Here is a 1,062,150-nt window from a genome sequence, read left to right on the forward strand (position 1 = left end):
CAGCCTGCGCTGTGAGGAGCGGATCCTGCTCTCAGCCCCTGCTGGCTGACAGCAGAAGCGTAGACCGGGGCTGACAGATAGTGGGAGCCCTGGCCATCCAGGGCTGACTGACAGTGGGAGCCCGGTGGACCGGAGCTGGATCACAGCAGCAGCCCCCTGGTTATTTGCATGTAAAATTAAAATGAATTATGTTCTGGGGATAGAACTCTCAAATATCAGGATAAAAACAAAACAAATCGTGATCTTTGAGAGCTCTATCATGAGATCATGAGTCAGCCTTACGTCTACTTAGAAATTGCATCACTCAGAAGGAATTCGCAAGAGTTGGCATGTCTGTAAATTCCCCTTTCAGACTTTTGAACTCTAATTTATAACTTCCAGGGCCAACCTCACCCTCCTGATTACATTAAACTAGTGCACACCTCCACTGGAACAGGAGAGCAGTCTGAGCCCTATTTCCTTTAATGGGCCAGCTACCCTTTATAAAGCTATAAGGGAATAGAATTCCCAAACAAGCGAAGAAAGTATTAGGCCGGAGAGAGAGAGAGGTTTCCCAGCATATAGCAGCCTAAGGGGGGGAGGGAGGGGTCCTGCTTGCCTTTTTTATCCCAAATTGCTCTAAAAATTCTAGAAAACTCAAGAAACTCAGACTCTAACTCAAAAAGTGCCCTGCAGTGGTAAGGAAACTGAGGCAGGGACGTATAAAAGTGCATTAATGTGTTAGACTCTGCAAAGTGTGTTATATGCTTCACAACTGCTGTGGGTCCCTGAGGAAATTAAACTATAAACCAGAGGCTTCACCTCTTTTTGGGGCGGAATTTTCAGAGGGGTGTCTAAGTAACTGTGATATCTTGGAGGTTAGTGCTGGGTTTGGGAGGGTGTAATATACATGGATTGAGAAGCTCCATTTCAAAGAAACAGTAATACACTAAGGTTATGTCTACGCTATCACTTATGTTGTTGGGGGTGTGAATAAGCCACCTTTCTGAGCGACATAAATTACACCAATCTAAGCCCCAATGTGGACAACACTGTGTCATCAGGGGAGCTTCTCCTGCCAACATAGGTGGGTGGATTAAGTAAGTCAACTGGAGGGGGAGAGCCAAACTGCTGAAGACATTTAAAAGTGACTAAAGATACAAAGGCTCTGATCTGTGAGTGAAACCTCATGACTACAAAAGGAAGAATAAACAGAATCCTGATCAGTTGGCATAGTCTTGACTCCAGGAACAGTCTGCAATAGCCACCTCTGCTCTTCAGGGAGCATAAACTAAAAATACCCTGAAACCTGGTGGGAAAAGATTATTTACACAGCTGTGTAAAAAGGAAAAGAATCTTTAAAAATTGAGCTACTGCTGTTCTGTTGACTATGTGAAATGAGTTTTTACTCTCAGTCCGTTTCCCACTTTACAGTTAAATATCTTGAGTCGTACATGTTTGTCAATGTTTTTCATGATTCATGTTAAAGCTCATTTAATCTAGTTTTATCTTTTTCAAAGCATTTGTTGATCTCACTTGGAGAGTATTTTACAGGTGCCGCATGAATGAATTATTGAAGCACAGATTGTAATCTGGAGAGGATCCAAGGTTGGTGGTACAACTTTACCAACCAGATAATAAGAACCTGAACAAGAAAACAGCAGGGAAGATAGGAGGCCTGCTCTGGGAGAGGCCAGTAAATGATAAACACACTATATCAACAACTAAGATAACTTTGAAAGCTTTATTGCAGAAATCCATGGATCTCAAAAAAATGTATAGTACGTGGGCATATCACCTAGGCCCAATCATAAAAACACTGACAAGAAAAATGCTTATGTGAGTATTCCTGTTTAAGTGTGATGTGAGTAAGGGATTGTGGCATCAGGTCTGTATTATGTTATAGCCATTTTTGGCTTGATTATTCAGGGTGGATTTGATTTAAATGGATTTCTACATAAAAGTGCATTCTTGTTGGTTGCTATAGCCTTAATACATATTCTTCACAACTCTGAGATAGGATGTAGGTTTCACTTTTAGAAGATACACATTATACATTTTTAAGTGATTTATTTTGAAAACTTTTCAGATTAGTTTTACAGCTATATCAGAAAATGAATGATTGTTTGGTTATTTCATTTACCAAAGGTAACTGAAGCAGATATTTATGAAGTCATTGGGAGGTAAACTATGTCCAATACAGCAGGTTAATCATTAATATTTGGAGGATTTTCTTGCCATGTTCTATTAGAAGGAGAACATCGCCAGACAGACATTTAAATTGTTTTATTTAACTAAAACAACAACGTTATGTATTCTGGATTTTTTTCTTCAACAGCAGACATATAATATTTTAACAAAGCATATGAATTTTTGAATTTAGTTAAACATTCAAGTTTTTAAAATCAGGTTTGTTTTTGTTAATATTGTTTTTAACTAAAATAGTTAAATGAAATATTTAAAAAACAAAAACAAAATTAAATCGACTATGTCAGCCAGGTCCACATGAGAAACTTAAAATATTGGCTTCTGCAGCTAACTCAGTCGTCTTCACCTTCATTTTCCTGTTTGTTCATAATCTGGAAAAGAAGAACAAGCTTTCCTGCTCCTTCAGGTCCCAAATGATTTCTCAATTTGGAATGAATTAGTCCAAAGGAAGAAAATATTCCTTCTACACCAGCAGAAGAAGCTACTGCTGTTAAAAGTGAGATTATCACTTCAACAGTCTCTGAATCCAAGTGCTTAAGTGACTTCCACCTATGTTTCTTTAAAACATCATCATCAAACATATATTTCTTGAATGATTCACCCTTAGCTCTGAAGTTTATTGTAGTTGGCATTATGGAGGGATGATTGCTGGATGTCCATGTCATAGCCAACTCCTCTTCTTCAGCAGTTAAGGTTTGACCCTGGTACCGAGTATTGAAAATATTTGCAAGAAAATGAGCTGGAGACAGTGTTTGTCCCATTCGCTTTTTTAATGCTTGTAGTTTAACTCTGTCATTGCATATTTCTCTCTTTAAAATCTCCCTCAGTTCCATCCAAATTTCAACAGCATCAGGAATAAAACAGCTATTTCCCTGCATTTTGTTCAAGGCTACAGAAATAGGCTTTGGGGTACTCAGCATGTGTTCAACATTTCTCTTAAGCCCAATGTTGAGAACTTTGGCTCTGACAGTGCCAGCTATTTTTTCATTATTTTGTTCACAAACTGTCATCAGATTAGGCCAGTTCTTGATACAGTGCTCAAAACAGTCTACTACTGAGTTCCATCACACATCCTGTGGGAGAGTTAGCTTGGTTCCTCCGGCTTTTTTCAGAGCAGCTGCTGCAAAGTGGGAAGTATTTTGCAATTTCAACAACATAAGCCTTTATTTCTGAAACACTGAAGTCTTTTGCTAGGAGATGCATCAAATGAGCACTGCAACTGTATGTTATTAGCTTGGGACTCTCTTCATTCTCTTCTAAATTTCTTCTCATCTTGGATATATTTGCAGCATTGTCTGTGACCAAGCTGCACACTAGACATTTGAAATTTTTTTCAGTTTCTTATAGCTTTTACTGCTACTTCTTGTAAGTATTCTTCTGAATGTGCATTTCCTGTATCAATTGTTTCTGTAAGGAAGACATTCCCTTCTTCTGTTGTCACACAAACACATACAACAGGGTCATTGTGAACATTGCTCCACCCAGCAAGACTCAGGTTAACTATTTCACCCACTGGACCTCTTGCACACTGCTCAATTTCTCTTTCATACACTTTATCCAGCAATTTGCCTGTGACATCTGCTCTGTTGGGTGGACTGTATCCTGGTCTTAATGACTGAACCATGTTAATGGAATGTGGGTTCTCAATCATACGGAAAGGAGAGTTATTTGCATAAACAAACTGGGCAATTTTTTCATCAGTTACCTCTTTTTGTAATCTCCTGCTTCTTATCACAAACTTATCTATGGCTGTTTCTGGATGATGGAGGGTTTTTTTTCTTTTTGCTATAGGTGATATACTGTGGCCATGTGACATACATGATGTGACTGAAACACTGTTATTGGCAGATAACTCTGAAACTATAGAAAATGATGGTGATCTTGAGGGTGGATAGTCTTCAGAATCCTGTATGTTGAGGATCTCCTAAATAAAATAAGTCAGTGCAGTTATTTAATTATTATTACCACACTGCTCATTTAGTATTAATCATTGCATTCACTGACACTCAGTACTACTTTAATGCTGAAATTCTAAAAGGAAGATCTGCCTATTTCAGCTATTTATTTTTTATCACAACTGAATCTAAAATGATAGTACCATAGAGTAAGAACTATATATTTTGCTCAAACATGAAAATTCAAGAATAGTCCAGAAGGAAGACAGACAGTCCTTAAGAAAGAAGTATGAAGTAAAAAAGTTTACCAACCTGAAGATCCTGCATGTTCAGACATGTTCCTTTCATTATCTTCAACGCACCTTCCTCCAGAGAAGGAACACTTCTCATGATGTTGTTTCATTCGGGCAACCAGGCTTGTATTTCTTTGTTGCACTGTTTGCATTTTGCACGCATGCCTGTCTTACTCACAGGTAGAGGAACTTCATTAAAATATTCCCAAACTGGGTCTCTTTTACGGCTTGCTACCATTTTAGGTCTTCCCTTCTAGTGAGAGAATGGTATGGTAGATCTGAAATCAATGAAAGCTACACTCAGAAAGACCTCAAGACTTCTGGAATATACTTCTCAAACAGTTTCACTTTTGTTTCTACTACCTGTCTCTCCCTTCTCACATTTATCTCCAGACTTTTTCTCCTTATCCAGATCTATTCCACCTCCAACAGTCTTCTATTCATCGAACTTTTTGAAACTTTGCACTTTTAGAGAAGTAGGGGATTGACTTTGTGCACACAAATTTGCAGAGGGACAATAGGGTTGAGATCTGTTATTTCTCACCTCTATATATTATTTATTTATTTTAAACCATTTTTGCTGTTAACAAGCATGTTATCTCTGGAGACACAAATCCACAGTTTGAGAACTGCAAAACTAAGTATCTCTGATGGGGTCTTCTAGACTGAGCACTGAGTCCCATTGGGTAGATAGAAAGATTAACCTAAATAATCTATACAGAAGCCCCTAGAACCACATAAGATTGAGTCCCTAATCCATGAATTGTTGGAACTCATTTACAAAGCTTTTCTTAAACATTACATTACATCTCATACTATAGAATTAGAATTTATAATCCCTATTCCATGATGAGATATCTTTGAGCTATGTACCTTGTACCTTAATTAAAACTATCTTTAGATAGGCATTTTCCTCAAAAAGCATTTTATCAAAAAAATCCGATTTAAATTAAAAACATCTGATTTTTTTTTAAAAATCATTGATTTTTATCCACCCTGATTATCATTTACACAGAGGTCCCTTTACTCTGCAGCAGAGAGCAGCTGCACAGCTCCTTTCCTGAGTCCCTAGGTGTGTGAAAGTTGCACTATCAATAGTGCCCATACCAAAAAAATCATAACAATCACTTAAACCTCACTAAATTAAAATAATCAGTTGTGGGTTCCTTTTACTTGGCTTCTGGGTTTCAAGCCTTTAGAGCAGGAGTGGGCAAACTACGGCCCGCAAGCTGCTTTAAACTGGCCCATGAGCTCCTACTGGCGAGCAGGGTCTGGGGCTTTACCCACTCCGGCAGTCCAGCCAGGGCGCAGGTAGGGGGCCACACCATGTGGCTCCCAGAAGCTGTGGCATGGCCCTGCTCTGGCTCCTATATGCTCCAATGGCCCCCTCCGGTGCTCCAATGGGAACTTCGGGGTGGTGCCTGCACATCCTGCAGCGTGCAGAGCCGCCTGTCCATGCCTCCACATAGGACCTGGAGAAGGGACATGCTGCTACTTCCGGGAGCTGCTTGAGGTAAGTGCCACTTGGAGCCTGCACCCCAGAGCCTCTCCCCATGCCCCAACCCCCTGCCCCATCCCTGATCCCCCTCCCTCCCTCTGAACTCCTCGATCCAAGCCTGTAGCACCCTCCAGCACCCCAAACCACTCATCCCCAGCCCCACCCCAGAGCCTGCACCCCCAGCTGGAGCCTAAACCCCTTCCTGTACCCCAACCCCCTGCCCCAGCCTGGAGTCCCCTCCCGCACTCTGAACTCCTCATTTCTGGCCCCACCCTGGAGTCCGCACTCCCAACCAGAGCCCTTACTCCCTCCCACACCCCAACCCCAATTTTGTGAGCGTTCATGGACCACCATACAATTTCTATTCCCAGATGTGGCCCTCAGGCCAAAATGTTTGCCCACCCCTGCTTTAGAGGATAGGACAAGAAGCAATGGACTTAAACTGCAGCAAGGGCATTAGGAAAAACTCCTTACTGTCAGGGTGGTTAAGCACTGGAATAAATTGCCCAGGGAGTGGTGGAATCTCCATCATTTGAGATTTTTCAGAGCAGATTAGATAAACACCTGTCAGAGATGGTCTAGACCAGAGGTTCTCAAACTCTGGTACGTGGACCACCAGTGGTCTGCGAGCTCCATTCAGGTGGTCCGCAGATAGTTCCGTCTAAGTTGCATGCCTGGGCAGCCGCACATGAGAGAATGAAGGGCCACCCACATAAAGCAGGTATGGCTCCATTAATTAGGTACCTGGAGCCTGGAGAAGATGCACATGTAAGGTGAGGTGGCGGCATTGGGGGGAATAGGGATGGGGCAGTGGGGTGAGAAGAGGAGGTGTGGGGAATTTGGGACATGAAGAGCTGTGGCTGCCAGAGAAAGAGGCAACTTTCCCCAGCTCCAGGACTACGGCTGCTGGGGAAAGACGGCCTTCCTTCTCAGACTCAGCTCTGTGGCTGCTGTGGTGGGGAAGAGACCCCCCAATCCTTCCCAGCCTCATCTTGGGGACTGCAGCAATGGGGGAGAGAGACACCGCCCCCCTTCCCAGCCCCAGCTCAGGTGCTGCCACGGCAGGGGAGACACCCCTCCTTCCCAGCCCCAGCTTGGGGACTGCTGCGGTGGGGGGAGAGAGGGAGAGACCCCACCCTCCTTCCCAGCCCCAGCTCAGGGGCTCCCGCGCCAAGGGAGAGAGGGAGAGACCCCACCCTCCTTTCCAGCCCCAGCTCGGGGGCTCCCGTGGCAGGGGAGAAAGGGAGAGACCCCACTCCTTCCCAGCCCCAGCTCAGGGGCTGCCACGGCAGGGGAGAGAGGGCACATCCATTGCATTAGAAAGGTAAGACTACTGATATTAAAATATGAGTTGTGTGCTTTTATTTGTAGAACAAACTTATTATTATTTTTTTATATCGTGCTTTTATCCAAAGCACTTTACAATAGTTAACTAATGGTATAAACAACATTTGGAAAGATCATTAAGTGGTCTGCCAAGACCCTCAGTAATTTTCAAGTGGTCCGCAAAAAAGAAAGTTTGAGAACCACTGGTCTAGATAATACTTAGTCCTGCCAAGAGAGCAGGGGACTGGACTAGATGACCTCTCAAGGTCCCTTCCAGCCCTACAATTCTATGATTCTGTGTCCCCACCTCCTTTGTAGCAGTGTTTGTCCTTTGAGGTCAGGGGCGGGAGAGGCTCCTGCTCTTCCCCATGAGCAGAACTGTGGTTGTCTGGCCTAGAGTGGAGCACACAATTGACGGGGTATGCTCTCTGTGCCCTCTTCCCCTTGTATGTTCACACAACAGCCAGGCACAAACTAACCTTAAATTGGGGAGCAAGTTACTAACTCACTTTTATGTATCCATTAAACTATTTCTATTTGATTTTGCTATTAATTTGAATGAAAGATAGCACTGATGTAAGTGAGAAAATAACACCAATTGCTAGAGCCAGGCATGATGTGAACAGACACCATGCAGCTTCCCCTCAAAGCTCTGCCAATCCACAGTATTACTGAATAGTCTAGTCCTGGGAACTTCCTGAACAGAGGCTACCGAACAGTGGTGATTCGGCAACCTAGGGTAAATGTCCAAAACTCCTGCCATCCAAGCTACTCTGCTATACTGCAGAATTATTATTAATGCTGTAATCTTCCTTTTACTCTATCAGGTTTGTTTGAAGAGCACAGCCATTGCCTTATCTAATCTGTGATCAGTTTTAATGAACAGAAAGAACCTTGCCCTTCCAACTCCTCAGCTGAACCACAATTATTTATGTGTTATTTTTGTTTGAGAGGGTTTTGTATGTTTATCTTTTATTCATTCCTGAGCCTTCATTATTGTAAAAAGCTATACAGATATGTGTTGCACATCATGCAGTGAAAACAGTCAGCCCAGTTTAAACTGATCTCCAGTTGAAGGCCCCTCAGGTAGAATGCTTTGCCCACTCTATTGTATTGTCTTTCTTGTAATGTTTTAATGGTTTATGGCCCAACCTGCAGGGTCCTGAGTGTCCTCAACTCCCATTGAAGTCAGTGGGAAATGAGGCTGCTTAGCCTCTCATAGAACCAACCCTAGAATATTTTAATCTACTTATGGGTTTTTTTTAATATTCATTATATTCTTGCTGTAATTTGTATATATGTCAGAATGATTAACTGATCATTTGAAATAACAGTGCTTGTACTGTGCTGTTACTAGTTATAAAAGCTACATCAATGTATTTTAAATACTGTAAGTACAATATGAAATGGCAATAAAAACTACATCACAGTCAATTCCCTGTCCATTTTTCTGACTATGACAGCACATATGGGAGCAGATGATTCCTCCTCAGGGGTTTCCAGGTTTGGTGACAGGTAGTTTTCCACAACCCAAAGGGCTGTGCCTAATCTGCATATAATAAGGATACTTTATTCTTGTAAGGCATTTTTTCCTAAGTATTTCAAAGCATTTTACAAATATGAATATATGTATTATAAGTATTTTTAGTATGGCTGTTGATTAATTGCAGTTAACTCATGCAATTAACTTTAAAAAAATTAACTGTGATTTAAAAAAATAATTGTGATTTCATCACTCTGTTAAACAATAGAATACCAATTGAAATTTATTAAATATTTTGGATATTTTTCTACATTTTCAAATATATTGATTTTTATTACAACATAGAATACAAAGTGTACAGTGCTCACTTTATATTCTTTTTTATTACAAGTATTTGCACTGTAAAAATGATAAATAAAAGAAATAGTATTTTTCAATTCACCTCATACACGTACCGCAGTGCAATCTCTTTACTGTGAAAGTGTAACTTACAAATGGAGATTTTTTTTGTTAAATAACTGCATTCAAAAACAAAACAATGTAAAACTTTAGAGCCTACAAGTCCACTCCGTCCTACTCTCTTATTCAGCAAATTGCTAAGACATACATGTTTATTTACATTTACAGGAGATACTGCTGACTGCTTCTTATTTACAATGTCACCTGAAAGTGAAAACAGGCGTTCAGATGGCACTTTTGTAGTTGGAGTTGCAAGGTATTTACGTGCCAGATATGCTAAACATTCATATGCCCCTTCATGCTTCAGCCATCATTCCAGGGGACATGCTTCCCTGCTGATGATGCTCGTTAAAAAAATAATGAGTTAATTAAATTTGTGACTGAACTCCTTGGGGGAGAATTGTATGTCTCCTGTTCTGTTTTACCTGCATTCTGCCATATATTTTATGTTATAGCAGTCTCGGATGATGACCCAGCACATGTTCGTTTTAAGAACATTTTCACAGCAGATTTGACAAAACGCAAAGAAGGTACCAATATGAGATTTCTAAGGATAGGTACAGCACTCGACCCAAAGTTTAAGAATCTGAAGTGCCTTCCAAAATCTGAGAGATTCGAGGTGTGGAGAATGCTTTCAGATGTCTTAAAAGAGCAGCCCTCCGATGGGGAAACTACAGAACCACCAAAAAAGAAAATCAGCCTTCTGGTGGTGGCATCTGACTCAGATGATGAAAATGAACATGCGTCGGTCCGCTCTGCTTTGGATCATTATCGAGCAGAACCCATCATGAGCATGGACGCATATATTCTGTAATGGTGGTTGAAGCATGAAGGGACATATGAATCTTTAGCACATCTGGCACGTAAATATCTTGTGATGCCAGCTACAACAGTGCCATGCAAACGCCTGTTCTCACTTTCAGGTGACAAGGTAAACAAGACGTGGGCAGCATTATCTCCTGCAAATTGTAACCAAACTTGTTTGTCTGAGCAATTGGCTGAAGTAGGACTGAATGGACTTGTAGGTTCTAAAGTTTTACATTGTTTTATTTTTGGATGCAGGGTTTTTTTTTTGGTACATAATTCTACATTTGTAAGTTCAACTTTCATGATAAGGAGATTGAACTACAGTACTTGTATTAGGTGAATTAAAAATACTATTTCTTTTGTTTTTTTACAGTGCAAATAATTGTAATAAAAAATAAATATAAAGTGAGCACGGTACACTTCGTATTCCATGTTATAATTGAAATCAATATATTTGAAAATGTAGAAAACATCCAAAAATACTTAAATAAATGGTATTCTATTATTGTTTAACAGTGCGATTAATTGCAATTAATTTTTTGAATTGCACAATGAATCATGATTAATGTTTTTAATCACTTGACAGCCCTAATTTATAGAGAACCTGTAGATTATATTGTCCGATACTGGCCCACTGAGGTCAATAGGAACTTTACCATTGACTTCAGTGGGTTCAGGATCAACGATCAAGTGCTCAGAGGAACCCTGTGAAGAAACAGAGGTATTATTAAGCACATTTTACAGACATGGGGACTAAGATAAAGTGATCTTTTAGTATATTTTGGATACAGTATCTGGGTGCCTTCCAGTAGTGCATTAAGTGATGTGACTAATATCTGTCACATGTGGTTTATTCTCCATTTGTATGCCCAGGAGGAGAATTTTGTGTGCAGTGGAGTATTTTTTTTGTAGGTTTGGGAGTTTGTTTGTTTGGGTTTTTTGTTTTGTTTTGGTTTGGTTTGGTTTTGGTTTTTTTGGTTAATGCACAGACTGCTGTGTGTTCAGAGAAGGCAAAGGCAAAGAGGAATTTTCCTCCAGGGCAGATTGGAGAGGCCCTGGAGGTTTTTCGCCTTCCTCTGTAGCATGGGTCACGGGTCACTTGAGGAAGGCTTCTCTGCTCCTTGAAGTCTTTAAACCACGATTTGAGGACTTCAATAGCTCAGACATAGGTGAGGTTTTTCCTAGGAGTGGGTGGGTGAGATTCTGTGGCCTGCGCTGTGCAGGAGGTCGGACTAGATGATCAGAATGGTCCCTTCTGATCTTAGTATCTATGAATCTAAGTGCACCTTGCTCTTAGAGCGGAGAAGTGCACCTGATGGGAGGTGGTGAGGTTTGTGATAGGATGGCCTTGACTTCTCTGGGAGTTTGTTCCAAAGTCTTGAATCATCCCCCAAGTGGATAAAATCACATAGCGAGTCTGTGGGACACAGAATCTCAGGCCTGGTTTAACTAAAGGTATGACTTTTGAACTGATTTAGTTAAACCAGTGCAACTTTCTTGTGCAGAGAAGGCCTGGGAATCTAGACTTCCACACCCGACTCTAAACATTAGAACAATTTTTTTTGAAGAATGCATAGAAACATATTTGTTTGTGCTTCAATCTACCTTGAGAAATAACCATTACTAGTTGTATGAGTTAAAATGGAAAACATACAGAGAAGGGCATCAAAAATTATTAGGGATATGGATTGTGTTAGACCCACACCAGTGGGGTACAGGAGTTTGATAGAAGGCAAATATACTGGCCACACAGAATAGTTTTCTGTTCCCTGAGTGACCAGAGCAGGGGCTGCACTAGAGCAATCAGGAACCTGCTAGAACCAATTAAGACAGGCAAGCTAATTAAGACAATTGGAGCCAATTAAGAACATACTAGAATCAATTGTGGCAGGCGGACGAATCAGGACACCTGATTTAAAAAGAACCTCCCATAAGTTAGTGGAGGGCATGCAAGGAGCAGGGAGTGAGAAGGCGTGCTACTGGAGGACTGAGGAATACAAGTATGATCAAGCTTCAGGAAGAAGATCCTGCGGTAAGGATAAAGAAGGTGCTGGGGGGGAAGCCATGGGGAAATAGCCCAGGGAGTTGTAGCTGTCCCACAGCTGATACAGGAGACATTGTAGACAGCTGCTATCCACAGGGCCCTGGGCTGGAACCCAGTGTAGAGGGTAGGCCCGGGTTCCCCTATCCCCCCAACTCCTGATTGGACACAGGAGGAGTTGACCTGGTCTGTGAGCAACACCAGAACAGAAGATCTAATTTGGAAAGGAATCTGGCCTGTCCCTGACCAACTAGGTGGGACAACAGAGATGGCGGAGATTGTTCTACATTTCCCCCATGCTGGCCAGTGATGAGGTTAGCTGAGTGAACGGCAGGTTTGAGCCTCTAACAGAAGCGGACAAACTGAGGGCTGCCATGAATCTCGGAGGCGAGCAAATCTGCCAAAAAAGCGCAGGATCCACCAAGGCAGAGGATGAACTTTGTCACAGGATCAGCTTCTATTTGAAGAGAGATTAAAAAGACTGGAACAGTTCAGTTTAGCAAAGCTACAACTAAGGGGGGATATGTTAGAGATCTATAAAACCATGAATGGTGTGGAGAAAGTGAATAAGGAAGTGTTATTTATCCCTTCACATAACACAAGAACCAGGGTCATCCAATGAAATTAATAGGCAGCAAGATTAAAATAAACATCGGGAAGAACTTCTTCACACAGCCAACATGTGGAACTTTTTGTCAGGGGATGTTGTGAAAGCCAAAAGTATAACTGGGTTCAAAAAAGAAACAGATAAGTTCATTGAAGACAGGTCCATCAATGGCTGTTAGCTGAGATGGTCAGGGATGGAACCCCAAGCTCTGGGTGTCCCTTAACCTCTGACTGCCAGAAGCTGGAACTGGAGGACAGGGCATGGATCACTCAATAAATTGCCCTGTTCTGTTAATTCCGTTTCAAGCATCTGGCACCAGTCCCTGCAGAAGAAAGGATACTGGGTTAGATGGATCATTCGTCTGACCCAGTATGGCCATTCTTATATTCCAGCAAGGCCTCAGGTTGGTGATTAGTCCTTCAAACCCCACACAGGAGTTTTTCTTATGGTCAGAAGTGCATCACAACTTTAGCTCAGAACAAGCACCAAGTCTTATTGGTATTCAGTAGACCAAAGACCTTCAGACCTTCCCTAAGGGTGTGGGCCCCCTTTGACCAGAGGACCTGTCCATTTGCTGAATCAGAAAGAAGGCCCTGAGTCAATTTAAACTCAGGCTATTTAACAAAAGTCCTTGCTTTTTTTGTTGGTTCCTTGAAAATCTAGTTTGAACCAGTATATGTGAGCCTTTCCAAGTGGTGGTAGCCCTCTGGAGGTGTTACAACCTCAGTGAATTTGCCTAACCACCCCACCATTGCTCTTAATTCCTGGCAATCTGTGGTCCCCCTTCCCCACGGAATTACAAACAATCCCACAATAGTACATAAACATTGCATTTACCGTATATACTCATTCATAAGCCAAATATTTCTGGCAAAAAAGTGATGCATCAAAGAGCAGGGGCCGGCTTATATACAGGTCTTCACCACAATTTGATGATTTTAAACTCAATGAAATCATTGAGTTGAATAATACATTGTCATTTTGTTTACCTGGAGTGTCTGCAGGCAGGGAGCCCCTCAGTTCCCTGAGGCCGCAGTTTGCCATTCCCAGCCAATGGGAGCTGAGGGGCTCCATGCCTGTGAACGCTCCAGGTAAACAAAACGTCCCAACCCACCAGCAGCTTACCTTGACAGGCCTGGACCCAAAGTTTGCTAACCACTGAAATATAGGATCGGCTTATGAAAGAGTCATACAGTTTTTACTATTTTTACCTATCCATCTTGGGGGGTCGGCTTATAAACGAATGGGCTAATGAATGAGTATATACGATATATTTTTAATACAATGAACTCCTAAAGTACCTATGCTTAATTCAGAAAGGTTTGCCCAAGATATTGTCTTATCTGTTAGAAACAGAAACTTGGTACTTATTTTTCAGGCCATAATCTCCACCTCTTCATGTGTGTTGATACACTAAAACCTGCATATACAAGTAATTGGGTCTCACAACTGTTTGTGCAAAAAATACTGGATAGAGAAGGAGGTCATTTTGATGCCCCATGTAAAATCTGACCCTCTTTATACACAACCTACACAAAGGGGAAAAACATGAGGATTATGTTCTGAGCTTTTGGGATCATATGTACACATCATAGTACACAGTGAGGAGTTTTCTTTTCTTGATGCACTGAACTCTTATTTAATTATTTTAAACATACATGTCTAGAGGAGAGGATTAGATTCCTGCAAGGAGTTTGGAGGCTCAACAGGGCCTCTGCAGATCAAGAACTTTGCGTCACCTCTCTCTGCCGAACTATGGTTAACACCTGTCAAGGTGCCTTCCCCACTCTGAACTCTAGGGAACAGATGTGGGGACCTGCATAAAACCCCCTAAGCTTATTTTAAGGTAACCTAAGCTTAGGTTAAAACTTTCCCAAGGTATAAACTATTTTACCTTTTGCCCTTGGACTTTATTGCTGCCACCACCAAGCGTCTAACAAATATATAACAGAGAAAGAATCCGCTTGGAAACGTCTTTCCCCCCAAAATCCTCCCAAACCCTATACCCCCTTTCCTGGGGAAGGCTTGATAAAAATCCTCACCAATTTGCATAGGTGAACACAGACCCAAACCCTTGGATCTTAAGAACAAAGAAAAAGCAATCAGGTTCTTAAAAGAAGAATTTTAATTGAAGAAAAAGTAAAAGAATCACCTCTGTAAAATCAGAATGGTAAATACCTTACAGGGTAATCAGATTCAAAACATAGAGAATCCCTCTAGGCAAAACCTTAAGTTACAAAAAGACACAAAAACAAGATTATACATTCCATTCAGCACAGCTTATTTTATCAGCCATTTAAACAAAACAGAATCTAACATATATCTAACTAGATTGCTTACTAAGTTCTAAGACTCCATTCCTTTTCTGTTCCGGGCAAAAGCATCACATAGACAGAGAGAACCTTTGTTTCTTCGCCCCCCCCCTCCAGCTTTGAAAGTATCTTGTCTCCTCATTGGTCATTTTGGTCAGGTGCCAGCGAGGTTATCCTAGCTTCTTAACCCTTTACAGGTGAAAGGGTTTTTCCTCTGGCCAGGTGGGATTTAAAGATGTTTACCCTTCCCTTTATATTTATGACAACACCCCACTGCCCCCATCTCTGTTTTCCCCTTTACTCTTGATTTTGCTCCAAAGTGAAGACCAGGCAGCCTGTAGTCACTCCGCAGTAACCTCTATGCACTGGGTTAACACATGCACCTCTGCTTCTGACTCACTGCTGTACCTGGATCCTCTACAGTCCCATGGCCCAGATCCAAGTTTTTTTCTGGCATTCAGCTCCTGGATCCCTGTGCCTTTTACTACAGAATCTCATTATAGCCACTGGGGAAAACCATATTATTTGCGCCAAATGCTGGTATTTGCCTGCAGCCTAAGCAAATGGGCTAAGTCATGGGAACTACACAGAGGCTAGGGTACTGGGTTGCAGTGATCTCTCAGGTCTCTCTGTATGAGTTTTAGCCATTGGATCCCTGTAGTTGTAGATCTACTAGCCATGCCCCCACCCCATTCCCTCCACAGCTGCTTAATTCTCCTGCATGGCCTCTCAGCTCTGTGCCCCTCTCCTTGAACAGTAGAACTATACTAGTGCCACTGGTTTCGGGGCCTCTCACAGTTCTTCCACCCCAGGAGAATTTATTATTAAAAGCATATAACATGTGGCTTTTATAGGCACCAGTAGAGTCAGCGGTTATAATGAAGGATCTTGTAGCCACACACTTTTTTCTTTTTTTAGTAAAACCACAGTGTAATTAATCCACAATAACTTGTATTTGTTGTGCATAAAATACTGAAGAGCCTACAGTATTTACAACCTAAAGTATCAAACATGGAGATTATTTGTTTAATTACTTCTGTGAATGGGGCTAGACCATCACTCAAGATATCTAAGGAGGAGGAAGAAAAGGACATAGGATGACTCTAGAAAATCCAGGTGATCCATCAAAATGAGCAGTCATTTGGAGAATCTACATTGGCTAGAAGGAGGCTCTTGGGTCATCTTCTTCCTGTTAATGGCAATCCCTGGTTTGGCTGTCTAGTTCTCACTACTTCTATAAAATACTTTTAATGTTATGATCTAATTATCAGAATCATCAGTTATTTTTTATTTAGAGATGGGCTTCAGCAATAAAATTAAATCTGGATCTATGAATTTCCAAAGGGTTTTGCTGTTGTTATTTCTTTGGTTCTGTGGGCTTTTTTTGGTTGGGGGGGGGAGGAACTGGGGGTGGATTTGGGGCATTAGTTCTGTTCTGGATAGATAGAGGAGGGGTAGACAGAGAGGCCAGCTTTGACATGTGGAGTTGGATTTGGATCCAGATCTAAATTTCTCCAGGATGTATTTATTTATTTTAAACAGATAAGGAAAAGCCAAACAGCAAACAGAACTTAAGAGGGATTGTATCTTTTGGGACTTTATGACCCACAAGTTATTTCAAGAACTTGGTATCTGCCATTTCCCATGCCAAGTTTCACTCTCACACCTTTCAGCACTTTGCACTCTAAACATTTTTTCATGCCAGCATGAAAAACTGTCACTCGCTCTATCCAAAAATAAAGTACACTAACATCTAAAGTCAGAACTACTCGAATGGCCAACTAATGGAGCCTCTCTTTCTGACAATGAAGATGAGCAATTCCCATAGGGAGTTCTATGCCCCTTTCTGGGGCTGACCACTGAAAAGTAGCATAAATCTTTCTATTATATTTGTCACTGTATATAATATAGTTCCTTACCTTTCTTTCCCCCACAAAAAAATCCCAACTAAAATATGTTTGCTCAGAAACTTTTGACCAATATATAAACAATTACTAGAACATAAGAACTGCCATACTGGGTCAGACCAATGGTCCATCTAGCCCAGTATTCTGTCTTCCGACTAGCCTGGCTAATTGCCATTGATGGACCTATCCTCCAGGAACTTATCTAATTCTTTTTTTAACTCTGTTCTAGTTTTGGTCTTCACAACATCCCCTGTCAAGGAGTTCCACAGCTTGACTGTGCATTGTGTGAAATAGTATTTCTTTTTAGCAGAAGTACTTTTAGTAGTACTAGATAATTTCCTATGTGCCCCACATACTCAGATAATAATTTGTGGAATTGGAAACCATAGGAATCCCATACTAAAATATAAAATATTTTATTCCAAACAAAGTTGTTGTCCCTTTGCTCATCTCTATCTTGTCGCACTTTCTTAATGCTAAGTTTCTTTCCATACTTAAGCCCAAACCCACCAACCTGAGTAATGTCCAGGGAGATTGCATCTGGGGTGAGTGACCACACTTATTCCATACACCAAGGATATTCTCTCCGGGAGGTTGCTCCATCAGCCCTATTGTAGAGTGGAAGGCTGTGTCCCGAAAATATGCAATCACAAAAGGTTATATAAAGCTATCTGGATTGCTTGGTAAGCTGGGTAGAAAAAAAATGTGTGTTTCAATACGGTCATATGTAAAGTCATACATCTAGGAAAAGAGAATGTAGGCCATACTCACAGAATGGGGGACTGACTCTATCCTGGGAAGCAGTGACTCTGGAAAAGACTTAGGGGTCACAGTGCATAAACAGCTGAACACGAGCTCCCAGTCTAATGCTGTGGCCAAAAGGGTTAATATGATTCTTGGATGTATAAATGGGGAAATATCAAGTAGGAGTAGGGAGGCTGTATTTGGCATTGATGTAACTGTTACTGGAATATTGTGTCCAGTTATGGTGTCCACAGTTCAAGAAGGATGTTGAAAAACTGGAGAGGGTTCAGAGAAGAGCCACAAGAATAGTTAAAGGATTAGAAAACATGATAGACTCAAGGACATAGGTACCGGCTTCCTCTGGGCCCTGGGGGTGCTCAAAGCCAGGCCCCACCCCCACCCATCTCCTTTCCGCAAGTTCCCACCCTGCCTTTTCCCCCCCCCAGGCCCTGCCCTCACCCCACCTACCAAGCCCCTATCCTTGCCTGCCCTCAGTCCTCCACCCCCACCCCACTTCTTCCTGCCTAGTTCCGTCCCCTCCCCCGAGTGTGCTCCATCCCTGCTCCTCCCACCCAGAGCCTCCTGCACACGATGGAACAGCTGATTGCAGTGGGCAGAAAGTGCTGGGAGGGAGGGGGGGAGCTGGCTGCTGGTGGGTGCTCAGGACCCCCAATTTTTTTCCGTGGGTGCTTCAGCCCTGGAGCACTATGTTCAAGGAGTCCAATCTATTTAGCTTAACAAAGAGAAGGTTAAGAGTTGACAATCACATTCTCTACCTACCTACATGGGCAACAGAAATTTTATAATTTTATAACTTGCAGACAAAGATAGGAGTTGAAGCTAGATAAATTCCGACTTCAATGCGAGGAGTTGAAGCTAGATAAATTCAAATTAGAAATAAGGTACAAATTGTTAACAGTGAGGGTAATTAACCATTGGAACAATTTACCAAGGTTTGTGGTGGATTCTCCATCACTGGAAATTTTTAAATCAAGATCAGATATTTTTCTAAAAGATATGCTCTAGTTCAACCAAGGATTAATTCAGGGAAATTCTATGGTCTATAAAAAGAAAAGGAGTACTTGTGGCACCTTAGAGACTAACAAATTTATTAGAGCATAAGCTTTCGTGAGCTACAGCTCACTTCATTGGATGCACTCAGTGGAAAGTGCATTCCTGGGTGCGTTATACTGGTACGGAGCTGGAAGGGGTTGCTTCTGATTGGCTTCGAGGCAGCAGGGTGATCTGTTGACAGGTAGCGTTGCTGCTTGTTTTTGATTCGCTCCCAGCCCCAAGCTCAGCCAATCAGAATGCTTGAACAGTGACATGCTGAGGCTCAGCATGTGTGCCGTTCTCCAGCATTCTGTGCAGCATATGTGAGTTTATATGTTTATTTGAATGCTGTTTACAAAATAGAGTGTACAGTAAATACATTGATGTTTCAACATTAGTCATCTATAATTCATTTAGTACAAAAATCTGGGTTATTGTGGTGAAAATCGTGTATCAAGCCTTGGTTCAGAAACCAATCCCTCCCTTTATACCATTGATTCCTATGGGAAAAGCGGTTTCGACTTACAACGTTTCGACTTACAATGCAATGCTGAGGAATGAATTGTGTCGTAAGTCCGAGGACTCCCTGTAATTTTTAAAAACAGGCAGATCTCAAAAATATTCTCTCCGGTTCAGGGCTGGACTTGTATCTTACACAGACACCCTATATAAACTTTTTAAAAAAGGTTTACACACACATCCCATTTACACTGCTGCTGTCATGTGCTATGTGGCCTCTTAAAAATGTACTAAATGTAAAAAGAGAATGAAAGCAATACAGCTAGAAAAGTGTGCAGATGCACACTTGAGATAGATATATAGATGTATGTATGCATTTTAAAAAATTAGTTATAATGCATCCAGTTGGTTGTCTCACTCAGTGTTCAGAGTAGCAGCCGTGTTAGTCTGTATTCGCAAAAAGAAAAGGAGTACTTGTGGCACCTTAGAGACTAACAAATTTATTTGAGCATAAGCTTTCGTGAGCTACAGCTCACTTCATCAGATGCATTCAGTGGAAAATACAGTGGGGAGATTTATATACATAGAGAACATGAAACAATGGGTGTTACCATACACACTGTAAATAGAATGATCACTTAAGGTGAGATATTACCAGCAGGAGGGGGGGGGGAAGAGGAGGGGGAGGCGGAAACCTTTTGTAGTGATAATCAAGGTGGGCCATTTCCAGCAGTTGACAAGAGCGTCTGAGGAACGGTGGGGGGTGGAATAAATATGGGGAAATAGTTTTATTTTGTGAAATGAGCCATCCACTCCCAGTCTCTATTCAAGCCTAAGTTAATTGTATCCAGTTTGCAAATTAATTCCAATTCAGCAGTCTCTCATTGGAGTCTGTTTTTGAAGTTTTTCTGTTGAAGGATAGCCACTCTCAGGTCTGTAATCGAGTGACGGTAGAGATTGAAGTGTTCTCCAACTGGTTTTTGAATGTTATAATTCTTGAAGTCTGATTTGTGTCCATTTATTCTTTTACATAGAAACTGTCCAGTTTGACCAATGTACATGGCAAAGGGCATTGCTGGCACATGATGGCATATATCACATTGGTAGATGTGCAGGTGAACGAGCCTCTGATAGTATGGCTAATGTGATTAGGCCCTATGATGGTGTCCCCTGAATAGATATGTGGACAGAGTTGGCAACGGGCTTTGTTGCAAGGATAGGTTCCTGGGTTAGTGGTTCTGTTGTGTGGTATGTGGTTGCTGGTGAGTATTTGCTTCAGGTTGGGGGGCTGTCTGTAAAAAATAAATTTGTTAGTCTCTAAGGTGTCACAAGTACTCTTTTTCTTTTCACTCAGTGTTTTGATTTTAGTATTAGTGATGTCTGATCAAACTTTTAATTGTCAGTGCAAAGCTGAAACCAGCCGTAGCAGCCCTTGAATCAGAAGTCCTGGCTTTTGAGTTTGACTAGAAGATTAAGGAAATACTTTGTTATGATTAATAATAATCATTGCTCACCATATTTAATGCCAATGTCAATTTTTTTCCCTTTGTTTTTTTGGTATTAAATTACTTTCTTATTCAGAGTTCTCACTTCACTGACATGGTAGAGCAATGTTTTCCCACCAGACTCAGAAGTGTTTGGAAATGGAGATACATAAAGTAATGTTGTATATGTCCTCATCACATCTTTTCTCTTAATGAGATTGTATTTTGCATTAGTAACTTGCATACAAAAATGCAGAACCAGGTAGGGCTGGAAAACGTAAGAAGTCCCAAAGTTTGTAAATATATGCATAATCCAGCCCAGAAATTCTCAGGGCACATCTTCACTAGCAACGTTAAAGCAGCAGCGTAGCTCACGAAAGCTTATGCTCAAATAAATTTGTTAGTCTCTAAGGTGCCACAAGTACTCCTTTTCTTTTTTGCGAATATAGACTAACACGGCTGCTACTCTGAAACCTGTTATTATGCAAGGCACTGAATTTAGCTGTATGGAGTGGAAATCTATCAACTTCGTGAAAAAACTCGCACAGATATAGACAGACATCATCTTCCTCTCCAAATGCAAACAGATGGACATCATACCAAAAGGACTGAAGGTAAAGAATCCATTACAATCTACATACCACACAGACTATGCTGACAGCTTGTGCCACACACTCTCAAAGAAACTGCAGAACCACCTGATCAACATCCTCTTCAGCAAACAGGGAAAGATTAAGAATGAGCTCTCAAAACTGGATACTCTCATAAAGAACCAATCTTCCATACAAACTTCCTCGTGGCTGGACTTTACAAAAACTAGACAAGCCATCTACAACACACACTTTGCTTCTCTACAAAAGAAAAAGGACACTAAACTCTCGAAACTACTACATGCCACAAGGGGCCACAACAGCGATTCCCTTAACCCACCCAGCAATATTGTTAATCTGTCCAACTATACTCTTAGCCCAGCAGAAGAATCTGTCCTATCTTGGGGCCTCTCCTTTTGCCCCTCCACCCCCACGAACATGATACAGTTCTGTGGTGACCTCGAATCCTATTTTTCGATATCTCCGACTCAAGGAATATTTCCAACACACCTCTAACCAATGTATTAACCCACAGGGACCTTCCTACCAACACTACAAAAAGAAGGATTCTGGGTGGACTCCTCCTGAAGGTCGAAATAACAGACTGGACTTCTACATAGAGTGCTTCCGCCGACGTGCAAGGGCTGAAATTGTGGAAAAGCAGCATCACTTGCCCCATAACCTCAGCCGTGCAGAACATAATGCCATCCACAGCCTCAGAAACAACTCTGACATCATAATCAAAAAGGCTGACAAAGGAGGTGCTGTCGTCATCATGAATAGGTCGGAATATGAACAAGAGGCTACTAGACAGCTCTCCTACACCACTTTCTACAAGCCATTACCCTCTGATCCCACTGAGAGTTACCAAAAGAAACTACAGCATTTGCTCAAGATACTCCATGAAAAAGCACAAGAACAAATCCGCACAGACACACCCCTGGAACCCCGACCTGGGGTATTCTATTTGCTACCCAAGATCCATAAACCTGGAAATCCTGGATGCCTCATCATCTCAGGCATTGGCGCCCTGACAGCAGGATTGTCTGGCTATGTAGACTCCCTCCTCAGGCCCTACGCTACCAGCACTCCCAGCTATCTTCGAGACATCACTGACTTCCTGAGGAAACTACTATCCATCGGTGATCTTCCTAAAAACACCATCCCTAGCCACTATGGATGTAGAAGCCCTCTACACCAACATTCCACACAAAGATGGACTACAAGCCATCAGGAACAGTATCCCTGATAAGGTCACGGCTAACCTGATGGCTGAACTTTGTCCTCACCCATAACTATGTCACATTTGGGGACAATGTATACCTTCAAATCAGCGGCACTGCGATGGGTACCCGCATGGCCCCACAGTATGCCAACATTTTTATGGCTGACTTAGAACAACGCTTCCTCAGCTCTCGTCCCCTACTGCCCCTACTCTACTTGTGCTACATTGATCACATCTTCATCATCTGGAAAAGATGAAAGAAGCCCTTGGAAAAGCACATGGAAAAGAAGCCCTTGAGGAATTCCACCAGGATTTCAACAATTTCCATCCCACCATTAACCTCAGCCTGGACCAGTCCACACAAGAGATCCACTTCCTGGACACTACGGTGCTAATAAGCGATGGTCACATAAACACCACCCTATATCAGAAACCTACTGACCGCTATTCCTACCTACATGCTTCTAGCTTTCATCCAGATCACACCACACGATCCATTGTCTACAGCCAAGCTCTACGGTATAACCGCATTTGCTCCAACCCCTCAGACAGAGACAAACACCTGCAAGATCTCTATCATGCATTCTTACAACTACAATACCCACCTGCTGAAGTGAAGAAACAGATTGACAGAGCCAGAAGAGTACCCAGAAGTCACCTACTACAGGACAGGCCCAACAAAGAAAATAACAGAACGCCACTAGCCATCACCTTCAGCCCCCAACTAAAACCTCTCCAACGCATCATCAAGAATCTACAACCTATCCTGAAAGACGACCCATCACTCTCACAGATCTTGGGAGACAGGCCAGTCCTTGCTTACAGACGGCCCCCCAACCTGAAGCAGATACTCACCAGCAACCACACACCACACAACAGAACCACTAACCCAGGAACCTATCCTTGCAACAAAGCCCGTTGCCAACTCTGTCCACATATCTATTCAGGGGACACCATCATAGGGCCTAATCACATCAGCCACACTAGAGGCTCATTCACCTGCGCATCTACCAATGTGATATATGCCATCATGTGCCAGCAATGCCCCTCTGCCATGTACATTGGTCAAACTGGACAGTCTCTACGTAAAAGAATAAATGGACACAAATCACATGTCAAGAACTATAACATTCAAAAACCAGTCGGAGAACAATTTCAATCTCTCCGGTCACTTGATTACAGACCTGAGAGTGGCTATCCTTCAACAAAAAAACTTCAAAAACAGACTCCAACGAGAGACTGCTGAATTGGAATTAATTTGCAAACTGGATACAATTAACTTAGGCTTGAATAGAGACTGGGAATGGATGAGTCATTACATAAAGTAAAACTATTTCCCCATGTTATTTCTCCCCCCACCCCACCCCCCATTGTTCCTCAGACGTTCTTGTTAACTGCTGGAAATGGCCCACCTTGATTATCACTCCAAAAGGTTTTCCTCCTTTTTCCCCCTCCTTCCTGCTGGTAATAGCTCATCTTAAGTGATCACTCTCCTTACAGTGTGTATGATAAAACCCATTGTTTCATGTTCTCTGTGTGTGTGTATATAAATCTCCCCACTGTATTTTTCCACGGAATGCATCCGATGAAGTGAGCTGTAGCTCACGAAAGCTTATGCTCAAATAAATTTGTTAGTCTCTAAGGTGCCTTTTCTTTTTTGTGAACATGGCTTGTGTAGTTGCAGCATAGTGATGGGAGAGAGCTCTCCCAGCTCTATTAAAAAAAACTCCTTCGCGAAGGGAATAGCTCCCAGCTATTTTTTCCACACCCCTGAGCAAGAAAGTTGCAGCACTGTAAAGTGCTAGTGTAGACAGTGAACTTGTGAATGACAGTATCCAAAAGAAGGCAACAGGACCCACTGTAGAAAATAGGGGGCAATACCTTATGTGTAGTAGTAAAAGACAGTATTGTATAGAAACACTATAAAGGTTCTGTGCATGCTGCATGAATCAGACAGGAATACTGGATAAAAGGCTCATTTCTGGAGGCACAAGAGGGCAGATCACAGAACTACCTGGGAAAAAGATTTTGAGTCAGATTAGATTCCAGAATCTTTTAACTGTGATGTATCACACAACCCCTCCCCCTACAAACCCATTATCTTTCACTTATTTAAACACAATTGCCTCCTTTGTTTGTTGATCAAGTAATTTAGCTTGACACCATTATAGATTCTGTTCTTCCGCCCATCACATACAACTTGTGCCATCATCAATTATTTACTGCTCTCTCTATAAAAGTTTAGGATCTTTTTTCATGTACTTCAGATGTTTTGCATTAAAGTTTTGTGCGGTTGTTGCTTGAATGAGGCCCAATCCACATCATAACTTCTATGTCATCATTACCCTTGTTGTGCTATTAAAATTATATGCCTTTTTCAGTGCAAATACTTTCCTGTTTAATTTTTTTGTTAAAAGCAGCTCACGACAAAATAAATTGTACTTTGTGCTGTACTGGCTGAGTTAAACCCTGTCATGACTAAAAGTTCATGATCTAGCATCACACCTTTAAATCTGTGACTATTTGTATACTAGGCAAAAAGGTGTACATCTAACTCACCTTTTTGAGTGAACACAAGGCCCTAGTCAAGACAAAGTCTGAGTTCCTATGAAAAAAAGGCTATAACAAACTTTTAGATGACATTGGGTGTGCACTTGTCTTTCTGTCTGATCTAACTACTGCATCTATACTATGCTCATCATGATGGGATCTGAATGCTTTATAGGCAAATATAAAGATACAATCCCTGATTCAAGGAGTTTACAAACTAATGCCCCAAACCTGCAAGTTCTTACATACATGAATAACTTTACACAAGTGAGTGAACTCAATGGGACTACTCATATGCATTGTTACTCCAAGCTACGAGTGCAGGATGGGGGCCTAATTTTAGACTAAAGATTTAAGAAGTGAAGGTTATTTAAGAAGGTTATTGCCAACCTCTAGTGTTTGAAAAGCATGAGCCCCCAAAAATCACGAGGTCTAGAAACTTTCTTAAGATTTTTTTTTTTAAATGAAAGCACTAGTTTCCAGGAGCTGGGGCTTTAAGTAAAATATTAAACATCCCAGTTCCAAAGCAGCCCCACACCCCCATTACCAGGTTGGGTGATTGTTCAATTTCACCTCCCCCAGCTCTCTGGACTCTACACACAGGGAGCCAGAATCATCAGATTTTATGTTCGGGGCATGAATTTCATCTTCTGAGTGTAGAACTTCCATCTAAGAAAAGAAGTGTTCTACACAAAGAAGCTACAGAATTGAACCTATACGTCACACAGGCGTTGGTGTTGTAATATATTATGAAAATGCATAGCTGTCAATGGTCGTTAAACTCACTCTTCCACTTGTGCCACGTGGTGCTTAAATGTTGTTCAACTATACTAGAAAACATGTAGAACAGTGCAGGCAAGACTGACAAAGTGTTTTGTCTGCAGTGTCTCCTTTTCCTTTTCAATAATCACTGGCATTTTTTTTAGAAACAAACAGATCTAAAAATTATTCATCATCATCCTGATGACCATTAATTTGTGTACAGTTCACCCAAAAATATAAATTAAAAAAAATTTACATTTAAAAAGTTTTGCATGTATGTTTATAGCCAAAGCCTGCACGAGAGACAAGATGGGTGAGGTAATATCTTTTATTAGACCAATTTCTGTTGGTGAAAGAGACAAGCTTTCAAGCCACACAGAGCTCTTCTTCAGGTCGAGGAAAGATACTACAAGCCTTAGAGCTCAATGTAAGGTGGAACAGATTGTATAGCATAAGTCTTTAGCACATATTCTAAGGGACCATTCAAGGCAGATACTTAATACCCAAACATGACACAAAAATACAAATATGCTCTGCCCCACCTTGAGCTTTATTTTCTTTTTTAATTATTAGATATTAATCACTGCTTAAACTATTCTAAGGCTATGTTTACACTGGCAACAGAACGACAAAACTTTTGTCTTTCAGAGGTGTTAAAAAAAATCCTGAAAGACAAACGTTTTGCCACAACAAGAGCTCTCCTGCTGACAACGCAAATGCCACTTATCGGGGGGGAAGTGTTTTGTTGGCAGAAACTGACAAATAGCAGCTACACCACACAACATTTTGCGGCACGCCTGTAGCGACACACCCATGTCACTAAAAGCTGTGTAGTGTAGACAGAGCCTCAATATTAGGAGCTGTTCCCTCTCTGAATGACATTCAGCTTTTAACATCTGCTTCCTCCCTCCCACATCCCCTTGCTTGCTACTTTTATCTCTACCTTGAGTGCAAACAGCTTTAGAACTATCCATCTGAAATAAGGCATAGTTTGAATACTTAAAAAGTGACCCATCATTGCAGGATGAGTGTCCTGGAGGAAAGTCATAGAAAGCCACATTCGCTGTGACATAGGAATGTGAGAGGGTAGAGTTCTGGAATCTAGATATAAAACCACCAGAAATTACAGAGATTCCATTTTCCCTGTTGGACTTTTGCCAGGAATGAGCTGAGCCTCAGGACTACAAGCTTTCCAGTACTGAACTAAACAGTTTTTGCTGGAGTTGTATTAGTCTGCCATCTAGCGAATTAGTGATAACACTGAAACAAACACTTGCCAGAATTCGAAGGGATGTGAGAAAGAAAAATTTGGTTATCACTTGGTGGTGGTAAAGATATGTTTTAATTATACACAAAAAAGACTTTGTTAAAGGAATGTTATTTAGGTTGCAAAGTCTAGCACTCAAAAGTTTGCAAATACCAGAACTAAGGTTGTCTGTGCAACCTTAATTATGTACCTTTGTGAGTATATATAGTTCTTATTACATGTTCACATACTATTCCCTTCATTCGGTTCATAGGTAAGACAGCGTTGATCAATATTTCATTTTACTTTCATCTTATTTACTGTACACCATCCAAAGCTTTCACTGAATACAGACATATTTACAGACATTAATTTCCTCATGGCCTTTTCTAGTATGTTCATAATGCCTCACAAATATTAATTAATTTATCTTTACAACCCCACTGAGAGCTAGGAAGATCTTTTATCCCCATTTTATAAGTGGGTAATTGAATCACAGAGAGATTAAAGCCAACATTGACAAAAGTATCCACACATTTTGGGTGCCCAGTTTGAGACATGCAGAGCTTGGTTTTTCAGAGATACTGAGCTGCTTCTCCGGCTTCAGCGGTGAGTGCTCAGCTCCTCTGAAAAGGAGGCCCTAGATGTCTCAGGTTGAACCTAGAAAATGTGGGGCAAACAATTAGGCCCCAATCTTGCAAACATATATGTTTATGCTTAACTTCAAGCATGTGACCATTTCCACTGAGGCAAATGAGACTACTCACTGGCTTAAAGGTAGGGACAAGCATAAGCGTTCACAGGATTGCGCCTTAAATTACTAATGCAAAAGAGGATTGCTCTCTGCCCTCAAATTAGCTGAAAACCATTATATAATTCTCTTCTGTATAGACACCATTTCACTCCTGAAGATTTCCAGCAGTTGAGAGCCAGAATACCTAATTGTTGGCTTAATGTGGATGTCATGCTGTTCCTGATGTTTAGCAGTCCATCTTCAGTTAAAACCCTGAAAATAACCCTGAAAATAAAGTGCTAATAGAAAGACATGCAGCCTAGATTCCAGCTTGTTAAGTTTCCAAAAGGGTTTACAAGAAAAATGTAAATAAAAATTATTAAATAATAAAAGTTGACTAATATTTGTATAAGAAAGAAAGAGAATTGATTGAGTGGAGAAGAGTATTCAAGTAAAAAATGAACAGGAATTAGGAAGAGAGAAATAAATCTAAAAATGGGTGAATTATATATACTTCCTGGAAAGCTCACCCAAATATTTCTAAGAATGTTCATTTTTATTTCAATATTGTGCTAAAACACACAACCAGGCTGAAATCCTGGACCCACTGAAGTCAATGACAAAACTCCCACTGGCTTCAATAAGGATGGGATTTCACACTTAATATTCGTTTATGCCACATTTATGGTAATATCAATAAATTCCTTAGTTTATATTATTGTGCTAAACTACATTTAATTTACACATTTCACCCCTTCCTGCACTCTGTCCACTAAACCATCTCTGACTACTTCTAATATTCCAAATCTCTAAGCATCTTCCACATCCTTTTGTGTACTAGTGTTAAAACATGAGTAGCTCCTGTCTACTCTGTAAAATGGAACCATCCTTTATTTGCAATTTATCTGGGTCCTCTGACAGAAGTATTTCATCGGTTCATAGGTTTTAAAGTCACAAGGTACCATTATGAGCATCTAGTCTAATTTCCTCCATAATATAGGCCATAGAACTTCACTCATTTGTAATGCTGACAAGACCAATGATAATCACCAACACCTTGAATTGCACCTGGTAGTGAATAAGGTGTGAACACAGAGACTTGAGAACACGTTAGATGCCTGCAATGGCCCATTCTGCTCAGAAGGCATCCTGCATCAGATGAAGCTGCTGGTTGATCTTTTAAGCTATCCCTGCATGGCATGGTATTGCCACCCTTACTTCTGTGCTACTGCTGGCGGTGGTGCTGCCTTCACAGCTGGGCAGCCATCCAGCAGCCTCCGCTCTCCAGCTGCCCAGCTCTGAATGTGCATAGTAAGCTTTTTTCCTCTAAAGCTTTTCAGGCTCCCCAGAATACATTCTGCACTCCCCAGTTTGAGAACATCTGTTCTAGGTCATTTGTTCCAGTGCTTAACTACCCTTACAGTTAGGAAGTTTTTCCTAATGTCTAACTTAAATCTCCCTTGCTGCAATTTAAATCAGAAATAAATGTAGTCTTCAGGCCATTATAGATGATAAAAGGGAACCCCATTGTATCTGAGAGTCTGGGAGCAGCAACAGAGCCAATAGCATAACTCAGCTGAATTATTTTGGCAAAAGGTGTCTATATCAAAGGCGTCCATAATTCTTGAAATACAGTTAGGTTCTCTGCATTTACAGTGTAGGCTGGAGTGTCAGATGAATTCCATTTTTTAATTAGGGTCTGTGGAGATGAGGTATACATTTTGGACTACATTCTTCCTTCAAACCAAAGAACACCCATTGAAATCAATGGGAAGATCATACAAAATTCAAGGGTAGAATATGGCCTTTATGTAGTAATGGGATCACCCACACAACAGCCATCTGTTGAGCCGATGGTGGGGCCCACCACCACTCTTCCCTAGGTAGACCTCACCCCCCACAACTCCCAACCAATGCTTCCTCGTCTTCAGGCAAGCAACCTTCCATCCTACCCAGCAAAGGACTGTGTGTGATATCCCCTGCCAGCACTACCCCAGAAGAACTATGATGGAGTGGGAACAATGACGGCTTCCCACAAAGCCCTCTGATGGGGTGAAGAGCTCTGGGTTTCAGAGGTAACCCCTAATAATTGAACAGGACAGTTCACACTTCTTAGAGATATTGTTTCAGGCCTGGTCTATGTTTAAAATTTAGGTTGACATAGCTACATCACTAAAGGATGTGAAAAATTCACACTTCTGAGCTACATAGTTAAGCCAGCCTAAGCCTTAGCTCTGGTCTATACTACGGGCGGGGGGATTGATCTAAGTTACGCAACTTCAGCTACATGAATAACATAGCGGTGTCTTCGCTGCAGTGAGTCGACTGCTGACATTTCCCCTTCGACTCCGCCTCTCACTACGGTGGAGTACTGAAGTCGATGGGAGAGCACTTGGTGGTCGATTTATCGCATCTAGATTAGGTACGATAAATCAACCCCCGCTGGATTGATCACTGCCTGTCGATCCAGCGGGTAATGTAGACAAGCCCTAACTGTAGACAGCATTAGGTTGATAGAAGAATTCTTCCTTAACCTATTTTCCACCTCTCAGGGCGGTGGATTTGCTGCTGATGAAAGAACCTCTTCCATTGTTATAGGGTCTACACTACAGTGCTACAGCAGCAACTATGCTACTGTATCACCATTTCTAGTGAGGACCTAGCCTCAGAATGTCTCTAGACTCAGGAAGACATAGTTATCCACTATACTCAGTTCACATTTAGTAAGTTTTCTCCAAAATGTAGAAGAATTCTGACAATTGGAATATGTCATGAGGGCCAAATACATGAAGCGGGCTGAATGTTTGACAGCAAGAAACTTCTGAATAGCTTGAGATTCAATTATTTGAAAAACTACCTCTTATCCTATACTCTGCAGTAGCAGTTAAATATCACCTGGGCAACCCATGATTGGGCTATCTCTGAGAGCAGCTGCCTTTGAAATCTGCTCCACTCTGTGGTCTGCCAGGGTTTGAATTTCACAACCTTCAGGGTGTAATGAAAAGTCCATTTATCTTGTTTAGCATTTGATTGACTAATTCTACTTTAATTGTTTCTTCAAGCAGCATGTAATTTGTATCTTTAATTTTTGTAATTGAAGCACCTAAGGTGCCACAGTAACAGCTGCTATAAATATTGGTATCATACATAAACTCCTTTGTGTTCATCCTCTGATGCATAACTCCTACCGTAGTCAGTTATTGAGAAGTGGAGTCCACAGAGAATTACTCAAATAATTCACACTTAGTTGTGTATTTGCCCTTCAGCTTCATACCTATTACTGAACAAAGCATGAATCACTACAGTGTAGTTCAAATTAGAAATTGTCTTGTTGCTTTAATTATGTGAGCCTTTCAAAAAAAAATTAAGAGAAACTCTGTTTAACAAGCAAGCTCAGATCTATAAACTGTTTTTCATGTTATTTCCAAACACAATCTATAATTTAAACAACACAGCCCTTGCAAATGCATTTGGGCTGACTCTTGTTAGGTGACAGGCTTCACCTCCCACAAATAAAATAAAAAAATAAAATGCCTTTTTAATCACACTACTGTGAAAGCCAATAAATGTAATTGAAAAATCATTCAAAGCTTCAACCAGAATTTGCAACAACCAAAACATCTACAGGGATTTTTGTAAAGGAATTTTATTTCTGTAACTTAGGTGCCTCTTTTAATTCTCTCATGTTGGGCTGTAAAAGAAATAAGATGATGGGGCATGCCCACAGTTGGTGTAAATTGTCCTGGTTCCATTGACAGTCACTAATTTTAATGGAGCAACAGTTTACACCACCAGAGGATCTGCTCCCATATTTCATACTGGCTTATTTTGTGCCTGGATTGTAGTAAGAAAGTAATTCTGTTTTTAAAGGGTGGAGTATTATTTATTACCAATAAATAAACATACCATTCAGTGAATAAAGAAGAAGGGCCCTGAAGAGTTTACAGTCCAAAAGACAGGAAAATAAACAGACAGCAGATAGAGAAAAGAAGAACAAAAAAATATAGAGCTATTAGGGCTGTCAAGCGATTAATCGTGTGATTACAAAAATTAATCATGCGATTAGTCACCCTGTTACTAATAGAATGTCATTTATTTAAATATTTTTGGATGATTTCTACATTTTAAAATATATTGATTTTAATTACAGCACAAAATACAAAGTGTACAGTGCTTACTCTTTATTTATTTTTAATTACAAGTCTTTGCACTGTAAAAAAACAAAAGAAATAGTATTTTCAATTCACTTAATACAAATACTGTAATGCAATCTCTTTATCATGAAAATTTAATTTACAAATATAGAATTATGTACAAAAAACTGCATTCAAAAATAAAACAATGTAAAATTTTAGAGCCTGCAAGTCCATTCAGTCCTACTTTTTGTTCAGCCAATCGCTCAGACAAACAAGTTTGTTTACATTTGCAGGAGATAATGCTGCTGCTTCTTGTTTACAATGTCACCTGAAAGTGAGAACAAGCATTTGCATGGCACTTTTGAAGGAGCATACAAATATTTAGCATATCTGGCATGAAATACCTTGCAAATTTCAATTGGTATTCTATTGTTTGAGTATGATTAAAACTGAGATTAATCACAATTAATTTTTTGGAATTAATTGGATAAGTTCACTGTGATTAATTGACAGCCCTAAAAGTTATATTCCTCTAACAGCTATTGTGTGAGTGATTTAAGAAATACTAAGCTTATTTTTCTTCCATTAACTTGTAAATTGGTAGGGGTTATTTTTATTTTGTTTTGCATTCTCTATACTAGAAATTATCAGAATACTGAGAGACCAGTGTGAGACTTAAAATATTTACAATCTCAGTCTTGTTATCGTCATAATTATTTGAAAGTGATCTTTAAAATGCTATTTAGCTATTTTAGGTGAATATGGAGAAGAAAAATTTGTTTTCAAAGCCACTAACAAGGCTCAAATGGACATAATTTTGAAGGCCCAGAATACAGTATGTGAGGTTTTAAGATGTAAATGGTTGTGAGAGTCTCCATGGGCCATGCTCTGAATAGTTCCTTTTATACCAGTAACTGAGTAGGATGAGAAACTGGAAAGGGCATTACACTACTGAATCAGAAATCAAGCTATTTTAAAACAAGATTGTATTTATAACCAAAAATCTATTGCACTGAAAGTCATTGCGGAGAGGAGGAAATTAATAACCTACACCTCTACCCCAATATAACGCGACCCGATATAACACGAATTCGGATATAACGCAGTAAAGCAGCGCTCTGGGGGGCAGGGCTGCGCGCTCCGGTGGATCAGCATGTCTGTCTCTGACACACTGCTCTGAGTGGCCTATTAAGGGTGCTGGGACAGGCTGAGGGGTTGGATAAGGGGCAGAAGGTCTTGGGGGCAGTCAGGGGACAGGGGGGTTGGATAGTTCAGAGGTTCTGGGGGCAGGGTGGTCAGGGGATGGGGAACAGGGGTGTTGGATAGGGCATGGGAGTCCAGGGGGGCCTGTCAGGGAGTGGAAGTGTGGATGGGAGCGGAGCAGTCAGGGGACAGGGAAAAGGGGGGTTGGGTGGGGGGTGGGGACCTGGGGGTGATTAGTGACGGGGGGGTCTCTGGAGGGGGTGGTCAGGGGACAAGGGGAATCGGGGGGTTAGATGGGGATGGGGTCTTGGGAGGGATGGTTGGGGTGGGGGGTATCTGGAGGAGGTCGTCAGGAGACAAGGAGCAGGGGGGGTTGGATGGGTCAGAGGTTCTGAGGGGTCAGTCAGGGGGTGGGGAGTGACTAATAATAATGGAAATGCTTGCAGCCAATGCAAGTTCGATATAACGTGGTTTCACCTATAATGCGGTAAGATTTTTTGGCTCCCGCATACCGCGTTTTATCGGGGTAGAGGTGTATATAGTGGGTACATCAGGCAGGATGAAGTATTAAAGTCATGTAGCTAACTACATTCTTGATTTAGCAATTAGGGTGAGCAGTTGGAAATTAGACCAGTGTCATAAAACCCACCGTCATCTCCAGAATTCTGAGGTTGCGGCACTTTACCTGTCAGAGTATTTTGATAGTTTGTCTTCGAAGGCTAATGGAACCAGAACTCTTTATGAAGACCCAGAAGGAAGATACTGTTCCTCCCACAGGCTGCTCTACTGCGAGTTGACTTGCATGTTGTATTAATCTTTTATCCTCAGTCAAGTACGCAGTGGGCACTTCTTCTTTCTTTGCCCTCAGACTTCCATGGTTTAACATATGATATGTGAAAGATGTGGCAGGAGAGAAGCTGACTAGAATGCCAGCATCAGAAGTCTTTAACTAAAGCTGAGTGACTGTATCATACAGAGAGATTCAGAATTCTTACGTTATTGCTGTGCAGGAGGTAAAGAAAGTTTTGGCTTTCACCTCAGCTGGGGTTTCTAGGCAGTAGCACTGTGATAATGCAAATAATAAAAAATAATAATAATAAATAGTGTATTGTTTCACAAAGCAGACAGGTTGGTTAATCTAACTTTCTTCCTGTTGTGGAAAAGTTTCTGATTATTTTGCAGATTTAGGGTGAGCTGTCTGGTTCTGTGGCTGCAAAGCAGTATAAATGTGGTCTTCTCTGGATGAGTTTGGGGTAGTACTCACCGAGGTACTAGAGGTGCTGGGAGCTCTTCATCGTATAACCTGTCCTTTTAACAGGAGTCCCTCTTGGCTGATGTGGGCCTGCTAGAGATAAAAATTGATCCACTGCTGGTGGACATTGTTGATGCTTTCCTTATGAGGGTAGCATGCCAGCTTATTTTAAGTAAGCTGTTGTGCAGAAGACGAACCCACATGATTCTAACAAGCTAGTTAATTATTGCACAATCTCTGATCTTCTATTTTTGGATAAGACTAGAACAGCTCTATGTCTGAGGACTTCAAACAAACAGCACTTCTGGTAGATCTCCTCCTAGTGAGGACGATTGGGTTTCCATACTGACAGATTTAATGCTATCAGTTGTTTTTGATATTATTGACTTTGAGGAGTTACTGATTCACCTGAAAACTGTGGCAGAAATTGACAGGGCAGCTCTTTGTGGCCCCATTCCTTTTTTGCTGAGCATTTACAGAAAGTGATGTTGGGCAATTGCTTTCATTCTTAAGAGTGTTGTCTTGTATGAGCTCCAGAGGCTTCCATCTTGCTGAATATGTATACAGGTATGTTGAAAGGATTAAAGAGGAAATATAGGTTGCTGTGCTGATGCTCATGCGCTATATCTCACCAGACCCTGCCACTGCAGTTAGATGCTTGGCCCAGTGATCCAGGCCTAGATGAGATGCGAGTGGCTGAAGCTCACTCTATATAAAATGTAGGTGATGTTGGTGCATTGGGGAACTCAGCCAGATGATGGTGGGAGATGATGGATGGTGTTTTTACCACTTGTCGGGGTCCTCAGCTGTTGGCTCTCCTGTGAGCGTGAAACATTCGGAGGGAAGCGGGGCCCCAAGGAGGCTTTGTCCCCTCTCCCTCAGGCTAGAGGGCTGCAGCTACTTCTCGTAGGTGTGATCCTGGTTCTTCTGACTGGCACCACAGCCAGGCCATTCGTCTGGCGCAACGAGCTCTGAGGGGGGCTGCTCTTCATTAACAGTTAGCGCGGGAAAGCGGAGGCTGATACCACAATGCACGAGGGCACCCCGACGAGGTCGGGAGAGTACCAGCTGCTTCCTTCGGCCCACCCAAGGGAGCCGCCTTTTGCTTCGTTCCATCGACCCATCCCACTTATGTACACGCACCAATCACTTCCGCCTCGCTGCGGCGTGCTGAGGTCAGAGGCTGTGCGTGACACGCTGTTCCCTCCGTCTTCTCCTTTTCCGCTCGTCTCCGCGAAGCGCGGCGCCGCGCTCCATAGTCCTCGCGCATACGCTCTGCTTCTTCGGCCTCCCAGCAGCCCCCGCGCGGTGCCGTTCCTTCCCCCTCCCCCCCCCGTGAAAGCCGATCGGGGGCGGCGGGGCGGCCATTTTGTTCCTGGACCGTGGGTTGTTAGAGTCGGCGGCGGCGGCCGTTTTTGCTGGCGGGTCCCGGGACGCCGCCGCAGCGCTGGTCGCTTTTTAAAGAGTTTTAATCTGTCTTAGGGGGCCGCTGCTCGGCCCTGTTTTAACCCGCCATGTCTGGAGAGGGAGCCGCTGGCGACCAGGTGAGCGGGAGCTACGAGGCCGGTCCCCTAAGGACAGCGGCCTGGGGTGGGCAGCGCGGTACGGGGGCGGGGCTGGCGAAGGGGGTACCCGCGCCCGCGTAGGCCTTGGGTAAGCAGCTTGGCCGGGCCTCCTCTGTGGCTGGGTGGCCGAGCCGCAGGGCGTGTGCACGGGAGCAGCGGGGAGGTAGGTTGGTAGGTGGGTGGGAGGAGTGGCTCTGGGAAGCGCGGAGCACAGGCGGTTTTTTTGCCCTTTAGACTTGGGGCTCCCCCGACCAACTGCAAGGCCTTACTGTAGGATGGTGGCACAATCAAAAAATGGGCCCGTTCTCGCCTTACCCCTACCACACATTGTACGAAACCTCAGACTTCCATATTTAACCAAATACAGTCGGGAAACGCCTTACATGCGGCTCACGGTGGGTGCTGGCCTTTTAGACAGTTAAACCGAAGCAACTTTTTACAATTGGCTTTTGCCATCCATGTTGGCAAGCACGTTTTCTTTCGAGTCAACCTGGACAATAGGAAGTGTAATGTTTCCGTTTTTGGATGCTATGCACTAATAGTAATACCTCGGTTTTAGACTCCAGAGGATAGTTGAAACCCAATTAAGCTGTTTAGAAATAAATTTTTTTTTGTCTTTTTAAAATAAATTTTAAATTTTGGGCTTATACTAAGAGATTGTGCCCTTTTAAACAAACTCTAGTGACTTTTCTAAATTTCAGAAGAGTAATGTACTCTTGAGTCTTGAGTAATGTAAAAAACTTTTTAATCAACGCATTTAACAATGAAAATATTAAAACGTACTTGTTCGATAGAGGTTTTCTTTCCCCTGAACAGATTTGTAATGGAGGGAATCTTTTCCCCGTTGCTTTTTGTGCGGCAAATACCTCATTTTAATTACGTTTACATCAACTTCATTGTGTGTTTAATGTGCTGTTGTGAGAAATAACTTTTCATTAACTTGTTTTTGTTTATTTTATAGGCAGATACAATCTGGTATTGTACATCATCCCCCTTAGAACTGGTGTTACTATGAAATGCTTTCTTCACTTTCCAGCTTTCTTTCGTTCTTTCTTGTATTGAAGAGCCTGCTCTGCCAGTCAGAGCTATATTTTAAATCCATACTCACTTTGCGGGGAAAACCCAAAGTTTCTGAAGCAGGGAGGAGTAATGGAAACAAGCTCAGAGGAGATGGAGACCACATAGATGCAGTACTTAAGCAAGTTGATGGTTCTGCTCTTTCCTTCTTAGTGAACTTACTTTTTAATGGAGGTGTGAGTTAAGAGAAGTTTCCCTGCAAGTCAGCACTGTCACCCCCACTTCTCGCCCAGGCTTTGGTAGTGGAGGAAGTGAGTGCTAGGTTATAGGGAGACACTTCAAAGGAACACCGGTTCTTGGGGGGGGGGGAATGGGGACCTCGTTATCTATTTTACCATAAAGCTCTCAAATCTTGTCTGCCTGTAAAGTAAAATAAATTAAAACAAGCTAAATTAAAATGGACTTCACAAAAGTATATAGCAAAATTGATCTAATACATATTCAAAATTCACTGCTTTTCCCATTGAAACCAATACGGAAAGTTTCTTAATCACAGTTACGCAGTTCTTGGCAGCCATTTTCCTTGTAAAGTTCACTGCAACAGGAATTCTGATGTTCCCATACTTGTCTACCTTTGATGTAAAATTTCAGCAGTCAAAAAAGCTACCAGTGTTGGGAATCATTAAGAAGGGAGTCGATAATAAGACAGAAAATATCATATTGCCTCTGTCCAAATCCATGGTACGCCCATACCTTGAATACTGTGTGAAGATGTGGTCGCCCCATCTCAAAAAAGATATATTGGAATTGGAAAAGGTTCAGAAAAGGGCAAAAAAAAATGGTTTGAGGTATGGAACAGCTACTGTATGAGGAAAGATTAAGAAGGTTGGAACTTTTCAGCTTGGAAAAGAGATGACGGGGGATATAATAGAGGTCTATAAAATCATGACTGGTATGGAGAAAGTAAATAAGGAAGCATTATTTACTCATAACTCAATAACTATGGGTCACCAAATGAAACTAATGGGCAGCAGATTTTAAACAAACAAAATGAAGTATTTCTTCATACAATGTGTAGCCAACCTGTGGAACTTTTTGCCAGAGGATGTTGTGAAGGCCAGGACTATAACAGGGTTCAAAAAAGAATGCCATCAATGGCTATTAGCTTCCATTTGCCAGAAGCTGGGAATGGGCGACGGGGGATGCATCACTGTTCTGTTCATTCCCTCTGACGTACCTGACATTGGCCACTGTCGGAAGACAGGATACCTGGCTAGATGGATCTTTGGTCTGACCCAGTATGGCTGTTCTTATGTTCTAATTATTTTATAATATGCAACATTACATAGGAAAATCTCAGTGTTTCTCTTTAAAAATTGAATGGAATTATACTGATAACCGTTTGCGCGTTTTAAAGTTGTTTAATGAAGCGTTAGCTCTTGGAAATAACTTTTAGTGTAGTTTCATGGAAACTTCAACAAGGCAAAATTACTGGGCAGTGACTTAATGGTATACCTCTTTCATCACTGCAAAGACTATTAGAAAGTCATTTATGAAAAATTAAAAATAATGTTCTGCCCACAGTAGGGGTAAAACCATTCTAAAAGTAAGCTTCCTGGTATAATTATTCTTGTGTAGCCATGCGTTTGAAGATTTCCACAGTCAAAGAACTGTCGGGTCTCGCTGGATGTGTAGCATGAGAGTGGAAGGTAGTCATGAGGTTATCAATTTTAGTAATGACAGGTTTCAGAGTAGCAGCCGTGTTAGTCTGTATTCGCAAAAAGAAAAGGAGTACTTGTGGCACCTTAGAGACTAACAAATTTATTAGAGCATAAGCTTTCGTGAGCTACAGCATTTGGTGGAAAAAACAGAGGAGTCCTCTGTTTCTGTTTTCTGTTTTTTCCACCAAATGCATCCAATGAAGTGAGCTGTAGCTCACGAAAGCTTATGCTCTAATAAATTTGTTAGTCTCTAAGGTGCCACAAGTACTCCTTTTCTTTTTGCGAATTTTAGTCATGTTTACATGTGAGTAAATCTTGTATAAAGGGGAAAAATATTTCAGTTTAGCACCTTAGGGCCAAGTCCTGAAGGGCATCCTCAACTCTGACACTGTCTGCAGTACAGAAACGTAGGGGAAAATGTCCATGAGCTATCTACCGCTGGTAAAGCTGCTGTTAGCAAGATTAATTTGTGTGATGGTAAAAACGCTAGATCCCACTGGACTGTTGTCAGCATTAGATTTCCCACTAGTTTTATCACTGGTATTACCATGTAATTATTTCTTAAATTACCTAGTGTAGACAAGGCTATGCTATTCCCGATGAGAGTTAAGGGTGATGAGCACCTCAGAGATCAGGCCTTTAAGCCTATCCAGTTTGAGTGTTCTTTATAGCCTGTCTAAAGCATTAATTTCACATAAGGTTTTGAAGCTTGTATGGTTTATATTAAAGGTTGCTAATATTTTCCTCACTGCTCTAACTCAGCTTCTTACTGATCCCATGATCCTTTAACTGTATCCATGCTGGTAAACCCATTTATTTCAATGGGGCTCTGTGCACACACCGGGTTTTGACCATGTGGATCTAATCCGAAGATCAGGGCACAGCTTCTTCAATGTACTGGGTAAAATTTCCAGTAATCTAAGAGACTTGGACGTCCAAATCTCTTTAGTGCTTTTGAAAATGTTAACCACAAATAAAGTATCTGTAACACAATTTTACCAGGGTGCAAGTGTAATTGGATTCTGTTTTGTTCCCTGGATCAATGTAAAATTTCTGTGATTTCCATTTCAATGATAACAGAATACATTTTAATATTAAAAGGTTTTCAAGGTAAAAATGAAACCACAGAGAATAACATGATTAAATAATCCTGCAACTCACTCCCCTCCTCCACTATACGGAAACTACTTTTACCAAGGTATTTCACAACCCCTTTCTGGCCAAATCTCAAGGCCTCTGTATTTCATTCTCATTCTCCTTGACCTCTTTGGTTCTGCTGATACAGTTACATGTCCTTTTTGAACTCCCTTGGCTTCAGCGATATTGTCCTTGCCTTGTTCTCCCACCTCTTTTATTTCTTCAGTGACTGTTGTCAGGGTGCTCCCTCCTTTCTCAGTCCTGGATGTCTCACTGCCAACTTAAACTTAGTGTGCTCAATATCCTCTGCTGTATCCAGTTTCCACTGAGTGCAACAAAGGAGGTGTGACCGCTCTTTGATTAGGGGGATAGCTAGGTGCCAGGTTGCCTCCCTCCAGGTTGCCACCTCAAGGTAGTGTAGAGAAGTTTAAGTACTATTTTAAGCTATGCCCTAGCTTTAGATGCCTCTGAAGGCCAACTACCAGCTAGGAATTGCTGAAGTGCATGCAGGTCTGCCTCTACTTGTTCCCCTATACTGATGGCTGGGCAGGAGATGGTACAGCTGGCTACACCACTGGAATCCCCAACTATCCCCAAATCCATATACAGCTGAGAGGGACTGTAGTGGGTCCAAGGACTGAATACAGCATTGTCTACCAGAGAGCTCCTTTCCCCCCACCCCCCACAAAGCTCACCCTAATCTTTGCATTCTTTTGTCAGCCTCTGTGTCACTCAGGCTACTAAGCTGTAGGTCATGTCTGAATTCTTCCTGCACCTTGCCCCACACATCTAGCGTCTGTCTAAATTCTGTTCCTTTTTTCTCCACATCCCTCTGATCTGACGCTTCTTCTTTATCCAGACATCAGAAACTCTCATCCAGGTACTCAATGTCTCCTCTTTTGATTACTGCAACTCTAATCTGCCTGACACACAATTTTCCTCCATTTCATACAAAATGCATTGTATCCCCAAGGTCATATTTGCCTGAAAACCTGATAATTTCACCCGTATTGTTCTCTCCTTGACCTTTACATTAATTCCCCATTTCCCCCTCACTTTTTGTGACCTTCAAACCACTGCATATGTGTTCTTCTGTGCTTGTCATCTTTTGCCTTATAGCTGTGCCTCTTATCTGCTTAGTCAATAGTGCTAGCCTTGGAGCATCCGTTTGTCCACATTTCCCACAAATCTTGATAGATAGACAAATATCTATTCTGTCTACACTGCCTTTACATAAGCAACACTAATTTAATTGCTAATCTAATCTGTAAAGTCACAACCTAAAAGTGGATTATTTTGATGGTTTAAATCCCCAAGACGGAAACATTGATTTAAATACTTCCTTTTAGTCTTGTTTTGTATTAGCTCTTTTCCTAAAGAGAGGTTAATTCTCATGGGTTGGTAACCATTAAAACATGTTTTTCAACTAACTATGGCCTTTACATACACTTAGTGCTTTATCCCCCCATTTAGCAAATACTGTGTTTGTACACATTAAGCAGTTATGTAGCATAACGTATATTTATTTTGATGCTTAATTTTTTATTTTTTTTATTGTTAGAAAATGGTGACTAACACATGGATTTTTATTTTATTTTGCCAGTGATATGTCAAATTGTATTTGGATGGAAATTGGAATTCAATTAAAAAAATTGAACAAAAAATGGCATTTTAAATTTTTTTAGTTAAATAAAACAGCCTTAAAAGTGCTAGAGATGCATAAGAAGAAAGTGTATCAAAATGTGTTGCATTTAAAACTAATTGATTACTTAAACAGGAAGTATCATTAGTAGTTAGTAAAGTGAATTGATTGTTTCTGGTTACCAAGATTTTAGAAGTAGTAGATCGCATCCTCTTTAGTCATAGATGTGAAGAGGAAAGAGTTGTTTTTCAACTCCCAATCTGTTTCTTAATTTTTAACTAAACTAGATAGATAAACTGAAAATATTCCTTCATCTGAATAAGAGGCGACTGCTGTCAAAAACTGTTTAGCACTTCAACAAACCCTGGTTCCAGATGCTTAGCCACTCACTTCCACTGGTTCAGTGGTTTGCCTTTACTTAAAACTTTGGCAGCAAATATGTATGGCTTGAATATTTATTTAATGGAAATTATTTTAGTAGATTATAGTAAGTTTAGGCCTTAGGATGAAACATAAGAACAGCCATACTGGGTCAGACCAAAGGTCCATCTAGCCCAGTATCCTGTCTTCCGACAGTGGCCAATGCCAGGTGCCCCAGAGGGAATGAACAGAACAGGTAGTCATCAAGTGATCCATCCCCTGTTGCTCATTCCCAGCTTCTGGCAAACAAAGGCTAGGGACATCATCGCTGCCCATCCTGGCTACTAGCCATTGATGGACTATCCTCCATAAACTTATCTAGTTCTTTTTTTTTTTTAATGTTGTTATAGTCTTGGCCTTCACAACATCCTCTGGCAAGGGATTCCACAGGTTGACTCTGCGTTGTGTGAAAAAAATACTTCCTTTTCTTTGTTTTAAATGTGCTGCCTAGTCTTTTCATTTGGTGACTCCTAGTTTTTGTGTTATGAAAAGGAGTAAATAACATTTCCTTATTTACTTCACTCCACTCCAGTCTTGATTTTTATAGCCCTCTGTCACAGGGGTGGCCAACCTGAGCCTGAGAAGGAGCCAGAATTTACTAATGTACATTGACAAAGAGCCACAGAAATATGTCAGCAGCCCCGCATCAGTTCCTGCTTCCCCCCTGCCCGCCTGCTCCCAGCACCTCCCCACCCACCGGCAGCCCCGCTGATAAGCGCCTCTCCCTCCCCACACCTCCTGATCAGCTGTTTCGTGGTGTGCAGGAGGCTCTTGGGGGGAGGGGGCGGAGTGAGGGCATGGTAGGCTCAAGGGAGGGAATAGGAAGGGCTGGAGTGGGGGCAGGGCCTGTGGTAGAGCTAGGGTTGAGCAGTGAGCACCCCCCAGCACATTGGAAACTTGGCACCAAAAGCTCCAGCCCTGCAGTCGGTGCCTATACAAGGAGCCGCATATTAACTTCAGAGCCACGTGCAGCTCTTCAGGAGCCACAGGTTGCTCTCTCCTGCTCTGCTCTCCTCCCCCCTTAGTTGTCTTTTTTACAAGATGAAAAGTCCCAATCTTATTAATCTCTCCTCGTACAAAAGCCATTCCATACCCCCTAATCATTTTTCTTGCCCTTTCTGAACCTTTTCCAATTCCAATATATCTTTTTTGCAATGGGGCGACCAGATTTGCATGCAGTATTCAAGATGTGGGCATACCTTGAGTGGTAATAGCTAATTTAGATCCCATCATTTTATATGTATAGTTGAGATTATGGTTTTCAATGTGCATTACTTTGCATTTATCAGCATTGAATTTCATTTGCCTTTTTGTTACCCAGTCACTCATTTTCATGAGATCTGTTTGTAGCTCTTTGCAGTCCTCTTGAGAAGTTTTGTATCATCTTCAAATTTTGCCATCTCACTGTTTTACCCCTTTTTTCCAGATGATTTATGAATATGTTGAATAGAACTGGTCCTAGTACAGATCCCTGGGGGACACCACTATTTACCTCTCCCCATTCTGAAAACTGACCATTTATTCCTACCTCTTGTTTCCTATCTTTTAAGCAGTTACAGATCCATGAGAGGACCTTCCCTCTTATCCCATGACAGCTTACTTTGCTTAAGAACCTTCGGTGAGGGGCTTTGTCAATGGCTTTCTGAAAATCTAAATACACTATATTCACGGATCCCCCTTGTCCACATGCTTGCTGACCCTCCTCAAAGAATTCTAGTAGACTGGTGAGGCATGATTTCCCTTTACAAAAACCATGTTGATTTTTCTCCCAACAAATTATGTTATTCTATGTGTCTGACAGTTTTGTTCTTTATTATAGTTTCAATCAGTTTGGCTGGTACTTGACAGCTTATAGTTGTCATGATCACTTCCGGAGCCCCTTTTAAAAATTGGCATCACATTGGCTATCCTTCAGTCATTTCTCACAGAAGCTGATTTAAATGATAGGTTACAAACTACAGTTAGTATTTCTGCAATTTCACATTTGAGTTCCTTCAGAACTGTTGGGTGAATACCATCTGGTCCTGGTGACTTATTACGGTTTAGTTCATCAGTGTGTTCCAAAACCTCCTCTAACAACTTCTCAATCTGGGACGGTTCCTCAGATTTGTCACCTACAAAGAATGGCTTGGGTTTGAGAATCTCACTCAGATCCTCAGCCGTGATGACTGATGCAAATAATTCATTTAGTTTCTCCACTATGACCTTATCATCCTTGAGTGCTTCTTTAGCGTCTTGATCGTCCAGTGGCCCCAGTGGTTGTTTAGCAGGCTTCCTGCTTCTGATGTACTTAAAATTTTTTTTGCTATTACTTTTTGAGTCTTGGCTAGTTTAGAGACTAACAAATTTATTTGAGCATAAGCTTTCGTGAACTATAGCTCACCTCATCGGATGAAAAGTAAGCTGTAGCTCATGAAAGCTTATGCTCAAATAAATTTGTTAGTCTCTAAGGTACCACAAGGAGTGCAAGGTACTCCTTTTCTTTTTGCGAATACAGACTAAGACAGCTGCTACTCTGAAATTTGGCTAGTTTGTTCTTCAAATTCATTTTTGGCCTTCCTAATTATGTTTTTACACTTCTCTTGCCAGAGTTTATGCTCCTTTTTATTTTTTCTCATTAGGATTTAACTTCCACTTTTTAGAGGATGCCTTTTTGTGTCTCACTGCTTTTTTTTACTTTAAGTCACGGTGACACTTTTTTGGTTCTCTTAATATATTTTTTAATTTGGGGTATGCATTTAAGTTGAGCCACTATTATGGTGTCTTTTAAAAGTTTCCATGCATCTTGCAGGGATTTCACTTTTGGCACTTTTCAGAGTAGCAGCCGTGTTAGTCTGTATTCGCAAAAAGAAAAGGAGTACTTGTGGCACCTTAGAGACTAACAAATTTATTAGAGCATAAGCTTTCGTGAGCTACAGCTCACTTTTGGCACTGTACCTTTACTTTCTGTTAAATAACTTCCTCGTTTTTGGTGTCATAATTTCAAATAGGTTTATTTTTAAAAAATGAAGTTCATTTAACTTAATTAAAAATTTTTATCCACCCTGTTCTGCCTTCATTCATTTGCCTCCTTGAGACCCTCTTCGGCTGTGACACCTATGAGCAACTGGCTTACTAATGATGGCTAAATTCATCGGCAGTTGGGTATATCTGATATTAAGGAAGGGTTTTTTTTATTTAAACATTACCAAGTTGTACTGTAGTTAGCCTACATAACTGATTCCTAATGTGTGATTTTTAGCACTGTTACAATCCTAGTGCTACCCCCTTCATCCTTTTGTTTCACACTTTTATTGCTTTTGTGAACTCTTTGGGGATGGAGGTTTTTCCCTATGTATTTGTACAGCCTAGCCCTTTGGAGCCGAAAGAGGAAGAATGGCTTTAGGGTTCAGATTGACTTGAGGATCTGGGTTCTGTTCCCAGCTCAGCCACAAACTGTGTGAGCCTGGGCAAGTCATTTGTTTGCTTCATGGTTACTTCCCCATTTTGAGAATGAATGCAAGATGCTCAGATACGATGGCATTGAGAACCATAGAAAAGTTTATTAAGAAATCATGATTGTGACCTTTCAGCTTCATTGAAATGCAGAGAGATTTTTCTGCCACTTTTTTTTTTTAAGCATTAGATCCCTTTCAAATATACAGTCAGGGTTATACGTTATCTGATTTATTTTGGATACAAAAGTCAGTGGACAGAGCTCTAGTATATGTGCTACAGCAGGGATTAATCTACTTCATTTATATTGTCTCTTCCATTCCCAGATTCTATATGCAGTGTTAAATAAAATCTTATTTAGTTTAAGTGCAACTTTAAAAATGTGTGGCAGCAGTTAAATTACAGAAAGCTGTCTAGTCTTGAGTGATGTAGCATGGGAAGTGAAATTTAACTTTGCAGTGTTAAGAGGGATCAGAAGGTAGAGCAGATAGAAGTGTAGAGGTATTTAGAAGGTAAACCCCAAAGGGGAAGATATTTAGGATGGCACAAAGGGCTATAACAAAGTGCTGTTAACACTTACATATAAGTGGAGGTCTTGGTTACAGTATGGCTAAAACCATGGATTATTGAAGTTTTTGGCCTGGTTATGCAGACAGTTATTTCCAGTCCCTGTGTAACTGTTTGTAATCAATTCCCTGCTTTCGTTATATTTATCAATAAGCCCTAGGTGTACTGGGAAGAAATTAAGGCGAAAAAGTAGTCCAAATGCTGAGATCTGTGGAATAGCCTCACAAGGGGGGGGATGAGGTGTAAGCCTCATTTGCTTTTTTACAATTAAGTTTCTTCAAGCTATCAAAAAAGTAGAGTCCAAACAAACTTGTACAGTTAGAGGTTGGACTAGATGGTCAGTTTAACTGCATCATTCATATGTGTGGATTTTTTACATCCCTGAGGGACATAGTTGGGCTGACTTAACTTTTTTGAGTGCCTTAGTCACAGTAGTTGTGGTTTTTAAAAAGCTCAAATCAGCTGTTGTGAATGATTGTTTAAACTGATGTCCTGCCCATGTGAACCAGTTTAACTATATTTAAACCACATGAACAGGAGGAGGTTTTAAACTGCCAATCAGTAAATGCAAATTGAGCTCAAATGTGAATGAGTTGTTTGGGTTTTGATTCTGTTATGCACTTTGGAGTCTACTGTGCTGGAGGATCAGGAACTTGAGGGTCAAACTGTTGAGTGCTCTTGATGACAATGTAGAAATGGATATGAATGAATTTTTCCTTGAAATTACTTGCCAAGGAAAATTCAAAATAAAGTTTAGCCCTGAAATATGGCTTGTTTTTTTCCCCACATTAACCAGACTCGGTGGAGCATTTGACCCATTTCGAGGTGAACTCAATTTTGAATTAACATGTTAGATCATCTTTTGAAAAGGTCCTCATGAACTTCAAATTGAGTCATCCGAAAACTAAAATTAATTGTAGGTACAACTGTTTCTATCTGTTTGACTTATCGGGATTTTCCTATTTAAAAAAAATTCAACTTCACACAAATGAAAGGAGAAACTGATTAACTGAAGCTCTTACTGCAAGTAGTTATGTTTATGGTTAACTTTTCACACTTTAGTAATTCCATTGTTTAAGTGGAATTACTTGCGTGTAAAGTTAAATGTGTAACTGATTGTGGCGTAAGGGCTTCATTGACTATACAGGAGAAAATGACTGTACACAATTACACTGAAATGGGCTGCTCTTACCCAAGAATGCCTTTCCTTGGAACTGCTTACTCAGCTTGCTTCTCAGGGTAGGTGGTGGTATCTTACTTCCAACTTTTAGGTCAAACAGTATCAATTAAGCTCCAGCAGAATCCATGCACTGATAAGGCGGAAAGCTTCTCTGCTTGAGGGAAGAAATTTTTTTTTGGTACCGCTCATACTTCTAGTTTCCATACTCCCACAGTATCAAGTAGGAAATAGATTTCAATTTCAGAGCGCTCCTTCAGTCTAAATATATTTAGAAATGTTACTGACAAAGCTGAGAATTAGTTTCAGGTCGGAATAGGAAATAATAGAAGAATTTTTACCTTTAAAATATAACTTAATTTAAAAATTGTAAAATGGGCAGGGTCTTACATATTTGCAGTTAGTAGAGACCAATTACCAATTTGCCTCCTTTGTTGCCTTCTGTAGCGAAATAGGGAACTACAATACAGCAGCTACTGCTCTGAGTGAATGTTTGCCATTTTGAGAGGTCAAATTGACTTAAATTTTTTAAAGGGTTAAAACATCAGGAGCACAATGAAGTGTAATTTTTCTTACCCCAAATTCACAATGATCCTGCACCATGCTATTTGAGTTACATAAGTCTACTGGGTCATTGTTAGGATGTGCTAACAGCCCATCCTCCAACCTAAAAAGGACCCTGTTTCTCTACAGACAGGTTTATAGAGACTAAATCCTCATAAAATAGCATGTTGTTTTTGTGCTTGTATAGCATAGTCAGACTAACAAATTTTACTTGGTTTAAATTAACAATAGTGTCATCTAAGAAAACAATACTTGCCAGGAGAAAAATTGTATTCCCATCATGTCGTTTCATAACTTCACTACGGCAAAAAACAGGTGTCTGTGAACTAAGCTTTGGTGAAGTTTGTGACTTCATTGTAAATTCCAAATACAAGAAACAAACTTTGTATATATTTTCCCAAAAGGAGTCCATTTGGAAGTTCTGTAAAACTGAACTTTTAAATTTAAAGCACAAACCAAGCTAATTAAGTGGTGACTTAAATAGAAACTTTGTGATTCTCAGTAAATACACAGCACTTTAAGTCAAACTTTGAAAGAGCAGGGATGTGACAAATTAGATTTATAAACCCCTCCTGTTTTCCATCACCTGTAGTCAAATAATTTTTAAAAACTATCTACTAAAATGATTTTGCTTCATGACACTAACCATTTTAGGTATGTTTTAGGCTCTCGTGGTGTTTGTGTCCCAGAATGAATTGCTGTGAATTTGGAGCAGGTTAATTGGGAAATTAGTTGGGAAAGACTCACATTCAAGATCTCTGTGTAGAGGTGGCAGCACTATCTATCACTGACTTCTCTCTTCTCTACTGGCCCTTCTTCTCCCTCTTCCTCCCCCCCCCCCCCCTTCTTCCTGGTGTCAGTATGTATTCCCTGACATTTTCTTTGTTTTTGGTACTCCATAGAGTTTTAATGAAAATCAAATTTTGCTCATATAGTTAAAGAATTTCAGACATTATATATTGTTAATATGTAAGTGGCATTATGAAACTTGGTAGCACGGAATGAATAAAAACATTTTAAAATACATCTTTTTGAAGCTATCAGGTGGTCCTAGGAACCTTAATATATGTTTGAAATGCACAGTAAAAAAATAAAAACAAAAAAACAATGAAAATAAAAAGCTAAGATTCTTGCACTGGCATTAACTCAGCCTTGTTGCACATACAAAGTGTGTGGGTTTTGTTTTTTTTGTTTCTAATTAAAACAATTGTTTTGAGAATTTTGTATTTCGTTGAGGCTTTAAAAATCTCATGCAAATTATCCTAACAGTAGTTCTTGTTCCTTTCCATGTCTCAGAATATGGTCTTCCAAAGGGGTCCATTATTTCACTCCATTTATATTCTTGGAATAGTGAGACTTTGGTGGGGTAATGCACTCTTAAGGGAGTGTGATTTCTAAAGCGCACTAATGTGCATTAATTCATGAAATGCATCCGATGAAGTGAGCTGTAGCTCACAAAAGCTTATGCTCAAATAAATGTTAGTCTCTTAAGGTGCCACAAGTACCTTTTTGCGAATACAGACTAACACAGCTGCTACTCTGAAACAATGTATTGTCAGTATTTGTTGTGCTTCTTGGCTGCTTTGTCATCATCTGCTTTAGTAAGTGTGAATGATGGTATGAAGTGCTGATAGCTGCTGTTCTTCCATAGCCAAGTGTTATGTCTGCTGCCTATTTTCTTTTCATTGTAATCCTAGGTTGTGCAGGTCTGTATTTTTTTTTTTAAACCATCTAATGCCAAGTAAACTACAGAATGGAAATCCCCATTTGTTCTTTCAAGTTTTTCTAGCGCTATTGTCTAGTGCTACAACTCTTAGCAAGCTAATGGTTGTCAAGTATTTAAATATACTAGTATTGTGTAAAATATGTAGTTAGACCTAAATTTTGAAAAGAAATAACAGAATACCAAGTTTTTAGTAATAGTTATGGTTGAAAAACAGTTTATCATAACCCCTTTTTTTCCACAGACATAACTTACTGAAACATCCAGTGCTTAGGCTGAAAGTTTCAATATTTTGTTTGACTGAAATTGAACTGTTTTTGGAAAATGTGAGCAAATCACTTCACCAGTTTTGTGTTACTGAAGAGTGGTGCTGGTGAGAACCTTACCTACTGTTAAAAGAAATAACTTCTAAACACACTTGTTTGAACAAAGCAGCCTCAAAGTCAGCTGAATTTGTAGTTTAACATAACAATGGTCCTCAAAGAAGTTGGTTTGTTTAATGGCTTTGATTTAACATAGGTATGGCAATTTGAAAGTTTGGTACTGAACTTGCTAAGAGGAAAATTGCAGGATATGCAGTACGACCATGTATTTTTTGCAACGTTAACTTAATTAACTGTATTTTTTTGGCACTTAAGTTGTATCGTAAAAATAATTAAACTTCAAATTCATGTTTTTGCATTTTAAGAACCATAATAAATCAGTTAAATAGAATTACAAATACAGAACACTTTTTAGCAAGCTTATAGACTTAGGCTATGTCTGCATTGCCACTTTTGTCACTCAGGAATGTGAAAAAACACCCTTCTGAATGACAAAAGTTTTAACAACGAAAAGCGCGGGTGTGGACGTTGCATTGTCGGCAGGAGCTGTGTTCCTGGCGATGAAGCTACCGCCTCTCTTTGAAGGTGGTACCTGTCAGGGGTAGAGTGGCTACACAGCACACCTTACAATGACACGGGTGCAGCAGCACAGCTGTGCCATTGTAAGGTGCGCAGTGTAGACATAGCCTTACACTATAATATTATTTAACTTATTTCTTCTAGTTTGGGCAGTGAGCCATCACATTTTGAAGTTTGCCGTTGGGAAATACATTTTAATGTTTCTGTAGGAAAACTTACTTTACATTAAAATAATCATTTTACTTCAGTTGTTTCAGTGTAACAGCGGAGATGAGAAATTCCAATATTTGAAATGCTGTATTTTCAAAAGACGTTAAACTTATGCTATAGGTAGTATTGGACTCTTCAGACTCTTATAGGCACTTACGCTCCTACTTTGTTTTTTTTTCTCTAGGCTGCTGAATATGTTCCAGAAAAAGTGAAGAAGGCTGAAAAGAAATTAGAAGAGAATCCATATGACCTTGACGCTTGGAGCATTCTCATTCGAGAGGCACAGGTTTAGTGACATAGGATTACATTTCCTTATCTATGGGTCCACTCACGCTATGTGGTTCTGGAAGTCAATATAAACATTTACATAAATCATAATATTGTAAATGCTGTTTGTTGGTTTTCAATTTTTTAGAATCAACCTATAGACAAAGCACGGAAGACCTATGAACGCCTTGTTGCCCAGTTCCCCAGTTCTGGCAGATTCTGGAAACTGTACATTGAAGCAGAGGTTAATATTTTAACATTCTTTCTTATATAACACTTAATAGGAATTTGTTTACATTCTATGATAAACATAACTGAAGTTAGGCACATAAACAAATCCAGGTAAAGGAGGATTTTAAAGATATCTTGCCTTTATTTTGTAAAATAGGTGCAAAAGAGCAATTAAAATGAATTCTCGAGTATTTGGGTCTTTTTATGAGCTGATGATTGTTGCATTATGGAATTGCAACAACATTAAAACAGTTTCAATGGTGTTGGAGTGCTTTAGCCTTTTATTTACTTGTCGTGTCAATTTATTGCCTCCTGTGTCATTTATTTAGAGCTCATTTTTTTGCTTGTATGTACAAACTGATTTGAATTATTTTCTATGAATGTTTGAATCTTTAATATTTTTGCTTCCTAGGATATTTTGAGTGTCTCTGAAATAGTCTTTTCCAGGGAGGGTGTGGGAAGGAAGAATATTTGTTATGAAATGTCTTGAAAATGCATAGTTTATGCATAAATATTGACTAAACTATCAAAAGTCCAACTAACTTACATAACTATTTTTATATGCATAAATAGTAACAGTTTTTTGTTCCAGTTGGATAAGCCCAAAGACCAATCCAAACAGTCTTTATTTCATGCCATGCCATGAAATTATTTGTATGGATATTTTGATTATATTTTTTTTTAACTTTCTGTAGGTAATTGATAGTTTATCCTGATACACATGATTTTCACTGGCATTCTTAAGCTATATATTTTGATAAATATAGACAAGTCTTTTATTAGTTAAACTCCTCTAATGCAGGGGATTGCTGTTCCTCAGATGATAAATGAGCTAGTTTAACCTCAGAATAAATAAATTTTCTGCAGATTGGTGAGTAGGAATCTGAGTGGCAAACCACATTGCTTAATCCTTACTATATCATATAAATTGTGTCCAAATTAGCTCTGACACTAGATAAAAGTTTTAAAGGTAAGGCAATAAAACTAGAGTCGGTTGTAACTGAAAATCTTGCATACTGTACTTGAATTACTGCTGAACTTGTGTGTAAAATATGCAACATAAATTCCAATATTCACTCTGTTTACATATCCTATAATTGGCACTGTTTCAATCATATGTAGAAGTTAGTGAGGTATCAGCTGATAGGACGTGTGGGTGTGTGTACGCTAATACATTCATGTGTGGGTATCTCCTATCCAATCTTAAGGTTAGATCTTGCAACTAAGTCCATCCTCTGCAGCCATGCAGATCTAAGTTGCAGGATCAAGACCATAGCCTCAGGACTTCATCATCAGAACTCTCTCTCTGGGATCATTAGTGCCTATTTAGAACTGTTACTGTTCACTGGAGATGCCCCTGACTTAAGACCCGATCTGTGCTGCTTTTTGGGTCACCAGAAGCCGCCATTGTATTAAAGCAAGAAGCCTCAAGCCACTTCTGTATTGGATCTTCTGCAGAAATGGCCTGACAGAAATACTCTCGTCATTTATTTAATGCCATACCTTTTAATTAGTGAACACATTAGTCGTATATATAAGCACAAATACAGTTGTAGTGTAAACAATTTAGGATACAGCTACCTCTCGGGTGGTATTTCAGTAACATACTACATGATGACTTGGGAGGGAATGAGTCTGCATTGAGTTAACTATAGTTATGAATATAGAGGGTTTAATTACTCTTGACCTGTAGAATAAATGGAGGATAGAATTAAATCTTTCAAAAAGATGAAGAAAAACAAATGTGGTTTAGTATTTTGACAGAGCATGTTACATTTTAAGCTTGATTTCTCTTAAATCAGTCAATTTTTTTAAACCAAAATTTTGATTTTAAACTTGAACCTATTCTCTTCTAATAACTTTCTCTGCACTAACCTATATAGTTAGTGATATAAGTGAAAAACCTGCATTGTTCATTTCTACCTTAACAATTCTATCTGCTAATTGTAGACTTGAGTGTAATAAGTTAATTTGCTTCTTTTTCTTTTCCCTTCTGACTTCATTGACAAGCATCAACATACAAATTGGATTACTTAGCAATACTGCCAAAATGTTGCTTTAAAATGCATCATGTATGCTATGAACAGACAGCTTCAAAGTAACTGCAGAATTATACATGTTTCTAACAATGTAGTTGAACCTAAATTAACACTGACACAAATTCATTTTAAAGGTGACCTGAGATAGGGGCTAGAAGAAATGGTTTGTGGATTCTTTTCTTGTTGCTTTATATTGTACAAAGAAAGCCCTGAAAGGGTTTATCTTAAAACCCTTTCTGCTTTGTTTATTGCTTTAGATATATCAGAAATATCAAATTTAGTCGTCTTACCTTGGTGAAGGCTTTTCTTGAATGATCCAGGAATGTGAATAGGGAATTTCACAGCCCTGAACAGAAGCGGGTGGGCATCTTGAAACTTCATCAAGAAGAGTTCTTAATGAGCTGCATTCCCATGGTATTTTAAATCCTAAACCTACTAATTGTTCAGTCATCCATAATCTGCATTTTTTCTGGAAGACCAGACCTGAATTTCTAATGTGAAAACACACAGATTTTTTTCATCTCAAATTAAAACAGTTTTCATTATCTTTTATACATCACAGAGAAGCAAAGAGAGTAACAAATTTTCTCTTGCTTTCTCACTTTTAGCAGTAGTGAAAGTCTTTCTCAAGAGTTTGACAGAAGGATATAGGAAAAAACTTGGGAACCAAATATTTAAGTGTTGTATATTGCATAGGGGAATAAGTTAGTGTGAAGATGATACCCTCTGGGACCTGTTAGCATGAGTGTGGAATAGCTGAATTCAGTTATTTTCTCTATGAAAATTCAACTGTCTTAAATATTAAGAATTTTTAAATCTCCCTTTAACTGGTTTCAGGAATTGACCTTTTTTGCGTCACTTTTTATACCTTTGAGTAGAAAGAAATTCAAATTAGTCTTCAGCATTGATATTTTAGTGTGATAGACTGTGTGATAGGCAAATCCTTTTCTCCCCTACTTCATTTTTCTCTGTCTTGTAATTTTTGGAGAGAGCTATAAACCCCACTAAAATATTTAACTTTATTAACTTAAGTATTACATATTTTTGCAGTGCTGTCTCGTCATTTTGCTGTTCGAATGTGTTCTCTGGTGGACTATAGGAGCATATTATATAAAGCAGTTTTCATCACTTACCTATGATAACATTTATTTTCAGAAAATTTGAAAATAAATATGTGCTGCAGTAAATTGGATACTTTACAATACCATTTTTTGGTATACTGAACACTGCTGAAGGTTTTTATGAAAACTACTGACTTTGTAGTGTGTGAATGAATCTGAATATAGATTTGGACTTAATCTGAGTTGAGTACACTTCCTCTCTGACTCCCTTCACTGATGGGAGACAAAACTACTACTACACAAAAATATAAACCTGTAGCAGTGAAAACAGCCTGCTTTTCACCTTGGTTCCTGTTTCTGCAGTGACTTCAAGAAATGGTTGGGTGTGGGACTGAAGGGGAGAGGCAGTATTAGCAATAGAAGAAATAACTCCATCTGCAAAAACAGTTTATCAGGCGGTGGTGTTGAATCACTTACGGTCTGTGACCATATAGTTTTGTTTAGGGGTTTTATGTTTTGTAGCAAATTGAGAAAAAGTCATTTGCTAATATATACTGTATCTTTTTTGAAAATTATTTATATGGCACAGTAATAGCCACTGTAATGATGAGAAATTTATCTTTTTCCGGTTGCTTAATATTAAAATAGTTGGTTATCCCCCTTGATGCCTTTTTTTGGCAAAAAGGGCACTCCCACCAACCTGCTTGCATAAATCCACAAAAATGCCTTGTTTACAGTTTTAATGGAGCACATTACAAGTCTCAAACATCCACATATGCTATACATTCTAAATTAATATTTCAGTGATCTGGATTCTATTTCTGCCCAGCTGACTTGGTGTGCCATCTTGGGTAAGTTATTTAAACTCTTTCCTGCCAGTAAATTGGTGATAGTACTTACCTACCTCACAGGGTTGTTGTGAGGCTTGTTTATAGAACAACGAGGTGCTATAGAAGTGCAAAATATGTATGTTCTGATGAAGTACACCATGTGGGCCCATGAAACCAAATGCATAATATATATCCACGATCTCTGATTTTGATCCAGACGGCTAGATGACCCACTTATTTGTAGATCATTATTTTTAGAATTAGTTTAATTATCTTTTTGAGACACTTGAAGAATTTACATGGTTGGCAGTATCATAACTGTTTGAACAGTACTGCAGTGAACACTTGTATGAAACGTGTAGTTACCTTTTTAATTTTCAGAAATTTCCCTGCATTCCTAGTTTCCCATGGAAAAATAGATCTGTAGAAAATCTTTTTAATCAATTTGTTACAAATAATGTATACTTACAATATTTTAGAGAAGTAGTATTACTCTCATTCCAATTCTGACATTTGAAATGGTATCTTTGAAAGATTTTAGGATCCTGTGCTATAGTCCTTGGATGCTCTGGGCAAGTTTACACCATGCTAACTTCATTCTTTCATGGGTTTATTTCAGTATCTCTTTGTTCATTCTTTCTGTTGGGAGAGGTCAAAAAGTTGGCTATAACAAGATATTTAAAAATCACAACCACAATACAGTTCTGACAAACACGTAAAAAACCCCCAGAAACTAATAAATGCAAAGGTAGTCCATGTGCTTGTAAGATATTTCAGCTGTTCATGTGTATTTTCACTGTTATAAATTTCTCAAGTTTGAATTGTGTGTAATTGCTTGCACTAAAGAAAAAAAAACACCTTTTTATAAATAGAATAGAAATATTGTAATTTTAATATGAACATAGTTTATTTTAAATGTAGTTTAATAGCAAGAGATGTGGTACAAGAACTCTTTTTATGGGAAGACGGGAGAAGAAAGAGGGCTTGAACTATATAACCAAAGGCTAGGGTTGATGGCTTTTGCATTTCCACATAAACACATACATGAGTATCTTTAACTCATGTAATTCAATTTGGTGTGAACATTAGCCAGAATGTATCATTTCAATATATCTGTACATTAAAAAATGTAACTTCAATAAAATCATTTAGAAAAATGATTGGTTTTGTTTAAAATGTGTTTTTTGCTTGACAGTATTTTCTTATTCCTAATACTTTGATTTGGGGCTGGAGAGGGAAATTGTGAATACAAACTTTCAAAATCAGTGTTCTGTTTGGAAAATTGAACTAATTTCTGTCAGGATGAAGCTGATGTGACCTAAAGTCAAAATAGACTTCTTCACTGCTGATTATTCCTTTATTGGCAACACCTTACCTGAATTAGACATAACTACTGTTTGCTAAATTTATGTAAACACTCTTATAGTAATTGAAAAATATTCCCATATAAAACTTGCTGCTCCAGTTACATAAGCATTTTTCTTGGTCAACTTTTGTTGCTGAGAGAGTATGTTGTACAGAGTTTCTGCACATCCTAAACGTTGGAAACTTCTGTCCTAAGCTTTTAATCTTTATAACTGTACTACTTATGATCTTTTCTTATTCTTACGGACTTGTTCCTTTCTTGTTAATAAATGTTGTTCTATGTCTGTGTGATTATTGTAGACTTGTACTAGAAATCAAATGCAATTTGTCTGTCTCCTGTCCCTTCTGCCCAATATGTAAATATAAGGGTGTGCAATTTACAAAGTGAACAGAACATGTTTTTAGTTGTGAAGTATCAGAAATACTTTTCCACACAACCACAACTGATAAAATGTTTGACTTAAAATAGATACACAATATTGAAGTGGAAGACTATATTTATCTGCCTTCCATAAATATCAATTACGACATAACTGTTCATTGAACAAATTTTAATAATGGAAAAAGGGGATAGACAATATTTCTAATAATGGTGAAAGGACAAGATATGATCAAAGAATATCACCTATGGCTTTCTTTTGTAGTACGTTGTCATTTTCGCATGAAGAAATGGGTTGTTCATTATTCTCTTAACCGTATTCTTTCCACTTGGTGTGGCAGTGGAAACGTTCACTTCATAAGGGTTGGCTAGTTGAACACTATTGCTAAAGATATCTACGTTCTAGATCAATTATAGAGAACCAAACATACTACAGTAGAAACGTTACACCTCCATTAGCTTCATCGTTCTATTCTGATTTTTAATAGGAAAAACGCAAGCATTTAGCTTTCCTCGCTGGGTACAATTTTCAAAAGCTTTTAAGACCCAATTACAGAATTTATGTAGACGGTAAAAAGAAAAGGAGGACTTGTGGCACCTTAGAGACCAACAAATTTATTTGAGCATAACTTTCGTGAGCTACAGCTCGATGCATCCGATGAAGTGAGCTGTAGCTCACGAAAGCTTATGTTCAGATAAATTTGTTGGTCTCTAAGATGCCACAAGTCCTCCTTTTCTTTTTGTGGATAGAGACTAACACGGCTGCTACTCTGAAACCTGTCATTATGTAGACAGTGAAAACTTTAGCCGTTATACTACTTTTTTGATACATCAATGTGCTAATATTACTTCTGACTTTTCTTTCCCGTAGTTAGGCACAAGTTAAGCCTCTTTCTGATCCCATTTGCCACAGACTTTCAGTATAGTATAGAACTTTCTCTGCCCTGCAGTGTTTATGGGTGGGTCACTTGAACCTGGACCGAAGGGACCACTGTAGCCAGCTTTCTTCTTACCTTGTCTTTGCCCTCATTTTTGTACCTCACTCCAGTTATCAGCTGGTCAAATCTCTATCTCTACTCCTTGGACTACTTCAAAAACTTACTATATATCATTACTATTTCTTTGCACACCTGTTGTGCTAAAAATAGGTAGGTAATAGCCCCATTACATGCTAGAATAGTGCAAGTTTTCTTAAATAATTTTGCAGACTGTGAATTACTTGTTGAAGGGAACACAGTGGCCTCTCTGCTAGTAACTTATGACCAGTCATGTGATTTACTGTATTCAGTTGTGGCATTCATTGTAGGGTATGAATATGCTTGTTTAAAATTGGACATCAGAATCTTTTCCCTAGCTAAAGTAGGCTTTGCCAGTCTTTGTGCCACATGATGTCCCGTGTCCAGTGACCGCCAGCTTGTAAAAAGTTTGCGGTGATGTATCAGGTAGTTGATAATCATTTGTTATACTAATATGAGATAAAAATGTAATGTTTGTCAGACTTCCTTTTAAAAACTATATAGGCAACTCCTACATGAGAAGAAATGGCAACGTACGTGTGCAGTGAATGTGTACCTGTTTATATACAAAAAGCAAGCAAACATCTTTATACGTATCAACATAGTTTGTTTATGAAAGAGCTGCTTATAATTTGTAAATTCCTTGCAAAATTCAGTGATCTTATCTCAATCTATTTGTAAATATTTACATTATGGTAATTGGATTGGGGCCTTATAGTGAATGCTTTTGTTTTGTCTCTGATCAAATTCGCTCACTTCTGTAAGTATGGACACACTTTAAGTGCAGTATGGCTGCTTGTGCCATCAGAAATTTGGTCAAGTGTATTGTCAACAAACTTTTATATTGGAGCACCTGCAAGCCATCTGACATTAGGCTTACTGCGAATAATCCCAAACTGATCCTCCTGAATAAATTACACATCTTAAGTGTTAAGTGTTGTGACTTGTTGAACATCTGCATTTTTTTGCTTCTCGTTTGATGTAGATTCTAAGTAGCTTAAATAAGCAATATCTCTTCACACAGTGAACTTCCTAATTCGGTACAATTCAGTCTCTCATCAGTTCCTTCATATCTCCTATTCATGAGATGGAAAACAGGAAAATTTTAATGTGGAAATCTAGTTTATTACAGGATCACCTTTTGCTTCACTTAAAGAAAATTCCATTAATTGGTGTGGGGAGTAAGGTTTTCACCTAAACCCTTAATTGTACAAAATTCATAGCAAAAGACAGTCTGAGACTTTGACACCCGTTCATCTATTGTAATAAAATAAATATATGCAAAGTAATTTAAGATGCATTACTTTAGTGTGAAGGGTTAGTTAGGTTTAAGTGAGAGGCTTCATGTTGCTAACTAGTTTTGTAGTTCCTCTGTTTGGTTACTCACACTTTTATGTTTTGGACAACTTTACTCAGGTCTCTCTTCTAGAAGTACTGGATTTCAAACTCAAGAAGTTCTGTCACTCTTCTCTTATTACTGTACAAACTCAACAGTTCTGTAAAATGAGACTGGGTCACTAATGGTTCCTAAAAATTGTTGGAGGATGTGTATAAGGATGTAATCCTGCCAGTACATAAATGTGTGCTTATCTTTATGCAGATGAGTAATCCAATTGAGCTCAATAGGACTTACATGCATAAAGTTAAGCATGTGCTTAAGTCTTCGTAGGATTGGGCCCTTACTTGCTTGAAAGGGATGCTTTCAGTAACTCTCAAAATTTAGATTTTTCTTTACTACTCTTTGGTTTGGAGGAAAATAACTTTTCCCTGTTTTACTAAAGATAAGGCACAAACACAGCTTCCTTTCTGTCTCTCCCATCTCCTTGCACATCTTTCCCCTTACCTTCCTCCAAAACCAACAGACTTGTTGTGAATAAGCAATACATGGGTAGTAATCTGCCAGTCAGTGGAGTGCAGGGAGTGAATTATCCTCAGTTGTGAGAGTTATGTTTCTCCTATACAGTTGATAGACTCTAGAGTAGCAGTGAAAAACATGTGGTTTACCTTCTTTTACACTAGGAACATGGAAGTTTTTGAGAGAACTAAATTTAAAGATGATTTGGAAAAAGGGTTATGCCTTACTTAAATTTGTATTTTTCAAAAACAAAATTTTGCTTAATTTTTAATAGAAAAATTAGATCTTGTCCACACTGTCCATTTTGGAATGCATAATGGGTGCCTGGAAAGCATATGTTTGTCAGAGAAATTGTGCAAGTGAAATCTACAAGAGGAAGTGGCTTTTATTCAGGCATCTAAACCTCAATTTTGTAAATATCTATTTAACTCAAATTACTTTTAGAATAGTTCTTTGCTCTTAAAGATTCAGCATCCCTCTCCTTTCAATTAAGGGCTGAGATAGCTATTTAAGACATAGTTGAGCAAAAACACAGTGAAGAATTGACATTTCTAATACTTCTAAGGTAAACAGGATCTTCCCTATATTTCCTGAGTGGGGGTGGGGATTAAGATTGTCTTTATACCTAAAGAAGCCAATAGGAGTTGAACTTTTTTCCATTTTTTATACGTAATACCCAAAGTTTAGTTCAATTTCTGGTTAAGTGGTGTGTGTGTGTGCGTGCATATGCTGTGGGTATGTATGGTTAAAAAAATTAAAACCTTCCATTGGCCCCTACCCTGCAAAAAGAACTGCTTCTCGGTGGAGTCTTAAGGCATCTTTTTGGATTTTTGTGTAGATAAATCCATTTACTGGATATGGAGACATATATGGATTTAAATGGACAAAATAAAAGTTTAATCCTGATTATTCTGATAACTCATCTAGATTTTTTTTTTGTTACCCTTAGTTGGATCTTACAAATGATTTGAAACAAAAAAAAAGTTTGAAAATATACCATGATCGGTTTTTTAGACCCAACATTTGGAAAAGGTTTTTGAGAACTTTCAACCAAACCTGTAACCTTAAATAGTTAACAGATTAGTTCCAGTTGTGTGTGTTTCTGGAGTGGGGGCTAGACCAAATACATCTAATCATGGCCTCTCTGGGATAAAGCTTGTATATGCACTATACCATCCAGGTGGTTTTACATGTAATAAGCTTATAAAAAATTGAGACACATTTTACATTCATTTTTTTCTTGTACACCCCAGTGGCTAAAATTAATAATCTACTAACATGATATACAACTCAAGCGCATGTAGGGAAATGGCTGAATACAAAGCAAGGAATGACTGAACCAAATTGTCCTACTTTGTCATCGGTCTTGACTGCATTCTTGTAAAATGTGAATTTTCATATTTTACATGGTCACAGGCAGAGTTTGAAAAACGTTATAAGCAACCTATGAACAACTTTTGTCGATTTGGAGGGACAGGCCCTAGTGTACTTGAAGAGCAATGCCCTCATGTTGCCTAGCCCCTACCATTAGCTGCTGAGAAAGGGGAAGGTGCCAGGATTCCTAGCCAAGGTGTGGTACAGTCCAGGGACCACACTACAGGATTGTGAGTTTAGAGCCAGTGTTGGCACCTGAGACGCGTTCCATACATTAGGATTTTGGGGGGCTGAGAAATATCAGGACTAATTTCATTTTCATTTAAAAAATAGTTCCTTGCCCTTTAGGAACAGATCTTCAAATCTAAATGTATAGCCGGCACTGAAAGTTTATTTGCTGATTTTTTTTTTTTTTTTTTTGGTCTTCCACCCCTGTAAAGATATGGGTTATTCTGTGTTTCCCTTTCACCACCTTACAGTTGTTCTAGCCTGGCCTTCAGTTATGGGTTTGTTAGACCCACAGGTCAATTCAGTGTTTTTGTAGGGAGCAGAAGGGGTACTGTCTAGTGGTTGCTACAACTATTGCAAGTTACCTCCTTGCTGGGTGCCTCTATTAGATCTGTTTCAGAGTAGCAGCCGTGTTAGTCTGTATTCGCAAAAAGAAAAGGAATACCCGTGGCACCTTAGAGACTAACAAATTTATTAGAGCATAAGCTTTCATGAGCTACAGCTCACTTCATCGGATGCATTCTATTAGATCTACCTCCTCTGCTGACCAGAGAATGTGATTTTTGGTCACAAGAAGGTGTAAGTAAATAGTATAAAGCAACCTGGAATAGAACAAATATGGGACTAAGACCACAGAACAACTGTGTTGTGATCCTGGTTCTGAGTTTGGTTTCCTTTGTGCCCTCTATAAAGTTATTTAACCTTTCCATCTTCGCTTCTGTCTGTAAAATGGGGCTGCATTATAGAGATGTGACAGAATAGTTATTGCTAGTAAATTACTGGATTGGGCACACAACATTTAGTGAGGGGGTGACTTGTCCTGTTCATTGTAAAAGTCTTGTAAACAATTGCAGCTATGCATAGTCACCTGGGATCCACTTCTGCAGAGAAGATTATTTTGGTGGCCCACACCAAAATACAGATGGCTGTTTTGATTTAAGCAAACATACAAAAACTTGTTCCTACTAATATTTTCACTAAAATAGCATAAAAACTAGCCAGATTGTAGAAAGAAGATGTTAGTAATTTTAAAATTACAGCTTTAAAGTTGCATTTGTGTATGGGCATAGTATACAACTTTCCATGTGTTCTAGTCACATAACAGCATAAATGTGCTTCTTGGAATTGAGTAGGTAAGGAAAAACTGTTTTCCCATTTCTGTAACTGCATTTGTAAGAAGGTGATGCCTGCGGGTTTAAAGTCTTGTGCAAACACCTATTACAAGACCACTGGTTGTTGGCAGATGTTTTGTGAAAAAGCAGAATTGGAGAAATCTGTAATAAGTGTCTTGGGTTAGCATGAATGCAACTGCTCTAACTCTGGAGTTCGTGTTTCTCCCAGATTGATTTGATAAGTGGAGATTTTTTAGTTAAATCGTGTTGGAAGGCAGCTTCTCTTACCAGTTCTGCTTTTGGGCAAAGAGTATTCTTCTCTGAGCACCAACGAAAAAGGCATCTATCAGTAGAGGCTACATTTTTTAACTTCATTTTTTTTTCTCTGAATTTCCCTGTATGTGTTTTAGTTAATAATAGTGTAGTGCCAAGGCTTTAAATTAAAATGCAATAACTCTCTGCCCCAATCCCAAGATTCAAATGTTACAGTTCTTTCACCACTGTTAACACAGTTCTGTTTAACATACTGCTCATTTATATCTATGCAACTTCATAGATGCTGGCGAGAGTGGTATTAGTGAGGGCAGAAGTAGGCCTATTACATATATAGGAAAATGCATATTTAGCAGTATAAACAGCAGTCTAAAATACGTGCAATATGGCCCATTAACTGTTTCATAGCACATCTTGAAATTTTGGAATTAAATTTGTAAACTTTACAATCGGAAGTTAGTTTTTACTGTACAGTCACCAGTAACCTTTCAGACTGTCTGTCTGAAAGAAGCATCTGTAATTCTTAAATGATAAATTGGCAGTTCTCTTTAATATGGCATGGGTATCTTGGGATATAAAAAGTCCAATGGTTTCATTGACTCTTCTGAAGAAACCAGGTAACTAACGTCTTTTTGTTCTGTTTGTACAGTGCCGAGCACAATGGGGTTCTGGTCCATGACTAGAGCTCTTGGGTGCTAGGGTAATTTAAAATAAATGGATTTCTATCCAATTGAAAGTGTTGTGCACTCCTAGTAGTTTGTTAATATGGTTTAAAACTGAGCACTTTCATGAATGAACATGTATAGAGACAATTACTGTACTGAAGCATTGTCTAAGTGGGAGTTCCACATACAACTTTCCTGCTCCTGGATGTACGTTGATTGCTTTTCCTGAATTTTACGATTCAGTAACATAATTTGTTTTCAAAATGGGCAAAGTACTTTTTACAAGTCTGTATACTTTGAGAATATTGACAGCTTTACATATTCAAAAAGGAAAAAGTGTTCCTAACAGATTAGATTGACAGATTTTTACATTGAGGCGTGGTTTTAGGTCAGGAGTGGGAAATCCAGAACATCACATATCCTCTGTCTTCCCATTTGTAAAATACCCTGATAAATATTTTAGCCTTATTATGACAATTATTGGGAGACTGTTTTAAAGAACATACATGAATATTGTAGTCAAAAACAGAAAAGTTCATGCGAGTTGGCCTTTAAGTGATGGGAATCTAGAGTCAAGTGTTCAGTTATTTAGGCATCTATAGGTACAAATAGTGCCTAGTGGGATTTTGAAAAGTGCTTAAGCAGGTTAGATCCTCAGCTCCCATGTTAGGTACCTAAGCAGATTAGGGGTTTTTGAAAAAAATCTCACTAAGTACCTACCTAGAACTTTAAATGTCCAAATACCTTTGAAAATGAATCCTTAGTCTTGCTGAACATTGGACAATGTCAGAAAACTTTTAAGAAGGAAAAAATCTAATCGTATACTGAAAGGGGCACTAACATATTTCTTTGAGTTAGCTTCAGAATTCACCTGATAATAAGTCTGAAGTATATAGATGGATGGATGGAGTGGGTAGACTGGAAGGAACTGAAAACATTCCTGAATGTCTACAAGAAGAGCAGTTGTTCTCAATGGAAAACAATCATTAAGTTAATATAGGGATACAACTACATAGAATGTGCTACTTAATTTAAAATGTAAAATTTCATTAATGTTTTCTGCCAAAAATGTGTCTGAACACAGGATTTGACTGTAGAAGGCTATAAATTGGAATTAATGTTGTCAATATGCCATTTTTTTTTCAAGTCTGATATAGCTCACTCGCTGATTAAAGATGACATCTTACAATTCTAAATGTAGTGCCTAAAATTTTTATTCAGCACAAATATTTTTGCTGTAGTGTTGGTAGATCCAGGTAAGTGAAACTTCAATAACAACCCAATCCCTTTGCTCTTCCTTTCCTGTGCTGAGGAAAGCACAGAAGACTACAGTGCATATAAGAGAGATCTCATTGGTTGTTTGAATATAGCTTTTTGATTAATAACATCTGGTCATGTACTACATACTAATTCTGTGGTTTTTTACTGATGTTCTTTGACTTCTACACTTAAAAACGGTAGTGTTTCATGTGTGTGTGGAGAAATTTTAGACTTTCCTACTTTTCCCACTTAAAAATGAATGTCTGCCTTTGCTCTTACGTAGATGAGTTTTCTCTTCCTGTTGATGGCTATTGCTCTGATCAATTAAACAATGGGTCATGAATCTACCAATTGCTGTTCTCTTATACAGTTAATGGTTGAGTGGAAGGTCAATCTACCTGCTGTGGTTCACTGGTAGGTCTGTGACTGCTGTAGTGCTTTGCTGTAACACTTTCTCATTGCTCTTGGAAAAGCCTGTTCCTATTGATTCACTGGGTAAGAATCTTGCTTGAGCCATAAAAAAAAAAAAATCTGATTACTTGGCTTCATAATTAGGTCATCTATACTTCCATCTTCTCCCAGATGGCTGGAGATGCTAGAAATACAAGCTTATCAAGATACAATTTTCTGTGGTGGTTAAGCCTCTGCGTCAGTGCTATCCACTTCAGTTCAGGTCCTATCAAAGAGTCCTTCATAGTGATGCTTCACCACATAAGTGGCCAGACCTGGAAGCTGGGTGTGTTGAGAACATTTTGTGAGTGACTATGATGGTGCTTAATGCTGTTTTAGACTTGGAGGCACCATTTCTCTCAAAGGGCAGGCTAAGTTCTGAGTGAGGGGAGAACTGTTTGCTCTATCCTTTCAGCTAGTCTGCCCTTGCTGTTGACTTGGATTTTATGAGTTTGAACACTTTGGACACTGATGGACCAGACTCGTGTTCTAGCTGCAGTTTGATCCTTTTTGTTTCATCAAAATGTTTCAGTTGTGCGCTGATGGATGTACCACATCTTCTGGCAAAGTGAGCTATTGAGCTAATGCAAGAACCTCTTTGGAGATTAAGTGGCTTGGATGTCCTGTGATCAGTGCACTGATGTAACACCTGCTGTGATAAACCTACCATCTGTCTTACCTTAGGAACCAGAACCTACTAAATGGGACAATAAGGGATGATTACACCACAGTGTTACCTAGAGGAGCCTGGCCTCTGACATACCCTCCATCTCTAGGCAAATGGCACCCTTGACCCCTCAGATTGAGGAGCTTAAATGCTCTTTTTAGATCCTGTGCATTAGATGCCAGCAGAATTTCAGCATTGAGATTATTTAAACCTTGTGATGTTCCTTTATGTGGATAGTAGTGTCAGACCACCTCATCTTCAACTGCCTGCTAAAAATCTATATAATATTGCAGTCTCCAAAATGGGTGGTATACAAGTGTTTTGCACATCAAGAGATGCTTATGGCTTCTTCCATCCTCCTCACAGTTTGCACAGTTGAGTGGTCATGGAGCACAATTAAAAGCACTGCAGTGTTATAGCTGGGAAGATGTCTGAATCTAGGTGCTCATGAGTGCTATAAATCCCACATGGGCAAATAGTTTAAGCTTCAGAAGGTGGTTCACCCATTTGTGCCTCAAAGAATAAATATGTGGACTTCCAAAACATTCATAGATTTAATTTTAGAAATGTCTAGCAGTAGGTATGGGTATTGCTTGATGTAACAGTATAAAAATATCCAGTAGGCACACATGGCATTAAATTTGTCCTTTCAACCAAGAAGTTCAGCAATAGTAGTTGGAGGACCTTCTGTGACACCATTACTCCCTTTTGAGATGATGTGGAGGCCAGTCTCAAGAACATGGCACAGTTTGTTTCCTTCGTCAATAATCTTTCTTTCCTATTCTGAGAAAACAGTGGACGAGGAGTGGCTTTAGGCTATAACCAATACAACAAATATCCCCCAACAGTGTACTGATTTTGGCAAGGACTGAGTCTTTGTACTTGGAAAACATCTGCCACCATTCGGGTGCAACATGATCTCAGCAATATGCCTTTAACTTCAAAGCAGCAAAAAGTTAGATTTTTTTTTTTCCTCAAAGTTCTGAATCAAATAATTAACCTGCTTCTGTCTGCCCTATATGATCTCCCGGTCAGAGAAAGAAATGGGTTTTCTTCCTTCTGGGTCCCCTAATTTCATATACATGGGTCCTCTGTCAAGCAGAGACACTACTTTTTTTTATATATAAACAAACAAATCCCAACAAATTGAGTCCACAGCCTCACTCCTGCAGGAATTCAGCAAATGGGCATTCTAGTAAATATAATTTTAAAATAAAACCCAACATCAAACTCCTTATTACAGTATGTCTCTGATAACTGAACAGTACTACCAATTCAGTTTTGCCTTTTGGACTGGTTGTGTGATTAGCAGTTAGAGCAGGATACTGACTGAAAATGGGAATTTGTGTTTTCCACTGCAAGATAATAGCTTAAGAATAGTATTTCTTGAAAGAATCTGAGGATTTGCCCATGTCACCAATGGGTGCTGGAATCACTGGAGCTCTTTAATGTAATTAATTGATTCAGTTTCTCTCCTACTGAGACAATTGGAATATGAGACCTTATGAACATGTCTTACCTCAGAGCCTTCTCTCTATTCCCCACAAGTCAATGAAATTGTGAACCTTGTAAGAAGAATTTGCCAAATTTAAACAAGTTTCAATAAAGAACAAGCTATAGATATTGGGACTAATAGCCACAGCTAGTCATTGTACCCATAGCTCATCTCCATGAGACAATCTCAGTAGACCGAGGTTTATGTGGGTCACAGGCCACACATGTATTCAGTTCCCTCTTCATGAAACATTTGGTAGACCTCTAGGAGCAATCTGCAATATGGCGAGTACTTCCAAATTTATGCCATTTAAATTCTTGTAACCATGCATTGGTCCACTGTGGAAAAGGAGGGATATTTCAAACTCAAGGCACTTAGTTTCTGCAGACCCCATATCTCCACTAAGTTTACTGGAAATGAATGTGTACATTTCAGACTTTGAAATCTAGATTATTTAAGTGATGTGGTATTACAACTTAATAAAAGATGGTTCTGGTTTAAACAAAAATCATACCATGTGTTCTAAGTTAATTAGCAGGAAGAGAGAACGTGTCCCCTGTACTGGGAAGCTATTGTAGGTATGGAACTGGGCTTTATCCAGATAACTCCTAGAGTCCATTTACCTAGCATGGAAAGGAAACACATTAACCAACTAGCTGAGATTGTGTGTAATTAGACCTTCACAGGGAGACCATATATCAGATAGTAGTGGTGCATATCTTTGCTGGGGCAGAACTCCCAAGACTGAACTCTGCTTTTTGCATCTTTTCTGAACAACTATCAGTTTTGTGTGTATACTATGTTCACTGTCCTCTGTGGTAGGAGCAGTAATCTTTCCTTTCCTGTGACAGAAACTTCATGGATGTCTATTCTTCCACTGTTCTCACAGTAAACATCCTCGCTAACCTCTGAAAAACAATGGTTTTGTGATCCTGATTGCCTTTTTGGTAGCCAAGACTCATCTGATTTCACTGCAATTGCATATAACCATTCCCATTAAAGGATCTTGTCACACACGATTGCTCATATACAGGACACCTGTCTACAGCTCAACCTGGAATCTCTCCCCTGTCAGTTTTCTTTCTGAAAAGAGATTGACACGGTCTTGGTGTGCCACAACAGGTGTCGGTGTTCTTGTTGCTGGGAAAGACCTTGTCCAGTGTGAATCTCATTACTGGTTCTGAATAAGCTGTTTAATTACATTCTTCACTTGGTCGATAGAGCTATTGTGACTAAACTTTGTTTCTCATGAGCTGCTAAAGGTAAAAATTTCTTCTGTTAAGTTCATGAGGTGTTCGTTGCATTTGAAAAATTTTTTAGGTATAGTGAGAGATTTTCTAGAAACACCTCAGATGCTTAAAAAGTTCTCACTGTTATGCAAGAGTAGCATAGTCTTTTATTAAGCTCTTCTTTTAAGACACTTGATAATTGTGACCTGAAGTTTGTATACTTGGAAGGTTTTATTCCCATGGCTTCAGTTCAGAGAGGGAGGGATGTCCAAGTTTGTTGCATACTTAGGCTCTTCCAGAAAGAATATCATGGGGCAATTCAGGGCCTACAAGAATGGCTTTTTATCTGTTGTCCCCATTTCTGAGTATTTTAGGTAGTCCCCTTATCAATGAACATATGCTCCTTTATCATTGTGTAAGAATAAAAGTATACATCAAGCACAACAGTACAAAATAAAAGATACACTCGCCTACCAAAGGTGACAGAATTATACCTACACAGTTAAATATCCTGCCAAAACATTTCTCTTAGCCTATGCCCATTCCAGGAATATATTTTTAATAGCTCAGTGTTAGGGCTTGTCTATGCGAGAAAGTTGTACCTGTTTAAGGTGAATTAAAACCATTTTAAACTGGTACAAACCCCTGAGTGGGCACTTGTCAGTTAAACTGAAATATCTGTTTTAGACTTGAGCTAAACAGATATGACATTTAAACTGAAGTAAAGTGTCCACTCAGGCATTTGTGCCAGTTTAAATTCACACCTTAACTTAAAACAGGTACAACTTTCTCACATAGATAAAACTTCAGAGGGTGTTCGGGGTCTTACCTTCAGAAGACTAAAACTCGGAGTCTAATTCTTTAGTATTGTGTACGTGGCCTCGCAATTCATGACAGTGATGTGAATTGCAGTGCACACAAGCATGCTGTGCTGTAACTGCCCTGTATGGAGCCTGCGAGTGTGTACGAAAAGATACCTAGTTTGCATTAACTCTACAGTTTATACCCACATAGTCTGAACTGTAGAGCTTTGTAGGGGTAGGATCTGTTGTTTCTGTAGACACTGGTTCAGTAGAATTTATTTGGAGTCTGTGTTTTCTCATCATTCTCATTACTGTTCAGTTACCTTGATTTTTTTTTAAATATAACAAATATGGATTTTCTTCATTGTTGCTATAATAAAACTTTTGCCACCTTGATTGAGTGTAGACATGCTGTGTTTTTGGTCTTCAGTTCTGTATTCTGTAGACCTGTATTGTTTAGAATAGAGTGTAACTTTGAAATCTTTTAAGGGATAGTAGACTGGAACATCAAACTGGAAAACGGCCTCAGTGAAAATGTCATTCAAGTAGCTTTCATTAATAAAGCTCTAAGGCATGACATATAAAACACAGCCTATTGTGTGTGTGTGTGTGTGTGTGTGTGTGTGTGTGTGTATTTTTCTCTTGTTTGTTACATATAATAGCTAAACAAACACAGACCTAACTCAGCAACTAAGAAAATAGATTTGGATGTGAAAACAACTTCAAAACTTCATAAAATAAGTTACATGATCCTCATGAAGCTTGGGTTTTTAATTTAATAGTTTTATACTCCAGAAACAGCAATAAAATATGTAGTACAAAAGATAATTAACCCAAGTACTTCAGCTTATTCTTTTCATTCTTTTTCCCTTGCCTCTTTATAAAATAGATGTTTGATGGGAGGAAAAGCTTTTTAAGAAGCAATTTTAGGGGAAATATTCTTTAGTATGTTTTCTCTACAAAAAATTGTAAAAGATCATAACTTTCATGAAGAATGCTTACCAGTATGTCCAGTCCTATTTTGAGAAGTGACTTCATGTCATGTAGGTATGACTAATTACAGTTGTGACGTGTAGTAAAAACAGTGAATAGAAAACTGGATGCACTAGAGTTGCACTTAACTTATCCCACCACTTCCAATGAATAGGCCAAAGTGTAAATGCAAAATAAACCTAGTCATGCATCTTGGAAAATAATTCCAACCCAAACTTGTTAAAAACTTAGGCAGTTTCTTTCTCCTTCGTCCTCTTAAACTGGTCAGTTTCAATATATATATTGGATAAATGGAATGCATCATGGATATGTAATCCACTGAATATAGGCTTTATGCCAGTAGACTTAGTTTCCCAGGTGTTTCTCCATTAAAACATTAGGTTAATGTTGATTTTGAAACAAGGGTGTATAACTCATCAAGGTTTGTAAATTATTATAGTGGGATGCCAGTTTCTCCTGTAACTTCTATCCACCCCTTCTCATTCATATATAATATAGAATAAGAATGGTGCCTTTGGCCTGTGCCTTGGGACAAGTAACCTCTTTGAGAGCTAGAAGTCTTACTATGGGACTGTTTCATTAAAAAACAAATGCAGGATACTGCTTCCTGGATCCAGATCAGCTTTTGTTGTACTACCAGCTTGTATTCACTTTAAGTGCATTAATCCTAATATTGATTATGTATTCCCAAACATTAAAGTCTGCTTAAATACTTGTTTTAATACAAGTGTAATTGAATTGAATATTTTGAAGACTTTTTATTGTAAACAATATCCTTATTGTAGATACTTTGGGATCAAGATGTCGTCATTAATTGAATCTTTAAGTGGTTTAGCTAGTTTAGGCCCAAAATTTAGGCTCTTGGGCACTGAGAAGGGATGGTTTTGCAAAAACCATCTATTAAAATTATGTATTTAAATTCAACATTTCTACTTTTTTATTTAAAAAAATTCCTTTTTTACAATAGCTCTTTTGGATAATTTGTTTTAAAAATTAATCTAATGTAAATAAAATCTTGGGAAATAGGAAGCAATTGTCTTGTGATCTGGCTCTCCAACCTTTTATGCATGAGTGTTATTTTACTGACATAAGTAACCTTATTAAAGCCAATGGTACTCTTTACCTGAGTAAACTTTTACACATTTCCAGGAGTGAAACCTTACAGAAAAATATTTAAATGCCCATTTTTTTTAAAGTACAGGAAGGTTTGCCAAAATATAAATGGTGCTGACAACTTTTTAAAATACTGACTATGTAATTTTTCCATATATTAAATCGACTGTGTGTGGATGTTAAGATAAAAGCTGCATTTCCTTACTTCAATTTTCTGATACTTATACAAATAAGTACATGCATTAGTGATTGAATTATTTTTTAATTTTGTGAAACATCTTTTTTTTTAGGTTTTGTGTTTACAAAAATAAAAATAGTCCCTCAACCTAAATTTGGACTAAACTACTTTACAATGCCCCTTCATTTTCCCTTTTAATGTCTCTGTCAATTTGAGCCTAATAAACTGTTACTCCCTCTTCCTAAATAAGTATTGTTGTGCTCAAGTTATTAGTTTGAAAGTAACTTATGGATTCTATTGTCCAGCTATACATTGTGACATGTAAAATAACCATTCGTGGTATGATACTGTGCTACTATCTCTGTTTTGCCAAACCATGCAAACATGTTTTCTAACTTGAAAAGAAGAGAACAAGCTTATTTAAAAAAAAAAAAAATTACATTTACCATAATAGCCTTATTGCTTCTGACCATGTCTTTCTACTTTTTCTTCTGCTTAATTGATACTAATATGACTTGTTCTAATTCGCAACATGGGCTGCCCTTTAAGGTTCAGTTTAACCTCCCTACACATCAGGTGATTGTGTATAAACAGTTGTAAATAGCTTGACTTCTTTTTTTTTTTCTTCCTGCTTTCAGTGCAGGAAGCAGTTCTGGACTTGAATATCCTGTAATTGAATTGTGAAGGTTTTTTTTCATATTTTAAATCCACCCTGAGTAGCTGAACTATTTACAATTGTAGTGTAAATACTATTCCAGTAAATTCCAGGACAGAACTTCCAAAAGTCATGAATTCAGCCTTATGAGAAGCTTATCCAAAGTCCAGTGAAGTCAATGGAAAGACTTGTGTTGTCTTTCATGGCTTTGGATCAGACCCTGAGTATCCAACCTGCAGTATGTGAGGCGACTGATTATTGAGAAGACACTTAGCAGCAAAATTCAGAAATGATGAAAATTCATCTGAAACCATTAATTCTCTGTTGGATGCTAGTTTTGTATTCCATAATTAACTCTTTACCTGTTTTTCTATGTTTCTGAAAGACTGCAGGTGTAGAAAATTAGGTTTTCTTATGTAATTTTCAGCTTCTTGAGATTAAACATGACTGTCCAATCACTAATATTGGGGAAACTTTCTGGTTGGTGTGGTGGAAATCACTGGAGAAGTTCCTGGTTTTCTGATTGGCGCTTGATGGAGTTGGCTTTAGGATTCCAGAGGATATAGGTGCAGAAAAAAATCTCTTCAGATCAGCTGAGGCTTTCTCTGTATTTACGTTGCCCCATCACTGTAGTATCTGAACACGTCACAATCATCAACTTATTCTCACAGCACTCTGTGAGGTGATTACTGTCCCTACTTCATAAATGGCTAACTGAGACAAAGAGATTAAGTGACATGCTCAGGGTTCCACCGGAAGCCCATGGCCGAGCTGGGAACCGAAGCCAGATCTGCATCCACTGCTTTAACCACATGGCCATCCTTCCTATAATGCAGCTCAGTATTCTTGAGTTCTGCTTTAGTTACTGTATTTTCCATGTAGTGCAGTACTTCTCTTGTCATCCATGAACTTGAGTGCAACATTATACAGTGTGTAATGAGTTAAGGTACTATCTGTATGTAAACCCCATTCTCTAATAAGAGCTAGTCTTGAGTTAGTCTTGGAATTCCAGATTGTGATTCCTCTTTTCCTTTGATCTGACTTCTCGCTTTTTGCTTCAAGTATTAGTGTAGCAGACCAATTTTGATGATCAATTTTAGGAGATTGATCTTTTTAGTTGCGTTCCATCCCAGTGTTAGAAGCTGTTATTTGTCTTGTTTTTGGAGTATTCCTGCAGTAAATTAGAGGGGTGGTAGTTATTTGCTGTACAGTGCCTTCCTCCAAATGTCTCCTAAGCATTCCTTTCTTTTTGCACCATTCTTGTTTCACATTGGCTTATATGCAGTAAATTAATCTTTAAGGAACAACCCATGGCATATTAGTAAAAGACTGTTGGTCCAATCAAGCACTTGCATACTGTGTGAAGTCAAGGAGGCTTCTTTGTTTCCTCTATAGTGAGGGTGAAGAATTGTCTGGCACAACTACATCTTGGGTTGTGGTGGTTTCCTCAGTCTGGTCTGCTTGTGGCCCTTTATCAGTTAAGCCATTGCTCACTGTGGTGGCCTTCTTTTCTTAGTGAGAAGACAGCCCTGTTGCAGTATGTGTCAGCAGGTGAGGGGGTGAATGCATAGTCTTCGGATAAATTTGACACACTGTCTCTTTGAGATGACAGTACTTCATAGTTCTGTCCTACCATTCGTGTGTGGGTACCATTCTCCTTCCTGATTAGCTATGGTCAGCTGGGAGATGTTAAGCCCATTGTTAATGGAAGTAATTTAGTGCTTTCTGGGTTATTTCCTGCTCTTAAATGTGTTTAGATTCAAATGTCACTTTAAAAGAAGTAAGATCTTAATTTGGTCAGATGCCAGTTGGTCTCTAACCATGCCTTTTCATATAATCTTCCTGGTGATTCTTTGTTCTGTTTAATCATTCAACTGAGTCTTCAAACATTTGGTAACCTCCATTCAGCAAATATTTGTCTAGTACTTGATTAGATTTGTAAAATACCCTGCAATCCTTATTTCTCAAGGCACATAGTCTGCTTATTTGGGCTTTTCTATTGATAATATTATTTGAAAGGGATACTATATGGGACTGTATGTAGCCACAGAAGGAAAGTGGAGTGGAAAAATCATAAGACTAAGAAAACTAAACGAGTATGATTTACTTACATGTAATATAATGGAAATGTACTGGAAAGAACTTTGGTAGGTCATCTTGTCCTGTCCCCTGCTCTGAGGCAAGACTGAATACTATCTAGACCATCCCTGACTGGTGGCTGTTACCTATTCTTAAAAATCTCCAATAATTCTGTATCTCCCTTGGTAATTTTGTTCCAGTGCTTAACTACCCTAACAGGAAGTTTTTCCTAATGTCTAACATAACATCTCCCTTACTGCAGTTTAAGCCCATTACTTCTTGTCCAGTCTTTAATGTTTAAGGAGAATGGTTTATCACCCTCCTCTTTAACAACTATTTAAATACATGACAACTGTTATCGTTTGCCCCCTCAGTCGTCTTTTCTCCAGACTAAACACAATTTTCCTCATAGGTCATATTTCCTAGACCTTTAATAAATTTCTGGACTTCTCCAGTTTGTCCACATCTTTCTCGAAGTATGATGCCCAGAACTGGATACAGTACTCTTACTGAGGCCTTATCAGTGCTGAGTAGAATGGAAGAATTACTTTTCTTTTCTTCCTTACAACATTCCTGCTTAATACAACCCAGAATGAGGTTCTTTCCCCCCCACCCTTAATTTTTTGTTTTTTTTGGGGGCTATGGTATTACATTATTGACTCTTACTCATTTTTTGATCCTGTATAACTCCCAAATCCTTTTCTGCAGTACTCCTTTCTAGGCAGTCATTTCCCATATTGTATCTGTGCAAGTGATTTATTCCTTCCTAAGTGTAATACTTAGCATTTCTCCTCATTGAATTTTATTCTGCTTATTTCTTGCTGTTTCTTCAGTTTGTCAAGAACATATTAAATACTAATTTTGTCCTCCAAAGCAGTTACAATCCCTTCTAGCTTGCTATCATTCACAAACTTTGTATGTGTATTGTGTCGTCCAAATAACTTAAGAAGATATTGACTAGGACCAGACCAAGGACAGATCCCTGCGGGACCCCACTCCATATGCCTTTCCAGCTTGATTGTAACCATTGATAACTACTCTAAGTATCCTATTTCAACCAGTTGTACACCCACCTTGTATTAGGTTTGTATAGGCAGTACTTCTCTAATTTGTATTCTTGATATACTGTATGGGTACAAGTAATTGGATCTGAAAAGATGCACTCCAGTAACATTTAATTTAAAAAAAAGCGATCAGTTTAATCTTAACTAGATCTGCGAAGAATTGGTATTATAAACAAACCATTATACCCCTTTGTATTCTTTAATTCAAAAGCAAACTAAAGGATTTTTCAGTGTTCAGTCAAATCAAGGAATATATATGCAAAACCAATATAAAATACTGTGGTGTGAAACTAATCTATGTAATGACACTGAATTAGAGTAATTGGCACTTGATTCTTCACCTTTCTTCCAGATATTGCTGCATAAGGTGTGTACGCTTTATAGTATGTTACCTGTTGCACTAATCTGGCCCCTGCATTAGTTAGGCCCAATGAAATCAGTACAGTGTACCATCTTATATTTTAATTTCCTTGCTTTTGTGCCACAACCTTAAAATTAACTTAAAATAACACTTAGTGATCTGACCAACATGTAAAAGATCTTCAATCTTTAATTCATCCCATTGTACCTGGGCATGTTGAGGGAATGATTTTTGCATTCCATATGTGCTATATTGATTTTTTTTCCCAATGGTAGTGTAACTTGTATCACATCCTATTGACAAGTGAGCCGCTACAGTGTTAATTGTGATTGTAAAGGCATTGTGAATGTGTGTGTGAGAGAGAGATGCCTCCTTACAGCTGCAAAGAATACCAGTAGGTCTGTTTAACTGAATTATGCTTAATATCTATGAATACGTTCATAGACCTGTAACAACTCCCATGTGTGTTTAATACTTTTTCACTGTCATTGTAATAGTTTATAAAGACTGAGAAATAGGGAGTATGAAATGGGAACTACAGTAAATAGAACTAAGACCTGAAAAGTGAGCAGAGAAATGGGTGGGGATGGGGAATAACTGTTGCAAAGGGAAGCAAGCCAGTCTGTTATAGTGAGTGTGTAATGTTCATATTCTTTGCTGTTGACCGGGAGGTGTCATATGGGTAAGCAATATAAGCTGTTCAGAAAGCTTAAAGAGAAGTTGAGGCTGGATGTGTAACATGAGTCATCTGGGATGTTGAAGACTTTTCTACCATTTTATGCAAGAGATGCTTACAGCTGAAATTAAGGAAGATTTCAAACACGAGAGGACTGAATCTGAGTAGAGAGAAGTGGAAGGTAGAAAAAAAGATTGTGTTCATAAAATGGGTTGTTCCATCTGAATACATCCAGGGAGAGTGTATTATCTTGCATTATATTTGACAATGGACAAATAGAGCAAACTAGTGGTCCAAGTTGAAATGTGTGGTAACTGCACTGATCTGAGAAAGTCTTGAAGAACGTTGTGGATCAATCAGTCAAGATCACCATGATCAGGGTATTTGTATTGGAAAAAAGAGGGATTTGATAACATAGGGATAAGGAGAACAGAACAGTACATTGCTTCAAGAGTTTGGAAGAATGGTTGCAAAGTGTCATCCACAAAAATATTGACACAAGCAGTAAGCAGGGCAGAAGTGTCATACAAAAGTTCAATGACTTGGAAAGCAAAACAGAGATTAGGTTAACCATGCTGAAGAGTGGGCAAGGCCTAGAAAATGAGAGAGACATAGATTGTTGGATTAAAGGCTGTTGCTTGGAAAGAAGTCTGGCTTAATGAAATAGAAATTCCTTGTATTGAGAGAAGGAGCTGTTACAAATAGAAATTCTTCACTTGTGTGCATGGGGAATCAGCCTCCTGGACTCAAGACTGGACAGGCTTTTGAAGACTTCTTTTAAAATGTGAAAAGTGAAGTAGTAGGTACAGCTCATGTCATGAGGAAAGTAGCAAAAAAAAAAAAAAAAAGAGCGGGGAAGACACATTTTCCTAAAAAGACTATATGAACAGACTAAATGTAAAGAAATGGACAAAAGGTAACAGAAGATCATCTTCAAAGGAAAGAGAAGTAGCTGAACTAATGCAAGAAGCATGATGGACAGATAATCACCTACAGATATTAGTTATAAAAAAAATTTGGTTTTGCTGACAAACATGGGTGAGAATAAAGAAACGTAGAGTAGATGGAACAAGGAAGTTGATAAGAAAAAAATTCTGATGGGGTCTATTGCCTCTAATCATGGTCAATGCAAAGAAGGATGTGACTTAAGTCACATAAGACTGAACTAATGGGTTTGGGGTTTTTTTGAGAAAGGGCTAACAACTTCTGGATTTCTAAATACCAATTTTACCCATGAAGTAAAAGAAATGTAATTGCAATAAACTATGAGGAACTATTAAGAGAAGTGAAAGAGGAGGACAGACCCCAACTCCATTTTATATTTGACTATTTTATTTTGGGGTAAGAGATCAACTAGTGTTCTGTTTGTGAAAATAACTTGAAAAGGGTGAGAACTGAAAGGCGTTTAACTGTCATATTTTTCGAACAAACTCTTGTATGTGAGTCTGTATCTGCCATTCTTACTTATATCAAGCAGTATCTAACTTTGCAAGAAATATCATTGGCTATACTGGGACTATTTTGTATTTAGGTACTGATGAGGGAAGTAGAGATGTGCACTGGCCTACAAGTGTGGTCTGCCTTTAAATTGGTATGTGATACTTACCTGAGATCAGAAATACTTTTCTCTTCAAAATATGCACTCAGGGATGGGAGGAGGAAGAAAGGAGCTGGCCATGCTGGTGAAATAAAAAGAACAAGCAACAACTGATATTGATGATTGGAGGAGGAAGTAGATGTATAGAATTCTTCAAAAAAGGAGTGAGTGAGGAATCTAATATAGATTAGAAAGGGAAAAGAATGAACCTGAGAAACTGATTTGTCTTTTCATTATCCAAGTTGAAAGAAGAAAATAAAGCTAACATAAATAGAGGGTAGGAGGGGAGAGTTTTCAAAGAGAAATTTTTAAGGGTGAGTTAGTTAGTAATAGCAACCCAGTGACATTTCCTGTTGGTTATTTTTTCTAAAGTCCAGAATAGAAATTTTTTTTTTGTTTTTTAAATTAGCTTTTCTCCATAAAGATTTAGCTTGTATCTTGTAGACTGAGGTCACTGAACTGTATGATAGCTTCTAAGACTATCACTCTAAAGAGTGGGCCTCTTTCTGTGAAGTGCTGAGCACCCTTAATTTTCATTCAGTTTCCATAGTAATTGGGGCTTAAAACTGCAAGCTGCTGAATGCCCTCAAACTACAACTGTGTTGTCTGAAGTCCATAGTAGAATGTGGACTGCTAAAGTGGTGACCAAGGTCTACACCATAGTGTGGGTGGTTAAATTCTTCCAAGAAAGCTCAACGAATCAGTCCTTAAGGCTTTCCTGCACTTTAAAATTAATTTGGATTAAGGTAGGCTGTGAATTTGAAGAGCAGTAACTGTTCCTGAATAACTCCTGAATAATAATCCTGAATAGCAGTTGTGGATGTTCTTGTTTTGGAATGTATTGATTTCTGTTCAAATCATCCACATTCAAAGTGAATGAAGATAAATGGAACAATGCACTTCTGCTTCTGGAGAGCTATTCGGGAATAACCCAATGTGCAGAAAAACCCTTAGTATTCAAAAGCATATTCTTAGCTGCTAGGGGAAGGAAATTTCTGTTTCAGTGAAGGTTGTTATGCCCTTCTCTCTCCCCCCGCCCTCCTTTAGGGGATGTAATTAGGAAGGTTAGCAGCCCAGGTTTCACCTAAAGTTTGATGATTAGGGTATACCCAGATTCTGTGTGTTGGTGTTTCTCTGTCATATTTGAATGCAGACTTGATTTATATAGCTCAGGAGTTTTGCATTTTAATATGTGACCTTGAATTAATTCTTCCCATCTTGCACTGGAGATTTAGTTAAAACAGCATATTAGATCAAATCAGTAGATTTTGTGAGCAGAAAGAGAAACTTGTCAGCAAATTTGTTTTTGTTTATTTAAATCTTGTTGCCATTCAAATGTACATAGGCCTTTCTTAGAAGGATTTAACTTAGCTTCCAGTGAAGCATAATATATTCAATTTCCAGCTAAGGGTTCTGATGATTAGTGTTGGATGGTGGAGACACCAGTATGAAAGAAGAAAAGGAGTACTTGTGGCACCTTAGAGACAAACAAATTTATTAGAGCATAAGCTTTCGTGAGCTACAGCTCACTTCATCGGATGCATTATGCTCTAATAAATTTGTCTCTAAGGTGCCACAAGTACTCCTTTTTCTTTTTGCGAATACAGACTAACACGGCTGCTACTCTGAAACCTGTCAGTATGAAAGACTCTCTCTCATTAGTCTGCTGCTTTGGCTTTAAGGAAAAAGATGTATAAAGTTCATTAATCTTAATTGTAGAAACAAAGATCTCAGACAGAAAGGGCTACTACATGCTACCATCCAGTTTGATTCTCCCCTCTGGGAGGGGAGTGCTGAGGTGTAGAGGGCTGCAGGTTTCCAAGAATCCATGAGAAAAGCAGAAGACATCCTTGCATATACCAGGCTATTCTTCGAAAGGCCCTGCCCCTCTATACTGCTATTCTTTTCCTACCTTCCGTTGGCAGGTTGGCTCCCTAAAGAGAAATGCTGCAATTTATGTCAGTCTCTCCTTCCTCTTAGAGGAATGCTTTCTGCTATTCCAAGAAGCAGTAACTAATGAACAAATTTCCCCTGAATTCTTTGTGAGTTCCTGAAGACAAGTAGATTTCCTTTTGTCACCAGGAAGGCTGGGGTGGGGGTACTAAGTGCCATTTTCTCCTTTTTCGTAACACACAACAGAAGAGAATATGAGGCACATCGTTTGGAAGTAAAAAGTTGCTAATTTTGCTAAATACTCTTCAATTTCTTTATTGCTATATTTATGTGTATAGTAATTGGGTAAATTGACTATACAAAAATACACTCCTTTATAGTTTATTTGAAACAACATTCTCAATTCTTTGGAGAATGTTCAGAGAAAATGTGTTCATATTTAATTTCTCTTTTAAATAGTCTTTATTGTGAACATGTACAAAGTGACTATTCACATTAGATTGAGAAAAATGTTCTAAATATGGCAAAGCAAGGTCTTTCATTCATTTCCAACACCTCCATCTTACATTTTCCTTCAGGAAAATAAACTATAAAACTTAAAGGATAATTATGAGAAGAGTGACTATATAACGGCATTTTCTTACTCAACAGCCCAGCTTTCAATGTAGATGCACAATTACAGCTGCTGCTGTCTTGCATGACAAAAACCCAATTGTTCTTTTACCAGTTCAGAGCCAATACAGCTAAAGAGCAAGGGGACTGATTGTGTTTTGTTCTGGTAATAGCTAAAAAAACACAGCTTGGCTTTCAGGTGCCGATGTGATACTACAGTGATGGATGCGTTAGAACTAAGTACGTGTAATTGTAGAAATAATCCTAAATTGAACTTCTAGCACTAACAGAAGAAACTCCTTTTTACATGTAAGATGAACTAATTTGATCTGGAATCAGAAAGGGACAAGAACTTTAAAACCCAACAAAGCCATTTTAGAATCAGTTTCAGAGCAGGACTTCACTTCAAAACAAGTAATGGAAATAAAGAAGGGAAAATTTACACTAACACGATGAGACTTGTAAATATAATTTTATTGTAATTTTAAGGAAAATATATTTTTGATCCATGTAAAAGGGGTTTTTCTTTGTCAATCTTTACTCTTTCCTTTATCTTTTTCCCCCCCACTCTCATTTCTTAAATATTAGCTCTTAATTATCCTTCAGTATGTCTTATTGTGAAATTTCGGGTAATGGGGAGGACAAAACTCCAACTAATATTTTGTAGAGATTTACGGTTTGATTTGCATGTAGAACTGCTGCAGAATTTTAATGTCATTTCAGTCTTCCATGCGTGTATTACATGAGTCCTAGTAAGGGAGCACTGCCTGCCTTTGGCTTCTAAGGCTGTAGTTAGTGTCCTGGTATTATACAGAAATTAAGGAACCTGCCTTTAAATCACTTAGTCCCTGAAAAATCTAACACATTTGGAATCTATAGAAGTTCTTAATGCAACAAATTAGTTGAGAAGGTAAACATTCAAAAATCGAGAGTTATTAGAGCCATCATAATCCAGCCCTCTTGTATATAGATATTTTTGATACTGTATTAGACATTTATGTTCTGTTGCCACTATAGAGCCTTTCATCTCTATATCACTTATTTGAACAGACCCTAGGTTGGTAACGACAAAGTTGTTAATGGCTGGTGGGTGTCTGGCCCATGTGAAATGAGTTAGGTCATCTCAGGTGCTCACTGTGATACCAGAATTGGCACTAGGTAGCATGTTGGCAGTCTGAGCAGACAGGAAAAAGACTGAATGTGCATAAAGAACAAACTAACCTGTTACTTTACAAATGGTCCCCCAGGTCAGGGATGAAGCTTACTGGTGGTCAGTGTAGGGAAGCTTATCAGTTCAGAATGCTGGATTGGCTCTAGAGAACTGATTATCTCATTTTACCCACCAGACAGGTACAGAATAAGAAATGGGTGCACCTGTTTGTGGGTAAAATGAGAACATCAGTTCTCTAGAGCCAATCCAGCATTTTTACAAACATAACAAATATTAGTACATCAAAAAAAAAATCAATAAAGCCAAATATTAGTAAATATGCTATTACTACTATTATTTGTACTGTAGAAGGACCTAGATGTCCCAGTTAGGAAATGGGACCCTGTTGTGCTAGGCCAGCAGTTCTCAAACGTTAGGAACCCGGGGACCCCCCATTTTGACTTAAATTTTTTCATGGCCCCTGCTCAGGCCCAGGCTCTGCCCCCCATCACCTCTTTCCCCCAAAGCCCCACACAACCCCACCTCTTCCAGGCCCCCCCTCCAACCCTGCCCCTCCTCTTTCCTCCCCTGAGTATGCCCCATCCTCACTCCTCCGCCACCTATCCAGTACTTCCTGCAGGCTGGGGAACAGCTGTTCAGCGGCATGCAGGAGATGCTGGGAGGAAGGGAGAGGAGTTGAGTTGATCAGTGGGGTTAGCAGACCCCCTGAAGTACCCTCGTGGATCTCCAGGGGTCCACGGACCCCAGTTTGAGAAATGCTGTGCTAGGCAATATACAGTTAGCAGTAAAAAGACAATTCCTGCCCCAAAGAACTTAGTTTTTCTCAATGAAAAATACACGAGTTAGATGAGACCGAAAAATGTATTGAATGTGTGGATGAATTCAGTGTAGCCAGGTTATTTTCTTTTGGGAATGGTAACTTTTTAAATCTTCTGATTTTTGTATATTTAAATTCTCACCTATAAATTGCATGAATTTTGAGTTTTAACATGGAATTCTTAATTGTTCTTGAATAAAGAAAAATTGTGACCTGCAATTACAGCTCATTCAAATAAATACTTAGTTTAAAAATTCGTGTGTACACCACATATAGAATCACATACTGAATCATGTTGGTATGTGGTATATTAAAAAAAAAAAAAAAAAGGCATTTTGTATGCAGTATGTTTTGCAGTAACTTCATTGGGCAGGAACAACATTTCTTCAGACATATTAGACATCTGTCACTGTGAACTTAGTCAATAACAAAATTGACTTCAGGATAGTATTGCTGCTGTGGCACTATACAATATTTAAATTAGCCATTAGGAAACCAGCTAGTCTCTAACTTTCAAGATTCTCCGCTCACCTCTGTTAATTGGGGTTACTCTTTTAGAGTGATGGGATGGTTTGTGGCCACTGGAAGACAAGGTCTGTTTGGGACTACCACCTTCCTCCTCCCCCCCCCCCCCCTTTTCCATATTCACTCTGCCATTTCATCCCATAAAGCATCATGGCGCAGGATACACCTAGCAGCAGCACAAGCTGAGTGGGGCGGATGGTGGTGCAGGGACCAAATTTTTTTGACATGGATGTCAGAACAACCACATGCAGGGAGATGAGCTAAAGAAAGTGGAGTTGGGAGAATTAGACTTTCTGCTTGGGAAAATTTGGGGCTATCTTATACAGCAATCATGGCAGGAACAGGGGGCTAGAGAAATAGGAGAGGTCTCATACTGGAGAGGCAGTAAGGAGTTGTCATGAATAGGGAAGAGGTGATGGGGTTGAGGAAGTTTTCTTCCTTAAGGGTCAGATGCTGTACTCTTAGGCTTTGTCTACACTATGCACCTTTTAGCACCCCAGCTGTGCTGCTATAGCTGTGCTGCTAAAAGGCGCACAGTGTAGCCACTGTTTGTCGGCAGGAGAGAGCTCTTGCACCGAGGAAAACACTTCCAACCCCAACGAGCAGGGGTAGCTTTGTCAGCAGGAAAGTGCGCCTGCTGACAAAGCACTGTTCGCACCGGCACTTTTCATTGGCCGAACTCTTGGTTGGGGGGGGTGTTTTTTCACACCCCTGAAGGACAAAAGTTTTGTCATTCAGTTTCCAGTATAGACAAGCCTTACTGTCCTATTGTATGGAAAATGGAACACTGAAAACCTGTTTTAAAAACAACCAAAATCCTTCATGCTTCTGTTCAGAATTGTTGACGGTTGCTAAGCCTTGAGGTTTAATTCTATAGGTAACATAATGTAAGAACTTATCCTGTGCATACTATAAATAACCTCTTTTAGAAGCCAATTAAAATTCATCACTACAGTATCATAATATATGGGCTAAATTTGGCCATTGATTTTGTGGTAGGAGTTGCGCAAACACATATTAGGGCAAAATTTGTCCCTGTCATTGTAAAATGATTACTGTGAGCTTCTTGTTCTTACAGTATAATACATTTATTTTGTAACAATTCAGCTGGACAATAAGAATTACTTATGATTGGATGTATGAAATACAGAGCTGAAACTAATCTTCTATTATAATGGATGGTCTGATCACAGAACTAAGAGCTAGGAACTCCTCTATTATTTATTATTACAGAAGCACTCAAATGCACCAGTCAGATTGGGGTTCTGTAGTTCTGAAAACTGTAGAAATACAAAGTGACATTCCCTGTTCTGAAGAGTTTATGATCTGGATTAAGACAAGACACAACAATTGAAGGTAACGAAGGGAGGACAAGGATAAAAATTATGGACACACGTGGTAACAAAGCTGGGATTAGCTTAATTTGCAGGGTTTTTTTTTTAAGGATAAAAATAAAGGAAATATTATATCAATAATTCCTAAAATTCCAAACCTAACTTTATCATTGTAGATTCCTGTGTCCATGGTCAAATCACCTAAGTTCTTTACCTCTATTTCCCTATCAGTAAAATAGAGGTAATATATAGTTCATAAAAGTGATGTGAGAATTAATTTTGTGAATATTTGAAAAGTGTTAAATATTAATATCCAAATATAATCCTATTTTAATAGTTTCATATAACCCACTGCATCACAGCTGCAGTAGAGGAACAGATCTCAGATTTTTAATTTCAATTTAACCTGAGTATTATCTTGATTAAAATAAGATTGCAGGTATCAAAAATGAAATAGTCTACAGTGTCAGCTGCATCCAAGAACGCTTATTGTTTAAATGTTAAGGGTCAAAGTTAGAGAAACTGCAATTTAAAATCTTCTGCCCTGCCTCCCTCCCAACAACTGTTGCATCAAATCAGTCTCCTATTAGAATCAGACCCCTTCTTACCCCTCCCTTTGTATTTTGGTCCACTGAAGAATCTGAGAATTCAAAATAGTCTGACTTGTCCTGAGGCGTAAGAAAATGGACAGGTATTAAGAAAAGCATGAAAAAGGATGTAAACAGGTGGAAGTGAAAGTAGACCCTTCTCCTTACTTTAATTCTTTAGGCTCTTCAGCATGTTAACTTACCCACCAACTCAGTCCTTTATATGGTAGCTGTGGGTATAAGTGAATTTCAGTTTGCCTACACATCACCTCCTAAATCTGTCTCTGAGAATTGTAAATATTAGGTGTCCTTGCACATCGATCCTTGTTCAGCAAGATGGTGGCTAGATGCAAATGTCTCAGAAATAATTTGGCAATAGCTTAATTTTATGTATTTTTAAAAGATTTCATCCGTTAGCCTGGACATGAAAATAGACTCAGAATCCACTAATAGTTAATACATTCCAACGGGTCTGCTTTTTATCTCTCTGCTTTGTAAATCAGAAGCAACTCTGATGAAATTCAGTATAGTTAGACTGGTGTAAGGTAGATGTGAGGTTAGAATCAGGTACTAAAAGTGTAGTTGATTTTCTTTTTTAATTTAATATTCCTACTGAGGAAAAATCATAAGTTTTTGGTATACTCTAAAAATACTTTTTCTTCTAAATGGATTTTATCACACTTTTACTCATGTTTGTCATTCTCAGTAGCACCCAGATTTAAAAAAAAAATATCTTGCAATACAAATAAATATTGGAGCGGTTGGATTCTCATGCTGTAAACTTGAAAACCACTGCTGCTTGAAGCAAAATGGGCTGCCTCTATTTTAAAAATATTTATAGAGGTAGAAAACATTTTAAAGAAAGGGTTTTAGGTTTGTATGGTCTGGTCCAAAATGTGACAAACTTGTCTTACCTTTTATGTTGATTGTTTTTAGACTCCGTGAGCATGTAAATTTTTTCATACAGTAAATTAGATCTGGATTCTCTCCTGCACCCAGTCTCCTCTAAGTATAGCCTGCGGGAAGCGATCAGAGAGTTGGTTTTGACTCCCTGACCTTGAGGTTGGTTTTATGTCATCCCTAGCTTGACAACGTTTAGAACAGCCTATGTCATGCTCTAGACTGTGCCTGCTTGGGATAGCTAGAGTGAGGTGTGCTCTGGCTATGTCCTGTCCCACAATCTTAACATAGCCCTGAAGCCAAGAACTGTAAGGGGGGGTGTGGAACAGGCTATGGCATCTCTAGTATCTGTGGCGACTGCACCATATTAGGGAAGCTTCAGCACAGATGATGTGGCCATTCCCCCTCTATACCTTTCCAGTGGCGCAAAGCAAGCTGACTGAGGCAGAAGAGGGCAGTCTCCGGTGCCTATTATGCTTTTTATAATCAGTTACAGCAATCCAGTATTAAAGGTCTAATAAACTGATAACCAGTGTAATGGGGGCAGGTATTTTTTTTCCTAAGGAAAGAATTCAGTTGCAGCATCTCAATTACTTATTAAAAACAGAGTTGAGGTTTTTTTAAAAGGGGGAGTTGAAAGCCTGATCCCACTGCAATCAATGCCAAAACTCACATTGGTTTAGTGGGGGGTAGGATTCAGCCAAGGACTGATTTTTTTTTTTTTTTCCCCCATATAATCTGCATGGGTCTGAAATACACAGGAGTAGCTTTCTTCTAAAATTGTCAGCTCTGCTGATGTATTCACATTACACTGAACTCTGAATATTAGTCAGTCATAGGGGCAGCCTTCCTGTGACCAGCTGTAACTCGTATAGTGGAGCGCTCCCTTGGTCCTTCATACAGCAGTAACACTTGCATAACAGAATAAATTTGCACAATCTAACTTTGTATTGCCTTTATCTTTTCAAAAATATTTTTAAAGGGGTGTTCAAGTACTTTGGGTCAAAAATTGGGCCTTGGGATGTTATTGGTCTGCTTTTGGCTGTTACCAAGCAACAGGCATAATGCCCCATAACCTGCTACTGTAGCATTAATAAGCTACCAAAGCACAGTTGCTGAGATCAGCCCTAGGCCCACCCCCTTCATACTGAATGTAGGAGTCATGTGAATAGGGGGTTGCAGGTTGGGGCTCTTGCCTTGATCATGGCAGATACATATACAGACTGCCCCCACTGTTCCTTCAGCTATGACTGGTTATTCTGGTTGACAATGTAAGTCACAGATGACCTGCAAAACAGTCTTTCCATGGCTCTCCACAGGTGGCAGAATCCAGCTGACCAGCATCTGTCTTGAATTTCCCTTGCTGCCTATATTGTTTTGCTCATGCAGAAAATCAGGCTAGTCATACACTAGTGTTTATTTCTGATTAGTCAGTGACCAAAGGATGAACTACGTTAGGAGTTACTTATTTTTTTAATATACGTTTCAATTTTTAGATCCCTTGTGGGATTTAGAAGAAAAAAATGCTTTGGGCCCTCTTTTGTGTGGGGAATAGGGGCAAAAGTTAATTCATATGCTCAGCTCTAAGAATTGCCTTACTTCTGCTGATCTTGATGAAGATTCTACATTAATAAGTAGAAGTAAATAGAACCAAGGCCCAGGGGCTTCTCTAGCATTAGAAATAAGAGTCAAAAATCACTGGTTTCAGAGTAGCAGCCGTGTTAGTCTGTATTCGCAAAAAGAAAAGGAGTACTTGTGGCACCTTAGAGACTAACAAATTTATTAGAGCATAAGCTTTCGTGCATCCGATGAAGTGAGCTGTAGCTCACGAAAGCGTATGCTCTAATAAATTTGTTAGTCTCTAAGGTGCCACAAGTACTCCTTTTCTTTTTGCAAAATTCACTGTTAGCCCAATGGAAGAGGACAAGGGACATGAGCCTGTAAGACCTCCTTGGAGATGCTGAGAGCTCTCACCTCCAATTGTCTTTAATGAAAGTTGAGGGCACTCTTCACTTCCTAGAGATGAGCAGCACTTTGTAAGATTAGACCCAATTCATAAAGATGTCCTTTTCAGGCTTCCAAGACCTTACAAACAATGGAGAATTTTAAAGCTATTGACGGTTACGCCCCTTCATCCTCGGTTAAAAAAATAGGATAGAATCAAACCCTTCATGAAAGTTTGCATCCCATGAGAGACTTTTGTTAAAATAATTGTAAGGTGTCATGATAAACATTTTTAAGAGAAGTTATGCAAACATCGTAATGTTCCAATTATATTAAGAAGCAGTGAGAAGTGGAAGTAGATAGGTACTCCATACGTGGAGGTATGCAAAGCTGATGCCTCTTATCACAGTATCCTGGGACAGCAGGGATGCTCTACTTAAAAATTTTCTTTTGTTAAATATTAAATTGCCTGTCAGAGCAGGAAATGCCTTCTTCTGAGGCCAGCTGCTTTTTTATTACATGGTTATTGGATGCATCATAATGCACAATCCTTTATAGAGGTGTAGAAAGGGAGATGTACTGTATATATTGTGCTCTTTGTGTGTAAAAAAGCATACTCTTGGGGAATGGTAGGGTTTAATTTTCCACTAATGGGGACTTTGTGGAGTCATTTATGACTGTGCAAAGTGATTGTAAATACTCGTGTTCTAATGTTTACATTCACTGCACAGGGTAAATGACTGCATAGGGTTCAAGGCAGTGCAGAATCAGGTCCACAGGCTTTTCTTAATTTCCTCTGTAATATTTCTTTCATGTTTTGAATTCTCAGAGTTTAAATTACTCTCTTTGTTCCTGAATTTATTTCCAAATATTCAGGAATGAAGGGGCTGGGAATCGGGTCACTGGGGAATGCAGGAAGCCATCAAAGGAACAGGAATATTGCGAGACAGTATCTGTATTAGGGTCCCTATACCAACATGGAGGAGGAAGTATTTTAGTCCAACTTCTGTCTCTTGTCCCATTTGCAAAAGAAATTATTCCCTGCAAATAAGTGGGCAAACAAAGGCAAAGTTACCTTCTGGGTAAAGGCTGTCCCTGAAGTACTACTGGCCACTAAATATGAATAAAAATATGAACAGAACTTTTCCAAGGCTAGGGAGAATAAATGGAAACTAGGGCTCTGCTTAGAGGAGGATTCAGCAAGAGGGAATGATTCAGATGAATTGCAAGAGTAAATAGAACCTCTGATGCAGCTGTTAAAAGTTTAGAACCCAAAATAATATTTCCTTCAATACTTGATCCAAAATCCCTGTTTCCCTGTTTGTGGAAGCTAACGAATGGGAGGTAGCAGAGTGTATAAATAGAAATATTTATTGGAGGCCTTCTGCAAAGCTAGAAGGCGCTCCTTCTACAAGCTCTTTTAAAACCTCTCTTCCTAGTGTTTTAAAATAATAATGAAAACACATCTACATTAAAACAGACCTTGCTCACTGTGTCCTCATGGATTCCTACCTCCTCATGGAGAATGAGAAAAGGCCAAGAGCTTTATCCTGTGACTCCATAGCTAAAGGGTAAAAATTTTGAAAGCACTGAAAAAACAAGAGCAATAGGATTTACCGTGCAAACTGTTTCTTTTTTCGTTAGATTTTAAATATTCCAGCACTTTTCTCTCCTGTTACAAAATAAAAGAATGCAAATAGGATCTTTGCAAATTTTCCATTAAAGTATGAACTTCTTCCATAAGGCTTAATGGCTATAAATAAACAAGAGCTGTGAAGAATATTACAAATCAAATGAGAGAGAAAGGTCTGAAATATGCACTGCTATATGAGAAAGCGTTAATTAAATGAGGATATAATGATATATACATTTCATAAACCTATATGGGCAGTAGCCTTAAAACATCAAAGAGAATCAAGATGCTGACTATGGCTAAGCCTGAAATTCAGGAGCAGAGTACTTTACTCTTATAGCTTTTCAAGCTAAATAATTTCCATTCCTTTTGGTTTAAGGATCCTTTTTTTACTGCAAGCATATTTTTTTCTAGCACAGATGGAACTTTATATTTGCAGACTTTCTCCCTTCTACTTTAAGGAGTGACTGCTAATACACCTTGGCATATTTATGCAAATTTAGCCCATATGTACCTGTGTGGTTAGGTCTTCTAGTCTGTGGACCTGAACATAGCTCAACCTACCCTTAAAATCTGGAGCCTTAAAATCTGTTTTAATTATCCTACCACATGCTCATCAGTGTCATGAGAGGCAACAAATTTACTTAAAGCTGTCAGTAAGAATGCTCATTAAGGCCGAAATTCTGGTCCTGTTGGAAGTCAATGAAGTAAACCTCCATTTGACTACAATAAAACTAAGACTTGGCCCTAAAAACAGAAATAGCCAAGAAAAATAGAGGCTTCTTGTACAATGAATAATAATTTTGCAGAGATATGTTGTGTTGAAATATAGGGAGGCAATGTGGCCTAGTGGCTAAAGCAGTGGTCTAGGACTCATTATTTCTCTAAACATGGACAATTGAAACCATTTCATTACTGCATATACAAAATTTACTTTTACCTTTAAAAATAGGATTTTTCCAACTTACTTATTCTTTTCTGCTTCCCTACAGATTAAAGCAAAAAATTATGACAAAGTAGAAAAGGTGAGTCCAATAATAAATTCTATACTTTATGTAATTTTTAAGATTTTGGTTTTTAAAACACAAAATTCTTAGGACCTTACATATGAAATATATATTTATAAGGAGACCAAGTATCGTCTCATTAGGCTGGGGTACTAGATTGGAAAGAACTGCAGCTTGCATTGAATATTTTATCTGAGTCATTCTTTTTTTTTTATCCAGTTTATCCAAGGATAACTTAGAAGTATGATCACTAAAGTGGGTTTTATTGCTGTCAACACACTGTAAACAGTGGGGTCACCAGAACAATTGTCCTGCATTTTATACCTCTCCAGTTCTCACTACCTAACATGAAGATAATCTTACCAAATCAGTGGGTATTTTAGGTATTCTTTCCAATACATTTCAGCTCAGAATAACAGAGAAGGTTTTAATTGAGGTGCTCAAAGAAATAATATAAAAACCTAATTTCTGTTCTTGGATTCTTGATCACGTTTTCTCCATATATTAACAGTTGTTTCAAAGATGCCTTATGAAAGTGCTACACATAGATTTGTGGAAGTGTTACCTTTCGTATGTACGTGAAACCAAGGGAAAGCTACCCAGTTACAAGTAAGTAAAAATAGTTTGTTCCAAATTCTTATTTAGTTTTGATGGTGGTTCTCTTTTTCTTTACAAGGCATTGAACAGGGGTTTTGTCTTGACAAACCTGGCTCTGAACATGGAGAGCTTATCATAATGGGTCTATAAGATATCTCCTGCTCTCTGTTCCAAAAACATTTTCTCTTGATTCTTTCTGGTAGGCAGTTGCCATGCTCATGCTCCCATATAAAATAGCAGATAAAGTTGCTTCCTTGAGACAACCAGAGAAGTTAGAGAAGTAAATTGTCCTGTCCATTTGCCTGTTAATGAGGGATTGTTCCCTATCATACATTATCTTTTGCAAAAAGAAAAGGAGTACTTGTGGCACCTTAGAGACTAACAAATTTATTAGAGCATAAGCTTTCGTGAGCTACAGCTCACTTCATCGGATGCATTTATCTTTTGCCTGGTCTAATCTAATTTTAAACTTTCTGATCAATGGGACCAGGATTGATGGTCCAGTAATACAGCTCAAGTGTTAGCTTTAATCAAGATACAATATTCAAGGTGGGAACAATTGAAGAATTCTAGTTTAGACAAGGCCTGGGAAGACTATTCTAGAACTTAATACATCGTGGTGTCGGGAAGAATTTTTGGATATTCATTTTAAACTTTTCTTTCCTTAATTTCATCCCATTTCTCCTGCTTATACTCCAGCGTACTGCGCTAAATTCCTCTCCATCCGAAGGCCTGGCCTACACTTACAAGTTAGATCGACATAGCTGTAGCACTTAGAGGTGTGAAAAATTCACACCCCCAAGCACCGAAATTAAGCTGATTTAAACCCGGATATAGATGTGGCTAGATTACTGCAGAATACTTCTCTTGACCCTGCTACTGCTGCTTGGAGAGGTGGATTAGTATACCAATGGAAAAACTCCTTCTGATGCAGCAAGAAGTGTCTACACTATGGCGCTACAGCAGCATAGCTGTGCTGCTGTAGCGCTTGTATTGTAGACATGGCCTTAATGTTTACGCTTTTAGTAGCTGTAGGTTGTTGTCATGTTCTCTCCACAGTTATTTAGCAAATCTATACATACTCATTACTAGTGCTGTTAAAAATGGTAAATAAATTTCATGAAGAAAATCAGAATTTAATTCAAAAATATCAATAAAAAATATGAAAAATCACATTTTTGGGGGTAGTTGTTCTCCCCCTTCCTTTTGTCTTATTGTTCCCTAACCCTTTTTTCAGTGGCAAAATGTGTGGGGAAGGGGGTGAAAAGGGAGGTGGGAAGATGGAAAAAGGGAGAGTTTAATTATTAAAGGAGAAAATAATTAATAATAAATAATAATTAATAAAATAATTAAGGGAGAAAAATTAGTTTTTGGCAGAGAGCAGGGGCAGCAAGAGGTTGATGGTTTAAAGATTGAAAAAAAAAATTTTCCATGGACTCTTTAGATTATTAAAAAGAAGCAATTTTTATGGAGGGAGGGGAAGAAGAGCATTTCAAAGTAAAACCAGGTCCATTCAATTTTTTTAATTGTAAACCACTCCTTTTAGTTCTTAACCGCTTTTTGTTGTTTTTCTCAGGGATTCCTAATCTCTTTCAGGTATTGCCACTAAGTAAATCAGTCAGCAAGGAATATTTATAGAGCAACTGGCCTTATCTCCTCTATTCCTGGTGCACATGGCATGTGTGAGCTCCAGTCATCTAAGAAGAGAGAGCCCCAGGCACAGGAGAGCATTATGTACTGCCATCAGTGCACTAGGCCAGCTACAGTTTTCCTTTTAACTTCCTTGCTTGTGGTAATTGTCTGAATACAGAATGCCAGGAATTTAAGGAAACCAAACACCTATTTTACAGCACTAGTCTTTTTTACTTAAATATATATTTAGAATTTGTTGCTAAAAGATTTTTTAAATTAAATACTATTTATTAAAATTTATAAACCTAGTGCCAGCTCTGAATGTTTTCAATATTGTGGCGTTTTTTCAGAGAAAAAATGGCTCAGGCATATGACTTTGCTCTGGATAAAATCGGCATGGAAATCATGTCATACCAGGTATGTTTTATTATCTAACTAGTTATTTCTGATTACTGTACTAAGTGCTTCTTGATTTGATTTTTTTCTGTTTTTTTTTTTTTTACATAGATCTGGGTGGATTACATCAATTTTTTGAAAGGCGTGTAAGTTCTTTTAAAAGTTAATTCATGCAATTTTAATGTTTTATATAAGTTATAGTGTTTTAATTACTGACATGTTAATGTCTCACTTCACTATTAGAGAGGCAGTTGGATCTTATGCAGAAAACCAGAGGATAACAGCTGTTCGTAGGGTTTACCAGCGAGGTTGTGTGAACCCGATGATCAACATTGAACAACTCTGGAGAGATTATAACAAATATGAAGAGGTAACTGAGAAAATAAAATTGTTTGTGATTTCAGGGTTTTTTTTAGAAAATCCTGTCTTAAAAACTACTAAAAGTTGGTCCGAGAATTGTGTCCACCCTATATATGTGTGCAAACAGATAAAAGGTAGTCCAATGCACTCTTTGTGCATCCATGCAAGAATTTTACAGGGTGATAATTTGTTTCTTTGTATTTCTTCACTTACAGACTATTTCTTCGGATAAACTTAGAGAATTTTTCCCTTTTCATATAGTTTGTTGTGATGTTTTAAGTTACATAGTGTCATGCATTTTCCGTCTGCTGTATTGGAGAGAGTTAATAGCAATTTTTTTTTTTTAATATTGATATCCATTGTGAAGAGTCAAGAAAAACGTGAGCCTTTTGAACATCTAAGTGTGCTGGTTTTTAGGGTCTTATTTGATCTGTACTCAGTAGGTGCAATATCCCCACAGAGTTCCCTTAAGGCCTGAATTCAGTAGGAATTTATGGCATTCAACAAATTGCAGGAGAGAGTAAAATTTGCAAGATCTAGTCCAGTTTATGCCCTTAGTCTGATGTGTAAGGCATCTGAAGTAGCAAATACCGAGGGAGTTTCATTCCATTTTAAATGAACAGCACGATGATTTTAAAGAATATGATTATCTTTCTCAGAAATTTAAAATTATATATATAAATTATATAATATTTATTTAAGGGGCATGATTTTAACTTGTCCTATGTGCCCACCTAGGGGAATAAGTGTGTACAAAGCCTACTCATCTACTTGAGTACCCAGACTGTATTAATGGGACAGAGCAGATTTTGTGGAGCTGTTACTCTTAACCCCTCATAGATGAGCAAGGACGGATGGGAGTGGCCAATGCCTTGGCTCTGATCTCTGCAATGTGCTGGACAACAGAGCTGAGCTTCACTTGGTAAAGGACAAGGGGTAATGAGGGAAGGAATTGTGACTGACTGTGGACTGATCATTATTTCGGGCAAGACAAAATTTCAGTCTTATGTCCCATAATTTGTATGTAAAGTTTATTCTTATGTTTTAGAAGTCTTAAGTCTCTGAATCCTTCCTGCACAGTCAAACATCACTTAGGGCATGTGTGTGTTAGAAGTAAAAAAATCAAAAATATTTTGTGATATAAATGACTAAAGAGTTTTGGGAGCAAAAAGAAATTGTCAAACACAGATTGTTTACATCATCGCATTTGTTCCCTAACTTGGCCGCTTATCATACATTTATTTGGAGATATTTGTTGTTTTTTGATGTCCATACCTTTTAAAAGACTTCTGTTGAACATTCTTAAATTGTTTTACAGGGCCCTTCCTCTCTCTGAAATAAAATCCAGTAGTTTGTATGTTTTTGTAAAATAATGTATTTTCAATTGCTGTTTATTTTTCTCCCCAGGGAATCAATATTCACTTAGCTAAAAAAATGATTGAAGATCGGAGTAGAGATTATATGAATGCTAGACGTGTGGCCAAGGTACAGACTCCTGTTCGCTTCATTTTTACATTGTTTAATTCCATAAAAGCCAGAAAACATTAAGCCTAGTTAAGATTTTCAAGTACAGCTACTTGTTTGGTAGGCTGATAGAACTGATATTTTCATAGCACAAAATACCTGTGAGCAGTCACTTTCATGATGTCTGTTTCTCTCTACAAATTAAAACATTATCTACCTCTTCTTCAGGAATATGAGACTGTTATGAAAGGTCTGGATCGCAATGCTCCCTCCGTCCCCCCACAGAATACTCCCCAAGAGGCTCAGCAGGTTGACATGTGGAAGAAATATATCCAGTGGGAAAAGAGTAATCCATTGCGCACAGAAGACCAAACTCTCATAACAAAAAGAGGTAACATGATTAGCTATCAGAATCAGACATAGATACTCTGCAGCATGTTTTGAATCATTGCTGAGAATTGGGAGTGACCTTCAGCTGCAGAAGTAAAGTATTCTTAACATTGTCAATGTTAAGGTGCTATGTCTAAAGTTGGTCAAATCATGTTTTTTCTTCATTAATCCCAATTCCGACTCTACATACAAATAACACTGCAACACTTCTGTCAGTACTTCAAGCTGCCTTAACTCTCTTCAAAGGCCAGGCTGCAAATGCCTTATAGCAGGCCTGGAAATTTTGCAAATATAGGCTATTTCAGACCATGATGGGAGGTCACAGGCCCATATGCAGAAGACTTTTCCAGTCACCCCCTCTCTGTTATACTGAGGGGATCTTGCATCAGTATGTCCACTGACTACAACTGGGTAGTGTCCCGAAGAGAGGCAGGCTGTCCTCAAGCCACATTGGGTATTAGTAGGATCTACTGTATTATCTGATACTTCTGTGTTTGATACATTTGTAATTTAGTTAACCAGTGTAATTTACTAAAATACAGTCATACAGATTCTTTTGCTAGGAATATTTACAACTTTGACTTTTTCTCCCTAGTTATGTTTGCTTATGAGCAGTGCCTGTTGGTCCTCGGGCATCATCCAGATATCTGGTACGAGGCTGCACAGTATCTTGAGCAATCCAGTAAGCTGCTAGCTGAGAAAGGGGTAAGGGAATGGATACGGCCAACGGGGAAAACACATTTTTAGCATTTCAAACGATGTGTAGATTTTAGAATTCTGAATAGTATTCCAAAATATCAAAAATGAAAAATAATTGCACTTAAGAGACTGAGTTATGAAATGCAATTATAATGTTGGCATTAAATATTTTAAGTAGTTTAAATGTTAGATTTTTATGGTTGATACATATAGTAGCATTCTAATGCTGACCTTTCAAACGTTTATGTACATGAGCACGTGAATACTCCATTTGAATTCAGTAGGACTACTCGCATAAATAAAATCATGTGCACAAGTGCCTGCCAGATCAGATATTAATTTTGTCTTCAGTGTCATGAGTATTAAATAATTTTGTTACAATGTTTGTTTATCATAGGACATGAACAATGCTAAACTGTTCAGTGATGAGGCTGCTAATATTTATGAAAGAGCGATCAGCACTTTACTAAAGAAGAACATGCTTCTGTACTTTGCATATGCAGACTATGAAGAGGTGAGCATAAAGATTTCAGTATTGACTCAAACTCCAGTGGGACAAGATGTCTTTTCTCCAAAATCTCATCTGCTTGAAAAGTACTATATAAACAGAATATTAATTCTGCCAAACTTCTCAGCCTACATTGATACTTTCTAGGCTAAAGTAATATAATGGAAAAATATTTCTATATTATTAATTCCAAAAATGTTAGAAATATTCAGCTTTCTACTTAATTATTTAATTATTATTTTTCAAACAAGTAGGTAGAGGCAGACAGTGGCAGAGAGAGACTTCCAGGAACTTCAGCTTATCTAGTATTATGAAGCATGTTAGCAATTTTTTAATTTTATTTTATTTCCTCAGAGTCGAATGAAGTATGAGAAGGTGCACAGCATATATAACCGGCTCTTGGCTATTGAAGATATTGATCCCACTTTGGTAAGATGATTCTCTAGTATTCAGTTTTAGTTTTTACACATTTCCAGTCATATTGATCTCAGTACATCCAAAGAATGGGTAGAGTTCTAATCAGTTAATAGCTTGAGTGGATGACTAGTGGACTAAGCATTAGGTTGAGAATATGGAGACTCTTGGAAACCACAGTTTCAAATTCCAGCAGGGTCAACAACTCTGCCCTTTAGTCTTCCAAGGTAGATAAATTAGGTACCATGCATTTTACTCTCTGTGTCCTTAAAAACCTACAGCAAGCCATATCCATTCGAATGGACTTTTGAAGATCCCGTGACATGCTTCATAAGAATAGGCATTTGCTTTGTTGACTTGACCAAAATTTCATTTCCTCTTGCCATAACTGTGTGCTTTGCACCATTGATTGCCACTCTCTATCCCAGTGGATGATGCAATGCAGTGGTGCTTTATGTTTAAAGTTTATGATTTGGGATGAAGGACACTGCATAAATACCAAAGATTAGTACTACACTGACACTTTAAGGAGGGAAAAAAAGACAGTTGTATTATTACTATTTGTATTACAATAGTGCCCATTGTACTAGCATTGTACATAGAGTTCCTGTCCTGAAGAGCTTATATTATGAATAGACAAGACAGGGTGGGAAGGGAACAGAGGCGCAGAGAGGTAAAATGATAAGTCCAAGGTCATACAGCAGGGCAATGGCAGAGTCAAAAATCAGGTCTCCTAACTCCAGTCCTGGTCTCTGTTTACTAGATCGCAATGCAGCTTCAAGTACGAGTGCATCTCTGTGAAACTCCCAGAGCCTGATACTCTCTCTCTCTCCAGTTTTTCAGTTGAATCAATGCTGTTATTCCTCATTTAACCCAGAATAAGTGAAAGGAGACTCAAGTCCACAGAGAATACACACCATAGATCAGCCAATTAATTACTATATACTTGCTATTTGCTTGACCAAACGTCAAAATTATAAGTTTAATAGGACAGAATGAATGGCATTTCAGATCCCGTTACCCACTAGTAAATGTTGGAACAGACTTTTAGCGTACATCTTCAGGTATGGGTCTTATGGCCTTCTGTATGTGCTCTGTTATCCCTATAAGATGCTTGCCATTTTTAGAAACAGCAAATAACTTATGTATAATTGTAATTCTCTGAAGGCAATAGCCTGTGTAAATTCATACCCACCTCTCCTGCCTCAAGAATTTTAATATTGATTATCCTTGTAATTTTATACAGGCCTTGTGTCAAAAATAAATAGGTCGATTAAAGCTATGGTGCAATATATATTCCATGATGATGCCTCGTAGTTGCTACCTTGTCTGAAAGTGTTGTTTCTATTATGAATTATTATATTTTGTGACTGGAGCAGATTCTAGATATGCCCAAAGGTTCTTTTTCATATCTTAATACTTTTATATTTTGCATACCATCTTGTGTATTGAAGAAATCATCATGTATATTTTAGGTATATATACAGTATATGAAATTTGCAAGGCGGGCAGAAGGCATCAAATCTGGAAGAATGATATTCAAGAAAGCGAGAGAGGATGCCCGGACTCGCCATCATGTCTATGTTACGGCAGCTTTGATGGAGTATTACTGTAGTAAGGTAAACTCAGACATACTCTTTGGGATTAATGAAGTGTTAATAGTTGTGCTGCTTTTTGAAGCTAATAACGCTATTTTAACATTTCCAGGACAAGTCAGTGGCCTTCAAGATTTTTGAGTTGGGGCTGAAGAAATATGGAGACATTCCAGAATATGTACTGGCATACATTGACTATTTGTCTCACCTTAATGGTAGGCTCTGGGAACTGGGAGGGCTACTAATGAAACATTAACCTTCACTATCAGAGTTTGGCTTCAGTCCAAGTTGTTTGCATACTGGTTTGAATTCTTTCCTACAGGGCAATAATCTTCTTCACAAAACCTCTGTGATTTTGTGCCATTTTCTGCACAGTGAAGATCCAGAAATGAAGTGACATTGAGATCCCATATTGTCTCATCACTATACAGAGTGGGCTTTCCAAGTCCTTAAGTACTTTGCACTGTGGCAGTTTCACTGCATCTGTAATTGATAATGGAAAACATACTAGGCAAATCTAACTCCTTGGGCACAAAGATTCATAGCGGGTTAAAAAGTCTGTCTCCAGACTCAACAACAGTGATGGATTGATCCTTTCCTGTAGTGACTGCGGAATTCTGCTTCCAGGGTTTTCTGACCTTTCACAAGTACAAATAAAACTCATTCCCCAACAGTTGATGGGAAAAGCAAAATTCAAATTAGTATTGTGAATTAACTGACAACTTAGAGTTGGTCTTTACTTAGCAGGGGGCTATGGCTGTCAAAGGCCATTGATAGGAGGGGCATACAGTGCTCCAAGGATACAAAGCCATACATGTGCAAGGGGAGAGGGCGTATATGCAGTGTCACCGTTGTGGGGCTAGCAGCAGGGCAGTGCCACTGCAGGACTCATTAGTGTGGGAATTAATGGAACAGACAAGAAATTGGAGCTATCTGAAGCAAAGGTATGGGGTTGCAGTCAAGGCTGTGTGTGTAGCTGCTGTGGTGTTTCACAGATTCAGAGAAGAGTAGGGAGAGTGGCTTGTCCTAACTCCCTAGTCTCTTTCCCTGCCCAGCCATGCTTTCTAAAGATTCATCAGATCCCCAAACTCCTGAGCTCACATGGAGCGGCTTCCATAGCTGTGGGTGATGTTGCTTATCCATCCACACATACTGGCCCATTTGGGCCTATGCTTGCACTACTTTCCTTTCCCTACACTGGCATTTAAATGATACAATGTAACCCTTAGTTATTATCTAATAGCTCAATTGGCACGCTTCATTTATTTTATCTCTTTGAGAGATTTTGAAGAGGGGGCACACTTGAAACAAGGGGACATTTGTACAAAAATCCAGTTCCCTAACATCCCTCTGAGAAAATGGATATTTGTTTAAATTCTCATAAGAGCAGATGTAGAGAGGGGAAAAAAGCAAAGGCTTTGTGACATCACATACCAGTGAACAGAGTTGCCTGGCTGAGCCTGCTCACTTAAGAGATTTTTCTGAACAAAGGTAATATTAGTGCTAAAGAGCTTCATGCTAAATATTTTTGAAAATAGCTCCCCCTTTTTTGTTGTTGTGACTATCTGGCTGGCATAGAGGGATTTTTGGGAAATCAAATGAATAGATAAGAATTTACTCTGCACTATTACACGCAGTATCAGCTGGAACTTCACCAGCAGGACAGGATAGTATCACAGTAATAGGTGGTGGTGGGTGTCACGGTTACTGGACTATCTACACCCTGACCCCTTGCTGGTCTCAAATTGCACCCCTTCAGCTATCAGGCCTTGAGTCTTTACCTCTTTTGGGGTGGAATCCAACTCTTGGCCCAGGGTCTGGGCTACAGTGCCCTGCAATCAATCATGCTTATTCCAGCAAGACCAAGTGGGTTCAGTACCTGAAGTTTCTTCCCTTCAGGAGTCTGTGGCCAGTGGTGCAAACAGTGATCAGACAACCTTTTTCAAACCAAAGTATTGTTTGATTTTAACAATAAGAATAAAGCATAGCATAAGAGAAAAAGGATTCTAAAACAGTAGGTCTATATGCATCTCTTTCTTACCTAGAGGCGTGCCATCTCTACAGAGACTCTAGCCACGCCTGAACCTCTTGGTCTGACTGTCAGTCGTTTTCCCCGTTTGATGGGGTGTCCTTTTAAAACTAGTTTAGTTCTCCTGAGTTCAGACTTGGACCTTGCTGCCTGCAGGCAGTCATAGAGAGACCGTCAAAGCAAAGAGCTCCTGCATTGTACCTTGCTGGGCAGATGGATGGGTTATCTCGAGCCATTGTCCTGTTTCCTGCTTGTTTTTCCAACAGCCTGGTATTAAACTAAGCCAACATACTCATACCGTGAAAAACCCAATAACCAGATCACAATACACTATTCGTATGTTACAGTTTCCGCCACAGTAAGTACCTATAAAATATTGAGAGGTACATGCAGGAGACTTTTGCATTTCCTGATACCACCGCAAGAGGATTGATTTGCATATTGATACAGCCGTAGCTGTGTATTTAGGTTTATTGAATCCTATTTATTGAAAATAAAGTCAGAGTATCATATCGTTGGAACGAGCTTTTATTTTTCACTTTAAAGACACATTTCTCTGAATAGAAACAGATTTAGAAGTGGATTTAATGTTTATACTTTTTAATTGTTATATGTTTTTATTTTTTTAGAGGACAATAATACAAGAGTTTTGTTTGAACGTGTTTTAACATCAGGAAGCCTCCCACCTGAGAAATCTGGGTAAGTTTGTCAAATTATTTTGTTTTTCTATCCTTGAAACCCCTCCTTTAAAACTTAGATGTCACAAATTAACTAGAAGAATTGCTGCAGGTATACTCTCCCTCATAATCCCACCTAAAGGAAAGGGCATAGAATTCACCCCTTGGACTACAGAAGCTGCTCAGCACAGCATTGGTGAGAACATAGCACAAAAACCTCCTGCACTGTAAATATACAACACTTTCTTTAGCCGATGGTACTGCTGATCACAATATTGTTCCCTGCCATTTTGGGAAAGGAAGGGAAAAATTGTGGGGAATGCAAGCCCATGAGAGAAGGTGAGATGGGAACTGATGGGAGACGGAATTTCCAAGGAGTACAAAAAGCAGAGAAACAACTACAATGCAAAAGGATAATAGATGAGCTTGCAGCCCTTTCCCATCTGGTCCCTAACCCTGTCAGCCATGCTTCCACCATCTCCTCTATTAAACACAGTTCTTCCAACAAAACTATAAACCCTGGTGCTCCCCACAGGGAAATGTCCACAAGCCTTACATTACAAGACCTATGCATCATAGTCAAATGTTCCACTGCTCTGCTCACTCATGCCCCAGTTTGTTGCTTCTGATCCTCTGAGAAAGAAGAATTTTTATCCACATTTCAAAGAAAGGAAAGCTGAGGTATAGAGTTTAGAAGCCAAATTCTCCTCAAAGGTGGGCTGTGAAGCTCAAATGAAAGTTGAATTAAGCCCAGATATACGTGCTCAGATTCCTTCTTACCAAGATATGTGGGATTTTCCATTGTGCAGAACACGGGGCATTGGGTGCTCTCTCTCTCTCTCTCTCTCTCTCGCTGCCCTCCACGCTACTGCCGTGGTGTTGGTTGTCTATAGTTTGTAAAATGCTGTAAGGTCTATCGGAGGGAAAGATGTTATAAAAATGAGAGAGATTATTAGGAGCATGGTATTAGTGTTACCTATTATACATGCACATAAAATATATACTTGAAGAAATAATTTCTTCAAATGCTTTCCAAATACAAATTTGTCATCTTGTGTATCTTTACAAGTAGGAGGGATTCAGCATAGCTTTCCCCACAAAAATCATTCATTCCCTATATCTTTTTTCTTTTGCAGAGAAATCTGGGCCCGGTTTTTAGCTTTTGAAAGTAACATTGGTGATCTAGCTAGTATACTTAAAGTGGAAAAACGGAGGTTTACAGCCTTCAAGGAAGAATATGAGGGTAAAGAGACAGCTCTGCTGGTAGATAGGTACAAGTTCATGGATTTGTACCCTTGCTCTGCAAGTGAACTTAAAGCTCTTGGTTACAAGGTAGGTAGCTGAGAAAATTTAATCTTGTGATTGTTCTTTTGAGATCTGGTGCAATCCTGTAACACTGTCTCACCTCATCTTAAAGTTTTCCTTAACAGACAAGAAAAAATAAAAACGGGTACATTTTTTATTAGGGTTTTATTCTTATTTTTTAGCCTGATCCTGCCCCCAGTGGAAGTTTTGTCACTGAGTTTCAAATAAAGCAAGATTGGGCTGTTATTTCCATAGACTCCTTTTAATTTTTAATTGTTTTAGCTGGGCCCAGATCTGATCTAGAATGGAGTTAAAAACATCGGGTCTAATTCATCCCTGATTTAACTCCAAGTTAGGCTATGAACTACATTAATTCCAGGTTTTTCTGTTCAGTCCTTCACTTGCAAAGTTATTGGGTGGCAAAATGAAAACTTCAAGAGGTCCCAGGCTGCTGGCTCTTTGAGTGCCAGGCATTAACTATCGGGGGGGAGAGAACATGACTAATGGATACAACTCTGCCTAAATTAGTATTTCATTTTTTGCCTCCTATCAATGAAAAGTTGGTGCAGTAATGCCTTTGGCCCTGTACCCAAATCCTCAGTGCAGGCTTAATTCTGAGCTGCTTACTCAAGCAAAATTCCTGCTGAAGTCAATGGGCATTTAAGAGCGGGCATTCCTCTGCTAAAAAAACTTCAAAAAGACAACTATTGGAGCAATGAGCCCAATTGCTGTTCAGTCAGTAGCAAAACTCCCATTGACTTTGATGGGCTGAACATGATATTAAGCAGGAGGACTGAGAGAATCTGCCTGTCCTGTCCTAGGTGGATTTGACACTGCCTTTATTTAATAACCATACTTCTGTTAGTGCTGAGAGCCTCAGGCATGTTGGTCACGATTTAATAGAGTGCGTCAAGTGCTTGTATCTGATCTGTGATACTGGCAGTTCTCATGTCTGTTAAGCTCTAGGAATGTTTTAACCACTAGTTTAGTTTTTCCTGGATGTATTTTTTTCTGATGTTTTAATTTTTTGCGATATGTAAAGTTTTGAAAAAACAATAATTGAGGGATAAGACTAGAAGGTTTTTGTGTTCAATGTGAAATAGGTAAACAAGTGTGAGAGCATAAGAGTTTGTTTGCTGGAAAGTTTGTTTTGTTTCCCACTTTTGCTAAGAGAAAGGACACTGGAATCACATCTCTCAGAAAGGTGCTTCAGAGTCACTTGTTGTTTTCCAAAATTGTTCATAAAGAACCTGATCATGCGAGCCTGCTTCATGTGAGTACTCCTTATGAGAACTGGCTTATTGGCTTCAAGTGAACTGCTCACATATGGAGGACTGGGCCTAAACATCAATCACAAATTGTGGTTGGTAGAAGCAGGGCTGGTGTTCAGGCTTTGAGTTAGTGGACTTGTACATTAAACAAAAAAACCCCCACACATTATTAAAATATAAAATGTTTATAAATACACACAATATACGACACAACCACGTTTTAGATGGTGCAAGTAGCAATGCCTTAATTAAAGTTGCTTAAAATTTTCCATTTTAGGATACTGTTTTCAGTATCTTATAATTTTGCTAAATTTCTGCTGAGCTGAAATTTCCAATGCTGGGCGCAGGCCTCATGCTGACTTTGGTTTTTGTTTTTTTGTGAAGTTTTAGCTAAAATGGTTCAGCTCTTTCCACAAATGAGATGAGAGAAAATGTTTTGCAGATGCAAGATGAACGATAAGTCAGGTTTAAACACATATAGAAGTGTGTCCACACAGTGATTTTGATCAGTTTAACTGTTTTTAAACCCATTTAAGTTAAGCTGATACAACTTATATTTAGACAAGCCCTAAGTTGTTGTACTTTGCCTAGAACAATGGAGCCTGATCTCAACTGAGGCCTCAAGGCACAACTGTAATACATATAAGTCATAATCTAAATATAGGATCTAGGAACCTCCTAAGGCACCCAAGTTTGAATAGATTGAACAAATGTCTTCAGAAAGCATTAGAAAAAGTGTAGCTGAGATTGTCATTCTATCATTAATTCCTACTATGATATTGCTTTGTGTAAATTAAAACATGAAATTACTAAATTCCCCGGTTCAGTGCTCTCTAATTTACATTTTCAGGATGTCTCACGTGCCAAGTTAGCAGCCATAATTCCAGACCCTGTGGTGGCTCCTTCTATAGTGCCTGTTCTAAAAGATGAAGTGGACAGAAAACCTGAATACCCAAAACCAGACACGCAGCAGATGATTCCATTTCAGCCAAGACATTTAGCACGTAAGTCAAGAGTTTAGTCATGTTAAGGTTGGAGACTTCGTTCAGGGGCCCGTTACTGCCCCCCTAACTCACATCAAGCCATCCATTGAATTTAATGGGGATACTCATGAAGGCCCCTGTTCAGAAAAGTACCAACTTAACTTTAGGCATCTGCTTAAATCCCATTGGGACTTGAAAAGAATTTACGCACATCTAAAGTTAACTTGGTTCTTAAGTGCTTTGCTGGATTGGGATAGACGCAAGTCTTTGCTGAACAGAGGCCAGACTAAGGTTAGCATGAGAAAGGGTTGCAGAATCTGTTACAGCTAGCAGAAGCCTCAGGGCTAAAATGCTGTAGGTTGTTTTATAGGATTCAGATAGCTGAAGATAATGACAAAATTTACTTCTGCCAATTATTCATTTGTGTCAGATAGAGGAGCTCTAAAGCTTGAATTACTCTGCCATTCACATTTAATTTATACTGTTCTTTTCCTCAATAGCTCCAGGTTTGCATCCTGTGCCAGGTGGTGTATTTCCAGTCCCACCAGCTGCTGTAGTTTTAATGAAGCTCCTCCCACCACCTGTGTGTTTTCAGGTTTGTTTCAATAATTTAATATTCCACAGGCTTCACAACTGGTACATACACTGCAGTAGAGTGCTTTAATGAATGAATTATATTTACTGTGCTACTTAATGCTTCCAGTACTGTGAAAGTATTTCCTAGTCAGTCATCAAAATTCTTCTCCAATAACAGGGCCCTTTTGTGCAAGTGGATGAACTCATGGAGATTTTTCGAAGATGCAAAATGCCAGAAAGTAAGTTTTCTCCATTTTTATTTTGTGTCCTTGAAGTAGCAACATGGCAGTGCATGGTGACTGTGGGGATAGCTGTATATCTCTTACACAGGAAATCTGCCTAGCAGTCTGTACTGAGATTACGCTGCTGCTTGCTGCCCTTTGATTATTTGAGATTTCCCTGTAATAAAGAAATGAGAATTATTGGATCAGTATATTTCTCCGATTCATTATTGTTTCTATTAGGGCTGCTGTAAATTCTACAACTTTCCCGTTATTTCCTGAGGTGAATGGTTCATAACTCAGCTAATAAAAACCCCTCAGGGCTGGACCTGGGCATACACCTTTTCATTCCCCAAGTACACATTTCACAAACTTAAGAGGCATTGGCCATTTTAGAGTATGCATTAACAGTTCAGAATTGGGCTGTATAATCAACAAGAGATCTGAATTGATCAAGAGTCTCTTTATGGGTCTGGTCCCCTATCTCCAGTGCTTACAGTAGAACATGACACAATAGGGCTGCTGTGAGATCCAATATACAACTTTCTCAATATCTTCACCCTATCTTGGAGCAAGTGACCAGACCTGAAACTAAAACCTAAGTCTTGCTTGTTACAGGAGAAAGTCACCTTAGGCAAGGATACTAAAAGATGATGTTTTCTGAAAGTAGCATGCAGCCAAAGTGACTCAAAAGTCAAAGCAGTACATTTCACTTGACTTTTTCCTGAAGATGTTTTCACATGCAGTATAGTTTTCAGCCCACTTATTTTTGTTGCAAGATTGACATCCAGTGAGATGACTTAGATTTTGAGAATTCCCTAAATGGAGAAGGTGCCTTGTTATTTTTAAAGTAGAGTACATTTTTAAATGATAGTATCCTGAACTCTCACAAATGTTTGTAAGGGGCAAAATTCTTCATTGTCCAAAGTGCAGTGGATCTAATCAGTGGCTTAAATGAGCCATCTTTTTTCATGTCCTTGTTAACATTTCTGTAATATGATGCTTGATTAGAATTTAAGAGAAACTGAGAAATGTGGAAGGAATGCCTTGTTAGGAAGTTGAAATGTAACATTTCAAAGCTAAAACGTCCTGCTTTAGCAAACTAAGCTACACCACTCAGGGAGAGTTCTATTCCCCCTTTGGCAACACACTAACTCTTTTATAGCAGCATATCCTTTGTCAGAGGCAGTAGTAGGAAATCCTGACTCCCACGTGATGTCAAAGGGTGACATATTTCTCTTCTGTTTTTAGCAGTGTCTCAGTACACCTGCATAGCATCCAGAGCAGCTTAATAATGTGCTGACTTGTTTTGCTCATCAAGGAAAACCCAGTTTATTTCTGAAGCCAAATTAATCTTTCTTGTTCCAAAGCTGTTGATGAAGCTGTAAGAATAATTACTGGAGGCCTGCCTGAATTAACTGTGGAAGGCAATGGACCTGTGGAAAATAATACCATGTTCAATAAAGCTGTCAAAAGACCAAATGAAGATTCTGACGATGAAGAGGAGAAGGGATCAGTGGTTCCTCCTGTACATGACATATACAGAGCACGACAGCAAAAGAGAATCCGATGAAAAAGGTTACAAATCGGACTGTGAAAGACTTGTATTAAGAGATTTTTTTGCCTCTTATGTCAAATGTTTAAAAAGGGACAACCGTTTTTAACAAACATCTCCGCAATGAGGTTTTGTTACTGTGGTGCCTCTTTATACTGTATGGTTCTTGATCAGCAGAGTCTTAGAAAGTGCTCTAAACAAAATTAGGTTTTTCCAAAAATAATAGCACAAAATGTCTGAATTGCATTTTGTTCCTCTTCAAGTGTGTTAACATCTACCACTTGAAGTTTTGGGGGGCTTTCAACAGTTTTATTTTAAAAACTGGATGGCTTATAATTGTGAAGCATTTTTAATTCACAGTTCCTGGAAAACAGTTGTTCTCAGTTTGCTCATGTAGTGTCCTGCCTTATTGTTTGTTTTTATTTATGGCAGAATGTATGGAATCTGTTTTGTAGTTTTAAAATGGAAAAAACATTCCATTAAAATAAAAAGATCATAACTTCATGCCTCGTTTGGATTTTATGTATACACTCTTACATCAATCAAACAGATGTTTTAAAACCTTCAGCTAACCATATTGGTTGGGAAGTAAATTCCTCATGATGTTTTCAGAGTTCTACTCCCCGCTCCCTCCCCAAAATGTTGGAAGATGGTACATTTCCTCATTCCAAAGTAAGTTAAAATGAAAAGAACTGACAACACAGCAAGATAAGTTATCAGATACACACTTTGTATACCGAAATTTCCAGAAGCAGTTAGTTCTGCATTAATTTTATCCATAGTTACGGTCTCTAGTTTACAGGCAAAAACAAGCTATTAAATGTTAAAAGATTTTTTTCTTTAAATCACTGCAGTCATTTTCAAATAAGTTGGTGCATGGTACTTTTAGAAGCAACTTCTGTGTAATTATACATCTTAGATTGCATTTAAAAACTTGCACCTTAATATTCAACATTGCACTTCAATAATTAGAGCATTATTTTTTCTCCAGATTATACAGGCTCTTACTATATTAGACAAACTTAAATTCCGACCACTGATGTGGATAGCTGTAATTTAGTGGTGCCAGTAAAGTGTATTCTGCATTGTTCAAGCTGAATTTGCAGTAGGAATTGCTTAGTCACCTGCAAAAGCATAATTTCATTTGATAGAGAAGGTCAAGTGTAGAGGGGGTATTTACAGAGGTAGCCCCTGATCTGTTTGGCACAGAACCCTAGAATGAGGAGCAAATGTGGCTGTGTGAAGCAGCACAAATAAGTTGAATCAGGTTCCAATTGCTGGCCTGAGTGCTTACATTGCCACACTTATCTGAACTTATTTTTTATCAGAAGAATATTTTTCAGTTTAGCTTGTCACCCAACAATCAGAACACCTGGGGAAAGTAACTGAAATGTGAGATACTAAATTTTTTTTTAAATGTTACTAAGTAACAAATACCCAAAATAAACATAACAGCAACAACTTACACTATCTGCAAGACTGACAAAGCCCAAACATGGAGTCACTGGTTCTTGGTTAGTGCAGTACCCCACACTCAACCAATGTGCCTGCTGCCCAGATAGCTTTTACAAAAAATGTAAATAAAGCTTTAGGAACAAAACACAATATTGAGAAAAACAGGACTTACTGCACTGACCAATAAGCAACATGCACTGGTGTGTGTTGGGAACAGTAAGCAGGAGCTGGCACTCATGGACATCTGGACTTTGCAGCTTTGCCTAAAGGGGGGTGATGATCTCCTGCATTAAGCAAGTACACATTTATCCAGACAATTCAGTATTTGACTATTGCTTATCCATACAGCAAATCACCCATCCTGACATTGTACTTATTACAGCATTTATTCAATGGATGCTAAGCATATGCAGTCTCTGCTCATGAGAGAGTGTTTCTATATGCTTGTTTTAGTTGGTTTGTAAGTGATTGTGTATTTTTATCACTGTGATAACGAATCTGTTCTGGTTTTCTTACTACATTTAAACAAAGCTGGTAGGGGAACCACTCTTTCACTGCAATCAAGTAGTTTTTCTGGAGGTACTAAAGTCTAAGTCTGGAACTCTGTGCAGGATTTCCCAAACACTTAGGGTATGTCTACACTACCCGCCGGATCAGCGGGTAGTGATTGATCTATCAGGGATAGATTTATTGTATCTAGTGTAGATGCGATAAATTGATCCGATTGCTCGGCTGTCGACTCCTGTAGTCCACCGCAGCAAGAGGTGGAGTAGATAGGGAAGCGGCAGCAGTCAACTCCACGCCATGAGGACGCAAGATAAGTCAACCTAAGATACATCGACTTCAGCTATGCTATTCTCGTAGCTGAAGTTGTGTATCTTAGGTCAATCCCCCCCACCCACAGTGTAGACCAGGCCTTATTTAGCACAGCATAAATAAGAAAGCTCACCCACAAAAGCCATATGGGGCTGAGAGGGAATGGTGCCCGTCACCACTCATCTGCTATGCTTATTACTCACTTAACCCCCCAGGTCTGATGTAGGTGTCTAAGTAGTTTTATTTTCAGGAGTGCTGAGCACACAAGAACCAGGTTTGAAAATTTTAGCCTTAATCCTTAATTTCACATCATAGCAGCTCATGACCCTTACTTCTCATTTTGGCATCAGTCTCTGGCTTGTTCCTACCTTGAAATAATCACTCAAAAGGTTTAAGGGTAAAGTAGCCAGAAGTTTGGGAGCTTTCACTGAACAACTTGAATGTATAAAACTGGGCTAGAAATTGCACTAGGAACTACACTGATGGCTTGAGGAGAACCAGGATGTACAGAGGAGTGTGAAAATGAAAACAAAACAAATTCAATTAAAAAAAACCCCACAAACCTTGAACAGTTCAGTTATGTACCTCCTCCCTATCCCATATCATAAACAAAAATGAATGTAGTGGTACTAGAAAAATGTACTGATCACTTTGTGGGTTGTATCCTTTTCCCCAGCACCGTTGTTTTTAAGATTGTAAATCACTGCATTTATGGACAATCTGGGCACTGCTGAAATATAAACAAAGAGCAGCAATTTAGGACCTGTACACTTAGATTCCATAAACAAGAATATCACAAGCAGAGTAGTTTGTTTTCTAACCTTCATCTCTCACAGGAATTGTTGAGGTGAAAACCAAGACACAGGTTACACAAAAAGGTAATATTTGGAGCTGCAACAGCGTTTGGGCTATTGCAATTCAAGAGCACCAGCTGTTGTAATAGGTTTGAAGCATCCATTGCTAATACACAAAAGAGTTAAGATCATATTGACACTATGCAGAGGTATAGAGAAATGTAGTACCAATGCTTGAGGACAAGATCAAGAAATGCATCTCTCTAATAGCCCTCAGTAACTTCTATATACAGAAAGTATAGAGTTTAAATGCCAGAGTCATCTAGTCTGAATTCTTGCATATCGCAGGCCACCAGTACCTGCACACTAAACCCAACAACCATAATTAGGCCAAAGTATTACAACCCATAAAAGACTAAACTACTATGTGCCACAGGCAGAGAACAAAGGGACTGAGGCACACCAGTGAGACCGAGAGTAGAATAGAATAGAATATGGACAATCCAAAAAATAGTGCTATACAAACTTTTGAGCTTAAGCTACTTATTTTCAATTTACTAAAGAATGTTCAAAATATATATTTTCAGGAGTTCAACCAAAAGAACCATCCAACAAAAAAAATGGTTTTCTAATATTGTCATTAGTTTTGTAATCATAAAAATGAGGTAAGCTTTGTTTCATCCAAAGTTTGAGATTGAATTAATACGCTAATGTGGGGATACATCAAGTAAGTAAAGCTATTGTTATTTTATTCCATCTTCCCCATAGAGCAGAAAACTGTTAGAGCCATATATCTGATCTCAGTTCAAGCCCTAGGAACTACTGAAATTTCAAAATGCAAAGGGAAGTGTAAACATTAGAATAAGTACTCCAGGCTACCTCCCTTCCTATCACCACCATCACTAGTCAGTCACATTCATTATTTTATTAATCAATAGTATCAAAAGAGGCCACCTTTTAAATTCTTCATTTTAGAATACAGTAAATATTCAATTTTTATCATAGCGTGCCCCCACCCCACTGCCCCAAAACTCTTAGGACAAGGTACCAGCCTATCATTTATTAACATGAACTCCTTTCACCTTATATTACCTAAGAACTTTGGCAACCATTTCTTACCCAAAACCTGATGGGCTCTATCAGTTGAAGAAAGTTTCAATGTTGCTTTTAACATATATAAACCTTATATTTACTTCCAAGAAAAGTTTAAATTTCAATATTTTATGAATTACTAAGATCAGAAATCCTTCAGAGTGCAGTTAGAGGACATCTTGCTAGTTATCTTCTCAAGTATCTAAAATACTTCAAGAGTTCAAGAACATCTGTAAAAAGTGAAAAAGCATCTGAAACACTAACATTTTCCCATGACTTTAAATAGTTCATTTCCTACTATACCTTTTAAAATGACTGTTTAAGAAATTCTTGGTATGTTTCAATTTCAGTGATATTTCTGAAACTATGAACATATACAATTGTCTAGTAAGCCACAGAATCTTAGGGAAAAAATGAGGAAATTTCCTTAAGCCTGAATTCAATGCACAAGTCTTTATCCATCTTCTGAAAATGTTTACTTTAGTATTTCACATAAAAAGGAGCAAACTACCAGCAAACAAAAGGCAAGAAATGCCACTCTTTTCAAAACATTTCTCTTGGCCCATCTGAAAGTTTTACAAAGAGATAAATTCAGCTGCAATCTTAGAGACTGTCACCCTTGTAACACTGTACATAGAGGAAGAGAGTTATCTGATAACCAGAAAATTCACTACAAAATATAATTATATCATGTTTTTGGTAACTTATTTGCAGATAGAGAGCAAATGAAAAAAATGTGATTAGCAGAAAGACTTATATTTTATTACAATAAAATGCAATGTTTGTACCTGCTCTTAACTACCATTATTCAAGTTTCTTACATCTCAAATTTTAAATTATTTCTTCAGTTGTTAAAATAGGATTTCAGAAGGCCAAATCACTCAATATGGAAGAGACCTTGCCTAATCTTCTCTAGATGAACGCACACACTAACTTCATGGTAAATTGGAGAGTTAGAATGCTACAAAAAGCCCCCCCACAAAATCAGCAATTTAAAAATGCAGTCTGTTTGTACAATTGTTTAGTCTTATCTAACATCTGCTCAGTAGCAAAAACTATAGCCATAAAATTAACAAACATATCCTTAGCATGAATACTTGTGCTAAAAATGCATCTATTTACCATTTGAATTATTCCAACTTATACATAATTTTCCCCTTCAGACTCAGTGCTATTGAGTTACAGTAATAAAACTATGTTTTAATGGAATGCCATTTTCAAAAGCCAAGTTAATTGCAATTTTGTTAGCATACAAACTGGTATGATGATTCTTCTGACTACCCTAACAATTGGGATTCTTCCTTATTCAGTAGTTTGCTGAGGATCACATCATAGTAAGGGCTAAACACCATCTTGTTATAGTTGACAAGGCGAACATACTTGACAGCAATTTCTTCCATCTCTCTTTGAATAGGCCCTAATCCCCCAGGAATAGCAGGAAACGATTTCTGATGACCAGAAGCCAGATAGCTCTCCAAAAATCCCTGAATTCGAGAATCTGGAAAAAAAAAAGAAGGACCAATATATTTTTAAATACAAAACAAGAACAAAAAGAAAAGGAGTACTTGTGGCACCTTAGAGACTAACAAATTTATTAGAGCATAAGCTTTTGTGAGCTACAGCTCACTTCATCGGATGCAAAACAAGAACAATGCATCCGATGAAGTGAGCTGTAGCTCACGAAAGCTTATGCTCTAATAAATTTGTTAGTCTCTAAGGTGCCACAAGTACTCCTTTTCTTTTTGCGAATACAGACTAACACGGCTGCTACTCTGAAACCAAGAACAATGTATGTGATCTTCCTCCATGGTGCGCTAACACATTAAAAAGAATTGGTGAGAACACCCTGTGTTATGTATTTCAATCCAGAGACTCCTCTGAGCAGAGACTCCCAACATTATGTTTTACTGTCCAAAAAGATCATCATTTTAAATAAATTATCACTTCAGGCAGTAGACTTAGTGATGCAGGTGGCGGGGCAGCTCAGTGAAGATCCAAGTTTAGGAACAGATCACTTCTATAGTTGGAACTTGGGCAACTACATTTGAAAATTCTGACCTGATTTTCAGAGTTGTTGAGCTGCCCAAGAGGTCAAGGTAAGGCACTCAACTTTGTCTAGTGGCTCACCATATATCAGAAGTAAGTGTTATTAAATAAATAAATATTAAATCATACAAAACAGGTTATTCAGTGGGTTTACTAGTAGCAAAAGAAAAAAGCATGCTTGAGAACACTGCATATACACTCCAAGATTACCTATCAATTTGCATATGGTGTTATCAGAGTTTCCCAATGTCTGGATCTGTCCTTTAAGCGCAATCTCTTTCTCAGTTGTCAATGGCATGAATCCATGTTGGGAAAGACAGCTACTAACTTCAGCACAGACCTTCTCACCAACAGTAGCCAAAGATTCACTCAGGTTAAAGGAGCTAGAGAGAACACGAAGGAGTAAACCATTCCTTAAGGGTTGTTGCTTAGTCATTTATTTTGACCCTTTACAATCAGTCCAATTATATTGATTTGAGCCGCCTATATATATATATTAACAAAACACTTGTTCCTCTCACCGCCGTCTATGGCAGTCATCCTAAACCTACAGGTGTCTGCACGTATGTACTGAACAAACGAACAATTTTGTAAAGGATGGAGGGAGACTGGTCCAAGCTATGAAGCTTGGTTAACTGCCAATATAAAGCTGTGGACTTGGTAGAAGACTTCACATGAAAGATAGTAATGACAGCAAATGAATTGTTTGGCACGGGAATATCAGATGGGGATGAAAGGAATAAGGTGGTTCATTTCCTTAGGAAAAACTGCTAGCTTTGTATACTTGTGGGAGTGAAAGCGCTCCATTCTAATTGCTTGTCCCGTCTATCCTCTAAATTTCTTGAAGTCAAGAGACTAAGAGAAGCCCATACAATCAATTTTCTCTAGGATCACAACAAAATTATGCCACTGAATACCACTTCCACTATTGAACACAGCATAGTTGAGAGATGCTAGGTAGGAATCATTCAGATACTCACGGAAAGTGCATTCCCATCAACAACACCTTTATAATGGTTTTGATTTTGTCAGCAAACCCTGGCAGATTGGAAAGTGCTGCACCTGCTACATTGAACATGACCAGGAGGATAGCACCCGTCAAGGTGAGCTGTTCCAGTTCCAGCTGCATTTCCTGAAAGCGGGTGTGGTCCATTAACAATGTCTGCAAAGACAGAGTAAAATCAATACACTGGGATAACAAAGTATAGTGAAAATGAAATTGTGAGGCCAGGTAACATAATGAAGATTATTCTGAAAACTGAATTCCTTTAGTACACAGACTTCAAAATTGTACCAGTATTCCATACATTTGAAAGATGGGCCAGTGGTACCAATGCCACACTGAGTAAAATCTGTAAGCAGCATGTTTGGAAGCCCAGAGAGGAAACATTCTCCATTTGCTTCTCCTACAAGATTTCCCAATTCGCTCCTAAAACCCGATTTCCCAGATAGCAGTATAATTCAATGTCACTGTTAATATATAGCAAAAAGATGCAATACTCAGAAAACAGCTCTCTTCAAATTAAAAGCTTTTACTATGGTTAAAGTTAAATAATTACTAGGGATTCCTCTCTCCAAGACCCTTCAAGGGATTGGTGTTGCAGTGAGATAGTGCACCAGTCTTTTATTTCCAACACCTAATTACACAAATCAGTCTAGTCAAATATGGTCCATTTAATCTGATGTTTTCCTCTAATGGTGGACAGTGCAATGAACAATTCCACAATGAACAATTATAGAATAACTTTCCTACAGGAGAAATCTTTCTACACTGGTTAGTTAGTGGCTGGTTTATGGGCTGAAGATGTTTGTATCCATTATATGTTTTTTTATCCTAAGGCAGACCCAAGGTTAAGTCTCAGTAAAGGTCTCATCTTAGTGCTCAGAGGACATTTGTTTCTATCAAATCAAATACCACCATTTACGTTTATTAAAACTCAGCATGATAGGCAGTTTGTGCTCCAGAAGTGGAGTATCAGGGATTAGCAGGTGAGAACCAAGGTGATTTAACAGAGCTGTGTTGGTAAACTTGTATAATGCCTAGCTTTATCTAATGTTTTCAGTCCTGCACTTTCATGCAAAGAGTATTTTTTAAAAATACTTATGGTTTATCTTTGAATTACTCCGCTTCTATTACAGATGGATTTGTTTCAAGAAAAACGGAACAAAATATTCTCCTTTTGAGATAAAAGATTAAAACTTATTGGGTTACTACATTCAAAATAAAGCATGAGAGTTATCAATTAATGGATCACATTACACCAATCATAATTTATAGTGAACAATGTAAACTTTTGTAGCTCAGTTGTGAATGTTAGTTTTCTGAAGTCTCTCACACGTCCCTCCCTCTCAAAACAGAGTTTCAGGGGAATACATTAGATGGTTCATAAGATACAAGTTATAACCACCATAAAGGGGAAAGATTTTGTAGAGAGTTCATCCTGGGTGGGCAAACAGCTGTTTGATTACTTAACTCAATGTCAGTTCTCGACATGTCATATCCCTTATGCTTCTCCTCCATCAAACTGAATACAATGGTCAAAGTTAATGGAATATCTCTAGGTTTACAGAGGTACAACAGAATCTAGCTGCACTGCTTCTGCAATAACCTGAAGGTTGTAAATCTAGTTTAAATTCAGAGGTTTGGGTTCAGAATCTTCCCAGCAATGAACTAGCTGTCCAGGTCTCAAATATAAGAAGGTAAGAGACAGTTGATTAAAGATATCAAGACAGAAAGACAATTCTTCTGCTGCGAAATCCTAAAACCTGAGATTTATGCTATGAGCCTCCTACACAAACAGCTATTAAATGGAGACATTTTGCATGCATAAAACCAGACATTAGTAATCAAAACATCTGTTCAGCCATGCAGCATCTCTTTTCTTTACAGTTGCTGCAACTCACATAACATAATGCAGTTTATGAACCACTGTAGTGAGAGACCATGTGACAGTGTTTGAGAGGATCACCGAAAGGATCATCTATTAAAGAAGTAACCTGAGAAAAAGAATACATTATGATTTGAATTACAGTAGCATCCAGGGATCCCACTGAGATTGGAACACTCCTGTGCTGGGCACTGTGCAAAGTATTAGACTATCCTGGTCCTAGGAAGAGTTTACAGTCTAAATAGATAGGACTGAAAAATGGTGGGAGGGAAACCCAAGGCCCAGAAAAAGAAATGACTTATGCAGTGACATAGAACCAGGAACAGAACCAAATCTCCTGATTCCCAGTCCAGTGCTCTGTACCAGGGATGGCCAACCCGTGGCTCCGGAGCCACATGCAGCTCTTCAGAAGTTAATATGCAGCTCCTTGTATAGGCACCGACTCTGGGGCTGGAGCTACAGGCGCCAAGTTTCCAGTGTGCCGGGGGGCGGGTACTCACTGCTCAACCCGTGGCTCTGCCACAGGCCCTGCCCCCACTCCACCCCTTCCCGCCCCAAGGCTGCCATGCCCTCGCTCTTCCCCCGCCCACCTCCCAAGACTCCTGCACGCCATGAAACAGCTAATCGGGAGGTGCGGGGAGGAGCTGATCGACAGGGCTGCCTGTGGACGGGAGGCGCTGGGAGCAGGGCTGCTGACATATTACTGTGGCTCTTTGGCAATGTACATTGGTAAATTCTGGTTTCTTCTCAGGCTCAGATTGGCCACCCCTCCTCTATACGGTAGATTACACTACCTCACCTTCAGTTAAACTTCAGTTTTGGAAAAAAAAAAAAAAAAAAGAATTCAGAATGTTATCCTATTAAAAGAGTTGCAAGAGTTCCAGTTAAATCCTAAATCTTTTAGTATTTTATGTCAAGAACAAGGTTATAGATCCAAATGATTTCTGCTTTTTCACCAAACACAGGGTAGAAAATTAAATAAAAGAAGCTACGTCTTCTCTTAAATACCTACTTCTGGGAAAGGCCTGTGCACATGATCCCACTTAAGCAGCTTTAGATAGGCCCAATTCTGTACAGCAGCAGGACACAATACAGGAACTCCACTAGCTGCAGCACCAACACCAGGGGAAGGTGGATTTTTACACCTCAAATTGGCAAGATCATCTGATGCTTCTTGCAGCCAGTCAGTGACAAAGTCTAGAGAATCTGAAAGAAAGTGGTTTGGTAAAAAAAATCTTACTTTCAGGAGTTCTTTTTTTCCCCCATGAATAGTTTTCAAATAATACCACTAGTAGGCTCTCCTAATACCCACGGTGCTAGTTACTGAGATGCATTTTATTTACTTTATGATTCAGAACTTCTGGAGGACACCAATGCAGATTGAACACAGAGAACCTTGTAGATGGAAACCACAAATTAATCTGGCAGTACTACAGACTAGCATGTTGATGCTGATTTATAGTGCCATATATTATATGGATATCCTGGGTCTGGGTTTGTTTTAAATGCAGAATTGTTGTACCGGTAAATTTCTTGAATTGAAGCCTAAGGACCAGAGATATCTCTATTTGCATCATGGAGCAATGTAACAAAATACTTATTCGGTGGATTGTTTTGTGTTTGTGACACCAACATGCAAAGGCACATAATTCAGAAGAGGAGAAAATAAAAAAGGTCATACTTGGCTGTTTCTCAAAAATCCTCTGAAACTTCTCTCTTTCGTATTCAACAGATTGTTGCATTAAATGCGGCCTAATGCTACTGACAGCAAAGTTAGCCATGTCCATTTTCATTAAGTTTAATACAGAGAAAATTGCTCTGAAAAAAAAAAAAAAAGAAAAGAAAAGAAAAAGAAAAAAGAAAAGAAAGATGTTATTTTTTCAAGCAGGGCTGCACATGTTTAAAACGTACAGTTTGCAAGATTTACTTAGCACAGATTGTCCAAGGAAATGAGCTATTAAGAACACTAAAAAAGCATGATAAGTATTTACACGGAGCTTGAAGTCTTGAGAGAGATTGCCAGGGTAATGAGGCTTGTTCGCCTGTAAAGAAACTTCTGAGAATGTACTAGAGTCCTTTTCACAGATCAGTTCTCTTGGGACATGTGTCATCACATGCTGAATTTAGGAAAGACTTAGTTCTCAGCCTAACACAAGGCTTATCGCTATCCATGTGTATACTCGGACCTCTGTCAACCTGTGCACGTATACTCCACGAGGGAGCTAAATAAAAGTGAAAAGGCCATGGAAGAAATTAACTCCAATGTCTACATATGTGTAAACATTTCCATTCTTTACAAAAAAAAAAAAAAAGTGTTCTTCTCTAAGGAAATCCTTACTATTGGAGACTACAAAGTTAGGAAATGCCTTAGTCAGGCAAGACACACAAAAATGGCTCAATACGCTACTGATGAGTTAACAAAATTCCCTAAAACTGTTGATAACTTGCACAATTTATTTAAATGAGATAGTAACAAACAGAAAATGGCATCTGACGTATCCAGGCCCTATATGCTTTCCACTTTTAAACACCTGTAATATATTCTTTTACTACATATGAGAAAGGAGGTGGAGGGGGAGAGATGAGGGAGGAATTGGTTGAAGAAGACCCTAAAGCTGAGTGAACATTTTTTTCTAAATTATTTAAATGTATTAGCAGAAAGGAAAAGTGAACAAGGAATTCATGCTTTTTCTTAAGACAGCCTCCCAATATCCAGGGAAAGATTCTCTTACCTAAATATGGCATTTCAGAAAATGATTGTTTCCAATTACACAAAGGTACAAATACCTTCAGTCCACCAGAACCAAAAGGGTCCTTGCTAATAGCTACTGGAATTTTCTTCTTTATAATTTCCCCCCTCTGCTTGCTTTATATTTTTCCAGAAAGAAATTTTTGCTAGCAGACTGTATATGCCACCAGCATGCACAGATAAAATTTGGATCTTTAACAAGGATCTACAAGCAAATTTGAAATTAAGTGACCCACAGTCTGATTCCTTGCAATTCCTTAACGTCATTCCAGTACCTGAATAGTGGGACTATTTCATGAATGTCTTTCAGTTTCTTAATTTCCTCATCTCTAACTGGAGCACAAAGGGTTCCCATCATTCCAATGATGAATTCTGCCAGCTTAGAAATATCCAGGGCCCCATTCACTGCCTCCTGCTTTATCAGATCCAGATCCAGAACTTCAGTAATCTGATTTCTTAATCTGGTATGACCAGGCAATAAGAAAGATAGAAGAGTCTGAAAGAAAAGAAATTTTCATGTTGTTAGTTTTTCACAACAAACATTGTTTCACCATCTTACAGAGGAACTGAATAATGGTCTGAATTAACAACCAAATTCATACTGGGTTTCTATGGCAGATGACATCTTAATAGTTGTTCAAAACATAGGGCCACAAAAAATTACACAATATATTTTTAAATCATAGTTTTCCTGCATTCTATACAGTATTAGTGTTATTCAGATTGTAAACTCTTTGGAACAAGGAGGGTTTTTTCAGTGATGGGAGGAAGGGCCCACATGTATGCAGCGCAAAACCTAGATTGATGCCTCTAATTATTTGTGCTACAATGTCACATTTTGCTACTGCAACCTCAGAATTATTAAAGTAACATAACCTGCAACCTTCCCTTCATCTAACATGACTCAGCATTTCTTGCTTTCACATTTGATTACTTTTCCGCCCATGTATGCATGCAGCCTATAGATAAAGCTATTGTCTAGACTTCTACAGAGCACTTTACACACAGTTGTTATACAGAGATGGCATACAGTTTGTGTATTTGTGCCATGTAATCTCTGTAAATTACTTCTGATATCACACATTTTTACCTCTTTAATCTCCCCCACAAGTTTAATTGAATGATCGTATGTTGGTGGATCTTCGCTTAACTGGGCTTCCAGACAATCCCAAAAAGCTTTGTGTACAATCTCTTTTACGGTTTTCTCCAGGCTGTTGGTAAACACAACAATATCAAAAGATGACAGTTAGTATCTTACATGTAATGAATTAGAGAGGTTTAGAGGAGAAAACTGCCATTTTAATCAGGCACAAGAGTATAAAAACTGGAATGATTTGGAATGGCTGACTTCACAGCTGAAAAGATACATACAGAGCTGGCGAAAAACAAAAACCAAAACAAACAAAAAGCATCCAGAAAATGACACTTCTAAAAGTAGTCTATAAAGAGAAGACAAATCACAAAATCATAATTTATTTCATCTTCACATGAACAATATCTGTGTTTCTTAGCAATACGTAACCCAATTAACTTCCTAGAAACAGTACAAGTCCTCTGGGTAAAATTTTGAAAAGTGAAACCAGAATGTGAGGTAGCAGTGAGGTATTTCCTTCATCACTGAGCACAACTCACCGCTTGTCAAAATACACGGGGCATTAAGATATTTTTTACTAAATTGGATGGTCAAATTCAGAGCTAATATAAATAATCCCATTACTTCAACAACAAGTTACAAGTTCAGATGTTCTGATTTAATTGTGCAACTTTACTGAAGCTGCATATGTTCACACCAGATCTGAATGTGGCCTTGATCTTTTTTTGAAGATGCCTGGGGCTACCTTGGAATTCTTACTCCATTAACCACTGAAGTTCAGGCAGATCCTGAAAGCAGTAACCATTTGTTCCGAGAGCAACCTAATGGTATATCTATACTTCAAACGCTACAGCTGCAGTGCTTCAGTCCAGACACTACCTGTGCCGATGGGAGGGGTTCTCCCATTGGTGTAATAGCAATTCACCTCCCTGAGAGTCAGTAGCTGGATTGACAGAAGAATTATTCCGTCAACCTAGTGCTATCTAAATGGGGACTTATATTGGCTCAGGATTTTTCACACACCCAATCCACATCGTTAATTTGACCAAATTTTCTAGTGTAGACCAGGCCCAAGAGTCAACCTTAGCGAGTTACTACAAAGTAAGAGGATGTTAAAGAATACAGAAGAGTAAAATAGTAATGCTAGAATGAAGAAGTGCTGAAAAGCTAAGAAACATTACAAAGCTAAGAAAACACATTACAATTCTTTTCATGGAATTTTTCCCCAAAAGTATCTGCATATTCCACGCTTTACATCCAAAGGACTGATATAAACTGCTATTTATTTCTATCAATAACCATCTTACCTGCCTTCTGGTAGTTCAGCTGGTTTAATCTGGAAGCCTCCATTGACTACAATTTCATGTGCTAATGCCATATTAGAAACTCCTTTCGCTGTTTCCATCAGCTCTTCCATCGACACAAGCCGAGGGGGACTAGCTGTAACATTAACAAATATATGACATTTCATTACTCTTTCAAAAGCTGGAGGTAAGATCGTCCTCCACCTTTCGGGCCTCTTTCCACCAGTCAGCCAGTACAAAGGGGATGTAAGCCAGTAGACAAACCCAGCTGAGGATTCCCTCGACGTCATAGATCTGAGGAGGCTTCTTTCTCTATCACCCCAAAGGGACACATCTACACCATTGTTGTGCTCCAATTAGCCATCAACTAGGCCCCAACACGCCTGTGACCTCTGCTGCATCAAGTCCCTCCTTAAAACACACATCTTCTAGGGCTATAGAATCAAGTCCTTCCCACAGTGAATTGGGCAAACCATTTCTACAAAATATGCAAAGAACATTGTGGGGCCAACAAGCTTCATATGCAACTTCACCATTCAGTCCTGGAGATTTCCACTGCATTTACCATGTGCACACTGCCATTTAGATTATACATTTTTCAAGACAGGGAGGGATCTCGTCTTCCAAAGTATCTATAAAGCACTTACACCACCACCACTGGCACCATGCAAGTTTTCCCTTCTCTACTTTCAGTGGAACCAGCAACCTCTTTGCCCCGTTTCCTGAAACCAGGGTCTTGCTATTCCTAACTTGCTAATGATTTCAAGGCCTAGCCTATGTGCTGATGCCACAGCTCTTCTCCTTCCATTCATCTCTGTATGCTCAATGGGACATGGGTTGCTCCATATCCTAGAGCACAGCAAGTAGCCCGAGACTGGGGTTTGGAGTGGCATGAGCATTAGAAAGTTCACACAGGAATGGGAGGCAGCAGTGCAGCAGGACACCACACAGACCAGGTCTAGCTTTCATTAGGTAGTAAAGGAAAGAGGTCACTAGCTATAAAAAATTGGGAGGTGAAAGGTCAGTGGGTGGTAAAGCCAAGCCTTGAAAACAGCACCAGCTGTCCGTGCTCGAATTTGTCTTAAGGTTATATATCTCACACACACACACCCCCAGTGGGCCAGAGCGTGATTTGCTGTGATACAGAATGTGCCAATGATGATGATATAATAGATGCTGGTTAAGGGAGTAATGCTGCACCCATTGAAATCAACTAGAGCTTTGCCATTGACCTTCTTAGGAGAAGGTCATCTCCCCCCCGCCAAGTTGCGCTTGTAGCAGTGCTGACGTCAGTGCTAAGCAGCATAGAGACAGAGCAGGCAGGCAACAAGCTATTCCGAGTAATAAAGCATGTGCCTTCCAAAAACTGAGAAGAAAAAGGAAGAGAGCTGTGAGAAGAGACTATATCAATAGTGCCATCAGATGAAGAGAGGGCTGGCCAGACTTCTCCCCAGCTGGACAGAAGGAAAAGTGAGAAAGAGGAAGATAAAGAACAACAGAAAGTAAGGACTGGTTGCTCTGTCACCCTGTGATTGTGATAATTCCGTCACTTCAATTCCAATCTTGGCAAAAAAATACATATATTACACACCCCCCACACTGAAATAAAACTCCTTGAACCATACTAATCACACATTGGGTTAAATTGGAATAGATTTTTTTTTTTAGATCGACGAACAGGTTTATATGATTGGGTTTATGCGGGTATCAACCTTCTACATGGAACAGGCCCTTCATTAAGAAGCCTTTCCCCAACTGTCTGCTATACAAAATGTCACTTATTTAATAAAGAATTACCTGTGCTACTTTGTCATAAACAGCTCTTCACCCAGCACTCTAGACATTTGTATGTTACTGCCTAGGGTTTGATCCTGCACAATGCCTGTGGGGAGTATTGCAAAGTCTGAAGTCATGAGCAGACAGGCAGTGCACTCACCCTGCATTTAAATCAAAGTGCTCTTGCCTGATTGCCAAATTATTCCTGCCTAACAGCAGACGAAAAGACTAAAAAGGGAGCCTATAGTTAAGCACCTCATTTGTATGCTGAAAAATGCACTTAAGCACATCTCTTGACCTTAGCCCCTTCTTTACCCAGTACTCATGACTTGATACCTCTCACTGCAGAGGACTATGCTTAACACTTGACTTTTGCTCACACATGCACTGCAGCACGCTGGACTCTCTGAAGGGCAACTTGCAATATCAGGGCTTAGAGCATAAATCCCATAGGGAATGGCTCCTATGTTTGATACAGCTCCAAACACCATCATGCTCAACAAATAATTAGCACTGTTTTCAAAAACAAAAAAAACACAAATAATAAAATGCATTGTATTCAGTGGCTCAGACATAATTGTTGCCAGGCTTTTGCAAATATCATCTGGGGTAATTCTACTTCTTTAGCCATAAGCAGAAATCATACCCAGGGAAATTCCCATTTGCTTTTTCATTTGTTTTACCTATAGGGGACTTGCTAGTCATACCAGACTTGTCAGAGTCAATAGTAATGTCATAACCAGCTCCTACATTAAAAACAAAAACACCAAACCAGAAAGACAATAAACTCTGGCAATAAACTTTAACACAACGTGATGATCTGGCAAGAATGTTTGTCACTGCCCTGTAGCATTAGGACTGAAAATGTTTCCAGCCCCATTAAAGCCTCATTAATTTTCAGACTTAAGGTATACTTCACTGACTGGAAGAACCAAAAGCTGACACACCCTTAGATTTGACCTCTTTTGAGGGGGTAAGGGCCCTCTGAAGGTCCCTCCCACTTAAGGAAACAACTATTAAACTATAAACCAAAGGCTACAACCCTCCAGAAAACTAAGCAGATGGACTGGATGATGTAACAAGAAAATGAGCATACCATATTGGGGCCAGATCCTGTAAATACTTTTAGACACCCAAATATTCCCACTGATATCAGATGACTCACAAGGGTTCTCAAATAGGGGGTCATGACCCCTTATTATGTGGGGGTCGCAAGCTATCAGCCGCCACCCCCGAACTCCGCTTCGCCTCCAGTTTTTATAATAGTGTTAAATATTTTTTTTAAAATGTGGTTTTCATTCATAAAGGGGGAGCACTCAAAGGCTTGCGGTGTGAAAGGGGTCATCAATACAAAAGTCTGAGAAGCACTGATTTACTCAGATGCGTAAGTATTTGCAGGTGCAGGCCCTTGGTTAGGATCACAGACACAGGCATGTACATGACATGAGTAGAATACACCACTCTACTGATTCTGGCTCACAGTAATGTTAGGTGCAAAGGGCTGAAGTTTATTAATACCCATAAGGGAGTGAGGGAAGGAAAGCACAGGTATCTCTAGACACAAGCAGATTTGTGACCACAGGACCTCTATTATTTGTCTGTGGGCTTTTAGCAACAATAGGGCTTAAAGTAGATGTAGATTTCACATAGTAGTGGAGTGTATAAGAGACACTATTTCAAATGTTCATGGGAGCCTCCATATGACCAGAGGGTGTTCTATAATAGCACTCGTATTCTTCCCCAACAAAACACAGCACCTGGAGAATAATTGCAAGAAACCTGATTGCTGCTCCTTGCAGGCAACAGAAACTGCTAGAGGAGACCACGCAGAGGCTGCCTAGGACGTGTAGTATGCCTCTGAGACCCTGCTAGTTTGGGACCTAAATTTGGATCCGTGTACTTTGCAAAATCGACCTGATACAAAAGCACAAAACAATTATTTAGAAAATGACAAATGGACAAATTCTGAAGCCCTTATTCATGCAAAATTCCTATTTATTTAAATAAGAGTTTTGCTAACATAAGGATTTGGCCCAATAATTGCAAAAAGTGAACTGAAGGAACAACTCTTCTCTAGGAGGATGTGGGTGGTGATTTTATGATGGAAGGATAGCCAGGCAGGGTGGCAATCCCACAATGTTGATGAGTGCCTTCCACCCACATCAACTTTAATAAGGATGGAGGACATTTGCACCTTTAGGATCAAGCCCTAACCAAGGGCAGTAAAATGATGAGTTGATGACAACGGAATTCCAGGACTTCTTCCAGTGACAGCTTTCACTTCTAGAATTTACTTCCTATAATTAACTGGAATGAATTCCCAGCCTAGTCTGGGGAAGAAACACATTTTTTGGTTTTTATTCTGGTACTGTGGCCTGATCAGGAGTGCTTGACAGGTGCATTAATTATGGCAGTCTTACCCAGCATGCCTATAGGCTGTTTCACAGGACAGAAAAGCCAACAACATTAAAGAAAAAAAAATGTTTGCTTCTCTTTTTTAATTTGTTAATGATCGATACAATATTTAATTAATTACACAATAGTTAATTGCACAGTAACTAATGAGCCTTTTAAAGGAATCTAAATTTTTATCTTCACAACAAGAAAAAAATATATTTTTGTACTTTATTTTAACAGATTTGCTTACATTGAGCTGTGTTGGACCTGCGTGGACTTGAGGAACTTTGTCGTATCCTTGCTCTCATAGACTGATCTGGGTTGTTCAAGCTGTCCTCTTTGATATCCTCTGAATCACCTGATTTTTTTGCACTTGTATATGGAATATCAGGTTCCTGAGACATTTTCAATGTTTCTTTTTTTAGAGAAGAAAAAAAAAAACCACAAAACATAACGGAACTGAATGGATATATACTCTTCCTGCCCTTGCAAAACAAAAACAAAATCAGAAAATTCCCTGTAGAGGTATAGATATATCAGAGATCCTCCCTCTTATTTTTTTTTAAAAGGTTCAAAATAAGGAGATCCTTTCAATGTAATTATCACTTACTCAATATTTTTGTTCACAAGCCCTCAAAAATCTGAAACTATTTCCTTCCCATAATGTACATGATAGAGACAAAATATCTGGTTTGTTTTTTAAGATTGCTAATGAGTGCTTGACTTTTTAAAATATATATTAAAAGACAAGAGACCCCGAAGCCATTTTATACACATATGTTACTTGGATTTTGAAATTAGATAAAAGATAAAGGAATTAGATAGAGGAAAAGTAGATTATATTTTTAACCTACCATTTTAGAAATTATCCCTACTAAGGAGTGTAATAAAGCGTTTTGCTCATATGTTCCAGAACTGTAGCCAAATTCTGCACTGACTTATTATCAGAACTCAGTGTAATCAACCTTAAGATAGTGAGGTATATCAATGCAGAATCTAGCTCCTAAATTTTAATTCCGTACAAGAGGCATGATTTATCCACACCGGGAAGTTAGGAGGATTTATTAAAAACCATAAAAAAAACCCCTGATTTAAACAAACAGTAGTTGTGGAGATTACAACGTTGGATTTTCTAGCATAATATCACATCACATACACTTTAGAATACTCCCTTGGTACACTGCAAAAGTGGCATTTGTAAAATATTTTACTCAATTCAATGACTTTACTTCAACTAGTTCACGTTCACTTTTTCCTCTGAAGCATGTAATTTGCATGTCTTCATTTTAAAGAGTACCTACTATATATTAAGTTACCGTTCACTGGTCATGGCTTCAGGTAATAATAATTATAATACTTAGCTCTTAAATGGAAAGCTAAAAACATTAAAAAAATATCATTGCTCTGAAATCAAATATCCAGCATCTCCCATTTCATAGAATATCCTCTGCATGAGGGGGGAAAACAAAAAACAAAAAACACCACTTACTTTTTCACTTAATATCTGTGGACCACAAGCTGCAAAAGATGAAAAAGTCAGGCCGTCAGCAAGAGAAACCGTCCCAGGATCACCTCAAGGCTACTAAAGGAAAACTGGAGCATAGGCCTATACGGATGAGAATGTAGCAGGAAGTAATACAGAGGGAAGACAAGAAGCTGCTCCGTGTTTTTTATACAATTAAAAGACTGAACCGGGTGCATTCTACCTCCCTCATCTTAGAGGAGGTAACAGGAAAACTCAATGAGTTCATGAATTATTTTGTATTACATAGTGACTAAAGGGCCCAACTGTGCGAGGTGCTATATACATTCACGTAGTAAGAGACGGTCCTCTGTCCCAAAGAACTTACAATCTAAATTGCCAAGACAGATAAAGGGTAAGAGGCAGGAAGTATTATTATTCCCATTTTACAAATGGAAAAGTGAGACAGAGAGTTTAACTTGTATAAGGTCACACACGTCCCAGTATATGAGAAAGGTAAGGATGGCAAGGTACCAGGATGTTCCTTGAGCAGAAAGGGTAGAGCAAAGGGTCTCAGGCCTGGAGAATGATGGGTCACAGCTACAGTGAACAATGCAGCAATTAGGAGGAGGTCTGATGACAAAAAGGCATCTAGAAGATGAGTACAATGATGGATGCTGTAGAAAAAACTAAGATGGATAAGGAAGATCTTGTTAAACAAATGGAAGAGAAAAAATTTAACACAATTTGTATTTACTTTTTCTTGGAAAATTTCCCCAAATATATCAAACAGATTGGATTGTTACTATCTATTCATTCACATAATGTGGTTTCTTCTACAGTCCCAATCTGCTGCTTCCTTTGAAAAATGGCTTCCAGAAATTCTGAATCTGAAGTGCAAGCATGGCTGTATTACAATCTCTTTCTCCTTATACACCACCACAATATTTGAGTGCGTCACAATCATTAATGGATTTAAACCACACAACAACCCTGAGATATAGGGAAGTATTATCTTTATGTTACAGATTAAGAAATTGAAGCATGGAGTGGAATAAGTGATTTACTCAAGTTTATACAGCAGATCACTGGCAGAACCAGGAACACAGACTAGGATTTGGCAGACATGGGCTATCTCCCAACCTACTAGAACATCCTTCTTATGCTACAGGCTGCACTCTAATCGGTCAGTCTCCACAAAATAAAAGACCAACAGCTATACTCTCCAGGCTACACAATTTCACATGTAAAATAAAAATTATTCTCCACATTTCATCTGTGCAGTGTCGCTTTGAAGAACTTCTATGCCATCTGATCAAAGACCTTTTATGCATTTGAGACAGTACTTGTTAGGTTAGTGTCTAATTTTCAATAGTCTATTTTCACTAGATGGTTACTACTGTCTATTAGAATGTATCTAGAACAACTCCCGTTTGCACTGGTCAAATAAGCTTAACAATGTCTCTTCTGAATCAGCTAGCTGCATCTTTTGTAAAGAGTTTGGAGTCTATTCAATTAAAATGAAAGGAGTCTGTTTCATTGGACTTCTCTTCACCTTCTTTTGACTAGAGAGAGAGAAATATAACAAGTTTAAAATATTAAATTTCTTTTAAACTTAAAAATAATAATTTGCATGGACATGGCTCATTTCATTCAAGGACCTCAAACTGTCCTGCAAATATTAACAATGTTAAATAAATGTCACAAAGCCCCTGTGAAGTATTATTTCCAGTTTTACAGATGGGGATTCTAAACTGCAAAGATGTTTAGTGCCCAATGCTGCAATAAGCTCCATGCGAGCTCTGGGATTTGTTTGTGCGTAGCTCATTGCAACAACAGTATCAAAATCACAAATCAAGTCACCATCCAGGCTGAGCATCTTGACTTCCCGGCTAGACAGATGATACTCACCCTTGAATAAGTGTTTCATCCAAAACCCACTGATTTCAGTGGGAGTCTATTGATTTCCATGGCCTTTGCATCAGGCCCTATCTAGTGACAACCCCATTTACAACTTCATAAAGTAACAGTAGTAGTGAGCACTATTGCTCTCCTCTTTAGTAAACAAGCCAGGGAATGGGCTCTAGACTGCCAAGGCAAAATAAGCATGCAGAAATTGTTAACATTTACCTTGCTTTATTAATCCTTCCACGCAGTGCTGTAATATGATGCCCTGGGACACACTATGCTGCTGGAGCTGACCTACTGAATTAAGGCAAGTACTAGCGTTATTTGTTTTGTCTATAGTACTGTATGATTTTGCTAATGATTCCTTATAGAATCATAAAAGATTAGGGTTGGAAGAGACCTCAGGAGGTCATCTAGTCCAAAACCCCTGCTCAAAGCAGGACCAACACCAACTAATCACCCCAGCCAGGGCTTTGTCAAGCCAGGCCTTAAAAACCTCTAAGGATGGAGATTCCACCACTTCCCTAGATAACCTATTCCAGTGCTTCACCACCCTCCTCGTGAAATATTATCACTTCTTTTGGGCTACAGAATATTAGGAATGAAGGAGTCAAGTCAAACACGCACAGGAGGATGGCAAGAACACCACACTTTACCCACAACCCCGCTGCGTACCTCAGTTATCAACCCCACACACCATGCTCCCCACCCCACATGCAGGGCCAGCACTTCAACCCCCAAGCAAAACAAGAGGAGCCAGACAGAAAGCGGGGCCTACCTTCCGCGCCCTGACTCAGCACTGCAGCAGGGACGGGGGGGCCTTTCCGCAGACAGGGAGCCGAGCCCGCCAGCCACAAGCCAACGCGCGGGCTCCCCTGGGGGCTGCTCCCCCAGCAGGGATGCGGGACGGAGCGGGCCTCCTGTTCCCCCCCAGGCACCGCCTTGCACACGCTGGCAGCGAGCGGGCGGGCAGCCCCAGCCCCTAGGCGGAGGCGGTGTCTCTCCAGCCCCCGTGGGGACAGGGGCGCGGGCGCTGGCGCAGCTACCGGAGCATCGGCCAGGGCTCCGCGCCCCTCGCTTACCTGGGCGGCGGGCTGGGGAACCCCCTGGGCGCCGGCAGCCACAGCGACTCCAGGCACCGGCAGGGAGGCGGAGGGTGGGCGGACGGGCGCCCGCAGCTCTCCGCCGCACGCCGGGCCCCGCTGCTCGCTCCGGTGCCGGGCTACGGTGCGCGGGGGCTTTGCAAAAGGCCGGCAGCGGCCAGCCCCGCGCAGGGCGGCGTCATGGCTCTGAGCCGGGAAACTGGAGCCGCGGCAGCAGCAGCAGCAGCAGCAGGGCCGGGAAGATGCTGCGACGCTGCAGCCAGCCAAGGGCCGGGGGCGGCGCTGGCTGCATCAGCCGCTGGAGGGGGCTGCGGGCAGGAGCGAGCCAGCGAAGGAGGGGAGCGCAGGTCTGGGGGGAGAGTGTCTTGGAAAGGGAGCATGCCAAAGACACAGAAAAGGAGGGTGAGAGAGAGGGAAATTTTCTTTACAGAAAGAAAAAAAACCCCAGATGTCTGACATGCTTTGAATAAAGACTGTATATAGACAAGGAAATGTATTTCCTTTGTTAAAAAAATTGATCCCTTAATTCTTTAAAGTGCATAATTTTCCTTGCAGCTAAGCTATGGTTATTTTGATTCAGTTAAGATCTTATAACGGTAGATAGCTTGTAAAACTGATTGTTATAGGGTAGGCTATCCTTTTACACACACACACACACACACACACACACACACACACACACACACACAAAATCAGGATAGAAAAGAATTTTAAACAGTGACAAAGTTAGACTTATTACAGCATTCAAATTATAAAACTGTTGTAGGGTGAATGCAGAGTACTTACCACTGTCTATCTCCTTGTGGCTGTGTGGCATAGCAGGCTCCCTACATCCAGCACTATCACCAGCTCCAGCCCTACAGTGGTCTGCCGCTTCTCCTGAAAAGGCCCTGCAGTCAGGTCATCATAGCATGTCCCCCTCAATCTGGAGTAACAGAGTCCAAACGAGAATCAGACATCTTTAAATCGGATCTTCATCCCCCAACTCTGGGCTACGTGGTCCTTAGAGTCCCCTCTTACAGCTTGCAAGAGTCCCTGTCCCCTTATATCAGGGGGCTTCAAACCACATTCCCTTATGGCTGGTAGGGGAACCCAGGCAGCCCTCCTCCTCTGGGTTCTAGCCCAGGGACCCTGTAAGTAGGCAAGAGCTGTCAATTCAGACCTACTTCCAGCTACCTCCCTGGACTTTGCTATGTCAGGCTAGTAGCAGGGTTCCTCCCGTCCCTTCCTAGGCCCACTGTGTATCTGTATTCTTCTCAGGTACTACAGCCTCTCAAGAGTCACCCTTCTTTCCTGGCAGGGCCTAACCAGGCTCCTCCTTAGCATCCTCCAACAAATCCCAACTGAAAAATATAAACTGACACTAACTTCTGTCCTCCTAGGGCTTGACTTTTCATCCCTCTTTAACTTTTCTCCTACTCCCATGAGAATGCTTCCCAGAAGTCTAGGTCCTGCCCTTTTAAATCAGGACTCATCACCAGAGCTTACTCCACATCTCTCTTGACCCTTCGCCAGAGTGTCAGTGCAGGAGAGGAACTAGGCCTCCTCTGTCCCGCAAAACCTCCTTTTGTCCTGTAGCCCCATCATAGTAGCCAGCTCCTCCCCAGCTGGGTTTCATCCCATGTTTGTCCTGGCCCAGCCTCCACCTGAAAACAGTGCACTAAGTGAGCTCCCTTTAACTGTTTCAGTGCCAATAGGGGGGTTTACACTCCATCACAATGTAGTCTGGTTTTTAGAAAAAAAAGGTAAATAATTATTTTTTCTAATGGAACTCTGGACCATTGTTATGGATTTCCCCCACTTTATTTACTACTATTTCTGCCTTTTCCAATATCAGATATTGAATAAGGACTCTAAATCAGAGGTCCCCAAACTGTGGGGTGGGATGTACAGGAATGTTCAGGGGGTAGGGAGCCCAGGCCAGCCCCCATGGAGGGGGCAGGGAGGGAGCACCACCCAGTTCCACCCCCACCTATGACCCCAGTTGCCAGGCTCTAACCCCTGTCTATAGCTCCGGTGGACAGGAGTAAGGGAGGGTGCGATTTGGGGAGCACTGCTTTAGATTAAGTTTCTGAATTAAAAAAAGGGGGGGGAGGAATTAGTGCAGTATATACAGTTACATATTCTCCAAAAATCTGTAGCCAAATAAAGAAAAGGAATGTCCTTAAGCCTGGATAGTCTTTGAAGGTCATCTTCCCTCTCAAGAACTGAAGTATTACTGGATTTTTCCTTACACTCAACCCCAGCTTACTCAATATCCGCTGTTCCTTACGGGTTAGTAGCTGTAAAATTAGTTGAGATATTCAGACCAACAGTTGCCTACACAATAAAAGACACCCCACATGGTATTTCTTGCCCTATTACATCAACTAGTAAGGCAGTTTGAAGAGAGGAAATTCTTAGAACAAATTTGGTACAAAGAGGCACAGACGGTTCCCACAGAGCTAGGATAGTAATAGCAGGTTAAAACTGGCCCATTAAAAATGTAGCAATATTAATATTGCTTGACAAAAATAAGCCTTGTCACTTGCTACCAAAGCTTTTCCAAAATGGAAAACTACCTCTTTGTAACTCTTGCTTTTTATGTCACCCTTAGGTAAAAGGAGAGGAAACAATTATTCTTTGCCTCAAATAGGTGTGAGGAAGAAAAACTAGGAAGGGGGAGGGAAGGGTAGGGAGTCTTGAATCCTACTACCTCACACCTAGTTTGTTTTTCCCCAGAATGCAATAAAGGTGGTTTCAGTACTCAATCAACTCACTTTAAAAAAAAAAAATCCACCAGAACAGAAGCAAAAATACTGATACGCATGGACTGAGAAGCCATTTGTTGCACAGAAAATTATATATTGAATTAACAGGGATCACTGCCTACGCACAATACTTATCTTGACTTCTGCGGTATATGAAATTCTATGGTTTCATGGAGGGGAGAGTGGAGCTGTCATATTATAGAAAAGATTAATATTTGCATAGAGGTGTTGTATGTGCTCATTACCTAGTACTCCAATAAGAACAGCAATGTGCATTTTGTAACAAGTGTATACTCCTACCCTTCAAGATGAGGCACTTTATGGACATCTTCAGAAACAGGCTTGGATTTAGGCAGCTCAATGATCCATTTCACAATACTCATTCTGCTCTTAAGCCAGTACAAAGACCATTTCAATGATCTGCCATATGTCATGAATTCGCAGATTTACAGCTGTTAGGCACAGTTCAATCTCTGTCTTGAATGTAGTTAAAAGTAACCTAATAAGAAAAATATAGCAGGAGCCTATCTTGCTTTAGCTACACTGAATCAACCCTGTCTGAAAGTCAATTGACTTCAGACCCATTAAAGTAGCATCAAGTTGATCTTTCTTCAGGATAATTCATGTTTAGGAGCCAAGGAGCAGAGTATCATTGGGAGCTGGAGGAAAAGCCATCTAATCTTTTTGCCCCTGTAATTCAGCAACCCTAAATGGCAATGGCTATTTGCATTTTGGCACACTAAATTAACCATCCTTATTCTCCCAAATTAAATAGTAGATAGTTTCAATTACATTGTTCCACACCAATGAAGGCAGACAGCAATAATGCAATTTAGAGTTACTATACAGCAAGGGACATATATAATGAAGGGAAACCGTTTTTACTGGCACCAATAGCTTGGTGAAACCCTCTCAACTCCAAGTAAGGGCAAAGTTGGCTCCATGTCCTTGAAGAGACTGATGACTACGCTCCCACTCATCTTTAAGAGCACAATAGGAAGATACATCGCAGCCTCCAGGGTTTCACTGTGGATTTATGTGGACAAATCACATGTCCACATTGTAGAATTCAAAATCCCTGTGTTTGTTCCAAAAATCACTAACTGTAGCTAAAAGGTTCATACTAAGAGCACTCCATCACTGACCATTACTTTGCAGTAACCAAGATTCATTAAAGCACTCATAGGCTGGCTTTTCTGCTAAACCAGTTGATATCCAGCTACAACTGAATATTATCTTTCTACAGCAACTCTAAAGCCATTAAAGTCAATGGGAGTTGAGGGTACACAGCAGGATCAGGCCCTTAATGATCAAGTCATTCCCCCATTAAGCTTAAATTGGCACAATGAGTCATCTTAACATGAGAGTTCAATTAGTTTGATAAAGGTTGTGGAATACCAAACAAGTGTTTATACAGTTTTCTAGACTACTGTGGTACTGCATTGGTTTAAAAAAGGGAAAGATATGTTAACTTGAACTATGTCTTACAAGGGCAGTTAGATTAGGCTAAGATTCAAGACCAAAAAAATTGCTGGAGGAGGAAAAATAAAACCCAACACATACTCCCTCCCCCAAAAACCAGTCCCAGACAGCCAGAAGCAAATACTTTTGCTAAGTGACTCGCTTTCCATTGTCACAGGACTTTACTTCCATGTTGAAGAAAGTAATATTAAAATAATACAGGAGTTGGGATTCTTGGTTTCAGATTTCATTGCCATTGTTTCGGCAATTCAGCAACAAAAACTTAAAATGAGCACTGAGGCTGTTTCATAAATATCAGTTGCTTTATAACAGCAACTGAAGACCAAGATTATAGTTTTTAATTTAATTACTTGTAAATTCCATTCATCTTCAAAATAATTTTATTATGTGGATGAATACAAAATCTTTAAAAAAAAGACATTAATGTTTTGAAAACTACTGTACAGATTACATTTCTTTAATTTTAAATTACACACACATATTAGTAACTCTGTCACCAAAGTATTGCATGAAAATAGTTGGATTGCTACTATGAAATTGACCTAGCAGTTTCTTTCTCTCCTTGGCAGAGATTTTTGTATCTTCATCAATAGTTTTTAGCAAAGATAACAGCTCAGCTTTTGTGGTCTTCTGTACGCTGTAGTGATATTCACTCTGATCAAGTTTCTGGCAGAAGGTGTAGCCTAAAGACATGTAAAAAAGTTAGATAATTTACAAGCCATAGGACAGAATTAGCCATCCTGTAGATTTTACAGGCATGTTTGCCTTTAAGATGGTTCTGTACCTTTCATGACACACCCAGTTTTAAAAAGGATCCTTTGATGCAGTCTCAGACTGCATTTTTAGTGAGATTACATATTTGTCCAGATTACAAGAAGAAAGTGACTTTTAAAACACATTATCTATAGTCTAAAAGGCAATTTTAAAACACTTACCTGTATCCTTATTAGGATCTTGTCCTTGTTGTACAGCCATCAGCTTATCGCTAACCATTTTATGTAATGTTGCTGGGATCTTGAACAAGAGAGAGTAGAAAATATAAACATTTTCTATGGTTAATGTTTTAGGTAGATTTGAGATGTAGTTTAGTTCAATTGTCTAAGGTGGCTACTTTCTCAGTCTTACCTTTAAAACGTCTTTTTGCTGGTCCACCAAGAACAAAATTAGGAGGTCAGTTTTTCCTTTGGATAAAGTTTTATTGTTGACAATAGCTTTAGAGAATGTTCTTTTTACAACCATCCTGTTGTCACTCTACAAAATAGAGCGACAGAATAGTCAGAGGGTAGCACTATAGTTTTCTTATTTACCAAGTATGGTTAACAAGAAAGCATTACCTTGTTCATTTTAGCGTACTTTTTTTTTTAAGTATACAGTCTTTCAACATTAAATTATATGAAGACACAGAGGTTAAACACCACCGCCCCCCAGATATTACAAGTCTGCTGGAAGTTATAAGATTGCTAGAAATCTTGGACTTTAAATTTACCTCTTTCTGCAACTTGAACTCAGAATGATGTGCTGCAATAGCCATGAAGTACAACAGCCTCCTAAACTCCTCTCTAGTTTGACTATCCAAAAGCTTCAAGTAGAGTTGAATTGCTTCTAAAGCTGGTTCTGTCTTTCCATTCACTGGGACAAAACACAGAAGTTGAATAGGTTCATGCTCCTATTATATATCTTTTTTGAAAGAGCAAAGTCCAGAAACATTAATTTTTAGTAAATTAACCAACAAAAAACAGATAAAGTTATCCATTAGGCTAGACATATCTAAGCAGAGACTAAGGGCAAGTCTACACTACCAAATTAAGTTGACCAAAGTTACACTGACACACAGCCACCGCAGTAATCAAATCACTTTTTTATGTTCACACTACACTCCTTGCGTCAGTGGTGTGCATCCTCGCCAGGAGCGCTTGCACCGATTTAACTGTCAGTGTGGGGCACTGTGCGATGGCTTCTGAAAAGCAACAACAGTTGATATAAGCAACACAAGTGTCTGCACTGACACTGCGTTGACTTAATTACATTGACCATAGCGCTACGCCTCTCACAGAGGTGGAGTTAAGTCAGCATAGTGGATGAGTTACATCAGCGGGAGCTACATTTCAGTGTAGACGCTTACAGAATAAGGTCTACGTAAGCTGCCTTACGTCGACCTAACTCTGTAGCATAGACCAGGCCTAAGCGTATCCACAGTGCGAACAGTAAGTTTCTCTTTCACTCTGCTCCTGTTTTAGAAAGGTAATTGATTCTTGTATTAAAATTTAGGAGTAATTTGTCTCTATGCAAGCAAACAATTTTTTTCCATTAGATTATGCAGCCGTAAATAGATTTATACAGATTTGAGGTTTATAATGGAAAATATTTCTCTATCAGTTGATTTAAAAATATTTAAATTATATACCAGCTTTGAACCCGTAAGGCAACAGGATGCATACTAACAGAAACAAAGAGATAAACACAAAACTAAACAAGCCACCCAACTGAAATAATTTCATTTTTGCGTTTGTGTTACTTCTGGCAGTTTCTATAGAATTCTATGCATTGAATGATTTCATAGGCCACTTTGCTTTAAGTTCTTCAGTATTCTTAAATAACACATGATCATTGCCACGATCACGTAGCATTTATGCTCAAATTCCTCCTCCCCCCCACACCCTTCCTCCTCACCTGGACTCTCGGATTCCAGGTGTTTTCCACCTCTACCATGATAATCAGTTTTGACAAGTCTGGTGACCAGTCTGTTGGCTTGCCATTGTAGAACACTCCATACTTGGACTCTCTACACTCATTTAAGAGATCTCACTTTGTCAACTTCAATTAGCAATTTACATTCCACAAAATAAGATTGAATTGTAAAGTCAACGTTACAATCAACTTTGGCAACTTTACAAAAAATAGCTACTATATCGGTGTGACCTCCAGTTATGCCAGACATACACAATACAATGCAATTTGTGGAGTCTTCAAAGGGAATTACTTCTGCAGTTCTTACTGGCACTAATTGAACTTAATATTTAAAAGTTAATTTACACAAGACTAAGGTAATCTCCTCCAGTAACTCTCTGAATAGCGAGTGGCACACTTCAGAAGAGGATTGGTAAGGAGAGATGGGGCTCTGCGTTTTCAGTATGCTGATGACTCCCCGCTTTATGCCTCGATCTTGTCTGATTCAGATGATGCACTTCAGGTAAAGTCTAGTCAAGTTAGGGGCATGGATGAGAGCGAGCTGGCTCAAGCTAAATCTGGAAAAGACTAGACTAGGCAGTGATGGTGGAAGCAGCTGGAGGAGATGGCAGAGATAATCATAAGAATGGCCATACTGGGTTAGACCAAAGGTCAATCTAGCCCAATATCTTGTCTGCCAACAGCAGCCAATGCCAGGTGCTCCAGAGGGAATGAACAGAACAGGTAATCATCAAGTGACCCATTCCCTGTTGCTCATTCCCAGTTTCTGGCAAACAGAGGCTAGGGACACCATCCCTGCCCATCCTGGCTAATAGTCATATTTAAAGTGAATCATACTAGGTTATTCACCTCTGAAATATTTTTAAATGAAATATATTATCCACAGTGTGGGATGAGGGAGCCACTAGCGAGCTATACGCATATCTACCTAAAGAAAACCAAACTAGGCTTAAAAGAACACTTGGTAAATTCTAATGGACCAATACAGATATGCCAAAATGAAGTTGTATGCAGTAGCTATGGTAACTTAGGCCTGGTTCTCTACTGCTTTACATCTTGCATAGTCATTTACACCTGTGTAAAATAGGTATAAAATACAGTCACATCAGAAAGTTAAAGTTTCACACCCACTTTGCACAGGTGTAGACAATCTGGCCTTGAGGCTCCTAAGTTAGAGTTCTCTTACTCAAAATTTAGGCCACAGCTGCACCGCTGCTTAAGTACAGCTGCATGGCTGCAGCACATGTGGAGAAGATACTCTGACAGGAGACAGCTCTCCCATTGGCATAAAATATATTTATATATCCATCCACCCGTGCAAGCAGCATAAGCTATGTCAGCAGGAGAAGCTCTCCCGCCAACATAGCACTGTGCACATGAATACTTATGTCAGTGTGTAACTTATGTCCCTCAGGGGGGTGGAATATTCACACCCCTGAGCAACTAAGTTTTACCGACATAGGCTATAGTAGAGACATAGCCTTAATTTTTAGGACTAGAGTTTATACCTTTGTAGCACAGCAGTCAAACCTGAAGCCTGACAGCTAAGTACCCAGTCCTGCTGTCCACTCACCAGATGAACCTGGGATCTCAGCTTCATTTCATTTCACTTACCCAACAGCTCTGTAATTCCTGTGTGGATGTCAGATGCATGGCTTAACAGTGGCTCCTTCTTTTGGCTGTAGTATCTACCAATGGTATCAAACAGCAGTAGTTTCCATGTGTCTGCTTTATCAGGTTGATTAGGCAAATTTCTGCTTATATCCACCACCATTTGATCTGGAAGATACTCCAAGCAATCTATTGCTGCAGAGAGCCATTCATCAGTCCTAGAAAGAAAGACCATTATCCAAAGACCAAGAAATAACTGTTTCATGTCTGTATCTTCATAGTCAGCCAGCTGAATTTTGTCTCCAGAGGACAAGAGACTCTGCAAATACATCCATGTAAATGTTCAAACGAGTAAATGAAAATATGTTGGTGTTCAGATATCATAGTAACGGGCAAAGCCTAAGAACCTAGACTGAGAGTTTAGGATCAAGTTAAGGGTTTAAATGTCTGTTCCTCCATTATTTGCTTTTCAAGCTCAGAGTTTAGGATTCTGTTTGCTTGAAATATTTGTAATCTCATTTAGCTGGACAAGGTCAAAGTGGCATTCTATGTACAAGGTATATGTGGTGTAATTACCAGACCTGATCAGAAATTCCTCAACTTTGATCTGACCTTAACAGATAAGGACGGGTTTCAATACATATTTTTAATAGCAGACTATCCAATTTCAGGCTAAGACTTTTTTAAACTAATGATTAAGGATTTGAAATATCTTAAGTATACTGAAGAGATTTTTAGTCTGTTCACTCACGGTTGATTAAGAGTTTCCAGAATCCAAAAGAAAGAATTATACAGCCACACTTAGTTTTAGGTTCTTTTCTTTAACCATAATGCACAACAAAAAGCCATTTTATGTTACCTATCCTCACTGTCATCTCCTCTACATCAGGTGCTTTTCTTTTTTTGTCTAATTAATTTCTCCCCACTCTGAAATAACTTACCAGCACCTATTCTGATCAGAAGTGCAAACCCTTAAAAACTACATTTAATAATTTCAAGGCAGATGATGTTGGCTTACTGCATACCTCAGCATGCTTTTTGTAAAAAGAAAAGGAGTACTTGTGGCACCTTAGAGACTAACAAATTTAGTCTCTAAGGTGCCACAAGTACTCCTTTTCTTTTTTTCTTTTTGCGAATACAGACTAACACGGCTGCTACTCTGAAACATGCTTTTTGTATTTGCATACTTCAGGTGTGAGAAGTTTAATTCCATGCTGAACAATGCTAGCCTTTTGGAACCTTAGGGAGTTGACACAGCAGTAATACACAATTACGACCAAGCCCTTCATTAAAAATAAACTACATTACAAGATTACACTGCTAATACTTTAATATTAAAAGGGAGAGTGCGCTTAATTCTTTTCCAGCTGATTTTCCACTATTTGCTGTAATTCCAATGACATATCTATCTGGAATACTCAGCAGAAGAGAATAAGTTGTAACTCTAATTCCTCATAGACAAGTGGTGTCCAAACTTTTCCTATTGCACCCCCCTTTACCAGTAATGGAATCGGTCCACACACATCCCCCTCCATTACTGCACAGTTGGTTCAGCAGGGAATCTTGGGCTGGGGTCTAGCCAGCTGGAGGGCCCTCCCCATCTCCTGCGGGGGCTGGCCCAGGCCCAGCTATGTACTCCCTGAACATTCTTCCATGCCCTCCTTGTGGGGCATGCCCACTGCTATAGTTTGGGGGACCACTGCTATAGACTCAATTCAAAAGTTTCCTATCAAACCTGAGTTCCCAACACCTCACACTAAAAGGATGATTGGCTAAAAGAAAGCCAGTTCACCATGTGCAGAAACCCCTTTACTTAGAATAAAATAGACCATAATTGAAGGTGGCTGATGGACAAGCTTATATCTCTGTGCTGGAGAAATCATTAAACGCAGTCCCAGGTCTGGTCTCCATTTCTGTCCAATAGCTTCTTGACTTGTGTTGCAGGTTGCTCACAATCTACAAGTGTTGGAAAGTTAAACCCTATTTTGAGTGTTTACATCTCAATGTAATAAGGTAGCCCTTACTGGAGAATTCACCACTTTGCTAAGTCAAATGAAAAACCAGTGGTATTTTGCTGCCATTTTAAAAGTTTATTTTAAGACATTTGGGCACTTTTGTTCCTTACTTAATTATCAGTGCTTTCAGAGACCTTCCAGGGATCAGCAGTAATGGTCTCTGTTGAATCTGATGTTAGCTTAGCAAACTATATCTCTATTCAACCCAGTCAGTAGATACCATCCATGCCTGTTGTCTTTTATGCAATAAGGGAGGCTGATTTTATTATGATTACAGTCATGCTATGGATGAATCAATAACAGGCCCATTTGTGTTAGGTTTCTATGTGACTTCGGAAGAGAACAGTCCAGAAATGCTTCCTGCTCTCATAGTTAAACAAGTTTCTACTTACTGAGAGTCACTGAAAGCCTTGAGAATTTCTCTGTCTATGTAGTTGCTTGTGATGATGTATCCCGCCTCCTTCTTGGGTTGGGGAAGCTTGGACCTAACCCCTTGATGTTCAAGTAAAGAGTCAAGAAGTGGAAGGTCCACAAGCTGCAGCAGACGAGCAATTGTTTGTTCTTGCCATACTTCATTAATAACTGGGAGGGGTTGGAGCATATAAAGTGAGATTCTGCTAGTGAAGTGAAGAGTCAAGAAAGTTACAATATTTTTCTTTCCTCTAACAGACTTCAGTGTTCTCTTAGCACGGGGTTCAAGTAACAAGGAGCGGGTTCCTTATCAACTTTAAGTGCACTTTATCACAGCAAGAGAAAAGAATTTGTTTAGTTAGCTGTTAGAGTAGGAGAATTACCTTTGGATAAGGCTGAAATGCTTTACATTTTTTGTACTCTAACTTGCAAACAATCTTTGTCATAGATAAGGAATCAAGTCAGGTAATTCATACTCACAGGGCCTTCTGAAGAAAGAAAGGCTTGTTGAAGATTCTAAAGCTCAAACAATGACTCTTAGCTGTAGATCCCTACCACATTTAAGGCTTCCATAACTGAAAACTAGAAGACCTGTCTACTGTAGTTTCCAGGAAGTATATTTGAATCAAGCCAAAAGAAGGAAACATCTAGCAATAATCCAATAATCTAAATTTTACAAACAATTTAAACTGAGTGAGAAAACACAAACTGTCAGCCACCATTTTAAATGCTCTCATATAAAGCAATTAAGGGGGAAGGTTGGAGACTGGGTAGAGCATATGCACATTTTGCCAGATAGGAAAAGGGTTCGAACCAACAATGAGTTATGGCTATGATCAAGTCAGATATGACTGTATCTTAAGATGTTAATTGACAAACAGGGAGGATTTCTGACTCCAGTTTGAATCTGTGCCAGGCCGTGACAGTAGCGTGTTCTCCCTCAGAAATTTCTACATTGATGTATTGTTTAAACTGGAGATAACGGATCTCTGTTAAAATCTAAGCTAAAACAAAACTTCAGCGCACAATGTTCTCCTTATGTTTTGAACTTTGAGTTTCATAACAAACACTGAAGAGAGTCTAGCTTAACATCTTTCCTCCAGTTTAAGACTAGAAAGGTGTATGCCTGTCGTACTAGTATTATTCCTTCCTCCTTGCCTCACAAGTAGTTGGGACATCTTATTTGGCTTACCTTGACGAGACAAACTTGCAGAGAGGTTTACTTCAGGAGCATTAGCAGGTTTTAGACTCAAGTTTTCCCAAAGATCTTCTAAGCTTTCTGATTTGACTGGAGGAGGATTAAATGCCATTTTCTCAAGTCTGAGACAAAGAGAAAGGGTGATCCAATATCAGGACTTCAGAAATAAGGGCCCATTTACTTATTAAAAATCAAACCTATACACATGAAACAGTGACTACCCTTGGTGTCAATTAATAAAGCTTTATTTTTAAAAATCTTACTGAATGCTTCTGCAGAATAACAGCAGGGGAGGGGGGCAGGCGGAAGAGAGCACAAAACTCCTAAAGACTGATGAAAGTAGAGTAAAAATGCCTCTGAGCTTCTTGTTAAAATTCCCTTTGCTCTCATTGCTCTGCTCCAGTTTGAACAATGCAAGGGAAACTGGCATTCATTTCACTTCCTTACTACTTGTTCATGGAGTAAAACAGAGCAGCACCGAGTGACAAAACTGCACAGAGTGCTATAGAGGAGGGAAGAAAGCAAGTCACCAATATCCCTAGCTCACTGCCACGATTCTCCATCCTAGGCTGCACAGATATCATGGAGCACAAAAGCAGTGCACTGTTTGGAAAGCTTTTCCGTCTTCCCTGTACCCACAGGCAGCACATATAGACGCAGCCACTTATCAGAACCCAGCTAAGAGCCATGAGTGCGTGTACTGGTTCACCCTTGCCTCCCCTTTCAGGCCTGGAATTGGCAGGTCCCTCTGAAGCAGCAGGGAGTTCTCTTCCAAAATGACCCCTGAAAAATGGAAGAAATAAAACAGGAGAACGGGATGTTCCAGACACAGCACACACCCCCGGTGAAGGATTTGTTGTGATTAGGATAGAGTTTGTGAAGCAGTAAGAGGTGGTAACACATCAGTGCTAAGGCAGTACAGAAACAGCCTGTGAGACAAACTTAACATGAACACAAATGTTTGTAGGCTGTTAACCCCTCTGTCCCTGCTCCCTCTCCACCCACTTCCATATTTTACTCCATTCCAGTCATGGCCTACTGGATCCGAGTGTCTTTCCTTCTTTTCAGCTATCCACCATATGATGGGAGAAATACCATAGCAACTCCAGCTGGCCAATCATTTCTGCTTTAAACAGCTAGAAATAGGAAGTAAAGGACTGCTTTATAGAAGTATAAAGATAATGGGCCAAATTCATCCCCAAAATAAAGGCAGTGCAATTATGCCAGGGATGAATTTGGCCCAACAACTTTTATATAGCAAATTTCTTCAAACATTCATCAACATAGGAATATGTTTTAAGATGGTAATAATTTTTTTGCATTTATCTAACTATGGACAGCAAGACTACCCGCATTAGTCTCACTTTCTGATTGTATGTGCAAACTTTGCAGAACTGTGGGCCATAAGTGCAGCTACTCTGAAGACAGACCTCTGTATACATAAAAGGAGTTGTTTTCGGAGTTTAAAACAGTAAATTTGGGGCCTAATTTACACAAATCTTTTTAACAGCTAGGGACTTCTAAAAGTGGAAAGACAGTAATAATTTTGCAGTTTTTCTTGGGAACTACATGGCTCAGTCAATTAGTAATGAGACAAACTCTGGATTACTAGGCTAAATCCACACCAGAATTGCAGTGACTGAACATTATTCATGTGATTAGGTGATCTGATATCTCCATTAAGAGGAGACTGATGGTCTCAATCCACTTAGTGGATAAACATCCCATCTCCTCCTCCCCACAACTAGGTTTCAGTCCTTGTGACTTCTTGGACAGAGGTGGCAAGGGCTGAACTGACAGAAACTGAACTTTCTCATTTGAAGATGAGGTTCCAACAGGTAACAGCCACCCATGCTGTACTGGTTTTGTGGATGGAAGGGATTAGCTGGATGCCTTTCAAGAAAAACTAAATACACAAACCACAAAAAATAGCATTGTTTCCCCACTGCAAAGCATCTTATCTTTGCATACCATTGAGTACTAACCTTTGATGGGTACAATGCACATATTCTTTTTCAAATGGACCGTCTTCTGGGCTAGGTACATTTGTCAATCTATAGAGGCTGCAGCTACTATCTTCGAACACGGACCGTTTGTCTTTTCCAAAGACTCTAGTTGAAACTGCCTCGAACACTTTGTAATCCATCAGTGCTTGACACACTCGCACTACTTTAGCACGGGAAATATCGACATCCCCAAAATATTTGTTCTGGAGGAGATGAGCAAAGATTACATCGACTGCATCAGAGCCAATAAAACAGTTATTAAAGTATTTCAGGTTCTGTCGCCGCTTTTTCACTTCCACTTGAGTCTGAAGAGCATTGATGATGCTGCTCCATACATATGTTGCTCCAAATGGCTTTTGTGCTAAGCTGAAACCTAATGGCAGAAGGACAGGGAAAGCATTAGTAACAGCATTTACTGTGATTTGCTGATAGCTTGCTGTGCAGTTTTTCAGAATTATATACTCTCTTCAGAGTAGACCATCACTCAGCCAAGAAAAAAAAAAGTCTAGGCAAATGTAGTACACTGGTTTCATGCATGCTCTTTCCCCAGCACCTCAGCCTGCTACTTATTCACAGCTAAAGTTCTCCTGCCCCTGAACTGGTAGCATCTTGTGATTTTCCACTCAAAAATACCTTGTTCAAGACACCATTGACAACCAACACGAGATATATATAGGGGACCACTTACAGACATTTATCTTCTACAGAATTTAAAACCACCAGCAAGTTAAAAATCTATGGACCCTATAATCCCAACAGTTGCATGTTTGGAACTCCCTGGCTTCTCTGCTATGGCTGCTAACAGGATATATTAACCATGTTAATTTTCATACAGATTTCTGATAGAAAGCCCACCAATACAGGAAGGTAACACATCCTTGCAAGTATACACATGCACCCCAAACCTATAGAGCGTTTACACATACTAACTTCCATAAGCAGCCAAACGGCTCATATAGCATCTCCCCTTTTATTTAATATATGGCCCTGTTTCACTTGTGGAAGCAAAATTCAGGAGTTAAGAAAGTATTATCAACATCCACTGGGTCAGTAATGGCTATCCAGCAGCACATACCCTGATAGCAGCAATATTCATTGACTGATAAATTCAAAATTCAGCTCAAAGTTAACACTAATAAATAGAGTACTTGTGGCACCTTAGAGACTAACAAATCACAAGTACTCCTTTTGTTTTTGCAAATACAGACTAACACGGCTGCTACTCTGAAACTAATAAATGAGCCATCTTGATTATCACTACCAAAGTTTTTGTCTCCTGCTGATAATAGTTCATCCTAACTAATTAGCCTCTCACAGTTTGTATGGTAACTTCCAATTTATCTGTATGTGTATATATCTATCTTACTATATGTTCCATTCTATGTATCTGATGAAGTGAGCTGTAGCTCATGAAAGCTTATGCTCTAATAAATTTGTTGGTCTCTAAAATGCCACAAGTACTCCTGTTCTTTTTGTGGATACAGACTAACACGGCTGCTACTCTGAAACTAATAAAGCGGACATTAGAAAAAATAACTCTGCTCAGTAGAAGCCTGCTGATGTCAATTTATGTTCCAGGGCCCTCTGGTATGACGGAGATGGGAGCAGAGAGGCATCACATTCATAATCCTGGTCAACAAATTAGGTTAATGTTAATTTCAAGAAGTCTTGGAATGCTGGGGAAGTTCCAGAAGACGGGGGTGAGGGGAGAGAATCTAATGCTGTGCCAACATTTAAAAAAAGGATAAACCAAATGTCCTAGGTGATTATAGGCCTGTCAGTCTGACACTGATCTTGGGAAAGATAACAGAGCAGTGATACAGGACTCAGTTAAGAATTAAAAGAGGGTATTATTATTAATGCCAATGATATGGGCTTATGGAAAATAGATCCCATCAAACTAACTTGATTTTTTTTTTAAATGAGATTACAAGTTACAAATCAGCACTGATAATGTTTGCGGATGACACAAAAATTGGGGGTGTGGTAAATAATAAAAACAGGTCACTGACACGAAGGGATATGAATTGCTTGGTAAACTGGGCACAAGCAAACAGTGTATGTTTTAATGTGGCTAAAAGAAAACATAACCATCTAGGAACAAATAACTTACGCCACCTTTACAGGGGGTGGAGGACTCTATCCTGAGAAGCAGTGACTCTGAAAAAGATTTAGGAGCTGTGGTGGATAATTAGCTCAACAGGAGCTCCCAAGGTGACGCTATAGCCAAAAGGGCTAATGCAATTCTTGGACATATAAACCGAGGAATCCAGAATAGGAGTGAGAGGGTTCAGAGAAGAGCCGCAAGAACAATTAAAGGATTAGCAAACCTGTCTTACAGTGATAGACTTGAGCAACTGAATCAATTTAGCTTAACAAAGAGCAGGTTAAGGGATGACTTGATTGCAGTCTAAATACCTATGAATCTATACAAGTTACTAGAGACTAAACTAGAGTCTCAATTTGCAGCTTTTGCAGCTGTGGAATGTAACCCAGAGATGCTTAGCCTCTTACTCAGAAACAAACACTTTTCTCCAGTAGTTTGGGACTCAGGAAAGTCCAGGCAAGTTCGGAAATACCGTCAATAGGACAAGGAGTCAGCCAGTTGCATATCCTACCCAGCTAGGGAGCAGTGCTGCTAGATACCAGGATAAAAAACAGTGACACCACAAAAAGAAAAGGAGTACTTGTGGCACCTTAGAGACTAACAAATTTATTTGAGCATAAGCTTTCGTGAGCTACAGCTCACTTCATTGGATGCATTTGGTGGAAAAAACAGAGGGGAGATTGATATACACACACACACCCCCATGAAACAATGGGTTTATCATACACACTGTAAGGAGAGTGATCACTCTCCTTACACATCCTCTACAGCGAACAGGGAAAGATTAAGAAGGCGCTCTCAAAACTGGATACTCTCATAAAGAGCCAACCTTCCACACAAACTTCCTCGTGGCTGGACTTTACAAAAACTAGACAAGCCATTTACAACACACACTTTGCTTCTCTACAAAAGAAAAAGGACACTAAGCTATCTAAACTACTACATGCCACAAGGGGCCACAACAGTGGTTCCCGTAACCCACCCAGCAATATTGTTAATCTATCCAACTATACTCTTAGCCCAGCAGAAGAATCTGTCCCATCTCAGGGCCTCTCCTTTTGCCCCTCCACCCCCACGAACATGATACAGTTCTGTGGTGACCTAGAATCCTATTTTCGACATCTCCGACTCAAGGAATATTTCCAACACACCTCTGACCAACATATTAACCCACAGAGACCTTCCTACCAACACAACAAAAAGAAGGATTCTTGGTGGACTCCTCCTGAAGGTCGAAACAGCAGCCTGGACTTCTACATAGAGTGCTTCCGCCGACGTGCACGAGCAGAAATTGTGGAAAGGCAGCATCGCTTGCCCCATAACCTCAGCCATGCAGAACACAGTGTCATCCACAGCCTCAGAAACAACTCTGACATCATAATCAAAAAGGCTGACAAAGGAGGTGCTGTCGTCATCGTGAATAGGTCGGAGTATGAACAAGAGGCTACTAGGCAGCTCTCCAACACCACTTTCTACAAGCCATTACCCTCTGATCCCACTGAGAGCTACCAAAAGAAACTACAGCATTTGCTCAAGAAACTCCCTGAAAAAGCACAAGAACAAATCTGCACAGACACACCCCTAGAACCCCGACCTGGGGTATTCTATCTGCTACCCAAGATCCATAAACCTGGAAATCCTGGACACCCCATCATCTCAGGCATTGGCACCCTGACAGCAGGATTGTCTGGCTATGTAGACTCCCTCCTCAGGCCCTACGTTACCAGCACTCCCAGCTATCTTCGAGACACCACTGACTTCCTGAGGAAACTACAGTCCATTGGTGATCTTCCTAAAAACACCATCCTAGCCACTATGGATGTAGAAGCCCTCTACACCAACATTCCACACAAAGATGGACTACAAGCCGTCAGGAACAGTATCCCCGATACTGTCATGGCTAACCTGGTGGCTGAACTTTGTGACTTTGTCCTCACCCATAACTATTTCACATTTGGTGACAATGTATACCTTCAAATCAGCGGCACTGCGATGGGTACCCGCATAGCCCCACAGTATGCCAACATTTTTATGGCTGACTTAGAACAACGCTTCCTCAGCTCTCGTCTCCAAACGCCCCTACTCTACTTGCGCTACATTGATGATATCTTCATCATCTGGACCCATGGAAAAGAAGCCCTTGAGGAATTCCACCATGATTTCAACAATTTCCACCCCACCATCAACCTCAGCCTGGACCAGTCCACACAAGAGATCCACTACCTGGACACTACGGTGCTAATAAGTGATAGCCACATAAACACCACCCTATATCGGAAACCTACTGACTGTTATTCCTACCTACATGCCTCTAGCTTTCATCCAGATCATACCACACGATCCATTGTCTACAGCCAAGCTCTACGATATAAAAGCATTTGCTCCAACCCCTCAGACAGAGACAAACACCTACAAGATCTCCATCATGCATTCCTACAACTACAATACCCACCTGCTGAAGTAAAGAAACAGATTGACAGAGCCAGAAGAGTACCCAGAAGTCACCTACTACAGGACAGGCCCAACAAAGAAAATAACAGAACGCCACTAGCCATCACCTTCAGCCCCCAACTAAAACCTCTCCAACGCATCATAAGGATCTACAACCTATCCTGAAGGACGACCCATCACTCTCACAGATCTTGGGAGACAGGCCAGTCCTTGCTTACAGACAGCCCCCCAATCTGAAGCAAATACTCACCAGCAACCACAGACCACACAACAGAACCACCAACCCAGGAACCTATCCTTGCAACAAAGCCCGTTGCCAACTCTGTCCACATATCTATTCAGGGGACACCATCATAGGGCCTAATCACATCAACCACACTATCAGAGGCTCGTTCACCTGCGCATCTACCAATGTGATATATGCCATCATGTGCCAGCAATGCCCCTCTGCCATGTACATTGGTCAAACTGGACAGTCTCTACGTAAAAGAACGAATGGACACAAATCAGATGTCAAGAATTATAACATTCAAAAACCAGTTGGAGAACACTTCAATCTCTCTGGTCACTCGATTACAGACCTAAGAGTGGCTATCCTTCAACAAAAAAGCTTCAAAAACAGACTCCAACGAGAGACTGCTGAATTGGAATTAATTTGCAAACTGGATACAATTAACTTAGGCTTGAATAGAGACTGGGAATGGATGAGTCATTACACAAAATAAAACTATTTCCCCATGTTATTTCTCCCCCCCATCCCACCATTCCTCAGATATTCTTGTTAACTGCTGGAAATAGCCTACCTTGCTTGTCACGATGAAAGGTTTTCCTCCTTCCCCCCCCCCCCCCCCCGCTGTTGGTGATGGCTTATCTTAAGTGATCACTCTCCTTACAGTGTGTATGATAAACCCATTGTTTCATGTTCTCTGTGTGTATATCAATCTCCCGTTTTTTTCCAACAAACGCATCTGATGAAGTGAGCTGTAGCTCACGAAAGCTTATGCTCCAATAAATTTGTTAGTCTCTAAGGTGCCACAACTTCTCCTTTTCTTTTTGCGAATACAGACCAACACGGCTGCTACTCTGAAAAGTGACACCACAGTATGCTGTGCCAGGGTCAGAGTACACAACTCCCCTTTCCCCCTCCCTCCGCAGGATGGAGTTGACTGTTACTTGCAGATCCCCTCATCGCCCCTAGATCCTACACTAGATCCCCTCATCGCCCCTCCCTCACAATGCCAGGGTCTGGGCAAAGGGAAGAGGGTAACTTCTAGGGTCGTTGGGGACAGGGAGATTCCCCCCGGGCAGAGACACCTGCACAGAGAATGGGTTTGGGGTACCGAAGACACACCTGCGTGAGCCCCACCCTTGCAGGCCTGGGGAAAGCGCCCTCAGACCTAACAGCAGGGAGACTGCCAGGCGGGGGGGGGGGGGAGGAAGGGAGAAGAGCCTCGGGCAGGCAGCGCCTGCAGCCGCCCTCCACAGGCTCAAGGACACATTCCCCCCACCCCCGCTGCTCGCCTGCTCCCTCTGCGCAGACACATCCCCGCTCCGAGCAGCTTTTCACGCGGGTTCTGTGCGGAGAAGGGACCAGCGGGGCGGAGCGAGGGCAGCGTGCGGGTCACTCCTCTGCTCGGCTCCTCCCGCGGTGTTTCCCACTCACGCCCCCCGCCCCCCGTACCCGGGGGCTTGTTAGCCGGGCTGTACACAGCGCCGAGATTCAAAGCTGCCGCCTTCTCCCGCACGCCGGCCATGGCTGGCCGCTCCCAGCGCCGCGAGCCGACTGCGCCCGCGGCCGCCAGCCCAGCTGGGATCTAGCCGAGGACGGGGGGCGGAGCCTTCCTGAGCAGCGCCCCCCTCCCCAGTGGCTTCTCTGCGCCCGGCTCCGTCCGCGATGTGTCCGCCTCGCGCTCCAGGCCCCGCGAGCGCGTGAGGTACAGGCGGGCGGGGCGGGCGGGGCGGGGCAAGGAGCTTGGTCTGCAGGAGCGAGCCCCCGCTTCTCGCGTCCACCTGCTCTGTCCCCAGTGCCAGTTTTACAGACTCCCTTTTTCCCCACTGGCCCAGCAGAAGGATAACGGGAAATATAATTTAAAAGGGGGCAGCCCGTTATAATAAAATCCAAGGCAGGCGCTCAGGGAAACAGCTCCCTGCCCTTGTAAGGACTTTTAGCACCTAAGCCAGACCCACGGACTTTTCTTCAGGTTGGGGGGGGCGGGGGGAAGACAGCTGACATGTTACTGCAAGGGAAGGCAGTTCGCATACTTCCTCCAAAGTGCCGGGCCCGCCTCTGCCAGCATTTTAAAAATATATAATGTTTAACTAGTGGCTCGTGCCAGGTTTCAGAGTAGCAGCCGTGTTAGTCTGTATTCGCAAAAAGAAAAGGAGGACTTGTGGCACCTCAGAGACTAACAAATTTATTAGAGCATAAGCTTTCGTGAGCTACAGCTCACTTCATCAGATGCATTGTAATCTGTACAATTACAGACCTAAGAGTGGCTATCCTTCAACAAAAAAGCTTCAAAAACAGGTTTCAGAGTAGCAGCCGTGTTAGTCTGTATTCGCAAAAAGAAAAGGAGTACTTGTGGCACCTTAGAGACTAACAAATTTATTAGAGCATAAGCTTTCGTGAGCTACAGCAGAGTGAGCTGTAGCTCACGAAAGCTTATGCTCTAATAAATTTGTTAGTCTCTAAGGTGCCACAAGTACTCCTTTTCTTTTTGCTTCAAAAACAGACTCCAACGAGAGACTGCTGAATTGGAATTAATTTGCAAACTGGATACAATTAACTTAGGCTTGAATAGAGACTGGGAATGGATGAGTCATTACACAAAGTAAAACTATTTCCCCATGGTATTTCTCCCCCCCCCCCACTGTTCCTCAGATATTCTTAAAAAGAAAAGGAGTACTTGTGGCACCTTAGAGACTAACAAATTTATTAGAGCATAAGCTTTCGTGAGCTACAGCTCACTTCATCGGATGTATGCGTTTCAGTTTTTGTAAGTAGCAGCGGGAGCATCAGCAAAAATTGTTTTTTGTCCATGAAAAGGTTAGTCTTTCTACTTCTTACACTGTTTTTTTGTGATTAAAAAAAAAGCTCTTTATTTAATTATATGTTTTGGGGATTTTAACAAAATGCAGCTTATTTAATTATAGTTTTAGCTGGATAAAATTACAGCCCCTTATAAAACAGCCGTAGAGAGCTGTAATATCTCAAATGCCTCTCCCCCGCACTGAAATCTTCATCTTATACTCCTGACAGGAGAATATATAACCCTGTCACAACACAAGCATAATCAGGTTAGCCCATTTACTGTGTAAGAATGTTTTAGATTAACAAAATAATAAAAGGGGACAGACTCAACAAACAAAGATCAAGGTCTCATATATTTCCAAACTGGCCAACCACAACATGAAAGCAAACTCCTAGTAAATCTTGCAAGTGATTTTAGATGAACATGTGATGAACAGATAGAAGAGCATTATTTATTGGTTAAGGGACACCCAGTATTTACTAATCCATCCAAAACTGTATGTCATTTGCATTTCACTGATGTTTTCAGTGTATTTTACAAAGTCTTTTTATTTGGTGTGAAAGAACCATAGTTTGTTGACCAAGACTGCAAGGAAAGGTCTGCGTACTTCCACAGGCTTTTGCCTTAGGTGGGAAGAGTTGAGCTTTGCTTTTGGTAGGGATAGCGAAGTTGTTGAATCTTTTGTCTGACACATTTTCAGTATGTTGTATTAGCTTCCCTCTTGTGTTATAGCCTTCAACAGAACTTCCACCCTTCAATTAGAAGCAGCCGCAGAGCCTTAAATTGCATTTTTAATTACATACATACACTAAGACGATGTAAGTTTATTTTAGAAATAAAGAAACTAAATTATAGAGATATTAAAAGTGAAAAACAAAGCTATTAAACTTCTGATTCTAGATTATTAAAAATATTGGGCCTGATCCTGCCTAAGTTTACACATGTGCAAAACTTTACTTAACCCAGATCACAGTTTGCTCAAGGCTGGCAGCTCTTGAGTGGAGATTTTCATCTGCCCAGTACAGCCTTGAAGATTTTGGGCAAACCTCAAGATGTTGGCAGATACAGGCTCCAGCTACCTTTAATTTACATTTAGGTGTCAGTGAAATGCAGATGTATAGCCAGCAGAATGGTTTTATTTAGGTCCTGTATAAACAATGGCTGTAGTTTAAAGCTGGAAATTTCAAAGGGACCTAAAGAAATTAGACATCCAACTCCCTTTAAATTTGAGTTGCAGTTGGGTGCCTAAGGCTCTTTTGAAAACCACAGCTTATGTATTAATTTCTCATTGACAGTGATAGATTTTTTTAAAAAACATTGCATTTTGAAGATGTTTACCATGCTATTTAACAATGGAAGTTACTTTTTAGGCCTAAATTACTTGATAATGTCCTTTCAAACACACACGTAAAAAACAGAGGGACTCACCCAAACCAAAGCCCCACATTTATCTTCAAAATAAAATGTAGGTGGAAATTTGTTAATTATTCTCCTTTGTGACAGTTCTAATTTTGAATTGTGAAAATAAGCATATTTAAAAAATTAGATAAAAGGTTAGGCCTCTCACTCTTGACAGGCCTATAAAATGATCTTCGTATCTAGACTAAAAATAGTTCTGCATCAGAGTTGATGGTGTCATTAGCAGTTAAGGCGGGGTGGGCAAACTTTTTGGCCCGAAGGCCAGCGACATATTATTGCCTAGCCCGACAAATTTCCAGGGTTGGCAAATTTATAGTAGCAGCATTTTTGTAATCTCTGCATCAGTGACGCGCACCACAATTCTACCAATCATAGCGTATATTGAAACCACCCATGATGGCGCAACATCATTTAGTAAAGAACATACTCGCAACAATCCTAAGAGTTAACAATATGACCAGAAGAAATTAAGTGGTTCTCAGTTAAAAAAAAAAAGCTATACAAAAGAAAGAAAGGGAAAATGAAATGATAGCAAAAATGCGCAAAATTGATTCCTTTATTGTATGAGGTAGTGCTGACAGTGAAACAGAACAAATAGTGAAAGTAAAGTAAAAAGTGAAAATATTGATGTGATTAAAGTACATATTGAAACTAATGAAGAAATTCCAGCTGCAGTTAGTGTTGAAGAAAATGCTCCAAATACTAGCATATCAGAGATTACCGGGAATCATGTTGATCTGGATATCTTTGGCAATACTGCAGACAATACTCATGTCAATCAGAAATTCAATCTGACATTAAAATATCTATCATAAGTGACGACCCAGCCCAATTGATATTGAATGATGCTACAATTGAGTATTTATCAATGCATTGTATTAAACAAAATACTAACTCAAAAAGACAATATACTGATAAAATGTGTGTTTAACAAAAAATGCGTTTGAACGAAATCTTTTAAATGGTGAAGTAAAGCCAGAGCAATATCTTGTACATTCGGAGAGCAAAGGAGCCGTGTTTTGTGCCCCATGTCTATTATTCGGAGGGATCTCTAGTCTGGTGACAAGTGGATACCATGACTGGAAAAACATATCAGCTCGACTAAGTGAACATGAAAATTCGAATGATCATAAAACATGTGTACTGACAGTGGTGAAGAGAGGCGAGATATCCAGAAGAATTGATACGAATGTAAAATTTCAAATGGAAGAAGACATTATTTATTGGAGAAATGTGTTGAAGAGGATTGTAGCAGTGGTAAAGAAACTTTCAAGCAGAGGACTTGCATTTAGAGGTAAGGTGGAAAAATTAGGATCACCTTATAACAACAATTACATGATGTCCCTTCAGCTTGTCGCAGAATTCGATCCATTTTTAGCAAATCATATTGCATGTTACGGAAATGAAGGTCGAGTTAACGTATCTTATCTTTCATCCTATATATGTAATGAGTTTATAAAATTGATGGTTTCAAATGTAATCACAAATATTATTAAAGAAGTAAAAGAAGCCAAATATTTCTCGATAAGCATTGATTCAACTCCCAACATCTCATGTTAATCAATTGGCTTTTATACTGAGATATGTAAACGATGATGGCATACCAGTAGAGAGGTTTCTTTGTTTTTTTACCAAATACTGGCTACAAATCAAAACAGTTAGCTGATGCTGTACTTTCAACTTTGAATTGTTATGGATTAGATATTGCAAATTGCCATGGCCAGTCATACGACATTGCCACTAACAAGTCTGGTGTATATAGCGGTTTGCAAGCAAGAATAAAGAATATAAATCCTTATTCTGTGTATATGCCTTGCTCTGTGCATTCTTTAAATGTGGTTGGAGTATGTGTGGCAGAAAGTTGTCAAGAAGCATGTTCATTTTTCTCAACTGTCCAACATCTTTATTCATTTTTTTTCTGCCTCTACTCACCAGTGGGAGATTTTACTAATTTGAAGCCAGGCTGTAAAGTAATAAAAAAAACTTTGAGACTCGATGGTCATCTCGAGTGGAAGCTTGTCATAATTTGAGTGAAAACTGGAATGCTGTAATTAAAGCCTTAAATACAATAAAGGAAGATGCTACTGAGAAACCTGCTACACGTAATGAAGCTGCAGGCCTGCAGCGAAAACTCAATAGACTTGAGGCAGCTTTTATGGCTGTATTTTGGAGCTCACTCTTGGAAAGATTTCATATAACTAGCCAAAAACTGCAAAATGTTTATATTGATATACAGACAGGTATAGAACTCTACAACTCACTAATAGGATACATTAACTCTCTATGGGACTTGTTTGATATGTATGAAGAGACAGCCAAAGAAAAATCTGAAACTGAAGACTATAAATTGGACACAAGGCGAAAAAGAAAGCGTAAACTTCAATCTGATGAGACAAGCGAAGTTGAAGTAGAAATGCATGGTAGAGATAAATTTAAAGTAGATATCTTTTTAACAATACTAGACCTTGTATGCTCTGAATTAAAACACAGAAATAATACTTATCAAGAAATTTATAGCATTTATAAACAAATGTAATTACTTATTACTCACATACTTTTATTTATTTTATTGTATCTACATAAAATAAAAAATAAATATTTGATATCCACCAGATCCCCGCTTGAATGTGGGGTTTTGGATCCATGTGCGGTCCCACCCTATAAGCAAAATCGTGCTAAACAGACGCCTGTTCAAGCGAGGGTACGCTGTACTTGTAATTTTATTTATAATAAAACTTGCAAATGTTCAATTATTTTAATGATATTTAGATTCATTTTAGTTTAAACGAATTTGTAAAAAAACTAAAACAAGTTCAGGGGCGGAGGGCACGGCAATTATTTCAGGGCCTAGGGGCGGCAAAATCATTAATCTGCCACTGCCAAGGGCCACATTGGGGTTGCAAAACTGTATGGAGGGCCGGGTAGGGAAGGCTGTGCCCCCACAAATAGCCTGGCCCCTACCCCCTATCTGCCCCCTCCCACATCCCACCCCCTGACTGCCCCCCTCAGAACTCCTGACCCATCCAACCCTCCTGCTCTTTGTCCCCTGCCCCTAACTGCCCCCCCCACAGGACCCCATTCCCTATCCAACCCCCTCCGCTCCCTGACTGTCCCGCCCCCTATCCACACCCCCACCCTCTGATAAGCCCCCTGGGACTCCCATGCTTATCCAACCCCCCCTGCTCCCTGTCACACGATTGCCTCCCGGGATCCTCTGCTCCTTATCCAGCTGCACTGTACTGCTTGTTCCCTGACTGCCCCGCCCCCATCCACACCCCCGCCCCGACAGGTCCCCCAGGACTCTCACGCCTACTCAACCCCCCCGTTCACCATCCCCTGACTGCCCCCCCACAACCTCCACCCCATCCAACCACCCCCTGTCCCCTGACTGCCCCCTCAAGATCTCCTGCCCCTTATCCAACCCCCCCCGGCCCCGCTTCCTTACCAGGCCGCTCAGAGCGGCAGGACTGGCTTATTGGAAAGCCTGGGAGGTGGGCGGACGCAAGCTGTGCTGCCCATGCGGCGGTGTGGCAGGATGGTCCTGTGGGCTGGATGTGGCCTGTGGGCCGTAGTTTGCCCACCACTGAGTTAAGGTTACAATAACATAGCAATGAATGGTTTGGATCAGGAGACTCCATTTAAATGAGTGTGTGTTATGATTAACATAATAGCAGATCTGGCTACTGCTATCCCTTAAAGGTCTGGAATTGAACCTAAAGATCATCAAGAAGTTTAGTCCCCAAATTAGCTGCAAAGCAGCCATAGTCCAAGTTGCTACTGAACTTTTTGTAACTTTCTTTTCAGTACATTTCTGAAATAAGGTGATACTGCAATGGCCTGGTATCTTCAGGACCCTCAGTTTTAAGCCTAAAGAGAGTTAAGACCTACAAAAATATTTTTAGGAACTAGATATAGCACTGTAGTAAAAGTACAGTACAACTTTTATCAGAGAACAAGTTGTAAAAACTCTGTGTCAGAAGATAATGAACGAGTGCTAGCACATAGTGAACTGTATCTCTGAGAAAGTTGTGAGTTTTTTTTTTCTAAATAAAAGAAGAAAGCAGAAGAGGCTAAGTTCATTTGAAGGTAGTATTTCACTCAGATTGCTATAAGTAATTTATTTTGCTTTGCTTTATATGAATACATTACTTTTCCTGTTCACCAGAGGACCATCTGACAAAAAGTCATCCAAATTTATAGGTAAGCCACTTATCTCACTACAGATACTGTATCTCGATAACAGAAAAGCTGGACATTTTCCTTCCTTTTCCACTGGCCAAAGGACATCAAAAAGCAGTGATGGATTAACTGTTCCCAGGGGCCCTGGCCAATTTGGGGACTCCTGCAGGAGCAGTAGAATCCATATAGAATCCACCCCTTGCTCCTCCTCTCCCTCACAGGGTCTCGCCCCCTGCGCCTCATCTTCCCCCAGAAGCCCCATCCTCTGGCCTGGCTGAAAGCTGGAGCCGGGCTGTGGTAGGGTAACCATATTCTCTCCCTCCCCCCGGTGTGGAGCTGGCCCAAGTCACTCACCTGAGCCCCCGTCCTCCCCTGCGCAGGGCTGGCCTGAGACCTGCCACTCACCAACCCCGCTCCCAAGCCTCTTTTGGGCAAAACTGGGCATTTGTCCCATTTGCTCTTATTAACCGATCATTTGGAAAGAACAAACAAGACAAATGCCCAGATTTACCAAAAAAGTTAGGACGTTCAGGGCAGAGCTTAAAAAGGGACCTGTCTCAGCCAAAACGGGCCATTTGGGTACTCTAGGCTGCACTAACAGCTGCCCAGGGAGCTTGGGATACAGTGGGGGGAGCCCTGGACCCTCCACCTGCCCTGGGCAGGGGGCCAGGGTGCCCAAGAGCAGCCCCTGGCCTGTGTCTCCGCCCCCTGGGGTGTGCTGCTCAGGGCAGGTGTAGGGTCCAGGTCTCCCCACAGCAGCCTGGCTCCAGCTTCTGGCCTGGCCAGGGCCTTGTGGGGAAGGGGAGGTGGTAAGGGGATCCCTCGGACAGGTGGGGAGGGAAAGAGGGGAGAAATGTTCTTTGTTCCCAGGGTCTCAATAAAATCTTAATCTGCCTCTGAAAAAAAGGTTATGAGGCATATAATCATTTCTACACTGAAAATAATGTAATTAAAAATGCAGATTAAAAAGGTGTGTGTGTATTTGGGAAAGGAGCCAAATTAACACTGAATATTTTTATAGACCTATTTTAAAGGATAGTAGTATCCATTGATATTACTCTGGGATTTAATTGCTTGTGTAATTCCATTGACCCCAGTGGAGTTACACCAAGAGGAATGTGGAAATCATGATTTCTTCAATTTTCCAGTTTTTTTTTTCAATTGTACCTTCATAAACTTGAACCTGTCAATATAAGATTCAGTTTGGAGGCTATATTATCACTTCCTATCTAGACTCATAAGAAAAGGCCCCTCTTCTGATCTTCAAACAACCCCAGCCTCAGCATCAGAAGCAAGCCCCCACAGACCAAGACAACAACTCAAAGAGGCACCAAACCCTTCCAGAACAACAGATGCAAAACCTGTAGACGTAGCTCCACTGATAAGATGATTAATACTCCCCACAACACACCTTTCAAGATCCATGGGTCCTACAGATGCCTATAGCACATGTGGGGTACATCAGCCAGTGCATCAAATGCCCCAACAACTTTGTGGATGAACTACTTAGCTCTCGGATGAACTCATGCAGAAAAGTGATAAAGGACCAAAAAAAAAAAAAAAAAAAACCTTACCACCCCTCAGCGAACACTTTTCACAAAGCGATCACTCCATATCCGACACTTCTCAGTCCTTCTCTCCAAAGGAAACCTGCACAACACCTTCAAAAGATGAACTGGGAAATTTAAATTCATAACTCTACTGGACACTAAAAACCATGGACTTAAAAGAGACACTGGTTTTATGGCTCATTATAACAATTTGTAACACATCCTACTGCCTTCTAACCCTTAATTGCTCACTTAAAATTAAATGATCTACAGCATGTGTGATCCATTATGCTTAACAATCTGTCCCACTTTGTATTTAGCTTGGACACTTTGCTTACTTTCTTCCGACCGGAGGAAGAGCTCTACGAAACTTGAAAGTTTTTCTCTTCCACCAACAGAAGTAGGTCCAATAAAATATATTATCTCAACTACCTAGTCTCTTTTATAGGTAATTCAAATCACTCATTCAAATCATATAGGGTCAGATAGTGACACACTTAAATTCTGGGATTTAGATATCATGAGTAAAATACAGTTTTTAACAAGTTATGTAAGTGAACCCTAATTTGTATGAATGTTGTTACAGCTGAATTTTTTTTTTGAAGCTGTTAACATAAAGGTTTTGTATATAGCTCATCTCTGATAAATTCCATGTGTGACTCTGAAGTAAGTTCTGTGAAGAAAACCTAAAAAATAAATCAAACCAGGGTTTGAGGACCAAGATCCTGTTCCCATTGAAATCAATGACTGCCACTGCCATTGCCTGCAATGGGACCAACAGCAGACCCTAAATTCAGAGGACCTTACTCATTCAAACTCCCACTGAAGTTCTTGAGAATTTGGATTGCGTGAAGACTGAGTAAGGACCTCAGAACTCAGTCACAAGAGTACAATTTCAGTTTGAGTAGAAAGAGCAGACTATTTAAATTCTTAGAGTTACAGACATGTTTCTGTTGCTCGACGTGGGAATTAATTGTCAGGTGAAAAAAAGCCATTTACTGAAGGAGATGGATGGTACAGGATAATGTGGATTGACACCATATTTCAATACTACGTTGGCAGATAGATGGCAATGTTGAAAGGCCTGTAGCTACAGGAGGTGATAAGCTTTAGAGTAGCCAATGCTAGGACTTTGTTCCCTTAAGTGTTGCCTAACCAGATGGAAGTGTATTATTAGAAACAGCAAAGATGCCCAAAACAGGTAATGACGTTGTAAGGAAATGTATTTTGTTCCTGCAAAATTTTTTAACAATATCAAATAAGTTTTTTTTCACAGTTTTGGGGGTTGTCTTATAAAATGCAAGATTCAGAAACTGAAATTTTCTTGGCCTAAAATCAGAAAATGTTGGCCAAAATCCACAATATTTTCAGGCTTTGATTACCAAAGAGTGAAAAAAAATTGGGCTATGGTTTTGCAGTGAAAACCTGAAAAACAGTCAGAAACAGACATTTCCATTTTGACACAAAAGCTATTTTTATTAAAAAAAACCCCTCACAAGCATGTTTAAAAAAAACAAACTTCACCAACTGTACCCAAGACTTCACCTCACAGATGAGTTAATTTCAGTGCTTAGATGGCACACTTTATACATTGCTAAAGCACAGGAGATCTAAACATTCAACTGTAATAGCTCATTTCCATGATTTAGAACTTAGCTACATTAGACTTATTTTCCTAGATTTCTATAAAGTGTATTTACACTATAACAAAGGGAAAGTTTAAAAATAAAGTGGATGCCCACAAATAAAGCTTTAATTTCACTGAATATTGGTGTAAGTTTCACTGATATGAGTGTAAGGACATATTGGACCCAATTTCCATGGCTCTGTTGCTGTTGAAGAACTATAGAAAATCATATTTACCATAAAAATGCAGAAATATTCCAGTTATTTAGAACAGCCATTCTTTTCTCTTTAACCTAATTAACAATATCAACAATGTGTCCATTCATTGCAGTATTGAAGCAGATGAAAGGAATACATTTTAAACAGTTTCTTGTATGATTTTGTACCATTCACATTCAGATATGAGACAAATGACATTTCAACATATAGTTCATGCGTTCACATAAAGGTATTGTGGAAAATAGCAACTTGAGCTGGAGGAATTTATTATTATATTCTCCTTAAATTGCAAAGATAATAAAACTATCAAATCCCCACTATTTCATTCCATGGCATTATGAAATCCAATTCATATGGTCTCCCTGTATACCGAAAATCCCCTATCACATCCTGAAAACCTCCTCTCCTCATCTTCATTTCTCTCACTTCCCCCCCTCCTTCACTTTAAGAAATTGACTACAGGTGCAAAATCTCACTTAACATGCTGGAAGGAAAAGAATGAGATGCACCAAGCCAAAGGCACTGATATTATCACAGCAGACAACATGATAATGCAAACCACACTCTTGACTGTCTAGTTTTCATTTGTGGTGGGTGTGATGCTTCTCAGGGTACCCAGGCCTGAGAGTCACCTTGTTACCTCCTGTCTCCAGAGCGAGGTCTTGTCTGTTCCTGGCTGGGAATCAATTCCCTGCCACCACCAGCCATTCAGCCACTAGAGCACTTTCCTCTGGGCAATGCCAGCAGTCTATTTGCCTTGCAGGTTAATAATAGGTGCACCCCAGTCCCCGAGCCCTTTGAATTATTCCCCTATGATATCCAGCCCAACACTGGCTACTCCCACATCCCAGATCCTCTGCCCCCAGTTTACAAGTTTTACCTTAAACCACTGCTTCTGTAAACCACACAATGCTTGTGAGGCACTTATAGTCAAACAAAAGTTGGTTAATTTAAGAAAGAATAAAGATTTAACTAGACACAAGAGAAAGTGCAAATGGTTACAATAGAAAACAAAACCATAAAATGTGAAGCGCATTAATAGTTGCCTTTCCTATCTAATAAAGTAGGTGCCCACCCCACATACAATGTTCAGTCTGTTCTGGCTTCACGGGAACCAGGATGCAATTTTTCATGACAACACCTCACTCCTCGTCTCTTCAGAGAAAGGATTCTGAGGTCCTCTTCCTCCTCAGTGTCACACAGAAACACTTTTGTTTCTATTCAAAAACAGGCAAACCCCTGTTTAACTGTAAAGTTCCTTTTTTACCTTCAAGAGATTTGATTGTTTGCAGTTGTCTCTGATTGGGTTTTCCATTGAAAGTCTTGGGATTGAGCAAAGATAAACAGGATATAGGAGTGTGGACACCTAGAAGAAGGCAGCAGTGTGCATGCCCAGAGGCAAGAACATAGGCTCCTAAGGAACTTTTACTTTGAAAAACTTAGGTGCTGAATAAGTTTAGGCATAGTAGACCCAAAACTGGGACTTAGGCGCCTAAGTCTGGCATTTAGGCACCTCAGTCCCTCTGTGGATCATGCCCATAGATATTATATGGTGACTGGCACTATACAAGCCAGACATAGAAAAGGTCACACTGAGCCAACCTAATGACGTAAAGAGGGAGGATAGAAGCAAGCTTGCAAACTTAGTGGCATGGGAGTAATTTTGCCACAGTACCATAGTCTGTGCAATAGAGACACTGGAGTGTTGATCTCTTCAGCATTTGCAGATTCTTTTAGTTTAGTTAAGAAGAGTCTTGCTGGAGTTCAACAGAATTTGAGATTTTGTTTTAGAAATAAGCAGAAAGTAGGGGATGAAGATGCACCTTTCATATCTTGGATCTAGCCTAATTTTCACCCAACATGGTAAGATTAAGTTCATCATCATTTGTTTGTAAGGAAATTAGTGTAGAAGGACCTTTGGAGCAACTAGAGCAGTTGACTGCAAAATGAGATTTGGCCCATAAATTGACCATCGTATCTTCAAAGAGAAGCTGATTCCTGTGTTTCGATTGAGGATACCTTCTATAAATAGTTGTAGTATTTGGTGAAAAGGGAGATGTAAATCTAAGACCTGATATTTCTCCTAAGCTTGGGTGAAGCCCAGGCATTTATGTTCTTTAAACATATTTTCTATATATTGTTGAATATGCTGAGTTTTGCAAACTATGTTATTTGCCAGTCTGTGTGGTTAAAAGTTACTTTTCAGTTCACTGTTGTTAATAATCAATGCTGGTTAATATGTTTCATAAGGTGGAACATGCAATGAGATTCTCATTTTGCCTTGTTCTCTTTTTTGGGGTATGTCATCTTAAGAGACATTTTAATTTGAGAAAGGTCACTGTTTTCCTCATGCATGTACTCAATTTCTTGCTCATGTTTTTGGTTTCAGAATTACGGCCCCCGTTTGATGATAAGACAGACTGTGTTATTCCAAAGGCAGATGCTGGTCAATGAGTAGAGGGAGCATTACTATATAATATACAAACTCTTTTGAGGGTAGCTCAAGATTATTTAGATGAGTTTTTCCTTTAATATCTAATTTCTACAGACTCCTAATCCCTGACTCTATGCAGGTGCTCAGTATGGTCACATCACAATTCTAAAAAGGCATATTACTCATTGAGGCTACACTTACTTTCAGCATGCCACCAGTGAGAACTCCAGTTCAAACTTTCCACAACATAAGCAAGAGCTTTAGCAATTTCACCCTGGCCGCCAAGTAGGCAAGAATTCCACACCAAATCAGAGCAAAATCATCTCTGGGTTGATTGGATATTAAACCTTATTATCTTTCTAACCACCCAAGATACACTACAAAGTGCTTGACAAACATTCAGTGCAGTTACTGCCCACATTGGTTGAATAAGACCTTCCTGCTCCAAATTGCAAGCTCTTTATTATTCTTTAACTATTCCATCTTAAACTTTACTTGATGCAAGTAACTTCCATTAAGACCCATTTTACATGTGATTTTTTTTCGCATAGCCACAAGTTGACCCACAAGTTTTAGAAACACAGCAACAAACAATGTTGTTATAGGATGGAAGGGATGCAGCTGCCCCTGCCACCTAGTGGATGCAATTGGCATTTACATGCAGAGACAGACAACATTAATAACTAGTGATTGTTACAAAAACATACTCAAACACAGAGTGGGGTTCAAGGGAGCTGGAAGACAGTAAACTCCACAGCTATGGAGGCTTTCTATGGAGGCTTATTTAAAAGGTTCAAAACAGTTCTTCAGATTAAAACTTTAACATTTACTGCTGATAAAAGAGTAAAAAGCTCACAAAATATGCCTGGATTTTCCTGGTGTAACTGAAAGGCTGAATTTGACCCACTTGGCCAGATTCTTCTCTTTGACACACCAGTGTAATTTGTTATTGCAGGAGTTACACTGGTGTAAAGCTATTTTACAGGGCAGAGAATCAGTCCTGCTGTATATAAAGAGTCTTCTTGTTTGCTAACTGTGTATCCCTTTGTGCATCACTGTGCAATGCAATGAAATGGTGTCATTAAAACAAATAATCACATGATGTTTGGCCTGACTAATATTTCAGAACGGTAAAATGACCCTAGAGGCCCTGCTTATAGAAAGTGGGATCACCCCAGTAAAACTGCTGAGATGCTGAGGAGTTGAGGATGGGTGGCAAGTGGCAACCCTCAGTCAGCATGTGCAATGGAGAATGTGTGTTTAAAGTTCATCAAATTACAGAATTGCAATACCTGAGATTCCTTGCTTACATTAGACTCGGAGGGGGTTTATTCATCATTAACAATATATTCAAATGCAATTGTTAGGGCCCAGTGGAAAGAGGATAGCATGAAAAATCATGTGAAAAGGAACCGGGAATACATAATTCCTTATCCTGGCTCTGCCAACAAACTGCTTTGGGCAAGTCACTTGGCCTTTCTGGCCCTGTCTACAATACAGACATTGCCATTTAAAAAAATGATTTCATTCATTCTATCATTTACTTTTTGTAGCCGTTATAAAGACATACTATAGCAACAGTGCAGGGGTAAGGGGTAAGTCATTCCAGAATTACACCAACCTTAGAAAAGAAAGGATGATGCCAAGGATAAAAAATAAAATAATTTATAAAGCCTCCCCTCACAATCTTCTAAGGTGTTTAGAGTACTGCATGCATACCTCATACAAAAGGTGTTTAAAACATCATCAAAGCAAACAAATTAAATGGAATATTAAAAGTGCCACTAGAAAGGGGGTTCCTATCAAGGGCAGAAAATGATTTGAACAGGAAACACCATGAAAAAGTAATGCTTTAGAACTTTTATTTATATTTTTCAAGTGAAGAGGATTAGTCTGAGGCAGATGTGCCGAGGGTGTTTTTTACCATCAAACAATCTTCAGGATATCAAATAGGATGACGGAGAGACACACAACTAACATTCTTACGTGGGTGCGTGTACACACGAGACTACAGGAACAGCAATAATTTTTGTCTTGAAACCATAAAGAGATTAGTTAATTAACATTTGAATCCCACTTTGGAGGCAGAGACAAAGCTTGGTGCAAGTGCTAAGCATTAATACTAATTACTATTTTCTTATGTTGTAAGATATTAGCATAGATAGAGCCTGACTTTAAAAGCCTGTTTAAAATTAGCTGTAGAAAAAGGGAAGGTGGGTAGGGTAATATCTTTAATTGATCCAACTTCTGTTGATGGAAGAGATAATTTTTCAAACTACACAGAGCTCTTCTGCAGGTCTAGGAAAGATACTCAGTGTCCCAGCTAAATACTAGGGGAAACAGATTGCTTAGCTTATGTAGTTAACACATATTGTAATAGACTATGCAAGGTGAAGTGGCTTGTTAATACCTCTGCAATCATGGGACAAACAGGGCTGGGATTAGCGAGTTACAGATTGTTGTAATAAGTCATAAATCCAACATCTTTATTAAGACCATGATTTTTAGCATCTAGGAAAGTTATGAATTTAAGCTCACAGGCTTGTCTTTTGAAGCTGTTATGCAGGTTTTGAGAGCATAGTGATTGTCTGGTTTCTCCCACATAGTTGTTGGGGCATTTGATGCACTCGATGACGTCGCCCAACAACAACTTGTTGTTGGGGCATTTGATGCACTCGATGACGTTGCCCAACAACAACTATGTGGGAGAAACCAGACAATCACTATGCTCTCGAATTAACATTCAGAGAAAAACGATAAAAGACAAAACCACCATATTACCCGTGAGTGCACACTTTTCACAAAACAGTCAATCTGTATTTGACCTGAGTCCTTGTCCTCAAAGATATTACACCTCAACTACCTAGTCTCTTTTATAGATTATTCAAATCACTCATCCAACTCAGAGTCAGATAGTGACACACTTACTTACATTCTGGGATTTAGATACCATGAGTGAAATATAGTCACCTTAGGCTGGAACTTGGGCTCTGAGACTCAGTGTGATGGGTCTTTTATTGCAGCATAGATATACCCTGAAACAACACATTTTTGCTCAGCTGAATAGGGATTTGTTCCCATCTAGCTGCCAATTTGCCTAAAACTCTCATGCAGGCTCATAGCTCTACACTAGCAAAATGTCGGCATAGCAGTCACAAAAGTACAGCATACTGTAGAAAAGTGTTAAGCGCTCATCTACACTGTACAAAATTCTGTATCAACGACAATACATAAGTCCCCTGACCCAACTAAAACAACTTCAGCCTTGCAGCGTATATGAGACTGAACTGTATGTTGAACACATTGAGGGACTAGTGTTGAAAATGGCACTTAGTACCTTCTAATTCTACACTATAGAAGGATTTCTCTCTCACTTTGCAAAATCCTTGAACCTAATAGTTTTCTGGTCTGAAACTTCAGAACTGAGCTCATAAGCAGGAAGGATAAGGATTGAATACAGGAACATCAAATATGTACTGTCTGAGAGAGGCACCCATTGCAGCAAGGTGTAATATCTGCTGTTCTTTCCCTAGCTGTTCCCATGAGGCAAGGGAACTCCAGTTTAGAAAACATCTAATTGAGAAGACATGAGGCTGTAGCTAGATCCAGGCCGATGGTCTTCCCCATGCATCGGCCTGAATTGACACACAGTCCAACTCTGTTTCAGGGAAATCCATAACTATAGACGACGCCCCATCAGCGTCTTGTCAGGAAGACAGAGAATGCTCACACAAGCATAAGCAGGTCTTTCTCTAAGGCTGCTTCGAAGATGTCCAGCACAACTCTGCATAAATCGAGCAAATCTGCACGTTCAACCCCTCAAGACTTAGTAAGTCTTAAATCCCATGGCCATGATTATAAAGCTCATAAACCCAGGGCTCTACCTGAACCGGACCCTGCATCAGCGACACCCACTTCACTGGTACCATCCAAGTGACAAAGTCAGGATCCATGAGTTCTGGCATGATCAGAGCTTCTACAACCGACGGTACCATCACTGTCCCTCACTCCAGCCACACGGAACCTCCTTCCTCCGACCCCATCAACACAAATGAATTGGACACCTTACATTCCAGGGAGGTGAGACTTATACATCAAAGGACATATGTGCTCTTCCTGAGCCTCAGTTTATCCTCTCATCGGGACCTTCTCTCACTATGAAGATTGTGACTCCATCAGGGGATGGTGTTACCTTTGACAGAAACCTGTCCCCTATTTCATCTACGCCTTTCTTCCGTCAGAACCGTCAGTACCACTGTTGGATCCGGACCCTTACTTCTCTTCCTCGGGAAAATCTGAACATCCAGAGGAGCCATCACTTCCTCCTCCAAAAAATATTAGTCCAGACTGGAGATCCAGAGCATTCTGATACCAATCTCCACCTTTTTGATTTTCTGCACATTGCGGGCCACAGAACCTTCCCACCCACTCCTGCAATAGACCCATAACCTCTGGCTGAGTAACTACAGTCCTCAAAATCATGATTTAAAAGACAAAGTTTCAGAGAATCCATCATTTACTCTGATTTAAACCAGCAAGTGATCCGTGCCCCATGGTGCAGAGGAAGGTGAAAAAATTCTAGGGCCTCCGCCAATCTGACCTGGAGGAAAATTCCTTCCTGACCTCAAATATGGCAGTTAGTTGGCCCCTGAGCATGTCAGCAAGACCCACCAGCCAGACATGTGAGAAAGAGCGCACTATAGTAACTCAAGCCTTGTTACATTGGCAAGTTTCTGTGCAGTAAAGCAGTTTTCTGCGTTGTAACTCCTGAGGTGTACACACTGCCAAGCCACTGTGCGCAGAAACTGCGCAGTTGCAGCGCTGTAAAAAAAAAATCACCCTAACGAGAGGGGTAGAGCTTTCTGCGCCAGGGGTACAGCGCTGCGGTGCCAGTGTAGACACCCTGGTCAATTACAGCGCTGCGATTGGCCTCCAGAAGTGTCCCACAATGTCTGTTCTTGCCTCTCTAGTCATCGGTTTGAACTCTACTGCCTTGGCCTCAGGTGACCAACCCCATTAATTCCTTTGAAAGTTTGAGAGTCCCTTTCCTGTTTGCTCAGTGACGCGTGCAGTGGTCTCAGTGCATCTTTTCAGGTGGCAATGCCTGCTCCACGCATCAAGCGATCTCCCGCTTGGAGCAATGCCGAGCTGCTGGACATCAGCATTTGGGGAGAGGAAGCTGTCCAGGCCCAGCTGCGCTCCAGCCATAGGAATGATGACACCTACGGACAGATTTCACAATGCATGACAGAAAGGGGCCATGACCAGCACACACTACAGTGCAGGGTCAGAGTGAAGGAGCTGCGGTCTGCCAACCACAAGGCACAGGAGGCAAACCACCATTCCAGTGCTGCTGGTTCTACAAAGAGCTGGATGTGATACTTGGTGGCAACCGCACCTCCACTGTGAAGGCCACTGTGGATACTTCAGTGGCTTGCATGCCAATTGAGAGCAGACGGAGCCAGGAGGAGGAAATCTTGGACGAGGATGAGGAGGGAGACCCAGAGGATGTCTCGGAGGTCAGAGTTGCATGCAGCCAGGAGCTCTTCTCTACCCTGGAGGAGGCTAGCCAGTTACAGCTGTCGGATCTTGGCGAAGCGCAAACAGGAATGGATTTGGTAAGTGGATTTGATTTTGGGAATCGCTGAAGCAAGTTGTTGGGGGCAGGAGGGTTTCAGAAAGCAGCTTTATGTCTGTATGATGCACGTACCACCACATGCCTAGTCTGAGTGGTGGTACAGGCTGCTGATTGACTCCCTCATTTCATGGGAATCTGCGTTAGAGATCTCCAGGAAACTCTCATGGAGATAATGGGCAATCTGCTGCCACAGGTTCTTTGTCAGAGCTGCTTTGTTTCTTGCCCCACTAATAGTAACTTTCCCGTGCAACTCTGCCATCATGGGGGAAGAGTGGCGGGGAACACCATTGTTGCACACAGGCAAGCTGCATAAGGGCCAGGGTGGAAGTCGCAGTCTTGGAGAAGACCCTCCCTTGATTCCCTGCTCACCCTCAGCAGTGAGATATCTTCCATAATGATCACCTCCTGTGGAAAATGTGGGGACGGGAATGATTATCAGGCCCCCCACTACAGTGCTGGCTCTCCCCAAAAGCCACGTGCCCAGTGTACAGCAGGGTCCGGGAACACTGATTTACCCTGCCCCTGCAGCTATTCACCATTTTGGGTGTCTTGTGGCTCATGGGTGCTTGCCTGGGGTCAGCCAGTTAGTGACAGGTATGTGAATAGTGGCTGTGTTTTAAATCACTGAATCAGTGTTGTGTGTGTTGCAAACAATACAGTTTCAGAAAGATGTTGCGTTTTGGCTTCACAGAGATGACCTTGGGAGCCCAGCCTCCCTCTTTGTTATCGCCGGTTGTGCAGAATTAGAAAGCAGCCATGAAGAACTGAGGAGGACTTTTTGCGTGACATTCTGATGCACTCAATGGCTGAAAAACAGGAATTGAAGGAGTGGTGGGACAGCAAGAAGAGGGACAGAAAGGAGAATGCAGCCCACCAGAATGAAGCTGCAGAGCTGCTCTTAAACATTATGGAGCACCAAACGGACATGCTCAACGTGCTACTAGCACTGCAAACTGAGCAGCTCCACGCCCGCCCTTCCCTTCAGCTGTTGTCGCAAAACTCTTTCCCATGCGTCCCACACTCTTATCAACTCCTGGCTCCAGTCGTACCCGCTGCATTCCATTCCTCCCTCATCACAGTCCAGCACTGCGGACTCCCACTACACAACACTCATCGCTCTCCAGTTTAGCCCTGCTGAAGTACAGCACCCGCTGCACTGTACGCCAAAGGAGAAGGTTGGATATGATCCCTGGACATACACAAATCTTTAACTGTCTCGGGACCCCACCTCCATGTGGGACCTTCCCTTCCCTCATCCTCGTCAGTGCTAATATGTTTTTTTTGTTTGACTCTCTCCTCTGGTTGTTTTTTTTTTTAATAAAAGAATTGTGTTGGTTTGAAAGCAATCTTTATTCTATTAATTGAAAGCAAACAGAGTCCTGCAAAGCAACAGACAATTATCTTAAACCTTCATATTGCATCGTCTGCACCAATCACAATCACCTCCTAGCATTACGAGCACTGCACTCCTGAGCATAGCAACAAATATTAGTGGCTTTCAGCTTCAAATTGCTGCCTCAAGGCATCCCTGATCCTTATGGCCCCATGCTGCGCCCTCTAATAGCCCTGGTCTCTGGCTGTTGAAATTCAGCCTCCAGGCACTGAGCCTTAGTGGTCCAGCCCTGAGTAAAGCTTTCACCCTTCCCGTCACAAATACTATGGAGTGTACGGCACACAGCTATAAGCATAGGAATATTGTCATCAGCCAGGTCCAGCTTCTCATATAGGCAGCACCAGTGGGCCTTTAAATGGCCAAAAGCAAACTCAATAGTCATTCTGCACTTGCTCAGCCTGTTGTTGAACCACTCCTTGCTGCTGTCAAGGTGCCCCATGTATGGCTTCATAAGCCATGGCATTAAGGGATAGGCGGGAAAGGGAACAGCCTTTCACGCACAGGTGTCATGCACCTTTCTGGACCAGCCTGCGCTAATGTCTGTGAAATGCCCCTGGTGATCCACAATGTCCTGGAGAACCACTGAGAAATACCCCTTCCAATTAATGTACTCAGTGGCTAGGTGGTCTGGTGCCAGAATTGAAATGTGCATGCCATCTATCGCCCCTCCGCAGTTAGGGAAGTCCATTTGTGCAAAGCCATCCACAATGTCATGCATGTTGCCCAGAGTCACGATCTTTCAGAGCAGGATGTGATTAATGCCTCTGCACACTTCCGTCAACATGAGTCCAACAGTTGACTTTCCCACTCCAAACTCACTAGTGACCTATTGGTAACAGTCTGGAGTAGCCAGCTTCCACAGTGCAACTGCCACACGCTTTTCCAGTGGCAGGGCAGCTCTCATTCTCATGTCCTTGCCCCGCGGGGCTGGGACGAGCTCATCACACAGTTCCATGAATGTGGCTTTCCTCATCCAAAAGTTCTGCAGCCACTGCTCGTCATCCTAGACATGCACGACAATATGATCCCACCACTCAGTGCTTGTTTTCTGAGCCCAAAAGCAGTGTTCCACTGTAATTAGCACATCCATGAATGCCACAAGCTTGTGTCATAGCTAGCATGCATGGCGAGATCGATGTCGCACTCCTCGTGCCTATGTAGTTTAAGGAATAACTCCACTGCCACTCGTGATGTGTTAGTCAGAGTGAGCAGCATAGTGGTCAACAGTTCGGGATCTATTCCTGCAGACCGAAGATGCAGAGTGCGTGGAACATAAACTGTTGAAAGATGGCGCCAAATGCGGACGGAAGCACAAGGATTGCTGGGATGCGAAGCAATGCATTATGGGGCATTGGGACAGGACCCAGGATGCCCCATGACCCCTCTGCCTTCCCACAATGCTTAGCGGCAGAAGAGGAAGAGATGGTCTGAGGGATAGCTGCCCAGAATGCACCGCTCCGAATACCGCTGCAAGTGCCGCACGTGTGAACATGCTATTGTACACGCAGCTGACAGTGTGAACACACAACAGCGGTTTCCCTTCAGCGCTCTCTGAGCGGCACTGTAACTGCCAGCGCTGTAACTCTGCCAATGTAGACATACACTTAGAGCCCTCCACATCTAGTGTTTCATCTCCGGCTGTTGGGAATATTTGCTACTAGCAGTTACAGATGAATCACATGCCATTGTAGGCGATCTCATCATACCATACCCTCCATAAACCCCTCAAGCTCAGCCTTGAAACCAGTTAGGTTTTTTGCCCCCACTGCTTCCCTTGGAAGGCTGTTCCAGAAAATCATTCCTCTGATGGTTAGAAACCTTCATTTAATTTCAAGCCTAAACCTGTTAATGATATCCATTTGTTCTTGTACCAATGTTGGTGCTTAACTTAAATAACTCCTCTCGCTCCCTGGTATTTATCCAGGGCACAATCTACATTCTTGTACCCTCCTCCTACTTGCGTACTGCTTGCCAAACACCCACAATGGAATTCTTATTAGGACCAGCACTCAAAGAAGAAAGAGGTAGTTACTTAGTTTAGAGTAACTGGAGGTTCTTTGAGATGTGTGGTCCCAATCTGTATTCCACTACTGGATTCACAGTAGAGAAGAAACTGAAGAGGCGACTGGTCTGCTTCGCCTTTTCTGCCTTCATTTGACAGCACAAGGAAGGCAAGCCTCACGTGTGGACTAACAGAATTGCAAGAATTCTCTTACTCTGGGCACATAGGAGTGCATGTGCACAGCCATAGTGGAATACAGATAGGAACCACACATCTCAAAGAATCGCCACCCTGCACTTAAGCAGGGAGGAGTTTGGCTGGCTGGCTGGGAAAAGAAGGCAATGCTTTCTGGCTTGGGGGAGGAGAGGAAATGTAAAGCTGCTGAAAAAGCTGTCAGTGTCGTGGATGACTCACCACCTAGGGAATGAAGGGTTTAAAAAGGTCACCTGGCTCCTCCCCTCTCCACTCAAAAGAGGCTCTCCGCTCTCCCTCCCTAATTAGGTCACAAATATGCTGGGTATTTAGCTATATCTGCTTTGGGCATTACGCTAGCTGCCCCACTAATGGGGGCTGGGAAGGAATTTTTCCCATACCACCATATTGGCCAGGTAAAGTGGGTTTTTTTTTTTGCCTTCCTTGCATCAGGTTCAGGTAGGCTCTGTTCATGCATAGCATGACGGGCAGTAGGCCATATGTTGCAACTCTTTATTTAAGTGCATAGCGGATGTTCAGTGCAGGTACTCCATAAATTAAGACACAAAAGAACGAAAAAATGGCTTGGAAAAAGAATTAAGGAGAGGTGCTTGGTAATTGAGCAAGCCGGGGCAGTTGGGGACTCCTATGACTGGTACAGCAGGGAGCCAACCCCCAATCATCATAGTTCCCCATAACCCTCTCCTACGAGGGGGTGTGGTCGGTAAGGTCCCGGCAAGGGAATTGCTGGAGGGACCTGGATAAATGGGGGGGAGGGGGAAGCTATGGAAGACCCCCCCCCCACCCTCCAATTGGCTGGAATTGATAAGGTCCCGGCAGGGAATCTGCTGGAGGGACATACCTGCACTGCACACATTTTATCCACTGGGTTAGTCCCAGACATCTGTCTAATAATAAAGTTGTGGCCTGATTAAACCCATATCTAATGTTTCCTGTCATTCTTTCAGCATAGCCAGACAACCTCTAGTTACTATAAGATAAGTAACATTGCAATAACAGAATGATTGGATTAGCAACACAGAGTGACTGGATTAATTGTTGATAAATTTTTTGTAACTACAGTTGCTGTATCTCCACTGATGCTTGAGCATCAACAGTTCTCCAGCTTCAGCCCCCAGCAACTATGGGCCAGCCATCTTGAGTTTAAAGCACCATTTAACTCAATCTAGATATTTTTGTGTGTGGACTGGAGTCAAGTTAGGGGGTAACATCTGAGTTATAACTCAAGCTAACTGTTTTGTGAAGACACATCCATTGTGGCAGGTAGGATGTAAAATAGTAACGCGAGTTGTCTAAAAGCATGCTCTCAGTTACTGTATATCCTGCAGGGATTTTGCAAGTCTCCCAGTTCAGAGCCAGCCCTCTCTACATGGTACTGCAGAGAACTAAGGAGTATGTATGTGGACTACTGCCCTGAACTGGATAGAATCAGACCTGTGTCTCTCAGGCGCTATGCTGCCAACAGAGATATTCCTTTAGCTCAAGTAACAGGAACCTATGTTTTTGGAGCAAGAGGACTGGGGTTTTATGCCTGCTGTTACAGTGAAATTTCAAGTGTCCTATGAGCAGGATAATGACAACTGTAAAGCCCTTGGTGGGCACTGCACTGTCACCATGTGCAACCTCTCCATCCCCTCACTGATTACACAGGAAAAGCCTTCTAGAACAATCCATATGGTACACTGTTCTCTGAAAGTAGCTTTGTCTTCTCTCCACAAGCTTTGCCCAGCTTGGGCAAAAGTATCATTAAATCAGCAAACAGAAGAGAAAAAAATTAACTAAGCACTGATCAGTTTCCAGGTTCAGAAAACAAGAACAAAGGATTAAATACATACAACATATCAGGTAATTTTCATTCTGTAATAATATATTACATGGAGGACAGGGTCAGTATTTTTATTTCTACCACAGAACATGTTTGTAACTTATAACGGTAGGCAGCCACCAGGGGAAGGGTAAATCCAGCTCCAGAATTTGGTGTACTTACTTCAGTTTTGATTTGGTGTACTCTCTGCTGCAGAAAGCCACTCAAATTATAAGTCAAAATAAAACTTAATGAAAATTAAATTTACATTATACACCACCTTTCATCATGGGAGCTCTCAAATACTTTACAAAGCATGGCCCAGTCCTGCTATTGAATCCATACAGACGGACCTTTGCGTCCCTGCAGAGCCCCACTGACTTTTGGACTGGGTGTTAAGGTCTAAATGGGCAGATCAGTTTGCAGGACTGGGCCTAAATAACTGCAGTATCTCTAACATGCAGCTATTCCTGGGGTGGAGTGTTGCAACCAAGTGGTATACAGAACGCAAAGGAGGAGAAATGTTGGTCGAGTACAAACAGGCATATTTTGTCTCATGAAAAAGTGCCATGGGATCTTTAACGTTCATGCAGAGCAATCTGGGTCTCCATTTGTAAAGTTTCTCCCAAAAAAACTGCATACAATGAGACTAACTTTGCACCCACTGAAATCAACTGAAAGATCCCCACTGGACTGGGTCTAGTACACATATTCAGCTCCAAAGCTGAAGAGCTGAGTCTAGTCTGCTGGGATATGATCACATGGTTTCAGGGAGTCCGGATATTTCAAACCCGTTGCTTAGACCATTAAGCTATGAACTAACAAACCAGATTCTTCATTTAGCCTGCCAGCGTTATACATGTGGAACACTCAATGACTTCAGTGGGAATGCTTTGTATAGAACAATGGCAACTTGTGGTGCAGAAAACAAAGAGCTCTTTTCTAGTAAGGCATTAAATTGAATATTAAAGGCGTTCATTGTTGCCTGGATGAGAGTAAAAGCAGATAATATTAATAAACATAATACTTGTACATTGAGAGCACTAAAGAAAGAGAAATGGCCAAATTCTGCCTTCATTTATACTCATGCAACCCCAACAAGCACTTTGCTTTGGAAAGTACAATTTATTTCATTGACTTCAGTGGAGTTATGACAACTAACGGCAGCTGAGAATCTGCCCCAAGAATTTTTATTTAAAAAACAAAACCAGTTTTATTTTTGCAGTTAATTTCACTATGTTATGATGGAGATTTTAATTGCATGAATGGCTGGAAATTTGCAAAGTCTATGAATTTGAAATCTAACATTACCAACAATATTCACACATTCCTATAGGACTGCTAATTCTAAGAAATGGCATTTAACTGAACATGTATTTTTAATAGAAATTTCAATGCATGGTTTGCCAGATATACTCCACATCCATAATGGACTAGGTCATTATTAAACGTTATTTATAAAATGACTTGGTCAGTGGTGAATTAAATTGTCTTAATCGTATCATGGTCCTAGTTTTCCCAGGACAGTAGCATGGTTCTGTAACATGGGATACAACAACACTATTTGGTCCTTGCTACACAGATAAAATCAAACTATGGTATAACACCTTCCCCTGATGTAATGAGTTTTTACTGGCCCTTTAAATGGAAATCTAGGGTGAAATGTAAATGCTGAACTGATAAAAATAGAATGTTCACAGAAAATTCTTAGAAAGGACAGATTTTTTTTTTAATTAACTAGGAGATACCAGTCTGAGTTTACAGAAATTTTAAGACATCCATGTAGAGCCCCACTGACTTTTGGGCTAGTGAAAGTCCAAATGTGCAAAGGTAAGCTTGTTTTACAGAAAACTTCCCGAAAAGGTGAGTCAAGTTTGTCTTGGATGCACAAGGAGATGGGAAGTAAGGAAAGGGGATAGACTCTAGAAAGTAATGATATGGTTTATACAAGCAGAGAGGAAGAGAAGATTCACAGCAACACATTAACTAGACTGGGGGGGCGGAGAGGGGGAATTGAGGTGACAGATAGGGAGTCTGGAATCAAGGTTTTTAGACTATAAGCCTCTGGAACAGGAATTTCCTCTTATCTATGACTGTACAAAGCCCAGCAATATGGAACCCCAAATATTTACTACTATTATCAATCATAAGGCAACACATGAAGAAGGCATGGACAAAAGAATGGGAAGAGTGTGGAGAGACAGAAGAGATAGAATTTGGATACATACAATAAGAAGAATTGTGGGATTTAGGACAAACCTAGATATCAAGATTAAGGGTAGAGCATTGAATGACACAGTCATTGTGAGCTTAAGGCCTGGAAAGGGCAGGAACAGGGAGAGGTTTAGTGGAAAAAAGGATAAATCCAGTTTTTGGCAAAGCTGAACTTGGGCATGCAGTTGGACTTTAAGGATGAGAGATAGGCAGTAAGAAGTGATCAGCAAGTGAAGAGCAAAACCAGGAGAATATGGATGCCTGGAAGCCAAAGAAGGAGAGAGCATTCAGTACGTGATCAAGTATATTGCAAGTGACAGAAAGGGTGAGGAAGAGATTGGAAAGAAGGCCTTTAGATTTAGCCAGACAGGTCTTTATGATCTTACTCTAGTGCTTTCAGTAGTATAGATATAAACCAGAGCGCCCCACCCATGTAGAAAATGCACAGAGGGATTCAATCTATGCAAGGGGAATTCCAACATAAATAGATAAGCAGGCTTTCTGATGGCTTTGCACTCCCTCGAACATCACAAGTCAGCCAGAGCAGGGACCAGAATCTCTAGCACATAACATGATATATACTATTAAACTACCTACAATGGGTAGCACAGAAAAACCTTTGCTTCTCTCTGAAAAAATGTTGGCAACCAAGTTATTTTCAGGATTGAAAAGAGACAATCCAAAAAATCAACACACATCAAAGAAAGGTAAATCTATAAAATATTCTTCCATTTTATCCTAAAGCTCATTACACTCTCGCAAACACTAAGGGAATAAAATTGGGGGATGGAGGGAAATAGAAGGTCCTTAATTGTGAATGTCCACCAACTACCAGATCATGCAGGTAAGTCAATGCTACCTTATGATCATAAATTGCTGATATACCTAATTAAATTAGTACAAACAATTACCCTGAATAATCCTAAGAGAAGATTGGTGAATATTGTACAATCTCCATTTCACAGTAATCTCTAAAATGAGACTGATATACAAGAGTTAATTTTTGTATTTTTCAAATGTGTTGAAATTTATTAAGTTGTTTTTTAAATTCCATATTTTCTTAAACTGATCCATTTATACTGCATTCTCCTATAATTCTTGCAACTCACACTTCAAAACCAATAAATCCTCAGTTGACAAGTACGAAAAGCACCCTCATCGTTCAAAGTAATGATCCAACACACCTTAATATCCACATTAAAAAAAAAACCCAAAACCCTGCTTCTCATAGTAGGTTGTTGTTTTTTTTTAAATTTTATGGTTTAGATTTTCCTTAAGATTTTGATGGCTATGAGAAGTCTGTGTTTGTTGTTCTTCCTGACTCACCTTTTATTTTTTTCTCTTAGTTGCTTGCTCTCTGTATTCATCATTTTGCTGTTACAAGAAATCAAACTGTATAAGAAGCCTTAAGAAATTTTGTTTCTGCTCTTTTGTTCTCCGGAAAGGAATAAAAGATCTGTTATGATACCCAAGTGAGGGAGAATTCCCAGGGGAAAATATGTTCTCTGAAAGCTTGAATTATTCACCTATTGTGCACAACTATTGACAGTGAGAGCTGCATCCCTGTTGTTCTTTTCTCTTAAGAGGGTTGTACACATCTGGCTCATTACACTTTCTTTCTTAAAAGTTCCTTTGTAAAATATAGCTTCATTACATTTGAATGCAGAATTAAAATATTAGCATCCCTCCTTTGCAATATGAAGCCCTCCTCACCCACTCCCCAAGGGGGTTTGGAGGACAACAGCTGTTGAGGCCTCCATGGAAGTGTGGGTCTTGCAGGACTTGTGCTGCACAGGGGTTGGGAAGCAGTGCAGATGCATATGGCCTTCACAAAGATGTCCCAGGCCTCCAGTAGATCTCTCAACAGCCACCCATTTCTGCTCACAGGGAGTTGGGAGAAGGACAGACCATGGTTCCTGACCAAAGATTCAAAACTTGTGGGCCTTCCAGTCCCCTGTATGGAAATAATATGCATGGGAGATGATTTGGGTTTAAAACATGATGTTTTACCATAACTAGACAAGCAAATCCCTAGCAATATCTTTCTGTAGGCATGATATATTTGTAAAACTTTGTACAGTTATCCACTCTGTACAAAAAGGATATATTCTCCCCATTTTACCAATGTCCTTAAAAAACCTTTTATCTCCTTATTTTACATCTGTTCAGGGACTGCCTTGCTGGTAGTTCTACAGTGGAAGCAGATTAAATCATTTGGAAACCAGACACAAATTAAACAAATTAAAGAGTTAAACATGATAGCATGTGTCTGAACAAAAGAGTATGATGAAACACATTAGATCACTTACAGAGACTTCTTCATATTAAGTGAGAGATCAGAAAGCATTATGCCTCAAACATGCCAATTTTCTCAGCAGTCTAGCTTTTCAAGTTTTGATGTTTTAATAATAAATCACTGAACATTATGACTTTTGTTTAAAAAGTGTTTTCATTTTAATGGATTTAGTTAATAACATCAAATGAATGGTACAAAATTGTGTCCTTATTCACATTTCCATACATTGTATTATGGACCACCTGAAAATCTGGACTAAAAATGCATAAGGTGTTTTAGTCCTAACCTAATTTTTGCTATATGTAGAGGAGATATACAGAAACATGCATTTGTTAACAATGACATGTTAACATTAACTTCAACAATAAGATATGTTAAGGTGTGCATTGTATAATAATGCACAGGTGTGTGATACGGTGTGAAACCAATGTCAAGTGCTACCAACAAAAATCAGAAGTGATTGCACACTGACATCTTGTGATGATATTTTTAGCTTGTTTTGTTTTACATTTGCTTTAAATATTTAATATTTAAAATATATTTTCCCTACAGAAAGCATTTACTGGAAGACAGACTGGAAGATTTTCCTTTTCTAAAAGTATATCATTTAAACAATATATTAAATATGACCGAGGTGATAAGACTCTAGAGGCCCTAAAGTCTGTAGAGGTTTTCGGAGACAATTTTTCAACCCAACGGTTTCACTGATTTTTACTAGCAAACTTTGGAAGTAGCAGCTTGGAGAGCACCCTGCCTTTACAGAAATATTATGCTTTAATTAAAACAAAAACAAGAGAGGGGGATGCCATACTGGTTGGGGGAGGAATGGAACAATTAAAACCTGAATAATTTACCATGGATTTGATTTCATGAGTTTCTCTACTTGCTAACTAACAAAATGTCAATACAGGGGTTTGTTCCTTCCTAGTGCATCTTCTCTTCCAATTTGTTCCTGCAGTCAAGTAAATGCCTGAATTTTCATTGGCAACAGAAGTTAAAGGACTTGGACCCTACTGCAGGATCAAGGAGGAAAGGACATTGGGATGTGGGTGCATAATTAACTCTTACCCACTAGTTATCTGAAATTGCAACACAACAAAACAAAGCAAGATATTTGTGCAAAAAAAGTAATTTGTACATTGACATTTCTTCTAAATTTGCTTCAGTATGAAAATCCCTCTTCAATTCCCATTGACTAAGTTTTATTCCGCCTGAATGGTCCTTCACATTCCTAAGATTCCTACATTTTTAATTCATCCTAGCTTGATGGCCTAGTAACCCAACCAACATCTTTCTAGCCAAGGACAGGATGACATAGAGCTCCTTTATATTGCTCTTTAATAGTCTGGACTGGTCGCTTTTGAGCAATGCAGGGTACTTCCTATCTTCTATAGGCAGAGTGCTTTGTCAACTGGCCTTGGGAATGAAACAGAGCTGGAACTGAAGCCAGGTCTCCCTCTATGGCAGTGCAGAGCACTGTGAATGACTGGCCATCCCTTTTTCTTTTCAATGTACCTGCTTTTATGAAAAGACCAGCTTCTCCATAAGCCACTGCTTAGCTTCCAATAGTCTGAGGGCTTAGTCTGGGGCTTGGGCTGAAATGACTGGTTTCTTAAAACTTCCATTCAGGCTCCTACAGGAAGCATAAAGTAGAAACATATAAAATTAAAAATGTAGAACGTCTTCCATTTGTTTTTTTCATGGGTGTATTAGGAAGGCACCTGTGGCTAACAAGTTCTGACTAGTACTTTGCTGTATAACCGAAGAGCCAACCATATTGTTTGCTCAATCTATGTCATCATGCTTTTATTTTAAATGATAAATTAATATTCTAGGTAAATGTCTATATAGTTTAGTGTTCATATTTAAATTAATACTATTCATGTTTGTAACATTGCTGATTGGTACCACCTCATTAGTTTAATTACAAAATCGGGGGGGGGGGAGATGAAGCAGTTCATTCCAGATTCAGTACTGCATGAGAGAAATATAGCATCTCTCCTACCCCGTCACACCTCAACTCCCTCCTTTTCACTGAAAGAGTAAATTACCTGCATGATGCTTCTTAACATTCTACCTTCCTAAGTCAAAATCCATATTGCTCCCTGTGATTACAGTACGCATTGCAGTAACACAACGCACCTCATGTCATGGTAATAAACTGCCTTTTTAAAGCAGGTACAGTATGAAGAAGCTTTAAAGAAAACAAGGGGCATTTACCAACTTCCATTTTTCAGTCAGTCTGTTCATACTAATGTGGGTACAAACCTTAAGGAGAATTATTGCTTTTACAAGATGAAACCTTTGGAAACATGGCAACATCCAACTTAACAAGGATCTAACTCTATCAGTTAAAATACATACTTTTGATTTTCGAAACCCTAATTTGATTACTCAAGATGATATCATTTCATTTCACATCTCTTCATTATTCTTTACAATTCTAAGGTCTAATGAATATATTAGCAGCTAAATAGACCAAAACAGAAAACGGGAAAACAAACCACATTGTATATAAGCATGTCCTATTTGGCCAATGAATGGTGCACCCTGCTTTCCTGTTGAAATTAAGGCACTAAGTGGTAGTTAAAGGATAAAAGAATTAAAAAACAAAACAAAAAAACATTATCTGAGGAAAGAATGACATGTCTATTTCTTTTGGGCCCCAGCACGTATACGGTTTGAATGACTGAAAGGCATTCTGTTGGCAAACTTAAGAAAATGTTCTCCTGTTTTGAGCCATATTACATTCGTTGTCTGAGTGGGATTAGTGGCACTACTAACTGTTAAGAAACTGGATGGGAGGGATGCTACAAAAGTATGTCTGAAGATCTAAAAGGCACCAAAAAGAGAATAACTCTGCCACTGCCAGTTCTAAAAACAACTATGTAAGCTGTGTTTAACACTGCATATAGTCTATTCACAATCATAAATCTTTGTTGACCAGAAGATAAAGTGTAGTAGATTTTCATTTAAACTCTCAGTTAATCAGGGGCTAGTTTAGTAAGAAATTTATTTTCACGTATGAGAAAATAACTGCAGTGTCTAACACAACTACACTTAAAGCAAAACTAGTCTATTATGCATTATTCTGGTTAACACTGAAGAAAACCTGTATAAACAAAAAGGGTTACCTCAAGATATATAGTTTACAATATGAAATCAACATATAAATGAATAAGATTTACTGAAAACAATGTAAAGTGTATTACAAAGATACATGAAACAACTTTAACCACAATATTTTCTCTGTGAAAAATACAACTATCAGTGAGATAAAATGTACATTGAATTTTTTTTCCAAAAGAAAAAACAAAAAACACAGTATAAAGGAAATATTTTTCTTCAAAACAGGGAAAATAGTTAAGGTCATTGTCTTTCATTACAATATAATTTGACAACAAAAAGCAGTCCTAGGATTGCACCAACTCCATGTTCAGTCTCCTGAACATGATAATAGTAAAAGGAGTCCATAAAGCATAATGACATTTCTGAATTTTATGATGGCAATATTTGTATACAGAATTTGATGTCACACCAGCTCTGTTTAAAAATGCATAATACTCTAAATTCATGGTCAGACAGAAATGCAAATATTAGTTTACCCCCAGCCCTGACTCTTTTTGGTGTTCACCAGAGTCAGAAATAGCCATAGTATTTTAAGTGTTATTATCTCTATAGCAGTAAAGAAAAAATTATACTTAGTGCATGCTTTATCATTTGTCAAAAACATTTCTGAAAATAAAACTAAGTTACCCAATAGTTTACAAAATAGAAAAATCATTATTCAGGTTAAAATGTGGTGATGTTTATGTTTACTTCCATCTCTAAAAGACTCATTTTCTTGGCAGCATCACTTTTCCTTAGCAGGAGCCAAAGTACAAAGTTCCATAAGAGAAATAAAATGCCTATGAATAAGAACGTAGTCTGGTATTGTAAGAGAATCAGAGCCTCTCTCTGAGCTTTCTTTTTCATCAGGTTAGTGCTGTAGAAAAATGTGAGATTCTGAAGAAAATTTGTTATGAACACTTCTGCTGTACATGATTCAAAAGTTCACCAAACTTTTCAAAAAGATCCTCCACCCATTTTATATTTTTCATGCACAGCTGAACAATCTCCTCCTGTCCTAGATCTGCGCTCTTTTTCTGAACAGAAGAAATCTATTTAAGAGAGAGAAAAAAAAACATATTAGCCAGCCTCTGTTACTCATTTAAATGTAGCATGCAGCTCTTAAATCCTCCCTTGATCCATATGCTAATTCCTGCAAAGTGGCAGGAATTCTTAAGCAAGCTTTATTTGTCCAGGGCAGTCTCTTCTGCAGACATGGCTAGCTAAGGTCGAAATCTATTATTCATTACTGAAGTGATCTAGTTAAAAATACCAATCTAGGGTTTTCCAAATGATTTTCCAAATGCTAACACTTTCAACTCCTGGTATCTTAAGAAATGTGTAGGAATGGGACTGGTCATAAGAAATGCCAAACGGAACAATGTCGACTTAACACTCTTAAAATATAAGATCCAATAATATAAATAAATGCGAAGATATTTTTAAAATATATTTAAAAATATGCTCAATTAAAAGGCAATACTATCTTATTTGCTAGAGTTTGATAACTAGTCTATAGTTTACAATAGAACTGTAACAATGCAATGTGGGCAGGGATAAAGACAACTTGTCAACTGATTTTCAAAATTGGCTTTAGGATACTTAAAGAGGAAGTATAAAAATATTAAAGATCTTAGTCTGAAAGAAAGTTCAAGCAATAAAGTATACTATTCAAAAACCTTGAACTTTTCTCCACAAACACAGCATGAGGAAATGTAAAATAAAAAAACAGTTGTGCAAAATTAGGAAGAATGAACTTAAAAGGAAATGAATTATTATGAATACACAAATATGATATTTTTATATTAAGTCTAAACTATTATATATTCCCCCAAAAATGTGTTAAAAACCTGTTAAAAATGCTTCAGTGTACATAACATCAACACATCTGTAAAAGAGGTAGGATATCAATAGTTAAGTCCTCACCAACCCTTGCATCCTTATTGTCCAGGGTTTCATGAACCATCAGAATTGAGCTCCACTTCTCTTGCTGCAGACCCTATCTAGTGCAAACCTGACTTCCTTCCATGCTCCCTTCACACTATGCTTATTTCCCTCCCTCTCTCCCTTTTACCTTGTTACAAGATAGAAATACTATGAGCATTAGGCAGCTACTCTCAGAGGTCCCCACAGTGCTGCTGAATAATGGGCTTGCAAAAATGAATGGTGGGTTATTAGTGTGTTTGGAGGTGGAATCAAGACTGAACATGGCCTGGGCGCCTATGAGAGTGTGTGCATGTGTGTAAGGAACTCAGTGCATTTGCATCCAGGCACTGGAACCTAAGGGCTCTATTGGTAGTTGTGGCCTCTATTCACCGAGGATGAAATATCATAGGGAAATCTTGATATGCCAATGCCTTATGGAGAGGCAACAGGCTACCTCTTATCCCTGACTCTCTGCACAACCAAAGACACCCCAATCTCAGGCTCTCCTTTCCCCACCTCAAAGACTCTTGCCTCCAGATCTCCAAAATGTCTGCTAAAACACCCTGTCTCTCCCAAAGTCCCATTCAGTCTATCTTCCAGCATCCCTACTCAAACCTCAAGATGCCTCAAGGGCCTCTCAAGGTGCCTCTCATCTACAGAGCACAATCCTCATGCCTCTGGCTACCTAGCCTACCTCACCAAGAGTTTATGAACAGCACAGGTGGCGAGTCATGTCATAGAAGAGAAACAGCTGCTGGTCTGAGTAGTTTTGTCACTTAATCTTGATGAAACTCCATCAGGTCAATAAGCATATGTGTTTAATAAAAAAAAAAAAGCCTTATGTCCAAAATGTTATCAGAATTGTGTGTATGTGAGGATGCAAAGTGTGTATGTTGGCAAGATAGAGTGAGAGAGGAATTTGGAGTCTGTGGGGACTGTGACTGTTTAGTCAGAGGGATACAAGAACTGGGAGAAAAACAGAATATTTTTAAAATTGGTGTTTTTAAATGTTTCTTCTATTAAGGTTATATTCTACTAAAAAAGTTACATAGAAAATCCAGCTGTCCTAGGAAGAGTTACTGTCCCAAATATACAAATTAATTTCAATTTACTAAAATACGAAAGAGAAAATTTTAATCAAGTTATACACTAATGCCAACACAGGCTTAACTGTGGAGTCATTTCCATAGTATTCCCTATTTTAACATATCGCCTCGTGCAGATAGAAAATGATCACCCACTAATGTCAGCCGACGATTACTTTGTATTGGCTGAAAAAGTTTCTAACAGTTCCAATAAAATCATTACTTTGGTTGGGTTAAAATCAGAAACACATTTAGCTGCCTTATACTGATGTTTTGAAAATGCTGTTATATACAGATAATTTAACTTTCTGCACTACTTCTTATTAATCTAATAATGCCACATATAAGAAGCAGAACAAATACTCACCTCCTCTTTACATGTCAGATATATGTGGTATTTGTAATGATGGAGTGAGTGATACAAAGAGTACAACTGTATTTTTTCTGGATCTACAGTAAATTCCTGCAGAGAAAATAGTTATTTTTACACAAATTAATGATATTTGTTCCAAGATAGACATCTTATTACCAAATGGATCATGTCAATTTTAGCAATTCAGAAATAAAAGGTAACTATCATCATGTCTGAAATGGCATCAAGACATATATGTGACACCAAAATTAGTATACCCTTACCCACTTTGTTTCTCATGTAAATTTAATGTCTTCTTCAAAGTTGGGTTTAATAGTTCTTTCCACCACTCTGAATATATGGAAAGTGTGTTAGCTTGCCATTTTTCAAGTATTACTGGCTATTTCTTGGTGTTCACATAATCTAGCAAATTCTGTATAGATTTTTGGAGAAGGGCAGATATTAGGAACTCTGGAAAGAGCTTGCATATATTGCTGCGATAGTTTTTTCTTTCCAAAAAGTACAAAAACGTGGAATATATTCACTGGTTGTGGCATCTCCTGCATTTACTGATGTTAGCTAAACTTGCTTTAGGTATGTCTGCCAGTATCCTGTAAAATCTAGTTAATACTGTTCTTAGCCACAAATATGAGTTGTATCTATTTCTCTAATATTTCTTTTCAATATTCTTTTTAACAATAAGATATGAAACAACTTCTGTCACTGGAGATAAAGGAGAAGCTAAAACAAAGAATTAATTTGTTTATTTGCCTGCCCTATGAGGTGCCTTATGAACAAATTAAAGTTTCTCCAGTGTAAATATATATTTGTCCATGTAGTAACAGCTATTGTACAGTTTACAGTAGAAATCTACATTAACTTTAAGTAAATGGTTAAAGGCTAAAGTGCCACAAACAGCATGTAGGGGCAACATATTGTGCTCTGCCAGAAGCTGTCCTGTATTCCCCCTTGGTTATGGTGGGGAGAGATGAAGGACGGGGGAAATGTACCCTGAACCAGACCTAAACATGGTCTAACATGTGCCTGCCAGCAGAGCTGTGCTGCCTGTTACACTATGGAGATGGGAGGGCCACTATCTAAGGATGAGCCCATTCCCTCCTCTTGCCTGTACAAGAGGTGGAGCAGCAGCTCCAAGGAGACTGTTTCCTCCTGCTACCTGTGATGTGAGCAGATTGCACAGGGGAGGAAGAGGTTTCCTTATACTGCCTTAATTTCTTGCTTTGGCATACAGGACTGGCCATGATGGGTATGTCTACACAGGAATAAAGATCAGTGGCACAGCTGCAGCTGGTCCAGGTCAGCTGACTCGGCTTGCGGGACTCAAACTGAGGGACTAAAAATTGCAGATTCCCAGAGCTCAGGCTCCAGCCCAAGCCCGGAACATCTACATAGCAATTTTTCAGCCCCAAAGCCGAGCCCTGTGTCCAGCTGACCTGGCCAACTGCGGGTTTTTTATCTCTGTGTAGACATACCCAATGTGGCCCTAAATACATTTTTACATATGCACATGATTCCATTCAATAATTGTTGTGTGTAATATTATTTTAATATGTGCACCATATTTTGCTTACCTATTTGGAATAAACTATCTATGCAGAGTTGCCAACTTTCTAATTGCAGAAAACTGAACACCCTTGCCCTGCGCCCTGTCCTGAGTGCCCACCCCTTCTCCAAGGCCCCACCCCATTCATCCATTCCCCGCCCCGGCCGCATTGCTCGCTCTCCCCCACCCTCACTCACTTGCTCGCTCATTTTCACTGAGCTGGGGCAAGGAGAGGTGATGGGTCCGGCTGGAGTGCTGGCTCTGGGGTGGGGCCGGGGATGAGGGTTTTAGGTGGGGTGGGCTCCAAGCTAAGGTATGGGGTTGGGCTGTGGGAGGGAGTACAGGCTCTGGGCTGAGGGTGTTGACTCCAGGGTGGAACAGAAATGAGAGGTTCAGAGTGCAGGAAGGGTTCCAGGCTGGAGCAGGGGTTTGGGCGAGGGAGTGGGTGAGGGCTCGGCTGGGGATGTGGGCTTTGGGGTGGGGCTGGGGCCAAGGAATTCAGAGTGGAGGAGGGGGGCTCAGGGCTGGGGCAGGGGATTGGGGTGCAGGAGAGGGTTTAGGGTGCAAGCTCCGGGCGTGCTTACCTCCGGTGGCTACTGGGAAGCGGCGACATGTCTCTCCGACTCCTAGATGGAGGAGCGGCCAGGGAGCTCCGCACTGCTCCCACCTGCAGGAAACGGCTCCTGCAATTCCCATTGGCCAGGACTGTAGCCAATGGAAGCTGTGGAGTCAGGTGTTCGGGGTGGGGGCAGCATGCAGAACCCCTGTGGCCGCCCCTACGCCTAGGAGCTGGAGGGACATGCTGTGAGCCACCCAGAGTTGGGTAAGGAACTTGCCAGCCCCGCGCCAACTGGACTTTTAATGACCCGTCAGAAATGCTGACCAGAGCTGCGAGGGTCCTTTTGATCAGCTGTTCTGGTCAAAAACTGGACACCTGGCAACCCTATATCTATAATGGTTTAATGATAAAAGGAACAGGCCACCAAGACAAGTGATTTAATATGCTGTAGATTTCAAACAAATCATTATTTCGAATTACTTAAGTATTAAAATGTTTAAAATTTTATCTTTTTATATATTGCCAAAAAACAACTAATTACCAACAAAATGCAATCCTTTAAGGTATTTTTTTTAATCTATCATGTTAGAATAAGATGGAAGCCGTGATGCATCTTCTAAACACTTACGTGTGCTAACTTAGTGGTTGATTTAGAAGTCCTCAGTGTTTTCTTGTTGTAAGCTTTACCATTCATTCTGATTTTAGAAAGAGCAGCTCCTCCACTTTTTGTTTTAGAATCGCGAGTGATTACTGTCAGTTCAGGAAAGTTTTCCAAAGCACTCTTAAACAGAGCATAAAAGCAAAAAGGATTTTGAATTATGCAAAAATTCCACCAAAAGAGAACTTCTCAATCAATCAGATTGCTGGAAAACTGACCATTATTTTCAGAGAAGTTAAAATATTGAAAGCAACCAATCAAAGTATTTTACATACAAATCTAAAAGCCTCACTCAGTCAATCAGCTATGAGACAGCAATTATACGAACACATACAGACACACACACACAAACGTGACTTTTTTTTGACTGGCTTTAAAAGTAATGTCTCAAGGGAATCAGGCCTTTTCACATATCACAGCTGTCATCTTTGGTTCCTTCATTAAAAAAAAACAAACAAGCCAGGAATCCAGCAGGCAGTTTTGATTGTTTACAATTCTTTATTTTACTTTGCATTCTATTGTTCCTTCCATCCAAGAATCTGTAAGTGCTTTAAAAATATCAATAATTAAGCCTCCATACACCTATGAAGTATGGAAGCATTATCATCTTAATTTTACAGATGGGTCACAGAGAAGTTTATAGCAACCCACCTCAGTGTCACACAGCCCAGTCTATAAGAGCCAAGAATAAAACCCAGACTTCTGATGGTTAGTCCTGTACTTTAGCTATCAGACAACTGACTATGTCTCTACACTGCTCATAAAGGAAACATTAACAAATTTGTTATCCACAATAGTCGGGAATATTTCAAAAATAAACTTTTCTGTTTTGACAACAGTGTATACCATTACAGGAGGATAACTTGCATTGTAATTATAATTATTGCTTTATAATATAGTACTTTGAATTAACAGAGTTAAATTCTCCATTTCCCCCAGATATGAGATAGTCTCACCGTTGAATACTGCAAATGTTTAAGATGTGGGAACCCTATTTATTTTAAATTGAAAAACCTCACCAGAGACTGTCTTTGTTTAACTTCCCTCCACATCTGCACACAAAAATTTGAACTTTGACATCAGTTCAAAAATTTAATACAATTTTGAGAACTTACAATTAAGAAAGTTTAAATGAATACATTGGTTCGTCAGAGGGTACACATGAATGAAAAATAAGTCACAGAGAAGACAAACACAAAGCACTGTCTGTTACTAGAAATTGGAATGGGGGAGGGGGGGTCAGTAAAGACCAAGCCCTTATAAATTTTAAGATTAAAGAAGGAAATGATAGTAGCTAGATAGCCAAAGGGGTCTAAGATATCCTCTAAAGGGCCTTCTAGCCCTTCTCATAGGTCCATTACTGACCTAAACTTCTTGAAATGAAAATAAAAAACACCCTGAAAATCCTAATTAAGATTTAGAGGTGCCTTCTTCTTTCCCCTCCTTCCCAAAGGAGCATCTGAAGCAGCCCTAATTGCTGACATCCAACTAAATTCATATGTTCCCATATTTTCTTCAGACAGATTTTATTAATCATAAAATTTGATTTCCAGTGAGTAGTGAGCTACATCCACCATAAAAAAAACCCTGAACTCTCTACAGCGTATAGAAATAATGTATTGCGTGGCATGCTGTTTTGTTTTGATTCCTTTTTTTAAATGAGGATCTGTCATCCCATTTATACAGGGGCACCAAAAAGCTGTAGAACAGTAGTGACTTTTGGGCCCTCTTAATCGGAGTTAGTCCAACTACTGACTCAGAGGTGACGGCAATTATATGTAGCTGTTTTCTCAATCGGCCTTTCAGTTCCCCTTTTTATAACATGCTTTAGAAGGTCTCTGTCATCCAATTCCCAAAACAAACAGAACAAAACTCCTACAATTAATTAATTCCCTTGATAGCGGAATGCAAAGGATTGTATAGTAGAGACACTCAACTGTCCTTTAAGTTCAGATAGTGGTAGCTCTGGAACAAAACCTCAAGTGAATTATAGTAACTCTCCTTAGCTGCATGTGTTCTCGTTAATTAAGAATGTTTTGAAAGTATCCCTCAGGCCCCTATTGTTTGTAGTATTGACAATACCACATGTTCAAAAACCATGAGTGAGGCTCAAAAAAATACATGCGATTGGCATAAAATTCCACACAATTTTTAAAAATATTATCTTTTTAATTTATTTTTAGTTGCCTTCTGATGTATTTTAGGATTCATGTTTTCAAACTTTTCTCTAGAAACACAAGGGCTAGAAATGGTCTCATGTAATCACATGAATCCAGAAGCTGGAGCTTTATGAAAGTATCAAATATTGCAAGACTTGCGATGAAATCATGACAGCTGGCAACACTGCAGCTGGCTCCAAAAAATGCAAGCTCCCTCCCCGAAATGTTGCTGCTGCTTTAGTTGGAGCATGTGACAGGAATGAGTACAGCATGCTTGGATTCCTGAAACATCTACCCTAACACGGAATCTTCATCATAGAAGTTGGAATCACTGCAGTGTTAAAATTAACATTTAAGCCTTATCTATACCAGAAAATTTCCTGTATTTAAAGGTACTGGCTTACAATTAAATTGGTGCACCCCCTAGTGCAAACACTTTTATTTTGGTTTAAGAGAGCCTTAAAGCCAGTAAGAGAGGGATTAAATGTCCTCATTTTACAGATAGAAAAACTAAATTAAGAGAGGTTAAGTAACTTGGCGAAGGACATGCAGTAGGTGAGAGCGAGGATTAGAATTTAGAGGTCCCAGCTCCCAGCCCAGTATTCGTTCCTCTAGATCACTTGCTGGTATAGCTATATGCTGGCAAAGCCCTTAGTGGGGACACAGCATAAACCACAAAAGGAGTTCACCTGTATAGCTACATTACCTCCCCGAATGACATTAGCTATGCCAAAAGAAACACTTTTCTGCTGGCACAGTTGTATCTACACTGGGAGTTTTGTCAGTATACCTTTGTCAGCAAGGGTATGTGATTTTTTCACACCCTTAGCTGACATAGCTATGCTGGCAAAGCTTTGTAGAGTAGGCTGAGCCTTAGTTAATTTCATGGGGAAAGAATACCTACAGTTCATCTTCAGAGAAGTGTTTGGATGTATAGAATTTCACCTGAAAGATGTGATGTCAATATTTGCAACAAATGGCACTGATGTCATCATTCTGCTTTAGATACAGCTATAGATCTCCAGCAAAGCATGAGATCATATCTGAGGACACACATTAACTGAATGGTGGTGGATTTTATTTTATTTAACTTCAGTTTTGCATTATGTGTTAAATGAATAACATCTTGTTGCAAAAATGTAGAATTATTTTAACAAATCGTTTTTAAAAGTTCTATTGTATTATGTAATATCTTATTTTCATCCAGAGAGAATATATTCTTTTAACTGATTATATTTCTTTACATGCATAAATTACTACATTGTTCAGGGAAATGTGACTATAACAAATTACAGGGAAGAATTCAGCATACCGTTGGACTTACTGCTGCAAGAAAATTAAGGGGTTAAAATGTTCAAATAAAACTAATGGTGGCTTATATAGTCTACAGATGATAAGATGAACTTTTTAATAAACAGTTACAGAATTCAAGGACTCTCCTATCCAGACTCCTACAGTTTCCAGGCACCTGGTTCTGTGTCCCTGAAAACAAAATGTGGCTTAATTAGTGTTTTCAACAATCAGTTACTTTTCCCTTAGTAACAATCTCAGGAGGAAACTAAAAATCCATGTGCAAAGAGATAGTTGCATTTTGGTACTAGTCAGCTTAAGGGAACAAAATGTAGACTAGTCATAGCAGCAGCCTTCAAGTTAAGAAAAATGACTCCAGCTGATTGTTTTTTCCTCCCTGAGTTTAATTTTCTACCTGTTATAGAATTCTCCGCAGAGTTTCACTGCATTCTGAGAATTTGTGTCTTATGCCAGGAAGTCCTGCCTCATCTGTTACTGGCTCAATGTTACTGTCTATTCCTATGGAGTAGAACAGACTTCAAACAGGAACACTGACTCAAAACAGAACTAGTTTTGAATTGGAAGGAGGAGGAAAATACTCGTCATTTCCATGTTCTGGTGGGTCAAGAGGACAAGCTATAAATCAGACTTGCTCAGTGAAGAGAGCCAGATGACTTTGAATAGTGAGTACTTTACAGAAAATGAAACTTCCAAGAAATGAAGCACAATTGATGTTAACTAACAATGCTATTCTGAACAACATTTGTAATAAGTCTAATCTATTTCCAAATACATACTTTGGTGAGTTGCATCTAAAAGATTGAGCGTTAATTTACAGATATGAAACTAACAGACACAATAGTTTAATTTTGTTTACTAAAATAAGATTATAACCAGACAGTGTGGGATTTTATAGCTATTAGAAGTGGGCAGAAAAGTGTATAGACAAAGCTGCTGATTTGACCATTGATTGGTGATTTTACTGGATGATTTGCTCGCAATTCTACACTGAAATATCCCATACTATCCCTTTCAGTTTTAATTAATAGAATATATAATTACTATACACAGTTATCAGTACAGAGTATTAAAAAGTATGCAGAAATGAATGGTGCTCATGAGTAACCAACTTTACCATCTTTTACTTGTTGGTTGCCTAGTCTGAATCTCTTACACCTGAACTCCTTATTTTTATCAATATTATTATAGAAATAGGCTTTCTTGTTCTAAATAATGGATTAAATTGGATTTTAAAAGTATGTAACCTATTTGGTATCAAACCAGTAGAGATGTTCATGGTAGGAAATTAGCCTTTCATTCTACAAAATTGCTAACACAAACATGATATGGGTTTGTGCTTCTGTACTAGAAATATAGACATACTAAAATAACCAGCCATTTTACAAACATATGCCCCGATCCTGCAATCTGATCCATGTGGGCAGATCCCTGGGCTTGCCTGGAGCTCCATTTACTTCCATACAGATCAGACTGTATGATTAGGCCTACATTATCTCATTTAAGAGACATAATTTATTTTCTTTTATTGTGTGAGAAGCAAGCAAACGCTTCTTTATACAGTTGGAATTTGTAACATGGTATAGTGAGTAAGTGGATATAATTATGTATAACTATGACAATCTTCTGTATGCTAAAGATGCTTTTCTTCTAATTGGGTGTAATGATCAGCTACAGAAGTATGAGCACAGTGGGAATCAAATTGTCATTATGTCCCTAAATCTCACTGTAAAAACAACAACAATACAAATTGTGGCTCAGGGGTCAGTTAAACAGACCGTTGTATTTATTATGAAAAGTATCAGAGAGATTTAGACACCCTCCAGGAGCGTTGCTGTTGTCATAAGGGAGCCACAAAGGGATACTGGGAAGACAGGAGCAGGAACTACCACTTCTACAGGGAACACCTTTTCAGCAGTGATGAGACAGGGGGAGTAATTAACTCTCTTTCCCCAAAGTCCTAGATTAATGAAGAGAGAAAAGCAGGACTGGTACCTACAATAAGGTGGATAAAAATCAATTAAAAATATCTATTTTAAAAAAATGTAAATTAAATACATTTCTCTTTTTAAATATAAACCTATTTAAATTAAATCTGAAATTATAATAGCCCATGTTAAGGTTTAAACTTAGTAGACTCTATTAAAATAATTTAAATTAAACTAAAAAACTGTATTAAGCAGCATATGTTTGTATTAAGCAGCAAAAGTTTTAAAGAAAGTCAAACCACTGAACAGGTGGAAGTCACCAGGTAAGCACCTGGAACCAGAGTTTGATGAAGTGATAAATCACGTTTGTCAGCAATAGCCTCTTCTGCACATGCAGAGTGTATATTTACTTATTTCAGTTTATTTAACTAGTTCAGTTCAGTGATTGTTCTTTCAAGGTTAAGAAACAGATTGGGAGATGAAAAGGTTGAAAAGCTTGTTTTCCTCTTCCAATTGATGAATAAAACTGGGTACGGGAGAATGAGATACCTTAGTTCTAAAGTCTTGACAGACATGGTGACCAGAAACAATTAGTTCAATTCACTAATTACAGATTAGTATTGTATTTTTGATAAATCCGTTTTAATTTTCTACTTGTTGTAGGGATAGTTTGACAAAACCATTTTTCCTTATGCAGCCAGCACTTTTATGTTAATTAAAGTATTTTATTTAACTAATAAAAAACAAATTTTAAATGTTGTTTGTGCATTTGTAAAAATTCCAATTTCTCCAAATAAAGCTTGACAAATCAAGAGTAAAAAAAAAACAAAAACCCCAAAACCCCATCATCTAGTAAATAAGAAATGCACCATTCTAACATAATAAAAAAGTGAAAACTAAAACTATCTAAATAAATGTATGTAAATCTATATAACAGCTTAAATAAAGATGTATACATATAGTGGATCCTCTTGGTGAACAAAAAGAATCATCAAAAGATATCAACATATTTTAATGGTTTCCTACCAATGCAAATCAACCTTTCTTTAGGAAATGGACTGATAAAAAACAAGATTAAAAGTGATTATTTAAATCAATCCACCCTGGTCAACAATGCCTTCATCCCTAGAACAGAAAGCCATGATGACACCCACAAAATCAGTTAGGAAATAAACATCCCTTATTAGGGCTGTCAAGCGATTAAAAAAATTAATCTCGATTAATCGTGCTATTAAACAATAATAGAATACTATTTATATACATATTTTTTGGATGTTTTCCACATTTTCAAATATATTGATTTCAATTACAACACAGAATACAAGTATACAGTGATCACTTTATATTTATTTTTATTACAAATATTTGCACTGTAAATAAAATAAATAGTATTTTTCTATTTACTTAACACAAGTACTGTAGTGCAATCTCTTTATCATGAAAGTTGATCTTACAAATGTAGAATTATGTACAAAAAATAACTGCATTCAAAAATAAAACAATGTAAAATTTAGAGCTTACAAGTCCACTCAGTCCTACTTCTTGTTCAATCACTCAGACAAACAAGTTTGTTTACATTTGCAGGAGATAATGCTGCCTGCTTCTTGTTTACAATGTCACTTGAAAATGAGAACAGGCATTCGCATGGCACTCTTGTAGCCAGCGTTGCAAGATATTTACGTGCCAGATGCGCTAAAGATTCATATGTCCTTTCATGCTTCAACCACCATTCCAGAGGACATGCATCCATGCTGGTGTGGGTTCTGCTCGATAACTATCCAAAGCAGTACAGACCAACACATGTTCATTTTCATCATCTGAGTCAGACGTCACCAGCAGAATGCTGATTTTCTTTTTTGGTGGTTCGGGTTCTGTAGTTTCTGCATGGGACTGTTGCTCTTTTAAGACTTCTGAAAACATGCTCCACACCGTCCCGATCAGATTTTGGAAGGCACTTCAGATTCTTAAAATCTTGGGTCGAGTGCTGTAGCTATCTTTAGAAATCTCACACTGGTATCTTCTTTGCGTTTTGTCAAATCTGCTGTGAAAAAGTGTTCTTAAAACTAACATGTGCTGGGTCATCATCTGAGACTGCTATAACATGAAATATATGGCAGAATGCAGATAAAACACAGAGCAGGGACATACAACTCTCCCTCAAGGAGTTCAGTAACAAGTTTAAGTAACGCATTTTTTTTTTTAATGAGTGTCATCAGCATGGAAGCATGTCCTCTGGAATGGTGGTCAAAGCATGAAGGGACATACAAATGTTTATCGTATCTGGCACGTAAATACCTCGCAATGCAGGCTACAAAAGTGCCATGTGAATGTCTGTTCTCACTTTCAGGTGACATTGTAAATAAAAAGCGGGCAGCATTGTCTCCTATAAACGTAAACATATTTGTTTGTCTTAGTGACTGGCTGAACAAGAAGTACTACTGAGTGGACTTACAGGCTCTAAAGTTTTACATTGTTTTATTTTTGAGTGCAGTTATGTAACAACAACAAAAATTTACATTTGTAAGTTGCGCTTTCACGATAAAGAGATTGCATTATAGTACTTGTATGAGGTGAATTGAAAAAAATTATTTCTTTTGTTTATCATTATTACAGTGGAAATATTTGTAATAAAAATAATATACAGTGAGCACTGTACACTTTGTAGTCTGTGTTGTAACTGAAATCAATATATTAGAAAATGTAGAAAAACATCCAAAAATATTTCATAAATTTCAATTGGTATTCTATTGTTTAACAGTCTGATTAAAACTGAGACTAATCAAAAGCCCTACTCCTCATTATTTTTAGCATAAGGGGACGGACATTACACTCATGTTTATCCTTGCTCTCTTCAGACAGACACTATGCACTCATCCCCAGAGACAGGCAGGTTATAGGAATGGAATAAAAAAGTGCTCCAGTCCTGTGGGTAGTAGCAGATTCAAGAAGGTAGGGCAGGACAGCTGCAGCCACTGTTTCACTGATGCTAGAAACTGTCTGCTTAGGATTTTATCTCCCTGACATTCTCTGCTGTCTACTGAGAGGGCTGCTACAGTGCTTCTTTCTTCATAGATTTTGAGGCCAAAAATATGCTTCATCTAGTCTTAGCCCATCCATAATGCAGGTCACTGGATTTCATCTGTTCTGCTGAAGCACCAAGTGTAAGACAGGAAGTGGGACTCTGTCTTACCAGTTCCGATCTTAAACCCCCGTTGTGATTGGGCTGGGAAGGGACAGAGACAGGGGAAGAGACAAACCTACTTCCTATGCTTTACCCACAGTGTTTCAAGGAGCTCTTTTAGCACAAAAGAGAAGCAGCATTGGGACAGTCCTGCTTATAAATAACAAGGAGGTCAGATCCTGGGTAGCCAGTTTCCAGCAGCAGTAAAATTAGCCTCTTTTCTCTTTGCTACTCCTTTAAAACCTACCCCATCCCTCCTGTCTATTTTGGATGGGTTATGCATAGCTATTTGGGACAGGGAGAAGAGTAGGTGGCACTATAGCCTGTCTTGCCCATCAATACAGAAGTTGTGGGGTGGTAGTGCTGGTGTTTCTTGTCCCTGACCAGCCCACAACAATTTACTGTCCACAGTTTCAAAGGGTGAGACACACTGCAGTTCTCTGACCCATGCTTAACTCGGGACTATGGGTCAGAAAGGGTGCTTGTCTGTTTCATCTTCCCTGATCCCTCACCTCTGGCTCTAGGGAGCCCTGGTGCTGCTCTCTGCACCTCACCACAGCTGAAGAGCTGGGATGCACCATGGGACAGCATCATGGGGCAGAAATACAGGTATCCTTAAAAAAAAAAAAAGCTCCACAGGGACAGTAGTTTGATTTTCTGATGAGGAACTTGAGAAGCTTAGAAGAGAAAATACTTTAAAATGAATATTAAAGCTTGGGAAGTAAAACTGAACTTTAAGATCTACAGTAGAAACATCTCTACCACAAAATGTTTGCTAGGTGGAATATATTAACACTTAATTCAAAGTATCTCTCAAACCTCATATTCCATTCCCGGCACAAATTTGCCATCTCACTGTACACTTGTATATAATTAGTGACTTGCTTAGGACTTTGTTTTAATAATCTGAAATTTTTAAAAGAAAATACCTTGAACGTATGCTCCAAACGTAATTGGAAAGCAGTCTTTCCTGTTGTCATTCAGCATGCCATCAATTTTTCTCATATGAGGCAAAAGCAGCTCATCTGAAAGACATGAAAAAATACATAATAGTTAAGTACAGATGTAAGGCAATTATTTACATAAAACCTTTATGCCAGATGGGCCACTTTACCCTATTTATTAGAATAAAACAATCAAAGTCCAAAATAATACATTTTGCTCATATACCCTAGCTTTAAATAGGAAAGGAAAATTACTTATTAAGATCTACCTGCTAATATACAGAACTCAATACTTGACTCTAAAACTTGACAAATGTGCAAAGGCCACATACATTATAATATCCACGCCAACAGCTAAATGTAAATCTAACTGTTATTCTGTTCTTTCATTTGTGATTGAAAGTTCAGAAAGGAGACAGACCGGGCAGTGCAGAGAATGAACCTTACAGACAACTTTAAATTGTTCTCTAAATCTCTCCCTGTCATGCAAGACAATTTTCAGTTCAGAGACAGGTTCTTCTCAGCTGAAGAGTGTGTGCATGTTTCAAACTGGCTGTCATACATTATATATACACATTATATATATACATATACATACATATATATACATACATACATACATACACACTCACACACACACACACACACAGCTTAGCTTGGATTTATTTTAGGTAGGGGTAGTAGCACCGCCTAGTAATAAGGTTTCCCGACAGTTACTATAATATATAGTTATAAAATTGCACAAGAGATGTTAGAATCTAGGTAGCAAGGTAGGTGGTCATTGGTGCTTGAGAAGATTATTTATTAGCTCTGAATTTGTGGCTCAATCCTGCAGTTTTTACTGCATCACTATTGCCTTCATTGGGACTACTGACAGAACAGCTGCAGGACTGCACCCTTGACGTACAGAGAGAGGGTAGAGTCTCAAACAGGAAATAGCTTTTGAAACATGGATAAACTGAAATTAGCAGCACAGAGCCCCATGTCACAGCAGCTTATACTATGTGAAACCCATGCTTTCTAACAGTATCTCAAGTCTAATGCTTTCTTTGTTAAATTTCCAAGAGACAGAACTGACCTGACGTTTGTATGCTACAGTCCACTATAGCGCATAGTTCTAACGTGTTGAAATTCAAATGACATGCCCATCAAACAGCAGTTCTCTTGAAGACAACCTGGACATATGTGTGTTCAAACACTAATCTTTAACCCAAACTCCAATTACTGCACAGCTCAGAAATCAGAACTTCATAAAGTAATGAGTATGTCTCTACATGAAAAACTAGGCACACATTTGAATTAGCACGTGTAAGTCTATTATTGGTGATGGTGATCTTAATTAAAAAAAGTAAGGTTCGTTCGTGATGCTAACAGGAGAGGGGCCCAAAATAACCAGATGACAAGTCCCTCTGGAGTAGTTTAAAGCAATTTGAGTAATATTTTAAACAAAATGTAAAGTTAAAAAATGTCTCCATTATATTTTAACAATACAGTCATATTAGGGCAGTATGGTAAACTCATTCGGATACATTAGTATTTCACTCACTCACTTACATTGGTGTTCATTTCTCATGAAAGTCATGATATGATGAAACTGGAATTTGGAGCAAAGTGGTCAAAGATGCTATCGCAGAAAAACTACTACTCTGGCCACTCTACTGTGGAAAAAATACTATTTGCTCTGAACATCTTCCTGTTTAGAACTTTTAGATACAGAGCAAGTACAAATTCAGAACACTGCCTGATGTGGTAGCAAAGTATGCGGAATCTAGGAAAACAGGATTTGGGGCAACCTGAAACCAATACAAATTACACATACTACATTACTTTCATCAAAAAGTGTAGGTTAAAGTACTGCTGTGAAACAAGAAGAGTTTTCACATTGCTTTTTTAATTAAAAAAAGTACGTAGTACACCTTAAAATTAAAAAAAAAAATCACAAGACAAAACAAAGCAGAACACAAAGAAATTCATGTAAAACACACTGTACCATTGCTCTTTTCCAAGGCTTGCATTGTATCTGGATCTAAGGCAATGCTAACAAGCAGCTCCATATAACTCTTAAAGGTCTCCTTCATAGCTCTTGTGTTCAAAAAGCGGGTGAAAAAGGGAGATGGAGGTACAAGTTCTGAAAAGTAATTGGAATACAATTAATGTTTTCTTCCTCTGATATTCTGAAAATATTTGTATATTAGCATATGTTCCTATTTTGAAATAAAAGGCTTTCATTATGAAACACAAGCAACCTCTAGTGGTATCCCAAGAGACTACAACACATGCTATTTCTCAGCAGAAATAATGTCAACTTTGCATACATCAAAACAAGGGAGGTTAATAGTGTATCAGATAAGCAGGGCAATATTTCTCAGAAAGATGCAGAATTATCTGCATTATCAGCATTTAAATATTCTGGTTATAGGAGCCTTCTAAAACTCTGAGGCAGACAAATATCTGGAGAAAAGGGAGGATGAAATATTCCCATCAAGCAAACTAGACTAAACACCAATTTCCAGTGGCAACTTAGACATTCTCTGAGACCAACTGATTCAGCTGCGTCAAGGGGTAAATCATTCAAAAACATCAAAGTCACTCAGCATTATAAGTACCACTAAAAGTCAATGTCATGTTTTCATGAGCTCATCAAAATACGTACAACCACTTACATTAGCAAACAAATATATGTATAGCTACTGTCACTTTCCAAGATGTTTCAAAAGTTTTGTAGTCAGCCATTTCAATCACACGTGTTATACAGAAGTCATTAACACTTCTAAACTTAGTGTTTGCTCTGCTTCTTGAGGCACTTTACTGTTTCCAGCGCGCAATGTTAGAATTTGCAACCAACTAGGTGGTGAGACTGCTCCATTCTGTCAAGTTTCCAAGTTGACATGGGTGACTGTCACCACCAGAGTAGTCCTTACTCTAATAAACTGACAGCGGTACGTATGTGTTAGAGAGATTGGTATCATGAGAAGTTAGATCAAAAATTAAAATTATTTTTAGTTGCGACCTTCAGCAGAGGGGCTCTAGACTATCGGCAGTAACTCATCTGTAGTCTAAATGGTTCTCAAGCAGGGGTTTGCATATTCCTGGGGGTATGCCGAGTTCTTCCATGGGGTACATCAACTCATCTAGATATTTGCCTAGTTTTACAACAGGCTACATAAAAAGCACTAGCAAAGTCAGTACAAGCTAGAATTTCATACAATGAGTTGTTTATACTGCTCTGTATACTATACACTGACACGTAAGTACAATATCTGTATTCCAATTGATTTATTTTATAACTATATGGTAAAAATGAGAACATAAGCAGTTTTTCAGTAATAGTGTGCTGTGACACTTTTGTATTTTTATGTCTGATTTTGTAAGCAAGTAGTGTTTAAGTAAGTTTAAGTAACTTGGGGGTATGCAAGACAAATCAGACTGCTGAAAGAGGTACAGTAGTCTGGAAAGGTTGAGAGCCACTGGTCTAAATTCCAGTGGCCAATGTGCCTTGAAAATCCAATAGAGAAGGGTCAGGGTGCTGCCAAGTTTATCTTCAAATGCATTTGAAGTTTAAACAACAAACTGAGAAAACAAAGCGATGGAAACTCTCTCAAAGTAATCTAAATATGGTAAAAACAACCTTTGAAAGGGTTGCTCTACCCAGAAAAATGGCTGCAAAAATGGCATCTGAAGGTTCTATGATTATTGTGTAAATGACTCCAGATCAAATCTAGTTGATTTTTCTATCGAAAGATTTTTTTTCTAACTGCCAGTTGTTCAAACTTAACATGCACCTGAAAATCAAGCTCCTTTTAGTTCTTGTTTATGCATCACCACCAGTAATAAAGATTCTGTGCATCCAAATTCTGCCCACTTTTACATCCATGCAACATCAGTGCAGACAGTGGGTGTCACAGATGTGGTTAAGGCACCCTAATTGGAAATGGTAAGCAATTCTGTTAAGGAGGCATGATCCAGAATAGAATCAACTTCTTCTGAAACAGATGTCCTGGCTCTGTGGGACTAAAAGGAGCCAAGTATTAAAAATGTATTTCTCTCACTCAACTAAGCAAATATGACTCTGAATACACACAAAGAATAGATCTGGTAAGATTAAGATGTGTCATTCTTACATTATCACTCTTTAAAGCAGAACTGCATTCTGAAGCAACCTTGCAAAATCTGCTCACTACCAAAGGGAGTGTAAAATATTAGATTTTTAATAATGTTAATCGACCTGGTAAAGGGCTGGAAGAATAAACTTTATGTGAAGGGTGTTAAATTTTCAAGACAACTTTGCACAGCTGTCTTCTAAGGGAATTTTTCAGATCACACAACATTTATAGACTATATGTTATAATATATGTATAATTTCAGTTTAAATTCAGTTAAAAACAAATATAAAAGACTGACAACAGAAAACAACTCACCATCCTCATCACTCTGGGCTTCAGGAGAAGAATCAGACTGGGAAGATGAAAATTCTTCTTTCCATTTTTTCCGTTTCTTTGGTGGTGGTTCAGCCTTTATCTTTGGCTGTTTAGCTTTTGGTTTCACAGAAGAGACTTTTGTTGTTGTAGTTTTTGGTGCTGGAGGATCAGGAGCTTTGCTGGTGCTATTACTTGGTTTGCAATGAATGGGCCTGCAATATTATAATGAATAGTTTTATAAGTCGTCTACATAAATTCACACAAGATCTAATTTTAATAAAAAGGATCATGGTACTTTTTGTGAGTCATGTAAGTTTATTCCATTGCACTCTAGTATGATCATTTTCCTTAATACTTAGCATTTAGCTTTACATTTTTGAAGTGCTGTTACATATTAATTAATCCTCAACAGCTGGCGATTAATTAGTAGTATTCACATTTTGCACATGGTAAACTCTCTTTTCCAAGGTTACAGAGAGTCATGGAAGTATTTGGGAGCTACAGGTGTATTCCAATCACTATTTTACTAAGATATTGGTGGCCTTACTAACCTTGAATATCTGATGGAAATTTTGTAACCCCTTTTGGCAGACTACAAATCAAGATTTTGTGGTTGAAATATAATACAGATGAACTGTACTTTAATTTTCACAACCATATATGAATGTGTGACATTTTATATTTCTGCATAAATACTGTGTGAGATTTAATGTAATGAATAAGAATTTTATTTTTTATCCTCTCATCTCTACCCCAGTGGCTCTGTAGAACACCACATTGCAATATTTAAAACTATTTAAATATAAAAAATAAAATAAAATAAAACCATATTTCTAAACACTATATAACAAAAATTAGAGGAATTAAACTGAACATAAAGAAGAAAATATATAAATATTGTCATCAGACTCCAACGTTGGAGAGGGAAAGTTTCAGACCTAGAACGCTCCACAAAGACACAGTCATCTGATGACCTAAAAAGCAATTGTATAATCCCTCAGGGGCAGATGAATCACATTTAAAAACTCCATCAGAAGGAAGTTCAAGAAGGAGATCTCAGATATAGATTCACAGAAATGTAAGGATGAAAGGGACCTCAGGAGGTCATCTAATCCAGCCCTCTGTGGTGAGGCAGGACCAAGTATAGCTAGACCATCCCGACAGGTGTCTGTCAAAACTATATTTAAAAACCCATACGATGATTATTCCACAACATCCCTTGGAAGCCTGTTCCAGAGCTTAACAAACCTTATAGTTAGAAAGGTTTTCCTAATATCTAACCTAAATTTCTCTTGCTGCAGATAAAGCCCATTACTTCTTTTCCTACCTTCAGTGCACCTCGACAATTGATCACCCTTCTCTTTGTACCAGCCCTTAACATATTTGAAGACAGCTATCAGATCTTCTTTTCTCAAGCCCAGTTTAATTTTTTCCTCAGAGGTCTGGTTTTCTAAACCTTTTACCATTTTTGTTGCTGTCCTCTGGACTCGCTCCAATTTGTCCACCTTTTAAAGTGTGGTGTGCATACTTGGACACATTGTTCCAGCTGAGGCCTCACCAGTGCTGAGTAGAGGGACTATTACTTCCTGTGTCTTACATATGACACTCCTGTTAATACATTCCAGAATGATATGTTCCTTTTTCACAACTGCATTGCATTGTTGAGTCCTATTCAATTTGTGATCCACTATAACCCCCAGATCCTTTTCAGCAGTACTACCGCTGAGTAGGGTGACCAGATAGCAAGTGTGAAAAACCATGACAGGGGGTGGGGAGTATTGGAGCCTCTATAAGACAAAGCCCTATAAAATTGGTGCATCTGGTCACCCTACCGCCAAGTGAGTTATTCCCCATTATATAGTGCATTTGATTTTTCCTTCCTCAGTGTAGTACTTTGCACTTGTCTTTATTGAATTTCATCTTGTTGATTTCAGATTAATTCTCCAATTTGTCAAAGCCTCTTTGAAATCAAATTCTGTCTTCCAAAGCACTTGCAATCCCTCTAAGATTGGTATCATCCATAAATTGTATAAGCATATTCCACTCCATTATCTAAGTTATTAATGAAAATATTGAATAGTATCAGACCCAGGACAGACTCCTGTAGGACTCCACTAGATAAATCCCCCAGTTAGACATCAAACCTTTGATAACTCTCTAAGTACAGTCTTTCAACCAGTTTTGCACCCACCTTATAGTAATTTCATCTAAATCACATTTCTCTAGTTTTCTTATCAGAATGTCATGTGGGACTCATGTCAAAAGCCTTACTAAAATCAAGATATGTCATGTCCGTCACTTCCTCCCTATCCAGTGGCTAGTAACCTTATCAAAGAAGGAACTTGGTTTGGTTTGGCATGATTTGTTCTTGGCAAATCCATGTTGGTTATTGCTTATAACCCTATTATCCCCTAGGTGCACACAAACTGATTATCAATTTGTTCCAGTATCTTTCTAGGTATCAGAGTTAGGCTGACTGGTATACAATTCCCCACGTCTTCTTTGTTCCTCTTTCTAAAAAAGCATTACATTTGCCTTTTTCCAGTCCTCTGCGACCTCAGCCGTCCTCTCTGAGTTCTTGAAGATAATCACTAATGATTCTGGGATTGCCACTACTGTTTCCTTAGGTACCCTCAGGGGAATTTTGTCAGGCCCTGCCAACTTGAGTACAACTAACTTATCTAAATATTCTTTAACCTGTTTCCTTATTTTGGCTTGTGTTCCTTCCCCTTTGTTGTTAATATGAAGTGTGTTAAGTATCTAGCCACAATTATACTTTTTAGAGAATACTGAAGCAAAACAGGCATTAACTAACTCAACATTCTTGTTGTCATCCATTATCAGCACTCTTTCCCTGCTAAGGAGCGGACTTACACTTTCCTGCATCTTTCTCTTGTTCCTAATGTATTTATGGCACCTCTTCTTTCCTTTTATGTCGCTTGTTATGTGTAACTCACTTTGTCCTGCAGCCTTTCTGATTTTGTCCCTACAAACTTGTGCTTTTTTTTGCATTCATGATGGGAGCCATAATGGCCTCTTCCTATTTTATCAGGATTGCTGTTGTGCCTTAAAACACAGCCAGAGCCTACACGATAAAAGGCTTTATCGCCAACAGAGTGATCACTTTATAGACAGCCATTGTAAAGAATAATGTAAAGGGGAGGCATAATGTGACCATGATTACTCAAATCAGTAAGTAAACATATTGTCATATTCACAAGTATGAGCCAATGAGCAACAAAAACACTGTGTAGCTCTGCTAAGAGAGAAATACAATAATTGAACTTCTTGGCATTAGATGTATTGCTGTTGCAATGTTGGCATGTGATATATAAGGGAGCAGTCTGTGAAAATGTACAAATGAAATACTTTCAGACTAAGTCTGACACATGGCTTTCCATGGTAAAAACATGATTTAAAGTGTTGACAAAATTCTTTAGTTTGCTTTTTACTGCCAAACAAGCCCCCTCTATGAGCAGTGATATCATAGAAGGAAAAGCATCTTTCTGACAACCATCTCTACTACTCAAGAGCAAAACTGTTGTCTTCCCAAAGTTGAGAATAAAGTATTCTACTTCTGAGGCATCCAGACAGCATTGTCATCCAAGCAACCTGGAAACACAGACTTAACTTGCAAAGTCCACAAGGGAAGAGATATGTAATTGTGTACCAGCAGCATACACATATATTACTAAGTGTTTAGAAATTATCTCACCTGGAGGCCTCCATTTATGTTGAGTAAGAAGTAAGGCAAGATAGACATTTGAGTCATGTGGCATTCCAAATCTTTCATAGCTGTAATGGAAAACTACTGTAATCCATAGAAGCCAAGGGGAAGAGTTAATAGTTGCTGTAGAAACTTTAACTAATTGCTCAAACCAAGTAATTCAAAGTTTCCACTTAATGCTGCATTAATGTCACTTTTGAATAAGATATTCTGAAATATTAGAGGACATGTGGGGCTCATGCCAAACCAATACAATACAATAAAAAAGTGATCTGAAAATAAATACCTTGCAGACTGTACAGGTTTACTTCGTGGTTTTTTTGAACAGACTCTGACATACTCCTTTTTGTTTGCATTTTCAATGAACTTCACATACACCCGTTTGTATTTCATTTTTGCATCCCCAAAATACCCAAGATACTGTGAAAAGCAAAACAAAAACATATAAATACACAAATTTTCCTATTCAAGTTATTTTGCTAAGTGAAGTTATTCTATTGATCATTTACACATGCAAATACTAAGACCATCTATTTGGGTACAAAAGCGATCTACTCTAAAACTGCTGTAATTTAGGAGGGAATTGCTGCTGGATTTTAAAGATCCTTAAAATATAAATAAGACAATATAGTCACGGTTGGTTTTCTCCTGCATCTGAGCTCTGCTAGGCACAGGGTGAGGGGCACCATCAGGGAGTGGGTTACTGGGCTGGTCTGCACTTACGCTTGCATGGAAGAGCAACTTGGAGGATATCCTACTTTATACTGTCAATGTATGGTCCATAAGGGGTCATACACTAGCCAATCTTCAGAGTGGAGCTCCACTCCATCCTACCTCCTCTCTATCTCTTTGTGCCATAAACACTGCCAGGATGCAAGTACGGGGAAAGAGCACATGACCCAGCTCCACCAGCTTTATCCCAGCTGAGAACTACTCCTCGCTGGGGGAATGCTAAACTAGGTAGTTGAGACCAGAATCTGGTTCCTTTGCATGACCTGCATGGCACAAAGAAACCAGAATAAAAATGAGAACTGGCCTTGAATATACGACAGCAATTCTTATTGTTGTTCTGCTAAAAGTAGCAGAGGGACCCACTAATTATTCATTTCTAGCCCTAGAGCTCAGGAGATCTTTGCAGAAATGCTAGTACAGAAAGTAAACAGAAATGTCATGTTCCTTTAATGCTCCAGGGTCAGACATTTTCTTTTGTGCAAGTAGGGGCTCAATCCGGGGTTACTGTAGTTTTACAAGGAATCTTCATACTTACACTATTAGTAGCAGCAAACTCTCTCTGTCCATCTCGAATTTCAGGAACAAACTTTTGTAACAAAGCCTTTTGTACTTTCCAGATTGCTGGAGGCTCTTTTCCCGTTTGTAAAGCCATCTATAAGAACCAAAAATGTATTAGCTAAAAATTGTGCTTATTTTCCTTCCAAAATTTATTAATTTTTTTCTTTAGAGATAAACTGGATATAAATTCTCCAGATTCCAAAAACACCACTATTATGTGCTGATGGCACCAGGATATTAGCTATGAGATATATTCAGTACAGTACCATCTATAGACTAAACCTCAAAATGTATTTCTTCAAGATCTTTGAAGCTGATCCAGCCATCTCCATCTATACAATCAAGCCATAAAAACCTGACAAATTTCATTTCAGCAATTTATCACTTTTTTCAAAGTTTCTTTTATCATCATGCCTTTGGTAGTATGAAAATAATTTTTAAAAACAAAACCACCAAATAGCAGATAAATGGCTCCCCACAATCCCTAGTGCTAGCTCTCTGTGACTGTAGAGTTCCCAAAGTACCTGACATTACAGCATGATACTTGCAGTTACGTGAAAACAAAAAGTTCAATAGTAACTAGTGAACTGGACGAAGATTACATTTGCAGTTCAACTTTTAGTTCAACAATCAGCTCAAACAGATTATCTTCTTAAAAACATTTGTCTTAAATATTATAAACATATCTGTAATAATTAACCGCCCAACCCCTAGAAATCTTTCTTTAAAATATTAATCTATAAAGATTCTCATATTTTAAGGGAAATGTAGAAAAAACTTTAAAGTGTATTTTCAAATGATTATGAGAAAAACCCTACAAGATTAGGATCCAACATTGCAAAGTGAGAATATTTTAAAATATTCCTTAACTTAGCTGACATACCTAGCAAATTATTAACAGAACTTTTATTTTAAAATTTGATTTCAAAAGGGTCCATAGGAAGGCAAAGAATAAACATATCTAGGAACGATTTTTAAAGTGACATGCAAAAGTAATAATAAAATCTGTGAGCTAGAACAGTAGCAGAGGAGTGGACATGAGGAAGACAAAACAGAAGAAGAATTAGAAATGGAGAAAACAAATAAGGTTTCCTTAAACTCGGCAGACATTCTGAAGGGTTGTAGTGGATCCACATAGAAGCCACTCCTTGTCAGAGGAGTGAACAAAGCAGCCACAAAAATAAAAAAAAATCGTAAAACAAAAAACTAAGGGCATGTCTACACGAACAGTGCTGCAGCACATCTGGTGAAGACACTCTATGCTGATGGAAGAGAGCTCTCCTGTTAGCATAGTAAAATCACCTCTGTGAGCGGCAGAAGCTATGTTGTGGGAGAAGTTCTCCCACCAACATAGCGCTGTGCACATGAGTGCTTATGTCATTGTAACTTATGACGCTCAGGGGGGTGGTTTATTCACACTCCTGAGCGACATAAATTATGCTGACATAGGCTGTAGTGTAGACATAGCCTAAGACACATACTTCTTCAACACCATACTTCTGACAGCTAATCAAAGTCTTCAATAAGGATGTATTCTGGTGGGGTCAAGAATCCTTGAAAACTTTAGCTCTTTTGCAAAAGGTTAAAAGACATACATCAAATCTGGAAGACTCCTGTCAACTAATGTATGTATGTCTATAGACAATACTGAGATCTAATTGAGATTATCTGCTATAGTTATTTACCTTTTTCATTTAACTAGTATGAATGCTTGACGCATAATTAAAGTGATGCATATTCCCTCCCAAAAACTAGAACCACAACTGTATGCTATCTTGGCAGCATCACAAATACGTTGAGCTATGCAGTAGAATATTAAGCCTCTGCCCTTTGATAGTTTGATTGTTGATGCTTGGTTCATGGTGTGTGTTGGTAATTACTCAAAAGAAACATTTGGATTACCTTTAGCATATCTATATCTTCAATCTTCACTACAAATTCATCACGTTCTCTGTACATGCCCTCTCCTCCACTGTCCGTATTCTCCTCATCAGTACATCCTTCTATTGCAACAGCTGCCTGTATTTTTGCTAACTGGTCTGAAGTCACACCATCCTGGTCAGCTATCTTTATGAGTTCTGCTGAACTTGTTTTCTCCTGAACATTTACCACAGGAGCAGCAGTGTTTGGAGATTCCTGCTTTACAAGAGCAGTGGTGTTGGCAGTAGTAGCAACTGCCATTTTTTCAGTTTCTGAAGCAAAAAACAAGCAAGCATCGGTTATATGAATCATCAAGGATCAGCAACATAAGAAGGAAATTATATTTATTTTAATTACTTTCCCAGACAATACATATAAAAAGCACCCATTCTATAAATTAAAATAGCAAAGTTAACTAGCCCCAAGTTAAACCTATATCTAAAAAAATTAAAATAATTAGTATTAAGTCTGTACATTTGCAGGAAACTGATTTTGTTATAGCTATAGCACATAGGCATTATGGTGATACGTGCCTTAGAACACATCTTTATTACAGAGAGTACCAACAGGAAAACACTGTTTTGCTCTGTGGAACAAAGCAAATGGCAGACTCTAACAGATTACTATTTTGGATCTTGTTGGCCTCCCCTCTGCTGATATGCAACTACATCTTCATCATTTTCATCAAAAAAAGAAAAAGGAAAGTGGCTGTCATGTATAATACAAAACCTAAATCAAATATGAAAAAGTATTTTCTTAGTGGCACATCTGGGGCACTCTCATTTTGCATCTTCTAATAAATTAATTGGTGGTTTCAGATTATATTTTAACACTCCTAACAATCCTATAATATAATTTAACACAAAGTAGTGCTTTGCAATGAGAATTAATGGTACAAAGTGAAGAAATGAAAAGCAGTCCACTTCTGTATGCCACAGTTAGTCAGTGGAAATTACCAATTCCCCAAATGATTATTATTCCCTTTCCCCATCTACAAAGACGACCTCTCTTAGGTATTGTATTACCATCTGCCCTTAAAATATACTTGCTTTAACTCTGGTTTGCTAATCTAACTAAACAACGCAAGCCACAATTTAATTGCTAATATCACACTGAGTGAACTAGCATCAAAGGTTGGGACGTATCCTTTAAAAACAAAACAATAAAAGTATCATTTCACGTGATAAATTTCAAACAATGAGATACAGAAAAAAGAATATTCTATATAAATCATCATTATAAAATAATCCAAAAACATGTTAACTGGATATTTAAATTATTGCATCTCTATTACAAACATGCATTATCTGGAAACAGGAAGAGTCATTAAAAAATCACTCTTGCCAAATTTGAATAATGTATATGAAAAGAAGTTACAGTGCATACAGAATAAGATATTTCATGTCACATGACTGCAAGTATGGTAAATGCACTGGTCCAGTGAAACTGCAACACTTTTATTTAACATAAAAGTTGATATACAATTTTCCAAGCACATCTAGAAGTTTCCCAAGAGCAGTAAAGTATGTATGAGGTACCCTAGTGTTACCATGGTAGAAAGGTCTATACATGAATTTGAATATTTTGACATTTTTATATTGTTGAGTCTAAAAAATAAACAGATGTATAATTGCACATGTATAAAGAAATGAGTACTGACTCCACATGACCAGCATGTTGCAGAATATCAATTATTGTTATCTTGGATAAGGTACAAATAGCCCTCCATACAACAGAAGAGGAATTTGGTGGTATGCACTATATCTTTATACAAAACAGAGAAAAGATGGTACAACCATATTTTTAAAACAAAGTATGAAGAAAAAAAAGGTTAAAATAAAGCTTCACCTACTTTTCTCAGAATAATGTTCTCAATGCTCAACAAAAGGGAAATTCCTTGTGTATATATGCTCCGTAAAAAGTTCTTAAATGCAATTATTTGAGTTAAAAAGATGTACACATTGTCTCTGGCTAGAAGTATTAACTGGGAGACTGTCCACACTGCTTTAACATTCAGAAAAAATACCAGCTATTTAAACATTTTAAAAATTCAGAATTTTGCACTGAGAGAAATGGACGAAGCTTTATTTTAAGACGTTTCCTTCCTCTGCTCAAAAACAGAAGTTATAAACAAATAATTTTAATTAATTATACCCACAAAAGCAAACATGACAGTTATTTAATCAAAACTGTTTCCTTTGTACTAAATACACTGTACAATAAATACTTTTGTATCAGATTATGCCAAATTATTATTATTTTATTTAAAAATATACTTTTGGGTCATATTAGCTACAGCAAATCAGTTTACACTTATTTCATTTCAGTAAAAACATCCAGAAATTATTCATAGTGAAAGAATTAAAATCAAATCTTATTTATATTGGCCCTGGTCAGAGTTCGTTCATTCACATGTAAATTTGCACATGGAAATGCTTTTACTAAGTACATATATACATCTTCAACAAGATTACTTTTGATAAATACGAACAGTGGAGCAGACTGCTTTAAAATTGTAAAGTAATTTTACCAATGGCTGGAAGAGGAAGATAGATGATATTTGTAACAGAGTCTCTCTGGAGTGCCAACTTTGCTGGCTGGGGGCCCCTTGCCACACAGAGTTACCACCACAAAGACAGGCCAGTCCAGGTTCTAGCCCCTTAGGGTATGTCTACACAGCAAAGAAAAATCCATGGCTGGCCCATGCCAGCCGACTTGGGCTCAAGAGGCTTGGACTACAGGGCTGTTTCATTGCTGTTTCGACTTCTTGGCTAGGACCCTGCAGGGCAGTAGGGTCCCAGAGCTCCCGAGCCCAGAAGCCTACCCAGCAATGAAACTGCCCCTCAGCCTGAGCCCTGAAAGACCAAGTAGGCTGACACAAGCCAGTCGCAGGTTTTTCTTTGTTGTGTAGACATACCCTTAGTCCTTGCAGTGGGCCACACCCTTGTAGTCCTGCTTACTTTGTGATGGGTGGGGCAAAGCAAAAGTCCAAACTTAGGAAAGAACAAGCCCCTCCTGGGGTCAACAGAAGGTGAAACCGTCAGCAGCCTCAACTTACTTCAGGAGTGCCTGGGTAGCAGCTTTACTGGAGTTCTTACGGCCAGATAGCTGAGTCAGTCTCTTCGCGGTAGGCTTGCCCCTGGAGTTTGCTGGACTCCTCGCAGAGCTGGCAGGATCTCTCGCATGGGGGGTTCCTCCTGCTGCTTCAGGACCACTCCAGCAGTTACCTTCTCAGGGCTTTCCCCTGGCCTACAGCAGTTTCCTCCTTTTAAAGCCCTCCTCCCTACCATGCATGATTGGCAGGGCTGAAGGGGCAGGGCTACCTTTGTACACACTGCCTCCCTAGTCCCTTTGCTGTCAGTGCGGGATTTATACACCCTACCATAGTATTACAGAGAAAAGACACAAATATTTCACAGCTGGGGAGAAGGAAAGAAGTACCGCTCAAAGTTACTTTGGCACTTTGAAGGATAGAGCTGAAATTCAGAGGGATGTGACTGGAGAACTGGGCTATAGACAACAAAATGAAATTCAACAAAGACAAACATAAGGTGCTACACTTAGGGGAAAAAAACCAAATATACAAATACAGAATGAGGAATAATTGGCTTGGCAGCAGCACTGCTGAGAAGGATCTGGGAGTTGTGGTGGGTGACAACCTCAACATGGATGCCTCAGCAGTGAAATGCCGTTGCAAAAAAAAAAAAACCAAATGCAATTTTAGGTTGCATTAACAGAGGCATAGCCTGTAAGTCACGGGAGGTGAAAGTATCGCTCTACTCGGTGCTGATTAGGCCTCAGCTGGAGTACTGTGTCTAATTTTGGTCACCAAGTATAGGAAGGATGTAGAGATATTGGAAAGGATCCAGAGGCAAGCAACAAAGATGATCAAAAGAATGGAATGCAAGCCATATAAGCAAAGCTGAAGGAACTGGGTATGTTTAGTTTGGAAAAGAGAAGATTAAGGCAGGGAAGACATGATAGTGGTCTTCAAATACTTGAAAGGCTGCCATAAAAAAGATGGAGAAAAGTTTTTCTCTCTTGCCACAGAGGGCAGGAAAGGAGGCAATGGGTTTAAACTACAGCATAGCAGATTTACATGAACTCTCAGGAAAAACTTCCTAGCTATAAGAACAGTAGGACAATGGAACAGACTGCCTAGGGAGGTTGTGGAAGCTCCTTAACTGGAGATTTTCAAAAGGAGGCTGGCTAGCTACCTGTCTTGAATGGTCTAAGCGCAAAAAATCCTGCATCTTGGCAGTGGGTTAGATTAGATGGCCCCCGCAGTCCCTTCTAACCTATGATTCTATGACTCCCAAGACTAGCTATACAAGATTCCTCAGATATACCACATGCAGGCAGAGGTACATTCCAAATGCACTGTATTTGAGATATGAAGGTAGCTTGTGTGAACAGCAACAAAGAATTTATTGAACTTAACATATATATGGAAACCCTGACCCATATTCTTCTAGAAAGCATCCCTGTTAACACAGGGATCTTTATGGATGTATGTTTAGCATGGAGCTCAAGGACAACACCTATTCTAATTCTGTGCACTTAAAAGTATCAATACCTTCCTATACAAAGCAATGATCAAACATGCTCTAAGCATGTTCTATGTATAAAAAGTTGTGGTAAGAGACAAAGTGGCACTGAACTCTACGTGTCAAAACTGTTTCTGAGATGCATACATTTTTAGTGATAACTAGGTCTTTTAAGCAGTATCCAGTAATTTACAAACTTCATGGATCCACCATTTCCCCTAGTCCCCAAAGATTCATGGACTGGACATTCTTTTGGGAAAGGAGGTCTGGATAAGGTTCCTCCGAATAATAAATGTCTCTGCTCTTGACTTGGCTAGAGATACTGCTGTAAGATTACTTGAGGCCTTCCTTTTCCCAAGGGTCTGTGAGCCAGCTATAGTTGCCACCACACTAATGGACTGGTCTGAAAGTTCCACAAATTTGTCTCTGGAGAGCCACAATAGTAGTTGAACGTAAAGTGTGTGGCAGCATTAAATCTCATTTAATATGCATGTAAATATTAAAGCGCAGAAGAAACAAATTGGACAAGCATTCAAAAAGATTGCTTACAGGAAATCAAAAGGAGCTGGAACTGCTAAAGTAACTGGGTACTCTTTATGTTGTTAGCCTTTAAAGCATTTGGGCAAATGTTGATGAAGCCATCCTGCTGAGGCAGACCCTGACCTCTGTTAGCAGAATCTGTCCTTTTTGCTTCTTGGAATCTGATGAGTTCTTCATTGTGAACTTCTGCCCAAATGTTGCTTGGAAACCCTGTAACTGACATTTGAAGGTGAAAGTGTGTTTCTTTCCAGATGCTGCATAGAGACCCTGAGATCTGAAAATGACCATGAAGTCTAAGATGTGCAATGTCTTGCCTCTGAACTAATTAGGCCCCTAAAAAAGGCAGATCTAGACTTCCCTTGGAAAGTCTGAGAAATTTAGTCTCAAGGACCGGCATATAGTGATTGCAGCCACTGTCTTTGCCAAAACATTAGCAGCATCACAGTCTGCAGGGCTGGTCCAGCACTTGTCAAATCCGAGTTATCATGGTTTTCACCTCCTTCTTATCAACTTCGTTGCAAAAACATAAAACTATTTTATTTATTTATTTAAAACTATTTTAAAACGTAGATATGAAAAAAAAAACATAGTTTGCCAAAAATATTTCCAGAGGAAGCACCAGTAATTAAAATATATGATTGTTGACAAGAATTCTCTAATGTATAGAATAGACATTAATATTTAGCAGAGGAACTATATATAAAATATAAATAGTGCCATCAGTGCCACCCAAGTTGCACTAGGTACGACATTTACCTTTCATAAGTTCCATTTCTCTAAAGTCATCTACTTTGTGCTTAATAGTACAAAGTCTGGACTCCCCCTATTGAGAAAGTACCAATAAAACACATCCTCAGCTTGCCAGTGTAAAAAGAAATGTTTTTATAAGTAATTCTGCTTCATGTAATTCAATCATCATTGAAAGAACATACACAATTCCACCAAGGTAAAAACAATCTTTTCTGGAAGTAATTCAGTTATGTCATCATGATGAAATTTCTTTAAAGACACTGTTACATTTTTACAATCTTTACTATCCATGTGATGGAACATTTGTACTAGACTGTTGATTTTATGGGCAAAACCTTATCTACCATTTTGAGTTAGGAAGTAATAGAGTTGACATTAGTTTACTAAAATAAAAGTTTCTCCATTCCATGCCAAAATCATCTTTTAAACTGAAAAAGAAATATTTAAGGATATATTTTCAAAACAAAGTGAAAGGATTTAGCCACATAACTTCCACTATTGCGGAAAACACTACTTTAGTTAAATCTCAGTTCAATAATTTGAATATTACTCCTAAATTTTAGCGTGACCTAACAAAGGTCTTTTGAAAGATATGGTTTATCTAAAACTAAAGATATCTAACATTAAAAAGTAAAGTATATGCAAAATCTACAGAATTACGTCTTTGAAAGTAAACAACTATTTTACCTGATTTGTTTTTTTTGTCGGCAGTATCATCCAAAGCTGATAATGCTGTAGAGATGCTCTTCTGAAGATCGTGGTTACCCCCTACAGAATCATCTTCATCAGAAGAAAATGAAGGCAATGTTTCCAAATTTTTCTTAAGTTCATCATCAACTTTTTTGGTTGGACTTTCACAGCCACCCTCAACAGACAAAGGAGCTGCTGCTGGCTGTGGTTTTGAAGGTGGCTGGGGACCCGGGGCACGGACTATCTGGGTAACTGGCCGCCTAGTCCTGTTAGGCATTCGTACAGCAGGTGCTGAAAACTGTTGCCTGGGCCCAGATTTTAGAAAGTCTAAAAAAGATGCAAGGAATCCTGTTTTGACTTCTGGTTGCTTTTCTTCCACTTCTTTAATTTTTTGCCTCATTCTTTCCTGATGTTGATAAATATCATAACAACTTTCAGAAACAGGAGAAGAATATGGTAAAGATATGTCAGTTCCTCTTATATTCTGACGCTTGCACTGTCCACTTCGTTTCAATTGTTTCTGGCTTGCACTGTCATCTTCTGTAGCATGTTTTATTTGGCCTTTTCCTTTACTTTTTTTCTTTTGAAGGTTCCCTTGACTTAAATCTTGGTTCTCTTCTTCAGTTTTGTTACCACTTACATCTCCTGGTTGTAGCACAGATATTGGTTGCAATGGACTTTTAATTTTGTTACCTACTACAATGCCATCATCACAACCCATATTAAAGTCATTATCTGATGTAACGCTCTCTTCACTTAGACTCCGACCACTTGAAACAAATTCTGAGTCTCTAGCATTCAATGTACCATCAATGGGAACATCATTGTCTTCTTCAGATTCATGACTAATGCTAGACTGTTTCTTAACTTTGCCAGAACCTTGTTCTTGCTCCTCCTGACTAGGTCCAAGGGCTGGAGAAGTCATTCTAGCTGATACATTTTGATCAGAAGTCTCCATATGTTGCTCAAGGATCGTATGTTTTGATTGTATTGTAGACACTGTTGTAAGGTTTATAGTAACTTGGCTTCCATTTAGAGAAATATTATTTATGCTATGTGGTTTTCCAACTACAGAGGGTGACGAGCTGAAACTAGGAGATATGTGTCGTACATCTATTGACTGGAACTGAGATTTGGAATCATCACCATTTTCAACAGATTGGATTTCTTCTTCATTAGATGTGGATTTGGCAAATTCTGATGGTGTGACCCCACACGCTGCTGCTGTTGCTGCTAAGATGTCATCCACATTAGACAATATATTCCTATCATCACTGAGAAGCATAGACTCTGGAAAACATATAGAACCAAGAGAAACAAACTGATTCTTTGATTCATGTTGATTTGGTTGAGTAAAATGGTCTTTTGATGTCATATGTTGCTGTAGTGGTTTTGAGGACTCAGAAATTTCCATTTTAATAACTTCTGCATTTTGAGGATGAAGCTGTTGCTGAGAATGACGCCCATTACTTTGAATAATGTGACTATCCATTTGAAGGAACTGATGTGCTACCTGCTGAGGACTCTGTATTCGTCGCACATGTGGAGATGCCTTTGCTTGTCCTAAGCCTGACTGCAGTATTGACTGCTGAAGAATTTGTAAGTCACAGGCAGATTCCAGAAGTACCTGTGCATTAGTCAAACATAGTTGATTGCCATGCCTCAAAGCATGAGCTTGAATCTGTGATGATGTGCTAATGACTTGGCCCTGCTGTTCTTGGGCCTTAGTTTCATGTACCTTATGCATAAGAGAATGCTGCTGGTTTAGTTCTTTAGCATTTACACTTATTTGTGTTGTCTGCATTAAATTAGCTGCCTTTTTAATATCATGGCTTATTACATTAGTGATATGGCCAATCTGTTGAGTAAGCTGTGCCACAGAACCAACCATCCTCTCATCTTTTTTTGACCCTTGGAGAGTAAGCCCAACAACTTGATCTTCAAGACGAGAATTACTTCTGATTACACTTTGAGAATACCTGTCATCTGCCTTTGAGACCCTATAGGCAGCATCCTGAGCATTAATTTCACTATCAGTTAGCCTTTGGGTAGAGGATTCAAGAGAAGCTTGCTGTTGCAATGCCTGTAAATCTTGCATTGACAATTCATCTTCCTGTTTTGATGAAGCATACAAGTTAGAGTCAGATTTCCTTTTAACATATATTTTTGTATCTGAGGAAGGTCTATTGTTCTGCAGTGTTTGTGAATGAGCTGGAGATGCAAAAGTAGGAGATTGAACAGCTGTCAAAAACTTTTGAGACTGCGGAGAAGATGATTCTTGGGTCTGAGAATTCTGAGAAGAATGAAGAGAAATATAGTTCTGGTTTGGGCTTGAGGCTGACAAATTTTGAACACGAGGGGAGGAAGAAAATGGAAGAGAAGGTGAAGTTAACGTTAAAGATTGCCCTGAAGTATAACTTTCTGAAGGACTAACAGCTGACAAAACCTGTGATTGAGATGAATAATTAACCTGTGATTGGTTAACAGGAGATAAACCCTGAGAGTGATTAGAAGAATAACTCTGAGATTGGTTAACTGAAGAAAGATCCCTTGTTTGACCAGAATAGTTCTCATTTGGAACTGAAGTTAATACCTGTTGATCTGCAGAGTAACTTAGTGTTGTCTGACTATCAGAAGTTATAGTTTGTGATTGCCCAGAAAAAGTCAGTGTTTTATATAACGAGGGCAGCTTCTCAACCTTGCTAGATGAGAAAACTTGTGAATGACTGACAGATGGCATATTCTGTGACTGTGTGGAAACATAGTTTTGGGATTGGCTGACTGACAACAGACTTGGTAGCTGTGCTGTAGAATAGATTTGTGCTTGGCCTGCTATTACAGAACTCTGATTTTGTGCAGTTTTGGAATAGCTTTGTGTCTGCACAGGAGAGGCTACATTTTGAGGTTTGGGGGTCTTTGTTGACCTTGAAAGCTGCTTTGTAGAACAGTTTTTTGCTTTTGCTGTAGAAGTAGATGGGAAACCGGGTGATGGAATTGAAGATGTATAAGACTGAGCAAGTTCCACTGAGACTTGAGAGGTCTTCTGTTGTGATCCTCCATTGCTCACCTGAGTAGCATTTCCAACTGGACTGCAGGACAGTGCTGACTGCCTGGATGTATCCTGAAAATTAACTCCACTTGTACTTGATAAATAACTGTGTAGGGAATGCTGTGAACCAGTCAGTTGTGCCTGAACTGACTGTGTACTTGAAGGCCGCTGATGGTGTTTAATAACACTACATTCTCGCTGAAGTGCTCTATCAATGGAGGCAGTGGAACCAGAAAAGAGAGATGTGCTATATGCCTGAGAAGCCTGCTGAGCTCCTCCAAGTGTTGAAGGCAACAAACTAAACTGAGGTTGCAAGAGATGGGGTGCAGACTCTTGAGCAGAACGGTACGTTGATGACTGAGGTGGTATGCTAGTACTTAAAACAGAGCTGCCTAGGCGTTCAAATGTCAAAGCAGTTGGAACTGTGCCTTGTGATGTCTTGATTTGCAATAAAGGGTCATGAGCAGTTAAAAGACCATTTGATGTAGCACTGAATGTTGCATCTTGAAGTGTGAGAGATGGAGTAGCGGCAAAGTTTCTACTGCTGAAAGAGTTGGGATGCTGATAAGCTGATAAAGCAGATGTTGGTGGAAATGTTCCAGAGGTTGGCAATGCTCCAGTAACAAATAGTTCTGTTGCTGCTGAGGAATGCATACCTGGGGGGGCGGGAAAAAAAGTGTAAAGAAACTTTATAAGTAATAATATTTTGTACTTCCATTTTATTCTACAATCTCAAAGCCCTTTACAAGTGTAACTTCAGACTCAACACTGCTGTGAGGGAAAGAAGTAGTTACTCTTAGATTTAAGCAAAAATACATCACAAAATGTTTACTTGCACACCTATGAATATATAAGGACACATTTTCTGGATCTGTTTTCAAACTGGGCCTCCATTTTTGCAGGTATAATGAACTCCACACTGCAGTTAATTGCGAAGAAAAAGCACAAACTGAAATTATGTACTGTTGGTGCAAAATGTGCCGCAAAAAGAGAGCCCTGTTTGAAACCTCAGGCACCTTTATATTTATTTTTATCTATTTAGTTGTTTTGATTTTAATCTATATGAAACTCCACACATCCACAACTCTTAATATACATTTAAATACATCATAGGAGTTAAAAAACATAAATCAAAGCAGTAGCACTTTTCTTACTCCTTCACTCCCACCTTAACACACCTCGTATAATCATCAGACAACAGAACACAACTGCCTATAGAACACTTCTTTCAGTAATGTACAGATCTCATTAAGTAATGGTCACTCACGAATGCCTGGGCTACAAGGAACAAAATGCCTGTTACTGTGAATAAAATTTACATTGCACTCCTAAAAGATGCAATTTTATACATCTATATCAAAACATTAATTGAATGGGAGTTTTGTCAACAGTTTTTACAACTTATTTTCTGAGAAACTGCATTTATTCTGCTGCATATGTACTTTTAAAAGGAGGCTTTGCTCTGAGGAGGTGGGAAAGAAATGCATTTATATTACATCTGTATGAATAAAATGGAATAAAAGCATCCATGACTTCCACAATATGAGTATCAGGTCAAAAGGTCTGACATTCACTACTTGCAGCCTTGCTTTGCTGCACCATCCTGAGCTGACAAAAAAAATATTTATCAATGGAATATAATTTCTGTATTACTTGAATTATAATATAAGAATTATATATATTATCTTATTAGATTTAAATCTAGATATAATCATAGTATTTAATGACTTTTTGCATTTCTATAGCACTTCCCATCTCAGGAGCTCAAAGAGCTTTACCAATAGTGGATATTAAGATTCACAATGTCCTGGAGTAAGAAATTATTATGATCCCTATTTTAGAGATGGTGAACAGAAGCATTGAATAGTTAAGTGATTTGCCCAAAGTCTTACAGGAATCTATGGAAAAGCTAGAGAATCTTGGTTCTATCCCTCACTTCCAATCCATATCCACGAGACTATCCTTCCAATAACTAATAATGAAAGTCCTCAAATAGATTTATATAATCTTACATTTAAAAATACAGGCAATTGGTCAATTAATCCCTGGAGCCCTACGCTGCTTCTATTGAAAGTTAAATGCAGTGCTCCTACTGACTTTCATGGGAACCAGACAGGGCATAGCACAGTGATTCATATAGTTCAACTTACAGTTTAGTGGCTAAGGGAAAAAAACAGCCTTTTAGCTTTGAACTACTATTTGAGAATAAGTAAAATCCTCTCTAAGAAGGATTTCAGTTTTGACACAATAATTACCTCAGCAAATAAACTCCATTTAAAATAATTTAAAATATTTCAGTTGTTTCAAGTTTTTTAGTTGCAGCAGGGCACCATTACAGCTTAATCTCAAAACTGCTTAGACAGCATCATCTGAGGCAGCTCAGGAGGGCATTTGGATGGCCTTTCAGTTCAACAGAAATTAAACCCTTATAATAAAAACAGAAGCATTTTAGCATCAGTTTAAAATTTGCAAGCTGTACAGATAAATATGCTATATACTATTTGTTAATATATCTATATGGATGCAGAAAATAGAAATTTTAAGTAGCATTCAAACACCAATCAGATTCTCCCAAACAGAAATACCTATTGCCACAGAGACAGAAGGACTACTATATAAAAAAAAACATAGTTATCTTCCCTCTTTGGAATGTGTTGCTCATGTCCATTCCAAGTATGTGTGCCGCGTGCACAGTCATCAGAAGGTTTTTCCCCTAGCGGTACCCGTCGGGTCGGCTGTGGAGCCCCCTGGAGTCATACCTTCATGGTGGTGTATATAGGTCCCTGCCGACCCACTGTCTTTCAGTTCCTTCTTGCTGGATACTCCGACAGAGGGGAGGCGGGTGGGTCTTGGGATGGACGTGATCAGCACATCTCAAAAAATAATAGTTATGAGAAGGTAAGTAACCATTTTTTCCTCTTCAAGTGCTTGCTCATGTCGATTCCAAGTAGGTGACTCCCAAGCATTTCCTAGGAGGAAGGGTCGGAGTTCATGGAATTGCTGATTGAAGCACCGCTCTGCCGAATGCTGCATCGTCCCTGGCATACTAGGTAATGGCATAATGAGAGGTGAAAATGTGGATCGACGACCATGTCGCTGCCCTGCAGATCTCCTGGATCAGGACCTGGGCCAGGAATGCCGCCAAAGAGGCCTACGCCCTTGTAGAATGCGCCGGTAGTGCTGAGGCAGGTATCTTTGCCAAATATAACATTCCCGGATACAAGACGAGATCCATGACAAAATTCTTTGAGAAGAACCGGGAGGCCCTTCATCCTGTCAGCTACTGCAACGAACAACTGAATCAACTTATGAAACGGCTTTGGATGCTCGATATAAAAGGCCAATGCTCACCGAATGTCCAAGGAGTGGAGTCTTTGCTCCCAACTGTTAGTGTGTGGCTTAGGGAAAAAGACTGGGAGAAAAATGTCCTGATTGGCATGAAACTGAGAGATGACCTTTGGAAGAAAGGCTGGGTGAGGCCTAAGCTGCACCTTGTCCTTATTAAAAAAAAATGGTGTAAGGAGGGTTGGAAGTTAAGGCTTTAAGCTCGGACACTCTCCTAGTTAATGTTATTGTGACCAGGAATGCCATCTTCCATGACAGACAGAATAATGAGCAAGTCACTAGGGACCTGAAGGGGGGCCCCTTAGTCTTGAAAGAACCAGATTAAAGTCTCAAACTGGGACTGGCTGCCTAACTTGTAGGTATCATCTGTCAAGACCTTTAAGAAACCGACCGACCATCAGGTTGGAGAAGACTGATTGGCCAGCCACTCCTGGGTAGAATGCTGAAATGGCGGCTAGATCAACCCTTATTGATGAGACTGACGGGCCCTGCTTCTTGAAGTGCAGCAGATAGTCTAAGATGAGAGGTATCAGTATCTGCAACTGAAGGGTACGGCCCTGCAAAACACCAGATCGAGAATCTCTTCCACTTGGCCAGGTAGGATTTGCTACTGCCTGGTGGAGGGTTACCTAATGCCAAGGAGAACCTCCCTAATGGGATCAGAGCACATTAGTTCTACTTGGTTTAACCAGGAAGCGTCCAAGCTGTAAAGTGGAGAGACTCGAGGCTGGAATTCCGGAGATGGTCATGGTCTTGAGTGATCAGGTCCAGAAGCAAGGGCAATGTATCCACCGACAGCTCCAGAAGTGTGGTATACCAGTGCTGGCAAGGCTATGCTGGTGCTATCAGTATGTGACCCTCTTCCTCCCTGGGTCTTCAGCAGAATCTTGTGGACGAGCGGGAAACGCAGGAATATGTACAGCAGGTGGTCCGTCTAAGCGAGGAGGAACATGTCCATGAGGGAGCTCAGGTTGTGATTCTGGAAGGAACAGAACTGCAGGCACTGACTATTGCTTTTTGTAGTGAACAGGTCGATCTGGGGAACTCACCACCTTTGGAAAATGCTATTCACCATGTCTGGGCGAATGGACCACTCGTGGTTGTGGAAGGATCTTCTGAGATAGTCCGCCAGCTTATTCTGAGAACCCAGGAAATAGGATGTTTCCATGTGAATTGAGTGGGCTATGCAGAAGTCCCACAGTGTGAGGGTTTCCTAATACAGGGGAGAGGAGCGAGCTCCACCGTGCTTGTTTATATAAAACATTGTGGTTGTGTTATCCATCATCACCGCCACACATTTCCCTCACAAGTGGGCCTGGAAGGTCTGGCATGCCAGGCGGACTGCTCTCAGCTCCTTGACATTGAAGTGAGAAGTGAGAGAGCTTGACTTGTGACCAAAGACCCTGGGTCCTGAGTTCTCCCAGATGAGCTCCCCACCACAACGCTGACACAGCTGTGACCAGGGACAGAAAGGGCTGTGGTTTGGCAAAGGGGACCCCTGCACATACCATCTGTGGGTTAAGCCACCACTGGAGAGACCAGAGAACTGGCAGTGGGAGTGTCGACCACCTTGTCCAGGCTGTTGCGCCCTGGCGGATAAGTTGATGCCAGCCAGGCCTGGAGAGATCTGAGCCTCAGCCTTGCTTATTGTACCACGTATGTACAAGCTGCCATATGTCCGAGGAGCTTTATGCAATTCCTTGCTGTGGGGGTGAGGCATTGCTTGAAGCCTTCTATGACGTCTTGCATTGTCTGAAAACGAGTCTCTGGCAGGAAGCCTCTGGCCTGACCCAAATCCAACACTGCCCCAATGAATTCTATTCTCCGAGTAGGAGATAGAGTTGATTTGTATACGTTCAGGAGGAGACCCAGCTTGTCGACGTGTTGCTCCACGTGTGCCCTGGAACAGCCCCTGACCAGCCAGTCATCGAGGTACAGGAAGACATGCACCTGCCTTCTTCTCAGGAAGGTGGCTATGACTGCCATGCACTTGGTAAAAACTTGAGGGGCTGCTGACAGGCCAAAGGGGAGGACTGTAAACTGGTAATGGTTATGGTTCACTACAAACCTGAGAATGCATTTATGGACTGGAACTATTGACATATGAAGTACGAGTCCTTTAGGTCGAGGATGGCATACCAGTCTCCTGGATCCAGGGACAGAATGATGGCAGTCAAAGAGACTAGGCAGAACCTCAACTTCTTCATGAACCTGTTGAGGCCTCGCAGGTCAACGATGGGTCTGAGACCCCCTTTGGCTTTGGGGATTAGGAAATATTGGGAGTAGAATCCCTTTCCCTTTAGCTCATCAGGAACCTCCTCCACTGCTCCTGTGGTGAGGAGCGTCTGAACCTCCTGCATGAGGAGTTGCTTGTGAGAAGAGTCCCTGAAGAGGGACGGAGAAGGGACATGGGAGGGAGGGAAGGAGCAGAATTGGAGAAAATATCCCACTTCTATGGTGCAAAGGACGCAGCGATTTGAGGTTATCTGGGTCCAAGCATGACAGAAGTGGGACAGATGATTCAGAAAACAGGGTGAAGGATCCAGTGAGTGGACTGGTGCATCGCCCCAAAGCGCACCATCAAAACGCTTGCTTAGAGCCTGATGACTGCCTTGCCGAGCCTTGGCCTTGACTGGGCAGTGGATGGAGAGGCTTACGCCTACCATTCCTGCCCTACTTTCTGGAAAAGTCCTGCCTAGGCTGGGGAAGGCAGAAGGGGTTGGGGCTTAAAGTGTTTCCGCTGGGTGGCAGGGGTATGCAGACCCAGCAATTTCAACGTTTCCCATGAATCCTTTAGGCTATGGAGCTTGGAATCTGTCTGCTCAGAAAACAGCCCCATGCCGTCAAAGGGCAAGTCTTGAATTGTTTGTTGGACCTCTGTGGGAAGGCCTGACACCTAGAGCCATAAGCTCCTCCTCATAGCTATGGCGGAGGACATAGTTCGTGTGGCACAGTCTGCTGCATCCAGTGAGGCCTGTAAAGAGGTCTGTGCCAGGGACCCTGAGTGAGGAGACCACAGCAGGGCCGAGTGGGACGATGCCAGAGAACAGTGCCACGGGGAAGGTGAGCAGAGCCTCATCATTGTAGGCTTGCCACTAGATGGCGCAGCGCCTTGCGGTGCTGGAGGTCTATCTTGCCTGCCTGGGGACTGCAGTACCGTCATGGCAATTAAGTCCCTGGCCACCACAAATGTGTCCGGGGTGGAAGGGAGCGTTATCTCCTCCACCTGGCACTCTCTAGCAGGAGAATCTAATGGCACTGGACCCGACAGATCCCTTTGTGGGCTCGAAGTCAACGGTGCCGGTTCCTCCACGACCGGCGCCGGGTGCCCCTGCATTGGACACACACCGCTGGCAGACCCGGCTGCACTCGCTGTGGGCAAGCACCCTCTATCTGTCTTCTTGTGCCATTTATGCGGCACCAGTGAGTGTGAGCGGTGCTGTGTTGCCACCGTGGGCTTTGGCATTGGGGAGTGACAGTCCCAAGGATCTTTATACTTAGAGAAACTGCACCAAGGAAGGACTCTAACGGAGCCTGGAGCACTCTGCACGAAGGTGCTCAGTGCCAGGTCCAGCTAGCCTGGAGCTGGCTGGGGATAGAGGGCGGCCTCCATAAGGAGCTGTTTGAGCCTGAAGTCCCTTTCTTTCTTTGTTCTCAAGTGGAACCCTTTGCAGATCTTGCAGTGCTCTGTTTGATGTGCCTCCCCCAGACACTTTAGCCAGGGATCGTGGGGGTCACCCATTGGCATGGGCTTGGGGCAAGTCGGGCACAGCAGGTTTGGCATGACCCGAACCCCAAGAGGTGAGGGAATTTGGTTGGGGGGAACCCCCCACTTCTATCTAACTAATTAATTACTAAAGACAAACACTAACTAAAACTATTTACAGGATAATCAAAAGCCTGATCACTAGGGGAAACGCTTGCCAAGGCAAGAGAGACACGCAGCTCCAACGACCGTCACTGGTAGTAAGAAGAAACTGAGGAAGCGTTGGGTAGGTAGGGACCTATATACAACGCCATGAAGGCGCCACTCCAGGGGGCTCCACAGCCAACCTGACAGGTGCCACTGGGGAAAAGCCTTCTGACGACTGTGCACGCAGTGCGCACACACCTACTTGGAATCGACATGAGCAAGCACTCGAAGAAGCTGAATTATTAGAATACACCAACTTTTTTTCACCTGTCAGACAGGGCGGTAACTATGAGTTCTTCCTGTGTGAAGTAGTATAAATAAATATTATTTTATTGCATAAACACTAGCATTTAAAACAACATTAAATGCAGCTGGACTTTTTTTTTTTTTTTTTAAACTGGTCCTCACTTTCTATAAAATGAGGATAAGGGCACAATAATAGCCAATAACAATAATTTAAGAAATGAGCTCATTTATTTCTGTTTTAATTGTAGATGTATAAAGGTCCCTAATGGATCTGTCTTTATTCCTTCTTTTTGATAGATTCAAGCCTTTCCTACAGCTCTTACATCATTGGAGACATGCCAAGCCAGCCACACCAGCACCACCTCAGCAAAGCTGCTGTTTCTTAAAAGCAGAAGGCAGGAGCAGCAAACTTATTAGTTCAGGTTGCCTTTGTTGATGTGGCTGGCTCTATACTCTACTCATGATATGTGAACTTGCATGAATAGCTATGCAGTTTTGACCTGTGAAAGCAAGAAAAAGGTCAGACTGGCTTCAGACAAAGCTGTCACATGCTCAGCACTTTTGAAAATCAAACCACTTAGTTGCCTAAACATGGATTTAGGACTCAAATTTAGGACTCAAATTTAGGAGATACTCTTAAAAAAACCAAACCCACAACTTTGTGTGTGTTGTGGAAGTGGAGGCTACTTACTGTAACTGGAGGTTCTTCAAGATGTGTGGCCCCTATCCATATTCCATAATTGAATATGCATACATGGCATGTGCCTGAGTCTGGAAATTCTTCAAAGCAGCATCCGTTTGCCCGCACAAGCTTAGTCGCGTTCCTCACAGTCCCAACCAAGGGTACAAGAAGCAGTTCGGGTCAATCCTTCTCCAGTTCCTCTTCTTACCACAAATTCAACAGGATCCGAAGCAGAGAAGATGGAGGGTGAGTGGGAAAATGCATATAAGGTTCACACATCGTTCCTTTTTAAGTGATGATCCCTATGTGAATTCCAAATGTGGATGATGGGCAAGCAGTGTTCAGACTGGAGGCTGGTGAGGAAGCTGGTAGCAAAGATGCTTACACTACTGTCAATACCAGTGCTGCATCTGCAGGACATAATGCATCGCTAATGTGTGAACTGAATTCCAGGTGGCCACTCCACAGATGTGCTGCAGCAGAACATCTGATAGACACTGTAAGAAGCCTGGCCTTGTGTGGAGTGAGCTGTGATATCCTCAGGGGGAGGAATGTTTGCTAACTTGTAGCACTTTAAGATGCATCCAGAAATCTTCTTAGAGATCCTCTTAGAAATCCTCTGGGAGGAAATGGCTTGCCCATGTGACCTCTCTGTTATAACAATAAAGATCCTCGGAGATTTCCTATTGGGTTTGGTTCTTTGCAGATAGAACGCCAGGGCATGGCAGACATCAAGGGAGCAAAGTCTCTTGTCTTCAGGGGAAAGCATGGGATTTTAGGAAAAATATAGGTAAGTATCATTTGATTGATATGGAACTCAAACAATCTTGGGGAGAAACTTGGGGTGTAGTCAAAGGGAAACCTTTTCTTTGAGAAGCACTGTATAAAGAGGGTCTGCCATGATGGCTCTGAACTCACTGACCCTCCTAGCTGAGGTGATAGCTTCAAGAATGCCACCTTCATGGACAAGTGGGCCATGGTACAAGTCACCATAGTGAACTTGGACAGGCCCTATTGAGGGATAGGTTTAAGCACTGGTTGGAAGGTCCTGATCAGGTCTTTCATGAATCATATTGTAGCTGGGTGAGTAAAGGTGGAGCATCCTCCCACCAGAGAAGTAAGGTACTAATTGCTGCAAGGTGTACTCGTAGTGAACTAATAGAGAAAACTGAAGTCTTCAAGAATAGGAGATAGCCAAAGAACAACTGGAATGCTTACAGTTTCTGGGTAATGTTGGCGCAGCTGTGCCCAGGATGAAAAGCATCTCAATTTGGCCTGATTCTAGGAGACTCTTTTCTATTCTGATTAAGGATCATCTGAACAGTGGCTGTACATGAGTGTTCTATTTCCAACCCCCTCCAAAAACCAGGCTGTGGTGGAATGAGCCTGGATTGGGATATTTGGTCTTTCCCCAATATAGTGTTAGGAGATCATGGGTCACTTGTAACTTTAAATTAGTGTAAATGGTGGATTCTCTGTAACTAAGTTTTTGAATCATGAGTTTGAGGTCTTCAGTAACTTGGCCAGAGGTTATGGGTCTATTACAGGAGTGTGTGGCTGAGATTTTGTGGCCTGCAACGTGCAGGAAGTCAGACTAGATGATCATGATGGTCCCTTCTGTCCTTAAAGTCTATGGGTCTAAAGGCCGAATCCTGATCAGTTGATGGGAAGACACTCTTAGAAGTTCCGTAAACCAGAACTGTCTGGACCAGTGGGGTGCTAAGAGAATGATGGTGGCTCTGCGGTGACGTATCTTCCCTATGACCTGTGGAAGCAGGGGAATGGGAGGAAAGGAGTTTATGAGGCCATTTGTCCCAGAAGTAAGCAGAGCATCATTTTGGGAGATGCAACCCAAGTCTCCTCTGGAGCAATATAGGGCTTTATATATATAACAACATAACTTTCTGTTGTTTGGGATGCAAAGATCCTGGATGGTGTTTTGGACCTCCCTAGGAAACCCTGACAATTGTAGCCAGGAATCCCCCCTTATGACTAAACCAGTGTCCAAACTTCTGGAAGCCATGTCCATTGTATCCACTGCAGCTGGAGGTCTATCTTTGCCACTAACTTCCCCTCATCTAAAGGAGACTGAAATTGGGCCCTATCCTCTGTGGAAAGCTTGTCTGCGAAGTCCACAAGCCTGGAACAGAAATTAAAATCTTGTTTCACAAACAATGCTTGGTAGTTAGTGACATGAAATTGCAGGCCTGCAGAGGAGAAGACTTTCCTCCCCAAGAGGTCCAGTCTCTTATACCCTTTATCTGCTGAGATAGCCTTTTGATAGTGGGATCTAGCCCTTTCAGCAGCTGCCTGTACTACCAGCAAGTTGGGGGCAGGATGGGAGAATAAGAGTTTAGCAGGAACAAAAACCCTCCTTTTGGCCCTTTTCAGCGTAGGGACACAGGATGCTAGAGTGTGCCATACTCCTCTAGCCAGTTCTAGCACGGCCTCCCTGATGGATAGAGCCAAATTACTTGGTCCCTGAGGCTGCAAGATGTCTAGGAATTGGTGTTGAGAGTCCTGGATCTCCTCTAACAGGATCTGAAGATCACTGGTCACTCTTTGCAACAGCTCCTGGATGTGATGTCCCAGGTCTTGAATCCAGACCTGGGGGTCCCCAGATTGCTGCTTCATCCTGGCCTCCATCCAGTGTCGGCTGAAACTTAGTAGGCTGAGAAGCTAGTAGGACTATAGCCTCAGCCAAGGCACCACCCACAGAGCCCTGACTGGAGATTTGTCTGGTTCCACTGATCGGTCTAATCATACTATTTAAGCCAGTACCAGGAATTGAAACTGAGGGTCAGAATCAAGGTCTGATACAAAATGCCAGAGCTAAGGATCAAGCCAGAATCGGGGTCAGAAGTCTGAGCCCAGGGTTGGAGCCAGGACTGCACCCAAACCTGTTCCTGATTTCTGCTCTGCTCCTGGTTCCTGCCTCACCCCTGTTCCCACCATGCTGCTGCTCAGTGCTTGATCCTTGCCTCTCCTCCAGTTCCTGCCCCTAGACCTCACCTCCAATCACAAATTACCAGTCTTGGCTCCAACCCCGGCCTCAGACTTCTGACCCCAATTCTGACTTTATTCTTGGCTCTCACATTTTGTATCAGACCTCGGCTCAGACTCTCAGTTTCAATTCCTGGTTCTGACTCTAGCTTGACTCCTGGCTCTAGTAATTGGCAACTGATTCTAGTGATGACCCTTGGCTTCATTCCCCAACCTGGGCATCTGCTCTGCCCTCTAGAGCTGACTCCTAGACCAGATTGCCTACATCCTGGTCTATAAGAGTGGTCCCGGCAATGATCATCCCACAGAGAAGGTGAAGAAGGAGTGATCGCTTTGTCTGGGGATGATGAAGAGACACCTGTCAGACCTGTTGGTACCTGCGGATCTGGTTACACCTCTTCCTGCTCGTACACCGACAGAACCGGCTGGTGAGAGGGAAAGGAAAAGCACAATTCTTGAGAGGGGCCTGGATGCTTGCCACAAGGATCCTACGGACCCCAATAAAGCCAGAAAGTGGACTCAATGAATTGCGGGGGACCCCAAAGAAATTGGTACCAGCGGTCCCTGGAAGGGGGTGGGGTCGTAACCGGGGAATGGTGAGCATAACCACTCAGCTATCTATCAGGGTTCAACTGCCTCTGCGGAGATACCACTGCGGCCATATCCTCAGATTCATCCAAGTCCAAGAACTGCTCTATCAGTAGCAGCAGCGCTGTTGGTACCAGGGCACTCCTGCCATATGGTTGGAGGTGAGACGGCTCCTGGGACAGTAATGCAGGCTCCTCCTCCATTGGACCAGGCAGAAAAGAAGTCAAGACTGGAAAAGGAAGGATTATAATCTCTGGTGTTACATAAATCTCAATATATCCTAGTATCCAAGAGGTTCCCACAGTTAAGTCTGATGGATCTGGTGAATCTACAGTGACCGGATGGTCTTTAGGTGGACGAAGCAGTACCAATAAAGGGTTTGGACCAGCACTCGTAGACAGAACCAGCGAGAGTCTATCCTTATGTTTTGGTACCAAGGTGACGGACGAAACTGGTGGATCTTTCTTTTTATGCACCTTGGGGGGTTGCATCAGAGCTTGTTCCTTAGGTTCCAATCACAATGGACCGGCTCAGGGAGGAAGTGTGTTTCTTATGGACAGTCCTCAACGGGGATCTGTTCTTGCACCCATGAGAGTGCCCTCAACACTCATGTGGAGACCTGGAAGAAGAGTCCTTGGGCTTAGATATTGATGGCTCAGCTCAAAGGCACATGCTTGCAGGGGCTCTGCCAGGCAGTTAAGGCTCATGTACAGGGCAGTCTCCCAGTAGTCCCAGATTAGAAAGGGGCCTCATAGCCTTCTCCATCAGATGATTCAGTAGGCAAAACTCCCAGGCTTCTTGAGTTCTGGGTGGGAAGTAGTGACCATGGAATAGTAACAAGTAACTAGCAAGGCACTGACCCGGACTGCTCTTATACACTCAGTCAGGAGCACAAGGAGAACTACCATGGGCAGGCCAACAGACACTGCTCTGAAGAATTTCCTGACTCAGGCACATAGCGTGCACACATACACATATATGGAATACACATAGGAACCATCATTTGAAGAAGCAGTCAAGGTTATCCATGAATTTTAAGTAGAAACATTATGGAAAATAATTGGTATGGGGAGAGAGGGTTGAGAATACATGACTTGCCAGGGTACATGGATGGTCTACTTGAGGAAGTCTGATTAATCCTAATTCATTTATATTTTTTGTTAATGTGAGTAGGTCCAAATAGATACTAGAAGTATAAATTTAATTCACTAGAGAAAATGACATCCTAGCATTCCCACTAAACCATTTTAAAATGTTCATAAATTTTTGCAAAGCCAAGTACTTTCACATTTATTCTGCTCATAATCCCTAATGAGGATTTCCATGTACAACTAAAAATGTTGGAGAGGATTTTTTTAAACTAAGGGCTGGGGGAAAGCCGAAAGCTGCAGAGGAGCATACAGTTCAAGCAGAGACATCCCTAAGGGATGAATCTATTAAAGGAGGAACTCTATACAGTAGAGAAGAGGATAGGAAAGAAGCTGGTTAAGTACAAGAAGGAGCTAGTAAGGAACAGTGAAACCATATTTTTTTAGAGTAGCAGCCGTGTTAGTCTGTATTCGCAAAAAGAAAAGGAGTACTTGTGGCACCTTAGAGACTAACAAATTTATTAGAGCATAAGCTTTCGTGAGCTACAGCTCACTTCATCGGATGCATTTGGTGGAAAAAAAATTTTCTGTTAGTCTTTAAGGTGCCACCGGACTTCTCGTTGTTTTTGTGGATACAGACTAATATGGTTATCCCTCTGATAGAGGATACAAAATTACACAAGATAGTTGAAGTCCAAAGCTGACTGCAAAGAGTTATAAAGGGAATTCACTAAAGGCAGTGACTGGCAACAAAATGGCAGATGAAATTCAGGGTTGAAAAGTGCAAAGTAATACACCTTGGAAAACATAATCCCAACTATGTCTAATGATGGGGTCAAAATTAGTTGTTACCACTCAAGAAAGAGACCTGGGGGTCATCATGGAGAATTCTCTGAAAACATCCGCTCAGTGTGCAGCGGCAGTCAAATGAGCTAACAAAATGTCAGCAACCATTAGGAAAGGGATAGATAATAAGACAGAAAATATCATCTTCGTGTCACTATATAAATTCATGGTATGCCAATGTCTTTAATACTGCATGAAATTCTGGGGCACCCCATCTCAAAAGAGATGTATTAGAATTGGAAAAGGTACAGAGAAAAGAACACAAATGAGTAGGGGTATGGAACAGCTTCCGTATGAGAAGAAATTAAAAAGGCCAGGACTGTTCAGCTTTGAAAAGAGATGACTAAAAGGGGATATGAGTGGTATGGAGAAAGTAAATAAGGAACTGGGAACTGTTATTTGTCCCTTCACATAACACAACACAAGAACTAGTGGGTCACCCACTGAAATTAATAGTCAGCAGGTATCAAACAAACTGAAAGAACAACTGCTTCACACAACGCCCAGTCAACCTGTGGAACTTGTTGCCAGGGGATGTTGTGAAGGCCAATAGTATAAACTGGGTTTAAAAAAGAATTAGATAAATTCATGGAGAATAGGGCCATCAATGGCTATTAGCCAAGATGGTCACAGATGTAATCCCATGCTTTGGGTATCCCTCAACCTCCAACTGCCAGAATCTGGAATGGACAACAGGGAATGCATCACTCAAATCTGCCCTGTTCTGTTCATTTCTTCTGACGCATCTGTAGCTGGCCATGATCAGAAGATAGGATACTGGACTAGGTGGACCATTGATCTGACCGTATTTGTTTTGCCAATTTCAAAAATTTGAATGAAAAGCTTGGCTTGGGTTATAATAGAGCAAAACAAAATAGATGTGGAAGATGTGCAAATTTTTCATAATTGCAAAATTCAAAAGTTGCTGAGAAGCTTTTTTTTTTTTTTTTTTTTTTTTTTTAACTCTCAAGAAATATTCACTACTGGGCTAAAACACCAATATGAAAAAATTTGTTTCAAGAGGAAATGTTTTCACAAAATTAAGAATAATGAAGAGAGGAGTTTAAGAAAGAATTCTCATCTCAGTCTTATTTATTACATCACTAAAACTCAACTTTTAAATACATACACACATATATAAAAATTTACAAGCGTGCTAAAAATTAAGAAAATATCACCTGTCTGCCATGACGGAGCCCTGAATTGTGGTAAAAGGGTAGCTCCTGAAGAAGCAGCCTGAGCAGTGCGAGACTCAATTGCAGAGAGAAAGTTCATAACTGAAGTTTCTTTAGTGTTACTTCCAGCACTGTGCATACTGGTATCAAATATTCCAGAAAGACCTTGGAAAAAAACAAATATACAAATCACAATGAATTCCTATTGCAAATTTAAGAGCAAGCCACAGTCAGAGATATCATTGCTATCCAAAGACTACAAATCCTTCCTGTTCGTAGGAAGCAAAGTTATCAGTTTTAAGTTTGATACACATTTCCCACTCCCCCAGGTTTTGTCCCACTGTTCTTTTTGTGAAGTCTTCTTCTTTCGTATGCAACAGAAGTTGATATCTAGATTGTAGAACACAGGCTCACATTTTTATGAAGTGATGACCAATTATGTTACATCATTTACTTCTAAGGCATTCACTATTACCACATTTTAAAGCTATATTTTTAGCTAGCCTTTAATACTACACCATAAGGTTGCACAAATTAGTAAGAACAATTGTGTGTCCAGACTTGCATGAATTAGGCTTCTAAGTATCTGATTGGCACAAAAATTGTTGGCACAATTTCAGCAGCTGGCTTTGGAGACCAACGGAATATTTGACTCTTATAGGTAGAATAGGTTAACAGTTAGATACTTAATTGACTGTCATTGAAAATGTGATGCTCAATATCTGAAAGAAAAAACTCAGAGGACTTTTTTGTTTTTAATTAAAAGCTCATAGAACGAGTAAGCCAGATGATGAAGCACTGCACTTTCTAGTTACCTTCCCCATTGGGCACTCATGACAAACTCATGGTTGAAGGCTCAGTAAATTGCCGAAATAGTAAATTCATTCTTGAAATAGCCTTTGCCACACCTTGCATTACAGGCTCGGTAGGACCATATAATTAATCAGCTTAAAGATATAGTATTTAACAGAGCAGTTATTTAAATTGAGTGTTCATACAATAGACATTTACCAGTAGGATGGTGGGTGGTAGCATATCCTGGAAGCTGATGAGAAGCTGCATATGTCTGTCTGTGAAGAAGATCCGTTTCCGAGTGTGATGGATGTCCTCCTCCATAGCTTATGCTAAAGGAAGAAATTATATGTGGGAAACTAAACACACAACCAAAGAAACAAGTAGATGAAACTCTGACAAGAAGCCAAAAAGTTGTATAAAGGAAAAACACCAAGGCTTGATATTTGTGGTTGAGCAAGGACTTTACAAAAAGTGTAGGATAATTAAAAATTGGTACTACATGAACCAGCTGGCCAGATGAAAACTTGGGTTCACAACAACAACAAAAATTCTATATTGCATTAACTTCAGAAAAAAGTCATATTTGCTTGGTTTAGTGATGGGAAGGAGTGAGTATACACTTTTTGCAATTTACTGCTTCACTATCTGCATTAGTGGGCCACTACCTATACGTGAGTCATTACACCCTAATACATCAATTTCTTGCTGAATTTAAATTCATTTGTGTAAGCTGAATATTATTTTAACAAATATGCTAAAATGGCTAAACAATAGCAAGAATGAAAGAACATTTAAAAGGTTTTGTTCATTACTAGAATAAAACAGAAAAAGGCAAAACTGATAGCAATAGCGAGTGGCAATATGGCCAAAAAAACCCCATCCTTTTGGATCTCCACTAGTAAATACAATTAAATAAAAATTGTAGATCATGTTTACATTTTATAATAAGTCGTTTGAATTATCAAGGAATTTTATCAATTTTATTGCCAGCAAAAGTGCATAAGTGATACAAACAGTTAAAATACACTACATCTAAATCTTTGCTAATGTCAATAATGCCAATGCATACAGTAAACTAAGAAAAGCAACATTAATATCAAGCTCCATTAGAAACACAGGAGAAAACAGCTAATGTTTGCCAATTAGAAAAACAGATAATTGATGGGGGCAGAAATTACTTTCAAGCTTCTAGAGGCTCAGTTCTGCAGGAGCAACAGGAACACTGAGTCATCAATGGACTTCTGACTGTGGTGCAATATGATCAGGTCCAAGCTTTCAAAAGTCATGAGTCAGAACCAAAAAACCCATGAGATTATTTTAAAATATATCATGATTTTTAAGCTAATAAATTATATCTTTTTCATTTGCCTTCTAGATTTTGAGTCTTTAGGGTACAACTGCCTGAACCTCTGTGTGTGTGTGTGTGTGTGTGTGTGTGTGTGTGATTATTTCAAGCATAAAATTCAATCTTAAACTCATGCCCACTCCCGTCCAAAAAAAAAAAAAAAAAAGCTGGAGGCTGCTGAGAAGGGGACTCCACTAACCCTCTGCTATCCCCTGCGATGTAAAAGTAGGTTTCAGAGTAGCAGCCGTGTTAGTCTGTATTCTCAAAAAGAAAAGGAGTACTTGTGGCACCTTAGAGACTAACAAATTTATTAGAGCATAAGCTTTCGTGAGCTACAGCTCACTTCATCGGATGCATTTGGTGGAAAAAACAGAGTAGAGATTTATATACACACACACAGAGAACATGAAACAATGGGTTTATCATACACACTGTAAGGAGAGTGATCACTTAAGATAAGCCATCACCAACAGCAGGGGGGGGAAGGAGGAAAACCTTTCATGGTGACAAGCAGGTAGGCTAATTCCAGCAGTTAACAAGAATATCAGAGGAACAGTGGGGGGTGGGGTGGGAGGGAGAAAGACCATGGGGAAATAGTTTTACTTTGTGTAATGACTCATCCATTCCCAGTCTCTATTCAAGCCTAAGTTAATTGTATCCAGTTTGCAAATTAATTCCAATTCAGCAGTCTCTCGTTGGAGTCTGTTTTTGAAGCTTTTTTGTTGAAGTATAGCCACTCTTAGGTCTGTGATCGAGTGACCAGAGAGATTGAAGTGTTCTCCAACTGGTTTTTGAATGTTATAATTCTTGACGTCTGATTTGTGTCCATTCATTCTTTTACGTAGAGACTGTCCAGTTTGGCCAATGTACATGGCAGAGGGGCATTGCTGGCACATGATGGCATATATCACATTGGTAGATGCGCAGGTGAAGGAGCCTCTGATAGTGTGGCTAATGTGATTAGGCCCTATGATGGTATCCCCTGAATAGATATGTGGACAGAGTTGGCAACGGGCTTTGTTGCAAGGATAGGTTCCTGGGTTAGTGGTTCTGTTGTGTGGTGTGTGGTTGCTGGTGAGTATTTGCTTCAGATTGGGGGGCTGTCTGTAAGCAAGGACTGGTCTATCTCCCAAGATCTGAGAGAGCGATGGCTCGTCCTTCAGGATAGGTTGTAGATCCTTGATGATGCGTTGGAGGGGTTTTAGTTGGGGGCTGAAGGTGATGGCTAGTGGCGTTCTGTTGTTTTCTTTGTTGGGCCTGTCCTGTGATTATGCAAGGCACTGAATTTAGCCGTATAGAGTGGAAATCTGTCAACTTCATGAAAAAACTCGCACAGATACAGACAGACATCATCTTCCTCTCCAAATGCAAACAGATGGACATCATACCGAAAGGACTGAAGGTAAAAAATCCATTACAATCTACATACCACACAGACTATGCTGACAGCTTGTGCCACACACTCTCAAGGAAACTGCGGAACCACCTGATCAACATCCTCTACAGCAAACAGGGAAAGATTAAGAATGAGCTCTCAAAACTGGATACTCTCATAAAGAACCAACCTTCCACACAAACTTCCTCGTGGCTGGACTTTACAAAAACTAGACAAGCCATTTACAAAACACACTTTGATTCTCTACAAAAGAAAAAGGACACTAAGCTATCTAAACTACTATATGCCACAAGGGGCCACAACAATGGTTCCCGTAACCCACCCAGCAATATTGTTAATCTATCCAACTATACTCTTAGCCCAGCGGAAGAATCTGTCCTATCTCGGGGCCTCTCCTTTTGCCCCTCCACCCCCACGAACATGATACAGTTCTGTGGTGACCTAGAATCCTATTTTCGACGTCTCAGACTCAAGGAATATTTCCAACACACCTCTGACCAACATATTAACCCACAGAGACCTTCCTGCCAACACTACAAAAAGAAGGATTCTAGGTGGACTCCTCCTGAAGGTCGAAACAGCAGCCTGGATTTCTACATAGACTGCTTCCGCCGACGTGCACGAGCTGAAATTGTGGAAAAGCAGCATCGCTTACCCCATAACCTCAGCCATGCAGAACACAGTGCCATCCACAGCCTCAGAAACAACTCTGACATCATAATCAAAAAGGCTGACAAAGGAGGTGCTGTCGTCATCATGAATAGGTCAGAGTATGAACAAGAGGCTACTAAGCAGCTCTCCAACACCACTTTCTACAAGCCATTACCCTCTGATCCCAGTGAGAGTTACCAAAAGAAACTACAGCATTTGCTCAAGAAACTCCCTGAAAAAGCACAAGAACAAATCCGCACAGACACACCCCTGGAGCCAGGACCTGGGGTATTCTATCTGCTACCCAAGATCCATAAACCTGGAAATCCTGGACGCCCCATCATCTCAGGCATTGGCACCCTGACAGCAGGATGTCTGGCTATGTAGACTCCCTCCTCAGGCCCTTCGTTACCAGCACTCCCAGCTATCTTCGAGACACCACCGATTTCCTGAGGAAACTACAGTCCATTGGTGATCTTCCTAAAAACACCATCCTAGCCACTATGGATGTAGAAGCCCTCTACACCAATATTCCACACAAAGATGGACTACAAGCCGTCAGGAACAGTATCCCCGATACTGTCACGGCTAACCTGGTGGCAGAACTTTGTGACTTTGTCCTGACCCATAACTATTTCACATTTGGTGACAATGTATACCTTCAAATCAGCGGCACTGCGATGGGTACCCGCATGGCCCCACAGTATGCCAACATTTTTATGGCTGACTTAGAACAACGCTTCCTCAGCTCTCGTTCCCTAATGCCCCTACTCTACTTGCGCTACATTGATGACATCTTCATCATCTGGACCCATGGAAAAGAAGCTCTTGAGGAATTCCACCATGATTTCAACAATTTCCATCCCACCATCAACCTCAGCCTGGACCAGTCCACACAAGAGATCCACTTCCTGGACACTACGGTGCTAATAAGCGATGGTCACATAAACACCACCCTATATCGGAAACCTACTGACCGCTATTCCTACCTACATGCCTCTAGCTTTCATCCAGATCATACCACTCGATCCATTGTCTACAGCCAAGCGCTACGATATAACCGCATTTGCTCCAACCCCTCAGACAGAGACAAACACCTACAAGATCTCTATCATGCATTCCTACAACTACAGTACCCACCTGCTGAAGTGAAGAAACAGATTGACAGAGCCAGAAGAGTACCCAGAAGTCACCTACTACAGGACAGGCCCAACAAAGAAAACAACAGAACGCCACTAGCCATCACCTTCAGCCCCCAACTAAAACCCCTCCAACGCATCATCAAGGATCTACAACCTATCCTGAAGGACGAGCCATCGCTCTCTCAGATCTTGGGAGATAGACCAGTCCTTGCTTACAGACAGCCCCCCAATCTGAAGCAAATACTCACCAGCAACCACACACCACACAACAGAACCACTAACCCAGGAACCTATCCTTGCAACAAAGCCCGTTGCCAACTCTGTCCACATATCTATTCAGGGGATACCATCATAGGGCCTAATCACATTAGCCACACTATCAGAGGCTCCTTCACCTGCGCATCTACCAATGTGATATATGCCATCATGTGCCAGCAATGCCCCTCTGCCATGTACATTGGCCAAACTGGACAGTCTCTACGTAAAAGAATGAATGGACACAAATCAGACGTCAAGAATTATAACATTCAAAAACCAGTTGGAGAACACTTCAATCTCTCTGGTCACTCGATCACAGACCTAAGAGTGGCTATACTTCAACAAAAAAGCTTCAAAAACAGACTCCAACGAGAGACTGCTGAATTGGAATTAATTTGCAAACTGGATACAATTAACTTAGGCTTGAATAGAGACTGGGAATGGATGAGTCATTACACAAAGTAAAACTATTTCCCCATGGTATTTCTCCCTCCCACCCCACCCCCCACTGTTCCTCTGATATTCTTGTTAACTGCTGGAATTAGCCTACCTGCTTGTCACCATGAAAGGTTTTCCTCCTTCCCCCCCCTGCTGTTGGTGATGGCTTATCTTAAGTGATCACTCTCCTTACAGTGTGTATGATAAACCCATTGTTTCATGTTCTCTGTGTGTGTGTATATAAATCTCTACTCTGTTTTTTCCACCAAATGCATCCGATGAAGTGAGCTGTAGCTCACGAAAGCTTATGCTCTAATAAATTTGTTAGTCTCTAAGGTGCCACAAGTACTCCTTTTCTTGATGTAAAAGTAGTCACTCTGTATAAGGGAAAAACTGAGCGTTTGATGCAAGCAACCATGACATCATGGGAAACTTTCAAAAAGTCACCTAATATTTCAAGAATTGTCAGCTCTGCAAGCTTTATTCTTTTGTTTTCACTAAAGATGACAAGGCAAACAGTGTAGATTTGGTGGACCAGCAAGAACACTGTGCCCACTACACAACATGAGTTGTGAGGGACACTGCTTTATTAGAATTTCCAGGCAGATTCCTGTCATAGCTGGCCCTTGTGATTGTGTCAGTCCTCAGTTTTTCTTCCAAATGCAGTGGTTAAGCACTCTCATGTAGCCACCATTCCAGGCTGCCAAAAAGAATAACTACGGAGTCAGGGTGGGTGAGGTAATATCTTTTATTGGACCAGCTTCTGTTTATGAGACCAACTTTTGAGCTAACACAACACAGAGCTCTTCAAATCTGGGAAATGTATTCAGAGAGTCACAGCTAAATACAAGGTGGAACAGATTGTTTAGCATAAGTAGTTAATGCATATTTCAAGGAACTATCAAGGTGAAATGCGAGTTAATTGCTTACGCTAAACAATCTGTTCCACCTTGTATTTAGCTGTGACTCTCTGAATACATTTCCCAGACCTGAAGAAGAGCTCTGTGTTGTGTAAGCTTAAAAGTCTGTCTCTCTCACTAACAGAAGCTGGTCCAATAACAGATATTACCTAGCCCAAATGGTTTCATTAATATCCTGGGACCAACACAGCTACAAAAACACTGCATACTAAAAGAGTAAATGAAAAATTCTAAAAATGGCTATTGTGCACATCATTTGGTCTCACTACATAGCACATCATCACCTATGTGCAGATGATAATTATTTTCCCCTAATCACCAGTGCTCAATTTGGCACCACTTCAGACTGTTGAGCACTGTGCAAATTTCTTCATATTGTTCAGTGGTAAGCATACATCAAAGGGTCTGTGCTACCACTTTGGCAATATTTCTTTCGGTGATATATAGGATTCTACTCTGACAGTTTATTATAAATTATGAAGGAAAAAGAATTAAAGTTGAAAATACTTTTTGAGACTACCTCTTTATAGCTGCATCTTTAGTTGTGACAATATTAACAAATCACTTGAGTTTGGCTCTTGTGCTCTGTGACACAAGACATTTTTACTGATTTGTTTCCTTGTTAAGATTAGTTGGCAGACATAACTGTATTTCATTACGGGTGCAGTTATTTTCTGTTCTCTCATTCTAAAAACTGTTATATTTCCAGCCCAACAGAGAATTTTATAATACACACACAGTCAGTCACATGTTTAACTTTTAAATTTATATATCAAGACTGGATTGTAATGGAAAGTACAATTCTAAACAGATCATCAATTCAAGTTATACAAATATTATTATCAAGAATTATATTCAGTGATACAAATTCTAACCTTGTGAGATCTTCTGATCTAGAAGGAATTTTCAACTTTGATTACAGTGAGTACAATTTTCAGAAACATCCATAAAAAACATATAATTGATTCTTTTCCTTGTTTTTGAAAATTGAGCTATAAATTCTCACTAAATAAATTACTTCTAAGGCAGAATATCTTGTTTTTCCTTCTATAAGGATCTACAAGAAGCAGAAGTATGCTTGGTTTTGCAGAAATTCTCTGGGACAAAGGACCCTCACTGCATGGCAGACAAGCTTCTAAGGGAGGCCTCAGGCACAATGTTTAATGTGGTCTGAAAAAAAGTAAGGGTTTCTAAGATCAACCCCCACATTTGCCCATCTCCCTGACAGAAATTAATTCCATCCCCAAATCAATCCTGCTCCCTCAAGCCCCCCATGAATTCTGACCCAACCACCATTCCACCCCACCTAACCCCATCAATTCTGCCCCCCCCAAACATCACCTCTGCTCCTCCTACGATTCTTCACCCCCTATCCCAGGCTTGGGGGAGGCTGCAGTGGGGTCCCCTCTTCCTTGTCTCAGGCCAGGGAGAAGGGAAGGAGGAGGAGCACAGAGCAGACTGACCTGTTGCTCACAGAAGAGAAAGGGAAGGAGGTAGAGGAGCTGTCTTGAACTGCTGTGCTCTTTCTGTTCCCTTTTTTCCCCTTGCCTCATGGGAGAATAATATCACATTGCTGAGTGGAGAGGGAGGAGAGCTCTGCCTCCTTCTTGCTGCATCCATGACTGGCTGCTTTTCCCCAAAATGCAGGTAAGAGCCAATCAAAGGCGGTTTCCCACAAGATTTGCTTTTTAGAAATTTTATGTCCTGAATCTGCAATGTGTTTTGACCTAGTGCACTAGAAGCATTGCAAGCACTGGAAAGGTTGCCTCAAATATTTTCCCTACACAAGACAATTCCTCCCACACTGTGAAAAATCCACATTTGCATAATGGGTGACTTTCTGTTCAAAGTGGTCCGTTGGAATATTTTGAAGTGTTAAACAATATTTGGTTATTCTGGTCCTTTGGTGCAGACTCTTTTTAGAAAAAGTAATTGCTTCTCTTATCCACCCTTCCTTTTTTGTAATGGAAATATAACATTACATCCATACACAGCAAGACAACCTCTTAAGTTAGTTTGGTGAGGTGGAAGTCTCTGAATGACAAAAACTACTTAAACAGGAGGTATAATGACAAGCTATCCCAAAATGGCACACTTCATAACAAAGAGCACAGCAGAACTTATACCATTATCGCAAGTATATCCACTATCTAAAATGCTTTGTTTATCATTGAAATGTCAAAATTCTAACAATAATGAATAATAAAAGTTTCATATTTATGTCATGGAAAATATCCAGCATTTCTGTTATGCTTTCTTAACCACCCATGTCAGGAGTTAATGCAGCCTCAATCTCAAAAATGAATTTGTCTTTCAACACAAATACCGTATTTAATAAAAACAATTAGCTAGCAATTATTGTGCAATAAATTGTTAACAGTGTAGATTCTTATCTAAGAAAACCACACATATCCCCGCAGATCATGTAATTCTTGTGCTGTGCCTGAATGCAAGCACGAACAATCTGAAATAAGATTATGGCCTGAGGTATCTTTATGAAATACATTTTTAGGCACATGAATGCATAATGTATTTTATATACAAAGCAAAATTATAAACATCAAGTTTGAATGTATAGTCAGTTTGATCACTTATTTTAAACAATTTCAGAAAATTCTCACTTTTGTTGAACAGTCCTTCATATGCCAGCTTCTATATTAGCTAATTTTAATTGATAGTAGTGGTTATAAACACCTCTAATCATATCTCATTACTTGTATTTCTTAGCCTCAATTGCTATTTAATGTTCCAAAAATATTTAACACTCAATTTAAGTAAGCCATGGTGACTTTCTCATTTTTATTGTAAGGAATTTAATACCACACAGTGAAGTGGTTAGAAGGGGCTGCGGGATGTTTTTGTTTTTTTTTTTTAAAGAGGATAGCAACATCTCTGTATAGGGTAACAATTCTGATAGTTTTTTAAAAATCTATACAGCATCAAAAGAAAGGAAAAGGAGAAACCAAACAAAAAGAAAAGTAACTATTTTAAATTAGTCCCTTTCCAGAGACTTCATATCAAATACTATTATTAACTTTTTACTGCCATAACAATGCTAACAATAAACTCTTCAGCACTAATGAAAGTGAAATTCATGTATTTACTTTTATCTCTGCTAAAATACCTCAATCCTGATGTACAACAACCCATCATGATTTTGTGTTACTGAGCCTCTTTTGCATCAAGAATGCTAACTATCCCGAATTGAAAGGATTAGCCTAGTTTACAAGAAAATTTTTAGATGCAATTTAAATACTAGTGTTTTTGATTTATTTAAATGAATTTCTATAGTACTCATCAAGTACTCATGGCACTCATCAATCTATTATATCTATGTCTTGAATGAATTTAGTCTGCAGAGATAAAAGCCAGCAAATTAAATCACACTAGCTGCTACTCCCGAGTTTCCCGCAGTCTCTTTGTTTTTGTGGCAGATTTTGTATGTCTCCTAATTTCAGGAAAAAGTGCAGGGGACTTTATGCTTGCAAGACAACAAGATTTTGTTGCAATAAACATTGTCTAGACATGGAGCTTTTTTCAGTACTGCTTTTCAGACGACAGCATTTTCCCCCAAGAAATGCTACTTTCTTACAGTTCATACAACAAAAAATTCACAAGCAAAAAATATTTTAATATTTTATTTTTGACAAGTGTTTAGAGATTACCTTTAAAGGGTGTTAAAGAGAGTGCTAGCAAATGGAGAGAGGATAGTTTTGATTAGCTACCTACTGTTCTTTCAACATCCAGGGAATGTAGCAATTCTTAAGCAAACCTCATCAAAAAGTTGTTAAGTGATTGAACTACAGATCAAACTTCAGGCAAGCTAAGATTTAAAAAGCAGCTTGCAGAACTTTTAGAAAGCAAGAGAGCCTTTTGTGGGACAATGAACCTGCCACCTTGCTCTGAAGCAGCAACAGTTCCAGCTCCTGTTGAGGGAAAAATTAGATCCTTTAAATCAATGGAAATTTTCTAAGTCCTAATATTGCACAAGCTGCTCTAGATGGGAAATTGTATACTATCAGCCTAGGTAACAACACTGGAAACTCTTGTAGACCCCACTAAGACTAAAACTTCTAATGCTGATATCTCTATTCAGACACCAAGCAGAAAATTGATTTTATTTTTTTCCCCAGGCTCCATGCATGTCTACAAAAAGTAACAAAGGTCTCTGACTAATAGGCTTGAACTCCAGAAGAATCAAATCAAAGGAAAAAAAAATGGTTTGACACCCAGGGAGAGATGGAGGTGGTGATTTGACCTCCTTTCTTGAGCACCTGATTCCTGACTTATTGAAAGCAGCAACAGTTCATTGAAGAGGCCTGATGCATTGCAAGAAGATCTCTATTCAAGTACCATGAATAAATGCACACAAAAGCCATTAATTTAAAGTAACTGAAACAGAGAAACAATCATAGCAGCAGCTAGACAGGCAGGAAAGCAAAAATTATCATTACTCTAAAAAAGGATTTCAATGGGCAGAGAAGGGGGACACTGATGCGGTGATTCTTCCCCAGGGTTGTGAGGCATCTCACTACCACTTGCCCTTTACATGAGGAAGCTTTGTCTGGGCCTCCAGGGGTTAGCTCCCCAACTGCATCCACTCCAGGCAAAACAAGCACTCCCCATTAGGCCTCCCAGGCCCCGCTGTGACTTTACAGAATAACAATTGGCACACTCCAACCTCCAAGTCCTCTAAGCATTCCTTTGGAGTGTCCAGTCTCTGGTCCACTAAACACTTGCAGTATTAATAGATTCACTGGTTTCAGAGTAGCAGCCGTGTTAGTCTGTATTCGCAAAAAGAAAAGGAGTACTTGTGGCACCTTAGAGACTAACAAATTTATTAGAGCATAAGCTTTCGTGAGCTACAGCTCACTTCAAAAATGCATCCGATGAAGTGAGCTGTAGCTCACGAAAGCTTATGCTCTAATAAATTTGTTAGTCTCTAAGGTGCCACAAGTACTCCTTTTCTTTTTAATAGATTCACTGTTTCCAATGGAACAGTACACCCAGCTTATCAGTTCCACCTCAGATCACTGCTCCAGGTAACACACAGCACGCAGATATGTTTATTGTGAAATCAAATATAAGTTTATTTAACAAAGCACAGAGATTCAAGTCGTAGCAAACAGAAGTATCGGGGACAAATGGGTACATATAAAATAAAATCAAAGTAGGCATTCTAGAGCCGAGACCTAATTAACAAGATACTCTCATGTCTTTTAGAGCAGTGGTTTTCAAACTTTTTTTCTGGTGACCCAGTTGAAAAAAAATTGTTAATGTCCACGACCCAATGGAGCTGGGAATGAGGGGTTTGGGGTGTGGGAGAGGCTCAGGGCTGAGGATTGCAGGATGGGGCTGGGAATGAGTGGTTGAGGGCGTGGGAGGGGGCTCTAGGCTGGGGCAGGGGTGTGGGAGGTGGGTCAGGGCTCTGGGTTGGAATGCAGGCCCTGGGGTGGGGCCGGGGAAGAGGGGTTTGAGGTGCAGGAAAGGACCTGCTGCTAGTCGCTTCCAGCTCACAGCACGGTGTCAGAACAGGTAGGAACTAGTCTGCCTTAGCCGGGCAGCAACACCAACGGGACTTTTAACGGCCTGGCCAGTGGTGCTGACCAGAGCCGCTACGACCCAGTGCCTTCCATTCCGCGACCCAGTACTGGGTCGTTACCGGCAGTTTGAAAACCACTGTTTTAGAGTATTGCTCACCACAAATCCTTGCAGCTCTTTACAGCCAGCCTTGGCTGTGATCCTCCTTTCATGAGACAAGCACACTGTCAGCTTGTTTCCTACATGAAGGACTCAGTGTGTTCCTTTGCACTCAAAGATGTATCATAAGAATCCTTAGTTTTTATTCATAAACAGGACACCACCTGTTTATTTCATTCCGCAGATTTCCTTTCTTGTAGATTTCATGATCTCTTAGTTTGCACCTGGCTTAGTATGCAGCTAGGCATACAATAAACAATGCACAAATGGCCAAACAGGGAGATAAGTGCTTGTTACCTCCTGTCTGAAAGGAACATTTTTGAGATGTATCACCACCTGGTAACCTGCCTAAACCTGAAAGCCTTAAGAACATAATTTTTACAATAGCTACATTTTGCAATGATTATGACGACTAGTGGGCTACTGGCTCTCGGTTGAGATCTCACGTCATCCTTCAGTGACATATTATGCATATATCTGATCCGGGGATCCCTACAAAACTTTATATACCCTCAGGCCCATTTCCAGTTGGCACCAGGGGGTCCCTGGATTACAGATGCCTCTATCCTCTTCCCCAAAAAAGGAAGGCATTCTAGAATAGAATCTCTTCTGGACAACAATTAGATGCAAGACTGCTAACAAAAGTCACTAAAGCCTCTCAATCTCTAGGAAAAATATTGAGAAATTTTATTCTGACTAATCTAATTAGAAATACCGTTCTCTCTAAATTATAGCAGATATATAAGTAAGTTATTTGTAAATTGTGGTGTACTTTACAACTCATTTTTCTTTAGCCAATATATCTGCCTTTATATTAATCTCTATGCATCTAAATTCAGCTCATTTGTATTAACTATTGATATGTAATGCCCAGAATGAAAATATATTAATAATATCTATCCTTATCTATAACCTATGTTTATTCAGTGTCCCTGAGCATATTACTCAAACATAATATAGTTGGAGCTTAGGACAGAAGGAAGATCACATGACTATTTAACCAGTATGAACTTGAACTGTTTATTGTAACACTAATGCAATTCAGCATTATCTGCTATACTCTGGCTACTGATTTTAGTGTTACTGAATTTTAATTTATTTGGGTCAGGCAATGGTCATCTAACTCAGTATCCTGCCTGCTAACAGTAGCCAGTGGCAGATGCTCCAGAGGGTATGAACAAAACAGGGCGATTAGTGAGTGATTCATCCTCTGCAGTCCAGTCCCAGATTCTGGCAGTCACAGGTTTAGGGACCTTCAGACCTTAGGGTTGCATCCCTGACCATCTTGGCTAATAGGCATCAATGGACCCATCCTCCATGAACCCAATTCTTTTTTTAAATCCAGTTATATTTTTGGCCTTCACACCATCCCCTGACAACAAGTTCCACAGGTTGACTACGTGTTGAGTGAAGAACTACTTCCTATTGCTTGTTTTAAATATGTTGCCTATTAATTTAATTGGGTGACTCCTGGTTCTTGTGTTATGTGAACTATAAATAACACTTCCTTATTCACTTTCTCTACTCCATTCAAGATTCTATAGATCTGTATGAAATCCCACTTAGTTATCTCTCTTCTAAATTGAACAGTCCCAGTCGTCTTAATCTCGCCTCATATGGAAGCTTTTCCATACCCCTAATCATTTGTGTTGCCCTTCGCTTTACCTTTTTCAAATTTTTTTCTTCCTTTGGACTGCTACTGCACGTTGAGCAGATGTTTTCAGAGAATTATCCACAAAGATTCCAAGACCTTTTTCTTGAATGGTAACAGCTAATTTAGGCCCCATAATTTTGTATGTATAGTTGGGATTATGTTTTCCAAGGTGTATTTCTTTGAACTTTTCAACCCTGAATTTCATCTGCCATTTTGTTGCCAGTCACTGCCTTTATTGAATTCTCTTTGTAACTCTTTACAGTCAGCTTTGGACTTCAACTATCTTGTTTAATTTTGTATCCTCTACAAACTTTTTTCAGAGCATTTATGAATATGTTGAACAGCACTGGTACCAGTACAGATCCTTGGGGAACCCACTAGTTACCTCTCTCCACTGTGAAAACTGACCATTTATTCCTAGCCTTTGTTTCCTATCTTTTAGCCAGCTACAGATCCATGAAAGGACCCTCCCTCTTATCCCATAACTACTTACTTTGCTTAAGAATCTTTGGTGAGGGACCCTGTCAAAAGTCCAAGTACATTATGTCCACTAGATCACCCTTATCTGTGTGCTTGCTGACACCCTCAAAGAATTCTAATAGATTGATGAGGCATAATTTCCCTTTACAAAAGCCGTGTTGACTCTTCCCCAACATGTCTTGTCCATCAATGTGTCTGATAATGTTGTTCTTTACTATAGTTTCAACCAATTTTCCTGGTACTGAACTTAGGTTTACCAGCTTGTACTTGCCAGGATTGCCTCTAGAACCTTTTTTAAAAATTGGCATTACATTTATTTTCCTCAGTAGAATCTGACTTCCGATTTTTAAAAGATGTCTTTGTGTATCTCACCGTCTCCTTTCCTGTTTGAGCCATGTTGGTATTGTTTGGTCCTCTTGCTGTTATAATTAATTAATTTATTTGGCTAGATATGCATTCAATGATCTATTAAAACATAACTTATAATCATTGTCTCCTGGGCTAATACACCTCTGCTTTCAACTTTGGAGTTTATTAGCCCAGGCAATGTTATAACCTCAAATAGTCCGCACTTTCAATTATCCTGCACATCTATGGAGAGTATGTTTGAGATGCCTGTGAGTTGGATGGAACACCGCTCAAGACATTATTGTGAAATCTTCACCATTTCCTAGCTTTCAATCACTCAGATGTGAACCTCCAATAAAAAGAGGTTTTGTGGTACAGATGATCTACATATGCATGGATTGGCTGAATACAAAGCCAAATTTCATAATTTATAAGGGTTTGTTTTGTTTTATAATGAATATATTTTGTATTTTAAAAAGCAAAACAACACTTTCAAAGCTAAAAGGAAACAGTCTTCCTTTAATTTTGTTTTTCTTATGGCTGAATTCTTTGTTTTTAAAAAAAGTGCATGCTAACTGAAGGCAAAGGTTTTCTTACAGCTACTAAGTATTTTAATACTTGAATGCAAGTGCTGGCTTGTCTGCTTAAGATAAAAAACCACCTACAGAGTTCTTAATAGCAAAGAATTACAACACCATTTTCGTGAAATTAGTTCAAATATAGTTTGAACTATATATTTGAAAATAATTTATATCTAGAGGACTGATTTTAAACGTCAATATTAGTGATCTCGAAAGCTGAGTTTGAACTTTTGACCTTCTTGGCTTCTTTTTGATGTATAAAAACAGTCTGAATGATTTTTTTGTTGTTGTTACACACACACACATTCAAAATTCAGTAAAGCTGGTCAAAATTTTCCAAAATTCAATAGAAAAAAAGGAACATTTTCCACAATTTTTGTAGCTGTTTTTCAATTAGCTCTAAAATTCAGGACTATCTACCCAGGATGCAACTGGAAAAGTGGTGGGATTATAACAGAAAAAACACTGAAAATTTATTAATTGAAAGAGAAGAAGTCACTTTTATTCAAGATTAAAATTCTAGTTTCATTCAATCCTATTTAACAAACACCCAGACCTCTTCAGTTGGGGCTGAGAAATCTCCCAAAGTTATCAATCTTAAAGGTAAACAAAGAAAAACAGGCAAAAGAAGACTTCACACTCCTGATATTTTCAAGTTAAAAAATAAGCATTATTTTATTTGGCTGGGATGTTGGGAAGAAGGTGGTTGTCAGGTTCTTTTTATACATCATTAATGAACAAACAGGGGCACAAATCTAGTTTGCTTTTGTTTTGTAGATAAAGGTCACCGTTTATTTAAAAAAATAGTTAAGTTACAGTGTATCTCCCTCTTCCACACCATGGTAATTAACTGATCTTTAAATATTCATGGTAAATAGGCCTAATGGTCTGTGATGGGATGTTAGATGTGGTGGGATCTGAGTTACTACAAAAAATTCTTTCCTGGGTATCTGCTGGTGAATCTTGGCCATATGCTCAGGGTTTAGCTGATCGCCGGTCAGGAAGGAATTTTCCTCCAGGGCAGATTGGAAGAGGCCCTGGAGGTTTTTCACTTTCCTCTGTAGTATGGGGCACAGGACACTTGCTGGAGGATTCTCTGCTCCTTGAAGTCTTTAAACCACGATTTGAAGACTTCAATAGCTCAGAGATAGGTGAGAGGTTTTTCGCAGGAGTGGGTGGGTGAGATTCTGTGGCCTGCGTTGTGCAGGAGGTTGGACTAGATGATCATAATGGTCCTTTCTGACCTTAGTATCTATGAATCACCAACCACTGCAAGGGGAGAATTTCCAGTCTTTTTCCCTTCCCATCCTCGCTGCTGGAAAAGAACAGAAAGCTTCAACGCAACTTCCTTTCACCTCTTCTCATTTTTGCAACCTCTCCCTCAGATCATTTTGGTGTCGCTGCTGCTGTTCACAGCTTTCCTAGGTGGCAGCTGATGGCAAGATCTGACTAGTTTCACTGCTACCAATAGCCATTCTGAATATTAGTTGTGACACTGACCAGAGTAACATATATCTTACTCTGCGGCCATCTGGAACCATGAGAGCCCCATTGACAACTGCTATTGGGAGAGAATGACTGCTCTCTTCCTTCCCCCCCAAAAACTAGTATTGCAACACAGTGAAACAAGACTCCAGCCAGTTTCATTGCTGCTGTTCAAAACCCCATTGGACAGCTGTAAAACTGATGAGATCATGGCAATTCCTGTTTACTGCTAATTTAGTTTAGGAAGTTGCATATTCAACATTGGGGGGGAGGGGCGGTTGGGAAATTTCAAGTCCTAGTTTTGCATCTGATCCACATTGGGGCATTAGTTCTCAAAAGGGAAAAATGTCACATAATGAATCACGGACATCACTTCCTGCAGTATCTAAATTTTCTTGGGAGATTTCTCAAGCTTATGAAATCAGAGCCCAATATATTGGTTCAGGTCATACAGCTGGCCATGCTCGGGATCTGATGTTTGGGATAGGATTGGAGGTTTAATGTTTGGAAGTTTTCCCCAAGTCATCATCAGACTATTCACTCATGCAATTTAAGATTGTGGCACACCTCCCCTGTCAGGGTGAGGGACCTGCTTTGATCATCTGACCAGGCCCTCTAAGCTTGATGGTACCAGAGCATTTCTAGGGAAGTTTGAGGAAGATGTGACATAACATTCAATTGTCTGGTAAGAGTTTATAATGATTTTTTGTCCTCAAATATCCATAGAATATCCCTAAGGCACCTTCTTCCCAAAGTCTGTCTTTCCAGATCGCTCTGGTTTATGAATGAACTATGCAAACTGAGGCAGGAGGAAAGAAAGCTTGAGCAACAGTAGCAGAAGCTTCAATTTGAATCTGACTGACCAACTGCAAAGATTTTTGAAGTTCAATGGTGTGGCTATACACAAGTCAAAATAGACTTTTTGCCTCCTTGATAATATCTGCAAAGTTTCAATCAGTGGACCTGTTTTGAGTGGTAAATAATTTGGTTTATCTACATTGCATTTACTCAGTGGCTAATTCAAGTGTCTTCAATTGTAAGGAAATTCTGTGTTATTTTCCAAAATCAGGCAGATTCAGACTGAACTGTCAGCATTCACAAGGACAGCACAATCTGTCAGAAGGAATGCCTCTGACCCATTTTCCCCAAATTATTCTTAAAGTAAGGGATTTTAGCAATACTTTTAAACAATTAATAACCACCAAGAATACTAGCACTTGATTCTGCAGTGGCACAGATGCCACTATTTGTACCGGTCCTAATATAGGAAAAAACAAACCAGTTGATTGTCATTAGTATTAGGTACACCACCAGAGGAAGATAGCTAATAAGTACATAGTTTACCATTTTATTAGACTGTAAGTTTCTTGTGGCAGGGATCATTTCTGTGTTCGTGCAGCACCTAACAAGAGGGTCTGGATTCTGATATAGGTGTGTTGCAATAAAATAATATAATAATCATAATTTTGACATTGTTTGCTTTTTAAAAGTATTTTGGGAATAAAGTTTTGAGATAGGCTTTGAGTGCCACTGCTCTGCTGATTCATGCATAGAAACTTCACTTTATTTGTAGTTATTACAAAAAGTTATACATAAATCAGAAGAGGCTGTGACTTTCATCTTGTGTGGTGGCACTTTTCTTATAAGCATGACAGAGATTGAAGCCATCATGAGAACTTCAGAATCACATATTCTTCCTCCAAATACATGTCATATAAACTTAAATTTAGATTAAAATACTACAAAACAACAATTTAAGCAATTTGATTTTCAAATTTCATGTTTGGGGCTCACACAGTTCTCTTGATGACTGGCCTGCTGCCCTTCCCTAAAATCTTGGGGAAAGCCATGGATAAATTATATTTGCGTGGTTTACTCCACATAAAGAATTCCCACTTTTCTTGTATTGTTTTGATTTTCTGTGGCTCCTTCCTCATGAGGGGTCAACTTTTTTATTTTATTGTAAGTCTGTCAAGCGATTTAAAAAAGTTATCATGATTGTTCACGCTGTTAAGCAACAATACCATTTATTTTAAATATGTTTGGATGTTTACTACATTTTTAAATACATTAATTTCAGTTACAACAAAATACAAAGTGTACAGTGCTCACTTCATATTTATTTTTTATTACAAATATTTTCCCTGTAAAAAACAAAATTATTTTTCAATTCACCTCATACAAGTACTGTAGTACAATCTCTTTATCATGAAAGTTGAACTTACAAATGTAGAATTAGGTAGAAAAAAACCTGCATTCAAAAATAAAACAATGTAAAATTTAAGAGCCTACAAGTCCACTCAGTCCTACTTCTTGGTCAGCCAATCACTCAGACAAACAAGGTTGGTTACAATTTGCAGGAGATAACGTTGCCCACGTCTTGTTTACAGTGTCACCTGAAAGTGAGAAAAGGCTTGTAGCTGGTGTGGCACGTATTTATGTGCCAGATGCACTAAAGATTCATATATCCCTTCATGCTTCAACCACCATTCCAGAGGACATGCTTCCATGCTGATAATGAGTTCTCCCTGATAACGATCCAAAGCAGCACGGACCGACATGCTCATTTTCATCACCTGAGTCAGATGCCACCAGCAGAAGGTTCATTTTCTTTTTTGGTGGTTTGGATTCTGCAGTTTCCACATCAGAGTGTTGCTCTTTTAAGACTTCTAAAAGCATGCTCCACACCTTGTCCCTCTCCGATTTTTGATGGTACTTCAGATTCTTAAACCTTGGGTCGAGTGCTGTAGCTATTTTTAGAAATCTCACATCGGTACTTTCTTTGCGTTTTGTCAACTCTTCTGTGAAAGTGTTCTTAAAACGAACATGTGCTGGGTCATTATCCGAGACTGCTATAACATGAAATATATGCAAAATGCGGGTAAAACAGAGCAGGAGACATACAATTCTCCCCCCAAGGAGTACAGTCACAAATTTAATTGACACATTATATTTTTAATGAGCATCATCAGCATGGAAGCATGTTCTCTGGAATGGTGGCCGAAGCACAGAAGAGGAATATGAATGTTTAGTTGCAATGCCAGCTACAAATGTGCCATGTGAACGCCTGTTCTCACTTTCAGGTAACACTGTAAATAAGAAGCAGGCAACAGTATCTCCCGTCAATGTAAACAAGCTTGTTTATATTAACAATTGGCAGAATAAGACATAGGACTAAATGGACTTGTAGGCTCTAAAGTTTTACACTGTTTGGTTTTTGAGTGCAGTTAAGTAACCAAAAAAAAAAATCTGCATTTGTAAGTTACACTTTCATGATAAAAAGATTGTACTTCAGAACTTGTATGAGGTGAATTGAAAAATACTATAACGTTTATCATTTTTACAGTGCATATCTCTGTAATCAAAAATAATCAAAAAGAGCACTGTGCACTTTGTAGTCTGTGTTGTAATTGAAATCAATATTGAACATGTAGAAAAACATCCAAACATATTTAATAAATTTCAATTGGTATTCTGTTATAAGTGCAATTAATCACAATTTTTTTTAATTGCGATTCAGTTTTTTGAGTTAATTGTGTGAGTTAACTGCAATTAATTGACAGCCCTATTTTATTACCACGACATTTTATTATCTTCTGCCCTTTCTCCATCAATTAGCTCTTCTTCCCAGCCCCCACAAGGATAACAACTATGATGTCATAAATAAATAATACTTAGCCCTTATACAGAACTTTTTACTCATATCTCCAAATGCTGTACAGGGAGGGTAAAAAGACCAGTTTCCCCAAATTTATGACTAATATGTTCATTGTTAAAAGTATACTTTGCAATATTTGGAATTGTGCTCTATGGAATATAGCATAATGATTGAGGCTTATTTTACTATATGCTTGCATATATTTCACTAATACAATTTTATCAGTAAAATTTTATTTAAAATTATATTTTAAAAGTATACCATTAGCTCATGAACTGGATTACTCCCATTAGCATTTTATTAAAAATAAAATGAATTTCAGCAATTGAGATTGTGACACTGGCAAACCAGGTGCCAGCTCAGGTCACAACCCCAGGCCAATTCGCTTGTGTGTTAGATCATAGATACTAAGGTCAGAAGGGACCATTCTGATCATCTAGTCCGACCTCCTGCACAGCGCAGGCCACAGAATCTCACCCACCCACTCCTATGAAAAACCTCACCTATGTCTGAGATCAAAGTGTGTTCAGTTATTTAAACTTAATGAAAACTAGTGGAATTTTACTTGTATTTTCACTTTTCTGTTCCTGTCATAATGTAACAGCAAACTTTACCCTGTAACTAAATAACCCATCAAAAAAAAAATGGTGAAATGCTTATAAAGGACCTAAAGACTTTTAACAGAAAATTCTAATTTCGGAGCAAGTGGGCATTATGTACAATGGTTTGAGGTCAAAATACTAAGTGCATTCCTAACACACCACCCCTAAAGGAAAAGCCCACGTGGGTAGAGACACTATCAGCTTGCTTACTGAGTGAGATACTATAAATATGGATTCAAGAAAAGATCCCCTCTCTCTGAAGTGTCTGGACTCTTACAGAGACGTGTACCAAATGCAAAGTGGAGATTCCCCAGAGACAATCTGGGTACCATGAAAAGACTTTTGAGAAACAGGCAGTTATTGGAGTTACAAACTGTGATTCATCTGTACACGTATTTTACCTGCCATAGTCTTTTAATAACGCTCATTCTTTTTTCTTAGCTAATAAACCTATAGTTTACTATAGAATTGGCTGTCAGTGTTATCTTTGGTGAAGGATCTGAAGTACTAATTGATCTGGTAAATGACTAATCTTTTGGGACTCGGAGAAACCTGATGTGGTGTGATTTTTAAGTGTTTAAGTGATCTTTTTATCACAAAGTTCAGTTTGCCTGGGTGGAAAGATAGGCGGAGAGTCTAAGGCAGGGGTGGGCAAACTTTTTGGCCTGAGGGCCACATCTGGGTGGGGAAATTGCATGCAGGGCCATGAATGTAGGGTTGGGGCAGGGGGTTGGGGTGAAGGAGGGGGTGCGGTGTGCAGGAAGGGGATCAGGATAGGGAGTTGGGGTGCAGGAGGGGTGCAGGGTGTACGAGGGGGCTCAAGGCAGGGGGTTGGGGTGCAGCAGGGGGTTGGGGTGTGGGGTGCAGGCTCCGGCCCAGCGCTGCTTACCTGGAGTGGCTCCGGGGTGGCAGCAGCGTGCAGCGAGGCTAAGGAGAGCTCCCTGCCTGCCCTGGCCCCATGCCGCACCACTCCCGAAAATGGCCGGCACCCCATCCCTGGAGCCCCTGGGGGTGGGGTCGGGCAGAGGGCTCCGTGCACTGCCCACCCCTGTGGGTACCTCCCCCGAAGCTCCCATTGGCCACGGTTCCCCATTCCTGGCCAATGGGAGCTGCAGGGGCGGTGCCTGGAGGAGAGGGCAGTGCACAGAGCCCTCTGTCCCCCCACCCAGGGACCACAGGAATGTGGTGCCAGCCACTTCCAGCAGCGGTGCAGGGCCCGTGGCATCACAGGGGTGGCAATCCCTCAGGCCAGATCCAAAGCCGTAGTTTGTCCACCCCTGGTCTAAGAGGACTGTCTGTGACTCCATGAGAAGACTAGTATAGTGATCCAGAAGTTCACATTTCTAACTGGCTTGGTGAAATCTAATTATAGAACATATCACCACTGTGGGATATCTGCCCTTGTTTTCGGACAGTCTGCCCCAAGGTAGGCACTCAGTCATCAGCCACTCCAGATAGCATGACAGCATGAGATACTTCAAAAAAAATACTGTCATGGTGCCATAACTTGTCTTGAACTGACACAACTGAACACTAGTGTCAAAATACCAATCCATAGGAAAGTTTTGCATTTTATTTCTTAATGTACACTTTATATTCTAATTATATGGAAATACTGTGTTAATGCAACTTGGAAGTAGAGACATTAACCACAGAAGAACTGGGACGTTCACATTTATGTTTCCTGGATCAACTGTAACTAAGTCACTTTGAGCATAAACAACACTTTGCATTTAATAATTCCTTTCATCATAAAGCAGAATCTCAAAGCATTTTACAGTTACTTAACCCTCATAACACCCTGTAAAGTATTATCTCATATTACACGGTGAAACCAAGACAGTCACAAAAAGCCAGATTTTCAAAAGAGGTCAGCACCCACAATTGGAATCAGATTTTCAAGAGCTTAGCTCCTATATAGGTACCAAAATAAGGGTCAGATTTTCAAGATTTTATACAGCAGCTCCCATTGAGATACTCGTGGCTAGATTTTCAGAAGAGCTCAGAACTTAACGTGCTGAGCTTTTTGGAAAACCTGGCCCTTAGTAACTCAGCCAACACCCTACCACACATCAATAGCTAAGCCAGGAGCAGAACCAGTACTTAAATTCCTCACTTCTGACCACAAGGCAATTCTTGTTCCCTATATTAAACGTTATAATAAAACCACTAATACCTACATACGTACATGTAACAGGGCTGAGTAATGACTCGTGTGGAAGTCAGTGGGAAGCCCCATACCGGCAGAAGGGTCTGCTCCCACATATCCAGTTGGAGGATCTCACACTTAATTTAATTTTCCTTAAATCTACATCTCAAACTTAATCTGGCATTAACAGGATGGGTTTGTTTGATTTTTGCAGTTCCTGGTCCCTAAAAGAAAAAGCATCCCAGAACATTCATGTAAGACTATGTAGCATTTAGTTGAGTATATAATCATTTAAATAAAATCAGCTGTGTTTGTTTCACTATAGTTCTATCAGGAAGCTGTGCACTGCTCAAAAGTTACAGAAAAATGACGGTACCTCATTGTAAGAAAGAAATAACTTTACTATTTAAAACAAATTCCTTAAATATGCCAGAAGCACTAGTTTTCATTTAGGATTTAATATGTCTTAAACCTAATGTCTAAAACAAAAACAATTAGCATTTTAAGAATACAAAAATAAAATTTAAAAAATTGCCTTAACTGGCATAAAATGCTCCCTAATTTTGAATCTCTTCAAAAAATATCACAGTGGGAGTTTTATGAAAAAAGATCTGAGGAAAACCCTTGTACCCTGTGAGAACTGGCTGGCTCAGATGATTGGTAACCTCCAGGTTACCAGTTTCAGTAAGGACAAAAAGTGGTTGACAAATAATGGCTATTTGAAAGCCTATGAGAAGTATGAAGTCTCAGAAGCTCACTTTGACTGGGGGGGAAGAGGGGTGAATTGCACACAGAGCAGGGAGTCAGGGGCAGTGAGACAAGATCAAGATGTCAGGGATAGGATGGGGAGCGGTTCCTACCTGCTCCCCAGACCAATCTCAAGCAGTGAGGTGGCCATTCCAGCACTTCTGAGTCCTGTTCTCACTACCCCCGTCCCATGCGCACAGCTTACAATGAACAACAAGCATTGAGGCAGAAATATAGATCAGCCTCCACAATATTTCCATTGCAGGGGTGCTTGCCCCCAAAACCTCATGGTTCTACTGCCCCTGATGAGAAGTCAATTTGGTAGTATCATTAATCCTGTTGCCAGTAGACAAGTGACCACAAACCTAAAGAGCCCCACTTCCAAATGGTACCTTTGGCAGTCCCAACAGAGTCTGGTAACTGGATGGATATAGAAAACAAATTATCTTCCACTTCCTAGCAGTGGTCTTTTCAGATCATGAATGAGCCACACTGGTGAATCTGCATTGCTGTATCCGTTCTCTGGATAAACAGAACCCCTCAATCTCTAGACTTGTCAAGTCAGCACTACATTCACACACACACAAATTCAGCCATAAAAGTTAATCTTCCCCCCACTAGTAAGTTCATGAAGACATGGACATGGTTTATAATGGAAGAACACTCTCAACCACAACTAGTATTAAACTTTAGGTACTATAATCTCAAATGCCTAAGAAGGGGCCAAGGGTGCCACATGATCCTGAAGTTCAGAAGACACACCTGATTTTCATGACCTGTCCCACATCTTTGAAACCTTTCAGGATAGCTAAGGAAACCCCACAGCTATTTTGAATTTCTCAGCACTGTATCTTTAACAAATTACACAAGAAGTTATATTCTTTTCCACTCACTGACTAGTGAAACAGCAAATAAATGTGGAATCATAAGATTCCATGGAAGATGTGAAGAGGAGAAGTCTAAAGTAAATTAGCATAGTGACTGCAACAGGAATCTCATGAGGAGGAGAAAAAACCACCAGGATAAAGGGTAAAGTATAAGGGATTATCTACACACGGAGTTATTGAAGAACAGAAATAACTCCACTGGTGGACACTCTTATTCCAAAATAAGGATGCCTTGTTTCCGCTGATCTTACCCAGTTAAGCTATAGAGGAACACTGTGGAATAAGAGTGCCCACACATGGAGTTATTCCTGAACCCTAAGAAAAGAATAGAACTGAGGACATAAATGGGAGATAAAGAATGACAAAGGACAACAAAACCACATAAGAAAGCAACTGAACTAGGGAAAAATGAGGACAGAGAGATAGAGAGACAGACTGTGAAATCCACCCGAAAGATAAGGCTATGTCTACACTACGAAGTTAGGTCGATATTATAGAAGTTGATTTTTAGAAATCAATTTTATACAGTTGATTGTGTATGTCCACACTAAGCAAATTAAGTCGGCGGAGTGCATCCTTACTACCGTGGCTAGCATCGACTTACAGAGCGGTGCACTGTGGGTAGTTATCCCACAGTTCCCGCAGTCTCCACCGCCCACTGGAATTCTGGGTTAAGCTCCCAATGCCTGAGGTGGCAAAAACATTGTCTCAGGTGGTTTTGGGTACATGTCGTCAGTCGCCCCTCCCTCCATGAAAGCAACGGCAGACAATCGTTTCGCGCCTTTTTTCTGTGCAGACGCCATACTGCTGTCGGCAGATGGTGCAGTAGGACTGCTAACCGTCATCATCCAACGCTTCCACTGCAACTCTGCTCTGCTGCTGTTGTTTCAATAGCGAATTTCTCCATGTTATCTGTCATGGGCTCCCAGGTACGTGTGGTCTTCCTTGGGAAACGTGCGTGGTGCTAACCGTCATCCTCCACTGCTTCCGCTGCAACTCTGCTCTCCTGAATCCACCTCGCAGGTCCTCTCGTTGTTCTCTATAAATATCTATTCTCATGGCATCTGTCGTCAGCCACTGCTTTTGCCATCTCTCCTGCAGATGCCATACCATGGCAAGCACGGAGACCGCTCAGATCAGGGCAGCAGTTATGAGCATTGTAAACACCTTGCGCATTATCCTGCAGTATGTGCAGAACCAGAACCTGCAAAAGCAGGCAAGGAGACGACAGCAGCGCGGTGACGAGAGCGATGAGGACATGGATACAGATTCTCTCAAAGTACCGGCCTCGGCAATTTGGACATCCTGGTGGCAATGGGCAGGCTCATGCCATGGAATGCTGATTCTGGGCCCAGGAAACAAGCACAGACTGATGGGACCGCATAGTGTTGCAGGTCTGGGATGATTCCCAGTGGCTGCAAAACTTTCACATGCGTAAGGGCACTTTCATGGAACTTTGACTTGCTTTTCCCTGCCCTGAAGCGCAAGAATACCAAGCTGAGAACAGCCCTCGCAGTTCACAAGCGAGAGGCAATAGCACTCTGGAAGCTTGCAACGCCAGACAGCTACCGGTCAGTCGGGAATCAATTTGGAGTGGGCAAATCTACTGTGGGGGCGGCTGTGATGCAAGTAGCCAACGCAATCACTGAGCTGCTGCTACCAAGGGTAGTGAGTCTGGGAAATGTGCAGGTCATAGTGGATGGCTTCGCTGCAATGGGATTCCCTAACTGTGGTGAGGCGATAGACAGACCGCATCTCTCTATCTTGGGAGGTTTCAGAGTAGCAGCCGTGTTAGTCTGTATTCGCAAAAAGAAAAGGAGTACTTGTGGCACCTTAGAGACTAACAAATTTATTAGAGCATAAGCTTTCGTGAGCTACAGCTCACTTCATCGGATGCATTTGGTGGAAAAAACAGAGGAGAGATTTATATACACACACACACAGAGAACATGAAACAATGGGTTTATCATACACACTGTAAGGAGAGTGATCACTTAAGATAAGCCATCACCCACAAGGGGGGGGGGAAAGGAGGAAAACCTTCCATGGTGACAAGCAGGTAGGCTAATTCCAGCAGTTAACAAGAATATCAGAGGAACAGTGGGGGGTGGGGTGGGGGGGAGAAATACCATGGGGAAATAGTTTTACTTTGTGTAATGACTCATCCATTCCCAGTCTCTATTCAAGCCTAAGTTAATTGTATCCAGTTTGCAAATTAATTCCAATTCAGCAGTCTCTCGTTGGAGTCTGTTTTTGAAGCTTTTTTGTTGAAGTATAGCCACTCTTAGGTCTGTGATCGAGTGACCAGAGAGATTGAAGTGTTCTCCAACTGGTTTTTGAATGTTATAATTCTTGACGTCTGATTTGTGTCCATTCATTCTTTTACGTAGAGACTGTCCAGTTTGGCCAATGTACATGGCAGAGGGGCATTGCTGGCACATGATGGCATATATCACATTGGTAGATGCGCAGGTGAACGAGCCTCTGATAGTGTGGCTGATGTGATTAGGCCCTATGATGGTATCCCCTGAATAGATATGTGGACAGAGTTGGCAACGGGCTTTGTTGCAAGGATAGGTTCCTGGGTTAGTGGTTCTGTTGTGTGGTGTGTGGTTGCTGGTGAGTATTTGCTTCAGATTGGGGGCTGTCTGTAAGCAAGGACTGGTCTATCTCCCAAGATCTGAGAGAGCGATGGCTCGTCCTTCAGGATAGGTTGTAGATCCTTGATGATGCGTTGGAGAGGTTTTAGTTGGGGGCTGAAGGTGATGGCTAGTGGCGTTCTGTTGTTTTCTTTGTTGGGCCTGTCCTGTAGTAGGTGACTTCTGGGTACTCTTCTGGCTCTGTCAATCTGTTTCTTCACTTCAGCAGGTGGGTATTGTAGTTGTAGGAATGCATGATAGAGATCTTGTAGGTGTTTGTCTCTGTCTGAGGGGTTGGAGCAAATGCGGTTATATCGTAGCGCTTGGCTGTAGACAATGGATCGAGTGGTATGATCTGGATGAAAGCTAGAAGCATGTAGGTAGGAATAGCGGTCAGTAGGTTTCCGATATAGGGTGGTGTTTATGTGACCATCGCTTATTAGCACCGTAGTGTCCAGGAAGTGGATCTCTTGTGTGGACTGGTCCAGGCTGAGGTTGATGGTGGGATGGAAATTGTTGAAATCATGGTGGAATTCCTCAAGAGCTTCTTTTCCATGGGTCTAGATGATGAAGATGTCATCAATGTAGCGCAAGTAGAGTAGGGGCATTAGGGGACAAGAGCTGAGGAAGCGTTGTTCTAAGTCAGCCATAAAAATGTTGGCATACTGTGGGGCCATGCAGGTACCAACGTTCCACACAAAGATGGACTACAAGCCGTCAGGAACAGTATCCCCGATACTGTCACGGCTAACCTGGTGGCAGAACTTTGTGACTTTGTCCTGACCCATAACTATTTCACATTTGGTGACAATGTATACCTTCAAATCAGCGGCACTGCGATGGGTACCCGCATGGCCCCACAGTATGCCAACATTTTTATGGCTGACTTAGAACAACGCTTCCTCAGCTCTCGTCCCCTAATGCCCCTACTCTACTTGCGCTACATTGATGACATCTTCATCATCTGGACCCATGGAAAAGAAGCTCTTGAGGAATTCCACCATGATTTCAACAATTTCCATCCCACCATCAACCTCAGCCTGGACCAGTCCACACAAGAGATCCACTTCCTGGACACTACGGTGCTAATAAGCGATGGTCACATAAACACCACCCTATATCGGAAACCTACTGACCGCTATTCCTACCTACATGCCTCTAGCTTTCATCCAGATCATACCACTCGATCCATTGTCTACAGCCAAGCGCTACGATATAACCGCATTTGCTCCAACCCCTCAGACAGAGACAAACACCTACAAGATCTCTATCATGCATTCCTACAACTACAATACCCACCTGCTGAAGTGAAGAAACAGATTGACAGAGCCAGAAGAGTACCCAGAAGTCACCTACTACAGGACAGGCCCAACAAAGAAAACAACAGAACGCCACTAGCCATCACCTTCAGCCCCCAACTAAAACCTCTCCAACGCATCATCAAGGATCTACAACCTATCCTGAAGGACGAGCCATCGCTCTCTCAGATCTTGGGAGATAGACCAGTCCTTGCTTACAGACAGCCCCCCAATCTGAAGCAAATACTCACCAGCAACCACACACCACACAACAGAACCACTAACCCAGGAACCTATCCTTGCAACAAAGCCCGTTGCCAACTCTGTCCACATATCTATTCAGGGGATACCATCATAGGGCCTAATCACATCAGCCACACTATCAGAGGCTCGTTCACCTGCGCATCTACCAATGTGATATATGCCATCATGTGCCAGCAATGCCCCTCTGCCATGTACATTGGCCAAACTGGACAGTCTCTACGTAAAAGAATGAATGGACACAAATCAGACGTCAAGAATTATAACATTCAAAAACCAGTTGGAGAACACTTCAATCTCTCTGGTCACTCGATCACAGACCTAAGAGTGGCTATACTTCAACAAAAAAGCTTCAAAAACAGACTCCAACGAGAGACTGCTGAATTGGAATTAATTTGCAAACTGGATACAATTAACTTAGGCTTGAATAGAGACTGGGAATGGATGAGTCATTACACAAAGTAAAACTATTTCCCCATGGTATTTCTCCCCCCCACCCCACCCCCCACTGTTCCTCTGATATTCTTGTTAACTGCTGGAATTAGCCTACCTGCTTGTCACCATGGAAGGTTTTCCTCCTTTCCCCCCCCCTCTTGTGGGTGATGGCTTATCTTAAGTGATCACTCTCCTTACAGTGTGTATGATAAACCCATTGTTTCATGTTCTCTGTGTGTGTGTATATAAATCTCTCCTCTGTTTTTTCCACCAAATGCATCCGATGAAGTGAGCTGTAGCTCACGAAAGCTTATGCTCTAATAAATTTGTTAGTCTCTAAGGTGCCACAAGTACTCCTTTTCTATCTTGGGACTGGACCACCTTGGCAGCCAGTATGTAAACAGCAAGGGGTACTTTTCAGTGGTGCTGCAAGCACTGGTGGATCACAAGGGACGTTTCACTGACATCAGCGTGGGATGGCCAGGAAAGGTACATGATGCTTACATCTTCAGGAACTCTGATCTGTTTCAACAGCTGCAGGAAGGGACTTTCTTCCCAGACCAGAAAATAACTGTTGGGGACGTTGAAACGCCTATAGTTATCGTAGGGGACCCAGCCTACCCTTTAATGCCATGGCTCATGAAGCCATACACAGGCATCCTGGACAGTAGTAAGGAGCTGTTCAACTATAGGCTGAGCAAGTACAGAATGGTGGTAGAACGTGCATTTGGATGTTTAAAAGCATGCTGGCGCAGTTTACTGACTCGGTTAGACCTCAGCGCAACCAATATTCCCATTGTTATTGCTGCTTGCTGTGTGCTCCACAATATCTGAGAGAGTAAGGGGGAAGACGTTTATGGCGGGGTGAGCGGCTGAGGCAAATCGCCTGGCTGCTGATTAAATGCAGCCAGACACCAAGGCGATTAGAATCGCACAGCAGGGTGCGCTGCACATCAGAGAACCTTTGAAAACAAGTTTCATGACTGGCCAGGCTATGGTGTGACAGTTGTGTGTGTTTCTCCTTGATGAAAACCTGCCCCCTTGACTCTACTTCCCTGTAAGCCAAGCACTCTCCCCCCTTCAATCACAGCTTGCAGAGGCAATAAAGTCATTGTTGTTTCAAAATCATGCATTCTTTATTAATTCATCACACAAATAGGGGGATAACTGCCAAGGTAGCCGGGAGGGATTGGGGAGGAGGGAAGCACCGGGTGGGGTGGTGGATGAGGGGAGGAGGAAAGGACGAGGCCACACTGCACTTCAAAACTTATTGAATGCCAGCCTTCTATTGCTTGGGCAGTCCTCTGGGGTGAAATGGTTGGGTGCCCGGAGCCCCCCCGCCGCGTTCTTGGGCGTCTGGGTGAGGAGGCTATGGAACTTGGGGAGGAGGGTGGGCAGTTACACAGGGGCTGCAGCAGCGGTCTGTGCTCCTGCTGCATTTCCTGCAGCTCCACCAGGTGCCGGACCATATCAGTTTGACCCCCCAGTAGCCTCAGCATTGCATCCTGCCTCCTCTCATCACGCTGCCACCACCTCTCCTCTTGGTCCCACAACCTCTCATCTTGCTCATCCCTCCTGTCCTGGCATTCATTTTCTGCTTTACTGGACTCTGCCATTGTTTGCCTCCATGCATTCTGCTGAGCTCTTTCAGTGTGGGAGGACTGCATGAGCTCAGAAAACATTTCATCGCGAGTGCGTTTTTTTCGCCTTCTTATCTGCGCTAGTCTCTGGAACGGAGATGAACAGCTCGCTTCATCGGAGTTGAAAGCTTATGCTCAAATAAATTTGTTAGCCTCTAAGGTGCCACAAGTACTCCTTTTCTTTTTGCGAATACAGACTAACATGGCTGCTACTCTGAAACATTACATAGCACATGTGCTTTCGGTACAAGGTTGCATTTTGCCTCTTATATTGAGGGCCTGCCGGTTTGGTGTGAAAGATCACATACGCAGGGCCGGGCAACAGAATTCGGCTTGCAGGCAGCCATGGTAAGCCACAGTCTTTCGGCTTCTTCAACCTTCATAACGTGTGGGAATGGTTTCAAACAGCAGTGGCCTCCTTTCCCATACCAAGCACCCGTTGGGTTGGCCATTTAAAAAGAGGGGCTGCGGTTTTCAGGTTAACGTGCAGCACAAAGACAACTAACCCCCACCCAAATCTCTGGGATGATCGATTCACCCCTCCTCCCACCACATGACTAGTATCAGGGTAGATCCCTGCCAGCCAAATGTGAACAGCTCAGCATGAACAGGCCCCCCCTCCACTGCATGGTTAAAAGCGGGGAACATTTCTTTTCAGCCACAGGCAAACAGCCCAGCAGGAACAGCCACCTCTGAATGTCCCTTTAATAATGTCCCTGGAGGATTTCCGCTCCATCCCCAGACACCTTAACAGACCTTTTCAGTAGCTGTACTGGCCGTGAATGCATCCCAAGTCTTCAGGGCAAATTAATAAATTAAACACGCTTGCTTTTAAACCATGTATTATATTTACAAAGGTACACTCACCAGAGGTGCCTTTCCGGCTTCATGGTCCGGAGGAGCCCGCCTTGGGAGAGTATTGGCTCCAGGGTGTCCAGTTCCTGGCTATTATGGAGAATCGTTTCTCTGCTTGCCTGTTGCGCACTATCCTCCTCATCTTCCTCGTCCCCAAAATCCTCATCCCTGTTGCGTGAGACTCCCCCCTTGCAGGTGTCCACAGACAGGGGTTGGGTAGGGGCACCCCCTAGAATTGCATGCAGCTCATCATAGAAGCGGCATGTCTGGGGCTGTGACCCGGAGCGGCTGTTTGCCTCTTTGGTTTTTTGGTAGGCTTGCCTGAGCTCCTTAATTTTCACGCGGCACTGCTGTGCATCCCTGTTATAGCCTCTGTCCATCATGTCCTTGGAGATTTTTTTCAAATATATTGGCATTTCGTCTTTTGGAATGGAGTTCTGATGGCACAGATTCCTCTCCCCATACAGAGATCAGATCCATTACCTCCTGTGCGGTCCATGCTGGAACTCTTTTGAGATTCTGGGACTGCATGGTCACCTCTGCTGATGAGCTCACCACGCTGGCCAAACAGGAAATGAAATTCAAAAGTTCCCGGTGCTTTTCCTGTGTACCTGGCTAGTGCATCTGAGTTGAAAGTGCTGTCCAGAGTGGTCACAGTGGAGCACTCTGGGATAGCTCCCAGAGGCCAATACCGTTGAATTTTGTCCACACTACCCCAAGTTCGACCCAGCAATGTCGATTTCAGCGCTAATCCCCTCATCGGGAAGAAGTACAGAAATCTATTTTAAGAGCCCTTTAAGTCGACAAAAATGGCTTCGTCGTGTGGATGGGTGCAGGGTTAAATTGATCTAACGCTGCTAAATTCGACCTAAACTCGTAGTGGAGACCAGGGCTAAGTGTATTCTAAGGGTATGTCTACACTGCAATTAGACACCTGCCACTGGCCTGTGCCGGCTGACTTGGGCTCACAGGGCTTGGGCTGCAGGGCTGTCTAACTGCAGTGTCGACTTCCAGGCTTGGGCTCCAGCTCGTGCTCTAGGAGCCTGCAAGGTGGGACGATCCCAGAGCTCAGGTGAGCCCGGAAATCTACACTGCAATTAAACAGTCCCACAGCCTGAGCCCCATGAGCCCGAGTCAGCTGGCACAGGCCAGCCAAGAGTTTTTAATTGCAGTGTAGACATACCCTTAGTCCTTCCTCTGGGAGCATGAAGAGTTTGAATTGTGACCTGACCTGTCTTTTACTTAAATATAAAAATATTTTCCTTCTGCATTTGTCTCTGAAGCAGTAAAGTAAAACCAGTATTTTTGTGAAGGATTTGGTAACTTTCTGGGCACTCCGTAAAGCCCATTCCTCCCCTGCCCCCCTTTGTTAAGGCTGTTGAGGGAAGCTGTGGGTTGAGGTGGATATATCTATGTGCTGTCCTTTTTCTAAGTTTATGTTATATTTTTTAATTTATAGAATAGGCACACAGAACACTGGACGGACGCCTATAGACGTATTTTAACATTCTGAATAAAAAAAAAGAGATAAATTGATATCAGCTAGGAGACCCATTGCAAATGACTACATTTTGCAAGTTGTCATATAAGCAAAAAACAACAAAAAAAACAGAAACGCAGATGAGAAAGTGTACATTTTTTGTACAAACTTTGACATCATTTAAAATTCAATCATTGTACAGTGTTTTTATCTAATGAGAGCAGTGATCTTTCTAAATCCACCCTCCTTCCTAATAGCCCATCCTGTCAGTTTCATCAGAATGCTCCAATACAAACAAAGGCTAGGCAAAAAAGGCAGAAGAAACTAACAAAGAAAGTGAAAGGGCTGCTGCTCTGGCCTGTAATACAGAAAGGGATTAATTTTTCAAAGAAGTGGGAAGGAAGAAGAAAAAAAGACTAAAAAACATTTAGGAACTGAATGTATTTTTGCATTGGTAAAGGGATATGTAGCCTGTCTCCTCTAGGAGAAGCATTTTTTCAGGAACCTGTTCAGTGGTCCATGTGAAGCTTTTATGTTCTTATGGACAAAGGCCCACATCAGAAATAAAAACTATCAAAATTGGCATCTTTGTAGGTACTCTAAAGAGAGGCCAAGGACCAAACTAGCATGGAGACTCAGGCTATGTCTACACTGTGCTTTCGTCAGTAAAACTTTTGTTGGTCAAGGCTGTGAAAAAAACATCCCCAACCAACAAAAGTTTTACCCACAAAAAGCAGCCGTGTGGACAGCTTTGTCAGGGGGAGACACTCTCATTGGGGGTGGTTGTCTTTTGTTGGCAGAAGAGAGCTCAGAAAGAGCAGCTAAACTGCGTACCTTACAACAGCACTGCTATAGCAGCACAGCTGTACCACTGGAAGGTGCACAGTATAGACATAATCTGAATTACCTTCTCACATTTAGAAGTTCTCCCTGCAATTCAGGACTTGGTGGGGCACAACGAGGTATATCACTCACCTTTTACATCTACACTGCATTCTTCTTTCAGCAGCATGTAGAGTAGGTATTTGTTAGCCGCGCTAGCATGGGTTTAAGTAGCCATGTAGAACAGCTTAGGTAAGTGGAGTACAGACACTCCTGAAGGCTGTGGGTATGTACCCGAGTACATATCCTACACAGCTCTTTGCTTGCCCAAGCCATGCCTTCTTGTCTACGCTGCTGTTTTTAACTGTGTAGTATCCTGCTACCTCCCAGCTGCTGGAGCTTTTCCACATCACAGGAAAAGACTTCAGCAGTGAGCAAAGGTTCTGGCAGCTCCCAGCTGCTAGATCCCTTCCCCGCGGCAGGTAAAGACTGGCAGTGGGGGAGGTTCTGACCGCTCTGCTGCAGGGAAAGGCTCCAGCAGTGGGGATCAGCCTTTACCACCAGCCCCCTTCCACTAGAGCCTTTCCTCATGGCAATGAAAGTCTCTGGCAGCCATGAGTTGCTGAAACCTTTCCCTGCTGCCTCCCCACTGCCAGAGCTTTTCACTGACATGTGTAGCTATACGTACCATACACGCTGCTGAAAGTGGTGTGCAATGTAGACGTAGCCTTAGGCTTACTTTTAACCTGCCCTTCAAAATAGTTTTATTTCAGTGTTTGCCACTGAAAATTGACATTAAATGTTGATCATAAGAGAATTGGTATTGAAAGCTTTGGCTAGATTAATGTAATATCAAGACTCCTTTTTTGTTGCATAGCTCATTTTGAATTTCTAGCAAGCCCATCACACATCAGGATCTGTGGATAATTGAGGGCTATGTGGTGAGAAAGCAGTTCAGTCTCCTTTCTACTTCAATCTTTGACCTTCTTGCTCACGCCCTAGAAGCAGGCCTTCAGAAATGATGGACACACACCAGCAGGGCACTGTGGGGATTTTTACATTGACTCTACCTATGTTGAATTTGCAAAATGAATAAGTGTTAGACTTTAGTTTTAAACACTATCAATAAGTTTAGCCAATATGACCAATTTTTTTAATGTGCTTACGAAGTTTATTTAATCATTTGTGTGTGTTTTTCTCTTAATGGTAAGTGTTTAAAATATTCAGAAAAGAAAAAGGCTTTAGTTTCAGGCTTCTAAAATATAATCACACTATAGACAACACTTAAAACAAAAATAATAACAACTGACAGATACCTAATTTGTTTATACCTTTCGCAATAATTTAACTTGGTTGAATATATATTTTTTATATTTATGCTTATTTTAACATATGTATTATTTATCTAGCGTTTGTACAATCTATAATACGAAATTGTATTTGCAAACCGATGAGTCTAGACTGAGACCTACAGCTACATTAAGTAGTTAGAATATGGTGTCAGTCTTTATATGAGAAAAAAATGTATAGATTAAAAATCTTTATAGATTACTTGTTGTTTTCAAACCTACTGCATATGCCAACAGCGAAGTGCTAAACCTCCATTTTGGTGGGTTCCAACATTCATTGTCACTGTATGTAATCTGAATAACTCTTGCAGGGATAAGGGGTATAGACAGAGCAAGCTGTATTTTAAACCACTTAACAAGGGTGAAGTGAACCCTAAACTCTTCAGTCCAGAAAAATCCACTTTCAGAATCCAGGGAAAATCCATCTTATTATAGCAGGGGGCAGAGGAGAGGAAAAGGGGGATTTCAAGTTTAAGTGGCCAAATATTAGCATAGCAACAAGAGATTCCATGTTGACGTTATGCTTACCATAACATGCATCCCAGGAAGTGAGCTGTAGCTCATGAAAGCTTATGCTCAAATAAATTTGTTAGTCTCTAAGGTGCCACAAGTTTTCTTTTTTTTCCTTTTCTTTTTTACCCTAACACTGTATTTTGCCTTTATATACAATAGTAATGTGGAGCTGCACATATACCTAAGATAGACAGATAATACAATTAATAATAATAGTAAGCCAAAACAAAGACTGACCACTTGGAAAAGTTTATGATTTGTATTTCTTTAAGTTGACAAAGTTAACCTGAGTTATACCATATATGAGCAAACCTTACCCTATACAATCTTTTGTAAATAATTTTTCTACTTCTAATTTTTTTCTCCCAGCTTTTTTAAAAAGGGGCTGAATCCTCTTGGACAAGTTTCTGCACAGAAGGAGCACTGTACTTCTGAAAATAGTGATTTACAAGGAAAAGGCGACCCTGAACAACAGGAGAGGAATAATAAGATGCTACAAGCAAAAATAAAGGGATGGAACAACGCTGCAAGTATAGCGAAGAGGCTTGGTGAGATCATAAACACGGGAGCTTCCCCATGATGGTTTAGGATGAGGTCACCAGAAGCTCTCAATATCCCAGCATTTGTAACCTCGCAATTCAGGGGCTGCCCCTACAAGACACAGTATTGTTCTTGACACCGCATCCCTCATTAGTCCATGCCGGTAACAAACGGGACCACGCCTTCCACCGGGCCGCTTTTAATGTTGCCGTTTCGCCGTTCAATGCACGGGGAGAAGGTTACTCCTTTGTACAGATCGCGAAACACGTTCGCTGTACTGGGCTTCCCTAGGAATCGCCGGAGGAAAAACATGAACTCTTGAACCCTCGCTGCAGATTTAACACAGACCTTTGGAGAAAGGGGAAGCCAGCAACTTTCCCTGCACAGGTTTGCCTCCCCCACTGACTGTTCAGAACCTGGGACAAACTCCAGCCCTGGGACCGCAGATTAGAGGAAAGGCGCCTCCTGCCAGCCTGCATCCACCCCCCGGGGCCCACTGCTGCTGGGGGAGAGAAAGAAAAGCTGCCCTGGCCGCTGCGAGCGTGCGAGTGCCGGGCCGCTGGGACGCCAGCCCGGATTCCAGCTCTCGCCTCGCCTCGCCTCGCCTCGCCTCGCCCGGACGCCGCCGTCCGCCGTGGCCCAGTTGCTGCCCCGCGGCCTTGCTCCTTACCGCCGGGCCCCAGCGTCCGCCTCCGAGCCCCGCGGCTCCCTGGAGGGCCCAGCCCCGGGGGACGCCCCTCAGGCCCTCCCCACCCGCGAGAAGTTCTTCTCCGCCCCGCTTGGCTCACACCGCGCGGAGAAGGGGGGCCCCCGGAGAGGGCGCCGGTGACCCCCATGCGGGGAAGGCCCCGTCTCAGGCCCCGGCTTTTCCTGGCGCAGCCCCCCCCCGGCGGACTCTCCTTACCTGGGCTTGAGGCTGCCCGCGCCTCGCTCGTAGGCCCAGGCGGCGGCTGGCTGCGCGGCGGCGGCGGCGGCGGCGGCTGGAGCCAGGGGGTCGGCGAAGCTGGGAGTCGGCGGGTAGTTCCTGTCCATCATCGGGGCAGCGAGCGGGGCGCGGGGGCTGCGCTCGGGCCCTGCGTGCGGGGCGGCGGCAACGGGGACCGAGCAGGGCGGGTGGGAACGGCCCCCCCTTCCCTCATGCGGGCCGGGCAGCGCCGCGTCCCCGTCCACCCCCCGCCGCTCCGGGCCAGGCCGCCGAGTGCCTCTTTCCCGCCCCGCTCAGCTCCGGGCGGCGGCCGGCGGGCGGCTCAGGGGAGCTGCACACGGAGGAGGCGGTGGCAGGGGCTGCGAGCCGCCCAGGCGGAGACCCATGTCGGGCTGCTCCTTCCCAGGATGCACCTCCCCCTCCGCTGCTCACTGGGGCTGATGGGCTTCGGCTCCCGCGGGCAGGGGGCAAGGGAGGCCGGGGGGGTGGGGATTGCCTAGCGGGGGGGATGGCTCGGGGCAGGGGGTGTCTGTAATCTAGCCTCGGAGAAAGGGGGTGGCTTTAATCCCGGCGGAAAGGGGGCCGCGGCCTATCTATTGGGGTGAGTCGAAAACGGGGTGGGGAGATGTAATCCGGATGGGGGGTTGTAAACAGCCCCAGAGAGGATCTTTAATCCGGACCCTGAATGCGAGGGAGGGTGTTTAATCCGGCGTTTGGGGGTTATAATCCGGAGTCCCTTTTGTGAGGGAGAGGAGTGCTTAATCCCGCGGATTCCCGAGTCTCGGGGAGAATCGCGTGCGGGGGTGGGTGTCCCAGTCGGGGGAAGAAAGGGCTGAAATGTGATTTTCCGTCTCGGTCCGGAGCTGTGGCAGGTAAAGTGCCTGCGTTTTGCCACGCCCACCCCGTGCCCTCCGGCAGGCTTGCTGTGGCCACCCGTGTTACACAGGAGGAGGCATGTTCTCCTTTGCCATTCGCACTGGGGGGGCGGCACCCGCGCCTTCTCCAGTCCAGGGCGGATCCTTTGCCTCAAATCGGGGAGTGAGGTAGTGGTTGTTCTGCCCCATAGGCGGGCAGTGGTCGCTGTCCTGGAGAAGGAGGGATGATTCCCCCCACTCCCTACTTGCATTCCTTCGTGAAGCCTCCATACGTGGTGGCCCCCCCACCTGGACAAATTCTCCCTACGGGGAAATAGGGTGATTTGTAGTTTATCCTCTTCCAACCAGGTGAGAGATGTCTCGCTCCGAAGTTTACATTCAAAAGCAGGTGCCAAGCAGCAAGGATTTGTTGCAATGATAGGACTCTGCACTTCCTTTCCTCCACCCAGCTATCACCAACACCGAAGACTTCCCCTAATTTTCATCCCTAGGTAGGGAGATTACCTTTGGGGGATTAATTTAAAAGCAGTTATACCCAGTTTTCTCCCATTGGTGAGGAAAAGCTTTATTGTGAGTGTATTGCTGCTGATATATTTACAATCTCCCTCAGCCTTTGTGAAATTTCCCTCAGTCCCTACTATCCCAGTTTGAGAACAGCTCTGTTGCAGTCAGTTCTGTTTCCTGGGAGTTGTTCCTGTTGTTCCTTCAACAGCAGGAATAATAAAAAGAACCAGTTCCTCACATACCAGTAGACCGCATAGATATAAAATATTCAGAGAAGCAGAGGAGCCACTGAAACAAAATCAAACACCTTGACCTATTTTGTACTACGTTGGCTTTAAAGGTGTAGACAACTTCTAAACCTGTTGCCATAATAATCAAAATACGTTAACTTAAGTACAATGAGATAATAGTTATTCTTGATTTTCACATTTTCTTCTCTGTTCTTTTCTCATAATATTTATTCCATTAAAATATCATCTCTTTCCTCTCATGATAAAATTAATATATTTTTGCCCCAGAGGCCCCATCCTGTTCTCTCACTCACAAGTATTTTTTGTCACCACATCATGTTATTACCTCTTAATAAACATAAAATGCCATTACTTTGCATGCAGTTTTATGGAGATCATGGTTCCTGCTACAAAGATTGTAAAATCTAGGATACCTGACCTAGTGGAGAACCTCACTGGGAGTTCCGTGCAGCCGCAGAGATGTCATTGTAGGACTGGAGCCTACAAACCTAGAACAGGAATATAGACAGAGAAAGGTGGTTAGTGAAAGAGATGAGGGAATCAACTGTGTATATTAACACAAAAGAAGAGGGGATCTCAGGAGAGATTTGATGGTGCAGTTTGAGGATGGATGGTGAACTGATAGAGTAGTGTTTCACATGTAGGGAATAGCATGTAAAAAGCAAGAGAAGGAGGAGAGGACGAAAAACAAGGTGAGAAGAGTGCAGGCCATGAAATGAGGAGTAGAGACTTGACAAGTTGGTGGTGCAGAGTCTTAAAAGTGAAGATGAGGAATTTAAACTTGAGAGGAAATGAATTTGAGGGAGTTGAATGGTCAAAACAGCAGCAATAGATTATTTAATCTTTTTACTGGGCGGGGGTTAAGAGAGAGTCAAGGATTTGTTTATAATAGTCCAGACAGGATAGAACTATGGCTTGAACCAGTTTTGACAGCGGAGAGAAACATAAAGGTGCAGATTTTATAAATGTTTTAAAGGTAGAAGCAACAAGATTGGGCAAGTCTGTATATGAGCAAATAAAGGAAGAGAGGAGTAAAAGATTAACCAAGTCTGTGAGTGACCAATTCCAAAATAAAAACAGTAGAGTGGTGAGTATTAATGAAGAAAGGGAAAAGGCTAGAGAGTTAGGATCATAGGCTAGGAGTTCAGCTTTTGCCATGTTTCATTTAAGAAAGCAGCAAGTCACCCATGAGGAGACAGGAAGAAATGAGTCCCTGGATGTAAGGGTAGAGGTAGATGTGAGAGTTATCAATAAGAAGTCGTAAGAAACCATGAGAGTTCATAAAGTCACACACGGTCAAGGGTAGAGAGGAAAAGAGAGGGGACCAAAGACAATGAGTTTTCCTTGTCCTTCCATATGACAGCACCTGTACTGCTGGAGCTGCCCTGAAAGAGAATGTGTGAGATAGGGTCACCCTCTGGAGAAGATATAGGTTTCTATTTACATATGAATAAAATGTGATGACCAAAAGTAACTGTCAGTTTTATGCTAATGCCTAAATAAATATACAGTTGAGGCTATTGAAAGTAGCATTTCCAGCAGGAAAGGATTTACATATTGTCTTGATTTCCCTGCAGGATCTCAAGTAATTTCCATTACAATATTACAATTACAATATATTGTTTCCTTCAAAACTGTGTGGGGGCGAGGTGAATTGCCGACGCCTATACCACACACAATGCCTTGCCAAACTTCAGTTTTTGATGTCAAGAACCTATGCTAATGCAGGGCTCCGATACAAGTTTTATTACCAGAAGTATAGATCAGCAACATACTAATAAATGACAGAGCTACCAGTGAATTATGGAGGTCATCTCAAATAAATGACAATAGAAACTATAGTATCCTACCACACTGTATATTTTGTTTATACTATATTGATTAGAAAACAGGTATTAAGGAGAAAATGTACATATTAGTATTATGGTGTGTGACTCTCCATGTAAAGTCATGGTAAATCAGACCATGTGACTTTACAGTTAGGAAAAATAGTCCAACATACATACTAGTGTATTAATTAAATATCAAAAAGAAAAGGAGTACTTGTGGCACCTTAGAGACTAACACATTTTTTTGAGCATAAGCTTTCGTGAGCTACAGCTCACTTCATCGGATGCAAATGCAAATGCATCCGACGAAGTGAGCTGTAGCTCACGAAAGCTTATACTCAAATAAATTTGTTAGTCTCTAAGGTGCCACAAGTACTCCTTTTCTTTTTGCGAATACAGACTAACATGGCTGCTACTCTGAAACCTGTAATTAAATATCAGGCTGCTTCAAACACAACATTTCCCAAAATATTGCTGAGATAGGTCAGGTATCTTTTATAAGGGAAGCTGAGTGACATCTGCTGATTTGTTTCATTTCTTTGAAATCGTTGCAGCTGAGATTGATGAATGAACAGGGTGTAACTTGCATCGCTGAGGTCCACAAGTGCAGAATAAAGTCAATTTATCTAATGGCTTGCATTTTATGCACACAGTATAAATCCACTTGCTCTAATAGCAAGCCCTGAGACCTTTGTAGCTTTTTACCACACTGGCTTGGGTTACTTGCCTCTGTTCTATACCTGGGAAATACATACTGAATTGTGCTTATCTCAGTGTTTTACATTTTTGTGCTTGATTATTGTTTGATTTGAAGGATGTCATTTTTTCAGTCTTTTAACACAAGTGTGCTCAGAAAGGATCCCACTTAAAAAGTATCAGCTCTTTATAGTGCCTGATCTTGATATTTTATCTCTCAGGGCTTTACTGAAAGGTCTTTCAGTGATCTCTCTAATGATTCTTTGATTGTCCTAATCTCTATTTTATGTTCAGCACTTAAGTTTATTTAAATGTATATAGTGAAATGTACATATAAAGACAAGTATGTGTTTGGATTTTAAACTATTGTATATAAATTTAAAACCCTAAACACTAGTGTGAAAGTATTTAGATTATTTTGGTTCTTGTTGTGTTAACAAGTAAAATTTTGGTTTCAAATACAGCAATTATCTTCCTTTCAAGAGCTGAGCTTCAATTGGCTTTATATAACAGGGACCTGATTTTCAGAGATGTTGAACATTTGCAACTCAAACTGAAGACAGTAGGAGCTGCAGATGCTATTGTCTGTGAAATCAGATTCCAAGTATTTAATGTTACAAAAGATACTTTTCTGAGATATGTGCCAATGCAATTTTAGAATCTGTGGAGATAAATTAGAAAATCTTTCTTTTATACATCAGAAAACTAGGTGGAATTAAGAGACTTAACAGCTGAAATTTAAACACTGTAATATAGCACTTGTGGTTTAGCAGGTTTAACTCATAAAGCTTGGCCTGCCGAGATCTTTTTTTGTAGCTCATTGGTTGCCACTTTGTTTCTGTAGAATTTAAGATCTTATTTTAAAAAAAAAAAAATTACTGTTCAGAATGTCTTTTCCAGGGGGAAAACCTTGTATGGGGAAAGGAAACAGGGACTGCTGACTCTGATTTTCCTAAGAATTGTCCTATTGGGGAAAAGACAGAATTTACTCTCCCACGGAATTGGTTGGGTTCAGTTCTCTAAACCTGCAGATTGTGGGATCACTATTGGAGGCAACTACATCATTATGGAGGCCTTTTATCCCTCTGTACTCTATTGGGGCTGCCCTGGAATGCTGCCCTTAGACACTGAGGGTTGTGGTTTCAGAGTAGCAGCCGCGTTAGTCTGTATTTGCAAAAAGAAAAGGAGTACTTGTGGCACCTTAGAGACTAACAAATTTATTAGAGCATAAGCTTTCGTGAGCTACGGCTCACTTCATCGGATGCATTTGGTGGAAAATACAGAGGGGAGATTGATATACACGCACAGAGAACATGAAACAATGGGTTTTACCATACACGCTGTAAGGAGAAAGAAAAGGAGTACTTGTGGCACCTTAGAGACTAACAAATTTATTAGAGCATAAGCTTTCGTGAGCTACAGCCCACATGATCACTTAAGATAAGCCATCACCAGCAGCGGGGGGGGGGGGGGGAAAGGAGGAAAACCTTTCATGGTGACAAGCAAGGTAGGCTATTTCCAGCAGTTAACAAGAATATCTGAGGAACGGTGGGGGGGAGAAATAACATGGGGAAATAGTTTTACTTTGTGTAATGACTCATCCATTCCCAGTCTCTATTCAAGCCTAAGTTAATTGTATCCAGTTTGCAAATTAATTCCAATTCCGCAGTCTCTCATTGGAGTCTGTTTTTGAAGCTTTTTTGTTGAAGGATAGCCATTCTACAAGCCATTACCCTCTGATCCCACTGAGAGTTACCAAAAGAAACTACAGCATTTGCTCAAGAGACTCCCTGAAAAAGCACAAGAACAAATCTGCACAGACACACCCCTAGAACCCTGACCTGGGGTATTCTATCTGCTACCCAAGATCCATAAACCTGGAAATCCTGGATGCCCCATCATCTCAGGCATTGGCACCCTGACAGCAGGATTGTCTGGCTATGTAGACTCCCTCCTCAGGCCCTACGTTACCAGCACTCCCAGCTATCTTCGAGACACCACTGACTTCTTGAGGAAACTACAATCCATTGGTGATCTTCCTAAAAACACCATCCTAGCCACTATGGATGTAGAAGCTCTCTACGCCAACATTCCACACAAAGATGGACTACAAGCCGTAAGGAACAGTATCCCCGATAATGTCACGGCTAACCTGGTGGCTGAACTTTGTGACTTTGTCCTCACCCATAACTATTTCACATTTGGGGACAATGTATACCTTCAAATCAGCGGCACTGCGATGGGTACCCGTGTGGCCCCACAGTATGCCAACATTTTTCTGGCTGACTTAGAACAATGCTTCCTCAGCTCTCGTCTCCTAATGCCCCTACTCTACTTGCGCTACATTGATGACATCTTCATCATCTGGACCCATGGAAAAGAAGCCCTTGAGGAATTCCACCATGATTTCAACAATTTCCATCCCACCATCAACCTCAGCCTGGATCAGTCCACACAAGAGATCCACTTCCTGGACACTACGGTGCTAATAAGCGATGGTCACATAAACACCACTCTATATCGGAAACCTACTGACCGCTATTCCTACCTACATGCCTCTAGCTTTCATCCAGATCATACCACACGATCCATTGTCTACAGCCAAGCTCTACGATATAAAAGCATTTGCTCCAACCCCTCAGACAGAGACAAACACCTACAAGATCTCTATCATGCATTCCTACAACTACAATACCCACCTGCTGAAGTGAAGAAACAGATTGACAGAGCCAGAAGAGTACCCAGAAGTCACCTACTACAGGACAGGCCCAACAAAGAAAACAACAGAACACCACTAGCCATCACCTTCAGCCCCCAACTAAAACCTCTCCAACGCATCATCAAGGATCTACAACCTATCCTGAAGGACGACCCATCACTCTCACAGATCTTGGGAGACAGGCCAGTCCTTGCTTACAGACAGCCCCCCAGTCTGAAGCAAATACTCACCAGCAACCACACACCACACAACAGAACCACCAACCCAGGAACCTATCCTTGCAACAAAGCCCGTTGCCAACTCTGTCCACATATCTATTCAGTGGACACCGTCATAGGGCCTAATCACATCAGCCACACTATTAGAGGCTCGTTCACCTGCGCATCTACCAATGTGATATATGCCGTCATGTGTCAGCAATGCCCCTCTGCCATGTACATTGGTCAAACTGGACAGTCTCTACGTAAAAGAATGAATGGACACAAATCAGACGTCAAGAATTATAACATTCAAAAACCAGTTGGTGAACACTTCAATCTCTCTGGTCACTCGATTACAGACCTAAGAGTGGCTATCCTTCAACAAAAAAGCTTCAAAAACAGACTCCAACGAGAGACTGCTGAATTGGAATTAATTTGCAAACTGGATACAATTAATTTAGACTTGAATAGAGACTGGGAATGGATGAGTCATTACACAAAGTAAAACTATTTCCCCATGTTATTTCTCCCCCCCACCCCACCCCCCACTGTTCCTCAGATATTCTTGTTAACTGCTGGAAATAGCCTATCTTGCTTGTCACCATGAAAGGTTTTCCTCCTTTCCCCCCCCCCCCCCCCCCCACTGCTGGTGATGGCTTATCTTAAGTGATCACTCTCCTTACAGTTTTCAGAGTAGCAGCCATGTTAGTCTGTATTCGCAAAAAGAAAAGGAGTACTTGTGGCACCTTAGAGACTAACAAATTTGTTAGAGCATAAGCTTTCGTGAGCTACAGCTCACTTCATCCAAATGCATCCGATGAAGTGAGCTGTAGCTCACGAAAGCTTATGCTCTAATAAATTTGTTAGTCTCTAAAGTGCCACAAGTACTCCTTTTCTTTCTCCTTACAGTGTGTATGATAAAACCCGTTGTTTCATGTTCTCTGTGTGTGTATATCAATCTCCCCTCTGTATTTTCCACCAAATGCATCCGATGAAGTGAGCTGTAGCTCACGAAAGCTTATGCTCTAATAAATTAGTTAGTCTCTAAGGTGCCACAAGTACTCCTTTTCTTGATGGTTGTGGATCACTGTGTAGGGGTCCACACTACCTGAGGTTGTATTATTGGCTCGGCATTGTCTTTCTCAGGGATGCCCCATCAGGTTTGAAGAGATTGTGCCACAGATACTCGGATGTATGGAATATATGAAGAAAGCTCTCTCCCCTTCCATGGCCCCATAACCCTGGAAATGGGTCCCCTCTGCTTTTGAAAGTGGAGGTAACTATCCAGCCCAAAGTTTCTAGCCCTTACAAATATGAACCTGTGCAGTGCTGCCTTTCTGAGTCTGCAGAGAGGGAGCTTGAAACCATAGCTCTGAATAATGGTAGAGAAACAAATAAAACCAAACACTTGGAAAATGTTGTGGATATACTGAAAACAATAATATTCTGATTCTTATAGAACTATACTTCACACCTTGAATACAGTGAATGTCCAGAATTCTTTTCCAGGTAAGAACACCAATTATTAATCTTTTTATTGCTGAACTGTATTACTACTTACCATTTTCACAAAATTATCTGGTTATTGTATTTATTCAATAGGGTTAGAAATCATAGAAGTTGCATATGGAAAGGACAGACTGGGTCTGTGGAGCACAATCCATGGTCGTCCTCTTCAGTAAATTTATCACATGAGTATTGACAAGAGTGGATTGTGGGATTAGGAGGGGAGAGATGGATGCATGTGCTGGTTAGGGCAAGCTGATCCAGAGTCTTCAGCTGCAGTTGGTCAAGAAAGTTTACATACTAACTGCAATATTTATCACTATATCCAAGCATGAAGCCACAGCTTAACTTTCAACAAAAGAGAAAATATTATATTCTGATTATATTCTGGTATTAGTAATACATAACTTTGCAGCTGCTAGGGGATCAGAAGAGCTTTACAAAGAAATGCAAGAGTTTTAATGGTTAGCTCTACTGGAATAACCTTTTCTACTTGTGAACAAAAACTTCAGAACTGTGAACTCTTGGCCTTATGCTGAATGGATCAAAAATGTCGAGACTCGTAGACTTTAAGGTCAGAAGGGACCATCATAATTATCTAGTCTAACCCACTGGACATTGCAAGCTACAGAACCTCATCCACCCACTCCATAATAGACCCATAACCTCTGGCTGAGTCACTGAAGTCCTCAAAACATAACTTAAAGTTACAGAAAAACCACCATTTACACTAGCTTTAATTTCCAAGTGACCCAGGCTTCAGAGGAAGGTGAAACCCCCACAGAGTTTCTGCCAATCTGAGCCTGGGGAAATTCCTTCCCAACCCTAAATATGGTGATCAATTAGACCTTGATCATGTGGGCAAGACCCACCAGACACCTGGAAAATAATTCTTTGTAGTAACTCCAAGCCCTCCCCATCTGGTGTCCCGTCATCGGCTGTTGGAGATTGGCTACCTGCTATTGTAGGCAGTCTCATCATACCATCCCCTCCATAAACTTATCAAACTCAGTTTTGAAGCCAATTAGGTTTTGTGCCCCCACTACTCCCCTTGGAATAATTCAGAGACTTTCAAGATGACAAAAATATTCAAATTATTTACAGACCTATGTTCAGTTGAACTTCCAAAAAGCTGAGGCCTAACCTGAGCTAGGACTCGTTGTCTTACAATCTTCTGATCCAAGTTTAGTGAAAGAAACTTATTGCAGCTTTACTAATGACCATTGATTGGCAGATATCCACTTCTGTGAGGGCTGCTATTTGTGAAGGCTTCCTTTAAGTGTGTAAATGCCAGAGTATGATATCCTCACAGAGTAGAGACTTAGATTGAGATTAATGAAGGGATGTAGGTATTGTAATGCTGAGCATCACAGCACCTAATTTTTGGGTGCCTAGAAAAATCACAGGAACAAAACTGCAATCCAAAAAGTCTAGGCTCCAGGCACAATGAATAGGGAGAAAGAAGTGCCTAAGAATGTGATCCTCAAAAGCCTGCACTCTAGGTGTGGTGCCTCCTAAAATAGCCAATGGGAGATGCGGATGAGAGGGGTATGAGCTAAGCCCTGCTCCTCTCTTGGATTTAAGCGCCTTATCTGGGCTGCATGGAGGCATCTACCTTTGCTTAGCAATCCATGAATAAGAACCTGACACCTGGAGTCTTTCTTCCAAGGAGCAGATTTTTGTCTTTCTGTGTATTTTGTAAAACATATGTGCATTTACACATATTTAGCTGATTAAACAAATTAGTTAGGGCCTTGCGAATCCTCCCAGGTTAGCAGTTGTGGTCCTCACAGCAAAGGGTTATGCACAGTTGCTGAAATATGTCATTTCTCCAAAAGCAGGTAGCTCATTGTTTAACAAGGAAAATATTTTGTAAAACTTATCAGCTGTTACGGTTTGTATAATAGCCAAATACTAGAAATGTAACAAATCTCCATTTAAAAGTAAGATTTATAGACCTTTAGGGCTTTTAAACTAGATCTGCTAGTAAGGCTTTTTATTACCAAGTTATGTTTAGTAGTCTCAGTTGAGAGATATTGTTCTAAGAATTTGGGACCTTATGCTTCTATGATGCCATTTTTAAACTGTCATTGAAACAGACTGATATCCAGAAGAAAATATTTTTCCTGATCTTTTTAAACATCTTTGTTATCTATAAAATTAGGATTTGTTTTCTAGAGTTTCCAAGTTGTAGACTGCAGACAGCAGGCTGGTCACATGGTGCTGACTCCTCCTCCTTGTTTCAGCTTCTTCTATGGTAATCACGGGGCCCCATAAAGAAGAGCCTGGAAGCTTATAAAAGTAGCTGAATATAAGGAAAAAACTACTTTAGCTGCCTCTTCTAGGTCAAGCTGCTTTCAGGGACCAAAGTCAGCAGTAGAACTGGATCCACTATGTGAAAAGATGTGTCCAGTGGTGCAACTGGATCCACTATTGTGCAATAGGTGGTTCTGACCAAGCAGTAAGGAAGGAGAGAGGAAGAAAAGGGAGCAAAGTAACAGAGCATGTGCACAACCATCAGGAAAAGAGGGAGAGGGTGGGTAGTACATAAAGACATCCTCTCTATAAAAGTGTCCACACAATGAAAATGTTTCAGAATGCCTATGCTATGTTTTGATCTAAATTTCTTGGGCCTACTTTAACTGAGATTAATAGTCAAACTCCAGTTCACTTCAGTGGGAACAGGATTGGGTCCACTGTTGATACATTATAAGAACTGTCATTCCCAGATGGAAGTTAGTCTCATGTTGACTTTTCACTTTTTGTCAAAATGTTCAGACCAATTCTATTGAAGATAGTGAAGGCCATAAAACTGTATTTACAGTTTGAACTAAAATTGGATTTGTAATGAACTGGCACAGAAGTTATGAATTGCATGGACGATGTTAATCTGAGTTCTGGCTAACTTTTCTTTAGGCTTTTACTCCATGCCAATTAGGGGCGTTCTAAATTGTAGTAGTGTCCAAACTTAGGATAGGATTTTTGTTATTAAATGTAGACAATAGTGAAGGCTTTGGTACTTACGTTACTTTGTGTCAAATAGACTGCAAATAGGGCACTGTAGGGTTCTGTGTTTGTCTCTGTGATTCCAAATCATACCCACTCCCTTTACTATTCATATTTTTTTCCACACTGGCCCTGAACACAGTGCCTGCGATTTCAAAATTGAACTGGGTTTTTTCTGCAAGCAGAATTCTGTTACTAATTACATTAATGCAATCTCATTTCCCACAAATTCTGCACTTGGGTTTCTAGCTCTGTACTTGGGTTTCTAGTTCTAGAATTTGTCTGTAGAATCTTTAACATGTATTGATAAATTAATTTCAAATAAATGAAGATGAACCTGTTTATGCCAGTAACAAATCTGAGTATCATAAACAGAGTATATTATTGTTTTAATTCCTTTGTTCATCATCATGTGCAGAGGACAGGTCAGTATATTACTGTGTAATGTCTCTAGCAGATCTAGGACTTTAAAAACAACAGCTGGGCAAAACCTTTCGAATATAGCATATTAAACTTTTCTAGTTATAAAGCCAAATTGATGCCCACATCTTCACAGTCCTTCAGAAAACAGGAGAAGGGAGTGGGTTTATTCTGAAGGAATTTATGGTTTTATTCAAAACCATGCAGAACACTAAGGTTTCTTATAGTTGTAACCCAAAACCAAAGAAAATGTATCAGATTCTGCAGGGTTTCACTTTGTTTTCTGATTTGTTTGAAGTTGAAACACTGATTATTAAAGGTTGTGTGGGGACCAAAATGCAAAGAATTGACAAATTACATACAAAGTGGATTTTGCATGGTTCTAATGGTAACCCTCAGGTTAGAAAGCAGGGCTATGAATAGCTGAAGCAAAGCTGAATTAAACACGTTACCTGGAATAGGCATAGACTTTTTTTTTTTAAATTTAGTCTCCCTTAGAGTGGTGAAAAATACATTGCTAAGGGGAGGCCGAGCAACTGTGGTGCTGAGCTTTTCATAGCATGGACCTTGTTCCCTCTACTTTTCCATCCCATTCATAACTATATCAAAGAAGTCCCTAATACAGAAAATATCTACATGGAAATTAATATGAAGAAAATATATTTTAATGTGTTGAAACTTTTTTCTCATGGTATGCTTGTGTCAGGAAGGAAATACATTTTCTCATCCATCTTTGTTAAATTTCCTCCTGATCTGCTCTGTTTCTCAGGGCATGGCTACACTTGCAGATGTAGAGCACTTTGAGTTAAACCCACCTTCGGAGAGCGCAGTAGGGAAAGCTCTGCGGTCTGTCCACACTGACAGGAACAAGTGCACTGGTGTGGCCACATTTGGGGCACTTGCAGCGGCAAAGGGAGCAGTGCATTACGGGCAGCTATCCCACAGAGCACCTCTTTCCATTCTGGCACTGTGGCTTGTGAGAACGGGGCAGGGAGTGCGGGGCATTCTGGGTCCTGTCCCAATGCCCCATGATGCACTGGTTCGAATCCCAGCAATCCCTGTGCTTCCGACCACATTTGGCGCCATCTTTCAATGTTTTTTGTACTGCGCTCTCTGTCTTCCCTTTCGGTCTGCAGGAATGGAGCCCGAGTCTCGCCAGCATGTCACGTTTGGCAGTCGAGTTATTCCTTATGATCCAAAGTGACAGTGAGGATTCTGTCGATATCGACTTGAGTAACACGTATGACATGAGTTTGCTTGTGGCATTCACGGACATGCTCATCCCCGTGGAACACCGCTTTTGGGCTAGGGAAACAAGCACTGAGTGGTGGGATCACATCGTCATGCAAGTCTGGGATGACGAGCAGTGGCTGCAGAACTTTCGGATGAGAAAAGCCACTTTCATGGGACTGTGTGAGGAGCTCATCCCCACCCTCCGGCGCAAGGACACGAGATTGAGAGCTGCCCTGACAGTGGAGAAGCGGGTGGCTATTGAAATCTGGAAGCTGGCAACTCCAGGCAGCTACCAATCGGTCGCTAACCAGTTTGGAGTGGGAAAGTCGACCTTTGGAATCGTGTTGATGCAAGTTTGCAGGGCCATTCATCACATCCTGCTCAGAAGAACCATGACTCTGGGTAACGTGCATGACATTGTGGATGGCTTTGCACAAATGGGTTTCTCTAACTGCGGAGGGGCGATAGATGGCACACACATTCTAATTCTAGCACCAGCCCACCTAGCCTCAGAGTACATTAATCGGAAGGGGTATTTCTCTATGGTTCTCCAGGTGCTTGTGGATCACCATGGGTGTTTCATTGACTTTAACACAGGCTGGCCCAAAAAGGTGCATGACGCGTGCATCTTTCAGAACACTGGCCTGTTCAGGAAGCTGCAAGCTGGGACTTTTTTCCCAGACCAGAAAGATCACCGTAGAGGAAGTCGAAATGCCCATTGTGATTCTTGGAGACCCCTCTTACCTTTTGTGACAGGGTCCAGCCAGATGGCTACAAAAGAGTGGTCGAAGGTAGATACATCAGTTCCAGGTTAAGCAGGTCCCTTTCCCCTGGGTAAAACAACAGGGACTATTCCAGAACACTCAAACTTTCTAGAACTAATTTAGACAGGCAGGCTAATTAGGATATCTGTAGCCAATTGGGAAGCTGCTAGAATTAAGGCTAATCAGGACACCTGGTTTAAAAAGGCTCTCACTCCAGTTAATGAGGGCCATACAAGGAGCTGAGAGTGAAAGGGCATGCTGCTGGAGGACTGAGGAGTACAAACACTATCTGGCATCAGGCGGAAGGTCCTGTGGTGAGGTTACAGAAGGTGTTGGGAGGAGGCCATGGGGAAGTAGCCCAGGGAGTTATAGTTGTCACACAGGTGTTACACAAAACACCATAGACAGCTGTGATCCACAGGGCCATGGGCTGGAACTCAGAGTAGAGGGCGGGCCCGGGTTCCTCCCCAACTCCCTATTGGTTACAGGAAGAGTTGACTTGGACTGTGGGTCCCACCAGAGGGGAAGGTCCCTGGCCTGTCCCCCTGACCCACTAGGTGGATCAGCAGAGATTGTGGGGATTGTTCTCCTTCCTTTTCCCCATGCTGGCCAGTGATGAGGTTAGCTGAGTGAACAGCAGATTTGAGCCACCAAGGTAGAGGAGGAACTTTGTCACACCTTTAATGCCTTGGCTCACGAAACCCTACACAGGGAGCCTTGACAGCAGCAAGGAGGGGTTCAGCAACAGGCTGAGCTGGTGCAGAATGACTGTGGAGCGTGCTTTTGGCCATTTAAAGCGCTGCTGGCACTCTGTATGGGAAGCTGGACCTGGCTGATGACAGCATCCTCATGGTTATATCCATTTGTGAAGGGAAGGGTGAAAGATTCACTCAGGCATGGAACTCGGAGGTTCAACACCTGGAGGCTGAATCTGAACATCCAGAGAGCAGAGCTATTAGAGGGACCCAGCACCGGGCTGCAAGGATTAGGGATGCATTGGGGGAGAATTTGAGGCTGAAAGACACCAGTAATGTCTGGCGCCCTGCACGGGAGTGAAGTGCAATGGTTCCAGTGTTAGTAGGAATCTTTGTTTGCTACGCTGACTTGCAGTGCCTGTTTCTTTCCTGAGCTAAGGTATCTTTTACTTTATGCAATAGATTCATAGATACTAAGGTCAGAAGGGACCACTCTGATCATCTAGTCCGACCTCCTGCACAGCGCAGGCCACAGAATGTCACCCACCCACTCCTATGAAAAACCTCACCCATGTCTGAGCTATTGAAGTCCTCAAATCATGGTTCAAAACTTCGAGGGAGCAGAGAAGCCTCCCTCCAGTCAACCATGCCCCATGCTACAAAGGAAGGCAAAAAAACCTCCAAGGCCTCTCCAATCTGCCCTGGAGGAAAACTCCCTCCCGACCCCAAACATGGCAATCAGCCAAACCCTGAGCACATGGGCAAGATTCACCAGCCAGATACCCAGGAAAGAGTTTTCTATAGTAAATCAGATCCCATCCATCTAATATCCCATCTCAGGGGATTTGGCCTATTTACCCTGAATATTTAAAGATCAATTACTTACCAAAATCCCATTATCCCATCATACCATCTCCTCCATAAACTTATCGAGTAGAATCTTAAAACCAGATAGATTTTTTGCCCCCACTGCTTCCCTTGGAAGGTTATTCCAAAACTTCACTCCTCTGATGGTTAAAAACCTTCGTCTGATTTCAAGTCTAAAATAAATAATAAAGAATGTTTTCAAAGCCAAAAAAAATCCATTTATTGAAAAGAAACACAACTGCTTGGGAAACAGAAAGGGCAAGGGGATGGGATGGGGAACAGTACAATCACAGATTTGCATATGTCCCGTTATCATACTCAGCCTTCCTGTCTGGAGTACTGTGCAATGCGTGCTGCATTTCAGGATGGCTATACTGCATGGTAATGGGGGTTGAGTGCAGTGGGTAAGGGTCCTAGTTTTCAGGGCTGGGTGGTGAAGCTACAGGTTTTGGAGGCAGCTGGTAGTGGTAAGAACCCGGCTGTTGGGGAAAGTGGGTTGGAGGTGACATGGGGGCACAAGGGAAAGAGTTTTGGGACAAGGGCTGCAGAGGAGGTCGGGCAGGGTGGTGCTCCACCTGCATGGCTACAAGTGTCTGGATCGAGTCCGCTTGGTGCTCCATTATGCTTATCAGCCAATCTGTGCTTTGCTGCCGGAGCACCGTGCTTTTGTGACGGCACTCCTCATTCTGCTAACGGGTCCTCCTTTCGCTGTCCTGCCACTCCTGCACTTTTCAGTTTTCATTACTTGAATGCTGCATTACTTCATGCAACATGTCTTCCTCGCTTCTACGTAGCCTCTTCCTAATTCTATGGAGTCTTTCGACTGGTGTTAACATGAACGGCTGAGTTCTCAAGGTTGCATCTGTAAAGGCAAAATGTAACACTTAACAAAGGCAGCACTGTTCACACCAGACAGAGCAATGATTCCCCCTACTTAAGGGCAAGCACAGTCTACACAATTGCATAATTTGCCCGTCTCAAAGCGAGCGCACATAACCCACGGGAGCCCCAAAATGGTGAGTAAGCACAGGGTCAAGCATGACTGATTGTTTCATGGCTGTACTGTTCTCTGGGTTTCTGTGCCTTGGGGAGAGCCAACAGCGGCAGGGGGCCCCATACTGAACGCTGTCCCCACATTTTCCACAGGAGTTTGTCCTGGAAGATAACTCGCTGCTGAGGGTGACCTGGGAAGCAAGGGAAGGTCTTCTACTGCAATGCAGATTCCGCCCTGGCCCATATGCAGCTTGCCTGTGTGCAGCAATGTTCCCCCTGCCCCTCACGGCACAGTGGTACGGACAAGTTAGCCTTACTGAGACAAGGAACACAGTGGCTCTCCCGAGAAACCTACGCAAGCACATTGCCAAAGTTCTGGATGAGACCTTTGAAGAGATCACTGAGGTCAATTGCCACGATGTGAGAGAGCACATCAATGCCCTATTCCGCATCTAGGCATGCATGCAGCCCTAACCCTCATCACCCCAAGAGCCCGCACCAAATAACTTCCTTCCCAAAATAAAAGCTGCTTACTGGGAACCTTCTCTGGTGTTTGTCCTTCCCCAAGCACTGGCCACCGCAACTGGCTTCCTTCCTCCTGGCTGCATGCATCTAGGGATTCCGGGGGGTCTTCCTCTGCCTCAGCATCCTTGCTCCCGCTTTGCTGCTGCTCCTCCTCCTCCTCCTGTCTGGTTGCACTGGGCTCCGAAGTGTCCCTGGTGGTCCTCTGAGTGGAGGTGGGGGTCACCCCCAAGTATCACGTCCAGCTCTTTGTAGAAACGGCAGGTCACAGGGGCAGCACCGGAGTGGCTGTTTGCCTCACAGACTTTGTGGTAGGCATTCCACAGCTCCTTTACTTTAATCCTGCAGTGCAGTGCAGTGCATCTCGGTCATGGCCCCTTTCCAACATGTCCCTTGATATCTGTCCATAGGTATCAGAATTCCTATGGCTGGAGTGCAGCTGGGACTGGACAGCTTCCTCCCCCCAAACACTGATGAGGTCCAGCAGCTTGGCATTGCTCCATACTGGGGATCGCCTGGCACGTGGAGGCGTGGTCACCTGGAAAGATTCGCTGAGAGCACTCCATGCCTGGCTGAGCAAACAGGAAGGGGATTTTCAAAATTCCCAGAGACTTTAAAGGGCGGGTCTGACAGTTGGTCACCTGAGGGCAGGGCAGTAGAGTTCAAAGTGATGACCAGAGTGGCTAGAACAGGCATTGTGGGACACTTCCAGAGGCCGATCAGAGCGCACTAACAGACCAGGGCATCCACTCTAGTGCCGTGGCACTCCAGCGGGGGTGCACAAAATGTTATTCCACTTGCTGAGGTGGAGTACCAGGAGCACTCTAGCCATGGAGTCAGAGCGCTCTATGTGCCTTGCCAGTGTGGACGGGTAGTGAGCTAATGCGCCCAGGGCTCCTTTAATGCTCTGTAACTCGCAAGTGTAGCCAAGCCCTCAGCCTGTCTACACCCCCTACTCCCCAAATGCTAGCAGTGTCCTGGCTTATCTTCTACTTCCTTTTGCTTCTGGACATCCTTTTCTTTTTCCTCTACGTCTTACCTCAACTGCTTTGTTTGTTTTTCTCAAATGTGCAGCGTGCTACCTAGTTCTCATCTGTAGACATTTCTCTGCTCCTTTTGGCTCCCATCTCTGATAGCTCCTGGTGTTGGCTTGCAGCCCATCTTGCTATTCCCTGTGTTCCCTTTGTTGGTGCAATAACTGACCCGTACTGGAGGCAACAAGGATCGTTTGTGATGAAAAACCTGGATATCTGTATAAACTTCTTGACTAAGGAAACGGAACTTGCAACCTGTGACCTACCAGCTTTCTGCAGATCACCCCCGACTGAGAGCTGTTGTGTTAGGCAGTCACTGGATAATCCCTTGAGTGAAGAGATTAGGTAGTTAACACACTAGAACCTTATAATTTAACAGCAATTTTTGGCCCTTAGATCTTTTATCTGTATTTGTTTTAAGTTGTGCTTAAAGTTTCTGTTGCAGGGTGATTAAGTATTTCTCCCTTCTGCTGTGGTTGGGTTTTGAAGGCATTTACTTTGAGAAATTACTTTTCATGTTAATATGGAGACTGGTGCATCTTCAGCATTATGGGGAGGGGGGAAAGCAAGCACTCAGTGTCAAATATGCTGTATAGTTTCCTGTTATGATAGAGGGTTTGAGGGCAGAGTGAAGTGCTCTAGTAAGATTAGGCAATAAAAACATGCTAGAGTAACACTGTTTTGGAAACAGGTTTATTATACGTATTACAAAGCAGTCAGGAGTTACTTTAAAATTACAGATAGAACAGCCAGTACATTTGGGGAATGTGTGCAGGTTCTGAAGAAAATCCATTTATTAACTTTTCTTGCTATGAAAATTTATAGCTGATAAATCTGTTACAGACATGAATACAAATGAGGCAGAATATGTTTTAAAGCATAGGTTCTCAACATCAGGCTCACAACTCACCCATCCCTTTTTTTATGGCTAGATGGAGAGGCACCGAAACTTTTCTTTTGTAATGTGGGGGTCACAATATGAAAAAAGGTTGATAATCAAGGTTTTAAAAGAACTATTGATCACAATAATCTAGTGGTTTCATTATTTGCTTACAAGTGTTCCTTCTTTTCCCCCCCATCCCCCAAGACTGGTGGTACTAATCTAACCACAGGTAAAATTCTTCTATGCTGCACTAACTAGGACTGGGCTTTGTTTCAGGAAAGAGCTATCCCATTAAAACAAACTCTAGTTAATTTTACATGCACAGTTAGTTATTAAAACATGCAATCTTCCTTAAACAATTTTGACAGCAGCATGGTTGTAGGCATATTCAAAGTACCCACTAAATTTTGATTGAAGTCAATTTTTCATTGACTAATGGGAGCAGGATCTAACTCCTCAAGCCCCTCATGAGTTAGGGGGTATTTCTCTGACTCACTTTTCACACAGTACTTACAGTTTTGCTCCTTCACTATGCCCATTAAGTGTAAAATTATTCACTTTTTTTAGAATCTTTCATTAGATTTCAAAATGCATTATGAAAAGGTAGATATCCTCACTTTATCCAACTAAAGAGCAATCAAGGGATTTGTCCAACATTATTCATTTGACAGAATTGGAAACAGAACTTAGAAATGCTGATATCCAGCCATTTGTGTGACGGATATGGCAATATCCTGCAATGGCCTTAAAATACCTTTATAGTATGAAGTTTATGTATTATTGTGTGCCAGGATTGTATGTAACTTTTTTATGGGGGGAGGTGTGACAGAGATTGTAACATCATGCAGTATCTTTGGGATCCATTGTTTAAAATGAATGGTTTATGTATGATTGTGTTATTCCAGGTGGGAAGGAAGTTCATCCAGGAACTAAAAACGGTGGGTGGTGATTAAGGCAAATCAGCCAGTTTGTAACCACCTCAGAGAAATATACCCTCCTGGGGAGGCTCACATATATTAAATCAAACCAGATTCTCTAGAGACTAACAGACAAAGAAAGGACTTTTGGATAGTCTGAGATTAAACTGACTCAAGCCTTCTTTCTGATCCAGCAAACATACAGCACCTTTCTATCCAATGGAGGGGGACCCCCCAATCTTTAGGGAAAATTTGGAAGAACTTAACCTACTAAGGCACCCATACGATTAATGGGTGACCTCTGATAAGCTTATTAGTATGTGTGTAGGTTTTTATTCTTAATGTTTTCTCTGTAATTTCAGTTTAAGTGTGTGTGCTTATATAAAGAGCTGTGTGGTAATTTGTGACTGCTGTCAATTACGTGTTCTAGCTTTCAAAGAGAAAGCAAAACTCAGATGGTGGCCTGTTTAAGCAGTCTGGCTTGCTGGGAATATTAGAGTGTAAGCAGGGAACTATGCAGCTTGAAAAAACACCAGTGAGAAGGGTAAAGACATGTTTGTCTCAGAAGAGAAGTGATGGCTGAGGAGCCTAGAACAGGTGCCCTTGAGGGATCACAGAAAGGGAATACAGGTGTACTTGCCCTGAACTGAGAGAAATTGCTCCAACCAGTATTCCATACAGCGTAGCAATACAATTTTATAAATCACTCTCCAGGGATGGGTGAAGGGTTTTGAAGTTGGGTTGGTTTAAAGCCTTACAACTGAAAGGAAACAAAGAGAAATTAAAGGCAAAGGGTACAGAAGTGATGCATCATTGTCATCTTAGATCTGTTCTGTGAAAACGGAAGTAAAAGCACAGTATCAACAAATACAATTTAAAGTAAGAAATAAGGACTTGAGTTGATAGCTCTTAATAACAAACCCTCACTCTGTTCATTTTTAAAATATCACCCCCCACCCCACACATGCCTGTTCCAAAAGACAAACTCAGATGCACTTATAATATTGAATATCAACAATGCATTTTATTTCCCCTACTCCTCCAAACCCCATTTCAAAAATGCTCTCCAATAAAAATTGTCTCTCTCACCCTCTAATAATAATTGTACTTCTAAAGAGCAAAGCAGGTAAAATTGAAAATGTGATGATAGTTCTAAATACATGAGGGCCCCCTTCCCCCGCCTTAGTGTATCAGTTTATATTTAAAAATGTTTCCCATAATATCTATGTTTAAATGAGTATCCCTAAACAGAAGATCAGAGGGGGATAGGAATGAAGGTACGGAAGGCTTGGGGCATGAAAGAATCAACTTTGAAAAAGTCTTCTTTTAGAGGAATTTTTCCCACCCATTTCTTACTGTAAAAAGTTTAATTTTGAAGTAGTTTGATTACATTGTCTACAACTTTATGCAAACATTTAAATAATGAGAATAGCTTAGTGTTTTGTAAACTGACAAATTATAAAGGAAAGATGAACAGCTATCAATTGAAATATCTAGTGACTAATTCAAAAATTAGCACTAGTAACTAGTGTCTTCATATTTTGTAGTCCAAATAAGTGTTGTTCCTTTAAACAAACTGTAAAATTACACAAGCTGCTACTTAGTCCAAAATAACCTGTAAAGTATTTTAAGCAAGGTTATACTACCCTAAATTGTTTTATTTTGAAGGAGTAATCTGTAAAATTTTTTAATCAATTTTAAAATTTGGCTTTACAAAGTTTAGAGACATTGTGTTTAACCAGGCAGTGCAGATCTCAAACTTTTAACTAGGGCTGTCAATTAATCACAGTTAACTCATGTGATTAACTAAAAAAAAAAAAAACCATGATTAATCTCAGTTAAACAATAGAATACCAATTGAAATGTATTAAATATTTTTGGATGTTTCTACATTTTCAAATATATTGATTACTATTAAACCCAGAATACAAAGTGCACAGAGCTCACTTTATATTTATTACAAATACTTTCACTGTAAAAATGACAAAAGAAATAATTTTCAATTCACCTCATACAAGTACTGTAGTGCAATCTTTTTATTGTGAAAGTGTAAATTACAAATGTAGACTTGTTTGTTTGTTACATAATTGCATTCAAAAACAAAGCAATGTAAAACTTTAGAGCCTACAAGTCCACTCAGTCCTACTTGTTCAGCCAATTGCTAAGAGAAACAAGTTTGCTTACATTTACAGGAGATACTGCTGCCTGCTTCTTAATTACAATGTCACCTGAAAGTGAGAACAGGCATTCACATGGCACTTTTGTAGCTGGCATTGCAAGGTATTTACGTGCCAGATATGCTAAACATTCGTATGCCCCTTCATGCCTTGGCCACCATTCCAGAGGACATGCTTCCATGCTGATGATGCTTGTTTAAAAAAAAAAAAATGCATCAATTCAATTTGTGACTGAACTCCTTGGGGGAGATTTGTATGTCTCCTGTTCTGTTTACCTACATTCTGAGATATATTTCATGTTATAGCAGTCTCGGATGATGACCCAGCACATGTTCATTTTAAGAACACTTTCACAGCAGATTTGATAAAACACAAAGAAGGTATCAATGTGAGATTTCTAAAAATAGCTACAGCACTCGACCCAAGGTTTAAGAATCCGAGATGCCGTCCAAAATCTGAGAGGGACAAGGTGTGGAGCATGCTTTCAAAAGTCTTTAAAAAAGCAACACTTAGATGCGGAAACTATAGAACCCGAACTCCCCCCCAAAAAAATGAACCTTCTGCTGGTAGCATCTGACTCAGATGATGAAAATGAACATGCGTCGGTCCGCTCTGCTTTGGATTGTTATTGAACAGAACCCATCATCAGCATGGACGCATGTCCTTTGTAATGGTGGTTGAAGCATGAAGGGACATATGAATCTTGAGGGCAGCTGGAATGTAAATATCTTGCAATGCTGGCTACAACAGTGCCATGTGAATGCCTTTTCTCACTTTCAGGTGAATTGTAAACAAGAATTAGGCAGCATTATCTTCCTGCAAATTGTAACCAAACTTGTTTGTCTGAGTGATTGGCTGAAGCAGGACTGAGTGGACTTGTAGGCACTAAAGTTTTACATTTTATTTTTGAATGCAGGTTTTTTGGACACAATTCTATATTTGTAAGTTCATGATAGAGATTTCATTATAGAGATTTCACTACAGTACTTGTATTAGGTGAATTGAAAAATACTATTATTTTTTATAGTGCAACCATTTAATCAAAAATAAATATAAAATGAGGACTGTACACTTTGTATTCTGTGTTGTAGTTTAAATCATATTTGAAAATGTAGTAAACCTCCCAAAATACTCAAATAAATGGTATTCTGTTACTTAACAATGCGATTAATTGCGTGATTAATCGTGAATATTTTTTTAATTGTGTGATTAATCACAATTTTTTAATTGCTTGACAGCCCTACTTTTAACTAGATTATGTGGGTGGTTTTTTTCCTGTTTTCCAGTAATAGTTGAACAGATGATTTAGAGAGGTAATTATATCTTCTCACTCACTTCCCATTGTTGAAGTGACTTCATTAATAATCCCATCACATGAAGTTTGACAAAAGAGTGGTGCTCCTTTTAGAGTGTAGGGTGAAACTTTACAAAACTATCATCTCTGTTGCACCGATTGGTGTGCTTCGAATTCAGGATGAATTTATCATTCCAAAAGTCATTTTCCTTTTATTAACTTTCCTTTTCCAAATCAGAGTTTATGCTCCATCCAGCTTTAGTATAATAATTGAAAAAAGCATGGATTTACAGAAGGCACCTGTAGTAAAGCCAGGTGCATTGGCTCTGGCAGAAACTGATGGACAAAAATGATGTAAGGAAAGTGGGTAGACCAATACCCACAATATTTCAAAATTGTAATTTGCTTGTTATATCAACATTTTTTTTCTTCATTGTCGGCAGTCACCCATTTGTAGTTACTTCCTCCTTTTATGAATTAAGAGTCAGATTCTACATTCAAGTGAATATTCTGGTCTTATTTAATATAGTGTTTTATTTATATTTTAAAAAGTGATGCAGTGTTTTTTGGCACATGTACAAGATACAACAATTCAGACCAATGTCCAAAACCCCCAAACCACTTTAGACCTTTCCCCTTCAAACCTCTTCCATCCAATTCTGAATCTCTTTTCACCCAGCAAACGCCTGGGAGAGCAAATGAACCTTGCAAAGTGAGTAGAAGGTTAACAGATTTGGGATCTGGAGTATACAGATGACAAGATAATGCAATGGTCAAGCACCTCTCACTGATAACGTCTGGTTTCCACTCTCCTTGTGATTAAGCCATGAGACTGTTAGTCCAGCACTTCATTTATCACCTGATCAGTTGAGATGCAGTCTTTGAAGTAGATTGGAAGCAATCTTTAAGGCTTCAGCAGTTAAAAATGATCTATGGCACTCTTCAACCCAGAATCTCAGAGCACTCCAAGTATGAATGGCAATGAATTAAACATCACAGCACCCTGAGGTAGGTATTCTACCCATTTTACAGATTGAAAAGTAAGGCACAGAGAGCTTAAGTGACTTGCCACCGGCTATAAGTAAATCTGACAGACAGAAGAGAAACCAATTTGACTCTCAATCCTGTCAGACAGTAACAAGAAAATAATTCTCCATCCACTTAAGTCAACGTGAGTTACTTACAGGCAAGATTGGCTTTATGTAGTATTCTCAGTGCACCCGATATCTTCCAAGTATTCCAGCAATTTTTCTTTAGATGAGAGATTTTTAGATTTAAGACAGTGATATGGAGTCATTACATAGTTTCTCACTGAACTTCTCTATCAAAAAAATCATGTTACAAGTAAACATTCAACCTTTAAATGTAAACAGTGACTGAATACAAATGAACCATTTTAAATACAAGTTTGAATTCAATTTGCTGCTATTGAATCATTGGCCAAGATTTTCTAAAGTCACTCAGCTTCTGAATGTCCAACTGGTGAGACCTTAAAGGGTCCCAATTTTAAAGGTGTTTCCCATTGGAACTCCAGAAATGAAGGTACCCAAAGTCATTAGACACTTTTGAAAAGCTTGTCCATTGTCTTTTGATTACTAGACATTCTACTCATGAGAGATTTCTAAAATCTCAGACTAATGAATGTCATTCCAGCAAGGCAACGTAAGTGACCTGCATAAGCATGCAGGAGCAACTTTTAGACTCCTGTTTTATCAGCCAGAAGTCTTGACTTTAAACCTCCAAGACTAAGGTCATCAATGGAAGTTGTGTTCAAGGGGAATTTGCTTCCCCAGACAATGCTTTGAAAATTTACACTGTATCTATTTAGGTGGGGATGTGGAAGGAGAGAAATAATCCTACTAGCTATCAACTAGCCATTGCTATGGGTTGTTTGTTAATGGGATCTAGGGAAAGGCACCTATCTGACTTGCCTAGCAATAACTACTGTTCTGTAACAGAACAGTAAGTAGGTGATGAAGTTGAGGAGAATACATGTAGTCATTATTTTAGATAACCCCTACCATGATTTTCACAAAAAGAATATCTTGTGTCCTCCTAATCATGGCTTCCTGCCATGTAAAATCTACATTAACTGGACAGTATGAGACAATACTGTAATGTTTAAAATTAGACAAATTAATTCAGAAACCATCATGCTATACAAGCTTGACAGATTAACTAGCTTTCATCAATAGAGCCCATTACTACTTCTAGAACCAGTACAAAACCAACCTAGCAACCAAATGAGGTATCTATTTTGTTAGTTATTCAATGCTCAATATATTCACAGTGGTTTAAAGTTTTAATTAAAAAAATGGTTAGTATCAAGTCCGATTTTATTAATATTTTTCCTTCTGAATAAACAGTAAATAAAACTAGTAATGGAATATCAATAGTTTGATACTTGGCTCAAAATGCATGGGAGCTCAAAGGTTAGTACCGTTATGCACAGTTCAGTTCTAGCACCAAAAACCTGTATAAACAAGTTTCATGCTGGAAAAATACATCAAATTTTTGCAAAACAATAACTTCCTTTCCAGTATGAAAGAATTCACTTTCTCCTAGCTGTACTGAAGAACTGTAGGTCTTTCACATTTGTGAAAAATGTCCTGCAAGGTACTTCCCCTTTTCAAATGTACATCTTCCGATGAAGATTAATTCCCATAGTCAAGTTTGGGACTATGAGGCAGGAAGTGACAGAGACTTTTTAAACATCTTAAACCCTTTTGCAGGCCCCGGATATGGTGGTGGTGGGACATCATATTTTCCACCTAATGTCACTGCTTCTTCATAAGTTGGCAGTCCTGACTCATCTGTTCTTAGAGGGAGTGGATTTAAAGAAACCTCTTCATGTCTTCTGCAGATGATAGATACGCTGTCTGAGTACCTAAACAGAGTTAAAAGTATTATGAATGACATCGTCATTTTTATATATGAAGGAGAGGATTACATAGCCTTTTGCCAAAGCAAGTACATTTTTAATAATCTTAAAACAGCATGGGCCAAATGGGTATCCCCAGAACCTAGGCTGAGGAACACAGTTAAGTGCTGCAGAAATTCACAGAGACAAGGATGGGGCAGAATCCTCCTCTAGGACCCCGTTACTTCATGGCAATGGCTGGAGTAGCTTCTGTAACTCTGTTGCCCATTCATACTTGTGAGGTTGAGGTAGGGTTACCAAATTTGAACATTCAAAAAAGAGGACACTCCGGGGGGGGGATTTGCTCGCACCCCTCTGGCCCCGCCCCAACTCCACCCCTTCCCTGCCCCCATTCCAACCCCTTCCCCATATCCCCGCCCCAGCCCCGCCTCCTCCCCTGAGTGTGCTGCATTCCCCCTCCTCTTCCCTCTCTCCCAGCCGCGCGAAACAGCTGATTTGTGGTGCAAGCGCTGGGAGCTAGGGGGGAAAAGCTGGCACTCTCTCGATGATCAACATTCACTTTCTTTCTTGAATGATCAACTCTTCTTTGGAGAAAAATAATAAATGGAAAAATCCAGGATGTTTTTAGATATTTAAAAATTCCTCCTGGATGGCGATTTAAGAACCAAAAAGCCAGACATGTCTGGAAAAATATGGATTATACTAACCCTAGGTTGAGGGGAGCAGAGAGAGGAGGAAGGCTAGAGGATCCATGTAGCAGTGGATCCTTCAGATTACTTCAGCTCCCTGTCCCAGCAGAACTATGCAAAGGTCCACACCTTCTTTGAGTTGCAGAATTGTGCCTCCTTCCCTAGAAGAGGAGCTTCTATGCTTATGGAAGTCAGAAAGGATTTGCTTTTAACAGATAGAGAAGAGGCCCTTAACTCCAACACAAGTAATTACAAATCAGCTTTTTCTATCTCAATAGATATTTAAGTTGCAAAGATATTTACTGTTGTAAATAGTGTAATTCAATTTACTGTTTTATGTACACTCTTCCTTTCATTTAATATATAATCAAAATTCAGTGCTGTTTTCTGTACTTTAGATCACAGGGATATTTCCGTGTATGCCACAGTGTGCATGTAAAAAAAAAAAATGTGCTGTTTACAAGAACTGACTAGCGCTCTCCTTTAAGATAATTAAGTGCTGATTACTTCTTAGTTGATCTCAAGTTTAGTGTTTCAAGTACGAGTACAGTCTAGTTTTTAAATCATATTCCAGAAGCATATGTTAAATAAATATCTTAATAATAAAATATTAATAAAATAGTATTAATAAAATAATATGTTTCTTAAATACTCAATATTCTGTGGAATTTATGGGTGCTTCAAATGATAGGGCAAAGCTTTTTGTCATAAGGGGAGTCTTAGGATCGATAGTATCACAGATTTTACTTTGATGGTGTGCCCTTGTTGCCAAGAAGGCCAACAGCATTTTGGGATGTATAAGTAGAGGCATTGCCAGCAGATCGAGGGACGTGACGTTCCCCTCTATTTGACATTGGTGAGGCCTCATCTGGAGTACTGTGTCTAGTTTTGGGCCCCACACTACAAGAAGGATGTGGAAAAACTGGAAAACATCCAGCAGAGGGCAACAAAAATGATTAGGGGACTGGAACACGACTTATGAGGAGAGCCTGAGGGAACTGGGATTGTTTAGTCTGCAGAAGAGAAGAATGAGGGGGGATTTGATAGCTGCTTTCAACTACCTGAAAGGGGGTTCCAAAGAGGCTGGATCTAGACTGTTCTCAGTGGTAGCAGATGACAGAACGAGGAGTAATGGTCTCAAGTTGCAGTGGGGGAGGTTTAGGTTGGATATTAGGAAAAACTTTTTCACTTGGAGGGAGGTGAAGCACAGGAATGCATTACCTACGGAGGTGGTGGAATCTCCTTCCTTTGTCAGGCTTGACAAAGCCCTGGCTGGGATGATTTAGTTGGGGATTGGTCCTGCTTTGAGCAGGGGGGTTGGACTAGATGACCTCCTGAGGTCCCTTCCAACCCTGATATTCTATGAAGAAGAGGAGTACTTGTGGCACCTTAGAGACTAACAAATTTATTTGAGCATTACACCGATGCATCTGATGAAGTGAGCTGTAGCTCACAAAAGCTTATGCTCAAATAAATTTGATAGTCTTTAAGGTGCTACAAGTACTCCTTTTCTTTTTGCAAATACAGACTAACACGGCTGCTACTCTGAAACCTATGATTCTATGGTGTACATAACCCTTGGAAAAAATTAATCAGACTTTATGGTTCCATCCTTTCGTCACCCTGTATAGAAACAAGAACATATGCTTACACTGAAAATCGATACACATTTAGTTCATGGTGAAGTCTTGTATCTACAATAACCCTGGAGGAGCAGATATCCAATAGCACTATACTTGATAATTTTAGGTTTAAAGATGTATTTTCAATTAAAAATGCATTCAATTTCCTTCTTTGTAAATAATTGTGTGTGTTTTTTTTTTTAAATTAAAGCAGTTGAAAGGAAAGTAACCAAAACTGCCATAAATTTTATAAACAGAAAGAAAATTGGAGAAGAGATTACACTAACAAGCTGGCCAAACAAGTTTTTGAAGACTGAAAGATCTTTTGCATATCATTTAGTCCAAAAGTGAGATTGTGTAAACGAAAATCTGATTTACCTTTTTCCCCTGCTTTAGCTATTCAGAGTCCACTTAACTCTTTGAATACAATTGCCTAACACAAGTATTTCAATTCAGTGATGGACAAATGGCAAACTTAGTGCCATCTGTAAGCCTTTCACATTGTTTACTGGTGTGAATTTATGCTTGCAAGCATACATTTATTGCTATGCATTTTCTGCTTTACAGCATATTGTATTTATCACAACACAAAATATTCTCATGAATCTCAGATAAACATACTAGTTACTAACTATGCCAATTAAGGAGATTCAACTGTATTACAATAGTAATTTCCATTGTGAAGCTCTCAGGAAGGCTGTCTTTAGGAGTCTGTGGATCCTCAGCAAGCTTATTCTTGGAAGAAGTTAAGTCCACTCATACTTCCTCTAGCACAATTCAATTTCTCCAGCAATTACAAATCCTAATATCTAAAACTATTCTTAAAACCAGTTCACCCTCCTCCATTGCAGGTTTCAAAAACCAGATCTGGCTCAGGGTTCCCTCATGCTGAAACCATTTTTCTTGATAAAGATTTTGGGGCCCAGCAAAATATTGTTTAACAAGGATCTGTCACCCATGCAAAGGTTATTTGTTTTATATATTTTCTTGTGATTTATAGTTACAACCTTGTATAACCTTAACTCTGAGAATGATATTTTCAAAAGCATTTAGTAGTGACCTAAATCTGTCTCCACAGAAGTAAATAGTAAAATTTCCATTCACTTCAATGAGAGCAGAATGATTTTGAAAATTCCACCTAAATTACCAAGTTTTTTCTATGAAAGTAAAGTGAAATATTATTCTCAATTCCTTACCCTGGTGGTTGTCTTGCTTTGCATCTGTTTTTGCAGAAATAGTAAATAAGTAATCCAGTTATAACTAACAGAACTCCAGTAGCAACTAGGCCAGTCAGAAGTCCTGTAACATCAATTTTCTGTGTAGCTTCACCACCTGAACAGAAATCAGTAATTATTTCTAGTTGACTAACACTATCGTATTATTCACAATGCTTCGTCAATGGTGGCCTTCTCTCTTTTTGAAGATTTGAAAGAGATGTTACAGTAAGATTAACAGTAGTAGTTCCTTTCTATTAGTCTTCTCACTTGACAAGCCATCACATCAATCCAGCACTACCTAAAGACATTAATGCCCACCCCAACCAAAAGCAAAGGTTAGCAAATATTCCTCTCGTAAATCATTTATATATGCATGTTATTGAGATTCTCAACCACTCCATCCCCACCAATTTAATTTCACACACTTATTGCATCTTTCATCAGATTAAGTCCTTCAGAGCAGACCCTGACTTTCACTATGTTTGTATAACACCTACCACAGTGAGGTCCAATCCCAACTGGGGCCTCTATAAGCTACTGCAGTACAAAATAAAAACAGAAGTAGGCAGCAACAGAATTATAGTTGCAAAAAGTTTCTATATTGTCTAATACATACAAGGAAATGAATAGCAGAATGCATATTTCAATATGCAGTAGTAAAGAGACAAAGTCTTCAAACTCCCTGAACTTCACAAATATATTAAATACTATATAATATACATTTCAGTATATCAAATTAAAAAGAAAATGCACAAAAAATACAAAAAGACAGTAATCAAGGGTTATAATTGTGCCAGTTGAAAACTTAGTTATGACCAGATAACAACATACATTGCAACATGCTGGGGGGGGGGGAGGGGATCTAGAGTATGTGTGAGGGGAGCAATATTTGCAATGTAACACGGAAAGAAAACGAGATAAGCTCCGATCTTGACTTACCAAATTTTGTGCTGGGTCCCTTAATGGAATATTCTTTCCAAAAAGTCATCTATGAAAATAAAAATGTTTTTTTAAAAAGTTCAAGCCTGTATGTGATGTATAACTTAAATAAGAGATTGTGGACAGAATTCAGACATTGCATAAATAGCACAACTCCCACTGAAGTCAAAAGTTGCACCTGTTTACCCCAGGGCTGAAATTCCCTGAAACTTGTATATTCAGGTATAACATCCTAAAAATTGCCATACTAGAACAAACCAATGGTCCACCTAAACCGATAGAAAGAAATGCCAGCTGTTTAAAAGAAAAGGAAGGAGACAAACCAAGAACACCTCTAAACTGCAATACTATATCACACAGACACATTTCTTCTTGATGCCGCTTAGTAATTAGCTGACTCTGACAATGGAGATTGGTGGTGCTTATAATTTATCCTGGTTAGTGTACATTCCAGTGCTATATATGCAAGTATCTGATCTTACAAAGCTACTTGCCTCAATAATATCCTGCAACAGTTAGTTCCATAAGTTAATAATATGATGCATATAAGAGAATATTTTATGACTAAAGACAGTAATGCACTGTATAAAATTTAATCCTATAGTTTAGACAGACTAAGCCATAACCCACATTAGAAAAGGCGGCAGGGAGGGCAGGAGGAAGAAGCCACTGTGCAGCAGAAGCCCCCAGGGAAATTATGGTGTAGTCATGTAAAATTCCTCATGGGAGACTCCCAGGGAATGCAAACTCCAGTGGCAGCTCCATCCTTCTGGGAGAGGATGCACTGCTTGCTTCTTCTGCAGCTGAGTGCAGAGGATGGCAGGGGCCCTGGAGAGGTTTGCACTACAGGCAGCACTAGTTGTTTGGAGGATTGCAAGTACTGCCCTCATCTGTGTCTGGCTTCTTCCTGGGGAGGGGGTGAAAGGCTTGCATCCCTTTTCCCTCTTCTGCCAAAGGTTTCTTTCACTCTACAGTAGCATCTTCCAAGTTGCTCCTTATCCATAGAACACTCACACTTAGCTGATCCACTGCCCTCTTCTCAAGATACCCCTTTGCTGTAACTTGTATGTGAAATCAGCCAATTAACGAGTGAGGGCAAATGGAAATAGTTGGCACTTTATATATAATTTTTTAAAAGTATAAAAAACACAAAATTATTTGTGTGATTTTATCCCCTTCCCAGATCACTTTCCCCCCCCAAAAAGTTCCCAGTTCTGAAGACACTCATGCATGTGCCTAGCTTTGCTTTTGTGAGTAGTCCTACTGAAGTCCCACTTACGTTTGTAAGTATTCACAGAATCATAGCCTTTGCCCGCAAGCTCTTTGGGGCATGTACCTTGTATTCATGTGTGTTCATTGCATTCCAAACAAAATGGGCCCCATCTAATTGGCGCTTCTGGTTCTACTGTAATATAAATAATAGTGGCAGAACTCCTATTTTAAGTGATCTCTTCTGAAGGGCTGCAGTAATTTATAAGAACCATCTACTGATGGCCACCCAGTATTTTAAACTAAATCAAAGCAATTACCGTTTTATCAGGGTCTTCAAAAATTTCTCTTGCTTCTTCATAATTGCACAGTTCCTCATAGCATTCTCTTTCTAGATTACCAGGGGTAAATACTTCAAAATCAAATCTGTTATACAGAAGATGTCGTCCGATGAACGAATTGGCTTCTTTTTCCGATGTAAACACTAACAAAAAATAAATTAATTTAAAAGAGTTAAATTAAGGGGATAGTTCTGGTATTCTTACAAAAAACTCTGGAGTTCTTTAAAATCCCAAAAGAAAAACCTCTCTGTTTTTTCCAGTTTCACCTGATATAAAAGGAGACTTCAAGCCCTCTTCCTGAATCATTTTCTTTGCTGCCAACACAACAGTTCTCTTTTTGCCTGTTCCACATTCAAATTGAAATATTTTCTGTCCCTTGTAAATAGTTTCAGATTTTCTCATAGCAACTTTTTAGAATTTGGTCCTCGTGCCAGCTGTCTGAAATGCAAGTGACCACAGCTGTGGTAATGACCCTGATGGGGAGTGGGAGTCCCTGGGAATCTTAAGATTCCTTGTAATATTCAATTACTTTAAGATGTACTTCTAAGCAGACCCAGACTGAGCAAGATCCAGTATTCACATCTTGAAAAAGCCTAAGGGTTACCTCCTTTGATATGTTCCAGTAAGAATCGTAGGCATACATTCCTTTTCACACATTCTGGTATCTGAATTCTAGTCTTTGTTTTAGAAATTGGGTTTCCATCAGCACAGTGGACAAATCCCATTAATTTATTCTTTATATCACACTATTAGGAACAGCATTTAAGGGTAGATTGAAGCTTTAAACAAAAACGGCAATAATTATTTTTATACCTTTCAAATAAATGCTGTTTTATGGTCATTAGGTTCATGATGGGTTTCTTGCTGACATCATTTTTGATTAAGCAGAGTTTTTAACAACTCATCTTTTCTTTATTTTTGCCATTTTTAGAAGCTGGTTAGGAGCCTAAAAAATAAACTCACTCACCCTAGTTGTCAGTTAGGATTCCAGAAGAGTTAGTGAAGTTATAGCAGACTTAAAGATACTGGAATGCATTTTCTCATCAGGTTTATTCTGGGCTCAAGTTTTAGCCTGTCTTTGCTATAACTTGTAATAGAGAACTCATCTTTGAACAACAGAAATCTTCTGACCTGGTTTTCTGTGCAACTGAAATATTTTAAATTAACTTCTAGTATAAGTAAGTAGACTGTTTTGCTAAGTGCAATGACTAGAGAGTTAATTAAAAAGAACTCTCCAATGTGTAAGGGTGTTAATGAAAGCAGAAAGAGCATTCTTACAAACTAAGCCCACTTTCTTAAAAAGAGAGAAAGACAAGATGCAGGATCAAGTTATTCAGTCACAAAGAAGATATGTGCTTGTTAGACAATTCATTTATATAGATCAGTGGTGGGCAACTTGCGGCCCACGGACTGCACGTGGCCCATCAGGGTGATCCGCTGGTGGGCTGCCAAACAGTTTGTTTACATTTGCACGGCCGCCCGCAGCTCCCATGCAAATGTAAACAGCACAGGCCACAGGGACGTGCTGGCTGCCACGTCCTGCGGCTCCCATTGGCTGGGAACGGTGAACCACAGCCACTGGGAGCTGCGGGTGACTGTGCAAATGTAAACAAACTGTCTGGCAGCCCGCCAGCAGATTACCTTGATGGGCAGCAGGTTGCCCACCACTGGTATAGATTATCTCATCACTCAGGAATTTTTCCCTTAATAGTTACTGTTGGGCATTGCAATGGTATCTCAAGGTGTTTTGCTCAGTGACAATTCCAAGAGACTTACAGTATCCCTCATATTAATTTCTGCTTCCTTTAATACTATCACTGAACAATGTGAGGAATCACTTATCTTAAGATGGATTATCTTGTCATTATGTTATCAACTCAGAAGGAGTTACAGCATTTAAGATTATCACATTTTTACAGCATAGAGAAAGGAACTAGCCTTAAGAAGAATTGAATCCCCAAACTACACTTGGGCAGTGCTGAAATAGTTTTCCCTAGGAGTTCACTTTAGTGCAATCTGTATCAAAACAAGTACTCTGAAACTGAATAATACTAATCAAACTGAAAAGAAAAGCTTTGCCTGTTTTGTTCAGCAGTGTTTCACTCACTTATCAGATAAAAATGAAAAAAAAATTGTGCTTCAGAATAGAAGTGTTTAACTGAAATCAAAACCTGATCCTTCAACTTGTAGATTTTTCAACAACTTGATGGCTACATACAAATCCAGCAGAATGGGGGAAATAGTGTCAAATCAGGTTCCATCCTGTTAACACTAGTTAGCAACCTAAGAAACTTGCACATATTTGCATTAACTTAAATACTTGAAACATGTGTAATGAACAGAGTTATGGTTGGGGGGGAGGGATAGCTCAGTGGTTTGAGCATTGGCCTGGAAAACCCAGGTTGTAAATTCAATCCTTGAGGGGGCCATTTAGGGATCTGGGGCAAAAATTCGGGATTGGTCTTACTTTGAGTAGGGGGTTGGACTAGATGACCTCCTGAGGTCCCTTCCAACCCTGATATTCTATGATTCTATGCTTTGTGGCCATTTCCTGACTTTTCTGTCTCTCATATCTGGAACAGAACATTAAATTAACAACTTGTAATTTTAATTTAAAATTGTGGCAGTTATGCATACAGAGGACTTGCAGAATCAGGATCTATATAGAACTGGAAGGGATCTTGAGAGGTCATCTAGTCCAGTCCCCTGCACTAGTGGCAGAACTAATTATCTAGACCAGTCCTGACAGGTGTTTGTCTAACCTGCTCTTAAAAATCTCCAGTGATGGGGATTCCACAACCTCCCTATGCAATTTATTCAATTGCTTAACCACCCTGACAGTTAGGAAGTTTTTCTTAATGTCCAACCTAAACCGTCTATGCTGCAATTTAAAATCATTGCTTCTTGTCCTATCCTTAGAAATTAAGAACAGTTTTTCTCCCCCCCTCCTTGTAACAACCTTTTATGTACTTGAAAACTGTTATCATGTCCCATCTCAGTCTTCTCTTTTCCAGACTAAACAAACCCACTTTTTTCAATCTTCCCTCATAGGTTATGTTTTCTAGACCTTTACTCATTTTTGTTGCTCTTCTCTGGACTCTCTCCAGGTTGTCTATTTCTTCCTGAAATGTGGCACCCAGAACTGGACACAATACTCCAATTGACGCCTAATCAGAGCAGAGTAGAGTGGAAGAATTACTTCTCATACCTTGCTTACAACTCTCCTGCTAATGCATCCCAGAATGATGTTTGCTTTTTTTTTTTTTTGCAACGTTACACTGTTGACTCATATTTAGCTTGTCTACTTTGACCCCCAGATCCCTTTCTCCTTCCTAGGCAGTCATTTCCCATTTTGTATGTGTGCAACTGATTGTTCCTTCCTAAATGGAGTACTTTGCATTTGTCCTTATTGAATTTCATCCCATTTACTTCAGACCATTTCTCCAGTTTGTCCAGATCATTTTGAATTATAATCCTATCCTCCAAAGCACTTGCAACCCCTCCCAGCTTGGTATCATCCGCAAACTTTATAAGTGTACTCAGTATACCATTATCTAAATCATTGATGAAGATATCGAATAGAACCGGACCCAGAACTGATCCCTGCAGGACCCCACTTGTTATGCCCTTCCAGCATGACTGAACCACTGATAACTACTCTCTGGGAATGGATTTCCAACCAGTTTTGCATCACCTTATAATATCTCTATCTAGGTTGCATTTCCCTAGTTTGTTTATGAGAAAGTCATGTGAGACAGTATGAAAAGCTTTACTTTAAGTCAAGATATACCACATCTACCCTCCCTCCATCCTCAAGGCTTGTTACCCTGTCAAAGGAAGCTATCAGGTTGGTTTGACATGATTTGTTCTTGACAAATCCATGCTGACTGTTATTTATCACCTTATTAGCTTCTAGGTGTTTGCAAATTGATTGCTTAATTATTTGCTCCATTATCTTTCCCGGTACAGAAGTTAAGCTGACTGGTCTGTAATTCCCCGGGTTGTCCTTATTTCCCTTTTTATAGATGGGCACTATATTTGCCCTTTTCCAGTCTTCTGTAATCTCTCCCATCTTCCATGACTTCTCAAAGATAATCGCTAATGGCTCAGATATCTCCTCAGTCAGCTCCTGGAGTATTCTAGGATGCATTTCATCAGGCCCTGGTGATCTGAAGACATCTAACTTGTCTAAGTAATTTTTAACTTGTTCTTTCCCTATTTTAGCCTTTTCTGATCCTACCTCATTTTCACTGGCATTCACTATGTTAGATGTCCAATCGCCACCAACCTTCTTGGTGAAAACCGAAACAAAGAAGTCATTAAGCACCACTGCAATTGCCACATATTCTGTTATTTTTCCCCCCTCACAGAGTAACAGGCGTACCCTGTCCTTGAACATAAGAATGACCATACTGGGTCAGACCAAAGGTCCATCCAGCCCAGTATCCTGTCTACCGACAGTGACCAATGCCAGGTGCCCCAGAGGGAGTCAACTTAACAGGTAATGATCAAGTGATCTCTCTCCTACCATCCATCTCCTCCTTCTGACAAACAGAGGCTAGGGACACCATTCCTTACCCATCCTGGCTAATAGCCATTAATGGACTTAACCTCCATGAATTTATTCAGTTCTCTTTTAAACCCTGTTATAGTCCTAGCCGTCACAACCTCCTCAGGCAAGGAGTTCCATAGGTTGACTGTGCGCTGAGTGAAGCAGAACTTCCTTTTATTTGTTTTACACCTGCTACCCATTAATTTCATTTGGTGGACCCTAGTTCTTATATTATGGGAACAAGTAAGTAACTTTTCCTTATTCACTTTCTCCACACCACTCATGATTTTATATACCTCTCTCATATCCCCCCTTAGTCTCCTCTTTTCCAAGCTAAAAAGTCCAAGCATCTTTCTCTCTCCTCATATGGGACCCGTTCTAAACCCCTAATCATTTTAGTTGCCCTTTTCTGAACCTTTTCTAATGCCAGTATATCTTTTTTGAGATGAGGGGACCACATCTGTATGCAGTATTCAAGGTGTGGACGTACCATGGATTTATATAAGGGCAATAAGATATTCTCCATCTTATTCTCTATCCCTTTTTTATTGATTCCCAACATCCCGTTTGCTTTTTTGACTGCCGCTGCACACTGCGTGGACGTCTTCAGAGAACGATGACTCCAAGATCTTTCTCCTGATTAGTTGTAGCTAAATTAGCCCCCATTATATGTATAGTTGGGGTTATTTTTTCCCAACGTGCATTACTTTACATTTATCCACATTAAATTTCATTTGCCATTTTGTTGTCCAATCACATAGTTTTGTGAGATCTTTTTTAAGTTCTTCTCAGTCTGCTTTGGTTTTAACTATCTTGAGCAGTTTAGTATCATTTGCAAACTTTGCCACCTCACTGTCTACCCCTTTCTCCAGATCATTTGTGAATAAGTTGAATAGGATCAGTCCTAGGACTGACCCTTGGGGAACACCACTAGTTACCCCTCTCCATTCTAAAAATTTACCATTTATTCCTAACCTTTGTTCCCTGTCTTTTAACCAGTTCTCAATCTATGAAAGGATCTTCCCTCTTATCTCATGACAACTTAATTTACCTAAGAGCCTTTGGTGAGGGACCTTGTCAAAAGCTTTCTGAAAATCTAAGTACACTATGTTCACTGGATTACCCCTTGTCCACATGTTTGTTGACCCCCTCAAAGAACTCTAATAGATTAGTAAGACATTATCTCCCTTTACAGAAACCATGTTGACTTTTGTGCAACAGTTTATGTTCTATGTGTCTGACAATTTTATTCTTTACTATTTGTAGTCTTCTTGCTTCTAATGTATTTGTAGAATGTTTTCTTGTTACCCTTTATGTCTCTGACTAGTTTGATCTCGTTTTGTGCCTTGGCCTTTCTAATTTTGTCCCTACATACTTGTGTCATTTGTTTATATTCATCTTTGTAATTTGACCTAGTTTCCACTTTTTGTAGGATTCTTTTTTGAAGATCTCCGGGTTAAGCCAGAGTGGTCTCTTGCCATATTTCCTATCTTTCCTATGCAGTTGGATAGTTTCCTCTTGTGCCTGCAATAATGTCTCTTTGAGAAACTGCCAGCTGTCTTCTATTTTTTTTCCCCTTAGACTTGCTTCCCATGGGATCTTACCTGTCAACTTCCTGAGTTTGCTAAAGTCTGCCTTCTTAAAATCCATTGTCTTTATTTTGCTGTTCTCCCTATCATTCTTTATAATAATGAATTCTATCATTCCATGATCACTTTCACCCAAGCTGCCTTCCACTTGGAAATTATCAACCAGTTCCTCCCTATTTGCCAAAAATCAAATCTAGAACAGCCTCTCCCTGGTAGCTTTCTACACCTTCTGAAATAAAAAATTTTCTCTGATACATTCCAAGAATTTATTGGCTAATCTGTGTCCTGCTGCGTTATTTTCCCAACAGATGTCTGGGTAGTTGAAGTCCTCCATCACCACCAAGTCCTGTGCATTGGATGATTTTGTTAGTTGGTTAAAAAAAAGCCTCATCCACCTCTTCTTCCTGGTTCGGTGGTCTGTAGTAGAGCCCTACCATGATATCACCCTTGGTTTTTACCCCTTTTATCCTTACCCAGAGATTTTCAACAAGTCTGTCTCCTATTTCCATCTCAATCTCAGTCCAAGTGTATTCATTTTTAACATATAAGGCAACACCTCCTCCCTTTTTTCCCTGCCAGTCCTTCCTGAGCAAGCTGTACCTTTCTATACCAATATTCCAGTCATGCGTATTACCCAACCAGGTCTCTGTGATGCCAGCTATGTCATAGTTGTGTTTATTTACTAGCATATCAAGTTCTTCCTGCTTATTCCCCATACTTCTCGCATTAGTATATCTGGAGACTTTCTAGATCAGTAGTCCAAACCCATCTCCTGTGTTTAGGTTACTCAGTAAGTAATCTATGTGAAATGAGCTAGAGATTTTAGTCCAGTTGTTAGAGGGCAGTTGGGCACATCTTAAACACCCAGCAGACCTGGCACCACTTGCCTTTAAATATAGTCCTGCCTGGCAGGATGGGGTGTACTGATCAGGAGTGGTGGGGCAGACCTTGGTCTGTACACCCACATGCACTCTTGTTATTTGGAAATACTGGATTTTTCACATGATAATGGACTATACGCAAATACTTTGAAGAAATGAACCAAATGAGAGATCAGTTTAGTGCTTCCATGTGTTGTATTCAATACTGGCTGTTAGGAATATAGCAATTGCCAAACTGGACAGACCTCTGATCCATCACTGTCTTGCAGCCTCTCACTAGGCAGATGTGAGATAATCAGTCCCCATGAAGGTCTCATCCAACTCTTTACAGTTAGAGATTACCTTAACCCTTGAAGCATGGGGTTTAGATCCCTCCCAAAATGTGCTAGTATCAACTATAACAACTCTAGATATTCCTTGCTGTCCCTAAAAAAAAATGTCCAACCCCTCTCAGTCTGGCTAAATTCTTGGTTTCAATCTCATCCTGTGGCAATGAGTTCCTCACAGTTTAATTACACATTGAGTGGAAAAAGTGTTTCCCTTAATCAGACAAACTTTCTGTTATGTCATAAGAGTTTCTGATCAACTATTTTTTTTAAATGAAAACTTTGATCTTTTCTGAATGCCAAGAATGAAGCAAAACAAAACAATCCATTCCAAATATGAACAAATACAGTGCAGTCTTAATAGAGACTGAATTATTGTTTCAGACTCATTACTAAGAAAATCTGACGACAACGGTAACTGTCACTGACAGGTGCCCAGAGGCCTAAGAGGAGCCTGTATTCTCCTGTTTATCTCACTCCAGTGTTTTTTTCTGAAACCACATTGACAATCTGTTTGACTGATGATCATTTTAGCAAAAACCTCCAACTATTCTAAAATGGTGGGAGAAGCAAGAATATGATTTTTAAACCAATCTAAAGCCTGTTGCTTCTAATGTTAGTTAACGATTACACACCCTGTGTTACACACTTTTAGTTTTTAAGCAAGATTGTTTCCACAACAGAACACTGTAAGATGCAGTTTCACTCGGGAAAGCATAGCTTCATTTTAGAAGAGTATTACCTTCTTTCCCTGTATGCTTTGAATCCTTTAATCTTCTTGTGCAATGAGGAAATGCAAACATTATTGGCAGCTGACACAGCAGTACCAAAAGCACAGACATAGTCTAGTATCTGTCAAAATAAAGTATTAGTTAAAAACTCCCAGATGTTGTTTGTGCATCTTAAATGAATCCACTGTATGCAGTTGTCAGACAAGTCCCCACAAGCAACTTGGATTATTTTTTCTCTATAGGCAGTACACCTACCCAAACTGGTCCCACATATATTTAATAACAATTGCATAATGTCCTCCATTTGGTAGTCATCACAAAGCACAGTATTCTACCACTTGAGCTAGAGAAGTAATTCCATTAGCTGACAGAAGTAGTATAAGCGCTTACTAAAGATTGATACTACATATTTTGCGATTGTGGCAATCGTACTTGGAAGATCTTAATAATTATGATCCTGCAGCCAAACACACTAAAGTGCAAGTGTGACTGACTATATTGAACTATAGATAAAAGAATCACTTTGCCTACTGATGAAGTACAGCCACCACTTGGGCAGCAGCTACTTAGCAAAACACAGTAAGCTACTTGACAGTTTACAGCAGAGTTTGTAATACCCTATCCTATTGAAGTTACGGTTTAAGTGATTCTCGAATATAAAACAGTTTTGGTTCTCTGTTTAAACCCTTTCAAGATGCACCTACAAAACACTTTTCTAATTACATGACAGTCCAAGATGTCAGGATGACTTTAAGATATCTGATAATCAAAATTAATTAAAAAATAATTTCCCTTCCAGTGGAGCCTGCGGAAAAGCATTGTTTTCTTTTTTGAGGCACGAATATGGAGCCAGTTTGCTCTCTCCGTTGCCTACTCCCATTCTAGTTTGTCGATAGCAGGCAGAGCCCTGCGCAAGGTGGGTCCGCAGAATTTGAGCTACAACCATTTGTTCCTCCGAAACAATTGAAATGGGCAGCGTCCTCTTTGTTCTCCATCTGTGATTGCGTCTGAATCAGGCTCTGGTGCAGGGATCTCGCCTGAAGCTCCCTTCCCTGCCAGGCCTTGTCTTCATTCATTCATTTTTTATTGTGTTAGAACATGACTAACTGGAGTGTGAAATTAACTAACCGGATCTTGACCAGAACCTAGCCTAGAATAGGTTTCAGAGCAGCAGCCGTGTTAGTCTGTATTCGCAAAGAGAAAAGGAGTACTTGTGGCACCTTAGAGACTAACAAATTTATTGGAGCATAAGCTTTCGTGAGCTACAGCTCACTTCATCGGATGCATTTGGTGGAAAAAAAATCTCTCCTCTGTTTTTTCCACCAAATGCATCCGATGAAGTGAGCTGTAGCTCAGGAAAGCTTATGCTCTAATAAATATGTTAGCCTAGAACAGGCGTTCAACACGCTGTCATCTGATTCCACTCGCCACAGCCACGTTCAATGGGGGAGTCGGGGCTATCAGCAAATGGGAACAGAGTCGCTTTATCCCAGCAGCCAGGGATCCCTTTGGGACCAGAGGGTTGGCCCAGGCTGGGTGGCTGATGGGATCCGGGGTGGCCCTAGGTTTGATTTCGGGAATGAATTTATTGCGTCTTGTCCTGAATGGCCCGACAGGAGAGGGAAAGGCTTAAATTACAAATCTTCTGTGACCCTCCCCGCAGGGGAAATGTAGCTGGGCGGAGTCCCTCGCTCGGGCCGGCCCCCGCGTCTCTCTCCCTCCCCCGCAGCCCGAGGGCAGGCACCCACCCAGCCCGGGGACTGACCTACCTGCTCCCTTCGAGCTGCGGCGCCCGGACTCCGGGCTGAGCGGGAGGGGACAACCGCCACCCGCGCTCCCCCTCCACCGCGGCGCTTCCTGGAGAGGGAGCGGCCCGGATCACATGGCCCAGCCGCCGTTTCAGCTGGAGCCGCCCCCGCGGGCGCCTGGTCTGGCCCCACGGGGTCTGTCCGGAGCACCCAGCCCCCGCAAGCGGAGCTGAGCCCACCTCTGGGTTACGTGCGCCTGGCGGAGACCGCTCAGCCCCATCATGGCCCCCGCTGAGCCGGACCCAGCCAAGCCGGTCGTCCGCCTTCTGTCCCTTCTTCCCGGAAGGAGGAGTTGAGTCTCCTCATCCTCCCCGCAGCTCCGAGCCAGCGCTTCGGCTTTGTGTTTTGACCTTTTATTTCCCCTTCACTTGGAGGTGGAGGATGCTGATTGAAAGCACGAAGCAAGAGAGCAGTGATTTATTTGTGAAATTCAGGGGGAGCCACAGCCATACAACGAAAGCTTATGCTCTAATAAATTTGTTAGTCTCTAAGGTGCCACAAGTCCTCCTTTTCTTTTTGCGAATACAGACTAACACGGCTGCTACTCTGAAGCCACACAAAGGGCTTACTGGTCTCAGTAAACAGGCCAGTGTCTTAATCCATCTACCAACTGATAATATAAACGATTGAAACATAGGAGGAGGAGAAAAAAGGAAACTGTTCCGTGGCTGGAATGTTTGGAGTCAATATTTAGGATCCCCCAGCTCCTTCCCAATAAACCACTACTAAAAAGTAAAGAGAAATAAGAAAGGGGGAGAAGAAAGGAAAAAAAGAATAGTTAATTCCAGAGAAACCAGTAGGAGATCCCCATTTAATTTGTTAGACTTTCTGAGTATATGTCCATTTCAGAAATTGCTGTGTTTTAGTGGATGTCAAGCAGCCCTAGCCTCCTCCACCCCCAAACTCAATGGGCACAATTCTCATGCCTAGGAAAAAGGGTGTATTTTTAATCCCAGATAAACTAATCCATGTTGCAAGCCTAGTAAAGACAAGGCAGTTGTACTTTAACTAATATTAGCTGGTCAAGATAAACCCAACAGAACAATCTAGGGGTTAATAGAGATTAAAACTACAACTACATTGTCTTCACTAGAACTGTAACATGGGTTAGTTAACAGATTAAAATACACCTTGGCATTGTCTTTACTGCCATTAAAGGTGTGTTTTTACTGCAGGATAACACACACACACATTAAAATCCTAGTGGAGACAAGGTAATGTAGTTTTTACTGTGAAGTAGCTAGGCAAGGTCAATACTATACCCCAACCTATAGCTGAGCTCACCTATTTACCTTTTTTGCAATGAAGATTTACCCTTTCACTAACAAAGACATCTTCAGTTGGGCTGTAAAAGGCCCTTAAAGATGGCAGAAACAGCTCCCTGAAAACAAAGGTGCTGGAACACTTTGTATAGGGGAGGTGCTGAGAGCCATTGAACCAAACTATAAACCCTGTATGTAATGGAAACTAGTTCAAGTCAGCACCCCCAGTTCCACCACCTGTGCCCGAGAATACCTCCTGCACAGTGGACCTTCTAGCATAGAGCTGTCATAAGGGGAGGTTAGACCCTGGACCCCAGGGGTAGGAGGCCCAGGGAAGGGTTGGACTGTGAGCCCACCCTACACTCACCCCGCTGTGGCTCCTGTACCATAGCGTTGGCCCCACTTCAGCCCCTTGGCTTTTGCCACAGCATGCAGATGGGGTCCTCTCCCTGCAATGTACCTTTCCTGGCCCTGGGTTGGGGTTTTTTGTGAGGGTCTTGTGTTCCCCCATGCTCCCTGGTAGTTGGGGGCCCCGTGCAAGTGCACTGAGACTCCCTGTGCCTAATCTTAACGTCCCCTTCCCTGTGCAGGGGGCAGAGTGTCCAGCTGAAACTCACGTTACTAGGGCTATTGCTTCCCAGGGACCGTGGGAAACAAAGCATAAATTAGGTCCTTAAGGACTCCTGCCGCCTACCACACACATTCAGAATGTTTCCTCTGACTGCCTTCCCACACAGTACTCATCTTCCAAGCAGAAGAAGGCGTGTTTAAAAGAGCTGTGGAGCTGAATTCAGAACCTTTTGAAGCAAAGGGAATGAAGAAGCACATCCATTCCACAAGTTCCCTCACTTAGCCCAACCAGCTCACCCCTCCTTCCCAGCATGCTGGAAAAAAAGATCATTTTAGGATTTGGGGCCATTTTGAAGATTCTAAACCAAAACAGTCTGAGGATCACTGGGGTAGAATATATGATGAGCTGGCTAGCAGAATTCTCAGAAACAAATCCCTGTCTGTGCTGGTCAGGAACCACAAGTGATTCATGTTTCATGATTATACTTAATAGTTTTGTCTGTAATGTGTGGCTATTATTTATTTACTTCAGGGGTAAAAGTAACTTAAGGGACATACCGGTACACAAGGTGGCTGGGGTCCTGAGCAAGGTGGAAGGGTGGCTCTGGGCCCCTGGAAGGGGTGGGGCTGGGGCCGAGGCCGGGGCCAGACTCCCCCAGCCAGCCCTTGAGCACTGCCTGGCCCGTGCCACCTGGGGCTCTGGTGGCGATTTAAACAGCCAGTGGCTGCCGCCACTAGCGCTACCCTGGAGTTCCAGCACTTTAAATCACTGCTGGAGCCCCGGTGCTTCCAGCCACGGCTGCTACTCCAGGGCTCCGGCATCGATTTAAAGGGCCTGAGACTCTGGCTGCTGGCATAATAGCGACAGCTGGAAGCCCCGGGCCCTTTAAATTGCTGCCGGAGCCCCCGGCCGCCGCTGCCACTCCCGGGGCAGTGACTGGAGCCCTGGGCCCTTTAAATTGCCACCGGATCCCCAGGATAGCGGCAGTGACCAGGAGCACAGGGGCTCTGGCAGCAATTTAAAGGGCCCAGGGCCCCAGATGCTGGTGCAGTAGCAGCGGCCAAGAGCCCCAGGCCCTTTAAATCACTGCTGGAGCCCCATGGTAGCGGTGGTGAGCCCAGGGGCTCTGGCAGGCCCCAGGGAAGCTGCCCCTTTTTCCCCCCCCATCAGTGGCCCTGCCAGTACGGTGTGTACTGGCTCTTACCGGTATGCCATAGCGGCTTACTTTCACCTCTGATTTACTTACTAAATAGTGTGATGGTGGTTTTTTATGTACATAAAAGGAGAAAAGTAAAACTCCTCTCCTGCGAGATACAGTACCATTTGAAGGCAAGATAACACTAGATATATATTTACATTATGACATCCACACCCTGCAGTGAAGAGATACTTAGTGAATATATCATTTCTTTCAGGGGAGGAACGTTACTTATACCTGAAGTGCTGCTGTCCTGATTGTGACCCAAGAACCTCTTAATGCCAACTGGGAAAGGGGTGCAGAGGGGTTACAGGAATCTCAGGAGTCTGGTGAGTAAATTCTAGTTCACCAAAGAATGTCATGCAAGGTCTCACATAAAAGCCAGTGTCACATTGGCCATCGAGATCATTGCAAAATTCATGTACAGATGTTGTGTAAGGAGTTATAACCAAAAATATGTTCTGAAAGTCTGCATCTGTGAAGCTGGCCAACAGCAATGGTGAAAAATAGCTTCTGATTATAGACTGAATGCACTATAAAAATATGCTGGTTCAATATATTTAACTCAGCCTAGCACCCCCTTCTCTATACTGGACACAAGGGCTAGTAGATGTCCTAAGGTAGCATGCCTACATCTGTTTCTCTTTGGGATGGGCATAGACCCCTTTTGCTTATATGGATCTGGAAACCCCTGACACAAAAACACATATAAACAACATTAGGCAGAGGAATGGGTGCAAGTCAACGGGCTGAAAGGGGATGGGAGACAAAGGAATCCAAACAGTGAAACATTAAAAAACAAACAAACAAAGCCCACAATACAGTAATCCCATCCCCCACATCCAGATATGCCCATAAAAATTTATTTTCATTGAAATTTAGTGTCTAAATTACTTCTTAAAATGGGACATAAACCTAGGTCATTTAAGAGCCTGTTATGAAAAATTTACCCTATGTCTTCTTAAATGCATGTTCTCCACAACTCATTTAGACACACACAAGAAAGGATGCTATGCAAAATCCATTCTATTGTCCCTCCTGCATGGGATCCCTTAACATTCATTCCCAATCTCTCCAAAGAGAGGACTAGTCCACAGACTAGTTCCCAAGGCAATCCTGTTTTACTGAAATCCATTACAAATCACAATTGGACAAAGAAAGAGAGACCAGATAATTTATGGAATTAGCAACATGATACAGAGCTTCTCACTTCTATATCATAGGTGGGTCAGTAGTAGCTAGATATCATTACCATCTGATGCAGGGGTAGGTAACCTGCGGCATGCAAGCTGATTTTCAGTGGCACTCACACTGCTCAGGTCCTGGCCGCCAGTCTGGGGGGGTCTCTGCTGTGAGCCCGGGGTCCCAGCCGCCAGCCCAGGGCTCTGCAGCCTCCTCCAGCTGTGGCCTACTGGCCCCAGCCTGGGGCAGTGAGGGGTGCAGACAGGGTCAAGAGGGCGCACAGCTCAGTACCCCCATCTTAAAAATGGTTCCAGCACCACTGTACTGGATATTTTTAAGTCCTAATTTGCTGCTTACATCATCGTGCATGTCGTCTGTCGTGATTTTCTTTCCCCACTGTAAGTTGAGGGGTACATTTGACAAAATGTCAGCTCCTAAGAAAGCAAAGTTAGATGTGCATTCATTTCAGCCTTTTTGGACAGAGACATTTGGATCTATTCAAAAGAAGGACCATGCTGTCTGTGCTTTCTGTTGTGAAAGTGTTGTTTGTTGCACATCAAACGTTCAATGACGTTGTCAAAAAAGCACAAGAAAACCTTTCTTGATGAAGCAGACAAGACTGAATCGATCAAAAAGGCAGTAGCAGGATATGAGAAGCAAAGCAGTGTTTTTAAATGTTTAGGTGTAAGTAAAAAGAAAGCCACAAAAGGAAGTTATAAGATTGCACAGTGCATAGCAAAAAAATGGAAAGCCGTTTACGGATGGGGAATATATAAAGTTTTTTTCAGCAGTTCAGAGGTTTTGTTCAATGATTTGCCAAATAGGAGCATATCTTTATCTAGAATAAAATAATGGCCTATCTCTGCCAGAACAGTTGAGAGACGAGTAAGCGAAATGGCAGAAAACATTATGGAAAGCAGACAACTGCATTAAAAGACAGTAGTGTTTAGCATTGCAGTTGATGAAAGCATGGATATAAACAATATTCCATGATTGGCAGTTGTTGCAAGATATTGTGCTTCCGATGAAATCCAAGAGGAACTTTGTTACCCCAAACCCCTGCACAGCACAACAAAGGGGGAAGAAACAGTGGAAAATTATGTAAACCATTTTGAAGAACAAGGAGTTGACATCAGAAAAATATTGTGTAACAAGAGATGGTGCTCTCGCCATAGTCAGAAAACAGAAGGGATTTGTAAAGTTACTTGAAGATCAAATTGGCCGCTCGACCGTCAAATTTCACTGTATCAACTATCGAGAAAACCTGCGTACTAAAATTTCTAATTCAGAGCTTAATAACGTGTTGAATACAGTGGTGCGAATTGTGAATTTCCTTGTTGCTCTATCTGCTTTGACTCACAGTTTCAAGCGCTGCTAGAAGAGATGGACAGTACTTATGACATTCCACTTCACAGCAACATTCAGTGGCTAAGTCGTGGCAAGGTTTTGGTGTGCTTTGTAAACTGTTTTGATGCAATCAAGGCTTTTTTGTTGGAAAAAGGACAAAACTACCCTGAACTGAATGATGACAAAATGTCTGTGTAAGCTCATGTTTCTAACTGACATCACCACTCACCTAAATGAACTCAACCTCTGTCTCCAGGGCAAATGGTTCTTTATGAAGCCTGGAAGGCATTTGTTATAAAACTAGCAGTTTTTTCTTGGGATATTCGAACTTCGACTTTCCGCTACCTCCCACACATAAAAGAGCTGCACATTGCACTGTCAGTGTCGAAGAGATTGGAATGTACATGCAAGAACTGGAATCAGAATTTTCTGACAGATTTCAAGATTCAGCAATTTGGCCTAATGCTTTCTTTTGTAATTAAACCTGAAAAGTTCATCGAAAGTGACTTGGATTTGTCTGTATTTCAGTGGCTCGGCGTTGAAGATTTCGAAACGTAGCTCATTCAGTAAAAAAGTTCAGAATTATGGGCATCAGAGATTGGAGATCTGCGGAGTGCACTTGAAGCTACCAAGAGAGATCATGGGGTCTCTATTCTGACCTGCTGACCCTGCCAGTGAAATTTAACTTAAGAAAATTGTGTTTGCAATGCTTTCAGCATTTGGATCCACATATCTGTGTGAACAGGTATTTTCAACACATGAAATCTGTCCTCTGTCCCTCTTGGAACCAGTTAACAACTGATCACTCAGAAGCCTATGTGCAGCTTAAAGTATCCAAATATGTGCCAGACATTGGGAAACTCAGCAAGGAAAAGCAAGGGCAAGGATCACACTAAACTAATAAGATCTGCATTTTAATTTAATTTTAAATGAAACTTCTTAAACATTTTGAAAACGTTATTTACTTTACATACAATAGTTTAGTTATATATTATAGACATAGAAAGAGACCTTCTAAAAACAGTAAAATGTATTACTAGCACATGAAACCTTAAATTAGAGTGAATAAATGAAGACTCGGCACACCACTTCTGCAAGGTTGCCGACCCCTGATCTAATGGCATGTTTGGTGGCCTATGTGAGATGAGTTTGGAAGGTCTCAGTCCAGCTCGATTGGAGTCCCAATCACAAAACACACCATCACATTTGGCTCCAATTGGTATTCTTGATAGCTTTTCATCAGAAAGGACCGTGCTGAATTATCTACAGAGACAGAGTCCCTTCTTATCCCAGAGCTGGTTCCTTCAGGTCCTGATTGAGGAACATCAAATTCAAATTCAGCCCCTCAAATTAAAAAAATCCTGAGTGTGGCCCTGAAGAGTAATGACATTAAAAAGAAACATGTTTTTTAAGCCAAAGTCATAAATTTGGGGTCTTATTTGTCTTCTGGTTTGGGGGGTTTGTGTTTTTAAGCCTTTCTTCTTTATTAGGACTGGGAACATATTTGAAATGGAAGCTGAGAGTCTGATGTAATCAAGTGAGTCCAGGACCTGGATTTTTTTTAAAAATACCAAGATTCACAAGATTTGGGAGTAGTGCATGTGGCATGTTCAAGGCATATATTTGTTTGGAAAGGAAACAGTCACCAGTGATGGGTTTTTGGGTAGAGTATAGTAGCATGCTGTCCATTCAAAATTTTATGAAGAAAGGTATACAGGGAGACCTCAATGGTCAGATTTTCAGAAGTGCTCAGTATCCATTGAAAACAATGGGAGCTGAGCACTTAAAAAAAATCTAGCCACTAGAATATAGATGATCCATGTCACACAGTTTCAATCCAGATATGAATTTGCTCAATGGAGAAGAACAAGAGAATAGTACACATTTTGAATTTTATTTTTCTTTCTAAACTGACTTTCTGGTCCTAGGTAAGAGGGAGAGAACATTTTCAAAGTTTTATTAACATTTAAATCACAAAGTAAATTTATTTTCTGCCACTGCAGTTTCCCTTTTTTGCTCCGCTCCCAGTAGCCTCTTTCCTTTTGCAAGCCAAGGATCCAGATTCACAAACCCAGACTTTACCCTCAGACTAATGTGGAATGCTTCAGTGTGTACAGAATTCACACTGACTAGGACTTTTGGAAATGCATTAATGAAAGTCATGTAAATTGTTCTAGGTCTGCCCTATGCTAAAACCAGCATCGACTATAGAAAAACAAGAATTAATACAGTCTGTGGAAGTAACATATCCATGATGGTTTCAGAGTAGCAGCCGTGTTAGTCTGTATTCACAAAAAGAAAAAAGGAGTACTTGTGGCACCTTAGAGACTAACAAATTTATTAGAGCATAAGCTTTCGTTCTCAGGGGCTCTGTTTTTTCCACCAAATGCATCCGATGAAGTGAGCTGTAGCTCACAAAAGCTTATGCTCTAATAAATTTGTTAGTCTCGAAGGTGCCACAAGTATTCCTTTTCTATATCCATGATGCTTATAGTTCAGTAATCCCAGGGATATTAACATCTCATGCAGCCATAAAAATAAACTTGTGATTATGTGGATTTCATATTATGTATCTCTCTCTCTCTCACACACACACACATACACACACCCACCCCCCTGGATATTTTAAAGTCGGTGTGTTATCATCCGCTGAGGCTCTCAGAGAACAAGGAATTGCCTCACTGCATCCCTGCAGACTCCCTAGCATTAGGGTCCCACTATCACAAACTAGGACATGAGTGGTCATACCTGGTGATAGGAGCAGGAGCTAGAGCCAAGGGGTTACAGCTAGAGCCAGGAACCAAAGCCAGGGATCAGAGCTAGAAAGCTAGCAAGGAAACAGGACAGAAGCAGGGCTGGGAACAAGACAAGCACAAAAATAATCACAAATATGAATGTAAATATTAAGCAAACAAAGATCAGTTGTTGCTGTTTGACTTAAGATCAGGCTTGCTGACTTCCTGGGCCAATCAAGTGGAGTGGTCAATCAGACAGCCTTGCTGTGGTTCAGCTGTGCTCAAAGGCTGCCCGGAGATAGGACAGGTACAGCTGAAAATCCTTATTTCTGATATCTGCATTGCACCTCCAGTGACTTTAACACCACTTTCTCCCCATGTAGGATGGCTTATCTAGAGATCTACAAAACCACAGTTAATACCTACTCTATTGTATAACAGTGAGTCAAGTACAGTATTATATCCATTTTGTAGACTAGGATATTGAAACAGATTAAGTGATATGCCTAGGATGATACTGGGAATATGTGGCAGAAGTCTCCAGAGTCCCTGTCCTGTGCCTGTTTTTCCTCCTTTTATGTTTGTTTATCTTCACTTTAAGGCCTTGTTTTCACAGGCAATTTGTTAAAACATTCCACCATTTTCCTAGCAATGTTAGAAATGTTAAGGGAGATCAGCCACTTAGACAACAGGGTTATTAAGATGCCACTGTCCACCAGAACCTTGCCTACACTAGACTCCCACCACAGGAGATGCAACTCTAGAAGATTTTAACAAAAATGTCAGTGTTGATGAGACCTATTTTGTCCCATTTTAGCATCTTTGTATGGATCTCTTTCACAATCTAAAAGCTTATCAACATGATAAAGGGTAGCTTATGGCCTTGTCCACACAAACTTACATCAATTTAGCTAAGGATGTTTTTAAATCAATTGTGTTAAACTGGTGAAAAACCCTGTATAGACACTTATTTTGATTAAAGAGTAGGTGATGTCAATTTTAGAAAAATTGATTCCTTACTGACAAATTTAAATGAAATAAACTGTCTATCAAAGATTTTGTACTAGGTTTGTGTGTGTGTGTATATATATATATATTCCTATTATGACCGTATGGCCACAGGCTTTACAAAAAGAACAATAACCATAGTAACAAAATACATGCTCTATCTGAAATACTAGGGTTTGTGTAATTTTCCAGTTCAATCTTTCTCAGTCTAATAAGTATAAAATGACAAAACATTGGCAGTGCCAGTTTTTAAAAGGCATATAGTTCTTTGAAAGCTGGATTTGTTGGGATATTATAATATTCTGAACTTAATGAAGTGCTACAAATCCTGAATGTATGGTTAGAGAATGACACCCTGTAGTGGGTTTTGAAAATATCTGCATCTGAATGGTACTCTTGAACTCTGTAATTGACTTCCTGAATCATAGCGTGTTTCTTTTGTCCTTTATGCAGAATTATAATTTAAGGTTCCAAATGCAATAAACTTCTGTTAGTGTGCAATAAGCTCATTCATCTTAAAAATAGTAATCTGAAGAAAGTTCAATGTAACTGTTTTTTTCATACAACTCATGTCAAACGGCTTTTCAAAATACAGGATTTAATAAGAGCTTTAATTAATGAGTGTACCATTTCAGAACCTGCCATAAGAAAGATGTGAACAAACTGGAGAGAGCACAGAGGAGAGCAACAAAACTATAAGAGGTCTAGAACAGATGAGTAAAGATTGAAAGAATTGGGTATGTTTAGTTTAGCGATGAGAAGGTGGGGGTAAAGATAATACTCTTCAAATATATTAAGGTCTGTTACAGAGAGGATGGTGATCAATTGTTCTTCATGTCCATTGAAGGTAGGGCAAAAATTAATTGGCTTAGTTTGCAGCAAGGGAGATTTAGGTTAGATATCAAGGAAAAACTAATCATCAGGGTAGTTAAGTACAGGAACAGGTTACCTTGGGAGGTTGTGGAGGTTTCTAAGTCTTTGGAGGTTTCTAAGAACAGGTTAGACAACCAACTGTCAGGGATGGTCTAGATATATTTAATCTTGCCTTAGTATGGGGGATGGGGTGGACTATGTGACCTTTGAGGTCCCTTCCAGCCCTACATTTCTATGATTCTGTAATGCACTCATATCTGTTCACTAGACTATTTTCATTGTATTTTAAATTTGTTTAAATTTTGCCAATTCCTATTATATTACTTTCATATCACGAGGGCATTTTTTAAAAAAAACCCTAGTACTAGATGTTTCATCCCAGAAGACATGACCTAGTGTTGTAAACCTCAGGCTTGAGGCTCCCTGTGTTTATAGTCTCAAATCCCAGTAGGTGATTTAATATAGCATTTCAGCTTTTGTGAAAAATCAAGTAAATGGAGGTATTCCAGGGTTGAATTTAACCTGTAATTTATAAATTCACGCTTTCCTATAGAGACCAATTGATTTTATATTTTATATTTGAAAGAAGAAGAAGTAATATTAAACATCTTGATTGCTTCATGGAAAAGTAAACCAGTATCCCCAGTTTCACCAAAAGAGGTCCCTCAGCTCCCTCTGGTGTCAGTATAAATTGGGGTACTCAGAATCTAGCAAGACTGCATCTCTGCTCTCTACCAGTGGATCACATTATATTCAGACATAATTTACTTAAGGTGTAAATACCTTCCTGTTTTGTATGGTTATTCGAAAGGCTAACATGATTTTAGATTATTATATAAACTTCTTGATAGGAATATTTAAAAAAAATGAATTAGAAATAGCCAAAATAATTGTTTAGAACAATGCACAATATACATTGAAATTATAACATTATCAGAATCCCCGAATACTGTGATGAAAGTCAGTTTCTAGATTTTTCTCAAAAAAACTTTCTTGTTTGCATGAGATATCTCTTGAATGTCATTTGAAAACAAAATGTTCCTATGGTTTCTAGTATCTAAGAGCCCTAGCCAGCAAAAAAATATCCATGGAACTCAGACATGCAACCCTGGAACGATCTTAGGTGTGTAGGAGGATGACCATACACTAATCATTTGGATTTGTCACAGCATACTCAGTGGAGCCACAGAGTCATAGAAACAGGAGATGTAAAAGACCATATCAGTCATTTTGTTTCTAGTCCATCCCCATGCATGTACAGCAGTGTTCCCCAGAGCAGAGGTTCTCAAACTGTGGTCCATGGACTACCAGTGGTGCACGAGTTCCATTCAGGTGTTCTGCAGATAGTTCCCTCTAAGGTGCGTGCTTGGGTAGCCGCACATGAGAGAATGAAGGGCCACCCACCTAATTAGTTTCAGAGTAGCAGCTGTGTTAGTCTGTATTCGCAAAACGAAAAGGAGTACTCGTGGCACCTTAGAGACTAACAAATTTATTTGAGCATAAGCTTTCGTGAGCTACAGCTCACTTCATCGGATGCATTCAGTGGAAAATACAGTGGGGAGATTTATATACACACACACACAGAGAACCTAAAACAATGGGTATTACCATACATACTGTAAGGAGAGTGATCACTTAAGATGAGCTATTACCAGCAGGTAGGGAGGGTGGGGGGAAGGAAGAAAACCTTTTGTGGTGATAATCAAGGTGGGCCATTTCCAGCAGTTGACAAGAACATCTGAGGAACAGCGCGGGGGGGGAGGGGAAAATAACATGGGCAAATAGTTTTACTTTGTGTAATGACCCATCCACTCCCAGTCTCTATTCAAGCCTAAGTTAATTGTATCCAGTTTGCAATTAATTCCAATTCAGCAGTCTCTCGTTGGAGTCTGTTTTTGAAGTTTTTTTGTTGCAGAATAGCCACTCTCAGGTCTGTAATCGAGTGATCAGAGAGACTGAAGTATTCTCCGATTGGTTTTTGAATGTTATAATTCTTGACGTCTGATTTGTGTCCATTTATTCTTTTATGTAGAGACTGTCCAGTTTGACCAATGTACATGGCAGAGGGGCATTGCTGGCACATGATGGCATATATCACATTGGTAGATGCGCAGATGAACGAGCCTCTGATAGTGTGGCTGATGTGATTAGGCCCTATGATGGTGTCCCCTGAATAGATATGTGGACAGAGTTGGCAACGGGCTTTATTGCAAGGATAGGTTCCTGGGTTAGTGGTTCTGTTGTGTGGTTGCTGGTGAGTATTTGCTTCAGGTTGGGAGGCTGTCTGTAAGCAAGGACTTGTCTCCCAAGATCTGTGAGAGTGATGGGTCGTCCTTCAGGATAGGTTGTAGATCCTTGATGATGTGTTGGAGAGGTTTTAGTTGGGGGCTGAAGGTGATAGCTAGTGGCGTTCTGTTATTTTCTTTGTTGGGCCTGTCCTGTAGTAGGTGACTTCTGGGTACTCTTCTGGCTCTGTCAATCTGTTTCTTCACTTCAGCAGGTGGGTATTGTAGTTGTAAGAATGCTTGATAGAGATCTTGTAGGTGTTTGTCTCTGTCTGAGGGGGTTGGAGCAAATGCGGTTGTATCGTAGAGCTTGGCTGTAGACAATGGATCGTGTGGAGTGATCTGGGTGAAAGCTGGAGGCATGTAGGTAGGAATAACGGTCAGTAGGTTTCCGGTATAGAGTGGTGCTTATGTGACCATTGCTTATTAGCACCGTAGTGTCCAGGAAGTGGATCTCTTGTGTGGACTGGTCCAGACTGAGGTTGATGTGGGATGGAAATTGTTGAAATCCTGGTGGAATTTCTCAAGGGCTTCTTTTCCATGGGTCCAGATGATGAAGATGTCATCAATGTAGCGCAAGTAGAGTAGGGGCATTAGGGGACGAGAGCTGAGGATGTAGACTTGATGTAAACCTGAGGTTGAAAAGGATCCTAAAGGGAGCAGGAAAGAATCCCCTAATTATCCTTCATGTGGGAACAAATGATACGGTAAGATTCTCGCTGGAAAGTATTAAGGTAGACTATGCTAGGCTGGGGAAGACGCTTAAGAAAATTGACCTTACACCATACACCATCAACCTCAGCCTGGACCAGTCCACACAAGAGATCTACTTCCTGGACACTACGGTGCTAATAAGCGATGGTCACATAAACACCACCCTATACCGGAAATTACTGACCGCTATTCCTACCTACATGCCTCCAGCTTTCACCCAGATCACACCACACGATCCATTGTCTACAGCCAGGCTCTACGATACAACCGCATTTGCTCCAACCCCCTCAGATAGAGACAAACACCTACAAGAGCTCTATCAAGCATTCTTACAACTACAATACCCACCTGCTGAAGTGAAGAAACAGATTGACAGAGCCAGAAGAGTACCCAGAAGTCACCTACTACAGGACAGGCCCAACAAAGAAAATAACAGAATGCCACTAGCCATCACCTTCGGCCCCCAACTAAAACCTCTCCAATGCATCATCAAGGATCTACAACCTATCCTGAAGGATGACCCATCACTCTCACAGATCTTGGGAGACAAGTCCTTGCTTACAGACAGCCCCCCAGCCTGAAGCAAATACTCACCAGCAACCACATACCACACAACAGAACCACTAACCCAGGAACCTATCCTTGCAACAAAGCCCGTTGCCAACTCTGTCCACATATCTATTCAGTGGACACCATCATAGGGCCTAATCACATCAGCCACACTATCAGAGGCTCGTTCATCTGCGCATCTACCAATGTGATATATGCCATCATGTGCCAGCAATGCCCCTCTGCCATGTATGTTGGTCAAACTGGACAGTCTCTACATAAAAGAATAAATGGACACAAATCAGACGTCAAGAATTATAACATTCAAAAACCAGTCGGAGAATACTTCAGTCTCTCTGGTCCCTCGATTACAGACCTGAGAGTGGCTATTCTTCAACAAAAAAACTTCAAAAACAGACTCCAACGAGAGACTGCTGAATTGGAATTAATTGCAAACTGGATACAATTAACTTAGGCTTGAATAGAGACTGGGAGTGGATGGGTCATTACACAAAGTAAAACTATTTGCCCATGTTATTTCCCCCACCCCCGCACTGTTCCTCAGACGTTCTTGTCAACTGCTGGAAATGGCCCACCTTGATTATCACCACAAACGGTTTTCTTCCTTCCCCCCACCCTCCCTACCTGCTGGTAATAGCTCATCTTAAGTGATCACTCTCCTTACAGTGTGTATGGTAATACCCATTGTTTCATGTTCTCTGTGTGTGTATATAAATCTCCCCACTGTATTTTCCACTGAATGCATCCGATGAAGTGAGCTGTAGCTCACGAAAGCTTGTGCTCAAATAAATTTGTTAGTCTCTAAGGTGCCACAAGTACTCCTTTTCTTTTTCCACCTAATTAGTGGAGCTGCGCAGGCATGGCTCAACTAATTAGGTGCCTGGACTCTGGAGAAGATGCACATGTAAGGTAAGGTGGCGGCCTTGAGGGGAATAGGAGTAGGTGGGAGGGGGCAGTGGGGTGAGAAGAGGGCGGGGGGAATTTGGGACGTTCAGGTCCGTGGCCGTCAGAGAAAGAGGTGACTACGGCTGCCAGAGAGAGATGGCCCTCCTTCCTAGTCTCAGCTCTGTGGCAGGGGAGAGACCCCTCTCCTTCCCAGCGTCAGCTCTGTGGCTGCTGTGGCAGAGGAGAGACCCCTCTCCTTCTCAGCTCCAGCTTGGGGGCTGCTGCGGCAGGGGAGAGACCGCTCTCCTTCTCAGCCCCAGCTCAAGTGCTGCTTTGGCGGGGGAGAGAGGGCACATCCATTGCATTAGAAAGGTAAGACTACTGATATTAAAATATGAGTTGTGTGCTTTTATTTGTAGGAAAAAAACGTTAATTAAGGTTTTTTTAAAATATAGCACTTTTATCCAAAGCACTTTACAATAGTTAGCTAATGGTACAAACAACGTTTGGAAAGATCATTAAGTGGTCCGCCGAGACCCTTAGCAATTTTAAGTGGTCCGCGAAAAAAAGAGTTTGAGAACCATTGCCCTAGAGCATATTTTCTACCACTTTTTTTCCAGTTTAAATAGTCTTCTTTGGGAGATTTTCACAATCTGGTAGATCTGTGGGAAATTTTAACCTGATATTCAGCCTACATTTTCTCTTTATTAATGTCAGTTTGACTGGAACTGAAAATTGAGGCTTGTATTTTCTTCTCCTGTACTTGGGGTGTCCTTTGAATAGGTTTATCTTTTTTGAAAATAAGAGACTAATTCTGTCTCTTATAACTTTTTCTCCCTCTATGCTTTGGAGTTAGTGCTTCTGTCTCCTTGTACTTTGATTACATTCCTTTTTCATGTAAATGCCACGTAGTATCTTTGAACAATTTATTCCCCCGTTTAAACTGCTTGCTTTTCTTTTTTTACACTAGAGGGAGCATTTTACTGTGCTTTCTTTTTGCTGCTCTTGTATTTTCTATGTTCACAGAGATGTATTTGCTTATTGTTCTTTTTACATATTCATATAATCATGGAATGCATTTTATCTAGTTTGTACACCGTACTTGGAAAATTTAGTGTTTTGAACAAATTACCATTCACAAATTATTTGAGCATGTGTGAATGTAACGCTTGTGTCTCATGGATTGTCAGTCCTTATACATGAAGTCTTTCATTTATCCACGGAATGGGTACAGCCAAAGCAGGAGCAACACAAGCTTCCCACACTGCACTGCAGACGTGTCTCAAGTCTGATTTTAAAGGGACTACTTTGAGAGGTGATAGGTTAATTTATTCTCCACACCTATTCAATCCTTGTTCTCTTTGTTAAGACTGCAAATAAAAGTACCAATTGCTGTGGTGTATATTGTGATATAGTCCTCACAAATCTTATATCAGTTTAACTAAAATCAGTTTTTAAATCAAGTTAGTTAAACTGATGGAAACTTCTGTGTTGACACGGTTAAATCAGTTTACAATGGACTTGTACTGATTTAGCTTAATTCAAAATGTTTTGATGTAAGTCAGTTGTAAATGGATTTAAGTGTGTCCATACAGGTTTTGTATCAGTTTAACTAAATTTATTATAAAATAACTTTTAGTTTGACAGTGCCTTAAAGTCTGAATAAAAACACTTCCTCTCAGTCTCCAGTCTATTATTTCTTGTGGTGTCATAGTCTCACTAGTTCTCCAATTTCCATATAGTGTGCCAGAAAAAATGGGCTAGAAAGAACCTGATATTTCTAATGCTGAAGTAGAAAAATCCACATTAAAAATAAACAAATAGACTTTCACGCTTTCTTTATACGCCAGTAAGAAACAAAAAAGGAGACATCTTATTTTTCTCTTTGCAGATCACATTTAATGTGGTATTAACTTCATAGCCCTTGTGGGCTCATTTAAATTATTAAACGATTATTAAGCAAGCAACAAACCTTGAACATGAGTAAAATAACCTTTTTATACTCCTTTATACTGTTTCATTTTGCTGATTTCTTGGCAGCAGTTTTCAAAGAGAACAGTCATTCCAATGAATTGATGGTAGGGTTTACCAGCTATATTGAACCATAATGCAAGTATGTATTTCTGAGACATACTTAATATATTGAGTATAGAGTGTGGTTCTGTAAATGATCAGAGGTGATTTTGCTTCTTGTTTTTTTGACATTTTTCCCTGTGCGTTTTTTAATCTGCCATCTCCTGTAGTACCTTACATCCACCAGAAAGATGGGCAAATAGACTCTTCATGCTGTTGTTCTGTATCTGTTTGGTAATATCAAAGTGTGACCAGCTCAGCACTCCACCAAACTTCACAATCAAAATCAAACTTCATAGATCCTTTTTCATTGGTTATCTTCTTCAAGTTTTTGATCCAAGATTATTTGGGAGGAAATCTCAGCCAAGTTTGCCAACAGGCTTTGTACATTTGTTGACTTTGCAGGTCTACAGTATGTTAGAAGCAAAAATAATGTAATTTAAAAAATGTTCTGCTCCCTAACCAAAGTAGCAGTGGTATCTTCTGATCTCAAACTGAAGCTCAAGCTTGGTTAGTACTTAGCAGGGAAACCCAGCAGCAGAAAGTGGTGGGTAGGTTCAGCAGGTGGCACACTTTGTCTTTGAGTCAGCATGAATCAAGGCTCAGGTTGGTGTTAAACTGTACAGTTTTGATGCCGATTTCAGATTACAGATAGGTAATCCATGTACAGAGGCCTTGAAGATAGTACTCTTTGGTTAATGACATGGACTCAAGAAATCAGATTTTCTACTAACTTTTTAGAAGGCCATCAATAGCAAATACATAGAAATGCTTATCAGTTCTGTTTGCAAACAGCATCTTAGTTTTTCCTTTGGAGGTATGACTTAACATCTAAAGCAGGGGTGGCCGACCTGTGGCTCTGGAGCCACATGCGGCTCTTCAGAAGTTAATATGTGGCTCCTTGCATAGGTGCTGACTCTGGGGCTGGAGCTACAGGCACCAACTTTCCAATGTGCCAGGGGGTGCTCACTGCTCAACCCCTGGCTCTGCCCCTACTCCACCCCTTCCCGCTCCCTCCCCTGAGCCTGCAGTGCCCTCACTCCTCTCCCCAGAGCCTCCTGCAGACCACGAAACAGCTGATGGGGAGATGCAGGGAGGGAGGGGGAGGCTCTGATCGGCAGGGCTGCGGGTGGGTGGGAGGTGCTGGGAGCAGGGGGGTGGAGGAGCTGATGGGGTGCTGCTGATGCATTACTGTAGCTTTTTGGCAAGGTACATTGGTAAATTCTGGCTCCTTCTCAGGCTCAGGTTGGCCACCCCTGATCTAAAGTTATTTTTAAGAGGAAAGATAGGATGAGACTGTCAAAATCTGAATTCTATTAAATTCATGCAATGCAAACTAACTGCAAATTTAGTCAATGGTGTTACTTTGGACATAGTCATGTAATTTGGTTTAGGATGTGACAGTTCATAATGTAAATTTGAAGGAATTTCTTTTATAACCTTACCTTAAAAGTTTATAGTCCTTTCAAGAGTAAATGTCTGCCATTTCTTTAGGTTTCAGAGTAGCAGCAGTGTTAGTCTGTATTCGCAGAAAGAAAAGGAGTACTACATACAGTGTGTATGTAAGGAGAGCTACATACAGTATGTAGGATAAAACCCATTATTTCATGTTCTCTGTGTGTGTATATAAATCTCCCCAGTGTATTTTCCACTGAATGCATCCGATGAAGTGAGCTGTAGCTCACGAAAGCTTATGCTCAAATAAATTTGTTAGTCTCTAAGGTGCCACAAGTACTCCTTTTCTTTTTGCCATTTCTTTAATTACACTAATTTTAAAACTTTATTAAATCTCTGGATACACTGTACTAATGTTACAGGAACTCAGTTTGAGTATCAGGAGAAAAGTATATCCCAGTATATCAGTTCTGAGTTCATGAATTGATGAACCAATGTCAGTTCAACACTTAGAGTCCTTTCTGCCATCCATACATTGCAGTGATATAAATGTTAAAAAAAAAATAAAAATCATTCTCAGCTGTGCAATGGACTCTGAAATGTTTTCTCTGGATGATGCAGAGCCCTGTCTTTTTATTTCAAGTAATTAAATCAGTGATGGGTTCAGATCTAATTTCATACTGAGGCAAGTCTTCCTTAAAGTGATGTAACTGCAGTCAATTGCTTTGCAAAAAATTTGAACAATTTCATTATGAGAACAGACATGCTCTGGAGATGGAGCCTATAAGAAGGAGATGGCTGGCACACTTTCTAAAATCATATATCAACCATGTTTCCTTTAGTCTCCCCCGTTGTATAATCCAAGGAGCAGATTTGTGGGTGGATTTTTGGCAACGAACAATTAAATACAATTTTGTCTAAATATTTTGTGATCTCTCATATATCACTAACACTGTCAGATTAAAAATCATGGATCCTAGCAATTGCCAAAGCTGCTGCAAGTTTAATGAACTAGTCCCCTTAGAGACTACTCTATGCAAGGACTGGGTTGGCATGGCACTTTAGCCCCATGGAATACAGCTATTCCAGCTTTATACCACCTTGGGAGTCCCCTGTGTGCTGCCCTAACACTGTAAAGCAGCTGGAAATGGGAGTGAGGGGAGGCAGAGATGTGGCTTTTATAGATGTGCACAGCTTCTAAAAAGAAACAAACTAATAATAAACAGGTTTCAGAGTAGCAGCCTTGTTAGTCTGTATTCGCAAAAAGAAAAGGAGTACTTGTGGCACCTTAGAGACTAACAAATTTATTTGAGCATAAGCTTTCGTGAGCTACAGCTCACTTCATCGGATGCATTCAGTGGAAAATAAACAGTGTTTGGGGACAGTTTGAGCTGTTGTTCCCTTGATCATCCTTGTTCAGCCTCAATTAGCCTTGTGATCACCCTCCCCTGTGTGATTAACAAGAGGGTAGGGCTGACCTAGGAGGAAAAGCCAGAGGCTAAGCAACCAAGGGGAGCTAGCAAACAGGGGACTGCAAACAGGGGAGTTTGAGAGAGAGCGAAGGAGATCCCCCTGCTGAATGAACAAGGTACAAGTACTAACCTTGGGGTGAGTGAGTTTGTTTGTGGTTTTTTTTCTTTCAGGTTATTTCAGTTACAGGGTCAATTGAGATTGTGTGTTTGGGGACAGTTTGAGCCATTGTTCCCTTGATCATCCTCAATCAGCCTTGTGATCACTCTCCCCCTTTCCCTCCCCCCCCTTGATTAATGAGGGGGTAGGGCTGACTTAGGAGGGTAGGCCTTAAAAGCCAGAGGCTAAGCAATCAAGGGGAGCTAGCAAGCAGGAGTTTGAGAGAGGGAGTTTGTAAGAGGGAGTCATAATATTATCACAGGTTTCAGAGTAGCAGCCGTGTTAGTCTGTATTCGCAAAAAGAAAAGGAGTACTTGTGGCACCTTAGAGACTAACAAATTTATTAGAGCATAAGCTTTCGTGAGCTACAGCTCACTTCATCGGATGCATTTCCGATGAAGTGAGCTGTAGCTCACGAAAGCTTATGCTCTAATAAATTTGTTAGTCTCTAAGGTGCCACAAGTACTCCTTTTCTTTTTGATAATATTATCATTATGATTTTGACAAATAGGGAAGAACTGGTTGAGAATTTGAAAGTGGAAGGCAACTTGGGTGAAAGTGATCATGGAATGGTAGGAGGGAGAACAGCACAATAAAGACAATGGATTTCAAGAAGGAAGACTTTAGCAAACTCAGGGAGTTGGTAGGTAATATCCCATGGGAAGGAAGTCTATGGGGAAAAACAATTGAAGACAGTTGGTAGTTTTTCAAAGAGACATTATTAAAGGCACAAGAGCAAACTATCCCACTGCATAGGAAAGATAGGAAGTATGGCAAGAGACCACCCTGGCTTAACCAGGAGATCTTCAATGATCTAAAACTCAAAAAAAGAGTCCTACAAAAAGTGAAAACTCGGTCAAATTACAAAGGATGATTATAAGCAAATAACAGAAGTATATAGGGACAAAATTAGAAAAACCAAGGCACAAAACGAGATCAAATTAGCTAGGGACGTAAAAGGAAACAAGAAAACATTCTACAAATATATTAAAAAGAAAAGGAGTACTTGTGGCACCTTAGAGACTAACAAATTTATTAGAGCATAAGCTTTCGTGAGCTACAGCTCACTTCATCGGATGCATTTGGTGGAAAAAACAGAGGAGAGATTTATATACACACACACAGAGAACATGAAACAATGGGTTTATCATACACACTGTAAGGAGAGTGATCACTTAAGATAAGCCATCACCCACAGCAGGGGGGGGAAAGGAGGAAAACCTTCCATGGTGACAAGCAGGTAGGCTAATTCCAGCAGTTAACAAGAATATCAGAGGAACAGTGGGGGGGTGGGGTGGGGGGGAGAAATACCATGGGGAAATAGTTTTACTTTGTGTAATGACTCATCCATTCCCAGTCTCTATTCAAGCCTAAATTAATTGTATCCAGTTTGCAAATTAATTCCAATTCAGCAGTCTCTCGTTGGAGTCTGTTTTTGAAGCTTTTTTGTTGAAGTATAGCCACTCTTAGGTCTGTGATCGAGTGACCAGAGAGATTGAAGTGTTCTCCAACTGGTTTTTGAATGTTATAATTCTTGACGTCTGATTTGTGTCCATTCATTCTTTTACGTAGAGACTGTCCAGTTTGGCCAATGTACATGGCAGAGGGGCATTGCTGGCACATGATGGCATATATCACATTGGTAGATGCGCAGGTGAACGAGCCTCTGATAGTGTGGCTGATGTGATTAGGCCCTATGATGGTATCCCCTGAATAGATATGTGGACAGAGTTGGCAACGGGCTTTGTTGCAAGGATAGGTTCCTGGGTTAGTGGTTCTGTTGTGTGGTGTGTGGTTGCTGGTGAGTATTTGCTTCAGATTGGGGGGCTGTCTGTAAGCAAGGACTGGTCTATCTCCCAAGATCTGAGAGAGCGATGGCTCGTCCTTCAGGATAGGTTGTAGATCCTTGATGATGCGTTGGAGAGGTTTTAGTTGGGGGCTGAAGGTGATGGCTAGTGGCGTTCTGTTGTTTTCTTTGTTGGGCCTGTCCTGTAGTAGGTGACTTCTGGGTACTCTTCTGGCTCTGTCAATCTGTTTCTTCACTTCAGCAGGTGGGTATTGTAGTTGTAGGAATGCATGATAGAGATCTTGTAGGTGTTTGTCTCTGTCTGAGGGGTTGGAGCAAATGCGGTTATATCGTAGCGCTTGGCTGTAGACAATGGATCGAGTGGTATGATCTGGATGAAAGCTAGAGGCATGTAGGTAGGAATAGCGGTCAGTAGGTTTCCGATATAGGGTGGTGTTTATGTGACCATCGCTTATTAGCACCGTAGTGTCCAGGAAGTGGATCTCTTGTGTGGACTGGTCCAGGCTGAGGTTGATGGTGGGATGGAAATTGTTGAAATCATGGTGGAATTCCTCAAGAGCTTCTTTTCCATGGGTCCAGATGATGAAGATGTCATCAATGTAGCGCAAGTAGAGTAGGGGCATTAGGGGACGAGAGCTGAGGAAGCGTTGTTCTAAGTCAGCCATAAAAATGTTGGCATACATGTACATTGGCCAAACTGGACAGTCTCTACGTAAAAGAATGAATGGACACAAATCAGACGTCAAGAATTATAACATTCAAAAACCAGTTGGAGAACACTTCAATCTCTCTGGTCACTCGATCACAGACCTAAGAGTGGCTATACTTCAACAAAAAAGCTTCAAAAACAGACTCCAACGAGAGACTGCTGAATTGGAATTAATTTGCAAACTGGATACAATTAACTTAGGCTTGAATAGAGACTGGGAATGGATGAGTCATTACACAAAGTAAAACTATTTCCCCATGGTATTTCTCCCCCCCACCCCACCCCCCACTGTTCCTCTGATATTCTTGTTAACTGCTGGAATTAGCCTACCTGCTTGTCACCATGGAAGGTTTTCCTCCTTTCCCCCCCCTTCTGTGGGTGATGGCTTATCTTAAGTGATCACTCTCCTTACAGTGTGTATGATAAACCCATTGTTTCATGTTCTCTGTGTGTGTGTATATAAATCTCTCCTCTGTTTTTTCCACCAAATGCATCCGATGAAGTGAGCTGTAGCTCACGAAAGCTTATGCTCTAATAAATTTGTTAGTCTCTAAGGTGCCACAAGTACTCCTTTTCTTTTTGCGAATACAGACTAACACGGCTGCTACTCTGAAACCTACAAATATATTAGAAGCAAGAGGAAGACCAAGGACAGAATAGGCCCGTTACTCAATGAGGGGGGAAAGACAATAACAGAAAATGTGGAAATGGCAGAGTTGCTTAATGACTTCTTTGTTTTGGTTTTCACCATGAAGGCTGGTGGCGATTGGATGTCTAACATAGTGAATGCCAGTGAAAATGAGGTAGGATCAGAAGAGGCTAAAATAGGGAAGGAACAAGTCAAAAATTACTTAGACAAATCAGATGTCTTCAAATCACCAGGACCTGATGAAATGCATCCTAGAATACTCCAGGAGCTGACTGAGAAGGTATCTGAGCGATTAGCGATTATCTTTGAGAAGTCATGGAAGATGGGAGAGATTACGGAAGACTAGAAAAGGGCAAATATAGTGCCCATCTGTAAAAAGGGAAATAAGGACAACCCGGGGAATTACAGACCAGTCAGCTTAACTTCTGTACCCGGAAAGATAATGGAGCAAATAATTAAGCAATCAATTTGCAAACACCTAGAAGCTAATAAGCTGATAAATAACAGTCAGCATGGATTTGTCAAGAACAAATTGTGTCAAACCAACCTGATAGCTTTCTTTGACAGGGTAACAAGCCTTGTGGATGGGGGGAAGGGGTAGATGTGGTATATCTTGACTTAAAGTAAAGCTTTTGATACTGTCTCGCATGACCTTCTCATAAACAAACTAGGGAAATGCAACCTAGATAGAGATACTATAAGGTGATGCAAAACTGGTTGGAAAACTGTTCCCAGAGAGTAGTTATCAGTGGTTCACAGTCATGCTGGAAGGGCATAACGAGTGCGCTTCTGCAGGGATCAGTTCTGGGTCTGGTTCTATTCTATATCTTTATCAATGATTTAGATAATGGCATACTGAGTACACTTATAAAGTTTGCGGATGATACCAAGCTGGGAGGGGTTGCAAGTGCTTTGGAGGATAGGATTATAATTCGAAATGGTCTGAAGTAAATAGGATGAAATTCAATAAGAACAAATGCAAAATACTCCACCTAGGAAGCAACAATCAATTGCACACATACAAAATGGGAAATGACTGCCTAGGAAGGTGTACTGCTTAGGAAGGAGAAAGGGATCTAGGGATCATAGTGGATCACAAGCTAAATATGAATGAACAGTGTAACACTGTTTCAAAAAAAGCAAACATCATTCTGGGATAGTGTAAGGGGACATGGCCCTCTGCAGGATGGTGGGTCACCACCCCGCCTCACTACACCCTCTCTGCTGGGTTGGGGAATACTCAGTCTATGGCCCAGACCTTCAGGCAGGGCCCTGCAAGCAGTACAATATAAACCCAGGCCCTGGATCAGGGCAGGGCCCGCAAACAGAAGCTCAGGCCCTCTGGGAGGGACTGAGCAAATAGTTTAACAGCAAACCCCAGCTCCCGGCTTTGAGCGACCAGGGAGAGGGGGAGACTGCCACCCGCGAGGTGGGTGGCAGGGGGGACACAGAGGACACACTCCACTGCGTCCCAACCCGGGGCCCAAGCAGCGGCAGAAGACTCGCTGCTGTGTCAATGGGGATCCTGGCCGCAACACACTGAGATTGGCTCTGACAGTGCTGCAGCCAGACTAGGGTCAGCTGCCCCTAGGTTACTTCCGGACTCCCCCTCGTAGGATACCTGGGTCAGGGTGGTGTCCTCAGAGGGTTCCAGCACCATGGGTTCCTCTGGGTAGCTGACGAGGGGTAGGCTTTGCAGCTCCTATGGGTAGGTGGCGATGGGTAGGCTTGGGAGCTCCTCCATGCACTGGTCAGCATTAGGCATTGGCTGGTTCGACCAGTCCTTGGGTCGGCCACGGATTGCCGGGGTCTCCCAAGCCGGAGCCAAGCCACAGGCGTCTGACCTCTCTGGGGGCTGCGTGAGCTCTGGGGTTGGGCTTTTATACTACCTGTCCTGTGCCTTGAGCTCAGGGGGGGTGGGTGCAGGATCCACTGGTTCTGCCCACTTTGGTGTCCGGGGAGGTTCTTCCCTCTGCGGGCTGGTGGGGCACCACACCACCTCGCTACAAATATATTAGCAGGAGTACTGTAAGCAAGACATGAGATGGGGGACAACTGCAGCTGCCATCCACTCCATGCACTCTGGTTTGGCCCATTTGGAGCCAGATGGAGACCTGAGATCTAATTTCAGCTCTTCCATTGATTAATATTAGTTCTGTGCACTTCAAAGCTCTTCTTATTGAGCAAAGCATGGTACTTGTATCTTAGGAGTCAGGCAAGTAATTTCTTCCAGTTTTATAAATAAGGTGACTGAAAGGTTTTAACAGCTAACATCTGGCAGAGGTAAGACTAGAACCCAGATCTATAAGTCTCATCTATGAAGCCAAACGTTCAGATTTTTAACTATTTAGGCTTTGCTCTTCTCAATGTTGCAATGCCTAACTAATTTAGGAGCCTAATTCTATTTTTTTAAAAATTGATGTATTCATGTACCTAAGTCTTTGAAAGATAATCAGACTTGGGCTCCTAGGTCAGTTAAGAATTCCAATGATAAGCCTAACTCCCTTTCAGAATGAATGTAATGTATCTATAGGCTTAGCAATGCTGTTTATAAGTAGGGCCCTACCAAATTTGTGCCAACTTTCTGACTGAACAAAATTGAACACCCTTGTCCCTCCCCTTCTCTGACGCTCCGCCCCACTCACTCCATCCCCCCTCCCTCCTTCGCTTGCTTTACCCCAATCTCAATCACTGGCTCATTTTCACCAGGCTGGGGAGAGTGCCTTTTCGACTCGGTGTTCTGGTTGAAAACTGGACACTTGGCAACCCTAATTTGCAGGCATGAAAAATGCATCACAGACCGTGAAATCTGGTCTTTTGTGTACTTTTACCTACACAGAAGTAAGGGTGGCAATACCATGCAATGCCATCGTTCTGTGCTGTTGCTGGTGGCGGCGCTGCCTTCAGAGTTGGGTGACTGGCTAGCAGCTGCCGCTTTCCACTCTGCCTTCAGAGCTGGGCGGCCGAAGAGCGGCGTCTGCTGGCCGGGTGCCCAGCTCTGAGGGCACTGCCGCTACCGGCAACAGCGCAGAAGGGTGGCATAGTATGAACACATGCACAAAATTTGCTGTTATGTTGTGACCAACCCATGAAAAATGTGTGATTTGTGCGCGATTTAAGTAGACCCCTATTTGTAAGCCACTAGTTTCATGCCACTCCAGAGTCAGGAAAAGAACCCAGGATTACTGATTTACAATATTCCTCTGTTGTCCAGGAAATAGTTCTGTAAGTGTGTGTGTTCCATCCCTCTCTAGTGGCTGGTCCACAGGGAATATAATAGTCTACTAAATGTAGTTCTTTCCCTCAAGTGGTAGAGATCAGTGATGTGGATCTAAAGTTCCTGGGTCACAATCCTGCTAATGACCTATGCAGAATCAATACAGTTCCATATGACGGAATTTGTTTTTTAAATTTGCTTCCTAAAAACATAAATTACATTTAAAAATCGTAAGTTAAAAGAATGTCAAGGCTGCAAAATCAAGCACTCAAATGTTAATAAATGCTGGAATTAAGATTGCATGTACAACCTTAATTTGGCTCCCCTGAGTATGCATTATGATATACTTCTTAAATACATGATCATATGTTTTGTACTACAGGACCTCTGCCTCACTGACAGACATTGAATAATAAAGAGAAGAGAGGATTTTCTCTTGTGTTTAATGCATCAGATTGGGACCCAGGAGATCTAGGTTCTATACCTGGCTCTCTTACCAGCTTCCTATACAATGGAAGACACAAATATCACAATTCATATGCCAAAAAGGTGGCAGGGGGCGGCGGAACTTCACTGACATCTTCTAAGTGTTTGACTTTGCTCTGTGTTTTTTTTTTTTTTGGTGTTGTACACTAATACAAACTGAAAGAATATAGCTATGGCTATAATGATCATGCAGTGTCAGCACCTGAATATTCGTAGATCAAATAGACTACCAAATTAACATTTACTGAATTGTGCCAATATAGGTTTGGAAAACCCTTCTTTTGGATGCATTTTCTTCTATTAAAAAATTGTATTTGGCTGGACCAGAAAAATGAACAAACACACAAATCAGTTTAACACTAAATGAAAAGCAAAAAATAACTATAAGATACTTGTTTAGGATTAATTTAGAGAATTCTTTTAATCTATAAGAGTGTGTGTATAATATATATACAACACATCACTTTATTAAAGATATATTCTATTAATTGTGAAAACAAGAGTAGAAAATTAATTTCCCTCCCACAATCTTAATGAAGGAATAAAGAAATTAATTTCCCATTGCAATTAGGGGTTTATCCACTCCTTCACATATTAAGAAATTAATGTAACAGATCCAGTCAGCTGAACAGAGTCTCTGATTTCCCCTGCCCCCTATCCCTAACACCAGGTCCTTCTTTCACATAAAATTATGAAAAATAAATTTGAAAGAGTCTACAAAAGGTATCTTAACTTCAGCCTCTTAGTGTTTTTAGATCCTAATATTTACGGATTTGGGGCCCAATCCTGTTTGCAATGAAATCTTTCTATGGATTTGATTTGAGGTTACTTGCTAATTCTGGGTCACCATTAACAAGAATTTTTTCCTTGCATTTATTTAAAAAATATATTTTTTAAAATATCTCCTTGACTTACTTTATTTTCCTCACTAGCATTTGATTTTTTTAATTTTGTCAAATGATCCCCTTTTTTACTTGACTCAAATGCTAAAGAGAGGGGGGGAAAGCTCCCAAACATGGAATTGTCTTTAATGCTCTGCATTCTGAAAAATCTAGATTTGATCACAAAAGTTTGAGAACTTGAGAATGTTATTAAACAATCACCAGGGACCAAGTTTTGCCTTGTAGAACCATGAGTTTGTGCTACAACAAAATAATTTGAAATTCTGCTGGGACAGGTTTTTTTTGTTTGTTTGTTTTTTGGTATTTTATTGCATACAAAAAATGCTAAACTCAGAGTTTTGTAACTGTAAAACAAAACTCACAAATTTCCTTAAGGTATTTAAAATAAGGTATTTAAAATAAGTTTTATATTGCTCTTGATATGTACATGACATTTTTTCCTTTCTTCAAAATATACATCTGAATTGAATGAAAGGTGCTGACACTGATAATATTGGAAATTATTTTTTCTTAAGGGAGCCAAATCCTTCTTATCTTACTACTTACACAAATAGTCCAATTGACTTAAATGGGACTACTCACATTATGACTTGAGCAAGTTTTGGCCCAGATAGGGGATAGGATCAGCAATATTCATTTTCCTTAAAGAAAATATTCTGAGAATTTCAGTGTTTTTTGATTTTGAGAGGGTACAGTTCAGGTGAAAATCAGGGAACAGGCAAATAGAGGTATCATTGTGTTGGAATTTCAAAGTCTCAGCAGTATCAATGCAATTTTCATTCTCTTCCAAATGTCTGCCAGGTCCATTATGTTATGGTCTCAAGAATCCTGGAATAACTCCGGTAGGACACTGAAACTTGCCACAAATAGCAAGTTTCAGTATCCTACTGGAGGATTCTTATATGGGCTCCTACATGATGCAGAACACACTGGCCCTGATCCAGCAAAGTACATAAGTATATGCTTAACTTTAAACATGAGAGAAGTCCCATTGGTTTTAAAATGACTACTTGTATACTTAAATTTAAGCATGCACTTTTAAATTATTTATTGGATCCCAGCAACTTGTAGGAGTGAGCCATATTTCCAATGAAATACTAAGCTAGATCTCATCCAAGACAGCAGCAAGAAAATATTTGTGACTATGTCTAGGGCAAGGAGATAACTACATAAAACAGTTCTTAACCTCTGCAAAATTTTCATGTGGAAAACTCTTTGGAGAGGCTCTTGACAATATTGTGGAACAAAACAAAAACATGTTCTTCCAGCACCTAGGGACAATAGAAAATGTCAATGCCAAAGGATTTTCTTTCATCAGTTTTAATAAAGAAAGTCCGGGAAGACGCAGGACTTTGATTACAAAAGGCTCAGACTATGGAACAGAATTAGTAGAGGAGGAATAGGCAGATCTACCACTAATGTCCTGGACACGCAGGAAGAAAGACAAGATGCAAGAGATGTGTTTGCATCAGGCTGCAACTTTAACCACTTAAGCCATCTGGGAGCTAACAGATGTGGGTGTGAGAGAAGGGCCCAGCTGGAGGGGCAGGACCTATGTATCCTCCCCTGGGTGCACAGAGGCTGTCTGGTCATGCTCCCCCGCCACCTTCCTGTCCCAACCCAAAGGAACAGGGGAGTCCATAAAGGAGACACTACCCCCAAAATAATGAGCATGGATACAGGAGGCACAGTCCAGGCTATGACTCCTTTGCAGAAAAGTTCACTACCACTGCAGACGCACAATTGCAAGATGACAGGTTTCAGAGTAGCAGCCGTGTTAGTCTGTATTCGCAAAAAGAAAAGGAGTACTTGTGGCACCTTAGAGACTAACAAATTTATTTGAGCATAAGCTTTCATGAACCACTGAATGAATCCGATGAAGTGAGCTGTAGCTCACGAAAGCTTATGCTCAAATAAATTTGTTAGTCTCTAAGGTGCCACAAGTACTCCTTTTCTTTTTACAATTGCAAGAGGAAAATTAATGAAAAACCACTGAATCAGCAAATTCAAAATACAGTAAAAGCATGTTTTCACTGTGGATCCCCACAACACCTTGCAAGCTACACAGGATGTCCAGCAAAAGCAGCGCAGTGCAATTATTGCAAAAAGATTGGACATTTTCCTAAAGTATGTCACAGTAGGCAGTTCAATCAACAGGTGCATGCAGTTACAATACCAGATGTTACTGTGCTGAGCGTGGACAAAATCACTACAGCACATATTCCAGAACAGATAAAGTGCATTGTAAACGTTTCTGACATACCCTCAGGCAAACCACACTCTATTCAGCTAATGTTGGACATTGGCTCAGCAGTATCTATACTACCTGATTCCATCTATTTGCATTACTTTAAAGGTGTGCCTCTTACTGAACCCAAACTTCACTTGGTGTGCTATTTGAAAAACCATATTCCAGTACATGTCTGCCTGCCAGTAATAGTTACTTTTGGTGATTGCTATGTAACTGCAGAGTTCTACATTGTCCACAAAGGCACTCCTATCCTTGGCAGAGATTTATTGGCTGCTTTAAATCTCAGGGTAGTTAATGGACAAATTGATTTTCCTCAGCAAAGCACTCTTGCGGTACATACACCAGTTTCAGCTGGGACCCAACACCAAGTTGTGGAGAAACTTGGCTGTGCTTTTGGGTTTCTGCATAAAGTTAAAATGTGGAATAATGTGATGCCTGTACAACAGAAGTTACAGTGCTTACCATTTTCAGTCGGGGAAGCTGTTTCAGAGGAACTTAGAAAACTTGTTCAAAAGGACATTATTGAAGAGAGTGACTCCTCGGAATGGGTTTCATCTATAGTACTGACATAGAAGAAGGGTGGAGGCATTCGCCTTTGTGTGGACTTAAGGGAGCCAAATAAAGCTATTGTGATTGACAGCCATCCTCTTCCTCACATAGAAGAAGTAGTTGCAGAACTCCATGGAGCAAAGATGTTTTCTACTCTTGATTTGCAGAGTGCATACCACCAGGGCATGAAGATAGCAGAGACCTCACAGCATTTATTACACGAGGGACTATTTTGTTTTAAACGTGTTCCATACGGTCTCACATCTGCCCCAAGTGTCTTTCAAAAAATGATGTCATTGATTCTGAAGAATCAACATGGAGTTCAGTGTTACCTGGATGATATTATCGTGTTTGGAAATACTTCTGAAAAGCATGACAATAACCTGCAGTCTGTTCTAAACTGCATCAGCACAGCAGGCCTCCAGCTCAATAGGTTCAAATGCAAATTTAGACAAACTGAACTCTCTTTTCTGGGGCATACAATTTCACAGGCTGGACTAAAACCTGATCCAGATCATATCCTGGCAATTTCAAATGCTTCTCCTCCAACAGATTTGCAAGCCTTACATTCCTTCTTGGATCTTACCTCCTGGTATGCAAAATTCATTTCCAATTACACTTCTGTCATTGAACCATTACGGGAATTACTACGGAGAAGTTCAACCTTAGTGTGGACAATGGATGCACAAGCTAGTTTCGAAACATGAAAGACTTGATTGTACAGTACTTGCACTATTCAGTCCTGCATTGCCCACTATTGTAACTACTGATGCTTCTGATTGTGGACTTGGGGCTGTTCTCACACAACTGCATGAGGACAACACGGAGAGGACTGTTGCATTTGCTTCAAGGACACTAAGTAATGCTGAGAGAAAATATTCTACAGTCGAGAAAAAAAAGCACTTGCTTGTGTCTGCGCTACTGAAAAATGGAGAACTTACCTGTGGGGTCGCACGTTCAAGCTGCGCACAGACCACAGCCCTTTGACGACATTGCTCACCACGAAAGGACTGGGAAGAGCAGGATACCATATTGCTCGATGGTCTGCAAAACTATTCTCTCTTTCAATTATGAACTGGAATATAAGCCTGGAAACCAAAATGTGGTCGCTGATTGCCTTTCTCGCCTGCCTTTGCCTTCACCATATGGTCCACCCGAGGATGAGGATGTAGTGGTTGCGCTTATTACAAGCACTCTCACTGCAGTTACAAGAGAACAATTTCAAGCTGCTTGTTCAGCGTGTCCAATTCAACAAAAACTACAGGAATTTCTGACAAAGAGATGGCCCAGTCACCCTAAAAACCTTGACCCAGTTTTGCTGCCTTATTTTAGAGTTCAGAATGAACTTTAACAGAAGTTTGAAAGAGAGTTTGCAAACGGCTAAACTAGAAGGACAGATACCCTTCACTACTGATTTCTTGCAAGCATACCGGGCTACATGACATGCCACAACACAAAGATCACCCGCAGAGTTACTGCATGGGAAACAGATGAATACTAAACTGAACATTGCTGGATTGTTAAAGGCACGACCTAATGCCCCAAACGAGGATGATGTGAGAAAAACAGTTGAATAGAACCAAGCAAAGTCTAAGGCTTTCACAGACAAGCGGCGGGGTGCTAAGGAACCAAAGTTTGAGTGTGGTTCCTTTGTTAGAATACGAAAACTTGGAATTTTACGCAAAGGGGCATCATAAATTCACAGCTCCTCTTAAAATCATAGAGAAGTAGGGACCTTACAACTATTTGACTTTATGATGGGTGGGTACGGAATGCTTCTTATCTTGCACCTGCCTATGTACCAAGAGGAGATTATGCCAACACCCAGTCTGCATTGGATGATTTCACTGTAGTACCAACACAACAAGACATTGTACTGGAACCAGGGTTTGAGAGATGGCCTGTCAGACCCAGACGACCACCTGTCTGGACTAGAGACTATGTTATGTAGTATCTACAGTGTTTTCAGTGTAATATTTCTGCCAACAGTATAGTGTCTTGTTTCATATTTGTTCCTGTGGCTAGAACAATAATGTTTATTTTAATTGGGAGAGTCTCTTAAGAGAGGAGGGAATCTGGTGTTTAGATGTTGCTTGTAATTATTAGAATTGGGAGCACTGGCTGTTGAGAGTCTCAAAGGACAGGAAACAGGAAGGACAGGAGAGCAGCAGCTTGGTAAAGAGGTTTCCATTTTGAAAATAAAGTCCTGTTGAAGCTTGTTAGTACCTTGCCTGGTTGATACAACACCAGGCAATGAAAACCTTATCCAGGTCTTGAATATTTCTCACCTTGATAACTGTAACAGTCTTGGTTTTGCCTTCCACACTCATCTTGGTCTCCTTCAGACCAGCAAAAATGCAAGTACCTAATATCCAACCACTCTTCAAATCCCTTCTGTCTTCCCATTTACCATCCACATCAAATTTAAAGTGCTGAATAAACAAGCTCCTGACTACCTTCGTGCTATTCTTCTTTTTCACATACAGTCACCCACTGTGCTTGGCCCAAGTTGCATGACTAACTGTCCCCTTTTCCCACACTTATTTCCATGTCATCTTCTATGCAACCTTCTTGATGGAGGTCTGATCAGATCCACCATGTTTCCGTATTTTCTTCCTTCAAGTCCTTCCCAAAAATGCACTTCTAAGACAGCTATGAACCTGAGTTCTCCCTGTGGGTAGAAAACAAATAAAGAAATAATAGAATAAAAATATCCAAACAAAAGCTATGGCATACTGAGGAAGTTCCAGAGGACTGAAAAAAAGCGAATGTTTTGCCAATTTGAAAAGATTGGGATGAGCTGGGTATGGAATGCAATCTGTAAACAATTGAAGGGTGGTACCATGGTTAATACTAATCAACATGGTTTTTAAAGAAAATTGGTTTTGTTAAAAAAAAGTGATATTTTTAATGAGTTTCTAGTTTGGTTGACAAAGGTAACTAATGACATTATAGACTTTGGTAAGACATATGACTTAATGCTGCACAACACTGATTAAAAATTAGCACTATATAAAATCAATGTAACTCATATTAAATGGATTAAAAACTGGCTAATTGCCATATCTAAACAATAATTGTAAATGTGAAATCATCCCTCAATAGGGTGTTTCTAGTATTATCTGCTCTTGGCCCAATGGTATTTAGTATTTTTATCAATGATCTGGAAGAAAATACAAAATAACTGCTAGTAAAGTTTGCAGATGAGGCACAAATTGGTGGAGTGGTAAATAATGATTAAAAAAGGTCTGTACTACTGATGACCTGGATCATCAGTAAGCTGGTTTCCCTTTAACAACATCTGTTTGAATATAGCGAAGTGCTAGGTCATACATCTAAGAACAAATAATGTAAGTCACACTTACAGGTTGGGGGTTGTATTTTAGAAAGCAGTGACTCTGAAAGGAACATCAGGGTCATGATAAATAACCAACTGAACATGAGATTTGAGTGCAATGCTGTAGATAAGAGAGCAATCACAGTCCTTTGTTATATACACAGCAGAATATCATGTAAGAGTAGGGCGGTAGTATATCGACTATGTTTATTGCATTAGTAAGATCACTACTCTGTCCAGTTCCAGTGTCCATACTTTAAAAAAGACATTGGAAAGACTGGAAAAGGTTCAGAAAGAGCTACAAGCATGACTGAGGTCTGGAAGAAATGCCATATGTTGAGAGTATGCAGAGAGGGGCAATTCTATCAGAGCAGAGATTTCTCAAACTTTCCTTTCAATTTGGAGAGGTCAGAATCTTAACCTCACCAGCACATCACTAACATGATGTGTATTACCCCCTATTGTTCAGTCACATTATTCATCACAACCCACCCCCTTCCTCCATTTGCTTATTGCCAATTACACTGAGAGACTAAAGAAGCTCAATCTATTTAGTTTATCCAAGAGGAGTTTAAGAGGTAACTTGTTCAGTCTATAAGTACCTACGTGGGGACAAAGCTTTCTGATAATATAGAGCTCTAATTTAGCAGACAAAGACATAACAAGATATGACTGGAAGGTGAAACTAGACAAAGTCAGGCTAGAAAGAGGCACAAATGTTTTATAGGGAGGTTAATTAGCCATTGGAACAACTTACATAAAAATGTGATGAATTCTCCATCATTTGAAGTCTTTCAGTCAACACAGGATATCTTTCTAAAAGATATGCCTAGCTCCACCAGAAGTTCTGGGTTTGATGTAGGAATTACAGGAGAACACCTATATTTATAACAAAAATTTAGAATGTGTTTAATTGTTTTTCTGAATAGGGATGGATTTAATTATGTGCCCTGAATCAGGGCCAAGACTAGTAAGCTCTTCAGTGCATGGAATTTGTCTTCCTTCATCTATGTAAAGTACCTGTAGCACTAACAGTGTGCCATGAATAATATACTGACCCTGGAGCCACAACTATTTTTTAAAATATGTTTTGTTCTCTGAATAGTGTATTATTTGCATTTACACATTTTACTGAAACTTTGGTCTGTCCCATTTCAATTCCTCTAAACTGTCTCCTTAATGAAACTTGCAAAACTAATGTGGAAAAGCCATTTTGTTTTATCTGTTCATTAAATGTTCAAACAATATTTAGCTTTATCCACTTATAATATCTGGCCCTGTTCATGATGAAGTCAATGGGAGTTAGAGCACGATCAGGCTCTAAATGCGTAAGATTGGGGATTTCAACATCTACGCTAATATTCATGTAAGTAAGAAGCCAGTTACAATGAAAAGTGAAAACCTGTGATGACAGACCTTTATGAACAGAACATATATGGCCCCAGTTGTATGTTTTCAATCAGTAATCCCCAGGACAGTAAAGACATTAATGAGCATCAACGCGGAAAGAAAAAATTCTGAACAATCATGCACGATTCCTAAATAACTTAAAGCTTTATATGGACTGACAGTAGGAATTTTTCAGTAATATTTTTACCATGGTCCATTTGTGATAGTTAGCATAGAAGCACTATGTCTCCGGGCATGCAGCTGTGGTAACTGGTAAGGTCAATGAGGACTAACTTGATAATGCATTAAAACTGACACAGAGTGACATGGCCACTGTTACTTATATTGACAGTAACTGACAATGCTGAAGTCAGTACTGGCTGCAGTACAGTAAGGACTGGAAAACATTAAGGATTGTCTCCATGTAACTGTATATTACAATTACTGTTACATTCAGATTTTTTAAAAATATATTCCTTTTTAATGTATTATAATGTTAACAAATAATCCATCTGAAGAAATACGTTTTTGGTTTTAATTGACCTAATTCTGCTCACTTTTTTTCATGTCAAAGACATGGCATTTCATGCATCATATTTATAAAGAAGTCAACACTGTGGATCTAAGTGGTTCAGGTATGTGACTTGACATTATACTCTTCCATTATTGGCTATTGCTTTGTTCTGCATGCCTGGCTGAAATTGGGTTGTATATTTCCCGGAGGTCAAATTGTTCACAACTCCTGTTGTTTTTGTGCAAGAAACTTAGAAGTCTGAGATAAATTTATTTGGAGATATGACCTTTAGCTGAAATAACATAGTGGAGCAGGTTTGGAAAAAATGAAAAAATATAGTGCCTATTTAAACTATATGTAATAGAAATAGTTGGAAAAAAGGCTATAATATCGAGTTAGGGAGATATATGTTGGACCTATCCAAATAATTTAGTACATTATATGAGATAAATTTTCCAACAGTTCAAATATTGAGGTAGGTCCACACTACGGAGTTAAGTTGACCTAAATTATGCAACTCCAGCTACGTGAATAACATAGCTGAAGTCGATGTACCTTAGGTCGACTTATTGTGGTGTCTACACTGCACTGGGTCGATGGGAGAAACTCTCCTATTGACTTACTTTATGCAGCATCAATTCACCGGTAACTGGAGACAAGCCCTTAGAGTTAAACTGAAATCTGAATGACTGTGGAAAATTTTAGTCACAGATTCTTTACTTTACTTTAAAAAATATAGGAAAAATTGGAAATCTGGAGCCCAACCTTCTTAACTTTTGTCTACTGGGAAGTCGTCTTCTGTTTTATAGTGTAGTTTGAGTTAACTGTTAACTGTGGAATACCTGGAATTATAAATTAAGAATTCATTCAGCAACCAAACTTTTATTATTTTTATGTATAATTATTTCTATAGTGGCATTTGTGTGCATAGCTGTTACAGAAAAATTAAAAATGAGCAAAGAGATTCCCAGTTTAAGGCCCTGATCCTGCAGCCCATACTTGCTCAAGTACACCTTGTATAACAGTTGCAGGCTCAAACTCTAAATTTTATATACAGACCATTATGGAATAAGGAAGGTGGGTTTGAGAAGGATGAAAATTAATATACAAATATTTCTGTCATGCAAACATTTTATTTTTTGTATAACCATGATTTGTACTTTTAGTATCCCCCAATTAAGGCATCAGTTGTGGCTCCATAGTTAAGTTTTTAATTCTGCACTCAAAGCAGGGGTTTAATTTCTATGTTATAAATGAAAAATACAGCTTATTTCCCCCCCAAAATAGCATTAATTCTTTGCATATAGAATGAATTTTGAGAATTTGAAAGTAAATTCATTAATTAGTTTAGATGTTAAAATTAATTAAAAATGGGTCCTTTAAAAATTTACAACTCGTCAGATTTTTATTTGACTCTAATGAAATTAATAACAGGATAATGCAAACTTCCCTTATAATTAAAACTCAATGAAATCTTGTGTATAAAGTACACATGATTTTTTTTAAGGGATTAACGTTTAACTGGTAATTTTTTCCAGTTATTCTTCATAATGGAAATTTTCTCTTTTAGCACAGGTTAAAGAATAATGTTCTCCTACAGAGAATTCCACAAAGAATTTAAGAGAAACAAAAATATGCCCTCTTCCAAAATGGTCAGCATGTCCCATTGTTCCCAAAAGGAGTGATGTCAAGCTTTAGGAAGATGATCGAATCTCTCTATCAGGAGGTGGAAAAGAGAGAGAGAGGTGGAGTAGGGGTTTGTGGAGCCCTGGTCAGAGCAAGCTGGGGCCCCACCCCACCCCTTCTACCTGCAGTTCCCCCTGGCACTCCTGTCAGGGAGCGAGGGAAGCCCCTATGCCCTGACCCTGCTCCTTGGCAGGAGCTCCAGGTGAGCGGAGCAGGGCAAGCCCCTGCATCCCGACCCCACTCCCCAGCAGAAGCTGGGCATGCAGAGCTGGTTGGGGCCAAGCCACATGGCCCAGTGGCTAATCTGCCACTGAGAGGAGCACTGTGAGGAGAAGGAGAACGGGGACAACAGCCATCTTCGCTAAATGCGGGTATGCTCTCAGTCTCACTGTTCTTGCTGAGAACAGAAGATAGCAGCCATTTTGAAAAAGTGAAATTCCATACCTTAATATGCTTGGATTCCATTTCATTTTAAACATAACTCTGAATTTCCTGGGTTTATAACACTTCATTTGGGATTATTAGGACAATCCCATATTTTACCAAATTACTGATATCTCCATCTTTAGATTGGGAATTTTTTTTAAGGTTTGAAGAATCCAAATTTTTCACAAAGGAAAGGGAACTGGAGTGTAGGTCAATGTTGGCAGGGTAATTTTGAGAATGTCTGAGTCCAAACAGAACCTAGGTTTTTAAAAAAACAGAATTAACAAGTTGTCTTTTCATAATTAACTTTCGAATACTAGGGATTTCATGTAAAGTTCAAAAACAACATAATTTGAAAACATAAATTTTTAAGCAATTTATTAGAATAAAATGTATGGGAGTCTAGGTGTGAAATCCTGGTCCCAATGAACTCAATGGGAATTTTGGCTGACTTCCATAGAGATAGGATTTCACACCATAATTTTTCCAAATAATAGCAGGCAAAGCCTACCTTTTCTGAAGTTCAACAACTACCTACGTGCATCTATTCCCTGTCTGATGATGCATGCATAATGTGTTCTGATACTTAGTAATTATTTCAAGTGAAATTAAAATCCACTCCAAAATATTGCGGCTATTATTTATTTCTAAATACCTACATTTTCTTTCCAGATTATCTTGAATTTTCCTTTAACAAAATGAAGCTTTGTTACAGCAGATAAAGAAAAGGAACAACACAAATACAAAGAAAAAACACTCTGGACCAGGATTTGGCTATTTTGCAAACTGTTTAGGAAAGCTAAAATGATATTATTGAGATTTTTTTTTTCTGTTCCGTGTTTGCAATGCCCAAGAGTGAATGGTGTGAAAACCCTCATTTTCCACTTCCAAAGTGTTGGACAGTGATTGCTTTCTATGTTCTACAGAAAATTTTGAAAGCTAGTTGTTAATATGTGTAGATTTAAAGTGCTAACCTCAGGCCATGTCTACACTAAGGCCTTATCTATGCTGGCAAGTTTCTGCACAGTAAAGCAGCTTTCTGCATTGTAACTCCTGAGGTGTACACACTGCCAAGCCACTTAGTGCATAGAAACTGCGCAGTTACAGCGCCACAGTGCCAGTGTAGACACCATGGTTGATTACAGTGCTGCGATTGGCCTCTAAGAGGTGTCCCACAATGCCTGTTCTCACCTCTCTGGTCATCAGTTTGAACTCTACTGCCCTGCACTTAGGTGACCAACCGTCATCCCCACCCCATAAATTTCTTTGGAATTTTGAAAGTTCCCTTCCTGTTTGCTTCGTGATGTGTGCAGTGGTCTCAGCGCATTTTTCCAGGTGAGCATGCCTGCTCCACGCATCAGGCGATCCCCCGCTTGGAGCAATGCCAAACTGCTGGACCTCATCAGCATTTGGGGAGAAGAGGCGGTCTAGTCCCAGCTGCGCTCCAGCCATAGGAATTATGATACCTATGGACAGATTTCACGATGCATGACAAAAAGGGGCCATGACTGGGACACACTGCAGTGCAGGGTCAAAGTGAAGGAGCTGTGGAATGCCTACGACAAGGCATGGAAGGCAAACTGCCACTCCAGTGCTGTGCCCATGAGCTGCCGGTTCTACTCGATGGCCTCAACTTCACTGTGAAGGCCACTATGGATACTTTGGTGGCTCGCATGCCAATCGAGAGTGGAACAAGTCAGGAGGAGGAAATCTTGGATGAGGATGTGGAGGGGGAAGGGGACCCAGAGGGAGAGGATGACTCGGAGGGCAGAGATGCATGCAGCCTAGAGCTCTTTTCTACCCTGGAGGAGGCTAGCCAGTCACAGCTGTCAGATCTTGGTGAAACACAAGCAAGAGAGGAGGCCCCTAGCAAGTGGCTTTGATTCTGAGAATCACTGAAGCAAGTTGTTGGGGGCGGGAGGTTGCAGAAAGCAGGCTTGTCGGTATGATGCACGTACCACCACATACGTAGTCTGAGCGGCAGAATAGGCTGTTGATTGACTCCCTCACTTCATGGGAATTTACCTCAGAGATCTCCAGGAAACTCTCATAGAGATACTGGGAAATCCGCTGCCGCAGGTTCTTTGGCAGAGCTGCTTTGTTTCTTGCCCCATTAATGGTAACTTTCCCATGTCACTCTGCTGTCATGGGGAGGTTGTGGGGACACCATTGCTGCACACAAGTGAGCTGCATAAGGGCCAGGGTGGAAGCCGCAGTCTTGGAGAAGACCCTCCCTCAGCAGCGAGATATCTTCCATAATGAACACGGCCTGTAGAAAATGTGGGGACAGGAATGATTGGAAGGCCCTCCCTACAGTGCTGGTTCTCCCCAAAAGCCCCGTGCCCAGTGTACAGAATGGTCCTGGAACACTGATTTCCCCTGTGGTTTCTCACCATTTTGGGGGTCTTGTGGCTCATGTGTGCTTGCCTGGGTTCAGCCAGTTAGTGACAAGTATGTAAATAGGCTGTGTTTTAAATAAGTGGTCTCTGTGTTGCAAACAATACTGCTTCTGAAAAATGTTGCATTTTGGCTTCACAGATATGACCTTGGGAGCCAGCCTCCCTCTTTGTTATTGCCGGCTGAATGGCTGCGCAGAATTAGAAAGTGGCCATGAAAAACTAAAGAGGACTTTCTGTGTGAAGTCACAATGCACTCCGTGGCCAAAAAACCAAGAATTTAAGGAGTGGCAGGACAGCAAGAAGAAGGACCAAAAGGAGAATGTGGTGTGCCAGAATGAAGCAACAGAGCGGCTCTTAAACGTTATGGAGCACCAAGCGGACATGCTCCAGGCACCACTAGCACTGCAAACTCCGTACCCACCCTCCCCTGCAGCTGCTGTCACAAAACTCTTTCCCATGCACCCCCCAGACACAGCCAACGCACTTTTCAACTTCCTGGCTCCAGTCTGTACCCACTGCATTCCACTCCTGCCCCATCACAGTCCAGCCCTGCAGACTCTCAGTACCCATTGCACTCAACACCTGTCCCTCTGTAGTTTAGTCCTGCTGAAGTACAGCACCTGCTGCACTGTACTCAAAAGGAGAAGGTTGGTCATGATCCCTAGACATACACAATCTTTAACGGTCCCGGACCGCACCTCCTCCTGGGACCCTCCCTTCCCCCATCACCTATAGTGCTGATGTGTTGTTTTTTTTGTTTGACTTTCTCCTCCAGTTGTTGTTTTTTAATAAAAGAATTGTTTTGGTTTGAAAGCAATCTTTATTCCATTAATTGAAAGCAAACAGAGCCCTGCAAAGCAACAGGCAATTTTCTTACACCTTAATAGTGCATCATCTGCACCAATCACAATCACCTCCTAGCATTACAAACACTGCACTTCTGAGCATAGCAACAAATATTAATAGCTTTCAGCTTCAAATTGCTGCCTCAAGGCATCCCTGATCCTTATGGTCCTGTGCTGCGCCCTCTAATAGCCCTGGTTTCTGGCTGTTGAAATTTAGCCTCCAGACACTGAGCCTCAGCAGTCTAGCCCTGAGTGAGGCTTTCACCCTTCCCTTCACAAATATTAGGGAGCGTACAGAATGCAGCTATAAGCATAGGAATATTGTCATCAGCCAGGTCCAGCCTCCCATATAGGCAGCACCAGCGGGCCTTTAAACAGCCAAAAGCACACTCAACAGCCATTATGCACTTGCTCAGCCTTTGTTGAACTGCTCCTTGCCCCGTGTATGGCTTCATAAGACACGGCATTAAGGGGAAGTCGGGGATCGCAATGGGCCTTTCGTCTTCCCGTACGGTGATTTTCTGGTCCGGGAAGAAAGTCCCTGCTTGCAGCTTCCTGAACAGGCCAGTGTTCCAAAAGATGCAGGCGTCATGCAACTTTCCAGACCAGCCTAGCTAGCATTCTTCCAGGATCCCAACAGGCTGAATAAAGCAAGGGTTAGATCCGCTGACCTGCAGCGCTCAGGCTGTGTGGATTTTTCACCCCCTCCCCCCGCAATGTAGCTATTCTGCTCTAAATATTAAGCCTAGACCAGGCCTCAGCTAAGAAATTCCTGTCTGATCTCCCTTCCCTCTTGTTGCCAGGAGTCTGGCCTAACAAGCTCCTCACATTTCTCTCACTCACCTGCCCGGGTTTTAATGTGAAGGCAATGACAGCCCTAGTGCCAGCAGCGCAGCTGTTTGGGACTCAGGCCACCACCAAAGGGCAGTTGATGCAATTTGCGGGTGGTGCCAGCACCTGCCTTGCTGCATCTTTTTTGTTTTTCTTTTATTGCTAATGATTTTGGACATACGCACAAGGCGGCACCCGGGAAATGGAGGGCGTGTAACAGCAACCAGAGCCCCAGAAACCAGCCTTCGAAGGCGGCTGGGTTAGGGCTCTGCACCCGGCTCCCCTTCTCGGGCTCTCCGCGAGGAGGAACCGACGGTTGGAACTGGCGGGAAGGAGGCGGCTCCGCGGCGCTAGTGGCTCAGCGCGCGGGTAAAGGGGGGGGAGGGGGGGCGATGACCCGGGGCCCTTCTCCTTTGGCTCTCCCCCCCCCCCCACGCCTTCTCTGCCGCCCTGCCTCCCCCGTGTTACGCCGCGCGGGGGCGGGGCGAGGTTATTTTTTTCTTCAGGGTTTCAATGCGAGCGCGTGGATATATATATTTTTTAAAAAAAAAACAAAAAGCGGGGGGGGGGGGGGAGTCGAGCTGCGGGGGGTGGGGCGCGAAGCGGGGAGTCTGCAGGAGGCGGGGGCTGCGCTCGTGCGGCTCGTTGCTGACGAGCCTCCTCCGAGCTCGTTCCCTGTGCGACGGGCAGGGGCGTTGGAAACGCCGGCGCTGCCCGACCGACCCGATCCTCCAGCTCTCCCCGCCTGGCGTTGCTGGGGCCTGGTCTCTTCAGCGGCGGGCGGCCTCTGCCAGGCGCGCGCGGGTGTTTTGAGTGCCCTGAGTGCAGGCAGTGGCTGGGCCACGCGGAGATAGGAGCCCGATGCTTTATTGGCCTGGCTGCTCTTTAAACAGGCCCTGACCAGAGCGAGGGGTTTAAACGCCTCCCGCCCGTGAAGGCTGTCAAACTTAACTTCCCCACCAGACCACCCCAGCAACGAGAAGACTCTAGCTAGCCAAATGGGGGCTGCAGCTTTGTTAAAATTCCTCCAGCCTTTCCACCACCGCCAGGGCTTGTGAACCTGTTTATGACACGGGCATATGTTGTTGCCCCCTCAGTCTTCCCACTCTGCTAAAGCACTAAAGGGGGGTGTGACAAGATTACCGTTCTCAAAGAGCTTCAGAGAGCAACTTCGCCCAATTCAATCCAACATTTCCAGTTTCCTGTGTCATTTTGTTGTTTTTTCCATCCACCCTGTAAGGTATAGTCTTTAACTTTGAATGGATTCATACACATGAAGTTTAGAGTATTTACATTGCTAAAGGTTTCAGAGTAGCAGCCGTGTTAGTCTGTATTCGCAAAAAGAAAAGGAGGACTTGTGGCACCTTAGAGACTAACACATTTATTAGAGCATAAGCTTTCGTGAGCTGCAGCTCACTTCATCGGATAGCGAGCTGCAGCTCACGAAAGCTTATGCTCTAATAAATGTGTTAGTCTCTAAGGTGCCACAAGTCCTCCTTTTCTTTTTACATTGCTAAAATGTGCTAGTAGCCTCTTAGCATCTGCACAAAGCAATAATTGAGCCTCAAACAATAAATATGTAGAAGTCCATTCATGCCTTTGCTTCCTGTCTGTGCTCTAGGGTCAAGATCAGTCTCCCTTACATAGATCTTGGCAGAATGGGACATTTTCTGCCCCCTCCCTTTCTTTTCTTGATCCTGTATTTCATTCTTCTATCTATCCCTTCACTTAATCCTTTGAGTACTACTGTAATAATTTCCTTGCTATATATTAGTTTGTTGTATATTAGAAACATGCTACTATAGCATTTTATGATTCAAGGACCGTGGCAAACAAATTGAGTGACTTTTTTGCATTAGCTTTTAATTTCCATAGTGATCCCTGAAACTGATTATATATTACAATGACCACACTAATAATTGCTTCAGCTGGGAGAATAGCTGGTGAGCGTAGCCAGTAGTAAAGTTTATGGTGATGTGAGATAGGAAACGTACCCTCTACTGCATCAATCAATGGATGATGTAAGTTGTTGCCTTTTAACATGACAGTGGATTCCGCCAAAATAAAGCTATTATTGACACACAAATAATTGTATTATTGCATTGCACATGTATGACGTGTTTAGTAAGAGAATAACAATTTATTGTAAAGTGAAATATCTTGTTTTTTTCTTATTTGTCCCTCTTATATTGTCTTTTATTTGTGTCTAGAGCTAAAATGTAAAAATATATACATATATTTATACTGAGAATTAGTTTTAAGATGCTTGCTTATTGAATTTCTTACACCTCTTTTGTGTTTTCTCTTAAGCCTTAGTTAATGGGTTTTGCATTATATTGTACCTTTAGCGTGATATTTCTTAGAAAATATTTCACTGAGGCTGTAGTAGCTAGTATCAGGAGCAAATTTAGGCTGTATTGATTCCTTAGTGAGATTTGCATATAAGAAGTTCTTTCTGCAGCACATCATAATTTGTATTAGAGGATAAGAAAGAATGGTGCTTTGGTAACAAATGATGCTTCCTCTGATTAATAAGACTAAGGATACATGTTAAGTGATGTATCAAAAAGGTTATTTTTTGACTAAACAACTAAATAACTAAACAAATTAAGTTTTTTTAATAACTTCAGCTGTGTGTGTAACTACCTGTGCATTGATTTGAACATTTACAAACAGTGTGAACGATTCCATAGTGTTCAGATTCTATTATTTTAGGGCTTGAGAATCTAATTGCATTCCTGCCAGTTTGTGTCACTTAGAGCAGCTCTTTTATACTGTTAACTTGAGTCAGGACTCAGAGTGGCATAGATCCAACCTTAGAATCTGGGAGCTGTAATCTGTTCATTACAGTTCACCTCTCTCCTTCCCTCAGTGCTATGAGTAGGTATCAAATGATCTCAAGTCAATAGAAGCTGATAAGTTACTAGCACTTTTGAAAATTAGTCACTTATTCGTGTGCCTAAATATGCATATAGGAGCCTAACATTAGGTACTCATAACTGAAAATCTTGGCTCCTTTATTTGTTTCTATGTTTTGGGCTAATTGCTTTTCAAAATTCAAAAAAGTCTTCCTAATTTCAATTGTTGATTTCTTGCCATAGTTTATATTCCTTTTTGCCTAAATTGGGCTGGATCTGCATTTTTGAACAATACCTGTTTGGCTAGAAAAACCTCTTGAACTTTGTCATTTAATCATACTGTTTTTTTTATAACAGGTATATTATGGTATAAATAAGTGACTTCCATGCTGAATCTAAAGATTTTAATTATCTAATTTTTTACTTTATGGTCTTCTTGAGTTGTTCCTTTTTTTTCAAAGTTTAATGTCAGTGTTAGATTGCAGTATGATGCTGTTTGTTGAGAATATTAAACTTAATTATATAGTGATTGTGATCACTGATGTTTACTGGCTGAATCATCGTTATTCATCATTCAAAGTCCAATGTATTACATAGGGTTAAGTCAGAAGTAGTCTCTAGCTTTTTGTGCTGCACCAAGGAGCAATCTTTTAAGGTTGCATACAACATGGGTGGAAGAGCTTTGCTGGCTTCTAACTGGAGGTAGTGGTAGAGGCTAAAGCATCCACTGATAGGAACATAATGGCCAAATTATATTTGATAGACAGCACTGAAAGCCTGAGCCATAGGAATATGGATTGGCCAGTGATGCAAAATCATCAGAAAACAGGTTGCGGTAAGAAGGCTGCTGGCCATGAGGAGAAATTTTGTATAAATTGGGTTTTGGTGATTTAACAATTTAGAAATTTGGATTCTGAGTGAAAATAGAAACCAGAGCTCTGATTCTCCACTGCTTTACTCTCATCATCTACCACAGTGGTTCCCAAACTTTTCGGCATCACTCCCCCTTTTTAATTTTCGATAAACCCTCACAGCCCCCACCTCTCCTTTACCATCATCCAACCCCCCTGATCCTTGTCCCCTGACCACCCCCTCCAAGGACCCCACCCCCTATCCAACTCCCCTGCTTCCTGTCTCCTGACTGCCCTGACCCCTATCCACACCCCCAGCCCCTGACAGCCCCCTGGGACTCCCATGCCTATCCAACCCTCCCGCTCCCTGTCTCCTGACTGCCCCCCAGAATCTCCACCCAATCCAACCACTCCCTGTTCCCTGACTGCCCCCCTGGGACCTCCTGCCCCTTATCCAATGCCCTGCTCCCCGCCTCCTTACCAGGCCGCTCAGGGCAGCAGGACTGGCTTAGCAGAAAGCCTATGCTGCCCACGCGGCAGTGTAGCAGCAGGGGAGAGTGGAGAGGAGAGGTGCCGGGAGCTAGCCTCCTTGGCCCAGAGCTCAAGGGCCAGGCAGCCTCGCACCCCCCTTGGAATTTCTTCATGCCTCCCAAGGGGTGCACCCCCCCAATTTGGGAACCAATGATCTATAGCTTTGCCCACAAACAAGTGCCAAGTGGATGTAAAACAATATTAAATCAGAATAGTATCATTTTACACCCAAAATGCACTCATTTGGCATAGGTGTAAGTGACAGCACAAGATGCAAATCAGGCCCGAAGCCTGCCCTAATAACAGAGGATCCAGTCATTTCCTTCATGTCCCTAAGTCTGCACCTGGTGCTGCTTTTGTGCCACAAAATCTCCTTCCTCTGATGGGAAAACAAGTTCTGTGAGGTCACCCTCGCATTGCTTCTGACCCCATAGTTGTCTCCGAAAAAGTGTTTCCAGATAGGGTTTATAATATGGCTCAGAGTTCCTAATTAGAACTACAGGAAGGCAGCATTGTTTAGTATGGTGTCAACTAGGTGGCAGTATAGTGTATAAAACAAACACTGAAAGCTTTGGTATCATTCTATGGATAAAAAACAAGTAGATGTATTTTGATCAGGTTTCTGTAAAAAGATCTCAGTAGATGTTTCTAGTTCTATAAAATGTGAGTAGAAGTTAAGTACTTTTGCTGTCTTGTATTGGCTGCTCCACTTATTCTCAAAAGACTGAAATAAATAAAAAAAAAATTGGGATTGATAGGTTGGGGGGACGATTAAATAATCTCACATCAATATGTTACGGGTCCCATATACAATTTAAAAAAATTGATAAAACTGAGAGTTTTATATTTCTATTTTTTGTTTTGGAATGGGTTAAAATAGTTTCATTAAATTTTTCACAATCCTATTTATGTATGCTTGAAAAGCCCTTCCCAAGTTGTAATTGTGTTCCTTCCATATTCTTGACCTTTAGATACACTACGCTATATTAAAGGAAAATTAGTGTTTCTGGAGTTATTTTGAGGGTATTGTAAACACATTTTGGTGTTCAGTAGATCTATGAAATTTGCTTATGTGATTAAAAAATTAGGAGAAAGTTTTAATTAAGATCTGGATTTCTAGGTTAACTAGCTTTCAAAAGATTTCACAAGAACTCAAACTATTAAAGGGAACTCCTTGAAGAGGAAGAGAGGTGGTCTCTCAGGTAGGCAGTTGAAAGCCATTATATGTTCTTGTACCAGAGCATGAGGATTTGTATGGTGCAGGTATGTACCTGCAGGCTCTGCTGACAAAAATCTCTAATCAAAAACACATAGGAATGCATGTATCCTTATGTGGAGCACCCATAGAGAAAAAACATCTGAAGAACTCCAGTTCCTGTACATATATGTAACCTCTCCTTACTCCAAATTATTCTCCAGGATCTCCAAGAGAGAAAAGCGCAGTGTCACCTGTAGGTAGCCTAGTTTATTTCTCCTCAAGTCCAGGGTGGATAAAAATCAATGATTTAAAAAAAAATCAGATTTTTTTTAATTTAAATTAGATTTTTTTTGATAAAATGCTTTTTGAGGAAAAAGCCTATCGAAAGATACATTATAGCTGAAAGATATCTCATCATGGAATAGGGATTATCAATTCTACTTCTATAGTATGAGACAATATATTCGTGTAACGTTTAAGAAAAGTTTTGTAAATGAGTTCCAATAGTTCATGGATTAGGGACCAAATTTTATGGGGTTCCAGGGGCTTCTGTATAGATTATTTAGGTTAATCTTTCTATCTACCCAATGGGACTCAGTGCTCAGTCTAGAAGATACCATCAGAGATGCTTAGTTTTTCAGTTCTCAAACTGTGGATTCGTCTCTCTAGGGATAACATGCTTGTTAACAGCAAAAATGTTTTTAAATAAATAAATAATATATAGAGTTGAGAAATAACAGACTTCAACCCTATTGTCCCTGGGCAGATTTGTGTACAGAGAGTCAATCCCTTACCTCTCTTTAAAAGTGGAAAGTTTCAAAAAGTTCAATGAATAGAAGATTGTTGGGGGCAGAATAGATCTGGACAAGGAGAAGAAGTCTGGAGATAAATGTGAGAAGAGAGGGAGAGGGAGTAGAAACAAAAGTGAAACTGTTTGAGAAGCATATTCCAGAAGTCTTGAGGTCTTTCTGAGTATAGGCTTCATTGATTTGAGATCTACCATACCATTCTCTCACTAGAAGGAAAAACCTATAATGGCAGCAGGCCGTAAAAGAGACCCAGTTTGGGAATATTTTAATAAAGTTCCTCTACTTGTGGGTAAGACAGGCATTCGTGCAAAATGCAAACAGTGCAACAAAGAAATGCAAGGCCTGGTTGCCAGAATGAAACAACAACATGCATTCTCTTTCTCCTTTGTCTTGTCTGGGAGAGCCTCTCTGCTGGTGTGGAAGAAGAGCCAAAGGCTACACTTTCAGCTGTAAGCCATGGAAAGCACAAAGCAACCATTGTCCGTGCAGACCTGGGTCTAGTGCAGAGTTGCTGTATAAAAATAACTCCCCTTATTTCATGGACATTTAAGGCAGAATATTTTGATTTACACAAGGTATTTATTGAACCAGTTTGCTGTCCCAGCCATGGTGGGTATGGCCCTCATGCATGAGTGCTGGACCGTCAGGTGTGTGTGTGTGCGTGTGCGCGCTTGCAGTGGTGAGTGGGCACCATAAAATTTCTCTTCCCACCTTTCCCCTATTTTCCCTGGTGCTGCTGTTACTAGCCTTCGCCAGAGGCTTGAAACTACTACAGTCAATGCCGATCCCTGCCATCCAAACTACAGCCATGTTTTGGAAACCCTGGGTGAAGGGGCGTAAAATCACGAAGGGGGAGAGCACATGCAGTATTGTTTGCAGTCCAAGCAGTTGAAATGAAAACAACCACTGTCACCCCTAGGTGACCCTAGCTGATATCACTCTCCTGAGGGTAACCGAGGCAGCAAGGAACAGATGCCACAAGCATCTGGGTGCAGACTGGGTCCTTATGCTGCTATGTTGTGTACTGTGATGATGCCAGCCAAATTAATACTGGAATAGCATGGGAAAGTGTCCTACCACGGTGGAAGAAATAAGGCAGCCCTCTCAAGAAACCTTCTGCAACACATTGCAGAGTACCTCCACGGAAGTTTCCTAGAGATGTTGTTATACCAATACAATAAAAACCAGCAGGATCTTACTAAAGGGGATAAGACAAAATGTCACATTTATTGTGAATACAAAAAGAATCATAGTAGGCAGTCAGTTATAGCTATAACATTTCATCCAGTTTCACGTTCCTTCACACGTTCGTTCATACACATACACAGGTTCTGCAGCTGCTGTATAGTTACCAGTCCTGAATGTAGCTTGAGTTTGTGGTTTGCATTCGTAGCTTGTGGCGGCTAACTGTGCAGGAAAGCCGGGCACAAGGAAGAGCTGGGTCTTTGTTGGGCATGCACCGATGCCCTTCCATGTTGGCAGCAGAATGTTACCCTTCAAAGTCTTCCATCTCACCCATCCTTTTTATAGGCTTTAGTTTGAATCCAGAGTCTATAGGTCTTGCTATGTCACACTGCCTCTGGGTCCGGTGTGATTGATCACCCATCAATTGCAGACATGACTTTCAGCCTAGGACCTGGCTTTGATGTTTCTTCAATTGTACTTTTGTTCTTTTCTTTTGTGGGTGGACTCCTCTTACTTTGTCAGGGCTGTTGTCTGCATCTTCAGCCGTTGGGTGTTTACACTTTATTTCATCAGGACAGGCTGGGGCTGGAGGTTGATTCCATCATCCATACATACCTTATTCACACATCTAAACTAAACTAATAAGATTACAGCAGGGTTTTGTAAAAATGAAGGTTGTAGAAAGCTTTTACAAAATGAAGTGAGCATTTTAAAATGAAGTTTGGGACAAGTTAAAATGGAGTTTGAGTTACAATATGGAAAAGTGTAAGGAATGACAAACAGTGAGCAGAAGTTACAATGTTGAAACAGTGTAAGTTTAAGCGATTTAACCAGCAATTGGATTGAAAGTGAAACTCAATTAGCCAGTTATTGGGGTAACCGGTTTTATGAATGAATGTTGTTTCATTCATAAAACTTTGCTTATGAAATTATATTAATAAAGTGAACAATTAAAAACAATTTCACTGATCAGTTCTACAATCTCTATGGAGGTTTCTCGGACTGTCCCTGTGTACATACAGTCTTTTTCTTGGGGCATCCTCTCTCTTGCTGGTCGGGCCACTGGAAAGCAAATAGCCACTCTACCTCACCTTGTCTATTTTAATTAAAAATAGAATGTAAGAACATATGATGGGGTGTACCAACCCTGCACTGGTCCAAATAAAAGGAGGCAGTCAGCTCAATTGGGGTGGGCGACGGAGGAGGAAGGATGTACACCGTCGGTTCCTGTGGAAGTACCCGTGATGCTCCTGGTGGTAAAGCCCGAAGTCCCTGACTACACTCCAGGTGACTCACTGACTGCAGAGACCATGGGGGAAGCCAAACCACCACCCACTGACGAGGCTGCTGCCTGCTGTATGTCCCAGCCCAGAGGGAAGTAAGACCTATAGACTCTTTGCTTACCTTGCCTTGTCCAGGAGCTGCAGCCTGCTTGCTGTTTCACCCTGCCCAGGGGGCTAATTCCTCAAGTGCCCCCATTGGTGGTGGACTCAGTATTTTCCACAGTTGTAGCTATAACACAGGAATGGGGTAGCCATGTTCCTGTGGGCAACCTTGGGGTAGGAAGCTATTAGTTTGGAACAGGTAAATCTGGGAAAACTTTCCCCCTTAACAGCTGTATTTCTTTATTTCAGTTAAAGCAGGATTGGTTGCTAAACCTGCACACACTTCACTGGGATATAACATTTACAAGCATTTTTCATACAAAGATCCAGTTTCCTTAGGGCAAATGCCTTACATGGTTTTTCTCAGTGAGCATATACTCATCAGCAACCAAATAAATAAGCATAATTATGTATGAAGGGAACTACTTATTTAATAATTGATTCAGCTTGCACAGAAGTGTCATGAAAAGCCATATAGGGCATAACTAAAGGTATCTGAGTTTCTTGTATAAAAATGTTACTGTAATATTTTAAAAAAGCAGAAGTTTTTCAGACAAATCTGTTAAGTTTAAAAAAATAAAATTTATACTTTCATTATTTCTTTTAAAAGATATTTTTATCAATTGTAATGTTCAGAAGTTTTATCTAATATCAAAACCTATTAGTTGTGGTAAAATGATAGTGTGAAATTAATGCTGTTATACTATAACAATAAAGACGTGACTCGTATTTTATGTACACATGCATTCAAGTGTAGTGACAAATGGCTTCATGCTGTGTGATTAAATGCATATTAGCGTTTGCCCTAGGCATTTGATTATTACCATCTTTACTTCATTACATTACCACACTGTATGGCCATATAATTTATAAGATAATACAGACATCACTTTGTTGCTGATAGGAATTATTCTGTTTTATGGATGGTGTCCTTTAATTTTGTCTTTCATGGATTATAAAATTGGTTAATATCTGCTGAAGTGAATCACTGGAGAAGCAAATAAAGATGTTGGCCTCCGGTCACAGTGTCATTTGTGATACTGGCAAAATCTTACAGGCTCATTTATCCCTGTACATGATTGATAACACTATGGGTTAAATGGAGAAAGCTTTGCTTCCATTAAAGGATCATCATGAATGAAGACCTCCCACTTAAAAGTCAGGCATGATGAGAAGACAAGAGACTATCTACAGGTCAAATTAAATAACTTAAATAATTTAAGTGGAATGACAGTGTAATTTGTCCATTCTGTGTTATTACCCTGACCCCTATCAGGCTCATAGGCTAACTTACTTTCTAGTGTAGGGTATTTAAGATGTAATTTTTAATAAATGTTCAGATTTAAGTGCCATAAAGGTTTTTATAAGTGTGTTTTAATAAACAGATTTAATAATGTGTGTTTAAAAAACGTCATTTTATCATGTTATATTTGTAAAACATAATAGAAAAGCAAGTGCAGTGAATGCTTCAAAGTCGGGATTTTAATCATTCTTTGGGTCATTTTTATTTTTTTCATATTTATAATGTTGTCTTAAAGATGCACATTGTAAACTTTTTAAGCGGTTTTTTACACCAACTCTGTGACAAGCATGTTTGTGGCCAAGAATAGAAGGAGAATCATTTCTTTAAGGACATTTTTTATTGTACAAGAAACAATTTCTGTATTATCATACCAAACGACACGCAATATTATTTATCTTATGGTTTTATGGCTTCTAAACAGTTGTATTAATTTGAGATGTTTATAGTAGACTTTTAAGCTGTCATTCCAGTATACATCTGATAATTTTAAACATGTTTTAATAATTTAATATAATATAAAATTATTAACTTAAACTTCATCAGATGTTTTCTGTCAGTAATTTGCTTGCTTTTCTTTTTGCTTTTGCATCATCTATTCAAACAAATTGTAGAACAAATGGTCAAGTTCTCGTATTCCTCTGATTGGTGGGGAGGGTCACACAAGTATCACACTCAGCCTGGAGAATGAGGAGAGGGAGTAGGGTATAATATGCATTATACCTTTGCAGTTTCCAGTGGTTTCTTACAGAGCATTTTATGGCAGTCTCAAAGGAGGCTTGCCTGACCTCCCTGTTGCAGAATGAGTGCAGATTATACATAAGAAATTGGTACTTCACAATGGAGGGATGAGTGAAATCTCTGAGCTTCCACTTGGAAAAGCTTTTATCTTGACTCGCTGCCTTCGGGATGTGAAGCTTTCCTTGTCAAGTGCCTTTGCTGGGATCAGTTGGGTGAGGGAAAGCCAATGGATGCCTCAGGTCCATTTTCTTCCATCCCTTAAAAATGGTAAAGTTGATTAAAAAAAAAACACTGACAAAATAATTCCCAAAATTGCTTTTTTGATGAACAAGGAATTGGACTCTATCCTGCATAGACTAACACATATAACTTTGCTCATTGACTTCAGTGAGGCTACTTTCATGATTAAAGTTACTTACATGCACCAGCCTTTGCAGGATTGGGCCCTAAATTAGTCCATCATTTTCTTTGTGTACAGAATTTTTCACAAGAATTAATTTTTCTCTAAACCTACCACACACAAGCTTCTCCTATTTGAATTAGCATCCTCATGTCTGAAGCTGGTGGAATTCCAAAGCTCAGAGGGGTAGGTCTACAAAGGGACTTAAATGTTGCAACACCTAGCGTTTCAGTGCCTAGGCATCCTGCTGCCTAGTGGAATCCTCCGGTCTGAGATAGGGACCCAGGTTCCCCATATAATGCATGGGAGGACAGTTAGGGGCCTAAGATAGGTGCCCTCAGAGGGGAGCAAGTTGTTTGGGGAACAAGCTAAGCTAGCGAGGAGCAAAATGCAGAGGAAAGCAGTGGGATTTAGGGCTTAGATTCATAAAGATACTTAGGTGGCTAACTTCCATTGATATGGGCTTTTATGCTCCTGTCTCTCCTAAGGACTCTGAGCCATGAACCTTCTCCCTCACCTTTTTTTTGGGGGGGGGGAAACCAGAGAGAGAGACCCCTTCCCCTCCATTATGCCCAATAGTTAAGGCACTTTGTTGTGAGGTGGGAGATTGGGTTCCAGTCCCTGCTCAAAATCAGGCAGAGCAGCGGTTGGAATCTAGGTCTCCCACCTCCCAGGAGAATGCCCTAACTAGCAGGCTGTTGGGTATTCTGGGGGTGAGTCTCTCTCATTCTCTTTTGGTGGAGTTGTTCCACTTTGTGTAAATGATTAAATCTTCATTGGAATAGGAAATGTCTGAACCACCAGGTTGTAAGAGTCAGTCTGTCCATCTGGCCCAATGCATTTAATTATTTATACAAAGTGGAACAGCTTCAACAGGAGAGATCAAGAGAGACCCACCCTAGAATATCCAGTAGACCTGAACCCAGGTCTTCACCTCCCAAGAGGTTAGGGCACTCTTCTAGGAGATAGGGAAACCTGGGTTCAAGTCCCTGTGTCAAATCAGGCAAAGTAGGAGTTTGAATCTGGGATACACAAATGTAAAATTCTCCTCTTTGGAGATCTGGTTTAGTAGGCATGCTTTGAGAATGCCTGAGTAGGGCTTGATTCAGTAGGCAATGGGTGGAATGCCTAGTTTAAAAATCCTGCAGGGACTTAAATGTGAGCTTGGGCTCCAACTTCCAAGCAACTTGTTAAGCTGGGGGTAGCGCAAGGATTTAAGTGGCTTTGCACATGTTCATAGGGAATATTTAGGCATCTGCTGGGTTAGGTGGCAGCTAAGCGGTGGTTTTGGCAAAGTCATTAGACATTAGATGCCTACAGAGGTAGTTAGGCACCTAAGTACTTTTGTGGATCTAGCCCAAAGAGTTAGCCCTATGTGACTGTGGTATTGGAACTGGAGCATGTATCAGGTCTCCTCATTTTACTTTATAGTCACAAAATCTTGTCTTAAATCAGGGCATAGCACGATTAAAGATGCACTCAATAGTTTTCTATCTACTATGACATGAGAGTTACATGGTTATGTAACTGTTGATGAGCTCTCTAACACTAAAATAGTCTAGGAAGTTGTATTCCTTGTACTGCTTTATATATTTGTGGTGTACCTCTGAAATCTGGGGTCATTTCAAGTAACGAAGAGAAGAAAAATTATTTGCATTTATTATTGGGGGGGTGCGATTGGATTCAGTAGGAGTTTTGGCTAAATAAGGATTGGTCTGTCCTGAATTCTAGTGCTAGATTTGTAAATTAAAAATAATTAAGCCTGTATTTTTTGTGCGAAAATGAATGTGTAACTGTGTAAATTAAAGTACAGAGTTTGGTTACTTGCACAATATTTGTTTGCACATTCAAAGAGCCACTTGATGGTGCTTAATATAGATACATTTTTTTTTTTTACACACAGATTTTGCCAGCAGATTTCGGCTTCTACTCTTGAAAATTTGGTCCTTTAATTCTACATATATTTTGTTAATGGTGTGGAAACTTAAGTACTTTTTTATTATTATTATTGATAATTTATTATTAAGTGCTGACAGTATTATTGGTGCTGTATAAGTCAGAAGACAATACTGGGCCTGATTCTCCTCTTTCCCCCTCCCTCCCTTGTGTAACTTCAGTGAGTTCATTAGAATTACTCCTGCAGTGGTATAATTGAGAAAATAATCACACCTACAATCCCTTCCCCAAGCAACTCCGGGTGTGTTTATATTATGGTTTTAGCCATCAGTTAACAAGGCCTTAGGTACTGATCAATGTTCCCTCTAATTTTTGACAGGTCCTGTGTGCAAAAAATTTCTTCTGTGCAAATTTTTGAAGCAGAGTTCAAATTTGTGCGCCATGAGGCAAATGTACCCAAGCGAGTAAAATGCTTTTACATTTAAAAAGTTTTAATTTGCAATTTATGATAATAGTTTTACACCTTGTTATTTTATAAATGTCATTTTTAAATACTTAGAAAAAGGAAATTTAACTATTCTTCATGAAGCAGAAGTTAGTTTTAAGCATTACGCTTTATGATTTTTTTATAGACGATCACGAGCATATATGAAGCACATATTAAACCAAGATTATTATCAGTCCATAGGCTTCTGCCCATTGGTATCCACTTTCACCTTTCATTCTATACACATGTCCAAAAAGATTTTGATAAACATATAATAAAGGCAATTTAATAAGTATGCTATTATGTCAATTTATATGGGTTTTCAGATAGAGACATCATAAGTAAAAAAAGAAAAACAAGAGTTTATGTTTTAAATTTAAAATTTTCCTAAAAATATCAATAAATGATTATCAGCCAAGAATAAGTTATGTAATTACAAATTCATTTTAATTTCCTTATTGCTCAAAATGTCAAACTGCTAAACTGACCTTACTGTTTTTCCCTGCTATCTTTTTCATTTGCCCATTAATATAAACTCTGTCCAGATCTATCAGTCCTACATCCAGCTGGTAACTCTTAATACACATAGTACTGACTGACTATAAAAATCTCTTCAGGAAGAAAGTCTTTGTATTTTGATCATAGGGATTTGACCTGATGAATTCCAAAATTGAAGTCATACTTAACTATTGCTGCACAATCAAAAGCAGACCACTCCTGGACTTCATCCTCTGGAAACCAGTCTGCCAAATGTACACACCAGATGTTTATGAAAGTTATTATGGAACTGGTATCAATTTCATTATTTTCTTGAGAGCTCATATTAAAGAGATCCTTAACTTTGTCACTCCATAAGACTGAATCTCCAAGGTATTGTCTTCTGATCTTGTTCAGTTTACCTTGTGCAAGGTGAAATGCTTTAAGAGGTGTAAGGCCCCGTTTCTGGAGCAGTGTGAATAGTGAAGCCAGCTCTGACAAAACATCATTCAAAACTTTTAATGTTATTCGGTATTCCATGGTATTCAGCTTCTTGTGGCAGTATTTAGAAACTGGATCAGTATCTTTTGTCTTGCTCAAAATATTCCAGAAGAGGATTATAGTTGCGAATAATTGCTCGAAGTGCAAAGTGCCTAGATAACCAGCACACTTCATTGAATGGCCTGAAAGCCTCTGGCTCACATTCAGAAGTATCCACTATTTCCTGAAATTTGCATTTTCTCCTGGATGAGCGACAGAACACCGTTTAGACAGTTCTCATTAAGGTTTTGATGTCTCTTATCAGCTTGACCTCTTTCTATGCATCGGAAATCCCCAAGTCTTCCCAGTGTGCAACATAATGTTGCTGGACTAAGTGTGGAGTATCACGTTTCAGCTGAGCTGCCACGCCGTTGAGTTTGCCTAACATCATGGAGGCACCATCAGATGTGAACATCACCATTTTCATTAGATCAAGTTGGTGTTTTTTATAAAACTTTTTGATTGCAGACGCTATTGAAACAGCATCACATTCTTGCAATCGTAATAGTCCACCAAACGAAGTTTTATAGTCTGCAGAATTTATGGATCTATATTTAAAGTAGAGTATCAAGTATCTGTTAATGGATATATCAGTGCTTTCATCAACAGCTAGAGTATGAAACATTGTCGATGCTATTTCATGCATGAGATCATTTTGGACAATGCAGTTGATAATTTCAAGAAATTCAAAAGCATAATTTTTACTTCTCCAGCTTGCTGGTATGTGCACGTATTTTTCCATATGGTCATTAATATCCTGAACAGAAAGCATTGAGCTGTTCATTTTAATAGCCAACAACACACTGTCAATAAGTACCTTGATTTCTTCTGGGTTTGAGCGCTTGTGTTCAAGATTAATTTGCCTCCTCTGTTTTTCAGCTGGACTTTCAAGAATCATGCTAAGCAAACCACTCTGTAAGGAACGGTTTTTGTTTCTAAGTCTTGTTACACCATCTATATGAGACTTACCTGACAGATGACGCTTAAAGAAATCCAACTTCCATACATCATTCCACATTATTCCTGTTGAAAATTCTCCCGAAGCTCTGGCATCTTGACAATATATACAAACCACTCCATTGTCCTCATCATATGTGAATATTTCACAAAGTTTAACAAACATTACACTATGGGACTTCGGTGTAACAGTCTCTATAGTCTCATCCAGCCATCCAGATTTAAATGAAATCACTGTTCTTTTATGCTTTAGACCTCTAAACAGTGACATTTTGGGATTGATTTTTTTACCAGATTGGTTTATTTAAAATTAATACTTTTATTATATGGCTACTATTTCAATGTGCTTAACAGCGTAACTCAACAAAAGGGCAAACGGGAGATCATTCAGATCAGGATACCGGAAGTTTGTGCATCGCTCCGAACACGTCCATGCATCTGCGGCAAAAAAATATGGGAAAATGGTAAAACATCACAAGTAAATGTATGAAGTCCAATGCCTTTGAAAGGTTTCAGTCATGAAAACAACACTTACCTTTGTTCATTTCTGGGAAATCTTTGACGTTCCTTAGCAACTACAGCCAGGCATTTTTACTTATTCACATGTACTTGAGTTTGTACACAGCCAAATGAACAGACTACAAGGAGCTGTGCGGGTCCCGACTGTCCCAACGTGATTAACGTTCCACGTTCGAAATGTTGACGGGGAAGGGTACGATTCATTGCTCTCCTTTCCCTTCCCCCCTCTCTTGCCAGCTAGTAGAATCTGGCTGCGTTGATAGATGGCGGGTGAACAATGTCAAAAGTCGCCCGTAAATGATATTTTGGTCTGGCTCCGATGTACTATTTCATTTTTTGTGCGCATAGTGTTTCACCCTGTGTGCGGGGTTTAGGATCTGTGCGCGTGTGCACACGCGCACAGCTTAGAGGGAACAGTGGCACTGATTCTGGCTCATGTTTTGGCCTCATGACACAAATTGGGAATTCCCCCAGGAGGATTCCATGTTGCTGTACTCTTTCTCCCTCTCCATCCCCCTATGACCTTTGGAGCCCCAGCATAGGGAGGTGTTAAGTGTGGTCCTGGGATTAACTGGTATAGTATGGAGGAGGTGTTGCTAGAGCACTCTGAATTCTGGCTATTTTGGGCTGCTGATATAAAAAAATACCTTTGAAAAAGAAGGAAATTTTTAGAAGTGAATCCACTATATCTACAATTACTCCTGTTCCATAAATAAGGCAAAATGCTGGGTAATCTGAGGAAAGTACTATAACTCACCATTATCATCCCCACTCCAAACAGGCTGCCCCAATAGTGGCAGTAATATGAATCTGTATTGGTGTGTGAGACCAGCACTACAAACAATTCCTTCTGTGTAAGGGAGGGGAATAGCTGAATAGATGTAATCCACTGCCAAATCCGCATAAGGAGCAGTGCTACATGTCAGCCCCTGCAGCGACTATGTTGCCAAGTCTTGCAATTTTATAGTGAGAATTTTTTATTATATTTAGTGTTTTACTTAAAGTTCTAGTTCCTGTAGTCAAGTGACCATTAGAAAATCTCAGTTTTCATTTTTAAAAAGTAAGTTTACTGCAGTCATGGTTGTGGGGGAAAAAAGCTCTAATGTACATTTTTTTAAAAAAAATATTATTTTTAAGCCAATGTTAAGATTATTATTATTATTATTATTTATTATTTTTTAGGTTTAAGTCATGATTTTTTGAACTCTTGTGGTTGGCAATTTAATTGCCTTTTCATAGGTTGAAATAGCAGCTGCAGCCTCCCCATGTCAGTGCTGTAGGCTATTTGAGCTACCAGATCTGCATAAACCTGGATCCTACGTCCCTTCCCTATTTCACACCTAGTGTCTTTATTTTATTTTATTTTATTTTATTATTATTGAGACTCGAAGCAAAAGATAAAAGAAAAATTATGGGATATGACGAGATAGTGATAAAAACATCTTTTGTCCTCTACCGTCATCGTACATCCTTTTAAAAATAAAGATGGTAATAATAACTAATGTGTAATCATTTAATGGTTTTATATTTTCTGGAAAAAAGTATTCAGTATATCTCTAACTTTTTTGGTAAATCTTTAGAAACAAACATAAAAGAAACCAGAAGCTAGCAAGATCTCAAGTTATATCATGTACCTGCTACAAGAATAAATAAGAAATCACAATTTAAATATATTTAAACTCTAAAGTAAGCAATAAGCAATGGATTTAATTTTTTGTCAAATTAAATATTACTGCCTAATTTCACAGTTTACACATGGTTGTTTAAATAGCTAAATTATTATATCTCTTGTTTTCAACACTTGCAAGTTTTCAGAAAGTGAAAGTCTTTAAAGGCTAAATCTGAAAAGATGATATAAATTTTTATATTGCAGATACAGAATTTAAATATGGATAGAGACTTTAAGACAATGACACCTGCTTATACTTTTCAAAGTTCTTCAGAGACATTGCTTTCTATTCATCTGTTAGATTTTAAAACAAGTTTACTAGAGGCAGTAGAAGAACTGCGTGTAAGAAGGGTATGTATGCTATCATTGTTTTAAGCTCCCAATTCTTTGTGTTATTTACAACTGTTCATTATTAATTGTAAGAATTCCTACTCATCTATAAAAGCAAATAACCCACTTACGTATAAAAGAACATTTATTTGCCAGGATTTTGTATCATAAATATCATGGAAGTTTGTAGTGTGTGTATTTGGTACATATATTAGACTTGGACAACTTTAGTTCTTATGGGTACATTGGGACAATGGATACAACTGACATGCATTTATCTATCAAAAAAATACAATTGTTTACCAAATTAATAAGGCAGAAATTCTCTATAGTTAACTTTTATTTTCTATTGTGTTTATTTTATTATATCCTTCCGTATCAAAAACCTTTTCAAGAGTGACTTGTGATGGGGAAAGCAGGCAGACATGTAGACGTACATCCATAACAGAATCTATCTCAGTCTTTGTTTAACAGATTGATTTACCATTTACCAGGAGGGGTGTAGCTTTGACCTGCTTTTCAGTCAGTATCCCGGTGCTTTTACTAAATTAAAAAAGAAAGCAAATAGATGGTTAGTATCTTTGACATACGCAAGTAGATTTTTTTCAACCATCTCCTTGGTTGTAAACATAGTCAATAAAGTTCAAAGTCAAACTATTACAGTACTTTAGAGACATCATGAGCACTGCCATGCTAAGATATGAGTATTTCTTGATTTAAAATAAAGAAATAGATGGGAGATTCATTTTTAAGTATTGCAATTATGTCTTTACAATTAAAGGCCAATAGTAACACCTGTTTTGTTTTTCAGTTGAATTGCAAAAGATTCTAGTATTCATTTGCTAATGCTTTTCTTTTTAGATTTTCTGAATGATTTTCTTTCTGCCTTTCACAGAAGAACTATACTTTATTTATTTGATACCTTTGACCTGTTTACCAAAAGTGTATTGTAGACATTATACAAAAAAATGTTTGCATTGATAAATGTTTACCTTTGTTTTGATCTATTTTAAAAGTTAAATGGCACAACACTTTTTAAAAATAACACTACATCTGTAATGACTGCTGCACAGTATCTTAACTAAAAGCCTCTAGGCCCTTGGTGCAATTGCAGTTGTTATAAATTCACCACACCTTAATCACTACGAACTGTGGGTTTAATCTAGGACAGAAGGAGTTTAGCCCAGTACAGCCATGTTTGCAGTAATGAAGGGACTCTGGAGAATTTTTACTTAGATAATAGATCAGAATAGCAAACCACCATTTTTCCCCATAGGGATAATATATTTTGTGGTAGCTTGCTGCCCTTTATACTATCAGAATTTTAACCTCTTTATTTCATTTGGTTAGAGTCATATAACACTAAAATGGAAATATTGTAATTTCAAAAGAATGCTATAAATTCTCTTCTCCTCTCTCTTCCCCACCACCCCCACCACTGTGTACAAGAGAAAAAGAATAAAGCAAGGACTACTGCTACTGTATTTGATTGTCTCTGGAAGGTGAGTTTTTATCTTTTTTCACTACATGTACTTTTAGTTGCAAAATGTCTGCAGCCAAGAGCCAAATCCTGTGAGTAAGATTTGGCTTGAAATGTCCAAAACACAGATTTTCATCTTCATGCTGAAGATGTTTCTACCTTGTTCTTAATGAAATTTGCAGCAGCGGGAAAAAGTTAAAAACTTTTGAAGGCTAGTAACAAGAGCAGGTATGTATTACTTGTTCTGTCAATGAATTCAAGATTACCTGCTTAACGAGGATGAAAAATGAAACTATTATGAAATAGGATTATAAAATATTATGGGCCACAATGTACTATCGTTGACTTTTATGCAGAAGTCTGCATATAAATCAATTGTTACAAAATCAATGGCACAAAATGCTCCCATGATTTTAGTTCTGCATTTATTACAAGTCATAGCTTACATAAGACTAGACTGTAAATTTATAATCTGCCCTGAACAAGATAGCATGCAGTTGTACCACCTCAGAAAAAGGCTATAGAATGAATAATGGCTCAGAATCACAGTTCCTTCCTTGCTCTGAGAGAAGAGTGAGTTGCTTCACCTTTTTCATGGAGTAATTTACTTCCCACTGTGCACCTGACAGTGAGTAGGAGAGATGGGGCTGAGCCAGAGCAGAGGTCCTCAAACTGGGAGGTGTGCAGAATATATTCAGGGTGGGGAGAGAAGCTTTAGGGGAAAAAAAAATATTGTGCACATTCAGAGCTGGGTGGCTAGAGAGTGGCGGCTGCTGGCCAGGCGCCCAGCTCTAATGGCAGTGCCGCCACCGGCAACAATGGAGAAGTAAGGGTGGCAATACCATACCTGGTGGTGGTGCTGCCTTCAGAGCTGAGCGGCCAGAGAGCAGCGGCTGCTGGTTGGGTGCCCAAGGGAGGAGCATAAACCACTACAGACACAAAGAAGGGGGACAAATTCAAATAAGTTTGAAGACCATTGACCAAGAGGGAGTCCTATTTCCCACCCATCTCTGCGCCTACCTTGTTGAATTGTTCCCTAGGAACAGGATTGGGCAGGTAGCTCAAGGGGATTAGTATGGTCAAATGGATAAGACATCAAACTGGGTTTCAGGAGACCTGAGTTCTACTCTCACTTCTACATATAACCTGCTGTGATATCTCAGATGAGTCATTTTACCTCACTGTGCTTCTGTTTCCCCTCCCATGCTTTGTCTGTTTAGAGTGGAAGCCCTATGGGGCAGGGAATGTTATGCTTTTGTACAGTACCTAGCATAGTGTGGCCTCTGTTGGTTTGAGTGATCCAGGCTGTATTGTAATACAAATATTAAATTGTAGAAATGAATCTTGCCCCTCTTACAGCTGGAGTCATAATCTGAGCAGAGCTGATCAGTGATGAAAATCTAGCCCAAAATAATTAAATACTGAAATAACAATTAATGTTTGAGAGGCTTTTTAAAAAATTGTTAATGCAAAGACTGAAGGCAATAAAGAAGAAAATTATAAACAAGTCTATTGACCATAAAAATTATTTTAAAAGAAAAATTGAAACATTCTAAGTCAATTTATATTTAAGTAAATACATTCTAGTTATATTATAAGAGTTTGTTAGTAATGTTTTTTCTTTGATAAGGTAGGAGTTATTAAATCATCAAATTAAAAGTAGTTTATAATTACAAGCAATGCCCCCCACCTCTCCCAGCAACTTTCCAGCTACAGAAGAGACAAAATCAGCCCTCACATATGTATGCAAAACTCCCATTGAGGTCAATGGGAGCTGCGCATGCTTATCTTAGAATAGACATCAGGCTAAATTTTCAAAATGCATAGGCCGCTATCTTATTTCTTAGATGTCAGGAGAATCTGTCTTTTAATGGGAATTGACTATAATGCCTAATGATGTAATTAGAAACTGCAAAAGCAATCAGTAGAAATTACTGTTTTGTTTTTCTTCCAGGGGATTCTTTATATTTTGGTAGAGTATTGAGGGTCCGCTTATTTTTTTGTCAGTTTTACCTACCACTCTACCATGTCCTCTGAAGTCTGTCAGTCCTGTTCTGCAATCAGCTGGAGACATTATGTTGGGTAATGTGAGGAATTTCTTCCACAGGGGCTAAAATATTGTCTTACCTGTAATAGTTTTAAGTGTAACTTTAGGTATAATGATAAACAGTCATATACAGTTTGTCACAATGGAAGTCTATTGCAACCATAACTACCACCAACATTTGACAATTGAAGTTAAGTTTAAGATAACGTTTGGAAGGGCTAGGAAGCATTTGAACTTTAGCATATTGTGCACTGAATCAGTGAGAACTATGGCCCTGATTTAGGAAAACATCCTTATGCAGGAAAATACTTAAGCATGTGCTTCAGTGCTTACTGGAATAGGGATGTACTCTGATGTAGAGAATATGGGATAGTTTTGTTTGTCAGCCGTGGGAGCAATGGAAGTGGCGTCTCGCTGAGTACCAAAAAGATGAATTTTAGTGCTGATTTTGTTCACTATACTAACTTGTCTCTGTGGTGCAAAAGACAAAGTCATTTGTCTATTAACCAAAAGGATGGTAGTTGGAACCTGTGTCAGGGATGTTTTCTTTCTTTGAAGCTAGCAACTAGATTTTGGAGTAAAATAACAGGGAGTAAAATAAAGAAAACTCTTATTGGGGAGGGGGGAAGGCATGTTAGTTTCTTGGGGAAAACATAAGCCACCTTTCAGTCTGGTCCTCTCCCTGATACCAAGGATAAAAACAAAACTGAAAGAACCCCCCCGATAAATTCTGTCATGTGGAACCATATCAACCTGCAGATTTGGTCAACAGGGTTTTGACCTTTATATCCACAAAATAGAACTCTACCTCTTGAAGTAATGGAATAACTGGTAGCAGGCACTAGAGGGGGATAAGCTATACACTTAGCCGGTGGATTTCATAGCTTGTGTGCTGATATCCGAGGAATATAGAGAGACAGGGCTCCTGGGATCAATTATAAGTTCTGGAGGGGAGTGTGTTCTAATGGTTATAGACTCCACTGCTCCAGTCTGTCTCTGCCCCCCACTGCTCTGATCAACTTCCAGCTTCTGCCCACTTCTGTTCTGTTCCTATTCATCCCCTCCAAATGATCTAGATCCTTCTGTACCTATAAACCCCTAGCTCCTCGTCCTCCTCTTGCTGTTATCCATTCCTCCAGTGGCTCCTGTTCTCCTCCACTACTTCTGTCCCCTTCTGCTTCCCTCCATCCTTTGGCTCTTCTCTTTTGCTACTTCCTTCCCTCTGGCTCCTGCAGCATTTTACCTTCTCCTCCACTCAGTGGTGGACGTAGCTTCCCAGTTCAATGGGTGCACTACACTAAACTTTTCTTGGATATGATTTTGAGTTGTAGTCAAGGGATCACCAACCATCCAAGCAGCACCTTCACCCTGGCACTGCAACCCTAACCCAGATCCAGTGCAGAAGAAAGGCCCAGGAGGTGAGGGTCTGGAGACCAAGCAGCAACTGCTGTCCCATGGGGTTGGGGCTGGCTCCCCGCTCTGAGCATTGTGATTTGGAACATGTGGTCAAAGTCCCACTCAAGTCTGGCACTTTGGTTTCATGATTTCTGTAAGTGCAAATGAACCCACACTAAAACCACTCCTGCCTCAGGCTGCTTCCTCTTACTATTACTCCAGGTTTGATATAGTGCACCCACTGCCAGCAGCAGGAGCATTGAGAAACCATCTCCCTGCTGTCATTTTCTGTGCCCATACTGTGGCAGCCCCGAGCTTCTGGGAAGAATAATTGTAGGGAAAATCTTGCTCAGCCCCTGGAGCTCTGATATGGAGCATGCTTGGAGCAGACAAAATCTTAGTAGAGTTAGCTGCCAAGCTTTAACATACTTGTTATGCAAATTGAGATTTTTTTAAGAGGCCAAATTTCAGTTAATTTTTACATGAACAGCAAAAGGCCAAAATATTGTCCTTCACTGTAGTAAGTCAACTGCTGATGCTCCTCAGTCCACTCCACCTGCACCTCTTGCTCCAGTGGAGTACTGGAGTCAACGGGAGACGGCTCAGTGGTCAATCAATCACGTCTAGACTAGACACGATAAATTGACCCCCACTAGTTCAATCACTGCCCATCAATCCAGCGGGTAATATAGACAAGCCCTAAATATCAGTACAGCTTCATTACAGTACATATCTGTCAGCACGTCATCCCCTGTGTCAAATTTCAAGCCCTTGCTCCAAAGCATGGAGGTGCAAACTGTATTTTTCCCTAAATTGGTCTCAGAAATGGTGAAACTTAGCTGAAACTTAAAAAAAAAAAAGTCAAATCAGACTGAGACCAACATTAAGTATGTAAGTGTTAATTTGAAAAATTAAAGTTTTTGGCAAAGTTATAACAAATGAAATCAGGGTCTTACAATGGAGAGTGTTAGGCAACCTTAATGCAGGTGATGCCACCAGTTTTGCCTATAATAATTTGTACTGTATATGTTTTGCTATCATTCCTTTTTCACATTGCTTTGGTGATTATTTTCTGAATAGCATAATGATTTCAGTCTCCACTTCGTCCTTCCACCTTTGTGCTGCCATTTAAAAAAAAATACCTTACTTCTTCTGTTAACTTACTTTCACCCTCATTAGTAAGTCAGAAAGGCTGGATTCCCCTTCCTATCATCCATAACTTTTCCACTTGATTTATTGAACACTGGCTTAATACGTGGTTCCTGAATCTTAAGAACCCTAATCATTTCTTTAGAATCAGTGATAGGGAGAGGCACTGGATGTAGCTTTCTTGTTAGTAAGGTCTTTAAGTTTATAGCTGATCTCTGTTGCTAGTTAATTCATGGATAGGAAGGGTGAAATCTTCTGTGTGCCTTCTTAAGTGTATTCAAAAAAATTAGGAAACATTTCCATTATGCACAGCCAGAAATAATAAATTTCATATTCAGTTTATCATTTGCATGTGTTTCTGCATTAAAAAATACAGGTTTTGTGCCTGAAAAACAGATACTCTTGAAAATTTTATGGGAGCAATCAAAGAAACACTTTGAAAATGTGACCCTCAGTCTACCATGGTAACCGAATAATAATTATAATATCCGAGAGACCAGGTAGGTGAAGTATCTTCTTTTCATTGGATCAACTTCTATTGGTGAATGAGACTAGATTTTGAGCTGTACCAAGCTGAAGAAGAGCTCTGGTAAATAATTTTGAAAAACAGTTGAACAAATATTTAAAAGGATAATACAAAAAGGATAAAACTAAAAATGTGAGTTCAAATTTTAAGGGAAGGGACAGGCAAACTAAATGTCTAAAATGTCCTATGTTCATACACTTAAGTCTCTAAGGTCTGGTCTACACTAGGGAGGGGATCGATCTAATTTATGCAACTTCAGCTACAGAATAATATAGCTGAAGTAGATGTACTTAGATCTACTCACCGTGGCCAAAATATTGTCCTTCGCTGTGGTAAGTCGACTGCTGACGCTCCCCATTCTACTCCGCCTGCACCTCTCGCTCCAGTGGAGTACTGGAGACAACGGGAGAGTGCTCAGTGGTCGATTTATCACGTCTAGAATAGACGAGATAAATCGACTCCCACTGGCTCAATCGCTGCCCATCGATCCAGTGGGTAATGTAGACAAGCCCTAAATATCAGTACAGCTTCATTTAACATTGTATACAACTTCTACATCAGATTGTAACTACTGTAAAGTGCTACATACTGTAATAACAGAAGGAAAGAAGTTAAGTATAGGCAGAGGAAAAAGTTATTAATGAGATTTAAAATGAGATGGAGCCTCAATGAGGGCAGATAAATACAAGAAAGCTATTCCAGATGGTAATAGATGCAGAAAATACTGTTCTTTAAGTACAAAGAAAAGGAGTACTTGTGACACCTTAGAGACTAACAAATTTCGAATTGCGAATACAGACTAACACGGCTGCTACTCTGAAACCTGTTCTTTAAGTAGTGTCCCAATGGGTGCTCCACTTCAGGTGCTCATGTGCCTTTTGAGCCCTGGATCAGAGATTTTCCATTAGCAGTGTCCATTCTGCCCACACATGATCTCTATACAACTTCATACTGTTCTTTGAGAATATATAGGGCTGTGTGGGTGAACCATCTTCAGTTCCTTCTCTATCGCCTCAGCCTGAGACAGAGCTCTAGCATGTCATGGATGCCTCAGCATGTTTTGTAGTTACTCTTTAGTTAGTTCAGTGTTAGTTGTTATAGAATTAGTTAGATGTGAGAAGTTTGTTTTTCCTCTTTCCCTTTTTTCTTTCCCATTTTTTTCTGGGGAGCTTATTTGGCCTGGCTGGTCATGCCTGGTTCACCAGGTTTCACATGCTGTTCTCTTGTTGGGAGGCTATCACAATCACCGATGGCCACTCTAACTGTGTCCATTGCTTGGGAGATCCCATATTTCCCAAAAGTGTAACTTTTTCCTGGCTCTAAAATCTAGAGCTCAGAAGAATTGGAAGACCAAACTGAAGCTGTTGCTAATAGAGCTCTCCCTTTGCCCAGCTTCTGAGTCAGGTCAAGAAATTGCCTCCCATACATCTTTCATTAGACAGAACCAATACCTCTTTGACTTTGGCTAAGGTCTCACTTAAGAAGGGGAAGATCTTGGACGACTCAGGGAAGGCTCAGAAGAAAAGGAGCTCGGTCTCCCAAGAAGCTCTGATCTCCTGGTAGGTCTGTGGTGTTGAAGGGCATGACCTCTCCACTCAGCACCTTGGAGGTGAAAGACTCTTCCTTCAGTACTAGTGGGACAGGGATATCCTGAAGCATTTCAGAGAAACCTGACACCAGTAAGGCCCCAGTACCGTCTGCCTCCAGATCAGCACCATCTATTTCAGACTTACCAATAGTGCCTTCCCACTCAGCTCTGTCAGTACTGACCAAATCAAACATGTGTCTTTGACCCTGGCACCTACACTCTTCAAAGCAATGGTACCGCCCAAATCAACTGCTGTGTTGGTACCGACCCACTCAGTACCGCAGAATTCCATGACTCCAGGGACTTGTCAGTGTTAGATGAGCCAGAGACACCATAGGTGTAGTTGATTTCTATATTTGGGGGGGTGGCTCCAGTCAGGCCAACGGGGCCGCACGTGGGAATGGGGGATGATGACAAATTCTGTGCCTACCCACAGGGACGCTATTTCAGATTCGGGGAGGGACTTTAACTGTGATTCAAGAGGCTACTTAGGCAACTGAAAACTAGTGTTTTTGCAGATAATAACTTAGATACAATACTCCTGTCAGATATTTCTAATTGCTATATCAAGAAAGAAAATTAAATCAATATTAGACCCACTCAGCTCTAATACTATCAAGTTCTGACATCTTGTGGCAAGACACTTTTGGGACACTGGTTAGGTTTAAAATCGTAATGTGTATTCTTACTCAGATACTCCTAATAAAGTCAGAAGGGACCATCGTGATCATCTAGTCTGACCTGTACATTGCAGGCCACAGAACCTCACCCACTCACTCCTGTAAAAGACCACTAATCTCTGGCTGAGTTACCAAAGTCCTCAAATCATGGTTTAAAGACCTCAAGTTACAGAGAATTCACCATTTACACTAGTTTAAACCTGTGAGTGACCCCATGCCCTATGTTGCAGAAGATGGAAAAAACCCCATGTTCTTTGCCAATCTGACCCGGGAGGAAATTCCTTCTTGACCCCAAATATGATTATCAGTTAGACCCTGAGCATGTGGGCAAGACCCACCAGGCAGATACCTGGGAAAGCATTCTCTGTAGTAACTCGGAGCCCTCCCTGTCTAGTGTCTCGTCTCCAGTCTGGAGATTTTTGCTACAGGCAGTCGCCGATGGGCCACATACCACTGTAGGCAGTCCTGTCATACCATCTCCTCCATAACCTTATCAGGCTCAATCTTGAAATCAGTTAGGTTTTTTGCCCACTGCTCCCCTTGGGAGGATTCTCCAGAACTTGATTCCTCTGATGGTTAGAAACCTTTACCTAATTTCAAGCTTAAATTTATTGATGGTCAGTTCATATCCATTTGTTCTGGGATCCACATTGATGCTGAACTTAAATAACTCCTCTCCGTCCCTGGTATTTATCCCTCTGATGTATTTTTACAGAGTAATACTATTTCCCCTCAGCTTTTTATTGGTTAGACTGAACAAGCCAAGCTCTTTGAGTTTCTTCTCATAAGATAGATTTTTCCATTCCTCAGATCATCCTAGTAGCCCTTCTCTGCACCTGGTGCAGTTTGAATTCATCTTTCTTAAACATGGGAGACCAAAATTGCACACAGTATTCAAGATGAGGTCTCACCAGTGCCTTGTATAATGGTACTAATGCTTCCCTGTCTCTACTGGAAATACTTTGTCTACACCCCAGGACAGTATTAGCCTTTTAGAACATAAGAACACCATACCAGGTCAAACCAAAGGTCCATCCAGCCCAGTATCCTGTCTTCCAACAGTGGCCAATGTCAAGTGCCTCAGAGGGAATTAATAGAACAGGTAATCATCAAGTGATCTATCCCCTGTTGCCCATGCCTCTGGCAAACTTCCACATCACATTAACGGTGCTTAGTCATCATGTGATCAACCAATATCCCCAGCTCTTTGTCCTCTGTCACCTCCAACTGATAAATCCCCAGTGTACAGCAAAAATTCTAGTTGTTAGTCCTGAATGCATGACCTTGCACTTTGCACTATTAAATATCATCTCATTTCTATTACTCCAGTTTACAAGGTCATCCAGATTTTCTTGTATGGTATTCCGGGCCTCCTCCGTATTGGCAATACTTCCAACTTTGTGTCATTTGCACATTTTATTATCACACTCCCATCTTTTGTGCCATGGTCAGTAATAAAAATGTTAAATAAGATTGGTCCCAAGACCGATCCCTGAGGAATTCCACTAGTAACCTTCCTCTAGTCTGAGAGTTCACGTTTCAGTATGACCTGTTGTAGTCTTCCCTTTAACCAGTTCCTTGTCTACCTTTCAGTTCTCACATTAATCCCCATCTTCTCCAATTTAACTAATAATTTCTCACATGGAACTGTATCAAATGCTTTACTGACATCTAGGTAGATTAGATCTACCGCATTTCCTTTGTCTAAAAAATCAATTATGTTCTCAAAGAAAGATATTAGTAATTTTACCCCCTCTTGAATACAACAATTGAAACAACTGTAGAAAAATCTACAATTACTTTCTGTCATTTAGGCTACCTACTTTTTGCGGTTGACCAAGCTTGGAACAGATCATTTAATTTTAGGAAACATTCTAATAGCCCTTTTAAAATCACCTGGTAATCACTATGTTTTATAAACAAAATTCTGACTCCCCGCCTCAGGGGCGCAAACTGGGAGCAGTACATCTCCTGTTTTCTCTGCAGAACTCATTGCATTGCACCCTCAGGCTGCCTGCCCCCAAGGCTTGTAATTTGGAGCGGGGGGAACAAGTCCACTCTCTAAGGACTTGCATCACAAGCTCCTGGACATAGTGCAACCCGGATTGGTGTTACCAAATACAAGACCCATTAATAATGTGCTCCTGGATCCAGCAAAGACTGTGTGTGGAAACTACTGCCAACTTGTAAACGGGAAATACTATTTCCCACCCCTGCCCAGGGAGTCAAAATTTTTGTTTTCCCAGCTCCCACCTAATTTCTTGTTTGTGGAGGCCATAAACAAGCAGGGTAGACAGCATTGCTCAAGTTCTACCCCTTATGACAAGAATCGGGAACGCTTAGAACTTTTTGGATGGAAAACCTACTCATCTGCAACTCTCCAGTTTTAGATCACAAACTATCAGGTGGTCATGGCCAAGTATGATTACATGAATTACAACAAGTTTGCATTCTTTATTGAACATCTTCCACAGAAGCACAGAGAAGACTTTGAGGCCATGATTAAGGAGGGTCAGTTGTTTGCCAGAATCTCTCTGCATAGTACCAACTTGGCTGAGGCAAGCTTGGTGCTCTTAGCTGCTTCATCTGTGTGTCCAACTGGCTCAAGTTTCTGACTGTCCCTCATCTCTTCTCCCAGGACCTAGGTTGTGTGCTTCACCCTAACCTAGGAATCCTCTATCTACAAGCATGGCTCCTGGATGGTTCACAGGATTAGAATTTACCCGCTTGACAGGTGTACAGCAAGTATTGCTAAATAATAGAAGGTAGTCAATTTGAATCACTTACCTTCAGAAATGGAAGAGGTTCAACCACTGGTATTACCTTCACTGCCTTGTGCCTGAATCTTCTTCACTGTCAGCCATCTTGAATTATCTGCTGGATTTAAAAAAATAAGGTTGTTCAATTAGCTCTATTAAATTTCATCTCACTGCAATATCCGCCTTTCATTCCCCACTATTGGATTTTTGTTTTTGTGCACCCTACATCCGTGAGATTTATTAAGTGTCTGGGGAATCTTTGCCCCTAGGTTAAGGATCCTACTCTGACTTGGGATCTCAGCCTGTAACTTAGATACCTTTATGGGACCTCCATTTGAACCTATGTTGACCTGGTCCTTGCTTCACTCATCTACGAAGATGGCCTTTTTAGTAGCTACCATGTCAGGCTGCAGGGTTGGAGAACTTGGAACTTGATGGCAGACTGCCCCCACCCCCATTTACAATATTTTTCAAGGACAAGGTCTCCATCTGACTCCACCCAAAATTCTTATCTAAAGTGCTGTTGGATTTCCATCTTAACCAGTCTATTCATCTACTGTTGTTTTTTTCCTGAACCACACAAATCTCAGTGGAGACTTTCCTTCATAAATTAGATGTATGACGGGCATTGGCCTTTTATCTGGATAGGAGTAAGCAATGTCAGAAATCACCTGAACTCTTTGTTTCCATTGCAGAAAGATCAAAGGAGTTCACAACCTCTTCTCTGAGACTGTTGAGATGGATTTTTGGGTGTTTTACTGCTTGCTATGATGCAGCTGGTGCTTTGCCTCCCCACAGGATTTTAGCACACTCTACCAGATCCCAAGCAACTTCCACAGCATTTCTCAAAAACATTCCAGTGCCTGAGAGCTGCTACACTGGGCACCAGTGCATACCTTTTCTAAACACTATGCCGTGGTCCATTTCATCAGATAAGATGTGGCAATTGGTTCTGCTGCACAGTCTTACCTCCTGGACTTGATTCCCAAGCTCCCTCATTCCTGTGAGGATACTGCCTGGGAGTCACCTAAACTGGAGCAACAATAGGGACACTACTCAAAGAAGAGGAAAAGGTTAAACTTTCCTTGTGTGGTTACTGTGGTTCTTCAATATGTGTGTCCCTTTGGGTGCTCCACTACCTGTCATCCTTATCCTCTTGCTTTGGACTGTTCTTATTAAATGTTCGTGTAGAGAAGGAGCTGAGGGTGGTTCGCCTGTGCAGCCCTATATACACTCCGAGCATGGTGCAAAGTTCTACAGAACACATGTGCAGGCTAAATAGAACCTAACAGAAAATCACTGATCAAGAGCCACATGCGCACCTGAAGTGGAGCACCCCTAGGGACAAACATCTTGAAGTGTAATCTTTTTTCTGTATCATAGTAGTGAGATTGGTGGGAAGAACAGAGAAAAGGCCAATACTAGCTGAAGGGAGGGACCGAGTGAGGGAGACAAGATATGTGAGACTGGCTGGAACAAGTCCTTGGAACGAATTTAAAATTAGATAAAGTTTTAAAACAAAACCAGACCAGTTTTGAATTCGATTCTGAAATGATTTTGGAGAAAGTGGCATTGCTAGAGAATTAAGGTAATCTATTGTACTTTGTAATACGAGAGTGTCACATATCTCTTATCCTGTGGAGAGATAGATGCTGCCTCAGTTTCCTCACCTGCCTGTGCCTCAATTTTCCTCTCACCTGATGCAGTAGTTTAATTTAGGCTCCTGGCTAAATTAGGAAATGCTATTCGTTTCAAGATAAATAAAAGTCAAATGGAAAAGTCCCAACAAGCCGTTCAGTCAGCTACAAAGGTTAGAGTTTATAGGGGCAGTCCTGGACTCGGTACAGGCAAAAGTGAGCCTTCCAGATCCCAGATTCCAAGCCATAGAGCAGATTGTAAATTCAGTGCTTCGGTATCCCACTACCACAGTCAGGTGTTGCCTACAGCTAATAGGACATATGGCAGCATGCACGTACATGGTCAAGCATGCCCAACTGAGACTCTGACCCTTACAAACGTGGATCGCACTGTCTTACTGTCCGTACAGAGACCCCCTGGACCCTGTGGTGACAATCCCAGCATAGGTGCTACAATCCCTGTGCTGGTGGCTGGACCAACCAGTGGTCTGTACAGGGGTTCCCTTCGCCAAGCCCCAACCTTCTCTGACATTAGTAACAGATGTGTTAGATCTGGGCTGGGGTGCACATTTAGGGGACCTGAGGACACAAGGCTTGTGGTTGAAGGACAAGATACCTCTTCTTATCAACCTGAAGGAGCTCAGGGCAGTTTGTCTGGCCTGCCAAACATTTCACGCCACATTACAAGGTCACAGCGTGACAGTCCTGACAGACAACACCACCGCCGTGTTCCCATACGAGCCTGAGACACTGCAGCCTACATAAGCTAGATGTCCAGAGAGTGCTGGCGTTCTTCATAGAGTGAACAAAACCTTTCCGCAAGCAGACCCAATTGTTCGTCGCCATAGCTGACAGAATGAAGGGTCTTCCTGTCTCTGCGCAACGCATATCGTCCTGGATCGCAGACTGCATTCACACATGCTACAAGTTGGCCAAAGTCCCAGCCCTAGCAATTACGGCTCATTCAACCAGAGCACAGGCATCTTTGACAGCCTTTCTGGCTCAGGTCCCTATCCATGAGATCTGTAAAGCAGCCACCTGGTCTACAGTGCACATGTTTACAGCCCACTATGCTGTTAACCAACAGGCCAGAGATGATGTGGCAGTTGGCAGAGCTGTTCTTCAATCAGAGCTGTTCCATGACTCCTACCCTTCTCCGATGGTAAGCTTGGAAGTCACCTAATTGGAATGGACATGAACAATCACTCGAAGAAGAAAAGACGGTTACCTACCTTTTCGTAACTGTTGTTCACGTCCATTACAATACCCACGCCCCTTTCCCTCTGTCGGAGTCAATGGCAAGAAGGAACAAAAGGGGGTCGGGCCGGAGGGTAATATATACCACTCTTGGGGGCTCCCCTGCCTTCCTGATGGGAGCTGCTAAGGGAAAAAGTTTCCGACGTCTGTGCATGCGGCCCACCCACACATAATTGTAATAGACGTGAACAACACATCTTGAAGAACAACAGTTACAAAAAGGTAGGTAGCCGTCTTTTCTTTGTTCTGACTTAGCCAAAGTCCTACTTTAAGAGTCTGAGCAATCTTGCTTTCTCCTTGATGCAGGTAAGTGAAAAGGAACTTCCAGCCACCAATTTTGGAAACCTTGCTATTGGCTCCAAGACAGGAAACTAGCATTCAGTAATTGCTCCAAGCTCTTGTGCTCTAATTCCCCTCAGCCTCTTTCATCTCCCTGCTAGCCTCCTTCCTGACTTTAGACCTGCTTTGCTGGCTTACTGAGCTGTATCTGCAGTTGTCTCAGATTTCCCTCTTTGCCCTTTCTCATTTTCCTTCACTCATTAGAGACACCCAAAATCTTCATGGGCCCTCTAGCATGGCCTGGTCTTTTTCCAGATTCCCTCAGAAGGAAAACAATGTTTTGCTACCTCCCTAATAGCTTCTTCATTGACAATCAAGGTTCTTTTTTATTTCCCACTCCCCTTTCCCAGAATGTATTGCTGTCTAGACTGCAATTCTCAGGATCCTCCTCATAACTACACTTCCCAGGATTCCTTGGTTCTGTTTCTAATGGTGTCCCTATGGGAGTTCTGGTTCAGGTGTGCATGTGCCTATGCTACCTTTGATCTGAGATTTTTGTTAGGAATGCCCATTTGGCCCACGTATGCACTGTATACCACCTTGTGCCCTGTACTGAGGATATATGAGGCTGCATGGGCAAATTGCCCTCAGTTTCCTGTGACGGTAGATCTAGCATGCCCACTTAAACTTTGATAACTTAACTAAAACTCAAGGCTATCATAGTTAGTTTAGCTTACTTGATTTGAGTTTGTTTTATATTTGGGGGCATTTTGTTTAATTGCCCTCATCTGTCCCTTCTTTCCCCTCCATTCTGAGGGGGATTGGTTTGGGTGTCTTCATCAACTTGATGTGCCAGGATCCCTGGGATTTGAACACTATCTTAACTGTCAGGAAGCTATCCTGGTCTGTGGTGGACATGCCCTCTGTACCTGCTTCCTAAAAGACATCTGCATTCCAGCTAAGTGATAGTTCTGCTCAGCTTTTAAAAGCAGATCTCCTAAAAACTAGGAGATTAAACTTAGGCTTCTTGTGATGGAACACTTGCTCCTACTGGACTTGGCTCTAGGCCCAGATTCCCTGCCCCCCCATATGTTGGCCTCTGAATGGACACAGTGCCTGTTGACCTCAGTATCTAGGCTTTTGCAGGATAAGAGCTCAGAAGGTATCGTTAGAGCTTCCAGGAAGAGGAGTTCTACATCTCCTCACAAGGAGCCTATCTCCCCCCCACCAAAAAAAAAAAAAAAAAAAGCCTTGGTCACCATCAAGATCAACCATTTTGTACACCTCATGTCCCAGGAAGGTTCATGCTGAGGCTTTAGGTGTCTCCAGCACTGGGAGTTCAATAAAATCCTCAAGCTCATCAGACTCATGGGCACCATGAATACTTTGGTACTGAAATCATCTGCAGTATCATACAAGCATGGGTAAGGATAAAAGGGGTAAAAAAACCAAGTGATGTCATAGTAGGGGTCACTACTATGGTAGAGACCACCTAACCAGGAAGAAGAGGTGGATGAGGCTTTTTTTAAACAACTAACAAAATCATCCAATGCACAGGACTTGGTAGTGATGGGGGACTTCAACTACTCGGACATCTGTTGGGAAAATAACACAGCAGCAAGGTCTTGGAATGTATTGGAGACTATTTTTTATTTCAGAAGGTGGAGAAAGCTAGTAGGGGAGAGGCTGTTCTAGATTTTATTTTGACAAATAGGGAAGAACTGGTTGATAATTTACAAGTGGAAGGCAGCTTGGGTGAAAGTGATCATGAAATGGTAAAGTTCATGATTCTAAGGAATGGTAGGAGGGAGAACAGCAAAATAAAGACAATGGATTTCAAGAAGGCAGATTTTCGCAAACTCAGGGAGCTGGTAGGTACAATACCATGGGAAGTAAGTCTAAGGGGAAAAACAGTTGAAGACAGTTGGCATTTTTTCAAAGAGACATTATTAAGAGCACAAGAGCAAACTATCCCACTGCGTAGGAAAGATAGGAAGTATGGCAAGAGACCACCCTACCTTAACCAGGAGATCTTCAATGATCTAAAAATCAAAAAAGAGTCCCACAAAAAGTGGAAACTAGATCAAATTGCAAAGGATGAATATAAACAAATAACACAAGTATGTAGGGACAAAATTAGATAGGCCAAGGCACAAAACGAGATCAAACTACCCAGAGACATAAAGGGTAACAAGAAAACATTCTACAAATACATTAGAAGCAAGAGGGAGACCAAGGACAGGGTAGGCTGGTTACTCAATGGGGGGGAAAAACAATAACAGAAAATGTGGAAATGGCAGAAGTGCTTAATGACTTCTTTGTTTCGGTTTTCACCAAGAAGGTTGGTCGCAATTGGACTCCTAACATAGTGAATGCCAGTGAAAATGAGGTAGGATCAGAGGCTAAAATAAGGAAAGGACAAGCTAAAAATTACTTAGACAAATTAGATGTCTTCAGTCACCAGGGTCTAATGAAATGCATCCTAGAATACTCAAGTTGCTGACTGAGGAAATATCTGAGCCATTAGCGATTATCTTTGAAAAGTCATGGAAGACGGGAGAGATTACAGAGGACTGGAAAAGGGCAAATATAGTGCCCATCTATAAAAAGGGAAATAAGGACAACCCAGAGAATTACAGACCAGTCAGCTTAACTTCTGTACCCAAAAAGATAATGGAACAAATAATTAAGCAATCAATTTGCAAACACCTAGAAGCTATTAAGGTGATAAATAACAGTCAGCATGGATTTTTCAAGAACAAATCACGTCAGATCAACCTGATAGCTTTCTTTGACGGACTAACAAGCCTTGAGGATGGGGAGAAGCAGTAGACGTGGTATATCTTGACTTTAGTAAAGCTTTTGATACTGTCCTGCATGACCTTTTCATAAACAAACTAGGGAAATGCAACCTAGATGGAGCTACTGTAAGGTGGGTGCATCACTGGTTGGAAAACCATTCCCAGAGAGTAGTTATCAGTTGTTCACAGTCATGCTGGAAGGGCATAACGAGTGGGGTCCTTCAGGGATCAGTTCTGGGTCTGGTTCTATTCTATATCTTCATCAGTGGTTTAGATAATGGCATAGAGAGCACAAAGTTTGTGGCCAATAGCCAGCTGGAAGGGGTTGCAAGTGCTTTGTAAAATGAGATTATAATTCAAAATGATCTGGACAAACTGGAGGAACGGTCTGAAATAAATAGGATGAAATTCAATAAGGACAAATGCAAAGTACTCCATTTAGGAAGAAACAATCAGTTGCACACATACAAAATGGGAAATGAGTGCCTACGAAGGAATACTGCGAAAAGGGATCTGGGGGTCATAGTGGACCACAAGCTAAATCTGAGTCAACAAAGTAACAGTGTTACAAAAAAAGTGAACATCATTTTGGGATGTATTAGCAGGAGTATTTTAAGCAAGACATGAGAGGTAATTCTTCCGAGCTACTCTGCGCTGATTAGGCCTCAGCTGGAGTATTGTGTCCAATTCTGGGTGCCACATTTCAGGGAAGATGTGGACAAATTGGAGAAAGTCCAAAGAAGAGCAACAAAAATGTTTAAAGGTCTAGAAAACATGACCTATGAGGGAAGATTGAAAAAAATGGGTTTGTTTAGTCTGGAAAAGAGAATACTGAGATGGGACATAACAGTTTTCAAATTCATAAAAGGTTGTTACAAAAGGAGGGGGAAAACTGTTGTTCTTAACCTCTGAGGATAGGACAAGAAGCAATGGGCTTAAATTATAGCAAGGGAGGGTTAGGTTGGACATTAGGAAAAGCTTTCTAACTATCAGGGTGGTTAAGCACTGAGATAAATTGCCTAGGGAGGTTGTAGAATCTCCATCGTTGGATATTTTTAAGAGCAGGTTAGACAAACACCTGTCAGGGATGGTATAGATAATACTTAGTCCTGCCATGAGTGCAGGGGACTGGACTAGATGACCTCTTGAGGTCTCTTTCAGTTCTATGACTGTTCCAGCAAAGATCCAAAACACACTGCCTTGAAAAAGGCTGCATCACCCCCAGACTTTCCATTACCAACCCCAGTACCTAAACTGATGAACCGACTGCAACATTGGTACCTCCCAAGCCAGCATCTTTAGTACTAGCATCATCGTATAGACTGGTACCTCCTTAAACATCCTCAGCCTTGACATTACTTACCAGGCAGCTCCATCTGATACAGTCATAGATTCAGCTGGTACCACAGTAGTTTAGATACTCTAAAGACTTGTCTGTATCTGATGAGCCAGCATCTCCAATACTAGTGGGTACCAAATGACTGTCAGTACTGAGGTCTGCAAGATTGCCCGGACCCTTATCCCTCTCTAGGTCTCATGGTTCCCTGGTACCGTTGGCACCAGGTGAACAACCATCCTTACCTCCAATGTCTGCTTCTCCTCTTAATTATGCCGAAGTCTCTTCTTCAGACTCTCAGATCTCTAAACAGGATCTCCTACATACCACCATAGAGACATCTTTCCAGATACCTTTACTGAGAAAGAAGCTTCGAGAGCAAGGCATTCTCATTCCTACTGAGATGACCAAAACTCATGCCTCCCCCTCTACCTTATAGCCCTCCTCAATTGCCGTACTGGGACCCAGGGACAGCCTACCATCAACAGTTTTCAAGAGCTCCTAGCTACTCTCCTGGGAATCATTGCAAAAGGCACTCTCCTGACCCATCTCTCCCTCCTCAACAGCCTCAACTTCATGAGGAGTCTTTTGAAGAGAAAAAGGCTAGGGTGGATAAGGAGGTGACACCAAAAACAAACTTCTCCTCATCTTCTCCAGATAAAGCTGTGATGTCTCCTCTACCTTCTTATGCTGATGATTTTAAACAGCTTCAAGACCTGATGAATGGATTGCTGACTTACTACTGATCCCATTGGAGGAGGTCCAAGTTCATTCTTCCCTCTCCGCTGTTCTTAATTACCTGGTGGTTTAAAAGAAGTCAAGTCATTCTGTGAGTTCAGAGTTCATTAGGCAACTATTTCATTCCCCTGTGCAAAGATAGTCAATCTTTGCTCATCCCACAACTGAAAGATTCATCAAGGGGTTGGATAAACTTTTTCTGCAAATTAGACAGCCTACTCTTGTATGGGAAGTGAACTTGGTCCTTCATGGTCTTATGAAACCTCCTTTTGAGCCATTAGCTAAGAGTTCTCTGATGTATTGATCTATGAAAACAACATGTTTAGGTTATCACTTCTGCCTGTAGGATTGGAGAACTAGGTGCACTAAATGCCTGATCCTTCCTTTAAGATAAGACATTGTTATGCCATATCCCTAGTTCATATCTAAAATATCCAGGTCATTAGTTTCTATTTGTTCTATTCTATTAGAACTAAACCATTCAGAAAGTTTTCCAGACTATTTATTTCAGTTGCAGAAAGATACAAAAGATCAGTTTTTATCCAAAGACTTTCAAAGTGAGTTTCCAATTGTATTCCTGTTTGTTACCAGTCTTCTAATATTTAGCCCCCTTCAAGAAAAATAGCCCATTCAACAAGATCACAAGCTGCTTTCATGACACTGTTAACAAATGTTCCCATTACTGAAATTTGAAAAGCAGCAACATGGGCATCAGTTAACATTTTTCCCAAACACTATGCTCTGATATATGCCTCTAGATCAGATGATGCTTTTGGCATAGCAATCCTTTGTTGTTGGATCCAGCTCCGAAGCTCCCTCTTCTTTCAGAGGATACTGCTTAGAAATCATCTGAAGTGGAGCACCCACAGGGACCCTACTTGAAGGAGAAGTTATTCACCATGTGCAGTAATTGGAGTTCTTCAAATTGTGTGTCCTTATGGGTGCTATGCTACCTGCCCTCCATCCCCTCTGCTTCAGAGTTTCCTTCAAGAGACTTTGCAGTAGAGAAGGAACTCCTGGTAGTCCACCCATACAGCCCTATATATCCTCAATATGGGGCATGAGGAGTTGTAGGGTGCATGCATGGGTTGAATGGGCACTGCTACTGAAACTCTCTGATCAAAGGTGTATGGAGTACATGCACACCTGAAGTGGAGCACTTACAGGGCCCACATCTCAAAGAACTTCAGTTACTGCACATGGAGAATAACCTCTTTTTTGGGGACTGAACTGATTGGTTCTCTCAAAAGGAGAACCACTACATATTTTGCTACCTCACTAATAGCTTCTTCACTGACAGTCAAGTGACAGTTTTTTATTTCCAAGCCCCCTTTATCGGAATGTATTTCTGCCCAGACTACAGTTCCTATGGTCCGCTTGGGAACTACACTTCCTAGGATTCCTTGGTTCTGGGCTGAAGTTAATGAAGGCTGTGCCTGGCTGATAGCCTCTCTTAAAAGGCCAGCACACATTATTACAGTGAAAATATGGGTAGAAGTATTCTGAACATAGTGTAGTCTAGAGAGTTAAGACTTGGGGAGGTTTTAGAGCTTCAACAGTGAAGGCCGGAGGAAAATAAAGCATGGATGTGGATTTCAGCAGAGGTAGAGAAGATGCAATGATATAACTGGGCAATATTGTGACAATGGTTATAGGTAGATATACATACATATGGAGATGCAGGGGAGAAATATATTCTGGGCCACAAATTTACCCTGTCAAGAAAGACAGACAGGGAAAACTGACATCAATTATTAACAATGCTGAAATATCTATGAAGATGACTGATATCGAAAAAGTGGTGATTATAGTTAAAGACAAGACTAAGATGGTAAAAAAAAGTAGTGGTTCAAGAAATGAACTTTTTTGGACTCTGTACAGGAGGGTCTTGATGCAGAAAAAGAGCCATCCTCTGACATGCGAAACAGTTAGATTATTGAGAGCAGAATCTTTTCAGGTTTCTCTGGTTTCTTCCTGCTGAGCTATGTAGGTAATCCAGGAGGAAGGAATAGTCCACAGTGGCCAATTCAGTGACCAGTGATGTCAAACCATATGACAGAGAAAGTATAAGCAGAAGTAAAATCAAGGAGGTTGTTGACCACAAGGAGAAGAGCAGTTTTCATGCTATATCCAGAGTAAAACACATATTAAGACAGGTCATGGGTATTATGTGAGATGGAATTGGAAAAATGAGAAGCCTATATTTCCAAGAACTTTGAGAAAGGCAAAGTTAAAGAATGGGCCTTCTTAGTGAGAGAGTCAAGGATTTTTTAAGAAAGTGTAGCGAGACAGATTTTATAGAATTGGAGCAAATGCTAGGGGAATGAGAATTGTTGACAATGTTTTAATGTAGTGAGAAAGAGTAGGAGGCAGCAAATGATAAGAGTGTAAAGGAAGTTACAGGAGGCAGTTTGCCTGAAATATCCAGGGTTGAATAAGGGGATGGATTAGCAAGAAAGGAGAAGGCAGCAATGGGGTAGTGTCTCTAGTCGGAGATATTAATAGTAGTAGTAGTAGTAGTATGATTACCGTAGCACCTAGGAGCCCTAGTCATGTATCAGGACATGTACAAAGTGTTATACAAACAGAGAATAAAAAGATGGTCCTTACCATAAAATGCTTATTATCTAAATGGTGGGAAATAGAAAACAGTGACAAAATGATGCCTGCAGGCTCTGTAGATTTGGTATGGGAAAGGCTGATAGAAAAAGATCTGAAGCGTGGGTGAAGAAGAAGGTTCCTGGTATAGAAGAATGAACAAAGATTACCAGAGAAATTAAAAAAAAGTAGAAATTAGATTTAGTAGCCAATAACAGCACAATAAAGTTGTGGGTTGGTATTTAGTGGTTTATGTGGGTTGTTGAGACCACTGCTTTGTGGAAGTCAAACCATGAACCAGTCTTTCTGACTCTGTTAGGAAGGTGGAATATAAGAAACAGTAGAGCATCTGATGAGGTATCCAGATCTCTTAACGGATATTGAGATGAGGCATACACTAATGTTTTTAAGAAACTAACCACTGTGTTAGGGAGCCCACAACTGCTAGTGTGAAAAATAGTAGGAGTTTTGACAGGGAATAGGTTGGTTAAAGGCAGAGAGCAGCACAAGTAACTGGCAGAGAAGGGTCAGGTAGAGAGGCTTTAAGAGAACAAATCTAGTCAAAGACTATGTTGGGATTAAGGAGAGGAGAATGGAAAAAAAAGCTTTCAAAGGGGAAAGTGGTTGGAAAGGTAGTTCAGTCAGTGATGGTGTCAAGTATCAGGGGGTAGCTGTGTTAGTCTGTATTCACAAAAACAACAGTCTTTAAGGTGCCACCCGACTCCTTGTTGTTTCAGTCAGTGAGTTACTTATCCCAAGTATATATAGACATTTAATTGACAGTGTGCTTCTGAACAGGGAATACATTTGAGAATAAAGCCCAATGTCTGATTATTACTGGGCTTTGAGAAATCCATATCATCAAATTTCCAACAAGGTCCTATCAGAAATATTGGAAATTGTCAGTAAAATTAATGTAAAACTATTATAACTCTTGTAGTCCTCCGAATAAATGTTAAAGGCAGAGAAGATGAATTGAAAAAAATATACAGGAAATCTGTTGAACTAAATACCCAAGTAAAACTTTTATGTAAGGAATCCTGATCAGACCGGAAAACAGTAAGAAAAGTGTGAGAACTATTTGTCTGAGCAGCATGAGAAATTGGATGTGCAGTTTCGTAGGAGGTAGATTATAAATTTGAAACAGATAGTAAAAGTACCTAACAGCAGTTTTGGCTGCTTGGACATCAGCTAGCTGTCCTCTGTTCCTAAATCTGTTCAGGGTCAAGAATTGAGGGGGCCTGACCAATCCAGAGTCCATCTTGTAAAACTAGAGCCTGAAGCAAACACTTTTAAAATAGGCTTGACACTTTCTAAAGGTTATAACGAGTAAATAAACCATCAAATTACTCCTCTTTTATTGTTATGATAGTGTTTTTGTAAAAACACTTAAATCCTTGTAGTCCTAAGGCATCTAATAAAAAATAAACACTTTAAAGATTTTTTGTTCTTTGATAGCTTATTAAAGTTATATACAATATTTTCTTCCTAAATATAACAAAGTTGTTGTTTTTTTAAACAGCTTCTGGAACTTTTTTAAATGGGAGAGCAACTTTTAAAAACTTTCAATCCACAATGAGTAAAAGATAGAGATCCTATAAAGGAAGTCAAAGAATTAATGTTGGCTAAGGTTTTAAATTGTTAGCAATTTCACATATGAACTTCTTTATAAGATAATTGTTACTCTCCCTGGCAATTTAATATGGTGGTAGCTTTTCACCATTAGTCATTGTATACACTGGTGTATTTGATTGTTTCCAAATTATTTTTTGTAATATCTAGGACAGAAATCCAGACAAAGTTTGTTTAGGTTTGGGAAGAAATTAAAAAGCCCTATTGGTTCAGTATTTTTTTGAGGCCATGAATTTATTAAAGGCTCTTTTGTTTTGTTTTTAAATCTAATTTTCAAACCTGTATTGAATGGTCTGTGTTTGTTTACTTAAATTTAAAATGCTTAATATTAACATAACTAAATATTAAGGTTTTTAACTAGCATTAGTAACAGTAAATTTTTCTGAGTTCTAACATTTTAAACCAAAATCTATACTGAAATGTAGCTCCCATTGTTTGCTCATGCCCTCATTCACATTTAAAGTTCTTTAGTTACATATACATTTTGAAATTAAACAAATTGAAATGGAGTGTGTGTTGGATTAAGAATAGTCTGCAAAATATATTTTTTATAAAATAATTATCTTGTAATTTAAACTAAGGTGTATTGACTACTTTCAGACAATTGTTAACAAGTGAGCTCTAGAAGCATAAATCCAATTAAGTGGAATGGACGTTTCATGGACAGAGAACTTGAGAGACTGGTTTATAGTACTTTACCCAAACCTTTTTTAAATGTTATGTACTTTTTCCTATATTTTCTTTTTCATCATAGCTAATTATGAAAATACTGTATAGGTGCCCAACCCTACCCCCATTTAAATCAGTGCTAGTTTTACCACTGATTTCAGTGGTTCCAGGATCAGTGTGAATTAATCGCTGTTTTCCCCCTTTTTATCAGTCTCCTTCTCATGTCTTAATTATTTGTTAGTCAACTGTCTATGGTTTTATAATGACACAAACTATGAATTTTGGCTTTACTGAATGCATCAAAAGAAGAAGACATTGTAAAGAAAAAAGCTTTTGTTTAGACACAACTGTGTTTTTGTAATAGCTAGACTTGAGAAATTAAACTTTTTTTATATATATATAATTTTGATGGATAATACTGATGTTTATTTTGAAGCATTTTTTCCAATTTTTATCAATTTTAAATTTTCACAGTTGCGGGAAAGTATGGGGTAGAGGTCAGACAAAAAGGTAAAAATTTGTAACCATTAAAACACAAATTGCCAATGTCACATGTCAAAATATACTAAGTAAATATCCTTAAATCAAACTAATAACTTATCATACAGCATTTTTCTTACTTTGCCTATCTGTAAATTTTGATGACTGTTGATGGAAATATTTTTTCGGCAGTTTGTCTCTGTACAGTGAGATCAATGTTTACTCACAGTTATCAACAAAAATCTAATCCTTGCCAAGCCTAGTAACATCCAAGGAAACACAAAAAGTGTATAACAATAAAAATGGATATTTTAAATATATATTTTAAAAATTAACTGGAGTGTAGTGAAGGCTAGACAAAAGCATTTTTAGGGCTCAATCCTGCAAACGTGAACTCTTTAGTGACTTTGCAAAATTTAATCACTTTAGTCCCACTGTAGTCAGAATCTAAATGGGGGCAAGAAACTGCTACTTAAGTGACCATTTATGTGAGTAAAGTTACTTACTTATGTGAAAAAGAACAGGAGTACTTGTGTCACCTTAGAGACTAACAAATTTATTTGAGCATAAGCTTTCATGGGCTAAAACCCACTTCATCGGATGCATGCAGTGGAAAATACAATAGAAAGATATATATACACAGAGAATATGAAACAATGGGTGTTATCATACACACTATAACAAGAGTGATCAGTTAAAGTAAGCTATTACCAGCAGGAGAGAAAAAAAATTTTTTGTAGTGATAATCAAGATGGGCCATTTCCAGCAGTTGACAAGAACGTGTGAGGAACAGTAGGGGGGAAAAATAAACATGGGGAAATAGTTTTACTTTGTGTAATCACACATCCACTCCCAGTCTTTATTCAAGCCTAATTTAATGATGTCCAATTTGCAAATTAATTCCAATTCAGCAGTCTCTCGCTGGAGTCTGTTTTTGAAGTTTTTTTTGTTGTAATATTTTCTTCTCTCTCCTGCTGGTAATAGCTCACCTTAACTGATCATTCTCATTATAGTGTGTATGATAACACACATTGTTTCATGTTCTCTGTGTGTGTATATATATATATATATCTTCCTACTGTATTTTCCGCTGCATGCATCTGATGAAGTGGGTTTTAGCCCACGAAAGCTTATGCTCAAATAAATTTGTTAGTCTCTAAGGTGCCACAAGTACTCCTGTTCTTTTTTTATGGATACAGACTAACACGGATGCTACTCTGAAACCTTACTTATGTGAGTGTTTGCAGCACTGAGCTCATAAATAGCAGATTTCTGTCCTCTACTGTTGTTCTCTGTATCTCACACTCATTTAAAAACAATCGTTACGCTATGTTAAAGAAGCAGTTGCTACAATTGCATCCTTAAAATTTGAGGGATTATGATAAATAAATTCATAATGATCAAGAGGACACTTTACTTGCAAAATCTTTACTTAGTATTTTCTACAAGAGTTTTGTTAATGATGTAGTTTTGTAGTTAATGATGTAGGGCCAGGCAGCTGCAGGGGCAGAAGCTTGGTCCTGCCAGCTCCAGGGGCTCCTGCTGCAGGGCAGGCTCCGCCCGCACCCACCGGCAGTCAAGCTCCCCGCTCCCCTGCCTCTTCCCCGCCTCCTCCCCTGAGCGTGCAGCCTTCCCGCCCCTCCCCCTCTTAGCGCTTCCCCCGCTGCCAAACAGCTGTTTGCCAGCGCTCCTGGAGGGAGGGGGAGGAGCGGGGCGGCAGCAAGCTAAGGGAAGGAGGCAGAGAAGAGGTGGGAATGAGGCATTGGGGAAGGGGGTGGAATCAGGGCAGGGCGGAGCAAAGGCGGGCCCTGCACTCCCCCTACAATTATCCTGCCCAGCCCCCTGCTGTGAGCCACTCGGGGCAGGGGGCTCGTGTGGGCCAGGGGGCTGGGAGAACCCCTATGACCTCAGGCCAGTCCCCCATCCCCCTGCCCTGACTCTTGCACCTGCCTCTCACACTCCCATGACCACCGCCCTGACTCCTGCACCCTGCCCAGCCCCACCCTGAGCACCAATGGGAATTCCTGCAAACCCCCCTCCCACATTCCCACAACCCAACCCCCTGCTCTTGCACCCTAACTCCTGGCCAGACCTTGCACCCCAACCCCCAGCCCCCTCCTGCACCCTAACTCCCTCCCAGCCATGACTCCTGCACCCCCTCACACATCCTCTCCCTTCCCTGACTCCTGCATCCCCCTCTACAGCCCCAGCCCTGATTCCTGCACCCCTCTCACACACTCCTAGCCATGACTCCTGCACCCCCTCACACACTCCCAGCCCCCTGCCCTCCCTGACTCCTGCAACCCCCCACACCGCTGCCCCCCCAACCCCTTGCCCTCCCTGACTCATGCACCCCCTACCCCCACATCCCCACCTGTACCCGTCGCACCAAACGGGAGCTGCCATAGGTAAGCGCTCCACATTCCAACCCCCTGCCCCAGCCCTGAGTCCCCTCCCTCACCCAAACTCCTGACCAGATCCAGCACCCCAACCCCCAGCCTGCTCCTGCACCCTAAGTCCCTCCCAGACACTGCACCCCCAGCCCTGAGCCCCCTCCTAAGTCCTGGCCAGGTCCCGCACCCAGTGTTTTTTTACATTTTTTTTTATTAAGTACTCATATCCAAAGTGCTTTACAATAGTTAGCTAATGGTACAAACTATATTTGGAAAGATCATTAAGTGGTCCACCAAGACCCACAGCGATTTTCAAGTGGTCTGTGGAAAAATAAGTTAGACCAGTGGTTCTGAAAGCCGGTCCGCCGCTTGTTCAGGGAAAGCCCCTGGCGGGCCGGACCGGTTTGTTTACCTGCTGTGTCCACAGGTTTGGCTGATTGTGGCTCCCACTGGCTGCTGTTCGCCGCTCCAGGCCAATGGGGGCTGCAGGAAGGGTGGCCAGCACGTCCCTTGGCCTGGGCTGCTTCCCGCAGCCCCCATTGGCCTGGAGTGGCGAACCGCGGCCAGTGGGAGCCGCGATCAGCTGAACCTGCGGACGTGGCAGGTAAACAAACCGGTCCGGCCCGCCAGGGGCTTTCCCTGAACAAGTGGCGGACCAGCTTTGAGAACCACTGAGTTAGACTACAAAAACAATCAAGGTACCTCACTTTATTTTCATTTAGTTGCTATTACTTATAGGAGGAGGATGAAGAAAAAAAAATGAAAAACAGGGGCAGGGGAGATGAGAGAATGTTCTTTTTCTTGTCTGAGTCCCAAGGAGGGCCCCCCAAAATGAAGCTGAGCACAGGGCCCCACTAACTCTAAATCTGCCACTGGCTGGGCAGATTGTGTTTGGAACAAAAGAAATACAAGCTGCATGGCAAAAGACTATAAAAGGCAGCTGCATCTTCTCCATTTTGTTTTTATTGCTGCTTCTTACCTTTGGAGTAACTTTTCTACAAATGAAGCTCTGAACAAAGGACTGAATGACCCATCTGTGGATATGTTCCAGAGGGACTTTCAAGCCATCAAACTTACCAGTATGGCTAAGAACCTGATATATGGACTTTGAAATCTTTGTATGTATGTAGCTGCTTTATCATTTAACAACTTTCTTCTTATTCATTCTTTTTTCTTTATAATAAACCTTTAATTTTAGGCACTAAAGGATTGGCTGGCAGCATGGTATTTTGGATAAGATCCATGTCTATACTGACCTGGTAACATGGCTGGCCCTTTGGGGTCAGAAGAACATTTTGTATATGTGAGCAGAGATTTAAAATAACTTCTCTCTGTACTGGACCTAGGTGCTGATTGGAAGCCAGAGAACTTTTTTTTGCTTTGAGATAACCAGTGTGGGGATCAGAAGAACAGTTTGTGACTGGCTGGAGAATTTAACTTCAGTATTACCTACCAGTCTTGGGAGTATCTCTCTCCTTTTTGCAGCCTGCCTGACCTTGGCATTTCCAATGAGGGCTACCCAGGGTCACATTGCATAGTTGGCAGGATCCACAGAACCAGATCATTTGGGTTTGGATCAGAACCCCACACTATTCCAAACTCAGAAATTTTGAAACTGAGTGTGTTAAAGGTTAAAGTTAGTCACAGTGAGCGATCCATAATCAAAACTGAAGCCCTGAGAGAGAGAGAGCCAGCAATATAAGAGAGAAATGGTAGAACTTCAAATGCAAGAGAAGCAATTCTTGGCCTGGCTGGAGAAAGAAGCTGAAGAGAGAAGAAAAGCTGCCCAGGAATGCAAAAAGCTAGAACTGGAATGCAATAAGGGTATCTGTGCAATTTTCTTTTTTTGCTTCTTGATAACCAGTGTGGGGATCGGAAGCATAGTTTGTGATTGGTTGGGGAGTTTAACTTCAGTGTTACCTACCAGTCTTGGGAATATATTTCTCCTTTTTGCAGCCTGCCCTGACCTTGGCATTTCCAGTGAGGGCAACCCCAAGCTCCCCGGGTCACACCATGCATGGGAGGTTTTCTCTAGAACAGCTGTTCTCAACCTTTCCAGACTACGGTACCCCTTTCAGGAATCTGATTTGTCTTGTGTACTCCGTTTCACCTCACTTAAAAACTACTAGCTTACAATATCAGGCATAAAAATACAAAAGTGTCACAGTACACTATTACTGAAAAATTGCTTACATTTTCATTCTGTCTGTATGCAATTTTAGTTTGTACAGACTTTGCTAGTGTTTTTTATGTAGTCTGTTGTAAAACTAGGCAAATATCTAATGAGTTGATATACCCCTGGAAGACCTTTGCATATCTCCAGGAGTACACATACCCCTGGTTGATAACCACTGCTCTAGCATATGAATCTTCACAGGATATTTCAGGTCTATGAATCTATCAAGACAACAACAAATACTACTGCTGCTAAACTCGTATATATTTTCTATCAAAAGATCTCAAAGAGTATGTATATCTATGAGAAATAATAGTAGAATAATAGTTCAAAGACTTTTTTTTTTTGGGTAGCAACAGCCATTAATCAAATATCATTGTTTCCAAAACAGCAGGGATTCAATATATACTACCCTAGATATGTTAATATACTATCGTAAATATATTGTTTAATTCAAAGGCAAATTTGCATGGAAAATACTACTGGTTTTACTGGGGTACTGCAAGTAAGTAGAAACCCTCACCTAGACTGATCTCAGGAAAGTAATGTATTTTTAGACCTGCTTTAATTTAGGATTTCACCAGAGGCCTCCACAGATGTTTCTCTTGGAAGTTATCATAGTCTGCTGTCCCTGGAGGATATGCCCATTATTGTCCCAAATGTTAGGGCTGATTTAGATTGTGGCCATCACAGAACTACCTTTATTTTGTTAGAATGCAGATCTCAAATTTTTCTGGTATTCAGTGATAGGATGTATTTTCACCTCTCTCAAACTGCTTTCTTATTCTCTTCATTTAATAAAAAAAAGTAAATCTCTAGCCTTTATAGTTGTGAAGAAAACCTTGAAAACAAGCCCAAGAGCAAACATGTATTGATGTCTAAGTTTGCAGAGATCCTGAAATACTTCTGAAGTGTGAACTGCCCCATTCATCTCAGTGGGTGTTAATTTAGATGCCTGATTATAATAGTTTAACTGTCAACATTATTAACTATTTCACTTCCTGGAAAGAAAAGAAGATCTATACAATTTAGTCTAAATGACAGTTCATTTTGGTACCCCTCATGGGTGATCTAGGGAGAATATTATGGCTTACGTTTTTGTCCCCAGTCAGGAAGGAGCCAAGCCTAAGAAACCTAGCAGGCCATCTAAAACCAACCAAGGAACAGCCAAGCTCAAGAAGCCCAGAGAGTGCATGTAATTATATTATTGAACATCTGCACGATCTACTAAGAGCAGTGGCTCAGTGGCAAGAGCTTATTTTGTGTGCAGAGCTTGGAAAAACACCTCTATCTTTTTTCAATTTGACTATTGCTGGAATGTATCCCACACAGAGTCTCAAATATAACAAGTGTAGCTATCTTTTTAAGAGGGGATCTTATCTTATGGTATTTTCCACATTAAGACAATGATCAATGGCAGAGAGAAGGCTTACCATTAACCTTTTGGTGCTTAGAACTACATTTCAACATAGCTCCTTAAGCATCTCTAAACATCTTCATGTCTTGGTCACATGCAATACCAGGACAGTAATGAGTAGTCTACCACAACATACAACGTCACCAATAAATGGTCAGTTCTTGCTGGAAATCATGACCCTCTGCCAATAGACAAAATTGTGGTTTTTTTCTTCTCTCTGAGCTTTATATTTGCAGGGGAAGCACAATATATGTGCACATTGACTTAGCAAAAGGGAGCTGATTTCAGTTAGGAAAACTACACTTTAATATTAAATATTTCAGGAGATCTCCTATAACTTGGTGGCAACCGTAATAAACTGTCAGCAAAGGTATCTTTTGCTACCACAGTAGTTGTTTGATCCTCAGGCAGATGCTTTTGTAATAATTGGGGAATTGACATATATCTTCCCACCTCTGCCTATCTGTTGTGAATTTTTTCCAGACTATGAAGCAGGAAAAGGCAAAGATCATGTGTTAATTCCATTTTGGGCTAGATATCTGTGGCTACTAGGCCTTGCTTTAGGATAATCTTCCTGACTGCATGTCTAAATTTACTTTGAACACTTATTGCCTTCTCTTTATCTTTTTTGTTTTCACTTGATTAGCACAAAAGCTACTTGGTCGAAGATGTTGATAAATATTCCACCTTTCTTTCGAAGTAACAGGTTTTGCTCAGCATCCTAACAAAGATTCTGTTTTGATTATCTCTTCCTGTAGCTAGGATACTTTCAGAAAGTATTGTTCAAGTATGGCCACAATAACAGAAATAACTGTTGGAAGGAAGCTTTCAGTTTTATTGTGGAAGACATCTTGAAGGAGGTCAAGTTTAACACTTTATGGGAAGAGACGTTAACCATGTTTATCTGTAGCTAACCATTGCTAAATTGATTCTTCAGACATTCATTACATGATGTTGTTTTATTCTCATCTCAGTGTTGTGGCTTGGTCTCATCAGAGTATTTAGTCATAAAGGTTTTTCAAGCATGAGTTCAAGACAAGCCTATCTTGCTCTATTTCACTCTGACTCTCTCTCTCTCAGTTTGTTGTAGGATGATGAAGAGGATAGGTATGACAAGGGAAATATTACTTACTGATAATTGTTTGCCCAATTTCCAATCTTACATCTCTTCCTGTCAACCCTTACTTATTTCATTCATGCTGTGATTTTTCTGATTGAAGAGAATGAATATGTTTACTGTTTGTGCCATGTCTATGTATATAGTCTTGGTTAATGGTATTTTGACCTCCTTGCTTTTTGGTGGATAGAAAAATACTATTCTATATATTGAACAATAGCTGAAAAATAGAAGAGCAAAATGACACTAATAGTGTTGGTATGTAACTTGTCTTTACTTATGGTTCTTATGTGTTTAAAATTATGGATAATTACCTTTTTATTTTTTAAAACTAGGATGCTGAAATTAATTATGAAGATCAAATTAATAAAATTATTATGGAGAAACAGGAACTTGAGTGGCAGAAGGTTAGTAATTTTTCTATAAGCCTGGTAGTTTTAGTATTTAGCTGTTAGAATTTCATTTAGTGGGGTGTTAATGGTGTTCGGAATTAGATACAATTGAATGTTAATTTTTTTTTTTAGCTTATAGTCATATCAGTATTAAAGCATGAGGGAAACTGGATCTGACAATGATCTTCCATACTGCTCATACTATTTTTGGCAATATGGTAGCTGTCATCAGGATTCTAAAAATGTGAAATTTTGTTTAAAATATCACAAAATTTGGTATGCTTGGAAGTTTTTGCTAAGAGAAATGTAGAACTTGAAATAATGGTTTTGTATCTCACAGATGAGGTGTCTTGACATAATTATATAGGGGAGGTAATTCAACAACTGTCTGCACTATGCCTGGCTTTAGCAAGTGCTAATACTACAATGGTTTCAGGAACAACAAATTCACTCAATATTTTTTGGGGGGAAAATCCAAAGGAAATTTATTTTCAGCAGTAAGTTTCATGTTTATACATGTTGTGACAAAGCTCTGTCCTTGCCTCCGTGGGTCCCGCATTTCCTGGCGGATTTCACTAGCCTCAGAGGCTTACCGTAGCCCTCCACGTAACCCTTCTTTCTCTAGAGACAAGGGTCACAGTCTACTGAGCCATTTTCATCATAAGCAAGGGAGGTGAGGAGAAGTTATCCTTCCTTGCACAGTCTCTGCTGTCTCCCAGTCTCAGTAATTAAACAAGGGGCAAGGGTGGGGGGGGAGCCCGGGCCCACCCTCTACTCCGGACTCCCAAGGACCCTAATAATATCAGCTATGGTAGCTGAACTTTTAGAAACATTACATGTACAATTCCCTGGGCTACTTCCCCCACTGCAGCCCTCACTTCCTCAAGCTCCACTTCACCCTTACCTCAGGGCCTCCTTCCTTGTGCCTGATATGGTGTGTACTACTCAGCCTCTCCAACAGCACAACTTCTTCCCACTTCTTTTCTTTAGCTTCTTTGGTCAGAGGAATCTGCCAGTACCCTTTTGTCAGATCCAGTGTAGTCAAGAATCGGGCACTACCCAGTCGGTCAACCAATTCGTTGATGCATGGTATGGGGTATGCATCAAACTGGGATATTTCATTCAGTCGGCGAAAGTCATTACAGAATCTCATGGTACTGTCAGGTTTAGGCACTAGAACAATTGGACTGGACCACTGACTGTAAGATTCTTCAATAATCCCTAATTCTGACATTTTCTTTACTTCGGCCTTGATTTCCTCTCTTTTGGCTACTGGGATTCGGTAGGGTCTCAATGTTACCTTGGCTCCGGGGGTCGTGCAGATATGGTGATAGGTCTCGGTCGTCCGCCATGGTTTTGTAGAGAACACATCTCTGTTGCGATTAATCATGTCAGCTGCCTCGATCTTTTGGATCGGCTTCAAGTCGGATGATAACCTCACTTGCTCGTGTAAGTTATCCTCCTGGGGAAGGGTCTCCTGCGTGACTAAGCATGTCTCTCGATCGTGCCAAGGTTTTAGAAGGTTTTAGAAGATTGATGTGGTAAATTTGCTCCAATTTCCGGCGGCCTGGCTGCTGCACTTTATAGTTCACCTCTCCCACAGCTTCAGTTATTTCATAGGGTCCCTGCCACTGGGCCGACAGTTTACTTTCTGCTGTGGGTACCAGTACCATCACCCGATCCCCTGGTTGAAACCTTCGAAGCTTCGCCTGGTGGTTATAATGGGTTTGTTGCGTCTCCTGTGCTCTCTCCAAGTGTTCCCGTACAATGGGCTATTCGATCTCTCATCAGCAGTACATGCTCAACTATGTTCCTTCAGGGATTTGGCTCCTTTTCCCAGGCTTCTCTGGCTATATCCAATATGCCTCGAGGGTGGTGCCCATATAATAGTTCGAAGGGAAAGAAACCCGTGGAGGCTTGCGGAACCTCCGGGATGGCAAACATGAGGTAAGACAATAGGGTATCCCAATCTTTCCCATCCTGGCTCATCACTTTCCTGATTATGGCCTTGAGGGTCCTACGAACCTTTCCACAAGGCCATCTGTTTGCGGGTGGTATACAGAAGTCCGTAGGGCTTGTACATGGAGCAATGAACAGAGATCTTTCATCAACTGGATGAAACAGAAACTTTAAACAAACAACACAAAGAACACATTTTCTTCAAAGAATTGTGTACCTGGCATTTGCTTCTCTTGGAAATTATCGTAGTCTGGTGTGTACTACTCAGCCTCTCCAACAGCGCAACTTCTTTCCACAGCTCCTGACATGCACACCCACCTGACTAACTGGGAGGCTTTGAACTAGTTTTAGCCAGCTCCTGATTGGCTTCAGGTGTCCCAATGAACCTAGCCTTCTCCCTGCCTTCTGGAAAGTTCTTAATTAGCTCCAGGTGTCTTAATTGACATTTCACTTATCCTGGTACCAGGCATTTGTTTAGCCTGGAGCTAATATATCTATCTCCCACTGCTTTTCTATAGCCATCTAGCCTTGCCCCATCACATAACCCAGCCTTAGGCCTCCACCCAGACACCCAAGTCAAATATGATGAGGATTACTGAAAATCTTATTAATCATATAAAAAAGTTTTACCAATCCCAAAAGATTGGACACATTACCTTCCAGGTTAATGAATATTCCAGATTTTACCCAAATACATGCTTACAGACAATTCTTATTAATGAAACTAAAATGTATTAAAAAATAAAAGACTGAGAGTATTGGTAAAAAGATCAGCATACATACAGACATGAGTACAGTTCTGAGATTAGATTCATAGTAGAGATGGTGAGCTTTGTAGTTGCAAAGAGTTCTTTTAGAATGAGTCCATAGGTTACAGTCCAATGTTCATATTCAGGATGATTCAGATTGGGACTGGAGATATCAGTCTTACGACTCAAACTTTCCCTGCATAAAGCATCAAGCAGATCTGAGAGACAAAGTACCAGGACCCAAGGATTTTTTATACAGTTCCAGGTCTTCTCTTGATAGCTCGGAGTTCTTAGGTGAACAATAGGCAATCATTGAGACTTTGAAGTAGACCTATTTCCTAAGCATCACCGGTAATTAGCTACAGGGATTAACATAAAGCAATTGCCTTTTTTCCATCATCTGCAGGTGCTTTGCTATACACTTCAAAGAGAGATGAATACAGAGATATCGCTAATTTTACAGTTCATTTAAATGTTAGGACGTCCTTTTCATCTCTGAATTAACTGAATACAGCATAGATAGGAACTGTTCGATTACATTGTTAACCTCTAACAATATGTATGTAAACACAAAAACCCCACAAACATTATCTACTAATATGTCCCTAAAGGTTGAATCTGGCTAATTTAGCCTGCAATCTACTTAACCCTTTTTGGCCATGTGTCATATTCCCAATGCGAGATTGATGTAGAAGGGAGCAGTTAGAACTCCTGGATACATCTTAAGGACTTTCCAATCTTGATATGAGCTGTGTTTACATGGAATTTTTAGTAAAGCCAAATTATTGATACATAATCTGGCCCAAGTTGACAATTTAGTTCATATTTTGTGAAACACTTTAGTGATTTCAGGGTTTGGCCTATGTGTTAACTTAACATAGCCATCAATGTTCTTCAGAGAGTACTTACTCTGACAGTCAGCCATGAAGGCTGTGAGATGTTGTACCTCAGTTTTCCTTCTTGCACAGCAGTCCAAGCCTGTAATGGTTTTTCGGCTGTGGAAAGTTTTTGAATTGTGTATAAGCACTAGCTGTAAAACCTCATCATGATTAGGCTTTCTAATACAAAGTGTGTTCTTATTGACCAAAACAGTATAATCTTAAGGGTTTCTATTACATAGTGTATTTGCACGTACCACTTTTAACATGTTCAAGGGTTTTTCCATAAGACCATGCACATTGTGCATTTTTACAGTTTTTTGGCATCAGCCATGAACTAGTTACAAGAATTAACATTAGCATTAATATTAACAACAAATCTATTACAAGTGTACATTTACAATAATTTTTGTTATACCAAGCCTTTTGTTTAGATAGACCATTTTTAGGTCAACTTATTCAATGTCCCTTTTGAAGGTTTAGCTTTTTCTTTATCTTAGGGCTTTCCTTAAAATAGACTTTTCATTTAACCACATCCTTGGGATTTTGGTATTTTAGAGATGAGTGAGGCAAGTCTTTAAGGACATTTTGCCTTTCACGAGTAAACTTGCCTTCCTTCTTTCTCCTTTTTAGGGGGTTGAAATTTGAGCTTTCTGTTATACCATAATATATGGTCTGCATAAACAGTTTATGAGCACATTCCACATAAGAAATATCATTAGCTATTTTAAAATTTCTGAATTTCAACCTGTAAGTTTCAGATGTAACCTCGAAAAGTTTTAACACAGTATCTTTATATTTTACGTAATTCAAAGCTTCATCCATACTCATTTCATTGAACACCTCCCTAGCTTTCCCAGTGAATCTGGTCAGCAGGACAGGCATATGCTATACCTTGGGATATGGTGAATTTCACATAAATGTTCACAGGTAGATAGAAATTCCTCTGTGTCTTCAGTATTTTTGTAAATGGGACAAATTGTTTCCCAGTTTTTGTTGTCACAAGGGGGTGGATTTCCAGGTTGTAGCTCTTCCAAGACTTTGAGCTGAAGTCTGGCAGATTCCTATTGCATCTGGCCTTCTCCTCAGTAGCCAGCTGTTCCATATGCCTTAAATGGGCTTCTTTTTCCATATCAGCTTTCTTTTGCTTTTCCTGCAATCGAAGATCTATCAGCTTTTGTTCATGTTCAAGTTGCTGCTGGTTTTTAACTGCAAGCATTTTCACTGGATCTGCTTCCTGATCACTGACCATTAACAGATTTTTTCAGTTCTTGCTCTAGGGCTTTTTTCCTAAAAGTCAACCTCCTCTGTAAGGATAATTCTTCAAGGGTTTTTCTGTCAAGATCTTCATACGATCCGTGCTCATTCACTGATTTGAACCCTTAAACTCCAATATCAAAATGAATTTTTGACAAGCGTGTGGTTCTGACTAGAAAAATCTCAAATAACGATAGGCTAAGGAATCATTCTTTTTGTTGAGTTCAAATTTCTTTTCCTGATTTTTGTTTTATGAATGGCTGTATATTTTTTTCAATATCCTTTTATGTGGTATGTATTGTGCATCAGAGTTTAGATAGCCCTAGAATTTACAAATTTTCATCTATCATATTTTGAACAAATAAATATGTGGACTAATAAAATATATTACCTTTCTCCTGCATAGTTTTTCTCCACATTCATAACAAATGGGTAATACGTTTCACCAGTGGAATTCAGAGATGATCTAGAATCGTTGATGCGGGGACTTCAGGACTAAGCCTCACTCTTCACCCTGGGCTACCAGAAATTCTTCCTCTGGTGGTAGAGCAAGTTGGCACTTCTGTTTCTCCCAACCAATTTGTTTTACAACTCTATTTTTTATTCATTTTGTGTTCAGACAGAACTCAACATAGAGATGTCATTCATTGATGTAATCCTTTGGTAGGAAGGTAATAGTGGGTAGGCTCCCACATAATTCCTTAAATTACAAAGCTTTTACTTTATATAGAAGAACTTACATTTCTGCCTATTATTCTATTGTAATAGGCAACATTTTAAGTTAATATTATGTTTTCCCCTTTACTTCCCAAGCTGTGCAGCACAATGAGAAATTTTTTACCTGATAGTATTCTCTGCTAATAACTACTTCTTTGTTTAATCCACACTGGTAGTCTGGTAAATTATCAGAATACAATTTGTAACAAACTGAAAATTTTATCTAAATGGGAGACATAAACATAAAATTCCCTTCAAATGAGCTAATACAGTTTCAAATTGTCTTAATACTAATAATTTGTTGCTTGAGTATTTTTACAGCTTTGGAAGAACTTTTCTGGTGGCCTGTGGTAAGGAGTAAGGCTCCAGCAGCAACTCTGGACTGTCTCAAAATTCCACAGGTGAGAGGCATTATCCATTTGTTATGAATTAGGAGAGAAACTGTTAGCAGAAAGAAAATTACCAGGTAAGACACTTCTCATTCAAGATCTTCAATTTTAGATAAGTAATTTATTTTATTCATTTTTTTCTAGAACCTACTTAAGAAAGAATCAAAATAGCAATATTTTTTCTTAAAATATTATTTCTCTGTTACTGAAAGGATATAGTAAGAGTCACGTTTAAAGCACATTATAATTTGACCTAATTTAAAGTATTTTCATTGAACAGGAAACTCTGCAGCATGAGACAGAAACTTTAAACAAACAACACAAAGAAGCCATGGCAGCTTTTAAAAAACAGGTAGGAAACTGAAACTCTAACTCTGATAATAATATTTTTAAATATGGTGGTCAGAAAACCAAATTATTAAGTAGTATTAAAAAATTGTAATGCTGTGTATAAAATATTATGATACATCCCCACAAGAAAACATTAAGTCCTTTTTTGCTTTCAGACACACAAAACGCACGTTTTAATTAATACTTCCTACAACTGTATCAGAGAGAGAGAGAGAGAGAGAGAGAATCTTTTTTTCACAGAAATCTCACAAAGTTAAGAACCTGGCAAAGGTAAATGATGATGATCAGGAAGAAATAGTCAATCTGGTCAAGTTCCTACCTGAAGAAAGATATCCCCTTCAAAAATACATTCCAAAATATCATCCAGCCTTAAACATTAATGCAACCAGAGAAGCAAAAATAGGATTTATTTGGATCTAATTAAGTGGAAGTATAGTATACTTTGGGCCAGATCCTCAGTTTTTCCGGAGCTGGAACACACCTGGGAGTCCCCACCTGATCTGCCTTTGGAGGCTGCTGGTGGCTGAATTGCTCCCTGGTACAAGTTGGAGCTTCTCTAACTTGTGCTAATGAATAACTGCTCTATAAATGACGTTTCATTGGCTAGGATTGCTGAAGTGCATTGTGTTCTAGCCCTGCCCCTGACAACTTCCCAACCAAGGGGAGCAGAAGCTGTTAAGGAGTCCCCTAAAGTAGGAAAATTTTCAGGTGCTGCCTTAAGGTAGCTTTAAGTGCCGTTATGTTACTTGAACAGTGGGATTACTGATGCTTAAAATTTGGTACGTGCTTAGGTACCTTATTGAATTGATCTGACCTAAGTGGCATTTTAATATAATGCACCAATATTTTTTTCTTCTGCCCTTTGGACCATGAAATACAATCCTTATATTTTCTTTTAAAGTTTATTTCCTCATTGCCACCATTTCAATGAATAAAGTATCTCAAAATAAGTGAGACAAGGAGGCTGAGCTAATTTCTTTTAATGGACCAACTTCTGTTGGTCGAAGGGACAAACTTTCAAACTTCACAGAGCTCTTCCTGAGGTCTGGGGAAGGTAGACCAGAGTGGCTAACCTAAGTACAAGGTTGGATAGATTGTTAAGCATATGGGGTTCACACATCTTGTAGGATACCACTTAAAATGAATTGGACAATCAACACCTCTGCAATAGTGGGACAAAGGAGAGTAGTAGGCAGCAGGGTATGTTACAATTACAAATTATTGTAATGAGCCATAAAACCAGCATCTCTAAGTCCATGTTTTTTAGTGTCCAGCAGAGTTATGAATTTAAGCACCCAGGCTCATCTTTTGACATGTTGTGCAGGTTTCTTTTGAGGATGAGGACTGAGAGGTCCGATATGGAGACATTGTTTTGTGAAATGTGTTCATCCATGAGTGATAGGATGTTTTTGTCTTTTATAATTTTTCTGTGAGAGTTCATTTGAGACTGTAGTGATTGTCTGGGTTCCCCTACATAATAATTGTTAGGGTATTTAATGCACTGAATGAGGTACACCACATGCTGTGATAGGCAAATGTAGGATCCATTGATGCTGAAAGGTGTGTTGTAGGGGGTATTGATCATTGTAATAGTGGAGATACGTCTGCACATTTTGGATTTGTTGTTCTGACAGGGTCTGATGCTGGTTTGGGTTGGTGGGTCCTGGTTTGTGGAGACTTCTATAAGTGAAAAATAGTTAACAGAACACTATAGGTGAAGGTCTGGGCCAATGGAAGACATACATTTTTAGAAAAAAAGCAAATGGCAGGTACACAATTCTTTGAAGAAAATGAGATTGTTCTTCAAGTAGATGCAGCCGTGTATTGTACTTGGGTGTGCACATGCCTGGTGCATTGAAGCTGGAGAATTTCACCTAGCAGTACTCATGGGGGCAGTTCTCATGCCTTGTGGCCATAGCCCCTCTCCTGGCTCTATGACATGGCACCACTCTGACCACCCTCAGTTTCTTCTCACCACCTGTGGCTGGAATCTGAGCTCTGCGTGATTTCACCTTACAATCCCTTCTCAGTGCTGAGATTTTTTTCTCTGTATAGTTTTCATAGTTGTTTAATTAGTACTCTACTTAGTGTTAGAAAGTAAGTTAGTATCGTTATTTGCCCTGAGTGATGCTTTCACCATGGTTCAAACACTGTCTGCCATGAGGGGGTGTCTGATCCCCAGCAATGATCCTCATATGAAGTACTTGCTCCATTTGGACCAGGATCATGCCCAGGAGCAGTATTTGATTTGTAAATCCTTCACTAAATGGACTTAAGTGGCTAGAGACCTTTTCCTGAAAGCAGCACCTCCTTGAGCAAGCCATGAGACCTGTTTCAGTACTGAGGTCCGTGTTGGATCATTGGGCACCTTCAGACTTGGTGTATGATGCTGCTCCATGTTCTGGGGCTGGCGATTCCCCCAGAGATGGAGAAGCTGTTCCCCTCCTTGAAGATGCCAAGGAAAAAGTCTCATAAGACCAATCGAGATCACTATAAGTCTCGTGATGACTCCTCTTGGTTTAAGAAGAGTACAGATGGGTGCCGTGCTACTGCTGGCAAGTGGGATGGAACAGGTCATTCAAATCACTCCCTGGTACCGTATAGACATGCAGAGTCCCATACCATGTACTCTAGTTCCAGCCCTGGAATGTCCGTTGAGTCTGTACCAATGACATCTATGCTGATACCAGCTGTCTCCACACCAGTGGCATACCAGGTGGCAATGGATCTACTCTGCTTATCAGTTCCAGATTCCCCACTCATGACATCCACAACCTCATTGACACCATCTGGACATGTTGCAGAACCTCATTGGCTGTTGATAACATAGCCTAATCTCCTCTGCCACAGACTGCAGAGTTGAGACTGGTGCCAGGTCTGGAACTGAGGAATCATACATTCCTTGTTACTGTTGTTGCCTTGGCGCAGATCTGTTTTCAGGTGATTGGTCATCTGTGTCTGGAACTGCACTCTCAGCCTTCAACTACAGTTTGAATGTGCCTAAGACTGTTGGGTCACATGGCTGCATGCACGCAGTTAGTCCAGTTCGTCAGGCTGCATCTTGGCCCTCTCCAAATGTGGCTGAGGACAATTGGATATATGGTTGTGTACAGTACAGAACAATGTATGTCAGGGTGTCCTCTTCTCTTGGTTCCCACTGCCCAGGACCAGCAATATGGTCAGAGCTTGCATGTTGCACTCAGGTTTCTCTCTATTTCACTGTGTTGCTCCTCCATGGCTAAATGAGGAATAGGAACAATGTTTGGAGGCTGTGTGGCAGGTTTTACTTAATAGTAGGAAGCCCTTCACCAGATTGGCCTATTTGGCCAAATGGGAACGTTTTTCAGTGTGGTCATTGGCCCTCAGGGTTCAACCAATGTTGACTGGGATTCAGGACATCTTGGTATACTTGTTACATCTTCAGCCTTCAGGTCTTGCACTCAGTCTGCTGAAGATCCACGTGGCTGCAATTTCGGCATTTCACCCTTTCATCCAGGGAGGTTGTTATTTTTGAATGCCATGGTAGCAAGGTTCTTGAAAGGAGTCCTTCGTCTGCACCCACTAGTGAGAGAACCATTTTGTTTGTGGGACCTCAATACAGTTTTAGCATCTCTGATGGGACCTCTCTTTAAGTCTTTGGCATCTTTTTTTCCACACTGTGTCAAAAGACTGCATTCCTGGTGGCTATGACCTTCATGAGTTGCAGGCTGTGATGGTAGAGCCTCCTTATACTCAGCTGTCCAAAGACAAAGCGACCTTGCAGCCACACAGAGTTTTATGTAAAGTAGTGACTCAATTTCATCTGAATCAAGCAGCATATCTACCAGTGTTCTGTCCCAAGCCACAGACCGACAAACCTTGGAGAAGCAGCATCTTCATTCACTGAACGTCAGGCACTGCCTCAACTTTTACTTGGACAGGACTAAAGTGTTTTGTGCTTTGCCTTGTCTGTCATATGCAGACTGGAAGAAGGGACAAGCCCTCTTTTTGCAGACAATCTCCAGGTGGATAACTTCTTGCATCTAGACTGCATACAAAATAGTGTGAACTATGCTTCCTCAAAAGCTGCAAGCTCACTCTAAGGGCACTGGCTATGTCAATGGCCTTTTTAGGTGACGTTTCAGTATTGGACATTTGCAGGGCTGCCATTTAATCACCTGTGCATATGTTTACCAACTATTATGCCATTACTATTGCATGAAGAACAGATATGTACTTTGGTAGAGCAGTCCTGCAGTCCTTCTTTAAGTAGGCTCCCCCACCTCTTGTGTGTACTGCTTGTGAATCAACTATACGGCTGCATCTACTCAAAGAAGAAACCGTTACTACTTCTTTGAGTGATGGTTCCTATGTGTATTCCACACATGGGTGTGCGTGCATGCCATGTTCCTGAGTCCAGAAGTTTTCTCCAATCAGAGTCCATAGACCATGCACAATGTCTTCCTCGGTTGGAAACATGAGGAATCAGGGACAGAGGGGTTGACGCCACTACAGTTCCTTCTTACATCCTCATGGCCTGAGTTGGAACCCCTATTCCACCTTTACTCTTATTTCATTAAGAGAGTTGTTGTATATACCTGTGTAAATATTTTTAATAGTTTTATAGCTTAGTTTGAGATAGTTTAGCATAGTACAGTGTAGTATAGAACCCCAATCGGGGAGAAGAACCCTTTGCTACCTAAGGGCTATGCCCAGGTCCCAGGCTTCAAGAACTGCATCTCCTACCCTCATTCCTTTTCCATTAGTGACGAGCATCAATGGTGCCTCTAATGTCTGGGTGAATTGCGACATGTGTAAGTCCTTTTCGCCAAGAACTAGAGAGGCCTGTGAGCTCCAACTCCATAAGTTCCTGATTAAAGAAGATTTGAGGCCCCAGACTCATTCTGATCCTGGCCAGGGAGACACCCCCATACAGTGGCCTCCACCAACCAGTAGTGCCCCTCTGGCCACAAGCCATGATGCGTAGTTGTTGACAGCAAAAGCCCCAGGACAAGCCCCCCCACAAGAATAAGAAACACTCTTTTGGTCATAAGAACAGATCCCTGCAGCAGATTGCGCATAGGAGACACATTTTCTCCCCAAGCTGTGCCAGGTCGGGTGAGACATCATGGGCTGATCCTGCAGAACTGGCTCCCAAGGGTAAAGTAAAGAAGAAGCAGGATCCTTTGGTACCATCGGTGAACATGGTGGTGGGACACATGGAGAACCCAACTCCGAGTGTGGCCCTGGATGTTCCATCGGTGCCACCTCATCAATACGCCGACTGTCTCCACTCCTGTCCGGCCTGACCATTCTCTGGGACATTCCTGTGCCGGAGGATGAACTGTTGCAGGAGACGCCCCTTCCCCATCCGTCAGATCGGGACCTCCCGGTACCAAAGGTCTTGCTGTTTCCAATGGAATTGTTGTCTGACTTAGAGGAATCCTAGGACATAGCCCTGCCAATGTCTCCGCTACAGCGCACGAACCCGGATGGACAGTCAAGACAACCGTATCCACCTGGCTATGACTCTTTCTCTGCCTGCCCCCCCCGTCACAAGGAAGCTTGGTATCACTTTCAATGGAGTCTGCTGAGACCAGTGGACCCCCTCCTTCCGGCCCTATTGGAGCCCTGGGACCTGTATTACAGATGTCTGGCAACATCTCAGGGGGTCTTATTGTTCCCCACACATTTACCAGCTGGTTTCATTGGTATACGAGGAGGAAGACATGGAATCGGTACTGCCAGTTCTGATTAGAGCCGCCTCATCGCTGGATGAGGCAGTCATCCTTTTGCTACACTCTCTAATGGATGAATCCCGTCAATACCAAGTACTGCTACAGAGGGGGGCTAGTGATCTACAAATTCTTCTGGGGAAGTCCAGGATCCCCAGCATTGTCTCCTGAATATTCTTCAACCACAGGGACCAATCAGGGTGGCCCTACCCATAAAGAAGACCATACTGGCACCGGCCAGGATGGTTTGGCACATGCCTGTATCATGTCTCCTCCTCCCACGAAAAAGCCAAGAGATGCTATTTCATGCCAGGCAAAGGGACCAATTTCCTTTTTATGCACCTGGCCTCTAATTCACTGTGGAGTGAGTTCAACAACAGCTGTGGAGCAGGCTCAAAACCCACACAGAAGTCCAGCCCACCAGACAAGAGGTCAAAAAGGCAGGAAGATCTTTTCCTCAGCGGGCTGCAGTTTTGCATAGCCAACTACCAGGTGCTGTTTGCTAAGTATGATTTCAGTATCTACAGCAGGCTGGCAGAGCTTAAGGACAAGCTTGCTGAAGATGACCAGGCCCAGTTCCAGGCCTTGGTAGATGGGAGGAAACTAGTAGCAAAGGTGGCCCTCCAGGCTGCAGTGGTGCAGCTGACACTGCATCCTGTTCCTGGGCACCAGACAGGTTAGGCGCAGAGACTCTTGGCTCCAGTCTTTGGGTTTCCTGAGAGAGGATCAAAACATCATTGAGGACCTCCCTTTTGACGAAGCCAATCTTTTTAATGACAAGATGGGTAAGTCTCAGCATTCCTTGAAGCACTGATGCTCCACTCTGCGGTTCCTGAGAATCTACACCCTGTCCCACAGGAAAAAGCACCAGAGGCAGCCCTTCAGACCACAGCCGCCTAATACCTACCCATCCTACTATCAACAGCCACCTCCCCCAGATGACGGAGGTCCCCAAGAGCCCACTTCCCAGCCCCGGCCATTGCCACCTGCTCAATTCTCTCCCAGTTGCAGTCCAAGAGTCATTTTTGATATAGGTTGAGACCTGTGAACCACCTTTGATGCCACCTACCTCACCCCCCATCATCTTTGGTGGCCATCTTGCCCACAGTTGAGGCAAGATCCCTGTGAACAGTTGGGTACTGGACATTATCCATCATGGATACTCCACAGAATTTCTTTCGTTCCCACCTCATCACTCTCCCACCTGACTCCCTTTGGGGATCCTTCTCACCAATTGATTCTTCAGACTCCCCGCTTCTCATGGGTGTGATAGAGGTCGTCCTGCCTCAATACCAGGGGAGAGGGTTCTACTCACCATATTTTCTCATTCCCAAAAAAGGCAGAGGGTGGAGGCTCATCCTGGATTTTTGTCAGCTAAATATATTAATCAGAAAGCTGAAATTCTGGATAGTCACACTGATATCGATAATTCCCTCCCTGTAGGAGGAATCATGGTTCATTGCACTTGCCAAGAAAGATGCATACTTCCATGTGGATATCCACTCGTCTCACAGGAAGTTCCTGAGATTCAAGGTGGGGCAGCAACATTACCGGTTTCACATCCTTCCCTTCAGCCTAGCAACAGCACCAAGGCTCTTTACTAAGGTGTTTGTAGTTGTAGCGGCCCAAATGAGATGCCAGGGACTTGTACGGTATTCCTGTACCTGGACGACTCGCTTCTTAGTGGGACAGTCATTGCAAGAAGTTGTCTACATGATTTACTCTTTGACAGCTCCTTAAGGGTCTGCATGAATGAACACAAGTCTGTTTTGTCACCTACACAGACAATAAACTTTAGAGGGGCTCTCTGTGTGAGCCTTCCTTCTGGTGGACTGGTTCTCCAAAATGAGCACCTGGTTGCCTGCATTCGCCACAAGCCCTGCACCAGAACGCGCCAGTGCCTCTCTCTTTTGGGACACATGGCTGCCTGCATGTACATGATGCCCCTTGTGAGACTTCACCTGCGGTGCCTACAGGCCTGGCTTCGCTCTACCTACAAGCTAATCAGGGACCTCATTGATGCCAGGGTCACTGTTCCCTTGGACGTTCTGGCCTCTCTCATTTGGTGGTCTGATCCATCCAAGGTCATGACCCGGACCCCTTTCCGCCCTTCTATTCCAAGGGCCATCATTGTGATAGATGCTTCCCTTGCAGAATGGGGTGTCCATCTTGATCACCACACAGTGCAAGGTTCATGGACATCACAGGAAGCCAGGCTACACATAAACATCATGAGACTCCGGGTAATCCATCTTACCTGCAAAGCCTTCCTTTCCCTCATATGCTTCCTCCATGTGCAGATCCTATTTGACAACATTACCACGGTGTTCTATGTCAACAAGTAGGGAAGGATGAGATCTTGTCCTTTCTGCTCCGAGGCAGAGGAATTGGTGTGTCAAAACCAGGTGACCATACAGGGTGAGTACCTCCCAAGTTCTTAGAATTCCCTGGCTGACATACTGAGCAGGACTCTCGGCATAGACCACAAATGGAAACTACACAACACAGTCCTGATTGATCTCTTTGCATGGTGTGGTACTCCCTGATGAGACCTCTTTGCATCACAAATTAATCAAAAGCTTCCCATCTGTTAATTGATTCCCATCAATTATATATTGTGGATCATCTACAAGGACTGAAAAAATGTCTGGAATAAGTATCATGGGGCTTGAGATGGGCCCCTGCACATGGTTCTGAAGGATTCGATCCACTAGTATTGGGTTAACCAACATGCTAGCTCAGAAAAAATAAATTAGCAGGTGAAGAAAATTTTCCTTTCCAGCTTTATGTGGAAAAGTTGGATTTAGTTCATACATTTGCTGCTGTTGTAGAACTGTGATAAAAGTAAAGCATTTACATTGTATTATGTACTATTAACTATATTCTGTTGTCAGAGGATATGAATAAAATTAATCCTACTCCTCGAATAATAAAATTAATCTTACTATGTTCTATTGTCAAAGTGTAGGAATAAAATTAATCCTACAGAGGCTAAAATATAGTATATATTGTTTTAACATACCATTTTTAATTTTATCCACTATTGGCAATGAAGTTACAAGCAAGGACATTTACCATGGAAGAAGAAAAGGTACTGTGTGTAATTGCATTATTACTATAAGTTATCATTCAATGGAAAAATATGTGATAGGTGTGTTATAAAAATTTAAAATGTACATTACATGTGTTTTGAGTATAAACTTTAAAAGATCATGTAGTAATAATAATAAACTATTATTTTTATAGTAGTAGTGCCAAGAGGGCCCATCTGAGATTAAGGTCCCCATGTGCTAGGTGCTGTATTAACATATAGTAAGAAAATATTAATATTTCATAATGCATATAAGCATACTAGTTTAACTGCACAAAATAAGTAAGTATTAAATTAAGCATAATGATAATAAGTATTAAATTAAGCAAATGCTTACGGTTTTCATAAGGTTGACCTGGTTAAATTTTGATTTAAGTAATTGTACTTGCCTAAAATTCCTCTTGTTTCAACTGGATAAAGTATTTTTCATCTCTGATCTTAAATAACTGTTAATATGCACTCTTTTAAATGGTTGCTGAATTTGACCCCAGAGGTGGCTGAATTTTAATGATCAATAATGATCCCTATACAGTATATAGTTTACACTGTTTATAGTTGACCCCTATACAGTATATAGTTTACAGTATATAGTTGACACTCTTAAACTGAAATAAGTGTCTGTTTAAATTGGTTTTTACACCAATTTAAGTTAAACTGGAGTAACTTTCTCATGTAAACAGGCCCTCAGAACTTATCTACACACAAAATTGTACTGATTTAACTAATAGTTTTAAAACCAAGATAGTTAAACCAGTACAAATGTGTGTGTAGATGTTTTTATTTCAGTTTAGCTTCATCCTTTTCAACAGGATTAAGCAAAATCATAATAAATTCTTTAACTGAAACAAGAGTGTCTGTACATAAACTTGCACCAGTTTACCTAAATCAGTTAAAAAATATGTTGAGTGTAAAGCAATGAGTGCCTTCAAACCTAATGGTTAACAGTATTCATTTGAGGGAGAGGAGAGCTCTTTTTAGATTGTACAGCATCTCCACACACTTCTAGGCATCAGCTTGGTTGGTGTTTTCCAATTTTCTTTGACAGCTGTTGGTGAAGAGTCAAATTTTGCACTGAGTTATACCATTTTCAACACCACCAAAATCAGTAATCACTTTGATTTGTACTAATGTAATTTAATGGAAATAAATTTACCCATCCTCTGTTAACACAAAGGACAAATTCTGCACTAATACTGTATGCATTCCATTGAAGTAATTTTACTCACACAGGTGATTTTGGGAGATTGCATGAGATATAATTCAGCACATAATTTAACCAATAGCATTCTGGAAACTGAAAGAAAGAACAGACTAGAGTTAAACATGTTGTTCCAGGGACAAAGGCCCAGATCCTCAAAGGTATTTGGCCCCTTAATTACAATTGATTTCAATGGAAACTGGGAGTATAAATACCTTTGTTCTGGGCCAACGTCTTTTGGCTTGATTCTGCACTCTAATCTGGAGCAACTCTACTGAAGTGTTTTAGAGTTTCACAGGGTAATTGAGATCAGAATCTGACACAATATATTTGCTGATTGAGAAAACAGAAAGTTGTTTCTGAGAAGACCTTGGACCAATGTATAGGTAAATGGCTCTACATTGTGCTGTTTTGGTATTTAATATCTTGGTTCAAAACTGAGATAATTCATTAATCCTGCGTTTATGCCTCACATTTCTCTGCCATTAAGGAAATAATCCACTTGGATTCCAAAGTTCCCGGACGACTTGTAAGCAGGGAAAAATCACCATTGTGCTCTCAGTTTTAATCTCCTTTTAGCAGATTTCTAAATATTCCAGACATTGACTTAGCTAAATGCTACATGATTGTTTTGCATGCAGATTGTTCTACATGGTCAAGAATCTATCACAGTAGAGTAGTGCTTTATATTCTTTACATTTGTGGTTGACAAGTTTTTGTCATAATGTGTTTGGTTTTTCCAAATGCTAAAGTATGACTTCTGATTTAAAGGGCAAATATCAGCTTGCTATAGAAACAAAAGAAAAAGAAATTGATGGGCTGAAGAAAACATTAAAAACATTACAGGTAAATTAACTTTATTGTTAAATGCAGTACTCATATAGCTCTTTGTTAAGTGGAAAGCTTTTCTTTATTCCTTGTTTTTAAAAAGAAAAGGAGTACTTGTGGCACCTTAGAGACTAACAAATTTATTAGAGCATAAGCTTTCGTGTTTCTAAGGTGCCACAAGTACTCCTTTTCTTTTTGCGAATACAGACTAACACGGCTGCTACTCTGAAACTTGTTTTTAAAGGGGGTCTTCTAGGAGCTCTTATTTTCTTTTTTTACTGTACAGGTGCACCTGACCTCCGAGCAGCCAGGTCAGCTGCTGCCTGAGTTTCCCTCGCCTGTCCACAGTCTTTCTTTATTTCTCAGGGTTTTTTAATTTAGTTCTTCCCTTCTAGGAGGACTTTTGGGGAAATAAAAAGTGCTAATGAAGTATAAAACACTGTCCTTTGCTCTCTCTGGGACACAGCCGCCCTCTTTCTTTGAAGTCTTCTCCTCTGGCTACAGAGAAGTGAAGGGGTTTTTCCCCCACTCTCTGGAAACCTTGGCAAGGGACCCCTAAACAGCTGCCCACAATGATCCTCAAGATCATACTGTTACTTTTGCCCTTCACCTGGATTTGCCACAAGTTTACCATCTTCTCCACATAGTCCGCAACTAACAAACATGTGTCACTCAAACACTGACCCCTGCCTGACAAAGTCACTGATTTGCACTGTTTGAAATCAGATCAAGCTACACATTTCAAGCTGTGAGTTATAGCATTTTATTTTGTCTACATGGGGCATTGCATGGGTGCAGCTACGGTGGTGGATGGCATGAGGGCCATCTCCAGTGTAGACAAGGCTTTTAAAAAAATATTTATATTGGAAGGTAGCCCATGATAGCATTGTTCTTAAAGACAAAGAAAATGACATTTGTTCTGAGATTGGTTGACTTAGAGAGTAGGAGTAGGGAATGTTTAGTTTAAGAAAGGAGAGAATTTCTGACAGTGGAATGTGTTGCCAAATTTCTAGTTTTATCAGCTTCTAATTGTTTTCCTACTTTTGGCTGAGTAGGCTAGTCATTTATTCTGCTCTGGGCAAGAAGGTAGTTATACTTCAGATGCTCACTTTGCAATTTCAGATTAACTGGAAGGAGAATTTTCAATAAGACTGGTGACATTTGTCTTGCTAATTGTGCTAGAATACCTTCTGTGAAGCCTGGGATTTTGACATTTCTGAAAGTGATTGTTACAAGTCAGCTGCAATATGACTTGAACTCCAGTACTGCTAGCATCAGGCTCTTGCTTTCACTTTTTCTGGGACTCTATTAATAAAGAATTAAAGGAGGGTAATATAATTAATGTCAATCAACATGTGTTTATGGAAAATAGAGCCTGTCAAATTAATTTGATATCTTTTTTGATGAGATTACAGATTTGGCTGATAAAAGTAATAGTATTGATACTTAGACTTCTGTAAGGTATTTCACCTGGTACTGCATGGCATTTTGATTAAAAAGTTAGAATGGTATAAAATTAACATGGCACACATTAAATGGATTAAAAGCTGGCTAACTGATAGCTCTCAAAATGTAATTGTAAATGGTGAATCATCATCAAAAGGGTATCTTTCTAGTGGGGTCTTGCAGGGATCAGTCCTTGGCCTTATGCTATTTAACATTTTTATTAATTGGAGGGGGTTCAGAGAAGAGCCATGAAAATAACTAAAGGATTAGACAACATTCCTTACAGTGATAGAGAACTCAATCTATTTATTTTAACAAAGAGAAGGTTAAGGGGTGACTTGATGACAGTTTATAAGTACCTACATGCAGAACAAATATTTAATAATGGACTCTTCAACCTAGCAAAGAAAGGTATAACATGATGCAATGGTTGGAAGTTGAAGCTAGACAAATTCAGGCTGGAAATAAGGCATACATTTTTAACACGAAGAATAATTAACCATTGGAACAACTTACCGAGAGCCATGGTGGATTCTCCATCACTGACTAATTTTAAATCAATTGGATGTTTTTCTAAAAGATCTGCTCTCGGAATTATTTTGGGAAAGTTCTATGGCTTCAGTTGTACAGGAGTTCAGACTAGATTATCACAATAGTCCCTTCTGGCCTTGCAACCTATGAATGAATCTATGAATTTATTACAACATTTTTGAAAGATTGATGGTAGTGCTGCTTCTCGTTTCTCTTTCAAAATCAATTTTTAAAATCTCTTTCCATTACTACTAAGTCAGCATAATAAATTTAACTTTGGATATTTTTTTTAAAATTGAAGAGATGACATAAACATCATTTGATCACCTGTCTTCTAAATCGGAAGGTATTAGGAAGGGCAATCATTTTACTGCTATTGGCATGAACTAATATTAGCAAATGAATCTTGAGATGGTGACACTGACACTCATATACCATCATCATAGCTTTGAACACTGGTGACATCCCTCTGGACAGTGATTTTGGGTAGATCCCTGCTGCCATATATGCACAAGTAACATCTCATCATGCAAGTAGTTAAACACATTCCGACTAGTGCTGGCATGGGTAAATGGTATTATTTATGGATAGACACCCAGATTCTTGATATTATGGTTCAACTTTATCATAAGTACAACATCTCAAGCTATTTTTATATATGGAATTATGGCACAGATTTCTTGGCTAGTTACTATGGCTTTGGCTATGTCTACACTAAAGACCTTACAGCAGCACAGCTATAGTGCTGCAGCTGCGCCGCTGTAAGATGTCTCATGTAGTTGTCCTAGGCCGACGGGAGAGAGCTTTCCTGTCAGCATAATTAAACCACCCACAACAAGTGGCGGTAGCTATGTCGGTGGGAGAGGTTCTCCCACTGACACCGGTGCTTTTGTTGGTAAAACTTATGTTGGTCAAGGGGTTGTTTGTCACACTACTGACTGGCAAAAGTTTTACCAACGAAAGTGCTAGTGTAGACATAGCCTTAGTTTTAAGTTTTCCTTTTTCTAAAAGAGTCTCACATTTGCAAGTATTTATAGTGTTACTGGAGAATGGATGCCTGGATTCTTTCAGTTGATATTGTGATTTACCCTCAAAAGTTGTTTATATTATTTCTATTTAACTTAAATAAATTAGCTAAAATGTGGTCAAATCTCTGGACCTGAATGAAAATCCAAATCAGATTCCAAATACTCTCTCTTTATTCTGTCTCATTGCATACTGTCCTTTTGTAGGGAAAAAAGATAATTAAATTCTTATCAATAAACTCTTAAAGGAGGGAGGAAAAGTCTAAAATTTTAGTTTGAGTTGATATTTGTTCTTGTTCCCCCTCTATCTGGCACTGATTCAGCAACACATTTAAGCATGTGATGAATGAAGAATTACTCTAAATCAGCAATTTTCAAACTATGGGACCAGCCCTCCCAAGGGAGATGTGGGAATGTGTCAAGGGAGGTGCCAACTTTGCGCTTTGCTGTTAAAGAGCTCTCGCTGTCAGCCCCAGATAGCTCCATTCCCTAGACCAGGAGGCAGCCGAGGCTCAGGCTTTCATTCTCCCCATGATCCTTCACCTGGAGGTGATGGGCTCTGGCTGTCAGCCCTGGGGTATCAGCAGCAGCGCAGAGGTAAGAGTGACAATGGGGCACCCTTACTTCTGTGCTGTTGCTGGTGCGGTGCTGCCTTCAGAGATGGATGCCTAGCCAGCCAGCAGCCACTTCTCTCTACTCTGCCTTCAGAGCTGGGTAGTCGTATATGTAGTTTGGGGAGAGCATAAATGACTACTATAGGCACAAAGAAGGGGTGCCTGATCAAATAAGTTTGAGAACCACTGATCTAAATGATGTAGACAGATTTTTTTTTCAGTTGCCATAATTGGGAAAGCAGTAATTGCTGTAGGTGTTTTCATGGTTCATCCTAATGTTTAAGTAGCATTTCTTGTATTATCATAAAGGTCATATATGAAACATTAATAACTTATTACTGTTTTTCAAGAACTTTAAATTGTTTATATTAGATTTTCTTTTCTAGCAATGCGTAATTGGATCTAAGGTTATTGATATTGTATTACATATTCTGTTCTTCTTAACTTTACGGCATAGAGTGGTATCTTTGGGTGTCATACTCTACATATTTCATCATCTGGTTAATGTTGAAAATATTTTAAAAGTAAAAGAAATTCCTCCACATGGCTAGCCTTCTAAGGATTTGTTTTTCTTGTTCAAACAATGACATAGAACAGGTGGTGTATAGTGTAGCTCATGGTCTGCTGACCATGATACATGGACAGCAAGTGTAATAATGGTTCTCGTGGCTTTCCTTAAGTAAGATAAACTGAAATAAAAAATATTTCATAGGATGTTAAGAATTTTGATTTAAATTTATCAACGCAAGTATGTTCAGAGTTGAGGTTGAACCTCCTTAACCCAGCCTATTATACCTAGATATAACAGTGCATGTAGGGCTCAATCTCTGTATTTGGCAAGTTCTGCAGTGTCCAGGGCTTAAGGGAACAGGAGGTCACACCTGTGTTGAAGCCACCTTTTTGTTGCCCTGATCCGGGACCCATTTCAGCCCCTGGCATGAGTTAGAGCAGCCTCAGCTGCCCACAGGCAGATTCAAGAATTAAAGAAAGAGAGGGGAAAGACAGGAAGATAGAATGCAGTGTGGGAGGATGATGGAGAACAAAGGAGAGAGCTGGAGTGTGTGGGGCGGAAAGGAACAGAGTGGATAAACCAGAGAATTAGGGAAAGATAGAGAAAAGAGACAAAGCAAGAGGAAAAAGGGAAAGAATGGAGAAGGAGTCTCCAAAGTCAGCTGTGGGATCCTCAGTATGAATTTTTAAATACTATAGGTCTGCATTCTTTTCTTTAAAGTAAAATTTCTGCTCAAGATTATAATTTTTCACTCTTAGTTTTTAAATCACTTTCTTAAATTGTCAGAATTCCACCTTAAATTGATTCATTGTTCTCTAGGCTTCCTTGTGCAAAAATGTGTTTTTTCCAGAAGGTCTACATAAACAAGACTCTTGGTTATTATATTTTTTCTTTAGTTATCCTCTGTATCCCTGATGGTATTTGAGGGTCACCTCTTATTTGCAGCCATCACTTGAAACTGCATGTTGTGGCCAGCCACCATAATTATGCCCATGATGGCAATCTTAATTGGCTATGAGGATTGTTGTTGAATGAAATTAGGTACTTCTTTCCCAACGGGCTGAACTCATTTCCTTTGCAACATTACCAGATGGAGATATTGGAAACTTAACGCTGATCTTTCACATGCTGGTCTGGGTTCATCAATACCAAGGTGATAAGTGTCTTATTAATACGTTAGCTAGATAGACAAGGCACTATAGAACACTACCAGCTGAACTGAAACTTCAATGCAAAATTTTAGTGCAAAGCAAGTTTTTATATTCAAGTGATAAATTTCTCATAATATGAATTAAAAATTGAAACAATGTCAGTCTCTTAACAACAGAAACACTAGTGAATGCTTCTGTTTATGCTTACCAATGTTGAAGGATTACATGTACAAGTGTACAAGATTCAAGAATTGCAACTAAAGTTCCAGTTATTGATTTTATAGATGGTAATCTTTGAGATCTAAAGTCTTCAAGATCTTAAGTTAGTTGGTAAATCTCACACTATTGCAAAGTTTTTGTATATTCAAAATCAGTATTTAATGTTTAGGATTGTACATTCATATATTCAAAGGTCCAGGATAGTGGCTATTGACCTAAACATTTTATCACTTCTGCAAATGATAATAATATGTGCTGGCAGTAAAATAATGCTATAGTTAAAGGTATTAAAATATCACTAACATTTGTATGTTTTATGAGATAAAAGATAAGAGATCAAATGTTTCTAATCTTACTCAGGGATTACTTGACTCAAGAGTCTCATTGACACTGATACTCTGCAGTGGATATTACTGGAGTGGAAAGTATTACAATAATGACTTCAAATGGGAATTTTTCATTAATAAGAAATGCAAGAGTTGTACTAAAATGTCTTTATTTTTCAGGCATTTATAATAGCTATTTATCTATTTGTTCTCAGTAGAGAACAGGTTCTAAATTCCTCTAGGACTCTGAGATTTCTCCAATTTCTACTTCTTCTTTCTCCCCTGTTTCTTGCAAAGGCCCTACATGAAGGTGATCTTCCCTCTAGTGAAAGTTGGTTATAGCTCCCTCCAAATATGTGGATGGTGGAGGAGAAATGTATATCACTTTTTAGCACTGCTATCACCTGTTGACTTATGAATAAAGTATGGTAGGCAGCACCTAAACTTGGATCCCCTCATTTTAATGTAATACATAAAGATTTTCTCCTATTTCTTTTGAAGTCAATAGGAATTTTGCCATTGCCTTAGCTGAAAATTGGACTGAGATTTAATTTATTTATAATAAAATGTGGTCTAAAACAACTATATTAAAGTAATTAGAAACCATGAGAAAGTTTCACAGGCACCAGTAGTTGACATTTTCACATTTGGTCACCAAACCTGGTCTTTAATTCTGGTAAATGCATTAAAAAATTTACTAATAAAATACTGTGTTGATTTATATTATGTTAAAATTTATTAAAATAAAATGTATGTCATAATACACATTTATGCTCTTTTACATTAATTTGTTTGCATTAGAATTTCACTGATTTCTTTTGCAGTCTTTAGATATTTAAATAAGTGCAATGTTATAATCTTAGTCTTACAATAAAAGAACCATTACAGTAATTGAACCAAAAAAAGGTATTACTTCATTGGGATGAACAAAATCTTCAGTACACATTGAAAATATAAACAAAATATTTAATATGTATGCATTCTTCAGTAAAGATTGGTAAAGAAAAATGATAATGTAACATTAACTGTATAGCTTTTTTGTATTTTTACAGATATCAAAATACACTTTACAGAAGAAATTGAATGAAATGGTAAGAAACTGCAAAAGCTGTAGATGACTATAGAAGAAAGAGGCCAAGAATTTTTACAGTGACAAAATAATCCCAACAGATTGGGAGGATTGTAATGAAAATACTGACAGAATTTTAGAAATAAGATATGAAAAGTAACTATTTGTTTAGACCTAACTAAAAGAAAGAGGTCACATCATCTTGTTATATGTAAAATACTTCAAATTTTTTCCTCTTCTTTTTACTATATTCTGACAATTGCAGAATTGTTTATAAAAACCTTTAATTTAGTATTTGGAATATTTTTTTCTAAAACTGAAATATTCCTTAGTTTGTAGAGTTTATGTGGTTTGTTAACTTTTGCTTATTAGAGCCAGGAAAGATTCTTTTTACAGAACATAAAAAGAATAACGATATTACATTATCCTTAAAATTATAAGGCATGGCCTAGAGTTGGCTGCATTAGGATGGGATAGTCAGGGACAATGATATGTCTAAAAGTTAATATGTTAGCAAAAAGGATATGACATTTGCGGGGGTTTTAGAGTTATTTTTAATATTAATTAGATTTGATCCAAGGAGACAAAAATTAGAGGAGAGGCAATTTACTCCCTTTGACATTGAATATAAATTCATATAGAGTGACAGTTTAGTCACTCTGAATCCTGTTGTGTGTTTTAGAAAGTGAAAGAGCGAGCTGCAGAAATATTGCTAAGCTTGATTGAATAGAAGCTGTGAAAATTCTGTTGCTGCTCAACTGGAAAGAATAAAGATAATATTGTCAGACCATTATAAACTGTGATTTTAATTAAGAAGCTCAAAAACTAGAGTCCAGTTTAGCTTTAAGTACCATGACATTTGTACTGAAAGTCATCTTCAACGCTACAGTGGTTTTACACAAAATGTGGTGAAATTGAATAATGTGTCCTTTGACCTGGGAGATAAGGCTACAAGTTAAAGATCAAAGGCAACATAAAGTGTGTTTTGTCTTATTTCACTTTTAACTTGCATTTGTTGTTAAACAAGTACTTGTTATCTGAAAAATGTTAAAATATACAAAATTACTGAATTTATATTTATATCCCTTCAAGTACTGTCTTTTACTGAGCTCCCATGTTCTGTCTTCCACATGAAAGAGAATAATATTTAAATTACAACACTTTTTGTTTGCAAACTAGAGGTGTACATACGCCTCTTAATGAAATGTTGCTTATTTATATATCCCTGTATTTTATGTTGTGTGTGTGTGTGTGTATATATATATTTAAAACTCATAATCATTAAATAATTGTCTTCAGATGCCTTGGAAACACTCAAACACTACAGTGCTGATATACTGTAAGAACCTAGATGAATAAATAGGTACTCTTAATAATTTCCTAGAAATATGTGGGAAAACATGTTAGAAACCCCTTTTTTGGACATGTTCTACTTTCTGTAATTCATATTCTCTTAGCTCTATTCATAATAGGTGCTCAGAATCTATGTTGATGGGGCCAAATAAGGAGGTAGATAGAAGTTCCTTTATCTTATCTATCTGTGTAGCAATGCAATAATGCATTTTAGATTGGGTCAAGTTCTGACAGCTTTACTCCTTGAGTCCTGTTGAAATCAAAGAGATTCTGAGAGAATAAAGATGATAGATTTGTAGCCACTGTGAGTGATAGTGGCCAGTCTAGGGACTTTGAGATTGTGACGTAGAAAATAGATAAACAAAAAAAATTCCCAAGGCATTAGTTATTTGATGCTTATTTATATGCCAGATTGTTTCATTCTTTATATTTCTGTTAAAGAAGGGTCAAATTCTGCCCTGGCTAGTGCATTGAAAATTAGCAGAAACAATGCCTAATTCATATTCTGTATCTTAGAAAACCTGCCAGCCGGATAGCAACATTTGCTTCTGCTGGGGACTGGATGTGTTGCTGTGGGCTTGTGCACTCTTTTAATCTGTAAAACAGCAATCTTCACACATTATGTGCACACCATAGAGAATCACGTTGTGCAATCAAGTTTTGTGTGGGAATCAAGGTTGCTGTGGGTTGTTATCCATTTATGAGACTGTCATATAAATTATGTTAGAATTTTTAACCAACCGGGCACAATTTTTGGTTTTGTATTTGAAAAAGATTTTAGAAAACCAAATATTAATAGAAAATTTTAATGCCATCCTTTTTCATTCCCTCCTGTTTCAATGAAAACAAAGGCCCCGATTTCCCAGTGTAGTATATTAGTTTTTATACCTGTGGATTCTAGTCCGTGGGAGGATCAAGACAGTATAGGGGATGATCGTGTAGGCTTGGTGAAAGTGGCTCCTGTGCCATGCCTTCTCCTGTAGCTGACATAGATCCAAGAGGGCATGATTGAGGAAAGAGGTCATGGCCACGTCTTCTCCTTAACCCTGCTGATCCTTAGCAGCCATTATCAGTCCCTTGGCAGTTCATGTAACTTAGTGTTCTGATGCTGGATTGGCACAGAATAGATGCAGGGTGAGCTTTTTATCATCTTTTTGCCTTTTCCCCAGCCTGCACTGTGTTATCCTCAAATATAGCTGAGGATCGGGCTAAAGTTTTTAGGTTTTTCCCCCTCTCAGACTTTTCCCAATAGTATCTGAAACGTTATGCTATGCATGAGAACCAAGGAGCAATATTATATGAAAAGTAATCAGTCTAGTTTCACTCTCTCTAAGTTGAGCATTATGAAAACAGTAAACACTCTAATTTGTGAAAAATAAATTATATTTCATAAACTGTTTTATTCTTAATAATCTAAAATATTAGGGACACATAAGGAATTTTTATATGAATATGATTTTTATCTTGGCAGTCTCAACATTTTTAGTAATTCATCCACAACTGTTCATGGCTGAAAAACAATAAAACTTGTTCTGAACTGCATTAAATTTTTTTTAAAAGATTGACTTTAGGGGGAAAAAATTTGTAGGAAATATTTGATGGGTCAAATTTTCCTGCTTTGATTTACAGATTTTGATAGCTCTCTGTGCATAATTTCCACATCATCATGCCTCAAGTCTCCTGCAGTAATAACTTCTCTGTCTCCCAGGTACTCTCAATTCCCAGTTACCACCTTCAGCCTCACTGCATATATCTGACTACTAGTGTCTCCATTCCCAGTATATCCCTCAGATGTGAACACTTCATCTTGTATCTTCCCTGCAGCAAGCTACTTGGCCCTGAGCCATTTCCCTGGACTAATTCCACCAAGAAAATCACTCTGTTTCAGCAAACAACATGGCCACAACCAATTCCACTCCCCATCCCAGCTTGTCTTTATTTCAGGTGAAGGGCACTGTAGTTATCCTTCCACATGGAGTGTCAGACTGTAGGATGGAGAAGTAAGATTCCATGGCTTCCCACTCTAATAGGAACAGACTTCTGTGAAAGCTCCAGGATCAAACCCTCTCTCTCCTACAGAGTCCTTCCAGATTTCCTCTATTTTATTTCCAACAATTATTTTAGCGGAGGGATGTTAGGGCCTGAGTAGAAGACTGTCCTGCCGGGAAGGACGTTAAGGAAGTGGCAAGCCAGTCTGATTACCTTTACTGGGAATGAAGCCAGGAGTGTGGCTTTTCCATCAGAACTCACGTTTGGGCCAGCCTTTGAGGGACAGAGGCCAGTCTCTTTCTCCCTTGGCAAGAACATGGGGAAAATAGCAAATCAGCACGTTCTTCCTAGCCGAACATCTTTTCAGAATATGTGAAGGCAATGACATTCCATTTCCCCACTGAGAAGGATATAGGGGGACTGGCATGTTTACCTATCATGAGGAAAGAAGGTGACAAAACAGTAAGATAAAATATTGCCAAGTTAAAAAACAAAACTAAAAAAATTTGCAGATCTTGGGAGGAAAAAAACAGAAGATTGGGAGAAATTTCCTTCAGATTTTGCCATAATTCTTCAAAGTATGATATTGTCAAAGCTTGGGATTCTTAAAACACACATGGTTTTGTAACATTTTAAATATGATGCATGTATTGTAATGCATTTTTGCTAAAGTAAGCCAGGGGTTTAAAAATAGGTCCTGCACTATAGAGTCAATTTGCCCTACGTTGTATCTCATTTAATATGAAAATTAATCAAATCTTTAAGAGTAATGGAAATTACCTGCATCGGGAGGAGAACATACCAATATATAAATTTATATATAGATCTATTTAAAGTTTTGACACACACAGAGATTACAGAAAAGAAATTCAATTTAAATTGACATGGCTCTTAGCTTATCATGCTGTGCCTGGCTACTTCAGAGCACAAGACCTAGAGGCAAGAAGAAAAGATAAGCATGGATTACTTAATGCCAGGCCACAAATAAAGAAACAAAGACCAGGAAATTATCTGGTGGTTATACAGGTCATGAGTTTATTGAATAAGTAACTGAATCAAATGAACCAAATCTAAACCTTGACAGGAAGTCCCTCATGGGTGTGGGTAACTCCACCGTTACTGAAATTTCTGAGCTGTCTGATGCCATGGAAAGACGCTATGGGTGTTCCTGGACTGGCCACAAGTGGTTCCATCCCTGGGACTGATTTGCCATGTTCCAGTTATGGCCCAATATAGTGTGTCTGGCATTGAAGCCTTACTCTGTGGTATACGTCTTTCAAGCCAGCTTGGCGTAGCTGAGATGGCATATTACCTAAAGCATGATGGAGGGAAATAGCTGGATTATCAGCAAGGAATGCCTACCTTAGAGGCTTCTAGGCTCCTTCTACCACCATCTGCCTGGAGCAGAAGAAAAATTTGCACTTCATGTGAGAGTCTCTAATAAAATAAACATGTCTGAACCACTGTCAGAAGAAAAAGTAATAATCAAGTGTCATCATTAACTTTCTTTTTCTTATTTTTGTTGGTTTCATTCACATCCCTAGCATTACCTAAATGCAGTTATTTGGATGGTTTTTCTGTGCTGACATAAGTAAAGGATTGGAAAAGAGAGAAGAATTATATGAAAATTCATAGGTTGAATAGCTGGAAATGATTTTATAAGTGGTTGCTGTTTCTTTATCTGTGCTTCCATTACAACTTGCAATTTGCTGTTGAGTTTAATTTTATTGTCTTATACAACATGGAAAAATTTGTATTATATATATATATCCTATTTTGCTAGTCTTAAGCTGCCCGTTTCTTTTGATTACCATCAAATTTTATCATCTTCTGATGCTTGGACATGCATTGAATTTGTTAGCCTGCAAGAAGGAAACACCACAGAAGTCAAGCATGTTGGGCAAAATTCATCCCTGTTTAGCTCCACTGAAGTTACATACAGGAATGAATTTGGCCCAACCTTTTTGATTTCTGTGTTATTCCCTAGTAGCTTAACAAATGCAATGTATGTCCAAGTAAATTAATGGAGTTACACAGGGATGAATTTGCTTCTGTATTTTTAAAGGAAATTAAAAGGAAAATTGAGCACATTTAATAGTTAAAAAAAAAACCTAACAAAAACAACAATAAAACAAACAAAAAATAAAACCCACAACAAACCAAACCAGAACAAACCAGAAGAGAGACTAAAATCTAAAGTAAAGAAAGGGATAATAAGTAGTTTTACATCTGCATTACAATAAATGAGTGGTTTCGGAGTAGCAGCCGTGTTAGTCTGTATTCACAAAAAGAAAAGGAGTACCCGTGGCACCTTAGAGACTAACAAATTTATTAGAGCATAAGCTTTCGTGAGCTACAGCTCACTTCATCGGATGCATGAAGTGAGCTGTAGCTCACGAAAGCTTATGCTCTAATAAATTTGTTAGTAAGTGAGCTGTAGCTCACGAAAGCTTATGCTCTAATAAATTTGTTAGTCTCTAAGGTGCCACGGGTACTCCTTTTCTTTTTGCGAATAAATGAGTGATGTGTCACCTAGAATATAGTTCATCTCTGGCCACCATGTCACAGAAAAAATTTATGTTTTCAGTGTTGTTGTAGGTGTGTTGGTTCCAGGATATTAGAAAGGCAAGGTGGGTGAGGTAATATCTTTTATTGGACCAATTTCTGTTGGTGAAAGAGTAAAGCTTTTGAGCTACTCAGAGCTCTTCAGCTCTAGCAAAGGTACTCAGTGTAAGGTGGAAAAGATTGTTTAGCATAAGTAGTTAACACGTGTTACAAGAGACCATTCAAGGTGAAGTGGGCTGTTAACACCTCTGCAGTCATAGGTCTAAAAAAGAGGGGGCTAGTGGGTTACAAATGTTGTAATAAGCCATAAATACAGTTTCTTTATTAAGACCATGATTTTTAGTAGCTAGCAAAGTTGTGAAGCTTCCATTCAGTGTGTTAACTATTTATGCAAACAGTCTTTTCCACCTTGTATTTATCTGTGAAATGCTGAGTACTTTTCCCAGACCTGAAGAAGAGCTCTTTAGAGCTCGAAAGCTTGTCTTGTTCATAAACAGAAGTTGGTTCAATAAAAGATTACCTCACTCAAAAAAAGATGCTTTGCTTAAAAAAAGATGAAAATTATTAGAACACTGGAAAGACTTTCATATGAAAGTTGACTGAAAAGGTTATTACTGTTTACAGAGGAAATGAATAAATAAGCTCTTTCTCTGTCAAATGAATGTTATATAAAAGGCAAATCATGAACTCCTATTTACCCTTTCCTATAAAACAATAACCAATGAAACAATAGACTTAACACAACAATATAAAGGAAATATATTTGATACAACTGTTTACCTGTGGAATTCATTGACACAAGATATCACTCATTCAAGGGTTTAGTAGGATTAAAACAAATGAAATCATATGGGTAAGTAGGAAATCCACAGTTAGATTATTTGAGTTAAAAATGTATAAGGGATATAATCCCTCATATTTCAGGGCATAAAACAACCATTGATTGGCAGTGGGTAGGAAGAAACTTCCCCTATGAATGACTTATTCCATAATTGTCCATGAATCTGATACTGATTTGCATTTGTGTTCCAATATTTTTAACCTGTTTGAGCCTAACTTTTGTTTTTGAGAGGTGACTCACATTTTAGATGTTCCTTTAGAATACAGAAACTTTTAAAATCCCTAGCTACTGTTTAGTAGTAAATAGTGAGCTTTTGTTTTTAGCAAATAACACATTGAAATTATTTTATTTAGATAATTAAAATATACTATTCTTCTTTAAATCTCTTTGCAGTTCCATTTGATTCAGAATATTGTTGGTTGAGTATGATGCTTTGATTTATCTGTCTGATAATAGTTGAAAGTTTGGCCAGCACATTTATAATTGCTAGAATTGCTCATTAAACTAATACTTGATTCCTGTTTCCAACAGGATCAAAAGCTACAATTGCACATAATGGCAAAGGAGGAACATCATAAGAAACTGAATGAAGTTGAGAAATGCTATGCTACTATCACATGTCAATTTGGAATGATAAAAGGGACTCATGAGAAATTAGAACAGAATGGTAAATCTTTCTTAAATGTAGTCCTACAGTAGTTATTTTTGTAGTGTTTTTTCCTTCTTCAATTAGTGTTTTAACATTTAGAGGTTAATCCTGTCTTCTCCATGGTATTAGAGGACCCTGCCTAGGTGGAACTGGTGAGTTTCTGTGATGGAAAGGAGGGAGAAGAATTTCTGAACCCTGTACCTAGGTCCACTGCCTCTTGTTATCTGTTTCATGGGTGCTTCCTGTATCCCGTGTAGCAGCCATGTTAGTCTGTATTCACAAAAAGAAAAGGAGTACTTGTGGCACCTTAGAGACTAAACAAATTTATTTGAGCATAAGCTTTCGTGAGCTACAGCTCACTTCATCGGATGCATCCGATGAAGTGAGCTGTAGCTCACGAAAGCTTATGCTCAAATAAATTTGTTTAGTCTCTAAGGTGCCACAAGTACTCCTTTTCTTCCTGTATCCCAGTGAGCAAAGATCATAGACCTCAGTCCTACAAAGAGCTGAGGTATCTTGCACAGTGCTGAGTGCCCTTACCTGTGATTGACATCACTGAGGGTGAAATCCAGGCTCCACTGGAATCAGTGAGGGTTTTGCCTTTGACTTCAGTGGGGTCAAGATTTCACCCTGAGAGTTGAAGCCATTCAACACCTTTCAGGAAACCTCATCAGCATCTTGCAGAATCTAGCCCTTAGAATAATTGGGAAGCCAGACTACTTTTTTCCCTTCTTGGGGGGATGAGGGGTTTGCTGCCACCTTCCAGCCATCGACAATCTCAATTGACAGTCTCCAACTCTGATTCATGTTGTTTTAAATTAAATATGTTGTCAATTGTACAGAAATAGAAAATAATAAAACAGGAAAAATGAATAGAACTAGATGAACAACATCATCTAGCACTCTCTTTTTTTAAATACTGCATAAATAGCTACTCAAGTATAACAAGTCTATACCAAACACTCATTCCCATATCTGTGCTTAAATTCTACAAAATTATTTGTGAATCTGTTGGTATATGACAAAATTGCACCAAGTATTTATGTGTGCTTACTTATGTATAACAGTTTTGCAGCAAATATGTTTTTTTCCATAAAATACCAAAATTAAAACCTATAGCTCAAATATTTAAAAGTATGTGCAATTTTGCACCCACAGATCTTGTGTAGAAAAAACCCCCGTTATATGCATATAAGTCATGAATTTATATGTGACCACACCTTTTCATGGACACAATCCTGACTTGCATGTGTATATTTAGTGTTTTGTACATCCTTTTTGGCTGCATGCAAACATGTGCACAGATCTTTGAACATTCAGTCTGCATATGTATATGTAAATACACATATGGAATATAAATAAATATTAAAAGGAGTACTTGTGGCACCTTAGAGACTAACAAATTTATTAGAGCATAAGCTTTCGTGAGCTACAGCTCACTTCATCGGATGCATTTGGTGGAAAAAACAGAGAAGTGAGCTGTAGCTCACGAAAGCTTATGCTCTAATAAATTTGTTAGTCTCTAAGGTGCCACAAGTACTCCTTTTCTTTTTGCGAATACAGACTAACACGGCTGCTACTCTGAAATAAATATTAGTTGCAAAAAAGAAAGGAAAAAATCCAAGCATTATATGTCAAAAAAGGCTTGTTTAAGTGAAGTTAAGTAATTTTTCAAAACCTTAAACTAACTAGAAAAGGAGTACTTGTGGCACCTTAGAGACTAACAAATTTATTTGAGCATAAGCTTTCGTGAGCTACAGCTCACTTCATCGGATGCATTCAGCTGTAGCTCACGAAAGCTTATGCTCAAATAAATTTGTTAGTCTCTAAGGTGCCACAAGTACTCCTTTTCCTTTTGTGAATACAGACTAACACGGCTGCTACTTTGAAACCTTTAACTAACTAGCTTTTTCTATTTAGATAAGAGTAAATTGGTGGCCTCTTCTGTGAATATTCTTGGCATTTTAATGGCTGGAGTTATTCCTCATGCGCATGTCTTTTGAAATACAGTTGTGCTTAATATATAAAACAAAAGAAAACATTTTTCTTTTTATTTATCATGGAAAAGTCCTGTTTACTCTTTGTCCTATGCAGAAAATGTTTTTTTGTGATTTTTATGGAAAAATAAGATTAGCTTTCTGTATTTACATAATTTGGAATATGTATAAATGTATTTTATTAGGCAAAGTATTTGCAAAGTAAACCACTGGAAAAAATTAAATATAACAGCAATATAAGTGCTTCTGTTCAACAAGAACATGAGCTATTCACCATAGTAACTACAGTGTATCTCTTACTGAAGAGAAAATTAATTTTATACTGTGGTATGTAATAGCCATATTAAGCATGTAGATCACTTGTAAATTCTGAATATGAATCTATAGTGAATGGAAAAGTCACAGGAATCAATACATTAAATAAACCTCTAATTTCTAACCTACTGTTTTCCTGGGATTAAAAATAGTGTTTATGAAAACAATTTGTAGACTTTGAAAATGTTGAAGTTAAAAATTGGTGCTTCATGTAGTTGTATAGTAGAGATGCCCCTCTTTCTAACGGGATCCAGCACTTTTAACTCTGGCTTTATTTATTGTTATTATTTGTTTCAATCTACCAGACTTTAAAACCATGAAGGTGAAATCCTGGCTCCACTTAAGTCAGTGGGAGTTTTGTCATAGACTTCAGTTGGACAGAATTTCACCCATGATATTTTATGTATTGGAAAGTTGTCTTGGGACATTTTAAGAAGTGTGTTACATTTTGTAATGCACATATTTAATTTGAAAATCTCTCTCATAATACTGTTACTGAGGCTATTATAAGCCTGATCACATTATAAGCCCAACTTTCAAATATTCCATCTGAAATTGACAAACTGTAAATGCCTGAGTAGAATATTTCTAAAAATTTGGTGGGGGGCGGTGGGATTAAAAAGGAGTAAGAACTGGATGCTACCCAATTTTGGAATGGGAGCTTTTGAAGAGGTAAAAAGAGGGCGCGTGAAAGGAAGAGCATGGAATAAGGGATGAAGAGAAAGTACAGGAGATCAAGGTGCATGAATAGGGATAGAGGAGACTGAAAAATACAGAGACTGGGGAACATGTACAGTTTTCTAGATGTAGTATTTTACACACTTTTACAGTGAAATTCTGGCCCCATTGAAGTCAATGGCAAAACTTTCATTGACCTCAATAAGGCCAGGATTTCACTCAAAGTTTTCAATGTCGATAAAAGTAGATTTTATGTCTCCTCTATTGCCTTTCTACTGTCCATTACCTCAATATTCCATCTAGGTATAATTGCCCCTACAGATCCTATGGATTTGCTAAACTCTGTGGAAGGGAAGCCGCATTTTGATGGGTCTCATAAATTCTGTAGAGTCTGCTCCGCACCTTATAGATAATCTCATTTAAATTTTTTGATGATAATAAAAAGTAACAGAAAAGCACAAACATCATCATTGGTTAAAATGTTAAGGTTGAAAATTAATTAAAATCCAGCTAATATCCACAATTATATTACACTTTTCTTACAAAAATTCTACCCCTTTGTAAAAACCAAAAGGTTTGAGCTGTACCAGGGTAGTATAAATCAGCCTGATCCTAACTGAGTATTTTAGGCATTACTACAGTAAAACTAAATAATTGAGACATTTGCAACCTTATCTCTTTTTTCACAGAGCTTGTTAATGAAGTTATGTATATATTAAAGTGTATATAATCATATGAAATTTTAAAGGCATGTTTTGAGGATGTATTTGATTTTTTTTTCATTGAAGTGCTGGAAGCACTACAACTTAATAAGAAACTGGCATCAGTGAATAAAAGACAAGAGTCTGAAATAGATAATCTAAAGGAGGTAAGTTCAGTATGTATTTGCCATATGTTTAGTTGGGCTTCTTTGAGGAGCTTCAGTAGAAGTAGTAAGAATAATAACATACAAATTGTAGCGCTATTCTTCATAATGGCTAAGTGGCTAGGACTGGCTCTCAGGATACCTGGGTTCAGTTCCTGGCTCTGTCACTGCTTTCCTGGGTCACCTTGTGCAGTCGCATCCTTCTCTGTGTCTCAGTTCCCCATCTGTAAAATGGGGATAATGCTACTGACCTCCTTTATAAAGTGCTTTGAAATCTGTGGATGTAAAGCACTATATAAGAGGTAGGTATTATGTTAATAATGTATGCTCCCCTTCCTGTGTAAAAAAAAATATGTGGGAGGAAAGCTCATCAAATGTTGGGCAGCTTTGAGGAGTTCCTGGCACATAGGAACTGTCATTGATCATCACTCATCCCAATTTCTTCCTTGCCAATAACTGGCAGGATGGCTTTCTCCTTTGCTCTGTTGCCATTGCCTCCCCCCCCCCCCCCATAGAGAGAAGCAATAGATGGTGCTTTTCAGAGTAGCCAGAAGGAGATAGAACAGTGATTTTTAACCTTTTTTCATTCTTGGACCCCTAAAAGTTTCAAATGGAAATCTTACATAGTCTGCAAATCCCACTTTGAAAGCCACTGTTCTGTGGTAACAACAGCCTTTTGCAGACCCCTTAGACATACTCTGTGGCCTCCCTTCCTGGTTGAAAACCATTGAGATAGAGTATGGCAGTGGTTCTCACTCTGGAGTCTGGGACTCCATGGGGGGGCTGTGAGCAGATTTCAGGGGGTCCACCAAGAGGGCCAGCATTAGACTTGCTGGACCTAGGGTAGAGAGCTGAAGCCCCACCGCATGGGACTGAAATCCCTAGGGCTGCAGCTGAAGCCTGAGCAATGTAGTGTCACTGGGGCCCCAGGCAATTGCCCTGCTTATGCTGGCCCTGTCTTTTATATGCAGAAAACCAGTTCTTGGGCACAAGTGGGCCATGGAGTTTTTATAGCATGTTGGCAGGGCCTCAGGAAGAAAAAGTTTGAGAACTCCTGGCATATGGGGAATGGGCAAAAGAGCACCTATGCCTATAAAAGAAGTCTGGTAGCCTGGGAGAAAAAAAAATATTGCAGCATCACTAAAATAAATGGAGAGCTTTGGGACAAGCGTAACCAAGGTGAATGGGGGGGCATATGGACAGTGGAGCTACACCGCCACTGAGCTCCCTCCTGTCCCTCACACATGCAGAACTATAGTAGTTGCCAGACATCTCTTTGGATTTTCCCTTTCTCCTAAGCAGGTGAGTGAGGCAAGCTAAAAGTGTCAATATGTGTGTCAGGAGGGGCAGTTCTCTCTTCGCTTCTAGCAGCCAATTAAAGGGTAACAGGAGAAAAGCACAGGCAACCCCTGCAATGGTCATATAATTTCATTTTCTGTCCATAATGCCACCTTATTCTTGCTTCCTCCTCCCCATTCCATTTATTTGAAGGGAGGTCCAATAATGTTTTCCCCTTGATCATCAGGCTCCCAGAAAGCTTGGAAGAGAACCAGTTCACTGCTCCACTCCCAATCTCCTTTGGGTTTCTGTTGCACTGATATCTTCAGACAGATGACTTTGTGGTCCTGCTCCTGCTGTTGCTACATGAAACTACTTGTTCAGGAGTCTTGAGACTACTACTTGCAATAGGGAAAATTAGTTATTTAGGAGAGGGATTCAGTTACCATTTAAGTTTGTTTTAATCTGATCAAAATTGGACATTTACTCACTGTGACTCTTGCATTTCTGAAAAGTGAGGTTGATGAGTACAGCAATGCTTTAAAATTCTACCTGCACCTAGTATTGTTTTTCAGTTTTTAATAGAACACACAGCTTCTCATTGTTGAGGTTCATTGGGTTATGATGCCTTTAAAAATCTGGTCCAAAAATCAATTATACCCTGAGATAGACAGTTTAATTAATTGAGACCCTTTTTCATCTTTTCTTTCAGTCTCAAGCTTGTTGCCTATTGCAGACATTTATTTTCTGCTCAGTTTTAATAACAGCAAAGATAAATCACTAATTAAATCTAATTTATTTTTAGTTGCATACTAGAGTATAAGGCACACCTTGAATATTCAAAAATACCAAGTTCCAAAATGACTGTTTGATCCAAAAGATCAGAGCTATGTCTATTGTTAAAATCATACTTAGAAACTTAATGATAAAGCACAACATTGTGAAATTACTCAAAAGGATGTACAAATTATGAAGAGGTTTTATAGCTTTTAGAAAAGGCTTTAGTCCAAATCCGTTATTCAAATGATAATTACATTACACCAAAAATCCACTCCCCAAAAGTAAATGGTTTTGAAAAACAAAACTAAAATGGGGGATTTGTTTTAAAATGGTTAATCTCAACAGCGTGTTTCTCTTTAGAACAAATATAACTAAGTGGTGCACTTTGACCACAGAAGTCTTAATCTTTGAGAAATGAATTTTAGTCTATGTAGAATGGTTCACATTCTCAGGCGGCGGGATCAAAAATTGTATGGAGTCCACGAAACCTGGCTTTTGCATAACTGAGAGGCATACGCTGGAACTGGGGTCTGATCCTGCACTACGTCCAGATTGAGGTTTCATGATAAACCTCAAAATTCCAGAAATGTGTGAATGTAATAGTAAATTGGATTAGTTATTTTGGTTAAAGGAAAAATGCAGAACAATTTTATGAAATAATTATTAGGACTTTTTAATATGTGAGGACAAGAAAATTGTACACTGCATCCAGCAACACAATCGTTCACTGAGATTTTTTTTTCCTCCAGGATTTATTCTTGAGTTTTAGGGGTATAAATTAAAAGAAAATATTTTTATATAAGCAAAAAAAAAGTCTCCTTTCCTCCTTTGACTACCATTTGACTACTTTATAAAGTATCTTGGTTTTCTTGTAAACCTCTAATTGGACCTTCACTCTTCAAATACTTCCTCCATATTTAACACTGGTGGGAGAACTACACAGCAAGTTAACCTGCCTGTTGTTGTTCAAGCAGGAGCCTCACCACCTTCTTGCATATAGTGATGGAAGTGCCATATGCCACAATACAGGCAGGATGTTTACCCATTTTTTAAACAGTTTTACAAGTAAAAAACATCATATAAAATAATTGAGAGTAAGCTGAGTTCCTAAACAAAAAGGATTTGGAAAATTTACACTAGTCATAGAATGTGGTGTATAAAAGCTGTGTATAAAAGAAATTGCTGTTCTGAGAAAAATATACTGAAATTCATGCCTGAGTTCTTTTGTTACTTTTTTAAAAACCTCCCCAATCCCAAAAAACTCAGTAAGTTATTCGGTGTTTGCTGCTTTTTATCCAAACCTTTAAGAGGCTGTTTTCTTGATAATTTGTTACTTTCTAGACAATTTTGGAGAATTCATCACACTTTCTAATTTTGACATTTCATCAAAATGTTGAAATTCAGTAAAAAAAAGAATTTTCAATAAAAATGTTGCAAAAATTGTATCCAGTTTTTGATCGTCTCTGCCATTTAGCAACTTGATTGCTTGTGCACCATTTCTGGTGAGCAAGCAGGTTATACAGTGGTTTTCACTGCATTGCTGCTTTACAATTGTGTAGAGGGCTTCTCAGTTCTGACTACAGACTGGAAATATGGGTCATGTGAAAAGGGAGAGGTGTCAGGATTAAATCATAAATGTTCTGGGCCTGATTCATTTTACTCACGGTCAGTTCGTGCCAGCCTAGCCAGTGCAAAGTGACCACAAAGTGAACCCCTTTGTAGAATAGCTCCACTGTAGCGTAGGGTGTATCTGCAGAAAACACAAAGCAGGCAGGAACCCCCATCACAGTAAAGCTGGGAACAAGCTGGGATCAAGAAGGGGTGTATCCTGCACCCTGGCTATTACCAATAGCTACAAGGCCAAAAGGGTCCTTACATCCAGGGTACAACTCATATGGCTGACCTAACTAGCAGTGGGCTGATTTTGTCTGTGACGGCTCCAGGACCTGAGGGATACAAGCTGTCCATCCCCCTTAGTCCCTGAACCAGCCTCAGTGCTGGAGCAGGTATAAATTTACTACTCTGTGAGCTTTACTCTCAGTGGGCTGTCAGCCATTTTCACAGCCATTAGGAAGTTTAGCCCCAGATCAGGAGTAATTGCTTTCATAGAGTTGCTACTGATAGGAGTCTGAAGCTGGAGAATATAATGTAACTTGTACTTGTAGCCATAAAAGTAAGTTACATCTCCAAGATTAAGAGAATGGCACATACAGAGCCAGGACATTAGATTGGAGCTGTCCAATATGCAACTGTGGTGGCTCCTAAGTTAGATTGGCGCAAGTGTATGTGCCCCAAGCAAAGTGAATCTAATTGGTTTTTAGACAGACTACATATGTTTGTTTGATTACCAAAATTTCTAGAACTGGCCTTGGAACATTGTGAATCTCTTAAAATGACTAGTTTTGCTACTTGGTGTGGGGGGGAATATAACCTTCTCCTGACCTGAACTCCTTTTAATTGCAGACTTGTCTTAACAGGATGTGGCATAGGTTTCATTCTCAATATTTTGTATTTTAGGATATTTGGTTTTAGCTATTACATTTGGCAGGTTTCATTTCAAGTATTTGGTAATGATTATTTCTGAAATGCTTAAATGGAAACTTGGCAAAGATAATAGTTGAAAGAAACAAACACTTAAAAATTATACTGAGCAAGGCTCGAGGAATTCACCACAGAAAATAGTGGAGAGAGGACAACACAAAAGATTGGGGAGAGGGCCACCAGCCAGTTCAAAGGGTCCAGTACCTCAGCTGCATCTCTTAGCTTTCCCATGCAGCAATAGAATGAAACTGATATAATTCTTTGTCAGGTTCACTTTGGTTACAGGGTTCAGAATAGCAGTCCTGAAACCGACTAGTGTCTTGTTATGGTAGAAATCTCTAAGAAATTTAAAAGAAGAAGCTGAAACACTAGAGCTCAGATACAGTAGACTTAGGAATCATAGAAATGTAGGGCTGGAAGAGACTTTAAGATGTCAGTCCAGTCTCCTGCACTGAAGCAGGACCAAGTAAATTGAGACCATTCCTGACAGGTGTTTGTCTAGCCTGTGCTTAAAAATCTCCATTCATGAGGATTCCACAACCTCCTTTGGAAGCCTTATTTAACAACTCTTATAGTTAGAAAATTTTTCCTAATATTTAATCTAAATCTTCCTTGCTGCAGATTAAGCCCATTACTTCTTGTCCTACTTTAGTAGACATGGAAAACAATTGATCATTGTCCTCTTTATAACAGTCGTTAATATATTCGAAGACTGTCCTCAGGTTCCCCCTCAGTCTTCTTTTCTCAAGACTAAATATGCCAAGTTTTTTTAAACTTTTCTTCATACTGAGGGTTTTATTTAAACTTATCATTTTTGTTTGCTCTTCTCTGGACTGTCTTCAATTTATTTACATCTTTTCCTTAAAGTGCAGCACCCAGATTTGGACACAGTTCTCCAGCTGAAGGCTCAGCAGTACTGAGTAGAGAAAGACATTTGCCACCCATGTCTAACGTACAACATTCCTAGTAATACACCCCAGAATATTAGCCTTTTTCACAACTGCTTCACACTGCTGATTCACATTCAATTTGTGATCCATTATAACACCCAGATCTACTACCACCTAGCCAGTTATTTCCCATTTTGTAGTTGGGTGTTTGATTTTTTTCTTCCTAAGTGGTAGTACTTTGCACTAGTCTTTATTGACTTTCATCTTGTTGATTTCAGACCAATTCTCCAATTTGTCAAGGTTGTTTTGAATGCTAATCCTGTTCCCCAAAGTGCTTGTAACCTCTCCCAACTTGGTGTCATCTGCACATTTTATAAGCATACTCTGCACTCCATTATCCAAGTCATTAATGAAAATATTGAATAGAACTGGATCCAGGACTGACTCCTGCAGGACCCCACTAGATACACCATCCCAATTTGACAAAAAACCTTTGATAACTACTCTTTAAGTATGGTCTTTCAACCAGTTGTGTACTGTGTGAAAAGCCTTAATAAAATCAAGATGTATGACATCTACTGCTTCCCTTCATCTACTAGGCCAGGAAGCCTGTCCAAAAAGAAAATTGGGTTGGTTTGGTCCGATTTATTCTTGATAAATCCATGCTGGCTATTTCCTACAACTTATAATTCTCTGGTGCTTACAACTGATTGTTTGGATGAAACCACTGCATCTGTTTACATTTGGTTTGTATTTGGAACATGACTTTTGCAGCCATAAAGGCTAGAAACATAATTATTTTTATTTCAAAACTTAAAATTCTTCATGAAGTGATGGCCTAGGCCCCTGCACTCACCACAGAAAGTTCTCTACTTGCCATTGGTGAGTGGGTTTGTCTCTAGATCTGATAGTTAGTATTTTCTCTATCTACATGGTCAGATATACCAGATTTGCGGTATTGGTACAAAAGAAAATATACATGAATATATATCTTCCTCAGTTAGACCTCCCACTCCTCTACCTAACCTCCAGGGCTGCAATATAAATGTACATAACAGATTTTTTTTTTTTTTAGTGCATGATATGAAGCAAGGACCAAACTGACTACTTTGTAGGATTTTTCTTGTGCATGGCAGTAAATCCTGAGTTTTAGAAAGCATGCAGTATCAGAGCCATAGACAGTATTTGTGCTTGCTTATCCATTGGGATTTATAGTATACAGAATCTAATAACTGTCTCCTATACAGATACTGCATTCAAAAAATTGGCATAGTACTCACTTCCTCAAAGTCAAACCTCTCACACCCTCTTACATTTAATTTTGAAAATATGTTTTGTTACTTGTTGTATAGACCCTTTCAGTAAAAACTAACATAATGAGTATTATCTAATTTTTGTATGAAAAACCTGAAAATTTCCTAATCAGATTTTCAGATTACAAAATATCACATTTCTAAAGTAATACTATTCTCTTTCCTCTCTTCAAATTAAACAAATAATTATACTTTGTCTACGTAAGAGCACTGTAAGTTCACTTATGACTATAGAGTATTAAAGATAATCAAAAATGAATTAATTGGAAGTAGTAGCTATAGTCATATTCTTTCATATAATTCTATATTCATGAATTTCACATGCAAGATAATCTTCATTTTTTCTTTTGCACTGGTATATGATTTTGTCCAGAACAGTTAAACCATTGTTTCTGTGATAAGATGGAATTCCAGTTTTGTAGAGAAAAGTTAAACAGACCAAACATAGTTGCTAGATAAAACTATTACCATTCTGAATGCTTGGTTCACAACTATGGCATCATGAAGAATTCTTGATACTATCTGTGAACAGCATTCATAACCTCTGCTGTTTGTCTGAGTAAACGTCAGAGCGCTCAAGGAGAGAGCGATATTAAACAGACTACCTTGCACCAGAAAGGGAGGGTGGGGGAGAAAAGGGCATAATATTTATGAGTCCAGGAACTATAAGTTGTAATTTAATGAGATCAAAGCATTTGCTGTTTATTTGCTGCACTAGCCGCTTTGGATAAACTAGTTAGAAAACAGATAATGTTTTTTTTAAAAAGTGCAGGATATTTAAAAGATTATAAAGGCTGTAAAATCAAAGGCATATTTTAAATGGAAAATCATGTTGTAAAGGTTTCTGATATTAAATTAATTTAGTGTTCTCTTGAGATTAAGTAATTAATGTTACAGAGAAAGCAAAGATCCCAAAAATTTATGGTCAGTTCCTGTTTTTGCCAGATATCCACTGCTCTTCCTTTTTTCTGCTATTTCCCAGGAGTACCCAGAAGTTGTCATTGGTGTACTAATGGGTACTTTACTCCTGTTGTATGGCTCGGCACAGGCATTCCCTACGAATATCAACTATAATGTAACTCTAGTACTTTTGTAATAGGGAGAGGCAGTAGCAATATTTATACAACCCCTCTTGGTAGATGACTTGATGCTTTCTTTCTTTCTTTCTTTCTTTCTCTCTTTCTTTCTATTTTTATTTTACACTGATAGTTAAAACATAAACTGTCATTACTATTCATTTAATGTATATTACTTAATTTTATTTCTTTTGGTGTTTCTGTACTTTTTTAAAGAAAGGGCACGAGTCAGGATAGTCTAAAGATTTGTCTGTTTTGAATTGCAATGCTGATACTGGATGAACTATTTATGTATGTTTCCTGTGTTAAGGAACTGAAGAAAGTAACTACAGACTTGATAAGGTCCAAGGTCACATGTCAGTACAGGGTGGGAGAAGAAAACATCAATCTTACAGCAAAGGAACAGCAGTTACAAGAACTACAACAAAAAATCAGAATGGTATTCAAGAAGCTCTTAACATTTGTTAGCTAATGTTTCCTATTGCTCATTTAAAGAACACAACTGGAATGATTTCCAAGTGATGCTACATGTTGCTATACAGCTTTGTGAACTGAATATATTTAGTGACAATTACTTGATTTTAAATACTACATTTTCTAGGAAACTAACTAAATTATAAATGTAAGATATATTATGTATAAGATCAAATTTCTTTCAAGCACTAAATTTAATTAAATTAAATAGCTCTAGATAAGGATGAAAAATCAGTTTAATGCAATTTTATTAAAGAAAATATTATTAATAAAGATTGTTGCGTAATATTTTCATACATTACTTAGTGTTCATTTTATATTTTGTTAAGGAAACAGAGATTAATAAAAAGCTCAGTGAAGAAAATGCACATATTAAAGAAGAGAAACAGGTGAGTGGTTAATGCAAATTTGCTGTTTAAAGTTGATTAATAATACTTGTGATCAAAAATATTTGGCTATTTAAGAAATATGTGCAAAACTCTTAATTAACAGTGTTTGGCATTTTACTTTTGAGAATTAATTTAATGTTGATTTTAATAATAAAAACAGGATCTTACTGTTTTTATATCTAATCAATGAATAGGACAAAAATTCTTTTATTAATTTTGTTTTCCACATTATATTTCCAAGTCTTCATTTATGTTTAACTTTCAGTCAAGAGAAACCTGGCATGCCAGTGAAAATAATCTTCTACATATGTATTCAATAAAGATATGCAGTGAGGGTTGTAGAATACTTGTTCCCTCTTTCTGCACACTGGTACCCAACAAATTACTTGCATTTCACTGGTAGTCCATCCAGTAAAAATTGGGATCATGTGTCAAGCATCCAAATAAACTACTCAAACACACACACTGACTGTAATAGCAGTGTACTGCACTGCTTTGCAGGATCTCATGTAAAAGTGATCTTTTCTTAGGCCATAAAAGACTCCCTCCCCATAGGTCATTAATACTAGGCATGTCAAAGAAGTGATATACTTCTTCTCAGGGAGGGGAAAGAACAGAATACTGACCACTTTACCCATTAAAGGGTGATCTAGCAGTACCATCACAGTTTCAGAAGACTGTATTTTGACTTTGTTTTTGAAGAATGCTTGACAGTAGAACTAGAAAAAATAGGTAATGGATGCTTATGAGAGTTTAATTTAATGACTCTCACAGCCCTTAGTTGTGCTAAAAATACACCATGGGGTGATGCTTTCAGTCTGGTGTATGCGTATGTTTGTATCATTTGGGAGTATGGTCAAGTATTCCCATTTAAAAAAATAAATCCACTAAGAGCCTCCTGCCTCCAATCCAAAAAAGCCACTATGGCTAAAAACCCATAAAGAAACAGGTAGAGACAAAAGGTATCTTTTTAAAAATTCGAAGTCAGATCCTACTCTGATAAATAAAAATCAACTCTGGCGAGCCAAGAGCAAAACTGTAATTAGGCAGGGCAAAAAAGATTTGAAGAGCACCTAGCAAAAGACAAACTAACAACAAATTTTTTTGCAAGTACATGAAAAGCAGGAAGCCTGTCAAACTCAGTGGCACCACTGGATGATCAACATGCACTCAAAGAAGATGAGGCCATTGCAGAGAAGTTAAATGAATTCTGTGCATCAGTCTATACTGCAGAGGATGTGAGGGAGATGCCCACATCTGAGCCATTCTTTTTAGGTAACAGATCTGAGGAACTCTCCCAGACTGAAGTGTCATTAGAGGAGGTTTTGGAACAAATTGAGGAATTAATGAGTAATAAGTAACCAGGACCAGATGGTATTAACCTAGGAGTTCTGAGGGAACTCTCATATGAAATTGCATAACTACTAACCGTGGCATATAACCAGTCACTTAAGTCAGCCTCTGTACCAGTAGACTGGAAAAATAGCTAATTTGACACCAATTTTTTTTTAAGATTCTAGAGGTGAACCTGGCAATTACAAACTGGTAAGCCCAACTTCAGTACCCGGCAAATTGGTTGAAACTATAGTAAAGAACAGAATTATCAGACACTTAGATGGACACAATATGCTGGGGAAGAGTCAATGTGTTGTGAAAGGAAATCATGCCTCAACAACCTATTAGAACTCTGTGGGGGGGGTCAACAAACATGTGGACAACAAACATGATCTAGTGCATATAGCGTACTTGGACTTTCTGCAAGCCTTTGACTAAGTCCGTCACCAAAGGCTCTTAAGCAAAGTAAGCAGTCATGGGATAACAGGGAAGGTCCTCTTATGGATCAGTAACTGGTTAAAAGACAGGAAACAGAGTAAGAATAAATGATCAGTTTTCACAGTGGAGAGAGATAAATAGCAGGGACCCTCAAGGATATGTATTGGGACCATTGCTGTTCAACATATTCATAAATGATCTGGAAAAAGGGGTAAACAGTGAGGTGGCAAAGTTTGCAGATGTTACTAACCTACTCAAAGTAGATCCAAAGTAGACTGTGAAGAGTTACAAAGAGATCTCACAAAACTGGATGACCGGGCAACAAAATGACAGATGAAATTCAATGTTGGTAATACACCTTGAAAAACATAATCCCAAATATACATACAAAATGATGGAGTCTAAATTAACTGTTAACACTCAAGAAAGAGATCTTGGATTCATTGTGAATCGTTCTCTGAAAACATGTGTTCAATGTGCAGCAGCAGACAGAAAAGCTAACAGAATGTTAGGAACCATTAGGAAAGTGAGGGATAAGAAGACAGAAAATATCATAATGACACTATATAAATAATGGTATGCCCACACCTGGAATAATGCATGCAGTTCTGGTTGCCCCATCTCAAAAAAAGAATATATTAGATGTGCAAAGGGGACAAAGAAGGGCAACAAAAATGGATTATGGGTATGGAACAACTTCCATATGAGGAGAGATTAAAAAGACTGGGTCTGTCCAGCTTGGAGAAGAGAAAACCAAGGGGAATATGATAGATGTCTAGAAATCATGAATGCTGTAGAGGAAGTAAATAAAGTGTTATTTACTCTTTCACATAACACATGAACCAGGTGTCACACAAATCACTAGGCAGCAGGTTTAAAACAAATAAGGAAGTACTCTTCAACACAACACACAGTACTTGTGGAATTCATTGCCAGGGGATATTGTGAAGGCTGAAAGTATAACTGGTGTTATAAAAAAGAGTTAGATCAGTTCATGGCTAGGTCCGTTGATGGCTGGTAGCCAAGATGGTCAGGGATGCTCTGGGTGTCTCTAAACCTCTGACCGCTAGAAGTTGGGCCTGGCTGACAGAGAGTGAATCATTCAATAAATTGCCCTGTTCTAGTCACTCCCTCTGAAGCATGTGGCACCCGGCCAGTGTTGGAAGACAGGATACTGGGCAAGGTGGACCATTGGTCGGACCCCGTATGGCCATTCCTTATGTTGATGGTGCCCACTTGTTATGGAATGTTAAAATATTTTCAGTTTTTGCTTTTTGCTACTTATGTTTTGAATTGCTATTTTGTTTGTTTAGTTTTTGCTTATTTTGGAATAGATCTCAAAAGTAGAAGAAATCTTTCTTGATCATAGGATGGGATATATAGTTTTACTTCACACTTTCTCCAGGAACTTGTGTTAGAAATCCTGTTCATTGTATTCATATATACAGAGCTGACTTCAGTCAGCATTGGATGAGCCCTTAAGCATTATCTAGGTGTATGACAAAATATACTATGATAGTGGAAAGGCAGTGTTGCCTAAATGACAGAGCACTGCACTGGACTCAGGAGCCCTGGGTTCTTTTCCTGACTCTTCCACTGGCCTGCTGGACTTTGGGTAACTCATGTCACCTCTCTGTGCCTCATTTTTCCCATCTGTAAAATGGAGATGATATTGACCTTCCTTTGTAAAGAACTTTGAGAACCATTGATGAAAAATTCTGTGCAAGAGCTAGGGTATTGTATTTACAATAGAACTTTTTTTTTAAAAGTAGTGTAGGATCTGATTTTCTTTCAGATCTCCACTGGTCTCTAATTTTTGTGTGTACAGATGCTAGTACTTAAACATTTAGTTACCTGATTTGCCTGGAAAAAGAGACTACCTACAGCATATGAAAGTCAGAAAACTTTCCATTTGGAGATAAATTAATGTATGAGTCTCTTTTCAATTCCATTCAACATTTAAGAATATTTTCTATCCCAAATCAGTTATGTCACATATTGCATCTGTGCAAATCATTTACTAGTAGCTACTGGATTAGTGTTTAGGAGCATGTTCTGTAGGGATTTGTGTGTGTGTGTATATATATATATTGCTTGTTTAGGTCATTCTCTCTATCTTGGGACCTTCAGAAATGTGTCTTACATATTGTTTCATGTAAAGTGGCTTTATTTTTTCCATCACATCTGCTTTCTAAGTTAGCTAGCAGGCTTTGTCAACAGAGAGTCACCATTTTAATGAGTTTTATGAAGATACGGTGGTCTTTTTAAAATCAGTCTACATTCTTCAGGGTGGATCCCAGATTTACACCTTAATCAACCCATTATTTGGGTGGTCCTCTTTTTCAGATCTTATTTTCTTGAGATGAAGACATCCTTCAGAAGATATAGTCCTGCAGTCTTTAAATTCCATCTGTCTTGGAGAGGCATTTCCTGCCATTTCGAGTGTATTCCATTCAATAACACTGACTTCTTCTTAAAAAGACAATCTCTCTCTGCAGGACAGGAGAAATTTTAAGACTCTAGGATTGTAGTATAATAGGAGCTCTTCAGGAGTAAGGTAGTGTACTGGGTTAGTGTACTGGCTTTTCACCTATGCAGATCTGGCTCAAAATTTTTGTCACAAAAAGAAATTAATTTGGTGGTTTCATCTTGTTTAAACTGTGGTGTAGACGTTCAGGCTGCAACCTGGGTTCTAGGAGCCTGCAAGGTGGGAGGGTCCCAGAGCTCACGAGCCCAAATGCTTACACCGTAATTAAACAGCCCTGTAAGCCTGAGGCAGCTGGCAGAGATCAGCCGCAGGTGTCTAATTGCAGTGTAGCTATACCTTCTGTTTACCATGACACAAAAACACCACAAATTGGGCATAAGATTCTTAGGAGAATCCCAAAACTGGAAGAGCAGCAGGGATATTGCAAGTCAGAACTGTAGTTTGCATTAGTAAGCTGGAGAAGAAATTTACACAGTATTACATGGCACTTAAGTGAGAGCTACTAGTCCCTCACCAGCATGATATTAAATCCCGAAGAGCCACACTTTGAACCCTATACAGTGGTGAGTAGTTACTCTTGGGAATTCCTGTGAAGTCAATGGAATACTTGTGTGAATAACTGCTCACCACTGTCAGTAAGGGATTCAAATCTGGCCCTAAATTAATCTCAAATTTTAAAAAATGTGTGTATTATTTTTAGTTCCAATGGACCCATCATTGTAGCATCCTGGGGGGATATACCCCCAAAAGATTAGATTCTAGCTGCAAAGTCTGATAAACCTGAACTGTACCACAACATTCTGATGTTCATGTCATAATACACCATTACTGTATGTAATTCCAGCCCAGTAGAGTCTACATTCAGAAGATGGAGAACAGTTTTCAGGGTCATCCATTTGTGAAAATGGTTGCCTATTTCCTCTGGGGTCTTCCAAACTGGCAGTGTGATATATTGCTGTAACATTACTCTGCCAAATGTGCTGAACTCAAAACTGAAGTGCACAATGAATTTGGCTCATTTAAACATGTCTTGTTCAGATGGGCCCAAAACTGTTACTGAACTGTTCATCAAGTGGTATCATATAAGAAAATACCTTAAGAACATTACTGTTATATTGTTCCACAGAAAAAGGGTACAGAGGAGATGAGTTGCTCTTCCATCTTCCACCAACCTCCTCCCAAAACTGATTATACTGTGATATAGTGATATTAATGTAAATTATGTAATTTATTAACTGAGGAAAGAACACATTTGTTAATCAAAAATAAAGTACTTGTAAAACATCCATTATTATCTTTATGCTCAAACTTCACAAACTAAACAGATTTAATATACCATGATTTGTTTATTTTCATAAGGAGATTATCAGTTCTCTACAACATATGCAGCAGCTGCTTCAGCGACTGACCCAAACAAATGTCAGAATGGAAAGTGAATTGAATGCACTGAAAGAAGACTATCAGGTCAGATTTTCTTGATTATACAATCTACTACTACCTGCCGTATACTTTTGAAGAATGTAGGGCTGTTAAGACATCAGAATGCTTTTCAGAACTTTTGACCTCCTATCCTCTGGTCCCTCAGCTCCTTAACTGTCAGTATGAACCTTGAAACCACCGTGTAGTTCCTATTCCCTAAATTCCTCAACCAAAAAAGATGGCTGCCAATTTTCATCAATTTGTCTCCGGAGGAAAAAGCAAATCTTAGTTACCCTCAAGACTGTTGTTTAGTTAAGTGATTTTGTTGTTTGTTTTTTTGTTTTGTTTTTTTTTTTAAAGAGTTTGTGTTGGGTTTTTTTTAGAAATTTGCAGCTCTGAAAATCAAAGGGGCAAGATCCTGTCCTCAATTTCAGCAAGGCAAAAGGGCTGGCATAATGACATCCGAAACATAGTGCCACCTTCCCTCACTGTCCTTGGCATAGGCTTCATGTTAAAAGTGGTGAAGGGGCAGGTCAGAGTATGCTGAATTTGACAGAATTAAACCACCTTCAATGAGTGGCGGTAGCTGTGTCAACAGGAGAGCTCTCTCCCATCAGCGTAGAGCAGCTACACAAGTGATCTTACAGCAACGGAGCTGTGCCGTTGTAAGGTCTCTAGTGTTGACATAGCCTATCTATCTATCTAAAGGTATAGAACCATTTACACACATAAAGGGGATTGCAGTGAACAAAAAGCTCAGATATTCCTAACTTCCAACTTGTAGCAGAAGAAAATCTCAAATCAAAGACACACCTGAATTGGAGCACTCATAGGGAAACCACTGAAAGAAGAAGAAATAATAATACATTTCTGTTTGAACTGTGAAAGTGATTCTAGCTCCCAATCAGTATATGTAGCTACTAAAAAACCCAAAACCCCACAACTTTCAAAACTGGAACTAATCGATATCCTACTTGAAAGTCTCCGCAAGAGGCTAATGAGTGACTGGAGCTTAAAATATCCCCTCACCCTGTGCACACTACCACTGATGCCAGCAGAATTTATGTTGGTCAGAGGTGTGTTTTTTCCACACCCTCAGCAACATAAGTTTTGCCAAAATAAGTGATAGTGTAAACATGGCCTTAGTCATAAGTTTTCCATAATGTTTCCTTTAAAAAAAAAAAAAAAAAACCACAAATCCTTATTTCTGTGTGAGATTTCCTGCTACTAAGTCAATCCCTTAGAGTAGAACAAAAGTCTCCAGGTTTTAATAACTGTCCATCTCGTAAGGCAGTGATGCTCATTATGCCTTGATGAGAGGCATATCTCTCAGGAATGTGCAAGTCATTCTCAAGCAGAATACAGAACATAAGAGAGACTTGCTTGATTTATTTTTGCTGGAGAGGTCATACATCCCTCTTCATGTCCTGGAGTGGCTGGGAATGAAAACTCTAAGCAGTCCTCTTCAAAAGTACTGCTGTCAGCTCTGTAGCTCGTAGCTCTGAGCGTCACATCTTCAAGAAAGTCTCTTCTTCAACTGGTAAAACTTCTGAGGTTAGGGAAAGAAAGGAGCAACCACTCCTCTAAGGGCATAAATCCAGGTCATCATCAACATGTCCTAGCTTAAAGAGGCAGAATTCCTCTTGCTCTGCCACAGAATAGGGTAGCTCAGGGCATAGGTAGGGTCCATTTGGCACTGATGCAGCACTGGTTATTTTATGCCAATTACAGCTGTTGCAGAATGTCATTGTGTGAGCGCTCCCTTATGGCCTTAGAGGTGGCCTTGCAAATGACTCCTGCCTCAGTTGTCCTCCTTCCACAGGCTTCTTCAGTAACTCACCAACCCTTTCTCTATTCACACTGTCAGGGTTCCCTCCCTACTCTGAACTCTGGGGTACAGATGTGGGGACCCGAATGAAAGACCCCTAAACTTATTTCTACCAGCTTAGGTTAAAAACTTCCCCAAAGTACAAATCCCTTCTTGTCCTTCGACGGTATTTGATGCCACCACAAGGTGAGTTAGACAAAGATTCAAGAAAAGTAACCACTTGGACTTCCTATTCCCCAAAATATTCCCCTCAAGTCCCTTCACCCCTTTCCGGGGAGGCCTGAGAATAATATCCTTACTAATTGGTACAGGTGAGCACAGACCAATCCCTGTTTTAGGACACTAAAACCAATCAGATTCTTAAAAAAAACCCAGAACTTTATATAAAGAAAAAAAAGTAAAGAAGCCCCTTGTAAAATCAGGATGGAAGGTAATTTTACAGGGTAATCAGATTCAAAACACAGAGGATTCCCTCTAGGCAAAACTTGAAAGTTACAAAAAACAGGGAATAACACTCCTCCAAGCATAGGGAAAATTCACAAGCTAAAACAATAGATAATCTAATGCATTTCCTTGCTATTAACTTACTATTTCTGTAATTTAGATGCATCATTCAGTAGGAGCTGGATTACTTGCTTGGTCTCTCTCTTTGTCTCCGGAGAGAACACACACAGAGTACAAAAAACAAGCCTCCCCCATTTGAAAGTATCTTCTTTCCCATTGGTCCTTCTGGTCAGGTGCCAACTAGGTTAATTGAGCTGATTAACCCCTTACAGGTAAGGGGATTCTGTACCTCTGGCCACAGGGGATTTTATATTACTGCATACATAAAAAGAAAAGGAGTACTTGTGGCACCTTAGAGACTAACAAATTTATTAGAGCATAAGCTTTTGTGAGCTACAGCTCACTTCAGCTCACGAAAGCTTATGCTCTAATAAATTTATTAGTCTCTAAGGTGCCACAAGTTCTCCTTTTCTTTTGCGAATACAGACTAACACGGCTGCTACTCTGAAACCTGCATACATAAAGGTTGTTATCCTTCCATTTATATTTGACACACTCTCTCTCTTGGATTGTAATAGATTAAAATTAACAAACATTCAAAGTAAGTTCTTAAGTCCATCCTCAAGTTCATCCATTTACACCTTATCAGGTCACTGCCAAGCATTTCCTGCCTGTACTCTCCCCAAGTCCTATGCTTCAACTCAGAAAGCTGCAGGGCTGGCTAAGCTTGGTGTACTCCTTGATTGTCATTCATTGAATATGGTGGTTTGAGGGCTAACATCATTCTTAGACTGTTTGGACTGGTGATAGACCAATCCGTATGTGTATGGAGTTCAGTTTGCTCCCTATCAACTGACCTGAGTTTGGTTATGGATGCTTCTGCCCTAGCTTGGGGGGCCCACCTGAGATCTCAGTAGATTCAAAGGCTCTGGTCTAGCCAGGATTTAGCTCTCCATATAATGCAAGAGTTGAAAGTCTGTCATCTAGCTTGCCACACTTCCTTCCCCATATCAAGGGAAGGAATTTGCTAGTACTTATGGTCAACATGCAGATATGTTCTGTTTGAACAGAGAGGGGCTAGATCAAACACTTCTTTCCCAAGAGGCAATGCTGCTTTGGGACTTCTGTGAAACCAACTCAATCCATCTCAAGCCTCCCACCTTTCGGTGCCCAGAACAATCTGCAGAACTACTGAACAGGTTTTTCACTAGTCACTGTGAGTGTTCTCTGCCCAGATATAGTCAGATTTCTTTCCAACTGTGTGCAACCTGCATGAACAGGAAGTGTAATCCATTTTATTCTCTAGCACAATCTCTGATGGACGCTTTCCTATTTCCCTGAAAATACAAAATCATGTACACACATTCTCTGGTTCCGCTCCTTCACAGAGTGTTGTTAAAATCAAGCAGAACCATGCTTGAGTGATACACATAGTATTGCTTTTCCACTGCGGAGCCTCTCAAACTAGGGCTCTATTGACACTACAAGTCGACCCAGACGTGATATCACAGGACCACAGTCATCTCCATTACATCCAGAAGGTCCTTTATACAGTCTGGATGCTCCATGATTAACACCTCAGGAGGAAATCTGTTCAAAGGAGTTGCAAATAATCATCTTGAATAGTAGAAGCCTTAGACTAGGTAGTTTGATCTGTTGAAATGGAAGAGTCCTCTCTGTCTGGTCCACAATAAGGGGTTTTCAATACAACATGTGGTGGGACTATTTGTTATACCTGAAACAGCAAAGTCTTGACATTAGTTCTGCCAGGGTTCACCTAACAGCTATCTTGGCTTTCAACCTCCTGGATTTACATAGGACTGGAGAAAACAGAGCGATTATCTATCAGGATTTTGAAGGGTCTGGACCGGTTATATCCCCAAGTTAGAGGATCCTATTCCCCTTGTGATTTAAACTTAGTACTAGCAAAACTAATGGATTCTCCCTTTGTACTGCTGACTACCTGTTCATTGTTCCATCTTTCAATGAGGTAGCCTTTTTGGTGGCAATTAACCTCAGCAAGAAAAGTAGGTGGATTGAGTCTCTGATACCTGAAACACCATATGCAGTCTCTACAAGGACAAGGTATGCCCTATGCCCTCATCCAAAGTTTTTCACCAAAATGGTTTCTCACTTCCACATCCGTCAGGCAATATTACGAATATTAAAAATATAAATATAAAAAATATAAATATATATTTATATTAAATATAAATATAAAAATATATACGAATTTTCTTCCAACGTTTCATGCTCATATGCATAAGGAGAGACTCTATATGTTGGATGTTAGCAGAGCATTTTAGCATTTTACTTGACAGGAGTAAATCATTTAGCTCATCCTCGCAATTGTTCATGGAAGTTGCAGACAGGATGAAGGACCTTCCAATCTCTTCTCAAAGAATTCCATCATGGATCTCCTCCTGTATATCATTGTGCTATGACATGGCCAATATAACTCCATTGAACAGGATGTTAGCACTTCTAACCAGAGCAATGCAGCTTTTCTAGCTTATTTTGGACATTTGTAGACCTGCAACTTGGTCTTCATTTTGCATACTGTTGTTTCTCATGCCATCTCTCAACAGTCTAGAGATGATGCAAGATTTGGAATGTAGTCCTTTAATTATTATTCAGGTAGACTCTGATCCTACCTCTAGATTGAAATGCTTGAGTCTCATCTGAAGTGGAATGGACATGGGCAATCACTTGCAGAAGAAAAACTGCTACTAACCTGTAATTATTATTCATTGATTTGCAATGCTAGTCTAATCCATGTCTCACCCTCCTTCCTCTGTATATTGGAGTCTGTTTGGTAAGAGGGAACTGAGGGGGGATCAAGGGTAGATCAGCCCTTTATATTATTATGCAGCAGCATGAGGCAGTAGAGGGGGCATGTGCCACCCCTATGAGTACCCTAAGGGAAAAATCTGATGCTAGTGAACTGGTGTGCACACACCTAAAGTGGAATGGATACATGCAACACATCTCAAAGAACAAAGCTTAGCGCTCAGGGCCATTTGCTGGACTTGCGCAGCATTCCTTCCACTTCTGAAAAGGTTAACCATTCAGATTATGACAGACACCACCATGGAGATATTTTATATCAACAGGCAAGGGGAAGCAAGATCCACCCCCCTTTGTCAAGAAGCTGTGTGTCTATAGAATTTCTGCATTTGACATTAAATTACCCTAAAAGCCTTTCACTTACAAGGCTTGCAGAATGTTCTGGAAGACCACCTGAGGAAGCAATCTGGAAGTAACTGCATGTGATCAGTAAAAGATACCATCATACCGGATATTTTCACCAGATAGGGGGATCTGTTGCAATGAAAGAGAACAAGAAATGTCTGAGATTCTGCTCCGGAGGAGTCAGGGCCAGGGTTCTCTGTCAGATGTGTTGCTGATCCCCAGGGCTCTAGAGTAATGTATGTATACCCTCCAATCCCATTAGTTGAAAGAATCATCAGGAAATTCAGACAGGAATCAGCCCGATGATCATACTGGCATTGGTCTTGCTAAGGCAGGTCAGTCTCAGACTTGATGAATCTCTCCAATTAACCTCCAGTCCAACTACCTCTCCAGCCAGATGTAATCTCCCAGACAGAGGGGCAAATCTTCCATCTTGATCCAACCTTTCTGAACCTCACTGCATGGATGCTGGCTGGTCAACAGCAGTGGAAGGGAGCATCTCTTTATGGGTCGAGACTATACTTAACTACAGTAGAAAGGCAAACACACTCCGCCAAATGGAAGAGATTTATTATCTGCGCTCAGCAACATCAATTATCTCCAACTGATACTCAGATACCTGCTATACTAGACTACCTCTTGTCCTGGAAGAATTCAAGACTGTCTGTGATCTCTTTAAGGGTACACTGACAGCCATTTCAATTCACCAGCCTTCTATTCCAAATCATTCAATATTCTGACACCTTACAGTAGCTAGAATCCTGAAAGGCATTATGTGGGTGCAATCTTCCAATGAGGGAGCCCTCCCCCTTCCTGAGACCTCAACCTAGTGCTGACTGGGTTAATGGGTCCACATTTTGAGCTCCTCACAACACATTCCATTTTCCACCTATCTATCAAAACAGCCATCCTCATAGCGATACCATCTGCTCGAGGGGTGGGAGAGATACAAGCACTCATTGTTTGATCTCCATACACTGTATTTCAAGGACAGGGTGACTTTGAAGCCTCACCAAAAGTTTTTGCCAAGTTTCTGACTTCTATCTTAACCAAGTACAAGGTAAAGGGGCAGGCTATATCTGTGAAGAGACTACCTAACTGGATTTTTACTGTAATAAGTTATGCTATGAGATAGGTAGTTTAGAGCCACCATTGAGGATTAAAGGCGTCTTTCCACAATGGTTCAAGCAGCTTCTGCAGCTTCTTTGAGAAGTTTTCAAATCTTGGAAAATTTGTATGGAAGCAACATGGGTTCAGTCCATATATTTACCCAGCACTTCTGTATAGTAGATATGTCAATATCCAATGCTCATTTTGGCAGAGCTGTCTTACAGTTACTGTTTAGGTAGAGTCTAAGCAGCCCCTTCCTGTGATCTAGGTCACTGCTTGCAGGTCACCAGGAATGGAAAAATATATGGACAAGTACTTGAAGAAGAAGTAGTGGTTACTTACCTTACAGTAACTGTGGTCTATGAGCAGTGTTGTCCATATATATTCCATTATTTGCCCTCTTTCCCTGCTACTATGGAGTCTTATAACGCCTAAAAGAAAAGGAGTACTTGTGGCACCTTAGAGACTAAAATTTATTTGAGCATAAGCTTAGGGTTAGCTCATGAAATCTTATGCTCAAATGAATTTGTTAGTCTCTAAGGTGCCACAAGTACTCCTTTCTTTTGCAAATACAGACTAACACGGCTGCTACTCTGAAACCTGTCATTATAACACCTAGATTCAGTATTGGCAAAAGGACTGAGGTTGGGTCGCCCCATCCTTTATGCCCTTGGATGAGAGGCACAAGGACATTCGGGGTGCAGATGCAGCCCCAATAGACACTACTGGCCTGAAGAATCTAAACTAAAGTGCATGTTCACCAAGAATACCATATATGTGAACAACACATCTCAAAGAATCACAATTACTGTAAGGCAAAATAACTGTTTCATGCAACTTTTGAAAGCATGTCAGTGTATTTCCTGCTGTAAGGTATGATTTCTCTGTAAACAGCAGAATACAAATACAGAGAATTCAAATGTCCATTCAGTGGGCAGCAATAGACACAATAGGAAAGATATTTAATATATTCAAAGTTTATTTAAGTCTTCAATAACTGACTGAGGTGACTTTATTTTGTACCTCACACTCTTTACATCCACAAGACTTTTTCTAAGACTGCATGCTAGAATAGTGGTTCTCAATCAGAGGTCTTCCAGGGGTATGCTCTACAACTCATCTAGATATTTGGCTAATTTTACAACAGGCTACAAAAAAAAGTACTAGCAAAGTCAAATTCAAATTGGTACAAATTAAAATTTCATACAGACAATGACTTGTTTATACTGCTCTATATACTGTACACTGAAATGTCAGTACAATATTTATATTCCAATTGATTTATTTTATAATTATATGATAAAGAAGAAAGTAAGCAGTTTTTCAGTAAGTGTGCTGTGACACTCATTCTTATGTCTGATTTTGTAAGCAAATAGTTTTTAAGTGAGGTGAAACTTGGGGTATGCAAGACAAATCAGATTCCTGAAAGAGGTAACAATAGTCTGGAAAGACTGAGAGCCACTATGCTAGAACATTTCTTTTAACTAGATAATAATTACATCAAGATGTTGATGCTGTGTGTTTCTCAGATAAGGAAGAAAAAAATATACTTACAGTTGTGATATTTAGGCTTCCTATTGAAACACAAGACTTCAGGGTTTAACAACATGAGTAGGCAGCTTTGATTGGTTCCCTCAACTTCAGAGGTTGATTAATTTTTTTGATGTCCTGCAGACTTTATATTTAATTGCAATAAGCTACTTCAGGTAGTGTGTTTTGCAGTACATTAGTACTGCTGTGTTAGCAAGATAAGTCCATTACAGAACTGAAGGATGCCAGTATTTGGCAGCCACCTCAGAAATGATCTCATATGTTAAGCAGGGTAAGGCCTTGTTTGCAGAAGGAATGGAAGCTTCCAAGGAAAACCTAAATGCTTCAAAATGCCAGTGTCCTAGCCAAATTCCAATAAGAATATTTACCATACATCCTGCCTGTAGTGGGGAAGCTGCCCCACTCCAGCAGAACAGGGGGTTAAAAGCAGTCCTGGAGCGGGCTGCGGCTGGGAAAAGGAGTGAGAGCACCTGAGGGAGTAGCTGACCACAGATGTGGCCAGCTCCATCAGGGCCCAGCTGGCCTGATAAGAGAGCTGGGGGCCGGGAGCTGGGGAGTCACACTCTAGCCCTGGAGTGGGAAGGGCTAGTTGCCTGAGAGGAAGGTACCTGAAGCAGAGCATTGTTAGGGAAGGGTAAGGGGAGCTCCAGCCTGGTAAACTCCTAGGCTGCAGGCCTTGGAGAAGGCCTACAAAGGTACTAGGGCTAGAGCGATGCAGCCTGGGAATAGGCAGAGGCAGCTGGTCCTAACCCCTTGCCAATGATGAGTAGCCATTACAGACTGCAGTCTGCCCCAGGGAAAGGGGGCTAGATGATGACTGGCAGTAGCCACTGAGGCAAGGTGGGCCTAGAGGGTGGAAGTTCTCCTGGGAGGGGAAACCTGGAGTAAGGGGGTACTGCTGGGGGCAGAACCCCAACCATCAGAGGGCACTCCAAGGCTGGAAATGAGCTAATTCCCAGGACGACCAGCAGGAGGTGCCATGACAATGGGGCTTCGCTACACTGCCCACCAAAAAAAATCCTTTCACAGTTTCAAATTTATATTTTTTTTTCACTTTGTCCTAAGATATTTTGTGATATAACCTCCTTGGGGTGGATGTCAGCTGTTGATGATATGATCCCAAGGTATATAGGGTCTGACCCATCACCTATTGAAGTCAATGGAAACCTTTATCAAATTAAGTGGATGTGGATCAGGCTTATAGTTTGTATAGTGCTATGGGATGAAAGGTCTTCTATAAATATAAGATTGTATTATATCATTATTATTCAGCACAATATACTGCTATCTTTTCTTATTTAATTAGGTGGGAGTTAGTATATTCCCCTCCCCCACAACACACAGATCATGAAATAAGCTTCTCCATACATGTAGGAATGAGCTACTGTAGGTTTTTAAATGCTATATATATATTCATTCTCCAATATTTTATAGTGTGGCTACATTAACTAGATAGTGAGTATAGGCATGTTAAGATTATTAAGTAAATCAAAAAGTAATGTTTTTGTAGTTATAAAGTGAAGTAGAAAAGAATTCCTTTGAAGAACGTTTTATATCTGACTTTTACAAAGTGGTTTCAAAGAATCACAGCAAAATCTTATAAATACAGTTGATCATGTAGTTACATGCATTGAAACTGTATTTACATTTGAAAATGTGTTTGTATCATCTTTATAGAAGATAATAGATACTGTAAGTCTTTTATCTTCTGCACTTTGTTATAAAATGATAGGATAAAATTCCAGCAGTACTAGAGAGATGTGTGAACTGTTACTGTTGATTTACATGAGCTTGCTTTTAATTTATCAATATGACAGTAAAGTTGACACTGAGTAAGCCCAGAAACATTAGAAGCACAATTATGACAGCATAAAAAAAAACTTAATAGCATATTTCTATTATTTTTAAAGCACTTTTATTCAATTTCAGTAAACCAATAAAAATAAATTAAAGGGCAATCAGACATACACTAAATATTTGACATACAACCGACATGTTTACAATTTTAAATTAAACCATGCAAATTATAGAAAAGATTATTAAGCAAGTTTGAGTATATGCTGTGATAATAAAAGACAAAAATATTTTCTTTGGTTATACTGTAGCTTTTTCTTTAAGTACACTGGGATTTGATTGTGCTACATTTCTCAGCTCTACACTTCATATTACTTTTTCAGCACATTAAACTTATGCAGTGAAACTGAATAATGGCAAGTGGTTTTTATACCCTTTTATAGCCATTTCTTTTTCATAACCTCCCCCTGTTTCCTGTTAGCTAAACTATAAGCACCTTTCTGTTAATTTATGAAAATTATTGTTGAGTGAGCACATTATCACTGATCTGTATGGCACTTCAGCATGTTAGAAGCAAAGGTCCAAGCAACATAAAACACATCAAAATTCATTAATGTGATATGATTATTTTTGGATAATTAATTTTATTGCAGACCCTTGAAAGAGATAATGAGCTGCAAAGGGAGAAGGCAAAAGAAATGAAGAAAAGTTCCTTAATCTTCAGAATGAGCATGAGGAGAAAGCAACTAAGAACTTGGACAAAAGAGTAAGTTTAATAAATTAATTGTTAGTATATTAAAAGGGTTTTGAAATAGTCAGACATTTCAAATAATTCCTAAAACCCATGAAAATTTTGCAAAAATGTATGAAAAAGTAATTATTATTTTCTTTCCTGGACACTGCAATCTGTGTCAAAAAATATTTAAAGGTAGATTTAGTAGAAACTCCATTTGACTTCTGCATTTTAGAAGGCTGGGTATCCATCTCTTTTGGGCCTAAACCACACAGGCCAAACGGAGGCTTTTGTTTTGTTTGTTTTTTAATTTAACCTTAGCACTTAGATATAGTTCCAGACTTATGCTTTTGTCAACCAGTGCTTACATATAAGTATCCAGATGTTTCCTTAGCATCAGGGCCAGCTCCAGGCACCAGCTTTCCAAGTAGGTGCTTGGGGCGGCATTCAGAATGGGGCAGCAACTCGATGGCCGCTCTGCCACTCTTCCCGCCATGGTGGCAATTTGGCAGCAGCTCTGGTGCTGTTGCGGCGGCAGCAATTTGGCGGCGACTGCTTGGGGTGGCAAAATTGGTAGAACTGCCCCTGCAATAATACCAGGGGTCTCAACCTTTTTTCTTCTGAGGCCTCCCAACATGCGATAAAATTCCATGGCCCACCTATGCCACAACAACTATTTTTCTGTATATAAAAGCCAGGGCCAGCATTAGGAGGTAGCAAGCAGGGCAATTGCCCGAGCCCCATGCCACAGAGGACCCTGCGAAGCTAAGTTGCTTAGGCCTCAGCACTGGATGGCAGGACATAGGGCCCTGGGCCCAACCAGACTCTTGGTTGAGGACCACTGCACTAATGTATTTTGCATTTACACTGGCTGAATTATATTTCTATTACAAAACCTTGTCCCTAGTACCTAAACTATTACCAAATATACCATTTGCATTTTTTAGATTGTATTCGTGTACATTAAAAAAATCATTTATAAATTATTATATATTAAATTATAACAGTCTAGTGTAACCCCCTATAAATTGAAATTATGAAACTTTATCAAGATTAATCAGTTTAAATACTGACCTACCCTCAATATTTGTTTTTAAGTGGTACTTCTTTATATGTATTTTTAATCAAATATTCAATGGTTTCTAAAAAAAAAAAAACCAAATCAGTAACAGCAACTTTGCAGTAAATTTGCAATAACAAATCAATTATAATATGAGATATTATACATACAAATGAGGAAGGGAAATAATTTGGGTAAGATCATAAACTTTTCATGTTTTTCAAGGTATTTATGAAAACATGGCAAACCATCAACAGCCTTTTTATAGTTCTATCCTGGCTTTCCCTTGATCAATACATATGGCCCTTCTTGAAGAACTCTAGTTGCAGGTAGATAACCTCCATTTCACTTTAGGGTGGAATAAAAGACTAACAAAGTAATTTTCCCTCCCTTGGTATTCACCCCACCTGTTCAGAATAGGCCATTTCCACTTTAATTGAATTGGCTCATTAGCACCCCCCATTTGGTAAAGCAACTCCCATCTTTTCATGTGCTAGAATATATATATTCTGCTTACTGTATTTTCACTCTATGCATCTGATGAAGTGGGTTTTAGCCCACGAAAGCTTATGTCCAAATAAATTTGTTGGTCTCCAAGGTGCCACAAAGACTCTTCATTGTTTTTGCCGATACAGACTAACACGGCTACCACTCTGAAACCTAACAACACAGTTACCACAGTCTATGCATTTGAGTCTTACAAACTGGAATAATGGTGACCAAAACCCAAGCTAGAGCAAGAAGAGGGGAAGATGATGGAAATGTGTCTAAAATCGGTGTTTGAGTGTATGTCTGCCACAGCAATTAAATACCTGGGCTGAGCTGGGTCAGCTGACTCAGGCATGTGGTTTCATCTCTTCCCATTTTTATGGGGTGGACCTTTCCCCTTAAAGGTAACTCTTGCTGCAGAGTATGCCGACCTCTCCAGGCTTCATATGGTGCTTTAATTCCCGATGGCCAAAGCAAGCTAGGGGAAGTCCAGACCAGTAGTTAAGTAAGTGTGTGTGTTTGGGTAACTAGCAGGTTAGTCCATATGGGATCCATACTCAGGCCAAGATTCCCCTACTCATCAGATAGGGGAATTCCCTCCTAACACTTTAGAGAAAAGGGGAAGTTCCGTCAAAGACAAGCCTGTGCCCCCCCAGCCTGGTTTGAGTACCAATGTCTTTCACATTGCCTCTAGTAACCATGTTTGGGAACCATACTGGGATCCTTGGGCTGCATATTGATAACAAATTTCCCATGCCTCTACTCTCTTTTCTCACTTTGTAGTCCCCACTTTCTCCTCCTCCACTACCTCAGGCACCAGAGTCCTTTGAGGACGGAGAGGCAGGGCAGATAAAGGTGCTACTCTGCAAATAAATATTTCTTCATCTTCTACAGCTGATTACTTCAAACACTTCCAGGAGTTAATGAAATGCATTGCAAATTCCCTAAGATCCCTTGGAAGAGGTCCAAGTTGCAGCATAAGCTCCTGAATATCCTTCACTGGACTCCCTCTACCCGAGTTGCCCTGCCTATCAGTGAGGCCCTGTTGGGTCCCGCCAAATCCATCTGGCATACCCCTGTGATATTACATCCCAGCTAAGGACTACAGATTTTTATTTACCCATCCAACACCAAACTCCCTGGTTGTGGAGACAATGAATATGACAGACAATACCACATGAAAGCCGTGCCCTACAATACGGATCAAAAATGTCGATCTATTTGGCAGCAAGACCTACTTGACTCTTCAGTTTTAGGATCACAAATTACCAAGCTGTCCAGGGCAAGCACAATCACTCAAATTATGCCAAATTTATCACCTTTACTGAGCTGGCTAAACAGCGAGAGCTGTTTCAGGCTATTATCTATGAGAGCCAACTATTAGCTAGAACATCTTTGCAGGCTTCATTTGACATGGCCTACACTGCTACTCAGTCCAGTTCCAGCTGGCTGAATTTCCAAAGGACATCTGAGCACTTTCCCTTTGATGGTCTCAAACCGTTCGCTGAAGCCACTGATGAATGGTTGCACACCTTTAAGGATACATTGAGATTCCTTGGGATTTGCATGCCTACAAGCAAATGAAAGTTTAGCAGATCCCAAATGGCATAAAGATCTTGCCACGTTCCATTCTCAGGATTCCAGAGACTTATGAATTGCCCAGGAAGAAATAAAGAATTCAGAGGAAGAGAGCATCTACATCTTCTGAATCCATTACTGAGCTCCTATCATCATTTAAGCATTGGGTTTGATGAGCTGGTCGAGGGCCCAAAAGAACTCCACAAAATGGAGTTGCATCTACACCATTCCACCCACCTCCACAATATGGCAACCGTCTCTCTCACTTTGAATCTGCATGGGAGAGAATTACTTCAGACAAATGGGTGCTGTAGGTTATCAGATTGGGGTACTACATCCATTTTACTTCACTGCCTGCTACCCATCCCCCTTTCTCCAGGGACCTCTCTCATGAGTACCTCTTAAGGCAGGAAACTGACAACCTGCTGTGCATAGGAGCCATAGAATCAGTTCCAGTTCAGCACAGAGGGAGGGGCTTTTACTCCAGTTGCTTTCTGGCCCCAAAGATGAACATGGGATGGAGACTGACCTTAGATTTAAGACTCCTAAACAATTTTGTGAAATCAAATATTCAGGATGTTGACTCTTGCAGCTATATTCCATCGTTGGAACTAGGAGGTTGGATTTGGGCTCTTGACCTTCAGGATGCCTACTTTCATACTGCAATTCACCTGTTTCAGAAATGATTCCTGTGGTTTTTCATAAGTCAGGATCACTTCCCTTTGGCTTTTTGTCTGACCCAAGAGTGTTCTCAAGAATATTGGCAGCGGTTGCAGCTTACCTTTAATGTTTGGCAATTATTATTTTCCTGTACCTTGATGACTGGCTACTCAAGGATCGATGAGGTTTTCACCACCACAAAGATGTCAAGGTTCCTGTTCCACAAGCTAGGTTTGCAGCTCAATATTGAGAAATCCACTTTAAGCCTGGTACAAAGAATAGAGTTCATAGGAGCCTCCTTAGATGTGATATCAGCCAGGGCTTATCTTCCCTCCAACAAATTCTTGATAACAAATCTCACTCAGAGATTCAAATCAGTCCACAGACATCTATAAGAAATTGTCTTTAACTGCTCGGACACATGGCAGCTTGCACCTTTGTGATGCAACATGACAGGTTCTGCCTTCGATGTTTCCAGAGCTAGCTCAGGGACTGTTTATACTCCAAACAAACAAACAAAAAACACACACACTCTGACCAAGTTAGTGTCATGTCAGTCTCTCCTCAAGTACAAGATTCTCTCAACCAGTGGAAAGACCAGGACAATGTCTGTGAAGGGATTCCATTTGTTCTACCTCCTCCCTTCTGTCACCAAGACACATGCATCTCTGATGGGTGGAGGGTGCATTTGGGGACCCACACAACTCAGGGCAAGTGGTCTGCCCAAAAGACACGGACTATACACCAACCTACTTGGGTTGTGGGCAGTCAGGAATGTCTGTATCCTTTTGCCTTTAATCAGAAATAGGTCCATAAAAGGTTCCGGATGGAAAACAGAACATGCATGTCCTGTATCAGCTGACAAGGAAGAGTCAGCTCTTCTTCCGTGTGCGCCAAAGCAAAAAAGCTCTGGAACTGGTGCATAGCCAATTTCAACCTTATCTCGGCAGATACCTTACCTTACCTCCCAAGGATACAAAACAGAATAGCCAACAATCTCAGCAGGCATTTATCCCAGGACTACGTTTTGGATTTGGATTCTTAGATTCTCAGTGAATCTTTCTGACTTAAGGAGTACCAGAAATAGACTTCTTTGATACTGTTACCAACAACTTGAAATGCAAACACTTTTGCTTAAGGGGGTCTTAGGCCCTCTCTCTTTACTAGACATTCCTTGTTCCATGGACAAGAGGCCTGTTATATGTACTTCCTCCAACCCCCGTTTCTGAAAATGATAAATAAAATCAAGCAGGACAAACCCAGGATCCTATTATAGTTCCAGTGTGGCCCAGGACATACATGGTATCCTTACATGATTCACTTAGCCATTTGTCAGGCAATTAGCCTTCCATCCATTCCTTATCATCTTTCCCAAGATCCAATTGGATTCTTCACCCCAACCTGAAGATTCTGTGTCTTAAAACTTGACTCCTTGATGGCTCATGGGAATAGAGTGTACTTGTTCTGACAAGGAAGAACAGCTGTTATGAACAGCAGAAAAGATTCCACAAGATATACTTACCTCTGCAGGTGGAAAAGGTTCAGCCTCTGGGATATCCAGACATATATTTCATCTGCTCACTCTTCCCTCTCAGTTGTTCTAGATTACCTCCTAGAGCTGAAAAGACAGGATTATCTATGAGCTCTATCAGGGTCCACCTGGCAGCTAAAACAGCTTTTCATTCCCGGTTGAGAGATTCTCAGTTTTTGCTCATCCCACAACTGTGAGGCTTCTCAGAGGACTAGCGGAATTTTTTCCCCCAAGTTAAGGGACTTATTCTGATTTGGGATTTGAATTTAGTACTTAGATGTTTTATGGGTCCCTCTTTTTGAGCCAATGGCTACTTTTTTCCTCATTAATTGATCTTAGAAGATGGCATTTCTGGCGGGTAGCACCTCTGCTTGAAAGGTGGGAAAGAGAGGCTCTGATTGTGGAGCATCCATTTACAATATTTTTCAAGAACAAAGTTTCATTATGTCCGCACCCTAAATTTTCACCCAAAGGTGTTGTGCAAGTTTTACATCAACCAAGTTATCCATTTATTTTCCCAGAGCCACCCAGTCTAGAGAAGAATGTTAGGAGAGCTTTAACTTTTTATTTGGAAAAACTAAATGACGTAGAAATTACCCAGACTGTTGTGTCCATTGCAGATAGGTCTAAACGTTCATCAATTTCCACCCAGAGACTCTACAGGTAGATTTCTGATTGCATTATATTGTGCTATAAATCTGCAGACATACAGACTCTTCCTGGGGTGCTGGCCCATTCCATGATATCTCTGTCTATATCTATGGCTTTACTCAAGAGTGTTTATATTCTGGACATTTCTAAGGCACCACTTGAACTTCACACCACAGGTAGCATGTGAACCACTGGGTGGGGGAGGCTAGCTCCCAGCCCTGCACTTTCCATCCAAGGCCCCTTCCCTTCCATGCCCCACACCAGAGCCCCCCCCACCATAGCTGCCGGACCCCTGCCCCAGGCTACCTCCCTCGAGCACGGGGAGGGCGGGTGGCGCAACCATAGCCCCCCCAGCCCCAGCACAATGGGAGGCCGGGTGGCGCAGTCCAAGCTGTCCAAGTCCACCCCACAGGGAAACTGGATTCCAGCTGCATGGAGCAGGAAGTAGGAGGGGTGAGGGTCTAGGGGCAGAGTGTGGGCAGAGCCACGCCTGGCTGTTCGGGGAGGCACAGCCTCTCTAGCCTATGATACCCATCGTCCATGCTCTATACATATCTTTTCCAAACGTTAGGCAGTGATCAAGTCTTCTAGATCAGAGGCTGCTGTTGGAAACACAGTCTTGGACTGGGCTCTGGAGCCTCCACTTCAGCTGAGGGTTCTGTTCAGTAGGTCAACTGAAGTGGAGCTCCCATAGGTATACTACTTGAAGAAGAGGAGGTTACTCACCTTATGCAGTAACTGGAGTTTTTTTGAGATGTGTCCCTCTTATGGTGCCCCACTGCCTGCCCTCCTTTTCCTCTGCTTTGGAGTTGTCTCTGGTGACTATGAAGTAGAAAAGGAATTGAGGGCTGTTCACCCATGCAGCCTTATGTAGCCTTGGAGTGGGGCACAGGTGCAGGCTGAATGGCATTACTACCAAAAATCTCTGATTAAAGGCACATGGGGTCTGAGCACACCTGAAGTGGAACACCCACCCGGACACACATCTCCAAGAACTCCAGTTACTGCACAGTGGAAGTAACCTCCCCTTTCATTAAAAAGAAAGTATTTCTCACTCTCATGGTTGATGAGAAAAGCTTAAAAATTAGACATAAGTGTATGTCTCCAAACCAAGAGGCAAATAAAAAGAATGCAATGCTGTTCTCCCCACCCCCAAGTTGTGATTTTAAAGCCTTTTTCATGACTTTGGAGCCTGACTTAGGATTTCTGAATGTTTGAATTTGGCTATACTGGGAATGGGAGGAAAAGATGCAACAGACTGGAGTAATAGAGGGAGAGACAGGCAGGCAATGTGCGAAGAAGGAGAGGAGACATCAAACAAATCCATATGGAGGAAAAACAAGATATCAGACCCCAAGATGGAAAAAGTCAATGGAGTTGTGGCTCTAGCCTATAGAAAAAAGTAAATAGAAATGTCTATCACTTTTTCAGGGACAAAAGGAGACTTACAAGAAAGCAAATAGTTTGTGAAAAAAAAGCGTGTGTGTAATTAGCAATTGCCTGCTCTCTTCGGTCGTCTTTTTCTGCCCTCGCTTATTATTGGACAGGTCATTTGGGATCATCCGATGAAGCTCTATCTTCTTTAGTGACCAAGTCTTCAAATTTTATTCACACTTCTTCCTTTGAAAATTCTTCTAATATTTACATCATGCAAGTTGTCTATCTGAAAAGCGTAGTAGTCAAATAACTTGCCTGCTGAATATAGCTTGTGGGCCCAATACACTCTTGTATGTAAGCAAAGAAACTTAATTTAATTCAAAAGAATGATTCCTGATGTACAGCGGTGTAGTAAAAAAAGTGAATCAGGTCCTTCCTGTTAAATCTAATCTGAAACTTTAATAAGTAACCTGAATATATTTTATCTCTAATTAATAAATTAACTATATCTCCCATTTTATGACAGACTAGTCCGAAAGAAAATGATTATACACTATCTACAATCCAAAATGATAGTGTTTCTGGTCCTGGACAAGACGATGACATTGAAGTAAAAAATATTGTAGGCTGCTCTTCAGACATTGATAAAGTACAGACCGAACAAAGTAATGGAAGTGGATGCATTGAAGCGACATATAACATTGTTGCCAAAGGTATAAATACTCACAAATACACGATATGATAGAGATTCAGCGCCCAAAATCAAATATTCTCATATAAATTAATGAAATACTTGGTGTCAGTAGGTGCCACTTTATGTAAAGTACACAAAGTTCTGAGTATAGGCACAATCCTTCCTAGAGCTGCTTTCCTCACTCAAGTATGATTTGCATGCTCCACCATCCCCTGTGGTGCAGTGTTTTTTCTGTGCCGATGTGAGGATAGGTTTGGAGAAACTTGCTTATCCCCAGCTCTAGTATAGGAGCATAAGGAGGGAGACTCTCTTCCCTTCTATCTGTACACCCTTGCAGGAGATAGGATTGCAATAGCTCAATATGTAATGGTATAATTACTATTCCATGCAGGCCACATCCACAAACACTTATGCTTCATAGAGCTCTCTAAAACTTTTTTTTTTTTTTTTTTTTTTTTAAAGTTTTTTGAACCTGCCCATGAAATGATACTTACCTAAGCCCAACCTCCAAAATGACAGCAATGGAAAGTCAAAACTTTAATACCTTCATAACTATATGGTGGTTATTGAATCTTCTTTTTTCTTGCTATCTAATAGAAATATTCATAGCATTGGAGTATACTTACAGTGAACAGCTTCTGTAAGTATCAGATGCCTTAGCTTTTCTTCATTGTTTAGCCACCCGAAAATGATGGTATGTTCTTATGGTATGAACACTGTCCCTTAAATAGGGTTGATGAGTTATAGATCAGCAGTAAGAATAGTATAGATCAGTTATAGATCAGAGAGAAAAATTAAACTAGTGACTTTATTTAAGCTAAATGTAGGATGAAAAAAATCTGAAGAAATTGTTTAAGTTAAATATCTAAATATATGGCTATAAGCAATTTAATTGCAGAGACTATTATCAGCTATTCTGGCAAATACCAAATAGGATAGTATTACAACCAAGTCATAGAATACTTAAATTTCATTTTTTTTTAAACAGGCAAAAATGTAAGTATATTGTTCTATTTGAACATTATATTTTGTAAAGTACATTAATACAATATTTGCCTCTTTCTGATATTTAGAACTTTGATATTTAAAAAAAAAAATTGTAACTATTTCACGTCTGAGGAAAATGAACATTAATGAAAATATCAATACATCTTTGTGAATTGTATTATGCAAAAAAACAAAACATTTAACATTCAGATGTTTCTGTCACTAATATTTTCATCCTAATAGATTTACGACTTCTTGAAAACTATAAGGATGACTTTAACGTTGCTAGCCACTGTGAAGAAAAGCAAAGGGAGGCTTCTCCCGGCAAAACCCTCTGCACAGATATTGATTTAATTATTCAAGGACAGACCCCAGCAGAATGTATTGCTGAGTGCAAAAAGACAGCAAATATAGGAAAAACAGACAAAATGTTCTTGGAGAAAAACAATGCAAGTTCAGAACTAAAGCCACAGGATAGAACTTGTGAATTGGCAAAACTCCCAGAGAACACAAGAAAGATGCTCTTTGACAATACTGAGGAATTTGGTGTCTGCAGGATGGATGCAGGTCAACAGACAGACTCCAGCAAGTATACATTTGGCAATGCTTCAAATGAATTAGTTTATAATACAAATGATAAGGCAGATGCCGCACAGGATGACAAAGGTGTCTTTATAAATGAAGCACCAAGCAAAGAATTCAGACAGGTTATTGGCATAGAAGACAGTCCTGTAACTGAGAGAACTGTAGCCAACCACCAAACCATGGCTGAATTTAATTTTGCCATCCCGTCTCAGGTTACAGAAAGTAGTCATACAAATTTTCAGAAATGTCACTTACAGGAGTCTAATGACGTTTACTTAGATAATAAACAAGACAAAACACAACCACTTCATCTGTTAAATCGAAGTGGCATATCCTCAGATATATTTCAATTTAAACAGATTCATACAGATATTCAAGAGAAACACAACAGTGACCCTGCAAGCACAACTAATGGAAACTGTGCACTGAACAGTACTTGTGATACAGCAAGTGATGCTCCAGTTCTGCCTACTACTTTCTGTGATAATGCAAGTGTGAACACAGACTATACAAAAGAAAATAACACTAATATGTCTCTGTTAGAGAATTTCAATTTAAGTACTGAAAAAACAGATAAATGGACAAATCTGAATGATCTGCATAGCAGCCAAAATAACCTGGACATTTCTGGACAGACAGAAACTGATACAAATACATATGCATGTACAGATGTTGTTTTGCCTCTGAACACGGAAAATATATGTGCTTCTCAGACTATTATTCATAAACAAATGGTTATAAACGAAATTACCACCGATAAACAAATATCCTGTGAAAAAGTTCACGCAAATGATTTTCAGATACCCAAAATGAAGGATGGACAATCCCTTGTGATTAATGATAATGCACTAGAGAATACATTGTTAAGAGTGAAAAGAGAGTCATTAAATAGTACAATTCCAGGAGAGAAAATTGCTGAAGGTCGCCTGGAAGAATCATGTTCTTTACTCATAAGGACATCTGGAGATTTAGTAAACCGAAGTGGAAGGTCATCCTTTGATCTTTCAACTTCAGATAAAAAAACTGAGAAAACGCCAGTATACTTAAGTTTTTCAGATCTCAGTCCTTGGCTGAGAGTAAATCAAGTTGAAAGTCAAACAGCGTGGGCTTCAACTTCCGAAGAGCCTTTCCATTTGAAAGAGAAACTACTACGTATATCAGAAAACAAAAAGATTCTTTCAAAAGCACAGTGTCAAAATCTGAGCATAAATGTTGTCATGAAAGAAACAGAACTAGGTAAGAGAAATAATTATTTACATTTTAAAAGTATAAGAGGAACATAATAGTGAATAGAAAAGGAGGACTTGTGGCACCTTAGAGACTAACAAATTTATTTGAGCATAAGCTTTCATGAGCTACAGCTCACTTCATTGGCTGCATTCTAAGTGAGCTGTAGCTCACGAAAGCTTATGCTCAAATAAATTTGTTAGTCTCTAAGGTACCACAAGTACTCCTTTTCTTTTTGCAAATACAGACTAACACGGCTGCTACTCTGTGACCTATTCTGTGTTTATTCTACTATCTGAATAAATAAACTTTATCCCTTCCCTCCCTTTGTAAAACAAAATCAGTACCAGGATAACTAAATGTAATTCTCATAGGAATTTCTATAGCAATCATTATCATTACTGCTCAGAGACCTAGACCTCAATCCTGCATCATGATCCCCTAATGTGGATAGCTGCATCCATGCTAATGGATTCTGATGCAAGAAGGGCCCAATTATAAAGGCTAAACAAAGTACTAGTTTGGGGATAAGAGTATGATCATGGGAGGTGCTGAGTACCTCTTGGAAATTTTTCACTGCCCTCAACGCTCACAAAAATTAATGTTATTTGTAGGGTAATCTGTGCCTCTTAGAATTGGGCCCATAAATAGCTTGTTTGATTATATTAGTCATTAATCCAGATAAAACAAACGCGCACAAAATAAACAGAACATGGCAAAAAATGAGAAAGGAGAAGATTCTACCCTTTGATGCTTTTGGCAGAGAAAAACAGATGTGCCCATTAGAAGGTTTTCAAGGCTTTTTTTCTTTAACTTCTATTGTGACAATTTGGTGATTATTTGCTGAACAATATTTTGCATACAGAAAAACTGGGTGAATAACAATATGAACTTTGTTATAAACATTTGTAAACTTACTCTAGTAAAATGTGAAGAAATAAAGCATACATCATAGATGCAATTTATTTTGCAATAAATCTACCACTAGATTTGATTACTTTAATGAGAAGTGCTGTTTTTAAACTCCAAATAATCTTAGCAAGATAGCAGTTAGAGGTAATTTTTGTTTTAGAAAAAAAATAAGACCTGTAGGGTAAAATTTTCAAATGCATTTAAATGATTTACATGCTTAAGTCCCAGTGACTTCCTCCCAAAGTTACCTCAGGACTTTTGAAAATGTTATCCTTAGTCACTGCTCCGAAGTATTTATGATTTTAAAAAAGCAAACAAGACACAGCAAGAAAAAACAAACAAACAATGAAGGAAATAGGGGAAAAGAAAAACTAAATTTGTAAAAATAAGGTCATGTGGGTACATATGTTTGTTATACACATGTCTTGGCGATTTCTGATATATCTCTGTATGCCTGGATTTGTGCATGTAATATTTTTGTATTGATAAGCTATACCTCTAATTACTGAGTAACAGAGTAGTGGTTCCAGTAAATACATCACAGGTTTCAGAGTAGCAGCCGTGTTAGTCTGTATTCGCAAAAAGAAAAGGAGTACTTGTGGCACCTTAGAGACTAACAAATTTATTAGAGCATAAGCTTTCGTGAGCTACAGCTCACTTCATCGGATGCACCAAATGCATCCGATGAAGTGAGCTGTAGCTCACGAAAGCTTATGCTCTAATAAATTTGTTAGTCTCTAAGGTGCCACAAGTACTCCTTTTCTTTTTAGTAAATACATCATTAGGCCTGAATGGCCCTTCGAAAGAAGAATCCATGAGCTATAGTAGGAGGAGAACTAGATGGTCATTTCCTGGCAGGTTTCCATCTTTCTCTGACACACCCACCCAGCCACCCACCCACCACCTCTTTATGGAATGAGCCACAATTCTACCTTCAAATCCCATTGCCTTCTGCTTGGGGGCTATTATGTCTCTTCATTGGGGCTCTAGAGACCCAGGAAAACTCCCTTCCTCTTCACCCTGGCAGCAGAGCACCAATAAAGCTATGCTAGTAGGGCTCCTTCGAGCCAAAACTATCCTAAAGTCCCTGTTAAAGGGAATTTCCCCCTACATGGATGGGACTGTAGAAGAGTTAATATAGCCTCATGCTGTATCAACTTTGTCAGATATAATCTACAGAAGTGTGGGTGGGTGGGGAATGATAAAATCCAGTCTCTCCATCCCTCAGCCTGTGTGCTACCAGTGCATAGATTCCAGATCTGCTAACAGCCCTCAGTAAGGTCCCAAGAAAGGAGTACAATGTTTTTCTGTGAACAAATCTCCCTGAAATTATCTGGGCCTGAGTTAATACAAATTTTCAACCAAATAACCCAATTACAGAAATTACTGTATTAATAAACAGAATAGGAAGTTTTAATTTTAAATAAAGATAGCTCATAAATTAAAATTGATCATCATAATGTAGGCCCCAGCCATGAATCCACAGGGGTGGACCATTGCAGAGTTCCACTAACTTTACTGAGACTCTGGGCAATGGAGGTTCTTTAAGTGAGTAGCTCTTCATGGGCATAAGGTTCTACCTCCATCTCATTGCAAAGCCACAGCCTGATCCCTTAAAAACTAAATTCTAAGTAATATTTATATTATGGTAGCCTCTAGAGGCCCTGAGCAAGATCAAGATATCATTAGTTGTCTTTATATTGGTACAGAACTTATTGGTACACAAATGTGCCTTAGAACAGTGGTTCTCAACCAGGGATACACAAACCCCTCAGGGCATAGGCACCAGCTCTGTGGGTGTACCAGGGCTGGGGCGGAAGGGGAAAGAAGTGGAGTGGCTTGAGCACCCTTCGGGAACTCAGAAAGTCAGCGCCTCTGCCTGGGGGTACGCAGAGGTCTTCTAGGGAATACATCAACTCATCTAGGTATTTGCCTAGTTTTATAACAGGCTACCTAAAAAGCATGAGCAAAGTCAGTACAAACTAAAATTTCATACATACAATGACTTGTTTATACTGCTTTATATACTATAAACTTCAATGTCAGTACAATATTTATATTCCAATTGATTTATTTTATAATTATATGGTAAAAATGAGAAAGTAAGCAATTTTTCAGTACTAGTGTGCTGTGACACTTGTATTTTTATGTCTGATTTTGTAAGCAAGTAGTTTAAGTGAGGTGAAACTTGGGGGTATGCAAGACAAATCAGACTCCTGAAAGGGATACAGTAGTCTGAAAAAGTTGAGAGCCACTGCCTTAGAATATGTCTATACTGCAATTAAAAACCCATGGCTCGCCTGTGACAGCTGACTCGGGCTCACAGGGCTCGGACTAAGGGGCTGTTTAATTGCAGTGAAGACCAGAGCCTAGCCTTTTGGATGCTGCGAGCTGGGAGGGTCCTAGAGCCCAGGTTGCAGCCTGAGTCCAAATGTCTACACCACAATTAAACAGACCCTTACTTGAGCCTTGCAAGCCTGAGTGAGCTGTCATAGGCCAGCTACAGATGTCTAAGGCTATGTCTACACTAGAGACCTTACAGTGGCATCGATGCAGTTGTGCTGCTGTAAGATCTCCCATGTAGCCACTCCATGCCAATGGGAGAGAACTCCCCCACAGCATAATTAATCCACCCCCACATAGCGCTGTCCATACTGGTACTTCTGTCGGTGTAATTTTTTTCAGTCAGGGATGTGTTTTTTCTAAATGCAGACAGTTCATATGGAAATCTAAATGTATTGTGGTGGAAGGTGTTAATAGCTGCCATCAAGGGGGTCTTTGATCTATAGATAGTCACAGAAATCAACACCTCTGCCCTGGCTTTCTGTATTAGCCAACATTAAACCTCCTGCTTTCCATCAAGATATAGCCATAGCATGAGAATTTAAATTCACCAAAGGCTACCCTGAACTTCTCATCCAGCAGATAATGGATAACATATCCCAACAATGCCTGAAATCAGAAAAACCACTATGGACAACATATGACCACTTCATGTTTCTGGATCTGGTCAGGGAATGGCAAATATCTGGACCTCATCTACTGTTCCAAACAAGCAGGTTATTACTGATCCGACAAGCCACCCTCCCAGTTTTGACCAGCCATGCAGACTTTGGACCACATTGAACTGTATCCAACAAACCATGGGAGATGTGGCTACTTGATATACAAGTGTAAAATGAAAGACTTTCCTTCACGCTACTGTGGTGAAAACATCTAAACCATCAAACACATCATAAGGCAGTGCCCCAGATTGAGAGGTGAATTGGATGACATCCATAGTGTCACAGAGGTGACCTAGAAATAGCTTATGGACCTACAAGTGCATCTATAGAATGTTGCTCTGCAAATGCCATATGTGAGAGCATCACAGATCTCATTAAAGTTGATGTGTGTGCTAAAAGAAAAGGAGTACTTGTGGCACCTTAGAGACTAACAAATTTATTTGAGCATAAGCTTTCGTGAGCTACAGCTCACTTCATCGGATGCATCACGAAAGCTTATGCTCAAATAAATTTGTTAGTCTCTAAGGTGCCACAAGTACTCCTTTTCTTTTTGCGAATACAGACTAATACGGCTGCTACTCTGAAACCTGTGCGCGCTAAGTATCTTTCAACAATAGGAAGCCACTGCCCAAGGCAATGGGTGCATGGCAAGGCCAATCAGCAGCCAAGGCACATAGGCTGAGTGAGGGGTTTTCTTGGGACTGTTTGAAGAAAAAAGAAAAAAAAAAAAAAAAGAAGAGGATTGCCTGGTTGCAGCTTGTCCCTGTGTGTGGGAGGTAGAAAGCCACAGAAAGTCAGCCCAATGTGAGAGAAGTGCTGGTGAGCATGTCCCTGGGAGGAACACAAGGACAGAGTTTATTTTGGGCACAATACTCATTGAAAAGGCAGACTTCAATTTCTGAGCAAGGAAACTGCCTACTATGTTTAGGGAAACAGGGTTTTATGTATGTTCTTTGTAAATAGGATTGCAACAAAAAAGTACCTGACTTGCATCATCAATTTTTCCTCCTTAAGGAAGGACACCCTGAATATTGGCCAACTGCTAAAGTAAAAAAGGGTAATAATATCAATGAAAATGTTATGGCCAGTAGGGTTAAGGAAAATCAGAAGGAATTCATGAAATATAGCAGGAACAAAGGAAATCCAAACACTGATACACGTCTCAGACTAGGTAAGGATGATAAAATTGTCAATCATGAAGCAGAAAAGGGGTAACTATTCAATTAATATTTCTGTTCTGTATTTGGACAGAAGCAGGATGATGTATTCATATCTTAAAACAATAAGGAAATATTTTCTGTGCCATCAGTAACAAGGATGTATGTTAAACAGCAACTATTACATTGTTTTAAATGGACAGGATTGGGACAAAATCAGGAAAGCCAAGACAAAAAATGAGTTACAGCTGGCAAGGAATGGTAGAGACAACAAGATGGGGTTCTACAAATGTGTCACGCAAAAAAGAAAGATAAAGGCTCGTGAGTCTGTTGCTCACTGGAGAAGATGAGCTGGTAACAAGATGATATGAAGGCAGAGCTGCTCGTTGCCTATTTTGCTTCAGTCTTCTCACAAAAAATAGCATGTGACCTGATGACTAGCAAAGTTACCATAGATGATAAAGAGGAAGGGATGCGGATCAGGATAAGTAAAGAACACAGAGATCTTCTGACTAATTTGAATGAATTCAAATCAGCGGGAACAGATGCTATTCAGCCGAGGGTACTGAAGGAATTAACTGAAGAAATCTCGGAGCTACTGCCAATAATATTTGGAAACTCATGGAGGATAGGAGAGGTTCCCAAAGACTGGAGAAGGGTTAATGGAGTGCCCATCTTTAAAAAGGGGGGGAAAGGGAGAGCCGGGGAACTTTAGACCAGTCAGCCTGACCTCAATACCTGGGAAGCTACTAGGGCAATATATAAAACAAGTGGATGGATCTAGACTGTTCTCAGTGGTAGCAGATGACAGAACAAGGAGCAATGGTTTCCAGTTGCAGTTGGGGAGGTTTAGGTTGGATATTAGGAAAAACTTTTTCATTAGGAGGATGGTGAAGCACTGGAATGGGTTACCTGGGGAGGTGGTGGAATCTCCTTCCTTAGAGGTTTTTAAGGTCAGGCTTGACAAAGCCCAGCCTGAGATTATTTAGTTGGGGATTGGCCCTGCTTTGAGCAGGGGTTTGGACTAGATGACCTCCTGAGGTCCCTTCCAGCCCCAATATTCTGTGAAAACTTGCATCCATGAATATTAAAAGAATTGTTTAAGGATTGCTCTCAACAATTAGTGATGATTCCCATTATTCCAAGATTTGTTAAAGTTCAAGGACTGGAAAAAAGTTGATGTTGAGTAATTATTTTAAAGGGTAAATGGGATGACTGGATAACTTTAGACTGGTTATCCTGATACTGATCCCAGACAAAACCATGGAAAGGCAGATATGAGACAAAATCAGTAAAGGATTAAGTATGGTAGCATGATTAATGCTAATCAGCATGGAAAATAGGTCTTGTCAGACAAATGTGATATTGTTTTTAATGTGATCATGTTTGTTTGATAAACGTCATTGTGTTGGCATAATATACTTAGATGTTTGTAAGGTATCTGACTTTGTCCCACATGATGATAAAATTAACACTATACAAAAACTATACAAAATCACTGTACTATATTCAAAGGATTAAAAACTGGTTAACTGGTAGTTTTCAAAAAAATAATTAGAAATGGGGTATTATCCTATGGTTAAAACAATGAGGATTCCTTGTGGCACCTTAGAGACTAACAAATTTATTGGGCATAAGCTTTTGTGGGCTAGAACCCACTTCATCAGATGCATGGAGTGGAAAATACAGGAGCAGGTATAAATACATGAAAAGATGGGAGTTGCATTACCAAATGTGAGGTCAGTCTAACGAGACAATTCAATTAACAGAAGGATACCAAGGGAGGAAAAATAACTTTTGTAGTAATGATGAGAGTGGCCTATTTCAAAACAGTTGACAAGAAGATGTGAGGGAAGATGTAGGGAAGGGATGTAACAGTAGAGGGAAATTAGTATGGGGGAAATTAGGTTTAGGTTTTGTAATGACCCAACCACTCCCAGTCTTTATTCAGGCCTAATGTGATGGTGTCCAGTTTGCAAATTAATTCCAGTTCTGCAGTTTCACATTGAAGTCTGTTTCTGAAGTTTTTTTTGTTGAAGAATTGCAACTTTTAGGTCTGTTATTGAGTGAACAGGGAGATTGAAGTGTTCTCCTACTGGTTTTTGAATGTTATAATTCCTGATGTCAGATTTGTGTCCATTTATTCCTTTGTGTAGAGACTGTCCGGTTTGGCCAATGTACATTGCAGGGGGCATTGCTGGCACATGATGGCATATATCACATTGATAGATGTGCAGGTGAACAAGCCCCTGATGGTGTGGCTGATGTGGTTAGGTCCTATGATGGTGTTCCTTCAATAGATGTGTGAATAGAGTTGGCACCAGGGTTTGTTGCAGGGTTTGATTCCTGGGTTGGTGTTTTTGTTGTGTGGTGAGTATTTGCTTTAGGTTGGGGGGCTGTCTGTAAGCAAGGACTGGCCTGTCTCCTAAGGTCTGCGAGAGTGAGGGATCATCCTTCAGGATAGGTTATAGATCCTTGATGATGCGCTGGAGAAGTTTTAGTTGGGGGCTGTAGGTGACGGCTAGTGGCATTCTGTTATTTTCTTTGTTGGGCCTGTCTTGTGGTAGGTAACTTCTGGGTAGCCTTCTGGCTCTGTCAATCTGTTTCTTCAATTCACCAGGTGGGTACTGTAGTTTTAAGAACGCTTGATAGAGATCCTGTAGGTGTTTGTCTCTATCTGAGGGATTGCAGCAAATGCAGTTGTATCTTAGAGCTTGGCTGTAGACAGTGGATTGTGTGATGTGGTCTGGATGAAAGCTGGAGGCATGTAGGTAAGTATAGTGGTCAGTAGATTTCCGATATAGGGTGGTGTTTATGTGACCATCACTTATTAGCACTGTAGTGTCTAGGAAGTGGACCTCTTGTGTGGACTGGTCCAGGCTGAGGTTGCTGGTGGGGTGGAAATTGTTGAAATCCTATGATTGTGTTTCTAGTGGGATCCCACAAGGATTATTCTTGGCCCAATGCAATTAAATATCTTTATCAATTATGTGGAAGAACATAACTACTGTAAAAATTACAGATGACACATACATTGATGGAGTAGTAAATAATGATGACAGGCCCGTTATAAAGACCAAGTTAGAACACCTGGAAAAGTGGGCTCATTTGAATAAAATGTTTTAATACAGCCAAATGCAAGGTCAAATATCTAGGAACAAGGAATGTAGGTCACAAATTAAAGATGGTAGTTCGTATCCTGGAATGCAATGAAACTGAAAAGAACTTAGGGTAATGTTGGATAAGCAACAGAACACGAGCCTCCAGTTAGGTATAATCAGGGAAATATTGAGGCAGTGAGATAGTATTACCTCTGTATATGGCATGAGACAATACTGGAATACTGTCTCCAGTTCTGGGGCTCACACTTCAATAAAGATGCTGAAAAACTGGAAAGAGTTCAGAAAGAGCTACAAGACGCCTCATCCGGCACCAGCGCAACCAATACAGACAAGATCCCTGTCCCTCCAGCACTGACACCAGGATAATCAATACTAGTGGAATCCTGCCACTCCAGGGACCTCTGCATATCGGACGTACCGGTGTCCCTGCTTCTCAGTACCGGGACTTATGTACTGAGCCTGTGCTTAGCAAAGGAATATGCCATGCCATGCGCCTCTGCTCTCTAGCGAGGGTTCAGACAGCGAACCAGAGGAGGTGGCATCACAATACTCCACTCAGGCCCCATATGGTGCTCAGAATCAACAAAGCCCTAAAATATATCCACAGGTGGCCCCACCACCACTATCCTGGTTCGGCCACTCATGGGCACCACCGCCAGGATCCATGTCTCCCTACTGGCCCTATTGGGACCCTTGGGCAGCATATCACTGGCATGCCTTTTGGACTTCAAGCCTCACCCGAGAATCCTCAAGACACACCCCCTCGGCCGCAGCATCCAGAGCTTCGGAGCCTCCACAAGACATTATAGAGGAACAGGAGGGTGGTGCCGAGGAAGAACCGACACCGAGGACCATATTCTCCTCCTCCCCAGGTGAAGCAGTAATGCCTTCCCCACCATCTCTGGAAGATGACTCGTCTCTTCCAGGAGTTAGCAAAGAGTTGCAGATGCTCTCCAAATATCACTGGAAGTACATTCACCATTGGCTCCTTGACTTGACATATTCCATTCTATCTCCTCCTCAAAGATCGCGCCTCCCTATTAAATCACCTTAGACTCAGCAAGAACCATACAGCAAACCCCAGTGTTGGTAATGCCTACCTGCCAGTGGGCAGACAAAAAATACTATGTCCCTGCCAATTAATCTGAATTCCTCTTTATGCTCAGAATACATCCAACCTCCCTGTTTCACATGAATCAATTGAGTCACCTTCCAATTTTTTATCCCAAGCCTCACCAACAGGGAGGCTGTATTGCATACTTTAGATGTCAGGAGAGCCCTGGTCTTCTACCTGGACAGGTCAAAGGCCTTCAGGAAGTCCCCTAGGGTTTTCCACTCCATTGTGGAAAGATCCCAGGGCTCAGCAATATCAGCCCAAAGACTTTCCAAGTAGGTCTCAAATTGCATCAGACAGTGTTACCAAGCTTGCAACATGACCCCTCCAGACTCTATTCATACACACGCCACAAGGTCAACCTCCTCATCTTCACCTTCTTCCAGAATAGCCTTATCTCATAGATCTGTAGAGCAGCGACATGGGCATCAGTCCACACTTTCACAGAACACTATGTGATCACTGGGAACTCTGCTTCCAATGCCATCTTCAGCTCCACAGTGCTGTCATCTGTAACTGACCTGACTCTGAAGTCCCAGCCGTCCAGAAGGGGTACTGCTCAGGAGTCACCTACAGTGGAGCACCCATAGGGACACTACTCAAAGTTTTTATGTGCTGGCTAGCCTCATGGTGCAGCCAGAGCAGAGAGAGCACATGTGCAGACCTAATGGACACTGCTACTGAAGTCTCCAATCAGCAGCGCAGGGATGCAAACACACCCACAGTGGAGTACCCATAGGGGGACACATCTCGAAAACCCATAGTTACTGCACAAGGTGAGTAACTTCTTTTTAGCCATTTGGTCCTTCTGCAGCACCAGGTATTCACCAAATGCTTGACAGTCACACCAAGGGTGGAATCCATGTGGACAACAGATCTCAAAGAAATACATGCACTGTAGGGTAAGTAACTACAAAACTTTTACACATTTATACATTTGGTTAGATTAGAAGATGATGTAGCCATGTGGGATACCTGACTTCAACTCTCAATACAAATGCATTGCTCTCAGACTGTTACATTGCAGAAATAGTTAACAGCCTATGCGAGAAAGAAAAGGAGTACTTGTGGCACCTTAGAGACTAACAAATTTATTTGAGCATAAGCTTTCGTGAGCTACAGCTCACTTCATCGGATGCAGTGAGCTGTAGCTCACGAAAGCTTATGCTCAAATAAATTTGTTAGTCTCTAAGGTGCCACAAGTACTCCTTTTCTTTTTTGCGAATACAGACTAACATGGCTGCTACTCTGAAGTTTATGTGAGGGAACTCCTTATGCCACAGAATCACAATTCTGCCAGTGAATTAGGGAGTGACATTGATAGGTTCCAGAGAGCAGCCACAACACATGATCTCCAGGGTGAACTGGGAAATAGTAGACCTTCCTGAAGAATTATAACAAAACCAAACAACAAAAAACTAATGAAATAGAACATTATAATTAGACTAAGGTCTCCTGCTGCTACATACATGTGAAGGCATTTATAAAAATTAATGCCAAGGCAAAGCACATATGTATATTCATAGTAAGATAACTTTTGCTACTGTATCAAATGATTGTTACTTTGCTGCATCAACATTGACTCATAACAGTAACTGACTATGCTGACTGGTTTAGAAAATAAACTTCAGCCCTGATCCTGCAAAGATTTAGGTATGTGCTTAACGGGACTATTCATAGCATGGAAAGTCTTTGCAGCATTGGGCCTCACTGTGTGCTGCAGCTAATCTATAGTACAGCTTAAATATAGCACCTGATTAAATGCTTATGGTCCAATTTTCAGAAATGCTGGGCACCACAACTCCAGTTACATCAGTGGTTGTTGTGGGTGCTCAACACCTCTGAAAATCAGGCCAATATTGTTTTAAACATATCTAACTGCAATAAGAAAGCTAGTTCCTGATTAGATAGTTATTTAAAATGGCATTCAGTTCCTAATGATAAGCCATTCAACAATGTGACAGGATGGCACTGATTATATTTTAACATCTTATTCAGAAGCTGGTATTCATAGACACTCATTTCAGGAATCAGTGTTTTAACTAGAAGCTATGATTTACAATATAAAAAGTTGTCTACGATATGAATATTGGAAAAATACTTCTTTGAGTAGTGTCCCTATGTGTGTTTCACTGTAGGTGTGCTTGCAGCCCCGTGCTGCTGATTGGAGAACTTTGGTAGCAGTGTCCGTTTGGCCCACACATGCACTGTCCCCCTCCCCATGCTCTGCCACAAGACTCTGCAGTGCACAGAGGAAAATTCCCATCAGTTCCTTCTCATAGATTCATAGATACTAAGGTCAGAAGGGACCATTCTGATCATCTAGTCCGACCTCCTGCACAGTGCAGGCCACAGAATCTCACCCACCCACTCCTACAAAAAACCTCACCTATGTCTGAGCTATTGAAGTCCTTAAATCATGGTTTAAAGACTTCAAGGAGCAGAGAAGCCTCCCTCAAGTCACCCATGCCCCATGCTACAGAGGAAGGCGAAAAACCTCCAGGGCCTCTCCAATCTGCCCTGGAGGAAAATTCCTTCCCGACCCCAAATATGGCGATCAGCTAAACCCTGAGCATATGGGCAAGATTCACCAGCCAGATACCCAGGAAAGAATTTTCTGTAGTAACTCAGATCCCATCCATCTAATATCCCATCTCAGGGGATTAGTCCTATTTACCCTGAATATTTAAAGATCAATTACTTATCAAAATCCCATTATCCCATCATACCATCTCCTCCATAAACTTATCGAGTAGAATCCTAAAACCAGATAGATCTTTTGCCTCCACTGCTTCCCTTGGAAGGCTATTCCAAAACTTCACTCCTCTGATGGTTAGAAACCTTCGTCTAATTTCAAGTCTAAACTTCTTGGTGGCCAGTTTATACCCATTTGTTCTTGTGTCCACATTGGTGCTGAGCTGAAATAATTCCTCTCCCTCTCCTGTATTTATCCCTCTGATATAGTTATAGAGAGCAATCATATCTCCCCTCAACCTTCTTTTAGTTAGGCTAAACAAGCCAAGCTCCTTAAGTTTCCTTTCATAAGACAAGTTTACCATTCCTCGGATCATCCTAGTAGCCCTTCTCTGTACCTGCTCCAGTTTGAATTCATCCTTTTTAAACATGGGAGACCAGAACTGCACACAGTATTCTAGGTGAGGTCTCACCAGTGCCTTGTATAATGGTACTAAAACCTCCTTATCCCTACTGGAAATGCCTCTCCCGATGCATCCCAAAACCGCATTAGCTTTTTTCACAGCCATATCACATTGGCAGCTCATAGTCATCCTATGATCAACCAATACTCCGAGGTCCTTCTCCTCTTCCGTTACTTCTAATTGATGCGTCCCCAACTTATAACTAAAATTTTCAACAGCACCTGGCTAGAGACAGAGATATTATCTGTCCATTCATCAGATTGTTAACTCTGCTGTTAACTATCTACTAATCTTTCTTTGTTGTTTTAGTTTCCCTTGTTTTTTTTTTTCTTAAAAAACAAAACCCCCCACACTTTATCTACTTCTTCCTCTTTCTCTGGTTCACCTGGGTTTAAAGAGGTGCCTCTCCTGTTAAGAAGCATCTTTGTAAGGGAGGGACAGTCCTACTGTGTCCGTTGCCTTGGGGAAAACCACATGCCCCAGAAGTATTTTTTTTGTCAGCAGCTGAAGCTATGATCTCAAAAGGACAGACAGCTCAGATTAAAACTCCTTCTAATGGAGGCAGCTCTCCAACCTCCTTCAGACCCATGTCAAAATTTACCCAGAGGAGGGGAATCTTCACCACAGCCCTCTGCATCCACAGACGATTAACCTAAAGCCATGAGACACTCATATATAGCTTCAAAAAAGAGAGCTGCGAGTCCCCAGAGTGAACCCCAAACAAGCCAGAAAAGATCCCCAGCATGTTCTATATCATTGGTACCAATGGTACTGAAACCATCCAAATGCAGTACCCAGAACTTGCACAGTACCATCCCAATGGAACACGTTGATATGCCTAAAGACCCATGGGCACCAAAGCAAAGGTACCAACTGTGAGAGATAAGGACAGAGACCATGCTTTGGGGAAGGCTCCCTCACTATGGGCAATGGCTTTGGTACCAGCCATGGTATGCCAAACAGGGTCAGAGCATTTAGCCTTGTCTGCATCACCAATCCCATCGGTACTGTCGTCTCAGCATCGGCAGCCACCATCGGTACCAACCTCCATGGCACCACTGGAGTTCAGATACTCTAAAGACTTCACAGTATCTGATATACCTGGGTCTTCCCTACTTGGTACCAGGGCTCTGGTACTGACTTTACCTCAAGCTTGAGAGTCTCCACCGGCACCATGCCATGCCCCTCCATTCTCCAGTCGAGAGTCAGATAGTGAGCAGGAAGAGGTTGTCTTTGCACCTTTCCATGCACCTTATAGTGCCCATTACCAATCTGGGCCTCCAGAGCCAGCTGCCTTCTGGACCCTCAACCACCCTGGTATGGATGACAATGTCATCGTGACCCTTCCTGCCATCCCAATGGCCTTATTGGGACCCATGGGAGGAATATAGATGTGACACCTCCTGAACATTTAGTGTGGGTCACCGTGAATCAACAAGGGGCCCTCCATCAGCCTCTGCAGACCTTCACAAATAGGTCACCCCACTGACCAACATCTCGTCCTCATCGCCAGATGAGGCAGAGACGCCCCCTCCGCCATCTCTTTCAAATGACTTTAAACTCTTTCAAGACCTAAGAGGGTTGCAGACACTTTGCAATTGCCTCTAGAGGTAAAAGAATGATAAGCTGATAGACATTTTACACTCCTCTTCTTCATCCAGAGAAACCTTCCCCATCAATGAGGCTTTCTTGGATCCAGCCAAATTGAATGGCAGACCCATGCATCGGTCACACCAATCTGTAAGTGATCTGATAAGAAATACTACATCCCAACCAAGGGCACAGTTTCTTTTCTCCCATCCACCCCCTAATTTGATCGTTGTGGATGCGGTGAACTCCAGAGGTCGTCAGCACCAGGTCAAGTCCACCTCTAATGATAGGTATTAGAAAGGCTTAAGCCTCAATCATTTTGGAAGAAAACCTTATTCTTCTGCCACACTACAATTCCGCATCGCAAATTACCAAGCACTAATAGCAAAATATAACTACTTCAATTACTCCAAACTCAATTTGTTTATTGATCAATCACACAGATCAGTTTAGGGCCATTATCAAAGGATAACTGGTAGCCAAGATGGCACTTCAATCAGCACTTGACGTAGGCGATACTGCAGCACGATCCATCTTCACAGCAATTGTGATGCAACGGGCCTCTTGGCTACATTTATCTGGCTTCCTGAAGAAAGTACAGACAACCATGAAGGACCTTCCCTTCAAAGGCACCAAACTGTTCGCAGAAAAGACTGACGCATCCCTCCACACACTCAAAGACTCCAGGGCTACTCTTCGGTCATTGGGGATTTATACGCCTCACAGAAGAGAAAACAGAGTCCTCAGCCCTTACATAAATCATGCACAGCACCTATCAAACTCAATGCTTTTATGAGCCACCAAGGAAAAAGTCCAGATTCTCAAAGCGCAAACCATTGGGCACACAGCCTTCCTCTTCCCAACCATCCACTTCAGAACATCAATTTTGACAGACTAGTTGGGGCACCGACAGACCACTCCCTCCAACACTATCTGATGCTAAACAACTCTTCACATCCCTGTGGATGCCATCTTGCTGTTCCATAGCACCTGGGATTGGATACCATCTCACAAATTGGTGCTAGAAATCATCCTCAATAGGTATTCCATTCATTTCACCTCCCTTCCCCTGCCCCCACAACACCTTTCCCCATCCCTCTTCAGGGACCCTCCTCACGAGAGTCTACTGTGACAAGAGATAGATCACCTCCTCTGTGTAGGAGCTGGAGAACCAGTACCTCAACAAGTAGGAGGCAAAGATTTTTACTCTTGTTACTTCCTAATAATCAAGAAAAAGGGTTGGAGAGCCATACTGGACCTCAGAGCACTCAACAAGTTCATCAAGGCTCAGAAATTCAAGATGGTCATTCTAACAGCAATTATTTCAGCTTTGGAACAGTGAGACTTTTTTGGCCCTCAACTTTCAGAATGCTTATTTCAATCTTACCATCCCACAGATGGTTCCTCATGTTTACCCCAGGACAGGATCACTACAAGTACAGGGTACTCCCCTTTGGGCTATCATCGGCTCCAAGAGTATTCTTCAAGGTCCTCATTGTAGCGGCAGATCATCTTCATTTCTAGGGAATCATGATCTATCCCCATTTAGACAACTACCTCCTCAGGGCTCTTTCCTTCGACCAAGTTCTGCAGGTTACCCGTATGTCTTTGGACTTATTCAGAAGCCTGGCCCTACAAATCAATGTCCAAAAATCGATGTTAACCTCAGTACAGAGATTAGAATTTATAGGAGCCAATCTCGACTGTCTCTGAGTAAGCACTCTCCTCCCACAATACAGATTTTATAGGAGACAGTGCAAACCAGCCCTCAAATATCAGCCAGACACTGCTTTCAACTGTTGGGTGGCTGTGGGCACATTTGTGATAGCTCATGCCAGGCTTTGCATGAGGTGTCTCCAGTCATGGTTCACCTCAGTTTACAGGCCAGTCAGAGACAGCCTAGACAAGCCCCTATCATTACCCACGGAGGTCAAGCAGCCCTTGAAGTGGTGGAAGGACCCAGCAAACGTCTGCACAGGGATCTCGTTCACACAGCCCAGTCCCCCTCCAGCACTACTACTCACCATTGACACATCCCTCATAGGATGGGGAGCTCATCTCAACAACCTCATAACACAGGGCAAGTGGTCACCCAGGGAGGCATTTCTTCATATCAATCTCCTCGAACTCAGAGTGGTCAGGAATGAGTGTGCTTATTTCCTTCTGCTGATTAGAGATACACTCACAAGGGTCATGACAGACAACATAGCATGTATGTACTACATAAATTATCAATGGGCACCAGATTGCTTTCCCTTTGAGGAAGTACTAATGCTATGGAACTGGTGTATTATGATATCAATGGCCTACCTACCAGGAGTGCAGAACACGACAGTGGAGCGTCTCAGACGCAAGTTCCTACACAACCATGAATGGGAGATAACTCAGTGACTACTGAGTTATCTCCCATTCATGCTATGTGGGATAGCATATATCCCATATATGCTATATCTATGGCATATTCAGACAGTGAAGGTCACCGACTATAGACTTGTTCACCACTTACCTGAACAAGTAATGCCCATGCTACTTCTTCAGGGTAGGCCTCAGTCAGTACTCTTTAGGAGATGCTCTCTTTCTCTCATGGGAAAAGGGCCTTCTATACACCTTTCCCCCATTTCCTCTATCGCTGAAAGTCCCATTAAAAATAAAAGGAGAAAGCAAATGTTTACTGATTGCTCCCACCTAGCTGAGACAGACGTGATACCACCTGTCACAGCTGGCAAGATGTCTGCAAGTCTCTCTCCATACCTTCTCTCGCAGAACAAAGGAAACACTCTCCACCCCAACTTGCAGATACTCCAATGCAAGGGGTGGTTCCTTCATAGTTCCAGCACATATAAAGATCCAGCTCTCAAGAGGTACAGGGAGTGTTACTACGTAGTATGAAATGGGCTACCCTGTTTAGTTACCTGCAAAAGCAGACTAGATTTCTGGTTTGGTGTAATTCAAAACAAATTTCCCCATCTGCTACTCTCCCAATGGTATAGGAGTATATACTGACTCAAGAAATCAGGACCGTCTCTTAGTTCATTCAAAGTTCACCTAGCAGTCATAGCAGCCTGCTATGAACAAATAGAGGGATTCTCAGTGCTCTCACCCAACTACAAAACAATTCCTTAAGGATATAGTAAATTTTTTTCCTCAACCCAGATGCCCCACCTCAATATGGGACCTAAACTTAGTATTAAAGAGCCTGACTAGGCCACCCTTTGAACCCATGGCCACTTGTTAGCTCACATGCCTGCCTATTAAGACAGTGTTCCTGGTGGAGATCACCTCAGCAAGGAGAATAAGGGAAAATAGCAGCACTAATGGCACCCCCACCTACTTATACTATATTATTTTGGCACAAGGTTACTCTCAGACCGCACCTGAAGTTCATCCCCAAGATGACCTCATCTTTTCACATAAACCAACTGATTCACCTCCCAAACTTTTACCCTAATCCTCCCTGCAATAACAGGGAGGCTATACTGCACACCCTAGATGTTAGGAGAGCCCTGGCCTTTTACCTGGCCAGGACAAAGGCCTTTAGGAAATCTAATTTTTTTTCTTTCCATTGCGGAAAGGTCTAATGGTACAACGATATCGACCCAGAGACTCCAAATGGGTCTCGAACTGTATCAAACACTGCTATCAGGTTCACAACATAGTATCCGGAATCCGTGCACTCCACGAGGTTTGTTTCCTCCTCTGTCACCTTCCTCAAGAATGTCCCCATATCGGAAATCTGCAGGGCAGCAACCTGAGAGTCTGTGCATATCTTCTCAGAACACTATGTGTTTACTGGGGAGTCTGCTTCCAATGCTATATTCGGCTCTGCAGTATTGTCATCCATAACAGACAGCGCCAAAGTCCCAGCTTCCCAATAGGGATACTGCTCAGGAGTCACCTACAGTGAAGCACCCATAGGGACACAAAGAAGAAGAGGAAGTTACTCACCTTGTAAGTAATGATGGTTCTTTGAGATCTGTGTCCCTAGGGATGCACCATGACCCACCCTCCTCCCCTCTTCGCAGTTCTTGTCAAGGACTCTGCAGTAGAGAAGGAACCGAGGGGGATTCACCCGGGCATGCTACTTAGCCTCCTGGCAGAGTATGAGGAGGAGATAGCGCATATGCGGGCTGAATGAACACTGCCACCAATGTTCTCCTATCAGCAGTGCAGGGATATAAGTGTACCTGCCATGGAGCACCTATAGGGGTCACATCTTGAAGAACTATCTTTACAGCACAAGGTAACTTCCTCTTCTTTGAAATTATTTACCAAAAACATCTTTTTATTTTAATACTGGGACTTCTTGTAATGCATTATATAAAAGAAATGATGGTAAGCAGTATTTTTTATTAAAATGGAAACTTTATTTAAAAAATAATTCTTGCTGCTCTGCTGTTGAAACAGAATTTCTGGCAGTAAGATCAAAGTGTAGAAAAACAATAAATGAGGTAAAATCAAAACAAAAATTCTGTGATTTAAAAACAAACAAAACACTTGTGGTTCTTAAGATCAGAGATAAACCAGAAGTTTAGTCACTCTAAAATTAGTACCTAGAAAATGAATTGCAGTTGTTACCATTTCCTTTTTGTCAATCAGATTCTACCAGTATTAACAGAGTTGCTGATGCTTTGAATACCTCAAGTATCCATCGAGGTCCCAAGAGAGATCCCAGTGAAGAATGGAATGCAATAGCAAAGACTTTTTATGATTCTTCTTTTCCCACAGAACATGTAAGTCAATTAAAAATATTGCAGAGCAGACCTTGGTGAGCTAATTCTACAGATATGTGTAGAACTGTATGCATCTGGATGTTTTAAGACCTAGTCGATCTCCAAAATAATATGAAGAGGGCAACATGGCACCATTTTTCACAATTAATGTTGATAGAAAACAGCAGGAAAAAGTCACAGCCTATAAATCAAGCAGATGCTAGCCAGTCTGTTTTGGAAGGAGAGGGTGAGGTAGTTCATTATGTACCTCAATAAAAATGATCACCTACAATATAGGAAGACAAGCATATTATGTTCCTTTTATTTGTTTACTTATCTAATAATTCAGAATATATATGAATTGCAATATCTGTTAGCTAGTTTGTTCTATGCCGCAATAAAATATATATTGCTCATTGCTTTTGAATTTGTTCATCATCATCATCTTTGTTTGATAAGGCAGAATATTCACATTGGTATACATCAATGTATGCATAAGCAGAGAATTAAAAGAGGAAACCTGTCATTCTCTAGGGTCAATTTGTCATACAAGAGGAAACTAGCCATGCTTCATGTTGCATTTTGGAGATCTCTGTGATACGTAACACTTTATGCAAAACCCTGAAGAAAAGGGCTAAGTCTGGTTTCTGTCTCAGAGACACGTTCTAAGAAACAATATTAAACATACCTTCAAAGGGTGATTTTTTTTGGTGACAACTTGTGAATTAACCATCTTGGACCTTCCATTTTGGACATGATTACTGAGAAGATGGTGGGCAGTCAGCTGGATCCTATTGGTCTGGTTTCAGGCCTGCGTATGTAGAGATAATTATACTGACATCTTCATGTGATAGACGACCAAGGTTAGAGGTCTACTGATTTTATTGGATCACTTTCAATACTATTTCAGCACCACTGGCTCACTTGTTCTCTAGTAGCACCATTCATTCCTTTTGGATAAATCTCAAAGGGTTGTATTGAACAACTCAGCCACCCAAAACACTACTTCCATGTTATCAGTATTCTTTTTCAACAAACATGAGGCCACCTGCGAAAGTTGAGTTGTTTTGGGCTGCATGCCCGTCAGTATGCTCATGATACTCTTTTGCCTAACTCAGATTCCACTGTTTGCGCTCTTTCCACATGTGAGAGAGATAGGAATAAGGATAAAGATGAGCTGAAGTTAATGCTGAGTGGTAGGGAGAAGTACCTGGATAAATTGGCAGGGATTATATCCACTCCTTTTAAACAGTAGAAATGCTATATCTGCCCTTAGTTAAAATAGTATACCAACATGTCTTAGCTACAGCAAGATAAGAGGTTGCAGCTTTTATTTTAATATACACACCTCTGATTGCATATATACCCACTTTTGTCACTTCCAGACTACACTACTGAACTTTGCTCTACCAAGGGCTATTCATGAAAGCCAAGCAAAGTCTTCATCTCGGAGAGAATGTAGCTGCTTGCCTTTGTGGATTAGACATACGTGAGACATAACTAGTGCATCTTGCTGACTTATGACTTCAGGTGCATTTCAAAGTGTTGAATCTATAAAGCCACAGTCTGGGATTTTGCTTCTACCTCTTCTCATTTGTTTTGGTATTACAGTTGTAATTAGTTATTTCCTCAAGACTAACTTTTATGGGCATAAAGAAGGGGAGCTGGAGGATTAAAAATAGTGAAGAGTTGTCTTGATCACTAACAACTTATACTGTTATCATATCATACTGTATTAGTTATGTGCTACAGCACACTGAATAAATTGTATTCTAGCACAGACTAAATACATTAGTCTGGAAAAAAAAGGAAAGCTAGGGTATTTTTTTTTTTTTTTTGGTTAGTTGAGCCCTTTAATTCTGAAACATTTCCTGCTCCAATTCATAAATTATGAGACATGTCTCATTCGCTGCATCTTGAAAGGTAAAAAGCTGCACAACTAAGGTCTACAGGGAGAGGGGCTCTCTCCCGAAGACCTCCTAAGGTGCATGGGATCAGACACTCCAGTGATGTGAAGTCATTTCTGCAATATAGATTTAAACAAAAAAAAAAAAAACAAGAAAAAATAGAGGCTGTTAAAGTTGGATAGTTAAACAGTCATAAACCAGGAAATTACAAAGGTAAAAACTTTAATTCTGGCCCTTGTACCTATGCATCATAATAATATATGATCATTTAATTGACTGTTTCTCAAACAACTCAGAGTTGTAAATAAGCCACCCCCCCAAATGACATGAATTACACCAACCAAAGCACCGGTGTGGACAGCGCTATGTCAGCGGAGAGCTTCTCCTGCCGACACAGTTACTGCCTCTCATGGAGGTGGTTTTATTATGCTGATTGGAGAGATCTCCCATTGGCATAGACCGTATTCTTCAGATGCGCTATAGCGCATCTAGTGTAGACTAGGCCTTAGATATACGCATGGTATCTTGTAGTACTGTGTGTGCCAGACATAGTCGTCATTTCTATCAGAAGTAGAGTGAATAGTACCATTTTCACAAAGCATACTGCAAATTAGGTGCAACAGCAATAGAGAAAAATTGCTGGGATACTTGAGATATTTCATAGCTAACATATATTTCATAACTACCTGACCCTCATGAATTATATGTAAGAATGTATGTATAGTGGTTGAAAAATATTGTATAAGATATGGCTGCTGACTAAATAAGCCATGTGTTTGGATAAGACAAGCAAGAATGTACCATATAAAAGTCTAAGTCAAGGATGACCTGGACCACCATAACATGGAAAATAGGATAAATATATACGAATGACAAAAATAGTACAAGATACTACACAAGTGCACCTAAGATTATGGGGGGGGGGGGGAAATCAAGCAATTGTATATAACAATGTATTAAGCATCCATACACTGTGCTTGTAATCAGAATGCATATGTGCATCCTTAACTCATTTCCTGACCTGAGTGCTTAAATGCATAACATTAACATTCTCTTAATGACAGCTTCTATCAATAACAAGTTCCTGTTGAGCTTAATAGCATTTGTTCTATTTGTCGCTAAGGCTGACACAGCAATGCATGACACTCATTAGAATCAACCAACCTGGGTACAGAAATCTGCAGTTTTAAAGCATTTCTGATCCTTTAACATTTAAAAACCTAAATGATATAAATTTTAAATCCAATGGATGGGATTCACACAGCCATCCAATATTTCAAACACACTTAACATATCTGTATTAAATGTATGAGCCGCTACACATACTACCTACTGCAATTTATTCTCCAGGGCTCAAATGCAGGTCTCTCTTGGTCCTCCTTACTAAAACCCTAGTAAATGGCCAAGCACATGGGAACCTTACTAGCAATGCCAAGTGCAAAAACAATTCTCTTCCTTCTAGTGTAACATGAAGGTGCAGGAATAGTTCCATGCACAAACTAACTGGGAATTCTGGCTGGTGGAAGCATTGGCAATAGACAGTTTGCCTACACTCCTTCAGGCTTGTGGAGAAGAGCCAGATCCACCATTCATCGTCTTACATATAGTGCAGTCTCTCTGCATGGCAGCCCACATAGTGAAACTGCAATAGTTTTGTTACATTTTGGACCTTACTAGAGGTAGAAGTGTGGAGCAGCATTTGGCCATAAAAGTAGTAACTATTATATTTTTCCATACTCTGAGATAAATTCTTATTTCAGTGTACAGTTGAAACATACTCACAATATTCCTTTTTAAATGCAAAAATGGTTATAAAAACCCAAGAATGACAGATGAGTCTTGTAGGTTAGGCCTTAGATATGTATTTTTATTTTTCATAATTATTTTAACAAAGTGATGTGGAGTCAGTGCCCTTACAGCTTCAAGAGATGCTCCCTCTGCCTGTAACTGAAAAATCACCCTAATATATAGTCAAAAAGTGCTAGATACACCTTCAGTCAGATGGACAACCTATGCATGAAGCCAACTCCTTGAGACCCCATGTGTCAAGGACTCACATAGCAGAATTGCAGTTCTTGGAAATGGAGTTTCATACTACCACTCAGTGTGACATAATAATCTGACAAGCAGTTAAATGATTTGTTAATTCATAATATTATGTCTGAAAGGTGAGCTGTGGACCAATAAAATGTCCCCACACCAAACCAGCTGCAGGTATGTGTAACACTTAATGTGTGCTGTACAAAGAGTTGGTTTACTCTAGTAATTATCCACAACCACAGTAACTAGGACACTATTTCCATTCTATGTTATTTTAAAACAAAGTAAAGAGTTTGAACACAAGTAGTATATTGGAAAAATGCCAAGTTTCTAATGGCTGATTGCACTTTCCTACTCCGTTAGTAGTGGCAGTCCTCGGAAGGGAGAAAACAAAAGCTAAAATCTAAAAGAAAAACATATAGTGCTTTACTTTTATTAAATTTAACCTTAGGGTTTACCCTTGTTTTATTTTGGTAGGAGGTAGAATGGAGTGCATAATTCAAGGGAGCAAATAACTTATTTTAAAAATTCTTGCAGTTTTTTTTTTTAAGGGGAAAGTGAAAAGGTTTATTAAAGATACCTACATTGTCTGAAGATATAACTTTGATCACTTATTTTATCATCTGTCAGTGCTGGATGCAGAAAACACTGTACATGCTTGATTCGATCAGATGTGATTGTGTCTCTACCAAATGGTAAACACAACCATCCAAAAAAGTAAAAGAAGAGCAAAAAGAGCTCTTAACAACATGAGGCCCATTTTTTCTCTCACTGACTGTCAGCTGAAGAATGAAGAGTATTTTTAAATTGTGACAGTGACCACTACATAAAAATATCTCCAACAGACAAAATGTACATTAGCAAATACTTTGCTAAACAGCATACTTAATCCAATTGGCAGTCTCTCCCCAATTCTCAGAGAATATTCTGTATTTAAGTCTCAAATTAAGACTTCATTATTTTTATAGAATACAATACGTTTACTAATACATTATGAAACAGAATAAATTAAAAGTAAACTATGCTTGTCAAATTAAATGAAATTAGTTTTGCAATGCATTATCCTCACTGGTAATCATGTCTGTTTCCTCCTTACTTGCTAATTTTCAAAATTCAGTAATTTGCACTGTATCTCTAGATATATCAAGTTATTCTGAGTCTAATGCATTTATAGCACTACATTTTATTCTCTTAGGTCAAAGCAGGAGTTACTATATCTTGCCACCAGCAGAAGCTTTCCCATCTGGCTTCCAATGCAGACACACCAATCTCAAGTGAAAGTTTATTCAGCAAGGAAGATCAGAATTGTGATTCTCATAACTTCTTTATAAAAAGTCAAATCAATGACACTGAAAAGTTTTTCAATTTAGAAAGGCTCCACCAGTCTAGAAAAAGGAAATATGAAGAAAATCTAGAAAAAGCTGCAGCAGGGGACAAAACAGAAAAATAATTCAATCTCTGAATATGCATATAGAAAGCTTTGTAGAAATCTTCCACTGGAAGTAAAGAGGTGCATATTTTATTTTGTGGGTAACTCTAGACTGCAAACTCGCCAATGATTTCCCCCACCCCTGTATTTTGATGTAACTGCATTAAAAGAAAATAGATTCCCTACATTTCTGCAATTAAAGTCCTTGCAAGTTGTTACAAAATTTTTGTTAGAAGTTAAAAAATTTAAAACAAGTATTATAAGTATTAAGTGTAATTTGTGATGTATTTAACAACTGTACCTCCTTCAGATGTTGAAAAATCTTAGCTGCAGGATTTCATTTCTCTGCCAGAATGAGCACTAGCACAACTATCAAATAAAAGTGACAAATGATGTCTCAGAATGGAATGGTTCCTTCAAACCTTTATGACTCACTAACTGGCACAGGAATAAGAACGTCTGCTGTTTACATGCATCAGATCTTAAAGGAGTTAATTTTTTTTTAATATACTAAGTACAAATAGATACAATCTGAATTTTAAAATAAATATTGCCTCTTAAAAGGTAAATCAAATGTATCATTTACAGAGATAATAAGGTGGCAATTTCATAAAGATTTAATTTTTCTTTATCCAGCCGATAATCATTTCTCTTCTTTTCCATTTCCACTCACTTTAGAATTACTTGAATCATCATCCTACTGCTTCTCTCCGCCCTCCCTCCCCCTCAAACAAAGGATTAAAATTGAGAGAACCAAAAAGAATTAATGCATAGCCAATATGGTCATTGTTCATTATTGTTAAAAATGTATTAATGAACTCAAGGTGTTTCCCATTTTACTTTTATTGCTTTTGTAGCTCGTAGTTGAGTCTTTAATGTCTTAAAACCAATTACACATATTTTGGAGACAAAAAAACTTCAAAGTTGTCAAAATGAAGTTTTGAATGTTTTTACTATGGTTTTGGAATCTGCTCTGAGGCAAACAAAAAAACCGCAACATTCAGGTATCAGAAAGACTGAGGAGACTGTTTTTCACTTGATTCAAATTTTGTTTCCAGGAGTTAAGTGTGTCATACAATTGTTGCCACTGCTGCTTTCCAAAAGTCCGATGTGTGCTGTTACTATAGAAGTAAAACAAAATTGAAAAAGGGATTAAGACACAGCATTTTTGCTATGCATTGCTCTTCTAGAATATATCTGTTTTGCTTTTGTACATTTCTAGCTAGAAATAAGGTAAATGTAATCCTCAAATTCCAAATTGAATATGGAAACATCTATTTTTAATCTCTCTATAAAAGGCTTCACCATACCCACGCAGTAGCCTTCCCCAAGTAATTAAAGCTGCAAAAGTCATTAGTATTCTTGCCACTGTTAGGTCATTAAATGAAATGTGCTGGAAAATAGGACTCTCTTATTAAATAAGCTAATCACATTCAATCTGAGCTTTAATAAAATTATGATAAATAGCAACTATTTAACTACCGGCAACTGATAGGAACAATACCTTGCTTCTAGTTAAAATATTAAACAGCTATATTAAATGAAATAATTAGAACACACTAAATTGTTCTACAAAACGCGGCAAAGAATTAAGTCTTACCTGACAACTACTTTTCTCTGTGTCTGATCAATTTTGCAGTTCACCATCTTTGTCTTTACAGCTGAAAAAAATAAAACGATTTGAGTGATATTTTCAAGAGATAGCAAGGACATAAAATAGTATAAGCATCTTTAAACTCGAATTCATGTAAATATATACAAATAACAACTTGCTGGATGTTAAGCCAACAGTGAAATAACAATCTGGTAGGCAGAAAAGCAAAGTGACGTAACAAGGTCATCCATGAATTCCTATGGTTTGGTGCCAATCTATTAAAGCAATATCCTGTACAGTTTTTATGAACTGTTCTCCCCTACAAACACATCCTGTTTTAATGACAGCAAGCAAAAACAGATGACAAATTAAACCTGCAAACAATTTATTAGTTCTATAAAGGATTATTTGAAATACAATTCCTGTCACTGAAAAGAAAACACTTCTCAAAAGTCAACAGTTGGCTAAGTCTTTAAATATGATGTTTCACACATTAAGCCCCCCCCCATTTGTATTTCTAAATTTATGTAAAAATTAAACCACATGTGGCTTGACAGACAAGTCTACATTAAAACAAGCAGTACCTTTTCATTGCTTAAGTTATAATATTCTATAGAGCTGTGTACGGAATTTGGCAAACTGCATGTAATGTTCTCTTAAAGATAACTAAGTATCTGTATTATAAGAATGGTGTATTTATCCAGCTTCTGTGTGTTAAACAACTGCCAATCATGTAAGCCCCAAATCACATCTGTTCTAAAAATCCTCAAAACAAGGAAATAGTTTTAGAATAAAAACAAATAGTCCTCATGAAAAGTGTAAAATATAAGCATGCTTACTCTTCTTACCATCAATGACAAATGCTTCTACATCATCTGCTCCAATCTGAAGTTCCTGCTGCATTGTGTCAAATGAGATTTCTTTGTTTTCCACTGCCATTCCCATAAAAGTAAGTAGTCTCATTTTTGCCATATTCTGCTCATGCAACAAGCCTGCACAACAGAGCATTGATAGTTTATGGGTATGAATTATAATTTGATAAACAAGTTTAATTATTTTCCACGTTCTTTCTACTACATATGCCTCAGAATAATTTCAAATTCACTTTACATCGTTTGAGTAAATGTTCCCTATCTGGCTTTATCAACATTCCTGCATCTACCTTGTGCTTTACAAAGACACCCAATTTGCTCTTAGGTTCTTCTGGACCAGTTATTGGCACTGAAAATGCAGAAAAATGCAGAAAAACAGCAAAATCTTGGGTATTGATCAACTAGTGAACAGTCAGCTCACATCTCCTTGAAATGTAACAGAATTTATATATTCCAAATTCGTTACAGCAGTGTTTCCCAATACGGGGGCAGAATGTCAGAAGATGGGGGGTAGACAAAATTAGTTCAAAGTGCATCACCAGACAGAAGAGAAACGCAGTGGAACAGGGATGCCCAAATGACCCTAATGGTGCCCAAGCCCCCTCCCACTGCTACAATATCCTGAACTCTCATCCCCCTTGGTCCTCTTCCAGTATACACATACTCTGTGGCTAAGACTAAAACGGAAGGTGGCTCCTTGAAGGCAACGTCTCTCTTGATAATGCTCATTACTAAAAGCAGATTTTTATTTATTTATTTATTTTTAAAGAAATATATCCTGTTGAGAAAATATATTAGCCTTAACAGGAGACTCCTCTTAGACTTCGAAGAACAGGACACCTAGTGGCAACATATTCCCAGACATGCAGAAATGAAAAAATATTAAAGGAAATGGAAACATACCTATATTGGTACTTGTATAGCCCTCACCACCATAGAACAGGAGGCGTCAGTCGTCAGTGTATTATCTTTACAACACTCCTGTGATGTAGGAAAATGCTAATGTGCTCATCTTATAGATGGGGACACAGGCACAGAGATTACATGACTTTCTAAGGCCTTCACACAGAAAGTCTGGCAGAGCAGGGAACTAAACCAGGATCTCATGAATCCCAGACCAAGCCTTAAGAACTAAACCATTCTTCCTTCCTCAAGCAAGGCTTATATATGGCCTTCCCCAACTATCACACCTTATCTGGATATTCTTATTCAGCCAATCAAGTTTTTGGAGCTAAATTCTAGAATCTGCATAAAGTTTAATTAAAATTAACTTTAGTCACTTTAATCCAGTGTAACAGATATTCACACAGCTCAGTAAATATTTAAGTTTGAAATTTATAACATCTGTATGCCAATAAAAGATCAGGGAAGCACATTATTACAGGACATCATGTTGTGTTAATTAGCAATAATTATGATGCAGGTTCCCTATCTGGCACAGATTCAACAAAAATGTGATCATCATAACTCAAATGAATGAATGAGAGCCACCAGCAACTATAGCTAACTGGGTGTAATGGAAATCTACAGCCATCAAAAAATCAATTAGTGCACATTAACCCTAATTAACAAATGCAAATGAGATGCTGATAAACTTTTTGATGCAAGAAAGGTTGTTGATAACACCAGATTAGACGTGGACATGTTAGGGCGATTCAATTGACACAAGATAATGCTACTATTGGCCTAAGTTGTCAACATTAATAAAACAACAAATTGTAACAAACTGATGCCACCTGTAGGAGCCTTTATTGAATAGCTTTTACAGACTAATTTCATTTTCAATTAGTACTGAATCCAAAACAAGAGTAAAACTGAAGCAAGTACTCTATTAGATGCCAAAACTTACTACTTATAATTCATTTTACTCTGTTATTCACACTAATTTATAATTTCAAAGCATCATGCCTATCAAGAGGAAACAGCTAATTAAAAAAAATTCAGGAAAATAAGTTTAAAATGAAGCTATTTATATCTATTTAAATCTTCCTGAGAGATTTCTGTATTCTTTTCTATCCCCGGAACGGTTTTTAAAAGGTTTAGATTAAATGTGACCAGAAAATGTTGCTAGCATTGTAATTCAAAACTACTTTTACATGTGTGTAGAATCCTGGCCAAGACAAAGAGATTCCTTACATAATTTTCTGACAGTTCAAACAAATACTAGGAAGTGAGAAAGCTATTAAAATTGGACATAGATTACCTTTTTACCATTTAAAAATAATGTTCAGTTAGAAAAGTAAGTTTTACAAGAATTAGCATATGTTAAATATACTGAAAATCTCTAAATTTTCAGATTTAAGGTATTTACTGATTAAACCTGTATATAGGAAAGGAAGCAAGAATAGTACCGATCATATTGGTGTGTGACCATAACACACAATAGATGCAAAGCATTTATTGTATATTTCAAAAATCAGCAAAACTGCATTTAGCAATTATTTCTAGGAACAGACAAGCAACTTATTTATGGAGCTTCAAATGTATGAAAATAGTTTAATGTATTACAAATGGCCTCTTTTGCACTAAGTTCTATAGTCATTTGTATGCTTTTCTGACGTTTCAAATACACTCATGCAAACAGTAGCTGTGCTCTACCTTATCTACAATACACAAAGTGTGGCTATCAAACAGCAGGCTCTCTCTTGTCCATAAAATGGAAGTGCATATTGATGATTCTAGTCATACTTTTATATTTTAATACAAAGTTCCAGTGTCTTAAAGTTTTCAGTAAATTTATTCTCAGACATACTACAATGAATTAAACCAAATGATACCCATAGTTTACATTGCACTAAACTATGTTTTGTTTTACAAAACTATAACATTTTTCTTGAATACCAGGAGTGTCTTCATTTAAGTGTCATTTCAAAATCAAAGTTATAAAAAAAATATTTTATGGAAACATTTATTCATTACCAATATGTCAAAACCTTAATGTAGTAATAAAAAAATCTGCATCATTGAGCAATTTCTGCATTGTCACTGACCCCTGTCCTAAAAAGCTGCAATATAGAAAATGTAATTTTACTGCATGCAATAGCTTCTGAACCAGTGCTCCTTTGAAACAGTCAATTACACATCAATGGGGGAGTGTCAAAGTGTTAATTACTACTCCTTTTTTTCCACAGTGTGTAAATAAAGAGGGTGCTGACATTAACATTCCATTGCATAGCTTCATGTGATGAAACAAATTAACTGGGACAGAATGTGGTTTGCCAAAGCCCAATGCATCTGCAATGCACAAACATTTGCATCTCTTTATATTATTGTACTTCACCCTTGTTATACAGCTAGGTGGTAGAGTTAAATCATTTAAGCAATAAAAGTTTAGAAGTAAAGGCAGAGGAATCCTCTTTTTTGAGCTATGAATAATGAAGTGCTCATGGAAGTACAGGACCAAGAGATTCTTCCAGGTATGGTGTGGGTAGATACGATACAAGCTGCCTCGCAAAGTTTTGTTAATACACCCTAATTCTGACCTGCACAACAAACCAGAATCTTGTCAGCTGAACAAGGGTCAATCACACCAAAGCTTGGTGAGCTCTGAATCTAGAAAATGGGGACTAAGAGACTGTCTACTCTTGAAAGTTAATTTGGAGTAAGGTGTTGTCTGAATTCAAACTCTTATGGCTATTTCTGAATATAACTCCTTGTGTGACACTTATTTTGGAATAAGAGTGCCTTGTTCCTGTTAAACTGAATCAGAAAAGGCACCCTTATTCTGGAATAAGCCTACTAAATTACATGCCGTCTTGGATTTAAACAAGATGAGAGGCCAACTCTGACTGAAACATTGACCCCTAACACTCTGTCACTTCAAACCCTACATGCGCTCTTAAGGCATGTTACTCTAGAAAGTTGCTATACCAATATAGTTAAAGCAGTACAACTTCCCTAGTGTGGCTGCAGCTCTACCACTATAAAGGTACTTTATACCAGCTGATATAGCTATAACTTAAGCGGTATATAAGGCACCTTTCAGATAACATTGTGTCCGCATTAGGACTTTTACTGATATAACTATTTTGGTTAAAAAAAAAAATCACCTTCCCAAATCAAAACAGTTATACAGGCCAAACTTTAGGACAGAGCAAAGCTATACTATTATCTGAATCAAAAGTGTTGCAGGGTTCATAAATACAGAACACACAAAAGTTCTGCTCAGTGAGTAAAAATCTAAACAATTTCAGATGTGTATAGGAAAAAATGCTTTGGTATCAAATTATTTAAAAATTAATGCATTTTTAAAAATTCTGTATACAGAGCACTCTTCAGAAGCCAGGATGAAACCTTTATGCTTATAGACTGACTACTGGTACCAAGGCTCTGAGCCATAACAGCATGGTAATAAGGCAACCATAGTTATAAGGCAGGAGGTCAGAGGATCCCTTACTGGTCTGGATAATACCCTAAATGTCACAGTAGACCAAGCCTTATAAAAAGTTTTACATTGTTTTACTGGAGAATACACAAAAGATGTGCTCAGTGATTTAAAATTTAAAGCTAAACAATTTTGGTTCTGCATATGAAAAAATGCTTTTGTATCAAATTATTTAAAAGTTAATGCATTTTTTGAAATTATGTATCTAAAGCACTGTTCAGCATAAGTTGGTGAATTTTCTTACAGTACCCCATGTTCCCAAAAAGCACCACATTCCAGGGGTGTCTTGCCAAGATGAGGGCTTCACTCCAGCATCTCAAATGTGAATTTATATTTTGTTATCCTAACTGTTTCGGATTTCTGGACAAATGTATCCTTTTAAGCTCAATTTCTGATGCCTGTAAGAGAACTCTCTCTCATTCAGTCTTATGACATACAACTTATGACAAGTTAATTGTCCAACTACCAGAATATAAAAAGTGTAACGTGTCACAGTAACCTTCTCCCCTGCCCCCTGCTGTCATTCATGGTAATTATTGTGTAACTGACATTGCCAGGTTATTGGGAGAAGTTACATGAGTACTCATGTAATGAAGTAAAAACTGTGGGATTATTTTGTAAATGTATAACTTATTCAGAAGAGTTAGCTCTACTCAATAATTCTTTGTGCTCTTTAACCCATTTTTAAAATGCGTTCTTAACAGAAGCTGTCAGCCCTTTATTACCCAACCACAAGCCACAATGCATTAAAAAAAATGGAACACAGGAATTACAATACGGAATTAGGTTACTGATGCATCTCATCTGGCATCATATCTCCATCAATGAACTGCTTCAGAAGAAGGTGTAAACCCTCCAAAAATCAACAATTATGCAACAACATGCCCATAGAGTAGCTTATTCCTAACCCCAGGTAGCTGTTTTATGTCCCGCAACATGGGGATTACATTTCCCTTTGAATTTATTATTAAAACTGTAGATGTTCTTATGGATAAATGTCTAATACTTGACGCATTCTTGTGGCAGTGAGTACCACAGATAGTTGTGTGGTGAAAAAAATCTATTTGCTTTTATAATTTTAAAATTTGTTTCATTTTAAATTTGTTTGAGTGCCTGCCTACATTTGTACTCATTTGTATAATATGCTTATTCTCATGTAAGAAACTGGAATCCTAATATTTCAGCCCAGTGTATCTTATTCTATAAAGGGAATGGAACCCAGTGTATGCTTTGATGCATGGATTGTATAAAAAATTAAATAGTGTTAAATGTCAAATTTAAAACAAACTTATGTATCTGGCTTTCTCCATAACCATTAATATTCTCAAGACCAACTGGTTTGCTTGAAAACATCTGTTCCTGAGCAGAATATGACACAGTGACACTGCTTTGAAGCTTCATAGTCATTATTGAGATAACTATCCATTTAAATCATACTAAGATTTTACTTGACCATCACAAAACTAGTATAAGTTTTTCTCCTCTGAAAGCCACCAGGCAATTAGTTATTTATGCTCAGGAACAAGTCAAATTTCTGACCCCCTATTCAGGTATTTACTACAGTGATACTTCATAAATTTTAGTTTGCTTCGATTCAGCTTAGCACTATCATATGTAAACAAATGTTTAGAGCAGAGGTAGTCAATTATTTTTTGTCAAGGTCCAAATTTCTTGGTCAAGGTATAGTCAAGGTCCAGACTCCAAAGAAAATAAAAAAAAAACGATGATAATAATAAGTAAATAAAAAGATTTCGGGGTCCATTCAAAAGCATCTGGTGGTCTGGATTCAGGGCACACCCTGCTTATTGATTACTCCTGGTTTAGAATGTCACAAATTTCAAATTCTTGTACAACATTGAAGTGTTACCAACAGATTTTTTAACAACTCCCTTACAATTAACACCACCTATGAAACATAGTACCTGAATAGGAGATAAAAGAAATCTACAGGTACTTGTCTTTCTATATAGAAAAATGTATTAAAGCAAGTACCAGAAAACGTATTAAGATGTCTGACATGGGATTGCTCATACATGAAGTTGACAAGCACAGTATTTGCTGTTAGAGAAAGGAATGTATGAGCTCAAGACAAACTGTAGTCTTGTCCAAAGATGGATGGCTAGCTAAGAGGCCTTAACCTCAATGAATAAAGAACTTGTGGCAAAAGCCCCAAAGATTAAACTGGGGTGAGAAAAGCAGACAGGTAATACTAACTCATTCTAGCTAAGAAAAAGCCACAATTAAATGTACCTCCAAGTGACTGAGAAAAAGTTTCTAAATATCTATAATTAAAGCCTAGTACCTGTTAGGTTCAGTAGTCATCTGCCTCTTTGCGGATATCACTATACTCTCTATACACATAAACTAGTAAGCTGTAATGTAGGGCATAGGCAGGACATGGAAGTGTGCCACAATTTATAATTCCACATCAGTTGTCAATGCACAGACATTGAGCGTAATAGGGGATGCTAGGCAACTTTTAAAATAAAATTAAAAAAAGATTAAGCTTTGAACCAACTGAGCAGGGAAGGCCATTGAAAGTTCCATATCCAAAGCCATGGAAAGAGTAGTAGAAAGTCAGAAATGCAATAATTTAAAACTTACCAAGAGAGTCAATGAAGTCTTTGTTGTTCTGATAAAATTTGACATAGGATGCTAATTTAGCACTCACAAAAATGGTCAAAAGCTAAAGAAAAGAAGGAAAACCTCAAATATAAAAGCAGTTTAACTAAATGTCATTACACTCAAACTGAACAGGTACCTCATGAGCATTTGCACTGAAGGCACATGAAAAGCTCAGGTGCAGTTTAATGAATCTCTCTGAATGTACTTACAAAATGCAAATGGCATCAGAAAAAAAAAAAAGAATGAAGTTAACCATTTAGGGCCAACATCTGCCGCTAGATAATGACCACTCCCACTAACTTCAAAATGGACAATTTGTCTTGAGCTTGTTTTCCCAGGGCCTACCTTCGAGTTCAAAGGCAGTTGGTGCCTATGTATCTGATGGCAAAATTTGGATCTTAGTGACAAGATTTCCTTATCCAAAGTGCACTTGCTTTAGTGATTATCTGTGAAGATCATATTCATCACCTTAAATTAGATTTGTACCCTTTTCTTACAATTAGTCTAAGAAAACAAATTGCAAATACATTTTTTAATTAATCCCTTGCTCAAGCATCTCTTGCAGGCCAATGGTTGTTGTTCCTGCATAGGATGCAGCTGAAGTAAGTCAACTTCAAAATAGATTAAATCAACAAAGAAAAAAAAAGCCCACTCAGGAGATGTCAAAACAACTTTTCTGAAAAACAAAGTTACTTACATCATGTATAAGTTCTCCTTCCAAAAATTTCACTGGTTTTAAGGCAAGAAGATGGTCAAAGAGAAAGGTATTTGGGTCCTTCAGTGCTCGGACAATACATCTAGTTAGGGAAGGAAAGTACACATGGGTTACAATAAATAAATGCGCTGCCAATTAAATGATAATATTTATTGTGCACTTCCACAGTGCTTTCTGGTGAATCCAAATACAATAGGCTCGCATCACCATTGTGACTATGGAAGTATTTTTAACCGCCATTTTAAAGAAGGGGAAAACAAAGTCACAGTGATTTGTCCAACATCATAAAGAAAGATCGGTAAACTATCTTTAATATCACCTATAAGCTTCATAGAACCAAGTCACTTTGGGAAGATGGATTAGACTCAGACACGTGACACAAAGCAGAACAAACACCAAGAAGCTTAAACATATTAAGGTCCATAATTTACTAGTTGCAGCTAAAAACTTTCAACAGTCCTATAAAGTTTCTATAACTCCTGAAAAAACACTTTTTGTTAAACTGCATGTTTAGTAATTATATTTACAAGTAACCAAGGTATAGGATAATATTAGCATTACACTAGGGCTTAGAAGTCCCAACCAAGATTATGATCCCATTGCATCAGGCACTTTTCATTTACTGTAAAAGACAGTCCATGCATGGAAAAACTCACAGTCTGAAAAAACAAGACAAATAAAACAAGTGGAAGCAAAGTAGTATTAGGATTATCTCACTTTACAGATAGAGAAGTGAGGCATGAAAAAATTAAGTGACTTGCCCAAGGTCACCCAGGAAGTCTGTGATAGGGCAGGACTGATCCTAGATCTCCTGAATGCCTTAACCTCAAGGCCACCCCTCTCTTCTCAACACTGCTAACAGGTAAGAACAAAAGTACTTGGTCACCAGACTATAATACACAAGCAGAAACGAGTATTTGGTATGATAGTTTGGTCTTAAGGGTATTTTTTTGTACATAGATATGGGTATTTGGTGCTAGTAAGTATACAAAGGTTAATTCAGTAATATAAGCAGATCCGGTATCAATGATTATAGTTAAGATTGCCTAACACTCTCTATTATGAAAACTTATTTTCAGATGCTCTACTTTTGCCAAACTTTAATCATATTGGCTGAAAATTCCCATGCCAGGCTCTTCCTCAGACTGAATCCCTCCCCTGCCCCCCTATTTCAGTGAAAACAGTTCAGCCATTTTAGAGAACAAGATTAAGAAAAATAGATAGTTTTGACAACGTTATCCCCCCAACTCAACTGTTTTGCTGAAAAACTCTAGTATTTCCATGCTTCGGAACAAGAACTTGAAACATGGCAGGGGAGAATCTTAGGGTCAGAGAGGTGCATTTCTACCTTCCTGTGAAAACTAATACAGGTCTGGCAGACTTAAAAGACTCTGGAAAAAAAAAAAATCACAATTTGCACATGCTCAGTAGAGCTTGTTAGATAGTGCTAAAATCTCCAAACATGCTAACTAAACAGAGCATGCTCCTAAGCCCCGCATTGAGCATTTTGGAAGGCAGAGACCAAGATGGGTTGGGCTGGAAACCAGGAGGAGTCCATGAGTTAGTTCTAATTCTCCCACTGGTAGTTATTAATTCTATGCACTTTGAAACCATTATTGCTGGGCAAGGCCTCACATCTCCAACTTCGGAGGCAGTCAGGCAACATTCACTCATTTTACAAATAAGGTAAGATGATGTACTTCTTTTTAAAAAGTTTGCTTTTTAAGAGAGGGGGAAATTACATAAAAATCCTACTTTTGAAAAACATTGAAGTTGAAAACTCAAGCACTCAAGAGTTAGAATTGTTGCAAGAATTCAGCCCTCTCACATGTGCTACAATAAGTCTTTAATTACACGATCACATGCTGTTTGTTCTACAGCATTCTGTGCACAGAATGAAACAGATAGCTGCAAGAGAAAAGAGGCATGCTTATGTTTAAGGCACTGGACTGAGACACTGGAGAGCTGTGTCCTCTGCATCTCAGACTGGTTTCAGGATTGTAAGCTGTGATTAGCTACACATCTCCTTTAATCACATTCTAGGTGAAGGATTTTCTAGTGATCCATAGTGTGGTGATCCATGTAGCAGTTCCTGTTAATATTCTGAATTTAAATAACTTTATTGAGTAGATCTGAGGGAATGCTACATTCCCCAAATGTAATAAGATTATCACATATATCAAAAGTTTTTGCTAGCTTTGATGTATGTGTGACCAAAATGTTTAAATCTATGGGTACTCTCAGAAAATGGGCACGGTATGACCTATTTGCTCACAATCTCCAGAAGATGTTAGGATTAAATCTATTTAAACAAAACTGAACTATAGCATCCGCTACAAAAAATTAACTTCCTCAATTTATTGCATAAGAATCAATGTATGTAAGTAATTTACTCAGCAAGAGCAATGAAGATGACCAACAGGTACTACTTAAGAGTATCCCATAACAATAAGACACTACACTGAATGAACTCAATAGCAAGGATGACACTTTTCACAGTATTTTGAATATAACTTCTATAACCTTCTTTCTGTGTTATCCAAAGCCATGGAATGGTGTCTTGTACTCCATAAGACCTCCCAGCATACCCTCTGGGAGCAGTGAAAACTCAGAAAAATGGCCTTTTATAAGAAGTAGATAATTTTAAAAGAGTATTTCATATAAAGTAACCTTCATAAAAACATGCCTTTCTCTCTGCTGCTGACAAGTACTTCCTGACCTCTAACCCTCCAGCAACAAGCCAGCACAATCCCGTGCGGTTTGAGACCAACAGAATATTGAAAGGTAGGAAGACTCGCAAAGGAATCAGCTGAACATGCTTTGTGGTGTTTAACAAAGCTTTGGCATTTAAAAGTCAGTTGTGCAACTGACTGTTCAATGCTCTCATTATTTGAGGCACTAAGCTCATAACCATACAATTACTGCATTACAAGTGACCTTCAAGGAAATCCAAGAGTTTCATATTACCTGTGAGCATCAACTCTAGCCTGGGAAGCATTATCCTCTGTGTAACTTCCCAACAGTTCCACCATTACTTTGGCTGCAGAGTCACTATGGGGGGAGGGAAGAGAAAAAAGTGTTACCTCAGGAATGCTGAAAAATAATTACAAGCTACTCAAATATTTAAATAACTCCATTATGAAGTTATAGTTCACCTGAAATTGTATTTGAAAGGATGTGGATGATCAATTTTAATTGCAGTGAAGAGGACAAATTAGCTAAATGTATTCATTCAATTGTGGTTTTACAAAATGTTTATCTTCACCCTTCATTTCATTCTCTTAAATTGATAAATTACCTGCTAGTTATGGAAAGCTTTCCTAGCTGGGAACCGCTTCACGTGATTCACTAGAACACTCTTTTTACACACATCTGGATCTAATCACTGCAGAATAAGTAGTACTGCACAGTTGACTTCAAAATGCAAGATGGCATATTTAAAGAGCATTTATGGTCAGAAAAGTGACTATGTAAAAGCAGCACCTTCTTACTTAACAGATCTGTTCTGTGAGCATTCAGAATCACATCTACTGACTTTAGTGTCAAAATTAAGTTTTTACTACTTTTTGCTCCTGAAAATCTAGCAAAGCAAATAAAGCCGAGAGTGAGCCAGATTTTTCTCTCTCACATTCACACAATTAAGTTCCAATTGCAGAATTTTTATTATTGGTCATGATGTGAAAGTCAGATAGAACTCAGCTTTGGTTTGCCAGGCTTACCTTTAGAAAAAATCTTTACAAGTAAACTAAGTAAAACTTGATATGGAAAGCTGTGGTCTTGTCTACGTTGAAGGTTTTGGTGGGTTTTTTTTTATTTATTTGTTTTTTTAAAAACAACATCCTACCAGCACTATCAAAAATGGAAATGCTAGTGCAGACCAGTTCCTAATTAGATGATGGAGTAGTAAAACAAAGCAGTGATTGATGTATATGCTAGTGATTTCACCACTGCTAGCTGTAGTGAAGCCACCAATTGTTGGAGGTTTCACAAAAGCTTCAGCATAGACCGATATAATACCATTTCTATAGTCACCTTTTAGAAGGTATAACTTCACTATCAAAATAAGAGAGGTGGTTTGCCACATGGACAGAAGGTTTGACCTTTTCTTTAATGACGCAAACTTTCTGAATGAGTCACTGAGACCTGGACAACATTACCAATAGCAGAATTTAACCAATTTTGTGATTTCTACCCATGAAATCACTAACAACTCTCTTCTGAAACTATCTTATTACTTGCTTTGAAGGGGCTAATCTACATTTGGAACCAAATCTCAAATCAGGAGGATACTAATTCATGCACTTTTCTGAAAAGTGTCTAATACATTAAAGAAAAAGATTCCTTCTCCCCTCCTTCCCTCTAGACATAACACTGGGGATCCCTTCACAATCAGCTCTATTTTGCCTGTTAGTAAGAAGCTCAAACTGATTATTCTAACCTTCAGAGTGTCAAAGTATTTTTGTAACATGAAAATCTGAACATTTCCTTTACAGCAATTCCAGGCACTGTGGATTTCCTTCTGTGATAAATTTGCAGATATTCTAATGTGTCCTTAAATGAAACAAGTAGATTTTTATTAACGGAAAGCCTCAAATTGCAAGGTTTAGCAGTATAGTCGGCATATAACTAGTTACCCTTAACCATGAACTCTAAACAAGTCAGAAAGGGCAGAAACCGAGTGATGAATCATAATCACCCCTGGCAGCACTGTGATACCAGCCACATATGGCTAGCCCATAGGGGGCTCAGGTGAGAGGTGTTTTTGTATTTTTATAGTACTATTCTTTTTTCATTATGTTATTATTAAAGAAAATAATATTCAAGGAGAAATCTTGCAAAGCTGTCACTTATTAGATCCTCTCTAAGAAGAGGCTTCAAGCTCCCACAGAATTCTGGCATGATGGGAAGCAAGAGATAGCTGATTCAATCTGGCAATGGATGAAATGGGAAAACATCTCTTTTGCCCAAGGTGTTGTGTACACAGCGGAATTTGCCACAGAACTGCTATTGCTGCAGAATTTTATTCCATGATCAAAGCTTAATTTTATTTTATTTTTTAAAATTAAGATTCTAGCCCTTTATGGTTGTGAATACAGTTGGCTCACCTTTGGAAAATCAACTGATGAAGTGCTGTCAGCATAAGGGCTAGTCTACACACAAACTTGCACCAAATTAACAAAAGGTATAAATTAAAAGCTTATCTAGGCAAGTGGTTTAAGTTATGGCCAACACAGTACCTGATGCATGTAGACTAGCCCTAAGGCAGTGTCTACATTAAGAGATTTTTGCATTGGCAAAGGTACATCAACGCAGTGAACCAGCATAAACACCTAGTGAAGACACAATGAATCAATTTAAGATGAGGTTTACTGTGTGTAGACAACCTGAAATAATGGCTGAGAGGCATGAACTGCCCCATGCATCTCAGAAAGCTGCTACCTATAAAACCTAGTTGTGAAAATTTAGGCCTTGCCTTCACTGTTAAAAATCATACGTTTTTACTAAAGCACCTGAGAGATCCCAAGTTATTGAAGACTAGATACTTTAGTTTTACCATCAGGCAAACTTGCTGAGGTCAGCCCTATACATGCATCTATTTTAGCAACAAAGACAAGGCCTCAAATGGCAACAATGTTAACTATTTCATTGCTGATCATTTTAGTAGATAGGTCCAGCTAGTGTGCTTATCTCAAACTGCCTCCTACAACTTCCCAGCTGCCAAAAGCACCGTTTTCCACCCACCTGCCAAGATTTCCAGCTTCTCCACTGATAAATTATTTTCAATTCTGCAACACTTTGAAAGTGAAAAAATTAGAAACTAAACTAAAATTAAAACTCACGAAGAATACTGTTCTGGTTGTAATATTTTCATATTTAACATAAACCTCTATTTTGAATTGATCTGATCTGCTGCAGAATTTAGGACAAGCTTGATGTGGAACACTAGAGCTTTGCTCTTATCCTTGCTATAGGGTATTTAGCTTATTTTAGAGAAAATATTTGCTGCTCACTTTTTAGAAAAAAAAAAAAAAAAGATTTTTCACTTGTACTTCCAGAAAATGTAAAATTAAGAATTTCAAAAAATTAAATTCCCTCCCCTCCAATCTTTTACATTCCCATAGAACAAGTATAGCAGACATTTCTGCCCTATTTAATTCAGTTCAATTTTGGACTGTGGATATAAATTTGGGTGCTGAACGTGGCAACATACATGTCTACATTTTACAAAAGCTCTCTACAATGCCGTATATCTCCTGTGTTGTGCACACTTGTATTTTTGATATTCTGCTGGAAAGATGACCCAGGCAAATACTTTCAGCTGCACTGGCCAATCTAGATGCATAATTAGACAAAAAGTAAATGGGAAGGAGGTAGCTGAAACCAGGAATAGAGAGGTGAGAAGGGGAACAGAGTATACAGGGGGGTTTAAATAAGATTTGGAAATCACAAGTCACTCTACATTTTAAAAATTCAGTGGGAGGATACAACTAATCTGTGTATTACAAGATCTGTGCTGAGTGCTTCCTTGGGAGCACCAGCAGACTGGAAGAGAGGCAAAATCTGCTATGCCTAGCAGTTTCACTCTGCTACAGCTGGGTACACACTATGTGCAGCTGCAACTAAGGCACAAAGCTCCAGTGGAGAATCTCTGCAGGAAGAGGCACAAAGAGCAGGGGAGGAAAAAAAACCATCTCCCCAACAAAATTCAGCTACCAATAAAGATCTCAGAAATAAGGCAACCCCTGCCATCTTCCAATTTTCCTCAGTTCACTGTGGAAAAATTAATATTATTTTCTTACTCCAAGGACGCCCAATGATTCTTGAACATTAGAAATAGGAAACTTCCATCAGAAAGTAGCAGGATTGTCACTTATTACTGTGGGATGGAAGTGTGCATGTTTAACATCTATATTTAAAGTAGCCTTCAGAAGTTACTGGAACTGTACACTCTATGGTCATACACTATGGAAGATCCATTAGCTATACATATCAATCAATCTTACAACAGCCGGTAAGAAATCAGAAAAGTTAAAAACCTCAATTCTCAAAACTTCTAAATAATTATTTCTCCATTTCCTTTGTTTATAAACAGACAAAGTAATTGAAGTATGACTTTATCACTTAATTTTTCCATTCCCATTTATCTTCTCATACTGCTGGGTCTAGCAACATTCCTGAATGCTAAGGCTGGAATGCTGCTTTGAGTTTCTCAGAGTATTGCAGATAGTGCCTGCCCATTGATCCAGGAGAATGATCTAGGTCAAAGGTCACTCTTTATTTTCTTTCCCCTAAGAAGAATAAGGTGCTCGAAAAATTGCCCTATTGATTGCAAACTCTACACTGACCCAGATGGTAGTGCCATGCATGCAGGAGTTTGTGAAACATATTTTAATGCTTAACTCTATAGTGCAGATATTTTTTTACAATTTTGGTAGTAAAGTGGAATACATTACCAAAAACAAGACAATTTAAAGAAAATTAATTCATATATAGATTTGCTAACTAGCCAAGTTAGTAAACAGTTAACTGTTTAAAAGACAATTGGAGCCAATTTGTTAACTTCCTCTTCAATTCAAAGATCTACATGTGGAATTTGAAAATGATAATGGAAAAGCAAGCTAGTTCGATTGCAAATAGCTTTTCTTTTAATTAGATGACTTAAATGGATGATCCTTTTTATCTTGGCTTATTTTTAACAACATTTGTAATGTTTGCAGTCAGCTAATTATCATTTTGCTTTAGAAAAACATAGGGCTCTATAATTCCATTGGAATAAGCAGTTTTTACAGAGTAGAAATGTATATTAACTCAGTACTTTCCAAACATAAAGCATAGACTCTTCATTACATACAAGGTCTTTGGTTAACCTCTCAAAGAATGTATAAGTCTTATTTTGGCCACCTGAGAGCTGCTATATAGTCTCATCCTCGAAAAAAGTATTCTAATGAAAATGGCTGAATGAATAAGAAGCTGAATGAAGGTTATGGCTCAGATCCTTGGCTACACTGAAGCCAATTTTACACCACAATATCATTGTAAATCATCCCTGATACCAGCTTAGCCTCTCTTGGGAGCCTTACCCCAATTTAGGGCAGGATCCCCCAAGTGAGAGCCAACATAGCAGTTTCCCAACATCCATGACCAGTGAAACCCATGAGTAGTTGATCCCTGGTTGCCATATGTGAAATCTAGCAGTTTATAAAAAATGAAAATCATTCCTCTCAAAGATTCATTTAAATACAATATTTTTTGCCCTCTTCTTGCAGCAGGGCATGTAGCAAAAACCATCACAATCACACTGTCCTCCCAAAAAACTGACCAAAACCTCAAACCTTTAATTACAAATGTTTTAATAACCTCAAGTCCTTTTTAATTAAGTGAAGGAGAGGGATACCAAAAGTGTGTGCATAATATTCTGAGGGGCTGTGATAATAAGCATAGTAAAATAAGATGCCTGCTTGTCCACAAAGATAAAGAGGGCTATCCATCTACATAAAGGAAATGAGTGTTAAAACGTACCAAAAATCCTGAAACTGTTGTGTAACAATTCTTTATTTAAATCTGAATGAAAAAAAGTTTACTTTTGTGAAGGCAAGGTTTGTGTCTCTTGTTTATCCTTTTTTATCAGCAAGTGTAAAGAGTTATGCTAACGTGTACAAACAAGAGCTGCTGTCAATTTATTAACACAAATTAATTTGCAGGTAGCCTGTACAGAATTACATAAAATGTCAAATTATTTTGGTCAGCCTACTTCATTAGATCAGACTCCTAATCTGATCCCCAATGATATTTTAAAACAATTCAGCAGGTATTATATTAACATTAATTCCCATGTCTAGTGCAAAGCTTTGTCTCAAAGGTAATGATTATAACAGCAGACTGAAAAGCAGTACTTGTGGCACCTTAGAGACTAACAAATTTATTAGTTTTATTAGCAGCACAAGTACTGCTTTTCTTTTTGCGAATACAGACTAACACGGCTGCTACTCTGAAACCTGTCAACAGCAGACTGATTATGATAACTTTGATTAATAGACACTCCCCCCCAACCAACTGAACAATAGAGATGGCATTACACACATTTTAAAACATCAAAGCTCAATTAAATAATAAACTTGGCATAATGCTATCATTTCTAGAAGGAAAGCAAAAGTTTTACTTTTGTAAGTTTATAGCTTTCAATCAACCCACTAACTTTAGTATCTAAGAAAAAACGGTTTAACTTAAAATTAAAAGAGCTCTTAAATATTAGTTTAAGATGTAATAAAAGTACGTCCAGATGTATTCCATGAGATTTAAAAGATTTATAGTAAATAGTGTAATGAAAAACGATTTCCCCCCAAATCTCATACTATATACTAATTTAAAACTACTGAAATTCTCTAGTTTCTTATTTAACTCAACATACCTCTTCTTGCAGTCCACCAATGCATCATACAGCAGTCTCAGAAGAGTATGTTTTTTCTCTGTGCTGAGATTCCAGTCAGAAATCCACTTTCGAACCTACATAGAAAACAATTCAAAAAGAAGTGCTGCAAACTTTTTCTGAAGAGTCATCTGACTTAACGTTAGAACTACAAATACTGCCCACTTAAACATGACCCAGGCTCTCCTGAAGAGGAAAAAGAATGACAGAAAGATCTTTCCCAGAGATCCCTGTCTGGCTCGTCTGGGTATTCACTCCACAGTCCAAAATCAGGAAAGTGCACCACTGGAGGGCCCCAAATCAGTACCTCGCACCCTCTTCCTAAAGGAGGAGAGTGGGCTTACAGATCTCAGCCTCCATAGTGAGGGACATCAAACTAGTGTCCAAAGCTGCTTACAGCACTTTTCCCACACGCTGCATATTCAAACAAAGCTCAGACAGATCTGATGTGTTTAACATCAGGGAGAGATGTTTACTTTCTAGTCTGCTATGAAGAGCAGTTTGACTTCGATTGTAGGGACAAAAACTTTTAATAGGTCAAAAACCACAATTAAAAATTTGCTTTTTATTCCAATTGAGCTTGACAATTTTAAATAGTGATACCCACTATGTATTACCTCTGACTTCCCGCGTACAGTTAATGTAGAAAATAACTAGTGACACCACATCAATTACCTGATCTAGTTCAGTTGGAATGTACTGAATGGCACCACATGCTGAGGCCACTTTAATAAGGCTGCAGTAGACTGTATATCTCACAGGAGTATTCTTATCCATACCATGGAAGAGATTGCTCAGCCTAAACCACAAAGAACAAATCAATTGACCCTAGCAGGTTTGGCAATTAATGAGGTGAATATGCAAAGACACCAATGTGTCCACTGACACGTGTACTAGTATATAAAACGTAAATCTGTCTAACCACCATTAGAGCCCTGTGTGCATACAAAATTTATATCCACAGATATAAAGCAGATATCCGCGGAGCTGATGGGCTCTAGCAACAACGAGCGAGACCTGCGGGGCCATGGCCAGCAATTGGGTCAGGAACTGCAGCAGCAAAAGCAGCAGCATGTTGGGCCACCACTTGTAGGAGCCAGCACCCAGCCTGGGCAGCTGCTCCGGTGTGGCTGGGCCGTCCCCAACTCCATCCACTGAGCCAGGCACCAGGCTCACTGGCAACTGTCCCTGTTCGCACTAGTGTGTGCAAGCGGCTTGCACGCTACTAGACAAGAGTCCCTTCCACACAGCGGTCCAGGAATATGCAAGCTGCTTGCGCATACTGGTGTAACCAGGGACAGCTGCTGGTGAGCCTGCTGTTCTCGCTCGTTGTTGCTATAGCCCTGCAGCTCCGCGGATAGCCACGGATATAAATTTTGTATCCGCACAGGGCTTTAACCACCATCATCTCAGTGCTAGGACAGAGATGATAATGGCTGACTGTTTTATAGCACATTCCATCAGGGGATTTCAAAGCACTCTAAAAACATTAATAAATTTAGCCTCAGAACATCCCAGTGAGGTAGGTAGGTATCCCCATTTGTACGGATGGGGGGAAAGAGGCAAAAAGGTGACAAAAATGCAAAGGTCACACATGTACAAAGATTCAATAGAAGCCAGTTTTCAATTCCTAGGCCTGTACTTAAAAACAAAAAACAAAACCAAACACACACACACACACACACACACACACACACGACTATCCCTCCTCCTGAAAGGAAGAATATTTTATAAAATATTTTAGTCCCCCCAATCCCTAAGGGATACTTACAGCTGCAGCCTCAGAGATGGACGCTCGCCTTCCCGAAATTTTACCAACTTCTCACACAGGCTTTCAATCAAAGCTTCTTGTTTGTCAGGTTCCAGGATAAGAAGCAGAGATACTACACTGTTCATTACACTTTCAACATCTATACATAAACAAAACATGCATCAACTTAACACTACAGGCAACAATTAATGCATCAGTGCTAGAAATGCTCCTGCCACTAATGCTTGTTTTGTCTCATCATGACATACTGGAAAAGGGCAATTCCAGCCTCAAAGGCTTTTTACAAAATCAGTTATTAAACTGGACAAATAACGTGTGTGACAGCAGCTCAGTTTAACCTGCAATCCCCTGCCAGTGTATCTTAACCCTATTTATTTTCCACTTCTAAGGTGGAAAGAGAATTTGGTCTCCATGACATCAATCTCAATATTCTATGGGAAGCCAATGTAAATTTCAAGATCTCCATCCCTATCTTCAAAACACTCAATGGATTGGGTTCAACACATCTAAAAGATCACCTAAAATTTCAGAATGAGGACTATGATCAATAACTCTGTACCTCAGGCACAATGGTACTTTATCACAAGGGTAAAGCTGATCTGCCAAAGACAAAGCTTTTTCAGGAGTCAGTCCCAGACCGTAGAACGAACTCCCACAGAAACTAAGGACCATCAATAAAGCTCATTTCCTCTGCAAGTGCAAGGTGCACTTTGACTTGTCTGCTCTAACAAACATAAGTGACATGTCCATATATATTTTTAAAACGTACCAAAACACTACACTGCAAACACAATCTCCCCTCCACTACCCTCCACCCCTGGGGAGAAGATAAGAGGAAAATTAACTACATGTGACAAATGTTCATTACATTGCTTAATGCATAACTGGAAGGCACTCAAATAATAGTGATAAGAGCTGTACAAGAACCTACAAAGAATATAATTCTCATTGAGACTGCCAACAAGGGTGCCAATTAATGGCAGCCATAGTTGCAGTTTGTGCTATGGACACCGGCTCATGATAACACAGACCCAAGAGCACTTTGGTTACTGAGCAGCCAAGAGTTTGCAACAACTTTCCATCACTATCTACACTGGTTCACTCAGCCCTTGCATAAACTATTTTAAATCTCAAATACCCTGATGTCCAATAAACAGATCACTATAATATTCCAATTCACTAGACTCACTAGAATGCCAAAATGGAGATTAGCGTTTCCAATATTTAACTTCTGGGATTAACTGTACACCCCAAAAAGCAACGTAAAAAAAAATATTAGCTTCCCCATGACAAGCATGACAGACTATTATGAATACAATCTTCTCCAAATAAGGCTACTTCCGTCTAAAAAAGTATGGTCATTCTGGCTATAGAATTATGGGGTCTGTCCATATATTTTACATGCATTTGTCTGATCAATATGCATAAATATTCATCCCTAAATGAATCCTCACCCTTTCAAATAAGATAGGCACATCAGCTATCGATTTTGTCACACCTAAAAGATATAGCCACATACAAAGAATAATTTAGAATATAGGATGCACAGAAACTCAGGTAAGAGCCATAGTACACTTAACATTTATTGCAATTAGTACTGCATCCTGTCGAAAGGTCTCAGAAGACAATATTAAATTTCTAGGGTAGGGTTAACTGATTTAGTTTAACCTCAGCGTTAACAGTTACTTGCATCAAATTTCCTCATTCTTCTTAAAGTTATGCTGCCTCTTACTTGAATGGGGCCCCCTGATCTCAAACAGCAACAAATCTTATTTCACCACTTATTTTTTAAATGGAAATTGGTTTTGTACATGATTAATCACCCATCTCAGACACAGTCATAAGAACATAAGAATGGCCATACTGGGTCAGACCAAAGGTCCATCGAGCCCAGTATCCTGTCTACCGACAGTGGCCAAAGCCAGGTGCACCAGAGGGAGTGAACCTAGCAAGTAATGATCTAGTGATCTCTTTCCTGCCATCCATTTCCACCCTCGGACAAACAGAAGCTAGGGACACCAATCCTTACCCATCCTGGCTAGTAGCCAGTAATGGACTTAACCTCCATGAATTTATCTAGTTCTCTTTTAAAACCTGTTACAGTCCTAGCCTTCACAACCTCTTCAGGCAAGGAGTTCCACAGGTTGACTTGTGCTGAGTGAAGAAGAACTTCCGTTCATTTTTTTTAAACCTGCTACCCATTAATTTGATTTGGTGGCCCTAGTTCTTATATTATGGGAACAATAACTTTTCCTTATTCACTTTCTCCACACCACTCATGATTTTATATACCTTTATCCCCCCTTAGTCTCCTCTTTTCCAAGCTGAAAAGTCCTAGCCTCTTTAATCTCTCCTCATATGGGACACGTTCCAAACCCTTAATCATTTTAAGAAAAGGAGTACTTGTGGCACCTTAGAGACTAACAAATTTATTTGAGCATAAGCTTTCGTGAGCTACAGCTCACTTTATCAGATGCATCCTATGAAGTGAGCTGTAGCTCACGAAAGCTTATGCTCAAATAAATTTGTTAGTCTCTAAGGTGCCACAAGTACTCCTTTTCTTTTTGCGGATACAAACTAACCCGGCTGCTACTCTGAAACTAATCATTTTAATTGCCCTTTTCTGAACCTTTTGTAATGCCAGTATATCTTTTTTAAAGATGAAGGGACCACATCTGTACGCAGTATTCAAGATGTGGGCGTACCATGGATTTATATAAGGGTCCAAACGATATTTCTTATTTCTTCAAAAGGAACTGCATATCAAGAGACAGGACTGAATACAGACATATTTTGCCTTGTTTAAACCACCATACTGAAGGAAACGCATTTCTTCACCACTGTGAGAAATTCTTCCCTTTTGTGGGTTAACAAGAGACTGTTGTACTGTAATAATGTTGATACTTCTACTGAATACAGTCTGTTCATGTATGAGTCTTTATGTAGTGAAGGCCATGGAACAGGTTTCCAAACCTTGCCAACAGTTATCTGAGAGGGTGTCTGTGCAAATGATTTATTTCGTCTTCTTTTGTGTCTGCATTATGCAGATTCAAAGAGAGGAGGGAAAGAATGGCTTAACTCCCACAGACCACTACACCATATGCCGCAGAGACTAAACACTGCCTTACATGGCCTTTAAATCTATTTGTGAATTTACACCAGCCAAGGACAGTGCGAGTATGGTATCATATCACTTTCACTGTAGGTGAATAACCTCTGTACATAGCAGTTTCAAAGTTCCCAGCTGGGATTCTTCTATTACTGACAAAAATTAATGTTCTTGTATAGGCTGGTCCCTTTAAAAATTTAGGGTCGGATTTTCAAAAACTCCCAGCACTGGCCTAGCTCTGCTCCCATTTAATCTAACAGGCGTTTTTACCACTGACTTCAAATGGGCGCAACGCTGAACACTTTTGAAAATTCTCATTAATGCATAATGAGCTTCCTATGAGTACTCTCTCTCTTGGTCTCTCTACCATGCAAGTGTTCTGTGTAACTTAAGGTGACTCACAGGCTCAGTCATCATAAAGTTCCTGAATATGCTAATCAAGACCATCAATACCAAGACTTTCAAAGACACAAACCTTTATCATCCTCCTTTAGACATACATCACAGACTTCAATAATATGAGCCAAGTCAATGTGAAGTCCACCTTCAGAGTTCTCTTCGGAGACCTCAGCTCCTTTAGATTTCAGATAAGCTCGAAGTTCTGCAGCCTTTTAAAGAAATAAAGAAACTAATACAAATGTACATACTACTAACAACATCTTATTGGCTGTCTTCACTTGAATGAAAAGGTGTGCTTTTAACTCAAATTAGCTAACTTGAGGTAAAATCCTAGTAAAAAGCAAGACAGTTAGCTGGTTCTCTCATAGTCTTGTGTGAAAACTACAAATGCCTTGCCTTCTCTAGGATTTTACCTCAAAGTAGCTAATGATCTGAGAACACACCTCCTCCCTGGTGACAAGGCCTATACCTTAACTTTATAATCCAACACTTTACTAAATGACAGAGTATAAGCTCTTTGAAGTCATACGTTTGTACAGCAACTAGCACCATAGGGTCCTGATCTGATTGCGACCTTTAGGTGCTAGTGCAATACAAAGATAAAGATGTTTTCAAAAGAATTTATATCAAGGATCAAAATTAAATAAACATGGTATTACTTAAGAAATAACTGAAAAGTACATTTCAGAACCACACAATATATTACAGAGATTTTGGATTCAATGTTTGAAGACCTGTTACTAGACATTCATGACACAAATTTCTAGTCTCCGTGGTTTGAGAGTATTTTCAACGTTTGTTTATTTTACAGAACTTAAAATATTTTTTTAAAAGCCTTCAGAAAGTAAGCAAGACAGATTGAAGCAAAAGCTCAAAGATATGAGCTAGCGCACACCATAATGGCAATTTTAATACCAAGAAGGTTGAAAGAATAAGTAATGTCAGATATCTGAGTTAACTTTCTTTTTGTCTCCTCAAACTGGGACTCTGGGGGAGGAATAAAGGAGGGAGGGAGAAATAAAAGATGTTAGAGGCATGGGATTTGGGAGCAGGAGATTAAGAGACAATATTGGATGAAATAATTAATATTTAAACTAATCAAAAACATAAGAAATGCATTAAATTTAGCGTTCTAACTTTGAGCAAAGTTTATTTTAAAGGGTCTCATGGAGCTCCCAAGCATTTTGATGGAACTTTTGCGATTTCCTATTCCCACAATCTACTGAGCTCCAGCAGGAACAAAGGTAATATATTTCAGTATTCATTTAAATAAAATGGTATGTAACATGTTCATCAGTAAAAAGAAAAAGAGTACTCGTGGCACCTTAGAGACTAACAAATTTATCAGAGCATAAGCTTTCGTGAGCTACAGCTCACTTCATTGGATGCTGTAGCTCACGAAAGCTTATGCTCTAATAAATTTGTTAGTCTCTAAGGTGCCACAAGTCCTCCTTTTCTTTTTGCGAATACAGACTAACACGGCTGCTACTCTGAAAAATATTCATCAGTGCTTCACTTATTTGTTTTCTAGTCTCAGGAAATGTTTTATGTTTGTCTTGCAAATATTGTTTAGTCCTTAACAAAGAATGTAACACCCTATAATATTTGAAGATTAAATATCAGCAAAATGATATAAACCTGAACTTTCCATTCAACACTATATATATGCTTTGTGTCTTCAAGAGTTTCATATTGCTGAGCACTGTTAAAATACTGCCTTGTTTCATCTTAAGAGATATTTCAGTAACAGGTGAAATGATACGGACAATATAAAGTGCTGTAGAATCATCTGGGATAAAGAGTTATATAGCTCTGGTACATTATTAATTCTGACTTTAGAAAGGCTTTGTATGAAAACTCCACCAGACCTCACGCTCAGTGCGCTGAGGATCAGTTACAGCTTCTAGCTATTAGGGCCATTCTAGGATGGACTGAAACTGACCACATTGGCGGTGTTATTGTAGCCCCGTTGGTCCCAGGATATTAAGGACAAGGTGGGTGAGGCAATATCTTTCATTGGACCAACTGCAGTTGGCGAGAGGGACAAGCTTTCTCAGAGCGACAAAGAGCTCTTCTTCAGGGCTTGTCTTTCTCGCCCACAGAAGCTGGTTCAATAAGGGATATCGCCTCACTCACCTTCTCTCTCTCTCTCTCTGGAGCTGGCCAGCCGATTACGGGGACACCGGCAGGAAGATCAGTTGACGCTTTCCAACCCCACCCCCCTCCCGAGACAGGCCTGAGGCCGCCCAGCCCGCAAGGCACGCACGGGATCGGGATCGGGATCGGGACCGGGACGGGGGGGAGGGGGAGCAGCACAAGCGACAGGGGCGGGCGGTTCTGGTGGCTTCCTGAGCGTCCCTCCCCCCGGCCGTTAACAGTCAGGCTGCCGGGTCACTCAGCCCGGGCGCGCCGCGGGCTCCCTGCCCCCACCCGACAGCCAGGCGGCTACTAGCCCCCCCCCCCCGCCGCCGAGGGCTGGTCCGGGTCCCTCGGCTTGACACTCGGTGGGTTTGAGTCAGGGAAGCCGGCGCCCCGGGACGCGGGGAAGCAGCCAGACACGCGGTGCGGGCCGGAGCCGGCACGGGGAGACCCCAGGAGGGAGCCGGGTGCAGGCGGAGGAGAGGCGGCTGCAGCGCCCAAACCGCGGACACCCAGCGGGCTTCCCCAGGTCCCCTAACCTGATCCTCCTCGGTGATGTCGATAAAGGCCGGGACGCTCATGGCCGCGACGGCTCCCCTGCCTGGCCCTGAGAGAGCACGCCACCCGCACCGGAAAGGCGGTGGCGCGTCACTTCCGGGGCAGCGCACAGTCTGCTTCCGGGGTACTGGCCGCTCTGCCCCTCCCCCCCCCCCGCGGGCGCTGGCGGACGCCCGCCTGCCAGCCGACGACCCCCAGTGTAGGGCCCGGTACCCGCGGAGACTCACCCCGGCTGTACGTGGTGCGGTAGCGCCCCAGCTCTGCGGTTGTCGTGTAAAGCCCCAGCTGCGGGAGTCCCGTGAGAGCCTCTGCTTCCCTTAACGTTCTAGCCCGCGGGACAGCGGAGATAAGCGGGAAGACTTGAACCTTAGCGGCTCCAAAGGCAGAAGGAGACTGTAGACAGCTCAAGGCACAGCCTTTGGGGCCTGATGCTCTTTGGGCACGGGGAGGTGGCAGCACGGCATGTGTGCCTCTCACTCAGAGCCCACCACCAAACTAACCTTCCCAGAAGCCGAAGCATCCTCGTACCCCCCGCAAGACAGTATAACCCTCGCCAAAGGCTAACACCTGTGGCGGTTCTCACGCTCCTTTTAAGCACACTTTGTTCCTCTGCTCTCCGCACTTCCCAACTGTTGCCCCACAAAGTCACCAGACTGCCGCCTCCTGCCATTAGCCAAGCTGGCAATAATCAGTGGAGCAGGTCAATGAGGAGATTCTCAGTGATTGTGGTGCCTTCTTCCCTTCCTTGGATCATTCATGCATCTGGGCCTGGTTCCTCTGCAGGGCATCCACTGACTCCTTTGCAGAATAATGGGTATTGTCCACAGTGGGCATCCAGTTCCCTCATTTTGTATTTATGAGTCATGACACCCTGTCCCTATTCTCAGATTTGTAATCTCACGTAATTAGTTGATTTCTGGGTTCAGTGGTGGGCCTTTCATTTTGGGGAGATTTATGCCCACCTTCTGAGACTTCAAATAGGCCCAAAGAGGTGGTCTTTTGGTAAAGTATGAAGTGGGAGAGAGAGCACTCCTTCAGTCTTGCCAAATTACAGACCCCAAATTTAGGAGGTATTCAGTTTTCAAATTAGTTTTTTTAAATTAAAATTTATTTAAAGAATTCACAATCAATAGCACGACAAAGTTTAGGATCATCTGCAACATAATTTAAGGGTACAAGATGCCTGATAATGTGGAACAGATTTCTGAGATGGTCATAACCAGTCACTATAAAATTACAGACTGAGATGGAGCGTTACTGCTTTACAAAATCCACTTTTGCAGTTCCTGTTGCACTGACAACGATCACAGCTCTCTCAGTAAATGAGCTTGGTGTATTTGCTGTATGAACATTTCACTAATATCCATGCTCTATATGCATTCAATTGTAGTAATACAGACATTTCCAATTTTTCTTCTTTTTTCCAACTTCTTCCCTCTGGCCATTTCTAGGTAGGGAGGTTAAAAAGCTCACTGCTGCTTGTGTAAACTATTCCTATTAACCAATCTTGGTTAAACAGTATTCTTTTACTGCAGGGGTCTCAAACTCAATTTACCTTAGGGCCAGTGCCAATCCTCAAATCCTCCCAGTGGGCCAATAATGTTACTCATACTGCCCAGAACCCCAACAAACTCCAACCCCACCTGCCTAAGGCTCTGGGATAGGGTGACCAGCTGTCCCATTTTTATAGGGTAGGGGATTGAGGTGCACGGTGGAGGCTCTGGGACGGAGTTTGGGTGGGGGAGGGGGTCTGGGGTGCAAACTCTGGGATGGAGTTTGGGTGCTGGGTACAGGCTCTGTGCTGGAGCAGGGGGTGGGGGTGTTGGAGGAGGGGGAAGGTGGGCAGGCTCTGGAAGGGAGTTTGGGGGCAGGAGGGGAGTGTGGGAAAGGGGTGGGGTGCAGGCTCTAGGAGGGAGTTTGGGGATGGGAGGGGGGTGCGGTATTTACCTGGGGCTCCAAGGTGGGGTGGGCTGGGGGCCTCTGCACACTGCTGCCCCCAGGCACTGCCCCCGCAGCTTCCCATTGGAAAGAGGCACAGCCCCTCTCCTCCCCGGGGTGGCAGCCACGTGAAGCGAGCGTGCAGGAAGCCCCTCAGCTCCACTATGCTGCTGGTGGTGGGCAGGGCCCCAGACCATTTTAAATTGCCCGGGGGCAACAGTCGGGGCCAAGGGAGAAACCCAGCCCCAAAATTGCTGGAGTCCCGTGGGCCACATTGGGGAGGTTCTCAGGCTACAGATGGCCTGCGGGCCGGGAATTTGAGATCCCTGCTTTACTGGAAAGACAAGAGACCCAGATCCCCAAAGTTATGTAGGAAATCAGTAGGAGTTAGGCACGTAAATACCTTTGAGGATCTGTGCCAAAGTGCATACCTATTCCAGTGTCTCTGATTTCCTTCTGCCATCATTCTAATCCTACCTAAGTGCTCTTTATCTATCTTTCACAAGACTGCTGTTCTGTAGAGGCCACAATCTTCAGTTCTGTTCTTGGCTCTCTGCTCTTTTGAACCTTTGTTCTTTTCTTGCTTGTCTTTTTGCCACCATTATAGTTACCACTTTTGTACTGATCATATTCAAGTATATGTATCTTTTGACTCCTTTAGTTTTAGAATTCATTTTAATGTTTAGTAATCTTTTATAACTAATAAAACAATACTCTTCTGCTTATAGGTGCAAAACTAGTCCAGGAGGGATACTGTCTACAGAACTGAAGGATGATCTCATGATACTTGTCATGACAAACAAGAAATCCAACTGTACAGTAAGTTGCTGAAATTTAATCCTTCCTGGGGCTAAAATCGTGGCTAGTAAGTCAATGACAAAACTCCCATTGTCTTCAGTGGGGCCAGGATTTCATCCTAACTCTTGATAAGCCTCTTATGCTTCTCTTCTTTGTTATTGTTATCAATTTAGTTTTTTTTATTTCATTTGTTGTTGGTAGGCACTACTGAATAGCTACATGACTAAGTAACATTACATTAAAAACAAAAACTACAACAAAAAACTCTACCAAAACAAAACACTTCACTGAACGCACAATTCTCCTACTTGGGAAAGGATGAGAAAACAAATGGTATGTGACCGATGTTAGTCACATTGCTAGCTGCACTTCCGGAAGGTGCCCTGATACCACACTGATGACTGTCATATAAGAACCTATTTAGAATATCTTATATAAACTACTTGCTAACACTCAGAAAAATGTGTATATTTTAATCATTCGTTTAATCTAAAGTTGAGCTGAAGATGCAAAAGTCAGATCCAGAAATGGATTGAAAACACTCAGAGTTCTGAGGTTTACAGGGATTTTGGTTCATCCCATTATAAAGATGGAGAAGATTAGCAAAATTCAGATTCTGATCCAGATCTGAGCTCAGACTTGGAACACTTTTTAAATATTGGGGTGATCATTGTAAAGGTTTTGATTCTATTTATTCATTATATTAAAAGCTAGTTCAAAAATTAACTTTTTCTTGCCAGAAGTTAGTTGCGATATTTTTTCCCTGTGAGATGATTCTCATGATATGGTAAGAAAATGACAGGAATGATTAAACTCAATACCCCAGAAGAATAAATAGTGAGGCAAGGTGATTAGAACTCAGAACTGAAAGTCAGGTGTCTTGAATTCTAATCCTAGCCTTGCTACTGACTTTCCTGTGTGACCTTTTGCAAGTCACTTGATCTGTTTGTGCCTCAGTTTTCCATCTGTAATATGAAGATATTATTTAACTAACTCTGTAAAGTACTTTGAGATTTTAAGATTATATATATTATACATATAGATATACATATATGTACATGCATTTTATAACTATTAATATTGTGCCCATTTTTATGATGTATAAAAACAGTCTGAAAGATTTTTCTTTTTACATTTTTTTCCAGAAAAGTTTTTTTTCCTTCTATGTTTTACATTGCAAATTAAAGGTGTACCTCCTCTGATTTTCTTGGAAAACTCTATGAACAGCTAGAGAACTAGTAGATTTATGACATCACAGGTACTTTGGAAAGAACTTGATTAACTGAGAGGGGAGGGGATTTTTATTTGGAATATTAAAGTTTTAGTTTTAGTTTGTTTTTAGTTTGTATCTTTATCACTCAAATTCCTATTAAGTGCCCGTAAAGCTCTCTTGTTAAGTATTCAACATGTGTCCCTTTAGCAAACCCTTTTCTGAGAAAATTCTGTATCTCTCCATTGTTCAAGGGAGACTTCCAGTATACCAGGGAGACAAGGCTTGATAGTCCTCATATTTGCAAGGTTAAAAAAAAAAAAAGCCCCAAAATGGATGGAGGGACGAAACAACCAAACCTAGTTTTCCTTTCCTTCTCCTATTACTTTTAATCATTTTTATAATTCATATTCACTAGGGGTCGAAATATCAAAAATGCCTACACGATTTAAGATCAAAGTCCCTCTGAAAGTCTTCCACTCCTAAATTACTTAGTCTCTTTTGAAAATCCTCCACTAGATTAGTAGCACTGTACTGTAAGCCACTTCCTTGCCTTCACTGCACTGGGAATTATAACCAACATTAGAAAAGTTACAGTATGCCTAAAATTCCAGTATGTTCTCTGCGTACATAGTGGGCAAAAATCCAGCAGAGTTAGGCAGGATTGGCCATGAAAGGAAGGGATGCTGCTTCTGGAGCATAATTTCCCCTCCATTGACATCCCCTCTCCCCCCCATCTCCCAGAAGCTCTGAAAGGTGTGAGAGGGGATGGCTGTGGGACAACTGCTCTCCTCCTCATTTTCCCCATCACATCTACATGCTGTGGAACCCTCCAAAACATAAGAGGAAAGGATCTGGGGGAAGCATCCACAGGAGAGACCCGGGCAGGAGCTATCCTGCCAAGGGGACAGAAGGACACAAAGTACCCAGTATGAAAGTACTTCTGGTGCTAGGATGAGTAGCCTGCATAGGCAACTATAAGGCCCCCAGATTAATAACTAGGTTAAAATCTTTCCAGTGTCTTATATTTAATAGCAAATACCTTTTGTAGGAAGGCTGTCCTGGCTTATTATTGCTTGGGAATAGTAGCGCTTAGCAAATAGTAAAGAACTTTTTCATACTCTAAGTCATAGACTAATTCAAAACAGACATTTCTGTGAGAAAAAAAAACAGTAATAAAATTTGCAGTACCAGGAAAAGGGAGCTGAAGTGATTAATTTTAATGGGCATTTTGAGGTTGGTACTGCAACCCTATGTTTTGTATTGTTTACACTTGAAAGTGTGAATCATCTTGCTGATTTAATGCTTGGTAAACTCTTAATTCTGATGTCAATAACTTATGGTTTTTAAGTTCAGTATAGTCCATAATGACTGGATTTGCTTCATGCTTCAAAAGTTTAAACAATCTGCAGTATGAAAAAAATATATTTTGTTTTACTCATCATAGCACCAGGAGGGCCTTCCTGAAGTGATAATGCTGTTTGTTGAGCAAAAAAAGCGTATGGTGTTCATGAATATCTAGCCTCAATGTTACAAACAAAACTTCAGCCTTAAAGTCGAGAAGAGCACTAATTAAAATATCATTAAAGGTTAATGGATTCCTGTGCATGATGGATTAATTTTAACAATTAATTTTAAAGAGCTTTTAGAAACAATCACTCCTTAAATATTAATAGAATGTGTTTAACTTTAGGAGAAAAAAATCTTAATCCCTGTGTTGATATGCTATGCAGTAGTTAGGAAAAAGTAGTAGTTTACAATGAATGGTAGAGATACATTGACTAAAGGAAGCCACTGTAATTACTGTGCTTTAACAAGGGCAGATGTTATTTTTATAATTCTGGAAATTTCCTTTTATGAAAATGTTGCAATTCCCATTAAAATACAACTTCTTGGCTTCAACTTCACTTTATAAACCGGGGCTGAAATTCCACCTCCCCTGCAGGAAACCTGATTAATTTATCTTTGCATGGGGAAGTCTGTGCGAGCTGAGGGGAATGCAATCTACAGTCTGTGGGAATACTGTGGGCCTGCAGAGCAAAGGTCTGCAATCATTGCTTTAGTCTGTGTGCTGGAATACGGGCTGCAACTCCATCATGCCCCTATCAGGAGTTTGGATGATTGGATCACAGTAACCACAGATACCATGGTCTTGCCCTGAACATGTTCTCAACAGATCACTGTGTCCCAACCTATAACAATTTTTAGAAACTGTGAAATATTTCTTTGTAAAATGTGTGCACATACAAGAAAATATATCATTTTCAAGCTCATACCATTAAAACCCTTATACTGTGTCTTGCCACACTATCATTTATTGTTGTATATTCTACATACTTTACAGATAAACTATTTTAGAAATATTTTAAAGAATGTTTAAGAATGTTTTTACAATACTGAAGATACAATACAATAATGAAGATTGTTATCTATAACACCAGAGTCTTTTCTTCCTAGAAATCTCTGAACCACGGGCTGACCAGACTTTCAGCTTGTGAGCTCTTTGGGGCAAGGATTGTGTCTGCTTACACCTTCCTCAGCCCAATGAAGCTCTGACACTGATCAGGTCCTTTGTGCACTAGCTTAATGTAAATAATAAATAATAATAATTAATGCCCCTGGTTTGCTTTGGAGGTCTGCAAGCTTGTGGTACTATGAACTGTGCTTCTACATATAGCTCACTGTCACCCAAATCCCAACTTGTTATATTACTGGTTTTAGCAATGCTTTTTGAAACAGTCAACCCCAATTTAAATGTATACTGAGATATCTTTACTAAAACTACTTTCCTAAACAGCATATTTTAATATTATCTGATTTATGTTGTCATTTTAAAAATCATATTTTGTATTTAAATAGATTAAGAATTTCAAGTGATTAATGATTTTGGATGCCTCCATCTTTTGGGTGCCCAACTTGAGAAACTAAAACTATTTATTTTTAAAAAGGATTTTAAAGTTTTTTGGAAGACGGATGGTTAGTACTTTGAAAATCTTGGCGCTATTGTTTTCATCCCAAAGCACTTCAAAAATGTCTTTTATCCAGCACCACTGAATAAACCAGCCACCTCTGGAGAGACAGGCACTGGACAACCAGTGTACAGCATGCTGCCAGGTATGGGTGGGAGAAGGGACATATTGGTTAAAAATACTAATGCAAACCTCATTTGTCATGGGATCTTTAATTTCTGCTCTTTGCTGTGGTGGTAAACCCAGATGCAGGCTCATTGTACGTTATTAAATAAATAAAACACTAAAATAACTATTGACCAGGCAGTTTTAAGGTTTTCTCTGAAATACTCTGACACAATATATTGCGCGGTGCTTACTTTATTTTTCCCAGAAGGATTAAGGTGTTAGAGGACTCTGTTGGCATTTGAATTTGAGATCCCAGGAAATGTGTTTTTAATATAAAATATATGTGTTTTTTTTAAGCTACTGATCTTAGGGAAGTTAAGTAAAAGAATGTGCTTTAGTTACCTCTGAAAATGTAACATCTCTATATATGAGACTGTGTTTTATATAACTGAATCTGCAACTTATTAGAGAGATAAGGTAGGTGAGGTGATTATTGGACCAACTTCTCTTCGTGAGAGAGACAAGCTTTCAATCTTACACAGAGCTCTTCTTCAGGTTTGGGAAAAGTACTAAGGGTATGTCTACAGCGGCAGAGTTACAGCGCCGGCCGTTACAGTGCCGCTCAGAGAGTGCTGAAGGGAAACTGCTGTTGTGTGTTCACACTGTCAGCTGCCTGCGCAATAGCATGTTCACGCTTGTGGCACTTGCAGCGGTATTCAGAGTGGTGCATTCTGGGCAGCCATCCCACAGAGCATCTCTTCCTCTTCTGCCGCCAAGACTTGTGGGAAGGTGGAGGGGGTCGCGGGGCATCCTGGGTCCTGTCCCAATGCCCTGTGATGCATCCCAGCAATCCCTGTGCTTCTGTCCGCACTTGATGCCATCTTTCAATGGGGGTTTATGTACTGCGCACTCTGCCTCTTCAAGCTGCAGGAATGGATCCCACACTGTTGACCAGTAGGCTACTCACTCTGATTAACAAGTCACGAGTGGCCTTGGAGTTATTCCTTAAACTACAAAGGCAAGAGGAGTGCGACATTGATCTTGCCATGCATACTAGCTACGACACGAGCTTGCTTGTGGCATTAATGGAGGTGCTTACCATAGTAGGAACACCACTTTTGGGCTCGGGAAACAAGCACTGAGTGGTGGGATCACATTGTCATGCAAGTCTGGGATGACGAGCAGTGACTGCAGAACTTTTGGATGAAGAAAGCCACATTCATGGGACTGTGTGATGAGCTCGCCCTAGCCCTGTGGTGCAAGGACACGAGCTGCCCTACCATTGGAGAAGCACGTGGCGATTGCATTGTGGAAGCTGGCTACTCCAGACAGCTACCGATTGGTCGCTAACCTGTTCGGAGTGGGAAAGTCGACTGTTGGATTCGTGTTGATGGAAGTGTGGAAGGCTATTAATTGCATCCTGCTCCAAAAGATCGTGACTCTGGGCAATGTGCGTGCCATTGTGGATGGCTTTGCACAAATCTGCTTTCCTAACTGCTGAGCAGCGATAGATTCCAATTCTGGCACCAGACCACCTAGCCACTGAGTACATTAATCGAAAGGGGTATTTCTCAGTGGTTCTCCAGGCACTTGTTGATCACCATGGGCATTTCACAGACTTTAACACAGGCTGGTCCAGAAAGGTGCATGACGTTCATATATTTCGGAACACTGGCCTGTTCAAGAAGCTGCAAGCAGGGACTTTCTTCCCAAACCAGAAGATCAGCATAGGGGAAGTCGAAATGCCCACTGCAATCCTGGGAGACCCCGCCTACCCCTTAATGCCATGGCTTATGAAGCCATACATGGGACACCTTGACAGTAGCAAGGAGCAGTTCAACAACAAGCTGAGCAAGTGTAGAATGACTGTTGAGTGTGTTTTTGGCTGTTTAAAGGCACGTTCGTGCTGCCTATACGGGAAGCTGGACCTGGCCGATGACAGTATTCCTATGCTTATAGCCACGTGCTGTACGCTCCATAATTTGTGGGAAGGAAAGGGTGAAAGCTTTACTCAGGGCTGGACCACTGAGGCTGAGCACCTGGAGGCTGAATTTGAACAGCCAAAGACCAGGGCTACTAGAGGGGAGCAGCGCGGAGCCATAAGAATCAGGGATGCCTTGAGGCAGCAATTTGATGCTGAAAGCCACTAATATTTGTTGTTATGCTTGGGAGTGCTGTGCTTAATGCTAGCAGGTGGTTGTGATTGGTGCAGATGATGCAGATAATTGCCTGTTGTTTTGCAGGGCTCTGTTTGTTTTCAGTTAATAGAATAAAGATTGCTTTCAAACCAACACAATTCTTTTATTAAAAAACAACAACCAGAGGAGAGAGTCAAACAAAAAAACACATCAGCACTGAGGGGTATGGGGGAAGGGAAAGTCCCAGGAGGAGGTGGGATCCCGGGACAGTTGAAGATTTGTGTATGTCCAGGGATCATATCCAACCTTCTCCTTTGGAGTACAGTGCAGTGGGTACTGTACTTCAGCATGGCCAAACTGCAGTGGGACGGGTGTTGAGTGCAATGGGTATTGGGAGTCTGCAGGGTTGGACTGTGATGGGGCAGGAGTGGAATGCAGCGGGTACAGACTGGAACCAGGAGGTTGATAGAAGTATGTTGGTGGTGTGTGTGGGGCGCATAGAAAAATGTTTTACGACAGCGGCTGTAGGGGAGGGCGGGCACGGAGCTGCTCGGTTTGCAATGCTAGTTTTTCCTGGTGCGTGTCCACTTGGCGCTCCATAATGTTTAAGAGATGCTCTGTGGCTTCATTCTGGCGTGCCACGTTCTCCTTTCTGTCCCACTTCTTGCTGTCCCGCCACTCTTTCAATTCCTGCTTTTTGGCCGTGGAGTGCATCATAACGTCACTCAGAAAGTCCTCCTTAGTTCTTTGTGGCCACTTTCTAATTCTGTGCAGCCGTACAGTCGGCGATAACAAAGAGGGAGGCTGGGCTCCCAAGGTCATCTCTGTGAAGCCAAAACACAACACACAGAACACTGATTCAGTGATTTAAAACACAGGCAGTATTCACATACCTGTCACTAACTGGCTGATCCCAGGCACGCACCCATGAGCCACAAGATGTCCAAAATGGTGAATAGCTGCAGGGACAGGGAAAATCAGTGTTCCTGGACTCTACTGTATACTGGGCACATGGCTCTTGGGGAGAGCCAGCGCTGTAGGGGGAGCCTGATAATCATTCCTGTCCCCACATTTTCCACAGGCTGTGTTCATTATGGAAGATATCTCGCTGATGAGGGTGAGCAGGGAATCAAGGGTGGGTCTTCTCCAGACTGTGGCTTCCGCCCTGTTCCTTGTGCAGCTCGCCTGTGTGCAGCAATGTCCCTCCCCCCCATGACTGCAGAGTGACGTGGGAAAGTTACCATTAATGGGGCAAGAAACAAAGCAGCTCTGCCAAAGACCTTCTGCAGCAGATTGCCCAGTATCTCCATGAGAGTTTCCTGGAGATCTCTGAGGCAGATTCCCGTGAAGTGAGAGAGTCAATCAACAGCCTGTTCCGCCGCTCAGACTAGGCATGAGATGGTACGCGCTTCATACAGACACAAGCCTGCTTTCTGCAACCCTCCTACCTCCAACAATTCGCTTCACCGATTCTCCAAATCAAATTCACTTAACAGGGGCCTTCTCTAGTGTTTGCGTTTTGCCAAGATCTGACAGCTGTGACTGGTTAGCCTCCTCCAGGGTAGAAAAGAGCTCCTGGCTGCTTTCATCTCTGACCTCTGAGTCGTCCTCTGCCTCTGGGTCCCCTGCTCCCTCCATATCCTCATCCAAGTTTGCCTTGTCCTGGCTCAGTCCACGCTCGACTGGCATACGAGGCCCCAAAATATCCACAATGGACTTCGCAGTGGAGGTGGAGTTGCCACCTAGTATCATGTCCAGCTCTTTGTAGAACTGTGGGCGCAGCACTGGAGCAGCAGTTGCCTCCCACGTCTTATGGTAGGTATTCCACAGCTCCTTCACTTTGACCCTGCACTGCAGTGTGTCCCGGTCATGGCCCCTTTCTGTCATGCAATGTGAATCTTTCTGTAGGTATCATAATTCTAGGGCTGGAGCACAGCTGGGACTGAACATCCTCCTCTTCCCAAATGCTGATGAGGTCCAGCAGCTTGGCATTGCTCCAAGCAGGGCATCGCTGGTGCGTGGAGCAGGCATGGCCACCTGGAAAGATGCACTGAGACCACTGTACGCATCACCGAGCAAACTGAAAGGGGACTTTCAAAATTCCAAAGGAATTTATGGGGTGGGGATGACTTTGGTCATTTGAGGGCCGGGCAGTAGAGTTTAAACCGATGACCCGAGAGGCAAGAACAGGCATTGTGGGACACCTCCCGGAGGCCATTTGCAGGGCTGTAATTGACCAGGTTGTCTACACTGGCACCGGGGTGCTGTACCCCTGGTGCAGAAAGCTGTACACCTCTTGTTGGGTGGGTTTTTTTTTACAGCGCTTCAAACTGTGCAGTTTCTGCGCGCTAAGTGGATTGGCAGTGTGTACACCTCGGGAGTTAAAATGCAAAAAAGCTGCTTTACTGTGCAGAAACTTGCCAGCGTAGAGAGGACCTAAGAGTCACAGCTAAATACAAGATCAAAGAGATAGTTTAACATAAGTAGTTAGCACATATTCTAAAAGGAAAAGGAGTACTTGTGGCACCTTAGAGACTAACAAATTTATTAGAGCATAAGCTTTCGTGAGCTACAGCTCACTAAGGGACCAGTCAAGGTGAAGTGGCCAATTAACACTTCTGTAGTCGTAGGAGAAAATGGGGGGTTAGTGAGTTACAGATTGTTGTAATAAGCCATAAATCCAATGTCTGTATTAAGACTGTGATTTTTAGGGTCTAGCAAAGTTATGAATTTAAGCTTCCAGGCTCATCTTTTGGAAGCGTTGTGCAGGTTTCCTTTGAGGATGAAGACTGATAGCTCAGATATAGAGTGATCACGTTGTGAAAAGTGTTTACCCACAGGTGTTTTTCTCTTTTATCCTTTTCCTGTGTGAGTTCATTCAAAAGCATAGGGATTGTCTGGTTTGAGCCACATAATTGATGTTGGGCATTTAGTGCACTGGATGAGGTACACCACATATTGTGATAGGCATGTGTAGGACCAATGGATCTCGAAACATGTATTGTGGGGGATGTTGATTACTGTCTGCAATTTATAATATTTAAATATTTAGTGCATGAACCCCATGCAGGCTCTGGCATGAATGGGGTTAAAACCTGGTTTCAAGCAGCCAGACATCCCAGCAAAAACAGTGAGGATTGCAGTGGAATGCAGCCACCTGACAAACTGGCTGTCAGCAGTCTACTAATACTAACAAGAGTGAGTGGATTAGGAAGATCTTCATGGTGGAATGTGTGCAGGCCCTACCCACTGCAAGAAAGTGTATGGACCAGAAGAGAGAAAAAGCACAGAAAAGTCCGCATGATTTCCGAAGGACCTAGCATATAGCTATTCTATATCAGTGGCCAATTTATTTTCAACCTCTTTAGGGATGGTATGAAGAACAGAGAGAAGAGGGTTAAGTGATTGGCACCCGTTGTAAACCAGAGATTATTTTGCTGCAGTAGACAGGGCCAGAAAAAAAGAGATGGAGTATAGAGCAGAATGGGTGTCCTATCCTGTATTTTCTGGGCACTGTGATGAAGAAACAATCCTTAAGCTTTTAGGGGCACATATCCTGCAAACTCCTACTCTCATGAGAATGCTTTATGGAACCAAGTAGTCTTTTAAATCAATGGATTTTAGGGTTGGGCTATTGAGGCCCAGATCCTCCTCCCTTGAAGGGGATCCTTCACACACACAACCCACCTTTCCATACAAAAGAGGAGCACAGGCACAGCTGCTGTGGTGACACCTTTCTCCTTTTCCAGCTTGGGAGGACTTTCTAGGCAATCTGATATCAGGATGAAGAGACGAAAATTGAGTTGGCTGGGGATGGTTTGGGTGGAGGGATTACTGCAAATAGACCTAGCCTTGTGGAAACTGGTGAGAGAAACCAAGCACCCCCTCCAGCTCTGCAACTATTGTGTCTTTTCTGCTGAGTTCTGAGATTCTTGACACCCTGGGGACCGAAGGAGACTGTGGTAGTGTGGCTTGGAGCCATGCTGCTCTGGAGCAGGGGGGAATCCTCGCAAAGATTCTCTTCATTTTAGACTCCTCTCACTTCTTTTTCCTCAGCAGGAAAAGATCTGGCTATAGTTTGGACAGCATAGGTAGGAAAGTCTTTACTTTAAATGTGAACTATGGATGTGTAACTTGTCCAGATAAAGTAAAAACTGACCCAAACCTTTCGCCTAAAACTCAAACGAATCCCAAATCACAATATATTTGTTGTCCCGGAAAAGTATGGACTTTATTATAAAGTTTACTTTATTATAAACAAATTAATTTAACTTCCTGTGCATCTGTATATCCTGGTTCCGTGCTGGGACAGGAAGGGTAAGTGCTAAAATACCTTTTGAGACCCTGTTCTTGCGAGATATATAACTATCTCACTAGGAGAAGCCCATTTGTGATACTTCCAGATTTTCTAATGTTAGGACACATCTGAATCATTTCAGCAAATATGGGAATTTTTGCATGCTTATCTGGTTTTATCTTAAATTGTTCATAAAATCAACATCTCCCTACTTCTTTCAAATCCATTCCTAATGACATAGATTTTTTTTCTACCAGGCATTGCTCAGACTAACCTGTCACCCACATTTAAAAAGGTAAAAAATAAAATATGCTCTGAATTTAATAAGTAAAATTCAGTATTACATTAATAATAGTGTGTGGACATGGAACTTTTTGTCTCCAAAAAGCCTTACAAATATATTTCATTTGGACTATGGACACACTTATTTTGGAGCTTGTGTAGCAGGTGTTTTTCTTAACCATTTTTTAGGAGAAATCCCAAGTTTAGAGGAAATGAGGAGTCTATTATTTAAATTTCCTGAGATTAGAGGAAGAACACTTTGCCAAACAATGCCTCTTCACTTCAAAACCTCTCCTCATAAATTATGTTAGAAGATCTTATTAAAGTCTGTAAAAATTTCCTATTAAAAATGGTTGATTGCAGTCCAGGACCATCACAGCTTTTGTGCTTTCGTTGAAATACCACAGCTGTCGCGAAGAAATATACTGTAAGACAAAAGGTTTTGTTTCCTTAGTAATAAATTATTTTTGTGATATCCGAAGAAAGATAAAACTTTCACTTACATTTGAGTGAAGGAAGATTCTAGTGATAACTTGTTCAAAAATCTATAAAAAGAATATAAGAATGTAGATCTAGATAGCAAATTAGAATCAGACTTCTTTTAGTTTAGTAAAGCAATTACTTCTGAAGTCAGTGAAGATTATAACCATGGATCATGGAATGACTTACTAAAGCACATGACTAAATCTCAGTAGAACCTCAAGTTGAAATTTTCAACTCTGACCTTTGGAAACGATATAACAGAAAACCTTTAGCACTGGCAAGTTTTAAACCAACCAAATCAAATTTTTAAAACCAACCAAATTTTTAATGATGATAAGCAGTCTGTTTACTAATATATTTACAAATAGAGCTGGGCAAATACTGCAGAATTTTTCAGAGGCTTTTTTACAGATTTGCTTTGACTATGTTGTTTTTCCATTATCTACAAAATATGAGTTTCTGTTGGGAATTTTTGCAGAAGCAGCAAATCTATAGGTATAATGGAATATGTCTGCATAAAGCAAATATTGATTTAGTAAACCCAAGCTTTTATACTGAGGACATAATTCTAAGCATTATACTCACCCAATCAGGGAACAGAAATATACCATGTGACCTACATAGCTAGTCAAAACTTAATAACACACTGTATTTTGTGCACAACCTACAGGCCTAAAAATATTTACATAAATTATATGGCAAGTAATGTTTTATGAAAGATAAAGAAAATCACAATTTGTAGAAAAAAGGTGAAATTAACTATATAAATTATTTGTTGTAAACAGATATTGGTGAATAATTTATTAGTTATTGAGAAGAAATATTATAGATCCTAGAAAAAAGAGTGCAAGAGATATTTTGGGTTATTAGCACAGAAATTAGTTTGCTTTTATTATTATTTATTTTAAGTGTCAACACTATTCTTAAGTAGGCCAATTTCTTTACTGTGTTGCTAATAAAAGAGTTGACTGGAATCTCATTATCCTCTTGATAGATAGATAGCACCAGTGATGTGCAGTGCAAAAAACCTCCTCCCATTCTCTGAGGAGTTTCAGTGTAATTGGACAATACAATACAAAGCCTTGGTCCTGTAATCAGATCCATTTGTACAGGCCCTTATGGAGCCCTGTAACTTTTTCCTCAACAGTGATTTTCTTATCAATCAGAATGAAGATCTGTAGCTCTCTTGTACAGCAACATATGTTGGGCACTGAATGTTTCAAACTATTGCACAAACATAAGAACTAAGTATTATTATTAACATACTAAATATCTTTAGCTTAGGTCTAAATATGGGAAATTCATCTTTGGAAATGAATTTTTTTCTGGAGGTCAGGGAATAATGTCTTTGGTAACATGATCCTGATCCCTGCAGTAGTTACTGAAGCCAAAAGTTCCATTATTTGGAGCAAGGAATCACATATAGAAGTAACTTTACTCAGAGGAGTAGCCCCATTGTCACCATACGTGTGGCTTTGCCAATTTCTGAGGGACAGATTCTATTATCCTTACTCACATTGTGTAGTATATTACTCCCTAAGTAATCCCATTGATGTCAATGGGACCTTTTGTGGAGTGAGATGCTACTCAACAAAAGGAAAGGTTATCACAACCATAGCCCCACTTTATGAACTCAACGTTAATAAATACTTAAAAGGAGTTCTCTAATTAAAATGTCTATTTCACAGTATTCAGTAATCAAAATTACTAAATAATTTTTGCAGTTGTTGGCCACGCTGATCAAAGATAGTTTCTTATAAACTGAGAACAATGGTGAGTGCTGTCTCTCTTGCTTCAAAAATCAGGAGGGTTTAATAAGAACAAACTAACTCTGCAATCGTAGGACTCCTCTGCTTCATAAGATTTATTTTCTAATGACAATCCATAAAGATATATGAATAAAAATGCGGGGAATTTTAAGCATTTATTTTATATATATCATATCATACACTCAGATGAGCTTTACAAAACACCACACATAGACAATATCCCTGTTCTAAGAAGCTTACAGTCTTTGAGAAATATGAACAATGTAAATGATTGCAAACAGATGTACTCTTTATTTTATTGTGTGTATCCATTTTACTTTATTTCCTAGAGCTCTAGGCACTTTAGCATAGTCCTAAAATTAAACATACAATATAATTAAGATAGCATCCATCTAATCCAATCCCTACGCACATAACAAAATATCTACCAAGCAATTAGATGCAAAAAGAACCGTCTCCAAAAACGCACCCACCAGACACCTCAACCCTTCTCATATGTCAGGAGAACAGATGGACCTTCCAGTGCACCCTGAAGGTCAGCAAACTCAAGGTCTTTTGGACCAATGGCGGGAAAGAGAATTCCAAAGTCGGGGCCCTTCACATTAAACACCCTGCCACCAGACCCCTACCCTTTAAATTGAAGGGTCTCCAGCTTGAATACCTTCACTGATTGCAACTGCAGCAGTATCGCAAGAGGAGAAAGAGAAACTCTTGGGTAAGCAAGTTTCATTCCAGTAGGCTTTATAGGTTAAACTCCATGTGAAAACTAACAGGCAGCCAGTGCAGATACAGTAGAGCAGTGGTATAATATGTTACTTGGGAAAATTCCCCTTAATAAGCAGGAAGATGCATTCTGCACTAGTTTAAACTTCCAGATAGCTTTAAGGGATAGCCCTATTAAAGAGCACCTTTCAGTAGTCTAAATTTGAGGCATCAAAGACAAGAGTCACACTAGTGAGAATCAGATCTGAAAGAAATGGTAATCCCCTAAGATGCCTCTTCTCTTGTCCTTACATGTCACCATGGCTTACAAATGACCTGGGACAGATGAAGTGAGAGGGAGGATGGCTAGAGCCCTAGTGTGGGAAGTATCATGTTGAAACTAAACTGCATTAATAGGATTTTAAAAAAAAATTTACTTGTGACTGTAAAAGGCAAAGGTTCTTGGTCTCCATCATTGCCTCTGCAAAATCTCAAAGAAGACTGTTTCTGATGGTAAACAGTTGCTTAGTCTGGTTGTCTTTCTCAGTGGCTGAATCAAATCCCTTCCATTGTGAGAAAATCTCTAGTTTTTATGTGGAGAAAATACTTGGATTTGCTCCGAGCTCTGCATCTGTGAGGCTGAACAATATATAAGTCAAAGGGTGTTGAACTGCACTAATTTACACCAGTTTACCACGTTGTTCCTTCTCCTCGGTGTGTAAATTACCACTTTAGATTCCATTTCACGGTGGTAGAGTATAAGTAAAGGGAGGCCATAAGGAGGTTTAGTGTAAAGATGGCCTTGTGGATAGAGCTGTTTGGAAAAATTCCAACAAAACATTTTTTCGTCAGAATTTTCCAATTGATTGAAATGGAAATATTTGCAGAGATGGTTCAATCTCAACGAAGTTCCTCTGGAAACCAGATAGGTTTACATCAGATTTCCTGTTTTCCTGCCAGCTTGCCTGCCCAGCTCCTCAGGACCCAGGACTTCCAGGGTCTACAGCCTTGGGGCAGCCTGCCAGGCTGTTTTTTTATAAATTACATATTTTCTCAAACCATAAATACTGCTCCTAAAGAGGATACTGAAATGAGAATAATATGACTTCTAAGTACTAGAGCTTCTGATGTTTAGCCATTCTGAGTTTAAACTGTTTCATTTTCCACAGAATTGAACATCTACAAAGTATATTCAACCTCCTGCAGACTGCAGTTGTTAAAAGAAAATAAATCACTTAAGCAGGGTCACAAGCAACAAAGGCCAATATGGGTTCAAAGTTTACAGGTCTCCACATTTATCAGGTAGAAATATGCTACATTTCACTGTTTCATAAAATATCCTTTTATGAAAAGTCCATCAATCTTTGTATGTCTGCTAAAACTCTGATTTCTCAAATGAAGAAATGAATGATGACACTGAATCAAGAAATCATTTATGAGTTTATATTTTGCAGGACCACCATGACTTTCACATACGTTTTCAATTTCTGTAAGGATGTGATTATCGTATGGATATGTTTTACTCCACAGCCTGTACTAAGGGATCTGTCAGAATTGTGTACCCTTTTCTTGGGCAGATCAGATTAATTCAACCATTTTTTTAAACTGCTGTGCTAATAACCACGATAGTGTTTAGTAAGTGGTAATCCGCTTACTTTTGTAATTTATCAAGAAGTTTAATTTTATATATTATATATAACAAATATAGATGTTTATATGTTAATTAAAATATGTATCTAATCTAGGAAAATAATTACATCTGCATTTGTTAATAGTTTTTTTAGAATTAATTTTGTGTAATTTGCAGCTATTCTGCAAAATTTCTTCTTAATCCTTTTGTTTTAGCTTGCTTTTGGCTTTGTCTTACATTCTCTCTCTATCTCTTTAGTAGCCTTGCACCTCTTACACCAGCAGGACGATTTCTATGTAAAACAATTTTACTGCCATAATTATACCCACATTGCAAGAATTGTAATGCCGGAGTCTAGCGTTTTCAGAGCACTAGTAATATATATCCATTTCTAGGGTGGAGAATGTCAGCCATCTGAACAATTGGCACGCAAAACATTGTACAATAATGAGGGACAGAAATTTTAGCCAAAGACATGGGAGTAAACTGCTACTGTTTTGAAAAGTGTCATAGGTTCTCTAAAGTCACTGCAGAGCAAAGCAATTTGTTTGTTTTTTCAGCTCTTGTCTGAAGGTGGACACAATTCACATAATTTTTTTGTGTATCTACCTCCAAAGAAGGAAAAGGTGAGAGTGTGTTGAGAATTGAACTTTGTTTCAAAGAGTGACCTGATGCTTGGACCTTAAGCCATTTTGGCAAACTCAGTACAGTCCCAACCATCTGGGTCATTGGGGTGGGATGAACCTTGACGAGTTTTCTGTTGATTTTTTTTATTTGTTTGACTATTGATTTTTGGAGTAATCTGACTCCACCTGTGCTTATTCCTGCTGCATTATCACCAATTTATGTGGTCCTCCTTGAATTTCTTATCTGGTCCCTGAGGAAGATTTTACTTTAGTATTTATTACAGAGCTTAATAAAATAATAATTACTAAAGCAACCTTTGGCATCTAACAAGATTATGTTACATTTGATATAATCACCCATCAGAATAAAACATAAAATACTTATAATTCTTGAATTGTTTGAAAGTTAGTAATGTTTTCAGGAAATTGTATGTTTTTGAATACCTTTAGAAACCACTTTTTGGTAAAGTCTTTATTTTATGATACTGCACATAAAATACACATCATAGTTCCTTAGGAACTGAAAGTTAGGTTGACTTACAGTCAAAGCATATACTATCTAAATGTTTCTTTATACCTCTCAGTTTCTCTCTCCCAAGGTAAAAAAGGTTTGAAAAGAAAGAAGTGTGACTTTTGGGGAAGGAGAGCCAAGTCACGCATGGAAAAGCAGTATTTAATATGGACTAGCACTATAAGAATCTTAGAGACTAACAAATTTATTTGAGCATAAGCTTTCGTGAGCTACAGCTCACTTCATCGAATGCAGTGAGCTGTAGCTCACGAAAGCTTATGCCAAATAAATTTGTTAGTCTCTAAGGTGCCATAAGTACTCTTTTCTTTTTGCGGATACAGACTAACCCAGCTGCCTACTCTGAACCACTATAAGAAATGCAAGCCTTGCTGCATTGTAACTTGCAGTTACAAGGACTTGCATAGTAATTTAAGCAGCTCACTCTTACATGCTATGAAATATATCTCATAACACCACCAAAGCCTCTGGAAAACCTACATAGGAGATGTTTTCAGAGTAGCAGCCATGTTAGTCTGTATTCGCAAAAGAAAAGGAGTACTTGTGGCACCTTAGAGACTAACAAATTTATTTGAGCATAAGCTTTTGTGAGCTACAGCTCACTTCATCGGATGTATTCAATGGAAATACAGAGGATATGTAAACAACTTTTAAATGGGCACTATACATTACAAACTAAACATCTCCCCTAAAACAAATCTGTCTTGTCTGAGTAGACTGAAAGGAGAATAAACTTACTATTCTGTTGGGGATGATCTTAAAGAAAATATTGTTGATGGCATGGAGCAGGGAACTAAAGAGTTGTGCTTTTTAGTTTTTCCAATGCATTTGAGAAGTATTGCAAACATCTGCAATTTGAAGGAGTTTGCTTCATGTTCCCCTCAAAGCACTCTGCAAAAACGTTCAGGTAATTCAGGTAATAAATTAGGTAGATCTTCAAATCAAATAAATCCAAATCAGCCAAAAGAATGTATTTTCCATATGAAGAGAGTCCCAAAGTTTCAGGTGACAAAGGTCAGTTTCCATTCTAAATGGCCTGCACATATTTTAGAAGCATTTCCCCCCCCTGCAGGACATTGTAAAGCCTACCGAAACTTTGTTAAATGCTTGATCTTCAGTGATGTTTTTCACACAGGTTAGACCTTCGTATTCCACAGTCATTGCCCTCCCAATTAAAAACAGTTTAGTAAACAATTACTAAATTTGAAAATGAAACTATTAGAGAAAACTATTAATAGCGTTCTACAGGTGGGTACTGATTTGGAAGAGCTCTCAGTGTGATACCATGGAAATATAGGAGATGCCATACCTTAGAGGTGCCACAAGTACTCCTGTTCTTTTTGCGGATACAGTGAATTCTTACGTGTTTTGGAAAAAAATCTTTTAAATTTGTCTTTTATTTTTACTGGAAGTCCTACCATTCTTTTATTATAACAGAGAGAAAGCCTGACTTCTCCCTATTGTTCATTATTTTATATAACTGTACTTCTGTTAAGCCCCATCTTATTCATCTTCTTTCTAAATGAAAGTCCTGATCTTTTCAACCTGTCCTCATATAGAAGTCTTATCATACCTCTAATCATCAAGTCTCTGAACTCCTTCTGGATAAAAAGTTTAGTGAGAATGGTCTTGAAGAATATGATCTTCTTTTGAGGAAAAAAATGGTTTTGTAGCTAAAGCAGAGAATTAGAAATCAGAAGTTTTAATATGGGCTCTGCATACAAAGACTTCCTTTGTGAAATTAGGAAAGCCACATTATTTCTGTCTGCCTCAGTCACCCTATCTGTAAAATGTAAAATTTTAAAATAATACTTCTGTTGGTCACAGAGCTATTGAGAGCTTAATTTCATGTTTGTTAAATCTTTTAGGATTCTTGTCTAAAAGATAATATGGAAGTGCAAAGTATTGTTTTTTATTATTATTAATTTATTTTTTGTTTTGTGTGGCAGGCTCACAAGACAGTACAGACTTCTATAAAATGATGCAGCTGTCCCATTGGCCTTTTCAGGTTTAGTAAAACTATGCAGTTTCAGAAGAATCTATCTTGCTAGGCATTATATTATCATCGTTATTATCCTGTGCTTATTAATTCCAAGAGCACATTGATACATTTGTCTTGCTGCTGTTCTCAAGGACATAAAAATGTGCTTGCTAGGTAAGAATATTTTATTTAAAAGTACTCAAACACTGAAAGTTTTTCCAGAACTTGAGAGCTTCTCTTAGCTGGAGTATAGTAGAGCTATTCAGAGAATAGTTAAGAAACTGCTTAACAGTCCAAGTGTATTATTATTTTTGTATATTTTTAATGATTAAGCTCTTTTTCTTCTGTTACTTTGGAGTAAACCTCTTGTGGCAAATCCCAGTTCTTTTTAAGCAGTGTATTGCTTCCATAATCCAAAGCTCAGGTGTTTGCCATTGCTATTATTTCTTCTCATCTTATTATTGAATATCATGGATCCTGGTGATATTGCTTAACAAATGTCTTCATGAAGGCCACATGCATGCAACAGTTCAGAAAGCTGCAACATCCATTTCATTTGAAGAGCTAAGATGCTGGAAGGAATCCTTCAGGGTACATCTGCTAAATTCATGCCCATGCTAAAATACTCTTAGCTTTGTAACAAAAACAAAAAGATCAAAAAGAAACATACTTATGTATTTTCTGTTTTTCAAAAAGCAGTGAAGGTCAGTGAAAAACCAGGGAAAGTTAGAAAAGAAATTTGTTACCATAAAATAATCAAAACACTGACCCAATGTAGAGTTATCTGCTATTTTTCATCAGAATAGAAACAAGCAGGAATCTTTGTATATTAAAGTTGTGACAGGGTCAGGCCAGATGGCTGCAGGCGAGTGATAGTAGGCAGGTATATTAGCCCCAGATTAAGCAGGTCCCTTTTCCCTGGGTAAGGTAAAAGGGGAGGTTCCAGAACAATCAGGAACTTGCTGGAACCAATTAAGGCAGGCAGGCTAATTAAGACACTTGGAGCCAATTAAGAAGCTGCTAGAATTGATTAAGACAGGCAGGCTAATCAAGGCACCTGGTTTAAAAAGGACCTCACTTCAGTCAGTGAGGGGCACGCAAGGAGCTGAGAGTGAGAGGGTGTGCTGCTGGAGGACTGAGGAGTACAAACGCTATCTGGCATCAGGCAGAAGGTCCTGTGGTGAGGATAAAGAAGGTGTTGAGAGAAGGCCATGAGGAAGTAGCCCAGGGAGTTGTAGCTGTCTCACAGCTGTTACAAGAAACACAGTAGACAGCTGTGATCCTCAGGGCCCTGGGCTGGAATCTGGAGTAGAGGGTGTCCCCGGGTTCCGCCCTATTGTATATAAGAGGAGTTGACCTGAACTGTGGCTCCTACCAAAGGGGAAGGTCCCTGGCCTGTCCCCTGACCCACTAGGTGGATCAGCAGAGACTACGGGGTTTGTTCTCCTTCCTTTTCCCCATGCTGACCAGGGATGAGGTTAGCTGAGTGAACGGCAGGTTTGAGCCATTAGCAAAAGTGGCCAAACTGAGGGCTGCCATGAATCTCTGAGGTGAGCAAATCCACCAATAAGCGCAGGACCCACCAAGCAGAGGAGGAACTTTATCACAAAGTTTACTACTGAATCCAGGTTCCTATCTACTGTCATGGTATCTCTAGCGATATCTAAACTAGAAGAGCAAAGATTACGCATAATTCTTCATCCCCCAAAATCTCACATTGTGATTCAATAAACCAGCCAATTCTTCAATACATTTTAATAAAACAAATAGCTTCTTACTCCCCTCCACCATCCTTTAGTAAATAACATTACGTACATTCTTTTAAATATGCCCTCTCCACACATAGTGGCAATCACCTTTGTTACCTGTCCTAAGCCTGTCTACCTTGAATCAAGTAAATCATTACATGTAATGGACCAAATCTTGCTTTCAGTTACTGTACATAAGTATAATCCGGAGTAATTTCATTAATATCAATGTAGATACTGCATGTTTACAGCTGTGTAATAAGTTGAATCTGGACAGTATTTATACTAGAAGCATTAGAGTAATATAGTACTTTATTGCCTTATATTATTTCATAGTATTTTAAGTCTTTAAATCCTAAATTAAGAATTCCAAGATAGCTAGTGAGAGGTCCCATACTTCTCAAAGTAAATTAAAAAAATCCTGCTTTCTAAAATCCTCCTAAAGAGCACATGCACAAAAACTAAATATAACCTTAGAGACCCTATTTACAGTAACCACCAATTTAATAAACCTTTCTAAAACCATCATGGTCAAATTTTACAACAGGATCTCAGTGAAACAAAGTATAAACTAGACTGCTACAAAGCAAAATGCTCTGTGCCAAAACACTTAATGCAGGCATCACCTGCTTAATCAAATTAACAGGAGTAGGCAGCATGTGGGAGGAGGGTAACTTTTCTGGGATGATGGATAGCTGGCACTCTGTGGTATATGGCATACCAAGTGCTCTAGTGAGAGAAGTAGAGTCCTCATAATTACAGTTATTGTTGCTGGATAGTATGACTCTAATACAGCCACAGCAAACTTCCCTAAAATCACTTTTCATATTATTATTGATGAGTTTTATTTTCTTTTGAGTCCAGAAAGACATCGCTGCATCCAGTTTTTAAGACTACTTGTGGTAAAGACACTATACAGCTGAAACATAGTCAATGCTAATAGGACTGGAACCAATACAGAATTACTGGGAAAGATCCATTGAATCTTTTGCTTATAGGGCCCCAATTTTTAAATGTGGACATCTTAGTAAGATGTCAAATCTCAGATTTGAAATCTGAGCGCAGAAATTAGCCCTTATATTAACATTTTGGCATCTGTAATGAGTAGTTAGATGCTGAAATGGGTATCTAAATGTTCAGATGTGGAGTATGAACATCCTTTATAGTTTTGATTTATAAGAACGTACCTGGATATGTGTGTACCAACACACTAACAAAACAAACACAACTCCCCACCTTACTGAGTGACTGAAATAATTGTATTCAGTTTTAGCTACTAATCTCTTTGGCAAAGATATATGTACCCTTCTCTTTTAATTCATTTGCAGTTATTTGTAGTAAGACTAGGTACTGGGGAATATCTCTGGATATCTTCAGATTTTGGTCATCTTTCCAATGAAGCAGTGGAAAAAAAAAGACTCTATCTTACTCAAATCCAGTAGTCATAGGCTAGGCACAGTAGTAATAAGAACTGTTCTGTGAAAACATCTCTGTCAGTGGTTAGAGCACTAGATTGAGGTTAGGAGACCTGGGGTCTCTTCTCTTTTCTGTCACTGTTTTTAAGAAAGTTACTTCAACTCTTTATTAATTTGATTCCCCACAACCTTTGTATATTTTATCAATTTAGACAGTATGCTCTTAAGGCAGGGCACTCTCTCACTTTGTGTTTGTTCAGTAGGGCCCAGTCTCAACAGGAGCCTCTAGGTGCTTCTGTAATACAAATAACAATCTCTGCATTAGTGTGCCAATGTGCCTTACCTCTGGCAGGAAGAATCCTCACCATGGTTTTGGATGAATATCAGAGCAACCTTCTGTGTCAGTTCAAATCCTTCCTTCCAACTTCATGATCTCTTTTTGAATCCAATGCTCACAGTATTCAGCTAGTATTCTGGAAAGTGAACATTTCTGATTGGAAATCAAGTGGTGGGAGGAAGTAATATAAGTTAAAAAGCAGCTTTGAATAGAAAAACAAAAGGACTAAATTTACAGAGCTAGAGAGTGAGACTCACTAGTTAAAATATCTTAGACTTTAAAGAGAGTTTTAATGGAAGTAGCCATTTTTAATTGTCTTCAGTCCTCTAGGCTTTTAGCTGGATTTTGCACTGGCAGCCCCAATGGTATAGTTGGTGTTTTTATTTTCAGTTCTCCCATATTTCCAAATCACAGAGAAAGCCGTCTGATTAAATGGCTGTGCTTGTTCAGTCATCTGATGGGTTTTGAACAAAAGCAGTCAATTATGCGGCAGTGTGTGTTAGTTTTGTAAGTGTCAGGTGAAGGCTGACAGAGATCACATTTCTGAGTTTTGCTGCTGAATTCAGACCTTGGCCTCCAGAGATAAGGGATCTCTGCAGTGCCTCACAGGAGCAGATAACCGAGTAGTACAGGATTTCAAAAGCTGACATACTTTTATTGCCACAATATTCGTGTCATGAAGATGATGGGTTTTATATTGTGGGTTGATAAATCTGTGCATTTCTTAAGCCTAAAAGCCAAGTCCTATTGATAAATAAAGTGGTTACCCTTCTAAAAAAGAAACTTTGTTGCAGGAGATATCCATTGCAGTTAACGAGAGCCCCTCTGGTTTATAAGCCTGGAAGTTTAGAATAGTAGTTTTGTCCTTAGAGATGAGGTGTATCCAAATACTGAATTTCTAGGTTTGTATATTAATTTGTTCCACCAAAGTGCAGACTAATTGTTTTAGGCATGTGCATGTGGTGCTACTTGAGTCTGGCTCCAGAAGTTGGAGGTGCCTTCTTATTATTTCTCAGCCACTGAAGACTCTCAAATCTGAGAACAGTCCTTTGAAAGATGTCATCAGCTACATCAAGCCTTGGTTCAGCCATATAATAAGGTAAAAGAGATGAGGGATTTGGCTGAGAGAATGACATGTTTACCAATCTGCATTAGCCATATTGGGATTTATTTTGGTTGGTCCTGTGATTTAGCACAGCGGTGGAAAGGCCTTTATTCAGGACATAGCCTGAAATTGGCTGCTGTTGAGTTGGGTATTCAGGCTGGAGGGTAATTCTGAAATATGGTTGATAGATTCATGCCATTTTTTTCATCAAGCTTAGGAGTATTTGATAAGTAGCAAATGAGTGAAAGGATGGTCTAGTAGTTGGGGTGCTAACCTGGGACTTGGGAGGCCTAGATTCAGTTCCCTGCTCTGCCACATGACTGGTAGGACTTTGGGCAAGTTATTTAGTCTCTCTGGGTATGTCTTCACTGTAGTTTGGTACAAGTCTCCTAGCCCAGGTGGACAGACTCATGCCAGTGGGGCTCGAGCTAGCATTGTTAAAAATAGCAATGTGGACGTTGCAGCTTCGGCTGGAGCTCGGGTTCTCAAGCGCACCTGACCCCGTAAGCTTGAGAACACAAGCTCCTGCCTGAGCTGCAACATCCACTCTGATATTTTTAGCATACTAGCTCGAACCCTGCAAGCACACATCTGTCTGCTCAGGTTGGAACGCTCACTCCCAGCCATGGGCTCCAGGTTTGAATAATTTTTGGAGGTGCCCAGAACGAGTCCAAGCAAAGCCATCCTGTCCATAGGACGGACTGAGGCAACCACCCCAGGCCCCATGCTTCAGGGGGACGTGAGGGCCTGGGGGGTTAGTGGGGGCCTGGTGCCTGCAGCAGCGAGCGACCTGGTCCCAGCCTGCCCCATTCTGCTCCACCCCGCTGGCTCCCAACATCACTCATGGGAGGGGGCAGAAGCCAGAAAGAGGTGGGGGCAGGGACTTGGGGGAAGGGGTGGAATGGGGGGGGTAGGGGAAAAGCAGGGGCAAGCTGGGGCCAGGTCACTTGCTGCTGCTGGTGCCAGGCCCCCTGCTTACCCCCCAGGCTGCCCTGGACCCAGAGCCGTCCCGTCCAGAGGACAGACCGGGGCAACCGCCCTGGGCCTTCAGGGGCCCCGCACTTCAGCGAGCAACTCAGCCCCAGCCCACCGCTGCTCCGCACCCTCCGCATCCCCATTCCGCCCCTTCCCCCACGCCTCATCCCACCTTTTTCCAGCTTCCACCCCCTCCTCCAAGCAACGCTGGGGGCTGGCGGGGTGGGGTGAGCTCGGGGTGGGGTGAGCTGGGGCCGGGTCACTTGCTGCTGCCAGCGCCAGGCCCCCCGCTAACCCTCCAGGCCGCCCTGGACCCCACATCCCCCTGAAGCGCGGGACCCCCGAAGTGCAGTAAACCCAAACATTCCTAAATGCCAGGCCCACGTTCCTAAATATTGGTGGAGCACGGGCACTGTGGGGCCATATAACTTGCCGCCTATGCTCCCAGCTGCAGTGTAGACATACCCTCTGGGCCTCCGTTCCCCATTTGTAAAATGGCATAATAGCTCTTCCTTACAGCACAGGTGTATTGTCAGGATAAATAATTAAAGATTGTGAGGCACTCAGATACTATGGTAATGGGAAGTCATAGAAGTACCAAAGATAATAGTAATATTCTGCACTAGCAGCATACTCAGTGCTGACAAAATGCAAACATAAATACAATGGCTGCCCTGGAGAGCTTAGAAGGAATAATTTAGATGATGGTACAATGTGACTGATCTCTGTTGTCACAAACTGGAACATAGGACTTTCTCTCTATACTTTCTTGTTACTATAAACATTTGCTGTTGAGGAAGAAACCTTGTTGATGTGACTATTTTTTTTTTTATTTCCTATTGAGTCATTGCATCAATTTATTGGGGCAGAGTGTTGTACCTCTCTGGTTGTTGTGATTGCTTATTAGAACATTGGGCTCTATAAAGTGAAGCTGTTGCATAATTACCTGTTAAGGAAAGGATATTCCTTATAATGTTACTCATCAGTGACCAGGATTATTATGGGTGGAACTCTGCTGTGATCCACCTTTGTTTCCTTCTATAAATCCCTTACATGAAAGTATATACCAAACTCCATTTTACAGTTACATGGTGTGTGGCCCATATTTTTAAAATGGCCAAAGCCTGACCTCTGATTTTGCATCTGCAATTTTGCACACACAATTGATTGCAGACACAAAATTGTGAGTCCAAAATGACTGCACTTGCCTATCTAATTACCTAATTTGTGAGTGCAATCATGTATTTATTAAGTATTATGTATTTATGTATATATTTATGCCTTCTGCCAGTTGTCCCTAGAATGGATTCAAGTGAAAAATTTTCAGTGCTTTTTAAGCACTTGAGGAGTCTGAGTTTTTTGGATAGATTGTATTATTTATTTAATGCATAGATAATGATGGATTTATTTTTCCGTGGGTACTCTTTTCTTTTCCATTTTTTTCTTTCTACACTCTAGAAAATAAGACAGAGGCCTTTAAAAGCTGTTGTTTGTCTTGACTTCACCTTCATTAATCTTATTTAGTTTCTGTAAGGAGTCATTCTGTGAGTGCCGCCGATGGGTAATGTTTTCTTTTCCAAAGTTCATGATTCTTCTATTCAAATCACTAATTTTCACGGTTACACTCCAGTGGTTTAGTGCTTCCCAGGCCTCCAGGAATGAGTTCAATTAGCAATGCTGAATAAATTCTCAAACTTGATTCATCTTTCTTGTCATCAGGATTTAGCACTGAGATAACAGCATATTTTGTATTCATCAGTAAAAGATTCAGATCTGAATTTAGAAGAAAGCATTTCACCTGTCTAGCTGCTTTAAATCTGGCTAAGAGACATAGGACTCAGTTTTGTTCCACCAAAGTCAGTGGTGGATCAGTTCTGTTCCATTGAATCAATGGTATTTTGGCTTCAGTATATCAAGCTATATGCAGTACTTGGATGTACATTCCAAATTAAAAATAATTCATCTGGGGAATTTGTAAATTAGTTGATCTTGTAAAATTCAAAACAAATTAAAGCAATATAATTTGGCTGAGACATGGATGTAATGACTTTTGATGTAATGACTTTGTGATGATTTTGATGTTATGATATTATGGTACTTTGAAAAAACAAAATGCAAACCAGTCAAGAGCAAAAGCTTTTGAAAAGTGTCATTCAACAGCAATTCTTCTGGCTGGTTATAGATCAGCTCTGACTGTCTCCAAATGGTATCTTGTCCATTCCGCTGAACCAAAAGATTGGGATCTGTCATTTGGCACTTCTGAGTGGGATATCATGAATGGAAACATGGGAAAGACAGGTATACAGTTCTCCCGTTGGGGAGAACTTCCTAGGAAATGAATTACAATAATATTAAGAGCCTTGCTTAAAATTGTAAAGAAGGGAGAATGGAGGGAATCCAGGAAATTCAGAGTTAAATCTACAGGCTTGTCTATTAGGAGATTTAGTGCGTAGCAAGCTGGAGTGGGGTGGGCCAGAAGTTCCTCCCAGGGGCGACATGTGGGGCAGTCACATGTCCCTGTCCCTTTACATTGTGTCCCACCCGTATCAGCAGGCAAAAGTAGTCTCTGCTGTATTTCTATGATTAGGAACAGGTAGTTTAGTTTACACAATAATTTTTTGCCCTTCTATTGAATGTCCATCCAAAATCTCAAAGCATTTTACAGACATCCATGAATTAAGCCTCCTGACTTCTCTGTGAGGTAGATAACATTGTCCCCATTTGTAAAATGGGGAAACAGATGACAGAGCCGGTTAGTAACTTGCCAAAAGTCACGCAGAACATCTGGGTCCAAGCCAGGAATAAAACTCAACCTCCTGACTTCTAATTCCATGCTTAACTCTGAAACCGGGCTTCCTCTCCTCTAATATACATGGTACTATGTACAAAGTTATGGACTGTCCTGCACCTGTCCTATCATTGCCTATAAACTTCAGCCACTAATGAATTAAAGACAATTTGTGATCTTAACTCTTAGTTTCCTGCCTTTTGCCAGATTAAGACAGATCTCAAATATTATTTTAATGTAACCTTAAAAAAACCTTGGTATTAATTTTGTATTTATTGTAGTTGTACTGACTCTAATGAGTTTAATGGAATTAATCCAACAGATGTCACAAATATTTCTAATTCAATTTAATATTCCTAAATACAACTTGTTTTTCTTTTCTTTTTAAAAAACTTTTTTGAAATGAAGCTAGGGCTGATGAAAGATGCTGGACTGACAGCCCTGGAAACTGAAGAGTTTTATATATCCGCAGAATAGGTACAGCAGCAGTACAAACTTCCCCACCAGTATTCCTAAAACCTAACCTAAAGGGACTACCTCCCTTAGAAGGGAGTCCCTTTACCTATTAAATTCTTATTCTTTCTGCTGAGGCTGCCAACAACGGGTTAAGTAAACTCACAGAAAAGACAGATTGCTCAATGTTCAGTTCCCTGGAGCAGGGATTATGTTTGTTTTAGAGTTTGCACAGCACCTAGCACCAGGTGGCTGGGATCTTGATTGGAAGCAATACAAATAATATTGTTATATTATTCATGTCATAAAATGCATTACAAAAAAGAATAATTCATATAATAGACAATATAGAAGTATTGATTTGAGGATGGATTCATATCCTTTAAAAACTTAGAAAACAGTTAAGGTTTTTCCTAACTGTGACATAAATAAAGCAAACATTTTCAAAGGTTATGGGTGCCCTGGGATATGCTTAGTCCTCTCTTAACCTGTTAATTTATTACTGTTACAAGTTCATAAGATGTGAAATGTATGGGTCTCAAAGCTGATGGTTTTAACTTGTGAATATGAATGAGAGCTCTTCGGTTGCTATTTACTTTTGTTTTACAAGGTCAGCTTTTTATCTTTGCATCATTTAACCTCAAAAATATGGCTGAATTAGACAGGTATGTAATGCTTTCTCTGGAAGCATACATTTTTCAGACTCTAACTTTATGTTAACTTTTCAGTGAAGGAAAATGTTGGGCTCTCTCCTCTCATGATAGTATTATTTTATAGGAGTAAAAATCAAATTAATGTAGCCATTCATACTAATAAAAATAAGTAATAGTTTTCCTGTGTAAGTTTTCCTGGGACTCAGAAATTCTAGGTTCTATTCCTGGCTCTGCTGTGACCTGGGTGAAATTCATCCCTGTGCAGTGGGCATATGCATCACTTGAATCCCACTTAAACCCTATGTTGAGGACTTAAGTAATACATAGGCCTTTTGCTGGACTTTGGTGTGTGAGGTGAGTTTCACTAGATATGGCCTTCTCCCTGTGTTTCTCAGATTCCACATCTTGAAAATGACAGGGGTATTGTGAGGCTTAATTAATTAGATGTTTGTAAATTAGCTTGATTCTCCCTGATTGAAAGGCACTACACAAAGTGTCACTAAGAGTCTTTATAGTTCACCAAAAATGAGAAGCCATTATGGATAATGATTTAATATTAACAGTGGTGCTAATGTTAAAGAAATTGTAAGGATCAATGTCACTTTTTATGGGCTTGATTTCCAGAAGTTCTTGGCTTGCTGCAGGAATCACTTGATGAAATTCTTTGGGTTATGTTATGCAGGCAGTCAGATTAGATGGCCACAATGGCCTCTTCTGAACTTGAAACCAATGGATCTATGATTTAGGCCTGGTCTACTTTACAGTGCTGCAACTTTCTCACTCAGGGGTATGAAAAACACCTCTGTGAAGCTGCGAGTTTCAGCACCTTAAAGTGGCAGAGTAGACAGTGCACCAGTGCTGGGAGCTGCACTTGCAGTGCTGGGAGCTACTCCCCTCATGGGGATGTTTTTTTACAGCTTGTGCCGGGACTACACAGCCACATTAAAGTGCTGCCACAGTAGTGCTTTAACATTGCTAGTGAAGACATACCCCTAGCAAAGTAAAAACTCAGCCCCAACTTGCGCTAGGGTTGGTCAACTCAGAATCAAGGAACAGCAACTGTCTCCCTGTAGCCACTACTCTCCACTATGGCTGAATCAGGGTCACTGATTTATTGTACATAATCCTCAGTTTGGCTAGACACACCACCGTGGTTTCAGTGTTTTCCTGAGCAGGCTCTCCTAGTTTATACTGAGGATGGAATGGTGTACAGGAAAATAAACATCCTACTTGTGTGGGATAATTTTCTGTTTTTCTTGTCGCATTTGTGACACTGGAGGACTTTGTGTCAGCTCTTGCCAAGGTCCCCCTGCCTCAGGGAACCCTGACAAATGCATAGTTGGAATCCGTCTAGCTCACGTTTGTGTAAATATTGTTAAATCAGGTATTAGAATGATAAGAATGTGTTTCATGTTTAGACATTTAATGCTTGTGAGTTGTTGCATGCATTAATCTCACTTATAGTACCTGTATCCCGTACTGTAAGATAATATTTGAGTGATTGTACTGTAAGTCTCTGACTGTAAATCATCAGACAGGAGTGAGTCATTAACTAGTGTGAAGTGCTGATCTGCAATTGAAGGTATTACGTGCTGCCTAACAGGAAAGGTCTATCATCAGCAGATGGACTATTGTAGGATGATAAAGAGGACAAAAGGTGTTTGTTGTTTTGCCCTCCCCCCCCGAAGAAGAGTCATGCAAGTGGATTCCTCTCGTCAGCTGGGTTTGCAGATCTGTGGGAGATAAAGCCCCCTAACAAGAAGGAACTGTTTCTCTATGCTGCTTGGATTCTGGGGTCAAGGTTTACTGGACATAACCAAGAGATCCTCAGTGCTTAGGGTGGGTTAGCCCTAAAGGATGTATATGGCTTGTTTATTACAGAAGCTTCTATTATTTTTTGAAACTTAAGATTGTAACGTATGTGTTAACCCGCTTTACCCTTGTCAATAACTTTCTGGTTTCTTTCTCCTACTTAATAAATCTTTATATAGTTTATTATAGAATTGGCTACAAGTGTTGCCTTTAGTGTGAGATGTAAGGTGAAATGGACCTGGGGTAAGAGACTGCCCCTTTGAGACCTTGATTTTGGCTGGGTGCTGCCATATACTGCTACTAAATAACAACAATTCACTTGGACAGCTGTGCCAGACTGACCATTCCAAATGACAGTTTTGCAGAAAAGATCTCCATTTCAGCTTTCAGATAGGGACCTGTGTGCTACATGTGATCCAGGCTGGAGTGTTCTAATTCCATTGTTTCCCAGATTGAAGTTTCTTAGATGTTTTGTGCTGACTTTGGATATGGAGAACAAAATGGCAGTTAATTCCTCTTTACCTCATTATGTATTTGTAATAATTTTTGGATTGTTGTTTTACAAAGATGTCAGCTAATCACTTCTGATTTACTATAGAGAGAGCATGCAAAAAGTACAGAGTATTGGATTAAAATGCAAAGGAATTTATTTTGGTAACTAAGCTGGTGCAATGCTTGCTTGGATATATAACTTCCATCTGCCTGGTCATGGTTTTGTTTACTTTTCACTGTTCTTGTGAGTTTTCAGGTCAAGCCACAGGTTAGGACTACCATTCTGGAGTTTAGATGTTGAAAAGATCTTGATAAATTATGAGAGAATAACTTTCCAAATATTTTCAAGTTTTCTGGCATTGTTAAGAGCTCTGGAAAGGGTCTATTAAAGAAAATGGTTTTGAGTTTTAGATGTGTTCTCTCCAAGCCAAGTGTATACTTCATGCTGCAAGCAGATGCCTATTTAACCTGAAGAAGAGCTCTGTGTAGCTCAAAAGCTCCTTTCTCTCACCAACCAAAGTTGGTCCAATACAAGATATTACCTCACCTACCATGTTTCTCTAATATCCTAAAGATGGCAACCCTAGTCCCAGTGGGAAGCAACACTAATTCCCTATAGTAAGTTTGAGTTCCCTTCCCTGGGCTACTTCCTACCAATAGATGGTCTGACATAACTACAACAACAATATACTTAACCTCTGGAAGTTAGAAATAGTAAAATGTCCAGAGAGGGAGATTTCAGAATAGCAGCCGTGTTAGTCTGTATTCGCAAAAAGAAAAGGAGTACTTGTGGCATCTTAGAGACTAACCAATTTATTTGAGCATAAGCTTTCGAGAGATGAACTGTAGCTCACGAAAGCTTATGCTCAAATAAATTTGTTAGTCAGAGAGGGAGAAATTCACTTCTGTGCAGAGAACCAATGCAAGATCTGTGCACCACTGAAGTCCCCTATTTTCAGGGCTTAACTGAAACATAAGTGGTACACATGCTTTGTGAAAGCAGCTATAAACACACAAGACCTTACACAACACAAGTTTTCACTAAAATATGTTATGCTTAGGCCCATTATCTTGTACTTTTGTACATTGAATCTCTTTAGGAAATTAATCATGTTGTAATTGCAAATGTGACTGCACTATGCCTAGTTTGCTCGCTCATGTTCTGGTCACTGTGATGTGTTTAAATTTATTATTTTATATTTACTGTATTATAGAAGTGCTGCTCATAGTTCCATAGTCAAGGTTGCACTGCATTCTGCAGTTAAAGCAGAGATTCAGTCTCTATTACATGTGAAGAATACAGTTTATCTTTCCCAAAATAATCACACTTACTCTTGGAGTAAAGTTCTCTGATAGTTAAAATTTACTAAAATTGTGTGCATATGCTACATTTAAAGACAAGTTTTAGGATTAATGGTCATTTTTTGTCACCATTCTTCATAACAGAAGGTTTCTCTGTGACCCGACAAACAATATTCTCCTTCAAAGAATTCCACACAGAACTGTTCCCTTCCAAATGGCTGTCATCTCTCATTGTTCTTAATGGGACTGAGGTCAGAATTTGCCCATGGCTAGGTAGCCACTTTGAGAAGGACATCTATCTCCCATTGTTCTCAATTAGATTGAAGCCATAAGCTGCTCTTGTGGATGTTGATTTCACTCTCACTGCAAACAATGGATGATGGTGACCATTTTGAAAGAGAGCACCTTAGTTGAGCACCTCTGTGACTTCAGATCCAGTGAGAATAATGGAAAAAGGAGGCTATTTTGAAAGAGGCAATTCTTCAGGAGTTTCTCAAAAGAAGATTTTTATACACTAGCCTCTGCTGTCAAATAAATTTTCAGTTATGAAAAATGTCAAAATATTACCATTACTCCTAAACATTTATTTTCAAAAACAGTTCATTGCTTCAGATCTACTCAGAGAGGATAAGAAGAGGAAACTGAAAATAGGGATGGGACTGGACAAGAGAGAAGGGAAAATGATGTGTATGTGTGCTGGGGAATGTGGGGTGCAGGATGGAACGGAAAACTTCAGCAAGTGTATGCAGAGGTATGTGAAGGACAGAAGGAAGTGGAGGGTGCAGGGATTGTTCATGGTAATATAGGGGGCAATATATGTGCAAGAGGCAGAATTTGGAGGACAGGATGGGGGGAAACTGAGGTATATATTCCAGCTGATTTGCACTTTTCAGTGCTGCAAAGCCAGTTATCTTATGACATAATGAGAAGGCGAATTAAGAGGAAAAAATAATGTATCCTAAAAAAATCAATTTAATCTATTCTAGGACCAGAAACACTAAAATACCTTAATTATAATCATATGGGGGCAGAGTTAAGATTGTTTGAGTGCTCTAACTGTATTTCCATATCCTGAATATGTTTGGATTTCTTTTAAGCTTAACCTTATTTCTGAATTTCCTGGGTTGATAACACCTGGTTTGGGGATAATTGCAACACCACTGCAATGTCTTTTACCCTAAGTTACTGATACTGTGAACCTTAACTACATTTTAACACCTTAGAATATTTAGATATTCTGTGAGAAACCGGTATTCTAGGAAAAAGAAAAGGAGTACTTGTGGCACCTTAGAGACTAACAAATTTATTTGAGCATAAGCTTTCGTGATCCACAGCTCACTTCATCGGAATGCATCCGATGAAGTGAGCTGTAGCTCATGAAAGCTTATGTTCAAATAAATTTGTTAGTCTCTAAGGTGCCACAAGTCCTCCTTTTCTTTTTGCGAATACAGACTAACACGGCTGCTACTCTGAAACCTGTATTCTAGGCTTGACCTTTTCTTAATACAGAGACTGGGTATATATATAAAATTTATTTTGTAACTTCATTATCTGTTGGCAGCGATCTGTATAACTTTCCTTCAGAGATTTACAAATGTATGTGCTCTCTTCTTTTTTTTTTTTTTTTTTAAACATGTACAAAACCTTGCTATTTTTTTTGGCTTCCAATGAGTACTTTGCAGAGCTGAGCTCTAATAAATAAACTGTTTTCAACTATTGAATTCTCAGTCTTCCAGATGTGAATATTTTTGTTGTCCTTGTTGATGCTAGACAGGATTCACAAGTTTATGTTCCTTGTCAGAGCATCCTTTTCCCATCTCAGATACATTACTTTCCTCTGGCATTATCCTGACAAATAGATCCCTTTATTTATGCCTTTGTTTCACTAGGGTTTGATTATGATATTACATTAATAGTTTGCCTTTCATAGAAAGTATTGCAGGATATCCATAAATTTTGGATGCTCTTTCTTTCTTTCTTATTCCCATAATATATGAATTAGGGGCCACCAAATGAAATTAGTGGGCAGCAGGTTTAAAACAAATAAAAGGAAGTTCTTCACTCAGCGCACAATCAACCTGTGGAACTCCTTGCCAGAGGAGGTTGTGAAGGCTAGGACTATAACAGGGTTTAAAAGAGAACTGGATAAATTCATGGAGGTTAAGTCCATTACTGGCTATTAGCCAGGATGGGTAAGGAATGGTGTCCCTAGCCTCTGTTTGTCAGAGGGTGGAGATGGATGGCAGGAGAGAGATCACTAGATCATTACCTGTTAGGTTCACTCCCTCTGGGGCACCTGGCATTGGCCACTGTCAGTAGACATGATACCAGGCTGGATAGACCTTTGGTCTGACACAGTATGGCCTTTATGTTCTTATCTTTGAAGTATCAATAAAGTCTTTCCAAATCTTCAGCCTTTCCACCAACCAGTGTCAAGAGCATAGCCAAAAGGTAGGGAGAGGGGTTGATCTAAACGTCTGGAAGAAATATTCAAATGTTTACATGCTTCCATAAATTTTCTACTAAATGGCAGAAAAGAGTGCATCCAAAGGCATTGCAAATAAGGTGTACATTTTTGACAGTGAGGGTAATTAATCATCGGATTGGTGGATTCTCCATTACTGACAATTTTAAATCAAGATTGGATGTTTTTCTAAAAGATATGCTCGAGGAATTATTTTGGGGAAGTTCTATGCCCTGTGTATTACAGGAGGTCAGAGTAGATGATCACAGTGGTCCCTCTGGCTTTGGAATCTATTAATTTATGACAAAGATTCATATTCTATCCTGAATGTGTGCATTACACCCACACACACCCCCTTCAGTTACTGGAAGCTGGTTCTATTTGTAAAAACGAATGCTGGTCCTTTGATTGGTTTGGTAGTATGACTCAGGTTCTGCAATCTGGATGACAAGCCTGCATAATTGCCACCGTATGGAGACTGGACTTTTTAAGATTAGCCTGTGTGGCTAATGTGTGACACCCATGAAATAGTTAATAGGGAAAATCTGATTGGGAACTATATCATCATTTTATTGTATGTTGATATGATATGTGTTTCTGACTTAGTATTTCATTGGTATGTCATTTACTCCATATCAGGCAGGTCAGTTAAGTTTCCAGTAAATTCAGGAGATTTTCTTCTAATTTGCATCTTGACTCAGACATATTTTACCTTCTGATGGAAAAAATAATCAGAGGGGCACAGAGAGCCTAGGAAACTACACAGGGTATATCTTACAGTTTTCTTCTCGTACTTTCCTCAGTAAGAGAGTGGTTTGGAAAGCCATATATTGGGCAAGAGGCCTTCCAAATCTAGGGAGCATAGGAAGCCACAAAGTAAATTCTGCTCCAGACCCTGGAGTCTCTTCAGCGAGGGGCTGACCCTCTGTAGTATCAAGCTGGATTCCCCTCTCCCATGCAGCATGGCTCTGTCAAGAGTTACATTCCCCCTTGCAGCTACACAGAAGGAGACGGAGAGGGGTCTGGTTCTTAGTGTCTGGCTTCATCCCGTGAAAACAAATTGAACCAACATAGGAGGAGGGGCTTCGATTAGCTTGCTGCACATCTCCACCCACTGTGGCTGTTCTTCTGCTTGTGATACTCTAGAAGCTGCTTATTTCCTATTTGTTCTCAGCACTGGATCCAAAATGGGTGTGCAAAAGTGGCTCACCATCTCCTTGAACCTCCCCAACCCCCAAAAGCAATCCTTGCATACTATAGTTATTTATACAACTGCAAAGTGAGTGGAAAAGACCACTGGCTGATTTGGTAGCATTTTGTGCCTACTTTGTTCTTCTGTAAGGGGCTACATGCAGTGCAAAGGAGCAGAGAATCAGACCCCATCAACTTTGCGAAATGTACAAAGTTATTCAGACTTGTTTTAACCAATGGCAGGAAAAGTTCAGTCTGCTTGGTTGTTTGGGCTTAGATTTTGAGTTGATATTCTGCTCTGAGTCTATGCTAGGGACATAAATGGGAGTCATGCATGTAGATTTAGGGCAGAGGATGTCCCTTAAACTGCAAAAGGCAGCACTACAAGCATTAATTCCCTCAGTCAGTCTCCATTTCAGGAGAATATAAAATATGTGGACTTCACTTTGTGATTGAATATGACTTTGTGATTTGAACTTCAAAGTTTCAGATTCTTTCTAAATCAAATCCAAGCTACAGGTGCAAATTTCTCACAGTTAGGAATGAGCAAACAGAAATGTCCCAGTGAAAATATCATGTTACATTGTGTATCTCACTATTTTGCATAGTAGCTTGGTAAATATCTAAGAATTTTGACTACAGTTTATAAATAACAGCTGTAAAACAACAGCTGGCAGCTGAGCAGTTCAGATTATGAGAGTGCTTCTGAGAGCCTGGACTAATCCTAGCATGCCTGTAATCATGTTTAAAATTTGTTACCTGGGAGTTGAGAAATGAGTTTGAAAGAGACAGAAAATTGCTTCATGGGGTAACTGAAATCTAAATAACCAGAAAAAGGTTATAGTCAACTGGATTTTTGACTGACTGTAGTATTGAGCCTTAAATTGGCAGTGATGCTAGCTAAATTCAGCAGCAACAGGGTCTGCAGTTCATCAGTTCTGACATCCAGTAGGTGTCATTGCAGGCAACTGAGATTATCAATCAAGGAACAGAGGGATAATTTGTCAGGGTGTGAGGTAGAAGGGGGGAAATCCAAGTTGAAATACATTATTTTAAATCTGTAAATCTTTTTGGAAAAGGATGCCTCTGCTTATATTTAGATTCTCCAAAAATCAAAACTGCAATTTAGCAGCAGTCTCATCTTTTAGAAGGCATCTGTGTTTGCTTTTCACTAGACAGGAAAAATAGTAGAATGAGTGAATTTTAAAGCCCTCTCTACAAAATTGATTAAAGAAAACAGGAGCGTGCTCTGTATATAAAGGAAAGATGGTCAGCTGAAATAAGCCAGAGTTTTGATAAATTATTGCCAAAAGATTATTTTAATTTGTAGTAGTTGGCCTTTGATTTGCTGTACTGGCTGATTTACAAGTTGCTACTGCTGTCTCTTAGTGAAAATACTTTATAATGGGCCAATGAGTTAGGGTGATGGGGGTAAGGGAATAGCCAACTGATAGTAATAGTTTATCAGCTAAGGACTTTCTCCTACAACCCTCTCAGGTGAGTAGTTGTCTTGAAGACAATGGAATTACACACAAGAGTAAGGATAAGTTAAATGAGAAGGAGATGCAGGTTTGGGCCTTAACTTTGTAAATTATGCTCAGGACAATGACATTTCACATAAGTCCACGTACTTTTATAGGAAAATGTTTGAATTCCCTGGATCATGAAGTCACTCAATATACAATAAGATCTTTGTATAAATTTTTTTCCCCTGGGGAGCCACAACTCTGTTCTTAATTAAATGATTGTGATTTTGTCAGATGAGTTAGGGTAACAGTCATGACGTTGTGGGCAAGGTTTTCAGGTTCAGGCCCTTCATTAAAATATCATATGCTGTGATAAAAATCATCTTGCATTCTGAGTAGGTAACACCTCATTAAAAACTAACACTTCATTGATACAGAAGAACACAGTGGGTCTCATACTGCAACCTATACACATGCCAGTAATCCTTATCCTTGCAAAAAGCTCCATGGACTACTTGTGTCGACTTCAAAGGCACTGCTCACATGAGGGTCATTCACATGAATAAGGATTGCATGATTGGGCCCTAAGTTTGGTACAGGTATTTGAGAATGTAGTTTAGCAAAACTCATATTCCACATGTCCCCAGTATACCCATTTAGGAATAAGAACTTAATTTCTCTATAGACACCATGTGAGCACTTATTCCTTAGGTCTCATGATTTCCAAATTGTAAATGGCTTAGATAGCCTCTCATGCAATGTATCAAAAAGCTATTTGCAAATAACAGTGAATAAAATAAAAGAGAACAATAAGTTATCAGTGAAACAGTTACTCATCTAAACATTCATTAAATACTACAAGCTAAGACAAAGATATGTGAGCTATGTACAGTATTTCCAGCAGAGGAACACAGAGAGCATAGCAGATAACAGCTCTTTTCAGCCACCCCAACAAATCCTGGTATATTTATTATAAGCATATTGCCTTCTACAGATTACAGTATGACCAGGAATGAAAAGTTCCTTAAAAGAAAATTCTGGTTGAAAGAAAAATGACAAAAACTTTAAAAAGTATCTAAGAAATGTTGGACCAGTACCATTGAGTACTTAAAAAAAGCTATATTGTCTAGTCAATGGAGAGATTTTGAAATAGGTGTAAATAAGCAAATGCAGTCAAATCATTCTGTTTTTCACTTGAAATCCCATCTATGCAATGCTCTGGTGATAAAACCAACCAGCAAAGAACCACTGTATTCGTATGAGCTGTGAACTGAGTTAAACAGGTTGGGTTGAAAAATTCAATATTTAACTTATCTTATTACATTTTTTCTTAATTTGCACCTTCTCCGATTGTTTCCACTATTGTTATTCCTATTATGAGCAAACAGATATTTTCATTCAGAATTACCTTTATTTTAGTTTAGAACAACAAAGCAAGAAAGATTTCCATGAACGAGCACAGTGTGTGTATCTTGCTTCTGTGGCAGTCTACACTGAACTGAATGCATAAGGGCTACCTGGAAACAGCAGAGTTCTTAGCAATTTAAAGGTGCAGTACACCAGAAACAAAGGAACAACAGCCAAATACAATACTCAAATAATACAAATTATTCATTGTTTGAAGGTACCAGATTTGCTCAATTCACTCCAGTACTAATGGTAGTGTTACCCAGTACAGAACAGCTGCAAAAAGATGCTATTGGAGTTACATAAAAGGTATCCTCACTTGGAGGATTCAGTAGTAGATCTGGTCAATGATACCTTTCAGTCTTTCAGGCCAGACCTGCTAACCTTAGTCCATTTTGGCCCTCAATTCTGAATTGCAAAAGAGAAGAACTACTAATTGAGTCAAATCAACAATAAGATTGTTACTCTGTTTTCTATTGCTTTTATGAATCTGTAATTCTTCTTTGTGAAATCTTCCAGCATCTTTGTTTCTGTACACCAGGCACAGTGATGAGAATGGAAATATGAAAGGTGATCTTTATTACAAAGACTGGATAGGTGAGAGGTGGTTAGTTAAACACACAATGTGTGTCATTTTGGTGAAGAATGCAGTTTGCTTCCAAATAATTCTTGAGCCTGATTCACCACTGTGTTACTGTAGTTTTATGCCAGTGTAACTCCAGTGATGCAGTGGTGAATCAGGCCCCTTTTCTTGATTTTGAAAATTAAAAAAAAATCTATTAAAAAGTTTGACCACTTAGGGAAAACTTCCCCTGGATTGGGAACCAAATGAAGATCTGAATGTTTTATTATGTAATTTTTAATTACATGTAAGTTAACATGCTCAGAAAAAGCTAAAGATAAAATAGTTTAGTAACTTGAATTGACAAAACCTCTCCAAAATTCCCAGATAGATAACAATAAAACAAACCAAACAACAACAAAACCCTATGTACGTTCAAAATGAAAACTGATTTCTATATAAACAGAATTATGCATATTTAATTAATGAATCTGTGGGATTTATCCCTATAAAATTATTTCAGATTGCCCTAATGTGCAAACACTATTAGCTCTTTATTACTGTAATATTGATTTTCTGTGTTCTTTTTTTAAACTTCCCTTTCCCAGATTAAAATAATTTATTTCAAACAACATGTTTTCTAATATTGTAACATGCAAACCACAATGAACATGGTCATTCATAGGACATGTAGAGTAAATGATATATATCCCATTTAAACCATATATATTTTGGTAGGTTACGTATAACTTTTATATTATTTCTTTCTAACAGATAATGTGCATTTGAATTCAAGAAAACCTCTTAACTAAAATAAGACACTTTAATTTATTACGAGTTGGGCTGGAAATCTTCTTTTATGTGCTGCTTACCCAGGTCAGCTTTCTGCCTGTAATGATCAATAGTCCATCTCCTAAAACTAAAAATACTGGTCTGATAACTGTAATCCTGCCTTTTAACTAAAATAACTGTTCTAAACTCAAGAGATAAGGATGCTCGACAATCTCCTTATACATTGCAAAGATTATTTGCAAGATTAAGTTGACCCTGTAACCTCTTCTTACACCCTTGTCTTAAAACATTTAGTTTTTTCCTATAGAAGTTGAGGAGCTGGAAGCAGAGCTGCCCTAACAAATGTTTGTTGAATGATAGATTGTAGACGATATAGTTAAAGTCAATAAGAAACAGTTATAGCAACCAGGAAGTGTCTTTGTAACAAGTTGAATTTAATTTTTAAAAAGCTATTTCAAATTTTTAGCCAATGATTATACTTGGCTTCTGAAAAATAGGTACATGCTATCCCCTTTAACATCAACTAGCCATATTTTAAACATATTTATCATGTTGGAACTGGTTTAGAGAAACAGATTACAGAATGAAGTAGTCCCAGATGTTGAAATATTGGTTTTCCTATGATGCCTTATTGACCCTCTTTGGAGTGTTCTCTTATCGGTGTATTAAGTCATTATGGGCCAGAGCCTCAGCTGGTGTAAATCAGCATACTTCCATTGAAGTCACTATATTTTAGACATCATGAGATCTTTAATGATCACAGGTCGACTGTTTTATCTCTCATCCAAAAGACAGCACAGTTAGCACCACAGTGTGCTCTGGTGTCAGGCTAGAACACTGGTTCAGCACCAATTCAATCCAAAGAGTGTAACTTACTAAATAAGAATGGCCATACTGGGTCAGACCAAGATCCATCTGGCCCAATATCCTGACTTCCGACAGTGGTCAATGCCAGGTGCCCCAGTGGGAATGAACAGAACAGGTAATCATCAAGCGATCCCTTCTCTGTTGCCCATTCCCAGCTTCTGGCAAACAGAGGCTAGAGACACTATCCATAGGCACTGACTCCCCGGAGTGCGCCGTGTCCCCACTCCGCCTACCTCCCAGCGCTTGCTGCTGCCAAACAGCTGTTGGAGGGAGGGGGAGGAGCCGGAACGTGGCACACTCAGGGGAGGAGGCGGGGGCCGCGGTGGGGCCGCAGCAGGGATTTGGGGAAGGAGTTGGAATAGGGGCGGGGGGGGCAGAGCTGCGGCAGGACTTTGGGGAGGTGGCAGGACAGAGGTGGAGTCGGGACAGGGCCAGGGGCAGAGGGGGTCCAGCACCCACTGGCGCAAGCAGAAGTCAGTGCCTAGGACACCATCCCTGCCCATCCTGGCTGATAGCCATCGATAGACCTATTCTCCATAAATTTATCTAGTTCTTTTTTGAACCCTGCTATAGTCTTGGCCTTCACAACATCCTCTGGCAGGGAGTTCCACAGTTTAACTGTGCATTGCATGAAAAAATACTTCCTTTCGTTTGTTTTAAGTCTGCTGCCTATTAATTTCATTTGGTGTTCCCGAGTTCTTGTGTTATGAGAAGGGGTAAATAACACTTCCTTATTTACTTTCTCCACACCTGTCATGATTTCATAGACCTCTATCATATTCCCCCTTAATCATCTCTTTTCTAAGTTCTTTATTAATCTCTCCTTATATGGCAGCCATTCCATACCCCTAATCATTTTTGTTGTCCTTTTCTGAACCTTTTCCAATTCCAATATATCTCTTTTGAGATGGGGTGACCATACCTGTACACACTATTCAAGATGTGGGTGTACCATGGATTTATATAGAGGCAATATGATATTCTCTGTCTTATTATCTATCCCTTTCTTGCTGTTCACTTTTATGACGGCTTGTCACGGGACACAGACTCATCCAGCAGCACCTCCTGCTGGTCATCTTGGGGAATTAGCATCCAGCCTCCAGAACGCCTCCTTCAGGCCAGTGTCTCACCACCCCTAACCCCCATGTCCCTCCCAGACCCCAGTGCCCTTGTCTTGGGTGCTGCCCCCTGGCAGTACCCCCACAGTTCTGGGTCTCCCCCTCCCAGGGGAACCCCCACCCACTATCCCCATCTCACCTCAGTCTTAGGCTACTGCCAGTCACCAACTAGCCCCCACTCCCTGAGGCAGACTGCAGTATAAGCCACTCATCACAGGTGAGGGGGTTTGGACCTGCTGCCTCTGCCTACCTATGACTGCCCCTGCAACCCCCATACCTAATGGGCCTTCGCAGGCCTGCAGCTTTCCCAGGCCCAAGCTTCCCAGGTCCCTTGGCCTTCCCCAGCCCTGCTCCCAATTTAGGTACTTTCTCAGCCCTTGCAGCCAGGTCCCTCTCTCTCCAAGCTAGAGAGAATTTCTAGTGGAACTTCTGGCTCAAAGCCTTTATAGAGCCAGCTGGGCCCTGACTGGGACGTGGCCCTCAGCTGCCACCCCTTCCCCCAATCAGCTGGGGTTTTGCTGCCTTCCCCAGTCCCAGCCCCAGCCGTCTGCAGGGCTTTTCCAACCCCTTCAGGGCTGGAGCAGGTGCTCACCCTGCTACACTGCCGCTGCACATTGAGTGGATGTTTTCAGAGAACTATCAACAATGACTCTCAGATATCTTTTTTGAGTGGTAACAGCTAATTTAGACCCCATCATTTTATATGTATAGTTGGGATTATGTTTTGCAATGTGCATTACTTTGCATTTATCAACATTGAATTTCATCTGCCAATTTGTTGCCCATTCACCCAGTTTTGAGAGAGCCTTTTGTAGCTCTTCGGAGTCTGCCTGGGACTTAACTATCTTGAGTAGTTTTGCATCATCTGAAAATGTGGCCACCTCACTCTTTACCCCTTTTTCCAGATCATTTATGAATATGTTAAATAGGACTGGTCCCAGTACAGGCCCCTGGGGGACACCACTATTTACCTCTCTCCATTCTGAAAACTGACCATTTATTCCTACCTTTTGTTTCCTATCTTTTAACCAGTTATCAATCCATGAGAGAACCTTCCCTTTTATCCCATGACTGCTTACTTTGCTTAAGAGCCTTTGCTGAGGGACCTTCTCAAAGACTTTCTGAATATCTAAGTACACTACATTCACTGGATCCCCCTTGTCCACATGCTTGTTGACCCCCCTCAAAGAATTCTAATAGATTAGTGAGGCATGATTTCCCTTTACAAAAAACATGTTGACTACTCCCCAACAAATTATGTTCATCTATGTGTCTGACAATTTTGTTCTGTACTGGTTGTAGTCTCAACCAGTTTGCCTGGTACTGAAATCAGGCTTACCAGCATGTAATTTCTGGGGTCACCTCTGGAGCCCTTTTTAAAAATTGGTATCACATTAGCTATCCTCCAATCACCATTACAGTTTCTTGAAGCACTTTATATTTTCCTTACAGGCTTCCTGTCCAAGTGCTGACCCAGCGCAATCTATTTTAGTTTGTAAAAATCTGATTTGCTGCAGCACCATGCCACTGATTTAATCAAAAGGTGCTGTTCTAATACTATTACGTCTATTACTAATAATTAAGGCTACATTTTAGTCACGGGCATTTTTAGTAAAAGTCATGGACAGGTCACCGGCAGTAAACAAAAATTCATGGAGCCCTGGCCCCTCCACTGTCTAGGAGCTGCAGGGCCATGCCAGTGGGAGCCGGGGAGCTCCCCACCCTGAGGTAAGCACCCCCCCCGCACCCTCCAACCCCATTCTCCTAGCCCTGAGCCCCCTCCCACATTGCTGCTGCTAGCCCAGGGACTGTCCAGCTTGGAGGTTTTAGACATAGGCTTGGTTAGCCTAGGCACCTAAAAGTTCATATATGGAAAAATTTGAATGCTGAAGTGCACCTTTTAGAGCCTCACATCTCTCAAACCACACGACCCTGCCTTCCTCATACAGACCCAATGATTCTCACCCATCCCTATAAGACACCCCAACAGTCTTGGGCTCGAATTGTCATATGGTGGAGGGTGGAAGGGAATGGTGGTATTCTCTTCCACCCTATTCTCTCCCTCCCTCTATTTGTGGGAGGCCTGCAGCACACTCTGCCTCCAAATTCTTTCTCTCAGCATCCTCAGTGGAGCAGGCAAGTCTGCCCACTCTTTTCTTCTTCTCTGTGACCCTATGCATTCCTCTGGATCCAGCTGAGCTGCATCTGGCCCTTCAACACACTCTAGGGCAGAGAGGCCCAAGAGTCTACTGTAGTATGCAGGAGTGTGGAGATACCAATACTCCACTACTTCACATGTTTAACTTAATTAATTAGTTATTACAAGGACCTTTGAAATCTTACAGTGAAAGACACAGTGATAGGACATTGTTTTTATGACTATTTATTATGGTAACCATTGTTAATTTGTCTTCATAGTTCCCACCTGAGTAAGCACAGATCATACCTGGTTTGATGAGGTTGTTTCATTCTTTCAGATTGTAGACTCAACAAGACAACAGTGTATCCATTTATACATTTTCAAGGTTATCTTCATAACAAACAGGCTTGAAACATTAGATTTTTAAATGAAAACTATGACAGTATGGCTGTCTTTTCAGTTCTTTGAAAATCATGCCACAAGCAGGTACAAAAAAATCAGCATCCTCATTCTGCTGCTCCATCCCTGGACCAGGTTCATCAAGCATGGTCAAGATAATAATAAACATCACAGGAATCAATCTCATAGGGCAGTAATACTGGCCTTTAACCAGCAGCAGAAGCAACAACAACAACAATGTAGAAAGTTGGGAAGATGGAGATGTTGATGGGGTTAAATTAAGTTTTCATGTGTCTAAAAACTGAAGTGCCGTAGAAATTTCCTTTGATTAATTTGACAATATTTTCACCTGCCAATAAGCCAATACTATTAAAAGATGTCTTTAATGGATGGTAAATGAATAATAGAGATTCCAAAACAATGCCATTAGATCAGCTTTCTGAATAGAGACGTGTGCTAATTTGCTTTTAAAATCCTTTTCTAAATAATTGTAAAAATATGAAGAATTCATACCCTAGAAATATTTGTATTGGTCTTACACAGTGCTTTGTCTTTGCCTCTCAAGTTCTGATCTGTAGACCAAACACTTCTGTTCTGAGCACCAGCACAATAAGTTTTCAGCAGGTGCTGGTCAAAAAACAGAAAAAAAATTCACTGTGAAATGCTGTATATTTTCCCAGCAAGTTGTTTGTCTGACCTTGATTTTGCCAGCTATTAGTTCCAGAAGCAAAATATTTCATTCTCAGACTCTCGTTCGTCACCTTGGAGATTATAGTCATTAGGGCTAATGAGTTCCCTTTTCATATAAGCATAGAATTGTAGGACTGGAAGAGACCTCGAGAAATCATCTAGTCCAGTCCCCTGCACTCATGGCAGGACTAAGTATTATCTAGACCATCCTTGAAAGGTGTTTGTCTGACCTGCTCTTAAAAATCTCCAGTGATGGAGATTTCACAACCTCCCTAGGCAATTTAGTCCAGTGCTTAACCACCCTGACAGTTAGGAATTTTTTCCTAATGTCCAACCTAAACCATCTTTGCTGCAATTTAAGCCCATTGCTTCTTGTCCTATCGTCAGAGGTTAAGGAGAACAATTTTTCTCCATTCTCCTTGTAACACCATTTATGTACTTGATAACTGTTATCATGTCCCCTCTCATACTTCTCTTCTTCAGACTAAACAAACTCAGTTTTTTCAGTCTTCCCTCACAGGTCATTTTTTCTAGACCTTTAATCATTTTTGTTGCTCTTCTCTGGACTTTCTCCAATTTGTCCACATCTTTCCTGGAATGTGGCACCCAGATTTACATAATACTCAGATTGTTAACTCTTTTGAAGTCTAATTTTTTGAGTTGTTCCCTTTGCCCAAGGTTCCCATCATACATATTGGGATCAGGATGATAGCTCCTTGTCTAGCTGAACAATTGGTCTGTCATCTATGGGCTACATCTTTGTGCAGGTCAATCTATAAAGCAAGACTTTGAGACCTTGATATTGATTTAAGGGTCCAGTACAGGTGCTATGTATCACATCTTCACTAACTGCTAAAAGAATATTTAATCAGTACACTTTCCCCAACTAGGTTGCTTTGGAAATGCTACCTGAACTGTAAATTATTTGGATTTTTTAATTACTTTATGTGGCAAAATCTGTTGCATGACAGCCCAAGTCAAAAGAGTTAAACTTAAATGCATAAAGACCTTAAACAAACCGTCTGTCGAAAGCAAAGAAATTCATTTATCCTCTCAGTGAGGCCATCATGCAAATCATATACACATACACACACACGAACAAAAGAGAAAAGAAAAAGTAAATTAATTTTCTAAACTGGAAATGTGTGGGGAAATCAAAACATGCTCTGAGGCAGAGAATGTGGTACACATGTTCAGGGTTTTGTAATGGTCATGCAACTGTGTGTGTGAAAATTTTGCATTAACCTATAAGTCATCTCTGCTTCCCATCAGGATCCTACAATATGCTTAGAGCACTGCTGTGTACCTATCACTCTCACTATAGCAACCCCTTGCTTGAGTCCCTGCATTAGGATCCTGTGCCGGAATGCACTTAATCATGTGCATATCTTTAAGCATGTAAGTCATCCCATTGAAGCCAATGAGACTGCCCACACACTTAACTTTAAGCATCTGCTTAGTGCTTTGCTGGATTGGGGCCTAGCTCCTGATTTACTTCCATATCATATTCAAACACTTCATCCACATTTTCAAGGCTCTATTCAGATCCACCCCTGGCTTTATCTTACGTCTCTTCTAATACTTTTCCCTTCTCCCAACCTATGTTATCAGCACATCTTTCCTTGACACTATTCTCATTTCCTTCTCCTGTAAGCAGCCGTGTGCCCCCTCCCATGACTCCCCCTGTGCTTGAAATATCTCCTGTGATCATGTGCACCACAGCACCACACTGTTGTCCTTCAGATCCCTCCTCCAGACACCTTTTTGTCAGCAGCATTTTACATTGTTCACCCCCTCCCACACACACACACACACACACCCCTCAGCTTTCATGCTGAACACCTTCCATAAACCCTAATATATTAAACTTTTGGATTTTTTTTTTAATCTAAGATGACCTAACAAGATGTATACATAATATTAACCACATCTCATGAGTGGTCACTGTTGTAACGCTCTTCCTCCTATACTACCTTACCAAACCCCTTTGTTATTGTCACTTCCTTTGCTGTGCAAATTCTAAATGAGATTGTGAGATCCTTTAGGGACCTGTCTTTATATTTACCAGTCAAGCACCATGCACACCACAGAAATGTATACATAATAAAAATAATAATCTAATAATGCAGTTCCTGTTATCTATACACTGTTGTCCAGATTCTGATCTTAGGTGCACTGCTTTAAACAGTATGACAGAAAGGAAATAAAATATAAAATATGCATGTCCCAGCACTCAGATAGCCAAACTATATATAAACATACGCTCAGCACCAGCTTCTTCATAGATATAAAACTTGCAATGGCAAAATCTCCAAAGGTTCAGATTTTGAATGCTTCTCTGAATTAACTGGACCTACAGAGGACTCCATCAAGCCATGCAACTGTCTGTCCCAAACAAATTTACTCCACTCTGCCCTACAGCCCCTATCCCTGGTGTTGTCTTCTTGTGGGGAAGAAGTTGTGGGGAGCCTTCTAGGGAAATTTTGGATTATGGACTTCAGGGGATAGTTATTCAAGGCTACTCTTCCCCACCTCAAATCTTGGATGGTCTTCTTGGGTGATGATTAACAAAGAACTGTACCAGCTGCGCAGATAGTTTGTTTTATTTTTCTGACTGGCCCAGAGACGGCACATAAAATACACTGATTCCTTCTGAGAAAACGAATTAAAACAGTGTCTGCTAATTGTCAACAGCACATGAAGTATGATCAGTCGGGCACTAGAGCAGAACAAACACCATGTGCATTACACAACCAATCTTAATCACCTTCTCAAAAAGTTCAAAACTAAAGAAAAAAATTGAAAATTTGTTGCAAATTTTTCAAGTCATCCTCTTATCTGTCACATTTTTACATGAAATTTCCATGCAGAGTTTAGAGCTTTTCAATTTTGTAACTCTTATACATGTTGAAAAATAGTTTCAATTTTGTAAATCGTATACATGCTCAAAACCAGGCAAATATCAACAACAAAATACTTCTCTACAGAAATGTTGCCTAGCCCTAGGATTGGGCCACATTGTGCAGTTTTTTCTACAGTTATTTACTGAAGTCAATGGGAGATTTGCCAAAGTAAGGGCTATTGGATTTGGCCCAGTGCAGCTATCAGTGAAGATAAGGGAGAATGAATCAAGGGCAGCTTTTTTCCCCTTTACAATTCATAAATAGGCATGATATAATTTGTAGTTATTTTAGGATGAGATTTTTATAAGTGCTCAACATTGGCTTAACTTTGATCCCATTGAAGTCACTGGAGTAGGGAGCTCTGTCCCCCAACCCCCAGCTGAGTCCCAGTGTGCTGCTTTAGCTGTGTTAATTGACAAGAAATCCCTGTACCTGGTAGTGGGACAGCAGGAACTGTGTAAAACTACCCTGGATAATTCTAATGACCATGTGCAAGCTGCAGCATAGGGGGCATTCTGGGAGTGGAAGGACAGCCTTAGAGCTGTCTAGATTACTCCAGAGACTGCACTGTACTCCAAAGCAGACCAGACTCCAGTAGTATAAAGGTGGGTTAAAACTACCCTACTTTCCCTTCCACCAGTCAAAGCGCAGAATGTCACCCGAGGTTTTTTTACTACTGACTTCAACAGGAGCAGAGTTAGGCCAACACTGAGCACTTTGGAAAAATCTCACCTTTAGGATTTGTCTGCACAACGAGTTATTCTGGAGCAAGAGTGTTCACACACAGTGTTATTCAAGAATAGCTATTGTGTTTAAATTCACACCCTACCTATATCCAAATTAACTTCCAAGTGTAAATATACTCTTAGTGTTGTGATACCTGAGCCTGTAAACCCTGACAGGAGGAGGCATTAGTTATGTGAGTAGCCCCATTGAAGTACATGGGACTATTTAAATGAGTGTCACTGCTCTTTATATCAGTTTGTCATCTAAAGGCCAGCATTCTCTGGGATGTGTCAGAGAATTTGCAGGATCCAGGCATATTTTTAGATTAAACAATGTTGTTATTTTTAATAGGCCGTCTTCTAACATCTCATGCTCAGTATAATAAAGGGGACACGAAGAAAGCAATGGTGACAAAGAGTAGTTAGAGCCAATTCCTTGCAGGTTTTGGCTTTCAAAATGTTTGTATCATTTTTGGCAAAAAAAAAATGTGGGAGCGGTAGCAACAGTGAGTGAGAGCTTCACAGGCTGGACTAAACTTTCATTTTTGCCAACAGCAAAGAAATTATAAAAACAAATTCTTGGCTGAAAACTTAAAAGGATAGGTTTGGAATGTTCTCTTAAAGCACACTACAATCTCAGAGCTTCTAGTCAGTCATACCCCAGATAAAGCACTTTGTTTATATATTATCCTTTTCCATATAAAATGGATTCTATAATTGAAGAGCTTTAATTATTAATCCTGGTTTTGTGGCTCACACATGTTAGACATTTGATTTTTCGTCATATAGTATAATATTTTTATTAAATTAACTATTTCTCATATGTATGTATACACACCATTTTTTTGCAACTAGCAGTGCTAATCAAACGATACTAGTTTCATATAGCAAATATAGGCCTAATTTTCTTCTTAGTGTAAATTCAGAGTAACCCCACTGAACTCAATAGAGTTACTCAGGATTTACACCAATGTAACTTAGAGCAGCATCTGGCACACAGTATTTAGTAAAATCTTTGACAGTTGTACTTTAGAGTTTGGTTTCAGATCTTATCTTTACATTTTGTTTTACAGAAAATCAGACACATAGATCTGTCAGGATTAAACAAATGTGTCACAATTTGTTATCTAAAGTGCAGCATTCTCTGAAATATGCTTATATTTATAACCAAAAAAAGATTAGAACTTGACAAGTATTCACTAGTATTTAGCATTGACCGTGGCAGCAAAGGACACTTGGTGTCTTGTAGCAAGTATTAAGCCCTTCACAGGACCAGGTTCCAATGCTGTATGTGAAACTAATCATATAAAGTACACTTCTGAATTCTGTTTATTACTGAAAACAAATTACCGAGGGCCAAATCCTGGTCCCATTCACTGCAAATGGCAGTTAAAGTTAGATACTAAAGATAAAATCCTGCCCATTGGCATCAATGACTAAACTCCCTTTGACTTTAATACTTACAGGATTTTACTCTGTATCTTCAAAGACTGGGAGAATTTAGGAAAACCTATCAGTGTTATTGAATTTGGATAATCATTTGCAAAGGAGATAATTAGTTTTTATTGCCTGAATAAATAGTATTTGTGCCCCTCTTAGTTCTGCTTAGCAGTTTGCTGTTGCTTGTGACGAATGGTACTTATTAGGCCTAAAGTATTTGCATTGTCAAATGAGAGACAACAGACCTTGTAGAAGGTGTGGTCTAATTTATATGAACTTACACTATGTCTTGTGGAACTCCATCTGACTCTTCACACTTTAACTCTGGCAGTAAAAATGACTTGTGCTGACAGCTGGAGTAATTGCTGCACACAGGATAAAACTGAATTTAATGTTGTTTTCTCACTTCAGTTCTAAAATATAAGTGGATTCTTGCAGATCTAAGCTGAAATGCACAGATAAATTCCTGTTCTATGCAATAAAAATGGTTTATATGTTTTTCTGGTGCTAAAACATGCAGAAGACACAAGTAACTACTACTGAGAAGTAAAAAAAAAAAAGAATACGGCAGAATAGGCAATTAATTTTATTTTTATATCCTATTCTCTTTCCCATTGCTTGTTATTTTTGAAGCTCTCCAAAGGCTTGATCCAACTCCCCTTGAAGTGAACAGGAGCCCTTCCATTGACTTCATTGGCAGTTGGATCCAATCCCTAGGACTTTGCAGGCTTTAAGAAAGATGAAAGATAGTCTTTTCTCCAAAAAGTTCAGTCAGTTGTAGGGCTCTGTTTTAAACTAAACACTCCAGTTTAAAGGGAGCAAGGAGCCACCATCCACTTTTGCAGCAAAGAGGCAATTGGTCCAAATGTTTGTAAATGGAACTTATAGCAAGTGATGCAACATAAGTCATTGGACCCATCTGCTTATACATCTAAATGGAGTTGGAAAATGTGGCAACTTCCTGAAGCTGATCATACATGCAGGAAGGATGGGAGTACCAGTGGACAACCTAATGGATTTGGGATTTTCATAATAACCATTTTCTTAAAAGAAATATATAAAAATTGAATGGGAGATCACATAATAAAGGCTAAGATTTTGCCATGGTTATTTAGTAAAAGTCACGGACAGGTCACGGGCAATAAACAAAAATTCATGGAAGCTGTGACCTGTCTGTGACTTTTGCTGCTGCAGCTCCATGGTTTCCCCCATCACCGTGGTGGCTGGGAGCTGTGCAGTTCTCCCTCCACCCCTGGCAGCTGGGAGCTACAGGGTGACCATATTTCCCAAAGAGAAAAGGGGACATCACCAGCCGTTTGCCCAAGGCATCCCCCTCCCCTTAGGCGACGCTATCGCCTGTTGCTGGAACCCTGAAGAGGGCATGCTCAGGAGTCTGGCACCTGTCGTTGGAATTTTGCAGGGGGCTCCCTGTTGCTTGTCACTGCTGTCACCTATCACTGGAACCCTGCCAGGGTCCCACTGGCTGTCAGCTCTAGAGGCCTGCAGCTCCTGGGACTGAAGCAGAGAATGTCGGGGAGGTCTTTGGACATCACGGATTCTGTGACTTTCCATGACCTCCATGACATAAATGTAGCCTTACACATAGTGCATCTGATGGACAGAAATTGCTGGCATGCGGCTCCCTCGTCCCAGTGAACTTTGTCACATATCTGTTGCTATAAGCTGTTTATTAGTAGGGCTCTTTTTCTTTTCTTTTTTTTTCTCACTGCCAGTCCAAAAATTATTGGAAGGATCTATCTTGGATGCAGTAGGTTTGGAAAACGTCAAGATACGGTTTAGCAACATGCTCTCTGGCTATAAGCAGGAAAGCAAAGAATCTTCTGCACCAGGGGACCTACTAATGATAATTAGGTCCACATTAATCAAAATTGGGAAGAAACTTAGGGTGGATTTTTCAAAGCACTGAACTGGTTTAACTCTGCTGCCATTGACTTCAGTGGAAACAGAGTTCAGCCATAAATATTTTTTAAAATCCCAACCATAACAGCTCTTTGAATTCTAGAAAAGACATAAAATAATATAAGGATTCAAGAAGCTGTGATCTGCATAGTAATGACCAATGGCCATATAGAAGCAGTGGAAGAAAAGTTAGCTGGTCTAATGAATCAGTATAAAGAAAAGCAAGACTCGAATACCATATATACTCGTTCATTAGCCCATTCGCTTATAAGCCTACTTCCCAAGATGGATAGGTAAAAATGGCAAAAATTGTACGACCCTTTCATAAGCTGACCCTATATTTCAGGGGTTGGCAAACTTTGGCTCTGCAGCCGGTCAAAGTAAGCCACTTGAGGGCTGGGACATTTACCTAACAAAATGTCCCAGCCGGTCAGAAGCTTACCCTGATGGGCCGAGCCAAAGTTTGCTGACCCCTGTTGTAGATTGCTGATGATGGAAATTCTGGATTCACTTCTTTAAAAATTTGCTAATATTTTATTTTTACTTAAAATTGTACATTTGTTATGTTATAATTGAGATAAAAGAAGTATTAATATCAACAAAATGTATGAATATCGATTATATAATTTTTCTCAGTTCATGTTCATGAAAACAAAGCACTTAAAAACACGTGCTTCCCTAAAGTTCAATTTTCCTAGTACTAGCTGTTTGCTTTTCCTAGTATTGTTCTACTACAGGACTATATTGTAATTATTTTTGTAGCATGTATTTATATTGATCATAAAATAATTTATTGATGTCAATATTGCAGCCGTTTAAAGTTGCAAAGGCTTTGTTTAGTGAACTAAATTGTCTTGAAAAGAATGCTAAAAGAGCAGTGGTGCAGATCTGCATGACATTTGACCCATGCATTTCACAAAATACTACACCTTACCAGCCAATCAGAAAAATATAATGAACAATAGTACTATGGTACTAGTGTCAGTCCGCTACTTTGTAATTTGATCTCTTCATGCATTTCTACCAATGGACCTCGTAAGTCTTGAGCCAATCTGAAAATATAATGTGCAGAATTGATGGAATCTGTAATAAAATGTAAATAGCCTGTTATTGCCACAGATATGCCAATCTACAGGGCTGGTTTGAAATAAACAAAGAACAATAATAATTTGATAGTGATAAAGCAGGTGACATTCTTATATAAAGACCTACAAAATCTATAACTAAATTATTATTTTCTAAGATTTTCATACCAGTATTTAAAATGAACAACAGCGAAATCAAAAGAAAACAGTCTGCTTATCACGCAGCATTCAAACTTAAAGTTGTTGAATATGCGGAAGCAAACAATAATTGCACCGCTGCTTGTGAATTCTGTATCAATGAGAAACAAGTAAGAGAATGGTGAAAACATAAAATAACACTAAAAGACATTGCAAGAAGCAAGAAAAAATGTCCAACGAGGTGCGCTTCATTTCCTGAGCTGGAGAAAGATCTCAGTGATTGGGTTGCTGAATGTTGACAAAATGGGTACGTCATCACTAGAACTGGAATTCATCTGTGTGCTCTGCAAATGTCGAAAGACGACAAACACAAGTCAGTAAAGCCATCAATATTTGTTGCATCAGCAGGTTGGTGTACTCGCTTCATGAACCGTCATGTTCTCTATCTTTGTCAGCGAACAAAGATAGCGTAAAAGCTGCCAAGAGATCTGGAAGAAAAAATCAAATCTTTCCAAAGGTTTATTATAAAACATCGAAAGGAATATGCATTTGAGCTGTCACAAATAGAAAATATGGACAAAACACCAATGACATTCGATCTCCAGAGCAACAGAATGGTAACTGGTGTTGGTGAAAAAAGAGTTTTAATTAAAACCACTGGCCAGGAAAAAATCCATTTTACGGTGGTTTTATTGTGTTTGACCAATGGATCAAAGCTCCCTCCTGTTGTTATTTTTAAAAGAAAAACCTTGCCTAAAAATATGAAATTTCCTGCTGGTGTCATCGTACGTGCACACGAAAAAGGAAGTATAGATGAAAGTGGGACTATTGAATGGCTGGAAAAAGTGAGGAATAAGAGACCTGGAGCACCTCAAGAAACCTGCTATGCTCATTTGGGACATGTTCAGGGCACACAAGACGGATGAGGTGAAAAATGTGGCCAAAAAAATTAAAACTACTTTGGCTGTAATACCTGGAGGCATAACTTCTGTTCTACAACCACTTGATGTCTGCCTCAACAAACCCTTTAAAGACAGGCTAAGCAAAATGTGGTCTAAACAGATGTGCTCAGGCATGGTGAAGTTGACAAAAGGTGGGAATCTTATGAAGTCTGAAATCAATCTGGTCACCCAGTAGGTCAACGACATGTGGAAGTCCATTCCCTCAGAAATGATAGAAAAATCATTTTGGAAATGCTGTATCAGCAATGCTCTCAATGGGTCAGAAGAAGATGCCATATTTGATGATGACACAACAGAGGCTGATGATGAGAAAGAATCTGAGTCTGAAGACGACACTACTGACATCTAGATGACAATGCAAGTGCAGCTGTGACTGAAGCTGAGTTTAATGAACTGTTTGGTGAATCGAAGACTGATTCGGACTTTGAAGGATTTTAAGATTTTTTTAAATAAGTAACTGAATGCATCCGATGAAGTGAGCTGTAGCTCACGAAAGCTTATGCTCAAATAAATTTGTTAGTCTCTAAGGTGCCACAAGTACTCCTATTCTTTTTGCGAATACAGACTAACACAGCTGCTACTCTGAAACCTTAGAATAATATGAGACTTTAAAATCAGTAAATGGATATTTAAAACATTGACTGTAATTTTGAAGGTGAATACATATTTGTTCAGTTATTATAACAACAACAGTTTTTTCATTTGATTACATTATAATACTTATAGCAAAACCTTTGAGTGTTTCTTGTGATGCCAACTTTTAAAATATAGCAGGGGTTGGCAAACTTTGGCTCCCGGCCAATCAGGGTAAGCCGCTGGTGGGCCAGGATGTTTTGTTTACTGGAGAGTCTGCAGGCACGGAGCCCCTCAGCTCCCAGTGGCTGCGGTTTGCTGTTCCCAGCCAATGGGAGCTGCGGGAAGCGGCGCAGGCCACGGGACATGCTGGCTGCCATTTCCCACAGCTCCCATTGTCTGGGAACAGCAAACTGTGGCCACTGGGAGCTGCGGGGCTCCATGTCTGCGAATACTCCAGGTAAACAAAACATCCTGGCCCACTAGCAGCTTACCCTGACGGGCCGCGAGCCAAATTTGCCGACCCCTGATCTGCAATGACAATGTATTAGAAATTCAATTCAGTAATTCAATAGAGCTTAATATCGTCAACTTTTGGTGTAGACCTGTTGATAAGCCGACCCCCACTCTTTGATGCTTCACTTTTTTACCAAAAAAATTCGGCTTATGAACGAATATATACGGTAAATACAGCTACATGATAACATTTCCATCATCTGTCTTTTAGTGACAACAGAATGATACTAAAGCCTGTAATACCTGACCTCCATGGAACCTGAAGATGTCCTGAAAAGGGAACAAGCTACAAACTGACTTACTATATACAATAAAAGCTGTGTTATCCTGCACTTGACCACCCAGAAAGCTCTATAAACTGGCATTTCTGATCTTCATTGAAAGTCCGGTTTATTGTCTGGTTGCTGTGGGGCCGGCAGGCTCCCTACCTGGCTCTGCGTTGCTCCCTGGAAGCTGTGACATGTCCCTGCTGCTCCTAGGCAGAGGAACGGCCACAAGGGGTTTGGCGCATGGGAGGGGGCACAGGGCGCGGGCTCTGGGAGGGATTTGGGTGCGAGAGGTGTCTTGGGGCAGGGGTTTGCGGCATAGGAAGAAGTACAGGGTGGCGGATCTGGGCGGCGCTCACCTCAGGCAGTTCCCCGCAACGGCGACGTGTGCTTTGTGCTACTAGGCGAAGGCGTGGCCAGGCAGCTCTGTGCACTGCCCCTGCCCCATCCCGATCTGAGTGCTGGCTCCGCAGCTCCCATTGGCTGGGAACCGCAGCCAATGGGAGCTGCAGAGCCAGTGCTCGGGGTCTGGCAGGGCAGCATGCAGAGCCACCTAGCCGTGCCTTCTCCTAGGAGCGGGAGAGATATGTCACTGCTTGCGGGGAGCTGCCAAAGATGGATGCTGCCCGGATCCAGCATCCTGCACCCCCTCTTACGCCCTAACCCCTGCCCCAAGCCCCCTCCCGCACTCAAATTCCCTCCCTCTTAGTTAACCAGAATTTTTTACTTACTGGCACCCCCCATTCCCTCAACATGCCGGATAACAAAACTTTTACTGAACTGAGGTTTTCCCCCAAAAGACTGAGAATGCTCATCCCAGTACTGTTCTGTCTGTCGTTTTCTAGCCCAATGGTGCTGAATGTGGCCAGGGAACTCAGAAGGTAAACTTTGAAAACAACATGTTTTTAATTTCAGTATTTTTTCACAGAACTTCAATTAGCCAGCTTTTAAGCCGGTGAGACAGCACCTAGCTGACCACAGGGTGCAATACTCATAGCAATATCCAACAAAGTTTATGATTGCCCTAAATGGAAAATCTACTTTCTTGCAGCTTGTTAGAATGCACAGCTGCATTTGTAGCAAAACTTGCCTGTCCAAAATCTTCTACAATAATTTTTTTTCTTTTGTCTGGCTTTGAATTTGTTGACTGGATTTTTTTCATTATATTTGAAGAACTGGCCTAACTTTTGTATTGTCTTCTTTTGGACTGCTAGGCTGGAAAGATGCCCATGTATTTATTGTTCTTTCTTTAACCATAGTTAAGTTACTGAACTAGGCTAAATCCATATTTGCATTCTGGATTTTTCCCACTTAACATTTCCTAGTATGAGAGAGTGGTTATATGGGGGAAGCAGTATAGACATGCTCTTCCCTTTTGGTTTTACTCATTTTCTCTAATGCTCATTCTAGACCACAGCGTATTTGTATAGATATGTCTACCTCAGTCTTATTGGGAACCGATCCAGCAAAGCACTTGATCATGTGCTTAACTTTAAGCATGTGACAAGTCTCATTGAAGTCAATAGAACTACTCACATTCTTAAAGTTAAATACATGCTTAAGTGCTTTGCTGGATTGGATAGGATGTTCTTTTCCTATTTTTGGCCCCCTTTGTTTTGTTTTTGTTTACATGGCTCAAAAGGACAGGACAACAGACAAACTGCATTGCCTTAGAATTTAGTCTATCTTTTGTTTTCTTCTGTAGCACTCATCTCTGCAGTATGTAAGTACAGTAGTAGCTGGATAATTTAGTGGTTGCAAATATTATTAATCCTACTAAAAGAACTTTTTAGATAACATATATTCAAGAAACCCAATTCACAGCTGTTGAGCATGAAAACCTTTGCAGAGGAAAGGTTGGGCAAAAATGTATCTGGGCTATTGATAGGGATGGATCTTCTGTAAGCACCCAGAATATAAGATAGAGTTGTGTGAGTAGATGAAGAGCACATTCTGATCTAACTTTTATTGTCTTTAATCAAGAAAAATACACATTGAACTCAATGGAATTTGTATATAGAATTTGGCCCTGTATCTGCTATTGGTTATTGTTATTTTTTCACATTGATTCATAAAGCTAGGAGTAGAGTACATTCTCTTCAGCTCTGGGTAAATACACATTTTCCCTTTTGAGGAGATAACATTGTTAATTATGTCTAAGCTAAGAGGAGAACTGCAAATGGAGAAAGATATGTAATATAGTGTATACAGTGCATCGTACTGCCAGCCACGGAACTTCAGTGTTAAGTTATACTGTGTAAGTTGCACTGGAACATACATTTATCTAAAGCAGGGTGATTTTATAGATCCATAAAATCTACATTTTCTCTCGCATTCTTTTTTTCTTCCATTCTTTTAGTTAGACACTCAAAGAAAACCATAAAATAAACCTTTAAATGCTGCAGAAGGTTGGGTGCAGCTTTTATTACATATCTCTGCAATTAGAACTAATTTACTGCCTTGTGAGATGGGGGAAAATGTGCAAGGTTCTTCTTGGATAAATATACCTCTGTAAGAAAAGCATAGCTGCTCTGTAAAAGTTATCTCCTTGTATTCAGCAAGTATCAGGGTCATTCTTTCTGCTACATACCGCAGAACATTAATTAATGGGCCTGCAGCTGGTGGTACCACTTTGGCTGCTTCAACCCAGCCTCTTATTCCATATTTCTCAGGTTTGTATGACTAATCTTGGATCACATCCCATCATTCCCCCCCACCAAGTACAAAAAGTACTTAAGTCTGCTGGAAGAATGCCAGTCTGTCATAGAAAGAACAGAAGTGTTGTTTCTTTGCTATTTTTATCATTTCTTCAAAAAAGACACACCATATTGTATTGGCAGTTGTATATTTCTAATCATTTTTCATATTATGCACTTCTGGACAAATCCTGTTTTTTCTATACTAGCCACAGGGAGTCCAAGGTACAGGGAGTCCAAGGTACAGTGAACCAGTATGGGTCCACTGCACAGGCATGGAGGACAGGATTTGGAGATGTTATACAAATGGTTCCCCTCCAACATTGCAGCAGAATTCAGGGTTTCTCACGCACTAGCACGCAGAAGAGGTTGAAACAGGGCTGAAAAGGTGGAGCTTGTGAAGCCATGGCTATGTAGATCCAGAGGTTATTAGCCTCAGTAGCAGGACCTTCAGCTGCCTCAGAATGAAATCCTGACCCCAATGAGGCCAATGGCAAATTCCTATTGACTTCAATGGAAGTAAGATTTCACCCTCAGGCTTGACCTTCAACTCCTAACAGCCTAGGAAATGTTTGTGAACAATTGTTAATCTGTTTAGAATGAATCTCTTTTATTTAGATAACAAATTATAGGAGTAGTTCTGCTATTCTGTGATCCGGAGGGAAGACTTCTCTCACCCATGCCTGTTTCAGGCTACTTCACCTTAGGGGTCTGGCTAGGATTTGTCTCTCAGCAGGCCTTATAAGCCAAACAAAAAGAAATAAAAACTGGCATCATTGCTTAAATTGACTTACGCCATTGCATGTTCTTACACTTAATATTGAGACCTTAGAAGAAAAGCAGCATTAAAAGAAAAACCAGAAAATTCAAAGGTGCAAACTCTACCTTTAATTCACGATTGCTGGAAAAAAGAAAGACTTGCACCAAAATGTAACTACTTTGCTGACACTCTATGTACCAGGACAACTGGCCAAAAGCAGATTGACCACTAGCATCAGAGATGTTGGACAAAAATCTGCCCTTTATACCAGAGATGTCTCTTTGAAGTGCTAACATTCACAGGAATGTTTTGCCCCATTGTGCCATAAGTACACTGACTGCAGGGAGGACCAGAAGCAAAGGGGCATAATGTCAGTTGTAACTCCTTGGTACTGACAACATCTGGAATTCAGGTCCTTAGCAAGCGTACGGTAAGACCCCACAAAGCTCTAGAAAATATGCTGGAGGGAATGTTTCTGCACTGATAATTTCCAATTGTTCTCAATGAGACAGAGGCCAGAGGCTGCCCCCAGGAAAGATGGTGGGTCCCTCTTTCAAAATGGCCACTGCCTCCTGTTGTTTCCAATGGTATTAAAGGCAAATTGCCCTCAGGAAAAATAGTGGCTCCTTGTGCTGTTGAGGGCTACTATCTTCCTTGTAATTATATCATAAGTAAAATATGAAAAAATATTTCTTTGTCTTTAAAAATAAATTTAATCTTATCTGGAACTATAAGGGCTATTATGTACTAACCATAATTGAATGGTTATTTCATGGCATCATTCCAAGGCAGAATTAAGGTTGTTAAGGATGCATTAATTGTGCATTTCCACACATTTGGATTGTTTTTAAGTTTAACGTTAATTTTGAATTTTGTAGGTTTGCAGGAGTTTTTAGGAGAACTGCGACATTCATTTAATGTGTTTTATGCTAATTTACTGATATGTACCCTCAACCTTAACTTCCTCTTAATATATTTTTATCTGGGAATAATAGGAGTCCAGTTTAGCTTTTTCAGAAGAAAGTGAGTTAAAAGTATTTGCTGGTGAAACTGCTGCTGAAAGGGCAACCAACTTTTTGCACAATAAGAAGAGAGGGCTGTTTAAAAATGCAGCTTTTTTCTCATTCTTCCCACTTTACCGGTTTCCTTTCTCATGTTTCTCCTCCTCTTTCTTCTTTTAAACTTTATGGTTTAAAAAAACTGAATTGGGAGGCTTTTACCAACTCCCAGTTCATATATCTAACCTAAATTTTAGCTATACATTTGCCCAATCACCTGTTGAAGGATGTGACTGTGCTGGGAGAGAAAGCAGTGGTTTCTAGAGAATGTCAGAATCTTTTTTCCCACACGGAAAATTTCAAGTGTTTGGCACAGATAATTGAAAATAAAAATATTTTGGCCAAAGCCTGAAATATTTCAATTCTGAAATGACACTACAGCTCCTCATAGTCCCAGTCCCCTCTATAAATTGGGCTCTGAGGATGGACTACATCCCCCAAGATGCACCACAGCCTCCCTTTTTGGTGAGGGGAGGTGATGCATCGTGGGAGAGGAAGCTTGGCTGGGAAGCTTAGCCCCATTCAGTTTTTTGATGAAAAATCTAACATTTTTTATGGGAAAGAGATACTTTTTGTAAAAGATTTCATTTAGTCAAAACCCCAATTTTCTGTAGAAAAACAGTCCTGACAGAGAATTTTCAACCAGCCATAGTGGTTTCCTAGTGGTAGGAGTGCCACTGCAGGAGGAGAGCTGGCATCCAAATATAACCACACCACTACTGTGGGGGTGTGGAATTGCTCTGATAACTACAAGCGGGGTTAGCTGATAGCTGTTCCTTTTAACAAGATATTTTCAAAATTGTTTTATTTTCCTCCATTAATTTCTAAACCTAGGAGTAGGGCTTTCAGTTCGCACTTCAGTATAAATCTCTGTATCAGCCACATATTGTCATGTTAGAGTTGGGTTTTACTGGCATTTTGGGGGTGGAGGTTGTTTGTCCTCCAAATTAAACATATTACATACAAATGAAAGTTAGTGGCTTTGTGTGCCTCTTTTTGGGCTGCCCAGTTTTCAATAACTGAAAAGCACCTGATTTTCACAGAGTGGATGATCAGCACTCTCTGAAAATCAGGCCCTTTTAAAGTGCGTCAGGCTGGGCACCCATAATCACTAGTCACTTCTGAAAATCTTGATCTAAAGATTTGACTGGAAACATTCTGCTTGGAACCAGATCCTCCAATTCTTATCCATCTGAATGTATAGAGCGCACACATGTTATCAGGAATGTTATTAATCAGCTTTGTACTCCTTTTAAGTGTCTGTTAACACATAGATTGGTACTCTGCCATGAGAGTCCTTTTTTGTCTTCCCTGCAGATTGGATGGTCCTGAGTCTACAATAGCCTCCTTCCTCATTTTACTTTCTCATTCATGATCATTGAAAGAAACAGCACTTTAGGGAACTTGCAGGGCTGGATCTTTAAATGAGCAATAATTTATGGCTTTTGACCGAAGCCATTACTTGGCAGATAATGATGACCATTTTGAGGAATGAAGGACTCAGGCCAAGTCAAGGGCTCTTAACATTTGTAACTAATTATTAACTTGCTAATGACCACCAGCAAAATCCATTATTCCTTTTCCTATCTATTCAAAAGTATTTTAGGTTTGTTTTCCTCTTGGAGATCATCAAGAGATCTCCTGCTGCCAGGAGATGTTGCCATCAGAGAGTCTTTTGTTTGGCTCTAGGGATAATCAGTCCCATTTTCTTTGATAAGCCTATTTTGGTTCCACTTGTTGGCTGATGTTCTGCTGAAAATCTGCTCATTTACTTTCACTCTGCTATTACATAACCACATCAAGGAGAGCTGGGAGGCCAGGTCTTTGGAGCAGAGGAAGAAGGTATTTCCTAGTGACAGTGGAGGCACAAACATTGCTTTGCTTTTATTTTGCTTAGAGCTGCTGTGCCCAATTTGCACCTAGACTGATATCATCAGTTCATCTACACCTGCGCTTTACAAGTAAGTAGGGTTTTTGGAAGTGGGTTTAATAAGCTTTCAAATGTTGTTGAATCTGAAAGGGAGGGAAACTCTAAAATAAAATGTATTTATTGATCTGAACCTGCTTTTTTGAAAGGTAAAGTATTCCCAGCAGCCCCTTGGTCAGTGAGTGATAGGAGTGTTTGCTGTGCTGGTTTGTTAAGTAAGGAACTCCCTCCCCTGGACATTCAGCTCAGATCATCTCTGTCCAGTTGCTAAACTTACAGAAAATACTTCTCTGGGGTGTTTTCTGTTTTAAGTGTGTCCATTAAAGGTGTCCCATCCCCTCCTCTTAATAATGCTGCTTTATTTTCTTTTAGGATTTCATTTGGCTTTATACAATGTTTATACATTTATACAATGTTTTATGATGTTTACACTATTGTATATTATAATGTTAACTGTACAGCAACCTGGACTCCTCAGTGGTGATGCTGGTGGGTGGATTTGTGGAACTCTATAAATAACATGACTTATGGTAAGGAGCAAGTCACAGTTCATAAAGAGGGAATAAAATAATTATATGGAGTGAAACTAATGTGTAGAGTCAGTGATAATACTCGGGGCTCACGTACTCCATGATGATGCTACAGCATGGAGTTTGCTGCAAAATTCCATCCCTCCCGCCTGCTCTTTGCTGCAGAATTATGCTTCAGAATCTAAGCTTTCATTGTTTAAAAAGTATGTCTCTATGGCAGATAATTGTGAAGAAAATTTTTGAAACCTGAAGCAAGTGTAAACTAGTATAAGTAGCCTGAAACAACAATAATAGTTAGCTCTTATACAGTGTTTTACAATCATAGATTTTTCAAGAGCTTTACAAAGGAAGGGGTAAAGTGGCCAAATGTCCCAGTTTTATTGGGACAGTCTTGTTTTTTCATATGGTTTTCTATTGTCCCAGGAACTTCTTTCAAGACACATGATATGTCCTGTATTTTAATTCCTTCTATCAAAACATTTTTATTGACTACAAAAAATATTCAAGATCTATTGCTATAGTGAGCAAGATATGCTCTATTTATTATTTGTAATGCAATAGCTCTTGGGATCCCAAGTCACAGCCCAAGACCCAGTTGTGCTAGGCACTATACAAACACTGAACAAAATGATGGTCCTACCCCCAAGAGTTTAGGAACAATCTGGTGGAAGGAGCATTCAGTGTTTGGAGTGTAGAGAAAAACTGGTATGTAAAAGCTGTTCTTTTGCTCAAAGTGAAAGTTAAAGACACTCGTTCAATGTTTTGTGATAAATACATTTAGACACAAAGTTACTGGGGGAAAAAACACCCCGTTCTGAGAAACATGTATGCGTCACTGTGGAGTCAGAAGCTGGCAGTAGCAACACTTTTAAACATGGTTTTTCTTTAGTCTGACTGTTTCATAGCTGTAAAAATGTTGTCCTAAAAGTATCCCAGATTTTGACTTTTAAAATCTGATCACCTTATGCAGGTCATCTCATCCCCATTTTAAAGATGGGGGTGAGGGGGAACTGAGGCCCAGAGAGGCGAAGTGACTTGCCCAGGGTCACATAACTAATCAGTGGTATAGCTGATACTAGAACCCAGGGCGCCTGAACCCCATCCAGTCATTTCTGCCCTGTCCACAAAGAGGGGTGAAAGATTAAATGCATTCCTGTCTCATTGACAAAAGTTTCAGCTGACCCATCAGTGCTCCAAACCCGAGTTGTCTCCCGCACCTTCTCAGGAGTCCAAAACCTCAGCTGTCCTCTGTCCAGCTGATAAAACCCAAGGCCTCCCTCCACTGGCCATCTCTCCAGTGCACTTGTGTATTCAGTGCATTCGGTAGCACAATGAAAATTGGGGGGAGGGCAGAATAAAATTAAGTGTTTGATACTAAAACACCCATGAGAGCTTCTCTTCATCTTCAAATTCAATAAAAAGCATAACTCCTTTAAAAAAAAATTAACCACAGAATTTCAAGTGAGCTTGAGTGTAGAAATTAGGTCCGGCTTGCTGTGGCCTACATTGGGTCCTTGTAACACTGAGTGCTTATACAGCAATTTTCATCTTCAAAGCATTTAAGTCTCTCAATTCTCCATTTTACAGATGGGGAAACTGAGGCAGAGAGGGTAAGTGACTTGTCTGAGCCTACACAGGGACTTGAGCCCAGCTCCTTAAACTGAAATCAAGGGGAATTAGGCACCTAAATAACTCTGAGAATCTGGGCCCCACTGAAAGAGCCAGAATTAGATATCGGGAGTTTCTGGCTCCAAATGCTGTGCTTAGATTACATCTCTCTACGGAAGAAAGGAAACTTTCTGGCTGTAGGATTTTCAGAATTAAAACACAGCACAGATTCTGTATGTCCTAAATGATCTCACAGTTAAAGTAAACACAGGCCTTTTTAATGGAGAAACCTTGGTATAGCTAATAAGGTAAGCTTCCAAATTCACCTGGACTAACTCTTTAACTGCATTCCTTTCTTTCTTTTTAATTGAATGCAATACTAGATCTTGATGAATTAGAAAATAATTGTTAGTGAAGTGGACATCTGTATAGTTATAATCTTTGCTTCCAAGACACAAGATGGATTACACAGATGTTCTTGTATTCTGTGACTGTTGGGTCCATTTCTGTTCTGAAAGTGGGGGAAGTCAAAGGCATTTTTCCAAGACCATGATATGAGCACTAATTATTCACTGGTCATGAAATTTGATTAACAATTTTAGAGCTCTTGGCTATAGAGTAGAAAGTCAAAGGAAGGAAAGATGCAGTATAGGCCTGAGCCAGGAGAAAATAGTGGTGGCCTTCTCAGCTTTGCAAACACTAGAAAAATAGTGGTGCTAGCTCTTAAGGGCTAATCTATCCGGGGGAAGAATCAGCATGCTGAGGAAGAGCAAAACTCTCTCATTCAGGGAACCTCAACCCAGTAAGCACCCATAGATCTTCAAATTTAGTTTATTTCTACACACCCCCAGTCCTGCATTTTTAACCCCTTTTTGCTTGCTGCAGCACTAATGGGAGTATCTCAGAGATACTGCAGCCCTTTCTTGTCACAGAGCCAGTTCTCTTTAGGTCCCCACCTTTTTATCTCTTTCCTCCCCCGTCTCTTCACTTGTCGCTGTTACTGCTAGCCATTGTATCACTCCTTTGCTGTAGACAGCTGGCACACAGCTACAGCTTCTCCCAAGGCCACCACATGTAGATGTCTCTGCTAAAAGCATACCAGTGAGCTAGCTACTCCTCACAGCTGCTCACCCAGCTCCTCTAGCTGCTGCTCTCCCATCCTTGTATTTTGCTGCCTCTCCCAGATACGGCAACCAATGTCACTGCATCATGCACTTAATCGTCCTCTCAACAAATATGGCTGCATGCTCAAACCCTGCTGCTTCTCTTCTCCCACAAAGGCACCATAGTGATATGAAGTTCTTTCAGACAAGGAAGACTGGACCCAGAGTCCATCAATTCCATTCCTTTAGTTGGCCAGTCTCTGAAGTGAAATTGTAAGTGCTCCTTCCCTCAAATGATGAGCTTGCTGTCTCCTCAGTAATCTCAACCTCTGCCAATCTAGCAAGTAAAGGATATTGTTTGGAGGAGTTGAACTGCTTAATTTAAACAAAAATATATGGACTAGAAAAAGGCTTTAGAAAGGGCTTTATCATTTTCTAAAGGAGTTATTAGGATTAGGTACTAACAATTCTAAGTAAAACAGCAAACGTTGATATTTTAACACTGAAACCAAATAATGTTGTCCTTATCTATTGCTTTTGTCCTCCATGGAAAGTGTTGCTGTATTGGCTCCCTACTCTTCTGGGAACATAACTGAGGTTGTTTAATGATACCAATACCTTTTTAATGACATTCAACCTGTATAGCTCTCAGAAATGAAGTTTGCAATGGTACACAGCTGCAGTGAAATGGAATGAATTTCACAAGTATTGCCACATTAAAAAATTCAGTACAATCATTCATGTGGAATTCTTTCCATCTCCTAGTACTATGAAGTATGACAGGTCATTGGTAATCTAGAGTACACTGTGTACAAGACCCAATAGTTGTTTCCTTATTATCTAATTAATTTTAGGCAGGGCAGGGAAACGATACATAGCTCACAAATATGTCAGTCTGGAGTGGTTTCTGTCAACTGGGCCTTTATTCTGCCCTTTTCATGTGTGTGTCACAGGACAGCTTTTTATTAGCGCTCTTTATAGGAAATGAGAGAGAATCATTTTACATCCTGCCCAGAAAAAATGGCATCAAACAACTTCTTCAAAGTTCACACAAGATTTTCTGAGAACAAGTAAATGCCTACACGGTTAAATCAATCCCAGCTAATTCAGCATTTAGTAAACTCTGTCCTTAGTCACACATTCTACTATTCCCAGGCAGAATAAAGAATTGGTTTATAGGGGACAATGGTGCAGATGAAAAGAAACAGAAAATAAAACCCTTTGGAAGGATGCAAGTGCAGCTCTGGAGATGTAAGAATTTACTGCAGAGTGATATTTATTGCACTCGCTTCCTGGATTAGTGTGGAGAACACACATACCTTTTTCTTGCAATTCAGAGATTCAGCTCAGATAGTTTCTGAGGATAGGTCAAAGCTTAAATTTTATCCAAATCTCTTCCTTGTACAAGCTTCAGGAGTTTGGAAGCCAGATCTGAGACACAAACAAGGATTTGCAAAACCAGCTCTAAATCCAGACTTCTTAGATCATCTCTAAGGACTGAAAAGTTTAAGTGTATCCAAACTCTGAGCATACCTGATGACACTGCCCACCTTCCTAGACACACATGCTGATGGCAGTGGAAACAGCTTGATCTTCCATGTGCCTCACCATCCCACTACCTCACTTAAGAATTTACACATACTATAGTAGGTCAAAATGGGGGAAACTCATGCTAATATGGGATTTTTGTACATGACTGATGATTTTTAAGGCCAAAAGGTACCATGCTGATCATCTAACATACTCTCCTACATAACACAGGTCAGAAAATTTCATCAAGTGACTCCTGCGTCAAGCCCATAACTTCTGTAATTTTAGTTTTCAGAGTAGCAGCCGTGTTAGTCTGTATTCGCAAAAAGAAAAGGAGTACTTGTGGCACCTTAGCGACTAACAAATTTATTAGAGCATAAGCTTTCACGAAAGCTTATGCTCTAATAAATTTGTTAGTTGCTAAGGTGCCACAAGTACTCCTTGTAATTTTAGTGTAACCCATATGGTGGGTTTCCTCAGACCCTTTGAGGAGAACTCATGTAGTTCGTATAATATGGAGCGTGATTTGCCGGGACAACAACATCTCGGCTAGGGGGAGGATGTAAGCTCTCCCTGACAGCTAGCTGGGGAGTGGGAGTGCTCATTCAGACCCTACTTACGTTAGAAAGACATCCAGTCTTGATGTTAAAGACTGCAAGTGATAGCAATTGGAACAACGTACTTAGATGAATTCTCTAACTACCCTCACTGTTAAAAATGTATATTTTATTCCTGACTGAATTTGTCCACATTCAGCTTCTAGTCATTGACTCTTGTAATGAATGCCTTGTCTACTAAATTAAAAAACCCTCTACAATCAGAAATCTTCACGTATAGATTGTGATCTAGTCATCTCTTAACCTTTTCTTGGATAAACTAAATAGATTGAGCTTCTTTAATCTTTTGCTGTAATGCAGGCTTTCCAGACTTTGAATCATTCCTGTAGCATTCTTTTTACCTTTTTTTCATTTTGTCAAAATTCTTTCTGAAGTATGGAGTCCAGAACTGGCACAGTAATGCCCTCACTAACTCTGTATAGAAAAGTAATACCACCTCCTTACGTCTACTCCAGCATTCCTCTGCTTATACACCCAAAGATCTTGGTACTTTTGCCCCACTTTGAAGCACTTGTGCATACTTTAAAAAAATAACGGGTTTTATTTCTTGTGCAGATTTAACAAGCAAAGCATATTGTAGCAATCCTTATCAACCCCCTTTTGTGCTGTCCTATTGGGCTTCCTGCCCCTTGAGCTGAGTTACCTTTCATATTCCAGACATTCCATATTTAGTTTTTTCTGCAGGAGAACTGCACAGTCTCATGGAGGTTGAGGCAAAATAATCAGAAGAAGATCAAAATATCAAAGCTATGCAGAATTCTAGTGTGTTAATCCTGCATACTCCTTTCTCTGAGGAAGCTTTTCATCAATAAACTACTAAAGATTGAAAAGAAGTGGGTTTTTTTAAAGAAAGTATTAGAACAAGATCTTCCTGATTTGTGTCTTCTTTTGTAAGAAAATCTCTAGCTATTTCATTTGTGAGGTGAGAAACACTCCACTCTTAATGCCTCTCTCCTGATGTATAGACATTTACTATAACTTAGTTAGGTGTGGCCATATGTTTTACCATAAATGAACGTCTTTCACTTGGTAAGCCAATCACGTTAACAACCGCCTCCCATGGAGCTGCCCTACATATTTCCAAGGTAGGGCTTCCCAAACTGTGTCATCTTGTGTCAAAACATTGTTGACAAGTCATTTCATCATGGCAATTTCATGACAGTTGTTCCAGGCAAATTCAATGCAGTCTCTTGTTGCCTTGATAAAAGGTATTTTTAGAAGGTCTTGGTAGTAGTCAAGACATATGTCTTCTTATCTTAGCGTAGTGCTAGATATTCAAATTTTAAGCAGCTTTAAGTAATTACAAAATCAAAACTTATAAAAAATTGCCAAAATATGTCCTTATGTTGCTGATATCAAGAAATATCAGTCTTTTTTGTTGTTTGTTAATTGGAGATAAGGTCTCCAGAATGACTGAGTCTCTTCTTTCTTGCTGCAATATATAGGAATGTCTAAAACAGAACCAGTGAAACCACAAAGGAACAACATTTAATATATAAAATGTATTGTTCCCATTTGGTCAATGAACTTGTTTGTAAAGTGTCTAATACAATGGGAGTCTGATCCTGACTGGAGCTTCTGGGTGATTTTACAATACAAATATTTAATAAAAGTCTCTAATTGCCCTCTCTGTGTGCATACATAACACCCATTGCAATTAATAGGCATTGCATACATAACAAGAAAAAGCTAGATCCTTAAATCTGGACATGTTTTATTGATAACGTCCAGTTTTTGCTTCACAGTGAAGGTCTTATTCCTTTTCTGACCCATTGTACCGTTACAATGAAACGATTGAAATGTCCTGCAGCTTCTAAATATGATTTTATGATGTCCGTAGTTGCAGACACAACAAAAGGGCTTTTGTGACCAGTGGGCTCATTACTATTCTACTACTGAAAACACAGGACTAAAAAAATAAGTACTGCAGTTGATGAACACCAGCCTCACCTGCCGAGGTTTATAGCAAGAGTGATGCAGTTTGTGAAATCAATGCAGCTAGCATGAAGTGAAGAGTAACTCCTAAAAAAGGTTTTGTATAGAACTCCATAGTTCCATGGTCTCTGGTGCCAGATTTTAAATGTTTTTAGAAACACCAAGACTAAGATTTTCTACAAGCAAAATTCACATTTTTTTCTTTTTTTTTTTTTAAAAAAACTGAAAACAAATCAACATTACTAAGAATAAAAATCAATAATAATGTTTACAGAATGTTATCTATATTATTGTCTGCTTTTTATATCCCTTTTATGTAGAAAAAATCAGTTTATACAGTGAACTATATGCTTTGCAAGATCAGAATTTACAGTTGTATTTTCTAGTTTTAAAAAGGCCAGAAATGGATGTTCATTAATTCTGAGGGAATTTTGAATGTCTTGAAATATGGCGGAGTGAGGGGGGGGAGTACATTGGTGGGATGGGGATATAGTATCTTTCACTATTACTGTATTGCTGATTCAAATCCAACCCAGGTGATAGTATCATCTGATGGCTATTATGTGGTCCTTGTAAACTGAGTTGGTAGTATAATCCCAGGTCACATAAATCCCTAAATTTGACAGTAATGGTCAGACTTGTTGGCATGGTTATAGAGAATGAACCCCTCTTTTGCCCCTAGAGCCAATGCCTCCAAGCCAGGGGTTGGGCACAATGGCAAGGCAGCTTATATTGCTGCAACAAACATTGCAACAGTTAGTTCAGAAGACACATGGAAAAGTTTGGCCTGCAAAGATGCTAACTCAGTGTCGTTCAAAAGGCCTACCTTTGTTTATATATGGCAAAGTGATATTTTGGCTTCAAAACTGAAGAGGCCTGTTAGTAAAGATACAAATTTGTCAGTGTATTTTCACTGTTACAAATACCTGACATCATTTTAGTTTAATTCTCAGAAATGTTACAAAGGAGAGACTGTGCTAAGTGACCATGGAAAACGTGTCTAGGATAAATAATTTCCAAGCAGCTCATATGTCTGAGAGCTTTGTGGGCATATACAGGATACCTCTACACTGGGAAAAATTTTAAGCATTTTTCTTCACTGACTCTGCTCAACCCAGACTGCCAGTGGTGGGAGTCATAGTAACGAGAACATAATTTTACTACTGTATCATCTAACCCTGTTCAGAGGTAGTTTAAAAACACCTGTGTTCTGACTACACTGCAGCCTCCACCATTGCTACCACTGATGTGGAACTATAGTTTCCATTATTCCTACTGTAGACAAGGCCACATTGGCTGGCACCACACAGCCTTTGCTAGTCAGAGGATGTGTCCACAGGCAGCTATTAGGAAACTTTGCCCACAGATCACAAACACATTTGTGCTTTTTAGCACCAATGACTCCAGCAGCCAATGAAGTGCACATTCTGTCTGTGACATCTCATAAAATGAAAACACATCAGATCTATTTTGAAATCAGTTTTTGAAGTTAGTATCTGATTATAAAGACAATTTCAATGATAAATTACTTTAAACAAAAGTATTCTACTGAGCATAACTATTCCTTCTCCCTCTACCCCCCCGCTCCAGTGTTTGCTTCTCCTGCTATGGCATTTACATGAGTGTATCTGGGATTTTGGCTTCATGTTTTGATACTATTGGCAGGTTGTATTTGGTTGGTTTTGGTTTTATTTGTCCTTTTTTATTTTTTTTTTTTTTGTCCACCTGAAATCTCTTCCATAATATTAATGACCTCTAGCTCATTTCTGAAGAAATCATATGGGAGATGAAGCCGAAAACAATCTTCCTGATCCGAACTTTCCTCTGTGTGAACATTGGAGAAGTTTAAATTAGGAACCAAATCCAACCTTTGGAATTGAACCCATGTCTAATAAAATATGTTACAACCAGAAACAAAGATATAGTGAGACAGAAAAAATAAAAATGTAACTCTACCTGAATTCCCTTCAGACAAGAGAACGATATAGATTTTTCTTATGATTTTTGTTTTCAGAGAAAGGACTCTGAAGATTGAAAACGTACAGGGTTATTTTTCCTCGGTTTCACTGAAGGCTATCTATTGCCGAGATCCAAACTGTCAGTCTTTTTGGTTTGACATACTTTTTAAACTGAGATCCATGTTCATTGTTACTGCTGTTTAATAATCCAAGGGTCACTTGAAGGGCTTTTGTTTGAGAGACCTTTTAAGCAAAGCCAAGACAGCAGTTTTCTTGGTTGTAGACAAAAATACATTAAAACAACCAAGGGAGCTATTACTTTTCCACATAATTATTTTTAATGTCTCACTGGACATGTATGAAATGCCTTTTGGTTCCTGTGGGAGAATTATTTTTTTTGTTTTGTTTTCACATTTTTTAGTGTGGCCTTTGTTAAATTTCTGTTATGTTTTTCTACTGTGCAACCCTCACCTCAAAAGACCTTATAAACACAAGCAGCGTCTTTAGGAACATGCTTCCAGTATATCCCACATGGTACATGTAGTTTTGTTACTGGTCATAAGGCTCTAAGACACTTGCATTCTTTAGGTTTACTTGAAAATAAGAGTATTAAAATGAAGAAACCTTATGTACCTGGTATGAAAATGTGTTTTGGAGATCCTTCCAGTTTCCTCCAAAAGGGGAGGATGGGCCAAAAAGAATCAACGTAATTTAAAGTGACAAAGCATATTTTACTCTCCTATAAAGAAAGTAAACGGAAAAAATAGCACATAAATCAAAGCAGAGAGAGAGAGAGAGAGAGAGAGAGAGAATCTTTTAAAAAAAGACAAACAATTCTGTAAGATTCAAGTTTAATATAATTCCTAAGTGGATGGTCAGGGCTGATTCAGAACATATACCGTGTGTGTGCTATTGCTATATGGAGACCCATATTAAGGAGTTTGAAGTGGAGGAGGTAGAGGGTATGCCCTCTCCTAAACCTGAAAACCAACTATGATTCCCATTCCACTTTGAAAGTGGCTCTGGCTCACACAGTGAAAAGTGCACCAAGTCGCTTACCAGATGTCCAAATTCTTCTGACAAAACATCTTTCCAAAGGGTGGTAAGTGTTTGACCAGCCCCAAATGTACTATGTTTTGTAGCTGTCAGGCTCAGACCTACAATACAGGGGGGCACAACTGCCAGGGTTAGCCCTAAATCTAGAGATCATGGAGGTGTTTGTGAGATTGGTTGGTTTGTTTTAAACATGAAATTACTGCTGCTTTTATGTGTGCCTACTGCACCTTTGAACACCATGTATTCTCCATTGAAATATCTTTCATGAACATTTGTTGTGTTTTCTTTTCCTCGGTTGGTTGTGTTATTTTGGGATTCCAGTGACATTTCCTAGCCCTTCTCTTACAAATGAAAGATCCAGACTCTGAGTTGTCTTGCTCAGTGACATGGTATATTTATGATGACCTAGATCTGTTTCAGTTCTGTCATCTTCCAAAAATGCCATCTTCAGAGTCTGTCTGCAGTGACATATTTCACAAGAGGGATGCATGTCTTGAAGAAAAATGGTTGAGCTTCCTAAAAAATATGGTGTGTTTTCTATGCAAGCATATTTCCCAGTTGGATTTGAACCCAACTTCAGATGCATGGTACTGCTAAGTTCTGAAGGACCAAAATAAGGTTTTCAGTATCTGCAGTTTAACTAACCTAGTTATGTATATTTGAAGTCTGTAGGTTTCTGAGCTTATAAAACTGTAAGTTTTGTCGGTGAGATTTAAGTGTGTAATAAGGTCTAGTTTGTGGAATGATCTTATTTCACTCATGGAAATGCACCACACAACTTCAACATTAAAAACAGTTTCCACTGGCTTTCACCAGAGATAGTGACACTTTGTTTTGCTCCTATCATCATATGTCACAAGGTGACCAATGTGTTATAGTGTTTAAGCATGAGACTGGTTGACAGGAATTCATGGACTCTAGTCCCAGCTCAAACGTTTCTCCTTTTGTGGGCATTGGGCAAGTAACTTGTATTTGCCTCAATTTCCCTATATAAAAATTGGAATAATATATCTTAATGCTGGGGTTAGATAATGTTGGTAAAATACTATGAACATAACAATCACTATAAATATTATGTATTTAATTACATTAATTTGTGACAAGTACAATGGAACTAATATAGTTAGGGCATTGTCTGGAGAAAATATTGTTTAAGGGTCCACTAAAAAAATGATCTAGCAATGCCACCCAAAGCTTCCTATGCTGATATGACAATCTTGTATTCATTTGGACTGCCGCTTAGTTGCTCAAGATGATTCTGAGATCCAGATTGTAAAAATCTTGCATTTTGGGATATCCAAATGTCACGATACCCAGAATATTTACTTTGGTTCTGAGCTCTTCCATACCAGAACACATTGGTGGGTGGAGCTTATAGGAGAAAGAGAGGGTTTATGAGGAAAGATTAAAAGAACTAAATATGTATAGCTTTGGAAAGGAATGATTGTGGTGGAGGGACAAATCAGCCTATAGATATGTGATGCATGTAAACATGAAAAATGGAGAAGAACTATCTAGGATCTTACAAGTGGGTATAATGGGTAATAGATTAAATGACCAACAAAGAAAAAGAGACTGAATGAGGAAAAGCTTCCTGACAATGAGATCTGTTAGATTATGAAATAGTCTTCCAAGAGAAGCCCTGTGATTTGGAAAATGTAATTCTTGACTCTTAGAACCTCTGAATGGATGATACTTCTCCATTAATGTTGTGTTGCCACTGACAGATATAAACTTGCTTTTTTAGGCTTACATTTTCAAATATGCATGTGCAGACTATATGGGCCTATTGAAATCAATGTGCTATTGAAATCAATGGGAGCGTTGCCATTGACTTTAATGGACTCAGGATCAGACTGTGCATATAAATCAGGTAGTTGCATGTGCACCTGGTCAGTTAGACTCAAATGCACATGCATAGACAATTACTTGATTTGCATGCACATTTGAATGTGTAAAGTAGGTGCACAATTCCACATGCATTTGTATGTGCAGCTGTGAAACTTTGGGCTCTAGTCTTTACCACATCTGTATGGAAACTGCCTATAGGGAATGTTGCAGTAAGTGTCAAGAATATTGTCATCCAATGAAGTGAGCTGTAGCTCACAAAAGCTTATGCTCAAATAAATTTGTTAGTCTCTAAGGTGCCACAAGTACTCTTTTTTAAGAATATGGAAGTGTGTGTAGGTGTCTTAAACAGAAACTGATAAAACGTGGTAAATTACCACAATGATTCAAGAACTTTCATTCCCTAACAAAGCAAATATTAGGTACCAGAGAATTGGTGATCTTGTTGGTTTCCCCATTGTTCATCAAAACAATGTTTGAACATTTTGCTACTCATAAATTGCATTGTTTCACTGCTAATTCCGTGTTTGGTTGAAACTGGTTCCAACAGCTAATCTGAAAGAATGGTACTGGATTAAAAATTCTGCACAAGTTTTAGCTGACAGTAAACCTACTTACCATTTGCTGCATTTACTTGGACTGCTGTCCAGGATTTTCTGTAAATAATTGGTAAGACTGAGAAACGATTTTGATTTGAATGATCCCAAAAAAAAAATTACGAATCACTGAAGGCAATAACTGTTTAAAGGTCAAAAAGAGATGTCTTTTGCAAAATACTGTGTTTGGTCTGGGGAACAAAATTCCTGGAGATAGAAAATAGACTGACAGCCAGGTATTTCAATATGTCTTTTCTGAGTATACTTTTTTATAAACTATTTGAAGTATAGTGCTTGTGTGTAATGCAGGAAGATACAACAAATATACATCTGTACAAGCAGATCATCAAAATAAGTAGAATTAATGGCCCCAAGCGTGGATAGAGAGGGCAAAGAATTGTGCTGCTTAGAGTGAGGCAATGAGATAAATAACTGCTAAGAAACCTTTTTGAAACTGTACAGAATCCAACATCTGATCTGTTCCCAAGAGCTAACAGTTTGGAAATGTGGATCCTCTGAATTTGGAAACAAGTTACATAGAAATTTGAGTTTCTTCATGTGAGTTAATCTGTGAATAAATCAAAATATCCATTTATTATAGATATTTTCCTTGCATTATCTTCTTATTTGAATTTAATATTTATGATCTTATGAGGGCATGATTAAATCTCTATCAATAGATATATAACTTGGACTTTGTGAGATATATCTAATTACTCCTAAAGGGGAAAAAATAAATCACTTAGATCTGGAACAGTGATCACAATGGAAGTTTCTTTTACAAAGAATTTATGGAGACTTGAAGTCAGTAATACGTTTTGAATAAATGCACTATTGACCAGTATTAAATTTCCATTGGCTTTATCTTGTTTTTTCTAAGCAACTGCTCATAAACTTTTTTTATATCTTGATTAGCATGGTGGTGCTACTTGCAAATCTATTCATAGAGTTATTAATCATTTGTGTTATAATCTAAAGAAAGGAGTTGCACTTATTTGGTTGTTCCTTTCATTGTTTCTCTTAGAAAGCATAAATTACAACTGACAGGGTCTCTTTGTCCCTTGCTTTTTCTGTTTCTTTTCCACCAGTACATTTAATATTTTGAACAGAGATTAGGTAAGGCATCACCAAGGTAGTCTTAGTTCTGATCTGCACGTCATTTAACTCTACAGTGAACCAACGAGAAAAGAAGACAAATAAATAACAGTTCTGATTGGTTTAGATCCAGCAGACTTCCAATGTCTCTTTAATTCCTGTTCTAACATTTTGCAACTGAATAGTAGAATGTAAGCATTAGTTGTGTTTGTTTGTTTTAGGGCCAAATTCATCCTTCATGTAACTCCAGTATGCTTACACCAAAGATAAATTTGGACCTAAGACTCTGCTTTAACGAGTGATTTTTCCCCCCTCTCCCCGTTAACTTCAGTTCCAATTCTTCCCAGCCTCAAAGTTTATCTAAACTACAAAAAAACAAAAACAAAAAGCTGTGTGTGCTGCTGAGCCCAGTTTATCTGCAAGTGTAAACAAGGAAAACATGTGCTGCAGTACTACTGTACTGGGGGGCATATAATATCAGAATAGACAGTTAGAAGGACAGACTGCATTCAGCTCTATTTGAGAACCCATTGTTAAAACCTGCTCAGAACACTGTCAGTAAAAATCTTTGAAGGGGTGTGAGGAAGGAGTTGAAGTTGAGGGAAGTTACAATTGACTGTCTACCCTCTCACCAAATTGGTTGGATGTTCTATGCAACAGTGCATACATGAAGGAAGAGTTGGATTTAATGGGGAAGGGGAAGGAAGGAAGCAAATTTTATATAGGTTTTTTTGGGGTGGGGGGAATGAAGCAGAATAAAGGGCTGGGAGAAGTCAGTTTTTGAAGTTGCTTTTTATTGCTAATTGCTTCCAGCAATTTATTTTTCAAGAACCATACATAAATTATTAAGGTATTGGCCCTCAGTATAGGTACTTCATTTCCACATACTTGAATGTGTGTTCTAGGTGGATCCATTTATATAAGGCAGAGAGAGTATGTGTCTGTGAGCATTATAGACATTTGCCTGTATAGGAACACTGCATAAAGTAGTCTGATAAGCACAGAGAGCATCTGAATTCTAAGTATGATCAGCCTTGATTGAATGAAAGGGTCATTTCCTTTGACTTCTATCAAGTAAACTGATTGTGCCCTTAGGACCCGAAGGCATGGAATCCTCTACCCACGCTGTGAAGAAGGAGTGGAGACACTCTGTGGCTGGTACAGTAGTGTGAGGGTTGCAGTAGCCCTGGCATTTTCTGCACTCTCCCCTTGGATGTTCTGCACTCTCCCAGATTGCATGAGTTGGTCACTAAATGCAAATCCACTCACTCCTCTTGCACAAAAAGGAACAAACAAATCACATACAGCTTTGATAACTTGCATGGGTTAGCACCATGAGATCCCATTGTGCTATGGGATTCCAGTGGTTCTGCCAAGTCTTCCACAGCACTGGGCCATCATTTTTGCTGTGGATCTGCTGTCAGCAAGAATATCAAAACATGCCACCAACCACTGTTGTCCCCACAAAGGTTGGTAACTCTCTATATTTAAGGTATGGACAAGCTCCTTCCATCCTTCATTTTCAACTTGAATTATGGAATGGTGCAAGCCTTAATATTGGTATATTTTACATATTTCAAAATGTATTTGTATTCCTGCTTGTCAGATACAGAAATGCCTGACAAGAAATACCATAGAAAAGAATTTTGGGAGAGAACTGACGCACTGATGCTGCACAAAATACAACAATATGCATGTATATAGCACACTTTATCCCATCACCCTTGTGAAATAGATATGAATATCATTATTTCTGTTGTACATGTAAGTAAATAGAGGCACATGGAACTAAAACTCCTGGGTCCTATTAATAGTCCCTGCTTTAACCATTGAACATACTGCTACAGCCTTCATATTCTTGGGTTCTGGTGTCATTGTTACGCAGTGGGACAAAGAGGAGACTCTGAATTCCCCCCAAAATGAAACCCAGGTCCCACTTAGGGTATTAAGCATGTGTCTAACTTTAAGCATGTGCTTAAGTTAGGTAGGTGCTGAAGTACACTGTTGAGGCCTAAGGATGCAGCCACTCACTTGACAGTACTTCCTCTGTACCCAAGGGTTCAGAACAAGATTTTAGATAAGTGGACCAGATTCTCAACTGGAATAAATTGGCAGAACTCCAGTGGAGTTATACTGATTTATACCAGTTGAGAATCTGGCCTATCGTGTATCTTTGCCCTATGTTACTATAAAGGGGTGCTCAAGAATAAACTGGAATTAGGACTTCCCTTGCATTGTTAAATGTTTTTTGAGAAATAAAAATGAAAAATGAAGCCATACATGGTAGGAAAACATGCTTGTGCCTAATCCATTGGAGAAATTGTTATAGAACAATTCACCCTTAGGGCAATGCTGCCCTGTTATTTTGCTAAGGTTAGTGAGACCTTGGGTTATCTTCTGTGTCAGTGCCAGTCACAAACAGGCTTCACTTACTCACCAAAGTTGTCATAAGTATTCTGAGCTCTGTTTTAGTGACTTGGCATAATGTGCTTATTTTAGCTGGACCTTTCCCACCTCTTTTGAATGTGTAAATCCTTCCACTGCATTCCAGATGTGTATCTGGATTCACAGACAAAATGCCAGATGGCTCAGAGTTCTCATAAATTTTATAGGGGACAGGGGTGACTTGCTACTTTTTCATCTACAATTTTATATTTAAAGATGGATCTGCTTTCAGATGTATTCTACCAACCTATAGATCAGACTAATTCCTTGGCTCCCAGTTAGCATATTTAAAAGTAGTCATTTCTGTGACTTTTAGATCCTTTCTCTATGAAATAAATTATTTACTAATTTAAAATGTCAGAGAGAAAAGGATGAAATCAAACTGCACCATGTTACCTAAAGTAAAAACAAAAAGCATATACTAAAGTGCCAAATACCAATAAAATTTCTATATAATTATTTTAGCTACTCTAAGTATGTCTCCCTGTACATCTGAGACTTTTAAAATGTCATATATACCAGATCTGAAAGATGTTACTGATATCTAGTTCTATATGAACTTTTATTCACCAGAATCTTGGCTAAGGCTAGCTGCACAGGGATATTTTATGACCTTATACAGCTTGATGATTTACATTTAGTTTTGTCTTAGCAGCCTGGTAATAAATTTTAACAGAACCCCTGTACTACCTAGTACTTCATTTTAGTTCATTTCCATCCAGGAGGGGTGCAAGGTGAGACTAAATAATAAGAGAAGAGTTACTATAGAAAGTGGAATGATAGCTGCCCAGTTACTTATGACACTATTAAAGGCACAGACACTAGTGTTTTTTTCCTACCAAGAATTCAAGCATAGAGCTAGATCATTATTGTAGCCTTTGTCAGACACCTCAACAAAGTGAAAGAACTTATTCAGTGATGATACAATTAAAGCCAGTAATCAAGAAAATTAGGAGGGGACAATGTAAGACAATGAAATAAACCCAGGCTGGGTGAAAAGCATTTATATGAACTAGAAGTCTTATCAAACACTGAGAAATACCTTTTTTTTTTTTCAAAAGAGGGAGACTTGAACACTATGCTTCCTACAGGTGCAGAGTAAGTAATTTTTTTCCCCTTCTCCACAAAGTTGAATTTGGGGTCAGAAGTTCTAATTGTAACCTCAGACTGGAATTCCAGATGGTGTGTTCGGGACTAGCAGCAAGTCTCAGTTCATCAATTTCATGTGCTCGAATATGTGCTCTGGCTGTGGCCCTGACTCCATTCCCAATGTGGCATTAATGCAGAACAAATTGAGACATATCCTCTATATAATTAGTTCCAGAATTTCAAAGATTTACGGTAAAATAATAGAGTAAACTCCCCAAATCTGTCTTATTTTGCCATCCACAGAACATGGGAACACTTTGCTGTGGCATATTTACTGTAGTGCTGTACAGCATTGACACTGGAGCAAGTGAGGGAAGAAATAGAGCTGCCGCAAACTTGTTGTCGGTTGCTGATACTGGTGAACGCAACCTTCCATAAACTCCAGCCCGGTCTCCTAGCAGTTCAGGAGGGCTCGGTCAGCTCCTTGCTGTGAATCGGCTGCCAAGCAAGACCAAGCAGCACAGAAAACAAAAACGCAGAAGAATCCAGCCACCGAACAGGAGAGAAATTCTAATGCAATAATAGGCAATGGATTTCTGCGATCGAAAGGAAGGTGCGGAACCGGCTGTAGCACTGGGATCTGGCCGATGCAGACGGGTCTGTCATGAGGAAGGGAATTCCTTCTAATGGACTGCTCTGTTCGTAAATAGCCAGAGAACTGACTCTCTCGGGCACCTCCAGGCGCAGGGACACTAGATCTTACCAGGGCTGATGTGTGGTTCCCTTACACTGTTCAGGATTTGTGTGTGTGTGTAAAAACAGTTGTGTGCTTGGGTTACACATTTTAAACACTAGTTAATCCGTAAATTCCCGCACCCGCTTTTGCAGGAGGCGAGCGCAGGAAGTGCACCGGTTTGAGATTTTCAAAGCAATGTGCAGAGACTTAAGGAAATCCCGTGCACGCTGCTGAAAATCTCCATCCCACACCACCGACGTGTCCAGAGTGTATGTTTGAGTAGCAGCGTTGCTCCCTCTCCTCCCGCCGGGACTGCAGGGTGATTATCGTTGTACCCCGAGAAATGCAGCCCTTACAGACCAGAGCGCTGCACCGGCACTGCCCCTGGGGCGCGGCACATGTATTAATTAAGCGTTATTGGTTCCGTTTCATTTTTCATTGGCCAGCGTCTTGGGATTGCAAAGGCTCCGCAGCCCAATTGCCTGCCTGCTCTGGGATCTAATAACGCATACTTTGGTCCTGCTTTGGGGCCAAAGGGAGGTCACTGGCACTATTTATTACTTGGTTAAGTTCCTTCACTAAGGAGTACACGAATCTTGACAGATAGCTGGTTCCTTGTCTGTTTTTACAGTTGTACATTGCTTGTAAGGTTACAGAGGAAGCAGGGTAGAGAGCGGCTGAAAGTGCTTCTAATTCCCTGGTGCCGATGAGCTAACAGAATCCAGCCATATTTTCCTTCTATGTTGGTGACAGCATGCCAAAGTTTAAAGAAGGCGTTTGGGGGGAGAGGGAATCCCTGTCCCTCAGAGCACACTCCGTTTGATCTCACAATAATATATACATATCATACGTACTGGAGATTCGTTTTATCAAACATTCCTTTACACAGTTGTTTCCTGCCCTCGCAAAGTCACTCTTCCCCCCCTCGCTCGCTCTCCAGCTTCCCTGCGTAACCGCTGGTCGGAGCGTGAACCTAAGGCTTCCTTTCAGTTGGATGGTCAGGGAGCTGTCGTCCACCACCCCAGGGTGGCAACGGCCCCTGATTTCGCCTCTCCGGAATCGCCAGCTGAGGAAGCTGTTCCCTCCTCTGCACCGCACTGAAAACCCTGCTCTCCTGATCCCGAGCTAACGACACTAACACACCCTCCAGTTAGGCTTCAGGCTGCGTCCTAGGTCTGCACCTTTCGTGTTCCCAGCACTGGTCTCTCGCCTCATGCCAGGGCAGGGCTGGTGTCCGCCTTCTGAAATCAATCGGCTGCCCGTGGACCCAAAGGGGAGCGCGCACGGGGAAGGCACTGCCAGTGTGGACAGAACAAGAGCTGGGTCCAGCCGCTCTTGGGCCAGAGCGCGCCATTGGTTGAAAGCAGCGCTCTCCATCGAGAGGAGTGGTACGCTTGGGCCAGGGGTCCCGCGCTTGCGGAACTTGTGCTCGGGTGAGGGTGGAATAAGGAGCCCTACCAGGAGGGACCGGCTGGCCGGAGCTCTATGCGTCCTGCTGCTCCCTTTAGACCTACTAGTTCTATGCAGCTGAGACTAGAGGCTGACAGGGAAGGGGCAAGGGTAGGGAACCGACTCTGTTTCCCCGCCGGTTTCAGTGAAATTGATCCATGAACTACGAGGAAAATAGTAATCTGCTGGCGGGGGCTGGGAGCTCTGAGTTTCCTTCTGCGCAGCCGAGGGCGAATCCGATTATTTGGTTGCAAGGAAGGAACATGCTACAGAGAAGGCTCCTCTCCAAACGCAGAAGCTCACATTTGAAATCTGTCTTCCCACTCCACATTTGTCTGAGAATCCTCTTCTTCGCCCAGTAACTGTCGGATCCTCTCCCTCGAGGCTGAGGGCCCGATCCTGCATTCCTAGTGCATCCCAGCCTTGTAGCCGGTGTATTTGTAAATAGCCAGCGTTACTGTTTTGCTGCAACTTCCTCTGCAGGCGCATTTTAAACTCCAAATAAATAAACGTGGCTTCAGCGCGACACTGAGGCTCACGAGGAATGCAGGATCGGGCCCGGTGTGATTAATTCTCTGCCTCTCAGCCTCTTTGCTCCCTGCACCCTGGACTCCTGGAGATGGTTCACAGCTCTGTTTCTGCTGCTCTTGGCACTTAAATAATCAAACCCTGATCAGCTCCCTGAGTGAAAGGAGACAGATCCCTCTGTTTGCACTGAACCGCGTGAACAAAGATCGGGATTGTTGGGAATTTATCTCTGTTTAAGTCATTCTCCCCCACCCCCAAGCCATGAGCGGATCATTTATGGTGCTTAGTAAAGCGTAATAAGAATTCTCAGCCCATTAATTGGTGGGATGGAAGGGAGAAAAATAAGAGGGGAAAACGCAGAAAGGGTCGATACTGCAGCAGTGTGTGAAGGTGGTTCCCAAAGCCCATTTTGCCAGGGATCTAGAGGGAATCTCTGCATCAGAGTGCTGGAATAATAAATGCTTCAGGATATTATTAAAGAACTTTTGCAATTAATTATTAAAAAGTTGGAAGAGATATTAAACCTGCTTCGGGGGTTAAACCCATTTCTAAGTATGGGAGGGCTGGATGAGACCTAAAGTGGGAGTGGGGCACTTAGATAATCCCACATCTGGCTATTGGGGCTCTCACACCTTCCTCTGAGGCATCTGCTCATGGCCACCGTCAGAGAGACCGGACACTGATCTGGTCTGGCAATTCCTATGTTCCTGTCTTTTGTTTTGAGGCCCAGGGACCAGAATTCTGAACTGTTAAACTCTGTGACTTAAGTGGGGTTCCTCCTGATTTACACTGGTGTGAGATTAGAATCGGGCCTCCGTCCAATATTTTAAAAATGGGACAGATGTAGATACGGCTATATTTAAAGGTTCTTTTTGAAATAGGGAAGGTTTTGCTTGGCCTTGCTCCTTAGATCTGAAAATGAACTTGGGAAGGGCTCGTTTCCTTCAACACACATTCATACGCACTGGAATTGCTATAACTCTGGAAGAAGAGGGCTCTGAGCTCAATGGATTTGGATGCATGTACTAACCCCTTCCTGAGTTATCGGCCACGCTTCTGACCTTGACATTTAGCTCTTATTTGAAAACAACTCCAACAATAAAGTGCGTCTATTGCAGGGGTATTTTTAACCTGGTGCCCTGTTGAATGTGAGGAAATGGCTGCAAAAAGTGGGGATGGCCAATTACCAGGGGCTCTCTGTGATCTTCCTGCTGACTTTTTCCCTTCATAATTGACAAGAGAGGACTAGTTGACCGGTAAATAGAGTTCCACCCAATCTTTTATTGATTTCTTTGCTCGACCCAGTAGAATAGACAAATATAGAAGTCTCCAATTTTATAATTATTTGTGGCTTTGCCCTTTAGGATCTTCTCGGGTGGCAGTCGCTGGGCATCGCTGTTGGGAAGTACATGCCCCTAAATCTGGCTCTTTAAAGAAACCTGTTCAAAGCGATGGATTGATCGATTCAGGAATGTATGTGTCCTCCTAGCTTATAGCCAGTCTATGTATGCTTAGCATTCCTGCTAGGGTCAGGTGAAACTCTCGTAAAGACGGTATGTAACCTGTGCCAGTTACAGCACGGATCACATACGGGCAAGGAACATTTCAACACCTATCTCACCCACCTTCACATTTATCTGTAATAAGACACAGTTTTAACAAATTAAACTCGGTTTTGGGGGTACAAATTGACTTGTTTCCCTTCCCTCACCCCGTCAGTCCTTATTCTCAGCTGGAGCGGCGGTATTGGGTATAAAGACAGAACCTGCTGGAATTTATTTGCTCCTTGTTTTGGTTTAAAGTTTGCTGTTTGTTTGATTCTATCCACTTTGTGTTCAGCTGAGAGAGGAGAAGCTTTGGAAGTGCTTTCCTAAGTCTTCCTGACAGTCTGAATAATACAGTTCTCCCTAATGAGGAAATTACCTTTTCTGTTCAGTAATACTTCTGGTTACTTAAACAAAGCAAACAATTTACTAAAGAATAAGATAGTCCACTTTTAGAAGACTTTGCCTTTGTGCTAAGAGATCCCTAAAATACTTGGTATAAACAGTTCAAAGATGTTCATTTACACGTATATTTTGTAGTGTTCAGTACTGGAAGTTAATTAGATTATAAAGAACTTATCAAGTGCTGAAACAAACAAATTCAATAACTGTAACCAGCGGAATATTTACCTTTCAATGGCTCAAAAACGCTACTCTAGCTATAGGAATAAAATCAGATGACTATAGCTTGGTCAGTACTAGGTTAATTTGTACCACATTAGGAAGTAGGAGAGGGAACAGATAAAAATAAACAACAAATAAAAAATACAAACCAATCAATGTAATCGAAGGTTGAATCACCTCGATTCCCTTGAAAGAATGGGTTCTAATTTCATAAGCAATTTCTGGAAGCAATACCAAACAGAGTTCTCTTTAGTTTAATCCTCACTTAACAATAAATCCTCAAACCTGGGCGATCTTTGATTATTGCAACAACAACATTTCGCTGCTTGCCTTTGGGTTAAAATTTGTTTCATTTTAGAGTAGTAAAACCAATTTACATATTCAACCCATGATTTAGAAGACTTTTGCTTCAACGTTATTTCTCAAAATCATGTAGTTTAATCACTTAACTACAAAACATTTAGTTGTGTTAATTAATTATTTAAGGGAGAAAACAAATTCAGACCCTGATACTTAAATACGGTTATTTGCATTGATTCTGTTATTTTAAAACATAAAATCGGAGTTGATAATACAACTTCTGATGCTGTGTGGGGAAAGGATTACAGTGAACATTGCTATGTAGACTATGACAAATTCGGTTTTACAGAAAAATGCTAATTACAGTTCGTTGAGATGTAAAGATCTTTTATTTTTACGTACCCAAAGCGGAAGGTTTCAGGGTGAGGTTCGAGTGTGACTGCTGCATTTTATTTAATATTCTACATGTCCCGTAGATAATTTTATGTTATGCAGGTTGAATTATGCCTGGTGGGGAAAAAATACAAAGTACACCGACCGAGTGATCTGGAATGTTTCGCTTTTCGTGGAATAGGCATGCAATATCAAAATGTAAAGACGTGTAATATCAAAATATACCATCGAGGACCTATCAGAACCCTGTTTATATGAGGCGTTGGAAGCGTCTTTCAGAAGCAGATGATTTATTAGTAACTTTGAAAAAAGGAGGTAGCCGAACAGGAGCCCCTATTTCATGTTTGGAAAGAGTGTCATTGCTTTAAAAAACCGAACAAACTACCACCACTTTATTGGCTGAGTAGGACAGAGAACGCCAACGAGACAAACTGCTGTGAGAGCTGAAGATGGGTTTGTATCGGTCTCTTTCCTTGCTGTAAGTGTCTGTTGTCTGCAGGCAAAATCCAATTCCGTGGGAGAAACTGTCGCTTGTCCCGGGAGCTCGATCTCTCGAGGGAGAGGGTTGGAAGGAAATTTCACACGGACCAGAGTCAGTGGGTGTTTCCAGCCAAGGCTTTCTAATGAGCCCCCTCCACTGTAAGGACCTGATCCAAAGCCCCTTGAAAACAATGGTGATGCTCCCCACTGATTGGAGTGGGCTGTGGATCAGGCCCTAATTGCTCATCGCCCTGCAGTTTGTTTGGATTCCATTCAGCGCGATTCATTGCCATGATGAGCATCTAACCAGCAGCTAGAGCGTGGGGTAGCAGAGAGGGCGGCTGGGGACACCTGGCCAGTGCAGGTGCTAACCTCAGCCGCCCGCCTGACGCCCAGCCCGGGCCTTTGCGCTAGCCCAGAGTGTGCGCTGACGTGGCTCGCCTCCCTGCGAGCCCTGGGACAATGTCAAGGGGAAGGGCGGGTGCGCTGAGTTTTAATGGGGATTTCCCGGGTGCCACTTTGGCATCGCGAATAGAAGTTGCCCCCAGGCCCTGCTTTGCAGAGGATGCTGGTCTCCCGGGCAAACACGGTCTCGCCGCGCGTGGAAGAAGGGCAGGGGAGGCGGGGGGAAGTGCCAGGCGATTCCTTTGGAAGCAAAGACTCCATCAGCCCCTGTTATTGATCGTGTACGGTTCTACAGCAGCCTGCCTGGCTGAGTCCTTTCGGTGGGATGGTGTGTTTCATTTAAATACCAGTTCACTGCGTGGAACTGGGGCCATCTTTTTTAAGAGACTGAATCCCCTATATCTCAGCACACTAAAGTATCACTGGCCAGCCAACTAAAGTCCCTTCCTGTGTGACTCTGCCCTTTGCTTCCCTTGTGATTCTCTTCCATACCTCTGGTCCTCTCCAGTTTGAGCCTTTGAAGAGATTCGTAGAGATCTCAGGACTCTGGTACCCTAAGGAGCCCTGTCACACTGGCCGTCCCAGGAGGGAAGTTCTTGATGTCTCCCCAATGTCCGGGCAATTAATTCCGCCCCCAGCCCCGCAAAACGGCCACAAAAGATCAGGCCAATTAGGCATTACCCTGCCAGGTAATGAATGATCTTATTACTCTTAGGTCTTCATCTCACTTACTAGAGTGAATTCCTCCTGCCCGTCCTTTAGACCTTCCACTTGCGCACAGGTGCCCGCAAAAGGAGTATTTAATTCCTCTTGGGACCTTTAGCAAGGAGAGATTTGCAATGAAAAGACGCATTTTCTGCCTCTTTAAAACGGCGCCTTTCATTCTTGCTTCTGGCAAGGAAAAGCTCTTTTCCCCCCTTCCCCGGATTGCCTGTAATAGATTCCCCCTCCCCTATCCCAATTGTGCCAATAACTGTTCCACATGCAAGCCGCTCGTATCTGAAATCGTTTAGCTTGTACTTACTGACCACCTGGAGCCATCTAATAACCTGCCTGCTGCGGACTCTCGCTCAAGGCAAAGGCAAACCCGAGGGCTCTTAGGGTTAGTGGCGTTTGCACCAAGGGGTGGGAGTAACGTGTAGGGAGAGAAAGATTCTCCCAGCGCCCCGCCAGCCCCCTCCCTCCAGTGCTTTGGGTCTGGCTTGGCGCAGCAGAGCAGGCTGAGCTTGGCTGAACGGAGCATCAGAGCCCTGACTCCTCCTCCCGTGCAAGCCCCGCTATTTGAGCTTTGGGAACTTGAGGGCGGCCAGGCAGCATCCGAGGTAGGGAGTTCGAGGCGGCTCGCGCGCCCCGTTGCTCTCCCGGTGCTGTCGGAGTAAGGGGCGAACCTGGAGAACAACCTTGCCCTGGCGCTGCTGCCGGCTCCCGCAGGGCTGGACCCGGGGACTTGTGTTCCGGAGCAAGCTTCCCCCAAGGGGCTGAGCTCGGCAGCCTGGTGCCTGCAGCCGGAGCCGGGCTCTGGCTTGGCAGGCAGGGGGCAGGTCGCCTGGAATAAGTGCGGCCCGGGGGGGGACTGGCTCCCCGGCAGGAGGAAAGTTTGCGACCAGATGGGCTCCGACGTGCGAGATCTCAACGCCCTGCTCCCCTCCGTGTCCTCCCTGCCGGGCAACAGCAACTGCGCCATGCCGGTGAGCAGCGCAGCGCAGTGGGCGCCGGTCCTGGACTTCCCCCCGGGGGCGTCCTACGGCTCGCTGGCCCCGCACTCCTTCATCAAGCAGGAGCCCAGCTGGACCGCCTCGGACCCCCACGAGGAGCAGTGCCTGAGCGCCTTCACCGTCCACTTCTCCGGCCAGTTCACCGGCACGGCCGGCGCCTGCCGCTACGGACCCTTCGGAGCCCCCGCGCCCAGCCAGGCGCCCTCCGGCCAGGCTCGGATGTTCCCCAACGGCGCCTATCTGCCCAACTGCTTGGAGAGCCAGCAAGCCATCCGCAACCAGGGTAAGGCCAGCTTGCGCCCGGGGAATGGTTTATGGGGCTCTCCCTCTTAGTGCTACAATCCCGACAGGCTCGTAAACGGAACCGTGCCTTGGCTGTTCCCCGCCAGGCAGCAGCTGGGTAATCTAACACCCGAGCCCTTTCCCAGCGTGTCCTCTTCCCCGTGCAACTCACTAGACTACCAAGATCAGGACCCCCCCCTTCTGAAACCGGACCAATGACTTTTTGGACCAACATCTCTAGACCCAGTTCTGGCAGCCATGTATCTGCAGGGATTTCCATTGCACGCCGCTGTTAAACTGGGATGGCCACGCACTCAGGCTTTCTTTAAAATAGTATACGAATTGGCATTGCTATTCTATTCGCTCCTAAACTGAGTTCTCCCTCGGCTCCTGTAGTGAAGGTGGGTGCTTCACTCCTGTTGTTTGGCGAGACCGGGAAACTTTCTCCTTGCAGGGTTTTGTTTCAAAGTGGGACTGGCTTCAGGACAGTCAAATGTCGGTGGGGTTACTCTCAAGGTGATCTAGAGAGTTTACTTCCAACATATCTGGTATAAAGTGGGGAGTTATCTTAAACCGTTAATGGATCATTGTAAATAAATCACTTCCGTTAGCATATATTTTTAATCTGAAACCCTCTGTTTGTTAAACTAACGTTTTGAAGCTGTGAAATAACACGCCCACTTTTCCCTCTCCACTAAACAGGTAATTATGGCATCTCCCATTGGAAGATATTTTAAAAAACAAAACCCGAGCTAACCAAACAATGGGACGACATTTAGATAGATTCTAACACCAGATTCAGAGATTATTTTCCCAGGAAGGGAATAACGGAGAAACTACTATTTCAGTAGCCATTAAATTTACACCCATTAAATTACCAGAAAAATCTATTGGCATAAATCCGAGCAATCCCTAAATGTGGACACGTAATTATAATCTAACTATTTTCCTTCCCTTTGCTGTTGTTTAAACATCTGCAGATGTAACCGGGGAAGGGGGAAAATACCAAGCAACATATAATGAAGCACTGCGTTTAAGGTTCAGTTTTTACCCCGTTTGAAAGAAATAAGTGCGTCGTTTTTATTCTACGTGCAACCTTTTCCTGGGGCATCTGAAAGCTTGCAATGGCTCCTTGATTAAGGGTTTGCTGTTTAGAAATACCTTATGTAATCAACTACTACTTAATTATCTTAAATGGATTAAGATATAAGGTTTAATTATCTTAAACCTAAAACTGGAAAAATATAATTATAGATCTATTGAGACCATCCCTTGCTTGAATATGAGATTTTAAGATAAATTAAATGAGGCCTGATCGGGTGTTTTTTTTTTAATCAGACGGGAAGAGACCTTCAGGCAGGTTGCATTATCTTTGATCAAAGGTATGTTCTATTCTTTTTAAGAGGAGGGCAACAAATCCTTTCTACGCAAAGGTGTTCTGGGTGCCTTACACCAGATCGGTTACAATTCGGGTGTGTGTGTGTGTGTGTGTGTGTATATATATATATACACACACACACTTGTCAACCTCAAGAGCAGGGTTTCTTCTGTGGAATAAGTGCAATATTCACATAGTTGAATTGCTTACCTTCTAAAAAAGAAAAGGAGGACTTGTGGCACCTGAGAGACTAACAAATTTATTTGAGCATAAGCTACAGCTCACTTCATTGGATGCTCACAAAAGCTTATGCTCAAATAAATTTGTTAGTCTCTCAGGTGCCACAAGTCCTCCTTTTCTTTTTGCGAATACAGACTAACACGGCTGCTACTCTGTTACCTTCTAAAGTGCCTCATTGCAATGCATATTGATAATTCACCATCTCGTTAAAGAAACTGGGCTTTTATTAGTATTTGAATTGCGTCGTGGGTTGTAGAATAGGCATTGGGGAGAAAAAGCTAAGAATATATAGGAAAAATAAAGTATTTGAGCTTCATGATTTAATACTCAATTACTGTAGCATTTACTTCAGCAATGCAGTCCTTGAAACCAAGATGCTCGTTGATTCTAGGGCAGTAGTAGATGTAAAGTATCTCTGAGCAGCGTTCATTTACTTGGTTCCATAAGTAGTTCAAACGCCTTATTATTGAAAAGCGATCACTTTTGGAGAACTATTGGAATTGTGTATGGCGGGGGAGATGTTTCAGATTTATATGACACTTGGGCGTGTGTGAGCGCGGGAGGATGTCTTACTGATACTTTAAAATTTATTTTTATTATTTTAATTCATAGATTACTGGGCAGTGGAGTAGTTGGGGGGTATCAGGGTATCTTGCACTCTCCGACATGTTAGCTAAAACGTACACTTTCCATGATTGCAAACTAAAGAGCATTCGCCTTTCCAAATACCTGCTCTGTTTTTTTGCAGTTTGTGTGCACAAGGCTGGTGTTGGATTTCTAATGGTTAGCCGTTTTTCGAGTAACCTAATGTCTCCAGAAAAGTTCTTCTATATTTGCTTAAACGTTTAAAATGTGTATATATGCAGTATTCCTGGGGTCTTCCAGCAAAAATTAAACAAACAAGAAACAACAGTGAGGATTAGGAGAAGCAGACCGCTTCTAAAACACAGACAAGGGCAGCATATATAATAAATGTTTTAAATATGAGTATGGAGTGACTATGAACTGAGCTGCATTCTACATTTTTCTCAAAATAAGAGTAATTCCGTTTTTAATCATTCAACACCAGATACTGCTACCTTTATATTTTTCAGAGACTATTCATTCAGTAATGCTCAGTTAGATTTTCTATCTGTATACTTAAAAGCATCTGTTCTCCCCACGATGATATACAGTGTCAGATGGAAAGGAAATTTTGGTTCCACCGACATTAAGATAATTTTAAATATTAAAAAAAATGTTTGTGTGTGTGTGTGTGTGGATGGTGAAAGGAATGCAATTGGTCAGATCGATTCCCTCTAATCGATTCTTAGAGAATATTAGCCAAAATAAACCAATCTCTTTCGTTTAAAGAATTTCTTATGCTAGTCTGAATCAAAATGGTGAGGAAAATAAGTTTAACTTTTCCCAAAGAACCGTCTTCGCTATTTCTTTGGCTGGACCTGGGTATTACTGTAGGCAAACCTGGTAGCTTATCTCTAGGGGAAAATATAGTTCGCTCTGGGAGCAAATTGTCCTTTAATAAAGAGACAGCAAAATTGTCCAAAACTAGAGGTGAATCGGATCCAATCACACTGTAAGGGGACCAGCTAAAACCATCACTTTGACACATGCAGGTATGCGATACCTCCAGCATTTCGATCGAGCTTCACACAATCGGTTGTCTGCATTTTGACATTTACAAACGCATCGCTCTCACTTGGTTTTGTTCAGAATGGAGAAGACTAGACTCACTGATCAAAAACTGAATTGAAAAAACTTCCAGAATGGCCATATTAACCTAGGTCTTAGGGGGTGGTATCTACTACCAAGGTCTACTAATCCTCTATATGTCTCCTACCTGTTCTTTCTCCATATTAAAATGGCTACCTACCAACTTTCGCTAAATTTAGGCTTTCTGAAGATCGACTCTGATCTCTAAACCGTTGGAGAGATTTCCCGGTGAGGCGCCCAGGCAGTAAATATTTGGTTTCAAGACACACATGCTCTTGCCATATTTTGATACACCTCCCGATATAGCGCCCAGTACAATGACAGTCCCAAAATAGTAACGGGTACGAGCATCTTCTCCGCTAAGCAAAAATATTTGCAGCACACAACGCTTCCTTTGGGCCGCAAGGAATTTAGTAAGATCGCAAACAGTATTTTAGGGCTGGATAAAATGTTCTTGCTTTGAATCAGTCAAGGTTGCACTTTGCTTTTTCAGACCGTGGGAAAGACGCTACCTTGGCTCAGCAATCACTTTTTTGCCAAGCGTTGGGGGGGAAATAAGGCTTTGAAACTTCTGCCCATTTTCTTTTCTGGCTTCTCCTGTCCTTTCATCCAGCTGGATTCCTCAAACAATTGGATTCCTTCAGAAGATCGCATGCTCCAACAGATGCACAACTTTCAATTATTTTCAGCACATTTTAATCAGCCCTGCCTCTGATAAGGTCCTAATTAAAGAGACCTTGCTATCAGGAGGCTTGTTCAGAACTCAACTCTCTTATCACATTCCTGAAGCTTTGGGTCAGGCAACACCGGAAAATGTGGCCAAAACATCATACTGCTCTGAGCAGAGTTTCGAAGGCCACCAAATGTCTGCATCAGGCCAAAAGTAACTAAGAAAGTGTTAGTGTTTTAGAAGGCTGAAAAGAAACAAGGAGGGGGGAAGAAAAAAATCCTTGAGTCTGTGAAGGAGATAAGAGGGCGAGAAACAGCTGTATCATGGAAATCCATGGGGTACCCGTGCTGTCATCGCTGCCAAAGGGGCCCATCATCCTCTGGAAGAGAGAGGACCCTCGGAGCCATGGGAGTGGGATACAAAGACTGGGTTGGTCTGGAGAAATGCGGCTCGGTGCTTAATAGAAGCCCGGGCCGAAGGGCTGGTTCAGAATACTTCGAGGGCAGAATAATCCAGATCTTTGCTATTTTGTAGCTTCCTCCTTTCGTCTCCGACACGGAACTACATAGTCTGATAATGTATTATAAAATGGAGGTTTGGGGCTAGTGCTACTCCAGCGCCACAGTGTTTTCTGTAATCTCCACCTTCTGCCTCGCACTGATATATCTTCCCGAGCCCCTTTAAATAAAGGCAATGTAACCTCATTGGAAACTCTCTGTCGTAACAAGTGACCACAGCACGGTCGGGGCAGGGATTGTTTTCTGATGTATCTGTACAGCACCGAGCACAAGGTGGTTCCAAGCCGGAGTGAGGCTTTGGGCTGGGGGGAGAGGGAGGACTAAAGGAATACACATGTAAGAATGGGGATAAAGAGATTCGTAGAGGCCAATGTCCAACTGTGTGTTTCGTCAAAACGGTTCCCCAAAGGAGGCCCGAGCTAGACAAATAAGGGTTAGAAGAAAACCCTTCTTTATCTTTATAAAGAAGCTGAGCTCGCGGGCCAAGGAAGATTTAAGGTTTGTATTTGCTCTCAAAAGAGCTGCGCTGACATCTTTGGGTCTTGGGGTAAATGCTGATGAGCTGAGAAGCCTCAAAGATAATATTACTTTGTAATTACTTTTTTAGCTGAAGTTGTTTAGCTGGCTCCAAGTAATTAATGAAAGTTGGTGTCCAAACGCCTGATTTACGATTGGGTGTCGGCCTCGGGTCAGCAGAGGTGATCCCTTTCCATCTGAATCTCCTCGGTTGAAAATATAAGGTGTTTATTATTTTGGCCAGCAATTTTCGCTTTAAAGTAGGAGTTTATTTTTCATTTAACATTCCACCTTTTTATTGCAGACTCTTCGGAAAGCTGTTCTTAAAAAAAAAAAAAAAAAAAAAAAAAAAAAAGATTAAAGGGTAACTTTAAAACTGGAAATGGCAGATGAGAACACGCAGCAGATGGGAACCTTCCTCTTTAAGATGAGCAACAATTAATGAAAACATCCTTTTTACGACTGAAACCGATCTGTCCTCTTTAAACAGGAACGAGACTTCCGATTTTCCATTCTTCATAGTGCACTGACTGGCTTGGCTCCTGACCCGGAGCTGTCCTGTGCCAATGGGCATTCCTCCCGCCCGGGCACAGCACCCTCTTTGGCCCATTCCCCCCTTCGGGACCTCTCCAGAACTGACCTTCTCAGCAAAGGCTTTGATTTTTATTTTTTTTTTAACTGAACTCTCCCGGTCAAATAATGTATTGTCCTGGCCTCAATGCCTCTCTCTTCTAGGCTGCTTTGAAATGGCACTTGTGAGGCTGCAATGGGGAGAGCGAGTTATGGGGCAAAACCCCACCGTTTCCGATGTTAAATGCAGAGGGGGCTGTAGCAGAGTAGAGCAGCAATCGGAGACTAGACACAAACAGCACCAAGGGGGAGGCTTTAACTAGACCCACAGCCATAAATCGAGAGCGAACTATTTTGGTCACCCGCTCTTCGGGTTCTCGGAGTTCACTTTGATGGCTATCTTGGCAGAAGGGAGCCATTGGGAGCTCAAGCCCTTGGAAGAGCGTAGGCTTCAGGTTTCGACGCCTGCTTGGAGCCAGTTCGCAGGAAGCTGCCTCAGGAGAGAGTTCAAGGCTAGGCAACTAACTCCTGATTCTTCTGTTGTTCTTTTGGAAGGTTACAGCGCAGTGGCGTTTGATGGGACTCCAAGTTACGGCCACACTCCCTCTCACCACGCAGCGCAGTTTACAAACCACTCCTTCAAACATGAGGACCCCATCAGTCAACAGACCTCTCTAGGTAACGGTAGAGACCTTTATGTAGCCGACAAGGAGGGAGAAACATCCAACACCTCCCGCGCAAAAAATAGCCTCTCTAGGGGATGGCCCCAGCAATTACACGTTACCCGGGGCTAGGGGTCCCATTATTAATACATTATTTTACTCTTGGCTGCTGCACAGCCTACCGATTTAATTACACGGGTTACCTGAACCTGCGGGCTCCACATCGATGGGAGATACTTGAGATGTAATGAACTCCAATGCCTCTTGGTTAGTGGTGCTAAAGTGTTACACGGCTGGCGGGGATCTCGCTGTAAATCCAGAGTGACTCATAGTGGAGTTACTCCGGATTTACGCAGGTGGCAAAGGAGAGCAAAATCTGGCCGGTGCACACAAGTAAACTTGCTTTATGCAGGCCCAACACCCGTGTGTTTGAATTCCGACTATAGCTGCTTAATCCTGAAGCCAACCAGCCAACGTATCTTGTATTGGAACTTTTCCTAACTTTCAAAGTAGGGCTCCCCTTTCCCATCCAGATTTCTACTAAAAGGGCTGAGCCTGGCGGTGGTTAACTCTCTGTGGTTTGTCTACAGGCGATCAACAGTACTCGGTACCTCCACCAGTGTACGGCTGTCACACCCCCACAGACAGCTGCACAGGCAGCCAGGCCCTGCTCCTGAGGACCCCCTATAACAGGTACCTCCACGCGGAAGCCTTTACTGTTCGCTTCCTCTTTCATTGCATTTAACCTTGCTTGTTGCACTGACAAGATTTTTGGCCGGTGTGTGTGGTGTTTTTACTCCTTGGCAGACAACTCCTTGTATAGGGGAAATAGATTTTCTTTTCTTTTTGGTCTTGCCTCATGCTTTTATGCATTTTTCTGGTTTTCTCCTGATCACTGATTTGTTTTATTTTTTTTTTTTAACGAGCTATTTCCTGTTGTCTGGCGCACACGTTTTCCTCGGTTCTGAAGGTTCTGTGATGTAGAAAACATGCCTGTCCCAGCTACCTGCTTTACTTGGATTGCTTCTCACTAGAGCGGGAACAATAATGAAGCCCTCATAGTGTTTTGAGCCTGGTCTCCTTCCTCATCTATACTACTATATATTGTGGACTATGTCGCCTTACAAAGAGACACTTTGAAAGCAACGGTTTAGCAATCTCAGGGTGGATCCTGACAATGAATTTACTAGTCCGGTGTACGTACCATAGGAGCCATGCTAAGGGCTTTCTCCTTTTACATGAAGGGCCCCTCTCTACCCACCAGTGACTCGATGGCAGTTTTAACTGAGGGCCAGATTCTGTTCCCTATGAAATTCAGTGAGATAGAGTTTTGCCATTGAATTAAGTGGGAATAGGATTAGGCCCGGAGAAAGGATTGATCAGATTGAAGTGATTATGAGGGACCAGAGTGAGGGGACACAATATGAATGCTTGAAAAGTAGGGGAGAGTGTGGTGTATAACATATGTTGTCCTGGAATTTTCTGACACACGCTTTATAAGAAGGCTGCAAAACGGATTTATATAAACGTGCTTCTATGGTAGTTTTTCTTACCAGCTGTGCGAAGCTGGTAAGAACGAAAACATGCCAGATTAAGGTTGATGCTTCTTCCCTAAAGCTGCATTTCCTTCCTGGGGTTTGATTCTTTTTAATACACCACTATCAATTCCATTTCCCCTTTCACGTGAGTTTACCATTACAGGACCTGATCCCGCAATCGATAGTCTCTTTGACCCCTGGAGTAGTCCGCCTGCCCACTATCTACTGCAGATGGGACGCTCCATACTATGATCCAAAACCCCCATGCAAATTAACGGGAGGCTTTCAACGACTTCATTTCGGTGGGCTCTGGTGCTGTGTTTCGGCCTGTTCTTAAAAGGGGTATGTGTATGGGTGTGAGGGGGGATTAGCAGGTCATTTAGGAATGACAGCAATGTACAGTGCGTACGAAAATAAATATCTGTAACTCTGAAACCAGTTCATTTACAAAATTTTCCCCACAATGTGGCTTGGTATCTCAAATTACAAACCCCTTCTTGTGACTCTCAATGTGATGTAAGACTGGGTTAAATATACACTTAAAAAGCAGAATCAGAAAAGTAATACCCGCTTTGCTTCTCGCCAAAATATGGATCTCGTTTTCTGTTCGTGTTAAATGGCGTACAGCTATAATGGTCCCTTTTCAATAGCTATTTCCCATTTTCTTGGTTTGGCATGGGGGGACCAGTGTGTGTCCTTCAATTTTACAGTGTGTTTAGGAGTGAGAAAAGAAGTTACCCAAAATTTATTCTTCAACTTTTTGTGAACTTGGAGCCAGTCCCATATCTCTGAGTTGCTAAGTAACCCGAGCACACAAAACAATATGCCTTTGCAAAGGAAGTTGCAACTGACTCTTCTCATAGGCTGGTTAATCGCCTTTGATTAATCAACACTGGACAGGGGACAACAAAATTCTGTCACTTCCAGAAGCCACTTCTCCAATTAACGTGAGTTGACGTCAAGGGAAGGAGGGAATGAGGTAATGAAGGAAGGAAAGAAGCCTATCCACATAGATTAGTTGTAGAATAATTGGCGGGGAGAATGCCTTCACTGAAACTGACAAAGATGGGTCATCTCTCAGGAAAATCTATAAATATGATTTGTAGAGAGGCCTCAAAAGGGGAAAATGTGTGGCTCTGCATAATTCGCGTGCAGCTCAAGGCACAGAAGAAGTGTTTTCTTTCTGAGCAGTTTATTCATATTTCGGTGCCTTAAGATCCCCTTGCATTTTGCACTTGGATTTCAGACAGCTCGGTGAAATCCTCTCGCTCTCTGTTCCATTTTGAACTCGTATCTATAACGTCAAATGCACAAATGGCCAGACTTTAACGGAAACTTAATTTTGTTGATGGACCACAGCAAGAGCCTGGTCGCTGAATCGGGAGAACTCCATAAAACTTTATCTTGCCAGAACCCCAATAGCTAGACTAGTTCTTTAGAAACGATCGGTACCTTTACAGATGGTGTGTCGGTCTCCCCAGCCAATCCATGGTGAACCTGGCAGGTCTGTTCTTTGGAGACTCACTCTAAATTATTCTAGATGTTGACACAAATACTAACCCATAAAGCTACTTCACTGAATAAGAAACCTTCTTCATCCTTGCAACAGCAGATACAAAGCTTCTGCTTAAGCCCCACTTGCCCTTGGCGGCAGAGTAGTATAGCTTCAGCATTTCTTCTAGCGATGGGATGTGAGCAAGCACAATCTAAATGATACTACTTATTCCACGGCGGATGCACTCAGTTTTACAAGTGCACTAATTATGCTTAATGAAGCAAGCCCAGCACTTTGATATATGCATTCCAGTAGGAAAGTAAGGAACTGTTGCTTTTTCTAAAACTCCGACTGAAGGTTTCTACCTTCCACCTTCCCAACGATGGCTGTATAATAGGCATTTTTCATAAGCTTCGGTGACATTTTCCTTAATGAATAGAATAGGGCACAAACACTACATCACCAGTAACTTAAAATCTCTTGCTGTGAGTTTTGGAATTAAACCCTTACATTCATGGGTAGCTAAAATTCAATCTTCAAACTCGTCCTGTTACCGCTCGGCATTCTAGCATGCAATCAATATCTCCCTGACTTGCGGCTTGATCCGGCTCCCATTGAAGCCAATGAAAGTTGTAACACTGACTGACTGTAGTGGGATAAGGATTAATCCCTTAAACTCTTTTGGAGCTAGCATCATATGTATGTATAACTCTACCAGAACGTTTACACACGTCAGAGCAAAAACGTTAGTACTCCAGTTTCTCAACACTTTGTAGTGGGTATACTGACAGATCTTTAAAGTGTCGGCTCTCCAGCATTTCATTATAATAGGGACTCTCTCCTAAAATAGAGGATGGGATGCTATGCTAGTCGTCTTTCGGTACCTTCAGCACTTGGAATGATAAAACCTCCTAATGAGACCACAGTTTGACTTAATCCACCTGGATATAGTTCTTGTCCTTAGCAGCTATCTGCTGTAAATAGGCATATGTAGAGACTATTCTCTCACCACTTAAGCACCAATTATAAACGACACTTGGAAACAAGTTGTTTGTTTGAAGCCTAGATAGAAAGTTGAGCTTCAATTTTGTCTTTAATGCGCATTCCAGAATGCCCCTTGTCTGAAAAATTACAATACAGTGGTGATCAGAATAAACCCAAAGTTCATTTGCTGATGTGGTAGTAATATCCTCTTGGATCACCAGGTTCATCCCAGTGAGTGTGTCAGATCATATAATCTCTTTTTCTCTGAGTGCTAGAAACAGGAAAACTGGTGCCCTGTTTGAAGGTCAGTTGGCCTCTAGGCAGTACAGAGGGTAGGAAACATGGACTGAAATTTATGAAGAACATACCTCAGAAACTAGAGTATTTTTCATGTTAGTTCCTTAGTTCCTCCACGGAAGATGGTAGAGGAGCGGCTAGGGAGAACATAGATGGTAGAGATTAGTACAGATGCAAGGAACATATTTAACTAACTCTTGGCCCAGGGGTTCTCCAACTTGGCATTCTGTGGCTCGCTCTTTGAGAGATCCTCTCGTGCGCCACTAGGACCTGCTCTGCAAAATATTCAATCCTTCACATCTCCAGGAAGGGCTTATCGGACGCTTGGTGGCCCATGGACCACAGTTTGATAGCCATTGTCTTCATTCCTGTTCGGAGAGCCGATCCTTTTTCTTCTTTCTTCTCACTCCACCCCATGCATAAGTAAAACAAGATGGACAAAATCTAAGGGCGTCCAAATTGGTGTAATTTATGCCTTTTTTTGGCCTTCTCCATTTGTATGTTACACCATCTTGGACTGCTTAGACTGATTTAGCCTGCAGTCAGTAATATGGTCTCTTCCTTACACACCACCTCTGAATTTGACCACTGAGTCCCACTGGAGGAACCTAAAGCTCCACCAGCTTCCATAGACTTCAACTTCATCCCCTCAGAAAATCAGGCCAGAGATTTAGGTTTGACAGTGTGTATTTAGGTGCCTAACTTTAGGTACACTCATTTTGGTGAAAATACCTAAATTGATCTGTTTCTGGATGTTTTCAGATGTTCATATGCATCTTCATACACAGCTGTAGTTCGTGGAGGAAAAGCTTTGTTATATGCAACAGGCAAGCTAGAGTGGCAAAAAGGTACCAAAATCCTGAGATAAAGGAGAGAATTTCCTACAAAGTCTCTCTCTGAGTGTTTATGAAATCTCCATAAAGGCTGTCTAAACTGGAAAATTGCATTGTGTTAAAACAAATATTAACACAGTGTTAAGCACCACGTGGTGCTTAATTTAGACCAGGATTGCTGTGTTTAACATCTGGTTTTGGGTAGCCCTATGCTGGACTAGGATTAATCCCAACCGGTTGATGCCAGGCAGTATTTGTGTCTGTTTCATAGAAGTGTTGACATTCGTTAACACCACGTAATTTTGCAGTGTAGACAAGGCATTATTTTGCCTAAGAGATGACCCACAGAGTATTCTGGAAGGTGAGCAGTACAGAAATGCTCCACCTTTATTAGCAGGCCAACCCTATTAATCCTCTTCTTTTCCTCAGTCCATTTAGAGGTTGCTTAAACACACGTTTCATTGTGTGCATATACATATTAGTGTTTTGTTTTTGTTTGTTTAAAAGTGGAGGAAGAAAGGGGAATTGAGCGCAACAGCCAATTGGTGGCACTAGAAGCATAGGAGTTGTCTATTATACTGGGTGCATCTAGTTCAGAATCCTGTCTCAGACAGTAGCCCATCCTAAATGCTTCATAGGAAGGTGTAAGAAACCCTGTAGAGGACGTTTATGCAATAAATTGCCCATAAGGAAAAGCTTCCTCCTGGTCTCCATAACTTTAAAGCTGGCTTTATGCTTTCAGAAAAGGGGCTTGTATTCCTTCTAGCTATTTTTGTATCTTGTCTAATGTAACTCTTTATTGTTCTCACTATCAGACAAATGTCAATTCCTTTCAGAACCCTACAAAGGTATCCTTGTGGCAATGAGTTTCACAGGACAAGTGTAAATGTTGTGTTTGTAAAAAGAAAGCGGGGCTTTAAACTGTTTTGATCTCTGAAAGCAGAGAGGCATCAACCATCATTTCACAGCCACCAGCAGTCACTCAGGCTTCTTATTGCTCTGATCAGTGTCTGAATCCCATAACAAATTTGATGTAAAATTTGATTGTAACAATGCCTTTAACAGGTTAACAATACATTTACAAAACTTCAGAGTTCTACATACACTGCAGTAATTCACCAAATACTGCTCTTAAGGAGATTTCCAAGTCTAGCTAGCTAGTAGCAACCAATTTGTCCATAAGAAAGAAAGGAAGTAAGGAGAAAATATGCAAGCAAGTCTAAGACTGAAGACCTTTCCATTGTTTTGCCCTGGTAAAAGAGACAGTAAGAAAGGCGATAACTTGAAATAAATATTCAAGAGCCCATAATTCTTATAATGGAAGCAACAGTATCTCTGAAATCTCCAGTTCTGGCAACTACTTGTTCTCTCTTATAACACAAGCACCGCATCTGCCAAGAGATATTGTGTCCCTTGTTGATGGCTAGTTATTGATGGCAAAGCTATGCAGACTGCAAGCGTGCATTGAAAGGCCAGCATTTGTGATTCCATTAAAATGGGGATGTGAACTTTTCTACCTCATGCTGTTTAATGTAGTAAACATGTTTTAATGTTGAAAATTTACTGTGAGTCACACTTGCAAAGACTTTAAGAGTGGAGGAGTTTCAGTTCAGATTATAGCTCTTTCTGTGCAGAGGTCAAGAACTCAGTAATACTGCCGTGCAGGCCAAAACAAACTCTATATGATCTACTACTGGTTTCCTTTAAAGTTCCTCTTTCGTTCAGGGTTGACTTCCTTTTATTTCACTCCAACTTACATTAATCCTCGTTGTAGAAAAGTCCCCCCTCCCCCATTTCATTTTAAAAAATCTCTGTAATGAAAATAAGTTATTTTTAGTGTCTTATTTGGGGGAAGTAGTGATTCAAATGGGACTCAATGCAGGCAAATCCCAGAGACTCCAGTTTTCCTTCTCATCTTTCAAATCGTATTTAAAGCTAGGATTTGAACATAACTATTGACTCTGAGACCATCCTGTAGCACTGGCAGTAATAACCCATTTTAGATTTAAATGGATGCATGGATACCTTGTTATACTTCCTCTGTTAGAGACACCATACATGCTTCTTTGTGTAGAAGTCCGCTGGTGCACTTGGCAAACTTGGTGAAGCTTGCCGTTTTCTGCCTCCCGCTTGCTTCCAGCCTGAGGTGATCAGCCGTGGAGCCCAGAGTTCGCAGAACTTACATTCCAGCTCGCTGTGTTTTGGCGTTTGGAGTCTCTCCCCAGCAGCAGCAACTTTCACCTCTGGGTCCTATTTGCAGCATGGAAAGGGAGGGTGTTTCCACTGGAGCCGAGACTCCCAAAAACTTCCAGCCAGGCTGTGATGTGATCGGTAGCTATAGGGGCGGCTGCATCATTATTATTACTATTATCTCATTGAAGTAACTGAGAGAACTCCGCTGACTGCAGTGGGAGCAGGGTTGGGCTCTTGATGTCCACCACCTATGAATCATTCGCTGAGTCTACAGCCCTAACTGATCTTGATGGGGATGATGAATACACCCCCCCCACACACACACACACACACACACCTGGAGCAAAATGGTGTTTGCTTGTCAAGGCAATTCAGCCACGCTTACTTGAGGGCAACCGAGGATGCTCGGAATAAAACAAGGAGAAAATTCAATACAATCCGCCACACACGCACACACCTAGATACCTAGTCCCTCTTTAAAACCTTCCAGCCCAAAACTGTGTATTCAAGCACAGTATTGCCTCATGCCACAGGCGTTTTATGTTTATCGTTTTATTTAACAGGAGCCGTTTCAAGAGTACAGTATGTAGCTGGTAAGGCCTATGGGGGATTTCCCCAGCCAGAACGCGCACAAGCCGGAATTTAAACAGATACACAAACCCGACTCTTACCCCTCTCTGCGGGTTATCTTTATGAATGGCTGAGATCAGTAAAAAGAAAAGGAGGACTTGTGGCACCTTAGACTAACGCATTTATTTGAGCATAAGCTTTCGTGAGCTACAGCTCACTTCATCGGATGCTTAGGCTCCAATAAATGTGTTAGTCTCTAAGGTGCCACAAGTCCTCCTTTTCTTTTTGCGAATATAGACTAACACCGCTGCTACTCTGAAACCTGAGGTCAGTAAGCAGCCCCGAGTGGCAATGGTGGTCCCCAAAGGTTTTAGGAACCGATGGGTCTAAACACTTTATTTTTTTCCGGTGTGATGAAATACTGGTGACTTAAACATAGGTCTGTTTTTTAGATCGGGAGCCATCTGTATACCTGGCTTCTCTTTTGCATGCGTATTAAGCCCCCACTGCAGGGCTAGCCCCTGGGGACGGGTTTTCAGCCGAGGTAACAGGGGCGCTGATCCGTCTTGAGGGTGGGCAGGGGCCTTTCCGCCGAGCCGTGCAGTCGGGAGCACCGGGCAGAAGTCCCGGCTGCGGCAGAAATGGAAAGCCAGCTCCAGCTCTGGAGGCGGTCACGGGGAGACCCCGAAAGAAGTGCCGAGGTGCCTTGGGCCAAGAGCCAGAGCGCAGGAAGGGGCCACTCGCCCAGCGGGGCTCTCCAGGGGAAGCGGGTGAAACGCCAAGGCCTTTCCTCCTTCCTTCCCGTGGGTGTCTAGCTTCAACTACCCCCACCTGCCGCCCTGAGAAGGACGCAGGGATCCTCAACGAGGGAAGGCCCGGCCGGGACCGGCTTGTCCGGGTCCGGTCAAAGGCAGAGAGGGGGGCCCTGGAGCCGAGGTCCCAGTGCGCGGGGGGATGGCCTGTGCTCTCGGGCTGCTGGGCTGCCCGTCTCTGGGTTAGTCACTCTTGGGTTTCCTGGGTGGGTGGCCTGTCCCTATGGGCCTGTCCCTGTGCTCTCCGCAGACCCGGGGAGCCGTAAGCTGCAGTTACTTTGCCCGTTTCAGTGGGAGCAGGGTCGGGCTGCAACCTCTGTTTGGAGCTTCATGCTTTAACCTGCACAAATCGCTCCCCTCCCCGCAGCTGCGGCCACGGGCTCCCAGGGTGCCTTGATTGCCAGTGGGTGGCCTCTCAGATGGCACCGTGTTACTATTGTCTCCTCCTCTTTCTCAGCAAATATCTAACAAGTGATTAGTGGGTCTGCCTTCGCTCAAGCCACTTCTCTGGGCCAAATTACAGCGGCGTAAATAAGGGTCCGCGGGAACTTCATTGGAATGACCAGGGTAAGGGGCTTGATCCAAAGTCCATGGAAGTCTGTGGGAGTTTGTATGCGAGCAGAAATTGCCTGTGTACTTGTTGCAAGGGACAAACCATCTCTGAGTTTATTTGATGACAAGTGTAAACGCACGATCCCTAAAGCGGAGAATTCCCCTCTGATCACACGGGCAAGGCTGTCCTTTGTCGCCGGGACACAGAGTTGTAAACCTCCTATTGAATGGAGTGCATGAGCCAGCCACGCTTCCAGCTGTACTGAAATGGAGCCCAGGACTACCTTCAGCCTGTCTCTGAACATTGTCCTGGTTCCCAAGCGATTTGTTTTGTGCACTGTCACCAAACCCAGGCTGAAATACAGTGGCTGCTGGTTAGTGACAAGATGAATGTGCACGGCTTGATGAAAAAGCAAAGGAGGGAGGGGGGAAATATTGTGGAGGAGGCTCTTATAAATGAACTGTCAAGGGAAAGAAAGTTAAAGGGAAATCTCCTGCTGTAAATGCATCGGGCGGGCACTTCTAATAAAAATCCGGGTCCTGGAGGAATTAATTACAGCAGCATTACAGGAAGAATTCGTGGAATTGCAAAACGTAGTGGCACAGACCAGCACGAACTGCTGTTGCAAATGGGGAAACTGCAGGAGAGTCTAACAATTTCTGAGCTGATATGCAGGACATTGTAGTAGCATAATAGCAGTTCAGACATTCGAATGAATAATAGTGTCCCGCGATACTGACAAATGATATTACACATACTTTAAGATTGAAGTAATTTAACTTGTTTTTATATGCAAAAGCTTCCCACTGGAATCGCACTTTTCTAGCTCACTTCTACCTGCCATGAAAAAACGCTCGCAACAAAATGATATACAATCACTAAATAGGTCTAGTGAGTTTAGCTATTATTAATCAGCCAGGGGTCTTAAGTTGATTGTGAGTTGCTATTTCTCTGGCACCCACATCAATCAGAAAATCGATGCGAAAGGTCTAGAGACTCAAAACGTGGTTTCAGTAAGATTCGCTGCAGCAGATCGGAGAAATGTTGTGTAGCAATAGGAACCTGGATTTCCAGGAGAACCAAGATTCAGGAAGAACACACGGCGGTTTTCCATGCTGTGTAGATGGAAAGCAGCTTGCTCAGCCCTGTCTGCATAGTGAGACTCTCCTCTTACGGCTAACTTACTGAGAGAACCCTAGGGAAACCGACTGCTTTTGGTGGTGCAATTCCGCAGCAGTTTTTCCTCTCCTTGAAGCACATACCTGTTCACTTGTATGTTTAAATTATTTGTGATAAGTGTTTGAGCATTATTATGTCAGTAGACCTGTAAGCTCCATTTCTTTTGGTTACAGTTAATCTCAAATAAAAAACCAGTGAAGTGTTTTCTTTAAAAATAGAAAGTAAGCAACTGACAACCCGTTTCTGAGAATATTGCTGTCTGCTGAGTTCATTGTTCTAAGATTATAAGATTTTACAAACAAAACATAAAACATAAAACCAAAAAAGACTAGTATTCCAGTTGTGAGTTTAATTTATGGTTCAGCCACTCCATTTTTCCTTGGCAAGTCACTATATGTAGTAACATTGGTCACCAGTTCTGATAGCTGTTTCAGTCCATTAACCACGTGATCCTCTACACTCTTTATTAAAACTTAATTCACTTGCTTTTTTTTATAAAATAAGAGATCTGCTCTATTGCTAACCCACAAGTCTGTATATATACTGGTTGTGTATATATACTGGTTAATTTAATTGCAGTATTTTTTTTTCTTTATTGTGTATAATTTTCAGCCATTTAAAATTTACAAGTTAGATCACAATGAACACCTTGTCTTTTTCCACATAATCATTCTTTCTTTTTCTTTTAAAATTAATGTCACAAACAGATAAAAGGGTTGAAATAAAATAAATTTATTTGGTACTGCTATATGTATTTTGAAAACACTTTTTAAAAAAAAAATGAAAATTATTGCTTCTTTTTTTAAGTATTACTTGAATTTGGTCAAGTAATTTTAGTTCTAATTCTAGATATTTTTATAACAGTGACAATTTATACCAAATGACCTCACAGCTTGAATGCATGACATGGAATCAAATGAACTTGGGATCTACATTAAAGGGGTAAGGTGTTTTATTATTTTGTAATCTTCTTCTGCATTAGTGTAGTTAACTTCATTTTATTTTTTATTTTATGAATGGAATAAGGTTACTGGCACGAAAAATGCTAACCTGTCCAAAAAATGGGTCTTTATTTGTCTGTAATTTAATATGTTGAGTTTAAAAAAATAACCCTATTGAACTATTAAGTTTTATTCTACTAGTCAGTTCACAGTTAATAAGAATTTTATGGTCAAGTTTTCTCTTAGACTTTTTATTCTAAGGTTAGTCAACAAGGAAAGAACTAGCAATATTTTCTTTAACTGTTTTTGTTTATTGGTTTAAGTCAAAAGACCAAAATGTCTTGGAGAACAGTATGTTGGTTGTAGATTTTTAACCATTTTACTGTCTAAACAAATTGTCTTCATTGTAGATTACACAATTCAGGTGCCAAGTAAATGCAATAGCTTTCAATTTGTGTGAGCAAGGTGTTTTCCAGTAATAGATTAGTAATGTTTGAATTTAAATTGGGATAATATGAATGTGAAAACCTGTATAATTATATTATAAATGGTTCTAAGCAGCCATATTATTCCATATATACAGCAACAATATGTGATAGGAGGGACTGCGTGAATGGGTATGAAGACAAGGTAGATCTCTGTCCCAAAGCACTAACAAAATAAGCTCGTGAAGGAAGGATGGGAAACAGTGGAAAAACCTCTGCAATTGAATGGTGAAGTTGAGTTTGAAGCTTGTCAGTTCTGTTAACTTCCATTAATATAAGTTTAAAAAAAAAGTGTGTGTGTATATTTATATATAAAATATATATATATTTTGGGGGGGGGGAAGATTCTGTCGTCTGATTAGTTCAGACCTCCTTGCAGCAAGGTGTTGTCTTCTTGACCCATCATAACTACTGTTGGGTCAGAGTGCAATTCAGAAATGTGCTTTCTGTAACTTGTAAACAGTGGCTGCCCAATAGATCTTGTGCTGAATTCAGCCCTGGACTTGTGCATGCTTGGCATCTGGAAGGCCTGCCAGTGGGTTGCTGGGCCTAGCTCATAGCCAAAGGCAGCGCGTAACCAGTGCAGTGAGTGAAATAACAATGGTGGCTATTAGAGACGGCCTGGGGAGTGAGACACAGTGCAGGGGTGGCCTGAGCAAGAAAGCAGAAGGGGAAAGAGCCACAAAAAGCTGGGAGAACAGCATTCTGGGTGTGCGGAGTGTGTGGGGGCTGATCATCCACCTGGGAATCAATGCTGGGATGATCAGGCCCTGATCTGCTCTCCCCACCCTTGCCATAATCAGCCTCAAACTGACCCACTCCAGACTGCAGGGTGTAAAGTGTTCTCCACACTCCTACCACACAGTGAGAGCAAGAACAAATGAAAGAGCTCCAGGCTTAGACTACTGTTGCTACCTCCTGTGTCTCCTTCCCTCCATTCCTTTCTCCTTTTTCTCTAGTTCTAACCTCACTCTGCTCCTCATGCCAGCTCTTCTCTCCCTCCTTTTTATTATCTTTCCCTTCTCCAGGCCCCACATCCTCTGTCCCTGCCTTTCCTGGCCCTTTCCATCTTCTCTGGCTTCCTTCCTCCATACCATTGTCACCCTCCCACCTGCAGGGAATGGACTCTAGCCTGTTTGCTGCTTGTCCAATATGGGTTTCCTGTTACTCTGCAAGCAGGAAGCCCGCCTCAGAGGTGCTGCAGATCAGAGACATTGGTAGGGTAGCAAAGACACAGGGTGTGGTGCTTACAGGGCCAGGGCTTCTGTTCCTCCCTTCCTGTAGGCAGGACAGTAACTGTATTGAGAGATTCCAAAGACGTCTCCCCAATCCCCTTGCGGGGTTGTCAGTAAAATTTAACCACTCTTGCCCTTCCAAAATGGGATAGCACTCTTGGACTGTGGAAGAGGATGTGCTAGGAGGAAATGAATAGAGCACATCAGAGGGTTTGTCTGGACTAGGGTGGTTTATTTTTAAAAATATGTTTTGGTAGCATAGTGTAATTAACACATTCTAAAACTCTAGTGTGGACAATGCAAGTTGTACTTTAGCAAGTGCTACCTGGTCCAGTTTAAGGCTTGGGGGGAGCCTAGACTTCAACTCAAGAAGCTAGCTTCTGCTAACATACAACTTACCTGGTACAGAGTAGAGTATAATAACATGCTAGTTAACATGTTCTCGAGAACCTCCTTCTGATCCTTGTCCAGACAAAGCCAACGTTTGCCTGACTTTGTAAGATAAACTATGGGTGCTCTTTACCCTTTTCTGAGTAAATATATATGTATATCTTTTTAAAAGGGAGATTCCCAAACTAATATGTAGGAAACTGACTCGATCCAGATCTATCAGGTATGGTATTTGTGCAGGCTGGCTTCAGTATTGCACAATAGTATGAAGTACTGCTGATCTGCTTCTAACCTTCATTCGTGAATGAAGTCTAGAGGCACTAGATAGTAGTGTAGTAAACCATGTGTATCAGAGCAAACTAGTGAAATGAGCATGAGTATGAAGTGGTGGTCTTCTGTGGTACACCTAGAATCTGTCAGGCAGCTCCCTTACTGGAAAGAAAGGGAAGCCCCTTCTCTTCCCCCTGAAACCCAACTATTGTATACAAATCAAGCTGACCAGCTCTGCTGCTGAGGCTATTTCCTACTTTTTTCATAACTGTTTGTAATTTCCTCTTTAAATTGCACCCTTTAAAAACAAAAAAAGAAACAAAAAAAACCAACCACCAAACCTCTTCATTGCAATATTAGACACTGTTTTGTCTCTTCTGAAGAAAATATCCTGCAAAAAGGAGAAACACATCAACCTTGACTGAGGTCCAAGTTATTAAAACAAGGAAGAGGTTATTCTTTGGGGAACTGAGTGGGGGAAAAAAAAGGGACACAATAGAAATATTAAAGGAGTACTGAACAAAATAAATGGTTTTACTTGTCCCAAAGTGCAGACTGTGAGCAGTATAAAGTTTGTGACCTAGAATTCTTGAAAGGAAAAAAGAAGAAATCAAGATGAATGATCTATGGTAAAACAAAGCTGAAAGTTTTGGTATAGGCCAAGATTGTAGAATCTGTGGAAAATCAGTGCTAGACATGGCCTCATCACTGGTAATATGAGCCAAAATAGTTATCTGTCTTCTCTGGCTGGGAGTTACAAAACACAGTACCTCCAAACTCAGTTGCCATGAACATAAGGTACTTTTCCTAAGATTTACATCTTTAAAATATATGAACTGTTCCTAAGTGATTCCCAGGCATTTACTGTTTCAGATACTTTTCTCAATCTTGAAGTTGTATTTTATGAATATTGGTATCTTTATGTTGAAATGGAGAGCTTAATTTCTCTCCAAAGATGACAATCCTTATATAAAAAGAAAAGGAGTGCTTGTGGCACCTTAGAGACTAACACGGCTGCTACTCTGAAACCAATCCTTATATAGAAATTCCCCTTTTCCCCCCACCACTTCCACATGACTCAGCTGAACTTTCTTTTATGTATTGTATTATAAAGAAATAGTATTGCAAGTTTGCAAGAAATTGGGAAATTAAAATTATATGTTAGTGGTACAACATATCACTCTCTAACCCTATCACTTTACATGAGCGTCATTAAGTAGCCCTTTTCCTGGGTTTACATTCAATTTAAGTTTAATGTACTAAAATGAAACCATTACCACATATTCTAGGCAGGGTTTGGCAGTGACACCGAAAGTTAAGATTGCCTGGCACTTTCCGTTTTTTAAACTTAATCAGCCCCCCGGCTCCACCGCATAGGCATTATGATATAGTCTTTGATTATGTGATGCATGCTATTTTATTCACAGGACCCCTGTCTTGTTTAGTGCAGAGGATAGACAGGAGTCAGGAAATGGATCTGGATTGCATAGTGAATGAGACTGTTATCTGTAGAACCGTTCCGCTCACCCCTCCCCGATTTGTTGCAAATGGTGGAAGATGTGGAGTGAATGAAGCAAAGGATTGCAGGAGGAGAAAAGGTGGTCTTATGGCTAAGGCAGTCAAATGTCACTCAGAAAAACAGGGTTCTATCTTATCAAACTTTTCACAAGTGTTCACTAACTGTGTTCCTCATTTTCTAGTGTGCAAGTTGAGACAACTGGGGCCTGATTTGTATTAGTGCTGAGAGCTCACAACTGCAACTGAAGACAATGGGCACTGTGCTTTTGAAAATATAAAGTGCTATAAAGATGCTAATTACTCTGAAAAATCAGGCCTTTTATACATCTGAAGGTGGACACTCAAAATTAGTGGACACTTTTGATAAATTTGGCCTTAATCTCCGAGACTTTGTTTCACAGCTGTAAAATAGGGAAAATAATATGGCCTCATAGGAGGTGATGTGAAGATACTTTCATTAGGGGCTATTAAATCCTTCATACTATGGTGATGAGAACCTTGGAAGGCCCATGAGGAAATTAATATTTCTTTATTCAGTACAGGTTTTGGATAGCATCTGATAAATAAGTAATATGGCCACATACTGAATAATGAGAATAAAGAGAAATATTGACTAGCTACCTATTCAGCTGTCTGATCTAGTCCCTGGCAGTCTCGGGTGGGTCCAAGAATTGGGGCCATGATCTGAAAAAAGACTATAGTGCAGCATCCCACTGGTATTGCACAGACCTGTCAATATTGGATAGGAGCCTAAACCCTGTTGTGGTAACTGAACCTGTGACTAGCTAAAGAGGTTACCAAACGAGGAGCTCTGTCACAAAGCAGATAGAAAACTGCAGAAAGAAGGGCCATGCTATCTGGAAATTGAAGTTAACGTGTAGAGTCCCACTGAGGTCACCTATGTAAACTGGCAGAGTTTGGCTCAGTGCCTTTTTTCTTTATTCTTGAGCTATGTAATCAATGGGCTGGGCTCCCAGGCACACCAGTGTGTATTGCCATTTGCTTGGTCTCACTGGACAGAACAATAGAGAGATTTTTTGCAAAGCACTACTACAATTGCATTCTAATACAAGACCCTTAAGGTTTAGGCTTTCTATAATAGATTAACAAGAGAACCTTTATCATAGCCTTATAAAACACCATTAGTAAGTTCTGGGAATGTACATTGTCCCTAGCTGGCTCAGACCTGCAGCCAGTGTGAATGGGAGCATGCAATTATATGTTTTTCATGGTGTTAAATATTTCCCCCTTTTTCTCTCGCATCAAAATGCCTAATCATGAATTTATCCTCTCCTCTGTGAGGAAGGGAAGTACTCTCCCCATTTTACAGATAGGGAATTGAGGCACAGAGGGTGATATCCTAGTTCCATTGACGTCAATGGCAAAATTCTCATTGACTTCAATGGGACAAGGATTTCACTCGGAGAGATTGTGAGCTGCCCAAAGAAGTACATAAGCAGAGCTGTGAATTGAGCCCAGGTCTCTGAATACTAGTCCAGTGCCTTACTCTCAACACCCAGCTTTTCTTTCTCCATAATGATTGCACACTGAGCCCTAATTAGTGAAATCATTTCTCTGATGTTTAGTTGCCTTGGAGAATGCAGATAAAGCAGCAACTTTATGCTTCCCTCCTGCTTAATAGCATTACCACCAATAAGAGGAGGAAACATCATCTATATCATTAATCAGACTTCTCTTTATTGCCTCCGTGGTGGCATATATTTCCCGTAATATTGGATGGTAAATATTTTAGCAAAGAAAATTAGCTTTATTTCTCTTCTGTACTGTTATCACACAGCCTGCCTGCACCCTTGTTCTGCCTCATTTTTGGCTCTGTTTCTACACCCAAATATTCCAGTTCCTGCACTGAAACACTAGTAAATTGCATCTTAATGTGGTGCCTGTTTTGTGTAATCTTTCCTTCTGAATTTTTTAATTCTTCCATTTTGAGTCAATGTGCATTCATGTTTCATGCTGATATTTGCTCACGCTTCTCAATATGCCCTATAGCTTCCCTTTTTTTTTAGTCGTATGAAATAATAAAAAAAAATCAAGCTTCGCTCTCCAGATTTAAGTTGAGGCTAGTTGTAAACTAATCAGACAGTTCTAGTGTAACAAAGTAAAGTTGGTGTGAGAGAGAAATTGCAGGTTGTGGGTTTTTTTTTATATATTCAGATTAGAAAGTAATCTTTTATGAGTTTTTTTTTTTTTATAAAGTCCTTAGATTGGTACAACTCTCTAAAGCTGCTCTGTCTTTCATCACACATTCTCATCTGTAAAACCTTCATTTTTATTAATCTCTGTACAATCTGTACAGCGTCGAGATTAATCGTTTTAAAAGAGCTACTCTCCAAGTGTTAAGGATTTTCTGGCCTAATGCTAAAGGCAAATGTTTCTAAATGCTCTACAGTATATAACGCTTGCTTAGCATTTTATGTTGCATAAGTATCAATCTTTGTTCTGCAGAAATGTGGAGCTACATTTTATGCATTTTTTCCAGGTCTGCAGCTGGCTGCCTAGAACCAAAGGACAATATATATATGGGGCCATCTCAGCAATCAACTGGATGAACTCTAAATATTTATAGTCCAGTTCTGCCTTTGGATAGATTTGTGCAACTTTCATTGAAATCCAAGGGAATTCTGTATTCACCAATGAAGGCAGAACTGGGACCCTTAAGGGCCAATCCTGCAGTTTTTATTCAATCAAGAACTCCTGTAGGGTTTTGCCTGCATCACTAAAATAGTACTGTCCTGACAACAGGTTTAACTGCATCTGGCTTTGCTTAGCCTTGACTCTTTTCAGCATTTTTCCCCCCATCAGTCATAAATATGACTTTAAACATTAAACAGAGGAAACAGTTTTTTTTCCCATTTTTTTTTCTGCTTGTACCTCTTGATGATTTCAAATTCCCACCCTACAATTAAAACCCTGGCTTCAATTGCAACTTCTTTATTTTAAACCATAATCTTTGTTTTTTCTTATTTAGCTCAGATGCAAAATTATATAGATTACAATGTATTTGTAGAGATGTAGGACAGTTGATCCCTTGGTAAACAAGCAGGACACATTTATTTATTTTATTTATTTATTATGTATTATTTTTACTTTCCATTAGTGGTCACAATGTACTAGGCATTGCTTGCTCACCCAGGTAAATATAGTCCCTACTCCAAAGAGCTTAAAGTCATAGAATTTCTCACTCTTTTTTTTGTTGTTTAAGATCTCCAGCTGAAAGATGTGTATTTGTAATTATTTTAGTGTACTGCACGCATGAACTCACTGATGACTTGTATTGCTCATAGAGGTTGGACTTTCCTCTGGTTGCTATCTCCTGTGTAAAATGAAACCAGTGGTTGTGATTCTGTAATTTTTGGAAAGTCTGAAAAGCTGTAGAGGAGCTGCCAGACTTACACTAGTTCTTCCACTGAGTCTTCCACATTCTAGTGTGTATGCTAAATAAATTATGGGTGTATCAAAAAATTCACATAACTTGGCATGCATCACGTTTGCTCTTAACAAAAGGGAGATAACAAGAGGGAGAGACATGAGAAATCCAGTCTATTTCACAAGCTGTGTGACAGTCATTATCAATGTAGAGTGAGATTTCAATTCAAAGCAGCAGCTACAGGCCCAATTTGTGAAAGTCTTACATTGCTGTACCATCAGTCCCATTAACTTCCAGTAACTGTCCCCAATGTTAGACTATTACAATCGTTTAGGGTCAGATTACTCTACCCCTACTCATTATTGAGTTGTGCCTTCCTACCCAAGAAGTCTTACTCGGCAGTTAGTATAACAGGGCCGTATATGATAAGTCCCTGACAATGCTGGCGGGTTTTAAGAAACCGGAACTATGGTTTCTTCTTACTAAGATACCTTTTCAGGGAAACTATTAAATGGGTTGTTTGCTCACTAGTTAATATCTGAGTGGTCAGGTGGCTTTGAAAACAATTTCTAATGTGATCAAGCCTTTCACTGCAGTTCTGCTCACCAAAGCAAAGAGTGCATATGACCAGGAGTAATGGGATGAAATAAAAAAATGTATGAGGAATGTTAGGGAAAACTTCCTGTCCGTGAAATTTAAGCTTTGGGAATACAGAGCGATTTGGTAGAAGCCCCATCCATGGAAATATTTTAAAAGTAGACTAGAGAAAATACCATGAGAAGCATTCCAGGGGATCTCATACAGCTTTCTTCCATTTCTAATTCCTAGGAGAAGTGGGTTCTGCTGGCTACTTTCCATTACAGAACTGAATAGTCCTTCAGAAAATCCTTGGCACCTACAAATGAAAACCTTGCAAGTCTCCTGTATTTCAGACAGTGTAGAGTGCAAGTTAGTCTGTGTTTTGTAGCATGATTTCTACTGTAACTTCTTGTACCTTTTGGAGGTTTCTTCCAGGGTAAAGTTTACCATATGTTTAGGGTATCTTCCCACAAACTATCTTGTCTCTTGAACTGCCTAGGCTGCCATCGGGAGTGTGGATCTGATAGGTGAAGGATTATAAAGCTAAACTAGGCTACTCAAACCAGTGACTAATGATGATAGTTTACATTTACCCTTGCTTTCCTATGGCACTTTAGATCAGCAACTTCTTCTACTGTGAACTGTACAGATGCCTCTCTTATTATAACATGCTAACGCCCTTCCTCTCTGTGATTAAAACAGATGTTGCCATATGGTAGATGCTCCTTCCCTTTGACAGGCTTTTACACAAGTACCAGGTTTCATTGCTGCTGTCCTTTGAATCAAGAGGAAAATTCAACATTGATGGGGTCATTTGTGGCTCTCTGATATTGATGCATGCTGTAGCTGAGAAAATGATTTTTTTTATTGTTTGTATTCTGGTAGGACCTGAGGCCTTAATCAGGATTGGAGTCCCATTTTGGTAGGCATTGATACATAGATAAAAGAGGATTCCTGCCCTGAACAGGTGCCAGCATTGTTCTTTCCCTATTACTAATGGTAATGCGACTATTAAAATATTGTATTCACCTTGCAATCCTCTTTTAGCCTGTTTCATTCTGAACTTTAAAAAAGCCTCTACTTTCCTATGAGGTCTAGTCTTTGACTCTTTGCTTCTGCTAGGGTTAGGTGTTCTTGAAAAAAATGAACCCTTCCAAACCAGGAAAATCACAGCTGTCGTAGAATTTGTGAAGAAGTGGAACACATGCTTGCTGTGTCACTTTTGATCCACTGACTTGCCCAGCCAAGGTTGTGACGCCATAGCTTTTCAGATTTGGCTCTGAAAAAACCAAATTGAACTAAAAATCTGGGTTTCTTTCAAAAAAGCCAGTTGTGGCTTATAGGCAGGTAGCTGTTGTGCAGCACCATCCTAAAGAATTGGATAAAAAAAGCTGTTATTGGGATACCCCATGATGAATTTTGGGGAGAGAAGCCTCCAGAATATGAAGGTAAACATGTAGATGATGGCAGTCTCCCCAGCAGAGGTTTTGCATGTGTGCTGGAAGCCTTCCTTTGGGTTTAGTGTAATTAGTAGAAGAGGGTGCCATTAGCAGTGTTTGAACCCACAAAACTGTACCACATGAACCAAAGGAACACCTCTGTTAGGCGTCAGAAGCAGACTGCTAGTCTCTATGTGGACTCGCTAAAGAAGAAACACACATATTTTACAAATATTACATAGTCACAAAAGCTCTCTCCCTTTTGGTCAAATTCATGAAACTTTCAGACTCTTTCCAGCCCACAATTCCATTGTTTGTTCTTGTAAATCATTTGAAAGACTGGACCTTTACATAGACTGCTTTCTTTCAGTGGGCCCTGCTTTCCTTTTCAGTCAGAGGTCTGGAGCCTCAGTGGCCTCTAATTGTGATGGCAATAAACCTGGTTATTCTAGGCTTTGCTTCAGAATCCTACTTTTCATCCATCTACATTGTTCCCCCATTGTGTCTCCCTGGACTCCACTCCTGGCGTTTTTGAATGTTCATGATACTGAAATTTAAACACCTATGGCTCTTAATTTATTAACACAAATGACTATTAATTCAGAACTAAAAATTGCAGTGTACATGTGAACATCTCACAGTTACCAAAGTGGAAAAATCCATCAGTGTTCCTACCTTCTACACACCAAAACATAACATTTTGCAGGATACATCTTAACTAGGTAAACAAAATTGTGAAAAAAACATTTATTTTAAATGTTGCCATGCTGCTGCCTGGGGAAATCTTGATCATTTACACCAACGGAGGATCATCCCCTTTGTGTTTAGCTTAGGTTGATTTTTACAAAGAATTAAACTACAGTGCATCTTGCAAGCTGATATGTGGGTTAAATGGTTAGGACACTGATTTGTAATCTGTACTTATGAGTACACGACTGCTATTCTTATAAATGTCATCACTTTCTCAGTACTATCTGGTAATATCTGAGTCATGAGGTGCTGACAAAATCCACTGTACTTAATGTGAAACTTGAGGCATTTTGCTCATTCCAAAGATATTAGCAATAGGCAGCTCGGCATTTAGCTGATAAGTAACTTGCACATATGCACATAAGTTTATGTTCCTATGTGTCTTTTTTTCTTAACATCTTTGTGGTAATGTACCACACTTTAAACCTTGACAATACTGCTTTTTTCTGGACAGTATTTATTGGGCAATAATAAATGCAATTATATTATTGAGTCAATGCATTGTGCTGGAGTGATGATCATGATCTGACCCATGCAGTGAAAGAAGAATCTTTCTCCAGTAATTTTCACTTGAGGATGGATCTCCTGACTACCAAATCAAAAAGCCTAAACAATTTATCACCATATTAAGAAATAAATCCTCTTGGTTGGAGCTGTGCACTAAAAAAATATTTAACTCTATGCATTGTTCCCCTCTTTATCTGCAGCCATGCAACAGGATATGAGAGTGACAACCACACTGGTCCTATGTTATACAGCTGTGGGGCCCAATATAGAATACACACCCATGGAGTCTTTAGAGGAATACAAGTAAGTATATTGGGACATTCTACATAGGGAGGAAGAATTACTGTTTTTATAGGGTTCTAGTTACTTATTGATTATTTGATTGGTATTCATAATTCTCTTGCTAACTTAGGTTTCCCTGTGTCATTAAGAAATCGCTGAGATAAGTTGACTTCTGATTGCACTGAAGAACAAAATAAGATCACCTTTTAGACACAGTTGTAGTTTAAAAAATAAAGTATTTTTCCTTCTGAAACATATCTTTGGAGCTGCATTATTCACTAACTTTAGGATTGCAAAAAATTGGAGGCCTCTCATCTAACTTGAAAGTTAGGTATTCAGTAACTTTGGCCACAAGTTTTTCTGTAATTTAGACCTGGGATTGTAGATAAGGTTGAGCAAAAATGAGGTATCAGATAAAGTTTTGAATGTGTGGATTTGTGAAATTGTAACAATTTGAACATCATTCCCTGAAGACAAAAGTACACTAAGTGATCACATCCTAATGGCTAACACACCAGTTAAACACTTGAAAGGGCCATAAAATCCAGGAGGGTTGATTCCCATCTATTTCTAATTGGTTATAGAATTAATACTAATGGATTCCATGCTGTATATTATGCTTGAGGTTCCTTGGCATAAGGCACAATAAATGCATACATTCTATAAACTGAATAGACTGGCCACAAAGCTTTTTAAGAAATTTGAAATGTATTCTGTCTTTTCTGCACTGCTTCAGTGTTGTTAATGTATTTCAATAGGATGATCTTTAGATTATATTCATAGATTAATAGTACCTGGTCCTTCTTTATAGTTTAACAATTCATCACTTAGTGAACCAGCTCTTAGAAAAAAAGTTAAATGATTAAACTTTACATGCAGTGAACAGAACTGAGCAGTTAACACTCAATTATCCCAGAAGAAAGTCCATCTGAACACTGTGGCAGTACCATTGTATAGTCAAGGTTACAATCTATAGCAGTATCTAACAGTAACATTTTTTCTTACATTGACGTTCTTGGACTTTAGCTTAATTTCTAGCTTGTAGAATTAAGTATAAAAACATTACTCTGGGTCAGGTTCTGATCTGTTACACTGTTGTAATTATGAAGCTAATCCATTGACGCTAAAGAGCGTTACTCCACATTTATGCTTTTGGTAATTAGTATGGAACTTGGCCCATTTATTGTAAGATATAAATATTAGAGGGAATTTAGCATGTAGCATTTACCTTCACATATTTGTAATGCTGTACATAGAAAAGGTAAAGGAACACTATTATACATTATTAATAGAATAAAAAATGGTCATTTGTAGTATGGTAGGTACATCAGAGGATCATACTCATGCTGAAGTTTATTTGAGTGTTTCTACTGATTACATGGGAGCAGGCTTGTGTCTATATGTGCTCACATTAGCTATGCATACTGCTGTTTCTGCCATTGTAGGATGTTCGGCGAGTGCCAGGAGTAGCTCCAACTATTGTCCGATCAGCTAGTGAGACGAATGAAAAACGTCCCTTCATGTGTGCATACCCTGGCTGTAACAAACGATACTTTAAATTGTCCCATTTACAGATGCACAGCAGAAAGCACACTGGTAAGTACCTGCATTGTCTAAACAAGATGCCATATAAAGGGGGTGGTTTTAAAATCAAGATTGGGCAGAAGAGGCAACCCATAGCTCCATGTACAGAGGAGACCTAGATGATGATGATGATGATTATGTGTCTGTGTCCTCTCCTGGACCATTCAAAGAGATATTAAGGTTTGTTTGTTCCTTTAAAGATACCATACTCAGTAACTTGCCACATTAACTGGAGTTAACATTCACTTTAAATCCAACACAGCACTGGACTGATTTAGATTAGAAGTAAAAGAAGTTAGGATATTAAGTGAGTTCCAGTATAAAGGACATAGTTAGAAATGGCTAAAAGCAAATAAAAGTGAAATATGTTTTCTAGAGGCTAAGACTTAACACAACAAGCTACAGCCCTTGTCCAAGGTAGTTTCCTTACCCATCTACTTTCCACCAAGATGGCTGACCACTCCTCTTGTCAGGATTTCCCACAGAGTCCAAAGTGCTCACTTCCTAGGTGAAAGATAACTTGGGGTTCTTTGCCCCTCTCTTATATACTCCAGTGAACCTTTGAAATGGATTCTTCTGAAGGTTTCTCCCCAAAGTGAAGTTCATTCAAGTTATGAGGAAGGAGACATGGAGTCTAGTGGTGAAGGAAATTCCCTGCTGGTTTCTTCCCCCACTGGTATTTGATAAGATGCAAATTAATCTGTTTCCTGCAATCTCCTCCTCCTGCTGTGATGCTCAGTTAATACTTCCCCTTGTTGGCTTGATGGATCTGTTTACTTTCTATGTAGATTGCATTCCCATTGTCTCTTAATGTACTTTGGAAATCCCTCAAGGTGGCAGAACCATATTGCTTTGTCTAGGGTATGGTAACTTCAGCACTGCCTGGCAGACATGCTTTGATAACAACATAATTTCCAATAAGATTTTAACTTTGAATTTGTGCTCTGTATATACATCATACCGTCATATAGCTTCCTACTGACACCTTACATGACACCTTTTAGTTACAGGTTATGACCTTAGTGATTTGGGGTACACTGGAATGGTCAAGCCATCTGAAATGTATTAAGAGCTATCACTGAGCCCCTTGTCCTCTTGCGTTGGGATGCTCTTAGGATCACAACTGTGCTAAAGATACACATTTTCCTGCTATTGCTCTACCACATCAGCAATTACTGTCATTATCATAGGGATGAAATAGTCTGTCAAGAGGTGGTACATTGTAAATAGTCACATGGTCTATCATACACTATCTCTGTTAAAATGTGGCCCACATTATAAAAGAGAATTTGCAAACCCCAGGCCTGTGGAATACTTTGAATACTATGGTAATGTTAATTGCACACAGCAATTGTAAAAATGTTAAGGATAACCAGTGCAATGCATTTTTAATTTAATAATGCACAGGACTGCACAAAACATGGAATATTCAGCTTGGCATCTTCAGTGTTGCTCAGATTACAAATTCAAGATACTTTAGATTGCAACTGAAATTTAGGCTTCATAGCTCAAACTGTACACAAACATTACTCTGGTCTCCATAAACAGTTTTAAAATACAATTTTGTAGGCACTTGGGAGCCTCTAATAGCTGCGTATGCCAGTATTTTGCTTGAAAATGTCTAAACAGTTTTGAGTTGTCCTCACAATCGCTCCGATTTCCTTAATCGCTAAACTTATTTGCTCCAAATGTTGATTTTCCATAATCTGAAAATTATTAATTATTCAGCTCTTATTTTATTACATGTAGATGGTTGGTTTACACCATATTATTTCTGGATGCCTCACAAGGTTACTCTTGAATTTTTTTTTTCTTTAACTGCAAGAGATGTACTGCATTATACCACACACAATTTAGCGCCCGCTCTATAACATTTGGAGACACAGAAGTTCCAGGAAGCTCTAGATGGCTGGGACTGTAGCTTGCTATCCTGTCCAGAGGGAGTTAGTTATCTGACTGCCTTTGAAGGGCATAAATGCCATTATTCCTCTAGAGTGAGTTGTAGAGGTGCCAGGGAGAAGAGATAAAAAATGCTCACAAGTAAGTTCATTGCCTTCCATGCTTCACAAACCTGGAGGGGCTTTCCCCTCAGAATGATCTCTCTCTTTCAGATGTGGCCCTAGATCTGTACATCTCTGAACTTTGAGATATTTTAAATTCAAATCTAGAAATGGTTTTGAATTTTGCAAATTTCTCTTAGCTTTATAAAAGGGCAGGTCCATCCCCCCAGATGTGAACACATCCATACTTAGTGGTATCTAATATTGGGATGTGAACTTTGTGGAGGGTCCCATTTCTAGTCTCTTTGTATCTTGGTCTTTCCCCTGTTTCCCAGCATGGGGGTTGTGCAGTCATTTTGTGGAAAGCTTTGGAAACCAATCTCTCTTTTATGGAGGAGTTGTCCTTTCAGAATCACTGCTGTGGAGTGTCTCTCCTACTGGTGGCAGTGCTTACTGAGTGATAGCTTCTTTACTACTCCTTTCCTTCCATACCCCACTTGCTTTTTTTAGGTGCAAGGCATTGTCTTAGAGAAATCTATAAGAGACCATCATCAAGCCAGTCTGAATATAATGGAGCTGCCAGCTAGGGACCAACTGGTAAAGTAAAGCCACAGCCCTTTTAAACTGTTTCTTAATCTGAGACTAAACAGGTAGCTGAGCAACACCTGAGCATTGTAAACATAGGGTTCAGTGCTAAATATGCTAGTTAGACTGAGTGAAGTTGGACAACTAGAAAGGGAATGGCAGTAGAATGTCTAGCATGGTGTTCTGCACTCACAAAAAGAGGAGTATTCCTCCTCCTCTTCCACTAACACATACACCTTTGTGCAGACCATAGTCTGGATAGCTGCAGGAAAGCTGGAGAGCTTCCAGGGGCCAGCTACTATAGAAGTTACTTTTGACTGTGTAACCTGCACAGCTACTGGGTGTGGTGCTCTGTCCCATCTAGTGGCACTGAGACCACTTAGAGAGAGATTAATGAGTCTGCTCTACAGCCTTAGCTAAAGGCCACGTGGCTTTTAGCTCATGCAGTAAAGCAGGAGTTCTCAAACTGGGGGTTGGGACCCCTCAGGGGGTCACAAGGTTATTACATGGGGGGTCACGAGCTGTCAGCCTCCACCCCAAACCTCACTTTGCCTCCAGCATTTATAATGGTGTTAAATATGTAAAGAAGTGTTTTTAATTTAAAAGGGGGGTTGCACTCAGAGGCTTGCTATGTGAAAGGGTCATCAGTACAAAAGTTTGAGAACCACTGCAGTAGAGGCTGATGCACTAAGCACCAGAGGCCCCAGGTTCGATCCTGTCTGCTGATGACCAGGGTCTGTAGGTGTTAAAAGTGCTGGAGAGCTTCCAGGGGCCAGCTACTATAGAGGTTACTTTTCGCTGTATCAGGCCTTTCTTTCTGTAAGCAATATACAATTGTACTATTCCTGGTATAATGTGGTATCAGAATACACACACGCAGTTAGAAGCCCTTCCACCTTTCTTAATATAGTAATAGATCAGGTTTTGCAATAATGGACACTTGACTTGAAACAGGATGAAATATTAATATGTAAACTTAAACTAGCTGTTAGTGCTGTTACAAAATAATTTTGGCCCTTGATGTTTTCCTTCCCATCACCTACTAGATATTTATATATGACTGACTCATTAGTTCCTCTACTTATGTCCTTTTCTTTCAGATAATGTTGCCAACTGCTATATTGCAAAATCAAGCAGAGCTCTGAAACACAAAATTGGAATCTCTAATCACTTTTTACTAGTTTCAACAAAGTTCTTGTAGAAAATACATTGACATTTTGTACCCTCAAAGATTGGTTATCCACTGTTAACAATGCCATTATTGAAACACATATAACCATAAAAGCGTACTTGTTATCATGGAATATTCCACTATAGTAGATTGGGCTCCTAAAGAAATGCAAAAATAAATATAAACTGTAAACAATAATGCAAATAATGTGGTGAGTAGACTTCAGAGATTGCTTTGTGAAAACTGGTTATACATAAATACGTGTGTGTATCTATAAAATATTTTTTACACACAGACACACCCACACACCCCTTCATGAACTGGATCTATGGCAGAAACATCATAATTCTTTCCAGATTTTGTCTAGTGCTATTCCAGTTCCTGGTAAAGCTATGAATTCACTTTGAGTAGAAACTGGTCAACTTGTATAGAAAATAACTGTTTGAACCTTCTGTCTCTAAAAATTACCTTTCATTTAAAAAAAGAAAAGACAGAGGGAGAGCAGTAATTGTCAAGAATTTTGCTTTTTAAGGATTTTTTAATATACAGGGCAAGTGTGTGTGGTGGTGATTCTGTCTAGTAGCTGGCCTCAGTGAAGGCTGAGAGCCTGCAATTAATGGAGTTGATCCTTTTACTTTTAAATGTTTAGGGGTTTCAGCTTGGTGTTGAATGTCCAAGATTATTTTTGAAAGTATATAGCCATGGTGTGACTGGTTCCCACTGGGGTACCACTGAGCCCACCTGGCCCACCAGCCTGAGCTCCCTTTCACACTGTGGTGCTGTGATAAGTTACCAAGCTCTCCAAGCTTGCTTTTTCACCAGCATACACACAGTATAAGGACACCCAGCTGTAGCTTCACACAGATGCTGAGATCAGCTCTGCCTGGGAAGGCTCAGCTAAGGCACCTCCCAGTTGCCAAAGCACGCACCCCCCCCGGGAGTGTAAATCCAAAATTACACTGTCTTGTACCGCACAGGGAATTGTACAGTGTAAGCGCATAAAATTCGCCCCCTCCCTCGATGTGGAGAGATATGCAACAGCTTTTTGCCCCAAGTTATAATTTCCCCTCCCTGGTTTTAGACAAAACAAAAACAAGATTATTAACTACAAAAGATAGATTTTAAGTGATTGTAAGTGATAGCAAACAGATCAAAGCAGATTACCTTAATAAATAAACAAAACCTCAAACTGAGCGTAACACACTAGATAGGTAGGATATAAATTAAAAAATTCTCACCATGAGTGATAAACTGGCTGGCAGATTCTTAAGGCACAAGTTGCCTTGGCTTTCCCAAGTTTTCATACATAGGCTAAAAATCCCTTTATCCTGGGACCATCACATCCCACAGTTCAGTCCTTGCCCCTCAGGCATTTCCAGTGTTGCTGTAGGGAAAGCAAGGACCCATCATGATGTCACTGTCCCCCTTTTATAGTTTCTTCCCACTTGCTGGAAAGCTCTTGTGCTGTGACCTGTCAAACAGTTCCCATTGTGTAGTGCTATCTCTGAGAGGTTTCTATTATACACAGTTCCTGGGGTAATCCTTGTGCTTGTGTGAATTTCCTCAATAAGCCATTAACGTTGTTTGGCCTTTTTACTGTTGACCTGAAAGGCTGCTTGTGGGTGTTTTCAACCTCACAGCATGTTTCAGTAACATACATAGCCACACTTAATCACTTTACATATGACGATAGCACAGGGGTGGGCAAATTTTTGGCTCCAGGGCCACATCGGGGTTGCGAAATGATATGGAGGGCCAGGTAGGGAAGGCTGTGCCTCCCCAAACAGCCTGGCCTCCATCCCCTATCCTTCCCCTCCCACTTCCCGCCTCCTGACTGCCCCCCTCAGAACTGCTTACCCATCCAACCCACCCTGCTTCTTGTCCCCTGACCGCCCCCTCCCGGGACCCCACCCCCTATCCAACCCCCCCCGCTCCCTGTCCCCTGACTGCCCTGACCCCTATCCACACCCCACCCCATGACAGGACCCCCGACCCATCCATCCCCCCACACACTTCTTGTCCCTGAACTGCCCCCTCAGGACACCCTGCCCCCCCCCCGAACCTCTGTCCCATCCAACTGCCCCCTGTCCCCTGACTGCCTCCCAGGACCTCCTGCACCTTATCCAACCTCTCCCTTCCCACGCCATGCCGGTGGCAGGACAGGCTTATTGGAAAGCCTGGTGAGGGGGGACAGCAGGAGAGGGGCCGGGGACTAGCCTCCCCGGCCAGGAGCTCAGGGACCAGGCAGGACGGTCGCATGGGCTGTAGTTTGCCCACCTCTGCAATAGCACATACAATCCAATGAGATACTGCTGTCTAGCAGATCAAGACTTTAAGAATGATACCTCACAAGGCATACTTTGTACAAAACATATCCTAATTACATGACGGGGTGAACACTGGGGTGGCAGGGTATCACACATGGGTTTGCTACACCTTAACTTTTATAGTACTAGATGACTCTATCTTATTGATTATTTATACACTGCCACCAAAACCCATTCAGAATGGAGTCTGTCTTCTTGACATCCCTTCTGTGTCTTCTTCTTTTATCTAGTTACTTCCTCACCACAGTATTTAGGCACCTTGCAATCATTAATGGATTTTATCCTCCAAGATCATTGAGAGGTAGAGAAATATTATCCCTATTCTACAGATGGGGAACTGAGGGTAGATTAAGTGACTTGTTTAAAGTCACAAGTGATGTCTGTGGTTGAGCAGGAAATCAAACCCATGTCTGAGTCCCAGGCCAGTGCCCTAGACCGTCTTTCCTCTATTAATATTCCTTGAAGGCAGACCTTGTAAGATTCATTCTCACGGGATAATGTGTAGCATAGAAGGTTTTTCTTTTATCACCAACAGTTACAAATCTATCCCTCCACCCCAATCTGGTTTCTTGTGCAAAGAAAATGCATAAACTTTATTTTTAAAGCTTACTGACAAAAGAAAAATATGTACAAAAAATTTACTGAAACGCGTTATAATGGTATAAACATTTTTGCATTGATATTGAACTGTATCCACAGAAGGGGGTTGCACCAATTGAATGGAATCAGTATAAAAACCCATTTAATTAGATCTGCCTCAGATTCTTTCTCTGTAAAACTTGCTGTCTCTGAGCGAAAGGCAAAACTTCAACTACTCACTTGATATTTAGTTTTAGCACTTGCCCACCTCCCCATTCCAAAACCCCTCCACCAAAAGTATACTTGAATGAAAATATTATAGTCAATATTGTGCACTTATAGGAAAGCAGGTCCAAATTCTGGTCTCGCTTATATTTGGGTAAATCTGGAGTAACTGCACTGGTTTCAAAGAAGTTGCCTTCCATTTCAATGGTGTAATTTTGCCCATTTTGAATAAGTACACTGACATATTTAAGGCTCCAATGGAAAAAAAACAAAGCAAACCAGAACCAAGCCAGCTCAGACTTGTTTTATGTTTGCTGTGCTTTAAATCTAAAGTTAAAGTGCAATGTGAGTTTTTAATTTAAAAAAAAATATGGTTTCAAACTGAACTGTCTTTCCATTCCCCCATGTCCAAAGCTTTATCTTGCATTATGGTCAGCCTTTCAGTTCTTCTTGTTAGTACTGAAATGTAAGTAATAGCGAAAAACTGAGCAAGGAAAGGGCAAAGGGCAGGAGCAGTTTGATCTTCAACTCCTTTGTTTTGTTTTTGTCATATTGGAAATATTGTTTGAGTTTCCCTCAAACCTGGAGACTTTAGCTCTAACTGAGGATGCCCCAATGAGCCCTGGGAAAGAAAAAATCACAAACAAACTTTTTGCGAAGCAGTATAGAGCAGTGTTTCTCAAACTGGGGTCTGTGGACCCCTGGGGGTTCATGAGGGCACTTCATGGGGTCTGCGGGCCATGTTGATCAATTCCTTCCCCTCTCTCCCTTAACAACTCCTCCTCCTTTCAGCACCTCCTGCACACCAGAGAACAGCTGTTCAGCGATGTGCTGGGAGGGAGGAGGAGAGTGGGGGTGGAAGAGGTGGTGCGGAGGTGGAAGTGGAGGTGGGGCCTGAGGCTGAGTGGGGGGCTTAGGGGGTCTGTGAAAATTTTAAAATCAAAATGGGGGTCCTTGGGTTGCTAAAGCTTGAGAACCGCTGGTTTAGAGAATCCACTGAGTGTTTAGTGTTGAACACCCAGTACACTTTTCCTAATCGGATACTTGTTCTAATGTTTATTGAAGTCAATATATATCTCCATTGACTTCAGTGGGCATTTAATTAGGCCCTGCTGAAGCCCAAGAAAAGTGGAAGAGAGAGACATTCTGGATCCTCTCCATATTTCACTCCCCTTTCTTCTACACTCAGTTTCAACACACTGTTTTGTGTCAGTTTGCTGGATTGGCTGTCCCCCATATGTGCATTGGTTGACTTTTTCCTTATTCTAATCAAAAATATGTTTTAATTAATGATTTTTAAAAAATGGCTTTAATCTACAAACTGGCTTCTAATGGTTAAATTGCATAACAATTCTCTCCAAACAAATCTGAATGCAAGTGAGCAACTCTGGCTCCAGCAGAAGAAGGTTGCTGATAAGGTAGTTTGAAAAAGGCATCAGAGTTCTCAGGCAAGTAGATCATTTTGTGAAATAAAAATAAAGGTCCTTTTGTTTTCAAAGTGGAAGCTTTCAAGCCTGTTACAATATTCTATTCAAATGTTTAATTAAATATCTTCTGCGTTTATATTGCAATTAGGAGACAATCATCCTGTCACTGCATTCTGTTCCATTGACATTCAGTCTCTTAAATCTGTCAAATGGCTGAATCTCTTGAAAATAAGTGGTTTCCTAGAAGTAGGCATTTCTGCAGAAGTTCTTGTGGTCAAAGTATAAGGAACCATTTTAAACACTTGTGGCAAATGTAATAATTTATGTAAATATATTAAACTGAACAGCTATGGAATAGTTTATGCCTAGGTTTCAGAGTCAATAAACTCCTTTGGGTACCTGCCACAGGAAGTTGTAAAGATTTTTATACAGATGTTAAGTACAGTGAAAATTTTTGATCTTTGCTACACCACTTAAATCTTCATTAATATAAACAAATATCAGAGGGGTAGCCGTGTTAGTCTATATTCACAAAAACAATGAGGGTGGCAACTTAAAGACTAACAGATTTATTTGGGCAAAAGCTTTCGTGCATCTGAAGAAATGGGTTTTTACCCACGAAAGCTTATGTCTAAATAAATCTGTTAGTCTTTAAGGTGCCACTGGACTCCTCATGAATATAAACAAAGTTACTCAACATTTGCAAAAGTTTTGCTGAGATCAGAATGTGACTCATCCCAGAATGAGTCACATTTTTGTTTTAAGTCCAAATCATAATTTTCATAATACAAAAATGATAGAGATGTATTAACTTTGTAATTTTTAAAATGAGTAAGGATAAGCTACAAAGATAAATATTTTCAAGTAGAAATTCCTATGTCCCCTTAAATCATGGACTTTCCTAATACTGTAGTTGCAATGAAATATACTCTGTAAAGGGGTCAGTTCACTTTCGTAGATCACATGCAACATAAACACAATATCTGAGCATATGCCTCCTCTATGCCTCATAATGTACAGTTCTCATTCTAGGTTCAAATGTGGCTAATAGAAACCTATTTCTCTGCTATTATTATAAATCACAGACACTGAAACTTGAAATTCAGGTGTTTGGGAACTTCATACATTTTTTTAAAAATCCACCCCACTTCATTTGAAGCTCCTTTTTTCTTTAACGCCTTCATTTTGGGTCTTTGTTGTACACCTCACCCTTCCAAAGCAGAACAAAACAAGTTCCATGCAGTTTACTGTGCATAAAACTTCCATATGAAGTGTTTAAAAACCAGTGTGCTTCTGCTCTGTATACACATTAAAGGGCTCCATTCTGGCATTGTAAAAGGGCCTTATAGTGGGTGTAAATATAATGTATTTATTTTATGCTGTCTAGCATGCCAGAGTGGTGTAAAAAGGCCTTAGTGTAAATGAGAATCAGGCCTTAAAAATCCAATGTCAGTAAGATTAAGTTAGCCCTTCTGTGCTGGTCAAAATTTTAACTCAGACCACTATTACACAGTGTGCTGTATTCCAATTTGTTTCCACTCTCCTCTCCTGAAATGGCTGCATTTCTATTATGTTTGCATGCTTAGATGCTTTGTCAAGCTCTTTATGATGAAAGGTGCTGTATGAAAGTGAGACATTATTATTATTATTATTTTATTTTTAAGGCCAGCATATCACTTTGGTCCCAGGCAGGCTGAGTTCTAGGGTTTTGAGTAGAGATGTTCAAAACACATAGGAAATGTTTACATAATTTTTGTCTGAGGCTCTAAAAGATTTCATAGACTTGGGTGAGGGAGGTGTTTGCATGTGAAATACTGCTTTTCATGGTGCTTAAGGGAAGTGAAGGAATAGGCATTTGGGGGGAGAAATGTGCTTTATTCCAGGATCAAATGTTGCCAATTCTTTAAAACATTTACCCCAGATAAAAATTTACCAGTCTGAACGTTTTGGGTTTGATTTTTTTCCTTCAAATTCAGTTTACAGAAATTTGTAAATCTTTCACCTGTGTAAATTACTTCCTTGTGAAAATTATAGAAGGGGTTGGAATATGGTCTTCAGGGGAAAAGACACATTGCTGTTTTTATTGTCAAATATTAGAATAATGTTAAATGTTGGAATAAATGTTCATGCAACTTGGGTTCAGATTGTGTAATCTTATTTTTTTACAGCTTTTTAGAACAAACTGTTTCAAGATCAAATTTAACTAAGGTAAATGAATTGTGCTAAATCCTCAGCTGGTGTAAATCTGCATCGCTCCATTGACTTCAAGCAATATCAATTTGAATCAGTTGAGAATCTGGCCCATTAACTGTTAAAAATATGTGAGAAGAAGCCCTAGCCTTTTAATATAGCACATTTTATAAACAAAGAGACTCATTAAACATGAAGCTGACATGCTTCCGAATTCAGCAATACCTTGCTAATGAAACCTTTGCCCTCTTAAGGTGAGAAACCGTACCAATGCGACTTTAAGGACTGTGAGCGAAGGTTCTCTCGTTCAGACCAACTCAAACGACACCAAAGACGACACACAGGTTTGTTGGCTATAGCTCTCTCTTCTCTAATGTTCTTGTTAGCAGGAAGATTCATCCTTAGTTGGACTCCAGGGATGATGATTTTTTACTAGCATTTCAGAATCACAAATTTATGCCTCAATAATTGAGCTTTTGGATTCTGCAAACTTGTATCAAAACTCTCAAAATGAAACATTCTGCTCTCTGGGGTGATGTGCATAGGGTGGGAAATATTCTCTCTTTTAAACAAGGAATGATTAAACAAAATAAAACCATCTACTAGTAATCTGATAAAAGTAATAATTTAAAAACAATGAATGCAGTTAATACTGAAGTGATGCTTATGATTTAAATATGTAAGGGAAAACCTGCACTCACCCATGTGTGAGGCTCAAAAGGCAATGGAACTACCATGTGTTTGCTGTGCAGAAAGGAGGAGCAGATGATGAAGTGTACACCACACCCACTGCATTCTACAGAGCACTGCTCTGCATCCAGACCCCAATCCTGCCCTTAGGCATGTGCATGTGCTTAAATCCTATTGACTTTAAGCATGTGGCTACACTGGCCACAAACTCTGCACTGGAGCATGTAGTAGCACTCCTTGGCTACAGGGTGGAGAATGTTGTAGCAATTATGAATGGCTCTGTGGCCTGATTCTAGATTGTGGAATATAAATATATCAGAGGGGTAAATACAGGAGAGGGAGAGGAATTATTTCAGCTCAGCACCAATGTGGACACAAGAACAAATGGGTATAAACTGGCCACCAGGAAGTTTAGACTTGCAATCAGACGAAGGTTTTTAACCATCAGAGGAGTGAAGTTTTGGAATAACCTTCCAAAGGAAGCAGTGGGGGCAAAAGATCTATCTGGTTTTAAGATTCTACTGGATAAGTTTATGGAGGAGATGGTATGATGGGATAATGGGATTTTGGTAAGTAATTGATCTTTAAATATTCAGGGTAAATAGGCCAAATCCCCTGAGATGGGATATTAGATGGATGGGATCTGAGTTACTATAGAAAATTCTTTCCTGGGTATCTGGCTGGTGAATCTTGCCCATGTGCTCAGGGTTTAGCTGATTGCCATATTTGGGGTCGGGAAGGAATTTTCCTCCAGGGCAGATTGGAGAGGCCCTGGAGGTTTCTTTTGCCTTCCTCTGTAGCATGGGGCATGGTTGACTGGAGGGAGGCTTCTCTGCTCCTTGAAGTTTTGAACCATGATTTAAGGACTTCAATAGCTCAGACATGGGTGAGGTTTTTCATAGGAGTGGGTGGGTGACATTCTGTGGCCTGTGCTGTGCAGGAGGTCGGACTAGATGATCAGAATGGTCCCTTCTGACCTTAGTATCTATGAATCTATATTACAAGGTTCCTTATGCAAAGTCTGTTTGTTCAGTTTTTATCCTAAGGAAGACAGTTTGGCCCTTAAGAGGTAATAGGAGAATTATGATGGACTTCAGCTGTGTGAAACTTTCCATAATGAAACCTGAAACGATGGGAATCTTTCGGTTTAAACATGAAAACTAGCAGTTCATGTAAACTTTTTTGGGTCTTGCAAACCTTAAATCAGAATCCTCAGTGGAGGTTCTTTTGGGGCGAGGAGGGACATTTTTGAGACTGTTACGTGGCACCACTTAATTTTTTCCCCCTAATATATACATTTTTGACAATCCCATGGTAGGTCTTCTGAGTTGAACAAATCCTTAAGAACCCATATACAATATATATTGTTTAATAAAACTTGTCAGGTGGATTTTTTTTTCAAATCTGGTTTTACCAAATTGAATCCAAATACACCAAGCTTGAGGTGGAATGCCAGGGATACCAAACCACAGGAACCAAAAAAATAACTTTGCAGAGCTTTTCTTGATCATGACTTTTTGAATCCTATGATTAGTGCTTGCTTACACTGGCTGCAGCTGGGATGTTTTATACCTGAAAGTGTTAACTGGTCTGTAGGAGAAAGATAGGGTTATGAAAGGTTAAGTTGTGCAGCAGCCTGATTAATGATCTTTAAGACATGTATGCGGGCAGCTGGGGAGGAGTAGTTACTGGAATTATTAAAAAAAATTCCAGTATTTTGATAATTCAGAAATAATTGATCTCCCTGACCCTTCCCAAAAGTTGTTGGAATACGGGAATAGATTTGTTTTATCTATTTAGGTGTGAAACCCTTCCAGTGTAAAACCTGTCAGAGAAAGTTCTCCAGATCTGATCATCTGAAGACTCATACCAGGACTCATACAGGTAAAACAAGTGCGTAAACTTTTCTTCACATTTATATTTCATTATTTATTTAAACTAAATAAATTTTATTGTGATTTAAATGTTTAGCGAGAGTCTTCGAACCTGAGCTAACATTTTCAAAAGTGCCCAAGTGACTTAGGAGCCTGAGTCCCATTGACTTTCAGTGAGACTTGGCTCCTAGATGCTCAAATCACTTATCAAAATAGGACTTATGCTCCTGTGTTACTTAGATGCTTCTGAAAATGTTACTCCTGGTTATTTCATGCTTTTAGGACACGTCAGTTTGGCATAATGTATTTTGTCAGCTTTTGTGAAATGGCTTTAGTGATCTCAGCCCACAAAGATCCACTGTGCATAAACTATCATCCTCACAACAGCCCACAAAGAGGCCATTCAGTGCCAGCCTCAGCAGTGGGGCTGTGTAAAGGATCCTCTCATCTCTACTCATAGCCCCTCTAGGGGCTGAGGCCTAATGTAAGGTATCCTGGGGAAGATTACCATCACTGTAATCTCTCCTGAGGATAAAGACAGCCCCTTTTGCCAACAGTAAACAGCCACACACACAAAATCTAAAGTAAAAACACGCCAAAATGTCCAAGGAATATTTGAGGAAACACAACGATGAAATTACAATAGATCCTTTCCATAGCATTTTAACTGGAACCTCATGTTCTGGGAGTAATTTTAGAATTATTTTTGCACCATTCTTAGCTGAACAATTTGATCTACTAATTTACTTATAAAATCAGAATATCTTGCCAATAAACTGCTGCCTTTCTAGAGTTCAATATTATTAGATACCTCAGTGCTATTCATAATGGTCTCAAGCTTTGAAACATGCCTCCACACTGCGAGACAAGGACTTGTAGAAAGTCCTATTCTCCCAGCTAAGATGATAAGGAATTTTTCTCTTCCCTTCCCTCCCACAAAATTTTCATATTTAAGATTTAAATAAATAATTTACATAAATCGGAACTATTCGCCTGTGGAATACTGGCACTTTCCAGGCTGCATCCAAAAGAAAGCGTAAGACAATGTGCTGTGTATTTCATTGTCTACACTTTTATGGTCTGCAAATGTAAAGGGTACAGTTTTAACCACTGGTGTATGCCCACAGTTACAGTCTGAACTTGGCCTGAAATTGGGTGCATCTTCTCTAGGAAAAAAGGTGTGTTCAGAGTTAACATGACTTAAAATGAGGTAAATTCTTAGTGAAGGCAAGCCAGTGTGTAGTTTTCACACAAATTAGTAAATTGAGTTAAAGGCCATGGGGGAGTGTAGGTTTTACCTAAACCTGTTAACATGTGAAAACTGGAAACTGCCTATATTCACTAGGATTTTACCTCATGTTAGCTAACTCTAGTTAAGAAAACACATTTTTTCCCCCTAGTGAAGACAAGGCCACAAGCTCTGTTCTGTGCCTGAGTGAGAGGACTAACACGACTCAAGCAAAGACTAGAGCCTGGGGCTTTACCATCTTATAGCCACAATGTGAGCTGGACCTGTGTCTTCACTGCCAAAAAAAGGTGTGTTTTTACAACAAGATAGATAACTCAAGATGTCTCCACGGGGATCAACAGAGCTAAGGTGCACAGGTAGTTTATTCCTTCATGTAGCTAGCTGAGGTCAGTACTATAGCACCCCACTTGGAGTTGACCTTGACTAGCTACATCAAGGCAGAAATTACAGTGCCTTGTCTCCCCAGGGATTTTCTAGTGAGTTAGTCATCTGACTCTAAAAGGCACAACTGTTTTGGCAGGGAAGACAGCCTGTAATACCTTCATAGGGGAGTAAGGAAGTGTCGCCTTTCTTCCTGTATTTCCCCACATGGCTGAGCAGGCAGGCAGGAGTGAGCAGAGCTTTGACTGTCTCCCCAGTGTGCAGGATAGTGTATCTGATCCAGCATGGAAGGAAAAATAATTTGCACCCAGTATAGGATTGTAGCAAGGGGAGAAGTAGATTTTTCTCTGAGGCAGCACAATTACATGCTACTTTTACTCAGGGGTTGTGGCAAAGCTACAATTTAGCCCGTAATGATTAATTCACATCAATGAGGATGATTTGGTCAGTGCTGCTGAGAACTGATGGAGTGATGTTCACTTATATAAATTTATGATTTTATTAGTAATTCTGACAAGTTCATCTCTGTTCTAAACCGTTTGATACCTTTCTGTAATAATCAGAGCGTGTCAAAGTGTTTGTTAAGCTAATGAATCAAACTTCAAAACTTTATGCATCTGTTTCACTGCTTTTTGCAAAAAAAACTTCACCACAATCCAAACTTCCCGAGTGTGAATCTGGAATTTTTGAAATGATCTGCACAAAAAGTGAGCCAAGGAGGCGGGTGGGGTAGTGGTAGTTAGGAAAGCTCATTCCAACCCCAGAGTGTATTGAATTGGGGAATGCTGGACCTCTAGCCGGCACAGATGACTTCAGGCTCCAGAAACAGATCTGTACATACTTATAAAGACAAACAAACAAATAGAAAATCCAAGTTTATATCACTAATGATACCAATCTAGAAGAATAAAATTTTGGATTCTGTTCTGACCTATGCCCTGCTCTGAGCCGTTGAGGACATTCCTCCAGCACTCCTGCGCTGTCAGAAATGTGACTTGCTACTGCATTTGCATGCTGTGGTAAACTGAAGAATTGCTAAAAGTGCAGAAAGGATATTTTTCTATTTGGGGTCTGTTTGATTTTTTGATTATTGATCTACTTAGGGGAATGTGAGGAAAATATGGAGCATTCTGGGCCTCCAATAATTTCCCATTCTTTCTTCTCAGTGGAACATGTGAGGTCTGCTTGACTTGGAGAGCAGTGAGGAACTTTCTGAACCAGCTCGCCAAGCCTGAGACTAAGCTCCATAGACCTCTTCTTACCCAGCTCCATAAGTCTTCACTGTGCATTGATGGCTTGATAGAGCCTATTGAAGTCATTGGAAATGACTGACTTCCTTGGGCATTGGATCAGGCTTTAAAGAATAACCACTGGTGTGCCAGGCCCATGTGCTTCCTTCAGGAATGTGCTGTTGCAAATGTTCAGCTTAATCTTAAAAGGGCATCTTTAAAACATGGGTTGAGTGAGAAATGCTCTCATTTAGGGCCTGGGCAAAGCACTGAGCATTGAAGTGAATGGGAGTTGAGGGCATTCAGTGCCTTAAAGAGCTGGGCCCATAATTAGTTTCCTATTGAAAGGAGTTACAAAGAAACAAAATAAATGGTAAATGTTTCAGTCCATCTCTATGCCAGTTAAACAATGGGGTGTTTTTGTTAACAGGTGAAAAACCATTCAGCTGTAGATGGCCCAGCTGTCAAAAAAAATTTGCCAGATCCGATGAATTAGTCCGTCATCACAACATGCACCAGAGGAACATGACTAAACTTCAGTTGGCCCTTTAGACAATTCAAACAAATGAATAAACCAGATGGGACATTATGAACTACTGCAAACTTTTCCATCATCCTTGACCACCTCTTTAGGAAAGTTACGGCTGTCTTCACTACCCAGCTGAGACAAGTTAACTAAACCGTAGGATTCTGTTCAGTTTTGTCATCCATTTGGCCTTTAAAAAAAAAAAATTCCCATTCAATGTTAAGTGGTTTTATTTTGTTACATTGTTATGGAATTACAAATACTGTTACAGTTAAAATATTACTATGAACTATAGTTACTTTTGATTTTTTCTAAAAAGCTTTCAATTTTTATTTCTACTTGAACTTTTCCACGTGCAATTTCATTGCACCTTATTCAGTTAAACCGTGTGTAGGGCATGTGTGCATGTCTGCTAAGGTAAGCTTTGTGCTTACTGCAAATGTGCATATGGTTAGGTTTCCAAATTCTAATACAACCACATACTCCAAAAAAACACCTGAGACATTTTTGGTAAGCTTTGTACTTCTACTGCCTAAGGGCAATTTTTTAAAATGTGAGGTCTGATTTGAATTTCAAAAATCAACTTAAAAAAAAAAACCAGTTTCTAGAGCAGCTAAAGCTAGATGAAGCAGTACCACTTTGTGCAGAAAATGAGAATCTTACAATTAAGTTAACTTGCTTTTAACATTATAGCATTGATCCCACAAAATTGTATTTTCTCTGTTTTTAAATCATTTTTTTTGTACTGGTTTAAATTTATTCCATCATGAGATGCACAGATCTCCTTCTTACCCCAAACAGATTCCAGTCATTGTAGACATTTGGGATTTGTTTACAATGTAAACCACACTGGTTATGTGGTTAGCAAGCTGTATAAACTTAAAACTGAACTTAAATGGGGCTGGTCCAGGATCTCCATTGACAGATTACTCTTAAGATAAGTAACTTAAAAAGACTCTTCATCAAGTATATGTGAAAAGAGACATTAGTGTGAGGAAATATATTGTTTCAGGGTTTTGGGAGGAGGGGTTTATTATTTCCTATTAATTGCTTGAAATTGTGTGTGTGTATATAAATATATATGATAATGTATTGCTCTTAGACAACTAAAATTAGAAAGTGTATAAATACTAGATGCATCACTGTTCTGATGTTGTTGCTGTTACAAATTATTGATAACACTAAGAATGTAACCTGCATTTTTCACCAAGCTTTCAATTAAAGCCCCTTCAAAGAGAAAAAAACGAGAGTCCAACAGCTGTCTTGTTTCATGGCTGGTATTAGATTTCACATGCCATGTCCAATAGTTTCCATTTTTTTGTATATAAAGGTACCACCAGCATTGATGACCACTGGTTAACCTGTCCAGGTCTTGACCACAATTTATCCATCTCACTGGGGAATTGTATTGGCAACAGAAAACAGTATCAGGTTTCATATTATGTTATAAAACAGTTGCTTCAATCTTTTTTTTTTTCTTATAATAGTTTGCGTTGGTCTAACCCACTAAAAGACAATTTGAGTGAAAACACTACAGCTTAGTAAAAAATGTTTGAAACAAAAAATATTGACCTATAGAATCACGTTGTAGTTTGCATGAATACCTTTTTAGCTTCGAGGTCATAGGCTGGATACCAAGTAAGACTTAAATTACAACTGTGGTGCATTAAATCAGTTGAGCAGGTTTAAAAAACACTCATTCTTTTCTAGAAGGTGAAGTGTGAAAATGAGGATAAAAATAATGGTTACTTTGTCATCCCACATGATTTTTATTTTGTAAATAAATACAATCTGATTTGGTGCCATCAGGCTCAGATTTTGACCTTGCAAAATTATTGTATCCCAATTCCCTTTTCATTAACTATTTTTTAATCGTTCCAAGATTTTTTTCTCTCTCTGTAATGAAACACAATGGCACTCCAGCTATGACATGTTAAGCTTTTGGCAGCTGCATCCTCAAGAAATCTTAACAGTTAATTCTTTAAGTTCTCTTTTTCACATGGATATTGCATCATTGTTAATTACTGTTGGGATACTGTGACTCATTTATATCAGTCAGTTTTTATCTTTTGCTGCAAAAAGACAGCATCTCTCTGGAGAAACCCATAACACGTGTGGCAAACATCAAATATTTGGAGCGAATGGTGGGTGTGAAACTATGCAGTATTAAACAAATACAACAGCCCCACCTCGTCCTCTGGCAACATTTAGCTTTAGAAAGAATGTTCTCTGATTTACCCAGTAGCATTCTCTGACTACAAAAATCTGCACCCAAAAAGAGAGATCTGCCAGATGTGTTTATAGTATAAACAAAAAATCCAACCTCAAGTTATGCCCGCATTAGTCAAACATAAATAAAACTATATCCCTGAAATGTAACCAAATCTACAGGACAACATGGCCCAGACTTTCAGTGTCCAGCAAATAGGTGTGTCCACAGCTTTCCTCCTGTAGTGAATTGCAGGGCAAATAATAATAGAAGGATACACAACTGCACAAGCAAAAAATGAAGGTGGGGTTGCTGCGGGGGGTGGGAGGGAGGCGCTGAATATCTGTTCCTTTGTGTTTTGACTCTAGCCACTTTTTCTATTAAAGTACCCCTTGGTACAGTAACCTATGACGTTCATCATACCCGCAACATTCAGACTGCAATGAGAACAGTGTTTACATTTTCTACTGTTTTTTTTATTTCTAGTCTTCTTACAGTCTTTGTCAAAAGAGAACTTTTATATCTTTTCCTCTTGTTATCTCATTCTTGTTCTAAAGATATCAGACATGGAATCTTTTATTGAGGTGCTTTACTAATTGAATTGTACAAATGTAGTCCACAAACACTACTTCTTAAAGCAAGCGGCGCTTCCTCTTGAGACACACACAAACCGTTCAGTGGGCTCAGTTTCTGTTGCTCAGCCCTCTATAGGAAAGATGGGCAGCAGGGAGGCTATAGTCTATATTTTAGGCATGTTATATGTGGCCTGAGGTCTCTGGGAAAGTTGTCAGTGCAACAATTAATTGAGCAAATCTTGTAACCCTCTGCCTTGTGTTCTTAAACTGAAAACAGTGATTTGTATTATTTTGACCCTTATCTATATATTTTACTGTGCTTAGTTTAGCATTCCTGCTCTGTAGCTTCAATAACTCCTGGAAGAAAAAGTAGCCATCCACCATATAGTAGTGTGTTACTTACATAAGGTATGCAGTGTTGTTGTAGCCACGTTGGTCCCAGGATATTGGAGAGAGAGAAGATGGTTGAGGTAATATCTCCCTTACATAAAATGGATTCGCAGTTCTCTGCCATTCCATTTATTTGGTTGCATTATGATGCAAAATCTACAGGTAGTAGTGGTAAACAGCCTAATCTCTCCTATTTCTTATCTCACTTGCTGAGATCCAGGGGATCACTAAAATCTTTTTTGAAGACAGCTGAATACAGCTAAATGTACCTTTCTTTTTTGAGAAGTAACTTAAAATTTCTGTATTTAATATCACTATCATATTTTTGGGTAGCATCTTATTCTTTCAGGCTATGGACAATGGTAAATCAAGATGAGGTACAAAGAAGTTTTCATTTTGCTGGGACTATAGTACTATTCTGAATAATCTAGCCTATAGTCATAGTTACATCCATCTGAGAATGGACAGTAGTGAGGAATGAGTTTATAGCTATTTGCATGTCTCCCTTTAGGCCAGGCAAAGTGTGTGTGTTTTTAGACGGCCCTACAATCATCTCTAGCTATTTCAGGATGTTAATAGAACTGACTTCATTCCTCTACCAACCAGCCTTAAAAAAACAACTGGGGCCTGGAGATATATGTCTGTACTTTGAACAAAGGTTTTTTCCTCCTGAATAGGCACTGGTTAAACCTCATCTTGTCAACTATATTCAGCATATTGCCTTTCAAACAGGAACCATGTGAGCGTGTCAAAGAGAGCTGCTAGGCTGGATCAAACGTATTAGACCCTTGTTCAACAGGCTAGTCAAGCTGCACATGGCCAGGGTAGAGAGGGGGCACTCAGGAGCTGGTTGCAGCTCCCAGATTCAGGGCTGCCTGAGCCTCGTACAAATTAGGGCTGCACAAGGACAACCCTCAGGGAAATTGCCAGTGGAGGACTGGGAGTAGTTCACTCCTCCCTATCCTGCCCCAGCATGCTGCCTTCTTCCCATTACGTCACGGGTCATCGGGCCATTGGGGGAAGCGGCTGGCTCAGGACATGGTGGAGCTGACTCCACCAGCTTTCTACTTGTCGGGAGACCTCCTGCACAGTGGGAATTCTCCACTGGTCATCTCTTGCTGGGTTAAGGCAATTTTGCACTGCTTATGCAGCGCAAAATGGCATTAGTGGGTCAGAGAATTGGGCCCTATGAATATATATATTTGTCGATACCCAGGGGATTGACCTTAGTTTTGTAAAAGAAAGAACTTTTCAAGACAGAAGATGTGAAAGAAGTTAGAACTGGGAAGAAGTTTGATAATATGGAACTGGTCACAATAGTGAGGAGTAAATAATAAAATTAAGAAAAATCCCAACCAAGACAATTAATAGGAAAACCAGGAATGCAGCCAGAACTGTTCCACCCCAAATAATAAATAAAAGGATAAGTTGCCAAGTGAGGTCAAAGTAGCAAATAGGAAAGTGAGTTTAAGAGACAGCAAGACACTTTTATGGAGAGAGAGGGGATTGAAGGATACGGTGACAAAACAGGGGGGAAGAGCTGAGATAAACTCGGAGGACAGGCTTGGTAGGCCAAGTGGCGCTCTAATTCAGAGTGTGCCTGTGAGTTTCAGGAGTTCTGTAAAGTAGCTGAGAAGGCTATCAGACCTCTGGAGGAGCCTCACATACATGTCAACAAATGTGAAGACTGACCGTTAAATGCCAGAATGGTTTGAAGGGAAGATGAGTCTGACAGACAGGAATTTGTAAGCTATCAGCAGCCCTGCTTGTTATTGCTGCCTGCAGCCTCATTAATGCGATGCTTATGACAGACTCACTACAAGAAATTAGCATGAAAGCACAAACTTGGTGAAGAATTTGTACTCATGCATCTGGGTCTCTGTTAGCTTCTTAGTCCATGATGTGGGGAGCTGATATGCTAAAATAAAAAAAAGGGTATTTCTATCAACTTTTCTTAAAAGACTAAGAATGTCTGTAGGACAGGAAAGAGCACTATGAACTAAAAGATGCCCATTACATGTTTCAAAATACAAGGAAATACATCTTTATATTAGATTATCATCTTCATAACATCACTCAACCCAAAGGGTCCCAAACCACATTGTAAACAGAGTCTGAACCTGCTCCCACTAGAAACAGTGGCAAAATTCCCATTGATGTAAGTAGGGGCATGGTTAAGCCTGGTGTTAATGGATTCATCATTAAGGGCAGCAGCAGTCTCACAGACACAGCAGCGCTCTAAAATGATTTAGGTCAGGAAATTGGGAATAGCACATCCAGCTGATATGGGTAAGTACATTTGGTTAGGTAGAATGCAGTATTGGAATTTTGATCAAAACAGAAATGGTAACTTACTCATTCAAAAAAGTAAAAGAGGAGGCGAAAAAAAGGCCTGGCAATCTCAAATGACCATGAATACTCAGGACCTGTTTTAACATGACATCTATTTCATTTTGAACTAATTTATTATTTGTATTACAGTTTCACCTAGAATTACTATCAGGGTCCCATTCACAAGCTTCACAGGTAAGCACTGTACAAAAAAACCTAGTAAGAGACAGTCCTTGCCCCTAGAGGCTTACAATCTAAATAGACAAGACAGACAAAGCATTGGAGAATGAAAAGATTATTTTTTTTTCACAGTGTTTAATGGCCAAACTTTTAAAAATGCTCAATATCCCACTGGAAAATCTGGCCTTTAATGACTTGCTAAAATGCTACTGTCATCCCGAATTGGACCCACGTCTCTTGATTTCCAGTCCCGTGCCATCACCTCAAAGCCATCTTTCCTCTCATCATTTGCAGTTCCAATTTTCACATCATAGCTAACAATCTGTTGCTACAAAATATCAGCAGCATAGCTATTCTGAGTTTATCACAGCCAATTTGTTTAAACAGATTGAAAAATACAGAGAAGTAGTATATTTTTGTATATTCACCTTTGTTATTAAATTGTAACAATATTACACTTTTAGAAGATTTTCTCAAAGAACTTTATAGAGGTAAGTATTCTCCCTATTATACCAGTGAGGAAAGTGAAGCACAGAGAGATTAAATGACTAGACAAAGGTCACACAGCAAATCCAGTGGCAGAGCTGACCCTCCCTCTCCCCAGTTCTGTACTCAATTTGTTGGACTTCACTGACTCTCAAGGAAAGGTAAGCTAATATTTCTTTTTAACCGTGGTATGCAAAGTTGTTTTTTTTTTTTAAGGAACTGAAATACTTGAATAAAAATATAGCTTCAAAGAGAGAGGTTTCTCATTCCTGGTAACAGAATGCCAAATATTTTAATACTGTAACATCATTGTTTTTCATCTGAAACGTGTTGTTGACATTTGATTAACTGAAGTTTTGCACAGCAGTACCCACTACACTACACGCTGAAGCAGTGCTAGACAGACAATACTCACTAATGTCACTGGCTAAACAGAATGTGTTAAGAGAGTAACAGTTTCCAGATAAATCTAATACAAATCTGCCTGTCATTCCCCTGAGTCATAATAGCACTTGATGTGGTACTAGAAGATTGAAAAGAAGAACTTCCCTACTTTCCAGGAGCCATTGTGAGGGTAAATACATTAAATATGGTGAGGTGCTCAGATACTGTTATAAAGCCAAAGAAGTACCCAAGATTAACTTAATTAACTTAAATTAAATTAACTTAAATTAATTAACTTAACTTAATTAATTAAGTACCCAAGATAGATAGAACTTTTTAAAAAATTTTCAGGCTATTTCTCATTGACTTTTATTTTCAGTGTGCACAATATGAATGCAATGTTGAGATATAACATTTAAAAAAGCATGACACTAAATTCTCTTCCTCAAAAAACTCTGCCTCAAGTCTCCCTGGAAAAACTGCATTTACCCTTGGGCAACTACTAGTACTATAATAATTGTATAAGTGTCACTGGATTTCTGCCTGGAAAGTCTCTCTTAAATCACTGAAGTCTGTAAATTAAATGATAGGCCTGGCTGCATGCTAAAGATATATCATATTAGGCACAAATGGAGGATTTTACTTCATCAAAAGGTAAGTGACCCAGCCAAGTAAAGAACTAATTTTAGACTAGCAAAAGGTTAAAATGTTCTTACTTATGTATACAATTTTTTAGCTACTAGAGGGCTCACCCCAGATGACTTATTCTCTTTATGAACTATTACACATTACTGGGAATACAATGTATATACTGGAGAAACAACCAACTCTTAACACATGGAGGAATTTACTAACTTGAAACAGAAAATTACAGCGCTTACAATGGAAGAATCAGAGCTGCATGATATTGTATAACACATTTTGAACAGTGATTTAGCAGCCTGAGCTTCAATACTTCTTATTATTCATTAATAATGAAATATTATAAAAATTGGAATTTACTTGGTAGTTATACTGACCAAATTTTAAATATGTTGGTTGTTTGTTGATATCTGGTGTTGCCGAGGGGCCCAAAGCAAGGATCTGGTTGGCCCCATTGTGTTAGATGCCGCATGCATATATAACAAAAAAATGATCCCTTCCCCAAGGAGTTTAGATTCTAAGTATGTCTTGCAATCCTTCAAAAAGAAAAGGAGTACTTGTGGCACCTTAGAGACTAACACATTTATTTGAGCATAAGCTTTCGTGAGCTACAGCTCACTTCATCACGAAAGCTAATGCTCAAATAAATTTGTTAGTCTCTAAGGTGCCACAAGTACTTCTTTTCTTTTTGCGAATACAGACTAACACGGCTGCTACTCTGAAAGTTGCAATCCTTCAGTTATTCTGAGATGGAAAGAGATGAAGATTAGTGTTGCTTCTGTTAGAAGGAACAATATGGGGTATTGGATCATGTGACCATTTCAAAGCACTCAGAGTGGCTTAGCATCATGATTTGCACTGACTGAAATGGAATTCAACCCATTAAATCCCTGTGTACCTCTTTGAAAACATCTCTATTCTTTTGTGCTGTCTTTGGAATGAATGGAACCTCCTAGTGACGGATTTGATTTCTCACCCTCTTGTGATTGAGCTATGGGAGTTCAGCACAAGCGTGATGTAGACTTCCCCTATATGAAAACAGTTTGGGGAGCATGAACCACATTTTATAATACTGAGGGTCATCACACAGGACAAACAACCTAACAGTCTAATATTCCTAAACTGTATAAATTCTTGATGTCTGCTTTAGGCAGAATCCAAACACTTGTGTCAATTCTGTACCATGCCCCAGACTGCCAAAAACATTAATAAAAGCATATTTATCTGGGCTGCAGTGTGTTACAAGAATTCATTAGGACAATATGTGATATGGTGCTGAAACAGAAGGCTATGTTTCTCTGGCCAGAGATGAGGAAGTCTAGTCCCTGCTGAACTTTTACAACTGATAAAGACAATGTCTGCTGGCAGTATTCATTTTTTACTGGGCCATCTGCATCTAGTCAAGGATAACTTGACTTTCTGAAAAAGCCATTCATCAGAATCAACCCTGTACAACTTTCTCTTGATGAGTAAAGCAACACAAAAGAAGGCCAAGATGGTTAATAAACTTCTCTGGGAGCAAAAGGTCAATGCTGATGTAAACAAACCAGTGTCATAGTACTATACAGAAGCATTGAAGTTTCCTGTGTGTTTATATGGCTGATGCCCCGTTTCTTTTTATCAGTGTTTATCATTTATTTTGCTCTGCTTTAGCTGACCTATAAATCTTTAGAACAGTGTTCTTTATTTTCTTAATGTTGTCATCTTTCTTATCAGCTTTTATCACCTATTTATGTCCAGTACATTTGCTACTCTCTGCTGCTTGATGGTAACACGTGATTAGAGTTTTGTTAACCCCTTGGTTCTCACTTGAGCCAGAGCTCTCTAATAGTTATGTTTTCTGAAATTTCCAGTTTTCTAAAGCTGAATAAACTACAGGAGGGTTTTTTTTTCTATGCAATCTAAACACATGGAAAAAGTTTTGAGTTAAATTAGTGCTCTTGAAAGATGCCATCCTTCAGGAGTAGCACCCTTTATTTATCCATAGCACAAGTAGGAAACAGGTAGTAGCAGTGTAAGTTTCACTGCAGTGCTTTACCGATGTGTCTCAACTCTCTGTTCTGGAAAGTTCATTTTTAGGGGGTGAGATAGTAGGCCAGTCTTTGGCCTCTGTGCTTAGGCTGCCAACAAGGTGCAATCTGCAGACGTAGTGGCGGTGTGAGTTGAGCATGTGTCCACTAGGAGTTGGATTGAAACCACAATACTTATTGCACATAAACCACTGATGATCCATCACATGGTACCAAAGTTCTTTTAGTTCTATTAGCCTAGGCTAACTCAAACTCCATGATCCTAATAGTGAAATACTTCATAGTCATAATGTAAAGCTTGAAACATTTAGTACCTCGGTGATGATAATTTTAACTGAAATGTGCCCTACTCAGATTCAAAGTTGACTGGGTTGAAAATTTAAACATGATTAACATGAGATGCATCATTTATATTTAATAAGGGCCTACAACCTATACAATAGACCTTCATAATGACTACATAAGCCCAGATCCTCAAAGGTATTTAAGTTCCCATCTCCCATTGAAATCAATGGGAGTAAGAAAACTACACACCTTTGGGCACATTATTTGCTGGAACTTTGTATTAATGGTAATTGGGAGAATCACTGCAAATCAGTGAATTTTGTGAGTTACAAACACTAAAAGCAAAGACTACGCATTACAGAATGAACCACGTAAATTTATTTTGAGAACTGTCATTTTAGCTATTTATGATGAGGTATCGTGTTAATAAATGTACTGTACTATAGTTTAAACACAGTACAATTTTAGTAAGAGGCCTTGCTAGCTACATCTGTGTGCTATTAATCCTTTGCTGAGAAGTAGGCAAAGCGCCCCATTTCCCTGCAGCCAAAATCAATGTGAATTTTGCCTAAGAACTTGCAGGATTTGACCCATAGGGTGTGGATTAGTACCAGCTTTAGAGGATGAACCATAAAATAGTTTGTGTATGAGTTACTGGGAATAGGGAAGTGGTTTCACATTGTGTCTATAGACTATATGAGTCATTCAGTTTAGAAGGATACTACTCCCTTTGATATATGCTTGAATATATTTCATTAAGTACTTTGGTTACTACTAAAAATTCAGGCAACAGAAAAAACTAAGGCTCTTTTTTTTCCATTTTGAATGAGTATGAAATGTACAACTTTTTTTTTTTTTAATTGACTGGAACTTTTGTCATGGCATGTTTAACTTAGCCATTTGCTGGAAATAGCTAACTGCATTCCTGGCTTTTTTTTTTTTTTTTTTTCTAGAAAACCCATCTTCATGAGGCTCAATTATTTTTATGCTTGTTAAATATCGTTGCTCAGACACACACTAAACTCAGGAAAATTAATTAGTAACCCAGCAGATTTTTTTAAATCATATTTTCAGATATAGGGTTAGCATGATTTCATTTTTTTCACATCCTCTTTTTTTGAAATCAGTGCCCTTAATATTCTGACCTTTTTGACACCATTAGTAATAACAGTGAAAATATTTTTTCACTCTAGTGAAAATAGTGGTTATCTGTACAGCATGCAAACTGCTTGGGCTGATTAGCATGAAATTTAATTCGCATTAATCAGTTGTAGACAAGGCAAGCAGGAATTTTATCATGACCCATTAATGTAGCATTTTAAGTAGTTATTAAATTATGCTTCTGGATGTTGTTTGAATAGCACTGACAGGCAAAGGCTGGACTAAGGCATTTTCATTCTGATTTGTGAAGAAATCCATAGTGAACTACTTGTGTGTGTGACTAGTTATCTCCCACATCCACACTCATACAATTCTTCCATTTGCACAGAGGGTGGCAACAACTGTGCTGTGCTATATTGTCTTCCCCTTTTGTATAAAAGAAACATGAGTCGCCAGAAGAAGAAACAGTAGTTATCTGATGGGGAAGGTCCAAAAGACCAAAACAATTACAGAAAAAAGTTAAAATATAATTATTAGTATGGCAAACCAACAAAACCACTGCTATTTGTAGTGGGTATATATGATATGGATAAAACCCAGTAAAACCTACTTGTGTTTGTCCGACTGGAGACCTGCAAGGAAATATTTTTAGCCCAAAGAAATTATGTTAAAATCCGCTCATACACCCTCAGTATCACCAGCCCCAAGAAGTCAGTAATCATCAGCCAGGCCCCCAAAAATCATGATACTGGCTTAAGAATCTGGATAATGTGAAATAATAAATATTAGGTTCTTTTTATTGCCTGTTGATTTTGAGGCTTTTTGGTTCATGTGGATCCCATTTTCAAGCTTTTCACCACAAGCACAAGGACTAGAAATTCACTTTTAAAACAAATCTATGATTCTCTTGAAAACGGAAGATTCCAAGAGCTGATGGCTTGAAGAAAAACACCAGCTAGCATGAGATTTGCAATAAAATCACCCAGGTTGGCAACTAGTTGGCTACTACAGTGATAGGGGTCATATAAGATATATAAATTAAAGGGAGAAAGGTAAAAAAAGACTGGGACTGACCTGAATTTAATAGAAAGTTGCTGACAACTGTTACAGCAGAGCTCTCTAAGAGATGTAAATAGATATCTAATAGATACCATTTCTGTAGATGGCACTCAAAAACATACAGCATTGTTTCTTGATATTGTTGGACCAATAAAAACCTCTTATTGTACACTGCAGAAGGCTGCTTGTGCATCACTCTTTATATACAGCTCTTAGTGTAAAAAAACTCAGATCAAGAAATATAATATGGGGAGACTGTCCTCAGTGAATGCCATTTAGCATGCACTATTCTAAAAAAAGAATAGAGCCTATGGCTATACACTATGAGAACTCTACCTGCAGACATGCTTTAAGAAATAGCCTAAATATGGCCTCATGCAAAGAGACATCATCCAATTTCTTGGACTTGTCACAGCCAGCAGTGGGTGAAGGGAGAGGTTTCTAGACTAAATAGAGCTACCAGCAGAGCACCTCAAAACAAAGGGTTATATCCTCAGCTCCTGTCAATTGGTATAGCTCCATTTAGCTGGTGTAAACTGGCATAGGTCCATAAGAGGAATTATGCTGACTTACACCAGTTCAGGATCGAGCCCAAAATTTAGGGTTACAAGAACAAGAATACAGGAGGAGGTTTTGCAGGAGATTAAGTAGCAGCTGCAATCTGGTGCATTAAAAATATACAAGGTCTGCAGACTCCTGCTTGGTGCAGAAATGGTAACAGAAGAATCCGTCTTTTCTGCTAGAGTAATAATTCATTCTGAAGAACCTGCCTACCTTTGTAGGTTCAGTTGGTTGGGCATGGCATTCTTTCTTTCCACCTATCCGAAACAATTGCTGAATTTTACCCTAGAGGTGACCGTATCTCATTGCTGGATGTACAATAATGGCTCACTGCTGCCATCTCAGTTTAGGAGCCCTTTGTAAATTCTACAGCTTAATTTGTTAAGGGCATAATTCTGCAACCCTTACTCATGTGAGTGGGCGCACTGAAATTAAAGTGCAAGGATTACTTGCATAGGCAGAGGTTTCAGCAGAGGGGCTTATGTTTGTCACATGCCTTGGGATCTTTTGGACTGAGAGAGACTTTATATAAGAGGGTTATTATGTTTGAGCTGGGGCCTGCATTTTTCTATCACATTCACAGTGCTGCTAGACTATTTATTTGTATTATATTTAAGTGTTTGTCAGACTAAAAATATTTCTCCAGAATTATAAATCCTTTAAAAAATTTTCGTTCTTCTTTTTCTCTTCTTCCTTAATTTCAAGCTTGCATCGGCCATAAACAAGGTCTATACTAAATGCCCAGGCAGATAGTATTTCAAAGATACATTACATAATTATGAACAGCCTAAATTATAAATGCCTTTAATTCCATCTAAGTGCTGTGGATGATTTATTGGCTAAACATTATTATTATTTATTGCATGTGACAGAGTGTTTGGTGCTGTATAGAACCAAGAAGAAAAACGTTGTTAATGTCTTAATATAACAGATGCGAATTCCCTCTCTAGCACGTACTAAGCCATTTATCTGATGTGGGGGGCTAGGTGTTAAATTAATGTGGCTTTTGAGCTGTTTCAACACTATTTTTATTAAGAGTACACACTTGGCTATAATATAAATAACATTTCTGAGGTAGTTCTAGAGAATCATTTTCAAAACCACTGAATACTACACAGACATTTCAAGAAATTGATTAAACCAGACATTAACTCAAAAGAGATAATCACACCATGCTATTTTCCTTACACCATGCAAACCAGAAAAAGGTATCAGTTGTATTGGAAGAGTTTGATTATTCAGCTGATGCCAACCACAATAGGGGGAAAAAAGCATTCTCAGGAACATGTGCATGCATGAATCTACTAAGGCGCTATTTAAACACAGCTTTGAATGGTGCTGTGGTTTGGTAATGGGCTATACTGTAGATCATTTTAGTTTTAGGTTGTTGGCTCAAATTCAGCCGAGGACAACAGTAATCAAAAGTTGTTGCCATGAGGTGTGTGTGGGTGTGAAATGCAGTTGGTTCTCTAAGGCTTGTTCTCAGTAGACAAATATCCACATCACAAAAACCTCAATAATTACACTAATATATAACAGGTTTCGGAGTAGCAGCCGTGTTAGTCTGTATTCGCAAAAAGAAAAGGACTACTTGTGGCACCTTAGAGACTAACAAATTTGTTAGTCTCTAAGGTGCCACAAGTAGTCCTTTTCTTTTTACTAATATATAACTATCCAAACCCTTATTCAGATATACCTTCAGTTAATTGTCTTAATGATGCAGCTATGAAAGGTTTCCAGAGTCATCTTACAGCAGTGGATACAGTAATAATGCTTTGGGATCTAAAGGTCTAATCTCTAGTTTCTACACATATATTAAGCAAAATGAACTTTGTGTTTAAATATGGATACATGATAAAAAAGGCAAAAAATCTCGAGGTAGGCAAAGCTTTGAGCAGAGATTGCTAATTTGAAGAAATGGGTTACCTCCTTTTGCTGTTTCTATTATATAAAAATCACTGTAAAGTGATGTGTAACCTAACATGTTTTTAAAATAGGTCTGAGCGAGGTGGTGGGGGGAAGAGAGAGAGAGAGAGTTCACTGTATAAAACTCATTTCTTTTGTACAGGAATCACCCAATATGTACAAGAATTACATTAAGAAACATAGCTAACTGATAAGGAATCAGGTTTTCCTTTACAGACTAAAAGCTGAACCAAACAATTTCAATAAAAGACATCTCTGCATTTACTCTGGTAATTTATAAAAAGACTCAAACTTTGCTATTTCAAAAGATTCTGATTAAACAGGCACTGAGCTGTACTAGACTTTAGTGGGATAGTGTGCTATATGTCACAATATACCAGATAAAAGATTATGCCCCACTTAAGAATTAATAACACTTTAAACCTCTACATAAACTATTTTTTTCATTAATAAACATTTCTTTGACAGAAGGCCAAATACACTTACAGGTCTTAATTGTTCAATCCAGTGACTAATCCCCACTTGATCAAGATTTTACTGATTTAGCAGCTGTCTGAAGAGTGACAAATTTATGATTCAACAGCAATTTAATTTTTTACTTGAAACTGCATGATAATTTGTGGGAATTAGCTACCAGATAAGATAACGAGGGTGGAAGACATGCACGTAATTCCACGTAGCACAATTTGGAGTGTTGCAGAATTCTTTGAGAGGCATTGGAGAGACATGAATGGCCATTAAGGGATTAGCCCATCATTGATTGAGTGGCTACACAGAGTTGAGGTTTACTAAATCACTGGAGTGCTAGGTCATTATCCTTGGATACAAGAGACAGTTGAAGACTGTGTCCAAACACATGAGCAGTAAATTGGAATGAGCAAAGAGTGTGCCAAAAAAATAAATATATGCTGAACCCTTGTTCTTCAAGTGTTCAAACTTCCAGGTCATACTCCAAGGATTTTTTTTCTTTTTTGGCATGAAAAAATATATTTTTTTTCATTGCTTTTAGTATCAGCATATTTTTGTCTCTAATCTATTTCTTCCTATCAAACTGTATTAAATTTTTGCTTAGTTACTTCGAATAAATGTTGAAATTTAGATAATGTTTGTAAATGAATTAAAAACGCAGTATGTTAGGAGTTTTCCTCTCCAGTTTTGGTGAACTGAGTACAATTAGTACTAAATATTTTTTTTAAAATAAATCGATTTTCCTCAGTTTGGGGTTTGGAGCAATAATGTTTTGGAGCCTCTTTCATGTACTTGTTGGTTTCTGTATTATTAGAACTAAATCATTTAGTTTTGTTTTGATTGGTTTCAGAGTAGCAGCCGTGTTAGTCTGTATTCGCAAAAAGAAAAGGAGTACTTGTGGCACCTTAGAGACTAACAAATTTATTAGAGCATAAGCTTTCGTGAGCTACAGCTCTAATAAATTTGTTAGTCTCTAAGGTGCCACAAGTACTCCTTTTCTTTTTGTTTTGATTGTGAGAGTTAGAACAATCAATACCTGATTCTTTTTTAAATAAAAAGTCCTTGGATTATTTTTCTGTAAGAAGCAAATAAGTCTCAGTACACCCCAGTAAAGTAATGCACCCCCTTTCCTGGAAGATTTATTAATATAGCTGATGAGTGAGATTAACCACAGAATATATAGCTTCTGGGTTCCAAAGCAGTATGTCTGAGGGCCATTTGGGAATTCAAAACAATAGTCTGAGTATGCCAAATTTAGGATTTTTTGCTGTGCTGATTTAGAGTCTGTGCTTAGCCTGAATAAGTACTTTAGGATCAAGCACTTTGGGGCTTTTCCTTTATGAGCTGAGCTTAATGGTCTTCCCCCCCCCTCCCCCCCCGAGGTGATAGAGTAGATACAGCTGACATTGTTTAATGTATCTCAATCCAAAGGGATACTACTGCTCTGAGTGACTATTTCCCTGAAACATGTTGCATTTTATTAGAAACTGGTGAAATAAGGTTATTGAGAGCAGGTTGGGAAACTCATCTTTTGATTGGAGAAAACTGGCTCACTTCCTCAATATAATGAGCAGTTTTCACTTCCGACCATCATTATAAAATCTGCAACATCTAGCAGAGAGGAGGGAACTAGAGGTCAAAGCTGAAGTTTGTGTCAGCTGAGCTGAAAATGAATGTTATTCACATAGGGCATGCTTACTGAAATTGATGGAGAAAGAAAAGATGATCCAGCCAGCAATTAGGCTGCTAGCCAAGGATACAGGAGATGAAGGTTAAATCCCTGCTCTACCCCAGAATTACAGTGATCTTGGGCAAATTGCTTAGGTTCTGTATTCCCCATCTATAAAATGGGTATAACAACACCCACGTGAGGCAGGGAAATGCTGTGAGGATAAAGATTGTGAAGCACTCAGATACTGTGATAATGAAGTCCAGATAGGTTCCTAAGGTAGATAAAATAGGCTTTGGACCGGGCCCAGTCTTATTCTTATAGAGTTCAGTGGGAGCAGGAAAAAGATAAGGAAGTGGGTAGTGCAGATGCTGGAGAAACACAATCTAAAGAAAATATTAAATATGCAAAAATAGAGGAAATTACTTTTTAATAGAGCAGGTTGAAAAGCAACACTTAATTTTTGCAAAAAATTTTTACAGATTGAAGTGAGCTGAAAAACCTCAAAATGATATTTGAATATTTTGACCAGCTCTACTTTTTAAGTTTTAACCTAAAACATGAAAATTTCAGTGAGTGTGAGATATATAAAGTAGATCATGGAGAACAAGCCTGAAAGGGAGGAAAGTGCAAGAAGAAAATCAATCTGCCAAATCAGACAGAGCGAGGGAACAGGAAGAAAAACAGGAAATAACCCAATAAAGTAGAGGAGAAAATAAATAACTTTCAATGCCCTAACAGTTTCCTCTGATAAAAATGCTAGCAGGGTAAAGTAAAAGCATAGCCATATCACTGCACGTGTGTGTATGTACAAAGAAAGCAACCTGCACAGAGATTACATATGCCATTTTTCAGCATAAAACAACCATGACTGTATCACTCGCATGTGGAAGAAGCCCCACATGTGAACACAGGAGTGAAGATATGGCCCTACAGAGTTACTCCTCCACTTGCAGCTGCCAGTGCCCTTGCAGATTCAAGAAGCAACAAGAGTCCCTACCATCAATCCTGGGTTGTAAAGAGGCAGGCTATTTTACTAAGAAACCCTCTCTGGTTATTTGTAGAAAACTCTGCTTATAGTTCCACATCCTGACCTTTCTTAAACAGGTGTAGCTAGCTATGTAACAATTAAGTACTTCTATTGCAGAAATTTGGGGCATATGTGGGATTTTGGGAACCTTCACTCTCCTCTCTTGCTGGTGGTCAAGGTTGGCAAAGTAGCTAACAAACCTTCTATGGAATCCAAAAACCTCACTCCAATATGTTTATAGTTTTTGAACTACGCATAGTAAGTGTGATTCAAAAGAGGGTTAGCGCTCCCACCAAATTATTACAGTAGAGTAAATATTGCAACACTAGGTATTTGGCAAAAGCAACAGAATTATAATAGAGTTGAGTTGTTTATTAGTGTGTAATCCACATAAATAGTTCATTTATTCCTACTTGTTAAAACTGATCATCCATGGAAGCAGAAAACTATTTAGAGCCCAGTCCTGCTCAAATTAAAGTAAAATAATATCTTTAAATAAATGAATTGATACTCACTGATTATATTGATGGATACATATGAAAACCCAACTCAAGAAGATGAATGTATATTAATAAATCTTTTCCATTCCAATATTACAAAACCAGAGAGAGCTGCTTTTTTTGGTTTACATCACTTCCAGTTTTAGAATGACAAAATGCACCAGTGCATACCAGGTGACGATTTCACCCTCTGACACAAATAAAAGGGATTGGACAGACATGATACATCTGGTTTACAACTTTTACTTGCCCTTGTGACCCAGTTCATACCAAATACTCTCAAAGCAAAAGCCCTTTGTATGCACCATGAGACTAAATTTCTAATAGAGATAGAAAAAAGCCACTACCTAAAATAGCAACAACATTTCTTGCTCACATAAATCTTTGGTGCTTTGTAGGTGACCTGACAAAGTGAGAAGTTAAGATTTCAGTTGTCTGATGAGTGGGTTTGTTAAACTTCCCAAATAAAAGCTATTGCTAAAATAAAAGCCAGATTCTTTTAGTTATTAATCATTATACTGTTTATTAGAATCAGTTGGCGTTTATTATAGAATATAAAAATAACAACAAGCTTTCAAGGTTTGATGAATGCAAAGGATAACTGGGTCTGCAGCAATTAAATTAGGTTCTCTGATATACTATATATTTAATTCACCCATAACTACAAAAACAAACACACATTTATAAAAAGAAAAGGAGTACTTGTGGCACCTTAGAGACTAACAAATTTATTTGAGCATAAGCTTTCGTGAGCTACAGCATCCGATGAAGTGAGCTGTAGCTCACGAAAGCTTATGCTCAAATAAATTTGTTAGTCTCTAAGGTGTCACAAGTACTCCTTTTCTTTTTGCGGATACAGACTTACACAGCTGCTTCTCTGAAACACATATTTATAAAATCAGTCTATTGCAAACTATGTTCCAAGAAGGCCCTCTATACTCTGTGGCAACCCTGAACAAAGACCTCCTGGATTCTGTAGCAGATTCAATCCTGCAGCATCTTCATGTAAATTTAACAACAGAAGTTTTTACTGAATTAAAGTGAATAATACAGTCAGTACAATATTCTTTGTGAGCCAAATACACTCGACCCTGGTAAAGAAAGAGCATTTGGGCTCTATACAGGTGCAATGTGACGGCGCTGGCCCTCAAACCAGCCAAAGTCTCTACTATTCGAGGACATAACACAGCTCACACTACTAGTCGGATCCCTTATCTGCTCTGTGAGCAAGCCACTATAATAAAAGGCAAATGATCACACTCTTACATACACACATATCTCTAGTTCCCCAGAGTTCAAATCCAACCAATCTGTAATGAATCCAAATGCTGTAGATTGCAGACACAATTATTAGATAATCCACAAAACTGTGGATTTGGATTAGATAGCTCATTCTTCAATTAAAAAACAAAAGCTTGTAAAACTTAAATGAGATCTTTCCTACTGACAAGAATAGTAGATTTCCTGTCCTCTCTGTAGACTGATCACTAGGCAGTGATATCTCTCTCTCTCTCTTGCTTATACCCTCATCAATTAAACTGTCCTCAGTACTTGGTACCTCTGTGCCAATCATCTGCTTAGCTGCTTGTTGTGCATGGTATTATGACATCAGAAGTAACATAACAAAACATTATAATCCCTATCAGCCCCAGGTGGGCTTCTTTTAAATTTATCCTTAGAATTAAATTTCCTGATTCAGTACTGTTTGGAGTTTGATCATTACAATATTCTTCTAAGGTTTCTCAATGATTTTTTACCTTTAAAGAGTGGTTCTACTGTGAAAAGTGATGATGTAAAAATGATACCATCTTGCTCAACAGGCCTGTTTCTGTGTATTCAGAGTCATATTGGCTAACTCCATTTAGAACAATATTTTTTTCTGCATTTTTATTCCTGGCAAAGCCAACACAACTAGGATTGCATGAACTGGATTCAAATCCTCCTTGTGCATTGTCAGCAGAAATGTTTCAGTCAGATGCCTTAATTCAGGAAAGCATACCTAATCAGGAAAGCACTTAAACATATGTTTAATTTGTGCACTATTTATAGTTAAGGGTGTGCTTAAGTGCTGTCCTGAATTGGAGCTTGAGACCATAGAATGAAGACAGTGCAGTTTCAGAAGTCTAACTGTGAGGGACTAATATTACCATAATTGCTTGTGATGATGAGCAAGAGCCCACACATGACTCTCATGTACTGGCAGTTAGAGAAAACAGGTTGCTACTTGTAAATTGAGCCCTTTTACTATGGAAATCATTGAGAGGCAATAAACATGAAAACCCACAATGGCATTTTTCTTGACCCAAATTTTCCAAAGTGATGATTGCTTCCTTTCTTGGGTACCCAACTTGAGACACTACAAAGGGGGCTGATTTTCAGACAGTGCTGTGCCTGCCCTCTTAGAATCAGATCCCTTTCAAAGTGGTTCAAACACAGGCTCCCAAAATCATTAGCTGCTTTTGAAACTTTGGGCTGAAGTCAGTTTTCACAGCAGAAACACATTTTAGGTTCATATATGTACTCTTAGTCTTAACTTTAGCGTAACAAAGTTTTTTATTAGGGATTTCTTTAGAGACTTAAAACCCCCGCCCCAAGATGTTTGACATGTATTAGGAAGCTGAATACTTTGTGGAGCTCCTAAATTTCACAGGATTGGAGAAGAAAGGGAACAGAATGCTTTTCAGGGCATTGATAACTACAGGGAGGCTAGGAGCTGTGAATCCTCAGAAATTTAGAAACTCAATATAGTCTTTGACTTTCCAGCTTTCACAGAACAGCTCCCTCTACTCACAAAGGCTTCAGATGTCGATTCATGCTCTGCCTCCCACCTTTGCTTTTCAGTAGGTCTTCTAAAATCCAAAGGACCTGTTACAGATCTTAGTAGGTTAGCAGGAACACAGGCCCAAAGGGAACTTTTCTATGGTCTACAGCATCTCCTGTGGGTTTTAAAAAGTTCTGAGAGAGATAAGTCTGGAACTGGGAGCAGAATCAAGCTAAACCTTGTGCTATATCCCAAAATGGAAAATAAAAATAAAATGTGCAACAAAAATATATCATTAAATATATCGAATGCTGAATGCTGCAATGACAACCTTGATAGTGGTCATTTTGTGAGAAATGAGCATCCATTTGGGGTTAATGATCCTTGACTGCAGCTTAGGCCAACATCTCCTCCCACCCGTCAATCACCTATAAGAATGCCTCATGCTTCCCTTGTTGTTGATTATTTTGAGTACTGCACCATATCTGTAATATTCTGCCTAGATTATATTCTATAGTGGTTTACAATCAGATTAATTTTCTTTACTTTTTCTGGGTCTCATCTAGGTTTTAAAGATTTTTTTAAAATTCACCATTTGATGTTTAGAATAGCTAACAGAGTATTTCAATTCAAAATGCTATGAAAATTGCCTGTCTTAATAAAATAATAACAAATAATAATGATGTGTCTGTCCTGTGAGGTGCTTAACTCAGTTGAAAAGAACTCAACATCTCCTAGGAGGCATTCAGCACCTTGCTAGATAAGCTCCTTTTTTGTGTGAGTGAAGACTATTAAAGTGAATAAGGGTCTTCAGGATCAGCCACTATATCAGCCTATAATTGTCCAATCCACTAAGGGGTTCAGCACCCTCAATTAATCAGCAATTAATGGGAGTAGGGGGTGTTCATCACCTCATAGGAATGGACCCTTTGCACCTATGTAGGGACTGATCTTGAAGACCCTTATGCATATGGGCTGTCCTTACTCACATGAATAGTCCGAATCAAAATGGGTCTATTCACATGAGTAATGTTTTGCTAATTCCAGGCAAGAGTGCTCTGAGTCTTTTGGCAGGAATGCAATTCTGTTCTGCAACATGCATAGGCACATAATATATATAATGACAAATTATAATGAATCCTCACCACGCTCCTGTAAGGTAACTCCGTACAGTGTTACTACTGCCACTATGGAGATGGGGAAATTTTATAGAAATCCAAAGTCTGAGCGTGTGAAAAGTTAAGGGCTTTACATGTGAATTGTGCAAGTGTAACAGTAGTTGGGAACTTGGCAATGATGGAAGAACTATTTGTATACAGGTCACCTTCAGTGTCTTTCCCAGCATGTTGTTATGTGACAAAATGGTTTATATCTTAATTCATGAAATTTATTTTTTACTGTAAAACAAATGATAATGAGTGGCTCTTTAAAGTAATGTTTTATTTCCAGTGAGTCAAACTTCTGGCATTAGTTTCATGGAAAAAACATTTAACTTCACAACTGAAATAGAGAGTTGTTGACTGAAAATGACCTTATAAAATTAATTTTTAAAACTGTTCAGAGATCTTTCTCATCAAGTTTTCAGCAATTCATATCTCTTAGTACTGACTATTAGAGGCTTATAATTTTGTATGTAGCAAGAATTAGTCCCCATTTTTTAAACACTCATGTATGGAACCAAGAAGAAAGTCACGGCTTTTCTCTAACAATGTTTCAAATCATGTTTTAACTAACATGATTGTAAACTGTAATATAGATAATGACCAAACATTTGTTCTTAGTTGTATTTAACCTAGGGTTAACTAACACAATTGTAAGCTGTAGTACAGAGAAGGAACAAATGTTTGTTTCCAGTTGCATAGGATAGACAAGCCCTGACTGCTGCTGTGGAGCTCTTTGTTACCACATGAATGATAAAGGGGGCTTGTATCAATTTCTGTTACATTTCGCAACAGGATGGAGAAGAACAAAATAATTCAGAGTAGGAATTATTGCTATAATGTACTGGACATGCTTTATGTTTAGAGCTGACAATCTAAGACAAATATGATTTATGGGACCATCGTTCAGATGGGGAAAGAATGGAGACATCATTGGTGAAGATATTGGTGCAAGTAGGCTACATGAAGGAAGTGGGTTTTAAGGAAGGATCTGAAGTAGACTTGGCACATTGTAGATGGGAAGTTATTCCTAGTGTAAGAGAAAATATGGAAGAAGGCATGAAGCTGGAGGTGGGAGAAGGAGAAGAAGGGTTTCTAGTCCTTTTCAGGGATAACTGACCAGGCGTATGTTCACATCCCTCTTATGGGAGTGCACCTCACACAGGCCCTGAAGAGGTTAATGTGGGCCCGAGAAGCCAATTATGGTCTCTGGCTGCACTTGAAGAGACAGCCAGGCTTAAATGAACATGAAGCCCAGTTGGGCAGGACCCCAGGCTGCTTAGTATACAGCCAGAAAGATGAGAGCACAAGGAGGCTGCAGTCACTCTCTAGGAGTAGATAGGAAGGGAGGAAAAAACCCCACCAGGAGAATAAGCTCTGGGATTCTAGCTGTGGAAGAAGGATCAACCCCAGAGGAACCAGTGGGGGATGGGAAAGAAAGCCTGAGATGGCTGGGTAGGAAGACCAGGGAAACAGTAACAAAGAGTAGCATTGTGCAGACCTTAACCACTTGTTACAGGGTCCCTGGGCTGGAAACCAGTGTAGAGGGTGGGCCCAGGTTCCCCTACCAGCCACTGGGAAGTAGCACTGGACTGTTTGAGATGCCGACTGGACAGCTAGTCTAAAGGGACTTTGTTACCCTGAAAGGAGAGGTCTATATAGTGACCTGGCTGGAGGACAGAGTCATGAAGAGAGAGAGGGGTCACCGCATGAGTAACCTATGGAAGGGGGTGCCCTACCAGGTGAGAGCTGATCCCCAGATGTAGACACAAGGAGGTGTCTCTTGCAGTGAGTGAACCCCTTCAGTCCCCATATACTGACTAACCAACTTCCTGATGAGTTCTGATTGATACACCGCTATTACCTGGTGCAGGAGTAGATAACTAATTAAAGTGACCCCACAAAGTGTTAGGTCAACCTAACACTGAGGGAAAGTCCTTGAAGTCTTTCCAACAATGTTATTTTTCCTAAATGAACCAAATATTCAAAATTATTAAAACTTATAAGAGAAATAATTATTTCTATGGCAGTAGTGCCTTGAGGCAAACGCACAGTAAGTGAGATTTCTTGCCCTGAAGAGCTTGCAATCTAAAAAGACAAAGGATTGGAGAGAGGGAGTATTGTTATCATCACCATTTTACATATAGCAAAAAAGAGGCACAGAGCGATTATATGACTTGCTCAAGGTCATTCAGAAAGTTACTGGCAGAGCTGGGAATCAGGAATATACAGCATTTTAGTTAACAGCTTTAATCATAAAATCATCTTTCTAATGAAAAAAGTTAATACCAAATCCCCATTTTGCATAATGCCAGTCAGTAAATGTGCACTATGTTCACCTTGAGGGTTTAAAGGTCCAAGGTCACCCTTTGGAAATAAATATATACCTTCATGTGTCATGCTCCATTGCCTGGGCATTGAGAAATTTAATGTATTTTCACAAATTTCTCCCCAAGATTTCTTTTTCCAGCACATCAGGTTCAAGTTTTTTGTCCTTACCTTTAAGGCTCTACCCAGGTTTGCCCTTATCTGCTGTTGTTTCCAAGCATTTTGTCTTGCCCTTATGCTTCATCAATGATAATGGTTTTGATTGACCACTTGTTTGCTTCTTTCACACCTGTCTTTGCACCTTGCTCCATGTGGCTCAGAACTCATGGAATGCCCTTCCTGAACTGTCCCAGAAGGTCAACTCTCTCCTTCTCCAGATCCCTTCTCAAGATCCTCTTCTTTCAGGATGGCTACAAGAAATTGGTCAATTAATTATAGATTGAAGGGCACTTGGATACAGTTGATATGTATTTAATGTAAAAAAAAGAAAATGCATATCATTTGTTTTAAAACTATATAAAAAAATTGTACATATCTGTTTGTATCCCTTCCCATCACTCTTCTCATATTGCTCATCTTCTGAGACTGTAAAGTCGATGGGGCAGGTATTGTGCATATGTGGACAATGCCTAGCACTTTCTAGATGCTACTGGAATACAAATAATAAACTGCAATCCATTATTTTTTAAAAAAAGTCAAATTTGAATTGAAGTTAGTTATAATAGTCTATTTTCTTTTTGTTAGCCAAAGTCTGTAGGATCCATGTAAGGAACAACAATACCGGGGAATGACGGAATTCAGTGTTTTTTAGGAGAAAATAAATTACATGAAAGCATTTAAAGAATGGGAAACCTAATTTTTCAAGATCTCTAATTTTTGTGGCCTGCAAAGATTGGCAGTGGCCAGAGAAACATGAGTACATCCAGGATTTACATCCCAGTAACATTATGTTTTGTACACAGTAAGCACCATGATCCAATTAGTTTACTCTGTAATTCAAAGAACTCAATGTGGAATCTTCCATTTTGGGGTTAATTTAGCCATAAAAACTATTCTGAGAATGAACTTTAATCCATATCTTATCTTCTGCTTGAAAATGAACATCCTTTCTATTCTTATCATAATGTTTCTGCTTTTTAAACATTTTTGAGCGTTAGCCATATTCCTCTTGGCAATTATACTAAATTGTTCCAACTCAGCTATTGGCTGCACTTGGTTACCTTTGGAATTCTCTCTCTTTTCATGACTACACTCTAGAGACCCCTTTAATAACCTGCCCAGATTTAATCCTGTCACGCAAGCCATGTATGCTCTGATACATACTCTGGTTTCTCTTCATATCATATAAATCTTTCACTCCGATGCAACTTAGTTTACAGATTACAGTAAAGAAAAAATCTGAGAATGTATGCCAGCTCTTATGGTTAGCCTTGTGGTAAGACAAAATCACAGAATTAAAAGCTGTGTTCACTCTTTTAGCTAAATTGGTCTGCAGTCAGCTGATATGGTTTGTTTCTTCCCAGATATTACAAATTATCTCAACGTTGTCCCAGTTCATAGCATCATCAGTGATGTCAGCACAATTCTGTGTATAGAATTTACTAAGGGCTTGTCTATATGTACATTTAGTGCACGGCCCGCTGCGGCATAAATCTACAGAGCTCCTGTATGCTGTGCACTAGCTGCATGGACACTGCTGAACACTAAAAGTTTCCAGCTGTGCACTATGGCACTCAGTGGCAAGGTCCACATAGACAGTTAGAGTGTGGCACTGGTGCATGTAGATTTACACCTGAGCTTGCCATGCACTAACTTGCCATTTAGACATGCCCTAACATATTCCTGCTAACTATGCCACAACATAACTCAAAACACTGTGTGAAGCTAGGTACTACATGAAAAAAGATATAATTTTAATTCTTGGTATCAACAGAGTGCATATATTTTAGAATAAATGATACGTAGAAATGAAAGGATACTTCCCCAGGCCTATAACATCTTTCAAATACTAGTAGGTCAAATCTGGGTTAAAACCTACACAGGTTGCCAGTGTTTCTTCAAATCCATATATTTTAAGATTTCTACATTCACATATTTATAAAAAATGACAATGACCAATTTCTATCATTAACTGTCTTTGGGAGATTTCTATTTTTGCATAATGTCTGTTCTTCAATGTTTTTTGTCTTAGTAATTAGGCATGCTACACTTTCATCCTATGATATCCAATTTTTGAAAGAAATTCACCACTACTAGAAGAAGTGACCATATGAACAAAATCTCAGTACTTTTTTTGGTCTTGTTGCCAACGTTGAAAGAATTTTGTGGGAAAGTTGTAGTGGAAAGAGGAAAGTGACAGAACAGAAGCAAGAGCTGTTGAAAGCTATGAGATGTTGGTACTGTGCTGAAATCTGGTATCACCTGTTGAAAACTGACATGTTGGTGTATCGTCCCGAGAATTATATTGGGTGATGTTTCTAAAGGGGATCAGTAAAGAATCTACTAAGCAGTGATCTTCACTTCTAATATGTTAGCAGAACACCCACTCCTGAAACCTTGTCTTGGATTGAAATGGAAATATCACTAATTTATTTTGTTTCTGTTTGTACCTCTAAGTAAAAATGAAGTGTGTTTAACACAATGCTATGAAACTGGAAACATTTTAATAAAATCTGGACTAGATACAAAGGTATGTTTCAGGTGGCTAGGTTTTCATAATAAAACAAAACTAGGGATACTCTCATGTTGGAGGATGTGACGTGCGTGGAAGGCTGTCAGAGAGGGTAGACAGAGGGCAGGGAAGGAAAATGGCAAGCAGGCAAAAACAAAGGTTGGGTATATGGCAGAGATATTTGGCAGCTGCCCTTGTATGGAAAGGGGGGGAACGCCCTAGCAGAGAACCCTACACCATACCAGAGTGGAGCTTCTATAACATTGCCTATGAAAGGCAAGGCTCTCAGAACTTGGGAGACAGACCAGTCCTTGCTTACAGACAGCCCCCCAATCTGAAGCAAATACTCACCAGCAACCACACACCACACAACAGAACCACTAACCCAGGAACCTATCCTTGCAACAAAGCCCGTTGCCAACTCTGTCCACATATCTATTCAGGGGATACCATCATAGGGCCTAATCACATCAGCCACACTATCAGAGGCTCGTTCACCTGCGCATCTACCAATGTGATATATGCCATCATGTGCCAGCAATGCCCCTCTGCCATGTACATTGGCCAAACTGGACAGTCTCTACGTAAAAGAATGAATGGACACAAATCAGACGTCAAGAATTATAACATTCAAAAACCAGTTGGAGAACACTTCAATCTCTCTGGTCACTCGATCACAGACCTAAGAGTGGCTATACTTCAACAAAAAAGCTTCAAAAACAGACTCCAACGAGAGACTGCTGAATTGGAATTAATTTGCAAACTGGATACAATTAACTTAGGCTTGAATAGAGACTGGGAATGGATGAGTCATTACACAAAGTAAAACTATTTCCCCATGGTATTTCTCCCCCCCACCGTTCCTCTGATATTCTTGTTAACTGCTGGAATTAGCCTACCTGCTTGTCACCATGGAAGGTTTTCCTCCTTTCCCCCCCCCCGCTGTTGGTGATGGCTTATCTTAAGTGATCACTCTCCTTACAGTGTGTATGATAAACCCATTGTTTCATGTTCTCTGTGTGTGTGTATATAAATCTCTCTTCTGTTTTTTCCACCAAATGCATCCGATGAAGTGAGCTGTAGCTCACAAAAGCTTATGCTCTAATAAATTTGTTAGTCTCTAAGGTGCCACAAGTACTCCTTTTCTTTTTGCGAATACAGACTAACACGGCTGCTACTCTGAAACCTATCAGACATAGTGGCCCTTTCATTGAAGATTTTCACTTCTTGGGTGTTGGAAGTGACAGTTATTTATATCATAGTAGTGCCTAGCAGCCTTAGTCAGGGACCTGGACCCCATTGTACTAGGTGTTATACAAACACAGAACAAAAAAGATTCTCCTTGTCTCAAAGAGCTTAAAGTCTAAGGCCAGGTTTACATTAGAAACTTTTGCCAGTATAGTAATGCCAGGTAGAAGTGTGATTTTTTTGAGGGGGCAATACCTTTAGTACGGGCGCAATTATTCTAGCATAAAAGTGGTTTTGCAGTTGTACCTTTTTTTGCTCACCAAACCAGTTCAACCCTCAGGGCAAAAGCTCTTTCTTGCTGGTAGAAGCTGCATCTACACTAGGCGAGTTTGCTGATAAAAGCCATGCCTATATGGCTGTACTTTCAAAGCTTGTCTAGTGTAGACTTGTGTATCTCCCTCTTCCCCCATCTCAGGCCACCTGCCTCCCCAGAAGAGACGGGGGGAGGGGGGGAGAAGGGATTTTTTCCTCCCCCTCTCTTCTAACTCCCAAAGGTAGAGGAGTAAAGTGGGGGGCAGTGAGGGAGTAAGCGGGAGCTGCTGCAGGGGAGGCGGCCAGGCGGAGGTGACAGGGAGGGAGGTCCAAGGAGACAGCGGGGTGCGATGACCGGGGGTCGCTAGGCCGCGGAGTCCCTAGGCCGGGTGCGGGAGCAGCGGCGGCGGCGGGTCCGGCCCGTTCACTCTCCAGTGGCCCTGGGCGGCGGCTCCGCGACTTCCGGGCCGGCCCCAAGGCTCCGCCCCGGGGCCTTTGGCCGGACGGGACCGGGCGGAGCAGCCCCTTCGGCCGGGTAGGAGCCGCCGCGGGGAGCGCGAGGGCGGGAAGGGCTGGGGGAGCGGAAGGGACGCGGTGCGAGGGGGGCACCGCGGGCCGCCCGCGCCCTGGCGCCAGAGCCCGGGAGAAGGGACAACCGGCCGGGGGGGGCGGGAGCGGGAGCGGGAGCGGGAGGTCGCCGCTGGCGTTGACTAGCGGACCTGGCCGGCCGCGGGGGCTTGGCGGGAAGTTGCAGTCACGCCGCCCTGCGGGCTTTCCAGGGCGCATGTCACTGGACCCAGCTTTGTATTTATTGTTAAAAATCTCCCGTTTAACAGTTCAGCCCTGGCGACAGCGTGGCCCGCCGGAGCCGCAAAGTCCCCGTGTGATCTGAGCGGCCGGTGTCTCGGGTCACCACAGGGCTCTGCTTCCTGGGGCCGGTCACTTGCGGGAATGGGGGGGGGGGACATTTTCGGGGTGACCCCCCCCAAACTACAATATTTAGATCGTCTCACTAAACTGAAACGTAAAAATATATATATCTGTTCCACCCAAAAATAAACCATTTTTCTTTTTCCCGTTTTTTTTAGTGCTTTTTAAACACGTTTCTAATTAAATCGCAGTGAATTTGGAAACAAAGATTGTTTTGAATCTGAAGGGCAAAATATTTTAATTTTGAAAATGTCGAAATGTTTTGGTTTCCCCCCCAACCAAAGCAGTTTGGTGACATTGACGCTAATTTGGTCAACCCAAACCTTTGTTGGCAAAAAAAGACAAGGTGGGGGGAAGAAAAATTTCACCCCGCTCTAATCCGGTAATCTCCATTTGTCACACCACCGTATTAAAAGTGAGTACATCTGCAGTCGGCTTTGTTGCATGTGTACTGTTTGTTTATATGTTATATCAGTCCAGAACTACAGATATTAAAAATTAAATTAGAGTCAGCTCTAAGACTTCTGGCAGCTTGCCAGCGTGGATTTCAGTTATACAAAGTTTGGGCACTTCTGGCTCCAATGGAGGCCCCATCATGAACAGCTCTAACTGGGGGTAAGTCTCTCTGGCAGTGCAAACGTTCTAACCTTAGCACTTCAGAGTGATCCCTTGCATTTGTTAGATTTCCAAGGTTTCTGGTGGGAGTTCTTTATGAAAGATGTTTTGTTTATGTTGGACATCAAACACAAGGAATAATTAGAAGAAAAAACAGAGTAAATTTCAACAGAAATGTAAGGTTGTAGAGCTGGATAAAGTAGGCTTGGCTGCTTACTGGTGAAAAGTGCATTTCTTGGCAAGCTGGACCCTATCAAGGCTTTGCTCCGAACTTCTAACAGATATTTTGGTTTAAAAGCTCTTAAATCTTTCATTTTATTTACAAGAGCATGCAGCAAATTAAAAATAAAAGGGGAAAACATTTTGTGAATTTAAGTCAGAAAAATCTTTCCAGATGAAAGTCTTGGTACCACCTGTTGTGGTAAAAATAAGATGTACGCTTTTCCATTTAGAACAAAGGCCAGAATTACTCGGCCTACCTGTACTGTTTTTGAAATGTCTCCAATAAAAATAGCACTTCATGTGGCTTTCTTCATGAAACGTGGTTGAGTTACTGGTCCCTCAGTGTAATTTGGACTCTATTGCACTGGAATGATATCTCTGTACTTCCTCTGATGATGATGTTATATATACATGGTATTGATAGATGGTGAAATTTAGAACAATTCTGGTGAACTTAAAAGTTGCTTGTCTGTCAGTGATATAAAAAGTAATATCAGGTTGAAGGTTTGATATTATTTATTTATGAAAATGTTGATGAAAAACTGGAATTAAGACTTTCATATAGGCTTTTTTATTTTTCAGAATATATTTTTAAATTATGAAGTTTGTAGTCCTTTCGGCAGTGAGGATGGCTTTGTCAATGAAAACAGCTGCATTGATGTCTGCTCTGTAGCCAGCAGCACTGTAAATCCAGTATAAGTCCCACTAAATTGAATGGAAGGACTCATCTTGACTTGAGTGGCATTTCGATTGGCCTTTAAGCAGTATGAATTTTCCCTATAAACTAATCCTAATACATAGCACACAGTAATGAGATGAGCCACTGAATAAATGACTTTATTCACTGCGTATTTTCACTTATTTCTTTCTTACAGTTGTTAGGCACAAGGACTGAATACATCAGTTGTGTAATTCCTTTGATGAGTTTAGTTTATTGACTAAACAGTGATTATTGATGAAAGTTCTGGGTTGCAACTGGATCAAGGCTGCTCATTTCTCTTGGCTGCCTATTAAACTGCTTCAGACTTATGTCTGCTTGCTGTAGCTTTTTCACCATTTTCCATGCACTGCTTTGGAATTAAATAATATAGCATTTTACCTCCTGTTTCAGTGTTTAGTGTTTTACCTAGTGTGGGGCAGATCCTCAGTGGTTGTAAAGTGTAGTAGCTCCACAATGGATTATAGGATTATAGGGAATGTATTTAAACACAGCTGCAGCTACAGTCTTACATGACAAATTAATAAGAAAATAAAGAAAGCTGAGATTTGTGATGTACCTTAACCTGAGTTAAAATAATAGTTAGCTAAATATTTAGACAGTTAAGTAAATACTCTGCTACTAACATTTGGATATGAAAATTTGGACAAATAGCAATCAAACTTTGGTTATAGTTAACAGTTAAGATTTTCTTTGTTATTTAGGGCATGATTCTGCAGGTATGCCAGTTTGAAATGAAAATATGCATAAGAGTGAGAAAAGTATGTTTTTTTTTTTTTTTAAAGGTCAGGCTCTTATATTTTATTTGGTGCTTTTTTGAGAGGATGGTAGAGGATTTCTGGAGGCAAATAATCTATGCAATAAACCGAGTCTTAATTTAACCAAATTAGATGTGGCAAACCTACATGTTAAGCCTTTAATAGCTAGTTGCAATGCAGCGCCATTGTTAACATTGCCCAACTGCTCCCCCTTGTGCTAGATAGCGAAGGTTTTAAATGCACGTTAACTAATTGTGTGTGTTTAGTCTGGAACCGTATTTATTTACGTTTGTTACAATTATATTTTATTCAGTATTGATACATGTAGTTGGTTTATTATTAGTGTTAATCACCTCCAAAAATGTTAACTTTAAAGGGATTGTCAAGTAGTTTATACCTAAAATTTTATCTAATTAAAAATTAGGTTAAATAGAGTTAAACATTAAATAGTAATGCATGTCCTCCACATTTTAAATGATGTAATTTTTAACAGAAAAACAATCTACATATCTATTATAGGGAAGCTTTTTTAAAAAAAATACAGTTTTTGGAAGAATTAAACCCCCACCCCTGAAAAACATAGGTACCATCCTTTGACATCTGGCTCTTCAGCATAAGCAGTTAAATAACAAGCTGTATTCCTAGGTATTATTAATTATTCTGGTGCAGAAAATGTCTTCATAAGGTGCTACTGAAATTGTTTTAACAAAAACAGCCAAGTTAATTTTAACTCCCTTTATAATATGGGAGGAAAATTGTCTGACAAATAGAAAAAAATAAACCTCAGTATGGAGATTTTGTGTTTCAAATATGCAATACGTGGCCTTTAATTTGGTGTGTGTACTTTCTAATTTGTTTGTGCAAATGATAGCATGCACAGAATTTATGTGCAAGTTATTCTGCTCACAAAATTGTGCATGCTCAGTTGGAAGCTGCATTGAATCCTCTGAAAACTGGACCCTCACATTCTCTGAGAGGTAGTAGTAGTATTTAATGTTTGTATATGCTAGTTGTAACACAACGTGTAGTAAATGAATGTCTAAGTGGAAAGCTAAACATACTCATCTTGTTGGTATCCTTTAGATTAAAGCAAGCATTACATTTTCTAGTAATAAAACATGTTACTTCTGTACCAATTGTCACCTAAATATAAGAATGTTTTACAAGCTTTAATTAGCAAATAATCGAATCTCTGTGATGTAGATAAGTATTAAACCCATTTTATAGATGGGGAAACAGGTACAGATGTAACTTTCCCAAGGTCATATACCAAATCAGTGGTAGAGGCCATGAATCCTGATTCGTACTCTTTTTTTCTAAATGTTAGATATATTCCCCCCCCTAAAGATGCCACTTCTATTCCATGTTTTCCAGTACAGCAGTAACTATTTTAGAGGTTTGGCCACTTCTTTGTGTAAAATATGTGGTTTCTTTTTTTGCTACAGGTCAGTATTGTGCATGAGCTTTTTATAACTGTCCATATCACTGTAGTGTCTGGAATAAAAAGTGATGATATGCTTAGTAGTCCTCTACTAGTTAGTTTCTGTCTGACAAGATTTTGTTGGGATTACTTTCTGTTTATTAATATATTAAACCATTTTAGTGCGTTTTAGATTGCATTTGAGCTGGTTTTAATTAATGTATTTTATCATTTTTAAAGGACTCACATTTTACATGAACAAGCTCAGGGTTACATGTGTCATGTCTATTTAAATTTTTACAGTTAATTGGATACATATGTACTATATTAAAACCAATATGCTCAGATCCTAAGTGGTTTTATGAAAATGAACAGATTTTTATTTGAAACAGCTTATTTTCATCCACTTTTAACACAAACCATTTTTCAATACAAATATATTTGGATGTGTGTGTATGGTTATGTTTTCCCATTTCTCTTCCAAACTCAGATTTATTTTACTAATTTAATAGATATTAATGGAATCAGTGCTTTTTAATTGAATCCAATAAAATTTAATGCCAGTTTCTCTGAAGCAATGCCAATTAACTAAAAAACCCCACATTTCTGAAATGGATGTGTTCATAGAGTGCCTGTCAAGTACCTGACAGAAAATGGAGATAAGGAAAGATGTAGAGGGAGAGGACTAAAATCAGGGACACTACATCATAAAAAGGAATAAGGTTTCAGAAACCTACAAAGAGTTTTTAAATAATATGTATTGTCAAAAGATTTCTTAGCTAATAATTAGATGAGCCAAAACCAAGTATGCATGCTTTTAATAAAGCCAGTGTTATTTTATTCTTAGAATGCAGTTTAATTCAAACCAGTGAGTTAATAAAATCTGTGGATATAGGCTAGAGACAAGGTTTAGCAATTTCAACTCCTCACATTTATTGAAATGAAGCATTTTAGAAAAGTGGCAAAATTAAATGGAAGATAGTGTAAACACAGTACAGGTGTATTGGAACTAATATACAGTAGTCTTACTCAGACTAAAGTAGATTTCCATTCATGTAAACGTGTTTGCCAGCTGATGGTGTGCTCTTAGAACATTTGGCAAAGGGTCACTCCTAGATAAGGTCATATAATAAATGACAAGTATAATTTTTAAATGCTTTCAGTGGATTAATGCAATGGATTTTTTTAAGATTAAGGGGGTTATTACATCCATTTGGTGCCTTTACTGCTGGAAAAATAACCGAGAGCAGAAGTTTTTTGTGTTACCTTGGAAAAAGATCTCCTAGAAGTCAAACACTATTAACTTTAACGAAGTAGCTTTGATGGCAGGGAAAAGACAGCTGATACTACACTTCCCTAACAATAAACCACATTGACAGATAAAAACAAACATGTGCAAGATAACATATAGCATTTCAGAGAACAGGGCCAGTAACTAATGTAGACTGATGTGAACTTTGCTTTTCTTTAAAGACTGTTACTTCTTCTGTTGTGGTAACTTCTAAAAGCAGAAAAATTTAATTCTGTTTTTATGGCAAAGTTTGAACATGTTATTACTGGAGTAGCTAAGTATGACTGTTCTGACAAGTCTAATACCTATGACTGTAACTTTTGGAGAACAGATACATCTTTAAGAAGATGGATTTACTTACCAATTTTGTATACTACTGTTTAACTTAATTAGAAGAAATAGTAAGTTCTTTGGTTGTAATAACTTGCTCCATCTATTTGCCACCCCCAACTTCTTTAACTTCCTTTAATTTTGTATTCTACTCTGGAGGCCTGGTACTGATCTGGTCATTGTTACTAAAATAGCTGCAGAGCCTTATTACCTTTCAGGCATTACTAACCGTGAGGCAAAATGGACACAATGCCCTTGGCTAAAGTAAACAGTACAGGGCGTATGGTTAATTTTTTGTCACTAATGCTTGTTTGAGACAGAATAACGGTGTGTGTAGTTTGACTCCCCTAGTTTATCTCATCATTACTCATAAAATGTAGTATGACTGATTTCAGTGATAAAGCATAACCCAAATACATCTCCTCCTAAAAATTTTTCCTAACAATACTTAACTCAGTACTTTAAAACAATATTTTCATTCCATTAAAAAGAAAAAAGAAAACCCTCAGAAAATAGTCCATTGTTCTGGGGCAGTATTTGGGGATTACTTGTATAATTACTCTCACCAGTGATCATGAAGGCTCATACAATAGATATGAATCTCATTGCTGAGTTTGGTGGTTCAGTTTACCCCCTAGCTCACTGGGAAATAGCATGCTGGGATATCTCCTACAAGTAGTCCTCCTAGCTGGGGACCTAAAATTGGGGAGGAACTCATGGGAGACATTCATTTAAAATAACTTGAGGGCTGTTGAATTATTCCTTCCTCTTACCTTTTCTACTTGTAGCACTCAGGATGCTCTCATGGGGTGTATTTAACAGTGGATTTCCTTTTGTTTGATCCTTAATGATACTTGAAAGAAATGTAATTAATGTTTTTTCTTCAGATGTTATTCTGTGTAGAATAAAATTTTCTGTGATTCTTCTGTTTTTTTCTGTTCTCAAAGAGGCTCATGTAAAACCAGGATCTCTGAAAGTTCACTTGCTCCTACATGTTTCAAAGAGCTGCTGTATCCATAATTTGTTTGCTTGTGGCACCTTAAAAATGCAATGTTAGTCAATTGGGAATAAACAAATAGAGGATTATCGGTGGAAGTGGTGAATAAGCAGCAGAAGCAGGTAAAACTAGAAATTTCTTTCACTTAGTAAGAAAAAGCATTAGGTTAATACAGAAAATGATATATAAGCAGAGAATGTGAGGTGAATATTAAAGATGATTTCACATATGGAAAATTCCACTAAAGTTCATGGGAAACTTGTATATGCAAGGGAGCAGTGTGAATTGACCCTAAAATTACTCTGAAGGAGGGTAGCAGAGGCCATAAAGGTTTGAAGAGTATGCATTCTAGGATGGGGGAAGGATGTGAAGGAGGTCAGAAAGGTTGGGTCTGTAGTGAGAGCATGATGTACTCCGCCTACTCCCAGCCCTCAGAATGATTTCTAGGGGCCTGTTCCAGTTGGTGTAAGTTAATGCAGCCTGTTGGCTGCTCAGATTTGGGCAGGGGGCAATTCAGCTGCCCGGCCAGTGCAGAATTAGGGGAGGCATAGGGTGTGTGTTGCCTCCCCTCTCAGTCGCACTATGTAGTTTGAAGATTGAGCCCTAGGCCTTAAACAAAAGGAGCTAACCATATTATCTGCTCTTTCCTCATATTGTACATGTTAAACTACTGAAGTTCTTACAACAAAACAGACAAATCCCTTATATTCTCACCAGACTTCCCTCAGTTGAGATTTTATTCTATGAGCAGCATGCCTTCTAAATAGAAGGCTTTTCAAAGATTTTCAGGAGATATTAGCATCTGTTTGTGTGTGAGTAGGCAGGAATATATATATATATATAAAGAGAGAGAGAGAGAGAGAGAGAGAGAGAGAGAGAGAGAGATGATGGAGTTGGAGTGATGATGATACTTACAGTTATAGTTCTTTGTGCTTTGAAAATATTCAATAATGAGGTAGGTAAATAAATATTATTCTCATTCTCAGAAATGGAAACTAATGCAAAGTTTGTGACTTGCCTCATGCCACTATGTGATTTATGGGGAAAATCTACAGACGTTATGCCAACGGGGGCTAGGCATTCCTATGTGCTGGCTATTTCTGGCTGCCATGGTGGCTCAGAGGTAGCTCAGTCCTGTGCTGGATTGGCCTGTGGCAGTCCCATGATCAGGGTGGAATGTTGCTTCTTTCTGTTAGTCCCTGTGCTGTGCTCTGCTCAGCAATGGCACAGGGATGAAATTGTCTTCCATGGGAAACTCCTTCACTGAAGTCCTTTTGAAGCTAGACAAGATAAAGCACTACTGGTAGGAACAAGATGGGTAGGAACAAGGGATGATCTAGATCAGTGGCTTTCAACCTTTCCAGACTTTTCAGAAGTCTGATTTGTCTTGCATACCCCCTAGTTTCACTTAAAAACTACTTGCTTACAAATCAGACATAAAAATACAAAAGTGTCACAGCACAGTCTTACTGAAAAATTGCTTACGTCCTCATTTTTACCGTATAATTGTAAAATAAATCAATTGGAATATAAATATTGTACTTACATTTCAATAAAAAAGGAGGACTTGTGGCGCCTTAGAGACTAACAAATTTATTTGAGCATAAGCTTTCGTGAGCTACAGATCACTGCATCCGATGAGCTCACGAAAGCTTATGCTCAAATAAATGTGTTAGTCTCTAAGGTGCCACAAGTCCTCCTTTTCTTTTTGCAAATACAGACTAACACGGCTGCTACTCTGAAATCTTACATTTCAATGTATAGTATATAGACCAGCATAAACAAGCCATTGTCTGTATGAAATTTTTGTTTGTACTCACTTTGCTGGTGCTTTTTATGTAACTTGTAAAACTAGAAAAAAATACACATACCCCTGGTTGAGAGCACTGGACTGGGTGATCTATTACTTCTTTTCATAGGAGGTAGCCTCTACTTCTCCTGTTGTTCTCCTCCATGTCTAGCAATGCCTTGTGGATCTATTTAGTAGTGGATCATCTGGCACTGTACCTGCTCTGTTCTCTCCCAAAGCCTTGCTTTGTAGAGATCCCTTGTGGATCTGGGTTCCCCAACTCCTATGCTTCATATGCAACAAACACCCACACTGATTACCCATTTCTGGTCCTGAGGAAGGAGGCAGGATTTGATCTTAATGACCTTTCAGTGTGAATGAATAATAATACTGAGACTAGAATTATTGCTGGTGTTTCCTGGTTTAGCCAACTGGAGAGCTTTTTGTTCTCCATAGCCTACAAAAATATTCAATTTCTGCTTCCTAGAAAAAACAGTATTTGAAATATTAGTATCTCCAAATACCTAGATTAATGCACTAAAGGTTCATTTCTAAAGCAGAGAATTTACAGTTTGGATTTAGTGCCAATATTAGCTTACACATTTCCTATATTAGCTTACACATTTCCTAGACTCAAGCCTCTCATCCAGACCTTCACTATTTAAATTACATCAATGTAGGCTTCCTTAGGCTTTGTCTTCACTGGGAAAAAATGTGTGTTCTTATAATGTGGTAATTAATGTGTGGTAAAATCCTAGCCAAGAAAAGGCAATTCTTTGTTTACCTCAACCTGTGAAGGTGTGAAAAGTACAAACTGCCTTGTCTTTGCTAGGATTTTACCGCATGGTAGTTACCACAGGTTATCTATCATGTGGTAAGAAAACGCCTTTCTGTAGCATGGATACACCCTTACTGCTCAGTTCCTTAGAAATAGGTGTAAGTAATTCAAGTAATACCATTGTAGATAATGGATGTGAATCTAACTCACTGAGTTGTAGCAGCCTGTGCACAGAGGGAGCCAGAAGTCAGTGCAAGTCATACCAAGTCAGTGTATATGTATATGTAGTTGACTGTACTCAAAGCCAAATCTTGCTTTTTCCTTGACAGCCATAGAGATCCATCAGACAGTGGAACCAGTGCAATATAGGGGGTTGAGTTAGCCACATACAGCACAGTGCAGTACATTGTGGCATTTGGCTTCACACTAACATCCTGTGTGGCACAGCACAGAATTTCTTGATTTGGTCCTCAGTGCTTTCTTGCTTCTTTTAAGGAAAAGGAATGTACTCCACAGATTCAGTATACAATTTTTAATTGCTTCTCATTACTCAGTAAAATCCACATTCATCTAACTGTCTAATGAAGATTACATACATTGCAAGACTAAAGTTTTAAAATCTACAGTTGAGTTACCCGGAGAGCATAAAAAAGCACATTTTAATCACTGTTGGATAGCACAGAAATGACTGAATTGTCAAACTTTTGATTTTTTTTAATCTTTCTTTATACTAACTAAATTCAGTCCCAATCAAATTTTTTTAAAAGTAACTGAAATAACAGAAAGTGGTCTGGAAAATGAGAAAAAGAAAATAATGGATTTGGGTCTCCCTATTTTTGCCTTAGCTGCAAGATCATTTCCCCATCACACTCTGTCCTTTCTTTTCAATATAGTATTATATCCGATTTCTTTATAAGTTAATAATTCTCTATTGCTGTCTGATTTCATGGAGCAAAGTGTTTTTTGCTGGTAGGTTCGTACACTGCTCATCTTTCCCACCCTTTAGACCCAAATTTACTTCTGTCACACAGAAACCCTATGTTATTTCACATTTTGATATTTTAAATTATATACAGTGCATCAAAATTACTGACTCATGATCCTGATGCTATTAGAAGCAATTTATTTTAAGATTTCTGATCGACTTCTCTCTCTCACTTTGGCATAGTTGCGTTGTGTGGTTGGACCTTTGGCAGGTGGAGTAGTAATCTTAAATTTTAGAAATGTACATTCATTGAATGCAATGCTATCAGCTTAGTTCAGTATTGTAGAGAGCTGTGCCCTCTTGTGTTCATTTGTAAAGAAACAGAAATAAGAACGAAAGAAATAGAAAACAGCCTGGATTCTAGGACAAAACCTACTGTACTGAACTCAGATGGTACTTATAAATCACAACTAATCTGTTTCAGAGCCAGGAATGATTCTTGAACTGTTTAAATAAAATATAGTATGGGATTTTTTTCCCCTGAGGGCATGTATTTTGATTTAAAATCTTATATTAAAAGGAAGGGAACACAGCGTGTAGAACCCAGATATTATTAATAAGTTGATGAATGAAAAGGATAACAATCAACAAAATCATAATCATGTCAGATGGTTTTCCCAAAGAAAACCAGTATAAAACCTAGTTATTACAAACAAGTTTCTTAATAGAGCATCTCCAGTTTTTAGACTATTATTTCATGTGCCTCATATTTGGCCAAATACAATTCATTTATTGTAGATACTAGGGCTGTCAATTAATCACAGTTAAGTCACGCGATTAACTCAAAAAATTAACTGCGATTTAAAAAAATTAAGTGTGATTAGTCGCACTGTTAAATAATAGAATACCAATTGAAATTTAGAAAAAATCCAAAAATATTTAATATATTTTCAAATATACTGATTTCTGTTACAACACAGAATACAAAGTGACAGTGCTCACTTTATATTATTATTTTTTATTACAAATATTTGCACTGGAAAAATAATTAACAAAAGAAATAGTATTTTTCAATTCACCTCATACAAGTACCATAATGCAATCTCTTTATCGTGAAAGTGTAACTTACAAAGGTAGAATTTTTTTTGTTACATAACTGCACTCAAAAACAAAACAATGTAAAACGTTAGAGCCTACAAGTCCACTCAGTCCTACTTCTTGTTCAACCAATCGCTAAGACAAACAAGTTTGTTTACATTTACGGGAAATATTGCTGCCTGCTTCTTATTTACAATGTCACCTGAAAGTGAGAACAGCCGTTCACATGGCACTTTTGTAGCCGGCGTTGCAAGGTATTTACGTGCCATATATGCTAAACATTCATATGCCTCTTCATGCTTCGGCCACCATTCCAGAGGATATGCTTCCATGCTGATGATGCTCATTAAAAAAAATAATGTGTTAATTAAATTTGTGACTGAACTCCTTGGGGGAGAATTATATGTATCCTGTTCTGTTTTACCCGCATTCTGCCATATATTTAATATTATAGGACTCTCGGATGATGTCCCAGCACATGTTCATTTTAAGAACACTTTCACAGCAGATTTGACAGAATACAAAGAAGGTACCTGTGATGTTCCCCTCTGGTGTTATCCAGACCAGTGATTTGCTAGGTCACTCCCATCCTTGACTCTGGGAGCCAACCTTACCCTGCTCTACTGTGAGAACCCCCACTCCTGTGCTGTTCATGCACGGCCTCTGGCATGTAAGCTGCTCCTTGGATTGTGCAACCGCATGACACTAGCCAATATCTTTAGTCCCAGATGCAAGACGGAGGTTCCTAGGGTTGTAGCATCCAGTTATGCCCGCTGGACGCTTCAAGCTAATATGAGATCGTTAGTTTAACAAAGAAATTGATATGTAGCCGGCTTGTTATCCCAAAGGGCGTCTCTGACATCCTTCAAACCAAACACACTGCTTCAGGTAGAATAAACAAACAAACAAATTAACTACAGAGATAGATTTTAAGTGATATGCAAAAAGTAAGAGTGGTTACTAAAATAAAATAAAATATAAGCACATAAATCTAAACTCTCAACCCTATTAGGTTGGGCAACATCTAGATCAGGGGTGGGCAACCTTTTTGGCCTAAGCCACAGTGGGGTTCTGAAATTGTATTGAGGGCTGGGTAGGGATGGCTGTGCCTCCCTAAACAGCCTGGCCCCCACCTCCATGTGCTCCCTCCCACTTCCCGCCCCCTGAGTGCCCCCCTCAGAACCCTTGACCCATCCAACCCCCCCGCTCCTTGTCCCCTGACCGCCGCCTCTCAGGACCCCGTGCCCCTAACTGCCCTCTCAGGACCCCACCCCCTATCCAACCCTCCCGCTCCCTGTCCCCTGACTGCCCTGAGCCCTATCCACACCCCTGCCCCCTGACAGGCCCCCCAGGACTCCCATACTTATCCAACCGCCCCCTGCTCCCTGTCCCCTGACTGTCCCCTGGGACCCTCTGTCCCTTAGCCAACCCCTGGGCTCCCTGTTCCCTTACCATGCTGCTCAGAGCACCAGGACTGGCAGCCATGCCGCCTGGCCCGAGCAAGCTACACCACCGTGCTGTTCGGCAGGAGCTCGCAGCCACGCTGCCCAGAGCGCTGGCAGCATGGCAAGCTGAGGCTGCGGGGGAGTGGGGACACAAGGGGAGGAGCCAGGGGCTCAAGGGCGTGGCAGGATGGTCCTGTGGGCCGGATGTGGCCTGCAGGCCGTAGTTTGCCCCCCTCTGATCTATATTAAGCAGCCTTTCTCACCCCACTGGATATTGCAGTCCTTAATATACAGGTTTGTTCCTTATACCTGAGCCAATCTCCTCTGTTGGAGTCTTTTCTTCTTCTCGGTGTCTTAGTTGCTTGCAGCTGAAGTGGGGGCAGGAGAAGGGCCCAGTATGTGTCCACTCTGTCTGTTTTATACCCTCAGCCCAGGGTGCTTGGGGAGCACAGGTCCAGGCATGTCTGGGGGGGCATTGCTGAGTCTCTCTAAGCAAGGTTGAGCAATTCCCCTGGTGTGGCCTCGTGCCTGTGAGTCATTGCATTGTAGCTCCCTTGCTGGACAATGGCTGTTGATGGGTTGTTTGACACCCTGCCTGGGTGTTGGTTACTTTCCTTGCTGTTGCCTCTGGGGAGCTAATATCTGGCTGATTCCCCAATTTACAGCATGTTTTATTGACCACCATACAACACAATTCTCATACCTTCATATGCATTAAGGATACACATATATGGATAGAGAAATGACTTTCAGCAGATCATAACCTTTCCCCTGATACCTTATGTCACGGTTCCCTCCCCACTCTGAACTCTGGGGTACAGATGTGGGGACCCGCATGCAAGACCCCCTAAGCTTATATTCCACCAGCTTAAGTTAAAAACTTCCCCAAGGCACAAATTCCTTTCCTTGTCCTTGGATGGTATTGCTGCCACTACCAAGTGATTTAAACAGACATTCAGGGAGGGGCCACTTGGAGCCCTATCCCCCGCAAAATATCCCCCCAAGCTCCTTCACCCCCTTTCCTGGGGAGGCTTGAGAATAATATACCAACCAAATAGGTAAACAAGGTGAGCACAGACCAGACCCGTGGGTTTTTAGGATACTAACAACCAATCAGGTTTTTAAAAGCTGAACTTTATTATAAAGAAAAAAAGTAAAAGAAGCACGTCTGTAAAATCAGGATGGAAGGTAATTTTACAGGGTAATAAAAAGATTTAAAACACAGAGGATTTCCCTTCTATGCTCAACTTTAAAGTTACAAAACAGGAATAAACCTCCCTCTTACCATAGGGAAAATTCACAAGCTAAAACAAAAGATAATCTAACGCATTTCCTTGCTATTACTTACAATTTCTGTAATTTTAGATATATTATTTCAGTAGTAGCTGGATTACCTGCTTGGTCTCTCTCTTTGTCTCAGAGGGCACACACAGAGAGCACAAACAAAACCTTTCTCCCCCACCCCCAGATTTGAAAGTATCTTTTTTCCTCATTGGTCCTTCTGGTCAGGTGCCAACTAGGTTAATTGAACTGATTAACTCCTTACAGGTGAGTGATTCTGTACCTCTGACCAAGAGGGATTTTATATTACTGCATACATAAAGGTTGTTACCCTTCCCTTTATATTATGACACCTTACAAGACATGCTTTATATGTAAGATCATGATGATATGAAAATGAGGAATATGGGGTTACAGTATGCTTCCCCAAGGAATAGAATGTCACAGTACCAATGTGAGATTTCTAAGGATAGACACAGCATTCAACCCAAGGTTTAAGAATATGAAGTTCCTTACAAAAACTAAGAGGGATGAGGTGTGGAGAATGCTTTGGAGAATACTCCAATGCAGAAACTACAGAACCCGAACCACCAAAAAAGAAAATTAACCTTCTGCTGGTGGCATCTGACTCAGATGATGAAAATGAACATGCGTCAGTCCGCTCTGCTTTGGATAGTTATCGAGCAGAACACGTCATCAGCATGGGCACAGATATTCTGGAATGGTGGTTGAAGCATGAAGGGAGATATATGAATCTTTAGCGCATCTGGCACGTAAATATCTTGCGATGCTGGCTACAACAGTGCCATGTGAACTCCTGTTCTCACTTTCAGGTGACATTGTAAACAAGACGTGGGCAGCATTATCTCCTGCAAATTGTAACCAAATTTGTTTGTCTGAGCAATTGACCGAAGTAGGACTGAGTGGACTTGTAGGTTCTAAAGTTTCACATTGTTTTATTTTTGAATGCAGTTTTTTTTGTACATAATTCTATATTTGTAAGTTCAACTTTCATTATAAAGAGATTGCATTACAGTACTTGTATTAGGTGAATTAAAAATACAATTTCTTTTGTTTTTTACAGTGCAAATATTTGTAATAAAAATAAATATAAAGTAAGCACTGTATATTTTGTATTCTGTGTTGTAATTGAAATCAATATATATGAAAATGTAGAAAACATTCAAAAATATTTAGATGGTATTCTGTTATTGTTTAACAGTGAGATTAATTGTGTTATTAACGACAATTAATTTTTAATAGCACAATTAATCACGATTAATTTTTTAATCACTTAACAGCTCTAGTAGATGCTAATATTTTTGTTAATAAAAATGCATGAACACTCCTTAGTATATTACTCCTTCATGTAGTATTTTGTATATGTGTCTTTACAAGTTAGATTATAGTTGTAGTAGAAAGCAACTTTTTGCTTATTAGTGAGAGCATGGAGGATAGTATATTTTACAGTATTTGAAAAATTAGCATTATATTATGAAATGTCAAGAAGATGGAGATAAAAATGAAATATACTGAATATTGTATTGGGGCTCAATCTGTACTGGCAGGGGAATGGACTGGTTGGTATAGTCATCTAATTTCTAGAATTCCATATGCTAAAATTAACAACATGATTTAGCATATTCAATATTTTGTATAGTCAGATTTCAGTTGTTTTATATACGTATACTGTATCAGGATTTACTGAAATCACGATTTAGTTTAGTTTGAATTGTGGTGAAATGTACTTAAATATGGATTGTTCCCCCCACTTTTAAAGTTTTAATTCTAACCTTTAGTTGACATTTGCCTACTCTGTGACCTCCTCTATAATTTTTAGTCTTATTTCCTGTGTGGGATCTGAAGTACACATAAATCATGCCTTAGGCTGACCTGTTCCTTAGCATGGATAATATTTTGATTCACACTGTGTAACACAATTTTTACAACAATGCACATTTCTTTTTTTGTCAACCTGGAGTTCCTTTGTTTTGGGATTTTAAGGAAAGTAAAAATCTACTTTAGTTTGCAAAGAGGCAGTGGTTTAATGCAAGAGCTTTTCATCTCTTGAGACCTTAGTGAAAATCTAGATGGAATCACATGTAAAATGACTAATGTCTAACAATCCTCAGTTAGACATCCATTCAAATCAGAATATTGCCTCATAGCTTGGCACAAGTCCATATGTTTAGTTGTCTCTGCTCAAGGCAGAACCACGACAGGAACAAACTAGGGTTTTGCAAGTCAGGACTAAGATCTGTGAGAGCAGAGCGGTGTGAATTTGTATTTGTATTTCATTACAAATTAGACACTTTAGCCCAGGTTTGCCTAAAGGTTTGTGAACTTTTCAGCAAATCTGCAGTGAGTTTCTTGTGAATCTGAGTGATTTCGGAGGTTTTCCATCACAAAAAGATTTATGCTCTATACGTTCCTTAGAGGAATTAAGAACGGGATAGAAAATTTGGACATAAAACATGATCATCTTTTGACCTGTTTGAGCACTGTTTAAAAAAACAGGTAGCCAATATAAATAACAAATAGGGAGACTGGTATGTAAAGTATATGAAGAAAAAAGAGCCAAATCTTGAATTCTCTGTTCAGCAAATTTCCATAGATTATAGAATTTAGGATTTGGCCAAAGGTGGGGGAAATGTGTGTGTATATGAACAAGTAACTAATATTTTCAAATAGTAAGAACAAGGATTATATTAAGCAAAATAGAAATGTTGGAAAATTGAATTCAGGCAATAAGTAGTGATTTTGGAGCCTTCCTAATGGAAAGGAGGTAGAGCAAGTTGTTTTATTTTTTTCAAGGATGGCTTTCTGATATAATAAACCTGGGTATAACTGATGGGTCAGTGTGACAGGCCACACCTAAATACCAGATTGGAAACTGAAGCACTGGATAATACAATAATTTGTAGAGTCTAGGATGCCCGAGTTAAGGAGAGTACTTGCAGCAAGGAGATAAGAGATTTTAATACATGGTGGTCACTCAATCCTCAAAAAAGGTCACTCAAAAAGTCAACTTAAGGTTAGAATTAAAACTTTAGAAGTGGGGGGGGGAACAATCCATATTTAAGTACATTTCACCACAATCCTGATCTTCCCTAATGTGCCCTCCTTACCCAGGCCAAACCAATAGGGCCAGTTTTTATTAAAAATGACCTTCCTATAGAAGAATCTTGAGACAGCTTTGAAGTGCCTAGTGAATTTGAGAATCCCATGCTGAGGGAACTGCTGTGTTTTACAGGACACTGTCAAGGCAATATTCCTGCAGGTGACATTCATGTATAACACATGGTTTGGCAAACTGCTATGAGGCTGAAGGAAGAAGTGAATTTTAAATGAGGAAACTCTGCTAGATAAACTGGAAAACCCAGTTTGGTTACCCGTGTTGTTTGTGGTTTAACCCTGGGGGCTGTGGATAAATGACTTACGTTGTTTTGTTGTAGCAGAAAGAAAAACTGTATTTCCGAGATGCTTGTTTCCTGTTAGACTCAGAATATCCTTAGTATATTTCACAAGCACAGTACAAAGATACCTTATTGTTGCCAGTGATTCTAGATTATCAGACTTCCATCAAATGTACATTTTTCTTTTACACTTTTGAAGATAACCAGTGGGCTTAAATGGAGTAACAAAGTAAGGAGTTATCTGTGGCATCATTTTGCAGAATCTTTCTGTAGGATAGTACTGCAAGAATTAACAGTGATCCTGTCATCATTAATTTCAGTGGTTTCCTGTTTGATGCTATCAGACTTCCTTGAAGTGAAGGTAGGAACTAGGCAAAGGCATTGAAATGCTAACAGCAAGGCTCCAGAAGGAGGTGGGGTGTGGAGTAGCATGCCATACATTTAGGGGACTGGATGGCCTGCTCTGCAGGTAGACAAAGTTGTCTAGTTTCCTGCACATCTGCTGCTGACGTTCTTTTCGCTGGGAGAACTTGATATGGCCTTAGCTTTGGAAGGTCTTAGTTTTCATCTTCATGTACTCCTCATACCATCCCATTCTGCCTACATGCATACACTTAACATCTACCCATTCATCTGTATTGTTATTCTCTGAGATCTAACAAACTAAATTGGGTTGGGTCAGGTCAATAGGTGGGTAGGCAATCTCCAAAGTGCGCCTAGATGCTGCTGAATGTGATGTTTGTGAGGCTGAAGGTAGCACTGTTCCTTCCTACTCAGTATTAAATCTAGTGCCCCAGCATGGTATTAAAGATTATTGTCATAAGGCTGGAATATATAGAAAAGAAAACCACAGTTACTGAAAAGTGCCTTTGCTTTGTTTAAGGATTGTAAAGGGTTAATGAATTCGATTTTATATTAACATTTTTTTAAAGTAGAACCAAAAGAGCGATTATTTTCCTTCTAAAATGTAATCACAGTTTCGTAGAAGTTAGAGATGGCAAAGTACTCAGGTCATCTTGTCCAGTCTCATTAGCAAAGGATTGAATGTATATATTCTTCAAACAATTTTATCAATCAATAACTTTAGGGCTGGTATAAATTAGCATAGTTTTATTGATTTCAGTGGAGCTATATCATTTTATAGCACCTGTGGATCTGGCACTTAAACTTTATGCTCTAGAATATATTCTTACTCCCAGCTCCTCACACGCACACCACAAACTGAAGTTAGCTCCTTTTTAAAACTAAAAGGTTTTAGGTGAGGTTTTTTGTAGGGGTGGGTGGGTGAGATTCTGTGGCCTGCGCTGTGCAGGAGGTCGGACTAGATGATCAGAATGGTCCCTTCTGACCTTAGTATCTATGAATCTATATTGTTCGGTGTTTTGAAATTAAAGGGATGTTTTTATTTTGTAAAAGGAAAATTATGTGCTTCAGTATTTCTTTTGAGCATTTCTCAAATATTTCAGTGCATTCTTTATCTGTGCAGAATTCTTGGTCTGTCTAAGAAGTAAATTTAACAAGCAGAAGGAGTCATAATTACATATATCTGTGACTTCTGGATTGGTTTTAATTGTGAATGGCATATGTTTCACTAGTGAGACTGATATAATTATTTGTAACAGGTAGAATACAAGACATACCTAAAGGAAATCACCTGGAAACATAATCTCACCTCTTTTACAGGCAAAGTGTTTTGGGTTTTTGTCTATCCATTTTTCCTATAGGTCTATCCGAAATCAAATCACCCACACTGGTGTTAGCAGTTTGCTTTCTGCCTGTACACATAAGCTTGTTTTATAATCTCAGGATGGTCGGCATCTGACTCTCATTATCTGGATAAATGAAATTCGAAAGATCTTGATTGAATTAGCACTTTAAGAATGCACCTTACCAGAAGCAGATGGAAAAAATAGTGTCTTGGTGTCCGGCCATTTTCCTATTCTTGGGGGAGGTGGAGGGGAGTTCAGCCAGATTAATCCTTGTCAAACACTAATTAAATGTTATGATGATTAATTCTGATATAAATACATTAGTTCATTATATTATAAATTATAAATAGTTTTAAGAATTAAGTAGCCATTGAGAATCCATACTCAAACTGGATCATAGTAGTTAAAGACGGAAGGTCTAAAGTTATTAGATCAGTCAGTCAATTTTTTGCTAGGTAGGGCTAGCCTAGTCTCCCCTCCCCTACCCAATAGAAGATGTTTTTCGTTATTAATATCTGGAATATTTTACATTCGTCAGCAATATAAAATAGAACTCGGATAAATCTTATTGTAATAAAAACATCTTAACTGCTTTATTTAAAGACAATATTTGGCTTTTCATTCACAGGTCTCAAAGTGCTTTACAAAGGAAGTACTATTATTTCTATTTTGCACATGCAGAAACTGAGGGATGGAACTGAGATATGGAAAGTGATTTGCCAAGGGAACACAACTGGTCATTGGCAAAGCTGTGAATAAAACTCAGGTCATTTGACTCAAGTCCAGTGCTTTACATACTGGACCACTTTGCCACTATATTTTACTAACATTCCCAATGCTAGGAAAGTTGGCAATTGACATTACAAAGTTGTTGCCTAACCAGTTTATTAAATCAACCTAATAACTCGTAACTAAGAAAAACACATTAGTTAATTATGTGAAAATATTATACTGACAAATAATGGAAAACCTTTGAATACAAAATATTAAAAATAAACTCCTGTATATGGAAAGTATATAGCCTTTTAGTGATAACAAGCAGGGTTTCTTAAAAAGGCAGCATGTTTTGGTGCAGAGCTAGTTAAACTGCTGCTGCACTGCATTGCACTACTTGGACTTTTCAGCCCCCCCCCCCTTCCCCCCCGCCCGCCTGGTCACCAGTCACTGCTCTTCTGGAATGTGCTTGGAGTCAACCTTCAGGGAAAGTTTCATTGAGGTTTCAGATTGATGATGTAAAGCAACAGACCTTAGCATTTCCTTAGTCCATCACAATGGCGCCTGCAACACCTCAGTTCACCATTGTGCTGGCAGATGCATAAAACATGCAACAGACAAAGCTGAATTAATTTACTGATAATGAATTCTGATACTAGATATTGGAGAAAGTTGATCTCTGGTCCTTCGTTTCAGATGTTTTATGGATTAGTTGAACATGTAGGAAGAGCAATCTTAACTGCACAAAATGTAGCACTTCACTATGCTCAGCAAAAATAATACTGGTTAGTTATCCCTGTACTGCTAAAACATAATTGGTTTGTTGCAAGTTTGAAATGGTGCAAATAATATTTTAAAACAAGTGAAACAAGTGTTTTTGCTTTTGTAGGAAAGTCTGATCACAAAATATAGTGTACCAGTAACTTTTTATACATGAGTAAAATGCTTTATATTTCTACAGTTTTTGTTTTGTTACAATAAATAAAAGGCTAAGTACTAAATGTAGTACTGTTTCTTAAAAAAAGTAGTAAACCATTTGCAATAATATAGAGACAAATAGTGTGTGTGAAAGTGACAGCTTGTGAAAAGAACATACCAGTATCCTATTACGCATTTGCATCAATTATACAAGACAAAACAGTGTGTCACTGAGAGAACATTCTGTGGTGCCCACCTGTGTTTTCCTAGGTGAAAGGGTAATTATTTTGCTGTTATTTCTTAATTTATTAATAGTCAGCACCGAATGTTAGAGTAAAAGATTATTCAAAACGAAGTGACAGATCAACTGTGTGGAAGATGTAACGATCTAGCTGCTGATAAGAAAAGCAATTAGTGTAAAGATAAAGGTCAGTATAGGATCTGAACTCTATTGATTGGTATTTCAGAAAAGATGAACATTACAAACCGAATTCTGCTGGTGTAAATTGGCACAGCTCCTTGAAGGTCAATGGAGCTACAATAATTTGCACTAGCAGAGTATTTGGCCCTGTTTTTGGCCACAATTTAAGAGAGATTGTGAAGCTGAGGTGAGGTAATCTATGAGACAATTGCATAACATCCCTGTGATAGCTATGGCAATTGTTTATGTGGAAAAGTAGTAGTTAACATGTTTTCTTCTTCTTTTGATGCAGTTTAACAGCAGGGAACAAGGAGAAGTCAGCATTATATGCAGGTCCACAGACCACAGCTTGATTACTACTAGAATAAATGATTTAAGACAGTAAACACAAGTCAGATTTGGGTAAGTGGGAATACTGGAATGAAAGGGTTTAGATTTAGAAAAAACCCAAATGGTTTACTGTTCATAATTTAGGTTATGAATCTGAATGCAGTTCAGTAGGTTTACAGGAGCAATAATGCCTTCCACACAGCAATCACGGTGATTAACAGTGTGTTTTGTTATTGCACCCAAGGCCATTATTAACATTTCACTTCATTGCTGTTGATAGCATATTTTCTCAGGGAATATTACTTAAATCAGGTTAACTAAGAAGAATCCAGCTGGAGATTTTCATTTACTGGCATAAGTAAACTGCACATGGCAAATTAATGGTCAGTAGTTACTGTTATTAGACTAAAACCAAATGCCAACAGCCATGGTCACTTTAAAAAAAAAAATCTCATTCCCACTTGAGGATTTCTGTTCTAAATGTAACTAAAATCTGTAATTTCTTTAAATATCATTGTTTGATTGTCATGTTAATTTACAACCATGAACTGTATGATACTAGAAAAATATTCCTAGCAAGTAAGCAGAAGTGATATAGATGAGCAAATGGACTAGGAGACACTTGTATGCACAATACAGAAGCACAATCATTACTCTGATCACTCAGCCTGACATTTTTGCTCTTCACAAATTACTTTGAATGCATCAATGGACTTAAATAAGCTACACTTTCATTGGCATTCCAATGATCAATCTAGTGAAATACAACTGTGTAATGCCTTATTGTTAACCCTTTCATTGTGAGGATCTAAAGTTGCTCATTGTGTTGTTGAAATAGTTTGTTTGAGGTAGATGAAAATAAGTTCTCAATCAGAGAAGAATAGGTTTTTTATTTTAATTTTTTCCAGTCAGGAAAAACATGAATAATTATACTAATTGACTGTTGAATGCTCCTTCCGTTAAAAAAAAATTAAAGTAAAAGGGAAACTGTTTAAGTTGTGAGTGAAGAATTCAGTTTTTAACTAAGATGGAATAATAAATTAATGGACTTTAAGGGCAGACGGGACCATTATGATCATATAGTCTGATCCTCTGTGTAATACAGGCCAAACAACTTTACCCAGTAATGTTTTCATCAAACCCCTAATTTCTGCTTGAGCTAGAGCAGCGTATCTTTTAGAAAAAATAGCCAGTCTTGATTTGAAGACTTCAAATGATGGAGAATCCACTACATCTCTTGGTAAGTTGTTCCAATGCTTAATAACCCTTAGTGTTAAAAATGTATGCCATATTTCTAGTCTCAATTTGTCTAGCTTCGGCTTCCGGCCATTGGATCTCATTGTGCATTTTTCTGCTAGATTAAAGAGCTGTCCACAACCAGAAATTTCTTTTCCAATATAGGTACTTATAGACCCCAATTAAGACACCTCAGAACCTTCTCTTGGATAAACTAAATAGATTAAGATTCTTAAGTCTCTTACTATAAGGCATGTTTTCCAGATCGCAAATCATTCTTGTAGTGCTTCTCTGTACCCTTTCCAGTTTGTCAACATCCTTTTTAAAATGGCAAAACCAGAACTGGATGCAGTATTCCAATAAGGCTGTATACTGAAGTAACTCCACGAAGGCTGTATAATGAGGTAACACCACTAATCTGTTCCTTCTTCATATTCCCCTGCTTATACATCCGAGGACGGCATTCATCTTCTTAGTTAGAGCATTGCACTGGGAGCTTGTGTTCTCTTGCTTATCTAGCATTGCCCCTAAGTTCTTTTTGGTGTCACTACTTTCCAGGATACAGTCCCCCATCCTATAAGTATGGCCTCCATCCTTTGTTCCTAGATGTGACCTTGCATTTGACTGTATTAAAATACATATTTTGAGCTCATCTCAGCAAGCAATCCAAGTTGGTCTGTATAACTGACTTGTTCCCATCACTATTTATCACTCCACCAATTTTGTTCATGTGCAAATTTTGCCATTAATAATTCTGTATTTTCCTATTTTCTTCCAGATCATTGATAAAGATATTGAATAGCTTTGGCACTGTCATAAATATACAGGTAAGGGTAGCATAAAATCCCTCCTTACCTAAAGGGTTAAGAAGCTCAGATAACCTGGTTGGCACCTGACCAGAAGGACCAATGGAGAAAGAAGGTATTTTCAAATCTGGGGGGAGGCTTTGTTTGGGGCTCTCTGTGTGTGTTCTCCCTGGAGACAAAGGGAGAGACGAAGCAAGTAATCCAGCTCCCACTGAAATGATACATCTAATATTACAGAAATAGTAAGTAATAGCAAGGAAATGCGTTAGAGTATCTTTTGTTTTAACTTGTGAATTGTCCCTGTGCTAAGAGGGAGGTTTATCCCTGTTTTTGTGACTTTAAAGTTTTGCCTGAAGGGGAAATCCTCTGTGCTTTGAATCTTTTTGTTACCCTGTAAAGTTATCTTCCATCTTGATTTTACAGAGGTGATTCTTTTATCTTTTTAAAAACAAATCCTTCTTTTAAGAACCTGATTGATTTTTCATTGTTCTTAAGATCCAAGGATGGGTCTGTATTCACCTGTACCAATTGGTGAGGATATTATTCTCAAGCCTTCCACAGGAAAGGGGGTGTACTGCTTGGGGGAATATTTTGGGGGAATAGGACCCTCAAGTATCCTTTCCCTGATTCTTTGACTAAATTACTTGGTGGCGGCAGCATACTGTTCAAGGACAAGGTGGAGTTTGTGTATTGGGAAAGATTTTAACCTAAGCTGGTAAAAATAAGCTTAGGGGGTCTTGCATGCGGGTCCCCACATCTATACCCCAGAGTTCAGAGTGGGGAAGGAACCCTGACAGGCACAAAAGCAGATCACTGCCAGACCTGACTAGAAACATCACTAGTGAGTGGCGATTCCCTATTTAACATTACTTCTTGTGGCTTATCAATTAACCAGTTTTTAATCTATTTAATATGTGCTATGTTGATTTTTTTTTAAATCAGACTGTTATACAGGACTAAGTCTGCTGTGCAGAAATCGAGATAGATTATCTCTGTCATTGAAGGTTTTTAAGAACTGGTTATATGAACACCTGTCGGGAATGGTCTAACTATGCTTAATCCTGCCTCAGTATAGGGAGATGGACTAGATGACTTCTTGAGGGCCCTTCTTGACTTCTTTCCAGCCCTTCATTTTTTGATTCTATGATTGTGTCAACACAGTTACATTTTTCAACCAAATGAAATTGTTTGTTTGGCAAGACCTATTTTCACTAGAACCAAGTAGACTGCCATCCTTTAATCCTTTACTAATTGCATTCCATATGAGCCTTTCCATGACTTTGCCCAGCACCAATGTCAGTCTAACTGGCTTACAGCTACCCATGTCATTCTATGCATCTTTTTAAAAATATTGACTCCACATAATGGTTTTTTTGTTCTTTTGAAACTTCCCCAGTATTCAAAGATTTGTTAGACCTCACAACCATTAATGTTGATTTTTCATTGGCAAAGTCTTTTAAAACTCTTGAGTGTAAGTTATCTGGTCCTGCAGGTTTAAAAAGATTTAACTTTAATAGCTGCTATTTAACATACTTCCTAGCTACCAAAGACATAGAAAGTATTTCCTTATCACTTTTTGATATGAATATATCATTCTGCTTCTTTCCAAATACAGAACAAAAATATTATTGAACTCTTCTATCTTTTCTGCATTACAACTAATAATTTTACTATCCTTATTGAGTATCTGACCTATGCCAGTGCTAGGATATTTAAATAGTTCCTCTTTAATAGCAACAGTACCAGGTAATTTGACACATTTTTACTCTGAAAGACAGTTTTCACATTCTTAAAGTTCCGGGTATTTTTTGAGCTTTCAAGGTTCATGTTTTTTAAGTTTTTCTCAGCAACCATCAGGACTGCCAATTTTAAGTGAAAGCAGAGACTGTCTTACAATAACATGACTTTAAGAGCTGGGTTTAAAGAAAGATGCCAAATAGTGTGAGACTTGTGATAAAATCACAAGAGTTGGCACCACCAAGCTAGACTAACTTTATATTATTCAGGCTGTACAGTACAACATGAATTATCCGAAACTGCATGTTATCTAGAAGAGGGACAAGTTTTTATTAACCCAACTGAATCCTACATTGATTATTTGAACTTAATTAATGCCCTCCATTGCATTTGGATAAATAATGTTCTTGTCTGCATCAAACTACTGCAGGAATTACTGGGACAGTATGTTCCTCACAGAAGGAAAGATATGTCACTTTATGAAGAAGGCCATTTGTCTATGGATATGTCTACATTATTTACAATGGCGCAGCTGCACTGATGCAGCTGCATCACTGTAGTGCTTCAGATGAAGGCGCTCTAAGATGACAGGAGATAGCTCTCCTGTCATCTTAATAACTCCTGCTTCCCTGAGAGGCAGTTGCTATGTTGGCAGGAGAAGCTCTCCTGCCAACATAGCGCTGTCCACACCGGTGCTTAGGTCGGTGTAATTTACGTTGCGTAGGGATGTGGATTATTCTGTAAATTATACTGAAGTAATTTGTAGTGTAGACGTAGCCTATGCCTCCTACTGTAGGTGAAGAACACATAATTGTAATACGTGCCAAACTGGAGTTTAGGGCTTAGGCCTCACTTTTAGTTAAACATAGACAGCTGTTGTGTTCAGTGCAGATATTCCAGATTTATATGTTTTGAGAAAAGAATTTGGGTCTGAATATCTGGAGGGTGAGTTCTTAAAAATCCCTTTTATTTGGTCAAAAGAACTATGGCATGTTTTACAGCCCTCACTCCTCCATACCAAAACCGCTCTTTTGATGGAAGTTGAGGTACATTATTAATACTATATAAGTCAGTTATTTTTTATTTATGATAGTTATAGTTTCATTAAAAATGGCATTACCTGCTGGTCTGCACAGCTATGCTTTTAATGGTTTTTATCAGGTTGTTAAAACTACACAGATAATAAATATTTTAATAGTGAGAAAGAGCAAACCATTTAACAAACTACATTTGTTCTAGAATCTGATGCCACACAGAATGATCATGCCTCTTAATTCTTAATAAATAACCAAGATTGCCTATTTAAAAAAAGGATTAAATGATGCCCATGGCATTTCCAGTGAGCCAGAAGGTGATTTCTGGGAAGCAGTAAATCATTGTCCACGGATCCTTTTAGTTCATATCAAGTATAGCAAAAGGAGCATTTTGAAAACACTCAAATACAATCAGAAGGAATTTTACTATATTCTGTTATTATTTTTATCACTATTTTTTTTCAAAATCAGTGGCTGTATTTATATCCCGCAAAGATGATGGGCAGTGGTTTGTCCATTGAAATCAGTCGAAGTTAAGAGTGCATTTGTTGCCTTTAATTTATATCATTTGAATTGCTGGAATATAAGATAGACAGTGGCTTCTTAGTGTAGTTTTAAGAGTTTCCACTTGGTGGAGCTTTATGATTGAATTTTTAATAAATTATCAAATTTTAAATATTTGCAGCTCAGATGTTTAATATTATAGTGGAAAGGTTACTGAAATAAAATATGTTTAAGAAAATTTAATGAAGAGTAGTTTTGAGCTATTTAACTTACTTTATTCTTGGATCAAACCATTTGATCCTGCTTATAAAAAATAAATACAGTATTTGAAAATACTTTGGCCTGATTAACTCTGATCTTTTAAAAACAGCTTAGCATACAATGGGTAATGATTATATATAGCTACCTCTTAGATGTATATTCTCTTAACCTTAAAAATCACTTGCTACATATTTAACATTGTAATACTTTGAAAAGCTGGGAATATCAAACATCTAATGCTATCTTACATTTACTGTATATATTTTCTTAAATTCTGAAGGATCCCAAAGAGCTTTAGCAATTACTTATTCACTTTATAGTGCCTAAAATGTGTGAGGGTCTTCCTGGAGACATAGGATGACATGGTCTATGCCCCAAAGAAATTGCAGTCTAAGTTTTAGATGTGAGTTGATGAACGGGGCTAACTATGTGGAGGGGATGGCATGAGAGGGAAAGAGGTTTACACTGATATCATCACAGTTTAGGCACATGCATATCTTCGTGGTTCTATTAGTTTGTGTTTAGACAAAGATGGGAAAAAAAGCAAGATAATATTTTGGACTCGCTTCTGTAGGGGTTGTGGAAAAACAGAATTCAGGAGGCATTTAAATAAGGTTAATGCTCTATGAATGTAACAGATATACCATCAGTTATAGGATTACATCACAGAAATATATCCGAGGTAAAATGTAGGAATTATTGAGTAATATACAGCACAGATGACAGACGACTATCCTACACATTTTTGTAGCATGTGTGAGAATTGCCCTTTGAGGTATCAGTGCTTGCATATGTAGAGTTTTTTGCAACTCAAAAAATATATAATATCCACACCAACCTTTCCCCTCCAAACCTATCCACCCCTTATCCTGCTCTCCCTTGTGTCCTTCCATCACTTGTACTCCATTTACTTTTTGTTCTCTTCCCCTTGCCTCCCTTCAGCATCCTGTCTACTACTAGTTACAGAGTAGCAGCCGTGTTAGTCTGTATCCACAAAAAGAGAAGGAGTACTTGTGGCACTTTAGAGACTAACAAATTTATTTGAGCACCAGCTTTCGTGAGCATCCGATGAAGTGAGCTGTAGCTCACGAAAGGTTATGCTCAAATAAATTTGTTAGTCTCTAAGGTGCTACAAGTACTCCTTCTCTTTTTACTCCTAGTTAACCATTTCTCTGCATATACTCATTCCTCCTGAGTGTCCTCTCACCAACTGGAGCAAGGGCTTGATGAGGGATTTACTGTCAGGAACCACAGAGATTTTCCCGCCCTCTCTGAGGAAGAGGAAAAAGGGAACCACCACCAGGGGCTTGTTAAGATCTTGCATTCATTAGCCTCGGGTGGGTTATTAAGTTATATTGATGTGCAAAATCTTTATGCAGAGTTAAGACTGTAGATGCTCAGCACTGCCCTGTGGTCTTTGGGCCCTTCCAGAACATAGGAATTTAATTCCCCAAACTCAAACCTCAGGAGAAAAAACAGGAAATGTAGTGTTAGGGTTCCTTTAAGTGCCTCTTGCAAGAAAATTAATATTACAGTAAAAAATCTAAACATAAATGTTAGAGAAACAAAAAAATGCAGCATTTAGGTGACACATCCTACACCACACAGCTAACTCCCCCCTCTCATCCCTTCCTGAAAATGCCCTTCAGGGAGATTACACTGTCTAACTTCCTGCCTTAGCTTTTTCCAGCCAACAGGTTGTCTTTAGATCAATGGTGCTGCAAATATCAGTGGTGTGTGTTGGACCAAATTAAGAGGATTGCTGAACTGGAGCTTAGGCATAGAGAAAATGGCAGATTTAGATAGGGAGGGTTAAGATATGGTAATAATTCCTACATGCCACAGGGGGCTACAACAGTGGTGCCCTCAACTCACCTAACAATATTGTTAATCTATCCAACCACACACTTAGCCCGGCGGAAGAGTCTGTCCTATCTTGGGGACTCTCTTTCTGCCTCACCACCCCCACGAACATGATACAGTTCTGCGGTGATCTGGAAGCCTACTTTTGTTGTGTCTGACTCAAGGAATATTTTCAACACACCACTGAACAGTGCACTGACCCACAGTAACCCTCCTACCAACACTACAAAAAGAAGAATTCTGCGCGGACTCCTCCTGACAGTCGAAATGACAGACCTGACTTCTACATAGAGTGCTTCCGCAGATGTGCACAGGCTTAAATTGTGAACAAACAGCATCACTTGCCCCATAACATCGGCCGTACAGAACTCAACGCCATCCACAGCCTCAGAAACAACTCTGACATTATAATCAAAGGGGCTGGCAAAGGAGGTGCTGTAGTCATAATGAACAGGTCGGATTATGAACAGGAGGCTGCCAGGCAACTCTCCAACACCACATTCTACAGGCCACTATCCTCTGATCCCACTGATGAGTACCAAAAGAAACTACACCATCTGCTCAAGAAACTCCCTGCTAAGGCATGGGAACAAATCTACACAGACACAGCCCCAGATACCCGACCAGGGGTATTCTGTCTGTTACCCAAGATCCATAAACCTGGAAACCCTGGACTCCCCATCATCTCAGGCATCGGCACTCTTGCAGCAGGATTATCTGGCTATTTGGACTCTCTCCTCAGAGTCTACGCTAGCAACACTCCTAGCTATCTTCGAGACACCACTACCTTCTTCCTGAAAACACCATCCTGCCTACCATGCATGTAGAAGCTCTTTACACCAATATTCCACATGAGGATGGACTACAAGCTGTCAGGAACAGCATCCCTGATGAGGCCACGGCACACCTGGTGGCTGAGCTTTGTGACTTTGTCCTCACCCACAACCATTTCAGATTTGGGGACGACTTATACCTTCAAGTCAGTGGCACTGCTGTGGGTACCCACGTGGCCCCACAGTATGTCAACATTTTTAGGGCTGACTTAGAACAACGCTTCCTCAGCTCTCGTCCCCTAGCGCCTCTTCTCTACTTATGCTACATTGATAACATATTCATCATATGGACCCATGGGAAGGAGGACCTTGAAGAATTCCACCTGGATTTCAACAATTTCCACTTCACCATTAACCTCAGCCTGGACCAGTCCACACAAGAGATCCACTTCTTGGACACTACAGTGCAAATAAGTGATGGTCACATAAACACCACTCTATACCGGAAACCTACTGACCGCTATACTTACCTATATGCCTCCAGCTTCCATTCTGGTCACATCACACGATCCATTGTCTACAGCCAAGCCCTAAGATACAACTGAATTTGCTCCAACCCCTCAGACAGAGACAAACACCTACAAGATCTTTATCAAGCATTCTTAAAACTACAATACCCACTTGGGGAAGTGAGGAAAGAGATTGACAGAGTGAGATGGGTACCCAGAAGTCACCTACTACAAGACAGGCCCAACAAGGAAAATAACAGAACACCGCTGGCCATCATTTACAGCCCCCAGTTAAAACATCTCCAGCACATTATCAATGATCTACAACCTATCCTGGAAAACGATCCCTCAATCTCACAAACTGGGGAGATAGGCCAGTCCTCGCTTACAGACAGCCCTCAACCTGAAGGAAATACTCACCAGCAACTACGCACCACACCACAGGAACACTAATCCAGGAACCAATCCCTGAAGCAAACCTCATTGCCTACTCTGTCCCCATATCTACTCTAGTGACACCATCAGAGGACCCAACCACATCAGCCACACCCAACGACATCAGCAGAGGCTCATTCACCTGCACATCTACTAATGTTATATATGCCATCAAGTGCCAGCAATGCCCCTCTGCCATGTACATTGGCCAAACCAGACAGTCCCTATGTAAAAGAATAAATGGACACAAATCGGACATCAGGAATGGTAACATACAAAAGCCAGTAGGAGAAAACTTCAGTCGTCCTGGATATTCTATAACAGATTTAAAAGTACCTATACTTGAACAAAAAAACTTCAGAAACAGACTTCAGAGAAACAGCAGAACTAAAATTCACTTTCAAATTTAACACCATTAATTTGGTCTTGAATAGGGACTGGGAGTGGCTGGCTCATTACAAAAGCAGCTTTGCCTCTCCTGGAATTGACACCTCCTCATCTATTATTGAGAGTTGACTACATCCACTCTGATTGAATTGTTCATGTCAAGACTGGTTCTCCACTTGTGAGGTAACTCCCTTCCCTTTATGTGTCATTATATAATGCCTGCATCTGTAATTTTCACTCCATGCATCTGAAGAAGTGGGGTTTTACCCATGAAAGCTTATGCCCAAATAAATCTGTTAGTCTTTAATGTGCCACCAGACTCCTTGTGGTAATAATTCCTATTGCTCTTAAACAGAAACTCTGCTGCAGCCTTAACTATGGAGTAAGCTATTTTTATAGCTTTTTTTCAAAAGCGTGTTATGTTGTCTACAGATATTGAGATAACAAATGAAAGAATAGGATTAGCGTTAAGGTTATTGCTTATAGTTTTGTCAAATTTGAATAAGTGATGTGATTTTGCACAGAGGGTCAAATCCTGGTCCATTTAAGTCAATGGCAAAACTCCCACTGACTGCAGTGGGGCCAGAATTTTGCCCACTGTCTGTATAGCAAAGCACTTTCTATCCTGTTTTTTAGACTTCTGCACACAAAAATCCTATTTCTCCGTGGATTTTTTTTTTTACATGTCTTGGTTGGTACTTAATGCACATTGTATTTTGATCTTTGTGGACTGACGTGCGGCACAATTTATGTGTATACAAAGGGTGTGTCTACACTGCAATTAAACCTGTTTCTGGCCCGTGGCAGCTGACTCAGGCTCACAGGGTTGTTTAATTGTGGTGAAGAAATTCGGGCTTGGGGTGAAGCCCAAGTTCTGGGAGCCTGCAATGTGGGAGGGTCCCAGAGCCCAGGCTCCACCCAAGCCTGAATATCCACGCTACAGTTTTATAGCCTCATAGTCTGAGCCCTGTGAGCCTGAGTCAGCTGGCATGGGCCAGCTGCGAGTGTTTAATTGAAGTGTAGACATACGCATAGAAAACTTGGCATTTCAAATACAGTTATGGGGTTTCCTTCATGTTTTATAACCAAGCATAGAACATATCAGTGGATATTCTGACCTCCTGGCTTCAGAATCTGAAATAATATGTTGGGGGAAAAAGGAGGTGGTTCTACATAGTGAAGAATGTATCTCTTTACGTAAATCTCATGCTTTGTAATTTTTTTTAAACAGTGAAGAGAACGTGCCCAAGGGTATCCAGCTGCCTCCTGCCTTGCCTTGTCTCTGAGCTCAGAGGAGGAGGGGGCAAACCACAATAAGTAAGCAGTAGCTCATCCTGGTGAGGGTCACACATTATGGCATCAAGTGCTCAATTTATCAGAGCAGACTAAAGCTCTTAGACTACCCTTTTCCCTTTGGATCATCTAGATTTCTTTCATAGGATGGATTTTAAAAATGTATAAAATGTTATGAATGAATCTTTAATGTTATTACTATTTCTCCCCTTCCTCCACCCCATTCTAGCAATCAGGGGAAGAGGATGCTGGAGTGTAGCTGAGGACAGGGATCCTGGGGGAAAAGAACAAGAGAAGGAAAATAACTATCTGAGTAAGCCACTAATATTTATAAATATGTCTCGCTAGGAATTTCATTCAGGCATCTATAATTAAATGTTATATTTTTTTTCATAAGTGGATATGTTAGCTAACAAGCTTTTCAACTACAGCATTGTAAAATTATATAACTTGCATTTGAAGACTGGTGAGAGTATGTGATGATATTAAACCATGGAAAAATGTTCTTTGCTACAACTAGTCTAGTTTAGGATGCTTTGGTCTAGGACCGTTTAAACATGTGCAATAATTTTGTAGTGTTTTGACTAACATTTGGAAGTGCCACATATGTAGAAGTTGCTGATTTTGGACAGTCACACTGCTAGTTTAAGGCACCTCTGTTTTTTCTAAATTCTGCATGGCTGCCAAACCTTCTGTATGCTTTTCCTAGAAATGCAAAATACTTTTTTGTGTAACTAGCATGAGTCATGTCATAAGTCTGCTGAGCCATGTAATGTTACCCAGTTTTGTTCCATGTAATGTAATGTAATGTAATGTAATGTTCTCCTATCTAGTACCATACATTTAACATCAATGTGTCTTGGGTCTCCACAGTTTAGGAAGGTCATTGTACTGAGGAACAATTGATAGACTTTAATTTTCTGCAGTACAGTGTGTATAAAGTACTGTAGCATTATGCTCTGACCTGGCTTTTGGTGCTTTATTTTAGCAAAATTGCATGAGTATTTACTTAAGTTTCTTTAAAAATTATACTTAAAATCCTTGATCATGCAAGTCCTTGTGTAGTGTGAAGCAGGGTGCAGGTGTTGTGCGAGTGTGAATGGACGCTGCGCAGGCCTAAAGTTAACGCTAGACTTATATGCACAAAGGGATAGTAGGTCTTAAACACTCAGTGTGCCTGCTTCTTTACTCTCAAACACATGAATTGAGGGCACGTTTGAGAGGAATAATGTTGCCAATCCTAAGAATGAAAATATCATGCGTTAGAACCCAAAAGTCATGAGATTTCTTTTAAAAATAATAAACCATGTCTTTTGGTCTCCTTTTGTTTGAACTTCCCCTGCCTGTGTCTGAGACTTGATTTGAAAATACATTCTTAAATGTATACAATATACCCACACACAAATGCAGATGCTGGCCCCGGCTGCCCTGTGTAGCTGCTCCCTAACTTCCTCTTGCTGCCGTTCTAATCCACAGCCTTCTCTTGCTGTCCTATTTATCTGCTTGTCAACTCTGACCGCCTCCAAGCTCTTCAGTGCACCTACTCCCCACTGAAAAAAGAAAAGGAGGACTTGTGGCACCTTAGAGACTAACAAATTTATTTGAGCATAAGTTTTCGTGAGCTACAGTGTGAACTTATGCTCAAATAAATTTGTTAGTCTCTAAGGTGCCACAAGTCCTCCTTTTCTTTTTGTGGATACAGACTAACACGGCTGCTACTCTGAAACCTGTCATACTCCCCACTGGTAGGCTTCAGCTGGAGAGAGAGAGACACCCTTTCCTCCCCTCCCTGTAGCAGAGGGAGTTTTCCCATTTTCCTGCCTGCATTAACTCTCCCTCACTCCACTGCAATGTGTGGGATGGGAGGACGGGGAGGCCACTACTGACAAGCTTGGTGGGTGGGATGGGGGCACCTTCACTATCCTGTGCCTGCTCCAAGGCACTGCCCTGTTCAGTGTGCATAGAGTCTACTTGGTAGGGCAGGCTGCTGCCTTTCATACAGCATCCTCTAGTGACTGAAGTGGGAAACTACTCTGGCAAAACTCCTGAGTGGTCTTTGGTTGCTACCACAAGAATCTGCCCCAAATCACTCACATTATGGTTAATATGGGCAAAACTGGTGAGGAGTGGGCATATCTGAGGAGACATGGGTTTAGGTATGAGACTCGTGTTGCTAACCAGTTGCACTAAAAACAGAATACTTTTGCACAGTTCTCCAGCTACTAAGCAGGAGTAACTTGGTAGCCATCCAGCAGATTTCTCAATTCAGGACTGCTCACCCTTTGCTCCTTATCCTTCTCATTACTCTTTACCTTGTGTTTATACACATAACACTCCTCACAAAATTGGGTTGATTGGGCAACAAAATAGGAGTTGAAATTCAGTGTTGATGCAAAGTAATGGACATTGGAAAACATAATCTCAGTTGTACCTACAAATGATGGGGTCTAAAATTAGCTGTTACCACTCAAGAAGAAGATCTTAGAGACATTGTGGATAGTTCTCTGAAAACATCTGCTCAAGATTCAGAAGCAGTCAAAAATATGATAATGTTAGCAATGGTGCTGGAACTAGAGGTGCTGCTGCATCCCATGTCTTGAATAGTAATAACAAACACCAAATACATGGTTTTCATCATCAGCACCCCCATTATAAAAATTATTCCAGCACCCTTGAAGTGAGGAACCATTAAGAAAGGGATGGATAACAAAGAAAGAAAATATCGTAACTCCACTATATAAATCTTTGGTACGTCCACACCTTGAATACTGCATGCAGTTTTCATTGCCCCTTCTCAAAAAAGATATATTAGCATTGGAAAAAGTATAGAGAAGGACAATAATAATGACTACGAATATGGAACAGCTTCCATATGAAAAGAGATTAAAAATACTGGGACATATCCATTTAGAAAAGAGATGACGACTAAGTGGGAATATGAGAGAGGTCTTTAAAATCATGAATGGTGTGGTCTAAGGGAATAAGGAAATGTTATTTACCCATTCATATAACACAAGAATGAGTGGTCACCCAATTAAATTAATAGGTAGCAGGGTTAAAACAAACAAAAAGGAAGTACTGCTTCAGACAAGTACAGTCAACCTATGGAACTTGTTGCCAGGGGATGTTGTGACGGCCAAAAGTATAACTGGGTTCCAAAAGGAATTAGACAAGTCCATGGAGGATAGGTCCATCAATGGCTATTAGCCAAGATAGTCAGGGATGCTACCCCAAAATCTGGAGCTGGACAACAGGGGATGGCTCACTTAATAAATTGCCCTTTCTGTTCATTCCCGCTGAAGCATGAAGCATTGGCCACTCTCGGAAGACAGGATACTGGGCTAGATGGACCATTGGTGTAACCCAGTATGGCCGTTCTTACGTTCATATGTTCTCTACACCTGCAATGTGCACCCTCAAGCTAAAAAGTAATTTATTTCTTCATGAGGTACAAAAATAACGAAACAGGCTTTCCTATTATTAGTTGTTTGTAGTGTGGTAATATTTAGGAACTCCAGTCAAGGACCATGACCCCATTGTACAACCAAGTAACAGAGATTCTTTTCCAAGAGATTTCACAATCTAGGATTTAGGATACATTAGATAAAAAGGGATGGGGGTGTGATATAAAAAGAAAAACAAACTATAGTATGAAAACAAAAGTCTCAGCTCATTACTTGCCTAAAGGTTGGCAGAAGGAAGAATCTCTCTCATCCTGGCAGAGGTAGGTTTTTAGGAGAGATTTAAAAGGATTAAGGAGGGGCAGAGGATAGAGGTAAGAGCAATTATACTCTGAGAGGTGGAGAAATGGCACCATCTGCTCTTATATGCCCTACCTATCAATTAAAACAATTATCAAATATTTGTGGAGTTGCAGGTGTGCCATTTGCTTAAGATATAGGCAATTGTTCATTTATTATTTTGCTTCATTGTTAATGAAGATTTTGTATTCAGAATGTCAACATTTAACTGTGATGAGATAATTTAGTATGTCTTCATCATGGTGATAATGGAGAAATGTTTTAAATAAATAGATACCATTTTAGTTTTGATATGCTTTCCAGCATAATTTCTCCCTTAATTTGCTGCTTCTCTTTTAATTCATACAATTAAACAGCTTTAGTCTTCCTGGTGGAATTAATCTACACGTAAGATGTAGGTCAACATAGCTACAGTGCTGAGGGGTGTGAAAAATCCGTACCCTGGAGTGCCCCTAGTTTAGACATGGCCTAAGTCTTCCTATGCAGCTGCCACTCTGCCTATATTTACCATGTGACTCAAATAGTACAATATTTCCTTAGTGAGGCAATTTGGGAAAAAGATGTAGGGTTGCCCCAGCTGATATTTCATTGATGCAGACTCAGGGGTTGGATACAAAAGATATGTTACGCAAACCATTTATTTTATCTTACTGTAATTTTCTCCCTTTTTAACATAACTTGTTTTTTAAGATGATTACCAGTGTCTGAGACTGTTGTTTGGCTCATTTCATGCAGTTTACCCCAAGAGAAAATGATCCCCATAACCTTTACTGTTAGTGGTGAAGGGTACAGGGTGGCGAAGGGTACAGGGTGACTGGACCCTCTAGGACTCAGTCAAAGGGGCATTGACTGAAATGTCCTCTCCCAATGAGGTATGTTGTCTTTGGCTCTAGATAATTGCACAAAAGGGAGAAGTCTATTGACTATGTGGAAGATAGAGTTAGCAGGTATGCAGGTGATAAGGGACGGTAACCTTGGTGTCCCAACCAAATGCCAGCTAAAGTAACTACATGCTTTTACTCAAACTTTTCCATTGTCGATAGAAGTAATATTGCTCTTCACAATTGTATAATATTTCTTTGGCATTAAATGGTTTCATTGGTTTAACTTTAGTCTCTAAGATTACTAAATTTATTGTGTGTGTGTGTGTGTGTGTGTGTGTGTATATATATGTATGTGTGTATATATATATATATATATATATATATATATAGTGACAGAGTCGGGCCAGATGGCTACAGGAGAGTAATAGAAGGCAGATATATTAGCCCAAGGTTAAGTAGGACCCCTTTCCCTGGGTAAGGTAACAGGGAAGGTTCCAGAACAATCAGGAACCTTCTGGAGACAATTAAGACAGACAGGTTGATTAGAACACCTGCAGCCAATCAAGAAGCTGTTAGAATCAATTAAGGCAGGCTAATCAGGGCATCTGGGTTTAAAAAGGAGCTCACTTCAGTTTGTGGTGTGCGTGTGAGGAGCTGGAGCAAGAGGCACTAGGAGCTGAGAGTGAGAACGCGGACTGTTGGAGGACTGAGGAGTACAAGCATTATCAGGGGTCGGGAAGAAATTTTCCTCCAGGGCAGATTGGAAGAGGCCCTGGGAGTTTTTCGCCTTCCTCTGTAGCATGGGGCATGGGTCACTTGCTGGAGGATTCTCTGCACCTTGAAGTCTTTAAATCATGATTTGAGGACTTCAATAGCTCAGACATAGATGAGAGGTTTATTGCAGGAGTGGGTGGGTGAGATTTGGTGGCCTGCATTGTGCAGGAGGTCAGACTAGATGATCATAATAGTCCCTTCTGACCTTAATATCTATGAATCTATGAATCACACACCAGGAGGAAGGTCCTAAGGTGAGAATAAAGAAGGTGTTGGGAGGAGGCCATGGGGAAGTAGCCCAGGGAGTTGTAGCTGTCGTACAGCTGTTTCGGGAGGCACTCTAGACAGCTGCATTCCACAGGGCCCTGGGCTGGAACCCAGAGTACAGGGTGAGCCCGGGTTCCCCCCAAACCTCCTAACTCCTGGTCAGACACAGGAGGAGTCGACCTGGACTGTGGGTTCAGAAAAACTGCCAAGCTGAGGGCTGCCGTGAAGCTCCAAGGCGAGCAAATCCACCAATAAGCGCAAGACCCACCAAGGTAGAGGAGGAACTTTGTCATGGTATATATATTAATAGTATGATAAATGTATATTAGATTTCACTAGTGATCAATCATTTTTCTGCATATGTTTTGTGGAGCAGTTGCTGTACCATATATGTAATATAAGGGTGTTTGTTGTAACTTTAAATCTCATTGGAATAAAAGGTATTATTTAAATGTAAGAAAAGACTTATATGCCTATGTAAAAAGGCTATGGATGTACAAATTTCACCTGTGGTCCTAAGATAATCCTTTTTGGTCTACTCTGGGTATTTCCAGATAGTTTTCTGATTACATAATACTGTAATTTGCATTTACATGGCATCCTCTGCTTATGGGATCATAAAGCACTTTATAAACACTAAGAAATTAAGTATCATAGCATCCCAGTGAGATAGGGTACAGTTAGAAAAACTGAGGCATAGAGAGGCTAAGTGACTTGTCTAGGGTCTCATAGGGAGTCTGTAGCAGAGTTGGGAATAGAATCTATACCTCCTGGTTCACAATCCCATGTTTTAACCACACAACTTCCTCACCTTCCTGTTTGTCATTTTGCATCTGTATTTTCACTCATGTTCATCTCTCATATATGCAGAACTTCACAAGGATATTTTGCGCCAGAAATTCTTCCGTAAAATGATTGGATCCTAATTAAGTTTCTGTAAAATGAAGTCTAGCAAAGTGCAGTTTATCCTTTTAATTGAATCCACAGAAGAAGTAGTAAGTTTTTGCTGTATAAAAGATACAGATCTTTTTCTAGCCACAGTAGCTGTGCATTAAATAATTGAGCAAGTAAAATATCAAACACATAAAGGTAGCATTTTTACTAACACAAATGAACTAATGCTTACCCAGCAGAAGTGCAAGACATGTGGAAACATAGGAAGACAAGTTAATGATCTAGAAATTGTATAATGTGCTGTCTAAAAATCCTGCTAAATGGAATACATTGCATTGAGTCATTTTTGCACTGAGATTAAAAGGAAATGAGTTTATTTTACAAACAAATGGAGCTTGTCTTACTCTGTTTTGTATTCATTGCTGTAACATTTACATCTCTGAAAATATCTGTCAGCTAAGTATTAAATACAATTAAGGACTTTTTAAAGCTTTCAAGTATTTAGTATAAAGTAATGAAGTATTTTGTTACATACTTTTCACATTCGTTACTAAGCAACATACATTTTTTAATTTTGATATGTCATTAGTTGGGATTTGATGAGAAGTTGTGTAAGGAAAAATAAAATAAAAGAGGTGGTGCATTGGTACACTAGAATTTTATTACTAATTACATGGAATCCATAATTTTGATTTTATTGTATTAAAATATCACTATTAATGGCATCCGGAGATGAATTTATTTCAAGTAACCTCATTTCTAAAATTTTCAAGGAGAATTTTTTCCACAACCAAGTTTCAGGGGATCAGCCTTTATTTCAATGGTTTTAAACTTCAGATGTAAATAAGAGAAGCACTTTTTCACATCAACTCTTACTTGCCATCTAATTAAATTAGAATCCAAAATGTTAATAGTATGATAAATGTATATTAGATTTCACTAGCAATCAATTGTTTTTCTACATATGTTTTCTTGAGCAGTTGATGTACCATATCTTGTCATGCATCTGTAAGCTCAGTTGTCTTACAATAGCAGGACATAAATGAGAAAATCAGATTCTTATTGAGCAGTATCTTGATATCACAAATTGCAGGAAAGTATATGCAGTGTAAATATGTATGATTACATGGACTTCTCAGGTATGTTTCAGCCTTTGTGAGCAGTTTGCTAGATTTCAGTGCTTCCATACTTAGGTTGATGGATCTGTATTTGAAATCCTTCCAATATCAGTAAATGTATTAGGACCAGAAGTTTCTTGAGACTTGACTATAGGTTGTGGGAATTTTTTGGTCTTGCTGTGCAGGATTTTTCAATCCCACACAGCGCTAGGATGGATTAATTAGCTCAGAGGTTCATAGAGCCAGGAGTATTACATGATTAAATATTATGGATGCTGAATTAGCTGGTGCTCAGATGAGGGTGCTATTGGCTTAAAGACACACTGGTGTCTCATAGAAAATGGGAAGAAAAATTCTATTTAGCAAGAACTCTGCATATATGTCATATCTTCTGTGTTTATCTGATCTTTTGCCTGCTCTTTATTATGAGGGCAATTTACATAAAAATAGGATCTATGCCATTTATGAGTTTCTGTGTTCCTGCTGCCTATTCTCTACTTAAAGTTCTCATCCTTTATGGCATTTCACCCCAAAGCACTTTACAGTAATTGCTAATTGATATAAAAAGATCACTTCATCCACCCTTGACGTGTAGCCACCTCTGCGGTGAAGCGCAGAAGCAGTTTAATAGTGCACAGTAAAACTACATGTCTGTTTAGGACAGGAAGTGAAGAACAACCTATCCAGTTGAAAATGGAGTGGCTATTTACTTATGCAGAAATGAACTGCAGTACCCACATTGGAATTGGGTTAGGTCATTGGAGTTAATATCCTTAGTCTTTAGAAAAGTCATCAGAATCTTAATCCGAGTAAGTGTTCAGAACTGCAGTTGTACATCTCATTTAAAACCTAACATCTCTAGGAGCATAAACAGCGAGCTACACTATTACGTCAGTGAAGACTCAGATCACCAGCTCAATAGTCCTTGAGCACCTATGTGTTCCTTATAGGCCTCTTACTGTTGACCTAATTCTGACCTGCTTACCATGTGAAAACTAACATCATGGAACAAGTGTATGCCATTGACAGTTTCTTTACTCAGACTTGAGTTGTGTAAGATTGCCATTGAGAAGAAAGCTAAGAGCAAAACTCACTTCCCCTCTACATTAGGTGAAGTAACCTGATTTTCACTGTGGAGGAGGTTCTTCAGTCCCAGGGACATGAGGAACTGGGCTTCTTATTGAGACAAAAACAATGAGGCATCCGGTGGCACCTTAAAGACTAACAGATTTATTTGGGCATAAGCTTTCGTGGGTAAAAAACCCACTTCTTCAGATGCACTTCTTCATGATCCATGTATGTTTTTTTTTACCCACAAAAGCTTATGCCCAAATAAATCTGTTGGTCTTTAAGATGCCACCGGACTCTTCGTTGTTTTTGTGGATACAGACAAACATGGCTACCCCTCTGATACTTATTTAGACAAGTTTCCCAGGTTTGTAGTGTAAACACTATAGAAACAGAATGTGAAGATTCAAGGCTTATAAACTGGCAAGCCCTCAGAGGGAAACTAGGCAAGAGGATGCTCCATCATTCAGAAGTTCATCGGAGAGTCTCTGAGATGTGGGTTAATACTGAGGCACGGGCATATGCAGCCACTGAAGTATGCAGACAAATCTCCTGTGGTGTGCCCACTAAATGTTCTCTCTTCTGCCTAGATGGTAGGTTTGGTACCACATTTCACTCAACAGTTGGGTTCGATATCATTTAAGCCTATATCTCATATATATTCCTGGGTGACTTCAATTATTTGCAGGGTAACTAAACAGAATGGCACTTAATTTATTTCATAAATTTTATAAATTGATTAACATTATAAAAGAATGATGGTACAAAGTGCTGAACATCCTGACAATTAAATACAGTAATCATTGAATTAACTCCATGAGCCAGCAGTCTTCACTATTCAAAGGGAGATAGTGATTTACCTCAGCCAGCAGAAAATAAAAATAAAAATCTTCAAAAAAGCCTCTCACACCCCCCACCTCCCAAATTATACCGAGGAGCATTCTTCCCTGAAAATCATTCAAGCAAATGGCTTTTGCTGTGTCTCTAGAAGGTTCAGTAAATTTTGGTCTATTTCATACAAAGCAGGGTGGTGAGCAAGTTTCACAGTCCCAGGGTTCTCACTGAGAATGCCTGCTGGCAGCCTCACACTCTTATAGAGAGGGTAATCCAGCTTCATTACCTCCACTAACTGCAAATGTTTGCCACAGGGAGAGACCCAAACTCAGACACGTACCAGGCCATTTAAGGATTTATAGATGGCCATAATCAACATCTTAAACACTACCTAGAGACCAATAGGCAGCCAGTGCAGATCCCAGAGCTCCCAACCCTGACAAATAGAAACTCAGGCACAAGTTAAACAACATCTTGTGAGCTACTTCCCAATGCGGGACATCTCCTCTCATACCTGGATGCATAGACAGAAGGAAGTTGAGACTTCCAGGAAAACTTTGATTCAAAGTAATTACATTTTCTCTTGTTGTTTTCTGAAGAAGTTAAGGAAAATAAACCTCTTTCTCCTTTTGCAAAAAATTACAAATGTAGTGAAAGAAAGTGGACCTGTTCTTAATAGTAAACAACTAAATAACTTTCTTTTAACGAACTTTTTGGGTGTAATATAGATGAGGTGTAGGAGAGCCTCTTTCCAGAGAGGATAGCACCACAACACAATGCAGCAAAAGCCTGCTGCTAAAATCACAGTAGCCTCAAAAGAAAACTTCAGGCCCACTTTACCTCAAGTGTTTTTTCCAATGGGGGCAGAATTTCCAGGACTGATCATCACCAATTGGGATTCTTCACATGGTTCTTCATCCTATTTTCTTTGTTCAGACTACACATCTGATTGAGGAAATCTCTCAGTTAGCAAGAAGAAACCACTCTGGCAGAAGAAAACTGGGGTATAGTGACCACAGACACCAGCTTGCTTAATAAAGGATTGGATCTGGCCTCTCACTCAACAAATCAGATCTACATTAGAGGTCAGAAGGCACATACCTAGGTTGGAATTAGAGGTTGTGGTTTCTTCCATGACTGTTTAGTTCAGACTAAGTATAGGGAGATCTTATTTGATGATTCCAGGCAACAAAGCTGTATGTAGGGAGAACTGGTAGGTCTTTAAGGTCAGGCTGCTCAAATATTGGCTCAGTGGCAATAGTCTTGTAAAGAGCAGCAGGAGGATGAGGGAAGTGCAAGGATGAGCCTTAAACTAGTTTTGCACAGGGATCCCTGATCAGTAGTCTGTACAGATTATTTATACCCCCAAGATCAGTCCCATGGTTTTCATCCATCATTCAGTAGATATTTTGTTTACTTAAAATATTTTCCTTTGGGAAGATCTAATATCCACCCACCAATGATATTTTAAAATAAGTATTTTATACTGGAATACTCAGGTTTCAGTATATGATAATTTTGATCCATCCTAGATTTGACTAAAATCCCATAGATTTAACAGTGGTTTATGCAAATATTGTAGTTCTCAGCATGAAAAGCTTAGAAAAGTGATTCAGTTTAAAAGATGTTTGATTTGGGTATTCAGTTTATCTTGGTGTTGCATTATCTGGAAGTAACACAGGGCTTATATTATCTGTGATGACAAAGTTTTTTTTTTAGTTTGTTTAAACAGTATACAAGTTGACATATCCAGCTACAAGTCATTGACTGGCTAAAAATCTTCCCTGGAAAGCTTGCAGGGATCCAGCCTCTATAGCATCTTAAAATGAAAAACTGACTGTCCCTTAAATAAATGGAAACCCACACTGGAAAGGGAGTGAGTGACTAATGAGGGTAGTGATGGGTCTTTCACCTTTAGGTCATACATTTATTTCAGTTTGTAATTTACTGGATGTTTGGAGGGCTATGTGAAATAAGTTGGTGGTCCTACTCCATGTCCTAGTGTACAGGTGTCCACATCATGAAAACTTCCACCACGCTTGCCATTAATTGGAAGTAATTGGCAGTCTCAATAGACAGAACAAGGAGTGAATAAGCGTAGACTGAACTACTCTTATTATATTGGGTGTTGAGGCGCATCACATTAGTGGGTCAGTTATACAGGATAAATATTATACTGATGGGCAAGTTAGAAATTCATAAGTAGAAGCTTCTGCTTCTTTTGTCAATGTAATACTGTACCTAATCTGTGCATAAACAATGATCTGAAATCTGTAGTGCTTTCAATGTGACATCTTCCATAATTGCTTTAAATTAACTGATAAAATGAGAAAAGAATCATACTCAGATACATTTTCAAATAAAATATATGCAGTGACTAAGGCAATCACATATTAGATGTTCTTGGTATGTAAATAACCTTTACTGTAAATTGATGTTTAAGGTGTTTTCATAAGATGATGCCATATTTTAACATTAAATATTGATATTTAGATGAACATTTTGCTCACACATACAGGCACAGAACATCCTGAACATTTATAGACTTTGGGTTCCCATTGATTTTGTTTAACTCTTCAAAGTGGATGGGTCTGGAGTTTCTGTAGTGTAGCTTTAATTTAGAATATTTTGATGCTAATTGGATCCCATCAAGGTGTGGGCACTTGATGAAAGACCTCCAAAATATAGTTTTACTGTAGTCAGTTTTTAGAGCTCTTTTTAAAAAAAATATAGGACCTGTTTCTCCATTCCATTGCACAGTCAGTCCTTAATTAAATATATATAAATGGATCTTTATGGTTGACCAACCTTCACCTTTGCTTCCGATATCACTGACACAATTTTGCATCTGCATATTATTGCAGTTACAAAATTTTGGGTGCAATTGACTGCGTGTACAAAATTGTACCTCCAATACAGAAGGCCAGGTTGAGGTTTGATGAGATAGATAGGCTTCTAAATGTGCATCGACAACATAAGAAGCTGCTTTTGAAAACTTGGATCGTAATATAAATACCCCACTCCCGTTTCCATCTTTGTAAAATAATGTCTTTTAATGTTTTATGGGATTAAAATGTCATGTTCACAATCAGCACATGGAGTGTTATTCTGTTTATCCCAGTAATACAATTCTTTTTATCTTGTTCATTTCAAAAAGTGTGTGTTTTATTTTCAGGCCTCCTGGTAGTCAGCAGCAGTGGACAAATGACCAGATTCCACAGGTGAGTTAAGCAAAATGGTACTTGTTTAGAACATGGGGATCTGCCAGTAGTTAGTGTTGCAAATATTTGGTTTTAGTTATATATGTGAGGTACATGATATACAATGACATTTGGAGATCCTTCATTATTATTAGTCAAAAGCTATGGAGTAACGTTGGGAGGACTACCACATCATAAATCAATGTGCTTTCAGTTGCAATTATATCTTGGTGCATAATATTTTGTAATATTGTATTTTAATTCTTAACCACTTCATTGTCACATGTACAGTCAGCCACTCATTAATTTATGTTGATTATCGCAGACAACATAGTGGAACTATAGATGTTTGTTAATATTGTAATTTACTGTATGGAGAAAATTTTTGAAAACAAGTCACTGAGTTATCACAAAAATCAATAACAGTGAAACATCAACCTGTCAGTTTGCATTATTAAATGAATTCATCCTGATTAGTTGTAGTGAGTTCTGTAAAATTATGACTTGCCTCCCAGTGGTACAGTGCCCACTGACTAGACACCAATCAAAACTTCCCTTAGAAATAATCAACTTGAATTAACTAGATCCAGAAGTTCAGAATTGGCAGCTCCTATGTCCTCTGGGTGAGGATCACAGAATGTGGGACCTCTTTGCAAAAAAAAAAAAATTCCATTATTTTCTCTACTTTAGTACCCCCCAATCTAGAATGAATCCGCCACCCTTTGAGAAGGTAGACTCATCTGATACCTTCACTGTGCTATTATAGACTATTACATTTAGAACTCTAAACCTGACTTCCGTGGCTGATAAGGCAGTATTATTAACATGCTATTGTCTTCTGAAAATATGGTCCAAGTGACAGGCTGCTGCTTAAGAGTAGGTGCCTGGTCAACCATACTTCAAGGGGGCAAGAGACCCTTTCATTCTTATAAGATAATGTCCATTTAGGCATGATGGAATTAAGAGGCGGATCTTCCATGGGACTTTAACCATGGAAATTTGGATTATTTTGAATGACTGCTGATCTGCAGGGACTCAATTTAATATTGAAAATATTTTTTAGAAATGCTGTCTGATGTTTGTCAAGCCATTGTCATCGCTTTTTATTGTTCCTGAAAGCATACTATAGTTTTTGTGCTTTATTGCTATTGCATAGTTGTGGTGTTAATCCATGAAAGAATCCCTTTTATTTATTTTTCCTTGTGTGGAGACATTAATTCTCTAATTGTAATAATGCTATGATGAGAGGTCACCCTGAAGCATGTTTTGCTCTCTTGAACTCAAATATTTTACTAATGTTTCATCGTAGCTGATTCCTCCCCATCCTGAGGGCAGAGAGAGCTCCCTGTTTGCTGTATAATCTTTCATTAGTCACTCTGTGTGTTTGATTGACCTTTGCTTAGTGGTACTGCCTGAAACATATGGAATATATCCCCCTTACCACTTGTTCTATAGTTAACATTGTGGTTCAAAATGAAAACCAAAAAATGTGTATTTTAAAAAAACAGAAACATTAACTACTGGTTCCTGTCTTTCCCCTGCAATTGTCAGTATCTGTTGAAAAGAGTATTGGAGTGGTTTGGACTGGTCTTGCTCAAGTGATTTGCCCTCACTAAAAAAGAGGAAGAGAGGGACACATAATTATGTGCTTCCTAGCCTGAAATTTCCCCTTTACCTCTTTCTCTCCCCCCGCCCCCGATCTTTTGTCCATTTTGTTGAAGGCTATGTGACATGCAACCTTTACAATTTCCATTATATGACTCCTGCAGATTCAAAGTGCATGTAGACGATATTAAGGAAATGACATTTTTTGTGTAAGCTTTATTGTATCAGATTTTATATTTGTTATACACAATTATATAATAAGTGCTAAAAGCTGATGGTATTTCATTACTTGATTGAGATTTATCATCAAACTGAGGTGTCATTTAAACAGCAGAACTGAATTGAATTAAAGTTAAATCAAAGCCTTATGTTGACAAGAAAATTATAAATTCTATCTCTCATAAAATCATGAGTAGATTGAGGAAATAGGATTTTTCTGACTCTTTTGGAGACAGCAATATCAATTCACTTTGCAAATCATTTGGAAAGAAATATGGAGAAGTATGAGTCTGATTGATTGATTTGCACAAAGAACTTTTTCCCCTGTAAGGTTGCCAAGAGAAACTGAACATCAGAGTATTTTACCCACCCTGAAAAAACCTGCCATTATCTCTGTGCCCACCACAACTTCTCATCAGGATTCCTATTCATATACTTCCACTCCAACACAACCCTAGATGTGATCTGGCTAGCACTGAGGAGCTGGCAAGTGATTGCTGGTGGCTTGCATAGATCAAGCTGGACCAAAGGACCTGCCTCTCCTCTTTGTTTCCAGTGACACAATCACAATTAGAGAGGCTAACAACACTTAAATACCTTTGAGAATCTGGGCCTTAGTAATCAGCCAGGATTCTGTGTCTGTCAGACTTCTCTTTCTAACTTTATGTATTTCAGAAGTTTAAGTGTGCAATAAAAATTTCTTCTGCATAGATGGTTAGAAACAAAAAAAAGTTTGTCTTGTGCTATTATGATTTTTTTTTAAATCCTTGGTTTAAAATGAAACATTTCATACAATAAGTTCACAATGTGGAATAATTGCTTTGATATTTTAAAGGGAAAAAATACATATCTAAAAACTACCTAAAAATTATTATATAAAAACAAAACAAACTGCCAAACCTCCATCAAATCTGTATGTATGCAAACTTTTTTGGTGTTTTAAAAGTTTATTCACATTGCATTAAATTAATCACCAAATCCTCCACCATAAAGCTTAAATAAATAAATGAGCTCTTCATATCATGAAGCCATGGGCAGGACAGCTCTAAATCCTCTTAGAGCTTTTGTTTCAGCCTCTATTTCTATTTCTGTGAATTTCCAAGGCACTGGCTCTGTGTAGGATTGCATCCACTGGTTGGTTCTGCTGGCAGTGCTTTCTGAATATGCTGATGCAAAGCCCATCTCCATAGTGTGCAGGGAGTACTTAAAGCACTCTGATCAGCTGTTTCACTTGCTCATCTCTCCATGGAAGGCCACTGTAGGCTCCGCTACTTGAAAGGCTTTATACAGGTTTTCTGTCAACAGGTGAATTTAATCCTGAGGCTAGAACATAATCATTCTTTAGACTAGAACAAAGTGGATTTAAGGCTGTGGCTATGCTAGTCTTTATTCCCTAACATTTATCACCATTTGTTACCACTGAAGTAGACAGGGCTTCTGTGACCCTGGTAATTTTTACTGCCATGTTTTCTGATTTTTACTCAAATTGGGTTCAGATTTTAGAGTGTTAAAAACACTGGCAGCTGCTGGTATCCTGTCTACTGGAGTTTCCACAACAAGCTGAACTAGTAGTAGCAACAATGAGAAATCCTAGGGGAGAAGGCTAGTGTAGGAAAAGAAAACTAAGCACCATTGGTTCAGTCTATAATGTATTGCCATTGAAGTACCTACTCAGCACAACTCTAAGCAAGTTACTTAGATTTGACTAATATTAATACCAATCAATCTTTTAATAAGTTAATGTTTAGTTCCTGAGTTACTTAGTGGGCATTCCTCTTACTCATGTATTTTTTTTTAATTCTAGAATTAAAGTGCAATTTTTGGAGTAAAATTTATGTGAAATACTAATAATATTCAAGATGAAAATCAAAATGCAAATATTAGATATACTAAAAGTAAATAAAATTATTCTCAACGTACCATGAGCATTCTATGCTTTCCCTTACTATTGTACTGTCGTGATATGTTAGTGTTTCAGTATAGCTTTAACTGTGAAATTCTTTACGTGTGGTGTTTTGTGTCATCCTTAATGTTCTTTTAATCTAACTTTTATTGGCTGAAAGTATCTTCATTGATTAGATAAGCAGATCCTTAAGCATTAAAATAGAACATGTCCCACTTGACTACAAATGTATGTAACTTGTTAGCAAAAACTGTGAGAATATATGTTGGCCAGAAGGGAATTCCTCATTATGAATTTATTTCTTTTTTTGCAAATAGATAAAATCGTGGGAAGTGTAATTAGATTTTATGCTTTTTTTATTCCAGCTAATTTTGTAACTGATATAAAACAAAATGAATTTTGACTTTTTCAAAATCATATACTTTCATAAAGTTAAAATAGCCTTCAAGAACACATTAGTGCACTGCAAAAATTAATACGTGCTAAGCAATGTAAGCACATGGCACTTTTAATTTTTCAGTAGCCCAAGGGCACTGTTATCTGGTCTTTTCTGGGAACTCACTCATCATGTAGCTATTGGGGAAAGAGAGAGCTTCAGCTCCTTTTCTGGGAGCAATCCAATGCAGTATGGATATTAATTAAATTTATTAAACAAATAACACAGCAACTCAGGGAAGCAGGGGTCCATCTGCCAGCTCTGCAGATTGATTTCTGCAGAGACGCGAGTTGAATGGTAGTTAAAGCTAAGTTGCAGAGCTCAGCAGATGGGCTCTTGTCTCTAGTGGGGGAGATTTGGTGGCGGTCCAACAGCTTTTTTCCCCCTCCAGGTTTTTGTTCCTTGCAACTGTGATTGAAGAAGCACTTCTCTGTCTTTTCTCAGCCTGAGCCCCCTCCCCCTTTTGTTTATCTGAGCAATGTTTAAGTCTGAGTGATTTGTTAGAGAGGCAAGTCCCGGCTGATCTCATTTTGTGTTTGTGATGTAAACCTCAAGCAGAAAATAATTAGGAAAATGTAATCCCATTGACTTTACACCCCACTTGTGTACACTGCTAAATCTCAGCCTGGTGCCTTGGGAAAGAAAAAGTCTAGAAGCAGAATTGTGTTTAGTATTGAAAATTACAGCTTGGTATGCATCTAGTTTCTCAAAAATCTTTTTATCAGAGATTTGTACACATATTATGACAGCACCATTGCTTACTGCCTTTACATTCAGAATCTAGTTTTATTCTTGGATTTCACTTTATTTTCATTTTCTATTTTCTTTCATATTTTTTAAAAAGTATGCATTTTCATTTTCCAATAAAAGTCTTTATATAGCAGATGAATATTGATTTAGTGAATTGTTTGCTGTATATGGGCATACCTAGGACCTGTTGTTTTGTCTAATACTGATTATGAGAAATACAGTGGGTTCAGTACTCTTGTAATTAATTATGCAATTAGGCCCTTTGTTTATTGCATATTTGCAGTTTTGGGAGGTCTCTAAACAATCATTGGTGCAACAGGAAAGCCCAAACCATATAAACGTAATTGTTCTGTTACAAGAAATAGCAATCAATAGAGAAAACAGGTTATATATAAGAGGTACGTATTGTTTATCAGGAAAGGGCCACATTCTGCCTTCCTTACTGAAACTTTAACCAGGCAAAACTGCTGTTGAAGTCTGTGGGAATTTTGCCCAAAATAAGGCATGAAGGATTTAGCCCCCAAAGTATATGCTTTACAAAGTAAAGAGAAGAGGCACTTTTTGGGATGATAGTTGATATCTCTGTAGTGTTGGTTGTTTCCTCTGCATTAGCTTTTGGCTCAGATCAGCCTTGGTTTACAAATTTCAGTGTTTAACTCAAAACATGAATACTGTTAGGCTTCCGAAAAGAAAATAGTTTTGCTTCCGTTGTAGGTTACTGTGTGTTGCTAAGGCTGTGCTTTCAGTTTTAGATCATGCTGACATTAATAATATGAATGCTTCAGTTACTATGGTAAATTGTCAGAATTAGTTGTTTTTTCATTAGTGCCCTGCCAAGGATTATTCTGAACTCGAACACTAAGACACATCACTGCACCACAGCTCTTGATAGAATTTTAAACTGGCCCAGCTTAATGCACAGGAGAGGCTTTTGCTGAAAAATGTTTGTTTACCGATGTGTAGTAGGTGAACTACCATTTATCTATCTAATTGGTTGAAACTGAGAAACCACAAGGGATCCTTAGTCTGCAGTTGAATTCATAAGCTATTTACCACATTCTCTCCACTGTCTTATACCTGGACTAATTTTGCTATCTGATTTAAATGGCAATCTAGTTGCTCTGGCATCTCAATTTAAGAGGAGATTGGATGTTCTTGAAGTGAAATGCAAATGTTTTATTTTTGCCTTTAAACAAATGTGCTGTTTTTCCTCTTAAATTAAGAGAGGATTTGAAAATTAGATATGGATCTCGGGGTATATTTTATGATAGGAAAAAATAAAACATTAAACCTCTATAAATTAGTACAAACTAGTAAAACTGGAGGGGAAAAAAGGCAGAAAGTTAGTGGAGATACTTGACCTGCTTGCTGCATGTTGTTTTGTGTCTAAGAATGATCTTCATATTTTAGGAGCAATGAGACTATAGTAGCTAAGTAGTAAATAACTAAATTAATTTTTTCTAGGAGTGTCATTTTGGATTAATATGTGGAAATAGGGTAATAACTTTGGAAAAATTCTATCAGTTCTAAATGGTGAATCTTAACTCCAGTGTTCTGTTCTTCTTACGTGTTCAGAATTTCCATCAGTATTGCTAAGGACTTTCTGAGTATATAGAGAGCAAAATATCAAATACCTAAATTTTGCTTTTAATAGTACCTGTGCAACTCCGTTATTTTAAATGGGGGTTACACAGGTGTAAGTGAGAGTACCAATGAACCTGAGATAATCTGTGTGGATCCGAGAAAATTCTGCCTATGGTTTCCTAGCTGTCTACTAACAAGCCCTAACCCAGCACTGGCTACTTCTAAATTCTCTCAAGTTTTCTTTTGTCTATTTTATTCTTTGAAATTTTTCATGCATATTTAGCATTCATGAAAGTGAATGCCCAGATGTGGACATTGAATGAGCAGGTCTTTCCCACATGGGCTCTCAATGTTCCTCAATGCAAATCTGTAACACTATTAATTATTCAGGTTCTCCTAGAACTCTTCTGAGCAAAAACTGTCAGTTTGTGGCATCTAGACATCACAGTGACATGTGCAATAGAAATGTCTAAAAACACAATCTGAATATATGTCCACTGGGGTCTAGAAAAGTCATTCTCTTTACATGTTCTTTTTTTTATTTTGAACCTCAGAATATAAGGATTGGGTGATGGGTGAAAGGCTACTACATTTCTTCACTTTTTTTTGTCCATATATAACATTTAATGTATATTTATAGTTGGTGTGGATGTGACCCTAAGAACCCCTCAATGCCACTGGCAAGGGTCGGGGTTACAAGAGTATCTGATCTTCGTATGTATATTCTGGTTCACCAGAGAATATCATGTGAGGTCTTAAATGAAAGCCAGGTTTACGCTGGCCATTAATATTGTTGTGAAATGTATTCCTAAAGTCTGTATCAACATAGAGTTGAAAGGTTTTCTGCCAAACAAAGATGTTTATTCACCTATCTCTCTGTCAGCATGTAAATTAAGCATTGTAAGCCAATACAACGGAAGCCTCATTTTCATACAGCATCAACAGATGGGAGTTTGAAGTCAACAGGGAGGCAGCACACTGAGAATAAGGTACAGGGTTATCCTGACTGTGGGTACAAACAATGAACTTTGGAGGATATAAGGGAGGAAAGCAAGGAAGACACCCCTTTATCCTACATTTAGAAAGTAATTGGCAGTATGATTACATTTATGAATATGGGTTCACAACCTGCCCTGGTTGAGAAGTTGCAAAGGACATTTGGAGTGGGATAAAATTTCGTTAGACAGAAGAAGTTAAGTTAATCTCTAGAAGGTGTGTTATAATTTTGTTCATATGTAACCCTGTTGTTTCCAAAAAGAAAGGAGTACTTGTGGCACCTTAGAGACTAACAATTTATTAGAGCATAAGCTTTCGTGAGCTACAAGCTCACTTCATCGGATGCATTTGGTGGAAAAAAAAAGTGTTTTTTTCCACCAAATGCATCCGATGAAGTGAGCTGTTAGCTCACGGAAAGCTTATGCTCTAATAAATTTGTTAGTCGCTAAGGTGCCACAAGTACTCCTTTTCTTTTTGCGAATACAGACTAACACGGCTGCTACTCTGAAACCTGTTGTTTCTATTATCCTTTCTCACCGTCTCTTGAATCTTGACCCTCTGATGATAAATTTATTGTTGTTTGCACTGTAAATATATCTCAGTGCTGTGATGTACAACATGCTGGGTGAGGCAGGCTGCACCTCAGCACTTGCTGCCTTTCTCTGACAGTCTGACCCCGAGTCAGGGTGCGTGTCCTTCAGGTTGCCGGCTGTCCTTTTTCCATTTCAAAGTTCCTTTGTCCAAAAGTTCCCACCCAAAGATCTCCTGAGATTTTGAGCAGGACTTCAGAGCTTAACCAAACTGGTTTATGCATTTCTCCAGAAGGAATTAGAGATAATCTTCCAAAAGTGGATTCACTATACTGAGCACTTGAGAACCAGGCTGTTGAATTAGAATCATTGATAGGTTCCTGGAAACCTGGGTAGAGCACCATCCTGGAATGAATCCTTTGGGTTCCATAGAGCCAGCCAGATACAATACTTATGAATAGTTACACATGATATTCATCAAATTAATACACATAACATTCTTCACAGCCTTTTTTTTTCCATTATGAAGATTATATAGCATTTATATTCATTTACCCTACAAAACACTTTTCTCAATGTGGAGAAATGCTGAGTAAAATTCCTACTTATTTTGAATTTACAGATTTTATTAACCAATTAGAAGAGTTGGGGGAAAGGATATTCCCTCAGTTCGTGTTAGTTAAACAGTTCATTATATTTAAAATAATATACACCACTACCCCGATATAACGTGGTCCTCGGGAGCCAAAAAATCTTACCGTGTTATAGGTGAAACCGTGTTATATTGAACTTGCTTTGGTCCCCCTGCTCCTTGTCCCCTGACCGCCCCCTCAGAGGATCCCCCCATCACTAATCACACCCAGGACCCCACCCCCTCCTCCCTCTCCCCTAACTGCCCTGCCCCCTATCCACACCCCTGTCCCCTGACAGGCACTCACCGGCAGCGGCGGGAAGCGAACAACGTGGCCGCAGCTCACTCCACTCTTCCAGCTCCCAGCCGCGGTGCTCCGTTTCCTGCTGTCGGTGAGTGTGGGGAGGTTGGGGAAAGGACGCCCCCCCCGCACTCACCGGCAACGGGAAGTGGAGCGCTACAGCTGGGAATAGGCACAGTGGAGCGGGCTGGGGCCAGGCTGCTCCTCTTCTGCCGCTCCTGGTGAGTGTGTGGGGGGGAATCCCTTCCCCCAAGCCCTCTCCCCTGAGGGACATGTCTGGGGCCAGGGCGAGGGAAGCAGAGCGGGCTGCTCCCGGCCCCCGCTAATCACCCTGGCCACTCTGGGCCTGCGGGACCCCCAAAAGTGCCCCCCCGCAGCTCCTGCCTCCCAGACTCTGGGGAGAGGCCCTGCCCGACTGCCCCCTGAGACCCTCTGTCCCTTGTCCAACCCCTCGGCCCCGGCCCGGCACCCTTAACATGTCACTCAGCGCAGTGTGTCGGAGCCAGACGCGCTGACGCACTGATCCGCTGGAGTGCTGCTTTAGCGCATTATATCCAAATTTGTGTTGTATCGGGTCATGTTATATCGGGATAGAGATGTATATTGAACCAATATTTAATTATTTTAACAACCATGAACCAGGAGAATAATACAGCCACAGTTCTTCAAGTTTTATAATTAAAAATGTTATATAAAATATTTCTTTTGAATTAGTAATTTTGGTTGATGCTATGGGCAAGATATGGATGCTGCTAGACTCTAGGACTCTAGTTGATCAGGTCTTTGGGCATAAGAATGGCCATACTGGGTCAGCCCAAAGATCCATCCAATCCAGTATCCTGTCTGCTGACAGTGGCCAATGCCAGGTGCACAGAGGGAGTGAACCTAACAGGTAATGATCTAGCGATCTCTCTCCTGCCATCCATCTCCACCTTCTGACAAACAGAAGCTAGGGACACCATTCCTTACCCATCCTGGCTAATAGCCATTAATGGACTTAACCTCCATGAATGTATCCAGTTCTCTTTTAAACCCCGTTATAGTCCTAGCCTTCACAACCTCCTCAGGCAAGGAGTTTCACAGGTTGACTTGCGCTGAGTGAAGAAGAACTTCCGTTTATTTGTTTTAAACCTGCTACCCATTAATTTCATTTGGTGCCCCCTCGTTCTTATTATGGGAACAATAACTTTTCCTTATTCACTTTCTCCACACCACTCATGATTTTATATATCTCTATCATATCCTCCCTTAGTCTCCTCTTTTCCAAGCTGAAAAGTCCTAGCCTCTTTAATCTCTCCTCATATGGGACACGTTCCAAACCCTTAATCATTTTAGTTGCTCTTCTCTGAACCTTTTCTAATGCCAGTATATTTTTTTTTAGATGAGGAGACTACATCTGTACGCAGTATTCAAGATGTGGGCATACCATGGATTTATATAAAGGCAATAAGATCTTATTCTCTATCCATTTTTTAATGATTCCTAACATCCTGTTTGCTTTTTTCTCTGAAGACGTCCACACTGGATGGATGTCTTCAGAGAATTATCCACAATGACTCCAAGATCTCTTTCCTGATTAGTTGTAACTATATTAGCCCCCATCATATTGTATGTATAGTTGGGGTTATTTTTTCCAATGTGCATTACTTTATATTTATCCACATTAAATTTCATTTGCCATTTTGTTGCCCAATTGCTTAGTTTTATGAGATCTTTTTGAAGTTCTTAACAGTCTGCTTTGGTCTTAACTATCTTGAGCAGTTTAGTATCGTCTGCAAACATTGCCACTTCACTGTTTACCCCTTTCTCCAGATCATTTATGAATAGTTGAATAGGATTGGTCCTAGGACTGACTCTTGGGGAACACCACTAGTTACCCCTCTCCATTCTGAAAATTTACCATTTATTCCTACCCTTTGTTCCCTGGCTTTTAACCAGTTCTCAATCTATGAAAGAATCTTCCTTCTTATCCCATGACAACTTAATTTACATAAGAGCCTTTGGTGAGGTACCTTGTCTTTGCTGCTACAGTAGAACCTCAGAGTTATGGACACCTTGGGAATGGTGGTTGTCCGTAACTCTGAAATGTTCATAACTCTGAAGAAAGCATAGTTCTGCCTACAGATCCAAGAGCTGAGACTCCAGGCCAGGATTCAGCAGCAGCTGAGCAACCTGATCCAGTTCTTGCATGAGTTTGCAAGCTTATCCCCATCCTTGTTGGGGGGTGGGGGTAAAAACAGTATGTCCCCTTCCAGGTGGGGGTGGGGTGGGGTGACAGCTGTGCAGACTCTGGTGCTGCTCCTGCTCTGCTGGCTCAGAACCACCTAACTTGGGCTGGCAGCCCCAGCGTCTTGCTGTAGGTGCCTGCCCCGCGAGTGGGGGTGGGGTTGGGACAGGCAGCCCAGATGTGCCTACCTTTAAGATGCAATATAGGCACAGCACAGTACTTGCTTTATTATTAATTTTTTTAATATCTCTACTGCTGCCTGATTGGTTACTTCTGGTTTCACATGGTGTCCGGTTGACTGGTCTGTCCGTAACTCTGGTGTTCGTATCTTTGAAGTTCTACGTACTTTGAAAGGGAGCAGTGTGCACTCTGATTAGTGTGTGTTGCAGCTGTTAGAAGAATTGGACTCAATATTCCCCCTTAGGCAGCACGCCATGGGAATGCGGTTGGTGGGAAGGCATGTTAGTCAGGCCTCCTCATGCTGCTCTCTTGGAGAACTTCTGCTCTCTTCCCTATGGTCTCTTCCATGACCACAACTCTCAGGCACCAGCACAACAGAGGGCAGTTCTACCTCCAAATTCATTGCTAGATTAAACTTTTAGGCTCCGTTCAGCAACGTACTTAAGCATGTGTTTGTAGAAATTTAAAGTATGTGACTTCAGTGAAAGTACTCATAAGTTTAAAGTTAACTTACTGAGTTTAAGACATATTTACTTAGACCAGTTGTTCTTTCCAGACTACTGTACCCCTTTCAGGAATCTGATTCGTCTCGTGTACCCCAAGTTTAATCTCAATTAAAAACCAGTTGCTTACAAAATCAGATATAAAAATACAAAAGTATCACAGCACACTATTACTGAAAAATTGCTTACTTTCTAATTTTTACCATATAATTATAACATAAATTGATTCGAATATAAATATTGTACTTATATTTCAGTGTATAGTATATAGAGTAGTATAAACAAATCATTGTCTGTATGAAATTTTAGTTTGTACTGACTTTGCTAGTGCTTTTCATGTACACTGTTGCAAAACTAGGCAAATATCTAGATGAGTTGATGCACCCCCTGGAAGACCTGTGTACCCAAGGGGTATGTGTACCCCTCATTGAGAATACTGACTTAGATGATGCTGAATTAAAAGTTTAGGTACATTGCAGGCTATATTTTAATTGACATCAAGAACAATAAAGGTGGGAAACTTCAGTACAATGGTTTTGTGCTTTGAGTTGTTGCATTATGATTGCACAGCTCAGTTAAATAGTGCACAGTTCCAACTTCCTTGTCTGTTTATGACAGAAAAATGACTAATTATCAGCTATCAGAAAGATTAACACTTTTTCATTAAATTAGGTAAGAGGAAAACCCACTTAAAATGTATTATTATATTTCAGCTTATGTATAAATTTACCAAAATAAGCATGTTTTCATAGCTTCATGAAATTTCTGTTTTCTTGCTAACACTGTCTCCAATTTTAAAAATTGACCATAAGCTCTCACTTTCCCAGCAGAGGTAAAAGAGCAAAGCCAGAGATTTCTGTTTTTGTGTGCTATTTCTATTCTTGAGAAAACCGTACAGCAGAGATCTAATGGAGGAAAAATATGTCTATCAAAGATCAAACTGTGTTAGCATAGAACGCTATAGTGCAACAGCTCCTACCAAGACTGTTCTTTTTAGCTACTTTTTATTAAATTGTTCCCTATCTTTTGATCATGTGTCTGTCAAAACTGCCTACACTCTTCAGACTCATGCAGGTTTTCTTTTTTAATACTGTGAATGTTTATATGGTAGACATCAGCATATATGTAACCAGTAAGAACAAATGATGGATGCAAATTACTTTAAAATGGCTATGAGGAGATGCTAATTTTTAAATATTTCCTTGTTTTAAATCCCACCTGCTGCCCAAGACTCTTATTAAGTCTATTTTAAGTGCAAAGAAATAAAATAAAATAAAATTCTGTCTTCGTATAAGGACAAGGTTACATGTTTTGGAACATTCTGTATTATAAACATCCTTATGAAGGAATCACCTTTACTGCAGCGATGGAGCTGGAACACATAGTAGCATCTGGATTTGAACTTTTTCAAAATTCACAGTTATTTAGATCTACAGTTTTGGTTTGGGCTCATCTCTGAGGAACTTGTAACTTCCTTCTGGGTTGTCTTGAATTAAATGGATGTGAAATATTCAACTCAAACCTGAAATATGCCCAAAATCAGTCTGAGTTTGAGTCTGACATCCCTCCATGACCCAATTCATGTTTGATTTGTGTCTTGAATTTTCATCACAACCAATTTTCATGTGGTGGTCTGTAAGCATGCATGGTACTTTACAATAGGTAAACTTGTGAAACAAAGAAAAGAATGTTGGCCTTGAAGCTTATCAAATCTAAAAAAGCATGAGTGATGGTACAGAGCAATCGCTGAATGGAATGCTTTGTGGAACAAATGGGTTTTTAGGGGAATTTTTAAGGAAGAAGAGGACAAGTGCGGGGAGGACATTTGGCTTATGTTGTTCGGATGTATGTTCCAAAATTAAAGGGCAGAATGGAAGAAGGCACAAAAAGCTAGGAGTAGGTGAAGAAAATTGGGGAGCAAGCAGGAGACAGGAATGAGCAGACAGTATAAAAGAGTAGGGTTATGAACATCCAGTACATGTGTAGAAACTGAGTTTTTTATTTTAAATAAGATGTACTTTAAGGCTGAATGAATCACTGACCTTTTTTCTGGTCTGTCTATATGCTTCTACAGTTGTATAGAAAGGTCATGTCCCATGTGGGATGCGGGAAACGAAAGATGATAAAATGAACATTGAGCCACCTCTGCTGGAATGAGAGAGGACTGAATAACACAATAATGAAAACAGTGTATAAATGAGTACATGAGGTCAGAGGAAATTGTTTGCCTTGTGGGCAATATAGGTGCAGGAGAAATAAACTTGAGAGCTTCTGGCAATTAGTGTGCTCGTTTTCTGAATGTTCTGACAGCAGTACAGGCTGAATCATGACAGGAAAGTAGTGTTGTTTTTTAATTAATATATAGCTCTGTTCCTAAAGCTTTTTATATACTTTACACTGAAGTTTAATTGGCACAGCGGTGTCCTTATTATAACTGAGACCTATAGGCACCCCTTTAATGTATATACATTAATAATGTTGTAGTGTGTTTTTTGGGGGGATGTGCCCCCCCATTTGTTGTTTTTAACTAGGGATTTTCACCCAATTTCCAAATGAAGGAGTCTCTGATTGGTTTATCTAACCAAGCTAAAGTTGTGAACCCTTTGGCTTTCCCCTTACTGTTGTAAGCAAAGCTTTTTGTGGCCTCAGAAAACTAACAGCTAAGAAAACTAGCAGCTAAGAAATGAAACGCCAATATATTTGTCCATCAAGCAGAGCAACCTTTTGATTCAGAAATGTGTTGTTTGGTTTTATAAATATAGTCCCAAGGTAACATGTTTGTTTCTCGTTTTTTTCTTTTGTTTTTTAAATAGAATTTTTCTGGTGTGATTCAAAACAATGAAACCTGCACAAAGATTTCTAGTGCATGGTAATATCCATTATGTGGCTACCTCTTCAGCAAAATCAAGCACTGAGAACCATTACAGACAACGTGCTATGTATGCTTACTTTTTACCAATACAGACAAGATGGCAGGACAACGATAAGTATGGGCATGTGAACAATGCTGTCTACTACAGCTATTTCGACACTATAATCAACCATTTTCTGATCAGTATGTTGCTGCTCCTCAGGGACTGCCCCCCAGACTTCCTTTGTATATTTACTCATTTTGGTGATTTTGAAGTAGTTTTGGGATTAAGTAGGTAAATGTATTTATGCACTTCCACTCTACTCCTATATGCCCCAGTGATCCAGAATGAAGCAAACATTCAAACTGAAACACCGCTGCAGCAAAGACACAAGTATTTAAACACTTGGGCAGTACTTGAAGTAAATTTAGTTTCACACATAATTCACTTAAATATCTTTTTTGCATTAAAATTGTGTTGAAATTGGTATTTGAAAATAAACTTTAAAAATTATATGTAAACTGAATGGTTAGTTCTCTGTAACCCACAGTACTTTGTATATGCTAATAGCAACATCTCTTAGATGATGAACAGGGCTTTTTTTGATATTGCTTAGGCACTGGCACATGTCCTTTCTTGTGGATGTTGGCAAGCACTAGCATTTGTCTTGTCATGAAGCACTGTCAAACCCTCTTATGATATAGGTATTACATGTCCTTTCTCAAGGGTGTTGATGAGCAGCAGCTGTTATAACCCTTTCTTTGATTTTTGTTAAAAGCCAAAAGGCCTTTTCATAATGACCCTTATTTCGGTAACAGTCCTGCCAACATTTGTGCATGTGCACAAAAGTAATCCCTCTGAAGTCAGTTAGTTCTGTGTTTAAGATTTTGCAGGATTGGAATCCGATTGTATGTAACTCATTTTGTTCTATGTAACTGCCATATCTAGGGTGAACTGCATGGAGCGCTCATGGAAATTAGACAAATGCTAATCTTGCTTTCTGTGCATGGTTTATGTGTCTGAAAACTTCATAGTACTGCCACTGGGGGATGCACACCTTAGGAAAGTGACATAATTAACCAAAAGGAATAATTTAGATGTTAGTTCCTGATTTCAAAAAATGAAACTGCCAACAAAAATTCAGATGGGTAAATTAAGCAATTCTGATTTTCATACATTAAATTGACTGTTCTGACTACTATATAACAAGAAATCACTAAACATATATGTGGCAATACAATTACATATTCTGTACAAAGGACTGGACAGCAATTACTGTGGGCTTCATGGAGTGACTCTGGCATAGAGAAAAGTTCAACCTACTGAAAAAAATATTTTGTAAAATAAGTGAAAAGTTTCCTTGAATGGTTCAGGATTATTCTAACTTTATTAAATAAAATTATATTTGTAATTGTGAAGTGCAGTATTACAAAATCATAAAACAAAGATAATGTAAATTATGCAAGAAAAACTACAAGAAATAAAGATTTGCTCATTTAGCAGACTTAAAATTCAATAACCGTTTGTTTATGCATCATCTTTTTATTGGAATGTGATCACCTAGCATGAAATACAGAAGAACATGCCCAATTTCTTTGTATATATCTGTGTTCACAAAGCCAAGTATACTGAAATGTCAGTGGGGACTCGGAATAGCACAGCTAACGACAGTTGAGATGCCTCAATCCTCAGAGACTAATCAGCAGCCCTGATGCTGGTACAAAGGCCAGGAACCAATATGAAAAGATGTGAATGATCTTGCTCTCTTGAGCAGTAAATGGATTTTTAACTATTCTTTGTGAAACTTTATACAGTAATTATATCTTACTAATAATTGTGAAAGCTTTAAAATATAGAAAGTTAAATTCTAATGAACTAATATTGGTATGAGTACGTAGCTATATTGTGGCTAAAGTGCTTTTTCTAACCTAGAGAATAACCACAGGCCCCAATAAGAAAATTGAGGCCACTGTTTTTTTCAATTTACACTTGCCTGAACTTTATTCTTAGCCTCTTCTCTTTCCTTGCAGCCTCAGGGAACAGATGGGAAAATTAAGCTGTGAGGCAGTAGCAGAGGTTATTTCTGGGCCTAGAGTGGACCTATATGTTTTTGTAGACCAGGCGGCCAGAATTCAAGAGGACATGTTTGGTGGATGACGAATGCATCTATTTTGATATGCTTATAATTTTTCTAATCTTGCCTTTTTATTTAGACAACATTACCACAGGATTGCCTAAATTTCGTTCTATTTAGTACAGAGAACATCTACGGAAGAGTAAGGTAGCATTAGTGACCTTAGGAATTGAAAAGTTTTAAGGGTAGTTGCTGTACATTCTGCACTGTATAATGCACTTACCTTCTGTAGTCTCACTGGCAAAAGTGGAGTATGGCAACCTTTCACTACTTACCAGAGTTATCCTGGTTATGCTCAGGGCAACAAGGGGCATTGTGTAATGTGGTAAGGTGTAAACCACCCCATTCTACATTGACCTTACCTGTTTCATGTCTGGAAGAGTGTGCTGAGGCTTTGGGTGGTAGTGGGGGCTTTTCAGGCCATACTTGTACATCACAGATATAATTTGGCCTTGGTTTTATTATAACACAGAAATGTCTGTCAATGGTTGGCCGAGCTGTAGTTCAAATGGGAAATTTGAATAATTTCAAACTTTTAGGTATAATAGGGCACATCAATTTATATAATGAGATGAAATGACTGGGAATCTGGCAATAAAGAAGTGTAAATAAAAGTATTCCTGCTCAAAATATGTGGAATTGAAGGGGCATTGTCAATTATTTAGGCCAGAAATTTGATGTCCTTTAAAATTGTTGCAGTCTGTTGATGATCATTTCTGGTTTCCACATATCTGTGGTATTTGGGAGTTTTTGTGGGTGATTTCTTAATCCAGCTGAAGATGCCACAGAGGAAAAATAAACCAATCACTTAAACTAATATGAGAGGGTGCCTTAACTTCTCTAAACTGAAGAAGAGTTGATACTTAACCTGATTTTCATGGACACTTTCTTTTTTGATGAACTGGCTTGGTTCTACTTCCTATAAGCTGGGACATTGCAAGTTATTACAAGTGTCTTATCCTCATAGCCAATTCTGGACTTTACAATGAGGTGATATTAGCATTCCATAACAATATGATGATGCAGTGACAAGCTATTATAATTTAAATGTCACAGTGCTGTGATGTGATTATTTTATTCCAGATAAGAGTTTTAAAGGTATCAGCCATAACAATTAGCTAGCTGTAAACATTTTTGCAGATGCTATTGATGATGCTGATGCCCAGAGAGGAGAGAAACCAAAAACCAGCTTTTGACTCCTGCATCTCTAGAACACAACAAATAGAATGTTTTCAAGGACAAATCTGCTAGGGAAAGGAATCTTGTTTTCAAGTCGGTAAAGGGGTATGAGGTGCACCAAAGAGTAAACAAATATAAAGCATTGAAAAAACAGAGCACCTTTAAATACAGGAATTCAAAGTGGATAGTACATATTGTATTTGATTTGTCTGTGTCTGTGAAATATGACTGACTTTATTCAGTCCAGAAATGCAAAATGAGTGGTTAGAAAAATGTAAGGAAATGACTGCAGAAAATTATGCTCTTTCTGATTTACTTTGAATTGATCATACTGCAGCCTACTCAGTTAGGCTTGCAGTTCCAAAGGGCTTGTTATCCTGAGCACCTCTGCAGGGTGAGCTGTTTGTTTATTTATTTGTTTTAATGGGGACACGCAACAAAATGTTTTGCAGGCTTGCCAAAAAAGTTTAGGCTGACTCTGCATCTGTGAAGTGAATAACGAAACAGACTTTGATCTAATTTCATCTAGGTGCCATGTTGGCTGTGTGTTTTAGACGCTGAATGAGTATGTACATAAAGAATACTGTGTTTAAAAGTTGAAGTATACCTGACATTATGATGTCAGGACAGCCTTGAGAGTAAATTGTGCTCTTCATGCCTTTGCTTCAGGACCAGTTGTTCTATTTCTCTCCTGCTGAAGCAGAAAATTGAGCAGACTGATTTCTTTCTTGTCTCTTTATAGAGGACAAAGTTACATTTTTAGGAAAGGTGGTATTCTTATATGTAGTAGAATATATTCTGAGTCCTTTTGGCTAATCTTACAGTCTCACCTTCTTGGGTTTGGCTGCTGGAAATACTGTAGGGGCAGTTGGTTATGCAAGTCAGAATTAATACTGATTGTGTTTTGTTTATACAGTAACTGGATTTTCCCCGCTACACTCAGTACACATTTCTCAAACTTGTTTTACCGATTATCATGATGCTGAGGGCTAGATCTAATGTACTCGTCTCTTTTTGTCACCTGAGAAATTCCCAGAAATCAGAGGATTGATTAAAAGATACCTAATTGACTTCAAAATAAACAAGGGCTTCACCAGATACAAGTGTGAAAATGTGTTTGTATCTGAGAAAGAAGAATGGCTAGGAACAGGAGTTTACTGATTCTAGGAGATGTCAGATAAGGGCATAAAAAGAGCATTAATCAAGCCAGAGCAATTTTTTTTTACAGCACATTGTGTGACTGTCACTAATTCTAGACTCTAAATTCTATAGAATGCCATCATTTTAAATGTGTTTAGAAATTGGCTTCAGATACATATCAATAATGCAGTTTGTTAAGTAGTCACTTGTTAAAAGGGCGAGAAATTCTTAATCTTTCATGTTGACTTCAGCTTTCTCCTACAATGGAAAGATCCACATGAAGTTCCAATCATGTTGACGTGTGGAAGGGGTTAAGTAATTCTTGAACAGTTTATCGCTCATCAATTGTAATTAAATATGTTTATATTAAATTATGTGTTGTAATTAATGTAAAATCTTTTAGCCTGTGCTGTTATTAGAACCAGATGCTGAAGTATCAACAATATTTCAACATGACTGTGCTGCCTTGCCAGCTGTCTAACTGTAATTACTTTAATCTCAGCTTGTTATCTAATTATCACCTTTGTAAAGGGAAAAGTACTCTCTAATGCGTACTGATTGTTTTAGATGATGATGAAGAGCGTGAAACAACTGTCAGATATCTTAGGCCTGCTTATCTAGGTTAGAAAACTTATTGTGAGGCCTAGTTTGCTTCAAATCTCCCTGACAGAGAGTGGAACAATGGACATGAGACTTTTTCCACCTTGTTTACCCTTAGACTGTGAATCTAGTAATCAGTGGAAACAACAGAACTGCAGAAAAGAGATAAACAATCTCATTGTCTCGAAACATGGTGGGAGAATAACACATCAAAATGTATATAGATGAGTGCTGTATGGATTTTCATAAGAATATGGTAAAACTTATCTTTTTATGATTAAATTTTTGTGGTTTAATAACTTCCTGGCATGAAGTTTTTCTCAAGTAGTTATATGTCATGTGCTAAAACACTGTAATCAAATGCAAGAATTTACTTACTGTATTTTGTAGTAATATCTCACATTTTATATCCAATTTTATCCCGGAAAATCCCGAAGTGTGTTAAGAATTTAACAAATTACAGTCAGAAATTGTATCATTCACTACTGAAATGCAGTTATCTTCTGAGATGAAATGTGATAATTGTCTGACAGAACACTTCAATATTATACAACAGTTTAGCTCTATCATATCTAAATGAAAATGCACAGGAAATCTTGGAGGATTGAATGTAATTAAATGGAATTTGGCTAAAACTTCAGGGTTGCATCCCTACTCTTATCCACCTCCAAAAAAGGGGTGTGGAGAAGTGAGAAGAAAAGTGCCGTAGAATATTTAAAGAACCATAATTGGTCAAGACCTTTCATTTGAAAGACTGAATTTATTATCAAATATTATTTACTCAGTGATAAGAAAGTAATGAAACAGTTTTGAGAGAACATTGTTATCGTCTTTGTAGCTTTTAAAAATGATTCTGTGGTAAGATTTTTAATGATGGAAGAATGTCCTCATTAATGCTGGCATGGTTTGAATGATGCTGAAATATTTGTGAGTTGCTGTTTCTTCCCTTTCCTTGATATCCATGTACACCATAACAGTTTGTCACTCTATTACTGTACCAACAATAAAGAAAAGCTTTATTTTTTTTTAAAAAGGAGGGGGGCAATGGAGGGAAGATGTCCGTAATTGGTCCTTTATTCTGATAGACATACTCATCACTTGTTACAAAAATGTAATTTTCTGCTACTGAATTAAAATGACTTTATGTCCCTTTGTAGGGACCAGTTGTGCAAGGCAGTGAACATCTTTTTATGAGGCACTGAGCACCTTAAGTCCTGATTAATGTGCCTATGAGCTGAGGGCACTCCAAACTATGCATCAAATTCTTCTCAAGATTGGGTCCTTACATAAGAGAAACCATATATTTCAACCGCAGCTTTGTTAGCCAAATGTTTTAACAATTATATTTCAACCCCTTCAAGCAATCATAGTTTTAGCCTGCATTTTACATGCAAGATTCCTAAACTCCAATTCAGCAAAGTATTTAAGTGCATGCTTAAGTGTTTGATTAAATAACCATGGACTGCTGAATCGGGTCTCTTGCTTATCTTTTATTCTCCTACTAAAGTAGCCGATCCATTGGCCATCATGGAGCTGCACAGTCAGTTGGTTTCAGTGAAACATCTTATGAAAGGTACTGCTTGTGGAAGGGAAAAATCAGAATAGCATCAGAATGTGGCAGCAGGTCCTGCCCACCGGTCAAAGGGCTCTGCATTTTAATTTAATTTTAAAGGACGCTTCTTAAATATTTTAAAAACCTTATTTACTTTACATACAACAGTTTAGTTATATATTATAGATTTATAGAAAGAGACCTTCTAAAAATGTTAAAATGTATTACTGGCATGTGAAACCTTAAATTAGAGTGAATAAAAGAAGACTTGGCACACCGCTTCTGAAAGGTTGCCGACTCCTGATCTAGTCCAACCCCCTGCTCAAAACAGGATCAATCCCCAACTAAATTATCCCAGCCAGGGCTTTGTCAAGCCTGACCTTAAAAACCTCAAAGGAAGGAGATTCTACCACCTCCCTAGGTAATGCATTCCTGCAACCTGAGACCATTACTCCTTGTTCTGTCATCTGCTACCACTGAGAACAGTCTAGATCCATCCTTTTTGGAACCCAGGTAGTTGAAAGCAGCTATCAAATCCCCTCTCATTCTTCTCTTCTGCAGACTAAATAATCCCAGTTCCCTCAGCCTCTCCTCATAAGTCATGTGTTCCAGTCCCCTAAACATTTTTGTTGCCCTCCACTGGACGCTTTCCAATTTTTCAACATCCTTCTTGTAGTGTGGGGCCCAAAACTGGACACAGTAGTCCAGATGAGGCCTTACCAATGTCGAATAGAGGGGAATGACACGTCCCTCGATCTGCTGGCAGTGCTCCTACTTATACAGCCCAAAATGCCGTTAGCCTTCTTGGCAACAAGGGCACACTGTTGACTCATATCCAGCTTCTCATCCACTGTAACCCTTAGGTCCTTTTCTGCAGAACTGCTGCCTAGCCATTCGGTCCCTAGTCTGTAGCAGTGCATGGGATTCTTCTGTCCTAAGTGCAGGTCTCTGCACTTGTCCTTGTTGAACCTCATCAGATTTCTTTTGGCTCAATCCTCTAATTTGTCTAGGTCCCTCTGTATCATATCCCTACCCTCCAGCATATCTACCACTCCTCCCAGTTTAGTGTCATCTGCAAACTTCCTGAGGGTGCAATCCGCACCATCCTGCAAATCATTAATGAAGATATTGAACAAATCCGGCCCGGGGACCGACCCTTGGGGCACTCCACTTGATACCGGCTGCCAACTAGACATGGAGCCATTGATCATTACCTGTTGAGCCCGACGATCTAACCAGTTTTCTATCCACCTTATAGTCCATTCATCCAGCCCATACTTCTTTAACTTGCTGGTATCAAAAGCTTTGCTAAAGTCAAGGAATAACACGTCCACTGCTTTCCGCTCATCCACAGAGCCAGTTATCTCAGCATAGAAGGCAATTAGATTAGTCAAGCATGACTTGCCCTTGGTGAATCCATGCTGACTGTTCCTGATCACTTTCCTCTCCTCTTCCCTTTTTTAAAGATGGGCACTACGTTAGCCTTTTTCCAGTCGTCCGGGACCTCCCTCGATCTCCATGAGTTTTCAAAGATAATGGCCAATGGCTCTGCAATCACATCCGCCAACTCCTTTAGGACTCTCAGATGCAGTGCATCCGTCCAGCTTTTCTAAATAGTGGGACTTGTGCTCGTCCAGCTTTTCTAAATAGTCCCGAACCACTTCTTTTCCACAGAAGGCTGGTCACCTCCTCCCCGTGCTGTGCTGCCCAGTGCAGTCGTCTGGGAGCTGACCTTGTTCGTGAAGACAGAGGCAAAAAAAAGCATTGAGTACATTAGCTTTTTCCAAATCCTCCATCACTAGGCCTCCCTCATTCAGTAAGAGACGCCGGTTGCTCCCTCATTCAGTAAGGGACCTACACTTTCCTTGACTTTCTTCTTGTTGCTAACATACCTGAAGAAACCCTTCTTGTTACTTTAACATCTCGTGCTAGGTGTAACTCCAGGTGTGATTTGGCCTTCCTGATTTCACTCCTGCATGCCTGAGCAATATTTTTATACTCCTCCCTGGTCCTTTGTCCAATCTTCCACTTCTTGTAAGCTTTTTTTGTGTTTAAGACCAGCAAGGATTTCACTGTTAAGCCAGGCTGATCGCCTGCCATATTTACTATTCTTTCTACACATCAGGATGGTTTGTTCTTGTAACCTCAATCAGGATTCCTTAAAATACAGCCAGCTCTCCTGGACTCCTTTCCCCCTCATGTTATTCTCCCGGGGATCCTGCCCATCGGTTCCTTGAGGGAGTCAAAGTCTGCTTTTCTGAAGTCCAGGGCCCGTATTCTGCTGCTCTCCTTTCTTCCTTGTGTCAGGACCCTGAACTCGACCATCTCATGGTCACTGCCTCCCAGGTTCCCATCCACTTTTGCTTCCCCTACTAATTCTTCCCGGTTTCTGAGCAGCAGGTCAAGAAGAGCTCTGCCCCTAGTTGGTTTCTCCAGCACTTGCACCAGGAAATTGTTCCCTACACTTTCCAAAAACTTCTTGGATTGTCTATATTGCTATGTCGCTATATTGCTCTCCCAGCAGATATCAGGGTGATTGAAGTCTCCCATGAGAACCAGGGCCTGCGATCTAGTAACTTCCGTTAATTGCTGGAAGAAAGCCTTGTCCACCTCATCCCCCTGGTCTGGTGGTCTATAGCAGACTCCCTCCATGACATCACCTTTGTTGCTCACACTTCTAAACTTAATCCAGAGACTCTCAGGTTTTTCTGCAGTTTCATACCAGAGATCTGAGCAGTCATACTGCTCTCTTACATACAATGCAACTCTCCCATCCTTTCTGCCCTGCCTGTCCTTCCTGAACAGTTTATATCCATCCATGACAGTACTCCAGTTATGTGAGTTATCCCACCAAGTCTCTGTTATTCCAATCACATCATAATTCCTTGACTGTGCCAGGACTTCCAGTTCTCCCTGCTTATTTCCCAGGCTTCTTGCATTTGTGTATAGGCACTTAAAATAACTCGCTGATTGTCCCGCTTTCTCAGTATGAGGCAGGAGCCCTCTCCTCTTGCACTCTCCTGCTCATGCTTCCTCCCGGTATCCCACTTCCCCATTTACCTCAGGGCCTTGGTCTCCTTCCTGCAGTGAACCTAGTTTAAAGCCCTCCTCGCTAGGTTAGCCAGCCTGCTTGCAAAGATGCTCTTCCCTCTCTTTGTTAGGTGCAGCCCATCTCTGCCTAGCACTCCTCCTTCTTGGAACACTAGCCTATAGTCAAAGAATCCAAAGCCCTCTCTCTGACACCACCTGCATAGCCATTTGTTGACTTCCACAATTCGACAGTCTCAGCATCTCCTCGGCTGGCAGTGGCTCGCATCCCAGTCAGCCTCCACAATCGGCTGGTTGGCTGCAGTGTAGTCCGGGTCCACAGTCCCAACAACCTGGAGAGTTGCATTTTCCTCTGCAGGACCTGCAGCACATGTCCTTCCTCCTCCTCCTCAGGTAACCCAGACTGAGCTGGACTGCCTCCTTTTATCTGTCCCTTCCACCTGGAGCATGCGCAGCAGCGGCGAAGGGGCATGGTCTCTTGGGCCCACAGTGATAGGTCAGGCCCCGTTGGCCTGGTGCGGGGTTGCTATATCCTGTCATAGTACCATAATGAAACATTTCAACCTTGAATCCATGAAGCTCATTCTTCTATTTTTCACTTTGAACGTCAGGAATATTTTGACAGACCTTCAGGAAACCATCCAGTAAGGCCATCAATAAAAATACGTTGTAAACCATTTCTTTACTTTTTAAACTGCTTTTTGATCAGCACTTCCTTTTCTTCTTTCCAAAAACTAATTTTAGACTTAACTTTGTGTTGTGTCCAAAAGCAGAAAATGGCCCTGCATTTTTAGTATACACCCTCTACTTCTCATATGAAAGATCTATGCTGGCCCATTAAACTATAATGGCTTCTTCGTTTTATCAGGTTAGTGAACCATGAACTAAAGAGTCTCCTAAATAGGCCTTGACGAGACTGCTATTGCTGCAAAGGAGCCATTACCATCTTTCAGGTTAGTGACTTGCTAACAACGAATTCCCAGGGAAAAGGTCTGACGTGATAGAATATACAAGCAGCAGTGAAGAAACTAAAAACACAAATAACTATTATTGAATAACATTAAGCCAAGAAATTCTGAGTGAAGGGTTAAAATTAAGGTAGGTTCTTTTTAAATTGGCAGGTTTTGCCTTTTTAATTTTTTTTTTTTTTAGCAACATGAGTTACAAATGAGAATCTCTATCTTTATTTTATCCTTCACTGCTTTTCTTGTGGTTGCAGATTGAAGATGGATCCTTCAGGTACTATAACATGTAGCAGTTTGCTAGGATTTTTTAAGCATTTATTTTTAAAGCGTCTGTGTTAAGAAGGTGCTCATTGTAGAGAAAAAAACACTCTGCTGCATGAAATCTACTGTTTATATTGACATCTGAACATAACCTTTAAATATTTAAATATCAATATATGTACTTCCCCCATCCCCTAACCTTAAATGTTGAGATTTCTCTGCTAGAGAAGAACTTCATATATTGTCTGTTTTAAACTAGTCTGAATTTTGATGAAACCGGAAGGAAAGTAGTAAATAACTACGTTTAATAAGTATATAGTCACATGATGCCATCTATGAATATTGAATGGTTTTTATTTGTAACATAAATTAATTATACTGTATGGCTGAAATCTTGGTCTCACTGAAGTCAACCTTGAATGTTCAGCTCCTCGTTGCAGCTGTTTGTGGTGCTTGGTACAAAATAGTCAGAAAGATAACATAGCCTGTAGTGAATCCCTGGCTGTGTTAAGTAATCCAAATATTAAAAACTAAAAAAAAATTGGATAAAGATTTTTTTTTTCCTGTTTGTAAATCCTTTACTGTGACTTCTAAAATGACTATTTAGATTATCAACTCTGCTAATGGACTCAGGTTATTCATCAAAGGGAGTATCATTTTTCAGAGCTTTAGGGGTGAACTGCACAATTGTGCATGGTGGTTTAGAAACATTAAAGAAGACAAGGTGCCTGATCAGGGAGCTGCAAGGGCAAATTCAGTTTCACGTGAGTAGGTAGGGATTTAGAAGCCCAGTGGAAGTACTTTTTATAAAGTGAAGGGTGCAATCCAACGCCCATTGAAGTAAATACTCCTTTTTTTACTTCAGTGAGAGCTAGATTGGGCCTTGTGAATTAGAAAGATACAAATACTGTAGGAGATTACAACATTGGCATTTGCGGAGCATAAGAGAATGAGAGAGGAAGTAGGAGGAATTGAAAGCTAATATGTAAGCAGGAATGAAGCTGTGGAGAACTTTATTTGTTAAAATCAAGCAGATATTCTGTACTGCTTGACAGCTATAGTGTACAGTAATTATTACTGAACCATGCTCCTTTTTAGCTCATACATAGCAGTATAGCACTGATCCAGTTTGCCAGTGCTATAGAAAACTCATTTATACTACTTCATATGTGTTTTTTCTGGGAAATGGGAAAAGAGCAGATTTTCAGACATATGCATGAAATAATTACAGGATAAGCCATGTTTCAGAGTAGCAGCCGTGTTAGTCTGTATTTGCAAAAAGAAAGGAGTACTTGTGGCACCTTAGAGACTAACAAATTTATTAGAGCATAAGCTTTCGTGAGCTACAGCTCACTTCATCGGATGCATTGATGGAAAAAACAGAGGAGAGATTATATACACACACACACACAGAACATGAAACAATGGCTTTGTTTCATGGTCTCTGTGTGTGGTGTATATAAATCTCTCCTCTGTTTTTTCCATCAAATGCATCCGATGAAGTGAGCTGTAGCTCACGAAAGCTTATGCTCTAATAAATTTGTTAGTCTCTAAGGTGCACCAAGTACTCCTTTCTTTTTGAGGATAAGCCATGCTAGTGTTGAATATAGCAATTGACTTGTGAGGGACTTCCTGAGAGTGCGTTTTAGCTGGGTGCTTTGTGTAGTGCACAGTGGTTGAGATTTGGGTGCAGCATTCTAGTTAATGACTGATGCTCTATGTTATTTTTTGATAATTCAGTTAAGATATTATGATTTCCTTTAATAATGGATTTCTTTAGGATAAAGGAACCTCATTAAGGTTGCTACTTACAGCAACATAGATCTGCAGAAGTTGTGAAGATGCAGTACGCAGGGCTTGAAAGTAGGACTGTCAGTTTAATACATTGTGTGAAAATTGGGGTCGAAGGTCACCAGTCTCCTGGTACACAAATCTCCCTCTGAGAATCTCATTTCATTCGGAGTTTGTTAGATTAGAAATACCCTAATTATCCCACTGAAATTAAATTACTTTATGTAAGGGTGATATAATGAACAACCATAAAGAAGCTATACAACCAATCATCCTATTAGTCACAGCAAGACTAGACTGCTATACACTAAATGGCTCTGGTTGATTATTGCAGGCTGGTTTATGCCACATAAAATAGAGGGAGGGAAGAAAAACAAGGAAGATTTGTTCTAACTTCTCTTGTTACATTTTTACGATTTAATTTAGTGTGCGTATTTTTAGCAGAATAGGTGTTGGGTTGATTGTGGTGTCGGGGATTGTAAGTTTCATGAGTTACAAAGAGGTTTTCAGTTCTTAGATATACCCTGACAGTAACTCAATAATGATTCTGAACCTGAAGGAGTTAATTGCTTCCCTTGATTGGGGGATTTTCAGAAGTTTCACAACAGGAGCGATTATCTCTGTGTTCTAGTTCAAATCTAGTCCAGGACTCTGTTCCTGTCTGACAGGTTGTTAAGTGTAGCAGTCAGTCTGCTACTTGTCAGGTTGTTTCATATCACAAAAAACTCTGACCACAATTAGAATCAATTAGACCACAGAGATCAAAAATGAAGGTCCACAGAAACTGAACTATCCCTTCTCCTTTACCAGTTATCCACAACAAAGAAGAAATGTAGGTATATGGAAGTATCATGAGGGGAAAATAAATGTGTTTGGGATGTCTTACCAGCCTGGTCTTTTCTCAGTCTGTTTTTATGAGAACTTGTTTTATGATGTGCTGCAGGTCTGTTTTAATCATCCATGGTCTGATCCTGCATAGTGCTCAGTGGATGTTGAGGGCACTTAGCACATTTCTGGGTCAGATGCCACGTATGTACATGAAATCTTTGTAGTCCAGAACATGAGTGCTGCTGAAGAAGTTTGGTGGTCTCACTGAAAACCTTTTAACTTCTGTGATGCTACCGTGTGCCCTGCTGAACTGCAAGTTCAGTTTTTTCATCTCCTCTATTAGGAATCTTATGATAAAGCATAACATGGGTTATGAGACAGATATGGCAACATATCCTGTGCAATCCTCCAGCAAGTCTTATAACCACTTTTGATGGAGTTCACTCCATATGAATAATATATTGATGCTACTGCGTTATTTATGTGTTATCTGTTAATAAGCATATAAAGAAATCATGTCAGGGAAAAGCAGCAAGCCATTCAGATACTGTAAAACATATCATATTGTATATCTTAAGAGAAAAGAATAATGTAGTATTTTTAAAGATGACTGGCTGCTAAATTCCATAGTTTATCTAAACACACACAAAGTAGAAGGTGTGTAACATAGCACTTAAATTGATCAGAGTTGCAAGGGGCATTCATGTTGAGCAATGTGATTTGATCGGTAATACAGGCTCTATGCTAGATATCAGGAAATGAGATGGAAAGGTACAGTACCAACTAATTTTTTCTTTTATCAGACAGGAGATAAACAGCAAAGTCTTGGGAAGGAAAGTAAGAATATTTTGGGTGAGGAGTACAGGAATTATAAAGCAATGACTCCATTACCAAAATCTAAGTATTTCTTGATGCTAAATTCATGGCTCAAGGCAACAATAAGAAGGGGGGACATTTACCTAGAAATATCAGACACTAGCAAGAACTAAACCTGTACAGAAGCCTTAATAGAATATTAAGCTATTGTGACTGACAGTATGTGGTCTCTAGTCAAGTCTGATATAGTAAGGTACAAAGTCATTTAGAAATCTTGATGAAATTCCATTACATTGTGCTTTTCAATTTAAGGAAAATTACTTTAGCTGGAACTAATATGTAGTGATTTAATCATGGAGGCCAGAGGAAACACAACTCTCCAATTGCTTTAGACAAAAACTCACACTCTTTCATAGATTGCTGATTGATCATCTATTGCAAATCATTCTGTTGTTGTTGCATTTACTACTGCGCATCCCCTAAGCTTTGCATGTTATCGGGGGAGGGGGGAGAGAGAGGAATGGACATAAAATTAACGATGAGCCAGCTGGTGAATGGAAATCTCCTGGAATTATAATAGCTTGAAAAAAAAACCATGGACAACGGTGAATGGAAATGGCTGTTCTTACTCCAGAGTAGTGTAGTCAGCAGCCTATTCTATAGCTGCTTATTTCAAGATTTGGCAAGATCCCGTGTAATGACACCAAGCAGCAAAGGTTGTATTAATGAGTCTGGAAACTAGAGAGCCAGGGAGAACCACAAGGTTCTGTACATGTACCTTGGAGTATTGGTTGATCATAGGATGGCTTTGAGCTGCAATGTGATATGGCTGTGAAAAAAGCTTAATGCGGTTTTGGGATGCATCAGGAGAGGCATTTCCAGTAGGGATAAGGAGGTTTTAGTACCGTTATACAAGGCACTGGTGAGACCTCACCTAGAATACTGTGTGCAGTTCTGGTCTCCCATGTTTAAAAGGATGAATTCAAACTGGAGCAGGTACAGAGAAGGGCTACTAGGATGATCCGAGGAATGGAAAACTTGTCTTATGAAGGAGACTTAAGGAGCTTGGCTTGTTTAGCCTAACTAAAAGAAGATTGAGGGGAGATATGATTGCTCTCTATAAATATATCAGAGGGATAAATACAGGAGAGGGAGAGGAATTATTTAACCTCAGCACCAATGTGGACACAAGAACAAATGGGTATAAACTGGCCACCAGGAAGTTTAGACTTGAAATCAGATGAAGGTTTTTAACCATCAGAGGAGTGAAGTTTTGGAATAGCCTTCCAAGGGAAGCAGTGGGGGCAAAGATCTATCTGGCTTTAAGATTCTACTCGATAAGTTTATGGAGGAGATGGTATGATGGGATAATGGGATTTGGTAAGTAATTGATCTTTAAATATTCAGGGTAAATAGGCCAAATCCCCTGAGATGGGATATTAGATGGATGGGATCTGAGTTACTATAGAAAATTCTTTCCTGGGTATCTGGCTGGTGAATCTTGCCCATATGCTCAGGGTTTAGCTGATTGCCATATTTGGGGTCGGGAAGGAATTTTCCTCCAGGGCAGATTGGAGAGGCCCTGGAGGTTTTTCGCCTTCCTCTGTAGCATGGGGCATGGGTGACTTGAGGGAGGCTTCTCTGCTCCTTGAAGTCTTTAAACCATGATTTAAGGACTTCAATAGCTCAGACATAGGTGAGGTTTTTTGTAGGAGTGGGTGGGTGACATTCTGTGGCCTGCACTGTGCAGGAGGTCGGACTAGATGATCAGAATGGTCCCTTCTGACCTTAGTATCTATGAATCTATGTCCAGCAGCTTTAGTAAAGAATTACTATTGTATTCATTACAGCTAAGTCCTGACTTGTTGCTATCACAAGAGATACTACACCCAGTTCTCACAAAGTCTGGGTCTCTGATTTTTATTCTCTGCCCTTTGGTTCTGGGGCCTCAATCTGATCTTCATGTTTTTCATATCATTAGCATCACTGTCTTTCCCCTGGCTTGGAAAGAGAGTCACTCACAATGCCATTTTGTGTGTACAGTGACCTACAAGGGATGCTCTACATGTTCAGGCCATGATAGTGAAAGTGGTCAACATTTTCCTGAGAGTTGGTGCATTTCAATAAAATACATTTGTTTTTCTTCAATTTTTAAATGTTAAATTTTTGAAAAGATTTTAATCCAATTAATGCTGATGCCCTATGTGATCCTTCTGGAGGAAAAAGCACCTGGAACAATGTGTGCAGTGTACCTGTGCAAGTTTCTCGCTGTGCAGTAAAGCCATATCAAGGCGAGATTGTACAATAATTAAATGGATGACTGACTAAAGCCAGCTGCATAGATGAGCTTTTTAGATAATCAAAGTAATTGTACAGCTTAAAAATCTTTCCTGAACACACACGTTTCTGTAACAAGCTATTCTGAAATGAAAAGGATCCCATTCTGCAGATACTTACATAACTAACTTTACTCTTGCAAGTAGTCCTGTTGATCTTGGACTATTATCATGGGTAATGTTTGCAGGATTATCCCATAACATATGTTAAAATTAATTAATGTCACCATGAAGGGCATTATTTCCTTGATAAAATTCTAGTAGAAACCAACTATCATAACATCATTTGCTTAGGAACATAATTTGGAAAATATCTCAGTTATTTAATAATTAAAAGCTTCATCTGCTTTAGCTGGAAAGTCAATAGGAAGGCTATAAGTTGGATGAGAGTAGTTTGGCAGTAGGTAGGTTTAAGTTAAAGTTTAATGTAAAGTTTTAATTTAAAATAAAATTTAGACTCTGTTCTTTTGGGCAAGGACCATTGTTTATTATGCAATTACAGCGCAGTGGGACTGTGTTTCATGGCTGGGGCCCTTAGATGCTACCACAGTACCAATATAATAAAGGGTTGGATAGCCAGCTGGCTAAGTCACTTTTGTTAGTGTCTTATGTTATGGGTGTCACAAGTGTGAAACACAGTAACTATATAATAGTGAAGAGAAAATTAAATAGGAAAATACAGTGAGCACACACAGAAGAGGCAAACAAAAGAAATAGGGATATTGCAATATCTCTTGTTAAGAAAAAACAGAATTAGCAAAACATTAATCTCTGTATAGTTATGGGGTTGCACCCATCGTCATTTAAAAAACACATACCCTGATTTGCATTTTGACGTATTTTGCATTTTGTGTTCCTGTAGCTCAAAAATGGCTTATTAGTACCCCTTCAAACTTTCCACATAGTCCAGTCACCTCACATCTTGTGCACAGACTGTAATTGAAGAGAGTAGTATTTAAACGGAATTATTAACACTTCTAATGTCAAATCATAATTGTTCTAGTATATTATGAGCAATTTGGCCTCTGGTGGCTGGTTGCAGTTTAGAGACTTTTATACTTCAGCACTACAGGAGAGATTTCCCCTTAGCTCATGTGGTAGTGGCTTGTGATTTGCACAGCATGAAGAGAGTTACATTTGCTTTATGAATTCTCCTGAATATGGAGCAACTTGGTAACAAAGTAACTGTGTTTGTGTGTGTGTGTGTGTGTGTGTGTGTGTGTGTGTGTGTGTGTGTGTGATCTTGCCCTCTAGAGGTTGACCCAAATAGGCTATAAGGATCATCAGCTTCCTCTAGCTCAAAAATTATTTAGCACAGGAGTGAAGTGTTCGTTGCTGAAGCTGGACAATGTTTCTAGCCTCAGCTAGTTCCTCATGTACATGTTAGATTATATCGCAGTTATCTGTGGTCTGAAGTACCTGGATTTGTTAGTGAGGCTACATAGTTAATGTTGCAACTGGGTTCCATTATTCACTCTATATCATTCCTCTTATAACTTGGCACAAGAGCGATTGCTCTTAAAGGTAAACTAAAAAAATTTGGGGGGAGATTCTGTAGGCAATTGGTCAATTCCATTTTAAAGCATTGGATGTCTAAAAATTCCTATACTTTGAGTAAATTCAAAATAATTTTTAAGCATTCGTAACAATTACTTAGTCTTTCCCAGTTCCCTTTTGAGTTCCTCAAGCTGAAAAAACAAAAAAGAGAAATGATTCATTGGCAACCTTCAGAATGAAACATTAATTAATCTTGAACCTTTTCTCCTTCCCTTATCCCATTAACTGGGGTCAGATTGTCAGGCAAGCATCTGCCATTTTTGTCTGTCCGAGTTGGCACTAAAGTCCACCTGCTTACCATCTTCTTTAGTGCAAACCATGCATTGCTTCCTCGACTTTCCTTAGGGTCTCTTTCCTGCCACCCTCTTCTGCCATGCTATCTTTGCGATGGTCCTCTTCATTCATCCTCTGCTGTACCCAAACCATCAAGTTGTGTGGCTTGGATTTTGTCAGCCACATCACAACTGTTGACTTCCATCCTAATGCTTTCATTCAAATCTCTCTTTGTGTAACTCCTCTTATAATGTGAAGTTAATCTTTAAATTTAATCTTAAATATCTTTTTAAGATCTAGTGGAGATGGTAATTAAAATAATTTAAAATCAGCAATGCAAACTTTATAAAGTCAGCATAGCTCCATAGGAAACTCGTAATATCTCTGCAAGGCAATGAGAAACAAAAGAGAAATGGGAACTCCTGTGGATTGCTTCTAAACTGTGGAAAGCAGGACAATGCAAGGCAGGAAATGCTGGAGATCCAGGGAATCTTAAAGCTACTGAGCTCTGCAGGGAAAGAGGTAGTGGAAACTATGGATCTCGTGGAGTTTGAGAGCTCTTCAGGGCAATGATGTTTGGGGGGAGCTAAGGACGCTTCAGAGTTTCTGAAATTCCAAAGATCAAGGAGAGCAGTAGGGAGTAGAGGTATGTGGATCTCCAAAGTTCTGCATTGCAGGAGAGGTGGAGGAAGGAATGAGGGTCGGTGGACTCTGTGGAATGCCTAAGATTCAAAATGAGCCCGTATTTTTAACAGAGATTAACTGAAAAAAAGTTAACAAATTTTGCTACAATGTATAAATGCTAAGTAATGTTCAGTTAAAAAACTAAACATTTCAAAGGATAGAAAAGAAAAGTAGACACATCCTCAAATACTGTTCATACAGTCTCTTATGTAAATGTATCAGTGTAAGATACTTCAAAAACAAACTTAATTCTGTACTAGTAAAGGCACCTACCATTCATCAGAGATTTGCTTCTGTAACAACCACCACAAATCTTAGTCATTTGAAGTCATTAACTAAAAATGGAAATGTAATACATCTACAGGCACATTCTCTGTGATGGTGAAACAGGTTAGTCTGAGGTCTTCAGCCTACAGTATGTGTGTAAAGTGGAGTTTCTGAAGATAAATATGAAAGACTGTATCCTCAACTGGTGTAAATGAGCATGACCCTGTCAAAGTCAGTGGAGCTACATTGATTTATATCTGATGAAGATCTGGCATGTAGCATCTATCTGAAAGGTTGGACCTTGACTTGAAATGGGAAGGTGTCTAGGAAAGTTCTCAGTAGTATTCTTACGATATGGGATGCGGTGGAGTAGATTTTCTCAGTGGACTAGTGGTTGAGCTAAACATAGTATAACTAGACTGTGTGTGGAAAATAAGATGTGATATGTTGTGGTCCCTTTGCTACACTAGGGAGTTTCAGTGGGGCAGGCTGAGTCTCATCTGCATCTGAAGAATAAGAGGCAAGATATTGGTATGTTTCACAGTAGCAGCTGTGTCAGTCTGTATTTGCAAAAAGAAAAGGAGTACTTGTGGCACCTTAGAGACTAACAAATTTATTTGAGCATAAGCTTTCATGAGCTACAGTGCACTTCATTGGATGCATTCAGTGGAAAATACAGTGGGGAGATTTATATACGTACACAGAGAACATGAAACAATGGGTTTTATCATACACACTGTAAGGAGAGTGATCACTTAAGATGAGCTATTACCACTATCAGAGGCTCGTTCACCTGCGCATCTACCAATGTGATATATGCCCCTCTGCCATGTAAATTGGTCAAACTGGACAGTCTCTACATAAAAGAATAAATGGACACAAATCAGACGTCAAGAATTAAAACATTCAAAAACCAGTCGGAGAACACTTCAATCTCTCCGGTCACTCGATTACAGACCTGAGCGTGGCTATTCTTCAACAAAAAGTGGATGGGTCATTACACAAAGTAAAACTATTTCCCTATGTTATTTCTCCCCCCCACCCCACCCCCCACTGTTCCTTAGACGTTCTTGTTAACTGCTGGAAATGGCCCACCTTGATTATCACGACAAAAGGTTTTCCTCCTACCCCCACCCCCCGCTGGTAGTAGCTCATCTTAAGTGATCGCTGTCCTTGCAGTGTGTATGATAAAACCCATTGTTTCATGTTCTCTGTGTGTGTATATAAATCTCCCCACTGTATTTTCCACTGAATGCATCTGATGAAGTGAGCTGTAGCTCACGAAAGCTTATGCTTAAATAAATTTGTTAGTCTCTAAGGTGCCACAAGTACTCCTTTTCTTTTTAAGATATTGGTATGTCTGTTTAAGAATGGGTGAGTGAACTGGAGGATGGCTTGTGGTTTCTGAAAATTTGTAGCCCATATTTAAAGTGTATGTGGTTGTGTGTGTGTATGGTGGTCGATGTAAACAAATTAATGATTTGTGGGTTAAAGTTTGGAATCATTAAGGTTGCTTTAGGAATTTGCAATGCAATATCTTACATATGTATATTTTTAACAGATTTTGTAAATTGTGTTTCTGAATATGTATAATTCTTTCTTTAATTTTTATTTCCATACTTTTAGTTGTTTGTTTTTTAAACTGTAATATTCCGTCTTTGACACAATAGCAACTTTAAAGTTAATAATTAGTTTGTTTGTTAGTTTCTTATAAATTTTAGAGTGATCAGTGCCTACTTAATGTGGTGTTAGCTATTAAATACCAAAAATAGGTAAGCTAGGCAAGAATGCTGGCTAAAGGGTTCAGCTGCCTCTTTGTTAGATTCTGAATAACTTAAAAGGGGACCATATTCAACCTATTTAATGTTCATATTGTCTAATGTGCTAATTTTTTTGTAAAGTGCTGTAACCTTCATAAATGTAGCACTATTTTGGGAGCTAAAGAATTTATATCAAAAGTATTTTGCACAAATTGTTTATTTCTGAAGAACTGCCTTTTCTGTAGGGATTAACTGTAACAGAATCAATATACAGTCAAACTGTAGCTCAGTTTGCTGTATTTGTTTGCCCTCTCATATAGTTTCCTACAGACTTGATTTATGTGGGTGATGATGCTAGGACTTTCCAAGAGATTTGGTGAATAGGCAGGTAGAGGAAGCCTTATCTCTCTGCAATTCTTATGTGCAATGGTAATGCTTAAAATCTTGCCAGTTGCATTATTATCTAAGACTTGCAGTTAGCTTAGTTTCTTCTTCAAGTAGATGGAGCCATGTGTTTCACTTAGGTGTTTGGGCACCCAGTGTGCCACAGTCAGAGACTTTTGCCTAGCAGTACCCATAAAGGGGCAGAGTTTACACCTCGTGGGCACAGCCCCTACTCTGGCTATATGAGGTAGTGCCACCCCCTCTCCCTTCAGTTCCTTCTTACCTTGTGTGGCTGGAGTCGCAGCTCTATGTGATTTTTTTCACCTCAAAATCCCTCTATTTTAGTGATTTTTCTAGTTGTATATAGTTAATTAGTACTCTTAGTAGAGTGTTAGTTTAGTTAGCTGAGGTTTAAATATTTCCTTGGTGATATCCTCGCCAGGTTTAAACCAGCTGCCCAATGCGTCGAGAGAGGATTTGGGGGGATTTGTCACCGAAGGCTGATTGGTGGCTGAGACTTCGTTGCAGTCCATGCTGGACGTTGCCTATACTTCAGCCAGAGTATTTGAAATTATGACAAGGTATACACCCTCAGCTTTGGTGGCAAGAGTTTTCTTGAATTGGTCCTTCTATCGTCTCTCAGACTGTGCCTTTCCTATGCAAACTGAAATATCTCTGCATGACTCCCATCAGAAGATCTAGCTTTTCTTGTCTTGTCCTTGTGGTTTTTTGATGGACCCTAGATTAGAAGAGATGTAGCAGAAGAGAATTTTGGAAGGTAGGAAAGTGAGACTGAGATGGATCTAGCAGCTGGGATCGGATGTTCTTAAAAAGCTGTTTCGCTTGAGTTCTCTTAATTGAATCCAGAATTCTGATGATAACTGTCTCATCCTCACTGTTGCTGGTATCACTTTTAGAAGAGCAGAAATGGACACTTTGTAGGCACAATGTAAGAAAGCAATTTTTTAATCTGAAGTAGGGCAAGAAGAGGAGAAACTAAACCAATGGGATCTTTCTTCAAATTCAGATGTTTGTTCACTAGCCCTGTATTTTTGCACAGCTGTATTAGTTTTTCTGCAGACACAGGAAATGCTAAAGTAACTTTCTTAGTTTGTGTAGACATTCCTGCACTTTTAGCCTCCAAGGAAACTAGCAGAGACTCTAGAGGACATAGGAACTGATCTCCTTTTTTTTATACTGGGTTTTTGAAGTAGATCTGAAGGGGAGAACATGCCCCAGCATTGCAAGAAGCTGTTGCAGGAAGAGTGGAAACTACATAGAGTACATCATGCCTCATCAAATCTGCCAAGTTTAATCTGCCATTACAGAGAGAGAGCTGGCTAAGGTATGGTTAGAATTGACTGACAACACTTAACTAACTACTAAGAATGATTTTGTCTTTGTAGTACAATACATGTCTTTCCACCATGTCCATGTGTATAGTATTTTAGAATGTGGTTAATACGAGTGATGAAGACTAGTTTTGAGGATGTGCTTATCTTTGTAAAACTGTGTCAGAGATCTTTCTATTTATGCTTGTCACTCCTGACATTCTGCTAGTAACTATCTCAGGATGGCGCCCAATTGCAAGATAGTTAGACAGCCTGTGCTCTTTTGGGTGCAAGCTTCCTCTTTCAGTCCCAAACAAAAGCTGATTTTCTTTCATGACTGCTCTAGAGTGTCTGCCTCTGATGGGTAAACACATTAAACAGAAATTAGTTTTCTTTGTTTTAATTTGTGAATCACTAAGGTGAGACCCTCATATCATCATTTGTCATTAGAATGCAGCTCTACCATTAAGGGAAAAGCAAGAGCTGAAGTGAGACTGTTTTCTTAGATCTGCACTATAAAGCTAATCATATGCTGCAATTATGTGCTATGCATATCTCCATAAGCAGCAGAAACCACCAAAGGGTGGTGGCAGAAAGGTGGCATATCCCACTAAAAAGAAGACTTCTGTCTCCCAGGGAAAACTGGCTCCATTTCCACGCCTATTAAACTTTACTTTAGCTGGGATAAGAATTTCCCAGTGCCATTAGCTTCTAACAGCACCCAAGGAAAAATAATGTTTGAATGTGGGGTACTAGACCGAAGCCACCTTGACCTTTTCCAGTAATTATACACTAAATTTGAATTTGATCCAAACTACTAAGCATAAAGTTGCATTCCTAATCAAATTGAGTTTTTTGGGTCAAACTGCTGCTCTTGAGTCTGCTGTCACATTCTTCACCAATGACAGGTTTCAGAGTAGCAGCCGTGTTAGTTTGTATTCGCAAAAAGAAAAGGAGTACTTGTGGCACCTTAGAGACTAACAAATTTATTTGAGCATAAGCTTTCATGAGCTGAAATGAAGTGAGCTGTAGCTCACGAAAGCTTATGCTCAAATAAATTTGTTAGTCTCTAAGGTGCCACAAGTACTCCTATTCTTCACCAAACTTCACTTTAAAAAGCACAGCCTTGCACCTGTAAATAAGGTTACTGCAAATTACTGATGGCGTGAGGCAATTACCATTGAAGTCTATTTCAATAAAACTTGGATTGGCCCTTGTGGGAACAAAAGGAAAACCAATGACTGGGCTGTAGCTTTGGAGTCCAACACAAAGGACCATTTTTTTCCTATTACACAACTGTAAATGCAAAATAGCTTCACTAATTTTGATAAAGTTGCTCTGCATTTAGGACAGTGAGAACAAAATGTAGTCCATTGTCTTAACGTGAAAAGGAATTTCACCTCTAGTTATCATTTCTGAGAATGTGATGGAGCAAAGTGATTAACACATGAGCACTTGGATAACTCATGAAGTGAAAAGCCATTAAAGATTAATTCATGTAGTAAAAAATCAAACAAAATAAGTGAATGTTATAGAAGAAATATGAATTAATGCAAGCTATGAGTGCTAACTACGGAACTGTAAAGTATTGGTAAATTGTCATTCTGGTTTGCAGAGAATTATGAGCAGAAATCACCTAATGAATAAGAGTCGTGCACCACTTCTTGCAATGTGCTGAAAATGTTTCTAGTAATGTGTTTTGGGAGCAAAGGAGGGAATTGCATTAACAAGAATACATTTATGTTGTGTGCTATTTGGTCTAAAACTTAGTTTCCTATATATTTCCAATAACTTCAGTGAAACATTTGAATTAGATAACTTTATACACCTGTTAGTGTTATAACCATCAGGAAGAAAGCCTGATTCTCCATCTTTGTAGTGAACAAAAATGATCTTTGTAATCAATGGAAGCAGCCTGGGAGGGAAAAAAATAACTGCACAGCTTGCTAAGCCAGTTCCAAGTGTGTGTGTGCGAGCGCACACTCAGAGCTTTTGAGCTGAGGCATTTCACAGGTTGAACCCAGCAAACTTCACTTCCCAGGCTCCTGTTCTGAGGCTGCATCTTTTAAAGTGATCTTACGTTACAGAGCCACATCACATAATTCCAGGAGAAGCAGAGTTTGAGTTTAGTGGGTGTTCCTGAATTTTCATTTGAAGCCAAAGATATGAGATTTTCCAAGAGGATACTGTGGACACTAGTAGATGAGCCTTTAAAAAAAAAAAAAGAAAAAAGAAAAAAAAGACATTTTGATTCAGAGTCTTGTCCATTCATCAATCCTAGTCCATCCTTCTGTTCCCTTCCCGAATCAGCAATGTCCCATCCCTGCCCACCTGGCACCAGATGTGCTGTCAACCACCACTGTATGTCCTAGTCCTCCGAGTGGCAGAATGCAAATCTCAGGTGACATTCACCTGGAAGCGCTTAGCCCTCAACAGCTGCAGCCCCTTGATTACCTTGCCCGCCTCAGCGGCTTTGTGCTGCTACCATATCAATTGCTTGTCAATTCAGCTTAGCTATGACTTTGACTGAGTGGAATGAGTGAAGTGAGAGTGGGGTGCAGGCGAATGGTTAAAATTAATTGCTACATAAGAAAAAATTGAAAGATAATTATTCCTGCTTTCCTGTCAGTGCTCGAGGGTAGATGACCTCATTAACTTGCAGCTTGTACACAATTCAATTACTAGGAGATGGAAAATACATTTTTAATTACCTCAGTGGCTTGTGCTCCATCATCTCCATTTGCATGGCTTTTTTACTGTTGTGTTCTGAAGAAGCGGCACTATCTTACTAAGGTTACCATAAAAGCTTGCTCCTGCTACAATTATTGCTGTTTGAGATAGGATATAAGTGTGTGTGATTAACCCTTTGGTGCCAGGTGAATTGGAAGGTCCTATGTCAGCGCTAATGCATTTTTAATTAGTTTGGCATGTCAGGAAATTCCCAACTTGTAGTGTCAAAGAATTAAGTAGGATAACTTTGTTCACTTGTACATTTTGTTACCATGTATTTTCAGAAACGTTGAAACCAGTGCATGAAAAGGACACCACCTGGTTAGACAAATATCAATATTGATGGTACAGCTCTAGACAGGCTTCTTTTGTAATTCCTTATAAAGTCTATTATGGCACTTACTGAATTAATGATGACTTAATTGTTTTAAATATATAGCTAGACAACCATTTCAGTGCACAACTTTTGAGGACTGTCAGTAGTGTGTTGAAGTGTATGGTACCAGATGGAAAGAATATGTGTTCTTCGTTGTCACCTCAATTAAAATTATAGCAGCACTCTGTTAAAATCCATTATTGGGACTCCTGAAACTTGGCATACACGTTTTCTCTGGAAGAATTTTTCATAAAATTATATTAAACAAACAACCCTTTCCCCTGGCAACTCATGTATGTGTAACAGTTGTCACATTCTAGGGTCCCCCAATCCAGAGAAACTGAATTTCTCTTTGAGCATAAGCTTATGCTTAAATAAATTTGTTAGTCTCTAAGGTGCCACAAGTACTCCTTTTCTTTTTGCGAATACAGACTAACACAGCTGCTACTCTGAAACCTGAATTTCTCTTGACTTTTTTAAACTCCTGTAACTCAAAGTATAATATAATCATACCACTGGTATGTTACAGAAGAATGCATGGAACCTCTTGCATGTAAACAGCATGCCAGACCTCTCTTACCTTAGTACTTAAGGAATGCAAAGAAAGAGCCAGTTCACATGAAGTCTTGTGATTCTTGTCCCAAGGGGATGTGATCTGAAGGTTTGTGTGGTGTGTGTGTGTGTGTGTGTGTCTTGCCTCTTACCTCACCCACAGGTAGCAAGTATGCAGTAGTGAGCAGCAAGCACTAGTCAGTAGCATGTGTGGAGTGCAGTGTGACTGTACTCAGAAAAGCAGTTGTCCAGGTTGATGTTCTAGGGTTACTCATGAGAAATCCTAATCTGTCAAGATCTTTGTTTTCCCCCATGTTGCACCAGCCAGGCTAGGGATGGACTTATCTTTTTGTTGAATTGGAAAGCTCAGGGTATTAATTACGTGATACAGAGTAGTGAATTAAAATTGCTGTCACACGATGGCTGTTTGATTTTAGCCCATTCCCCATGGCACAAGTGTCCAGACTGCAACTAGGACTAATTGGCCACATTGACTACAGTCTCAGCACAGAGGTCAGACTCAATAGGTCATGGAGACTGTCCTTTGATCCCTAGAAGAGTTTCCCCAGGTCAGGACTGTGGCACATTGATGTGTCAGCCATATGGCAATTTAGTCAGTGGCCAAAACAGATTATGTTTTATAATAGTCTGTACCTTTGAACTGAGAGACCTTACAAAAGAATGTTTCATTTAAAGGGTGATGAAAACATTATCTGCCTATTCATATGATTGTCACATCATTTCTGTTTATTTCTACAGACTTTGTCTAAAGGGTATAAAACGAGTAGTTACTTAAAGGCACACTGTCAAATTGATAGACTTAAAATTGACTACATCAAGAGCTAAACCATATTAGCCTGCAAACCACTTCAGCTGTGACCTTCTTATCTCACAAGCTAAGCAGGGTTGGGATGGCCAGCATTTGCATGGGAGACTTCCAAGGAAATGCTAGATGCCATAAGATGCTAGGGGACAATGAGATGCAAGTCAGAGTCCCTTACGACTTGTCGCTTATGATATGGTACTTTTCAGAAGAGTAGGATAGTTGCTCTGATGTCCTGGTCAAATTCCAACTCGAGCAACTACATTTTGACAAACTGAATCTCTTGTCCGTCTCGCAGTTTCAGTTGGATATGAGACTCTTGTCGTTATATTTGCAGAGCTCTAAACATTGATTCACATATTTTAACTACTTGTTGAAATGAAAAGTACTACAGTAATATGTTAAGATTATATTTAACTCTTACTATGAAGATTTCAAAAGTGCAATTATTTTAAATTGATCATAGCTGCATTTTATAATAAGGAAGAACATAAATGACCAGTTTACTGTAAAATTTACCCTATCCCACCCCAAATATGTGTGTGCAACACTTGGAAATAAAACTGTATGTTGGAAGCTAAATTTGGGCTGGGATTTTCTTTCTATATTATGAGATGCAGATGTGGTATATTATATATGTTTGGAATTTGGTTAAATTATATGTTCATAATCTTTAATAATTTAGTGCTAGATTTGGTAGATCTAATGCTGGCCAAACTCCCAGTGGAGCCAGTATGAGGTTTGCCTGCCTGTGACCTACAGTAGGTAAACATTTATGTCTTAACAGTCTTCCCATTGTCCTTAGAAATGCAAACAAAAATAAAACCTTGACCCACCTTGACATGTTGGCACAATTTCAGCCAAGCCATGTGGTGTTACTTCAAAATGTTTTAAGTGTAATTAACGTCATGTAAGCCTGTAAGTACAAAGCCTACAAATGGAAATAGATTTGACTTGGGAACATGGTGACAAGTCGTAGCAAGTCAGCCTGTTTTATTTTGAAAATTAAGACATGTTTTTATAATCATTATGGTTAGGTGAAAAAATTAGGATTATCTGAAACTTCTATTTGGATGCTAGCTGAGTCTCAAAAAATAGATGTGAGCACAGCAGGATTTCCCACAATGCTCTGATCTCAGTATAACACTACCACCAGGGGGGAAAAAGAATACAAATATTAAAATAATATTTAGGGACTAATTTAAACAAGGACCTTTGACATTTGGGGCCAACTTCAGTGGTTCCAAGATATTTACAGATGAGCTGTATCCATAAACTGTATCATCTTTGGTGAGATGTGATGCATGAGGAAATATACTCAGGATAGAAATTTACTTGTTAGCTAAAGAGCCTGTCTTACTTCTGCCGCTCTGTAAGTAAAATTATCCCTCTGGAACCCACTCTCTCTCTTTCCTCTCCTCCCCATAAAATGGTTGCCCCCTAGTAATTGTGGAAGGGGAAAATACGGCCCTGACACTGTCCGTGAGATTGCCTGGCAATCTTTTGCCAGATAGGTTCTTCTGTTATAGTGAAACTCTATTTGTAGTGACTCTTGTGGTGGCAAAATACTATTTCAAGGTTATACTGTACAATTCAGAGTATGCATACATGTTCACATCAGTAGATCAGCATTTTAATCTGTACAACTGTGTGCTGTCTTGTATCCTGCTCATCACAAAATATTGTTCTGTGTGACCTAGTGTGGCGTTGGCTAAAAATGGGTGATTTTTTTGAAGCCATCAAAACTGGACTTCACTGTTAGCTCACAGAGAGAATTTGGAGAACTAAGGGAGGCCACTTGCTGGAATGTGGTTTAGTTCAAAGTTCTGAACATGGAAGCAGATGCTTGCCTCTGAGATATCTCATCCTGATAGTAAGGGTCATGCAGATAAATATTATGTGAGTACATTATTCTCATACGAACAAAAAGTCTCAAATGTGAAACATAAAACAACAACACAGGGACAACTCCAGAGCTGAATACAGAAGTTGCCAAAGTCCAGGTGCTTCTGCTGGAGTTATCTTTCCTGTCTTGGCTTCTGAGACTACAATGACAGAACATTCCCTATATGTAACTATGTGTGGTGACCTCCACTGGTGAAAAACATGGAGAAGAAGTGAAGTGCTTTGATTCTTTTATAAGAATAGAAGAATGTCTTTCTTTAATCTGAAGATTGAAATGATAATGCAGGGGCAGTGGGGCTTACTTGGGATTTTGTAGAACACCTCAAAGGAAAGCATTTGAGTATAATGATCTATCTCTCTAATCAGACTTTTAGTAATTTGTTTTTCTGTGAAATTCCTTATTGGCCTGGTTCCTTGACCAACTTCCAAAAAGTATTTACACACACTGAGCTGTGGAGTGGTTAAGGATTCTCTTTAATATCATTTTGCCTGCTAGTTGGAGTACTGTACATTGTTTTTAAATCAAGAGTATAGAATTTACTCCCAAAGGCTGGAAATGTTTCCAGTATTCATTTTCAGTGTAGACTGTGATTTCAAGAAGATGCACACACTGGGGCTCTTGAAATCTCTGAGCCATTGCTATAAGTAGGTGCAAGTCTGGATTCAACCCTGCTGTTTCATACAACTGGGGGAAAGTGGTTCATTGTACATTTCCTTTTCGAAAAAAACCTTTTACATTTGGAGAGAGAGTTAATTGTCACATAATCTGTCTAATGAATATAATAAATTACAATGAATCATGTTAGAATACAGTACAATTAAATTCCATATGGGCCACATAAATTAACGTTTTCTTTTTAGAAAATGGTATAGCTGGGCAAATAAAGTATTCAGAGGATTAACAGTAAAGAAGTAACACTTTGTGTTGTTATTTTCTCTTGTAATTTGAATTAGACATAATTACATTTCCTAAATATGGAAGTGAAATAAGTGTGATCTATAGAGAACAGACAACGCCACGGAGACAAGTCTGTCTTTGTTTCCTGACCATTAAGTGACAATTATGGTACTTGTGTTAAACATCTAGAAGTGCCATGAACTTCCCATAACTCTTCACTTGTTCTGCTTGAAAAGATCATAATTGAAGATTTGCTGTTCTGTTTTGTTTCTAAATGGGGTTCAAACCATCATTTGCCCTTTGCAGTTTACAAAAGAGTTCATAGAGGATATTCACAAATCAACTACTAATTCCATCTTCAACTCAATTAAATAATTGCCAGAAAGCATGTAACCTAAAATGGATTTTATTTTCCTGAACAGATGTAGAATTGGACGTTTTTTTTTTCCCTATATAGATGTTTTAGTTACTTGTAGCATACTGTATTAGCCCCCTAAGCTTACCAGTATCCCTTACATTATTGTATTTTCCATAAAGATCATTACATGAACTCTAATGGCCGCACACACCAAACTTACAAATTCCACTGTGGCCCATTCTGTATCAGAAACTTATTTATTTATGCTTTAAGGAACATACTTTCTCAAGTATTTTTTCCATAAAAAAAAATTCCATGTCTTCCAGACTCTGGGACCTTATCTTTTTGTTTTCATATGATACTTGCCTGTAAAGAACCTGGCTACCTACATTTTGTTTGCTGTGTCTAGTTAAGTTGATGAGGTAAACTATAATTGTGTTGATAATAGGTATCTGCTACAGAATGAGCCATACTAGTAATGAATGAAATTGCTAAATTCTTTGTCCTTATTTTTACAAGTCATGAGTATAAGGCCAAAGGGACAACTGTGATTGTCTGGTTGGATCTCCTGCATAACACAAATCAGAACTTCCTTGAGATAATTCCTGTTTGAACTAGGTTCAGTAGAACTCTGTGATGATCTAAGGGATTAGGTCATATAGTCCAGTATCTTGTGGTGTGGTGTGGGGTTGACCCTTAGAAACTTTTGTGGAAGGTGCATATTTCCCAGAATGCATCCGATTATGCAATATTGTATTGAGATGGAATTTTTTCCTGAACTCAATTCATTCTCTTTGTGGCCTAAAGTATGAGTATCATTTGAATTTTTATCCAGATTAATATATTGCAAATGCAAAAGTTCTCTCTCTCTTCAAGTTCAATGACTAAATTTGTTTTAAAAATTACTAAGATATTGGTATCAAAAATATCTCTAATGGCCGTGAGTTCTACTGCTACATCCAATATATTTTTAATTTTTTTTAATCTGTATTCATCTTATTGCATTTTAATTTCTTCTTGTGCCTTTTTGTTCATGGGTTATGAGAAGGGATAGCAGAAGTATCTAATTGGCCATATGTATCATCTCCTATTATTCTTCACATTTCCATAATCAGTAGTCCTAATCTTGTTAATCTCTCTTTCCATGAAAACCCTATGTCCATTCATAAAGTTCTGTAGAACTTCTGTGTCTTTTGAGATGAGGAGCCAAAGTGAAATTAAACCAACAATTAATATAACGGCATTTTCTTCCTTCCCTAATACATCCTAATTGTATTGTTAATTTTAATTTACAATGGCTGCACAATGGGCAAATGCCTATATTAAAATGATCCATAACGATGCCTAGATCTCTTCCATGAAAGGTTGCAACTAATTTCAGAACCAATGAGTGTATATTGTACAGATAGTTAAATTGTTCCTTTCAAAGTGTGTTGTTGGTTTAGTTAATGTTGATATATGCCTGCCATCGTGTTGCCCTCTTATATGGCTTTGTTAGGTGCTTCTAGAGAGCCTCAGAATATTCTTTCTAGTCTTTACTAATACATGTAATTTTGTGATGGCAGCAAATTTTACCACCTAAAAATTAACACATTATAAAGAAATACATGAACAATCCCATTTTTAATCTCTGTGCTGAGAACTGGTCCATTATCCCTACACTTTGCTTCCTGTGTCTTAACCAGGATTTAGTACGTGATAGTATTTTAATTCTCACCCTGTGAGGGTGGCAGTGGTTGTTTATTATTTAATATTTATAGTGTGTTAGTGCCCACATCCCTGAATCAGAAGTCTCAATCCCTGCCATGAAGAATTTACAATCAAATTAATTTCATTAATAGGCTCTGGGGAGTGGAAGAGGGGCTTTATCAAAAGTCCTTTGTAAAGTCCACCTAAATTATACCACCAGTTCTCCTTTACCCACAGTTTCGTTTACATTTTCAAACCATTCTGACATTTTAGACAGGATCTCTCAGACTCACCCTTTCACATGCTGTGCTGCTTTGTCTCTATCATGTTACATTAGTTTATTGGATTCATATGTCTCTAGTTATTTTCTCAAATATTTTCTCAAAGACTTGCTCAGGGCCAGGTTCCCAATGCCCTCCCCAATCTGGTTTCTTTGCTCTGCTCAGGCAGCAGAACGCACCTGGAGAGCTGCCCTTATGGGGTATCTGGGTATTTCCCTTGTGTAGGGAGAATTGATGGGTGATGCAAAGCTGGTATGGCCAGCACTACACCATCTACTCCTGGCATTTCTGGTGAAGGAAGGCTTTTGGGAGCAGGTCAGAGGTGGGAGGGGGCATAGCTTAACACTGCAGCCCCCCAGTTATCTTGACTCACAGAATTTTTTCTATGGGGCAGTTACTTATGGCATATTTTAGAGCAGTAGTCCCCAAACTGTGGGGCATGCCCCCGTAGGGGGGATACAGAGAAACATTTGGGGGGCCCGTGCCAGCCCCCATGGAGGGCAGGGAGGGAGCCCCTCTCTGCCCCCCCAGCTTCACTCCAGCTGCAACTCTGCTCCCGGCTGTGGCCCCAGCTGCAGCTCCGGCCTTGGCCCTTGACTCTAACTGTGGCCCTGTCCTGAACGCAGCTCTGATCCTGGCTCCCAGCTCCGGCTCCTGTGGAGAGGGGGGCACGGACAGATTCTATTACGGGTAAGGGGGTTGCAATATAAAATGTTTGGGGACCACTGACTTAGAGAAACCCTGACTTGCTCTAACTTATGTTAGGGGCTTTATCAGCCTCCAGCCAGCCACAGAATTCAGAAGAGTTAGAGATAATTTAGAGCCAATCTTGTACCCTTAGGTCTACACCAAGGACAGTTCAGACAGATCCAAGGATCCTGGCCCATGATGTATAATTTTTAGGATCACCATTGGCACTTTAAAAAAAAAAAAAGGTGGGTGCAAGTTTGGCTATTCTCTGATATGGCTGCAGATTTTAAATATACTTTGATTACAAGAACTGGGCCTTTCTTCCCTCCTCTGCTAGAATTCTCAGATGAATTCTAGCCCTGGAGTGCTACTGCAAATGAATTTCTTGAGTTGCTCCACCACCTCTTATTTTAAATATCTCTATGGGCCTGATCCTGACATGGAGATAAGCTATGGGTGCTTAACCCCCTTTTCGGAATAGGCTATGTAGGAGCAGCACCCCTGCCTCCCATATCTGTTAAATTTAACATCAAGATGGATATTTCTCTTTCTGTAGTCAATACAGATGGAAATAAATAATTTTGCTTCTCTAGGATCTCCTTTTCTCACTAATTGCCCCTTTTACACATGGCTGGTCTAACAATCAGACTGGCTCGTCTGCAGGCTTTCTAGTACTTAGCCACTTTAATGGTTTCTCTAGCTTTGACTATTCTGCAAATTCCTATTAGCCCTTTTTTACATCATCATCTTCACTTTACATCCTACCTTCCAAAGCTTAGATTCCCCTTTGATGTCTTCACTTGAGTTAGAGTTCTACTTTAAAGGTTACTTTTGATTCCTTAACTTTTTCTTAGGCTGTGTCTATCTAACTTCCTCATCTTAAATAATAAGTAAATCTCCTTCTTTGAAATGTAGTGTGACATTACTACTTCTTGATATGATCCCCCTGCAAGGATGTCAAACTTAACTATGGTCACTGCTATGAAGTGCCTGAACTGCACTTACACCCTATCTTGTGTGTGTTTGTCAGGCTTAGAAAAGAGCATCCATCAGACTTATTTTTTTGTTTATGGTACCAAATGTTATTTCCCTAAAATATGTCCTGATGCAATGTTCACTTGTTGCCACTCTAATTTCTTTCAATGTTCTGCATTAATCTTGGTTGTCTGATCTGCAGGCTGATATATTTGGTACCTTTCCTCCAGAAATTCTGGGTAGAAAGCACAGGACCTGCAGAATTCTTTATATAGAGAGCAACTCCTACATCTATGACCTAATTTAACTATATACAAATGAGAATTGCAATATGGTATTGCTTATTCAGATGCCTTCTTGTTCCAGAGATATCATTTGTCTAGATCTTCTTTTAGTGCTCATCGTTCTGGCTCAGACACTTTTGCTTTTAAGCTTCTTACTTTTATGTATAAAGATATTTGTAGGTTTCTGGCCTGGTCTCCATTTCTGCATATGCTATTTGCAGTTATTTGCTACGGTAATTTATTTCAGTTAGATACCAAAGCAGCTGATTTGTAGGTGCCGTAAAATACTAAGATGTCTAAGTGCTTTAAATTGTACATAGTTAGCAAACTGTGGGTGTAAAAACAGAGGTCTCATTAAGGCCAGATTGAAAATTTGATCCAATTTGTCTGTAAGAGGGTGCCCATTTTTATGGACTTCTTTCTGACAAGTTTTCATTTTTATCTCCCCTTCCCAAAGGCTTCCTTAGTACCAGATAAACATAAACCTCTCTTCTCTATTTCATCTTCTTGTCCATGCTCTGGAAACTCTTAGGTTCCTCAATTTGTCTGGCTTTGCACATGGACTGTGGAGAATTCCAGATAAAGCTGTAAAAAGATGTCATAAAGGCCCTAAATTTAAGCCGCCTTCGTAATAATCTATGTTGACCTTCTGAGATACTTCATAAAATTTCTTACATCTTTGGATTCAACAAGAGCCACAGCCATAAACTTCTGTAGAAACCTGTACAAAGTGTGTGAGATCCAACAGCCTCACACTTGAAAGGCAAGTTTCTTGCCAGTCACATGCACAACGGCTTTTATTTATGATGGCAGAATTCCCTATCATTATCATTCTATCTTCATAGCACAACTAGGTCTGTTAAACCTAGAAAGCCCATGCACCATTTGTTTGGCAGGTGACCATCTTGTTTAACCTGCTAATTAATCCACCTGCATATCACTTGTTGATTCTGAATGCAGTAAGAAAATTAGTAATGGGTTTTATTTCTGTTAATGGCATTGGGGTGTTTTAGACCTAGATGGTTTCTTTCTCTGAAACTGTAAGGATACATACCCATACATAAAAAGAAAAGGAGTACTTTGGCACCTTAGAGACTAACAAATTTATTTGAGCATAAGCTTTCGTGAGCTACAGCTCACTTCATCGGATGCATTTAGCTCACTAAAGCTTATGCTCAAATTAATTTGTTAGTCTCTAAGGTGCCAAAGGTGCCTTTTCTTTTTGCGAATACAGACTAACACGGCTGCTACTCTGATACCCATACGTACATACCCCCACATAAGAAGACAGACATTCTGCACTCTGACTTGCTTGCCTTCTACTTCCATTGGTCTCACCCAACTGCATCTACTTTGTAGCTCAGTGGCTGTTAACTTGCCCTCTGCCTCTGAGAACTAATGATAGTTATCTATTTTGTAAAGTGTGCATGATCTGTGGATGAAATGTGCATATATAAGAACTTGATCCAAAGGCTATTGAAGTCAATGGGAGTCTTAACTTCAGTGTGCTTTGGATCAGGCCCAAAATGTTATGTATTCTTGAATTATTATTGACTAAATAATTTTTAACTTTCACCTCTCATTCATTCACCCAGTTTGTCCACTCTGCTCATTTCCTTGTCCTCTAAGTAGTAGTATTTTTAAAACATTACTGATGTACACAGCATTTTACAGGCAAACTGAGAAGCTTCAAGGTACTTCTTCTCTCAGTAAGACTGGTGATGTAATGAAAAATAATGTAGAGATACCAAACGAGTGGAGGGAGGGAGTAAGGAAAGGAAGACAGCAGAAAACAAGAGGAAAGAGAAACTGCTTTTTGGAGAGGCTTACTACATGCCATGTAACTGTAATATATTATGCAGGAGATTCTGACACTTAGTCCCTCTCTCTCTCACTCAAACCAAACTCTTTGAAACGTTGTCTCGCTCTGTTGCTGGCCTTTTGGCTCATGATGTTTTCTATCTTTTCTATATTTCAAAGCTTTGTGGTAAATAATCAATTCAAACCAGTACTGAGCCTCTCCTTCTGTAATTCTAAAAACCCATTAAATTATATTGTTGGGGGAAAACAATAGTTGTGCTAATCATGCTCTGTGCATGTGCATCTTAATTTCCCCAGAGACCTGAATATGAATTTTTACTAACATGTTAATTTTGTGTGTTAATCAGTAGCTGTAGGCTGAATGAATGGATTGACTATGTAAAACTGTTTGATATTGAAACAACTCCTTTTGACCCCTTCAAATTGGCTTCATTCCCCTAAAGACGGTTAAAGTTAATTAAGCACTCAATAGGTTTATGGTGTTTAAATTAAAATATATTACTCCTCATTGTGTAGACATCAAGTGGGAAAGGCATTCTACTCCTGGCTGCTTGGCTGGCTAATGGGCTTATCAGAATTCATGATGTAATAAGAAGGATTTGTTGGGGCTGACAAGAGCATACATGAACCCTGCTGTCAGTCAAATAAAAAACACACACTTCAATACTCCACTAGAGGGCATGAGATGGCCACAAATACAGTAGATTCACAGTCCTATTGTAAACAAAGTGCAGCCCTTTCAGTTTTGTTTAAAAGGTTGTACTCTAGGCAGCTATTGTGACTGATTCTAGGCTTTATTTTTTTAAAGCAATTAGTATTTTTTTTTCAGAAAAAATATATTGATTTTGATGGTCAGCTAGCCCATTGTTAGACTTTTCCTCCCCCTAATATATTTGTAACTACCCTATTTGTTTATATTCGGACCATGTTTGCAGTCTGTTAGAAATAAGGTTTATGGTTATAAAATGTCTTCTCCCCCCTCTATTTTTTTTCCTTTTTTACATTTAATCCAACTTTTCAATTAAACTTTTATGATGAAATGCCTGAAGCCTGCAGTATATGTTTACTAAGAAATAACTGACATTGTGCATGGAAAATATATAAAATAACACTTAACTCTTCCTTTCAAAAAGACACATTGAAAGCTATAATAATTCATGTGCTGACTTTCCCCTCCGGGCCTTTTTAAAGGGATGGGAAGGTAGGGAATGCTTCTTTTCCGATGTCATGACAGTTACTTTAAGATCTCTGAAAAGAATTGTATAATGAAATAGGTAGAGTGTGTTTAAAAAAAAAAGGAGATAATGGTAATTCTCAAAGGAATACATGCTTTAAATTAAAAAGCCACAGTGATGCTGATGTGAACATACTAACACTTGTATGACACAACCCTTGAAGCTCTTTCTTCTTCCTATGCTGTGTATTTCACCCTTGAAAGAGAGGAATATTTGGTGTCCTAGCAAGACTGATATAACTAAGATTTAATTCCCGGTCCACTTTGAAAAAATCACGCAAGTTCCTGTGGTGTGGGAGCTATGGATAAATGGAGTGATTCATTGTTTTGCTAACGACACTTAAGCTAGATATATGAAAATATACACTTGCATCTACATAAGAGCCTGATTTTTCAATAGTTCAAGGCATCCACAAATTTTGACTAAGGTCAGTGAGAGATGTACCTTGGGAAAAATCAGGATTTAATGATGTACTGTCTGAAGATAATACTTTCCCCCCTGACAAGTGCAGTAAGTATTGTTAGAGATGGAACTTGCATAGGCTTTACTCAGTTATGCCTTCCTTGACTTATGCATATCTATTGAATTGATTGTAGGCTGCAACAGGAAGTTTATACTCTTGGTTCTGATCCTCCAAGGTACCTTCTGATTAGTGCAGAGTTCCCATAACTTCCATTGAAATGGGTGGGAGATAAGGGCACTCAGCACCTCAAAGGAGGAACTTACCCCCTAATAACACACTTATTAAGATCATTAAATCCCCCAGAAGAGTGAGAGGGCATGGGAAGGAGTGATGGAACTGAAAGCTGATCTAGGCTTGCCTTACACATTGATATTTTGGGGTTTTTGTAAAGGCTTTGGGGCACCCTTTTTAAAGTGAAATTCCCCTTTTCAGGGTGAATATAGTGGAGAGTCATACATTTCTGTCCTGTAATTTTCCCACTGAACCCAACCAAACGCCAGTATACGCAGCAAAAGCCCCTAAAAATACAGAAAGGCAGGTTACTTGAAGGGTTAAACATCACAAGCATGTATTACAGCTGCAGAACTTTCTATAAAACCTCTGTGGATTTCTGGCTAAAACCAAGTATCAACTGAATATCTCATTCTCTGATACATTTCCTGTATGGGGATATATTCTCCCCTTTGAGGTAGAAGTGAGGTGGATTCAGTGATAAATAATTCTCATCTCTCATTCCTATATTCCTAAAGGTGTATCCAGATTGGAGAAGTGTGTTTGATGAACGTTATTATTCAGCACTGCGGCATTTAAACAGTTACAGTTCTCTGGTTATGTTTTTCTTTGCATTTACCTCACAGGTATGGTCATTATTTTGTAACCAATTGTCCATAAGAGGGCTTGATTTGAGTTTGCTTATGGACAAAAGGAAATGTCCATTGAGAAGTGGACACTTGTCCCAACAAACCCATATTGAATATCTTTCTATGACCTGCTGTTTTTCAAATTCATTTGTGCTATTGACTTCAATGGCCTATTTAAGAAATGATAAAAACTTGACTAAAGGGATTGCAGTTTTTGCTGAATTCCTTATTTTTCCTTAAATTTTTAAAAATTCTTAATTTTTACATTCCAGAATGTCCCTTTTTTTAATTGATCACCAATCTTCACAGTCCAAATCATTAGTATTACTTTCAGTAATATTTTTCCTTGATCATTAGTTCAAGAGGAGCTCATTGGTCTCCAAATTGCAATTTAAAAAGAAACCTTTTATTGCTGCTACAAATACATCCCCTTTTTAGGTTTTGCCAAGTCTAAGGCTTTGTTTACCCTGCACTTCGTCGGTAAAACTTTTATTGGTCAGGGGTGTGAAAAAAACAAACCCTGACTGACAAAAGTTTTACCGACGAAAAGTGCTGGTGTGGACAGCATTTAGTCAGTGGGAGACACTCTTCTGCCAACAAAGCTACCGCCTCTCATTGGGGATGGATTTATTTTGTCCGTGGAAGAGCTCTCTCCTGCCAACAAAGAGCAGCTACACTGTGTCCCTTACAGCGGCACAGCTGTAGTGGCACAGCTGTGCTGCTATAAGATGTGCAGTGTAGACATAGCCTAAGTAAAGAGGGCACATCTCTCTCTGTGTGCACTGCTGTTGTACTTGAGATTAGTTAATGTGCTCCCCCTAGAGATCTTCACATTTGAGCAAAAGGGAGCTAGCTGGGTGTTCTCAGAAGTGGGTCCTCAACTGTGGAATTCCCTTGCCCTGTTCATCTGACACAATCCACATTTGTTAACCTTCAGGGCACAGTGTAAGTTGATTTATTTATTCAGGCATTTGCCTGGAGGGCAGAGTGGGGTGAGATGAAATATGTTTAATACCTGGCTGTGAGACAAGGAGCCTTTTTTGTTTCCCTTTTACAGTATTGAATATCGTATCATTTGGATGTGTTAATGTGCCCAGAGAGAGAGAGAATGATGGGTGCATTAAAAATAAATAAAAAACATTCATTAAAATAACTCTCACTCAAAGTATATGCCTTGATACTGGTCTCCTATTCCTGGACAATATTTCTGGATTCTTCAGAAGAAGGCAAATGAACCACACAACACCTAGCCACATGTGCATTGCCCTACATGGGTTGGTCGGATGCTTGTGAGGGAATTCCTTCAGTGAAGAATGAGAAGATTTTAGAAAAGGCGTGTGCTTAAGTCCCCAAAGAAGTATGTCACTGTAGAGGAAAGCAAGATGTTAAAATGAAGGTGTGCTAAAGGAGGAAGAAAGCCAGATATATTCTAAATAAATGTTGAGTGTTATATTTAACTCAAATCAAGCCTTGTTTCCCGCCACCCCCACCCCTAAAATCAACATTTACAGCAAATTCTGTAGTCTAGCTAGGTAACGTTTTTCATATTAGTACATGAGTCTGTACTGAACCTGCATATGATACAATCCATCTTGTCTATGCTGCAATAGTCAGACACAAATTAAGTGAGTTAATATTCCAACTGGTTTATTCCGCTTGTATTTTTTGTATGTGACAAACTTACCTCATGGTGAGTGAACTGTGAGTGTATTTAATTTTGTGGGCTAACCAAGACAATTTAACCAACATCCAAATTATAGGTAAATCAGTAAGTCTTACTCTAACAAATGCCATAATCCTCTTCCTTGCAGAATCATATGGAAGAACACTGAGTCAAGCAAAATGCATTAGATTAAGAAAGAATTGCATTGGCTTTACAGGGCTACTACTGGTGGACAGGAATAGTATCCATGTTGGCTTTTTTAACCTGCACCTTATTTCCTTGGTGTTGAACTTAACTTTTTTTCAATATATTTTGTGTGCCTCTCTGTGTGGCCATGATGTTGGATCCACTGCCACGCAGATCAACCAGTCATTGCTCAAAATGCAGTATGGCATAGCAATACGTATCCACCATGGTTAAGGGAGATGGGAAGATTCCTTCTTGCCACACAACCCTCCCTGCAATGAGTCCAACTACTTAGGCTGGGCTGCTGGTAGGAGAGAAGGACATTTTGCCCTTAACCTATGCCAATATTGTCAAAGCTTTAAATTCACATTTGTAACTACCAGCCTTGAACAAAGAATGGCATTTAGATTTAGTAAATATGACAAAGAAATGCTCATAGGCCATGGTATTGAGTGTGTGCTTTAAAGAGCTGGATAAGATTAGAAAGATAGGTGTGTACTTAGGAAGAATGTAGCATATTAATAAGATTAAGTATCTTTATTTTGTAAAGCATTTTGCGATGTGTTTTTTGTTTGTGGGAAGTTTTTTTAGCACAGACTTTTTTACGCTAGAGATTTCAGCCATTGCAAGATGGCCATTGGTTTAACTGCACTACAAGAGCAATCCTTACTGAAGAGAGACAAAACCACTATAACCTTTAATTTGCTCTGATGCAGCTTACTCTTGCTTGAAATCAGGGTGCAATGCACTGGGGCAAATCAAAGCTTCCAGCCACTTTGCCTGTCTGCATTAGGGTTTTGCATGGTGTAGCCTGTACCAGTGGCTGGCCACTGGTGGCTGAAATCCCCAGTGTAGCCACAACCTGAGTTACAGAAACTGGCAATGTTTTCTTCTCTAATTTACATATCTAATTGACAGCTTATTAACAGGTTTCAGAGTAGCAGCCGTGTTAGTCTGTATTCGCAAAAAGAAAAGGAGTACTTGTGGCACCTTAGAGACTAACAAATTTATTAGAGCATAAGCTTTCGTGAGCTACAGCTCACTTCATCGGATGCATCCCGATAAGCTCACGAAAGCTTATGCTCTAATAAATTTGTTAGTCTCTAAGGTGCCACAAGTACTCCTTTTCTTTTAGCTTATTAACAGTTCATTAGGAGCACTGAAACCTATGTGACAAAAAAAAATAGTCAGTAGACTTGAGGGGACTTAGGCTATAATTGTGAATTACAATAAACACTCAACCAAATGCACATTTCTAGTCAGTAAAACAGACTGTTTAGTAAGATAGGTAAGCAAATTTATACTTTTGGTTAGACTCACATATAAAATGCAAATCAATTGGGGATTTTATTAATCTATTGAGAGAGTAGGTTTGTCACATAAGTGTGCTCTTTAATTCCCCTGGACAAGCTAGTGATCTAGTTAGAAAACCAAATTTCTTTCAGTGGGAGGACTCATGTGAGTAAGTACTACTCAATGTGAAAAAGAAAAGGAGTACTTGTGGCACCTTAGAGACTAACACATTTATTCGAGCATAAGCTTTCGTGAGCTACAGCTCACTTCATCGGATGCATTTGGTGGAAAATACAGTGGGGAGATTTATATACACACACAGAGAACATGAAACAATGGGTTTTATCATGCACACTGTAAGGAGAGTGATCACTTAAGATGAGCTATTACCAGCAGGAAGGAGGGGGGGAAAGGAGGAAAACTTTTTGTGGTAATAATCAAGGTGGGCCATTTCCAGCAGTAAACAAGAATGTCTGAGGAACAGTAGGGGGTGGGGTGGGGGGAGAAATAACATGGGGAAATAGTTTTACTTTATGTAATGACTCATCCACTCCCAGTCTCTATTCAAGCCTAAATTAATTGTATCCAGTTTGCAAATTAATTCCAATTCAGCAGTCTCTCGTTGGAGTCTGTTTTTGAAGTTTTTTTGTTGAAGGATAGCTACTCTCAGGTCTGTAATTGTGTGACCGGAGAGATTGAAGTGTTCTCCGACTGGTTTTTGAATGTTATAATTCTTGACGTCTGATTTGTGTCCATTTATTCTTGGATAAATTCTTGGACAGGAACCTATCCTTGCAACAAAGCCCGTTGCCAACTCTGTCCACATATCTATTCAGGGGACACCATCATAGGGGCTAATCACATCAGCCACACTATCAGAGGCTCGTTCACCTGTGCATCTACCAATGTGATATATGCCATCATGTGCCAGCAATGCCCCTCTGCCACGTACATTGGTCAAACTGGACAGTCTCTATGTAAAAGAATAAATGGACACAAATCAGACATCAAGAATTATAACATTCAAAAACCAGTCAGAGAACACTTCAGTCTCTCCGGTCACACAATTACAGACCTGAGAGTAGCTATCCTTCAACAAAAAAACTTCAAAAACAGACTCCAACGAGAGACTGCTGAATTGGAATTAATTTGCAAACTGGATACAATTAACTTAGGCTTGAATAGAGACTGGGAGTGGATGAGTCATTTACATAAAGTAAAACTATTTCCCCATGTTATTTCTCCCCCACCGCACCCCCTACTGTTCCTCAGACGTTCTTGTTTACTGCTGGAAATGGCCCACCTTGATTATTACCACAAAAAGTTTTCCTCCTTTCCCCCCCCCCTTGCTGCTGGTGATGGCTCATCTTAAGTGATCACTCTCCTTACAGTGTGTATGATAAAACCCATTGTTTCATGTTCTCTGTGTGTGTATATAAATTTCCCCACTGTATTTTCCACCAAATGCATCCGATGAAGTGAGCTGTAGCTCACGAAAGCTTATGCTCAAATAAATTTGTTAGTCTCTAAGGTACCACAAGTACTCCTTTTCTTTTTTGCGAATACAGACTAACATGGCTGCTACTCTGAAACCTACTCAATGTGAGTAAGTGTTGCTGAATCAGGCCTTCAGTTTGGGTTTGAGGATGGGGGCCTGGGTCCAAACAAGTGCTCATTCTGTTTTGCATCATCCTGTTCTCTCAGTAGCTTAATAAGATGCTGATCCCCCAATCGGCACCACATGGCCCAACGGGTGACCAAAGTTAATGCAGTTTTTCACTGGTGCAGATGTGTACCTTTCCATTGATCGTCATGCAGTCAGTTGAAGGATTGGAACTCAATATTGTATGTGGTTTGAAGGTTTCAAGGGGAACCTACTCACTGATCTCAAGTTGCCTCATTAATGTGTTATCTATTGGGGACTGAAAAAGGCAATTATAAATAATACTTAGAAATCTTATTATAAATAATGATCATTGAAAGGAAAGCAAATCTTAAATATGTATATTTTAATGTGTTTTTTCAATTCTTTTTTAAAACATATTTGAATCTCCATAATTCAGCCTCAGAAGACTCCAGTAGTGTATGGAGCATCGTGTCTGCAGGTTTATGAAGTGTGGAATGTCCAACCACTGAAAAACTCTGAACAGAATGAATGTTCCTCACTGCTCTGTTATCAGTTTGTTTTTGCTTTTTGTTCAGCAACCCCTGTCATCCTCTCTCCTCTTAGGCCTGGTCTACGCTGAACGATCTAAGATATGCAATTTCAGCTACGAGAATAGTGTAGCTGAAGTCGATGTATCTTAGATCGACTTAGAATCACTTACTTTGCTTCCTCGTGGCACGGGATCAATGGCCACCGCTCCCCTGTCGACTCTGCTTCCGCTTCTCGCCCTGGTGGAGTTCTGGAGTCGACGGCAGAGGGATCGGGGATCGATCACTACCTGCCGATCCAGCGGGTCGCGTAGACGTGGCCTTAGTGTGCATCCTCATTAGGAAAACAGGTGGATTTTTATCATGTGTTAGCTAACTCATGGAAAAATCTTAGTATGGATACGGCAGTTAATGTTTTAACGTGTTAGTTACAATGTGTTAACTAACATGTGGAAGGAAAAAAACCTCTTTGCCTCTTTGGGACAGGTGTAGGTGCAAAGTGCTTTGTCTTTCTTTCCTGTTCTACTTTCCTACAAAGGCCTCTGGGCAGCTGAATAACAAAGGGAGTGATCAGTGCAGTAGCTGAGACAAAAATGTCTTTTTGTGTTGTCCATTGAAGAATAGTAATAGAAAATGCTTCACATCAGAGATTTAGATTTAAAAGTTAGTGAAAGTTTAATATAGAATGTTGATGCATGTTTACATACATACTTGCGTACATTTCTTCAGATATTAGCATATCTCTCTGTGAAACATTTGAGCTCTTGCTCTATGTTTTAAAACTTTTTTTCTGATTTCTAATTAGCTATTCCATGGAGCAGTTTCAGGATTTTGAATATCTGGGGTTCAATCTGTCTTTTCACACAGTTGTCAAGGGATGTTAATGTATGTGATAGGTCCTGTGTGTTAAAATGCATTGAGGGAAAATTTTCTTTAGCCAAAGTATTCTGAGTCCAACGGTCATCACAACGTTCCTGATGGATTGAAGTTAATTGTCTGTGATGCTGTTGGGGTTAGAACTGGACTCTGCAGCTTCTGATCAAATGCTCTTCCATTGAACTAGCTAAGGGAGCAGCATTTCTTGCTACCAGGAATATGTTATGTCACTTTCTATTTCTAAATAGCATGAACAGTCCAAACAGTTTGAGATTTATAAATGTATTTTCCCCACATCTAGATGGATATTTTTAAAAAGGTATGTGTAGTGAGGCGGGGTGGCCTCTTGAGGACCTGGCCTGGGAGGACCCCCACAGTGAGCCTTGGTGGGCAGAACTAGGGACTAGTTGCACCCTCCCCCAGGAAGTGGGTGGGAGGAGCAGGAAGTATAAAAGGTGGCCCAGAAAGCTTAGTAGGGACGCAACTACCGGAGACACCAGAAGCCTCCTGTGGCCTTCCGAGCTAGGAAGCGGTGGAGGGTGCCAAGGGAGCAGAGGACTGGCCTGGGCCACTGGGGCCACTAGCTGATTGATACCTGGAGGAAGCAGACAACTGGCCTGGACCGCCCAGACCGCTGTCGGACCTGACACCAGAGGGAGAGGACGACTAGCCCAGACCACCGATGGACCAGATCCCCGAGGACTTGCTCGCGGTCCTGGAAGCCGCCGTCAACCTTGACCTCCCCTCACAGCAACAGGTGCACCAAGAAGGAGAGTGTGGAAGTGGCCCAGGGATAGCAGACCCCTGTCTGGCCGTAACGCTGACAGAAGGTGAGTCAGCGTGTTGCGGCGTGGATCTCCGCTGACCCAGTGACAAAGTGTTTTGTCACTCTCAGGGCCCTGGGCCGGGATGCAGTGGAGCGGATGGGCCTGTGTCCCCCCTGCCACCCCAACCCGGGGGTGGCAGTCTCCCTTTCCTCAGACCAGAAGCCTGAGCTTCAGACTCTTGGCTGTCCCACCTTGATCCAGGGCCTGGGCTAATTGACTCTTTGTTTGCTGCTCAGTCTGAACACAGACCTGGGCCCCAGCTGTGAGCGGAGACCTCTTCGTTTCCCCATGGTGGCCGACGTATCAGTAACATAGTGAGGCGGGGTGGCCTCCCGAGGACCCAGAGTGGGAGGACCCCCACACTGAGCCACTACAATATGTTAAGAGCAGCAGGCGATTCTTAGATAAAGTATATGTCCTTGGCCATAGAGACGGAAGCCCTGCAGAACTCAATAGTAATTGCATTTTTTGTGACTTATAACCTGTCCATGGGAACTTGTTAGACAACTAGGATTTGAATGTTTTGCTACAGGCTCACAGCTTTCTCCTATCCTTCAGCTTGTTCAGCTCTTCTGATAAACCATGTCTTGTAATTCAGAAGAAGATTATATAAACGAAGATGTTAAATTTCTACTACAGCCTCGTAAACTTCAGATTTAAAGGTCAACTTAAAGGAGACGTCATTCCTGCTTCTTTTTGATGTAGCACTTTTGGGGTGATCTTAATTGGAGGGTTGAGCAGGGAGGCTGTTGATGATGGTACTTAGCAGTTCGCAGCTGCTGAGAACTCAGTGTAATACATTACTGAGTAAATACTTGGTCATAAATTATCTTTTAATACTACTAGATCTTACTCTAAAAAATTATTCATGAAATACGCAGTTCAATTTAGCTTGATGCTATAATCTATTACAGTGTTATCATACCCATTAGAGCTTAAAGATACTGCTTGACACCAAGAAATTATGGCTTTGAGTGAATTATGGAAGAGAAGCAGAGAAACAGAATACTTCTGGGTCTGTGGCAAAATTGCTTTCCATGGACTGAACTAAGGAAGCTGAAAATCTTGTTGTGAAGTTGACCTCATTTCCAGAGATTGGATTGGGCTGCTGCTTTTTACTGTATATTTCTAAAGTACTTGAAAAAAATGTTTTTATTTCTTTTTGGTTTTTATATCGTGTCTATCTCAGTGATACCTAAACCCTGAAGTTTGAATTTTGTTTGGTAAGATCTTAAACTTAGTTTTTCAGGTGGCTGACCATGACTTTGAAGCTCTGTGGAATCATGCTTTGGGGCAAATTGCCTTGAAAGATTGTTTTTACCCTCTTTATTGACTGCCATTTGCTCCAAGGATTATTTCTTTTTTCATCTTACACACAGCAAGCTTGTTCCTTGTTCCTTGGGGCACTGGGAAGAAGAGCTTCCAGCAGCAGTTGCCATAGGGACTTCCCATAACCCTTGGGCATTCTGGAAAGCGAGAGAAGCAAAATGAAGGCTGACAAAGGACATTGCCAGGCAGAATTGTGCTTAGTGAACTCTCCCCAGTGCAGGTCAGAATATCTCTCAGTTCTGGACTGAACTTCATAGCTGCAGAAGAAGCTGGTTCAGTGTGTGTAAGCAGACATGGAACCTTCATGCAGTCCCCTCCCCCCAAAACTCTTTCAGCAGCAAGGTGTATGTTAGGAAGAAACCAGAAGCTAAGTCTCTGGGCCATACTTGAAGGCCTGGCTCCAATAGTAGTGTGTTAGGTAATAGATCTGTTCTTCCAGATTCATACCAGAAATAATGACAGCGAAACTTCTTTTATAAAGCCATTTACTCTTGACTCTCCAATTTGGCTGAATGTATCAATGTGAAAGCAGAAAATGCCAGAATTCGCAGGAATTGTAGCCTAGGGTAACTCATCCATTGATGATTGGTTGGGAGGAATTTACAGAACCTTGTTTTACAGGTAGGAGAAATTTCAACAAAGAAAGAGGACTCTCACTTCAAAGAAACTTGTGAGCCTGTTCCGCTGTTACTTAGAATTTGATGCTTATTTGAAAACATCAAGCTTCAATTGGCCTTCTTAAATTCCCAAGCAGTTCAAAATGAATACACTATTCTCCATTATTTTGTTTTGTGTTACTGGGTGCTGTTAAATAGCTGTCACATTTCTTCCCCACAGATGGCTACATTTTGGTGTTGGATCCTCACTTCCTCTTGTTTTCTGATCTTCCACCTTGAACTTCCCAAGTGCAATATGTTGTGGTCACATTCTCCTCCTGCCTGATATAATGGCTTCACATCAATCTGTACATCTCCAAATCTCATTCAAAACATCCATCGTGATTTTCAAAGTTCTGTGCCGGCAGCGCCTCTAGCCTAATTCCCATCTGCTCCTTCATCTGCTTACTTCACTCCTCTGAGTGGGAAGAGGCTACTCTTTCCTTTCTGTGGCCCCATGTCTCTGGAATTCTTCCCTTTCCATATTGCCCCCTGCTCCTGCAACAAGATCCACTGCCGTTCTCTCATTTTTTAATTGATATCTTAAAAGCTTCTTTTTCTCTTGTTTATGATTGGCTCTTAGGGCTGGCCTACACTGAAAACTTACATTGGCGTAGCTACACCTCTCAGGGGTGTGAAAAATTCACACACCCAAGAGATTTCGCTCTGCCGATCTAATCCCTGGTGTAGGCAGTGCTAGGTTGATGGAAGAATTCTTCTGTTAACCTAGCTACCACCTCTCGGGGAGGTGGATTAACTATGGCAATGGGAGAACCCTTCCCATCGTTGTAGTGAGTGTCTGCACTGAAGTGCTACGGTTAAGTGCTGACATACCCTCACTCTGAAGCATTTTTTATATTGTGTTTGAAAGACTTATATACAACTAAATTGTATTGTGTATCTTACTACAGTTAAACTTGGTATTTGGTGTTCTAAAATATGGGACAGGTATTTCAGGAATATGTTTTACCCTGGAGGAAGAGAAGAAGAACCGATGCAATTTTACTGTTTCCTCAAGGATGATGGATCACTACTCTTTTTGTTCTGTGTTTGTACAACACCTAGCACAATTGGGATCCTGGTCTGTGATTGGGGCTCATAAATAATATATAATATTCTCCACCACACAGGGCAGCCATATTACAATCATAGCTCAATTACAGTAGATAAATGTTGTTTTATAATTATTGTGAAAGCCCACAGGAGAAAATTCTGATACTTACCTGTCTGACACTATGATTGTATTCCAGCTATCTCCTTAACTTACACTGACAACACATGGAAGTCCAAAAGGGAAGTATCACAATGATCCTGAATGACAAATAATGGTCTCACACATGTGGAAGAATGCATAGAATATCAGTACCACAAGAATTTAAAAACCACAAATATTGCACTTCAGAGAACTAATCAAATTGATTTCAATATGTTAATATTCTTTGTGATAAAAATGTCAAAGTTCAGTTTTTTTTTAAAGCAGAGAGACAATGTGAGGGTCAGGCAGGGAATCAAGATTTCACTATGACTTCACTGGTAATTTGAAATACAGTGATGTAGGCTGATTTTTGTGTGTGTGTACATACTTCTATGCACAAAGGTAAGTTAACATTTAAAATTGCACAATGATTAATAAATGAAATTTAAAAAGAAAATGTTTAAAATAGCAAACTTGCTATATTGAGTTTGAATTAATAACATAATAAAAATAGAGGCAGTGGCAGCTAAGTATGGGGTCTCATAACAAAAATGGGAATTGTGTGTGTCATGTATTCGATCAAAACCAGACTGGGACTAACCAGATCTGTGCATGTCATCATGGATCAGTTTGCTAATGTTATTTCCCTTTCTCCATTTTTGTATGTTTTTTCTTCTTATGTGGCAAGGCCCTCTGGATAGGGACTGTCTCTTTCTGTGGTTGTACATCTAGTACAACAGGGCGCTTGATCCTGAGTGGGGCATTTGGAAGTTACTAATAAAATTGGTTGGGAACTTTTCAACCAAACAGTTTTTGTCAGAAAATGCTGAGAGTCTCCCCTTTTCCCCACTCTATAGCCCAATGGTTAGGACACTCACCTAGAATGTGGGAGACTCTGGTTCAAGTTCCTACTCTAATGAATATTTAATTTATTTATACAAAGTGGAACAGCTCCAACAGGAGAGATTGACAGAAACCACCCCAAAATAGCTATGGTGCTTAGGGCACTCACCTGGGATGTGGGAGAATGGTAGAGCAGGGATTTGAACCTGGGTCTCCTGCATTCTACCTGAGTGCTGTAACCCACAAGAATTTAGGCATTCTGGTCTCTCTTTGTTTTCTAATGAAAAACTTTGGGAGGAAGCCAAGACCTTTCAGTGTGGAACAGGACAATTTTTGAAATCTTGAAAGTTTCTCAGGCATTCCTGGTAGCTCTGCCTCTAACTCACTGTGTGGTCTTTGGTAAATGACTTCAACTCTGTTAGTTTCTCTGTGTGTAAAATTGGATAATACTAAATTATCTACAGCACAGGAATGTTGTAAGTAGTAGAGAGTGTGTTTGAAAAACACTATATAGGAACTAAGTATTATTAATACTAACACACACACACACACACACACACACACACACACACTAGTTTGTTGCATGGCTATTTGTCCCCACACTCATATTCACACTCAGACACAGCACATAACATCATTAATTATACTCATTGTCCTTGGTGGGGATTAGACTGGCATAGTTTTAACATTAGATTGACAGTAATAGCCTGAAGTATAGATTAGAGGACGGGAAGCTATCATGTACAGTGTGCCTCCCTGGAGTAGAGGAGCAAGAATGAGCCTTTTAGGATTAACAGATCGCTAATGCATGGATGAAGAATGATGGGTCCCATTCTTTGTAGATGAAGGGCATCTTAGACCAAGATGTGTTCTGATCAGTTACAGAGTAAGACAAGGCAATATCCTATTGTTATGCTGCAGGAATGTTTATGCTCGTTCCATATTATGCACCATGAATCTTAACAATAACAAGTATGTCATTTTTCTCTGTACAGTTCCCTTATCTGGTTTCTGGAGGTAATGATGCAATTATCTGAGTCATTCATTACATTTCTCACCAGCCTTTATCAGTAATAAATATTAAAAAAAGAGTTATATATTTTATTGTTTCTTCTTCCTTATCCACTAGAGTTGCTTTGGGAATATTTTCCTGCTCTAGCATTTCCAGATAAGGAGTGGATATACTGTAACAGGAAGCACTATCCCAGCATAAATTTGCAGGGAACATATGATGCCAAAACATTATTCCATTTCTATCTTAAATATCCTTAGTCCAGCTACATCTACATCTCTGATTATTCAGATTGGTACAGAAGTCATTCCTCTTGTAAGCATTTTTTTCACAGTTTTGTATCATTGAGTGTTTTCCTTAAAAACCTTCTAATTAGTCCGTAGGTAATTAGATAAGATTATTTCACAATATTCCTTTTACATCTCCATATTTAGTAAGGATACAGCAAATTCAAACATTGCATTATTTAGTTAACTAATACAATTGGAAAGTTTTTACGGGAGACTGCTGTATATAATTTATCTTGTATGCATTAGAGATCTGAACTAAATTCTTAGCTTTCTATTAGTATAAAGTCTCCATTAATACTGCAAGTGATAATGGCTAGCTTTGGAAGCAGTACTTAATGCCCTCATTTTCAAATAGTCATTTTCATCAGAAGAGAAGTAGGAGCCTTATTAAAACAACCTCAGTTTCTGATATCCTTAAAATCAGCTTTCAGTGTCCTCACCATGAAGGAGGTTCATTATAATTGACTATAGAAAGTCTGCATAGTATTTGCAGTTCCATATATGACATGACGCACAAAAGAAATAATCCTATTTTATTCTAATATTTTTCACTGACTGGGAACATGTCAAGGAGAGGCAGCCAGTTTAAAGAATGAGAGACAGACAAAAATATTTTAATCTTATTAGGTTTTTTTCTATATATATTTTGCTTATGCACGAACTATATGAGTTCATGGAAGGGTGGCAAGAAGAGATAAATTGAGGAAAAAAGAAAGAGGGAGATTAAAGGAAGGGAAACACTACATATGAAAAACAGAGTTAGTAAGTAATGCCCCCCCCCCAAAGCTCTCATTTTTGTCCTTCCTGTTTTGTAACGGCATATGATTTTCTCATACAAGATTGCTTCTGTTAAGGATTTGGCCAATTTCTTACTGTTGGCATTACTTCAGCTTCCAGTATTAGAGTATCATTAAGTTGGCTACTATTAGCCCCATGATACATGTGGCTTTTTCCCTTCTTTTGGTGCCTTTCTCATTTAAAAAAAAAATTCCTACATCAGACTAGCACAGAGGAAGGTGCAATTTGAGGATACGCAGCATAGCAGAAAGAGAAGCGTCAAGCAATATGAGGAAGACTGGAGATAATCTGGTCAGGAGCATTTTCTCGGAAGTGGTAGTAAGCCTTTATTTATTAAGCAATAAAAATATGGCCAATAAAAAAAATTTCTGCCAGCCAAAATCTAGGGTGACCCTGATTTTATACCGATATCCTAATCATGTTTCTTTTTTAGGATTACAGATTTCAGCAGTGATCTTTATTTCTTGTGGAGAGCAGGTTTAGTTAATTGACTTCCAGAGCTGGTCACCGTTCCAAAACAGAATTCTGCCCTGTGACTAATGCAGAAGATATAGAGAGGGCCATCCTCTCAGAAGCTAAGCAGGAGACATTTGCAACATATACGTCTTGATTATAACTTGTCTCATGTGACTTAGTCATTGTCAGCAACCTGGGAATCATAAAAGGCACACAAGATGAATCAGAAATCTATTTTTTTTTTATAATTTAGCTTTCATTCTGTTACGTCTCTTATGTCACTAGCACAATTATTTTAAGATAATTAAAAACTGCCAGGAAGAAATACAGACTGTGTTCTAGGCATATTTTCATTATGAATATAGTTTTGGTTTTCAAAAAGTTTTCCAGTAACTTTATTATAAGACCTACTACTACAGTGGACATTAACCACACCCCTACATGTTTCTTGCTCTACTTAAAATTACTTGACTCAGGTATAATGCTGTTTCAAAGATTACTATTATTAAAAGTTCATTCTCAGTTCCATTTTTAATCTCTGGTTCAAGTTCTCAGCTGGTATAGACTGGAATAACTCCATTGAGTCACTGGTGCAGTGCTGATTTAGCACTAGGTAAGGATTTGGTCCCATATTTTTGGGAGTCAAGGAAGTCATAGTTGCACTATAGGATGAATTTGACCCATTTTATCCAAACAGCCACAGGGCAAATATAATGCCAATGGAAGAATACTATGCCCTTCTGTTTCAGAACCATAATGGTGTCAAAGAAAAATCTGTTACAGTTTTATAAGCTTGGTATTGTGGTCAGAGAAGCCTTGCAATTGTAATGTTGACAATGGGTAAGTTAAGGACTAAGCAGTGCTTGAATGGAGAATACCATTATCCCTGTTGCCTGCACCAACCTCTGTCTTCATACAGTATTGTAGCTTTTGTTGGCCTCAAGCCTCATTCAGCTGTCTGGACTTGGATTTCTTTCAGGCTAGATTGTGTCTGAATCCAGACTAAACACAGAAGATTTGCAATGAGTTGTAATGCTACATATTTCTGTTCCTCCCCTATAATTCCTAATTATTAAGAACTTTCAAAGAGAAAAATCAATTGCTCTCCAAGGTGATTGAGACTTATAATTTGTTTGCTTGATGTGAAGTTATATAATCCTTCAGCACATTACATGATTGTCCTAATGCATTAAGGTGTTTGTACTAATGAAAAAATGCAGTTATTACAAATGGTCCAGTTTTCATTGTGTTGTCTTTTAATAGCAGAAAGGGATTTTCTCATGATTAAAAAGGAAAATGGGTAGCAAAATAAGGAAGAAATTCTTGTTACATAAGATGATCCTCTGGAAGCCTAATTGCTTAAAAAAACCAAACAGGAGGTAAATGTTCTAGATGTTTACAGATTGAACGTTCCATAAGTATCTTAAGAACATTTGCACTCTTGAGGTAGCTAATTGCTGAAGCATCACAGCCATTTGTGCTGCCTGATTTTCCCCTGGGATTGACACTCACAACAGGATAATTCTTATCCTGATAAGAGTGTCATAGTAGGGACTCAGTGTCATTTGCTGATATGATATCAAAAATATCACCACAGTACTTATATTTGCACTTGTAATATTTCACAAGGAATAATAGTTAAAATTGTACTTTTTTTAAACTCAGTCATTTCCCCCCCTTTTATGGAACACCAGTGAGGCAGACTGACTTGATGGGTTTTTTAAAACATATTCAATGTGTAATGGATTTATTAACCAAACCCTTTACCCAAAGTTAAAAAATGCATTGTAATTAATTATAATGTTTTACTCTTGGTGCATTCTCCAAGTTGTATGCACCACAGGTGCAAATTGGTTGTCTTTGGTGGAGTTACACAATGAATACATTTGGTTCTCTGTTCCTATCACACTCTAAGAAACAAAGAACAACATTTGACTTTCTAACCTGTTTCACTTTATACAATTATAGAATGTGGGTAGTATGTCAGTGAAAAAATTTTCTTGCATAAAGGTAACTACAAAATTTCTGTAAATTATGCAAACTACATAATGAAACTCATTGTCTGCAGCTCTTCAGATTATATAAAGACGTAACTGCTGATGCATTCCAGGGATGATATAAAATACGTCAGAGAAAGAGAGATCAGCTGGTGTAAATCGGTGTAGCTCCATTGATTTAAATTGAGCTCTGCTGATTTTACACTAGCTGACAAGTGTTCATTTGGGTTATAAGGAACAAAGGAGGTAAGTCTGACTGCTACTTTTCTACAGCTTGAAGAAAACCTTTGCATCGCCACCTTTTAAAATGCATAGTAATGCATGTGAACACCTTTTAATTTGTTTCTATCAAAGGGTTTTGTTTGCAAAAGAAACAAATTGTGCCCAAGCAGGAAATACCCAAGAAGGATATTGAAACACTATTATTTGTATGATGTTTATATGAACCCTACTACTTTAAGAACATAAGAACGGCCAGACTGGGTCAGACCAAAGGTTTATCAAGCCCAGTATCCTGTCCTCTCACAGCGGCCAATGGCAGGTGTCCCAAAGGGAATGAACAGACAGGTTATCATCAAGTGATCCATGCCCTGTCACTCAATCCCAGCTTCTGACAAACAGAGGCTAGGGACACCATTCCTGCCCATCCTGGCTAATTGCCATTGATGGACCTATCTTCCATGAATCTATCTAGCTCCCTTTTGAACCCTGTTATAGTATTGGCCTTCACAACAGCCTCTAACAAGGAGTTCCAGAGGTTGACAGTGTGTTGCATGAAAAAATACTTTGTGTTTGTTTCAAACTTGCTAGCTATTAATTTCATTTGGTGGCCGTTGTTCTTATATTATGAGAAGGTGTAAATAACACTTCCTTATTAACTTTCTCTATACCACTCATGATTTTATAGATCTCTATCATATAACCCCTTAGTCACCTCTTTTCCAAGCTGAAAAGTCCCAGTTTTATTAATCTCTCCTCATACAGAAGCTATTCTATACCCCTAATAATTTTTGTTGCCCTTTTCTGAACCTTTTCCAATTCCAATATATCTTTTTTGAGATGAGGTGACCACATCTGCACGCAGTATTTAAGGTGTGGGTGTAACATGGATTTATATAGAGGAAATATGATATTTTCTGTCTTATCTAGCCCTTTCTTGATTCCCAACATTCTATTTGCTTTTTTGACTGCTGCTGCACATTGAGTGGATGATTTCAGAGAACTATCCACAATGACGCCAAGATCTTTCTTGAGTGGTAAGAGCTAATTTAGACCCCATCATTGTATATGTATAGTTAGGATTTATGTTTTCCAATGTCCATTACTTTGCATTTATCAACATTAAATTTCATTTGCCATTTTGTTGCCCAGTCACCCAGTTTTATGAGATCCTTTTGTAGCTCTTCACAATCCGCCTGGGACGTAACTATCTTGAGTAGTTTTGTATCATCTGCAAATTTTGCCACCTCACTGTTTACCCCTTTTTCCAGATAGTTTGTGAATATGGTAAATTGGACTGGGCCCAGTACAGATCTCTGGGGGACACCACTGTATACCTCTCTCCATTCTGAGAGCTGACCATTTATTCCTACCCTTTAGCCTTAAAGAACTGGAGAATCACCTATCAAACCCAATTCTAAACAAATACATATATGCCAGATGTTAAAAATACAGGGTCATATCCTCAGCTGTTGTAAGGGTAGTCAATGGAACAATATTGACTTACAGCAGCTGAGAATCTGACCCATAATGCTCAAACCAGCCAACTTAAGCCTCTATGGTTCTTGGCCCATGAAAGTTTCCTGGGTTTCACAACTTGAAGATGGCTACTTTCTATTCTGAGGTGGATGTTGTCCCTTTCTAGGCATTCCATTGTTTCCTCATTCTGACCAGGCCAATTTCAGACATTGGAGAGTAAATAAGATGGCAGCTTGTCAACTAGGAAAACTTTTAAAGGAATCACTGCTTGAACATACTCTCCCTGGCTGACCATTCTCTTTTGGAGAGGAGGAAGGGAGCCATTTTGGCCTCAAAATTTATCCTCCAGCTTGCTTTTGTTTGAAAAACAAAAACAAAAAACACCACAAAGCAAAGACCTAAATAAAAGGGCAGTAAAGGGGAGGAGATGGCCTCTCCACACACATGTACTCCTCCTCTGCCTTCTGCCACTTGCACTGCCCAAATGGCCACAGATATTTGCTGCTGGACTGGGTCCTTTGTTTTTAAAATGAGTTGAAGCCTCCTTTAAATGAAGTCTAATTGATATATTGCATTTGTGATGTTCTTATATTGGACTAAATTGCACATAAAAAGATATGGTGCACTTGGTCATTTTCATTTTGCCATTGAACTCTATCAGGGACCCTTTACACAGCCAGACAAATGCTTCCCATTACTTTATGCTCAAAGGCAACATTGAAAGTTACCTGGAACAGGCAGGAACAGACTTTTTCCTCCTTGTAATACGATATGAAAGTTTTATCGTATTAGGAATTTTCTGTCATGGCAAATTAGTATCAGGTCATATTAACATTCATTTTTACTAACATACAATGAAATGTGCTAACGTGACTACACTTTAGTATTGTATGGGGGGAAGCACCAACTGATATGCTGTTAATATATTAATATTAATTGCAATATAAATATTCCAATACCTCTGTTTTATGATGGGTGGGAAGAAGTTGTCAGGTTTTGTTTTTGTTTTTTTAATTTTACTAGACCAAGAAGTCAGCTTTTTCTACATTTTTTAAAAGCAACACTAATTTTTGGGTGCCCAACTTGAGCATCTTGGGCCTGATTTTTAGAAGTGCTGACCCCCCACATTTCTGGTTGAAGTCAATGGGAGCTGCAGATGCTCAGCACTTCTGAAAAAAATCAATCCAAAGATGCTCCAAGTTGGTTATTCGGAATCTGAGGCAACCAAAGCCAGTGTCCACCTCTGAAAATTTTGGCCTACCAGCCAAATTTTAAAAATTAATCTTCCAATGTTGAGCCCACAATCAATGGTGCAAGTAGGGCAGTCTGGTACAGTCCACTGTACCAGTAAGATATTTATAGCCGGTACTCTGTACCGGAAAGACACAGGAGGAGCAGAATGTAGGGCCTCCTGGAAGAGCTGGGGGTGGTACAGCCATGCTGGAAGAGCTGCCAACATGGGGCTGCCCAGCAGCCCCATGTTCTGCTCCTTCCGGTACTGTGGTTCCAGAGAGCCCTGAGCCCCTTCTTCCCCTCCCCCCCGGTAATGTGGGATGGATCATGGGGAGGGGACAGGGAGAGCGGGTCCCAGACTGGGGACAGGGCACAGAGGAGTCACATGGGGAGGTCATGTGTCCCCTCTTCCGCTGGTGCCCTCCCCTTTGTGTCCCTCCCATGAGTGCAGCGTACTGGTAAGAAATGAATTCTACTTGCACCACTGCCCGCAGTCAACTGCGTACCGAATTCTGTGGTCACAAATAATTACAGGCACAAAAGGTGGCATGTAAAAGTCTAACTATATGGTTCCATATACAATATTTGTCATCTTGAGCCTAAATATGATGAAAGCAGCTTTTGTTGCAAGATTTCAGCCTCAGCCAAAGTAGGCTTGAAAACTAAGCCTCTTCTGATCTTGGTTTCAAACAGCAACCAAAACTAGATGGGTAGGTTTGAATCCTGAGATTCAAATCTGAACCATCTCTGATTCCAAAATTCCAAGGGCTTTAGATTGTATGGTTCTGTGTTGGCCCATCTCTGATATGCCTAAAAGCTTTTGTTTAAAAACAAAGGGAAAAATAGAAACCTGTTTAAAATACCCAACTATGCAATATTTTTTAAAATTACAAATGCAATTAGATTAAATTGAAAATCAGTTTGCCCTGTACTCACCTGACAAATGCTGTGTGTAGGACTCTGTTTTCCTTTCAAAAGTTGATGTCAGGTACCTAAAACAAGAGCACAGAGTAATTTTCCAGTCCTGCTTTTGCAGTCTGTAGAGTCCGTGGGGGAAAAGCTAAGCAAAGGAAAAACAATCTTGAACCACAGGTCTTGGCAATAGATATATATAGATATATATTGTATATAAATAAATTCGGGGCATATAGGTCCAAATCATTAGCCCTGAGTGAACGTGTGGGCTGAATGCAGAGTAGCTCCATAGGGGGCCGTAAAAAGGTGAGGAGAAATCTTTCCTTACATAGTTGTATGTGAAACTGTTGCTGCTTAGGAAAGCCTGAGGATTCAGTAGCTACTGTTGGCCTAATATTCCCATTGCAGAGGATGAGGGGGAAGGATGGGAGGAAGCACAGGCAGCATATGCTCTGTCCCTCTCCATGCTGGTCCTACTGCCCGTGTAGTGCTGCAGGGAGGTCCTGAGGAGGTGTGTGTCTAATTGTTTTGAGGGGGAAATCCCCAGCACAAAATTATACACACCCAACTTGTGTGGTGGAACCATTCTAGTTCTACAGTCAGTGAGGAAAGGGCAGGATTTTGTCCATATTGTTTATTAATTTGGGTTTTTAACCATTTTGAAAAGTGCATTGTTGTTGTTTATCATTTATTGCTATTGTAGTTGTGACTAGAGAATGTCCCCATTCATAGATTAGGGCCCCATTGTGCTAAGCTCTGCACAAAGGTTTTACAATCTGAAATTCTTGATTTACAACCATCAAAACCTTGGCTTTGGCCCTGAATACATACACAAGCAAATCTTCTCAGAATAGGTCTAGTAGAAAACAAGTTGAAAGGATGAAAATGGGAATGGGCCATCCAAAAATCAAACTGTAGGCTGAAATATATGAGAAGAAAAAAAAAATCTTAAGAAAAAATTCCGGGCTACTATGGGAAGCCTCTGTTGGTTTAATCAAGTAGAGTCATTAAGAACTATAGCAGATTCGAGGCCCTGGCCTCTTAGTTCCAGTACAGTCCCCAGGAGGTTTAGAGGCTTGTCATCAGAATGGTCTTGATTAAAGCAGTAGCACATCTATCTATAGATTACTGCTCTCCATCATTATTATGTTATCTTTCTCTTCAGAAAGATTTTTAATTTTTATGTTTGTAATTATAAATGATTTACAGGGACATTCATTTCACAATGTGTTCAGAATCATTAAATTCACCTAGGTTGAATAACCTGATATTCACCTGGAATTAACCAAATCAGTGACATTATCTTGCTGAATTTTAAGCAGCTTTAGAAGTACCGAGCTTACACTTTTCTCTCGACTATATTATCTAATGAGAAAAACATTTTAATTGATAAGAGGTAATTAGCCAAGTCTAAAAGGTGCACACTAATTACAGAATGCTGTATATCTTGTATGTCTGGTTTCAGCAAATGTTTCCTGAATGATAGCTGTTTCCAAACAGTGTATTCAGTGATTTGAAAGGTTATTAGGAGATTAACTTTCCATACTAAAGGCTAAACTAATACTTATTATACAGATAATAGTTAGTGGGCCTCAGAAGCTGTGGAAGCCATTATTTTTCTGGCTATGAAGCACTAAACCATGAGGACAGTAAGACAGTGCAGGGTAACTAGCTCTGTATAGCTCAAAGGCTTGTCTCTTTGACCAGTAGAAGTTGGTCCAGGAAGAGATATTACCTTACCCACCTTGTCTGTATACATTTTGGGAAATTTGCAGGATGCCAAGAGTCTTAAGACATTTCCTAAAATTTTAGAGAAAATGTATGTTAGTCTCCCCTTCCTCTCTTATTGCCATCTAGGTTTGCCAGGTGTCCAGTTTTCTACTGGAAAGTTCAGTCAGAAAGGGGACCTGACAGTGTCTGGTCAGATGTACTGACCAGCGCCAAAATTTCAGTTACTGGGGATGTGGGGGAGGCATTGGGTCATCAATCCGCACCAGCCCCTGCTCAGCCGGGACCACCTCCTACCTGAAATGGCATTGGCCATTGTTGGATATAGAATACCAGACTAGATGGACCCTTGTACTGATCTCTTATGGCAATTTGATTAGCACTCCCTGTTGGAAGCTAAGAGAAAGAAGGGAGAGCAGGAGTTGCCTGTTCAGGGAGGCTGGATTTGGTAACAAGTGTGGCAGAGCTCCTACTTGTCCCTGTGGGTCCCGTGCTTCCAGGCAGTTTATGATAGCCTCAGAGGCTCACTGCAACCCTCCATGTAGCCCCTCTCTTTCTAGGGCCAGGGTTACAGTCTGGTTACTGAGCCCTTTTCATCATAAGCCAGCAAAGAGGTTGGTGAGAGAACTTCCACAGTCTCTGTTGTCCCTACAAGCTTATTCCCAAACTGTTTAGCCTCCTGTTCTGACAGGGGCTTGTCCCTTCCCAGGAGATGTTTCTGTAGTGGCAGGTTGGGGGGAACCCAGGCCCTCCCTCTACTCCGGGTTCTGGCCCAGGGACCCTAATGGCAGCAGCTGTTGGCAGCTGCCCTTTCACTACCAGAGTTGCTACATTTCCCTGCGCCTCTTCCCCACAGCTTTCCCGCTTCTCTCTCTTAATGCCTTCTTCACCCTTACCTTAGGGCTCCCTTTTCAGTAGCTTGAGGGTATCTTCATTACCCAGCCCTTCAGCCACACTTGCTCTCCTCAGCCTGACCGGAATGAGCCCTTTTATAGTATCAGATGAGCCTTAATTAGAGTCAGGTGTTCACATTAGCTTAATGGCCTCACCTGACTCTTTGCAGGTTAATTGGAGTCAGGTGTCCATCCTAGCCTGGAGCAGCCCCTGATCTGGTCAGTCAGGGAATAGAAAACTGCTTATCCAGTGGCCAGTATATCTGCCTTCTACTACTCTGCTGTACCCGGATCCCAATAAGACCCGGATCCCAATAAGTCTACTCTGCTGTACCCCCCGGTGGGCCGGCCTCTATTCCACCTTGGTCCCGAGGCCCGCCGGGGATATCAGTTGGCGGCTCCTTCACGGGGCCGTGAGCATGGGCATGTACTTGGCGCGGTTCACCACAATCCCAGACACCTGCCCCTTTTGCGGCATGAGGGAAACCCTGGCACTCGTCTACCTAGAGTGCACCAGACTGCAGCCCCTATTCCGGCTCCTCACGAATATTTTGTGAAGATTTTGGTTGCACTTTTCCCCTCACATTCTTATCTATGCACTCCCTGTCCGTGGCCCCACCAAGTCGCGGGACCTCCTGGTCAACCTCCTCTTGGCCCTGGCTAAAGTGGCCATCTATAAAACCAGGGTGAGGAGGTTGGCCGATGGAATCTCCTGTGACTGTGGGGCCTATTTCCGATCCTCCGTCCGTTCACGCCTCCGGGCAGAGTTCCTCTGGGTGGCGTCCACTGACTCCCTTGATACCTTCGAGGAACAGTGGGCGCTGTCCAGGGTTTTCTGCTCAGTGTCCCCGTCCGGTTCTCTTCGTTTGACCCTTTGACCGCACTCCTGTCCCTGTTGTTCATTAGTTGTCCCCCGTAATTATTTGGCACCTAAGAATTACATCATTCAGTTACCATCAGAACTATGGAGTCCAGGATGCAACCCAGAATCTAAATTCTGAACACCTAGAGGCAGATGAAACAGATCTTTTTAAAAAGAATATGTTTTTGCATTTTGCAAGATGTGACATATCAATGTGCTCACATAAAAAATAAATGCATCGGACACATTAGGAAATAATATACAAACAGTGTTTGACATAGGCTATTTTTGTTGCATGCTCCTCTGAATATAACTAGAAATATACTTTTGCATTTCTGGGTACTTAAGAATGCTCTTATATATACATGCTGTACAAAGACGACTGCAGGTCATCTAACAAAGATATACTGGAGTATGTCTAAACACTTTATCCTGATGGCACATCTGATTTTCAGAGATGCTGGCCTCCCAAGGTCCTGGGGGCCCTTAGCCCCTCTGACAGTCAGTCTCTATGTTTTTAATGAAAAGAATTCTGAAATGTAGATGGAAGAGTTCTGCACACTGTGGGCTAATTTGGCACCTTGCAATCCAGCCAGACAACACAGGCAGGGGGAGGGCACAGGCAGCTTTATTCTACCTTTGCACTCTTCTAATTCTGGGGACCTACCTGGCCCCTAGTGCAACTCAGAGCAGCTCCACACTCCTCCCTCTCCTGACATACACAGGAAATACGCCTGTGCTGGGGCTGTACAGGAGGGCTGCTCCATTAGCTCTGTGTCCATGGGGGGGAACCCTGAAATGCATGAGGCATTGCCCAGGCAGCTATTCCCTCATTATATCAATGGCATAGCTTAGAGAGGCCATAGTGAGGTGTGTGGAATTTCCACAACAACAGTCCCATGTGCGTGATTTCCACAACAACGAGTATTCTGTGTGTATGTACATGTGTACATACACAATACCATTAGGAAAAGGATACTTTTTACCTACTGTGCCTTTAAGGTTAAAGTATAAAAATTCAGTTAGTTGAGAAAGTAATAAAATAATTCAGCCACACCACCAAATCTCAGCACAGTGGCCAGGATTGGCCCTCAGTACCACATAAGCCCCTGGGTGTGGTCTGCACTGAGGGGCTGCAGATGAAATGAACAGACAAAACTGGTGTGCACCCTTTATATGCTGTGGAAAGGGTTCCTGCACTAATCCCTCACAGGCTGGCATGGAACTTGCACTAGGGACAGGCCAGAGGAGGGAATCATAGGGTCCCCAATATCCATTGTAACTGGCACAGGGGCGTATGGGTCAGAATAGCAGACAGAGAGAGAGTAAGTGGTCTTCCAGGCAGGAGCAGCAGCAGGACTGGAAGAGGTGAGTTGGATTTCCTCTATCCCACCCCTCTGCATTCAATCCTGAAAATTTGGATTTTATGCAGATAGAGTGAATTTCACCTTTTGTGTTCTGCTCTGCTTGTAGACATATTATGCAGATCTACTCTTTCTAAGAGACATATTCCATATTAGTGCCACACCCACGATTTACACACTATGTACACTGGTTGGCATTGATCGTCATGTTCCTCCTACACATTTTTAAGATACCAATCTATTTCCCCATGTTATTCCCCCCCACACACACACACTGTTCCTCAGACATTCTTGTCAACTGCTGGAAATGGCCCACCTTGATTATCACTACATAAGGTTTTCTCTCCTTCCCCTTCTCCCCCCGCCCCTCCTGCTGGTAATAGCTCATCTTAAGTGATCAGTCTCCTTACAGTGTGTATGGTAACACCCATTGTTTCATGTTCTCTGTGTATATAAATCTCGCCACTATATTTTTCACTGAATGCATCCGATGAAGTGAGCTATAGCTCACGAAAGCTTATGCTCAAATAAATTTGTTAGTCTCTAAGGTGCCACAAGTACTCCTTTTCTTTTAATCTGAACCAAGTTTCTGGAACCCATTTTTAGAAGTAGTTTTAGTTGTTGCCTAAAATTCCCACATTATAACCACCTACAAGTCCCACCCAAGGTGAAGTTCCCCTATCTTTCACACACAGATTGGCATGCCATATTGCAGATCCTCAGATAGTATAAGCTGGCATAGTTCCTCTGAAATCAATGGAGCTACACCAGTGGAAGATCAGGCCCTTTACTTATTTAAAACGCTTGTTGGTTTTAAAAAAAAGTAAAATTCCTGTAAGTTAAGAAGAAAGACCAAATTGTTCCAAGCTGTTTTCAGCTGCTCTAGAGGGGGGAGGTACTGGTCTCAGTACAATAGCATTTTAAAGAGTGACAGAGATGAGAAAACAAATCCGTTTGGTTTGGAGTGGAACAGAATGAAAGACAGTTTAGAGCGGGCCATTTGGATTTACAGAGGCCTGTAAAAAAGAGCTAGTTTCCCTCTTTCTCTAATAGAAATGGGAGCCTATTGGAAGGGGAAAGAAGGGAGATGCAGCCATATTGGGAGCTAATGAGAATTCCATCAAAATGCCAATAAAAAAATTTGAAATCCACTTTCAAAAATGCCTAAGTGACTGAGGAGCACAGGGCCCATTGAAAGCTTTTGAGAATCTCACTCCCAAGCCAGTTTTTTAAAAGTATGATATTCCTTGGTCCAGTTTGCCTTTTCCTACTAGCAGAAAGCTTTTTAAAAAAAAAAAAAAAAAAAAAAAAAAGAGTTAAAATTGGGTGAAAAATGTATAACTGGGTACAACTGTTAATTTAAAAGAGGCTAGCTAGTAGGGCTTCCTGCTTGGCTACTGTCCCAAAATGTCTGATATTCCTTAGCATTTTTTTTTGTTTCCACACCAGAAGTCATTCCACACCAGAAGTCACCAAAAACAGATTGGAGAAAACTAATGAGAAATGACCATTGCTGAAAAATGTTAATGTGGAGTGGGAGCCATTTAAAGAACAGTAAGAGATTTTTTAATATAAGTTCAGTCCAGTAAATCAGTGTCAAAATTACAACAGAAGCCAACATGGCCCAACACAGCTATATGGAACAATATGTATGATAAACAAAAAGCTTCTGAACCCATCCCCAGAATATGAGAAGTGAAGGATTTGATGAAGAGTTAAAAAAGAAAATAAAAGTAAAGCAAGTAAAATAAATTAATTAAAAATAATCAGATATGAATCATATAGTGTAGCAAATCTCTTAACTCACAGGGTAAGGTTGTTAAAAGTATATACCAGATAAAGACAAAGAATCAAAAACTGACTTTTTAAAATGAGAGTGGAAGATCTGAGATGGAAACAGGAACTAGCAGAGACATCTCCCCCTTGATGCTCTGAACTGCTTGCATCACTGAGGGCTGTGCAGCGTTACTACTTCCACCCCCTCACAGGTTGGTCGAGAGCAGGTAGCCAAGGAGATTTCATCCCCCTGGATCAAAAGGAGGAACCAAGAAAGAAATTGGAATTTCTGAGCCACAGTTCCTTCCCTTGGCTGTTGCAGCTATGCATTGCCCACCTCTATGAAGGGTAAGACGTAAAGGGCCTGGTTCTCATTAGGCCCTAATTCTCTGGGGCAGATTCCATACCCGTGATTAATTCCACTCATGCAGTAGATTGAGGGCTGCGGGGAGCTGGTTGTAGCTCCCTGGTACACAACCCTGGTGCAAGGTGCAAGGTAGGGTTGCACAGGAGCTGTTCTCCTGTACATCACTGGTTATATTCCCTCAGAAACATCATGGCAGAGAATTGGGCTCCCATCCATCACAATTCCTCCCCTTTGGGTCCTGCCTGTGCATCCCCTCCAGAATGTTCTCAACAATTTCCCACTCTTTGGTAGGATGGCAGCAGGCACAGGATGTGATGGAGAGTTCCGTTACACAGGAAAAGTTCTCCACTGCCTATTTAAAGGCCAATTTGCACCACATTAGAGGCACAAATTATGTGGCTTTGATAGATTTGTGAATCTGACCATCTTTCTTACCCTTTGCTAATGAATGAATGTGAATAGGTCAAATTCATCAATGGTGTAACACCACTGAAACCAATGGAGTTACACAAGGGATGGTTTTGATCTCATTTGTCTAACTCAGATGTTACTATACCGACGGGAGAGCTTCTTCCATCGGTGTACTTAATCCACCTCCCTGAGAGGCAGTAGCCATGTTGACGGGAGAAGCTCTCCCATTGACATAGCTCTGCCTAAACAGGGGTTAGATCAGTATAATTACTTCGCTCAAGGGTGTGGATTTTTCACACCCCTGAGCAACATAGTTATACCGATATAGGTCTGTAGTGTAGATCTGGTCTTGTTCTCAAGCAACAGCACAATGGTCTCACTGCACATTAAGCAGTAGGGACCACTGTCTAGTTTGCTGGAAAACCTGTGCACCCCTTTTAAGGGCTAGAGAGACAGGGAGTGACTGTCTGCTGCAGCAGCAGACCAGGTCAGACAGAAGTCCCCCGGGTATATATTGATATGACTATGGAATTACCTGCACTGTCCATTTGTATGTGCCAGGTGCTCCCAGACATTTAAGAATACAGTTGTGGCCTAATTAGACCACATCCAGTGTCTCCTGTCCTTCTTCCAACACAGCCAGACAAAGCTATTTAGCTTGCAAATGCTAAAGAGGAATGTTTAAATCCAAACAAAAAGCTGTTTCTAGTAAAATTTGCAATGAAAAATGGAAACATCAATATTAAGAATTTTTTTCTTTCAATAAAAGCTAAATTTTGAGCCTAAATTTTCTGACAGCAACCCTAATTCAGCAAGATACTTAAATATATGCATAACTTTGTAGTCCTGTCCCAGTCCCACTGACTACTCATACACTTAAAGTCAGGCATGTGCTTAAGTATTTTGCTTAATCAGGATCCAGTTACTATTTAAAAATTAAGATTGCATGGTGACAAAGCATGGGGCAGTGGGAAGCTGTGTCACTCCAAGCAGGAAGTAAACTGCGCCAGATCTCTTCCTACTGTAATTTGCTTCCCTATCCCCCTCAGCTCAGCTGTGCATGGGAGGGGGAGTAGCAGCCATGCAGCAGCACCATCAGGGGAGGAAAGGGTGATTTATTCCCTTTTCTACACAGGGGTGTAGAACAGCTCATAACTGAGCCCTAAGGAAGCACTGAGACCAGACGTCATATATCCAATAGATGAAAAAGAAATGGAAACTTAGAGAAGTCTTCACTAACATTTTATAAGTTCACATAGTTCAAGAGGCATCCCTGAAGACAAGAAAGAGACCATCATAATGCCATTAGTTAAGAAAAAGCCTAGGGAAACTGAAAACATAAATACAGAAAGCATAAAAAACTGCTTTAGGAGACCAAGTGGGGGAACACTTTTTAAACAAGTGTACTAGTGGTTCAATTAGGGATCTCAAACATGCCAGAAGGAGAAATTCTCTAAGGGTATTACCACCAGGATAGACAAAGGGGAGGCAAGGGAGATCTTATATGGAGATATTCAGAAACACTTCCAAAAGTTCTATGTTGGAAGTTAAGTGCATAAAGAACAATTTAGAGCAGGAAATAAATTACTGCAGGGATACCCACAGGGATCAGTATATGCGAAATATGGCTTTTTACCCTTTATACAGTAAAAGCGATGGCTTGGGCTGATTCTTTAGCAAATAAGATTTCTGATGAAACTCACAGAAAAGTAAGCCTAGATTAATACCACAGATAATAAAGTCAGATCAATTACTCATTGATAAATCTCAGATCAATAAATCTTAGTTAAAAAGAGGATGCAAGTCTAGAAAGGATGACTTGTTGTGCAGGATAATCTACAAAGGAACCCAGCCCACAGGTGAATGGAAGGACCAGATAAACCTCTAGAGAAGTTGCTTGAAATTTCTATCCAAGAATTACATTTGGAAGTAACAGAAGACTTTCCAAAGGAACTCAATGGCAGCAACTAATTGTAAATAATTTGGCCAATTCAACTGGCATATATTTTGTATAAATATCTTGTAACAATAAAACAATCACATTGAACAAGCCACCTTATTGTTTAGCAGCAAGGAAAAAAGCAATCGAGAAAGTAGGGTGCATTAGTAGAGGGAAATACAAATTTCACTATTAAGACCACGCTTTTCAATGCCTGAATACAAAACACAAAGTTGCAACATCTCCCTTGTTAATAACTGTAGGCAAGCAGAAAGGGTAGTGGAGTGAAATACTATAGACCATAGGGATTAAATGTATAAACAGCAATTATAAAACAAACAGAAACAAAAGCAATAATTTGAAGTGTTCTGGAGATGCCTATGGCCCAACTGAAGACTAATCCATTATCAATCCAGACTATGTGATGGTTATTTAGAGGGATATTATCAGAGAGCTATTAGATCAAAAGAATTACTTACCGTACACTAAGCACATGTGCTATGCAGTTGAGATCTCTGGAAAAGTGAAATCTCTGTTGGGAGGGACTAGAGTGAAAGTACAAGATTCTGGAAGAAAATTAAGGCATTTATTTGTTTCCAGCAGAGAGGGCTCTGACACAACTCTTGGGGACATACTCTCAGCTGGTGTAGCTCCACTCTCTCCAATACTTAATTGAATTAATTCTGTTTAAAAGTTGATATTTTTCAGAGCTGGAGATATTGTATGTTTAGGAATCACAAAGCAATAAATGCTTAACTTTTTTTAAATAGAGAAAAGGGATTCCAAAGAGTGAGAGATCTTAAGAGCAATCTGACCACTTTTGAATCCTATGCACATCCATCCAGCTGATTCTCTGTCTCCACGCTCAGTTAAAAATGGGTACAGGCTACCACAAGTTGTCGGAGTGCATTACAACTTACTGTTTCCAGACCCTTCTAGCCAAGAGGATCACAACCAGTTGTATAGGCTACCTTGTGAAATAACTAATCCTTTAATTACCAAACTAAATGCTTTACAGTTTAATATTTATGTAGCAAGCGATATGAATGTGCTCTCTCTGACTTAGTAAAATGAATGCAGATCTTTTCACCACACAATACCCTTTATTTTACATATCACAGTATAGTACAAAAACAAAAAACTGTAACCTATCCCTTAAAATGTGCCATAAAATCAGTTAAATCTTTAAGGAAATATATTTGGACAATTTTATAGGCTTAGTTTTGAGGTAAACCACACTAAGAAAATACAATATCTTCCTGGTTACGTGCTTCTAAATAAAATGTCAGCCAGGTTTCCAAACTAATAAGTACAATATTGTTGAAAATAGAGCAGACTATGCATGATCCTAAAGTGACAATCCAGCACAGAAAACATCTTATGCCTCAGCCCCTGGTTGGTTTGGTTTGTCTTGTCTTGATGGTGGTAGAGTTGCCAACTTTCTACTTTCTGAAAACTGGACCCCCCACATCCCTGCAAGGCCCTGACCTTGCTTTGCCTCTTCCCCCAAGTCCTTGCTCTCACTTGCTCCTCTCCTCCCACCCCCTTCCTCCTCGGTTGATCCTCTTCACCTCCCTGCCCGCCCCAAGCTTGGCTCCCTCTGCTCCAGGATCTGCAGCCTGACACGGAGCGTGCTGCCTGCCTGCTCACAGCTAGGGAATAACTTACCCAGAGGAGAAAGAAAAGGAGTACTTGTGGCATCTTAGAGACTAACAAATTTATTTGAGCATAAGCTTTCGTGAGATACAGCTTTGGAGGAGAAGTTTCTTCCTAACCCCAGACAGATGAGCCAGTGCATCTGCTCCATGAGCAGGGGAGAGGGGCACCACACTAACACAGTGAATTGTGTGTCATAGCTGAATTTTATCTTACACTGTTAATACGCAAAAACAATGAAGAATTAAAGAAGGCAGCCTAAGGCTACTGTTATGAAAACATAAGTATTAAATTGGTCATATATATTAAAGCCCAAGAAATTAAAGTCCTTTTGATTTATAGGTATAGACTTTAAAGTAGAACTTCTTGCTGTATGGTAAGTAACCTTTAGCTGTATCTCAGATCACAGAGAGTGGCATTCCATACTGTAGATAACCATACCGTTTCGTTGACTTATTTTGACAGCTTACGTCCAGTCACTTTAAGTGATTTGTAAAACTGATGTTTCTCCTCCGTGAACCTTAAATTCTTTTCTGCTGTGTTTGCTGGGTTTTTCACATAAAAGACAAGTAGGAGAGAATAGGGACTTCATTCTCATTTACACACACTTGAAAGCTCATTATGCTGGCAGAATGGTGTAAAGGGGCCTTAGTGTAAATGAGTATCAGGCCTTAAGTCTGTATGCATTGCAGCCATAGAGGTACTACTTATGAATTTCCCACAATGTAAATTTGTCCTATGATTTTTTTTGTTCTTTACCAGATATTTTCTGTTTCACAAATTGCCATTATAATATTATCTTACTTTCATTGCAGAGCATATCTGAATGAGCCAATTACTACTGACAGCTTTCTTAAATTAGTGTGTCTGTGAATTCCCAATCCATTTAATATTTTGCTGTTGCTTTCCATATTTTAGGCACCTTTGTTCTGTATCTGAAAGATAAAAAGCTGATAGTTATTTTATATTTATATTTCAAGGCTGTTTAATGTTTAATGAAGCTGAATATTTCATAAAAGCTTCGGAACACTCAGACTGGTTAATATTTCATGATTGTCGACAAAGACAACTTTATTGATCTTTGAAGTCATCTGCCAAACAAGACAAGGAACAAATTGGATTTTGGCCAGTCTGATTTGGCTGGTATCTTAAATAATTTTTGGACCACAAGCACCTTTTAAAATGATTTGTTTCCAGTTGAATGAAGTAGAATTTGGAGGCAGTATTTCATTGTGTGTGTCGTATATTCTGCATTGCTCTTCATGCTGCAAGTTGTGTTTCATTTTTATCACACTTGTATATGCTGCATATGCATGTTATAAAGGGATACTGATACTTAGTGTCTTGTTTGTGAAATTGCAACCAGGAGTGTGGTCAGCTTTGGGGGCAGAGCCTTACCTTACATATGTCCCTGACTGACTAGTTAAACTTCAATGTAGCTCTTTATTAGATATATTTGATGTTGATATGGTGTCTCTCACCCCAAAGGACACACGTTTTGAAATTTCAGTGGTGCTTTGTGCATGTAATTCGTCCACTTTTAAGCTGGAGGATTGCAATTATACAAAAATATTACTTCTTTGTAGAAAATTTAGCATATGGGTAAGTTCAGTAGCAAGTCCATGTAAGGACGCAATAAATCAACTCCTAGTTTCTTATGTTGGTTTGAAAGGTTCTGTTCTAGTTATCAAGTCAATTCATAGCCTTTGTTATGACCATAAAACCAGGGCCGGATTAACTCTCCTGTGGGCCCGGGGCTATTAGATTTTGTGGGGCTCCTGTATATAAGTCTTTTTCCTAATTTAAAACAAAATTGTCACAATTATGGCATTGAGGCTATTAATGCTATACTAAACTTGGCTTTTAATTAACATAAAGCCGTTCTGTGGTTACATTTCAGTTTTCAAACATGTAGAATATAGTTAATTCAAAATAGCCTACTTCTTACCTTAGAGCAGCTGTTATATTAGTTTCTTTCTGGGAGGGAGTTTGGGTGCAGGAGGGGGCTCCATGCTGGGGCAGAGTGCTAGGGTGCAGGAGAGGGTGAGGGGTGAGGTGCGGGCTCTGGGAGGGAGTTTGGTGCAGGAGGGGATTCTGAGCTGGGGCAGGGGGGTTGGGCTGCAGGAGGGGGGTGCGGGCTCTGGGAGAGAGTTTGGGAGCAGGAGAGGATTCTGACCTGGGGCAGAGGGTTGGGGTGCGGGAGGGGGTGTGAGGTGCAGGCTCTGGCTGGGAGGCACTTACCACATGTGGCTCCTGGCTGGTGGTGCAGCAGGGCTCAGGCAGGCAGGCTGCCTGCCTGCCACCTCATGCAGCTCCCAGAAGTAGCCGGCTGCTGGCACATCTCTGCGTGCCCCTGGGGGGAGGTGGACAGCATGTCTCCGTGCGCTGCCCGCAAGCCAATGAAGCTGTGGGAACGGTGCTGGGGGCAGCGCACAGAGCCGCCTTTCTCCCCCTCCCCCCCGACCACTCCCCGCCAGGGGCCGCAGAGATGTACCAGCAGCCGGCCGCTTCCAGGAGCAGTGTGGGGCCACTGCATGCAGGCAGTCTGCCTGAGCCCTGCTGCACCGGGGCCCTGGGCTGCAGCTCCTAAAGCCCCTGCGTTAATCCAACCCTGCATAAAACTTCACTGTTCCAAGAAGGCTTCTTTGACTACTTCCCATTAGCAATGAGACAATGATTTCAAATAGTGCATCTAATAACATAATTGGTGACTCGCTAGTTATGCAGCCTGTGATACCTGGAAGCCAAACCATTCTTTAACAAGCTGGGCAGAAAAAATCTGGGGGAAGGACATGGGGACTAATTCTGCACTCTGGGAAAACTAACCTGGGATTTTAGTGTCCACACTGAATAGAAGAGTGCCACACAGTAAACTGTGTGGAACTGAATTCATCTACCTCAGAGGATGAAGGGTTGAGTCAAACCTGATGTTTAGATCACTGAGGAATCCCCTCAAGCACAATGTACCATTGTATTCTACAGCAATGAATGAACCACAGCAATGATATCAGTATTTTCTTGCATAGAGTTCACTATAAAGAGTTTGTTGTAAAGTAATAAATACTTTTCATCAACATAACCCTAAGCCTACTGCATAGAAGGTGATCCATCTTGCTCTTTATGTATAGGGATTGGAATACTGTAATTTCACTATTTTTATTTTTTCCATTTAATCTTCATTGCTTAAAACTATATTTTTGCTGATGCCAATTTAGAGCAGATATGATACTTCAAGAAACTTAATTTCTCCTGTTGTAGCTTTTCAGTATTATCAAACTGGGATGCTTTGGTCTTTCTTAAAGGTGGCAGTTCTGTGGTGTTAACCAAGAAAAAAAAAACTGGAGGCAGAGAAAAAGAAAAAATATCTAAGAAATAGTAAGTGAATAAGGAAAGATTTTGATGTGATGAAGTTTTAATTTGGAAAGTGACAGTATGGGGGAAGAAGCCTTTGAATGTTTTTGCCAGAGTGCATAGGGCCTGTCCAGTCACTGTCTTCTCTCATTCCCACTTTCCCATGAAATTCAGTTGTATTTCCCTTATGAGGTCCTCCTTATGATCTTGAAATGTATTATCTCTACATTATCATCAGATGAAAGATTCAGGAAATTTGAGAAATGCAGTTGTATTGTACCTTTTCACTTGATGAATTCTAGGATAGCATTTCTTTCTTTCTCTTGTGTCTTGGCATCAAGAGTCCATGTGAGATGGAGTGGAAGCAAAGAACATCAGATCAGCTGAATCTAAAATGTATGGTGTAAGGCGAGAAGGGAGGGTGCTTGTCAGTGCAATCAGTAATCTCCTGGCCTTTGGCATACCCATATAAATCTTGCAGTTGATGTAATACTAAAATAAAGTTGTTTATCTTCTTATTGAAACATAAAATTTTGCCCAACAGAACCAGAATATGCCAGTTCTGAGAAACCTATGCCATATGGGGTTAGAAATTAATATCTGGAATGATTTTCATTTAATTTTCTAGGTATTGTGGGCTTGATACCAATACATTAACCTCTTCAATGGTGGTATTCATGGTGATCACTAGATGTTCATTTCATGGGCCCATCAAATTTCCTCTGAATCCACTGGGTGCTCTAGGAGTGGAGAAGATATGCCGATCCAGTGTGCACTACCGACTAGCCTTATTTCTACCTAAACTTCACCAGAAACCAGCTGGATTACATCACAACACCCTTATTGATGGCTGTTTCTTAGACAGTCCAGTTCCGGAAAGGTTTGAGAGAGTAGCATGTGCTACTGGATTATCAACTCATGTCTTTGTAACACCAACCACAAAAACACCAATAAGCCTACCTGATGATTTTAAGAGATGTCTTCAGAAGCTGCAGTAATGTCTTTACCTTTCTTTCCACCTTGATCCGATGTACTTCTGTTTTAAGGACGGTCCATCTATGTTCATGTCAATAAATGATTTCCCATTTAATCGGTGAAAGATTTCTATGATAGATACCAAAGTTTCTGTTGTTACAATGAAATGTCAAACATATTTCTAATGCCACTTTTGCCTAATGGTCAGATTCAATACCATGCCTCTGGCTTTATATAGCTATCTTGGAACTGAAATTACTTGTTTGTTTCATATGCAATAAAAAACTCTTGTAAACAAATCGTAGCTTCAAACACTATACACCACTATCACAAACTGAACTTATCAAACTTAAAAACTTACCAGTTACCTACGGGAGAGAGCACTCTCCCAGCCTACGGGAGAGAGCACTCCTGTCAACTTAATTACTCCATCTTCGCGAGAGGTGGTAGCTATGTCGGCGGGAGAAGCTCTCCTGACACCATAGCGTTGTCTATACCAGCACTTAGGTCAGTTTACTTACATCTCTCGGGGTATGGATTATTTATACCCTGGAGCGATGTAAATTATACAGAAGTAAGTGGTAGTGTAACCAAAAATCATTTTTTATCTGGGTACCTGCAGTATTCTGGATTTTCCCTGTAATAACTATAGAAAGGTTAGGTAATATTGCAAGTACTGAGGTAAGTTGTATATATTTATCTAAGACAAAATAAGCATGATTTTAAAGATGACCAGTGTAAATGGCAAATGTGCAGAGTCAGGAATAGAACTCGGGAACTTCTGCTCCCAAAACAGGAGTCCCTAACATTTTGAGCTAAAGATAAATCTCTCTTAGCTGTCAATACAAGTATTAATGCATATATATAGGATAGTCACAAAAACATATATATATATAGAATGTGTGTGTATGTTCTTGTGACTAGCCTCCATAGAGCAATAGAATTCTAACCACTAGAAAAAAGTCTTTCTCACTCCATCAAGTGGAGAAGTGGAAGATGCACATGTGTTTGCGCACCCATGCATGCACAGTCACAAACCAGTACATTACACTTCACTGCGGGAATGCTAATACCTGCTTTAGCTTAGATTGCTCTAAATTTTATCAGATTTGTAACAATTGCAATCAATATTGGGCTTAAACGAAATAAACTGCAATGGTTTCTGAGAAACTTCAGTAGAGCAACTAACGTTAGCACCTCATCTGCAGTCAACAGCCTTGGCTCACCCACCCATCTCTGTGCACAAGATGCTGAAAGTTTTTGACTATCTAAGAACACATTGATACACATTCACCTTTCCGGACCAGCCTGCGTTAATATCAGTGAAACACCCACAATGATCTACAAGTGCCTGGAGAACCATAGAGAAATACCCCTTCTGATTAACGTACTTGGAGGCTAGGTGGGCTGGTGCCAGAATTGGAATATGCGTCCCATCTAGTGCCCCTCCGCAGTTAGGAAAACCCATTTGTGCAAAGTCAGCCACAATGTCATGCACATTACCCAGAGTAGCAGTTCTTCTGAGCAGGATGTGATTAATGGCCCTGCAAACTTGTATCAACACTATTCCAACGGTCGACTTTTCCACACCAAACTGGTTAGTGACTGATCGGTAGCAGTCTGGAGTTGCCAGCTTTCAGATTGCAATAGCCATCCAGTTCTCCATCGGCAAGGCAGCTCTCAATCTCGTGTCCTTGCGCCGCAGGGTGGGGCGAGCTCAGCACACAGTCCCATGAAAGTGCCTTTTCTCATGCGAAAGTTGTGCAGCCACTGCTCGTCATCCCAGACTTGCATGACGATGCGATCCCATCATTCAGTGCTTGTTTCCTGAGCCCAAAAGCAGCATTCCACTGCGGTGAGCATGTCCGTGAATGCCACAAGCAAACTCGTGTCATATACGTTATGCGAGTCGACATCATCATTGGACTCCTCGCTGTCAGTTTGTAGCTTAAGGAGTAACTTGACTGCCATTCGTGATGTGCTGGTGAGACCCATCAGCATATTTCTCAGCACTTCAGGATCCATTCCCGCAGACCGAAAGGGAAGACAGAGTGTGCAATACAAAAAACATTGAAAGATGGCGCCAAATGTGGACAGAAGCACAGGGATTGCTGGGATGCAAAGCGATGCATCATGGGGTGTTGGGACAGGACCCAGAATGCCCTGGCCCCCGCTGTTCCCTTCTCACAAGCCACAGTACCAGAATGGAAGGAGGTGCTCAGTGGGATAGCTGCCCATAATGCACCACTGCAAGTGCTGCAAATGTGGCTATGCTAGTGTGCTTGCAGCTGACAGTGTGAACACATTGCAGCACTTTCCCTACTGTGCTCTCAGAGGGCTGGTTTAACTTGTAGTGCTCTACATCTGCAACTGTAGCCATGCCCTGAGAAGCACAAACTGAATAGGTGGAGGGAAATTAAGATGGTGCTTGCTAGTGATGGAAACCTCTAAGCATTTGAGTGCAAGTCCTCTGTTCCCACCATATGTCAGACCAGCCATGGAGCTAAGATTGCCCCGTGCCCCTTCCACTATAAGTATTACCAGTTTGCTCTTTATTGTTTGACTGACTGACTAAAGAATGTTGGTTACATTTGGTAGGAGTTACTTGATCTTTAAGAATGGCGTCAATACCATTCAGTGAATTGGCAAGCAAGAGACTATTGTAAGTAGATTCGTCATTCAAATAGGCCGACAGTTCATTATACCTTAGCTTCACTGAAATGGAGATTCCTGACCTGAATCTGCTCTAACTTATTTCAGTGTAAATCCGGACAAACTCCATAGAAGTTAATAGAATTACACTGGTGTGAGAACAGAATCCGGACCTGTGGGGGCACAAGATTGTTTCTACTCTGGCTTCTGATGGTCCCATTGTTCTACCACTAGTTTATATAACAGGTAGAAGTTAAAGTCTCAACTTGCTTTCTTTAAAGTGACCAGAAGAGAGGAGTTTTGCCATTGACTTCAGTGGGAGCAAGGTTAGCTTCTGCATTGCTAATAGTAAAGCATTAGGCAACCAGTTTAATATCTTTGTGTAAATGTAATTAGATCAGTATGTGCAGTATTTTACCTTTCCTCAGGGAGTTGCACACAGTACCTTGACTGGAAGAGGTGACAGATTTAACCTGATTGAATCATTAAATGGAAATATAAGTCAATGAACATTAGCCACTTCGTTCATTTCATAAATTCTAATAATTAAAACTGCATGTACAATAATAAAGACTATTCCAGATATCTAAAAGGATAAAAATGCATCCTTGATGTGTCATGGCACTGCCATAATGAAAACATTAGTTAATGGAGGATCTGTGTAATAAAAGTGACCATACAGAACCTGCAGGTGGAAATATACAAACACATTTCCCAAAAGAATTTCACCACTTCACAATTCATTATGAAAATCGGCAGTAACTGACAAGATAGGCACAAAATGGATTTTCATGTTGCTGGGATGAATTATGGCTCCCAGCAATTAATGTTTTTAGTCATATTAAGCAGATAAATAATGCTATCTGACATTACAGTATTTCACATTACACTAAAATTTTGTAACATTTGCTCATAATCAAACTTGAAATATGTTACCTAGAAAAAATATGTTATCTCTGGAACAGTCAAACCCCATTAGAAACCTTAGGCTTGAAAAATCACAATGTTAACAGTTATATCCCCTAGCAAAGGTTTGCTTTCCTTAAATAGTGTTAAATTTAAACCCAGAAGCTCTAGTCTATTTTAGAGTTACTCTTTCTCAGTGCATTGAGGTTGAAAGGAGGATTTAGTACACAAAATGTACTCTGTATTACTGAGCCTTGGTAAGTGAAACTTAAAAACTGCAGAAAGAATGAATGAAATTGTAAGCTGTCTTTCTAAATACCCTTTAAATATTTTATAAAACAAAATGTAAATGTGCATGGTCATGTTAAGGTTATTCACTAATATTGATTAGCTAATTATTTTAATCTAGTTTTAATCAGGCAATGATTTTTTTCCACAAATGGACATATTAAAATCTATTTAGCTTTATTTATTTATTTTATTTAAATCTTTCTGTAAAATTTCATGGGCCCAAGCTTACAGGCTATACTCATGTGAGTAATCTCACTGACTTCAATGGAGCCTACTTTTGTATTTGTATATTACATGAATAATTAGAAATTCAAAAGATGCAGGGCTGCAAAATTGTGTCCTATTTGAGTCTGGTCTTGGTGCTCTCAAATATCCAAAAATATATGGGAGAAAGTTTGTTTGCTTGTCAAAACTTGCATGCAGCACTGTATAAACAGAATATGGTAGATTCAGCAGTGTCATGTTTGGATGAAGACATTGATGCCTCCTGTTTCAGCCCCCAGCCCCCATTTGAGTTTATGGTGGTTTGTTTTTTTTTGTTTTTTAAAGAGCATTTTGTCTGAAACATTTAGCACATGCCAATTCTACATTCCAAAGTTTTTTTTAAAAAATAAATCTCAATATGAAACCACTATTCAAGATGAACACTCCCAGAGATGTTTATGACTAATGAAGTATGCAGTAATGTGGCTACAAAGTTAAATAATAAACTAACACTGCAAAGAAATTCTGATTCTGTGCCAAGACACAGTTTTATTGTTTCACAGATAACATTGCATGGAAGCATCACTTTGACTCATGGGTACTGGAAGAGCAGAGACAAAAGTGTTTGCTTATGGCTTATCACATTTTGTCCTACTGCATTTTAGTGTAAGAAGCAGGGGTTTTAGCAGACATTTTAGGCAATAATCACAGGTTTCAGAGTAGCAGCCATGTTAGTCTGTATTCGCAAAAAGAAAAGGAGTACTTGTGGCACCTTAGAGACTAACAAATTTATTAGAGCATAAGCTTTCGTGAGCTTCCGACGAAGTGAGCTGTAGCTCACGAAAGCTTATGCTCTAATAAATTTGTTAGTCTCTAAGGTGCCACAAGTACTCCTTTTCATTTTAGGCAATGTCATAGTAAGACAGAAACCAAGAAGCTACAACATGTTATCAGGATTGTCTATACCAGCCGAAACTAGATGGAATCTAGTTTGAATTGAAGCAGAGGATGACCTAAAGTGCATTTCTTCTCTGAAAAATGACCCTGTAAAAATGACATTGTTTATGGAAGAGGTGGTTCCAGGGTTGCCTTTTCAGCAATTTCCAGAACAAATCTGCTTAGTTTACAAAAAAAACCCAACCAAACAGAAAACACACACACGATCTGTCAGAGATAAAAGCTGTGTTCTTTCTGGCTCACTGTATTATTACCAGTGTATGACTATGCAAGGTAGATTACACCCCCAGTGATCCCAGTGCATGCCTTGAATACCTTGGAGTTGCATGATTACAGCTGAAGAAAGAATTTGAGCCTACAGTTGGAACTTAGTTGACAATTCTGTTGACTGATAATGCATACATCAGAACAGACTCCAGCTCATTCTCCCATAGCTGCATTGACTCTGCATTGCAGAACTGGAGTAAAAAGGAGCACAAATTTTCTCTGTTGTTTTAACTCTGCAGATATAATTCAGAATATACACATGGGGAGAAATTCAACCTCATGCCGAGGATCAGAACAAGGTGTATACACCATTGAGTAAAAAGATACCATTTTTACACAGTCACTATTAGTCACTTTTCAAAGTAGAAATGTATTTTTAAGGATTCTTTCCCTCTGGCTTAGATTATCACTTTTTAATTTTTTAATTGGCCTTGAAATTAATTTGCATCCAAAAATAATATCCCCAAACGTGGAGTCACCAGCAGAATGACCCTGCTCAAAGTGTTTAAAATGTGGTTCTCAAGCTTTTTTCAAAACACGGAGCACACATCCTAGAGGAAATGTATTGTGGATGCCTCTCCTGCCATTCATGCATGTGCAGATAAATTCCCCTGCCAATTACAGCCTACTGGTAACTACAGCAATTGTTTACATGGAACATAATGTATTTTTTAGCTTCCTTTAGTGTGATTCATCAGCTGGAAACATGAAGGAACCCTGGCATGTCCCCAGCCAGCTCTCTGTGGGCTACCAGCAAGTGCTTCATGGACTACCTACAGTCTGGAGACCTCAGTTTTGGAACTACTGTTTAAAAGCTTGCCGTTGGTTCCTGTCTTTACTTCCCCCTCCCACATGACTCCTCTATTAACATTTCTGCACCTTCATAGTATCAAAAAGAAAGTCATGGTTTTATTGTGCATGTTGTCAACTCAGTACAGGGGCTAAAAAACCCACAGTGTACATAAAAAAGAACAGCTCATATTATACAGTAAAAAATGCAGCCATACGGAAGGTTTACTGTTCTGAAGGAAAACCATCCACCTATGGTACAACTTGGTGATATAAATGTGTGTGTATATATACAAACCAGCACTTTAAACCACATGCATCCCTGATGCAGCACAGAGGAGAACAGAAGGCCCATAAGCTCAAGAAGGGTCCAGAGGGTAGATGCTCATTTCTTTTCCACATGACATGAATGAGTCAGCAAAGACCCTACATAGTAAAAGTGGAGTGTGTCTCTTGTACGAAGTGTGGGATGAGTTGGAAACAAAGGTCCATGTGCCATAATTCTTGTCAATCATCCTATATTACCTCTGTAGTAGTAATTGTCAGCATGGACTCTATTGTCCTCATCAAAGAACAACCGTGGGGTGACAGCCAATGTGCCAGATGTGCTGCTACTGATTGGTGAAAGGGAACTGGGGGCAGTGATTAGTTGTAGGTGTTGCACTCAAATGATCCATAGGGCTGGTGCACATGTCTGTATTCCAAAAGGTCTTATTCATTCAGCACCTCTGGACCCAACCAGGAGGAAAAACTACAGCATGGAGGAAAAAAGGCGATGGCCCTTATCAGGTAAGATCTCTCCTTTATATGGGAAAGGGCGAATATAGTTCTAAATTCTTAGTTACTATTTTTTTTAAAAATACAACACTAAACTCGGAATCTGTTTAAACATTCAATAAGTTTCTTCCTGATCAAAACTGCATTTCCCTACAGGAAAAACAAAGGTATTTAAAGAAAATGTGAAATACTTCTAATGAGCCTAAGAACTAAGTCTTAGAAGTTCATTCCCAAAGTGATACTGCAATCTATTCAGAACAGTGAGGGGGTTCTTAAAATAAAATTGTAGTGACTAGCTCTTGCATTTAATGGTGCAGAGTTAGAGGCTATTTCTACCCCATTTCTGAGGTAATAAGCTGCTTTGTTTAAAAACATATTGGTGCAAGTTATTCAGCCAGAAAAAACCACAGTGACTTCATTAACGTGGTGAGAAACTGAACAGTCTGTGCCACACTGAGTCGTAAAAAATATCATAGTTCATCATGATTTTTTGTGAGATCTTCCCCATAATTGGTAGCTTGGCTGCCAACAAACATGTTCCAGTTTTCTAGAATCTCCTCTTTGGTTAACTTTTGATCCTGGGAGGAAAAAAAAAGTCTCCATTAGAACATTTTAAATACCAGGTAAAAGAAACATCAGTACAGGTTTCCAAGATGCCAAGTAGGAGAAAATTCTCCAGAGGCTGCAGACAGTGCGTGAAATGCTGGCCCCTAGTGGAAGTCAATGGCCTAACTCCCATTGATTTCACTAAGGTCTGCATTTCACTCAAAGTATGTCATAATTAACTGATTATCCTACACAGGATTTTCAGCAGTAGGAGTGTGCCCCTCCTCTACTTGTGCAACCTCACCTATGTTTTTAACTTTTTCTTTTTGATTATTAATATGAAAAATATTTTGTCTGTTTGTTTTTGGTGATGATGATCACCTACATTTAACAACTGAAGGTAAATCCTTCTAAATTCAGCTCTATATAAGGGAGTCTTGATCTTCCAAACTCCAGCAGTGGAGCATCAGCAGGGTTGGAGAGAGGGGAACAATCCTGCTGAGCAATGGCTCCTATCCAGGTGCTGCTGAATTATTAGTCCCCTGTCATAGTGGACACAGAAGGGATGGCCAGACCTTAAGCTGCAAATTTGTCTTACTTCTTACAGTCTTCTATTTTTCATCTCTCTCCTAGTTATCTCATAGTCCAGTTTAATATATAAATGTCCATGTCCATTTCAAAAGAGAAAAATCTGTTAGAATTTTTGGGTGTAGGGACATAGGTTGGAAAGCTCTCTAGCACTAGGTCAGCCAATGGGCCTACCTGAGTTCATAGTTATTTTATCAGGTATTCCTTTTGGTTTCTAACTTTTATCAACTCAAATTTATTTTGTTGCAGTAAGGCACTAGCAAAACCATTTTTATCATCTTTAGTTCTACTCAGACTGTACTAATAAGAAAAGTCATTAAGAATCATCTTTTGCTGGCTGACACTATGTAAAGGGAACCAGTTAAACTCTTAATATAACATTTATTAAATATACCAGAGCAATGAGTACCTTGTCTACGTCTGATTCATAGACTAAGTGCCTAGCTTCAGCTTGTGCGTGATCATAGTCTTGTGGGAGAATCCAGTGCCGAATCTCCTCTTTATCCATCTTCCCATCCTTGTTTATATCCCGAAAATCAGAAAACTGCTCACGTTCAGTAATTACCCAGTCAGGTTCTGGTCCACCTTCCTCATGTGCAAACATATCAGCTGGAGGGGAAACAAAAGGTTTCAAAGTCCTATTTAGCTTGCAAATTGTGCACAAAATGAAGGCAGGCTAGTAGTAGAAGTATCACAGTAATAGCTTGCACAGAGGTATTGTATGTTGTATGGGGCAGGGCATAGGTGGAAAAGGAATGGGCACATGGATATGCAGCTTGATTCACTCAAATGGCTTCACCATTGTTAGTTTTAGCCATTTTCATATCCCTCTTTTAGGATGCCTGTACAATGCCACTTAAGTTAATGGGCAGTCCCAGATGTAACTGAAAAGCAAATGGGCCCCAAATGTCTTCACCCAGTGATTTTTTTCCCCCCAGGTTACAGGCATGTGATGCTGTACAGCTCTTTTTCAGGATCCTCTCTTAATCTGCACTCATGCTCTTTCAAGATGAGCTCAGATGTACTGGGGAAGGGGGAGAGGACCCACAGCAGCATTGCATCTTGTCCCTGCCAGCAAGTGTCTTTGTCGATAACATCAGAATTCAACCAGAGAGTGGATGAGGGAATAAAAGAAGCAGGGAAACTTAAGGAAACAAAAATCTGCTAAATGGAACTGGTTGGCTTTTGTCCTGCTTTTATGGAAGTCTCTGTGTAAGAGAAATACAGCTGAGTAGATACGTTCCTTTTTTAACCCTGACTACTGAACAAACTGCAGCAAACTCTGCTGGAAGGTAAGGGGCTGCACTATACTAGGAAAGGATTAGAAGAGTTGTGATGCAGCATGAGTTGATGTACATCAGAGAGGTACCTACTGTGTGGAAACCACACCTTATGGACATGATACAGCTCACTCATCGGCGACCTGGGCTAGGGAAACAACTTGTGATAGACAGTGGATGATCAGTTCTGTTGCTCATTGCCCTGGTCCTCCCATCAGGACTTGCAGCAATCAACTCCCCCTCTCAGCGAGTCTCATTCTTTCCCACCCCCCACCTCTACCATTGTCCTGTTTAAAACTTTAACCTATTTTGTGGCCTTTGGTCGCAGCCCAGTGTGGTTTTGGTTATCAAGATTGTTCACATGTACCTTGAGGCCAGCTTCACCCATGTGAGGTGCAGGTGCAACCCTCTTGAGGATTTGCAATTAAAAATTAGCAATAAAAACCACATGCATGTACTGTATGAAGCTGGATTCTCCACTGCCATAAGTGAGCGTAACTCCCATGACATTAATGGAACTGCATATGCCCATTTTAGTGGGAATTTGGCCCACTCTGTCTAGGTGTCATAACACAAATGGAAATTTTTAGTTTCTAAACTTTCTTGGGACCTCCTCCAAAGCCTATTGAAGTCAATGGAGAAGGGTCAGTGCCTTCAATTGACTTTAGATTGGGCCATTGATGGGGGGAAAACATAAGCCGTGCAATGTCTGTGGGGGATTTTTTTTGTTTGTTTTTAATCTACACACAGCAAAAATGTGGTATGATGGACTATAGCCATTGTTTAGAACAACAAAAAATACTACTCTATTTTGTCTAATCAAAGCATATACGATAATTTAGGCACAGATTTTCCCAACTGTTCAAGAAAACTTCAAGAACCACACAATGTTACTCTTTATTTTATTTTCTAATAAGTGCAAGCACACAAGAGTTACATTGTTTATTTGAAGCAACTGACATGTCCTGTCAATTTGATTTTATCATCTTTGCCAGTGTGAGGTGGTCATGACAAGAACATTCTATGCTCCTATCTATAGGAGACAAGAGGAACCAGCATTCACATGGTAACGAATGTTGACAACTACCTTGTAATTATATGTAGGTATGTCACTGAATAAACTTAAATTACTGGGGAAATTATGCTGCTCTGTTATTTCAATCATACAAAAGCATTCACATCTTATGCTAAATATAATTTCAAGGAATAGAACCCCCTACCATTAATTAAGGTGTGGATATTGTTCCTGATTGTATGTGATGAAGTAATCTTTACAGTAGCATTAGAAACAGAAAGATTTTATCTGAGTTTGGTCCAATGCTTTTATGGTGCGACTTTCCTGATTAAAAAAATAAATCACCAAGGGGCAGAGTGAGACGCTAGCTTCAGTGTCAGCAAGACATTTCACAAGTGTAACACGTACATCCTGTACTGCTGAACCCCAGTCTTATGCTGCCACCATGCCTTCCTGGCTCTAAGAGCAAGAGAGCAAACAAAAAACCCAATGTGCCTGAAGTTTGACCAAAATAACTTGCAGGAAAAGACCTGCAATTTACTTTCCCATTCTGCTCCCTTTGTGCCACTAGCGTGGTGAACGGCTAACCTTTAATTCGGGTATTTCACAACTTTTGAGTGCTTGCCTTTGCAAACTTAATGTCTTGGTAACCGTTTATTTTTAATGCAAATACTTAAGTTTATAAAAATGTAAAAATTAAAAACCAAAAATTCCATCCTGTGGAACCATACTAATCCCCCACCCCCCATCATCATCAGGATTGGGATCTTTAGAGCTACACCACTGTCCTCTACTTGAGCTAACAGAATAATTGGTGGTAGTGTGATGAGGCGATTAAAAAATTAATCGTGATTAATCACGCAATTAAATTTTTTTGATTAATCGCATGATTAATCGCACTGTTAAAAATAATAGAATACCATTTATTTAAATATTTTTGGATGTCTTCTACATTTTCAAATGTATTGATTTCAATTACAACATAGAATACAAAGTGTACAGTGCTCATTTTATATTTATTTTTATTACAAATATTTGCACTGTAAAAAACAAAAGCAATAGTATTTTTCAATTCACCTCATACAAGTACTGTAGTGCAATCTCTTTATCATAGAAGTTGAACTTACAAATGTAGAATTATGTACAAAAAATAACTGCATTCAAAAATAAAAATGTAAAACTTCCAAGCCTACAAGTCCAATCGCTCAGAAAAAAAGTTTGTTTACATTTCCGGGAGATAATGCTGCCCGCTTCTTGTTTTACAGCATCACCTGAAAGTGAGAACAGGCGTTTGCCTGGCACTGTTGTAGCTGGCGTCACAAGATATTTATGTGTTAAAGATGCGCTAAAGATTTGTATGTCCCTTCATGCTTCGACCACCATTCCAGAGGACACGCGTCCATGCTGATGATGGGTTCTGCTCGATAACTATCCGAAGCAGTGCGGACCGACACATGTTCACTTTCATCATCTGAGTCAGATGCCAGCAGCAGAAGGTTGATTTTCTTTTTTGGTGGTTCGGGTTCTGTAGTTTCTGCATGGCAGTGTTGCTATTTTAAGACTCTGAAAGCATGCGCCACACCTCATCCCTCTCAGATTTTGGAAGGCACTTCAGATTCTTAAACCTTGGGTCTAGTGCTGCAGCTATCTTTAGAAATCTCACATTGGTACCTTCTTTGCATTTTGTCAAATTTGCAGTGAAAGTGTTCTTAAAACGAACAACATGTGCTGGGTCAGCATCCGAGACTGCTATAACATGAAATATATGGCAGAATGCGGGTAAAACAGAGAAGGAGACACACCATTCTCCCCCAAGGAGTTCAGTCAAAAACTTAACACATTTTTTTTAACAAGCGTCATCAGTATGGAAGCATGTCCTCCAGAATGGTGGCCAAAGCATTAAGGGGCATATGAATATCTGGCACGTAAATACCTTGTAATCCTGGCTACAAAAGTGCCATGAGAACGCCTGCTCTCACTTTCTGGTGACATTGTAAATAAGAAGCGGGCAATATTATCTCCTGTAAATGTAAATAAACGTGTTTGTCTTAACGATTGGCTGAACAAGAAGTAGGACTAAGTGGACTTGTATGTTCTAAAGTTTTACATTGTTTTGTCTGAGAGTGCAGTTATGTAAAAAAAAAAAATCTACATCTTGAAATTGCATTTTCAGGATTAAGAGATTGCACTAAAGTACTTGTATGAGGTGAATAGAAAAATACTATTTCTTTTGTTTATATTTTATTTCAAATATTTGCACTGTAAAAATGATAAAGTGAGCACTATACACTTTGTATTCTGTGTTGTAATTGAAATCAATATATTTGAAAATGTAGAAAAACATCCACAAATATTTAATACATTTCAATTTGTATTCTATTGCTTAACAGGGCGATTAAAACTGCAATTAATTGTGATTTATTTTTTTAATTCTGATTAATCTTTTTGAGTTCATCGTGTGAGTTAACTGCAGTTAATCGACAGTCCTAATTGGTAGCAGTAGAAGGCTGTTATCTTATATGGACTTGGCACTAGAACGAATGGAGAGGCCCATTTTGTCAGTGGGTTTCACAGCTATTTGCTAGACAGCAAAGGAATGATGAGACTCAGAAATAAAGGGTTCAATTCTGGTTGTAAGGGTGTGTTTGCTAACGGGTATAGACTCTTCTGCCCCAGTCTCTCCCTGTCCTCTTCTGCTTCTAGCCCCTGCCCAGCTTCTGCCCGTTTCCCTGCTGCCGGTCCCCAACCCCTGCTCCTGGCCTTCCCCAGCTCCTCCTCTTGTGTCCCCTCCCTGTCTCCTTTCCGTCTCCTCCCTCTGCTTCTGCCCCTTACCCAGCTCTTGCCAGGACCCCCTACCTCCAACAATCCCCAACCTGCTTGTATCCTTCCCCCTCCAGCTCTTGTTCTCCCCTTCCCTCCCCACAATTTTCCATCCTTGGCTCCTGTCTCACTGAGCATTTTGTTCTTATCCCACCCCAATATCCTGTCCCACCTCTGCTCCTGCTCTGGTCCACTTCCCTGCCACATGTCAACCCCTCCTCTGCCTATCCACTCTGCCTCCTCCACCTCGCAGTGCCTCTGCACTCGAGGAAGTCTCCTCCATGCTGCCTGGATTCCATCAGGGAAGCACTGACATCACAGCAGGGAGCCCAGGCTCTTGGGAGAAGCAACCTGTCCCTAGCTCAACCCCTACAGCCCAAAGATGGAGAATGATCACTTACTATGGGGATGGCACCTCAGCGGAACTGCGTGAGGATGAAGCATGGTCAGTGCAGATGGAATCTTCAGAGAATTTAGTTGCCAAATGCTAGCAAGACTGAGCATATATAAACTATATAAACTGTGATTTTTTTCCAGAGACTTGTAATTTGGCCATATTTTCACAGGTGTTGCAAAAGGCACATCTCTGATGAGAGGCTGACCCTTTCCACCCCCCCTCAACAAATTCAAGTCTTCACTCCAAAACATGAAAGGACTAGAGCATCACAAGGAAACAGTTGTGGGGGAGAAAATTAACATGGGAGAAACAACATTTTTCTCGGAAATGGCTGAACCATTTTAGCTGACTTCCCCAGGGGGGGAAAAAAAACCAAACACAACTTCTAGGCAGACATCGGGCATGGAAAAAAAAATCAGCCCTCACCATTTAGGTTTGCCAAAGTTATAAGAAACTAAAAACAGAGTCTTATAATGGAAAGCATTAGGCAACCTTTGCTATAGGTGTCACTATATGCCTAAAATTGAAAGAAACGATTTGGTTTTCTTTGTTTAAAATGACTGAGTATGGGCATGGGGGTGCTCTTCTTTGTGATATAAGTATTGACTTAGATTTGAGGTGATGGACTGGTGGAGTGGAGATTTCTAAAGTACTTGTGCTAAATGTTAAGGAGAATCAACTCCATTCCAGCACTTACCAATGTACTCGTCTTGATCCACAAAACCATCCTCGTTTTTGTCTATGTCCTCCAATGTTTCCTGGAAAACATTTTTTTGTCAAAATGATCAAGAAATAACAGAAAATTCCAAAAGCTGTCTTTATTACTGCATGCCACTTCTCAAAATTATCAAAACTGAAATCCTAAGGGAAATCCTGAGTTATTGTACCATGTTTGGCTTTCCTCACTGCCCTTTTGGAAGATTTCACATTTGGTATATGGCCTGCTTTAGTATTCCTGGTGCACAGAAATCTTGACACTGACCAACTCCAATGTGAGTTTTGTATTCAAAGGAATGCCCAGATCTCCTGTCAGACTGAAGAAATTCCATGCATCTGAATGGATTTGCCCACTTTGCTGTTAAACTATCTAGGTGGCACCAATCACTCTTGTATCTAGACACCAATTCCAAGTTTTAAGTAAGGGCTTGTCTATATACAAACTTGCACCAACACATATAAATCAGATTCTATTCACAACTCCTGCTATTCCGGTGAAAGTTGGTGCCATGGATACTTTTATTCCTTTTTTTTTAAACTCTCGTTAAATAAGAGTCCTATTTCAGTTTATTAATTTCACTGCAACTCTATGTGTAGACCAGCCCTAAAAGAAATGAATTCCATGAAGCACTTTCTTTTCTGTTCCTGGGTTGGCTATTATTTATGTGCATGCCTGTTTCTAAAATCCTTCACTGAAAGTTTAGGGAAGTGCATCAAGGCTCATCAGAGGAATAAAAACAAAGGGAATGCAATTGGTTTTACTCTACTTACTAAGACGACAATGTCTTTCATATGCTCAAACTCCTCCGGATGAAGAAAGGCAGTGAACTCCTCACGAGTGGCAGCTGAGTCTCCGTCTAGGTCTGCAGTTTTGAATCGCCTTTCATCCCTGGGCAGCATTTTTTTAAAACTGTGTTGATCAGTCGCATCTTGAAATTCTTCTGGATTTTCTAGAAATTAATTTGACAATCTCAGAAGTGTGCGTCTCTGAAAATATTTCTGCATTGTCTCCATACACTGCAATGATAGTGTATAGAAAAACCTGCTGAAATGCTTAGATCCTGTAAGGTTCTAAAATTACAATAGTTCATTGTCAGAATGGCTGCTAAAGTGTCAGGATTTCCCTCGTGAAATCTTAAATTCATGGCCAGCCATTAAAGTGTGTTTGCAATCACAGGGTTTGTGCTTATGAATGACTGGCTCAGTTTAGTAGTAATTGTGGTCTACAGGTGGACAAGTGGAATTTACCATGAACTAAGAAATTAAGAGTCTCTTAAGGTCCGCGAACAACCACTGTCGTTCAGATCCAGGTTAACTATGTATCTGCTAAGTCTTGTACAGAGCTTTAGACTGTTGCTGTATAGGGTTGATGAGGTAGTGAAGAGTCTGTATCCCAGCTTGTAGGATGGAGGTGTTTGTTCTGTTTTTTGAAATGATATTGTTGCATAGAATATACAGGATTTAGAGAAGTAAATTCCTCTGTTTAGCAGGGTATAGTGCTCCACCTTTGCCCCTTCCTGCTGAAAGTGCGTCTTTATAATGTTTAGGGCCTGATTCAAACTCCATGGAAGTCATTCTGCATCGATCTGTTGACACAGAAGCTTTTACCTCTCAGTCTTTATCTCTTAAGTCTGTGTCACTTAAGAGTCCCCAGTGCAGGTTTTTGCAAGCAAATTTTGATTTGATAACATTTTTCAATGATGGGAATTGGTTTCTGTTTACTCTATGCTTATGACTGTGAAATCCTTTATGTCTGGGCCAAGCAGCTTCAGGACTGTGATAAGCACAAAATTAACCGTGTCCCTGTGTTCCTGCACAAAGAGATTTCTTGACCAAGTCTGATTGTGTAAGGATTCCACTGGTCTCTTAAAGGTTATTAACGACGTGTGAGCAGTTTAGAAAAGCTCACTTATCTTTTTTGGTTTGGTTTGTTTTTAAAACATTTTTTAAAACATTTTTAAAGCATTATCTAGTATCTCTAAAAAGAAATCAAAGATTTTATATTGCAGATCTCAGCCATCCAGCATCACAGTGATGAATGCAGTATAAATTGCCTAGCTAGATTAAACTAATTGGTCTGCAAAAAATCCTTACCATCTCCAATTCCTACATCATGAATAAGGCTATGATTTGGTCACGGAAGTCACGGAAACCGTGATTTAAGTCCACAGTGGCTGGGAGCTGCAGGGGACCCCCACCTCTTGTGGTAGCTGGGAGCTGCGGGGTACCCCTGCCATCCAAAGCAGCCGGGGCCCCACAGCTCCCTAGCTGCCGTGGGCAGGGGCGGGTCCCCTGCAGCTCCCCACCTGCCACCGGTGAGGAGAGGATCTCCTGCAACTCCCCAGTCCCCGCTGCCATTGGGAAAATCCCCCAGAGCTCCCCCATCCCTGCAGGCAGTGGGGGACCCCCAGCAGCTCCCCCGCCTCTGTGGGTGGGCGTGGGGGGTGTCTCCCACAGCTTCTCAGCTGTTGTGGGCAGGTCCCTGTGGGTTCAGGGGAACCCCAGAACTCCCCAGCCACTGTGGATGCGGGGGTCCCCTACAGCTTGCAGCCTGGAGGGGGGAATCTCCCAGAACTCCTCAGTCCCAGGGCAGGGGGGATTCCCCAAAGCTCCCAGCCACAGCAGGGCAGGGTGCTGGATCCTCCTCCCTCCCCATTTTATCATGTACATTTTTAGTAAAATCAGGGACAGGTCAAGATTTCCATGAATTTTTGGTTATTGCTAGTTATCAGTCCATGACTTTTACTAAAAATGTCCATGACAAAAATAGCCTCAATCAGGAATGTTCCTTCTCCTGTTCTCCTTTCAGAGCCATCCATTCTTGTTCCACCATTCATATTTGTTAGATTTGTCAGTTGGTCTAGTTTTGGTTTTAAGGGAAGCGTCTTGTACCAATTTTTTTAAGCAACGATTCTGTGGGCACTTGAATAGAACTTTCTTGTCTTCCCCACAGCTTCTGCCTGACCAGATGGCTGCTGTGCTGAGAACGAGTTTGAAAGCACCTGCCTATGTCACCTTTTTTTACCCATACTTTTGCTTTCTGTCATACTTTTGCAAATCTGGAGCGGAGTAGAATCCTCAAATTCAGTGGAAGATTCCAGCCTGAAACTTCCCATTTCTTTCTATTACTGACCGTTTTTTTTTCCAGGCACAAGGCACAGAGCTCTTATAAAACATATTCAGTGAATAGCACATTGGGTTCTTCCAGTCCTCTCCCCCCCAACACAGGACTAGGAGCTACCTGGAAACGGTCAAATTCTCAAATTAAAGTATTTTGTGAGTTTAGTTTAATGTGATCTGTAAAAACCGTGTTCCAATATTTAGTATAGTGAAGCAATTTGCACTGTTCAATCTGATCTGCTCAATTTGTCCAGTTTTAGAAACAACAAAGCTGAAGAGACTAGGGAGATCTGGTTTCAGAAACTGGCAGACTCACTAATGTTTATTTAGCAGCTACCTCTCTTCGAGGTGGAACCTAAAAGTTATTTTTGTTTAAAACAATGAGATTTAAACTCAGTGGTATGAAACGAATGAGAATTCTAGAAACATAGCATCACTAAACTAATTGAAAATCTTGAAAAACAAATTTCAAAATGAAGGTGTTTATAGGCTCATCTGATTTTTAAATGACTACTTTGGGAAACGTTTTTGTGAATTTTAATTGTGCATTAAAACAAGATCAAGATATATTTACCGCTCTCTAAAGCCTGGCTCTCACAGGGTGAAATCTGTGTGTAGAAAGTCAGCACAAGACTGGGCACATCCTGAATCTCACGCCCTCAAAATGGGATCAAAGTGGTGCATAAGAATTGTGCTGAGCCTCTGAGCAGTGTGAGGTAGCCTTTGAGTTTGTAGGAGGCCTTTTCCCCCAAAATGAAAGTCAGTATGTTGACATATACTTCAATCAATACCTTCCTTCAAGCGCTTTGGATCTCTCTCTGATTACAACTTGCCCTAATTAAAGGACCTTCAGATGGTCTCCTTTGATCACATCTGAAATCTGTACTTTTTTTTACAAGATGTGCAGTAGAATATTTCAGTTGCATCTCATTTAACCTTTTGTCATCAGTTATGAACTTTTTTTCTTGTGTAATCATTTTAAAAACACATGTATGCCATTTTTATTTTAAAATAATTAAATGCAGAAGGAGTTAACTTTTTTCCCGAGTGAATTCAGTGCTTATGAAAAGGCTTGGGCTTATGGCCCTGGTGAGAATTGGAGTATCAATTGTAGCAGCACAAGTTTCCTCACCCCACCCAAATATGTATCAGCCACATGATGGAGGGTCCACTTCTATCTTGGAAGGAGAAGAGAACCCTATTCATTCAGGACCTGGCTTCCATTGGCTTTGCATCAGGCCCTCAGTCCAAAGTCTTGCTGTTGAAACTCCAACCAGAAGTGCTAGTTTCAATGGTGGACACTTGCCCAATAAGAACTGGACCAAGAAGCCCCGACCCCAACATATGCCATCCAATTTCTGTACGTGAAACACACTAAAACTCAACTGTTGAACTGTTGTCATATCAAACACATCAGATTAAATTTTCCACGGGAACAGAAGAAAAGAATCATGTCTTTCAAATATATTTTCAAATAAACATTGCTTTAGGGGTTTCCATTTATAATTGATCAGAATCTGCGGCATGTTCTGACAGAATAATTACATTCTATTTAGACCTTACATACAATTTTTAGCATCCAGACCATAACTTCAGAGAAACAATGCAGCAAATACTTACTAGTCTCTCAACATATTTCCTTTTAAAATAAAGGTTTAAAAATAACAACACAATTCCCTTAGTTTACTAATAGGAGCAGAAGTTTTTAATTTAGCTTTGAAATTTTATTCACTTATTTGTCCCCTCTTGAAATCCCTATGCATAGAGAAGGTGACCGTGGTGCAGATTGGCTATATTTTTCAAATGCACAACTGAGGAACTTTTGACCTTTGAACTATGTTAATTTACAATTTCATATGAGACTAGAATCTCCTAAGAGAGTTAGGTGCTTTTGTGATTTTGGTTGAAATTTCATGTCTATCTCCGTAAGGCTTCTTTGAAAATTCTAGCCTAAAATGTTGCCTTTTGACTAATCTTACCTAGATAATAACCATAGGTGGCTTGTTTGTATTCTTCCCAGGATATTTTGTTATCCTTGTTTAGGTCATAATCTCTCCAGACTTTAGCCACATTTTCGTAGATGTAGCGTTTCTGCACTCGCTTAATCCAGTTTTTCAATTCCTCTGTTGTGACGTAGCCATCATTGTTATTGTCTATTCTATCAACAATTTTCCTGCAAAGAGAGACACGTCTTTAACAGCTGGTAAAAAGAAATAAAATGCACATGCCAGTCCAGCTTTGCTAATCTACATGGGACCTTGACTGTGTCTGCCCTCCCTCCACAAAGAGGTACCAGCCAAAGATGCAGAGACATGCCCTATCACTAAGGCTTCATTATATTTACAGAATATACTATAGGACATTTGCTAGTACACCAACATCAATAATTAAAACTGAACTATCATTGTCAAAATTAATGGACCGAAGAACACTGGGTGAGGTATTCTCCTTAATTTTTTTTATTGTCTGATCACATAGGGGCAAATCTTCTGCTCGGTGTCCAGAGACAGTGTCCATGCTGAGCTGATAAGCGGAACATATCTTCACCCCAGGCCATAGAGAGCCTGTCATCTTGCACAATGGAGGCTCCTATAGCCCAAAGCCTAGGGGAGTTTCTGCACTCTCTTGGGTGGTCTCCTTGTAAGAGGGTATAAGGATTGGATGATCTACACAGGGCTTTATGCATGGCACAGGATATACAACACCTGCACAGTCCCTCCCCTCCAATCTTGCCCCCCACTTTTTTGGGGGGGAAGGAAAGAGGATCTGCACTAACTGTGCTGCCAGGAGACCCTCCGTAGCTATGGAGGCAGGGGCAGGATTGCTCTTTGTCACTAATTCATCACATTGAGTAATCTGCAATGGGTCTCCAGTCACTATTGCCCATTGATGTCAAAGCCTGCACCTGAGCATTGCTGAGAGCCCCTAAGTCAGTAGGAGTTCAGGGCCTCAGAAATTCTCAGGAACCTCTGCACCTTGCAGGATCAGGCCCTAAGCAAAGCTCTAATGTAGTCAAAAGCTAAGCTGCCAAACTATGCAAAGAGGGCAACTCCCTCAACCTTTTAGCTTATCCCAAAATAAATTTTCCACAAGTTATTTTCCTTACAGATTAAAAAAAGGAGATGGTATTTCATTATTCTATCAACTCAATGGCACAGTAGTAAGCCGTTGGGTTTTTTGTGCTTTCTGATGCATCTCGCTCACACACATCTATGCCTATACATTGCTCTCACTAGAGGTTTATTTGTAGGAAAACATTTGCAGTATATTTAAATCTCTCCATTACGCTCAACAGTGTAAAAACACTATGAAACCCCTTCTGTTTATACCTGCAAGGAGACCGACAACTTCAAGGCACAAGTAATTTTTTGGTATCAAACCATTCTCTTAAACTTTTTTTTTTTGGTTTTTTTTTGAGGGGTTTTAAGGACTTTTCTGCTGTGCTTAAAAAAGTACCTCTGATTTTACTGGTTTAATTTTTTACTACAGAAAAAAAAATGAAACATTTACTGTCCTATGAAATTTATCATCCCATCCCGTCTTTCCTTTTATAAAACAAGTTTTTAAAATAACTAAACACCAACAGAAATATTTCTACTGCAGAAACAGAGTTTTTTGTAATATTCCTCTGCAGTGGTTGTAACCCAATTATTGCAGCATTTTGCCAGGGCATGAGAATCTAAATGTGAAGGTGATGTGTTTATTTTCACATTCCAAGCTGAAAAAAATGCAAAAAGAAAACAGTATGAATAATGAATAGTACCTTTACTAATAACTAAAAGCAATGTGTGTTATAAAGAACACTGGTCAGGTCTTTTCCTTTTTTCAAATATTATTTTTAGTGTCCTTAATATTCAAAGTAGGATTCAAAAGAGCCAAATTCTGCTCTCAGATTCAGGAGCACAGTTCCCATTAAAGTCAATGGAAGTTGTGTGTGTTTTGCTAAGGGCAGAACTGTGCTCTTTGCATCTTATTCACTAGCTAAGGGTATGGCTACACTACGCAGCTTTTAGCAACATGGCTGCGCCAATAGAAGCTGCGTAGTGTAGATGCTGTTTGTCTGCAGGAGAGAGCTCTCCTGCCAACAAAGCGCTGTTCACACGGTGCTTTTCGTCAGTAAAACTTTTGTCGTTGGGAGGGGGGGTTAACACCCCTGAATGACAAAAGTTTTGTCCACGAAGTGCCAGTGTAGACAAAGCCTAAAGAAAATGTGCCCCAGGCTCTGATTCAGTAAGCACTTAAGCGTATGCCTTGTCAATCCCTAATCAGGAAAGCAGCAAATCACATACTTAAGTCCCATTGCCTTCAAGTTAAAGGTAAGCGCCTAGTTAACAGCCTTGCTTAATTGAGGCCTCTAAGGAACCTTAAAATAGAAAAATGCTCTATTAAACAATTTATATTAGGATATATTTATAGGAGAGAATTATCAGTTAATGGTGTATTTATGACAAGCAATAGAAATGTGTTTTCTGAAGGGATATTACACTCTAGTATACCTAAACTTTTTCCCTTGCAGTATTTCATTAAAACCACCTTGAATTATGCCTAGTGATTCTACCTTCTGGCCCAGGAACTAAATTTACTTTAAATCCCTTTACAATCTTTTCTTTCTCCCTCTCATAGCATTCATTACCTCTGTCTTCCCAGACCACAACTATTTGCAGGATGGCCACTAAAATACTATGACATAAAGCATATGCCAAAGATCACAGATGCACCAGCAAGATTTATATGAAAACTATTATTGGTATTAGTATACTTTGGGCACTGATCAATGGAAAAACGGGCCTCCTGCTCTTGAAATTAGGTTAATTAGTAGTCACTGAAGTCTCAGCTGCAAGGTGCTCCCAGATTGGCTTTATTTAATTCAGCCACCACCAAGCAATATAGAAGATCCTACAGAATTATCTAGTCTTCATTGACCCACAATGAGTTCAACGTAAGTGAGTTGGCTGACATTTCGGTCAATGAAGACTAGATAATTCTGTAGGATCTTTTATGGAGAAAGGGATGGGTGAGTCTGCTCCTTCCACCTAGGGCAGAAAATTGCTCTCCACCTAAACCAGTGTTCTTTTCTGAGCTATTTTAGTTCAATACCAAGTATAGGTTTTATTTAATTTTCAGCAATGATGTGTTTGATCTGCTATCATCATTGGATATGTAGCACATTACATCTTTACAGGTCTCATTACAGACGTAGGGTTGAGACACATGCAGAGTCTGTCTTCTGCATTCATAACCAAGACTTTTCTGAAGGGGAAAAAAGAAAGTGCTGCTAAATTTCACCTGAGAAATAGAAAAGAACATGTTACCTGATCGGCCAGCCTTTTTCTTTTTGTATGTATCCCTCAGTGAATCTCCTCTGAAAGTCTGACGCCACAATGGGACATATGCATCAATATCGTTGTCCCACAATGTGTTCAACCTAAGTGAACTGGCTGACATTTTGGTCTATAGTTAAAGGCTAAAAGTAACTGAAAGGCTTCTCTGCCAGAAGGCTAGGAAATATTTTACCCTCTTGTTATTTTTAACATTTCTTTGGTATCTCCAGAACTGGTCAGAGCCAAGAGCTGTGCTGCTTGTAGCCAGCATTGTTTATTTTTCCCTCAAGGGCATTCTTCTATTTTTCTAGCTCAATTGCATCTCTGCTATGATCAATATGAGTTCTGTCTGCTTTCCACTAAAATGAAGGTGGATAAGAAACAAAGTCTTGTCTTTTTAAGATGATGTGGCAAGCGAGCAATAGCCTTCTGACTGCTTTGCAATGCTGCTAAAATTCATTCTTCAATCACAGAAGTTGTAGTGGCCCCATTTGAAGTGATTAATTCTTTAACAAAGTGAAAATTCAAAGGTCTCACAGCCACAACGCTACAGAACCAAAATTATATGCAATACTTGTTAAGCTGTCCCCACAAGCCCACAAAACGAAAAACCTCTTTCTCTCAAGGCTAAAGGGCCTGCTGCACCAAACCTCATATAGTCCCACCATATAAACCTCAGTGGACCTATGTTCAATATAAGCATTTAGGGGAACAGCCTGCCCCCCAGCTCTTTAGCAGTGAAATCAGTTCAGTTCTGTTGTCAAAGGGAGGGCAAATCTGGAGGGATAAGCAGAAAGTGCACAGAATCTGCAAGTGCAGAACCTTGCACATATATGGTAGAGGGGACATTTGGAGATGAAACAAGGATGGGCCAGACAACTCACAACTACAGTGTGAGCTGAAAGGGGAGGGATTCTGAACCTCAGCCTTTTGTGCTTATGCCTGGTTGCTGGTTTGGGTGCCACTGCTGGCTTCTGGCCTGTTCTGATGCACAGCAGCAAGATTTGCCACATTGGGCCCATATATGGTGTCAGAAGCTCAGCAAGCATCTTGCTACCAATAAACAACAGACTTGAATGTCTTATCGAACTAGGATCAGACTACACAGCAGCTTTATCACTGGACTGGCCTGGAAGGCCTACATGACTCTACAGCTTATTTATCTGTTGTTTTTTTCCCCCCGCCAGGAAAATTTTTCTTCACTAGTAGATGAGCCTAAGTTTAGAGTATATTAGTCAACTCTCTTTTGCGTGACAGCAACAGCAGAACACGGCTTTTTTAGGCCATGTCTACAATACAGGCACTACAGCAGCATAGCTGCAGTTGAGCAGATCTGCTGCTGTAGTGCCATAGTGTAGACACATCCTACAGAGACAAAAGGAGTTTTCTGTTACTGTAGTTAATCCCCCTCGCAAAGGCACTAGCTAGGTCGATGGAAGAATTCTTCTCTCAGTCTGATGCTGTCTACACCAGAGGTTAGGCTGGCTTAACTATGGCACTCAATGTTGTGAATTTTTCACACTTCTGAGTGCCAGAGCTATGTCAACCTAATTTTTAAGTGTAGACCAGGCCTAAGTGTTTCCATTATAAATCAATGGTATACAGCAGACTTTGTTATGTTTATACCCATCTATTTGTGTGAGAATTACTTGTTAAAGAAGCTGTACTCAGTTTCCTTAAAAAGTTGGGTCCTGAATATTTTTATGCTGAATGAAAAGTGTTTAAAAATAATGTTTTTAATTAAATCTGTCCTCCTCCTTAAAGCCAACAGCTTGCTGAAAAGTGATACCATTTGTTACCAAAGCTGCAGGGGATCCTAGCATTAAAAAGTGTAAGGTATTTTCTGTTCTGATTTAATAATAAGCATCTTTTAAATATTTAAAGTTCCTCTTCTGTTGCAATAGTTATTTTAATCAAAAGTGTGAAAAGCAGCAAAAGGCCTAAAAATGCCCAATCGTGTTAGAAGCTTTATTTACAGTTTGTGTCCTGTGATGTGTTTTCCACCTTGAGACTGTTCAAAATGCTGGTAAGCATACTCCTGGGGGAATTCTGTGCCAAAAAATGAAAAATTCTGTGCACAATATTTTAAAATTCTGCAAAATTCTGCACATTTTATTTGTCAAAATAATGCAATATAATCATGCAAGTTTCTATTATTTTGGTAAATTATTTAAAATACAGTACAATGGATGAAGAATGGGAATGGGGAGCATTGGAGGAAATCTCCAAACTATCTTTGTCTAATAGTAATGTAGCTAGGTTTGACCCTTTATTTCTAGTTGTTAGTCAACAAATATATGCAGCCATATTCTCAGTGTTAAATCATAGGAACTGAAGAGCAAGTGAGGGCTGGGGAAATCAAATTCACAATTTATATTGGCTCCAGAAAGGTAAGTAGCATACAGTTCATGGAGCACATTTTGATAGGAATTTTTTTCAGTCCAAAAATTTAGACCAGTTCTAATCACTAAAGCACCATAAGCATTTATAAGGCCATCCTGTCCTGGCAACATAAAGGAGCCTTTTACACCTGTTTTATACTCATGGGGGAATTCACAAAGACAATGGGAACAATTCACTAAGCAGACAGGCTGCTACATTCTGCTCTGCCCCACACCCACCTCCTCAGAAATACCGCACAGCCCTGCCTCTCCACGCCAAGCATGCCACAATAGCGAGCAAGAAGGACAGAGTGTCTCTCTCCCTTTCACATGCACGACTGCCCAGCCCTCCCCGACACCCCAGTGGAGATTTAAGTCTTTATCGGCTGCTCCGGGGGCCCGAACCAACCAGCCTGTGCTGCCGGAGAGAGGCACATGACCACTCTTGTGGGCTTCCCTTTGCTTCCCAACCAGAAGTCATTTTTCTGCAGGGAAGCAAAGAAATCTGCAAGGAACGTGAATTCTGTGCATATGAAGTGACACAGAATTCCCCCAGGAGTATAAGCAAAACCATTTCAGGATTCTTTTAAGAAACATACAATAAACCCATTTCTCAGAAATGCTGGATCAGGCCAATGTTCCCTTAAACACACTTTAAATTCTATTCTTTGTGGCTTTGATAGTCCAAGCACATTGCACACAACAAGGACTCCTTGCATCGCTCCATTATCTCCCACAAACTCCCTGTGGGCCACCCTCTCCCTATATTTCACGGATTCCCTGCAACCCCCATCACACCTCCTCACCAGTGGTGGATTTCCCGTGAAACAAACTTTGCGGTGTCACGGGGCCCCCAAAATGCAGGACAAATCTGACAAATGACTGAATTAGAAGGCATCCTACTCCATACAACCCATCAATCAAAAAGCAAAACTATGCCTCTGTAATTATAGCTGAAGTTGGAGCCCTAGAGATTAGCTTATGGTCCATTTCTCCTTTATGCATATTACTCTCATATAGAGTGATGTAAATGCTTATGAGAATTTCCTGTGAATTCTCCCATCATTGGGGAAAAACAAGTCTGAACCCCACAACAGGGGGCCAGGAATCCATCTACCAAACCTCCAGCTACCCAAAGTGCACTGGGGGCAAGCAGCAGTTAGTCTGTCAGCAGATGAGTTGGGGAGAGACTTGTTTTGATAGCAAAAATGCAGTAGATGTTTTCTTTATCAGGGAGTATTGAAATTCTGCTTGGACAGGAAGTCACAAACCATCCTGCCCTAGAGGAGTCTGAAATTTGAGATACCAAGGTTGATTTTTTTTCTTTAAATATTGTACAGACTCATGGATGCTGCCAAAGAAAGGCAGGTGCAGGATCAAATTACACTAATGGTTAACGATCAACAATGCTATGAAAATCAAAGAGCAATGGGTGTGTCTGATTCTGAAAATGAGAAAAGTAGAGATTAGAAAAGGCATTGCAACATCATCCATTTTAAAGAAACCATGTAAATAACTACGGAGGAGGAGGTGGAGAAACGAAAAGATGGTTCAAACATCTCTGTATTAGGTATTCCTATGTTTCCATATTTAATTCATGGATGTTTAAACTGTGGAACTTCCTCTTTTGAGGCTGCACTCAGTTCTGGATTCAACTTTCAAAACCCAGGCAGTATGGACAGTAGGAGACAGGAGAAGCATGTTCGAAGCTGTCCTACCTTAGGTGATATTTAGTCATTGAGCAACATTCCAGTACACATTCTTGTTCCTCAGATCTCTGTGTCCAAGGGAACAAACAAAGGGAGTGGTGTAATATCCTAACTGAAGCTCAGTTTAAAATGGATATAATATGAACCATATGTGCCAGAGACCAGAGTTCAGGTCCTCAGCTGAGTGCTGTGCTAGCTTTTTATTGGCCATAAGTTAATGTGACTAAGTGTTGATAATGGAATCCTGTATAGGATCAGAATGCCTGAAAGAGTGCCTGCTGCCCTGCATTCCAGTATGGTTTGGTGATGCTGAACTTCATAGAGTATAATCTAGAAAGTATGCGAGGCAGGGCCTTCTTCATCCGGGGAACCAAAACTCTGGAATTCATAGATTCCAAGGCCAGGAGGGACCTTTGTGATCATCTAGTCTGATCTCCTGTATAACAGAGACCATAAACTCCCCTAGTGCAGATCTTTTAGAAAAACCTCCAAACTTGATTTTAAAATTGCCAGTGATGGAGAATCCACCACGACCATTTGTAAATTATCCCCTCAATCCCCACAATGCATTGGCAGTATTCTTGTGAGAGAGACTGAAGATTGCTGAGTATCCTGTTTAGTATGCTATTTATTGTAGGACTGGTTTAGTGCCTTTATGCATGTGTCTGTCTGTATCTCCTCTACATGATACATGGGGTGAAAACGGAAATAATTGAAAATTGAATTTAACTTTGTGTTGATTTAGAATATTAAATTTACTGCATACTATTTATATATAATTACATGGAGCTCCTGTTTCCTTCTATGGGAAAAGTAGTAAAGGCTTGTCTGCACAAGAAAGCTGAACAAGTTATACCTGTACTGCTATTCCTATATGGGAAGGTGAATAACTACTGGTATAAGGCACCAATATACAACTTAATACCAATAATTATACTAGTATAATTTTCAAATGTAGCCCAGGCCTCAAAGTTATTCCAGTTTAAACTAAGAAAGCCCAAGATGTTAATATATGTGAATCAGAGAGACGGTTTGCTTTTTTATGTTGGGAGTACTGAGTACTAATGCCTTTGAATAATTTGGACAAGTTACCCATTTATGATAATTATGTTTTCAATATTTTTGTTACAGCACCTATTATTACTTGTATTTCAGTATCACTCAACAGGATCACAGACCTATTTTGCTTAGTACTATCCGAGACAGTCCTTACTCCAAAGAGCTTACACTCACATCTGAAATAAGATGCAATGAGTAAGGATAACAAACAAGGCAAGGGAAGGGGGAGGAAGGCTGAGGCTAATGGTAATGCAGTCATATGGTTCCACAGGATAGCTTGATGCACAACTTGAGGCTTAAAATAATATGAAAATGTTTTTCCTTTACTAAATCAAGAAAATCAGCTGTCTTCAACTGCCATAAACCTACCTATTCTATAGACGTCAGAACAGAAGTGGGTCTTAAGGAGGGATCAGAAGGATGAGAAGGCGATGGACTAGATCAGGGAGCATGTCCCAAGAAGAAGGAGCAGCGTGGAAGAAAGAACAGGTACGCTGTGGGAGAGGTGGACAAAGCTACCATAGTTAGCAAGGGGAGGGGGCAACATTATAAGTAAGGCTGCGAGTCTGTCACGGATTCCATGATTTTCTGGGACCTCCATGACTTCTGCAGCAGCCGGTGCGACTGACCTCAGGACCATCCGAACAGCTCAACGGGCTCCCAGGCCAGCCGCCTGGGATAGGTACAGGGGCCGCCTTGCCCTCTCCGCAGCACCAGCAGTGGTCTGCGCTGCCCCCCCCAGCACCAGTGGCTGTCCCAGGCTGCGTGCTGCCACCCTCCCCCAGCACCAGCAGGGGTCCCAGGCTGCACGCCGCCTCCTCCCCAAACCCCCTCCCATCAGCAGCATTGCAGGGCCACCCCCTGCCCCAGAGCACCGGCAACACCCCCAGACTCCCCCTCCAGAGCACCCAAGATTTAGTTCGGTATATAGTACAAGTCATGGACAGGTCATGGGCCCTGAATTTTTGTTTACTGCCTGTGACCTTCCACAACTTTTCCTAAAAATACTGATGACTAAATCTTGGCCTTAATTGTAAGTCATGAACAGGCAAGTTGTAACGGGTAGCAAAAGTGAGAACAAGACGCTTAGACAGTTAACAGAGATGCAAAGTGAGGACTGACACAGTAAGTGCAATAGGCCAGCAGGTTTCAGAGTAGCAGCCGTGTTAGTCTGTATTTGCAAAAAGAAGAAGAGTACTTGTGGCACCTTAGAGACTAACAAATTTACGATTGCATCTGATGAAGTGAGCTGTAGCTCACGAAAGCTTATGCTCAAATAAATTTGTTAGTCTCTAAGGTGCCACAAGTACTCCTTTTCTTTAGGCCAGCAGGGTGACTTTAACAGCTGCATTTTAAATGGACTGGACAAGGCTGAGCAGGTGCAGAGGGAGGTGCAAGCAGCGCATGTGGGGGATGGGAGAAGGCATGGTCGAATAGTATAGTGGATCTAGTGCTTGGTGCAGTGCTGCATGTACCTATCCTCAGCTGGAGGAAGAGGCACTTCAGTGCAAGGCCAGAAAAGTTGGGAGAGAGAAAGAGAAACGATCATTTAAACAGAGGGAGTGAAACCAAGCCTTGAGTTTTCAGCATTTGTTCGTAAAATCAATGTGGGCTCGGGGAGGAGAGGCGGTGGTCAAACACGTTACCCTGTAAAGTTCAATGTTGGCAGACAACTTTTCCCCTGAGTGGATGGGCAGTGCTCTGAAACGACTAGAGCCACTGGAGATGGGCTCGAGAAAGCCCTGTCACTCAGCAAACCCTTCCTTGGGCGGCCCCAGAGATCTCTTGCAAGGGAGGAATTTGCGAGCTCTGCCTAATGCCCGCGGCACTTGACTTAATTCTCACTCCTGACCAGTGCCACACAACCCTTCCCGCCTGGCCTTAGCTCGGGGACGAAGTTTCCGGTACAAAAACACAAAGAGAAAGAAAGGTCAAAACTTTTGGCTCTGAAGCGTCTTCCCGGCTCTTTTCCTGCTGAAATAATCCAGTGCAGTGATACCCCGGGACCTCCCCTCTGCCACGTTATCGGCGCTTCATGGGGCGGGGGACACGCCTCCTCGGTCCTCTCTGCCGCTGCTGCAGTGAGTGAGGCTCCAAGGCTGGGAAAGCCTCTATTTCCTTACACTAGGGGCTGTTGCAACATGGGTGTAAGCCACAGAAAGCATTTCCCTCTCCAGTAAAAGCTCGTGAGGTTTTAAGAGCTCGCGCTCAGCCAGCCTACAGTTACAGAAACACATGCAGGTTCTTGCTGGTGCAACGCCCTATTATGATTTCGATACCCGCATTTCATTGCCGCTTTTTTTTTTTAAAAAGTTATGGACTAAGCTACTGCGGCACTGTCCCCGTAATACATCTCCTTGGAGAGGCCGTTCCCTTCCTCTCCTAGGAACCCATCTTACCCTAAAAAGAAAAGGAGGACTTGTGGCACCTTAGAGACTAACAAATTTATTAGAGCATAATTAGTTAGTCTCTAAGGTGCCACAAGTCCTCCTTTTCTTTTTGCGAATACAGAGTAACACGGCTGCTACTCTGAAACCCATCTTACCCTAGTTTCTCTTTGCTTTCTTCTGGGGTGAGCTGATCGAAAGTCTTGGCTTCCTCCTTGCCCAGAAAAGCTTCGTGGTCATACTGGAAGCTTTGGTTATCTTCGTGCAGCTGATCGCTGAGCTGAGGGTCTGGATGAACGACCCTCTCCTTCCTGAGAGTGGGCTTGCTGAGTGACCCTCCTGTGCAAAGCAGCAGCACGAAGCAGCAGGCAGCCTGGAAGCCCATTTCTCTGGTCCTAGCAAGGCGGGATCCGCCACAGCCCGGGGGAAAGAAAGAGAGAGAAAAGTGCTACATGAGCTTGTTACAAATAAGGAATCAGGGGAGGCGAAATGTCAACGTATGACACATGGATCAAGTCATCCAACTTGCTGCATCACCTCCAAAAGCGCCGGCACGCGTGAGACCTTTGTACCGGTCCCTACACGCAGCAGCTGAGCCTGGTACCCTTCACCTCCCAAGCCCACACACTCGCACTCCCCGCATCTGGACAGACAGCAAGCGTGGAGCTGTACTTCGCCACCAGCACCCCTTGCAACATACCAGCTGTTGCTGAGAGTCTATCGCCCAAGCAGCCCTAGGAATGCAACTGCAAGTTGCAAATGACCCACTCCGGGCTGTGATCACAAGCCCCTCAGCCTCCCCCCCCCCACCAGCCACGCGAGAGCTTGCAAGGAAAGGTTGCTCTGCCCCGAGATGTTACAGCGCTTGCTATTGGGCAGGGAGGCTCTGTGCCTGCTGGAGGGGGCTGAATCGCCACGTTTGCAGGGTGGCTCGGGGTTCCCCACCAAGGTTGCAAAGAGCGCTGGATTTGAGCTGCGCGGGGTGTAAGGTTTCCGTTGGGGGAGTTCCCGGCTCCAGCCTAAGAACAGCTCAGTTGCTCTGTATAAACCAGATGAAGTTTGACAAACTTGTTTTCACTCACCAAACACTCTAAAGTTTGCAGCCACACAGCGACAGCAGGAAGCGAACGAGGGGTCTTGCAAACCCGCTGTATTGTTTTGTGACCCTGGCAAGCTGACAAAGATCAGAGCTAATTGCAGATCCTCACGGACTGCAACAGGAACCTTCTCTGCAGCCTCGCAGCTTGTACCGCAACAACAGCACATCGCCACAAATCTCATCCATCTACAGGGAGATCCCTTATTTGGGATCGGTTTAAGGCAGGTGAAGCCTTTTGCTGTGTATTCGAGGGACGTTTAAATTCTCAGCCCGGCTGCAGGAGTAATGTTCTCTGCAGCCTCGCAGCTAGCCCTGGAGATCATCCCAGGCCTGCTTCAGTGAGGTATTGATTACCGGTGAGTTTGGAGTTGTCTCTCCTGACAAACTCAGCACCACAGTTGGCTGGGCTGGTTCATCATTTATTTATGTATTTATTTATGACTGTGCCTTTTCAGTGTAGGTCAAATACATAAAAGTCCTGATCACTATTTTCCTCTCCTGTCAATTTAACCCTGTTGCACCCTCCCTCCCCATTCATTTGAATCTGTCCACTGGTAACCCCACTTTCAACACATCAACTTCAACCTTCTTGTCTCCATTTTCAAAAGCCCTGCCCTGCTTCTTTGCCCCATTTAATTTAATGTCACCTCCTACTACTAGTCAGCCTGTTAAGCGATAGCCTAACCATTGCTGAGTTTTTTGTAGCCCTCATGAGAGAAGAGAGTTTTTAGGAGGTATTTTAAAAAAACACTTTATTTTTATATAAAATGTAAACACATAGCAAAACAAAACACACATAAATACATGCTCAAGATGGAAACAGTATGCAAATACTGAAATTCAACAGAGGTATTTCAAGGAGGTGGCTTTGCAGAGGCCTCCCTTCCATAAAGGGTGGATACAGGAAAGAGTGCAAAGATGCTCCTTTGTAAAATTTACAAATGGGTAGTCAGGACTGCTGTTATTGGTGGAATGGAGCTAGAGATGACCTCAGTAGTATATGAGGGCATGTCTACACTGCAATCACAGGGTGTGACTGCAGCTCGAATAGACATACCCACACTAGCTTCAATCTAGTGTGTGTACCAGAGCAATTGTGTACTAGCCCATGGCATCACAGCCACATCAGTAATTACCTAGAGTTCTTGCTGGGCTTGTACAGCTCATGCTGAGCCCCCTGTGAGCTAGATTAAAGCTAGCTCAGGTATGTCTCTACAAGCTGCAATCACACCTTGTGATTTCAGTGTAGACACACTTAAAAAGATGATAGGTAGGGTAGGGTTAGGAGTAAGTGTTGACATACCCTAAAGGGGCAGGCTACCCCATTACAATGTTCCTGATTTCACTTTCTTTGGAGATAGAAAAAACCACCACTGAAATGTCTCAAAAGTTCTCCTTGTTATCACTCAGAGCCTGAGGTGAAAACACAGCCATCAGGATCACAGAAGGGAAACAGGCAGAGGAAAGAGTGATCTATCACTGATATTACATAGGGGGAAAATGTAGGACTTCCCAAAGGCACAATATTCCTTCACTTTGAGACAGTGATCACTGTAGACAGAGTTGAACCTTGTTAGTACTTTATTATAGCTCTACACCTGAATACACTGATAAATTGTTCTTGGTGTTGACACCTGGAATTGACCATCAGAACTATTTCAAATTTGCTCAGTGCGACAGAGACCCATTTAGTTTTATGTTTGAAATATCTGGCTTTCAGTGCAATCCATATGATACATGAATCACATTTATGATAGTCTATCTGGTATATACACAGTAATTCTGTATGTATCTTTTTATGGGGCTTACTAATAATGGAACCTGGGCTTAGACCACTTGTTTCTGTATTATTTATTTGAGGGAAGTGTGGAGACCCTGGACCTGAGCCTGAATCTGATCTCACTTACACTTGTTTTACACTGGCATAAATCAGTTTGAACCAATCCTCAGGTCCAGCTGAACTGCACTCAGCAAAGGATCTGAGTGGGGGCAATGGAAAAAGGTAGCTTTAAGTGGGCTTCTCAGTTCTGGAGACAGTCTGGGCTCAAATCAGTATGGTGTAAGTTAGAGCAATATTAGGGCTTCTCTAACTTACGCCAACTACTAATGGCCCCTATGGACTGTAACATCAGTCAGGGGATACCAGAGTGTAGCAGCACTCCAGCCATGGCCGTGCCCCCTGGCATGTCCCAATCCCTTCCTTGTCCCCGTGTTGAGGAATCCTTAGCTGGCCTCTAAACTGAGTTTTAAGTCTGCTTTGTGCCCTTTGCCTCTGAGGTAGATAAGCAGAGTACCCTACACTTTATCATGGAGGCGTCTTTTAAATGATAAAAACGCAAGTCCTGACAGCTCTACATGAACATCAAAATCCCATGGAATGGGGATTTATCCTGATTTCCTTGGCTAACGTTTCCCTCTCCCTGAGTTGTGCACTTTGCTGTTTGAGGACTGATTACTCTTCCCACCCCCCGCCCAACTGTAGTGAGTGGCAAGGCTGGTCTTAGACCAAATGGCACCCCAGGCAAGGAACGTCTTCGGCTTCCCCCCTCCATTTGTTAAACTTTTGAATACCTTAGTTTATATTGCATTTGTAGCCCACTTCATGACTTTGATGCACAATTTAAATGCATGATTTGTCATATAAGACAATAAATTTGCACACTAGGATCTGTAAATCTGTATTTATTCATGCCATGTATAAGCAAAAAAAATTTGTTTCCTCTAAGCTTATAGAAACTTTTTAATTTTAAGAATAATTGGAAGGTACTAACATCAAGAAAGTGAATTGTGCACCAGCATTGGGTGGACCAATATTAAATAGTGTTACAGTAGGTGACAGCTATAGAATGTTAATCCTTGTCCTTTAGTTCAAAAGGTCACTTTTCTTGCCTTTACCCTGGTGAATTAAAGCACAGAGTCTCATTAAATATGTCCTTTATTAGTCACTACTTACACTCTTCAAGTCTTAAAACACAAGAACGCTTTCATAATTACACAATAAAACAAGGTTCACAATATCGCAGCTTGGATTTCACTTCACTTTGTTCTTATATCTCACTGACTGACTGGCAACGCCCCGCCCCATATATACCCACGAGGGCATGGCTGACAATATTTTAGGAGGTTCAAGGAAAATGTAGTTCTCAGAAAGTCTGCAAGGTTCCACGAGATTCTACAAAGGTTCAGAACATTCTAGGATGTTAATGAAAAATGAATCCACATATAGAATACCTGAAATATTCTATTTTCTCTTTCGTCGCTAAAACCAAAAACGGTATCCTGAGCCTGGACCCCCCCCAAGTCCCGCATCACAGTCAGTTGCTTGGGTTACCTGCCCCTAAATGCAGCCCTGGTAGGTGGTCTTGTATGTTTTCAATGTGTGCTGAGATTGTTTGGGAAGAAAAGAACTATTTACACGTACGATGACAATGATGATGGTACCAGAAGACATTCTCTCACTTTCAACCATTTTGATCTCTGCTATGAGTCTAAAGAAAGTTGTGCAGGTGCTCAGCCATCTCTTCCTTGGGGACCATATGCAACAGTTGCAGGTATCAGATATCCAAGAAGCCAAAAATACTTTGCATTTATCATACAAGTCCAGATAAAGCAAACCACTGAAGCACTTACTTCACTTTAAGCATGTTACTAGCCCAGTGTTTCCCAAACCTGGGATGCCGCTTGTGCAGGGAAAGCCCCTGGCGGGCTGGGCTGGTTTGTTTACCTGTCACGTCCGCAGGTTCGGCTGATCGCGGCTCCCACTGGCCACGGTTCGCCTCTCCGGGGGCTTTCCCTGAAAAAGCGACGTCCCAAGTTTGGGAAACCCTGTACTAGCCCATTTGAGATCAGGGATAGGTGGGCAGCTGCTGCACACTGGTTTCACATTGGACTACTCCTATGCACATACTTCAGTGCTTTGCTGGTGAAGGCCATAATGAGAAACTTACCATTGTTCTTGAAAATTAGAGTCCAATGGTACTTAATGGTATATGCTAGTTTTTGCTTTTATTCTATAAAGCCAATGAGATGCATTATTATTTATTTATTTACTTGTATTATTTACATTTGTGTATTACCACAAAGTTGTATTTCCCTCTGAGGTCTTTCAGAAACATCTACTATGTAATTTTTGCTTGCTTTCTCTTGTGCCAGATATCTTGCATTCCTATCTGAATGTTCAGTTAGACATTTTCAGGGACACTGGAAATCCATGTACATTGAAAATTCCTGTAATTAGCATTCTCACAGACCTTGCTGCATCCTCCAAATTCTAAAGCTTTTAGAAAAGCACTGTCTGGTTGTTAAGACACCCTTCCCAATACAAACCAGCATGCTCAGGCAGACTGAACTAGGGGCAAAATTCTCCTTTCCATTCTGCTCTGTGGATCTCAATTGCATCTTCTGACTTTAGTTATTTAAACTCCCATTGACATCAAGGCTTGATCCTTGTTGCTCCTTCCTATAACCAGCCCAATTCCTACTATCTCCTATTCTATCCCATACTTCCTGATCTCGGTCTATTATATTCTATTCATATTCTTATACTGTGCCCATCTCTGAGGTGTTTGAGCGCTTTCCAGTACATTAATCTGATCCATGAACCTCCATGTTTCCAACCTTCTGCTGTTCCCCTCCAGATGTAACACAGTGGAAGGGGGCTTCAGCACTATCTCCTTCTAGATCCTAGTGGATCCAGATCCATTTCACTTGACTGTACAGGAAAGCGTGGTTACTCTGCAAATATATTTGGTGTGTGGCTGATGGCAATGCAGTTAGTCCTTGGCAAAGAGTTTGGGTTACAAACTGTTTTTATTGTCCGTACACAAATAAATTATGTATGCTGTAGATTGATACATGTTCTTATTAGTAAAAGAATAAGAAGTTTGGGGGGAGGGTAGTGCGGAAATCACACTGAATAAATATTGTAACAGATTCCTCCACCCAAAATTGGAGTTGTTTCTATGTGAAGAAATTATTAATAATCAGAAATGGGCGCAAGCTGCAAAACATGGTTATTCATTTCAAACACTTCAAAATGGGAGGTTGTCAAGGTTCCTTCCCCACTCTGAACTCTAGGGTACAGATGTGGGGACCTGCATGAAAACTTCCTAGGCTTACTTTTACCAGCTTAGGTTAAAACTTCCCCAAGGTACAAACTATTTTACCCTTTGCCCTTGGACTTCTACTGCCACCACCAAACGTTTGACTGGGTTTACTGGGAAAGCATTGTTTGGAAACGTCTTTCCCCCCAAAAATCCTCACCAAAACCTTGCATCCCCCTGCCTGGGGAAGGCTTGATAAAAATCCTCACCAATTTGCATAGACCCAAATCCTTGGATCTTAAGAACAATGAAAAAAGCATTCAATTTCTTACAAGAAGAATTTTAATATAAGAAAAGGTAAAAAGAATCATGTCTGTAAAATCAGGATGGTAAATACCTTACAGGGTAATTAGATTCAAAACATAAAGAATCCCTCTAGGCAAAACCTTAAGTTACAAAAAGACACAAAAACAGGAATATCCATTCTATTCAGCACAGCTTAATTTTCTCAGCCTTTTAAAGAAATCATAATCTAACGCATATCTAACTAGATTACTAAATTCTAAGACTCCATTCCTGTTCTGACCCCGGCAAAAGCATCGCACAGACAGACAGACCCTTTGTTTCTCCCTCCCTCCAGCTTTGAAAGTATCTTGTCTCCTCATTGGTCATTGCGGTCAGGTGCCAGCGAGGTTATCCTAGCTTCTTAACCCTTTACAGGTGAAAGGATTTTTTCTCTGGCCAGGGGAGCTTTTAAAGGTGTTTACCCTTTCCTTTATATTTATGACACGCCCCCCAAATCACTGCTAAGGTGAAACATTGGCCGGGATTTCTTCCTGGAGCTCTAGGAAAAAACAGAGTTAATAAGACACATGCACATCTAAATATACTACCAAGTAGATAAAGACTAACAATATTTTCCACATCTCAAGGACGATTTTAACCAGTTGATTCAGGGAAACTTTCATGGGAGAGTGCATCAGCCACTTAGTTAGAAGTTCCTGAGATGTGTTGGATGTCGAAATCAAAATCTTGGAGAGCTAAACTTCACCGAATAAGTTTTTTGTTATTTCCCATGGCGGCATGAAGCCACCGTAGCGCAGCATGGTCGGTTTGCAGGTGGAAACGCTGTCCCCAAACATATGGGTGTAGCTTTTCCAGAGCGTAGACATGGCGTAACATTCTTTTTCACTGACTGACCAGTTGCTTTCCCTCTCAGACAGTTTTTTCCTGAGAAACAGTACAGGGTGGAATTCTTGATCTGGTCCTTCCTGCATTAAAACTGCTCCCACACCACGCTCGGACGCATCTGTGGTTACTAGGAACGGTTTGTCAAAGTCTGGGGCCCTTAGTACAGGGTCAGACATGAGTGTCGCTTTAAGTTGGTAAAAGGCCTTCTGACACTCTTCAGTCCACTGGCATTTGGCTGTTTCTTTTTCCTTAGGTCTGTCAGTGGGGCGGCGATTTGGCTGTATTGCGGTACAAATAGTCTGTAATAACTGGCCAAGCCTAAGAAGGATTGAACCTGTTTCTTTGACTTTGGGACAGGCCACTTTTGGATAGCATCCACTTTGGCCTGTAGGGGGTTGATAGTTCCTTGACCCACCTGGTGTCCAAGGTAAGTCACTCTGTTTAGGCCTATTTGACACTTCTTAGCCTTAACAGTTAGTCCTGCCTCCCTTATGCGCTCGAAGACTTTTTGTAGATGTTCCAGGTGTTCTGCCCAGGAATCTGAAAATATGGCCACATCGTCAAGCTAGGTGACTGCATATTCTCCTAATCCTTCTAGGAGACCATCTACAAGTCTTTGGAAGGTAGTGGGTGCATTTCGCAGCCCGAAAGGGAGTACATGAAATTCATACAGCCCAACATGTGTGGTGAAGGCTGACCTTTCCTTGGCGGATTCATCTAGCAGTACTTGCCAGTACCCCTTGGTTAAGTCCAAGGTAGAGATGAACTGGGCCCATCCCAGTTTCTCTAATGGTTCATCTGTGCGTGGCATTGGATAGTTGTCTAGGCGAGTTACAGCATTTAGCTTACGATAGTCCACGCAAAAACGTATCTCCACATCTGGTTGGGAACTAGAACCACTGGAGATGCCCATGCACTGCCAGAGGGGTGGATTACACCCATCTGTAACATATCCTGGATCTCCCACTGTATAGCAGTTTTAGCTTGAGGAGACACCTGGTAAGGTTGGACTTTAATTGGGTGAGCATTACCTGTGTCAATGGAGTGGTATGCCTGTTCAGTCAGTCCTGGGGTGGCTGAGAACGTCGGTGCATAGCTAGTGCACAGCTTCTGGATCTGCTGTCACTGCATACGCCTGAGGGTCATGGAGAGGTTCACCTCTTCCACGCCACCAGCACTTTTCCCTTCGTAGTAGACACCTTCAGGCCACTCAGTGTCATCTCCTTCCTGGGCTGTAAACTGACAAACTTTAATTCTCTGGAATAAAAGGGCTTTAGAGAATTAATATGGTATACCTTAGGCTTTCGGTTGGAGGTGGAGAATGCTATGAGGTAATTAACAGCTCCCAGGCGCTCCTGGACCGTGAATGGCCCTTCCCACGAGGCTTCCATTTTGTGGGCCTAGCGCACCTTTAAGACCATAACCTGGACTTTGAAGGAACGTTCTCTGGCATGTTTATCATACCAGGCTTTTTGCTCTTTTTGAGCATCCTGTAGGTTTTCTTTAGCAAGGGCTAGAGAGGTTCGGAGGGTGTTTTGTAGGTTGGTTACAAAGTCCAGAATGTTAGTTCCTGGAGAAGGTGTAAATCCCTCCCATTGCTGCTTCACCAACTGTAACGGCCCATTAACCTCACGGCCATATACAAGTTCAAATGGTGAAAACCCTAAACTGGGATGTGGTACAGCTCTGTAGGCAAAAAGCAACTGCTGCAACACTAGGTCCCAACCATTGGAGTGCTCATTTACAAATTTATGTATCATGGCCTCCAAAGTTCCATTAAACTTCTCCACCATGCCATTTGTTTGATGGTGGTAAGGAGTGGCAACCAAGTGATTTACCCCATGAGCTTCCCAAAGGCTTTCCATAGTTCCTGCCAGGAAATTAGGTCTTGCATCTGTGAGGATGTCAGAGGGCCAACCTACCCTGGCAAAAATGTCTGCTAGTACCAGGCACACACTTTTAGCCCTGGTGTTGCTTAGAGCTACTGCTTCCGGCCATCGATCCATGAAAGTCAGTATGTACTGCTTTCCTCTTGGTGTCTTTTTCAGAAAAGGACCCAGAATATCCACAGCTACTCGCTGAAATGGAACTTCAATGATGGGGAGTGGCTGGAGAGAGGCTTTGACCTGGTCTTGGAGTTTTCCCACTTTTTGGCATACCTCACAAGATCAGACGTAGGTAGAAACATCCTTGCCCATTCCCTCCCATTGGAATGACCTCCCCAACCGGTCTTTGGTCCTGTTCACCCCAACGTGGCCACTAGGATGATTGTGGGCTAAGCTCAAGAGCTTGACCCGGTACTTAGTTGGAACTACCAACTGTCTCTGAGAATGCCAGTCTTCCTGGTGTCCACCAGAAAGCGTTTCCTTGTATAAAAATCCTCTTTCTACAACAAACCTGGATCAATTAGAAGAGCTGAGAGGCAGTGGGTTGCTCCGTGCCACCGTCCAAGCTCTCTGCAGGCTTTCATCTACTTCCTGTTCGGTCTAGAACTATTCCCTTCATGCTGGAGACATCAGTTCCTCGTTGGATTGTGGAGCTATGCTTGGTCCCTCTGGAAGCGATGTAGGGGATGGGGGTGTTTCCGCTAACTATGAACCGCTCTCCGCTGGTGCACTATGTTGGGGTTCAGGATCCAGCTGAGCCTCGTGTGTAAGGTTATCGGCTGCTACCGGTTCAGGTTCAGTGGGGCCCTCTGGTGTTGCAGTTGCAAGTACTGGATTCAGTGCTGGCAATGGGTCTGTTGCTGGTTGTTCCGCCGGTTCCGGTTCTGGGACTGGCTCTGTCTGGGTCTCTGGAACTGGATCCACTACTGCTGTTGCAGACATTGGCCTGGGGTCCGGGTCCATCACCTCTGACCGGGTCCTGGTAGAAGTTTCCAGAACAGCGCTAGGCGTGAAGGCTGGTTTAGTCTGGCTGCGGGTGACCATTCCCACCTTCTTGGCTCACTTCACATGATTTGCCAAGTCTTCCCCCAACAACATGGGGATGGGATAATCATCATAGACTGCAAAAGTCCATGTTCCTGACCAGCCCTTGTACTGGACAGGCAATTTGGCTGTAGGCAAATTGAAAGAGTTGGACTTGAAGGGTTGAATCATCACTTGGATCTCTGGGTTGATTAAACTGGGGTCCACTGAAGAAGCATGGATAGCCGACACCTGTGCTCCAGTGTTCCTCCATGCGGTGACATTCTTTCCACCCACACTCACAGTTTCCCTCCGCTCCACAGGTATCTGGGAGGTATCAGGGCCTGATGACCTCTGGTGTGATTCCGGTGCAATGAACTGTAATCGGTTGGGGTTCTTGGGGCAGTTGGCCTTCACATGTCCCGGCTCATTACATTTAAAACATCATCGAGCTGACGGGTCACTGGGGTGGGTGGGAGAACAGTGTGGTAGGACGATAAGGTGGCTGGAGGGTTCCTTGGGGGGTAGATGGGGCCTTGGGCGGCCCCGGTAGTAAGGGGTGGTCTGAGGTTGTCCCTTCTGGTATCCGCTCCAACTGCAACCAGTTTTTTTCTTTTCTGCCATCTCCACCCATTTGGCTCCAATCTCCCCTGCCTCGATTACAGTTTTGGGCTTCCCATCTAGAATGTATCTTTCTATTTCCTCAGGAACACTCTCTAAGAATTGCTCCATTTGCATTAGAAAGTACAAATCTTCTGGAGATTTAACACTTGCTCCTGATATCCAGGCATCCCAATGTTTCACAATGTGGTAAGCATGTTGGGTAAATGGCACGTCTGGTTTCCACCTTAGGGCTCTGAATCACCAACCGGAATGCTCGGGTGTTAGCCCCATTCTGACTTTCGCCTTGGTTTTAAACAGTTCATACTTGTTCATGTTTTCCTTAGGCATTTCAGCCGCCACCTCAGCTAAGGGTCCACTGAGCTGTGGCCTCAGCTCTACCATGTATTGGTTTGTAGAGATGCTGTACCCAAGGCAGGCCCTTTCGAAGTTTTCTAAAAAGGCCTCGGTATCGTTGCCTGCCTTTATAAGTGGGGAACTTTCTGGGATGGGAAGTGGTACCTGGAGAAGGATTGCTAGGGTTTGTTGGTATATTTTGCTGAGCCTTTGCCTTCTCCATCTCCAGTGCATGCTTCCTCTCTTTTTCCTTCTCCTCCTCCACATGCTTCCTCTTTTTTCTTCTCCTCCAGTTCTTTGTCCCTTGCCTCCAGTTCTTTGTCCTTGGCCTCCATTGCTCTCCTGTGAGCAGCCTCTCGGTGTTGTGCTGCCTCCATTCTGGCTAACTCCAATTTGTGTAGTGTCGTGGTTTCTGTCATCTTTACCTGTCTGTTTTTTACTAACTTTACACCCAAGGGTAGAAATAAAACAAACAAAACTTGGCTTGTAAAATTTTTCTGTGCTGTAATAGGATACCTATATTCTCTGATAGTGATTGTCAGCCTACAGAAAAATCCAAAAAAAAAAAAAAAGCTTAACACCTTTGGCTCCAGGCAAATAGGCAGAAAACCCCTCTAGTTACTCTTAGGGAAAAAAAACTTCAGGTCTGTGAAGACTGGTGAATTTCCCTGCAGGAGGTTAACTATCCTGCCTTTAGGTAGAGAAAACTCCAGCTCACAAAAGACAATTCCCTTTTGTCTCTGCTCTGGCCCCAAAGCAGAGGAAAAAAAAAACCTCTAACTGTTTTCAGTTTAACCTGCTTTTCAGCAGCCCAAAGGAAAAAAAATTTCCTTTTTAAATCTGTGCTTCCAGTTCAAAAAAATCTCAAAATGATTTCAATTGGATCCCACCGCTCTGCCACCATGTCAAGGTTCCTTCCCCACTCTGAACTCTAGGGTACAGATGTTGGGACTTGCATGAAAACCTCCTAGGCTTACTTTAACAGCTTAGGTTAAAACTACCCCCAGGTACAAACTATTTTACCCTTTGCCCTTGGACTTCCACTGCCACCACCAAACGTTTGACTGGTTACTGGGAAAGCATTGTTTGGAAATGTCTTTCCCCCCAAAATCCTCACCAAAACCTTGCATCCCCCTGCCTGGGGAAGGCTTGATAAAAATCCTCACTAATTTGCATAGGAAACCACAGACCCAAATCCTTGGATCTTAAGAACAATGAAAAAAGCATTCAGTTTCTTACAAGAAGAATTTTAATATAAGAAAAGGTAAAAAGAATCATGTCTGTAAAATCAGGATGGTAAATATCTTACAGGGTAATTAGATTCAAAACACAGAGAATCCCACTAGGCAAAACCTTAAGTTACAAAAAGACACAAAAACAGGAATATCCATTCTATTCAGCACAGTTTAATTTTCTCAGCCATTTAAAGAAATCGTAATCTAATGCATATCTAGCTAGATTACTTACTAAATTCTAAGACTCCATTCCTGTTCTGTCCCCAGCAAAAGCATCTCACAGACAGACAGACCCTTTGTTTCTCCCTCCCTCCAGCTTTGAAAGTATCTTGTCTCCTCATTGGTCATTGCGATCAGGTGCCAGCGAGGTTATCCTAGCTTCTTAACCCTTTGCAGGTGAAAGGGGTTTTCCTCTGGCCAGGAGGGATTCTAAAGGTGTTCATCCTTCCCTTTATATTTATGACGGGGTGGTTGGATCTGGATTTGGGGGGTTGACTATTGTAAAGGAAAGGGCCATTTGCTAAAGTTTAATCCAAATCCATGTTCAAATCAAGTACGGGTGCTCAGATACTAGGGCAGTATATAAGGACCTAGACAGATGGAGAATCAGGGGTATTCAGATCCCCAGGGATTTGATCCAGGACCCTCTCTAGCAGTAATAAATATCTTAATGATCTGTTACTGTTTATCGTAAAAGGTAGCTATTAAAAAGAAATGGATTGGAGAGCTCTAATCCTTAGATTCTCGCTCTGAAAGCTTTCTGTGTTTGATCAGAAACCACTATTGATCCAATCTCAGTGCTGCAGGTTTCTTATTCCCACAGGTCAGAGATGCAAGATATATTGTTTGGAGTTGTGCAGCCATGATCTCATAAAACATCTTTAGCTCTCAGAAGCCTATGAAAAGTCACCATTTCTACTGACCATTTTATTTAATTTACAAAATTGTGGGTTCCCCTGCCCCTAAATTCCTCATACAAAGTACAGGTATTTTCTTCTTAAAATGTTGCATAGTTTTCACTGGCTAGTTGATTTAAAAATATTTTAATGAACATTGCTAAGTATAATCTTTTCTGGCTGGGAGAAACCCACTGCTACTGAATGACAAAGATTATTCATCAGATGTAGACTTTAAAATACTATTTTCTTAAGCTACACTTCTCTTAATGTACATAGCAAAATAGTGGATCTGCAACATGGATAACATTTCTTTAGCAAAACATTTATGCAGCCACAGGCATGCTGAGTAGTTATAAGCTCTTAATGAAACGCTGGCAGATATTAGGGTTTTATGGGCTGGAAAACAGTGCAAATCAAAGAGCTTTGCTTAGTGTTTATAACATTCCCCCTCCCCCCCCCGAATTTAACAATATTTATCCCACTTTTTACATCTTGCATTTGGCTCATCTGGCTCATCACCTGTTTACTTTTTCTTTCACTGATATGTTCAAAGCTAACAAAAATAGTGTGTACTCAATATATCCACGTCTACAGTATGCCTGGCATCTTTTGAGTCTGATCTGCAGGATTTGGCTGCGGGTATGCTGGTCCTTCATATAGGGTTCCACCATAAGCCTGGATTTATCTTAGTAAAGATATATTTAGCCATTCCAAACCTTGATTAAGTATTTCTGATCGTCACTAGTTGTCCCTAAGGTCCAGATCTTCAAAGATATTTAGGGACCTATCTCCCTGGGGCCTAAATTCTCAGATGCTCAAGATTAGTTACGTAACTTTTATCAACATGAAACCCTATATATCTATCTTGTATTTGACATCTATGGCCTGTTGAAATCTTTGGTTTGTTGAAATCAATGGAACTTTTGCTGTTGACCTTAAAGGGATTAAGATTGGTTCCTGTGCGTAACTTGCTTTGCATGTCAGAATTCTGCCTTCTACTCCAATAGCTATGTCGTTTTTCACAAATGCACTATGATTTATTTGAAAGTCCCTCAGAAAGTGTAACATAGCCACTTGTGTACATGTGTTTTTTCTGAATGTGTTTTTAAAGGTGACCTAGAGGAAGAAAAAAATAGGCTTGTCTGCTTTTTTCCCTTATCATGTATAGAGGCATGAGCGTTTAGGGTTTTTTAAAGGTTTTATGATGTTTTTGAGGCGTGTTTGTTGTTTGGTTTGGAGGTTTATTTTTGTTTGTTTGTTTCATTTGTTTACATTATAATTTTATGGTCTGTTTAATTTGGAAGATTCTATGATGACTAGAGAACTAGTGATATGATTCCATCACAAGCAGTTGAGGTTGGATGAAATTTGTAGGCCTTCTTTATATTACAACTTGCACTGATTTAACTAGAACTGTCTTTTTAAATTGATTCCATTAAACTGTTGCAACTCCCTATGTGAACATCCCGATTTAAACTTGGCTTATATCCCACACTGACTTAAACAAAGTCACTATAAAACAGGTACAAATCAGTTTAAATGTATCCACACAGGATTTGCAGCAGTTGTACTAAATCAATTAAAAACTTGATTTGAGTTTAAACCAGTGCAACTTGTAACATGGGCAAGGCCTTAGCCAGATTGTTTAAAATGGGTTGGTTTTAGTTAACACCTCTAAGTTACAAATAAACATTTTGGAGATAAGATATCTTTATTAAAGATTAAACACCCCTCCACTGTCCCTGGAATTAAAGTATGGGAGCTATCAATATAAATCATCTGAGACATCCAGTAAATCTTCCAGCAAAACCAAAGAAAACCAAATTTGACCTTTCTAGCGTTCCTAAAGTAAAGAAACAAACGGGGGGAATAAAGCCAAAAAGTGCACCAGTCCCATTCTTAAATATCCTTTGCAGGTCTCCTTAAACTTTCATTGTAAATTATATTATGCCATGCTAAGAAACAAAGAAGGCTACTCTCTTGTAGGGAACAGTAATCTGTGTAAGGTTCTCTCACTTGAGTCCCACTGGATGATTTAATAGGGAGAGAGACCTGCTGAACTAACTTCCCTGTTCATAGAATAACTAAAAAGTTTAGCTCTTAAAACCTGTGGATCCCAGGCGATCAATCCGAGGATCTGTGTTTCCACGTTCTCTCCTAACTACGACCTGTTCTTACCATTGTCTCAGCCACCTTAATTGAATTGGCTCGTTAGCACTGACCCGCCCCTTGATAAGGCAACTCCCATCTTTTCATATGCTGTGTATTTATACCTCTCTGCTGTATTTTCCACTTCATGCATCTTATGAAGTGGATTTTAGCCCATGAAAGCTTATGCCCAATAAATTTGTTAGTCTCTAAGGTGCCACAAGGACTCCTCATTGTTTTTGCTGATATAGACTAACATGGCTACTACTCTGAAACAGTTCCTTCAGGAGCACATCTCCTCTCATGAGGACAACATCTAAGTGCTTCTCACTGACATATCTGAACTACTTGGATGAGGCAAACTTTATCTTTCAAACAGAGAGCCTGAATCTCCTCTCGTTTCCACCAGTGTAAATCAGAAATTACTCCAGCAATGTCAATGGAGTTATGCTAATATAAAACTGGGAAGTGGAGTCAAGTCCAAAGACTCCAACAAATTTTGGGTAGAATGCAGATGGTGAAATTGATGCTGATGCTACATCTATATGTCTTCTGCTAAAAATCCTCAATTATAGAGCAGATTTCAATCCTCTTCCGCATCTGGGAATCCTCTTCCTTGTCCTGCTGTGGGGTCCGATAACATTATCCAAAAGTTTGTTTGCCATTGCAGATTCCCACAAGATGAAACATTTCTTCTATGTTCCAGATTTGTGTTGTTTTGTGATCAAAATATGAACAGTAGATCATGGTATCTAGTATCTTTCGGATACCTAGATATCTAGATAAAATGTTGATCTATTACTTCATTTTTCTCATCAACAAATCATGTTCATTCCAATAGTCAGTTTCATTATGATTAACAGTACCCTGAGGCAACTTCACAAAATTGAGAGACTGAGAAAGTATATTCAGCTCCACAGTCCTGGCAGTAATGACAGCATTTCATCATTATGAAGCATAGGCTTGCTGGGGGGAATCTAGGCACAGGTAAACTTGATTTGCTGTAGAGAATTTAGAGAAAAACTGTGGTTTTCAGGGGTTAATACCTCCATCAACTCAGAACATCAGTTGCCCAGGGAAGAATATTAAAGGGGTCATGGCCTGAAACGGTGGTCCTTCCATGCCTGTCATATCTATTCTACAGCTCAGTCAGAGAGAAGAAGTTTGATAATAATTGGCCTCTTCCTCTCCTAGTATTAATGGGAGGTAAAAGTCAATGGCAATAATAAGCAGATCATTCCTAAGATCAGTAAGGGAAGACTTATCCTCCAGAGGAAAGCTGCAAATGGAGAATCCAAACAACCTGAAGATGGACCTACAGAAAAAATACAGATAGTTTTCTCTGTTCCAGTCACACAACTATATGTAGTTTTGAAATTGAAGCAACAAATCAACAAACTTGGAGGGTTGGATGTGAAACATCAGAATGAGTAAAGTTTTGAGATGGTCATTTTAGGGGTCAGTTTATGGACATCTTTGGCAGATTGAGTTTTTACAAAATTGAGCTGGCACTGTGGCCCCAGAATCAGGATCTGAAATCTTATGGGGAAATGGGCACCAAAGATCATGGATATTTGCTCATGGTGTTTAAAAGCCAACTTTTACTCTGTTAGACCAGTGTAAATCAGGAGTTAAATACATCACATTTTACTCTAGATGTAATTTAATATACACGTGCCTGTATGCGAGCTGAAAGGTTGTTTTGGATAGATAGGAGACAACGATGCCACGAATAGAAGATTAAACGAATAGAAGTTAGTTTTGTGTAGTACTTGTTTTACTCCCAGTAGCCCAAAGCGCTTCACAATGACTTAGATAATTGCAGCATAATTGCTCAATCAAAAGGAATAATTCAATCACTCCCATTGACTTGAATGGGCTTTGGACCAGACCCTCAGTGCACAATCTGTTGCCTTTTATTGGAGGTTTAATTGCAGCAATGTTTCTGAGAGTTCTTTTGCATCATATTGCGGGGGGGGGGGGTGTCAGAACTAGAACCTGATATCCAAACTGTAGGCTGAATCCTGTGGAGTGCTGGGTATCCCTTGCTGAGCATCCTCAATCCCCATTGAAGTCAGTTGGAGTCAACACTTCTCAGGATCAAGCCCAGTACTAGTAACGGGGTGGACCAAAACTGTTCCCATAGTGAAATGTCCTATGATACAATGCTGCCCAAACAGATGACATGGAGACTTGTTTTTCAATGGCAGTCATTCAAGAGAGCATTAATGTGGAAAGATAATAGAGCCAACATTTTCAATTTGCCAAGAGCTAGGTTCCCAAATCCATATTTTCGCCTGCTTTTCAGAAAGTTCACTTACATCTCTACAAGCCGGAGGAGCTCAGCACCTCTGAAGATCAGGCTGGTTTTATTTAGGTGCCTGAATATAGATGTAGAAGCCTAACTTCAGTCTCACAGGTTTGAAAATGTTGGCCTAAATGTGTGGTGAGTGTATAAATGTGTGATGCACTCTCATATTATGGAAACCCAAAGGGTGAATAAGAAAAGGAGTACTTGTGGCACCTTAGAGAATAACAAATTTATTTGAGCATAAGCTTTCGTGAGCTGCAGCTCACTGCATCGGATGCATTACAGACTTTTTGCGAATACAGACTAACACGGCTGCTACTCTGAAAGGTGCTACAAGTACTTCTTTTCTTTTTTGCGAATACAGACTAACACGGCTGTTATTCTGAAACCAAAGGGTGAATGTTAACCAGTACAATGTCATCTCTTAGGTCACTAAGGAACACCTATGAAAGGTTTTCCCTTATCAGGAGTTTCCCTTATTCACGTCTGTTCAAACATTCACATTTTCAAGTATATCAAAAGATCCTTTGCTTCTGACAGTCTCTGTGCACTGCATGTGCCATGAGACAAGCAACTTTTGCCCTGGTAATTACTTATGTATGGTGATAACCATAGCAACATCCCAGGTAGATAATGTCATGCAAATTACTGCAGCTCCAGGGGTGGAAGATGTTAATACAACATGTACTTGCACCTTGGTCTTCAACATTTTGCAGAGACTTCCCCCCCGCCCATGAATACATGTTTTTAAATTTGATTTCAACCTCCTCACTATGGAAAAGTAAGTAAAATAAGGAAAAGGGAAGGGAAAGGGAAAATAAGACCTCATTCTAGTTTCTCATAGATATTCACATAGAGCAGGAGTAAGAAAATCCTTTTGTGGTTCTGTCCTGAATAATTTTGTATGCATAGTGGAACTTGCGTAGTGTGCATCGGGCATTAAAGTCCAGATACTTGGGTACATTTCGGAAGCACAAGTTCTTCATACATAAAACCGGGAGAGCCCGGGGGTGGGGTGTTAACCATAGATGTTTTCACGGAGATGTAAACCTCCCCAAACCATTTACAGAGATGATGGGAGAGAGGCTTTGTTTTTCAAAGCATCCTGCTATGGCTGAATACTTAGCAGAGCCAATTCATTGTCACCAAAATGAAGAAAGCAGAGAGGAAGCTGCTAAAAGTTACTACTCCTTTTGAGATACAAACAATCAGAGCATTAGCACACACACATTGGGATCTGCATATACACTAGTCCTTGTGTGACTTTAGTTATAACATTGTGATACTATAATAGAAATAACTTCAGCCATAACTAGTGGCTTTTGTTAAAGATGTAGAGACCAAAGCAGGAAAACTGATTAGGTAAAAGTTTTCTTTTTATGGTAAAGAATATGATCCACTGATTAATTTCAGTTTTCTAGTTAAATATTGCTAATGTGAGTATTATTCCTATGATCAGTGCCACAAGTACTGATTGCCAAAGGCTAATCTATCCCAGACCATTAAGTCATGATATTTCTATTAATGAGAGCTAAGATTTTTAAGAGGACTTTCTGGTAACTTTCAGATTCAGAGTCTGTAGGGAGCTGAAAGAGATGCATGTAGCTCAATTCCAATTTGCAAGGAAGATACTGTCAGAACAAATTGAACTATTTATTAGGCCAGCATTGAACTGGCTGTACCATAAAAATACAAACTCCAACTTGGCTTTTTGTGGTAGAAAATGGAGACAAAATTAGTGAAATCATTGAACAACCTGATTTATCCCAAAGGTTGGAGAGTGTATATTAAATGGAGTTTCTAATATTTGCACCCCTAAAAACTTCTGAAACTCCATTAATTGGTCAGTTTGTTTTGGTGATAATTATCCATCTCTGTGGGGTATTTTTTTCAGTTCTGAGGTTGACTTCTCTGAAGAAATACTGAACTCTTCCAGAGAGGGACAATATCTTTCAAAATAAACATAAACTAATTTTCAAGAGGTTGTGCAGTCTCAGTCTGATGGCAAGCCTCCAGCAGTTGCATAATGTCATGTTATTTCTCCCCTCCCCTCCTCCCCCAAGTACCTCACCCTACCTTGGTATCTATAGCGTGTGTTTTTGTGTTGGAGAGCTATACTCTTAACACTTGAATTAAAAATGAAAGGGATGAGTGTAATATGGAAATGTCTGCCACAGGTATTAAGAACTTCTAGGGGAGATTAATAATAACAACAACCCAATACTTCCACAATGACTTCCGTCTAAGGATCACAAACCACTTCACAGAAATTAATTGCTTAAGCATCACAATACCTTTGTAAGGTGGATAAGTATTATCCCCATTTTACAGATCAGAAAACTGTTGCACAAAGAAGGGATTTACGGAAGGTCACCCAGCAGGTTGGTGCCATGTGTGGGATTAATATCCACAGTTTTATGACTACAAGGAGTCCGGTGGCACCTTAAAGACTAACAGATTTATTTGAGCATAAGGTTTCGTGGGTAAAAACCCCACTTCTTCAGATGCACTTCTTCAGAGTTTTATGACTCTCAGTCCCCTGCTCTAACCACTAAACAATGTTGTTTCCCTAACTATACTTTACAGCTTAAACCTTTGTATTTGTTTTTTGTTAAAAGTTATCAAGGGAAGAGTCTGCCAGTATGTGAAAGTGCTATGTTAATCAGATATACAAGTTAGCAAAGACCTATGTCTTAACAGAAGGCTAAAACATAAAAATTGGAACTTATATATCAAAATGATGCATGTTGAATAGAGAATGATTTATGTGGATAATTTTTATTTACTTTTCCTCCTTTTCACAGTTTCCTGCCTCACTGGCTGCTCACTTTTGCTAATTTATGACATGATGTTCCAGGAAATTTTGCATTATCACACCCATGATGAGATAAATTGTTTTGTCATTAATAATAATTGTAAAATCAATTCTATGACAAACCTGTTCTTGACCACAACCACTCCCTCTTGAAACTAGAAGTGAAAAACCCACACACACACGTGCTCCCATCTATTGAATGCTTTAATCAAGGGTGACTTCATCATGCATAAGGGCCAAATATAATTTGTGCAGGAAACTACATAGGCACTGCAAGGAGGTGGAGGTCTTTGGGCCCATAAAGACCATAGCTACAGGGAAAATTCAGCTTTCATTTGTATCTCTCTCTGTTCTTTCACAAGATATCATTAGAATTGAAAACTGCTTTCTCAGGTTGAAAGTTTATCACTGATTTATTTCCCCTGATTTCTCTTTCTCCCGTGCCTCAGTCCCTTTGCCCCCTGCACACCTAGAGTCATCCACAACTAGGAGTCTGTGTCCATGAAACGTATGCCTGTATGTTTCAAGTTTTGGAAGGATCCCAAACCATTACATAGACATAGGAGGCCAAGCTGCAATTGATTCTGCTAGGACTGCCTCAAGCTCCCTTGCAGCTGGCTGATTACCTCTGAGGTGGCTCCCCAGCTGAACAACCCTCTGTGTCTTCTGGCTGCAAAAAGGGGATTTCAATTATATAAACTCTAGTATGATCCTAGGGGACTAAACCCAGGACTGAGAGCAAGGGGCCTCTGTTTTAATTTCAGCTCTGTCATTCACTCCCCTGAGGTCTTTGTCAAGACACTTAATTTTTCCTTCTTAGTTTTTGTCTGAGAACTCAAGGCTTGGCGGAGTTCATGCATTAGTCTTTCTCTTGTAGAAACATGGACTCACGCATACAGTTTACTTTTGTATCTATTATGTTAATGTTGAATTAAGATTAGATAATGTAGCTGCTTATTGCCTTAATGGTTTAGTTTGGCAACCTTAAATCAGCATTAATGATGGGTTATTGTGTGTAGACGTGGGGCCATAACCCCATTCTCCCTCTGCTCTGACCTGCAGAATTGGACCATGCGCATGTGGCTCCAACTGAGGACAGGGCCCTGTTGTGCTAGACACTGTACAGAGACCTAACCCTAACCCTCCCCTTCCCCAGACAGCTGATGTTCTAAACTGAAGAGACAGACAAATGGGGGAGGGGAAACAAAAGCACAGTGGAGGGGGAAGTGACTTGTCCAAGGTCACACAGAAGGTCAGCCACAGAGCTGGAAACAAAACCCAGATCTTCTGAATCCTACTGTCTGCTGGACCATGCGCATAACAAATAGTAAGGGGCTAAGCTAGAGATCTGACGGTAAAGGCATTGAGACCCTGCCGCCCATCTATGTGGGGGGATGGTATGATTGCCTGTGGTTCACACAGTGAACAGACCATTTTCAAACCAATTTTTTACTGAAAAACTAGGATCTGTAAATTCTGACGTGACTCCCCAAGATACATAGTTCACATTTCATTCGTCACATATTTTGTTTGTGTAACACACTGGTCAGCGTGTGTGTTGTGTCCCCCTCTGTGCCGAGTCCTCAGAGGAGGCAAGTGTGTGACTATTATCATTGGGAGAGGCTGGGTCTTTAGAACAAGCTATAAAGCTCTTGGTTTTTAGCTCTGGAAGTTATTGGTTCAGTCCCGGGTGTTTGCCAAAATGGTGCCCCTTATACTTGCAGGTATCCCAAATGGGCATGTTTGAAGGCTGAGAGGTGTGCTTCATACTGGTAGGAAAGGGTTAGAGCTATAGGAAGACCTGCTGGTGTAAGACAGGCGCATGCACCCTGCTAAACATGGAAGGTTCCTCGTGGTGTGCTTATTTTCAGAAACCTTTAAACAGGGATCAAATGTTACACACACAAAGAGTTTACTGAGTTTACATCACAACCTCTCACACTCTTCAGGAGAGTCAAAGTAAACAGGGACAATTTCAGCTGCCGAGTTTCTCCCTATACTTCCCAGGCAGATGCAGCTCCTCTTTTCCCTGACTCTGGGGTGCTACCCACTGAGGTACACCAAAGCTGTGTAAAAATCTAGGAATTTAGCATTTAATGACAATCAAGCGGCAGGAAATATCCCCTCCACCCCAAACCTTAAAGGTATGTGTGATGGGGTGTATTAGACCCAGAGGCCTCACAGTCTTACCACAACCTGTCCCTGCAAAGAGCAGTGGAAGTGGATCCTCCAAGCTGCCTAGAGTGGCTGTGTCCCATGCAGCAAATCAGAAAGAGGCTGCAGGGAAGCAGCCAGCCAGGGCACAGCAGACTCCTATAAAAGGAGCTGCAGGGACAGAGTGAGTTCAGTCTGCTGTCAGGATCTGGGGAGCAAGGAAGGTGCTCCTGGCTGGCTGCTGGGACTCAAGAAAGTGGGGCTGTGGGGAAGTGACCCAGGGAAATGTAGTTACTTAAAGGGACATGGCACGTGGCTGCTATTTAACCCGGGTGGGCCCGGGTACTCCCCCATCACTAGCCACTGGAGAAGTGGCTTAAGTATTGAACTGTGTTACCCCACCACCACCAGAACGGGGCTGAACTGAGGCTGATTCAGCTGGAGAGCAGGGATCTCTGAAGACTAACATGAAAACAAAGAGCCTCCAAGGAGGAAGTCTGGAGGTGCCGCTCCACTCCAGAGCAGGAACTTTTGCCAGGCACCCAGACTCCAGCTGAGGGTATCATGATGGGCCCTGTTGGACTGCTAAAGGAGTGAGCCTGGAGAGGGCTGCAGGACATTACTGAGGATATTGAGATAGTCCCGGTTGAACCATATACTCCGGAAGGGGTTTATTTTGATTTTGCACACAGACTGTGTATGACTCGGCCAGAGGACTGAGTCACTGAAGACCCTGCTGATGAGCGCAGGTTTCAGAGTAGCAGCCATGTTAGTTTGTATTTGCAAAAAGAAAAGAAATACTTGTGGCACCTTAGAGATTAACAAATTTATTTGAGCATAAGCTTTCGTGAGCTACAGCTCACTCCAGTGAAGTGAGCTGTAGCTCACAAAAGCTTATGCTCAAATAAATTTGTTAGTCTCTAAGGTGCCACAAGTACTCCTTTTCTAATGAGCACAGTGTCCGACAGGGCACTGTGTGGGGAGAAATCAAGGAAAAATTGCAGGCACACACACATTCGGGCGGGGGTGCTCGCAAGAGGGGGGTGCCACCCCATTACAGTATGTAAATAAGTTGCTGTCACACTTCTGTGCATTTGAGAAGGTATTCTGCCTTAAAGATGATCATTTCACTGTTAAGGTTATGCATTAGAGTGCAAGTTTGATTAAGTTGGGGGTACATATTGCTTGTTGACATCAGTTGGAGATAGAAGTGAGAGCCTTATGAAGTCTTGGAATATGTTATTAACAGTGATGTAGGCATTATGAAGTTGCAGAGGAATGGCCAAGTCTTTCCCCTTAACGTCTTATGTCTGTTTTTAAGATTTTGGGTGGATGGGATGTGTCCTGCCGCAACCTTAACAGTCAGTAAATGTAGTTTTTGTTTGCTAATAAAATCAAATAACTACAAACCACTGAAGTAATGCCACTTCAGAAGTGAAACATATTCTCATCCAAAGCCCACTGTAATCAATGGAAAGGGTTCTATTGACTTCAGTAGGTTTGGTTCAGCTCCTATCTGTGCAAAATAATACTGCACAACAGTTTACGACAGGAAGTGAAGAATATCATAAACTATAAAAATATACATTTGTATGCTTTTTGGATCACTAATTTTTCTTTGAAATGGCCTTACAAATAAATAATAAACTACACACAAACTTAAATACGCAAGTAACGTACATTACTATACTAATGGAGAAGACTGCTCTTTTAAACAAACAAATGAAATTGAAATAGGCATCTCAACTGAATTGTACTTAATATCACATTCAAATTCTTTGTCCTTTAGATCTTTAAAATTCTAACTTGACTGTTAAGGATGCAAAAGTTTAATTAGACAAAAGCTTGCTCACAGGAGGAAACAAATCATCTAAATTTCTTTAGACAATAACATATGAACATCTAGAGACTTGTTTGAAAGATTTCATGCAATGCCTTGCACATTTAACTCATGTTTGCACACAATAAAAGTTTTAAGAGGTTTGTAGTATATGGGCTGTTCATAATTTACAAGCCAGTCAAACAGAATACACAACAGTTGCAAAGTTCTAAGTGTGTGTTTGTTGGCACCTTTAAAAATGTTAATTAAGGGAAATCCACATTCCCAATGATCTTTTTTTTATTTTTCAGCCATCAAAGCTGCAACACACCAGTTCTTATTTAATCACATGTATAGTGGAGTAGGTACACAAAGCTGCAACTTCTATAGAAACACATATTAGCAAGTTCCAGAGCTGTGAAGTGAGTAGAAGATTATTTAGTTTATCTAAATAATCTGATAGCTATAGTACACAGTTGTAAATGTCAATGAGCCAGACAGGATAATTCCTTGCTTGTGAAGTAGTGTTAGTATGCACATTATATGCAGTTTATGTTAAAATATAAATACAGGATTAGCTCATAGGTCATGAAATGGAATTGTATATGAAATAAACATTACATCGAGGGTCCTCCAAGACTGAAAACTGTTTATGTCAAATACAGTTAGTTTAGTAGGGTTGATGGGCTTTATTCAAGGTTCTTAGAATTTATCTGCCAACCATAAATAATTATTTAACAACTAATAGGGCAAGGCCAGAAATATAATAGCTTTTATGTTGAAATTAACATCAAGTGATCTGTAGACATCTGCTCAGCAAGCCAAACGTGGTCTACGTGTTGTATGTTTTGCATCACTGCCTCAAAATAACAAGCGGCATTTATATTTGGAGGGGCAGTTTTCCTTGTTAAAATGAAAAAAAAATACACTGATAGAAAATCATTTGCACTGTTAGGATCAAATGTGTGGTGAACATTAAATAGCCGTACAAATTTAAATAATGCTTGATGTAGAGATTTCAGCTTTGCAGATGCTCTTGTTTCCTGATGTGGAGGCAGTGTTGGTCAAAAATAAAAAGAGGTGGCTCTGGTTATCGGAAAAAATTGTTACCCCTGGGCTGAGGGAGTTTAGCTATTTGAGCTCAGCTGCGGTCTAGAGGGTGTGGAAGCCTAGACCTCAGCAATCTGGGCCTGGTGTTTTTTCCAAAATAATCAGAGACCTGATTTCCAGAAGGGGACTGAAAATGTGATGTGGGAATGGTCCTTCCTAAAAGAACCAACAAAGCTGTATCTTCTAGGGTCTGTACAACACATGCTCTCTTGTATATGGTCCTAAGTGGAAATTCCACTCGGTTCACCTGGACTGCTGCTTCAATTCCCACTAGCTTCCAGAGCCATTGCCAGTACTCGTCACTGTTCAGAACCATGTCCTCATTACTTTGAACCTTTGCTGGGGCCCTGACCTTCTTTCTGCTTTTAACTGAAAAGTATTAAAGAGTTTCCAAGTTGCTAAGTTGCATGTTTTGTTAGGGAAGGTCTGTCAGATGCAGGAACTGGAAAAGCAATCTTATTTGCATTATGTGAGAATTGACAGATGATTTCCATTGTAGCTGTCAATAGTTCATGTTCTTTATTTCTGTATTTACTTTTATTAACAAAAAGAATAAACCGATACAACTTTTTTGACTAACCTGAGCAATAATGAATAAATAAAATAGCAAATGGTAGAGCCTAACCATCTAAGATAGTACCATCCCAAAACACAATTAATATTTCTCGAAATGGAGCTGACATTAGTAACCAGGCCTGTTTTGGATGATACAATAGGAGATTCAAGGCTGTGGTTTGCCATTGAAACAAAATACAATGCTCTGACTCGGAACATGTCACTCTATGGCATGGGGTTATGTCTACACAGCAATGTAAACTGTCCCAGGACCCTGCAGGGCTGTAGGGTCCAAGCTCAAGTCAAGCCAGGACCTAGGGTTTGACCCCTATTGCTTTGCAGTGTAGCTACAGCCCGGTTTGACTCAGGTGCTGGGAGTGAGCCAGAAGTATCCACAACTCCATGAGACAACTTCCTTAGTCCTTTTTATCCCAACAATCTGCAACCATTCTATTGAAAATGGAAACTGCCGTGTCCTGTCCCCCACATACACATACACAGGCAGTCTGTGGCAGCAGCTCAGGCTAGCGTTAACCCATTGTTTTCTGATGGTGCATCTGCAAGAACACTCTCAGAGAGCCTCCTGGGTTTGCAAAGGAGAGCGAACCGAGCAAGCTGTTTGCAAAACAAGCTGCTTCCTTTTATCATGCAGGGCAGGCAGTAAAGTTTTCCCACAGTGCACCACATTCTGAGGGCTCAGAAGGCCACATTTTGGGGTGTGTGTGTGGGGGTTCTAGGGATTCTGGGATATGATTACTTTGATTCAGATCTGCACACTGCAGTTTGGATACCAGAGCCCTAGGTTCAAGCACAGGTCAGAAAAATTCCTAACCTAGGGTTAAAATACAATGTGGATTCTTAAGCCCAGGGTCCCTTAACACAGGTCAGCTGACATGACTCCCACTATCCCTGGGCTTACAGTGCAGTGTAGACACCCTGAGAAGCCCACTTCCATTGAACTCAGTAGGAGTTTTGCTATTGACTTCAGAGTAAATAGGCTTTTATGAAGGAAAGGAGGATCAGATTCTCTGCTTCCTTCACTTTCTCTGCCTCAATTCCAGAGTACATTAGAGCAATTTAGGGCTGCTGTACCTTACACTAGCTGTCAAGGTCTCTAAAGGTCTGACAGGAGAGGGTATAGAGGAATGCATAGTGCTCAGCCTCTGACCAAACCACACATGCTCCCTGTGACTGGGATTGCAGGAAGGAAGCACAGTATTTGTCTAGGCCAGCTCTACTCCCACTGCTGACTCCTCCCACCAAGCAAGTGACAGGTAGTCTCTTTTCTCTTGGCAATGACTGGGTGGTGCAAAGGTAGTGGAATGGGCCAGAAAAGCTGGCCTGGGATGAAAAGAGGCTGGCTTGGTTAATCTAAGACATTTCCCCGAGGAGCCAGATTGTTATTTTGATGTTCCCTGGTGAACTTCCAAACTACACATGAATAGTAAGAAGAAATTCCCTTAGTGTGAAGGACCCATGCTAGACTTTCTGTAGCACCTTAGCCCACCAGTCGGGCTTCAGAGGGGCAGGGAGTTTTTGGGAAGAGGAATTGTTTTCTCACTCATTCCACATAACCCTCCAGAGAAGGTGTCAAGGTTCTTTCCCCACTCTGAACTCTAGGGTACAAATGGGGGGATCTGCATGAAAGACCCCTGAAGCTTATTCTTACCAGCATAGGTTAAAAACTTCCCCAAGGTACAAATTTGCCTTGTCCTTGAACAGTATGCTGCTCCACCAAGCGTTTTAAACAAAGAACAGGGAAAGAGACCACTTGGAGACATCTTCCCCCAAAATATACGCCCAAGTCCTACACCCCCTTTCCTGGGGAAGGCTTGATAATAATCCTCACCAATTGGTACAGGTGAACACAGACCCAAACCCTTGGATCTTAAGAACAATGAAAAATCAGTCAGGTACTTTAAAAGAAGAATTTTAATTAAAGAAAATGTAAAAGAATCACCTCTGTAAAATCAGGATGGTAAATAAGTTACAGGGTAATTAGATTCAAAACATAGAGAATCCCTCTAGGCAAAACAACACAAGTTACAAAAAAACACAAAAACGGGAATATACATTCCCTCCAGCACAGCTTATTTTACCAGCCTTTAAACAAAAGAAAATCTAACGCATTTTCTAGGTAGATTACTTACTAATTTAACAGGAGTTGGAAGGCTTGCATTTCTGATCTGTTCCTGGCAAAAGCATCACCCAGACAGACAGAACCCTTTGTTCTTCCCCGCCCTCCAGATTTGAAAGTATCTTGTCCCCTCATTGGTCATTTTGGGTCAGGTGCCAGCGAGGTTACCTTAGCGTCTTAACCCTTTACAAGTGAAAGGGTTTTGCCTCTGGCCAGGAGGGATTTTATAGCACTGTATACAGAAAGGTGGTTACCCCTCCCTTTATATTTATGACAGAGGGCAATATTGAGGATTGGCTGGGGGAGGAGCTATTAGGTCCATCATTCTTTACATACGCAGCCCTAACACTGGCACAAGTGGTGAGGCGAGACTGTGGATATTATTCCAGTTCACAAGCTGGAGTAATGCTCTTGGTTTGGCTGCACTGCAGCCGTGCACCTAATTTGGTGGAATGGGTTGGATTTTGCCTCCTCACACCATATGATTCTGATGACTCAGGTTTTATGTGGATGAAGTGAACAGTGATTTAAATGAAGTGGTGCATAACTTGCTATTAGAACTCAAGCTTTAGAGCTACATTGAGGATTCATAATAGCCCATTTTGCTGCACCAAAATGATTAAATTACCCTATATCGTACAGAATACATGGCAAAGCTGTAATTTTTATATGAATCAGAATGCTACATTATTGTATTTCAGCACTGGCAACAGTGTAATTTCCACACAGTCACTGCTTTGTCTTCCATGAAAAACAAACTCTCTACCAGCAGATGCAAAAAGTCTGCTGAAGATTTAGTATTATTGATGTTTATGGTATTTATTGTGGTGCTGCCTATTAATTTCAGCATTTAGAGTACCCCCATCTTCTGTGAGGGGTGGGCGTCTATTTGGAAAGATGCTTCTCAAGAAAGTGTTTACACTAATTCAGCATCACTGCATTTCTAAAGACTTTTGGGGCTGATTCTGCTCTGATGTGCCAGTACAAATCCGGGCTAACTCCACTGAAGAAAATAGGGTAAAGTTGGGATGAGAGAAGAATCAGACCCTTTGGTTTCAACAATTCGTTCCAATTCTGCCCTTGTACAGGCTGGTGGAGAATGAGACACTATTGATGCCCAGTGTTCATATCTGAGGGTGAGCAGAAAGCATGAGGGGTGTTATTCTTATATTCTACCTAATGAATGGTCAGGCCAAATACTGTTTATGTCTATCATCTTAGATTCATAGATACTAAGGTCAGAAGGGACCATTCTGATCATCTAGTCCGACCTTCTGCACAGAGCAGGCCACAGAATCTCACCCACCCACTCCTACAAAAAACCTCACCTACGCCTGAGCTATTGAAGTCCTTAAATCATGGTTTAAAGACTTCAAGGAGCAGAGAAGCCTCCCTCAAGTCACCCATGCCCCATGCTACAGAGGAAGGCGAAAAACCTCCAGGGCCTCTCCAATCTGCCCTGGAGGAAAATTCCTTCCTGACCCCAAATATGGCGATCAGCTAAACCCTGAGCATATGGGCAAGATTCACCAGCCAGATACCCAGGAAAGAATTTTCTGTAGTAACTCAGATCCCATCCATCTAATATCCCATCTCAGGGGATTAGTCCTATTTACCCTGAATATTTAAAGATCAATTACTTACCAAAATTCAGTAGTTCGCTGCTGTTCTGAAGGCTGGGATTGTCATTTAGAATATGAGTACTTGTGGCACCTTAGAGACCAACAAATTTATTTGAGCATAAGTTTTCATGAGCTACAGCTCACTTCATCGGATGCATTTGGTGGAAAATACAGTGGGGAGATTTATATACACACACAGAGTACATGAAACAATGGGTTTTATCATACACACTGTAAGGAGAGTGATCACTTAAGATGAGCCATCACCAGCAGCAAGGGGGGGGAAGGAGGAAAACCTTTCATGGTGACAAGCAAAGTGGGCCATTTCCAGCAGTTAACAAGAACATCTGAGGAACAGTGGGGGGTGGTGGGGAGAAATAACATGGGGAAATAGTTTTACTTTGTGTAATGACTCATCCATTCCCAGTCTCTATTCAAGCCTAAGTTAATTGTATCCAGTTTGCAAATTAATTCCAATTCAGCAGTCTCTCGTTGGAGTCTGTTTTTGAAGTTTTTTTGTTGAAGGATAGCCACTCTCAGGCCTGTAATCGAGTGACTGGAGAGATTGAAGTGTTCTCTGACTGGTTTTTGAATATTATAATTCTTGATATCTGATTTGTGTCCATTTATTCTTTTACGTAGAGACTGTCCAGTTTGACCAATGTACATGGCAGAGGGGCATTGCTGGCACATGATGGCATATATTACATTGGTAGATGCGCAGGTGAACGCACCTCTGATAGTGTGGCTGATGTGATTAGGCCCTATGATGGTGTCCCCTGAATAGATACGTGGACAGAGTGGGCAACGGGCTTTGTTGCAAGGATAGGTTCCTGGGTTAGTGGTTCTGTTGTGTGGTGTGTGGTTGCTGGTGAGTATTTGCTTCAGGTTGGGGGCTGTCTGTAAGCAAGGACTGGCCTGTCTCCCAAGATCTGTGAGACTTATGGGTTGTCCTTCAGGATAGGTTGTAGATCCTTGATGATGCATTGGAGAGGTTTTAGTTGGGGGCTGAAGGTGATGGCAAGTGGCATTCTGTTATTTTCTTTGTTGGGCCTGTCCTGTAGTAGGTGACTTCTGGGTACTCTTCTGGCTCTGTCAGTCTGTTTCTTCACTTCAGCGGGTGGGTATTGTAGTTGTAAGAATGCATGATAGAGATCTTGTAGGTGTTTGTCTCTGTCTGAGGGGTTGGAGCAAATGCGGTTATATGATAGAGCTTGGCTGTAGACAATGGATCGTGTGGTATGATCTGGATGAAAGCTAGAGGCATGTAGGTAGGAATAGCGGTCAGTAGCTTTCCGATATAGGGTGGTGTTTTTGTGACCATTGCGTATTAGCACCATAGTGTCCAGGTAGTGGATCTCTTGTGTGGATTGGTCCAGGCTGAGGTTGATGGTGGGATGGAAATTGTTGAAATCCTGGTGGAATTCCTCAAGGGCTTCTTTTCCATGGTTCCAGATGATGAAGATGTCATCAATGTAGCGCAAGTAGAGTAGGGGCATTAGGGGACGAGAGCTGAGGAAGCGTTGTTCTAAGTCAGCCATAAAAATGTTGGCATACTGTGGGGCCATGCTGGTACCCATCGCAGTGCCGCTGATTTGAAGGTATATATTGACCCCAAATGTGAAATAGTTATGGGTGAGGACAAAGTCACAAAGTTCAGCCACCAGGTTAGCCATGACATTATCAGGGATAGTGTTCCTGACGGCTTGTAGTCCATCTTTGTGTGGAGTGTTGGTGTAGAGGGCTTCTACATCCATAGTGGCTAGGATGGTGTTTTTAGGAAGATCACCAATGGATTGTAGTTTCCTCAGGAAGTCAGTGGTGTCTCGAAGATAGCTGGGAGTGCTGGTAACGTAGGGCCTGAGGAGGGAGTCTACATAGCCAGACAATCCTGCTGTCAGGGTGCCAATGCCTGAGATGATGGGGTGTCCAGGATTTCCAGGTTTATGAATCTTGGGTAGCAGACAGAATACCCCAGGTCGGAGTTCCAGGGGTGTGTCTGTGCAGATTTGTTCTTGTGCTTTTTCAGGGAGTGTCTTGAGCAAATGCTGCAGTTTCTTTTGGTAACTCTCAGTGGGATCAGAGGATAATGGCTTGTAGAAAGTGGTGTTGGAGAGCTGCCTAGTAGCCTCTTGTTCATATTCCGACCTATTCATGATGACGACAGCACCTCCTTTGTCAGCCTTTTTGATTATGATGTCAGAGTTGTTTCTGAGGCTGTGGATGTCATTGTGTTCTGCACGGCTGAGGTGATGGGGCAAGTGATGCTGCTTTTCCACAATTTCAGCCTGTGCACGTCGGCGGAAGCACTCTATGTAGAAGTCCAGTCTGTTATTTCGACCTTCAGGAGGAGTCCACCCAGAATCCTTCTTTTTGTAGTGTTGGTAGGAAGGTCTCTGTGGGTTAATATGTTGGTCAGAGGTGTGTTGGAAATATTCCTTGAGTCGGAGATGTCGAAAATAGGATTCTAGGTCACCACAGAACTGTATCATGTTCGTGGGGGTGGAGGGGCAAAAGGAGAGACCCCGAGATAGGACAGATTCTTCTGCTGGGTTAAGAGTATAGTTGGATAAATTAACAATATTATTTGGTGGGTTACGGGAACCACTGTTGTGGCCCCTTGTGGCATGTAGTCGTTTAGATAGTTTAGTGTCCTTTTTCTTTTGTAGAGAAGCAAAGTGTATGTTGTAAATGGCTTGTCTAGTTTTTGTAAAGTCCAGCCACAAGGAAGTTTGTGTGGAAGTTTGGTTCTTTATGAGAGTATCCAGTTTTGAGAGCTCATTCTTAATCTTTCCTTGTTTGCTCTAGAGGATGTTGATCAGGTGGTTCTGCAGTTTTTTTGAGAGTGTGTGGCACAAGCTGTCAGCATAGTCTGTGTGGTATGTAGATTGTAATGGAATTTTTACCTTCAGTCCTTTTGGTATGATGTCCATCTGTTTGCATTTGTAGAGGAAGATGATGTCTGTCTGTATCTGTACGAGTTTTTTCATGAAGTTGATAGATTTCCACTCTATACGGCTAAATTCAGTGCCTTGCATAATGACAGGTTTCAGAGTAGCAGCCGTGTTAGTCTGTATTCACAAAAAGAAAAGGAGTACTTGTGGCACCTTAGAGACTAACAAATTTATTTGAGCATAAGCTTTCGTGAGCTACAGCTCACTTCATCAGATGCATTTGATGGAAAATACAATGGGGAGATTATATCTTGAACCTATCCTGAAGGACGACCCATCACTCTCACAGATCTTGGGAGACAGGCCAGTCCTTGCTTACAGCCCCCAACCTGAAGCAAATATTCACCAGCAACCACACACTACACAACAGAACCACTAACCCAGGAACCTATCCTTGCAACAAAGCCCGTTACCCACTCTGTCCACGTATCTATTCAGGGGACACCGTCATAGGGCCTAATCACATCAGCCACACTATCAGAGGCTCGTTCACCTGCGCATCTACGAATGTGATATATGCCATCATGTGCCAGCAATGCTCCTCTGCCATGTACATTGGTCAAACTGGACAGTCTCTACGTAAAAGAATAAATGGACACAAATCAGACGTCAAGAATTATAATATTCAAAAACCAGTCGGAGAACACTTCAGTCTCTCCGGTCATTCGATTACAGACCTGAGAGTGGCTATCCTTCCACAAAAAAACTTCAAAAACAGACTCCAACGAGAGACTGCTAAATTGGAATTAATTTGCAAACTGGATACAATTAACTTAGGCTTGAATAGAGACTGGGAATGGATGAGTCATTACACAAAGTAAAACTATTTCCCCATGTTATTTCTCCCCCCCACCCCATCCCCACTGTTCCTCAGATGTTCTTGTTAACTGCTGGAAATGGCCTACCTTGCTTGTCACCATGAAAGGTTTTCCTCCTTTCCCCCCGCTGCTGCTGGTGATGGCTCATCTTAAGTGATCACTCTCCTTACAGTGTGTATGATAAAACCCATTGTTTCATGTTCTCTGTATGTGTATATAAATCTCCCCACTGTATTTTCCACCAAATGCATCCGATGAAGTGAGCTGTAGCTGACGAAAACTTATGCTCAAATAAATTTGTTAGTCTCTAAGGTGCTACAAGTACTCCTTTCCTTTTTGCAAATACAGACTAAGACAGCTGCTACTCTGAAACCTGTCATTTAGAATATGTTTGCATGGTGCCTGAGCCGAGGGGACTCTGATAGCTAGCCTCTGCCAGAATACAAATAATTTCTGCTTCTCCCCTCTCTCTGGTGGGCCTAATGCTGGTTTTATGTATTTGGACAGGTTTCAGAGTAGCATTCGTGTTAGTCTGTATTCGCAAAAAGAAATGGAGTATTTGTGGCGCCTTAGAGACTAACAAATTTATTTGAGCATAAGCTTTCGTGAAGTGAGCTATAGCTCACGAAAGCTTATGCTCAAATTAATTTGTTAGTCTCTAAGGTGCCACAAATACTCCTTGTATTTGGACAGTAAAGGTGAAAATCACCAGTTTCTTCAGTCAGTTTCCTCTCAGCACCAGGCACCAGCTGCAGCACAAGACACCAGCAGATCAGACTCTTCCCTTCACACTCCCCCCACTCTCAGCCCTTAAAAAAGAAAAATTAGTGTTTCTGCCAAGCTCCCAATCCCAATACTTTGGCCAGCTTTGGGCACCCTTGTGAAGTTTCAATGTGTGCTCATCCCTACGAAAGGGGTGTTGGAGGATCCACTCCCCGCTCTTGGCACCAGCCCCCAACAGACCCTTCCCAGACTTTGCTCTCCTGTGAAAGAATTGTGCTCTTGGCTCCTTCTGGCATACATTGAGGCTGTCTGAACACTGTATTGTAATACAGTTTTATTTCACAGGGGTTTTATGGAGGATTGGAGGGGAGGGAGTTTATCTGGTGCTAATTTTAGTGTCTTTCAACTCAGTGTGCTGTTTTTGAAGTGTGACATCAAACAGATGATCTGCCCTCTAGGAAAACTGTGGTAGATAATGGCCTAAGAATTTCCAAGTGTGGCTGGTGTTTCATGCACCTATCTCTTACTGTGATCTCTTTGGGGCAGGTGCTGTGTTATCTCTGTGATTTATATACAATGTCAGTGATAAACAAATAGCCAAGGCTATCTCTTACTGTTATCATGGGAAGAGACAAAGAGGAAAATGGACCTGACATTTCGTGTCATTTAAAAAATGTTCTTCTTTGGTTTGCTGTGAGAATGCCCTGTGTTACTCCTGGGTGGCAATAAACGGCAAGGTTGCCTGTTGCAGGCATATTAAAATGAGTGTTCTACGGGTGAGATTAATGAGAGTTGTTGGTCGGGTGGCCAGTCGTGGAGTAAGCACTGTTAGAGACTGATATCAGAGCAATCACTCTAAGGGTTAGATTCACAAAGGAATTTTGGCATGGTGATGCTGAGCAGAGCACTGCCACACCTAACTTTTAGGCACCTGGAAAATCACTGGAATTCACAGAGCCCGAGTTCTGTACCTAGGCACTTTATACAATGACTGGGTGGGGAGAGCCTGCCACCCAAGAATGGGATTCACAAAAGCCATCATACTAGGTGGCTCCTTGCCTAAACTAGCCAATGGGAGATGCCAACCAGAGGGATATGTGCTAAGCCCTGCCCCTCTCTTGGAGATAAATGCCAAAGTCCAGGCTTCCAGGGAAACTTGAGCTGGGGTCTCTCACATCCCCAGTAGGTACCCAAACTAATGGACTAAAGTTTCTGAAGGAGTTCCTCCTGCTCTTCCTCCTCATCCCCTCCCCAGGTCATTTTGTGCAAGTTCTGACCCTTTTCTGCGTTTTGGCATCACTTGTATAGGTTGTTGTGCCAGTGACGTCCCACTAAAATGAACCAAACATCTGAGATGATCCAGATGATGTTACAGTTGTAATCAAGTGAAAGTATCTCTCACCACTGAAATAATTCTGCTTTACAGTACATTTAGAGCCTTTTCCTGCACCCCTTACGTGAATAACTTCATTGACACATTTCATGTGCAAGACTGATTAAAAATGTAACCTCAGTGTTTGGGCTAAGAAAGTTTGATTCAATGGTACCCTCCTGGATACCAATTTTAACACACTTCCCACAACCCTGTTGACTCTATTAAGGTTAACCAGGTGAAGGTTTATTAAGGTTACATAAGTGGAACTGCACACAGAATTGGGTTTTCTTGTATTTAGAAATATTGACTTTGCGCTGCAATATCTGGTATGATTTGCCACAATTCATATGTAGCATGGAGCAATATATTTAAAACCTACAGATGGTCAAATCCTCAGCTGGTTGCATTAAAGCAAACGGTGTTTGGCCAAGTTGAGGATCTGACCCAGATGCAGTATTAAACTATGGCCAATATTTTCAAACCTGGGTGTCTAAAATCAGTCACCTAAATATATACTTAAGCACTTATGCAAAAGTGGACTGATTTTCAGAATTCCCACAAATCTCATTGAGGCCAATGGAAGCTAGAGGTGAACAGGGCTTTTCAAAATCAAGCTATTATTTTTATTTAAGTGCCTACATATGGATTTAGGAGCCCAGCTTTACACATCCAGGTTTGAAAATATTACCCTGTATCCTTTTCACTTCAGTTTTAAGACTGAAATGACACTATTGATTCCAACTATCCCTTCTAGTCAAGGCTGGCACTGCAGTAGCTCCACCTGCTGGAGGATAAAAAAAAAGAGAATATGTTTTAGTTCAATTCATTCTGGTTTAAAGAATATAATAGCATACTTCAAATTATTTTATATTTTAGCAGATTGTATTATACCACTTCTTCAAACAATCCCCCTTCTCTTCTTTTCCACATTAGTAATCCCCACGCCCTCCCTCCTGAACTACTATCATGTGTGTTGTCTTGTATTTGTCTTATCTTATTTAGATTCTAAGCTCTTTGGAGCAGGGAATATGTCTTATCTATGCTTGTAAAGTACTGTGTAAATTTATTCACTATATAAATGTTTGATAATAATAACAATGATCTTTTGTTTTTACTAGCTATGCATTCACAGTGTTCTGTGTGAATCTGAATGAGGAAAAATAAAATAACATTGTTGTCACCGAATAATTAGGGTATTTTAAGGTGATTTGTAACTAATCTAAGGAGCAGTGCTTTATATATTTTTTTCTAAAAAAGGTGAGATCACTGTAAATATCTGCCTGAAAAATATGAAAGAGAGCTTGCTAAGGAGAGACTCCACTGCTGACCTACAACTATAAAAAAATCAATGGTTAAACTCTGTTATATTTAATTATTTATTTTTAAAGTATTTGATAATTATAATAATCAGTAATAGCACTTATTAAGCATATTGTATTCACAAAAGAATAAGACAACTTTGGAGTAGGAAATGACTGTTGTGATTCTTTTCTTTCTCACCTTTGCTATTTGTAGACATCAGTTGAGTAAGGAACTTAAGCATGTGCCTAACTTTAAGAATATGAGCATCCCATTGAAGTTAATAGGAGTATACCTATATTTAAGGTTTCAGAGTAGCAGCCGTGTTAGTCTGTATTCGCAAAAGAAAAGGAGTACTTGTCTCTAAGGTGCCACAAGTACTCCTTTTCTTTTACCTATATTTAAGTATCTTGTTGAATCAGGGTCTAAAACCCTCAATTTTCCTCCTTCAAGAACAAATCTACATTAACTTTGTCAGCATCTCCATAACAACCTTATTTTTAGAATTGTTTCCTAGTCTGAAACATGACAGTCTACATCTCATCTTGGGATTCGAGATGGTTCAAGCTGCAAAATTTGGGTCTGCAACCAGATTCCAAATATACTATATTTCACAGAAAAGAAAAGGAGTACTTGTGGCACCTTAGAGACTAACAAATTTATTTGAGCATAAGCTTTCGTGAGATACAGCATCCGATGAAGTGAGCTATAGCTCACGAAAGCTTATGCTCAAATAAATTTGTTAATCTCTAAGGTGCCACAAGTACTCCTTTTCTTTTTTGTGAATACAGACTAACACGGCTGCTACTCTAAAACCTATATTTCACAGGTTTTTATAACTATCTCTATCTCGGAATGAGAGATGTGTGAGCTTATATTCCCACACAAATAATTAAGTTAAGATGGAGCTAAGGTTAAGTGTTTCCATAATTTAAGAGTAAAAATAAAATGTTTTGGAGTGTTAAATGAAATTAAATTATTAGCGATGTGAATACAGTTGAATTCTGAGACTATTTTGAGATGAAAAGGAAAGAGCTTCTTCTGAGTCATCCAATCAATCTGTTGTGGCAAGTCTGGCTTCATACATATAGCTCTAAAAAAGAATCATACTATTTTAAATGTTTGTATATTATGCAATGTGGTAGGGGGACTGTCTCTCACAAAGGTTTCAGCTACATGTATGGAATGAGTGCGAATAGATGGGGGAAGGAATTCAAAAGTTAACAAAACCAAAAATATTTAGGGCCAGAATGTTAGCTGGTGTAAGTAGGCATTCATCATAATTATAGACATACATCATAGTATGAATTGCCTCAACAGACAATCTAGCCCTTTAGCTTTTAGGAGAAAGGCTTGGATTTCCTAGACTGGTAAGCTTTTCTGCTTCTGCCTCTGACTGATCCATTGTGTGTCTATGTGATTCAACAGTGAGAGCAGAGCACTGTTGGTTTTGTCAGTGTGTGAAAGTCAGCCATATTTTAAAGACTTAAATGAGTCTCTGGTGGTACATAGGCCTAGTGCTGGCTCTCTGAATGATGTGAATTAGGGAGGGATTTTTAATTTAGTAAATGTGTCATGGATTGTAGTGATTCCAGAAATTTAATAAAAAGAAAAGGAGTACTTGTGGCACCTTAGAGACTAACAAATTTATTAGAGCATAAGCTTTCGTGAGCTACAGCTCACTTCATCGGATGCATCCGATGAAGTGAGCTGTAGCTCACGAAAGCTTATGCTCTAATAAATTTGTTAGTCTCTAAGGTGCCACAAGTACTCCTTTTCTTTTTGCGAATACAGACTAACACGGCTGCTACTCTGAAACCAGAAATTTAATGCGTGCACATGCATAACAAATACAAGAGAGGAAAATATGGCTATTCTACTTTTTGCTTTTGGACCTGAGTATGTTGGACCTAAATACTTCTCACAGTGACCTCACAAACTGCAATCACCATTCACAGTCCTGTATTGCACATGATGTAAGAAAATGTCAGTTTAAATTATCCTTCTAAGTACATTAGATACTGATTTCATGTTATTACCACATAGCATATAAACAGTATAAGTGCTTGTTTTACTTATAGACAACTTTGTCCTTCACTTCATGGAAATATTAATATTCACTTAACCAGTCTAGCAGGACAGCTGTGTGGTGGCTAAGTGTTGTGACATGTGTCCTAGTGCCCCAAAAATTCATATGCTACCATTAGGGATGTAAATAGGGTTTAAGAATAGTAACAGTTTAACCTATTCAAATTCTATCGGTTAAATGGTTAAGTGTTAAGGAGTTCTCACAAGAACTAGGGGTGTAGATGGTCCTGCAGCACCCCCACATTTTACGGGGGGCTCTGCTGCCACCCCGGGCCCGACATCCTGGCTGCGGGCACAGGGCTGGCAGCCAGGAGGCTGGGGGCCGGGCTGCAGCGGAGTTTAATCGTTAACTGAAACCGATAAGACTAATGCTTATTGGTTAACTGGTTAAACTTTTACGTCCCTAAATATCACAAAGTATACTTCTATTTCTGGAAAATGAAGATTGAGGGAATGAGGTAATTGAAGTCTGTTTTTGGTTCAGGGACTTCTGTAGGCAAGTGGGTCATGCTTTATTATTATAAGGTTTATATAGTTTATTGAAGTTTGATAAATGATTAATAGATGTACTAAGTGTATTGCAGAAATGGGCATATGCATTATAGAAGGTTAAAACACGTCAGTAGAAGGCATTTTAGATGATTAAAAGCCATGGTCTTATGCAAATTTACCAGTCAGCCTATTGGCCTATATAACAATTGATCAACCATTTATTAAAACATCTATTAATAATTTATTAGCCTTTTATAAACTATTTATAAGTGGAACCCTATGAGGAAGTGTGACCAGCAGCTTAATAGATGTATATTTACTGTCTTCATGTGGGCTTCTATCACGTCTGCAGTCTGCATACAGTTTAAGAGTGCTCTGTAGGGGAAGAGGAGTGATGTAGCGATGGGCTCAAGCCAAACAAGTTGAATGGTGCACTGATCTGGGGTTTTGGCTGGCGTTGCTATATAGACTGGGTCCTCCAAAAATACTGATCTGAATATTCCTGAGGCTCAGCAGAGTTTGGATGTGACTTTTTGGGTTGAGACAGAAAGGAGAACCAGTGGCAGTGTTTGCCAAGTTGAAAGCTTCAATGAATATTGAAAAGTTATGTCAGTTTAGCTCTGCAAGTGTGTTCGCAGCAGTTCTGGGCTGTTTAAATATTGTGACTTTCAGAGAGGTTAGCTTTGCTGGTACACTTAGATTTCTTCAAGTTAAAAAATAGGCCTTTTGAACAGTAGAGACCATTAAATAATGTTTAATGGGTAGAAGTATTTGGTTGGGTGGGATTTCCGAAAGCAATAATCAGTGGGAGTTGGGCACCTAACTCTTTTAGATGCTTTTGAAAATACCACCCTTAATTGTTTAATACAATTGAAATGGAAACTAGAGTGACGGCTTCAGGCCAACCAAATTAAGGACTAAATTTTGCTCTGTGATACTGTCTTCAGTGGGAGTTACATGCATTTCTCTGAGAGTGTTAGGTCTTAAAACCCAATCTTGCATAGTGCTGAGCAGCTCCTGGAGGAGCTGATTTCAATGAAAGTTGTTGCTTGCAGGATTGAGCCATTAGAGCATAAATTCTGAAGCTTTATTGGGAATAGCTGTACTGCAGTTTCATTGGGAACAACATTACAAAGTCAAATGGAAGTAACATCACAATTCTACTGACAAACAGTACACTCTTTATAAATATCTTGAGATTAACTACTGTTTAAGTAGTAATAAAACTGAAACCTTCCTGATATAATGCTAAATCTTTAATAAATGAATCTCAATAGAGCCTATTTAAATTTACATTTTCTCATATAAAACTACAATGTTATTACTGGTCATTCAAGCTTTTTTGAAATCTAGCTACATTGTACCATATTTCACAGGATAATTATATGCCATTAACTTCTTGCCTTACCTTCCTTTAATTTCATCATGTGACTCCTTGTTCCAGATATTGCAAAAAAGTGGGACTATCAGTTTATCCTATTGCCTTCTTAAGCTCAAAAGTTTTGGACGTTTGAGTTGAGTAAACTTCCAAAAGTTTAGATGCTTCTCTGAACCTCTTAAATTTGATGCAGGAAATGCAGGATATTTTATGGCCCTGTCTTTCAGGAGATCAGACTAGGTCATTATAAAAGTCCCTTCTGGCCTTAAAATCAATGAATATAGGAGTCAAAATGTGGGCCCCAAACCTGCAAAGACTTACATATGTGCTTAATTTTAAGTATGCAAATACCCTATTGGACTCAATGGAAATCTCATGAGAAAATATGCTACCTCATGAAATTTTGTCTTCTGGGCAGATCAGAAATGTCACAAAACCAACTTTTCTTCTGGTATATTTCTATTTCTAACTCCTTTGAGAGTGAGCATGATTTGGATGTGACATGGAATGCAGGAAAAAATCAAATATGAAAAAGAAGAAACCCTTATTATCCACTGCTCACATAATGAGTACCTGGAACCTGCATATCTATTTGAATAAACAGAGGAAAATTTGAGACACTCTTATGTCATATGGCTTGTGATCACAAACCCATCTTTAGAATATTGCTGTATGCCTAACAAAAATGTTCAGTTCATCCAAACCTGTTTTGAGTCATAGCACTTTTTAAAAATCAAATTATTTTTGCCTTTATGATAGTTTGGTTGCTTGAAAAAACTGTGAGGTGTTTTTTTTTCTTTTTCTTTTTCTGTTTCTTTTTTCTTTTATTTTGGAATTTCATGTAGCTTGTTATGAGAACAATTTATTACATTCCTATTTATACTGGAGTATTTTGACAAAGAATGTGAATGAACTTGATGATGCATCAAACCAAAGAAATCTAAAAGAGGTTTTTGACTTTAAAGAAAAAGATTAGAAGCACTGTACAGGATCAAAGTATATTATATGCTCTAGGGCCTGATTCAACAAAGCACTTAAGTTCTTTGCTGAATAGAGTTGGGAATATGCTCAGGTTCATTGCTGAATTGGGAACTGAGTAGGTCACAAAACTCTTTACTTGTTTCTCTACAAAATGTTTATTTTTCTTTCTTCTGAAATATGAGCCTGATTTGCTCCTCATTGGTTTTGTGTGATTCATTAGACTCATTTACTCACAGCTCCACCAGGGAAATTCTTACTGAAGAATGGTGCATTTAGTGCTTAAACACCGCCTAAAAAGAATTTCAACTACAATAAGCTCTTGTGGCACCTTAGAGACTAAAATTTGTTAGTCTCTAAGGTGCCACAAGGACTCCTCATTGTTTTTGCTGATACAGACTAACACAGCTACCACTCTGCAACCTGTTACAATAAGCTCTGATAGCAGTCCCTGGAAATAGGTCTGTTCTCTGGCTCCTACTGTCATTCTTGCTCCTTTTTTTTTAAAGGCATCAAAAACATTGTAATCTTTCTCCTTTAACAACTTCACAATCAAGTCTCAGTATTTCTTACACAATTTGTATTATTCATGAAGCTCTGCATTAATCAGAAGAACTCAAAGTTTTAAAAGTTTTTATATTTGAACATCTGTCTCTCTTGGTGCATGCACTTGGTTAACAATGGAACATTGCTTGCATGCTCTTCCACATCCTAACTCATCCTTTATTCACATGTGCTTTATGCATTAGACATATTCTCTATTCTTTCTCCCTCTTTATCACTTAGAATATGTATGCTGATGCCAAACAAATTCAGGCAGCAAAAGTTTTTTTTTAAAGGAGATAATGGAAAAATGATAAAGCATGGATGCACTCTGATTTCTTTTAAATACCACAGCCTCATTTATTTTTCAAACTAGAACAATATTATAAGAGGGCCTTGAGTAAGCCTAACTAGCTGCGTTGTGATAACATACTTCCATAGTACCTTTTGCCAAGGATTGCAAGGGTTTTACAAACATTAATTAACTAGGCCTTGTAACATCCTGTGAGGTAGGTAAGTATTACACCCATTTTACAGATGGAGAATATCACAGTGAGCTGCCTTTTTAAAAGCAGACCTGAGTCCAGTCCATCTCCAAAGTCCTGGCCCTTTAAGAACAGCTGTTCTGGGATTTGTTGTTTCCCAGAAGGATCCTGTGACAGCAGCCTGCAACAAGGCCTGCTGGAGGAAGGGGTCTACGCTATACAAGAGCTGCCTGCAACTTAGAACAATGAGAGACTTAGGGAGTCTCGGTATTGTGGTGTAGGAAAGATGCTGTGAAAAGGATATGGGGTGTGGTCAGAAGTTGGGAAAGGCCCAGAGAGAGGTCTGAGCAATCTGAGGAAGGAACTTAAAATGGGCTATTGGAAAGAAGACTGAGAAAGTACTGGAGTGAAAGTCCAGAGGCTGGTAAGTAAGCAAGTGTAGAAAGTGGCCTGAGGAAAAGTGAAGCAGGGGTGTGGAGTGGAGTGGCCAGGCACTGAATGGTTAATGTCCCTGGGCTGGAGTCCAAAGTAGACAGGAGCCTGGTCTCCCTATAATACTCCTAGAGGAGGTGTTCAAAACCCAGAAAGGGGAAGGGGTTTAAAGAAGAAGCTGTGACGTGATAAAGGGATTGGATGGAAGATTTGGATTTTTGTTTTATTTGGACTATTTTTTGGAAACTTTCCTTTTCTCTGAAAGGGGACGTCTTCTGATTTGGCTGGAGAAATAAATCATGAATGCACCAATAAAACCTGTCAGCCAGCAGATAAACAGAAGCTGTAACCTGACATTGGGGTCTAGCTGATCGCCATATTTGGGGTCGGGAAGGAATTTTCCTCCAGGGCAGATTGGAAGAGGCCCTGGAGGGTTTTCGCCTTCCTCTGTAGTATGGGGCACGGGTCACTTGCTGGAGGATTCTCTGCTCCTTGAAGTCTTTAAACCATGATTTGAGGACTTCAATAGCTCAGACATAGGTGAGGTTTTTTGTAGGAGTGGGTGGGTGAGATTCTGTGGCCTGCATTGTGCAGGAGGTTGGACTAGATGATCAGAATGGTCCCTTCTGACCTTAATATCTATGAATCTACGAGGCCAAATGATCCTATAACAAAGTCATTGAGGGGGTAAGTGACTTGCCTACAGTGCAGTGAGTATACAGTGAAATTGTATCTCCTGACGTCCTTGTCAACCTTTTTCTTTCTGAGGCCCCCTCAAACATGCTATAAAAACTCCTCGGTCCACCTGTGCCGCAATAACTGGCTTTCTGCATATAAAAACCAGGGCTGGCGTTAAGGGGTAGCAAGGAGGGCAATTGCCCAGTCCCCTATGCCACAGGGAGCACCGTGAAGCTAAGTTGCTCAGGCTTCTGCTTCAGCTCCAGGTGGCAGGACTCAGGGCCCCAGGCTTCAGCCCCATGCAGTGGCACTTTGGCTTTCTGCCATGGACCCCAGCATGTCTAACATTGCTCCCGATTGGCGGTCCACCTGAAACTGCTCACGGCCCCCCAGGGGGCCCTGGACCTCTGGTTGAGCACCACTGATGTACAAGTATCAGAGGGAAGTGGGTTTTTTACCCACAAAAACTTATGCTCAAATAAATCTGTTAGTCTTTAAGGTGCCACCGGACTGATGTACAGTATGTCTCAGCTGCAATGGAGAATACTTTTAGTTTGCTTCATAAGCTTATATCAAGTTATACTGTGATAGCTGATTTACAGCAATAAACTTTGTAGTAGTGAGGAAAATCTAATTCATGAAGGAGATTGTTTAGCAAAAAATGTAAAATGGAATTCAAAACAATGGTCTGTTTATGGGAACTCTAGTGATTCCTGTTCTTGAACTCAGAATATGAATTTTCTGCTTTGTTACATTTTTCTGATATTTTTCTTGTTCCCATCTAGCATCTGGATATAAGGCAACCATCCTAAATTACTGATTACCCTGAAAGGAAAGAAGGAGAATAAGAAATTGATATATCTAGTTAGGAGGAAGTGGCTTAAATTCAACCCTTGCTTATGTCAGTGGTACAACTGAAGTTAGCTTTCAGATACTTTCATATTCTGTTGAAGCTAATGGAGTTACTCTGGATTTACATCAGTGTCAGTAAAAACAAAATTTAGCCCACAAACTTCAACGAGACTACTCATCTGAGCTAGGGCTGTGGGAGGAGTTTCCTTGATAGCTCTGGCATACTTAGCATATTTGACTTCTAGGATCATAGAATCGAAGGACTGGAAGGGACCTTGAAAGATCATCTAGTCCAGTGCCCTGCACTCATGGCAGGACTAAGTATTATCTAGACCATCCCTGACAGGTGTTTGTCTAACCTGCTCTTAAAAATCTCCAATGATGGAGATTCCACAACCTCCGTGGGCAATTTATTCCAGTGCTTAACCACCCTGACAGGAAGTTTTTCCAAATGTCCAACCTAAACTGCCCTTGCTGCAATTTAAACCTATTGGTTCTTGTCCTATCCTCAGAGGTTAAGAAGAACATTTTTCTCCTTCCTCCTTGTAGCAACCTTTTAAGTAGTGAAAAACTGTTATCATGTCCCCTTCTCTTCTCTTCTCTTCTCTTCTCTTCTCTTCTCTTCTCTTCTCCAGACTAAACAAACCCAATTTTTTCAATCTTTACCCAGAGATCATGTTTTCTACATTTTTAATAATTTTTGTTGTTCTCCGCTGGACTTTCTCCAGTTTGTACACATCTTTGCTAAAATGTGGCACTCAGAACTGGACACAAAATTCCAGTTGAGGCCTAATCAGCTGGAGTAGAGCGGAAGAATTACTTCTCGTGTCTTGCTTACAACACTCCTGCTAATACATATCAGAATGATGTTTGGTTTTTTGCAACAGTGTTACACTGTTGACTCATATTTAGCTTGTGATCCACTATGACCCCCAGATCCCTTTCTGCAGTACTCCTTCCTAGGTAGTCATTTCCTATTTTGTATGTGTACAACTGATTAGTTTCTTCCTAAATGGAGTACTTTGCATTTGTCCTTATTGAATTTCATCCTATTTACTTCAGACCATTTCTCCAGTCTGTTCAGATTATTTTGAATTTTTAGTCCTGTCCTTCAAAGCACTTGCAACCCTTCCCAGCTTGGTATTGTCTGCAAACTTGGAGTATACTCTCTATGCCATTATCTAAATCATTGATGGAGATATAAAACAGAACTGGACCGAGGATTGATCCCTGCAGGACCCCACTCATTATGCCCTTCCAGCTTGGCTGTGAATCACTGATAACTACTCTCTGGGAACGGTTTTCCAACCAGTTATGCACCCACCTTATAGTAGTATGGTTATAATAAAAAAAAACTATTTCATATGATTGATTGGCTAAAATGGAAAACTGAAGTAAAAAGAGAATTCAAAGCAATGCTTTGTGAACATGGATAGAGACACCATTAAGTACACAGGATTTGTCCTAGTGGATCAGACCATTGGTCCATTTAGTCTGGTCTGTGGCTTCCAGCAGTAACCAATATCTGGTGCTTCAGAGGAATGCCTGAGCCTCCCTGGCCACTGCCATAATATACCACCCAACTGTGTTACTCCATAAATGGAGTACCTTCTTGAACCACCACTTCATCCCCCACTCTCAGCCAGTTGCCATTTAGCAGAGAACAAATCGTCCTTAACCTCCCATTCCAGATAACTCAAAAATGTCATAATATTTAAAAACAATTCATTGACTTAATCTCTGGTATTTTCCCCCAAGGTAAGCTAATGCCATGTCATTAAACCAACATTTCATGGCATACTCGTTGGTGAGTTAAACTAAAAATCAGTATCCTATAATAATAAACCTCATTATTCTACTCATATGAAAAAGGGAAGTGATTCACCAATCTTCCATTCTGAAATATTCATAAGTTTTTTTTTTATTTTCGTACTGACACAAACAGTCAAAAATCCAGCCTGGAGGAAATGTCCTTCGTTTTTGGAAAATGAGTTGGTAATTTATTCAAATAAAGCTGTGTAGTCATTTTGAATTAGCACATTGTGGAATCTACTAATAAAATGAAGTCAGTTTACATTTTAAACTACCTTTAATATTTGTAAAAGTAAATATCCCTTAATTTCTCAGCAATTTAGATGTAATGGAAATTATCAGAAATTTTAATTTCTCACCATTTAGCTCACTCACAATGGCTGTCAAACAGTCAAGTGATATGACATAACGTACTGCTAATCATTTCAGCACAAGACAGTACTTCAAAGGTAAGGCAAAGGATGTGCAGACACTAATGAAATTTTATTATCAGAACATAGTATTAGGATTGTGACAAGAGACAATAGTGGCAGTGACATGCAGTTACAGTGTTATGCTTCTGGAGTCTCCAAACTGAATCTTGCAGACAAAATTAGCTGGAGCTTTGACTTCTGAATAATCCTAAATGGAAACTGAATGGTCACAGTTTATCAAATGAGCAAACTATAGGACATTACGAAAAAGGCTTATCCTGTATTTTCAGGCTATTAACTGGGTGTCCGTTATATCCTGGAATAATGGTGTGGTCAGCAATCCATGTGTTAGTTTTGTGATGGGCATGTATTTTTGTAATTCCTGGGGAAACATGGAAAGATCAGAAGGCAGAGCAATATGCTGATCTGTAAGCACGCACTCTTTCACACATCACTGAAAATAGCTCTTGTTTTGCATTATCAAACCAAAGCTGTCTATATAATTGTAAGGAGTCTTTCTGCATAGGTGAGCAGGTGATCTATTCCCAAACTACAAGAAGTTGATTGGGACTGTCAAATATCAAAGGGGGGTTTAATTGACTTACAGCCTTTTGTTGCTATTTTTGTGTCCACTTTTATAAAATTAAAAGAAAATCTGTTTTACACAATCATGAGAGTCTAATATAGGACCAAATTTTACCCAGTGGGGTTGCAAAGGTATAAGTGATGACTGGATTTGGTGTTAGTGGGTAGCTTCTTAATAATTGTAGAGCAGTTTTGTCCCCCTCACTCTCCACTCTCCTAAAATTTAAAAAGTTGATTGTCCCTGGGAATCAGTGTTGAGTGTATCTACTTGTGTATCCCATCCCGCTGAGGGGGAAATGATGCCAACTACATGTTCAATAAATTCAGACTTTTCTTAATTTCATTTTAACTTGGTAAAGCAGAAGCCACTGTTTAGAGCATTTTCTTTTTCTTTTATGCGACTGCTTTGCACACCAGGTTTTCTCTTACCCTGGAACTCTAACTTAATGTGTCTGTTATCAGTTGGTTGAGTCATCCCTGCAGGGACATCTAAGCTAAAAGATATCTGGGAAGAGTTTGCAAAAAGAAGGCACCAGTGACCATATTATGGGTTCCACCAGCCGTGATAGGGTTAATGCGGACCTGAGGCCAATAAGATTACCTGACATCACCTGAGAGAGGGAGGGCCATGGTTAATTGAGAGTGAAGCAGACGGGTAAGGGCTGGGACACTATTATAAAGCCAGGAAGCTGAAAGCAGAAGGGGGACTATAGGGGAAGGAGCCTGCAGTCCCTGCCTTGGGGGGAGGAGGAGGGAAAGTGTCATGGTTAAGGAGGAAGTCCAGGGGGAAAGTAAGCCCTTGGATCCAAGGGGGGGGAGGGTGAGAAGGGGGTGTAGTAGTCACAGGGAGTAGTGTAAGCTCCAGCGGTAAACCCAGAAACAGACAAGAAGATAGAGAGGATGGGTAGGAAGGAGCCCAAGGAAACAGCAACAGGGACTGAGACAAAGCAGACCTGGTTGTAGGGTTCCTGGGCTGGAACATGGTTTAATGGGCTGGCCTGGGTTCCCCTGCCGGCCACTGGAGTCAGGAGGCAGGGGTACAGGGCACCTGAACACCTTGGCCACGATCTCTACTGAATCCCTTTCACTTCACACAATCCAACAGTTTGCGCTTTGCAGTCACTAGCTCTACTTCCCAGATGCCTCTGCAGAACTTCTTCTAGATTTGGGGTATTAAATCACCAGAGGTGTTTTGCCCATAAAGATTAAACTGGGAGAAGGCTATTTCCAAGCTATACTTCGCCACTGCAGGGTTGTCCGTTTCAATCTATTTTTTTAGTCTAGTTTTAAATGTGGATAAGTTTTCTGTTATTTTATTTAGGAGACTGCACTGTCTCACAGTGAGAGAGTTTTCTTCTGATATCAAATAAGTTCACAACATTTTAGAAAGTTTAAACCCAATCATTTTATTAGGAGCACCATAGAATTCAATAACACTGTTTTCTAAATAAACAGATGAGGTGACAGTTTGCATCACTAAAATGTAATCTCAGATTCTCACTCCATTTGGCTGGATGGACCTCCTGAATTTAGATTCCTTGTCAGTTCAGTCTGTGCTTGGTGCTTCCTGTTCAGGTCTGTCTCTGTCCAATTTCAGTGAACGTGTCTGTTCCTTCCATAACTTCCTTCAAATTGCAATTCTTTTTTCTCCATCCGTTGCGTCTGCATTTTCTCTCCTCCACTCTTTTATTCTACAAACCCTCCCTTTTCTACCCCTCAGCTTCACCCTTTTCTCTGCTTTCTGCTTTCAAGGCATTCCACAACACCTCCAGATGACTAGTCTCGCCTATGCCATCTCCAGACAGTCCTAGGGTAATACATGTTCACCTATGCTCAAACAAGGTGCCTCTGACCACCACTCCCACAGAGTTGAACACAAAAATTTAAAAATTCAAGCTTTGCTAAGACAGATACTTGCAACAAGCAGACTTTAACCCTGAATGCTTGAATATTGGCTGAAAGTGAATTGCATATTGTATATCCACACGTTTATATATTTACAGTTAGCACTATATTGGTTAGTTGTGCAAGTCCTCAAATCAGGCATAAGAACAGTACCATGTGACTTGCATAAGTAACCAACATAGCACAAATTGTCATTACCAATTAAGTACATAGTGCAAATTATGTTTGGGGCAGAGGTGGTATCTTATATGGTTTGAAAACACTTAGAACATTGTAGGCAATACCACAATCATAGTAATAAATACAGCACAGATTTTGAATTGTAATATTCACAGCCCTTCCAATCAGGGAACAGAAATGGTGTCATGTTACTTATGTTAGCAGCCAACACTACATGAATTGTGAATATTTGCAACAAACCAGTCTAGAGCCCAGGGATTAATTATGGGGAAATAACTAATTTTGAAGGAATACATTTGAGAATTTAACAATTAATTCATGGACAACTTTTCAAATGAATTTTTAAAAAAAGTGGTCATAAAAATAACTCCTTGTGATTATTTGCTCAGGAAGAAAGAGTGATCCAGTGGTTAGGGCTCTAGCCTGGGACTTGGGAGAACTGGATTCAATTCCATGCTCTTCTACCGACTTCCTGTCTGACCTGAAGTATGTCATTTGACACTCTGTACCTCAGTTCCTCCTCTGTAATAGCACTTCCTCTTCTTACAGGAGTGTTGGGAAGATAAATACACTAAAGACTGAGGTACTCAAATACTATAGTATTGGGGTCATATAACTAACTGAGAGCTCTATAGTGCTTCTTGTCACTAGTCCCCAACACTAGACTGATACTTAGAGCTCATCTCAGGTGATGTCAGTGGGGGCCCATGTGAATGCAGAGGTCTGTCTGCAGGATGCTCATTGCAAGATACATACCTAGGGAAAACTGGAGGGAAGAGAATAAGTGAATTCTCATCAAAAATCCTCATACCGCTCCTCACTGCTTTCCTAAGGCACCTTAACAATGAAGCTCACCCTGATCTGGGAGACCTCTTGCTCATTATTTTCATGCATGTTTTGGAAAGGCTGTTCATCACACCAAATGGGACGTAATTAAAATTCAGACTTATTTTTTAAAAAAGACAGTCTTAGTGTGACCAAGTGGGGAATACTAATCTTGATATCAAACATCTATCAAGAAAAAAAATTCATTCTTTTCTTGACCTTTACGTTCATATTGGAATGCATGTCTAGAACTCCATTCTTCAGATTTTATCTAATACTTCTGGTTGTAGTTTGAGAAAGTGACAATGTAGGACCAGCCTGGTCCTTTGTCTCTGAGTGCATAAGAACTGCCCATGCTCAACACTGAACATCGAAGCGAGAATGGTGAACACTGAAAAAATTGCAATACAGAAGCCAGTATTGATGGTAGGTGCAATAGTCGCTTTTATTTATCCATTTCAGAGGGTTGATTTCTAGACTTGATACTGAAACACAATTATACTTGATACTGAACCCCTAACCTGTTTATATGCTGTACCCAGAGAGGGCCAGATCACCAACACTAGCAGTGCAGCTCTGACGGACTTAACTGGTTAATTAAGGTGAGTTTATGATTGCTTCGCACTGCCAAAGAAGCACAAAGCAGCTGGAGCATACAGATGAACAGGGCCTAAAGACTTTTAGAATAATTCCACTTGTTATGCCAAATGTAGACCCTTCTCCACCCCCGCAAAATGATTTCTTAATCAACAATACTTTGTGTTAGTGGCCAGTCTTACCTTTGAAATAAATATTTCTTTCTCCACCCAACACAGAAGGCATCAGCCCTGATTTTCCCCTGAATGGAGTGAAACAGGCTTAAGTGAGAGGAGAATCAACACTCTGTGGATGAGAAACCTTGTTTTAGATAATGAACTGTCATTAAAATCTTACATTAAAGAGCATTTATATTTTCAACTTGTGCTTTTCAAGAGATTAGTTATTGGAAGCAGGAGCCCTTTGTGCAGATGGAAATTACACAGGATTTTTTTACTTTTAATTTAGCAGTTTCTCTGCAGATAATAGAAAATCTGCAGAACTCTAAGATGTCTGATCCAGTGATGTTTGTTGGTCTGGGATACGTTTAATAATTATTAATCTATATCTCTCTTAATAGAGTTGATAATGCAAGCACAATATTTGGCAAGGAAATAAACCCCCGCAAAATTGTCATAAACCTCTTCTCTTCACCTTTAATACAACCTCTTGGTTTTTAATTACTCCTGTAAAGTGAGAGCAATCACAGGATCCTCCTGTGACATTTTCAAGTTTTCTGTCTGCTCCACTTACGAGAAACAAATGCGTCCGCTCAGCTCCATCTAGATTGAGTTTTTCATGAAGTCATTACTTCTGTCACAGGGACTATTTTCAAATTGAAAAATCTGAAACAATAAATGATGGTGAAGCAGTTAATAACTGTTAAGAAATCACATTTGGAAAATTGCATTTAAGCAATAACCTTTCTCCCTGTAATTAAATGACAGAAAGGTCCTGGTTTTAATTAAGTCAGCAATTTATAGTTATGAAGCTATACTTCACTATGCAGATTAGAAGATGATAGGTCACAGAACACCCTGAGTGCATTTTTAGCGGAGCTGATCTGGTAATTACTCCACTGTTCAGTGGTGACCACATTGAACCATATCTCTAGATTAAACAATTTTCTTTTCCCTGCTCCATGATGTATAACTAGGATGAGTAAATGTACCACTAGGAGTGCATCGAGCATCTTTAAATTAAAATGGATTTTAAATGAGGGGGCATGAGCGAAGGAAGTAATGTTTGAAGAACAGCGGTAGAAATGAATGGGCCACTAGTCAAGGCTTGCAAGCAGAGAATATATCATTGTTTTACAGGGCTTTCTATCTTGTGCTTGAATGTTTGGTGCAGATTTATGAGGAAGTAAAATGCTAATGTTAGTGTATTTATAAACATATGATGGGGGTTTCATCTATAATTTATTCCCAGGCTCTGCATTATGCAGCCTATGAAAGAAAATGAAATGCTGTGTTGGACAGCAAAAGGATTCATTAATACAGCTTTCACATTTTATTTAACTAACCCCCAGCTCATATTACACATTGATTATTACATTGTGAGATGTTTTTGAACACTTATTGTGTTCTTTTCCCCAGGCCTTTTGCTAGATACTTCAGTAGAATTTCAGCAGTGTTCAACTGTCTTATTTCGACTAGCACTAAGTTATATTCAGTTGGCCTGCAGGCATATAAACAATGTATGTATATTTATGTTTTTTCCCTGCAAAAGCTAGGGGCATAGAGGTATGGCTTGGTTATTAATGTTTTCATTAAAATGTGGTGTTTTAGGGTTAGCCACTAATTAAACAACCTGTAATCAAATTGGATCACTGCAGCATTTGTGATAGAATATTCATATTATACAAGGATTATTGAATTAGTTTTGTAGAATATAAGCACTTAAATAGAACTTTGTCACCCCTGCTATCTCTTTTACTGAACAATAAAGTCATTTTGTAGTGACTGATATTTATTAATGGACCAAGTTCCCTGGTGTAAATCAGCAGTACTCAGTTAAAATCAAGGAAGCTTTGCCAGTTTACACCAGCATAACACTTGGCTCACAAAATACCATCTTACTGTATATTGCAATGCTGGGGGTGGATGGTGGGAGACAGGAAAAGCCAGTTACAAGATGATAGTAATCACACTGGACGTGAGCACCTACTGATATTAAGTGACTAGAACAGATGATGTTTTTCCATTTTGCTGGTACAAAACACTTGTTTATAATTTGCTGAGAGTAACTTTCATTTTATTCTGTTCACTCTTCTGTTTTATCTTCAAAAACATTTTTTTGTACCTTTGCATGTGTTCATTAAGTTTTAGAAGTGCCGTACAAATAACACTATCTAACTTCATATATTGAAAGACAATCTCTATTAGATTAGAGCAGTGGTTCCCAAACTTGTTCCGCCGCTTGTGCAGGGAAAGCCCCAGCGGGTGGGGACAGTTTGTTCAACTGCCGCGTCCGCAGGTTAGGCCGATCGCGGCTCCCAGTGGCTGCGGTTCACTGCTCCAGGCCAATGGGAGCTGCTGGAAGCGGCGCGGGCTGAGGGACGTACTGGCCGCCGCTTCCAGCAGCCCCCATTGGGCTGGAGCAGCGAACCACGGCCACTGGGAGCCACGATCGGCTAAACCTGCGGACGCGGCAGGTAAACAAACCGGCCTGGCCTGACAGGGGCTTTCCCTGCACAAGCGGCGGAACAAGTTTGGGAACCACTGGATTAGAGGATATGCATGGACATAAAATAGGATTGTTAACAGATGTTCTTACTGACCACTATCTAACCAGATAATCTTGATGCTATAGATAATAAATTGGTCACAGATACACAGGACTCTTAACTGTACTTAGTGATGCAATTGTCATTGTGGTGACCTTCTGAATTTCACCCATGTGACTGAAAGTGGAACTCCAGGATCTGTTCTGCTTTCACTTACACCTTATGTGTCTCAGATTTTTCAGAATTCCAAAGAAAGTGACATTACACAGATCTCTCATTTCAGGCCAGATCCAGCTCCCACTGGAGTTAGTGGAAGGTTCCCATTGATTTCAATGGGAGATAGATTAAACCCCAAATTAGGCAAAATCAGTATTCTTCCATTGAAGTGTGTATGTTTTTTAGGGTTGAATCTGTCTGAACAGGGCAAGGAAAAGAGAAAAGGCAAAACGTGGCCAAATAAGAAAATAACTCTGCAAGTTCTAGACACCTATGTGGACCCATGTCCTCTTACAGCTGTTGATGCTGACCTTCTGCATGGATCAAACAGTTACTACTCTAAACGATGTTCTACCCTGGGTTGTTTAAATATGTTATGAATTATGTGCATATCGGAAGAATTTTGATAATTCCAAGACCAGGTATTTTGAAAGGGTCCTAAGTGTTTTTTTTAAAAAATCTGAGATTTCTAATAAATCCAATTTTGGTACATTGGAAGAAAATATGATCAGAATGGAACAATTTCTTATTGCGCTCGCTCTGTTTCTTTGCTCTCATGTTGAACAGTTTGACATTTAAATTTAAAGCAGTGTCTGTGACTACATATCCACCACCATATTTAATCTGAGTGGACAGACACAAACAATCCCACCTACTCCTCCATGTAAATATATTATCTCTGAGTCACAGGATCTTGAGAATAGAATGGGTATATAATTTAAATGAGAGATTCATTTGGGTCTATCTTGTGTAAACTGTGTTGCAAATCTTGGTCACACTGCAGTTAATAGGAGGTCAGCCCAAAGTGAGTGACAGTCCAGTATAATCCATATGCTTTACCCATTTGTCAAACTCTTTAAAAAAGTTGGATAAATACAGAACTAAAGATCATCACAGTGATCAACAATTATCCAGCAGAGAGGCCTTTAGGGTCAGTGATACTGACATATTTTCACACCAGTGAATTGTCTTCAGAAAAAGTCCCTAATGTGTTAGGTTAAAGACATCATTCCTTTTGGCAGTGGGTCTTCATCTCTTTATCAACAAATACGAGGAGTCCTTGTGGCACCTTAGAGACTAACAAATTTATTTGGGCACAAGCTTTCATGGGCCAAAACCCACTTCATCAGATGCATGGAGTTGAAAATACAGTAGGCAGGTATAAGTACTCAGCACATGAAAAGATGGGAGTTGCCTTACCGAGTTGGCGGGGCGGAGATCACTGCTAATGAGGCCAATTTAATTAGGGTGAATGTGGCCCATTTCCAACAGTTGACAAGAAGGGGTGAATATCAACAGAGGGAAAATTACTTTTTTTAGTGCTAACGAGGCCAATTCAGTCAATCTTAATCAACAGATGTTTTTATGATTGTAGTTATTGAAGAAATTCCCTTTTTCCACTCATGGTTGAGATCCTCTATGGACACTACATTATCTTGTGGGGAAGAAGCACAATGCATGTCTTGCGCTGAGGGAGTAAAATGCTTCCGATCAAATGGTAGTATTTGTTGCTCACTCTTGCAGTAGTTACCTGGTTTTCAGAGTATGGTAAAATGTAATTGTCACCTTGGCATCCAGATCTTCAATGTACCTTTTGCCATAGCACCTGAAAGTGTAGTAAAGGAAGTAGAGGCCACAATGCTTTCTAAACAGCAAAAATGGCAGATGTTAGGAGTGCTAGAAATAGTAGATTAAAGGCCCAAACTTGCACTTCTTGGGCATCCAAGTTCACATGGGGAAGTGATCATTTCAGAAGGGGGTCCACTGTACATTAGAGCTGGGATCTTAGTGTTACAGTTTACCTTTAAACTAAGATCACAAACAGAATTTCTGTAAATGTAAGAATATCCTCACATTGCATTTTAAGGCAAAAACAGTTAAATCATTTCTTGATTTATTTGCCTCCTATTACATTAATTTATGATTCTACTTTCTCCTATAATAGCTGGAATAACTAGGATTTAAAGCAGAAAATTCCATTGCTTTCCTTTCACTGCATAAGCAAGTCCAGGGGAACATTCCTTGAAAACAAGCCTATCATAGTGCCTTTAACGGAGTGTTGGGGCCACTGTTTCCTCTAAGCTGTGCGCATGTATGCGCGCACACAGATCCTAAACCCCGCGCACACGGCGAAACACCGTGCGCACATTTGTCCTGCGTCCTGACCGCACATCGGTCGGGACGCCCTTTGTCCCGATATTGGGGACCGCTCACCGTCACCGCCATCACGGCGCTGGTGTGGCAGCACTTCCTGCGGCAGTTCCCGGCAGTGCGCCCGCCCGCTGGCAGGAGCCTGCAGTGTGGGCGGCCCCTAGGAACAGAGTCTGAGGGGGTCTCAGTGTGCTGCACCGGCTCCCTCCTGCCCCATCCAAGCTGCAGGGGTGGGGCTTTCAGTTGCCGGCAGTGGGCAGAGAGCCTTCTGCCCCCACCCCCCGACCCGATCCTAGGAGCAGAGGGACCTGCTGGCTTCTGTGTGGGGTGCTGGGCAGCTGTGGTAGGGCTGTGGGCAGGACCTGCTGGCTCTTAGGGTCTCTGCACGCTGCCGGCGCCTGCAAACCCCACTCCACAGCTCCGTCAGCTCCCATTGGCACTTTTCCCGGCCAATGGGAACCACAGAGCTTGCGCTTGTGGCAGGCGCAGCATGTGGAGAGTCTGGAGACACCCCTCTCCCCACCTCCCACAGCTCTGACCCTAGGAGCCAGAGACCTCCCAGCAGGGCTGGTGAGTGTGGCCAGGGAAGCAGGCAGGGCGTGATGGAGTGATGGAGTCTGGGAAGTCTGTGGTGGGGTGCTGGCTGTGAGGGTGTGGAGGGCACTGGGCAGTGGGGGAGGTTTGTGTGTTTTGTGTTGCTAGGCAGTGGGGACCTGTTGGGGAGTGCTGGGCAGTGGCAGAGATCTGTGTGTGTCAGGGCCCTGGGCAGTGGGGGTCTGTGTGGGGCATTGTTTAGTTGTGGTAGTGAGACTGTGGGGAAGGACACAGGGAGGGAGGGAGGAGAAATCAGTGTGTATTGGGAAACTAGCAAGTGGGGGCTTCTGTTTGGGGTGCTGGGCAGCTGTGGTGGGGCTGTGGCAGGGCGGCACTGGGCAGGGATGGTGGTGTGCACAGCAGTGTGCATTTGTGGTGGAAATGTGGGGGGGTTGTGGAGGGACTCTGGGCATAGTGGGTTCAGGGGGTGCAGGGCAGGGGAGCTGTGTGGCTCTCTTCCTCCACCCCTCTCCACCCTGCTCGTCCAATGTGTCCTGATATTTCACTCTTGCGATCCGGTCACCCTATTTACGGGTGACTTTTGAGATTGTTCACCTGCCATCTAGCAACACAGCCAGATTTTTCTAGCTGGCGGGGGGGGGGAAGGGAAAGGAGGGTAACGAATGGTACCTCTCCCCGCCAGTATTTCGAACGTGGAACATTGATCACGTCGGGCCCCACATATCTCCTTGTTCATATTGCTGTGTACAAACTCAAATACATGCGAATAAGTCAAAATGCCTGGCCGTAGTTGCTAAGGAACTGCAAAGATTTCCCAGAAATGAACAAAGGTAGGTGTTGTTTTCGTGATTGAAATCTTTCAAAGGCATTGGACTTCATACATTTACTCGTGATGTTTTACCATTTTCCCACGTTTTTTTGCCGCAGATGCATGGACATGATCGGAGCTATGCACAAACTTCCGGTATCCTGATCTGAATGATCTCCCATTTGCCCTTTTGTTGAGTCATGCTGTTAAGCACATTAAAATAGTAGCCATATAATAAAAGTATTAATTTTAAATAAACCAATCTGGTAAAAAATCAATCCCAAAATGTCACTGTCTAGAGGTCTAAAGCGTAAAAGAACAGTGACTTCATTTAAATCTGAATGGCTAGGGCATAGCATACACTGACAGTCTGAGGGCTCTATATGGGACATATCCTGCAATTAACATATACTTGCCAGGCAAGGACACCTAAACTACTAAATGGAAATGTCACTATAAAACAGGACATTCTTGCTATGTTATCTGGTAGAGACACCTAAAATTAAGGTGGACAGAAAGAAAGAGTTTGAGTTAAGGAGAGAGACATTCTTGGTGACAGTAGAAATCATAAAGGGGGAAGTGGATAAATTCTTATACAACTCAGAGGGAAAAGTGAATTTGAAGCAATGTAACAAAAACTGTCAAGTGATGAGAAAAAGAGTACTTGTGGCACCTTAGAGACTAACAAATTTATTAGAGCATAAGCTTTCGTGAGCTCACGAAAGCTTATGCTCTAATAAATTTGTTAGTCTCTAAGGTGCCACAAGTACTCCTTTTCTTTTTGCGAATACAGACTAACACGGCTGCTACTATGAAACCTGTCAAGTGATGGTGGCAAGGCGCTGGTTCAGGAGTAAAGGTGGTTTTGTGTTTTAATTTCTGACAAGCACTGTCTTTCGCAACCATTTTAGTCATGGTAGGTTGGCAAGAACGTCATGGAAACTGTAGAAAAATAGAAACTATCAAAACATTATCTCCAGTCATACCTGCTTTATCAAGCTACAGGCATTGACTGCAAAATCTGTTGGCTTACAGGAATAAAACTGGTTAAAATCTCTGCTGCTATTCAGGTTTTGATTTAACCTTCAACATCTTATATTGAAATAATGATGAATATATTTTATTAATTAAACCATTAAGTTACTGTGCTCACAGGAAGGTAGCAATATCTAGAGGTTTGAGCAAAGGAATGGGAGTCGGGATTTTTTTTAATTATTATTCCTGTTCTTGCCACTGATTGTATATGTGAGATACCTTAGTACTATCGATCTCACAAAAGGATATTGGCAGATTTCCTTATCCCCCTCCTCTCAAAAGAAGACTGCTTTTTTGAATTGAAGATATCCGCCATATGGGGCCGTGGCAACCTTTCAATGGGATCATGAATAAAGTTCTCAGCCCCCATTATCGATATGGCTGTGCCTAATTTGATAACATTATCTGTAGCTCCACATGGGAAGATCACCTACAACATAGCAGGGCAATATGAGGACTCCTATAAGAAGCCAGTCTCACAGATAACCCCCCAAAAATGTAATTTAGCAACCACATAGGTGACCCATCTAGGATACCAGTAGGAGGCAGACTCTTGAAGACAATAATCAATAAAGTGCAGGATCTAACCGCAGGCCTTGTCCCCACAGACAAAGACAAGTGAGGCACTTCCTGGACCTGGCTGGATACTACCTGAAGCTTATCCCTAGCTTTGTGCTGATCACTGCTCCCAAATGGACCATGTAAAAGGCAGTAACCCTAGGAAGATCCTAGGATACAAACTGTGAAAAGGCTTTAAGCACCTTGAAGACACTTCTTTGTCAGGTTCCTGTCCATTTTAATCCCACCTTTTCCCAGGAATTTTATATTATAGAAAGGGGTGAAAGTAAGTTAAAGGATTTACCGGTGCACTGGAGTCCTGAGCAGGGGGCGTGGCCTCAACCAGAAGAGGCAGGGCCTTAAATCCCCAGGCCTTTTAAATCTTGATTTAAAGAGCCTGGGGCTCCAGCTGCTGCTACTGCAGTGGAGCCCCAGGCCCTTTAAATCACTGAGGAGCTCTGGGGGCTCCTGGCTGACACTGCTACCCTGGGGCTCTGGCAGAGCTTTAAAGGGCCTGGGGCTCCACTGTGGTAACAGCTGCCAGAGTCCCGAACCCTTTAAATCCCTGCCTGAGCCCTGCTGCCCAAGCCCTGGGGTAGTGGTGGCGGGGCTCCAGAGGGGATTTAAAGGGCCGGGGTGGTAGTGGCCGCTGGAGCCCCAGGGCCCATTAAATTCCCGATGGAGCCCGGCCGCCACTACCCCAAGGCTCGGGCAGCAGGGCTCAAGTGGGGATTTAAAGGGCCCCGGGGTGGTAGCGGGGGCTGGAGCCCGGGGCCCTCTAAATCCCCACCAGAGCCCTGCCGCAGCTACCCCTTTAAGCTTTAAATTGCCATCTGGGAAAGCCAGTCCCGGTATGGAACCCCGGGCCCTTTAAATCACTGAGGAGCCCTGGGGGCTCCCGTCTGCCACTGCTACCCTGGAGCTCTGGCAGAGCTTTAAAGGACCTGGGGCTCCGCTGTGGTAGCAGCTGCTAGAGCCCCGAACTCTTTAAGTCCCCGCCAGAGCCCTGCCACTGCTACCCCAGAGCTTTAAATTGCCGTCTGGGAAAGCTGGTCCCAGTACAGTGCACCGGCTCTTGCCGGTATGCCATACCAGGGCATGATGGTATGCTTGTGCATACCAAACAGATGGCTGCTTGTGCATTTGATGGAGCTGTAAACTTCTCTGGAAGACATGGTGGAGTACAAGCTTTGCTCAGAGAAAAGTGTAACCCTAATCTCTCCTATACACACTGCAGAGGCCATCTACTCCACCTAGCACTAGTACGAGCTGCAGACTCTTCAAAAGACATTTTAACAGCTATAAATGTAATGTCTTCACTATATTCTTTTTTCAGCAAGAGTCCAAAGAAACTAAATATCTTGGAAAATATAGAAGATACACTGGGACTGAAGTTCAAATTAGTCCAATCTGGGAAAACCCTCTGGCTTTCTCATGAGTGATCCTTGGCTGTTGTCTTAAAATTACTCCAGCAGTTATTACTGGCTTTGGTAAGTATCTACCAAGATGGCATTGATCTAAGTAGTGAGGCTATGGATTACTTTTGCTACTACATTCAGCGAAGACTATTACCATTCTCTCTCGTAAGTCTGCTGTTGAAACTGCTTGGGTCATTAAACAATGTCATCCAGGCATCTGCTACAACAGTAGTAGATCTATGTCCAGCAATAGAAGCTACATTTGGATCAATCAGAAAGCTATCCATAGAAAAGGTACTGGAAGAAGCAAAGATTTCAGTCCAGAAGTTGACTAATGAAGGCATTTATATTGAATCCTTAAGTGAAGAGGACAAGAGGTGTTTGTTAAGACAACTGAAAAAGTACACAGAATTGATTCTTAAAAATCTACAACAGCGACTTCTAAATTCTACTCAACCTCTATGTTGCTTTTACAGATCCCTGTTCTATAAAACACCAACAGTTGAGTGGAGTGAGGCACTACCAGGAATGGGGCTGCCATGTGCTCAGGACAGAATAGAGAATTTGAACACAGAGTGAAATATCATACGACAAATGAATGTAGATTTGACTTCAACTTCTTTTTTATCATCACTAGTGGCTTGACCCGATCTTTGTGATATGTTTCTTGGGACAAAGGAAGTAGGAATTCATCTCCTGCTACTCCCAGTAACAACAGCTATAGTTGAGCATTCTTTTTCATCATTGAATAGAATTTTGTGTTCTGAAGGAAGTCGCCTTCTGCCTGATCATGTGAATGAACTAATGAGCATATCAACTGAAAGAATGGAAGTACCAGACTCACGAGAAGCCACCAAAGATGAACACACTGCATTCAAGAAGTTCATTAACAGAGTTGTACAAAATTATAACAAGGAACCAAGAAGGATGTAGATGTAGTGCTTCACAGAAGTCTTGAGTAGCCAACTTTAATCTGTGTAATGATTTTAAAACATGAGTTAAATCTAATAAAATGGTCATGAAACATTCTTTAGTTTTTACTATGGTGCCATAGAGCCACCTTCACCCTCATGGTCTCACCCCTCATCGGCCCTGACCTCACCCCCATAAATTCAAACACTCCCCACTAATTTAAATTCCTGGGGAAAACACTGCTGCTGTAGCTGGAGGAAACAAGCTTTAAAAAAAGAGCTTTTCGCAAGCAGGGGTGGCAACAAGGAGGAAAGCTGCCGTGTTCTAGAAGTAGCCGACTCTTGCTACAGAGCAGCTGAGAGAGAAATAGTTGACAAGCATCCACCACCCACAGACTTAACAGACCCACCACAAGCTGATCACCACATGACAGAAGCTGAAGACAAACCCTGAACCAGGGTCTGGCCATGCTGGATCCCACAAACAAACCAGACCTTTATAGGAAACTCAGACTAAACGTCCCCATAAGTGGAAGACTCCAACCCTGAGAACCTAGAAAGGCTGGAGTAAGGTTCCCAAGTGGAGAAAGGACTTCAGAAGGAAAATAGACTCTGAAACTGGCCTAGCATGATCCCAGAGAAAGGCCTAGCCTATCATGGGATTGCGGGGGGAGAAGATGAGGGAGATCAGGAGATGGGATGGGATTAGTGGGTTAGAAGATGAGAGCAGATGAGAAACTTCTGTATTTGTGACAGAAGAGATGAAGAGGGATAGAGCTGGGGGAAGGAACGCAAGCAGAGGGTACAAAGAAGGTCATGTCACATTTTTGTCAACTTTCTCTTGGAAGAAATTGGCAGTTGCTAGTCAGCTGCTAGGTGGTATTCCACATGAAACACATTGGACCCAGTAATCCATTCCACTTTGACTCCTTTGCAATGCCCCACCTGCAAAGGGGACAAAAGCAATCCATCCAGCTGGAGGAATCCCCCATGATCTAGCAGCTTCTACCCACCACTTCCTTGCAGCCCCCAGGAGAGTGGGTATGGCAGGAACACCTCGATATCCCTTATCACAGCTGCTGGAATAGTCCCTTGGGATGACAGGCTTTCAGGAGTAGATTAGGCCAGTCCTTAGGCTGCTTTAAATCACACGGGGGAGTTACAAATGGGGAGTTACAAAGGACTAACTCCACTGCCCTCCCCTTCAGGTCTAATACCGAGTATAGCTCAGTTGGATCTGAAATTGGGGCCATTAATGTAAAAATTAGGCATGTTCTGATGCCTACTGATTATTACTGTTCATGGAGAAGGCGCATAGGTCTGATAGTATCCCCTTCACTCTGCAGACTAGGTCCCTAACTCACCTCTGGCATCAGCAAGTACATCCGATCAGCTCAAGGGCTATGCAAAGTATCCACAATAACATCTGAAAACTGCAATTGCTGAGTCATTTCACTGTGATTTAGTGAATTTCCTCCAGGTTTGTGACAGCCCATTGAGGTTTTGAAGTTTTCACTCAAATATTTTTTTTAAAGATAACCTAACATTTTTCCATAGTATTTACTTGATTGTTAACAATCTCTACCTCAGGACATTTGTCATATGTTGGGTCTAAGATTGTTGTCCTTTGTTCGTAAATCTGAGAACTGATTTGTGAGGTTTATTGTGATGTGCTAACAATGCTAATCTGGGTCCGTGGAATGCATTAAGGATTTTCTATCTGTTTTTTGGTATTTTACTGCCTTTTCTGCTAACACACTTGCTGTGTTTGAACTGATGTTTCTGAATATCACCAAAATGAGTCGCTTATGAATTGTGTGCCCTTTTTAAAATTTTTCTAGAGTGCCATACTGAGCAAACTGCAAATATTTGCAATATTTTACTTAATATTGTAACATACTCAAAGTGTTGTGTGACAGGTCAATTTCATAATAATTTGAGTGGCAGTCCACTAATAAGAGGTAATATTTCCCACTTAATTCAAATAGATTTCAGCCACCCTTGAATCCAGGGCAATTTCATGTCTGTATTGCATTCTGTTCCCTATGTTTACTGCAGTTTTCACAGTGGGATTGTTTATCTCCAGTGGCAGCATTCATGCCTAGAAAGAGTAGGACATCTCAGGTACTGTTTTTATACTTCTCAACATCCAAATGGGAACTGTGTGGATGATGGCTAGAATTTCTGACCCCCTGCTGTGTGAAGTTAGGATGCAATGCACGTTGCCACACAGGATGTGATTCTGTGCAATTTTACCCTTTTAGTTCCAACAGAGTTTATGCTTGGAGCTGTCTTCTAGTGGAGTTGTTCTCTAATGGCCATCCATCTAGAATTAGTCTCCCTAGCTCTGTAAGGTAGGTCTGTGTTTCTCCAAATTTTGTTTTAGAAATGAGTAGTACTAGCACAGGTTTAATTGGAACTGCTCTTCCAACACCTCGGCTTCACTATTTATATATGCTCTTTAAAGCATGGCTGCTTGAAGACACTCCTTATGAGACCTGTATCAGGAGAAGGATGATCTGCTGATTAGGATGCTAGCCTGGAATGTGGGATTCATAGATTCCAAGCCCAGAAGGGACCCTTGTGTTCCTCTGGCCTGCCCTCCTGTATGACCCGGGCCATAGAACTTCCCTGAATTGATTCCTAGAGCGGATCTTTTAGAAAAACATCCGGTCTTGATTTAAAAATTGTCAGTGATGGAGAATTCACCATGACCCTTGGTAAGTTGTTCCAATGACAAATGGAGATCCAGGTTCAGTTCCTTGCTCGGCCATAGGCTTCCTCCATGACTTTCAGCAAACCATTTAGGCCCTTTCCAATGACTTGTAGTGCAGGATCAGGGCCTTAGTGTCTCTGTGCCTCAGTCCCTGTCTGTGAAGAGGGGATTAACAGCACTTCCCTAGCTCAGGCGTTGCAAGGATAATATGTTAAAGTTTGAGAGGTGCTTAAATATTATGGTAATGGGGGGGACACATATAAGTACCAAAGATACTGACATTTAATGAGTATTACTATATGATAGTTTCATGATCCTTTTCTTGAAATCCAGGCAGTGATTTGCATAGAGTTCTGTAATGTGGCTTGCAACTATTTATGGTCATCTCTGGTACAAATGGTCACAACTCTATATATCTTCTTCTTATAATGGACTTATCACTGAGATATCTCCCCTGACTTCATTGAAGCTGCTTCTGCTCACGCTAATGGTGAATATGGCCCACATACTCTGCCAATCACCCATCACGTTTAGGACACAAAGCAAGCCTGAAAGCTGTCAATATGTATATCATTCTATTGGAAGGTTATGTTATCTTGGGGCAAGACCAATGAGGGAAAGGAGATTTTTTTGCATACTCAGGCCAAAACCAGAACATTTAAGTACTTAATTTTTTTTCTGGAAGATTTGTCCATTAACTTTAATGAAGCTTTCTCTAGGCTCAAAAGTATGAAGAGGGCTAGTAAACAAAAGAGAGAGTTTGCTTGTCAGGCATTTTCTCTGCACTCACAGTTCTGTTTCTTTATATCCAGAGAAACACTTTCAGCCATATGTCTTTGGAGCAATGCTAACACTTAGTGACCAGTTAAGCAAATCCCACTTGTGAAATTTTTGTGGCTGCATTGTGGTGGGAGCCTTCGTCTCCAGGCACTATTCTGTCCATGCTTGTTTTTTCACATTAAATGAAGTGACTTAGATGGGATACGTGGATTGGTGATGTATTGTAGGGGGAATTCTCTACTGCCATTGAAAGGTTGTGCAGTGTGAGACTGTAAATCCTATGAGAAGAGACAGGAATTTGCATATATTCCTCTCCTCCAAAAAGCAAGTTATCAAATCTGTTTGATTTGTTGGACCCCAAGCTGCGAGGGGAAGAAGTACGTTAATCAGGCTGAGGGTTGCCTCCCTTACTGTTCCTGCTATCCAAGTGGGAGATCTGGTCAGCCACTGAGTTATAGGACTTGTGTGGAACTCAAAGCTGTTTGCTTTCCTTAGGCCCTATCCAGATTCCTCTGGAGTCAATGGGAGTTGTTCCATTGACTTCAGTGGGCATTGGTTTGTCCACATCTAATGCTTCAGTTTGGATGAAATACTGCACCACCATAACTCCCGACACTTTTCCCCACTTACAGAAACTGAACTAAACCTTCCCCAGATCCTGAAGTGTTCAGATAAGAGTTTGAAACTTCCGCATTCTTAGTTTTTGCCATGCTGAAATCCAGAAGTACCTTGTCCTTTGCCTTAAGAGGTATGTGGGGAGTTCCAACCATTCAGCTGCCCTGTCTTAGGCTCCATGTCCCCCACATAGTACCTAGACTCCCCCCTCTCACTTACCTTGTACTGTGTTCTGGGGCTGAAGCCTAACCCTCCAGCTGGGCATACTCCTGGATGTGTTAACACCTAATCTGTACCAACATAACCTCTATTTGAATGATATCAGAATCAGTTCTGGATTTCATTGCTTATTACACCTTTCTTTCATACTGCCTATTATCATCCAATAGTATTAGCTCAAGAGTACTTGGCCTGGCTTCTCTTTAGTCTGCCTGTATCGTTATGCTTGGCTTTCTTTTGTTCAAGTACTAAATGACCAAACAATAAATTGTGTTGTCTTGAGCAAGACTGTTCTGTTTCCTATGATGTTACAATGGGGGCCACATTTCAAAGGTATTAGATATCTTAAAGTGCAGGATAGGTGCTTAATTCCCATTGAAATGAGTGAGAGTTAAGCACCTACGACCTGTGAAAATCCCATTGGATGCCTATTTACATATTTAGGCATCTAAATACCTTAACAAATCTGGGTCTTCCTTCCCTCACCTTGGACAGAATTTTCTTTAACCAAGACAGAATGGTTCATTACACTTCCAGTTACAGTTATTACTGCCACCTTTAAGTTACTTTTTTTTATTATTATGTCAAATCTACTTGATTATTACATTTAAACTATTCTGGGCATAGCAAGGGCACATAGCATCTCTCCTTTGTGAACTTGGCATAGTATCAAATATTAGTAAATCAAAGTTGAGATATTTATGAGCAAACAAAATATCATGAATTTACTGCAATTTTTGCTGTATATAATGTGAATTTTTAGGGGGTTCTTTGTTTGGTTGGTTTTAGCCCTCTTTGAAACCCAATACTGTTTCTTGTTACTGTTTGTCTTTGATCCAGTGAAAATATCTGTCCAGTGTGCTAATATGTCATTTGACTGTAGGTCCATATAATTTACAGTGACACAAAGTCAATATGCCTCGCTGGTTCAGCCCAGCAAGACTTGTATGTGTAATCTCATGAAGTTGTAGATAATTTATTTTTTTTGATACTATGGATCTGATAAGAATGTATTTGGTTAGCAAAAAAAAAAAGTGTGACCATCAGTCTACCTAGGCAAAAGAGTGGCTTTGAGAAAATAAACATTTCCTTTTGTATCAATTCAAATTTTCAATTTAATGCATAAACAACAATGTGCAACGTGAACCAAACAGAGTCATAAAAACGACACTAGATTGGCTAAGCTGGTAAGTAATGTTAAAATCAATCTATTCAAGTGCTCTCTATGGTTGCAAGTTTTAAAAATGCAGGTAACTCTCCCCCAGCCTCACCTTCCATCCTCATCCCTCCCTCTGGATGCCCAGTATAGGAATTACCAAATCTTCTCTGAGAAATAACAGTGTAACAGAAGTAAAATAAATCTTCTTGGTTCATGTACATTTTTCTGGTTTTAAAGTCACCAAACCAACATTTTGGCCTTAAGCTACTTTAAGTTCAAGTATCCAAAATATTTATGTTTTCAATTGTTAAAACTTCTCTAATTGATATTCCATTTTGTTGTGTTTTCCTGATTCAGATACTTAACAGCATGCTTCAGGTATCATTGAGAATAGAACACATTTTAAGCACAAGCTTAAGTGCTTTGCTAAATTGGTGTCTTGGTTTCCTGGCCACAATTCTGATAGTCTTTATTAATCAATGTGATTGATGTATGCTTCTACTGTATTTATTTGTGGGTTGTAAAATCTGCCAAAGTAATTGTATATGGAGCTTAAAATACCCACTTTTAACTTATGCATGTCTCCTATTTGGATGCTTTGAATGGAAATATGAACCTTGTGATCACAGTTATTGCTTTGCTGAAAGAGGCATCATTGCATCATCCTTGTGACAGGCCATCTGATACTGCAGTCTCAAATGACAACTAAACTTTCAATAAGTTTTCAGTGAGCAAAAGCAGGACATCTGCCTTGCCTTTCTTGTATTTCTAGATACTCATTGCCAGTATCCTGTCATTCCAGGAACATCTTGGACATATGGTAAGTAGAGCTTCAATGCACTGTAACCTCCTATTTCAGTTAATATGTTAGCAAGTTGCTGACCCATTGCAGCTCATTCATGAATTTTCAGCTGTGACAGAATGAATGGCCATAGTGGTCACTGATTAGACTGCCACTCCTAATATATTCTCATCCCTGCAGTTCTGAAGCAGGAAACCAGTGACAAGTAAATCTAGGCAGCGTGGGAAATACAGAATGTGAAACATCCACCGACCTGGAGTATAGTATGGCATTTATTGTGACTGATACTGTGTACAACACCACAACACAGTGGTTTGAATCTCCAGAAGGAACCCCAACACCTTGGGGGAAAAAGCAAATCTCACACCACATTTGAAATTTGTATTCCCATATTTTCCCATAAAGGTAGAACGGGAAATACATTCAGATATTCCAAGGCCAGAAGGGACCATTGTGATCAGCTAGTCTGACTTCCTGTATAACACAGGCCCTAGAACTTTCCCCCAAATAATTCCTAGAGCATATTCTGTAAAAAAAAAAAAAAAAAAAAAAAAAAAAAAAGAAAATCCAATCTTGATTTAAAAATCAACAGTGATGGAGAATTGACAATGACCCTTGGTCAATTGTTCCAATGATTAATTACACTCACCATTTAAAAACTTACCCCTTATTTCCAGTCTGAAATGATGCAGAGATCTGACTTTGAAATTTCAGGGCCGTCTCCTGAATCCCTTAGTCACTATTTATCAAGGCAAAACTCTTATTAATCTCACACTACCCGCCGGATTGGCGGGCAGCGATTGATCCAGCAGGGGTTGATTTATCGCATCTAGTCTAGACGTGATAAATCGATCCCCGAGCGCTCTCCCGTCAACTCCTGTACTCTACCACCATGAGAGGCACAGGCGGAGTTGATGGGGGAGTGGCAGCAGTCGACTCACCGGAGTGAAGTCACTGCAGTGAGTAGGCCTAAGTACATCGACTTCAGCTATGTTATTCATGTAGCTGAAGTTGTGTAACTTAGATTGAACCCCTGCCCTAGTGTAGACCAGGGCTGGGAGTTTTGCTTGAATTTAGGAGTAGCAACAGCAGGATTTGATGCAGATGGTTTTGTCTGGGAAAATGGTCTAGTGGTCCAGAGTTGATACATTTATACTCTCTGGAAACAAGCATTTGAATTTTCACAGGGCTAACTCAGCTCTTCACATATTTGAGACAGATAAAGTAGATTCCTTACAGCTTATAGTATGGAGACCCTGAGTCAGACCTTTAAAAATGAGGTTTTTTCCATTCTGTTTTGTCAAATTTCTTTATACTTTAGTCCCTTTTTTCTTTTACATCTTTTGTGCAGTTAGAATCCAATCATTTTATCTACATATCTACATATTTTAAACATTGTAGAAATCCATAGATCATTTTCTGCAAACTTCTCATCTGCCTGAGCAAGAAATAGTAGCTTTTCTGTATCTCGCTATTCTCAATGTATAGCCATTTAATATCATTTTTGATTCAGTTCATCATGCATGTTAACTGGATTGCCAGGTAGAATAACAATACATTCAGCAAAGTTAGCTCTTTTTTGAGAGAGAGAATGAAAATATATATGTATGTATACATAATATATGTATGTATACATATATATATATCATGCTCACTCAATCTTTGTGAGAAATACTGACTTGGGTCCCAGGTAATTGTGCATGCAGCTGGGGAGCTGGACATGCAGTTATCTGATGTGTGCACATGAGGAGAGTGTATATACACTGTATGAAAGGCCCATTGTTATAAGCACAGCCTTAAAATAGTATTCTTAGATTTAGCTATACATATCTCCACGAATACAGCAATTGGTGCAAGGCATTATGGGGGGTATTAGATTATTAGATATAAGCAAAAAGCTCCTGTGTCTGGTATTTAGCAATATCTAAGCATCCCCATCAAGTTAATTCCGGTCTCAGTACTGATGGTAATTCTCTTAGGGAATTCTCTAGGACCCTTTCGTAGATTCAAGATTACTGCAGTGCATCACACTCTGGCTTTTCCCCTTTCTGGCCCCTTTCATGTCTGCTCCCTGCCCAGATAATCTCCTATGCCCAGTGGAGTATGTTACATAGAGAAGAATCCTCAGGAGTGGTGCAAAAGGTACTTAACCAGAGCAGTAATGTAGTACTTTGTTACTGCCAAAACACTACAGGTTTTGAACATGCCACACCTGAAAACTATCTTTCTTTCAAAATTATCTGGAGGATGGAGATAGTTTTTTGAGACAACTCATTTATGGATGGGGTATGTTCATAAGCGTATATAAAATGCTTTGCAATGCTCAGAAAGAAGATCTTGTATACAAAATGTTGCTAATATAAATGAGGAGATTGCAGTTTGTAGGTGAGAGAGCTTGCATGACAGTCATTTCTTCTTGCAGTCATTTTGGCTTGTACCTCCAGTCATTGCATGGTGGATGGAGGGAGTCTCATTTGCCAAAGGTGATATGAACGGGGGAAACTTGTACCTAGGTGCCTGGGGTCTACCACGAAAGCTCTATAATGCATAGAGTACATTTCAGGTCACTAGTGCATACTTGAGTGCATTTTTAATTCCTTTTTTAAACACCAGTCACTTCAAGTAGAGTGCATAGAGTTTATGACACAAACACATCTGGATTTCAGTTCTTGATCTGAAATATTCACCATCCAATATGGTGAAAGCAGATGTTGGATTGGCAATCATAGTAGATGTGAATGATCACATGGGAAGTCCCATATGTAGCTTAGCTGAGAGCAACAAAGCATACCAGACTGTCTTAAATTGTGTTCTGGATTTATGAATGTTTGCTTACACACCTTATTCATCATTCCTCCTCCACTATGGAAGTGGAAGATTATTATAAATTTTGAAATGGTTCCTTAAATGCCAGAATTAAATGTTATAGCAAACTGGTGTGGACAAAACTCAGGATCTTAATCAGACGGACTCAAGTTGAGATGAAAACTTTTAAAATCACTCCCTTTTTTATATTAGCATAACTCACATATTTGTACAAAGCGAGCACTTCTGCAAAAGGCCAAAAACTTCAAACTTGAGGGACTGATAACTATACTGAGAATCTACAGGTTTCAGAGTAGCAGCCGTGTTAGTCTGTATTCGCAAAACGAAAAGGAGTACTTGTGGCACCTTAGAGACTAACAAATTTATTAGAGCATAAGCTTTCGTGAGCTACAGCTCACTTCATCGGATGCATTTGGTGGAAAAAACAGAGGAGAGATTTATATACACACACACACACACAGAACATGAAACAATGGGTTTATCATACACACTGTAAGGAGAGTGATCACTTAAGATAAGCCATCACTAGCAGCAGGGGGGGGAAAGGAGGAAAACCTTTCATGGTGACAAGCAAGGTAGGCTAATTCCAGCAGTTAACAAGAATATCAGAGGAACAGTTGGGGGTGGGGTGGGGGGGAGAAATACCATGGGGAAATAGTTTTATTTTGTGTAATGACTCATCCATTCCCAGTCTCTATTCAAGCCTAAGTTAATTGTATCCAGTTTGCAAATTAATTCCAATTCAGCAGTCTCTCGTTGGAGTCTGTTTTTGAAGCTTTTTGGTTGAAGGATAGCCACTCTTAGGTCTGTGATCCAGTGACCAGAGAGATTGAAGTGTTCTCCAACTGGTTTTTGAATGTTATAATTCTTGACGTCTGATTTGTGTCCATTCATTCTTTTACGTAGAGACTGTCCAGTTTGGCCAATGTACATGGCAGAGGGGCATTGCTGGCACATGATGGCATATATCACATTGGTAGATGCGCAGGTGAACGAGCCTCTGATAGTGTGGCTGATGTGATTAGGCCCTATGATGGTATCCCCTGAATAGATATGTGGACAGAGTTGGCAACGGGCTTTGTTGCAAGGATAGGTTCCTGGGTTAGTGGTTCTGTTGTGTGGTGTGTGGTTGCTGGTGAGTATTTCAGGGGATACCATCATAGGGCCTAATCACATCAGCCACACTATCAGAGGCTCGTTCACCTGCCCCACACAAGAATAGAAAGGGTTAACCTCAGCAGTGAGCAAGGGAGGTGAGTCTTCTAAGTGGCCCAGGGAGGCTGTGTGAGTCAAGCCAATCAGGGAGGAGTTATAGGGAGAAACCAATCCGGGCCTGGCAGGCTCAGATAGGAAGAGCGGCAGGAAAGTGGCCCAGAGAAATGTACTGAGAAGTTGGAGGGGATGCAGCATGTGGCTGCCAGCTACAGCGTCCCAGGGTCAGGACCTGGAATAGTGGGTGGGCCCGTGTCACCCCCACTCACCATTGGGGAAATGGCAGGATAGTTGGACAGCTGTACTAAGCCCCCAAAAGGCGTGAGCACAGCTGATGACATGGCCACAGGGCTGTGTCATGAAGAGAATGCTGCAGTCCCTGGAGTGATATGGGTCAAAGAGTAGATGTGACAGTGGGTGAGGCACCCTCATGGGAGGGTGTACTAACTTGCAGAGCTAATCCTCAAGACAACCAGCAGGAGGCACCAGTGTGGTAAGTGGAGGCCCGTCATAGACACCCTTTCAAGTCCCAAAATTAGGAAGGCACAAAGGGGGGCATAAAGCCACCTCCTGAGACTCTCAGTACAGAATATGGACATTGTAATTACACAATTAATTTTTATGTAAAATATGTAGATTATCCCCAAGTACTCAGCACAGCTGATTGGCTTGATTTTTGTGAACATCACAAAATTTATTTTTAGGAGAATTTGAATTCAGAGAGGGTACACTTGGGACAGGAGTTACTAAACAGCTCTTTGGGGCTGGCATCACTGGATGAACAGAGACAAGAAGAGGGCAATGTATAAAAGAATAAGCAGGCAAGGGCAGAATTGTGCAGGGACTTGAAGATAAAGGTATAAAGCAGTAGAAGAGAGAAAGCTGTAGAGAGATTCAAAGGAGAACAGGTGATGGGTAAATCATGAGAATTTCCTGGTCTTTTGGTCAAACAAAGCTGGCATCCTTATAGGCTAGGGTTAGTAAAATCCATAATGTTGCTATATAACGGGGATTGGCAACCTTTGGCATGCGGCCGGGACGGTTTGTTTACCTGCCGCGTCCGCAGGTTCATCCAATTGCAGCTCCCTCTGGCTACGGTTCACCGCTCCAGGCCAATGGGGGCTGCGGAATGGGGTCAAATTCTATTCTTGGTTGCCCTCCTGAAAGCAGAACTTTATTTCTAAATTATTTTTGGAGGGGGAGGGAGGGGAAAATAAAAAACTAAAATAAGTGGGAGTGCAAATGGCCAGGAATTCTGTTCTTATTAATGGATAAGAAATAAATTAATAGATATAGAACAATAAGAGAAAATGTGAAGGAAAATCCCAGTAGGCAGGGTGTCTCCTTAGAAAATCAAATATTGAAGAAGCAAAGCCTCATGCTGCATCTGGATTATTAGAAATTATTATCAACAGATGGTGAATGACAAGTAAGGGGATGATGTTAAATTCTGGGAAGAGCATGGCTGTGAAGATACTAGGAGGACTTGGGAGGTCTTTATTTACTACCAGACTGACAGCAGATGATGATGGTGTGTCTGTGACAACCAGAGCTTGCAAGGGAAAAGGCCAGTTTCACAAATTATGCACTGTAAGGGTCATTGAATATTTCTGAGATAAAGATTATACTTCACAGTCTGTTGTATCTGTTTTTTGGTTGCCACACACAAAATCTTTATTTCCTCAGTGTGTTTTTGTTACATTTGCCCACAGAATACTGTGCCTGCACTTTAAGTGCATTTATTCAGAAAGTAAGTATAGTATATGGATACAACATAATTATGGTCATGTTAAAAACTTACATATTTCTGGGCTTACTTCATGAAAAATCAACATTCTGCATGCTTGGATTTAGTTTCAGAGATCAGCTGGAAAACGTCCAGAGTGACCATCTTAGAAGTGAAATAGTTGTCATTCATTAAAGTCCCTTTTCCCACAGTGCTAGAGTGGTGGATTTTTTTTCATTTCATATGTAATGAAGACAAATACTGAAAACAGGGAAGTGGGGAACTCTATGAAAATAAGTGTTCCTGGCTGTCATTCAAACACATTTATTTGTTTAAAAAAAATAAAAAGATGATTTTTTCCAAAAGCTTCTCCGTAGGTTAATCCATCTTACAATAGTATTGAATAAAAAACGAATTCTGTATTTACCACGGCACAAACTCCACTATACAATCGTGAGGCTGTTCTCACACTATTTCTGACAGTCTTTTCTGAAAGAAAACACCTCAAGATCAAGTACTGGAAACACTTCCAGCACCTTTGGTCTCTTATAGGACAAACATTACAACAGTAGAAATGTCCAATCTTCATTGGTCATTTTAATTTTATTTTATTCCCAGCTACCTTTCCCCTCTTTAATATCTACACCCTGCCTCAAAAAAATATTTACAAATGGCAGTATTCTGTGAAGGCTGCTCGGGTTTTAAGGAGCAACTGCAGTCTAATGTATCTGGTGTGTCAGTTTCTGTTCCATGCTACTGTTTTATTCTGCACTGGGAAAGGAGCAAAAATAGGAGTTACTGCAATTCTGTTGGGTAAACATCACTGTGAATTTTAGCTGGTATGATCAGTCCCTCACTGGTCAAAAACCACCGGTATCTGATGTCTGTGCCACGGCCTCGTCCCGACCTGCATATTATAATAGTAACTTGTTAAGGTTACAGTCGGATGAGATGATTAGACACTTAGCTGGCATTTATATATACAAAAGGGGTTATTTGGGCAAGATTACATAAAAGCAACATATTTGTTTAAAAGTCATTAAATATATTGCATTCAAATTCAGTAAAACTACAGAAACCTAAGTTGGGATATAACCAAAATTCAACTGTTTGTTAAATAAAGAGAAGAAAGTTCTTAGAGCCTGCAAATACCTGACACAGGTTCTACAAACCCAAATTATTGGCAAACATACCACACTTCCCAGCTTTGTCCCCTAGTACAGATTAAACTTTCTCTTCCTTGCCCATGATTGTTGTCTCCATTTTACCACTGTAAAGTCTTGACATCAAAAATGCTGAGTCATGAAACTGAGGTTATAGAGAACTATATTTATGCCAAAGATATACCAGATAGATTTACTACACTATTGCTTATCCTGCATTTTTCATTGTAAGACTGTTCCCCACATTTGGGTCTTAGTAATCTGAATGATGCTAGTAAAGAACTCAAAGGCTTAAAAGTATAAAATAGTTCACCTTCTAGCCTGTCAAGATAATTTTGCATCTCCTTCCTATGCAACAGCAGAGTTTTATACTGCATCTAAACAAGGTAGTCACATGCTGAGTTGAAACTGACTTTTGTTCTACATGATGCAAAGCAGCAATATAATCCCCCACCGTTTCCTGAATTTGCTATCTTTCTCCAACAGATGGCAGTGGATTTCTCCTATAGTGAGCCAAAAGTTTAAAAACATTTTGTTCAAAATAGATGCCACACATTCTTAATTGTCAAATCTTTTTCTCTTTATTGTTAGATACAAATCAAAAGCTATTTAGATCTTGGGTAAGCTCACTGTATAATAGATAAAAACATGTTTTTAGAAAACCCAGACACTTCCGTAGTTTATAAAACAAACTTGTCAATACCAGAAAATGCTGAACAACTTGTGTTGAGACACAGGCATCCCTATTATTTATTAAGTGTGAAAATTTAGTTGCAAAAAGTTGAGTGCCTAACTTTAGGCACCTAAATCCAGGTGTAGGTTTCTTAAAGAAAAGTGGCCTAATTCTTGGAGCCGAGCGCCCACAATTCCAGAATCTATGGAAATCTGGCCACATTTATTTGGGTGACTTAGGTACCAAAATTTGAAAATATTGGTCTTTATCATGAAGAGGTAATACTGTCAGCTTCTAGGCAAGGAATTTTTTATGATGTGATCATACAGTAGCTAAAGCAGTGGGGGCACTGATCCTGATTGGAGTCTCTTGGTGGTCCTGAATATGGAAATGTAAGCATTTCAGAGAAAGCTACGTGAAGGCTCTTCACTTAATCTATTTTTCTTAGTCCTCTAAATTGAGTTTCCAGGACCTTTCTCTCTTACTTCTCTACATTTTTGGTGCCAATATGTACCACAACCATGGGCTTGCTCTAGCACTCACTGGATGTTTGTCTAAATACCTTGTGAGATCCATCATCTTCACACCCTCGAGACAAGTCACTTGAATGGTCTCAAGGTCACTAGCACCACAATATTGATGGGCCTGATTTTCTACCGCTTTGCGCCTTGTGTAGTCATTTACACCTGTGCAAAGAGGTGTAAATATTACCACTCTGACCTAGCAACCAACTTGTATTCTCCTTTTACACAGATGTAAATGACTGCACAAGGAGAAAGACGGTGGTCAGTCTCGATATTTCTAATGGTCACACCCCTTATCACCAGCACCTGTCTCTCTGAACTCTATTCACAACTTTTGGAATCACCAACGAACATGTTTAAATATTCTTCAGCATTATTGCCCAATTAAACCAATAAGGAAGTACGGTTAAGTACTAGTAAGATTCTCAAAAGTGCTCAGGGTTAGCCTAACACTGCCCCATTGAAGTCAATGGGAGTTTTACTTTTTAATTATCAATATGAGGTGTTATAGTCGGTTTTTGGGAACCTTATTGGAAAAAAATCCCTAGCTATGATATCTTTGGGATAAGTTCTTATACTGGTGTGTATCAGCCACTCCTTAACCTGTCAAGAAACTGGCCTGCTGTTCTGCAATCACATTGCTTCAAGTCAATTGGTATAATGATTTGTAGACACAAGGAGCTAACTTCAATATCCGTTACTATCTTCCTGCTGGTTTGAGGATACTTCCCTCTTCAATTCCAACAACACTTGTAACATAGTAAACAATTCTGCTAAATTTTTACAGGTGAAAAGGGGAACAATATGTCAGCATCAAAAGTTTCTGGCTGGGGCTCTTGTCTTAGGCACAGAGGCTCAGCCCCCAACTATCTATCAGGAAGTGAGCCTAAGGTACCCATGACATAGGAGAAGGCCTCAAGTCCAGCTGGAGGATTGGCAGTTGTGGTAAAGGAGAATATGCGCTTAGTGGATGGTTAGTAGTTGTTTAATTCTCAGCCTGCTGCTTGTAGCTTACATGAACAGATTGGCTGTTCACTGGAATTTGAGCTGAATTCCTCAGTGTTTGATAGGGGTGGTATAATTTTAAAATAGTTATCTAGCAACAGTAGCTGATGGGCTCTGTTCTTCCATGGATCTCAGTTAAGATTCTGAATACTGAAAAGGGGGAGCCCCTACTCACTCTCACCCATTCTGTGGATACTCTTTTGTACAACTTTGCTGTGGCATACAATGGTCTTAAATCTGGAAATCCAGTGAAAAAAAGCCCACTTAAAGCCATTTAATATTTTGTAGACCATCACAAAGGGAGGGCTGGGGATTTCACTGTTTCCAAGAGAGGAGATACCTGTGCATGACCAACTTCCCTCACAGTCCAAGGAAACTTAAAAGACCAAACAATCCCAAGGAAACAGCAATGTTTTCATTTATATTGAATGTGACAATTGTGGGAAAGCTATTTAATAACTATTAATAAGTTATCTGCATCTGTCACTACATGGTGTTTCTGTACCATCTATAGGGTGTGGATATTTAACCCTAGGTGGTCTGCCTGGTAGCAGAGCCTGCCCACCTAAGGCACCCAATAGCAAATATATAAAGGTTGATAAGAGACAACATAGGAACTAGTAGTCTTACTGGCTCTACTCCTGGCAGCAATCAAGGCCAATTTGAACAAGGGGCGGGGATCTAGCAGAGCCTTGTCTTCACTAGGGAAAAAAGGAGTGTTCTTATCTTGAGTCAGCTAATTTGAATTAACCAACATGAGGTAATATGAGGTGCTATCCTAGTAAAGACAAGGCAATTTGTAGTTTTCACACAAGTTAGCAGGCTGAGGTAAATACTAGGCTCTTTCATAGTCTCTAACTCTACTTGCTAACTTGTGTGAAAAATACAAACTGCCTTGTCTTAACTAACTAGAGGTAAAATCCTAGTGAACTTGAATTAAGAACATACCTCTATTCCTAGCTAAGATATACCCTGAAAAAGATCCAAAGAAACAGAAGAAAAGGTTAGTTGATTTGGTTCAGTTCTAGTAACTTAAGAGGAAAACCTATCTAATTTAGCTTTTAGTGAAGCATAAGTTTAGATGAGACTGACTATGCATGTAGGCTGTTTGTTGCTTAAAATCTTTTTTTCTCTAATGCTTTGTTCTAACTGCTAAATAAAAACACTTTGTTTTAAGAAAGCTGTTGGTAAATGTCGCTAGTCAGAGGTTCCCAGAGAGAGGAAATGCAGGTGCCTGAAACCCAGTCAGACCAAGATGGCGGTCAGCAGTTGGTGTACAGAGGGTGGTGTTCCCTGATCCTGGTCCAAGAGTGGAAGAATTGCAAGAATCCACCACAAGAGAAGAGAGGTCAAGAGGCCTAACACCTGAATTGGGTGCTCTCAGAGAGACCAGAAAGTGGACAGAAGTTCAGCAAGGCCAGTAACCATGACACTGAAATATTGCATTCTGTGGTATCAGGAACGTACTTTAGGTTGTGCATGTTCTCCTTTCAGAGGAGGATGTGTGCTTTGTTGACCATGCATAAGGAAACCATTTTGATAACGAGTATATGGAAACATGAAATACAGATGAAGGGGTTTCTATTCCACTGTGTCACTTGCAGCCAAAGGAAAGTGAAAGTTCTGGAAATTAATAAGATATCATGTAGTGTTCTTTAAATGAACAGATTCTGTGAAACCTTGCGCCGGGGTCAGCAACAGATCAGATGCAATCATCAGCTGTATCATAGTACCTGGCTAGCCAACTCTGTGTTTTTCCTTCATTTCTCTTTCTCTTGAAAGATCAGATTCTTTAGGGCTCTCCTTCCAGAGCAAAGAAAAATTAACAAGAAGTGAATGAAAGGGTGAATTTCTCATGGGAAAGAATTGTGTGATTCCCCCATCCATTTCATTTTAGCCTTTTTCCATCCTCTCTAAATTCAGCTATATATGAGTGTCATTGAAACTGGCAATTGGTTCATTTTAAAACTAATTTCATTGTATTATTGAACAACTATTTAACTACTACTACTGTACTATTTGCTTTGGTATTGCTCAGTATGTGCTAAGTGCTCAACTGTCACAAAAAAGGCACAATCCTTTCCTCACAGAGTCTGCGTTCTGCAAGACAAACCCGATAAAGAGTGTGGGTAGAAAAAGGGATACACAATAAACAAATCAAGTGACCAGCTGGTAATTGACCATGGCTAGATAACCTGGGATCTTGCTGCTGGTATAAATTAGTACAGCTTCATTCAATAAAGCTGTGCCAATTTACACCAGGTGAGCATCTGATGCTTACCATGTTTTCATGTGTTCTTATAAGATATATAGCATATTCTGTCATCCGACAAACTTTCCAAAGCTAACTGGAGGTGTCATGGTAGGAATGGGTCTTAAGGAGGAATTTGAACATGGAGAAGGAAGTGATCTTGTAAACCAGCACAGGAAAGACATTCACACACAGGGGTGTGATGGAGGAAAGAATGGAGATGCTTGTGGAAGAACTGGACAAATGAGGCATTGAGTCTGGTATCATTGGGGGGACTGGAGTGGCTGGGAGGGTGCATGTGTCACAAGATAAAAGGGGAATAAGGACAACCTGCGGAATTACCAACCAGTCAGCTTAACTACAGTACCCAGAAAGATAATGGAGCAAATAATCAAGCAATCAATAATCAGCAAACACCTAGAAGTTAAGGTGATAAGTAACAGTCAACATAGATTTGTCAAGAACAAATCATGTCAAACAAACCACTGCTTATTTTGACAGGGTAACAAGCCTTGTGGATACGCAGCAAGCAGTAGATGTGGACTTCAGTAAGGCTTTTGATATTGTTTCACATTACCTTCTCATAAACAAACTAGGGAAATACAGCCTCAATGGAGCTACTGTAAAGTAGGTGCATAACTGGTTGGAAAACAGTTCCCAGAGAGTAATTATCAGTGGTTCACAGTTGAGCTGGAAGTGTGATCCCAAAGAGATTGGTTCTGGTTCTGGTTCTGTTCGATATCTTAATGATTTAGATAATAGCACAGAGATTACACTTACAAAGTTTGCAGATGATACCAAGCTGGGAAGGGTTGCAAGTGCTTTGGAAGATAGGATTAAAATTCAAAATGATCTGGACAAACTGGAGAAATGGTCTGTAGTAAACAGAATGAAGCTCAAGAGGAGCAAATGCTAAAGTACTCCACTTAGGAAGGAACAATCAATTGCACATGTACAAAATGGGAAATGACTGCCTAGGAAAGAGTACTGCAGAAAAGGATCTGGGGGTCAGAATAGATCACAAGCTAAAGATGAGTCAACAGTGTAACACTGTTGCAAAAAAAGCAAACATCATTCCGGGATGTATTATCAGGAGCATTGTAAGCAAGAGATGAGAAGTAATTCTTCCCCTCTATGCTGATAAGGTCTTAACTGGAGTATTGTGTCCAGTTCTAGGCACCATATTTTAGGAAAGATGTGTACAAACTGGAGAAAGTCCAGAGGAGAGCAACAAAAATGATTAAAGGTCTTAAAAACATGACCCGTGAGGAAAGATTGAAAACACTGGGTTTGTTTAGTCTGGAGAAGAGAAGACTGAGGGGGATATGATAACAGTTTTCCAGTACATAAAAGGTTGTTACAAGGAGGAGGGAGAAAAATTATTCTCCTTAACCTCTGAGGATAGGACATGAAGCAATGGGCTTAAATTGCAGCAAGAGAGGTTTAAGCTGGACCCCTTAGGAAAAACTTCTTAACTGTCAGGGTGGTTGGACACTGGCATAAATTGCCTAGGGAGGTTGTGGAATCTCTGTAATTGGAGATTTTTAAGAACGGGCTAGACAAACACCTGTCAGGGATGGTCTAGATAATACTTAGTCCTGCTTTGAGTGCAGGTAAGTGGACTAGAAGAGCTTTCAAGCAAGGGTGCTGGAACAATTTGTATCGTGGGGGTGCTGAGATCCATTGAACCAATCTGTAAGCCCTGTATATGATGGAAATCACTGCAAGCCAGGGCATGCTCCAGCACCCCTACTTCCAGCACCTATGCTTTCAAGGTCCCTTCCAGTTCTGCACTTCTATGATTCTAAGATAAGTGTGGAATCAGAGTTACAGAGGACCTTTAAGACAAAAACAAAAACTTGAACTTGATGTGGTGGAGGATGGGAAGATAGTGGAGCAGATAATGTGATCAAATCAGGCAAGGAAGCAGCAACGTGGCTGTCAGGGAGGCCAGAAAAGAAGAGGTGATGCACGTCGGGACTAGAGGGTTAGTGCTGAAATGGAGAAAAATGGATGTTGGGAATATATTAGAGGGAAAAGTGGCAGGTTTGGGGGACAGCCTAGATGTGAAGGTGAAGGAGATTAAAAATCAAAGAGGACCCTTGAGGTTCTGAGCCTACATGACAGGGAAAATGATGGTGCTAACAGTGGTGACAATGAATGAGGGTGTCAAGCTGTCCTGGAGTGGCTCAAGAGCATGGGTATCAAGCTCAGGGCAGACTGTTAGGACACAGTGCACAAATCCCAAATTGATTGTGAGTTCTGTATTTAGATTTCAGCAACCAGCTATCAAGTGTAAAACTCCTCAGGCACTATAAAGTCCTCAACATGGAGTCACAGACAGTCCCTTTGGGTACTCTGACCTGTCTCACTACCCATGTAACCCTACCTTTGTGATCGATGATCCCTTACATCAAAGATCACAGCAATATTCAGGTTACTCCCGGTCCCAAAAGACCAGTCACTTACCCCAGGTCAATTGCACTTTAGATCTCACACCAAAGACAATGTTAGGGCTTTTTAATCTCTTCCCCCCTTGCACTTTGAGCTACAAACTCAGCTGATGGAAGGAATTCACTTGCACCACTCCTCTTCATGGGGGGAGGGAGCAATTAGCAATGTCTTTTGATGCAGTCCTTTTTGATGTTCCACAATAGTTTATCTGGTGTTGATGGGTCTTCCGATGAAGTGAGCTGTAGCTCACGAAAGCTTATGCTCTAATAAATTTGTTAGTCTCTAAGGTGCCACAAGTACTCCTTTTCTTTTTGCGAATACAGACTAACACGGCTGCTACTCTGAAACATGTCACACTAGTTAGTGCAGCCGTTTCCAAACTGTGAGTTGTGACCCTAAATGGGGTTGTGCCATCAGCCATGTTGGGATCATGGCGATCCCTGCGGTGCAGAGAACACCATCTTGCTCTGCACAGCATGACTTTACATGTACAGTGTGTGTGAGGTCACAATGCACAGAGGACACCATTTTGCACTACAAAATGGCATCCCCCCACAGTGTGAAGTGAGCTGTAGCTCACTAAAACTTATGCTCAAATAAATTTGTTAGTCTCTAAGGTACCACAAGTACTCCTTTTCTTTTTGCAAATACAGACTAACACGGCTGCTACTCTGAAACCTCACATGCAAGGTTATGCAAGATACATACAAGGTCATGCTGTGTGGAAAACGGCCTCCATGCGGTGTGATATCACACGTGTGGTGTTTGTGAGGTCACGCTGGATCACACAGGGACCCCATTTTGCTCTTCAGAATGGAGTTCACTATGCTCTCTGGGGTCCTGGGAGGAAATGATTAAAATGGGGTTATGCTGGCAAAAAGTTTGGGAGTCCCTGAGTTAATGATTCTCTCCTGTCTGTTCACACAGTTACAAAGGCTTACAATGGAAATGCTCAAATATTACCTTATAACATGGGATACAGATGTTATTAGTGAGATTAATGCATACAGCAACTTACAAGCATTCAGAGAAGTCTAAATACTAATGCCTATTTTAACAATACTAACACACAGGTGAACCAGATGGATTCTGGCTATGCGTTCATCAGTATTCAAGTGAGGCAGGGGACATTGGTATGGGCTTGCACCTGGTTTGCCTGTGTCACAGAGGAAGTTACTCAATTAATTTGTTCAGACAGAAGCAGTGTAGCAGCCACCTTAGATATTCATTGGTAGGGTTGGTAGATGAAGGGGAAGATTTGAGTTAAGATAGGAGAAGGAAAAGCACCAGCAAAAGAGGAAGATGATAGGTGAGAGAGAAGCCTGGGAAAATACACGCAACCTTGGTGTGGCTTATTTCACAGTGACAAACTGAAACCTCTGTGGGAGACAGGTGAGCAGAGCTATCTAGGATAGGTGGGCACTGTGGCATTCTGCATTCTCTGCCACCAAGTGGGCCAATCACAGAGAGGATCTGTGTGCCCTGGGGGGGGGACTGTTACTTCTTTATGACAGTGACTTTATGGGGTAAATAGAAATGTTCTTAATAAGCACACAAATATAATAGAAACATCAAGCATCAGGGAGCATGGGTCTGGGTGTCAGGAAGATTAGAACAGTGTTCCCTTTGGATTACTCACAAATGAAGAAAAATAACTCTTTGCAGTAGCTCCTGGGAATCCACAAAAGACACAGCCTGTCCTCTGAACATGAGTGACAGCGGCATCTGCTGAGCTACTTGAGAACATGGCATAGATTCAGATGAAGCAAGCATGCGCCATGTGACTCCAATCAGCTGATGTGGCTTAAACAGCCAAGGATCAAGGACAGAAATGAAATTCTGTAAAGCACCATGAACGTTTGATTTTGTGGATAGTTACTGGCAAAACTTATTTGGAGAGTTCTTGATATTCTGTTAAACCTAGAAATTTTTACCAAATTTATTGCCATTTCACAAGTGGTCAAATAATTAGTAGATTGACTAATTTCCTCTTAAGAATATCATAAGAAGTTTGGCTTAGCTGTATATTTCATAAAACTCACACACACACATATATATATATTTGATTAGTTGAACTCAAGCTTTCAAGTTCTGATAGAAAAACTAAGCAATACTAAGTTTCAAATGTGCTCCCACCAGAAACGTGAGCAAGAATCGGAGTACAACAATTTTGTTTTTACGTATATATGCTACTCAAGATAATAACCTCTTTGCAGTAAATTCCCCTCTTCACAAAAACAAATCCTTACCCCCTTTTTGTGAAATTTAGAGAACAATATGTGTAATTAAATATGATCTAGGTTATCACAGTTATAAGAACCCTGTTGTACATCAGCATAATAATAATACGTATGATAGTCCTACCCAGACAGAACTGTTTCTCTCAAACCTTCTCTTTGTTCATTTAAGAGGTGTAGATGTGTAAATGCAGTAACTTTAGCCACCAAATATGCATCTCTCATTCTAAATTAGCACTTAATATTATTCCAATGAATTTAATTTTGCAAGGACTTTTATGTTAACAGATCAGATACTTAGAGAATGTTTGACTGTGCAGTAGGACTGATAATGATATAGATAGGTGATTTATTTATTTAACTGTTAAAAGCTCCATAGCCTATTTTAGCTCTCTGTATCAATTTCTGTATACATGAATTATGAGATCCTGAATAATGAACATGTTATTTAAATTGTGCTGTGACACTACATAGTGCTGAGAAGTCATTTTCTACAGTTCACTATTCTCATAGTCAATGGTGCTTGACTTGATTACCAGTTCCTCACAGCCAGAGTAGATCTGGGCAGTGTTTTAGATTTGTTAAAAATTAGTTAGATAAAATTGTCCTAAATGAAATAGAGTAGGTTAGAGATTTCATTCCAGTTGGTTGTTTCCTAGGTAGATGCTAATTTCAAAGCGTAAAATATACATACTCCATTATATTTTCACAGCAAATTAAAACAAGAGTAAAAGAACAGCTGCTCGCAAAGGCTAGATTCTTACCTGGACTATGCAAGGACTGATGGACAGTAAGAATCTTTTTTACATCCTAATGTGGGCTATGTGGATCTTGGGTCCAGGTGAATAGATGTCAGAGGGCATTGCACTGCCATGTGCTCTTGTCCTGAAGTGAGTGGGTAGAGAAGGAGTGAGCAATAGACAGAGTCTTAGCACGAGCCAACAACTTGCTGGCCAGTTCTCTGAGCGGCCACAGGGGTGTCCTAGTTTGCTGATGGTACAGGCCAGTGACAAATGATTACCTTCACCGCCACCCCACCTGGAGAAAAGAGGAAGCCAAGGCATCATGACTCAAGGGATGTCTCTGAGTCATAGTGCCTCCCATGGTTACTCCTAGGGTTGTGCTGTGTATGCAAAACACCTTGCCCAGGGCTATGCCTGAACTGATTAGCCCTGTATGCCCCATGTGACTGAGACTGGCCCAATACATGTGTTCCCAAACTTCATGCCCATTCATCAAATACCTTGTCGCAAAAATTAGTATGTAGGTGCTCTTGAGAGCACATCTGCTGTAAGAATCCCATTGCTTGACATGCATTGTACATTTAACAAGTACTTTTACAATCCTCGTGGTCTTTCTGAAATCTAGGCAGTGTTTTGCACAGTGGTTTCTGTAATGTGGCTTCCAGCAGTTTATGGTCTGTTTCCATCTGAACTGATTTCTGCCCATAAACACACTCAGAAAACTGCTCACACCCAAAAACAATTGCCAGTATTTCTTTCTCTACCGGAGCACAGTTCTGTTGTATTTCAGTCATTGCTTTTCAAGCATATCCAGTGGGAGATCATCTTGCAGAATGACAGCCACCAATCGATGTGAGTTTAAATTGACTGAGATCTTACGCTCTTTATTAATCTCAAAGTACTTCAGTACTGGTACTTCTTTGACAGGGTTCTCTAATTGTCAAAAGGTTTTGTTGTTGTTTTTATCCATGTAGTATTCTGTGCTGTACTCAAGCAATGTTATGAGTGGAGCATTTAATTTGTGATAAACTAAAGATGAGTTACAAGCCCATGAATCTCTTCGAGGCCTCCTGGTTTGAGGATCTTTCTGTTTGTACAATAGTCTACAAGTTTCTTGGTTTTGGTCAAATACATTTGTCACTGAATATGTCTCCTAATCTCATTCAGTCCCATCTGACATTTGTGCCTGTTCAATTTAAGGTTCTTTTCTTTGACACATTGCAGAAAATCATTCTCTCATAAGTCTCGTTGTAGGGTTTATTATTTCTTCCACCCCATTCAAATCCTCAAAGATGTGGAACAACTTTGGTATACCTGAGGTGGTCCTAAAGGGAAGGAAGATGCTTAAATGTAGATGTACCAAGCAGGAAGTTGAAGGTGCGGAATTTTGCTCCTTTTCTATCCAGTTGGAGCTGCCAAAACCAATGATTTAATTCCAAAACTGAAAATACTCTTGCATTTTGAAATGTAGACCTGACTTCTTCAATACTTTATTCAAATCTTTTTAGATCTATACAAATCCTTAACTTGTTTGGTTTATTATGGTAACCATCTTATTAACTCAGTCAGTTGGTGTCTGAATTCGCTCAGTAGCATCTAATTTACCATGTTTCAGGATTAGCTTTTACTTTATCTTTCAGTGCTAATAAGATGTTGCATGGTGTACTTTTTGGTTGCATATATGGACGTATTTCAGTATGATGCATTGTATTACTAGGAGTTTCCAGTTCATTAAATACTGCATCAAATTTCTTTAGGAATATCGTTTTTCATCCTGTTCAGTGGACAAGTTATACATCCATTTGGTCTTCTATATTTCCAGACTGCCATTCAACACAAGCACATGTAGGCCTTCCTGTTCCATTATTTCAAATTCTACTGAGTGGTCTCTGTCCTTATACACAAGTGATAGTGTGACATTGCCACACATGCTCATTTTGTACTTTCCATTTGAAGCAAGCTTAGTTTTCCATTTTGTCATTGGGCAGTCACTATTTTTGTATGCACTTCTGCTGCACTCAGTTCCAGTATCTGTTGAAATTTATTTTTTTGTTCATTGATTTACAGTCTCAAAAGCAATCTGTTCAGAAGCTTGTTTGTAAATGTATTAAGAGAAGCATTGGGAAATGTTGCAAGCTCCTCCTACAGTTTTCTGATATGTTGCTTTCTAGGTTGGGGGTTCTTGAAGCTTCAGTAGCTCCATTTTTGCCAGAGATCTAGTTTATTTCTGAGACTATGAGTTTGTCTACATAGCACACAAGGACTACGTTAATAGGAACTAGGTTACCATTTCATTCGCAACAGCAGAGTCTACACAGGGCAATTAGAGCACAACACTTTAGAGTGCTCTGCAAATCACCTCCCTGTAGTTTGAACAGTGGGGCTGGGCAGGTAAGCCCTGTGCAATATAGTGCACATGCAGGAGTGCTGGCAAGAGAGAGCTATTTATTTCCTGGACTACGTCATGCTGCCTGCTTCCCACAGCCCTTTAACCACAGATGGGATCAAAGGAGGCCCTCCAACTGGAGCCTCCTTGATATAAAAGAGAAGCGGCTGCATCTGGGAGGGCCTCCTGGGTTTGGAATTCACACCCCTTCCTTTGTCAGAAACAGCTAGACTCTAACCACCTTCAAGGTGCACTGCAAAACTTCTCTCTTTGCTCAGGCATTTAAAAATGGCTGATGGGGCTCACTGGAAGGCTGGGTTTGCTGGAGAGGGAGGGAGATCTGAGATTTCAGATGGCTGGCTTCGTGGCAGTGGGTTATATTGAACAGTATTGCTGCAATTTGCGGGGGGTGTTTGTGAAGTGTTTCAAGTTATGTCAGGGATAGATAGGTGCATTTTTAAAAAGAATTTGTGCAAATTAAAAAAAAAAGATGATGTGGGTCGTTGTTACTAAATGTTATACCCCTGTCACTGACCCCACTGGCTACTCTTACACTCCCTCTCCTGTTGGGTGTGCACAGAGGAAGCAGTCTCTGGGCTCCCTGAAGGTAGGGACTGCAAATAATTCTGGCCCTTGTGGGATGCAAGTCTGGGATAAAACTGGGATGCAAGTCATCTTCCACCTCCCTCACCTGTATAAAGCTAGGGACAATCCAGCCCTAACTATAATTGCCGCCACCCCAAACTTTTGCAATCAGCTCAGTTGCCTAATGGGATACTGTCCTTTTAAAACATCTATATTCTGAAATACAGGAATTCTCACACATTTGAAGCAGTTAATGATCAAACAACATTTTTTAATTTGTCTTGATTCATATGAAAGTAATTTGAATCCACATTAGTATTCTGTGAACTGATCATTAACATTTTTCAACTGATTCTGTAAACATATATTGCTGCTAAAATAAATAGAAACAGGATAGGAGCAGATTTGGTGTAGCTGAGGCATGAAAGCATACACATTTACATGCAAGACAAAATATCAGCATGGAAATGGGGAAGCATCTCAAAGTTAATTTCTAGCCATGTTCTCATAATTCCAGAGGAAACCTAAAAACAGTGGCTTGTAATTCTAATATAAAATTGTTAATACGACTACTTTATCCTTCCAGAGCACTTTCCATGTGAGGAGTTCAAAGTGCTTTATGAACTCTCACAGCATCTCCAAAAGATGGTAAGCATCTTTATCCCGAGTGTACAAGTCAGGAAAACAGGAATTGAGAGGCCAAGGGCTAGATCCACAAAGGGACTTAGGCATTGCAACACTCAGCATTGGGTTTCCCACCTCTCAAGCAAGTGCCCTAATCAGTGCACTATGGGATATTGCAGTGTAGGTCTCTATGTCTCTCCTGTTGAAGCTGTTCTGATGGGTAGAACTAACTAAATATGCAGTAAGCCAGAGAGAGAGAATGACTCTATGGCCCAGTGGTTAGCATATTCACCTCAGACATAGGGAACCCAAATTCAAATCCCTTTGCCACATTGGGCACAGGGAGGAATTGAATCTGGCTCTCCACATCAGTGCCCAAACTGGGCTAACAGTTTTAAAGAGGGATGATGGGGGGGGGAATCGAACCCAGATCTCTCGACTAATCCCTATGCAAAATTAAACTAGGAAAATTTTCAAACAGCCATAAAAGTCCAGAAGTGCTGTGGTCTTGTGGATAGCGCACTGGACTGGGACTCAGGAGACTTGAGTGCTACTCCCAGTTCTATCACTGCCCTGCTGGGCAGCTTTGGGCAAGATACTTCACCTCTCTGTGCCTCAGTTTTCCGATCTGTAAAAAAAGGAATAGTGATAATGACCACCTTTGTGAAGTGCTTGGAGCTCTATTTAGGAAATATGGTATATTCATGCTAAATATCTTATTTATTGTATTTGAAGCATGGAACAGGGACAGTATCTCTTCCTCTGTGGTTTTTATATCATCATGTACAGTGGGGTCCCAATCTTTGAGTGAGCCTGTAGGCACTACTCTAATACCAATAATAATCCCTTCTTTAAAAAAAAAAAGCTGGAGTCATTTGGCTCAGTACAGTTCTTTACACGTTCACTTGTCTCCACACATAAACTAGGGATTGTACTAGAGATGATGTTAAAATGGTGCTTCTGAGCATTCTTTTAGTAGTGCTGCTCCAAGATTACATTATTTGAGGCATTTCCAATATGAGGACTTAGGACCAGATCTTGGACAGCAGCTGGAGACCACTTGGCACAGCGAAGGAGAGGGAGTACAAAGGTGGCTTTACGTCATTCCCCTGATCCTAGGGCCATCTGGGGAGCAGTGCCATCTGTAATTTATACCAGCTGCCAACAGGCCTACTTGCACCTGGAGAATGAGACCCTGCTGGTCTTGGAACTAATCTTGATCCAAAAACATAGTGGTGGGTTCTGATTCTGAGATTTGAATTCAACATTCAGTGACCACAAAACTTAGGAGCTGATCTAGCTCATATTTGAGGGTTCACTTCTGTCTAGAACCTTTTTCTGTAACAAATTATCAAAGATCTTTTAGAAATATAGTTAAATTACTGCAGCTGCCACAACTTTGCCTATTTTCTTATTCATCTTTTGTAGAAATCAATCAGATTTCCTGGGTCTGATCTAGTTGTACTGAATAGGTATCATCATGTTTTGAAATTCTCTTTTTCTTCTAACTCACCTTCTTCTTTTGCGATGTTCTGGGTGCTTTGAAATGTTTCTTCCCCTAAAAATCAACCACCTTATTTTGAAATTTTAAATTCTGGTTTAACATAAAGATTTTTGCAAATACTGCAAACACTATTGCTGATTGGCAGGGGTGTCTCAGCTGCGAAGAGACATAAAGTGCATCTTGAAGCAGAGATGTATATTCATGTCAAATGAAATCTGTGCAGGGGTCCCCTATATTATAGAGCACGATTCGACATGCATTATAAATAGTAATGATCTGACCCCACTCTTGTGTATTACATTCTAATTAGAGATGCACTGAACTACCAAATATAATGCACCAAAACTAGCTTCTTTAGGATTTCAGTTATCTTCTACATAAATTCACTTTCAACCAACAGCATATAAAAAGAGCAATGATAACATCCAGAGGACAGATAGTTTAATCATAGATACTGTAGGTATTCTCAGCAAATATCCTGGGGATATATCCCTCACCTACTTTTCCTATTTAAAGTCTGTTCCTATTAAATCAGTTATTGATGGCCTGCTGAGTTCCTCTCATTCTTATATCTTATGAAACTGACTTTGCAAAGTTGAGCATTTCACCTCCACTGGAAAAAGTACATGCACAAGATAAACTTTTATTAGCTACATTATTTTTGTATGTGTTATCAGTTAATCAAATTGAAAAGTAAAGTACTCTTTTACTTACCAGTAATGTCAGATTAATAACGACCTGGTTTATTTTACCTTTAAGTCTCCCTACTTTGGTATCTCACAGGGTATGCAATTTCTTGGCTAATCTGTTTAATAACCTACCTAACTCTGTTGGGTGTAGTTTGGTTTGGTTTGGTTTTCCTTTGCAACTGGAAGCATATTGGACAAGTTTACCATATGTAGAAGCTTCCGTGTGGAAAAGACTTTAAATGCTACAGGAATATCTATGGACTGGTGTCTATTTTATTGACAGATTTGAAAGAGATACATTACCAACATTTCTCTGTTAAGCAGAGCTCCACAATCAGAATTTAATTGAAGCATATTACCTATAATAGGTTCAGATATTTGTGTTCTTCAGCATTTTATGAATTCAGAAACAGATGGGTTATGACCAGGAAGCAGTGGAGCACAGACTGGCGAAAAGCAGGCTGGCACTCTGACAAGTGCAGGTACAGCTGTGATATGTATTTTATTCAGCATGCCCACCTAGTGTATCAGCAGCCTGCTTTACCAGCAATTCAACTACAACTGACTTAATGAAGAGTAGAAGTAAGCATGAATCCAGACTTTCCATAGATCATAACTTTTGAGAACCCAAAAGGATCAACATGATGGAAATCATGCCAAGTTATTTTTTTCTTTGTTTTTAATACAAAAAAACACCCCTGTATTGGCATTTTGAGAAAATGTCCATTGAGCTATCTAGTGACATTAAAAATTCTTCTTTTGGACTTCCAATTATCTTCTCTTTTTAAATTGAGAAAAGAAACCTCAGCAGGTACTGTCCTGTTGCTTAAATGATCATAGATGTGCCGACGTGTATGATAAAATGTAAGCTGAGGGGAAATAACTTATGATAACAAAATAAATTACACATGAATGAGTACAGTGATGAGTTATTGAAGGTTTAATGCAAGAAGCATAAAAAGGACATGGCAATTGCTTGTGACCTTTGTATTGTGCCTACATAATCCTTGCACCTTTGCTAGTACCTTCAGGAAAGAGACCTAACAGTGCACTGGAGAATAGGCATTACAGCTTCTAAACAAAATTCAAAAACAGATCTGGGCATTCTTTAATGAGAAAATGTGGATTCCGATATTTTACATATTTGTACTAAGGTGAAAAGAGGTGCCTGTCCAAGGATCTAGGCACAACCTGCCATCAATTAATAGCATGTCATGCAGAATAATCTTGCATTAAGATACATTGTACTTCTCCATCTTGTGTAACATCACACAGCATAACCTACTGTAACCTACAATAACCATGCAAAGTGAATTTGGAAAAACAACAACCCATAATTATTTTATATAGTGATTATCTGACTTGAAATATTGAGGTAATTATCAAGTTTAAATTTCTATGATCCCTGCAATTTCTATGAAATCTAAAGATGCTGGTGGTTGAGTCCTGGCATATTTCTTAAAATAAAAATTATACCACTTATTCATTTCAAACCAAAAGGTCATAATTAAAGATGTAACAAAGCTAAGTCAGTAATGGGTACATGATTCAAATGAGAAGCAGGATAAATTCCCACACATAACCATAGAGATACAAAACTGAACAAACTGGCTGCTGAATATCACGAACCGGGGGCCCTATTCTGCTATGCTGAGCCAGGCAAGATCTGCACTGACTTCAGTTATATAAATGCAAGGATTGTGGTATTGTGCCCAGAAAATAGCACTCCTGGAAACCCTTTATTTGGTAGTGAAATGACTTCTTCACAAATACAGCTAAGAGATGGACAAACCCCAATATGTTAGGTTTTGTAAAATCTCATTTGGATTTTTGTTTTGCAAACCAAGAAGCAGGGAGGTTCAGATCTAGATTCCATTTGACCCAAAGCCTGTAGCATTTCAAAGTTCAGAGAGGTTTGCATAAATGGTTACAATTTGTGTCCAACTCTAGTGAAAAGCTTTACTTGCCTCCTCTCCAAATTAAAACAGTTTTTTAAGATCCCAGATCAACAGCTGTGTGTGTGTATAATATATATATAATATTACATTTTAAATACTTGGAAAATCAGTATATTTTTTTAAAAATGATCCTTCCAAGACTTGATTTTAAGACTTCTTGCTTGTTCTGCAACAGCTGAAAATATCACAGTTGTCTCAAACAGCACTGGGTCAGGGGACAGGCACAGAATCACAAACACAGTCATTGGCAGGTAAACCTAGGAGCTGCTTTTCAAATGCTTGGCTTCACAATGTGATTGTGTTATTTAAGCCTGTGCATACCTTATATTTTGGTTGTGATTGGGGTCCATAAAATTCCCATCCCTCCTGTTTCTCTTGCCCAAGCATCACAGTTTACCTTTAAGGCAGTTTTGTATGCTTTGCTTTATAATTTGTAGTCCAGGATCACTAACCTCAGGCAGCCCTTTAGTATTTTTGACTCCCTTCTCACTCTATTCCTCCTCGGGCTTCTGCTGGTCATTCTCATTTCTCTCCTGATGATTTTGTCACTTCTCTTCAATGTAAAACTCAGGGGATCTTATGAAACTCTATCGTGCTACTGTATGTATGATGTTGGGGCCTCTGCCTGCTGCAATACTCCGCTTCATTTACCTTTCTCATTTCATTCCTTTTCCCACGTTCCAGTGGTGCAGATTGCCACCCTTATGACTTCTAGAGGGCTGACAACCCGTCCATCAGATCCTGTACCCTCCAGCCCATACCAAAATATGCTCCCTTTCAAGTTAGAGATTCCCTCAAACACCATGAAATCTTCTATGTCCTCTGGAATTTTTCTATCATGTTTTAAATGTCCCCTAGCTGTTCCCATGCTGAAAAAACACTTCTGGACCTATAAAATCCTTGGCAACTTTTAAAAACTGTTCTTTGGTATCTCTTCTGTCAGCATGTTTGCAGCATTTCAAGTCTAGTTGGTGTCACAAAACGGAAGATTATTTCAAAGTAAGGATAAAATCCTCCAGTCAGTTCCATACATGCTGAGCTCTGAAAAGTCACTTAAGTGAAGTGTGATGCTGAATGAAGGGCTTAAGTGATGCTCTTTGAGATTTGTCCAGACTCCGAAATGTGCTTAGGTCTAGATCAGCTTGTCTTCAGATGTCAGAGCTCAAAAGAAAAAAAAAAGGCATGGTTTGGTCAAAAATGGGTAAGTTCAGCATAATGTCTAAGTTGTGCAAATTCTTCCATCCAAAACCTGCTGAAATAAGAGCCATTTCAGGAGTCCAAGTTCATTCCCCATTGGAGTCAAATAGCTCATGCTCAGCACCCTCCTCTGATGTGGAGCCTCTAGGGAGCTAACTGCCAACTTGTGTTTGTAAATATATATTTGCTACCATAAATATCATAATATAGCCTCCTGCATCCAACAACCTCCTGTGGCTTTTGGCTGATCCCTGGAGGAGCTTGAGCCCTGACTTTTATGCAGAGGGAGTGAGGATCTGGAAGCCATTCCCGCAGCCATAGCTGAGAATATGTTTACGGTAGAAAATAATTTGGTAAAAGTGGAGCAGGTCTTAAAATTCTTCATGCTCCAGAGCAAAATGGGATCTAAGCACAAGGATCAACGTGATAAAAACGTTGTGCCCTAGATAATTGCATCAGAGGACAAAATAGGTGGGAATGCTTATGTCTGGAAAATAACTTGTGAGCTGAGATGCTTAACTGATGAAGGTACTGAGATACTATGGCAATGTGCTCAGTAAAAGATCCTGAAGAAAAGAGAATATATGTTCTTTGTTCTCCATGTAAAATAGATTGGTGGTAACCGTTAGAATTGCAGTAAGATCTGCTGGGCTGGATATGCATGAAATACACTTATCATCACACTGAGAATGAAAGGTGGCTTTCTGTATAGGCCAAATATGGGATGTTTTTTGCAACTACAGAATATGCATATGCTAGACAAGCTTTGGTCAGTTCAAGGAAAGTAGTGTATCATATTAATTCTGATTCCCCCAAAACCTTCATAGTGCACTTCACAAGAGCTCTGTGCTGTGGAGCCTTAGAAGGTTGGCATGGATTGGGGACGGAAGATCAGGTCATTGATCCACTCATTTTAGCATGTATGTGCCCAGCCACAACTCTGTACACCTTCAAACCATACTGATTAGTCGTATTCCTGACAGGAATTATCTGTGTTTGGCTGAAGAATTTTTCAAGTGCTATAGAATTTAGAAAAAGTCGCACCATCTCTGTCCATCTAGCCCAGGCAATGTAGATCCTATCTGAAAATAAGGTTTCAGAAATAGCATCCTTTTTGATAGTGACTCAGAGTAGAAAGTGAGAGTAATAGCTTTGACTCAGTCAGAGACTGTTGTGGAGGAAGATTAATGCCAGCAGACGTGGACAATTCTCTCTCTCCATGTTGATCCATCTGTAACTTGAGTTGGAGGAGAGAGAGAGAAAATGTCAGACAGACAGCTAAAGTCCACAGCATAATTAAATAACCATTCTTCACATCTTTATCATTCCCCTCTTTCTTCCTTTCCCTCTCATGTTTTTGTGTGGAGCTCTTTATAAGACTCTTGCAAATAGTGTGGATGCTGAGGAAATAATTGATTCAGTTTGGATGCTAAACAATTATTCCACATTTATTTGATACAAAGCAGGTTACCTGCAGGCGTTTTAGTGGTGCATCTGGTTATGTAGGACACTTCATTACCCATCCATCTTTAATTCTTTATCATGACATATAATAAGGAAATTGTTGTTTCTTAACATCGCCTTTAAACTCAATCTCTGCATTTTCCTTACGTCTCCAAGATTAAATATTTCAGGAAATTGCAATTAACCAAAGTGAGACCCTGCATCTTAGCTTCACATTGACTTGATGTTACGTTGCATTCACTTGCTTTGAGACCTAATGTTGTGGGTGACTGAAAGGCTTGAGGGAATATTAATGGGATTATCAAGACTTTAGCTTCTGTGTCAGTATTTCAAGTCTATTTTCAATCCACTGTGACTCAATATTTGTAGTATCTGATGGCTACCTGGTGACCTGTGTGAGGTGAACTGATGGTTTCAGTCACACTTCAAGTGGACAAAAAACAGACCTGAACACTCCATTGGGAATGACTTGCGTTGGCTGCAGTACTCACGTCTGGTGAAGGGGTGCTCAGTGGAATTCAGGAGAAGGGTGTAAAAAGAGGTTTTAAGCCACCTATTATGTTCCTTGCACCCACTATGCTGGGGCCACTCTGCATCACTGGAATAGTCACATGGCACAAGTTATACTTGCCTTTAGATAACGCTAACTTGTAGTCCATATCACCCCACCTTCCCCGCAAGGGAAGCCAGAGAATGCCAGCATATAGGGAGGCTCCACCAAGCTCCTTTTTCTGGCTTCATCTCCAAAGCAACTCCTATGCCATCAAAGATCCCTGGTGTGGCTGGCAATTTTAGCTTTAAGGACCTGCCCTAATGCAGAAATGAATCTGACCTGCAATGTGTTAGTGTAATAATAATTTCATGTTGTTTCCATATGCCATCATCTCATTTTTATAGAAGACAGACAGCAATTCCAGGCTGGATTACAGTGGCACTAATTGTGGAATATTCAAGCTGCCATTTAAGCAGCTTCAGAGTTTATTAGTACAGGCAACATATGCAGCTGTGAGGTAAAAGTTATCCATTTTACACAGAAACTGTTCAACACAAGATTTCAAGCAGCTATTTACCCAACTGTCCCCTCTGCTCCTCTAGTTGTGATGCTGAACTGCAGATTACTTCAGCTCCGTTCCATCCCATACTTCCTTTGAAAACTGACACCTTATGCCCACCGCAATAGCAACAGAAATTTAATTGACATAAAGGATTTGAGCGAGTGACTGGAGCATGGAGTATGTAAAATGGTGCTGAGACTCTATTGTGATGGAAAGCCTGCTTCTGGAAAGGAGTTTATTGATTGCTTTAAAGAATTATTGTATTTCAAGATCACAAGGATATTTTCAATGAATCTCATGGGATTGTTTCCAAACTATTGCAATGCTGCTGCCTTCTATGCTCTTACTGTTCTTTTTAGCTATCATCTTGGTATGTCTATTATAAAATGGTAGAGCCAGACTGGGTCATTTGCGAAGAGAGGAGAGGAAAGCCTTTCAGTCACTTTTCAGTTCTACTGATTTGGGAGAACCTGGAGCAGCTACAGGGCTCCCTAAGCAAGGAGCAGGTAGTGTAAAGCTGGTTATGCTGAGTTAATGCCTGGGGAGGTTTTCCCAGGGAATCCCACCACTATCACCCCTTTTAAGACTGTTTTAACTTTTGTGCCACTATGAAGGCACACAGGGATCTCAGCAGGCCTGGCGATCTGGCCCATAATGTTATTTGACTGGTGCAGTAGTTTTCAAACTTTTTTTCTGGTGAGCCAGTTGAAGAAAATTATTGATGCCCACGATCCAACAGAGCCAGGGATGAGGGGTTTGGGGTGTCAGAGGGGCTCAGTGCTGGGGCAGAGGGTTGGGGTGAGAGGTGAGGGCTGTGGAGTGGGGCCAGGAATGAGGCGTTCCAAGTGTGGGAGGGGGCTCTGGGCTGGGGCAGAGGGTTGGGGTGCAGGAGGGGGTCAGGACTCTGGGCTGGGGCCAGGGATGAGGGGTTTGGGGTGCAGGAAGGGGCTCTGGGTTTGGAGGGGGCTCAGGGCTGGGGCAGGGGATTGAGGTGCAGGGCTTACCTCAGGCAGCTCCCAGTCAGTGACACAGCGGGGGTGCTAAGGCAGGCTTCATGCCTGTCTGGCACCATGGACCACACTGCTCCCCAGAAGCAGCCAGCAGCAGGTCTGGCTCCTAGGTGGAGATGTGCAAGCGGCTCCGTGTGGCTCTTGCCTGCAAGCACTGCCCTCCAATGGGAGTGCAGAGCCAGTGCTCGTGGAGCCCCGTGGTCCCCCCGCCTAGGAGCCAGACCTGGTGCTGGCTGCTTCCGGGGTGCAGTGCAGTGTCAGATCAGATAGGGACTATCTGGACAGCACCGCCGACAGGACTTTTAACAGCCCAGTCAGTGGTGCTGACCAGAGCCGCTGTGACCCAGTGCCTTACATTCTGCGACCCAGTACCTGGTCGTGACCTGCAGTTTGAAAACCACTGGACTAGTGTGTCTAACTGGCTGATGGAACTTCTCTATACTTTGTGCATATTTCCAGAAACTCTTCAGGTGATTGTGTGTGTGCGCGCGCACGTGTGTGTGTGTGTATGTTAATAACAGTGTTGAGGCCAGGAGAATCCTCCCACCTATAGTGCTGCATTGTGTACCCATACATTGGACAAGCACATCCATGTGTACAGTCCCCCATGCAGCTATTCTTGGCAGAGGCAGAAAACATCTGTGTGGGACAGGATTGTGTGGGTCATAGCCAGCAAGTAAATCATTGAACCACATCCCCAGGTGCTTTTGCCCATCCTCAGAACATATTTATCTGCCTCCATTTCTAGTGCACCGCAGAAAGCCTATAGATCAACCCCTCAACCAGAATTGGATTAAGTGCTTGGATTGTGGCATTTGCTTCTCTGGCTTTAGCCTTTTTGGCCTGTAAGTAGGTAGGTATAACTGCCAGCCACCCTGAATTTGGTACTACCCAAACATATAAACCGGTAAAAATAGGGTCTGATTTTAAAAAAGCCAGGAATGCAATTGTATGTGCAAAAATGCTTGTGTAATAAGTGTTTAACTTTTGCATTCAATAGCATGATGTATTCATGGATTAGGTACTTACATGTGCAGTCCTGGGAATTGCATGCTCACGCCAGCTGTGCAGTTGTATGCATATTTGTGCCCCTAATTTTTCTGAAAATAGGCCCATCATGTCTGAAATATGACTGTTCAAATCCAGGAGTTATATTATGAGATGCCCAGAGAGAACTACGTTTACACACATGATTCATTGTTCAGTGTGTGCATAGGAAGGAACAAATTCTCAAACATGCCAAACAGCGGAGTAAATACAAACATATTATTAAGCAACTTATTAAGTTAATATTTTGGAAGAATAACTAGAGTAGGCTCAGAAAGAAAAATCAATTTAAAAGGACATATAGATAATTATCAAGTACAACAAATGACTAGTCTGAAAAATAGGCCATGTCTAGAATAATCTCTGTCAAATGCAGCTAAACCCTGTGCTCCTTAATACATTTAAGAATGGATAGGGTATTAAAACCTATAACATGTAAATCTGTTGAGAAAGTTTACAATTCACTGAGCCTCATGTATCTCAAAGTTGGTATGTGTGAAGGGAATTCCAAGGTGTCTCTTTAAGAAAATTTAATATTGCTTTGAGTAGCTGGTATGAAAGCAAAACAACATCAGATAGTCTTGATTGCTAGCAACCTTCTGTAAAAATGTTACTTTATTTCACAGTAGAGTACTCTAAATATGTAGGCTCGGATGTGATCTTTTAGAATGGTGCAGAAGGTTAGATAAGCATCTGTCTCAATTCTGTACAAAGCCCTTGGGTATGACAGCAGCAAAACATATGCTGCCTGGCAGGTGAGCCTCCATTTGATCTACCTAGCACTTTCCTTTATTTAATGCATATGGTACTGGCAAGTGCTGCACATAGGATGCTTTTAGTTAGTTGGTTCCCAAACTGAGTTTGTTACAGCGTATTCAGTGTTTTTATTGTCTCCAAGTATTACTTTTGCATCAGTAAATTACACAAGAGCACTTTGGAAAATGAAGATTTAGAGGGCCAGATTTTCAAAAGTATTCAGCACCTAATGCTTTGAAAATCTGGCCCTCATTCAGAGAGCTGAGCACTGGGCCACAGTCCCTCTGTACATCAGAGTGCTGTTCTTTTCTATATATGAAGCTGCTTGGGAACTGGAAGTAATACCGTAGTTTTAAATTATGTTGTTTTATCACTTGGCTCAACAATCCTAGTAGAAAATTCTGCTGATGACATTACATCTGTGCAGTTATTTCTCAACACTGCACTGTTTTATATGATCACTTTCATAATCAAAACCATGTATTAACACACATCCTAATGAATCATCAGGAAAAGAGATTATGTTCTTAATACTTTACATTGAAATTTGATTTTTTTAATAAATAAAGGGGTAAAATAAAATCTATCTAATATAAATGGCCAGATTCACCATCATGAGCACAGGGAGAGTGATATTTACAGCCCTCGTGTGTCTGTAGGGGCAGTTTTACTGGTGGAGGCATTCACCCCACTCCAGAAGATAGCAGGTGATGGTACTGCCACCCATCTTCCCTTAGGACTCTGCTCAGTGAAGGTTTATTTTATGGCCATAGGAGATTCCATAGCAGAGGCTTCCAAAGAGACGCACTGAATCAGTACATCTCTTAGTTAGCCTAGCCCCACCTGCTTCCGGGAGACCTCACCCACTTAGTGGGTTGCACTGGCTGGCTCTCATCCCTGGTAGAGTGGGTTTGCAGCAAGCTTGCCAAGCTGTATGTATTGCTTCTGTGTACATGCAGCTTGTGTTGGGCAGGAAGTTCAGCTGGCCAAAATAAATTCATAATATACAGTTAAATACCATGGTCAAAAATGGCACATCATATTTAAGTCATTAACATCACTCAGACATTTTCAGAAGAATCATGGAAAATTAAGATTAACTTTCTGGTCTATTCCTTCTTAATGCAAACTCAGTCTCTGCACCACTGACTGCATGTACACTGTGTTTGTGCACACAGTGCACATTTAAAATCAACACCGCTGCCAGGGTATCACCAAACAGCCTGGCATTTGATAGATATCACCATATATCCTCCTGCAAAGTGTTCTGGTTCCTTTTCCCATGTGTTTTGCTAGCTGCCTTTGATGTACCCTTGGTCTATTGATCTCCCTGATGTTGTTCTATCTCCTCTCTTGCAAAATGGTCAGCATATTCCCATCTACTCTTTTTTACTATGCCCAGGAAATGATTGATTTTTTTTTTTTACTTGCTTTCTTACCCATTTGTATGTTTGCTTGTCTTTTACTTGTGATGGCAAGCAAATATCTCCATGCTTCACTGTCAGCCACTTAGCATCTGATATATCTTTGTGGTGAATATTTTCTCCATTCACATTGAACCTGATTATTGGCTGCTTCATGATCACTGTGAATCCTCAACTCAATCTCTGTTCTATGTGTCCAGTTCTTTGAGTTCTATAGATCTTTAGGAATTTTAGCAAAAATAAAAATGTCATTGATAAGTTTTAGGTCGTTTTGGAACAAGATTAACATAGTTTATTGTGGAATCGTAAAGGAATTTGAACTAGCAATTGTTTGGCTTAACACAATTGTTAGCATTTGACGTCCCAATCCTACAACTGGATCTATGCAGACACATCCCTGCACCTGTACAAACCCCGATGGACATCATTACTAATCAACAACGGGTATAAGGGTCAATCTGTGTGGATCTGACTGGAGGATTATGCCTGATAAATATAGGTTACCAATGAATCATAAAAATTGGCAATGAAAATGACTCAAGTCACACTGCAAAGGTGGGATTATTCTCTACAATGCATTTTCTAGTGCCTATTTAAACCTAGTTCTGGGAAAGAAAATTAATGTTATGAATAATACAGTATGCATGATATGCCATATTAGGGGATTTATCTTACTAAATTAGGAGGTTCTTAAATTGTGTGATGTGAGGGAAGTACTGTAACAATTTGTTTGTGCAACACCCAGTCAGTAATATATATGTCCCAAATGGGTTATAATTAATAGGTAAGAAAGTGAAAATAAATCAAAATTAATAGAGCTTCTGGATGCGAGTAACTATAATATGATTATGCATGAAATTAACCTAGAGATCAAAACTAAAATATCCAAACTAACAATTGCCAGGACAATAATTTATGGTTTCAGATGAACTAGCTTTGAAGGAATATGAAAGGAATGCATAAAAATTAACTCAGGTACAATTACAGAAGATACCACTTATCATAAAGTAATAAGATGGTGGACAACCTAGATTGTAACATGTAAAATATATGTGTACATGTAAATCTGCAAATAGAAAATTTGCTCATCTGTAATATTGACAAATATATAAAACAAGAATGGAGGAAGAAAACAGAAATGTAATTCAGTAAAACTGAAAACACAGATCACGCTGAAGAGAGTCTAGAAATAGGAATGCAGTGAAACCATGATAAACTGATGAATGTAGGGGATGCAATGTGTCAGGAAACACTTCTAAAATAATAAAAGCAAGAAAACAGTCCAGCATGAAATTGGAAAGATGGTGAACAAAATGATAGACGATGGCAAGTATTAATGTATTTCCCCAGTTGCTGCTGATTTTCCTGGCAGGAGGGAGGGCTCTTTGGGGGTCTCCTTCCTAATCCTTTCCATGATTATTGCTGCTGCCACTTCATCCAACAGCAGAGACGGTGCCCTGGGGGTCACCTTCTCCCCCCCCCCACTTCCATTTCTCTTTTCCCCCTTTCGCCACTGACATGGCAAGGAGATGAGATGGAGAATGGCAACAGGGGAAAGAAGGGAATGGCCGCAAGGGAAAACATGCCATCCAAGCAGGAAGGGGTCATGGGTAGACTTGTGAGTGGAGCTTAGGTTGCTGGCAAGTTTGTTTTTTCCAGTCTGACCCATGTGTACTATCACTGGTGCAGGCCCACAGATGGCAAAAAGGTGGGCTAATGTAGGCAAAGCTAGCAGGATAGTAGTGAAAACAGCTGAACCCTGTCTACACTAGCATCCCGACTGTTACAGCCACCAGAGGAGCTGCACTGTGAAACTATAAACACTATAGATACTATAAAACTCTGAGCCAGATGAAAGCAGTGTTCTTAAGTTTATTTCTTAACAAATGGATGGAACTTTCCCTAGAAGGTGGCTTGGAAGAAGCACTTACAATCAGTCCTCAGAATGGGCTAGTTCTTCTAATGCTGCCCTGCAGATCAGACTTGGAAAGCAGAGAACAGGAGAAATGGTAAAACAGAAAAGAGTATTGAAGAGCTCTTGTGTAATCAGAAGCTGAAATGAGTCAGGTGGGAGAGAGGGAAGGAGGAACATCTATTTGTAAGCCAAACTCCCCTTTGACAGTATGGCTCTGGGTTTGCAATTTCTTTTTTCAGATATGATTTCCTTACATTTTTAGTTCCATTCTCACAACCTTTAATGGTTGGGTGGAGCAGCAGGCAATCTTCTTTTCTGATTCAGAAGTGCTGGCACTCAGCTCCTGCCGCAACGGAGCTCAGCTCCTGGGAACTCCTGCTCATTTTGGGCACTGCATACATTAAATAGCAAAACCTTAACCTGAGGCTGCCAGAATGGGTTTAGAAAATGCTAATCGACCTCTTTAATGAACTTCAGAATTATAAAGTCGGATTATTACAGTGCACATGACATATTTTGTCGAGGTTTTCAGAAAATCTCTGATAAGGATCTATATGACAAGCTGCTTCTGAAGATTAATCTAACAGGGACTGAGGAGAGGACATAGAAATGGATTAATGAGAACAAACCTCTCTCTGCTCTGGAATCTTTTCACAATCAAAGGGAAGTGTTTCATAGGAATTAATACTTGGACTCAGACTGTTTCTACTTTTTTTTTTAACAAATGACCTAGACAGAACGACCAACTGTAAACTCACTGTATTTGCTGATGATAATAAATTATGGGGCATACTGGGCACAGAATGGGCAGCAAGAAATACTCCTCATGACTTAGATCAGCTCAGTAATTGGGCTGACATATGGCAAATTCAATTTATTATGGAGAAATGTGAAATAATGCATATTGTACTCAATATAGAGGTGATAAGTCCAAAAAAAGTGGGACTGAATGAGATCTAGAAAGCTTTGACACATGAGCCTTGACTAGGGTAAATCTGTTCTCTAAAATGTATGCAAATAGAGAAGTAATTGAGAAACTGAACACGGGTGAGACTGATCTATAGATTTTATACGCTGATTTCTCTCTCTCTCTGTCTGTCTTCCTTCCCCTTCCCCAAGGATTCATACTTTTGTTGGCTAAAGGGCATCCTAGCATTTGTGCCCATATTCTACCTTTATTTCCTGTTCACAGCCAAAACCTCTCTCTGGTCAGCTCAGTTTTTCTGAAAATGGCTGTCCATGCCTCGTGGCTTCATATCTATAAAAACCAAAGGAGTGAGCTGGACACACACAGAAATATCCTTGTGTCTTTAGGCTGAGTTATTCCCTTCAGCAGAAAAAACTGTAAAAGTGGAAAAAATAGAGCTTCAAAGTGCTAAGGAATGACTCATATGGAAATCACGCTGCAATGGCCGAGGGAGAGCATTTAGAGGAACCATGGAGAGAGGATGGAACGCAGTGGCTAGGGCATTTCACTGGGTCTTGCAAGAAATGGGTTCCATTTCCAACTGAGCCACAGAGCTGCTGTGTGACTTACAGCATGGTCATTTTCCTCCCTATGCGTCTGTTTCCCCATCTCTAAAATGGGGATAATGATACATACGCCAAGTATTATTATTAAAGGTTCTTGGAGCCCAAGGATCTTTGGTAAATCTTAGAGCCAAACCCCTAGATCTTGGGTTATCTACTGAGTACACCCATGTAATACTCTTGATCTAGTGCCCCTGGCAGCATGAGTGTGATTGCCTGTGGTTGTGCTATACTTCGGCAGCTAAACAGGGCAGAAGCTACAGAGTAGGATTTAATGTCGCTAGGAACAGCATTAAATAATGGAGAAATTTCCTCGTGTAATTTTTAGATGGCTGCTATGAGAACACAATGTGCTCTATTTAGCATCTCCCCCTGTTTTGCACAGTCATTCTTCCCACAACATATGTGATGGATCTGGGAAGAGGCCGGGGTAGCTACTAGATATCAATCTACTTTCCCTTCCCATTAACAGGTAGCAATTTCCTTTAGGCATCACAGTAGAAGTTGGTCTAGAGAGGAATTTGTGAAAGGACAGACTGATGGCTTCATGGAACCATTTGGGGAAGGGTTCCTTCCTTCTTGGAAGAAAGTATAAACTTACTTGTAGAGTGGTCAAACAGATGATCAAGGCAGGCAGAGAGGACTGGAAGCAGCAGAATAGTATATATAAGAGTGGATGTGTAAGGAGGGGATAAGTTGTCAAGGGTGTTAAATGTGAAGACAAGAAGTTTAAATGTGATACAGTAGAAGATGGAGCCAGTGGAGGGACTCAGAGGGAGTGACATTGTCATAGAGATAGACCATGAAAATGATGATAGCAGCAAATTTTGAATGGGCATGAGGGCAGTGAGGTAGGTATAATATTCTATTAAAGCCTTAATTAGTCATAACACTGTTATATATGTCTCTTGAAAATTATAGATGTCATAAACCCACCAAGTCATCTAGTTTATCCCTAGCCCATGGAGAATTTTTTCTGCAGCGCATGTTCACATCTTGTGTTTTTATTCATCAATACAGTTTTGGTTTTAGCTTTCAGTATTATGCTGATGGCAGAGCTTATGTGACTTTTTCTTGACTACTCAAAGCTACTTAGTCTCTTTGAATATGATTTGAGTGTCAACATTTTGAAATGAAATGATTTATGAAAATCTGTCACTATTCCTTTAACTTATGACTTGATTTCTTTTACCATCCTTGTCCAGCATCTTGAAGACAAGGGATTATCTCTGTTAAATTTTTGGGATCATGTTATATATTTTATTTAAAAATGCATCTTTTTGTGATCTTAGAAGTCTCTCACAATCCATATGTGTGTGTGTGTGTGTGTGTATATATATATACACATAGAGAGAGAGAGAGAGAGAGAGAGAGAATTTCTCTCTTTGTGCCTTTGTATCTTTCAGAACTGACTATTGTCATTTCCTTTCCCTTGTTGTATGCAGTGTAGCCATGTCAGTCCCAGAGTATTAGAGAGACAAGGTGAGTTAGCTAATATCTTTTATTGGGCCAGCTTCTGTTGGTGAGAGAGACAAACTTTCATGCTTACACAGAGCTCTGTTGATCCAATAAAAGATATTACCTCATCCTTGTCTTTCTAGTCTCCTTTTCCCTGCATTTCAGAGAAGTTGATTTTGGTTGTATACTCAACATTTAATTGAGCTTGCACTGGTTACTAGTGGGCTTCTGATTTGATTGTATGAAGCAGATCCATCCCTGGTATTCCACTAAAGACAATGTAATTAAACCAAGGAGGAACTTGGCCTTATATTTTAATTTAAATGGGATGTCCCACGGACTTAGCTGACAGTTTTAAAATAAGGGCCTACATTTTCAAAGTGATAGAGATGTGGAGGCCTCAATTTTGGGTGCCCAACTTGAGACACCTTAAAGGGCTTGTATTCCAGAGGCCAGGTGCTCAGCTCTTTTGAAAGTTTGAGCCAAGTACTCCTGTCTTGCCTCCAGGAAGTTGCAGGGATGAATGTAAAGATCCTGAAAGGACTCAGGTTCTTCACCTCAGATCAAAGCAGAGGGTGATTTGGGGCAATGTTCTTTCACAGCCCTCCTTGCAGTTTTCACAATGTTCTTCCAATTCAATATCAATATGAAATCCATTGGATAGATAGGTTTCAGAGTAGCAGCCGTGTTAGTCTGTATTCGCAAAAAGAAAAGGAGTACCTGTGGCACCTTAGAGACTAACAAATTTATTAGAGCATAAGCTTTCGTGAGCTACAGCTCACTTCATCGGATGCATCGGATAGATAGTGTCCAAATTTTGCTGCCTTTTCCAGCAAAATATTTCTAAGCCCCAACCTTTTCTCACTGACAGTACTGTTAGAAAAATCTTATTCAAGCCCTCATTATCTCCGTTTGGGTTAGTGTAAATTCCTCCACTCCAGTATCTCTGACACCTATAATGACCCTTCAAGTCATAAAAATACTTCTGTCTTATCGCCCATCTTAAGGCTTTCAATAACCACCTTCTCCCCCTTTGTTAAATTTCTCCATGGCTCTCTTCTGTCACCACCATCAAGTTCAGGCTTCTTCCCATAGCCATCTGCTTCATCTTCTACTGTATCACATTTAAACTTCTTGTCCTCACATTTAAAGACCTTGACAATTTAGCCCCTCCTTACATATCCACTCTTATATATTCTGCTCCTTCCTACTTGTTCTTCCTGACCTAATCTTTTTATCATCATTATCCTGTCACTCCAGTCCACTGGTGATATCAGTGTGAACATCCTGTTTGCCTACTTCTCCCACAATTCTTTGCTATCTATGATGCCATGGCATGCCCTTGCTATACTAGTACCCCAGATCACTACCTCCTCCATAAATCCCTCTTGAAGGCCCACTTCTTTTGCAATCCCTATAGGAAATTTGCTAATTAAAGGCCTCATTAAAGTCAGTGGATAAGCCCCATGGAAGTCACTGGGAGTTGAAAGACTTCAAACCTACTTATTCATTATGTGTAGGATTTATCCCTTCACTCCTCCTCTTTGCCTCCTGAATAACTTATAGTCCCCCTGTTATGTCACATCTCAAGTTAGTGCATAAGCTCCTTGGAGCAGTGATCATGCCTTTTTCTGTGTCGGGAAGTACCTAGCACACTTCTGGGCACCGTTAAACTAAAATCATAATAATTTGATTTTTATAAGAATAGGAGACTCTTATTGTTCTAAATGTCAGCATTTGCTGATTTTTTTTTTTAGTAAAGGATTTAATAACTTTCAAAAGTACATTGTCCTTGTCATAGAGCCACCCTCCTGGGAATGCCCTCCTGCAGTCAGCCATGGCATGACAGGCACACCTGTCTAAGTTTTCCTCCTTCTAGGTCCACCGAAATAGTTCAAACAGCCTTTCTTAGTGAAAATGGCCCTTGTGTGGATAATTTATTATTGAACATAGTGAGTCCCAGTACCATAATCCAGCCCCAGAATTTGCACAGTACTCTCTGGTCCTCTGGCTTCAGCTTTGCAGCTATGAGAGCCAGCGGGCACCTCCCTCAGCAGTTCTCAGCCTTCAGCCCTCTCCAGTCTTCTGTGACCTTGGTTCTCTCTAGCTCAGGAAGGACAACTGGCTAGCCTGCCTCTTGGCTTCCTATTCCCTAGCCTTTTCCATCTCCTGGCACTGGTTTGGTTCTTAAAAGCCCATGCACTGGCTTCCTGAATTCCTCCCTCTTCCAGGGAGGGCCTTTAGAGAGCTTTCTTCTCCCTGAAGTTTTCTCCGGAGACTTCCTCCAGTCTCCTTGGCTGACTCTCATTTACTGGTTCTCTTCTTAACCTTTCATAGCCCCCCCCCCCAGTGTTTCCCCACTCTCTTCATTGGCCAAACTGGGAGTGCCTGTTTTGGCGCAGGAGAGCTGGACCTGCTTTATTTATGGGACCAGCCACCCAGTGAAGGTCCTGCTATCCAAACACTGCTGTGATTTGTGTGTCTACGTGAGGACGTGATGATGTCATTAATGCAGAGGTTAAAAAAAGCATTCTGGGCCATGCAGCATACTTGATCCATGTGCACAATTCTTAATAATGTCATTGGGAGCTCTGCTTGCAGTTCAAGAGCATAATGTTCTGTGCCCAGTGAGTGGTTTAGATATGGAAAGGACAGACTGTTTGCAATGTGGAAACATCTAGCTGTGTAGTTACACTGCCAAGTCATAGACCTCAAAGTCCGCTGTAGGGCCCTTGATCTCTTTAAGGAGACCCACCAATTGAGATGTATGACTGGAAATGACAAAGGAGACTCTTAGTAAGTCTACATTTGGTAATGTAAAAATAATTATTTGGAACTACATTTTGAAAACAACTTCTAATTTTGGAGGTAAAATTTTGCCTTTGCAAATAATTGCAAACATGAAAGATAGATGTTAGCTGTTTAGCTACCTAAATTCACCCACAAATCAGTTAGGTGGCTAAATCTATCATCTAGATAGATATCTCTGTGCACAATTCTATTCTTTGCACCTGTAAAATTGAGCCTACAAAATCAGAGGCCTCTTTAAAGTTTAAAATACTTAGGCCAAAACCTGGGCCCCTAAAGTTAGGCTCCTGAATTCATATTTAGATATGTAAATAAGTGGCCTGATTTTCACCTACATCTCCCAGCCACTCAGCAACTTGCCCCTTATTGTTTGTTTTAGATTTATTACTTCACAGATCAACTTTGTGAATGGAAAGCCAAGTGTAATAAATACCTACTCATCCTGGGCCTGATCCTGCATTTGTTAGTCAGGCAAAACTCCACATTGGTTTCAGTGTGAGTTTTCAGAGTACAGAGTGCAGGATCAATATTATTGTACTTATTACATTTTATTATAACAGTTATTTAATGTCACCATTCTGGCACATGCATAACTTCAATGTATTCATAAGTCACATACCATAACACTGTGCTTTAACCCAGTTTAGTTAAATGGGTAATCAATCATTTTTCCATTTTGGCAGCGATGTATTTCGATCTAAAACTAGTGAAGAACATCCCTTTAAAATCTCTAGTAAGTTCCCCCTCCAAAAATTGCATTACTGCCTAATCAAATGTTACCTCCAGGATTTATATCTCCTATTGTAAAACCCTGAACCTTCTGTTAGCACTGATTGTTTGCAAGCATTTAGGTGAACTGAAAGGTCACTTAAGAAACACAGAAATAGGTAGGAGACACCTTAAAAGAAACTTCATCCTCACTTCATGTCAACACCACTAAATATATTGTTACAACAATAACTAAAACTGTCTAATAATATCATCAGTGGCAACTGGTCAGTTAAAATGTTTTTTAATTGTGACTTGAATGTGTTTATCAACCTCTTTTTGTAACATCAAAAAGACAGCAAGAGAAACACATGGAGACATTGTCCTCAAGGGAAAAGATTAATCATCAGTGAGTAAGCAGGCCTAAGCAGATGGTCAGCTATGCTTTCCTGAAGTCATTTCTTCTACCCACAACTCAGTGTTACTGCCAGAAACAAGAAGTGTTATCTTGACATTGAACATCTTTATAATAAAATTACTAATTGGCGACTAATACTAAAGGCTTATAGCTGTAAAACCTCACCTGAGGTAGTTAAGTGGTTGACTGGGTTTCATTTTAATAAATATTTCTTGTAAAGATCCCTTTTTAGAATTGTTAACATTGTATTATAATTTAGGATCCCTCTGCACATGATGCTGTATCTCATGCCTCTTGATTTTAAATATAGCAATATGGAGCCATTTTTAAACATTAAACCCAATGATGGTATCACAGTGATTACGCTTTTATGTATTTCTAATTACAACATTTTACATGAGACATTCCTTAGGATTTCATTCTCCGTTTTCTGGTAACTATAGAGCATCTGTCAAAACTAATTAGCACTTTTGGTGACAGAAATATATTTTCTATGAAAGCTGCAAATGTGTCAGCACTGGACACTCATGAAATTCCCATAGTTTATTAGGGATTTTCTTCTTTTTTTTGTTCTCTTCAGCCAGGGGCATTTTTAGAAAATATTTTCCATTACCATCAGCAGTGCGCATCTTCCTCCCCCCTCCCCAAGATATATTCAAATTCAGGCTTGAAAGAATGACTGATTATGGTAGTTATTTGAATATGTTTACTCTCATAGGAGTTACTTTATTTTTGTTATATTTTAGTTCTACACATTCCTGTTTTCCCCCATCACCTATTCAGAAAAATTTTCAAGAAATGCATTATAAGGACCAGATTCTGATTTCATTTACACCAATGGAAGTCTGGAATAACTCCAATACTCTGAATTCACACAGGAGTAGCTGATATCAGTCTTGCCCTGCAGTCCCTTATTATCAAACACATGACTTGACCAAGCTACAACAAATACAGTGGGGCCTGATCCAAAGTCCATTGAAGTCAACAGAAATAATCACAAGGACTTTAACAGACATTAGAATAGGGCCTCAGTTGAAATTTACAGGTTTTTTTTAATTCATGGGAAAGTATATGAATATATTATGTCATAATATTATAAGTTCCAAAATATTGGTATAGGGTTTTCCCCCCAGAGATTAAAGCATTAGTGAAAAATAATGATTAACCTTTAAAATCAGATTGGCATTTCTTTTTTCTCCAAATGTAGAATTAATACACATTTTTTAATCATTAGTGTAATTTTCAGGATGATACTTTTGTTCTTTTGGCTGTTGAACTGTTACGGCTGCTAGTAACCCTTCAAATTGTTTGCTTCATTCAAGCATTCGTTTTTGAATAATTCATTAGGCATTATTATCCAAGCGTGGAACACCTCATTTAGCACTGGTGATCTTTTCCTTATGTGTAGCTGACAGGCAATCAAAGTTTTTATCAGTGCAGAAAATTTGCAATTCAGAAATGTAGTTGCAGCAATTAGTAGCTATCAGGTAGCACAGGAAGGACAGCTTCATAAAAAGAGAGAGTTGAATGAGCTCAACTGATGTTAGCACAAAAGTAATGGATAAAACTAACCAGCTGTTTCTAAATTTACCAAATGGAACATTCCTTTTTCTCAGAGTAGCAGCTTTAATTAACTTTGTGTTATGTGTGGCTTCACAAAAGGAGAAGTGACTAGGTGACAGACTGTCCCTCTTTCATTGCCCTTCCTTTAATTTTGTAACTGTATTAAGACTTCCTGTCAATATACAACTATCTTTGACTCTGGTTGCAGGACAAACGTCTTTGCTTACCTTTTTCTCTCCCTTGGTCGCCATTATAGCAGCCAGCTTGTTACAACATATATGCAGTGGAGAGAGTAGCCACAGACTCACCTTTTGTTTTCTGACTGCAAATACTGTACGTTTTGTGCCATTGCAAAAGAGAGCCAAAGTTTTGAAACTGTTTTACTGATTATTCTGAGTGAAAACCTGGCCTTATTAAAGTCAATGGCAAAACTCCCATTGACTTCAGTGGAACCAGGATTTTATCTTGAGTCCAAATACGTTTTTCTAGGATATAAATGACTTTTTGAAATTCTATAATAATTATTGTAATTCATGAAATAATTATTGTAATTCATCAGCATATTGTAAAGCATGATACAACTATGAAGCTTGAAAGATTCTGGATCAGAAAAATCTCTTTAACTGCATTATTGGTGTTCAGATGGTGAAAGTGGAGTAGTTGGCATCACAAGTAACTAAAGATACATATTTCATTGTTTATGAAGTTTTATACATCAGGGAATATTTTGAGACCTTAAGACAATGTATCTGTATTTTTGTTCACTTTTTTCTTTGGTGTCAGGTGCAGCGATTTTGCTATTACCGAATGTGGAATGCTTCTAGAAACCATCTTTCAAGCAGTAAGAAAGAGTTGAGCTAGCTTCTCCAGGTAGATGACCTTTGCAATAAAGTTATAGTACTAGTGATGAAATTCCTTCCCTTTACAGTTGGCACTAATTCACTTTTTATTTTAATGTGTCCAGTTTTACAAAAAGCACACAGTCAGATTGGTGAATATGCACACATAGGTGGATGGTTGATACACTTCTGTACACACCTACTTGATATTTTACAAGCACTTTCTGTGCATGTTTACAAAAAAAGGTGTACATGTGTGCACACAAAATGTGTTTAGATCTCCAGTCTCTCTCTCTCCCCCCCGTTTTTTTAAAACCAGGCCCTAGAAAAACATGAATCAGATCTGCAATTGCTTTAAACTAGCATAGTTTCATTGATTTCAGTGAAACAACTCTGATTTACACCAGCTGAGAATCTGGCCCAATAATTGTATTTTGGAATAGAAGAGAAATGGTTGTGGTTGTGCACAAGTCTTGATATTTTAAACATAATCACAGCCTTTGGTTTTCTTTATGACCATATGAAGCAAGAATGTATCTTAATACCTGAAGAATGCATGTCAGACCCTATACTTTCAGAAAATTTAAAAAATATATATTGGGAACAAGAAACATCATTTTCATCTTGTTCAAGTGTCTTTTCTCTCTAGTTAGTTACAAAGACTGGAATAATTAGTATCAAGGTCAACGTACAGCCCCTAATGTAGTCCTGAATACAGAGGATGGGTGACTGTGAAAGAAATTGTGGTCCATCATCTGTGGCTCCCCTCAGCACCACTCTGGGCCTCGCTCATCTTTCTATGGTGTCTATCACCACACTATCTATATACACATTTCATTCTCTCCATGGATAGAGAAGAAACAGCTGGGGGCATATTCCTTTACCACAGTATGGTGTCTCTACATCAAAGCCTATATGAGGGGCAGATTCTGTTATTCTTACTCTGATGTAATTGCACCTTGTTCCAGGAGTCATTGCATTCACTACCACAAGATAACTTGTGGAGTAAAGTATCATTGAATGCGAGTAAGGCTGTCAGAATCTGACCCATTGTCTCTTTAGCTTTCAGCAGAAGATGGGTTCCATTTTTCTATTAAAGTTGTACTAAAATATATATTTGATATTGATAACTGTTGTCTGTTTACTACAAGTATTTCTGTTCTGTGCATTTTATCATCTTTAGTTTTAGCAGGATAAAACTATTCCTCTTGGATTCCTCACTTAGGTAGGCATGTGGAAAACCTCTGTGGCAAATATCTGACTCAGAATACAAATAAAACAATAATACTGGAGAATATTCTATACGTATGTGCCACAATCACATCCATGCATGTGCACCTTGAAGACTTGAGGTGCAGACCGTTTAAGTGATTTAATAAGTATATGACATCCTCTTTTATATTTTTTAATATCAGTCCCCTAATGTCCAAACGGAAATATAATATTCAAATTACACACCATTCAAACTACTTCAGGTATCACAAGAAGATGTGTGGATTGTAATACTGCATAAATTGCTTGGATATAGTGGTGATGGCCACTGTACAAAAACCATGATAGAAAAGTTGTAGCAATGCACAGTAAGGAAGCATATAATAAGGAAATTCCATGCTGTATGTTCCCTGATGATCTGTTTTATTCAAACAATGCTTCTAAGCATATATATTCAGACAGGCACTGTGTTTATTTTTATTATATTCTCCATTGTATATCTGCTTCCTTTTTGTAAAATCAGAAATTAAATGATTACGCATTGTTTCTCCCCACGGTAACAGCCACAGGGCTCAGGAAACTGCATAGTGTACCGTCTGCCTTTTCCAACAGATGCTCCCACCTGGAGGAAGGATTTGGGATGCTGCACAGAAGGCAGGTGTGCAGCCTCCTAACCCCACCGGATTCCCAGGGAAAAATGGATTTCCCAGCAAAAAGAACCTACTACCACTGCCTCCTACTTTCTGGATGTCCGCCTGACCTTTCCCTGGCAGCATGACTCCTTAGGAGTCTTGCAGACATGACTTCTCTGTCCATGACCCCTTTTCCTAAGCAACATTAGCATCTGCTGCAGGTATCTCCTAGATATCTGCGGTACAGAGGCTGTCTTTGGCTCAGCACCCTGTACATGCCAACATCCCCAGGGTCTGATTCTGTACAGTGGCAGTGAATAAATAGGCTTCAACATGCTTCTTCAGGGTGCTCCTGGAAAGAGCATGTTTCTCTCACTATAGATACCCCAGTGCAGGTCATCAGTGTTTGTTTCACCCATGCTCTGCTGGGTGCAAGTATATGGCAATGCTGTGGTGAAAGGATGCAGTTTGGTTGCAGATTACTAGAGCTGACAACAGTGACTTAGTGGACTTGGATTTAGTGATAAAAATGTGCACTTCTGATCATTTATCTAGGGACAGTGCTTATTAAAATGCATTGGTCTGGAGAGAATTTGGTGCTCTACCATGGCAAGTCATCTAATTAATCAACCAGCTGAGATACAAATATTATATTATTCATTATATTAATACATATGATGTTAATATAACAACATTTATATTCAACTGTTCCCTCACCAAGGAAACACTGAGAAGCTGCTTGAGACCATGTTGCAGAAGTAGTTCTACTTGAACATTCAGGAGAGCTACAAGGATCGATGAAGGTAAATTGAGAAAATAATCTTTTTCAAATTTAATACTACTACTTTTATTTCAATGGGCCATTGTAACTCTTCCCCAACGTGAGAATAGGAAAAGCTTATGATATCAGGAGTATCATAGGAATCAAATGGCCTCTCAGACTTAACTGGGAAAAGGATTCACAGCCAAACCACAATTACATTCTTTAAGTTTTTTAAAATTGCGGAGAAGTTTTATATTGTTAAGACTCATAATAAAATATAATAGCGAAAAAGAAATTGAATAAATTAGATCACACTTAGGTCATACTGATTATGGTCTTGTTTTCTTGTCCTGTTTCAATTGCTACCTGAGTTGGAACCATTAAGCTCTCAACCTCCTAGAGTTAGAGATTAATGCTTCATTCCATATCAAAATTGGGCTTACAAACTTTCAGAAGGTATATAGCATCGATTCTAATAAATCTCTAGATGGCAGATTAGGAAATGATGAAATTGTAATCAGAATGGTCAGATTTAAGGTCTTGTATCTGGTAAATAAACAGGACTAGAAGAAATCATTGTTCACCATTGGAAAGGTGGGATTCCCAATTTATAATGGGGTGTATTATCAGTTTCTGTACCAGAACCTAAATTGGTAACTGCACTCTCAGACCAGACAGAAGTAGAGGCCATTTGCCAGAAAAGCCAAGATGTTTTCAGAGTCATAAAAATCCTGGGAGAGGAAAGCAGAAAGACCCATTTCAAGGCAGAATTTCTTAGCAGAAACTTAGCAAATTCTAGATGGAAATGATCCTTTTGTCTTGGCATCAGACAGACTTCAGGCACAGAGAATCACAGTCCATGCTTCTTGCCAAATGTGACAAATTGATTAACATTGATCAACACTATATGCCAGATCCTCAACTGCTGTAAACTGATGTAGCTATATTGACTTATTCTAGCTGAGGATCTGGCCCACTAGGGTCTGGAAAGCTTGCAGAAACTGGTGTTCTCATAAGATTTCTAGTACTACCTGGTTTGGGCAGTCAGAAATTTCCAATGAAAAGTTCTTTCTGCTTTCAGAGGTAACATTTTTTTAAAACAAACCAAGCCAAGCCACATTTTTAAAACTTTTCAGGTTCACTTTGCACACTGAGCCCTGGTCTACATTAGGCGTTGAGGTCGAATTTAGCAGCGTTAAATCGATGTAACCCTGCACCCGTCCACATGACGAAGCCCTTTTTTTCGACTTAAAGGGCTCTTAAAATCGATTTCCTTACTCCACCCCTGACAAGGGGATTAGCGCTGAAATCGGTTTTGCTGGGTCGAATTTAGGGTACTGTGGATGCAATTAGATGGCATTGACCTCCGGGAGCTATGGACAGCACTCTCAACTCAGATGCACTGACCAGGTAGACAGGAAAAGGCCTGCAAACTTTTGAATTTCAATTTCCTGTTTGGCCAGCATGGCAAGCTGCAGGTGACCATACAGAGCTCATCAGCAGAGGTGACCATGCAGAGCTCATCAGCAGAGGTGACCATGATGGAGTCCCAGAATCGCAAAAGAGCTCCAGCATGGACCGCACGGGAGGTACGGGATCTGATTGCTGTATGGGGAGAGGAATCCATGCTATCAGAACTGCTTTCCAGTTTTCTAAATGCCAAAACATTTGTGAAATCTCCCAGGGCATGAAGGACAGAGGCCATAACAGGGATCCGCAGCAGTACCGCGTGAAACTTAAGGAGCTAAGGCAAGCCTACCAGAAAACCAGAGAGGCGAATGGCCGCTCCGGGTCCAGAGCCCCAACATGCCGCTTTATGATGAGCTGCATGCCATTTTAGGGGGTTCAGCCACCACTACCCCCAGCAGTTGTTTGACTCCTTCAATAGAGATAGAGGCAACACGGAAGCAGGTTTTGGGGATGAGGAAGACGATGATGAGGGGGAGGCTGTAGATAGCTCACAGCAAACAAGTGGAAAAACCGACAGCCAGGAACTGTTTCTCACCCTGAACCTGGAGCCAGTACCCCCCGAACCCACCCAAGGCTGCCTTCCGGACCCACCAGGAGGAGAAGGGACCTCTGGCGAGTGTACCTTTTAAAATACTATAAAAGGTTTAAAAGCCAGCATGTTTAATGATTAATTTGCCCTGGCATGCGTGGCTCTCCTGGATATACTCCCAAAGCCTTTGCAAAAAGTTTCTGGGGAGGGCAGCCTTATTCCATCCACCATGGTAGGACACTTTACCACTCCAGGCCAGTAGCACGTACTCGGGAATCATTGTAGAACAAAGCATTGCAGTGATTGTTTGCTGGCGTTCAAACAACATCCATTCTTTATCTCTCTGTGTTATCCTCAGGAGAGTGATATCATTCATGGTCACCTGGTTGAAATAGGGTGCTTTTCTTAAGGGGACATTCAGAGGTGCCCGTTCCTGCTGGGCTGTTTGCCTATGGCTGAACAGAAATGTTCCCCTCTGTTAGCCACGTGGGGTGGGGGAGGGAGGCAAAATGCGACCTTGTAACGAAAGCACATGTGCTATGTATGTAATGTTAACAGCAAGGTTTACCATGAAAGAGAATATACCCATTGTTCTATAAAAATGTGTCTTTTTGAATACCACTGTCCCTTTTTTTTCTCCACCAGCTGCATGTGTTTCAAGGATCACAGGATCTTCTCCTTCCCAGAGGCTAGTGAAGATTAGAAGGCAAAAAAACCGCACTAGCGATGAAATGTTCTCTGAGCTCATGCTGTCCTCCCACACTGACAGAGTACAGACAAATGCATGGAGGCAGACAATGTCAGAGTGCAGGAAAGCACAAAATGACCGGGAGGAGAGGTGGCGGGCTGAAGAGAGTAAGTGGCGGGCTGAAGAGAGGGCTGAAGCTGAAAGGTGGCAGCAGCATGATGAGAGGAGGCAGGATGCAATGCTGAGGCTGCTGGAGGATCAAACTAATATGCTCCAGCGAATGGTTGAGCTGCAGGAAAGGCAGCAGGAGCACAGACTGCTGCTACAGCCCCTGTGTAACCAACCGCCCTCCTCCCCAAGTTCCATAGCCTCCTCACACAGACACCCAAGAACGCGGTGGGTTGGCCTCCGGCCACCCAGCCACTCCACCCCAGAGGATTGCCCAAGTAACAGAAGGCTGGCATTCAATAAGTTTTAAACTTTTAAAGTGCTGTGTGGCCTTGTCCTTCCCTCCTCCACCACCCCTCCTGGGCTACCTTGGTAATTATCCCCCTATTTGTGTGATGAATTAATACAGAATGCATGAATGTGAAGCAACAATGACTTTATTGCCTCTGCAAGCGGTGATCGAAGGGAGGTGGGGAGGGTGATTAGCTAACAGGGAAGTAGAGTGAACCAAGGGGCGGGGGATTTCATCAAGGAGAAACAAACAGAACTTTCACACCGTAGCCTGGCCAGTCATGAAACTGGTTTTCAAAGCTTCTCTGATGCGCACGGCACCCTCCTGTGCTCTTCTAACCACCCTGGTGTCTGGCTGTCGTAACCAGCAGCCAGGCGATTTGCCTCAACCTCCCACCCCACCATAAACATCTCCCCCTTACTCTCACAGATATTGTGGAGTGCACAGCAAGCAGTAATAACAGTGGGAATATTGGTTTCGCTGAGGTCTAACCAAGTCAGTAAACTGCGCCAGCTGTCCTACAGCTGTCCTGTAGTTGAACAGCTCCTGACTACTCTCCAGGCTGCCTATCTATGGCTTCATGAGCCATGGCATTAAGGGGTAGGCTGGGTCCCCAAGGATAACTATAGGCATTTCAACATCCCCAACGGTTATTTTCTGGTCTGGGAAGAAAGTCCCTTCCTGCAGCTTTTGAAACAGACCAGAGTTCCTGAAGATGCGAGCGTCATGTACCTTTCCCGGCCATCCCACGTTGATGTTGGTGAAACGTCCCTTGTGATCCACCAGTGCTTGCAGCACTATTGAAAAGTACCCCTTGCGGTTTATGTACTCGCTGGCTTGGTGCGCCGGTGCCAAGATAGCGATATGGGTTCCGTCTATGGCCCCACCACAGTTAGGGAATCCCATTGCAGCAAAGCCATCCACTATGACCTGCACATTTCCCAGGGTCACTGCCCTTGATATCAGCAGATCTTTGATTGCGTTGGCTACTTGCATCACAGCAGCCCCCACAGTAGATTTGCCCATTCCAAATTGATTCCCGACTGACTGGTAACTGTCTGGCGTTGCAAGCTTCCACAGGGCTATTGCCACTCGCTTCTCAACTGTGAGGGCTGCTCTCATCTTGGTATTTTTGCGCCTCAGGGCAGGGGAAAGCAAGTCACAAAGTTCCATGAAAGTGCCCTTATGCATGCGAAAGTTTCGCAGCCACTGGGAATCGTCCCAGACTTGCAACACTATGCGGTCCCACCAGTCTGTGCTTGTTTCCTGAGCCCAGAATCAGCATTCCACCTCATGAACCTGCCCCATTAGCACCATGATGCCCACATTGGCAGGGCCCGTGATTTGAGAGAAGTCTGTGTCCATGTACTCATCACTCTCGTCTCCGCGCTGATGTCACCTACTCGCCCGGTTTCGCTTTGCCAGGTTCTGGTGTTGCATATACTGCTGGATAATGCGTGTGGTGTTTAATGTGCTCCTAATTGCCAAAGTGATCTGAGCGGGCTCCATGCTTGCTGTGTTATGGCATCTGCACAGAAAAAAGGTGCGGAACAATTGTCTGCTGTTGCCCTGATGGAGGGAGGGGCGACTGACAACATAGCTTACACGGTTGGCTTACAGGGAATTAAAATCAACAAAGGGGGTGGCTTTGCGAGAAACTGAATGGCCGCCTCAAGGATAGAACTCAAAACTGGGTTTAGCAGGCCATCGATTTCACAGAGGGAGGGAGGAGAAAATGAATACAAAACAAATCTGGTCTATTTCTTGTTTTGAGCCACTTAATCTATCTTTATACATCATGCTGGCAGTAGACTATGCAGTACGACCACTAGCCATCGTCACCTCCTGGGTGCTCGGCAGAAGACGGTGCAGTATGACTACTGGCCATCGTCTTCTGCTGGCTGCAAATTAAAAGACAGTGCACTGCCGGTAGGACTCAATCGCCATGAGACGAAACAAGGGAAATGACCTGGCTGAGTCACTCCCATATTTGTCCAGGCCCCCGGTTAAAAGAGCACCCAGGACTACGTCGACGATGGCTACCAGTCATACTGCACTGTCTGCTGCCAAAAGGCAATAAACTGCTGCTGTGTAGCAATGCAGTACCATGTCCGCCAGCACCCAGGAGACATACGGTGATGGTTAGCTTAGCAGGCTCCATGCTTGCCATGGTATGGCGTCTGCACAGGTAACTCAAGAAAAAAGGTGCAAAACGATTGTCTGCCCTTGCTTTTACGGAGGGAGGGAGGGAACGGGGGCCTGACAATATGTACCCAGAACCACCGGCGACAATGTTTTAGCCCCATCAGGCACTGGGATTTCTACCCAGAATTCAAATGGGCTGTGGAGACTGCAGGAACTGTGGGATAGCTACCCACAGTGCAAAACTCCGGAAGTCGACTGTTGCCTCGGTACTGTGGACACAGTCCGCCGACTACATGCACTTAGAGCATTTGTGTGGGGACACACACACTCGACTGTATAAAAACACTTTCTACAAAACCGACTTCTATAAATTCGACCTAATTTCGTAGTGTAGACATACCCTGAGTGAAGGTTCAGGTAAGTTCTTATTTTATAAAGCAAGTTGAAAATCCAGCTCTTTGAATAAGGAGATATATGAAACAACCTCCTGGCAGAAAACTCACTATGTGCAGCATCCTTAAATCCTCATTCTGGCTCACCCAGTACATAGTAAAAACTCTTATAGAAATCAATCCGTGTTTTGCCTGAGTAAAATCAGATGTGTGAGTGTGGGTGAGAGAGAGAGAGAGACATTTGTTTTCCAGTGGATGCCTTTAGTCATTCACTTTGAAGAAGAATAGATGTCCTACATATCTATGGTCAAAGAGGAGCACTACAGCTACTTGTTTAGTTGCCTTTAATAGTAGCTGTAAACTGTGCAGGTAGGTGGCACTGTGTTACTTTTGGTCCCTTAAACTCTCTTCACTTTGCCTGCTTCTTAGATGGTGGGAGCAGCTGAGCACAAACGGTAATCAGCACATACCAAGTTTTTTGTGGAAGTTGGTATGTTTCTCACTCCCAGTTGGGTGTGGAGGTGCCTCAGAGATTAATTGTCTTCTGAAACCGAACCAGACAGTTCCATAACCCTTTCGCATATTCAGTAGATATGAAGAGGGATTTCCCAGACAGGTGAAAAACTTTAAATCAGCCACTTTCAAACTGACCTATGGGTTACTAAACAAAAAGTTGCCAGCTTAATTTGTCTCTGTAGTTATGCCCTCAGATATACAGCAGCTGGATTAAGAACAGTAGATTGGTAGCTGAGAATCTTCTCAGGGCAAACAGGAGAGGCAACAAAGTCATCAAACAGTAATTTTCCCAAACCCTATCATTTGGCAGTTCCCACACCCAAGAAATACCTTTACATCTGAGCTGAAAATTTTCTAAGGGTGGTTTCTTTCTTTTCCAATTAATTTTTTAGCAAAGAAAACAAAGTCATATTGCATAGTTAGAAAGCATTAGCCAGCTTATATAACGTGATAGTAGTTAAAGATAAAAGCAACACACACACATACAAACAGAATAAATATTAAACCAAGTACTAAGTGGCACAAATATGTAGAAAAAAATCCAAGAACAGATTGCCATGGATTTGGGCTTACTTCCTCAGGTACTGCATTGAAGTGTAGTTGAAAAAATTTCCTCTCAATGTGGTTTGAAAAACCTGGGAAGTTGATCATCTAAACTGAGGGGTTAAGACAGAACAAATATTTAACTGTAACTATGAAGTAGTTACATTGTAGGTTTAGATTTGCCATGTGGTTGAAGCATCAAAGACTAGTAAATAGCCAGGTACCACACTCATCATTTAAAAAGTAGGACAACTAGGCGCATGCCTCATGGCCTAATCCTCCTGTCAATGAAGTCAATAGGAGTTTTTTCAGTAGGAGTTTATTGACTTCATTGGAAACAGGATTGGTCCCCAGATTTGTCAAAATGAAATTACAAGGCTTTGCCTCTTGTTTTCCTTTTGGGAAATAACTGAAGCCACAAGGAAACTATCTCCAGAATTCCCACTGTGGACAGATGTCTGCAAATAGTCTCTGATGTTTTCTGAATGAGGAATCAGTGGCAACTGGATGGCTATTCAACGAATTGATAGTGCTCCTTTGAAAGCAGAGTGTGGTGAGCAATATTGCAACAATCAAGCCGTTTCCATTCTTCCTTTACTACTGGGCACTTCAGTTCAATGCTGCAGTATCACTTATACAAGACACATTTAGGTTTCACCATTCTGCTTTGCCCGAAAACTGCCACTTTGCATGAGTTCCTCAAATGACTGTTTTCAGAGTAGCAGCCGTGTTAATCTGTATTCGCAAAAAGAAAAGGAGTACTTGTGGCACCTTAGAGACTAACAAATTTATTTGAGCATAAGCTTTCGTGAGCTGATGAAGTGAGCTGTAGCTCACGAAAGCTTATGCTCAAATAAATTTGTTAGTCTCTAAGGTGCCACAAGTACTCCTTTTCTTTTTTCAAATGACTGTCTGTTTCTTCCCAATTCTGAAAATTGCCTAAAGATTAGAATGAAAGAGGTAAAGAGAAAGGCAAGTGAGAGTCCTTTTGTAATATTTTTAAACATCAGACAGACAAAGTAGGACACTGAACATGGGGAATGCACTCACATGTCCCAGACATGTCAGGAGCTCTTTAATATTAGCAGCGTTATCACTAAATACACAGATTTTCAAGTTTGATCTTGATTTATGCATTTTTACCTGAAGCTTGCCCCCTTTTGGAATTGCCCATCTCTTGAATGCATAAATAATACATTATTGCATGTACACAAAAGGATAGGAATCTGTTCACTGTCATAAACTAGAGCTGGAATGTACTTTTTCCAAGTATAGTTCATGAGAGGGATCACATAAAGAAAATGTCTGTATAGTAATGGATCCAAGCCTCAAAAGTCTTATCTGTTTCTAAACTTCCAACAACCCAAAATTTGGTCTGTACTCATCCAAAGTTTTTGTCTGGGTCCATCTCTAGAACTTATTTATAAGTTACACTTATAAGAAATTATTTCAATGGACCATCACTAAAGTTTTTAAAAGATGTATAATTCAATAAATCATGAAATTCCAATTTTAATTGCAGAAAATCAACTTGGCACTTGAAACACTGCTTCATAGGATGGCAGAACCCTGTGTGGCACAACCAGTGGAGAAATTTTCATCAATGATCCTTCATCAACTATTGTAGATGGAAAGAGGTATGGATGGGTTCTATTGAATTGGAGACCTGAGCAGTTAAAGGCCCGTGTAAACAAGCTAACTAAAAATGTGCTATTAACAAAAGCATGAAACACTGTTGTTAAACACTGAAAATCTATACTTCATATACCTAAACTAGAAATGGTTCAGCTGGCTTGCCAACAAATGCTTTGACACCCCACACCAATGCAGAAAGATAAAGATGGTGGTACTCTATGAAAAAGGAATGGAATTAAGTCAAACCAGGTGGCTACAGAAATGTATATATTAAATTATTTAAGGTGCTATTGAAGCATAAATGTTTGTTATCTAAGTATACTTACCTGCTTTGCCAGCTATTTCAGAAGTGCTAAGTAATGACTAAGAAATATTATTATGACTTCTTATTGAGATAAGAGTGAATAGATGGAACACCCACCCATAATTTAATAATTGACCTATGATTATACCAGTATATTCCCAAATGTTCAATACAATTTTGGTTTAAAAACCCTAACTGTCATACTACTGCATGTTAACGCTATTTGTCTGTGCTGAGCTCACACGAGCTTGTTTCACAACTCCCTTATTCTGAATTTCAGTTGCAAGGGTGTGAAAGCCCAAGGAGTATCTTGTTTTTCTGCTTGTCTGCTCTTTGGTTGTAATCCTGAACATATAGTCCCTGATATTAAAGAAAGTACATATCACACTAAGACCAAAGAACATGGAAGAATCTGAAGAGAGAAACATGTAGGGATAGCAAAATACTTATACAGTTCTGGGGAAGAGACCGTGATTTTAAAACTTTGGAGGTGGGTTAATATTGTTGCTAGGGAAGGATCTGCCCTTTCACTGGCTCGAGGGAAAGAAGAGTTGATGGGTAGAGAGCAGAGGCCTAGAAAAGTTTTGAAGGTTTTTTCTGACTTTTATTTCTGGGAAAGAAAGGGCATTGACAACAGCAGCTGCCTGTAGCAAAAACTTCCTCTTTTTTTATACTTGACTTCTAATATGGATTCTAGGCATGATTCAGCAAATGGGAAGGGAAGCGAGATTTTCCTCAGCATGGACTGGCATAGCATTAGAAAAACAATACAGAGTGAGACATTGAATAAAGTAAGGGGCTTCCTTTAATGTGATCCATATAACATATGGATCTAATCAAACATGTATGATACTTAATTTTCAAGGATTTTATGAGGCAATGAGTCATTCACCGAGATTCAGAATCTGTGCAACAAGGACATCTAGGCTCACTTGGAAAAGGTTGTGCACTCACTCACATTTGCCTGCTGGGCTCAGAATGAAAATCAAACCTGAAATCTGCAGATACGTATAATTTGTAGATGGGTCTTATACTCACATCACAAAACCAGGGCTGGCTCCGGCGTTTTTGCCGCCCCAAGCGGCAAAAAAACAAAACAAACAAAACCTTGCCGTCGAACACAGAGTGATGGTGCAGCCGCCAAATTGAGAGAAAATAACTTTGTGAGCCCAGAACAAAAATAAATTGCATGTAGTGCTTAAATGTTTTCTTATTGCAGACATCTTCCTTGACTTTAATTCACCTCTCCTTAAACTGCTGACACTACACAGCTTTAACGAGTCAGAGAGAGATACTTTCCTTAGCATCACAATGCCAAGAAGGCTCTGGGGAATGTGATACATACATTCACCATCTTCTGAGAGCGGTCTATCTTTTTAAGTTTAGACCAATGTTTTCAAACTTGAGTACTGAACATTAGGCAACTAAATCTATAGTTCATCACCTAACTCAGAGGCCTAATTTTTCAATGGTGTTGAGCTTGAAGTCAGAGAGAGCTGCAGAAGTTCTGCCCTTCCGTAAACCAGGTTATGAGTGTTCCTCAATAAGGATTAAAGAGCCTAACTTTAGGCACTCATGTTTGAAATTTTTCAAATAAATGCACTTTTTTGCAATATATAAATGCACTTTTTTGCAACCAGAATAATTGGCCTGTTAGCAACTCCCCTGCCAATGATTTTGAAGGATATTAATTGCCAAACAGACTCTGTGTGAAATAGATCTTGTTACATATCGCCTCATGTATTGGCAAGTCAAATAAAATAAATAAAGGCAGAGATCTAAATGAGATTAAAAGAAATGAAGCATTGGCAGATATCCATTATTTTACACTCTAGCTGATAAAACTCATATTACGTGCCATTCTATTGATGGAAATGCTCACAGAGTGGTGGATACTATCTACTGTACCAAAGATACACACAACCCACAAATTAGAAATAATAAAAAAAGTACTACAAGTACACCAGCATCCATTGTGGTGACCATACTGCATTCTTTGCAAGTGCAAAGGCATGCTGGATATGTATAAATAGAGAAACAGACCTCTGCCTTCTGAAAAAATGGAGACAGGAGACATAGTTTGAGCCAGAAGTTACTCCTTCCATCCATGTTTGCGGTTCATGGGACTCTGGCTGATCTGGGGGTGGCACTTCCTTTTCTGTGAGTGTGGTAGTTGTCATATTTTGGCATATGATTAAAACAGTTTAGTGTTGAAATGTAACTGGAATGTGGATACTTTCAAGCAATTTAAGGTGAGTAACTACAGTAATGGATTAATCTTTTGGATTACAATCACCTTTTCTTAGACAGCCACTGCTGATAAGAATATTTTGGAAATTCAATGCAAGAGAGGCCTGCATTGCCAGTCAGACTTGAAATAATGCTGCAGTTTCTGGATAACAGTGCAATGTGTTTACAATTTTAATTTTCTTTTGTATAGGACGGAATCACCAAACTCCTGTGTCCAGTTCTCCTCACCAGAGAAGTCAGTTAATATTGTCCCCTCTGCCAGAAAAAAAACCACCTAGAGAGGATTATTTAGAAGGAGAAGAAGAGGTCTCATGCTTTGTAATAAATTGGTGTTGCTTGTTTCTGCAGAGTTTTCTGAAGGGTGCACAGAATGCTAAACGGAAGTGGAAGGATAGATTTCTATAATATAAAGTGTTCTGCTGCTGTGCATGAGAATGTGAGAGGGTTCCCATTTCTGCACTAAAGTTTTAATAATGTTTCATTTTCTCTTAAGATTATCTGAGATAGAGGAGACTCATCCCCTGTGAGCCCTGTGTTAATTATGCTGTTTATGATAATAAATTTCTAGATTATTTTGGATGATTTGAGTTCTGAGTCTTTTCTCATATATATCTGAGTGCATCTGCATGTTTTAACATATGAAAATTGCTCTGGTGTATTCTTGTTAAATTGCGTGGTAATAACTATAACAATATCCCACGTAAATTATGAGTGTACAGACTTACTTGTCCTTGCTTCAGCTAATTATCTTTCACTCAGGTTCACTTTCTTCATGCTGTCACTTGAGATGTCCATTTTGTGCCCTCTAACTCTACAGCTACAGACAATAGCAGTAGCTACAATACATTTCCCAATAATATAGTGAGTTATAGTTTGGTGGGTAAAAGTCAACAAGAGTTTAATGAACTGAAGCCAAAGAAATTTTACTCCCTAGAAAGGTTTCAGAGTAGCAGCTGTGTTAGTCTGTATTCGCAAAAAGAAAAGGAGTACTTGTGGCACCTTAGAGACTAACAAATTTATTTGAGCATAAACTTTCGTGAACTACAGCTCACTTCATCAGATGAAATGAGCTGTAGCTCATGAAAGCTTATGCTCAAATAAATTTGTTAGTCTCTAAGGTGCCACAAGTCCTCCTTTTCTTTTTACTCTTTAGAAAAGGACAGATGATTTCACAACATGAAATCCTCAGTAACTGTATGGAAAGGATTTACTCTATAATGAATAAAGGCCTAGGGTTTCAAACTCAGCTGCCTAAACTCAGACACCCTAGTCCTGATCCCAAGATTTGATGGGCTTTGGATCCACATTTAGGTCCTGATCCTTCAATCAGCTCTATGCAGGAGGGATCCTGCACCATTGCAGAGGTTCCCTGCAGGATCAGGGCCTGGGACACCAAAATAAAAATGTTTTGATTTTTGTCAGAGGTGCTGAACACTGGCAGTTTCTAATGATTTTAGCTTAGCAGATTCAAAAAATCAGCTCAGTTTTATCAGGTGCCTAAAAACGGATTTAGGTGCCCAGCTATAGGCACCCATGCCTGGAAATGTTTGTCTGGGTCCTTCCTTATTATCAGAACCCTTTTTTATTTCATTTTAACATTTGTAAATTAAATTTTTTTTCCTTCTTTCACTTTCTCCTCAAAATAAGACAAATGTAAAAATGAAAATCCATAATTCTGTTCTTAAAGATACTACTGGTTTTAAGTAACTGTAGCATCTAATTCGCTCACTTCAGTACTTAGTTACTAATATCCTTGTATATACAATGATCTTTTTCCTGAAGCTTGTTTGTCTTGTCTGTACGCAGTGCGTATTACAAAGAAAATGGACACATTATCTGATTGCAATACTAAACTGACAGTGCCACTGCTGGCTTTGCATCTCTTTCATTATCACTGATTGGCTTGTCACTGGAGATAAAAATAGGTCATTCTTAGTAATTGCTGAACCTTAATTCTAAGTTGTAGAATCTTTTTCCTAGGACAAATCGTTGGAGGGATTTGAAGAAAAGATCTATAAGTTCACTGAGACAACCCCCCCTCCCCGCAAGTGGGGATACTGAATTGATGCTACACTTTGATCTTAGCAAAGAGAGAACATTTGAAGTGTCCTAGTGGGCCTTTAGAAGATGTCTCACATGGAGTTATTATAATTTGAACACCCTGAAGAGGAGTGTACTACAGACAAAGGATTGTTAATTATTGCTTTACTTACCAAAACCACTCAAAATGTACAGATATATGCAAGAGAGTCAAACTCAAGCAGCTAGTATTTAGACACAAGTAAAGGAGCAGGGCCCATCTAAACTTGACTGGTAACCTGAGCTCCACTTGCCATCACTGTCTGAGCCTGCAAGAGACCAGACACTGGCACCAGGGAAGTATTTTCTTCATTTTTAATAAGTAAATGTTTGAAAAAATATATTGGTAAGCGTTCTCAGTTAGTGCATTTGCTGTCTCATTATAATCAGATTATTTTATGCTGTGCAGTGTTTGGCATAATCCAGAAAGAGAGTGATAAATAAGAAGAGCACCACTCATGAATTTTCAAATACTACTAAGATGTCCTTTTTCTGTACAAAGGCAATGAATTTCACTCCTGGTGTTGTGAACCAGGGGAAAGCCCTGCTTAGAGCAGGCTGAGTTATTTCACAAGAGGATCTTTGCACCACCTTTGTGCCATAGAAAGGAACTCCAGGCCATCCCCAAATAAGCCAGTATGATTTGTTTTGGGTATGGATTTGAGGAACAAGGAGGCTTTCATTGAATTTGTAACTAACCTGATCCAGTAATCCAGAAACCCCATGACGAAGGTGTTCATGGTGGTGGAGTCCTTCTGCCTGCCTGCAGGTTGGAGGAGTAAATTTTCCCATCAATCCCCTTGGAGATTCCACCACAATGAATAACTCAGGCTACGTATCCAGAAGGTGAATTTCACCCTCAGTGATTTGTAATTGATTTTTGGCAGCTCAGTAAACTGCAGCCTCACTGAATCAATGGCCCTCCCCAGCAAAATTGGGGTATCAATTGAGCAGTATCAATTAGGGCTCAGTTCTTCCAGAATTCTGCGCATAGGATTCCCATTGAAAGAAACAAGAGTTGTGCTTGCAGGTTTGTGAACCTTAGCCAACATTCCAAATCCTCATTTAAAATGTCATCATCGAGGGCAGATTGTACTGCAGCTCTTTCCTGAGTACTGCCAATTAGACCCACCCCCACTAAGATGATGCAGAAGCTCAGTTGTGCTATCACAGTGAAATGCACTATGGGTTTTTTTAAAAATGCCTTGATTTAACTAAAATTGTTCAGTTTTATTTATCCTCACAAAACCCCTGTGGATGAGAAAAGTGCATTTATCACCATTTTATGGGGGGGAAACTGAGGCATGGACTCACTAAAGGTTTGGCTACACAAGTATTAAGTTTGCAGCAAGCTGGAGTATGAATCTACCCCATAGAAGCCTGCTGAACTCTGTCCATCTGCACCCTACTGACGCACATTAACAGTTACTTAATGCACTTTGATCTAGCCCTGCGTCAAAGAGGACTAGATCAAAGCACTTCCCTTGATGTCTTGAGCAATTTCCTCCAAACTTTTTGGCGGCCTTAGAACATTTTCTCTTTTCCCACCTATATGTGAATTAAAAAAGCAAACCCAGCTTCATAGTGTCTCCAATGTCAATGTAGAGTTTTCATTTTTGTCATTCTGTATTGCTCTTTAGAAGAGATGTATTTTTAGTAACATATGAAGCATAAAAGCAGCTACTGCATCTTTCTGTATCACAATTTAACCCAACTGTTTTTCTGTTTCATTAGCTTCAATTCTGCTGAAAAGAAATATAAACTATTACACAGGCTAGTTTTTTCAAATAAAATTTCAGGCAGCACCGTATATGCTTGTCATGTGTATTTAACAGCTCACGGTAGGTTCCTATCACCTCACATGATCAGGCTCTAAGGCAAATTATCAGGATCAGGGCCTATGACTGAAGGAGGCCCTGATGAGCAATGATTTAGTAGTCAGGCAGTCGGCACAATTGCTGCTAGCTGATCACTTGTTGCTGGCACAGGACACATTGAGGATATGTATCCTGGGCTCATGATGACCATATCACATCATGTTATAGGGGGACTGGCAGCAGCAGTGAGTTGGCCAACTCCAACTCAGCAAATGCTGCCAGCTCTCCAGTGGAAGCTAAAGTTTAAGGAGAGGTCCATTGTTTCCAGAGAGCGGGGCCTATAATTTTGACGAGAGGGCAGCCAAGTGTTCATTTCCATAATCCTTAGCCTTTCTGCTGCAGAACCCGTTAAGAGTTCCAGTTCGTGGTGTTTGTGCTGGTGATTTCCACTAGGACATGAACTAATAACTGAGTCATTTCACATGCAATCAATGTGCCAATATTATTATTTTTTATCATTTTTATTCTTTTACAGCCCCCGCCCCCCAATTGTGCCAGATATCTCATCAGACATGTAAATTACACAATTGCCCTGCCCTGAAGAACTTCATATATGACCAAATGAAGTGACAACAAGACAGTGTTTTGGAGATGGAGAAGGAATTTCAGCCTGGGCTGGATTTGAACTGGCTGTCTAGACAAGGCAGGTTCTTTTCCATTTTCCATTTGCTGTGACATTCTCAAACCCCTTTTTATAATTGTTTATTGATTTATGTGCTTCCTGCTATAGCTAGCAATGCAAATAAACCATTAGTAGTGGAAACATTTTTGTTCTAAAGATACATTTATAGTATAAAATCAAGGCCTAATTTTCGGTACTGACTATTGATTTTGGGTGACTTTGTTTTTCAGTTGCCCAACTTTAAAAGGACCTGATTTTTTTCAGGAAGTGCTGAACATCCATCATGAAAATGAAGTGGTTTAGGCAGCTGTGTGTAACTTAAAGCAACGTCAAGGCTGCTCTAAGTTGCTGTGGGACCATGATAATGACCAGCCGGCCCCAGAACTGGGAGGCAGTAAATAAAGCAGCCTCTTTTCTTCTTTGGTCCTACAATGAGCTCATTTCAGATAGACCAGATGGTCTGGGCCATTGTCTTCCATTGGAGATTATGCTTTTTTGTTTGTTTTTGTTTTACAATAACTATGTGCAATACAAGTGCAATATACTTATTTCTGCAAGTTTAGTAGCATACTTTGCACACGTTCCTCCTCCCATTGGCTTCCACACTTTCTCACTGACTTCCACAAGAAAAGAGTAGAACCTTCTAAAACTAGAACATTTGATCATGGGATCATTTACAATAGCAACGTCCTTTTGCTTTTAGTTTATTGAAACTATGTAAAAAGCTAAAGCATAGGATATGCAATTAGCCACCGGTTTCTACAGCAAACTGATTAATAGTATGCATAACTAATTAATAACTTTTAATTAATTAAATCATTTTAATTATTAGGCATGATTTTTCATAAGCTTTGCAGAAGATTTTGTCATCCTTTGCTCTTATTATTTTTGATGTTACCTCATCATATCTTTGTTTAAAGAAAAGAAATGACAACTTGTCTCACTGGGAGCAAAGTTTCTTCAGCGATGGATCAGGAATAATTAGGCCAAATGGTACTGTAAATGCCAGTAGACTGAAATCTCAATTATAGGGAGCTATGTTGTCATTTCTTTGACCATCTTCCCATCAATCCATCCATCAACAAATTAAAGTTGGCTAAAGAGGCACTTATCTTGCGTGCTTTTTACCCTGATCACTGTCAATCTAGATAAATAAACATTTACCCTAGGCAGAGTTTGCATATTTAACCATCTTTCAGGAGACAATAACCTAACCACCAATAAATTCAGTAGGGAGTTGCATGTGCATTTGTGATGTTTATAGATTTGAAGCACCCACATGCTACATCTTAATTAAACAAATCTCATTCCTTCTCCTTAATTCCATTTGTCTTGAAACACAGGATAACTAGCATAAAAATGCATTAACTCTCACTACCTGAAAAAAACTGGAGATAAAAAATGGATTTTATTTGCTTAGTCTGAAAATGTAAGATGCACATTAATAATACATCAAATGTATGAATGATATATCAAAATAAAAAAGAATCTCTCATCATTTGTTTTTGAGAAATACAGAAATCCTACTGCAGCTAGCTTTCAGAATTTAAACCACTGATACCACAAGTTACTTCAGAACTTGATGATGATCATACACATTGATACAAATTGCAGTATACTTGATATCTAATAAATACATATGTGCAGATGAATACACTTTTACACATATTACATTTTTCCTTTTATTTTTTATTTAATTCATACACAGAATAGTTTACAATTTGCCAGCTGCTTATTGTAGACACACAGGATAGGAACCTTCTTATTCATTATTATTTTAAGAGTGCTGGCTGTGTGCACATTGCTTTACAAACCACACACTGAGAAAGGATGAATCCTGTCTCTATTAATGTCAATAGCAAAACTGCCACCAACTTCAGTAGGGGACCAGTATTTCACCCCAGGTCTCTGCTGCAAGATGCTTGCAAACTAACTCAAACAAATTCTATACAACGCACAAAGATTCAGAGTGGCCAGGGAAGCATTAGAGAAATAATAAATGGATATTTTCTGCTGAACAGTAGGGCAGACTGCTCTTTTTCTAATCTATCTAATATAAAAGATGTTTGTAATGAGACACTCATTAACTGACTGACATTTAATTTCCATGTCCTGATTGAGCTGGATTCTTGACAATTGTACACTCATTCATTATAGGTTAAATCCCACATTTCAAATTTGCCCTATCCATCAGAGTACGCCAAAAAGTTATCACTTATTTTTTATCGGTTTTCTACCATTCAAATATCCTTTCATGTATATAAGGGTTAAAAAAAAAAAGATTTCTTCCAAGAGGCAGCAATGATTGTTCCAGTTTAGCTAAAGGAAAGTCATCTGAGGTCACCAGTTCAAGTTAGCTGATTTTTAGCAAAGAAAGCTTCCCTACATGATTCTGAGTAGGTGATCTGAAAAAAAAAATATTAATTTCGATGCTACATCCACCGGCTAAGTCTACATCTTCACCAGAAAAAATGTATGTTCTTAACACAGGCTAACTAACATGAAGCAAAATCTAGTGAAGACCAAGGCAATCTGTAGTTTTCACACAAGTTAACCCTCAGCTGCTCCATGGTCTTTAACTTGACCTACAATGGAAGCTCAGAGGGCTTACTTTGACCTTATAACTCATGTGAAAACTACAAATCTCCTTGTCTTGACTAGGATTTTACTTCATATCAGTTAAGAACACACCTTTTTCGGTAGTGAGAACAGGGCCTAAGAGTCTATGTTTGCCTCTGCCTAGTTGTGCATTTTATAGTCAGCTGCTCATATTAGTGGCAATGCATCAGTGCAAGGAAGCTGGCTGTATCCCTCAAACAGACACAGGAAACATTGTTTTTGTGACATTGATGCAACCTGTCCTCCCATTTACATGGTTGAAAATGCAAACATGGTGTTTCATCTTTTAAAATCCGAAATGAGGACTATAGTAAAACCACCCCCTTTTTGATCACAGGCTTTTCTCTTCAATTAAAATAATAAAGCTAAGCACAAGAAAGAGGTTAGTATCCAGATATTTATTATCCCAAATGTGGAAATAGCCCTTGGAACAGGAATTCTGATTTTCTAGATTTTTTATATGTCCTTAAGGTAATTCAGATACAGGATTTTACCCAATATTGCAATATTTAAATCAGAGCTTGCTGAGGAGAATGAGTATACCACAATCTCCATCTTGATAGTTAAATCCAACCAAAAGGCAGATTGCTGTCATAATCTCTGTGATTTATTATATATTGCTTTGTACTGGTCATGTGCAGATGGTGGTGGAGTGATACAGTAAAAGTGACTGGAGAAGATACAGGAAAGCTCAATGGGGCATCTTCCAAGTTCATTAGAATAGGTGAGAAACTGATAAATTAGTAGAATAAACTTTTCCCTGACCCCTTCCTCTCCCTGTCCAGTCACCCCTCCTTTTCTCTTACCCTTGGAGAAAAGGCTAGATGTAACTTTAAGATAACAGATATAAATTTCCAATCTGCTGTTTTCTTAATCCCACACAGGAGTCTAAACCTGTCCTCCGTTCATCTGAATAACAGTAGTTCTCTTCCACTTACTGTACAGCTGAAGGTAAACAGATGAGAGTTTTATGTCCCTCATGTTTCAATCAAACCCTACGGTAAAACAACTCCTTCCATGAGGCTGGTTGTAAAATTGATGTAGATGTTCTCCTGTTGAAGTCAATGGTTGAACTGCTGTGCACTCAACAGTCCCAGGAGAGGCTGGGCTTTCTGAGGCACAATCTCACCCAGTGTTCCCCGGAGACAGTGTGTCTGCACCATTCCGGGACAGGATTATGTGCAAATGGCACAGTCTAGACCATGGAATAGAAATACCTACAAACAGAGAGAGAGAGAAAGTCCAATGTATGGGAGTGAAGGCGTTGAGGATGGCGTACATAACTATGTACTAACAATTATATTGTCAATGAAATTACAATAGGAAAAGGAGTAGCCCACGTTGAAATGTCCCCACATCAAGAGCAAAATCCTGCCCTCTGTTGCACAGGTCCACTAAGGTGGGGAAAGGGGGCATGACAACAATGGCTATGAAAAATTTCAACCTCTTGTTCTCAGGCACTATGATAAGAAAATGGCTAATGCGCTCATCAAAGCACAACAGCCCCAGAGGGCCATCTTGGCCCTGTGGTGAGATCCCAGGCCCCTGGCACATGGGCTGCTTTCACACTAGGACAAAGTCAGAGCTGCTCCTTGTCAGAAGAACAGCAAGATGCCCTGTAGAGTATATTTCCCTTCCAGAGCCGTGCTGACCTGCACTGGCAGGTTATTTCAAAAGTCCTCTAATTGGCAGGCCATATTCTGCTCCCCCCCACATTTCAATAAAGACAAGATTTTGCCCAAAATGTAGCTCAGGTCTCACTTTCTCTCACTAAATCTCACTACATTACATATCTTCAGCAGTTGATATTCCTATTTGGCATTCTAAATGTGAACTTGGTGGTGTTATTGTTTGTTATTAATGTGTACATCATTATGAGTCTAGGGGACTGCAAGATGGCTGAGTCGATGGTATAGGAGCAGCTTCCATGTTTCAACGCTTGGTTTTCCTGTCTTAACTTTGCTTTTGCACTAGTTCTTTGCATTTATTTATCCTGACATTGAAGTGCCTGTGCAAATTGCAGCACAGCCAGCCAGAACAGAAATGAGCCGTTTAAATGGTAAATAAACACTGCCTGTGCATGGTGGCGCTTTTATTAATAATATTCCCTTTAAACCGTATTCCCTGCCATATGAAAATGTTACTTTTCAGAATGTCTGAAACTACAAACTGTGAAACATCACACATCATTCTCTCTACATGAGTATTTAAAAAGCACATTAAAAACATTTTTGTAAGGGAAAGGACTAATTATCCATGAATTCCGCATATGCATCCCTCAGTCTAAAAATATATTACAGTAATATTCCCAAACACTAAATTTTACAGTTCTGATCCTACAGTGTTAGGGATATGTACCAGGTATATCAGAGTGAGGGATACATAAAAATGTATGCTTTGTCTTTGCTTTTCAGTAATCGCTACACCAAGGATACGTGTATAGCACATTAGTACTGTCTTGTTTCCAACCATTGTCAGATTTGTACGTCTGTCTTCAGTCTGGGGCAAATCCTGTCTCCACCTGCCCCTGAGATTGCAGGAGGCTGTAAGGGCCAGATTCAAAGCCTGCTGAAGTCAATGAGAGCCTTTTCATTGACTTCAATAGGCTTTGGACAGACATTACTTGCGGAGAACCCCAATAATTCCACTGCATGAAACCAGCTTGCAAAAAGACTGTGCAGGGAGGATTCTTCACCCCATGTAAACTACAGAGCTTGTCTCCATTCTGGCTCATGCTATGGCACCACAGAAGGTGGCACACAGAGGGTGTTCTGCAGGTGAGGCAGGAGATGGCCTGACAGTGGGTAAAGTCTTGGCAAGAGGGTCTACAACAAAGACTGTCTAAAACTCTGTGGGACAGAGGGATGCATAAAGCAGTAGGAGCTCCACTAGTGCTCCTTGGGTAGGTGAGGAGAAATATGTACCCTTGGATCCATGTGTGTACTCAGGTTTTACTGGAAGTTGAAGTTTTAGGACTCAGTGGGCATGTTCCAGACTATTGAAGATTTCTGCAAGCTCATGACATGCAGAAAGGGTTCAAGTAAGAGCAAAAACTGGACGTGGACTAAGGGAAAACACTTTTGTGGTGCTCCCAATAGAGGGCATGGTAATTAGGTGTGCAGGGGAAGGGGGAGATGATTTATGAAATACAATCTCTCTGCATTGTGACAGCCACAAGAACGCAGTGGAAAAGTAACTCCTGGTACACCCCCCCACCCCCCGTTCTTCTCTAAATGTAATTGTTCAGCCAGTTTTCCTTGTTTCAAAATGTTACCGTGTAAATGGATAACAAAAAAACAGATTAGAACCTACACTTTCCCCATGTTTTCACTTCTGAGAAACTCTAAGACCAAGTAGTGAAATGTGATTAGGATGACACAGATTATTCCTAAAAGAATAAATTATATAAATTCATGTGTTACTGGCATATGTATTTATCACAGATATGATTCTGGTTTGCATCATAATCACTGCGCCTTGTGGGCTAAACGATTTGCCTCTGTATGGTGCACAGTGCCTTAACCATATTTGAAATGTTGGGTGCGAAACAGAAAGTTTGACAATCCTCTGCTAACCCAGAGAGCTTTCAGCAAAGATGTGCAGGAGGGACAATTTTGGATGTGGCAGGGGGTATAGCCACCCATTGTGTATTGCATGGTGGTGATTACTCACCATTGGCACCTCATAATGCATATTCCCTAGCTCCAAAACACCATTGGAATGGAGGGGAGTTCTAAGTTATTCAAAGCCTGTAGTATCGGCTTCAGAGCAGCTTTGAAACCAGGTAGTGGAGGCAAGAATTGAGGATTCTATGCCCCAGCTGCATTCATTTCCCAGACTTGTTCTGTTTGTGAATTTGGCCCCTGAGAAATTCCTAGTATGATTTGTTGTTCTTTAGAATACAAAGTAATAGCAAACCGTCTGTCTTGTTTTTTTATATTACATCTAAGGCTGCTTTCCAGCAATTCTACATTTTATAGTCACTTTCCTGTCATTTGTTGCAGAATAAACTGGTTTTTCAATACAGAGGTAAACACCCACCTAACTCACACACACTCAGCGGCTTGTATACATAATGTGCACAACTGAGAGGGCTCAAGATTTGCACATCTAAATGCTTCTAGCGGGGATTTGTGGTTCAGCGGCACACAGGTATTGAGATAGAATTACAAAGCATAGAACGCTATAAATAAATTCAGACAATGCTCTAGAGAGGAGGTGATTAATCTAGAGGAAAGAGTTTCTAAGTCTCAAAATTTTAGTAAAAGTGATGACACTGCACAGTTTCAATGGCTAAATTTTCCCTGAATTATGGGCCAAAACATCCTTTGAAGGGAATGGGAAAAGTGTGTGTGTGTGTGTGTGTGTGTACAAACACTGAATATGGCTCAAGATTTTTAAATACTACATATTGTGCAAGTTAATACTTGTGGATTTATAATGATATTATATGTACCATCCCTGCATACCATCTATATTATTATTAGAGGAGTGGGTGGGAAATGAAAACAAAATCCACATATTGTTTGCTTGTTTTTGTGATTGTAAGATTGAAGCTTCTCAGTGCTAACGTGACTTCCTGTCCTGAAATATAGTGTTAGCTCTCTAGTAGATAATTAAAATACATAGTTAAGTTTTACTATGACAAATGGATGTTAGTAATATAAAATAAACGTAGCAGGGAATGAAGGATTGACTGGAGGGTTGCTATTAGAATATTGAGTGTTCTACCTCTAGAACATTTGGATCAAATAAAGTTTAGGTCACTTGTGACCAAAAGTCATTCCCATGTGTAATTGTGGTTTAGTGGCCAATGAAAAATTAGCTGCTGATCTCAGTCCAGTACCAAATATACACACCACAAGGTGTATTAACTGGCAAACTTGCTGGCAGTTTCAGAAAAAAATGCCATAAGCCTATAGTCTGAAATACCCTCCAACTGCAGCGATTGTCTCTCCCCAGAATAAAGCTGAGACATGCATGTAAGAGAATGTGGAGACACTTGGATTGCCACTAATCATACAGTACTTCTTCCATAGTTATATAGCAGACTTCAGTTTCCCAGGTTGTCACCACATCACTTTTCCAAGCACAGAATTCACCTAAAATTTTACTCTAAGGGGCGGAAACATGTATACATGGATTCTATGCTGCAAATTGTTTTCAGCACAAAAGTATTTGATCTGCTTTCTTTATCATCCCAGTGTGGTGGTGGCTTTTGTTGTAAATACAGTTTTGTATAAAAGCTGTAAAGATGAGGGACAGAGAAAAAAATTGAATACTAGGGTGAAAAGGAGTGAGGCAAAAGATATGAGCGTTATACAGTCTCCTCCTAATGTGGTCTTGCAGAACGGATAATACTATAAACATTCATCCGTTAGAAAAAAAACTACCCTTTACTGCCCCCCATTAAATACATTGGCAGTCCTATTAAAATACAAGTCAGATTTGTGTTTAATGATCTTGAAAGGAAAGTAATTGCTTGAGTATTACCATTCAAATGTTCTTACAGCAGCATATAGTATTTACGTCTAAGCTACACTTCTGAATGCTACACAGCCCTGGCGACTACTCATCCTTTTCAAAGATCCCGTTTAGATGAGAAGAAGGGTACAAAAATGATATGATTTCTGAGCATTGTAAAGACATGAGAAATAACACAGCAGTGAGCTGGATAATTTTTTTCTATTAATAAGCTCTTGAAAGGAAACATTTACCCTCTACCTTCAACAAACACAGGACTTGAGCATTTCAACCACTTATTCAAGTGAGATAATTTTACTCATATAGACAGTCCCATTGAACTCAGTGGAACTACTCACATGAGTAAACTTACTCATCTATGTAAATGTTTTCAGGATCGAGCCCAAAGTAAAATTTTACAGTGTAGTTTATGCTATAATCTGTAACCCATGAAGTTAATTTACTATATGATAATATCAGTCATTGCTTGTATTCAACTGCTGTATTAAATTTGGAAACAAATAGTCTCAAATGAAGGTCATTGGGACTAAAGAACAGGAAGTAAACTCAAGATAAAGACAAAAATCAGCTTATTGTAATGTTTACATCTGAACATATTTAAAGTCAAAAAAAGTCGGGGGGGGGATGATTGAACATTGTTTTATAAAGAACGAGACAAAAGTATTGATGTCTATTTTTTTTCAATTTCAAACTACTGCTCAAATGTAAAGAATAAGTCCCAAGCAGTGAGATTATAGTACTGCCTTTCTTCTACTCTTTGTCTGTTTAGGACTCAGTCCTACAGTCCACTGTCCCACAATGGGCTTTGAAGTCAATGAGCTCTGCACAGACACAGTAGCAGGGCACTGAATTGCAGGATCGGGGCCTTTGACTGCAAGTTCTTTCGGGCAGAGGGTGTCTCTTACACAGTGTTTGTACGGTCCTTAGCATAGTGGGGCCCCAGTTGTTTGGGACCTTTGCACGCTACAATAGTACAGATAATAACTCATAAGTATTAATGAACTCAACGTTTCAGAGGCCTGGCATTCTGCTGGAGACACTGATTCTGTGATGTACAATATTGTCATGATGGAGTAGTTTCACTAACCTCAAATAAAATTATTATGCCCCATCCAAAATAGGGTGAACAGCAAGGATGGGATTTGAAGGAGTGCTGCGCAATAAGCTAAAGAGCCCTCCTTGTACTTATCATACTGGTGCCTTATGGCATTTTCTTCCTTTGTTCCTGTTGGAATTTAGGGTCTGTATCAGTTGTTGTTGTTGCTTTTAAATTTTGTATTTTCTTGCAAAAGAAGAGCAGTAGTTCAGTGCATCACATGTATAGATTTTGCTTGCAAACAGTTATCTCTGTTACAAAGTGTAGAATGTCATATCAAGTTATCTCTGAAAGTTTTTCAGTTTCAAGTAGTTCAGACAGATTGATTAAATAATGTTTAAAGCACTTTGAAGACAGTGGGCCTGATTCCCAGTTATATTAAGGCCCTTTTGTACCACTCTAACCATAGAAAGCGGTCTTAAAGAGATGTAAATGTAAATTATGACTACTTTGTGGCCACTGTAAAATGCCAGTGGAGTAAAGAGACCTTAGCGTAAATAAGAATCAGACGTTGAAATTTTTACATAATAAATACAGGAAGAGAGCAAGGGGAAATTTTGTCCAGCTCATACAAAACTTTACATACATTTTAGAAATAGGAAAGGTAAATGGACCTCTTGGTAACCAGGTGTACACATCTGTCTAGCAATGCATGCACTTTAATTTGTATATGTGCATGCCCATGGCCATCTAGCCATGGGGGGGAAGGATAGCGCAGTGGTTTGAGCTTTGGCCTGCTAAAACCAGGGTTCTGAGTTCAGTCCTTGAGGGGGCCATTTAGAGATATGGGGCAAAAATTGAGGATTGGTCCTGCTTTGAGCAGGGGGGTGGACTAGATGACTTCCTGAGGTCCCTTCCAACCATGATACTCTACGTGCACATGCAGAAAATTTCTTTTGCATGCCAATACTCTGATCTGATAACTGAAAATCAGACCCAGAATCTGTCTACCTTTGTTTCCTGTGTTTGTAAAGTGTTTGTGATCCTTGGATCAAAGGTGCTCTATAAGTCCAAAATAGTAGTGTTACTTTTCTGGACCTTCTTCATCAATAAGGTGAAAAATATGAGTGTGCTGTGAACCTGGAATTTAATAAAGCTCCTTTTTGTAAATAATACTGTGCTTCAAATTCAGTAAGAATAATTTGTTCGAAAATTTCTTCTTGTTGTGTATGTAACTTCAGCCTTTCACCTCCTATGATTAGCGTGTTCTAAATATCTAGATAGTTAGATAGCGTCTCAACATTCTCAGATAAAAAATTGAACCCATGAAATTTTAATGTGCCTTCATTCAAGCTAAAGTTAACTAAACATGTTCTATATAGCAGGACAACATGACACATTATTCTTGAGAGATTAAGCAAAGCTCTGGTATTATTAGTACAGTTCAGACTGGGTGTTATTCAAGCTTGATGACCAACTGGTGGTGCTAATGCTTCATTGGATGGGAGGTGAGGGTTCACTACCTCTAACTAAATATGTACATGCATTACACAAGCCCTCTGCACCTTACAATGCTGTTTTCACCAAGCCTTGCAATAAAGGATCCAGCTTGATTTAAAAGGAATCTCCAAGAAAAAGTCACACATATATTTTTAATCCAAAATTTTATCTGACAATAAATATCATGACAGTCTCAAGAAACTTTAACTTGTTTCAGGCTCTTGATGCTCAACGTTAAGGTTTTTTGTGTCTTTAAATTAAACTAGCTATCTCCTGTAATGTGATATTTATTGGATGTGGGTTCAATACTGGTTTGCCTGTGGAGGGCCAGGAGCCAATACATTACCAGCCTGCTTCTACTAAATTTGGATCTACATGGCCACTAGTCATATTCAGGGCAACACATTGAATTGACAAACTTTAGTCTCGCTCTAGGTGGGTGGGGGAAGTCTCTAAAATCAAACGTTACTGTATATGGCAGGCAGTGCAGCCTTTTACTGGAGCAGAAAAGTGCTATAAGAACTTCAGGAATGTGGCAAAATTATTCTCCCACTTATTCAAGTAACTGATGCTCATTTTAAAGAGCTGGATGGCCCTTGTTTAAACTTTGGTGGTGGAGTTTTACTCTCGCAGGCTGTTTGATTTAGGTGAAAGTTTTTTTCTTCTGGGTTTAATTACAGGGAAATGTGTTCTTTGCTCATTTCATCAGCTTTTACTCTTTTTTGGGGGTGGGAGGAGATTTCTTCCTATGAATTGCACTGTAACAACTCAAATCACCTGCAACATAGAATTCAACAACAAGTTGGGATTGTCATGCAACAGGATGAGAGAAGGGGAAGAACTGAATACCTTGACTTGCAAAATGCATAGTGTAGGTGTGAAGGGGAAATCCTGTGCCGTACTATCTATAACCAATTAGCATGTTCGCCCGCATAGGCTGAGTAGTAACTATTCTGTTACAGACTGGAATAAAAGCAATGCAAGGAAATGAGGCCTGATAGTTGCAAAAGGTGGAAAGTGATTTGCTATATATCAAATGATGACAGCCTGATTTGCAGTACTACTGTCTTCATTGTAATTATTCCCCAAGACCTTTCTTCCTCTGACAGCAATCTAGTTCACACTTAAAATCTCAGGCAGAGTGAAAGGGATAGGCAGCTCTCTCTCTCTCAAACTACTCTACGGCTAATAGAATCTGTGATCAGATTGGAGGGACTACACAGGGGAATGCATACTCTGGTAGTCATCTCTGCAAAACAGTATCACCCCACCTGCAGCATCCTGAGTAAGCAAAAATCTACTCCCAAGCTTTTTCCAATCATATAGTGTTCTCAGTAAGCTAGTTAAAAGTTACTCTATATAATAAAGAGTTTCCATTTTGATATATATCTGACTACTGTTTGGCTGGCTTATGTGTGAAATCATATGGCTATGGAAATTAGAGGGAAAGATTACCTGGCACAGTAGGCCACCTTGCATGTCCCCTTGCCAAAGTGGAATGTTTCCTACAGAACAGCTTTGAGTGTTTTGTTGAGTCTGCTTTTAAGGCCAAATTTTTCAAAAACAGGAGACTAAATTATGCTCCTAAATAAACGGTGTGATTTTCAAAAGTGCTTAGCATCCAGCAACTCTCATTAACCCTATACAGCCCTCGCACTGCTATTCACATCTTTCAGCTACTTCTGAACATATTGAAAAAAGATTATTTATTACTGAAGTTAGCTTTCCTGGATGGGAAGCATCTGCATTACATTTTTTCTCCTCACCTTTTTTTGAGGGTCTAAACAACATTAGCTTTATTGCAGATTTCTGGTATCTGCCCAGTTCTCCATGACTTCAGAAATAATTGCTAATGGTTCAGTAAATGAACATCCTAATAATTACCATAAAACATTGGGATGTGGGTGATCCAGAAAGGTATATATTCTGCTTTTCCAAGTATCCATTTACCTGCATTCTATCAATTGCTGAATGTATGTCTTCATTTATTACTGACTGTCCATGACTGTGTTTCTTGTTTCTTCACTATTGAAATCAATGAGAGTCTTGCCATTGACTTCAGTGGGACCATGATTGGACCCTTAATACACTATCTTCTTGCCCCATATCATGTTTCAAACATTTCCGTCATATTGCCATGTCCTGCCAGAAAAAATCTGCTTAAAGTGTCAGTTACTCATATATTCTTTCTTAATTTGTGTTTCACTAAAATATTGTATTTCTGCAGGTGCAAGGTCATTCTTTGTAGCTTTGGTGGTAGAGCAGCAAGGCTTTTTCCTTCGTTAGGCTATTTCTACACTTTCAAAGCTTCTGGTGCTATTCGGTGTTTTTACTTTTATGGATATCAGCTTTAGGCAGCAGCTGTGCAGAATCAGTGTAATCAGAAAGAGACTCAGGCAGAGCATATGAACATTTTTGGTGATATGTCAACTTCTATAAGGAACATAATCTCCACTATAAAACAGCATTTCTTCCAAGATCTAACTGCCCATACATTCATCTGGTGACTCACAAAAGTATTAGAGATTTCATTTTCTCCAAATTCCATGGTTCCCTAAACCTCTGCTTCATCAGAGATGATTCTCAGGGATTTCTGCAAGGTCAACCTCACAAAGTATTCTCTACCTTCTGTCAGCTTGGGTTTCTTCATTGGAAAAGGGCGGACCAGCTCTTGGTGTCCTAATCCCCAGAATTTGCTTACGTGAAAGCCAATACCCTCATACTGTTATGTTCTAAGAACCCATGCTTTAGTGTACTGAATTCAGATATTTCATTCTCACTAGTACTAAGCTTTTCTAAGACCCTGACATTATTTCCTCCCTAAAGGTAAGATAGAGACCCTGGAAGGTTCATAACCAGTTCAATCTCTTTGAAGCTCCTTCTTAGCTGTATTTGTCACCCAATAAAATATCTGCATGGTTAAAGTCCCCCAGGAGTATTCTGTGGTTTATAATGCTTTTTAATATTTTGAACTTTCATTCTCCTATAGTCCTAAGGGAAAGTAATTACTGCTGCCTGTAGTTTCTCCTTTCTCCTGCATTTTTAGGTCTGATCTACACTACCGGGTTAGGTTAAATTTAGCCGTATTAGGTCGATTTAAAAATGATTGCGTCCACATAACCAACCCCGTTCCCACGACTTAAAAGGCTCTTAAAATCGACTTCTGTACTCCTCCCCGACAAGGGGAGTAGCACTAAAATTGACCTTGCTGGATCGAATTTGGAGTAGGGAGGACGCAAATCGACAGTATTGGTCTCAGGGAGCTATCCCAGAGTGCTCCATTGTGACCGCTCTGGACAGCGCTTTGAACTCGGATGCACTAGCCAGGTACACAGGAAAAGCCCTGGGAACTTTTGAATTTCATTTCCTGTTTGGTCAGCGTGGCGAACTCAGCAGCACAGGTGACCATGCAGTCCCCACAGAATCACAAACGAGCTCCAACATGGACCGAAAGGGAGACACTGGATCTGATTGCTGTATGGGGAGAAGCATCTGTGCAGGCAGAACCTGATCAAAAAGAAGAAATGCAAATATATTTGCGAAAATCTCACAGGACATGTTGAAGAGAGGCTACAACAGGGACACACAGCAGTGCCGCGTGAAAGTTAAGGAGCTCAGGCAAGCCTGCCACAAGACAAAGGAGGCAAATGGTCGCTCCGGGTCAGAGCCCCATACGTGCTGCTTCTATGATCAGCTGCATGGCATTCTAGGGGGGGACCCTACCACTACCCCACCACTTTCCATGAACACCTGCAAGGGGGGAGTCTCATGCAACAGGGCAGAGGATTTTGTGGATGAGGAGGAGGAGGAGAAGAATGTGCAGCAGGGAAGCGGTGAATCCGTTCTCCCCAGCAGCCAGGACCTTTTCATCACCCTGGAGCCAATACCTGCCCAAGGTGGGATCCCAACCCTCAATCCGCAGAAGGCACCTCTGGTGAGTGCACATTTGTAACTACAGTACAGGGTTTAAAAGCAATAGTGTTTAATGTTTGATTTGCCCTGAAGAATTGGGATGCATTTGTGGCCAGTACAGCTACTGGAAAAGTCTGTTCACATGTCTGGGGATGGAGTGGGAATCCTCCCATCTCCATGAAGCACTCCTGGAGGTACTCTGAAAGCCTTTGCAGAAGGTTTCTGGGGAGGGCTGCCTTATTTCGTCCTCCACGGTAGGACACTTTACCACGCCAAACCAGTAGCAAGTAGTTTGAAATCATTGCAGCACAAAGCATGGCAGCAAATGGTCCTGGGTTTTGGTCGCATTAAAGCAACATTCGGGTCGATGGGTATGTCTACACTATGAAATTGTGTCGATTTTATAGAAGTTGATTTTTAGAAACCAATTTTATACAGTCAATTATATATGTCCACACTAAGCACATTAAGTCAGTGGACTGCGTCCTCACTACCGTGACTAGCATCGACTTACAGAGTGGTGCACTGTGGGTAGCTATCTCACAGTTTCTGCAGTCTTCGCTGCCCATTGGAATTCTGGGTTAAGCTCCCAATGCCTGATGGGGCAAAAACATTGTCGCAGGTAGTTTTAGGTACATGTCATCAGGCCCCCCTCCCTGAAAGCAACGGCAGACAATTGTTTTGTGCCTTTTTTCCTGGGTTACCCGTGCAGACACCATACCGCAGCAAGCATGGAGCCACTCAGCTCACCGTCATTGTACATCTTCTGGGTGCTGCTGGCAGACCTTGGTGAGGTCAATCAGGGGCACCTGGACAGACATGGCTATCCTCCTTTTAGAGCACCGAATGGGAGCCAGAGACTCCAGGTCATTCTCTTCTTTAAGATTCGTCTCATGAAGATTCAGTCCTGCCTGGAATATCATGCGAACTGGAGGCTTCTGCCTCAGGCTGCTCTCCCAGCCGGCAGCACCGCGTGGTCGCACCTACCCCAGCCTACCCCTTGCTCCCATGGCTCATGAAGCCTTACGCAGGCAGCCTGGCCAGTAGTAAGGAGCAGTTCACCTATAGGCTGAGCAAATGCAGAATGGTGGTAGAATGTGCCCTTGGGTGTTTGAAAGCTCGCTGGCGCTGTTTGCTGACTAGGTCAGACCTCAGCACAACCAACATTCCCATCGTTATTGCTGCTTGCTGTGTGCTCCGTAATATCTGTGAGAGTAGGGGGGAAACGTTAATGGCAGGGTGGGAGGTTGAGGCAAATTGCTTGGTGTCCGATTTTGAGCATCCAGACACCAGGGCAACTAGAAGAGCCCAGCAAGGTGTGCTGCACATCAGAGAGGCTTTGAAAACCAGTTTCATGACTGGCCAGGCTTTGGTGTGACAGTAGTGTGTGTTTCTCCTTGATGCAAATCTGCCCCCTTTGTTGATTTTAATTCCCTGTAAGCCAACCACCCTCCCTCCTTAGAAATAAAATAAATATTGTTTTGAAGTCTTTAAACCATGATTTGAAGACTTCAATAGCTCAGACATAGGTGACAGGTTTATCGCAGGAGTGGGTGGGTGAGATTCTGTGAGACTAGATGATCATAATGGTCCCTTCTGACCTTAATATCTATGAATCTATGAATGGTAATTTTCTGGTCTGCGAAGTAAGTCCCTTCTTGCAGCTGCTTGAACAGCCCAGAATTCTAAAGATGTGAGCATCATGCATCTTTCCCGGCCATCCCACATTGATGTCGGTGAAACATCTCTTGTGGTCCACCAGTGCTTGCAGCACCATTGAGAAGTACCCCTTGTGGTTCATGTACTGGTTGGCAAGGTGGTCCGGTGCCAAGATGGGGATATGCATTCTGTCTATCGCCCCACCACAATTAGGGAAACCCATTGCAGCAAAGCCATCCAGTATGACCTGCATATTTCCCAGAGTCACTACCCTTGATAGCAGAATGTCAGTGATTGCATTGGCTATTTGGATCACAGCAATCCCCACAGTAGACTTGCTCACTCCAAATTGATTCACGATTGACCGGTAGCAGTCAGGCCTTTCAAGCTTCCACAGGGCTATCGCCACTCGCTTCTCAACTGTCAGGGCAGCTCTCACCTTGGTATTCCCGCACTTCAGGGTGGGGGAAAGCAACTCAGAGTTCCAGGAAAGTGGCCTTACGCATTCGAATCATGTGAATCACTGTGAATCATCCCATACCTGTAACACTATGCGGTCCCACCAGTCTGTGCTTGTTTGTTGGGCCCAGAATCAGCGTTCCACTGTATCCACCAGCCCCACTGCTGTCATGATGTCCCAATTGCCACAGCCTGTGCTTTCAGGAACGTTTGTGTCCACGTCCTCATCAAAATTGTCCTCATGCTGGCGTCTCTTAGCCCGGTTCTGCATATACTCCAGGATAATGCGCGAGGTGTTTGCAGTGCTCACAACAGCAGTGACGGTGAGCTGAGCCAGCTCCATGCTTGCCGTGGTATGGCATCTGCATGGGGAACCCAGGGAAAAAGGCAAGAAACAATTGTCTGCTGTTGCTTTCACGGAGGGAGGGGCGACTGATGATAGGTACCCAAAACCACCCGCGACAATGTTTTTGCCCCATCAGGCATTGGGAGCTTAACCCAGAATTCCAATGGGCAGCAGAGACTGTGGGAAGTGTGGGATAGCTCCCCACAGTGCACCGCTCTGTAAGTCAGCGCCAGCCATGGTAGTGAGGATGCACTCAGCCGACTTAATGTGCTTAGTGTGGATATATGCAATCGACTGTATAAAATCGACTTCTATAAAATCGACCTCATTTCATAGTGTAGACATACCCTTAACTTTGCTATCCCATATCCTATTTTAATGGTTTTCCCAATTTTTTGTAGATATAGTGGCACCTCTGCTTCCTTTTTTTCTTTCTCTCCTATAGAAAGGATTTTGATCTAGAATGATGCTCCATTTGTGATAATCATCCCACCAAGTCATAAGCTCCATCATTTAATTTCCCTTCTGACTTATCTTCCTTGTTTCCCTACTCATTGGATTTGTTAACAAATGCTCAAGATATTAATACTCTAGTTCTAATGCAGAATATTTGCCTCCTGTATTATTACTTAAATTGAAAAACATTCCAGATTCTTTAATTAAATGAAAGCGTCTTTTCTATTCTTCTTTTACTTATCTGAAAATTCCCCTAATAAGCTCTGCTACTTTTGAATGCAGACTGTCCAAACCCAAAGAGACAGGCACAAAAATGTTCATGAAAATCACTGAGCGTGGGCATAGATGCAAATCAGAAATTTGTATGTGCAAATGACCAATTAAATGATTTTCTGGATATCTGCATGCATAAATACATGATCTGTATGTGCAATCATGTCAAACTGTAGCTGCTTTGTACCCTGATGATGACTCACTACTGGGTTTACAACTGCTGTATGTCACCAGAGCAGTGCAAAGCAGGCAGGGTATACTACTGAAGCTGAACCCAACATGTGTGCACATTTTTGCAGGTAGTCCTGGGCTCCTGACATTTGCAGGTTTGTCTCTTAATCTCTATTGTACAGGATTCTCTGTCAAGTAACATTCTTTGGGATGAGCTGTTGGGACCTCAGATTTCCAACCAAACATTAATTATTCTTCTGATTACGCTGCCGACAGATCAGATACACAATACAAATGTAAGTAAAGAAATTAGTTTGAATCATGTTCTGTGCTTGAAATCTAGAATGAAGCACCATGCAGGAACAAAATCATGTACTGTAAGTATATGTGCGTTAAGCTATAACTGAGACAGATTCTCAGATGGGTAAATCCACATAGCTCCATTGAAGTCAGCTGATATTTTCATCTCCATAAGATCTGGCCCTACTGTATTTACTCTAAGTAGCCAGATGACAAACCTGGATCACTGCCACATCTACCAAGAGGTTCTTAGGAAAAGCAAAGGCTGAATAACAAATAAGTTATGTTGCTCTTTCACAGTGTAGAGAGACTTTTAAAAGTCACTCTTATGTAAGCAAATCCACAATCAGACAGAAGTAGTGTAGGCCCTTAGAGAGTTTTGGCCAATGTGTAGCCACTCACCAATCTAAGTTTTGAAAGTAAAGAGAGTTTGAGAGCCTTATAAAAGCAAAGAAAATGTTCATATCTTTTGTATTTACAAAATGTAATGAGCCAGATCCTCAGATGGTGTAATTCAGCGTAGCTCCATTGATTTCATGAGCTCTATGCCAATTTGAGGATCTGACCCAGCACATTCCATATATGATTGAAACCTTGTAGCAGTTAATTTTATTTTAGCCTTGTGCCTGTTTTAAACTCGAGTACTGATTAAGTACTTACATTCCAAAATACACTCTAAAAGGTTTTTTAAGCTCAATATGTGGTAACACATCTCAGAATAGAAACAGAAAGGATTAGTGAAAAGAATAAAATCAGAGTTATAAAAATTATGTAATGTACACTCTTAATTTTTTATTATTAAAATCACAAAGCATTAAATATTAAGAATTCATAAACTTTGTTTTGTGCAATGATAAATTAATAATATCTACACAGACATGTTCTTTTACAATAGGGAAGCTAGGAAACATAGTACCAGAGAGCTCTGTGTTGACAACTGAAGCTGCTAGAATAGAACTCTTAATCTTCAATCATAAAAAAGTAGATAATGTTAATTCTTTTTGCTTTAAAATGAAAAGTGCCTTACCAGGGAACATACATGTAATTACTGAACATAAGTACTGGAGAATATTTTGAGCAGCATAGAAAGAGAAGTTATCAAATTTATATCTTGAGATAAATCCAATGAAAGATTCTCCATCTACTGTTTGTCAGATTACTTGCAACCTATTCTTCTGCTATTCCATAACGGATTGCATCGATTTGTGATTATATATAGGTACTATAACAGTTTAATATTAGATGGTATCCTTCTGGGTACGGAAATCAAATAATGATCCTCCAAAAATGTAGTCTTGTAATGTTGTAGGTTCTCTCATTTTAGTGAAAATGGTCTGCCTTCTTCAGTGCTGGAGGGAGAAATGAACAATGGGTTTCACAGTGCTAGGGAACAACATCGCACTTATTAAAATCCACAGAATTTTTGCCCCAGGTTTGGTAGTCGCACACAAGGCTAATTTTGCATGGTTCAAGATACAGAACCAAAAAGAGGATTAGCACCTTGTCCATAATCCTGCTGGGCCATGGAACCAATTTATCAGAATTAAAAAATAATCTGTATGAAGGGATTATTGAATTAGCCCCCACTATTGAACAAAACTGTAGAAAAAAATCCAGAAAAATGGCCTGAGTTTCCTATCCTTTTAGCCTACCTGTTTTAGCCAGAAGAGTGGTTACTATCAAAATCCCTGGAGAGGCAGTATAGTCTAAGGGATAGGGCATTCGGGTGGAGCTCTAGGGAACTGGGCGCTATCTCTAGAACTGACCTGCTGTGACTTGCCAAAATCACAGTTCATTCCTCTGTGCTGTTTCCCCTCTGTCTCATCTATTTAGATTGTAAGCTTCCCAGGGCAGAGACTATATTTTGCTATGTGTTTGTAAGGTTCAGGGGACAATGGGAGCCCAGTCTTGCTGGGGGTCTCTGGACACTTCTTTATAATAATAATAATAATAAATTAATAATACCTAGTAACTTCTCTAACACCCTATGTGTTATCCAGACAGGATTTTTTTTCCAGGCAGTGATTGGAAAAGTTCTGAACATCCCAGGTTAATTTGAAATAGGAGAAAGGTTAGGCCAGAACTTCTCACAAAGCAAAACATGGGCCAAATGCAGAACCTCTCCCCATGGAGTCAAATGGATTTCCAGGCCTTTCAGCCATCTTAGCAGGCTAGCAGGAGTTTGTTGCTTCAGTAGGGGATGAAGATGGATGTTAGAAGCACTCCATGTGCAGGCCATCGGAATCTGCAGCAGTACTCCATGAAGTGCACTTCCTCTCATACAGACACTGAGTGATACAAACTACAGGCATTATTGCAAAAAGCAGAATAGCTAGGAAGCCTGCAGTTAGCAGGTAGGGCCTGGCAGAAATGTGCCACACTTCCCACAGAGGTGCTCTCGGCACTCCACAAGAAAACTGGAAGGCAATGGGATGAGTTAAGAGAGGCTGCAATGATGCAAATGAGTGGGGAGAAGGTATGATAGGTATGGGAGAGAAATAGAGAGGTGCGATGGCTGGAGGCAGAGATGATTCTTCCTTCTGCCAGGAGAAGGAGCTAGAGAGGAACAGCTGTAAGTTGGAGGATCAATGAGAGGTGGTATGGCACTGTATAGCTCAGAAAGTGCACTTGCTGTACCCAACAGCAATAAGGTATAAGATCCTGGTGCATGGAGTCTTACGATGGGTGGAGGGAAGAAGTGCCATGGGCTGCACTGCCTGGATGTTATCAATGGAAAAAAGAGCTTGACAAGCAGTGACTTCTCACCAGCTTCCCCAGGAATGTGACATCTCCTACTGGTGTTCCAGAGGGTCATTTACATGAGGTGAGGCAACATCGTCTCTACTGGTTTAGAGATTAATTGACTATTTCTTCCTATTTATTTGTGTAGGAGAGCTCTCAGCTGGCCAGAGTGACATAGTTAACTCCTGCACCAAACCTTCTCCATGTCCCTGGCTTAGGGGACAGGGTGGGGTGTGGCCAAAACACAGCACACTCTAGCTCTCTTAAATTGGCATATGGCCCCTGAAAGACAGCCCCTCTTCCCCCAGCTGCTCTGACTTATACAGATCCATCCTGAGAATCAGGGAACCGTAACCTGCTTCCAGACAGACCCTTCATGCTGCTGTGACAAGCAGAAGCTTAGTACAGTAGAGAAGCTGGGCCATCCTGTCTAATGTAATAAATGTATATAGGAGATGAAAGTTGAGACTCACAGGCAGACTCCAGAGAATCCCAAGAATCGTTCTCAGTGTCCTGGACAGATTTAAGTGTGTAGTGTTGGCCTGGCAAATCCTGAAACTGGAGGCAGAGGGTCGGGGGGGAGCTTAGCTCCCGTCCCATTTTTAAGAAATATTTCCATGCTGTTAGTTGTAGATGAATCAAGTTCTTTGTCAATAGGATGACCATTTGGCATAGTATCAAATAGAGGAGAAGGTGGTGTCACTGCCTAGTCTTGCAGTCTAACTCTTTGCTTATTACAGGGCATTCCGGTTGTCATTAGATGATACGCATTGCTAAGTTTTTTTTTTCTCTCTCTCTCAACAGATAGAGGGAACCTCATTCCCAAACCAATGTCTCTGTTCTGATTTTCAGTATTTTACAGAGATGTTTACAGGTAAGCACCCACTGTTTAACTTTATACCCTTCTCTCATACACAGTGTCACTAGGATGTCACAAATCAACCCCGCCATTCAGCAATGTGAGAGCTATTCAAGGGGTGACTTGCTTCCCACAACAAAAACTTCCCACTCATGGGGCAGCAGCAACAAAGGGAGAAGAGGAAACTGAAAGAGAAAAAGGGAAGATGAAAGGGGAAATGAGAAAAGAGCTATGGAAAAGGAGAAAAGAAAGCAGGAGCAACCTCTAATGCCACAATTCTTCTGGCCCATTTTTCCTCTCACAAATACCAGCTAGTTTCAAACATATACCCTTGCAGGTCACAAGCTCACTACATAAAATAATGATGCAACATATATTTGTGGTTTTAGCTCACTTTAACTCTGAGTTGGGACTGAATATTTTCCAAGAAAAGGAAAAGTTTAGAATATGTTTTTGCATAACATTAAACTCCATTTAGCCCCTTGTACCGGCTTCTCTATTAATCATCCTTGTGGTGTCTGACCAAACTGAAAGACGATTGGCATTAATATTTAGTTCGTGTACAGCACCTCAGTGTTCAACTGCTTTACAGACATTATTGAATTAATTCCAACAGGCCTCTGATGCAGGTAAATAAGTATTGGCACTCCATTTTATAGCTGGGAAACTGAAGTTAAATGACATGCTCCAGGGTATGCACTTCAGCCCTGGGATTAGAACTCAAGTGCCTCTATCCCCAGTCCTGTACCCCAACTGCTAGACTACACTCTTCTTATTATATCAATAAGTTGAAAACATACAATGAGGGGAGGGATACTGCCCCTACAGAATTATCCTAATTTCTTATTTAGTTCAGAAAATAAAAGGGCTCCGATCCAGAATTTCTTGTGCTCTGTCTACAAAACATGATATATTAATAGGCGATAGCAAGTTGTGCATTAAGTTATTGTTGTGCATAGGTTATTATTAGTGCATGCCCCTCATGTATTAGGCCTAGTCCCTATAACCACATGGAAAGGGCATCAAAAGCCCATAAATGCATATTCTGGACTGGTTCAGCGCTATTAGACTGAAAGATATCTTCTAAATTTTTCTTTATTTGTGCATTTGTTCCATGTATCCTTCTGGTATGAAAAGTTGGTCCTAGTAAAAGGATATAAGAAATGAGTAGGGAAAAGGTTAGAACAATCTTTTCTCTTATTAAATGTTTTCTAACCCTTTCTTTCTCTTCATCTCTCTCTAGCCTCCATCTGCTAATATCCCAGATCTAACACAGCATTAGCATCTTGGTGGTTAAAATGGAGGTTTCCATGTCCATGTAGCAGATAACCTCATACAATACCTGAACTTACATTCCCTGTACAACCAAAGCTTAAATCAATTGACCTGATTCTTCTCTGCTTTGCACCTGGGGGGTGTTGTCATTGCACCCTTATAAAATGAATGCAAAGTGGGCATAGACCACAACCATCCTGATCTGGTGCGATCCGACACTTGCTTTCCACAGGTGGTACTACACAAGGAGCAAGGCAATGCAGACTCAAGCCCCTTGACTATAATAAGAGTTTTAATTGTGCAAGGAATGTAGTATTGGGCCTGTCACCATGTGCTGTCTAAATTCCAACCATATATCACTTTGTGGATATCTTCTCAGTTGTTATCTTAGATTAATCTCAGAATAAACCCTTTGAGATATTTGCAAAGAGAAATCAAGCCACTTTAGGAGAAAGAGTTGATTTCCATATGCTACTTGATTAAGGTTCTTACTGAATTACACTTTCCCGCTGTCCCATCAAGCAGTTCTGTTTTTTCCTGCTTTCTGTAATGTACTTATGTGCTATTTTGTCATTTTATTTTATTTTTTAACATGATCAGCCCTAGGTAGCTGGACTTTTCAGCAGAAACCAAATTGTATCACTGAAGAGGTTTTCATTTGTATACTGGGGAGTCATTTGGTCAAGTAAAGCTGTTGTATGTAAACGCTGCATTCACTGCGTAACAATTGGAGTGAAGTTTTTATGCGCAAGGCTTTTTATTTTCCAATCAGAGGCATTGAGTTGGGGCTTTTGGGGTAAACTGGTAGTTCTGGGCAGCTTTGAAGCATCACAAGTGGAGGTTTTTGTCTCCTGAAGATTTACTAGCAGTGATCTTTTATTCAACCATTTTATTAGCCTCCTTTTACAGATGTATAGCAGTGAAGGGAGGAAAAATCTCTTGGTGGTGGAGTAGAGAGTCTATTTCCCCTGTGGCATTCACAAAAAATGTGTGGCCTCCCCAAATACTGAAATTCAACTCAACATTGTGAGTTTTCCAAACAATTCAAGCCTTCCCCCTTCCCTCCAACTTTGAAAGGTGGATGCTGGGGTAACAAATGCTGCCCCGAGAACGGAGGCCTTGTGGTTGGCCTTAGTTTTTAAGGCTCTTAAAATAAATCTATAGTCCTGTGAAAGAAGTGGTGAAAAGTTTTCACCAGCTTGATACGGTTTTACAGTTTTCCTTGGAAGTTCTTGTTGAATCAAGCCCTGTTGCATGGACAAATTGAACAAGAAAAGTTTAAATGTTACCACTTTGGCTTCCCTTCAAGTGGTGCTGAGCACAGATGTTTGAAGGGGCCATCATGTCCCTATAAGAATGGGGGCATTGTGTGTATAACCTTACAAAGGGCAGAATGGCCCTGCTTTGCTGCCAGCCACAGGATCATCCTATCTTTATGTGTTGATTTATTAGGGCAGGGATGAATGAAAACGTAATTAATATTACTGAAGCATTAGAGTCTATTTAATTTAAATGCCACTGAATATTTCACTTTCAGTTGGGATTGACAATGTGTTCAGGACTGTTGGTGAAAGCCTCAGCCATCTGTTACCCCTACTAAGAAGGGAAGACAAGAGAGGCACAGGGAGACAGAGAGCATTGAGCTTTGTGGCTTTTCCAAGGGTCCAGGATCATCATTCAACTCAAGGGCAGCCAAGAAACATTGCTGTGCATGGGATCCTTGGTGTATAGGGATAATGCTTAAAAGGTTGTGGGGGCAAAGGATCCAACACCGCCCCCCCCCACAAATGTATGGAAAGCAAGTGCCAAGAAAATAGAACACGGATAGACTAGGAAAGAGGCCAAGTTACAGCTGGTCTAAAAAAAAAATAGAAAAGAGGGGAGAAATCAAAGCTGGTTTTGGTGTTATTTTTAATTAATACAAGCAGTGAAACTATGAGGAGCCAGCTCCAACACAGTAAATATTGATGCTTTGATTTTGACAGGCATTCAAATATTGAATAATGTGATGGATTTTTTGTGTTGTTGCCGCGCTGCAATCCACACGAAAATAAAACAAAGGGAGGCAAGGGTGTAAAACCTCCCTCCCCTCTGGAGAATTGCTCTGTGGCACCACAGGCATGAACAGAAAATGTTCCCTTTGCTCCAGCTGAGGCAAAGGGGAGAAGTTGAGATCCCTACTCGAAGTTGAGAAATACCTGTGGTCAGGGGGAACTATGCCTGCAGCTCTAGCTTGCTGGGGCTGTAAGTGAGGGGAGGGGAAGCAAGAGAGCTTGGTGCTGGGAGACTCCATCCTTCCTGGGATGATAATTAGCACAGTAGGTTTTCTTATAATTGGGATCATTTGTTCTCCCAGTTTTTCTCCTACAAACTGATTTCATGCCAGAGGGAAGCTGTGTGACTCACACCTTGCCGTGCCAATTAGCTGATAAACATCAAATGTAAACAAAGATGGCCTAATTAAGACTAGTCACCAAACCTCTGTGTGCATCTTGTCTAAATTGCACCAGCATTTTGCATCCAGACTTATTTTCTTATTTGCAGAAACTAAATTAGTGACTTCTGCGCAGTAGTTCCTTAGCCTCCAGAGATGTATAGTGCAGGTAATGAAGAAAATTGATAGAGGGCAGAGTAAGAGATAGCAGCCTGTTCATCTTGAAACAAATGTACTGAGTCAGTCAAGTGCTGTTTATTTAAATGTAAGATCTTTCTACAAATCACCTGATATGACTGAGAGGGTGGTGTTGTCTTACAATGAAAGCCAAGTAATCCAGGGTTTTATTTGCAGATCCAACAGTGATGTTTGCTGTGGTCTTGGGCTAGTCATTTACATTTTTGTTCTTTAATATTCCCATCCCTAAACTGGGACTTATAATACATGCTTTCTTATCACATGGGACTTCCGTGAAAATTGATCAGTTGTGCCCAATTCTGTCACCTTTACTCACCTCCGGCTGATTTTTCACCGGATTTTTGAAAATTGGGCAGTTATTTGGACGTATGCAAAGTGGCTGTAAAATAGTACCCAAGCCAAATGATAGCCGTGCACATCCACCCTACACAGGTGTAAATGATTATGTAAGGCTGTAGAAAAACAAGCCCATTGAATAGTATTTTACTCCATAAGTAGTCCTATGGAAATCAGTGAGACATTTTGTGGAGTAAGGTACGTCTCCATAGGTATTTCTCTCATTCTCTTTCTCTATCTCTCTCTCACACACACACAAGAGCGAGAAAGAGAACATTTTTTGTCTTATTTCCCATTATATAACTTAATTAATTATGGCTCAGGCTTAATGACCAATACCCATATTTCTGATGACCATTCATACAAAGGATGCAAGTGTTTGTCTAAATCATTTCATTTGTCCACTCCTTTTTCATTTACACAGGGTCAGAGGTGCCCACAATTCTTTTCCATGCCTTCCTGTCATGGTACTGGTGCATAGGTCTTGGATTTCTGGTCCTTTTCTCTTCAAACTTCTCCTGAGAGAGTCTTTTCATTGTATACTCAGTTTTCTACATCCTTCTTGCTATCTTCTTCCTCCTATGCATTCTTTGCTGGTCATTCTTCTCCCATTTTTAATCATATGTCTAGCCCACTTCAAACATGTGCTTACTAGTCTATCTATCACTGAAAGCCCCAAGTTCATCTTTCCCCTAGTTTTTTTTCATGTGCACTCTGTCTACTGTCCACTTGCCTGCAGTGTATTATTTTTTACTACTTGTGTCTTTACTACTTGTATTTTCTTCCATCTCCATAAGACCCACCATTTCCAAACCATAGAGCAGGCAGGGACAATACATTTTGCCTTTCAGTTTGTTACTTAATTGCTAGTCCCTCAGTACTCCTGCCACCTTTTTCACTTCTGCCCATGCAAATTAGGTTCTTCTTTTTGTAGCCGGACGTGCCCCCCCATTTGCTTTTTTGAGTACAGTCTGCACAGTTTCCTGTTATGTTATTCCAAAGCCACAAGCAGCAGAAGCTCCCCAATGGTGTTAGATGCTTACTTAAAGCTGCATTGCTCTATATTACCAATTGTATTCACGCTTATGAATACATAATCAATTAACGTAAGGAATGAGTGAGATAGTGCGAGTGACTGCCAATGGCAAAACAAAGAAGCAAATATCACTTTTTATGGAACCATGGTATTAGCTAGGTGAAGGTATAAATCTCGAGACTGGTGGCCAGGTAGGGTACCAACAAGGAAATGTAACAACACGCTAAATTCAAGACTGGACTGGAAGCAGTAGAGCCCTCCCGCAGCTCTGAAGGGACTTCGGGAGACTCTCGTCGCCTTGTGGCCAATCTCCGGGAAGCTGTCACCTGGCCAGATTCAGCCACCTGTGAAATCAAAACCAACATCCACACCTGCAGCCTGCCAGCATGAATGTGTTGTGTGTGTGTGTGTGTGTGTGTGTGTGTGTGTGTAATCGTACAAATAAGGGAAGCAATAAATCAGACCTCAATGCAACTCAAGTTCACCCTTTGTTGTGGTTATTCCTGGGCTGGTTCCCAAGACAGACAACGCTTTTCAGTTCTCCAGATCTCTCTCCAATGGCACTAAGTGTACTTCCCAAGTACACAAAGTATTTCTTCTTCTTCAACTTCTTAACTGACACCTCAATCAAAAATTCTTCTTCCACAGTTCCCTACTTGCATAACTTCAATTTTCTTTGTGTTTACCTTCAAACCACAGTCTTCAAACACAGCTTCCCACCCTGATACCATATTTACCAATTCCTCTTTGCTGTCAGTCAAAAGGGGCAGATCATCAGCATGCCTTAGTTTTCTCGGTGTCTCCACAAGCTTGGTTCTACTACTAATTACATCGATAACTAAGATGAAGAGACGTGGACTCAGCACACTGCCTTTTCTCAATCCCACCACCTCAGAACTCTCTGATATTCAATGTATTGTTATCACCTTAGCTTTTGATCTTCAATACTACTCCACTATCCACTCCACTTTTTGAAGCCTCACCCCATCCATCTCAATATTCCAAACACCAGTTCCTGCAGAACCAAGTTATATGTTTTCTCAGGATCAATAAATGCTACACAGCAGTTATGTCCTCCATTTATCTTTCTTTCACACTTCTGTCACTGCAAATATTGTGGCTGTAGTACTCCTTTCCTTCCCAAAGCCATGTTGCTCCTCTCCTATATTTTCCTTCACCTTCACCTCAATCTTGCCTCCAAAATTCTCTCAAGGACTTTGCGAGGCTGAAGTAACAAGGTGATGCCCCAATAGGATTTTGGATCATTTGGCTCACCCGTATCCTGCAAGAGTTTATCTAAATACCAAGGTTTAATAAAGGGAAAAAAGAAGAAATACAGGAAAGAAAAAAATGATTAATCAAATCTTAATAGGGACCTTGTAGTGCCTACTGTTGTTAGAGTTTCTATTATAACCCCTTGTTTTCAGTTGGTCAGCTTTGTGAAATAGTTACCCAGTGGGCTGTTACTCTCAATGCCTGGCCTCAGTCCCAAAAGTAAATTTGTTTGGGGAGTTGCGTGTGGTGGATTCAGCTTTGGCTGAATGAGAGGGGGATGCAAAAAAATACACTTTTCCCATTATAAACATTATTTGAAACCGCAAAGGTCTGGAAGTCGTAAAATGGCATGCAAATAGTCATCTGAAACACAGAAAAGTCTTGGGAGGTGTTCAGATGTCATATCATGATGATGGCAAATTAGGGACTCATAAGTACCTAGGTAGATAAGAAAGTTTAATGGGTCTCATATGTATTGACTGTTTGACATAAGAAAAGTCATCCTGATTATTTTAATAAACAAGTCGCCAAAGAAATATTAAGGGGTATAATTTCCAGTTATTCAAGGATGTCATATGTGAAAAAACCATAACAAGCATTTCCAGTAGGGAGTTTTTACATTTCAATATCTTGTTCATTTTTAAAACATTTGCTTTTTTAGAAAAATAGAAAGCAAAATAGTGTCATTATGCCATGTTACACAAATAGTTCATGTATATGTAATTCCAAAGCTAGCAAGGTCCATTACAACATGTAATCACATGTAACTTTTTAATTCCAGAGCCTGATCCTGCAAGCCTTCCATTCACAGAACTCCAAGTGACTCATCCTTTTCAGACTATTTCTTTTCAGCACAGTGTCACTAGATTGCAGATCCAGGTGCCGGATTAAGCTAATACTCGGCCTTTCACTAGTGGTCACATCAGCTTTTGCTGAATTTCAACTTTCATTTAAGAAAGAAAGACAGAAAGAAAGACAGAAAGATTTCAAGCCCTCTAGGAATGGGAAGAAAACTTTCTGAATGTGACCCCCAAAGCAGGGCTGCCTGACTGAGTCTACAGAGAGACAGAAACAATGGAAAAGTGCAAACTGACCCATACATGTCAAGCTGGTGTTGACCCTGAAGCATAACAATGACAGTCTAAATGAAAACATTGTTAATGGCTTCATATCTGATTAGTTTGGAAGACACATCAGCCATTGTGAAACTGTGGGAGGAACTTGGAATTGTGGATACACCTTGCATTGAGTATTACCATTTCCTTTTAGCCCTCTCTCTTACTCTAGTGCACATCAATTCCAACCAATGTAAATATAGACACTGGGATGTAGTTTGGAGAATTTGTGGGTTCATTCAGTATTATGATGTTTTTTGTACTACTCATTTCAACCAACTTAAAGAGACTACAAGAAAAAAAATTGAAATCAACAAGTAAGAAATGTCCTTACTCATGGCAGCATGAGCTTAATAAGGGTGCAATACTAGCTGGCTGGTGAAGATTGTCTCATAAATTAGCCCCCATGCCTGCAGGAGTAAGGGTGCCTGTTGAAGGTAAAGATAAAACTTTCATTGCTGAGGCAAATACTGAGTTTGAGATTTTGCATCAGCTGGACAAATAAGAGAAGTAACAGTTTAGGAGGTGCTTCACTTCTATCCTGCTAATTTGAGGTGGGTGATGAGCTGTCCAAGGGCCAGCCCCTGGGGAATTCATGGTGCTGATACGTAAGGCAGTTCTTCAATTGTCACGACTGGTAACATTTTGGAGGACCCATCTTACTTGTTCTGAAGCCAGGAGTGATAAAGATGGAGGAAGAGACTGCCAAAATAATGAAAATACAAAACAAAATTATTATATGAACAGAAAAATTGTTGAAAAAATATCTTCCCCCCCCATTATGAGCACACCACCCACTTTTAGAAACCAGAAATGGTTAAACAGATTTTTGATTTGGAATTTGGTCAGAATATCAGAGAAGCAAAGTAATGTTTGCCTGCCTTCTATCTAGTCCCATTCCTTGAAAGCATTTCAGGAAAGAATCTGAGGGAATAGGTCAGGTTATCATAAAACGTATTTAGCCTTAAAACAGCAAAAGTTCCCACAATATATAAATATGGGTTTTTGGCCTTCGGAGCAGGGCTGGCTCCAGGCCCCAGCATTCCAAGCAGGTGCTTGGGGCGGCCATTAGAAAGGGGTGGCAGTTCCTCCAGCCATGGCAGCCATTCGGCAGCAGCTTCTCTTTTCCACCCACCGCCGTAGCAAATTGGCGGAAACTGCTTCCTTTTGCCATCCGCGGCGGCAGTTTTTTTCACTGCTTGGGGGGGCAAAAACTGTAGAGCCGGCCCTGCTTCAGAGTCCCACCCTCCCTTTCATCACCAAGATGCTGAAAGTGGCTTTGAAAGTAGTTTGGTAAATATAGCCCATGCTGTCTGAAGTCTGGTCTATGCTATTTTAAAAACAGTTTCAATTTTCGGTGAAATTTCTCTACTGTAGGCCTGTCCTTAAAGGAAAATTGGCCAGAAACTAACCACAAACAAAAGTGAAACTAATTAGTCTCTTTTCAGGGTCTAAGATGAATGAATTGTTAAGTGCAAACATAAGAACAGCCAACCAAAGGTCTATCTAGCCCAGTATCCTGTCTTCCAACAGTGGTCAATGCCAGGTGCTTCAGAGGGAATGAACAGAACAGGTAATCATCAAGTGATCTTCTTTCCCAGCTTCTGGCAAACAGAGGCTAGGGACACCATCCCTGCCCATCCCGGCTAATAGCCATTGATGGACCTATCCTCCATGAATTTATTTAGTTCTTTTTTGAACCTGTTATAGTCTTGGCCTTCACAACATCCTCTGGCAAAGAGTTCCATAGGTTAACTATGCATAGTGTGAAGAAATACTTCCTTTTCTTTCTTTTAAACCTGCTGCCTATTAGTTTCATTTGGTGACCCCTTGTTCTTGTGTTATGAGAAGGAGTAAATAACACTTCCTTATTTATTTTGTCCACACCAGTCATAATTTTATAGATCGCTGTCATATCCCCCCTTAGTCATCTCTTTTCCAAGCTGAAAAGTCCCAGTCTTATTAATCTCTCCTCATATGGAAGCTTTTCCATACCCCTAATCATTCTTGTTGCCCTTTTCTGTACCAACAGAATGAATGTTGAAACTTATATTAGATTTTAAAAAAATTATTTCTGTTCTAATATCTCATGGTATTATATTTAGCGACTATGCAAGGAAACTTGTCTTTTATAACCCTATGGGATGGGATTCTGAAGCACAAAAGGACGTCAAAAGGAGCAAATGCTGAGCACTTCAGAAAATCTTCCCCTATTTTTTTAAGCTGGTGAAGTTTCTTTTAACAAATTCCTACACTGACATTGATAACAAATGTAAATGAAACAAAGTGCTATAATTGTATGTTCTGTTTGTGAACTACACTCCAACCCAAACTCTCAAGAGCTCTGTGGGTGGAGTACAGGGCAGCTGGCGAAGTGGAATCCCCCCCCCCACCACCTGGGGTAGCTGCCCAGCTGCACCATGGCTGCGATTCCAACTATCAGTGTGAAAGAGCAGCCATAGTCCTGCTGCACAAGACACTGAGGCCAATGGGTCACATAAAGGTGGGCCAGTATCCTCTTCATAGGCTTCCCATCCACTGTGGTTTTCCATGATGGGCTATGTGTGACTGGTATGGAGACTCTTTCCATAGTAGCCGTGCGGAGGCATTCCCATGCAGCCACTTCACTGGTGGTCTTCCTGTGCAGGCCTTATGGGTGACTTAAATGGGGCAGAGTGCTTTGGGCTGGACTTCTGCATTGCAAGTGATTTTCAGCGTGCAAGAAATATGGGAAAAAAACAAAGTCAATTGGAAAAGGAAAATACTGGTGGGGGGAAATGTTATTTTCAGAATCCAAAAAGGATATTGGAAACAATGGAGAGTAAAGAGCAAACATTTATAAGCTAATGTTAAAAAGTCCTTAGTGTGTCTCTAGTAAAAAGACCAAAAACGTTTTGTGGATTGTGGTTGAGTCCAAAAAGTACAAAGTCACATTTTAATAACTATATAAAAGGAAGTCACAGAAAAATAACAAAAGTTTTAATCATGTACCCCTGAAGGAAACATTTTGACAAGAGAACAGAAACTGTGGCAAATAAGAGCTTGATCTCCAACACTTATGCACATGAGTAACTGTACTAACGTAAGAATCTCATTGGACTCAACTGTTTGCAGGATTAGATTCCCCATAATGTTACAGTTCAGCTGCTGACCAGAGCTTTTTCCATCCTGTGTTGGTTCACACTTAGTTCTCCTGTAACTGGACAGATTTTATATTTAAGTCAGACTTTAAAGCTTAGCTTCTCCACCTTCAAAAAAGCAAGTGGAATGGTAACGTTAAAAGGCTTTATGCCTCATTTATGCAAAATGATCCTCCTACTGTCCAGTTTATAATGTGTTTTCAAATCTGATATCTCTTTCATCTTATCTATTATATATCATCTTAATGTATCCAATTATACTTTTGAACTATACATACTTTTGAAGCAACTTTGTGGAATGTTAGATTCCCTAATTAATGGCCCAGTTATACACCATTGAAATCAACAGGAATTTTCCTGCTGACTTCAGTGGGGGAGGATCAGACCCTGGATAATTTTATTGTCAGTAATGATGACCCTGCTTCACAAATGAAGAATACGCATCCTGAACCATGGCCTTCAGAATGTAAACCATTTATTTTTATAGCTGGATTCTGCCCCAAAGTGGGATATTTTGTGCATGGTTAACTTATCTAGGGCTTTAAATGCTTGCCAAATGGCTTTAATAACAGGATGTTTAAAAAGATTGGGAAGGATTGTGAGCAGTAATAGTGATAATTGCCAAGGAGACATAAATGAATCTTCAATCTCAAACCAACTTGGCTTTAACATTGGGTCAGGAGGGAAGATCCAGAAAAATCTTCTGTCTAAGAGTAAACACGTAATGATAGTTTTGAACTTAGGGAAGTTGGCAGCTGTCTAGATTTTTGGATAAAAACATCTTTTAAGGCATAATACAAGGAGGTTTGCATTTCCATAAAAGGAATGAAAAAATCGTTTCATTTGTATAGAGAATTTAGAATCACAAAATGAAATACTGTAGCTGAAGGTTAGTGGTGTGGGAATGAAATGGACAGTAAGTGACGGATGATAAGTTTATAATTCTAAGGTAGGAGTAATCAAGCCTTATGATTAGGAGTGTAACTGATCATCAGATGCCTCAGGAAAGAAAAATTTTACCCAGCATACAATTAGATCAGTGCATTATGTGCATTATTGCCTCCCTCTGAAACCACAAAAAAATAATGGACAGAGGCAGAATATTGGACTTGATGTAACTACTCTCTAATGCAGTATGTAACCCCCTGTATTTCTGTATTCCAAATAGAAGTGGTATCATACTATGAACATTTTATTTATTTTGGGGGAGGTGGGAGTGCAATTGTCTATCCCATTAGACCAAAAGGCAACCATTTCAATCAAGTACTGGGTAGTATTTGGGGTATTGTCTGACACATTGATTTTTCAGGTCAACTTTTTAAAAGATCAGTTGCTATTTAAAGTGTGCTGCAAAACAAACTAAGATTGACTTAAAACAGGATTCCCATGCTAAGTGCACCCATGCTGCGGCAAGCCGCTCAGCACAGAAGTAAGTTTTAATTTATAAGTTTTTGAACAAAGTTTAGGTTCTTTTCCTCAGTGAAATGCTCTGTGTAATTCTTGGTTCACTGAAAACACCCCACAATACAACATCACAAACAGTAGAAGCCTCGTTACTGTCTCTGCAAGCCATGGGATCTGTGGCGCTTTCTGGGATCTCATCCATGAATCTGGAACCGGTGGGATTTCACAGAGGGGAACAAGATTTTTTTTAAAGGGAAATAATAGCTTCTTTCTGTGCAGAGTGCCTGGTAAGCCTTTTTTAGTGAAGGATATTCAGCTTGTAAATTGGCTTTACCCAATTTTCATTTCTTTACCAGTTCATCTACTTCCCTTGCAGGCCTTATGTTACCAGCTGAGCCAAACTAGTACAAAGTCTGTCCAAAAGCAGCATTATTTTTCAGAGCAAGAGCCTTGGACATTTGTAAATTATTTTATATATTAATACTAAAGGTAAATTCTGACCCCATTTTTGCAAATATTTTATTGAAAAAAAGGCAAGTAGAACATAACATATATAATGTTTTAACTAGATATTCCCCAGTCTCAATCCCTTTCTATCGCTTCCTTGGATTCCAGCTGCCTCCATAGCATTGATAAAAGTAATGGAGAAATCTGGCATCTCTGCACACTTATTACTCTCAGCACTGGACATCAAGCAATTAGTAAAACTTATAGCACATGGATGATATGCTTATATATATAAGAAAATAGAATTGCCTTGGATTGGTTCAGCTGTCCTCTTGGCTTTATGTATATTCTGGCAATTCTGTTTTCTCAGCATTAAGCTTCAAAAAACTAAGATTTTTGAAAAGAGTAGCTAGCAATCAAACTGAGACCAAAAACCAACCCAATGCAAGTTAAAAAAAATCATGAGGATATCATATTGTCACCTCGAGAAAGGTGCCTCCCCTTACATGTGTGAATTGTAGACCCATTTCCAACTCAGGGAACTACATTAAAAAAAAGAGCTTAAATCATCTCTTTCAAAGGTACACAGACTTTACATCACATTGGGCGGCTAGCTGTCTGGTATTATACCATTAAACTTTGAGGTCCCTCAGGGTTCTGTTCACAGCCCACTTCCCTTTAATATTGACATGCTCACACTTGGTGGTATTATTCAGAGATTTGGGTTTGATTATCATATTTATATGGATGACACCCTGATCTACTTGCCTATTCCTGTGGATTCTATTGAAGTGCTGTCATGGCTTATTACCTGTCTATCTGAGATTCAAGCCTGGATGACTTTTAATTTTTTGAAGCTTAATGCTGAGAAAACAGAATTGCCAGAATATACATAAAGCCAAGAGGAGAGCTGAACCAATCCAAGACAATTCTATTTTCTTATATATATAAGCATATCATCCATGTGCTATAAGAAAAATTCCTAATAACATCTCAGGAGCTTCTCCAGCCTTTCTCCCATGTTAACTTGTCACAATTAAGAGACGTGCTCCATGCTTTGGTCTAATCTAAACTTGTGTATTATATCACTCTGATAATTTGAAACTCTTCTCGCTGTAGCATTTTCAGCTGTGGTAAAATTCTGCAGCTAATGTCATAACAAGAATTAAACTGTCTCATCATATTACACCCATCCAAGCTGACTCCACTGGCTATTAGGGTGACAGCGCATAGATTTAAAATTTGTGTTAATTGTTTTTTATATATTACGGCATTGTCTTTCTTCAGATTGTTTTAGTGACCAACTGGTTCTCTCCCTATGGATTATCTTTGCATTCTGCTTTATCTCAATTTATAAAAATACTGTATTCGTTTGGACCACACATTAAATTCTCCCAGCCTGTGGAATTCTTTGGAGTAATGGGCCCTCATGTGCTTATTTTCAAAACTAAGCTAGTAGGGAGAGAGAGGAGAGTATGAGTAGCTTTACAGTACTTGAGCAGCCGGATTTGGTTGTTTTTACTTGTTGCGATGATGAATTTATGATTGAATTGTCCCCGGTTGCTGCTCTGCATTGGCAAGATGCTATATAACATAAATAAATGTATTGGCTCGGCCTACTTAAACTCACCTGTTATTGGTTCAACTGGGGCAGCTATTCTTTGCTTCCTCTCCTAAAACCACTCTGTTGTGTTTTGTTCCTAGTACAAAAAGGCTTCATTTATTCAGGGGATCAATTGATCTCTGTATAAACCTTCTGTTAAGGATGAAAATTGCTCTGTGACAGAACCCGTAGCGCCCACGTGCTTGACTCTTTAAAGTGAGTGCCAACTCAATGTGAATTTGGCACGTGGTAACAGGATTGGTAAATATGAGGTATTTTAATAATATGCCTAGTCTAGCTCACCACATCCCTAAAAATGTGTTTCCCCAAAGATATTCAAAAGTTCAAGAAGGCATTTTGTGTCTTTGAGACTGGCCTAGTAATTTTACCCTCCTGTTCCCAGAGTTCTGTGCTTAAAACTCTAATTTCTTTGTGGTCACCATGTCCCACCCTATTCTTCCTCCTTTTATTATTAGAAGAAATTATTAGAAGTTGGAACTTTGAGTTGTCCACTCATCTTAATCAAAAGGAACTTCAGATTTAAAGGGGGAAAATGTATTTCATCTACTCAGTAATAATAATTAATAATAGATGTTGGTGTTTCTAAAGCTTTCCTGCTCTTCGAGCCCAATCCAAAGCCTATAGAAATCAATGGAAATCTTCACACTGACATCAGATCTTGAGTACTTGGCGCAGGAGCCCTGCACATCATAAAATCACTTCTAAAAATAACTGGAAGATATTACAATTATGAAACATTCTGGGTAAATTTAAAAAAAAATATTCCCCTTCCCCTCCCCCCCAACTAAAATTCTCCCATTTTATATTGGTAGTGAAATCAGTGAAGGATAGATCTGAATATTCTCAAAAGGATAGTACACTTTACTCATTTTTAACTTTGCAAAATATTATGAACATTTGAATTCCTAGTGTTTATATCTGGGGAAAAAGTTAAGTCTCCCAACAGTCATTCGAGACCATTTCATTAAAAGAAACATGCACTATTTATATTACATTTTGAGAAAAAATGTGCCACTCGCTTTTATGAATAAAGCATATGCTTTTCCAGTCCATATATGGCTATTCCCTGCACACAAGTGGCCTCTACTAACTTATGCACCCAAGCATTACAAAGCATCATAAATGGAAAAGAATTTGCTGTCACACTCCAGCAACAAGAAAAGGAGTACTTGTGCCATAAGTCCTCCTTTTATTTTTTGCGGATACAGACTAACACGGCTGCTACTCTAACTCCAGCAACAGGTATCGCTTCTGAATTACAGTGGGGTTGGGTATTTTTGTTGCTGTTTAAAACAAGAGCAGTAACAAATACTATATTTAATACGAACTTTTCTCCCTTTAAAAGCAATTTTCATTACGTGCCAAACACACTTAAAGTGTTATAAATGTCTATTGTTTCTGTTTTGTTTTGATAAACTTTTTCCCTTTTATGTGCATGTTAAAAGTTAACCGAGACAGAATGGATACAATGGTTACATTGTGGGAGATCAGGAGGTGATGGGAAAACACAGTATAATGTATTATCCTCTATCTACCGAATGCCACTCTCTTGGCAGCAGGCAGTAATGCTACAATAAAAGTAAATGTGAATAAAGGTATAAGTATCCTTCTGGGACTTTATTTGATGTGAATGGCAAAGCGCCTCTTGATTTCAAGGGTAACAGAATCAGAGATCCACTATGAGCAGAAAAGACTACTCCTTTAGACCCTTGATTCTGCAAACACTTGTGTGAGCTCAGTAAGACTGGTCACATGGGTAAAGTTACTCATGGGTGTAAGTGTTTGCAGGATCAGGATTAACTATGTGTTTCAGAATGGCCCTCAGATTTCATCACAAATATCCCTATTAAAGGCATCCAGTTCTAGAGTGTGTCTAGGATTATATACCCATGCAGGGGAGTAAGAACCGCCTTAGATAATTGTGTGGGATATCTTGCCTTTGGGTATGGGCACACAGGATTAAGTGAGCACCGTATGCCCTGGCTACTTGCATATGAGTACAGCTGAGTTGGCATGAGGGGTAGTTATTTTCTCCTGATATAGGCCAATACCTCCCATCCCTACTGCCACCAGAGCAATGAGGACGCAGGGGAGGCATTGCAAGTAAGAGGTATGTTCTTGAATCACGATGAATACTGAGGCTACTTCTGGGGCAGAGCATCTTATCCTCCATCCCTTGCTTAGGATTGTACCGGAAGCCAAAATCTATCCTTTAGTAAAGCAATATCTAGTGTTGCTATCTCTCACAATTTTATCATGAGTCTTGTGGTGTTTGCTGTTATTCTTCAAGCCCCAGATCTTCAAGTATATGGTATTTTGAATCTGAGTTTTCCTTTAAAAATAAAAGTAAATTTCTAGCCCTCATGGTTGTGGGAAAAAGCTCAAATAACTAGACGAAAAAAGAACCCCAACATTTATTATTTTTTATAAATCCCCTCATTGTTAAGCCAATCCCATGATTTGTTGGGGCTTGCCTACCTCATGATTTGTGAATGATTGATTTATGATCACAGAGCAGTGCATGCTGGTATTTATGATCAGTATCATAAACCAAATGAGTTTTTTTGTGTGTGTGTTTAAAAGGCACAATCCCATTTTATATTTTGTTCTACATTTAAAGAAGTTCTCTTTATAGGATGATGCCTGTTCTGTAGTTTGGTCATTCTAAATGTGCTTTCTTACCAGCAAGTCCCCCATCTTGACCACTAGTTTTTAAAGAAATATATTTAAAATGTTGAAAGGTGCTTTATTGAAAGCCATGTCTTATTATTATAATTTAACATTAATTTACTGCAATAGTTCCTATGATCAGAGCCCTTTTGTGCTAACAATCACATGGTCAGAGACACTCCCTGCCATGAAGAGCTTAAAAGCCCAAGACTCCTGGAGACTGGAGTTTTCTGTTTACCCACTATCAGTAGCGTAAACTTCCCCAACATTGCCTCAACCCTGTTCTGGGAGGTAGTTAGGCCTTCATGCCCACTGAGTCTTTGGCCTTTCTGCTCAACCTGCCTAGCAGGGTGATAATCAGTGCTAAATGTAGTGTTAGTTCTGCCATATGGAATCTGTTGACTGGGAAGGGACTATCACTAGACTGAGTTCACCAGCTCATTTCACACTGGCCACTAAACAGCCATCAGACTTAAGAACATAAGAATGGCCATATTGGGTCAGACCAAAGGTCCATCCAGCCCAGTATCCTGTCTACCGACAGTGGCCAATGCCAGGTGCCCCAGAGGGAGTGAATGATCTAGTGATCTCTCTCCTGCTATCTGTCTCCACCCTCTGACAAACAGAGGCTAGGGACACCATTTCTTACCCATCCTGGCTAATAGCCATTCATGGACTTAACCTCCATGAATTTATCCAATTGTCTTTTAAACCCTGATATAGTCCTAGGCTTCACAACCTCCTCAGGCAAGGAGTTCCACAGGTTGACTGTGCTCTGAGTGAAGAAGAACTTCCTTTTATTTGTTTTAAACTTGCTACCCATTAATTTCATTTGGTGGCCCCTTTGGTAACCTTGGCTGGATTTGAACTGGTGACCCTAACTGTAAAGTTTTTCATTCCCCTTACGAGTCCCGTTTACCACCCAGTCTTCCTTCATCCATAACATTAGTTCAATCTGTGACAATAAGAGATTTCCATACATCATGTCGTATATAACGATACTGATTTAAGCCCCGATCCAGCAGTGAGCCTGCAGGGGCAGACATCTATGACCTTAAGAGCCCCGTTGATGTCAGAGGGACTATCCCTTGTAAACACGCCTAGGAAAAAGCTAACTGATGGCATCCATCATACTCCATGACCATAGGCATTGCTTTATTAACAGCTACATTTTGACACCAGAAACAATCCTTAGCAAAGCGTGGTGCATAAGCTGCACCCACTGCCCTAGGTGTATCCCCAGTAGGCAATGTGATTCAGTGACATATCGCTGAGTCACAAAGCTTGCCCTGCTTCCTCCTTGCCCTGGAGGAGTAGTCGGTGATTTGCTGCTGGCATCCATCTGCAACAAATTACAGTGCTCCCCACACCAATTCAGCTGCACTGGCCAGCAAGTTGGGGGCTGGAGCTCAGGCCTCATTCATTCCCAGGGTCCCTACTCTGGGAGGATGTAAACAGGTGTACAGCACCTCTTTGCTCCTATACATCCACATCCAAGATCTGTGTAACTAGACTATAAGCTTTTTGGGATACGAATCATCTTTTATTCTGTGTTTGTACTGCCCCTAGTACAATGGTGTATTGGTCCATAACTAGAGCTCCTAGCAGCTACAACAAAACAAATAAATGGAAGGAAGGGTTTCTTTCTTCCGAACTGTGAGATCTCTTCTATAGATAGAAAACACATCTAAACCACCAAAGAATCAGCACAAAGCTCATTGCAGTATCAGAGCCCTAGGAGAAAAATGATGATAAACACCAAATGAACCCTTGGAAAGGTATTTATTTTACCTTACGTCTTTTTATATAGCCTTTGCCAGGTACAACTTAATCTGGGTCACTTCCTTACAAGCAAATTGTACTTTGATCTTTTGTAGACTTGACGCCTTAGTAATGAAAAGGCTTTGGGAAAGAAAATATAAGAAAATTATTGATTAAAAATCTATTAATAAACTCAGAGTTTCTTGGGGTTCCAAATATTCTGTACTTTTTACTGGGATTTTTAAGACAGCACAATTTATTTCATAGTATCCTTATTCTTTGGTGAACTAACCTAGTTAACATTTCTAAAAACATAAGAGGTTAAATTGCACTCCAATCCAATCCATTGCTCACTGGTATTTCAAAAGTCCAGACAATATTAGTTATTTCTTAATATTATCATTTATTTGTCAATCAAACAACAATTATTACTTTATATTCAAAAAACCTGATTTTTAAAATAGGGCCATTTAACTTTTTTGGCATGGTGTGGCTGAAAGAGGGGAGGTAATAGTTGTATGCCCCAACTAACCAATCTGCAATTTAAATGTACATAAGAATTACTAACAACATCACTGTTAACCAATTCCAGCGTCTCATGGCGTGTGGTATATGGAACTATTAGAGGTATTGGGTATAAAAATATATATATTGTGGAATCTGCTAATGGCAAATTCGGATATAGTGAAACAGTATGAGAGTCACAGGCAATGGGATTGCAGTTACAGTGAACTTTTGTTGCTCTGTGAAAAAATATAGCTTGACTGTGTGAAAGTATAGTTCTTTCAGGAATGCCTTCTACTATGCCCACAATGTGAAAAACAAAAATAAAACAAGTCATAGCAGACTTTCTCCTGCAAAATTAATTTTTCAGGCTCTGATGCATTTTGCTGAAGTGTAAGAAACTTAAATAAAAGTGATCATGAAGTTAAGAACCTGGCTTCAGGGCAGAAGCTATTAGGGATTTCATTGAATGTGTTTGCTCTTTTGAAAGAGGGAGTTATAGCCTAGTTTTATTAGTACCATTGCTTTTTACTGGTACTATAGAAGGCATTACTGGGCTGGGGATCTCAAGAGTAATTCTGCTTTCTTTCTTATGCCTTCTCCTATTTTATTGCATGTTGCTTTGCATACACTAAGGAAAATAATTTATGAAATCACCTGACAAATCAAGACAGAAACGGGATTATTTTTGTCAGAACTGCATGTGTATTCCTTTGTCCATCATAATTTCCTCTATATGTGTGTTTGGCAGATTTTAATTCAGATAATAAAATTTTCATAGGCTAACACTTGCAGAATCGGGCCCTAAGTCTGTTGGTCTCGGCCTTTGGTTTCCCAACTTGAGACTCCTTTTGCCTGATTAAATCATAATGTGGTTCCAAATGAAAAACATTAATATGGTCAGGACATTAAGGGTTGAATAGTGGCTGCTGCATGTATGGTACTTTCATAGTATCTTTAATGTCTGTGTTGGTGCTTTAAAACCTTCTTTGGCTATATCTGATATGTACTGATACAACAGACAAAATTATGTTAATATTTGGAATGTTTAAGCCTGTTACAAAGAAACCTTTCTCTTCTAGTCTCCAGCAATCCAGTTGTACACAGACATAAACATATACACTCTGTAATAAAGAGCCTACATGTGTTCATTTATGTTTATGGGTATGCTCTGCTGCGAAACAAAATTTTAAATTTGTAAAATTAATGCATTAATCACTACTTGAGGTAAAATCCATTCGGGAAAATATTGCTGCAGTCTATTGACTAAGATTTTTGATGCGGAAAGAAAAATCTATTTCTGCAGATTTATCTATGAAATTTTATAGGCAGTTGGTCTATAAACTGGTCATTAACAGTTGAAAGAAAAATGTGCTTTATTAATGCAAAATAGTAGTAGTAAGAAGGCTCCTGATAGAGAGTTACTAACTTCTGCTCTGTAGTACCTGATATCAATAAAATAAAATTATTTCAAATAACATAAAATAAAAGCCATTCACAAACAAGTATATCAAAGCAATCTAAATCCCATTCATTTGTATCATCTATGGTGATATAGCAGCTTCTATTTTACCTTTACAATAATAATGTATTTGATTTCAATATGTATGAGTACTTCTTCTAAACAAAAAATCAGCTATTTGCATGGATATTACTATGTAGTTACAATGCAAATCTCTGATCCTGCAAAGACTTAAGTTTATGTTTAACTTTATGTATATTACACATTCCTCATTGACTTCAATGAGACAACTTACTGTGCATTATATCAAGTACATGCAGAAGCCTTTGCAGGATCAGGGCCCAGATAAGTGGCCTTCAAAGATGATCAGCAAACTATAAGAACCAATTACTCTCTCAGGGTTTATAAGCATAGTGTGAAGAGAGGAAATATCTATCACTAAACATCAACTTTATTTATAATTGGGGATGGGTGAACCTTGTGCAGTTTGAGATTTTTTATGAATTTCACCACGCAGAGCACTTATTCGGCAATCTTATCCACATGCGTGGAGTGAGTCCCACTGATGTCACTAGAGTTGCACACAAACACACGGGCCTGTCAGTGCAGACCAGACGGCAGGATCAGGGCCTGTTTAGGAGAGTTATACAATTCCCAAAGCTAGTGGAAGTTTGTGCACTTTGACTCCATTAATTTAAACTAATTTTTTTTCCCAAGGAGGAATCAATATTTTAAACAAAATATTTTGTATGCCAAAGGGAAACCTATGTTATGCTCCCCCAGGCTGGTATAAGAGGTTGTCCCATATAGATACGCAGTGTATTTATTTTTTTCATCTGATTGCTCCTTTATTCCATCTCTTCTTTTTTTTTTTATAAAGCTCTCCATATTTGTTTTATACTTGTCTATCCTTTGCTGTATTAATCCCCATTTTTACTGCATATTTTTCTCTGTTCCTCTGTGTTCCTTTCCCTTCCTCCCTCCCCCCATTGACTCTCTTACTGTTCAGATTTAAATCTTATTTTCAAATTCAAACAGCCTGCCTTGGATGAAATTTAGCTAAATGAGTTTGCTCATCTCTGTTTATATAAAGCATGTTGTTCACGTCAGCTACATTTCTTTACATTATAATTTTTGTGATTAAAAAGTCAAATATCACAACATTTTGTCCCTAGTTTTAGATCCTTTCTTCAACGTGTGTCAGACATGTGCTTCGGTGACTTGTAATTAATATAGATGCTAATTACCCTTCCAAATATCTATGTAAAGGAAATATTGCTAGGGGCTTGGTTGAAAACAGCAAAAGAAAAGAATCTCTTTTGAGGCTGCTGCAAAATCCTTTCTATGCAAGAATTTCAACACATGCTGTACTGTAGGATCCTCCATGACAGCTTCTTCTACGTGAGGATGTGGAACAGGTACTTCTCTCACAGATATGGGTTACAACTATGCATAAACTGTAGTCCAGAGTTCTAAACAACCATGTTGGTATCATATGATATATAGTCACAGCCTGGCAGTAGAGGGGAGCTTTTTTGGTTAAATAGATGAAGTCAAGATGTGACTCAGAGGAATCTTTTGGGATGCTGGAACCTCCTGAAAAACCCTTGATAACAAGTTTACTCTTTTGGAAAACCTGCACATCCAACAACAAAATCTATGTCTCACACTGCCTTCCATCTACATGCAGATTGTGGATCTAATTTAGTATCTCTGCATTTGAGCAGAGCAATAGAACTTAAAGGGTGAAATCCTGTCCCCATTGAAGTTAATGACAAAACTTGCAGTGACTTCAGTGAGGCCAGGATTTCACTCATATGATTCACAAAAAGAAAAGGAGTACTTGTGGCACCTTAGAGACTAACAAATTTATTAGAGCATAAGCTGTAGCTCACGAAAGCTTATGCTCTAATAAATTTGTTAGTCTCTAAGGTGCCACAAGTACTCCTTTTCTTTTTGTGAATACAGACTAACACGGCTGCTACTCTGAAACCACTCATATGATTGTACTTCTTGATTTTCACATATATGTATAGATCTGGTTTTGGACAAGTTTTCTATATGCAAATTCATACCAAACATGGCCAGGATTCTATCTATATACTATATAAATCAGTATGGATCTTTGACTGATGTTCTTGGATCCACTATGATCTTCTGTAGTTGTCCAGTTCCTGTTCTTTATTTCTACTTTTATTTTTCAAATTTTATCCATTATAAAAATGATTCATGCATAAATAGGTCTCAAAACCAGAAGAACTCTGTTACTTAAAGTGCAGAACTTTGTTGCTCATAGTAACTGCTTAGCATTATAAAAACAGATCAGCTTAAATATATGCCCATAGTTTCAACTGTGTAATTAGTCCCATTAACTCCTCTGATCACAGCATTTCTCACATTGAATTATTTGATACTAATCACGTTTTTAAAGACAGATGTGTGTTTAAGTACCTTGATGAACAGGGGCCAATGAAGAATAAATAATTTACAGGTGAAACTGCAGGATCAGGAAAGTTACTTATATGTTATAGAAAGTTATTTATATGTCCAGGAAATTATATATTCTGCACCCAGACGCTAAGTCATAATTGTCTGAGATGTTATTGCAAAATACAGGTAGCCCAGAAATATATTCATCGAATTTATTCTCTGACATGTTGCAGTAGGCTGCAGCATTTTATGCCCACAGTCCATGCTGTGCTTCATCCAATAACACACCTTCCACTTCCTTAAGAGGTATTGCACCCCCCACAAAATACTCTTTCCATTCTCTTGTATTTCTCCAGGTGATGATCTGAAATGATTGAGTATAATGAAGACCATCAATACTGTATCTGTCACAGAGGAGACATCTACATTCATGGATCAGTGTAATCCATTCATTGATTTTAGGATTCCAAATCCTCCAGAGTCAGCCACAAATCCATAGGATGTCCCTGAGTGCTAGGTTTTGCTTTTGGAGCTCTGATTTAGCTGGAAAAACGTGTAATAGTTAATGTGACCAGAGAGCTCTCTACTGGCTGCACATCTGAGGAGGCTCAAGAACCTAAATTCCTTCCAGAGTCAATTGTAGTGTAGCTAATTAAGAGCCACATCCTCATATTTCCATCAAGTGAATATACATCGATCAAGGGCAAAGACACCTGTTTCAGCCACTAACATCAGAATAACTTCACCACTTGAGGAAAGGGACTATAGTTTTGCCTGAAACATAGCTTGTTTTGAAATTCAGTCATAATACGTGAAAGAAACATGCAACTCAGGGTCTGCGCTGCTTCTGGAGAGCCACATGGAGAATGTGAGAAGAAAATTTGGCTCTGTGCCTATTAAAATGAATAATCTATAAATATGTACTTTACAGAGACAAACAAACATTTGTACCTATCTCTAATTGTGTGTGCCCGTGTGTGTTTATGTAGTACTGGCCCAATTCTTGTCCTGCAGCATGTGTTCCATTGAACACTGAGGCCTAGATTCACAAACAAACTTGGGTTTGTGTGTACTCATCTATGAGGGTGCCAATCCTGTGGGCGAAGTCTGAGCACGCTTACCAGATCAGCCCCCGGAGGCAAGTTAGATTGAGGAACGCCTACCTTCGACCAGCTCATGCATCACTCTGAAGCTTAGGCATCTAGACACCTGGAAGGGGGCTACAGTGCCCATGCGCAGAAGCAGCAACATATATGTCTACAGAACTTTTACTGCAAAACTTTAAGAGCTAAGCAAGTTTAGGGGCCTACTGTGTTTGGCGATTTTTTGATTCCCAACAGGGCCTGATTCTGGGATTTAGGTTCCTAATGTGGCAGTTAGGTGCTTAACTCCTTTTGTGAATCTAGCTCTGAACCTCTATAACAAAAAGGTATATTCTCTTGCTAAAGGACACAGGGAATTTTAAAAGACCAGCACTGTAGATGAGTGAGTGGAAATACACACACACACACGTTCTCTATATAGCTTTTACCCACAGACCATGTGATTTATGTAACTGACAAACACAGAACTGATTATAAATGTTCACAAAGAGATGTTTTCAAATGACCAAGAATAATTTGTTGAAGAAACTGATGAAAAATTCTGAACCTGAATTTCACAATTTCTTATGTAAGCAGAAAAAAGACAAACTTTGTAATAAGTAATAGCACTAAAATAAAAATAACTTTTTGATACATTTGGTAAACATGTTTACCAAAAAGAAAAGGAGTACTTGTGGCACCTTAGAGACTAACAAATTTATTAGAGCATAAGCTTTCGTGAGCTACAGCTCACTTCATCGGATGCTCTAATAAATTTGTTAGTCTCTAAGGTGCCACAAGTACTCCTTTTCTTTTTGCGAATACAGACTAACATGGCTGCTACTCTGAAACATGTTTACCAAGTAACTTTTCTATACATAATTATAAGGATTATAGGAAACTACCTAATCACAAGGGACTGATTTAAAATAGCACACTTAACTCTGAATTTCCTAGCGTTTATCAATTTAAAGATGATTACTTTTTTTTCTTGACCTTGGGATGTTTGTGCATGTGTTTGTGTGTGTAAATATATACATATATGTATCCATGATGAAGGACTAGGAGCTTTTCAGCAATCCAATAGTATATAATGTCCTGTAAAGAGGAATTAGAATTCCTCATGTGATTATAACATGAAGCTAAAAGAGACTGATGACTTTAAACATGAGGTTATTCTGCATTTCAAATATGGAGTTTTATCATCATGATCATCTTTATACAAACAGGTTGAAGGTGGTGACAGAATCCAGGCCTAAAATTTGAACAAATACGTTACCCATTGTAAAATAAAGTGAGAGTATACAGGCTACAATCTATTCCATGCTGTATTTAGATAACAATACTTATTCAGATGCTGACATTTTGAAATCATAAATTATAATTTTACTAAAAAAAACTGGGCCTGCGGATTAAAGGGCATCTGCAGAGGTCTTTCCAAATAACTAACCTCCTCTCATAAGGTCCCACCTTTGTCCCACAGACAAGGAGTTTTTCTTATTTCTTCAGTTAGAGCAGGATGATACCCAGAAATGGTAATGAACATGGATTAGAAGACATAGTTAGCACAAGTCAGAATGAAAAAAATGTAACACTATTAATAAGAGGTTTCAGAGTAGCAGCCGTGTTAGTCTGTATTCGCAAAAAGAAAAGGAGTACTTGTACTCTAAGGTGCCACAAGTACTCCTTTTCTTTTTACTATTAATAAGGTGTGTGTGAATGTGTGTCTGTATTTGTGCACGAGGTTTGTGTCTGTATTAATATGTCTGTGTCTGTTGTGTGCTGTGTGTGTCTTGGGGGCCTACTGGATAGGGCCCAAATACTGCAGGTCATATTGGAGCAAAAAAGCACATTGGGAGTTTTGCCTGAGAAAGGACAGAGTTAGGATTTAAGATTTTGGCCTTGTGTGTAAGAAAGAAAGATGCACATTGTGACTGTGCATGTGAGTTTGTGTTCTTCATGCTGTAGGTGTTTATGTCTGCATCTATGTCTGTATCCACCTCTATGTTTTGTGTGTGTTTATGTTTTGATACTGCGGGCAGGAATGGGAAAATCTGAGCAAGGTGGCACCTGAAGTTTTCCCTTTCTGATTTGATGTGTTGAAGACAGCCTTCCATCCATATTACAGCTCTGATAAACATATTTCAGCCTGAATGTGAGACAATACCTAGCCCAAAGTTAATCAGACTCTGCAGAGTTTTGTCATGCATTTCCAAAGGGAGTGGATGAAGTGGGGGACCATGAAGATGATAACAGGTGACAGAAATGGCCCAACTTACTAAAAACAAAGAGAGAGAAAGAGAGAGAGAGAGCCCTCAATAGTGATTTGATGAAGTGTCTGACATACAGATTCTTTCTGTCCCCACATTCAAGATTAACTGCAATGATTGTTTTTAACCAACAGCCTCACTTGCAATAGTTCTGGTATCTTGCCCAAACCTGTTCAAATACTTAAAACTCCAAGGTTATACGTTTAGCACAGGATTTTAGCAAAACGCTGGAGAAGCACATACTTTGAACTGGAGGTTGTCTTAAAAAACAGTCTCTTGATTTTCAATGATGTGTTTATCCACTGAACCAGAACTTGATTTCTGTAAACCCTTACACCCGTAATTTCTTGATCTCCTCCTAATGTGCCAGCCAGCTTCCTGAAACCAGGATATTTACAAATAGTTCATACTGGTGTATTCCTGCAATCCTAAAATATGCATTGTAAATAGCTTACATAGACCCATCATAGACCCATCTGGGATGAAATTCCCCAGAAAAATCTTTGAGAACATAGTGCTTTCTCCTATTGAAATGGCTATTACTTTTTTGTTTGTTTGCATAACTAATAAAAGGAGGTTTAAACTGATGCAGTTTGGGATTTCATAGTTTATTTTCTCAGCAAATTATGGGTGAAATGGTATATTTATTTCCAGGTTCTTGCAGAGAAATTATGTGATGCCACCATCACTCTACCTTCTTAGTCTCCCTAATATTTTAAATACACCTTCATTCTTTGACATAGGGCAGTTAGATGGTTTGGAAATCTTTCATGATGAGGATTTCTCCTTATGACTTTCACTTACTGCAAAAAATAATTCCTAAATGAAAATTAAAACACATCTCCTAAATCCTTTTGGGGTAAAGAACTTACCCTCCAGTGCTAGATAATTAACAGCACTGTTGTTTCCCTCGCTGTTATACTAGCTGTGGTATTTTAAAGCGTCTATTAAAAATTAATTTCTTTATTTTGTTGGAGGCCCATCAGCCGATCATGTGATGCCCTGTCATGTTTTTATCCTACCTACTCATATTCGAGTTATGCCATCAAGCTAATATATTGTGACTGCTCTTCTCTCTTGTGACAAAGCCTTGCAGCTGCCTCCAAATCAATAGATGTCAAAGAAATATGAAAACAATCATGACAGAGAACTTAAATCCTGGCTAGAGTCTGCATAATAAAAAATGTGCTTCTGTTCTCAAGGCAGCGGATTAATTTATCCTAAAGTTTAGTCAAATTTTATTCGGGTACCTTTTCCCCAGCAGATAGAGCTACATCTGTTGGGTTTGTAATGTAATTTGTAATTACTGCCCTTCATGTGGTCCAATGCCTTGAACCATCTTTAATTAAAAGCATAATTAAGGGAAGATCTAAAGAAAGACAATTACCAGATGGTCTTTTTTTCTTTTTTAGAAACAGTTAGTTGTATTGAGGATGTATATTGGGCCATTTCTGATTTGGATTAAAAGACAGGCTGCCTACTACACAATCTGCAAAACCAGAGAGAGACAGAGTTTTGCATTCCGTGCAAAAACACCGTCTAATATTATGGGACAAAAAACAAAAAAATCGTATTGTGCAATGTGTAAGCTGTATGGTTAACAATCATTCAGAAAGGAACTTATTCTGACTTCTTTCTATTGCATTATTAAAATAAATAAAAGCAAAACCAGAGAGAGACAGAGTTTTGCATTCCGTGCAAAAACACCATCTAATATTATGGGACAAAAAACAAAAAAATCGTGTTCTGCAATGTGTAAGCTGTATGGTTAACATTCATTCAGAAAGGAACTTATTCTGACTTCTTTCTATTGCATTATTAAAATAAAGCCTATGCAATAAGTTGAGTTCTTAATTCTATCCACCATCTGTAATAGAGACATCTTGCCATGCCTTTCTTATTTAGGGAATTACTTGTATTTATATAACACCCTCTTGTTGTAATATAGAAGTTAGTGCCTGAATTAAGGAACAATGGTTTGCACTTTGCTTTTCTTTAAATGTATATGAAGTCCTCCCCAAACGGGGCAAATGAGTCATCAAAATAATCACATATGATCTTTCAAGATCTATGTAGCAAATATCCCGCCTCTCCATTTGTAGCTGCTGCAGACTGAACTAAGATGCATTTGGCAACTAAATTAAATAGGAGGCACTTTATTCTAGGGAGGCTGCGGAGCTCTTACCCAGACGTGGTCTGTAAATGAATTTGAACACAGGAAGAATATTTTCACGTGTGGAATATTATCTCCACGGGGCTTGAGCATCAATCACTCAACTTTGGCAGCTACGTCTAGGATATTTTTTGTTGTTGTTTTGCTTTTATTAATAGGTTAATCACATTTCAGTCGGGGTCAGGATCGAAGCTTCAGACAGCAACTCTCTGTAGACCCCAGTACGTCAGAGCTGAGTTCTTTTTTTTTTTATTTCCTCCCAGAATATGCGCCATAATCTGGGACTGATAGGCAACAGTCACTCTTCATTTGCATCTACACCTTGAAGTTTCAGAGGAGACCATTACTGGGGAAGGAAGGGGAAAAACAATACCAAAAAATATGAATAATGCATCGAAGTACAGAATTATGTATTAACACAAAATTTCTAGGGGAAACTGGGCATAAAAAAAAACTCAAGCAATGGTATAATGTAAATTAATGTTTTGTTGTATTACTAAGATTTCATTAGTTGACTGTTCATATTCAAAGTACTGCAGCAATGAATTGTAATCATTTCAATTATCTTCAAGAGACTTTCTTTAGGACACAAGTTGTCAAAGATAAAAAAAGTACATTCTTGCTGCTCCATGGGTCCATTTTCCAGACGGTTTGTCGTTCTTGCTGCATGATTTAGTTTGGGCTTTTTTGCATACTTGGATTCTCTTACATTTACTCCCAAGTAAGCAGCAAGCCTACATCTCCTTATAATGCATATCGACAAAATTGGTGTCGAATTCATCAGACGCGAGTGGGGCTGACGCCTCTCCATTGCATTCGTGTTGCTTTCATGTTTAATTAACTTTGAACAACAAATCTTTTTTTATCATTATTCCTGCTTCTTTTTTTGTCTCCTTTTCTCGAATATTTCAGAGCCAATTAGTTAACAAAAATCTGTTTGCGCTAGAAGGAAAATCAGAGGGGGTAAAAATCAGATTTTCTAAGAGCCTGACACCTTGTCCTAAGAAGCAGGGCAGAAGACTTCGAACGAAGCAACTCTCTCCTTCATTGCAATCTCGCAAATATTGTTTTCTTCTTGCTAATCTCGGTTGATTTATAATTTAGCTCTGCTCCCCACATAGCAATCGATTAGTTCTCTTTAACCATAGACCAAGTAACACTCAAATGGCATTTTACTGCCATCATGGCGTTATTTAGTTAAGTAGCCGTTCGAAACCACATATATTTTTATTCCAGTTTCTTACAAGAATATTGCCCTTCAGATTTTATTATGTTGGGTTTTTTTCTTATATAGACGGTTTCCGAACAAAAGAGCACTCCGCTCTCCATTAGTCATAACTAGAGAGTTTTAGGCCTTTTACTGCATTAAAAATAAAGCTTCAAAAGGACAATTCACCGTCCACAGAAATTATATTTGTGAAATGTCCTTTTTGTCGAAGCTTTTAACACCTTCTCATAACGAATCATTTGTTCTTTTCTTTTTAATGTTGATAGACAATTAGCCATCAAATATACACCAGTTGACTGTAACCGAGCATTAAACTAGCCTTTATTTAACGCTAATTTAGCATAGCTGCTTTGTTTAACTTTGCCATATAAGAACCAGGTTTTGTAGCAAAAATAGGTGTAATTTTATGTGGGGATTCATTTCTTTTGGCCCTCTACACAGCAAGCCCTCTCCTCTTTGTAAACCATTCTGCTGGGCAGGAACACCATTTCCTAGTGCCTAGCACCTGGAGTCTGGGAAAAAATTAGCATTGATATAGATTTAGTTGAAATGTAATCTCTTAAATCTGTCCAAGATTCGGGGAGATAATTACACTTTCACTCAATTGCCAGGGGTCAGCGTCTCTGTGGACCTGAGGAGTTGATTTACTAACAATAGTGTTACATAAAAAATGGTGTTTGAGATTATAATGTTAATAGATGCAGTCACTGGGGAGAGCAGGCAGGCTAAAACTAATTCGATGGAACTTGTTTTTGTTTTTTGTTTTTTTCTTTACAAGGATTCAAATAATTTCCAGCATTTAATTTCGAGGAATGAGTTTGTTAGTAATTACAGCAAATGGAAAGGTCGCTTTGGAATATTAGCTATTTTTGTTAAATTGGGACTTGATTTTTCTTTCAAAAATGGCTAACGAGACATATATCTATATCTCTCTATCTAGAGAGAGATATACTGTCTTGCCATTTGTTTCTGAAATAAAACTAACTCAAATGAAAGAAACCGAAATAAAAAATAAATGCTCCCTTAGAGCATGGTGTGGTTTAGCTAATTACAGATGTTAACTGGGCCTGTAACGCTTCAGGTTCCTTTGCTTGCAATTATCTGAAGTGTGACACTCTCTCTCTGCTAAAGAATCTTATTATTTTGGATTTTAACATAGAAGTTCTATTCTGCCCTGGAAATTGTGAGAAGGTGAAATAATAAAGGACCCACATATAGCCCTGGTCTGATCTAGCATAAGGATAAAATTTGAATTTGCAGTGCATCAATTATGTGCACAAAAGAAGCATGGAATGTAATCGTTTCTTTAAAGATCGAAGTCAAATATTTTACACAAACTTTACAAATCCCTTTGTGTTCTTTATTTCTTTTTCTGGTGGCTAAAGACGTGAGCAGGTTTAATTGCAGTGTCCCAGGCTTTCCCAGGTAAAGTTTACAAATTGATAAGGGTTAATTTTGGGCTACTTTCGTGGACAAAATGTCAGATTCTGTAAAGGGTTTAGTTTAACAAGATACTTAAATGATTGTTGGGAGGGGGGATAAAATTTGCCTATCAGGCTAGAAAATACAATTTGTCCCAGAAATTACTTTACAATGTAGTTAAGTAACCGATCAGCCTAATCCCTGGGTACTTATCATTTGTGTCAAGTTATAAAAACCCAAAGCAAAGGCCTTAGAAGAGGGGATATAACAAGTTTTTGTGCCACAAAAAAAGCTCTACACTAATCAGCTTTAAATCAAATGAAACTTCAGCTACCATTATCCTTCCAACACCCAATATGGGGATGGTACAGCAGCCAGCCTCAAAGCTTTTAAAATCCAGTGTACGTTTGATAGTGTTCTCCTTTCAGGAATACACTGTAATTCTTTTAGAATGGGTTGTAAATACTAAAATACTAGGAAAATGGCTCCAGGCCTAGCTAAACTAAATGAGCATTTTGATATTTGTACAGTATTTGGTGACCTGCAAACAGAAAGACTATGGCAGTATTAAAATATTTGCAAACCACATATGATGTATATATTATTCTGTTCACTCTGACATTTCAGACTACTTTCCCCCTAATAGCTCGGAACAACTGTTTATAGACATCTGACATTAAAATATTTTCTTCATATCAGACTGTCTTGTGTGATGCTTATAGGTCATAATGCAAACCAGAGATATCTGATCGCAAAAGCACTCTCTCTTTCAGTCCTATGAGAAGGATAAATAACCCCATGGAGCAGTGTTTCTTCGAGGGCGGGGTGGAGGTTAAAAAGCAATAATGCATAACACTACAATCGCTTCACGATATATATATATCGCCATCCTGAAGTTACACTGAACCTACATCTCACCTGCTTATACACACAAACACAAATCAAGAGCGTGAACTTTTCTACATACACACTGACACATACGCTCTGCAAGTTCGCGAGATGTCTTATTGATCAAAGTACTGCACATGCGCCCATGCAGCTCGCCTCTGTCCACACATATCCTCCAGGAGCAATAAATTCATATCAATTACCTATAAGACAAACCACAAATGGCCGTGTTATCCGTCTGGGCCGAGCTGAAGGAGATTTATAACCTGCCCACTGGCAGGCTACAAAGCAACTAAATACCTGTATGGTTCAGACAACACACCACATGAAAGATGCAATTACAGGGTCACCCTGGATCCTTTGCATTTAAAGCATGGGGGTTTCTTTCCTCAAGCTGCGCCTACATTCAGTCCTCAACGCAGAGTCCTGTCTGAGTAGCAAGAAACAGGTCTTTGTACACGGCTTCCACTGTCCAGCACCTAGAGCTGGCACCGTGAGTTGAGTGGCTAGTGAGCAGGACATGTGTTCCTGAGCACATTTGATAAATATGAATTGTTCTGCCTAGTAAAGCGGGTGGCCTTTCTTAAAATACCGGTGGGGCGGGAGGGGAAAGTGACTTCCCCGGTATGCAAAGCCAAAATAGGGGATATAGGCTTCCGAGGGACGGAATCACACCACCATACTGTCATAGTGAAGGGATCGGCAGCCGTTCAGAAACCTGCCACAGGTTAAAAACAACACTGGCCAGGAATAAAAGCGAAGGCACTTTTGCGCCTCTATAGCCCACCGCGTGTTTGGAAGAGCGCTCCCGCCGCTGTCGTCCGGCCAACAGACAAGGCAGAAGCTAAGCGCTAGGTTTATTTAGTCTGGTTCTGCAAAACTTCTGCTGGATGCGGGGCGCGCCTGCCCTTGTGCCACCTGCAATCAGGCCAGTTAGAAGGGCTTTTGGCAGAGCGTTTTTACCCAGCAAAGCAGGCTCTTTCGCTCCGGAACAAACTGCACTTACGCCGGAACCCTTCCATGAGCCTCATAAATGGGATGGGGGGAAGCGATTAGACTTGTCTGGTGGTTACATAACATCAGCCACTGGAGCTGTGTCCAGCGAAGTCGGCAGAGTCATTAACACTTCAGATATGTTTCAATGCCCCCCACCCACCAACCGCCCAGCACACCTGCCATTTTCTACCCTAATGAGGAATGAACTAAGGTGTGAGTCATTTCCCTACGAGCTCACCTAGCTGGTTCCCGCAGGTAGCAAAACACGGTGTGCATGAGGAAGACTGATACTGAAGTTACTGAGATGTTTCGCTGGCCCGGGTGATTTGGTGACATCTCTAGCTAGCTTTGCTGTTCCTGTGAGCACAGAGCTGCCGAGCAAAGCAAATGCCAAACAATACTGGAGCTCTCCAAAGATTTGAAGTTTGTGTTTTAAGTCCTCCTTCTCGTATATGTACCAGCAATACAGATATATACGTTAATTGCAAACTTCTGAATTTACAAAGATTGTGACAAGTTATCATTTGTCTTGTCAATATCTGGGAGCCTTGTTTAGCTCTTTAGTTTTGTCTGCTGTTCTTGTCTGTCAGCTAACAGCTTGCCTAACACGCTGGCTTCCTCTCTTATGGCACGGAAATGACAAATGTGCTGTTTTATCCATACAATTTATTTCATTATTGTTGCCAGCACGAAGCATCACAATCAATCATAAGGAAGTCCAGTTGGCAGGTGTCAATCTTGGTATGTTTTTGTACGTCTCAGTCTATATTTAATCCAATTACAAGGGTCATGGAGTAAGTGCAAATCCCCTTGTTACAACTCACATCTTATTCAAGATTTAAAGTAAAAAGTCAACTTGATCACATGGGCGCTTTGGGGGAGCTCCGCTATCTTGTGAAACTTCACACACACAGCCACAGACACACACACACACACTTACATTATGCAGCGATAGCTTTTTATTAAAGAGTGACTGAGGGTCGGGGGTTTATTTTTGTTTTGTTGTTTTGTTTTTATGAGCGTTTGTGTGCAAATGAAGTATCTTGTTATTTCTCTAAAGGAGAACGAGGCTGTAATGACGGGAGATCTTTCCGCTCATTGCCCTTTCAAATACAATTGTAGATCGAACTCAGCCTTGTCACGTTGAGGAAAAGTGAATTTCTAACATCCAGGACGTGCCTGTCGACTTTCAGCGAATTGCATCCAATCACCCCCAGGGAATTCAGCTAATGTCTCAGGCTAAAACCGGGATGAGGGGAGAAAAACAAATCAAACATTGTCCAGAGTTACGCTTATTATGAAAATGTTTTAAAGGAGAGAAAAGGGAAATAATTCGAGACAATCCTAGATAAAGTTTTAGACAAATTAATACCGTTAGGAGTCGTCGGGAAGAAAGGGGGAAAACCCAACCACAAAGTTAGGATATATTTGTCTACATTGAGCATAAGAACTTTTTTAATCTTGCTCCTTTTTTATGAGAAGACAAGGCGTACAGCATTGCAAATAATAGACCTATTATATAGTCATCTGTGTCGGGATTCCTTATGATGGCAAATATTATCTTTGCTAAATTTCTGTCTTTTGGACGCTTCAGTTCACAGAAGTCTCTTTCGGCATCTTGAATTAAACCACACAAATACACACGCAAAAAGTCTTGCTAAAACAAGTTGAGGATTTGGAGAGGGTTTTTAAAAATGATGTAACGTATTAGATGCTTTATATTAGTCTTGTTTGTTGTCCACCTTACAGAAATAGAGACAGAATTCTTTATCGAGCTGTATGGAAGCCCTTTTAGGTGGGATTCTATATATAATGTGGAGAAATAACTCAGATTTCTAGATATTAACACAGACACAAGCCATTTTAATAATGATTTTAAGTATTTTTTCTTTGAAAACACTGGATTACACCCATTCTATTGAGCTGCAACAAAACTGAAAGTACGGGATAAAAAAAATCAAATTACATTTCTAAATCATTCAACGTTTAAATATAATTCTGTATGGAACAGATAAATATCAGACAATCTGAACAAACGTGTCGTGGAAAACACCGATTGGTACGAAAAGCCAGCTACGGACACAAAGTATTTAAAAACACATACCTTGCACCAGGGTAATAGATCCCAGCTAAAATGCTAGTCAAGTGTCTCTTCCCTTGAAAGCCAAGCCACATTTCTACTCGCAATATTATTTTTTTCTGTCCTACAAGGTTTCCTTTGGTTTTTACCGTTTATTGTAGCTAGTCTTGGACCCTGCAGTCTGTGCAATGCCACAGTAAACAAATTGTTCTGATGTGCTTATTATTATTGCTCAAGTTCTGCTTGGATAGAGAATTAAAGCTCATTATTACAGTATGTGTTGAGAATTGCTCAATCTATGTGAACACAGGGGTTTGGGGCAGCCTTAAAAAAAAAACCCCTTCCTATCGCTGTATAAATCAAATATGTATAATGCTTATAAATTTGTAACACATTATTGTATCTCTGCCTGCATCCGATTCAGAGTGGCTTCACAGCTTTCAAGTATTCTGCACATCAGAACCCGGAACACTAACGCTTTCATTGGAACCCTACTTTTTCCTCCCTCCACCCAAGCTCTGTTCCCTCGTTAGCAGTATATGGCATGTGAATTTCGGCACAATTTTGTTATAAAAGGATTTCGACTACTTCTCGTTGGGGGCCTCTCACAACCCAGGTGAAGGGTTTAGACCCAAGGAGCACACCCAGATCTAAAAGAGGCTTTGCGGTTTTCTAAGGCACAATTATCTGTCTGAGAAAAACTGACCAAAACATTTCCATTTAGGGTGATGACTATGATCACTTGCTGCCGTTGTTTTTCAGTCTGCTGGGTTTTTAAACTCCTTGGGTTTCATGACAGGTAGTGAGATACACTGTTATTTCAGACATAATAGTACGGTTATTCCGCCACCGACAGGCACCCACCCCCTGTTTGCAATGGTTAAAAAACCGTGGTTTAAACAGGCCACCGACGAGTGACATGGATTCTGTCGTGGGGCTGAGCATCCCAGGTCGCTGTGCACTAGTGAGCTGCAGAGGGACTGGAATTAGCCTCAGCAAAAATGTGTGAGAGAAAAACGTGTAAATGAAACAGCCAAGGGATATAGCCCGGACTGCGGCGTTATGCTCAAAATCCCGGTTCTTAGAAACCCACCGCCGTCCACCCGCGAACGCCACGGCCCTGGGACAGATTGCTGTTGACAGATTGACTTTCCAGCTTTACTTTGCAGCCCTAAATACTGCAGTGATCATAAAGCCAAACACGGACTCTGCTCCCAGCTTACCCCTTCCTTCCTTCCTTTCCTTTTTTACCTCTAAAAAGGCAAATAGAGCAACGCTCTGGTGTTGGCTAGGGGACTGTTTGTCTGCCTATATGGAGGGCCTGGCCAAGCAGACTTGGCTTCACGCCTGATCAGTTTCTGGAGAGCTGCGCAGTTTGGAGAGAAGGGAAGGCAGCACCTGGCCCTGCTTTAGGAGCCATCTCCTTTTATTGACAGCCAGATAAGCAGGCGGGAGCCGTGGTGTTTCCAGTGCTTCCTTCAAGAACCCTGCTGGGTTGCAGGGATCCTGCGTCCCTTAATAGCAACGACTCCAAACAATCAGTGAAACACCTTCCTGACAGCCCGCTCCCAGCCTCGCCTTTCAACCAGAGCAGCATTAGCCACTCGCTACCTTGCAGAAGAAGGGCGCTTGCCCCTCTGCCCGGTGGAAAGGTGAGCAAACAGACGAAGGAGCGAAGGTGGAGCCTTCCAAATAAAAAGTACATTGTTTGTTAACGTTCACCAAAAGCCTTCAGATGCAGAGCGACATTTGGCACGGTCGAGAACAGCAGATTGGTGAATGTTCCCCCCGCCGCCTCCCACCCGCGCATCCTATAAATGTTGTCCCAACACTTAGCATGCGACCACTCATTTTCCAGGGTGTTCTCTCAGCTTAGCACAACAGTGAGCAAATCCTTATGCCAGTGCATAGGAAGGGAAAGAGGCTTCACAATTCCTAATTCCGAAACATTTGTAAATGTCATCCAGATATTGGCTTTTGGAAAACAAGGACGATCAATCAGCAAAGAAACCTAATTCAAACTGGCAAAAAAACAAAACAAAAAACCCCTGCCTAGCCTAGGGGTAAGTCTATATATTGTAACCAATATACCGATATCCTTGTTCCAATGAGGTAGACCCGATACAGGAACATATTCTTCAAAATTAGTCACTGAAAACCGATTACAAAGATACTGTCCAGAGGTCAAATATACCTAATATTTTGTTAGGTCGAGAGGGAGTTTAGTGAAGAGAATGTGGGTGCTCTATAATAATAAAAAAAAATTCCTTTCCAAGACAACCTCCAGTTTAACTAGAACTCTCAGATAAATCAAAGACAATGCAGGTTCATGAAGCATTTAAATTCAGTTCAATAAAACTATCGACTAGGGTGTACCTCTTGTCTGATAAATTATTTACCTCGACAAGTGTGTGCAAATAATGGTCTCTCTGTCTTTAATGGGACAGAATGCAGATAAGAGAAAATCCTAGTGGGATAAGTACAAATAAGGCTCTGTGCGTAACTAAGGAGCATTTTTATCCTTTCTTCAGGATTTCAAGTAAAATAGGTGGTGAGGTCATCTACAAAAGCTACTTTAATAAGACGAGTATTGATTACTGTAGTTTCTCCAATAGCCAGTTGATGGCAAGAGAAAATGTCCAACACTGTGACATGTAGAACAAGTCAATTTCACTATTACCCATAAACTTTAATGCATTTTAATATTTAGGGTAAGAAAAGAACCACACCTGTATTCTGTAGAAGTAATCGTTCACCATTTCCCAGTCCCTGATAATGAAGTTAGACATTGTGTTTGTCACACAAACACTAAACAGTACGATCTCTGTTCTCCCAAAAAGTTTAAGAATTACATCACAGCTGATGTAGCCGTGTGAGCCTAGTTTTAAAAAGACGAACTGAAAGGTAGATGTATATAGCAAGCAGCTCCTGCTCGTAAAAGTTCTCGAAGAACGATTGGTATATCTTACAAACCTTTGGAAGAGATCGGTCTCCCTTCTCTGTCCTTCTCACCTGTGTGTGAAACATAGATCATTTATGATCTAATTTTTAAAAAATTCAAGGAGAAAGTAAAAACTCAACATGAATTTCTTGTTTTAAAATAGTTAACATGTGTTGGCATCCAGTTTGATAACAAACCGACCCACTTTTGACTTAACTTTACAGATGTATTTTGGAAACGTTCTATTGCGTAGTAAGAATGGTTTGGATTAGAAGTGTATAATCTTATTCCGACACTGCAATAATCCAGGCAGCCAACCACAAGTAACATTTTTATTTTCTACCTGACTGGACCTATTCAGTAAACAGAACCCGAGAAGCAATATAGCATCAATGTCTCTTGTATTGATAACTGGGTGACTGGATATTTTATGATCTATGCAACGCAAGCAGTAGGGTCAATCCGAAAGTAAAGTTACCTTTAAATTTGGACTGCCTCGCTCTACCTACTAGTTCACAAGAGTCTGACAGTTGGCACCACAACTTCTGCTTTGAAACAGGCTGTACATAATTAAAACTTCAGGTGGAAGGTTTGTGTCTGCAACAAGAAGGCAAGCGTCCCTCTTTGAGAAAGATGGGGGGGGCGGGGAGGATGGGCGCAGTAACCATATAAAATTAGAAGGTGCTAAAAGGTGAGACAATCCGAAACGACGAGGAAAGGGTGCAGAAGGTTGAACTTGCATGTTGGAAAGTCTGGCAACGCTTTTCCAGCTAGCTTTTCTCTCCGTAACGTCTCTACACCACTGCTACTAAAGACAGCTGCATGAACCCACCTAAATGGTATTTTATAGTGTACTATATAATGTAATATTTGCCTTGCAATCTGAAAATGTAAGGATAAACAAATGTGACTGGTAGGCGTTGACATTTCCATAGAACAACAGTTCCTTAAAATACTCACTGGATTTAGGAGGAGCATACAATGGGAGAAACATTTTAGGCCACATATGCTCGTGTTATCTAAAATTTCTTATTAGCTGAGCTCTAACTACTGTCCTCCGTGACGTCACCGCGGCAGCCCAGCCAATGAGGGAGGCGCTGGCGTTGATATTAAGGGAAAGTTAGTGCAAAGCAAGACAACCTCTTTTTTATTGTCATTGACATTTAAACTGTGTGGCAGATTCTTATGTAGAAATTGGCGATCAAACCTGCCAGTTATCTACTATCGGCAATTTAATAGTGTGGGAATCGGCAGGTCAGGTTCATCTGTCTGCACTCTCTGTAACAGGTAACATTTTACGCTCCTTTTATACATTCATTTCCAGTGCCACCGGTTTGCTCTTAAAATAATAATCCGACCCTCTATCTTGCTGAATTCTTTGCCTGTTTTGATGTGAGCTGTGTTTGTGTTCATCTGATCGTTTTAGAAATGGGCCGAGTATAGGAACTTCTTTAAAGCTTTGCTATTCTCTGGTGCTAGGATCTTTACAATACATCAGTGTCTATCAGCTGGCCTGAGCAGGAAGTGTAACATATCTGGGGTGAGGACTTCTGCAAGTATTAATTGCTGCTTGAAAACATAGTCGCTTCTAGCACAATTAAATTATTCGTATGGGTTTTATCTTATATATATACACTTTTTCTCACCTTCTGTGTAGTTTTTTGTAATATATATTACAAAAAAACCCTATACAACAGGTGAGGGGAAAGTATCTTGTGATATCTTCAGCTTGAACAATTAGCTCGCCTGTTTGGAAACAGCGGGTAGAATTAGTGTGAAAGTTTCCACCGCTTGGAAAGCGTTGATACTTGAACTACCGAACGGTATAAATATTTGATTCGGTTCTCAGAGCTCAGATAGAAATGAAAGAATGCGGTTCACATAGTTTGGTCGCATTTTAAATCCCCGGACCGTGTGATCTGAGCTTTACTTAGGAAGACCTAATAATTAACGATTTCCACTGAGGTAGAACGAGGGGGATTCAAGTTACACAGAGCTCCGTCACACCCTGCTCTCCCAGCGAGGCACGAAGGCAGGCTGTGGTCAAAGCAAAGGGAACCTGCTGCACAATTCGCAGCGCGGGGGGACATTGACGAGCTTGATAAGTTACAGTGTACAGTGAAGTAAATCTTGAAACCTTAGAAATTGCTGACTGATTCTCAACCCTACCGGCGTCCTGTGCCGTGCGTGTGCATTGAATGTATTTCATGCACATTCTATGCAGGTATGGAGATACGTACAATCTTACTCAGACAGGCTATGGATAAATATGCTTGTATACACGTGCATACACATATGCATGCAAAAAGACACCTTGCTATTTCATTCCACATCCAATGAGCGAACACGGGACGTTTTTAAAGTTTCAGCATAGAAAAAAAAAAGTTTCCCCTCTACTGCTGTAAGTGAACTGAAAGATTTTGGTTTGGGTTTGGGGGTTTTTTTTGGGGGGGGGGGGGAGGAAGGGGAGATTAAAGGTTCAGCAGCATTTTCAAACCCACACACTGAAGCGCAGTTTTATTTGGAAATGCGAGCTAAAAGTGGTGTAGCTGTAGGCGGGAAGGGGGGGGGGGGAAACTATGTTGCACATTTCAAATGTTTTGTCTTTTTGCTGTGGCGTCTAGTTCCCTTGCTTTATAGTTTCGAGATCTGATTGGTAACTGTCTCTGAGGTTTAGCCACTTTGTTTATAATGAATTCGGGAGTTCACAGAAATTCTGCAGAATATCTGAATGGAAACATACCCTAATCTGACAAGTAGGATCTTGCCTTGATAACTTCAGCTGCGTATATTAAATAGGGGTGATAGTGAAAGGGGGGGGGACCCTCTACTATAGAAAAGTGAAGTATGCTATAGTAATCATTTTTCTGTTAAAAAAACACAAATGTAAATCCGGAAACACAATTTACCTACCCTCCCTCTTTCCCTAATATTCCTTAAAGTACTTTAGCAAGAAGGTTCACGATAATCCCTCACTCTAATACACCGGTAAATGGACATTCTCCTTCAGTAATAAATCAAACACCATCCATCTCAGATCCTCCTCCCTAATTAGAGATGTTTATTGGAGATTGTGTTTATCCAGCTGTCATGCCGAGAAAAAGCTGTGACATAATTACCTCTGACCAGATAGTCTTTTATATGCATATCTCATTGACATATAATGCAATCGGTTTGCATTAAAAATGACAAGATCAAATGTTGATTTTACCAGGTGAAATAATATTTCTGATTATTACATTAATAGAAATTCATCTTTCAGACGGTCCAGATTCTAGTAACGGATCGTGAAATTAAAACTTTTAATCATTAATTTAATGATGACATCAAATAATGGTGAGGGCGAAGAAATATGGGAAGTTACTGTAATAAATAAAAACTACTTATTTTTAAAAGCTAATTAATCTCCAATTAAATAAAATACTTTATATCAACCAAAGACATATCTATACCATTTTCATACTGCCACCGATTCCACAGATTTACGTTTTGCTTCTAATCCAAAAGGCTAATCTATATCTACAACCAATTGTCCTGACTTTCATCTCTATTTAAGATTAATAATCTTACTTTTAAAATGTGCATCTAACTGCCGGGAATAAGATCTTGTTCCCTAGTATTGCCAGCATGTGTGTAGCCATCTGTGTGTGTCACTGTTAGACAGTGATGATAAGCTAAGAATTACTCTGTAATTGAAAATATATTTTTGGGGAAAACTGGTTTTACAAATATCAAGAGTGTAGGCTTTTGATCCTTTCTGCTGCCTGTTTTCTCCAGTCGCTAATAAAACTCACATTGAGCTCCTTAGTGACTTGATTAACAGGCAGATTAACTGTTACGGGGGTTTTGAACAGCTTGTCCCAATCAATAGCATTTAAAAAGCCCGTCAGGATGCGCTTAGTTTTTTTTTTTTGTTTTTTTTTTTAAATAGGCTTTTCTAGCAAGTCCGTTTGCACGACATTTTTCACATATAGAATCAAAGGCTATCCCGTATGGAAACATGTGTGTTCGTCTTCCAGGTTCAGAGACTGCAGAATGACTTCGTTAGGGTCCAGAAATACGTTTTTATTCTTGCACACAAAGCTGTGCTTTATGCAAAAGACCAGCGTAAACGAGGTTAAATTGATTCCAAACTTTTTGCAGATTGTTTATAAACTAGAAAAGCTCCACTTAACTCAATGTCCTGTGCATTATAGGTTTCAAACACTGTCCCTATATATACAAATAGGCATTGAGTGTCCCGAAGGCAGAAGTACTGCAGTCTAACACGTCAGGATTTGTGTATCTCTTCAGTTTTAGACTGAACTGGACAAGAGCATTTTTCTGGGTATTAAAAAAGGTAGTTTGCAACCCAGATATTAATACAACAAGACGATGCAGGAGTACCTAACTCAGCAATTCTTGCTCCTAACGCTTAGCAATCGACTAAAAAAGGAGCAAAATACTAGTTCTTAACACAAATCAATAGATACGCCTCATATTGTGGGATCATGTAAAACAATGACAAATTATTTTAGTCAAATTTCTGTTTACCTTTCCAGAGAAAATAAATTTTCTTACCTTGTTTTGGTTAATGGACGTGAAAGCAAAAAGATCACAGGGCAAAACATTAAAATGACTAATTACAATAGTAATTTTGGAGGTATTTTAAACAATAGTCTCAAACCACGGTTGAGCCCATGCTCCGAACAACTGGAATCTCTGGACATTTATGCTGTTTACTATACTAACGCAAAAGTGGTTTAGTTTATCCAAAGCAAATTTGGTAGTTAAAGGTGTCTTTTAAAAAGCTCTAACTTTTGTGGAAAATGGGAGGCTGGGGGAAGGGAGTAACGCAAAACCTGGAACGCAAAATTCCTTGGATCAGTGTTTTATTTTAGTTTTGCCCCCCTCGATCATTAACAAAATTAATTATTGAAAAGTCACATCTGATGGTACTAGAAACGGGAGACAATATACCTAAACTGTCCCAAATCAGCCACCTCGGAGCTGTCCGGGACGGCTAACCCTCTGGAAAGGGTAAGTGTGTGCTGAGAGATCCATTTGGTAACAACAAGGTGCCTTTGCTCTAAATCTAAATCTCTCTAAATCCTGCGTCCCGCTTCTGCGGTTCTGAGCGCTGGACACTGATCTAGGTAACGTGCTTGCCTTCAACGCAACCCGCTAGACTCCCTTCAGATATTTTTGCCCTGGACAAGAGAGATTGTGGGTGAATCTCAACGTTTTCCTCAGCTCTTCTCGACCCCTAAAGCAAACTGCTACTAATCGTAATCAGCACAAAGCTACAAAGAATCACTCGTCACCCTGATATGGAATATTGATGGCCATTCCTACCAATGGTTCATCGATTCGCATTTTCCTTGCTGGGGGGGGGGGGGGGAAGGTAACAACAAAAAACTGCTTGGATTAAAGATCAAGTGCAAACCAGATGCTTTGCATACTGCCCCGTTTCGTGCCTAACCGATAGGAAGCGTTTGCTTTTGTCAGCCCCTCCTGGACTGAAAAAAAAATGCCCCTTCTTAAAACCTGAACAACTAGAGGCGCCTTTACAGGCAGCTGGAGTTAAAATGGCGTCCTTAGAGTTGTGCCTCAACTTTGCGGGGACTTCCTTGTCTTTACATTTTAGAGCAGGTACATTTCAGATAATCCTGGCGTGTCACGGTGAGTCAAAAGGGAGCAGGGTTTCCTCGCCAGGGCTGCCTGCGAGCGGTGCAGTCCCTGCAGGGGAAGGCGCCCAGGGCAGGAGTGGCTCTAAATTGGACATTCTTGGGACTGGCACCCACAGACTAACTCTCTCTCCTCCTCCTCTCGCTGGCTCACATACGGGCCAGCGCGCACACACACACATATACACACACACGTTTTCTTCCCCCCCCACCCCCATCCTCTCTCTCTTTTCTTTCTTCCAACTTTTTTTTGGCTGGGGGAGGGGGGGGGTCTCTTCTGAGGCTCCTTTCCCCCATGTCCTGCTAAATCAGTAGCAGTGTGGCTGTTTCTCAAGACCTCCTCCGCCGCCCCCACCCCCATTCAGCCCCAGAATGACGTCAGTTTCCCTCCCCTCATGATTTTGTTTTTGGAAGGGGGGGTTAAAAGTTTCTTTGGGAGGGGATACAAAGTCCACTGCGCCTTAGGGGAAAATAGCAACAAGATTACGGCTTCTTTATTCTGGAGACGAAGCCTAAGAAGGTGCTAATCCAAAGGATGGCTAATTGAGAAGTTGTAAAAATGATATTTGCCTGCAGTTCCGGATAAAGTTTTTTTTTCCTCCCCCCCCCCTTAATACCCGGTGGACGAGGGTTTTAAAAAAAATCCTTGGTTAGAGAGAGAGAGAAGCGAGGAGTTGGCGGACTTCACTCCAGAAAAGGACTAGATCCCAGCTTTTAAAATCCCCTTTGGAGCCTCCCAGAGTTGTCGCTCTTACAAACAGAAGCCAACTTCTCCCTGCAGAATGCGAGCGAAGGGGACTCGCGGCTTGGGAGCGCAATAGCACCGGGACTGGGTTCTTTTCGGGACAATTTGCCAAGTTGTCTCGCAAGCAGCAGCACTCTGGGGAAGGAGACAAGCGGGACATCGGTTTGTATTTTCTTTTTCATTTCCCTTGTGCCTCTTGCAAAGATCGCCTTTGTGCGCTTTAAATCAGGTTTAACCACACAGAGAGGAGTTTCCTATACGTGGCGCCTTCTTAACGGCTTCCTATTCTGACGGCTTGAGAAGGGTTTGTTGTTGTTGTTTTTTTTTGGGGGGGGGGAGAGATACAGAGACCGCCAAGTGTTGAGAGTTTTCTACAATGTGGTCAGTAACTGTATATGTACTACCCCGCCCTCGGTCTTAGAGCTGGGCACACCTGAGTGCCAGTTTTGGGCAAGAACCTTTGCTAAATATATTCAATCCAATTACTAAGATTCTGTTGCTCCTACCTTACCTTCCAAAGAGATCGTATGGACACGAAATATGCTCACCTTTCCATCACTATAGTCGGCTCCGTTTTTATGAATATGCATGACTAGGAAAAAAATGCAGATTGACTTAGGCCTGAACTATTGCAACTGCATGTCAATGACTTGGCCAGGCAAACGGTGCATTTCCAAGAGCAGCACAGATCTCCTTTCTTCCATCATCTTACATGTCCTGTGTTATTTACTGGCGTTGCTGTGTTGGATGAAACTCCCAAAAGAGTTGGAACGGGGTGGGGAATTCCCCCAGACTGGTGTCTGCAGAAGAGTTTTTCCAGGCTCCCTGATTGCAGGACTGAAGGCAGATCTCCCTTCCCCTTTACACTGTGAGCCAAAGTAAAAAGGTTTGCTCAGCTAAATCCAGAATTCAAGGAGGAGACCTAGGAGAAACTCCTTTAAACCCCTGCCTTCTAAAAAATACACATTAGAGATAATAAGCATCAAGGCAAATTGGCATAAGAGGAAAGGGGGGAGGAAAAAACCCAGAGGAAAAGCCAGTAGTCTCTTAAGAGCCCATTTTGTGCTATTAGGAGCGATGGCAGCTTCTCTGCAGGACTGGAGATGACAGTGCATGACGGCCGGGCAGCCCATTATCCAGCTCCTATTGAGGCGTCCTTTCACTCACAGGCAAACTCCTTGGCAGAGTCGTTTGTCTCCTCATTGTACTTTATTTAAGAATGCAATGGTTGTCAGGGCTCTTATTCAATTTCAAGATACTTTATTGATGAGCTTTGACTTTTAGCACTTTTCACATGTCAAGAGAAGTCAAGTGTATGCGGCTACGACTTCATTTTATGCTTTGCGCGTTCATGCTCTCCACTTTTCCTCATCGAAGCTTGGATTTTTTTCCCTTGTCGCCCCTCTTCCGCCCCCCTTTTTTGTGATGACTGTTCCTCCCCTCCTTCTCGGACCACTCGCCATAAACGATCGGGACACCCTGAGCTCAGACTGGTGCTCCCAGTGTAACCTTAAATGCATGCGCTGAGGGGTTGCTTTAGAGTTTACTGAGGTGTGTCTTAATAGTCCGGCATTCAACAAATGTACTTGTGGTGTGTGGTCAGAGCAGCAAAGTCATTTACTTACTTTCCCCCTTGATTTTCTGGCAGCTACTCAAGGGGCGCTGCCTTTGCAAAACAAAAACAAAACAGAAAACACCAACACCTCAGTGGAAAAGGGAACAAAGTTCGGTGCAATGCACATCTCTAGCACTGCGGCTCTCTCTCTCTCTCTCTCTCACACACACACACACACACCCACCCACACACATCATTGGGGATATTTCCACACATACCCCCATGGTGTCTTAAAAAAACCCAGCAGGTCTTAGTCAACAAATGGCACGTGGAAGTTTGTGAGTGTTTGGTAAAGGACTCTTCAGGGCCTTTCACAAGAGCCCTCAATACACAAAGTAAATTGTGTATTTGCTCTGCACTTTCCAGGCTGGGAAGAGCCTTCCCTCTCCATCACTTTTGGAGAAAGAAAGAAATGGGGGGGGAGGGGAGACTTTAAAACTTGGATAGCTCTAGGCAATTCACAGTTTACAAAGCCCCTGTCTCCCAAATATTTATGTCTTTACCATTTGAATGTTATTTTTTTCTTATCTCTATTGTCTGATGGGAGCTAACTGTTTAAATGCAAATTGATCTTTTTTTCAGCCCTCCCTCGCACTCGCGCACACACACACACACTTCAGTCTCCCCCCAAAACACAAAAAACCTAGGTCGTATTGGAAAGCAATATGCTCTTTTTTTCCAAGACACATTATTTATTTACTGCAGTCCCTAATTTGAATGGGGGGGGGAGTAGAGTGTATGTTTTAGTTGGGGAAAGGCACCGGGGTAGCGGAGATAAAGTCCGGACAGCTCCGATGGTTTTCAGACGCTATTTGGAACATTTTTTCCCCAACATCAACATTGTCCAAAAGACAAAACTGCAGATAAAGTGACTGCTCACTAATAACCTGCCCAGCGCCTCTGAGTGCAGGGATGATAGAAGGGAAGAGGAAAAAATCTATGCGAGGAGCAAAAAACAAGTGCATTCATATTCAAACAAATGGGCCAATTGAACCAGCCACTGTGACTGAGCATCCAATCGGCAGCTGGGAGCAATGGCGTTGCTTTGCATAAAGCAATATTTTGTGTGGGAGAGAACAGAGCATTTGCATGTGTGGAGTGATTAGTGGGTTTGAAAAGCGAGCCCTGGCTCAGCCTCATTTCCCGCTCTGGTTAAGGCGCAGGGAGGAAGTGTTTTGCTGGAAGATGATGACAGAGGTCAGGCTTTGCTAATGGGCCAGTGAAGAGCAGTGGAGGCGAGGCAGAGACCAGGCACACATACATTAATACACTTGAACCATCACCAATCAGCATAGGTGTGCTCTGTCTCTCTCTCTCTGCTCCACTCACACACTCTTTATCTCTCACTCTCCAGTCACTGACAGCCCATTTTATTGTCAATCTCTGTCTCCTTCCCAGGAATTCAAGATCACACAACCAGCAGCTTCAGTGGAGAAAAACTATTTTACTGGCAACTCTTTTTAAAGCACCATCATTTCAAATCAGTGCGCTCTTAAACTATTGACAGGAGCTTTGACAACAAGACAGGATGCCTCATAAAGGTGAGTCTGCTCATTTCTTCTCCCCACTTCTCCTTTCATTTCATTTTAATATTTAGACAGCTCTCGCTCTCTCTCATCCCTGACTTGCATTCCGGGAGAGCTTCCCGGGGAACTTTCCAGTCCCGAAGCTCACAAACTTTCTGCTTTCACTTAAACCCATGTCCTCTGGAAAAGCTAAAGCATCGGACTTGGAAATCAAGCCAACATGAGCAGCAAGCAGCAGCAGCTCCAATGTCTTTGCCGGACAGAGCGATCACAAATTGCTTGTATTGCGGTTCATAGCACCCCCACTTGCCAAAGCCAGGGCTGGGGAAATGTGTTTTGATCAGTGGCTAATCTTTGTACACACGCGCTCACACACCCGAAATATACCTTGCTCCAGACCCTTCCCTTTGCTCCTTTTTGTTGCTGTTGTTATGTCTGTTATGAAAGGGAAGTGACTCCTCGGCGATCCTCACCAGTTGTTTTCTGGGGGGTAGCCGGGCGGATCCAAGATCCGTGTCCTTTGCTTTGTGCTTCCCACAGCCAGTGTCATGGGGGGGGGGAAGTCTTATTTAGGGAACACTCGCCTATAATTGTAATGCCTACTCACCACCAGAACAGAGTAGAAGAGGGAGAGAGAGGGAGAAAGAAAGCGAGAGTGAGAGCGAGAAAAGGAGACCGAGAGAGGTGGGGGGAAAAAAGTCACATTCTAGGCCAAGTCAATTCTCAGTAGTTGTATCCGGGAAGCTCTGAGTAGAGCTGAAGGATTGTCAGTTTCAATCAAGCAGCCGGGAGATCTCACCGAACTTGTCCATAATACCAAGAAGAACTTTCCAACTTACAGATCACATGAGGCAAACAGTCAGTAAAGTCCAGTCTGAAAAGCCCCCAGTGCCAACAGCCTCTCGGAGATCCGAGTCTCTTTAATATTTGGCTTTTCTCAGAAGAGTACTAGTAGCATTCTCTTACCATCAACCTGCGATCAATATTCCTTTTCAACAAGTTTCTGGCCGGGGAAATCATTTTTTTAAGGAACACGATTTTTAAATATTTTTATTTGTTTTAATTTAATCTCATTTATTCTGCAAGAACCGCTTACTTTCCCTTTGTAATCCAGGAGGGTCTCGGATACCGAAAACAGTAAAGTAATTTTTAAAAGTTACAAACTCTTCGCTGTGCATAAGATTTGATTACTAAGCGCAACAATAAACTTGATTCTTCTCCTTTCACAAGTGCAATTGGAAAAACTGGATTTGAATTTAACCTTGTAGCGCTTTGTAGTTGCGTGTTAAATCGACTCGTAGACCATTAATAATTTCTAGAAAGTTTTAAAACAAAGTTTCCTGAATAATTAAATGTACCTGGTAGATGCTTCTTTGGGGGTAAAAAAAACCCCACAATATAATGGATGAGAAAAGTGCCTCCATCGTATCCATCTTTATAGACATCAAATAATAACTGTGGTCTTTGACAATAAATTTTTATAGCTGGTGACCTTTATAAATGTCTAAACGCAAATTGATTCATTTTAATCTTTGTCTTTTTTGACGTGTGAATTTAAAATTTTGTCATCTTAATAGCTAATTATGTTTTCAGTGGGGGGGATTCTAAACACAATCAGATTATATCAGGATTTTGAGATTAAAAAACGACTTGCAGATTAGGCCTGGCCTACTGAGTTTGATTCCTAGGACACGGCGAATTTAATTCAATTCATTACTTTAAAGCTCAGTGTATTCTGATTTATAAATTCCTAGTTGTAGATCTATATATCCACACTTATAAAATCCAGCAAGAACAAGTTATGCTATAGGAAAGCGATTTTATTATCAGACTGCTTCCGGGTGCTGTTAGACTTTTCTTGTTTTTGTTTTGCTAAATGTTGCTGGTTACTTAGGTAATTAGCGAGTTTCCAAGGAAAATGCAGAATCGCATCTCTCTTTCCTCCAATCTCCTTAGTGAAGTACTTGACTACCGTGTTCCTGTAGTATAAAATGTATTTTGAAAAAAAGCCCTCTATTATCATTTCTAGGATACGTGCAGGCAGAACTCTGGTTGGAAGTATAACAATGGTATTCTGAATTTCTTCTTTAACCCCGTATTCTCCATGCTTATGAGTTGGGCATTAAATATGTGAGCAAATTCTGTCTGAGGAACTGGATTTTCTGTTCGGTGAATGTATATGCAGACGTGTTTAGTGTATTAAAGGGATGGTTTGACGTTTAGTTAAGCTAAAGGAGATATTGCCACGTCTCCATTGAAGTACAGTGCAGCTTGCTCTGTTGCTAATCAGGTAGTTCTCCAAAGAGCAGTAAATATTTACCAGTTGAAGTCTTCACGCTGCGAGAAAGTACTTGTTTGATGTTTATTTTTATGGATTTAAGATGACTAAAAGCTATTTAATAAATTATACCATGGCTAGTCCTGAATAGGGAAACGTGCCTCTTTGAATTCTCCATCATATGCAGGAAGAGTAAAATTAATATTCATTACAGGCGCAAAAGGAAGAGAATGAGTATTTTTAGGTTTAAAAAAAAAGGGGAGAGAAAATGAAGGCTGCGACTATTTCATTATTTCACCTCCTCTTTTTTCCCCGCAAACCTCTTGAATAGGCTCTTTATTGTAATTGTCTCTCCCCAATTGAGCACCCCACTGAGCTGTTGTATCTTTTTACAACCCCTAACAACTCACACCAGTAACACAATTACCTCCAGATATTTATAACGAGAAATTACTTTTCCATTTTCAGCCGCAAGGTTTTAAACTCAATAAATAAACGACCATCTAAATAAATACATGGAAAAGGGCGATTGGGGTTGTCCAGGCGCTGGGTCAAGGCGCAGGCACTAATGGAGGGAGTAAGGGCTTGTTTCTCTGCTCTTTGTAAGTTGGAGGGTTGTTGGTACGTTTAGTTGGGAAGCTGTGCTGCCAGTTAAGGAGACTGGGTTTCTGCACTCTGGGTTTGGGGAGAGGAGCAGAATGGAAGCCATTGTTCACATTCTGTAGGCTTTGTTTAACAGTTCTCACCCCCTCCTGTTCTTACTTTTTAAAGCACTGAGGCGAGGTAGACAGCGTGTGTCACAGTACAGTGAAAAAGGGGAAGATCTAAAGACCAAAAAAGAAGTTAATCACAATAAGGGGAGTTTTGGGGGGCTATTTGGGGGGGAGTTGTTAGTGCCACTAAAAAAAACGAACAACCCATAGCCTTACTCCGACCACGTCAAACCGTACTTGTTTTAAATAGAGCAACTTCAAAAATGCAGAGTTCCAAAGTGTAAAAAGGATCTAAACAAGCCTCGTGTAGAAGTGTACACACAAAAATATCCAGATTCTGCTAAAAAAATCCTATCACTCCACCTCTAGCACTAAAAAGAGCACAGACTCACGCCGCTCCCTTCCTTAAATAACACAGGTTCTGTGTGTAAATACAGGCACGAAAAGTGTCAGAGTCCAGAACTATTTAGACTGGAATGGGAGCTACAATCTAGTAGTACTTCTGAAGGCTTAAAACTTCGATTATTATTTTTGTAAGTGTTTCAAATCTCAGCCCTCCAGCCCCGTGCTGCATCCTACTGTGAGGTTGCGCTGTGATATAGCATACATTTAAAAAGTATATTTCCACCCCATTAATATACTTTTTTGCTTTATCCTAGAGGGAAGACTTTAACTAGTGACACGCAGATGTGTGAGTCCCTAAATTGTATGAGAGGACAGTCCACCCAGATTTCAGGCAAGTTTAAAAACATAACTTCGGGTTTTTCCCCCCCCCCCGCCCCTCCTGTAATAGGCCTGTTAATCCGGATTATTTTAAAAAAATAATAATCTGAGACAATACACCACTTGCATGCAATTTTAAAAATATGTGGAGGTTATCTTTATTTATTTATTTTGCCTTGGGCTGTAAAAGGTTAAACCTTTAAATTAATTGGAGAAAACGTCTACATATAACAAAATAAGCCTTTGAGACATTAACATAGCTACAATTTAAATGTGTGTGCTACCCTCCCCTGATTAACGCATATTTTATTACTAATAGAACACTATAAGCGAGCCACGTGGGATACTGCTCTATCAATTCAACATGCAGAACAGTAAGTGACTCTTTGTACATTTCAACTTCCGAATGACTCCAGAGTGAGCGTGGAGGGATATGTGGGGAGGGCGGCGTAAATTTTGGTAGGAAAAATAGTCGGTTTCTTTTCAGAGGGAAGGAGCACAGTCAGTCAGGAAGTTTGTTGTGGTCGGCAGTGACTTCGTTTTGAGTTTTTATTATCGTATTTCTTTTGTGAAGCTGGGTTTCAATAGATCTGGGAGCAGAATTGTCTTATAGCTGTTACACCTATGTCTGATCCTGGAGAGAACGTGGTTAAATATATCTTGATAATTGAGCACAGCTGCTGTGACCGCCCATCTTTCAGCGTGCTGCATGGAAATGACCATTCTAGGTTATCACGATGGATCTGTTGTGATTGTAACAGGTCAGATATTTATGGGTGTTTTGAACTTTCCTGGGGTTTGGCTAAGATCTCCAAGCAAAGTTGGAGAGAGAGAGAGAGAGTTCTAGGTGTAATTATCCGTTACCTTATATTTTAATTTGATCCCCCTAGTGCTTGCCTTTTTTTGTGTAGCCGTTTTACAAAGACCTTGCTGAGGTCCAGGAATGATGGCCTGGACATTTTATGCAATGTGTCAGCGCGTAGCCAGACAGGGGGGAATGACCAGATTTGG

General features: G+C 40.2%; 11 protein-coding genes and 4 long non-coding RNA genes across 67 annotated transcripts in view; 7 read left to right on the top strand and 8 right to left on the bottom strand.

Annotated features, from left to right (window-relative positions):
- Positions 1-35,416: 35,416 nt before the first annotated feature.
- CSTF3 (cleavage stimulation factor subunit 3) lies at positions 35,417-107,236 on the top strand. Its single transcript, XM_038404372.2, has 21 exons — positions 35,417-35,796; positions 50,517-50,618; positions 50,748-50,843; positions 90,056-90,088; positions 90,582-90,679; positions 92,650-92,716; positions 92,807-92,841; positions 92,939-93,065; positions 94,463-94,540; positions 94,748-94,910; positions 95,505-95,614; positions 96,006-96,122; positions 96,471-96,545; positions 98,006-98,149; positions 98,238-98,340; positions 100,784-100,853; positions 101,968-102,163; positions 104,258-104,411; positions 104,891-104,985; positions 105,145-105,205; positions 106,558-107,236. The coding sequence occupies exons 1-21, from the start codon at positions 35,767-35,769 to the stop codon at positions 106,758-106,760; spliced, it is 2,157 nt and encodes a 718-aa protein (XP_038260300.1). The 5' UTR covers positions 35,417-35,766; the 3' UTR covers positions 106,761-107,236.
- A 3,109-nt stretch (positions 107,237-110,345) lies between these two features.
- TCP11L1 (t-complex 11 like 1) lies at positions 110,346-130,550 on the bottom strand. Of its 16 annotated transcripts, XM_043515752.1 has the most exons (14): positions 129,605-129,909; positions 128,745-128,819; positions 127,149-127,303; positions 126,642-126,758; positions 126,007-126,152; positions 125,403-125,567; positions 120,983-121,115; positions 119,673-119,793; positions 118,858-119,078; positions 117,515-117,651; positions 116,846-117,039; positions 113,926-114,107; positions 113,156-113,328; positions 110,346-112,397 (listed from the first exon to the last, which is right to left on the bottom strand). In XM_043515752.1, the coding sequence occupies exons 6-14, from the start codon at positions 125,554-125,556 to the stop codon at positions 112,177-112,179; spliced, it is 1,536 nt and encodes a 511-aa protein (XP_043371687.1). In that variant the 5' UTR covers positions 125,557-125,567; positions 126,007-126,152; positions 126,642-126,758; positions 127,149-127,303; positions 128,745-128,819; positions 129,605-129,909; the 3' UTR covers positions 110,346-112,176. The 16 variants fall into 16 exon arrangements, with proteins under 16 accessions (XP_043371687.1, XP_043371681.1, XP_038260309.1 ...); XM_043515746.1 differs by lacking the exon at positions 127,149-127,303; XM_038404381.2 differs by lacking the exon at positions 126,007-126,152 and having other exon boundaries at positions 126,642-126,670.
- A 3,669-nt stretch (positions 130,551-134,219) lies between these two features.
- On the bottom strand, positions 134,220-150,290 carry DEPDC7 (DEP domain containing 7). Of its 4 annotated transcripts, none has more exons than XM_038406255.2 (9): positions 150,026-150,290; positions 143,766-144,159; positions 141,775-141,902; positions 140,564-140,753; positions 138,160-138,374; positions 135,344-135,486; positions 134,983-135,108; positions 134,793-134,871; positions 134,220-134,540 (listed from the first exon to the last, which is right to left on the bottom strand). In XM_038406255.2, the coding sequence occupies exons 1-9, from the start codon at positions 150,096-150,098 to the stop codon at positions 134,326-134,328; spliced, it is 1,563 nt and encodes a 520-aa protein (XP_038262183.1). In that variant the 5' UTR covers positions 150,099-150,290; the 3' UTR covers positions 134,220-134,325. The 4 variants fall into 4 exon arrangements, with proteins under 4 accessions (XP_038262183.1, XP_043371691.1, XP_043371692.1 ...); XM_043515756.1 differs by having other exon boundaries at positions 150,017-150,251; XM_043515757.1 differs by having other exon boundaries at positions 150,020-150,249.
- A 28,207-nt stretch (positions 150,291-178,497) lies between these two features.
- On the bottom strand, positions 178,498-271,373 carry QSER1 (glutamine and serine rich 1). Its single transcript, XM_038404274.2, is given in 14 exon segments — positions 178,498-182,523; positions 184,850-184,945; positions 187,586-187,738; positions 197,121-197,157; positions 197,159-197,216; positions 199,126-199,263; positions 201,554-201,765; positions 205,567-205,700; positions 206,548-206,664; positions 208,473-208,762; positions 215,015-218,722; positions 232,956-233,117; positions 233,964-234,076; positions 270,925-271,373. Coding segments are annotated over 14 exon segments (5,490 nt in total). The 5' UTR covers positions 271,056-271,373; the 3' UTR covers positions 178,498-182,382.
- On the top strand, positions 270,087-353,970 carry LOC119856604. 7 transcript variants are annotated; one of them, XM_038404276.2, is made up of 5 exons: positions 270,087-270,407; positions 279,479-279,528; positions 316,364-316,475; positions 348,713-348,773; positions 353,303-353,970. In XM_038404276.2, the coding sequence occupies exons 3-5, from the start codon at positions 316,425-316,427 to the stop codon at positions 353,896-353,898; spliced, it is 708 nt and encodes a 235-aa protein (XP_038260204.1). In that variant the 5' UTR covers positions 270,087-270,407; positions 279,479-279,528; positions 316,364-316,424; the 3' UTR covers positions 353,899-353,970. The 7 variants fall into 7 exon arrangements, 4 of the variants coding, with proteins under 4 accessions (XP_038260204.1, XP_043371699.1, XP_038260203.1 ...); XM_043515764.1 differs by lacking the exon at positions 270,087-270,407 and adding an exon at positions 271,469-272,311 and having other exon boundaries at positions 279,166-279,528; XM_038404275.2 differs by lacking the exon at positions 270,087-270,407 and adding an exon at positions 271,469-272,311.
- PRRG4 (proline rich and Gla domain 4) lies at positions 294,847-313,370 on the bottom strand. The gene is made up of 6 exons (XM_038404278.2): positions 313,077-313,370; positions 311,319-311,428; positions 303,208-303,371; positions 301,679-301,727; positions 300,719-300,854; positions 294,847-297,217 (listed from the first exon to the last, which is right to left on the bottom strand). Exons 2-6 carry the CDS (start codon positions 311,416-311,418, stop codon positions 297,010-297,012), a joined length of 657 nt encoding a protein of 218 aa, XP_038260206.1. The 5' UTR covers positions 311,419-311,428; positions 313,077-313,370; the 3' UTR covers positions 294,847-297,009.
- Positions 353,971-355,032: 1,062 nt separating the features above from the next.
- Positions 355,033-501,062, top strand: CCDC73 (coiled-coil domain containing 73). Its single transcript, XM_043516829.1, is given in 20 exon segments — positions 355,033-355,208; positions 372,847-372,993; positions 405,462-405,533; positions 411,748-411,819; positions 420,588-420,623; positions 422,593-422,667; positions 429,525-429,563; positions 436,821-436,956; positions 440,717-440,796; positions 448,982-449,110; positions 449,475-449,534; positions 455,155-455,259; positions 465,847-465,886; positions 465,889-465,929; positions 465,931-465,959; positions 469,889-469,982; positions 473,799-473,985; positions 475,197-476,774; positions 495,420-495,553; positions 500,675-501,062. Coding segments are annotated over 19 exon segments (3,294 nt in total). The 5' UTR covers positions 355,033-355,208; positions 372,847-372,861; the 3' UTR covers positions 500,930-501,062.
- Positions 501,063-501,735: 673 nt separating this feature from the next.
- EIF3M (eukaryotic translation initiation factor 3 subunit M) lies at positions 501,736-528,613 on the bottom strand. The gene is made up of 11 exons (XM_038404473.2): positions 528,483-528,613; positions 525,881-526,013; positions 522,297-522,435; positions 521,201-521,324; positions 520,508-520,602; positions 514,066-514,149; positions 511,081-511,180; positions 510,363-510,444; positions 503,351-503,494; positions 502,509-502,569; positions 501,736-502,029 (listed from the first exon to the last, which is right to left on the bottom strand). The coding sequence occupies exons 1-11, from the start codon at positions 528,522-528,524 to the stop codon at positions 501,909-501,911; spliced, it is 1,125 nt and encodes a 374-aa protein (XP_038260401.1). The 5' UTR covers positions 528,525-528,613; the 3' UTR covers positions 501,736-501,908.
- A 104-nt stretch (positions 528,614-528,717) lies between these two features.
- Positions 528,718-666,485, top strand: WT1 (WT1 transcription factor). 13 transcript variants are annotated; one of them, XM_043515762.1, is made up of 11 exons: positions 528,718-528,735; positions 531,168-531,258; positions 535,493-535,561; positions 625,133-625,255; positions 625,830-625,932; positions 636,558-636,635; positions 647,396-647,498; positions 648,923-649,073; positions 659,820-659,909; positions 662,056-662,148; positions 665,419-666,485. In XM_043515762.1, the coding sequence occupies exons 3-11, from the start codon at positions 535,552-535,554 to the stop codon at positions 665,538-665,540; spliced, it is 873 nt and encodes a 290-aa protein (XP_043371697.1). In that variant the 5' UTR covers positions 528,718-528,735; positions 531,168-531,258; positions 535,493-535,551; the 3' UTR covers positions 665,541-666,485. The 13 variants fall into 13 exon arrangements, with proteins under 13 accessions (XP_043371697.1, XP_038260396.1, XP_043371696.1 ...); XM_038404468.2 differs by lacking the exons at positions 528,718-528,735; positions 531,168-531,258; positions 535,493-535,561 and adding an exon at positions 592,824-593,140; XM_043515758.1 differs by lacking the exons at positions 528,718-528,735; positions 531,168-531,258; positions 535,493-535,561 and adding an exon at positions 617,907-618,973 and having other exon boundaries at positions 662,056-662,139; positions 664,926-666,485.
- Positions 553,445-618,134, bottom strand: LOC122460505. Its single transcript, XR_006281848.1, has 3 exons — positions 618,000-618,134; positions 616,100-616,204; positions 553,445-553,597 (listed from the first exon to the last, which is right to left on the bottom strand). It is a non-coding gene; the product is annotated as an uncharacterized LOC122460505 (long non-coding RNA).
- A 60,159-nt stretch (positions 666,486-726,644) lies between the features above and the next one.
- Positions 726,645-755,356, top strand: LOC119857637. Its single transcript, XR_006282215.1, has 4 exons — positions 726,645-726,747; positions 726,933-727,016; positions 739,419-739,464; positions 754,122-755,356. It is a non-coding gene; the product is annotated as an uncharacterized LOC119857637 (long non-coding RNA).
- Positions 755,357-806,461: 51,105 nt separating this feature from the next.
- On the bottom strand, positions 806,462-815,105 carry LOC119857638. Its single transcript, XR_005293649.1, has 4 exons — positions 815,052-815,105; positions 814,172-814,227; positions 812,449-812,504; positions 806,462-806,777 (listed from the first exon to the last, which is right to left on the bottom strand). It is a non-coding gene; the product is annotated as an uncharacterized LOC119857638 (long non-coding RNA).
- Positions 815,106-833,567: 18,462 nt separating this feature from the next.
- Positions 833,568-859,145, bottom strand: RCN1 (reticulocalbin 1). 3 transcript variants are annotated; one of them, XM_038405946.2, is made up of 7 exons: positions 859,015-859,145; positions 858,091-858,327; positions 847,055-847,248; positions 842,727-842,905; positions 841,936-841,996; positions 836,136-836,335; positions 833,568-835,170 (listed from the first exon to the last, which is right to left on the bottom strand). In XM_038405946.2, exons 2-7 carry the CDS (start codon positions 858,315-858,317, stop codon positions 835,063-835,065), a joined length of 969 nt encoding a protein of 322 aa, XP_038261874.1. In that variant the 5' UTR covers positions 858,318-858,327; positions 859,015-859,145; the 3' UTR covers positions 833,568-835,062. The 3 variants fall into 3 exon arrangements, with proteins under 3 accessions (XP_038261874.1, XP_038261873.1, XP_043372650.1); XM_038405945.2 differs by lacking the exon at positions 859,015-859,145 and adding an exon at positions 858,633-858,772; XM_043516715.1 differs by lacking the exon at positions 859,015-859,145 and adding an exon at positions 858,458-858,623.
- On the top strand, positions 858,762-983,813 carry LOC122460658. 2 transcript variants are annotated; one of them, XR_006282107.1, is made up of 3 exons: positions 858,762-859,387; positions 980,622-980,736; positions 983,479-983,813. It is a non-coding gene; the product is annotated as an uncharacterized LOC122460658 (long non-coding RNA). The 2 variants fall into 2 exon arrangements; XR_006282108.1 differs by lacking the exon at positions 858,762-859,387 and adding an exon at positions 972,314-972,396.
- A 73,077-nt stretch (positions 983,814-1,056,890) lies between these two features.
- PAX6 (paired box 6) overlaps positions 1,056,891-1,062,150 on the top strand; it is a 23,195-nt gene continuing 17,935 nt past the window's right edge. For 8 of the 14 annotated variants that reach the window (XM_043516790.1, XM_043516792.1, XM_043516795.1 and 5 more), the window contains exons 1-3: positions 1,057,426-1,057,440; positions 1,061,076-1,061,152; positions 1,061,459-1,061,513. In XM_043516790.1, the coding sequence (XP_043372725.1) occupies positions 1,061,504-1,061,513 (10 nt within the window). In that variant the 5' untranslated portion in view covers positions 1,057,426-1,057,440; positions 1,061,076-1,061,152; positions 1,061,459-1,061,503. Of the gene's footprint in view, positions 1,057,441-1,061,075; positions 1,061,153-1,061,458; positions 1,061,514-1,062,150 lie in introns of all 14 variants that reach the window. The other 6 variants (XM_043516791.1, XM_043516794.1, XM_043516789.1 and 3 more) reach the window with 5 other exon arrangements.

This window comes from Dermochelys coriacea, chromosome 6, assembly GCF_009764565.3.
Source record: "Dermochelys coriacea isolate rDerCor1 chromosome 6, rDerCor1.pri.v4, whole genome shotgun sequence".
NCBI classification, from domain to species: Eukaryota; Metazoa; Chordata; order Testudines; family Dermochelyidae; genus Dermochelys; species Dermochelys coriacea.

What these genes read in the sequence shown, in the direction of transcription:
- DEPDC7 (XM_043515756.1), bottom strand. Translation starts at nt 150,098, where the DNA reads ATGGCCGGCGTGCGGGAGAAGGCGGCAGCTTTGAATCTCGGCGCTGTG. An exon ending in CAAGCCCCCGGGTACGGGGG is followed by an intron (nt 144,160 to 150,016) that starts GCGGGGGGCGTG and finishes TTCTGCCATTAG; the next exon opens with GTTTCAGCTTAGCACAAAAG. An exon ending in GTGCATTGTACCCATCAAAG is followed by an intron (nt 141,903 to 143,765) that starts GTTAGTACTCAA and finishes TCTTTGTCTCAG; the next exon opens with ACTTGAGAAAATGGCATTTA.
- RCN1 (XM_038405946.2), bottom strand. Translation starts at nt 858,317, where the DNA reads ATGGGCTTCCAGGCTGCCTGCTGCTTCGTGCTGCTGCTTTGCACAGGA. An exon ending in GAAAGCAAAGAGAAACTAGG is followed by an intron (nt 847,249 to 858,090) that starts GTAAGATGGGTT and finishes CTCTCTTTGCAG; the next exon opens with GAAAATTGTTGATAGAATAG. An exon ending in CACCTATGGTTATTATCTAG is followed by an intron (nt 842,906 to 847,054) that starts GTAAGATTAGTC and finishes ATTAATTTCTAG; the next exon opens with AAAATCCAGAAGAATTTCAA.
- PRRG4 (XM_038404278.2), bottom strand. Translation starts at nt 311,418, where the DNA reads ATGTCTGTGCTTTTGGTACTGCTGTGTCAGCTGCCAATAATGTTTGCA. An exon ending in GGGACCCAGCACAAAATTTG is followed by an intron (nt 300,855 to 301,678) that starts GTAAGTCAAGAT and finishes ATTTCTGTTCAG; the next exon opens with GTGGTGAAGCTACACAGAAA. An exon ending in AAAGCAAGACAACCACCAGG is followed by an intron (nt 297,218 to 300,718) that starts GTAAGGAATTGA and finishes AACTCTGTTTAG; the next exon opens with GTACTCAGACAGCGTATCTA.
- EIF3M (XM_038404473.2), bottom strand. Translation starts at nt 528,524, where the DNA reads ATGAGCGTCCCGGCCTTTATCGACATCACCGAGGAGGATCAG. An exon ending in ACATCACCGAGGAGGATCAG is followed by an intron (nt 526,014 to 528,482) that starts GTTAGGGGACCT and finishes TTTCTTTAAAAG; the next exon opens with GCTGCAGAACTTCGAGCTTA. An exon ending in TTCCAACTGAACTAGATCAG is followed by an intron (nt 520,603 to 521,200) that starts GTAATTGATGTG and finishes TTTTCTATGTAG; the next exon opens with GTTCGAAAGTGGATTTCTGA.
- TCP11L1 (XM_043515744.1), bottom strand. Translation starts at nt 130,442, where the DNA reads ATGCCACACAGCCACAAGGAGATAGACAGTG. An exon ending in GATATTAAGTGAAAAAGTAA is followed by an intron (nt 125,568 to 126,637) that starts GTGGTGTTTTTT and finishes CTCTAAAAAAAG; the next exon opens with AAACATTGAAAATGTCTCAG. An exon ending in CAGGTCCAACACAGCTCAAT is followed by an intron (nt 121,116 to 125,402) that starts GTAAGCAAATCT and finishes TTAATGTTACAG; the next exon opens with CTAGTCCCCCTCGGCTTGTG.
- CSTF3 (XM_038404372.2), top strand. Translation starts at nt 35,767, where the DNA reads ATGTCTGGAGAGGGAGCCGCTGGCGACCAG. An exon ending in AGGGAGCCGCTGGCGACCAG is followed by an intron (nt 35,797 to 50,516) that starts GTGAGCGGGAGC and finishes TTTTTTCTCTAG; the next exon opens with GCTGCTGAATATGTTCCAGA. An exon ending in TTAAAGCTCTTGGTTACAAG is followed by an intron (nt 102,164 to 104,257) that starts GTAGGTAGCTGA and finishes TTACATTTTCAG; the next exon opens with GATGTCTCACGTGCCAAGTT.
- LOC119856604 (XM_038404276.2), top strand. Translation starts at nt 316,425, where the DNA reads ATGCCAACTGGGAAAGGGGTGCAGAGGGGTTACAGGAATCTCAGGAGT. An exon ending in ACAGGAATCTCAGGAGTCTG is followed by an intron (nt 316,476 to 348,712) that starts GTGAGTAAATTC and finishes TTCATGTCAAAG; the next exon opens with ACATGGCATTTCATGCATCA. An exon ending in TGTGGATCTAAGTGGTTCAG is followed by an intron (nt 348,774 to 353,302) that starts GTATGTGACTTG and finishes TTGGCTTCACAG; the next exon opens with ATATGACCTTGGGAGCCAGC.
- WT1 (XM_038404466.2), top strand. Translation starts at nt 618,583, where the DNA reads ATGGGCTCCGACGTGCGAGATCTCAACGCCCTGCTCCCCTCCGTGTCC. An exon ending in CTGAGGACCCCCTATAACAG is followed by an intron (nt 625,933 to 636,557) that starts GTACCTCCACGC and finishes TTTTTATAACAG; the next exon opens with TGACAATTTATACCAAATGA. An exon ending in GACTCATACAGGTAAAACAA is followed by an intron (nt 662,149 to 665,418) that starts GTGCGTAAACTT and finishes TTTTGTTAACAG; the next exon opens with GTGAAAAACCATTCAGCTGT.